Source organism: Bos taurus, chromosome 15 (genome assembly GCF_002263795.3).
Source record: "Bos taurus isolate L1 Dominette 01449 registration number 42190680 breed Hereford chromosome 15, ARS-UCD2.0, whole genome shotgun sequence".
NCBI classification, from domain to species: domain Eukaryota; kingdom Metazoa; phylum Chordata; class Mammalia; order Artiodactyla; family Bovidae; genus Bos; species Bos taurus.
Window position 1 is genome coordinate 30,783,598 of NC_037342.1, and position 847,502 is coordinate 31,631,099.

The 847,502-nt window shown below is 45.7% G+C and overlaps 5 protein-coding genes, 2 long non-coding RNA genes, 3 other non-coding genes and 1 pseudogene across 18 annotated transcripts; 9 read left to right on the top strand and 2 right to left on the bottom strand.

The window, feature by feature from the left end:
• The first annotated feature begins 240 nt into the window (after nt 1-240).
• On the top strand, nt 241-20,040 carry OAF (out at first homolog). Its single transcript, XM_002693029.6, has 4 exons — nt 241-786; nt 16,501-16,635; nt 17,688-17,868; nt 18,208-20,040. Exons 1-4 carry the CDS (start codon nt 520-522, stop codon nt 18,471-18,473), a joined length of 849 nt encoding a protein of 282 aa, XP_002693075.1. The 5' UTR covers nt 241-519; the 3' UTR covers nt 18,474-20,040.
• Nucleotides 20,041-33,305: 13,265 nt separating this feature from the next.
• POU2F3 (POU class 2 homeobox 3) lies at nt 33,306-124,159 on the top strand. Of its 2 annotated transcripts, none has more exons than XM_005215950.4 (13): nt 33,306-33,426; nt 40,637-40,705; nt 66,089-66,123; nt 98,591-98,695; nt 99,908-100,010; nt 103,053-103,135; nt 105,845-106,027; nt 106,431-106,572; nt 108,767-108,903; nt 111,152-111,313; nt 117,200-117,266; nt 118,795-118,930; nt 119,889-124,159. In XM_005215950.4, the coding sequence occupies exons 1-13, from the start codon at nt 33,399-33,401 to the stop codon at nt 119,926-119,928; spliced, it is 1,290 nt and encodes a 429-aa protein (XP_005216007.1). In that variant the 5' UTR covers nt 33,306-33,398; the 3' UTR covers nt 119,929-124,159. The 2 variants fall into 2 exon arrangements, with proteins under 2 accessions (XP_005216007.1, NP_001192759.1); NM_001205830.1 differs by having other exon boundaries at nt 33,399-33,426; nt 98,591-98,728; nt 119,889-119,928.
• Nucleotides 124,160-127,740: 3,581 nt separating this feature from the next.
• Nucleotides 127,741-135,057, top strand: TLCD5 (TLC domain containing 5). 6 transcript variants are annotated; one of them, XM_005215960.5, is made up of 4 exons: nt 127,741-127,829; nt 129,659-129,759; nt 129,874-130,073; nt 131,745-135,057. In XM_005215960.5, the coding sequence occupies exons 3-4, from the start codon at nt 129,875-129,877 to the stop codon at nt 132,281-132,283; spliced, it is 738 nt and encodes a 245-aa protein (XP_005216017.1). In that variant the 5' UTR covers nt 127,741-127,829; nt 129,659-129,759; nt 129,874; the 3' UTR covers nt 132,284-135,057.
• A 3,396-nt stretch (nt 135,058-138,453) lies between these two features.
• Nucleotides 138,454-306,697, top strand: ARHGEF12 (Rho guanine nucleotide exchange factor 12). Its single transcript, NM_001123033.2, has 41 exons — nt 138,454-139,328; nt 212,763-212,786; nt 214,546-214,631; nt 216,226-216,282; nt 243,459-243,557; nt 244,257-244,306; nt 246,739-246,796; nt 249,290-249,468; nt 250,770-250,847; nt 251,039-251,158; nt 252,646-252,786; nt 258,168-258,242; nt 260,284-260,376; nt 261,966-262,076; nt 262,357-262,455; nt 268,061-268,103; nt 268,390-268,495; nt 268,950-269,087; nt 269,733-269,765; nt 270,081-270,195; nt 270,846-270,951; nt 272,308-272,520; nt 279,186-279,318; nt 279,618-279,653; nt 279,980-280,134; nt 281,383-281,529; nt 282,814-282,899; nt 285,721-285,846; nt 287,464-287,578; nt 288,874-288,974; nt 291,117-291,194; nt 292,572-292,647; nt 293,145-293,312; nt 294,811-294,898; nt 295,530-295,616; nt 295,742-295,821; nt 296,116-296,349; nt 298,513-298,983; nt 300,184-300,500; nt 301,625-301,694; nt 302,592-306,697. Exons 1-41 carry the CDS (start codon nt 139,297-139,299, stop codon nt 302,600-302,602), a joined length of 4,635 nt encoding a protein of 1,544 aa, NP_001116505.2. The 5' UTR covers nt 138,454-139,296; the 3' UTR covers nt 302,603-306,697.
• Nucleotides 306,698-330,507: 23,810 nt separating this feature from the next.
• Nucleotides 330,508-823,766, top strand: GRIK4 (glutamate ionotropic receptor kainate type subunit 4). 2 transcript variants are annotated; one of them, NM_001192626.1, is made up of 21 exons: nt 490,652-490,733; nt 633,868-634,032; nt 649,474-649,571; nt 654,155-654,320; nt 664,536-664,714; nt 669,075-669,128; nt 701,107-701,268; nt 706,577-706,729; nt 707,617-707,679; nt 716,850-716,870; nt 717,200-717,220; nt 733,399-733,506; nt 738,571-738,774; nt 774,617-774,730; nt 788,644-788,753; nt 792,704-792,877; nt 796,556-796,721; nt 798,213-798,438; nt 802,763-802,891; nt 819,155-819,273; nt 822,946-823,305. In NM_001192626.1, the coding sequence occupies exons 1-21, from the start codon at nt 490,652-490,654 to the stop codon at nt 823,303-823,305; spliced, it is 2,874 nt and encodes a 957-aa protein (NP_001179555.1). The 2 variants fall into 2 exon arrangements, with proteins under 2 accessions (XP_059730738.1, NP_001179555.1); XM_059874755.1 differs by lacking the exons at nt 716,850-716,870; nt 717,200-717,220 and adding an exon at nt 330,508-330,659 and having other exon boundaries at nt 490,602-490,733; nt 707,617-707,721; nt 822,946-823,766.
• On the top strand, nt 380,838-387,366 carry LOC132342319 (uncharacterized). Of its 2 annotated transcripts, none has more exons than XR_009490650.1 (3): nt 380,838-383,385; nt 385,203-385,445; nt 386,023-387,366. It is a non-coding gene; the product is annotated as an uncharacterized lncRNA (long non-coding RNA). The 2 variants fall into 2 exon arrangements; XR_009490649.1 differs by having other exon boundaries at nt 380,838-381,707.
• On the top strand, nt 512,967-513,765 carry LOC132342320 (uncharacterized). Its single transcript, XR_009490651.1, has 2 exons — nt 512,967-513,138; nt 513,533-513,765. It is a non-coding gene; the product is annotated as an uncharacterized lncRNA (long non-coding RNA).
• Nucleotides 667,763-667,837, bottom strand: MIR2284J (microRNA mir-2284j). The gene has a single exon (NR_031165.1). It is a non-coding gene; the product is annotated as a microRNA mir-2284j (primary transcript).
• MIR2312 (microRNA mir-2312) lies at nt 667,764-667,836 on the top strand. Its single transcript, NR_031160.1, has one exon. It is a non-coding gene; the product is annotated as a microRNA mir-2312 (primary transcript).
• Nucleotides 756,049-756,121, bottom strand: TRNAR-CCU (transfer RNA arginine (anticodon CCU)). The gene has a single exon. It is a non-coding gene; the product is annotated as a tRNA-Arg (tRNA).
• Nucleotides 823,767-827,910: 4,144 nt separating the features above from the next.
• On the top strand, nt 827,911-828,410 carry LOC785951 (60S ribosomal protein L30 pseudogene; annotated as a pseudogene).
• The last annotated feature ends 19,092 nt before the right edge of the window (nt 828,411-847,502 follow it).

Genomic DNA, 847,502 nt, shown 5'->3' on the forward strand with positions numbered 1-847,502 from the left:
GCCCGGTCGCTGCCGGGGCGCGACGGGGAGGGAGCGCGGTTGAGAAACTCAGTTCCCACCAGGCCGCCGCGCGGGGGTACGCCCCGCCCGCCGCCGAGCGCTGGAAGAGCCGCCGCGGGCCCTTTAAGGGCCGAGAGGTGCGCGGTCTCTTTAAGGCAGGTCCTGGTGGTTTCTGTTTTCTGAAGGAAGTGACGGGGGGTGGGATTGAATGAAAAGTGCAAAACAGAGTCTCGGAGCTCCGGAGTCGGGGGCCGCGGGAGGCGCCGCGCTCGGACTGGGAGGTGGACGGGCCCCGGGAGCGCGGCGTCCGCCTCGGAGCCGCCGGGGGGCGCGCGGCGGAGCGCAGCCCACGTGCCTCGGCGCCACGTCGCTGGCGCCCCGCGGCTGAGCCCCCCGCCCCAGGGGGAGCCGCGCCCCCGTGCCGTGAACTAGCCTCCAAGTTCGGGCGAAGTTTGGCCCCGCAGTTCCCTGCCTGCTCGCGGCGCACCGGGACCGCGAGGGCGGCGGCGGCTCCCGGGGATGCGCCCGCCCGGCCGCTGCGGGGTCCCCCGGGCGTCCCCCGCGCTGCTGCTCCTGACGCTGCTCGTGCCACTGCTGTGGGCGCCGCGCGGCGTGGGCGCGGGGGCCGGGGCTGGCGCGCCGTCGGAGCTGCGGGTGCGGGTGCGGCTGCCTGACGGCCAGGTAACCGAGGAGAGCCTGCAGGCGGACAGCGACGCCGACAGCATCAGCCTGGAGCTGCGCAAGCCCGACGGCACTCTCATTTCCTTCACCGCAGACTTTAAGAAGGTGAGGCACCGTCCGTTGCCTGGCGGTGGGACGGAGAGGGGAAATCTGCGTGCCTGAGAGGGTCCCGTCTGCTGGCCGGAGAACTGGGCCAGGAGAGGGACAGGGACGCGACTTAGCCAAGTCACGCGGGCTGTTCTCCACACCTCTTTGCCCTGCTCCCCAGCGCCCATCATTCTCCCCCACGAACTGCTCTGCTGCCCTTCAGACTCTCCCTTGCGGCCTTTCACCTTTTTACTCTGGGCGCCCAGGCGCCCTGACCAGCTAGTTCCGCACTTTCATCTTCCAGGTCTTCCAACGCCCTCCAGGCGCTGACCCTACTAGAGTCAATGTTAATAACCCCGTCTCCCTTTCTGAGTAATTCCCTCGGGCTCTATCAGGAAAAAGTCCTGGGCCACGCATCACAGGTCCTGGGTTCTCACTGTGACCTAGGGCAAGTCCCTTTCCTTCTCTAGGCCGCCTTTCACACCTCTGTACCGGAACAAGAGGGTGACCCCAGGTCTCCCAGCCCTGACTTCTTGGAGTCTATGTACCACCTCTCCTTGTTCACTTCCTTGGGCTGGGGAAGGGGGTTCCTGGGCGGAGCTACGTGTCCCCCAGGCCAAGGAGAAGCCACCTCTTCTCTTTGGAATGTAAGTCTGGGAACTTGTAGTGGAGGACCTGGGGAGAGGCCCCGGGTGAGGTCCCCAGGCTCTGGGAGAGGTGCCACCTCTTACCCTGCTTGGCAGAAGGGCTGACCAGCCCTCAGTTTTGGCTCAGATTCTGGGGAAGAGGGTAAAGACCAGCCTCTCGTGTGTGTGTGTGTGTGTGTGTGTGTGTGTGTGTGTGTGTGTGTGTGTACAAGTAGGTGGGAAGGGGGTAAAGACCAGCCTCTCGTGTGTGTGTGTGTGTGTGTGTGTGTGTGTGTGTGTGTGTGTGTGTGTGTGTTTGGTGAAGAGAACAAGTAGGTGGGCCTGGCCCCCTGGATTGCGAGGTGGAGTAGAGAATGGAGGTGCTTGGGGTTATCAGGAAGCAGGCCTGGAAGGGCAGTGAGTAACGGTGACCCAGGGGCGGGAACCCTGGCGGGAAAGAAGGTGGGTGAGGTGTGGTACTCAAGGGAGTCTGCTGGTCAACTGAAGCATCCTCCCCACCTCCCTCTCCTGTAGAAAGAGGCCCTGGGAGGCTCTGGGGAAGGGGAGAGGGGAGGCCGATGAGTCAGCCAGCAGTGGGGAGCCTCCTCTCTCTCCTTCCTCTTGGAGACCAGAACTTGAGAGGACTCAGGGCAGAGTTTGCAGAGTCACCTAGGGACCCAGCCACATTGCCATAGATGGTATATCCAGGTTGGGGGCCAGTGATCCCATGGACAGTGGAGGTGGGGCTTGACGGCTGATCTGTCCCTGGACTATTGGGCTGTCACTGACCAGGGATGCAGAGAGACCAGTTGAGGGGGTGGGGTGGGGGTAGGGGTGCTTGAGTGTTGCGATCGGGAGGACTGTGCGATCCCTTCCTTACTCAGCAGGCCTAAGCTAGGTTCTCAATTCAGGCAGGGGCAGGTGAGTGTGTGTGTGGAGAGAGGGAAGCTGACAGGGCAGGAACACCTCCTGCCTCCCCACTTAAACTCCAGGGGAATTTTGTCAAGTCTGTTCTTTTCCTGGAAAACCCCCAAATAGGGGAAGCAGGAGGCTAAGCGTCCCCTCCAACCTTCCATTGAAACCCTTTGTCCTTGAGAGTGAGCCTCAGGCCAGCCCAGGAGTCTCCCACCTTCCTGCCCCACTGCCCATTGTTCTGTGGCCTTTCTGGAACCCTCGAGAGACTTCCCCATCCCTGGGACCACTCCAGCAGCCAAGACTGTGGGTAGGACACCGGTCAGAGAGTCAACGAGTAGGGCTCAGCTTTTATAGCCTCTCGCTGCAGCTTGGAAGGTTTTATTGCTCTATCCTGAGGGCAAGGGTAGGGGAGAGGCCAGTGGCAGTGGGGTGCAGGCCTGGGGCTTGGGGCTGAGGGTAGAGTGAGGGGCCAACTGCCCAGTTAGAGAATCCATTTGGAACTGATTGTAAGAGCCTCATTTTAATCCCCGCAGCAGTTCACACCTCCCTGCAGCAGTTAAAACCTCCACCCAGGCTTCCAAAGACTGCTTTTCAGAGTAACCTCTGACCCAGAAGCTGGCATTTCACACCTGCCCTCTGGCATCTCCAGTTTCATTAGCAAGGGAGGGAATTGCGAGTGAAAATTACCAAAGGAAACCAGCTTTCCAAGGTCCCTTCCTACTCTGGATTTCTCAGCTGGCCTGGGGTGGGGTGGAGTTGGGGAAGGCTGGGAGTGGAGTGGAATAGCCTTTAACTCCACCCTAGTCCATGGTCTGCATTGGCCAGAGCAGCTTTTATAATGGATCTTTCTGGGGTGGGTCACCTCTCTTGTTGCTCGCCCAGTCCTCAAGGTCTCCGGCAGATTTCCAAGAGAAGCTTCTATCTAGAAGTAATGACTTTTCTTGTAGGAAAAAATCCTGGACCTGGTGTTTCTTTTATACCATGTACCAAATCCGTTTGGGGGTGGTTTGGGAACGGTCCCTAGTCCATTTGAGGATAGTAACATTGGCTGTTTTGTCACCTTTGGGAAGTAGTCCAAACTGAAAGGAGACAGACGTAGTTTAACCCTGGGCAAGCTACTTGATCTCTCTAAGGCTTCATTTTTCCATCTGTAAAATGGGGATGGTAATGCTACTGTTCCCATGGCCATTGTGAGAACTAAACTGAGTGACATATATGAAATACTCACTGTGTATCATCTGCCGTACCCAATGTTCCAGAAATAGAAGCCACTGACTTTCATAATTATCACTGGCTCACGTCACATCTCAACAGGGACCCTCTGTGCTAAGCTCGGGTGCAACGATGTTGAACAACAGAGCCAAAGTCACACGGAAAGACAGCACTGAGCCTGGAAGAGCCTTAGTCCCTCATCAGAACCTTCTCTCTGAAGCTCCATGTATTAGAGTTCCCCTGCAGAACAGAAATAATAAAAGAGAAATGCACCCAGGGCCGCAGAACAGAAATAATAGGAGGGAAATACACCCAGGTGGCTCAGTGGTAAAGAACCCGCCTGCTGAGCAGGAGACACGGGTTAAATCCCTGGGCGGGGAAGATCTCCCTATGAGAAGGAAATGGCAACCCACTCTGGTTTATTCTTGCCTGGGAAATCCCTTGGACAGAGGAGCCTGGTGGGCTACAGTCCATTGGAGTTGCAAAAGAGTCGAACACGACTTAGTGACTAAACCACCACCACAGAGCTGTAGAAGAGATTTTATTTGAGGGGTGGTTGGCTCACACGATTACGAAGGCAGAGAAGTCTGTGGTCTGTCAGCTGGAGGTCCAGAAAGGCCTGTGTCGTTCCAGTGTGAGTGCAGAGGCCTGAGAACCAGGAGCATTGACGTCTAAGGGCAGGAGAAGATGGATGTCCGGCTCACGCAGAGAGAGCAAATTTGCCCTTCTCCACCCTTTTTGTTCTTATCATGCCCTCAATGGATTGGATGATGCCCACCCACTCTGGCGAGGGCCACCTTCCACTCAGGCTCCTGTTTCACATGCTAGTATCTTCCCGAGACACCCTCACGGACACACCCAGAAAAGATGTTTTATCAGCTCTGTGGGCATCTCTCATCCCAGTGATAGGTACATGGGAAGTTAGCCGTCACACTCAAGAGTTGCTGGCCAGCCCCTCCGCAGGGAGCAGTCATTCCTGCTGTGTCCTGCTACCCAGGGCAGCAGCAAGGCCCCCTGTGCTGGATGTAATATAGACCTCCTCCAGCCGGTCGCACCCCTGCCCCAGCGCCCTCTCCACACCCCTCCAACCCTCTGCCTCTGCCAGGAGACAGGGCTCCAGCACTGCCTGGCCCTCCCCACACTGCCACGCTGGACCTGAAGCCAGTAAAGCTGTCACAGTGATCAGCCCACTGTAGGACATGGAGCCCGGGCAAGGATCACACACTCCACAAGGCCCTCAAAGCTACCAAATCACCATCGTGCATGACTGTAAGCCCTACCCACAGGCTGCTGACCATCAGTTCAGGGCGCAGCTTTCAAAAACCATGCTGCAGCTCGGTGGCTCCCAAACTTCGCTGCACATTTGAATCGCCTGGGGAGCTTTAGAAAACCCAATGCCTCGCCTGCACTCCAGACCAATTAAGTCCAAATGTCTGAGGGTGGGAACCAGACAGCAGGGTTTTTAAAGAGCCACTGGTGATTCCAATGAGCAGCAAAGTTTGGGAAGCCCTGGCAGACTGGCAGAGTTGCTTCAGGGATGGAGGGACTTGGAGGAGGCACAGGGTTAGACTGTGAAATGAAGGTCAAGCCCGAACTCAGTCATTTAGTTGAAACCTGTTGTTCTATCCACAATAACCCTAATGTGTTTAAACAGCATGTAGACCCGAGGCTGCGTTCTTGGTGCCCTCAGCACAAGAACGCTGATTCATCATATGGTCTCAGTAGGCAGTGCCCTTCTTTATAATTCAAAGCCTATGCATGTAATCATACCCAGATGTACAGACCACTGGGCATGTCACCGTCCTGACTCTCCAGCCTGGCTTTTGATCTGACAGTCGTCTTGGTCCCCTTCCCCCAGGTTGCTGTCCCCATCCAAGTTCTCTTTCCCTCTGAGTATCTCTTATCCTCTGAGCATCCAGAATCTGAGGGAGGGGGATGAGTCATGTTCAAGCGGTGTGGTTTGGTGCTGACGGGGCAGGGAGGGTGGGACGAAAGATAAGAGAAAGTCATGTGCAGCTACAAAGGGCAGGTGGGGGTGGTGGTGGGCCATGGCTGCAACAGGAGCAGGGAGAAAGGAGCCAGACTCCAAATGTGGGGAGGATGGTGGCCAAGAGGGGCCACGGGCTGGACCCAGGATGTGTGTGTGTGTGTGTGTGTGTGTTAGTTGCTCAGTCATGTTGGACTCTTTGCGACCCCATGAACTGTAGCCCACCAGGCTCCTCTGTCTGTGGAATTCCCCAGGCAAGAAACTGGAGTGGGTTGCCATGCCCTTTTCCAGGGGATCTTCCCGACCCAAGGACTGCACCTGGGTCTCCCGAATTGCAGACAGATTCTTTCCTGTTTGAGCCACCAAGGAAGCCCAGAGCCAAGATAAAGGGGTCCATATAACAGGGCGGATCAGCTCGAGGTCACTCCAAGGGACCCATGCCCTGGGCACCCATGCCCTGGGGGGTGGGGGTCATAGGAAGAAGCAGTCCAGAGAGCACAGTCATCCATGCCTTGGGGGCTCCCCGTCCGGGTAGGGGAAGCAGCTCCAGGCTGTGAGAGAGTCAGCAAAGATAGGGAATGTGCAAATGGCCAGACTGATGCCTGCGGCTGTTTGTTCTAACAGGATATCACATCATGGGGATGTCAGACATGACGGGCCTGAGGGTGCAGTGTCCGCCTCCCCAGCTTATGTTGGGTCCCTGCAGTTTGTTGGTCTGTAGTGGAGGCACGTGATGGAGAGGGTGATTTTCGGGGAACAGATTACGGTAGAGGTGCTTTCAGCAGAGGCCCAGAGCTTTGTGGTGCCCAGCACATTTCCCCACGGGAGTTCATGAGACGTCATCAGAGAGAACCACCCGGCTTGTGCCTGTGGGGCCCCGGGTTCTAACGCAGTCCCTCTGCCATGTCTGAGGAAGCCCTCCCTGTGTTAGGGATCAGCAGCCCTGCCCCAAGGTGCAGCCTGGCCTGTACCTCCCACTCCCTGAATACCCATGTCCAGGTGGAGTCCTGGGAAAGGATCCCGGGTTGTGCAGTGAGGACTGCCACCTCGGACAAGTCAGTGACCTTCTGTTGTTGACCGGGGAGAAACGGAAGTGAGGGTCTTCCTGTGAGGCTTCCCACGGGTCACAGGGGTGGTGCCGGTGAGACCGAGGCCAGCTTTGAGGTAAGAATCACAGCTGTCTCGGTGTCACACACTGAGTGGTCACTCAGATCACACACTGACAGTGGCGTTCACACACCTGGCCTCATTTGACCCTCACCACTACATCGAATGGCGGGTATTGCATCCATTTCACAGATGTGCAAACTGAGACTCAAGCCTGTGTAGTGACTTGGACAAGATCAGTAGCTAACGATCCAGGATGGGGACCCAGGGATTCTCCCACTGTGTTCTGACTGCCTGTGCTTGCTGTGACATATAAATGGGCTCCTTCCTGGAGGCTGAAGAAACCCGAACAGGGGAGGGGAGAGGAAGAAGGAGGCTGAAAAAAGCCTTGGTGCTGAGGGACACATCTACGGAGAAACTTTCCTGCTTACAGACTTGGGCTGGACCCCTCCCCCCAAGCTCACCACATGCCCCACCATGAATTTTGAGTTTCAACCTCTTCACTGAGCCTGGGATATTCCTCTTTTTTAAATAGCTCATAGATACTTCTGAGCACTCACTGTACATTTTTCTGCGCTTGACCAGCCGTGTGGCTTGACAAGTCACTTAACCTCTCTGAGCCCGAGGCTCAGACACAACACAAATACCATATGACGGCTTGGAGACATGTTGTGAGGAGTGAGTGAGAGGCCTCAGCAAAGCAGAGACCAGCGGAGGCAGGTGGGAAGAGAACTAGAAGTTCCAGCCGGGGCCCCAGCCCTCCTTCCTGACCCAGCCAAACAGATTGTTCCTGTTCTGGGGACCCAGGCATCATTAGGACTCCCATCCTTTCAGTTGGCAAGTGTTGAAGTGGCTGCCCCCCCCTCTGGGGGGGCAGGGGGAGATTCTGATGAAGGGCTGGGGGTGAGGGAGGGAGGCGCTGGGGCTGGGAATGGGAGTGAGCGGGAAGTGAGCTCCCATCTCAGGAGCCCTGAGTCAGCGGGACATTGGGGTGCATTTGATCCACATAAAGCCGCACATTGTTCCTGAAGCAGTTGGGACAGTGGTGACCTTTGGGATTTGGCTGACAGAACGCTGGGGGCCTGGGGGAGGGCAGGGGGCACTGCCCTCAGCACATGGTTGCACAGATGACCTGTAACAAGAAGTCTCTGTGTAGGCGTAGCCCCTGGGGTCTGCAGGCATCTCATAAAGGGGCAGCCTGCCTCCCCAGGCACCAGCCGGGGAGTGTGCTTGGCTTGGCTTTGGGTTGATTCTGTTTGCCTCTGTGCCTCTCCAGGGGTCCGGCCAGAGCAGCCCAGGTGCTCCTGTGCCTGTCCTGGGGCGGCCAGTGCAGGGTGAGGAGGGCCCTGCTCCCTGGCTGCCCCCTAGGCTGACCTCTCACCTCCAGCACAGGGAAGCCAGCCCCTCTCTATCTATAAAGCGGCTCCAGCCAGGAGCCGAGCAGTAAATATTTGGGTTGGCTCAGGACGGTCCTCAAAACCTCATACTCTGGTGTGCCAGGAAGGAGAGCGAGATGGCAGAGGAAGCTCCCGGGAGACGGTGTGCGCCGTCCGAGGGCCAGGGGGAGAGAGGAGCAGGCACTTTGCGGGGACCTGGAGCATGGCCTCCAGCCTGGGCTGTGTAACCACGGTGGCCCAGAGGTGGGCTGGGAGAGGGCTTTTGAGGGAAGATCAGTTCCACCATGGGCTTTCCTGGTAGATTGGCTGGTAAAGAATCTACCTGCAATGCAGGAGTCCCCAGTTTGATTCCTGGGTGGAGAAGTTTCCCTGGAGAAGGGATTGGCTACCTACTCTAGTATTCTTGGATTTCCTTGGTGGCTCAGATGATAAAGAATCCGCCTGCAATGCGGGAGACCTGGATTCGATCCCTGGGTTGGGAAGATTCCCCTGGAGGAGGGCATAGCAACCCACTCCAGTATTCTTGCCTGGAAAATCCCCATGGACAGAGGAGCCTGGTGGGCTACAGTCCATGGGGTAGGTAGCAAAGAGCTGGACATGACTGAGCAGCCCAGCACAGCACAGCAGCTCCACCATCTGACCCTCTTCGTTTTCAGTTCCCCCGTGGTCCAGGGCTGGGTGGGCAGCGAGGTCTGAGATGAGAGAGCCTCCCTGCACTTCCCCATGGTGGGCTTTCTGGAAAAGGGGGCTGAGGAAGGGCGCTTGGAGTCAGGGGCAGGGGGGCAGTTGGAGCTGGGAGCTGGTGGTGGGAAGGAGGGCAGAGGAGGAGGTGGGGTTGGCCAGGCTAGGCTGGGGAGGTGAACTGGGAGAGGCGGGTGTAAGTGCCTGGATGTAGGTGAGTGTAACAGCCTGTGTGCGGTGGGTGCAGAGACTGGTGTGTGAGAAGGCATGGAAGACACTGTGTGTGTGTGTGTGTGTGTGTGTGTGTGAGAGAGAGAGACTTTGGGGGAAGAAGGGAGGGCGGGAGAAGAGTGTGGAGAGACTGTCGGGAGAAGATGGGTGTGTGTGACTACACGCGAGGGGTGCTGCGGTGATCAAGAGAAAGCGGGTGACGTGGAGACTCCTGGGAGAGGCCACGAGGGCAGAAACGTGCTCCTAGGAGCAGGGGTGCGAGAAAGGAGGGGCCCACGGCCGAGCGGAAGTGTGGGCCTCAGCACAAGGGGCATGGGGGGCCTGGGTGCCACTGGGTGAAGGGTGGGAGATCGTTCAAGAATCAGCACCTCTGGATGAAAGCTTGGCCACGTGGCCCCTGAATGGGGGCAAGCAGGTGTCTGTCTGTGTGTACAGTTACGATTCGACTTGGCTGTAATATAAAACCCCACAGCAGTTAAAACAAGAGAGGTTTGTTTCCCCCTTTCATTCTGGAAGCTGGCAGTTGGGCTTGTGTGACAGCGCTAGGGTCATCGGTGCTCCTGTGGCCTGTCTCCGGGGTCTCCTCCTGTCCCCAACACCGAGCTTTCCCTGGAGCCTCTCCCCCGGAAGGCAGCCATAGGGGCCTGGCACAGGCTGTCTGCTCTTGTAAGTGCAGAGGGCTACCCCCTGCTTTTCCCAGAACAGCCTTCTATGAGATACAGAGGGTCTAGGGCAGGGAGTGAACGCAGAGAAGAATAGAATATCTGGGAGAGGGCTCAGCGGGGAGCTGGGAAGAGCAGAAAGATCTCGGGAGTTGAGTTAGAAAATATGGGCGCCTGGGGCTGGCCCTGCAGCTGGATGACCTTGAAGGTCACGTCCCCTGCTGGAACCTCACTGGAGCATGAAAAAGCTCCCCTGAACCTCTAGAAGCCAAAAGCGCAGCTGTAGGACTGCCAGTCGGCAGGAGCCTGGGTACAAGGAAGCCCAAGAAGAACCGTCTTCTTGTTGGGGGCAAGAGGTTTCGATGGAGGCCCCAGAGCATGGGTGCCTTCACTCAGCTTTGTGTCAGGCTGAGGACACTGCATAGATAAGGTGGAGCCGCTGTCCTGAGCCAGGGGCACAGCGTGGAGGGCCTGGGAGACTTGTTGCCCAGGCAGAAGACGCTACACGAGGACTGGGGCCCTTCCGAGGTGTTTAGATAAAATGCACGCTGGCCTAGCACAACTCAAGTTTCTGATTCAGCTCTGAGCCAGAGATTCGTGCATGTTACCTCCAGGCTGAAAATCCAGTGATGACTTCCAGTGGTCTGCTAGATGAAGCTCAGACTCTTTGACTGGGCTCTCAGACCCTGTCCCTGCCCTCCCACCAGCCTCTTCCTTCCACTCTCACTGCCGTCCCCTCCCTCCCTCCCCTCCCTGGTACTCCCATCACTTTGCTTAGGACCCTGGCCTGCTCTTGTTTGTCCAGTCCATCCTTCATTTATTCATTTCTAGATATGTACTGAACACAACACCTGTTGTGTTCTAGTGGGTGGGGATACACTGCAAATAATATACTATCCTGGCCTCAAGGAGTTGAATCTGGAAGGAAAGACAAGGAAAGAGGTCATTCCAGACACAGTGGGAGGAAGGTAGGGATTGGACCTGGCCAACTCTGCTGGAGGGTTGGTGGGGGTGGATGGATGCATGTGAACTGAGTCCTGAAGGATGCTGGGCAGGATGGGACTGGACATCCCCGCCAGGCATCAACTCATAGACAGGCACCTGGCCTCGCTTACTCTGGAAACCGCCACCTCTTTGGTTCAGTGCTTAGAACTGTCAGCAAAGATGTGGATGCCAGCCTCTGGGGGGTACACTTTATGGTGAGGACAAAATAAGCCTTGGAAGGGCATTAGGCAGATCATGAGACGGTAGCGTGAAGAGATGGATGGGTGGGGGCATTAAGATGCCTTTGTACCTCCCCGGCTTCTGTAATGGGGCTTCCCAGGTGGCACTCGTGGTAAAGAACCTGCCTGCCGATGCAGGAGGTGCAAGAGATGCGAGTTCGATCCCTGGGTCGAGATGAGCCCATGGAGGAGGAAATGGCAACCCACTGCAGTATTATTGCCTGGGAAATCCCATGGACAGAGGAGCCTGGTGGGCTGCAGTCCACGGAACGACTGAGCACACAGCACACACACACACACGTTTTCTGTAATTGCCTCTCTCTTGGCTAGAAAGCCCCCTATCCTCTCATTGTCCAGAACCAGTGAAGTACCCTTCAGTCTAGTACAGGGGTTCCCAGCCTCCAGGATCTAGTGCCTGATGATCTGAGGCGAAGCTGATATAACAATAGAAATAAAGCACACAGCAAATGAAACGCGCTTGAATCATCCCCCAACCGTCCGTCCATGCCTGCTCCCACCCCCCAGCCTGATTCGTGGGGACATTGTCTTCTACGAAACCTGTCTCTGGTGCCAAAAAGGTTGAGGACCTCTGCTCCAGTAAGTCTTCCCTCCCTCCCAGCCCCATGCTTAAAGGGACCGGAGCACTAGAGTCGGACACGACTTTCACTTTCATCTTTACCCTATAGCACTCTGCATAAGCCTCAACCCTAGGCCTCATCATGGGCGCTGACTTCAGTTGTAGGTCAGCTTCCCCTATGAGCCCCTTGAAGACTGGGGCCCTGACCTTGGTGTTGCCCACTGCCCTGCCCTGCCGCCTGTGAAGGACCTGCCCCAGGTGATGCTAGTCAGCACTCTCCCACCGATTTGCTGATTACCTGCAAGCTCCAGCCGAGTCAGCTGACTTCTCTGGGGCTCTGGTGTGTCTCTGGAAGAAAGCTCTGTTTTCTTGCCTCTGCAGGTCTGGAGTTGATCACAGTTGGAGCTAGGCCAGGGATTGCAACAATTCTAGAGAAAAGCTGAAGGAGTCCAGCCCATGCTGTTCTGAGACCTTTCACTCATTTTTCCTCTCAGGAATTCCTTGAGGTGTAGGTATTGTTGCCTGTACTCATTTTACACATGTGGAAACTAAGATACAGACAGGTCAAGTGAATCCCCCAGGATGACATGGCGCGTATCAGCAAAGCCAGGATCTGAATGCAGGCAGCACTGGCTCCAGAGCCTTTGCTCTTAACTATCCTGCCCTCTGAGAACCTTTAAACCACCCACAAAGGACTTCAGCAGATCCTCACTACAGTAAGTTCCCTGTATACAAATGAGTTCCCTTCTGGGAGTACGTTCATATGTCCAGTTTGTTCGTTAAGTCCATCAAGGTTAGCCCAGGTACCCAACTAACACAGTTGCCTATATAGTACTGTACTGTCATGGGTTTATACTTTTCACACAAAGAATACATTTAAAAAAACACAAAAAGTAAAACATTTTTAATCTTACAATACAGTACTTTGAAAAGTACAGTAGTACTGTACAACAGCTGGCATACAGGGGCTGGCATCGAGTGAACAAGCAAGAAGAGTTACCAACTGGAGGAGGGAGAGGAGGTGGGAGATGGTAGAGCTGAAGGATCATCAGCAATAGGAGACGGAGGGCAAGCTGCAATTTCATTCACGCTTGACGTTGATGGCTCAGGTTCTGGTTCCTTGCTGGAACCAGATGCACATTGGCATCTTTGAACGTTCGCAACTTGAAAGTTCGTATAGGGTACTTGGTGTATCTCTGTGACCATCCCCTCTGTATGGCCCAGTTTCAGCCCTGGTACCGTCCCCTCCTCTTCTTCCTGGTGGCCTGCTCCTGGGGGGCTGCAGGTTCCTAGGAACCCGTGGGAGAAGGAGCCTTATAGAAACTGCCCATCTTAGACATCCTAGCCTGAGACCTGGGCCTGAAAAGCCTGCCATATGCTCTTCCCAGCTGTGTCGTCTGCCTTGGGCGTTAGGCCACATCTGGGTGGATCATCCCAGGGGATTCTTGGGCAAGGAGAAAAGCTGGGAGCTTAGCACCTGGTCAGATGTTCCCTGAAGCAGGGGGCCCTCTCCCCCTGCCCTGTCCTCTGTGTTGAAGGGAAAGGGGGCCCTGGTAGTGAGTCTGAGGTGTGGGGAGTAGAAGGTAGGAGAGACACTGGTCATGATGATGGAGCCACAAAGATCCAGCTGCTTGGACTGCTGTCTCCCTCCTGGGCTCAGCACAGGGAACTTGGTTTCCTGGAGATACAGATTAAGAAGGTTGGAAAATTCAGGGTTTACAGAGGCCCTGGGCAGAGCAGGCAGAGGGATTAGAAAGGTGATCCTGCGTCATCTTACCCTGATGTTTGCATCAGATGCTGTTGACTGTTAGTCACACACAGCCTTGAATGGGAGCCACTGTAGTCCTGGGCAGGTCTGCAGAGGACACGCAGACCACACGGCGGGAAGAGGGCCCTGCATTCTCTTCTGTCTCTCACTGGCTGTGTGGCTGCAGGCAGACCGCGCTCTATCTCTGGGCCTGAGCTTTAGTTTCTTTAGAAAGTGAAAGTGGTGGTTGCTCAGTCATGTCCGACTGTTTGCACCCCCAGGGACTGTAGCCCACCAGGCTGCTCTGTCCATGAAACTCTCCAGCCAAGAACACTGAAGTGGGTTGCTGTCTCCTTCTCTAGGAAATCCTCTTGACCCAGGGATCGAACCTGAATCTCCTGCACCATCTGGTCTGTAACTGGGCATCAGAGACATTGGATTAGTTGACCTAGAAGCAGTTGTTCATTATGGTTGCGAGAGTTTGGATTTTGGAGGCAGGCTGCCTGGGTTAAAAATTTTGGCTGCATTTCCTCTTGGTCTCATGACCTTGAGCAAGTTATCCATTCCAAACACAGTAATAATCATAGTTCCTACCTCCTGTTGTTGTGCAGATTTGAATGGGGCAGTATATCCTTTTTGACTCATGGTAACAGTGACTTGTCCCTTCCAGTTATAAACTTCAATAAATCGTTGTCCTACAAAAATAAATGAGAGACATAGAGGAAATCTATCTCAACAAAAAATTCTCATCCCCTCGCTTCACCCGCAGTCACATTCCCATTTTGGTAGCATTTTGCTGTTGTCATTGACTTTGTTATTTAATCTAGAAGCAGGGAAAATATTCTGACAGATTTCGTTCACCCCTTGGTCTGGTCTAGAATTTTAAATACTTTCTCTGGCTAGTGGTAGATGGGTAGTGTCCAAGCCAGGAGGCCAGCTCGGGGCAGCCCATAGACCACAGGCTATGGCACGTGTCTGTGGTATCGGAGAAGATGCTGTGAATATCCCAGATGGCATTCCCTTCAAGGGTCACGGCTGAAAATATGCGGACTTTGGATCCTGCCTGGGGGTCCTGCCAGGGACATCCGCCTAACACAGCCCCAGGAGGGGAAATCTGGTATCAAGTCTCACCTGGCAAAAACTGAGCGGAAAATGCACCCATGTACCAACTCCAGTCTCCCCTCAGCCGACCTGAGGGTGTGGAAGATTGGATGACCGAGGCTTGGCGGGGCAAGGACAGCCTAGCCTCGTGACCCAAGAGCGGATTTCCTGCTGAGAGGAAGCTGAGGTTACCCGAGCTGTGATTCACCTTCCCTCCAAGTCTGGGACCAGGAGGAACCTAACATAACCTTTCTCACCAGCTGGGCCTCAGTCTCCCTTTCTACGATCTTGGTGGAAAATCTCCCTGGACACTCCCACCCCTCAATGTTCCAGAGACCATTTATAGTGAAGGGAAGTAGGGAAAGTCCTTGTAGAGTCAGAGAAATTCCAAAGGGCATGGGGTGGTGTGGTGGGTAGATACTTCCCTGGTGGGCCAGTGGTTAAGATTTTGCTTGCTAATGTAGAGGGTACCAGTTTGATCCCTGGTCAGGAAACTAAGATAAGATCCCACATGCCTTGGGACCCAAAAACCAAAAGATAAGACTGAAGCAATATTGTAACAAATTCAATAAAGACTTTAAAAAGGGTCCACATCAAAAGACTCTAAAACAAACAACGAAAACGACAGACAGATCATGGGGATTTGTGGGATGATAGCACTGGAAAATCCCTGGACGGAAGAGCCTGGTAGGCTGCAGTCCATGGGGTCGCGAAGAGTCGAACACGACTGAGCGACCTCACTTTCACTTTTCACTTTTCATGCACTGGAGAAGGAAATTGCAACCCACTCCAGTGTTCTTGCCTGGAGAATCCCAGGGACAGGGGAGCCTGGTGGGCTGCTGTCTCAGGGGTCGCACAGAGTCGGACATGACTGAAGCGACTTAGCAGCAGCAGCACTGGCCAGTCACTTGCAGTGGGCCAGTGGCCCCAGCCAGCACCGCTGAGCACTTAACTCAGGGCAGGCATTCTCTGTGTTTTCCTTCACACCAGCCTGTTCTGTCCTCACCACAACCTCCGGGTAAAAGTGGCATCATCCCTTTACAAACAAGGCTTAGAGAAACTGGGAGATGAGCTGAACGCCACTAATACACTGCAGACTTGGAGGGGAACCCTGGGCCCCTCAGTGCCTACACTGGAACCCAGGGGGGCCCCTCAGACCCTGTTCTCAGAGCATTTCACTTGGCAGGAAGCACTCAGTGAACCGGGATGTTTGGTGAATGAGCCCAGGGCACGGTCATTGAAGGATTCATATCTATATAGGCTCTATACCCTCTGTGTTGGTACAGGACCACTAGGGTTCCTGGAGGAACCATCAGTGTGACCAGGGTCCCTCCCAGGCAGGGGGGATGTTCCCACACTTAGACCACTGCTGACTGGGACCTGCTGATGTCTCATCGGGAGCCATTAGCCAAGGCACAGAGCTGGGTGAGAGCAAGGGATACCTCAGGTGCCCAGGGTTTCAGCAGCTGGTTTGGAAAGGGAACCCCATCCCACAGCCCCTCTCCCTTCTTCCTCTGCCCCTCTCTGGCCTCTCTGATTCACACAGTCAGTCAGTGACAGGAAGGAGCCCTTGGCCTGCTGGCCAGGCCATTAGTAACCCCATGGGGAAAGGGGAAGTGGGGAGGGAAGGGGAAAGGTGAGCCATCGCAGCGCCCTTGGCAACAGCTGCTGCTGTGTCTGCCCTTAACCCCATCCTGACCCCGCCACCTTCATCTGAGATGCTGGTGTCTAGAAGCCTGGATGACCAGAAGCACTGGGGGCCTTCTCCCCAAACCTACTGAATGGGAAAGTCAGCAAGAGGAACTCTGAAATCTGTGCTTGTAAAAAGTGCAGCCTCTGCCTTGTGACACCCTGGTCAGGCGGTCGTAGGGGCCCCGACTCACCCTGATGAGGGAACACAGGGGTGCCCCAGAAGGGAAGTATCAGCTATGAGTGGACCAGGTGCCAAAAGCGGTGGTTTCCTTTAAGGTGAAGTTCTGTACTTTTAAACAGCCTTGTTTTTGGAAAGCTTTCTAGCAGTTCACTATGTGAATTTTCCAGAAGGCTTTGGAACATCTGGGGTGTGTTCTTTTAAGTCACGGGTTTAAATGGGAAAGAAAAAAATTCCCAGGACAGCAGGAGGGAGGTGTCCATTGCAGGACAGTGTCCAGGCCTGTGTTCTCTGAGGGGGGGTGGTCTGAGCTGAGCATTGTGTGTTGGGGGGGGGACTGGTGAGGAGATCTCACCCCCTCCAACCAGCCCCCGTCCCTCTGCCCTTCCCCATCAGGATGTGAAGATCTTCCGGGCCTTGATTCTGGGGGAGCTGGAGAAGGGGCAGAGTCAGTTCCAGGCTCTCTGCTTTGTCACCCGGCTGCACCACAATGAGATCATTCCCAGCGAGGCCATGGCCAAGCTCCGGCAGGTGAGTGCCCACCCCAGGCTTGCCCCAGAGCCTGCACGCACCCCTGCAGCTGAGCCCTGGCCTGGACCCCACCCACCCCAGCCTCAGTGTCCCACCCTGCCCCGATCCACCTAATCCCTGACCCCACACTCAGCCTCTAATCCTGAGCCCCCTGATTATGCCCCAGGCCACACCTGATCCCATAACCCCAGATCCCTAATCTGCACCGAACCCCCATCTCTCAAATTCTTCCTGCCCCCAACCTCAGCCCCTCCCCGTTTATGATGGAGGCAAGTCAGATCTGCCTTCAGCTGTGGCAACGCCACTCATCATCTGGGTGACTCTAGACGTGTCACCTCCCTTCCAAGTCCCTATTTTCTTTGTTTTTTGGCCACGCCACAGGGCATGTGGAATTTTAGTTTTCCCAACCCGGGATGGAATCCGCCGCAGCCCCTGCATTTGAAGCCCAGTCTTAACCACTAGCCCTCCAGGAAAGTCCCTCAAAGCCCCTATTTTCTTACTGAGAGACGGGTTACAGTGAGAATTAAGTGGGACAGAGCATGTAAAGCATTCAACGCAGCTTTGGAACCCCTCAGCTTTTTGCCCACTCCCAATCCCTTCCCCTACCCCAGGCCTCTCCCTGGCCTCATGTAAGCTCCCTAAACACTTCAGCAGGACCTGTCCTAGGTCCCACCCTTCTGTCTGCTTTTCCCAGAGAGACTCAGTTACCTGGATGTTGGCAAATACAGGACCCCAGCGGTCACTGACCCTGGGACAACTGGCCTGGCTTGCCCACCTCCAACACCACCCCCACCCCCCCAGCAACATGTCAGAATTTTCCCTAAGGTCTCAGAGGTCAGCCCAGTGGCCAGCTGAAAAGAATTGACGGTGCCCTGGGTATCAGTTTTTCCACCAGTTGGAGGGGGGCTGGTTCCCCCTGACTGTCACCCTGCAGGTGGCCCCAAGGATCTGAAGGCAGCCAGCCTGGGTTTGTCTGACAATCAGCGATCAGGGAAAGAGTGGGCAGGGGGCTGACTGAGGCCGGGTAGGAACAACTCTTCTCTTCCACTCAGAAAAACCCACGGGCAGTGCGGCAGGCTGAGGAGGTGCGGGGCCCAGAGCAGATGCACATGGACATCGCCGTCAACTTCAGCCAGGGGGCGCTGCTGAGCCCCCATCTCCGCAACGTGTGTGCCGAGGCCGTGGATGCCATCTACACCCGCCAGGAAGACGTCCGGTTCTGGCTGGAGCAAGGTCAGCTGGGTGCGGCCCACTGCTATATCACCTCAAATATGATGGGGAGCAATGATGAGGTATGGGAGTTCTCCACCCAGCTGGGACTGGTCAGGGAGGGCTTCCTGGAGGAAGTGATGCCTGCGTGGCACTGGCAGGGGCAAGTGGAGGACTTGAAGTCAGACAGTCCTGAATCCCTACTTACTGTGTGACGTCAGCCAGGCCGATAACCTCTCTGGGCCAGTTTTCTCATCTGTAAAACAAGGATGGTAACACTTAGCTCATGGGAGCACTAGGATGCCTGAAGGGGCCATGTGGGGAGGCCCCCGCCCCCGCCCTGACCCCCGCCTTCTCTCCCAGGTGTGGATGGCTCCGTGTTCGAGGCTCTCCCCAAGGCTTCAGAGCAGGTGTTGCTGCCTCGCTGCGGGCACGTGGGGGACCGCGGGAAGCCCTGCATCTGCCGCTATGGTCTGAGCCTGGCCTGGTACCCCTGCATGCTCAAGTACTGCCACGGCCGCGACCGCCCAGCGCCCTACAAGTGCGGCATCCGCAGCTGCCAGAAGAACTACAGCTTCGACTTCTACGTGCCCCAGAAGCAGCTGTGCCTCTGGGATGAGGACCCCTAGCCAGGCTGGGACGAGGGGTGGTCCCCGAGGCAGCTGCCCGGGACCCACTGCCCCTCCCCCAGCCGCCAGAGGGGGTGCCCCCCACCCCCGACAACGGAGGCCTTAGCGCTCTTCCTTCCCATCACCTAATCCCGGAGCCTCTGGCTCCCTCACCCGTGACTGTGAAAGGGGTGTGGTGTGGCAAGGTTTAACTCATGAAGGCAGCCCCCACTCCTGCCCTGTGCGCCTTCCTTGGGGACCCAGGGAGAAGGGGGGGTTCTCCAAGCTTGCCTCCCCTCCTTCATCTCCCCAAAGTGTTCACTTTCAAGCACCCAAAATGTGACGGCCTGTGACTCTCCTATTTAACTCTTCAAAGGTTTAGACCCTGAAGGGTGTCTGTGCCTGTCGTACCCACCTCCCCACACACAACTCCTGCCCCACCGTTGGGAAGGACCTGGCCCCTGTGCACCGTCCCACTGCGCAGCAAGGAGGGGAAGAATCATTGCACCAGAGGGGGCGCAGCCCCTAGCACGGATCTCAGCGCCTTCCTCTCGTTCTGGCCTCGGAGGCCGCCGTCCCCACCCTGACACAGAATACGTGCCTTTCTGCAAACCTGGACTTTGCCGAGGGAGCAGGTGCTGGCTTGCTCCCTCTAAACAGAAATATTTTTGTAAGGTTCTGGGACAGGGAGGGAGCATGAAGTATGAGGAAAACTTGAATTCCAGATTTTTAATGCAAAATATTTATCATTTGTACCAGAAATAAAAGTTTAAATTTTTACTTGACTGACAGCTCTAGACGCAGAGTTCTGAGAGAATTTTTGGCCAGTGCTGCCACCTGGTGTCAGGAGACGTGTCCCTGTCTAGGGAACACGTCTTGGGGACAGCCAGCCTAGGGACAACTCCTGAAGCACCTACTGTGTGCTCAATCTTGGGGTGGGGGGAGGATGTAGCTGGGGTGGGCATTACTAGGAAAAGCTATGACAAAACTTCTGCACTTAAGATGAGACAGACACAGGTGGGTAAGCAGTAAAAGACACCGTGAGACAGATGAAAATTCTGAGCCAGACTTCTCCAGGGATCAAATCCTGGAAATAGGTTTGTTGTTTTTTTTTTCCTATTTTAGGGCTTCCCAGGTGGTGTTAATGGTAAAGAATAATGCAGGAGACATAAGAGACCTGGGTTCGATCCCTGGTTTGGGAAGATCCCCTGGAGGAGGGCATGGCAACCCACTCCAATATTCTTGCCTGGAGAATTCCATGGACAGAGGAGCCTGGCAGGCTACAGTCTGTGCTGTCACAAAGAGGCAGACATGAATGCAGCACACTATAATTGATTTACAATGTTGAGTTTCTGTCGTACAGCAAAGTGATTCAGTTGCGCACAGGCACACACGTATATATATTGGTTTGCATTTGTTAATCTCAAACTCCCAATCTATTCTTCCCCACCATCCCTGCTCCCATGGCAACCACAAGTCTGTTCTGTATGTCTGTGAGTCTGTTTCTATTTTGTAGATAATTTCATTTGTGTTATATTTTAGATTCTACATGTAAGTGATATTATATGCTATTTGTCTTTCTGATTTACTTAGTGTGATCATCTCTAGGTTCATTCATGTTGCTGCAAATGGCATTTTAATTCTTTTTTCTGAGTGAGTAGTAGTGCACTGATACATGTACCACTTTTTTTTTTTATCCATTCACCTGTCAGTGGACATTTAGGCTGTTCCCATATCTTGGCTATTGTAAATAGTGCTTCTATGAACATAGGGGTACATGTATCTTTTTAAATTAGAGTTTTGTCTGGATACATGGCCAGGAATGGGATTTCTGGATCATATGGCAATTATATTTTTTAGATTTTTGAGGAAACTCCATCTTGTTTTCCATAATGGCTGTACCGATTTATATTCCCACCAGCAGTGTAGGAGGATTCCCTTTTCTCCACACCTTCTCCAGCATGTTATTTGTAGACTTTTAAATGATGGCTATTCTGACTGGTATCTCTAATTTTCTTGAAGAGATCTCTAGACTTTCCCATTCTCTTGATGAAAGTGAAAGAGGAGAGTGAAAAAGTTGGCTTACAGCTCAACATTCAGAAAACTTAAGATCATGGCATCTGGTCCCATCACTTCATGGCAAATAGATGGGGAAACAGTGGAAACAATGACAGACTTTATTTTTGGGGGCTCCAAAATCACTGCAGATGGTGATTGCAGCCATGAAATTAAAAGATGCTTGCTCCTTGGAAGAAAAGTTATGACCAACCTAGACAGCATATTAAAAACCAGAGACATTATTTTGCCAACAACGGTCTGTCTAGTCAAATCTATGGTTTTGTCCAGTGGTCATGTATGGATGTGAGAGTTGGACTATAAAGTGAAAGTGCAAGTGAAGTGCTCAGTCGTGTCCGACTCTTTGCGACCCCGTGGACTGTAACCTACCAGGCTCCTCCATCCATGGGATTCTCCAGGCAAGAGTACTGGAGTGGGGTGCCATTTCCTTCTCCAGGGGATCTTCCTGACCCAGGGATTGAACCCGGGTCTCCCGCGTTGCAGGCAGATGCTTTAACCTCTGAGCCACCAGGGAGATCTGGACTATAAAGCTGAGCACCAAAGAATTGATGTTTTTGAACTGTGGTGTTGGAGAAGAGACTCTCGAGAGTCCCTTGGACTGCAAGGAGATCCAACCAATCTATCCTAAAGGAAATCAGTCCTGAATATTCATTGGAAGGACTAATGCTGAAGCTGAAAGTCCCATAGTTTGGCCACCTGATTCAAAGAACTGACTCATTGGAAAAGACCCTGATGCTGGGAAAGATTGAAGGCAGGAGGAGAAGGGGACGACAGAGGAAGAGATGGCTGGATGGCATCACCGACTCAGTGGACATGAGTTTGAGTGAACTCCGGGAGTTGGTGATGGACAGGAAGGCTTGGCATGCTGCAGTCCATGGGGTCGCAAAGAGTCGGATACGACTGAGCGACTGAACTGAACTGATTCTGACTGAAGTGAGGTGGTACCTCATGGTAGTTTTGATTTGCAGTTCTCAATTAGTGAGGTTGAACATCTTTTCATGGGCCTACTGCTGGCCATGATTCTTATTTGCTGTGCAGTCTTGATTTGTTACTTTACCTCTCTGTACCTCAGCTCTCTCAGCTACAAAATGGGCTTAATTGTGAGACTCCAGTGGATTTATATGTGTTAAGTGCCCTTCACAGAGAGAATGCTCACTGTGCTAGCTGCCATTAATATTATTACTGTTCATGAGAAGAGCAGCTATTTCCTCATTTATAAACCCAAGACAACTAAGCCAGGCATCTTTTTAAAAGTCATTTACTTTTTAAAAAATATTTATTACATATTTTGGCTGTGCTGGGTCTTAGTTGTGGTATGCAGGATTTTTTTGTTTTTTTAAGTTGCAGCATGTGAATTCTTAGTTGCAGCATATGGGATCTAGTTCCCTGATGAGGGATCAAACCTGGTCTCTTGCATTGGGAGCGTGAAGTCGTAGCCACTGGACCACCAGGCAAGTCCCAGCCAAGGATCTTGAAGGACCTCTTCACTTCCAGAGTATCTCCTAGTATAAAGAGGCTGTAATATGAAGTGCTGGGCCAGATACTGAGGACTTCCAAGGAGGAGGGATGTGCGTGGCTGAGTTGATTAGGGAAGGTTTCCTGGGATGGGATGGGATAGGAAGAGGTTGAGACCGCAGGCTGATCAGGATTTGGCAAGGTAGAGGGGACCATGTGAGCACAGGGAAGAGACTGGAGTGTTTCAGGGTTGGGCAAGTTCCAGGCGTCACCACTCCTTAGAGGGAGGCACCTTCCCCACAGACTTTGCAGAGGGAAAGGGGCTTGCTGGGCTGCCCCATTACTCTCCCCAGCACCCCCAGAACAGTCTGCTGCTGCTCCTTGAATTGTGCTGGTCAGAGAGTTGTGCAGGGAGCCAGGTGTGCTTGGCCATGGTCAAGTTAGGGGCTGAAGGGTGGGGAGATATCCTTTTCAAGTGGACATGCCTCTTTCTGTACCTGTTTTCAAGGACCAGCTTCAGTCCTGCCGGGGGACAAGCAGGGGAGGTGTTCTTCCCAAAGCCTTTTCCTCTGCCCAGGGTCTTCAAGGCACCTGGATAGGGTGGGTGGAGCCACAGAGGAATCTGGCCAAAAGTGGGGCTGGGACTGCTCACCAGAAGCAAAGCTTGAGGCTAACAATGCATATGAGGAATGTGGGTACCGGCCCAGTCCCATCTCTGGATGACTTCACCACCTTCCAAGACCCCAGTTCCATTGCTCACTAACAGAGAGGGCCTCTCTAGGGCATCTTCCCAAACACTGGCATTCACCATGTAGTGGCTGCTGGGCATCCTACTGTAAATTGTTGGCCCTTTGACTTATTACTGAGTTGCTAAGTTGTGTCCCACTCTTCTGAGACCCCATGAACTGTAGCCCACCAGGCTCTCCTGTCCACGGAATTTCCAGGCAAGGATACTGGAGTGGGTTGCTATGCCCTTCTCCAGGGGACTTTCTCGACCCAGGGATCGAACCCCTGTCTCCTGCATTTCAAGGAGATTCTTTTTCCTTCTGAGCCACCAGAGAAGCTGGGCAATTGAATTGCTTCCTGTGACTGGTTCCTATGGCCAGTATTCGGTAGATACTGTACAATCACCTCCAGATGGCGCTGTTCCAGTTTATTCTACATTACCACTAGCAGTGTGTGAAAGGCCCCGTTTCCCCACATTGCTGCTCTATCAGGATTCTTCAGAGAAAGAGAACAGATTATATATGTGTATACATGCAAACATATATACATATATAGGTAAATATATAAACACATATACACACACATAAATATATACATACAGTTGATATATATATGTATGTGATACAGTTGATATATGTGTATATATATACATATACACACACATACAGTTGATATATACACATATATATACAGTTGATACACACACACACAACTGAACTCATTTCATATGCTAGCAAGGTAATGCTTAAAATCCTTCAAGCTAGGCTTCAACAGTGGAGAAGGCAATGGCAACCCACTCCAGTACCCTCACCTGGAAAATCCCATGGATGTGGGAGCCTGGTAGGCTGCAGTCCATGGGGTTGCTAAGAGTCAGGTACAACTGAGCGACTTCATTTTCACTTTTCACTTTCATGCATTGGAGAAGGAAATGGCAACCCACTCCAGTATTCTTGCCTGGAGAATCCCAGGGACGGCGGAGCCTGGTGGGCTGCCGTCTATGGGGTCACACAGAGTCAGACACGACTGAAGCAACTTAGCAGCAGCAGCAGCAGCAGCAGCAGGCTTCAACAGTATGTCAACCAAGAACTTCCAGATGTACAAGCTGTATTGAGAAAAGGCAGAGGAACCAGAGATCGAATTGCCAACATCCATTGGATCATAGAAAAAGCAAGAGAATTCCAGAAAAACATCTATTTCTGTTTCATTGACTGCACTAAAGCCTTTGACTATGTGGATCATAACAAACTGTGGAAAATTCTTAAAGAGATGGGAATACCAGTCCACCTGACCTGGCTCCTGAGAAACCTGTAGGCGGGTCAAGAAGCAACAGTTATGGATAGGGAACAATGGACTGGTTCCAAATTGGGAAAGGAGTATGTCAAGGCTGTATATTGTCAACTCTCTTATTTAACTTATATTCAGAGTACATCATGCGAAATCCTGGGCTGGATGAAGCACAACCTGGAATCAAGATTGCTGGGAGAAATATCAATAACCTCAGATATGCAGATGACACCATCCTAATGGCAAAAAGTGTAGAGGAACTAAAGAGCCGCTTGATGAAGGTGAAGGAGGAGAATGAAAAAGTTGGCTTAAAATTCAACATTCAAAAAACTAAGATCATAGCATCTGGTCCCCATCATTTCATGGCAAATATATGGAGAAATAATGGAAACAGGGACAGATTTTATTTTCTTGGGCTCCAAAATCACTGTGGATGGTGACTGCAACCATGGAATTAAAAGACACTTATTCCTTGGAAGAAAAGCTATGACACAGCTAGACAGCCTATTAAAAAGCAGAGACATCACTTTGCCAACAAAGGTCTATATAGTCAAAGCTATGGTTTTTCCAGTAGTCGTGTATGGATGTGACAGCTGGACATTAAAAAAGGCTGAGTGAAGAATTGATGCCTTTGAACTATGGTTTTGGAGAGGACTCTTGAGAGTGCCTTGGACAGCAAGAAAATCAAATCATTCAATCCTAAAGGAAATCAGTCCTGAATATTCATTGGAAGGACTGATGCTGAAGCTGAAGCACCAGTACTTTGGCCACCTGATATGAAGAACTGACTCATTGGAAAAGACCCTGTTGCTGGGAAAGATTGAAGGCGGAAGGAGAAGGGGATGACAGAGGGACGAGATGATTGGTTGGCATCACTGACTCAATGGACACAAGTTTGAGCAAACTCCTGGAGATGGTGATGGACAGGGAAGCCTGGCATGCTGCAGTCCGTGGGGTTGCAAAGAGTCGGACATGACTGAGCGCCTGAACAACAACAAATATACAGCTAAGCCTTGAACAAGGCAAGGGCTAGGAGAGTGACCTTTTACAGAATCAAAAATCTAAGTATGGGGGACTTTCCTGGTGGTCCAGTAGTTATAAATCCACCTTGCAATGCAGGGAACACAGGTTCAATCCTTGGTCGGGCAGTAAGATCCCACATGCCGCCACCAAAGACCCCTCATGCTGAAACTAATACCCGGTGCAGTCAAATAAATAGATAAATAAACATTTTTTAAAAAATCTGAGTATGATTTATAGTTGGCCCTCCATACCCATGGTTCCTTAGTATCCGCAGCTCTGCATCCTCACATTCAACTGTGGATCGTGTGGCACTACAGTATTTACTATTGAAAAAATCCCCAGACAACTGTACTCAGGCTCTTTAAATCCATCTTGTTCAAGGGTAAACACACACACACTAATTGGTTTTAGCTCATGAGACTGGGGATCTGGCCAGTCAAGTCCTGGCAGCTGGCAGATTAGGCAAAAGTTGATGTGGCAGCCTTGAGTCTGAAATCTGGAGGGCAGGTCAGCCGTTGGAAACTCAACTCAATTTCCATGTTGAGTCTTGAGGCAGAATTCCTTCTCCAGGAAACCTGTCTTTGCTCTTAAGGCTTTCAACTGATTGGATGAGGCCCACCCACATTATCAAGGATCATCTCCTTTACTGAAAGGCAACTGACTGCACAATAGACATTAATCACTTCTACAAAATACCTTCACAGCAACACCTACTCTAATATTAGACCAAACAACTAGCAAGGTAGCCTAGCCAAGCTGACACAGAAAATTCACCACCACATCTGCTATCACTTTGTATTATCACCAAGTGTTGGTGTTTTGACTATGAGAAGCATCAGAGTATTCTACAAGTTTATTCTCCTATATGAACAAGTGACCATAGAGAGGTGACTGGCCATGCTGGCTCCCTGTTTGTTCCTGGGCCCCGGCATTCTCCACCTCCCGCTGCCCTGCTTTGTGTCCCAGGACTCCAACCTCTGGATCAGCCTGACCTAGGTTCCCTCACCTGTGGCTCAGCCAGGAGAAGCAGCAGAGGTCATAGGGCAGGATGAGAGCTTTGAGACCTGGATTCCCTGCCCCTGGCTTCCTTGGTACCATAGCTCTGGCCCCTGGCTTTCTCCCTCCAAGGCTCCAGACCTCCTTGGGCTCCTAGATCACCATTCCTCCTTGGTCCTCTTCAGCCCTAGCTTCTCAGTGTCCCTTAACCCCACGGTTGTTGTTCAATCACCAAATCGTGTCCAACTCTTTGCAATCCCATAGACTGCAGCACACCAGGCCTCCCTGTCCCTCATTATCCCACGGGGTTTGCCCAAGTTCATGTCCATTGAATCGATGATGCCATCCAACCATCTCATCCTCTGTCACCCTCTTCTCCTCTGCCCTCAATCTTTCTCAGCATTAGGGTTTTTTTCAATGAGTCAGCTGTTCACATCAGGTGGCCAAAGTGTTGGAGCTTCAGCTTCAGCATCAGTCCTTCCAATGAATATTCAGGATTGAATTCCTTTAGGACTGACTGGTTTGATCTCCTTGCTGTCCAAGGGACTCTCAAGAGTCTTCTCCAGCACCACAGTTTGAAAGCAGCAATTCTTCGGCACTCAGCCTTCTTTATGGTCCAACTCTCACGACCGTAAATGACTACTGGAAAGACCATAGGCCACTGGCACCTCTGTAAATAAGCACTCCTTCATCAAAGGACCTCTGAGTCAGGCTGACTGTTTTCCTGTAGAGATCCTGACGACAATAGCTGTCCCAGATGGGGACCCAGAAAAAATGGACAGTGGATGGGAAGAGGGCCAAAGTAACATGGATGGCACAGGCCTATTTGATCCTTGGGAGAAAGCCCAGACCTCAGGGGGGCTTCCAGTGAAGCTAGGGAGAGAAGGCAGATCACCAGCTACCTTAGGGCCCAGAGCTTTTCTGGGGTGGCGTCTGCATGCCTGGAGACGGTGGTCTCACTGTCTGGGTCCTGGCTCCTGCCTTGTGTCTCCTGCTGGGAGAATGTGTGGACTCCCAGGGGTAGCGGGTGGGGTGAAGGGACCCTGCACTCACAGCCCCCTCTTCTCCTGCACTCCAGAAGCAGAAGCCTCTCTAGCCGCTGCCTCTACATTGGCCTCTCAGGATTCCCGCCTGTCCTGATGGTGGGGACATGTCCCTTCTCCCCCGACTCCATGGCTCTGAATCCCAGGCTCCCCCTGCCTGTCTGGAGAACTCCCCTCTCTTCCCCTTGCATCTCCCTCTTTCCCGCCTCCTGCCTGTCTGCCCTGAGAAGGTTTTTAACTCTTCCCCATTTAAAAAAGAAATCAAAACCACCCCAAGCCCCAGTCCCGCTCCACCTCTGCCCTATTTCTCCTTGTGCCCTCATAGTCAACCTTCTTGCCAGACTCCTCCTCCGCTCCCGCCCCGTGCCGTGGCATTCAAGCCTAGGCTGTGTTGCAATCAGCAGAAGTCACCTGCTCCTGAAACCAGTGGATTATTTCCACCTAAGTTAGGCCCGATTCAAAGTTCTCCCTGTGCAAATATCACCGCCGTCCCTTGCCTGTGGTTTTCCACCTCTTGTCCTCTGTGATCCAGCCGGCTTGTACTGTGTGGGCTCCTCCAGGGTGCCACGCACCCTCCTGGCATATGCTGTTCCTTTTGCTTGTACTGCTTATACTCCATTCCTCCTCCTTCCTCTTTGCCGGGGGTGTCTGCTTAGATGTCCCTGCCTCAGAGAAGGCTTTCCTGATGCCTACCGGCAGATTCAGGTAAGGTGTGCCCCTCTGTGGGCCCCATGTGCGTGCTAAGTCGCTTCAGGCATGTCCAACTCTTTGCAACCCTATGAACCATAGCGTGCCAGGCTCCTCTGTCCATGGGATTCTCCAGGCAAAAACACTGGAGTGGGTTGCCACACCCACCTTCAGGGGATCTTCCTGATCCAGGGATCTAACCCATGTCTCTTACATCTCCTGTCTTGGCTGCGGGTGGTTCTTTACCTCTAGCACCACCTGGGAAGCCCTGTGGGCCCTATAGTCCCCTCTGTTTCCCTGAGACACAGGTCCCAGGATGAGGGACTTGCCCCAGGATGGTCCGCAAGCATCACCAGGCCATGAACTTCCTGAGGTCAGGGACACTGCCTGGTCTCTATTGCATTCCCAGCCCCTAGCCTAATGCATAGCTCCAGGGGGTACTCAATTCTCAGCTCTAGATGGACGCGTACACAAAGGGCTCTGACCTCCTATGTGTGTGGGTGGCATGGAGCTCAGATGCTCCAGAGGGCAGTGTGGGAGGTGGGACGTTTTAACCTGCAGAGCTGTCCAGCAAAAGGACTGACAGCCCAAGGCAGTGACTGGATGATTCCAGCTGGGCTTTCCATGGTGAAGTCTGGCCTTTGATGGGAAGCATGGACTAGAAGACCCTACAGCGGCCTGAAACTAACACTCAATATCTCCAACTGGTGTGGAACTGGGGCCCTTGCCTGTGGTTCCCCCAGACATGGACAGGCACCACAGGAGACACTGGGGAGACCTCTCCAGAATCCTGGAAGAGCAGGTGGGGTGAGGGCTCGAGTCAGGATCACACTCCCATCACCACAAGAGGGCGCCTTGGGCTTAGACTTGCCCTGAGTCTGCTGGGGGACTGGGAAACTTACTGGTGGGTTCACTGAGGCATGGCTCTGCAGAAGATGTGATTCGAGTGGCCAGACCTTGGACCAATGCTGGCCCCAAGGTCAAAAGAGTTCATTGGACATCAGAGTTGTTAGGCTGTTTTAAAATTAAATACATATATTATGATCTATTATTTAAGAACTTCGAGAGCAAAGCGGGCAAGTTTGTGTGTACTCCCCCTAGTCGGGGGTGGGGGTAGGGGGTGAGGGGGTGGGGCTCAGCACTGGGGTTGGGGTTCAGCACTGCGGATATCAGGGGCAGGGAACAGCTATGTCCTGACCGCCACGGCCTCTCCTGTCCACTTCCCGAGAAAGCTGCTTTACTCTGGTTCCCAGAGCGCCTCTCACTCTGTCATCCCGACACTAACCCCCTCCAGTCCCATTCTGCCAATACGCCTCCTGGCAATGGTGCCATCAGATGGACTCTAGGTCTGATTTTAAAAGAGGCCCAGGATTTCTTCCTGGCCTCTGTCTTCCTTCCATCTGCTCCTGTGGGAAGCCTGAGCTGAATCTCATTCCCTGTGGTCACCCCAAGGCAGGGGGCTGACCCCCCACCCCACACCCCTACACTCTGGGCCCTACAGCCCATCTGGCAGACAGAAAGAACAAGATGAGACTTGTTACTTGGTGGCCTTCCAGGCTGCCTGGCTTCTCCACCCTTCTCCCAGTCCTGACAACTCAATCCAGCTGACATGACAGGAAATGAGAGTGAGCCCGAGGGCCTGCAGCCAAGGAGTCCACTTTGCTGAGGTGGGGAACAGGGCTGTGGCCCCACCTCCCTGCCCGAACACCTTCTCCAGGGGTAAAGCTTGTTTCCAGAAATGTGTCTGGAAGGGTAGACTTAACTCCCAGAGCCTTCTGTCCTTGAAGCAAAAGAAGTTGACAGCTTGCTCAAGTAGAAATGGGGCTGGGGGGCTAGTGACTTCCTAGAGGTGCGGCCGAGGGGATCAGATGTCACTACAGGAGGACCAGAAGGACCCCAGGAGGGATCCAAGTTGATCACAATCTGGGGACAACAGGATCTTGGAGCAAAGATTTGGCTGCTTTCTGAAAAAGCCCTCCAGCTGTTGAGGGGGTGGGGGTAGAGGAGGAAGGGGTCATTTGCATAAATTTTACATGTGATTTGCATGTGGTGCTTTTGATGTCCAAAGGCACTGAAATTTCCTGTCCTTGCTTCTTTTCTCTTTTCTTCTCTCTGTTCCTTTCCAACCTCCAGGCAATTCCCTATCTCTCTCCTCTCCCCACAGCTTTTTCTCTTCCACACTAAACAGAGGAATGGAGTGAGTATTAAGCCCCAGGGGTTGGGGCCTACCACCTGCCATCTGCCCAGAACTCAGAGAGCTGATTTCAGGGAGACTCTTGAGTGTTCCATAGAAGCACTCACAGTCTCCATGAAGGAGGGAGGGACAAAGGGTCTTTTGCACACCTGTTCCAGTTCATCTAGTGGAAATGATCATCAAGCAAGTCAGAAAGAAGGAACAAAAAGTGTCCAACATTGCCCCTCGCCCCACCCAACTTTCAAAGACCCAGGAAGAACATATGACGAAGGAGCAGAGAGAATAGGGTCTCCTCCTACACTTGCTGTGTGACCTTGGCAAGTCCTGTGCGTGTGCGTGCCCAGTTGCACAGCTAAGTCCACCTCTTTGCGACCCTATGGAATGTAGCCTGCCAGGCTCCTCTGTCCATGGGATTTCCCAGGCAAGAGAATAGAGGGTAGCCATTTCCTTCTCCAAGGGACCTTCCCAACCCAGGGATTGAATTTGGGTCTCCTGCGTCTCCTGCATGGGCAGGTGGATTCTTTATCACTGAGCCACCTGGAAAGCCTGGGCAAGTCTTCCCTGCTTGTGGACCTCGGTGAGGTCCCTCAAAGTCCCTCGTATGATTGTTTCTAGGTTCCTTCTACTTCAAGTGATAAGATCATAGAAAGGAAAAGAAGAGAAGAGGAGACAGGCTCAGACGTTGGACAGCAGGATTAAAAGCACCAGCTTTGGAGTCAGGCAGACCTAGTCTAAATTTCAACTCTCCCATCTCCTAGCTATATTAATCCCCCTGAACTTCAGTTTCCTCATCCATAAAAGAAATCTAAAAATTGTATGCTTCTCCTAAAGGTGTGCGGATGAAGTAAGAAGGCATATGCCCAGCATGGAGAACTTCCTTGATATATAGGAAGTGCTCAGTCAATATTTATTGAATGAATGGGTAAATGAATGAAGGTGAAGTCCTGTCTACCACCTTTCCCCCAACCTCCCATCCTCCATCCAATCTCCCTTCCTGCACACAATCTCCCCTCCTGTGGTCTGGAACCCACAGCTGTCCTTCCAACTATGAACCTATAAGGCCCCATACGGCCCCATCTCTTCCCCAGTGGCCCCATCCCCAGGAGTTCCACCCCCTCCTAACCCCAGGACCCGAGAATCCTAGGCTACTAGAGCTGGAAGTCCCTTAAGAGTCATTAGGTACATGCTCCTCTGGCTTCTGGAAAAGTAAAGCCCCAGAAAGAAATGTAATTTTGCACATAGAAAAGAGACAGAGGTTCCAGATAATGGTGGTCAGAGAATCAGACCCCTGGTGCACATGGCTATGCAAATAGTATGCAAATAGAGATATGGAAATTGCAAGCACACAGGGGTATATAAACTATGTGCAGGCATTTTTCTAGGATGATGGTAGGTGAAGTGCAGTTGTAGATAAGCAATGGCCTCAGATTTGGGGCAAACCTGAAGTGGAGGAGGGAAAGAAAAGGAAAGGAAAGAGAAGGGAACAGCCTGGCAGTGTCCTGAGGCAGATGGGGGAGGGGACATCCCTGGGTTCACTAGGCCTCCAAAAAGCTACTGGTCTCTTTCCTCTGCCAGAAGAAATAGGAAGAAAGTCTCCTGCCTTCTTGCCAAGGGTGGGGAGAGGAGCGGAAGGTGCGACAGGGGTGAGTGGTTGTATGGACCCGAAGAGGTGCTTATTAAACACTTTCTATCCTTGCAGGGCTACTGTGGCCCCCACTGAGCCCTTTCTGACACCTGACATGTACCCTACATGGTATTTGGTGCAGTGGGGAAGACAATCAGTTAACAGCCAGGAGGAAGAATAAGAAAAGTCCTACAGAACAGGCCACAAGGGCTATTAGGAACATTGAAGTGTTACAGTAATTTAATAACAGATCATGTAACTTCTAACTTCAGAAAGGAGGTGGCATCTTAATTATGTACAGAGGGAATAGAGTGTAGAGCTTTCAACCAGGAGCCCTGTTACTTACTGGCTGGGTAACTTTGGCAAGCTAAACCCTCTAAACCTCATTTTCCCCATCTGTAAAACGGAAATATAACAGTCCAATGTGTAGTTGTTATGAGGACTAAACAAGATCAAGTGACTTTAAAGTGCTGGTTAGCACACTGCCTGACACACACTGAAAGCTCAATAAATTCTGGATGTTATGACGGGGATTATGGGAGTGGATGGTGAGTGGATATACCACCTGGAAAAAAATACTGCAAACAATGCATAGAGGCAGAAAAGTCCAAGATCTGTTCTGTAAGCAGCTTGATAGGGAGACCTGCCTGGAAAGCAAGGCGAGAGCTGCTTCTGCTGGGGGCACCCAGCTTCCTAGGCTTATAGGCAGGTCGTCTCTTGACCTTGGCACCTCTTACTGGGACCTGAAGAGTGGAGCAGAAGAGTAGGGGAGCTCAGAGGATGAGTCTATGATGCGTGCTGGAGAGAGCATGGAGTGGGAGTCCAGAGACCTACCCCTGGCCAGGATCCTACCCCCAGCCAGGCTCCTTCCATCACTAGGGTACTGTGTTGCCTTTGGACAAGTCACTTCCCAGCTCTGTACATGAGGGAGGTGGCTGCTCCCACAGCCCCTGTCACTCAATAAATAACTTTCACATCATTCTCTCAAAGAGCCTCACAGCAATCTGGAACCTGATAGAGCAGGCAAGAGACAGAATCTTCACCTAGAAAACGTGATAATTAGCTGGGACCCATCCAGGTCCCAGGAGGAGATGAGGATGCATGGGGACTTAGGTGAGCTTGGCCACCTGCTAGGTTCCTATCATTAGATGCAGTTAAGATTAGCACCTGTCCCATTTTATGGCTGAGTAAACTGAGTTCAGGGAGGTGATGAGCTTCCTCTCGTGTTACACAGCCGGCAAGCGGCTGAAAGGTAGAATTCCAACTCTAGATTCTTGCCAGCACACTCTCGTGGCTTCTCCAGACACACCAGAACTCCTCCAAGAGCTGGGGCATCTGTCCAGAGGAAAGCTCAGGCCCCCGCTGGTTAATCCTCCAGGGGTTCCTCAATAGGACGAGCCAGACCAGGAGCCTGGGTGCGGTGGGAAGAGGCCGCCGGCCGGTCTGGGGCGGACAGGTGTTCCGCAGGGTCGGGACCCGCCCCGGCAGCACGGACTGCCCCCTCCGCCAGCCCCCGGCTCCCCAAATGCAAATCGCTGCTTTGCCTGGGCCTGGGGCCAGGCGCGGGGGCCCTGCCAGGGGGCGTGGCCCGCGGCCCCCGCCCGCCGCGCGGCGTGCTCACCTGGGGAGTGTGGCAATCCCGCCGCGCAGAGTGCTGCCCGGGCGGCCGCGAGCGAGCAGCGGAGCGCGCGACGGCGGCGGCGACGGCTCCGGCGGCGGCTCCCGCGGCGGTGGCGGCCGGGGACAGAAGGCAGGAGACCCTGGCTTCCCCTGGGGCCCGGCTGGGGCAGACGCGAGGGGCCTGGGGGGAAGCTGGCTTTGGCCCCGCCTGGGGCAGGATGGTGAATCTGGAACCCATGCACCCAGGTGAGGGGCGGAGGGCGCGAGCTCTGACAGGTGTCCCTGCGTGCGGGAGGGGACGAAGGACAGGGGCGCCGCTCTCAGGGGTGTTGTTCCCCTGCGGCCAGGTGAGGGCGGTGTGGACAGCGGGTCACCCGGGGCGGGCGGGCGCCTGGAACGTCTGGGGGATTGGGGGGAAGAATGCGGGTAGAAGCTACAGCCTAGGGGTGTCAGGGCTTCTGAAGGCTCGCAGCACCCCAAGAGCCACAGCTATGTGGGACCTGAGCGTGCTGGGCTGTCCTAGGCTCGGGGAAGTTGCCTTACTCTTCACTTACTGCAGAAGGGTGGCTCACTGGCTTAACCACGGGTGTGGACCTGGGAGTGCAAAAGTGAGGGAAGTACTTGTATCCACATGTTGGTGTTTGGTGTCCCCGGCATTTATATCAAGTAGAGGCCAAATGGACATTTGTGCCGTCTAGGGGTGCCTAGGAGAAGCGAACAGAGCTGGGCATTTACACAGGCACAACCCGGGCAGCTGGTACAACGCACCTATATTGATTAGGGCTTACGGAAGTACGTCTGGTGAATATCAGAGGGGAGTCTACCTGTCCTCAGGTATGTTGGGAGAGAAGGTGGAGCAGACCCCATGAAGGTGTGCCTGCTCCCCAGCTCTGTGGATCTAGGTGATGTTACAGGCTGGTGCACGGCAGGGTTGGGGAGTCCGTGTGCAGGGGCTGGGCCGGAGCTCTGTGGGACCCCACCGGAGGAGTAGCCTGCTCAGGGGCCTGTGGGAAGTCCTTCCATCTCTTTGTCTGAGAGGGGACGTGAGAGATACATCAGCAGTGGGTGCATGACAGCGGAGACCCAGGGGTACCCAGTTCCTGTGTTCTTTGTTCCATGTCCCATAGATTTAGATTCCAAGCTCTCCTCTCCCCAGGGGTGGGAACCTAGGCCATAGAAATACTCTTCTGGGAGTCAGTTTCCCCTGCATGAAAGGTCTGTGAGCACGGAGTGAACCAGGGCCCTCTCCATTCACCCCGCTGATCCCTCCTTCCCCATCCGGGGGAGGACAGGGGCTCCTAATACCAGAGGCTGGACTTGGTGTTGGAGTGGGGCTTCTGGAGGTCTGAGGGCCTGAGCAGAGAAGGACTCCAGGTGAAGAAAGCTGAGCCTGGTTTTGCCATTTCAAACCAGCGACTTGCCTCTTAAAGGGGGCAGCACCCAATGCATGGCCTTTATTAAGGACTTCAGGGCTGTTGGTGGAATTTTGTTACCTGCTCTTCTTTCTGGAGGAAGCAATTTTCAAGACCCAACCCAAGGAGCACGGCAGGCTAGAGTCTGGCCTTTTCCTGGAGCGGCCAGTCCTGAAATCAAGCAGCAGTGGATGCACAGGGGAGACCCAGGGACCCCAGTTTCCCCAGACGTAGTCCTGATGTGGCTGAGAGAAAGCCAGCTGACAGGGAGGTGTTAACTCTGAGTGGATCCCTGGGCACCAGGACGTGCCAGGAAGGGCTCAGTGAGGCGGAAGGAGCCATCCAACTGGGTATCATCCAATGTTTGGGGAAAGTCCATTTCCAGATCCTGAAGTACCAGTACGGAGCTGGACGTGGCCAGGAGCCTATCCTGGGCTCTCGTTCCTCCACTTCCCACCAAGAAGGCCTCAGCACACATGGGGAGCAAGACCTCAGGAAGATCAGAGACTTCCTGGGGGTTTTCCACCTCGTTGTCTTCTAGAGGCTCCTTCTCTGGGGGAAGTGGGAGGAGGGGGGACCCTGCAACCCAGCAGGGAGGCCATCTGAGGGTGAAGAGGATCTTGCCGAGAGCCCTAGAGGGTGAGGCTGAGGTGAGGAGGCCAAGCCCTCCTTGCCTGGCCTGGGAGAAAGCTCCAGGCTGATGCTTATCAGAAGCCCAGCACCTCCCCCAGCCCTGTCCCCTGCAGGCAGACACTGAGGGGTGATTAAGCTAAACCTGAGGGGCACTGCCTCCTCAGGTGGGGTCTGCGTCTACTCGGTGTGGGCAACCTGAGTCATCTCTCTACAGCTGCTTGCTGCCACTCCCCAGCCCACTTCTTCAGCCTGTCTCCCCTTGGGGCTGTCCAGCTTCCCTGTGAGGTTTCTTGGCCCCTCTGTGGTGTCCGGTTCCCCTTCGACAGCACCTCAAAGGGATCGCTCAGTTTGGGACTTTCTGTGAAGCCTCTCTGACTGGGTCTCCATTTGAGGGTTCCCTTTGCTGGGTCTTCTCAGTGGGCTTCTTACTCCAAGGTCATCTTTTTAGGGTCCTTCAATGAGGGCCCTGCTGTGGGGTCTCTGAGGGAGGGTCCATCTATGGAGTGTCTCCTTGTGGGACCCTCTCTTGGGTCTCTCAGTTCAGGATCCTCTTTGCGGAAATTTGGTCTCTCTCTCTCTTTTTTAAAATTATTTATATATTTATTTGGCTGCATTGGGTCTTACTTGTGGCACTCAGGGCCTTTCATTGCAGAACATGCACTCTCTAGTCGTGTGCAGGCTTAGTTGCTCCACCGCATGTGGGATCTTAGTTCCCTGGCCAGGAATCGAACTCGTGCTCCCTGCATTGCAAGGTGGATTCTTTTATATATATATATATATATATACACATACACACACACACACACGCATACACACACACAATAAATTTATATGTAATGAATAAATATATAATAAATTATATATATATAATATAATATTTAATATAAATATATTATATATATATATAGTTCCACCTAAAACTATCACAACATTTTTAATTGTCTATACTCCTATATATATATATAGGAGTATAGACAATTAAAAATGTGATAGTTTCAGGTGGACAGCAGAGGTTCAGCATGCATACACATGTATCCATTGCTCCCCTCCCATCCAGGCTGGCAAGACGGATTCTTAACCACTGGACCCACCAGGAAAATCCTGAAATCTGGTCTCTTTTGAACCCTATTTTTCCCCTCCCAGTGGTCCTGTGTCCTGTGGGTACTTTATAAACAGCACTTGCCCTTCGAATCCCCAGTCTGAGCCCTTGTGGATTCCTCCTCCATTGATTTACTACAAGAGTTTGGGGTGGGGTGTGGGCTACCCTGAAACTCCCCACCTAGCAGCTCCGTTGGCATGTCAGCCCCTGTGCCAGCCCATCTTTTCACTCAGATAACCTGGGTGCCAGCTGTGATCCAGGTCTGCCTGGGGCCTCAGCACTTTGTGTTTTGTAGAGCACCTCTCCTTCAACACAAACACTCGAGCATGAATGAGGTCACCAGACAGGGGGGCACCCCAGCCAAAGAGGGGCTCCTCCCTCCCAGGCCCCAAACAGGTGGAGGGGTAGACAAGAGTCAGACAGAAGGCTTCCCTGGGGGTGCAGCTAAGAACCTGCCTGCCAGTGCAGGGGACAGGGATTTGATACCTGGTCCACGAAGATCCGGTAACTAAACTCGTGTACCCCACCCACTGAAGTCCACTCGCCTTAGAGCCTGTGCTCCTCGACAAGAGAAGCCACCACAACGAGAAGCCTGCACAGCCGGCAACTAGAGAGCAGTACCCACTTTCCGAAAGTAGAGAAATTTGATGCGCAGCAACAAAGACCAGTGTAGCCAGGAAAAAAAAAAGGAATCAAAAACCTCAGGCAGAAGAGACAGAAGAGACAGTGGAATTCAGCCTAAGGGGGACACTCAGTTAGTCCCAGGGCACCTCTTGTTTTGCCCCTTTTCTCACTGTGAGCTGTTCCCCATCAGGGTTGGGAAAGAAGATTCAAGTCTCACAGACTGATACCAGTTACGGCTCGGGACCCCAGGGTCCTTCCAAGGTCTCATGAGAGGATGTGCATTTCTCCTGAAGTAGAGGCGAGGGTTGACTCCTCCACAGCAGAGTTGGAAACATGGCTAGCTTAGAAGTAGGACGGTGGGCCCCTTGAATTGCCTCTGGGAGAAGTGCCCCCAGCAGTGGGTGTGGGAGGGAGAAGTCAGGAGGAGCTCCAGTCCCTTCCGAGGAGTTGAAGATGGACCGTAGGAGAGAGGGGAGTGGACCTTTTGCTTTCCCAGCATCGCCTGGGCCCGGGATGTCCAGGACACTGTGGGCACTGAGCCTGCAGCCTGGGGAAGTGCTGCCCCTCAGACTCTGCTCCTACAGGTTCACACACACATCCTGGTTCACCAATGTGTCAGGACGGGCTGCTGCTGGGTCATGCCAGGGCATCAGGAGGGCAACGCCGGCAGCCAACACCTTGCCCCAGCTTCAGAGAATGACGGCGCCAGTGAGGCAGATGAGGGGCTGTCTGGTATCTGGGTTCTTACACAGAGCAGCTGAGCCTCCCCAGGGAAGGGAGTGATGGCAAGGAGCCTACTCAGTGCCAACTGAGATAAGAACAGCACAGAAGCCCGGCCCCACCCCACACCTCCCCCACTCACCTCCGGCAAGTGTTGTCCGACAGGCAAAGGGTTACGGCGTCTCAGGGAGTTTCGGTGTTGGCCCATTTTTAGGCTGAGACCCAAGAGCTCATTCCGCCCATCAGCCTCAACCTCCTACCCAACAGGAACAGGCTCTCAGTATCTTAGCATCCTATGGCACTCAAGAGCTTTTACAGATCATCTCAGCCTGCCCCTCCATTCAGACCCACATCTCTGTCCGATCCCGAAGTATCACAGTGTCGCTCCCATGATGGATACGTTGAACAAGTAGATGTCCTGGTAGAGTGTGGAGCCTTTGACTCCTTCAAAAGTTTTTTTTTCGATATGATTAGGACTTCCTTTTATGCTAATTTAAAAGTTCAGAGAGATGGCTTTTGGATAGATTTAAAGATGGTGCAGGGAATGGGTTTTGGAGGATAGTCTGCGTTATAGGCATAAAATTACGGTTGAGCTAAAAAGTTACCCTTCTTAAATGTCAGAAGTTTGGAATAAGTTGATTCAGAATACTTGGTTATCATCCCAGCCTTACTACTACTTAAACTCTTTCTGTGCCCATGAGCGTTTTTCTAATGAAGTCAGAATTTGGAGAATGCAGATGCCTTCCCAGGTAAAGGACAAATTACGATAATGCTGAGACAGAAAACCAAAGCTGTTTATTGTAATGGGAGAAGGGGACCCCCATTGAAGCTTAAGTATCCAGTTAGTTCACTCATTTATCACAGCTTTCTGTGTGCCAAGTGCTGTGCCAGGCTGTTTTCATTCATAATCTTACTTGCTCATCACAATAATTCTGGGGAGTATCATTCTTTTCTTTTCTTTTTTAGCTGAGAAAACAGGTTCACATGTGTGGCCAGGGTTCCCCCTGCTAGTTAGGATGGCACTGGGATTAAATCCAGGGCTGTCTGTCTGCTGTCAAAATCTGTGCTCTGAATTCCCAGGACTGCTGAAGCAGGTTTAAAAGCCCAATGAGGGTGAGAACTCACCCCCCTCCCACCCGCTTCCTCGTCAGTCTCTGGTTTTTTCTCAGCACTGTTGAGAATCCCTATGGGGGAGTGTGACTGAGCCTGTTTGTGGTAGGCAATGCCCAGCTCAAGGGTGGGACTTCATTGGTGGGACAAAGCAAAGCCTGTTTCCCACTGGAGCAGAAAATGAGGACTAGCAGAAGTCCTTTGCAGGTGTGTCCAGGTGGCCCACCCTAGTTATGCTGATGCATGGCAGACTATACAGAAAGTTTCAAACTGCAGCAGGAAGAACTTTGGTTAAGCTCGCGAAATGCTTTCTCAAGTGTCATGCGCTGAGAAGGGTGGCCAGTGTGGTTGCAGGGTTTCCCCTAGAGGTCTGTAACCACACAGGACAGCATGGATGTCTGAGGCAGGCTATACGGAGCTCCACTTATTCATCTGGGAGTGGTCACTTAGGCTGATCTCAAAAATACTCTTCAAACTACAGCAGCTCCTAAGGTTGCTTACCCCCACCCCTGCTGCTGGGGTGTTCCAAGGTCTGGAAAGCCTTGGGACTCCCCATCTCTGTCTTGCTTGGCGTGACAGTCACCCCTTCTACATTGCAGTCACTGCTACCCCTGGGACCACAATTTAAATCTCTGCCAGAGCCACACACGTCATTGCCCTAAACTAAATAAATAAATGAGTTTCTTCCCGCTTTTCCCCCTGGGGGAGGTCCACCCTTCTCCCTCATCCTGATCCTCTCCAGACCTCAGGCATCCAGACTGCCAACTGCTTGATTACCTGATGCAAATGAAGATGGCCTGCTTACCCGACATTGGCTGGGGAACTGGGTATGCAAATTGGCTCACCCAGACTTTATCAGATTTGAAAGAGTTAAAATGCTGCCCCAGAGAAGAGGGTGGGGGTAAGGTGGGTGGGTGGGTGGGGAGTCAACCCAGTTTGAATAAAATATTCTTCTGTCTTTAAGGGCTTCAGTATTTGAGTGGTTTAATAAGGAGAGGAGTCTAGAGAACGAGAGTTAGTTCAAAGCTACATCTTTCCTTCTCTCTGTGCACCCTGGAGGGGACTTAGGGGCCTCTTAGGTAGTGGCAGCTGTCTGTTGTGGGTAAATGTTTAATTTATTGAAATGAAGCAGGGCAGACAGGCCAGACCAGAAGCACTTGGGGACTGAGACAGGGGGCTTGTGTAGGTCTTCTCTCGCTGTGGGGCACTGACCCTGTCACCACCCCTCTCTTACTAAGAACTGAAAATGCTGAATGAGTAGGAGAGAAGGTAAGGATTCCCAGAGAGGGCCACACAGATACTAGGGTTTGATCCCTAGACAGTGGGCTGGCCTCTGAGAATCAAACAGAGAACAGAGGCAGAAGGGCAGGCCTTGGTTCAAGCGTACTCTTACCTCCCAGGTTAGATTTATTATAGTGGGGGTTGGGGGCAGGATGCGAGATGGATTTCTTATGCTGCTTTAAAAATTACTTACATTCTCCAGATGCCAAATGAAGTGAGGATGAAGAATGGGAGACATTCTCCCCCATGCTCCACCCACCCTCTGTTGTACCCTTCCCCTTGTTTAAATTTTTACCAGCTGAGCCAGGCGATGGAAAGTAGTGGCAACGAATGATACAAAGTGGGAGAGACCCTACAGTAGCCGGAAGAGGGGGGAAAGGAGGCTAGCCTGAGAGAAGAGTATATGTGTCCCCAAGCTTATGAATATTCTAATAGTTGTACGTTCAGGAATCAGGAATTTGAAAGTCTGATGGTTGTTGTAATTACACATTCATCTTCACTGTTTAGTTACAGCCACATATGTCAGAGCGAGAAAAATTGTGACCTGTTATTAAAATCGGTTGTGTTTTCCCTGCAGATATAAAGATGAGTGGGGACGTAGCAGATTCTACAGATGCTCGAAGTGCTCTCAGCCAGGTGGAGACAGGTAAGGGTCTTCTCTTCTGGGGACAGAGACAGAAAAGCAAGGGTGGGAGAGGGTTATTGGAATTCATCGAATAATGAATCTCTTATTCATTTCTTGTATCCTTTCTGGCTTGGTCTTTCAGCCAATCAGACCCAAAGGCTGAGTCAGGAAGCGAAGAGGTTCCCTAGAGATGTGGGTATGACCCTTTGAACAGTAGACATTGGTCTACAGTAGAACAAAGTCTCTGGAACGAGGCCTTAGATCCTTAGAAACAAACAAGTTAGGGAGGAGATTCACTTCTTCTCCCCCCGCCTTTTTTTTGTGCCTGCACCGTGCAGCATATGGGATCATTAGTCCCCGTACCAGGGATCAAACCCACTCTCTGCTGTGGAAGCTTGGCATCAAACCACTGGACCCCCAGGAAAGTTCCGAGATTCACTTCTTCATTTGCCATTCCAAGACCCCTAGAAACAGCAGGCTGTGTTCCCAGCTGCTACTGGCTGACGGAAGGCAGAACCTGTCTTTGGTAAATGGGAACTAAGGCCTTTTAACCCCAGATTTCTCAATAATCCTACTCAAGGATCTAACCAAAGAGGCCCATGTACAAGTGTTCGTCTTCCAAATTACATGCATGTGGGTGGTAAATAGACCCAGAAAGGAAGGCTTAGTGCCTGGAGATGATTTTGCTTTGTGAATAAGAGAAAGAGAACAGAAAAGAATTGAGAAGAAAGTTTCATAGCTCCCTGCTTTTAACTCTGTCATCCTTACTTTGAAAGCTCCATATAATTAAAAAGAACTTAAAGAAAGATGAGTATAAATTGTAACACCACCAAATAACTTTAATAGCATCCCAACAAGACCTCAATTAGTCTTTCATCTAGATCATTAGAGGCGTAAAAATTAGAAGTGGAAGAGAATCGATGTCCCCCAGAGCTAAAATCTTTTCCCAAGTCTTCAGGTGCAGTCTCATTCCATTCTTTTTTTTTTTTAGTATTTATTTATTTGGCTGCACTGGATCTTAGTTGTGGTACATGGATCCCACGGGTTCTGTAGGCTAGGCGGGCTGGCTTAGTGGCCTTGTGGCGTATGAGATCTTAGCTCCCAGACCAGAGATGGAACCCATGTCCCCTGCATTAGAAGGCAGATTCCTAACTACTAGACCACCAGGGAAGTCCCAGTCTAGTTCCATTGTTAAAGCTAAAAGGCTCCGGATCAGGGACAAGAAAACTGAGAGTCTTGTGGAGGCATCTGTAGGATATATTTCCCATAAACTTTCCTGCCCACCCCGCTCCCCAGTTTAGTATTGATACTGTCTGTCTGCACAGGTGGTGGCACAGGTTTTATGTTTTGCTTTGTGTCTGGGGACAGTTAAGTTAGGAGAGGGTGGGCCAGTTGCAACCATTTGCCAATTGATTTATTAGCTGAGAATGTGTTACTATAGGGTCTATGGAATGGGGCATCTTTTCTTCCCAGTTGTGAAGAAAATTGCCTTTTATCTCCAGAACTCAAGCAAGGCTTTCAAATCAGTTCTCCTGAAGAGTATCAGGCCTGTCTCTGTTCTGAACACTTCCCTAGAAAAAGGAGAGTCCAGAAGCCTTGTTTCAGGGAAGCTGGGCCACCCTCCCCCTGTAGCAGGCTGGCTGGAGCCAACTCTGCTCATCTGGGCCGAGTATATTGTCCCAGGTATGTGAGGACACAGTTAAGAGAATGTCCATATGGATGGAAGAGTGCACTTAGCAGGCTAGCTCTGGGGCCCTGTTATTAGTTATGGGACCAAGTCAAGGTGCCTGTGTCAGGAGTGAGAAGGACCTATAACAAAACCCTGAAAAGTGAGCCAGGAGGTGGAGGGAGTTCAGATCCTGAGTAGGGATTGGTTGTTTAGTTGTTCAGTTGTGTCTGACTCTTCGCAACCCAGTGGACTGTAGCCCTCCAGGCTTCTCTGTCCACGTGATTTCCCAGGCAAGAATACTGGAGTGGGTTGCCATTTCCTTTTCCAGGGGATCTTCCCAACCCAGAGATCGAACCCAAGGCAAATTCTTTACTGCTGAGCTACCAGGGAAGTAAAGAATCCGCCTGCCAATGCAGGAGCTACAGGAGACGCAGGTTCGATTCCTGGTCAGGAAGATCCCCTGGAGAAGGGAATGGCAACCCACTCCGGTATTCTTGCCAGGATAATTCCATGGACAGAAGAGCCTGGCAGGCTACAGCCCATAGTGTCCCAAAGAGTCAGACATGACTGAGTGGGGTTAGGAAGGTTTATTTTCTATAGGCCATCTCCATGGTTCTGGCCTCCTGTCTGGGAGTGTAGGAGCTCGCACAGACTAGGTTGTAGGTCCAAGAATCTGAACATAAACTGGATCTTTCAAATACAACTGTCATCCCAGTGACTGTCAGTTCAAAATGTGACCTTAGACCACTTTGCTTCCCCAAGAGGCAGGAACAGATGACCTTCGACGAGTATGGATTTAGAATCAAACAGATGTAGGGTAAAGAAAATAGCTTTCCTGCTTACTGGTTGTGTGATCTGATAAGTTAGTTTAATTTCATCTTTTTCTCTTTTTTATTAAATTTATTTTTGTCCATTGATTTGGCTGCACTTAGTTGATTAGTTGATTATTGATTAGTTGTAGCATGTGGGATCTAGTTCCCAGGGACTGAACTCAGGCCCCCTGGGTTGGGAACATGGAGTTATAACCACTGGACCACCAGGGAAGTCCCAGTTCATCTCTTTTAAAGGGGACAATTAATGTCCATCCTTAGAGAGTAGGTTGAGAGCTGGGATGTTTAAAGCCATTAGCACAGTTATGACAGCTGTGGCCATCATTTCCTCAAATGGCATCATCAAGGTCTTGTGATTCTGGGGTCTTCCCTGGTAGTTAGCAGTTGGGGCTCTGAGTTTTCACTGTAAGAGGCATGGGTTCAATCTTTGGTGGGGGAACTAAGATCCCACATGCCATGAGCCTGACCAAAAAAAAAAAAAAGATGCAATGTACATAACGAACCTTTCTGCTAAGTGTTTTGGGGCTGCAGGTAGCTCGAGTGCCCTCACCCCTTCACTCAGGCCTCGAGGGTCAACCCTAGATATTGATTTTGCTCCTTTCTTCCACCACTCAGGGAAGAATTCTGTATGGGTCCTACACTCCAAGGAGACCCGTTAGTCCATGTTGTCTGGAACACCTCTAACCCCAGACCCTTCAGTTTTAGGGGCTCAGCTTGGTAGCTGGTAGCATCCATACTTGAGTGATTGTCAAATTACTGCATGTTTTTAAGGGCAAGAAAAAAAGAGGTAGCTAATTAAAGCAACCAAACTTCCTGGAAAGTCGTTCTGACTCATTTTTTATGAAGGAAAGCTCATGGTGAGTCACAGTGGTTACCAACCTGGTTTAATGGCTTCCTTTGGATTTTTGAAAGGCGGATTACCCTTCCAGGCAGTGCATGAATTAAGGGGTAGTTTGTCTCTGGGTTTTAAAGGAACTATAAACAAGGGTGACCTAGAAAGCCCCAGCTCCCAGAGAACACCCTTGGTGTTGTGTGAAATCCCCAAGGGGCACATGGTGGGAGCTGAGAAAGGGAAGTGAATTTCCCTTTCACCCTGGCCAGACCGACATAGGAGAGCGTTCTCGGGTCCAGACACAGACCTCCCCGACTGGTAGAGACCTGGCAAGGCTGCTCATCCTTCTCTTCCCTGCCGTCTGGGCAGACAGGTAAATTCAGAGTGTCTTTGTGACAGCATGAAGGACCAGAGAAAGCTCCCGATCCCTGTCCAGTGCTGTTTCCACACCGCCCAGAAGACCGGAACCGAGCTGTTTCTATTGTAGCTGTTTTGTCCCTCAGTCGTGTCTTGACTCTTTGTGACCCTGTGGACTATAGCCCACTAGTCTCCTTCTGTTCATGGGATCTTCCCAGGCAAGAAATACTGGAGTGGGCTGCTGTTGCCTTCTCCAAAGCTGGTTCTAGACTTCTAAACTTTTCTGAATCCCTCCTTTGAATCCCTGTTTTTACTTTTCCTTCGTTCTTAAGCTGACATCATATACATTTTTTTTTTTCTGTTCTCACTTGAGTGGTTGATAAGAAAATAAGATTACCCACACTTCAAAAGCCCCTGGCTCTGTACTGATCAACCCCAAGCACCCACGCAGCTGACCCTATGACTTTTGACCACACCGATCATGATGTAGCTTCCAACACAGGAGAGGACAGATGGGGTGGTCTTGGAAAGAGGAAGATAAAGGCCAGTCACATCCACGGAGCTTCCTTCCCGTGCCCAGGCCCATGGAGCCAGCTGTAACTACATCACCTCATTTCATTCTTACAATCCACGTTTTTATCAGTGAGGAAATCGTGACTCAGAATGAGAAACTAACTAGCCCAGGATCGCACAGTTTCTAACCAGGAATCAAATCGGGCCTGCCTGACTCAGGCTATTAACTCCCTGCAGATTACTGGGCAAGTGTTCCCTACCTGGATGTTGATTTTCCTCCCCATTAAGGAGGATTTGGGGGCTTCTCAGTGTAAAGAATCAGACAGGTGAGGAGGGTTGTGGATCCCTGGGATGGGAAGACCCCCTGGAGTAGGAAAAGACACCCCACTGCAGTATTCTTGCCTGGGAAAAATCCCATGGACAGCGGAGCCTAGCAGGGCACAGTCCACAGGGTTGCAAAGAGTCGGACATGACTGAGCGACTAAATAACAGCAACAAAGGAGGGTTCGGGGCTGGATAATCTTTAAGGGCTGGATTTTTAAAGATGAGTACTCAGCTCTGCTTTTCAAAAGTCTCATTCATCGGTTCGCACACCCACGTGCTGCGTTTGTGTGTGGGCCTCCTCAGGCCCGAGCTGCCTGTGCACCCCATCACCTGCCTCAGCCCCTACATCCCCTCTCGGCCCACTCTCCTCTGACTCCTCCAGCTGCCTTGCTGAGTTCAGGCTCCGATCTCTCCTCTGACCTCGCTGGCAGGTCCCCTTGTGTCAGAACCTGGGTTCAGAAAGATGAAGAAACAGTCCCTGTCTTCAAGGAGCTTTTCTCCAGGACTTCAAGGTGGAGTGGGTAACAGGGCCAACTTGTGTCTGCCAGGAGCGCTTTTGAACAAAACATTTGGCCTTTACAACAGTTCTGTGCAGCTAGATGGCACCATCCCACTTTGCCGATGGGGAAATTGAGGCTGGTTAGCAAATTTCCCCAAGATTCTGAATCTAGCAATTGACATAATTAAACCTGGGTCTTTCTAGTGACTTTTTAAAAAAAAATAATTTTATTTACTTACTTATTTTTGGCTGTGCTGGGTCTTCGTTGCTGCACAGGCTTTTCCCTGGTTGTGGAGAGTGAGGGCCACTCTCTAGTTGTGATGTGTGGGCTTCTCAGCGTGGTGGCTTCTCTTGCTGCAGAGCACAGGCTCTAGGGCGTGCGGACTTCAGTAGTAGCGGCTCGTGGGCTCAGTAGTTGCGGCTCTCTTTCTACTGACTTTTCACCTAAAGAAGGTGGTGGGAAGACTGGAGACCTTCACGGGGAACAAGGGACAGATGACGCAAGAGAGTGACGGCATCAGAGAGATGCTAAAACGATGGCGGGTGGCTCCAGCCAAAGGGGCCAGAGGGGAGCCAAGCCCCTGCCGGGGGCTGGGGGGGGCAGTCTCTTCCAAGAGGTGGAAGCCTTGTCTGCTGCCAAAAGGTGCTTGCTGGGAAAGAGAGAGAAAGAGCTGGGGTCCACTCACTCCCTTTGGTGAAGTGTGGAGGGTGAGGATCTGGCCTCAGAGAGAAGTGTCTCCTCTCTTCTCTCATCCAGCCTTACCAACGTACTGGCCCCAGCTCCTCACAGTCTGCAGGCTCAGCTGTCATCAGTGGGGTGAGGAGATTGCAGACCCAGATGTCACTGGAGCAGATGCCTTGGCACTCTGTCCTGCTCAGAGATCTGGAAAGGAAGGACTCCGTGAGGGCAGCCCATGGGGAGGAGAAGGGGGACAGGAAGAAAAGAGGGCAGGGACTGGACTTCATCAGTCATGCCTTCCTTTCGCCCTTCTCCGCTTCAGTCACTTATCTGTGAGATGAAACTGCTCACTGTGTCGCATTCTCCAGAAGGACCAGCCAGGCAAGTTAGCTGTGTGGGGTCCCTTTGCAGAAAATCTCTCCTCACTTAAATCTGGGAACTTTTTTTTTTTTAATAATTAATATGTATCGGAGTATCATTGCTTTACAATGTTGTGTTCGTTTCTGCTGTTCAGCAAAGTGAGTCAGCTATACACATACATATATCCCCTCTTTTTTGGATTTCTCTCCCATTCAGGTCACCACAGAGCACTGAGTAAAGTTCCCTGTGCTGTACAGTAGGTTCGCATTCAGTTCAGTTCAGTCGCTTGGTCATGTCCAACTCTTTGAGACCCCATGGACTGCAGCAGGCCAGGCTTCCCTGTCCAGCACCAACTCCCGGAGCTTACTCAAACTCATGTCTATCGAGTCAGTGATGCCATCCAACCAGCTCATCCTCTGTCGACCCCTTCTCCTCCCGCCTTCAATCTTTCCCAACATCAGGGTCTTTATAGTGAGTCAGTTCTTCACATCAGGTAGCCAAATTATTGGCGTTTCAGCTTCAGCATCAGTCCTTCCAATGAATATTCAGGATTGATTTCCTTTAGGATAGACTGGCTGGATGTCCTTGCTGTCTAAGAGACTCTCAAGAGTCTTCTCAAACACCACAGTTCAAAAGCATCAATTCTTTTGCGCTGAGCTCTCTTTATAGTCCAGCTCTCACATCCATATGTAACTACTCGAAAAACCATAGCTTTGACTAGATGGACATTTGTTGGCAAAGTAATGTCTCTGCTTTTTAATATGCTGTCTAGATTGATCATAGCTTTCCTTCGAAGGAGCAAGCGTCTTTTAATTTCATGGCTGCAGTCACCATCTGCAGTGATTTTGGAGCCCCCCAAAATAAAGTCTTTCACTGTTTCCACTGTTTCCCCATCTATTTGCCATGAAGTGATGGGACCAGATGCCATGATCTTAGTTTTCTGAATGTTGAGTTTTAAGCCAACTTTTTCACTCTCCTCTTTCACTTTCATCAAGAGGCTCTTTAGTTCTTCTTAGCTTTCTGCCATAAGGGTGGTGTCATCTGCATATCTGAGGTTATTGATATGTCTCCTGGCAATCTTGATTCCAGCTTGTGCTTCATCCAGCCCGGCATTTCACATGATGTACTCTGCATATTATTTAAATAAGCAGGGTGACAATACACAGCCCTAACATACTCCTTTCCCAATTTTGAACCAGTCTGTTGTTCCATGTCCTGTTCTAACTGTTGCTTCCTGACCTGCATACAGATTTCTCAGGAGGCAGGTCAGGTGGTCTGGTATTCCCATCGCTTGAAGAATTTTCCACAGTTTGTTGTGATCCACACAGTAAAAGGCTTTGACATAGTCAATAAAGAAGAAGCAGATATTTTTCTGGAATTCTCTTACTTTTTCGATGATCCAAGAGATGTTGGCAATTTGATCTCTGGTTCCTCTGCCTTTTCTAAATCCAGCTTGAACATCTGGAATTTCCTGGTTCACGTACTGTTGAAGCCTGGCTTGGAGAATTTTGAGCATTACTTTGCTAGCGTGTGAGATGAGTGCAATTGTGCGATAGTTTGAACATTCTTTGGGATTGGAATGAAAACGGAACTTTTCTAGTCCTGTGGCCACTGCTGGTTCTCATGAGTTATGTTAAATCTGACAGCTTTCTGCATGGTTTTAAGAAGCAATGGACACAATTATATAGGAGAGCCTGGAGAGGTTAGTGATTCTCATAAAAGCCCAAAGAAAGAATGAGGAACTGATTCAGGACGAGAAATCCCATCTCAATTTGTTTATTCCTGGGATCTCACTGTCTCCACCCTACTGCGTCCCCAAGAAAAAGTCTGAGGATAAAGAAACTACAGCTTATTGCAACCAAGAGATGCACTTCCAGACAGAAGACTCTGGAGATGTGTATGGTTTTTAACCCAAATGTTTATGCAATAAAACTGTTCTTTCAATGACACAGAGGACAGCCGGGGTCTAGGAAGTACCTGGGGTGAGGTGAGACTTGGGGAAAGGTGCGCAAGAGTCTCCTCTTGATAGCTCTTCCTAATGAGGCATGGGGGTAAATACACACTCACATGCACACCTTTTATGATTAAATGACAGAGTAGGTGTGAAAGCACTTTGCAAAGTGTCTGTCACCATACAAATATAATCCATCATTAGGTTGATAATTATTGGAAACATTCAGGAGACAAGATAAAGAAAGCTCTGTCACTTAGCAGTGTGGGACCAGTCTGCTGGTGCCCTAGGCCTGAGTTTCCTTGTCACAATATGGGGAGGAGAGGGCTGGCTGCAGGAATAAAGTGAAGGGAATGGGCCAGGTAGGCTCTACGACTCAAGCCCAGGGACTCTGGTCCTGTGCCTTAGTCTGAACCTACTCTGTCCCTTACCTCTCTGGAGGAGAAAAAGGAAGTCATGGCCCCTGCAGATGTCCAGGGGGAACTGACAAATTCCTGGGGAGGCCAGGATTCTGAGAGGGAATCGCATTCATGCCTCACTCTTCCTTTGCAGATGTTTCAAATCTGTCCCTGGAAAATGAAAGAATCTGTTGTTCTTAGAGCTGTTTTCCCATTTATCATCCATCCTTAAGAAAAGCTAACCCCACCATTTCTCTTGGCCACCTATCCTTACTGGATGCAATTCTCAGGGTCTGAAAGTCCTTATCTCTTGCCTACGACCCTCTTGCTGCAGTAAAAGCCCCATGCCTCTTGTTCTGGCCTTCCACAAGTGGCTTCCGTCTCACCGTGTTGCCAGTTTCTGTGGCCGGGAGATTAGGAGGTACTCGGTCACCATCCAGGCTTCCTACTGTGGCCATGTGTGCTGGAGACCTCAGGAGAGCAGCCTGTGGTGTCGGGAGGTATCTGCCTCCAGCACACGAGAACCTCAGCAAATAAAACAGCTACTCCAGCAGCTCACACCTGTGCTGCACAGCTCACAGACACTTTCTCACCGTCTAGTCCCAAATCCAACCCTACAGGGCAGAACCGTGCTGCTCAGATGATAGGTGGCTGGGCCAGTTCTGCCGAGGACCTGTCCCTCTTCCTTTCTGGGGTCCCTTGAAGGATGTACCCCTCTCCCTGCCCAAGCAGCCCTGAAGCGCTTGGACCTCCTTTTCTCTTCGATCTAAGAGGGAGTAAAGTGAGGTGGCCACGTTGGGGGCCGTCAGTATGTAGTCTTTTGTTATCCTGGTTTCATCAGTGGTCATTCCTTAGGGCACCGTTTCTTAAATAATGTGGGTTGCAGGACCAGTCATTTTATTTCTGGTCAGTCACAGACCAGTCTGCAGTCCCACCATCCATGACTGGTAATGCAGCTTATACCCACCGTACACATTCAATAGGACCCAAGCTGGTCTACACCACATCCACAGAGAGTGCTCACTAATCATGTGCTCCGGGTGCTGCGAGCATTTCTAAATTCTGACTCTCTGTGTTTGGATGCATCTGGTCTCAGACTTCAGTGAACAAGTCAGACCAGCCTGGTTGTGGGACCACATTTGGAGGTGCCTTAGAGGATAAGGATGTGTCCAAGAATGCCCGTTTCCTTTGGCCTCCCATGGGCAATGGATATATCTTATAGGCTTCTGAGCATCCCTCCTGCTTCCACTGTGGCTATTGTGGGGGCAGTGATAGGGAGATCCAGCAGGGGAGGTAGGCCCAGGCAGTCCTGTGCTGTCAGGGGTGGAATGACACCACAGACACACACACACTCCTGAGCAGTGTCCAGAGGCTCAACTCAACACTGTAGCTTCTGGGTTGGATCCCTGCATTAAGGCACCTAAACTGCAGCCTCACTTCTCAAGCTGTGAGTAGATTCTTTTGGTCTCTTGGCGCTACTTTGCTCCTCAAGAAACAATTAGGGCAGTGAACACCTGGTGTGCAAAAGTGCTCAGCAAGTGGAAAAGGAATTTGCAGAGAAATGAGCAGCCAAATTAGAGTAAAGTCTGAGGGCTTGAGGCCTTTCCTAGTGGCTCAGACGGTAAAGAATCTGCCTGCCAATGCAGGAGACCCAGGTTCCAGCCCTGCTTCGGGAAGATCCCCTGGAGGAGGGCATGGCAACCCGCTCCAGTATTCTTGCCTGGAGAATCCCATGGGCAGAGGAGCCTGGCGGGCTACAGTCCATGGGGTCACACAGAGTCGGACACAACTGAAGCGACTTAGCATGCACGACTGGGGTAACAGCAGGGCCCTGGGAGTCTCAGGGAGGGCAGGCCTTTGTGCCAAGCCAGGAACGTGAGAAACAGAGCGGCGGGCATCTCCCAAAAGAGCAGTAGTGCAGTTGACTCAAAAAATAATAGGTGTTAATTTGCATGGCATTTTACATACGCCCTGCTTTCCATTCCTACCGCTGGAGAGGCATGGCCGAAACCCCCCAGGTCTGTCCTCTCCTGTCACCCCCTCTAGGAGCATCGCGGTGTCCTCCAGGCTCCAGAACTTTCACCACCCAGCCCATCCTTAAATTAGGCCAACCTGGGGAAAAAAACAGCAGTGGGCCTCGCTTGGGTGTGCAGGGTCCAGATTTGCACTAGAGAAGCAAGCAGGTGGCCTGGTAGGTCTGGGACCCTTTGGGCACCTCGGTGAGGGGCGCCCCACTTGCCTGCGGTGGCTACAGTGAGGCCTACTTGGTAGGCAGGGGGCTTGCCCACCCCACCTACTTGGACTGGGGAGAGGAACAAAAAAATCTAAGCCGGGGAGCCCAGAGAGGTGTCACCCAAAGGAGAGGAAACCCAATGGTTGCCATGACGATGGGGACTGGTGCCTGATTTGCATAGGGCAATGATTTCCATACTGCAGGGTGGATTTCCATATCCCTGCCTCAAAGCCTGTTGGGGCCAGAAGCGGGAGAGGGGAGAGGTTATTTGAAATTCAAATGAGGGTGATTAAGGTTTTCTTGAGGAGGGAAGTGTGGACAAAAGGGGTTAAGCCAGCTGGGAAACGTCTGCTCAGGGCTCCAAGATATCAAAGGGAGGTGGCTGCTCTGGGCTGGCCTCTCCCACCCCTGTCTCTGTCCCCTCACCCCCTCACCACAGGCCCCTGGAGGCTGAGGGTGGTTGTCTGGGCCGGGTATTTGTGGCCTCGGCCTCCCAGGAGAAACAGCTAGGTCTTTATTCCCCTCCTGTCCCAGACTCAGTTTACCTCCCAGGGTCCTAAAAGATGCTTGGATTCTTAAAAACCATTGAGTGAGTTAATGAGTTCTAGTTCTGGGCTTAGGCCTGCCACCCTCTGCTGACAACAGATTGGTCATCTCAGTTTTTGTATCAGTGAAACTGGAGAAGCAGTCTGCACCTCCTTGTCCGACTGAGGAGATGTGAGGAGACAGGCATTCTGGAGTCATCTCTGCCATGAACCTGTGCCAAAAATCACCTCTGTCTTCAGGCCCTGAGTCTGTGCATTGGACAAAGGATCTGAACTTGAGGGTCTCTGATATCACTTCCGGTTCTAAGATGCTGAAGTCTGTGAGTACATGATTGATCCTATGTGCTCACCGGTTGTTATTTGTAAGATGTGGGTTGCTGCACCCCTGGTTCCTCTAATGTGTTAGGAACGGCAGCCCTGTCCCCCAGCTCACCAAGGTGCAGGCCATAAATGCAGTGACTTTGGAGCCAGAGTCTGTATTTGAATCCCAGCTTCTCTACTTACTAGTTATAGGACCTTGAGGTGGTTACTTAATGTCTCAGCTCAGTTTCCTAGACTGTAAAACGGGGGTAATAGTAGACATGGGTCTCATAGGGTTCCAGTGAAAACTGAATAAGCCAACATCTGTAAAGCACTTAGAGTATAGCTTGAGTGAGTGAAAGTTGCTCAGGCGTGTCTGACTCTTTGCAACCCCATGGACTATACAGTCCATGGCATTCTCTAGGCCAGAATACTGGAGTGGGTAGCCTTTCCCTTCTCCAGGGGATCTTCCCAACCCAGGGATCGAACCCAGGTCTTCCACATTGCAAACAGTTCTTTGCCAGCTGAGCCACAGGGGAAACCCAAGAATGCTAGAGTGGGTAGCCTATCCCTTCTCCAGCAGCTCTTCCTGACCCAGGAATTGAACTGGGGTCTCCTGCATTGCAGATGGATTCTTCACCAACTGAGCTAACAGGGAAGCCCCTAGAGCGGAGCCTGCCATACGTAATGCAATACAGGAATGCTATTTGCCAGTGTTAGTATCAGAAAGACAAATTGTCCACACGATGGAGCAGTGACCCAATTGAGGGACCCTCTGTTAGGAATATGGACTGTCTCCTGAATGGACCTACCTGTGAATTCATTCACTTGTGGCCCACACACTGTCACAGCCACCTGTGCTTGGGAATGGGAAGCATACGTCAACGAAGGGCCCTCAAACAAACTGACATAAGGCAATCCAGAAATGGCTGGAAGGAGGGGAAAGAACTAGTGCCAAGACCCCTCCTCCCCACACCCAGTGCTTAGAGATGTGACAGATTCAAGGAGGCTGCTGCTGCTGCTGCTGCTAAGTCCCTTCAGTCGTGTCCAACTCTGTGAGACCCCATAGACGGCAGCCCACCAGGCTACCCCGTCCCTGGGATTCTCAAGGCAAGAACACTGGAGTGGGTTGCCATTTCCTTCTCCAGTGCTTGGAAGTGAAAAGACTAGAAGACGTTTATAGTTCTGGAACTCTAAAGGTCTTTTTTCCTTCTCAGGTTTCTGCAACAATTCCATTTTTTGTTTTCATTTGGAGATAGATAGTACAAAAACTGTGGTGTAGTCAGTCTTGGCTGGTGGACAGATGTGGGCTTGAGTTTCTACTTGACAAGTTACTAACCAGTAACCTTGGGCCAGGTTGATTAGCCTCTTTGAGCCTCAGTTTTCCTCATCTGTGAAATGGGATAATAAGAGCACCAACTCATGGGGTGATGATGAGGATTAAATGCTGTCCTGTATATAAAATGTTTAATACAAAGCTTGGTGCGTAGTAAATGCTCAATAAATGCCAACTATTAATTAATCCCTGTTATTTGAAAACAGTGTTCTCTTGCCAAAATGTTTGAAAATTCTCTGGTCTAGTCCTATTCTCGTATTTTATGGGGAAAGAGACTGGGGTCAGAAAAAGGGGAATGATTTTTCCAAGGTCACAGCAGAGAATTGAGATCCCTATTTCTTTAGAAGTCTTTCCCTACCCTAGAGGTAGTCCTCTGTCCTTCGTTTTTTTTTATTGTTTCTTTGGACAAAGCCTCATCTCTCCCCATCACCTGTCCCTCAGAAGTGGCCGCTCCAACGCTTGGAACAGGGGTCCCAGAAGGGGAGAAAGAGGCATGACACAGGGTGAGCACAGGGCATGGTGTCTGGTTCCAGAGGACATTGGCAGGCCTCACTGTCTCTGAGCCTCAAGTTTCCTCACTGGTGAAGTAGGCATTCTGGAATCTCTGGCCCTGTAGACCTCACAGGTAGGCGAGGCTCTCTTAAGGATGTGAAACGAAAGTGTACTGCCCAGAAAGGAACAAACCCAGTTCAAGTCCCCAAGACCCATGCTTGTTGGCCAGCCCATGGGCCCTGCCTCCAGAGCTGAGAGATCAGATTTCCATCCCTCCAGGTTGGGCTCCGTGACCCAGCCTCAATTTCCTTATCTGTAAAACGAGTTGTAAGGCGGGAGCATATCTGTGGCAGCTGAAGGAAGTGTGAGTTGTTCTACAAATGTGAGATAGCATCTTCCGTCTAAGCTTTCCCACCGCACACGTGCCCCTTGGAGCCACACAAAGGACATCTGTGTGCCTGTGTGAAGCCCAGAGCCCCGCTGCGTCTATGCAGCGTCTCTTACCAATCTTAAACCTCTTCCCCTCTCAGAACTCAGGGTGGAGTGGGCTGGGGGCTGGTCTGGAGGAGACCTTTAGGGAACCCCTTGACTGTGGTCAGAAGGCAAGTTCGAGTGTCAGAGCTGGGGTTCTGTTCCTGCTTTGCCTGCATTACCTGTGTGGCTTTCGCTCATCACTCATCCTGTCTGGGACTCAGTCTCCTCACCTGTCAGTGGTGAGTGCAGCACCGGGCGTCTGTGTGATCCCGTTCAGCACAAGAAGTGCTGATAGAAAAACAGCAGCCAAGGCACTTCTCTGATCTGTGCCCAGAACCCTGGGTTTCCTTAACAGAGTTTTTCCTTTCAAGTTGGATTTTTATTGTTTTCCGGGGTCAAGGGATGATGAGTGGAGACTGGGCTGGGGATCCTGGCCCTTTGACCCCATTCCAGGCCAGGGCCCGAGTCCCTAGTCTCTTTTTACGGGAACCTGACACATCTGCCCGCATGCTCCTTCAGCTCCTCTGATCACACTGCCCACTTTGGGCCTCAGTGTGTGGCCAGCAGAAAGTGGGGGTCCCAGGAGTCCCCTCTATAGCTCAGACTGAGAGGAAATGAGGATTCTATTTCCTAAAAAATTAGAAGACCTTGGGGAGGAGCCTTTCATGTATCAAAGAATGACAACAAATTATAAAGGGAAGCCAGAGGAGGCTGGGCCTCCGTTTTAGCAAAGGTGGAGGAGTGGGCGCCCTCTGTCCATGGTCACCCGGACCCATGCCCCTGACATCTGTGAGAAGGGCCTGGAGAGCAAGGCTTTGTACAATGGCACAGGTGGAGAAAGTCACTGGGACACTCACAGGCCATGTCGCAAGGAAGCCCTTGGTGACACCAGTTGGGTTTACTCTGCCATTCTAGAGAAGAAGCTTTAAATCATGAAAATCTACAGGGAGTCAGAGCTGGAGGGACCCTGGAAGATCTTCCTGTCCTGGGGTAGCAAGTGGGTTTCTTCAGGAGAGCCACTTCTGATCATCGCTGGTGGTCGCTATGCACTGAGTTTAGGAGAAGGAAGTGAATACAGCAGGTCATCAGTGATGTCTGCCCAGGGCATGTCTCCCTCGCTGCACCTTTGCACCTGCTATCCACAGCTGAGACCATTCAGCCGGTGGAGAACTGCAGCTCTGATCTCCCATCCCGTAAGCCAGCATTCTTCCCCCAGCCCATCAAGGTCCTCCCGTGTCCTGTTCTTCAGGTGCCTTCAGGGGCCAGCCTCAGTTTCCTTTGAAACGGAGAAATGCCAAGGTGTTTCTTTGTTCCCACGAAGAAAGTGGCATGAATACAGACAGAATTTTTGGTTTTAGTATGTAATGGAAATTGAAAGCTATGGAGATCAAGCAACTTGCCCAAAGTCCAGCAGAAAATAGCCTTTGAAGTAACCCTCGGGCTCAGTTTACCGTGTGTTCTCTGTACAGAACTCTGGCCATTAGGCCACAGTGCCCAGTTCCTTGGAGGAATCTCAAATAACAAAAAAGGTAGGCTTGGTGTCTGTGGGGTCCTGGGAAAAACTGTTTTGACTGGTTAGAATGACTTCACTGGGAAGTCTCTTGGTTTGTTCTGGTGGCTACTGCCCAGGAGGGTCTCCAAAGGTGCTGGTTATTTTAATCATTGCTATCCCAGGAAGTGCCAATACATTGCCACGTAGTCATAAAGTGACAGGGGAAGTCTTACTGGGTTTACCTGGGAGTGGAGCTGGTGAGAAGAGAAGCAGCCCAGAAATGGGAGCGTTTCAGCCTCCTTGCAGAACGCTCCCTGTGTGTTTATCAGGCAAGAGTGAAAAATCCTGCTGGAACAGTTCTCCACTCCTGTGCTTCCACCTCCCTTACCCAGAGAATTGCTCCCCAGGCAAGCTCATACCCCAGTGCTGCCAAAGCATGCAAATCAGTGGGCCTGCAGCACTGTGGCTCAGAGGTGGGAACGTGGAGGGCTGGCCAGCTCCTCCTGTCTCCGTCTCGACAGGGGTCTTCGCAGGTGTCTGGGACTGCTGATCTGGTGTTCACCAGATGCCAGGGAGGAGAGACAGAGATGGAAGTTGTCTTGCCCGCTGTGTTCCTCCTATAGACAGATCCTTGACCTTTCTCACTGGGACTCTGTTGAGTATTACTCCATCCTGGTCTAAGGAGATTCTATCCAGAACCCTGGTGTTCCCCACCGATTCAAGATGCCTTTTACCCTCTTTTCATCACTGACTATACGTGTGGTACTCAGTTGTGTCCAACTCTTTGTGACCCCATGGATTGTAGCCCACCAGGCTCCTCTGTCCATGGAATTCTCCAGCCAAGAATACTGGAGTGGATAGCCATTCCCTTCTCCAGGGGATCTTCCCGGCCCAGGGATTGAATCTGGTTCTCCCGCACAGCAGACAGGTTCTTTACCATCTGAGCCCCTCAATTCAAAAACCACTTCTATAACATCTCTGAAATAAGCAGCCTCTGCTTGAGCTCTGTTGACATGAAACCATGGGTTTCACTGCTGGACAATTCCACATTTGACGCAAAATTCTTCCTTATCCTGAGGTGAGCCTGCTTCCTGGCAGCCTCCACCACTGACCCTTGTGGAGCTGGGTTTTAGGAGCTGCAGGTTAAGCCTGCTTCATATCCAAACCAATATTTGGGGAAGAAAGAAAAGTACTCTGACATTTACCTAAGAACATACTATGTACCAGGCATTGGGCCAGGTAGAGCTTTCAAATGTTCCCTCATTGAATTACTTTAAAAAGTTTTATTTTGAAAAACTTCAAATATATAGAAAAGAGAAGAAACAGGTTAACGAACAACCATATACCTACCACCTGGATTTAATAACTTAGCATCTTGCCATATCTGTTTCATCCATTTGGGGAGGGAAATATTTTCTTTTTAACTTTTTATTTCAAACACACCTGAAGGTAGACACTAAAATGATGAGCCCCCTTATACTTATTGCCTACTGTCAACAACCATCAAGTTTCTGCCATTCATGTCACTGAAGTATTTTCTTACAAACTATAGACATTATAAACATTTCGATCCTAAATATGGCAGTATGTGTCTCTAAGCCATAAAAGACATTTTCCTTCTTGACCACAGTACTGTTATCACACTTAACAAAATGAATCTCTCACATAATTCTTGTGGCCATCCTAGGAAGAAGGGTTGATCTAAGGGCAAGGGTTGATCTTTATTTGTTTGGGCTCCAAAATCACTGCAGATGGTGACTGCAGCCATGAAATTAAAAGACGTTTACTCCTTGGAAGGAAAGTTATGACCAACCTAGATAGCATATTCAAAAGCAGAGACATTACTTTGCCAACAAAGGTCCGTCTAGTCAAGGCTATAGTTTTCCCTGTGGTCATGTATGGATGTGAGAGTTGGACTGTGAAGAAGGCTGAGTGCCAAAGAATTGATGCTTTTGAACTGTGGTGTTGGAGAAGACTCTTGAGAGTCCGTTGGACTGCAAGGAGATCCAACCAGTCCATTCTAAAGGAGATCAGCCCTGGGAATTCTTTGGAAGGGATGATGCTAAAGCTGAAACTCCAGTACTTTGGCCACCTCATGCAAAAAGTTGACTCATTGGAAAAGTCTCTGATACTGGGAGGGATTGGGGGAAGGAGGAAAAGGGGATGGCAGAGGATGAGATGGCTGGATGGCATTACCGACTCGATGGACATGAGTTTGAGTGAACTCCAGGAGTTGGTGATGGAGAGGGAGGCCTGGCGTGCTGTGATTCATGGGATTGCAATATTCGGACATGACTGAGCGACTGAATTGAACTGAACAGAAGGGCAAGTGTCCTCTTCTCTAGGCTAGATATCCTTTCCTCATTAGATGTGACTTGGAGGCCCCAGTCTTGGTCCTCATGCTCTACAGCCAGTTCATCAGGGTCGCTTTTAGAAAATGGTATCCTGAACTGGGCCTGATGCTCTCAGCAGAGATCTGCAAATCTGCATGTCTGCTAACATGCAGGTTACCACGCACGTGTAGCACACTCCAGCCAATGTGGGCTTCATGCGTGCATGCATGTGTGCTCAGTCATGCCTGACTCTTTGTGGCCCCGTGTGCTGTGGCCCACCAGGCTTCTCTGTCCGTGGAATTTTCCAGGCGAGAATACTGGAGTGGGTTGCCTTTTCCTCCTCCAGGGGATCTTCCCCACCCAGGGATTGAACCCACATCTCCAGCATTGGCTTTAGTCAACTGAAATGCTCCTTTTTTCCAGTTTCTTTTCCACAGGAAGAACACCAGCCTCCTCTCTCTTCCCCTCCCCACAAGGAACTCCAGTTTGTTTATTTCCAAACATGTCTGCCAATAAACAGAAATGGGAATCTTTTTTTTTTTTTTTCCGTTGGGATGGGAGAGATATATTGAAGTGAAGTGAAGTGAAGTGAAAGTCGCTCAGTCGTGTCCGACTCCTTTTGGGTTGGCCAAAAAAGTTCATTTGGGTTTTTCCCTGTAATGAACTTTTTGGCCAATCCAGTATTATATTTCTTTAGGAGGCTGAGTCTCCTTGAAAATGTGAAATATGGAGTATAGATATTTTGATGGTCAGTTATCTTTAATTATGCACCCATGAATTTTTAATCACTGTAGTTACTCGCTGTGATTATTTCTATAGTTTTAGTTTGAGATTGGTTATTGGTTTTGTTGAAAAAACTCTTTGAGGTTTCACATCGTAACCCAGAGTCTTCTGTTTAAGCTTTATTGAAGTGTTACTGGTAAATAAAATTGTAAGATGTCTACAGTGTATATCATGTGATTTGGTATGTGTATATATAGTGAAAGGATTCCCACAGTCTAGTTAATTAACACATCCATCACCTCTATATTTACCTTTTTATCAATGAGACAGAACATTTAAATTCTACCCTCTTAGCAAATTGTAATTGTTCAGTACAGTGTTATTAACTATAGCTACCATGTTATAGACTTCCCTGGTGGCTCAGCAGTAAAAAACCTGCCTGCAAATGCAAGAGACACGGGTTCGACCCGTGGGTCAGGAAGATCCCCTGGAGGAGGAAATGGCAACCCTCTCCAGTTTTCTTCCATGGGAAATTTCATGGGCAGAGGAGCCTGGTGGGCTACAGTCCATGAGGTCACAAAGAGTCAAGACACGACTGAGTGACTAAATAACAACACCACCACCATGGTATACATTAGATCTTCAGACTTGACTCCTCCAATAGCTGAAAGTTTTTATCCTTTTAGCAACTTTTCCCAATTCCCCCCACCCCTCCAGTGTCTGGTAACCCGCTTTCCACTCTCTGACTTTTTTTTTGAGTTTGAGTTTGACTTTTTTCCTTTTGATTCCACATATAAGTGATCTGTGCAGTATTTACTTGACTTTCTCAGTCTGACTGATTTCACTTAGCATAATGCTCTCAAGGTCAATCCATGTAGCTGCAAATGGCAGAATTTCCTTCTTTCTTGGGGTTGAATAATATTCCACCATACCACACACACATATATATATATATATACACACACATATATATATGGCATTTTCTTTACCCATTCATCCACTGATGGGCTATAACTGAAACTGTTTCCTTAACTTGGCTATAGTGAATAATCCTGCGGTGAACAGGGGAATGAAGCTATCTCTTTGATATCCTTTTTTCATTTCCTGTGGATATATACCCAGAGTTAGATTACTGGATCATATGTAGATAGGTTTAAAGGCGGAAAAACATATAATATTAAATTTAAACATAACACTTACCACCTTAATCATTTCTTAATTCAGCCTCCTTTATCTTTTATGTATACAGTTGACTTTTTTAAACCTAAATATAAGGCTTAGATTTATTCCCGTTACATATTATCTTGTTGGTTTTTGCCTTCTATTCAGTTCAGTTCAGTTCAGTTCAGTCGCTCAGTCATGTCCGACTCTTTGCGACCCCATGAATTGCAGCACGCCAGGCCTCCCTGTCCATCACCAACTCCCGGAGTTCACTCAAACTCACGTCCAACGAGTCAGTGATGCCATCCAGCCATCTCATCCTCTGTCATCCCCTTCTCCTCCTGCTCCCAATCCCTCCCAGCATCAGAGTCTTTTCCAATGAGTCAACTCTTCGCATCAGGTGACCAAGGTATTGGAGTTTCAGCTTTAGCATCAGTCCTTCCAATGAATACCCAGGACTGATTTCCTTCAGAATGGGCTGGTTGGATCTCCTTGCAGTCCAATGGACTCTCAAGAGTCTTCTCCAACACCACAGTTCAAAAGCATCAAGTCTTTGGTGTTCAGCTTTCTTCACAGTCCAACTCTCACATCCATACATGACCACTGTAAAAATCATAGCCTTGACTAGATGGACCTTTGTTGGCAAAGAAATGTCTCTGCTTTTTAACATGCTATCTAGGTTGGTCATAACTTTTCTTCCAAGGAGTAAGCGTCTTTTAATTTCATGGCTGCAATCACCATCTGCAGTGATTTTGGAGCCCCCCAGAATAAAGTCTGTCACTGTTTCCACTGTTTCCCCATCTATTTCCCATGAAGTGATGGGACCAGATGCCATGATCTTAGTTTTCTGAATGTTGAGCTGTAAGCCAACTTTTTCACTCTCCTCTTTCACTTTCATCAAGAGGCTGTTTAGTTCCTCTTCACTTTCTGCCATAAGGGTGGTGTCATCTGCATATCTGAGGTTATTGATATGTCTCCTGGCAATCTTGATTCCAGCCTGTGCTTCTTCCAGCCCAGCGTTTCTCATGATGTACTCTGCATATTATTTAAATAAGCAGGGTGACAATATACAGCCTTGACGTACTCCTTTTCCTATTTGGAACTGGTCTGTTGTTTCATGTCCAGTTCTATTCAGATCAGATCAGATCAGTCACTCAGTCATGTCCAACTCTTTGCGACCCCAAGAATCGCAGCACGCCAGGCCTCCCTGTCCATCACCAACTCCCGGAGTTCACTGAGACTCACGTCCATCGAGTCAGTGATGCCCTCCAGCCATCTCATCCTCTGTCGTCCCCTTCTCCTCCTGCCCCCAATCCCTCCCAGCATCACAGTCTTTTCCAATGAGTCAACTCTTCGCATGAGGTGGCCAAAGTTTCAGCTTTAGCATCATTCCTTCCAAAGAAATCCCAGGGCTGATCTCCTTCAGAATGGACTGGTTGGATCTCCTTGGAGTCCAAGGGACTCTCAAGAGTCTTCTCCAACACCACAGTTCTATTAGAATCAACCAAAATATTTTCTAATCCTGATTACATCATCCAGCTTTCTGAATTAATTTTGCTTCCTGCTTTAAATCACCTCCAAATTTGATCAGCATCTATCCTGCTTACTTGCCTAAACTATTGATTATAGCCTAATACTTGATTCCCTCTGTGTTGGACTCTGGGCACAGTGAGTTTATTGGGAAAACTGAATGAGTGTAGGAGTTGAGAGATCTAAGCTTTAGTCCGAAATCCGAGTCTCTGAGGCTGTGTGACCACCACAAGGTGCTTCCCTCTGAGGCTGGACTTCAGTATCCTTCCAACTCTAAAATAATGCAGTGGTCCTTCTGGGCATCTGTCCTGCTTTGTTTTTTCCTACAAGTGACTGCCATCTTCCAAGAGCTTGTATAATAGAATGTGTTCAGATTTCTGCAGGTGGAGGGACCCATGATTTCTTAGATCTGAATAGAAGATCCATTTCAGTTGCAGTTTCTGAGTTATTTGGATCAGTTAAACATGCATTCATTCAGCTCCTACTATGCGTTAAATGCTGTTAAAGGCTCTCAGAGTACAAAAATGAGTAAGAAGAAATTACCCTGGCCTCTAGGAGCTCACAATTTCATGAGGAAAACAGACACACAAAGCATTGACTCTAAATATGTGGCAGGACTTTCCTGGAGATCCAGTGGTTTAGAATCTGCCCCAGAGCAACTAAGCCTGTGGGCCACAACTCCTGAGCCCACGTGCCACAGCCAGAGCCTGTGCTCCACAGCAAGAGAAGCCGCCGTAGTAAAAAGTCCACGTACCACCACTAGCATAGCCTCAGCTCGCCACAGCTAGAGAGAGCCTGTGCACAGCAACATCCCAGCGCAGCCAAAACTAAATGTATTTTTTTAAATATCTGGTTGTGCCGGGTATCAATTCAAAACCCAAGTCCTTCTAACCACCTCCACGGCTGCCCTTGTGTCCTGTGCAGTGCCCTCTCTCACCTGACCCACTGCATGGCCTCCCTTCCCCCTTGCTTATCCCTACAGCTGATTACCACAGGTTTATTTATTTTTGGCCATGCCACATGACATACAGGATCTTCCCCAACCAGGGATGGAACCCATGCCCACTGCAGTTGGAGCATAGAGTCTTAATTACTGGACCACCAGGGAAGTCCCTGATCACCGCAGGTTTAAGCACTGAAGTCAGTTCATGTAACTCCTCTGCTCAAAACCCTCTGATCACTTCCCAGCGTCCTTGGCATGAAAGCCAAAGTCTTCGGCATGACCTGCCTTCCAGAGCCACATCATCTTGCCCTGGGCCACACCCATCCCCTGCTCTCCAGCCCTACTGGTCTCATCACTGTTCCTCAACAGGCAAGCCTGTTCTTGCCTCACACAGGCCTCAATCCCTCTGTCTAGAATGATCTTCCCAGACCACCCTGATCATGAACAGCCTCTGACACTCTTCTCCTGACCATTACTACTGCTTTCCATAGTAACTCTTTCTAAATGAAATTGTGTATTTGTTTTCTTATTCCTTTTATGTCTCTTCAACTAGAAAAGAAGCTCTGTGTGGCCAGGGACTTCATCTGGTTTTCCAGCATGATATTTCAAGTGCCTAGAACAGTGCTTGGTATATAGAGTGTATTTTGTGGAATGAATGAATTTGTTCACATTTTAAAATTACCCCCTTACAAGGCTACATTTACAGTGTCATGAAAGAATATATTTTTTTTAATACGAAAGCAATTTTATCTTTAAGTCTAGCCTCTGCACACACTATTTTCAGTCCTTGGGCCCTTCCCATCTTAGCTCCCCTCTCAGATTAGCTTATTTAATCTCAAAATTGGACTGCTACTCAAAGATGACTTCCTGTCTCACCTATTTCCTCTTTCTCGGAATCCCAGAGCCCTTAACCTCTACTGTCATCTTGCCAGCCCAGCTGCTCTCGGGGATGCTTCACAACCTATCAGGCAGGCAAGGGCCAAGCTTATCTATCATTTAGAGCAGAGCAGAGGGAAGGGGGCTTCAGTTAAAGCTCCAGAGGATTCTTTTGGACCCCATTCATTCATCTATCAGGTGCTTCTTGAGCCTCTGACCAATGTTAGGAACTACAGTGGTCTTTGAGGACAAAAGTGGTGTCATCCTTCTGGTTTCAAGGAATTCATAGACCAGAGGGAGAGAGAGACATGCAGACAAGAAAAGGAGTTCCATGACATGTGCCATAGGGCTGGTAGAGAGGGGAGGGGGACCAACTTTGTAAAAGGGAACAGTGCATGGAGGCCTGGAAACGGGAGGGGTGTGACATGTTTGGACGTGTGGATCTTTCCATGTGACTGGAGCACAGGGTATCTGGGAGGGAGGAAGGCGAGATCATGAGAGTGGAAGACAGAGCAGGGAAGGTAGGCAGAAACCAGATCATACGGGGAATTATTTATCACACTAAGAAATTTGGACTTCATTCCAAAGCTATTGAGGAACCAATGGAAAGCAGAATTTTTTTTTAATTAAAAATAACTGTGTTGGTACAAAGTGATAACCATCGTCTGAGCCTTCAGTGAGTCATAGTATAATCAGATCAGATCAGATCAGTCGCTCAGTCATGTCCGACTCTTTGCGACCCCATGAATCGCAGCACGCCAGGCCTCCCTCTCCATCACCAACTCCCGGAGTTCACTCAGACTCACGTCCATCGAGTCAGTGATGCCATCCAGCCATCTCATCCTCTGTCGTCCCCTTCTCTTCCTGCCCCCAATCCCTCCCAGCATCAGAGACTTTTCCAATGAGTCAACTCTTCGCATGAGGTGGCCAAAGTACTGGAGTTTCAGCTTTAGCATCATTCCTTCCAAAGAAATCCCAGGGCCGATCTCCTTCAGAATGGACTGGTTGGATCTCCTGCAACATCAAAGATTGTTGATCACAGATCACCATGACAAATATAATAATAATGAAAAAGTTTCAAATATGTGGAGGATTACCAGAATGTGATAAACCTGAATATACATTATTACATAATGTCATTGTGTTCAGGTTTCCTTTTTTCCTCGGGCTGACCAAGCCAAAGCCAGATGTGAACCCTCTGCATTTGTGGCAAATCTGTTGTTGAGGACAGAGTTCACAATTGTACTCAATTCACTTTATGTAGAGAGAAAGCAGAAGAATTTTCTAATTGAAAGGTCTGAATTCATTCACATGTTCATTTATTCATTCATTCAACTAATATAATATTAAAAATTTTTTTAATTTTATTTATTTATTATTGGCTATATGTAGAATCTTTATTGTGGCTCAGGCTTAGTTATCCCATGCATGTGGGATCCCTGACCAGGGATTGAACCCACATCGCCTGCTTGGTAAGGCAGATTCTTAACCACTGGATGACCAGGGAAGTCCCAACCAATATAATTTGAACTCCTGTTATGTACTAAGCCCAGTGCTAGGCTCTGGGTGTATGGCATTTAATATCATTTTCTTGCCATTATAGAGCCAGTTATCCATGGGGCTCAAAGGAAGATTGTTTGGCAGCTCCTGCCCTGAGGAGGTATATGAGTAGGAAACTTAATTTTAGCAAAGAATGGAAGCATTTTTCTAATAATAGGTATATGTTTAAGCAGATTTTGGTATGTCCATAAATGGAATATTATGTAGCCATTAAAAATTATCTTTGCAAGCATAGGAGAAAGATTTATGATGTGTCTTAATGGTGTAGGAGAAAGATTTATGATGCTCACTAGAAAAAGCAGAGTAAAAATCTGTACAGAGTGGTATATATCAATTAGGAAAAGCAAGCATAAAAAGGTCATGAAATATACAAAAGTAGTCATTGTAGCTCTTCGCAAATTGATTTTTTCTGCTACTTTTTCTATATCAAAAATTTTTTTCTATTAAGCATACCTTTAATTTTTCAACCGAACATTTACTATAAAGGGAAAAAGATGAATAAAACAAAGAATGAAAGTTGGGGGACAGGTGGTAGAAACAGGGGTGACAGTCATTTATCTGACATGATTTAGATCCCATCAACCCTGGAGGGCTGGGATAGTGGAGGGACTTCTTGCCTTCGGGCAGTTCCTTTAGGATCCATGGCTGGTCATCCCTTGCTTTTCCAGAAAGCCTGTGTCAGAACTTCTGTCTGAGGACATCTGGCAGAAGCATTCTGGTATGGCAAGTTCTAATCCCAGTTAGATTCTAGATGACCTTGGACAAGTCAGTCTCCCCTTTCCTTGTCTGGTTACTCCCTTCTTGAAGAAAAATTTTTCAAAGACTGTCCCAGGAAACAGAATAAACAGGAAGAGTCTGGCCACAGGGCAGGCAAGTGTACTTTTTCAAAATAAAGAGAAGCTCATCCTGACATCCTATTTCCCTTTAACTTTCAGTCTCTTCCAATCTTGCTAGCTATTAATATTTTCTTTTTTTTTTTTTTTATCTTTTTCAGGAAATGATCGAAATGGCTTAGATTTCAACAGGCAGGTAAGGACATTCAGAAGAAAAATTTATTCTATAAATTTTAGGGGTCATTCATACTATGTCAAGTGTGGGGACACAAAGAAGATTAAGGGAAGTGTTCAAGGGTGTTTATTTGTAGATTCATCACTCTCAGGATTGGTAGGGGTATTTCAAGAGCTTTTGCAACCCCCATCTGCTGAATTGGCAGGCAAATTCTTTACCACTAAGCCACCTGGGAAGAAGACAAAAGGGTGGGCTTCAGTTAAAGACACATCTAGGTAAACTACGAGGAAGGACTTGCAGCCAATGAACTTTATCAAACACTGGAAGAGCTACCAAAGGAAGGAGGCTGTAGAATAAGCTTCTCTCTCAAGGTCTTTAAAAATAAGACAAGGACTTCCCTGGTGCCTAAGATCCAGTGCCTAGGACTCTGAGTACCCAATGCAGGAGTCCCAGGTTCCATCCCTGGTCAAAGAACTAGATCCCACATGCTGCAACTACAGATCTTCAACTAGGATCCTATGTGCCCCAGCTAAGCCCCAGCTCAGCCAGATAAATAAGTATTTATTAAAAAAAAAAAAAAAAAGATGAGACAGATTCTCAACTAAGGGATAGTTTGGCCAGGTGTGTTTCCAGGGCAGGAGGATGGAGGATATGCCTGAGGATTCTGTGACCCTGAAGGAGCCCTCCGTGGTTGGGGTGTGGCCCGTTGCCTGTTCTTTCTGAGCTTCGTGGCCCTTGGATGAGGGCGTCTCACAGTCCCTTGGATGAGATGCGCAGGGAGTAGCCCATCCACACCAAGACGGCGGCACTAGCCCAGCCTGGAGGTGGCCCGCTCCACAGGCCTGGTGGGTTTGGCTGCCTGTGTGATCTGTTTGAAGCTGGGGAAAACCTTGCACTTAGGTCAAGGGTGGGGGCAGCCCCTCTGGTCCCAGCAGCCTACCGAGAGGCCCCTGATCCTTTGAACTTCTGTAGGGATAAGGTTTCCTCACCAGTTGGGAGAAAGTTTCCAGGTTTCTGTCAGGGGAGGACCTCACTAGAGTTTGCTTCTCTTGGATAAGCCTCATCAGGGCAGAAAGGAGGGCAATCCCACCCTCCCCTGGGAAGGGTTTCTGCATTTCTCATTAATGACAAGAACAAACACAAGAGATTTTTTCCTTTTTTTTTTTTCTTTCGGTGCACAGGCTTCTCTATTTGTGTTACGCAGGCTCCAGAGCGTGTGGGCTCAGTAGTTGTAGCATGAGGGTTAGCTGCTCCATGGTGTGTGGGATCTTAGTTCCCTGACCACAGTTCGAACCCGCATCCCCTGCATTGCAACATGGATTCCTAATCACTGGACCACCAGAAAAGTCCCACAAGAGACCTTTTCTTTAGAGGGGTGGGAATTTTGGAGTAAGAGAGGCTCTGCTGGTCACGCTCCTTTACACACTTAGACTGGCATTCACCTCTGTGCACAAACACACACATCCACACCCTCCCTAAGAATCCACCTGGCTCCTTCTCATTCTGCCTTTCAGATGCCATCAGATACCAGCACCCACACCCTCACATTCACACCAGCTCACCTGTGGACCTGCAGGTGGGCACTAGAATTTCTCAGGTCCCTAAATTGATAGTGATACCCTCGAGCTTCATGACGAGGGAAGTAAACCAACATTTGCAGACCCTCAGGCAGTAGGCAAGGAGCTTCTGGCACTTCATCTCATTTGATCCTCACTATTCTCACCTTACTTGGTAAGGAAATCGCTTCCCAGGCAGCCCCACCTGATTTGGGGAAGGGTTTGAGAGGTTAAGTAATTTGCCAAAGGTCATGCACATTGGTTAACTGGCAGAGCCAGGACTTGAACCCACATCTCCTTGACTCCTAAGCTCATTTTTCCCATGATGCCTTGCAGCACCCTCCTCCCCAGTCCCTCAATTCCCCTCTCCCTGAAAATGCACACCGTCCTTAGGGAGAGGCCTGGGAGCCAGCAGCTGAGTGTGACCTCACCGTGACTAACCTGGAGGAAGTGGGAGGTGGAGGGAGCTGGGAGGGGAAGAAACAGTGTTGTGTAGGAGTCGTCTTTGTGTCTGATACCGAGAAGGGTTGGCGGACACGGGAAAGCAAAGGCTAAGCCGCCGCCTTTGGTGAAGCTCCGGTTGGAAGACCCCAAGCCAGTTGGTGCCATGGGGAATTGCAGCCAGGCTCTGGGTACACTGCCCGCCATCTTGAGGTTGCATGAACAAGGGATGTTTACTCATCAGGAAGTTTCGTGCTGAGCCTGTTAACTTCCTGATCCCAGGAAAGCAGCCTGAGCCTGTTTGGGAGATAATAGTGAGCTGACCCAGAAGCAGGGCCACCCCTAAGTCCCTCGGAAAGATTAATTCAGAGCTGGAAGGCAACAGGACAAGGCCAGATCCCTGGACGGGGAGTCCGAGGTCCTGAGGGCCAGTGCTCTTGCACCGTACACAATCCTCTCCTTTCTGGGCCTCAATGTCCTCATGAATAAAAGAAAGATGTTTGCATAACATGGTCGCCAAAGCCCCTGCAGTCTGTATGTTATGGTCCCATCAATTTTCTCATGCCATATTCTGTTTGGTTATGCTTCCACATTCCTTTCATGTTTTTCTTTGAAGAGAAACAGGGAAAAGAGTGTCCATTTCTTTACCCTGAGCTGTAGAGAGTGAAGAGAAAATGTCACATGAAATCTTTCCAGCCTTTATGATCTCGTGTCATCCAGAGAAAAGCATTTTTCTGAAATTTAAGGCGCAGAGACAGAAGGACCCAGCAGGCTAGATCTGGGGCTAACCATTCATTCTTTGAACACTTAATCATTCCTAAGGGTTAGATAGAGGGTGTCATTTGTAAGATGATAAATTGCCAACGAACTCTGTAGGCAATTCTGTTAAGACAGAAGAGCGCTGAGCTCTGAGATACTGCACAAGGACGTCACCATAGAGATGGTGTCCGAAGCGGGTGACAAGGGAAGAGTATGGGATTTGACTGGCAGAGAGGAGCAACAAGAATATTCTTGTTGCTGTGAAAGTATAGCCTCACCACGTAAAAGGGAACTATGCGAAGGTCAGCATGGGGTGTGATGGTGGGAGATGAGGCTGGACAGACTGTGTAGAGCTTTGAATGCCCAGCAAAGAAGTCTGGATCTATCCCATGGACAGGAGGGAAGCCACTAGGCTTTTTCAAACAAAACTAGTTTCACTTAATGGAAGAGCATCAGAAGTGGGTATGGGTGAGGAGGGAGGAAGGATGAACGGACTGATGTGAGAGCGGCCAGCGGGATGCTGCTGAAGCAGGAGGAAGTGGGCAGTGCCAAGGAGTGGGATTAAGCATACAGACAAAGAGCCAGATGGCCTGCATTAGAGTCCTGGGCTTTGTACTGCTTGGCATTGTGACCTTGTACAAATTCTTCAACTTCTATATTTCTCTGGGGAGAATACTGGTACCTGTCTCACAGGACTGTTGTGAGTGTGTGTACATTAGTGTACCTCTTTGACAATGTCTAGAATATATATATACTGTATGCTGCTGCTGCTAAGTCGCCTCAGTCGTGTCCGACTCTGTGCGACCCCATAGACGGAAGCCCAAGAGGCTCCCCCGTCCCTTGGATTCTCCAGGCAAGAACACTGGAGTGGGTTGCCATTTCCTTCTCCAATGCATGAAAGTGAAAAGTGAAAGGGAAGTCGCTCAGTCGTGTCTGACTCTTAGCGACCCCATGGACTACAGCCTACCAGGCTCCTCCACCCATGGGATTTTCCAGGCAAGAGTACTGGAGTGGGTTGTCATTGCCTTCTCCAGGGGATCTTCCCAACCCAGGGCAAAATAGAGTCCAATTTGGGAGAGATTTCTGGTATACAATCAGGAGGATTTGGGCAACAAATTGGAGATGGACAGCAAAGGAAGGGGAAAGGTCTGGCACAATTCTTGTGTTTCTGGCTTCGATGCTAAACATTAGTGGGGCTGCGATCAGAGATCAAGAGGATTGGAGGTCCAGTCAGTTTGTTCAGATGATAGGAGGAGGAAGAAAGGCAGATAATGGTCTATAGGTGCTCAATACATGATGAGAAACTCAGATCTAGAGCAAGCAGACAGGTCAGGATGCATACTGAGGAGTCACCATTGAATGGTGTTAATCCTAGCAATGGGAAGGAGTGAGGTCACCTTGGGAGGTGGTGCAGACTGGGATGAGAATCCAGAGAAGACCTGGAGAGAAGGAACATGTCAGGGACAGGCTGATGAACAGGTACCCATAGATGAGACTAAGAAGGAGTGGTGAAAGGGATGGATGGAGAACCACACCCACAAAGGAAAGATTTTCACAAAGGTGGGGACAACAGATAGCATCAGAGTGCACAGAGATGTTGTACAGCCCCAACTGGGAAGTGGCCATGGTCTGGAAGTGAGGTGAATGGTGCTGGTCTCGTCATGGCATCGTGATGAGAACAGATGCCAGGTTGCTATGGGGTGCGGGGGAGGGGAGGAGGGGTTAGGACATGATGGAGATGAGGACTACAGAATTCCCTTCCAAGGAGTGGGATGATGAAGAGATGGAGATGTTGGCCGAAGATGGAGACAGTGTGAAGAGAAGTTTTTGGGGGATGAGGGAGGCTTTGAGGGGCTGTGGGCCTGGGGAGAGATGGGAGATGCAGTAGAGGAGACAGAAGAAGGAGAACATGGATGGAAGATTTAGCCTAGAAGAGGGGGGTGGGGGGAAGGGCTAAGCACCCTGCCAGTGAGTTCAGGAGCCCAAGGGACAGCCTTCCAGTCCCGGAGTTTCTCCACTTCCACTTCCTGCTCTTTGGACCCGCAGCTAACTTCAGAAGAACTTTAGGAAGTATTATTGACTCACAGGGCTTGGAGAGCCCACAGTGACACAGGCACCCCTGGGCAGCCTGGTGCTGCTCTGTGCTGATGGCTTCTGGGTCCCTCATCAATCCAGGGCCATGGTTGTCCATCAGAACTATCAGCATGGCGTCTCCACCTGTGCTGTGGAATGCTGTCTGGCCAGAAGACTTCACAAAAGCTCTCTGAAGCCAGAAGAGAGTCTGAAGCAGGTTGGCAGGTATCTTTGTCTCTGAGCATCCTGCCCCCAAAGCTGACAGCCAGCTACCTGGGGTTCTGTCTCAGCCCCAGGCCTGGCAGTATTCTCAACTCACCTGCTCCTACAACAGGAGGCACTTCCTTTCTGGCTCAGCTGGTAAAGAATTCACCTGCAATGTGGGAGACCTGGGTTCGATCCCTGGGTTAGGAAGATCCCCTGGAGAAGGGAAAGGCTACCCACTCCAGTATTCTGGCTTAGAGAATTCCATGGACTGTATACTCCATGGAGTTGCAGAGTTGGACATGACTGAGCGTCTTTCACTTTCACTAAGCCACTTGAGTAGTAATTGGGCTTCCCTGGTTGCTCAGACGGTAAAGCGTCTGTCTGCAATGTGGGAGACCTGGGTTCGATTGTTGGGTCGGGAAGATCCCCTGGAGAAGGAAATGGCAATGCACTCCAGTACTCTTGCCTGGAAAACCCCATGGACAGAGGAGCGTGCTGGGTTATCGTCCATGGGTTTGCAAAGAGTCAGACACGACCGAGCGACTTCACTTTCACTTTCCATGATGGAGGCAGGACCAGGCTCTCAAGCTGGGGCTTGAAGGTCTGCAGTGAAGACATAGTGAGTCTTCTCTGGGGCACCCAAGGAGGGCTGGCCCCACTGTAGCTGAGCACCAGAGGGTGAGGGAGGGAATTAATTGACCACGTTTGACCATTTAGTCCCACAAACCTGTGCCTAGCTGGGTAGTGAGGAAGAGTCAGAGAAGGGTAGAACGAGGTCCCTGCCCACAAAAGCTCCCAGTTGGTGGGAAGAAAGCACAGTGGAAGATGCAGGGGGAGAGAAGGGAGAGAGGGGGGGTGCCCTGCATTATAGTAATGCCAGTGGGCTGATTCAGGGAGTCTCAGAAAGAGCTAGAGCATAGGGATAGCACTAGGGATAGAGCTAGGGATAGGGGGCCCAATAAGCTGGAGGGAGACTCTGAGACCTCCTTGTGAAAGACCTCGGAGGATGAGAGTTAGGATTGTGAAAGTCTTGATCCTCTGAGGCTTGTTTCCATCTGCGGCAGAATCCAGCTTCTGGTCCTGTACTTCCAGGTGGATGCAGGATTGTTGATGGTGGATGGGCAGACTAAGGGAAGAGATTGAGGAGCCAGCCAACTACATTTTGCTCAACCCTAAGCAGTAAGGTTGGGTTTTAGTATGTTGACCTATGACATCCCTCTTTTTCCCCCGCCCAGGTACCAAAGCAATTGAAAAACACAGATGCAGGAGTCAGACAGATAGAGCTGCAAGGAAGACATGATTGTTTGTTTTTAACTCAGTGTGCTTTTATTGCCAAAAGAAAGTGAAAGTTTTACCCTAGGAAACATTGCTATAAAAATCATTTAACAACAAAATTATAAAGACAGAGTAATGACAAAGATAGTGGTAAATTCTATCAGAGAGCTTAGATGGACAAAATATATATAGTGAACATCAATACATCTCTCTTATTTCTTTGTCAAACAAGAGAAGAAGGACAACAATACAGTATTACTTTTAGGTAATATCCTTTATAAAGGTACAATTTATTTAAAAAGATTGCACTTAAACAATAGGCCAGAACTTATTTTCAATTAACTGGTTGGGGGACATGGTTCTGATGTGTTGCCATAATGGACTTTCAAAGACCTTGCTCCAGAACTAAATATATCCACCCAGCACACATAGAGTTGGTGGAGAAGAGACTTTAAAGTACCCTCCTAGCCAACAGGCAGGTCCCAGAAGGGACCAAGTCACACATATCCATTTCATTCTAAACCTGTGCTTCTCAGCCTTATCAGATACAATATCCCTTATAACAGGGTGCTATAAAACCCCCTTAATATGCTAGAATGAAACTTATAGAAAACATACCTAAAAATCAGTAGGATACTCTAATTTGGATAATGATTCAAAGGAGAATGAAAAAAAAGTAAATAATATATATTTCAGCAAGTAAATCCTCGTGAAGACTCCCCCGGAAGGTTTGATGAGATAATATGATGTTTATATGAATGGGACAGACACAAGTACAGACTGATATTGGTATGCTATGCTGGCAGCTCAAAAGCCATGATTTTCCAAAATGTTAAGCAAACTCTTGATAAACTTCCAAACAAAGTAAAATATAATCTTTCTTCAATTTATGCAGAAAATGGCATCCCAGAAAAAGGCAATGCATATTAAAAGTGTGCAAAAAGTACAGTGTGCCTGCCTAAAAACTGGAATTGGGGACTTCCCTAGCAGTCCAGGGGTTAAGACCCACACTTCCAATCTTCCAATGCAGGGGACGTGGGTTCAATCACTGGTTGGGTTCGATCCCTGATTGGGAAACTAAGATGCCACCTGCTGCATGGAGCAGTCAAACGGAAAAATAAAAACTCTGAAATTGGGTTCTAGGCTCGTGTGATTATAGGCAGGCTATTTACTGACGCAAGTGACTGATGGATATTTGAAAGCCAAATACAAGTTGTACAGAACACAAACAAGTGTTTCTTGGCTATTACCGTCTTCTGCATCACAGGATGTCTAGAGTGTCTGTCCTCTGCTTGGTAAATGCAAATAGAACCTCCTAGTTATTAAGACAGAAAAACCACCACACAGATATCAGAGGATGACCTTTAGCTTTGCTCTCACCGCTGCCCCTCAACCCCCGCCCCACCCCACGGTGAGGACAGCTGCTGACTTAGGCTCACCCGGGACACAGCCCTTCTTCAGGAGGTGGAGGGCACGGTGTTTCTGTGGCTATGATCCTTCCACACAGAAAGGCAAGACAGTGAAATATGGAGGCTCCCCAGCACTGGGAAAACGTACCCCAAGTGACACACACAAACCTGCCCTCAGAGAACTCGCTTGCTATTCCACAGGGAGACAGGTCTGAAAAGTACCTTAAAATGTCAGAACAACGGGTATGTAAAGCAGTGCAGCCTGAACAGGGACTAAGCTGGGCCTGTGGAGTCACAAGGTAGACGGAGGACAGAATTCTGAGGCAGGAGATGGTTGGTGAGACAGAAGGACTCCTTTCTCCAAAGTGATTCCCCCGTCATAGTCAAGATAATGTAACAGTAGAAATATTTATTAGTAGTAAATATTTATTATTATTAAATGATAATAAATCCTGCCTGTGCACAGGTGCTGAGTGCAATGTGCTTCGTTTTTATTGTTCCTTTTATTACTTAGAACACTCCTGTGAGGTCTTTGGGATCATTCCAATTCCACAGATTAGAAAACTGAGGCGCTGAAAGGTTAAGGAATTTTCCCAACATCACTTCGTCCAGAAGTACGGAATTTAAGGCTAGACCAGCCAAACTCCAGACTGCATGCTTCTTCTGCTCCACGGCCCTTCTTGTCTGGGAGGAGGTGGTCCCATGTAGTTGAGCCAATTGTCTGTATTGGTCAACCTCCCCGTGTTTCACTGTCCTCACCTGAAGATGAGAACAGTCATCAGGCCTCCTTTCCAGGCATGTTGTAAGGGTTAATTACAGTTAAGACACAGAATAGGCTCTGACATACAGTCATTGACCAATAAACATTAGCTGCTATTATTTCTGATGAATGAGAACCCATAATTTTCTCTTCCCCTTCTCTCCCTGGGTGGCTGCTCTGCCAAACTTGCACCAGTTTAGATGGGCTGCCAGTGCTACTAGAAGGAAATTTTTTTCTGAGATGCACGATCTTTCCATCTAAGCTTCCCCCTATCCAACCCTAGCTTGGATGGGAAGCAGCTGATGAGTGTCTTCGCTTTTGGAGAGGTGGGAATTTGTCCTTTGCCAATCATGATCTGCTGTTTGGCCTGAGGCTCAGATGTCAATGGTCTCCTGTTCGTGGCCTGGGCAGCAGCCTCAGTATTTAGATGGATTGAGCCTTATTTAGAACAGGACTGTGAGGAGCAGGTAGGAACAGGAGCAGCCAGGGTTCTCAGGAGGCTGGTCCTGGGACACCCTGGTTGACCTTAGAGCCGCCACCACCACCACGAAGCCCCTCTAGGGCACTGGGTGTGGGGCCAGCTCGTTCCGGCTGCAGCAATGGCACAAGCCCACGGGTGCCTCTAGATGGGGAGTGGGAGACTGAACATTCCTCTCCACTCATGTGTGGGGTGGAGAGCAGAGAGGACACAAGAGGAGAAGGAAAGCATCAGACCTTCTCCCCGATTCTGCGGGGATCCAAAAGAGGGCTTTCTTTGGAGATTTGAATGAGTTGCCTTTGATAGGTCTACATTCTGGTAAGGAAGGGCCAGTTTGTCCCCCTCTCGTGTAGGAGTCTTTTTGGAGCAGGAGTCTTGAAAAAGAAGCTGGATTTGGCTCAAATGGCATAAGAAATTAATACCATCCTGAGCTGAAAGGCAGTAGGCCATGCCTTCCATAAGCAGTATCTCATTGGAACCTCACAGCAACCCAGAGGGATAGCTTTTAGAATTCCCAATTTACAGATGAGAAAACGGAGTCCAGAAAGGTCAAGAGACTTTCCTGGATTCAAACCGTGAATGATGGAATGTGCCAGGCACTTTACCTAAAGTTCTATCTTATTTGATATTACTTAATCCTTACGACAGCCAGGTGAGGTAAGCGTGATTATTCCCATTATACAGCTGGGGTAACTATAACTCAGAGCGGTTAAGTAATTTATCCAGGGTGGAGCTCAGGTGTGCAGCAGGCCTGTCTGACCCTACCTTGTGGCAGGCTGTTTTTGAGACAGAGAGATCCTGCGAAGCAACGAGCCCTAACGTTGCACAGAGCCCCCCGCCTGTAGTCTGCAGGGTGCTTTTCCACAGGTCCCCAGCCCTCGTGCTCAGACCGCAGACCTCTCGCGGCCAGGGCTTGCCAGCCTGCATGACAGAGATGCTATCTGCAGGCTCGGGGAAGGCTGCCAGGGAAGGGGTGGAGTGAAGCAGGGTTCCCACCCAGAGGGTTCCCCTGCCCCGAGAGGAGGAGTGCCTCCCCGGCCTGTGCGTGAGAAGGGTGCAGGGAGGAGATGACTGTTTGCCTGTGTGTGTGCCCACAGGGCAGGGGGTGGGACCTGGCTTCTCTGTGCCCCCAGTCGGAGGGCTGTCGAGGCAACTCTAGTACCCAGAAGATTCTCCTAGAATCACTGCTGCGGCAGAAAATAAACTTTTCCACCTCAAACTTCCCTCTCCTAGTCTAGCCCGAGAGTGGCTTCGGAGGCCGGGCTCAGGGCTCAGGCGCTGTGGCCTTGTTCAATTCCCTACCCCATTAAGCCAACAGTTTGACTCTCACAACAGCTATTAAACAAGCATCATTATTCTCAATGAACAAGGGAAACTTCGGCTTAAAATGGTAAAGTGACTTCACTTAAGTGGCAGAGCCAGGGCTTATTCCACTTACCTTTATTCAGTGTTTACTTGATCATATGCGCTGTGTCCATTACTGGCCTCCTGTCTCCAATTCCAGCTTATTCTACTAACTGGCTGCCCCCTTCACCCCCATCACTCCTCTGGCCTCTGCTGCTTGTGTCCAGATCCCATGTCAAGACTCCCTTCCCTCCTCCCTGCGAGGCCGCTAAAATCCCCTCGGCTTCCAACGCCCAAGGATTCACATCCTGTTTTGTTTCTCTGTCTTGGCAGCCCCTCCCCTGCACTGGCATCTGTAACATTTTCTCCCCAGACACTGCTGGCATGGACTGCTGCAGGGCGTCTGGTTCTAGGCTTACAAGTGGCAGTGCAGTGGTCAGAGATCCAGCCCTGCGATCACACAGACCGGGATGTGAATCTTGGCTCTGCCACCAGGAGCTGGGGTCACTCACCCTTCCCAAGCCTCAGTTTCTCCCTCTGTAAAATGCGGGGAAATAATAGCATCAACCTCACAGCATTGTTAGGATGAGGATTGAAAGAGATCTTGAGCGTAAGCTGTCTGGGATATAGTAAGTGCTCAATAAACTGGCTGTTGTTGCTGTTGCCACAGTTGATTCTCGCTGCCCTGTTTCACATCAGCCTGCTCCAACTCTGCTCTTGGGAGGCACTGAAGGCCCAACGTTCACCATTTTCCAGATGATAGTTCCATTCAGATTCCCCCAACTGCAGGCCTTTTTCTGGGTGCCCTAACCTGTGCCCTTGTGCCTGACTCAGCCCGTTCCTAGAGGAATAATAAGAAAAATATGCCAGACTCAGTTGGTGCCAGGTAAACACAGGCATGCCTCTCCATACCTGAGAGGGTGGTTCCTAAAATGTTGTACGTAAGTTAAAGTTTTATCAACTAAATTTAATTTTTTTGCACCAAGAGCCTGCTATTTAAAGCAATATTATGCTCAATCTTTTTAGAGACTATAAAGAATGCCCTTTTACGATGAATTAAAGCAAACATCATCCATAGGATTTGCTTAAAGTAAGTTCTGTATTAATTTGGCTTTTTCCCGATGACATCTTCTCAAAGAAAGTGTGTGATCCTAACCAGGTAATGTTTAAACTTGACCCCATCACAGTGGACGGGACTCATCTGAGAGCTTGGAAGTGGGTTTTGCGGGCCAGTTGGGGAGCTGGTAAACTGAAGCCCAGAAAGATTAGAACACCCAGTCCCTGGGGGTAAACGCTGATGCCTGCTGGGGCCAGTGGTGGAAGGCTTCTGTGCCCCCTGTCTGGGGCTGGGACTCTCAGAGGTGTGGCTGCTAGGGTACAAGCCCCCAGGCCAGACAGAAAAAGTTAACACCACTCTGGCTAGAGGGAAGCCATGCAGCTGCCCAAAGGCATGGAGTCCCTTTCTCTCTGAAGTGAACCAGAACCAACTTCCTTTTTGAGAATTTGGTGCTTCCCCTTATGCTGGCCGGGCAGTGCAGAGGAGTACAGCTTCCTGGCTTCGGGGCACTCCCCAGCCTGGCCAGGCCCCTGGCCTCTGAGAGACAGACACTCTTCCCGCATAAAGCAGGTGGGGAGTAGCAGGATCTGAGGTTTGGGACTTGGCTGAGAATCTAGCCACTCAGCCAGGGTCCATCTAACCTCACAGGAGACCTCTAGGCCCTCTTCTTCCCAGGTCCTAAGGGCTTCTAAGTACCACCCAGAAATGATCCTCTTTAAAATAAGGAAGTGTCCTCAAGATAGGGAGGAACAGAGGAAGAGGCAGCATCTAGACTCTGTTGCTTTTTAATTTTTTAAATTTATTTTATTTTTGGCTACACCGAGTCTTTGTTTCTGCACACGGGCTTTCTCTGGTTGCAGCGAGCGGGAGCTACTCTTCCCTGTGGCGCTCGGGCTTCTCATGGTGGAGGCTTCTCTTGTTGCAGAGCGTGGGCTCTAGGGTGCATGGGTTTCAGCATTTGTGGTGTGTGAGCTCAGTAGTCATGGCTCCCAGGCTCTAGAGCACAGACAAGACTCAATAGTTAGAGCGCACTGGCTTCACTCTGCGGCTTGTGGGATCTTCCCAGCAGGGGTCAGACCAGTGTCCCCCTGCATTGGCAGGCCGATTCGTAACCACTGGACCACCAGGGAGGTCCTCAACTGTTCTGAATGAGCCCTACCCGCACACCGCCAACCCCCTCACCGCCTCACTCCTCACTTTCCATCACCCTGCCATTTATCTTTCCAAACTCAGCTCAGATGTCTTCTTCTTCAGGTAGCCTTCCAGAAGATGGGAAATATTTGAGGAAAGAGTCTGTATTGTATTGATTCCAGTAAAGCAGTGCCTAGCACAGAGCAGACGTTCAGTACGTGTTTCTTAAATAAATGGACTGATGGATAGCTGTGATGAACCTATCCACCCGTCCCTCCATCCTGGTGCCAAGGATCCCACCTCTCTGCTTTTCAGGGCCTTCTGCTCCTCATGCTGCTCTGCTCCCTGTCATCATTCTCTCAGCCAGCGATTCTCAGAAACACACCCGTCCTCCCAGGGCGGTGAGCTTGCTGGGTGTCTGCACATAGCGTGTACAGTGGGCTCCTTCCAGTCCACTCTGGTAAATATTTCCCAACTCCACTGCTTTACTGGCTGGGTCCCAGGAGCTATTGGCTGAGGCATCTCAGCTGTTTGCTCAGTGGGTGCTGGGTGCCAGGGCCTACCCTCTAGGCATCCGGGGTCTGCATATAGGACTCTGGCCAACCTGGCTTTCTAAACTCTTTGAGGTTGAGAGTTCAGTCCCAAGCTACATATCCCAAGCCAGAGGAGGCCCCTTACAAACGCCCCTTAACGGAGGACAGGGCTGAACTTCTTCTCCTAGGACTGCCCTCTCCTGGCCATTTCAATAGGAAGTGTGGTTGAGGGTAACCAGTGACCCCTGACAGCACTGTGACTATATTTTTCATTAGCTGTAGAGACAAATTTGGGTTGCATTTCTAACTCCGGAGTGAGTCAGAGACAAATAGACCCTTAGGGCAAAAGGGTCCCTTAGGTCATTTGTCCCCTGTATCCAGAAGGGTTCCACAGATCTCTGCTGTCTGGCACCAAGGCTTTATTCTTCTTTTCTCCTATCCCGTCTGTGGATACACTTATTTATTCATAATACAACATTTTACGACTAAGTTTTCACCATCTGCATTAGAATTTTAAAAAAATATTTACTTATTTATTTGGCTATACCGGGTCTTAGTTGCAGCATGTGGGATTTAGTTCCCTGATCAGGGATTGAAACCAGGCCCTCCACATTAGGAGTGCAGAGTCTTAGCCACTGGACCACCAGGGAATTTCCTGCAGTGACATTTTAAAAGAATAAAACATAGCAAATTTTTATACAGTTAAATATGTCCAATTTAAACAGTCTGAGAGTTTGCATTTTGGGGTATTAAAATATCAGTTGCATGTAATGAAGTGATGACTTGAGTAGGTGATACTGGTTACTTTAATGTTCTTAGTTGACAAAAGAACACTCTCTGAACTCTGCCAAAAAAAATTAATTAATTAAAATTTACTTGTCAGGAGTCTCAAAACCAGCATAAGCCTCAAAACCAGCTTAAGCTACCTCCTGGAGCAACGTTCTTCTGCCGACATCTCTGACAGAAGGCCCCTGGCCCCACACCTCTGGCCAGAGCTCTCCCAGGAATTCGGGACTCACTTCCCAGAATGCAGTTCACTGCAGGGTTCAGCAGATTGCGATGTTAGGACATTCTTTCCCCTGAGGCTCCATCCACTCTCTGTGGCGGTCACCCGTGGTCATCACTCCACGTGCTCCAGGCCCTAAATCTGTCCACTTTAGTTGACAGCCCTTCAGTATTTGAGAAGAGCTCTCACCCCTCATCCTGCCACCTACACCAGGGCTCCCTCGTGGCTCAGATGGTAAAGAATCTGCCTGCAATGTGGGAGACCTGGGTTTGATCCCTGGGTCAGGAAGATCGCCTGGAGAAGGGAATGGCAACCCACTCCAGCATTCTTGCCTGGAGAATTCCATGGACAGAGGAACCTGGCGGGCTACAGTCCAAGGAGTCGCAAAGAGTGAGACATGACTGAGCAACAACACAATACAACAACTCACCTCTCAATCTTCCCCTTTCCATGTAAACATCCAGAATTCCTTCAGCAAAGTCATATAGAGGTTTCTAATTACCTTACTTAAAGCAGTCACACACAAAGTGCATGAATGCTTTCTTGTAGAAACATTGTTCCTTGTTGAGCTTTGGCCCTCTTTGCAGAGAGAATTTCTCTTATCAATATGGTGTGTATGTGTCTAAGAACCTTCTCTCCACTCATACGTGGATATGGGAACAAATGGAAATTATAAATATTTGTGGAGTTTTAAAAATGCATGTATATGTACATATGTAGGTAGGTATAAATTATAAAGTGTGTATTCCTTTGTGAATTTGTTTTGAAATTTAAAAATAAGATTTGTAGATTGCCCCTGGGTGTTACACATAGGGTCGATTATGATTATTGTTAATGACTGCATGCCATTCTGTTGTTTCAGTGTAATTTTACTGTTCTATTACCCTACCAAAGGACATTAGGTTGCTTCAGCTATTTTTGTTCAATGCTGTGACAAACCCTTTGAATTTGTTTCTGCCTTCATGCCTTTCACCCTCTTTAGGTATAGTATCCACAAGTGTACAACATTTAATACTCAGACGACATCTGGCTAGGCCAGAGCACCTTGGATGATTTATTCATTATCCATTTACTCATTCAACAAAATTTAATTGAGCAAGTGCTGTATCTTTGTTGTATCTTGATTCCGGCCGTTACAAGCCCAGATAAGGCAGTGGCAGGCCTGTCCAGGTGGAACTTGCATGGTTAAGTAGGGGATCCTCATTCCACACTCTGCTGCATTAGAATAGTACAGCCTATCCTACAGATTTTTTATTTTTATTTTTTTCTTTAAATTTTGCTGGACTGTGGTTGATTTACAATGTTGTGTTAGTTTCAGGTGTACATCAAAGTGATTTGGTTATACATATACATATACTCATTCTTTTTCAGATTCTTTTCTCATATAGGTTGTCATGGCATATTGAGTAGAGTTCCCTGAGCTATACAGTAGTCTACAGATTATTTAAAAGATAATTATATCACACTTTCAATTTACATGGTCTTAAGTGTCAGTTAACACCTCTCAAGTCTTCTTGAAAAAATTACAAACTGCTGCCTCAACTTGTGCAGTTAATTTTCATATTCTAAGTAAAGGATTTTTATATTTCCTCTTATGCTTTATCTTATTACTTTGTTCCCTTCCTTGCATCTTTTCAAGTTTATTTTTTTAACCATGATGTTTTTGTGCACAGTAGTAGTAGCCAATCCTGTTCCTCATACAGAGATGTATTAAGTATGCAGGGTACATATCTCTTCATAGTCTAATGTACTGATGACATTCTTAGCAAGACTGGACCATGAGCAGAGTCCCATGGCATGCCATTGGAGACATCCCCGTTGGATGACACTGATTTGTTAATTAACACTCTCTCAGTCCTTATGACCCCCATCTTGATTTCCAGGAACATGTGTGTGTATATATATATATATATATATATATATATATACACATATGATAATTATAGCATTCATCTGATCCTTATTTCTAAAAACCCTGTATAAAAGAAAGTGAGCCTAGTTTGGCATGACTTTTTAAGTCAGCACCATACCAGGGAAAGGGAGTTCATTCTGGGTCTGCTCAGTCTCTCAGTTGTGTCCGACTTGTTGGGACTCCATGGACTGTAGCCTGCCAGGCTCCTCTCCCCATGGGATTACCCAGGCAAGAATACTAAAGTGGGTTACCATTTCTTCCTCCAGGGGATCTTCCCCACCCAGGGATTGAACTCATGTCTCCTGCACTGCCTGCATTGGCAGGTGGATTCTTTACCACTGAGTCACCTGAGAAGCCCAAATCTGCTTAGAGTTAGATTCAAATTCCAGCTCTGCCACTTTCTAGCTGTATGGTTTTTGGGAAATCCTTTGATTTCTCTGAGACCTGGTTTCCTAAATTCTAGGATTATTGAAAGTATTTATGCGTCAGTCCCCTATCTATTCAATAAGCATTTAGTGACAGGCAAGCAAGATAAGTATCCCAGGTAATACATGTGCAAAATCATCATCTTCATATTGATTTGGTGACAAAAGCAGGGAAAGTCCTTCTTAGAATAGGTTTTATAGATGTGTGTGTATGCTCAGGCATGTAGTTTTGTCCTACTCTTTGCAACCCTATGGACTGTAGCCCACCAGAATATTGGCAAAAATACTGGAGTGGGTTGCCATTTCCTTCTCTAGGGGATCTTCATGACCCAGGAATCGAACCTGAGTCTCCTGTATCTCCTGCATTGGCAGGCGGATTCTCTCACTGTGCCATCTGGGAAGCCCAGGTTTTATAGTTCTTTATCCCTAAATCCTTGACACCTGGGCAGGAATCAAAGATGATTTTCATTTTATAAGTAGGGAAACAGATATACTGTCAGAAAGTCCCTTGGCTTAAGTTCACTGCCTTTTGGCAATAAATTTGGTAACTGCTCCTCAGCCATAGAGAATTTAGCTTACACTGTCAATTGTGTGGGTTCAGCCAACCATTTTGCCTGGAGTCCTGTCCCAGGCTAATAAGGGTAACAGGATAGATATGTACTCAGTAAAATTTGAACCAAAAGGCAAACCCCATGTCAAACAGCTACTCAGAGCCATTGCAGTGCCTCAGTTATCCAGAGAGCCCACAGCCTCACCTATTTAGAATCCAACTGAGAGTAAGAAGGAAGCCATTGAGACTTGGAGCCAGATGATTTCTCAAGAGCCTTAAACTCCTATTTTAGAAACAGTTGTAACAAACTTAACTATCTGGTTTTTCTAGCCCTTAGCAAATAAAAGTTGCGAAGTTAAACTGGCATGGGGGGCTGCTAGAAGCCAGGATACCAACGATAGGATAAAAACCTGGTTGTGAGAAAGGAGGCAAAAAACATGGAAAAAAGCAGAACTGCAAAAAATAAAGGGATTCAGAGCCATTTAGTGCTACACCCAACAGAGGCCAAACGCTTCAGTGTCCCTGAGGGCGCGATTGCTTTTAAAATGTGTTCACAATTGTGATTGCGTCATTGACTAAATTACCTTTCAGGTACCCTTTAAGGGAAAGAAGGGATGTGTATAATACTTTTTAGCAAGATCTCTATTCAAAAATGAAATCAATCAATATGTATTCAAAACGGAAAGAAAGACTTGGAGCTAAAAAGGATAGATTTTAGTAATTGAAAAATGTACTTATTTGGGGAGGGTTTCTCAGGAAATCTTAGGAATTTTGAAAGATGATGTGTTGGTTTTTTTTTAATTGAGGCATAGTTTATTTATAATATTATATTAGTTTCAGGTAGACAACATAGTGATTCAAAATGTTCATATATTATACTTCATTTATTATTTATTATATAATACTGGCTGTAGTCTGGCTGCTGTACAATCTATCCTGTGGCTTATTTTAGACATGGTAGTTTGTACTTTTAATCTTCTCCCCCTGTCTTGTTCCTCCCCCTTCTCGCTCCCCACTGGTAACCACTAGTTTGTTCTCTTTATCTGTGAGTCTGTTTCTGTTTTGTTATATTCATTCATTTGTTTACTTGGGTTGGCCAAAAAGTTCGTTTGGGTTTTTCCGAAAAAAGTTATGGTAAAACTGGAATAAACTTTTTGGCCAACTCAATATTTTTTAGATTCTAAATATCAAGTGGTAACATGCGGTATTTTTCTTTCTCTTCTGACTTATTTCAGAAAGTATAATACCCTCCAGGTCCATCCATGTTGTTGCAAATGGCAAAATTCCATTCTTTTAATGGCTGAGTAACAGTTCACTCATATACATATTCCACTTCTTCTTTATCCACTCCTCTGCAGATGGACAGTTAGGTTGGGTTGCTTCCGTGTATTGGCAGTTGTAAGTAACTGCTGCTATGAACATTGAAGAGCATATGTCTTTTTGAATTAGTATTTTCATCTTCTTTGGATATATACGTACTGCTGGAATTGCAGAATCATACAGTGGTGCTATTTTCAGTTTTCTTAAGAATCTCCATACTGTTTTTTCCACAGTGGCTGCACAAATTTACATATACATCAACAGTGCACAAGGGTTCTCTTTTCTCTACATCCCCACCGACATTTGTTATTTACAATTTTTTTGATGATAGCCATTCTGACAGGCATGAAGTGATATCTCACTGCAGTTTTTATTTGCATTTCTCTAAAGATTAGCAATGTCGAGCATACTTTTCATGTGTCTGTTGGCCATCTGTGTGTTTTCTTTGGAAAAATATCTATTCAGTTCTTCTTCCCAGATTTTAATCGAGTTGTTTGATTATTTTACATTAAGTTCTATGAGTTGTTTATATATTTTGGATAATGACCCCCCTTATTGGTCATATCATTTGCAACTGTTTTCTCCCATTCAGTAGGTTGTCTTTATGTTTGTCAATGGTTTCCTTCGTAAAAGCTTTTTAAGCTTACATGGGTCTCATTTGTTTATTTAATTTTTAAAATTTTATTTTGCCTTAGGAGACAGATCCAAAAAATATTGCTGCAATTTATGTTAAAGAGTGTTTGTCCTATGTTTTTTTTTCTAGGAGTTTAATAGGTTTTGGTCTTACATTGAGGTCTTTGACCCATTTTGAGTTTATTTTTGTATATGGTGTGAAAAAAATATTCTATTACATGTAGCTGCCCAGCTTTTCAAGTACCACTTATTGAAAGTATTAGTCACTCAATTGTGTCTGACTCTTTGTGATCCCATGGATTGTAGCCTTCCAGGCTTCTCTGTCCATGGAATTCTTCAGGCAAGAATACTGGAGTGGATAGCCATTTCCTTCTCCAGGGGATCTGCCCAACCCAGGGATCAAACCTGGGTCTCCCATATTGCAGGCAGATTCTTTACCATCTGAGCCACCAGGGAGTTCTTATCGAGGAGACCACCTTTTCCTCATTGTATATTTTTGCCTCCAGTGTTGTAGATTGACAGTAAATCCATGGGTTTATTTCTGAGTTCTCTCTTCTGTTCCATTGATCTATGTGTGTGTTTCTGTGCCATTACCATGCCTTTTTTTTTTTTTTTTTGATTACTGTAATTTTGTAGTGTAGTCTGAAGTCAGGGGGATCATGCTACCTTTAGCTCTTTACTTTCTCAACATTATTTTGGCTCTTCAAGGCCTTTTGTGCTTCCGTACAAATTTTAAAATTACCTCCTCTAGTTCTGTGAATAAGGCCATTGGTATTTTGATAGGGATTACATTGAATCTACAGATTGCCTTGATCATTTTAACAATTATTTTAATCTATAACATGGTGTACCCTTCCATCTGTTTATGTTGTCTTCAATTTCTTTCATCAATTTTGAGTATATGTCTTTTACCTCCTTAATTGGATTTACTCCTAGGTATTTTATTCTTTTTGATGTGATTTTAAATGGGATTGTTTTAATGTCTCTTCTGATAGTTCATTGCTAGTGTTTAGAAATGCAAGAGATTTCTGTGTATTAATTTTGTATCCTGCAACTTTACCAAATTCATTGATAAACTCTAGAAGTTTTTTGGTGGGGTGTTTAGGATTTTCTATGTATAGTATCCTGTCATCTGCAGTGACAGTTTTACTTCTTCCTTTCTGGTTTGGGTATCTTTTATTTCTTCATTTTCTAGTTGCTGTGGCTGGGACTTCCAAGACTATGTTAAATAAAAGTGGGCATCCTCATCTTTTTCCTAATCTTAGAGGAAATGCCTTCAGTTTTTTACCACCAAGTATGATGTTAGCTATGGGTATGTTATATATGGCCTTTATTATGTTGAAGTATGTTCCCTCTCTACCCACTTTGTGGGGAGTTTTTGTCATAGATGCTGACTTTCATCAAAAGCTTTTTCTGCATGTATTGAGATGATCATATGATTTTTTATTCTTTAATAAATTAAATGTGATATATCACATTTTTTGATTTGTGAATATTGAACCATCCTTGCTGCCCTGGAATAAATCCTGCTTGGTCACAGTGTATGATTCTTTTAATGTATTGTTGGAGTCAGTTTGTTAATATTTTGTTGAAGATTTTTGCATTTATGTTCATCAGTAATACTGGCTTATAATTTTCTTTTTTGTGAGTTCTTTGTCAGGTACTCTTTAGGGGAAAGTAGAGATGTATATGATATAAGATGTCTGTTCAAAAATAAAACCAATAGGAAAGAGGAGGAGAAGAAAATCATATAGTAGGATTTATTCCAAGAAGGCAAAGTTGATTTTACAATAAAATGTCAGTTGTGCAATTAATCACAAACAGAAGTCAAAAATTATGTGGTTATCTTAAAAAAATAAAGAAAAAAAATTTGATAAAATTCAGTTCAGTTCAGTTCAGTTCAGTCGCTCAGTCATGTCCAACTCTTTGCGACCCCATGAATCGCAGCACACCAGGCCTCCCTGTCCATCACCAACTCCCGGAGTTCACCCAGACTCACGTCCATTGAGTCAGTGATGCCATCCAGCCATCTCATCCTCTGTCATCCCCTTCTCCTCCTGCCCCCAATCCCTCCCAGCATCAGAGTCTTTTCCAATGGGTCAACTCTTCACATGAGGTGGCCAAAGTACTGGAGTTTCAGCTTTAGCATCATTCCTTCCAAAGAACACCCAGGGCTGATCTCCTTCAGAATGGACTGGTTGGATCTCCTTGCAGACCAAGGGACTCTCAAGAGTCTTCTCCAACACCACAGTTCAAAAGCATCAATTCTTTGGCACTCAGCCTTCTTCACAGTCCAACTCTCACATCCATACATGACCACAGGAAAAACCATAGCCTTGACTAGATGAACCTTTGTTGGCAAAGAATTAAACACCCATTAATGGTTTTAAAATTTAAAAAGCTCAGTAACTAGAAATTGAAAAAAAAAATTTTTTAATCTGATAAAGGATATCTTCAAAAAAATACCAACCTCTAACATACTTGGAAGGACTGATGCTAAGGCTGAAACTCCAATACTTTGGCCACCTGATGAGAAGAGTTGACTCATTGGAAAAGACTCTGATGCTGGGAGGGATTGGGGGCAGGAGGAAAAGGGGACGACAGAGGATGAGATGGCTAGATGGCATCACCGACTCGATGGACGTGAGTCTGAGTAAAGTCCGGGAGTTAGTGATGGACAGGGAGGCCTGGTGTGCTGTGATTCATGGGGTTGCAGAGTCGGACATGACTGAGCAACTGAACTGAACTGAACATACTTAATGATGAAATGTGACATTGAGAAAATGACAAAAATATACACTACCATTACTTTTATTCAATTATCTTGGAAGTCTAAGCCAGAGCAATAAAGTAAAGGTACAAAATAAAAATAAAAAGTGTAAAGTTTGGGAAAAAAGTAAAACTATCTTTATTCACAGAAAACTATTGACCAAATTGTGTAAATAGAAAATTCAAAAGATCTTACAGGGAAGTTATTAGAATTAATAAGTGCATGTAATAAAGTTAATGAGTATCTGATCAGTATGTGAAAAGCAAGTGTATGTCTATATTTCACAGCAAACAAGTTAAAAATGAAACTGTAAACACATTTATAACAGTATCAGAAAAATCAAATCCTAGAGGTGCAATACTTCTAAAAACTATAAAACATTGCTGAGAGAAATTAGAATATTCAAATAGGCTAAATTTATATAATTTAGAAGGTCTACTGTAATAAAGGTGTCTATTTCCCTCAAATTAATCTATAGATAATGCAATCCCCATTAAAATACTGGAAAGTGAAAAAAAAAAAAAGAAAGCAATAAATAGCTATCCAAAACTGAAATAAAGTCTTTGGATCTGTAAGAGATAGATTTCAGGGACTGAAAATCCACTTATTTGGGAAGCTTCCTCAGAAAATCCTAGAAATTTGACAGATGTGTTGACTTTTAAATCAGATAACCTGAGTTCAAATCAGAGCTCTCCTGATAACCAGCCATGTACCTTGGATACATCATTTACCTTTCATGAACCTGTTTTCCTTAACAGTAAAACAGGAATAGCATCACTTGCCTTTTCAATCTTATGGGGATATTCTGAAAATCAACCAAACTGATATGTTTGAAAGTGCTTTGTAAACTGTAGAGCTTCATGGAAAGGTGTGGGTAAGGGCTATAGGCCACATCCAGGTATGGCCTCTTGGTAGACGATGACTCAGGTTATGGCAGGAGAAGGAGATGGATTCTCAGTTATTGATTTAAAAACACACACATACAACAAACATATCTATGTGCATATATGTGTTTATTTAGAAAATGTGCCCTTAAATGTCTCAAGACACTTCTTTCACCAGGTAAAAAAGGAAACTATCACTAACTTGAATACCTTAGGAACTGAAATCTTCCAAACTCAAGCACTGAAATTTGGAGTTCTTTCTCTTTTTAATCTTATTAATATTTTTTTTCTAATTTAAAATGAATAATTACCTTTGAAAATTTGGACATTACAGAAATATTTGACTTAGTGAATACCTTCTGGAACCCCAAATGCCCTCCGTGTGTCTGTTCTAAGCAATTGGATTGACTCTGGTCTTTCAGAATTTTTTCTGTGTTGGTTCTTTGTGTCCTACAGGCATTCAACAGAGAATTCCTGAAATAGTCCTTTGTTATAGAGGATAAACCTTTGGGGGTGGAAATATATTTTCGATACTAAAAGTTTGCCATTCCATATCTGCCTCTCCGTTCTTACTGTTTTGGCCTAAGGCATGTCCTCAGCAGCTCTTTACCTAGACTGTCATGATAAACAGCTCTTTAATTAATTCCCCTGCTCACAGGTATCCTCTCTTCAAATCCATATTCCATACAGCTGTTAGCATAATCTAACTAGGTGAAAATCTCACATGTCCCTGCCCTTTGCTCAAGTTACACTTTGCCCCCGAGTCCAGCCTCAGCTTCTTTGCGTGATCCACAGGGCCTCTGTCATCAGGCCCTGGCTGCTTGCCCCAGCCTCTCCCACTCCACGCTGTGGCAGCACTGAATTGCTCGTCGCTCTTGAACATGAAGTCGTTTCGTTATCTGTGACTGTGGACAAGCTGCTCCCACTTCCTGGCATGCCCTGCTTTCCCTTCTGTTGAACCCCCCTTCATTCTTCAAGGCTCCTCAGAGGCTCCCACCTCTCTTTCCTGGAACCTTCCTATCTGACCCCTCTTTTTCTGGTTATCTGTCCTCTGCCCTGACAAAGCAACTCACAACCTTCCCATGCGACCACCGCAGCACCGCCTTCCCACTGCCTTCAGTATTGCACTGTAGGTGATGTTTTTGTTTGTTTCAATTCATTACTTATCTATTTTTTAAAGCTTTTTATTTTATATTGGAATGGCAATGATCAACAATGCTGTGATAGCTTCAGGTAGACTGCAAAGGTCTCAGCCATTCACATACATGTATCCCTTCTCCCTCCTCCCCTCCTAGCCAGGCTGTGTAGGTGACTGCAGTTTTACTTGCCATCTCCTAATTGGTCTGGGAGGTCCCTGTTCACCTTTGTGTCACAGTTACTCTTGGTATACAATAGGTGCATACTAAATGTTTATTGAACTAAAATGGGAAGGGGAACTTTATGGGGCAGAAAAAGCTATGTTTAAAGCCACTTGGAAGACCATATGCTCCACTGCTACCGGAGCAGATGTGGGATCAGAGGGCCACAGAGGCACATCACTTTATCCAGGGCACCAGAAGAATACAAGAGACGAGGACCTCAGTCTTCCTTAGAAGACTATTCTCAAATATGCACGTTACCAGGGAAAGCCTTTTACTTGCATTTATAGCCAATGCTCAGCCTTTCAGAGACAGGCTTCCAGGTCACAGGCAGTTCCCCAGGGGATGCCAAAGAGAATCCCAGTCAGACTTGTTGAAAGTTTACTTTTGATTACTACGTCAGCCCCACATCCATGTAAAAATCCCAGGCTCCACTTGTGGAAACCTGTACACCAACTGTGTACCACATGTGAAAACAGCATGGCCCACCGAGGAGGCAGAGGTCAACAAGTTCATTTTTAGGTGGGAAATTCTGGGTGGAAACAGAATGGGATGCCTTACAGAGTGGTATGGGCAGAAGAAGGGAGGGTCTGGGGCCCAAAGATCCAAATAGAAAGTCAGGCTCTGCTCTTCCTGGCTGTGTGATGGGCCTATTAATTTCTCTAGTCTTGGTTCCTACATCTGTAAAAATGGTTCAATAAGGTTATTTTCCTCATTGAGTTATCATGAAGAATAAATGATGATCCATTTGAAAGTACTTTTATTTTTATTGTAATTGTATTTACTTATTTTTGGCTGTGCTGGGTCTTCGTTGCTGCATGGACTTTTCTCTAGTTGTGGTGAGCAGGGACTAGTCTCTAGTTGCAGTGTGTGGGTTTTTTATTGTGGTGGCTTCTCTGTTGTGGAGCACTTGCTCTAGGCACGTGTGCCTCATTGGCTGTGACACATAGTTGTGGTTCGCAGGCTCTAGAACACAGGCTCAGGAGTCGTGGCACACAGACTTAGTTGCTCCGTGACTTGTGGGATCTTCCTGGTCCAAGGATCGAACCCGTGTCTCATGCACTGGCATGTGGTTCTTTACCACTGAGCCACCAGGGAAGCCCTAAAGTATTTTTAAAATATTACTTTTTCCCTTTCTTGAACTGATGCTCTTGGAACTAATCTATGTAGCACTTCATGACTGCAGGCTGGTGCTGTGTGTGTGCACAGTCTCCTTTGGACCCCAGAGTACAATATACAGTAGTGTGAGAATATCGTGGTGTGTCTGAGCCTTCTCTTTCCCTGTCCCACATCTCTTCCTCATGATGAGGGAGGAAAAGAGCAAATGTCAACCCCCCTGGAGTTAATCTGTCTGTGTGAAAGTCAAGGGAATATAAGAATGCTGGTTCCCAAAGCAAGCGTTATCAGGTCACACATCAGGTAGATGTGTGCTTTATCTGCATCTAAACCTTACCCTGTGTAGTAATGGAGAACTCTGAATCGGGACTGAGATTAAATCTTATTAGAGCAATGGGATTAGGGTTACTACTGAGTTACTTCAGGAGCCAGAATGGGCAACAACCCCAGGGTGATAGAAACAGGAGGCAGAGTCATGCTACTGTGTAGGGGAGTGGACTTGAATACTGGGTGGAAAGTTAGGAGACCTGTTCTTAGGGGCCCTGACTTGGTCTCCAGACTTGGCGTGACTGCATCTCTAGCTGGGCTGCCCTGATAGGTGATTTCTCCTCTGGAGAAATCAGAGTCAGAGCTGTAAAATGAACCATTTGAACCAGGTTGTATCTACACTTCCTGTGAGTTCTGATGGGAAAGGGAAGGAATCCACATTGTTGAATGTCTGCCATGCACTTGACAACAATCTGCACAAAGCTACCTTGAAGAGTCTATGGTTTTATCACACATGGTAGTCAGGTTTATGTAGAACTATGCACTCAGATAGATGTGGATTGAAATCCCAGATTTACCAGCAGGAAGTATCTTTTAGCGTTTCTTAACTTTTCTAAGACTCAGTCTAGTAAAATGGGTCTGCTGCTGCTGCTGCTGCTAAGTCACTTCAGTCGTGTCCAACTCTGTGTGACCCCATAGACGGGAGCCCACCAGGCTCCCCTGTCCCTGGGATTCTCCAGGCAAGAACACTGGAGTGGGTTGCCATTTCCTTCTCCAAAGCGTGAAAGTGAAAAGTGAAAATGAAGTTGCTCAGTCGTGTCTGACTCTTCGAGACCCCATGGACTGCAGCCTACCAGACTCCTCCGTCCATGGGATTTTCCAGGCAAGAGTACTGGAGTGGGGTGCCGTTGCCTTCTCCAAAATGCGTCTAGTGACTCAATAAACATACCTGTGTGCTCACAAGTCAACTCCAACTCTCTCTTTTATACATGACAAATTTCTTAAGTAGATTCCATCTGGTGTGTTTTCTTCCTTTCATGGATGCATAATCTAGGCCTAGAGAGATGAGTGAAATAACTAAATATAAGATCATGCAGGTCTTTAGAGGCACACATGGAGCCCAAAGTCAGGTCTCCTGGTTAATTCTGAGCCTTGTGCTTGTTTCCTGGATGTGTTCTTTTTTTCCCAACCCCTGCTCTGAAATGAATCACAAGGTTCTTCCATGATAGGCAGCCCAGTGTATGCAGAAGAACCCAGTGTGGTGACAACCAGCATTCACACATCAGATAGTTCCCAAGAATAGCCACTAGCAAAAGGTTTTCAGAGTTTGATTCCATGCTCAGCCTTTCGAGCCCCAGCCCTCCCCACCCCTTCTTCTGGCCATTTCACTTATTTGGGGGGCAAAACAGCCATCTATAGGGGTGAATCAACAGTTCTCTGTGGCACTCCTTCCCAGTCAAAGAATCAGAGAGGCACTCCACGCCTCTTGTCGACCAGGTAGGTGGCCAGGATAACTAGAAGACTCTGATTCAAAACAGGTCAGGGTTAGGAATTCCCTGGCTGTCCAGTGATTAGGACTCAGCATTTTCACTGCCACCGCCCAGGTTTAGTCCCTGGTCAGGGAACTAAGATCTGCAAGTCAAGTGGAGAGGCCAAAAAAAAAAAATCAGGGTCTAAAAAGAGAGCTAGCATTAATCCAGCTCTTCACTGGAAGCAGATGCTGCTGGTGTCCCCAGAGGGCTAGAAAGCAGCACAGTGGTTAAAGTGCTTCAAGTCCTGGGCACCGAAAATAATCCATGAGGATGTGACCTCCCAGAGAGCACAGCCCCTTCCTAGAGTTTTTAAACTTGAATGCACGGACCTGTATGCCAGAGGGAGAAGAAAACTTTTATGGGCTTAAAATGATGGGGTTTTTTCAGACATGTGTCAGTACTAGCAGTGCTATGTGCTAAGAACTGAAGCCAAAGCATTAAATAACAGGACTGATAAGCATATTGCATTTCCAGAGGAGGTACAAGCAGGAAAAACAAGAAGGCCTCTATGGAAAGCTTCTTTTCAGGAAGGAACAACTCCAAGTGGCCCCACCCTCCTAAGAAATTGTATGTTTATTGAAGGACTCCATGTCTCCTCACTTCATCAGTCTTTGTCTAGAAGTTCAGTGCTGCCCAAGAGAAGATTCCAAAGTGCAACAGGCCAAGGTACATCTAGGAACTTCTCTGGTGGTACTGTGGATAAGAATCCACCTGCCAATGCAGGGGACAGGGGTTCCATCCCTGATCTGGGAAGATTCCACATGCCTTGGAGCAACTAAGCTAGTGGGTCACAACTGCTGAGCCCACGTGCTGCAGCTCTTGAAGCCTGAATGCCCAGAGCCTGTTCTACAACAAGGTTTCTTACTGTTTAGTCGTTAAGTCGTGTCCAACTCTTTTGCGACACCGTGGCAGATGAGCCCACCAGGCTCATCTGTCCGTGGGATTTCCCAAGCAAGAATACTGGAGTGGGTTGCTATTTCTTTCTCCCAGGGCTCTTCATGACCCAGGAATCGAACCCGCATCTCCTGCACTGGAGGCAGATTCTTTACCACTAATGTACTTGGGAAGCCCGCTCTACAAGAGAAGCTACCACAATGGGAAGTCCGTGCATTGCAACAAAGAGTAGCCCCCACTGACCACAGCAGAGAAAACCCTCGCACTGCAGTGAAGACCCAGCACACCTAATTGAAAAGAAAACACCCACAAAACTGTTTTTTAAAGAAGGTGCATCTAGGCTAGTCTGTCATAGACCTGACTAGACCTCATCCAGTCCATCTCTTCTCCCCAGGCACTTCCCACAGGGACCCAAAAGGGTGGGAGCCTTGGACTCATGGGAAGCAGTCAAGAGCCATGGAGAAAGGAGAGTCTCTTGGGCAAAAACACAGCCAGCATCTCTTAGGGGACTCTCAGCCTTGTTCATCTGAGTTAGCTGCCTGCCCCATTCCACTACTTGGAATGTATTTTTAGGATTGTTCACTAGCAATGTTTGTCAACCCTTTTATAGATCAGTTACAAAACAGAAACTCTTCCTCACTGCTCTGGAGAAGTATAGAAGGGGTGGGGGGGGAGGGAGAAACAACCAAAAAAAAAAAAAAATCTTGCCTGTAATTGAAGGCAGGTTGGGAGATGTTCACGCTTTGAAATTCTCCTTCTTGTGAAATGTTTATGAAACACTTTCCACAAACGAGTTATGCAACTGGCACTACAGCTTTGATCATTTTCATCGCCAGTGATATATTCATTAGTGTCGGGCTGTTTTCCCCCCAGGAGAGGGCCATGTGAAATGTCACAGGGAGGGGGCTAAGGCTAAGTACCCCAGCCCCATCAGATGGTTAATAAGGAGGTTCAAGTGTATGTGTGGACCACAGCATCACCTTTTCCATCACCTATCGTCTGTTCTCTCTCTTATCCCTGGAAAGTATGTAGTACTGTTTTGTAGAAAGAGTGCCAGGGGAGGGTCAGAGGACCATTCCCTTGTCAGGGTTTAGCCAGTGTCCTGTTGAATACCTTTACACTCATCTCTGAAGCACTCCTGGTCTCCATGAGATAGTAAGATACACACTTGTCTTCAAAATTCCTGACTGGGAGGTGAAGCTAAGTAAGGAATGTTTGAAGGGTTTCCAATTCATCATAAAGGGCTCTCTCTTCCCAGGAAGAGACTATTTATTGCTTTCTATAGCAGGTGATGTCAGGGAGTTCGCTGGGGTTAGAAAAGATAATCACCCATGATACCTCTTTACCTCTCTGGTCACTACCCAAGACTCAGTGTAACACCTTTGCACAGCACAATGGGTGGAGAAGATCCTAAACTAACTAACTGTGTCCAATAGATGGACAGAGTGATCGATGGCCTTGACCGCGCCTTGACCTGGCAGAGCCCTTTGTGGTGGCTCACGTTCCCAGGGATCGGTCCATCGCAACAGGGCCTGGAGAATTAATCTACTGGCGTGAAAAGACGCTCCAAAGGGACCCTGCAGATGATCTGCACAGTTTCAGGGAGGCTGTGGGTTTGGTGGGGTTTTCACAAGTATGCGGGAAATTGGGTTTTCGTCCAATTTGCCTCTGGTTCTCACGTTATAAGTCAATGGGATCCAACAGAAGTCTCTCTATCTCATCGTTCCGACCCACAGCCAACACCCAGTTGCCTGGAAAGGTTCCAGTCTTTTCCATTTGACAGCCGTGAGAGGGATTTTGGGATTTGGAAGGGACTTGATTTCTTAGTTTCTTAGCCTCTGAACTCTCAGAGAGTAATCAGAGAAGTGTGCAGGGGGGTGGGAGGGGTGTGGGATCAGACAGAGTTGCTGCCGTGTCTCTCCTCCTCCTAGTCCAGTTCAGCTCTTTCTGAGACTCAGTGACCAAAGCGGAGATTTTAGAACTTGTCACAGGAAAAGTCTTCTGCTTTGCTGTCTTTCAAATTGGTTTGTTTAGGATTGCCTTCTTTGGGGTTCACCATCAGCAACTCATACCTAAGGGGTAGTAAATGATGAAAAATGAAAGAATAAGGTGTCGATAAAGCAAAAACTCAGAAGAGTAACACACGGAGTTGTCAGAACACCCCCAGGCTAACACCCAGGGGGATGTTTTGCTATCAGGAACCTCATTTTCAGAAGTGGGAGGTCGGCAGGGGCCTTGAAAGAGCATGGAGGGCAATTGATCCAGGAAGCAGATGAAAGGGTGCATTTTCTTTTATGATGGTGCTGGTTTCTGAAATTAAGTGTTGCAGGAAGACCTGGCACTGATTCTAACAGATAGCACTCAGGTTGGAGGCAAAGCACATGTTTTCAAGCTCTGTCATAGCTGCACCTTCTTATCTCCCCATTGCGCATAATGAGTCTATAAAGGAACCCTGCCACTTGCCTCCGAGCTGGAGCCCTGCCAAGCTGCCTGGGGTGGTTCCACCAGCGTGCTGTGAGCTCCGATTTTCCATGTTCTCCCTCCGTCTCCCTTCCTCCATCCTGTCTCACCTATCCCCACTGGGGATAAGGGATGCCCGGGAGCACGAGGGGGCTGCAAAAGAAGCATGTGGGGAAGGGAGGCTTTGCTTAAGTAAAATCTCCTCTCTGAGCAAAGCTTGAGCTTGGTGGTGATCTGAAATAAGTAGTTTATCATCTATTTTGAGCTTTCAAAAACCTGCTAACGAATGTTTCCCCGGAATCTAGGATGTGAAAACTCTAACTTCTGGGGGAAGAACTAGGACACTGGAGCTTCTTAGATGGAGATGCCAAGTATGGTGGGTGGGGAAAGCTGAAGGGCATTGAGGGTGGGGATGGAGGATATTCTGGAGAACACTCCTGGGGGGCAGTGCCTTTGAAGTTTTCTGGATGTCTAACTGTCTGCCCCCACAAGGCTGTTTTCTGACACTCTGACTTCCTCCTCTTTGCTTCCAAGTTTCTAGAATAGTCTCCTTAGGTGAGGAAGGAGAGGAAAGATGTATAAAGACTATCCCCAAAAGGACCATCTTCTTATCACTTTTGGTACAAGCAGGGCTTCCTGGTGCTGTTTAGATCTGCTTTATCTAAGAGCGCTGTAGCAAGCTGGAGGAGCGAAAGAAAAATCATGTAGAATGGGGAAACCAAGTCTCACAGAGACGAAATGATTGCTCAAGGTTATGTTGTAAACTAGGGTCAAAGTTAGGACTAGAAACAGGTTCTAGCTCCCTGTTCGATGTTTTCCTCACTGTATCCCGATGCAGGATGGGGAGAGAGACTCTGTGTCTTTGATTCAGTTAACACGCATTGGGTTCCCACTAGGTACGAAGTACCATACTTAGGACGTGGGCTCCCCCCTTGGTCTGTGTCACTCAACAAGATCTTCCTAACTCTCCAACCACAGGGAGTTCTTTCTTTAGTGATCCAAAGCACCATTTTCCCACAGCAGTTGAGCACAAGTAGAGCTGTTAGTCTGAACCTTTGACTTGTGTTAAACTAATGCAGACAAGAAAGATTCCAGGATGTCAGTGATATTCCCAGCATAGACCAAGAAAATGGTTTCAGCCAAGATTCCTATGGACAAGAGCTTCCAGCCAAGCCATACCCGCCCGACACCAGCCCCCGCCCCCCCAATGTCTTTTATAAGGTTCTGTCTGGATCCCAAGCTCCCTGCTGTATTATATGAATTCAGAGTCCCTTGCATACTCTCTACCCACCCTCCACCCCCACAATGGACTTTTTGAAAGGCTGCAAGAGGGTAGTTGTTCTCAGGGTGGGAGAAGGGGTGGGCACAGGTAGAACTTCCTGCCCTGCCCTTGGACACCTGGAAAACCCACAGGTGGGTGGTTGGTGCTGCCACTGAAGGGTGGTAGAGGCTGGAGAGAGTGTGGAAACCACCACAGGCCCCTCAGGCTGCAACTTCAGCAGTGACTGTGAGGGAGCATGTCCCCACCTGTAGGGAGACAGGCAAGGTCTGTCACCCAAGCCGCATGGCTAAGGAAGCTGGCTGCCAAAGCAACTCAGCTTGCAGAGGGCAGGTTAGTGTAGAAAACATGGGGGAATGGAGGGAAGCTGGTTCCCAGACTTTGGGATTTTGTGGACCAGGAAAATAAAAAACAGACTATAAGGGAGATTGGAAAAGAACTGCCTTTTTCTTTTTTTAAAAAACTTTATAAAGTGCACTCTAAAGCCCATGCTCCACAACGAGAGGCCCGTGCACTACCTCTGGAGAGCAGCCCCTGCTCACCACAACCAGAGAAAAACCTGTGCAGCAGTGGGGACCCAGCTCAGCCGTAAATAAATAAAGAAAATGGAATAAAAATACCATTGAGGAGCACTATCATGTCCAAAAAGAAATCCTAACATGCCACCCCCAAGACAAAAAGAATATCATCTAACAATCTGAAAGAAATGTTTGAAGTCACTACAAAAATTCCTCATTTTTTGAGTTTTAGTGAGGAAGAACGTGTATTGCTGTACACACCAGCACAGGCCATGGTGTTCAGGAGCAATCAATCCAGGTGGACACCCCGTTGAGCACATTTACCCCTGAGAACCTCTCAACCTCTGTCCCTTACCAGCTGCCCTGACCTAAAGGACTCACACAGGCAGGAAAATCAAGTTGCAGCCCAACAGGCGCTGCGCGAGTTTTCTGACTCTTGGGGCTTGTTGAACATCTCCTGCCTTCGCCTTCTCCGAGTTTCCCCTTCCTTCTGCTTGAGGGGTCCTGAACTGATGCTTCTCCTTCCTGCCTCTGCTTACAGATTAAAACTGAGGACCTCAGCGACTCCCTGCAGCAGACTCTCTCTCATCGACCATGCCACCTGAGTCAAGGACCTGCCATGATGCCCGGAAATCAAATGTCTGGGGTAAATGCCAGCTCAAGTCGGGGAGCCCTAATAGTCTCAGTGGGCCAGTGAGTTTCAGGCGAGCCTCCTGCAAAATGCTTCACCTCTGGACCTGGCTCTCAGTGCATCCAGATTGGGCCAAAGAATCCCCTGCAGGGAAACTTCGATGTCTGAGGTGGGGCTAGGGTTACCAGACAGTCCTCAGAAAGATGAAGCCTGGCTACTTATGCAAAGAGGGAGGTCTCCACCCCTCTGGGAGAAAAAGCAGCCTGTCTTGCCAAAATGATAGGGCTCACAGCTATAGGGCTGGGGTCTGCCAGCCATATTCAGTGGAGCCCCACGATGACACCTATGGTCACAGAGCACTTCTGTCCCCACTAAGCCCATTCTTCCTCCTCAAGAGTTTGTCAAGCTAGAAGGAATAAAGGGGCTCCTGAAATAGTAATGACAAATGTCTGAGAAGGCTGGATGTCCACAGGGTGAGTCCCTGATTTGATATGGATTCCCCCAGGGAAGAATGAGCCACCACTTCCCTGGAAATATTTAAGGATAGAATGTGCACTTATTCTTTCACTTCTTTTCAGCAAGGATTTACCAAGTCTTTTCTTTGTGCACAGACCTAAGCTCGGTCCTGTGGGGATCATAGACTCCCACGGGTCCAGATCACAGAGGACTCCCATGTCCCTGGATATTGGGACTGGTATTTCTCTTTGTGGGGGCTAATGGGAGGAACCCCAAGGGGAAATGGACTTTCTGTTTCATCAAAGCGTTTTTATTAAGAGCAAGCAACGGGCTTCTTCCTCCAGGAATGGTTTAGACCCTGGAAACGGCCAAGATGAAAATGGCTTTTAGTATAATCAAAGGGCATGAGATTAAAAAAAAAAAATGTGTACTGTGTGTCATTTCTAGGGTAAACCTCTGAGAGATGGGTAATACCCACAGTCTGTGTCCTCGGGGCATTATCAGTCTAGCTGGGAGACAGTTCTGACACACACGAAAGTTAAATAACAAGGCAAGGTTAAGTAACAACAGGCTGCGAGGCACGGCCTGACTGAGGGTAGGCAGTGTATCAATAGCAGCATTAACGGGGTAGCCGCTATGTGCCAGATACAGGGACACACAGAGGCATAGGGCAAGCTCCCGGTGGATACCCCTGGGACAGACAGGCAGCGGGTGGATGGAGCCCACGCTCCCAGCTTGTAAATTCTATGATGTCTGTGTCGCCCTGCATAGGACATGGCCTCCCTCCACCCACTCCAGCAGCTCGTGCTGGTTCCCGGACACCTACAGTCTGTTTCCCAGTTCCTGCTATCTCAGAGCCAGCCTGGGCAGCAAGGTGAGAACCCTGGGGGTTTTCTATATAGACAAGGGCGGTAAAGGGCTGCTCCTGCCTGCTGGGACCCAAGTGTGGGGTGTGGGTGACCAACTCAGGTGCGCATGTGTGTGCTAAGTCACTTCAGTTGTGTCCAACTCTTGGCAACACTATGGAGAATCCATGGGATTCTCCAGGCAAGAATACTGGAGTGGGATGCAGCTTCCTTCTCCAGGGGAATCTTCCCCACCCAGGGGTCGAACCCGAGTCTTTTATGTCTCCTGCACTGGCAAGCGGGTTCTTTACCACTAGTGCTACATTAAGGTTGGTGGGTGACCAGCTTACCCTCTGGTATTAAGAGCGGCTTATCCAGCTCAAGGCCTGAAGAAGGGACCTGGTTTTGCCCTTCAGGTTGAGAATCCTTCTCCTCCTCCTTCTCCCATCTTCCTTAATTTCATGACCAGTTGAGAACGAAGGTAAAAGGTGGCAGAGCTGGGGCAGAGCAAGGAAGGAGGAGCTCTTTGGGAAACGCAGTCCCAATTCCTTGGAAACCTCCCCAGGACTCAGGATGTGGAAACAGACGCCCGCCCTCGGGGAGCTGGAATTCCATTTGTGTGGGGCGGCAGCGCCACCCACAGGCTATGCAGAGCATTGTCGGGTTTCCTCCCACAGGGAAGTTCCTCGCAGAGAACTTCTCGTTGGCCGAGAGCAAGCAGACTAGAATATTCACAGTAATAACTAACATTTCTTGAGCTTGATATGCCAGGAGTTCTGTGGAGGGATTTTTCTGACATCTTTAAAAATAACCTCGAATGGTAGGTGGACCTACTAGAAAGTTCCGTAAATTTCTTTTCTTCAGAAAACCCATTTTCTGAAAAATGGGTTTCAGAAACCCATTTTTTTGGCATTGCATGGTACTGCCTCGCTGTCTCCCACCTCCACCAACTAGAGCTGAAAGTGATGAAGTCTAAGCTTCTCTCCACTGTTCAAATCCCAAAGAGAGGCTTTGGAAATCCAGAACCCGACGAAAACGCAATCTTGCCTTCTGTCCTTACCACCTGCCCAGTAATAGGTATCCTTCGTTTCCAAGACATCTCAGAGTGTTATGATGATGATGAATGAGGACATAAGTGAATCTGTGAGTCTCTGCATTCACTAAACAGTGCACATCCTGTTCCTGGCATAGGAAAGGGAAGGTAACAGTTAATTCTATTTCTTTTGAAAAATGGCACTGTGAAACTGGCTCAGGCATATAACCAGTGAGGCTAGTGTGTGACACAGAGAGAGAATACAGTTTAGTATTTAGAATCAGAAAAACTCATTGGTTTAAAAAAGTCATTTACTAGCTGAGTCTCCTTGAGAACCTTACCTGACCTCTCTGAGGTTCCTTTTTCTCCTCCCTAAAAATGGAATCATACTAAAACTCTGCCTCACAAGGTTACTGAGAGCTATTTGAAATAATGCATGTGAGAGGGCTTTGTACATTTCAAAATGCAGCGTAAATGTCAGATCACTGTTAGTACTCGTGCCTCTGACTCTCAGTACAGGGTTCTTTATAGCTTTCTTGCTTACGTATTTTTAAACTTTATTATTATTTAAAAAAAAAACATTTAATTTTGTGTTGGGATATAGCCAATTAACAATGTTATGATAGTTTCCAGTGAACAGTGAAGGGACTCAGCCGTACATACACATGTACCCATTCTCCCCTGAACTCCCCTCCCATCCAGGCTGCCACAAAACACTGAGCAGAGACCCTGTGCTATACAGTAGGTCCTTGTTAGGTGTCCATTTTAAATACAGGGGTGTGTACATGTCCATCCCAAACTCCCTAGCTGTCCCTTCCCCCCCATTATTCCTCCGGCAACCATAAGTTTGTTCTCTAAGCCAATGAGTCTCTTTCTGTTCTGTAAATAAGTTCATTTGTCTCGGGTAAATCATCTCTCTTCATATTCCATATGTAAAGAATGTCATAGGATATTTCTTCTCTATCTGACTTACTTCACTCAATATGACCGTCTCTAGGTCCGTCCATGTTGCTGCAAATTTGCCTATGTATTTTATTTTTCTTGCCTATGTATTTTAACAAGGAAAAATTAAGCCTCCAGGGTCTCTGTTGTCCCTAATCTGTTCTGGGTCACTGATGTAAAGCATCTCTTCATTCTGAAGAGTACAGTGGTCAGCCTCAGTAGGTGCTACACGTCAGTGACCCAGAACAGCTTAGGGACAACAGAGACCCCAAGGTTCTGCTCTGTGCTGAGTGCGTGGGGTGACCTGCCCCATCACATGCTTTGGTAGTCAGTTCCATTCCCGTAATGTGAGTAACAGTTCCTGGCTGTGGCTCTTCTTAGAGGGAGGCCATTGTCATGACCACCAACCAGGCAGAGCGCTTCATGGACAGTTTTCCTGGAGCAAGAAGGAGGAAGCAGACCTCAGGCAGTGTGAAGAAGCAGGTAGAGTCCATACCACCAGAGAGAGTTGCCAGAAGCTTGGCCTGGGCTCTTCCGTTCTCTCTCTTAGCCCTTCCTCCTAAGTGTACAATGTCTGGGTCCTGCCAAGAGCCTCTGGCACTTGTCTGCTGCCCTTTAGAGCTGTATCGCCCCATTCCTTTGACCTGGCATCTTTTCAGATGTGGCTAGGCCTCTCTAGCCATCCCAGCTACTTCTGCAGGCAAAACGAAAACCCTCAGCCCCAGCTTGAATTCTGAGTAGTCACCCCCCTCATTTCCTTCCCACCTTGGATTTCTTCAGGCCTGGCTATCAGATCCCAGAGCTGGTTTCCTTGACCCTCCTCAGCCTTTGTACCACTCCAGGCAGGCAGGCAGGCAGGCAAGCAGAAGGACTGGTTTGGGGACTGCTGTTTACATCTGCTTATCCCCATGTCTGATTCGCCTCCACTTGTGTGTGGCAATCCTGACAGTGCTCGTGGGGGCCTCTCCTCAGGGCTCCAGGGCGGGGTTGGGGGGGTTAGGTAGCAGGGGGGTGGGGACAGTTATTACGTAGAGCATGTCTTTCAGTTGGCCTGGATTTTAGGCGTTTGTTGCTTTGTTCTTCCCCTTTCACCCAGGTCTGCAGCCAAATCTTCTCCCCTTTCCGCAACAACAGAGCTCGCTCCTCCTTCCGCAGACGGGGCCTGGCCTCACATCCCAGGTAAACACGCGTACTCCTCCTCTCCCCTCTAGGAACCTCTCAGCTCTTGATGGAGTTAAGCTCCCTGGTTTCTCCTTTTGGGGAGAGTGAATAGCAAGGGATTGTCCCCATTGACGCAGAGGAGGAAATTCAAGCCACAGTCAGAGGAAATGAGTGACCCAGTGTCACTTGTGGAGCCAGAATTAGAAGCCAGAGATTCCAGCTCCTGGGCTAGCCTGCTCTGGACGCGCGCATTCCACTCCATCCCCGATCAGGCCCCTGCATCAGTGCTCTGCAGGGCTCAGCTAGCTTTCCAGACACACTAAAGTTACTGCCGCCCTCCTGGTACTCTCAAGACCCAAGGGGGAGACCAGAGAGCCACAGGCTTGATGTCAGGAGAACACCAAGACAAGGTCTCTCATCTCTGGGCCTCTCTTAAGAACCCACTCTTTGAGGGACTTCCCTGGTGGTCCAGGGAACTCTGCGCTTTCACTGCAGGGAGCACAGGTTTGATCCCTGGTCAGGAAACTGAGATTTCATGTGCCACGTGGCAGGGCCAAAAAAAAAAAAAATATATATATATATATATATATAATTGCTTTTCTAGATTGGCTTCTGTAGTGGACAGGTCCCTGGGTTGGGAAGACTGAGGTCTGCAAGAGGGCCCTTTGCAGAGCTGCCCTGGTGCCGCACAGCACCTGCTTGCCAGTGAGAAAAAAAGGCACCACTTCCTCTGGCCAGAGGCAGCCTCATACCAGGGAATGTGGCTTGGCCAGAGCAGCTGGAGTTACATCAGAGCTGCCACCCCTCCCCCTCATTAGCTGCCCCTGTGCAGTTAACCCCTACACCATTGCATGAGATGGCTCTGCAGAATCCGACGTGTAGAAGAGCTGGGAATGACTGCAGAGATCCTAATCCCTTCTCTGCGCTAAAATCCCCATGGATTGCCCCTGGCTTTACAGGGCTGGAGTCCACTGAACTTCTGGAAGAGCCGAGGGTGCCACCTAGTGGCTAATAGAAACGAGGACACCAGTGTCCTAAGCTCTCAGACCTCTTCCTTACTGCTAGCGGAATATCATCACCACAGACTTAGATCTGGAATAAATCTTAGAGGATTCTGAAGATCAACTCATGTGACTTATAACACAAGAGCCGGGTGAGACCAGAAGCAGAAAGACTGGAAGATTATTAAGATCATCCTGAGGCAGCAGTAAAGAGACCTACTCAGAGTGGTAGCAGTAAGGGTAGAGGATGAGATGGTTGGACAGCATCACTGACTCAGTGGACATGAGTTTGAGCAAACTCCAAGAGACAGTGAAGGACAGGGAGGCCTGGTGTGCTGCAGTCCGTGGGGTCGAAGAGTGAGACACGACTTAGTAACTCAACAACAGCAACGAGTAAGGGCAGAAAGGAGGGGCTGACAGAGGATGTGGGGGAAGCTGACTCAAAGCAGTTCTGCAGCTGATTGGATGTGAAGGTAGGACATGGGCTTTATCCTGAGGGTCTGGTCTGCGCCACCCAGTCTCCCACTAAAAAGGTTCAAAGCCTAATGGTTTCAAATCATTCTGTTCTAAAATAACCTCCCTCGAGGAAAAGAGTCCTTAACGTTTCTCTGGTCATCACAAGGTTGCCTGTGTGAATGGGAGGCCTGAAGAAAAGACTAAAGTTAACCCCAGGCTGGGAAAGGAGTAAACTGGAAAGGAAGATAAAAGAGTGGACTTAGGCCACTTCATCCACATGGGGAGCAGCACAGCCGTTGCCCTGGATATAAGCCCCTTAGGACCCCAAGCCTGGGCTCCATGCCTTTTTCACGGACGAGCTCGATTTACTCCTGACCCCAATAGGCATAAATTGGATTCCAGGTATAAGAGTCTGTTCTATGAACATAAACTAAAGAAAGAACATCTCCTGGCAACCATGAATGCGATCAAGGGGCACTTGGATAGTAGTGGAATACCTTTGATTTTAAAAAAAAGAAAAGCAGAAAGCAAAATATTCTCATGAAAGAAAACGATGGGTTAGAAAGTAAAATGGTGGTCACGAGAGTCTGGAATTTTATGGGAATTCCATTAACATAATGAGTCTCAGATGCCCACTGTTATCTTCAGCTAATGCCTGTTGAACACCTCAGTCACTTTGCTTTGTGGAAAAGAACAGACGAGACAAACAACCTTCTCCTTATCCCATTTTGAGATTTGTTTTGGGGATCTTTGTAGACAACCCTGCTAGCTCCTTTTACGGTGGAAAACTGAAAGGAGGAAGTTACCTGCTCAGAGTCAAACTGAGTCATAGGCTAAAGCCCAGAAAGGCCACCGCCCTGTCCCACACTCCTGTTTCTGCCCTAGCCGCTCCTGCTGGTCCCTTCGCGTCGTTGTTGTTTAGTCGCTAAGCCATGTCTGAGCGACCTCATGGACTGTAGCCCGCCAGGCTCCTCTGTCCGTGGGATTTCCCAGGCAAGTGTACTGGAGTGGGTTGCCATTTCCTTCTCTAGGGAATCTTCCCAACCCAGGGATCAAACCTGCATCTCCTGCATTGGCAGGGATTCTTTACCATTGAGCCACCAGGGAAGCCCAGTCCCTTCACAGAAACTCCAATTTCCACTTCCAAACACTGACATAATAGGAATCTAACCTATTAGCGTCTAAGCAGGGCTTTAGTGCAAAAAGCTCAGAGAATGCCATTTCATCTGTTGACTGTTTGTGGGTGAGCTTGGTGTGTGTCTCCTCTTAGGCAGTTGGGCGCCCTGGGCTACCAGGATCTTCTTTAGAACCCCATCTGGAAGCATCTCAGCATCTCCCTGTGCCCAAGCATCTCCCCAGTGCTGGAGGAGCTGACGAGCCCAGTGACCTAGAGGAGCTGGAGAAGTTTGCCAAGACCTTCAAGCAGAGGCGCATTAAGCTGGGCTTCACACAGGTTTGGTTTGGGACTGAGGAGGTGAAGAACTTGGGCTGAGTAGAGACTGGACTTCCTAAGTGTAGGTTTAAGAGCACCTCAAGCTCATGGTGTTCGGGGCAAACCCATTGTGCCCCTGTGTCCCCTAGCAATGGGGCACAGTTGCCATTGGTAGGGAAGCCGGGAACCCTGCTGATGGAGGGGGCAAGGAATGAGAGCCAGGCCAGAGGCAAGGCACACACCACTCAGAGTCTAAGGAGAGAAGTAACCAGGTTTCCATCTTAGAGGAAGAAACCTGGAAGGGAGCCAGGGTGATGGGTGGGAGCTCAAAAGGTGTGGCGAGGAGCTAGGATGGTGGGGGATGTGGACAAAGGGGAGAAGGGACCTGTCAATCAAGTTCCTCCCTCTCCACCCCCACGTGCAGGGCGATGTGGGTCTGGCCATGGGAAAGCTGTATGGTAATGACTTCAGCCAGACAACTATCTCACGATTTGAGGCCCTCAATCTGAGCTTCAAGAACATGTGCAAGCTCAAGCCGCTGCTGGAGAAGTGGCTGAACGATGCAGGTAGGCCTTGAGGACATGAAGATGGATGGTGCCTTAGAGCAGTGGTCCTCAACCTTTTAGGCTCCAGGGACTGGTTTTCATGGAGGACAATTTTTTCACAGACCCAGGGTTGGGGAGTGGTTTCGGCATGATTCAAGCGCATTACGTGTATCGTGCACTCTATGTCTATTATGATTACATCAGCTCCACCTCAGATCATCAGGCATTAGATCCCAGAGGTGGGGGACCCCTGCCTTCGAAGGTCTGCAGAAAGGGGCTGGTGACTGATCTATGCTGGGGCTTTCAGTGGTCAACACACAGGGCCCTTTCCTCTCCTCCTGAGTCTGGAACCAACAGAAAAATAAGACACCGGGGACAGGACCTGCCTGGCCTCACCATAGGACTGCTCACCAGAGACAAAGGTGGGGTCTCCAGAGCCAACACACCCAGACTACTGTCTGGACTGGGTCTAGAGCAGGGGCATAGGGAAGGGGGCTCTCCAGGGTCTCATGGCCAGGAGGAGGAGGCAACAGGCACAACAGAAGATCTTTATCTGGCTAATCCTTGAGTAGGCTTTCAGAGGCCAGCAAGTTACTTGGGAAAGCGTTCCAGCAGGAGTGGGGTTTGCAGGAGGATTCAGTCAGGCGTGGTGGCCATGGAGGCAATTCCAGGAGGCCCAGGGTATAAGCCAGGGGCAAAACATTTGGAATAATGAATGGAAGAGTTTGGCGTCAGGGAACAGTGTGGGATAGGGTTCTTAACCACAGCATTAGCAGTATCTATGGAGAAGGCAATGGCACCCCACTCCAGTACTCTTGCCTGGAAAATCCCATGGACGGAGGAGCCTGGTAGGCTGCAGTCCATGGGGTCGCTCAGAGTGGGACACGACTGAGCGACTTCACTTTCACTTTTCACTTTCATGCACTGGAGAAGGAAATGGCAACCCACTCCAGTGTTCTTGCCTGGAGAATCCGAGGGATGGGGGAGCCTGGTGGGCTGCCGTCTCTGGGGTCGCACAGAGTCGGACACGACTGAAGCGACTTAGCAGCAGCAGCAGCAGTATCTTGAGACAGACAGTACTTTTTCATGGAAGCTGCCCCATGAATTATAGGCTATTTAGCAGCATCCTTGGTCTCTACACACTAGATGCCCGCCCCCTGTTGTAACACCCAAAATGCCACGAGATAGTGCCAGACGTCCCTGGGGGAAGGATGGGGGTAGTACAAAGTCATCCCAGGGTGAGGAGAAGAGCCAGTGGTGGGGCTGGGCTCTAGTCTGTAGATAGTGTGGGTTAATGGTTACTATGGGGCTTCCCTGGTGGCTCAGATGGTAAAGATTCTGCCTGCAACGCAGGAGACCCGGGTTTGATCCCTGGGTCAATACTCTGGAGAAGGGAATGGCAACCCACTCCAGTATTCTTACCTGGAGAATCCCATGGACAGAGGAGCCTGGCAGGTTACAGTCCATGGTGTCACAAGAAGTCAGACATGACTGAGTGACTAACACTTCACTTCCCAGTGGTTACTAAGGATAAAGAGGAGAGTGGGAGATGGGCAGCCAAGGATGGGACCCTCTCGGAAGTCCTTCCACATGGAAACAAGGGAGTGGGTAAGGAAGCGTCCCCACCAGGCTGTCCCTTTGGCAGGTTTTACTGGAGCGCTGAACTGAGAGAGATGACCAGAGAGTCTTAGGATCTTTGGGAAAGGACCTTGCAGATCTCTTCTGGCGTGACTCCCCGTCTGCGCCTGAATTCTTCTGGAGGGCCCTCCCAGTTGACCCCTCACACCACCTCAGCTGCAGCACTCATGCTGCAAAGGAAGTGGCCTCACACCAGCCTCTGGCCTCCAAGGGCCATTGCTTTTAGCTCAAAACCCCAGTTCCCATTTCCCTCAGGATTCACATCCAGGCCTCCTTATAAAAGACAGACCTGTGAGTGCCACTGCCCTCACCCACTCACACCCACACATGCCGCTGATGTCTGGGTGTCCCTGAACCATGACCGCAAATGCTGGAGGCACCGAGGTGGGAGGCGTGGAGGACCTTTGCCCGGAGCAGCGAGGAGAAGCAGGATTCTCAGGCTGTTCATGCTCCCCTGCGAGGGGTGGGGCCGCGGACCTGCTGGGAGAGGGTCATGGGACCTCAAGTCCAGGGAGACAGAGCCTGTACCGGCTGCCTTCCCCTCTCTGAGCCTCCTCTCCTCTCCCGCTCCACACAGAATCCTCCCCGTCGGACCCCTCGATGAGCACCCCCAACTCTTACCCCGCCCTCAGTGAGGTGTTCGGGAGGAAGAGGAAGAAGCGGACCAGCATTGAGACCAACATCCGTCTGACTCTGGAGAAGAGATTTCAAGATGTGAGCAGATCTTTGGGGTGGGGGCAGGTGGGCTGACTTGCACAGGAGGGTGAGCATACACGCACACATCCTTGGGCACCACCCCCGAGCCCCCAACACCTGCCCTGGGAAAGGGTCAGAAACAGAGACCTGCTCCTTCTCCAGGTGCTTGAGTGACAGGCTGGGCTCCAGAAACTTCCTCCCCCACAGACCCTGCTGGCTCTGACCTCTATTTGGTACCCATGATCCCTTGAGCCGAGAGATTTAGACTGGGATCTAGAATCCTAGTGGAGAGGATTGTATCTGTATCCAGTTGAGATAAAGGAAGCAAAGCCAGGACATTGCGTATATATTCTTTATCTTCCTCACATTGCTTTGTATTTTTCAAATTATATACGTAAAATAAATACTCATTGTAAAGAATTTGGAAAATGCAGGGAAGTAGGAAAAAAAATTCACCACCAAATGTCATCTATGTATGTCCCTCTGTTTCTTTCTTTGGCATACACTTGCTTCTCTGCTGGCTCAGATGGTAAAGAATCTGCCTGCAATGCAGGAGACCTGGGTTCGATCCCTGGGTCGGGAAGATCCCCTGCAGAAGGAGATGGCAACCCACTCCAGTATTGTTGCCTGGAGAATCCCATGGACAGAGGAGCCTGACAGGCTACAGTCCAGGGAGTTGTAAAGAATCGGACATGACTGAGCAACTAACACTTTCACTTCACATACACTTAAATATTTGTGATCGTATTACATACACACATTGTTTGGGACTTGCAGCAAAAGTGTACTCTGGAGTCAATATGTGGAAGCTAATAATACCAGTTATGTGCCCCATGGGAGCCGGGGAAGAGACGAGGGATAAACATGTGTGGCCTAAAGAGCCTTTAATCAGGGTCCCTTAGGGACCGGCCTCCAGAGTTTCCATCCACACCGCTCAGGTCCCTCAAGGATGTACCCGTGGCCTAGTTCTGCCTCGCAGGCCCCAGGCCTCCAGGACTGCGGCCTCCCCAGCAGATTCCCCCATGCATGTGACTGAGGACTTGATGGCTGCATCCTGCTGGCAGGATGATAAGAGTTGGCTTTTCCTTTTGCTGAAGTTTCTCAGAGTAGCAAGAGTAAGGGAGGCTGTAGAAAGGAGAGAAAGGGGGCTAAGATCAAAGATTGAGTTGGGGGTGGAAGCGGTCAAAACAAAGGAGTGATGGATATATATATATATATATTTGAGTATGTATACAAATGTATGTGCTTCCCTGATGGCTCAGTGGGAAAGAATCCACCTGCCAATGCAGGAGATATAGAGATGTAGGTTCAGTCCCTGGGTTGGGAAGATCCCATGGAGAAGGAAATGGTAACCCACTGCAGTACTCTTACCTGGGAAATCCCATGGACAGAAGAGCCTGGCAGGCTACAGTCCATGGAGCCGCAGAGAGTCAGACACGACTTATCGACTCACACACACACATGCTTATCTCCTCTGAAGTCTTGATGAGTCCACGTGTTTTAACTAGCATTTCCTATTCTGAGGTAGGCAGGAAGAAACCAGCTGAGAGAAGTTTTCCTCAGATTATGAGGAAAGAGGGGAACATGGGTTCTGGGGATTCAGCCTGCCCCACCAAGCTCATCAGCTTCTTTATTCAGAACTTCTCCTGGATAAGAAGTGAGAGGAGAGCCTCCACCCTATGTCAGGCCCTGCACTTGGCAGTTGACACACATTTTCTCCTTCAGTCTCCACAATAATCCTATACAGTAATCATTATTACTCTCCTTTCATAGATGGTTCTGGAGAAGGCAGTGGCACCCCACTCCAGTACTCTTGCCTGGAAAATCCCATGGACGGAGGAGCCTGGTGGGCTGCAGTCCATGGGGTTGCTAGGAGTCGGACACAACTGAGCGACTCCACTTTCACTTTTCACTTTCATGCGTTGGAGAAGGAAATGGCAACCCACTCCAGTGTTCTTGCCTGGAGAATCCCAGGGACAGAGGAGCCTGGTGGACTACTGTCTATGGGGTCTCACAGAGTCGGACACGACTGAAGTGACTTAGCTTAGCTTTTCATAGATGGTAAGACTGAGGCTCAGAGAGGTTGGGAAAGTTTCCTGAGGCCACAGAGTAAGGGCTAAAACCACTATTCCATCTTAGGTCTGATTCTAAAGCTTTTGCTCCATCTATTGTTCTATCCTGCTTCCTGGAACATCTCTCCCCCACCTTTGATTCTTGGTCCTGTTCCCTTCTCCTCCTGATGGCTCTGTCCCTTTGGTTTCTGTAGAACCCCAAACCCAGCTCTGAGGAGATCTCCATGATTGCAGAGCAGTTGTCCATGGAGAAGGAGGTGGTGAGGGTCTGGTTCTGCAACCGACGACAAAAGGAGAAGCGAATCAACTGCCCTGTGGCCACACCCATCAAATCACCCATGTACAGTTCCCGGCTGGTGAGTGGCCAGGAGCCAAACTGCCTGCCAAGCACTGGGGGAGATGAAGCCTGGAGGCCAAGAATCTTCCCCATCCTAAGGAAGATGGGGTGGGGGAGTATGGAGTAAATAAATAAGCAAAGAGATACTACATATCAAATATATATAATATAAAGTAAAGAAGAATAAGGAGATAGAATGTGATGGTAAGGAGCTGGTGTTTCAGTAGAGGGGTGAGAGAAGGCCTCTCTGATAAAGTGAGATTTTATCAGGGATCTAAGTATTGAAGGGGAATGAAATATAAATATCTGGAGGAAAGAGTTGTTCCAGGTAGTGGGACCAGAAAATGAGAAGAGCTGGCATGTTTGAAGAACAGCACGGAAGCCAGTGTCACCAGGGCAGAGCAAGGAAGGTGGTGAGGAGCGGGAGGTGAAGTCAGAGAGGTAACAGGAACCCACTCACTAAGGAAAGGTCTTAGAGGCCATCAAAAGGACCCTGGCCTTCATCTTAAGTGAAATAAGATACCACTAGAGAGCTGCCACGGGCTGCCATTTGGAGATTAATCTGTGTGGAAGCAGGATACCACCTGAGAAAGTTACAACAATCAAGCTTCGAGGGGTGGAAGCTTGGGCTAGGGTGGAGGGCATGGTGGGGGGAGACGTGGTTGGACTCTAAATGGATTTCCACCATGAAGCCAACAACATGTGCTGTTAGCTCAGACAGGAAGTACGAAAAACGAGGCCAAGATGACCTCAACGGTTCTGACCTGAGCAACACATTGGCAGGTGTTGCCATTTTTTGAGATTATAAAGACTGTAGAGGAACAGGTTTGAAGGGTGGGGAGGTGAGCAGAGACTTTAGAGCTGGTTATATTAGACTTAACATCCTAGGCATCCAAGAGAAAGTGTCAAGTAGATGGTTATATCTAGGAATCTAGAATGCAAGGTGAGAAGTCAGGGCTGGGAGTGATTTGAAGTTCAGGCAGACTGGGAGGCCTGGAGGGTAGAAAATATCTTCTCCATCCCTGGGATTGGTGAAGGTTGAAGATTAAGGGAGGTGGGGATAATGGTGTTGTCCCCATGTTTCTAGCACTCAAGGGTGGCTGAAATCCAGCCTCGTCCTGGCATATTTCATAAACGCATACTATTGTTTATTCTTTCACCAAACATTGATCAACCATCTACTATGTATTGTTCTTTGTACCAAGTGCTGGGGATACACAAATAAATAATATTTGTCCCCTGTCCCGGAGGACCTCACTGCCTAGCAGAGGAGACAGACAAATAATCAAATGGCAGACAACACGATGGCTCCTCTCAGAGAATTTAGGAGTAGCAGCTAACAAAGCCTCAGGAGGTGGTGGTTAGGGAAGGCTTCCCCAAGGAGATAATTAATGCCTGAGCTGAGTCTAAAAAGACAAGAAGGAGTGAAGAGGCAAGTAAGTGTGTAGCGGGTAGAGTTCCCAGAGGAGAAAGTAGAAGAACCATGGGGCAGTGGTGGGAAGCAGGGTGAAGAGGGCACGGAACAACAGGTGGTTCCATGGGGAGGACTGTTGACAGATAAGACTGCATAGATCAGCAAGGGCCAGATGGAAGGGATTGTGGGCAGGGGTAAGGGAGGTGAAGGCTTGGGGAATTGCTGACGGATTTGAAGCAGGGCACTGGCATGATCAAATTTGCTTTTTAGAACCATCACTCTGACTGCAGTCATAGAGGGTGGCTTGAGAGGCACCAGGCTTGGTTTCAGAGATGAGTTAGATGTGACCGCAGTTATCCAGTAAAGATAGGATGAGGGCCGAAGCAAAGCCATTTGGTTAGATGAGGGGCATGGGAGAGATTCAGGAGATAATTAGAAGGTAGAATTATTAGGTCTTGGTTAATAGCTTGAAAACTGGGTGGGGGCAGGGAGAACCATAAAGGGAAGAGAGTACTCTGGGATGCCTCTCTGCATTCAGGCCAGACTGACTGGGTAGAAGCTGGTGCCGATGATGGAACAATTATACGTAGGGGAGGAGCTGGCTTAGGAGTAGGAAAAAATTATTTCAGTTCCTTTTGTTTTTTTTTCATCTGGCTGTGCTGAGTCTTAGTTGCTGCATGTGGAATCTAGTTCCCTAACCAGAGATCAAACCTGGGGCCCCTTGCATTGGGAGCACAGAGTCTTAGCCACCGGATCTCCAAAGAAGTCCCATTTTAGTTCTTTACACCATTATGATATACAGTAAGGCCTATGGGTCACCCAAGTAGGAAAGTCCCCGGGCACTTGGAATAATGGGTCTGGAGTTCAGAAGGAAAAGCCAGGATAGAGAAGTGAGCTGGGGAGTCATAAGCACACAGGTGGTGGTTGGCATCCTGGGTCAGGAGGGTCTCACCTGTTTAATTTGTACAGAAGAAGCAAAGAAGAAAATTGAAATCCCAACCCTGGGAAACACCAGCATTTGAGGGCTGGGCAAAGGAAGAGGACCAAGGGGAGAAAATAAGAAGGTGGAGCCAGAAAAGGCAAGAAATTGCAATGAAGTGGGTGAAGCAGCTGTAAGGAGCCCTGAAGGATTGCCGTGGGAACACCGATGAAAGACCCCCAAATCAGGATGGGATGCAGGAGGGCTGACTCCCTAATTTGTTTGGAGAACAGGTTGGGAATTCATAAAAAGAACAGCATAGCAGAAGGAATAGTCTGTGAGAGGCATTGAATTCTAAAACAACATGATGCATCTGGGGAACCACAAGCTTTTTGTTCTGGCTGGAGCTAAGGGTTTAGGCCTAAGACAGGAGGTTGATGAGAGCTGGATCATGGTGGGCCATGGATGCTAAATTACCCTCGAAGCTATGAGGAGCCATTGACAATTTGAAGTTGGAGACAATATGATGTTCATTGACCATTCATTTCTTAAATATTTATTGAGCACACACTATTTGGCCCTGAGATGTGGCAGTGCACAGGATCGTTATTGGTGATCTCTGCTTAGAGTCTAGCAAGGAAAACAGACATTAAACAGAATGCAATTTGTGATGAAGCCTCCAGAGAAGGCGTGTGGGTATTTGAGGGACCAAACCTAGTCCAGGTATCAGGGACTTCTCTTTGGAATGATGGCCAAGTTGATGGCAGAAGAAAGAGTAGACTCGAATGGGGTAAAGGTCTGAGTTAGAGGTGGGGAAGGGGAGCAGGATGGCGGGGCAGAGGGAGTGTTGGGAAGAACATTCTCTGCAGATGAAACAGTGTGGGCAAAGGCCCTGAGGCTGGGGTGGGCAGGGAGAGGAAGCACAGAAGGTTGGAATGGAACACAGGGAGGGAGACTGTGTGAATGAGGAGGCTGGAGCAGTAGGCGGGCTAGATCCTGTAGGGCACTGTAGGCCACGTGAAGGAAACCGAACCATGCCATGAGAGATTTGGAATCCTTAAAGATGGGGCTTTGTCTAGAATAGTTGGGAGGTAGCTATCACCTCAGTTCAAACCGAGCTGGGGACACCAATGTGGAGAAAAGAAGTGGGAGGCATGGAAGAGCCATAAAGGAGCATCATGCATTCTCATCGTGCATTGGATACTGAGCACCTGCCAAGTTCTGGGTGCTGCAGCAGACACTGAGGATCCAGCAGGGGACCACACAAGCATCACACTCCCCTCATGAAGTCTCCAGCCTAGTCAGGGAGAAAGATGTTAAATAAATAGTCACATTAATACTTGCAGTCAATGCTAAAGGAAAACAACCCTGAATATTCATTGGAAGGACTGATGCTGAAGTTCCAATAATTTGACCAGGTGATGCAAAGAGCAGACTTATTGGAAAAGACCCTGATGCTGGGAAAGGTTGAAGGCAGGAGGAGAATCGGGTAGCTGAGGATGAGATGGTTGGATGGCATCACTGACTCAATGGACATGAATCTGAGCAAACTCTAGGAGATAGTGAAGGACAGAGGAGCCTGGCACGCTGCAGTCCATGTGGTCGCAAAGAGTCGGACTCAACTGAGTGACTAAACAGGAACAACAATACTTGTGGCGTCCTGAAGGAAGAGGGTAGAGAAAATGCTCTAATTCGGTCTTCTCCTTGGGTCTCACTGGAACATTGTCCTTGGGACTGGGACATAGTTTCTTCTACTTCTGGTGTGAAATAATCTCCAAGATATACTGTTAAGCAAAAAAAAAAAAAAGAAGAAGAAGAAGAAGAAAGAAAGCAAAAAAGGCAAAATTATTCAGAGCAGTGTGGGCAGAATGCTACTATTTATAAAAAAACTTAAAGGGAGAGCCATATCTCTGCTTGCACATGTACAGCCTGTCTCCAGATAGAAGAGAAGAAGCTGGTTGCAGTGACTAAATAATTATTTATTTAAAAACAACAACAAATGGCTTGGGGTGTGGCAGCAAGGGGTGGGTGGAGGAAAAGAGGGAGGGAGATTATTGATAGCATCTCTCACCACGCTGCCCCACACCTGTCTCCACCCTTCGTGGGCCCCCAGCCTACTAAAGAGGCTCCTTGTGAAAGGGTAGGTCAATGAAAGCAGCAGAACCATTGCTGATTGATTAGGAAACGAGTACATGCTGAATCCTGTCGGCATGGGATGTTCCAAACTAGGGGAGGGCAGGGGTGGCCAGTCGAAGCTCCCTGAGCAGAACCTCCCTACGAGGTCCTGGGTGGAGGCTGATCCGAGTGTCCCAGGACAGCATGAGAAGATGAAGGGGGAGGAAAAGTATGCCGAGTTCAGCTCCAGTGAAGAGATAAACAGCAGCTCAAGACATACAAGAGTTGACAGCTTCTGCAGGAAGGCAGGGAACTAACATTTAACAAGCCAGGTACTCTTTGCCAGGCATTGAGTTAGAAGCTTAATGGACATTATCTCATTAAACTTAATTAAAAGAAAATATGAGGGAGGTGTTACTGTTGTTTTACGGATGAGAAAACCAAATCTCAGCAGGGTTAAGTAACGTGCCCCAGCTACACAGACAGTGGTGGAGCCAGGCCTCACTCCCAGATCTGTTGGGCCCCTGTGTCTATTTAGGATGGTAATACTGAGGGTAGGGATTCCTGGACTGTGTGGGAAGGTTAAGCTACAGTACCTTAGGTCCCTTCCCAGCCCAGCGTTGATGATGCTGTGAGGTCTCCAGGGCGAGATGCAAAGCTTCAGAGACCTCACACAGTTCGTCTCCTCCAGGGACCTCTGGAGAGTGGATGGTCCACTCATGCATCAAGATGCTAAGCCTGTGTCAGGATGGTTAGGGCTGAGCTCTTCTGCCCAAGCAAGTGCAGGGGTCTTAAAAATAAAACACAAGCATTTCCATTATTCTTTTTTTAATGTTTATTTATTGGGCTGCATTAGATCTTAGTTCCAGCATGCAGGGTCTTCATTGATCATGTGGGATCTTTGAGGCAGTGTGAGGGCTCAGTAGGCGCAGCATGTGGGCTTAGCTGCCCCATGGCATATCAGTTCCCCAACCAGGGATCAAACCTGCATCCTCTGCAATGGAAGGTGGATTCTTAACCACTGGACCCCCAGGGAAGTCCCCACAGGGGTCTTTTAAGAAGGAAGAAGAAGGGACTGGAAATAAAGCAGCCATCCCGCAGTGTCGGCCACAACAGCATCCTGGAGGCATGCTCCTCTCCTCACCAGAGCATCTGAGCAAGGCCTCTTTGGTCTGGCAGTGCCCAGGCAGCCTTGCCAGGGGTCACACTGCAGAGAGGCCCTGGCCTGGGGTCCGCAGGGAGTGGTAGGAGCAGGGCAGAGCTGGAGCTGGGTGGTGTACATGGTCCAGAGCCTTTCCTGTGACACAGAGCACAGGGCATTGGTTTGGGATTAGGAAACCATCCAGGAAGTGGAGCCCTAATCTCTGTGGAGTCTACGGCCTAGCACCCTGGGAGAAGCTACAGAAGATGGACACGGAAATGGAAGAGAATGTTTACAAGCTTCTCTCACCTTTCAGGTGTCTCCCTCTGGATCTCTGGGCCCCCTCTCTGTCCCTCCAGTCCACAGCACCATGCCTGGAACAGGTGAGCTCTAAAAATAAGGTCTACTAGCATTCTTTTTGGAGAAGGCAATGGCAACCCACTCCAGTACTCTTGCCTGGAAAATCCTATGGACGGAGGAGCCTGGTAGGCTGCAGTCCATGGGGTCATGAAGAGTCAGACACTTACTGTGTGACTTCACTTTCACTCATTGGAGAAGGAAATGGCAACCCACTCCAGTGTTCTTGCCTGGAGAATCCCAGGGACAGCGGAGCCTAGTGGGCTGCCATCTGTGGGGTCACACAGAGTCGGACACGACTGAAGCAACTTAGCAGCAGCAGCGGCAGCAGCAGCATTCTTTTAGATAATGGGATAACAGAACTGCAAGATATTGACCTAAGTCAGTTCAGTTCAGTTGCTCAATCATGTACGACTCTTTGCAACCCCATGGACTGCAGCACGCCAGGCTTCCCTGTCCATCACCAACTCCCGAAGCTTACTCAAACTCATGTCATTCGAGTCGGTGATGCCATCCATCTCATCCTCAGCATTCCCAAAATGTGTTTCAGAAGATGTTAACATTTTTTCTAGGAGGAAAAGTCTTCCATGATCAAGTAAGTTTGGGGAATGCTGAGTAGGTAAAGTTTGAGTAAGTGTTTTTGTTTTAATTGCTGCACTTCTCGGCCCACTTTATGTACAAATGCCTTATACATAAAAATGAGCTGAACAGAAGGCAGGGTTTTCTAAACCAATTTTCTACAGAACTCTATTTTTCAAAAAGTATTTCAAAGAATTAGATAGGGTGACCATATGTCTGGATTTGCCCAGGACAGCCCCAGTATCTGATGATCCCCTGTGATGATGTCATTATCAATACCAATGCCTTCGACCCTTCAAAGCATCTTAGCTTGGAGGATGAAATCTATGTCACCTTATCCACGGAATGCTGTTTGGGAAACCCAAATACAGGAGTTCAGTTTTATCCAGATTTGCCATATTACAGAGGTCACAAAGAGGTTTCAGGGAAGTGAAGCAAGTTGCCACAGGCCACAGAGCTCTTTAGTGGATGGCTGGGACTCCTCCCGTGCTCTTTCTGGAAGACCACGTACCATGTGGAGATGGGAACCCCAGAGAGGCTGGCCATCTTGACCTGTGCTCTCAGCTTCTCTTTTCCTCCCCGAGCATTCTTCCTTCTCTCCTCCTCGCTTCCCTCCCGAAGCTCTGGTTCTCTTTCTCATCCCGCCCCTGGGTCCCAGGCTGGATATACCCAGCCCAGGGTGTGCCCTTGGAATGGGATGGTTTTGGCATCCATCCTTCCTGTGTTTTGCAAGTCTTGGACTTGTGGAACCAGCCATGCCACTCTCAGGGCCTGGGCTAAGGAGAAGTGTGTACGATGAGGGCCCCCTGGGGCTGGGTGTTGATGCTACCATGATAGGAGGTGGGCAGATGGGTGGAGGCGGGAGTGGAGTAGGGAGAAGGTGAGACCCCTTGGGGGATACGTGCCTGAAGGTCACGAGGTCCCTGGAGCCAGCCTCATTAATTCCCCCTTGTTTCTGCCTCTCCTCGTGCTCAGTAACGTCATCCTGTTCCCCTGGGAACAACAGCAGGCCATCTTCTCCAGGCTCAGGACTCCAGGCCAGCAGCCCCACTGCATCTCAGAATAACTCCAAAGTGGCCGTGAACTCCTCCTCCAGTTTTAACTCTTCAGGGTAAGGTGGAGAGAAGAGCACCAAGACACCTCTGCCAGGGCCAAGGGACATGTGAGAAGCTGCGTCTGAGGGTCAACACCTTGGGGAAGAAGGCTTGTCACAGGGGAGGCAGGGAGAGGGCGGGGTGGTGAGCCAGACTGGACTCTATCCCTTGGGAGTGGGATTTAAAAGAGAAGCCTCAGCCAGTGCTGGCAAGGAGCTGATGTCAACAGAGCCAAAATTTCCATCCTCTCTGGGAGGGTGGAAATTTCCAAACACTCCTGTCGGAAAGGGACAGGTCCTTCCCTGGGCTTCGGAGAACTCCCTTTCACGCCAGTTCCAGCTGCAGTGGGGGTGTTCTGCCCCGAGCCTGAGCTTCCCTGTGTAGCTGACGCCCTGGGAAAGGGGAAGGGTGCTCCATCCTAACCTTGTGCTCCCACCCAGGATGCAGTGACAGAAGCAGCCTCCAGAGCCTTGATGCAAAGATTCTCCTCTAAAAAGTGTTCCCAGAGTGGATGCCTCAAGAGGTTTCTTCCCCAGTTCAGAACAAAACAAGAGATTTGCAAGTCAGGCAATTAAAGACCTGAGCTTGTTTGAAGAAATGAACCTGTTTGTCCAAACCCAAACTGTTTGGCAAGGCAGCCAGCTCTTAAGGGCCAACTGTTGCATACCCCCAAAGCTAGGAGCTCCTAAACCTCCCCCACCAAAAAGAAGAGAGGAAAACATATAACGGACATTTAAAAAAAAATTGTTCTGAGATATAATTCACATTCCATAAAATTTACCAATTTAAAGTGTACAAGTCAGTATTTTTTAGTATATTCACAGGATGCTGCAATTGTCACCATATCTGATTCTAGAACACTTTCAGCACCCCTAGAAAAAAACCCTATATGTATCTGCTAGTGCTCACTGCTTATTCCTGTCTTTCCTCATGGTTAGAAGCTGTCTGATTGACTCGTTCCTTCCTCCCCTCTAGATCCTGGTATCGATGGAGTCATCCCACCTACCTCCACTGAGACCAAAAAGTTTCTCCTCTGCCACCTGGCCCTGTATTCCCCACCAGAAGGAAGGGAATCATGCCATCTCTGTATGGACAGATTACTTTCAGGAGAGAGAGCGGAAGAGGATGAACCCAAACTCTTGTCTTCTTCGGACCAAGGGCCTCCAGAGATCCAAACTGTGATTGAACCGTGTGCTGACTCCTAGCGCTCTTGAAATGCACATCCCTCCTAGGAGTTGGTCATTTCTACCTTCCTTGCCTGCACCCTTCTCTAAATATTTCAGACAGTTTCCCTGCTGCAGTGGCCTTTGAAAAAGGACTTCTTCTTATTCTCCAGCTCGTCTCCAGTTCATTCTGGGCACAGCCATTCACCTAGTGCCAGACTACCAGAGGGGAGAGAACGGGTTTTGACTCTGAACTTAGCCACAGTCCAAGAACTGATTCTAGAATCTGTGAAAAGATTTGAATCTGATGTCTCTACCAAAGCTTGGATGTTTTTTCTGTTCAGCAAACTTTTCATTTCCCCCCACTTTCTCTTTAGCCTCGTCCCCTTTTCTAGAACCAAATCCATTCATAATCGTATTCTCCAAATTCCCTCCTCTTTACTCAGTCCCCTGGCACATTTCTCTGCCCACAGGTGCTCTTCTGTCTGCTTCGTCTGCCCCAGAGTTCAGGAACACCTGTTTCTTCTCTCCTTCCCTGTGTTTCTCCTTCTCTCCTTCTCTGCCCTGTCTCCTGTTGCAGAAGGAGGAACACGAAAGCACACACACAACAATTATGCTGGCAACATAACTGTATATAACCCTTTCCTTTTTTTGCATTATGTTCTTCTCTCCTTAATGTGGAATTTTCCAGAGAAATGTTTAACTCAGGTGTGAATTTTGAAAATGTCTCTGTAATATATTATCTTCTTTAACAAAAAAGAAAGAAAGAAAAAAAAATACCAAAGTGTGAACTACTGTGCTAGCTTCCACAGGAGTTCCCACATGGGCTGGGAATCCTTGTTGATTTTTGCAGGAACGTTCTTTCTCCAGTCTCTTTCTTTGTGGGCCAGTGTGTAGACTGTAACATGAAGCCATTGTAGAAATGGTCACTTTTTATTTTTTTTAAGATTGCATAGCCAAGAAAATGTTGAGATTCAAAGGAATCCCTCTGTTCCTAAATAAATTTGTATAATGATATATACAGTATTCCACTACTGGTAAGAAGCTACTACTGCTAAGTCGCTTCAGTCATGTCCGACTCTGTGCTACCCCATAGACGGCAGCCCACCAGGCTCCTCTGTCCCTGGGATTCTCCAGGCAAGAACACTGGAGTGGATTACCATTTCCTTCCCCAATGCACGCATGCATGCTAAGTCACTTCAGTCGTGTCCGACTCTGTGCGACCCTATGGACAGCAGCCCACCAGGCTCCTCTGTCCATGGGATTCTCTAGGCAAGAATACTGGAGTGTGTTGCCATTTCCTTCTCCAATTGGTAAGAAGAGGTTTAGGTTATTCTGTGTCTTTTGTTGTGGGGGAATGTGAATGCATATAATGAAAAGGATGGATAAAGTGTTTCAAATTGGTGGATCAAGTTTATTACTCCCCCAGCCAATGCTGAAGATGACATACGTTAATACAGGGCTCTGGAGAGTTCAGAGATTCTACTCTTTTTGACTGAACAACCTTGAGGAAAGTGTAGGTAAGAGATTGGCTTCCTCATTTTGTAAGTGGGAGAATGGTAAACGTGTAAGGTCAAGTTGTTTGCAGACTTATGAGGTGAAGTCTGGGGTTTATAGCTCATATCTCAGAAATCCTAAAGGTCATGAAAGTGATAGATATGTGAGACAAGGGATGATTCAAAAGTCAAGTATTTGGCTTTTGAATGCACTGTGACTTTTGAAGAGGCAGTTGAGAGGCAAGTTGTGGTCTTTCTTGGGTTAATAAAAATTTAAATAGTTACCATTTTTGAGGCAAACATTGAGCTGTAGGAAAAGGAGACCCTTCAAAAATGTAATGACTGAAGGGAAGAAACTAAAACTAGCATTCAAAGTTTGTTACAAATAGTATATCCCAAGGGGAAATCTATATCCAAATAACCACAAATTAACTGGGGTTTTTTTTTTGGATGGGGCTTATATTAAAAGTAATATCTCATGTGGTGATGTGGGAGAAAGCCTATTGGTAGTGGTTACTTTGTCAAGAAAAGATCTAGTTGAAAGGAGCTAGATATGCACCAAAGAGACAAGAGGAGCCTGCAGCAATAATTTAATTGTATAAAGAAACTACTCTGCCACCCATAGACCCATGTGTACATACACACGTGTGTGTGCACTGTTCTTTGTACACTTGTGGGTGCCAGAGTAGACACTTTCCTGCAGCAGTATTGGCTACTTTGATACCTTGTTCAGGTGAGTGCTGCAAGTTGATGTCCTGCACTGTCCATGAGTCTGGTGTTCACTCATTTGACTCTTTAACAAATATTTTATTTTTTCAGAGCAGTTTTAGGTTTACAGCAAAATTAAGAGGAAGCTACAGAGATTTCTTGTACACCTCTTGCCCCCATATATTCATAGCTCTCCCCATGATCAACATCATTCACGAGAAAGTAATTTTTTTTTTTTTACCAAGAATGAATCTACACCGACACATCACAATCACCCAAAGTCCAGCATTAAACATTTGTTAGCTTACCTTGGAGTTCTCTCTAGATGTCGTACCTTCTCTAGGTTTGGAGAAAAGTACAATGATGCGTATCCATCATTATAATCACACAGAGTATTTTTCACTGCCCTAACAACCCTCTGTGCTCTACCTATTCATCTCTCCCTGCCACACCCTTACAGCCTTATTTCTGTCGCAATAGTTTTGCCTTTTCCGGAATGTCACATGATTGGAATCATAGTATATAGCCTTTCCAGATAGGTTTATTTCAATTAGTAATGTGCATTTAAGTTTCCTTCATGTCTTTTCATGAGCTTGCTAGCTAGTTTCTTTTTAATGCTGAATAATATTCTAATGTCTGGATGTACCACAGTTTATTTATTCGTTTACCTACCGAAGGACATCTTGGTTGCTCCCAAATTTTGGCAATTATGAATAAAGCTGCTATAAATATCTGTGAACAGGTTTCTGTGTAGTCATAAATTTTCAGTTCATTTAGGCAAATACCAAGGAGTGTGATTGCCAGATTGTGAGAACATTTAGTTTTGTAAGAAACCACCAAACCGTCTTCCCAAGTGGCTGTACCACTTAGCATTCTCACCAGCAATGTAATTAGAGTTCCTGTTGCTCTGCATCCTTGCTAGCCTTTGTTGTCAGTGTTTGGGATTATGGTCATTTTAATAGGAATACAGTGGTATCTCATTGTTGTTTTAATTTGCATATCCCTGATGGTATGATGTGGAACAACTTTTCACACACTTATTTATCATCTGTGTATCTTCTCTGGTGAGATGTCTATTAAGATATTTGGCCCATTTTTAAATCAATTTGTCTGTTTTTTTACTGTTGAGTTTTAACAGTTCTTTGTATACTTTGGATAACAGTCCTTTATCAGATGTGTCTTTTGCAAATATTTTCTCCCAGTCTGTGATTTCTCTTCTCATTCTCTTGATATTGTCTTTTGCAGAACAGAAATCTTTCTTTTTAGTGAAGTCCAGCTTGTTAAGTATTTCTTTCATGGTCTGTCTCTGGTGTTGGATCTAAAAAGGCAATACCATACCCAGCATCATCTAGGGTTCGTCCTATGTTATCTTCTAAAAGCGGTTCCCAACCTTTTCGGCACCAGGAACCAGTTTCATGGAAGACAGTTTTTCCACGGACCAGCGGGGAGCACATGGTATGATTACCATCATGGTGTATCGGGATGATTCAAGCACGTTCTATTTATTGCACAGCTTACTTCTATCATCAGTATTACATCAGCTCCTCCTCAGATCATCAGGCATTAGACCCTGGACATCGAGGACCTCTGTTCCAGGAGCTTTATAGCTTTGTGTTTTACATTTAGGTCTGTGATCATTTGAGTTAACTTTTGTGATGGTGTAAGGTCTGAGTCTAGGTTCATTTTTTCACATGTGGATGTACAGTTGTCCCAGCTCCATCTGTTGAAGACACTATCATTATCCTATTGTATTGCCTTTGCTCCTCTGTTAAAAATCAGTTGACTATATTTATGGGGGTCTATTTCTGGGCTATTTGACCATGGTTTTTATAAAAGAAATAAACAGAATTGTAGCCTACCTGCTCAGCCTCCAGTAGCTTCCATTAACTGTTGCTTTGGAATGTTGCTGAACAGACTCAAACCTAAAAGGGGGTACCAATTCACTTTTCATGTCTGTAAGATCCTGTAAAACTCATCATTCCAGTCAAGTTAAACTGAAGCCTGGTTAGCTTCTTCAGCATCTAATTAGGCACAAGAGAATCAAAGGGCAACAACCAGTCATTGTCTAGGAGGAAAGAAAGGGAAAAAGAATTGTTGCTGCTGCTTTTTGAATTTTCAAACTTTGATCTTTAGTAGACTCAAGACTGATGGGCTCAGCTGTGGGCTCCTAATACTAAGAGCTTTTGGTCCAACTGAGGGGTGAGAGGATGAGTTTAGTTGCAGACTCAAATTAAGAATCCTGTCCTGAAGCTCAACCCAATGTTCTGTGACAACCTCGAGTGGTGGGAAGGGGAGGGAGATGGGAGGGAGTTCAGGAGGGAGGGGATATATGTCTCTGAGTCGTGTTGATGTGTGGCAGAGGCTAACACAATATTGAAGAGCAACTGTCCTCCAATAATTGTATTTTGTTCTATACCTCTCAATATTGTACAATTATAATCTTTGATAATTAAATAATAATAATAATAGTTAAGCTAAAAAAAAAGAGAAGAATCCTGTCCTGGGCCCCCAGACTGCTGGCTGAGTGCCCCTTCCCACTGTGTACTCCGCTTCCCCTGGCCACATTCATGGACTGTGTTTGCTGACTCTTCTGTTTTCCTGATAGACTGTGGGGCGCTCCTTGTAGCTGTCTGTCTTTTTCTCTGTATCCTCTTGACTAGTACTGTGACAAGGACACAATAGGCAATTCAGGTTTTCAAAACCCGAATTCTTTCTTTTAACCTCTAAACAACTTCTAATAGGAGCTGTGAATAAAGAACGCATAGTACCATCTTGGAGGAGACTCTAGGGGAGTGGAGGCAGCCTACCTTTGTGGTTAAGAGTATGACCTCCAATGCCATATTGCCTGGGTTCATTACCCAAATCTGCCTCCTACTAATCACATCACTTTGGGCAATTTCCTTCAGTGCTCTGTGACTCAGTTTTTCACCTGCAAAAATGGGGATAACAACAATATCCATCTCCAAGAGTTGTGAGAATTAATGACTTAATATGTATATATATATGTAAAGTGCCTGGAACAATGCTTGATTAATAAGTGTTATCTGTTATTGTGATTATTATGATTATGATTGTTATAGTTAGTAAAATAAATTGGTGGAGAGCTTCCTGTTCCCTGAACAGGCCAGAACTTTCCTAGGGAACACCACAGTTGACAAGCCTGTGATTTGGTGGAACACAAATCACCAAATTTGTGGCCAAAGATACATGAATTAATAAAATTTAATCCCAGGTAATGGAGTTTGAGCCTGGAATCTCAGCCACCCCAGGATAAAGGTCCGATATAGGCTCAACTGGAAGAACTAGCACTTTCCCTTATGCCCTCAGCCATTAGACTCCTGAAGCCTTTAATTCATATTCTGTTTTTTCCTGGGAAATGGTGGCAGCAAGAAGGTAATTCCAGGTTCAGATACTAGAAGAACTGTAACAAAAACAAATGGGGAAAAGTTGAGATATGCATACCATCTATTCATTCAGTGAAATGGATCTCTCCTTGTTTTCTTTCTTCAAGCTATTATTGTTACTTATCTGGTCCATTCCAATCCACTTGTGACAGGTTGTCTTCTCCAATTCATTTTATATTGATTTTCATTGAGTAGCAGTGATTCCGAACTTTGCTTACACAGATAATGGAATTATCTGGGAAACTTAAAAAAAATTGACACACACCGATTCTGATTTACTTTGCCTGGGATGTGGCCCAGGGAAATGGGACTTTTAAAAACTCCTCAAGTGAGTCTGTTGTATTGTCATGGTTGAGATCCACTGCCTGAATGTGCATACAGATCACTGGGGACTTTGTTAAAAATGCAGATTTGATTCAGTAGATCCAGGGTTAGGGTCTGAGAATTTGTGTTTTTAACAAACTCTCAGGTAATGCAGATTGGAGTGGCAAGGACTTGAGAACATGATAAAGTTATTCCCTTGCCAAAAATCATCATAGGTTTCCTGTTATCTGCATAATATAATGCCTCAGCCTGGCATCCGAGGCTAGCATCAATAATGAAAGGTTCTCTAACATCAGTTCCTCCCAAATATGACTAATCATCTGAATGATCTATGAGCAGGTTTTAATAGACATAGATTCCTGAACCTCACGCTAAGCCTATTAAAGCACAACCTTCAAGGTGCAGCCTGAACAAAGGGTGTTTTGAAAACACTTCCCAAGTGATCTAGAGGGGCATTCAGATTTAGGAGTGCCAGTATGCTTCCAATATACATTTGCAGGCTCGCTTCCCATTCATTCAGGCAGCAATCATTTATTGCGCCTGCCTTTGTACCAGGTAGAGGTACCAACAAAGATGAAAAGAGTGTGATCCTGATTCTTAAGGGGCCAGCAAAACAAATCACCCAGACTACTTACTATTCCCCAAACATGGCCTAAAGCCTCACCCTTCTGCTCAAGGTCTTCTCTTCTCAAGAATATCTGGGCCCCTCAGCATCCTATCATTGCCTGTCTTGATCAACCAACCCAGATGCCCTCTTTTTAAAAATTAATGAATGAATTTGGCTGCACTGGGTCTTAGTTGTAACACTCAGGATCTTTAGTTGTGGCATGTGGGATCTAGTTCCCTGACCAAGGAATGAACCAAGGCTGCCTGCATTGAGAGCATGGAGTCTTAACCACTGGACCAATAGGGAAGCCCCTTAGATGCCCTCTTTACCCCATTTGCATCTCCAAACTTTCATTTAGCTATCTCTTCAAACTCACTTTCATTGGTATCAAAACAGATTCAGAGAGGAGAGAGGATTAACCCAAAGTGAGGTAACAACAACAATAATTAACATTTATATAACAACTTCCATGTGCCAGCCATTCTGTAAGCACTTTACACATGTCAAGTGTGTAAAATTCTTGCAATAACCCAATAAGACAGCTATTATTATTACTATCCCCATTCTGTGGATGAGAAAACAGAGGCACAGAAAAGTTAAGCAACTTGTTCAAAGATACACAGTCAGTAACCAAGCCGGATTTACTCTTAAAGCCTTATTCTCTACTGCCAAGGTAGTGAGAGGGCTGACCTGAGAAGGAACAGATAACATTGGTTTTCAGGCCTGAGCACTTTCCTGGAAATTAGTTATTTGTGTGCCTGTTTAACTTAAACGCAAAAGTGAAATCCCCCCAGAGCCTAGTAGGGGTGTAAGCACTTAGTAGGTGCTCTCCAATTGGTTATGGGATGGGCCGTCACATCGTGGGGGCAGGAGATGGATAAGTGTTCAAACATAGACAACAAACAAGTAAGCAAAAACAACAGTCTGCAGGTCTCACGTCACTATTAGGTCATCATCACCCCTCACACCCCCGCCCCTTGCCTCCTCGTGACGAAGAGGGGATCCTCCCGCCCGCTTTCTGAACAGTCCCGGGTCCAGCTCTGGCTGTGCGCTCCGTCCTCCCAGCCAGCAGGTGCCCCCAGACCCCCGGCTCCTCCTCTGCCGCCGACAGAGCCTGGTCCTCCCTCCCTCTTTCCGCTGCTTCCTGCTCCCGGGGATCCCGGTCCTGAGCTCTGGGGCCGAGGCGCCCGAGGCTTTCCGGGGCGCTGGACCAGGTAACTGCGCGGCGCGAACCGCCCGGCTCCGGCGGCCGGCTTGGGCTCCGGACGTGGATGTCCTGGCCTGCCCGGCCCGCTGAGCGGGGCGAGGGTGGGAGAAGGAAGCCGGCAGATGGCCTGGCCTGGCCTCTGAGGGGAGAGGGCCTCCTTCTGCCTCTGGGTGCCGACGGGATACCGGCATAACGGTCCGGCTCAGGTGCGCCGCCGCCGGGCGTGGCCGCAGCGTAGGGTAGGCAGGTCCAGGAGAGAGGCGCTCGCGCTGCCTGCCAGGCGCCGAGGTTGCCGCTGGCTCCAGCCACGCCTGCTCCGAGGCCCAGAGCCAGGTGGGCCCGCCCAGCGCTCCTCCTCCCGAATCTGGCCCTGGACAGGGAGGAGCGAGGACTGGAGCCTTGGAATTCTGAGCGGAAACGGCCATCGGCCATCTAAATACCCTGCCATCCTTTACCCCAAGAGTGAAAAGCCCAAACGCGGAGACGGAGTGACATTCTCAAGGTCACAGCGTTGTATCTGCCATTTACGAATGTCTATTCTTTTATTTGTTTGTAAATGGGCTACTGTTCGCTCTGTTCTGCCAGGGAATTAGGATTCAGGGAAGAAGACTCTAAAAATACTAATCGGCATAACCAAAAGAGCTGATCCGTATTACTCTGGCTGGTGACCCTGGCCTTTAAAAGGAAGTGAGAGAGGACGGTTCTTTTCACTCTGGATCCTTTGTACTTCTGGCTCTTGCTCAGAAAATTGGCCTGGAAGTTTTATGAAATTCTCTCAGAACTCCTTGTCAGAACTGGGCTGGATTATAGAGTTTTATCGGTCATTTCCCCCTCTACTTTCTCTCTCTTTTTTAACTGAAGCTCCAGAGGTGAAAGTGATTGGTCCACACACTCATAGCTATTTAGGGGCAGAAATAGAATTGGAACTCAGGTCAGTGATTGACACCTGCTGTTTTCTTGAGTAGAAATCTGGTTTCAGATGAAAGCTGTACTGCACTTGACCTTCATAAAGCCCTCTTGGGATAGCATTCTTGGGAGTGGCTTGTGTACTGATGTGTGCTGGTCCACAGATACTATTTCACTTGTCAGAATAAAGTTAAGCAGTGAGTGTAGCCATGCAGAAAATTCCTGCTGAGATGAGACAGATATCTGAAATGTATTTTTTAACTTTTTTATTTGTACTTTCAGTAGAGGGGCTAATGAATATTAATAAGGACATCTTGGTTATTTTCAGATTTTTGTCCTGTCTGACTCTATTGACTCCATTATTTTCATTCTTGTCCTGGTATATTTATCACTAGTAAGAATGTCAAAGTGTAGCTTTCTGACTGTGTTTCATTTTTAACTAATTTCCTTAAAGATATTTTTATATATTAACAAAAACTCCCCACTTGTACCTCAAAATCCTGCTTCCCTCTTGGCCAGTTTTTGAGTTAATTACAAAACTGAATAGAACTAGCTTCTTTTTTTTCTTCCAAAATATCTAGGTCTTTGTTTAGTTCTATCTTCAGGTTTACCTCATTTTGATTTTGACTGGTAAACCCATAATTCAAACCCAAACTTCAGTTGAGTTTAGTATCAGTTTAAAACCACATTAAACTCTCATGTGTCATGACTTCTAGCAGAGACCACAAGTGGTGGAGGTGTTTTTCCATGAGAGCTTCTTATTGGGATTTTTGAAATATGAACACATCTAATACGTGTATTATATTACTTGTGTCTCGTAGTCCAAGGTCAGTCATCACTGGGAGATTATTGGCATTTACTCATCATTACAACATGTTATGTTAGACTGTCTGCTAACTCAGAATGCAGTTCTTGCTTTTCGGTTTACAGTTTTGACCAGTGATCTCTAATGAACACGCAATCAGAATTACAGCCACACTTCAGTGGAAGATTCTTGGCAATGTAGATAAGGAAAAAGTATTTCTGTGAAGGTAATATTTTTGTACTGTCTTACAGTAGAAATGAAGACATATACTCAATACGACCCAATGCTGTTTTCTTAGGGTGCGTTCTTTGTTTTTCTGGTTTTGGTCTTTTCGTCATAGGATGGCCTTAGCTCTGTGTCTGCAGGCACTGTGCAGCCTGGGGGGCTGGCTTTCGCTCTACGTTTCTTTCTGTCGCCTGAATAAGCACCGAAGCTATGAGTGGAACTGCCGGCTGGTTACGTTCACCCATGGAATCCTCTCCATAGGTCTCTCAGCTTATATTGGCTTCATTGACGGCCCTTGGCCTTTTACCCACCCAGGTATGTGGGAGACGTTAGAGAATTTTCCCTTAGGAATTTATGATTTGGAGGTAGTCTTGGAAGGATGGGAGTTTCCCACAGAATTTGTATAATACTGAAGAATATTGAAGAATAATTACTATTATAATGTGCTTTGGGAGTCTTAGTTCATCTTCTTGTTAATTCCGATATTGTATGCATCACCTTTTGTTCTGCTTTTCATAACTCTATTTTTAAAACAATTTTAATTGCTTTTTACAATTTAATTGATCAAAATGTATAAATTATAAAAGCAATGTCAACATTTTCTACCACCACCCCCAGACAGACAGACAGACAATGGACTGTATAATACATACTTTTTGGTAACCTGCAACTTTTACTTGATTGTATATTCAAAGGACATCATCTTTCCATGTCTATGTATATAGATCTTCCTTATCCTTTTCAGTTATTATATAATATTGTGTTGTATGCATTTGCTATCCTTTATTTAACCAATGCCTCATTATTTGGGGTAGCTGAATTAATTTTTAAGCTGCCAGATGTGTTCCTAAATGTTCCTTAGAATACAAAACCTGTCTCCCCTTGAATTAGTTTGCTGGGGTTTATTACAGTCTAGGTAGCTTAAATGACAAAGATTGATTTTCTCGCAATTCTGGAGGCTAGAAGTCCAAGATCAAGTTGGTGCATTTGATTTCTTCTAAGGCTTCCCCTCCTTTGTGTGCAGATAGCTGCCTTCTTGCTGTCTTCACATGGTCTTTTGTGCCTAGTGTCCTCGTTTTACAAGAACACCACCCTAATGACTCTATTTTAATTACCTCTTCAAAGGTCCTATCTCCAAATATAGTCATATTTTGAGGTACTGGGGTTCAGCCCTTCAACATATGAATTTTGTGAGGACATAGTTTAATCTGTAAGTTCCCTAGAATATGATTTTTTTTTAATTCCTTAGATTCTTTTTCTAATTTCTTTATAGTCCCATATTGAGTTTCTGAATTTCCTCCTCAAACTATCAAACTGATAGGAAGCAATGCTTAAGCTTCATGTTTTACATGCACCCTATGTCCTTGCACCCTATGTTCCTGCATATGGGAACATACAGAGTCCACTTTCAAAACAAGTTAGGGCCACCAGTGTCCAATAATCTAACCCATTAAGCTAAGAAATTAATCTGACATTTGGGACAGAGTAACATTTCCGTTATGGTTTATTATAGGATATTGAATATTGTCCCTTTGCTATATAGTAGGATCTTGTTTTTTGTCCATTCCATATATGATAGTTTGCATTTGCTAGTGGGATAGAATAACTGAATCTGGAAGCAGACTTTTAGCTGGTTAAAAAAAAAAAAGAAAGAAAGAGACTGTGTAGGATTTTAATTGAAAGAACAAAGTAACTCGATTTTATGCTGCTACACAGAGGACGCTGGATCATCACTGGTGTTCGAATCGCTCACTGAGATCTGATGCATCAGAACAGCATGTCCTGGGGGCTGTAACATTGCTTTGATAGAGACCAGAGTTTTAGGTTTTAGTCTTTTTTTTTTTTAGTTGTCTCTAAAAAGCATGTGCCTGCCATTGCTTTTGTTTTCAGTGATTCCAAAAGGTTTGAGAAAGAGCAACACAGGATCCCTGTGTAAGCCAGCACAATTCCTAGCCACTCAATATGCTTCTTCTTGGTTTATTTCAGGCTCACCCAATACACCTCTCCAAGTGCACGTTCTGTGTCTCACCTTGGGCTACTTCATCTTCGACTTGGGCTGGTGCATCTACTTCCGGTCTGAGGGGCCTCTGATGCTGGCTCACCACACACTGAGTATCTTGGGCATCATCGTGGCCCTGGTGCTTGGAGAGTCGGGCACAGAGGTCAATGCGGTCCTCTTCGGAAGCGAGATTACCAACCCCCTGCTACAGATACGCTGGTTTCTTCGTGAAACAGGCCATTACCATAGTTTCACCGGAGACGTGGTGGATTTCCTCTTTGTGGCCCTGTTCACTGGAGTGAGGATTGGTGTAGGAGCTTGCCTCCTCTTCTGTGAAATGGTCTCACCCACGCCCAAGTGGTTTGTGAAGGTCGGGGGAGTGGCGATGTATGTGGTGTCTTGGTGTTTCATGTTTAGCATCTGGCGCTTTGCATGGAGGAAAAGCATCAAGAAGTACCACACCTGGAGAAGCAGGTGGAGTGAGGAGCGGCAGCTCAGACTTAATGGACATCTCAAGACACACTAGCCAAGGCTTGCTCTGGACAATGGATTAGGTTAAGTCAGCCACGGGAACCAGGTTGGACATATGGCTGTTACAGAATCATACTTATTACAAACTTAGATCACAAAAAAAGGGCTAAATTTATTGATTGGTTTGAAAGCCAGTCTTGGAGCAGAACACATTCCAGTATTAAAACGCTAACTTCTGCAGCAGCACAGCTGTGGAAAGTGCGACTACCAGCAGTAGTTGCGAGTAAGTCAGAGCTGTGAGATGAGTGTGCTGCATTCCTTGTAGGTTGTGGTGACCTTGGCTCTTCTGTCCCTGGGAGGCTTGATGACCAGACAGCTTAGAAAGGAACTCAAAAAACATTAGTGCAATTTCTTCCTTATTCCTTTGAATAAACAAATGCTTATTCCTGGTTTCTGTGTAGCAGCTTAAAGAAATGCACCCCATTTACTATCAAGTGAGGGACTTTCAGGAAGTAACTTGGATCAGGAAATTGAGAGCAGGATGGGGGGTGAAACCATGACAGTGGTGGGGGGCTACTTCCTGAGCCTCCCTATACCATATACTTGGTATATACCATATAGGACTCCCTGTGCTTGGGGGTCCCCAAGTACATACCTTTAGGCATGATGCTTCACTAGGAAGACTCACAGCACACAGCACTTTGTTGTACTTAGAGCTTTGATTTATTACAGTAACAGGATACAATGAAAACTCAGTGAAAGGAAAAGGCACCCGGAGCAGAGTACAGGGGAAACCAGCCCAAGCTTCCAGAGCCCTCTCCCAGTGGGATCATGCAGGATGTGCTAATTCCTCTAGCAGTGATCTGTTCAGAGTATGTATGACATGTCTAGAAGAAAGCTTGTTAGAGATTCGGTATCCAAGGTTTCAGTTGGGGGCTGGTGCCATAGGCAGTCTCTCCATGGCGTGCAAAAGTCAGCCTTTTCCTGACTCCCAGAAGGAAAAGAGGTTTTCATCATGAACCACATTGTTTGTGCAGTTTAGAGTCAGTGACCCAGTCTCATCAGTTCAGGTGGGAACCTTCCTGACGAAATCTAAGTCCCCGGATGCTGGCCAAGGGCCAACCTTGCAGACAGCCCTTTCCAGGCCTGCTCTATTAACTCTTTTCTGCACCAAAACCATAGAGCTAGAGCTTCGGATGAGAGATGAATGAGGTGTGGGCAGATTTACCGAGTCCTGTTGTACGAGTTCTGCCCTACCAGGAAAACTATGCCAGTTCTCAGGGCTTTCGTGCATTAATCTCCTAGGCATGAGAGGCTGTGACTGAATTCCGTAGGGATTTACCATGTAGATTCCACTGGGCTTGAGATGCCAGTTCAGGTTTCAGCTCTGCTATACATACTACAAACCAGAACCAAAGACCAAATGTCCTGGCCTCAGGGTGATGAGGCTGGTTTTTTTTTTTTTTTTTTCCATTTCAGATACATTCCCTGTTCATCTTGTTACTACTTTTTCTCTCAAAAAGGTGCCACTCTCTCTGGACAGTATATTATGAAAAAGCCAATGTCAGGAGGAAAAAAATATTTCTTAATCAATAGTCTCTCATCTTACCTAGGCAAAGCAAGAACACAAGTGTAGTAAAAGGGCTTAGGAAGTGAGAATTCTTAGGTTCTTTGAACTAATTTGGCTACTCACCTGCCAGATCCTTTGGGCAGGTCACTTGTTTACTCTTTACCTCTGTTTGAACCCTACTGTCAATAAACAAAATACTCCATTGCATATTTCATAGAGACATTAGGTGGCTTTTCATTAATGAAGGTCTTTAATGTAGGGCTTTTATGGGAAAAAAGGAAAGTTTTATTTATTTGTTCATTCGTTTTTTATTTATTCAGTCAATTGTGTTGTTGAGACCACGTAGTGGCGACCACGTAGCTCAGCTGATGAGCAAGAGTCTGGGGCTGTTGAAGTCAGGGCTGGAGGTCGGTAGGAAGTGTCAGCCCATTCGATGGTCACTCGTAATCCTAGCCTAATGAGTGGTTTTTGAAAATGGACATCATTGTCCAGGCATGAGTGGTTGGAACCGCATGAAGTCATCATTGCTCTGGGAAAAGACAGCTTTAAAGGCATGTTAACTATGGGTCTTTTAAAATGACTGTCATTTGGTTAAGGAGATTTGCTGGACATGAGAATAATCTGACAGTAGCATCCCCAGCTCCTTTTTTTCTATGACCCATATCCCTGAAATGCTGGTTAGCTTCTTTCCAATAAGATTGCGGTCAAAGTAGGATGCTAGGGAATGCTGATTTTAGCAAAAGCCTAGTTAGAAAAGCGTGGCTTGGCACCAAAAAAAAAAAAGGGGTGGGGGGAAGCCATCTCTTGAAATTTTGGCACAGTGCAACCTGTCCCATACCAGACAAATGAATAGACTTAATCTGGTACCAATTCTTTTCTCCTCATGCCTCAGAAGTGAAGGGATTGTAGACCTTGCTCTTTTAGGGGAATGTACTTAGATTTCTTGAATTTCAAGAAACCTAACTAATGATAAGGGAAGGAGAATCCCTCATTTCAGCTTTTTCTTGATGTTGTAGCTGATAACTCTGAAGGCAACTTGCTGAGACAAAACTGTGAAATGAAGGTGACTCAGCAGTTAAGATGCTGAGTTTGTCCATGACAGGTACTGTAGGGCTAATTAACATGTGGTATGGTCAGACACATGAAGTACTCTTTTGCATTCAGATTACTATGTAATAATTATTAACACTGCTCAAGAAGAATTTATATTTCAATAAGATTTATGCTAAATTTTATAAAAATAAACAACTTTTTATCAACCCAGGGTCTGCTTTATGTCTTTCTTGTGGTTCTGCCAAGAAGCTTAAAAAAAAAGGCTTTGGCTTGCAGAAAGGTTGAACCATATTTATACTTACCGGTAAAATACTTCTTAGCTGCTCTTATCCACCATTCTTAATAGTGTTTATTTTTTGAGGCAACAACCTACATACAGAAAGCAGTTTGCCAAAAGGAGGAGGAAGAACTTAATTTCTTATTTTGCCACCTGTTTTAGTTGTTGTTCAGTCACTCAGTCGTGTCTGACTCTTTGCAACCCCATGAACTGCAGCACGCCAGGCTTCCTTGTCCTTTACCATCTCCTGGAGCTTGTTCAAACTCATGTCCACTGAGTCTGTGATGCCATCCAACCATCTCGTCCTCTATTGTCCCCTTCTCCTCCTACCTTCAATCTTCAAAAGCATCAGCATCTTTTCCAGTGAGTCAGTTCTTCGAAGCAGGGGCCCAAAGTATCCGAGCTTCAGTTTCAGCATCAGTCCTTCCAATGAATATTCAGAATTGATTTCCTTTATGATTGACTGGTTTGATCTCCTTGCAGTCCAAGGGACTCTCAAGAATCTTCTCCAACACCACACTTCAAAAGCATCAAATCTTTGGTGCTCAGCCTTCTTTATGTTCTGTCTATTTGAGTAGTTGCCTTGAAAATGATGATGTCCAGTTGGGTCCATGAAGACAGGGCCTTCTGCTTTCTTCAGACTCTGCTTCCAAAGACTGGAACAGTGTTAGACACACAGTAGGTGCTCATTGTGTGCTCAGTAATGTCCAACTCTTTGCAGCCCCAGGGATTGTAGGCCACCAGGCTCCTCTGTCCACTGGATTACCTAGGTAAGAATACTGGAGTGGAGTGCCATTTCCTCCTCTAGGGGGACCTTCCCAACCCAGGGATCAAACCCAAGTTTCTTACATCTGCACTGGCAGGTGGTTCTTTACCACTAGAGCCACTTGGGAAGCCAGGTGCTCAGTAAGCAGCTTGAAAGAATGGATGAGGGCCTGGATAACCCCCCATTGGAAAACCTCAAAGAGCATGCACAGTGGATAGGTGTCATCGATGTCATTTTTCTAGGTAAAGGACTAATGTCCCTGTGGAGTGTGTTCTGCCTAAATTGGTGTGACTATTGTGAAGGTAGTCTATACACAGACTCTAGAACAGTCTAAAGCTACCAACAGTTGTAAAGAGGCTTTCGGGGACTTTTTTTTTTTTTTTCTTTTTTTTACCATGAGAGTTTTGTGTGTGAATATAGAGATTTTCATTATTAAAAAAAAAATAGCCCTGGAGTGAATAATCACTGGCTTAATTAAATCCTTTGCTTACCATCTTCCGAAGCTTTCCCACAGCAAATGGCCTCTTTGCTCACAGCTAGAACTTTGGGTCTGTTTAAGTTTGGAAAGATCGTGAAAGCAGCCTGCCAAGAGGTTTTGTATGCAAGGAAGAGAAGGTGAATTAGGAAACTTTCCCAGTTTGTTTTATTCCTGAAGCTCGTGGAGTGAGGCATTCTTGAAGGGAAGAAGGAAACTCATTTTTAAAATGCATGATTTGATGAGTCATTGGGTCCAATTATTTTGATACCCAAGCTGTGAAATTGTTGGAATACGGCAAAAAAAAGATATTTAGCACGTCTAAAAGTTTGCGGATAAGGTTTGAATTTTGGTCGTTGTATACAGACTGATGAAGCTCTTTCCAGTTATCTATGGAAAATGCGCAGTTTAATGAGTTTACAGGACAGAATTATCATGCTAGGGTACACCAGCAGGTGGCAATGTGTCCTGGTCTGATCATTAGGAAAGTGGCTTGGAACCCTATTCTGCTTCTATTCTTTCCCAAAATAAACATTACAAAATTAGTTGGCTGTGCCCTGGACTTAAAAAAAAAAAAAAATCGAGCAATAAAGAGTCATCTTTGGCCTCTGTTTATCTTTATCTTTTTTTTTTTTTTTTTTAAACCGAGTTCTAACGTCAGCCTTAGCTCATGCATCTATTCAGGGATAATGATCCTTTCACGCACTGTTGCGGACTGACTTTTAGAAACAGCATTGTTAAGAGGTAATTGTTTCCTTTCTCCACATCCACTGTTTATTAGATTTGCTTTGCCACTTGATTTCCACAAAAATGTTAAAGACCCTTACCCACCAATACAGGTTTGAACCTCAAAGTCTGATAATGGTTGCATGAAGAGACAGCCACTTCAGATGTTTGCAGGCGGGATGGAAGAAATATATTGTACATGGAACTTGAATAGCTACAATCCTGAGTTACGCAACCATAAAACTGGATGGGTGTCTAAACCTACTACCTAGTAGGAAAAAAACATATATATATATATATATATATTTGGGAACTCTTCAAAGAGAACTGTAATGTAACAGGATAAATAAACTGCCCTCCCCCCCGCCCCCCCGCCCCCCGCTCCCATTTCTTTCCACAGCAAGCTTGTTAAGCCGCTGTGGAAAGCACCATGCTTGCTCAATTTGGCAAATAATACATTTCATTTTGCCAAGGCAGAAGCAGCCTAAAAGCAACCTTATACGAAGAAATCCTGGCTCCAATTCCCAAACTGTCTCCCCATTCCTATACACTTCCATCCTCCAACTCTCCGCCGGCAGCCAAGACTTTTTTGCGCGGCAGCCCCTGCCCTGGGCCGAGGCCAGCAGGTGCCCCAGGTGAGCGGCCAAGGCCAAAACCTCTCTCTGCTGGGGTCTGATTCACCAGAGAGCAGCGGGGTCCGGGCAGCCGGACCTGAGTTTGCTTCCATTCGCCAAAAACAGTCTGTGCGTGTTATCAGAAAAGAACAAGTATGCTCCCTTAAGGAATACAAGTTTCTAGGACAAGGGGGTGAGTAATTTCCAAAGAGCCTCTTCTCTCATCCTCAACAACTCGGGACTGGGGGCGTGCTCTCTGGGAGAAAGCCGAGTTAGGGCAAGCTAGACCCCAAAGTAGCAACCTCCGGCATTCGTGGGCTCCCTGAGACAACCTTAGGTTGGCGCGTGGGACTCTCAGGGTCGCACGGTGCCCACCTCCTTCTGCCCTGCAGAACTACTTTTTCGCTCTCCCCCAACAAGAGTCCGGCGGAGGCGTCCGCGCGGGGGCGGCGCGCACCCGCGGTCGGTGAGAGGAGGCGGCGCGCGGGGTGGCGAGCGCGGGGGGCTGGGGCCGCCCCGCGCGCCGCGGAGGGATCCCGGGTGAGGCGGCTTCCCGAAGTCAGAGGGGAGGAGGCCAAAAAAAGTCGGCGGGGGAGGGGAAGGGCGAGCGCTCGCGCTGGATGCGGCAGGGGCCGGGAAGGCAGAACCGGAACCGGAACCCGCGCGCGCGCCTGCGGTTGTCGCGCGGCCCCCTCCACCGCCGGCGGCCTCCTCCGCCCGCCGCGCGCGCTCCCGCGAGAGCCCCAGGACCCGGCTAGCCGGCCCTGCGTTCCCAGTCGCCGCGGTCGCCGCCGGCCTCCCGGGCCGGTGCTTCCAGGCCGGGTCGGACGGGAACCTCCCGCCCCTCGCGGGAACCGCCGCCTACCGGCGCGTCGGGGAGGAGCCACCACCGCCGCCGCCGCCTTCGCCGACCGCGGAAGAGCCCGGGCCTCCGAGGGATGGGGAGCAGCCCGTGGGGCTGAGAGACCAGGTTCCTGTCACCTCCGGCTGCGGGACCTCCTCTCCCGGCGCTCGTGCTCGTCCTGGCGTCCGGAGCCTAGTGGGGGGGCGGCGAGGACGACGAGAGGTGTCCCCCGGCCCGGGGCCATGGAGCCGCGCGCGGCTGACGCGGGGCGGCCCGAGACGCGGCCGAGACCGCGGCCACGAGCGGCCGGCAGCCCCAGATAGAAAGCAGAAGCCAGCGGGCCCCGGCTCGGTGGCGGGGATTTACAGGCCCCCGAGACCCCGACGAGGAGCCCATCCTGCCCCGGACGGACTCCTGAGGTCCGTTCCCCGCGCGGCTCGCCGGCTTCCCTCCGTGACGAAGTTTTCTCCGGCGCTTTCCCAAGGATCGCTCCCTAGCTTTAGAACTCGCCTTCTGGCGGACTTGCTCGGTTTGTTTTGGGAGATAACGTGCTTCGCTCCCACCCACATCCCCTTTCCTTGACCCCTGCCAGTCGGACGTTCTAGATGACTGAATGGAGTTTTGAGTTGGACTCTGGTGTCCCCTACGGAGTCGGGCCTGATCCCGGAGCGCTGGGGGTGGGGTGGAGGTGTTACTGTAAAATGCAAGTTGGATAAAAGGAGGACCTCTCGCCAAGGGCCCCAATGAGTGGCACACAGTCTACTATCACCGACAGGTTGGTATGAAGCTCCCCCCTGCGCTTAGCCTCCCTGGATGGGGCCCGACCTAGCAGGAGAGTCAGGATTGCCTTTGCCCAGTGAAGTTGACAGGCATCCGACGGAGGGTTGTTTCCGAGCTCTGCAGTTAGTCTGGGGTTGCTGCCAAGTTACCCGGTTGATTGAATTTGGAAATGTATTTTTTTTTTTTTTTCCTGGAGAGAAACTTTAACAGAGTGTCGGAGGAGGGGTAGGTAAAGCCACGATTGTGTTTTTCTGTCCGTAGTGGGCATTAGGATTCGGTACTGATCTTGGAAGCAGAGGAAGGTCATTTTGGGTGAAGGTCAGCGCCGGAGGTCGGCTGGGGTATTGGTCCCTCATAAGTTAACTCCTGGCCTGTAGTTCCTTAGACCCTGTTCTGTTTGTGAACTTCATTCTGAGACTACCGCATGATGATTTATGAAATTGATATCCTTGAAACATTGACTTGCACGGTGTTTATTGTCTAATAGTTTTCCAGAATGTTGGAATTACCAGTAAGTCCCAGTCTTCTGGTGGGGACAATATCAAGGAACTAAAAAAAAGAAAGGGCGGGGGAACATCATGGGGCTTGATTTTAATTATTACACTTTTAGGATTTCATTTTCCAGAAACGTTTGCATTTAAGGGGTGTAGGCCTAAGCGAATTATGTAGTAGAAGCTGGCAGGTGGATTTGTTGAGTTGGGTCAGTCTTTTACAGTACTTACCTATGTTGCTTGGTGAATTGAGGTAGACCATTTGTGGTTTAAGTGAGTTTCCTTACTCTTTAGAGTTATTCTTTGCAATATTTAAGTGATAAAAGCATATTCTTTACTGCATGATATTTTTTAGTGTAACTATGACATTGTATTCAAGTCCTAAGTTTCAATTGTTTTTTTTTTTTTTGTCAGCCTTCAAACCATTACATCATTAAAAAGAAAAAAAAAAAAGATCAAATAACTGAAGTTAGGGAGCAAAGAAAACATTTTGAGAAGTGCTTCTGCAAAAAGTAGTTGAATTCCCTAATAAGAGAGTTTCACCCAATTGTAAGACTCATTTGTTGATTTTAAAAGGGCCAAATTCCATTATCTTACCCTAACAGCTACTCCAGAAACAGAATTTCCTGTTCCTGTTGATGCTTCCCAGTATCACGTGAATGTTCACCTAAAAGATTCTATTAAATATTTAAACTATTTATTCTTTGTTTGTGTATTTTTTTTAATGCATTTAATTTTCAACTTCTCCGAGAGTACACTTAACATTATTAACAATGCTTATTTTGATTTTTTCTGGTTATTCCCATTCCTTTTCCTTTCACGATGTTTTGCCTCTGAGAAGCCACTTTCATGGGTAATTGTTTTGCTGGTTCTCTTAATTCTTGCCTTCTCTGTTGACCCTGGAGACAAGTCTTATTAGGAACTAATATGTTGGTAGTTTTCATTGCAATAGTAAGGGTGTTTAATTCCGTAGAAACAGAACCTTGGGTCACCAGCTCATTCCACGTGAAAATCACCTAAAGGCCCCCAAGTAATGATCTTTCCTTCTTCTTTGCTTCTCAGAGATTTTCTTCCTATTTCCATTATGTTGGAAGGAAAACTTTGGGATTTGTGTTGCTTTTTGTAACTTAGATGAGATACAGATGTACAATAAGCATGCAGTTAATGCCTGTTTTTTTGCCAGGCACTGTGCTGGGCACAAAGGATTAAAAGATGAATATTCTAAGATGAATCTGCAAATTGGTTTGGGTTTAATATCTACTTGAATTAGTTTGGGTACTGCCTAATTTCACATACTTTTTAAAAGACAAAAGACTTTAAAAGCCACTTAATTTAATGTGCCTTGGTGAGACAATTATGGATTCATATTTCTTAGGAATTTACTCCTAGTTTCTTTTTTTCCACCACAAGATTTATTCTTATGTGACCATTACTTTTTCTTTGAACATATCTTGCCCCATAAATCTCAAGCATCCATTGACTGTTAGAGTTGTCTCTGATTTGAATATATGTTGGGGTGAAATCTAGAAGTACTGGTTTAGTGTTATTTCTGTGCCAGGCTGCCTTAATAAAGTTACGAGTATAGAATAGTTCCCATCTTCTTCTCAGCCTACCTACCTCAGCCTCTTCTCATGGTCTAACTCCAGTGCACTCTAGATACATTTTGCTGATTCTAGAGCTATTGGCAAATTAACAGTGTCTTTTTAAAGATCCTTTCAAGTTTGAAGTACTGTATGTGGTATGGCTTTGTTTTGTAGAGTGTGCAGACCCACCAGGCCAGCTGTGTGAGTTAGAGTTCTTTCATTGTGATGCTTCTGACTACAGAGTCTGTCTGTCCTCAGTTGAAATCAGACTAGCTGGTTTTGGGCGTTGTTCTGTTTTGCAGTTTGTGGCAGGCGACACATGGCTGAACAAGATAAGAAGGGTTTTATTCTTGTGTTAGGGACGTGCTGGGGCTGGGATGGAATTCAGCTATGTTTGGGCTCTGAATGGTCACTTTGGAGACTCAGAATTCTGTTATATCCTGTTATTATTTTGCAGTTAAATTAACACATTCATTTACTCCCCATTTCCCCTTTTCATTCTCTATTCCTCAGGCACTCCAGCCCCCTTTTTAAAAGTGTAATTATCAACTTAAAACTCAATCTATATGTTCATGGTAGCTGTTGTTTTTATGTAGTATATTTGAATTGTTAAAAAAAAATCTAAACAGCTTATGAATGCCATCCACTGTCTTGCTTTGTAATTTCTATGAAACCTGAAGATTATATTTTTCAGCTTTTAGAACCAGCACTTGAAAAGTGATAGAAATATCTGATTGCTGTTCTCCAGTTTGCATTGATTGCTGTCCTTAGTCCCCAAATAATCCTAATTGTTTCTAATCCTCCTGGATGCTTGTCCTCACCCTAAGAGTTTAGGGGTCCTGTGGTAGTTGGAATTTCTTTTGAGAGATAAGAGAATGTTTTTTCAGTGGACTGAGTAAATTGTTTCAGGCTGTATTCTAGAACAGTGAATTTTCAGGGACAATACAGGTACGATTTTGCTATAAAGGTCTTTGTTGAAAAGAACCTATGTCCTCTCTAGGACTTGTAGATTTTGTTGGTTTTGATTTATAGATAAAAGGTTTTTAATATATTGGCTTTTTTTTTTTTAGCACTGTAAGTTTATCTTTAAGCTGTTTAACTGAAGCAAGTCTTTTTGTTCTTTTTTTTTTTTTTTTAAAGAAGCACCTTTTTAAAGTGAGACTGGAAACCAGAGGCTTTATATGCATTTGCCCAGTAATTAACGTTTTCATTCATAATACTTTTTCTGCCAACAGTGCCATATAATAATGCTTTTGATTAAAATACAAAACAAAAATTCTGTATGTGCACTGTTTTCAAGGCTGCCTGAGTCATCTGCAAGGTGAAATTATTTGTAGCATTCATTTGTAAAATCAGTCATTAGATAAATACTGAATTGAAAGTAGGGCCAGGATCACAGAGCTAGCTTTGTATTCACTCTAATGTTCTTTTCTTCTAGTTTTTCAGTTTTAAATTCTGATTCAGACAGGTATGCAGTAGTACATTCACTTGTACAGTTTTACATGAGTCAACATGTACAGTCCAAGTAAATTTTTTTAAAAGTACAGAGCTATAGTCTTCTAGATTAACGGCACATTTATAAGATGTTCACGTGTATTTAGTGAGATGATGAGAGAAGCTTTATTTGAATCATAATAAAAATATGTTAACTTGGTAATACCACTTAACACACTGGTGGTTTCATGAATTGAGTATGAATTGCCTGCCTACTGATACGGGTTGTAAAAGCAGCAGGATATTTTAACCATTTTCCAGCGGTAATTGGAGAAGTGCTTTTACATCATGGTTGTCTAACAAAGTTACCAGAAATGCTACTTATCATTTAATTGCTTATCTCCTAGGGATTGACCATGCCACATTTTCAGAAACAGGGAGCATAATTAACTTCATTAAGTTTCATCCATTAAAACATGGTGTTGATGATGTTTTAAAACTTCATTGGAAGGCACGGTCCTTTTCCTTTCAGTAGTTAAGAATCTTCAAAATAATGGCATTTGGACTGAAAATTTAAAATCAGCAAAATTATAAATGTTGTTTCCTTTTGAAGAAAATACCCTGATATATGTAATGATATCCTATGGCAGTGTGGCTCTAACATTTACAGTGTCTTCAATTCAATGTGAGGCAGATCATCATTTACACTTAGAGCAACTCATAGCATTTAAGTTAAGATTATAAAACTGGAAAGGATAGATTCAAGATATGACCTAGATTTTCTGGCTTTCAAGTCCTCCAGATGTCACTCTAAATTATTGTCTTTCCGTGTGTATTTTTTCTGTCCTGCTTCCCTTGTAACTTTCCAAGCTAAGTCAGGGTTGGATTTTTCTCTTACCGGATGCTTTCTAGTACCTTATCCATTCTAATTTTAAGTATCTCTAGAGGATAAAGCTATCGTCACTTCCTCAGGAGACTGAACAACAATCTGATAGATCTTATAGTCAGGAAGTCTTTCTTGATCTTTAGCACAGACTTTTCTTTTAAGTTGTCCTGTTACTTGTATACACTTGCTGTACTAGGCTAAATAATGATCTCCTCCCATTTTATGTTTATGTGACTGTAAATGGTTTAGACAGTTGTCCACCACCCTTTCCTTCCCCCCACCCTTATTCTTTGCTGAGCCAAGTTGTATATTCTGTTGATTTGTGTCTAAAAGTCAGTCTGTTCCTCTTAATATTTTATTAGCTTTTCCTCAGTTGCTCATCTAGTGCAAAATGGTTTTTTTCTTTCAGTGCTGTTCTACTACAAAATGATACTCTATATTTTATCTTTATTCATATTCTAGAACAAGTTCCAGTTTGGTTTTACCATAATACAGGGGTCTTCTGTTTTCTCCAGGCATAGCCCAAAATTATAAGTAAAGAAATTCTCAAGACCGTTTTGACTCAGTTTTATTTTAGATAGTTTTTTTAGAATGGATATGGGAGATGTCACCATCAAAAAAACAAGCAGATATATACAAACAGCATAATTAGCAAATCAGCTAATTAAGCCATTGCTCATGTTATAAAAGCCTTGTTTACAAAGTGATTCTTTCTGATATCGTGCCCTAATGTAAGTTACAAGTATTATCAATTATGTGACAAAAATGTAGCAAACAAATGATAAACCATCCCTGGTTGAAAATTAATCAGAAATGAGGGTGAACCATCTCTGAATTTAATAAAGAGATGTGGTTGTAGCTTTAAGATATCACTGTATGATGAGATATATCTGTAAGTTGTTATTCTTTTTTCTTCGTTTTTTTTTACAGTGGTTTTTCAGTCTAATCTTAAAATTGTGTGTCATTTTTCCATTTTGGTTTTTTTGTGTGTGTGCTTGTGTTGTTTAACTTTGTTTTTTCCTGTTATTTCCACTTATTAGTGAAAAGAAATAGATTTGCAATGATAAGCAGGTTTTTCCAATAAGACATACTGTTATTAATATTGAAATAATGTTTTACTTTCTTACCAGTGTATTTACAAGAATTGTTACTAATGATAAGTAACAGAAGGAAAACATGGATATTTAATTATTATATATATATATACACGTACATATATATATATATAAGATAGAGCTCTTGAATGTTGTATTAGTAGACCTTTATTGTTGATACTTAAAGTTATTTTAAATAGATATCTTTATTCTTCCATGTTTTGCTAGTGATTTTGTTACCTCAAATGTCAGAATTTTGGAAACAGATGAGATTTAGGGTATTTTACTTTCTCTACTTAGAATATCTAGAGTACCAAGATAGCCACAAAAGAAAGAAATTTGTAAGAGTTTCTAACATCAAGAGAAACCTATGAAGCTAGTACCTAGAATAATTCTCAGCTTTTTTATTTTGCAGAGATAATATGTGATGGTGTCACAGGTCAGAGACTGCCTACAGTTTATAAACATACGTTACTGACTTTCAGTAAAAGGAGAAGTATACTGTTTTCCTTACTAAATTAACATGTACCAATGCAGCTGACAGCTTAGATTCATAGCAAAACAGGATCTCTTACTAATTCAAATGCTGAATCCTGGCTTTTTCGGTCATAGACACATGATAGACCTGGGTGGCTTCCCAGTGTTGAGAGATAAGCAAATCTGAAGGCCAGTAAAAAATTAGGTTTCCTGTCATGGGACTGTGAGAGACAATTCATGAAGAAATTGGGAATATATAAGAAAACCTGATTTAGTTAATGTTTAATCTTATCCACTTGTCACACTGTTTTTTTCTTCTGATGCCTATTATAGGCATTTAAAGACAACTGTTCGAGACTACAGTTTTGGTTAAATATTACATTTAAATGCTGATGTTAGGTTCATACACTCGAGCTTAAGGAGGACTTCATGTCTTCTGTGGATTCAGAAAAATCTAGATATTTGTGGTGTTGAAAAAATCAGCATCTGAATAAATTATATGTGAAATTGATTATGTAATGTAGAAGGTGACTATATCTCATCCAGAAGAGTAACAAGTCCCCCAAATACACTTATACACTGAAATATATATATAAGATACCTTGTGAAGGTGCTTGGACATAGCCTTCCATAGGTTTTAGATGGGTTATCTGCCTGTGTTCCGACACAGGCTGATACATTGTGGTTGCCCTGTACAGTCTTTGTGGTTTACTCAGAGGAAGTGGTTCTTGTGGGTGAAGGTCGGATCTTTTTAGAGATTGTTGGTGGCATATGCACTGTCAGCTTATTTCCTGTCTTATTGGCTGTTTTGGCAATACCTCCTCAGGGCAAGTACTGCTGAAGGGATATTTAAATGTTTTGTAGTGGCAGAATAGATGGTTATAATGTTGTATAATACCTACCTCCCAAGGCGATATGAGGGTTAAATTAACGTTTGTAAAGTGCTTTGAGATCCTAAGATGAAAAGAGCAGACATGTCCCTAATCGTATTTGCAGATATTGCTCAAGTTTAAGTAAAAATTTATTCACGTAGTGAAATGTTACTTTATTGGCCTTGAGACTTCTGTTACCATTCAAGTGTTGTTTAATCACCTCAAGAGTTGTGGTTGGAATGTTTTTCTTCTAATGCTTAAAAATATAGTTACCCTGTATGGGTTAACTTAGAGGAGTAGATACCTGGTCTATAGTTAAGGCTTGTCTATGGTTAAGGCTTATTCACCAAGTTTAACGCCTAGAGTGTGCTTCTTCACCAGTTTAATTGGCATACTGAAATAAGTGATTGAGAGAATTTCCTTTGAGATCCATAGGTGCACTACCCATGTACAAAACCCTATGTTTGCTTTACTGAAATCTTAAGATGAGCAAACTGATAGAATTGCATGTACTTACACTCCTCATTGTTTTAAATTTTGTTTTCACATATTGCCTTTGCCACTTTGAAGAATTAACAATGAATATCTTTATTGGAAAAGGCTTTCTTTAAAGCTAAATTGCAACCAGTTTTCAGATTCCTTAAGGATAGGAGGGTAGTTCTTACTCATTTTTAATTAGTTACTATCTGCTTCATTATATTTTTATTCTCTTTTAATACTAAAAAGCATAAGGAAGAAAAAATAGCCCAAATTATCCAGTTATCCAAATGATGTTGTTAAACACACTCATGAAAATTCAAATGATAGATAATATGATATAATAATATATAAAGTCTCCCTCTGATCGTAACTGTATCCCTGCACACCCTCTGGTTCTCAGACTGTCTCCTCAGAGGTAACTACAGTTAAGTTTTTTTGTGTGTATCTACCTTCCTTTACAGTCTCATAAATATACCACTCATCATTTTAATATTCTTGGTACCTGACTTGTAGTAAATGTATCTATCAGCTTTTGCTGGGTTGTATTGCCATCAGTTCAGTTCAGTCGCTCAGTCGTGTCCGACTCTTTGTGACCCCATGGATTGCAGCACGCCAGCCCTCCCTGTCCATCACCAACTCCCGGAGTTCACTCAGACTCGTGTCCATCGAGTTGGTGATGCCGTCCAGCCATCTCATCCTCTATCGTCCTCTTCTCGCATAGCAACACCAACAAATATCTGTGGCTTACAACACTAGTTAATTTCTTGCTTACACTGCATCTTGTCAGCTCTGGATTGATTGCAGCATTTTTGGAACCCTGTCTGAAGGAGCATCCCCCCAGCAGCCCCTGGAATATGCCATTTCTGTGGCAGAGGGAAAGAACAGGAAAACGGATGGCAACATACAGTGACTTCAAAAACTTCTGCTCCGTCGAGGTGTATATCACATCACTCACATGTCATTGGTCAAAGCAGTAATATGGTCATGCTCATTGTCATTGGGCCAGAGATGTGTAGTACTCCCACAGGTGGCATCACACGCCAGGTGATGATAGGTAGATCTGTATAATCCTAAGGAAAGAAAGGGCAAAGCAGTAAGACAGTCTGTTATCGGAGGTGATCGATGAATTCTTGTTAAATGGGTTGTTTTGAATCTGTGAAAGTTTTTATTTTTATGGACTGTTGCAAGCATATACACAAGTACAGAGAATAATATAATAAACTTCCGTGTTCCCATTGTTTGCGTCAAAAACTTTCTGTGCATGGACAGTCTTGGTTCATCTATTTCCTTTTCCCGCTTCTCCACTGGATTATTTTGAAGTAGGCTGGATATCATAATTTCAACCATAAATATTTCACTGAGTATCTCTGAAAGATAAAATCTGAAGGTGTAACTTCTTTTAGTAAATTCTTACTGTCTGTTAGTAGTTGGAGATAATGATGCTATGGACTGACAGGTGTCAAGTAGGAGAGGATGTTCATGGAGTTGTATCTAGAATTTGACAGCCAGAAAGTTGTTTTGATTTAGTTTTGAGTATTTCTGGAGGAGGCTTACAGCAGAATGTCATCTGTTTTTCCAGTACCTCCTTTCCTCCTGAGTGTGTGTGTGTGTGTGTGTGTGTGTGTGTGTAAGTGTGAAGCAGGTAATTAACCTCTGGAAAAAAATAACATTGCAACAGATTTGATTTGCAGGAGGTTTCATTTCACACTGAGCCTCTGTTGGAATGACGCCAATTGAAAGGAATCCCAGCCCTTAATGGCTGTAAGTCTTCTGGGAGTTCCCAGTTGCTGATGTTATATACTCTGGAGAAGAATATCAGAATCATTTCTAAAAATTCTGTATTCAGCTATGCTGTTTGCTGTGCAGAGAAAGGTTCTGTCAGATCTCTAAGGAAATAGTCCTAAAACAATATAAAAATAAGAAAGTGAATCTGTCTAATTTTAGTTTAGAAATAATTTAACTCACTCTCACCTGCTCAGGTTAGTTCATCTGAGGACCTTTTTAAAGCCTACATTTTGACTCATAACTTCATAGATTTTACTAGCATATAGTGTGAGACAGTAAGTTTACTTATCATTTCTATGGTTATGGGAGTAATAGACATTATATTATAGATAGAGAATAGTCAGTTTCACAGAACATACTTGGGAGAGGGGTATTATGTAACAGTGGGAAGCAAGCTAAACAGATATAATCCCTTCAGTTTGTAGGTTGGCTGGCGACAATGAGTTGATCAAAGAGGATTTATACAGGCTAGTGAATAAATTATTGTATATAACATGATGAAAATAGTTTATTTTAGGATAGTACTATCTATGTTTTCTTATCTGATGTTTTTCACTGTTCATTGAAACTTAGTTAAAATGGTCTTTCTAGGTGTCCAAGTAGTTTTAGTTTTCTTTAATTAAGTTATATTGTTAATCTCATTTCAGAATACATGTAGTGACTGAAGCAGAAACTTGGTTATCATCGACTTGTACATAAAAATTTTATTTAATTTTGAATTTTTCTTGGCATTGGATTGATTCTGGCTTTGGTTGCTTGGGGCACTACAGTCTGTTTTTAATAAATAAGCAGTTTTTTCCCCCATGGAGAATTAACTCTTTGACCTGCCTTTTGTTCATGTTGTATTTCTATTGTATCATGTTAGAAAAACATTCACTTTTAAAGATAATAATTTGTTGGTCCCTTTGTCAGAATAAGGTACTTCCACTTGGGTTGCATTTGTCTTTTGTGCAATTTGGGGAAAGGTTTGTGGTTTCTTGTTACTTAAGTATTTGTTTCTTGTGTATTTATCCAGAAGCCTACATGGTCAGAATTCTTGAAACAGTGTTTGAAGGTAAATTGGGTATATTAGTAAACAGATGTGAATAGTTAAAAAAAAAAGAGCGAGAGAGAAGGTTCTTACCATGCAGTTATTGCATAACAGGATACAAGATATAATTTGTTTCCAAAAAAGGAATTAAGTAAAATATGGATAAATATTAGTAATTATATTAATTTTGACTGCCCTGGCAGAATTTTTTTGAGACTATTCTCTTTTTAGAGATTAAAAGTAGCTTTTAAAGGAAAGATATTTTAGCTCTTAATTATATATTCTAATTTTGATTTTTTGCAGCCTTTGTAAGAAAGGAGTAGTAAAAGGGAACTAAATGAAGATAATGTAGAGAAAAGAGCCTGGGTTTTGGTGTCAAGACTTGTTCTGCTTACATGCTAGGATACTTTAGGGAAATGTACGTCTCTGAGGAACAGTTTAGTTTTCTCATGTATAAAAATTGGAGTAATATCACTTACCTTTAATGTTGGCATGAAGATTAAATGAAAATGTATTTAAGTACCTAAAGGAGGTCAGAAACTTAGAATGGAACTTATTATTGTTTAAACTTAAGAAATTGGGTTTTCCTACAACTTTGATCTACACATTTTAAATAATTCGGAATTCATATGTATCTGCTGCTTCTGCTGTAACAGTGTTTTTTTCCTTGCTGTGATAATATTCCCTTTCCATTAATTTCAAATTATAGGATGTTTTTAGAATTAAGGTGCATTTAGAGGTGAGGAATAGACCAAAGAGACAGTTATTTCAACTCAGACTGTGAAACAGTAGCATCTGTAGGTATAGAGTCAATAAGATTTTTTTTAGGATTGGCACTCAACTTTTAAATCTGCCTTTGATCACTTAGATTTGTCCAACTCTGTCCTGACAACATCAGTTCATTTGTTTCTTCATTTGTTCAATAAATATTGAATGCCAGCTCTGTGTAGGTCATTATGTTGTCAGTTATTTTGCATTCTTGTCTGCTGATTTGTATTTAAAGAATTAAGAAATTTACCTCTGATATTCATTGATTAGTGCTGAGGATTAAGATGAGAAGTCATGTGTACTTTAGGGGTGGTGCTAGTGGTAAAGAACCCCCCTGCCAATGCAGGAGATGTAAGAGATGCATGTTTGATCCCAAGATCAGGAAGATCACCTGGAGGAGGGCATAGCAACCTACTCCAGTATTGCCTGGAGAATCCCATGGACAGAGGAACCTGGCTGTTTACAGTTCATCTAATACAAGTTTTATGGGATTTGGTTTGTTGCGTGTGTGTGTTATAGGCACACAAGACAGTAAATGACTCAAAAAATTGTTATACTGAGTATGTAAGAGGAGGAAAAGGTAGCAAAAGAATGACTTTACTAGTGATTGGGCCTTTGTGAAACATAAATGATGTAAGCAAATTGAGTTTAAGTTTATTCTTAGCAAGAATCTATGTTTGGTTAAGTGGTAATGGAGATTATATTTTCTTTTTAAAGGTTTCTTCTTACAGTAGTAATCTCTTCTATATCATTTAGTTTACAGTTTCTACCACTTAAAGAAATATCATCCCTTTTATCCTAGCTGTAGATTCATATTCTGTGCCATAAAACATTGTTAATTTTTAGTCATTTCCTCTCTATAAATGATTTTTTTGTTATTGAAAATTCTGTGGCATGAATCCTTTTACTTAGCCTCCCTTTGTGCCATAACATTGGAAAAGAAAACTTGCCTAAGAGATAGTTCAGTGTGTTATTTTTTAACCTCTTTTAAGCTATGAATTGTTTTCCTGCATTTTCTTAGTAACCCTGGAGAATCAAGAACAGATAGGCAGATAGCTGGTTTAAAAAAGAAGCCCACAAACCAGATCCTTTATTGAATACTGTTTCTGTGTAGGGAAAGGATAGAGAATTCTAATTTGAGAGTTTTACTAGGTGGTGGATTCATTTTGATATTTGGCAAAACTAATACAATTATGTAAAGTTTAAAAAAAAAAAAAAAGCTTACAGAGAGGCTGCCTGCAAAAAAGCAATGCCCTTTGAAGCATTCGTATGGACATGGAGACTGTATAGCCCTTAGGGAGATCTACAGACATCCGCTCTGCCGAGTGCTGGGAAGCGGCTTTTTCCCATGCTTGCAGCATCCCTGTGGGGTAAAGTTCTGTTAATTTTGCATAAATATTTACCATATCTCATTTTAGCTAGCATTGCTTCCTTACACTGGTAGTAATAAGGAAATCTTTGCTTACCCAGCTTGAAAAGTTTGTTATAGATATGACTTGTCTGGAGAATGTTGTTATCTTTGAGGGCTGATGAAGTTAAAAGTCAGATTGGAAAAAATAATGGGGTAAATTACAAATTCACAATCCATAAATAATCTACTTATTATAGAAATATTTGCCCATGTTTACTGTCCTATATTTAAAAGTGAGAAGGTTATTATCATACAATCAGCATGATTCACTTCAGTTTTGTCCCATCTAACAAGTCAGATCATTGTCGCTTTCATATATCTTGTCAGTGTGATACTTGAGTAATTTAGTCTCATTTACTACACTTTAACAGTTATTTCCTCATTTAGTTGTAAAAGCTTCAATTTATTAAGTAGGTTCTTTGTAGGCATTGTATTTAATACATATAACAGCACTATAAGGCAGATGTTATTCCTGTTTTACAGATGAGAAAAATCTTAGATTCAGAGACATTTGTTGACTAGCCTGTTATTTCCCAGCTTATACATACTTGGGACCAGGTTTAAAATCCAGGTCTTCTGACTCCTGGTTCATTGTGTTTGCTACTGCACATAATTATGGGTAACTATTTTTTCTGTGAAGGTAGGGTCCAAACACAACTACAAAGTATGGAATTCAAATGAGAATGTTCAGTCAAAGAAGGTTATTTATTTAGTTTCTTTATCTTTTAACGTGGACTTCCCTGGTGCAGGGGTAAAGAATCTGCCTGCCAATGCAGGAGACACAGGAGACTTGGATTTGATTCCTGGGTTGGGAAGATCCTCTGGAGAAGGAAATGGGAACCCATTCCAGTATTCTTGCCTAGGGAATCCCATGGACAGAGGAGCCTGGTGGTCTACAGTCCATGGGGTCACAAAGAGTTGGCCACTACTTGAGCAACTAAACACTGCCATCTTTTAATGCAAATTACAGTAGCAATTTTAAAATTGTGTTCCAGGGAACATCCAGAACACTTCAACAAGAATGTAATTTTTTGTTTTGCATGATTTTCTTAGGAGCCCCACATTGTCTCAGGTACTCAAGGCAAAAGGTAGAATGTAAAATGAAATTAATGGAATTAATGTGTAATCCCCCCCAAATTTTATTATTTAAAAGAGGTCCAACTTATTAGTTTAAAAATGGTCTAATCTGTTTTATTTTTTAAGTCAAAAATAGTTCAGTATTTGCAGTTCCATGTGATTTATCCTAGGAACTATCCATATGACAACATCTTAGCTCTTGTCATTGCTCAGAAAGATCCTGCTTCCAAATTTTTGTGTTTTTCTACTTCTTACCTTCTACTTCTCAGTCTCCCCCATTCCTTTCTATATGCATTCTTTGCCTTCATTGTCATTACTGGGCTTTTGATCTCTCCCATCTGATCCCATCTAGAACTTCTGCTCTTCTTCAACCTTTTAGTTTCCTCAGCCTTTTTATTTATTTCTGGTTGAGTCCTTTTGCCATTCTCTGTCATTTTCCTACCACATAGTAGATACCTAAGAGGCTTCCTGGATTATTTAACGTATTTTCTTTATAGAGTAGCCTAGCAGAAGTGATTTCAAAGATGGTAGCTTTTATTTTAAGGCGATGGCACCCCACTCCAGTATTCTTGCCTGGAAAATCCTATGGACGGAGGAGCCTGGAAGGCTTCAGTCCATGGGGTTGCTAAGAGTCGGACACTGAGCGACTTCATTTTCACTTTTCACTTTCATGCATTGGAGAAGGCAGTGGCAACCCACTCCAGTGTTCTTGCCTGGAGAATCCCAGGGACGGGGGAGCCTGATGACCTGCCTTTTATGGGGTCACACAGAGTCGGACACGACTGAAGTGACTTAGCAGCAGCAGCAGCTTTTATTTTGATCTATCTCACCTTTCCTGTACTCACCCAGGAGTTGGTAACTCATTAGTCTCTCCATCCAAAATACACTTATTGATTAAAAATCATATAGTAGGAACTATAACATTTTATACATAATAGTTTACTTATTCTTTACTGTGAAGTATAATGGGTTTTATTATATAATCTTCATTTTGTAGGTGAAGAAACAGGAGCTCAGAAAATTTTAAATATCATACCTACTAAGTGGAAAAACTGGAATTTTAGTCTTAAGTTTGTCTAACTTCCCAGCCTACACTGTTAATACTATGCTGTCCTGTCAGATAGAATCAGCATTGAATCGGGTACTCGTTCTGCCCTTAGAAGCTTCTAGTCTAATACAAGGAGATAGACATGTCGGCAGTGAGACTCGAGAAAAATCAGTACTTTCTGGATAGATCAGAAACAGGAGATAAATGCTTCCATTGAATCCTTAAAGATGGGTTGTAATTATCAGGTGAGGAATAGAAGATTATTTCAGGTAGAAGCAGTGATTATGAACAAAGGGTAAAATAGCTCATCTTTTCTAAGAACTCCATGGGTGTAGTTCATTGTGATGAGCATGGAGGTTGACTATGGGCACAACATTTGGTAAAGTTGCAGTGATAGGAGGCGTCAAATTATTTTTATACCGTTCTGAGTTTGGCTTTTGTCCACTGGATTGTGGGAAGCCACTGAAGATCTTTAGTTGCACGAGTAATATGATCAGTAGTTATGGTATAGAAAGATCATTTGGGTGGCATTGTAAAGATTTGATTAGTCTTGAGAAGTTTTAGGGGCAGAGATAACCAATAAGGAGACATTTTTCAATAAAGAAGAATGAAGTACTAAATTTGTAACAATACATTTAAAAATGAAGAGACAAATAGAGTTATTAAGAAGATGTTAAATGTAAGAAAGGTAGGTGGTGAAAGTGAGGGCCTTTCTGGCTTGGGTTTTAGTGGATGTTGGGTATTCCATTCACCAAGATATGGAATATAAAAGGGAGAAGGCATGGGTTTTGTGTATGTGTGTGAGTGTTTGGTTGACTGATACGATGAAAGATGTAGAGAGAATCGAGGTAGTAAGGGACAGATTCAGTTTAAGGTTAGAGTCATCTAATGCTGCATAATAGATTATCCCAAAACAATAAATAAACTTGCACTCTAACATGGTAGTCACAAGGCACTTGTGGCCATTTAAATTAGTTAAAATTAGATAAAATTTATAATTTAGGTCTTAAGTCACACTAACCACTTTCAAGTATACAATAGCCATGTGTAGCCAATAGCTACTGTTGTGGACATTGGACAGAGACCATTGTAATCATTGCAAAAAGTTCCCTTGGAGAGTGCTGCTAAACGTTTGTTATCTCACAGTTTCCTATGATAAGGAACCTGGAAGCAACCTAGCTGGGTGGTTCTGGTTCAGGGTCTCTCAACGAGGTTGTAGTTGAGATGTCTATTATGGAAGCAAAGGCTTGCTTGACTCCTCTGAGGGCTTGATTGGAGCTGCTGGATGGACTTCCAAGGTGATTCACTCACATGCTGGCTAAGTGAATGCTGGTTGTTGGTAGGAGGCCTCAGTTGCTCACCAGGAAGACCTCTCATCGGAATGTTTGAGGCAGCTGACTTTATCTAAATCAAGTGATCATAGAGAACAAGATGGAAGCCATAATGAGTTTTATGAGCTAAGCTCAGAAGTCACAATCTGTCTTTTTTGAAATGTTCTCTCAGATCAGCTGAGAGATCAGCTCTATTCAGGGTGGGAGGGAACTCTACAGGGCGTGAATTCCAGGAGACAAAATTCACTGGGGTTTATTTTAGATGCTGCCCAGCACAGGTACCTGTGAAGCCTGCAGGTGCAGACATCGGATAGGCGACTAGATGTGAAGGCGTGAGGGCATAGCTACTGCTCTTGTGTTCGTAATGGTAGTTGAAGCACTCTGAGTAGGTGAGTTCAGTAAGAATGAGATTTCGCTAAAAGGATGGCCCAAATAGCATCTTGGGTCACGTGTCTGGGGTAGTCAAGAAGGGCTCTCAGAGGCTGTTGAGAATCAAACCTGCAGAGAATCAAAGGAATGGTTACGGAGGAGTAGGAGTACCAGGAGGGTATTTTATAAAGGAGCTTTCATGAAGGGATGAAAGTTGAAAGTAAAGTGTAATTAACATTGCTAAATGATACAAACTAGTCAAGTAATAGTCGTTCTTTCAAAAATTATTTATTGAATATTCTGGGAACCAGAGAAAGATACATAGATGAATAAGATAAAATCTCTATTGATGCAGTCTGAGGAGATATGGTTATGGAGAGTTTTTTGGAGGAAGATAAAACCTTAGTGTAGACCCTCTTTAAAAGGTAAGGAGTTGAGTTGGGGTTAGGTGTAGTGTGTGTGTGTGCATGTGGTATGGTCTAAAGGTGGCAGTGGTGATGATATGGGTAATAGAATAGACATTTTAGGCAGAAGGATGGCTTGTTATGTGCAGGATATTCCTAGAACATGCAGTTTGTAATGAGGAAAAGTGGTGAGAAAAGAGACTACAGGGATAATTAGAATGGTCTTGAGTTCGTGGAAAGGAACTTGCCTTTATCTTGTAGGCTGTTGCTTCCCATATTTAAAATTATGACTTACTACTACTACTACTACTAAGTCGCTTCAGTCGTGTCCCCATAGATAGCATAGGTATGCGTCCCCATAGATGGCAGCCCACCAGGCTCCACCATCCCTGGGATTCTCCAGGCAAGAACACTGGAGTGGGTTGCCATTTCCTTCTCCAGTGCATGAAAGTGAAAAGTGAAAGTGAAGTCGCTCACTCGTGTCTGACTCTTCGCAACCCCATGGACTGCAGCCTACCAGGCTCCTCTGTCCATGGGAGTTTCCAGGCAAGAGTACTGGAGTGGGGTGCCATTGACTTAGATAGTATCCAAATAATTTAATCCTTCATGTATCAGTTACTTAATCTTCTCTAACATTGCCTTTTAAATTGAAAATCCATTTCCAAAGGAAACTTTTCTTCATTATTGTAAATAGAAAATCAGTATTTTTGCCACATAGAAAAGATACAACAGTAGAAAAATTGCAAGCTATTATTAGATTTAAAAAAATAAAAAATGAAATACAGCAGTGAATCCTTTATTTTACAGAGATGTCTGCCTGAAAAATCAGTTCTTCAGTGAGAGACTGTTTTTAGTCAGCAAGAAAGGGAGACTTCTTTGGAAATCACCTGGTATAATTCAGATGAGATTTGGTTATTGGGACGTTTTCATTTTTAAGTTTTGATGTTGACAAGCACCAAGAATCCTAACTTGCAAGTGTTTGTGGTTAAAAAGATCAGAAAATAGTTAATGGTCAACTTTGTTTTACACTTAAATACTAATAAAAATTAGGCCCTTTATTCAAAGAAACTATCTAATCTTCAGAATCTGTTCTTCCAAATGTGTCAAGCTATTAGTTGATGTTGATGAAGTAGAAAAGGAGTTCTTCATCTACTCTTTGCTGCCATCCAATTTGGGAAAATTATTGTGAAAAATTATCAGATCTTTGATATTATTCAGAATACTTTCAGTGGTTTTTCAGAGGAAACCTTAAGTGGTCTTTTCAGAGAGGAACAAGAATGCAACTCACTTATGTATCTCATAGTTCTAGTTTTCACTTAATCTTGTTCACTTTATTTTACACATGGAATTCTTACATTGTCAGGGTAAATGTAAGTTGTTCACCTGAACAGATATGTTTATCAAGATGTGCCTATTTGTAAAACTTGTCTCATTCATGCATGTTATCTCAAAAACTGAAGATTTCTTCCAGAAATATTTGAAATTCTTCCTACAACTCAAATGGGTGTACAAAGACTTTTCCATTATTTCTGCCAAACTCTGTAGTGTAGTTCCAGTTTTGAGGTTAAGATAGGGAATACTTTTATAAGATTTTTAATGAATATTTTTGAGCTGAAATGGCCGACAAAAAGCATGAAAATAATAGTGTTAAAGATGCTACAAAAGTGCCAAGAAAGAGTAACATTCTTGATGTTACAATAAAAGTTGGAATGTCTCAAGGTGACTGATTACATTTAAGGAACTGTTGGAGGGAACGTGTGGTAAAGATGAGTGGTCATTTAGGAATTCACAAAGTCCTGTAATCAAGGGAAGCTAACATTATCCAATTTTGAATGATGCGACCAATATATTTAAGAAGAGAGGGTAGAAGCAGTAGTTGAAATCTCTTAGTTAACCTCAATTTAATGGACGTACTCCATTTCCCCCATGGAGCATGACTTCTACCCACAGTTGGATTAAATGATTACATCTACAGGCTACTCTGTAGTATGTCTGAATACTTCCAGGTGAACTTTGTAATCCCAACCTGTTGTACTAGGATTGGAATTAGATAGTTAAATATTATGAAAACCGATGAAATATGAGCGTAAAAGGAAAGTTATTTCTATGAAAACTGAGTTGTATGTACTTTGGAAATACAAGTAGAGACTTGTCACTAAGGAAATTTCTGTCAAATTAGAGATGAAAAACCACTATTAGCTATTTGGAGAGAAAAAGAGTCCAGGGATTATCCTTAGTTTCTTTGTCCACTGTAAAGAAACTGAAACAAGGAAATGAACAGAGCAGATCTATTATAGCATAATTTATAAAAGGATAATAAGGCAGCCCAACACATCCTTACTCAAAGAAAAAATCTTGAGCCTGCATTTAAAAATTGGCAAATAAATATACACCTAAATATTTTAAATTGACGTTTAAGGTGTATATGATTGGTTTTTTTAAACAGTTCTTTAACTGCTCTTTCCCATTAAATGACCAATCACTGGTACCAGTTAATTGAATAGGTCAGTTTTTTCTGACTAAAGGCATGTCATAACTTGAGATTTGAAGAGAAGGAGACATGAAATGCTTTTTTTTCAAGGCTTCCATAATGATCGTGTTGGTGGTGGTGGTTTAGTTACTAAGTTGTGTCTGATTCTTCAGACCCCGTGGACTGTAGCCCACCAGGCTCTTCTGTCATGAGACTTCCTGGGCAGGAATGTGAGTTGCCATTGCCTTCTCCAGTAATGATCATGTTACTGGTATACTAATTGTTAGTGTTTCTATTTCCAAGAGTGCTTTACTTGCATTTAAAAATTTAAAAAATTCAGTAGCAGTTTGTATATTTTATCTACTCTTGCTTTCTATTTTTGTCAAATAATTGCTGTTGTTGTTTAGTCATTAAGTCCTGTCCAACTCCTTGCAACCCCATGTACTATAGCCTATGTTATGCTAAGTCACTTCAGTCGTGTCCAACTCTGTGCGACCCCATAGATGGCAGCCCACCAGGCTCCCCTGTCCCTGGGATTCTCCAGGCAAGAACACTGGAGTGGGTTGCCATTTCCTTCTCCAGTGCATGAAAGTGAAAAGTGAAAGTGCAGTCGTTCAGTCGTGTCCGACTCTTAGCGACCCCATGGATTGCAGCCTAACAGGCTCCTCCGTCCATGGGATTTTCCAAGCAAGAGTACTATAGCCTAGCAGGCTCCTTGTCCATGAGATTTCCCGGACAAGAAATTTCATTTCCTCTCCAGGGGATCTTCTCCACCCAGGGATTGAACTTGTGTCTCTTGCATTGGCAGGTAGATTCTTTACCACCTAGCCACCTGTGAAGCCCCATCAAATGATACTGGTTTTTAAACTTATAGCAGTGAAATAAAGTTTTCTTTTTAAATGAAAATCATACTACTTAAAGAAAAACATTAATAATACTGAATTCAGGAGTTCTGTGACTATGGCAGTCCTTAAGACAGAGTTTAAGTATGGGAAACAGTAACGCCCAGGTTAAAGGCAAGTTCCTCAACATTCATTTAAGACCACTCACTGCTTGGCCTTTGTCTGACTTCTGCAGTCTCATGTCTTAGCACTCTCTGTTATCACAGATGCCGTGTTGATCAGTATAGGGACTGCCTCTTCTCAAGGACTGAGCCCAGACCAGGCCAGAAGGTAGTTAGAAGAGAGGGAATTTGATAGCTCTGAGGGCCATGCTTTGGAAGAAGAAATCATGGAATTAATTTTTTCAGCTTTACTGAGCTTGTCTGTCTAACTCACTTTTGTGTTCCCAGTACCTGCAAGATAGTGAAATAAATATTTGAATTGATAAATAAATGAACAGATAAACCCAAATAAGAGTTACAGTGTTATAGCATAAGGCATAATCTTGGATACTGAGCAAAAACCTTCTGAGACTATGCCTTGCTGTGTTGGGAACTTCATCTTTATTTAAAAAATTTTTCTTTTCCCTTTTTAAATTGTAATTTAAAAGAATACTGAATGCTAGGGAGAATTGTGATAAGGCAGTGTTTTTTGTACTCTTCAGTTGAGGCTATAAATTGGTTTAAACTTTATAGAAAATAATTTTACAGTATAACTCAAAAGCCTAAGAAATATTTAAACCTTTTGATCTGGTAGTGCCAGTTTTGGCATATATCTCAAGACATAAGTAAAAATTTAGTTATCAGTTTTTATACAAAGATGTCGACCACACCATTATTTGTAGTAGGGGCAGAGAGGAACCCGTCTAAGGTTGGTATCTCTGAAGAGTGATGGCAAGGAGCTCCCAGGAGACTGGCGTTAATAAATGACCTTAGGACATTTGTAGAGATTTATATAAGCACTAAAGACATTTTCAAGTAAAACTTAATAGAAGAGTGTCCATGGCGTGTGAAAAATAGGAGATAAAACTGTAAATATAATGCCAGTTATTTTTTTTAAACAAGCTTAAAAAAAAACTTCAAGGTCATGTGCTAATTTTTTAAACGTTTCTGGGTTGTGAGATTGTGCATGGTTGTTTTACCTTTTACCTGTATTTTCCTGGCTTTCAACCGTAAATATATATTGCTTTTGTAATGAGAGATACTTTGTTTTTAAGTGAAAGCTCTACTTAGTTTCATTTATTTGATTGCTTTTTATTTCAGTGAAAAACCATGGTAGTAATTTGATGGAAGATCGGAGGTAATTCTTGACACCCGGAGTGCAGGTGGGAGACTATAATGGAAGATGAGAGAAGCTCCTGCCCCAGGGGCGGGGTGACGGAGCTGGGGAGGACAGCAGTGACAGTGGGTGAGATAGAGGAACAGAGGAAAACGAGTCCAGGACGACTCCCAAATTGCCAGGTGTTTAATTGAAAGATTCTGAGTTGGAAGTTCGGCTCTTTAAAAAAAAAGGTATTCTTATTTAGGGAATATTTAAATCTAATGAGGTTATTAACAGCTTCAGGTTCCTTTTTCCATATGCTTCAATTCTTTAAATTTTATGTGTTGTTGAAAATCTTATTTCTGATTTGTTGTTAAGAAGAACAAATAGGTGACATGATTATGAAGATAATGTGTTTCTGACATCTGTCACCTGTGGATTGCCAGTTAGTGAACCTGGTTATCTTGAGAAGTTATTAGCTGACTTGCTCACTAGTTTATGTGCACCACTCCTGAAGTTATAATCTTAGTGGAAAATGGCATCTTCTAAGTAGAGAAGGATAATTTTTAGGTAAAATTGTAGATGGAAATTACGTGTACCCTGGGTAGCACCCCCAACAGCAAAACAAAAACAACAACAAAAAAAAACGCAGGAAAAAAAATCCTGCCAACTATTTCTCCACTGCAGGACTCTGCAGAAAGGTCAGTTAAAAACATGGAAGCATAAGCACTACCATATGTCCATATGTAAAATAGATAAGCAGTGGGAATTTGCTGTATGACTCAGGGAACTCAAACCAGGGCTCTGTAACAACCTCCAGGGGTGGGAGGTGGAGGGAGGTTAAAGAGGGAGGGAACACAGGTCTGCCTGTGGCTGACTCAGGTTGATGTATGGCAGAGGCCAACCCAATATTGTGAAGCAGTTTTCCTTCAACTAAAAATAAATAAGCTTGGAGGAAAAAAAAAAAAAACTCAAAATGATACCAAAGGTAGCTTTTTTTGGTGAACTGAAGTTAAATTTAAATTTAAATGTATCCACTTGGGGGTCTTACGTTAAAATTTTTGAAAAATTTTTTATGATGCCCTGAGTGATAAAACAATACAGTGAGTGTTCTGTTCTTGCATTTCAAATATAAAGTTCCTTATTTTTCCACAAAAGTATTGGCTGATCTTTTCCTTTTTTCTGGTTGTGAGCAGCAGGTAAATTAATGTGACCACAGTGTGACCCCCAACTTCCTGACTCCAGTTTCCTAATTCTGAACTTACCCATCTTTCCTTCTTCAAGGTCATGTGATATTGTATATGCTATATATGAATAGAAATCGGAAAGAAAAAATTTTTGTTTAGACAACCCTGTGGCAAAGGAGAGTTGGAACGCTTAATTGCTGTCCAGCAGTCTTACTGGATCTGATTTTTTGGTGATTACACAAGTAGAGATCACACAGTACGGGAAGGATAAAGTAGATGACTGATCTGTAATTCTGTTACTCACATCTCAGAACTGTTGTGATATGTGAATAATTTTGAAACGTTTCCTGTACTTTTGGGGAAAAACACATTAATGGGACTTCTCCCAAGGATTATAGAACAGCACATACACAAAAAATCATTAATTTCCATTACTTATATGCTTCTAATAACTTTTTTACATCTTGAAATTTTTAAAATTTGGAGTTTTTAAATTAATAAGATTTTTAACTTAAAAAGTTGGAATACTTTTTTAACGATAAAATGATAAGACCCAAAGATTTCATTGTGGAATAGAGAAGAAAACTTACATGGAATTTGAGGTAGTGTTTTTATATTTGAATAGCATTAAAAGTTTTTTTAATTTTCTAGATTTTTTTGGCCACACCATGTGGCTTGCAGGATCTTAGTTCCCCAACAAGGGATTGAACCCATGATTCCTAAAGTGGAAGCTGGGAGTCCTAACCACTGGACCACAAGGGAATTCCTTGTGGAATCAGGAATTTGTTTAAAGGGAATCAGCATTTGTTTATTAGTTGGGCTCTGCACTTACCCATTTAATCCTCACAACATTCCTGTAAAGCTAGTACTTAGTGTAATCATTTGTGAGGAAATTGAGGGTCAGTGAAGTTCAGTAAGCTTTTCAGGGTCACACAAAGCATGGAGTAGTTGTGCCAGATTTTGACTTCATTCTGAATAATCCCCAAACCCACATTTTTTCATGTATTTCCCCCTTTTGAATACTTTAAATAAACTTACTTAGATATTTTAAATAAATATCATCTACTCCTTAAGTTATTTTTATTTGCCAGCATGTATGATACAGATGATTGTTCCTTAGCTGCTGAAAAAGCAGAATTGTTGTATCCTTGGTGTCTGGCTCTTCATGATAGCAGCATGATCTTACATAGTGACTAGTGACTGTTGTAGTGTACACACAAACCTTTTGTTTTTAATTAAACCTGATAATAAATTTCAGAGAGAAAGGAGAACTAATTCAGAATGAGAGCTTACTGATAAGTTTGAGAGTTGTAAGTCAGTAAACTGGTGGTAAAAGCTATTTAAGCATTACAGTTATCATCTTATAGAGATTAATTGGAATTACTCAGTTTTAACAAAACATTGTTCTGGAGATAATAAGAGAATGTTTTACTCTTTAAATGAATTCTAAATTAAGAAAAATTTTAAAAAAAGCTGTGGTTTCTCTGTTAATAAGTAGGAGTCTCAATTAGCCACCACATCTAATTTAAACTTTTTCTTTTCCCTTCATTGTAAAATACTGCAAGCATAAGACAAAGTAAAGAAGATAATATAGTGAACATCCAGGTACCTACTATATAGCATCATCATTTTGGGAGGAAGAGGAAGAAATAAACAACCACATAAAGTTAAAACTCTGCTGCACACTTTTCCCTGATCTGCTCTTTCTCTCCAGTAGCACGCTGATATATTTGGTGTTTACGTATTTCCTCAAACATTACAGAGAGTTTTTAGGGAGACAGATTTTTTAACTTTATAAAAAATTGAATTCATATCGTATATATTTTGCAACTGTGTGTCTTTTTTTTAAATGAAGTCCAATTTATTTTTTCTTGTGTTGCATATACTTCTGGTGTTATATCTAAGAAGTCTTTGCCTAACCCAAATACCAAAAATTTATTCATACTTAATTTCTTTAATGATATTTTCAGTATTTTACAATTCTTTTTTAGTGTTTTTTTTTTTTTTCCTAACTTTTTATTTGAAGGATAATTGCTTTACAGAAGTTTGTGGTTTTCTGTCATATGTCAACAAGAATCAGCCACAGGGGTCAGCCATGGCCTCTCCCTCCCATCTCCCTCCCCACCCCACCCTTCAGCCTGTCACAGAGCTCCGGTTTGAGTTCCCCGAGTCATACAGCAAATTCCCATTGGCTATCTACTTTACATATGGTATTGTAAATTTCTAGGCAACTGGTTTTTAATAACATATGAATATAGTATGAGGTGAAGAGTGAGTTTTCTTTTCCCTGGAGATTACCAGTGATCTTGCCGTTTGTTGTACGTTTATCTTTTCGCCATTGATTTGCAGTGCCATCTCTGCTGTATATTGTGTTTCCATCTTCTGTGAGTTTGTTTCTGATATTTATGTTCTTTTTTGTCAGTTTAACTTTTTGTGTGCCAATACCAAATTGTTAAAATTAAACTGTATAAGCAGAGTGAGTGTCTTTACTCAGTTTTTCTTTTCCAGAATTTTCATTGCTAGTCTTATCCTTTTCTTTTCTGTATGAATTTTGGCATCAGCTTATTAGATTCTATAAAAGCCCTGCTGGGTGTTTTATTACACTTACATCAAAGGTTTTATTAGTTTGGGGAAAATGGACATCCTTGTGATACTGTCTTATGCATGAACATGGTGTTTCTTTAGAAATTTCAGGCCTTCTGTTCCTCAATAGTAATTAGTAATTTTATCCATAGACATCTTAAAGCATTTTCTGTTAATTTTATTTCTAGATACTTCATGATTTTCACTGCTGTTTTGAATATTGATCTTTCCTTCCCTTCTCTCTCCTTCCCTTTCCTCCCTCCCTTTTTTTCCTTCTTTTCCCTCCTCCATTTCTATCTCTGTATCTCTGTAGTAACTTCCCTACTGTATCATTTAATATTTTAATTTTATGTTGTCTTGGCCAAAAGTTCTGTTCACGGTAGTGCAGTATAGAGGAAAGCATATGGAGGTCAGAATTGCTAGAAATGAATCCTAGCCTTGTACCTCAAGGATAATATGATAATTAAGTCAACTTTTTTGGTTTGTTTTTTGAGACTAACTCTCCTAATCTACGGAGAAGGCAATGGCACCCCACTCCAGTACTCTTGCCTGGAAAATCCCATGGATGGAGGAGCCTGGTAGGCTGCAGTCCATGGGGTCACGAAGAATCGGACACGACTGAGCGTCTTCACTTTCACTTTTCACTTTCATGCACTGGAGAAGGAAATGGCAACCCACTCCAGTGTTCTTGCCTGGAGAATCCCAGGGATGGTGGAGCCTGGTGGGCTGCCGTCTGTGGGGTCGCACAGAGTCGGATACGACTAAAGCGACTTAGCAGCAGCAGCAGCTCCTAACCTACATAGGGAGAATAATGCTTTCATATTTTGTATATCACAGGATCAAATTAGATTTGATTTTTTCTAACTAAATGCAAAAAATTGTTATTTTGAGGTAGAGGAAGATATATATTAAAATTAAAAATATTAAAGAAGAACGTATGAATACATATGCTTGTGCTTAGTTGCTTAGTCGTGTCCGACCCTTTGCGACCCCTGAACTGTAGCCCACCAGGCTCCTCTGTCCATGGGGGTTCTCCAGGGAAGAATATGGAGTGGGTTGCCATGCCCTCCTCATACATATACTTATATTGACTTAAAAATTATTTATAATGTTTATACCCCACTTGCCCAAAAGGATGTGATTTGTAATAAAGAAAACATACACATATACATACATCCCAACTGAATACATTAAAAATTTAAAATCAAGTTATCACAATGAAGTAAATGCAAATATTATAATTATGATCGATACAACCATTGTGATTAATGCTGTATGCTTTTGGGATACTGTGGGGAAAAGATAAATATGATTTGACTATTAGTGGGTGTGTTTCCTCTTTTGTAATAAGGCAGATTTTTATTATTTGCCATCAAATTCATAAAAATATTAGTCACATGGATTTTGTGACAGTACTGCTTCTCCTACAAGTTAAAAGCAATTTTTAAAATGTCTTCTTCAGTCACCTTAAATAAAAAAAATTAGGAGAGAACATAAAGCTTAATTCGCTGAAACTGATTTCTTTGAGTGGACTGTCACTTAGATATTTTGTAATCTATAAGGCACTAACTTGGATTATAATCTAGAGAAGTGGTTCTCTGTATAAACATTTTTAAGCATTTCCTTCATACTTTTGAATATTGGAATTTTTGGTAACACCCTTAAAGCCATTAAAATTTTCAAGAGAACACTAGATAATTAATAATAACTACAAGGTAACCCCTACTACAGTAAAAAATACCTTGTAAATTTCAAAAGAATCCACAGCTGTCTCATTATTTAGTCACCATTAGCACTGCAGTCTAGGTTTCAGTAGAACTATTTATTGTTCTAATAATGTTTTCTTCTGTGTTCATGAAGCAAAGTTCTTATATGTTCTAACTGATATACTGTCTTTAACATTGACTTGATATTATTTAATGCCCCTGAATTATAGTTATTTGTACTTTACTACACTCCGTGTCATGTGTTGGGCTAGTACAGAGTTCTTTCTAGCAAACCTTTCTCCCAGTGAGTTATTAATCAGTTTGCTTTGCAGGATTGAATCTGCTCTGAAACATGTCTTGATTTTTCTCTAGGCAAGTGCCGTGGAGTTAACTCCTAGTATTTGAAAGACTTATTTATAGAAAATTGAAGTTTGTTTTTTAGGGATAAGACAGGTGCTCATTTTTTCTGGGGTTTTCCTACACAGTGTTTTCCAACTTTTTGTATTAATAGAAGCAAGCAGGATTTGCAATCAGGTACGATTTCAAATTCTGTCTACCACTTGATAGCTGAGTGCCCTTGAGAAAATTACTTGGCCTCCCTAACTTAGCTTTTGTTTCTTTATCTGTGATATCTACCATAATATCTAATACTTTAAGGGATTTTTGAACAATAAGTTTTTTCAAAAATTTTAACTATGGTTTGATAATTTGTTGTTTAAGGCCAATTTAGCTGATGTACCCACCTCTAGAATTAAAAACCAATGCAGACACACAAAAAAAGCTATTCAGGATGAGTCTGCTCTCAAACATAGTTTTAGAAGTAGATTTTTTAAAAAGTATATGTAAAATATATGCTTGCATAATTTTACTATGTAAAATTTCAGGCATACATTAAAATTAGAATAGCACAACAAACCTTCCTATGCATGCTACCAGCTTCAATTAAGAAAGTATAATAAAGTAACACGTTCCCTCCCTTCTCTCTTGCTTAATCTGATTTACTAAGGTAGCCTCCAAGAAGTTTCCTCACAAAATGAAATTACCTTATATATACGTTTTATAACTTGAAATTTTTATTTGGAAATATACTTAAAATATGTTTTATTACCATGTGATTGCCTATGTCTGTAGCTGTACTATATTCTGTTGTGTAGCTGTCTAATAATTTACGTAACTAGTAGAATAATGGTATGATGTTAAATAACTTTTTTCCTTTGGTTTTTTTCCCCCGTCCTTTTCTGTGAACAACTAGTTTTTGATAATGATGGAAAAAAGCTTATTTTGAAAGCAAATTAAAATATGAGAAGTGTATTTTGATGGCTGTTGCTGCTGCTAAGTCGCTTCAGTCGTGTCCGACTCTGTGCGACTCCATAGACGGCAGCCCACCAGGCTCCCCCCGTCCCTGGGATTCTCCAGGCAAGAACACTGGAGTGGGTTGCCATTTCCTTCTCCAATGCAGGAGAGTGAAAAGTGAAAGTGAAGTCGCTCAGTTGTGTCCGACCCTTAGCGACCCCATGGACTGCAGCCCACCCGGCTCCTCCATCCATGGGATTTTCCAGGCAAGAGTACTGGAGTGGGTGCCATTGGCTACCCGTAGTTAAATGTCTTCCCTTTGTTGTGCTTCCTTTAAATATAATCCAGTGACTCTCTTTAATCAGCTTGTCTCTGCACAGTGCCTCCTGTGTCCTCCTATGATCATTTTAGAGTGTACCCATTGTTCAATGCTTCTAGATAGGCTTTCTCTCATAAAAATGAATTGCAGAGTTAAAGCTTTTTTTTTTTTTTTTTTTTTATGGCTCTGTAAGGGTTCAGCAAGTTAGGCATTGCTTGGATGTTTTATTTTCTGGAGGAAAATCACTCCTTTTGATTTAATTACCTTTTAAGAGTAGGGAGGTACTTCTGGAGATTAAGTTGGATTATTGTTACAGCTGAGTGTGTGTATGAAAATTATGATAGTTGATAAAAAACAGCTTCACTGAGCTACTGAACATCTCTAGCTGATTTTTCTGCTCAGCTCCATCCAGAAGTTTACAAAGCTAAAAATCAATTTCTTGAATTGTTTCTTTTTTATTAGATTTGAAGTTGACTTATAGTTGATTTACAGTGTTATGTTAGTTTCTGGTGTACAGAAAAGTGATTCAGTTATACACACGCACACACACACACACACACGTGTGTGTATATATTCTTTTTCGTGTTCTTTTCCATTATGGCTTATAGGATATTGAATATACTTTCTTGTGCTTTATAGTAAGACCTTATTGTTTATTATATATTTAAGTTTGTATCTGCTAATCCTAAACTTCTCTGATTTATCCCTCTCCCATCCTCTTTCCCCATTGGTAACGATGTTTGTTTTCTATGTCTATGAGTCTGTTTCTGTAAATAAGTTCATTTGTATCACATTTTAAATTCCACGTATAAGTGACACCATATAGTTTATATCTTTCTCCTTTCAGTTTCACTTGGTATGATAATTTCTGCAACCATCCATGTCGTTGCAAATGGCATTATTTCGTTCTTTTTTATGGCTAAGTGGAGTCTGACACGACTGAGTGACTTCACTTTGACTTTTCACTTTCATGCATCGGAAAAGGAAATGGCAACCCACTCCAATGTTCTTGCCTGGAGAATCCCAGGGATCAGGGAGCCTGGTGGGCTGCCATCTCTGGGGTTGCACAGAGTCAGACACGACTGAAGCAACTTAGCAGCAGCAGCAGCATTCGGCTGTGTATATGTATATACCACGTATTCTTTATCCGTTCACCTGTTGGACAGACTTTTATTTTAGGTTGTTTCCATGTCTTGGCTATTGTGAATAGTGCTGCTGTGAGCATAAGGGTGCATGTATCTTCTGAAAATATATGCACAGGAGTGGGATTGCTGGAGCATATGGAAACTCCACTTTTATTTTTATTTTTTGAAGAACCTCCATTACTGTTTTCCATAGTGACTGCACCAACTTACTTTCTTACCAACAGTGTAGGAGGGTTTCCTTTTCTCTACACCCTCTCCAGCAGTTGTTATTTGGAGGCCTTTTAGCAATGGTCATTCTGGCTGGTGGGCTTCCCTGTTGGCTCAGTGGTAAAGAATCCACCTGCCAGTGCAAGAGCCGTGAGTTCAATCCCTGGATTAGGAAGAGCCCCTTGAGAAGGAAATGGCAACCCACTCCAGTATTCTTGCCTGGGAAATCCCATGGACAGAGGAGCCTGGCGGGCTATAATCCACGGGGTGCAAAAGAATCAGATGTGACTTTGTGACTAAACAACACAACAATTCTGCCTCATGTGAGGTGGCACCTCATTGTAGTTTTGGTTTACATTTCTCTAATAACTAGCAGTGTTGAGTATCTTTTCATGTGCCTGTTGACCATCTGGATGTCTTCTTTGGAGAAATGTCTTTTTAAGGCTTCTGCCCATTTTTTGATTGTTTTGTTGTTGTTGTTATTGAGTTGTATGAGCTGTTTATATATTTTGGAAACTAATTCCTTGTTGGTTGCATCATTTGCAGATATTTTCTTCCAGGTCCTGGGTTGTCTTTTCATTTTGTTATGGGTTCCATTGTTGTGCAAAAACTTGTAAGTTTCATTAGGTCCCATTTGTTTGTTTTTGCTTACATTTCTATTGCCTTGTGAAACTGACCTAAATCTGTTTTATTTATTTAAATCTCTATTTTATTTATTTCCTCTCTGATCTTTAGTATTCCTTCCTTCAGCTGACTTTAGGTTTTGTTTTGTTCTTCTTTTTCTAATTCTTTTAGGGGATAGGTTAGATTGATTTTTTTCCTTATTTTTTGAGGAAGGCCTGTATTACTATGAAATTCCCTCTATGAATTGCTTTTGGTGCATCCCATAGATTTTGTATAGTTGTATTTTAATTGTCATTTGTCTCAGTATTTTTAAATTTCTTCTTTATTTCATTGTGACCTTTTGATTTTTTAGTAGCATATTTAGTCTTTATGTAATCTTTTTCTTTTCCCCTTGTTTCTCTTTCTGTTGTTGATTTCTAGTTTCATACTGTTGTCATCAGAAAAAAAAATGTTTGAAATAATTTCTATCCTCTTAAATTTGTTGAGGCTTATTTTGTGTCCTATTATGTGGGCAATCCTAGAGAATGTTCCATGTGTACTTGAAAGGAATGTGTATTCTGCTTTTTTTTCTTTGATGTAATGCCCTGAAAATAGCAAGTAAGTCTAACTACTCTATTGTATTGTTTAGGCTCTCTGTTGCTTTACTGACTTTTGTCTAGAAGGAAGATCTATCTATTTATGTGAATGAGGTGGTAAAATTTCTTACTATAGTAGTTCGCATCAATTTCTCCCTTTATGTCTATTAGTACTTGTTTTATGTATTTAACTTATATGCAGAGTACATCATGAGAAACGCTGGACTGGAAGAAACACAAGCTGGAATCAAGATTGCCGGGAGAAATATCAATAACCTCAGATATGCAGATGACACCACCCTTATGGCAGAAAGTGAAGAGGAACTAAAAGGCCTCTTGATGAAAGTGAAAGTGGAGAGTGAAAAAGTTGGCTTAAAGCTCAACATTCCGAAAACGAAGGTCATGGCATCCGGTCCCACCACTTCATGGGAAATAGATGGGGAAACAGTGGAAACTGTGTCAGACTTTATTTTTCTGGGCTCCAAAATCACTACAGATGGTGACTGCAGCCATGAAATTAAAAGACGCTTACTCCTTGGAAGGAAAGTTATGACCAACCTAGATAGTATATTGAAAAGCAGAGACATTACTTTGCCAACAAAGGTTCGTCTAGTCAAGGCTATGGTTTTTCCTGTGGTCACGTATGGATGTGAGAGTTGGACTGTGAAGAAGGCTGAGCACCGAAGAATTGATGCTTTTGAACTGTGGTGTTGGACAAGACTCTTGAGAGTCCCTTGGACTGCAAGGAGATCCAACCAGTCCATTCTGAAGGAGATCAGCCCTGGGATTTCTTTGGAAGGAATGATGCTAAAGCTGAAACTCCAGTACTTTGGCCACCTGATGCGAAGAGTTGACTGATTGGAAAAGACTCTGATGCTGGAAGGGATTGGGGGCAAGAGGAGAAGGGGACAACAGAGGATGAGATGGCTGGATGGCATCACTGACTCGATGGACATGAGTCTGAGTGAACTCTGGGAGTTGGTGATGGACAGGGAGGCCTGGCGTGCTGTGATTCATGGGGTCACAAAGAGTCGGACATGACTGAGTGACTGATCTGATCTGATATTGGGTGCATATGTTAAGTGTAGTATTGTCTTCTTGTATTGATTCTTTTATCATTATATAATGTCCTTTATCTGGAGAAGGCAATGGCAACCCACTCCAGTATTCTTGCCTAGAGAATCCCGTGGACAGAGGAGCCTGGTGGGCTGCTATGCATAGGGTTGCACAGAGTCGGACACGCCTGAGGCGACTTAGCATGCATGCGTGCATTGGAGAAGGAAATGGCAACCCACTCCACTATTATTGCCTGGAGAATCCCAGGGACAGAGGAGCCTGGTGGGCTGCCGTCTGTGGGGTCGCACAGAGTCAGACACGACTTCAACGACTTAGCAGCAGCAGCAGCAGTGTCCTTTATCTTTATGGCTTTTGTTTAAAGTCTGTTTTGTCTGTTATAAGTATTGCTTCCCCCATTTTCTTGTCATTTCCATTTGCATGAAATACCTTTTATCCATCTCCTCACTTCCAGTCTATATGTCCTTCACTCTAAAATTGGTCTCTTATAAACAGCATGGTGTAAGTAAGGCTCTTGCTTTCTTTTTAGTCCAGTCTGCTGGTCTGTGTCTTCTGATTGGAACATTTAGTCCATGACATTTAAGGTAATTATTGATGAAAGTAGTGAAAGTGAAAGTCACTCAGTTGTGTCTGACTCTTTGTGACCCTGTGGACTGTAGCCTGCCAGGCTCCTCTGTCCATGAAATCTCTGGGCAAGAATACTGGAGTGGGTAGCCTTTCCCTTTTCCAGGGGATCTTCCCAACCCACAGATTGAACCCAGGTCTCCCACATTGCAGGTGGATTCTTTACCATCTGAGCCACCAGGGAAGCCCAAGAATACTGGAATGGGTAGCCTATCCCTTCTCCAGGGGAACTTCCTGACTCAGGAATCGAACTGGGGTCTTCTGCATTGCAGGAAGATTCTTTGCCAGCTTAGCTACCAGGGAAGCCCAATTATTGGTAGATATGTGTCTATTGCCATTTTAAACCTTGTTTTCCAGTTGATTTTGTATTTATTCTTTGTTCCTTTGTCTTTTGTTTTTCCTTTTGTGGTTTGATGATTTTCTTTTGTACTATGCTTTTGTTCTTTTTTATTTTTGTGAGTGTATTGTGTGTTATTGATTTGTGATTACCCTGTTTTTGAATTAAGTTTCTTCAATGCAGAAATTATCTTTAGATATGCAGAATTAACCTTGTGAATTTTGTTATAACAATCTCAGTCCTTATAGTTACAGACTTAGAAAAAAATTTTTTAAACAAATTTCTCTTTGGATAGTGAAGCATTTCTATGATGGTTTTAGCAAAGAATATGTTTTGATGAATAACTGATTACATTGAATTATGTAGATTAGCAATTTAAATCACCAACATAGCTCTAATAAGTTAAATCTGTGATACTGAATACAGATATGTCAGACTTGGAAGTTTCAAAAATGTTGGAATCCACCCTCATTTTTGAGGAGCACACGAAACCCAACCGTATCTTTTTCTGACTTGTAAAAGAAATGAAAGACATTGGTATTTCACTCTAGTTTGCAAATGAGGATTAAAAACGAGAAGTTAAATGACTAAGAGAGAAGACTTAATTTAAACTCAAATAAGCGTGTTCAGAATGACTCTCTCCATTTCTGCCCTTCTTCCTTCCATAGTTAGCCACTATATTTCTCAGATTTTAAGCAAAATTAGTCTTTTCATCATGGAAACTGTTAACATTCATTAACAAGTAGTTTTACTTTGAAATCTGATCAGCAAACACTAAAGAGTGAATTGTTGCTATACTCCATGGGAGTCTTGAGATTGACGTCAAAACACCAGTACAGCTGTATAAGCAGTGGGAAGAGTATTTTTAACATCTTTATTAGATCATCTTTTGACCTTTCTTTTTGTTCTTTCTCTTCTTCCATTAAACAGTTTTTAAAAAGAGGCTTTATAATGTTATTTTCTACCAAAGCTGTAGTGATGTTCTTTAAATTATTAGCACCTGTACCATCCTCCTCTAGATTCCCTTCCGCTTTTATCTTTCCCTTCTTTTCATGTAGTGTTCTAAGTTCTTCTAAGGAGATGGACATTTTTATTTAATAATAGAGAAGTGGTGAAGGGGGAATTTTTTTTAAGAGTATTTTTTAGAACAGGGTTAGATTTATAGAAAAATTGAAATCTAGTACAGAGAAGACTATGTACCCCATACTTGACCTCAGATTCCCATTTTATTAACACATTACATTAGACACATTACAATGTTAGCATTGTACAGTTGTTAAAATTAATCATTTTTAATACATTGCTTGTGCTCAGTCGCATCTGACTTTTTTCGGCCATCTGAACCGTAGCCCCCAGGCTCCTCTGTCCATCGGATTTTTTAGATAAAAATACTGGAGTGGGTTGCCCTTTCCTCTTCCGGGGATCTTCCTGACCCAGGGATTGAACCCGCATCTCCAGTCCTGCATTGCAGGCAGTTTCTTTGCCTGCTGAGCCATTTAATATATTGTAGTGTTAGTCACTCAGTTATGTTGCACTCTTTGCAACTACATGGACTATAGCCCGTCAACCTCCTCTGTCCATGGGATTTCCCAAGCTAGAATACTGGAGTGGGTTGCCATTTCCTTCTCCAGGGGATCTTCCCAACCCAGAGATTGAACCCAGGTCTCCTGCATTGCAGGCAGATTTTTTACTGCCTGATCCACCTGGGAAGCTGCATTTAATACATCATTATTATTACCTAAAGTTGAAAGTTTATTTTGATTGCCCTGGTTTTTAAACTGTTCCCCCTGTTTTGATCCAGGATCACACCCAAGATACCATATTACATTTAGTTTTCCTGTCTCCTTGGGCTCCTCTTGGCTGTGACAGTTCTCAGATTGTGACAGTTTCTTAGGCTTATCTTGGTTTTGATGATCTTGATAGTTTTGAGGAATACTGGTCAAGTATTTTGTAATATGCCCCTACATTGGAATTTCTCTGTTGTTTTTGACACAGACTATAGTTATGGGTTGTTGGAAGGAGGGATCACAGAGATATAGTGCAATTTTCAACACATCATATCAAGGGTATATACCATCAACATAATTGATGACTGTTGACAATGACCTTGATCACCAGGCTGAAGTAGTGTGTCAGGTTTCTCCACTGTAGAGTGTTGGAGTGTTCTAGTAAGAATATCCTAGTTAGGGGAATTGCTCTGGTAATTTCTTGGGCTTTAGGTATTAGAGTAAGTCATTATATTGATACGATGCTCACTGAAATGTTAAATATTTTTACAAATACGTTCTGAGTTAAAAAATTAAATGCTTTGAATGTTCAATCTTTCAAGTTTTATTTTTAAAATAAAAGATTTTTCTATGACATTCTTAAGACTTATGTTTATCTAAAGTGAAACTCCAGTACTTTGGCCACCTCATGCGAAGAGTTGACTCATTGAAAAAGACTCTGATGCTGGGAGGGATTGGGGGCAGGAGGAGAAGGGGACGACAGAGGATGAGATGGCTGGATGGCATCACTGACTCGATGGACGTGAGTCTGGGTGAACTCCGGGATTTGGTGATGGACAGGGAGGCCTGGCATGCTGCGACATGGGGTCGCAGAGAGTCGGACACGACTGAGCGACTGAACTGAAAGTAACAATTAAGATTTCAATATTTTGTGTAGGAAGTTAGAGAAGCAATCAGCTATTTAAATTGTGGACTTTTTTTCCCTTTATAAAAAATGAAATTACTTCGAAATGCAATTTAAACGTAATAAAGTTCACTCATTTTAAGCGTGTATTTAGATGAGCTTTGACAGATGTGTATAATTTTTGACTAACACTGTTACTAAGATACTGAACATTTCTGTCGCTCTGATAAGTTCTCTCTTGCATCTTTTCATTTATTCCTCTGAAACTGTTGATCTGCTTTCTGTCTCAAGAGTTTTGTCTTTTCTAGAATTTCATGTAAATGAAGTCCCTTTTTGTGTCTTTGTACAATGTGTATCTTTTTGTGTTTGTCTTCTGTAATATTTTTTTTGATTCATTCACGTTGTTACATGTTGTAGTAGTTTGCTTCTTTTTCATGCTTATAGTATTCCATGTGTGAATAGTTTCTGTATCCATGTACTTGCCAATGGACATTTGGATCATTCCCAGTTCTGGCTATTTCAGATAATTCTGAACATTTGCATATGAGTTTTTATGTGGTACACATTTTCATTTCTTTGTGGTGAAATCCCTGAATTAGGATTACTAAATTGTTTGATAAGTGTATGTTTAACTTTACAAGAAACTGCCAAACTCTTTTCCAGACTGACTAGCATTTCACATTCTTATAAGCAAGGTAGGAGAGTTTCACATCTTCCATATTCTTATCAATATTTGGTATTGTCAGTGTTTTGGGTCATTTTTGTAGGTGTGAATGGCCATTTCATTGTATTTTTAATTTACATTTCTCTTAAGATTAATGATGTTGAGGACTTTACATGTGCTTTTTGCCATATGTTTTCTTTTGTGATATATCTGTTTAAAATCTTTAAAAAGTGGCTTATCTTGTTATTGAGCGATAAGATACAAGCCCGTTATCAGATATGTTTTAGGTAAAATTTTTTCCTGGTTTGTATCTTGTCCTTTTATTTCCTTAACAGTGTCTTTCAAATAACAAAAGTTTTTAATTTTGATGAAGTTCAGTTTATCAACCCTTTATGTTTTGCCTTGTGGGTCCTATCTGAAAAATCTTGACTTAACGCAAGATCACAAGAATTTTCTCCTGATTTTTTTCTTGAAGTTTCGTAGTTTAACTCTTTATGTTTAGGCTTCTGATACTTAACAAGTAAACATTTGTATGTGGTGTGGAGTAAGGATTGAAGGGTGTGTGTGTGTGTGTGTGTGTGTGTGTGTGTGTGTTGGCATATGTTCCAGTGCTATTTGTAGAAAGGACTGTTCTCTCCTTATAGAACTGCCTTGGCATCTGTGTTAAAAACTTCAGCACCATCTTCGCCGGGTCTGTTTATGCTCTCTGTTATATTCTTTTTGTCAATATGCCTATCCTTGTCTTGATTGTCTTAACTTGATCTTAAATCTTGAAATAAGATAAGGTAAGTCTTCCAACTTGGTTGTCTTCCTAAAAATTCGTTTGGCTTTTCTAGGTCCTTTGTATTGTCATATAAATTTTAGTATCAGTAAAGCCAGTTTCTATTTTTAAAAAGGTGCTGGGATTTGGGGTAAGAGTGCTGAACCTAGTTAAGATTGGGGAGAAACAGTATTTTGACAGTATGAGTTTTCTGATTCATGAACATATTCTCACTCTCCATTTATTGAAGTCTTTAATTTCTCTCAAAGATTCTACAGTTTTCAGTGTACAAGTTTTGCACATAGTTTAGCTTCATCTCTATATATTTCATGTATTTTGAGCTTAAGTGGTATTTAAAAGTTAATTTTTGATTTGTCACTAGTAATTATAAATATAGTTGCTTTTAATATCAGTTCAGTTCAGTTGCTCAGTCATGTCTGACTCTTTGTGACCCCATGGACTGCAGCACGCCAGGCTTCCCTGTCCATCACCAACTCCCTGAGCTTACTCAAGCTCATGTGCATCGGGTCAGTGATGCCATCCAACCATCTCATCCTCTGTCGTCCCCTTCTCCTCTTGCCTTCAATCTTTCCCAGTATCAGGGTCTTTTCCAAGAGTCAGTTCTTCGCATCAGGTGGCCAGAGTATTGGAATTTCAGCTTCAGTATCAATCCTACCAATGAATATTCAAGACTGATTTCCTTTAGGATAGACTGGTTGGATCTCCTTGCAGTCCAAGAGTCTTCTTCAACACCACAGTTCAAAAGCAGCAATTCTTCAGCACTCAGCTTTCTTTATAGTTCAACTCTCACATTCATACATGACTACTGGAAAAACCATAGCTTGGACTAGACGGACCTTTGTTGGCAAAATAATGTCTCTGCTTTTTAATGTGCTATCTAGGTTGGTCACAACTTTTCTTCCAAGGTGTAAGCATCTTTTAATTTCATGGCTGCACTTACCACCTGCAGTGATTTTGGAGCCCCCAAAATAAAGTCTGTCACTGTTTCCATTGTTTCCCCATCTATTTGCCGTGAAGTGATGGGACCAGATGTCATGATCTTAGTTTTCTGAATGTTGAGTTTTAAGCCAACTTTTTCACTTTCCTCTTTAACGTCCATCAAGCTTTTTAGTATATTGATCTGTATACTATTTTATTGCTAGACTTGGTTGTACTAGTTTTTAAAAATAAATTACTTTAGAGTTTTTGTGTCATCTTTCTATAAAGAAAATTGTACTTCTTTCTTTTCAATCTGTGAGCCTTTTATATATTTATTTTTATTGTGTTACTGCTTTGACTAATCAGAGTAGAAATTGAGAACAGACATGTAGAATCCTTGCCATGTTTTTTTATCTTAGGGAGAAGGCATTCAGCCTGTGAAGTATGAAATGAAATTGTGTGTTTGTTTTTTATAGATGTCCATTATCAGTTTAGGTATCCTGAAGTGAAAGTGAAGTCGCTCAGTCGTGTCCAACTCTTTGTGACCCCGTGGACTGTAGCCTACCAGGCTCCTCTGTCCATGGGATTTTCCAGGCAATAGTACTGGAGTGGATTGCCATTTCCTTCTCCAGGGGATCTTCCCAGCCCAGGGATTGAACCCGGTCTCCCGCATTGTAGACAGATGCTTTACCGTCTGAGCCACCAGGGAAGTCTTAGGTATCTTAGTTTGCAAAAAATTTTTTATCATTGATGAGTATTGGATTTCGTAAAGTGTAGTTTCTGTATTTACTGAGATGATCAGATGGTTATTTATTTATTTATTTTTTACTCTGGTGATATGGTGAATTACACTGAATTCTGGATGTTGGGTGGACCTTGCATTCCTGGGATAAACCCCATTTCATCATTCTGTATTATTTGTGTATATATATGGTTTGCTAATATTTTTTTAATTTATTTTTTAATTGATGGATAATTGCTTTATAGAATTTTGTTGTTTTCTGTCAAACCTCAACATGAATCAGCCATAGGTATACATATATCCTCTCCCTTTTGAACCTCCCTCCCATCTCCCTCCCCACCTCACCCCTCTAGGTTGATACAGAACCCCTGTTTGAGTTTTCTGAGACATACAACAAATCCTTGTTAGCTATCTATTTTACATATGGTAATATAAGTTTCCATGTTAACTCTCTCCATACATCTCACCCTCTCCTCCCCTCTCCCCAGGTCCATAATTCTATTCTCTATGTCTTTTTCTCCATTGCTGCCCTGTAAGTAAATTCCTCAGTACCATTTTTCTAGATTCTGTATATATGCATTAGTATATAATCTTTCTCATTCTGACTTACTTCAGTCTGTGTAATAGGCTCTAGGTTCATCCACCTTATTAGAACTGACTCAAATGTGTTCCTTTTCATGGCTAAGTAATATTCCATTGTGTATATGTACCATATACGTATCCTTTATCCGTTCATCTGTCGATGAGCATCTAGATTGCTTCCATGTTTTAGCTATTGTGAATAGTGCTGCAAGGAACAATGGGATACATGTATCTTTTTCAGTTTTTGTTTCCTCAGGATATATGCTTGGAGTGGGATTGCCGGGTCATATGGTGGTTTTATTCCTAGTTTTTTAAGGAATCACCATACCGTCTTCCATAGTGGCTGTTTCAATTTACATTCCCACCAACAGTGCAAGAGTTCCCTTTTTCCATACCCTCTCCAGCATTTATTGTTTGTCGACTTTGGATGATGACCATTCTGACAGGTATGAGGTGATATCTCATTGTAGTTTTGATTTGCATTTCTCTAATAATGAGCGCTGTCGAGCATCTTTTCATGTGTTTGTTAGCCATTTGCTAGTATTTTGATGAAGAGTTTTACATCTGTGTTCATAAAGGATATTGATTTTTCATTTTCTTGTAATGTCATTGTCTTATTTTCATGTCAGGGTAATGTTGGGCTTAGAAAATGAATTGGGAATTATCATCTGTTTTCAGAAAGAGTGGGTGTAAGGATTTTATCTCTTTCTTTACGTGGGTATGATAATTCACCAGTGAGGTCATCTAAGCCTAAAATATTCTTTGTGGGAATATGTTAAACCAACAGTTGAAGTCACTACCTTAGAGTGCTTACTCTTCTGACTTCTAGCATCATAGACTAACTATTCAATAACCTCTTTATTTTAGAATAAATTTAGATTTAAGGAAAAGTTTTGGATAGTATAGAGAGTTCCCATATACCTCATACCTAGTTTTCCTCATTGTTAACATCTGTGATACATTTGTCAGAACAAAGAAACTGACATTGATATTAACTAAACTAACTACAGACTTTATTTGGATCTCACCAGATTTTCCATTGATGGTCTCAGGCTGTTCCAGGATACCACATTGCCTTTAGTTTTCTTGTTTCCCCAGTCTCTTCTGGTTTGTGACAGTTCCTCAGGTTTACCTTGTTTTTCTTGACCTTAACAGCCTTGAGGAATGCTGTCTGGCTATGTTTTAGAATACTTCAGCCTGCATGTGCTGCTGCTGTGTCCCATTAGGGTTATGCATTTGTGGAAAGAATACCCAGAGGCCAGGTCCTCTTTTCACTTCATCTTATAAGGGTCTGTGATGTCTACATGACATTCATAGAGCATCACTGATGGGATTGATCTGGACCACTTGGCTAAGAGTGTTTGCCAGGTTTCTCCACTTTATAAAGTGACTCTTTCCTCTTTCTGTCTACTATTCTGAAGCACGTCACTTGTCGCAGTCCACACTTGAGGGAGAAGTATCTATAGCTCTGATTTGGAATTCTTCTGTAAGGAAAATTGACTTTAATCCAGTACCACAGGGTTCACTCTGTTTTTCCTTACTGTCTGACAATGAGAACCCTGGCTCTGACCATCCACTATCCATTTACTTGTTTGTTCAACTCCAGTTTACATGGAAAGCTATTTCAGAACTGTTAATCCATATACCCACGAGAAATGAATGTTCCATTTAGAGTACAGTGTTTCCAGTCAAAACATTGTTTTCCAAAGTTAGTTAGGCCAGCTCTCCCCCCGCCCCCATCTTTGGTGTAGGTATGTCATGATTTGTCCTGCAGTTAGATTCATTTGTCACAGCCCACATTTCATCCTGGAATCTTCCAGTGGTCTGATTGGTGGTTTTTGCTGTTGCGTGGTCAGCATTAAGTGAAGTCCAATGTGCAGCTCTGTGGGTTTTGACAGAGTTGAGTCATGTGTCCGCCACCCTAGTGTTAACAGAGCAGAGCCTGTGCTCTGTGCGTCCCTTTGTGTGTCCCCTTTGTAGTCAGCCACTCTCCCCTCCCCTGATCCTAGTAACCGTTAATCTGTTTTTTGTCTTACCTGTTGTTAATTTTTGCATTTTCCAGAGTTTCATGTGAATGGAATGGTATTAAAATCTTTAGATTTTTCATCTAACTTCTTGAACAGTTCTTGGTTCCTCCCAGAAGCTCAGATGGTAAAGAATCTGCCTGCAATGTGGGAGACCTGAGTTCGATCCTTGGGTTGGGAAGATCCCCTGGAGAAGGGAATGGCAACCCACTCCAGTATTTTTGCCTGGAGAATCCCATGGACGGAGGAGCCTGGTGGGCTACAGTCCATGGGATCGCAGAGGGTTGGACACAACTGAACGACTAACACTTACTTACACTTCTTGAACATAGAACATTAAGATTTATCCATAGTTTTGTGAATTAATAGTTCATTCTTTTAAAATTATTAAACAGCATTCCATTGTATGGATGAATCATAAGCTTATTTAATCTTTCCTCCATGAAGATTATCCTGATGACTTCTACTTTTCAGCAGTTATGAGTAAAGCTGCTATAAACATCCATGGACAGGTTTTTTTATGAACATAAATTTTCACATCATCTAGGTAAACACCTAAGAGTGTGATCTCTGGGTTATATGGTTGTATGGTAAATCATATCACTACTTCGCTATTAAGTACTTAGAAACAATAAATTTAGTAAATCTGTTGTTTAATATTGTCCACAGAGAATATTAAGATCAGTCTCTAGAAAGTCTGTAAAATCTACTTTTTTTTCCAGCCTTTGGTTCTTCTTTATTTTTTAGAAGTTACATTTGCCAAGGTGTGCTTTCTTAGAAGATGATTCTTCATAGATCACTAATTGTGGTTCTGAGGTTCTGTAAATTTGTCCATAAATTCACGGAACTCTGGTCTATAATTTATGTAAATGAACTGATTACTGGGTATTAGGAGGCCTGGGCGTGCTGCGGTTCATGGGGTCGCAAAGAGTCGGACACGACTGAGCAACTGAACTGATCTGAACTTGGAATTACATATATTCAAATGTTTTACAGAATGTGTTTTATAAAACAAAGAGTATGTTTTTTATTCATTACTAATGTATTGATCCCAGAAACTAAGTTTTCCAAATTGTCAAATTAGGTTGATATTTCAGAAAATGAAGTGAAAGTCGCTTAGTTGTGCCCGTCTCTTTGCAACCCCTTGGACTATACAGTCCATGGAATTCTCCAGGCCAGAATATTGGAGTGGGTAGCCTTTCCCTTCTCCAGGGAATCTTCCCAACCCAGGGATCAAACTCAGGTCTCCTGCGTTGCAGGCAGATTCTTTAACAGCTGAGGTAAAGAAGGGAAGCTTCCCACAAGGGAAGCTCACAGAAAAGGAAATTAGAGGGTAATGAGTCATCTTAGTGTGGCGATGTATTTGTTAGGGAGCAGTGTTTGGGAAAAATTAGTTACAGCAAAATTATACAGGTTCTAGGGATTAGATTGAATGAGTGTGTCTCTTGTCTCTCCCTGCTTCTAGTGTAAATGGCAGGGATGCTAGTTAACAGAGTGCCAGACATCACAGCGCCTGGGGCGTATTTAGAGACCAGGGAAGGTTTACAATAATCAAACACAAATAGGCAAAGTAGCATGAAGAAATTTCAGTCCTTTCGGCCTTGTTCACAAACTTAATTAGGCTTATTGGGTCAGAAAATATTTTTCCTCCCATTTTTATCTGTTCTTCTTTCACCCTCCCATCCCCACCCCCGACCTCCTGTTCCAGATTACCTTTGAAGGGGATCACGCTATCAACAAAAAGAGAGGTTTTTTTGTTTAATCCTAACTTACTTGGTTTATTTAGCTTTCAGGAAAGGAGCAGTGGCAAAGAAAAATTTTAAGATATACAAGGACCTCCATTTTTGATAGAGACACTATATGTTCTTCTAAAAATCATATGTTATTCAGGAAATTCTGAAGAAAATTAATTTTTTTTGTGGCTCTAGAATTGGATCTTTTACAAGTATTTTTAATTTATGGGAGCTGCTTGGCCTACCCCCTTCACATATTGCCAACTACATCTTTGCTTTTTTTATTTTAACTGTTTATATAATTTTACAGTGTAATGTTTCGGAGCTGTATGTGGATGCTGTTCTTTGCATTTCCATGAGCAGCACAGTATTGGGCTTCAGTTGATGATGGTGGATGACTGGGGGTGGAGAAGAGGTGGAGTTTCTTCATATCATCCCTCTTGTGGTCAATAAAATCATCCGACAAATGCCTTCCCAAGGATGTCGAGTGTGTATAAAGGAGAAGCCTAGGAATGCCAAGGGAGTGGTGTTTTACTGAGGATTTCATTCTGCTCTGCTCCATGGAAACGAGCCTTTTGAGCTTTTACTTGTCTGCTGATTTGTCCGGTGATCCAGGTAATCTAGTGCAGTCTTTGTTTTCTCGGTGGTGTGTGAAATGTAGCAAAATGGTAGAAAACTAGCTTTAGTGAAAGGGATATACTTACAACAGGAATAAAATTAGAAAGAAAAAGGACCTATTACATTGTTCATTACTCTTTAAATAGCTTTGAAGGTTTTTTCATGTTTTAAAAAGACTAATTTGATCTAAAGGAAGAAAATTCATAGTTTTAAAAACCTGTACTTTAATTTCTTAGCTTGAGAACAAAGGTTTTAGCATCCAGCATTGCAGGGATATTTTTATTCAGAAGGAGAGGAAGCAGCATCCCTCTGTTAACCTTTTTAGAACTGAATTGACAAAACTCTTCTTAAATCTTAGCTAGGGACTCTGATTTATTATTCTGTAAACTGTGATTTAATTATCTGAAGCTTCAGGTTGGTTGATTCCCTTTGATACCTAAGAGATCTTGGAAGGAGTATGAGAGGGGGCAGGGATTAAATCTGTAGTGGGGGAGGGGAATATTTTTACAGAGTAATCTTCATGATTGTTTTTCCATTTGAAGCTAAATTGAAATATACAGTCATTTGGAAACGGTGATATCCATGACACCAAACACTCTTATCTGTTTGAATGATTTTATCCTTTGTTCAGTTTGTGGTATTTTTTGCTTTTGTCAGCTAAAATGTTGGTTATAAATATGAAGAAGCAGCCAGATTACTATGTGATGGCATTGGAATTGCAATTCTGATTTTTTTTTTTTTGCATTCGTTTCTGTAAATACATGAGCATGGGCATGAATGTGAAAAGCAAAAGTGCTATAAAATGCTGCAGGCATTTTTGTTTTCTCCTGAAGGTGTTTTTCATGGTGGGAGTTGTTTTGTTGTAAATAGAAAGACCCAATTTATGATACTAAGATGTGTTTAGTACTACAGACGTCTCTATTTAGAAAAGAAAGACCAAAAACATTTTTAAGCATAGTCTGAAGCTTTCAGTTAATTTGATTATCTTCCTCATAGTGGTGTGAGTTATCATACTATTTGTCACATTTTGAAAGTTGCTTGATTCCTCAGAATACTGAAAAATTAATAAATGCTTATTGAGTGCTTACATAATTTTCAGTGCTTTAAATGTAAACACGATTTGTAGCATAGCAGAGAGTATAAAAAACCTACGCATATGATGTACTATTTGTGTGTGTGTGTGTGTGCAAGAACACACCTATTGGTTATATACGTATATGGGCTTTCTGGGTCGCGTTAGTGGTAAAGAACCCACCTGCCCATGAAGGAGACACAGAGATGTAGGTTCCATCCCTGGGTCAGGAAGATCCCCTGGAGGAGGGCACGCCAATCCGCTCTAGTATTCTTGCCTGGAAAATCCTATGGACAGAGGAGCCTGGCAGGCTAGAGTTCATAGGGTCTCAAAGAGTTGGACACAGCTGATGCAACTTAGCACATGTATGCTTATATACTGACACGTGGGTATTTTACATAAGCTATTACATCTAAGGATTCCCAGGTGGCTCAGTGGTAAAGAACCCGCCTGCCAATGCAGGAGATGCAGGAGACTTGTTTTCTATTCCTAGGTAAGGAAGGTCTCCTGGAGGAGGATATGGCAACCCACTCCAGTATTCTTGCCTGGAAAATCTTACGGTCAAAGGAGCCTGACAGGCTATAGTCCATGGAGTCACAAAAGAGTCTAACATCATTGAGTAACTGAGCACTCATGAGCACTTACTGCATTTAATCCTAAAATGACCTTGTCACAAAATTAGCACTATCCCTCTTTCATGGATGAGGGAATTTATATTTTGAGAGGTTAAGTAATTCATCATAAACAACAGACCATAAAGTGATGAAGCCCAGGTCAAGCTCAAAAACTCTTTCCATGGTTTTAATGTGAGTGGATTAAAACATTATATCACAATTATTTGACACCATGAAGAGTGATGCTGGTGGAGTGAACAGGAGATAGGGTCCTAATCCCTATCAGGAATTGAGTAATTGGATAAAAAGTTTAGCATCATATTTTATAAAGAGTGAAGGTTGGACTAGGTCACTTAAAGTTCAGTTCTAACATTATATGATTGTATTCCATGTAAGATTTTCATATGTGGCTTATGGAAACAAATAGCGTTACTTTCAAGTTTTTATTGTAAATATATAGGTTTCCATTCCTGATCCTTTATAACCTGCTTTACTTTTTCTCCAGGGGATATCTGTAATGCATATCACCTTCTAATATATTACAGTATACTTTTTTTTTCATTAAGTCATTGTTTATTGTCTCCCTCTTCTGTTTCTGCCAAATACAATGCAAGGACCTAGACCAGTGCCTGACTATGGTAAATTCATTTATTGAATGAATGAATGATATACTTTTATAGTACGTAGATAAGATATCGGAGAAGGCAATGGCACCCCACTCCAGTACTTTTGCCTAGGAAATCCCATGGACAGAGGAGCCTGGTAGGCTGCAGTCCATGGGGTGGCTAGAGTCGGACACGACTGAGCAACTTCACTTTGACTTTTCACTTTCATGCATTGGAGAAGGAAATAGCAACGCACTCCAGTGTTCTTGCCTGGAGAATCCCAGGGACGGGGAAGCCTGGTGGGCTGCCGTCTATGGGGTCGCACAGAGTCAGACACAACTGAAGCGACTTAGCAGCAGCAGCAGATAAGATATAGAAGTAACTAAATAGTTTTTAATATCAACAGATTCCCTTGGGGTTAATAGTATTCATTTTACTATTATAATGACCCTGTAAGGAACTAATTAGTATGAGATTTTTGAAAAAAAGAAAACTTACAGCAATTGAGTTTAGGGAAGTAAACTTATATATGCTGGAATTTCCTCATGCAAAATTATTGATAGTATAGAGCTTCACAATCATAGTTTTACCCAGTATTCTATTTTAAAATGCTAAAGTATTATTAGAAATTTTCATATACACAAAGAAAAACACAGTAGCAAAGTTCCTTTTTGGTTTATTTGTTAATTTATGTATACTTTCAAATGTTACTAATTTATAATGGGTAGAAAATATTCAGACCACTGAGTCTTTTACTTCAAAATTTTTTCATGAAGTATGACATTATATTTACTGGTAGTTTTGGTTCATTTGAATGTTAGGCTTTCTGAGATTTCAGTAGCTTTATTGAGGTAAAATTGATGTATAATAGACTGTATATGATTAAAGTATAAAATTTGATAGGTTTTGATATATATATACAACTGGAAACTGTCCACCACAGTCATGGTAATATACATATCCATCATCTCATGTTTTTTTGTAGCTTTTGTAATTTTTCCCTCCTAGCCCTCCCCACACATCAGGTACCCACTGATGGTATCATTATAGATTAGTTTGTATTTTCTTGCTTTTTGTCATTTAGATTAGCTTGCATTTTCTTGAATTTTATAAAACTGAAATTTTACAGTGTGTCATTTTTTTCTTGTTTTTCTTGCATTCTACATAATTACTTTAAAATTTGACCATGTGTATCAATAGTTCATACCATTTTACTCCTGAATAGTATTCCACTATATGGATATACCACAGTTTGTTTATCCATTTATCTGTTGATGACATTTGGGTTATTTTCAAGTTTGGGACTACTAAGAATAGATTTGCTTTGGACACATAAGTCTCTGTATGGACATATATTTTCATTTCACCTAGGAGTGGAATGGCTGAGTTATGAGGTACGAGTGTAGTGTTTAACGCTTTCAGAAACTGCTGAACTGTTTTCTAAAGTGATTTTATTGTATTACATTCCTACCAGCAAAGCTCTAGTTGCCCCAAAGCCTCACCAATACCTGGTACTTAGTCTTTTTAATTTCAGCCATTTTAGTGGTGTGTAATGGTGTCATTGTGGTTTTTATTTGCATTTCATCTCATGACCAGTGATGTTGAGCATCTTTTTATGTTATTTACCATCCATGTGTCTTCTTTCATGGATTATCCAGTCAAATCTTGTTTTTAATTATGTTCTCTTTTAATACTGAGTTATAAGAGTCCCTTATTATATATGATTTGTAAATATTTTGTCCCAGTCTGTGACTTGTCTTCATTTGCTCAGTTTTCTCTCTCTTTCTAAAAAGCTTAATTGAGATGTAGTTCACATTTCAAAGATCAGAAGTTTTTTACCATTGAATCTCAGTCTGTCAGTATTTTCTTTTATGGGTTTTGCTTTTGGTATAGCTAAGAAATATTTGTGGCTCAGCTGGTAAAGAATCTGCCTGCAGTTTGGGAGACTTGGGTTCTATCGCTGGGTTGGGAAGATCCCCTGGAGAAGTACACACTCCAGTATTCTGGCCTGGAGAATGCCATGGACTGTATAGTCCATGGGGCTGCAAAGAGTCCCACGTGACTAAGCGACTTTCACTTCACTTCAAAGGAGGTAAATCTTTCTGCCAAGAAATATTTCCCTAACCAGTATTTTTCTGGAGTTTGATTTTAGAAGTTTTATAGTTTTAAGTTTAGTTTTAGGTCTGTGGTACATTTTGAATAATTTTAAAATATGGCTTGAGGCATTTACTGAATATATATTTTGGCATATGAATATCCAAATATTCCAGCACCATTTCTTTAAAAAAAGTGCTTTTCCTCCACTGAATTCCCTTTGAACCTTTGTTGGAAATCAGTTGTCCATATATATGTGGGCTAAGTCACTTCAGTCATGTCTGACTCCTTGAGATCCGCCTGGCTCCTCTGTCCATGGAATTCTCCAAGCAAGAATATTGGAGTGGGTTGCTATGCCCTCCTCCAGGGGATCTTCCTGACCCAGGGATCAAACCTGAGTCTCTTACATGTCCTGCATTGGCTGGCGGGTTCTTTACTACTAGTGCCACCTGGGAGTCCATTCTGTTCTGTCAATTTCTTTGTCTATCTTGACCCCAGTATTACGCTGTCTTCACTACTGTACCTTTATAATAAGTCTTGAAATCAAGTAGAGTTAATCCTTTAACTATGTTCTTCTTTATCAGAGTTGTTGGCCTGCCTAGGTTCTTTGCATTTCTGTATGAACATTAGAATCAGTTTGTCGATTACTGAAAAAAAAGTGTGTTGGGAATTTAATTGGTATTATGTTGAATCTGTAGATTTTGTTGAATCAGTATTGCTAAAATGACATCTTAACAATATTGAGTTTTCCAGTCCATGAATACAACATATCACTCTATTTCCGTCTTTTTCTCAGCCATACTGTTCTGGTTTTCCATTTGCAGGTCTCTGTATCTTTTGTCAGAGGGACAAAGGTGGTGCTAGTGGTAAAGAAAATGCCTGCCGGTGAGGGAGGTGCAAGAGATGCGGGTTCAGTCCCTGGGTCAGGAAGATCCCCCAGAGGAGGAAGTGGCAGCCCACTCCAGTATTCTTGCCTGGAAAATCTCGGGGACAGGGGAGCCTGCTGGGTTATAGTCCATGGGGTCACAAAGAGTTGGATATGACTAAGCTGACAGCACACACACCCTGTGTATTTAATATTTTGATGCTATTGTAAATGGTATTGTCTTTTCAAAATTAATTTCCATTGTTAGTACAATTTACAGTTGAACAATTAATTATTGATTTTGAATTCTACAGCCTTGCTAAGCTTATTAGTTAGTTCTGGTAGCTTTTTTGTTGATTTCATAGAGTTTTCTGTATTGATCATCATGTAGTGTGAATAAAGACAGTTTTACTTCTTGCTTTCCAACCTGGATACTTATTTATTCTTGCCATACTGCACTGGCTAGAATAATACAGTGTTGAGTAAAAGTGATTAGAGAAAACATCTCTGTTCCTAATCTTAGGGGGGAAGCTTTCCTTTTTTTCACCTTAAGCATGATGTTAGCTGTAGGATATTTTATAGATGCCATTTATCAGGTTAGGCTTTTAATGAATGTGAGAAATGAAATTGATAACACTTGCACAAATAGAACTTTTTAAGTAGCAGAGGTCACATTTTTTTAGAAGAAAGGGTTTTGGAGTATTTTTCAATTCAGTAGTCTTTTAAACGGGTGAATTCTATCACTGCCAATATTCTGGCATTGCAAGGGACATCATAACTAGACAGTTTTAGTATTTTTTCTGCCATGTAATTGTGACATAAATTTGAATTTAAAAATATAAGAACGTGTCCTTTAAAATTATTTTTTCACAAGTTTATGGATTTTTTGATTCCATAAAAATCAATAATAATGACTAAAGTCATATTAATGTAGCAGTATATTTTGATTTAGATTTCTCTAACCACTTTTACATTTTACAGATGATAAGTTAATTTCTTGGGGAGTCTCGTCTACTTCCATGATATCTGCGCTCATGCTGATGTCATCCTGATCTGGAATTGCCAGATCAGTCTCCTCTCTGAACTCCAGTCCTTTGTAGACACGTATCCCCTATGATATCCTGCAGGTACCTTGGCTAACATAAAACTGCTTACAAGTGGCACAATTAAATGTTTTATCTAAGCCAGACTCCTTGGAGTTCCTTTCCCTCCTTTTCCCCTAAATTTGCTGTAACTTCCATGCTTATTTACATAGTATTATTTTTGGTGTGTAGCCCCTATTCTTCATTGCCTTTGTTATTGCACTCTTCATTTTTTAATCTAGAAATGCTGTTATTTTCCAATTAGTTTTCCAGCCCCCAGTTTCATATCTTTGCTGCCCATTCATCATGTTATTTGCAAGGGAGTATTTTAAAGTGCATAGTGGATCATACTATTGCCTGGCTTATAGTCTGTTAGTGTACCTGCATTGTCTTCAGCAGTGGTTCTTTGGAGGAAGAATGTTGCAGACCTTTTGAAACCCTCTCCAGAGAGTCTCATAGTCTAAAATATTCAATACCTATAGAAGCTGAAACCAAAGTTTAAATTCCTTTGTATGATATATAGACCCCCTTTGATCTGGCTACTGTTTATCTCCCCAGACATCTTTACTCTCTCCCCACCCAAGCCCCATGCTCCAGCCATACTGAGCTACTTGAATTTTTGTCCAAACACATCAGCATATGCTTTTTCCCTTGCTTAGAATTTCTCTTCTTGATTGTTTGGTTGAGTTATTAATTCATTCAGCAAATATTTACTGAACATTTTGAGGACCTAACCAGGTCCTGGATTTACTTTGTACCTATGGAGATGTCTAATTATATAGAATAACATTGAATGCAAATAATTATAAAATGTGGTAAACTATTAAAAAAGAGAGAACAAGGTTAATTATGGGAGACAGTATAACAAGAGGAGCTTAATTTAAATTGGAAACTGAGGTCAGGAAAGGCCTTTCTGAGGTAGCAACCTTTAAGCAGAGACCTGAAATATACTCAGGAGTCGGGTGGGTAGGGAGAGTGGTTCAGAGCAGAATGCAAGATAATCCTTTTGGCAGGAAGCAAGCATATGAAGCAATAAAGGTAGGCCATAAAGGTGACTGGAGCATAGGGAATGAGCAGGAGAGGGTGGTAAAGTTGAGATTAGAAAGGTAACAAGAGCTATGTTTTATATTTAGGCCTTGTATGTCGTGTTTGGTGTTTGGATGTTTTTTTTTTTTCCCCCCTACATGCAGTGGGAAAGAATTTAAGCAAGGGAGGAACATGCTAAGATTTGTGTTTTGAAATTATATGGCTGCTGTTTGGGAAAATGAAGGATGTGTGCAGGAGTAGAAGTAGCAAGGCCACTAGTGCAGTAGTCTAGGTTTGAGATGGCTAGCTGTAAGCTAGCAATGGTGAAGGTCAGAAGTAGACAAATTGGAAATGTGTATCGAAGATAAGGTCACTGGAATGTGATGATGAATGTTAACTCCTTGAAGATAGTGACATTTATTTTGTGTCTTCAGTCTCTAGAGCAGTGCCTGATATACAGGTGGTGCTCAATAAATATCATTGGATGGATGGAGAGTTGGTGTATTGGATGTTGGGCCCCAGGGAAGAAGGTTGTCATTAATGACTTCTAGATTTGACTGAATTAGCTAGGTGAATGGTGGTCTATTTATTGAGATGGAGAAGCAGGTTTTGAGAGGCAGAGTAAGAATTCAGTTTTAGATTTATTGAATTTGAGGTGCCAGAGAGATATCTAAATGGACATGTCCAGATGGCAGTTGGTTAGGGCCCAGAAGGTTAGAGGAAGTCCATCTGACAATGTCTACTGTCTTTCATTTAGTTCAGTTCAGTTCCTCAGTTGTGTCCGACTCTTTGCGACCCCATGAATTGCAGCACACCAGGCCTCCCTGTCCATCACCAACTCCTGGAGTTTACCCAAACTCATGTCCATCGAGTTGGTGATGCCATCCAGGCATCTCATACTCTGTCATCTCCTTCTCCTCCTGCCCCCAATCCCTCCCAGCATCAGAGTCTTTTCCAATGAGTCAGCTCTTCGCATGAGGTGGCAAAGGACTGGAGTTTCAGCTTTAGCATCATTCCTTCCAAGGAACACCCAGGGCTGATCTCCTTTAGAATGGACTGGTTGGATCTCCTTGCAGTCCAAGGGACTCTCAAGAGTCTTCTCCAACACCACAGTTCAAAAGCATCAATTCTTCGGCGCTCAGCTTTCTTCACAGTCCAACTCTCACATCCATACATGACCACTGGAAAAACCATAGCCTTGACTAGACGGACCTTTGTTGGCAAAGTAATGTCTCTGCTTTTGAATATGCTATCTAGGTTGGTCATAACTTTCCTTCCAAGGAGTAAGCGTCTTTTAATTTCATGGCTGCAGTCACCATCTGTAGTGATTTTGGAGCCCAGAAAAATAAAGTCTGACACTGTTTCAGTTATTTATTGAGCACCTACTCTGTGACTAGTATTGTCCCGAGATATAGAGGTGAACCAGAGATCCTTACATCATAGAATTTATATTCTTGCAAGTTAGGGGTGGGGTGGGTGATAGATCAACAAATAAATGCTTTAAAAAAATGAGTACTGTGTTCCAAAGGACGTGAGAGCACGAGATTAAGACATTCTCCATTGAGGAAACTCGTCTTCTGTTGGATAGCTGTGGGGGTGGCTTTTGTTACAGGTATGTATTAATTTCTGCATTTTAATTGATTTAGTGCTTACCCTCAATTCTTTTACCTTACCATCTGCATTCCTGAGTTCATTCATTCTTTATTTTTTATTGGATGGATTTTGGCTTTAATTAGTGTTTCTCCCCTCTCCCAAGAAGAGCTGATAGGTGCTTTATTTCCTTATTTCTCTAAATATTTATTTCTATTTCCAGCATGTATAGTAACTTTTAAAGGAAGGTTAGACATTGTATACTTTTTCTTCTCACAATGGAGTCATAGCTTCTAGCATAGGGAGTCTTGTGGAGAAATCTTGAGGCTAGTAACTTAATCTTATCCATTTACACATAACCTAATTTTTTTTGTCTAGGTGCTCATGTAGCTCTTTACTTAAAAATCTTAAATTTTCATAACTGCCACCAGAACACAGCACAGAGAACTCTGTGACTTGAAGAACTTGGCTGTGAGCCACACACACCTTCTGAACACGAACAGAAAAAGAAGAGTAGGTAACAGGAAGATGGAATAGTTAATAACCGGTAACATTTACTGTGCATGTAACATATGCCAGTAATTGCTGCAGCAAAAGAAGCTGTCACAAAAAGATTAAGGAACTTGCTTAGGATTAGATAGTAAGCAGAGAAGCTGAGTTGCAAACCCAGTTGCAGTATATGGGTAGGGTCGTTTATTTTAATTTATGTCTGTTTTTATAGTGTGCATTGTATCCTTCCATCTTCAGATTAAAATTATTCTGTATTTTTCAGAATTTTAAAAAATATCTTTTTGAATATTCTTTTTATACCTATAAAGCATAGTAGTTAAGAACAAGGCTCTAGAACAGTAAGGTCTGGGTTTGCAGCTGTGATCCCTAGGTTTAGGGAGATCTGCTTCCTGTTCAGGTCTACTAAAGCCTTTCTTGGTGTGGATCGAGAATTTAATAGATACGGCAAGTATGTTTTGTAGTTAGTGGTTTAAGGTTATACTCATGTACTCTTTCATGGAGAAGATGGAGTTTTGTCCCCTCTTATTTTTGCTTTTAGTGTTGAGGAAGCCTAGTACAGTAAAACTGCCTTTCTTTTCCACCTTTACCTGGAGTTTAATGCATGTTTATTGAAGGAATGAAAGGTTTCTGAGAACATTGCCATGAAGAAACACTTTTAGGTGGAAACAGATCTTTCTTCATATGAAACTCTGGCAACTTGCCCTCTTGGCAAATAGATATTAACAAAATTCTCAACCAGACTTTGAGATTTGGGGACACAGATTCTATATGATGGGGAATTCTTTTGTAAGCAGTTTATATTGGCTTATCTTTGCCTAAAAGGAATAAATGGCATAAATACCTTTCTAGCTAAATATTTTGTAGTTATACCAGATCTAGTTTTCTGCTCCTCACTCATGTGAAAACTTTTAGTTAACTGTAAAAAGAAAAACTGTACAAAAGAAAGATAATGTTTTGTTGGAAGATAGTAATCTAGAGGTTGAGAGCAGGGGCTCTAGTACGACTAGAGGGTTTTCAGTCACAAGTCCTCCATCTACTAGTTATATAACTTGTATAAGTTATTTAACTTTTTTGAATCTCACATTATTCTACTATAAAATGAAGCTAAAAATAATATTTATCTCTTTGAATCTTTGTTAGAATACAGTTAACTAATATATATGTCTAAAATACTTAATGCAGAGATTGGCATATGGTAAGTACTCAAGTAAAACTGCTACTCAAGTTTTAGCTAATATTATCATGGTTTCAATTGTTAATGATTATTCTTACCATGGATAATGGAGGGCATGTATTTGGAGCAGTCTGCCTAGCACAGTTTTTAACTACCAAGTGAACCTGAAGGTATTGAATGTTCCTCAGCTAATAAGTATTCTTCCCAAATAAATATTTTTCAGGGAATGTGGCCTACAGACCAGCTTACTTTGTTGTTCTTTACCTCTTTAATTTATGCTTATTTCCAGCCAGTTTATCCCCTCTTTAACATACAACTTCAGCAAAACAATTTTTCTCATTCAGAAATTTTTGTTCTGATGTTGAGCATGTTTAAATTTGGGTTTGAGCACTGATGTAAAACTAAACTGGATTCCCTCCGTTGACTCTGCTTCACCGTCCCAGGGCAGAATTTTTTTCAGGAACTAAAATAGCTTTATCTAGCAGGGTCTTCCTGCCATTAGCAGTGAAACAGTACAAAGGCCACATTGAGCATAACTGCTGGGGAAACCCTTTTTCCTTCTCTGGCCTGTAAATGCTGTTCTGTCTCTGTGAAAAGCCCTGACATCAGCTCTTGGAAAAGTCCAAATACTTGTGTTAGAACAGGGCTGAAACACTTGCTTGAGCAAAGACTAAATGACTGAACTATGGCTATAAGTTTACCAGATGCCTCTCAGTCATGTTATGCTTTAAAAAAAAAAAGTAAATCTGTGAGTTTCAGATATTACCTAGAGAATTTAGGATAGAGATGACAATGTAATAGGTATCTCTGTTTCTTTACTAGTTCCCTCATTTTATTCTTTTTCCTAAATAAAATCTAATTTCAAGATATCAACATTATAAGCTTTGTGTAGTATTCTCCATATATTAAGTGCTTCCTAAGTATTGATATTTGGGGCAAAATACACTGTTATGTAAAATAGACTGAAGTTAACTTTCTTGTGTGTGTTAATTGCTCAGTCATGCCTTGACTCTGTGTGATCCCATGATCTGTCCATGGAATTCTCTAGGCAAGAATACTGGAGAGGGTTGCCATACCTTTCTCCAGGGAATCTTCCCAACCCAGGGATTGAACCTGGGTCTCCTGCATTGCAGGCAGATTCTTTACCGTCTGCAATACTAGGCAAGTAACTTTTTTGGTATTCAAATATATGGAATGTGAAAGTTCATTCATCAGAAGGCTCCTTTAAAACAAATCAGGTGGTGACTCAAACAGCTATAGTGGTTTTCCATTGTACTTTGAGTAAAATCTAAATTTGTTGATACTGCTCGCATTCTTACATTATCTGGCTCCTGTCTACACCTGTTGATCTCTCCTGGCCGTTCTCTGTGCTCAAGCAACAGTGAACCTCATATTTCTCAAAAACACTGAACTTCTTTTCCCTTGTGACCTTTGTACTGGCTGTTCCCTTTTCCCATGACCCTCTGGCTCCAGATTTTCTCACGAGTGGCTTCTTTACCTCATTTACATCTCAACTCAGATGCCTTAGATGTCTTCTTTGAGTAAACTAACTTAACCCATTTAGTCCCAATTACATCTCTTATTTTTCTCATAGCACTTAACACTTTCTGAAATGATTTGGTACAGTTGTCTGTTTGGACTGTTGTATTCCTGTAGAATGTGAGCTTCCTGAGAGCAGAGGCCGTATCTGTTGACGATGTAGCCTCCAGTGTCTAGAGCAGTGTGTGGCACAGTTTGCTGTTCATGTAACTTAGTATGCGTTTGGGTGCCCATAACAGGAAACCGAGTCAGGCCAACTTAAGGTGTAAGGACAGTAAAGATGTTTCCTGGCTCACACAAAAAGTCTGTTGGTAGGGTTGAGGGATTTTTGACTTAGTAGCTTAACTCTGTGAGTGGCCCGGGTTCTTTCCGTTTTTCCTCTCTTGCTATCATTGTCACCTTCATCTGAAACTAGTCGTTAAGGTTGGATGCTGACTAGCTGTCAGGGCTGCGTGCTTCCTCATTCACCTCTAGTGGAAGAGGAGAAATTTCATGTGCTTCTCTCAAGAGTAAGAGATGCATCCAGCAAACTTTGTTTCTATTCTTCAATCTCTCTCTGAATTAATCACATACCCAAGAATGGAATTACCATTAGGCCAAAAAGGCTCATTGCTTTTGCTGCAGATGGAGTCATTTTTCTCTGAGCCAGCTGGGGTCTGAGGAGAGTAATAGATAAAATAGTAGTGAAATAAAATGGTGGTTTCTGGATTGGGAATCACTTATATCCTCTATAATCCTAAATAAAAAATTTTAAATGAGTAAATGCATTTAGTAAACATGTATTGTCAAGTATATGCTCAGTACTCTACTAGTTAATTGAAATACAAAGTCAGATAGAACATGTTCTTTACCTTTAGATAATTTAAGTTTAGTGAGTGAATCAGACAAGTTAACAGAATACTAAAATTGTTTTGAAAATCAGTCAGCTGCAACATTATGACTATAGCTAACACTGCTATATAACATAGGAAAGTTGTTAAGAGTGTAAATTCTAAGAGTTCTCATCACAAGGAGAAATTTTTTTTTCCTTTTTTTTCTTTCCTTTTTATTGTATCTTTATGAGAAGATGTATCTTAGCTGAACCTATTGTGGTAATCGTTCATACTATGTGTAAATTAAGCCATCATACTGTGTACCTTAAACTTACACAGTGATATATGTCATTTTTCAATGAAACTGGAAAAAAAATCAGTCGATTAATTGATTAAAATAATTTAATCCAAAAGAAAGTGGAAAATTGAAAAGGGGAAACAACAAATGAGACAAGTGAAAAGCAAATAGCAATGATGATAGACTTAAACCTATCCATATCAGTAATCACATTAAAGGAAAGTGGCCTAAACGCTCCCATTAAAAGGCCAAGATTATCAGATTGGATAAAACAGCAAAGCCCAACTATATGCTGCCTACAAGAAAAATACTTTAATAAATACACAAAATTTCAAAGTAAAAGGATGGGGAGAGGGGTTCAGGATGGGGAACACATGTATACCCATGGCTGATTCATGTCAGTGTATGGCAAAAACCACTACAATATTGTAAAGTAATTAGCCTCCAATTGAGATAAATAAATTTTTTTTTAAGTAAAAGGATAGGAAAAGATATACTTTGCTAACACCAATCAAAGTAAAGTTAGTGTGAATATGTTAATAGCAGATAAAGTAGATTTCAAGCAAAAATATTGTTAGGAATAAAGAAAGTCACTTCATAATGATAAAGTAGTCAATAAAAAAGAAAACAGCATAGAACAGTCTTATGGACTCTGTGGGAGAGGGAGAGGGTGGGAAGATTTGGGAGAATGGCAAAAAAAAAAACACAAAACAGCAGCTCTAAACTTCTGTGCATCTAATAACAGAGCTTTAAAATTCATGGAACAAAACTGACATATAAAAACGACAAGTAAACACATCCACAATCAATAATAGTGACTTCAATATCTCTCAATAATTGAGAGCAGTAGACTGAAAATCAGCAAGGATATGAAACACTTAACACCGTTGACCAATTTGATCTAATTGCATTTATAGAACATTCTAGCCAACAACATAATATATTTCTATTTTCTGCAAGTGCACCATGGAACATTCACCAAGATAGACCATATTCTGGACCACAAAATAAGTTTGCATAAATTAAAAAGATTTAAGTTATATTAAAGTATGTTCTCTGACCACAGTGAAATTATTGGACATCAATAAAAGATTTATGGAAAATCTTCAAATATTTGGAAATTAAACAGAAGAATTCTGAATAACCCATGAGTCAAATCAGAAGGGAAATGGGAAATTATTTTGTGCTGAATGAAAATGAAAGCACAACATATCAGAATTTGTGGAATGCCACTAAAGCATTACTTAAAAAATTACATTATTAGAATTTAAGAACTATCAGAAGGACTTCCTTGGTGGTACAGTGGTTAAGAATCCACCTTCAGTGCAGGGGATGCAGGTTCAATCTCTGGTCGGGGAATTAAGATCCCACATGCTGCAGAGCAACTAAGCCCACGTGCCACAACTAGAGAGCTTGTGTGCCACAACTACTCAGACCCTCTGAGGACCACAGCCAGAGGTCCCACATGACCCAACAAAGACCCTGGGTGTCGCAACTAAGACTCACTGCAGCCAAATAAATTAATTTTTTTTAAAAAGCCACCTATTAGGAAAGAGGAAAGGTCTAAAGTCAGTGACCTTTCAACTTCCATTTTAAGAAACTAGGAAAGTAAGAGGAACTTTAAATCAAATTAAGCAAAAGAAGAAATGATAAAGATCAGAGTGGGAGTCAATGAAGTAGAAAAGTAGAGAAAATCAGTGAAAGCAAAAGCTGGTTCTTTTGAGAATATCAGTAAAGTTGTTAAATCTCTAATCAGGCTAATCAGGAATGAAGATGAGAAGACGTTACCGATTTGGGGAATGAGAGGTGATACCAGTACAGATCTATAAGTATTAAATAGATAATAAAGGAATATTATGAATACCATGCCAGTAAGTTTAGCAATTTAGGTAAATTGTGGTTTGGAATGTTATAAATCTCAGCAACATAATTATATACATAAATATATAAGTATATATACCTATGTATTATATATAAACAAGAACATATAAAACACATATGTGAACTTATAGAAGACATGTATATGTGTGTATATACATACATACATGAACTCACACACATACATAGATGGGAGCTAGATTTCTCACTGTCAAGGAAGTTAAGCCAAGGGGTGAGGTAAACCCTTTGGTACTGGATTAGAATCAGAGACGTTAGTGTGAACTCATCTTTAGCTTAGTAAATATACAGTGGATAAATACAAAAACAATTATAGATGTGTGTATATGTATACATTAATTTATTAGCTTTGTCTGCTAATAGGACCAAGAACTATTGACACACCAGTAGCAGCAAGCACATTTAGCTCCCAGATCTTAGTTTCTAAATACCAGTCCCATAAAAGACTCCTTAGAGAAATTGATTCTAGGGCTGGAGTAGGCAAGATATAAGATGAGCCTAAATTTACAGTGCCAGAAACAAGGAAGTGCTAAAAAAAAAAAGTAAAACAGTGGGAACACAGATGCCAGTCTGAAAAAACTCTCAATGGCTTAAGCTGGAATCGCTTTTTTGAGCAGTAAAATAATGTATTGATTAGAACTCAAAAGTATAAAATAAATATACATGAATTCATGCTGATAGAAATGATTGCATAAATTAAGTATAGAAGAAGATACAAATCTTCCTTATGGGAAGAGTTCCAAATGGTATACGTGAATTCTGCCTCCTTCAGGAGATGGAGAAGGCGATGGCAGCCCACTCCAGGACTCTTGCCTGGAAAATCCCATGGATGGAGGAGCCTGGTAGGCTGCAGTCCATGGGGTCGTGAAGAGTCGGACACGACTGAGCGACTTCACTTTCACTTTTCACTTTCATAAATTGGAGAAGGAAATGGCAACCCACTCCAGTGTTCTTGCCTGGAGAATCTCAGGGATGGGGGAGCCTGGTGGGCTGCCGTCTATGGGGTCGCACAGAGTTGGACATGACTGAAGCGACTTAGTAGCAGCAGCAGCAGCAGGAGATGGAGCTTAATCTTCCCAACCCCTAGTATGGGATTGGATTTAGTGACTTGCTTCTAAAGAATAGAATATTGAAAGGGGGAAAAAAAAAAAAAAAACTACAGGGCAAAATCTGGCAAATTCTGTCTTATCCAAATGGCCAAGGGTAATATTACTAGTGATGTCAAGTTGATATTATATATCCTCTGATATGGGCTTCCCTGGTGGCTTAGACAGTAAAGAAACTGTCTGCAATGCAGGAGACCCAGGTTCGATCCCTGGATCAGAAGATCATCTGGAAAAGGGAACAGCTACCTATTCCAATATTCTTGCGTGGAGAAGCCCATGGACGGAGGAACCTGGCAGGCTACAGTCCATAGGGTTGCAAAGAGTCTGACATGACTGAGCAGCTAACACTTTGACTTTTCATCCTCTGATACATGACAAGAAAGGCATTTCACCTCTGTGGTATTTCAGAAATAGGCCCACATATGTATGTACAATTGATTTTCAACAAAAGTGTAAAGGCAGTTCGATAGAAAAAAGATGGTCTTTCCAACAAATGATGCTGGAACAACGGGATAATGCTATGCAAAGAAATAAATTTCTGTCCATACTCATGCCCTGTTCAAAAATTATTGTAAAATATGTCATAGACCTAAAAGTAAAATTGAACATCATTAAACTTTCAGAAGAAAATGTAGAAGAAAATGTAGGACTTTGTTATGTTGGGGAAAGCTTTCTTAGATAGGACACCAAGAATGTGTGATCACAGTCACAAGCACTAGGAGTTAGAACATCAACATATCTTTGTGGAGGACACAATTTAACCCACAACAACTGTGGTAGTTCCCAGTTTAAAGATTGTTTTCATGTTTAATGCAGGGGAACTGAGAATTTCTCTGTGTACTAAGTATATAAGTAAAGCATCTTCCATATCTTTGCTTACTTTTCTCTCAAATGTAATGATGGTATTATAATTACTAAATACAGAATTATTTGAAAATACGAGTTTGGTGTAGCTTTTTGGCATTTATTCACTTTGTGGATAATATACCTCTAACCTGTTATGTATATCTCTGCTTTATCCATTTTTACTTTTAACAGTTTTTTTAACGGTCTCTTTCACCTGTTTTGTGCCACACTTTGGCACTTGGGCTGCAAAGTAATGCTACCTTGGACCTTTGTCTTACAAAGTCTGTTCCTAAAACAGCTCCTTCAGCTTCTTGCTTCTATGTGTTTCCATAAGGGTTAGAAATGATTTCACAGGATTGAGCTAGGAGACTGCTGTGTCTTCTGTGTTCTGTTTACCTTGTACACACAGAAACTCCTCTTGACTTCCAGCCAAACTCCCGTGTGGATTCCTTACTATAGATAACTTCATCTTAAGGAAGAAATCAACAGGGAGTGCATACCTTGAGTTACAAGGATATTTTGTTACAACATTGTTTATTATACTGTAAAACTGGAGCTAGCCTAAATATTTACAAAAGGGAATTGGTTAAGTTAATTAAATAGCTGTATCACAAAGCACTTCGCAGTTATCAAGAGTGATCTGGAGCCCTGTTTTTCAAATCTTTATCTCACTTGTAAGTTCAATATATAAAATAAATAGAAGTTAAATAGCTCTGATGTATGGGAAACCCAGAGTCTCCAATCTACCCATTTTTGTCCCCTGATGGTCCTAGAATTTTATGCAGCACAGTTTAAAACCATTGCTTTGGTTAAAAAAAAAAAAAAAAAGTAATGTAAATTATGTTGATGTTTTATTAAGTTAAAAAAATTACCAAATAATATGTCTGTTATGCTTTAAGTTTTATCAAAAGAATTTTTATACACTGTGTTTATGCTATATACAAATACAGTAGTCTATACCTTGAGAAAAGATAGGGGATGTGCTCATAAAAATTCTAGGTATTGAGATAATGGGAGAATTTTTGGTTTCCATTTTGTCTTTTTAAATTGTGTACATGTGTTTCTTTGAGAGTAAAAGATATTTTTTCATATTAAGAAACAGAGAATCATTGCTTAATAGGAAACTTTACATTTTGGGAAAATAATTCCTCAGTTCTTTGTGAGAGAGGAATTATCTTGAGAATGTTGTAAAATACTCTTAGTAGCATAGATTGATTCAGAAATTATTAACATGAGTAGTCTTAGGTGTTTGTTAAAATAAGTCACATTTTTATCATCCAAGGGAGAAAACAGAATTGAATGTCAGTGGATTCGAAATGACCTGAACTTCATAAAGCACTGATTCTCAGTTCTGAGATAATGTAAGAAGGTCAAAACCATTGAAACACTCTCCCCCCACCTTTCCGATTCAGTACTGTTGTGCGCTGCTTGTTAATGAGCAGACCTCTGCTCTAGTGCCTTGGTTTTATTGTAGAAGAAAGGGTGAAAAGGGCATGCATAGATCGGAGTTTCTCAACTTTGCTCCACAAAATCGAAGGGTTTTTTTTTTTTTTTGCAGTAGTTTGAAAGTTTGAAGTATTCAGGTTTGGCAGCAGAAAGTGTGGTTTTATGATAAACTTAAGTGGATAGCTAAGAGAAATTGAGTTGTTGTTATTTGATTGCAAAACCAAAGCGTTTATGAAGAGAAATCTTCCTAGTTTTAAAACCAAAATTTTCATCAGAGCATTCATTATATACATATCCAGTAAAAGTACTTTCGGTGAAAATTAATTTCCTCAGAAGAAAATAAAGCATTTTTATGGATGTGGAAGGTGTGTTATGTAGAAAATTTAATTGTAATGAAACTGGCTGTCCATCAATTTGTTTTGTGGTCTTATCTTTACCTATATTTTATATTCATATAGCCTCAAAATTTTCATTATTTATGGAAATATCTCACCAGCTAAGGAATATGACTTAAATATAAGGATTGATAATCAAAATCCTTACCCATAATGCATTATTTACATAAATTTTTAAAATTGTAAGTGGAAAACATAGAATATGCTCAATCCTTATTCCCTTCAAGTTCTTCTCAGAAAGTGTATAAGGTTTTAGTTTCCTCAGAAGAAATAGACCTGTGTTGGTTTAGATCAAGGAAATTGTGGACATTTTTATCGCATGTAGGAACTAAATATATACTTTTCTTATTCCGTATATTTTCTTGTCCTGTGATTTGGGGCATTACTTGGTTAAATACAGCTATGGCAGTGATGAGGCTTCTTGTAGTCAAGGAATGAGCACACACTGTGCCAGCACCTGAAGGTAAGCAGAGATCAGGAAGAATAATATTCTGTGGTTTGGGAGTTAATGTAGCTTTGGTGGTTTTTCCTTCTCCCAAGATTTTAGAAATGAAATCCTATCACTGTTGTGTTGACACTGGATAAGTATTAAAGAGCACTTAAGAGAAATCCATTATAATTTGTTTTCTTGTTTAATTGGTAGTCCTTGCTATATACAATGCTATTTTTAATTGATATATAATAATTTAAATTTTTTATATAATAGAAAATAATTTTTTATGTAATAGAAAAAATGTTGACATGCTATCTTATATTTTATTAAATTGTCAGGGTATCTCAATGGCACTTCAGTGCAAAAGGTAAAAAGCTAACAACTAAGGATTTCTACTTTTTTCAGAAGCACAATTGTATCTTTTGCCAAATTTGAAGAAAGAAGCTTATTCCTACAAATTTTGCATAATTGTCACTGCAGTTTACAAAATTTGAGCTTTTAGTATTAGTATATGTTGGTGTAAATCCTTGTTGGGAAACATGCCCATCCCAGGTTAGGAGGCCTTTCTCTCCCTCTCATTTTTATTGTCACAAACAAATCCTGAAAGAGGGAATTGTGAAACAAGGTTAAGATTTAAATTCCTATCTATAATAAAAGGGGAAAAATTGGAAGCAGTGACAGATTTTATTTTCCTGGGCTTCAAAATCACTGCGGATGGTGACTGCAGCCATGAAATTAAAAGATGCTTGCTCCTTTGGAGGAAAGCTATGACAAACCTAGACAGCATATTAAAAAGCAGAGACATCACTTTGCTGACAAAGGTCCATATAGTCAAAGCTATGGCTTTTCCAGTAGTCATATGTGGATGTGAGAGTTGGACCAGAAAGAAGGCTGAGTGCAAAGAATTAATGCTTTTGAGTTGTGCTGGAGAAGACTTTTGAGAGTCCCTTGGACAGCAAGGAGATCAAACTAGTCAATCCTAAAGGAAATCAACCCTGAATATTCATTGGAAGAACTGATGCTGAGGCTGAAGCTCCAGTACTTTGGCCACTTGATGCAAAGAGCCAACTCATTGGAAAAGACCCTGATGCTGGGAAAGACTGAAGGCAGGAGAAGGAGATGACAGAGGATGAGATGATTAGATAGCATCACCAACTCAATGGACATGAGTTTGGGCAAACTCCAGGAGATAGCGAAGGACAGAGTAGCCTGGCATGCTGCAGTCCATGGGGTCACAAAGAGTCAGGCATGATGACTTTGCAATTGACCAGGAACAACCCTATCTAAAGAAAATCATGCATTGACCCTGTAAGTCCTGAGATTGTTCTGTAGAGTCCAGTTTCTTGCTGATTTTTGTTTAATGTGTTTGATGTTTTGACTGGTGTTGAGTGGTATGAGAATACTTAAGTAGTTTGAAGGTCTCAGACTTTTTTCAGATTTTTTTTAAACTTTTTTTTTTTTTTGAGTAATTTGAAGTCTTAAAAAGACACTGTAAGTTAGTAGTGATACTCATGATCTCAAAGGAAATTTAGTTAGAAACCTTACAGGAAATACTCACAAAAGTGATAATGTTCCAGATTATCAATAAAGAGATGAAAGTTTAATAAGCTATTATTTTCTCTTATGACTTACTTTTCCCAGTTCAGAAGCAACCAATATGAAATGTATAATATCTCTGACAGAGAATTAAAATAATTTAGAATTAACTATTTGATTTGTCAAAGTATGTCCACAAAAACAAGAGACATTTACTTAGCATCTGTCTTGTGTTTGAAATTCTTCAGTAAAAGTGGCGGTATACTAAGCTATGTTTAAAAAGTTAATTTGAGATCTTACATTACATTCTAGTGAATCATTTTTGGATCTACACCGAGCTGAGCTCCTTGTTCCTTGTCATTCTGTGGTTATGTATTGCAAGGTCCAGAAGTTTAAAGCTAATAACACCATGAAAAATTCTCCATGACTCACCCTGTCAGCTGTGGCTTCTGCTTTAAGAGCCTTTCTGATAGAACTAATTATTGTTTTATTGCCAGCTCTGCTAAACTTTTCGTGCTTTGGGTCTGTATGCTAACAAAAAAGCACAGTAGTAGATAATGTTCAGACTTTTTTTTTTGTCTAGATCCAAAATTTTTAGTTCTTTTAGCAACTCTGAGCTTGACCAGTTATAAATTATAGGTGGCAAGAGGATTTATGACTGGTGTTTTGATTTTTTCTTTTTTTTGGTGGGAGGGAAGTGGCGGTAGTTGTTTTCTGCTTTTGGTTCTGTGTGTCTTGCTGTCCAGAGATGTAAAGATTCAGTTGACAGTCGGCTGATGTCGGTACTGTGCTCTGAATCACGTGCTTTTCGGTACTGTGTATTGTAGGCAAACATCCTTACAGCTGTCTTTGTTTATTATTTTGTGAAAAATGAGATAATAACTTGAGCTAACTTGTTCATATTCATGTTAGAGTACTTTCAAAATTAAGTGCTTTGCTTCAGGTTATTTAAATTAGTTTTAGAAATAGACGAATGAAAAACTCGCTTTACGTCCAGGACACAGACTGCCTTAATCATTCTAGATATTTTAAAGATGAGGAAATGTTGGACTCTTCACTAAATGGCAAGCAAAGTCATCGTGATTTCACTTTGTTTAAAAAAATCACTGATCTTACTTGCCAGAATTAAAAGTTCTGGTTATAATCTGGTTTTTTTTCTTACCCTGTAGCAACTAGGAAATTTGGTAACTTGAGTATGGACATTAATTTTACATAATATGACTTAGCAAGTTAAGTTTATAGTTTCATCATAGACTTTGAACTATGCATTTCTATGGATTTTACTGAGCTAAAAAGCTATTTGAATAATGTTAGTCTTTATTTTTCTTTTCTATTGAATTTGAAGTCGTGCCACTAAAATTCAGATTTTATATTTGTTCTTCCTGATTGTTGTTCAGTCGCTCAGTCGTGTCCAACTCTTTGCGACCCCATGGACTGCAGCACACAAGGCTTCCCTGTCCTTCACCATCTCATGTTCAAACTCATGTCCATTGAGTCTGTGATGCCAGCCAACCATCTCATCCTCTTTTGTCCCATTCTCCTCCTGCCTTCAGTTATTCCCAGCATCCAGTGGGTCCAATCCAAAGAGTCTTTTCCAATGAGTTGGCTCTTTGCATCAGTGGCTAAAGTATTGGAGCTTTAGCTCCAACATCAGTCCTTCCAATGCACATTCAGGGTTGATTTCCTTTAGAATTGACTGGTTTGATCTTCTTGCTGTTCAAGGGACTCTCAGAAGTCTTCTTCAGCACCACAGTTTGAAGGCATCAGTTTTGCAGTGCTCGGCCTTTTTTATTGTCCAGCTCTCATATCCGTACATGACTATTGGAAAAACAATAGCTTTGTCTGTATGGATGTTTGTAGGCAAAGTAATGTCTGCTTTTAAATATGCTGTCTAGGTTTGTCATTGCTTTTCTTCTAAGGAGCAAGTGTCTTTTAATTTCATGGCTACAGTCACCATCCACAGTGATTTTGGAGCCCAAGAAAATAAAGTCTGTCACTGTTTCCATTATTTCCCCATCTATTTGCCATGAAATGATGGGACCAGATGCCGTGATCTTAGTTTTTTGTATATTGAATTTTAAGCCAACTTTTTCATTCTCATCCATCACCTTCATCAAGAGGCTCTTTAGTGCCTCTTCACTTTCTGCCATTAGGATGGTATCATCTGCATATCTGAGGTTATTGATATTTCTCCCCGCAGTCTTGATTCCAGGTTGTGATTCATCCACCTCAGCATTTTGGGTGGTGTACTCTATATATTCCCCAGTGGCTCAGACAGTAAAGGATTCGCCTGCAATTCAGGAGACCTGAGTTCGATCCCTGGGTCAGGAAGATCCCCTGGAGAAAGAAATGGTAACCCACTCCAGTATTCTTGCCTGGAACAATCCCAAGGATGGAGGAGCCTAGCAGGCTACGGTCCATGGGTTTACAAAGAGTTGGACAGGACTGAGTGACTAATATACTTCTGCATATAAGTTAAATACAAGTTAAATAAGGTTGACAATATACAGCCTTGCCCAATTTTGAACCAGTCCATTGTTCCATGTCCAGATCTAACTGTTGTTTCTTGACCTGCATACAGGTTTTGCAGAAGGCAGATAAGATGGTCTGGTATTCTCATCTCTTTAAGAATTTTCTAAAGTTTGCTGTGATCTACACAGTCAAAGGCTTTAACATAGTCAATAAAGCAGAAGTAGATGTTTTTCTAGAATACTCGAGCTTTTTCTATGATCTAATGGATATTGGCAATTTGATCTCTGGTTCCCCTGCATTTTCTAAATTCAGCTTTTATTTTTGCAAGTTCTTGATTCACAGACTGTTGAAGTCTAGCTTGAAGGGTTTCGAGCATTACTTTACTAGCATTTGAAATGAGTGCAATTGTGTGGTAGTTTGAACATTCTTTGGCATTGCCCTTCTTGGGATTGGAATGAAAACTGACGTTTTTGCAGTCCGGTGGCCACTGCTGAAGTTTTCCTAATTTGCTGGCATGTTGAGGGCAGCACTTTCACAGCATCATCTTTCAGGATTTGAAATAGCTCAGCTGGAATTCCATCACCTCCACTAGCTTTGTTCATAGTGATGCTTCCTAAAGCCCACTTGCCTTCACACTCCAGGGTGTCTGGTTCTAGGTGAGTGATCACACCATCATGGTTATTCGAGTCATTAAGATCTTTTTTGTATAATCCTTCCGTGTATTATTGCCACCTCTTCTTAATATCTTCTGCTTCTGTCAGGTCCATACTGTTTCTGTCCTTTATTGTGCCTATCTTTGCATGAAATGTTCCCTAGGTAGCTCTAATTTTCTATGAGAGATCCCTAGTCTCTGCCATTCTATTGTTTTCCTCTGTTTCATTGCATTGTTCACTCAGAAAGGCTTTCTTATCTCTCCTTGCTCTTCTCTGGAACTCTGCATTCAGATGGTATATCTTCCTTTTCTCTGTTGCCTTTCTCTCCTCTTTTCTTCTCAGGTATTTGTAAGGCCTCCTCAGACCACCATGTTGCCTTTTTGCATTTCCTTTTCTTGGGGATGTTTTTGATCACTGCCTCCTGTACAGGGTTACAAACATCTGTCCATATTTCTTCAGGCACTCTGTCTATCAGATCTAATCCCTTGAATCTATTTGTCACCACCACTGTATAATCATAAGGGATTTGATTTTGGTCATACCTGAATGACACTTAGTAATGTCACTAGTTCTTCCTAATAGCTACTAGTAATTAAATGCTTAATATGCACAAGGCAGTGCTTCTTATTTAATGCTTCTCATTTTATGATTTACTCCTCAAAACGAAGTGGTGAGTTCAGTATTAGTATTATCACTGTCCTACAAACGATTCTTAGCGAGGTTAAGCAACTTGCCCAAGTTCAAATACCTTTTCATTGTAAAACCAAAATATGAACCTTGTGTTTTTTCTGAGGAGTCATTGAACCTAGGGTGTTGAGATCACATGTAATTCTCATTGACTGTACTGTGACAATACTTTGGCCACCTGATGCGAAGAGCCTACTCATTAGAAAAGACCCTGATGCTGGGAAAGATTGAGGGCCGGAGGAGAAGGGGGCAACAGAGGATGAGATGGTTAGATAGCATCACCGACTCAATGGGCATGAGTTTGAGCAGCTCTGGGAGATAGTGAAGGACATGGAAACCTGACGTGCTGTAATCCATGGGGTTGCCAAGAGTTGGACACGACTGAGTGACTGAACAATGACAGTACTGTAACAATACTGGAATAGTCTGTTTTTTGCACTGATGTTTATTATCATTTTATGAGGAGCTGAGCCTAGGAATTATCTTAATTGTTAACCTGTTTTGCAGAATTCTTTGTCTGGTAACTTTACTCACTTAAGTGATTTTTCTCTTGCATTTAAATATTACTAAAATCAGGATGTATGTTACAATGGAATTTTTGAGAATTCTAAATTTAGTAGCTAACATTGTTTGAATGTTAATAAAAGCTTGACCACTCTCCAATGTAGGTGAAATTTCCTTAACTTCCTCCCCTTCATTTCGGTCATCCATTATTAAGAACCATCCAGACTCTCAAATTCCTTGTCATAACTAAACCCAGGGGAGAAAAATCTAATATCTTGGAGGAAACAGAATAGGAATTAAGGTTTGCCTGTGATATCCCCATTTCTTCTTTCAGAATGCTTCTCACTGGAGTGGAATCCAAAGGCTAGCTTTTGTCTCACCAAAATCAATAAAAGGAAAATATGATTTCTAGTAGGCTATTTATTATACGCAAATATGTTGTAACACATCACTTCGGCACTTCTTTGCAGTTTTTTTTAATCCAGAAGAAATTCTGTGTAATGGTCTTAAAGCTTTTAGGTTTTAAGATCTCTCCTTTTAAAAAATTTTATTTATTTTTCTCTGCCCTGGGTCTTCGTTGATGCGTGCGCTTTTCTCTAGTTGCGGAGAGCAGGGACTACTCTTTGCTGAGGTGCTCGGACTTCTCATCACGGTGGCTTCTCTTGTTGCAGAGGATGGGCTCAGTACTTGTGGCACATGGGCTTAGTTGCTCCGCAGCATGTGGGATCTTCTCAGACCAGGAATCAAACCCGTGTCCTCTGCACTGGCAGGCGGATTCTTTACCACTGAGCCACCAGGGAAGCCCTGAGTTTTTAAATCTTAAAAACAGTTACGACATCATGTATATGTATATATGTATCATAGAATCATTAAACCTGGCTAAGAAATGAAAGTCTTTTTCCAATATATATATTAATTGCAGATTAGGGTTGTTTAATTACCGAATCACATTTCCCTCTACATGATTTAACATATTGGGAGAAGTGTGAAAATAAAAAATTGGGGGAGGCCTCTGTATATTGTAACCTAATGATTTAATACTAGAGCTCAGAACTAACAAAGAAAAGGCATCCTGAGTCAAGTGAGTCAATATGTTGTGACATTTAAGGCCCTTGGTTAGGATTTTTGGCATGCAAGTATGCTCAGTATGCTTAGACGACAGAGGATGAGATAGTTAGATGGCATCACCAACTCAATGGACATGAGTTTGAGCAAGCTCCGGGAGATGATGAAGGACAGGGAAGCCTGGTGTGCTGCAGTCCATGTGTGCATGCATGCTAAATCACTGCAATCGTATCCAACTCTTTGCAACTCCATGGACTGTGGCCCTCCAGATTCTCTGTCCATGGGATTCTTCAGGCAAGAATACTGGAGTGAATTGCCATGCCCTTCTCCAGGGGATCTTCCCGACCTGGAAATCAAACTTGTGTCTGCCTGTGTCTCCTGCATTGCAGGCGAATTGTTTTCCCTCTAAGTCACCTGGGAAGCTGCAGTCCATGGGGTCGCAAAAAGTCAGGTATAACTTTGGGACTGAACAACAACCAAGGCACCTTATCCCAGTGGCTCAAACTCCTGGTAACCCTTTCCTTTATCTGTTATGATTCTTCATATTGGCTCTTTGACTTTGTCATATATCTAGCAAAATACATATACACATATATAAATAAACACAAACATATTCATTGTTGGCTAAATGTCCAAGTCATCAACAGGATATTTTCAAAATCCAGACGCATTTGGTTAACTAGCCACATCTAATGTTATGTCAGCATTCAGACACAGCTGTTTCTACTTAAATATCTAACCAGATGAGATTTTCACAATTTTATGATTGGACTACACAATGAACAGGGACTTGGAAATATGGGATTTTTGTACACCAGAATTGTTTTATCAGCCTAGTGTTGGGCTACTGTGTTGCTAGAACATGGCCATTTCTCAGCCTTCAGCCTACCTTTCTGTAGCATTTAGTAGTCGTATCTCTTCTTTGTTGGTCCCTAGGACAGCCCTTTCTCTATTGTGATTTATCTTTTTTATCTCCTTCATCACCTGTCACATCCTTACTCAGTTGTTCAGAAAATAGGTTACTTTTCCCAAGGATTTGATCCTTGGTGTTTTCTCTTTATGCTGCTGCTTCAGTCGTGTCCGACTCTGTGCGACCCCATAGATGGCAGCCCAACAGACTCCCCCGTCCCTGGGATTCTCCAGGCAAGAACACTGGAGTGGGTTGCCATTTCCTTCTCCAATGCATGAAAGCGAAAAGTGAAAGTGAAGTCGCTCAATCGTGTCCAACTCTTTGCCATCCCATGGACTGCAGCCCACCAGGCTCCGCCATCCATGGGATTTTCCAGGCAAGAGTACTGGAGTGCGGTGCCATTGCCTACCATCAGTAGGTTGGTGACACAAATCTACAACTCTAGTCCCAAGTTTTTCTTTGGGGTTCTAGCTTTCTGCTTCTAGCTGTCTCATTACATCTCCATGTCAATATCCAGGAAGCGGTAGTGATTTTACAAAACCGTGGGATTCTGGTGGTGATGTTCTTAGCTAGAGCTGATGGAAGAAGGCCCTTGACTGTGTTACTTACGTGCATTTGCAGCGTCACATGCGTATGTACATGTATATTTGTTTTACCACATATTTTAAAGTGGAATTTGGTGATTAGAGAAAAAGTATTGTGATGTAAAGATTTTTTGAGAAATTTCTTTGTACTTGGGGACTGTGGTAAGTCAACTGCAATAAGGAAGTTGTACTGAGGTAGCCCTTCTTATTTCATTTTTGTCCTCTTTCCTTTCCTTTCCTTTCCATTCCCTTGTAAGAGAAAATAGCTCAGGAAACTGGTTTACAATCAGTAGTCTGGGAACTTCCGGTTTCTTTACCAGAATCTCCCTGGATGATGCAGTTTCTGACGCAAGCAGCATTGTTCTGGGATAGGAGTTTTTAATACAATGGTTGTCAGGCCAAGTGGCTAAGGTTGCTAACTGCAGGTATTATCCTCTGCAGAGATTCAGTTGGGAATTCTTTACTGCCAACTTTTATGTTCATCTTTTTTTTAAAATTTATTTCAATTGGAGGATAATTACTTTACAGTATTGTGATGGCTTTTGCGATTCTTTAAATTTAAATCCCATTCCCTCCCATCTCCTCCAGCAAGTAAGGATGGACTACTTAGGCACTCTTATTTCTGAAAATGTTATAATCTTTTGTAATCAATATGTTCTTTAGAGCAGTGTCCTCTCTCTTAGTCCAGAACCTCTATTTCTTGTCATGCCTACCTGGGTTGTAAGTTAATATTCTGTAACTTATTAGGGAAGTTTTTAGATTCTCTTTTTCTTTGAATCAATTTTAATTTATGTGGGAATTAAAGGGAATTATAATTAAAGTTATATTTAGACTAAGTTTTCATTTTAAGCTAAACTATCTCCATGCCAAATAAAATAGTCAAGTATCATTGTTTTATGTTTATTTCTTCCTACCCTTACTAATGTGCTTCCCTGGTGGCTCAGTGGTAAAGAATCTGCCTGCAATGCAGGAGACATGAGTTCTATCCCTGGGTGGGGAAGATCCCCTGGAGAAGGAAATGGCAACCCATTCCAGTATTCTTGCCTGGGAAATCCCATGAACAGAGGAGCCTGGTGGGCTACAGTCCATTGAGTCACAAAAAGAGTCGGACACAACTTAGCGACTAAACAGCAACCCTTACTATAGTCTTTTTAAAAAAATTACTGATATTCTTAATAAACCCTGTTCTTATTACCTAGACTAAATAATCTTTACCTGAAATAGTATAGGTTGAGATAATTATAGAAATGAGAAGAAGAATGGAAGTTTGAGAACATTCCTTTAGACTTAGGTTAGTGTTTATGTATAGCATCAAATTCTTATCAGGAAGCATCCAGAAATATTCTTTTAAAAAGACAACTAGGAGGAAAGGCTGTAGTTCTTCTTCCTTACAGAACTGAAAAAAATGTTAAAGTACCCTTTGTTTTCTACTTTTGGAACTTGTTTTTACTAACTGATAGTACTTCAGTGGCAGTTTTTTCTAGAATTCTGTTATTGTAGAGATAATTGAATGGGGATTATTTATGTTAAACATAAATAATTGAAGATCTTGATTTGATCATGATCAAAGGTTAGACACAGACCAATAGAGCAGTAATCAGCACCCAGCTATTTTGGATGGGGAAAGGTGAAGAAGGAACTTTCTTTCTAGGAAGAGTAAATATAGTATTTATATTATAATATTTATAATGGTGACATTTTTCTAGCTTCCATTTTTTAAGTCTGTAAAATAGAAATAATATCTTCATAGATATTTTTAGAATTAAAAAGTAATATATGTGAACAGTTTAGAATAGTGCTTAGCATCTACTAAGCCCTCAATAAATGTAGCTATTGCTATTATTATTTGGATTTTTAAAGAGAGAACCCATACTCAGGGACAGCTGATGGTAAATGCACCAGCAATTTAAGATTTAACAAAGTAGTTAAGACATTAAAAAATGTATCCAGTTCCACTTGTTTGTTGAATCTTGCCTTGGAAAAGTTAGTACAAGATGTAAACCCCTTATTCTGGTTTTATAGAAAGAATAAACTTAATAACAATCGTACAAGTGAAATAACTACATCTAATCTTTTTATTTTTTTTGTTTGTTTCAGGTTTCCCCTCAAAAAACCTATAAGGTAAGTTGTTCAGTTGCACTTCATATGTTTAGGTACAGTGTTACTTAGAAGTGTTGCTTTGAAATTATGGTGCATTTCTGTGGTTTTTAGAAATGTGGATTTAAGTAATTTAAAATTTCAAAATGTTTTACAGGTTTGAAATATAACAGGTGTTGCATATTTTTTCTGGAAGATGGCATTATTTTGATAACATTTCTAATGTTTTTAATGTAAGCATTTAAAAAGTTTGTTCAAATTGATACTTAAGGTCACTCCCTCTGAAGAGATTTAATTTCAGAATCTTTTGTGACTGTTTTAAGTTGTGAGTAGCTTGGGGAGTGTAAATGGATTGCCAGTTTTGATGTGTTTTATAACTTTGGTGACTGTAACTGCCTTTAGTTAATGACCTTTGGCAAACTGAATTAGTTAGTTACCCTAAGAAAGTAAAGGGAAAAAATCCAAAATGTCCAGATATTTCTGTGTCTGTATCTATATCTTCATATTTATTCATTTCCTGGGATTAAGTGCCTCTTCCTGAGTACTTGTTCTTCAGCATCTCTTTTCTCTCTGATCTTAATTGTCATAAATATTATTTAAAATGTAGGTAGTGTGTCATTCCTAATTATTATGATACTTTTATCATTTTTTAGTGATGGCATAGCCCAAGATACCAATGCTCATCTTAATTAGTAATGTATGTGTTACAGTTGGAGAAGGCAATGGACCCCACTCTAGTTCTCTTGCCTGGAAAATCCCATGGATGGCGAAGCCTGGTAGGCTTCAGTCCATGGGGTCGCTAAGAGTCGGACACGACTGAAGCGACTTAGCAGCAGCAGCAGCAGCAGCAGCAGTGTTACAGTAGTGCAATATCTGATCAAGTGTAATATGGTAGGGCATAGGAAAAACAATAATTCTAATGTCATCTGGGGCTTGCAAAAGATATGTCTGTGGCATGAACTGTAGGCAGACTTTAAAAGAGCCTTGCCTAAGATTTTTTTTTTTTTTTAACTGTTCTCATCTAAGCTGTATTTACAGTGTTTTTGAACCTGACCATAGTAAACAAAGGGTTGGGGACTATGTTTAATTACTTTTCAGTACTGTTTTTTTATCTGTTAATTTGAATAATAGTAATCAACCTGTGAAAACCACTAAGAGATTTTAAGGAGTTATTTCTCAGAATAAAATACACGTTATTACTAAATGCTGTGCTGTGCTTAGTCACACAGTCTTGTCCACATCTTTGTGACCCCATGAACTGTTGCCTGCCAGGCTCCTCTGTCCATGGGATTCTCCAGGCGAGACTACTAGAATGGGTTGCCATGCCTTCCTCCAGGGCATCTTCCCAACCCAGGGATCGAACCTAGGTCTCCCACATTGCAGGCAGATTCTTTACTGATTGAGCCACCAGGCAAGCTCAAGAATAGTGGAATGGGTAGCCTGTCTCTTCTCCAGGGAATCTTCCCTACCCAGGAGTCGAACTGGGGTCTCCTGCATTGCAGGCGGATTCTTCACCAGTTGAGCTACCAGGGAAGCCCTTATTGGTAAATACTGCTCATTATTTTAAAGCACTTTTTTTTAAAACCAGCTAAATAGACTATATTAAACATAGCACAGACTGAATTTTAAAACGTCTTGAAAAATATGAATTAGGTTTATGAGACTACGTAAGGTAAATTCATTTATTGGTTTCTCTTTGTAAGACGCACTTGGGATTTTTAAATTGTTTTTGTTACAGTAAATTTTTTTGTAGTAAATATTTAATTGCTTTTATTTAACTTAGGCATGGAAGTATTTTGAACCGAGAGTCACCAACAGATAAGAAGCAGAAAGTTGAGCGCAGTACATCACATGATTTTGACCCCACAGGTAACACACTTTGTTCTGCCAAAGAATACTGAGACTGGTGAAGTTTTGAATAATACACCTTAAGCTACATAACTGCCTGAAACACCCAGGAATAGCTGTTTGATCTATTTAAGACTCTCCTTCCTCTTCAGTTACATAATATGAAACCTTTGCACTCAGAAGGAATACAAGCATTTTTAACTGTCAACACTATGGATTCTACTATGGAAGCATCATTGCAGACTGTGTTGTATTTTAAAATAATAATGATACTAGAAATAGTTATATCATAATTGGAAATTTTGGTCAGACCAAGGACTTAGTAGCAAGGTAAATCCTAGGTATGAACAGTAGTATGTTTATAAAACCAACATTGTAATCAAGGCTATAACAACTACATATTCTGTAGTCAATTAAAAATTCAGATGTGATCACGGTAAATTGGAGAATTGGATAAAATAATTCAAAATTAATGATTATCTCACTTTAAGTAGATGAATAGAAATCTCTTTTTCTTCAAAAAGTATTCTAAACTCAGAGCTGTCTTTCAACTTCAGTAGTGTTGATATTTCCTAGAATTTTCATGCTAGTGTACTTTTGACTATATCTATTCTTAATTTTGTATATAGGTTGAACCCTTCTTGTAATATATAGGCTTTGGTTTCCCCTTGTAAACTCACTCAGTATTTAATTTATAAAAATTACTTGATAAATTTGCTTTTGTCATTTGATACGTATTCCTTGTGGATATACAGTTTTATTCACTGAGACATTCCCATGACAAAAGATAAAGTAAGTAAATACTAAGGTCTCAGATACATAAATATAATGTATCTGTTTTTAGGTATTTTCACTTAGAAATAACATTTTTAATAGAGTGTTTCTTTCGTATCCAAGATGTTTCATAGTATAAACTGCTAGTACACTTTGAAAAACATAAATATTACCTAGTAAGGGAAGAATGGGAAGTGAACAGCTACTGAACCTTGGGTGGTAGGTTAAAAATGAAATCCCAGTCATCAATTTAGGAGGCTTTGGTGGTGGGAGTATGTAATATGTAACTTCTGGATCTCTATTAAGAAATAATTCTTTGTTTTTGACACCTCATTTTGATGTCATAGGACTCCAAGGCTTTCATTTATTGATAAGTTTTGTCTTGATAACTAGGGTCACAGAGTTTCTGTCCTATACTCGTCGAAGCCATTAAAGTCTTGTTAGATTGACTTACTCTGTATTGTTCATCTGTGATGTACCCATCTCCAAAGACAGGTTAGCAAAGTGGTACCCCGTGTTTCACAATGAGATTATTACAGCTTTTAGTGCTTTTGTCATCTCTACAACTGTCAGATAATATATTTTGTAGAATTCTCATGTGTTGTTTGTTTGAACATATTTTTATTGCACTGTCTTTTCTTCAACAAATCTAAAATGTCATTACCTGTGCTGTTCGTGACCATTCTAAGGGCTGTCACCTGTGATGTTCATACTTTGTGTTTGCACGATTTAACTTGATCATGATTCATTCTTTTTTTTTTTTTCTCCCCATGAATTTTCCCCCTTACATTTGGTCTCCATATTTTCTATATCTCTCTCCTTTTCTCCCACTCTTGTGCAGATAGCTCCTCCAAGAAGACAAAGTCTAGTTCAGAGGAGAGTAGATCCGAGATATATGGTAAGCTAATGTAGCCAATTCAGCCTTGCACCTTTGGAGCTTGCTTCATGCTGTTTCATTTTTTTTTTTTTTTTAACTGCAGTCTTCTTGTGTCTGCTCTGCATGGCATGATCTCCTGCAGGGAAAGGGAGCCTGGGGTTTTAATGTGGCTGTGATGTGGAAGCTTAAGAAACTAACATTATAGAGGAGGAACAGGTACATTGCCCATCTTCTCTTTCATCTTGTTTATGTTAGGAAGGTGATCTCTAAGATGTTTGGGTCGAGTTTCTCCAAATAACATGGATGAGCTTTGAATTCTTGTCATTTTCTTCCCATGTCCCATTTGCAGAGTTTGGCTCATGTAGAATTTCATCATTCCTACCAGTCTTTTCCTCTCAGTCTAGTCCCAGTGTAGTTTAGATGTGTTAGCAGCTCTTCAGAATTTTTATTTTATTTTTTTATTGTTTTTTTTTCTTTTTAATTGCCTCATCATCTGGAAGTGCTGTTCTTGTATAATTTTTCTACAACAGCAAAAATAACTTAAGTGTTTTATTTTTGTAGATGGAGAATGTCTCTGCCTTTCATAAGTTTCCCAAAGCTTATTCTGAATGGGAAAATTTCAAAATGGCACCTCTAAAAAATAATCTCCACAAAGAGCAGGTTTAACCTGAATGGTCAAGTCTTGCAGCAGATGCTTGAAACACTAATATTTCCAGGCTGTGTTCTGTCTTCCAAAGATAACGTAAACCCTGTTTGTGTAGTTCAGACATATTTTTCCTTTTCCTTTGCATAGTTTTACCTGCCCTCTTTTCTTGTTCTGGCATCTAATTAGTGTTTTGAGAAAAGTGAATAAGAGAAGCACTGCCTGGAACCTAGACTTTTAAAATAATCTTTGAAAGACTAATAAGTTTTTCTTTTTAAAGAAGATTCCAAATTTGGCCTCAAAGAAAAACCAGGTCTTCTTCAGTAGAGCCAAAGTCTATCAAGTAGAAGTTTCTCCAGGTGCAGCTGTTTCCTAGCTTGATTAATACATGAAAGGAAAAATATGTAAAAATGCCCCCTTTCTCTTTTAAGACACTTGAACACGTACTGTCAGGTACTGTTTAGTATGAGGCCTGTGTTTGGTTGTAAATCAGTTAATGTTTCTGTGTTAGGTACATATCTATAGTTGCTTTGCTTGGGTTTATGTGACCAGTACTGTTTCTGTGCAGTTTAAACCTTTTACAGTAGTTAACAGGAAATGTGTACCATGCCATATGGCATGTCAGATTTCATGTTTTTTTCTTCCTTCCAAAGTATTTGGCTCCTCATAATTTCTTGAGACTCTGTCTTTCTGTTCTATATAAAGACCTTCCTATGGTTTATTCTCTCCTTAGGAATGTGAACACTCTTTATAGCACCATTCTTTTCCAGTAACCTTTGCAATGTTGTAATTTCATCTCCCCCTCATTTTCCTAGATCTGTGGTATGTATGCTGTTTGCTTTGGATGAGACTAACAATTTAGGAATCTATGACTAGAAATAGTAAACTAATATTTTTCTTACCAGCGATAGGAATACTAACACTAGTTCAGACATGCCATTGGCTTGGTAGTAATAGAAACATTTTAAGTGGTAATGGGGAAGTAAGGTGTGGCTTCTCTGTGTTTGTTTCTTGAGAACCCTTGAAATACCTCTTTTGGAAGGAACTAACCCATGAGTTCTCAAAGAGTACTTTGGAGAGGGATGAGTTGATCACAACAGAGTTAGCGTGCTAACTTAAATCTCGTTGACATTACAAATATTCTATCACCAGTGTGAATAGACTTCTTCAGACTCTGTGCAATTAGCATGTGTGAAAAGGAGTATCTGGAGAGTTTTGGAAAGTTTAGAAATACTGGAGTATAACTTGAGTAGAATCATAGCAACTGATGACATTGCTTTAGTGTAGGGTCTCTTAAGCAAGGAGATCCAACCAGTCCATCCTAAAGGAAATCAGTCCTGAATATTCATTGGAAGGACTGATGCTGAAGCTGAGACTTCAATACTTTGGCCACTTGATGCAAAGAACTGACTCATTTGAAAAGACCCTGATGCTGGGAAAGATTGAAGGCAGGAGGAGAAGGGGACGACAGAGAATGAGATGGTTGGATGGCATCACTGACACAATGAACATGAGTTTGAATAAACCCCAGGAGTTGGTGATGGACAGGGAGCCTGGCATGCTGCAGTCCATGGGGTCGCAGAGTCGGACACGACTGAGCAACTGAACTGAACTGAGGGTCTCTTAACAAGCCCACTTTTAACTTTTGAGATTATCTTCTCTTGGGGTAAAATTTGTTAGCTGGATACTTCACACAGATACTCGTCATTCACTTACAAATTATTTATTTTAAATTTTCCTGGCCATTTTTAGAGCCATTTTGTGAGATGGATTCACTTTGCTCATTTTAAGAGGAAATCAAATGTTTGTTTTGTATTCACTTCTTTGTTAAGCTTCTGCCCAGTACAGTAGGTCAATATTTGTTCCTTTCCCCCTTATTTTCCTCTCAGATCATTTTGGAGTCTTTTGACCATATACAGATATATTTTCTGATCTGCAATTTTAATGATATTTAATTTTATGTTTTCCTTACTGTAATGGAGAAATTTTCTGTTGTTTGAGGAATGTGAGAGATTTAGCAAGGGAATTTTGAGTTAGACTACAGCTTCTCCCTAATTTCTGTCTTGGTGTCCTGGAAAGATCTCAGCTGATGGTATTATGTATAAGAAAATAAGCTATGTCTTTTTGAATCTGTGTTATTCCTCTGGGACTTCTATAGCAAAACACTAGAGACTTGACTTAACAAGAGTTTTATTTTCTCAGTTTGGAGACTAAAAATGTGAGATCAGGCTGCCAGCAGCTGCTAGCATTAGTCAGGTTCTGGTGAGAGCTCGTCTCCTGGTTTAAAGATGGTCACCGTCTTGCTTCGTGCTTGCGTGGTGTTTTCCTTGGTGCAAGCATGTGTAGAGGGGGAAAGAGAGAACAAGCTCTTTGCTATCTCGTAAGGATACTAATCCCAGCATGAGAGCCTCACTCTTAATGATCTTATTTAACCCTAATTCCTCCTCAAAGGACTCATTCATCTCCAAATACTATCATGTTGAGGGTTAGAACTCAGCATATGAATTTTGTGGGGGTGACACAAGCATTCAGTCCATAACAGAAGCAAATTGTTGCTGCTTGAAATATTCTGATTTAGATACTTAGAATGTATCTTTTTAAATTCATATTTTTTTCCCTGACTTCTCATATCTGTAAAATGAGAAGTCCTTGGTTTGATTTTTACTCCCACCAAGTTATCATTCTCTCTGTTTTTTTCTTCAACTTTGCAAAGAGCATTCTACACCATGAATGTGTGTCCTCATAAGTCACTCACTTCTTAACTTCTTAAAATCTGACTGCTGAACACATACTCTCTGGGACGTGAATCAAAATAATCTAACTTGAAAATTTATAAACTTTTTCTCAGTTCTCACCTTCCCCTTGAGACATTAGGCAGCGATGATACACTATCTTTGGTGTATATAATATTACGTCTACCCTTTCCTTTTCTCTTTATGTTGGTTTTATCTTTTCTGTATTTATTTTTCCTTCTTCTAAATTTAAGCATAACCCAAGTTTGTCCCTGGTCTTTTTCTGTTTCTAGTCTCATATTTATAACAGTTCACTGCATACTTCCACTCTGTCCTTCAAATCCAAATGACCAATTTGGGATTTATCAGTGTTAACTATGGCTGGAAATTGATTTCCCTGTTTCTTTTAGTAGCACAGTCATTTTCCTGTTCACGTAGTCTTATTTTCTTAAATTTACCCGTGACTTCTCCCTTTCTCTTGTCTTCATTGTCAACGGTTTGCCACATTCATTGGTTCTACCATCACATTATTTTTCACCCCTTACTGCATGGTTTCGTCTTTGCAGCTTTGTTCAGGTTTTCATTATGTCATTAGACTTATTTAATAGACTAGACTCGTAAGTTTCTTTCATGTTGATTTCACATTGATTGACTTCCTTTTCATTTTTCTGTGTTCAATTAGATTGGTATCACTGAAGTAAGGATTTAGTCATTCACTTTTTAGGAAAGTACAAATAGTTATTAAGATATGCCATGATTTGTTTCCAACTCATCATTCTCCATTAATCTACTGCTTTTCACCTAAAGGAACCAGACTGTCCCCCAAATTTTCATTTCTTCATATACGACTTGGTACTTTTTCTTTGCTCATGCCATCCCCATTGTTTTGAATGGTTTATCTCCTATAACTCCTTGTTAGAATCCTCCCCACCCTTCAAGGCCTGTGTTCAACTACTGCCTCTTCCATATGGCTTTCCTAAGTTTGCTAAGTTTTTAAACAATGGCTTTTGTTGTCTGACATCCTGTTAACATCCTGCTTTATGTCAAGTTGTTCATATTTGTATTCATCTTTGCATCTTCCATAATGCTTGACACACTGGAATCACTCATTGAGTGAATGGTTGTTGAGATTGGTGTGCATTGTTTTAGTAAAGATGATTAATGGAATAAAATTGTTGATTCATTTTAATTGGATTCTCCTTTCTCTGAAAAACTTTAAGGTAGAAGAAAATGTGACTTTGAAAAGAGACTAACTGTTGGTTATAATGTAAAAGAAAGAAATTGGCATATTTGGAGCTTAAGGCCCTTCTTGCTGGCAACATTGTGCATTTAGAATCAAGAAACTTCTTAATCAAAGGATTATCTAAGGTCTAACTCATAAAACATGTATGTCTGGCAACAGTTTAAAAATGAGCTGTTTTTATGGGGTTGCACATGGTCTTTCTCCACACCCTTCCCTGAAGCTAATTCTTAAGAGGTGAGACTTAGAGAAGTTTGGTCATGTAAAAAAATCAAAGATGAAGAAAGACTAATGTGCTTTCCCTGAAGTAAATGCAGTTTGAAAGGTTTAGCATGTTGCTTTGCATATTTAACACTACATTTTCATTAATTTTATATTTGGCAATATAGTTGCTGAATTTTTCAAGGAATATATTGCAGTGAAACCTCAGAGTACTTTTTCACCTTTTTTAGAATACCTGAAAGACTTCTTCCCCTCCCTACGGTAAAGCATTATAAAGACTTAACTTTTTTTCACTTTCAATCCTTGGTATTTAACTTTTGAGTAAGAAACAGCTTTTTATGTTGGTTTCAAATGTTGCCTTGGAAAGGGGGATTAAGGAAGTGGAATAAAAGGATGTGAAGTTCACCTACCCCTAAAAGCACATGAAAAATACATCTACATGTAGAAAAATTCTCACTGTAAACAAACTGGAAACTGGCAGAACAACTATACAACCAAGGCTGCAAGAAAGATTCTCACGTAGTTGGGTAGGATGGGAAGAAACACTGGGCTGAGACCTCTGCCCCTAGAAAGGACCTAAGAGGAAGAGGGAAATAGTGTGAGTGGACACTCACCCTGGGAAGTAAGCAGGTGGAGCCACAGGCTGGGAATCATAGTTCTGGGGTCCTCTGTAGAGGAGACAAGCTCCCTTGGCTGCTTGGTGAACCAGTGGGACAAAGAGAAAGGCAGGAAAAGCCTGGACTCCACTGTGAGGAGTATGTGGGTACTGGCTTGCCAATAAGAAACACACTTAAAAAGGAACAGAGCCATTTCAAGCCTGACTACCAGGGATTCTGCTCTAGCAACCTGGGAGTGGACCCCACCCCTGACAAGGCAACAGTGCCTACCACTGAGCAGAGAGGAAATCCCACCTTAAGTCCTGTGCAGGCCAGGACCAACACCAACCACCACCACCAGTGTGTGCACCCCCTATCAAGGTGATCATGGCTAGCACATCCTGAGGAAAAATGGTTCTGGCATCTCCATCAAGTTCAGCCCTCACACCAGAGACAATAGGCATAAACAGTCTACACGGGGATGCTGCTATGTAAAAACGTCCCTCAAGACCACAGTGGATAACTTACACCTAAATTCAGGGACAGAGTTAAGTAAAATGGTAAGGCAGAGGAACTACCCTCAAAAGAGCAAGGAACTACCCTGAAATAATAAATAATGAAACAGAGGCAATCAGTCTACCGGTTAATGAATCCAAAAATTTCATAATAAAAATGTTAACTGAATCAAGAAAGAGAATTGATCTAAGCACAGATAATTTCTAGAACCAATAAAGATCTGATAAAAAACAGATAATTCAGATTTCCACTTGGAACTCTGGTCTAAAGTGTCTAGTGCAAGGCTTCCACATGCGATTCCCTATGAGCAAGTGAAACTAGACAAAGCACAAAAGGAAAAAGAACACAGGCACACGTCATCCCTTAAAAGAAATAAGCACAAACCGCTCAACCAGCCTTTCCCTCCAAGGACAAAAACCAAAAGGAAGAAGGAATACAACCCTAAAGCCTGACCTCAAGTGGAGCAAGTTAGAAAAAATGATGAAAAGACAGAAATACAGTACAAATGAAAGAACAAGGTAGAAACTCAAAGACCAAACAAAGAGGAAATAAGCAATCTACCTGAAAGAGAATTCAGAATAATGATAGTGAAGATGCTCTGAAGACTTGAAAATAAAATGGGGAAAATGCAAAAAACATTTGACACTGTTAATATAATCACCAAGGACATAGAAGAAATAAAGAAGAAGCAAGCAGAGATGAGTAACACAATTACTGAAATAAAAAATACTCTGGAAGGAACCAATAGCAGAGTAACTGAGGCAGAGGAGTGGATAAGTGAGCTGGAAGATGGAATGGTGGAAATAACTGCTGAGGAGAATAGAGGGAAAAGAATGAAAAGAATTGAGGATAGCCTCAGAGACCTTTGGGAAAATATTAAACGCACCAGCATTCAAGTTGTAGGGGTTGTGACTTAGCAGCAGCAGCAGAGAAAGAAGAAAGAAAAAAAAAAAAGACATTGAGAACATTTTTGAAGAAATTAGATCAAGACCAAGAAGCACAGAGAGTCCCTTACAGGAGAAACCCAAGGAGAAGCACATTGAGACATATTAATCAAGCTGACAGAGATTAAGCACAAAGAAAGAATATTAAAAGCAGCAAAGGAAAAGCAACAAGTAACATACAGGGAAAAACTCATATGTTTAACAGCAGATCTTTTAGCAGAAACCCTGCAGGCCAGAAGGGAATGGCAAGATATATTTAAAGTACTGAAAGAGAAAAATCTACAACCAAGATTACTGTACTTGGCAAAGATCTCATCCAAAATTGATGGAGAAATCAAAAGTTTTATAGACAAGCAGAGGTTAAGAGAATTTAGCACCACCAAACTAATCTTGCAACATACTGAAGGGACTTATATAGCCAGTAAACACACAAGAAAGGAAAGACCTACAAAAACAAACCCAAAGCAATAAAGAAAATGCCAGTATCACTGCTGGTGCTGCTAAGTCCCTTCAGTCATGTCCGACTCTGTGCAATCCCATGGTCGGCAGGCCACCAGGCTCCGCCGTCCCTGGGATTCTCCAGGCAAGAACACTGGAGTGGGTTGCCATTTCCTTCTCCAATGCAGGAAAATGAAAAGTGAAAGTGAAGTCGCTCAGTCATGTCCGATTCTTAGCGACCCCATGGACTGCAGCCTACCAGACTCCTCAGTCCATGGGATCCTCCAGGCAAGAGTACTGGAGTGGGTTGCCATTGCCTTCTACGTATCACTAATCATCTTAAATGTAAACAGATTAATGCACCAATCAAAAGATACAGACTGAATGGATACAAAAATAAGACCCATATATATGCTGCCTACAAGAGACCCACTTCAGACCTAGAGACACATACAGACTGAAAACAAAAGGATGGAAAAAGATACTCCATGTGAATGGAAACCAAAAGAAATCTGAAGTGGCAATCCTTATTTCAGACAAAATAGACTTTAAAGAATATTATGAGAGACAAAGAAGGACACTACATAATGATCAAGGGATTAATCCAAGAAGACGTAACAATTGTAAATATGTAGGCACCCAACATAGGAGCACTTTGATACATAAGGCAAACACTAACAGGCATAAGAGGGGAAATTGACAGTAATACAATAATAGTAGGGGACTTTGACAACCCACTTACACGAATGGACAGATCATCAAGACAGAATCAGTAAGGAAACACAAACCTTAAATGAAACATTAGACCAAATGGACCTAATTGATATCTTCAGGACTTGCCATCCAAATGCAGAAGAATACACTTTCTTCTCAAGTGCACATGGGACATTCTCCAGGATAGACCACATCTTGGGTCATAAATCAAGCCTCAGTAAATTTAAGAAAATTGAAATCATATCAGGTATCTTCTCTGACCACAACACTATAAGACTAGATATTAACTAGGGAAAAAACCCAGCAAAACCCAGAAACTCTTGGAGATTAAACAATACATTGCTAAATAACAAAGAGGTTACTGAAGAAATAAGGGAAATCAAAAGATTCCTAGAAACAAATGACAATGAAAACACAACGACCCAAAACCTGTGGGCTCAGCAAAAGCAGTTCTAAGAGGGAAGTTCAGAGCAACACAATCATACCTTAGGAAACAAGAAAAGCATCGAAGAGACAACCTAATTCTACACCTAAAGAAGCTAGAAAAAGAACAACAGAAAAAAGCCCCAAAGTCAGCAGAAGAAAAGAAATCCTAAATATCAGAGCAGAAATAAATGAAAAAGAAATGAAATGTTACCAAAGATTAATAAAACTGAAACCTGGTTCTTTGAGAAGATAAATAAAATTGACAAACCATTAGCCAGACACATCAAGAAACAAAGGGAGAAAAGTCAGATCAACAGAATTAGAAATGAAAAAGAAGTTACAACAGACAACCCAGAAACACAAAGTATCATAAGAGAATATTGTGAGCAACTATATGCTAATAAAATGGACAACCTAGAGGAAATGGACAGATTCTTAAAAAAGTGCAATCTCCCAAGACTGAACCAGGAAGAAATAGAAATTATGAACAACCCAATTACAAACACTGAAATTGAAACTGTGATTTAAAAAAAATTCCCCCAAAAACAAAACCCCAGGGCCAGATGGCTTCACAGGGGAATTCTATCAAACATTTAAAGAAGACCTAATGCCTGTTTTTCTGAAACTCTTTCAAAAATTGCAGATGAAGGAACACTTCCAAACTCATTCTGCGAGGCTGCAATCACCCTGATACCAAAACCAGGCAAAGTGAAAGATGCTCAGTTGTGTCCAACTCTTTGTGACCCCATGGACCCCATGGACAGTCCATGGAATTGTCCAGGCTAGAATACTGGAGTGGGTAGTTGTTTCCTTCTCCAGGGGATCTTCTCAACCCAGGAATCGAACCCAAGTCTCCCACATTACAGGTGGATTCTTTATCAGCTAAGCCACCAGAGAAGCCCCCAAACTAGGCAAAGACAACAAAAAAAAGTAAATTACAGGCCAGTATCACTGATGAACATAGATGCAGAAATCCTCAACAAAATTCTAGCAAACAGAATTCAACAACACATTTAAAAGCTCATACACCACGATCAAGTCAAATTTATTCCAGGGATGCAAGGATTCTTCAGTACGTGCAAATCAATCAATGTGATACACCATATTAACAAATCGAAAGATAAAAACCATATGATCATCTCAATAGATGCAGAAAAAGAAAAGCCTTTGACAAAATTCAGCACCTGTTTATGATAAAAATGCTTCAAAAAATGGGCATGGAAGGAATCTACCTCAACATAGTAAAGACCATATATGATAAGCCCACAGCAAACACTATTTTCAGTGGTGAGAAACTAAAAGCATTCCCGCTAAGATCAGGAACACGACAATGGTGTCCACTTTCACCACTATTATTCAATATAGTTTTGGAAGTCCTAGCTACCACAATTAGAGAAGAAAAAGAAATAAAAGTAATCCAGATTGTAAATAAAGAAGTAAAACTTTCACTGTTTGCAGATGACATGATACTATATATAGAAAACCCTAAAGAAATTATCAGAAAATTACTAGAGCTAATCATTGAATTCAGCAAAATCACAGGATACAAGGTGAGTACACAGAAATCACTTGCATTCCTATATACTATCAATGAAAAATCAGAAAGAGAAATTGAGGAATCAATCCCATTCACCATTGCAACAAAAAGAATAAAATATCTAGGAATAAACCTACCTAAGGAGACAAAAGACCTGTACACGGAAAATTATAAGACACTGATGAAAGGAATCAAAGACGATGTTAACGGATAGAGAGATATTCCATGTTCCTGGGTAGGAAGAATCAATATTGTGAAAATAACTGTACTGCCTGATGCAATCTACAAATTGAATGCAATCCCTATCAAACTACCAGCGGCATTTTTCAAAGAATTTGAACAAAAAGTTTCACAGTTCATATGGAAACACAAAAGACCTCAAATAGCCAAAGCAGTCTTGAGAAAGAAGAATGGAGCTGGAGGAATCAACCTTCCTGACTTCAGACTATACTACAAAGCTACAGTCATCAAGACAGTATGGTACTGGAACAAAAGCAGAAACATAGACCAGTGGAACAAGATAGAGAGTTAAACCCATGCACCTATGGGTACCTTATTTTTGACAAAGGAGGCAAGAATATACAGTGGGGCAAAGATAGTCTCTTCAATAGGTCATGCTGGGAAAACTGGACAGTTGAGTTCAGTTGCTCAGTCGTGTCTCACTCTTTGCGACCCCATGAACCGCAGCACCCCAGGCCTCCCTGTCAACTCAGAGTTTACCCAAACTCATGTCCATTGAGGCGGTGATGCCATCCAACCATCTCATCCTCTGTCATCCCCTTCTCCTCCTGCCCTCAATCTTTCCCAGCATCAGGGTCTTTTCAAATGAGTCAGCTCTTCACATAAGGTGGCCAAAATATTGGCGTTTCAGCTTCAACATCAGTCCTTCCAGAGAACACCCAGGACTGATCTCCTTTAGAATGGATTGGTTGGATCTCCTTGCAGTCCAAGAGACTCTCAAGAGTCTTCTCCAACATCACAGTTCAAAAGCATCAATTCTTCAGCGCTCAGCTTTCTTCACAGTCCAACTCTCACATCCATACATGACTACTGGAAAAACCATAGCCTTGACTAGACGGACCTTTGTTGACAAAGTAATATCTCTGCTTTTTAATATGCTGTCTAGGTTGGTCATAACTTTCCTTCCAAGGAGTAAGTGTCTTTTAATTTCATGGCTGCAGTCACCATCTGCAGTGATTTTGGAGCCCTGAAAAATGAAGTGAGCCACTGTTTCCACTGTTTGCCCATCTGTTTTCCATGAAGTGATGGGACCGGATGCCATGATCTTAGTTTTCTGAATGTTGAGCTTTAAGCCAACTTTTTCACTCTCCTCTTTCACTTTCATCAAGAGGCTCTTTAGTTCTTCTTCACTTTCTGCCATAACTACATGTTAAAGACTGAAATTAGAATACTTCCTAATGTCATACACAAAGATAAACTCAAAATGGGTTAAAGATCTAAATATAAGACCAGAAATCTATAAAACTCTTTAGAGGAAAACATAGGCAGAACACTCGATGACTTAAAGCAAGATCTTCTGTGATGCACCTCCTAGAGTAATGGAAATAAAAACAAAATAAATGAGTTTGACCTAATTAAAAGCTTTTGCATAGCAAAAGAAACTACAAACAAGGTGAAAAGACAGCCCTCAGAATGAGAGAAAATAATAGCAAATAAAACTGAGAAATAATTTCCAAAATACACAAGCAGTTCATACAACTCAAAACCAGAAAAACAAACAGCCCAGTCAAAAAATGGGAAAAGGACCTAAAAAGACATTTCTCCAAAGAAGACGTACAGATAGCTAACAGTCATGTGAAATTATGCTTGGCATCACTCATTATTAGAGAAATGCAATCAAAACCACAATGAGATATCACCTCACACCAGTCAGAATGGCCATCATCAAATAATAAATGCTTGAGAGGGTGTTGGAGAAAAGGGAACCCTCTTGCTTTGCTGGTGGGAATGTAAACTGATACAGCCACCCTGGAAGACAGTATGGAGATTCCTTAAAAAGCTAGGAGTAAAACCACCATATGACCCAGCAATCCCATCCCTAGACATATACCCTGAGGAAACCAAAATTGAAAAAGACATTTGTACCCCAGTGTTCATTGCAGCACTATTAACAATAGCTAGGACATGGAAGCAACCTAGATGTCCATCAACAGATGAATGGATAAAGTAGCTGTGGTGTATATTATATATATATATATATATACATACACACACACAATGGAATACTACTCAGCCATAAAAAAGAATGCATTTGAGTCAGTTCTAATGAGGTAGATGAACCTAGAATCTATTATATGGAGTGAAGTATGTCAGAAAGAGAAATATAGATATTGTATACTGATTGCATATATATGGAATCTAAAAAGATGGTACTGATGAATTTATTTTCAGGGCAGCGATCGAGAAACAACAGAATAGAAAACAGACCTATGGACACAGGGAGCGGGGAGGAAGGAGAGGGTGAGATGTATGGAGAGAGTAACATGGAAATTTACAATACCATGTGTAAAATAGATAGCCAGTGGGAATTTGCTGTATGACTCGGGAACTCAAACAGGAGCTCTGTGACAATCTAGAAGGGTGGTATAGGGAGGGAGTTTCAAGGGAGGGGACATGGGTGTACCTGCGGCTGATTCTTGTTAATGAATGACAGAAAACCACAAGATTCTGTAAAGCAAGTATCCTTCAATTAAAAAAGTAGGTTATTCAATTCTAAAAGTAGATAATTCCAAAATAAAAAAGCACTTTAGAAGTGATGAGAAGACTAAATGACATAGAAGAATGCGTAAGTGATCCAGAAGGTAGAATAATGGAAATCACCCAATAAAACAGCAGACAGAAAGACAAATGGAAAAAAAAAAAAAAAAAACAGTAAGAGAACTTAGGGATAATATAAAATGTGCCAATGTTCATATTATAAGGGTTCCAGAAAGAGGAGGGGGGATCAAACATGTATTTGAAGAAGTTATGACTGAAAAATTTTCAACCTAAAAAAGGAACAAGATACCCGATACACAGCAGCCCACCAGACTCCCCCATCCCCGGGACTCTCCAGGCAAGAACACTGGAGCGGGTTGCCATTTCCTTCTCCAATGCATGAAAGTGAAAAGTGAAAGGGAAGTCACTCAGTCGTGTCCGACTCCTAGCGACCCCATGGACTGCAGCCCACCAGGCTCCTCCATCCATGGGATTCTCCAGGCAAGAGTACTGGAGTGGGGTGCCATTGCCTTCTCCAACAGGAAGTACTGTGGGTCCTAAACAGGATGAACTCTAATAGACCTATAAACAAGACATAGCATAATTAAAATGGTAAAATGTAGTTAGAGACGTCTAAAGGCAGCAGTAGAAAAATAATAATGCCGCATTTGCGGCAGTGTGGCTGTAACTAGAGATTATCATACAAAGTGAAGTAAGTCAGAAAGATATCACTTATGTGTGTAATTTGAAACATGATACAAATTAACCTATCTCTGAAACAGAAACAGAATCACAGATACAGAGAATAGACTGGTTGTTGAGAAGGAGGAGGGAGGCAGGAGGGAAAGGGATAGATTGGGAGTTTAGAATTAGCCAATACAAGCTGGTATATATAGAACGGATAAATAACAAGGTCCTAGTTTGTTACACAGGGAACTATATTCAATACCCTGTGATAAACCGTAATGGAAAAGAATATGAAAAAGAGTATGTGTATATGTATAACTGAGTCCCTTTGCTTTACAGAAGTAATTAATAAACATTGTAAATCGACTACAGTTCTTTAAAAATACCATACAACAGAAAAAGAAATGAAAGGAGGAATAGCATCTTATACCTATTTATAGCATCAGAAATACAAAAAATCGTAAGAGAATATCATGAACAATATGTCATATTATGAACAACGTGTCAACAAATTGGACAGTCAAGAAGAAATAAACAAGTTTCTGGGAACATACAGCCTATACCAGGACTGAGTCAAGAAAACACAGAAAATTTGAACAGAGCAATCACTAGAAGTGAAATTGAGTCTTTAATTTAAAAAATAAATACTCCCAGCAAACAAAAGTCTAAGACCAGATGGCTTCGCAGGGCAATCCTACCACACATTTAAAGAACTTATACCTATCCTTCATAAGCTATTCCTTGAGGAGAAGGGAACACTCCCAGATTCACACTATGAAGTCATCATTCAGTTCAGTTCAGTTCAGTCACTCAGTCGTGTCCAATTCTTTGTGACCCCATGAACAGCAGCACGCCAGGCCTCCCTGTCCATCACCAACTCCCGGAGCCTACCCAAACCCATGTCCATTGAGTCAGTGATGCCATCCAACCATCTCATCCTCTGTCATCCCCTTCTCCTCCTGCCTTCAATCTTTCCCAGCATCAGGGTCTTTTCAAACGAGTCAGCTCTTCACATCAGGTGGCCAAAGTATTGGAGTTTCAGCTTCAACATCAGTCCTTCCAATGAATACCCAGGACTGATCTCCTTTAGAATGGACTGGTTGGATCTCCTTGCAGTCCAAAGGACTCTCAAGAGTCTTCTCCAACACCACAGTTCAAAAGCATCAATTCTTCAGCGCTCAGCTTTCTTTATAGTCCAACTTTCACATCCATACATGACTACTGGAAAAACCATAGCCTTGACTCGACGGACCTTTGTTGGCAAAGTAATGTCTCTGCTTTTTAATATGCTGTCTAGGTTGGTCATAACTTTCCTTCCAAGGAGTAAGCGTCGTTTAATTTCACGGCTGCAGTCACCATCTTCAGTGGTTTTGGAGCTCCGAAAAATAAAGTCAGTCACTGTTTCCACTGTTTCCCCATCTATTTCCCATGAAGTGATGGGACCAGATGCCATGATCTTCGTTTTCTGAATGTTGAGCTTTAAGCCAACTTTTTCACTCTCCTCTTTCACTTTCATCAAGAGGTTTTTTAATTCCTCTTCACTTTCTGCCATAAGGGTGGTGTCATCTGCATATCTGAGGTTATTGATATTTCTCCTGGCAATCTTGATTCCAGCTTGTGCTTCCTCCAGCCCAGCGTTTCTCATGATATACTCTGCATAGAAGTTAGACAAGCAAGGTGACAATATGCAGCCTTGATACACTCCTTTTCCTATTTAGAACCAGTCAGTTGTTTCATGTCCAGTTCTAGTGTTGCTTCCTGACCTGCATACAGGTTTCTCAAGAGGCAGGTCGGATGGTCTGGTATTCCCATCTCCTTCATTACCCTGATACAAAAACCAAAGACACTATAAAAAATTACAGGCCAACATCTTTGATTAATGTAGATGCAAAAGAAATGAATGTAAATACAACATATTAACAAATTAAAGCTTAAACAATACACAAGCAGGATCATATGTTATGATCAAGGTGTATTTATTGTAAGGTCACAAAAATGGTTCAGTATACACAAATCCATGTGATATACCACAATAGCAAAAGGAGAGACAAAAATCACATGGTCATCTCAATAGATGCAGAAAAAGCATTTGCCAAAATCAAAACCCATTCATGATAAAAACTCCTATCAAAGTGAGTATAGTGGGAATATGTCTCAACATAGTAAAGGCCACTTAAGAGAAACACACAATAATACTCAATGGTGAGAAATTGAAAGCCTTCCTGCTAAATTCAGAATCAAGTCAAGGATGCTCACTCTCACTGCTTCTGTTTAACATGCTATTGGAAGTCCCAGCCACAGCTGTCTGACAAAAAAAAAATTTTTAAAGAAAAGATATACAAAATAGTAGGGAAGAGGTGAAACTGTCACTCTTTGCATATGACATAATGCTTTATATAGAGAACCCTAAATTCTGCACAAAAATACTGCTAGAACCAGTCAACAAATTGAGGAAGATTGCAGGATACAAGATTAATATACTGAAATCTGTTGCATTTCTATTATACACTAATAATGAAATATCAGAGAAAGTAAAAAAGACAGTTCCATTTAAGATCACATCAAAATAATAAAATAACTAGGAATAAACCTAAGCAAGGAAGTGAAAGATCTGTATTCTAAAAAACTGTAAAACAGTGATGAAGAAAATTGAATATGACTCAAAGAAGTAGAAAGATATTCCAGACTCTTAGATTAAAAGAATTAATATTATTAAAATAGCCATATTACTCAGAGCAATCTACAGATTTAAGTGCAGTCAGAATACACAAGACATTTTCTGCAGGACTAGAACAAATAATCCTAAAGTTTATATGGAATTACTAGTGACCTCAAATTGCCAAACCAATTCTGAGACAAAAGAACAAACTGGAGGGAGGTATAATCCTCTCAAACTTCAAACTATACTCCAAAGCTATAGTAGTCAGAACAGCATGGTACTGGCACAAAAACAAATGCATAGATCAATGGCACAGAATAGAGAGCCCAGAAATAAATCTATACATCTACAGTCAATTAATCTATAACAAAGTGGGCAAGATAAACAATGGAGAAAAGATAATCTCTTCAAGTGATGCTGGGAAAGCTGGATGACCATATGTAAAACAATGAAACTATAACCTTCCTTCATACCATATACAAAAATAAACTCAAAATGGTTTAAAGACCTAAATGTAAGACCCAAACCATAAAATTGCTAGAAGAGAGCATTGAATACTCTTTGACATAAATTGTAGCAAAATTTTCTTGGATAAGTCTCCTAAGGCAAAAGAAATAAGAGCAGAAATAAACAAATGAGACCTAAATAAACTCAAAAGCTTTTGCACAGTGAAGGAAAACATCAAAAAGACAACCTGTGGAATGGGAAAAACATTTGCAAATAATGTGACAACAAGGGGTTAATATCCAAAATATACAAAGAACTCATTACAATTTAATATCAAGGAAAAAACAATCCAGTCAAAAAATGTGCAGAAGACTTGAATAGCCATTTTTCAAAGAAAATATGTAGATGGCTAACAGGCATGTGAAACAGTGCTCATCACTGCTGGTTATTAAGAAATGCTAATCAAAACCACAATGAGGTATTACCTCATACCTGTTAGAATGACGACCATCAAAAAGTCTACAAATAACAGATGTTAGAGAAGCTGTGGAGAAAAGGGAACCCTTGTACACCATTGGAGGAAAGGTAAATTGGTACAGGCACTGTGGAAGACAGTTTGAGTTCCTTAAAAAACTAAAAATAGAACTACCATATGATTCAGCAGTTCCACTCCTGGGTATATAGCTGGAAAAACAGAAATGCTAATTGGAAAAGACAATGCACCACAGTGTTCATAGCAGCACTATTTATAATAGCCAAGATGTGGAACCAGCTCAAGTGCTTGCCAACAAATGATTGGATTAAGAAGATGCAGCAATACAGGAACTACATTCAATATGTTGTAATAACCTATAATGGAAAATAATATGAAGAATAAATATGTATATAACTGAATCACTTAGTTGTACACCTGAAACTAACACAATATTGTGAACCAACTTTTATAAATCATGCTCGTGCTCAATTGCTAAGCCATGTCTAACTCTTTGGGACCCCCATGGAGCCCATGGGACCCCTGTAGCCCACCAGGCCCTGTCCATAGGGTTTCTCAGGCAAGAATACTGGAGTCAGTTGCCATTTCCTTCTCCAGGGAATCTTCCCGACCCAGGGAACCTGCATTGTCAGGCGGGTTCTTTACCACTGAGCCATCAACTATACTTCAATTAAAAAAAAAGAATATCTTATGTATGTGTACAAAGAGGGACATCATAACACACATCAAGGAATATTACTCAGCCATTAAAAATGAAATAATGCCATTTGTAGCCACATGGATAGACCTAGAGAGCATTATGCGTAGTGAAATAAGTCAGACAGAGAAGGACAAAGACTATATGATATAACTTATATGTGGGATCTAAAAACAATACAGATGAATGTATATACAAAACAGAGTCACAGATACAGAAAACAAACTTTGGTGACCAAAGGAAAGAGGGAAGGGAGGAAGTACAGATTTGAGGTAGGAATTAATAGATACAAACTACAGTATATAAAATAGATAAACAAGGATATACTGTATAGCATAGGGAAGTATACTGAGTATCTTGTAATAACCTGTAATGGAATATAATCTGCAAAAACACTGTTTATGTTATATGCCTGAAATTAACAGAATTTGTAAATTAATGGTACTTCAGTAAAAAAACATTGGAAAAAAAGCCACAGTATTTGAACAGGAAAACATATCCTTTGTTTATAAAGGGGAAAATATTAGGAAAGGATAATATTTACATAAATTTGATAGACTGTCTACTTTTACTTCACTGATAACATGAAGCATGACATTTATTATCAGCTTCCAGCTTCTTAAAAGACAAGAAATAAAGAAAAACTTATTTGTAACTAAAGTTATTTTAGGGTAGATAGAGAATCAAGTTAGTTAGAATTTAGGACAGAAGGTTAGTGTCTGTATAGAAGTATTTCCTCACTTAGCATCGTTTTCAGGGATATGATTTTACTTTTTCTTGAAAAATGACTTGAGTATGATATATTTATAAAATAAGTTCAAATTAGTAAATATTCATTGAGCACCAATTATACACCAGGTACTATGATAAGGGATGGATTAAAAGGTATAGGAGACTGTACCTGCTTTCTAGAAGTTCACAGTCTGGTACAGAAGAAATCCTGTTTTGTAAGTATGATAATAGAGATGTGCACTTGATTACCAGTGCTCCATATGCAGTTATAAACATTTGTGAAAAAAAAAAAATCTTCATATGGCACTAAGGACAGTGAGAGTAAAGAAATATTCCTGTGACTAAATCTCAAATTTAGGTTATCGTTACCTTACTTGTTGAATACTCTCTCTGCCTGTCTTCATACAAAGTACTTGGTTACAGTTCATGTTAAAGTCATTTTGTGACCTTACAAAAACATGTATTCAGAGATAAACACATTTGTATGGTGATTATAATGAATAATCTTTATGGCAGAGAATAAGGGGATTAGAAAAATAAACCAGAAAACAGCAAACAAACCGTGGACAATATGTGTTGTAAGAACCAGAAAAAGTTAACATGATCAAAGGTGTTTTTTTTTTTTTTTTTTTTTTCAGTTAATAAAATTTGGAAATAGACATTCTGTAATTAGGAGTCCATTTTTTAAATCTCGTCCTTCTTTAATAACATATTGGGCCTGTTATTTTATCATATTCTTGGAGAAGGCAATGGCAACCCACTCTAGTACTCTTGCCTGGAGCATCCCATGGGCAGAAGAGCCTGGTGGGCTGCAGTCCATGGGGTCGTGAAGAGTCGGACACAACTGAGCGACTTCACTTTCACTTTTCACTTTCATGAAGCATTGGAGAAGGAAATGGCAACTCACTCCAGTGTTCTTGCCTGGAGAATCCCAGGGACGGGGGAGCCTGGTGGGCTGCCGTCTATGGGCCCTATCTGTTTCTTTATTACCCTTCCCCACCAAGATTTTAAGTTCTTTGAGAGCAAAGACTCCTAGTAGTTCTGTATTGCTCATAACACCTACAGATTACAGTGTTAAATAACTAGTAGATGCTTAATACAGATTTGCCCCCCCAAAAAAATGCTTTTTGTCAAAGAGGACATTTAAAAAATATGACTAGTTAGTACTGGTGATGTCAGTACTATGGCTTCCTATTTTGTAAGAGTGGTGAATTTGTGAATTCAAATACTGTTTAGTACTTGGTGGAATTTATCCTCTGTGGTGGTTAAAACATCTTCTGGTCTACGATAAGTAGAACATTTTAATAATTTGAATTCCATAGATCCTGAATTGGCTATGTATGTGTTTTCTTTTTGTATTGGTGGCCTAGTAATTCTTAGATGTTCAAGTATGTCAGACTCTCAGACTGGTAGATGGACTTATAATAATAATAAGTGGACAGTATAATGGTATTAAGGAGAAGAAAGAGGTGGATATGATGTGCACATTGCTTTTTCTTCTTTGCTCTTTATCTTTTCCTTTTAATGTAGAATCAAAGGGGAAAGTTATCACACAGAACAAATTTGAATTGGAGAATACAACAGTATTCTGAAGTAACCCTAATATATTTTTCAATACTTAGTCTATTAGGACCATAAGCATATTTGCTAAAATTAATTGTGTGTTGGTATTTTTTTTTAATCTCTGATCACCTCCCTTTCTAAGTTTCCATCCATCTCTAGACTCCTGTTGGAGAAGGAAATGGCAACCCTCTCCAGTATTCTTGCCTAGAGAATCCTGTGGAGAGAGGAGCCTGGTGGGCTGCTGTCCATAGGGTCGCACAGAGTTGGACACAACTGAAGCGACTTAGCAGCAGCAGCAGCTAGACTCCTATTAATTCATTAGCAATTTTAAAATTTTCCTTTTATTCCAGAACATTTACCAGGTCCTGAGATAAGTTCGTAAACAAGGTAGTGCCCTGAATTCTTAAAAGTGTGTAATCTAGTAAGAGGATAAACACAAATCACTTGTGACTGATAAAGATGCTCTGAGAGTAAGCAGAGGGTGCAGTGGTAGTTAGAATGGGACACCTAACCCAGTCTTGATATTTAGGAAAAATTTTATAAGAGAAGATGATTTGTTTCTTGAGGCCTTCTTGCTGTCTCTCATCTTCTAAAGTTATCACAAGAAGCTTTGTAAAATGTCCATATTCCCTAACCAATCTCAAAGTAATTTGCTGGTCTATTAAAACAAAATTCAGACAAAGACATAAATGAGGATTGACTCTACTAAGGATTATTTATATTAATGATATGAGTTTGTTGACACAAAAGTATTTTTAAATGATTTTTAATTGATGGCATAGATAAATAATATATTTCTGAGCAGGAAAATCCAAGGGCAACTCACCCCTTATCATAATAAAGTAACAACTCACACTTATTAGCCCTTAGTATTTGTCAGACATTAAGCTGGAGACTTTAGGTTCATTTTATTCAAGTGAAATACACAAATATAACAAACTCTTAACCTCCATTACTCCTCTCACTGTGTACAAGCACTCAATTTTCTACAGGAACCTGAAAGAGAGTCTGCTTAAGAAGATCAGTAGCTTAGCAAGCAAACATCAATATTAGAATCCTCTAACTCACTGATTTTCAGCCCTTTGGAAGTGAGATGAGATAACTGGGGGGGATGGTTATAGCATGAAAAAATACATATTCAGTGTTGTGACTGTCTTGACTTATGATATTCAAAAATTCAAAATATCTATTTTGATATTTCAAATGACTGTAAAGAAGCTCATCAGATGTTTTATGTTTCTAAAGCTGGGTTTGCATTTTTAAAACTTTCTGTATAATATCATTCTCTGATACTTATATTTATTGTATTATATACTAGGAATTGTAATAAAGCATGTCTTTTTCCATGATTTTATGCATTCATACTCATTCTATTTAGAATTTTTCCTAATTACTTGAAGGAAGCAACATTAAACAAAAATGGTTAAATTCTGATGGTTATCTTTCCTCTGCCCACATTACGGTTTCCTATTTTAGAAGAGTGGTGAATTTGTGAATTCAAATATTGTTTAGTACTTGGTAGACTCTAGAATTGAGGTCTCATTTTTTTAAAGTTGAAAGTTAACTTTTTTGAGATCCAATTTACATAAAATACGATGCACTCATATTAAATATACAATTCAGTAAGTCTTGACAGATACATATTCATACAACCATTACATTAATTAAGATACACAACATTTCCATCAACCCAAAAAGTTGTTTCATATGTCTCATTGCAGTCATTCTTACCTCTCCATCCGTCTTGTCCTTAGGCAACCACTAATCTGCTTTTTGTTACTACAGTTGACTTTTTGGCTTGTTCTACATTGGAATCATGTAATATTTATAGTCTTTTGTATCTTCCTTCTTTTGCTTAATGTGATGTTTTTGTGATCCATATTAGTTGCATGTGTGAGTAGTTCTTTACTTTTTTTTCTTGCTAAGTAGTATTCTATTATAATGGATATATGACTATTTTTAAAAAAAATCTATTTGTCTGTTAATGGACAACTGACAGAATGTGGTCTGCTGGAGAAGGGAATGGCAAACCACTTCGGTATTCTTGCCTTGAGAACCCCATGAACAGTATGAAAAGGCAAAATGATAGGATACTGAAAGAGGAACTCCCCAGGTCACTAGGTGCCCAATATGCTACTGGAGATTAGTGGAGAAATAACTCCAGAAAGAATGAAGGGATGGAGCCAAAGCAAAAACAATACCCAGTTGTGGATGTGACTGGTGATAGAAGCAAAGTCCGATGCTGTAAAGAGCAACATTGCATAGAAACCTGGAATGTCAGGTCCATGAATCAGTGCAAATTGGAAGTGGTCAAACAGGAGATGGCAAGAGTGAACATCGACATTCTAGAAATCAGCAAACTAAGATGACTGGAATAGGTGAATTTAATTCAGATGACCATTTTATCTACTACTGTGGGCAGGAATGCCTTAGAAGAAATGGAGTAGCTATCATAGTCAACAAAAGAGTCCGAAATCCAATACTTGGATGCAGTCTCAAAAATGACAGAATGATCTCTGTTTGTTTCCAAGGCAAACCATTCAATATCATGGTAATCCAAGTCTATGCCCCAACCAGTAACACTGGAGAAGCTGAAGTTGAACAGTACTATGAAGACCTACAAGACCTTTTAGAACTAACACCCAAAAAAGATGTCCTTTTCATTATAGGGGACTGGAATGCAAAAGTAGGAAGTCAAGAAACACCTGGAGTAACAGGCAAATTTGGCCTTGGAATACGGAATGAAGCAGGGCAAAGACTAAGAGTTCTGCCAAGAGAACGCACTGGTCATAGCAAACACCCTATTCCAACAACACAAGAGAAGACTCTACACATGGACATCACCAGATGGTCAACACCAAAATCAGATTGATTATATTCTTTGCAGCCAAAGATGGAGAAGCTCTATACAGTCAGCAAAAACAAGACTGGGAGCTGACTGTAGCTCAGATCATGAACTCCTTGTTGCCAAATTCAGACTTAAATTGAAGAAAATAGGGAAAACCACTAGACCATTCACGTATGTCCTAAACCAAATCCCTTATGACTAACAGTGGAAGTGATAGTGAAGTAGAATAGTGGATAGTGAAGTGGAAGTGAAATAGATTTAAGGGACTAGATGTGATAGACAGAGTGCCGGATGAACTATGGATGAACTATGGAATGAGGTTCGTGACATTGTACAAGAGACAGGGATCAAGACCATCCCCAAGAAAAAGAAATGCAAAAAAGCAAAATGGCTGTCTGAGGAGGCCTTACAAATAGCTGTGCAGAAGAGAAGCAAAAAGCAAAGGAGAAAAAGGAAAGATATACCCATTTGAATGCAGAGTTCCAAAGAATAGCAAGGAGAGATAAGAAAGACTTCCTCAGAGATCAGTGCAAAGAAATAGAGGAAAACAATAGAATGGGAAAGACTAGAGATCTCTTCAAGAAAATTAGAGATATCAAGAGAACATTTCAAGCAACGATGGGCTCGATAAAGCACAGAAATGGTATGGCCCTAACAGAAGCAGAGGATATTAAGAAGAGGTGGCAAGAATGCACAGAAGAACTGTACAAAAAAGATCTTCACGACCCAGATAATCATGATGGTGTGATCACTCGCCTAGAGCCAGACATCCTGGAATGTGAAGTCAAGTGGGCCTTAGAAAGCATCACTACGAACAAAGCTAGTAGAGGTAATGGAATTCCAGTTGAGCTATTGGCAAATCCTAAAAGATGATGCTGTGAAAGTGCTGCACTCAATATGCCAGCAAATTTGGAAAACTCAGCAGTGGCCACAGGACTGGAAAAGGTCAGTTTTCATTCCAATCCCAAAGAAAGGCAATGCCAAAGAATGCTCAAACTACCACACAATTGCACTCATCTCACACGCTAGTAAAGTAAAGCTCAAAATTCTCCAAGCCAGGCTTCAGCAGTACGTGAACCATGAACTTCCTGATGTTTAAGCTGGTTTTAGGAAAGGCAGAGGAACCAGAGATCAAATTGCCAACATCTGCTGGATCATCGAAAAAGCAAGAGAGTTCCAGAAAAACATCTATTTCTGCTTTATTGACTATGCCAAAGCCTTTGACTGTGTGGATCACAATAAACTGTGGAAAATTCTGAAAGAAATGGGAATACCAGACCACCTGACCTGCAGCTTGAGAAACCTGTACGCAGGTCAGGAGGCAACAGTTAGAACTGGACATGGAACAACAGACTGGTTCCAAATAGGAAAAGGAGTACGTCAAGGCTGTATATTGTCACCCTGCTTATTTAACTTATATGCAGAGCACATTATGAGAAACGCTGGGCTGGAGGAAGCACAAGCTGGAATCAAGATTACTGGGAGAAATATCAGTAAGCTCAGATATGCTGATGACACTACCCTTATGACAGAAAGTGAAGAAGAATTAAAGAGCCTCTTGATGAAAGTGAAAGAGGAGAGTGAAAAAGTTGGCTTAAAGCTCAACATTCAGAAAACTTAAGATCATGGCATCTGGTACCATCACTTCATGGGAAATAGATGGGGAAACAGTGGAAATAGTGTCAGACTTTATTTTTGGGGGCTTCAAAATCACTGCAGATTGTGATTGCAGCCATGAAATTAAAAGACGCTTACTCCTTGGAAGGAAAGTTATGACCAGCCTAGACAGCACATTGAAAAGCAGACATTACTTTGTCAACAAAGGTTCGTCTGGTCAAGGCTATGGTTTTTCCAGTGGTCATGTATGGATGTGAGTTGGATTATAAAGAAAGCTGAGCACCGAAGAATTGATGCTTTTGAACTGTGGTGTTGGAGAAGACTCTTGAGAGTCCCTTGGACTGCAAGGAGATCCAACCAGTCCATCCTAAAGGAGATCAGTCCTGGGTGTTCATTAGAAGGACTGATGTTGAAACTGAATACTTTGGCCAATACTTTGGCCACCTGATGTGAAGAGCTGACTCGTTTGAAAAGACCCTGATGCTGGGAAAGATTGAGGGCAGGAGAAGGGGATGACAGAGGATGAGATGGTTGGATGCATCACCGACTCAATGGACATGGGTTTGGGTAGACTGTGAGTTGGAGATGGATAGGGAGGCCTGGGGTGCTGCAGTTCATGGGGTCGCAAAGAGTCGGACGTGACTGAGCAACGGAACTGAGTTGTTTCTAGTTTTTCACTCTTAATGAGGAAACTTGCTGAGAACATTTTTTTTTTTTTTACCAGTCTTTATGTGGACATGAGTTTTCATTCCTCATAGGAGTGAAGATGTTGGGGCATGTGTAATTATATGCTTACCTTTTTAAGAAATTCCCACCATCTAACATTCCCACCAGCATTGTATAAGAGTTCCAGTTGTTCCGCACCCTTTCTGGTGCTTGGTATTACCTGTCTTTTCATTTTTAGCCATTGGTTAATATATAGTGGTATCTCATTGTGTTTTAACTTGCATTTTCATGAAGACAGCAGATGTGAGTACCGTACCTTTGCATGTGCTTATTGGCCACTGATGCATCTTTGTGTGTGATGTGTTTCTTCAAATCTTTTGTCTCTTTAAAATATGTCTTCCATTACTGGATTGTAAAGTTGTTTTTAAAATAAGAATCTGGATACAAGTGCTTTATCAGTATTTGTATTACAAATGTTTTCTCCCAGTCTGTGGCTTGCTTTTTCATTTTCTTATTACTGTCTTTAGGAAAGCAATTATTTAAAATTTTGAATCCAGTTTGCTGGGTTTTTCTTTATGATTGGTGCATTTTGCATCCTGAAAGATCTCTGCCTATCCTAAGGTCTTGAAGATTTGTTCCTGTGTGTTCTTATGAAAAGTTTTAGCTTTTATCTTAAGGTTCATGGTTTGTTGTCAGTTAATAAATTAAGGTTTAAGATTCCTCTTTTCCATTTAGGGATCCAGTTATTCTAGTTTGTCATCTGTAGCAGGGTCATGTGTGCTGTGCTTAGTCACTCAGTTGTGTCCGACTCTGCAATCCCATGGACTGTAGCCTGCCAGGCTTCTCTGTCCAATGGGATTTTCCAGGCAAGAATACTGGAATGGGTTACCATGCCGTCCTCCAAGGGATCTTCCCAACCCAGGGATCTAACCCAGGTCTCCCTCAAAGCAAGCAGTTTCTTTACCATGTGAGCCACTAGGGAAGCTCATAACTTGTGTCATTTCATTTATAGCAAGAAATATGCATGTATATTCATTAACGTGCAGTCTTTAGCACTTCCTTTGTTTTGTACACCAAAGTTATTTAAAAGATCATACCTCTGTATAAAAACCTTAATTTTGAAGTAGTTTTTATTTGCTAATCATCATTATACTTGTGTTATTTTTATATATTGTTTTTACATATTCATTTTTGGTGAAGCATTTAGAGTCAGTAAAGCTGGAAGTATATATTAAACCTTTGACTAACACAGAGTTCAGGATCTCCCGATCTTGCTCTATGATAAAAACAGCCCTGGGCACTAATCAGGGTTCTGTTTTATCCCTGTTCCTTTGGTTGTGGTCTTCTTTCTCTCACCTTACCTTGACAATTTTTGTTTGCTGTTTAACTGGAAGGAAAACAAATTTCTCTGTAGCAATCAGGTAAGTATATGAAAGAAATCAAAGAGCTGGTTAAGTTCACAAGTTCTTTTATCTTTTCTACTGTCTTTTCTTTTTATTATTTCTGTAAGCCAAAGTGTTTCTTTCCGTTAGACTTTTCAGAAGAGCCACAGGTGCTCTCTAAGCATTCCTTTCTTTTTAATAGTCTGCTTTTCTGAATATGTTTTTTTGAGAGTAATACTGAACTTCTCTAGAGTGTACCATGGGCTGCTGCTAGCGTAATGTCCCAGAATGTTCAATTGTCTTAGGTTTAAATACCATTTAGAGCACTTAAAAACACAACGAAGTGGGGGTAGAATTTTATATTACAAATAAATTGCATAGACTTGAATGGGCTTCCGTCTGTCTCCTCTCTAATACTTTACCTTTTCCAGTTCGCCTTAGCTATTTTTAATCCTGGAGCAATCCTACCTTTCCTTTGAGAAACCAATATATATGACTCTGTGATATTCTTGTGTGTGTTTTGCTTACGGGGTTAGTGCTCTTTATTTTTATATGGGTTTCATGTGCTGCCTTGTGTTTCTCCAGGTAGAATGCAGTTCATTACTAAGAATATGATTATTGACTTTTTTTCCCCTCTGTTTTCTCTTCCCTTCTCTCTTTATCCTGTGGTTCTCGTGCAGGTCTTGTTCAGCGTTGTGTGATCATCCAGAAGGATGACAATGGATTTGGGCTGACGGTCAGTGGAGACAATCCAGTGTTCGTACAGTCTGTCAAAGAAGGCAAGGCATTTTTAAAAAAAAAAACAGTCTTGTCACTGGGAGCAAACAGAGTAAGAATAGAAAAGCTTAAATAATGTCTATTGCTTAGAATAAAATAATTGCATAATTATAGGTCATATGGCCTTACTGTACTAGATTTGTCTTTAGTGTTAGTTATAGGCATGGATTTATCCCAGTTGATTTCCTTTTGTATTTTATGGAAAGAAAAAAGTTCTTGTATGTTTTAGAAAAATCACATGACCCTTTAGTCATGATACTTTAAGCATCATCACTTATAGAAGTTTTTGTAATTTTTTTTTCTTCATGGCAACAGAGATATTTAGGTAGTGACAGATTAAAGAAATGGTCGTAGGCTCAAAAATATCTGTCTTTTCCCCTCAAATGACTGTAATATCTTATACTACTGCAATATTACCATATATTGAATACTTTATTTTAGTTGCTGTAATTTGAGGGAGGTACTTTGGTACTTTTTAATCTCCATTTTACAGGGGATATTGAGTCTTAGAGTGAAAAAAAAAAACAAACGTAAAATCTGACCATGGTCACCCAGCTAGTGAGTGGCAGAAGCAGGAGTTGGACCTTGTCTGTCTGACTTTACAATCCATGTTTTTCACTGTTTTGTTACATGATTCTCTTTTGAGAAGATTGTCAGTGAATGTAAATGAATTACATTTTAAGAATTAATTTCTGTTACAGATGGAGCAGCCATGCGGGCTGGAGTACAGACAGGTGATCGAATCATCAAGGTAAGGAAAAGACTGTTAGGAAATTTATGGTAGAAATATAAGGCAGCATATATTAGCCATATTTTAACTTTTTAGCTTGAATTTTTATTAAAAGCTGCACATTATAGGGTGATGGATTTATTGACTATAAAAATTTATTTCATTTATCTTAATATTAATGTTACCCTTTACTGAAAAGCATAATACAAGTTTTGAATAAATAGAGTCATGTGTGTTCTTGGGCAGGAGAGTAGCTCACTGTTGTAAAGACCTTAGTTCTCCAAGTTAATCTCTTAGCAAGAAATTCTCATCATAATGTATTAATAAATTTGGGAGGTGTGCCATTCCTTGTCAGACTTCCAAATGATTATTTCTTCTAAACAAATTTTGCAAAGGTATTATGGGAAGAGGTAAGTGGGAGGTGAAATGGTATAGATTAATTCAAAGCAAGTGACTATAGTATAAATATGGATCTATCTGTGGAACACAATAGAGGGTCCAGAAATAGGCCTTGAGTTTTGATCAGTAGAGTAAGTATGGATTCAGTTCAGTTCAGTTCAGTTCAGTCGCTCAGTCGTGTCCGACTGTTTGCGAGCCCATGAATCGCAGCACGCCAGGCCTCCCGATTAGTCACTAATTATTAGGCAACTGACTAATGTGATTACTTAAAATCAAATTACTGTACAGGAAAAGACATAACATATTTACAAAGAACTATCTGGAAATAAATATTTGAAATATATTATAGAATATAATATACTATAAAGAACACTTTTAAATTACTAACAAAAGAATAGTCTAATAGAAAGATGGGCAAAGAATTTATCAGACAGTTCCCCAGCGTAATTGAAATAAATAATATATCAATGAGGATATGTCCAATCTCATTGATAGCAAAGAAGTAGAAATTAAATGATAGGTAAAAATATATTTGCTTGTCAGGAATTTTAAAGACTGCTAATACACATTTGATATAGTTTGGGAATCTACTCTTATAAACTTGTGAATATAAATTAGGTAAAACCTATTTGGATGGAAATTTGTGAATAGATATCAAAAGTTACATATTTTTAGAAAGTATATAAACTTTGACCACAGTCTTGCTTTAGGAACTTATCTAAGGAAATGGTGTTCAAATGTGAGGTGATATGTGTATAGGAAAATTTACTTAAGCTTTATCACGTTGAAAACTTGTAAGCAATCTAAATATGCATAAGCTGAGGGCTAGAGAAATAAATTGAAGAAGATGGCAACCCACTCCAGTATTCTTGCCTGGAGAGCCCCAGGGACGGAGGAGCCTGGTGGGCTGCCATCTATGGGGTTGCACAGTCGGACACGACTGAAGCGACTTAGCAGCAACAGAGAAGTAAATTGCATTACATCTCTAGCTCTTAAAAAGAGTAGATTAGGTCTATTTGTACCTATATTGAAAGGCATCCATAATACAATAAAACAGTATTTTTTTTATTTGCAGAAAAAGACAGTTACAATGTGTGTGTATGCTTGTCTGATATTAGAATAGCATCTCAAAGATTAAGCATCATGCTTAATAGTGATCATCTCTGGTGGGCATGACAAGTGTACTTTTGCTTCGATTTTATATACTGATAAGTTTGAACTTGTAAAAATTAGTATTACTTGCCTCAGAAAAAATAATGTTAATATTAGATCCATGTTTGATATTTTTACTTTAATTTCTCTGGCTTAGTGGAAATTCTGGAGAACACTTCCTACATTTAGCCTGCCTGAAAATTTAATTTTCTCTGTAAAGATTAGGTCATGATCAGAAAACAAAAGGTAAATTGAATATTATTGTAGAATATTGTTATTCATCTTTTGAAAAATGTATTATGCTTTTGGAAAACCAATGAATTTGCAGTTAAAAGCATAAAGAGCTTTTCTATTTGCAAGCGTTCTTCACTGTGAAGGATTTGTGTATATGTTGCATAGTATATTTATCATTTTTCATGGTGAATAAGTTATAATGTCCTTTAAAGCAAGGCCTTTTTTGGTGCTCAAGTTCATTTTGTTGCTGAGTATACGTTATAGAGGACTTCCCTGGTGGTGCTAGTGGTAAAGATACTGCCTGCCAGTGCAGGAGACATAAGAGACAGGGGTTTGATCCCTGGGTCGGGAAGATCCCCTGGAGGAGGACATGGCAACCCACTCCAGTCTTGTTGCCTTGATCTCGTGGACAGAGTAGTCTGGCGGGCTGCAGTCCATAGGGTCACACAGAGTCAGATATGACTGAAGTGACTTTGCTTGCATGCACACACATATACCTTGTAGAATAGTGGTAAAAGTGAATATTGAACCAGATATATACACGTTTTTATGTAGGCCTGTTTACTATATTATAATTGGTTGTATTGTGTATAACAATTCCTAAAGTCAGTTTATCCATTGTCTCAATTAGAATGTATCTGACACACACTGTTTTCATTTTTTTATAGGTGAATGGAACTCTGGTGACTCATTCAAACCATTTGGAAGTGGTGAAGCTAATCAAATGTAAGTGAATGTTATTCTCAGTTTTGTTTTCTGAAACCCTTAAAGCAAAGATCAGCAAACATTTTCTGCAACAGGCCAGATAGTAATTTTTTTAGGCTTTGTGGGCCAGATAGTTTGCCACTTAACTCTCATTATAGTGTAAAAGTAGGCATAGACAATCCATCAGTGAATGGACATGGCTGTGTTTCAGTAAAACTTTATTTGCCAGAATAATCTGTGGGTTGAATTTAGTCCCTTGGCTGGAGTTTACTGACCCCTATGTTAAAGTCTGAGGTGAAAATTCTTAACTTACTAATAACTATCTTTAGTCCCTGGTGGCTCAGACAGAAAAGAATCCACCTGCAATACAGGAGATGCAGGTTTGGTCCCTCAGTTGGAAATAGCTACCCACTCTAGTCTTCTTGCCAGGAGAATTGCTGTGGACAGAGGAGACTGGCGGGCCACAGTCCATGGGGTCACAAAGAGTGACTAACACTCACTGTTTTTCACTTCATCTTTAGTCCACTTCATATATATGGCTGATTATAATGTCCTTGTCATTCTTGGTTATATTGAAAACATTTGAAAGAAATGGATGAGTTGACCTGAAAGAGAATAGGTTAGAAAATCAGACACAATGGTTTGATGAACTGAAATGGAACTTGAAGTAACATAATCATATTCTCTCAGATAAGCCAATGATTAAATAATCCAGGGGAGTGATATTCTCTTGGAAATCCCCAGGGTTAAGAATTTATAATCTGCTCTATCAGACTATTCCACAGGATAGTAGGCTACAGTTAAGAGACAGGTGTTTGTGGCCAAGCAGAAACACTACTTCTTTATTTAATATTACTTCTTTTTGGTAAGTGAACATCTTTAAAATAAATTTAATACACTGGAATCTTTCTTGGCCTTATTATTGCTTAGATAAAGTAACCCATGAATTCCTTTACCTTTTCATCAGAGTACTAGTGCTCTAAATCTGTCACTTTGTTCTTAGTGTTTAACTTCAGTACATTTTAAAAAGAAATGGGAAGATCAGAATTAGAAGACCTCATACCTGAATAAATTTGATTACTTAGTTAATGAGACTGTGACTTTTTTATGGACAATACAAATATGCACTAAATAAATATATGTTTATTTAGTGCATATTTGTATATAGTATTATTTAGTACATATTTATGTACTAAATAAATACATATATACATATAAATTTACGACATGGTAAATTTTTATGTACTATATAAATATGGTTTATGATAATAAATATATGCCTGGTAACTGTGTTCCAATATCAGTTTTACTTAAATCCTTGGACTATAGCAGTAGATTACTTATCCAATAACAAGAGCCTAGCTGAAAACTCAAAATAAGCATAAAACAGTCTAAGTATTGAAAACAGATATAAATTTGAAATGCCTAAACCCTGTGTACTATACTTGTAGTAGAGTTCCCTCATGTCCTGCTCTTCAGTGCAGATTCTGGACATGATAAAAGTGATTTCAAATCAAACCAGTTTAAAATATCCAAAGAAGGAAAGGGAAGAACCAGGAAGCTTTGAAAGACAAACATGGATAAGTCAACAAGATACATCAGATGACTTTGTGACAGTCACAAAGTGTTTTTGATTGAAAAACTTTAAAAGTGTATATACTTAAAGTCTCCCCAGTATCACAGCATTAATGACTAAGTGTAAAAAAAAATTTTTTTTTGGAACTTGAAACACTGAAATAGTTGCCATTGAGTTTCATGGAAGAGTAAGTGGAAAGAAACACTATGAAATACAATTTAAAGTATAAGAGAAAGGTTCTGTCATTAAAGATCAGTTATCTAGAAAAGTTATTTATTTGGAAAGTGTTTTTTTATTCTAGATAAATAATGAATATCTGTTGTTGAGTCTCTGGTTATGGGTAACTTTGCTTTCTATAGTTTTTTCCCCTGTAAAATACTCAATTTGTCTTTTCCTCCAAATTTTTAAAATTAAAACTTAGTACTTTTCTGTTGTGGCTTTTTTTTTTTCCTCTTTTTTTTTGTGGGTTTTTTTTTTTGTCACACTGATTTTTTAAAGTTAATTTAAAATTGCATCATTACAGAGTTAGTTAAGCCTTGCTTAATTAGTATCATCTTAATATGGTGATTTTTTAAATTTCCATTTGAGAAATTGAGCATAGCCATTAGATGGTTGATAACAACTCATTCATATCTAAATTTAAAAAAATTATTGGTGTCATAAATCTTACTTGCTTTTAAGTAATATCCGATCTTATGAGTAATAATTTGTTATCTGAAAATCGCATTGTTCTTTTAGATCTGTAGGGGAGTCATAAAAGAGAAATAACAGATTGGATTCTTCTTCTGTGGAGAAATGATTAGCCAGCAGATGATGAAACTTTCTCACATAACTAGATATTTTAGAACTATCAAAGATTAAGTAGTAAAATGCTGTAAAATTTTTTTGACAATGTTATTTTCCCTTTCCTCCCCTTTCTGCCATCTCTCTCCTGGAAGCTGGTTCCTATGTAGCTCTCACTGTTCAGGGACGCCCCCCTGGGTCGCCCCAGATTCCACTTGCTGATTCTGAAGTAGAGCCATCAGTCACTGGACATATGTCTCCCATCATGACATCCCCCCATTCACCTGGTGCATCTGGGAATATGGAGAGAATTACTAGTCCTGTGCTCATGGGGGTAAGCGTGGGAAAATGTCTCTGTAAATGTCGTTATATAATGAATGATGCCTTTGCTTTATGTTAAGAGTTTCAAAGTGTAAGATTCTAGAAAATAATTTGCTGCTGATAAAAAATTATATAATGATTGGAATGATTGCACAATATTGGGATGGCAGATTTAATTCAAGTATTTAACACTTACATCTACAAAACAGTGTACCTCCCACAAAAATACAATTAAGATATCTGTGGTCAAGGTCCTTTGTCTTCTTAGAATATATATTCTAAGAGGAAAGGGGTTTTTTGTTCATTATGTTTCCCCAGAGTCTGCAATATTGCTTGGCATATAGTGCTAGATACTTAATAAACCTTTGTTGTTTGAGATTGAATAAAGGGTATGCAGGTAATTATACTACAAAGGCAGGATGTTGACATTATTAGAAGGAAAATATTAAATTCTGTGAGGTTTCAAAGCAGGGAGAAAGCACATCCACTTGCGATAAGGAAGGAGTTTATGGAAAGCTGTTATTTGAAATGAGCTTTGAAGAACAGTTAACATTCAAGTGGTGGCAGTGGAGGTCAGGGGGAGGAAGGCAACCCGGGTAGAGAGAGTAGGATAAACAAAGGTAAAGAGCCAAGAAAGCATCAAGTATTGGGGAGAAATAGCCAGAATTTTTGTTTGGCTGGTGCTTGTTAAAGATTTATACGGTAGGAGATGAGCTTGGAAAAGTAAGACTATGTATTTTGAAGAGTCTCAACAATGAAGCTAATTTACATGTAACTGGATCATTAAGGATATATTACATATTTTTTGACTGATGTGATTATAGCAAGATTTTAGGAAGACTAATTTGATAAAATATCATAGGGTTATAAAACTGGGAGAAATGGCAGGAGATGTATTAGGGAGCGGTCTTAATATTTCAGGTAGGAAATACTGGGAATTTGAGCCATGCAAGGGATTTGATAGTAAAGATCCAAGGGAGGGCAAAGTATAAGATACTATTCTTACATTTAAGTCAACTTCATTTCTCCAACTGATATTAACATTTAGTGTTTTTTGAATGTGATATTAACATTTTAGTGTTTTTTATCAAAAGTGAAATAGAAAGGTTGAAATTTCCCTATAACCTTTTATCTTCAGTGTCATATCTGAAAGCTTGGTGTCATAACCACCGGAAATACAGAAAATCCTGATAGGTATTGAAAATTGGAGCTGAAATGTAACATCGTATGACTCATTTTCAATACATATTTTAGCTTCACTTTCCTTGTGTTGGTTCTTGGTTTTTTTTGTTTGTTTGTTTTTTCTTTTTCTAGGAAGAAAACAATGTGGTTCATAACCAGAAAGTAGAAATTCTGAGAAAAATGTTACAGAAAGAACAGGAACGGCTTCAGGTACTAAGTTAGAAATGGGGCTATTTACAGGCCAGTAAAAACATGAGTGGGCATAGTTGAGTTGGTACTTATCATAATCAGACACTATTGATAATCAGTGCCATCAGCTATTTTATTGATTAAGAATGGACTTTTCAGATATTTTCTTGACATAAGTAGTTAATTCTTGAAATATTTTTATAACTTTTCAGCTATTGCAGGAAGACTACAACCGAACACCTGCTCAGAGATTGCTAAAAGAGATCCAAGAGGCCAAGAAACACATTCCTCAGCTGCAAGAGCAGTTATCCAAAGCCACAGGCTCTGCTCAGGTAACATCACTGTTAAAAGTGCTGCGCGCCATTTTGCCGGAGAATTTTCTTCTGGGAATGTGTCAGACGGTATTACAGTTAGCCCTTTTAAAAGTTATTTTTTCTAGTATAGGCCAACAGGATGTCCTGTGTAGGATGTTACAGAAATAATGGTCAACTAAAAAAAATGCGAAAAAAAAGAAATGTAGGCCTCTGATTGTTTGGTCATGATATCATACTTCTTTGTTCCACAGTAATTTTAGAATGAATTGAGTGTTTTTGCTTTGATACGACAAATTACTGAAATGTATTTAAATACATGTATTTCCATTTTGAGGTTTATTCTGCCATTTGAAAACAGACCGGCAATTATATTTTAAGTAGGGATATATAATTTTTCATACTTAATCTGCAAAACAACCCTCTGAGATTAGATATTACTGTTGTTTCCCCGCATTTTACATAAACACTTAAAGAAAACTTGGATAAGTTAAATAACTTGTCTGTGGTCATGTAGCTAAATGGAACATGGAACTGGAATTTAAACTCAGTCTGACGAATTTAAAACACATTCATGTTCTTAATGACTATATTTTAAATTTAAAAATAGATTAGCTATATAGGTGTAAGTTATGAGGATGATAGTCTCATTAGAAGAATAGCTCAGCATTGTATGTCAACCAGATTTATATTCTGTAATGTTTAGATTTGGTATATGGAGCAATGAGTAAAAGCTGCTTATTTGTTATTCTTCATGAGTTAGGTCTGTAGCTTCACACGGCAATCATCTATCCTAATCTGCTCGTTTTAAAGTTAAAAAAAATCATGCCATGGTTGAGAAACCTTGGTTAAATGACTCATACAAGATCACACATTTTTAAGGCCTCTTGACTTCCGGGTTCAGTGTACTTTTCATTACACATTTTTTTTTTCTTTTAGTTCCATTAGCTATATGAAGCTTTGAGTATTCTGCCTTAGTAGTAATTGACATAAGTAATGTTTTATGTTGTTGTTACTACTGAGCAAAGACAGCAATCTTACTCGGTTCCAAGAGTAAAACTGTGGTTCCTAATTTAAAAGCTTATAATAGTTTGCAGTATAGCATTGCGTCCCAGAATTGGCAATTTATTGAAGTTGTAAAGTGTTGGAAGGCAATTAACCACAAGTTATAGTGTCATAATCTTTATTAACAGGCAGGGAATATTAATTACATAAGTTAAACTATTTTATCTTTTTGCTTTTATTTGGAAGTTTGAATATTTATTCTCTTTATTGAAATATCACTTTCCCTGTCTTCAAGGTCATGCCATTTTAGAACCACAGCATTAATAGTTATTTATGCCTTTGACTTTTAGAACTTTTAGTGATTCTTGATCACATCAAACTGGCCAACTTTTTACAGTCTCCATTGAGGTTGCAGTGTGACTCTGTTTCTTTATGCGGTCAATAACGAAAGAGTTTTTTTGTTGTTGTTTGTTTTTAATGTATGTGTGCCTAATCTGTTTTAGGATGGAGCTGTAGTTACATCCTCCAAGCCGCTAGCTGACGGGCTAGCAGTGGGTGAAGGAGAAGCAGATCCTGGTGATGGGCTAGGCAGACTTGACTGTGGCAGCGGAGATGCTTCTCGGCCCGGTAGTGACAGTGCTGATGTGAGTGTTCTGCACTTGTATTTTGGTGTTTTTCTCTACAGCCCCACTTCCAGATTTGATTGTAAGTTATAGGAACTACAGGCGTTCTTTTTACTTTCTTTTTATCGCCATCATCTTTTAAATTAATTAATTTATTTTAATTGGAGGCTAATTACTTTACAATATTGTAGTGGTTTTTGCCATACACTGACATGAATCAGCCATGGGTGTACATGTGCCCCCCATCCTGAACCCTTCCTCCCACCTCCCTCCCCATCCCATCCCTCAGGGTCACCATCATCTTTAATATAGCAATTTGATGAGCAGAAATTCTGGACCCTGTTGTATATGAGCTTTTAATTCCAGAGTTCACTTTTTCCCCTGGACACCATTGCCAAATGTTTCTTTTAAGGAGATGGAATTTCCCAGCAGGCGTCTTGTTTGTGGGTAGAGAAGTTAATAATGCCGGTGCTTTCTTACTGAACCGAGAGGCCAACTGTTGATATCTTTAAGAGCATGTTAATATTCCATTTGTGGTCAGAGTGACTCAGTCTCGAATCATGGGGCACTTTGCCATTTCAAAGAGGAAAAGCCTTAGTCCTCTTAGACTTCAGTTAATAGCCCATGTTTAGTAATTCTTTCTTGGTTAACCCAAAAATTGCCAGATGAACATGGATAGCTGTTAAGATGATAAGAAAGAGCACGTGTATACCTGTGATGGATTCATTTTGATATTTGGCAAAACTAATACAATTATGTCAAGTTTAAAAATAAAGTTAAAAAAAAAAAAGAAAGTATTTTAAGCTGAATATGATGTAGTGTCACAGTTATATGAATACTTAAGTGTTATATACTCAGCAATACTTTGTAAGTAGTATGCAGTAATAGGAATAATTACTTCAAAATAGATCACCCTTCTTAAAAATGATGAAGAAAATAATCTGTTGTAAGTCAGTGTTTTTTTCCAACGTGGGTCATAAAATCAGTTTAGTGGGTTGGGGCCAGTATTTTTTTTTTAAAAAAAGAATAGAATAAGAAATAAGAGTGCTTTGCATGTAAAGGAGGTAAGTGTTACTTTTTGTGACTTTTGTTGTATACACACATGCACACATGTATAGCTGTGTGTGTATGTGCACACGTTGGTTAATAATGTAAAATTTCTCATAGTAGAGGTTGTAAAAAAAAAAAAAAAATTGAAAGCCACTTGTCTAAGCCACCACCATTTAGGGTATCTTGATGCTTAGGCCCAGTGACTCAGTTCCTCGTGCAAGGAAGATTTGAGGATATTTTTATTTTGAAAGCTACTAATAGGAGTATTATGATTAGATAGGCTAATTATCTTGATAGATTTCAATTTTGCCTCAAGAAAAGAATTATAGTAGCTTACATTTATTGAGCATATGTATTAATACCATCAGCTATAATAGGTGTTATACATTTTTTATCTTAGTTAATTCTCAGAACAGCCTGATGAAGTAGTACTATTGTTATTACTTAAACAAAAGGAAAAACTGAGGCCAAAGCGAGTTAGCTAACTTGCCAGACTTACTCAGCTAGTAAGTGATTGCCTCTACCTAATTTCAAAATACCAGCACTCAAAGGCTCCAAGGTCTGAAAATGCATTATATTTTGGGAGAGCAGTGAAAATTTTACAGGTGTACTAGGATTATATTAATGCTAAAATGGCTGGAGTTGATCTTACAAACAAAGTCTTGAGTTCAAGTTATAACTTGTTCTAGCAGTGCTGCTTCTGGGAATCCTCACATTTCTTCTGTTTGATTCAGTGCTGCATCTCCTCTCTGATTGCATGGCTTATCTCTCCCATTAGATGTTTCTAGTGGTAGATGTTTCTAAGTTTAGATATCTCTAAAGCAACACACCATCATATTTGACTTTATATCTCTGAAGACAATGAGATTGTAGGAACTCAGAACAAGTGATGGAAATGAAAAATTTGAATTTTATCTTATTTACAGAAATGTTAACCATAAAATCTGTGGCTTAGAAATATCACTTTATGAAATACAGAGTGAATTGGCAAGTGTAGAAACAGGCAGTCCAGTGAATTCAGACTGTTCGACATGTGTCTGGTGTCTAATTGGTCTTTGAACAAGAGTGAATGAGTAGAGTTTGGGCTGTATCTTGCATGCAGAAGAGAGGCACAGCCAGAAACATGTCCGTGTCGAAAATGAATTGAAGTAAATAGACAGGGAGATCAGTAAGAAAAGACGACTACTTGGCTTAAGAGGAACTTGACAAATGTGTGTTAAATGGCTGACAAATTGTCACCATCTATTGAATACCTACTTTGTGACAGTAGTTGTACCTAATGCTTTACAGTTACTCTTTTTAACTCTCATAGTGATCTTAAAAAAGCAAATGTCACCATTTTATAGATGAGGCAATTGAGGCCAAATAAGTGGATGCTGTGGAAATCCACATGTGAGGCAATACAGTGAAGACTACTCACTGAACACGTAACAAACTCATGTTGTTCCTACAGGTGTCTTTTTGAAGCTAGAGATTTGCTGCTTTTAGCTTATGGATTTCAGTGTTTGTTTCAGTTGTACTATATTAAGATTGTAGGAACCAATCAATGCCTTACATTTTTTCCATTTTCTGCTCCTTTTTATAAAATAACCTCCTTATGGTGTTTGTGATATCATTAGCATTGTGAAATTCCCTGCTCTTCCTCACCTCAGAGAAGGCTTTAAAGAATACTCACATGCCCATGGATGTACTTCTCATAAGAGAAGCTCAGTTCAGTTCAGTCGTGTCTGACTCTCTGACCCCATGGACTGCAGCATGTCAGGCTCCCCTGTCCATCACCAACTCCCAGAGTTTGCCCAAACTCCTGTCCATCAAGTTGGTTATGCCACCCAGCCATCTCATCCTCTGTCATCCCCTTATCCTCCTGCCTTCAATCTTTCCCAGCATCAGGTCCTTTTCTAAAGAGTCAGTTCTTCACACTGGGTGGCCAAAGTATTGGAGCTTGAGCTTCAGCATCAGTCCTTCCAGTGAATATTCAGGACTGATTTCCTTTGATCGCAAATTATCATCGAAAACTTAGAGCATTTGCCTCTTTGATTTTCATTTTGCAGCTGATGTTTAATTTAAAAGTTACTTTGAGGAATTTCTCTGGTGATCAGTGGTTAAGAATCCGCCTGCCAATGCAAGGGACACAGGTTTCATCCCTGGTGCAGGAACTAAGCCCCCACATGCTGCAAGGCAGTTACACCCGTGTGCCACAACTACCGAGCCCAGACTCTAGAGCCCGCGTGCCACAGCTCCTGAGCCCACAAACCACAGCTGCTGAAGCCTGTGTGCCTAGAGGCCATGCTGCACAACGGGAGAAGCCACCGCAGTGAGAAGCCTGCTCGCCTCAGTTAGAGAGAAGCCCCCACACACAACTAAAGAGAGCCCACGAGCAGCGTCAAAGACCTAGTGCAGCCAAAAATAAATAAATAAATAATTAAAAAATAACAAACTTACTCAAAAATAGACTAAGATAATAAACTCCCGCATGTACCTAATCACCCAGCTCAGAGTCATCAACAAGTGCTTAAACTTACTTTTGTCTGTATTCCTTCATTCCTCGTACTCTCCATATACTGGATATTTTAAAGTAAATCCAAGATATTATTTCATTAACATGCGTCTTTGGGAGGAAAAAAAGACTTAAGTTAGAGCCATAGTAGCATTATCAAATCTTCATTAATATTTTCTTAACATGCAATGTGATTAGCCTAATAGTCTTATAATAATCTTTTTACAGTAGGTTTATTTGAGGCAGGATCCAGTCAACAGCTTCAGTCTTTGGTTGATAAATCTCTTAATTTATGATAGTTCCTTCCTCTTTTTTTTTCTTACTATTTTTTTTGTTAAACTGGGTCATATGTCCAATAGAACTACCCACATTCTAATTGTATTTTCATGGAGGTGTTAAGCATATTCATCTGGTATATATTTCCTGAAAATTGATAGTAAGATCTAGAGTCTTGAAAAGATTAAGGATTGAAGGTTGTTGTTTGGCAAGAACAATTCATGGGTGGTACTGTGTATATCCTGTTACACCACATTAGGAGGAGAATGTCTGGTTGTCTTTTTACAATTGTTAAGTTTGTATAAGGTATGCAGATTAAATCAGCATAATTCCTTCCTTATAAATTTCTCCACTAAGTTTTTATCTGATGTTTTTACTTCCATTGATAGCAAAAATGCCTGCATCCATTATTTAATAAGGGATTTCAAAATGGTATAATTTTGTCATTCGTCCTATATTCATTAAATGGAATTATTTTATAAAGAATTTTCCCTTCTAGCTTTTAAGTTGCTGTAAAATATAGCTTATACGGGAAATTCAAGACAAATATTTGATTATTTTCCCTTACGTATCTGTTTTCAGAAGAATTGGTGCCCTGACATACTCTGAAGGTCACTAAATGTGGGGATGTTTGCACATATGTGTGTAGATGTGTAATATTTTGAATTCACAGATTTTTAACCTGTTTCTTACTGCATTTCAGTCCATTACAGTCATTTTTCTTTTTGATACTTATTAAATTGTCCCTTTTGAGGGGACTAGTGTGTTCCTTCTCAAGTTGTCTTCTGTGTCCTTTTGACATGACTCCCCAGTAACATAGGTTTCTTTCTTTTTGGTGTGATAAGATTATTCTAGCTTGATCTGTCCTACCTCTTAACCTAGAGTCATCCATTTCTCCCAGGTGGGGCTTATATTTGAAATTACTGTTCTCTCTCTCTCATACACATTATATATACAGATAGCATATATCTTCTGTATAGGCATTCACACAAAAATCTCTTGCATCTCATTTTCAGCTGCTCTGAAGAATGGCTCCCATTGCTTGGAGTGTTCCTCATCTGCCAGAATTGAAGCTTTGTGTATCATAGAGTGTGTATTTTACATTAAGTCATCCCAAACATACCATGTAAATTTTGTAAGAATCCATAAATCAGTTTACATAAGGTAGGAACAGAAAAATAGAAGCTCATTTCCCTTCATATAAGTAGGCAGAAATGCTTTTAACTTGGATAGAAAGAATAGTTTGGGACAGAGGGATTTAGAGGAAGTAGAGTTTGATTTTGACTTAATGAGCTTGAAATATGTAATATATCTGATTAGAATTATTTGATAGACATTAACCCTCAAGCCTGAAGATGAAATTATTTTATCAACATAAGACTTAAAAGCCTAATGAATAAGTGACTTTCCAAAGTCAGGTAAAAAATAGCAGAGCCAAATATTATATGAAAGATATTTAATAGTCACAAACACAAATGTGACATTCAGAACATTATTCTTTCACATTGCTTTTTCTTATCTCCGTTGGTGGGCCTGTTGAAATGAACACGTCGGTTTTTGTTTTTTTTATTTTCATTAGAGTCCCAAGAGTGGCTTGAAAGAGAGGATTTATCTAGAGGAAAACCCAGAAAAAAGTGAAGCAATTCAGGACACTGTGAGTATGAAATCAATGAAATGATAGTGACTTTCCTTATACTTCAATGACAGACATAACTGATGTGTGTGTGTGTGTGTGTAATTTGGAGAAAAAGCTTAAACTTATTAAAGAAATTTAATAAAGATTGGAAAATAGCTGCTACATAGTATTATTATGTGGTTAAATTTTTTTATAGTAAAATACAAATAAATAAAATATACAATTTAACCATTTTTAAATTCATTTTGTCATTAAGTTAGATTCACATCATTATGCAACCATCAGCACATCTATCTCTCAAACTTTTTCACCTTCCCCAGCTGTAACTTTGGTGTCCACGAACTTCCATTATCTCCTCTCTCCAGCCCTGGCAAACACCATTCTACTTTCTGTCCCTTTGAATCTGACTAGGAACCGCATAATAAGTAGAATATATATTTGTCCTTTTGTGGCCAGCTGATTTCACTGAGCATAATGTCTTCAAGTTTGATCAGTGACTTAGCATGTAGCAGAATTTCCTTCCTTTTTAAGGCTGAATAATAATCCATTGTGTGTATATACCACATTTGGTTTATCCATTCATTCATCAGTGAACACTTGGGTGGTTTTCCTTCTGGCTGTCATGAATAATGCTACTCTGAACATGGATGTATAAATAAATACCCATTTAAGTTCTTCCTTCAGTTCTTTTGAGTATATAATCAGAAATGGAGTTGCTAGATCTTGTAAATCCCTAATTGAATATTTTTAGCATTCTGATTTTATTTTTTAAGATTAGGACTTGTATAAAGTTTTATAGTAAAAGATTTAATAGCATATTATGATTCATCTGTTATTAGCAACATAAGGACTGTTGAGAAATCAGAAACCTCAAGTCTGCTGTAAAATGAAAAGTTGTCTCACTAATACTCTAAACAAAAAATTTCTGCTTCACCTCATTTTTAAAAAAATATTAAAGCCTTGTGGTTTAAAAAGCAAGAGTACAGAAAGGCAGAATCAAGTTTAGGCAATGCAAATACTTAGAGTTGCAACACACTTAATGAAGAAAAACTGCAGCTGTGTGTTTATTAGTCACTTAATTTATAGCTTGTGGGTCCATGTACATAGTTGCAGCTGTAACTGCTGTGCAGATAACTCCCATGTCACCATAGCCTCACTCCCTTTGCTCAACCCCAGATCCTACAGCATTCAACTGCTGTCAGGTTTGAGCCAAACTCAAGTTTTTTTCATATTTGTTCCAAATTTACTATTTCTTCTAGTACTATATGGTCTTCCATTTCTGTATTTGTGGTATTCAAATATCCCATACTTTTTGCATTATATACTAATGTTCCAACACTCCCCTTTTCATGCCAAATCCAAATGTGTAAGGGAGTGAGGGCTGCCAGCCTACAATTTATTTTACAATCTTGTTACCGTCATTTCTATAGCAGTGTTTGTGTGATTACTTGAATATTTTATTGCATTATGCCAATGATTTTCAACCAGGAATGATTTTGTCCCTCAGGGCACATTTGGCAAGGTCTGGAAACATTTTTGATTGTCATGGCCGGGAGTCTGCTCCTGGCATCTTGTGGGTGGGCAGTGGCCAAGTATGCCACTCCGGACCCTACAGTGCATAGGACAGCCCCCACAACGAAGAATCATCTGGCCCAAAATGTCAACAGTGCCATTTTTCCTTTGTCCTGTGGCCTTCGTTCACTGTTAAAAATTGTAACTGTTTGTGTAAGCCAGCTTAATTTCTTTCTGTAACAAGGTCTAGATATATATGAAACAATAAATGAAGCCTACAGACAGGGATTAGAACCAGATAAACAAGGGTGTATAAACAGAGGATGTTTATTATTTCTAGGGGAAATGTTTTCTCCCCCTCCCCCTGACCAAGAAACAATCAATACTGGAAAATTTGAGAACCACTTTGAAAATAAAGTACCTAAAGAAAAGGAAAAGAAATCCAGTCAGTTTAGTGAACCATGTCTTTTTGATAGTTTGGCTTTATTCTGTCTCTGAAATTGACCACCAGGCAATTTTTCTGTTCCTTCTCTATGAATGTTTCCAGGACACTCAGTCGCTTGTTGGGAGTCCCTCTACCCGTGTGGCACCTCATATTATTGGAGCAGAAGACGATGACTTTGGTAGTGAACATGAACAGGTGATGACTTTTTCTTTCTAAAAACCAAATTATTAATTTTCTAAGATGTTTGATTTATTGCAAAAATGAACAGTTTCTGGAGATTGAAATTATATTGATAAAGATTTGAAGCTCATTAGAACTAAGATTAATTGTTTACTTGCTTGGGTTAATTGCTTATTTTAGCTTTGACCAATAGAAATGGCCTTGCTCTTGAAGCTGATAAGAAGTCATTGATTTTTACCTACGTATTTTATCTTGGGAGAAGGGGGATGTTCTTATAAATTTTTAAAAAATTTTCAAATTCTGGTTGTTTATTGATGGTATATAGGAATGTGATTGGCTTTATTCTTGTCCTTGTTAGTAAGCTCATGTGATCTTTTAGTAAACTAACTACTTCAAAGAGGTTTTTAAAATTAACTTTTTAAGATTTTTCTGTGTAAATAACTGACAGTTTTTATTTGCTTGTTTCCCAGTGTTTATCTTTTATTTCTTGTTATTACCTTTACTGCGCTGGTTAGGATTTCCAGTATGAGGCTGAATCACTGTGGTGAGACAGGGCATCCTGGCCTTCCTGGCCTTATCCTCAATCTTAGGAAGAATGCATTCAGTCATTTATTATTAATATGATGTTAGCCATAGATACTTTTTTTTTAATTGAGGAAGTTTCCTTCTATTTTTAGTTTGATAGGAGTTTTATCATGAATAGATGTTGAATTTTGTTGAATGACTGAGATCATCAGATGTTGTTATTAAATTTACATTACATTAATATAATTTATGTGGAACTACATATCATGGTAAATTACATTAATTGGTGTTATTAGCATTTTGAAACAGATATTCCTGTTTCATTCCTGGGAGAAACCCCAGTTGGTCATAATTTATTTTCCTTTTTCCAGTATTATTGGATTCAGTCCTATTATTTTGCTGAGGATTTTTGTGTGTGTGTTTATGGGGGATAGTAGTCTGTAGTTTTCTTTTTTTGTAATATCTTTGGTTTTGATAGTTGGTTGATGCTGAGCTCTTAGATCTGAGTTGAGAAGTCTTAGTCCTCTTATATTTTCTGAAAGAGATTGTGCAGAATGGGTGTTACTTGTTTAGATTAACTTACATGATTCTAGGTTAAGGTCAGCTCTGGCTGCTTTCTGTGTTCATTGCCGTTTGGAAACATACAAGTATTCTAGGAGTTGTGTTATTTAAAATCACACAACTCCATTTCCTACCACCGTCTCTTTGATTAGCCTAAAAGGAAGACGCCTATTTTGTTATTAGGCAAAAAGCCTCCCTTTACATTTTTAGAAGTGTTATTAACCTGTTTTTTTGTGTGTGTACTGACTTGTAGACCTGTGAGCTCTTTGATAATTATATTCTGGATTTGCATTCTCCCAGGATGGTCTTTCTTCCAACCTGTTCCCAAGAGATTATTTTCAGAGGAAGAGATTCCATAGCCTATGTTGTTTATAATAAATTCTAGTGAAGTTTTTTTAAACCTTGAATTTTTTAGGAAAGGTCAAAGTGAAATTGGGATAGTCATATTTAACTGACCTGACATGACATTTTGCATTTATGTGTTGGTGTTACTAATGTATATTTACTTACTTTTCTAGATCAATGGGCAGTGCAGCTGTTTTCAGAGCATTGAACTGCTAAAATCTCGCCCTGCTCACTTGGCTGTCTTCTTACACCATGTAGTTTCCCAGTTTGACCCTGCAACATTGGTAATGTATTTCATGATTTAGCCAGTTTAGAGTTCTTAATTGATTCAAATACCGTGAAACTTTTCAGTTTTAGCAAGATGGGTAGATAGACTTCTGCCAGTTTTCTAAATTAGATATGAAAGATGATTAAAATGTTACTAATTTATTTTTCAAAGGCTTGGTTATATGGTAATAACTGCATTGTTCATGGTGACCTACTTGTTTCAGACATTTCTACTCAACGAGGATCTAGCAGATTACATTTTTCTTGATTTCTTCCCCATTTCTTTCTCTACTACAGCTCTGTTATCTCTATTCAGACCTATATAAACAGACCAATTCCAAGGAGACCCGTCGTGTCTTCCTTGAGTTCCATCAGTTCTTCCTGGATCGATCTGCTGTAAGTTACCAAGTTAATATATTACAGTCTTTGCTTCAGTATACTGAATTACTGGCCTCCTACTTCTGGTCTTCCCTCCCGTGTTTTTGGACTTGATTGTGCTTTCTGACGTCTGTATTATATCTCAATTATTGACTACTCATGACTGTTTTTTTTTTTTTATCATTTCTAAGTTAATTATAGGTATATAAATTCTCACAAAAGGTTTTAAGGGATATATATGTATATATATAGGTTTATATATATGCATATTTAGGATAAGGGAATGAAAAAGAATACAATATATATGTGTATATATAAATATACATATATATTTAAGATCCAAAGGTTAGTACTTGTATAATTGGACTCTGGTTGGCCTCTTTGAAGTTTGGAGGCCCAGTTTAACTAAAAAGGGATGGAAAAGATCTTACTCATATAAATGATGGTAGATAATAGTAGTGTTTTATTTTACCAATAGAAATCTTAATAAGGTTTTTAAACTAATGCGTTTTATTATTATGCTTGCTCTAGGATAAATAACAGCCCTTAATACGTCTCTGATAATCATGCTGCATGTCTCTAGTCCTTTCATATTTGCAGTTCTCTTATTTGACTGTTTCACACCTTCTCTCTTTTTAAACTCTCCATCAATTCCTCTCCTGTTCTTTTCTCAAGAACTGATGACCTTGCTGTTTTTTTTTTTTTTTTTTTTTGAGAAATTTAAAGCATATAGAAGATAACTTCTTCCAGAGGTGTCACCCTATCTCTGTCATACCATATGCTTGACCTTCTCTCCTGATGTGATGATATGTAGGAATTTTTCTGCTTTTGGTTCAAGACTACCTCTTCGCCTATTTATCCAGATCGTGCTTTCTTATACCTACTCAAAGATGGTACTCTAGCAAACGTACCCCTTCTCTCTTGCATCATCAGTTCTTTTGTTTTCTACTGAATCAGCCCTATTAGCGTGCAGACATGGTTATTTCTCCCATCTTAAACAAACTCACACAGAAACATTTTGGCTCCCCCTCTTCCTCCAGGACTTGCCCTATATTCTTTGTATTTTATTACAAAGCTACCTCTACATCTCAGTTCAGTTCAGTCGCTCAGTCGTGTCTGACTCTTTGCGACCCCATGAATCGCAGCACACCAGGCTTCCCTGTCCATCACCAACTCCCGGAGTTCACTCAGACTCATGTCCATCGAGTCGGTGATGCCATCCAGCCATCTCATCCTCTGTCGTCCCCTTCTTCTTCTGCCCCCAATCCCTCCCACCATCAGAGTCTTTTCCACTCTTCGCATGAGGTGGCCAAAGAATTGGAGTTTCAGCTTAAGCCTCACTCTTTCCAATGAACACCCAGGACTGATCTCCTTTAGGATGAACTGGTTGGATCTCCTTGCAGTCCAAGGGACTCTCAAGAGTCTTCTCCAACATCGCAGTTCAAAAGCATCAGTTCTTCGGTGCTCAGCTTTCTTCACAGTCCAACTCTCACATCCATACATGACCACTGAAAAAACCATAGCCTTGACTAGACGGACCTATGTTGGCAAAGTAATATCTCTGCTTTTCAATATGCTGTCTAGGCTGGTCATAACTTTCCTTCCAAGGAGTAAGCGTCTTTTAATTTCATGGCTGCAATCACCATCTGCAGTGATTTTGAAGCCCCCCAAAATAAAGTCTGACACTGTTTCCACTGTTTCCCCATCTATTTCCCATGAAGTGATGGGACTGGATGCCATGTTCTTAGTTTTCTGAATGTTGAGCTTTAAGCCAACTTTTTCACTCTCTTTCACTTTCATCAAGAGGCTTTTTTAGTTCCTCTTCACTTTCTGCCATAAGGCTGGTATCATCTGCATATCTGAGGTTATTGATATTTCTCCCAGCAGTCTTGATTCCAGCTTGTGCTTCTGCCAGCCCAGCGTTTCTCATGATGTACTCTTCATATAAGTTAAATAAGCAGGGTGACAATATACAGCCTTGACGTACTCCTTTTCCTATTTGGAACCAGTCTGTTGTTCCATGTCCAGTTCTAACTGTTGCTTCCTAACCTGCATATAGGTTTCTCAAGAGGCAGGTCAGGTGGTCTGGTATTCCCATCTCTTTCAGACTTTTCCACAGTTTATTGTGATCCACACAATCAAAGGCTTTGGCATAGTCAATAAAGCAGAAATAGATGTTTTTCTGGAACTCTCTTGCTTTTTTGATGATCTAGCGGATGTTGGCAATTTGAACTCTGGTTCCTCTGTCTTTTTAAAACCAACTTGAACATCTAGAAGTTCATGATTCATGTACTGCTGAAGCCTTGCTTGGAGAATTTTGAGCATTACTTTACTAGCGTGTGAGATGAGTGCAATTGTGTGGTAGTTTGAGCATTCTTTGGCATTGCCTTTCTTTGGGATTGGAATGAAAACTGACCTTTTCCAGTCCTGTGGCCACTGCTGAGTTTTCCAAATTTGCTGGCATATTGAGTGCAGCACTTTCACAGCATCATCTTTCAGGATTTGAAATAGCTCAACTGGAATTCCATCACCTCCACTAGCTTTGTTCGTAGTGATGCTTTCTAAGGCCCACTTGACTTCACATTCCAGGATGTCTGGCTCTAGGTGAGTGATCACACCATCGTGATTATCTGGGTCGTGAAACTCTTTTTTGTACAGTTCTTCTGTGTATTCTTGCTACCTCTTCTTAATATCTTCTGCTTCTGTTAGGTCCATACCATTCTGTCCTTTTTCGAGCCCATCTTTGCATGAAATGTTCCCTTGGTATCTCTAATTTTCTTGAAGAGATCTCTAGTCTTTCTCATTCTGTTGTTTTCCTCTATTTCTTTGCATTGATCGCTGAGGAAGGCTTTCTTATCTCTCCTTGCTATTCTTTGGCACTCTGCATTCAGATGCTTATATCTTTCCTTTTCTCCTTTGCTTTTGCTTCTCTTCTTTTCACAGCTATTTGTAAGGCCTCCCCAGACAGCCATTTTGCTTTTTTGCATTTCTTTTCCATGGGGATGGCCTTGATCCCTGTCTCCTGTACAATGTCACGAACCTCCATCCAGGCACTCTATCAGATCTAGTCCCTTAAATCTATTTCTCACTTCCACTGTATAATCATAAGGGATTTGATTTAGGTCATACCTCAGTGGTCTAGTGGTTTTCCCCACTTTCTTCAATAAAATCTGAATTTGACAATAAGGAGTTCATGATCTGAGCCACAGTCAACTCCTGGTCTTGTTTTTGCTGACTGTATAGAGCTTCTCCATCTTTGGTTGCAAAGAATATAATCAGTCTAATTTCGGTGTTGACCATCTGGTGATGTCCATGTATAGAGTCTTCTCTTATGTTGTTGGAAGAGAGTGTTTTTTATGACCAGTGTGTTCTCTTGGCAAATCTCTATTAGCCTTTGCCCTGCTTCATTCCGTACTCCAAGGCCAAATTTGCCTGTTACTCCAGGGGTTTCTTGACTTCCTACTTTTGCATTCCAGTCCCCTATAATGAAAAGGGCATCTTTTTTTGGGTGTTAGTTCTAAAAGGTCTTGTAGGTCTTCATAGAACCGTTCAACTTCAGCTTCTTCAGCATTACTGGTTGCGGCATAGACTTGGATTACTGTGATATTGAATGGTTTGCCTTGGAAACGAACAGAGATCATTCTGTCGTTTTTGAGATTGCATCCAAATACTGCATTTCGGAGTCTTCTGTTGACCATGATGGCTACTCCATTTTTTCTAAGGGATTCCTGCCCACAGTAGTAGATATAGTGGTCATCTGAGTTAAATTCACCCTTTCCAGTCCATTTTAGTTCGCTGATTCCTAGAATGTCAGTGTTCACTCTTGCCATCTCCTGTTTGACCACTTCCAATTTGCCTTGATTCATGGACCTGACATTTCAGGTTCCTATGCAATATTGCTCTTTACAGCATCAGACCTTGCTTCTGTCACCAATCACATCCACAACTGGGTATTGTTTTTGCTTTGGCTCCATCCCTTCATTCTTTCTGGAGTTATTTCTCCATTGATCTCCAGTAGTATATTGGGCACCTACCGACCCGGGGAGTTCCCCTTTCAGTACCTTCTCAGTGGGCCTTCCCTGACCAATTTACTTAAAATTTCATCCCCCTTGCTTTCTGTCACCTTTCCTGTGTTATTTTTGTCCATAGAATTTATATTTTTTTCTTTATTTTTATCTGTCTGTATTCCTGCTCCTCTGCCCTGAATGAAGCTCCATTAGGGCAGATGTCTTTTATTCTGTTTGTTCACTGCTGTTTTCCCAAAACTGAATAGATCCTGACAGAGTGGTCACTCAGTTGCTGAATGGATTGGTTAGGGTTCTGATTATAATGCCATTGTTTAAAATATTACACATTATATTTATTAAGATGATTTTCTTCAATGAAGAAATGACAGTATACTGAAGTTTATATGAACTTGACATTTCTTAAGAGCATTCCATGCTAAGGCACAGAATGTGCCTTCAGATCAGGTGATTTCTTATATTTTGCTGCTTATTAACATCAAAGTGTAAGAACCCTGCTAGATTAATTTGTTAATTATTCTTTTATGCCACAGGTGATATTATTTCATATAAATACCCACATACAGAAATGAACGTATATATACTTTCTTGCATTTGTGCTAGAAGTACTTCTGGAAAGTTGGCTTGAGCTACTTTATAGCAACTTCAGATAAAGAGAAAGCTTTGAAATCCATTTCAACTGCTCTTCAAATAAATATTAGAGCTCTCTTAATTTTTAGCAGTAACTTATTTTCAGATGTAAAACTTCAGATCCTACATTAATTTTTTTTTAATTCTGGAAGGATATGACTTAAGTGGGTGTATAATACAGAGTAAATTTGAAGAAGATAATATATTTTCTCCAAATGCAAAATAATTTTTTCTGAGACATTTCCCAAATTAACAGGAGAAAATTATCTGGTAATGGGATCACAAACTGCAGTTGTCATGTGAAAAAATATAGCTAAGAAGAAGTTAATTATGACACAGTTACCTTATTTCAGTAGTTAGAACTGCAGATGTAAGAACTAGAGATTTAAGACTCCAGAGCTTCAACATTGATATCCAGCACTTTCTCGTTGGGAGCATGACTTCTTATGAGGGTTCTTCAGCTTTATATACGAATATGATTGGGAATATCATGGTCTTCAGTGTGAGTGTCTCAAATACAGTGAATAAAATTGTTATACATGAGTAAGTTTTTCATATGGTTATCTACATATAGTTTAGCTTTTTATCTATATTGATTCAAACAGTGTATGACCAATTATCTTAACCAGTGATTCTCAAAAGCCCAAACCAATATTCATTCATTCTAGAAAGCCAAAGCCAACAGGAATAAATAAGGCACAAAAGCATCCAGTCGTCTAGTAAAATGGATTGTAGGTATTTCCTTTATAACATGATCCTTGAGGAAAGGGCTTATTTTCAAGTTCAAACCATAGAATATTCCAAAGCTGGGAAATTTAGATGGGTGGTACCCCACAAATGAGCTTATACATGAATATACTTATAAATATAGGTATTCAAGTTTTTTCTCTTTATTTTGTGTAAGTACTGATATGGATCCTGAAAGACCCTAAGTGCTATTTCACTTTTTGTTTGCATTTTTGTTTTAGCACCTGAAGGTTTCTGTTCCTGAGGAAATATCAGTAGATCTAGGTAAGTCTGGAGCACCAATGTGCCAGAGGATTGCATCTCTGTAGATAGGTAGCTCAGCTCCTCTCTAGAGGTTTTATCTGTTACACAGTGACGAGTAGGTCATATGAATCACAACAGTAAAAGAGCCTATAATACACTTCAGAGTAAATGAAATGTGAGTTCTAAGATTAAAATACTTAAAATATGTTGAGTATCTCTTTATCTTACTTTAAGTTTACACCAAGTAGTGCCAGTTACAATGCACAGAATGTGCCTTTAGATCAGGTGATTTCTTGTATTTATGCAGAAAAAAGACGACCAGAGCTTATTCCTGAGGATCTACATCGCCACTATATCCAGACTATGCAAGAAAGAGTCCACCCAGAAGTTCAGAGGCACTTGGAAGATTTTCGGTAAGCCCTGTGGTCAACAGAAGCTGATATGGTTGTCCTGAATTAGTTTTCTTTCTAGGTAGGAAAAGGTTATACATTCCTTGGCATAACATGTGGTCTCTATCACTGTTACTAAAACCTAATGAAGTTCTGGCGTCGAAAGGTTGGCATGGTACTGAGAGTGCATGGTCCCCGTTCCTTATGGCTGGCAGGAATTGAGCTTAGTACCTGTCTGTGCCAAGTGTGTCCTTCGGGATATGTGTTCTGTTGAGTGACTTCCTCTAGAATTTTCTTCCTCCAGTGTCCCAGGTGACATGGGCCCCCAAATAGAAAAGCATGACATTTTACCTGTTGCTAGAAATTCATAACTATGGAAACTCCGATGAAGCGTCTCCAGAGGGAGATAGTTACCCTCTAGGTAACTCAGGAAATTACCCTCTAGGCTGCCTCAGGAAATTTCTCCTATTCCCTTTAGGCAGAAGCGCAGCATGGGGCTGACCCTGGCTGAAAGTGAACTGACTAAACTTGATGTAGAGCGAGACAAGGACCGGTTAACTTTGGAGAAGGAACGGGCATGTGCAGAACAGATTGTTGCCAAAATTGAAGAAGTGTTGTAAGTAATAGAAATACATGTAGAAACGCCCTCTCTACTGAGATGATAATTATGTGTAAAGTACATTTGAACAAGTTTAGAAAGGATGTCAGGTTGTTTATGTACAGCTGTTTGCCTTGTGATAATACTTGAGAAGCTGGAATCTTAAGTTTATGCTGATATCGTAGATGACGTTCTTATATTTCTTTTTCTGGGTATTGCTAAAATGAGTAACTGCTGAATTTCTAGCTGATCAAAAACAGGTTGAATACTTACATTGGCTTTAATTCACAGGCTTTGGAAATGTTTCTTGCTATAAAACATTTATAGCAAGTTGATGATGAAAAAATGATCCTTCAGGGATCACAGTTTTTCTGATATATCATTACAGGTGACAGAGACTTAGAGTGGGTCCCAAAGCATTTCCTGTGCCACAGGGGCTTCCCTGGTGGCTCAGATGGTAAAGAATCTGCCTGCAGTGTGGAAGACCTGGGTTTGATCCCTGGGTCGGGAAGATCCCCTGGAGAAGGGAATGGCTATCCACTGCAGTATTCTTGCCTGGAGAATTCCATGGATTTGACTCTGTTTTGTTGATCAGTTATCTGAGTTTAGTAACAACTATTTTATTAAACTGTAATATTTCATTTTAAATGCTTTTATTTTTAGGATGACTGCCCAGGCTGTAGAAGAAGAAAAGAGGTAATGTAACTATTTTTTCCTAGAATTTTGAAGACCAAAAAAAAAAAGAAACTGTCTTTTCTCCTGTCCTAAATTAAGATTTATTTCTTTTAACTTAAAACTACAGACTGTCTCTGGTGGCTTGTATTTTATGTGACTAATATTCTAGTATCTTGAGTAGAATCTTTACTGGTCACAGTGAGTAGATAGCTCTTTATGTTTCACTTGATGAATTCTAAGACTTTCAGCAAGGGGGTTTTGGAAGTCATTTGATATCTTTATTTACCCACTGTCCCTTCCCAGAAGTCTTATTTTACTTAATCCTTTCTCCCCCAGTTCGACAATGCAGTATGTTATTCTCATGTACATGAAACATTTGGGAGTAAAAGTGAAAGAACCTCGAAATTTGGAGCACAAGCGAGGTCGGATTGGATTCCTTCCAAAAATCAAGGTAAAACTGGAGTAATAACAGTGTGTTCAGGTCGCCATGCTTCTTATGTCTGTCTGCACGGCTTTCCTTCTTCTTAGTGTTTACTTTTTCAGCAAATTAGTGCTAAGCATGCCAGCAGGAATAAGATACGGTCCCTGTTCTCAAGAAACTCAAAATCCAGTGAGAAATCCGGGCGTACGAACTAACTGTTAGATGATATGAAAAGTGAAAACAGGAGTTTACACAGAGAGCCATCATCAGCTTTGTTTCGACCCCATGCTTTTCCTTTATGGTTCCTCTCGATGTTTATAATTGTTTATGTTGTTAGATTGTAAAGCTGGATGAAGATAAGGGCCTCCTCCTTCGTTGTACCCCATCTTTTAGCATTGTGCCTTCAGACACTATTAGCTTAGCAAATATTATTCAAGAGATGAATGAGTTACTTAAAACAAGCTCCCAGTAAATGTGTTGTAAAAATACCTTTTACTTTCCAAAATTGTCAGCTCTGAAGGGTTTGAAAAGGCATCTTGAGTTTGAAGTGTACATAGTGCTGAGTGCCAGCTTCCAATGAGCGCCCGTTGTGTGTCTTTAATTTACATGTGGCCAGTTTCTTTCAACCTGACCATTAGGATTGTGCGTCTCTTACCTCTTTGATTGTACCTTGATTCTAGCAAAGTATGAAGAAAGATAGAGAAGGCGAAGAAAAGGGGAAGCGAAGAGGATTCACCAGCATCTTGGGACCCCCTAGGAGACCAAGCCGCCATGATAACAGCGCAAGTAAGTTGAAGTCTGAAATGCTGCATTCCCACCATTCCGTGCCGTCTTTAGATCAGAGGCTCATTCAGCTAGGTTGGGTTGCTGGAGAAAGATGTTCTAGAAATGTTTCCACTGAACCTCCACTGTTTTCTATTCAGTGTCATTTCTAGACCCCCGGTGTTCAGTTAGACTTCACAGTTGTCGTAAGTGTTTAATGGCAGTAGAACATCCCATCAGCTGTTCATAACATAACTTACTTACCTGTTCTGACTTTGCTGCATTCACTTTCTGATTGTTAAATTCATAAAACAAAATGTACACAAACTTCACCATCATACTTTGTCTTTTTGTACGTACATGACTCATTTTCTCCATACTTAACTGTTCTCCACCTCTTCATTGTGCTTTATTTCCTGATGTCCCGCCACCCTCAGGCCTAGTGGAGAGATGCTGTCCTAGAGAGGGCTACAGGAGAAGTAGAGGTGGTGCTATGGGAGAGAAATTAGGTCCTGCAGTGGTCCTCACACTGGGCAGCACCACATTTCAAAATACTGGCACAGTTGGAGTTGGGGGCGGGTGTTGTGATCCAGCAAAGCTGAGTGTCCCACCCTATGAAGAATCCTCATTCAAATGTCAGTGGCGCCCCTTGTTGAGAAACACTGAGAAGATGAAGGAAATCTTTAGAGAAGAGGTTGAGGAGAATGGAAAACTTAACCATCTGTTAAAGGGATTCAGAAGAAGAATTGTAGGACTTAGGGAAGGAAGAATTTTAGGATTAGAGATATAACGAGCTATGTGAAGATGTGCACACCTCTGGGGTGCTTCTTATGGTGACTGATGTAAACACTGGTAACAGGCAGGATGGGGATTATTCTGCATGGTCTCTGAGGCATGTCATGATGAAATTGTGAGTGTTAGGGAGGAGTGGGGTAGAGGCTTGCTAAGAGTTCACAGAGCCAGCGGGCTTCATCTTCACTCTGACAGAGGAATACAGCTTTGTGGTGTATCCATCTCTGTCTGTCGGTATCCCCTCTCCCCACACCCAATGCTGGTCTTCTCAGCTCCTTTTCTCATGACCCTTCTTCCTCTGCCTCTTCTCTCTCCCCCTCATCTTCTACCATCTCCCACCCTTTTCTCCTCCTCCTCTTTCACTCTTCCCTGCCTTTCTCTCTATCTCCATGGCCCACCTCCTTCCTTCTCTTTCTTCCTTACATTTTTTCTCCCTTCCTTCCTATCTTTCTATCTCTCTCTCTCTTCCTCACTCTGTGTAATTCTTGTTCTGTGTTTCTAGGGCCCACCATGTTCTTTCGAATTCTTTTCGTCATCTTCTTTAAAGCTGTTTTGCCACATGATTACTAGCCGTTGCTTTCTGTTCAGTTGGCAGAGCCATGGAACTGCAGAAGCAGCGCCACCCTAAGCACTTGTCCACACCCTCATCTGTGAGTCCTGAGCCTCAGGATTCTGCGAAGCTGCGCCAGAGTGGGTCAGCAAGTGAAGGAGCAGACACTGGATACCTGCCAGCCAATTCCACGTCCTCCATGGTTGCAGGGGCCACTCTTTCCCAGGAAGGAGGGAAAGAGAATGATATGGGTGAGCTAATGCTGTCATTCAACTTAGCTAAGCATCAGGATTTTAAAACAACCATACTAAGAAATAGAGGGGCAGATTATTTGAATCAGGACTGAGTCACAGTTTAAAGATTTTAGTATCCTATAACCAGTGACAAATCTATTCTGAATGGTAATTTTGAGTTATTATCCATTCAGAAAATATTTATGGAGTTTTCTGTCAGGCATTATCTCTGTAGCAAACATTAGCATGCGAGAATAATACATAGATTTTTACCCCATGTAGCTTAGCCTTCTGGGGAAGTAGTCATAAATACCATAAATAAAATATTCAAGTTATGGGGAGTGTTGAGAGGACTGGTCAGAAGTTAGAAGCATATACAGTAGGTCCTTGTCTTTGTGACCCTGTGGACTGTAGCCCACCAGGCTCCTCCATCCATGGGGTTCTCCAGGCAAGAATACTGGAATGGGTTGCCATTTCCTTCTCCAGGGGATCTTCCTGACCCAGGGATGGAACCCAGGTCTCCCGCATTGCAGGCAGACCCTTTAACCTCTGAGCCACCAGGGAAGCTCAGTATGTATATCAGTAAAAATTATTCTGTATTTAAGAATATTATGAATATAAAATTGATAGAATAAAAACAACAAAAAATAAGAAAAGTAAAAGTAAGTTAGAGGCAGATATGTTTATGTGCGGTGCATCTAAAGAAGACTTTTAAAAAATCTGAGATACTGGGTTTTTTTTTTTAATACTAAGGGGAAGCCAATTGAGAGAAAGAGGTTAAAAATGTGGGAAATGGACTATATAACCAATAGAAAACAAGTTTTGAGAAGGAGAGAAGCAGTGCTATGCAGAGTATATGTGAAGGGCAAGGTTATTAGCTGAGAGTGAGGATTTAGTGAGAAGGGCAAGAGGATTTGAAGAGTAAAGAAAGATAGGAAGTAATTGTAGGTAACTGAGAAAAGAGCTTATTACCGTATTTCTTCATGCTTGTTATAATCGGTTTCTTAAGCAAGTGAGCTGGGAGAAATAGGTCCTTGTATTTGGAGAAGGAAATACCTGTTTGTATTGGTGATTTTGGAAGCAGTTCAGTTTCTGGTATGACAAAACCAAGGGTGGATCCGTGGGAGTGGTCACTGAGGTTGCATAGAGAGGGTTACTAGTGATGAAGCAGGTGAGGCACCAAGGAGCCAAAGGTTTAGATATGTTTATAGACATAGATTTTGTGGTGGCCGCATTTGATAATAGCATGGAGAGGAAAATTGTGAGCCAGCAGCCAAAGGTTCAGTGTTGCTAGATGGCTCTTGGTAATGACAACATGACATTATTCAGAGTGAGCGCCTCAGTGGAGCAAGGGATTTTTGTAAGTAGGGTAATAGTCTAAAAGTAGTCCTTAGGAAAAAGAAGAGTCACTGTCTCATCACCCTGCAGTACATAGAATATGACGGAAACATCAGTCTATTTGAGGGGCCTGTAGCAGAAGACAAAGAAGTAGCAATGACATTCGTAGAAAAGCCTGGAGGTTCAGTCTTACATGGAATTCTGAAGATGTTGGACTGAGTAATGCCTTAATTCATGGCTGTCGTGTCTCACTGAAATAAAAGAATGGGAGGTAATGAATAAAGAAAAAGCAAAAAGAGGAAAGAAGCCGAGGAAGAGAAGATATTCTTATTCATAAGAGATTTCCATAAATTTGGGGGAGATTAATGGGATGGAGAAGGCAATGGCATCCCACTCCAGTACTCTTGCCTGGAAAATCCCATGGACGGAGGAGCCTGGTAGGCTGCAGTCCATGGGGTCGCTAGGAGTCGGACACGACTGAGCAACTTCACTTTCACTTTTCACTTTCATGCACTAGAGAAGGAAATGGCAACCCACTCCAATGTTCTTGCCTGGAGAATCCCAGGGACGGGGGAGCCTGGTGGGCTGCCATCTGTGGCGTTGCACAGAGTCGGACACGACTGAAGCGACTTAGCAGCAGCAGCAGCAATGGGCACGAGTGGTTTGATGGATGAAAGGACATAAGGGAAGTAGGAGCCCATAGTTCGTGTAAGGAGTCCAAGGTGGGAGCCAGTCTGTCCATTGGAACCCAAAAGAGACCTTGGGCTTAGAGTTGTCATATGAGTCACAGAGTGCATGAGGAAGAAGTAAAACTGAAAATGATGAATTCACATCTATAATCAAAACAGTTCTGTCAGCAACTTCTGATTTTTACATTACAGAATATAAGCAGTCATTCCTGTATCAGAAGAAAATGAATATGTTCTTTGTTACAGAAGTTGAAGTCAGACTGATTATATTCTTTACAGCCGGAGATGGAGAAGGTTATACAGTCTGCAAAAACAAGACCTAAAGCTGACTGTGGCTCAGATCATAAGCTTCTCATTGCAAAATTCAGGCTTAAACAAAGTAGGGAAAACGACTGTGTCATTCATGTATGACCCAAGTCAAATCCCTTATGGTTTTACAGTGGAGGTGATGAACAGTTCAAGGGATGAGATCTGGTAGACAGAGTGTCTGAAGAACTGTGGACAGAGGTTCATAACATTGTACAGGAGGTGGTGACCAAAACCATCCCAAAGAAAAAGAAATACAAGAAGGCAAAGTGATTGTCTGAAGAGGCCTTACAAATAGCTGAGCAAAGAAGAGAAGCAAAAGGCAAAGTAGAAAGGGAAAGATATACCCAACTGAATGCAGATTTCCAGAGAATATCAAGGAGAGATAAGAAAGCCTTCTTAAATGAACAGTGCATAGAAATAGAGGGAAAACAATAGAATGAGAAAGTCTAGAGAGCTCGTCAAGAAAATTGATGATACCAGGGGAACATTTCATGTAAAGATGGGAACAATAAAGGACAGAAACAGCAGGGACCTAACATAAGCAAAAGCTATTAAGAGGTGGCAAGAATACACAGAAGAACTCTATAAAAAAGGTATTAATGACCCAGATAACTATGATGGTGTGATCACTCACCCAGAGCCAGACATCCTGGAGTGTGAAGCCAAGTGGGCCTTTGGAAGCATTACTATGAACGAAGCTAGTGGAGGTGATGGAATTCCAATTGAGCTCTTTCAAATCCTAAAAGATGATGCTGTGAAAGGACTGCCCTCAATATGCCAGCAAATTTGGAAAACTCACCAGTGGCCACGGGTCTGGAAAAGGTCAGTCTTCGTTCCAATCCCAAAGAAGGGCAATGCCAAAGAATGTTCAAACTACCATACAGTTGTGTTCATTTCATATTGATAGTAAGGTAATGTTCAAAATCCTTCAAGCTAGGCTTCAACAGTATTTGAATCAAGAACTTCCAGATATACAAGCTGAATTTAGAAAAGGCAGAGGAACCAGAGATCAAATTGCCAACATCCATTGGATCATAGAAAAAGCAAGGGAATTACAGAAAAACATCAACTTCTGCTTCATTGACTATACTAAAAGCCTTTGACTGTGTGGATCACAACAAACTGTGGAGAATTCTTACAGAGATGGGAATACCAGACCACCTTACCTGAAAAGGCTGTATGCAGGTCAAGAAGGAACAGTTAGAACCAGACATGGAACAACAGACTGGCTCAAAATTGGGAAAGGAGCACATCAAGGCTGTGTATTGTCACACTGCTTATTTAACTTATATGCAGAGTACCTTATGCAAAATGCTGGACTGGATGACTCACAAGCTAGAATCAAGATTGCAGGGAGAAATATCAACAATCTCAGATATGCAGATGATAACCACCCTGATGGCAGAAAGTGAAGAGGAACTAAAGAGCATCTTCATGAGAATGAAAGCGTGAAAAAGCTGGCTTAAAACTCAGCATTCAAAAAACTAAGATCATGGCATCTGGTCCCATCACTTCATGGCAAATAGATGGGGAAAAAGTGGAAACAGTGGCAGATTTTATATTCTTTGGCTCCAAAATCACTGTGGATGGTGACTGCAGCCATGAAATGAAAAGATGCTTGCTCCTTGAAAGCAAAACTGTGCCAAACATAGACAGTGTATTAAAAAGCAGAGACATCACTTTGCCGACAAAGATCCATAGAGTTAAAGGTATGGTTTTTCCAGTAGTCATCTATGTATGTGAGAATTGGACCATAAAGAAGACTGAGTGCTGAAGAAAAACCGATGCTTTCAAATTGTGTTGCTGGAGAAAGCTCTTGAGAGTCCCTTGGACAGCAAGGAGATCAAACAGTCAATCCTAAAGGAAATCAACCCTGAATATTTACTGGAAGAACTGATGCTGAAGCTGAAGTTCCAATACTTGGCCACCTGATGCGAAGAGCTGACTCATTAGAAAAGACACTGATGATGGGAAAGATTGAGGGCAGGGGGAGAAGGGAGCGACAGAGGGTGAGATGGTTGGATGGCATCACTGACTCAGTGGACAAGAGTTTGAGCAAACTCGGGGAGACAGTGAAGGACAGAGAAGCCTGGCATGCTGCAGTCCATGGGGTCACAAAGAGTTGGACATGACTTGGCACAAGCTAAGTGAATTGTGTAAGGCCATGGTACACAGTTCTTAAGTCCTCCATGCTATTAGTGCCCTGAAGCTAACTTTAGGGGACCTAAAGCCTGGCAGTATGCCACTCAGAGGAGCTTCTAGCTGAAAGGATCCTACTTCTACATAGCAGAATAGGAAAGTCAAGTCAGCTGCTAAGTCTTGCATTCTTACAAATGTGCAGCATTACTCACTTTTGGCAGAAGTTATTAGAGTCAAGACCTAAGATAATCAGATCAGATCAGATCAGATCAGTCGCTCAATCGTGTCCGACTCTTCGCGACCCCATGAATCGCAGCACGCCAGGCCTCCCTTTCCATCACCAACTCCTGGAGTTCACTGAGACACACATCCATCAAGTCAGTGATGCCATCCAGCCATCTCATCCTCTGTCATCCCCTTCTCCTCTTGCCCCCAATTCCTCCCAGCATCAGAGTCTTTTCCAATGAGTCAACTCTTCGCATGAGGTGGCCAAAGTACTGGAGTTTCAGCTTTAGCATCATTCCTTCCAAAGAAATCCCAGGGCTGATCCTCCTTCAGAATGGACTGGTTGGATCTCCTTGCAGTCCAAGGGCCTCTCAAGAGTCTTGTCCAACACCACAGTTTAAAAGCATCAATTCTTCAGCGCTCAGCCTTCTTCACAGTCCAACTCTCACATCCATACATGACCACAGGAAAAACCATACCACCAAACCTATTCGGGGCATAAAGAGGAAAATACAAAATAAACAGAAAAACTGCCACTAGCAGAAAACAATTTAGGTAATAAGTAAGAACTTATAAAAATACCTCCAAATTAGATAGTATTCTTGAAGAAATTAAAAAGGTTATTATATCTAAAGTAAGAATAGCATGTTATGAAAAAGGAGCAGAGACCAAGAAGTCTTAATATAACTGTTATATATAATAACTGTTTTATTAGTTATCAATTGCTTTGTAATAAATTATCCCAAAACTTAATGGTGTAACACACAAAAAATATTTACTACTTCACATTTTTGGTGTGTGAGGAGCTCAGGAGCACCTTAGCTAGGCAGTTTTGGGTTGGACTCTCTCATAAAGTTGTAGTCAGGATGTCAGCCAGCCATGTAAAAGCTTAACAGGGCCAAGAGACCTGCTTCTGTGCTTCCACAGGTGGCTGATGACAGGAAGGCTTCATGATTGAAACATGAAGCAAACAGAGGCATAATCTGAAAGTGACTGATGGAGTGTATGACTTTAATGTAATAAACATTCTATTTCATGTGACCTAGGAGTTGTAGCATTGGACCAGTAGAAAAGAAAACATAATCCTAACCTAACATGCCTCTTAACCTGGCAAGAAAAATATGTATAGGGTATGTTGTATTACAATATGTGTATGGTCACAATAATGTAAGTACACTATTTTTTTTTCAGACTCTTAGAATCAGCCTATTAGGCGAAGCATAGAATATTTTTAGTTGTGGCTGCAGATCAGAATGGAAATGTAAAAAATCCTCTTAAGGATACAAGTAAAAATGTAACTGAAAGACATGAAAGGTAAAAGGAAAGAAACACAATTAAAGAGAAGGAGACGGACACAAATACCTAATGTGACATAGAGGAAAGTTAAGACACTTAACGCCTTGTTGGAACAAATATATATATAATTCCATCATGTAAACTTAGGGAGTAACAGATAACTAGGAATAATAATATAGATGTTAAAGAATGGGAAGAAAAAAAGGAAGGGAAGTGAAAATGGGATGAATAAGTGAGCAGACTCTTCAGGGATGAGAAATATGAAGTTATTTGGAGGTAGACCATCATGATAACTAAAATTTGAATGAAGAAGATTGGTACTGATATAGAGAATGTTTCTCCGTATCACGCGCTCTTCCTAGTAGTTGCCATGTCTTATGTTGATTTTTTTTAAGCTGCGTAAAAATGATGGATGGGGAAGCCTGGCATGCTGCAGTCTTTGGGGTCACAGAGTCGGACACGACTGAGCGACTGAATTGAACTGAACTGAAAAATGATATTCCAGTTTATTTTTTAGTGCATGTTAAAATTTTATGTTAGAATTTTGTTTCTAGCTAACCTGCAGTTGTTTAAGTAAGAATATGACCATGGCTGAGACTGAAGCTTTCTAGGGGACTGAATTTTTTTTTTTTTTTAAATCATTGTCCTTATGAACAGCATCTGAATGTCTGACTTTTGTCTTTTCAGGATCAAAACAAGCTGGAGAAACGCCAGCATCTGGAGACTCCTTGGATGGCACTCCTCGTACTCCCAACACCATCTTTGATTTCCCACCTCCTCCATTAGACCAGGTGCAGGAGGAAGAATGGGAAGTGGAGAGGTAATTCAGGGGTGTCTTAGGGGTGTTTAGGACATTGTTAAAAGTTTCTCACTGTATAGTATGCCTATACTTAGTAGTGTTTTTTTCTACATGCTTTTTTGGGGAAAGAAATAGAATTTATTGGTAGTAAATATTAGGTACTGAAATGTTTTTTAATTTATTTGATATTAAGTCATTGCAATATCCAGAAGAATTATTTATCGGTCACTGTGGTTTAACACAATTTTGAATATCTTTGTCATCAGTTTTTTCATCACCATTTTATTTGTATGTTGACTGTCTATTCTCCATTGTTTTAGAGTGACTGAACATGGGACACCAAAGCCCTTTCGAAAGTAAGTAATCCTAAAGTAGCTTTCAGTGGGCATATTTTAAGAAATATATCTTTTTTCCCTAAAGTCCTAGTTTTAAAGGAAAAAAAGCCCCATGTACAAATCTGTTAGATAGTATAAAAGAAATTTCTTAATAAACACAACTATTTAAAAATTTATGGAAGTGTTTATAACACATGTAAGCTATTTTGTAAGGGAGGATGATGTTTTAGGCTCTGCTAAGTAATACTTCAGAAATCTGACTAATTGACTGTAACATAAAGACTTGTGCTGTCTCCCATTGTCCGTGTGATGTCCTGAAATAGAAATCATTATTTGTTCTTCATTAGGTTTGACAGCATAGCTTTTGGAGAAAGTCAGAGTGAGGATGAACAGTTTGAAAATGACTTAGAGACGGACCCACCCAACTGGCAACAGCTTGTCAGTCGAGAAGTGTTATTGGGACTAAAGCCTTGTGAGATCAAAAGACAGGAAGTAATTAATGGTGAGTTTAATGCATTTTTGTTATTCACATATATTGAGTTTTATTAGAGTTAAACCAACCCCAAACCTTGGAGTTTGCTTCAGAGTTTATACTCAGCGTTTGTTTTGAACAGAGAGGAAATTAATAGATGATCCCTGAACTTTCCAACTTAAAAATGCAAATGATTGTATGATTCTTATTGATAATTTAAAAGGAAAATGTGTTTAGCATTCAAGTTATTTAAAATTCATATCATCATAGATCTTAAACATGAAGAATCATTGAGACAACACTTGTGCCCTCACTTTACTTTCAGGCTCTGTTATTTTTTTGCACGTAGATTATAAATGAGAGAGCCAAGGCTCAGAATAACTAATTGAATTAGTCAGGATCATGCAGCTGGTAAGTGATGGGAAGAAAACTAAAATCTAGGTCTTCCTTTATCCTTGTGTAATGTGCTTTATTTTACCCTAGCGTATATGACACAGAAGCTGTACCTATTACTATCTTTAAGTTGTGATTTGAATACATATGCTTCCTGTCTCTAGCAACATTGAGACATGGTGAAATTAAAAAGTTTGGCCTCAGAAATGAGAGTCTATAGGCAGGACTTCCCTGGTGGTCCAGTGGTTAAGAATCCACCTGCTAATGCAAGGGACATGGGTTCAGTCCCTGGTCCCGGAAGATCCCACACGCCTGTGGGGCAGCTAAGCCTCTGTGCCACAACTCCTGAAGCGTGCGCTCTAGAGTCTGTGCCCTGCAACAGAAGAAGCCACCACAGTAAGAAGCCAATCCGCCGCAACCAGAGAGTAGCCCCTGCTTGCTGCAGCTGGAGAAAGTCCGTGGGCAGCAGCGGGCACCCAGTGCAGCCTGCTTAATTAATTAGAGTTAATAGGCAAGTTAGATAACATAGAATGCTATTACTTTTGAAGAGGGTTCAGTTCAAAGACTATGTGCTTTGGACTTACAGTTTTCTAATGTTGTAGTTGTGATTGGTTGGTGCTGGCAACCCATGGATTTTGGAGTACATTGTTATCTTGTAAGTACAGAATAGTTTAAATGATACTTTTCATTTAGCAGTATTCAACTCTTACAGCCAGTATATAGTAGGGTTTCATGGAATTAAGAAGTGACTTCAGAGATACCGTATCCTGTCAAAACTATAAATAATGATTATATTAGTCATTTGGTTCTTAATTTCAGCCAAAGTGTATGTTTGATCTCATTCTAAGTAAGGTAACATTTTATGTTTCCTATTTTTCTGCTTAGAATTGTTCTACACTGAAAGAGCTCATGTTCGAACATTGAAGGTTCTAGATCAAGTGTTTTATCAGCGAGTGTCCAGAGAAGGAATTTTGTCACCTTCAGAACTACGGAAAATTTTTTCAAACTTAGAAGATATTCTTCAACTTCACAGTAAGATAAATTGACTCTGATCTTTGTTCCTAACATTTCCAATAGATAAAAGATTGTTGGTATAAAAAGGCACCATAACAGTAAAATCTTATAAATAAATGTATCCATGTTGGCATTCCTGAAAGTTCTATAATTATATGTGAGCATAAGATAAAGAAATAATTGGATCTTTGAATTTCTCCCCAATTCCTTACTTTTACCACATCAACTTTTTTTATTCAGAGTATTAACACAGAACTTAGGGCCTAAAGTCAATGCCTAAGACAAAAAACATAAATAGTTAAAATTAACCTTGGAAATTCCTGATTACTTACATTATATATGTTTTTTAAAATATATACTCTGTGTAATATATGTATAAATATATTTTGTAAGTAGTGATATATAACATATAATCCAAAACATTCAGGAATTAAATTATTTTATGGTTTTGTTGCTTGGAATGCTTCAATGAATACATTAAAAATCAGTGCTGCTGTCTGTCCCTGGTTGTAGTCATCTTGGGCTTTGGAGACAATAGTATCAGTTCCTCTCTCTTTAAGTCACTGTTTCTCCAGGACCCTTACTTTTAGTCTGTCTTTCATTAAGGATGCCATCACCACCTAGCAACACCCACCCACCGAACAGTTGCCTTTTGCTCCTGAGTCTCACCGGTGTGCGTGACACATTTGAGCATGATGATGTCCGTTGCCTGGGAACACACGTTTTGAGAGGAATAGTGGGCAGAGTCACTTGTACAGTCGAAGTTTGTTTTCTTACAAGCATGGCTGGTTACAGATGGAATCTTGAAGTTAAATGTGTATTTGATGCCCCTGTACTGTATATAATGTGCTCGTTTCCACATTATTTTATGCTTTGGCAACTGGTTTTCATATAGAACTAAAAATATGTAGATGTATAGGAATTATGTCCAGATTTATATTTAAGGCAATTAGAAGCTATGTGGCTTAGTCGCTAAGTCGTGTCCGACTCTTTCAACCCCATGGACCGTAGCCCACCAGGTTCCTCTGTCCATGGGATTTTCTAGGCAAGAATACTGGAGTGGGTTGCCATTTCCTTCTCTGCGGGATCTTCTGGACACAGGAATTGAACCTGGATCTCCTGCATCGCAGGCAGATTCCTGCATTGCAGGCAGATTCTTTACTGACTGAACTATGAGGGAAGAAGTCATACTACTCTGAAAAATCCTTTTTTTTTTTTAAATTTAGATTCATGATACTACCAGTATCTCAGCCTGAAGTGAATGTATGCTTAATTTTTTTTCATCGTTTTTCACCCCCTTAGTTGGATTGAATGAGCAAATGAAGGCTATTCGGAAGAGGAATGAGACCTCTGTTATTGATCAGATTGGGGAAGATTTGCTGATCTGGGTAAGGACATTGGTGATTTCATTTAAAAATTTTCATAGGCATTTGATCAGATTTAAGGTTAAGCTACTAACCTTCCCAAGTATGCAAACTCATCCTTTAATGTAAAGATAAAAAGGGTCCAAGTGTGTATTCTTAATTAGTCTTCTAATAAGTGCCCATTCAACTGCATGCTCTTTTCTCATCAAATTAAAAATAATAGTTCTTTGTGTTTTAAAGAACGTAGAGTAAAATGGACCTTGATAAAAATAATTTAACTGATGTGGAATTTTAGCTGTCTTTTATTGTCAAAATCTCAGAAATGTACTGTAAAACCCTGGACAATTACAGATTGTGAGCTACCATCACAAAAGCAGAAAAGAGAAAATTACTTAACCTTATTTACAGTATAAGGAAAGAGGGTTCAGAGACTATAGTAGCTGCTTGGCAGATTGCATTTATCTTTCTGGCTGACTCTTTGTCAGCATATACTCACTGTTCTAGGTTCTGGGGATACAGTGGCAGTCAGAACAGATACGGCTCCTGCCCTTGTGGAACTTATAATCAGTATGGGGAAAAGAATAGTCATTATTTCAGGTGTGATTAATGTTACAAAAAGGGGAGAATACAGGTTATTTTGGGGGACACCTAAACTGGAGCATATAGAAAATCTTCCTACATGAAAATGGAGTTGATCTAGACGCTTAAAGAAAGTCCTATAGTTAAGCCTATGAGTAATAGTAAAACATGTGACGTTCCCAAAATTTTAACACTGATTGAACAGGAACTGTTTAGATATGCCAGCAGATACTTACTTCAGTATGTAGACTGCTTGAGGAAATGCCAAAAGATTTTGGTAATTTTACAATGATAACTTTTAGAAAGATTAAACACTGATAAGTTGACCAAAACAATCTTCATCTTACTCTCCTCTGATGGTGAGACCATGACTCAGAATCTACTAATCTATTAGTAGATCTCTTCTTAATGATTAGCCACTTGACATGTAAAACAGGATCAGGGAATCCTAATCCAGTCTCACCTTGCATTTCCTGAACTTTACAAAGCATTTTCTCCTTAGACCCATGCTGGCATTATTGTTGTTAAGGAGACTTAACTTCCTTGAAAATTCAGCTTATTCTGTGGCTACTCTGTGGTTGTGTGACTCATTTTGTTTCTTGATCTCTGAGTTCTGTGGGCTTGGCAGCACACTACCAAACTTGAAATAGAAAATTTGTAGTATGACATAGCGTAGCATCAATTTTCTTCTCCATTTGGATTAAAAAGTTGTGAGTCATATGGACTTAAGATATCTATCTTGATTCTGAAGCAGTTTAATTTACATCTCATATAAATAATGTTTAACACCAAGTGTCAAGTGAGATTCATCATTATTATGTACTTTATTTATGTACTTTATTAAGTACAAAAGTACAGTTGGTCCTCTTGTAATAGCCCTTTGGACTATATAAATATTACATGTGAAAAAGAGATATCTCTTAAAAGTGGGACAGAAAATTTATTTTAGAGCATGTAAAAAGAACTGTATTCTTGACCAGTGTGTTTTGCCTATAAGAGATTGAGGAAAAGCAAAATAGACTAACCAGTTTGGCTAGTTGCTGCTAGGTACAAATGCTTAATTTAGGGCAAAGCATTGGCCAGAAATACTAAAAGCAGAAATCGTAAATAGGTGTCTAGATTTATTTTATCTTTTAAAAATAGTTTTGGAGAGTATTTTTCCAGTATTGGCCCCATGAGATCACCTTATATGTACTTTTGCTGCTAGTAAAACCACTGTAAAACTGCTTGAGCCTGGGGCGTTATTTTCTTTTGTAAACCCAGCTGCTGTTAGTAATTGCCTGGTACCTAGATTGACTAACATACCAAAAATTCTGCCAGTCTCATCTCTAAATATCTTGAGTGTCATATTTAAAATAAAAATACAACATTGGAGCAACCTATTAAAACATCACTCTGCATGCTTCATAGTTGAAGAGGAAAGTACTGAGCATTTACCTACAAATGCCCTGTGCTGTGCTGCACTTAGTCACTCAGTCGTGTCCAACTCTTTGCGACCCCATGGACTGTAGCCCACTAGGCCCCTCTGTCCATGGAGTTCTCCAGGCCAGAACAATGGAGTGGATTGCTGTCCTCTTCACCAGGGGAATCTTCCCAACTTAGGGGTCGAATCCGCATCTCTTAACATCTCCTGCGTTGGCAGGTGGGTTCTTTACCAGTAGCACTACCTGGAAAGCCAGTAAAAAGTATAATTTTTAGTAAAAGAGGTTCATAGGCTCATGAATCTTCCCTAAGAGAAATTTAAGGGATGGAGCTCCACCTTCTGCATAGGTGAAGCAGAAGTGATTTAATTTTATTGTGACCCAGAGAAGTTATGACCTGCCCTGGATTTCATAAGTAAGAAAGTAAGCTTGAATCCCAAGGATTTTCTTCCTAGAGCAGTAAGATAGTAATTTTTGTGAAGGTGTCAGATTCTAAGAAAATCAAATTGTAATCTCAGTCTTTAAGCATTTCGTGTCTCATATTCCCCAGCTGTCAACCTTTCTGTCAGATTTAGAAGTGGGATAGACTGAAAAGGTTAAGTTGTGGTAAGCTGTGAACAAGAAAATATTATACGATGATCAAAAAAGGTCTGGATACATCAGAGTCAGAAGTTTTTTAGTGGAGAATCCTTGATAATCCACATTAAATATGTAGATTTCTGCTCCTTATCACTTGGGGATACTTACTGGGATACTGGAAGGATTGTGGCTGTCTGTCTTTTTGCCTGGCCTTACATAAGCTCAGTATCCCATTCTCTATTGTGTTCTTTGTGTTCTTGGCACAGTTCAGTGGACCCGGGGAGGAAAAGTTGAAACATGCTGCTGCTACCTTTTGCAGTAACCAACCCTTTGCCCTGGAAATGATCAAGTCTCGCCAGAAAAAGGATTCTCGATTCCAGACTTTTGTGCAAGTGAGTTGAGTGAGTCATGTAACCAAAAAAAAAAAAAATGCAGTTTTTTTGGGGGTCAATTACGGAATGAACTAGGGGAATTCTAAGACTAAAATTTTGCATAAGGGTTATATCTATGTTTACATTTTTAAAGCCATACATTATCTCTTAAATTACTGGAGGATATAAAGGTGATACTGTAATGGTGAATTATAAAGAATATATGATGGGATTAAAATATTTGACTTAGAAGATATTGCTTCCACATTGCCTTGGAGATATTGCAGGAAATGGCCATGCACACTATTGAAATAATCCTGTCAAAACCTGAGAAGGGCCTTATAGCCAGCCCAGAGAAGAGTCAAACAGCAGTCATGCTTACTGGGCTATATATTGGTATAGATAACCATCAGCAAACTAGAGCCCGCGGGCCATATCCGGCCTCTTCCCTGTTTTTATAAATTAAGTTTTATTGGAACACAGTTTATTTTGTATTGCTGTAGACAAATCACCACAAATGTTGCAACTTGATGCAGATGTATCATGTCACAGTTTTGTAGTTTAAGAGTACAAATACAGTTTATCTATGTTCTTTCTTCATGCTTTCATCAGGCTGAAATCAAGGTATCACTTGCAGCTGCAGTTCTCATCTGGGACTCTCTTAAGCTCACTAGTTGTCAGCAGAATTCACTTCCTTGTAAATGTATAATCGAGAACCCTGTCTTCTTGCTGTTGTTGGCTAGCAACTGCTCTGGGCTCCTAGCAAGCGCCCAAATCTCTTTGCCACATAGCCCCTGTAGGTAGTTTATAAGATGTGGTGTTCTCTTCCAGGCCAGTAGGAACGTGTCTCTCTGACAGAGCTTGCTTTTAAAGACTCCTCTGATTAAGTTATTCTCACCTAGGACAATCTCCTTTTTGATTGACTCAGAGTTAACTGATAGTCACCTAATCACAGGAGCGATAACCCATCATATTGATAGGTTCTGTCCACACTCAAGGGCAGGGGGTGGGTTATACAGGTTGTACACCAGAAAATTGGAATCTTGGAGGCCTTCTTAGAACTCTACTCCACAGAGCCAAGTTCAGTCCTTTAGGTGTTATTTCTGGCTGCTTTTGTGTTAAAACAGCGGAATGGAATAGTTGTGACAGAGACTGATGACATTCAAAGCCACGTCTGGCATATTATTGAGAAGTTTGCAGACCTCTGTTACAGCTGAGCTGATATATCTATATTTATAATCTACTGTGCCTACTTGGAGTGGCAGATAGCAGATTAACTGATTGATTAGCTTTTGGTGGGAAAGCCAATCATTGGAAAACATAACTAGATTTTCTTAGTATGTAAAGATAAAACTTTTTCACAAGAAAGCAGTTCTTAGAGATGATTATGGGTGTTCTCAATCCTTGCTTAAACAGATAGGACAGAGCCATTTGCTGAGTGATAAAGGCTACATTATATGATTAAAGAAGAAAACAGAAGTGGAGTGTGCCAGTGGCATGTCCTGGCAGGTTTTAAGTCTTGATTTAATAACCAGAACTGTGATGCTGAACCAGAACTGTATGATGAATATATGGTGCATGTTAGGTAATTATAGTCCTAATAAGAATTACAAATTCACTATTTGCCTTTAATTTTAGGACGCTGAGAGTAATCCGCTGTGTCGTCGTTTGCAGCTAAAGGATATCATTCCCACTCAAATGCAGAGGCTTACTAAGTACCCTCTTCTCCTGGACAATATTGCCAAATACACAGGTACAACATTCTCACTGAAATTAAAGAGCTTAAGAGCAACAACAACAAAAACACATTTTGCTGAATAATCTCTCACAGCATCCTGGTGTCTGGCACTTTGAATTTCCAAGTAGTATGGCAAAATAGTCTAGCAAGATTCCAGTTGTCTTCAGGCTGTTTGATTTAATGTGCTCCATTAGTAGCTCAAGCACAGGGTTTAAGCAATCTGTGAATCATGGTTAAATCTGGCTCACACATATTTTTGTAAGAAAAGTTTTATTGGAACATAAATCAGCCAGTCGTGCTCACTTGTTGAAATATTATCTCTTGACTGCTTTTGCTGTACAACAGGGTTAAATAGTTGTGACAAAGACCATTTGGCCTGTAAAATATACAGGAAAAGTTTACCAATACTTCCTCTAGCATGTATCATCCTATTTCCTTTGGTGAAGGCCTGTACCAGGTTGAAGAGATGTTTTATATCTATTGATATGTACTTTCATTAAGTCCAGTCAGTGTATTATCACTCCAGCTCTCTTGTTTTAAAATACAAAGTGAATCTGAGTTTCTCAATTGAGCTTTAGGTTCTTATACTTACTTAGTTCTCAATACTTCTGTGTAATTAAATGCCTATTTCTTATGCCTGGGAATTTGAAAATATTCATACACATTAATTTTTGTACTTTAATATATTTATTCAGTATAATTGAACTGTTGTTTAGAGGATTATAATTTTAAATATTCTGATTTGGTATTCTTTACCAAAACATAACTTCAACACAATCTCAGTACATTTTGGTGAATTTCATCTTCTTTTAATAACAAGTATTGTAAGTTATTTTCTTTCTTTAATCCCAGATTTAAAGAAACTTATTTTGGAGCTATTTTTAATTATTTTATCACTCAAAATTATTGTTTAACTAGTCAACTGTACATAATCTTGTAGGCTATGCACTTTGAAATTGCAAGGAGAAAGGAGTCTCATTTATATAAGCTTACAATGTGAATGAAACCCGTTTCTTGGGGTGGGCTTGATACTGGATATAAAGCATCACTCCTCACATTTGATTTCTTTTTAAAAATTAGTATTTATGCTTAAAGACTGTGATAAGAAGTCTTACCTGTCCCAAGACTACCTAAACTAAGATTCTGCTGTAGATTTTTTATCCTGGTATAAAAATATTCAGGGTCTTAGTATGCTTTCATACTGTTGAAATAAAGTGGTATCTCCTTTATATATATATATATATATATATGCTTATATTCTTTTCTGATTTCCTCCATTTTACATTTTGGATGTTTTTCACCATATTTAGAGTGGCCAACAGAAAGGGAGAAGGTGAAGAAAGCTGCAGATCACTGTCGTCAGATCTTAAATTATGTGAACCAGGCTGTTAAGGAGGCAGAGAACAAGCAGGTAAGAAGGAAAAAGCAAGAAGACACAGGTTGACAGTGAGAATAAGAACGTTAAATTCGTGTTACCCAGAGCCTGTTAGTAACCCTTGTAGCTGTTATTACATAATTGAAGGGCGGAACTCTGGTTACCTATTCATGTAGTAGGTGGGGCCAGATCAGTTTGTGGTAGGACGTCAGAGTTGTGTTTGGCTCTCTTAAGCATCTCTAGCTGCTTGTTTGCTCATTCATTCAGTCTGTTGGTAAAACTTTGGAAAAATAGGAATTTTGTTGTTTGTGATGTAAAATGTTATAACCCTAGAGGGAAAATTAGAAATTTATATCTATATTTAAAAAACACATATTCACGTGTTCATCTTTTGATCCAGCATTCTCTTCTTAGTGATCTACCCAAGAGAAATGAAGATACATGCCCATAGACTTCTACTGGAATGTTTGTAGCATAAACCAAATGTAGTATAGTCATAAACTAATGTAATCCCAGCAATAATGGGTGAATCTCACAAACATTATTCTGAGTGAAAGAAACTGGACACAAAAGAGTACACACATATATATTCTGTTTAGTGAACTTATAAGACCTAGCTAAACTAATTTATGGTGGAAAAAAATCAGAAAAGTGGTTTGTCACTGAAGATGTGGGGACAGATATTAGCTAGGAGGAAGTATGAGAGAGCCTTCTGAAGTGATGGCCATATTTTGTATCTTGATAGGAGTTTGACTACGTAAGTATATGCATTGGTAAAAGCTCATGGAAAGGTACACTTAAAATGTGTACATTTCACTGTATATAAACAAATATTGAACTCCCATTAAGAATATTGAACTCTTGTTAGCTCTGTTAATGATGAAATGTTTAAAGTGTGCTTATATCTGTAACTTATTTTGAATCACATCCAAAATATCAAATGGATTGATGAATAGATAGAGGGATGAGTAGATGGACAGATACATGGTAAAGCAGATAGAGCAGATGTTAATTGTGGAATCTAGATGAGTATATGGGCATTTACTATATACATGCCGACCTTTCTATTTAGAAATATTTTATAATCTTGGGGAAAATGTATGCACCCTTTAATCCAACCATTTTTCCTCTGAAAGTGGATCCTAATATACATGTCCATTAGTAAGATGTAATTAAACTATAGCTTTTTCACAAAGTTGAATACCACACAGCCACTGAAAAAATGAGCCCACTCTCTATTTGCTAATGGAACCATCACCAAGATATATTGATATGATGCACACACAGAAATGTGTATATGACTATATTGTTATTTTTGAATAAGTGATACATATATGAAAATATTATGTTACCATATATTTCTTTTAAAAAGGGTGTATCTACACACAGCATGCACAGAGGCAGTTCAGTTCAGTTCAGTCGCTCAGTCGTGTCCAACTCTTTTCGACCCCATGAATCGCAGCACGCCAGGCTTCCCTGTCCATCACTATCTCCCGGAGTTGACCCAAACTCAAGTCCAACGAGTCGGTGATGCCATCCACCCATCTCATCCTCTGTCGTCCCCTTCTCCTCCTGCCCCGAATCCCTCCCAGCATCAGAGTCTTTTCCAATGAGTCACCTCTTTGCATGAGGTGGCCAAAGTACTGGAGTTTCAGCTTTAGCATCAGTCCTTCCAAAGAACACCCAGGGCTGATCTCCTTTAGAATGCACAGAGCCAAGCTAACTTATATCCATATGTGTTCTTTTTTGCTTAGAATTTTCCTCATAGGCTACCCAGGAAATGGGTATTAGTGATTACTTCTTTAAAGAAAACTGGGGGTGGGGAAAGCGTGGACAAACATAGAGGGAGACTTACTGTTTTTTGTGTGCCTTATATTACTTTCTGAATTTTGTACCATGTACATGATTTACTATTTAGAAATTAAATACAAGCTAGTTAGAGGCCAGAGAGTTTGAAAAAAAGATTGGAAGAGCTGAAGAGGTGGAAGGAAAACCAGGAGAGGGTAGTGTCACCAAAGCCGAAAGAAGGAGTGTTTTAAGAAAGAGTGAGTTGTCAGTTGTGGCTGATGTTGCAGAGCGCTCAGTAAATGCAGGGGCAGTGTCCGCATTCAATTAAGAAACAGGGAGGTCATTGATCCTCAAAGGAGTAACCTTAGCTCCGTCCTCTCTGATTTTCAGCGCTTGGAAGATTATCAGCGTCGCCTTGATACCTCTAATCTGAAGTTGTCAGAATACCCAAATGTTGAAGAGCTCAGGGTAAGAGATGGTCTTTTGGACTCTGTGGGAGAGGGAGAGGGTGGGATGATTTGGGAGAATGGCATTGAAACATGTATAATATCATATATGAAACGAGTCGCCAGTCCAGGTTCGATGCACGATACTGGATGCTTGGGGCTGGTGCACTGGGATGACCCAGAGGGATAGTACGGGGAGGGAGGAGGGAGGAGGGTTCAGGATGGGGAACACGTGTATACCTGTGGCGGATTCATGTTGATACATGGCAAAACCAATACAATATTGTAAAGTTAAAAAAATAAAAAATTTTTAAAAATTAAAAAAAAAAATGTACTGAAGACCTGGCAGATGATTAACATCTCAGTGGGAACATACATGACCTGAAGGAGTTCTTATATCATACATTGTCTATACTAAGGATTGTTTTCTTCCTTTTAAATGTCTTGGTCTGTGTGTAAAGACTGCTTTAGTCTTTCATAAGAGTAATATTTTGTGTGAAACTAACTTTTTGTGACAAGAATTTGTGGGAGACTAAGGAACATTCCTTACTGTTAAATTTAATTTTATTGTACTCTATAGTTTGAGTAAGAGTAGGGCTGTTTACTGTTGGAACTTTCCAGATTTTTGAGTTAAAGAATATAATTATTTTTCTATGAAGCTCTTCTAAAGCATTAAAGTTGAAACCATTACTGGAATGATAGTAAAATATTTATAAATTGTTATTTCTAGTACATGGAGTTTTTGTGTTAATTAACTTCTGAGGATTTTAAGTCTTTCTTGTACTGTTTCACTGGTTCTTTTGGCAGATTTATTTGGTAACTATTAAAATAGACTTTTATGTCCTACATAACAGCTTATCAAAACATGCTGATATGCTGAGCTTCCTAACTTCCAGAGACTTAAGATTTTTCTAGAGCTGCTTATACTAAAAGATAATTCTCTCAAGTTATTGATATTTAGAGCAAGCCTGAGTACTTCCTGGACTTCTGTGAATGCTGTCCTTAGAGCTTTTTTTGGAACAAGAGCCTAGAACTCAGAGGCTTCATATGCATAAGCCATGGTCTAGTTAGTTATGCATAGAAAAAAATAAGGAAGGGGGTTGAGACTCTAGGGACTGAACGTTTGCTTCATTTTTATTAGCTGTTGTCATCTGTTTAGAGTGCGATTGGGAAGATTTTACTCTTGGGTGTTTTTCTACGAGATGCATTTTCCTTTTTAGAATATTTTATGCAGCTTACTTTAACTGGATTTTTATTCTGTTTTCAGTAGCTTACAGATATCAATAATCGTGAATGTAAATGATGTCTTTTATATTAGGAATTTCTTGAAAGGAGACACTATGGAATATCATTTAAGTGCTTGGAAATAATTTGTATATAATTCTCCTTATTTTGACAGAATTTGGATTTAACAAAAAGGAAGATGATTCACGAAGGCCCATTGGTTTGGAAGGTGAATAGAGATAAAACAATTGGTAGGTGTACTGTCTGCCAATGTGGGGGAGAGTAGAGAAAGAAAAAGAATAGGAAAGTTTCCTTATGCCAAACAGAAAAGACATCCACTCACATTTTTCAGTTACAGCAGTTAGCAGTGGTACTTTGTGTTATTTATACATTTACAAAAAATCTGCTTATGTTATTGTTTTACATGTGAAATGTGTTAAATATTTATTTAGGAATTAAGCAGAAAATTTTGTCATTATCCAGTCCTGTCTCCATCTTTGTATGCTGATCAGGCTAAGCTTCTTTTAAACTTCTCTATCTCAAACTATCTGTGGTGAAGAACCATTGTTTTTTTATTTGTTGTGATACTTTAAAAATGAATTATTAAAAATGAAATTAAAAAACACAATAGCAAGTCACTTTTACTAGATTTACCAGAAATCAGTTTTCTATGTCAAATTGTTATAAAGTTTATAAAACACGTCTCAGTTTCTATACTAATCACCTTTTCCTACATTTTTATTTTTAGATCTGTATACATTGCTGCTGGAAGATATTCTTGTATTGTTACAAAAGCAGGATGATAGACTGGTGTTAAGGTGTCACAGTAAGATTCTGGCATCTACAGCTGACAGCAAACACACATTTAGCCCCGTCATCAAGCTGAATACAGTGTTGGTTCGACAAGTGGCAACAGGCGAGTATGTCCGCTGAATGACACTAATCTCCAGGTTTATCATGACATTGCATAAGACACTCAGTGTTGTCTGAGTTGCACAGCTGGCATGGAGTTCTGCTCCTTTTATATTCTTATACAGATCAAGTGAAATGCATTTACTGCCTAGAATGTGAATTATGAGTTTATATCCCCAAATTATTTAGGATGCTTAGATTCTCTGAATAATTTTTCACATTTAAAATTTTTCTGCATATTACTCTGATCTTTATTTCATGTTCAAATCAGTGAAGATGGTGAACTGGAGCTAATGCCATTGAAAAGGCTTTCATTGTTTTGTTAGTTTCTTTAAAAACTTCAAGAGTTTGTTTGGGCAAAAATTTATTTGGCTTGGGCAGCATCTAATATAGCAGACAGACTTATTTTTTTAGATTATTTTTATTTTTTTGAGAAGATAAAATATTTATTTATTTTAAATTATGAAAGTATGATAACACCTTTACCAGAGACTTGGAAGATACAAAACAAAGTTACATGTGGTTCCACTATACATTATGATTATTTTTTTAAATAGATAAAGAGTTTTAGTTGGGGTTTCAATATCAAACTCTGAAAAATTAATAGAATGAACAGACAGAAAAGTAGAAGGATATAGTAGACTGGAAAAGCACTATGACCCAATTCAACATAATTAAGATTTATATAATTTGCACACAACAACAGGATAGAAATTCTATTCAGGTTCCCATAGACTATAAACCAGGAGATACTGGAACATATCCAAAGACATATGTTGGGTGTAAAATTTTATGGTCTGAAGGTATTGAATCATACAGAGTCTGTTTTCTTATCACTGTGGCATTATGTTAGAAATCAATATCAGAAGATATTTGAAAATAATGCTCATATTCTCAAGTGCAGTGTGACATTTACCAAAAGAAATATTGAATTTAGCCACTGACAGGGCTTTCCTCTTTTGATATGGTGGGGAAAAAAGCAAAAACAGGAGAAGTGGGTGTGGTTTAGGTTTTTTAAAAATCAGTTTAAGTTAGAAAGTTACACATTAACAGTACTAATAATGAAGATCCCTGTTTAAAATTCTTAATTCCATGGTGGTAAGATACATTTATGACCTTGTTTCATCAACACCTACTGAATATTACCAACTACCCATTTAGCAAAAGGGCAATGTGGAATAAATGCAAAAATAATGTTTAGTTCAATAATTTCGATAATAGACACTTTTTTGTTTTTAATAAATTACTGTGGAATTAGTGTTAGCTTTTATAATCTTCGTCTTATTAAAGTATAATATATATATATAGTATAAGATAAAATAATTTGCAGAATTTTTAAGTTGTATTTGATGAGTTTTTACTAAGTGAATGAGTGTCTACAGAGTGATCACGTGTAACCTTTACTTAGATTAAGATGCACAAGAGTACCAGCATACTAGAAACATCTTTCACAGCCTCTGTGGGTCATATCGTTAGAGTAAATTTGTCTTGTTTTTTTTCAGATAACAAAGCTTTATTCGTCATCTCCATGTCTGATAATGGAGCCCAAATTTATGAACTGGTGGCACAGACAGTTTCTGAAAAGACTGTGTATGTACTGGACATAGCTACCTTGCTCTGTTGTGTCTTATTATTCTGAATATAATATTCCACAATCTTAACCTTGCTTTTGTAATAGGACTTTGAAAACCAAAAACTGTATGGAAACAGATACTTCCTCTGTATTCTTTGAGAGGTGTTCTTTTAAGAACTTGTTCTTTTAGACAGCTGTCTCTTACTTGGGCTTCCCAGGTGGCTCTAGTGGTAAAGAACCCACTTGCCAGTGCAGGAGTTGTAAGAGATAAAGGTTTGATCCCTGAGTCAGGAAGATCCCCTGGAGAAGGGCATGGCAGCCCACTCCAATATTCTTGTCTCTTACTTGGAAAAGTATCTTTGCTAAAGAAAAAATTCTACAAGTGTCAAGTGAAGTTTTTTTAATGGGTAGTGTATCCATAATGTTGTTAGGTTTTTCTTTAAAGTATAGAGTTTTTATAATCTCTACTTAATAGTATGTCTCCAAAATAAAGATAACCTCTGGCAGAAATAGGGTTTTTGGTTGGTTGGTTTGGTTTGGTTTCTGGTATAGTTCGTTGTTTTTACTTCTGCTGTCTGAGTATGTTTAAAATGTGTTTCGTTTTCCTTGCCCTTCTGAATGTGTTTTGTGCTGTTTCCAAACGTGCAGCTGGCAGGACCTAATATGTCGGATGGCCGCATCCGTGAAGGAGCAGTCCACAAAGCCAATCCCACTGCCCCAGCCGCCACCGTGCGAGTGAGTGTGCCTCTGCTCCTGAGTGGCATCAGAAAAATGATGGATGATTCTTAACATTTTGTTGCAGTGATCTTTAGGCACCTTGTGAAGGCTAAAAGGTTATTTATTTATTTTTTCTTCTGCAGAGGAGACAACGATGAAGAAGAACCTCCAAAATTAAAAGTGGAACATCATGACATTTCAGTCACTGGTCTGCAGAGTCCAGGTAAACTGTTTGTCAAAGTTAACCTGGAAGAAAGTAGTCTACATGCTAGTTAATAAAATGTGAAGAGACTCTTAACTGCTTTGGTTTATGCAGGTTCTGGCATCTGCCGTTCACTTTAACAGACTTTGCTCATGCGCCTTCTGTGTCATCATAATGCCACACTAAGTGCATGCATTTTACTTCGTGGACAGTCTCTGTAGCTCATGTGGTTATTTTTTTCCAAATATTTTTCTGGGTGCTTCACATTAAAAGTTTTGCTAAGATGTATTCTACTTTCTCTATTCCATTGAACAGACAGAGATTTGGGATTAGAGTCTCCTTTAATGTCATCAAAACCTCAGTCTCATTCGCTGGGTACCTCTGGGAAGTCGGAAGTAGATGACCTCTTTGTGGCTGAGAGACAGTTTGCAAAGGAGCAGCATGCAGACGGGACACTAAAGGAAGTCGGAGTGAATTATCAAGTCACAATCCCAGATCCACACTTGCCTGGCTCAGAAGAACGGTGGGCCCTGGATGCACTAAGGAATTGTAAGTTCTATTCATACGTTAACACAGATATACTTATTAAGCACGAGAGTTCTATAATGTACTATGCAACCATTTAGGGAGAGTCAAGAAAGTATAAACTATGAATTTTCCCTTTAAGAATTTTACGATCTAGTTTGGAAGATGACAGAAAACTTTCCCCTACCTTCTTAAGTTTTATAGGTATGTCAAAATTGATCTGGTTTGAGTGACCAGAGAAGGGAAGCATTAGAAAACAAGAGAGCTGTGATTACTTTCCTAAAGAATGGGTAAGACTCAAAATAGGTATTTATTAACAGGAGAATAAATAGAAGTCATTCAGATAAGAAGAATGGTAGGACCAACAGCAAAAAGGCTAAACCTCTGGGGGTGTTCAGAAAGAAGTGAGTAGGGCAGCTGGCCTGTGTGGGAGACCACACAAGCTAAAGGAGTTGTGGGATAGGGTTAGAAAGCTGGAGGACACTTTGTGGAGCCCAGCTGTTGTGGACCCTGAAGACTAGATTGAAGGGTGGCACCCCACGGAGTTTTGAGGACTATTTCAAGCTACAGATATTCTTCTGTTTTTCTTGTGGATACTGTAATATTCTTCACCGCAGTCCATTCTTCACACACACACACACACACAGATGCACAACTGGGTGGTCCTTGCCACTCTGTTAGCTATCTGCCCCCCTTTCCAGCCTGGTTGAGAACCACTGGTGTAGACAGGAGTGCATCACATGTCTCAGGTGTACTGGAGGAAGGGAAAAAGGCTGGCTGCAGAGAAAGAACCATTTGAAGTTTTTAAGCTGGAGTGTATGTATTAGTAATGAGAAAGAATACTCTGGCTGAGAGCTGCAGAAGGATTTGAATGGAAAGAGGATTGGTGTGGTCTGGGCTTGAGGCTAAATGGGTTTGGACTAGAATGGTGGAATGGTGTTAGAGAAATAAAATTGAAGTGAGGAACCAACAAATACGTAAAACAATTGACTTCTTTGGATGTGAAGACAAAGGAAGGGGAATATTTAGAGATAATTTCAGTTTTCTTATCAGAAATAAAAATTAGAAAGGACTGCCACTGCCCACTGCTACACTTTCTTTTCTCCTCCTTTCCTTTGCCATAGATTGTGGGCTCAATTTTAAAACATTGAGATGTAGGTAATGAATGGCAAGCCTTTTAAGAGGAAGGATGAGCAGGAGGTTGGAATTTTAAGACTGGAACTTTGGAGGAGGTTAGGGAGAATGGTGGCTCTGAGTATCAAAGCCATATGAATTCATAGCATCTCTCAGTGAGTAACTGCAGAACAGAGACAGAGGGTCAAAGACCCAAACCCATGTGGAGACTTTATTTAAAGGGAAGACAGAAATTAAGGTAGTTGAAAGTAGGGAATTGGTCAAGTCATTTAAGACTTACTTTATTCTAGACTCATTGAGTTAACAGTGGTAATGATTTCTGATGGTTTCACTAACATTGTTCCACTGACCCTCTCATTGAGTGGCCTCACAGCATACACTGGCCCATTTAAAATTAAATTGGTTCTGTTTTCAGCAACCTAAGGAAGCTGTGTTACTTAGTGAGGTCATTTTTAAAAACTAATAAATATTTCCTTATCCTTTGAAATTATGCATGGTACCAAACATTGGAATTAAATTTACAGGCCAGCTTTTTTTTCTTTGTCACCATTTAAGGAGATTCTTTGGGTTATTATAGATGATAAAATTAATGTTCTAATAAAATTAGAAAAAGTAATGCCTATGTAGATAGTGTCTGTTTCTGGAAAAAGCAGAACTTTCAAATTCTTTTGTTCAGATTAATACAGCTTTTCTACATCCTTTTAAGAAGTACCTTGGGGGTATTATTCCAGTTATATAGAAGAAGAAGTGGAGGCAGGCATGGTATTGATTATTTAACAGTTTTAAATAGGAGAATAATAGGAAAATCTCCATTGAGAATTCTTCAAGTTTTGGTTTTTTTTTTGTCTAGTTTAATGTTAAATTTTCTCTAGATGGTGTTTTATTTCATTTTTCAAACCAAACAAAAAATGGTTGTGTGAAATTAATGTTTTTTATTGTATGTTAGTAAAAAGGTACTGGCTTTAAGAGAGAAATTATAATTCCTCTAATTTAATTCTGTCTGTCTGAGGTTATGTGAATGCATGTGTTCTCCCCACTTCCTAAATCTTCTAGTGGGTTTGTTGAAGCAGCTGCTGGTACACCAGCTGGGCTTGACTGAGAAGAGCACTCAGGAAGACTGGCCACATTTTCCAAGATGCAGGACAGCCTCTCTGGGGGTGCAGGCAGACAGTGGAACCCAGAACCCTGAAAATATTAAGGCCTGTCATCCTGTTGAAGCACAGATGCCCTTTAGAACTGGAACTGGTGACATTTCAACTTGTTACAGTCCACGGACTTCAACTGAATCTTCTGCTCCACGGGATTCAGTAGTACTGGCATTCCAAGAGAGCCAGGCAAGTGACATTTTAATAATGGACCACATGATTATGACCCCAGAGATGCCTCCCTCAGAGCCAGAAGGGGGTCTTGATGAGAGTGGAGAGCACTTTTTTGATGCCCGTGAAGCACATAGTGATGATAATCCATCAGAAGGTGATGGAGCAGTTAAAAAGGAAGAGAAGGATGTTAATTTGCGCATCTCAGGCAAGTTCCTTTCACATTTAAACTTTGATTTCGATCGTCGTTATTTGTCCTGTGTGCTGAAATCGATGTTGCTTGGATATCCGTGTATGTGTTATTGTATGTGTTATCTCACGTGTGTGCCTGTGTGTCTGTGTATAGTGTCTGTTCTTTCATGCAGTAAATACTGTCTCGACTCTATGCTGGGCCCCATCCTAGGTCCTGGGAGATGGAACAGTGAATAAAACACAGAAAAATTCACTCTTCTCATGAAGCTTCACCACCACTTGGGGAAAGAGTAACAATAAATAAGTTACCAAATAAACAGATGTCAGATAGTAAGGATGATACAGAAAAATAAGTCATACTGAGGGGCACAGACAGTAAGGAGGAAGGACAGGGTGGTCAGGGAAGAAGGCCTCTCGTGAGGTAGCACTTGAGCAGAGACCCAGGGGAAGGGGAGGAAGGCGCTGTGTGGGCGTCCAGGAGTAGAGTGTTCCAACAGAGGAGGTGAGCACACAGTCTGCGAGGCCAGAGCAGGCGTCCTGTGGTTAAAGAGCACAGGCTGTGGGAGAAAGTGGTGAGAGATGAGGCCACGTAGGTATTTGACAGGGAAAGTGGTCATAAGATAATATAGGGACTCGGTAGTTTTCAGCTTTTAACTTGTAAAATGCTAGCAAACATTAAGTTATTCCAGAATTACCAGGAATGTTTGCTAAGTGTACCTTTAATCTGAAGTAAGAAAATTCTGATGTCCTGAAAACATAACTTGGAAATTTGGGACTTAATGGCCTTTCCCCCTCTTTAATAGCTTTTAAGCTATTTCAGATATTAAAGAATCCTCTGGCAATGCAGGAGACCCCAGTTCGATTCCTGAGTCGGAAAAATCTGCTAGAGAAGAGATAGGCTACCCACTCCAGTATTCTTGGGCTTCCCTAGTGGCTCAGCTGGTAAAGAGTTTGCCTGCAATTCAGGCCACCTAGGTTCAATCCCTGGGTTTGGAAGACTTCCTGGAGAAGGAAAAGGCTACCCACTCCAGTATTCTGACCTGGAGAATTCTATGGACTGTATAGTTCATGGGGTTGCAATGAGTCAGACACGACTGAGCAACTTTAACTTTCACTTCACTAGCTTTTAAAGGTGTCAGCACATCACCCCACATCTATTTTCCGATGTGTTGGAGGTGGTACTAACCTCTTCACCCTGTCCTGTCTCTGTCCGTAGGAACCTATCTGATCCTTGATGGCTATGACCCGGTGCAGGAGAGCTCCACAGACGACGAGGTTGCTTCCTCGTTCCCCCTTCAGCCCGGGGCAGGCATCCCCTCTCTGGACTCTGGACACCAGCAGCAGCCTTCTCCCCAGAATGCTCATTCTGATGGGGCTGTTTCACCGTTCAACCCAGAATTACTGGTCCAGCAGCGCTGGGGAGCTATGGAGGATTCCTGTTTTGAGATCCAGAGTCCCTCTGCTTGTGCTGATTCACAAAGCCAGATCATGGAGTACATTCGTAAAATAGAGGCTGACCTTGAACACTTAAAGGTACCTCGGACTTCATCCTTAGGAGTCGGATATAAGAAACACGTTTAACAGAGAGGAAGTGTAGAATGATCAACATGCTGATGTCAGTAACCTCGCTGAGGGTCTAGATTTGTGTGTTTTCTCTGACCATTGTCTGTGAGTAGACCTGGATGAAAAACTAAGGTCGGCGTTGTTTTATCGGGTTACACATCACAAGAGCAGAAAAAGTTGTACTCTATAAACTGTGTGTGTGTATGGCTTTCAAAGTTTAAGGACCTAAATACATTTGGGATGATTGGCTGACCTCCATGAGAAAATGTGAGCAATAAGCTGAGATAGGTGGAGTTTGTGTAGTTAGGAATCTAGGCTGGGAAGTGCCTTAACTTGCCATCACCTATTAATTATCTGTGAATTGTAGGGTGATGTTGATAGTTTCCCAGATGCTGTGACAGAGAGAAATTGTCTCCAGTGGCTCCAGTGGTAATCTAAAGACCTGCCTGTGAGTAGGGGTTCTGTAAATGGGCAATTGAAGATGTCACTGTGTGAGCCATCACTGCAGAACTGACCTGTGTGGTCATTTCTGACAACAGGACTCTGTAAGTTTGCCATCCGTAGGCACAGGTACCAGAGCCCAGATGTTTTGTCATGACATTACTTAGAGGTTTTGGGGGCAGAGTTCAAAGTGTTCTTAGTCTCTTAGCTAAAGATTGATCTCCCTTAGTTTTTCTTTCACCTTCATGTGATAGGTTTTCCTTTCTTTGTAGGATTACATATAGGGATGTCCTGTGGCTGGTAAGATTCTAAGAGGCCTTCGAGGGCACATTGGCTCTAACTTAGTTCATGCCACATATGGGATCGTTTTCAGGGTGACTCCAGGGCAGGAGGGAATAATCACCTCTAATAGTTGCCCTCTCCTCTACTTTCTTCTGCATGGGAACATTTTAAGTTATTCACTCAAGGGAGGAACAGGTAAAAGGAAATGAAATTTACTTCTTTTTTTTCCCTATTAACAAAAATTTTAATGATGTTAATGTTAAATTTGACAACTTAGACCTGTAATATACAAAAGCCTTCTTTCCTATTTTCAAAATAAAGTTTTTTTAAAATGATGTTTGAATGAAAAACCTGTGGGTTTTATTTTACAGAAGGTGGAGGAAAGTTACACCATTCTTTGCCAAAGGCTGGCTGGATCAGCCCTCACAGACAAGCACTCAGGTGTGTGAATGCTGTGGGTTTCTGACTCAAGAATCATCCTGCCTGAACAGTCCAATGAATGAAATGATTTATTAGTCTTTAAAGTGAAAACCTTGTGAGATTCTGTTTCATCTCTTAAAAAAAAAAAAAGATACTTGTTTCCGAACATCATGCATCAAGCAGAGGCCACTGTCTGCTGACTCGGCTCTTCCTCTCAAAGAGGAGCTGCAGTTGTCAGTCCCCACGCCACTCGCGTTCTGTCGTCCTTCCCCTTTGCAAAAGCAAAAGGCAGAGCTGCAGTGAGGGGGTAAACTGAGGCTCCGCAGCGGTGGAGGCAGGCCCTCCTCGGGTCCTGCTGTGCTTTCCTGTCTCCCAGGGACCACAGATGGTTCCCGTGTTCAGTGCAGTAGTCTGTACTCATTTGCCTTCATTCTTTTGAATGAGACTATTCCGATCCAGAAACAAAGATGTTAACAAGGTCCACAGGTTTCAGATGTATTCTCTGTGTTAATTTTATTTTTATTTATTTTTTTTAATTTATGTATGTATTTTTGGCTGCACTGGGTCTTCATTGCTGCGAGGGCTTTTTTGTAGTTGCGGCGAGTGGAGGCTACTCTCCAGTTGCAGTGCATGGGCTTCTCATTGTGGTGCCTTCTCTCGTTGCAGAGCATGGCCGTTAGGGTGTGTGGGCTCAGTAGATGCCGCTCACGGGTCTAGAGCACAGGCTTAATAGCTGTGGTGCACAGGCTTAGTTGCTCCTCAGCATGTGGGATCTTCCCAGATCAGGGATTGACCCCGAGTCTCCTGCATTGGCAGGCGATTTCTTTACCACTGAGCCACCAGGGAGGCCCTCTCTGAGTTAATTTGAACTCAGTCTTTCTCCTTAATTTGACCTCTACACCTCTTTGTTCTTCCCAGATAAAAGTTAGAGCCACGTGTCCTGGAGGTGACTGCAGGTTGTTGGATTTGAGCACCAGCCTTGTCTCACCATGTCCTGGCTCCAGTGTGGACGCTGAGAGAGAGTGTGACGTGTGACGGAGGATCTGCCTGCAAACACCCTGGGGGAGCCATGCCCTCCGGGACCCAGAGCAGGACTGGGTCTTCACAGCCTGGCAGCTGCACAAGTCTGTCTGCGAGGGGACATCCGTCCTCTCGTCCTGCTCTTCTCACTCTCGGAAATCCATTTTGATTCAGAACAAAAACCAAATGTATAGAGCTTTGGGTGTAGAATATGAAATTTTACTTAGACTTAAGAGAAAGAGAAAATCAGATGTATTTATTTGACTTCATTCCGTATTTGAAAGCACATTTTAATTTTTATTTTGCCATGTTTTGTTTTAATTGAGTAGTGAGAGTTTTAGCCCTTTGTATTTAGTACACCCAAGGATTGACTGCTCCTGAAGCAAAGAGTTCAGGATGGGGTATCAGGAGGTGGCTGGAGAGGTGAAGAGGGGGAGGGAGTGGGCAGAGGAGGGAGGAGCATGAGGTCTCTACCGAATGATGTCCCGTGCCCTCTGCTGTCCCGGAGGCTGCTCGTCTGAGGGTCCCCTCAAAAGCGTACTCAAAAGTCCTCTGCTGCGACTCCTCCGAGCAGAGGACTTGAGCTTTGTGCTCCCAGGTGCGGGGCTTCCTCTCACCTGAGGCCAGCACCTCTTCTCTGTAGCTGGGATCTGCTCCCAATGAACAGGAATCCTCAATGTACTAAATAGCAGGCACTTGAAAATGGGTGTGTTTTCTTCTATCGTCTCCTTTTCTGTTGAGGGTTGGGATTTGGGAGGGAGAGGAAAGCAAATTTTATTTTCTTGACTATAAATTTGTTATCCTTGGTATTGTTTCATTTTTATAATTATACATTAGACCTTGGCACTTGTGTAAAATAATCCCTGCCAGCTGAGCAGGAAGCGAAAACAAGCAGAGATGCTTCAGGTGGTGGCAGGGGTGGGGGCTGCTGAGGAAGGGTGGGATGGGAGCGGGTGAGAGTGTGGGAAGGTTATGTAACTGAATCACTACTGAGTTGAACAATGGCTTTCATGAGCCACGGGTACTGCTGATTATAAGGCCAGTAAAATTTTAGTACCTGGAGGTTTGACTCTGATTTTTGCACTGATGGTGCCAAAGGGCTCTTAGAGTTTGAGAAGAGAGCCAAGGGTGGAGTGGAGAAGGATGCGGTGGAGAAGGCAGAGCTGCTCCAGCCAGCTCCAGAAGCACATCCTCTGACTTCACTGCTGGAGCTTTTTCCACACTGGTGCATGACTGACCTTAAAAATTGCAGACCAGAACATACACTGGATACTGCAGGCAAGGCGTTGGGAACTGCCTGCTCTAGAATGAATAGTAGCCCTGGCAGCACCCTCCAGAGGATACATGTTTCAGAACTGCAACTTGAGAACTCCCTTCAGTTCTGTTGGCTTTCTGTGGTTTTCTTTGTGCATCAGGTATATATTAATGTGTTTTGAAGTATTTTTGCCAATCAAAAATGAAATCATTTGTCAAATATTACAATTCTGTTAATACACAAGGAGTTGATTCACTGCTCATGTCTTTCAGTAGTACCCTCTGAACTCTGTGGGTAGTTAAGATGTAATTTTGCTCTCCCTGCCATCCGCTCACCATCTGCCCAAAAAAATATATATATATACATTATATATATATAATATATATATAAAATTTCCCCCCATCATAAGTGGTAAGGATTCCCAACTGTGTTTATAAACACCACTACAACTTAGCAAAGCTCATCTATGTCCAGATTCTTGTTTCTGTCTTTCCAAAAGTGATCTGTGTTTTTAAATAGACCAACTTGGATCGTTGGACCTCATCTATAAATTAGAATTTTATTTTGATTTATAGCCCAAGTATAAATTAAAATGGGATTAAAAAATTTAGAAGCAGAATCTAATATATAAGTAAAGCTTGGGACTTGAACTTTCTGTATCTCTTAAGAGAAACAAGTAGAAACCAAATGGTTACATTGTGCTGCTGGAAATAATGTAGTCACTCCCAACTAAAAGGGGTACCTGTAGTTACTTGACACTAATACCATCAGTGGGCAGTTAATCAGAAGAAAGGTAAATACAAATAGAACTTTCATCTTAACTTCAGATAGTACAGGGTCATTGAATAATTCCCTAGCACTCATTTATTTAAGAAGATTTGTACGTTAGCAGAGTTTTAGTTTCTCTTCTGGTTCAGCCAACCCCTTGTCCTTAGCAACTGTTTGCTTTTCCTTTTCCTGAAGTTTAACCTCTCCTTGGAACAAAAACAGGGCTAACTGGAAAAATATTTTGACTGTTGCTCTAGTACCTCCAAATAAATTCGTATCTAGATCTTCAAATGAAGCCCCCAAGTGAAGTCTAATTCTGAAAAGATTCCACGATTTTGAGTTTTCTTTTCTATCTCACCAGCCTCATGTCTTCCTCCTCCTCCTCATCCTGGCCTCCCATGCTCTCCTTTTATTTTTATTTTTTCCCTTTTGTCCATTATAATCACATCCATCCTACTTTGATACTATACCTGCCTTTCAGGACAATGGAATTAGGTAATCTCTTTTTGGGTGAGACTGATGACCATCAAAGCCGTTTTCTCCAAGTTGGTGACTGAAGTTGGAATCAACTTCCATGCGGAAAGATCCAAGGGCGGTGGACAGAGCCACCTTCCCAGAGCAGGAGAGCGGGTTTTAGCTATCGTGACCTGCCGTGACCCTGTGCTCTTTCCCGTGGCCGTAAGGGATCCCTTGCTATTAAGTGGCAGATTACATTTGAGGTGTCTCTTTCCTTTTCAGAGAACAAAGTTCAGCAAGGCAAATCAATAAACCCCAAAGTGCTGTAATTTAAAATCATGATCACTGCCCTAGAAGTCATATATTTCGTGTACTTTAAAACCAGCTATGAATAACTTGGACTGCTTGGGTTATCTTTGGCTATTAGGACGTGAACTGTAACTATTTATTATAATATGCTACAAAAAAGGTGCTTTTTTGCTTTCTTTTCCCTGAAACAACTTTGATCGACCGTTAGAAAGGATGAGTCCCTCTCAAAAAATTTTTTTGTTAATTTGTCCTTGGAGGAGGGTGGGGAGCCAGTGTGATAGTAAAGGAGAAAAGCCCACTGTTCCCTTATTTTTGAAGCTAAAGAAAACAATTATGCCTACTGTGAGTTGTCTTTTGCTCGCATACTTTTTTCTTTTTGGTATCATTAAATTCAGTGTATTATGTGGAGCTTCTGTATTTCAAACTGGAAGTCTTCTTTGAAGGTGGTATATGATGTAATTTTGAGCTACAAGAGCTTTGGTCAGTCTTTCCTCCCCTATATATCACAGGGGGCAAGGTTCAAAACTGTGTTCAGAGGACCTCAAGATAGAAAATTAAGCAGGACCTTCCAGTCATCTTTCTGCTGGCTAACTTTTTATTCCCTAGAATTACAATTCCTCTTTTAAATCTTTTTTTTTCTTTTTTCTCTGACTCCTCCACCACTTTTCAAAGTGATCTGCGTAATTATTCTTTCCTCAAGAAAAGAGTTCCTTTGCCTTGTTCTTCTCCACTGGTACTGATGGTTTTGAAAATAAACTGGTAGGAAAAAAAAGTGTACCTCCTAGAAGGAAGCCCTGCCCGCCATTTCCAGGTGCCAATGGCTAAGCAGGTGTGCCACAAACATAACTGTAACTTGTGCACACTGTGGGTCACTCTTAATCAGCCTCTTCCTACTAGAGCATTTTATTTTCCTTGTTCACCGTACAATCATGTACTACTCTTTAACAGAAATTACTTTTAAAGAAATCTGGAACTATCTTAAAAAAAAAAAAACTTTATTAATAATCATGTATTTTTACTGATCACATTTTGAAATGCCTAAAAGACTTTATTGTTCTAATTATCCAGATGTACCTTTGTAAAATAGCTCTTTTATGAATTAGCTGATAAGGCTGTATGTTTCTGGAACAAAATATTGGTCATCTAAAAACTCTGTTTTCTGGGGTCTGGGAAAATAGAAGAATGAGAATTCAAATATTAAATATGCTTAAAGGAACCAAGTATGTGACTTTTTATTTACATTCCTGTTGATTTGTCTTATTCAAGTTATCTTAGAGAAGTTTTGACACCAAGGAGGCCATAATTAATCTCACTGGCGGTGACTGTCAGGCATCTTCTACTGGTCAGAGCATCTTTACTAGTGAGGCAGCCAGTTGACCTCTGTAACATGTAAACTTCCGTGGGGACACTCACAGCTGGAATTGCCCCAGCATCTGGGGCAGTGTTGTTTGGGTTTTTTTTTTTTAACAGTTTTAGTGGGATATAATTCATTTACTGTACAATTTACTCATTTAAAATGTACAATGATTTGGGGCCTATTACATTATTATTTTTTAATGGTAGTAAAATATATATAACATAAAAACTTTAAATGTACGTTAGTGGGGTAAATGGAGCAGCCTTTATGGCTTACTTAAAGGTAACTTTGGTTTAATGCTACCCTAAATGAAGTAAGACGTCTTTATTACCATTCTTATCCCTGGTGTTGGACTTCCTAAACTACCAACCATTTCTATGCTTTATGGATCCCATTTCAGCTCTTTCATTTCAGAACCTCAAGTTTTAGGCTTTGGGGTATGTTGGTTTCGACATAGAGGTGTAATTTGATTTATTCTTCATATATTTTAGTTTCCAGTTATTTAGCATGTGTTTGATAGATCTACTAAGCATAATAATAAAAAAAAAAATCAGTGGAGTTCTTGGTGGCCTAGTGGTTAGGATTCTGGCTTTCACTGCAGTGGCCTGGGTTCTGGTTCAGTCCCTGGTTGGGAAACTGATTGTGCAAGTCGTGTGATGCCGCCAAAAAATAAATAAATAAATAAAAATGCTTAGTGTTTTGTAGATCCTTTACTTAAACCTTAAAAAGTTAAGTCAGATGTACTTGCAGCAATTAACCTGTTTGTATAAGCTCTGCTTATAAACATAACTGATAGAAGAAATAAATACCCATACCTTCTTACAGAAATGGAGAAGGTCAAACTCTTGTCTTTGCATGTGAGCATTTACTTCCACCTTTTGACTGGTTCACCAAAGTTTTAATGCCAGCTTGAAAGATAAGAGGATCTGTCCTCTTAAAAAATTTACTTCTCAATTAAAACTTTATATCTTCCCACTATGACGAAAGTTGTGAAACATTACAGATAATTAGTTAGATGTAGGTGTTTTCCTTTTTTTTTCTGTAATGTCAAGTATAATTCTAGATGCTAATTAAAAACACCTCTTGATTTTAGCTGTCAGGGAATATGATTGTTTTGCCACCTATTATTACTAGTGAGACATCATCATTCCCTGGGCATCAGCCAAGGTCTTGGTTTGAAATTATTTAAGGTAGGTGTAGCTCTTTCTATTCCAATCTTTCCCCCCCATTTGATTAGGGTGCTATTGGAACTATAAGTCTTCCTTTACAGAATTTTACTTTAGAGGATCCTTTTTTTTGTATATGTGACCACAGGGGTGGGGCTTCCTGAATACATTCTGATCAATAACAATAATTAGGGTACATATTGGTGATCTTTTCTTCTCTCTGTATATTTTAAAATTTATTTTAATTGAAGGATAATTACAGTATTATGATGGTTTTTACCACACATCAACATGAATCAGCCATAGGCATACATGTGTCCCTTCCATTCTGAGCGCCCCTCTCACCTCCCTCCCCACCCCATCCCTCCAGATTGTAAGAGCACCAGCTTTGGGTGCCCCGTGTCATACGTCAAACTCCCACGTGATGATCTTTTTAAAAATTTTGGAGAAATATCAATACAGAGAAATTTTTCTGCTGTCTTATTTTAAATATTGAAGGCAGCAGGATATAATGTGGCAGTTCGCAATCTTTTTGACCTCAGAACCACGTCATAACGCTTAAAAATTATTGAGGACTTATGGAGGAACTTAGGTTCATGTAGATTATTATAGCTATCAATATTATTAGAAGTTAAAATGAGAAAATGTATAAGAAGTGAGAAAAGCAGTAACAATTCATTCTAAAATAATGATAAACCCATCACATGTTTTTATGAAGAATTCCTGTATTCCACAATAAAATTGTAAGAGCATTTAATCTCTAAGCTCTGCCATAATAGAAGGTAACTGAATCCTAGTATCTAGGTCTCTGTGCAGTCTAGTATAATACATTGTTTTTGTTGAAGTAGATGAGGAAAATCTAGCCTCACCCAGACATACATTTATAAAAGGGAAAATGAATAGCTTTTTCAGATAATTTTAGATATTCTTTTTTGATAATACACTAAAATTTGATAAGTAGTGTTTTTTTTTAAACAGCTGCAGTGTGGAGTCTGAAGTCCTATCAATGAAATTGTTATACTTTATTATGCTCAAATCCATCAATCCATATAATACTTTAAATGTGTCAAGAATGGAATGTTTTCCCATGCATGATTTTGTAATAGCCTGTATTGATCATTTGGAAAATATTGGTTTACCACATTATTCAGGTCTTCAAATGTTAACACATTTCTTTCTGTATGTCAATCACACTTGTTAATAACAACAGCCAGTCTCATCAGAAAAGTCTCAGTTTCCAAAGTTTTTAATTTTTGCTTGAAAGCTCACATTTTATCATTGGCAACAAATGCAGTTGTTTTCCTCCTGATAACAGGCTCACTTTTTCGTTTTTGAGAAAATATCTGCCAAATATACAAATCTGAATAGCCAACCTGTCATTCTTTCAAGTTCAAATAATCTTCCATTTGGGGGAAAAAAAGTGGCTTATCTAGCGTCCAACTCAAACAGTTGCACAAGTCCTAATACTTCTCCTCCAGACACAGTTGTGGTGCTTTTGTGTGTGACAGAGGTGCTTTATGCATTTTTCTCATTTTGTCTCAGAGTTTTCACAAGGTATGTACTCAAGGAGTGTGATTTCATAAAGTTTTAAAATTGTTACTGCTTCATCAAGGGCATTCCAAAGAGAAACTGGCCCTGTTAGTACTGTACAGGAGTGGCAGGAACGCAGGGATTCTTAGTAAAATTTGGCGTCGCTGCCTGGATTTCGGCTAAGACCACCAGCAGATTTCCGCTCCGTTGCTTTTGCACCATGAGTGCAGAGTTAACAGTGGAAAGGCAAATGGTGTCTTAGTAGTTTCATGAAAACAATTTTGATTCCTGGACCCTGTGAAAGGGTCTTGGAAGCCCTGAGGGCTTGCAGACCATACGTGCAGAATTGTTGATGCAGTAAAAAGGGCCTGGGTGTAGATGATCTAGGTTCATTTCCAGCTCTTCTCCTTACTTGCTGTACAATCTTGAGTAGATTACTCTTTCAGTTTCCACTTTGTAATTTGTAAATTGGGGTGGAAAAAACTTATCCTGGGCTTCTCTCATGGCTCAGATGGTAAAGAATCTTGCCTGCAAGGCAGGAGACCCAGGTAGGATCCCTGGATCAGGAAGATCCACTGAAGAAGGGAATGGCTACCCACTCCAGTATTCTTGCCTGGAGAATTCCATGGACAGAGCAACCTGGTGGGCTACAGTCCATGGAATCACAAAGAATCGGACACAACTGAGCAACTAACATACAACACTTATCCTAAGAGAGCTGTTAGAGGAATTGGTAAACGAGAAATTATGTGATTGGTGTCTCCAATTTTTTATTCATTGTAGGATTTAGTACTTAAAGCAGGAAAGGTGAAAAATGATACATTTAGAAAATGTAAATGTATTTTACCAATATAACCATATTTCATGTTTTATAATGGTTCTGTGTGTCTAAGCCCTAGGTTCTTACGGTGTGTGGTGTGTGTGTTTATTTTTAAAGAATTGGTTGCTGACCTCTAATAATAATATACTTCTTTACTCCAATTGTTCTTCTAAATGTAAAGAAAAAAAATCTGCAGTTTTAGAGAAACCTATTTATTGGAAGCCTGTATATTATGCTGTTTTGATGCTCCTATTATAGGGGGTGGATTGTGGTGGTGGATGTTCCACAAACTTCAGTAAATCATATGGGATGAGTGGTTTTCATCTTGTCTCCTATATGCAATGTGCTAGGATTGGAGTTAGGGTTACTACTTGGGTTTATCTTCCACTTAAAGCTAGATCGTGGTGGTTTTGAAACATGTTTATTCTCAAAAATATATGAGCTGCTCTCATTCTTTTAATTAATGAGAGACTGAGTTGTATTGTGGTTATTGAATGAGAGTCTTATGTTTTTAAAAAAACGCACTGATGGTCATGTCTAAAAACCATGGATGATTTTCACATGAAAATCATGATAGTACTTTGAGATGAACTTTCTGGAGAACACAGATCCTATAGCGCACATATCATGGCCTCCAGTCCATGGTGTGGCAAGGTTTCTGAGATTTCTCTCTACCTTTCGTCCTATCCATAAGGAGAGGGCCATACATATGGCCCGGAAGCAGGACTACAGCAAACCTGAGTTCTCTCCACTCCCTGCTCTGTTAGCTGGTTATCTAAGCTAGAATAAGTTCCTACCTTATCTGGGCCTCTGTTTTCTCAGCTTTCGCTGAGCAAGTCTGTGAAATGGATTACACCGAAACATAGAGACAGCTTACCTCTTGCTTACTAGCTATTCTCAGGGAAGCTCTGTCCTTTCCCCACTGCATATGTTGTTCCAAATCAGAGTATAATTTTAGTATCATTCACTGGAGTCTGTCCCTGGACATTTCTTTTTCTTCTGTTCTTTGGAGTATTTGTCTTGTTATTTTATCTGATAGCTGCCTCTAGTTCAATATTACCTGTAGTCTGATGAAGTGAAATCATCATTTTTATTTTGTCTGGATCTCGCTGCCAGTTTATGATAATTTGGGGCTTTTCTCTGAAAGAAGATCTGACATTCCCGGTTCAGAGGAGACTTTCTGAGCAGGCTGAGGGGAGACTGATAGATCTTATCTCCATCTCAGCTCATGTCCTGAGCCATTACTTATTCTGGGAGGCTCATGAAATTTACAGAATTTTTAAAAGTTGAGTGCCCATAACATGAGCTAGCTGGATTGATAATTCAGCAAGCAAATGTGCTATCAGAAAAACTGGTCCAGCCAGCAAGGATGAGTCCCAGAGAACTTGGAAGCTTTCATGCAATCAAATATTTATAAACTAACAAGGACAAAACTGTTCTATGCAATGCCACCTACTGAAAGTAAAAGACTCAAATATTCTTAACTTTTTTTTCCCTTTTAGAAATTGTGTACTTTGGGATACATTCTAATCTGCTTGGCAGTCAGTGACATTTAGCTGCAATACATATAGAGCCTGATGCTTGCTTGTGGGAGCAGGGGGAGGGGGACAAGTATTTCCATTCTAGGAGTGTGTGTGAAAGGCTCTGAATCTTCAAACATGAGTTGTGATTGATTAACAGATAGTTCCAACTTTCTTCTTCCTCTTTTGGGAAGATCTGAGCAGGAATCTTTCTACCCTGAGCCAGAATAGCTTGGCAGCAGCAGCTAAAGAGTTGATTGATAAATTGGTGAACTTAGTCCCAGCTTTGTTTCAGAAAATAAAGACTTGGAGGAGCAGAGTGTTTGAAATGGCTTCAGGAAAAAAAATAAAAGCTAGGCCTTAGGGGAGGGAGGCTAGGGATCAAGTTCATTTATGGTATTTGTTATGAGGGCCTGTGATTTTTTTCCTTTCAAAATATCTTTTTTTTTTTTTTTTTAAGATTTATTTGGCTGCACTGGGTCTTAGTTGTGGCACACAGGATATTCGTTACATCATATGGGCTCCTCCACTGTGAACATGCTCTTTAGTGGTGGCATATGGGCTCCAGAGCACATGGGTTCCGTTGCTCCACAGCATGTGGGATACTGGTTCCCCCACCAGGGATGGAGCCCATGTCCCCTGCATTGCAAGATGGATTCTTAATCACTGGGCCACCAAGGAAGTCCCTCAGAATGTCTTTTTGATCTAGCCTTGCTCTTCTCCCATTGTAGCCGGCTCACTTTGCCATGCGTGTGAGCGTCTAAAAACACTGTGAGAACCGCCTTCTCATGCTCTCCCGTCTGCCACAGGCAGCTACCCATCTGGTTTCCCAACAGCACTACCCTCATCACAACACTTGACCTGCCCAAGAGACTACGATGGCTTCACCGTTACTGCTATACTGAGGTTAAACTCTGCTTGGTGTCTGAGATGTTCATGGTTTATCCACTAGCCTTATTCCCCTTTACTGCCCACGATAAACCTGCTTCTCCAGGAAGGTTGGCCTCCTCCCAGTCTTCCTCATCTGGCGTCCAGGTCCTGCCTTCGCTTCATTGTCTGAAATGCACCTGGTCCTCCTCTCTGTATCTTCAGCTCCCCCTTTTCAGTTCCTGAAACTGCTAGTTACTGTCCCCTTCCCCCAACTCTTCCTGAGATTGTGGTTTTTCCCTTGTATCCACCTGCCCCCGCTCCCATTTCCAGTTAGAGGATGTGTGTTTTCAGGGGCCAGATTATAAACATAAGGGCTTCACCATGAGTGTGAAAAGAATAGCTACAGTTTATTAGAACAAACATGGGATCAGGTGGGCTTACCAGGTAGCACTAGTGATAAAGAATCCACCTGCCAATGCAGGAGATGCAAGAGACACAGGTTCTATCCCTGGTTCGGGAAGACCCTCTGGACAGAGGAGCCTGGTGAGCTGCAGTTCCCAGAGCTGGCGAGAGTGGAACACAGCCGAGCAATTAAGTACATGCATGTGCACACAGGATCAGGTGCTGCACGCTTTATGTATGTTACCCCTAATCTTAGCAGGCACCCCAAGAGCTGGGTGTTTCTCTCCTGTTTTAATAGGTAGACAACTGAAGCTAGTGGTGATTGTGATGTTCCCAGAGGAACAGCCAGAATTCAAGGCAAGATCGGTCTTCCACCAAACCTTGTCTTTACCACCCCCCTGTGGAAATAACTTTTGTCCTTGGAAGTATTTACAATAAAACACTGAAAAGACAAATACATGAATATCACTTTTCAATCTTTCTCCCTTACTAAATTGTGGTTACTTAAATTGGACTAAGAGGTAGAATTTTGCATGTCATTTAAGGTGTTTGATCTTGGCAGTGGTTTGGGCAGAGTTGAACATAAAGATGAATTCAGCAACTGAATTACACTGAGTAATACAGAGTAGGAAAAGGAGAGTTAGGAGTCAGAGAGACTAAAGGAAGGCTACTGCAATATTCAACAGAGACTTCAAATTGGTTAACCAACAGAATGGGGAGAAAATGGTATAGTTAAGGTAGAATTTACAGATGTTGGTATGTAAATTAATAAGAAACATACAGGAGAGAGAGAAGCTTTTTTTTTTTTTTTAAGAAAAAAGTTTTGAAAACTTAGGGTTACCAAAGGGGAAAGGGAGAGGGATAAATTAGGAGGTTTGGATTAATATATACGCACCTCTATATATAAAATAGGTAACCAACAAGGCACAATGGTAAAGAATCTGCCTGCCAATGCGGAGGACACAGCAGACATGGGTTCAATCCCTGGGTCAGAAAGATCCCCTGGAGCAGGAAATGGCAACCCACTCCAGTATTCTTGCCTGGAAAATTCCATGGACAGAGGAGCCTTGGTGGGTTACAGTCCTTGGGGTCACAAAGAGTCAGACACTTCTGAGCAACTGAGCATGCAACAAGGACCTACTGGATAATAAAGGAAAATCTACTCAGTATTTTGTAATAACCTAAAAGGGCAAAGACTCTAACTGAATCATTGTGCTACACACCTGAAACTAACACAATATTGTAAATCAACTACGCCTCAATTTTGGAAAAAAGAAAAAAGGGACTTCTCTGGTGATCCACTGGGTTAAGACCACCATTCCACTGCAGGGGGCGCGGTTTCAATCCCTAGTCACAGAACTAAGATCCAGCGTGCCGTGTAGTGTAGCCGAAATAAAATTTAAAAACACACATTAAAAAAAGATTGTTTTGGGACTTCCCTGGAGGTCCAGTGGCTGGTTCTCTGCTTCCAATGCAGGGGGCCCAAGTTTGATCCCTGGTCTGGGAACGTGTCACAACTAAGACCTGGAGTAGCCAAATAAATAAGAAAAGTAAACAGTTTTTTCAAAACTGTTTCATGGACCTACGAGCCTGGTATTGCCATTAACAGAAGTCAGGACTCAGGGAGGAGAGGTTGGCTTTGTGGGGAAAATTTGTTAAACGGGGCTGTAGGCAGGAATATGTCAACTAGGGGATGTCCACCAAGAAGCTGCAAATACAGTCCCAGAGCTGATTGAGTTATCCATGTGAGTTGTCCCAGCTGGATTAAGGTCAGGAGCCTTGTGTTCATAAATTCTCAGAGTTAAAAGTACCGAGTCCGTCAACTGATGAATGGATAAACAAAATGCCATATTCATATGACGGAATGTTCTTTAGCCACAAAGAGAAATGAAGTATTGATACATGCTACAACACGACAGACTGGAAAATGCTATGCTAAGTGAAGAAATCAGTTACAAAAGACCATATTTTGTAGGATTCATTTATATGAAATGTCTAGTATAGGTAAGTCCCTAGAGATCGAAAGTAGATTACTGGTTGCCAGAGGCTGAGGGGTAGGTATAATGCTAAGTGTACGAAGTGATTAAAATATTCTAGATTTCTTGTGGTGATGAAAATGTTCTAGGAGTTCTACGATAGTGGTGATAGTTACACACCATGCAAATATGTGAAAAACCATTGAATTAAACACTTTATTTTTAAAAAAATTTTTATTGGAGTAGAGTTGTTTTACAATGTTGTATTAGTTTCTACTGTACAGCAAAGTGAATCAGCTCTCTCTCTCTCTCTCTCTCTCTCTATATATATATATATATATATATATATATCTCCCCTCCTTTTTGGATTTGCTTCCCATTCAGGTCACCACAGAGCACTGAGTGGAGTTCCCTTTGCTATACAGAGGTTCTCATTAGTTATCTATTTGATGCATAACAGTGTATATATGTCAATACCAATCTCACAATTCATCCCACCCCTCTTTCTCCTCCTTGGTGTCCATACGTTTGTTCTCTACATCCGTGTCTATTTCTGCTTTGCAAATGGGTTCACCTGTACCATTTTTCTAGATTCCACATACATGTGTTCAGAGATCATATCAGTCGCTCAGTCCGACTCTTTGCGACTCCATGAATCGCAGCACGCCAGGCCTCCCGGTCCATCACCAACTCCCGGAGTTCACTCAGACTCAAGTCCATCGAGTCAGTGATGCCATCCAGCCATCTCATCCTCTGCTGTCCCCTTCTCCTGCCCCCAATCCCTCCCAGCATCAGGGTCTTTTCCAATGAATCGACTCTTTGCCTGAGGTGGGCAAAGTACTGGAGTTTCAGCTTTAGCATCATTCCTTCCAAAGAAATCCCAGGGCTGATCTCCTTCAGAATGGACTGGTTGCATCTCCTTGCAGTCCAAGGGACTCTCAAGAGTCTTCTCCAACACCACAGTTCAAAAGCATCAATTCTTCGGCGCTCAGCCTTCTTCACAGTCCAAATCTCACATCCATACATGACCACAGGAAAAACCATAGCCTTGACTAGACGGACCTTTGTTGGCAAAGTAATATCTCTGCTTTTGAATATGCTATCTAGATTGGTCATAACTTTCCTTCCAAGGAGTAAGCGTCTTTTAATTTCATGGCTGCAGTCACCATCTGTAGTGATTTTGGAGCCCAGAAAAATAAAGTCTGACACTGTTTCCGCTGTTTCCCCATCTATTTCCCATGAAGTGATGGGACTGGATGCCATGATCTTCGTTTTCTGAATGTTGAGCTTTAAGCCAACATTTTCACTCTCCACTTTTACCTTCATCAAGAAGCTTTTGAGTTCCTCTTCACTTTCTGCCATAAGGGTGGTGTCATCTGCATATCTGAGGTTATTGATATTTCTCCCAGCAATCTTGATTCCAGCTTGTGTTTCTTCCAGTCCAGCATTTCTCATGATGTACTCTGCATGTAAGTTAAATGAACGGGGTGACAATATACAGCCTTGACGAACTCCTTTTCCTATTTGGAACCAGTCTGTTGTTCCATGTCCAGTTCTAACTGTTGCTTCCTGACCTGAATACAAATTTCTCAAGAGGCAGATCAGGTGGTCTGGTATTCCCATCTCTTTCAGAATTTTCCACAGTTTATTGTGATCCACACAGTCAAAGGCTTTGGCATAGTCAATAAAGCAGAAATAGATGTTTTTCTGGAACTCTCTTGCTTTTTCTATGATCCAGTGGATGTTGGCAATTTGATCTCTGGTTCCTCTGCCTTTTCTAAAACCAGCTTGAACATCTGGAAGTTCACGGTTCACATATTGCTGAAGCCTGGCTTGGAGAATTTTGAGCATTACTTTACTAGCATGTGAGATGAGTGCAATTGTGCGGTAGTTTGAGCATTCTTTGGCATTGCCTTTCTTTGGGATTGGAATGAAAACTGACCTTTTCCAGTCCTGTGGCCACTGCTCAGTTTTACAAATTTGCTGGCATATTGAGAGCAGCACTTTCACAGCATCATCTTTCAGGATTTGAAATAGCTCAACTGGAATTCCATCACCTCCACTAGCTTTGTTCGTAGTGATGCTTTCTAAGGCCCACTTGACTTCACATTCCAGGATGTCTGGCTCTAGGTGAGTGATCACACCATCGTGATTATCTGGGTCGTGAAGATCTTTTTTGTACAGTTCTTCTGTGTATTCTTGCCATCTCTTCTTAATATCTTCTGCTTCTGTTAGGTCCATACCATTTCTGTCCTTTATCGAGCTCATCTTTGCATGAAATGTTCCTTTTATCTCTGATTTTCTTGAAGAGATCTCTAGTCTTTCCCATTCTGTTGTTTTCCTCTATTTCTTTGCATTGATTGCTGAAGAAGTCTTTCTTATCTCTCCTTGCTGTTCTTTGGAACTCTGCATTCAGATGTTTATATCTTTCCTTTTCTCCTTTGCTTTTCGCTTTTCTTCTTTTCACAGCTATTTGTAAGGCCTCCCCGGACAGCCATTTTGCTTTTTTGCATTTCTTTTCTATGGGAATGGTCTTGATCCCTATCTCCTGTACAGTGTCACGAACCTCATTCCATAGTTCATCAGGCACTCTATGTATCAGATCTAGGCCCTTAAATCTATTTCTCACTTCCACTGTATAATCATAAGGGATTTGATTTAGGTCATACCTGAATGGTCTAGTGGTTTTCCCTACTTTCTTCAATTTAAGTCATACATGTGTTAGTATACGATATTTGTTTTTCCTCTGTCTGACTTATTTCACTCTGTATAACAGTCTTTAGGTCCATCCATGTCTCTGCCAATGGCACAGTTTTGTTCCTTGTTAATGGCTGAGTCATATTCCATTGTATATATGTACTACATCTTCTTTATCCATTCCTCTGCTGATGGACATTTGGGTTGCTTTCATGTCCCAGCTATGAATTGTACACTTTTAAAGGGTGAATTTTATGGAATGTGAATTACATCTTTCAGAAAATGGAAGGAAAAAAGTATCTTGGAGATCATGTACTCTGTCTCCACACTGAGTGATTCAGTGTCTTCATCCACCCTCTACTTACACTGAAGATGCTTAACCATCTCCTGTCATAGGAAACTTTCTCACAAAGTAACTCAGTCCGTGTTTTTGGACTTCTAACTGGTGTATGTGACACAGCGACTGAGGAACACAGACTGGACATTGGACAGTCCTAGTTCTGCCACTTACTAACTTGCGTGGCGCTGGGCAAGTTAGTTAACTTCACTAAGGCTCAGTGTCATCATCTGCAAGATGAGGAAAGTAATAGTGCCTGCCTCTCAGGGTTACATGGAAGCAATGACACAAGGCAGGGAGAGTGTAGGACACCTGTGCAGAGTCAGCACTCGCTAACTGGTAACACTTAGCTTTTTGTTATCTCTCACCTGCCCTTCATTACAGCACTGAACACCTAGCAAGAGCTCAATGACTACACTTACAGATTTGGTGGTCCTATAGGCCCAAAAGTCTAGAGCACTAGAGGCCATGACACTGCGGGAATAAGCGGTGAAAATGGTTTATTGGTGGTTTTGTTTTTTAAGACTCTTGATAGGCTCTTCTAATGCCTTTACTGTCAGTCAGTCAGTTTCCCAGGAGTTTTGTTTTTCCCTCATGAAGCACGTGCACAACGTGGCCAGAGATCTCAGGGGTTTAGGGATCTAAACAACTGCTTGGTGACCCAACAAGGTGCCAGGGGAGCTTGCATTTAATTCTCCCCCAAAGATCCAATAACACTAAGGAGCTGACAGCAGTGCTCTTTAAAGTGCTCTTTATGTTAACATAAAGCAGCCCACCCAAACCTTCCCAATATCCCTACGCTCTTTGGCAATTAAAAGACATACACAGAAAGACAGTTGGTTAAGCATGTGAAAGCAATGAGGAATTGTCTCCTGGATTCTGGTCCTAACCTCAACCTTCTTATCCTCGTTTTGGCAAAGGTTAGACAAGTGCTCTGAAATGATGGGACGCCAAAAGTTGAGACAGGAGACAATTTATGCTGGTTCCATCCTCTAGATTTGGTAACCTTTTACAAGTGGTTTGTTATATTCCGTGTCTAGTGCAGTCCTGGTGTTAGCTGAAGCTATATGGGTAATCTGTATTGCTTCATAAAATACTGTAATAAACCCAATAGTAGCTGCTGCAATAGCTTTGCACCAAGGGAGCATGACTTCCCGCCTCTCATTCTCTCTGCTTCCTACTCCCCAACCCCTTTTTCACTCCCCCCCACCAGGCAGCTGGAATAGCCAATTGCCAGTGTTACTTTCAGACAAATAACTCAAATCTCCCCACACGATTTTTTTTAAAGGTTTCTTTTTAAAAAATTTATTAGAGTATAGTTGACTTAAATTGTGTTAATTTTTGCTGTATAGCATAGCAAATCAGTTATATATACACATATATCCACTCATTTTAAGATTCTTTTCTCATATAGGTCATTACAGGGTATTAAGAAGAGTTCTCTGTATTGTACAGTTCAGTTCAGTTCAGTTCAGTTCAGTCGCTCAGCCGTGTCCGACTCTTTGCAACCCCATGAATCGCAGCACGCCAGGTCTCCCTGTCCATCACCAACTCCCGGAGTTCACTCAGACTCATGTGCATCGAGTCAGTGATGCCATCCAGCCATGTCATCCTCTGTCGTCCCCTTCTCCTCCTTCCCCCAATCCCTCCCAGCATCAGAGTCTTTTCCAATGAGTCAACTCTTCGCATGAGGTGGCCAAAGTACTGGAGTTTCAGCTTTAGCATCATTCCTTCCAAAGAAATCCCAGGGCTGATCTCCTTCAGAATGGACTGGTTGGATCTCCTTGCAGTCCAAGGGCCTCTCAAGAGTCTTCTCCAACACCACAGTTCAAAAGCATCAATTCTTCGGCACTCAGTTTTCTTCACAGTCCAACTCTCACATCCATACATGACCACAGGAAAAACCATAGCCTTGACTAGACGGACCTTTGTTGGCAAAGTAATACCTCTGCTTTTGAATATGCTATCTAGGTTGGTCATAACTTTCCTTCCAAGGAGTAAGTGTCTTTTAATTTCATGGCTGCAGTCACCATCTGCAGTGATTTTGGAGCCCCCCAAAAATAAAGTCTGACACTGTTTCCACTATTTCCCCATCTATTTCCCATGAAGTGATGGGACCAGATGCCAGTATTACTTTCAGACAAATAAATCTCCCTACACGATTTTTTTTAAGATTTCTTTAAAAAAATTTATTACAGTATAGTTGATTTAAATTGTGTTAATTTTTGCTGTATAGCACAGCGAATCAGTTATATATATACATATATCCACTCATTTTAAGATTCTTTTCTCATATAGGTCATTACAGGGTATTAAGAAGAGTTCTCTGTACTGCACAGTGGGTCCTTATTAGTCGTCTATTGTACATAGAGGAGTGTCCCTGCCTGGTATTTTTTTAACTGGTTTGTTTGTTTCCAGATGTCAGGAGTGTGAAGCACTGTTCCAATCAATGGTTTAACCTTCTTGTTGATATTTATTCAGCTCTGTTGAATATCCTCTATTAAACTGAACTCCATGGATGGGAGAGTACATTTGAATCTTTCTCTGTTCTCTGGAGACATCATAATATTTCCTATTATCTGGGGTTATTGTTTTGCTGGGATATTAATGAGCAGTTCCCCTGCTGGAGTTATCACTGCTTCTTCCTGCCTTCAGCCCCCAAACAAACAGTTTTGAATTAACATGGAAACCAAGCTTAATTTCTTGACTCATCTCCTCTGATTTTGAATCTCTTTCTCCGTTTCATGGCCGTTATGGATAATTTGACGCGCTTATCTGTCTGTTTCCTCTGACCCTGGTACTGATAATGTGATTAAACCCTCTACTCTGTTGCTTTTCATTTACTTCTCAATCATTTCTGATCGTGTGTGCTGTATTTTCTTTATTTGGATCCAAGGTGTAATTAGGAAAGAGAGCTGAACGGAAGATGCCTGTTTTTTTCTTTCTCTCACTGTGGCAATGGGTGAAAAATGCTGTCCAGCACGTCCGGTGGAATACCAACTGCTGTGTGTCTTTGGTAGCACTCCAGGGATGTGTGCAAGTCCAGATGTGTGACGGCAGCTTATTTACCTTACTTGGTGCTTAACGAGATGTTCAGATACTGTTACTTTGAAGCACTGCATCTATTTTTATTATCTAACATTTATTAAATGTCAACCATATGGTCTGTTAAACACAAAGAAGAGCATAGTTCTTCTGCCTGGATGAGGAATCTAGAGTGCATGTGAGTTTAGTTTTAGCCCTAATGGCCAAAATATTTTTTAAAACAATGTGTAGTGGGCAATGTATGTCATCCTAGGGGAGGTTTTCCAAGTATCTCCTATTAAATTAATAAGCATTAACCCCTGCCCCCCTGGGGATGACATATAGAAATCAAGGTATGAAATAAGAAAGAGAAATAAAATACACTGGGAACTTGCTTTAAAAGTAAGATTGATTTAAAAGAAAGATTTGACTTTTGCTCTTATTTCAAGTGATGGGTTGCATTTTCCAGCTATTTTGGTTTCACCTGCATTTTTCATTCCACAAAGAATGTTTTGATCTTTTCATCTGGCCCAAGGCAAAATTGGTGGCTTGGTGCTGTTAACAAGGAAAAAACCTAGAACTTGAAGGAGCAGGAACTTGGATTGTAGCTCACTTAACCAAGAAGTGGCTCAGCTTTGTCAGTTACACTCTGTATAACCCAGGTTCAGGTGTATTACACGATGAGGGCAGAATGGAGTTAAAACCACAGTAAGAAGGAAATTTTTCTGGTTTAAAATCAGAAAATACAACTCGGGGGCTCATGATTTACTACCAAGCGGGTTCCTTTCCCATCTTTGAAATGAAGATAACATCATCACAGGGCTGAGATGAGGAACCCATGTCACAGTGGCCATGAAAACAATTCGTAAACAGTAAAGTGCTGTACAAAAGTTAGTTGTTATGAAGAGTGATGGTGAGAGGGGCTAGATACCTACATGATGACAGAATTGAAAAGTATTCAACCTCAGAACTCTTACTGTCTATTTGTATATGTTTATGTGCAAGAAATGTATCCAAACACATTCACTCTTGCATTCAGATTTATTTTGCTTTTAATGAGGAAGGTGCCAGGGTAGGAGTGTTGAGCAGAGGACTGAAATGAGTGGGTTGACCCTCTGGACTCAGGGCTGAGGGAGCTCCTGGAAGGTGGGACTTGTGCGTCCCCAGCCTCTGGGATGGGCCTGGGACCTAGTAACCACTGAGCAATAGTCCACCCAACCCAGCTGAAGATTGAAACCACATCCTCAGCAGTAATCTGTTACTTAATAAATTTTCTTCTGCCTGTCTCATCTACTGCTTTATCCAACAATACCATAAACCAGATCCTTATAGCACTGTGGAAAAGTACAAATCTTATCCTTGGGAGTTGGGAGAGGGAAGACTTACTCTCTGCTTTGGGAAGACTTGCTCTCTTGCTTTGGTTATTGAATGTCCAAGTATTTCTGTGTAAGCATTTTTGCTTGGGCCTACTTTTTTGGTCAATTTACTTTCTCTATTCCTCTTTCCCTATCAAAATTTTTTAATTAATTAATTAATTTGGCTGCATGGGGTCTTAGTTGCATCATGCAGGTTCTTTCACTGGGGCGCATAGACTCTCTTGTGGCACACCAGCTAAGTTGTTCCGTGGCATATGGGGTCTTAGTTCCCCAACCAGAGATCAAACCTGAGTCCCCTGCATTGTAGGGAGGATCCTTAACCAATGGACCACCAGGGAAGTCTCATTCCCATCCAAATTTTAAGTCAACTGTATCACCTCTACAGTGGGCCTAATTAATTAGCATTTGAAAAGCAGCGCAGCCATCAGACTCGGGGAGGGGTGACTTGGAGTCGATTTGTATTCGGTAGAACAAGGTATTACTGTGTATGCTGAGCTTCACCCAAGTGCTTCATGCTTGAAAATGCATGAAGAAAACCATCCTTCCTCTAGCAGGAGCTAGTCTGGCTTGGAGGCTGAAATGCAGTTGATGTATTGAGATGCTTTTTCACTTTGACTCCACACACAGTTTGCATTCCTGAACGTGTATGCCTGTGTGCGTGTGTGTTATAAGAAGTCGTTTAAAAACCAAGCACGGTGTTCATCTATTCAGATTGGTCTTATTTGGAACCATCTTCTTTTCATGTAAATAGATTCCCTTTTCTTAACAAGGCCATTAGTGCTATTTACCTAGTAACACTTGAGTGTGTCAATAATATTACTTTGTCAAGACCGCATTTAAGTAATTACTGCATTTTCTAGTATTAAGTGTCTTCACTGCATTCAAAGAAAAGTGCCCATGCATCTAAAGAGAAAGGCCCAAACACATGTGGCGTGCTTTTACTTCCAACAATAAGTGTTACATGTCTTCAAAGATTGAAATTTCCTTTTAGCCTTGGGCCAAGGAGACAGACTGAGAACCGAGAATTTAGAGATGGAAGGTAGCTCATTCAACCTTCTAATCCAACGCTGGAATACCTTCTATGCAACCCTGGCAGATGGCCATCCATCTGCTTGTATACTTCCAATGCTGGGGAGCTCATTATCGCCTGAGGCAACTCATAAATTCTTTCTTATTTGAGCTAACATCAGCCCGTAACTTCTATCCATTGGTCCTGGTTATGGAGCAACATAGGAAAGCTCTTAAGTATTTGAAGACAGCTGCCACAGCTTCCTTTAGTCTTTTCAAATTAAAATAACTAGAGTCTTCTAAATTAAGACTTTTTTCTGAAATGTGGCAGAGCAAGAATGAAGTGATTGTTATATCATGCAATACCCATCACAGTACTTTGGTTGTAATTGCAGCTAGCAGGTAGGCATCTCTTCTAGTATTTTAAACTTGGGCTAAGCGTACTCTGCAGTACAGTTTCTGAATGTAACCCATGCCTTGTTTAGCTAGGAACAGTAAGAAATCTGTCCCTGGTGAATAGAAAACCTGCTATCTTCTTCCTGTTGCTATTTGGAATTCCTTGAGAGAGCACAAGCTCCGAGAAATTGCTCTGAGATAAAATTTAAATGTTTTCCTTTAGAAGGGAAAATTAAATGCACCCAAATATAAACTTTTTGAAAGTAGAAACTCTGTTCAATTTTTCTTTCTGTCCCCTATAGTATGTAATATCCTACCTGGCAGAAAGAAGCTGCTGGATGAATTGCTACTCTATTGAGCTGAAAAAAAGAAAACTGCTCAATCTTATGTTGAAATATGTATATATCAGGGATATGTATATATACACACACACACGTATATATATACTATATGTGAAATACATATATATTCATATATGTACAGAGAGACACATATACATATGCACACACACATCCTTTTTTTTTTTAACCTTCAAATACCTTTATAATATCCTGAAGTCATTTTATAATAATTCATAGGAAGACTTAATGCCACTGTTCAGACAAAACTGTTCTCTGGATAAACTATAAATCCCAAACACCTGGGGGAATATGAAAAGTGTCATCTTATTTTTACATCCCGAGGCTGCTGCATGGAGAAGGCAGAGCTCTTTTTCACCTACTTTCCACTGCTAAAGTGATTCTGCTTTGCTCCCAGGCAGAATATGCCACCCCGCTCCTCATCGTCCTGCCTCTTCCTCCTGTGCAATCGTTTTGCTTCTTCAGCTGCCCTAGGTACTGGAGACTGAGAGGGAAAACAATGAGACAGGGAACAAAAATGCAACTGCTCTAGTCCTTGCTGAACAGTTTACCCAATTTGGCTTAAATGTTTAACATCTTCTCACAGTGACCTTTGACCAGCATCCTTCATGCGGCATGCTTCCTTCCTGATGCCTGAAGTCCCATGTTAAAAAAATTTTTTTTAAACTACTGATTTATGTAAATGGCTGCGCTGGGTGTTAGTTGCGGTATGTGGACTCTTCAGTCTCCGTTGAGGCATGCGGGGTCTTTAGTTGCTGCACGTGAGATCTTTAGTTGGGGGATGTGAACTGTTAGTTGCTGCACGTGGGATCTAGTTCCCTGACGGGGATAGAACCTGGGCCCCCTCCATCGAGAGCACGGAGTCTTAGCTGCTGGACCACCAGGGGAGTCCCCAGAAGTACCAAGTCTTAACCTATCTTTGCTGCTTCCTCACTGAGTGATTTCTGTCTATCACATGGCATGATGGAAGCTGGGAGTCATGAGGAAAGGTGGACATGGAAATCCATCCCAAGCAAAATGCTACCTTTAGACGTGAGTATAGTAGCCTTACTACCTTGGGACTGGTTACGAGCTTTTACTTGTGCTACCGAGCTGCAGCCTCCAGCTACAGCACAGATCTGTAGAAGGTCCAGGATGAAAATTCTGGGTGTAGACACAAGCCAGTGTGTGCTGGGGGCCCTCAGTCCCACCTCTGGAGTTGCCATAAGTCACACGCCCCTGCATTCTGCTCCCTACCCCATCCAGTCAGCCAACCTAGTCCACGGCCATATAACTGAGTCAACTGTATGTGAAAAATCATACAGAAAACGCCTGACGAGAGAGCGGACCACAAACCACAACTGCTAGAAGCAGAACCTTCTCCCTCTACCAGATCTTTTACTTGACTGTGAGCTGCCAGAGGTCAAGCCCTGGATTGCTCTTTTGTTTCATTTCCTATTTTGTCTCCAGTCCCTATGCATAATAGGCACCGATGATTTTTTGAAGAACTAACTGCCACACAGTTTATCTCCTCTGCTGGGTGGTAAATGGAAGCTAAGACACGTGGTGGGATGTATTAGGGTCTCACATTAGGCAGACAGCATGGCTCAGGATGAGAGGCACGTTGCATTCTGATCAGGGATGACCCAAGTTTTAATTTTAATTTCAATGTGAGTGGTATTCTTTAGGTCTAGACTTAAAAAATGGAGATAAGAGGCATTGGGGGAAGGGAGATGCATGATCATGCAGTTGTCAAGAGAAGGGAAAAAAATTTTGTTTTCCTCCATATTCCAACATGTTTAGGTTTATTTATTTATGTATGTATTTGGCTGAGCTGGGTCTTAGTTTAGGCATGCGGAATCTTTAATTGTGGCATGAAGGATCTAGTTCCCTGACCACTAATTGAACCTGGGCCCCCTGCATTGGAAGCACAGTCTTAACCATTGGACCACCAGGGAAGTCCTGAGGAGGGGAGGTGGATTTTTAACATTAGATGTAGTCTTTGCAGCCAGGTAGGCTGAACAACATGCTGCAAGGAGGCCAGGAGGCTACGTATATCTAAACACACACGCGTGTATGTTTGTTCTCTGCCAGCGCTTGGCCATAATGTTATCAGGGGAAAGCACTGCTTGTTGCATCCGACAAGGCATGAGTGAGTATCTATGTCAAGTCCAAGAACTCTTTCTAATTTCAATTTTGCTCTTAAACTGGTCCTGTTAGATCATCCTTTATCCCCAAATAGGTGGCAAGAAGACACAGAGGGTCACTTTCATTTACTCCAGAGTTCGAGTGCAGTACTCTGGTGGGATGGCTGCATTTTACTTCTGTGTGGCAAGAAGGTTATTCAATCAGGCTGTTGCTTCCTTCAACGTCATTCCCCCAAATGTGAACCCCTAATTTAGATTAGGTTTATAAAAGCTTCAACTTAGCAGGGACCAAGGCTTCATACTGCCAGTAAGGTCATTTTATCTGACTCGTTTGGTCTGACCACAGAAGGCAATTTGATTTGCCTGAATTGCAGACCCACTAACTCTTACTCCGTGTTTGTGCATTCACTGAACACATTTACTCACATCTACTGTCCCAGGCATCGTGCTGTTAAGACAGCACGATTTTACCATGAACTGGTGATGAGCTTTCAAAGGATCTTAGAAAAGAGAGGGCAGGTAAACTGAAGATCAAATATTCTTTGTGGATATACCTGAAGCAAATACAAAGAAGGAAGAAGCTAAAAATAAATCCAGCAGATGAAATTCGTAGTCTCTTAGTGAAAGCAGACATGAAACAAGTGATAGCCATAAGCGCCAATAAGTGCAGGCGAAGTCCAAAAGAGGGAGTAATTAATTCTTTGAGAAGGGCCAGCCTGCAGGTCAGGAAAAACCTCTAGTAGAAAGAGATTCCTGAACTGAATTTGGAAAGGTAAATATGAACTTGTCTAGCTGTGTGTGGGGGTTGAGGGGAGGGAATGCGGGGATGGGCTTTGGACGAAAGTCAATGTGTTAAAGGCAAAGAGGCATAGCATGGGAGGACCAAGGACCGAGGACGCCCCTGGTGGTCAAGGGGCTAGGACTCTGTGCTCCAATGCAAGGGGCCCAGGTTCGATCCCTGGTTGAGGAACTGGACTGTGCTGCAATTAAGACCCAGCGAAGCCAAATAAACATATAAATTTTTTTTTTTGAAAAAAATGAGAGGACCAGAGAACTAACTACAAGCATTTGGTGTTGATGAAGTCTGAGAAGGGCAGTGGTGGAAAACAGGTGGTGGGACAGAAGTGAGCTGAGAGCTTTTATGTTGTGCTAAGAAGCTTGGGACTCAGTTTTACCTTAGAGGCCAGCTAGAGTCACGAAAGGATTTTAAGCTAGGGATGAAGTAGCTGAAACGACAGCCATTTGTGGATGTGTTGGAGGGAGCCAGGGAGGTCAGTTAGAAGACTGCTGCCATAGTTTCTAAGAGACAGTGACAGAGATGGCATGTACCCCTAAGCAAGTGCCAGGTCACACAGTCACTGTGAGCCCGAGTTGGCCCCACTTATGCAATGGGTTCATTATGAACTTGGGATGAACCTTCAAAGGGACCTTTGGAAAAGACAGGTTAGGAAATTTAAGATCAGGAATTCTTTTGGGATATACCTGAAGCAAATACAAAGAAAGAAGGTGCTAACATAAATCCAGGAGAACAAATTCCTTTCCATGGGCTCCAGTCACCAAAGCGCTTGAATCCACTGGGTTTAACCATGAGGCCCTAGCACACGGAATGCTGTCTGTCTAGCACAGCCCAGCAGCTGGCTGTGTGGGATGCTTCAGATGAGAGGTTCCAGGGGAGGGACCACCATTTCCAACCCTTCTCCTATCTCATTCAAGGCTGCAGCCTTGGAGGTAGTTCAGCTGAGCTGGCCTCATTCCCCTCCGACATAACCCTGCTGTGGGATCCAAGATTATCTGGACCAGCCTCTCCACCCCATTCCCACCCACAATCAGGTCTGGGAAGTTAGCTTGCCTGGAATTAAACTTTGATTGACAAGTGACACTGATTTTCAGGAGTAAAGAAAGTAGACACGCTCTTCCCTGGTGGTCTAGCGGTTAGGACTCCACGCTTCCACTTCAGGGGGCTTGGGTTCAATCCCTGGTCGAGGAACTAGGATTCTGCATACTGCTGCAAAAAGAGAGGACAGCAAGCAGCGATCACTCAGAACTCTGAGGTTAGCAGCAGAAGGAAGAGGCAGCAGGTGGGTGGGGGACAGCCAGGGTGGGGCTGTAGGCAGGCTTCTCTGGTATCACTATTCACCTTCTGACTGCTAGCGGGCCTTGTGCTGTAGGAGGCAGAGGCCTTAAGGAAGGGAAAGAAGGTCAGAATCATCTTCTCAAGAAGGGGAGAAAGGGGTCCTCATTAGACCACAGTCAAGACCCATCAGCAATTCTGTTGCTCTTGCCAACAACTTCTCCCCCTCCCCGCCTCCATTTATCAGGAGACAAAGGAATAAGATGAGACATTTCACATAGATGGTACTTTTCTTCCCAAACACTTAAGCTTCTATGGTCTTGCTCATCTTACATCTTTCCAGACTCGGCCTTTCAGAGTTTGAAGTAACTTTAGAGATTATCAGTCTGCTTCCCTCATGTGAACACTGAAGGGGACGGATGTGAAGTCACCTGCCCCGGGTGGGTCCCAGGAATGCCCCTTGCGCCTCCAGTGTGCTGTCTGCTGTTCTGTGCAGCCATGTGCCAGTTGGCAAATGAGGCCCTGAGTGAGAAGACGGAGCCGGAATTGGATGGTTCTGTGTGGCCGATTCACCCCAGGGTATGGCTGATTCTCCCCCGGGTATGGCCGGTTTACTGGGAGTATCTTAAGCTTTAGCAGCTTTCTTATGTGAAATGGGATTAGGGTCATCTTCACACATACCTTGCAGAGTTGATGCAAAGGTTCCTGAAAACCACACGTGTGTAGTTTCTGTCATGCCGGCACCCAGTAGAAGTACTGGTGTTTCCCCTACAGAGCATTCGCCACGCCCAGCTAGCGGAGGTGGGAATGGGAAGCCAGCATTCTTGTGACCCCCGTTCCTCCCTGCAGCCCTGGGTGGCCAAGAAGTGGTAAGAGTGGGGTGGTGAGCCTGGGGAATGCAGCATCATCATCCAGGTTTCAGCCTTTTATGCCCAAGACCCAACCCAGGACATCTGGGAACAAACCCTTCTCTGAGAACTGACTACCTTGTGGGTGGGCAGAGAGTTGAGTGCGGGCGGCTCAAGCCGTCGACGATGGGAAGACTCGGATCAGTGCCTTGTTTGTCCCAGATAGAGATCACGTGGGTGGGAAAGGAGGAAGTCCCCCTCTGAGGTCACATGTCCTCAGATCTTCCTCCTCAGGATCCCCGATTCCCCAGCTCCTCCGGAGGACAGCGGTGATGTAGTACAATGAGCTATGGAGGCATGTCAGAAAGCTTGATTGCCCCCCTGGTCCTGATGCTCACTACCTCGTTTACCTGAAGCCCAGGCTCCTGGGCTGGGATCCTCATCCGTGGCATGAGGATGACGGCTCCTCCAAAGATGTTTGTATTCATAAAATAGTGCCCTGGAACTACTAAGTGCAAGACGTCTGTCTCCAGCCTCCTGGAACAAATTGTTCTTTTCTCTCCGCCGACTTCACACTCCTCCAGCCTAGCCACCACCGAGGCCAGTCTCCAGAAACCAGCACGCTCTTCCCTCGCGCTGTTCCCCGAGAGCCCCACCAGGAGGCGCCCTTTGCCCGCCGAAGCGGGCCGGGCTCGAACTCCTCCGGGCCGGGGTGGGCACCCCTTTGCGCAGGGCGGTGCTGGGTGCGGGTTCGCCCGGGGTCCCCCTGAGGTCGATCCAGCGCAGCGCCCGCACCGCGTCCTGCGGCCGCTTGGTCGCGCGCGCCCCCCGCGACCCTGCGTGCAGCTGCGGCCCCGGCCCCGCGCCTCTCGTTCGGCCTCGGTCCCCGGGGTGGCGGCAAGTTTGCTTACGGTCGCTCGGGCCCCTCGCCGCCGCTCTCCTCCGGCGCCTGGGCCCCGAGCGCGCCGGGCGAGAGGGCTACGAGGGCGGGCGGGCGGCTCGGCGCTCGGGCCCCGAAGGGGCGCCCCCCCGGCCGGCGTGCGCGGGCCGCCGTAGTTCCCGCGCTGCCCGCCGGGCGGCGCCGCGCGCCTCGGCCGCGCTCCTCCCGCGCTGCCGGCTCCTCGCTCGCTCGCAGCCGGACACAGACTCTGCCTTCAGCTGCCGGCGGATCGCGCTGGAGCCGCCGCGGCGGCTGCGGAAGAACGAAAAAAAAAAAAAAAAGGAAAACAACAGCCCGGCGGCCGGCGGAGCAGCGCCCGGCCCGAGCTCAGCCCCCGGAGTGCGGAGCCGCCCAGGTAAGGGCAGGGCCCGCCGCGGCGCCCCCGGCCCGCACCTGCGCTGCCCCCGCGCCCCCCGCGTCCCATTCGCGCGGAGCCCCGCGCGCGCCCCCTCCCGCGCCCGGATTCCCTACTTCTGACGTCTCTGCCTCTCCTGCCCTCCGGGGCCGCGGCCCCGCACCCCGCCCCCGCCCCCGCCCCCACCCCCTTCCCTGCGCCCTTCCCTCCGTCTCCCGCCTTCAGCCAGCCTGTCCCCTGCACTCCGGTCTCTGCGTCTCCCGATCGGGCTCCGAACCCCCATCGCTCTGCGCCCGTAGTTCCTCCGGTCTCCATCCCCATCTCCCTCCCTCCGCATCCCTTCCCCGGGCTCGCCGTCTTCCCGGTCTGGTCCTCCCTCTGCCCCTGTGCAACTCCCAGCCCTCCCTCTGCCCCCTGCAGGGATGACGGCCCCTTCCCCACCCCGGCGCTTCTCCCCCGCACCTCGTCACCCTCCGCTTCTCTGGTCGTCTCGGTCCCCGGCTACAGTGCCCCATCCCAGCCCGGAGCCCACGAAGCCCCCTCCTCCAGTCCTCTCTGCCATCTGCCTCGACTGCCCCCGGCCCCTGCCCTGGACTCTGGCCACCACCACACGCGCCCACCCCCCCCCCCCCCTCCCCAATCCTTCGCGCCGTCTCGCTTCGGGGAGAATAGCGTCGTATCAGAAACGACCCTCTTTTCCCTGGACTACTGAGGTTCCCACCCATCCCACCCTAGTTCACCCGAGTGGGAAGTGAGGGAGAAACTCTAGAGACCTGCATTTGGGCGTGTGATGGGGGAGGGGGCTGGGGCGGAGCGGGGGGAGGGGAGCTGAAAGCGAGCTCCTCTCTAGTGAGGACTGGCGAGCGGTGAGCGGCTCAGACCTGGCCAGAGGAGAGGGCCAGCTTGCGACAGCTGGGACAGGGGTTTCTAGGCTCCGGGAGCACCTGTGTCTCTTTCGCTGGCTCCCTTGAGCTGAGGAAAGTGATGGGGGAGGAGTTGGAGCCCAGGGAGAGTTGGCGAGGGCCTTTGGGCTGGGGAGGCCCGCAGCCAGGGAGGACCTGGGCCCTCTGGGCCGCCAGTCTGGCAGTGGCCGGGCAATGCGGCCACCGTCTCCCCCACCGGACCTCGGGCTGCACAGCTCTTGGCACCTCTACTTCATGCTGCCATCTTCCTCCTGGTGCTGTTGTCTGGTGATGCCACGAGGTGCCACCTCCCTGCCTCCCTCCAGTGGCTCTCCTGGGCATGTTCTCCCAAGGGCCTGGGTTGTCTGGAAAGCAGAGGGACCCCTGGGCTTGGCTGGGCCCCGGAGCCAGGCAGTGGGCGCCAGTCGGGACCAGACCAAGACATCCCGGGACTGGCCAAGTGCCCGGAGCCGTGCCAGGGACAAGGAGAACTGTCTTCATCTAAGCTCCCTGTGGGTCACCTGGGTGACTGGGGTGCTTCCAGGAGCACCTGCCAATGGTGGGCGTGGTATCCCCTGGGAGAGAGGCTGTCTGGGTTGACAGTGGGCTGCCAGAGAGAGGACTCTGGTCCTGTTTGCTCCTGGAGTGTCTGTGCTCGTGGAATGGGTGAGGGCTGGGGAGAGGTCCTCTGTGCTCTGGTCCCGCTCAGGGAGGAACCCCGGGAACTCCGCTGGGCATCGTCAGGCTCTATTTGCTGAAGCTGCAGCTCGTGCCTCTTCATTAATCAGGTTTATTATTTTCCTCACTGGCTGGATGTGTTCCTCAAGGTCACGACCCTTTGGAGAGTTAATCTAATATGCACACATTACAGTGTCTGGGTTTGTTTAATTTTCCGTATTTTGTTCATTTCTCGTGGAGCTAGCTGTCCATGGAGCTGCGGCCCCGGCTTGCCCATCAGCCTCCTGCCTGCCTCTCTAGCTCCATCCCCATCCTCCTCTGGACCTGCCAGCCAAGACCAAAGATGAATCTGGCTCCTGGAGTTCTTGGGAGAGCCTGGTGGAGGAGGGCAGGGGTTAGGGGAGGGGGGTTGAGAGGAGGTTCTGATTTTCTGTGTTTCCCCATACCCCCCCCCCCCCCCCTAGGCATCTTGATCATTGGCTAGCATTTTCCCCAGCACCTAAAGTTCTTCCTAGAGACTGGCTCTGCTACTTGGTCTGGCTTCCCAATGTGGTTTTCCCTGCGGATGGAGAGGGAACTTTGCCTGGTGGCAGATAAGTGGAGACTCTGAGGAGGTCCCAGCTGCTGGAGCACAGGACCTCCTGGACAGTGGGCCTCAGCTGTGCCTGGTATGAGTCTCAGCCCGACTGAGATGCAAGAAGGGAAGGAAGAGGGCAGGATGACCTGTCCTGGGAGACGAGGAAAACCTGCTCAGAAAACAAGAGGAACATCGAATATGACGCCGGTTGCTGTGCGGCTGGCGCGGGTGGGCAACAGGCAGAGAATACGTGTGGGAAGCAAACATCTCTTGTTGCTTCTGCATAGTACGAGTCCCTTACGTCGTGATTGAGTTCCGCAGTTTTCCAAATGCTTTTTAGAAAAATTACTCGATCTGAACCAGACAAGCGTTTTGTCTATACCACTGCCCTTCGGGGAGGTGTTATTGATCCCCTGAAAACTGAGCCTCGAAAAGGTTAAATGACTTGTCTGAGGCTCTGCAGCCACACCTGAAGCCTCTGGACTCCCAGCCTGGCTCTCGTGCTATCGTACGTGTGCTCAGTCTCTTCAGCTGTGTCCGACTCTGTGTGACCCTGTAGCCTGCCTCTCTCCTCTGCCCATGGCATTTCTCAGGCAAGAACACTGGAGTGGGTTGCCATGACACCTTCCCGACCCAGGGATCGGACCTGAGTCCGTGTTGTCTTCTAGTATTGGTAGGTGGGTTCTTTACCACTGGTGCCACCTGGGAAGCTACTTGTTGCTTTTTAAGGTCTTGCTGCTGTTCAGCCCTCCCTCTCCACATCCCAGGCTTCAGCCCTCACGTTCGCCAGGGTCAGCTCAGCACTCCTCCTTGCTCGGGGCGCTGGCTCCCCACCCCTGCCCCGGTCTGCAGCCTGGCTGGTCTGTGGTTCTGCGTTCTCCCTGCCCCTAGACTGGCTTCACTGGCACCCTGGCTGTCCTCCCACCCCCACCGCAGCCCATGGCTTCCTGTGGAACCCGGCCTGCAGAGTTCCTGGTTCTCCCAGGCACATGGCCTGGGGGCCTTGCACTTCTCAGCTCCCCCATCCCACCCTCCTGCACCTTGTTGCTTGAGCCTTGGTTCTCTGGGACACTGCTGGTGCCCAGCCTGACCTTTTCCCCTGGCTACTATCCCACATGGGGCTTCAGTGGCCCAGCCTTGGGTTATGGTAACATAGCCTCCTCTCTGGGGAGGCTGCAGGCACCTGACCTCCACCTGGCCTGCCTTCTGGCAAAGGATGGTGTTTGGAACATGTGACCCGGTCTTCAGAGCATCAGTGGTCCCCTTGGGTTCCTGGATGGAGTTCCCAGACTGTGGCCTGGAGTTTACAGCATCGACATGCTGGGCCCAGCTCTGTGCCTCTGGACCTGACCCTCTGCCCTCTCTCTGCCTACCCTCCCCCCAGGCACTCTATGCTTTTCCTTGTCCTTTTCTCCTCCTTTCTGCCCACCCTTCCCAGCCTTCAGGGTGCCTCTGGAGCCACACAAGGTATAGCCTGAGAAGGGATTCTCTGCTCCCACCCTGGCCTTCCATCCCCAAAGTGTGACAGCTTCAGCGGCTCATGTCAGGCAGACCTGGGGTTCGTATTCTGGTGTCACTCCATGGGTGTGAACAAATTGCTTAACCTCTCTGACCCTCACTTGCCTCACCTGTAAAATGGGAATAGTCTCTTCTGCCTGAAAGGCTTGTTGTTGGCATGAATGTGAGCAGAAGGGACTGTGGTTTGTCAGCCCAGGAGGTGCCCAGGGAGTGTCCCCAGGTGGCTCCTCCCACACAGCCTCTGTGGTTTAGCTCCCAGCGCCTGCCTGCTGTATATAATTACCTGTCTCTGCTTGTCTCCCACCTGGATGGCCGATCCCCTAAAGAACAAGGCCTTTGGTGCCTTGGCACATCCTCAACTCCAAAGGAGCAAGCCCTGTCCTTCAACGTCCCAGAAATTGGCCCCTGCCCCTAGTAGGAATGTGAGAAATAGTTGTTACTTGATTATAATATATGGTTACATAAAATAGGGTATGCCTTACCTGTAGCAAATCCAATAGGAAAAAAACATTTTAAGCCACAGTACCAGCTGAGAGAAATGGTGGGAAGGAAGTAGAGGCTCAATTTAATGTTGTATTGCCTGCAAAGTTGGCTCATTTCTCTCGGTCACCCCAGAGACCCGGTGAATTAGACCTGATGATCTCTTACAGATGAGGAAGGGGGCCCACAGGGGGCCCTGCGGTGTAGCCCACGGCTCAGACCAGGGAGCGCTTCAGAACCCCGCTTCCTTCCCCTCGACTGAGGCCAGAAAAGGGAAAGAAGAGCCTCTTTATGAAAAGATACATCGCAGGTTTTCTTTAAACAACTGAGCGTCTCTGTCACCTTGGTTCAGACCAGCAGGGATTGGGGGGTTACCAGAACCTCGGGGAGGCAGGACCGCTTCCAGCAGGGTTATGAGCAGGTGGAGAGCACAGGCGGGCACATGGCGTGGTTGGTGCGGTTGGCACGTGCGGTGTGGGCATGAACCTGCAGTGGCTGCCGGCTGAGCCAGGTGTTCACAAGGGGCTGGAGTGCAGGGATGCACAGGCCGAGTGGGGATGGGGGGTGCCCTGGGGCCTGGGTGATGGGCAGAAGGGATGGGACAGGTGAGGCTGGGTCCTCTCGGTGGGGAGAAAGGGGGACAGGGCTGGGGCAGAACTAACTGGAGTCTGCAGAACCCTGAGAGCCAAAGAGAAGGGTTCAGCATCCTTGGGCAGAGGCAACTGGGTGCCCAGAGTGGGTGAGGGACTTGGATGAGGGTGACGGCAGAAAGGGGGTGCACTTGAGTGGCATTTCCAAGGAGCGGCAGACGTGCTGACAGCTTGGGCACGCAGATGAGGGAGCAGGAAGTGTCGGAGGGAACTTCGAGATTTCCAGCCTCGGTTTTCTTTCAGGAACAAGGGAGCCAGGAGGGGAGGCAGGTCTGAAGGAGGCTGGGGAGTGTGTGCCCAGACATGCTGGGAGGAGAGTGATGGGGCGTTTAGGGGTCCCCCCAGGTAGCTCTGGGGTCCTAGCTTGCAGCTGAGCAGTCTTTTGCAAAGACGCATGCCTCGGGGCACTTGCTGCCCTGGGGGCTGCTTCTAGGCATTTCTGATGCCTGAATTTCACCCCCCAGCCTGCTGGGCGCCCTTTCGGTCCTCCCCTCCTGAAAGTGGGACCCTTGTGCCCAGCACCCCCTCTACCTGTCACCTCCAGGGGATCATGCCTCGCACAGAGCAGCTCTGAAATAAATATTAATATTTGTCTTATTTAAGTGGCCTCAACTCATGTTTAACAAATGTCTGTCATGGAGATATATTTGTGGAATATGGTGGGTGAGGAGGGCAAAGGAAGGCTGGGCGGGCCTTCAGCCTCCGGGAGCTGGGGCTCCTCCGCCACACAGGCCTCGACCTCTGTGACTCTTCCCATCCCTCCTTGGCCCCCTGCTTGATCCTGGACCTGCCTTTTCCCAGGATGCGGGGCCGGGTTGTGGGGGATGGAACAGGGGTCTGGAGGACAGTAGGCTGCCCTTTGTTGCTCAGTCCCGGGGTTGGCACTGGCCTGCCCCTCCTCTGGAGGGGTCCTGCTTACCCCTCCTGCCTTCTCCTGCGTTTCTCAGGGGGCAGTTTTCAGAGGAAGCAGGGAAAACCAGGTGGCTCTGGAGTTTCTGCCAGGGTGCACTGGGGATATTTTGGCCAAGGAAAGGCTGCGTGTACACAGTCTGGTGGGGACATCTTTGTGAGGGGGGAGGGCCTATGTTGTGGACCCGCGGGACAGAGCCAGCTGGGAAATGGGAAAACCAGGCTACTGATTGCCTCAGTTTCCTCTCTATAATCTGGGCCGTATGATAAGGTCGACCTCACGGCTCCCGATTCAGTGAGATAATCACGTGGAGTCTCCTTGGGGGAGGGAGTAGAGAAGGGTGTGACCCCTCAGGACAGAAGAATGATTGTGAAGTAAACACATATTTAGAATTGGAGTTTAAGGGCCAGAGTTAAAACAGAGGATTTAATAAAATGAGAAATCAATAACCCAGAGGATGTTAAGTGTAAGTGAGAGGCTGGTTACAAGGCACACTTAATAAAAAAAAGAAAAGTTTGAGAAGCCGAGGAGGATGGATGTGTCCTGGGGCTCCAGGGATGCTGGGGTGGCTTCTGCCCTCAGCCTGGCATGGCTTCCGAGTGGGCAGGCTGAGTGGAGGGATGAAGGGCTGCTGTCACCTTTTGGGGTCTGCTGTCTGCTCCTCTCTGCCTGAGCAGGGCACCCTGTCTCCCCTCCAGAGGCTGTGGGCGGGTGGCAGGGAGGCGGTGGCTGCTCCTGGATCAGACTGCATGGGATTCCAACCCCAGCTCTTCCAGTCCCATGAGGAACATAATACCCACCTGTGACAGTCTCAGCAGTGCACCAAGTGCTTGCTAAATGGTCACAGTTGTTCTTGTTAGAAGTATGATTACATTTTCATCTTTACAGAGTCTCTCCAGCCCTGTTCAGTTCTGAAGATGTTATGGAATACCATTCCTAGTCAGGTCGGTGAGAAATGGGGAAGCCTTATTAGGAGGCAGCAGGGGTGTTTCTTTAGTCATCAGAGAAGTCTAGAGGGAGTTTAGTCCCAGCCCCAGGCAGAGGAGGACCCTGAGGTCCAGGGAGCTTAGGTTAGTTGTCCAGGTTATAAGGCAGGAATCCACTGAGCTGGGGCATCCTTTTCACTGGGCTTTGTGGCCTCCAGGAGGGAGGGAGAAGGCTGGGAGAGAAAGACTCATAGTCATTTGGTCCCATCCAGGCATCCCAACAAAATCAGATTAGAACTAAAAAGGAGAATGGTCTTGATTTAAAAAAGAAAATTTTTTTTCTTGGCTGCACCACAAGGCATGCAAGATCTTAGTTCCCTGACCAGGGATCAAACCCACGTCCTCTGCTTTGGAAGCTTGGAGTCTCAACCACTGAACCTCCAGGGAAGCACCTGATCTTGATTCGTTAAGGCAACAGTCTGTGAACTCCTTGAAGGCGGGGATACGGCCTTGGATTTTTGACTCTAGCACTCAGCTGACACATAGTAAGTACTCAATAAATACTTGTTAAATGGACAGATGACTTCACAACAATGCCAATGCCAATAATACCAGCTAATGTTCATTGAGTACTTATTATGTGCCAGGCATGATGCAAAGTGCTTTCCGTATAGGATCTTAGTTCATCCTCTTAATAACTTTAAGGTACTATAATACCCATTTTACAGATGAGAAGGCTGAGATCCAGATCAGGCGATGAATTAGCCCAAAGTTTCATAGTAAGAAGTAAAGTTGGAATTTACACTCAAGCAGTCTGATTTCACACCCTGGGGGTAAAGTTTCTGTGTGTGTGCCTGTGTGGGTGCACACACATGTGAGCACACAGGCACATGTGTGTGAAATGTGTGCTGACTCGCCCCTAATTTCCTAGACTCCCCTCCGGCTCCCCTGTGGGCAAGGCCCGGCTTGGAGGAGGGGGCAAACTCTTGATGTACTCTGGTGCTTGTCTTTCCTTAGCCTGATTTCTCTGACCCCTGAGTGGAAGGCCACTGGCAGCACTGGGGGAACAGACCACCCCCAGCGGAGCTCCTGCTGTGGTAGCTGATTGTGTGCCAGTCTTACCCAACACAGAGGCTGTCCGAGTAAGGACCTGGCCTGGATGCTGGAGGAGGGAGCCACATGAAGCCTTAGCCAGACTCTCGTGAGCTCAGATGAGATGGGGCCCCACAGGGTCCTGGATCCCACTTGGCCCAGACCAGCAAGGGTCTGTGTGTTCACCATCCCCCCAGGGCCTGGGGTCTAACTGGGGTATATTGGACTCTCAGAGGCATGACAGGACGTCTCTGGAGGAAATCTGAGGTGCCCTGCTGTTACAGTGTGGTTGTCAGGAATCTTTACAGCATCTCCCTGATCTAGGACTGTTCGTAAGGTCACGGAAAAATGTTCCCGGCAAGGCTGGTGACAGGATATCTCTCTCTCTGGAGGTAACACAGACAAAGGTAGAGAGGACTAGAGTAGATTTAGGGAGGGCCAGAAGACCCTCATGAAGTCATTTCCTAGGGGGCTTACGGGTGCAGCTTGTCACCGAGCCCACCCCACCCCCAAGCTTCCATCAGTCAGCACAACCAGCCCTTTGCTGAGGCTGCCGATGCCAGCTCCTGGTGTGTATCACATATTCAGAGGCTTGTGATGTCTTGGAGATTTCTTCTCTCCCAGGTATCTTACATGGCCTCAAACCTGAAAGGTAGATGCGACAGGTAGGAATTATCATCCCAGACTTTCAGAATTTCAGTAACTAGTCAAAAACAAGAGTTTATGGGTTGAGAGGTCGCATCAGTATCTAGGCCTGCTGCCCCTTGCCTGGGGCTCTGTCCTCACGCCTGAGACTGATTGAAGGCCACCGCAGCCTTTGCAGATGGTGGAAGCAGTGCTCTTCCCCAGGCTAAGAATATTGCATTGAATAAAGCAGCATTTGTCCAAGAATGATAATGCCTATTTTATTGCTGGGAAAACTGAAACACAGGGAGGTTAAATGAATCACAGAATCTTATTCCTGGAAGGAACTTGAGATCATTCAGTCAGCATCCTACCTGTGGACATCCCATCTTGTGGACAGAGTCTCTGCTGGCTATTTCGCAGCCTCAGCTCACCCTCCTGCTTCCCGCTTCTCCTCCTCTTCCTCCTCCCCATCTTCTGAAGTCTAGCTTTACTAAGCACGTACTGTGTTATAGATGCTTTTATGTGTGTTTATGATTGTTTATTATAAGGTAGTAACTGTCATTCCCTGTGCTATATAGTGGCTTCCCTGGTGGCTCAGTCGGTAAAGAATCCACCTGCAATGCAGGAGACCTCGGTTTGATCCCTGGGTGGGGAAGGTCCCCTGGAGAAGGAAATGGCAACTCACTCCAGTATTCTTGCCTGGAGAATCCTGTGGACAGAGGATAGACAATAGTCCTTAGACAATAGTCCTTAGTCCAATAGATAAACAACAGTCCTTGTTGCTTATCTATTTTATATCTAGCAGCCGGAGAAGGTGATGGCACCCCACTCCAGTACTCTTGCCTGGAAAATCCCATGGATGGAGGAGCCTGATAGGCTGCAGTCCATGGGGTCGCGAAGAGTCGGACACAACTGAGCGACTTCACTTTCACTGTTCACTTTCATGCACTGGAGAAGAAAATGGCAACCCACTCCAGTGTTCTTGCCTGGAGAATTCCAGGGATGGGGAGCCTGGTGGGCTGCCGTCTATGGGGTCGCACAGAGTTGGACATGACTGAAGCGACTTAGCAGCAGCAGCAGCATGTATCTATTCATCTCCTGTTCTCAACTTAACCCTCTTCTTCCCCTTTCTCAACCATACATTTGTTTTCTATGTCTATGACTCTGTTATGTAAATAAGATCATTTGTACAATTTTTTAGGTTCTGCATATAAGTGATATCAGATGATATGTGTCTTTGGCTTACTTCACTTAGTATGGTAATTTCTAAGTCCATCAATATTGCTGCAAATGGCATTATTTCATTCTTTTTTATGGTGAAGTTGATATTCCATTGTATCCTCTTTATCCATTCATCTATCGATGGACACTTAGGTTGCTTCCATATCTTGGCTGTTGTAAATAATGCTGCCATGAACACTGAAGTGCATGTATCTTTTCAAAGTAGAGCTTCCATCTTTTCCATATGTATGCCCAGAAGTAGGGTTGCTGGATCATATGGTACTTCTGTTTTTAGTGCTTTAAGGAACCTCCATAGTGTTTTCCTTAGTGACTTTTCCAATTCCCATTCACACCAGCAGTGTAGGAGAGTTCCGTAGATGCTCTCGAAGTATTACTTTGATCTTCCAACAGCCCTCGGAAGTAGGGACTATCGTCTCATTTTACCAGTGAGTAACCTGAGGCTCAAAGAGGTTGCATAGCTTATCCAAGGTTTAGACTTGGCAGTCTCACCCATGCTCTCAACCTCTCATGAGGCAGGCTGCTCCTCGCCAGGTAGCTGTAAACAAGGGAGCGTGTGGGAGCACCCAGCATACTGCCTGGCATGCAGAAGGTGCTCAGGAAACGCTAGTGATTCTCTCCTAAAAAATACCAGAACGCTTTGCCTTATACTGAGCCAAATCTACTCCTCACAAATCCTCGTTCTGCACCCTTCCTTGGAGCCCTGTAAGGTACTTTTACCCTTCTTCTCCTTCCAGTCCTGGGGTTGTGAAGAGCCCTTACGAGCAAAAGGCAAAGCCTCCTCCTACTTGGGTTTCTGCTCAGACTCTTTCCCATGGAGACTTCCCTGGCAGCCCAGTGGTTAAGACTCCAAGCTTCTACTGCAGGAGGGCACGGGTTTGATCACTGGTCGGGGAACTAAGATCCTACATGCTGTGTGGCATGGCCAAAAAAAAAAAAGACTCTTCCTCAAACTAGAGTAGCCTAGCAGGAAGATGATGGCCTGGAGCTGAGGGGGTGGGGTGCTCTGAGAAACCTACGAGGCTGGCGCTGGCCTGGAGGGCAGGTAGGTGCCCGATCCTTGGTCACGTCCATTCCTAGCACACATTTCTCAAGTGCCTCTTGGGTGCCAGGGCCTGCCACAGAGCAGCACAGGGTGGGCTTCCCCACCCCCAGGGCTGGGAGCACAGATATCTTCTGAATCTGTCAAATGATGGATTGGGCCTTGGGTCCTGGGGACTGGGGCCTGAGGACTGAGGTGACAGCCTGCTCCCGCGAACTTCTGTGAGGCCACGTGAGGCTGCAGACACCCCGGGAAGGCCAGAAAGTTCAGGTGACCCAGGTCGCAGGGTAAGCAGCTGGGTGGAGAAGGCTCACCTGGGTGATCTGAATGAAAACAATACCATACCATTCTCCTTTGAAAAGTAGGTGTCTTGCCAGAGTCCGGGGTAAATAGTCTGGAACGTGAGATGTGCCAGGTAGGGTGCACATCAAAAGCAAACAAGGCGATTGCACCAGGTGAGCTGTGGAAAGTCAGCTGAGGATGTGCGTTTCCATCAGCACGAGGCTGGCTCTCCCCCTCAGCCCCTCCCCAGGGGAGGTGGTGAGCAGAGGGGGATGCTCGGGGCTTGACCTTGGGCCTCAGACGCCGGAGTGGACCTTTGTCCCATGTTCCTGGACCAGGAATGCTGCCCCTCTTGTCACGTCTCCAGTGTCCATCCTCAAATGTTCTGGCATATCCTCTCCGCAACTTACACCATAGGGGTCACTGGTTCCGTTTGACCCAGGAGATTACGGATACTCCTGGGTAACCTGCAGCCACACAGCTGGACCATAGCATCACCCCTTTTCTCTGTATCTGTGTCTTCTCATGGTGGCCAGTGCCTCTCCAAGGAGCCAGTAGGTGTCTCTGCTTGAGCCTTCAGCCCCGGCAGGGGAGGAACTTAAACAGCCCACCAGTTGCAGAGGGTCCAGGGCAGGAGACTGTGTGGCCAGATGCTTCAGGAAGGTCAGCAGAAGTCATCCTCTGTCTCCCCAAGAGATGAGCTCCGGTGGCACAGGGGCTGGGTCTGTTTCTCAGCATTGCCTCCCCAACAGCTTGGATGGTACCAGCTTCTAATAGGTGCTTAAGACATATTTTTGAATGAATGGCTTCTTCTGGGAGCCCCTTGTGTGCAGAGGCCCTGGATGGTGGAGTCTGGGGCTAGCAATGAGCCTCAGCTCTGGAAAGATCAGATTGACAGCTTCAGCTCACAGTGTGTGGATCCAAGGTCCCCCTGGACCGAATCCCTAGGCACCTCACTCCCTCCTGGCGTCAAGGGCCAAGGGAGACTGGACAGGGGTGTCTAGTGAGAGTGGGGGTGGCACGTGCGGTGAGAGCTTTGACTTCACTCCCGTGAATCAGGAGGAGACTCGGGGAGCAGAGGCCTGAGCCCCAGGGGTGCTACCCTACACACACGAGGTATGAGCCAGGGATGGTGTGCCCCCAGAATTTCATTTCTTCCTGGTGGAATATTTGTGGGAGGGTGCCAGTCAGGTGAGTGTAAGGACTGTGGGGGCAGAGAACCTGGGAGAAGACTGCCTTTTGTGGGGATGGAAGCCCCAGGATTTGGGGCGTGAGCTGTGGCCCTGTCTGCGCTTTCAGCCCCTGGATCTCAGGGCACAGTCTGGCACTGAACGCGGATGCAGAGTCCCAGTGTCGCCTGTTGCTTGGTGCCAGCGTGTTCAGTGGTGTCTGCTGGATCTCCTCCTGGGCCCACTTCTGCTGATGGGCGGTGGTGCCTGCAGGGCAGGGTTGAGAGGGGTCTGGGGCCAAGGGTGGGCTCCCTGGAACAGAACCTGGGTTGATGGGATGTCTGCCAGGGGCCCAGGGTATAGTAAATTTGTCTAGGTGGACTTAGTCCAGTCAGCTCATTGTTTTTTCCTAGGTTTTACCTTCTCTTTAAAAATTAATTATTTGTTTATTTTTGGCTGTGCGGGTCTTTGTTGCTGTGTGGGCTCTAGTTGTGGTGAGTGGGGGCTACGCTCTAGTTGCGGTGCTTGGGCTTCTCACTGCGGTGGCTTCTCTCGTTACGGAGCTCGGGCTCTAGGCCCATGAACCCAGTTGCTCCATGGTGTGTGGGATCCTCTCAGACCAGGGTTCGAACCCATGTCCCCTGCATTGGCAGGTGGATTCTTAACCACTAGACCACTGGGGAAGTCCCCAGTCAGCTCATTTTACAAGTAAGGAAAGCAAGACCCAGAGAGAGGAAGAAGCTGGCCTGAGGTCACATGACTTGCAGCATCAGGATTTGAAATGGGGGCCCCTGGTTCTTCCTTGTCTCCCAGCTCACACTAAACTGGCTCTCCAGGAGCCTCCCCTCACACCAGGGGAGCAAGCGCCCTGCGCCAGTGCCCACTCCTGGTGGGCCCGATTCACAGCTACTCCCACCCTCCCAGCTGTTAGCCCACCCTGAGTCCCGGGCAGGGCAGGGAATGAGCCCTGGAGCAGGCCTTGCCCTCTGGGACTTGTGACCCCAAGAGGTGTGTGGAGAAGAGAAGGCAAAAATTTTGTGCAAACCCACAGGAGTGAGTAAACAGCCCCCCCCCTCCCAGGGACAAGGATATGTTCAGTCAGCAGTATGGTAAGACCCCCAGTGTCCAGGTTGCAATGGGCAGCATGAGGCAGGCTGACCGTTCTCTGGGCAATCCCAGGAGGCTTCCTGGAGGAGGGGATTCACCCCCACCCCCGACACACACACACATTGTTAGGGGTGTGTGGTCTAGTATGATGTGTGGGATGTAGCCTGGTGTGGTGGGGTAGTGACAGGAGAGGGCCTTGGCCAGCCTGGAGTTGGCAACCCCTCCTCTTCACCTCCTCTGTGTGCGTGCGTGCTAAGTCGCTTCAGTCGGTTCTGACTCTGTGTGACCCCATAGACTATAGCTGGCCAGGGTCCTTTGTCCATACGATTCTCCAGGCAAGAATACTAGAATGAGTCACCAAGCTCTCCTCCAGGGGATCTACAGCCTTGGATAAGTTTGTTACCATGTCTGACGCCTCTGTTTGCTCAGCAATAAAATGGGGGTAATAAAAGAGCTAATCTCCTCAGCCTTGGGGAAGAGCAAATTGGATAACATCTATGGAAGGGCTTCTTAAGTAAGGTGCTTTCAGTACGTACTATACGACTTTATATAGATTTATAAGATTCGAGAACAGGAAAATAAATCTCTGGTAACAAGTCAGGATAACAGTACCCTCGCAGAAGGCATGGGGGTACAGGGGGCTCTATGATACTGATAATGCTGTCTCTTGATCTGAGAGCTGATACTATGGGAAATTCATGGAGCTCTACACTTAATGTGCACTTTTCTGTGCAGACATTACACTTTGATTTGAAAACTTTTTCTTAAAAAGGAAAAAAATTTGGGAGGCTCCAAGGCTTATAGGGGACTTCCCCAGCAGGACAGTGGTTAAGATTCTGCCTTCCAATGCAGAGGGCGTGAGTTTAATCCCTGGTTGGGGAACTAAGACCCATATACTGTGGTGGAATCAAAAATTTAAAAAAGAAGAGGAAAAAAAAAAAGTGGTTAGAATGGCCAGACACTTGACAGAGTGTCCTTGAGGAGGCCTGGAATGCTGTTGGTAGAAATAGTAGCTGGTTTCTGTGGAATGTTTCAGGCAGTGTGCTACTGAGTTCACATGCACTTCCTCCCCTAATCCTTCCAACAGCCACATTTTACGAGGAGGGAAACGGAGCCTCAGAGAGGTTCTGTAAGTTGCCCAAAGTCACACAGCCAACTTGGGGCAGAGCGGGGCACAGGCCAGGTGTGACTCCAGAGCTGCCCTCTTGGTGAAGCATGAAGGACCTAAGTGTTGCCTTGACCCTTCCTCAGCTAGCTGGAGGGTGGCTCCTGGGTCTTTGTCGTCTTTTTTGACTCTGATGATGCCAGGGTTCTGCTGGCCTGCAGCTTGTGGTGGAAGATGCAGAAGGGCGCGGCTCCCAAGCTGGTCCCAATCTGGAGATGCCCTCAGAATGGGAGTAAGGGGGCAACCGGAACCAGATGGAAGCGCTTGTCTGGAGAGCTGCAAGATCACGCAGGCAGGATGAGGTGGGCAGCCTCTGAGGGTCCTGGTGGGGAGGGCGCTGTATGGGGCTCCAGGGCAAATGATGACTAGCTCAGTTTGAAACCTCCAGGGCAGATCCCTGCCAGGTGAGAGGGGAATGGCTGGAGAATTTCTCCTGCCAGCAGCCAGGGGAAGAGGGGAGCTTTTCTGCATAATGCGAATCCCCTTAGCACCTCCTGAGCCCCAGATGGGGGTTTGCATCTTCACCAGGCCTTACTGCTCCCCTGAGGAGCTTTGGGCGTGAGTGCAGGCACTTCCTTTGTTGCCTTTATTCTTAGCCCAACTCAAGACTTAACGGCCCTGCCCTGTGGCCTTGTCTAGTGGGAGAGAGATTCCATTGTTTTTGCCTTTATATGCAACTGGCAAAGTAGATAAAGCCTTATTGTTGTCCAAAATTTCCAATCAGATGGGAAAACTAGGGCTCCTGGCATCATTCAGGTGTGCCGGAGGAGGGCGGACAGCAGAACCCCTCACCTCCTCTGGGAGGCCTGCCCTGATTAATCCCTTCAGCTCTTGATGGTTACAGCCCAGCTCTTAGCAAGAAGGCACATCCTCTGATTAGAGTAAGCACAGTAGCAAGTTCTGGTTCTTTGTGATGGTTTATGTCTAAAGCCTGTCTCCAGTTCACTGACTCTGTTACTACCATTTGACTGGAGGTTGGCCAAGGGCAGGACCGTGAGGACTTTCCTCTGGGCCTCCCTTAGAGGTTCCATCCACGTAACCAGTGCCAGTCTGCAGTGCTGGCTGTAGTTTCCCAGTGCAGAGTTGACTCTGCCTCAGGACCTTTGCACATGCTGCACAGCTGCCTGGAACCCCTTCTACCACCTCCTCTCCTTTTGCTTCTCCATCTTCTTCCAGGAAGCCCTTTCCTGTAACCTGAACGGGGCCCCTCTTGCTGCTCTGGCTCCTCCCGTGCTCCTTCCCTCTGGAGCACTCCCCAGCTGGCACTGTAGCTGCCTATTCATGGTTCAGTTTCCCCTTACTGGGCACTGAGCTCTGGGAAGCCAGAGATGAGATTGGGCTGTCACATCCACTTCTGTGCCACAGCCTGTAACTCCGAGGATCTTGCTGAGGGTTTATTGAAAGAAGTGAGGCCGTTGAGCACTGAAGAGAGGAGTAAGTCCAGAGCTTCTCTCTGGGTGCCCAGCTGCTGTGTCCACCTGCCCTGGAAGGAATGCCCTTGGCTGTGACTCCCTCTAGCGGAGTCTGAGACCTCAGACAGCTATAGAGGCAGGAGCCTGGAGCCCAGTGTGGGTACCAGTGGCTGCATTTGTTTTGCTCAGTGCTGAGCCTCTGACATCTGCCTGCAGGTGCTACATCAGAGTGTCCCATGGATTTGCCTGGAAGTTCAAATGTGTCAGCCCCCTGTGGGGATCGGGGGTGACCAGGAAAGGAGATGCCCATCTTTCATCCTTCTAGGGAACTGGGTGGAGGTGGTTTCAGATGGCCTGGCCTCAGCCACTGTCCCCATTGTGTGCAAATTGCTTATAGGAGTTTCGCATCCAGTTTCTCATTTATTCCCTCCAGCAACCCTGGGAGGAGCATGTTATTGGCCCATTTTACAGATAAGGAAAAGAAAGTTCAAAATGGTTAAGTGGGCACAGCCCAGGTGACGTACCTGGTAAGCAGCGGAGCTGGGATTCGGTTTGTCTCTTTTAGCATGCAGCGCCTCTCCCCACCCCGTCCCCTGCCCCTCAGCTCTCTTTCCTCTTGGGTGGCTCAGTGCCTGCGCAGGAGCCAGGGAGCCCAAAGTGTGAGTCCTCAGAGCAGCCCCCCATCCTTGCTTGGCACCTGAGAGTCCATGACCTTGGAAGGCCCGTGTCCTGATCACAGTGGGGAGGAAGTCTGGCTTTGACAAATAGCCCTGTGGTCCCAGGACAGGCAGGGCTAATTCAAGTGCAAACAGTGTATTAGTATTTATTCCTCACGCTCCACTGCTAATAAAATTTGAGTTTTAAAAATAATGGTGAACAAATGAATTGGTCGATGGCCTGTGGGGAGAAGATGCAGAAAGGATATTTCATGGAGACATATGACAGGGGGACTAAGCCACGGCGGGTTCCTTACTGGGGTGGGGGTGGGAGGGCTTATTTTGGGGAACAGCTCTCCACTCCTGGTCCAGTTTGAGAAGTCGTTAATCTGCATGTTAAAATTTGTTGAAAGTACATTTGCCAACTGCGGCAGCGTCTCCAGGCTGAGGAGGTGGCTGTTGGCTGGGGAAATAGCTCTCCAATGTCTATTTCAGTTATCTGTGCTTAAAATCTGTAATTTGGAAGGCTGCTTCCTACAAGGTCCCATGACTGCCATCCAGCGCGTGCCTCCGTTTCTGACACCTGAGTTATAGAGCTGGTCAGGTTCTGCCAGGCAGGGCAGAGACCTAAGAAGGTTCTAAGAAAAATGTAGGGACGTATCATAGGTTCCGTGATGCCTGGGAATAAGGAAGAGAGAGAGGGGGCCCCCGGGATGGGAGAGGGGACTCAGAACCACCCCCTCCCCTACAATAGATAGCACCTCTGTCCCTGTGATTCATCGGTTCCACTGTGCCTCAGGAGCATCACGAGCCGTAAAAAGCATAATTTAAGAAAGATAGGACCTGCTACTGTGTGACTTTGAGCAAGTCATTTATCCTGTTGGTAACTTAGTTTCCTCATCCATACAAAGCAGGTGATGAGACCTGCGGGGCTGGCTTCATAGGATCCAGAAGGAAAACAGGACTGTGTAAGCAGAGGGATATGACAGCCCTTCAGATACTAGCAGACAGGCTCCTGCTTACCTCAAGAAATTGCTTTGCTTAAAGCTGGGCTTTTGGAGGGCTTAGAGAATGTGAGGGGATTTGGGATTTGCGTGTCTGGGTAGTACCTGCAACACCTTTCAGATGGACGGGGAGAGGCATGGCCCTCCCCGCCCCGCTCCCTTCCCCCTCCCTGTCCCCACATGGGCGGCAGCTCTGCGGCACTGCCCGAAGGATCGCTGAGATGTCAAGAGTGCCTGAGCTGTGGACTCAGCACTCGGCACACTGCTCCCCAGTTCTCAGCCGACCTTGAGGTGGGCACCAGTATTAACCCACTTTACTGGAGCAGGAGGAAACTGAGGCCCAGAGCCGTGAGGGGGCCGCCCAAGGTCACGGTTAGATCTGAGCTCTGCCTGCTCCTTCAGCATCCTGCCGCCTCAAGGTTCTGGCCCACGGCTGCCTCGCCAAAGTGGGGTCAGTGACCTCGGGGTGTCCCTGTGGAGTGGCTGCCATCCCCCCTTCCTCTCTTTTACCCCCAAATGGAGACTCTCCTCCTGCCCCAGCATCCAGCATGAAGAAAGACTTCAGTGTCCCCGGCAGATATTTTATCTTCTGAGTACCATGAACCGCAGGGAGTAAGACTTCCAAAGGGCAAGCTGGGGTCATGGCCACTTGGACCCTGGGCTGCAGATGCAAAGATGGCTGCCTGATTCTGATTCTGACCTCTTGGAGTCCTTTGTAGCTCCTCCCAGTTCCAGAAGTGGCCTGGCCCTGCTGCTCTCAACATCCTTTCCCCAGCCCTGAGGCCAGACTCTGAGTGTCCACGCAGGCCCACCCTTCACCCCCTGCATCTTTTGATCTGGCTGATCCAGTACCGTGGAGTCTGCCCCGTGGCCTGGTGGCCCTGTGATGTTAGCAGGGGAAGTCCAAACAGCTGGGAGGCGTTGAATCCAAGACCTTGGCAGTGGAGGGAGTGGGTATTGTTTAGACATTTTGTGTAAATTAGTATTATTGTAACTGTTAATTGAATGTCCATTGACTGCCTGTCAGAGGTTTGATTTAATCTGTCCTTCCCCTCTGAGTCTCGGTCCACTGCTTAAACAGTTTGCTTGATTTGTGCTCGTTTTTCTTTCTCTAATGTGGTCTCCTTCCCTGCATCACAACCTGAGTTTCATCTCACTGGCTTCATAATGAGCATCTTCTGTTTTCTGTTACTGGCTTTGGCCTCCATGTGGCCCCTAGTCCCTCCCAAGTGGATTCCCAAGACTCATTCCTTAACTGGGGACTCAAGACAGACATAGAGTCAGCCTGGTGTGTTTCTTTGGGGGCTTTAAGTGCTTTGAGATGTTTTCTGGAAGGGAGTAGAAAGGGCAGTGGCCTGGAGACTTAGGGGACGAGCCCCAGTTTTGCCTCATTCATTCATTCAGTGAGACACCAGCTCTCTGCCAGGCTCTGTGATCAGCACTCAGGGGACGAGTTCCTGCGTTTAGCCCTCTGTAGGAGAGACGTGAACAGCTGATCCAGTGCAGCATGATGGTCAAGGCAGGGGGCCATGGGGACACTGAGAGGACATTGAAATCAGATGTGGGTGGCAGGAAAGGCTTCGTGGAAGAGGAACAGTGCCTGCAAAGCAGCTTGAGCTCTTCATTCAGAAGACAAGGAAGAGTTAGCCTGGCAAAGGGCACCCCAGGCAGAGGAAGCAGTGGGTAACAGCGGGGCTCCTAAAGAGGTAGCTGAGAGGAACTGATAGTCATTACAGTGATGATAATATATTGAGACTCACTCAGCATCAGGCAGTGTCCAAGGGCTTTTCTTGGCTTATCTAGTTTAGTCCTTATAACAACCCCACACGCAGATGCCATTGGCATCTCCTTTAATGACTGAGGCGTGGAGCCTGGATCTCACCTGTCCTAGTGAAGGGACTGGAGCCATGGACTCAGGCGTCTGATTCAGGGCTGCTGGCTCCTTCAGCATTTTGCTGCCTCTGTGTCTGTTCCAGGGATGTCACACCAAGACTTGGGGTGTCCTTGCTGAACCAGATTGTGGAGGGTCTTAGGTGAGTACCTGGAAAAATTTTACCTTTATCCTGAAAGCTACAGAGAGCCACTGAGAAATTGTAAATTGAGGAATAGCTTGATCGGGTTTGTTTTTAGAATTTATCACTCTGGCTGCTGTGTGGAGGATGGATGGGGCTTGATCCAGAGTGGAGGCATGGAGAGCAGTTGCTGAGTGGGGCCGTGACCCTACGAGGAGGGCTGGGGGCTGGCTCAGGCGGGGGAACCGGGGTGCACAGATGAGCATGGGCTCCAGAAGCACGAGGAGGCAGAATGTGCAGGACACTCAGCGGGTGCTCGAATGAGGGCGAGGGGTGGTGGGTGAAGGCGGGGTTTAGATGATTCTGAGGTTCCTTTTTTTTTTTTCACCAAAGGTTGCAGAATTTTATTTTTGTAAAGTCGCATCAAAAGTTAAATTATTGGGACTCCCCTGGTGATCCAGTGGTTAAGACTGCGCTTCCAATGCAGAGGGTACGAGTCCAATCCCTGGTAGGTGAACTAGATCCCACATGCCGCATGGCATGGCCAAAAAATAGAAAAGTCAAATTATTACCTATTACAGTTTCTCTTTTGGTGTTCTGAGGCCAGTTTCCAATGTGTGCAGGAGGGGTTTTCCCTCATAGCACCAGGCAATTCTCAGACATCAAAAGGGTATTCAAGAATTCAGCTCAATCCTGGCACCATCTACCATGGTCTAGAATCAGATTCCCCAGGTGAAGGGCTCAATCCCCCAAGAGCATCTTCCACTTCAGACGCTGGCATCACACCCAGGTAATGACCTGTGCTTCTGACCCACTGGCTAAAGGATAGAGGGTCCCACCGCTGCCTCTAACTCAGGATGGCTGATGGGCTATAAATCAGAGGTTCCCACCACCTCCTCCTTGGGGTCGATGATTTTGCTAGAGTGGCTCACAGAACTCAGGAAACATTTTTCTTACCAGATTACCCGGTAAAGAATATAACTCAGGAACAGCCAGATGGAAGAGATGGAGAGGACAAGGTACCGGGGAAGAGTGGGGGGTTTCCATGCCCTCCACGGGGGTGTTGCTCCCCACAAGTCTCCTCGTGTTCACCAACCTGGCAGCTCTCTGAATCCTGTCCTTTCGGGTTTTTATGGAGATTATATTGCATAGTCATGATTGATTGATTAAATCCTTGGCTATTGGCAATTGATTCAGCCGCCAGTCCCTCTCCTCTCCCAGAACCATCTAATCATGTGGTTGGATCTCCTGGCAACCAGTCCCCATCCCCAGGGGAGGTCCAGAAGTCACGTCATTAACGAAACAATAGACACTTTATCACTCTCATCACTTAGGAGATTCCAGGGGTTTTAGGAGCTCTGTGCCAGAAATGGTGACGAAGACCAAATATATATTTATTATAAATCGCAATATCACAGTTCCCAAATCAATAAAAATATCTTTATCATAGAATGACTCATATTCCCTGAAACGAGAAAGGAATCCTTTCTAGTTGCAGCGTGTTGATTCTGCTGATTAGAAGACTCAGATGTGGCAGGAATCTTGAAGACTGTCAGTTGATAGACCATTGGCTCACTAGCATTAATTTCTTGATAGCAAAATTTCCAAAACACAGAAGAAGATGTGTGTTGAAACTCACTTAACTCACTAAAACTAAACTCATATACCTTCTAAATGTGACTGTAAGTGTTACTGGCTACAGAATTCTTAATAGGAGTTATTTCAATAAGACAAGAGGTTTTTTTTTCTCAGTTTTATTGAGATATAATTGATATATAATCACTGTATTCATTTAAGGAGTACAGCACAACAGTTTAACTTGCATATATTCAGTTCAATTCAGTTCAGTTGCTCAGTCGTGTCCGACTCTTTGCGACCCCACGGAGTGCAGCACGCCAGGCTTCCCTGTCCATCACCAACTCCTGGAGTTTGCTCAAACTCATGTCCATTGAGTCGGTGATGCCATCCACCATCTCATCCTCTGTCGTCCCCTTCTCCCACCTTCAGTCTTTCCCAGCATCAGGGTCTTTTCCAATGAGTTAGTTCTTCGCATCTGGTGGCCAAAGTATTGGAATTTTAGCTTCAGCATCAGTCCTTCCAATGAACACCCAGGACTGATCTCCTTTAGGATGGACTGATTGGATCTCTTGCAGTCCAAGGGACTCTCAAGAGTCTTCTCCAACACCACAGTTCAAAAGCACCAATTCTTCAGCACTCAGCTTTCTTTATAGTCCAACTCTCACATCCATACATGACTACTGGAAAAACCATAGCTTTGACTAGATGGACCTTTGTCGGCGAAGTAGTGTCTCTGCTTTTTAATATGCTGTCTAGGTTGGTCATAACTTTTCTTCCAAGGATATATCATGCATATATTATGAGATGATTACTGCAGCAAGTTTAGTTAGCATCCATAGTCTTGTATAGATACAATAAAAAGAAAAAGGAAAAATGGAAAAAAATTTTTCCTTAAATCCAGAACTTTTTAACTTAAATCCAGAGGGTGTACTCTTTCCAGCTTGCCTGTATCTCATTCAGCGGTGTTAGCTAGTCCTCATGTTGTACATCACGTCCCCACTGCTGGTTTATCTTATAACTGAAAGTTTGTACCTGTGACCATTTTTTCCCAACACCTCTCCGCCCTCCCCCACCTCTGGTAACCACAAATCTGACTGCTTTTTCTCTAAATTCGGTTTGTTTGTTGTTTAGATTCCACGTATAAGTGAGATCATACAGATTTTGTTTTTTTCTGTCTGACTCATTTCACTTAGTAAAATGCCCTCAGAGTCCATCCACGTGGTCACAAGTGGCAGGATTTCTCTGTTGTTTTTGTTATGGCTGAATAATATTCCATTGTCTATATACGCTACGTCTTTTCTGCTGAAATATAGCTGGTTTACAATGTTGTGTTGGTTTCAGGTGTACAGCAGAGTGATTCGGTCATACATCATATATGCCACATCCATATGCTTTATCTATTTATCCATTGGTGGACACTTATGATTGTTTCCATGTCTTGGCTCTTGTGAATAATGCCACTGTGGACGTGGGGGTGCAGATATCTCTTTGACATAGTGTTTTCATTTCCTTTGGATGTATTCCCAGAAGTGAATTTGCTGGATCAGATGGTCGTTCTATATTTAATTTTTTGAGGAACCTCCATACTGTTTTCCACAGTGGCTGCACCAATTTATAATTCCACCAGCAGTGCACAAGGGTTCCCTTTTCTCCACATCTTCGCCAGCATTTGTCATCTCAGAGTCTTCGTGTAGGGCGGCTGGGAGTCATTCACGAGACGGGGTGAACAGGGGAGGACTACATGGCAGTTCAAGTGATGGAATCAGTTCTGTTTTAGACTCGCTGATTTGAAGTGACTGAAGGATATCCACATGATGTCCAGTGAATGTACACCCAGAGCCCAGGAGAGAGGCAAGGGCTGGAGATGCAGATTCTGGAACTGGAGCACATAGACAGTACATGGATTTGGATGAGGTCTCCTTGAACATTTAATGTCAGAAGAGAGGAGGGCTGGTGCCGGGCTTCTGAAGCCTGCCCACACCGAGGGCCTGAGTCTGTGATAAGGACCAGAGGAAGGAGCCAGAGTTAGAAGGACAGCCTGGAGAGAGAGAGAAAAAGGGGTCGCAGAAACCTCAGTAGAAGTGGAGAAACGATCCAGGGTGGCGTGCGGCAGAAAGGTACAGTAAGCAAGGCAAGGGCAGGCTGTGCTTAGCGATTTGGCAACTTGGGGGTCCCTGGGGACCTTGCAGGGAGAAGACTTGGGGGGACACAGGGTGGAGGTGATTGCAACCGGTTGCAGCCATGCAGGAATGTTGGACGGGATGAGAGAGGACCTGTAACAGGTGGTTTTGATAGCTTTGTTAGGGAAGGGAGGAGAGACCAGGAGAGCCCTGGGCAGGGGCAGGGATCCCTGGGAAGCCTCTCCAACCTTTGGGAGACCTGGGTACGGTTTATAGTGAAGAGGGGAGGAGAGAGTGACCAACCATTCTGTGTGCCTAGAACTCAGGATCTCCCCAGGCTTGGGACTAAGCCCAGGATGCTCCCGGGCAAACTGGGACGATAGGTCGGGGTTGAAGCTAGTGTGGAGGCAGGAGGGAAGAACCTGGCCAGTTGGGGTTTGGTAGGGCGGGGTGATCCAAGGCCAGGGGAATAGGTGGGCTCAGGGTCACGGTTACTGCAGTAATTAGCCATGGGTTTCAGGCCAGTCAGGGCAGATGGTAGAGGGAACCACTGCTTTCAGAGGTTCAGAAATTGAGGGAGTGATGGGCATTAGTAGGCAGGGGAGGAGGGCGGAGGTGCACATCCTGGAGTTGGTACTGGTTTGGGAAAAATTGAAACAATGATCAGGAGCCGTGTGGCCCTGTGGAGCCAGGTGTGACTTGAGGGAGGGGCCACAGGTGGGCAGCCAGACCTACACTTGGGTAAATACACCTGTGCTGTAACCTGGCTGTACCACGAGGGACGTGGAGAAACCCTCTTCCCCAGCAGGGAAGGCTGAGACATGCTCACAGAGGTCTGGAGGGAAGCCCAGGAGGGAAGCATCCAGTCAGGTCCAGTTCTGGAGCCCCTGCCCTCCATCACGCCCCTCATTCTAGCCACGGAAGTGAATATCTGGTCCAGGAGCCCAGCTGTCATACAGGACCAGCCAGGCCCATCTTTGGAGCAGGGCTTGGTTTTGAGAGTCTTCCCCTGCTTTGTCTCTGTTCTCAGGCATATTTTGGGGATGCAGAGAACAGAACTCCTGGCTGCTGCAGCTCAAGACTAATGACTTGTGGGGTTTAGTGGCCCCGAAGTCAGAGAGACGTGTGTTTGAGCCCCAGTCCTGGCATGTGGACTCCACGGGTTGTTGATTAGGATGCTTAACCTCTCCAAGCCTCAGTGGCCTCATCTGCACAAGGGGGATGACAACAGCCCTCACCTTATAAACCTGGGAGGATTCGGCGGACTGCTCCGCGTGAGTGTCAAGTGTAGTTACTGCTAGCTGTGACCACTGCAGCTGTGTGTCCTTTCCAGTGGTTCTGTTGGCTGGTCCTTCTCATCTGTGTCAGCCTCAGATCAATAGGGTAGTCTTGGCTCCTATTGGCTCCTTGGCTCCTTATCACCACTGCTAGAGTTAAGAGTGAGGCAGCTGAGGGGCCTGCTTTTCCTCTGAAGCGCTGGCCAAGTTCCGTGGGAAAAGGAACACTGTCTATGCTGTTCTGGTTGGTACTGTGTGGTGGCAACCAAGCGTTAAGTCTCAGAGATAAGGATTCCATTGCAAAACATTCCTGTCCTTCCCCTGTACTCTCTGCCCCTGCCCCTCTTTTTTCCTTACTACCTCTTTCTTACTACCTTCTAATATGTTTTGGGGCTTCCCTTGTGGCTCAGGTGGTAAAGAATCTGCCTGCAATGCACAAGACCCAGGTTCGATCCCTAGGTGGGGAAGATCCCCTGGAGAAGGGAATGGCAACCCACTCCAGTATTCCTGGAGAATCCCATGGCCACAGGAGCCTGGTGAGCTACAGTCCATGGGATCGCAAAGAGTCGGACACGACTGAGTGAGTAACACAACGCTTCTGATATGTTTACTTATTTGTGTTGTTTATTTTCCAGCCCCCCTAGAATGTGAGCTCCATGAGGACAGGGATTTCTGTGTTTTGTTCACTGCTCAATCCCCAGTATCTGAAGTAGTGCCTGGTATACAATTAGCATTAAATAAGTATCTATTGAATGAATGACTAAGCCCCAGATAACCTGCAAGCTTTTTTCTTGCTGTTTTTTTGTCAGCTGCCTGGCCCCTACATCCCTGTTTCAGAATCTTGCACTATTTATAAAGCCTGATCTAGCCAGTTAAGATATTGTGTAGTGCAAACAACTTGCTATAGGATCAGAAGGGAGGGAATAAATGATTCTATCCAGGATGGGAATAGGACATGCTTCACTGAACAGATGACATTGAACTGGGCTTTGAAGGATGAATAGGAGTTTTCTCCGTGGGGAAGAGGAGAAAGGAGATTCCAGGCAGAGCCAATAACATGAACAGAGGCACGAGTTCTATGAAAGTACATGGAACATTCAGGGAATGATGAGGAGTACCCACATGTAAGGAATGTGAGGTGTGCTGGTAGATTGAAGGAAATGAAGTGGAAGTCTTGGGATGACATCTTACTGATATAAGCAAACATGCCTAAGAAGAGAGAATGGTAGTTGAGAGCCCAAACTCGGGGGCCAGGCTGCTTGGATTCCGATCTCAGCTGTACCACTTCCAGCTGTGGGCTTCGGTTTGCTGTAAAGAGGAGATAATGAGAGTATTCACCTCAGGGCTGGAGCGAGGATTAAACGAGTAAAATATACGAAGCACTTAGTACCTGAGCATAGTAAGTGACATGAACATTAACTATTATTATTATAGCAGGAACCCAATGAATGCTGAATGCTTTGGGTACACATATCCATGCTCACTGCCACACGTAATGAGCAGTCGTCAAGTTATGAAACTGATGCTATAACCGACCTCCAATCAGCGGGCATCATTTTTATTTCTCGGCGGCAGGCATGAATGCACTTGAATGCGGTATTAGCAAGCTTGACTGGCTGCTCCTGACCAAGGGCTGCCTTTATACCTTCTTGGGCCAAGGCTAGGGATCAATCTGAGATGATGACAAACAAAGGTAACCACAGAGTCATTCTTAGGGGAGCTGCGGACGATTATCAATGTGATTCTAGAAGCATCGTGCCGAGAAATTGCCTGGAGAGTCGGAGAGGTGCCAGAAGTCTGAAGACAGGCAGATGTTTTCACAAAGAAGAAAAAGGTAGATTAAAGAATATTATGAAGCAATAAGTGTTAGGCCATTTTCCTCCAATATTTTGGAAGAGCATGTGGAGCAGATGGTTTTTGAGCTCTGGGAAAACAGAGGTGTTCACTGGGGCTGGCAGTGCTCATGAAGAGCAAGCCAAGTCAACCTCATCTTTTCTTTTTTTTGTTGTTCCAAAAACTTAACTGTGTCTAAGTATCTTAGACACGGTGTCTTAACTTCACAGAGCTTTGAGCCAAGTCTTGACTGTGTTTTAGGAATACGATTCTTGTTGTTCAGTCATTAAGTCACGTCTGACTCTTTGTGACCCCCATGGACTGCAGCGCACCAGGCTCCTCTGTCCTTCATTATCTCCCAGAGTTTGCTCAGATTCATGTCCATTGAGTTGGTGATGCTGTCTAGCCATCTCATCCTCTGTCACCCCCTTATCTTCCTGCCTTCAGTCTTTCCCCGCATCAGTGTCTTTTCCAGTGAGTCAGCTCTTCGCGTTAGGTGGCCAAAGTATTGGCATTTCAGCTTTAGCATCAGTCCTTCCAATGAATATTCAGGGTTGGTTTCCTTTAGGATCGACTGGTTTGATCACCTTACTGTTTAAGGGACTCTCAAGAGTCTTCTCCAGCGCTATAGTTTGAAAGCATCATTTCTTCGGCAAATTAGATGAAATGCTGTTATAGTCCTGATGTACAGACAGGTAGATTCATAGCGGGTTAAATAATTGAATCCAGAGTGTTGATTAAGAATTAAGGTGGACCCAGAGAAAACTCACCTTTGTCTGGGCTTTCATTCAGTTCCCCACGTGTTTTCATGATGAAGAGTAACTGAGCCCTTCCTGTAGTGCCAAGGGTGTCATCCTTGGGCCTGTCCTGGGTGGCATGTCTCTGGATGTCCTGGATGAAGAGAGAGAAGGCAGATTATCAGGCAGGGAGAAGAGCCACTCCACTAGGTGACATAATTGCTATGTGGGATGACGGATGGGCAGAACAGTGGGCCAAAGCCAAGCCCATGGAATTAACTACTCGAAGTCTCACATCCAGATTTTTAAAAAAATCAATTACATGAACACAGAATGAGGAGACCCGAGTTGTCCTTGTGAGGGGCAAAGGACTTGGAGATGGGGCTGACACGAGCTCCTTGTAGCCCCAGTGCAATCTGAGGAAAGGACCATGTGTTCAGGCAAAGGGAATGTGCCCAAACCCCGCCCCCTAAGTAGATCATGCTCGAGCCAGGTAGGGGGGCCACCCTGTGCTCATTACTGAGTGCCTCACTCCGAGATAGGTTGATTAAAACCGCAGTACCTTTGGGAGCCAGCTGGTGAGATGGCCAGTGGACTGCAGGAAGGTGGACGAGAAGATTCAGGGTGAATGCTTCAGACCCTGGAAGGTCTGCAGCATGGTTCGAGGAGAAAGATCCTTACTTAACTGCGTCACTGTCCCATATTCTTTGCCCCATCCCCAGTCAGAGGGGACACCTCCTTTTCCTTTCCGCAGTTTCAGCATCCCCTCCTTACGTGGCCAGCAGTTTCTTTAGAAACAAGAGACTGTGAGGCAGGAGGACATTTGGGTTGTGATCAGGCAGGGGACTCCTAGGTGGGGATGTCCAGATGCTTCATGAGTTCCGGCCACACAGCAAGCCTCTAAATAAACTCTCACCATCCTGACTAGCACTGCTGCCTTGCTCTTTATTGGACACGGAGAGAAGGCAGCTGAGTGTGTACAAATGTGGTGACTGAGATCTCAGCGGAGCAGCTGCTGTACTGCCTGGGGGAGTCCTACCTGGAAACTCACAGTGAAGGAAGCAAATGCAAATGCCTTCTGCCAAAGCCCAAGGCAGAATTAATCACTGCTTCTTCTCTGGTCTCCAAGTCCGTGGTACCTGCTTCCATCAGCGCGCTGCTGCTCGGACTGCACCCTGGATGGGCATTCGTACCCCCAACTGCACCCTGGGTGGGCGTTGGTACCCCCTCCCCCAGCACACTCTGCCTGCGTTCCTTTATAGCCTCAGTCCTGGCCCTTTGCCACACACAAAGTAGCTGCTCAATAATGAATGAGTGAATGTGCAGTAGAATAAATATGTGCTCTTCTGCGTATGGGCTGGAACGCATACTCACTTGTTCTTTACCAAAAACAAACCTTTGAGTGAGTTTTCCTTGTTAAGGGGAAGGACCCAGGGTGGAGGGCAGGGGTCTGTATCTATGCATCATCCAGTGAGGAGAACCACAGAGGGAGCTCATGATTTATGGCCAAGGCCAACATTTAAATAGAAACCTGGTCTTAATTATTTAGCCTTAATAAACAAAAGTGTGTTTTGCGGTCATAGCCACAGACTTTCATATATCACATAGCTCTAAGGAGAGCAGAAGGATTCTTTTTTTAAATTAAAAAAAAATTATTCATTTTTCAGTGTGCTGGGTCTTTGTTGCTGCTAGTGGACTTTCTCTAGTTGTGTTGATGGGGGCTTCTCCTGTTGTGGAGCACGGATTCTAGGGCATGTAGGCTCAGTAGCTGTGGCATGCCAGCTTAGTTGCCCGGCAGGCATGTGGGATCTTCCCAGACCAGAGATCAAACCTGTGTCCCCTGGACTGGCAGGACTCTCAACCCCTGGACCACCAGGGAAGTCCCAAGGATTTCTTTAGAGCTAGGAAGAAGCCTGGGTATCGACCCCACTCACGGTCTCAGAAGCTTCAACACATCCCTCCAGACACGTGCCTGTCCCTAAGCACCTTTGCTTCTCCAGACAGGTTTGGTACCAGGCCAGTGGGGAGGGGTGTGTTTCTTGAGATTTGTTTCCTCTTGAGAAGAAAGGGTAGGGCACAGGAGTTACTTACAGGTGGGTGCTTATTCTGAGAAGTAGAAAACGTCCAGGTGACACCCCCTACCTCCAACACCACCTGACTCTGGTCCACCAGATTCCCTTCTGTCTGATTCCCTTCCCATGAAGTCTACGTTATAAAGGCCCACTCTCTCAGGACCGGCCCATCCAACCACTCCAGATCCTTGGGACTTAACATTCCAAGCAGATTTCCCTTTTCTTTCTCCCTAAGTTGGCATCAATTTTCACATTAGTAATGAGATTGTGTGTATTGCAATAGCCAGCACTGTTGGCTTCCTTGCCACTTAGAGCTGTCTAAGCCGACTGCCTCAGGTCTGTTCTCTTCAAGTGCAGAGGTGGGCCAGGTGCTGGAGTACGCTGTTTATCTGAGACTTTTAAACTGGCAAGCCCTCCTGCTCAACCACCCAGATCACTCCAGAGGAGAAGGAAGTCAGAAGGAAAAAGAGATTGCGTTTCTCCAGTTGTGAGTCAAGGCAATCCCAGGAAGTCTGCAGGACAATTCTGATGATACCAGCCAGAGCTTGGGGCTCTGAGTGCATCCCAGGATGGGCTAGGGTCCTCCCAACGGAGGCATCAGAGAGAAGGCCAGCGTCCTCAGCGGTCCATGAGTCAGATGAGGTTTCTTCTGTCCTTACTCCCCAGACTGGGGAATTCTGTTCAAGGGCAGGCAAGCAGCACTGGGATCATCCAGACCAGAGCCACGTCCAGAGCAGGTGAGAGGCGCTCCGCCAGGCTTCTCCGTGGAGGTAGACTCCCTAAGGTCAGAGGTAGTGCCGGGGACACTCTGCTTAGGGGATAGCACCCTGAGGAAGCTGTCCCTGTGGAAGGAGAGTCCAGCCCCTTTACCAGTGCTAGGGTGGCTTCCAGGGGCCCATGGGATAGTCCCGGGCCTGTGTTCTGGCTATCTTTCTTTTTTGGTTTGTTTCCTCCCACCTCTTTTTCTTTTATTTATTTATTTAGTTTTAGGCTGTGATGCTAATTTTGGCTAAGATCCTAACATCAGGATCTCAGTTTCCCAACTAGGGGTGGAACCCATACCTCCTGCATCAGGAGCCTGGAGTCTTAACCAGACCAACAGGGAAGTCCCTGTTCCCGCTATCTTAAAGAGGTACCAGGTGAGAGGCGTGGCATATCACAGGGTGGAACCTTTGGATGAGTGGGGAGCATCTTAAATTCTCAGTGATAGTCATCCCTTGTGTCTATCTCCACTGAATAATAGGTCACCAAAGGAAGCATTTTTGCAAACACGATCTCATGCTTTTCACAATAGCACAGTGGGAAGGAGTGCTATCTGCCCCTCTTTGCAGGTGGACTCCAAGTCCAGTGCTCTGTCTGGGATACACAGCTGTCCCTCGTGGCTCTCAACTGTGAGGGAAGCTGGCCAGGGATTGAATTGGAAGTACTTTGGCTTCAACAGATCTTATTTGATCTGGAGCTTAAGTCAAGCTGCCATCGGTGAAGTTATTATCATTACCACATATTTAAAGTGGTTAAATATTTAAAGCCATGTCAGCTTTTCTCTGCTGAACAGGGTCACCAGACACATCAACCAGATGCCTCCACTGGGAGCCCGACACTGGGTCTCTGCACCAGGAGGGTGAGTGGGTTCCCTGACGGGAAAGGAGGCAGCCAGGTAAAGAGGAGCCTGCAGCTCCAACCTGCTTGGCTTCTGAACTCCTTCTCAAGGTTGCCTGCCAAAGCAGTTTTTAAATAATCAAGTTACTGTGGGGCTGTGACTCTGACTCTCACTGGTGGGGAAGCTGGCAGCAGAAAGGGGTGGGATGGATGGGCAAGGAATGGAGTGTTTCCTGGGCGGGGAGTACCTTTGGGAATGATGGTAACCCCGGGCTCGTTGGAGGCTCTTCCTGACCTCTGGGCACAGATCACTGAAGGTCTTGCCCACCTATTCAGGTGGCTGGGAAAGAGCAGGGTGGCTTTAATGCTAGTTAAATGTGTCAGGATGCTTCTAGGGCAGAATAACCCACACCTTGGAGTGCAGGGGCTGAGCGCCTATTACCAGGTTTCTTCTTGAGGGTGCTCACCCAGGGTTCAATACCTGGATGTCCTAAATGTGCAGGGGTCATGGGTAGAGTTCAGAGCTAGGAAGACTCTGGAGTTGGATGCAAGTTTGTGACACTATGCCTTTAATTTTAATTTTTTTGGCCATATCTTGCGGCACTCGGTGGGATGCAGCGCTTCCCAGGTGGCGCTAGTGGTAAAGAACCCATCTGCCAATGCAGGAGACTTAAGACATGGGTTCAATCCCTGGGTCTGGAAGATCCCCTGGAGGAAGGCATGGCAACCCACTCTGGTATTCTTGCCTGGAGAATCTCATGGACAGAGGAGCCTGATGGGTTACGGTCCACAGGGCTGCAGAGAGTAGGACACGACTGAAGTGATTTAGCACGCATGCATGCGGCATCAGGATTTTAATTCCCTGTCCAGGGATTGAACCCATGCCCTCTGCAGTGGAGGCGCAGAGTCTGAAGCACTGGACCACCGGGAAGTCCCAAGTGAATCTGTCCCTTTGAGGTACAAGGTTGATAGTGTCCATAAGATTCTCAAAGAGGGCTGTGGTCTCAGAAATACAAAGCACCACTTGTTGGTGTGCCGGGAGACCCTTGCCAGCGTGTTACATCACCTCCCCCCAAACCTGGGGACCAGGCACCGGATCCAGGTGCAGCCTCTCTGGACATGCTGTGGTAGCTCACGGTTCAGGGCCTTTGCCGAGGCTGTTCTGTCTGTCTTTGCCTCCTTGCCCATCTGCCAACCTCCTATTCATCCTTCAACAGCCAGTTCAAGCTTTTGCTGATCCCCTCCCCGTGGACAGAGCCAGTCGTCCCCTCTTTTGTGTACATGCATGCTCAGTCTGTCATTCACGTCCAGCTCTTTGTGACCTCATGGACTGCAGCCCACCAGGCTTCTCTGTCCATGGGGTTTTCCATGAAGGATACTAGAATGGGTTGCCGTTTCCTTCTCCAGGGAATCTTGCCAACCCAGGGATCGAATGTGCATGTCTTGCATCTCCTGCATTGGCAGGCGGATTCTTTGTCACTGTGGCCTCTGTTTTGAGCCAGCATCAAGCTTTAAACAGGTTTACTGGAGCACCTACCACTCAGTGTTTTCAAACCATTTATTCCTGTGTTTATTTCACCAGGACAAGGTATTTCTCCTAAAAAGAAAAAAAAAACCCACAAACTTATTTTATTTATTATTTGTTTATTTGTCAGCTCCAGGTCTCAGTTGCGGCATGCTGGATCTTTAGTTGAGGTGTGTGGGATCTAGTTCCCTGACCAGGGATGGAACCTGGGTCCCTGGAATTGGGAGTGTGGAGTCTTAGCCTCTGGACCAGGGAAGTCCCAAGACTAAGTATTTCCTGAGTGCAGGTGAGCTCGTCTTCATTTCTGAATGGACCTTTTGAGTAAACCTTTAATAAAATGTGTTAAATTGATTTGGTGAGGCCCTTTCAACCCAAATGGCCACAACTGGGTAGGTATCAAGAAAAATGCCCTTTAAATGTGAAGATTGGAACAGTTGCAGCACAGCTGTTACGAGGAAGCTGTGTCCCTCTTTGCTGATATTTCCTTGGGTTTGGAACAGGCTGAGTTTGATGTATGAGGGAAAACAAGGAAGGAGGTCATCCTGTGGGTCACCAGAGCTCTGGTCCTAAAGGAGGAGAGGGGTCAGGGCTGGACATGGAGACTTAGGATGTCATAGAGGAACCATGTGTGGCCCATTTCACAGATGGACTAAGGAGAGGACACCATGCAGCACTCGGGAGAGGGGACCTGCGATGGTGAGCACCCAGGCTCCCTCCCAGTGCCAGGCGGGGTGCCCGCATGCCTCACTGGAGCTGCACAACAGCCCTCTGCCGGAGGGTCCTGTTTCTCTAGTGTGTAGATGGGGAAACTGGACCAGGGAGGTTGCCCTCTTAGCCCAAGGCCACATGGCATGTCTGCGGCGGGGTCAGAACTCACAGCTGCAGGAGTCCAGCTGCGAGTCTGGGCACCGCTGGAGAATGCACCTCTGAGCCAGAGAGGCGTGAACGAACCAGAGAGGCTCTGAGCCTGGCTGGAAGCTGGGGTGGGGCCCAGCGTCCCCTGCTTCACCTCCGGGTAGAATTCTTCAGCCAGGGTCATGAGGAGACATTGGGAGTCATTTTGAAAAAGGGGCCGAGAGCACGTCTGTGCGTTACGTAGTCACACCAGAAATGGAGCTTTGCTCACTCCAAATCACCTTATCTCTAGTCTTTAGAATGTTCTTTTGGCTGAAACTATATTGAATTAATTTAATTGAAGTTTTTTTTCCTGAGATAATTTTTTTCTTATTATAAAATGATATATGTTCTTTGAAGAGAGTTTAAAATACAGTGAGGCAAATGTAAGAGAGTGGGAATCGCCCATAATTCTACTATGTATAATAACATTAATAATCATAACTGATGTGCTGAATGCTGTGTATTAAGGACTATACTAAGGGCTTTGAGGTACTGTTATCATTAACCCTTTTTTTAGAGTGTGAGGAAAACAGACTCAGAGAGGTTAAGTAACTTGGCAAAGGTCACACAGCCAGGAATTGATGAGATTTTAATATGCACAGAGTGACTCCAGGGCCCGGGCTCTTAAATTCCTCTTTCTTGTGTGAAATAGCAACAGCAATGAATTGGAAAGGGAGGCGTTGAAGCTGTTTACTGGATTTTGCCTACTTGGGACTGGAGCAATTGTGATTATAGTGGTCAGATGGGGACCACCAGTTTCAGGAATCTTTTGATAGCAACATCTCGTGGTTCTTTAACTCAGGCTTTATGAAGACAGGGAAGGCGTTACTGAAAGCCAGAGGCGTGCTCCATCCTGAGCTTTCCACTCGGTTGAGGCTATGCGCACACGGGAGCAGCAGGGACAGTCTCCCTCCATCAAGGGTGGAGGCTCTGGGTGAGCCCCCCTGGGCTCTGCTTCGTGGTCTGCTGCCCACTTCATGGCCTGGGTGCCCTCCCTTTCTCTCCTCAGTGCCCCTGTAGCCAGTGGCTAAGAGTCTTCTGTCCTCGTGGGTTGGTCCAGGTGTTGACCCCGCGGCATGGCAGACCTGTCCTGTGCTTCTAACAGGGTCCCTTGGGGTGTCATCCTCCCAGGGGAGCCAGTGTGTGGAGGAGAAGGGAGGTGTCTGCGGGCGGTACCCCTCTCTGAAAACCACGCCTTGTGGCATCCACACGACCGTTCTGGTTCAGCTGCTTCATCCCCTGTGGACGTGGGTGTGCTCATGCATTTCTCAGGACTGCAGCTGGTCCGAAGAAATGATCAGAGCTATTTTCAAGGAGGGCGAAGGAGTAGGGAGAGGGTGAGCCATGTGAGAACAGACCAAGTGGTCTGGAGCGGTTCTTTCTGGGATGGCAGAGGACTTCCTGGGGGTTGTGTCTGCTTCCCGCCAGGCTGTGGGTGTGTAGCTTCTGCACCTGCTGGTCTAATAATCATTAACCCCAAGTGCCTGACCCAGTGTGTCGCTCCCCTTTCTGAGTCACAGGCACCAACTCTCCCAGAGTCCTCTCCCCACTCTGGGGTTATTATGAATATGGATGGGATTGGGGCAGTGCTTCAGGCTTCCATGAACTGGGTATGAAAGAGAAATAGCAGAAGATGATTCAGAATCTTGCTAGAGGAACCAAATATGACCTCAACCCTTAATACCACTAGGTTCTGGGCCTGAACACAGCTTTGGAACGAGGGAGGCTTGGCATTGCCTGACCAACCATCTAGCTTAAGCCTCTTCTTGCATGCAGAGCCCTGCGTCCCTCCCCTGGGCTCTGTGCCATTCCCTCAGAGCTCCTGCTTGGCTCGCCCCGTCCCTTTTGCATGGCCATCCCATCTACTTGAAGTACCTGTCCCTTTCGCACCCCCTCCCGCCCCCATCCTCAGGAGCCAGCTCAGTGTCCATCTCCCCCATGAAGCCTCTTCTGGAAGCCTTTACTAGAAAGGGTCCCCTCTTCTTGCCCCCAGGACACCGCAGGCTTGCGTCCACCGTGGCCTTTAGCGGCTGTGCTCGTTTGTCTTGACATCTCTCTTTGCACTTAGACTGTGAGCTCCGGAGGTCAGTGACCTTGCCTCAGGCGTGTCTGACTCCTAGCAGCAGTGACCTCAGCAGGTGGCCGGATGGCTGGAGGGACAGAGAGGGACGAATACTGTGGCGACGTGAGGGCGGGGCACAGGCAGCATCACTGGAGGTGGTCAGACGCCTAAACAGGCACGCAGTCTCACACACACTTTCAAGGCAGTGATCACATAGGTGGAGGAGACGGTTGCAGTTGGTGAGACCAAGTGGGGAAGCATTAGCCCCATTTCCAGCCACTCAGGCATGGGTTTTGTCCCAGCATAAACATATGGTTTTTCCATCAAAGTATCTTGCATGGGAAATCAGAAAATCTTTCTTAGGGAGAGACCAAAAATTACAAGAGCTCATCATTATTATTTTTTAATTAAAAGACAGCAACTGCCTGATATTCGGTAAATTCAGGCCCCTCCCATGGGTCCACTAATGTGCTGAAATCTGGGTTTAATGTGCTGAATTTATTTTTTATAAGAATCTGTTGCTGAATCTGCTTGACGAAGAGAGCCTGGTTAGAGCTTTAAGAAACTTCTCATTAGCGGGATAAATGTGCTGGGTGCTTGGGGAATCTGCAGCCTACTGCTGCTGGGCGCCTGCCGGGGCAAGTGGGGCTGCTTGGCCTATGCTGGGGTAAATCCAGAGGGTCCCCGTGGGCGGGCACACATGGGGGCCAGACCCTGGGAAGTGCACGCACAGGTGTCCTGATCAAAGCCGTTGCGTGAGTCATCTCCTGTTACCTGGTGCTGGAAGCATGATGCTGGCTCAGGCTGCCAGACTGCCAGGCCCTGCCTGGCACCCAGGAGTTCTCCCTGTTGTGTGAGAATACGCCTCGTGTCGTGTTGTTTAAATGCTGGTTTGTAGAAGGCAGGTGTGTAGAAGGGGACCTAGTATATGGATGCCCAGGTAACCCTAGTTCTGATGGGGGTGGGGATGAGCAGAGATATGTGGGGGACACTGGAGGTGAGAACTGCACAAGGTGGAGCCATGTGGTGTAAAAACAAGGGGACTCCAGGCAGAGACAGTGAAGGTGGGCGGCATGGAAAAGGGAGGGTGGTTGGAGACAGCATGTCTCACTTGGGTGGATGGCAGGCTGACAGGAGAGGAGATGGGAGCAAGCTGGTTCCTTGATCGCCTTACTAGGGGATTCAGACTTTCTCTTCTCAGCTGCTGGGTTCTAGGAGAGAGAACAGTGTGATCCCGTTGGCGTTCTGGGACGAGCTGATGGCAGTGTGGAGGATGCACAGCTGTGGGTTAGAGGGAGTCTTGCTACCTGGGTGCGGCCCTGGAGCAGAGGCCCGTCCCTGGGCGTCTGTCCCCCAGCCCCAGGGCCCTCTGAGTCGCAGCACCAAGCTTTTTCCTTTGAGGCCAGGCCTTCTGAGCGGAAGCACAACTCCAAACCAGTATTCTAGGCCACAGAACCTGGGGCCACACGATGCTGGTCGGAAAAGCAAGGGTGAGTGCTTGGCCTAGGCAGCTGTTGGACCCTGCCGGGGGGAGGGGGGACGTTCTGAAGGATGCTCTCTTTCTTGGCTGCTTCTTATCAGAAGACACATGCCCCCTATCCACCCATGAGATATTGTTAGATGGCAGCAGTGAACAGACACAAAGTTGAACCAAGAAAGAGGGAGCTTCATGGGAGCTGCAGCAGCCCATGTTTTAAAGCTCTCTTTCTGGGACTTCCATGGTGGTCCAGTGGTTAAGACTCTGCTTCCAATGCAGGGCTCACAGGTTCGATCCTTGTTCCGGGGACTAGGATCCCACATGCTGTGTGGTGCAGCCAAAAAATAAAAATTAAAAAAGAAAATCATCTTTAAAAAATGAAAAAGGTCTTTTTTCCTTTAAAAATGACCTGCGGTTAGACAGAGGATGGGAGAGGCACAGTGAACACCACCCTAAGCCTGGAAAGGTTGCACACGCTGTCGATTCAGTCGTGTCGGACTCTTTGTGACCCCATGGACTGCAGCCCTCCAGGGCCCTCTGTTCATGGGATTCTCCAGGCAAGAATACTGGAGTGGGTTGCCATGTCCTCCTCCAAGGGATCTTCATGACCCAGGGATAGAACCCACATCTCTTATGTCTCCAGAATTGCCAGTCGGATTCTTTACCACTAGCGCCACCTGGGAAAGGTTATTTGCCACAAGATGCTGCTGGGCTCAGAGCAGAAGCCTGGGACTGGAATGTGCAGAGGCTGAGGAGGGTGGCTGTGGGCAGCCGGTGGAGCTGGGGTGCAGAGGAGGATCTGGGACAAGCAGCTGCCATGAAATGAGGGAAGACCAGGGAAACCTGTACGAGAACAGATGCCCAGGGTCAGAGAATGCCAGTCAGATTCAGGGCCGTTCCTGGCCTTCAGGGCCCTTCATGGTAGAAAAGGCTCCCTTGGATATTGAGGTGCGAAAATATGAGGTCTTCAGACATTTTGCTATCAATAATTTAGTCTTTATCATTTAAGCCAGTTTGAGTTGGGTTTTCTGTCACTTGCAATGGATTCGGTTCCAAGTGCAATGAAAAGCTATTAAAGGATTTTGAGCTGAGGAGCACATGATCTCATTTACATGTTGAAAAGATGCCTCTGGCTGCCGGTGGAGAATGGACTCTTGAGTGGCATGAGTGGAAGCAGGGGACTCCTCGAGAGGCTGTTGTAGCTGTTCAGGTGGGCGGAGGAGAGGCTTAAACTCGGGTGGTCATGGCAGAGTGGGCAGATGATGCCAGCAGAGTCCTGGGGTAGCTGGTGCAGGATCAACAAGACTGCTGTGGGTGGACTGGAAGGACCGGAGTGACTGGAGGAAGATGGAGCTGTTAGTGATGCTGGTGAGGAACGGGGCTGGAGGAGTGTTGGGTTGGTGGGCGGGACGGGTTGGAACTTCTCTTTTCAGCAGATTCTGTTGAAGAAGCTAATCAGACAACTAAGCAGCCCTAACAAGTCAACAGTTGGATATCAGTCTCTTGCCCAAGCCAAGGGTCAGGGTTAATTTGGGTGTCATCAGTGGTTAAGGAAAAAGTCATGTAGGGGGGAAATACAGAGATGGAGAAAAGAGGGCTGAGGGCAGAGCCCTGAAGTTTGCCAATCTTAGAGCCTGGTAGAGATGGATAAGCCAGTGATGGAGAGAGAAAGTGGCCAGACGGAGAGGAGCCCAGGCAGTGTGGAGCCACGGCACCCAGGAAGGAGAGGTCAGCTATATCCAGGAGTGATGGGGGTGTCACAGCGAAGAAGAACACAGAAGCATCTGCAGGATTTGGCAACATGGCAGTCATCGGTGACCTCGATAAGCCAGACTGGGGTGACTGAAGAGTGAACAGGAAGAGAGGGGTAGGGGTGTGATCACTGAAGTTTCTTTGAGGTGAGCTGGGACCAGGAGCAGGTGATGGAGCTGTGGTTGGAGGGGGATGTGGGTTCAAGGAGGGCATTTTATTTTTAAAGGCAGGAGATGGCGGAGTGTGTGAATAGTGATGGAAATGATCTAGTGTAGGGGGGATAAATTGATAATACAGGAGAGAGGGGGAATCTCTTCCTGAATGAAAGGGAGGGCTTGAAATCAACTGATTTGGCCTCTCCTGGAGCAGAAGTGGAGGGATGACAGAGAATTTGAGAACAGGAGGTAAGGCTGCCAACTTGGTGGTGAGAAATTAAGGGGTTTCCTCTTTCCTTGTTTTCTTAGTGGGTTACAGGGTGAGGCAAGGGGCTGAGAGTCCCAGGGGCTGTTGAGGAAGGAGGGAGGGCAGAAGACAGGAGTCTGAGAGCAGGGGGTAGGGCGACCTTACCTGGGATCTGTAGGAGGAGTACAGGGTGATGCTGAGTGCCTGTCTGAAGCTTGTGGTTATAAAATTAAAGTGCGAGCAGTCAGCCTGGCTCTTTGGTCGCCTCCCGAAACGTTCGGTGCCTGAGGTGCAGACGTGGAGAAGACGGAGAGTTGGATTCTGGCGGACTGGGGACTCAGCCCAGGGAATGGAAGGAGGGTGGAAGGGGAAAAGAGTCTGAGGTCATTTGCAAGGGAGAGATTATACGGAGCCATAATTATGCATGTCCAAGAACTTCTGAGATAGAAAAGATGTTGGAGATAAACATTTAGGATCATCAGCTAATGGGCAGCAGGTGAAGGGTTTAGACGAGATTGCCCAGAAGAGGGTGTGATGTGAGAGAGAAGAGGACCAGTGATCAGATCAGACCGGGGGAGTCAGCATTCCAGAGGGGAGTCGGGGAGCCTTGGGGGTGACTGAAAGGGAGACATGCAGGAGAGGTGGTGCCTGGAAACCAAAGGAGGGAAGAGCAGGAGTGACCAACCCTCCCGGGAGGCTGGAATTGTTACTTTAGATGTCACTGGTTACGTGGGGTGAAGATGGAAGGGGAGGGAGTGGAGGCAGTAAGTGGGGTCAGAGGGATGAACAGCATTAGAAGCGCGGCAACTTGACCCAGATCTAGAGAAACGAGAAGTGGGTTAATTTTCCAAGAGGCAACAGAGAAAGGAAGTTAGGACCTGAACTTGGGGGTTCTGTTCGGAACCAGAAAACAGCACTTGGCTCCCGCAGGGGCTGGAGCTGTGAGAGAGAGGACCCTTTGTGCCCGGAGAAGGAAGGAGGTGTGAAAAGGGGTCAGGGACCAGATGTAGGGGGCATGTCATGAGGACTGTGTTCTGTGGAATCTGAACAAGCAAGTGAGTGTAGATTGCTTGCCCACATGTCTCTTGTACCCGGATATTTCTCTCTTCATATTGGAGCAGACCATGTTTTCCCAAAGCTGGCAGAGTTGGGGGTGGAGTGGGAGGGATAGGGCTGAGGAAGGTCCAGGCCACAGTGTCCAGGCCAGGCTTTCACACAGAGAAACCAGCTTGGAGGGGGCACAGACGTGACAGGGCTGGGTGCATGCAGACACTGACACTGGGAAGAATGTTAGGGGTCAAACACACACACACACACACACACACACACACAGTCCCTGGAATAGCCTTGAACTATAGGCATCTGTAGGCACCATGAACAAAAGGAAAGTGAATGAATATCTAACATTAAAAAACCTAGGGTCAGGCCCCAGTGGGACTGCAGAAGGCTCTGTAGATTGTGTGAGGTTTGGAGCCCAGGATATCTTGGCAGAAACAATTTATGCACTAAAAGAGCCCTGGCTCATCAGAGGGGCAGTTCCTTCATTATTCTTGCCATAAAGGCCTTTGCAGTCTCACAGCATGTCCTGCCGTCTCTTTCAGTGTTGGGGTTGCGGTCGGGTGTCAGGGCTGGACCACAGCATCTCCCCCTGTGGCCCCTGCAAGAAATCCTGTCTCCACTTTGGTTTTGTTTTCCTCCCAGGTTCGCTTCTCCACTCCCCAAACTGCTGAGTGGCATGAAGTCACAGGGAGGCCTGGCTTCCTCCTCCTTTCCAGTCTCCTGCGAGTGAGCTCAGATGGCCCCGAGCCCCTTTCGCCCTCCTTTCAGATGAGGAATATCTGCTGGGTTTGAGGGTGCGGCAGGAAGACTGCATCCACATTGCTACCCAGTGTCGCAGAAGGAAGGGGGGTGTCCACGGAGGTCCGCTGGACGGAGTGCTTGCTTCAGCTGCCTGGGGGGCCCGAGATGGTTCTCTGCAGCCCATGTGTCCTTCAGCGCACACACACTTGGGTCAAAGTGCAGGTAGCCAATGACCATGCGCTATCTCCTGGTCTTTCCCATGACTCCACGTGTCACTCCTGCAAATGGAGACATTTCCAGCCTCAGTCTGAGTTTCTGGTGGTTTTTGCTGGCGGGGATTCTGAATGCAGAGCCCGTCGTGCAGCTTCCTGCTTATTCATTAGGTCTGGGCGCTCTCATTACTGGGTGGTGAACCAGAAGCCACAGCGAGGTGCCGGGCCAGATGAGGGTGGAAAGGCTTCTCTCTGGAGCTGACACAGCAGTCATGGGTCTGGCTTGTGTTTCTCCAATTCTGATTTGCATCGAGGTTGCTAAGAAAGCTTTCCACCCAGGTCTGCTTACGTCCCCGTACGCCCAGCCAACGCTCCCAGACCTTCTTCTCTGCCATCAGTGGAATTCAGGTTGGGGCTGAGGTTGCTCTGAGAGGTACACAGCAGTCATCCTTCTCACTCACAGTCCACCTGACTTTCCCTTCTGGGTAGCTTTTTATTTGACAAATAGAATTGAGCAGCACCCAGCGTCTAGGTGGTGGGGTGGGCAGGGCACAGGGGATGCAGAGAGAAGATCTGCCCTTTATTCCTGGCTCTTTGTACCTCTCAGGAAAGCTGTGAGTGGCATCAAGTCTACAAGTCCCTTTTACCTCTGTCCCCAGAGGCTCAGTCATCATGAGAGGCCTGGGGCCTTCTTCCCACATTTGTCACTATCAAACCAATCCTAAAAGAAATCAACCCTGAATGTTCATTAGAAGGATTGATGCTGAAGCTGAAGCTCCAATACTTTGGCCACCTGATTCGAAGAGCTGACTCGTTGGAAAAGACCCTGATGCTGGGAAAGATTGAAGCCAGGAGGAGAAGGGGATGACAGAGGACCAGATGGTTGGATGGCATCACTGACTCAATAGACACAATTTGAGCAAACTCTGGGAGACAGGGAAGGACAGGGGAGACTGGCGTGCTGCAGTCCATGGAGTCGCAGAGAGTCGAACATGACTTAGTGACTGAACAGCAGCAACTGGCCCCACCCACCGAGAATCACAGTCGCGCAGCCGGGCTGGGCTCGTTAATCTCGGAGGCAACAGAAATTGCTTTGCCTTGAATTTGACGGTTTAGGCAATGACAACATTTATACAGGCAGTTCCCACTTACGTACAGGTCATATTTCTGGCAGTTTATTTATAAATTGGCTGTTGGCTACTTGAAAACAGTTTTTCTCATAGAAATACATTTTCAGGTGATGGTTAAGTTTCCCTGCCAGCACACAAAGGGCTATTTAACTTGGATTAAAGTAAATTATCAGCTAGTTGAAAGGGGTGGGTCTAGGTCAAGATTTAAATTGAAGGGGAGATTGCTGGGGAGGCAGGGTCAGCCTGGGAGAATGAAAGGTCATTCCATTTGGTGTACATAACAGTACAGCCGGTCTGAGCCATACATTCATTGATGGTTCTTTATCTTGCAATCCATATTCATCAACAATCCTGTTTGTTCTACCCGAAAAACAGACCCCAAATCTAATCACCTTTCAACTTCTGCTAGCCACCATCGCCCTAGATGGAACTACCATTCTCTCTTCAGCTCCCTGTTCCTGTGTACCCCGCCCCCTCCCCACAGCCTGTCCTTCACAGGCTGGCAGAGTAAACATTTAAAATGGGAGTCAGATCAGGCTGGTTCACAAGGTGAAGACAGAGGGCATCCAGGAGGCAGCACCTCCCTCTCCTCCGCCCCTCACCCCCATCGATTCCACTTACCTCCTGCCAACTCCACAAAGAGGTAGGGATCCAGTGCCTGCTTTTTTTTGGGAGCTTCCTGGTTTCCTTTCGGTTCACTCACTCTTTAAAAGTCACTAGGTTTCTGCATATATCCTCAGTATCTGGGGCTTAAACCCCTGTGCTTTGTTTTAGGAGGAAAACCCACCCCCTCACCTACTGTGTACATACACGGGAGGACACTTTAAAAAAAACTGTGCTCCATAGGTTCATAATTACAGTAATTCATCTCCTCTGTGCTCCTCCATTAATGGTGACCGGCAGTCTCGTTCCCAGCCCTGTGTGAATTTCTCTCCACTCTGCACTGGCCGCTGATTCCTGCTCATTCATCACTCTCCATCCCCTCTGGTGGCACAGGGACCCTGTCCTGGGGACCTCGCCTCCCAGTGGACCTCCTCTTCCTGGTGTGAGCTGACTCCATCATTGGAGCCGGCCTGGTACAGACAGCAGCCTGCTCTCAGGAGGGCCCGACCTCCAACTACTGCTGTGCCAAGGTGGCCTGTCTGAGGTGTAAATCAACCCCGACTGCAAGGCCATCGGCCGTGTTCTTGGAGCTGCCTGCTGACAGCATTCAGGAGTCCGGGCTGACTCTTTCTCTCCTGGCTGTAGCAGTGTGGGCCATGTGTTATGACCACAGAGGATTCAGGGACTGGGAGGAGCCCTCCGAAGTTATTTTGCCTCCCTGGCCTCTGCCCTCGGCTAACACCTTCTGACCATCACCGTGGGACAAAGAACCCTCTTCCCATGGAGACTTGGTTCAGCACGGCGCCCCTCCCAGCTGCCTGCCCTCTGCTCACGCGGGCTCGGTTGCGTTGGTGGAAGAAAACAGTACCTCCTGCTGATGAAGTCACCTGCCTCTGGCGCTGCACTCCCACCATCACCAGCTTCTTCTCTTGACCACTAGTTTACAGTTTCCCAGCCTCTCTGCTGTCTGGGCGACAGGAGCACCCAGCCAAGACAATCTGAATTAATTTTGCAAGTAAAATTTAATCAGACGACCCATCAAGCGCCCCACTAAATCAAGACATATTACATCTTGTGTGAGCCCTGAGCCCATTCATCATGTAAGGCAGCCCCTGAAATGCCAGCCAGGGTTAGGGCAAAAAGGAAGAGCGTTCTTGTCTGAAGTCAGAAGCAGTCTTCCCTGTCCCCGGCTTAGCTCTTTTGCGGGTGATAGCATCAAGAAGGTGGTATTGGTATTGGTGGCATCAGAGTTAGGGTCAAATGCTCTCTCTGAGCCTCAGTTTTCTTATATGTAAAATGGGAATGATGGCCCTCTTAGAGGGCTGTTACAAGGTTAAATGAGGGAGACCTCATTTAAGTGTGAAGTGTCTGTATTATACTAAATGTTCTATAAATGGTAGTTCCTCCCTGCCTCTGCCCCTGTCCCCCATAAGAAGTAAGTTAAAAACCTCATGGAAAAAAAATAAATAAATAAAAACCTCATGGATATTTTTGGTTCAGCTATGCCAATGTAGTGGCATTTACACACAACATAAATAATAGAAAATTAGCAGGCAAGTACATTATATACAAGGAACAGTTGAATGAATTCAGCTGACTGAGGGAGATGGATTCAGGGGACATTTTAGGTTCACATAGAAAGAAAATGGGCAGAAGTTTTCACCATTCGGATGTGGTGTGGGTTTCAAAGTTTGGTCTCTCTTTGTGTTGTACTTTCTGTCTTGTTCTGACTCACAAACTGTGAGCGTCTGGTTTTACAGAGCTTTCTGAGATCCTTAGTAAAGCCTAACCATGGTGGTGGTGATGGAGCCTCATCTTTTTGCTTCGTTTACTTTTTCTGTTACCTTTCTAGGCTGCAACAGACTACAGCCATTTAGGACCAGGCATAGGGAGATAGGGGGCTTTTCGGGGGGTGCAGTGGTAAAGAATCCACATAACAATGCAGGAGACTTGGGTTTGATCCCTGGGTCGGGAAGATCTCCTGGAGGAGGAAATGGCAACCCACTCCAGTATTCTTGTCTGGAGAATTGCATGGACAGAGGAGTCTGGCGGGCTAAGTCCATGGGTTGCAAAGGATCAGACACGACTGAGCACGCATGCTTAAGAAGATAGAGAAACCTCGCACATTATCTGCTGACAACTTTGATTAGGATTCCTTCTAGAGAAGTCTGGGAGTGGCGACCCTCAGGGGACAGCAAAGGTCCCCTTGGGTTAGGTGGTGGTAGTTCTGCTCTCAGCGTGGCCTCCAGGGAGCTGGGGAATGAGGTCTCGGGCTCCTCAGGACTGGCTTTGGGGGAGAGGGGCTCCCTAGCTTCCCCTACTTTCTCAGCCATGTGTGAAGGAGGTCCCAGCAGCCATGGGACTCTCATCTCTGATTGAATGCTTACCTGAGCCCTGAGCAGAGAGGGCCAGACAGAATCTTCATCTTTGTTTTTTAATTAAACTTTGTATTTTGTATTGGAGTATAGCCGATTAACAATGTTGTGATAGTTTCAGGGGGACAGCAATACATATACATGTATGCATTCTCACCCCAAATTCCCCTCCCCTCCAGGCAGAGTCTTGTTGACCAACAGGAGCTCCCAGTCCTGACTGACTGTGGTACTTACAGAACCAGTGACAGAACGTAACTTACTTCTTTAAGGACCAAAACTTAAAAAAATATTTTGGCCGCTTTAATGAAATCTTTCCATCCAAATGGACATAAGAAAAGTAGGACTAATATGCATGCTTTCTTTTTTTTTTTAAGGTTTCATTCTGAGCTTCTAAAAAAAAATATTTATTTTTAATTAAAGGATAATTGCTTTACAGTATTGTGTTGGTTTCTATCAAACATCAACATGAATCAGCCATAGGCATGCTCTCTTAACCAGTGTACTCAGAATACAGTTGTATTACTTTTTCATTTCTCAGGGTTGTGATCATAAATGTTAGCTACTACCCGGGTGCTATGGGCTTCCCAGGCGGCTCAGTGGTAAAGAATCCTCCAGCCAATGCAGAAGATATGGATTCTATCCCTGGGTGGGGAAGATACCCTGGAGGAGGAAATAGCAACCCACTCCAGTGTTCTTGCCTGGGAAATCCCATGGACAAAGCAGCCCGGCAGGCTGCAGTCCAGGGGGTTGCAAAGAGTCAGACACGACTTAGCGACTAACAGCAACAGCCCTGGCTGATAATGAACCAGTGCTCCAGAGCCTGGTGGGATAGTTTTTTTTCCTCCACAGCAGACCTGCTTGGGTTCCCGTGACTTTTCTCTTTTCTCCTGCTTCATCGGCTGCCTCTTACTCTTGCCCACTTGTCTGCCTCCCTTTTCCTCTTCCCTCTTCTGCACTTAGTATGAATAAACTCTCTGAGCATTAGCTTAGAGTGGGGCCAGGAGGGGTCTCTCTTGTTTGCTCTGAGTCCTTTTTGTTTCCTCCTTTATCTCAGTAGAGTTGAGGCCCCTAGCTTGGTGGTATTATGGTTCTGCCTGTGTGGAAGTTGCATTGTTTGCACATGTGCCCAGCTTTCTTGATAGATTTTTAGATCGTGGTCCACAAGGGACCGGACTACATTTGTTTTCCCCACAGCAGTGCTCCATGGATAGCAGGGTCCCTTCACAAATGTACACACTGACTTTATCAATGAATCTATTGGATTGGCCAAAAAGTTCGTGAAGGTTTTCCATAATATGTTATTAAAAAACCCAAACAAATATTTTGGCCAATCCAGTACTTAATGAGATAGGGAATTAAATGGAACAGTTAGTTCCATTGGAAATAGAAGTAGTTACACCACTAGAAAGAAAGAGAGCATTTCCCTCATGTATACAAAAGAAGCAGTCCGATAGTGGCTAGGAGCTAGTGAAATGGGGCTGTAGCTGGGTGATCTTGATTACTCTATGCCTTACTTTCCCCACCTGAAAGATAGGATAATTATACTGGCTGCGTCATAGGGTTGTAAAGATAAATGGGGTCCTGGCTGTTAAAATTGCTTAGTGCCGGACTTGCCTGGTGGTCGAGTGGCTGAGACTGCCAATGCAGGGTGGCCCCGGGTTTGATCCCAGGTTAGGGAACTGGATGCCACATGCTGCAACTAAGACCTGGCACAGCCAAATAAATATATAAATAAAAATAAATATTAAAAAAATAAAATTACTTAGCTCAATACCTGGCACGTAATAAAGCATTTGCTGATGTTAGTAATGATAATAAAAAAGCTTTATGTGTGATTTGGTGTATCTGGTGGGGATGGTGTGTGCTTCCTAGGGGTCTGTCTAGGGGCCCTTCCTTTCTGCCCTGGATTGCACCCTCCTTTCCCCGCTTCCATGCCTCTGGGAAGATCTTTATTTGGCCTCGGTGTGAGAAGGATGTTAATGCAGAAATGTTAGGTCTGGAGATTTCCACAGCCTTTGAATAATAGACATTTGGAAAATTAAATATTTCTGTCAAGTGTGCCATAAATCTTGGCTGTTTAGGAAGGTGAGAAATTAAAATTGCAAACCATCCAGGGAGGGAGCAAGCCGGTCCAGCTCCCTGGTGTGTGGTCTCAGGGTGAGGGTGGGTGGAGCAGGGGCTCCCAGAGGCAGCAGCTTTGGACCAGGACAGGGAGCAGACGCTGGGCTGAGGGCGGTCAGGAGAGGACTGGTTACTGCAGGTCGTCAACCCGGCGCACTTTGAAGTTCAGAAGGTTTTGATGGAGGCTTCCCCCTCTGCGTTCTAGATCTGCACCTACCGGGCTTCAAGCATTTCTCTCTCTTCTTTCCCTCTTGTTTTGGCTTTCCTGCCTATCCACCCACACACCTGCTGGGCACCCTCCCTCCCTCCTCCTGCTTCAGAGGAAGCATCAGTCCCAGTAATTCCTGGCACTGCTGGAGAGCCATTTGGGGAGCTGGGGAGCCTGTTCTGGGCTTCCTCTGCCCCAGCAATGGCAAACCATGAGAGGGTCTCACGAATAGAAATGGTATCCCAGACTACACAGAGCAGGCAGTAGATAAGCTGCCAGGCTCCTCTGTCCATGGATTTCTTTAGGTAAGAATATTGGAGTGGGTTGCCATTCCTTTCTCTGGGGGATCTTCCCGACCCAGGGATTGAACCCAGGCCCCCTGCATTGCAGGCATCTGAGCCACCAGGGAAGCCCATATGTATCTCTAGGGCTCAGGAAACATCAGAGGAGGAGATTTGGGTGAAGTCTATATAGACTATGAACAGCTCCCTGTCTCCTCCCTCAAGCCCCAAGATGACCCAAAGATAGGCACCCACCTTCAGCCCTGTCTGTGTGTCTCTCTCCTGCCTTCTTACCCACTCATGTATCCAGATTGGACTCTTGGATGACTACACTGTATATTGTGTTGGGAAAAAGACTCACTCGGATTTTTCCATCACGTCGTACAGGAAGGCATGAACAAATTTTTGGGCCAACCCATTAAATGTGATGAGGGCATGTCAACTGGTCACCAGTTCTTTGTGACCCTCTTGAAAAGGGCTACAAAGAAACCAAAGCCTATCTAAGGAAGTTTGGCCAGGTGTTGAGGAGACTCAGAACCATGTCATGTCCTTCCTTTAAGGCATTTGTTTCATTCGGCCATTGTGAGTAGGTGGCTAGAATGTTCCAGAAGCACTGGTTGCTGAGGAGAAACAAGTAATAAAGAGACAAGTCCATCTTCTCTGTGTCAAACATCGTGCTAAATTCCGTAAACACAATAATTCATTTAACACGAAGAACCTTAAGATGTTACTATTATTCATTTAAGTAAGAGAACTGTGATTCAGAGAAATTAAGCAACCTTCACAGATGGAAGAGCTGAGAATCAAACCCTCATCTGACTTTCAGTCATTTTGAATCACTTGCTAATAAGGCCTTGCTGGAAAGTTGAGGGAGCCAAGCCTTGCCCCTGAGGAGCTCGGGGTCTAGTCGGAGAGCAGGTGAATACATTTGAGTGGGGAGCTCAGTGTTGGATGGATGACAAAGAACCAGGGAGGGCTTCCTGGAGGAGGTGATGCAAAAGCTGAATCTAGCAGGATGTAGAAGAGCCAGTTGGGAAAAAATGGGAGGTAGGCTATCATGAGGTTGGGGAAGCGTTTCAACACATGCACGGAAGTGAGGACTTATATTTAGGTCATAGCAAGCAGTGGGAGCCAAGGTACAAGGGGAGAAGCCAGGGAGTTGGCAGGGATCCGATTGTGAAGAGCCTTGTATGTCAGACTAAAGGTAGCAGGAGGCCACTGCGGGGATTTCTACAAAAGGGGACAGGTTGAGATCCACTTAGCAGCTGGACAGGAGGCAGAAAAACCATGAGGCCACTGTGGACATTAGTGTGAAATGTGTGTGTCTTAAACTAAGGTCTGGAAGTACACAAATCTGAAGGACCTAGAAAGGAGAATTGATAGGACTCTGTGCTGGTTCGTCATTTGTGGAGAAGGGAGGAGCCAGGTCTGGGGGAACAGAATGGGTAGCCAAGTCCCCAGATTTGCGTGGCCTGCTTGGTGGCAGCGGGGATCCTCACCGTGGACCCAGGCCTGTTCATGTGGATGAAGTAGATGTATTATGATCACTGGGCTAGGGGATGCTTGTGACTATTGAGATGTCAGTCATGCAGGCAGGGACCCAGCTGGCCCTGCTCCCAGGAACTGGGCTAGGGAAGTGTGCCTCCCCACCCCATCCTCCCCCAGGCACAACCTCTTCTTTGTCAGTTACAAAGGAAGTCAACTCTGTGTGTATTGGACATATGGATGGTGTCTATTATTGTCTTCTTTTCCCGTGTGGCCTAAGGATTGCTTGGCCAGTAAGCTTTGCTTTTGGCCCTGCTTTCTCCTAGGATACTAGCACATGGCTGTTTGGAAGGCAGCTGCCCTGAAACCTGCAGCCTAGCTTTGGGATGGCAGCTGTGAGATCATGGGGTGGAGGGGAGGTTGTGTTTCCAGGTGCCAGCTTCTCTGGGCTCTAGGGAACAACTTCTGGGTCCTGGGTGAACTCTGTGCCCAAGGTTGTTTAGTTGCTAAGTCGTGTCCGACTCTTGGGACCCTGTGGACTGTAGCCTGCTAGGCTCCTCTGTCCATGGGATTTCCCAGGCAAGAATACTGGAGTGGGTTGTTGTTCCTGTCTCCAGGGGATTTTCCTGACACAGGGATCAAACCTGATCTCCTGCATTGCAGGCAGCTTCTGAGCCACCAGGAAAGGACTCTGTGCCCAAGGAGAAGCTTATAAAAGGAAATAAGACAATCCTTATATTTTTAGGACCCTAGAAGGGAAGTAGGATGGATGGCAACCTTGACTTTCTGGAGTAAAATGTGAACTTCTGAAAACTGAGGACCAAAAGCTAGGTCCAGTCTTGGCCAGGCATAGGCCAAGGGCTGGGGGCGGAGCAGCAGCAGCCCTCTTGTAGTTATGAGGGGGATGGGCAGAGTTGATCAGCATCCAACTGGCCTCCTCCCTCAGCTCAGCAGACCCCAGCACTTCTGGAACTCTATCCTTTGATCCAAGTGTTCCATCATGGGCGTCTTTGTTCTCCAGCGCCGAATTCCTCCCCACCCTTCAGAAAAGCCCACCTGAGTTGAATCCCCATCTGCTTTCTCTCTGGCTGTTTGAGCCAGTTCTGGCTCCTACCGCACCTGGGGTCCTGTTCTGTCGCCCGGGCCCGCCATGAGCATAGCTACAGTCTAGTTTGACTCCAGACTGACCCCCTGGGCCTGGCACATTATCCATCTCGGACTAGATGCTCCAGATGTGTCTCCTGAATGTAATACAAGCTCTCAGAGAACCTTTAAAAGGCTGGGGTGTGGGGAGGGGGCAGGATCCTGAGAGCGCCTACAGAGTGGAAAGATGGGGACGCGGAGGCAGTGCTCCAGGGGAAGGGCTGCCGGTCCTGGAAGGCGGCGGCGAGCCCTGGAGCCCCCGCCCGCTCCCTCTCCCTACGTGTGCGCTAGGCTTTCGTTACTCTGGCAACTGGTCCCGCTCAGACGGCAGCAGGCAGCTGAATCCAGCCCCTTGTTGCGGGGGAAAATGCTCTCATTGAAGCGCCCGAGCGGAGCTTCTGCCTTTTATTGCAACCGGCGCCACCGGCTTCCATTTGTAAACTTATTAGTGTGCGCGCGCGGGGAGAGGGCCGGGGAATCCGGGCCGCCGCGCCGGGGGACGGCAGGGGCGACGGCAGCCGCATGCTAATCAGCCGGGCGAGCTGAGCCGAGGGGCGGGCGGGGCCTCCTGGCCCCAAGCGCCCCCGCCCCAGCGTTGACCTTGGCCTGGCCTGCTTTGATTCCCCGACTTGGCGGTAGGAGGGGGATCGATGCGCACGGATGGAAAGGGCCTTAGGATTCAGAAAGCAGACAGGTGTCTCCTGGGGGAAGGAACCCTGTCCCGCATAGGGACCAGGCCGGTCTCCGCCCTGCCCTGAGGTTGCCCTAGCCCGGGTCCCGAGGCTTCCTGCAGCCACAGTCAGCCGGCGCCTGCCCAGCCGGCCAGGGGAGACCGCCTGCGCCCGGAATGATAATGCGCCCGCTCGCCCGCGCCTCATTTGTAAAGGGCAGCGGCCTGGCTGCCGTAGCAGGTAATTAGCTGGACAGATGGGGACCGGCGCGGAGGTAGATGTTCGCAGTGAAGACCGGCGCCCTCTCCCTGTCTCGCTCCCCGAAGGCTCGGGAGTGGGATGATGAACAAAGCGTGGGCCTTCCGGAAGCGGGCGGCTTTGGACCCATCTCAGGACTTCACACAAGGGCAGCTCTTTGTTTACAGCTCCTCTTTCCCTTCCCATTTCCTTTTCTTCCACCTCCTCCCCTTTTCCGGTTGTCTGCTCCACCCCGGGGGCGGGGATGGGGCGAGAAGCCGGGGCGGAGGGGGCGGGGGAGGGGGGCGGCGGATGGTTCCTGTCAAACCGACCCCCTTCCCAATCGCGGTTACTCTGGTGGGTACTCTTTGCCAGGGAGACTGTCACACACACATCAGAGGCAGTGACGCTGGGGCGGCGTGGGAGGACTGACTGCGGAATCCACGTCATCCAGCCCCGGAGGAGCGCTGGGCTCCTCTCCTGCCTGCGGGCACCCGGGCAGCCACCAAGCAAGGCTTTGCCTGCCGCGTCCAGCAGCTGCTGACCTCATTAGGGCTCCGATCATGGAGGCGCAGGCCGTTAAAGGTCCATAAGAACCAGAGCTAAGTGGCTGCAAAGATATTGACAGCCTCCCTGGAAACTCACTTTCCAATGAGCTGCTGCATCCCTCCTCCTTTAATTAGCAGGAGGGAGCTGGACAAGTTGTTACAACTGCAGGGAAAAACGATAAAAGATGGCTTTGTATTAGTGTGGCAAATTTTATTAAACCGAGAGAAAGGGTAACTGAAACATGACAGCCGTGTGTGTAGTGCCTCCTGAATTTGTAATAACCCAATCTTGCTCTGAATCATCCCTGCGTTGGCAAACCGAGTATAAAGCATTGAACAGATCCAATATTGTAAGAGGAACAACAGAGAACAGCCGAATGCCCAGGGACAGGTAGGGGAAGAGGGTCTCCAGCCCAGGGCAGCAGTCACTGGTTAATGAGCAGAAATAGAGGGTCTGGCCTAAGGCTTTGTCTCCTGAATGACTCCCCCCACCCCTTTTTTCCTATGTCCCTGTCTTTTCACTTATAATTCAGAGGTAATATCTGGCCACAAGAGAAAACTTAACTAATAGCATGTTAGTTGGCAGGGAACGGACAAAGCCATGTTTTTCTAAAGGGAGGAAAGGGTGAGACAGGAAATCTAAGAGAAAGAACTGAGCCACATGGCGGATCTGGGCTTGGAAAGCTCTTTGGTGCCCAAGCAGGAAGAGGGTGGTCTTATGTTTACTCTGCATTGGCTGTGATGCAGGTAGCTGTCCTTGTTTTGATGATAGAGATCTGAGCCAGGCTTGGAGAGGTTAAGTCCTGGATCTCCTGAATGGCAGCCTGGATCTGTACTTTGATCTCTCCGCCTCCAAAGCCTGTGCTTTGCCTTTTACCCTAGGCCTTAGATTTTAGTTGACAAATGAGAAGGGAAAAATATTCTTCATTTGTAGAGGCCATTTTGTGAGGAATTGTAGCCCTTGAGCTCTAAGGGGTTTTGAGAGATTTTCTGATGAAGGTGAGATATTGTCTCCTCTGTTTTTCAGAGGAAGTCACTGGGGCCCAGAGATGTTAAGCAGGGTGATCCAGCCAGGAAGTGACTGAGAGAGGGGACCAGACCTCACATCCCTTCCAACTAATATTCGGTGTCAGGTAAATCCATGCTGTCTTAAAACAGAGTCTACTTGGGGTAATCACAAACTAATTTGTGGACTGGCCAGGCCAACATATGTGGTTTTAGACCTTCTAGAGTTGGAATAAAGAAGGTACTTGGAAAGTATGTGGGTTTCCCAGGTGGCTCAGTGGTAAAGAATCCACCTGCCAGTGCAGGAGACATGGGTTTGATCCCTGGGTTAGGAAGATCTCCTAAAGTAGGAAATGGCAATCCATTCCAATATTCTTCCCTGAGAAATCCCATGGACAGAGGACCATGGCAGGCCTTTGTCCAAGGGGTTGCAAAGAGTCAGACATGACTGAGCACGCATGCATGCCCTTGGAGTGTTTATCACAAACTATTCCAACAACATGCAAACTTTTTTTTGACTTTAGGTTCAGGTTTTTTTTTTTAAGATTTTTAAGATTTATTTTTTACAATATTCTAGAAGTGGGAGTACAGAGATTTCCCACAAAGCCCCTGTTCCCACACATGTATGCTGCTGCTACTGCTAAGTCACTTCAGTCGTGTCCGACTCTGTGCGACCCCATAGACGGCAGCCCACCAGGCTCCCCCGTCCCTGGGATTCTCCAGGCAAGAACACTGGAGTGGGTTGCCATTTCCTTCTCCAATGCATGAAAGTGAAAAGTGAAAGTGAAGTCACTCAGTCGTGTCCGACCCTCAGCGACCCCATGGACTGCAGCCCTCCAGGCTCCTCTGTCCATGGGATTTTCCAGGCAAGAGTACTAGAGTGGGGTGCCATTGCCATCTCCCCCACACATGTATCGTGTCCCCCATTATCAGCATCACTGCCATCAGCATCATTGGAATGGTGCACTTGTTACCCAGGACGCACCTATACTGACACTGTAACTACCCATAGATGCATGGGTTCCCTAAGGGTCCCTCTTGGTGCTGTACATTCATGGGTTTGGACAAATGTATAATGACATATATCTGTCACTACAGTATCAAGCAGAGTACTTTAACTGCCCTGAACATGCTCTGTGCTCTGCTACTCATCTCTCCCCCGATCACCACCCCTAGAAACTGATCTTTTCATCATCTCCACACTTCTGCTTTTTTAGGTTCAATTTTCTGAATGGGAGATGGTAGAGTTAAGTGGATTCATCACTGGTTGAGCGGTTACTGGGTTGGTGTCAACTAGAAGGGAGTTCCTGAGAGCATGTATCAGGACTTTGTTCTTCTTTCCCACTTCACTGTTTGTGATGTGTTGATGTTGGAATTAAGACTCACAAAGCTCTCAGCAGGATGTTATAGGGGCTCGAGGGGGCATTTCTGTGGAAGTCAGCAGAACTATGGGTGTGGAACGGACTCGTGGACACATGATTGAAAGCCTTGCCTGCCAGGCCTGCATGAGAGGCTGTGGAGTGGCCGGCCGGCCCTTCTTTAGCAGAGGAAGAGACTGATGAAGTGAGGTCTCCAGGACAGAGAGAGAAGCCCGCATTTTCTTCCAAGACCCTCGTGCCTGGTACCAGATAGTCCCCTGATGTCACAGGAGGAGTTTCCTAGTATGCCACAGTGTTGGGCTTTTCATGGGTCATCTATCCCTTCATCTGCCACAAGGCAGCTATGAACCCAAAACATGCCATACAAATGGTTGTCTAGCCCCATAAACTCTCTAGGAGATGTGATCAAATGTTGCTCACTTCCGGGCAGTGAGACTGGTCCTCCTGGGGTTCAGCCTGACTTCTCACTGCTGCTTCTCCCTTCTCTTCTGTCTGCTTCTCTCCCTTCTCTTCTGTCCTCAGAAGAGACAGATGTACACCTCCATCTTCTCCATCACTCTTCCTAGATGTGAAGGCTGGCGTTGCAGACTCACCTCTCCTCTCACTCAAGTTCTTGCGGCCGAAGACAAACTGGACCCTCTGAAGGGTTCACACCCCACTCAGGAGTGATTGACGTGTCCGCCTCCTCAGCGTGGAGTGGAAATGAGCAGAGCACTTCTGTTCAAAAACAGGAGACAAAAATATGTAATACAACCCCAGGCTCCAGTTTGGGTTTGCAAAGTGGAAAACAAAACAGAACCATTTTCCAGGTACTTTTATGTTATTGCCTCTATAATGTGCCCAAAAATATTTTCTGAGTGATTCATCTACAATCCAATAAGAACAACGGCTGCTGCCATTTGTATGAGAGGAACAGAAGCGCATTTGTGAGTGGTTTTATTTTACGGAGGGGAAATGGCACAGGTGTTTGGAACCATTTGCCTGAGGCATGGAGATCTGTGCCCAGCGTGTCAGCAGCTCCAGGTGGGACAGCCCACACCACTGCAGGGAAGAGGAGAGACCTATCAGGCAACTCCCCATGGTTACCATGGGAAAGGGCTGTCCGAAGTTGAGGCTTTTAACTTCATACACTCATCTCCTGCCACTATCTTTAAAGATCTCTGTATCGTCTGCTAATTTTAAAAAAATCGTATGGTGGGCTTCCCTGGTGGCTCAGAGGTTAAAGCGTCTGCCTGCAATGCAGGAGACCCCCTGGAGAAGGAAATGGCAACCCACTCCAGTATTCTTGCCTGGAGAATCCCATGGACGGAGGAGCCTGGTGGGCTACAGTCCACGGGGTCGCAAAGAGTTGGACACGACTGAGCGACTTCACTTTCACTTTCATAGGGGCTGTGTGAAGGAAGTTCAGGAGCAAGAAGATGTATGATACATATAGCTGATTCCCCTGGAGGAGGGCATGGTAACCCACTTCAGTATTCTTGCCTGGAGAATCCCCATGAACAGAGGAGTGGCGGGCTACAGTCCGTGGGGTCGCAAAGCGTCAGACACGACTGAGTGACTAAGCACAGGAGCTGATTCACTTCACTGTACAGCAGAAAGTAACACAACACTGTAAAGCAATTATACGCCAATAAAAAAAGAAAAATAAGACATTAAAAAAAATTAAGATTTATAGTAATCATTCACATTTCTAAGTTTTTGCAACGCTGCCTTCTATTCATCTCTATCTTGATCCTGATAAGCACCCTGGGATTGGAACAGACTCTGCAGTCCCCATTTTACAGATGAGGGAACTCAGGCTTTGGGATGTTTACTGCTTTGTTCAAGATTAAGAGACTCCCCGTCTCTTGTTCTCCTATTCTTCAAGTAGGGTGCCCCCTTGTAAATGTCAGGGGTTTCATGTTGCATTTTGATTTGGGGGAAGAGATGTGAGCTGCCCCAAAGGGTCGTGCTACCGAGTGTCAGTCACTGCAGGAAGAGGAGGGTCATTAGCCAGGAAACAGGAGTGGCTGGGAGGACCCCAAGGTGCCAGGGGAGAAGCTCTAGGCCTTGCTCTTGTGAGTATACACTTGGGGGAGGAGTCGGTGTAGGGAAAGGTGCTGTCTCCCCATGGGCAGGCAGGGTCTAGGTAGGAAGGGTGAACTGGGAACCCTGGAGAGGGTCGACCATACCCATAAAAGCCAGCTTCCTTGTTCCTTTCCCCTTTGTGTTTCCAGGCTGTTAGAAAAGTCTTATTTAATCATTCCAGCCTCATCAGATGTGTTTCTTGAGAGAAAGGCAGTGGACCTGTGTCTACAGCAAAGCATTGTTTGACCACCTTGTTGGTGTCAGCATCATGAGTGAGACAGCCCTTCCCCCCAGGACAAGATGAAGCTTGGGTGACAAGGGTCAGGGTAGAAGGTGCCTGCTGCCTTGCCTCACTGGAGAGCATCCCTGCACGGCCAGCACTGCAGGGTCAGGTTTGAGGATTTTAAGAACTAATTGCACACAACAGTGTGAGTATACGTAACACTACTGGACTGTATCCTTATAAACACTTAAGATGGTAAAGTATATGTTTTGTGTATTTTACCATAATAAAAAAATGAAAAATAATGATTGTAATCACTGTTCATAGTTCATAAGTCAAATAATATTAAAAGGCTTATGATAATATATATTACTTCTTTGCACCTAATCTCCCTTGTCCCATAGTTTTCCTTCTGAGAAGTAATGGCTTTCAACTTTTCACTTGTTTCTTCTGACGTTTATGTATCTTCATAGTTCTAAATAATATATGTGTATTGTTAAAGTTTGGGGAAGGCAATGGTACCCCACTCCAGTACTCTTGCCTGGAAAATCCCATGGATGGAGGAGCCTGGTAGACTGCAGTCCATGGGGTCGCTAAGAGTTGGACGCAACTGAGCGACTTCACTTTCCCTTTTCACTTTCACGCATTGGTGAAGGAAATAGCAACCCACTCTGGTATTCTTACCTGGAGAATCCCAGGACGGGGGAGCCTGGTGGGCTGCCGTCTATGGGGTCGCACAGAGTCGGACACGACTGAAGCGACTTAGCAGCCGCAGCAGCAGCATTGTTAAAGTTTAATGCATTGATTATATTATCGAATGACTATTTGTGGTAATGAGGATTTAGCTCTGTCACACTGCCTTCCCCTCTGATTCTTAACGCTTACATAGTGTATTCAAATTTTAGTTAAATCAGTATTGGGGATTTATTGATACATTGTTCAGTTCAATTCAGTTCAGTTGCTCAGTTGTGTCTGACTCTTTGCGACCCCATGAACCGCAGCACACCAGGCCTCCCTGTCCATCACCAACTCCCGGAGTTCACCCAAACTCATGTCCATCGAGTCAGTGATGCCATCCAGCCATGTCATCCTCTGTCGTCCCCTTCTCCTCCTTCCCCCAATCCCTCCCAGCATCAGAGTCTTTTCCAATGAGTCAACTCTTTGCATGAGGTGGCCAAAGTATTGGAGTTTCAGCTTTAGCATCAGTCCTTCCAAAGAACACCCAGGACTGATCTCCTTTAGAATGGACCGGTTGGGTCTCCTTGCAGTCCAAGGGATTCTCAAGAGTCTTCTCCAACACCACAGTTCAGAATCATCAACTCTTCTGTGCTCAGATTTCTTCACAGTCCGACTCTCACATCCATACATGACTACTGGAAAAACCATAGCCTTGACTAGACAGACCTTTGTTGACAAAGTAATGTCTCTGCTTTTCAATATGCTATCTAGGTTGGACATAACTTTACTTCCAAGGAGTAAATGTCTTTTAATTTCATGGCTGCAGTCACCATCTCAGTGATTTTGGAGCCCAAAAAAATAAAGTCTGACACTGTTTCCACTGTTTGCCCATCTATTTCCCATGAAGTGATGGGACCAGATGCCATGATCTTAGTTTTCTGAATGTTGAGCTTTAAGCCAACTTTTTCACTCTCCTCTTTCACCTTCATCAAGAGGCTTTTGAGTTCCTCTTCACTTTCTGCCATAAGGGTGGTATCATCTGCATATCTGAGGTTATTGATATTTCTCCTGGCAATCTTGATTCCAGCTTGTGCTTCTTCCAGTCCAGCATTTCTCATGATGTACTCTGCAAAGAAGTTAAATAAGCAGGGTGACAATATACAGCCTTGACGTACTCCTTTTCCTATTTGGAACCAGTCTGTTGTTCCATGTTCGGTTCTAAATGTTGCTTCCTGACCTGCATATAGGTTTCTCAAGAGGCAGGTGAGGTGGTCTGGTATTCCCGTCTCTTTCAGACTTTTCCACAGTTATTGTGATCCACACAGTCAAAGGCTTTGGCATAGTCAATAAAGCAGAAATAGATGTTTTTCTGGAACTCTCTTGCTTTTTCGATGATCCAGCAGATGTTGGGAATTTGATCTCTGGTTCCTCTGCCTTTTCTAAAACCAGCTTGAACATCTGGAAGTTCACAGTTCACGTACTGCTGAAGCCTGGCTTGGAGAATTTTGAGCATAACTTTACTAGCATGTGAGATGAGTGCAATTGTGTGGTAGTTTGAGCATTCTTTGGCATTGTCTTTCTTTGGGATCAGAATGAAAACTGACCTTTTCCAGTCCTGTGGCCATTGCTGAGTTTTCCAAATTTGCTGGCATATTGAGTGCAGCACTTTCACAACATCATCTTTCAGGATTTGAAATAGCTCAACTGGAATTCCATCACCTCCACTAGCTTTGTTCGTAGTGATGCTTTCTAAGGCCCATTTGACTTCACATTCCAGGATGTCTGGCTCTAGGTGAGTGATCACACCATCGTGATTATCTTGGTCATGAAGATCTTTTTGTACAGTTCTTCTGTGTATTCTTGCCACCTCTTCTTAATATCTTCTGCTTCTGTTAGGTCCATACCATTTCTGTCCTTTATCGAGCCCATCTTTGCATGAAATGTCCCCTTGGTATCTCTAATTTTCTTGAAGAGATCTCTAGTCTTTCCCATTCTGTTGTTTTCCTCTATTTCTTTACATTGATTGCTGAGGAAGGCTTTCTTATCTCTCCTTGCTATTCTTTGGAACTCTGCATTCAGATACTTATATCTTTTCTTTCCTACTTTGCTTTTCACTTCTCTTCTTTTCACAGCTATTTGTAAGGCCTCCCCAGACAGCCATTTTGCTTTTTTGCATTTCTTTTCCATGGGGATGGTCTTGATCCCTGTCTCCTGTACAATGTCACGAACCTCCGTCCATAGTTCATCAGGCACTCTGTCTATGAGATCCAGTCCCTTAAATCTATTTCTTACTTCCACTGTATACCTATTTGAATAATATTTACAACTGACTGCTTTATTATGGTTATGCTTCATTTTTCCCCCTGAAGTTAGTAACTGCCTTGTTTTGCTTAACTTTGTGGCTCTAATTTTCTTTATATCTACTAATAGCCTCTCAGAATAATTTTCCTCAAGATTACTGTCATCAGGCAATGCATCAGTTGCAGCAGGTTTCTCATAAACTTTGCTCCTGGACATCTCTGTTCTGTCTGGACAGCTTGTTCCCAGGCCTGCAGCCATGTTATCCTGGGACCTCCCTCTGCTCTGGTCCTGAGAATTCCCTTTGCCCTTCTGTGATTTGCATTCTCTGTTTCTAGGATCCTGCATCTTCTTATTATTTGGTTTGCTCCATTGTTTTTTTTTTTGCTCCATTGTTTTGATGGAGCACATTCTCCAGGAGTTTCTCAGGTTTGAAACGTGCAGTGTCCAAGGGCTTGGTGGTGACGGTCCGCTGGGGGCACCGTGCACCCTGGACCGGGGCCTTCTGTACCTGGTGCGTGGCAGTCCCCTCTTCCTGGTGTTTTCTGTCATCCTCCTTCATCTTGCTGGAGGATTTTGAGTTTAGGAAGGCCGGTTGGTGGTGGGGCCCTTGTATATGTCACGCTAGTAGGTGGCAGAACTGTGACTTGGACCCAGATTTGCTGGTTCAAATCCGGTGCCCTTCCTCTGAGCGCGGATCCTCACTCCTCCTACCGTGGCCAGAACCAGTGCTCCCTGGCCTCAGCTGACCTCACTCACAGCCTTGCCTCTCCTCCTTGTCCTCCCTAGCCAGCCCCATTGTTGATGTCTGTCTCTAGAACACCTTTGCTTAGGCTCTGTCCAGGATCTGGTCTCCTAGAGGACCCCAGGGTCTGTATGGTGACCTCGACATTTTATACCTTTCTGGGTGGCCAGGCTACTTGGAGGCAGGGAGCATGGTTTGTAAGGATCACTGCCCCCTTGCTTTGCCTGTTGCACACTCACTCTGCTCATACCCCATCCCCCTTTAAAAAAATTAGCTATAGTTGATCTAAAATGTTGTATTACTGTCAAGGTATACAGCTTCAGATTATTTTTCATTATAGGCTATACAAGATACTGGATGTACTTCCTTGTGCTCTACAGCAAATCCTTGTTAACCTATTTTATATATAGTGATGTGCATCTGTTAATCCCAGACTCCTGATTTATCCCTCCCCCTTTCTTGTGCCCCTTTGTATTGGCAGGAAGTCAGCGAAGGGATCCCCTCTACAACATGTCTACTAGCCTTTACCTGGAAGAATTCAGACCTGAATCCCGCAGGGGAAGGAGTAGAGATCATGGGAGAGAGTCAGGCTCTTCTCAAGTCCATTGTAACTCTGTAGCTAAGAGCATGTTGAGATGGTGAACAGGGCAGGAGGGCCGTCTGCTTTGCAGGCTGTCTCTGGGAGGACTTTCTGGGCTTGCTTTAAGATAGCGGCTTCCTCCTTCCCCAGTGCCTTCTGTCCCTCTTTCAATCCCTGCCTATAGCAGTACCTCTCTTGGGATATTTCCCAGGCTAAGTGGAAGCAAGATGGCAGTTCATGGCAGGAGTCTTGCATAAATAAAAATCCACAGATAACTCCCAAGAAACCTGGCTGTAGCCATCAGTTTCAATCTTTCTTACCCACCAAACCTTTCCCAGAGCTGCTGCATGGAGCAAGACTGAATGATCCGTGTCTTTCCTGTTTTCATCCTCTCCGCTCCCTCCTTCTGCTCCTGAATGAGGTACAAATTAGCAATGAAATGACCCAAGTAAGGCCATTAAATATTGCGTGAGAAGATGGAAAAGCAAGAGGCTTCAGTCATCCATAATTAAATAATCAGGCTCATAGCCCATGAAAGGTGACTATTCTATTTACTCATTCATTAATTTACTCAGTAGTCTTTTATTCATCTAGTAAAGTTCTAGACTCTGGCATTATAAAAGCCCAGTGTCTTTCAATTTGAGGTATTTAAAGTGTATTTAAAGCAAACTGACCCTTGGTGAGTTGTAATTACCCTGAGGTCGTGAATCTTTGATTGGTTTTGCTGATTCCATGCAGGGTCCCCCGGGTTCACGGTTTGGGCCGAAGGACAGGCAGATGCTGGGAGCCATAGCCCCATAAATGTTGCTGAGGATGCTGGTGCTTGATCAATAAAGCTAATACTGCCATTGTCATCAGGGAATAAATCTGTACTCATGTGTGTGAGAATTTCCCCTTGAATGTGCTTCTGAGGGTGCTCAATCAGATTTTTTATGGTTTCCAAGAGCTAGGCCTGATGAAAAAGGCCTTGGCAATTTATTTCTGAGGAGAAGTTGAGCAGAAAACAAGAAGTCACTGAGCTAGTCCAGTGTCCTACCCCCAACATCCTGAAGCTGCTGGGGACCCTGGACCCCAGCTCATGTCCTACCCCCAACATCCCAAAGCTGCTGGGGACCCTGGACCCCAGCTCAGTGCTCCTCAGCTGTGCCTCGTGGGTCTTTGGTGCCCAGCTCAAATCTTCTCTCTGGGTGGAGGAGGAGGTGCATGTGGGGATGGAAAGTTGGAATCGGAGCCCTGGGACTCAAAAAGTGGTCATGAGCAAGCATGTAAGAGGACAAAGCAGGAAAGGAAAGAGGAGTGGGGTGGGGCTGCATGGGGAGTCAGTAGGCCCTGGTCCTGCCACCATACACGGTGTGTGGATGGACCTGAACTGTGAGCCAGGTAACCACCGAGGCCTGGGGCCTGAGGCTCAGGACCCTCTCCCAGCGCCTTATATCTGGAGATGACTAAGCCTGTACTCCCACTCTGGCTCCTCTGTGGGGCCCAGACAGAAGGTGGCTGAGGGCCAGGCCTTGGGACTCCTGCTGACTCATCTCTGTTGCCTCGTGGACTAGAAACTGCTGCCCTGGGAGGGCCTTACAGCCCTGAGAACATCTCTTGACAAATCCTGTCACCTCCAGGGCCAGCACCGGTGCCTCTGGGACCAACTGGGGAATGTGAGGTGTCTTCTCTCCAGCTTATCACAAGCTTTTCATGAACGTGAACATGCCCCGAGTCCACAACATGCCCCAGCATGTACCCAGGGTGCAGTAGGGGCTCTATACATGCTGTATGAATTGAGCGGTAACCACACTGTGTGACTGTCCCTGAATGGGCAGGGGACAGTGTTGGGAGCAGCATCCACGACTAAGCTGCTCAGAAGGATAGACCTCTGTGGCCAGAGGCCTTCTCCCAAAGAGGGAATGATGGAGGGATGATGATAATAATAATAGTAGTAGTAGGGACTTCCCTGGTGGTCCAGTGGTTGAGAATCCTTCTGCCAAGGCAGAGGGCACTGGTTCGATCCCTGGTCTGGGAAGATTCCACTTGTGTAAGCCCATGCAGTGGGCTTCAGAGCAGTGCCCTTAGAGCCCATGCTCCACAGCAGGGGAAGCCGCTGCAATGGGAAGCCCGCATACAGCAAGGAAGATACAAAAGAAATAAACATTTTTAAAAAAACAACAAAAATAATAGTAGTAATAGTTGTTGTTCAGTTGCTCAGTCACGTCTAGCTCTTTGCCATCCCACAGACTCAGCACACCAGGCTTCCCTGTCCTTCACAGAAGCAGCAGTTAGAACCAGACATGGAACAATGGACTGGTTCAAAAGTGGGAGTGGAGTACGTCAAGGCTGTATGTTGTCACCCTGGTTATTTAACTTATAAGCAGAGTACGTCATGCAAAATACTGGCTGGGCTGGATGACTCACAAGCTGGAATCAAGACTGCTAGAAGAAATATCAATAACCACAGATATGCAGATGATACCACTTTAATGGCAGAAAGCAAAGAAGAACTAAAGTAGTAATGGTAATAACAGCAAACACTTATAACCGGGCACTAGACCAGGTAGAACATCTTTGTATGTTATCTACTTAATTCTCACAACAACCCTAGGAGGCAGGCATTCTTTTTTTTTCACTTAAAATTAAAAAAAAAAACTAATAGTTTTGACTGCACTGGGTCTTGCATGCTGCGTGAAGACTTTCTGTAGTTGCGGTGAGTGGGCTTCTCATTGCAGTAGCATCTCTTTTTGTGCAGCATGGGCTCTAGACACACGGCTTCAGTAGCTGTGGCATGTGGGCTCTAGAGCGTGGGTTTTAGTAGTTGTGGCACATGGGCTTGCGTGCATGTGGAATCTTCCTGGAACAGGGATTCCATGCATTGGCAGGAGATTCTTAACCACTGGACCACCAGGGAAGACTGAGGCAGGCATTCTTATTCCCATTTTACCGATGAGGACGTGGAGGCACCTGGCTTCCTGCTGTGCTTTCCTCTGGTCCCAGTTTGATTCTCTTCCTCTGGGCGAGGTTGTAGCACTTTATCTCCCTCTCACGGCATTGCTCGCTCCTCCTGGCTGTTTGCTTCCCTAGAACAGTGAGCTCCGTCAGGTCAGGGCTCTGCCTGCCTTCCTCATAGGCAACCCCTGGCACTTGGTACAAAGGTGCCATGGAGTAGACACCCAAGGAATGTTTTGAATGAATGAACGGACACGTTCTGAGAGCATCACTTGCTGTCCATGAAGAAGTCGTCAATCAGTCTGCAGGGAGGGGGGCTCTATCCTCTGGGTCTCCCTGCAATGCCCACTGAGCAGAGGGGTGTCCCAGAAACCAGCCCCTCTGTTTAACATGTGTTTATTGTTGTTCAGTCGCTAAGTCACGTCCGACTCTTTGTGACCCCATGAGCTGCAGCATGCCAGACTTCCGTGTCCTTCACTATCTCCCTGAGTTTGCTCAAATTCATGTCCATTGAGTCAGTGATGCCATCCAACCATCTTGTCCTCTGTCACCCCCTTCTCCTCTCGCCCTCAATCTTTCCCAGCATCAGGGTCTTTTCCAATGAGTTGGCTCTTTGCATCAAGTGGCCAAAGTATTGGAGCTTCAGCTTCAGGATCAGTCCTTCCAATGAATATTCAGGGTTGATTTATTTTAAGATTGACTGGTTTGATCTTCTTGCTGTCCAAAGGACTTTCAAGAGTCTTCTCCAGCACCACAATTTGAAAGTATACATTCTTTGGTGCTCAGCCTTCTTTATGGTCCAAATCTCATATCCATACATGACTACTGGAGAAAACATAGCTTTGACTATATGGACCTTTGTTGGCAAAGTGATGTCTCTGCTTTTTAATACACTATCTAGAATGACCATAGCTTTCCCTCCAGGAAGCATGCATCTTTTAATTTCATCACTGTAGTCACCATCTGCAGTGATTTTGTAGCCCAAGAAAATAAAATCTGCCACTGTTTCCACTTTCCCCCATCTATTGTGCTTATTAAGCACCTACTGTGTGTCCTATACTAAGTGGCAGGGAGGAGGCCCATGACCTCAAGGAGTTTCCAGTTTCTCTTGCCAGGAAGTCCCTTCATTTGAATTTCTTCTAAAGCTGTCCTGTGTTTTTGCTCAGTGGCTCCTGCTTTGCCCTCTAGGAGATCTGGGAAGGGGAAACAGGTATCTTGCTCAGCAGCCTTTTCCATTTCAGAGAACCCTGCCACACCCAGCATCCCTCAGACAGGCTAACCGAGATAATTCAATTATGCATGTTAATACTGGGATCTGTCATTCCCTCCATTTGTGGACATGTGCATTTTTGCCAATTCTGAAGAGGACAGGTTTTCTGCTCAGCCTGTGGTGGGCTGAGGGTGACGCCATGGTGCTGGTATCTTTTCCATGTATTGTCTCACAGTTCTCCTGCCTCTCCCTGCCTTTTACCTGATTTAATTTTCACACCTTATTCAGTAGCTCCTTGAGAAACTCTTCTACACCTCTTCCCTCTGACCTATGGGTCTTTCCACCATCTTCCAAGCTCTTCTCCCCTCTGGGGCATTTTTGCAGGAAATACAAAGGATTTTCTGAAGGGCTGGTGCTCTTGAGAGCCTGAGCGTGTGTTTGGGGCCTGAGCATCACCCGCCCACCCAGGCACAACAGTGTGTACAACTCCTATTCTCGCCTCCACGATTCTCCCTTCAGATACCTCCAGCCACTCTGACCTCCTGCTGACACCCTAGGATGCTGGCAGATCCAGGCGTGGGCATCCAGCTCCCTCCACCCTTCTCCTGGCGCTTCTGAACCGAGCAGCAGAAAGCTGTCGAGTGGGACCCTGAGGAGCAGCTCACAGGCGGTCCAGACAGCATCCTGCTGCAGCTGGAAGATGCAACCCCTTTTTCATTTTGTGGGCGACGACCATAGGAAAACAGAGTATGAATGGCCATAATTTACTGGGCTCCTGGGTAAATTTGTATTTCATTCTGATTATTGAATGTGTCTCCTAATTGTAGCTATAAAAAGGAATAGTCCATCTTCCCCCTTGAAAGCCTGGTGCTGGCTGATTGTTGTTTAATGAGTTGATGCCAGTGGTCGAGGGGTGAGTTTGGAATTACAATTACAACTCCTATTATTTCAGGGAGATTGCTGAATTAATTAGTGGGACAATAGGATTCCTCATTGTTGACATCTTAAGAATCCACAATAATAACTTTAAAATGGGTTGCAGTAATGCGAGTTTGTAATGGATTTGTCTTCTCTGCCGGGAGAGGCTGGACTTCAGGAGGATGGAGGCCTACCTTCTCTGCCCCCTCCTAGAGGGGTGTGGAGTGTGGAGAAGCAGGTGCTCCTGACTTGGAGAGAGTTTTGAGTGGCTGGATTGGGAAAGGAAGCAGGGAGGACTCACACGCCCGTCCTTAGCTTTCTCATGACCTGGCCAGCTGGAGACCAAAGGTTATATTGTTGTTTCATTGCCAAGTCGTATCCGACTCTTTTGCAAACCCCATGGACTGTAGCCTGCCAAGCTCCTCTGTCCGGGGTATTTCCCAGGCAAGAATACTGGAGTGGGTTGCCGTTTCTTTCTTCAGGGGATCTTCCCGACCCAGGGATCAAACCAGTGTCTCCTGCATTGCAAGCAGATTCTTAACCACTGAGCCACCAGGGAAGTTCAAAGATTCCATTAGACAAGAGAATAACGAGAGACAAGAAAGGGTCCAGCCAAAAGCATGAAGTGTTTAGTTCAAGAAGGAACCTTGCTTATAGCTCTGAGGGTCATGGACAGCCCCTCTGGCCAGGGCCCAGGGGTGGCACCTCCTGAGGCAGGCCCAAGTTGTGACAAGGTCTAGTTCATGCAGGGAGCTCTTGGAGGTGGGTGGATGGAGTCTGGTGAGCCTGTATTCCCAAGACCCCTCTGGGACCACCAATCTGTGCTGGGTTAGGGATGAGGCTGACTGTTGTTTGGAGTGGGTGACCTTCAGCCTTCTGCTCAAGGTCTCCCCTGAGTTCCTGCTGGGCGTCCAGACGGCCTGTGTTGGGGGTGGGGGGAGCTGGAACGATCCTGCTCCCTCTCTCCATGCTTGCCCGCTCCTTCTCTTTCTTGTCATCCTTCCTGTCTCCCCAGGAGCCACCAGAAGCATCTTTGCTCTGGATATAAAAGAGAAATATTGCACTTTAGCTTCAGCAAGAGAGGTGATAATGAGAATATAGGAGAAACTGTTTATCCAGGTAGTTAATATTTGAATAATCCTGAAGGTCATGTGGCATCTTTCTTTCAGAGAGAGATTTCTACCCTGGCCTGGGCTGTGTGCATGGAAAGTGGGGCAGGGTGCACCTCTGTCCCACATTCTATGCCTAGTTGGTTTCTGTAGCCTAGAGACAGAAGTGGGCACCTGGGCTGGAGGGGGCCAAGTGGGCTTCAGAGTGGGTGTAGCCTGCAGTCTGAGCAGAGAGAAGGGTTGGGTCCCGAGAAGCACAGAATGGGAAGATGGAGAGCTCTTGGTTTAGAAAGACATGCTTGGTTCCGGTTCTGAAGACGGATGCTCAATGAAAGATGTTTGGTGGGAACCCTTACCAGACACCATCTCTTGGGTGTTCATCTCCCCCTTTCCCCAGCCAGCACCCCACCCTGTTTTTCCAGGGCTCCATGTCCTCCAGGGGACAGAAGGCCTGGGAAGTTTCTTGGAAGGCAGATCATTAAGATTTAATGGGATGTTTCCCGCCAGACAGGGGGATCATAAAATACAACTAATTTAGAGAGCTAAAGGATCACAGAGTCATTTTGCCTGTCGGCTAGGAAAGGCCAGACATGAAATTATGCCAGTCCCTGCCCTCCTCTCTCTAGCCTTCCCCAACCGCACCGCTGGGCTGCAGATGAGCTGGCTGAGAGCACCTGCTGGACAGAGCCCCTCCCCGCTGGCGATGAGGTGTGTGGCCACGGCCGACTGGTGGACTGGTGTGCACTTAGCCAGGCTGAGAGCTTCGTGAGGAGGGGTGATGCTGGAGCAGGGTCCAGGAAGCGATGCGCCCCTGTGCAGTGCACAGACATCTCAGCTGCAGCCCAGGGGACCATAACTGTGGCCTGGACATCGTTTTGATCCTTTGAATCCCTTGCAGCATGGTATCCACCGCATTAATCTGTCATGGTCCTGTCCTCCAGGCAGAGTGAATTCAATAGCTGAAGGGAGTGAGTTGGAAAAGGGGTGGTGACAGTATGCAAGTGTGTTTGTGTGTGTATGTGTGTGCCCGAATGCGTGAGTTCACATGGATGGGGCAAAGATATAGAGACAGAGAGACAAAGGGAGAGAGATGGGGTAGATGGAGATGAGGGCAAGAGAAGGGAGCCACAGGCTGGGGGCAGGGAGGTTGAAGGGCAACAGTTGCCTTCCCAAGGGCAGGAACATATGGTCCCTTAGCTGTGAGTCTACACCCACCAGAGATGGGCAATGAGATCATGAAGGGACAGAGGTGGGCACAGCCCAGGGGCAGCAAGGGGGAGGCCTGATATTACAACAGCAGAGGATCCTCTGGGCTCTCTGTCTGCTCCCTGACTCTTAGACTGAGAACGTGCTGTATTGGTGCTCCCCAAGAAGCTGGAGAGAGGATGGGTGTAGAGTTGCCCCTAGGCATGTGATGGAACCAGCTCTAGACAAGGACTCTATTTATCTAAAATTATTAGAACAGGGGATTCCCTGGCAGTCCAGTGGTGTTAAGACTCTGAGCTTACACTACAGGGGGCAGGAGTTTGATTCCTGGCCAGGAAACTAAGACCCTGCATGCCGTGTGTGAAAAAAATAATAGCAAGTTATTTTATTAGTACTAGCAAAATGGGCTTATTTGGCAACAGCAAGAATTGCAGTTCAGAACATGCCAACTTTGGGGAACCACAGGCATGTCCAGATAATAAAGGAGGGCATCTTATAAATAAAGGGGGCATGGGAAGTGCTGTTCTAAATGAAAGTTCATTGGTTGGAAGTGGGAGACACACAAAGACAGATATCATGATACCACTTACATGTGGAATCTAAAAACAATGGTACAAATGAACTTATTTACAAAGCAGAAATAGTCTCAGAAAACAGACATAGAGAACAAAGTTAGGGGAAAGAGAGGAGGGCGGGGCAAGAGCAGACGAAAGCTTGGACAGAGTGGCCCTGGCAATAGCAGGTGGCTGCTAGGTGGATTCCAGATATGTGCGCTGCTGTTTTTCTGAAGGTACACTTTACATGCAATGAAACTCACCCTGTTTGGTGTAAAGTTCTATGCGTTTTCATGGCCGAATGTCTTTGTGTGAGCACCACCACAGTCAAGGGATGGTGACTATGGTTACCCCTGACTCCCCTGTGCCCCTTGGGTCATCCTCTCCCCTGTTTTCCAGCCCTGGCTGCCTCTGATCTGCTTTTTTTGTCCCATAGGTTTGCCATTTCTACAGAGTCACATAAATGAAATCGTATGGTGTATAGCAGAGGGAGTCAGTATAATGCACTCTCACTTGGCATCGTGTGTTCAAGAATCTTCCATGTTGCTTCATATATTAGGAGTTCACACCTTTTTCCTGCTGGGTTTTCCATTCTGTGGAAATACCAGCTTCAATATTCCTTCACCACTTGAAGGACATTTGGGTTGTTTTCAATTTGGGGGCAGCTTCAAATAAAGCTCAATTTCAATAAAGCTCATTGGTGTGCACATGTTTATGTGAATGTTTGACTTTATAGGAAACAGCCAACCTGTGTTCCAGAATGGCTGTACCATCTTGCATTCTCATTGGCAGTGTATGTGAGTTCCAGTTCCTCTGAATGCTCACCAGCATTTAATATTGTCCTTTACATTTTTCTTCCTCCACTCTGATAGGTATATAGTGGTATATCATTGTGGTTTTAATTTGCATTTGTCTAATGATTAATGACATAAGTATCTTTTCATCTACTTGTTTGTGATCCCCTTATCTTTTTGGCTCACATATCTTTTTAAAGTATTTTGTACATTTCTGTATTCTTGTTGGGGTATTTTTTTTTAATTTTTGAGAGTTCTAGTATATTCTGGATATATCCTTTTTCAGGTATGCAATTTGCAAGGTTTTTCTCCCAGTCTGTGATTCTCCCCATTTTTTCCTCGCTCCCTCTCTCACTCTCATTTTCTCTTTTAAGTCACAAGACTAAGTACATTTATGAAAACAGAACCAAGACTAAATATATAATTAAAAAAATCAGAGACCACCAATCTATTGTCATTCAAAGAATGATTCCAGAAGACTGCTTCTTCTTAAGATTTGTTGGGAATCTTATCTTGATGACCTAAGGTTCATAGTTTATTTTTTTTTAAGTTGTAATAAAATATATAATTTTTACCATCTTAGTCTTTGTAAAGTGTGCAGTACAGTAGCATTAAGTACATTCACATTATTGTGTAACCAATCTCTAGAACCCTTTCCATCTTTCAAAACTGAGATTCTGTGTCCATTAAATGAAGCTCTCCAGTGCCTGGCAACCATCATTCTACTTTCTCTCCTTATGAATTTGACTGCTCATTAAGTGGAATTGTACAGTATTTATCCTTTGGTAACTGGCTTATTTCACTTAGCATAAGGCTCCCAAGTTTCATCTATCTTGTAGAATGTAGCAGACTTTCCTTCCTTTTCAAGGCTGAATAATATTCCCTGTATATGCAAAGACCACATTTTAGTCATCTATTCTTCTCTGCATGGACCTGTGCATTGCTTCCACCTTTTCTCTGTTGTACATAATGCTACTTTAAAATTAGGTTTAAAACTATTTCTTTAGGACCCTGCTTTCAGTTCTTTTGGGTTCTTTTCATTCTGTTGACAGTGCTTTTTGAGGGACAGGAGTTCTTAATTTTCATTTTAAAATTTATCAATTTTTATTTTTTGGTTTCTTGTTGCTTGGTTTTTTGATGTTGAGTTGTAGGAGCTGTTTGTATATTTTGAATATCAACTCCTTATCAGTCATCTCATTTGCAAATATTTTCTCCCATCCAGTATGTTGTTTTCATTTTGTTGATACATTCCTTTGCTGTGCAAAAGCTTTTAAGTTTAATTAGGTCCCATTTGTTTATTTTTATTTTTGTTTCCTTTGACTTAGGAGACAGATCCAAAACAAGATTGCTACGATTTATATCAGAGTGTTCTGACTGTGCTTTCTTCTAGGAATCTTATGGTTTCTAGTCTTACATTTAGGTCTTTAATCCATTTTGAGTTAATTTTTTATATAGTGTGAGAAAATGTTCTAATTTAATTATTTTATATGTCCCTGTTGAGTTTTCTCACATCATTTATTGGAGAGACTATCTTTTCTCTATTGTATATTCTTGCCTCCTTTGCTGTAGATTAATGACCACAAGTATGTGGGTTTATCTCAGAGCTCTCTATTTTATTCCATTGAGCTATGTCCTTTTGCGCCAGTACCAAATACTGTTTTGATTACTTAACTTTGTAGTATAGTCTGAAGTCAGGAAGCTGATACTTTCAGCTCTGTTTTTCTTTCTCAAGATTGTTTTGACTATTTGGATTTGTATTTATGTACAAATTTAAAAATCATTCCTTCTAGTTCTGTGACGAATGCCATTGGTATTTTGATAGGGATTGCACTGAATCTGTAGATTGCCTTGGGTAGCATGGTCATTTTAACAATATTAATTTTTCCAATCCATGAACACTCTATATTTTTCCATCTGTTTGTGTCTTCATCGGTTTTCCTGAGTACAGGTCTTACACCTCTTTAGGTAGGTTTATTTCTAGGTATTTTATTCTTTTTGATACAATTGTTCTCTTCCTTTCTCTTTCTCATAGTTCATTGCATTAGAAATGTTTTGACATAGGATTGACAGGACATGTCTTTGGATGTGGAACTTAGAGGAGAAAGAGGAATTAGGGGTGACTGAATTTTGGCTCAGGTGACTGGTTGGATCAGGGTGCTGCCTTCTTAGATGGGGTACCCTTAGAGAGAACAGCTTTGGGACTTGAAATTTTTGAGTTATGTTTTGGAAGTCCTCTAAGATCATTTGGCAAGGAGTGAGCTAGACATATGTGTCTAAAGTTCAGGGCAGAGGTGAGGGCTAGAGATACACATTTTACAAGTCACTGGTACCTAGAAACAGACAGGTAAGCTGATGCTTAGAGTGTGGTGTGCTGAATGCAGAGACAGACGCGTGTGCAGTGTGTCCGAGCCCTGCGGCAGGAGGACAGGGTGGAGCAGAGAAAGGCCCCAGAGGAGGTCAGGTCAGGGGGTCTTAACAGAGGAGTAGGAGTTTGCCGAGAGAGGATCTTGGGAGTGGAATTTCAGGGGAAGGATCTGTGCACAGGCTTTGGAACATGAAGTGGAGGGTGTTCAGGAAAATTCAGAGTTTGAAGCTGTCAGAGAGAAGGTGCCTGGATAGGGATGTGGGTGGGGAGTCTGGAAGAAGGGAAGGCCAGTGCCAGGAAGAACTTTATATAGAGAGAGCAATTTGGCCTTTCTTGTGTAGATATCGGGGAAATGAACCACAAACTTTCTGTGTGTGGTGGGGGGAGGGGATCATCCCATCTTCCCTCGAATGTTTGTTCGAGGTAAAGGACCAGGGCCACGTGTATGAATTAGAGGCCATGAGACCGGAAGCAGGAAGGTCAGTGAGGGGGCGCGTGTTCACTGTGAGATGCTGTGTCTGAACTTGGCAACGGCTGGAGGGATGGAGAGTTGGAGGTCATGGTGTGACCTTCGGGATGAGCTCCCTCTACTCCTGGTCTCCCCTCCCTTGGCCCCACCAGCGAGGCTGCCCTTCCAGCGACCTGTTGAGTGTGCCTGTCCCCAGGGATCCCTTGATTAGATCAAGCCCCACAATTGAGGTGAGTCTCTTTGTGCTTCAGCCTCCCCCATACCTGACATGCAGTTGGTATCAAGACACCTGCCCAGGTTTGGAGGCGAGTGGGGTCCAGACACTTCAGGGGACTGGCATCAGGTCTGAGCCTTCATCCGTCTGCCTAATCAGACCCTGTCTATCCTGACAGGAATATAGATTCGATGCTCCTTTTTCACTCTGTCTGAAATAGCTCCGTAATAACGGCAGGAGTTAGAGAGGCATTTTTATTGATTAAACAATCGAAGCGATTTGTCTTTACAAAACTGAAAATATAGAGGTGTCTCTTTCTCCCTCTGTATACATTACGCATGCTTATTTATTGGAGGCAACAGTCTCTGCTTGTAATCAAGCTGATGTTTATGATGGCGCTGCTTTATAATGCCAGGCTGAGATGATATAATGGGAATTGGGCTGAAAAGAAGCCTAATGTAACGACACTGGCAATCAGGGGTGAGAGGCCCCTGGGGATGGTGGAGGGCCGGGAGGGGGTGGCTGGAGGGAGCCAACTGCGCAGCCATTTTGATATGGAAAAAGGATTCTTAGAATGCCACTTATAATTCTGATCGTGTAGGGAGAAGAGCCAGGGCTTTGCATGGCTCAAGGTTTGAATCCTCGCTTTCTTCCATTTATTGCCTGTGTCACCAGGGAGAAGTTACTTCAAGTCTCTGACACCCAAAAAAGGGATAATGATGTCTACTGAGAAGGCAAATGTGAATTGCCTAGGGCAGGATCAGACATACATAGTTATTATTATCTTGATCGTTCCAGCATGAGGTTCTAGGGACTCCCCTAGTGGTTCAGTGGCTAAGACTCTACACTCCCAATGAAGGGAGCCTGGGTTCAATCCGTGGTCAGGGAACTAGATCCCACGTGCCACAGCTTAGAAGCTCACATGGTGCAGCTTAAGAGTTTGCTTGCCCAAACTAAAGATGCTGCACGCTGTAACTAGACCTGGCATAGCCAAAGAAATGAATATTAAAAAAAAAAAGTGTTCTAGGTAGGAATGGGTGTACTAAGGAGCTTGGACTGGGAACTAGTGAAGGGAGCAAGTCAAGAGCTCTTCAGGACTGACTCTCAGGCTGTACCCATTCATCCCAGACGCTGTTTGCAAGTGTCAGGGAGCAGATTTGGCACCCCTGATTGTCTCTTTGGCATGCTGACTTATTTAAGCTGAATGTTTCTAAGGCCCCAAAGACTGAGGCGAAACCTCTGATCTTTCCCCAACTGCCTGAAAGAATGTGGATGTGTGCCTTATTCCAGGACAGGAGCCATCAGCATAGCTCACTGTAGTCTGAGCTGGAGTGTAAACAGACAGGAACCCAGCACAGTCTGTTGGTTAAAATTCCTCTCTGTGTCCTACAGTCTCTGCCAAACATTTCCCAAAGACTGACTTTTCCAAGTCTCAGTGAATTACTTTCCTCCCCTTTGTAGTCCCAAACCACTACCCCCGACATCCTCTTTTATCTTTATCTATTTATTCCTTATTTATTTAACAGAGTAGATTTTTTAAAAGGTATTTATTTATTTAATTTATTTACTTGACTGCACATGTGGGATCTAGTTCTCCGACCAGGGATTGAACATGGGCCCCCTGCATTGGGAGTGTGAAGAGTTAGCTACGTGACCACCAGGGAAGTCCTCTCTTTTGTCTTTAGCTGGAGACAGTATTTAAAGTGAGGATTTCAGCCATTTTGATGAGTTTTTCAGTTTTTCTGAGTCCCTCCTACGTTTACATGTTATTAAACTTTTGTTAGATTTTCTCCTATTAATCTGTCACAAGTCAGTTTAATTCTTAGACCAACCAGATAAAAGCTAGGAGGGAAGAAGAAAATATCTTCTCGTGAGGCTGACTGGGCTGTGGCTCAGATGGGCAGGTACCCTAGTGTTGTAGTGTCTCAGGCCTGTTGGATTACCTGGCCAGGTACCTGGAAGTCTTCACAGGGAGGGAGCAGGCACAATAGTCATGTATGGATGTGAGAACTGGACCATAAAGAAGGCTGAGTGCTGAAGAATTGATGCTTTCAAACTGTGGTACTGGAGAAGACTCTTGAGAGTCCCTTGAATAGCAAGGAGATCCACCAGTCAATCCTAAAGGAAATCAACCCTGAATATTCATTGGAAGGACTGATGCTGAAGCTGAAACTCCAATACTTTGGACACCTGATGCAAAGAGCTGACTCATTGGAAAAGACGCTGATGCTGGGGAAGATTGAGGGCAAGAGGAGAAGGGGACGACAGAGGATGAGGTGGTTGGATGGCATCACTGACTCAATGGGCGTGACTTTGAACAAACTCCAGGAGATACTGAAGGACAGGGAAGCCTGGTGTGTTGCATCCATGGAGTCACAAAGAGTCAGACACGACTGGGCGACTGAACAACAGCAGGGCCCCAGAAGACTGCTGAGCTGCCTTTTGAGTCAAGAGGAGGAGCTGAGCCTTGTGGGACAAGGTTGCCTCTCAGAGCTACTTGCTGCATTATTGAGATATTCCTAATTCCAAACTGATACGATGTAATTGTTCCAGCCCTGCAGGGCTCAATGTGAAAACCTACATCAGTCTCTGAGGGGATTTGCCAGACTGCATCCGTGTTTTTAATATTATGGGCCTGGATTGTGAGCTGTGGTGGACTCAGGAGGGTGCACAGTCTGCAGTGAGCCAAACACAGAAGTCCAGAGCTCCTGTCTCTGCTGATGTGTGACCGGACTTGGCCTGCTCTGGAGGATACCAGGGACTGGAGGGAGGGCAAATAGCTTAAGGTGGAGGTGCTGGGCATGCCTCTGGTCCTCAGGTGTCTCAGCGCCTGGATTTGGGGTCAGCTGGGGCAGAAGCTCCTTGGAGTCTAGTGTTCTTGGTGTTGGAGTATTAGGGTGAGGTGATCACTCTGCCAGTCAACTCTCTTTCTTACTGCCTGGCAACCAGTGAACACACACACATCTGGTACTTACTGTGTGCAAGCATAGGGTTTCTGGAAGGTGGAGGCAGCAGATATAACATAAAGTCTTTACTGGCTAATCTAGGTTTTCAGAGGGCAGGGGAACTACTATGAACGAGGCTGGTTGAGAAACCCTTACAGCAGAAGTGGGGTTTGCAGGAGGATTCAGTTGGGCATGGGGGCCCGGGAGGCATTCTGGGAGGTGAAGTGATGTAAGCTAAGGGCAAAGCGTTTGGAATAACGAGTGGAAGAGTTTGATGTCAGGAAATAGTGTAGGACTGTTGTTCAGTTGCTCAGTCGTCTCTGAGCCTTTGCGACCCCATGGACTGCAGCACCCCAGTCTTCCCTGTCCCTCACTATCTCCCCGAGTTTGCTCAGACTTACGTCCATTGACTCACTGATGCCTTCCAGCTATCTCATCTTCTGTCACCCCCTTCTTCTTCTGCCTTCAGTCTTTCCCAGCATCAGAGTCTTTTCCAATGAGTCATTTCTTCGAATCAGGTGGCCAAAGTGTTGGAGCTTTAGCATCAGTCCTTCCAATGAATATTCAGGGTTGATTTCCTTTAGGGTTGACTGGTTTGATCTCCTTCCTATTCAAGGGACTCTCAAGAGTCTTCTGCAGAACCACAGTTCGAAAGCGTCAGTTCTTCAGCACTCAGTCTTCTTTATGGTCCAACTCTCACATTCGTACATGACTACAGGAAAGACCATAGCTTTGGCTGTACGGACCTTGGTTTGGAAAGTGTAGGATAGGGTTCTTAACATTTCAAGTCAGATACTTCTTTGCTGTGGTGGCTGTCTGGGCATTGTAGGATCTTTAGCAGTATCCCTGGTCTCTACCCACTGGACACCAGCAGAATCCCCTCCAGTCCCTGAGTTGTGACAGCCAAACATGCCTGTAGACTCACCAAACATCTGGAAGCAAAGTCACTCCCACTGAGAACCACTGGCTAGTATAGGGGGTGGTCAGAGATTATGGTGGAAAGGTTGGCCGGGCCAAGTCTGGAAGGGCTGTGGGTTTTATGTTAAGAAAATTGGGACTATAACTCAACAACAAAAAATCACATTACCCGACTAAGAAATGGGCAATAGACATTCCTCCAAATATGTACAAAGTGCCAATAAGCATATGAAAAGATGCTTGATGTCATTAATCATAGAGAAATGCAAATCAAAGCCACCATGAGATACCACCTCACACCCATTAGGATGGCTGCTGTCAAAAAATAGAAACAAGTGTTGGCAGGGATACGAAGTTGGAATCCTTGTGCACTGGTGGTGGGAATGTAAAATGGTACAGCCGCCGTGGAAAACTGTATGGCAGTTCTTCAAAAAATTAAAAATAGAACTACCATATGATCCAGAAATCCCACTTCTGGGTATATATCCAAAAAGAATTGCAAGCAGGGTCTGAAGAGAGATTCGCATGCCCCTGTTCACAGAAGCATTGTTCACAATAGCCAAGAGGCGGAGGCAATCCAAATGTCTCTTGATGGATGACTGGGTAAACAAAATATGGTATATCGTATATATGATGGAGTACCATTCAGCCTTAGAAAAGAAGGAAATGTTGTCATATGCTACAACATAAACGAACCTTGAGGACATTAAGCTAAGTGAAATATTGAAGAGTAAGTTTTACTTGTAAACTTCCAAGTAAGCACTGTAAGTTTATTGAAAAGTGAACATTGTATGATTCCACTTACATGAGGTATACAGTCAAGTTCCTAGATACAGCAAGTAGAATGATGCTGTCAGGGCCTGGGGAGAGCTGGGGCGAAAGAATTCTTTAAGGAGTATAGAGTTTCAGCTTTGCAAGATGAAAAAGAGTTAGGACTTCATTCTGGAAATAAGGAGGCGCCTTCTATAAACAGATGATTCAGGGAAGGTATGGGATCAGCAAACTCTCACAAGGAGCTTTGCAGGAAACTATACATAACATACAATTTAGCGTTTTCCAGTTTAGCCATTTTAAAGTATGCCGTTCAATAGCATTAAGAAAATTCACATTGCTGTGCAGCTGTCAGCAGCATCCACCTCTGGATGGGGGCTGGGGGAGGGGGGAGGGGAATCAGTATTTCATGAATACAGACCTTCCATTTGGGAAGCTGCTTCTACTTTCTGTAAAGCCATTTCTACTTTCTGTCTCTGTGAATTTGATTGCTCTAGCTACCTCATGTAAGTGTAATCATACAGTATTTGTCTGTTTGTGTCTAACTTCACTTAGCATAATGTCTTAAGCGCCTTCTGTCTTCATTTTAAACTTAATTTTATTTTAAAATGTTATTTATTTTTTAGCCATCCCATATTGTTTATTTTTTATTTAAGTATAGTTAATTTGCATTGTAATGTTAGTTTCTGGTATACAGCAAAGTGATTCACTTATATATATAATTATATGTGTTTATACATAAATTTGCTCTTTTCAGATTCTTTTCTATTATAGTTTGTTATAAGAGATTGAATATATTAATAGTTCAGTGTGCTATACAGTAGGTCCTTCTTGTTTATTTTATATAGAGTAGTTAGTATCTGCTAAAACCAAACTCCTAATCTATCTTTCTCCTCTTTCCCCTTTGGTAACAGATAAGTTTGTTTCCTGTGTCTGAGAGTGTTTCTGTTTTCTAAATAAGTTCATTTGTATCATGTTTTAGATTCTACATACAAGTGATAGCATATGTTTGTCTTTGACTTTACTTGTGTGATAATCTCTAGGTCCATCCATAATGCTGCAGATGGCATTATTTCATTCTTTTTTATGGTTTTGTTTCTGTGTGTGTGCATGGCACACATTCTTTATCCATTCATCTGTCGATGGACATTCACGTTGCTTTCGTGTCTTGGCTATTGTAAATAGCCCTGCTATGAACATTGGGGTGTATGTATTTTTTCAAATTGTTGTTTTCTCTGGATGTATTCCCAGGAGTAGGATTGCTGAATCATATGGTAACTCCATTTTTAGTTTTTTGAGAAACCTCCATACTGTTCTCCATAGTAGCTGTACCAATTTATACTCCCATCAACAGTGTAGAAGGGTTCCCTTTTCTCCACACCCTCTCTAGCATTTATTATTTGTAGACTTTATGATGGCCATTCTGACTGGTGTGAAGTGATGCCTCATTGTAGTTTTGATTTGCATTTATCTAATAATTAACAGGAGAAGACAATGGCAACCCACTCCAGTACTCTTGCCTGGAAAATCCCCTGGACAGAGGAGCCTGGTAGGCTGCAGCCCATGGGGTCACTAAGTCGGACAAGACTGAGTGACTTCACTTTCACTTTTGACTTCCACGCATTGGAGAAGGAAAAGGCAACCCACTCCAGTGTTCTTGCCTGGAGGATCCCAGGGATGGGGGAGCCTGGTAGGCTGCCGTCTATGGGGTCACACAGAGTCGGACATGACTGAAGTGACTTAGCAATTTAACAATATTGAACATTGTTTCATGTGCTTATTGACCAGCTAGATGTCTTCTTTGGAAAATTTTCTGTTTAGGTCTTCTGTTTTTTTTTTTTTTTTTAATAGAGTCATTTGTTTTTTTTGTTGTTGTTGTTATTAAGCTGTATGAACTGTTTGTATATTTTGGAAATTAATCCCTTGTTGGTTGCATTATTTGCAAATATTTTTCCCACACTGTAAGTTGTCTTTTCATTTTGTTTGTGTTTCTTTTGCTGTGCAAAAGCTTGTAAGGTTAATTATGTCCCATTTGTTTATTTTTGCTTTTACTTCTATTGCCTTGGGAGAATGACCTAAGAAAATATTGGTATGATTTATGTCAGAGAATGTTTTGTCTATGTTCTCTTCCAGGAATTTTATGCAATCGTATCTTATATTTAAATCTTTAAGTCATTTTGAGTTTGTTTTTGTATGGTGTGGGGTGTGTGTCCTACATTCATTGATTTACACGTGGCTGTCCAGCTTTCCCAGCACTACTTGCTGAAGAGACTGTCTTTCTCCATTGTGTAGTCTTGTCTCCTTTGTGAAAGATTGATTGGCCACAGTTGTGTGGATTTATTTCTGGACTTCGTCTTCTGTTCTGTTGATCCATATATCTGTTTTTGTACCAGGCTGTTTTGATTACTATAGCCTTGTAGTATTGTCTGAAGTCTGGGAGGGTTATGCCTTCAGCTTTGTTTTTCCTAAAGACTGCTTTGGCAATTCTGGATCTTTTGTGGTTCCATATAAATTTTAGGGTTATTTGTTGTTCCTTTTTAATAAATAATGCATCACTGTAAGTGTGTGTGTGTGTGTGTGCACACACACGTGCACATGTGTCTGTGCATGCATGCATAGTCAGTTGCTAAGTCATGTCTGACTCTTTGTGACCCCCATGGACTGTAGTCTCCAGGCTCCTCTGTTCATGGCATTTTCCATACAAGAATACTGGAGTGGGTTGCCATTTTCTCCTCCAGGGGATCCTCCTGACCCAGAGATTAAACCTGTGTCTCCTGCATTTTCAGGCAGATTCTTTACTACTCAGCCACTGGGAAGCCCCCATATATATATAGACCATATTTTATTTATCCATTCATCTGTCAGTGACCCTTGGTTATCAGGAACTTTTACTTGGAATGGAACTGTTTTCTCTGCCAGGGATCATAAGTCAGATGCAGTGTGGAGCCCAGCTGGCTGGTGACATAAAGGCACCAAGTCGGCCAAGTTGAAGACAGTAGTTACTAAAACAGCTTGTGCTGGGCCCAAGAATGACCCCTACCTGTTATATTATCTCAGTGGTTCTCAAACTTTACCAGGCACCCATACCACCTGGAGGAGTTTTGTGAAAACAGGTTGCCGGGTGCCACTCCCCAGAGTTTCTGATTCAGTAGAGGCTTAAGAATTTGCATTTCTTGATTGAGAAACACTGCCCTAATTGTAACTCATTGCCCAGACAGGATGTGGGTGTGTAGTGCCTGGCTTCTTCCTGCTGCTGCTGCTGCTGCTAAGTCGCTTCAGTCGTGTCCGACTCTGTGCAATCCCATAGATGGCAGCCCTCCAGGCTCCCCTGTCCCTGGGATTCTCCAGGCAAGAACACTGGAGTGGGTTGCCATTTCCTTCTCCAATGCATGGAAGTGAAAAGTGAAAGTGAAGTCGCTCAGTCGTGTCCGACCCTCAGAGACCCCATGGACTGCAGCCTTCCAGGCTTTTCCGTCCAGGGGATTTTCCAGGCAAGAGTACTGGAGTGGGGTGCCATTGGCTTCTTCCTAGAAGAGGTCAAAATCCTACCGAGGCCACCATCTAAATAGTAAAGATGGTGTAAAGTCCACGTTTCTAGGGTGGACTCAGTACACTGGCTTGCCAACATCCACTGGACATGGAAAAAGCAAGAGAGTTCCAGAAAAACATCTATTTCTGCTTTATTGACTATGCCAAAGCCTTTGACTGTGTGAATCACAATAAACTGTGGAAAACTCTAAAAGAGATGGGAATACCAGACCACCTGACCTGCCTCTTGAGAAATATATATGCAGGTCAGGAAGCAACAGTTAGAGCTGGACATGGAACAACAGACTGGTTCCAAATAGGAAAAGGAGTATGTCAAGGCTGTATATTGTCACCCTGCTTATTTAACTTCTATGCAGAGTACATCATGAGAAACGCTGGACTGGAAGAAGCACAAGCTGGAATCAAGATTGCCGGGAGAAATATCAATAACCTCAGATATGCAGATGACACCACCCTTATGGCAGAAAGTGAAGAGGAATTAAAAAGCCTCTTGATGAAAGTGAAAGAGGAGAGTGAAAAAGTTGGCTTACAGCTCAACATTCAGAAAACGAAGATCATGGCATCCGGTCCCATCACTTCATGGGAAATAGATGGTGAAACAGTGGAAACAGTGAGACTTTATTTTTTTGGGCTCCAAAATCACTGAGATGGTGACTGCAGCCATGAAATTAAAAGACGTTCACTCCTTGGAAGGAAAGTTATGACCAACCTAGATAGCATATTGAAAAGCAGAGACATTACTTTGTCAACAAAGGTCCGTCTAGTCAAGGCTATGGTTTTTCCTGTGGTCATGTATGGATGTGAGAGTTGGACTGTGAAGAAGGCTGAGTGCCAAAGAATTGATGCTTTTGAACTGTGGTGTTGGAGAAGACTCTTGAGAGTCCCTTGGACTGTGAGGAGATGCAACCAGTCCATTCTGAAGGAGATCAGCCCTGGGATTTCTTTGGAAGGAATGATGCTAAAGCTGAAACTCCAGTAAAGTACCTCATGCGAAGAGTTGACTCATTGGAAAAGACTCTGATGCTGGGAGGGATTGGGAGCAGGAGGAGAAGGGGACGACAGAGGATGAGATGGCTGGATGGCATCACTGACTTGATGGATGTGAGTCTGAGTGAACTCTGGGAGTTGGTGATGGACAGGGAGGCCTGGCGTGCTGCCATTCATGGGGTCGAGAAGAACTGAATGACTGAACTGAACTGAAAGTCTCAGGAACTCCGCTTGGCTCAGCCCCAGAAACTTCCTCGGTGCTGGCTGCCTGTGTCTCATGCTGCCAGTCAAGCTTTAGAATTAGATGCAGCCGCTGCAGAAGGACAGGGCTCAGAAGGTTTGAAAAATGCACAAAGACATTGAGCCTAATACCCTTTGCTTTGGGAGCACTTCCTGTTTGCACTCCCTGGCTCACAGGGGTACCTCGGAAAACAAAACATGACCTTCCCTGCAGAGGCTCCCCCAGGGCCTCTCACTAGCCAACTCCACATCCAGCCCTGCCCCCATCCACAATTACAACCATTCTCAGCAGGGCAGAGTGTTTGTTTCTTTTAATATATATTTAAAAGGTATTGATGGCCAAAAAGGCCGGAGGGAGGTGCACACAGCCTGCTTGGTGGTTGGCATTTCCACATGTAAAGGCTTCTCTCCCCATCACTCCTAGAGACCAGAGCAGGAAGGGGCCTCAAAGGACATTCTGCCCAAACCCCTGAGGCCTGAGAGGGAGGTAAGGGTTGTAGGGTTGCGGCAAAGGAGGGGCAGAATCAGCTCTGGTCTCTGCTGTTTCTAACTGATGTCTCCTGCCCATTCAAGGACATAACCTATCTCTAAGGTCGAGGTCTGAATCTGGGAGGTCTCAATGCTTTTTTTTTTTTTTTTTAATCCATGAAGCATTAATTTCCATTGGTTTTTTTCTTCTTTCTCCTCAGTGTTTCAGCCCCTCCCCAGCACTGCCATTTACTCCTTCCTCTGCTTCCACTCCAGTGTTCTTGCCTGGAGAATCCCAGGGATGAGGGTGTCTGGTAAGCTGCCGTCTATGGGGTTGCACAGAGTCGGACACGACTGAAGTGACTTAGCAGCAGCAGCAGCAGCTGCTTCCTTTCAGCTTGGCCCTCCCTGTACCCCGATTTCTCAGTTCATTGTGCCTGGGCAGCACATTTCCTCATAGCCTCAGGCTTTGTCTTCCCCAGAGAAATAGAATGAAATGGGCAGACTTCTGCTGTGATACCCAGAACAAGCCGTTGGCCGCAGATATCAGTCTGGTGGCCTTATGTGGGCGGCTCCAGATGAATCTTTAGTGATGAGTCCTTGCTCCCTGATGTCCAGGTATCCCTTTCTCCTGGCCTGCCACCTCCTTCATGCTGTATTTCTAGGCTGCATACAGTGCCTGGCATGTAATTGGCATTTAGTTAGATTGTACACTGAGCCAGGGGAATGCATGAATACAGTTTACTCACTTCCTGATCTGGACTCGGGCCACTTCTTAGGAACCCCAAGGCTGACGCAAGGGAGGCTCAGTGACTCTCGTGTCAGCGGGATCTGATGGCCTTTTGGTGGCAACCTCTGCAACAGGGTCCCCTCACCCCAGACCCCACATAGCCTTTGTGGAGTACTTACTGAAGCCAGCAGCGTGCTGAGTGATTTACCCATGGTGTTGGTTCTCCCAGCAATCCCTGGGTTCGGTCCCACTATCTCTCTTTTAAAGGTAGGTTAAATGAAGATGTCGAGAAGTTAAAGATGATGTAACGTAATGAATCCTCAGCTCCCTCCCTTCCCTGGATTTCTATGCTGCTGCTGCTGCTAAGTCGCTTCAGTCGTGTCCGACTCTGTGCGACCCCACAGATGGCAGCCCACCAGGCTCCCCCGTCCCTGGGATTCTCCAGGCAAGAACACTGGAGTGGGTTGCCATTTCCTTCTCCAATGCATGGAAGTGAAAAGTGAAAGTGAAGTCGCTTAGTCGTGTCCGACTCCTAGCGACCCCATGGACTGCAGCCCACCAGGCTCCTCCGTCCATGGGATTTGCCAGGCAAGAGTACTGGAGTGGGTTGCCATTGCCTTCTCCAATAGGCTGACCCTAACTTAAGGCCAGGAGGCACAGTTGTGATGGATGTTGTTCAGTGGTTAACTCACAGGAGATCTGCCTTCTTAACCTGCTTCCTTCTTGACTGAAGGGGTGAAACTGAGGCCAGCCACCATACTGGGAGGTTGGCCTCATCTGTCTCTCTTCTTCCCAAGCCTGCAGCTGAACTTTGGCTCTGGCAGATGGTCCTGAGTCTGGCAGTACCACTGGTCAGTAGGGGAGCTACTGCTCTGGGAGGCACCATCCATCCACAGTCACTTTCTCTGTGTATAACTTGATCACCTTCTCTCACCCTACCTCTTGTTATCTGCTCATTGTAGCTATAGTGCTAATCATGTCAGGAGTTTAACTTAGAAGTGTGTTGGTGGTGTTCCCCGTGGATGCGCTCAGTGTGTGCCCCGGCCCCCTCTGCCTCCTCCCCTCTCCTGGACTCTTTTCTCCTCCTCCTTCTGGGAGGTTCTTCTGCTCAGGACTGTCCCACCAGCTTCCTTCTATCCCTGTCTTTGTCCCAGGTGGCTCTGGTATTCATTTGCCTCTGGGTGGATGCTCATAAACATTTTGAGTGTAAGTCAATCGCTGTTGCTTCCACTGTGATAAGTTGCAGACTGTCTGTCGCAGGCCTGCTCTGTCAGCATCCCCACCTCCCCTCTGTATTTGCATTGGCCCGGGAGCTCTTGTTTCCATCAAATGAGTCAGGGGAGAGATCTTGGAAGAGTAATTAATTTGAGCAGATGTGTGTCAATGTCCTAGGAAATAAAAGATGTCAGTACAAACCACCTGTGTTGCTGTGGCCCCGAAGCTGCAGAACGCAGGTGGGCCTCTCCTTAGGAAAACCTCCAGGTCCAGGCTATTTGCATTTCAAAAGTCACTTGACAGAAGGATTTGCTTCTAGATCCCTTAAAACTGGAGCTCCTTTGGTTTATTTAAGTCATTTACAGGCCATTAAGTACTTGACAGAGGGACTTTAGGGACGGGAAAACTTTATGTTCAAGTTTAAGAACCAGTGCCAATTACAGATGGCTCAGAAATGAAGATTAAGCATCCCAGAAATTGTGTGTAAAGCCAGTGGGGAAGTGCAGGCTGACTCATCAAAAACAGGACCCCACACACCCCTTCAGAGATGCTTGCCAGGGACCCATATAGAAATGTACCTGTTTTTCTGTAGTGATGAGCCCTGACATAGGAACTATGATTTCTGCACTGTTTTCCTGATTGATCCCCTGTTCTGCTCAGCCCCGTGTTCCCTTAGGCTGGGTGGAGATTGCCTAACTGAAAATCAGAGTCCCAGTCAATGGCTTTTTAAGGTTTTTTATTGTCTGATGTTTCTCTAGTAGACTCCCTTTTCACTCCCCAGGGCTCCTGTTTCTTCCCTTCTCTGACTTCAGTTCTCCACCTCACCTCCCACACCGTACTCGGAGCTCTGCATCTCACTTCAGACTCCACGGAAGTGACAGAGGAGATGGAGACGGAGGCATCTGTGTGGAGCCGCCTCATCTCCGTCCAGCCCCCAGGTCTGTGAGCCCATCGCAGCCGGGCTTGTCTTCATCCCTCTTGAAACTCCGAGGCACAGTCCTTCCACCTGTGCACCGGCTCTCAGCCTCTCACAAGGACCTCACCTGGGATCTTTCTCAGCAGTGTCCGACCTGCTCTCTTATCTGTCTTCTTTGACAAAGCCACAAGCTGCCTGCAATTGTACCTTCTCTTTCAGCTCCTGCTCCATCTCTGTTCTCTTTCACTGCCAAACAGCTCAGAAGGATTTTTGGCGCATACCACCTCCACTTCTCCAACTCCCCGTCACCCTTCTGCCCACTTCAATCTGCCATCCGTCCCCACCAGGCCACTTTATGACTCAGGGAGGTTACCGGTAGCTTCCGTATAGCCTCCTCCTGCCCTGCTGATGCTTTACTGTCTCCATCTTGGCTTCTCAGCAGGATTCCACACCCTCTCCTTCTCAATACACTTTTTCTGGGCTCCCGACGCTGGGCTCCTCTGGCCCTACTCCCTCCCTTTCTGTTTGTTCCTCCTTTTCTCTTGTCTAAATATCGGATGTCCTGACTCTTGGTCCTCAGCTTGCATCTCCATCTACATACCCTTGCTAGGTGTTACCAAGCTTAAATGCCATCTCTGTAGTGATAAGTTCCAGATTCCTCTCTTGAGGTCTGGTCTTGGGATTCTGTCTCCTTGAATTTTTCATTTGAATGTGCTACAGATACCCCAAACATGTGAAAGGAAACTAGACTCTCTATTTCATTTATCTGTGGCTGTCTTCATTGTTGTGTGTGGGCTTCTCCTTGTGGTGGCTTCTCTTGTTGCAGAGCATGGGCTCTTGGTACACAGGCTCAGTTACTTACAGCTCACGGGCTCTAGAGTGTGGGCTCTATGATTGTGGCCCACGGGCTTAGTTGTCCCGTGGCATGTGGGACCTTCCTGTACCAGGGATCAAATCCGTGTTCCTTGCATTCTTTACCACTGGACCACCAGAGAAGTCCCCAGAAACCAAACTCTTGATTTCTCTTCTCATGTCTTTTTCTCCCTAAATCTTCTCCCATTTCAGTAAATGGCACCCACGTCCACCAATTTGCAAGGCCAGAAACATGGGAGTCCTCCCTGTTTCTTTCCCTTACCCTCTCCATCTCACTTCCCACCAGATCCTTCCAGTTTACCTCCAACATGTATCTCCAGTGCACACTCTGCTCTCTGTCTGCCCTGCCCACCCTCTCATCCATGCCACCATTATGTCCTTCCTGACCTAGGGCCGTAGCCTCCTAATTGGTCTCTTTACTGCTATTCTTGATCCCTGTTCTTCGCACAGCACAGCATTTCAAAACATAAATTGTTTCATGTTATTTCTCTGCTTAGACCCTGCAGTGGTCATTCATTATCCTTAGAATAAAGTCCTGACTCCTTGCTGTGTCTTATAAGGCTCTGTGTGATCCAGCCCAGCCATCTAATCCCCCAGCTTCATCTTGCTTCCTCTCCTTGACTGGTCGCCCTCCTAACAGCTGTTTCCTCCCATCTTCCATTGTGATAGAACCCCACTTTTGTTCAGAAAAGGGACTTTTCACGAAAAAGGTGGTGACATTTTCAGGAAAGGTGAGTCCTTCTCTCTTCCACAGGAGGTGACCATGGTTAATCCAAGCTAATTGTGGTAATGCCATGACTCTATGTCCAGTGATTGGTTTAAGGGTGGGTACGTGATTGGTTCTGCAACATGGGACTTAAAAACGTCTCCTGGCATTGCCCTCCTGGGAGAATTAGACATGAGGGGGAGATGCCTCCAATACCCACTTCCCACTTTTCCGATGTTGGTGGATGAGGATGTGGTGCCTGGGTGCCATGATGGCAGACACAGCCACACACTGAGGATGGTAGATGGTGGGGGGGAACAGGTCCTGATAGACTTGGCTGAGTGGCTGAATCTACTCTGTAATTGACAGCATTCCAAGCATTGCAAGCAACCGAAACCATCCTAACCGAAACCCTTTCTCTCACTCCACCCTCACTGACCTTTCAACCTGTGGACGTGCCAAGCTCTTTCCTGCCCCAGGAGGTTTGCATATTCTGTTGCCTCTGTTTGGAGCATCTCTACCTGCTGTTCACATGGCCGATGTTGTACATCCTTAAGGCTCAGACGGCTCTCACATAAAGGTTTTCTTGCATCTATTATGTCTTTGTGTCTACTTCTTATTAGTTTCATTCATAGCCCTTAGCACCTCTTGAAATAATTTCTGACATTCACTTTTTCCTTCCTTTCTGTTAACTCCATAAGGGCAGAGATTGTATATCTTGTTCACTCCTGTGGCCCAATTGTCTGCACATCACAGAACACAATGCGTCGCAGAGAGTAGGGGCTCACTTCCTGTTTGCAGACTGATTGCATGAATGGAGGACCAGTCTGATCATGCTCTTCTTTCCCTTATTCTCTTCTACTTGGTGACACCTACACTTTGTACTCCAGCCATTCTGACCTATGAATGGTATTATATAAACTATATATCTGTAATATAGTCTATAATGGTATTATTATAAACTATAATACCTATTATGATATTATAGTTTTTTGAACATTGCTTCGTCTCCCTGACCTCTGGACCTTTGCATGTGCAGCTCCGTCTGCCTGGAAGAGCTCTTTCTTTTCACCCAGCCACCTCCCATGCTTCCTTAGGTCTTGGCTGGGATGCTGCGTGTCTTCCTGGACCTCCCCTCCCTGGATTCTGTACCCTTAGGTCCCCGTTCACCCACCACAGCACTGACCAGTCTGTACTGTAGGTCCCACTTGTCTGACTCCCTTAGACTCTGAGCTCCTTGAGAGAATGACTTCTTTATCACATTTTAAAATCCTTGTATCCCTAATACTCACAGTAAGTGATAAAACATTCCCCCTCTGACGATGGCTTCCCTTGTTGGGCTCTCAGGAGGACTCGGGCGGGGGAGCATGCGGGCACAGCACCTCTCTCAGGTCCTGCCTCCCCAGGAGCGTGAGACCTGCCTGTGCCCCTTCCTTCCTCTTCTGCTTTTTGGCTGCTCTTCCCAACAGGTGTTGACCTGCCCCTGCTCCCTGCCCGAGCCCAGGCTCTTCAGCTGAGCCCAGCAGCGGGCTGCGAAGTCTCGCTGTACCATAAAGGCGGTTTCTGTAGCTGCTTCTTTTTAAACAACAAAAATAAAATTGCCTCTCCGTCTTACTTGGCTGCCTGAGCCGAGCGCCTTGCCAGCATGTTCACATTAAGGCATCTGCGGGGGTCCTCCAGGTTGTGGGCTGTGTGTGTTTTGCCTGTTTAGTGCGGCGGCTCCCACTCTGTCTAATTTCCTAATACAGCTCAGCCTTCTAATTTTTTCTCCGAGGCTGTGGACGGGAAAGGGGAATTGCGACTCCAGATGAGGCCTTCTTCAGACTCTGAGATCCCCCCAAAGTCAGCCTTCAGCCCAATTAGAAACCTGCCTGGCTTTTTAGGAGCCAGAGTGCCTGCCGATGGAAGATTCCTGTTCCAAGCCCTAATTGCCGCTTGATGGAATGAATAAAGACATTGTGTTTCCTACATTTTACTTACAGAGCTGCTGATGCGGTGAATGTTGGATGAAGCGTCTCTTTCTCAGAGAGATTAAAAACCAAGTGCCTCAGCGACAGATCGGAGCCGCTGTCTTAGCGACAGGCTTTCCCCTCGGCCCTTGAGAGCCCCTGTTTGAGCAAGTCTGGGGAGTCAGGGAGAGCAGGTCCCTCTGGGGACCCTTCCTGTGCTATCCGCTCCTCTGAACTCAAGGTGGAAGCCGCTGGGACCATCTAGTCTGGCTGAGTAAAAGCGATAGAAGTACTTTTTGAGTGGTGGTTTTCCCAGACATTCTCTAATTTCCTTCCCCACAATGACCTCACGCCTATGGTTTCCTTTGTGGAGATGCGGAAACTGAGGCTAAAAGACTTAGGTGGCATCTTGCCGAGGTCTTACACAGGTAGCAGGGAGCAGAGCAGTGCTTTGGATTCAGGGTCCTGGTGCTGAAGTGGTCTTTACCCCTTGGCCTGGGATGCTTTCCTGCTGGGTCCAGTTAACCCAACCCCCGAAGGGCTGCCAATTCTTTTCCTTGAGAGTGAGTGGCAGGGAGAGTGTAGCAGGTAACTGCTGCTGCATAACAAACATTCCCCCAACTTAGTGGCTTAACAAACTTTTCTGTTTGTCTTGGCTCCATGTTAGCTAAATGGTTCCTAGGGTCTGGGACTAGAAGGTCTGGAATGGCCTGTGTCAATATCAGCTGGGGTGAGACCCAGATGGCCTTATTTTCCAGGAGACTAGCCCCAGCCTGGCCTCTTCTTTCATGTATTTCGTATGTAGCTGTAACCATACATATAGCTGTAGGTTCATCTTTGAAAGTAATAATGCTGGTTTGAACCTTGTTTATCTTTACTTGCTCCTGTGGTAGTGGAAAGTTGCTGGTAGCAGGAGAGGGAAGCCCTAAGCTACAAGCACTTTTGGTGCCTCCGTTAGTTCATGTCTTCTAGTGTCCAGTTGGACAAGGAAGCCGCGTGTCCAGGACCAGATTCAAGGAGTAAAGAATAGACTCCGCCTTTTGATGGGAGGGGCTGGGAAGCCCCATTAGAGCGGGCCTCATCCTGAGATGGGGAGCTTTTGCAGTTATTTTGCTCTCCCACAAAGGGTCATGTTCTTCAAAAGGCCATTTCATGATTCCTGGTCCGGTCATTTAGGGGCTGGAGAGGGGACTTATTGATCCTCTACATCTGGAAAGAATGTCACCATGGCTGTTTCCAGACAGATGTTTCATTTTTTGTTGCTATATTGTTTTTAACATGCAGAGGATGAGAAAACAAAACCTCCCTTTGGTAATTTATCCACGTTCTCATAACCAACCATTATCTTTTGTTATCTTTATGTCTTTGGACCACATGCTTCAGCTTGCCTGGGAGCGCGTATCTGGACGTGGTGGTAGGACCATCCCGCCTCTATGGCTCATAGCTGCAGGATGGAGGAGGCAGCAGCTCTGTGCCCCTGCCTCATCCCTTCTCTAGGGCTCTCAGCATGCTCTGCTTTCTCCATCTGAACTTTCCATGGTTTTCCCCCCATGATCTAGGAAATACAGACCAGAGGATTTTAGGCTCTTTGAAGGAGGGAGAGGTTCAGAGGAATCCATTCTGTGATTGAGTCTCTTATATACCCTGACAGCTTTATCTCAGATTCTGTTTTCCCAGCCCCCCAGCCTCTTTCCTGTGCTTCCAAGGCCATGATGACCTGTTTTCTGGGTAGAAACTGCTTTAATCAGAGGTTTGTGGGAACCAGTGTCAAGGTAGCCTGCCTCAGGTATTATTAGGCCCTCAGGTCTCAATTCAAGGTTTCCCTATAACCTTCCAACAGGGAAAGAACAAGGTTGCGGGAGGTGTAAACACCATGGGCTTTTCCCCAGCTCAGCCACTTGGATGAATCCCTCTGGGAATTCTGTACATAGCTGGGCCCCAAGGCCTGGGACCCAAATGTGAAAGGCCTCTAGTGCCCCTTGTAGCCAGGACTGGTTACAATTATTGGCTGATTTTGGTCTCATTCTTTTCTGCAATGGCTTAGATACCCAGCACAGGAGGAAAGCTCCAGAAAGGAGCTCACTGCTAGACCACCATGAGAGTGACTGAAGCCCCGTGGCAGAAAGTTCCAGAGGGGTGGTGCTGGTGGTGCTGGTTGAGGTGGAAGTGAGCTGGTTGCTCCAGTGGCCATGGTGGGAAGGGAAGAAGGGGGAGGTGAGACCCCAGCGTGGGGTCTGAAGGCTACACCACTGAAGACGGCCTCATCTTCCCCAGCGCCCTCCCTGCACGGCCAGCGGGCTTCTCAGCGCGGCCGGCTCCTTGTTCATTGTCAGCCTTTGTGTGGCACCCATTAGAGCCCGAGAGCCAAAGGTTCTATGATGGTGGCTTTTCCTCTTAAAAAAAAAAAAAAACTTTTCCTGCAAATTAAACAAATGTCACATCAGCTTTGGTTGCCTGAATGGCAGCCTTCCAGAGGCAGTGCCTCAGGCTAAGCCGGGGGAGCTGGGTTTCTAGTCTCAGGGGCTCCCAGGGAGGCCCTGTCTGTTCCTTGAAGAGAGGAATGTCGGTCTTCATTCTGCTTCTCCCCCGTTCTGCTTCATTCTGCAGGAGACCCCGTTTGGGAGCCCAGGGACCCCCTCCCAAGAGGGTGATCAGTGATTCCAGGAGCCCGCCCACCCCTCACTATTACAGGCCACATTTAGTGTATGTATAGAAAGTGAACTGGGAGGCAAAAGACTACGGCTTTCCTCACTTTCTCAAAGAAGTCGGGGACCCTAAAAAAGACTGAGGACTCAGAAGATCTAGTATGGCTCCTTTACTGTGGACAAGAAGAGCTTTGGGCCCAGACAGGGCAAGGGACTTGATTCAGATCACACAGCATATTAGTGGGTTTGGTTTATTTTATTTATTATTTTTTTAAGTATCTGTTTATTTTTGTCTGTGGGTATTAGTTTTGGCATGCAGGCTCTTCATTGCAGTGTGTGGACTTAGTTCTCTCAGGACACGTGGGATCTTAGTTTCTAGAGCAGGGATCGAACCCACATCCCATGCATTGGAAGGCAGATTCTTAACCACTGGACCACTGGGGAAGTCCCTGGCTTTTGGTGCAAAGGTCAGATCCTCATGTTTAAAGGGAGGGAGCCAATATTGAGGAGGGGAAGCCTTTTTTCATTTCCTGGTGATTTGCAAGCAGCTTGTCTCTTAATTGATTGTATGTGGTGGGGTTTTTTATTTCTTTTTTTTTTTTTTTTGGTTTGTTTTTTTGTATTTTTTTCGTAGCTGCTGGAATCACTCCCAGAAATAAAGGGGCTGAGATGAGCAAAATAAATAAGGAATAAACAGGCTCAACATGTGGGGGAAGTGAAAGTAAAAAAGCAACTGTGAGTTTGGGGTAAAACTGACTCAGAACTGAATGGGAGCAACTCTAAAACCAAAGTTAATGAGATGGAAAAAGAGCAGCAAACATGATAAACAGCCGGAGCGTGTTTCTGTGTTTTGTTTTTCCTGGAACAATGAAGCTCAGGGCTTGCCAGTCTCTTTAAGTGAGGAGCCTGGGCTGGGCTTGGCATGTCCCCCAGCTCTGGCAGGCGTGAAGGACTGAAAGGGAACTCTCGCCTTCTGGACCCTTGATCCTGGCCTTTGATTTTGCTGGGGTCTGCTCACCAGCTCCGTCAGCAGCCAGGCACCCTGGGGCCGTCCTGTCTGCTCTCATCCTTCCCTCTCATCCTAAGGCTCCTTAAATTTCCAGCTTGCTCCGCTTACGGTATTGATCGGGAGCCCTGGGGACCAGCTGCATGCGGATGGACCCCTCCTGTTCCTTTGTTACCTTTGACAAGCCCCGGACCTCCCAGGCCTCTTTTCTCTGAAATGATGAGAATGCTGACAACACTCTTTTGCTATTCTCAACCGATGAGAATTTTTGCTTCCTAGGGCCAGTCTCCGTTTAGTGGATAAAATAGAACCCAATAGGAATTGATTACCACCCCGCAGGCTCCTCACAGGCCCGGCAGCCCTGTCCAAGAACAGCTCTGTCCTGTCAGGGAATGGATAGATGGTCCTGCTGGTAGCTGCCTAAAGAGGGATCAGGGAGCTAGCTTGGCATCTTCTAGACTTTTTCTCAGGCTAGTGTCATCACAGCCCTTGGTGGGGGCAGGTGTTGGTAGCCCATTTTGTGGATGAGAAAATAAAGGCCCAGAGATGTGAAGGAGCGTGCTTGCATCTTGGCAGAAGTAGGCTTGAACATAGAACTGTCCGAACCCAAGGCCCATTGTCCCTGTTGAGAACCGGGTTGGGTGTGAAGAGCTCTATCTTGGTTTTCACAAGTACCCTGTTAATGCTAAAAAATACTAGTAGCTGGAGGCTTCCTTGGTGGTTCAGTGGTTAAGACTTAAGATTCCAGCGCAGGGCTTGCAGGTTTGATCCCCGGGAACTGAGATTCCACATGCCTGACAGCCAAAAAACCAAAACATGAAACAGAAGCAGTATTGTAACAAACTTAATCAAGACTTTAAAAAGGGTCCACATCAAAAAAAATCTTTAAAAACAATAAAATAAAATATTAGTATCCTGTTTGGTGTTCACTGTGTTCAGTGGCAGCTCTTTTGGCAGAGGTCGGAAGGCAGGGAGAAGGGGGACAAGGGCTGAGGAGTGCCTTTCGATGGGGAATCACCAGAGCTAAGGTCACAGACGGGCAGACTGCATCTTGCTGGCAGAAGGGCTCTGTTTATCCAGAGATACTCTTGCTCTGGGGCTTCCCAGGTGGCTCAGCTGTAAAGAACCCACCTGCCAACGCAGGAGATGAAACAGACGCGAGTTCGATCCCTGGGTCGGGAAGATCTCCTGAAGTAGGAGACGGCAACCCACTCTAGTGTTCTTGCCTGGAGAATCCCCATGGACAGAGGAGTCTGCTGGGGCTGCAGTCCTTGGGCCTGCAAAGAGTTGGACACAACTGAGCAACTGAACACGAGTCAGAAAGTGGGGGCACTGTTCAGGAAGAGCTGACTGTCCTCCTGAGGTGGGTTTCAGAGTGGGGCTGGGTTAAGCCCAGGCTGATTTAAGCCCAGATCTGGCAGAAGAGGCTCATTGTCGTCACCAGGCAGAGAGACCTGTAACCTGCAGACAAGTGAGGATGCAGGAGGATTTCAAAGGGAAACAGCTAATGCATGGGGAGGGGTGGTAATAAGCAAAAAGAACTCCCATCCAAGGAAGGGGCGCCAGACCCTGTGAACCCTAACATCTGAGCTGAAGAGAGCATGGTGAGGATGCAGAGGAGTGGTTCTGAGGGCCGCATTAGTGGCCCCCAATTCTGTCTCATTGTCAGAATCAGCCAGGGAGCTTTAATAAGAAAAAATAATAGTTATGGTCAATCCCTGGTGGTGGTTTAGTTGTTAAGTCGTGTCTGACTCTTTGCAGTCCCATGGACTGTAGCCCACCAGGCTCCTCTGTCCATGGGATTCTCCAGGCAAGAATACTGGACTGGGTCGCCATTTCCTTCTCCAGGGGATCTTCCTGACCCAGAGAATGAACCTGTGTCTCCTGCATTGCAGGTGGACTCTTTACTGACAGAGACACCAGGGAAGCCAGTCCCTATCCCTAGACTTTATTGGGATGGCTAGTGATACTGATGACCAACCAAGGGGGGTTACCTGGGTTAGATGAGTGTTTTATTCAACATCAAAATAAATATTTGAGGGAGAGAAGAATCAACACTCAGGCAACAAACCGTTGAGAACTTAGCGCCTACCAGGCACTTCTGTGGCTTGTATCGAGGCAGATGGGGTCCCCTGTCCTCTAGGAGTATACAGAATAGGTAATAAAATCTCTCCAAGCCTCACTTTCCTCATAAGTTCAATGGGACAAATACTGCTTTGAGCACAGGGTCTCCGTGAAGTTTATGTGAAAGAGCAACGTGGAAACCAAGTTCCTAGCTTTGCATCTGGGCCATGGTAGTTTCCCCAGAGTTGTCTGCTGACCACGGTTCCTGATGTAGGACTTCTCTTCCAGTTCAAGCGCCATGTGAATTGAGGGTCTGCACTGTGTCAGGGATGGTCCAGGCTTTGGGGGATGTTGTTGTTGTTGTTGTTTTGGCCATACTGTGGCATGTGGGATCTTAAGTTCACCCAGCAGGGATCTAACCCACGCCCCGTACAATGGAAGCTTGGAGTCTTAACCACTAGACTGCCAGGAAAGTCCCCAGGCTTTGGAGGATGTTGGAGTGAGGGGGACCTCATTTCAGTCCTCAGATAGCTTTCAGTGTGATTGGGAGACAGCCGCGTTAAACCCCCAGCACTTCAGCATCTAGAATGCAAGCCCAGGCTGAGCATAGATACTTCGTGCCCTGCTTTATGTGGGTCTGGGGCCAGAGGATAAAAGGTCCAGGGAAGCTGCTTAGAGAAGTACGGGATTTTGCAGGATGAATAAAGTTCTCTAGGCGGGCAAGGTGCTTGCAGGCAGCCGGGACTGGATGTGCAAACATATGGAAGGCTTGACAGAGATGTGTTGGTGGCAGGGGCCTGGCGGGTGGGGTTGCTGGACCTTGCCTGCCAAGGTCTTTTTTTGTTGTTGGTAGTCGCTAAGTTGTGTCTGGACTCTTGCAACCCCATGGATGGTCGCTGGCCAGGCTCTTCTGTCCATGGGATTCCCCAGGCAAGAATACTGGAGTGCGTTATCATTGCTTCCTCCAGGGGATCTTCCCCACCCAGGGATCGAACCCATGTCTCCTGAATTGCAGGCAGATTCTTTACTGCTGAGCCACCGGGAAAGCCCTCCAAGGTCTCTAGGCCCTTCATTCTTGTCCTCTGTTTCTCTCTCTCCTCCCTCTTTTCCTCCCCGGAATGGCACGTACCAGGTTCAGACACCTGAAAAAGTTCATCTGCTTGATGTTTGATTTATCATTCAAACCTTCGGTAACTGGTTTCTAATCTCATAAAATATTAAATACATCCATATATCGAATATCACATTTTGATATGTTTTCACGCCTCATTTGCCACCAAAGTCAAGGACAAACTCACATTTTTCATGGCATGGGGCCCAGATTTGTCCAAGTACAGTGTTTTATTATATCTCCTCACCCCAGCCCTCCACACAGACCCGAATTTCTCAGGGTCTTGCATGAGCGTCCCCACCGACAGCCCACTTGGCACTGACCATGGCATGCCTGGGGCAGAAAGGCAGCATATATCATCCCCAAGGAGGATTATTTGCATAGCATTGTAAACATTTGTGGAAGGGCAGGGTCTCTGCCAGACATCTCCAGATCCCTCGTGGGATAGCAGCCAAGCCAGTGGCAGAGCCTGAGGGGGAGAGGCTGTGAGTACGTTCGTTCTTTCCATCTCTTCTGGTTCCCATGCGTTCATCTGACATTTCATGAGCACCTATTAAATGACAGGCACTGAATTAGGCTCTGGGAATGTTAAGATGGTCAGACAGAGAAGGAGAAATATCATATGACGTCCCTTATAGGTGGAATCTAAAAAGAAATGATACAAATGAATTTACTTACACAGTAGAAAGAGACTCACAGACTTAGAAAATGAACTCATGATTGCCAGGGGGAAGAGATAGTTAAGGATTTGGGGAAGGTCAGGTATATACTACTATATTTAAAATGGATAACCAACGAAAACCTATTGTATAGCACATGGAACTCTGTTCAATGTTATGTGCCAGCCTGGATGGGAGGGGAGTTTGGGAGAGAATGGATACACGTGTAGTGTATGGCTGAGTCTCTTCACTGTTCACTTGAAACTATCCCAACATTGTTAATTGGCTATACCCCAGTACAAAATGTTTTTGGTGTTAAAAATTAAAAAGATAGTAAACTATTGCCTCACCGTCAGAGGGGAAGGTATAGATGGCATTCAGGGCAGTAAGTGCTACAGGTATCGAGGGAGAAGCATGTCAGAGGAGCTGTGAGCGTGGAGAGGAAGTCATGCCGTTCTCCCCTGGGAGGCGGGGAGAGAGTGGGGCAGCAAGAAAGACTTCATAGAAGGAGGGATCCTTGCGTTTAGTTTTTGACTAAGAATAAGTGTGTAGAAGGCAGAGGGCAGGCAAGGACATCCTGGATGTGCCTTCAAGAAGCTGGGAGCTCAGTGTGGCTGGGACCATAGGGTTTGGGGAGGAGCTTAATAGGCTTGAATGTACACAGGAGGTGAGGGTGGACCATGGAGGCCCTTTGAAGCCATGAGGATAAAGGGATTTGGTTGTATCTCAGAGACTGCGCAGGTCCACTGGAGCGTTTTAATGGAGGGAATGCTGTGACCAGATGTGTAATTGGGGATGGTTTGGAGCAGGACAAGAGGAGGGTCAGGGAAGCCCATCAGTCGGCTGCTTCTGTAACCCAGGGGAGAATGAGGAGGGTTGGATCCAGGGGGAGAGGAAGAGGATACGGCTCAGGAGACATTTAGGACTTGAACTTGATGGTGTAACTGATACAGGGTTAGTGGGCACTAAGGCTGGGTTCCCCTAAATGTAGGCTTTGAGAACAGTATTTATATTGTAAGAGGTTTGTTTGGGGCGTGATCATAGAAAACACCAGTGGCAAAGTGAGACAGGGAAGGAAAGGAAGCCGGTGCAAGGAGCTTAAACGACAGATGAGTGCTGTGGACACATGGGGCTCAGTCCTGCTGGGGGCTTGCAGAGACCGCAGGGTGTCCCTCCTGATGTGCCAGGGAGTTGGGGTATAATCATCCAGATGCCACGTGTCATTGGCTAAGGGTTGCCTCCAGGCCTAATAACCCAGCACTGGTCTGCAGGAGAAAGCCATCAGCCCAGAGTCATAGGTCCCTGCCATACAGGGATGATGCTTGCCAAGGGGATTCAGGCAGGGCACAGTTAGCATCTGTACTGTTGGTACAAGAGAGGGGAAAGTCAAGGATGACAGCTGGTTAGGTGGTGATGCCATTCAGAAAGAGAGAATGTGGGAGGGGTGGTCATTAGGGGGAGAAAGGGAGATGACTAATTCTACTTTGGACATATTGAGTTGGGGGTGCCACAGAGAAACATCCAACAAGCAACTGAATGATGGGATCTAAAATTCAGGAGAGAGGAGTGGGCTCAAGACACAGAATCTGGCTCCATTTGGGTAGAGATGGAGTCTAAGTCATGCACTAAAATTAAGTCACTTGAAGTCAGTTAATCTGAGTGCATGGAGCCTAAGTCATGTGCTCAGATTAAGTCAGGCAGGCTGGGCCTAAGAGGGACTTCCCTGGTGGCTCAGATGTTAAAGAATCTGCCTGCAATGCAGGAGACCAGGGTTCCCTGGGTCGGGAAGATCCTCTGAAGAGGGGAATGGCAACCCACTCCAGTATTCTTGCCTGGAAAATCCCATGGAAAGAGGAGCCTGGCAGGCTACAGTCCATGGGGTCGCAAAGAGTCAGACATGACTGAGTGACTAACACACAGACACACACATAAGGGTTGAGACGAACAGATGAATTTATGGAGCAAACTAAGGAAGAAAGCTCAGAAGTGAAGCGAGGAGTAACCAGAGGTAGAAGAACAGACAAAAGCAATGAAGACCACAGAATCCCAGGAAGATGTTGGATATGACAGAGGTGCCAACCTCTTCCTGGGCCAAGAGGTTCAGGAAGGTGAGGATGGCACAGTGTTGGGTGGGTAATGAGGAGGTTGTGGGTATTTGAAGAGCGTTGTCAGTTGAGTGGTGGGCACAGAAGCTACAGAGCAGAGGCAGCTGTATTAGGTTTATGTTCAAGGAGGAGTCAGGGTCAATGTGGCATTTAGGAGTGTATTCTGGAACTGGTATGCAAGATTGGAGAGAGCAGAGACTGTAAAGGAGCTGCTGGGAGGGTCCTGGTCTGGGATATAGCAGTGGGCATAGAAAGGAAGAGATAGGTGGGCTACGGCAGCCTGCAAAGAAGGCTTGATAAAGCTCAAAATCGCTAGGCTTGGGAACACATCTGCAGTGGCTCTCAGGGCCACCCTGCCGGTCACACTCTGCCAGGAGTCTGCAGAGTCGGCTGTATCAAGAGTGTGTCTGTGTTCCAGGGTGGGGTGCTGTGGTCATTGACGTACGTGGTCTCTGCCATCCCCCTTTTGAGAGGGTGACCTTGGCCACGCTCCTGATCCTTCTGAGACTTCTTTCTGTGTGTAGAGGCAGAGGTGATGGCCACCACACCCGCGTCCTGAGTTGTGAGGCTCCAACAGCTGGTGGTTTCGGAGCCTTGCATAGGGTATGCTGACCTGTCTGGGTTTTTCACTGTGCTCAGAACCACAATCAGGGCCTGTGTCTTTGGTGGGCCTGGGACGGTGCCCCCTGGAGCTGGCCTCGCTTCTCTGCTTGCTGGACTTTGAGGCCCCAGCTCACTCTTCTGGAAGCGCCAGTGTGTGCTGATCTTGACTGCTCCCCCTCAAGGTGGACAGGCCTGGCTGGATTGCAGCCTGTGGACAAAAAAGTGACCGGCCAGCAGGAGCCTTTTTTCCCCTTTCTCTTCTTCAATTCAGGACTGGTCTGTAGCCCACTGGCTTCAGGGAGGTGACTGAATCTGCTTTGCTGAATTATAATAGCAAATTGATTTGATAGCCGCCAGTGTCTGTAACACATTCCAAGTCAACCTGGGATTGCACCGTTGTGGGGTAATGGCATTTTAATTGTGTGTGTATCTAGTCTGGCTAAATGTTGGAGGCCTGGGGCAGAGGCTCAACCCCAGAGCTCCCCAGTCCCTCTCTCCCCCTTGATGTCTGGTCTGCTGGACTGCTATCAGAGATGTTACACCCGGAGCCCAGCCCTCTCCTGCCTCAGAGATCGGGGAAGCTGAGCAGTTGGGGGTGAAGTTGAAGATGACTCTGGGCTTCCATCTGTTTCAGATTTTCCTCCCTTTTTAACATGTCCTCTGTCCCCCTCTCTCTGCTTCTTCTTTCTCACCCTCTGTATCTTTACTGCTTAATGTTTTGTCGGCTTGGCCTGCTATCATTCTTTCCTCCTCTGCACTCAGTTTTCCTCTCATCCTTTTCTCTGTTCTCTCTACTCGTGTGCTGTGTGGTCTTCAGCAAGTTGCTTACCCTCTCTGAGCCACAGTTCTCTCATTTATAAGATGAGGTGGTTAGACTAATTGGTCTCGGTATCCTTTGGTGCTAATGTGATTCCTCCCTGTGTTCTGCCCTCTCCCCTCCCACCTGCCTTCTCTTTTGTTTCCTCTGCTTCATTTCTCGGCTTCAATTACTTTTTTATGGCCAGCCTGCATGTGGGCCAGACAGCGGTGATGAAGGCAGGGAGCAGGAATTTCCCCTCTCCACCATAAGGGTGGAGGCCTGAGTTGCCGTTTATGACCCCTGAGCTGTCCAGAGGAGATGGATTTAGTGAGGAGCTGACTTGCTCCCCTCCCCCAGAACAGCCAAGTAATTGAAGAAAACATGAATGTTAATGATGCATTTAGCATTTGAAAGTTAGAGGGGTGATTAATATGTTGTAAGTTGTATATTAACACCTTTGCGGTGGCATAATGAAGACAAAATATACACTTGTAGATGAGACTGTTTATTCTTGTGTGCAGACTCTTGGTTCCTGGCCCCTGAAGCCTCAGAAAACGTGGGGTTGCTGTGTGTGTGGCCGGTGGGCATGGCGGAGGGACCTCTTTCTGGCATTGAGGTTCTGGTCCACGATCTTTGTCACCTGAGCAGAGGACAGGAGCATGGCAGGCAGGGGACTTGGGATCAGCAGGGGACAAGATGGAGGGCACCATTATTTGGGAGCAGCCCCCACCCGAAGACAAGGTGGCATGTTCTTCATGGCTTGGGGAGCTGACTCTTAAGTTTTCGAGAGAACTTCAGGAGAGGGTGGCTATCTCCAGATGGCACCCACTTCGAGGGGGTGAAGTGCAAGAAGGATGAGGGAGAGAGGAGCCCCCTGCAGCGTCTCAGGCTTCAGGAGCTCAGCAATTAGCCCTCCTGCTCTGGGGAGGTCTGTGCTGCTGGACTGGGCATGCTTATTAAGTCACAGGCCAGGTCCAAGGAAGCATGTGGATGGGAAACTCTTACTTGCCTCTTGTTCCCCACTGATGCTCCGTCAGCCCTTTTAGAGCCAGAATCCAAGGGTGGGGGGAGTCTTGAACGAACCTTTAGGCCACATGTTATAATTTCCAATTGGAAGTGAGAAGAAGAGACTTTGTTTTGGGCTCACAGCTCAAGGTAGAACCAGAGGGACTGGCTCTCCATGGTTGCTTCTCAGGGATTCGGGACTAAGTGCTATGACTGAGAGCCGCAGTTCACTCCTTTGACCACGTGGACCTTTGGGTAGTTCAGTGGTCCCAGAGGCTAAGGAGAAATTCAGTTATACACTCAACCATGTAGTTCTGAAGTCTGGAATAGCAAGTAGAAGGCAGACGGATTCATGTCCCATCCTGGGATTTGCTGGCTGTGTGGCCACGACAAAGTTGTTTCATCTCCCTGGGCCTCAATCAACCTGCTTATTACACAGGGGTGATGATACTAAATATCCTAAACACACATTCTGAAAAATGATTTGAGTCAGTGTGTGTGTGTGTGCACGCGCGCACGTGTGTGTATGTATGAGAGAGAAATACCAAGTACAGCTTCTGCCACAAAACAAGACAGGACTCAGAAGACGGTGATGTGTGATGATTTTCGTTTCTGTCACTGTCATCACCGGCTTTCCTGGCCTCGTCCTGTGTACGCACCCGCCTCCTGCTTGTCCTTCAGGATTCAGCTTAGTCACCTCCTCTGGGCATATTGCCTCACCGCCCACCACCCCAGTCTGGATACCACACCCTCCAGTGTGTGGTGAGAGCTCTTCTCCATCTATATATATTGTCCCTAGAATTTGTATGTCTTTCTCCTCTATCTGACGCTAAGCTCAGTGAGCAGGGATTGTGTCTCATTCTCCCTGGATCCTCAGCACCAGCCTTTGGTAACTGTTCATCGAATGAATGAATGACCTAACTCCAGGCCTGGAAGGCACAGCGTGGAATGAAGCCAGTGGATGTGCACATAGCTGCTCATTTTCCGAGATTAATCATACATGCTTCCCGCTGTGCAAAGAACACTGTGCTTTGGGGTTTAGAGCATTCCCCCCAACCCCTACAAGCGATAGAGAGCCTGTGACACAGGTTACCTCCTTATATGACCAATTGCAACTCAAGTCCTGCCGAGCCCATCTTTTCTGGATACTTGGTTCATTCTTCTTGCGACATGCTTGTCATTTTACCTTGTCCTGTGGCCACTTGCTTCCATAACCTACTTCCACCAAGCTCTTTGGGGATTCATCCCACTGTTGTTGTTCCGTCCCTCAGTCATGTCCAGCTCTTTGCCACTCCATGGACTGCAGCACACCAGGCTTCCCTGTGCTTCACTATCTCCCCTGGCTTGCTCAAACTCATGTCCATTGAGTCAGTGGTGCAACCCAACCATCTTGTCCTCTGTCATCCCCTTCTCCTGCTTTCAATATTTCACAGCATCATGGTCTTTTCTAATGAGTCAGCTCTTCTAATCAGGTGGCCAAAGTATTGGAGGTTCAGCTTTAGTATCAGTTCTTCTAGTGAATATCCAAGGTTGATTTCCTTTAGAATTGACTGGTTTGATCTTGCAATCCAAGGGACTCTCAAGAGTCTTCTCCAGCACCACAGTTCAAAAGCATCAATTCTTCGGCACTCAGCCTTCTTTATGGTCCAAATCTCACATCCATACATGACTACTGGAAAAACCATAGCTTTGACTATATGGACCTTGTAGGCAAAGTAATGTTTCTGCTTTTTAATATGCTGTCTAGATTTGTCATAGCTTTTCTTCCAAGGAGCAAGCGTCTTTTCATTTCATGGCTGCAGTCACCATCTGCAGTGGTTTTGGAGTCCAAGAAAATAAAAGCTCTCTGTTTCTATTGTTTCCCATCTATTTTCCATGAAGTGACAGGACCAGATGCCATAATCTTAGTTTTTTGAATGTTGAGTTTTAAGCCAGTTTTTTTTTTTTAACTTTACTTTTCACCTTTATCAAGAGGCTCTTTAGTTCCTCTTCACTTTCTGCCATAAGGGTGGTGTCATCTGCATATCTGAGATTATTGATATTGAGATTATTGGCAATCTTGATTCCACCTTGTGCTTCATCCAACCTGGCATTTCTCATGATGTACTTTGCATATGAGATAAATAAGCAAGGTGACAATATACAGCCTTGACACACGCTTTTCCCAATTTTGAGCCAGTCTATTGTTCCATGTCCAGTTCTAACTGTTGCTTCTTGACCTGCACACAGGTTTCATAGGTGGCAGGTAAGGTGGTCTGGTATTCCCATCTCTTTCAGAATTTTCCACAGTTTGCTGTGATCCACACAGTTAAAGACTTTAGCGTAGTCAATGAAGCAGAAGTAGATGTTTTTCTGGAATTCTCTTGCTTTTTCTATGATCCAGCAGATGTTGGCAATTTGATCTCATATTCCTCTGCCTTTTCTAAATCCAGCTTGTACATCTGGAAGTTCTCGGTTCAAGTACTGTTGAAGCCTAGCTTGGAGAATTTTGAGCATTACTTTGCTAGCATGTGAAATGCGTGCAATTGTGCAGTAGTTTGAACATTCTTTGGCATTGCCTTTCTTTGGGATTGGAAGGAAAACTGACCTTTTCCAGTCCTGTGACCACTGTTGACTTCCTACTTTTGCATTCCAGTCCCCTATGATGAAAAGGATAACTTTTTTGGTGTTAGTTCCAGAAGGTCTTGTAGGTCTTCATAGAACTGTTCAGCTTAAGCCTCTTCGGCATTAGTGGTTGGGGCATAGACTTGGATTACTGTGATATTGAATGGTTTGCCTTGGAAACGAACAGAGATCATTCTGTCATTTTTGAGATTGCACCCATATACTGCATTTTGGACTCTTTTGTTGAGTATGAGGGCTATTCCATTCTTTCTAAGGGAATCCTGCCCACAGTGGTAGATATAATCATCATCTGAATTAAATTCGCCCATTCTGGTCCATGTTAGTTCACTGATTCCTAAAATGTCAATGATCACCCTATGCTCTCCCCATGGCTGTCTGTATGGGACACCTGTTGCCACTATGAACTGCCAGGGTGTCCACTTGTATAGACTCTCCTGCTAGTAGGGTGTGCGTGGTGTATCAGTGAATGCATGCATACATGATTTCTTACTCTAGTTCTAGTGTAGGAGCCTATTCAGCTGTTGCCTCGTTATGTGGTATGCCAGTTTTTCTACTTATCCAGAGTTCTTAGTTCCCAGAAACCAAGGATCTTTATTTATTTATTTATTTTTTTGCTGTGCCACACGGCATATAGGATCTTAGTTTCCCTACCAGGGATTGAAGCTGTGCCCCCTGCATTGAAGTCTTAACCACTGGACTGCCAGGGAAGTTCCACAAGGATCTTATTAAATACTTCTGTGCTCTCATAGTACTGGATAAATCAGTTTTAATGGCTAATTACTGATTGATTTCCTCAAATTTTCTATCTTATTAAGACTTTTGAAGCAAAAAAAAAAAGAGAGTCTTATTAGCTTTGTTAAGGAGTGACAATACCTGAAAGAATTGACCAAGCTTGCGTCCCAGTGATGAAACATATGGCATGTGGGATTCCACATGACGGGTGGAAATCCTGAGAGTTTTTCTAATCATTTCCTCACAGGCCCTAATTACTTTAATGAAGGCAAAAGATCTCAGTTAAAGAGAATTATTAGACTTGGACAATAGAAGTTGTCAATGTAGCCCTCATTAAAACCTTAGTTAATTGAGTTGCCTTGTGCTGGGTGGTCACTGGCTTTGGGCTTTCCCAGTGATATCTGTGGAAAGAAGGCAGGACGTGCCTGATGGCCCAGTGGTTGAGAATCTGTGTACCAGTGCAAGGGACACAGATTCTATCCCTGATCTGGGAAGATCCCACATGCTGCGGGGCAACTAAACCCATAAGCCACAACTGTTAAGGCCACATACCATAACTAGTGAAGCCTGTGCTCCCCAATAAGAGAAGCCACCACAACGAGAAACTTGTACACTGCTACAAAAGTAGCCCCTGCTGACGCATCTAGAGAAACCCTGCGCACAGAAACAAAGTCTCAACACAGCAAAAATAAAATGAACTTAAAATTAAATAAATTAAAAAATGTCAAATCATTGGGGGGAAAAAAGGGATGGCAGAGGGTCTCTGCTCATTCTGGGCCAGGCTGAGGCCACGCCAGCTCTGAGCTTTCCCCACCCTGCATGTGGAGTTCTGAGCTAGGGGCTCTGGAGGGGGGTGGGGGGAACTCAGGGGAAAGAGAATTGACTGCCCACACCTTGGAGTTTGGGGAGGGGAGAGGAGTTATGAGCTCATGATGTGAACTGGAGTGCTTGTGGGAGAAAAAAACATTTCAAACGAGCTACCAACCTAATCAGTAGAGCTCTGTGTGTGAGTGATAGGGGTGCGAGGATAATCATTCGAGGCCTGAAGGGTTGGTCTCGCATGTCATCTTGGAGTATGACAATGATGAGAATAACTAACACCTGCATACAGGAGTGACTAAGGGAGCTTGGGTTCTAAGGGAGCTGCAGAGACCCAAGTTTATAGCTGAGCTCAGCCGCTAGTTACTAGCTGACTGACCTCTGGCAAGTTACTTACACCCTCTGCTTCTCCATCTCTTTTGTGAGGTATCATCATAAATGACTCCTCTGTCTTTTGTGCAAGGTGACATGTTCTCCACCTGGGACTAGAACCTAGGTCTTATCAATTCATGGCCTATGCTTTGTGTACACTGCAGTGGAGGGAAAGGGGACTGTGCATGTTTAATTAGCTGGTATAGGGAAGAGCTTTGGAGATACAAAGCTCTTGATAAGTGGTAATCCTCTTAAATCTGTGTAGGGCTGATGTGTGGATGGAATATACAAGGCCAACAGCATTGGGGGAATTGACGAGGAGGGCAGGGCAGCCCAGACAGAGAGACAGGGAAAGAGAGAGAAAATGAGTCAATGAATGTTGAGCGTGTGCACACAAGTTTGTATGTGTGTCTGTGGATGTACGTGCATTGTTTTTGCTCACCTTTGGGGTGCTTCAAAGTGATGGGTAGGGATTAAAGTATCAGATGGGACCAACAGGAGACCTCCATGTCTCTGCATCCCGGGAGTTCTGGGATTCTCTCCTCGGTTGGAAGGTGACCCCGGGTTCTGGGGCAGAGAAGCATGGAAGTTCTGAATGCACATCTGTGTGGCCCAGGGGAGGTGTTGAAGAAGAACCTGGTGCAGAGTGAGCTCTCTGCATGCTGCCCTGCTCACTCAATGTCTCAGGATGCTTATAACATTTGAAAATTGGCCTGATGATTCCTTCTGGCAAAGTTGCCAGTCCTGCTGTAGACTGGAACTGGGGGATCTGTGAACTCAGAGACACTCTGTTCTGCTTTGACTCAGTGGTGGACAATCTGTTTTCCCCTAGGAGCTGGGTTTTGGTCTTCAGTTATCAGTCAGTGCGCTCTCTCCTCTGTTTCCTCCTCCTCCCCATAAGGAGGCTCCGCCCACATCCTCACTAGCTTCCTTCTTTTGCCTTCCTCCTTTCCTCTGCTGGTGGTGAGGGCAGCCAGAAGTCGACCTGGGTTGAAGATGTAAGTGCCTGTAGTTCCTTGCAGGGGGTGGGGGTGGGGTGGGATGGGGGGATCCCGGGAAATAATCATTTGCTTGAGAAGCGAGACAACAAAGGGGAAGAAGATAATAAAGCAGGTTGTAGGTTACACTATGGGCAACCACCACCTGGCCCCACTAGGGACGGTGGGAGAGCATACAGGGCATCCTAGAGCAAGGTATCCCGTTGGCCGCTGACCGGAGATTGTGACACTTAGGGCTTGCGTGTGTACCTCGGCTGCATGGGTTCCGGGGACCAGAAAGTTCTCAGGTGAGCTGCAGGTGCCTGAGGCTGGAAGCCCTCAAGTTGGGGAGCATGGATGGAGGTGAGCAGGGCCCCACGGCTCCTCCTGGCCATCCCGAACCACCCTGGAGACCAGACCCGTACTCAGCTGCTGGGTACGGGCAGCTCCTCGGGCCATAACCCGCTCACATAGAGATGCCAGCTGCCCTCCAGGGTTAGGAGCATTTCTGCAATTTTTTATTTCCTGAAGAGCCTGAGGGTGACCTGATTTATGAGAACCACAAACAAATGGAGAGTTTCCAGGATGCTAGGCACTCTGTCCTTTTCCTGCACCCTCACTTTGCTTCTCTCTCTGTAGCCCATGGAATAGGATAGTTTCTTTTTTAAATTTGGGCTGTGCAGGCTCTCTGCTGTGGCTCGGGCCTTTCTCTATCTGCAGTGCCAGCTTAGTTGCTCTGTAGCATGTGAGGTCTTAGCTCCCCAACCCGGGGTCAAACTCATGTCCCCTGCATTGGAAGGTGGATTCTTAACCACTTGGGCCACCAGGGACATCCCTTTGAGAAAAATAAGGTAGAAATGGAAATTATTTTCTAGTTGGGGCAACTGAGGCAAAGAGTGAAGTGATTCGTTCCAGTTCACACAGTTGGTGGTAGAAGAAATGGCAACTCATTCTAGTTTTCTTGCCTGGAAAATTCCATGGACAGAGGAGCCTGGTGGGCTATAGTTCATGGGGTCAGCATCAGGCACGACTGGCAACAGTGCACACACACGCACACACACACACACACACAGTTGGTAGGAGGCAGGTTCATAACTCTGACCAGGGGCCTTCACTCTGCCCTGTACCAGCTCTTCTGCCTCATCTCAGGATCCACAACGCCTGCTGATGCCAACTGGCATGTCCCTAAGTGCTGACAGGGTGGGTGGGCTTCTCCCGTGGCCTCCTGTGTATAAGGATACCCGAATGAGATCAACTCTAAGTGTACGTTAATACCTCCCCTGAATTGTGGATTGATAAGGACCTGGGCCTGGGGGGACGGGAATTGCCTTTAAATCAGGTTCTGAAGAACATCCTAGCCTCTCACCCTTGGATAAATTTGTCTCTGCCTGGCAGGGCCTGACAACTGCCGGTGGCCCAGCTCCCGCCTCATTACCAGGAAGCCCAGCCCTGCCAGTGTCTGCTTGTCACTTTCTTTGTCCCAGGGAGCCCTTGGAGACCTTTAGGAACACGTTCCACCTGTTGGGCCTGGCTGGCACTCTCCCTGCCCGCAGGGCCTGAAACAATGACTTTGCTGTTGGGCTTCATGATCATCACTTGTGGACAGGGAACCCCAGGGACCTGTTCAGCTGGGCGCTCACTTGCATTTTAATCACGTGGCCAAAGAGCTCTGGAGTAGGAATAGGGAATCTTGGTTTAAATTCCACTAATTACCGTGCATCCTTGTACTTCTGTTTTCTGGGCCTTAGTTTCCTCATGTGCTGAGGATGGAACCTAATGTCCCTTCCAATCCCGAAGTGCCAGGAGTCAGAGTCAGGAGGTCATTGGGTTACAGAGAGGGCAGAGGGTTAACGGCTGATTTCAGACACTGGTCTCCCTAGGGTCCCAGCTGTCTGCCAGCTGACAGTTCAAGCACCCAGGACCCTGAGAACAGTCCCAGAGACCTTGGACCCTGCCTGTCCCAGGAGCTTGAAAGCATGGCTGGCCTTGGGTCTCCATGGGAACAAGGGGCAGAGGGAAGAACAGGGAGATGGTGCGTGGTGGGTAGGGGAGGGAGCTGTGGACACAGCCAGAGTTGAGCGGCTGGAGTCTGGCCCAGCCCCAGGTGCAGAGGGGATGCTGGAGTGGGCCAGGCCATGAAGGATTGTTCCTGCTGGGCTTCTGGGCTGATAACCCCAGCACTAAGGGATCCCTTGGAGTGGTGAAGCTGGAACTCAGTTGTAAAGACAGCGATGGAGAGCAGAGCTTCCGTAAGGGGTTCTTGAGGAAGAGCCTGCTGGATCGTTCTTTCAAATTGGCTGTGACAGAGCTGTCCCCCAAGGAGCCATGCTTAGCTCCATCTCTCACCAGATGGAAGCTAGCTGCTTTGGTCCAGAGGATTTGGCCCCGTTTTTGCCAACAGGGTGGATGAATTAGGAGGGCAGCCCCACATTGCCTCAGTCCGTAGTCTCTGTTTTCCCAAAGAAGAAAGCAACATTGTCAGGCACCTACTATGTGCCAGGCTCTGTGCTCCACTCCAGGGTATTCACAGATGGATCAGGCAGAGACCCTTCCCTCCAGGGGCTTAGGTTCTAGGGGCAGAGGCAGGCCACTGTCAGACGTTCCCGGCATCTGTGGAAGATGAATGCAGAAGAGGAGGGTGTGCCACAGATGGGAGATGGTTGGAAATTCCCCAGAGGATTTACTGGGGAAGACTGTGGGTGAGGGGGCGGGTGTGAGTGGATTTCTTTCCAGGGAAACTTCACAAGCAGAGGCATCGTGGCAGGATTGTGTCCCTGCCCTGCATGGATGGGCTGGGGGAATTCAGGCTGGATCTGTAACAAACACCCGGGAACAGTGGGCAGCTCTGGTCCCTATGCAGGAAGGGAGGCCGAGCCTTGAGTGGGCAGCAGAGGGATTGGAGATGGGCATGCACGAGGCACCAAGCCCCCCAAGCACACTCAGGTAATCAAAGGCCAGCATGGGAACCCGAGTCGGACCTTGAGAAGGCAATTTTCAGACATGTGAATGAGGTGCTCGGATTTTACCAGGTTCCCCTCTGCATCAGGCCACGAACCACTGTGTTTTCCTTGCATTGAACAAGCCTACGACTCACTATACTTACCTGTGCAAGTGAAACCAGGACCCCCCTCTGCATTAGGCAGTTTCACTGGGCTTTTGCTCCGGGTTCCTTGGCCTCTGCGTGATCTGTCTGAGTGGGTCCAGGAGCGGTAGTGGGTAAGTGTGGCTGGAGCAGTAACTTCACTTAGGACTCAGATCCTCACTGAGAACCTTCTCTGAGCCCTGTGGATGTTGGCAAAATGTTATGTATATGTAGCCATGTGTGTTTCTCTGGGAAAGAGTCTGAAATGTTCTTTTTTAGGAAAAATTTTTTCCTGTTTTTAAAAATAATTTTTGTTGGAGTATAGTTGTTTTAAAATGTTGCATTAGTTTCTACTGTACAGCAAAATGAATCAACTGTACATATATATGTATATTCCCTCCCCTTTGGATTTCCTTCCCATTTGCTGCTGCTGCTGCTAAGTCATTTCAGTCATGTCTGACCCAGTGCGACCCCATAGACAGCAGCCCACCAGGCTCCCCCGGGATTCTCCAGGCAAGAACACTGGAGTGGGTTGCCATTTCCTTCTCCAATGCTTGAAAGTAAAGTCGCTCAGTCGTGTCTGACTCTTGGCGACCTCATGGACCGCAGCCCACCAGGCTCCTCTGTCCATGGGATTCTCCAGGCAAGAACACTGGAGTGGGTTGCCATTTCCTTCTCCAATGCACGAAAGTGAAAAGTGAAAGTGAAGTCGCTCAGTTGTGTCCGACTCCTGGGACCCCATGGACTGCAGCCTACCAGGCTCCTCCGTCCATGGGATTCTCCAGGCAAGAGCACTGGAGTGGGGTGTTCCTTCACATTTAGGTCACCACAGAGCTCTGAGTTGAGTTCCGTGCTATGTGTATGTCCTCATCAGTTATCTATTTTATACGTAGCGCCAAGAGTGTACATGTGTCAGTCCCAATCTCCCCATTCATCCCACCCTGCTTTCCCCCTTGGTATCCATATGTTTGTTCTCTACATCTGTATCTCTATTTCTGCTTTGCAAATAAGATTATCTGCACCATTTTTCTAGATTTCGCATATATACATTAATATATGATATTTGTTTTTCTCTTTCTGACTTATTTCACTCTGTTTGACACTCTCTAGATCCACCCATGCCTCTGCAAACAATCAGATTCTCAAAATAGTCTTTTACCTCCCAAACAGTTAAGGTTAGAACTGTTGAGACAGGCTCTGTCTGCCTTGCCCCCCATTGTATTACCAGTGCTAAGGGCTTGTCTTAGCCTGTTTGGGCTTCTTTAACAAATTACCATAGATTGGCTGGCTTACAAACAACAGATATTCATTTGTCGGTTCTGGAGGCTGGGATGTCTAAGATCAGGGTATTGGCAGATTTGGTATAACCATCTTTTTTTTTGCTGTAACCTCACATGGTAGAAGGAAGCTCTTTGGGGCCTGTTTTCTTTTTGAACTTTTTTCTTTGTATTGGAGTATAGCCGATCAACAATGTTGTGATAGTTTCAGGTAGACAGCAAAGGTACTCAGCCATGCATATACATGTATCCATTCTCCCCTAAACTTCCCACCCATCCAGGCTGCCACATAACATTGAGCAGAGTTCCCTGTGCTATACAATAGGTCCTTGTTGGCTATCCATTTTAAATATATCAGTGTGTATATGACATTCCCAAACCCCCTAACTGTCCTTTCTTTGGGGGCCTCTTTTGTTAATGGAACTTATCCCAGGGCAAAGGTTCCACCTTCATGATCCGATCATCTCCCCAGGGCCCCACCTCCTAATGTTTAATACCATCATCACATTGGGGTTTTGGATTCCAACCTATGAATTCTGGGGGGAACACAAACCTTCAATTTATCGCAGTGCTTGATAAATAATTACTAGATGACTAGGGTTCCATGGGGTCGCAAAGAGTTGGGCACGACTGAGCAATAACACTTTCACTAACAGTTTTTCTAGGTGATGAAAAGGAATAAAGGTTCATAGATGGGGAAAGCTTTTAAGGCAGATGTTCACATCTGTGGAAAAGCTCTTGTTTCATTTGCTTAATAAACACTTAGCTCCAGTGGTGTGCCCGGTAGTAAGTGCAGTGCTGTGACTGCTGCTGTTGCCATCACCACTACTGTGTCTCCAGCTCCACCCAGCCCCCTGTTTATGATGTGCCAAGCATCATGCTAAGCCCTTTACAAACACAGTCTCATTTAATCCTTACAACTGTCCGATGAGGTCGACATTGTTACCCCCGTTTTAAAGACAAGGCTCAGAGAATGGCTAAGTCGCTTGCCAAAGATCACGCAGTCACTAGCAAAGCTCTCATTCCAATCTGAGTCTGCCTGGTTCCAAAACCTGTATCCTCAGCCACTATTTCAGGGCTGGGTGGCTCAGTGCTGAGAACTAGGAGTCCTCCCACCTCTTTCCTGTTGCTCCAGATTGGCTGAATTCTCTTTGGCTGAGAGGTGTGGAGTAGCCGACACAGGCTGCCCAGCCCAAAGTCCCTGTACACTGGGAAAGGAACTCTGAGTCCTGGGTGAGGGGAGGGAAACAGCAGGGCGCAGGGAGCCTGGAGGGTTGGCCCGGGGTTCCTGGAAGCCCTCTCCTCAGTGGAACCTTTCTCACTGTCTGCTTTCTAGTCTCTGATCAGCTGACTGCTGGGAGGCTGTCCTGCTAGGACAGGATCAGGGCATTGGGCACTTGGAGCTGTCAGGGAGAAATATGGGAATCATTTCAACAGGTAATCACAGGATATTGTGAGCTTGTTCAGTGCAAAGAAAGCTCAAATGGCACAGATAATCGATGGACGTTGCATCTAAGGGATTTCCTGTGGATGGCCACAAAGGAGTCTTCCCTGGGGCCCTGGTGGTGGGATGAAGTGCTGGGCTGGGGGAGGGCTGGCAGGGAGTGGTGGCTGTGATGTCCGAGGGGCCGATGAAAGGTTAAGGGGAGTTGGGGAGAGTGTGCCTTTGCCTTTGATCAGGAGTTTAGAGACTGCATTTTAGCCCCATCTTGGTCACTTACTTACACGAAAACTTGGCAAAGTCGTTGTTTTTCTGGAGCCTCAATTTCCTCCTCTCTGAAGTAGAGGGATTACCTGGATTTGGTCAGTTCAGACACTCTGATTCTGCCATCTCTAGAGGCTCCTCAGCTGGAACGTCAGGACAAAAAACCTTTGTAATAATCAACACGGGCACGGGGTAGAGCTTGTGCTTGTCTTCATGTGTATCTTTTATTAGTAGTGTTAGCAACAGACATGCAACAGCTAACATTCCTTGAGGATGCAGGACATATTAGGCTGTATGGCAAGTACACTATTTCTTTTATCCCTCATGTGCTAAGTGCTAAGTTGCTTCAGTCGTGTCCGACTCTTTGCAACCCTATGGACTGTAGCTCACCGGACTCCTCTGTCCATGGCATTCTCCAGGCAAGAATACCCAACCCCATGAAGTGGGTTGCCATGCCCTCTTCCAGGAAGTCTTCCCAACCCAGCCCTCATAACAACCCCATTGTACCAATGAGGACCTGAAGCTCCGAAAGGGTGAGTAACTTACCCCAGACCACATAGTCTGTAGGGAGCAGAAATGAGTTGCCTCTCTGAGCTGTTAGATTTCAAAGCTGGTGCCCTCAAGCACTCGGCTGGAGTTTTTCAATCTCTTGACAACAGTCCACAGCAGGAATACATTTCAGAGTCCAGCCCAGATTACCCAGAGATACAGATATACAAACTGAAATGCTGTGTGCTCTGTGCACTGACCGTTCCATTTTCATTGCTTTTCATCTCTTTCTTGATCATCTTTATTGTATTAGTTTCCTGTGGCTGCCCTAACAAAGGACCACAAACTGGGTCGCTTAAAACAGCAGAAGCTTGGTCTGTCTCAGTTCTGGAGGCTAGAAGTTGTTTTTTTTTTAATTTGTTTTTTTGAAGTATAGTTGATGTATAATGTTGTGTTAATTTCTGATGTATAGCAAAGTGATTCAGTTATATATTAATACATTATTTTTCACATTCTTTTCCATTATAATTTATCACAGGATATCGAATATAGTTCCCTGAGCTATACAATAGGACCTTCATGTTTATTCATTCCATACATAATAGTTTGTATCTGTTAATCCCAGACTTACATGGGCTTCCCTGATAGCTCAGTTGGTAAAGAATCTGCCTGCAATGCAGGAGACCCCGGTTCGATTCCTGGGTTGGCCCCTGGTCTGATTCCTGGTTCGATTCTTGGGTCTATGCATCATAGTTTGTATCTGCTAATCCCAAACTCCCACTCCATCCCCATGCCCTGCAACCCCAGGTCTCTTCTGTATGTCTGCGAATCTGTTTCTCTTTTGTAGACACATTCATTTGTGTCGAATTTTAGATTCTGCATATAAGTGGTATCAGGTGCTATTTGTCTTCCTTTTTCTGACTTACTCCACTTAGTATGATAGTCTCTAGGTCCACCCATATCGCTGCTTTATCGCGTCCTTGTTGTGGCTGAGTACTATTCCGGTGTGTGTGTATACACATATATATATATATATATATACCACATCTTCTTTGTCCATTCATCTGTTGATGGGCATTTAGGTTGTTTCCATGTCTCGGAATAGTACTGCTATGAACATAGATGTGCATGTATCTTTTTAAATTATAGTTTTGTCCAGGTATATGCCCAGGAATGGAATTACTGGATCATATGGTAGCTCCATTTTTAGTTTTTTTGAGGAACCTCCATACTGTTTTCCATAATGGCTGCAATAATTTACATTCTCACTAACAGTGTAGGAGGGTTTCCTTGTCTCTACACCCTCTGCAGCATTTGTCATTTGTTGATTTTTTTTTAATGATGACCTTCTGATTGGTGTGAGATGACACCTCATGTGGTATTGATTTTCATTTCTTTAATAATTAGCAATGTTGAACATCTCATGTGCTTGTTGGCCATCTATATGTCTTTGGAAAAGTGTCTATTTGGGTCTTCTGCCCACTTTTCGACGGGGTTATTTTCTTGCTGTTGATTACATGAGCTGTTCGTATAAGCCTTTGTTGGGTGCATCATTTACAACTATTTTCTCCCAGTTTGTCAGTTGTCTTTTCCTTTTGTTCTGGTTTCTTTGCTGTACAAAAGCTTGTAAGTTTGATTTGGTCCCATTTGTTTATTTTTGCTTTTACTATTGCTTTGGGAGACTGCCATAAGAAAAACATTGCATTGATTTATGTCAGAGAATGTTTTGCCTATATTTTCTTTAAGAGTTGTATGGAGTCATATTTTACATTTAAGTCTTTAAGCCATTTTGAGTTTATTTTTGTGTATCGTGTGAGGATGTGTTCTAACTTTATTGACTTGCATGCAACTGTTCAGCTTTCCCAGCACCACTTGTTAAAGAGACTATCTTTTCTCCATTGTATGTTGTACTATCCTTTGTCAAAAATTAATTGAATATTAGGTGTGTGGGTTTATTTCTGGGCTCTATCTTCAGTTCTGTCAATCCATGTATCTGTCTTTGTGCCAATACCATGCTGTTTTGATTACTGTAGCTTTGTAGTATTGTCTGAATGGAGGCCAGAAGGTTGAAACCGAGGTGTTGACAGAGTCAAGTTCCCTTGAAGGCTCAAGGGGAGAATCTGTTCCATGCTTCTTCTGATGACTTCAGGCCATCCTTGGCTTTTGGCTGTATTAGTCCAGTCTCTGCCCCTGGTTCAATTCCTGTGTCGGGAAGATCCACTGGAGAAGGAATAGGCTACCCACTCCAGTATTCTTGGGCTTCCCTTGTGGCTCAGCTGGTAAAGAATCTGCCTGCGATGTGGGAGACCTGGGTTCAGCCCCTGGGTTGGGAAGATCCCCTGGAGAAGGGAAAGGCTACCAACTTCAGTATTCTGGCCTGGAGAATTCCATGGACTGTATAGTCCATGGGGTCACAAAGAGTAGGACATGACTGATCGACTTTCACTTCATGTCACTGCCCCCATGGTCAAATTGCACCCCCCTGTCTCTCTTCTACTCTCTGTGTCTATCTTATAGGGATGCCTGTGGTTACATTCAGAGCCCACCTCATAGTCCAGGACAGGCCTTCATCTCAAGATCTTTAACTTATTCTTATCATTTGCCGTATAAGGTAATATTCATAGATTCCAAAGATTGGGACAGGAACCTCTGTTTTGGGGGACCACCATGCCTACAATTATGGGCTGGTGAAGTTTTTGCATTCTCTGTACATTTCGAACAGTTACCATCACTATTCACTTTGAAGGTCCAATTGTCCCATCATTGGCCAAGTGGGAGAACCTTCAAGGCAGCCTCTTGATCATTAGCCCCACTAGTCAGGGGCAATTTCTTGCTCTCTAATGCCAGATGTCTCAGGTTCACCTTGTGTATTCCTGTCCCTGACCTGGAATTTCTTCTGGGCACTCTGGTTTCTTTCGGTAGGGAATGGAATAGTATTTCTCTTTGATATTGTCTATTCTACTCTATTTCATTGAAAAATTGTACTGATTGCAATCTACCTAATTGATATCAAACTGCCACCTGCAGTTTGTGCTGGATTCTTCTGCGTTTGCTTACCTTTCCCACAGATTTAACTTTCTTCCCATGTAAGTGTGAAGTACCCACAGAACAGGGCCAGATCTCCATCCACTGGTTCTCCCGTGGCCCCAGCAACTGAGTCTGCTTACAGAGGGTGGCCCTTCACACTTCTGGCCGCCTCCCTGTCCCGAGGCCCTGCTTCCTGCTAGACTTCATTGCTCTTCTCCCCCTGCTGTGCTCTTCTCTCCTCCCTATTCCCAGCTCAGCCCCTCTACATCACTGTCACTCTTCTGCATTCTAAGAGGCTAATGTGAAAATTGTTCACAGATGGCACAAACAATATGGAAAAGAGCCTCTCTCTTCATCAGAGCAACACGAGATAGTGTTTTTAAATGATTAAATTGTTATCAGAATAATTATGCTGAAATCCCAAACATCTCCTCCATGTGCTGCTTCAGCCTTTCATCAAGGACTCCTGAGGCTCCCTTGGTGGTTCTTGGGAGGCAACACCACCAGGGGTTCCAAGAACTGACTGTCCAGTCCCTTTCTGTGGCCTTCAAATCGGGACACTATGGACAGAAATCTTTGGGCAGTATGGCTGTATCCCCGCAGCTCCTCACCTGTAAACCAGGTGCCAAGCTGAGCCCCCGGCCAGGTTCTAGCAGACTCTGCTTTTGGTGGCTGCCGCAGCTCCACCCTCACACACAGGCTCTGTGCCCTAAATAGCCCGCAGGTGCTCCTAGAGGCCTTGTCCTGCCCACTCCACAGTGCCGGCCCCCCAGCTTCTTTGCACCCTCTCAGAGCCGGCTGGCACAGAGGGAGAAAGCAAACTGGATGAAATCTTTCACATCACTTAAGACTGACGGACACTTGGACTCTTACCTTCCCCAGAATATTTGCATTTTGGGAGTATCTTGGAAATCTCTCACAGCTCTCTCCTTCCTCCTTATCTATCGGGCAGACCTTGTTTCTTTCTTCCCGCCTCCCTCACTCCCGTCCAGCCCCTCTCCCCACCTGCTGCCCCAGAGAGAAAGCTCAGGAGACCACACCTAAAGGAGGACCACCTCATCTCTGGTTGTCCAGGGGGAAGGGCAGTGGTGGGGATGGAAGAGAGACCTGGGAAAGAGGAGACACATTTCGTATTAAAATTAAAGACTAGCAGTCATGAAGCTGCTCTTTAAACAAATATTTAAAAATAGATTTTAATTTCATAGTGTGGTCAGCCAAGGCAGCGAGGGAAGAAGAGCCAGGGGAGGCTGAGCAAGAAAGGGCCCTGACCTGCAGAAGCAGGGGGGAAATTATGAACAGATTCTGTGCCTCATTTTAGGTTAGAAACTCAGCGTCATTGCCTCTTAGCACTCACATGGACGATGTTTATTGATCAGTTCTTCAGCTGCTCTTTCTCTCTAGGTCTATCTGTCTCCCCTGTTAACAGACCATGGTTCAGTCTATTCCGAAGAGGCCACATTTTGGCTTGGGTTTCGATGGACAGAAGTACGCTCTGGCTTGTTTCTTTATCTTCTCATCCCAAAGACAGAGCCAGGGATATGGAAGAAAACAGTGTGTTTGGTGAGAGGGTGGGTGGATGGATGGGTGAATCAGCACTTCCAGGTGGAAATGACTCGTCAGCGATGGTGTCAGCGGCCTGCGGGGGAGTGGGGAGGAGTGGACAGCGGCCTGCCCATCCCACCTCGGGCTCCGGCGATCAGGGACTGCCCAGTCTCTCTTCTCTTCAGATCCTACCTCTGATTAAGCACTCTGACACAGTATCTGAAGAAATATAAAAGCCAAATTCATCAGCTGGGATGGAATTGTATTAAGGAGGATGAAATGAAAGGCTTTTCACAGAAAGGGATCTCTAGGATCATATGATGGAAGACTTTAATTATTTCAAAGTGCCCCCCTCCCCCAAAAAAAGATGCTTTCAAAATGAATTCACTTTGGGGAATCACATAAAAACATTATGTATGTGTATCTCTTGGAGTTGTTAAGCTGTTACTGATTTAGAGGATTACTGGCAGCCCACGCAAGGGGGACTTTAGTTGCCTCCCCTGTGAGCTGATGACAGACAAGGCAACGCTGCAACTGGGGGAACAGAGACCAGGGAATGGAGAAAGGGTTTAAGGTCCTCTGATGAGACACAGGCAAGAACTTGAGGTCATCTAATAACCTTCTTTCGTTGACCTGGTGTAGACGCTTTCTTAGAAGGAAGCTAGTGAGTTTCCCTTGCCATTGAAAGAGAGAGGGTATCTCTTTCATGAGTTGGGGTGTGCCGTTTCAAGGCCACGCAGGGTGGTGCTCTTAGGACCCTGTATCCGATGGCCTTACTGTCTTCCCTTGGCCAGACTAGGTGCACGCACTTCTCAAGCTCACCTTGATCCAGGCTTTTCCCAGGGGATCCTGGGCCAGAGACCCACTCCCCGGAGTTCACTCAGTCCCCCCCTCCATCTGAACCCCCATTTGGATTAAATTGCATGGGCTCCAAAGCTGCTGCCCATTCACTGCTCTGGACCCCCATGGTCTGAAAACCCTCTTGCTGCACTGCCCATCCATGCTAACTTGTCCAAGGCTCATCAGAAGGATGGTAGAGTCACATAGCTAGAACTTTGTAGGTCAGAAGGAACTAGAACGTTTGCCTTGTGGTCTGCTCCTAAGACACATTTTCTTGACATAACTGAGAGAGAGCCAGCCCTGGCAGTGGTGACCCTGAGGGTTCCCGATGTGCCAGTTGACACCTGGAGTCTCAGGGGTCTTGCCCATGGCCCAGGGCACACTGGTCAGTGGCCCCTGGGAGAAGTGGGCCAGGTGGAGGTTAAGCCCAGTCCTGTCCATGCTCATCTTGCCTTGGGAGCCCCTGTGTCGGTACTGGGGGTGCATCTAGGCGTGTGTGGTTCAGTGTTCACTTTATTTACTGTGGAATCCTCAGGGATAACTCATAGTAGGTATCTCACTAATACTCATTAATGTTGGTTGGTGAATGAACACTAGGGAGCCCAAGTTGGTCTAGTCCTTTAGTCATAAGAAATTACACTTGCCATGACTCCTAAACTGGATTTGGATGGGAGCCTTCACTCACCTTCCCTGGTGGCTCAGACCTTAAAGAATCTGCCTGCAATGCAGGAAATCCAGGTTCAGTCCCTGGGTCAGTAAAATTCCTTGGAGAAGGGAGTGGCAGCCCACTCCAGTATTCTCGCCTGGAGAATTCCATGGACTGAGGAGCCTGGTGGGCTATAGACCATGGGGTCCCAAAGAGTTGGACATGACTGAGCAACTAACAGCTTTGCTTTTTCACCCTTCACTCTCCTGGTCTTCCCTGAAGGAGGAGGCGCTCTATATGGTGTAAGGAGAGCCCAGGGTGGGAGCCATAAACCTGGGTTCTCATCTCAGCTCCTCCTGACTCTGGGTGCATGTACACAGGCGCTGTCTCCAGGCCTCTGTGGGCCTCTCTGCAATGGGATGGGTGTACTCTGCTAGTCTTTTCCAGTTCTGGGCTTTCCTGATCTCCCCCTTTCCTTTCCTGCTCCACCCTGTGCCTCCTGGAGCCTCCAGAGCCAGCCTGGGAGATGGAATGGGGCCCACAGGACTGGCCATGTGAGCCTCCCCTCTCCCGTCTCCCCCTCTGCTTCCCTGTGTGACCGAGGCCTTGTTCATCCTTTAATGATTCACCGCACACAGCCTGGGGCTGCATGGCGGCTCCCAAAGGCCAAGTCACCTCCCGCAGAGAAAGGCTGCCTGTCCCTGGGGGCGGGCACTGCTGGAGCAAAGCTGTCAGCACACTGCTGTTGCCGTGGTCACTGAGCCCCGGGGAAGCATGAGCTCGTAGTGTGCGGGCACTACTGGATCTGTGCACTGGGGCCTGTCCAAACAGACAGAGTCCCTGGAGTGCCGGTCCCCTCTGGTCACACTCCCACCTCCCCCCACCACAGTTCCTGCGTGGAACCATTCTTCAGGTTATCGCATGTTCCCTGAAGAAGGAAAGTGGAGGCACATGCCAAAGAAAACTCCGGAGCTCACGTGCTGCCCACAGTTTGCTTTGCCCCTCAATCCCCCTTTGGCCTCAGTCTTCTTATCTGTTAAATGGGCCTGAGAATGTTCCTGATGGAGGTCGTCAGAGGCAAAGTTTGTGACAGTCCTTTGGAAAGTGCAAGGGTTATTCTCAGTGTGCAGCCTTGGGGCCGGTGCTGGCAAGCTTCATGGAAGGGTGCTGTGGAGATGACTAAGATGAGGACTTCCCTGGTGGTCTGGTGGGTAAGACTCTGTGCTTCCACTGCCAGAGGTGCAGGGTTGAGCCCTGATTGGGGAACTAAGATCCCACATGCCATGCATTGCGACCAAAAAAACAAAAAAGAGAGAGAGAGAAGGACAATTCTATCACTGTGATTTGAAAGGTTTTTCAAACAAAATGAAAGGTTTGTTTTTTTTTTTCCAAGATAGCTTAAAAGTGGGGTGAAACTCAGAGGTGTGGCAGGCTGGTGGGTAGAGGGAGGTTGAATGGTCTCTGTCCCCATCATTCAGCCCTTCATCTGACATCTCTGGGTGTCCAACCTTTTCTCTGCTTGGAGAAGTCACTGATTTTTAGCCCAGAAATATATCTTCAGCCCATGGTACTAGGATACCCAGTCACCCCCCAAACCACTCACTACTTCTTACCTGCCCTTGCCCTGGTGGATGTAAGGAGTCTGACTCTTGAAAATCCACTTCTTTGGTGTTCACTGGGGCCTCTCTCGGAGAAGGCAATGGCACCCCACTCCAGTACTCTTGCCTGGAAAATGCCATGGACAGAGGAGCCTGGTAGGCTGCAGTCCATGGGGTCGCTAGGAGTCAGACATGACTAAGCAACTTCACTTTCACTTTTCACTTTCATGCATTGGAGAAGGAAATGGCAACCCACTCTAGTGTTCTTGCCTGGAGAATCCCAGGGACGAGGGAGCCTGGTGGGCTGCTGTCTCTGGGGTCGCATAGAGTCAGACATGACTGAATCGACTTAGCAGCAGTAGCAGCAGGGGCCTCTCTGACCACCACCGCCTCTTTGGGTAAGAGCACCTTTTGGAGAATGTAGGGGATCTGAAGCCAGGAGCTGTGTTCCCAAGGTCCTCCTGACAGCATATGGTCTGTGCAGAGAAGGGAAGTGAAGAAAGAAGTCATCAGCTCTTTCTCTGGGGCTCTGGTCCATTTCACTGCTGGATGGATGGAGGAGGAGAGGGGCGATCAGCTTCACAGAGGCCTGAGGAAGACTACCACAGAGGACCCGGGTAGGTCCTGAGGCCTTAGCAGTCTAATCGGCTCTTGGGGTAAAAGACTTCTCCGGAGAGGGTGAGAAACCCCAGGATCAGTTCTCTCTGTTTTTTCTAGATGATGAAAAATAAATGTGAAGTAAAGAGGGTTTCAGGGAAAGAGCTATCCTTCCCTACATCTCTTCATTCTTTCTTAAATATTTATTAAGCAAGCTGTGTAAGCCTTAGACTGTGCTAGAATACCGAGCATGAAGCACCTGTCTCTTGCCATCTTTGTTGTTGTTCAGTCGCTCATTCGTATCCACCTCTTTGTGACCCCGTGGATGCAGCACGCCAGGCTTCCCTGTCCTTCACTGTCTCCTGGAGTCTGCTCAAACTCGTGTCCATTGAGTTGATGATGCCATCGAACCATCTCATTCTCTGTTGCCCCCTTCTCCTGCCCTCAATCTTTCCCAGGATCAGAGTCTTTTCCAGTGAGTCAGCTGTTTGCATCAGGTGGCCAAAGTATTGGAGCTTCAGCTTCAACATCAGTCCATCCAGTGAATATTCAGGGTTGATTTCCTTTAGGATTGACTGGTTTGGTCTCCTTGCAGTCCAAGGGACTCTCAAAAAGTCTGCTCCAACACAGTTCGAAAGCATCAATTCTTCGGTACTCAGCCTTCTTTATGGTCCAACTCTCACATCTGGCTCTTAAAGCTCACAAACTAGTCAGGAAGATGAAACAGCCATCAAACACAGCAGTCAAAGCAAGCATGCAGGCACCGAGGGGAGTAGCATAGCCATTCAGACTTGGGTGAGCTTGGGGAAAGCCTGGTGCAGTCAAGGAGGGCAGCGTGGAAGAGGTGGCCCAGAGGTGGGCCTTGGAGGATCAGAAAGCTTGGAGAGGTAGGGAAGATGAAGGGAAACATGTGATGAGAGAAAAACTTGTGCAGCGTAATAGTTGATGATCTGAGTTTGAATCCTGTCTGTACCACTGAATATCCATGTGCCTGGACAAGTCACCTTCCTATCTGAGCCTTGTTTTTTCATTTGAAAAATGGGGACAGTAGCAGTATCTACCTCTGAAGGATGGTTTGAGAATTAAATGAAATAAAAGAAAAGCTATGTGGGGCCAGTTGCTCCAGAATACATATACTTTCCAACTTGGTACCCTTGTTATCCCTACTGTTGCTGCTGCTACACTCTGCCCTCAGCCTCGTAGCTGCCTCTCTGCTGCCCTCCTCACACCCTCTCAGCATCCCTGCATCTCCCCTCTGGGCCACCTGTGCCCCTGATTATGTACTCAGGCCTCTGGCCAATCCCCTGTCCCCAAGCAGAGAAGGCTGGAGCGCCTCAAGCAGCTGTGAATTAAACCCAGCTTCCCTCCTGCTCCGCTCCAGTTGTCCTCTGAGGCAGAAAGTTTCCCTGCCAGGCCTCTGCTGTTTGTGTTGACAGCTCCAGCCACCTTTTCCTCCCAGCGTCCCCCATGTTGGGTGGCTGGAGAGCTGGCCTTTCACTTCCAGAGAGGGGATACTCTGCCCTTAAAGGCTGCATCTGCCCGCCCCGCTCTGGAGCCTGACATTTTGTCTGCACCAAGATAGAGTCCTCTGTGCTATTTGGGCCTGTTCTGGCTGTCCTAGTGCTAATCCAATATCATTGAACTTGCACTTGGAGTGGCAAAGCTTCAGAGCAGAGTGCCCAGCCCAGAGATGAAAGGTGCCCAGCAGTTGTGCTGGTGGCGGGGCCACCACGGGCCCAGAGCGGGGCGCATTTCTTCCCAGCTGAGGTCTAGAAACCCCACTGAGCTCATCATGCGAGTGAACAGTCTGGGAGGGTTGCCTGTCTCCCCACGTGGCTGCAGGTTGCAGCCATTCCTCATCACTGCCTTTTACAAGCCCTCAGACCCTCAACATCTCTCACCTTTCAGTCTCTGGGGTCAACAGAAGGCCCTGCAGCCCTGGTACCGGAGCTCAGCCTCTCGGGAGCAGGCAAGCTAGGCCTCCAGTGACCTATTCTTTAGCTCAGACAAAAGGCCGCCTGATTGCTTTGTGGTATTATTTTGCGTGTTTCTGAAACAAATCAAAACATGCTTGAAGAAGAACAGTCAACCAGCATCTCTTAAGGGTGCACATGCTCCTGGCAACCTGATGGGAAGAAGGGCAGTCTCGGCTTTGAAGCCACACTCCTGCCAGTGGTTCTGAGCCAGCAGCCATTGCCAGCCTTCCCCATGCTGCCAGGGGACAAAAAGGGACCCCTAAAGAGAAGCGGGCTCCTTCCTCCTCTCCCAAGGGTGTTGGGCTGGGCTCTGGGTGGGTGAGACTCTGTCTCAGGAACGTCAGGTGAGGAAGAAACCCACTGGGGAGAGCAGTTCTGTTAGAGTCCATGAGTCCATATCATTTTGAGCAAAATTGAGCTGATGCTGACGAGCTTTGCCAACTTTAAAATTACTCCAGCTCCTTCTGTGCCAGAGCCCTGGGGGCTGAGGGAGGGCAGAGCTGTGGGGATCTTGGTAACCCCTCTTTTCTCGTTGGACCCCTTTTTGCGTTGTCTGATTGGAAAATGAGAAGATTTTCCAGGAGACCTGTGGGTTCTTGGAGAAGAACTCTCACCACGCGGGTAAGATGTGCATGGGCTGAAGCATTGGGCGGTCCTGGGCCTGGGTCTCAGCTCTGTCCCCTGTTACCGGCTAGGTGACTGTTCAGTCTCAGCTGTCTTGTGGGCAGGACGGGGATAGTTACAGCGTCGGCCTCTCAGGGCTCTTGTGAGAATTAACAGAGATGCGTGCAGAGCACTGACGCAGTGTCCAGCTCACCGACAGCTCCCAGAACGTGTCAGCCGTCACGTTCGCTTCCTCCGCCATGGTCATTGTCAGTATTTTCATCATCCCCTCTGGTGCTGATCATGTTGGCCATGGGGCTGGCTGGGGGCTCCAGAGTGTCTCTCAGACTTTAAACTGCACTTGAATCATGTAGAGACCTTGTCATAAGGGGGATTCTAACTCAGGAGGTGTCTGAAGGTGGGGCCTGAGGTTCCGCCTTTCTCACCGGCTCCCCGGTGACACTGCTGCTGCTGTCTGTGGGCTGTGCTCTGGGTGGCTGGGCTGTGGCTGTGACCCCCGGGCCTCAGTGCACAGAGTGGGTGGGTGTGGCATCTGGGGCCAGGCCTCCAGGTCAGCTCGGGTGGGAGCCTCTCAGGGTCAAGAAGGATGTGAGAAGCCTGGTGAGTTCAGCAGCCCCATCATTAGAGAGAGAGAGAGAGAGAGAGAGAAAGAGAGGGCAGAGGCCTCAGTGGGCTGTGAGGTCAGCAGAGGTCTTCCCGGCTGATGTCATGAAAGAGAGTTTGAAGATGATTCTTTCCTTGAACTCCTCATTTTCTCATAATTTAGGGCTGATTGTTATGATTGCTGCCCGAGTCTCGGGCCTATCTCTCCAATTATGCTGAAAGCTCTTGGAAGACAAGGGTCTGGTCTCTTGTCCTCTTTACCCCTGAGCTCCTACGATCCAGCTGGGCTTGGAGGATGCACTCGGGACCCGTATGCCTGGATCCCTGACTGTGGAGCTTGGTGGGGTGCAGGGTGAGGACAGGCTGTGGAATCGGGTGACCCTGCCCCAGTCCAGCACAATCATGAACTTTCCTGCAGTGCGTGGGCAGCTTCTGAACACCCCCTCATCCTCCCCCAAGCCTCATCTGGAAAAACAGGAACAGCGACCCACCTCAGAGAATTATCAAGATTCATTGAGATAAAGTATGTCAAAGGGCCCAAACTTCCCTGGTGGCTCAGTGGTAAAGACTCAGTCTGCCAGTGCAGGAGATGTAGGAGCCTCGGGTTCAATCCCTGGGTCGGGAGGAGCCCTTGGAGAAGGAAATGGCAATTCACTCCAGTGTTCTTGCCTGGGGAATACTGTGGACAGAGGAGCCTGGCAGGCTGCAGTCTATTGGGGTCACAAAGAATGGGACAGGACTTAATGACTGAACCTCAACGACAAATGTCAAGGGCCCAGCTCAGAGTGGGCCTTCAGTACCCAGTTGCTCCCCTTCTGTCCTCCTCATTGTCTTTCATATTCTCAAGCTATAGCACGCACCTGCAATCCTGGGTCCTCTTAGAACTACAGTCTTATCCCCAAGGCTTTTCTACACTGACCGGTTCTATCTCCAGGCTAGCACTGGGCTGTGAAATAAAGGTCTAAAAGCCATCCCCCGGGACTCCCCTGGTGGTCCAGTGGTTGGGACTCTGAACTTCCAATGCAGGGGGTGCAGGTTCCATCCCTGGTTGGGGAGCTAAGATCCCACCTGCTGCACTGAGTAGGCAAAAAATTAAAAAAAAAAAAAAAGTCACCCTTCTTTTCCTAGTCCTCTCCTCCCCCTACTGCCTGCCGCCTGTTTATCTTGCTGAAAACTTTGCTCTTTTGGGAATAGCACTTAAGTCGCCCTGCCCAGTGAGTCCTGGGGGTGGGTGGGGGAGAGAAGTACCGACTGAACTGATGGATTCCCAGCGTCGCCTGCAGCCCCCTGCAGCCCCCTGCACTACCACCAGCTGCCCCTAGTGGCCTCCGTGTTCTCGGTGCACGAGTCTTTGCCCACGGGACCTGGGCACCTTCATTCTGTGTGAAGAATGAGGGCCTTTGCTGTGTGGCTCTCTGCTGGGTTTGCCAGGGAGTTGATGCTGAGGGCTTGTTAACTGCTTCTCTCTGTCACCCACTTAGAGGTCACTCAAGGTTTCCTTCACTGTCACCTACAACCTGGGAGGCAGGCTGGCTGTGCCATCTTCACTTTACAGGTGAGGAGACTTACAGGCCACCCAAGGACACAGTCACCTCTGTCATCTGGCTCTAAGTTCAGGGTCTTTCTCCTTGGGTGACGGCTGCCCACACCACGCCATTAGCACAATGGCAGGTTTAGAGAAGACCAAGAACATAGTGTACTGGTGTCAGTGATTTCAGAGTCTTCTTGGCCTGGAGCTTCATTTAAGATGAAATGCCATCAGCAGGGTAATTATCATTATCGGCATATTTAAAGTGCTTAAATATTTGAGTCCAAGTCAAGCTTTTACAGCTCTCTAAATCAGAGGCAGTTACGCCGGGGCCAGGCCTCCTAGGAATCGTAGCCCTTCTGTATTAGGAGCAGAAAGAACTGTTTCCTGGCACAAAGGGGGCTCCCTGCAGACAGGGGCCCCCTCTCCAGAGCACATGGGTGTGCTTCCATGTATCTGTGTTATCGCCTTTGACTTAGAAAGTCTTCGCACATCCTCCTTGGATCTGGAGATAGGCTACTGCACCTGTTACCGATGGCGTTCAATTAAGGACCTGAGACGCTTTTAACTTTTATTGTTTATTAATAAAGTTAAATCCTAAGCATTAAAACCATACTGATTTAGCTTTTATTCAAGAGGAAAATGAAAATGATCCATTCCCTAGGTGAGAGAGGACAGGTTGTGAAGCATGAGAAGGCCCCTGGGAGTGGGGCTGGGGAGGTTGTGTGAGCCTCTGACTTCCCTCTGTCGGCACCGTTGTGTTTCCTGGGGGTCCCCACCCGGCCAGAGGCAGACAGAGAGCATGGCTGGGCTTGGAGATTTTTTTTTAAGTGAAGAGCCTCACTTACAGAACATCTACTTGTGGGAGGTGCAGAAAGACCACCGCGAACCTCTTTGCTTTGCAGCTGAGCGTGTCTGGGCACGTGGAGGTCCGGGCAGGATGGTGCAGCGGTTCTCAGAGACGCCCTTTGAGGTGGCCAAACATAGGTTCAAATCCTGCTGCTTCCACTTGCAGGCTGTGTCCTTTCAGAGCAGCAGTGGCTCCTTTCTGAACCCCATCTCCAAAGTGGGGCTCTTTGAAAAAAGTGAAAGTGTTAGTCTCTCAGTCATGTCTGACTCTTTGTGACCCCACAGACTTTGTGGCCCCCCAGGTTCCTCTGTCTATGGAATTCTCCAGGCAATAATACTGGAGTGGGTTGCCAGGCCCTCCTTCAGGGAATCTTCCCGACCCAGGGATCGAACCCAGATATCCTGCATTGCAGGCAGATTCTTTGCTGTGTGAACTACTGGGGAAGCCTGGGGCCCTTTAGACCCGCCTTTCAGTTTATGTGAAGATTAAGAATGATGGTGTGTGCAAATTCAGTTCAGTTCAGTCACTCAGTTGTATCTGACTCTTTCTGACCCCATGGACTGCAGCATGCTAGGCTTCCCTGTCCATCACCAATTCCCTGAGCTTACTCAAACTTACATCCATCGAGTTGGTGATGCTATCCAACCATATCAGCCTCTGTCGTCCCCTTCTCCTCCCGCCTTCAATCTTTCCCAGCATCAGGGTCTTTTCCAATGATTCAGTTTTTCACATCAGGTGGCCAAAGTACTGGAGTTTCAGCATCAGTCCTTCCAATGAATATTCAGGACTGATTTCCTTTAGGATGGACTCGTTGGATCTCCTTGCAGTCCAAGGGACTCTCAAGAGTCTTCTCCAACACCACAGTTCAAAAGCATCAATTCTTTGGCTCTCAGCTTTCTTTATAGTTCAGCTCTCACATCCATACATGACTACTGGAAAAACCATAGTCTTGACTAGAGGGACCTTTGTTAACAAAGTAATGTCTCTGCTTTTGAATATGCTGTCTAGGTTGGTCATAGCTTTTCTTCCAAGGTGCAAACGTCTTTTAATTTCATGGCTGCAATCACCATCTGCAGTGATTTTGGAGCCCAAGAAAAGAAAGTTTCTCAGTGTTTCCATTGTTTCCCCATCTATTTGCCATGAAGTGAAGGGACTGGATGCCATGATCTTAGTTTTCTGAATGTTGAGCTTTAAGCCAACTTTTTCACTCTCCTCTTTTACTTTCATCAAGAGGCTCTTTAGTTCTTTGCTTTCTGCCATAGGGTTGTGCAGAACCATCTGCATATCTGAGGTTATTGATATTTCTCTGGCAATTTTGATTCCAGCTTGTGCTTCATCCAGCCTGGCATTTCGCATGATGTATTCTGCGTATAAGTTAAATAAGCAGGGTGACAATATACAGCCTTGACATATTCCTTTCCCAATTTGGAACCAGTCTGTTTTTCCATGTCCAATTCTAGCTGTTGCTTCTTGACCTGCATACAGATTTCTTAGGAGGCAGGTAAGGTGATCTGGTATTCCCATCTTTAGACTCGCCTTTCGGTTTATGTGAAGATTAAGAGTGATGGTGTATAGAAAGTGCCTGAGATATCGTGAGCCACCTGAAAAATGACAGGAGGTGGACCCTGGTGCCTTGCCTTTGGTGGCATTCTCTCTCCTTTTGTTGCTTAAGGTGGTTAGAGGATTAATTACCAAACTCGACAAATAACATTTCCTGAGACCCTACTATGTGCCAGGGTCACGGGGAGACCCCCCAGATTGTAGAGGGTGGAGGTGTGATTGAAACCAGAGGCCCGTCCCTCTGGCTAATTGCAGCAGCGGCAGCCTGGAAAGGCCTCGCCTCCAACACAGAGTCTCCTCCTCCCAAGGGTCCCGCCCTGGTTAGCCTTCTGCGCAGCCTGTCTGCAGGGCTGCGCCCTGACTTTTCTGGGAAGAGCCTTCCCAGACATAAGACTCTCCCGGGCTGCCAGCCTACATTTCCCCAGGGGCACCTCGTTCCCCTGGGGACTGTTCAAGATTGAGTCTGTCAGACGGGGGACTTGTTGCTGTGTCTGGAAAACCCACTGATCTGGAGACAGTGGGCTGGGAACTGAAGAGAGAAGGGAGGGCAATGGGGGGACAGTTAGAGGTTCATCTCCGGAGCGCTTATGAGACTGCCTGCCAGGGGCTTATTTCTCCCTCCTCCCTAATCTCCTTGCCCAGCTCAGGGGGCCACCAAGCAGGTAGAGCAGGTGGGCAGACTGCATGGCCCCTCATCTCTGGCTGCCCGGGGAGGGAGATGGAAGCTCCCCTCTGTGCTCAGCTAAGCTCAGTCTTGGCAGCTGGGGGCAAAGCTCAGCTGAAAATGGATCCATGAGACCAGGGGACCTTGAGGAGCTAAGGGACTAGTTTCCTAACCCCCTCCCCACTCTGGGCCTGAGAGGATGGGAGGGCAGTAGGGGGCTGCCAGTGTGGCCAAGATCCCTGCAGAAGTCTCAGGTCCTTCCAATGTGTCTAGTGCCCGCTGTGAATTTTTCTCGGAGATAATTGGCCTGTGAGGTTACAAACCTGGCAATTCCCCACCTGCTCAGAATGGGAGAACTCTTTGGCTAATTCTTGGAAACACGACAGAGCTGCCGAAGTGCAGTAAATCAGCTTTGTAAATTAGGAGGCTAGGTCAAAGTCCGGGTGGTTCTTTGGCAGTTTGTAAAGCTGCAGATGGCCCTGGCAGGTCTCGCAGGGCCACACCCAGGTGGTAGGTGCCAGCTCTAGTCTTCCCGGAACACTTTTACGTTTCTAGTGCTCCATCTGTGCTGACCTTGGGGCTGACCCAGCCTCACCAAGACCTGCTCTGAGGGTTCTAGTTCATGATCTAGAGGCCCAAATGGTGCCTCCCTGCTGCAGCCCAGGAGGCCAGCTGCCATGCCCCCACTGTTCGCTTTCCAGGAGGAAGCAAGAGGCTCAGCATGCCACAGGTTTCGGGTTAAGCAGCGGCACAGGGTGTGCTGAGTGGTGTCAGGGCTGTGCCCGCCACGCCGGCACTTACCTCGTGCTCCCGCTGCCTAGTTGTAGTTGCTATTTTAAGTTAAGATGGTTCTACTTTATTAAAACGGAAATCCCCCAGGGAGGGTAATACTGCTGAACTGCTATTAGCCATGGACAATTTAGCGTGAATTAATTAATCTGACGGTGTCCCATGTGACCGCAGGGTGGAAGGGGCATGAGGTCGGGTGATTATGGGGAGAGAGCAGAGAAGGGGAGCCAGGGGCACTGAGGACAAGCAGAACCCCTACTGTGCCAGGTTATCTCTTGTTTGCTTTAATTTTTTTAATGTAAACTTTTTCACAGGAGTCTATCAAGTATACAAAAAAAAAGAGGAAATCATAAGTGCACAGTTTTGAATTTTTGCACAGTGGACACACCCTTCTATCCAGCGCCTGGACTGACAAATAGCAGCCAGTTGTCCCACTCAGGCCCCCAACTTGTCACTATGACCCCTGCTGTGACCATGGTCCTGACGCTCAGTGCCTGTTTCGGAAATGGATGAACATGGAACCATACTGCAGGCATCTTTTGTGTCTGGCTTTCTTTTGTTCAACGTTCTCTTTGTGGGTTTCATCCACATTGGTACAGTTCGTTGATTTTTCATTGCTGTGTTCCATTGTCTGAATATGCCATCGCTTATTGATTCTATGGTTGATGGACATTTGGGTGTTTAGTTTTTGACTCTCATCAACAGTGATGCCTTGAATATTCTTGGACATTTCTTAATTATTTCTTTTCTATGTCTCTGGCTAGATGGTTTTCTCCTGGGAACCCTCCTCTGACCTCCATCCCCAGGGGAGGCTAGGTGCCCCTCTGTTTGCTGCCCTGTGGCATTCTGTAGCATTTCATGAGGGCAGGAAAAGTAGAACTATGATATTTTCAGCTTTTAGTCAGTTGTCTGGCATTGAGTTGGTGCTCAAAAGTGTTGGTTGAATGAATGAACAAATCTTGCCTATATCACAGTTTTGCCTGGGGTTGGTCTTGATCTCTAAGCAAAGCAGCTTAGGAAAGCTGTGTTGGGGGACCTTGGGGACCAACTGGGATTCCTCCCTAGAGAGTGTGGTGCTTTCTGGACTCTGGGCTCCACCTGAGCCCTGGTGTTGCTGAGAATGGGACTGGAGTCCAGGGCCATAGTCAGAGGTGTCTGGCTGGGCAGGATCCCAACTTTTCCAGGCATTTCAGAGACTAGACACTAAGCTGTGGCAAAATGAGCCTGTGCCCCCTTTGTTTCTCTGAGGACCCTCAGGCTACGCAGGCCTCCCTGGACATAGGTGTTTGGTGGCCAGCTGGGAGGGAAGCATCATGAAGAATGGAAGAGAAAGAGAAGATGCAGGAAGGGAGGGTAGAGAAAGAGAGGAGGCAAGAAGGGGAGCAGACACATAAACAAATCCTTTTCTTTTTCCTTTCCAGAAGCAAGGCACAGGGGAGAACCAGACAGGCATGGAGCCTGAGCTCTCGGGGGAAGCGAGTGACCTCATGTTTGGGCTGTGTTGATTTCACCAGCAAGTGACAAAGTGGAAGCAGGAACATGAGCCTGTCGAAATGCAATGTCAGGGTGCCCTGGTGGGATAGGCTTTTTTTTTTCCCGATTGGTGCTTGGCAGATCCCTTTCACAGGCAGACTGAGTTGCTTCCTGTGCTCCCTGGCTGAGCAGCATTGATTGAGCACGTTATTCTTTATTCATACACCTTTTGCTGAGCTGCATAACAAATGTGCTGTAAATTTCGGTGCTTTAGAGAGAGCCTGATGCATAAAACAGGACTACCTCCCCTAATATAATGGAGGCTGGTCAAATTCTGCATACATCAAAGCTATTTGGGGTGCAATTGCTGTGTTTTTGAAGTAAACATTACTTCTTAAAGAAGATCCACACCCAGAATAAATTATTTTTTTTTGGCATGATCTGAGGCTAAAGCTGGTTGAATCTTTTCAACTCAGCCCAGGTTTTCTCCTAGTGAAGTGTGCCAGAGTGCTTAAATCCCAAACTGCAGAATGCTTCTTCCTTGTCCTGGGCTGCCTTTGCCTACAGAAGTGCACCTCTCCCAGCCCTGTCTATCTTGTTCCTCGTGGTGGCATCTCAGTCTTCATTTTATGCATTCATTTTTACTAATTTGCCAATTATGTAGTGCTTACTATGTTCTGGGCTTCCCTGGTGGCTCAGACAGTCAAGAATCCGCCTACAATTTGGGAGACCTGCGTTCAAGCCCTGGGTTGGGAAGATCCCCTGGAAGAGGGAACGGCTACCCACTCCAATATTCTTGCCTGGAGAATCCCATGCACAGAGGAGCCTGGTGGGGTACAGTTCATGGGTCGCAAAGAGTCGGACACAACTGAGCGACTAACACTTTCACTTTTCACTTTACTACATGCCAGGCTCATTTAGAAGCTCTTTAACAAATACTAACTCAGTTAGTCTTTACAACTCTGTGAAGGGGCGCTTATTTTTTTAATATTTATTTTTACTTATTTGGCTGTGCTGGTGTTAGTTGTAGCTCATGAGATCTTTGATCTTCTTTGCAGCTTGTGTGGGAATTTTAGCTGTAGTATGCAAATTCTTAGTTGCAATATATGGGATCTAGTTCCCTGGCCAGGGATCAAACCCAGCCCTCCTGCATTAGGAGTGCAGAGTCTTAGCCACTGGACCACCAGGGAAGTCTGAAGCACTTACTTTTAACACCATTTTCCAGATAAGGGCACCAAGGCACAGAGAAGTTAAGTAACACACTCTGCTGCCTCTCAGTTATGTCTTCTCAAGTGGCGTGAGAAGCAGGGGACTGCCTTTTTTCAGGAATTAGAAACAACATTTGGTGCCTTTCTTCACATCCTCCTAATTGAAGGTTGCCCCTTGACCTTGAAGAGCAGAGGGTCAGCCCTTGGGGAAGAAGTCAGAGTCTGTGAAGTACACCTGTCCAAAGGCCAGGCTGAATCGGCAGCACCATGGACAGAGGCACAAAAGGGCGCTTGGCGCTCAGGCCGGCAAGGTCAGTTCCGGATAGAAGAATTCCAAGAGCTTGCTGTTAATTCTCTTCTTCTTATTAGACCTCCACACCATAGATGTTCCTGGCATCTCTGGACTTACGTCCTTTTCTTCCAGTTTTTCCTTCCTCTGTTCTCCACCCTCTGTCTCCGCTCTGGTGGCACCGGTATCCTCACAGTTGTCCAGTCTGGAAGCCTGGAGAAGTGAAAGTGAAAGTGTTAGTTACTCAGTCGTGTCTAGCTCTTTGGGACCCTATGGAGTGTAGCTTGCCGGACTCCTCTGTCCGTGGAGGTATCCAGGCAAGAATACTGGAGTGGGTTGCCATTCCCTTCTCCAGGGGATCTTCCTGACTCAGGGCCTGAACCCAGGTTTCTTGCATTGCAGGCAGGTTCTTTACCATCTGAGACACCAGGGAAGTCATCCTGTTTTCCTGTTTTTCTCATGCTCCACATCAGATCACCAGGTCCTGTCAACTCCACCTCCTATAAAAGTCTCACCTGCACACACACCTCTCTGCCCCTGCCTTTGTTCAAGCCACTTTATCCATCAGGACTTCTGTGTTGCCCAGCCCACCAACCTTTCACACTTCAGAGGCAACCCCTCCAAAACTTCTTTTGAGGTACAGTCCGAGTGATTTTTCTATTTTCTTTCTGTGATTCTGCTTACATCACCGCTTTACTTGAAACTGTTCAATGGCTCTTAGAATACACTTCACACTTCTTAGGAGTGGCTTCCAAGGCTGTGGGTGACCAGGTCTCGCCTCCCTCAGGGCATCAGCTCTCTTTGCTGTCAGATCCCTAAACATTTCTGTTTCCTCTTCCTTCAGGCCCTGAATGTACTGTTTCCTTGTCCCCCTCTCTGCCTCCCTCTGGCTAATCCCAGGGTATTGTTCACATCCACACTTAGATGTCCTTTCTTCTGAGGAGTGCTCTCTGACCCCCCAAAGCCTGGCCTTGGGGACCCCTTCCCAGTGTTCCCATGACAACCAGGCAGCACTTCCTCCACAGTAACACCATGTACTTGGTATTTGAATTTGAGGGCTACCTGTGTGTTTATCTGTTTTACACAGTGTCTCCCCATAGTGTCTTATGTCCTAGTAGAGAGCTGATTTGTGGAAAACAGTTTAAAAAAAAAACAAAACACTTTAATGAGTAAGTGCTACCAGAAAAAGGGTATTGATCCAGCAGCCAGGAGACTCAAGTTTTATTTATTTATTTTTAATTTTAATTTATTTTTAAGTGGAGGATACTTGCTTTACAATATTGTGTTGGTTTCTGCCATGTATCAACATGAATCAGCTATAGGTATATACATGTCCCCTCCCGCTTAAATCTCCCTCTCACCTCCTCTACCCTATCCTACCCCCTCTAGGTTGTCCCACAGCACCATATTTGAGACTCAGGTCTTAAAACCTGCTCTGGCACAGATTCTGGATGCTGAAGAAGTCATTTTCTGACTCTGAGCCTCACGTTCGTATCTGTGAGGTGAGGAGCCTGCACTAGGTTCCGGATCCATCTTCTGCATCCTGGATTTGCTTTCCTAAGCTGTCTCTACTTCCCAGGTTGTGAGAACCCACCCTCTCCACTCCTCCTCCAGCTTGGCTCCCTGCCTTTAGCTGGACACAAATTCTTGACGCTGAAGAAGCCATTTTCTGACTCTGAGCCTCATGTTCATGTCTGTGAGGTGAGAAGCCTGCGCTAGCCAGTGGCGGCCTTGGTTTTTCCTTGAATCCAGGACGAGAATGCTTTGAAATTCTCCCATGTCCTTCTTCTCACCTCATCTTGTTTGCTGTCAGAACATTGTAAGTAGGATGCTTCTCAAGCTGCCTCTGTCCCTGTGATCAATAGAAAGACGTCAAGTCTACATGCTCACAAGGCTGCCTTCCCCCAGCAGATCTGGGAGACTCCGGGTGGCCGCAGCCTGAGTCAGCACTGTGTTTAATTTTAGGACCCATTTACTGTTCACCGGAGAAGGCAATGGCATGCCACTCCAGTACTCTTGCCTGGAAAATCCCATGGACAGAGGAGCCTGGTAGGTTGCAGTCCATGGGGTCGCTAAGAGTCGGACACGACTGAAGCGACTTAGCAGCAGCAGCAGCAACACTGTTCACATGTTTCTCATATTCATTCAGCACCTCCCTCGAGCATTTACTACATGACAGGTGTTGCTCTCAGTGCTCAGGCACATAAAGAACAAAGTAGACAAAACCCTGATCTTGGGGGCTTACATTTTCACAAGTGTGTGTAGGAGCGACCCATACAAATAAGCAGCACAATGGGGAAGTAAATTATATAATAAGTCAGGAGGCGGCAAGTGCTGTGGAAGGAAACGGAAAGAGGAGCAGGGAAGATGAAGACTCTGAGACTCTGAGATTTGAGTCAAGACCTGAAGAAGTTGAGGGCGACTGTCGGTTTCTGTGGGGGAAGAATATTCCAGGTCCCAAAGTGGGAGCATTCGGGGGGCGGTATGCAGGCATGGAGCCGGCATGACCTGGCAGAGCGCCAGGCCCAGTGCTCGGCAGGCTGGTCACTAGCGTTTGCTGGTGGTCGGAGCATAGGCTGCTGGGCTGGAAGTAGACAAACTGCCACCTGCCCCACTGCATGCTGGCTTTGTGATCCTTGGCAGATTACTTTGTTGAGTTCCTGTTGCTTCGCCTGTGTAGGAGGGTTGCAACCCAGGCTTCATGGGGTTGTTGTGGAACTTGATGAATTAGGTACATGGAGTGCCAGCTCATTGGCACATGCGTGGCGTGTGCAGCCCGATAATATCTGTCCCTGGCATGCCCTTCTCCTGGTCTTTGGGCAAGACGTATGTCTGCTCTGAGTCTCAGTTTCTGCTTCCAAAACGCAGAGGATAGTCACTCCTGTGCTGTCTTTGGTCTAGACTTTAATAACTATCATGTCCAGCAATGGGAGTAATAGTATTTTAAATGTATTGAGTTGGCCGAAAGTTTGTTCAAGTTTGTCCGTAACCTGAACAAACTTTTTGGTCAACCCAATAGATGACAGATTCCCAGGGGCAGGGGTTCTATGTACATCTGTGTGTATATATGTGTGTGAGTATACATATGTATGATTGCATGTATGTACAGTTCGACAGGAAACAAGTAGGTTTTTATTTTTTTTTAATCTTTCGTAGATGCTTCAGGGACAAGGACACTATTTTTAGATGAGACCTCAAACCTCCCACTTGGTGTTCAGTCAGTCCTCATTGAATAAATGAAATGTTGCTGATGAAGTGATCTTTGCTGGATAAAATATATAGGTAGAATTCAGCAGAGCTGTTTGCTTCCAGGTAGCAATGATGGAGTGCCATCACGAAGAATATTTAGAATATATTTATCGAGGACTTAACTATGTGCCAGGCACTGTATTAAGGACTTTATATGCATTTCTCACTTAAAACAGTCAACAACCCTGCAAGGTAGGTACAGTTATTATCAGGATTTTATAGTTGAGGCAACTGAGGCTCAGATGTCAACTTCTTGATCACAGCTCATAAACGAAGGAGCTGGAATTAGAACCCAGCCTTCCGGAGCTAATGCACTTTCCTGCTACTCTTATGTCTTCCTGAAATGTCACTGCACCTTTCCATGGTCTGATCTCCCATGAGGCGGGGAGGAGGTAGGAGTAGGGTGGGGAGGAAGGCTGTTCTTTCAATCAGGCCATGTGGAAAGTCCCGACTATAAAGTCACTCCCCAGGTTACTGGCAAACCTTCCCAGTAGGATGGGGAGATGAAGGAGTTAGCTTTTCTTGCCTGCAGTAGACAGTGAAGATGTTTAAAGACAAGGATTGCTTTCTTCCATGTACCTAAAGTTATCCTTTTCCATTTGGTCTCAGAGCACGTTAAGAACTTGATGGAGGGGACTTCCCTGGTGGTCCAGTGGTTAAGATTTTGAACTTCCAATAAAGGGGACACAGGTTCAATCCCTGGTCAGGGAACTAAGATCCCGTATGCTGTGAGGTATGGCCAAAAAGAATTTAAAAATAAACCTACTGAAAAATCAAAATTGCTTAAAAGAAAAAAAAAAAAAGAACTTGGTGGAGCTCTGTGAGCCTTGGACCACACATTTCCCTTTTGGGTGCCTAAAACCTGAGGACACATGTGTATGTATAGTAATATACACTTGGTGCATACATGCTAAGTCACTTCAGTCGAGTCAGACTCTTTGAGACCCCATGGACTGTAGCCCAACAGGCTCCTCTGTCTATGGGGTTCTCCAGGCAAGAATACTGGAGTGGGTTACCATGCCCTCCTTCACGGGATCTTCCCAACCCAGGGATGGAACCTTTGTCTCTTATGTTTCCTGTATTGGCAGGCAGGTTCTTTACCACTCGTGCTACCTGGGAAGCATGTATGATGTCAATATATAATATATGTATGTATGGTGTGTGTGTGTTTGTGTGTGTGTATCTCTGTCCTTCAAGACCAGTGTAAGGGCCTCTTTCTGACCATGCCTGCGTAGCAGTGGGCACCCTTTGCATCCTGCCAGCACTTCCTTACACCTTAGCTGTGTGACTGCACTTCCCAGCCTGTGCCTGGTGACCGCTGTCTGCACCTATGTCCCTTTGAAAGATCGTCTTGTGTCCTAGTAGCTTTCTGTCCACTGGCAGCTCATGACTAGTGAGTGCATACTCAGCATGTAAGCTCCTGCTTAGTTGCACAGTTGTGTATGACTCTTTGTGACCCCATGGACTGCAGCCCACCAGGCTTCTCTGTCCTCCATGGGCTCCTCACCTCCATGGGCTTCTCCCGGCAAGAACACTGGAGTGATTGTCATTTCCTTCTCCAGGGGATCTTCCCACCCAGGGATCAAACCTGCATCTCTTAAGTCTCCTGCATTGGCAGGGGGGTTCTTTACCACTAGTCCCACCAGCATGGAGATGAACAAATGAATGAACAGGAGACTGGTCTTCATACCACCAGCCTAGGTGAGGCTATTATCTACCCCAGTCACTCCTGGGTAGGGGGTTAACAACAGAGGCTACCTTCCTGTGGGGTGGGGTGCCCAGAGCCAAGCCGGAGATGTTTGATGTCCTTAGCCTCGAAGCTGCCGTGGACACGCTAAGCTGCGTAGAGCTGACCTGGGTGCTCCCCCGTCCCCTCAGCTGGACTGGGTGGCCAGCTATGGTGGCTTGGAAGAGCCTTTCTTCTGGAGCCTTTCTCATCTGGCGCCTGTGTTCCTGTCCCCTGGCCTGCCAGCTTCTCCTTGGGTCTGCATGGAGAAGGAACGTGTTAAGATTGCTCTTCTGCGTGTTTAATGTGTTCCATGCCTGCTGTGTCCCCCTGTGCTCAAGTTCCGGGCAATTACCCTCCTGCCGGGTTTCGTTGCTGAGCACAGCAGGTGGGCCTTGTTTGTAATTCACTTGCACCATTAACGCTGGGTTAGCACCATAAGGGCGACTGATGCGCTCAGTGCCCCCAGCCCCAGATGCCGCTTGATAGCAGGATGTTAGATTGGCTTTGGGGGCTGAGGCATTTCTAAGCTCTTCCTGATCTGCTTTCTCCAGTTGAAAGCGACGAGAGAGGTTTCATCTATTGACAATCACAGGGTAACAACAGTCATCTGAACTAATGGGAGATCTGTACCCAAATACTGGTCGCCCCAAATCGTGGTGATTTGGCTCCGAACAGTAATACCAATAATCCTAATAACAGCTCTCAGTAATCTAAGCAACAGTGCCATCATTGAGCACTTGCTACTTGCAGGCGTACTGCTAAGATCACAGCTAATCTTTGAGAGCAATCTTAGGAATAGCCAATATTTTCTCCATATTGTGGATGGGAAAACTGAGGTTTGGCGAGGTTAGTCACTTGGCCAAGGGCATAGCTAATAAGGAGCAGAGCCCAGAGTCGTGGATCTCGGTCTGATGCAGGCACAAAACTCGAGCTGCTAGCGGCTACCTTACACTGCCCTCCTCTGGGATGAACGATGTGGAGTTTTGTGAGTGGAGGTGGGGGTCAGGTCAAGATCTCCAATTTGCCATGCTAATTTTTTTTTTTTTTGCTAGCATTCATATTAAGATGAGTTACTGAGTATGGGAATGAGGAGTATGATTAAAACATCCTCCATAGGTTTACTTTTATTAATTAATCAACCGTACATTTATTGAGCTCCAACTAGGTGGAAAACATTGTCCTGGGTGTTTTACAGAAAACAAAGATAAATCATTCATCCGTTCAATAAATTTGAGAGATGGGGAGTCAGACATATATTCCAGAATGAAAGACAGGGAATGTAATGTTAGGGGTGGGGGCGGAGGAGGTAAGAATTAAACAACCGCAGGGATCTTACTTTCTGATTGTTGAACCATGATTGGCAGTTGGCAAAATCTACTGCAATAAGCATCACATATAGTGTCTCCTTTAATCTTTGAACAACCCCGTGGAGAAGACAGTGCAAGTAGCATGTTTCCAGCTTTATGGGAAATTAAGGCACAGAGGGGCTTCCCTTGTGGTTTAGTGGTAAAGAGTGTACCTGCCAAGCAGGAGACATGGGTTCAATCACTGGGTCGGGAAGACCCCGTGGAGAAGGAAATGGCACCCCACTGCAGTTTTCTAGTCTGGAGAACTCCATGGACAGAGGAGTCTGGCAGGCTATATATAGTCTATGGGGTTGGAGAAGAGTCGGACACGGCTTGGGGACTAAACAACAGCAAAAGGCACAGAGGTTTTAGGGTCTGCTGGTGGTTGCACAGAGAATGGTGGTAAAGCCAGATTGGAGCAGAGGCCTTATGACTCCAGCTCCAGACTCTTCAAGAATCTCTCCCATTAGAGCCCAGCGTATGTGCTCGGCCTAATCCAAGCTTGGTGTGGTATATGTGATGCCCTCAGTCCTACTGAGGCTGATTCTGGAGCTGCCTGGGGCTCTACTTTCTTTGCAGACCCAATGCCTGGCTGCTTAGAAACTTTCTTTTCCCTAAATCTGTGGGAAAATTCAGGGCCCTAATGTTCAGGCTGTACAGGGTCCGCTCCCTTCAGGGTCGGCTTCCCCACGTTCACATCCACGCACATGTGGCTAAGTGCCCATTAACTAGCCTCGCTGCTCTCCAGGCCACCTGGCACACCCTGGTCTCATCAATTTCCTTAAGCACAGCTCCGGTCCTGGCCCTCCCTTGACCAGAAACTTTCAGTGGCTCTTTATCGCCTGGAGGATAAAGTCCCTGCTCCTTAACCTTGGCATCGAAAGCCTTCTAGAATCTGACCCCAAGGCTTATCTCTCTCTGGACCCCACAGACACCATGTGCTCCTTCCAAGGTGGGCTACTCCCTGTCCCCGGGACAGCTCCTCTTGCCTTCTGCAGTGAGTGCCTGGAAGGTTTCCCTTCCTGCACAGCACATACCTCAGGGCGCAGCACATGTCCTACATCTTCCAAGAATCTGGTTCCAACTCTCCAGGCCCCAGGAGGCCTTTCTGCCTCTGTCTTCCCAGCACTTCCTCCTGTTTGCTGATGAAGGCTGCCCTGTCTTGTGACAGCTGCTCCATTGCTGTCTTGCACCATGAGTTTACGAGGGGTGCTGCTTAATTTACTTTTCCCACAAGGACATCTGACTTTTCCAGTAAGTTCCTTGAGGGCAGTCAGCCCACCTGAGAGTTCTGAGAGCCTGTTGGTGGTGCTCAGCACAGCGCTGGGTCAGCCCCAAGAGCCCAGGGACACTGGTGCAACGTAGCAGGGTTGTCAGGATCTGAGAGGTTCCTCCCCCCACCCCACCCCCGCACCAGGTGGTACTTACAGCCTTTCTCTCTCCTTCTGGCAACTGGAGCTGGACTTTCATGGTTATGTGCCCGCTTCATCTGGGCCCTTGTGGTGGGGGAAGTGTTAAGTCTAGAGACAGCCCCCTTGCTTATCTAAGGAAGTCAAGGATTTCCCCAGGGGAACGTCAAAAGCCTTCAGCCTCTGGGCTTCAACCCCTAGCCTCTCTTGGCTCTGCCTGAGTTTCTGAGACATCCCAGGCCATGGTGAGGAGAAGCGATGAGGCTTTGACAGGCTGGATGAGAACTACTATGTGTGCGTGCTGAGTCTTCTCACTCGTTTCCAACTCTTTGTGACCCAATGGACTGGGTAGCCTGCCAGGCTCCTCTGTGCATGGGCGTCTCCAGGCAAGAATACTGGAGCAGGTTGCCCTTTCCTTCTCCAGGGGATCTTCCCAATCCAGGGATAGAACACATGTCTCTTATGTCTCCTGCATTGGCAGGTGAATTATTTACCATTAGCACCACCTGGGAAGCCCAGGAGCTACTGTTGCCTGTGACTAATGCGGAATCCCGGGGCAGCTCCTGGAGAGAGTGTTCTCTGCATCCCTGACCCCTTCAGAGATCAGGTCAAGGCAGTGGGGCCCCCATTCCCCTCCCCATCTCTCCTTCCAAGGAAGGACCCTCCTCTCACCTAGGGCCTGGGATCCTGCTAAGAACCAGAGCTGTGAATGCATTGGTGTGTCTTGGAGGTGCTGGACGTGGGCTGGGTAAGCATGGAAACTGCAGGTAGGCTTGGGGGCTGTGGAAGCAGCAGGAGAGGAGGTGCTGGGGTTAGCCTGTGTCTGGCCAGGGACTGTGGTCTGAGAACACACTCTGGGGTCACCTCTGAACAGTGGCTCTACTCCTGCTCTCCTGGTAGCCAGAGCACCTGGGCCGGTGACAGTTGGTCCAGTGAGACTGTGAGAGCACTGAACGAGCCCAGCAGTCACTGAGCACTTGACCTCGAGGTGTTGCGTGTGTGCATTCTCAGTTGCTCAGTCATGTCCGACTCTTTGCGATCCCATGGACCATAGCCTGCCAGGCTCCTCTGTCCTTGGGATTCTCCAGGCAGGAATACTGGAGTGGGTTGCCATGCCCTTCTTCAGGGGATCTTCCTGACCCGTGTTGTTAGCCTTACTCTACAGAAGAGGGGGCGCAGGCTCAGGGGTGAAGTAAGCCTAGGTCTTAGAGCCAGTCATTGAGAAAGCTGGAATTCTTTATTGTTTTTTTAAATTATTAACTAGATTTCTTAATTGAAAAAGTCATCCAATCTTTAGCTTAAAATGCAAACAGTAGAGAACACTTCAGAATGACAAGCGAGTCTGCCACCTGCCCTGCCTGCAGTTCTAGGACCTTCTTTGCAGGGGGCAGTTGTCCAGTGGCAGTTTCTGTCCTCTGCCCCACACAGAGCCTGGTGCCAGGCCTTCCCCAGGTGGATGGCCATCAGTGCTGATGGCACTGGGTGGAGGAAGGGGCTGGAGGGGACTTCCAGGCCGTTTCCAGAGCTTGCAGTGAACTTGGGTGATGCCAGCAGAATAAGTCAATCACTTTGCAATTTGAAGGGGACACCCACCCTCACTGTGGAGAAACTTTTCATCTTTAACCTAGATGTTTTATCAACTGTGCTGTATAGATGGAGAAGTCTTGAGGCTACTGTAAAAATAAGACTGAAAACCAGAAGCAGAAGGCTTAAGTCCAAATCCTGAGAACACCAGAGAACTCCTGACTCCAGGGAACATTAATCGACAGCAGCTTATCAAATGCCTCCATACCTACACTGAAACCAAGCACCGCCCAAAAGCCAACAAGTTCCAGAGCAAGACATACCATGCAAATTCTCCAGCAACACAGGAACACAGCCCTGAGCTTCAATATACAGGCTGCCCAAAGTCACTCCAAACCCATTGACATCTCGTAACTCATTACTGGACATTTCATTGCACACCAGAGAGAAGAAATCCAGCTCCATCCACCAGAACACTGACACAAGCTTCCCTAACCAGGAAACCTTGACAAGCCACCCGTACAACCCCCTCCCACCACCCCCCCCACAGTGAGGAAACTCCACAATAAAGAGAACTCCACAAACTGCCAGAATACAGAAAGGCCACCCCAAACACAGCAATATAAACAGGATGAAGAGACAGAGGAATACCCAGCAGGTAAAGGAACAGGATAAATGCCCACTAAACCAAACAAAAGAGGGAATCTACCTGATAAAGAATTCCAAATAATGATAGTGAAAATGATCTAAAATCTTGAAATCAAAATGGAATCACAGATAAATAGCCTGGAGACAAGGATTGAGAACATGCAAGAAAGGTTTAACAAGGACCTAGAAGAAATAAAAAAGAGTCAGTATATAATGAATAATGCAATAAATGAGATAAAAAACACTCTGGAGGGAACAAAAAGTAGAATAAGAAGAGTAGTAGAGGCAGAATAATAATAATAATATAAATAAGTAGAATAGTAGAGGCAGAATAAATAAGTAGAATATTTATAAATAAATAATAAATAAGTAGAATAGTAGAGGCAGAAGATAGGATTAGTGAAGTAGAAGATAGAATGGTAGAAATAAATGAATCAGAGAGGAAAAAAGAAAAATGAATTAAAAGAAATGAGGACAATCTCAGAGACCTCCAGGATAATGTTAAACATCCCAACATTCGAGTCATAGGAGTCCCAGAAGAAGAAGACAAAAAGAAAGACCATGGGAAAATACTTGAGGAGATAATAGTTGAAAACTTCCCTAAGATAGGGAAGGAAATTATCACCCAAGTCCAAGAAACCCAGAGAGTCCCAAACAGGATTAAACCCAAAGCGAAACACCCCAAGACACATATTAATCAAATTAACAAAGATCAAACACAAAGAACAAATATTAAAAGCAGCAAGGGAAAAACAACAAATAACACACAAGGGGATTCCCATAAGGGTAACAGCTGATCTTTCAATAGAAACTCTCCAGGCCAGGAGGGAATGGCAGGACATACTCAAAGTGATGAAAGAAAATAACCTACAGCCCAGATTATTGTACCCAGCAAGGATCTCATTCAAATATTATGAAGGAGAAATCAAAAGCTTTACAGACAAGCAAAAGCTGAGAGAACACAGCACCACCAAACCAGCAGTCCAACAAATGCTAAAGGAGCTTCTCTAGACAGGAAACACAAAAAGGTGTATAAACTCAAACCCAAAACAATAAAGTAAATGGCAATGGGATCATACTTACCAATAATTACCTTAAACATAAATGGGTTGAATGCCCCAACCAAAAGACAAAGACTGGCTGAATAGATACAAAAACAAGACCCCTATATATGTTGTCTACAGGAGACCCACCTCAAAATAAGGGACACATACAGACTGAAAGTGCAGGGCTGGAAAAAGATATTCCACGCAAACAGAGACCAAAAGAAAGCAGGAGTAGCAATACTCATATCAGATAAAATAGACTTTAAAACAAAGGCTGTGAAAAGAGACAAAGAAGGACACTACATAATGATCAAAGGATCAATCCAAGAAGATATAACAATTATAAATATATATGCACCCAACATAGGCACACAGCAATATGTAAGACAAATGCTAACAAGTATGAAAGGGGAAATTAACACAATAATAGTGGGAGACTTTAATACCCCAGTCACACCTAGGGATAGATCAACTAAACAGAAAATTAACAAGGAAACACAAACTTTAGATGATACAATATACCAATTAGACCTAATTGATATCTATAGGACATTTCACCCCAAAACAATGAATTTCACCTTTTTCTCAAGCGCACACGGAAACTTCTCCAGAATAGATCACATCCTGGGCCATAAATCTAGCCTTGGTAAACTCAAAAAAATTGAAATCATTCCAAGCATCTTTTCTGACCACAAAGTAAGATTAGATCTCAATTACAGGAGAAAAACTATTAAAAATTCCAACATATGGAGGCTGAACAACACGCTGCTAAATAACCAACAAATCAGAGAAGAAATCAAAAAAGAAATCAAAATATGCATAGAAATGAATGAAAATAAAAACACAACAAACCAAAACCTGTGGGACACTGTAAAAGCAGTGCTAAGGGGAAGGTTCATAGCAATACAGGCATACCTCAAGAAACAAGAAAAAAGTCAAATAAATAACCTAACTCTACACCTAAAGCAACTAGAAAAGGAAGAAATGATGAACCCCAGGGTTAGTAGAAGGAAATAAATCTTAAAAATTAGGGCAGAAATAAATGCAAAAGAAACAAAAGAGACCATAGCAAAAATCAACAAAGCCAAAAGCTGGTTCTTTGAATGGATAAATAAAATTGACAAACCATTAGCCAGACTCATCAAGAAACAAAGGGAGAAAAATCAAATCAATAAAATTAGAAATGAAAATGGAGAGATCACAACAGACAACACAGAAATACAAAGGATCATAAGAGACTACTATCAGCAATTATATGCCAATAAAATGGACAACTTGGAAGAAATGGACAAATTCTTAGAAAAGTACAACTTTCCAAAACTGAACCAGGAAGAAATAGAAAATCTTAACAGAACCATCACAAGCACAGAAATTGAAACTGTAATCAGAAATCTTTCAGCAAACAAAAGCCCAGGTCCAGACGGCTTCACAGCTGAATTCTACCAAAAATTTAGAGAAGAGCTAAAACCTATCCTACTCAAACTCTTCCAGAAAATTCCAGAGGAAGGTAAACTTCCAAACTCATTCTATGAGGCCACCATCACCCTAATACCAAAACCTGACAAAGATCCCACAAAAAAAGAAAACTACAGGCCAATATCACTGATGAACATAGATGCAAAAATCCTTAACAAAATTCTAGCAAACAGAATCCAACAACATATTAAAAAGATCATACACCATGACCAAGTGGGCTTTACCCCAGGGATGCAAGGATTCTTCAATATCCACAAATCAATCAATATAATACACCACATTAACAAATTGAAAAATAAAAGCCATATGATTATCTCAATAGATGCAGAGAAAGCCTTTGACAAAATTCAACATCCATTTATGATAAAAACTCTCCAGAAAGCAGGAATAGAAGGAACATACCTCAACATAATAAAAGCTATATATGACAAACCCACAGCAAACATTATCCTCAATGGTGAAAACTTGAAAGGATTTCCCCTAAAGTCAGGAACAAGACAAGGGTGCCCACTTTCACCACTACTATTCAACATGGTTTTGGAAGTTTTGGCCACAGCAATCAGAGCAGAAAAAGAAATAAAAGGAATCCAAATTGGAAAAGAAGAAGTAAAACTCTCACTGTTTGCAGATGACATAATCCTCTACATAGAAAACCCTAAAGACTTCACCAGAAAATTACTAGAACTAATCAATGAATATAGTAAAATTGCAAGATATAAAATCAACACACAGAAATCCCTTGCATTCCTATACACTAATAATGAGAAAATAGAGAAATTAAGGAAACAATTCCATTCACCATTGCAACAAAAAGAATAAAATACTTAGGAATATATCTACCTAAAGAAACTAAAGACCTATATATATAGAAAACTACAAAACACTGGTGAAAGAAATCAAAGAGGACGCTAATAGATGGAGAAATATACCATGTACATGGATTGGACGAATCAATATAGTGAAAAGGAGTATACTACCCAAAGCAATCTATAGATTCAATGCAATCCCTATCAAGCTACCAATGGTATTTTTCACAGAGCTAGAACAAGTAATTTCACAATTTTTATGGAAATACAGAAAACCTCGAATAGCCAAAGCAATCTTGAGAAAGAAGAATGGAACTAGAGGAATCAACCTGCCTGACTTCAGGCTCTACTACAAAGCCACAGTCATCAAGACAGTATGTTACTGGCATAAAGACAGAAATATAGATCAATGGAACAAAATAGAAAGCCCAGAGATAAATCCACACACCTATGGACACCTTATCTTTGACAAAGGAGGCAAGAATACTTTACAATGGAGAAAAGACAATCTCTTTAACAAGTGGTGCTGGGAAAACTGGTCAACCACTTGTAAAAGAATGAAACTAGAACACTTTCTAACACCATACACAAAAATAAACTCAAAATGGATTAAAGATCTAAACGTAAGACCAGAAACTATAAAACTCCTAGAGGAGAACATAGGCAAAACACTCACCGACATACATCACAGCAGGATCTTCTATGACCTACCTCCCAGAATATCGGAAATAAAAGCAAAAATAAACAAATGGAACCTAATTAAAATTAAAAGCTTCTGCACAACAAAGGAAACTATAAGCAAGGTGAAATGACAGCCTTCAGAATGTGAGAAAATAATAGCAAATGAAGCAACTGACAAATAACTAATCTCAAAAATATACAAGCAACAACTCCTGCAGCTCAATTCCAGAAAAATAAAAGACCCAATCAAAAAATGGGCCAAAGAACTAAACAGACATTTCTCCAAAGAAGACATACAGATGGCTAACAAACACATGAAAAGATGCTCAACATCACTCATTATCAGAGAAATGCAAATCAAAACCACAATGAGGTACCATTTCACACCAGTCAGAATGGCTGTGATCCAAAATTCTACAAGGAATAAATGCTGGAGAGGGTGTGGAGAAAAGGGAACCCTCTTACACTGTTGGTGGGAATGCAAACTAGTACAGCCACTATGGAGAATAGTGTGGAGATTCCTTAAAAAACTGGAAATAGAACTGCCTTATGACCCAGCAATCCCACTACTGGGCATACACACCGAGGAAACCAGAACTTAAAGAGACACATGCACCCCAGTGTTCATCGCAGCACTGTTTATAATAGCCAGGACATGGAAGCAACCTAGATGTCCATCAGCAGATGAATGGATAAGAAAGCGGTGGTACATATACACAATGGAGTATTACTCAGCCATTAAAAAGAATACATTTGAATCAGTCCTAATGAGGTGGATGAAACTGGAGTCTATTACACAGAGTGAAGTAAGCCAGAAAGAAAAACACCAATACAGTATACTAACACATATATATGGAATTTAGAAAGATGGTAACGATAACCCTGTATGCAAGACAGCAAAAGAGACAGCAAAAGAGACACCGATGTATAGAACAGTCTTTTGGACTCTGTGGGAGAGGGAGAGGGTGGGATGATTTGGGAGAATGGCATTGAAACATGTAAAAATATCATATAAGAAACGAATCACCAGTCCAGGTTTGATGCAGGATACAGGATGCTTGGGGCTGGTGCACTGGAATGACCCAGAGGGATGGTACGGGAAGGGAGATGGGAGGTGGGTACAGGATGGGGAGTGCGTGTACACCTGTGGCGGATTCATGGTGATGCATGGCAAAACCAATACAATATTGTAAAGTAATTAGCTTCCAATTAAAATAAATAAATTTATATTAAAAAAAATAAATCTTCCTATTTAAAAAAAAATGAAAGGGACACCCAGGTGGTGCAGTGGTAAAGAATCTGCCTGCCAATGCAGGAGGCACAAGAGATGTGTGTTTGATTCCTGGGGGCAGGAAGATCTTCTGGAGTAGGAAATGGCAACCCCCTCCAGTATTCTTGCCTGGAAAATTCCATGGACAGGGGAGCTGGGTGGGCTGCAGCCCATGGGCTTGTGAAGAGTCGGTCAGAACTGAACACGCAGGCATGCCACTTATTTTGCTGTGGACCTTTACTGTGCAATATCTAGCTTTCCTATCTTCTTTACTTCTGCCTACTGCACCCCCCACCCGCCAGCCTTAGGGGTGCTGGGAGCGAGGGGCCAGTCCTGGGCCTCCTGGAGGAATGCATGCACCTTGGAATGGCTGCCTTCTCTCCTGCTCTGGCAGGGACTTTAAGAAGACAGGGCCTTACTTCCTGCCAACAGTGTCTGAGACGCTGAAAAGGCTGATGTGTTGATGAGCTGACCACGTGGGTGAGATGGAACCTGGCCAAGGGAAGGGAGCTTGCGTCTGTGGCCCAGCCACTCTTAGGTCAGGACGTGCTTCCTTATCCATAACAGTTAGAGTGCTGTCCTCTGGCTTTGACCTCAGCAGAGCTGGAGATTGTCTTCCATCATACGTGAGTCTATAATAACCCATCTCTGGCTGCAGATGGTTAAACTCAGATACATCTCCCACCCCCATCCTTGTCTTCTCCAGGCTACAGAACCCAACTCTTCCCACATCTCTTTATGGAAGTTTGCAGTGCACACAGCCTCGTTCCTAGGCTTCTGCAGGGCAGCCCCTCTCCTCCCAAACACCCAGACAGAACCTGAGCAAGGGAGGGAGGGCTGGGTTTACGTGGAGGTAATTAGGATGCTGTCCTTTACAGCAGTTTCTCTCCCCATCTTTCTCCCCGCTTGCTCTATTCCTCTGTGGAGGCTCCTGCAAGGTCTGTCTGCTTTAAATGTGTTCCAGACGGCTCCACCACTGGGCTATTTTCTTTCAAAGCCTCAACTCACATGGTCTCTGCTAGGAGCTTGGCTCCCCAGGGCCTATCCTGGTGGCTTCAGATAAATGCCAGGGACATTTTTCACCATCCAAAGCCAGTCTGGACTCCACATCCGACCCAGGGATCCTCTTCCCATCTCTCATGGCTCACCTTGACTGCTGGGTCCATCTTCTCACCTCTAACCACCTCCTTTGCCATAGAGAGGAGATTCGGATGCTGTGGCCTCCTCCCTTTTCTGTGAAGGATGCTCAGTCCAGTGTGAGTTTCAGGAGGGCAGTTGGCTGTGGATGCAGAGCCTTATCCTGGACTTTGGAGCAGAGAGAGACTGGGGATGCCTAATGAGAGGGACTCACAGAAACACAGCAGATTCAAAGAGAAGGTGCTCCCAGCTTTCTAGCCTCGTGGGCTCCCTGCCATCTCCGACACTCATGGCGCAGCGCTCCACCAGCGCCTCTGGGTCTCCTTTGCTGTGTTGTTGCCTCTGTCTGGCTCCTCTCCTCCCTACTCACCCCTGTCCCCTTCAAAGAACCTGGCCAACTCAAGTCAAACATTTTATCCTTAGCAAGGCCTTCCCCTCTGGCTACGTGAGGACCCCACCAAACACTCTGTAGTAGCCTCTACTTTCCCCCCACCATCTGTCATTATGGCATCTAGTTACCTAGATATGGATTAATATCTCCTCCCTAGACTGTAAGCTCCATCAGGGCAGGAATTGGACACTGCCTGTCATCCAGTAGGCACTCAATAGAAATATTTGTTGAATGAATGAAGTATAAATCATGTAGTGGTATTAAGTCTAGTTTATGCTTGGGTTTCCTAGGTGGCGCTAGTGGTAAAGAACCTGCCTGCCAATGCAGGAGACGCAGGAAACCTTGGTTCAATCCCTGAATCAGGAAGATGCCCTGGAGGAGGGCACAGTAACCCACTCCAGTATTCTTGCCTGAGAAATCCCATGGACAGAGGAGCCAGATACAGTCCACAGGGTTTCAAAGAGCCAGACACAACTGAAACGACTCAGCACGCATGCTTTGGCCAGTCTAGTATAAAGGAAAAACAAACACCAATTCTTTTTAGACAGCACTTCATTCACCTACAACGTAATTCTCCAGCTATTATCTCCTCTGAGTCTCCTAGCAACCCCGAATGGCAGACGGTGGGAGTGTAGTTCCCCATTTCACCGAAGAATAAATGGAGGCTCTGAGAGGTTAAGAGATGGGCCTGAGGTCGCACAGCTTTCCACCTCCAGCGTCTGCTTTTTCTCCTGTGCCAGGCTGAGTCTGAGTGAGGAAGTGGGGCTGACTCTTCAGGGAAAGGTTCTAGGCGGGGCTGACTTGGAGCAGCATTTCGGAAGTGAGAGGGCTGTGGATTAATCTTAGCATGAGGCGTGGGAGGTCGTCTCACTGGGAGAAGATGTGGCTGTGGTCCAGGGTGCCTTGGATGGGATGAGGGAGGGGCCGGAAGTTCACATTCACCGATTGCATTACTCCTAAGATCTCTCCCAACAGCTTTTCAAGGGAGGCCTCGCGTCACCCATGGTTTATAATTGTGGAAATGAAGCTCTTAGAGGTTAAGTAACCAGCTTAAGGAAGCAAAGTGACAGCTGAGACTGGAAACCAGGGTTGTCATCTCTTTGTTTAGAGGTGGATTGAGTGCTTTGGTCTGAAATAGACATTCGAAGTGGTTTGGAGGGGAAGGCAAACTGGGGTCCCCCCAGCTCACTCATTAGTGCCCAAGAATTGGGACCCGCTTCCGCAGTTGTGTGTCCTGAGTGCTGGCAGACACCTCCAGGGGCCCTGCTCCTTGGATGCCTCCCCTAAAGTCAGGCTCAGGCAGGACAGTCCTTCCACTTTAGTTTATCCTGATGCGTCAGACCTGGTCCAGCTGATGCCAAGCCTCCCTGGCTGGTGTGCCATATTGTAACTCATCACAAACTCCTGAGAGCGTCTCCTGGTAGTAAATCCTAAAGGCTGAGGACGTTGGGGCTGATCGTTTTGCCAAAGGACACTCCTAGACTCATTCCTGTGTTGCTGGCTCCGCCTGCCCCTGATCTGGCGAAGTGTGCAAATGGGCCCAGGTCTATTTGCATTTCTCATCTTCTTCAACATTGTGATAATCACTATCATCACATTTTAACACCTCCTCAGGTACCACTGTGCGCCAGATTCTGGGGTGCCTAGAGGAGGCAGGTGTAGAGAGCAGTGGATGAGAACGGGGTACTGGAGCCATGGCCTGGCTCTTCCACCGATGAGCTGAGTGACCTTGGCAAGTCCCAGTTGACCCCTCCACCTTTGGGGTCCTTGTCTGCTGGGGATTGGAAGGGGGATGAGTGTCTGCCTCACAGAACTCTGAGGAGCATTAAATCTTAAATAGTACTTTGCACATAGAAAGCAAATGTACTTACATATACGTATTTATTTATTTTTGGCTACCCTGGGTCTTCGATGTTGTGCGTGGGCTTCTCATTGTGATGGCTTCTCTTGTTGTGGAACATGGGTTCTAGGTGCACAAGTTTAGTTGCCCCACAGCTTGTGGGATCTTCCTGGACCAAGGCTCAAACCTGTGTCTTGTGCATCGGCAGGTGGATTCTTAACCACTGGACCACCAGGGAAGTCCAGAAAGCAAATATTTAGTAAATGTTACCTGTTCTCATAAAGTACAGTTCCTAGAACTGAAGAATCTCAGAGTTTAAAAGAACCTTAGAGATCATTGGTCTGACTCTCTTATTTTACAAAATGGAAAACTGAGGCTCAGACAGGCTCAGAGCTAGTGAACACCCAGGCCCCTGACTCCCAGGACAGGATCTGCATCCAAGCATCACATACTTGTTGCCAGGGAGACGGGATGCTTAGCACATGCTGCCCATGGTATCAGGTCACAGAGGATGACTCCCCAAGGAGGCCACATGGCCTGGGGTGCCACCCCACTACCTGCACATCCCATCCAAGCTGCTAGCTGCTGTTGGGAGTTTCTCTCTGTTGGAGGAGTCAGAAGAGCAGAGAATCACACGTCCATTTGTCTTGAGGAGGCTGGAGCATCTTGAGGAGTAATCAAGATCTTGTTGCCCAGAGTCGAGAGCAAACCTGTAATTAATCTGGCTGCCCCTCTGATTTCCTTTGTCCTCCCACCACCAAACATTCTCTAGTGGCTGTCAGCCTCCTCTTGGACCCACCCCAGAAAATCAGAATTGATGGTGTAATAGCCTTATGGGGATGAGAGAGACCAGCAGAGGGACCGCTGACAAGTCAGGAGAGGAGAGGTCATTTAGCACAACTGGGTCAGGGAGTCTAGACGCCGTTTACTGTGGGACATGAGGAGCTGTAGTTGGGCAGTGTCTGTCTGTGCCTGTTAACCAGTATGGGTTGAGAGTCAGCACACATTCGTGGAGCTTCTATTCAGGATGAGCATCATAACAAACGTGTCAGGAAGATACATGCCAGAGAGATGATGCTCCCCTGCCTTCCAGGAACACACAGTCTGGAACAGAGAGAGAGCATCAATACATGCAAGTTAAACAACCATTCATTTATTCACTCATTTCTTAATGTTTATTTATAACGGCATTGCACTGGGTGCTGTTCTAGGTGCTGAAGGTGTAACAGTGAAGAAGGCTCTGCTCTCACGGAGCTTCATTCAAAAATACAAGCACCAGGGCTTCCCAGGGGCCTAGTGGCTAAGACTCTGGCTACCAATGCAGGGGGCCTGGGTTCCGTCCCTGGTCAGAGAACTAGATCCCACATGCCACAACTAAGACCCAGCACAGCCAAAATAAATAAGTAAAAATAAACATTAAAAACCTTTAAAAAATAAAATACAAGCACCAGAGAGAGGATTAGAGACATTGAGGTCTGAAAGAGACAGGAGAGGATTTTCTACCTTGAGGAAGCAGAGCAGTCTTGAGATGCTGAAACAATGGAAATTAGGTGCCCCCTTTGAAAAAAACTGGGGACCTCTGATCATTGTATTAAAAAGCAGAGACATCACTTTGCTGATAAAGCTCTGTAGAGTCAAAGCTATGGTTTTTCCAGTAGTCATTTATGGATGTGAGAGTTGGACCATAAAGAATTCTGAGTGCTGAAGAATTGATGCTTTTGAGTTGTTGGTGCTGGAGAAGACTCTTGAGAGTCCCTTGGTCAGCAAGGAGATCCACCAGTCCATCCTAAAGGAAATCAGTCCTGAATATTCATTGGAAGGGCTGGTGCTGAAGCTGAAACTCTGTAGCTTGGCCACCTGATGCAAAGAGCCGACTCACTGGAAAAGACTCTGATGCTGGGAAGGACTGAGGGCAAGAGGAGAAAAGCGGGAGCAGAAAATGAGATGGTTGGATGGCATCATCGACTCAATGCACATGAGTTTGAGCAAACTCTGGGAGATGGAGAAGGACAGGGAAGCCTGGTGTGCTGCAGTCCATGGGGTCACAAAGAGTTGGACACGACTGAGTGACTGAACAGCAACTGATTTCTGGCGTTTGGATCAGGAAACATCCTGGATAGGTAAATGCTGAAGCAGGGATGAGACCGCAGAAGCCTCAACCGCCAGTCTGATTCCACAGCACATCTCTCAAGTGCTCATGGGGTAGGATGCAATCAGTGTGTGGGGTGATACTTCCTGTGCTGTGCAGGTGGGGGCTGAAGGGCTGGAGCAGGAGAGCTGAGCGTGCTCGTGGAGGAGCTGTACCCGAACACTACATTTTCTTTCTGGGCAAGGACTCTGAAAGTAACTCATTAGGAAATAATTCACGCCCACAGAGCCTTTTCCATGACTATAACCTGACTGAATTATTTCATAATTTCAACAGATATTTTTGAGGCTTCCCTGGTGGCTCAGATGGTAAGGAATCAGCCTGTAATGCAGGAGACCTAGGTTTGATCCTTGGGCTGGGAAGATCCCCTGGAGGAGGAAATGGCAACTCACTCCAATATTCTTGCCTGGAGAATCCCATGGACAGAGGAGCCTGGCGGGACAGTTCATGGGGTCATAAAGAGTTAGAAACCAGTGAGCGTCTAACACTTTCACACTGTGGGGCAGCCTGTGCTAGACACTGGGGATGCAGGTGGAAAATTCTTACATGTTCCCTGCTCTCCTGGTGCCAGTCACCCCATGAGGTAGGCATTCATATCCCCATGTTACCAATGAGGAAACAGGCTCCAAGGGGTGGAGCTGCTCAGGAGGTTCCCTCCTTAAGGAGCACAGCAGATCTGACCTGGCCTCCTTCCGTGCTGGGCCCTAACTGTGCACTTGTTAGGGTTGGCATGAGTGCTCTAGGGTGTCAAGAACAGCGTTCTCAAATTGCCTGGGAAAGATCTATCAGAGGCCTTCAGAAATTAGAAGCCATATTTGTATCAGCCTGCTTTGGACTTAAATTCTGCCAGTGCCTTTGTATTCAACTCTAGTTGAACGAGGAGCCTGGGATCTGTGATCACATGGGGTTAGACGGTCTTGAATTTGAACTTCAGCACGACTGCTTTAGTTGCATGACCTTGGGTTAGTGATTGATCCTCCTTGAGCCTCAGTTTCCACATCTGTGAAGTGGTATGCAATATCATCTTATAGAGTTAGTATAATAGCCATGAACAGTTAATTACTCTGAGAAGTACAGGATAAGCATCTTAGCATCACTCCTCCTAATGATTCTGTGAGGGTGCTTTTATCATTGAGCTTCCCTGGTGGTTCAGTGGTAAATAATCCGCCTGACAATGCAGGAGACTCAGGTTCCATCCCTGGGTTGGGAAGATCCCCTGGAGAAGGAAATGACAACCCACTCCAGTATTCTCACCTGGGAAAGCCTGTGAACAGGGGAGCCTGGAAGGCTACAGTCCATGGGGTTGTAAAGAGTCGAACACGACTTAGTGACTGAACACGGACACATTTCTATCATCCCCATGTTATGAATGAACAGGTTGAGGTTCGGAGAAGTTAACTCACTTGCTCATGGTGTATAGCCGCTGTATGACAGTGCAGGACTCAACTTGTGTAAGAACTGTGGCTGGCAGTCCAAGCCCCAACCTCAGAAGTAAAGGACAATAAACGTTTCCCTCCCCTTTTCAGTCTTCTTGCCTGGGAAATCCCATGGACAGAGGAGCCTGCAGGCTACAGTCCATGGGGTCACAAAGAGTCAGACACGACTGAGAGGCTAACTTTTCACTTTCACTTTCCTCCTTTCAACATATATCGACATGATGATCCTATGCCTGGATCTAGAGCATTCTGTCTGCTTAGATTGTTTGTATTAACTACAGTGAATGTACAAAACATAAAAAGTACAAGTCAGACTGAGAATTTATTTCAACTTGGCATAAACTCAGAAAATGCCTTTTGACGCCCTCTGTTCATTGATTTCATTCAGCCAGTACTAATAGAGCACCTACTGTGTGCCAGATAGTGTGCTGGTGCTGGCTACGGTCCCGGCGTCACAGCTGACAGTTCTGTGGGGAGACAGGAGGCATCATCATGAGCAGAGTACGTGTTCTAACGAGGAATGTTCCAGATGTGGTAGCAGCAGATGGGAAAGGGATCACAGAAAGCCTCAGAGGGGAGGTAATGCAGTGAGCCTGGAAGACACAGTGTGCAGGCCATCACGGGGCGAGACTGCAGCCTGTGCACAGGCAGAGGGTGGGTGCTGAGGCAAGTTGGAGATTGAGCTCTGCTGAGGATCGGCTGCAGTGGAGTTGAGGGTAAAGACAAGAAGACAGGAACCAGAGCTTCCCTGGTGGATCAGTGGTAAAGAATCCTTCAGCCAATCAGGAGACTCTGGTTTGATCTCTGGTCTGGGAAGATCCCACATTCCATGGAGCAACTAAGCCCGAGTGCCACAACTATTGAGCTTGTGCCCTAGAGCCTGGGAGCCCCAACTACTGAAGCCCACGTGCCCTAGAATCTGTGCTCCGCAACAAGAGAAGCCACTGCAATGAGAAACTCTCATACCGCAATTAGAGAGTAGGGTCCGCTCACCACAGCTAGAGAAAGCCAGCAAAGCAATGAAGACCCAGCATGGTCAAAAATATAAAACAAACAAAAAAAAAAAGCAAGAAAGAAAGAGGAACCAGATCTTGAAGGGTTTATCTGTTGGAGTTACGTTTGCCTTTGATTCTTGATGCAGTGGAGAGCTGTGGTAGACTTTGGGGCTGGGGTGTGTCATTATCAAGTTCGCAGTTTGGTAAGAACTCCCGGATGCTCGTTCAGGTGGCTCAGATGGTAAAGATCAGGTGACTCAGATGCTAAAGAATCTATTTGCAATTCAGGAGACCCGTGTTTGATCCCTGGGTCAGGAAGATCCCCTGGAGAAGGGAATGGCAACCCACTCCAATATTCTTGCCTGGAAAATTCCATGGACTGAGGAGCTTGGTGGGGCTGTAGTTCATGGGGTCACAAAGAGTTGGATACGACTGAGTGAATAATACTTTTATTTCACTTTTCTGGCCACTCACTGGAGACCCAATGGAGAGGGAAAGACCAGAGGGAGAGAGACGGAGATGGCTGCTATCACAGAGTCCTGGTTGTTGCTGGTGGATGTCTGGACTGGAGCAGGTTGATGGTGATGGAGAGAAAGTGACGGAGCCATTGGGACTTGGTGACTGAGTCGATGTGGAGTGTGGGGAAGTAGAACTCTACAGTGACTTTCTGCTTTCTGACTTGGGTGACTAATGGATCGTGGTGCCATCCACTGGGAAGGAGAATGTAGGAGGAGAAACAGATGGTGGGGTCGGTGGAGAGGAGTCCTCCTTTTTAGGACTAGGTGTGTCTGGAGGGCTGTGGGACGTCCAGGTGGAGATTTCAGGAGGCGGCTATCTCAGTATAGGTGTTCTGGGCTTGAGATTCTAATTTAGAAGCCACACCATGCCAGTGGTAATAACTCATGGGTGGAGGTGGAACTCTCTAGGGATGATGTTAGTGGGAAAAGGGGCTGGATGCTCTATTGCTAGAAAAAAAATTTATCTTTAAATTATGGAAATATTTTCAGTTGATAAAGGCTATGTCATTAAGTTCTAAGACCAGATTCATATAAATTGAAAATAAGACCTCAACTTTCCTTGTGTTTTTGGATAAAGAATTCAGAAGCTTCACGATCTGCTCTCATACGCAAACAAGTACGTGACAGACGACTACCCAGCGGAGTCTGAATCCTGGCTTAGCCCTGGCTTTCCCTAGTAACAGCTGTGTTACCTTGAACTAGGCACCTTTCTTGAGCTCAGCTTCCTTGTTAGTAACAGAACTTGTTTTGTGATTAAATAAGATAAAGATTATGGAAAAAATTTTGCAAACCCTTTTGCTTTACCAACTTGTGTCATGTTGGTGCTTTTTATTCCTGTAAGGTTTTGGGGGAGATTATTTCTCATCACTTTGCCCAAGAGCAGCAGAGGACCTGAGCCATTGTCCTTACATGTGGTCTCCAGGATCAGCCAGCCTTTGGGGTCATGAATAATGGCCATCAGGCTTCATGGATTGAGTATAGTTCTGTCATCAAATAAAATTTACACAGGCTAATCTGACACCTATTTAGCGGTCTGCATAATAATTATTGTGCAGTGGGCTGACCAGGCATAAATGGAAGGCATTTGACAGAAACGATTATATTTAGTATTACTTTTATATAGCCTAGCAAGATTTTTACGGTTCTTCCATCTTTGACAGCCTATTCATTTTCCACTCGATGCGAATTTATTGAGGCTGTAATATATGCCAGGCACAGTTCTGGGCCCTGAGATGACAGAGAAACAGGATTTCTGTTCCAGCCCCACCTCCACTGAGCTTGAATTCTAGTGGGAAGACAGTCACTCCGTAGTCAACCTTACCCACAATGAGTAAGAACGCCAAGCTTCCCTTGAGATCATGGTTGCTTTCATCTCTTCCTGCACTAACACCCATGAATTAATATTTAGTTAAATTTATTTATTTGGCTGCATCATTATTTGGTCTTAGCTGTGTCATGTGGAATCTAGTTCCCTGACCAGGAATTGAACCTGAGCCCCCTGCCTTTGTTGTTCAGTCGCTCAGTTGTGTCCAACTCTTTGTGACCGCATGGACTGCAGCACTTCCTTGTCCTTCACATCTCCCGGAGCTTGCTCAAACTCATGTCCATTAGTCGTTGATTCCATCCAAACATCTCGTCTTCTGTCATCCCCTTTTCCTCCTGCCTTCAATCTTTCCCAGCATCAGGGTCTTTTCTAATGAGTCAGCTCTTCACATCAGGTGGCCAAAGTATTAGAACTTCAGCTTCAGCATCAGTCCTTCCAATGAATATTCAGGATTGATTTCCTTTAGGATGGACTGGTTTGATCTCCTTGCAGTCCAAGGGACTCTCAAGAGTCTTCTCCAGCACCACAGTTCTTCAGCACTCAGTCTTCTTTATGGTCCAGCTTGGGCCCCCTGCATTATGAGTGCAGAACCTTAGCCAATAGAGCACCAGGGAAGTCCCAGCACCAGTGAACTAAAAGACAAAGATTCTGAGCCTGATTTGCCAACAGCAAAGTTGTCTTTGCTCCAATCTTTATCCTTTATTTCCCTCTGTCTCCTTATATCAGTCAGTGGCTTGAGACCTTCCATCCATTGAACAAATATGTCTTGTGCACCTATTGGTATAAGTAGCCTCAAGGGATACAGCAGTAAAACTGGGAGTGGTCTGGCCCTGGAGAAGCCCACGCTGAACCCAGAGAGACAGGGGCAATAGAGGAAAACATTTTGTCATCAGAGCCACTAGAGGCTGCTAGGAGGGGGTAGAGAGGCACCTGATTCTGGCACCTGGCAAGGTGCGGGGAAAGGAGCACACTCCAGGCAGAGGGGCGGAGTTGTGTGCAGGAAGATGCAAGGTGCTGGGTTAGGCTGCAACATGAGCTGCCGTGGGAAGGGGGGATGTCATAAAACAAAAGCTTTACCAAGTGTAATGCACATACACACATACAGAAAAGTGAACATTATCATCAGCATATATACAGCTCGACTGATTTCACAAACTGAGCACACTTTGCTTAGCATCTGGAATAAGACACAGGACATCACCAGCATCCTCAGAAGAACCCCCGTGGCCCATTTTGGTCACCACCCTCCTGCAGGGGTCATCACTAACTGGACTTCTTATAGCACACGGTGGTTTTGTCTGCTTTTAGATAGAATCATGCGGTAAATGCTCTTTTGTACCTGGTTTCTTCTACTCAACCTTATGTCTGTGAGATTCATCACGTAGGTGCATGGAGTTGTTGACTGTTCGTCTTCATTTCCAAGTTGTATTCCCTTGTGTGATCGGACACTACATTCCTCCATCCTGCTGCTGGACATCTGGGTAGTTTCCAGTTTAGGGAAATCCAAAGAGTGCCCCTGTGAACATTCTAGTATGTCTCTGGTGAGTGTATCACACATGTCTATTAGAAATACCTATGGAGTTGCTGGATATTAGCATACATGTTAAGCTCTAATAGACCAGTTTTCCACAATAGTTACATCAAGTTATGTTCCCAGTGACACTGTAGGAGGGTTCCAGTTGCTCCACATCTTTGCCAACACTTTGTAGTATCATTTTTCTAAGGCATTCTGGTGAGTGTATGTTGTTTTAGTCACTAAATAGTGTCTGGCTTTTTTTGTGACCCCATGGACTAATCCTGCCAGGCTCCTCTGTCCATAGGATTTCCCAAATGAGAATATTGGAGTGGGTTGTCATTTCCTTCTCCAGGGGATCTTCTCAACTCAGGGACTGAACCCGCATCTCCTGCACTGCAGGCAGATTCTTTACCGCTGAGCCACCAGGGAAGTCCTGGTGAGTGTATAGTGATAACGTATTGAGATTTATAATTGCATTTTCCCTAGTACTTTTCCAAGTGTGCTCCGAAACTTTGGATATATTGTTAGTGAAATGTTTGTTCTAGTCTTTTTCCTATATTGGAGAAGGAAATGGCAACCTACTCCAGTATTCTTGCCTAGAGAATCCTGTGGACAGAGGAGCTTGGTGGCCAGCTGTCTATGGGGTCGCACAGTGTCAGACATGACTGAGCGACCCCACTTTTCACTATGAAGCATTTGGCCACAGTCACACTGCCTGCCCCTGATTTGATGGGGATGAAGGTGGAGGATGGCTTTAGAACCTGAGGCTTCTGTGAGCCTGGGCAGAGGGGGGAAGGCAAAGGCCTGGAGCCAGCCTGGAGCTCCCCCACAGGCACAGGGGTTCGGGGAGGGAGCGTCAGTCCTCCTCACTGAGGCTGTCCACTCGGGGAGGCCGCTGTGCTGGAGGGGTGGCTCCCAGCACGGGGACTCACGCACTTCTCCCCCTCCCCCGCAGAGTTATGTCATGCCCAGACCAGCGGAGGGCTCCATGAGGATTTATAGAAGATGCCCCGCGTCTGGGCGCCTTTGGTGCTGCTTCCCACGTGGCTCGTGATGGTCGCCTGCAGTCCACACTCCCTGAGGATCGGTAAGCGCTGCCCCTGTGGCACCCTGGGGGCAGCCCAGCCCTGGGCGATGCCCCTCCTGCACCCAGGTGTCTGCCAGGCACATCTGACCCTGCACTGCCCTCCTGAGTTTGGCTGGGGCAGGGGTGGCAGTGGTGGGGCAGCCGACAGGCCCACAGCTATGATCTGCTCAAGCTGCCTGGCTCCTCTTGTGATGAAACCAAAGATTCTGATAAGTGTCTCTTGCAGCCTGTGATGGACTCAGGGTGGGAATGGCTGGGGGGCTTCCAAATCCAGGGCTAGAGAGCAGAGCACAGCTCATCTCTTCTCTCCTCTGATCAATCCCAGAAGTCTTCCTGGAGGCTGTGTTCAGATGAAGTGTTCTTGGTGCCCCTGACCTGGCTGCTTGGCAAGGCCTTGGTGTCTGCTTGCCCTAGCCCGGTTGTGGGAAGGAAGAACGGGCCACTTCAGGGACATATGTCCACCCGCTCTGTCCCTTGGCCTTGCTGCCGTGGGGGTGCTCCTTCTAGTTATAGGCAGGCACTGCTATTGATGGTCCATCAGCACCCCTGTGCCTGGCAGAAGGCTTGGCTCTTTCCAGGGTTCAGAAATGCCTGAAAAATCAACTGCCTCCCCTACCCTTCAACACCTCCAAGACTGAGCAAAGCTGCTTAACTGCAGGCATTGCTCCACCAGTGGAGCACTGGTGATCTGGGTATTGAGAACACGCTCCAGCTGCAGAGACAGATAGTCCGGTCCAGCAGACACTGTGTGGTCAGCTGATGGCCTGGGACAGATGTGGGATGTTGGGGACTGGGTTGTGTACTTGTATATGGGGAAGGGAGTCAGTGTGGACAGGTAGCTGGGGCACAGCAGTGAGGAATCCAGGCAGGTGTGTTGGTCACAAGAAGACCAGTCCAACAGCAGGACCCCTGGGCAAGGCCAGGCAACAGCCTTAGAAGCACCTAAACACCAAGTAGGTTATCTGGGCAGGTGCCCACCTGAGGCCTCTCTGTCTAGACTGGGGTGGGGATGGCGAAAGTGGATACTATGCACAAGGCAGGATCCGAGATCCTAAACTTGAACCTGAAAGGGTTAGAGGCTGTTTTAGAATGAAGACTATGATATAGAATCCCAGGGACTTGGCCTAAAGCTCCTGAACTCCTCTAGTGCAGTTAGGACTGGTTCTAAGGTCCCAGACATTGGCATGATGGTGGTGATGGGTGGTCAGGAGGCTCTGGCCAGGCCAGGCATCACAGAGTCTAAGTTTGAGGCCCCCAAGTTGCTCCATGCTGTGTCGTGGGCACACAGACATATTTCTCCATGGATATGCCAGAGACAGCTAATTGGAATCAGAAATGAGGACCAGTGACTCAGTCCTTCCCCTCATCCTGCCCTTGGCTCACCACCCTGCACACTTGAAAAAAGGAATTAAAAACAAACCCTTTCCTCCCTCTTCCCCATTCACTTCTACTGAAACTTCAAAACCTAATTTAATTCTGCTTAGCAGCAATGCAAAACGGTTCATATCCTTAAGATGCTTAATTTATAAGATGCCTCCAGTTATTCAGCATTTGCTGTGAGGTTTTCTTCTCCTCTAAATGAGTGGATGAAGCAGTAACCCATCAATTTCCATTTGTCGCTAATGGGAAGCGGAAAGAGACTGAGCCGGAATCAGTAGCGCCTTGCGGCCTTGGCTCTCTTGACACTTGTTCCCTCGGAGGGAAAGCAGAAAGTGAAGCTGACAGATCCCTGTCTGGCCTGCTGTGCGACGGGGGAGGGCTTCCAAGGGACCCCTGTGCTCCCATCCCCACACTTGGAACGATGCTTGTCCAGTTCCGTCCGCTCTGCTGGTGCTGGTTGTGGTTCATGCCAGACCACGTCCAGCTGATTTCCAGCCAGGGGCCCTGCTGGTGGACAAGGTCAGACCGAGCCTGATCTCCTGCAGAGTCCAGGAAGCTGAGTGAAGTCAACAAAGAGAGAGAAAAGTAAAGAAAAACCAAAACAGCAATGCCCGGGCTTGTTTTGCTGTCTCCTTGGTTATCCTGGGAGCCAGGAGCTTTATGGATGAAAAGGTGCTAATTACTCGGACTCCGGAGGGGATCTGGAGTAGGGCAGGGATGAGGAGAGAAGTAGGTCAGGAAAACGCAAGTAGCTGAGCAGCAGGCAGCCTTCTGCACCGATGGTCTGGACCAGTGTTGATGGCGCCAGGTCCCCCAAGGCCTCCAGAGCCTCTTGGAAAAGGGAGGGGCTGCTGCTCCTTCCCTTTTCCCAGGGGTCACTCTCCCCACATTTGATTCTTCTGGAGTTCCTCCCAAACCCCCAGACTCAATGTAGATGGCTGTGAGAGCGAGACTGAATGAAGAGACCAGGGATCTCGGAGATAAATGGTCCCGCCTGCTCCATCTCCAGCCCCGCTTGACGGCTGGTGACAATATGGATGCTTGTAAAGAGGCGCCGAGCCCATTACCCTGCCTTGGGACTGCTGTTTTTCATTCAAGTGAGGCACGGGGCGGGAGATACAGCCAAATTGTCTATTACAGGGTCCGGTGTTTACCCCCCCGCCCCGACCCAATGAGGTTTTGGGTAAGAGAAAGGGATTTTATTTATGATGGTGAAGCTGCCCGCATAAATTCCCCAAACTCTCACACATCTGTCAGCCCGCTTCAGTCATCTATCTTCTGGAAATGTCTTTTGATTTTGCTTCTGTCCCTCTGGGTCCTCTGAGTGATGACTGTGGGAGCCACAAGTTAATAAATGCCTTGAGAAGACCTCCCCTCCCCATCTCTAGAGCCCTCCATTACTTAAAGGGATCATCATTATATCTTAAAGCCACAAAGGATTCTGCAGATCCCATTTTCCAACCTGCTCATTTCGCAGATGGGGAGGGAGACCCACAGGGGTGGCGGTTTGGCCAAGGTCACAGGGCTCATGGGGGCGGAGCTGGTGGCAGTCAGTCCTAGGGCCTGGTCTCCTGACTCCTCTTGCAGTGTCCCCTCCATTGCCCACCAGTGGGCTCCCTAAGCCACTGGGGAAGCAGAGTCACCTTCAACAGCAGGTGAAGGTCCTTGTCTCTTCGTTTCCTCCCATCCCGTTTCTGATATTAGCAAATCTTGCCCCCAGACTCATTAGGAACTCAGTATTTGTCAGCTGAATGAATGTGAGGCTTTCCCGCTAGCCGTCTGTTACTCCTTCCCTGGTCACTTATGTTAGCCACACGACTACTCACTGTTAAGTGAATATGCCATATACTAGGGAGGTTTACTCTGGGCTTTTCTCATTCCTCTTCTGGGCCTGAAGATCTCTTCCTTGCATTCCATTTTCTCTGCCTGGAAAAAAAAAGCGACTTCTCCAGCTCCTCCTCTCCCCTCCCCTCCTCCTTCTCCCCCTTTTGCACCACGAATATCACTGGTGTAAATAGCCCTTCCTCCTCAGACTCCTTTCCCAATATTTTCCTGTCCTTCCTAGGGTCAGATCATCTTTGCCCAACCATTCTCCCATTCCCCTGTTCCATCATTCACTGGGTTGTACTCTGATTATTATGGCATTTTCCCACCAGAGTTTGGCTTCCAAGGGAGATGGACAACGTGACACAGGCCCTCACACTTGATGTGTGCAAGTGTGTCACACAAGCTCAGTGAAGGGGTAGGTGGATGGGTTTGTGATCCTTGCAAGATGTGGTTCCCTCAAAACATGCTCCGCATCATTGTTTTAGTTTCTTCCAGCCTTTGTTGTTGTTGTTCAGTCGCTAAGTCGTGTCCAGCTCTTCACGACCCCATGAACTGCAGCACGCCAGGCTTCCCTGTCTTTCATTATCTCCCTGAGCTTGCTCAAACTCAAGTCCATTGAATCAGTGATGCCATCCAACCATCTCATCCTCTGTCATCCCCTTCTCCTCTTGCCCTCGATCTTTCCCAGCGTCAGGGTCTTTTCCAATGAGTCAGCTTTTCCCTGCACTTAAAGAGGTAGACTTATTGGAGGAAGTAGAAAAAAAAGGAGAAAGAGGAGAAAGAGAAAATGTTCATCTATCTGTCTTACTTAAAAGAGAGAAGAGGAATGGACTGGAGATCCTGATTGAGTTCTAAGGCAAGTGTTAGCTGTAATGGTAAAAACAGGGATTCACCTATTCATTCATGAGTCCACTCAGCAAGTATTTATTGATTGCTGTGTGCCAACGACTGAGGATATGGTGCTAAATAATAATAATCCCCATAATAATTCCCACTTGGAAAGACCTCACTTTCTTCCAGGTACTGTGCTGGGTGTTTCACATATTTCAGGCAATCTTCACGTCAGAATTAATGATCCAAAGTTATAGATGAAGAAACAGAGGCTCAGGGAGCTTAAATAACTAAGGTCACAGAGAGACTGAAATGCAAACCTGTCTGTCTCCAAAGCTTCTCTTTCCGCTTTGCTCTACTGCAGCTCTACAGCCCTGGAGACATTGGGGATATTCCATTATCACAGCAGTCACATAAAATGTATTGTGTTCTATCTGGTAAAGGGATTGAAAGATGGAATCATTATTGCTTTTATAGGCTCTCACTCTTTTTTTGTTTTTAACTCCCAAATAATTTCCTAAGGGCCCAAAGTCCATCAGACAGATGAGGAAACTGAGGCCTGGGGATCTGAGAGGCTCGATCAGGGTGGTACAGAGTTCTGCTCAGTGTGGGTGGTGCCAGACATCAACAGGTTATTGTAGCAGTTGAATCTCTTGTTTAAGGTTTCCCTGTGAGGTCGAGCAGCAAGAGCTTGGATTTATTCGACACTCTGTCTTACTAGGACCCCAAGCACTTTACAATTCCCATTTTTCACTGAATTGGTTTCCCTCAATGAGCTCCAAGTCCTGCAGAGAGAATGTTTAACACAGAACATTCAGATGTTATGAAAATGAAGATAAGAGAATTGGGGGAGGTAAGCAGGGGAATAAAATGCACCGGTTTTCTTACCCTGTTCTGCTGTGTGTTAAATATATCGGACACTGCTGCTGCTGCTGCTGCTGCTAAGTCGCTTTAGTCGTGTCCGACTCTGTGCAACCCCACAGACGGCAGCCCACCAGGCGCCCCCATCCCTGGGATTCTCCAGGCAAGAACACTGGAGTGGGTTGCCATTTCCTTCTCCAATGCATGAAAGTGAAAAGTGAAAGTGAAGTCGCTCAGTCGTGTCCGACTCTTAGTGACCCCACTAAGATCCAAATATACCAGTGGAATGCTGTGTCTTTCAGAGGACATAGCATGGGGCTTTTTGAGTAGTGGGCTTCCCTGCATAATGTGTGATGTGATCATGTGATTTGATTTATGAAATTTTGATCAGCGTGTAACTCTTCATCTCTTTTCCCAATTGAGTCACCCAATCAGTTGGTCTTTCACATTAGGGACAAATACAAATTGATGCCTTTCTCCTTCATCTGTCATCTAGAGAGAGAATCCATGGACAAAGCTTTCTGGGACACAAATCCCTCCCCTAATGACCACCTTAGGGGATCAGGGTCTTTGTTATTATGTCTGTGTTCCTGAGTCTAGCACAGTGCCTGGCCCATGAAAGGTGCTTAGGAACTGCTGGATGAATTATCTAACGATGAGTTTTGAATCTTGAACTGACCTGTCAGTTTTCTAATCTCTCTTCTCCCAGATGTTGGTCAGTGCTCAGAAATGTCAACCAATTTTATTTAACCCTAAGTGTCCAAAATATGTATTTAGGAGAGCAACTATTTTGCTGAAAGCAGTCCTTTAGAGCATCTGCCCGCATGCGTGCTCGCTTGGGGCTGTCTCTCCTCTCCTTCCTTCCCACCCCTGCTACCCCTGCCTCTTCAGAGGGATGAAGGAGGCTTGGTTATAAAGGTATTCCAGGCCAGAGTGCCTTGCAGCGTCCTCTGTCTTTGCTTGTGGCTTGGTCTTCCGCCAGGAGCACTGCATTGGATACTGTCAGGACGTGTATCCTCTCTCTCAAGCTTTCCAGAGCCCATCTGTGAGCTGCAGCCTCTGGCCATAGTCTCTTGCACTGAGGAAGCAAGGGATGCATTAGGCCTAGATGCTCCATTTTACAGATAAGACAAACTGGGGTCCCCATAAGGCAGAGCAAGTTGGCAAAGGCCACTGTGGCAGTGCCAGGACTCCTGACTCCCAAATGCCTGGTGACATCGATGCCACGGTTTACGCTGTATAACACGCTCTTTGTTGTTCTGGTTCAGTCCCTAGGTTGTGTCCGACTCTTTGTGAGCCATGGACTGCAGCACACCAGGCCCCCCTGTCCCTTACCATCTCCTGTGGTTTGCCCAAGTCTGTGTCCTTGAGTCAGTGATGCTATTCAACCATCTTATCCTCTGTCACCTTCTTCTCCTTTTATCTTCAATCTTCCCCATCATCAGGGTCTTTTCCAATGAGTCGGCATTTCACGTCAGGTGGCTGACATGTGTTAATTCAGTTTCCCCAACAACCTGCCAGGTAGATAGAAGTAGACACATCTCGTAGAAGAGGAGTCTGAGGCTCACGGAGTCTGTGGCTTGCCCAGCTCTCATGCAGTGGAGTGGTAGCCTCCAAAGGAAAGAGAGGGGAGGACATCTGGGCGGGGACAAAGGGGACCTCTTGAGTCAAGTTGGAGGGCAGCCTAGGTGGCAGAGTCCTGAATAACCTGTTAGTGTGTTCTCTCTCTTCTCTCTTTTTTTTTTTTGGTTGAGTGGCATGCAGGATCTTAGTTCCCTGACCAAGGGTTGAACCTATGCCCCCTGCAGTGGAAGCTTGGAGTCCTAACCACTGAACCTGCAGAAAAGTCCCGCAGTACATTTTTTTTTTAATTGGGGTATGATTATTTTACAATGTTCTATTAGTTTCTACTGTACAACAAAGTGAATCAGCTGCATGTGTACATACATCTCCTCCCTCTCGAGCCTCCCTCCCACCCCGCTCCATCCCACCTCTTTAGGTCATCACAGAGCACCGAGCTGAGCTCCCTGTGCTCTGCAGAAGCTTCCCACTTGCTGTCTATGTACACAGGGTAGTGTATATATGTCAGTTGTACTCTCCGAATTTATCCCATCCTCCCCTCTGACTGTACATTCTCTATGGGTAAGACTGAAAGCCACAAGGGCCAGCGTGCCAACGCCTAGGACCTTAAGAAATCAGACTGACTAAAGCAAACAGGCCGGTGATGGCAGGAAACATCGTGTTTTCTTAAGCGTATCAGGATGAATCTCCGGAAGGAAACTCGGAAAGGCCCCAGTGGCAGTGGTATTAGAGACAAGGGAGGGGGTTATTTTTTCCTAACTCAAAGCCATGCATCACAGAGCTGATTTCCAAATAATTTTGGTGCATGCCTTCCTATGTTCATGGGTGCTTGAAGGGCCTGGTTTCCCCAGGGTCTCATATGGCCCCTCCACTCACGCGATGACCCACACTATCTGCTTCTCTGCCAGAGGAAGCCCTACCTGGCAGAGACATACATGATTTGAGAGAACTGGCATGGTGATATTTTGTCAGAATTTCAAAAACCTGTCTCCAGCCCTGCAAAGTGGTTTACAAGAGTCTTGGGATGGGGACTGAGTCATTAGCTCTATTTTGGCGGGAGGGTGTGGGGGGAATGTGTTGTTTCAGGGGGAGGTGGAAATCATGGAGAGAGATTTGGGTTTGGTGTAGAAAAATGCTTATCCAACAGATGGGATGGGTTCTGATGCTGAGGTCCTCACAGCTGGAGATGGCCACAGCTGGGCTGGACAGAGATTTCAGCATCATGGGGGGGCGGGGGGTGGAGCGGGGGCTGGACCTCTTACCTTTAGGACCCTTTCCAAGCTGGGATACTGTGCTAGAATACTGCAGCCTTTGGTCTGTTCTCATACTATGAGGGAGGCAGCCCATTATCATTGTGTTCTCATTAACAGCCACTCACCAGAGCTTAGAATGGAGGCAGCCATCTGCCCGATTTAAGCCATGACCCCATTCGGCCACAGTTGCTTAAGCAGGATAAGAAGGGAAGCCCTACTAGTTCTGCTTGCTCGGTTGGTGTAGCCCTGCCTGGACGTTTCTTTTCTCCCCGTGGCCACTGCTGAGGAGTCAGAGATGCGCGGGTGATGGCGGTGGCCGCTGCCAACTCTCAACCAAGTGCCTGGGTGTGTGCGAGCCCGAGTGGGCGGGAGGCACGAATCCCACTCACAGCCTCGCGGCTCAGCTGCAGGCGAGACAGCGGTCACACTTAGCTCTCATTAGTCTGGATGCGGGGGCACGCACTCCATATCGGCTGGACAAGGGCTGCAGGCATGCCTGGTCACCCAGCAGCCATCCTGTATCTTTTTGGTGTGTGTTTCTTCCCATTGAGCTGGGTTAGGGGCCGATAAGCTCGTGGCAGCTCCGGAACCCCTTTAGCCCACATCGATGAGGGGCGTGGTCCAGAGGGAGGAGCCTGCTCATCGAGTCCGGCCTCAGCAGATGGGTGATGAAGGGGGACCTTATCCAAACCCCGGCCAGGAGGCGTCGCCACCATGCTAGATTCAGGAGGAAAGCCAACCTAACTGGGGTGGGTGAGCACCTGATGCAGCCCTTGAGAGGGTCTCTTACGTATTTCCCTCCCCCCTCAGCCCGCTCTCTCCTGACTCACCGGGTGCCTTCCATGGCCATTCCAAGCTCACTGGACACCATGGAGCCTGCTGTGTTCCACATGGCACTGGGGTTGGCCTGGGAAGCCTCCAGCATAAAGTAGAGCTAGATGCTGGATCCTGGGCTCTAACCTGGGTTTGGATGTGAGCACCACCGTTTACTAGTTGTGTGACCTTGGGAGACAACTCAGTTTCTTGGTGCTTCAATTTCTTCAGTATGGCATGGATGACAGTAGTTGCTTCCTCATATGTTTATGAGAATTCAATGAGTTCCCTGGTGGCTCAGTTGGTAAAGAACCCACCTGCAATGCAGGAGATGCAGGAAGATCCCCTGGAGAAGGAATTGACAACCCAGTATTGTTGCCTGGGAAATCCCATGGACAGGAGCCTGGTGGGCTACAGTCCATGGGATTGCAAGAGTTGGACACGACTTAGTGACTAAACTACTACTACCACTACCTACAGAGCGCTTAGAAAAGTGTCAGGCATGTATTAAGTGCTGGAAAGAGATGCCTGTTACTGGGAATGGCCCTCTTGGGCCACCCTGTGTCCATCTCTTGACCTTCCCCTGCCTGGAGCATCCTTCTCCACTCCTCCATCAAGTGCTGTATCTTCCTTCCCCTTTCCTAAATCCTGCTTTAAATTCAGGTATTTCTAAGAGCCAAGAATCTGCACCCAGTTTGGGAAGCTCTTCTAGAATTCTCAGAGCGCAAGAGGTATGCATGCTGACCGCATCACGCATGCCTTGCACTGATGACATTGGTCCACCCTGCCTGTTTTGCAAACATTTTAAAAACCTTATTTGAATTCCATCTATCCCACAAACTTAAGAATGTCCTGAGAGGCTGGATTCTATCTTCTTTACCTTTCCAGTGTCGTGGGCATTTTCCCCTGAGGTAATGGGTCCCCACTACTGGCTAGGGGATCTGAGTGATTGCCCATCTTAAAAACCTCCCTTAGCCCCACATCCTTCTTCAGCGAAACTCCATTTCTCTTCTTCCCATTGCAGAGAAACTGCAAAAGAATTCTCATGCAAAGCTGTCTCCATTTCTTCTCCTCTCTGACCTAATCCTTAGGACTCTCTCCCATCAGATTTTCACTCCCACCCACGGTGCCTCCATGGCCTCATCCAATCCCCTGTCTCCAGGACTCATTTCACCTGCAGCATTCACTCCCTCTTCCTGGAAACGCTTCTTTCTCTTGGCTTCTGGGTCACACTCCTTCTTGGTTCTTACCCTCCCTCACTAGCTCCCAGTCTCTTTTGCTATTTCCTTCTCCTGTCTCCAACCTCTGAATACATATGTGCCCCAGGGTTCTGTCCTTAGACCTCTTCTCTTTCCACCCACTGCCTGGTGATCTCATCCAGCGGCTTTTGATGCTACAACTCTGCAATGTCACCTCCAATTCTGACATCTCCCCATAACTTCAGACTTATATGCCTACTCCACATCCCCTCTTGGAGGTCTAAGAGAAACTCAAACTCGATGTGTCCAAACTTGAGCTGTGGATGTTCCCCTTCAAGCCTGCTTCTCATACCATCTCCTCCATTTCATATATGGTGATGGCATCCTATCTCTTTGGACTTAGGTCCCAACCCTTGAAGTCATGCCTGATTCCATCTTTCTCTGATATCCCATATGCTCCCCTTCAGCAGATCCTGTCTGCTGCACCTTCCAGAACCCAGCCCCTTCTGGCCACCTCTGCTGTGGCTTTCCTGTTCCAAGATAGTAGTCTCCCTGGATCACTGCAAAGCTTTCCTACTGCTTTCTCTGCTTCTCTCTTGCCCTGTCACTTTTGTTTCTCAGGATGGCAGCAAGGATGATTCTTTTAAAATATAAGCTGGATCATGTCAGCCCTCTGCTCAGCTCCTTCAATGCCTTCTCATCTCAAATCAGAGGAAAAGAAAGAGTCCTTCTGGGGTCCCTCCCTTGGTATCCTCCACGATCTGCCCCCTTGTTCTGTTACTTTTCCCCCTCATTCCTTACCCTCTGTCTCTTGCTCACTCCATACCAGCCTCCACCCCCTGGCTTCCTTGGCTTCCTCTCTGCCTAGGATAATCTTCACCTAGATGTGTGCATGTGGTTCGTGCTCTCATTTCCTATAGGTCATGCCCTGCCCACCATTTCTCTTTCTCTCTCTTCCTTGCTTTTTTTTTTTTTTAATAGCACTTGTCACCATCTGAGAAACTGGGTCCTATCTGTTTATTATGCATCTTCCCATCAACTGAAGCCCTTTGTTCTGTTCTCTGCTGTTTCCCTGGCATATAAGGCAGTGCCTGGTACACAGAAGCTTGCCTAGCTCATCAATCTTGTCCGACTCTTTGCGACCCCATGAACTGTAGCCCACCAGGCTTCTCTGTCCGTGGAATTTTCCAGGCAAGAATACTGAAGTGGGTTGCCGTTTCCTCCTCCAGGGTACACAGAAGGTGCTCACTAAATGTCTACTGAATGAGTGAGCAATGCAGACCTGAGGGAGGTCCCTGAGGAGCTTCAAATTTGAAAGCTGTTGGAAGGCAGATGGTCTCACTCGCAAAGCACTTCTAAACAAGCATTCCTCTAAACAAGGACAGTGCAGTGACCCTGCTGGCTTCCTGTCCCCCCGTTCTCTGACCCCTGCAGCAAACCGTAAGTCCCGGGGCCAATCTCCATCCCACTGAGGAAGTCCAAGCCAGCAGGTTAATGACTCAGCATCAAAACCAATCTTGGCTGCTGGTCCTACTTTGTCCCTCAGATCCAAACACTGAGCTGTTGACTAAGAGTCCTCTCCCAGCTGTGCAGCTGCTGCAGGGCTCAAGTTTCTGTCTCGTCATCAATTCTGAAACCTCACTCTCATATTTTGACTGTGTCTGAGCTTCCCCCAGGGACTGTGGCCAGGCCTTGCTTGCCTCAGTCTTCCTAGAGTCTGGGGACCTGAATCGGGACCCAGCCTCCCAGCTAGGATCCAGCCACCCGCTCCCAGCTCTTTCCTGAAGCTGCCAGTTTTGACCAGGGTACCTGCCTTTTGTCTGCCACAGATTATTCCAGTGCTGGACCCAGCCTGTCTGCTTGTCCTCAGAGTCACAGAATCTTAATGGTGGCCAGGGAACCCCAGGGTAACCCATTCCACTTTTGAAGAGCTCTGACGATCAGTTTTCCTATCTGTTGAGCCACAGTCTGTCTCTGTGAGCTCTGCCTGTCTCTCAGGAGCTGACAGAGCAGGCCTAGTGCTCTTCCTGCCGACGGCGTCTCTCAGATCTGAAGCCCTGTCATTTCACAGCCCCCAGCAGCTCCTTTCTTTCAAAGATTCATCATGAGTGCCTCTGATGGTTGCTTCCGTTTCAATATCTGGATTCTACTCATCATGCTGGTCACTGCCTTCTGAATATGGGTTTTCTCTTTTCTCCTTTCCAGGTGGGATGTGGTCTCCAAATCAGAGACAGGCACTCCCCTCATCTACTCCCTGTCCACCACCCACATGTGCTCCAGCCTGATGGGGTCTGGTCTCCAGGTTCAGAGCCCCTGGTCAGACCCAAGCACTGACCAGTGTTTCAGTTAAAAAAAAAAAAAAAGCCCATCTAGGTCCCCACCTATGTCTGTGTGAGGCGTGCCCCTCCCCCGCCCCGGCTCCTCTCAGGCTGGCTTTGCTCTTGACCCCAGAGCCGATGCTCTTTGAAAGCTGGCGGCACGTTGCCCCGTGTCTGAAGATATCTGTGTTAAGGAGGCAAGTGCTGGGAGGTTCCCCAAGTTGTGTCACCCCTGTGGTTTCTTCCAAGATGTGCTTTTCCGTCCTTTATAGAACATGGTCTTTCAAGCAGGCAGTGACACAGGCAGGGGAGGGAATGCCACTTTGCTGGCAACACTCATAAATTTCCCCCAGTGCCAGGGATCTAACAACATGAGACTTTGAGCTTTCAGCTCACAGATGAAAGAACAGGGATTTTCCCCGAGATGACAAGAGAGGGAGGTAGATAGCCCTGGGGACCTCCACAGCAAGCTCTGCTAAGGGCTTGCCAGAAAGGCACCAACCCCAGCCTGTGGGGGAGCATAGTGGCGGTGGGTGGCCCTGCACCTCTGGGCAGCCATCAGGAAGCCCCAGGCCAGCGGACAGGGAAGCAGGGAGCTTTCTGAAGGCCATCGTGGGGACACTCCCTGCTCTTCCTGGAGCCTTTGGGGTTTCTGAACATAAAGGGACCTTTACCTTTAATGTCAATTTCCCTTTTAGAGCCAGTTGGGAAAACCTTGAGTGCTAAAGGAATTTAAAATGGAAATGAGTGGAGTTGGTGGAGATGAAATAGCATGTAAGTCAATATAAGTATCTGTGGATTCACCCCCGTTGGAGCACTCCCTATATTTAGTCAACTTCTTCCTTGTCTGCCCAGGAATTATCTTACCAGCTGAGCCACAAGGGAAGCCCAGGAATTATCTACCAGAGAGTAATACTGGCCTCTGGGCAGGACCGCTTCTGGGGGGTGGGCAGGGGGCTGTTGCTGTCGGCTTGTGATGACAGCCTGGCGGGCTTCATTTTGGATCTTGATTCAGTGCCTGTCTTACCATGAAGTCATAAGTATGTTCATCTCGGGGAGCTTGGGGTTCACATTCACGTCTTCATATCCTCAGCATCATGGACAAGGCAGCCTCGAATTAAAAATCCATGGGTGTGACTCTCTGTTACTAACCATGTTCTTTTAGGCAAATTATTCAACCTTTTTCATGCTCAGTTTCCCATCTGTAAGCTAATAGATAATCTGTAAGATAAAAGATAATGCTTTCCCATAGGAGGAGGTTATCATATTAAATGAAAAGAGATATGTAATATCATATGTACCATCCATGGTTTGTAGCATCTAGTAATATTTAGACAATATTAATTCCCTTTCTTTTGTTTCTTTAAAAAAAACAGTAGTTTGCCCAACATTATGGCAGGCGTAATTCTGGGTGGCATTGCAGGGCTGTTAAATGGAATTGGGCTTTATTGACATACAAACTTGAAATTGAATTAGCGTGTGACCTTGGGCAAATTATTTAGCCTCTGTTTTCTACTAGATAATGGGGTAGTTATATACACCCTATATACTGAGATTTATGTATGATAATGTATCCAAAATGGATAGCACAGTGCCTGATAGTTAGTAGTTCAATAAATAGTAGTTATTAAAAGTAGTTCTACCATAGTTATTATTACTATAGCTTTCTCCTGCTGCCATCACAAATTACCACAAACTCAGTGGCTCAATCCAGACAAGTGTATTAATTTATGGTCAGAAGTCAGGCTGAGCTAAAACTAAAATGTCAGCAGGACTGTGATCCTTCTTGGAGGCTCTAGGGGAGAATTCATTTCCTGCTCATTTTGATTGTTGGCAGAATTCAATTCCTTGCAGTCACAAAATCAAGGTTCTTGTTTTATTACTGGCTGTCAGCAGAGCCTGTTCCCAGCTTCCCGAGTGCTGCATGCCTTGGCTCATGGCCCCCTTCTTCCATTCTCAAAGCTCTGGGTCACTTCATTCTCACATCACAGCTCCCTGACCTCAGCCAAGGAAATGTTCTCCAATTTTAAGAACTCACCAGATTATACTGAGCATGCTGAGATGATCCAGGATAATCTCCCCATCTCAAGGTCTGGAACCTTAATGACATCTGCAGAGTCTGTTCTGCCCTGGAAAGTAACACGGTGGGAGACTCTGGGGATTAGGACATGGACATCTTTGGGGGCCATTATTCTGTTCTTCTGTTTGGATAGCTTCCAAGATAGGAGCCTGAGCCTCTTGAAAGCTTTCTCATGAGCAGAGCTGTGTGCAGGGGACCACACTTGCGCTTGGAAACTGGCCCCAGGCCAACCCGTGACCCTATTGCCTGACTCCTGTTATGGTCAACCATTCTGCATGAGAACCAGACAGTCCAGAGCCCTGAAGTGGATGTGTTTCCTCGATGGGCAGAGGGAACCCGGCAGGACAGCCACATGACTGTCACTGAGACTGTGCCACAGGAGAGAGAGAGAGTCACAAAGGGACTGTGTAACGGGAAGCTCTTCATCACGGTGATTTAACGTGTCAGGGTTCCAAAGGAGTAACCTCCAAGTAGAGTGTTATCTGAGGCCGCGTCACGTGGGCTCTGCTGGGCTTGGCTTGGAGTGATGTGTTTATTTCCTGCCGTGGGGCCAGGAAAGAATTATGTCCCCCCAGAGTCTCAGCAGACTTTCTCTTACTCTGCTTGTCATCTTTCCAGAAAGGGACAGATCCTCTGGTGTTTTAGGAAAGCATGTGATATTAGAAGATACTGCCATGGGTCAGGAGTTAGGAAACCTGGGCTTTAAGGCTGATCCAGCTTGTTTCTCTTGGTCCTTATTTAACGCTGATAGTGCCCTGCAGTGGGCTGAGGCTCTGTGGGAAATACTGGGAACAGGGTATTTTGTTGTTAAGGTTCTAATATGAAAAGGCAAGACTCAGACATGAAGGAACTCCAGGGTAGCATAAAGCAGAAAGGCCTTGAGTGCTAACGGGCTAGTTCCAGAGTTAAGCAATGGTCGTCGGCACTTTGAGCTTTTTGCCTTCTTGACATGTCACCTGTTTCCATCTAATGAAAGGATGGTGGCCCATCACTTTCAAGGACTGTATCCAGGGGCTGGAATGACATTCATGTGCACTGAGCATCTAATATGTGCCCATCACTGACTATAAATTATATAATTTAGGTTTTGCAACAGTCTTCAGAGGTGGGTTGGATGATGCCTGGTCTGTAGGTATAGAATCCAAGGCTTGGAGGGATTGAGGTCCCCCATGCGGAACATAGAAGACCCTGGATTTGAACCCAGACTTCTTTGGCCCCAAACCTGTGCTCTGTCTGTCACACTAGGTACTTCTCATTCTTGCACCCACTGTACTCCCTTCGAGGAACCCCTGGGAGGAGTGGGAAGAAGGTGACCATGAAGGAGGTCTACCCAAGACCCCTAGGCCACTTGGATTTCTTTCTCTCTCTCTCTCTTTTTGGCTGCACTGGGTCTTCATTCCCATGTGCAGCTTTCTTTGTTTGCGGCAGGCAGGGGTGTACTCTCTCACTGCAATGGCTTCTTGTGCTGTGGAGCACGGGCTGTAGGCTCGAGGGCTTCGGTAGTTGCGGCACATAGGCTCAGGAGTTGCGGTACCCGAGCTCAGTTGCCCCAGGGCATGTGAATTCTTCCCAGACCAGGGATTGAACCCGTCTACCCTGCATTGGCAGATGGGAGTTCCTTAATTTCTTTAGAGAAGCAGAAGGCAGACGCCAAGCCTGAGCCCCCCTCGTTGCCCCCTCCTGCCCTTGCAGGTTTCCTTTGCAGACATTGGAGAGAGAGAAATTAACTTAAAATTGAACCACACGAGTAGCGCTGAAGGCACCTTTAGGCTAAAAATAAGAGCAGAGGCTGCGCTGCTCGGAGGGGACGAATCTGCTCGTTGCCTTTATTTATAGCCGCCTATTTATTAGATTCCAAATGATGTTTAACCAGGAATCATATGGCAGTGATCTTTGATTACTTATGTGGCTAATGGCTGAACATATATTATTATTGCTATTTATCCTGCCCTGTTAAATGTATCTGGTGCTTCTCTCCCAGGAAGGTGCCAAGGAGAGGGGCCCAGAGGGTCCCTGCCTTGTAAGATCAGCACAGTGCCCCAGGGGAAGGAGAGTGAAGGTGGCTTGACTGGTGACCAGGTGACAGGCTCTGCCAGGAGTGTTTTTAAATTATTATTATTATTGTCCACATTGCATAGGATGCAGCATCTTGGTTCCCTGACCAGGGATCAAACCCACACCCCCTGCAGTGGAATCACTGAGTCTTCACCACTGTACTACAGGAAGTCCCAGGAGTATTTTTTTTTAAAGGGTGAACAACCCTTTGAAATAGAGGGAGTGGAGATGGGAGTTGGAGAGGACACTCTAAAAGGGAAAGAAGAGTGTAAAGTAAGAGAGTAAGAGTTGGGACTTTTGGAGTCAGAAATATCTAGCCTTAAAATAATAATAACATTATTAAATATTTGGTTATGTATCAGGGACTATGCTGTTCAAAATCACTTAATTCTGCCATCATGTCCATTTTACAGATGAGAAAGCTGAGGCTCACAGAGTAAATAAGTTACCCAGGATCACACAGCTGGTATGAGGCTGGAACCAGCATTCAAACCCACACCCTGTCTGCCTCTGGAGAGCATACACTCATTATTACTGCCCTGCCCTACTTCAAAACCAGTGTTCTCTCCTCTTTACTTGCGTATGTGCTCAGTCCCTCAGTCATGTCCAACCCTTTGCGATCCTTTGGACTATATCCTGCCAGGCTCCTCTGTCCATGGGTTTTTTAGGCAAGAATATTGGAGTGGGTTGCCATTTCCTCCTCCAGGGGATCTTCCCAATCCAGGAATCAAATCCACGTCTCCTGTGTCTCCTGCGTTGCAGGCGGATTCTTTACCTGCTGAGCCATGGGGGAAGTTCCCTCTTTTGCCTAAGCTTAACTTTTTGAGTAAACAGTCCATGAAGAGAATGGAAATCGTGTCCCTGAGGCCTGGAAAGAGTACAGAGACTGGAGTTCTTGACTTCCCCTGTGCTCTCCTGGGGTGCTTAGGATGCATTGCCAGCAGTCTCCAGGGCATGTTGTGCCCAGGGCCACGGGGGACCACCTGGAGTGGACCACTGGGTTTGGGCAGGAAGTGGGAGGTTCAAGATGTTGAGTAAAGCTTCCTCTGCTTCCTTGCCCAAGCCTCAGGGTGGGGCTGCCAGGGCATCTGAAGGTGGAGGTGGTGGGGGCCAGGGCACTTCTGGGCCCTGGTGCCCAAGGATCGGAAGCCGTAGCATCTCCACGCCCCCGCCCCCAACATCTAAGGAGGGCTTTAATGGGGGGAGGCTCAAGAAGTGCCTTTCCGGGGCACCTGAAGCCTTCGCAGGCGGGCTGCAGACCATCCAGACAGCCCCAGCCTTCATCATCACGCCCCCATTTCCATCCCTGACCCGTGAACACTTGCCATCAGGCATCCTGCCCTCCAGACACACTGGGGCCCTGGAGCACCTCTGCGTCTCTCATCCCTGGGCCTTTGCTCCATCTGCTTTATCTACTTATCTCCTCACCTTGACTCCCCCTGCAGAATTTTCTTCAAAACCTCGCTCTTCTTCTAAGAAAATTTCCATGACTGTACTTTCCTTCTCCATAACAGGGCTGTCTGCCCTTCCCTGCTCCACTGTGCACTGCGGGCGGCCAGCTCCACCCCAGCCTTCGGCTCATGTCACATAGAGATGAGAGTTGTTCAGGCGTTGGTTTCCCTGGAGGCCAAGACCGCCCCTCTCAGCCTTGCTCATAGCAGGTGTTCAGTAAACATTGGTGGAATGAATGAATGAATGACTCAAGTCTTACCCCCGGCTGCCATGAAGAAGGTGTTTGTGCCCCTTGGGACTGTATACCCTGTGACTTTGAAAATGGGGACCCTGGGGCAGGAAATGGGACTACATGAGCTAAGTTACTCATCCTGAGACAGAACAGCAAGGAGCCTGGAACATTCTGGTGGGAGTGGAGGTGTTGGCCAGCTGAGTGTCTCAGAATTTAGAAAGGAGTAGAAAGAGACTCGGACCGGGAGCACCCTCCCTGCACCCCTCCTCTCCCCATAACTCGACATGCAGTCTCTGGCCTTTTCAATTCTAGCAGGCACTCCATTGGAGCATTTGACCTTTAGAAGGAGGACTGTGTGCTCGGGCTGGCATCACAGGGGCCCCCTGCCCGGCATGACTCTGATGCCCGACTCTCACCTGGGGAGGCTCTGCCCCACAGTGGGGTGGACCGGCCTCCAGCCCTTTCACTCCATCCCTCGGTGCCCTTCCCTTCATCTCTGCAGACATCACCAGCGGCTGCCTGGGGTTTGGCCAGATGCAAGGGCGCTTGAAGAGAGGCTCCTTAGATAGGCTCAGGAAGGGATGTGGTTGGAGGAAGAGTAGAGAGGGATGGGGAAGATGCAGGTGGGGGCAGGACTGTGCTTGGAGAAGTGGGGCTCAGGCCGGAAGCCTGGGGGGAGAGTGAGCCCCAGCCCTGCGAGCTGTGGGATGCTCCAGGATCACGTTGCCCCTCTGGGCTCCCGTTTCTCCGGCCATGGTTCCCCGCGCTGTCCCGCCCAGGGCTCTGTCTCTGGGCAGCTCCTCTCTCTGGAGGCTGCAGCATATGCGAGTGTGCCTCCACCTCCTCCGTTGTTTCCCTTCTGCCCCGCTCAGTATTTACCGTCCACCTGGGTCTAGATTATCCCCTGATTAAGTGCCATTTAGCTGTTGGCTGCCTGTTCACTGAGTTTTATGGACACATTCAGCGAGGCACAGGGGCCAAGGCCTGATTTTGGAGAGGGGGGTAATGAGAACAGGGCAGCAGTGGCCCACTTAGATTGGATTTTAATAAAGTTTCCAGCTAGCCTAAATTATCGCATCACAGGCGGCCCAGCGATGGCTGAGCATAACTGGTCAGCCCCCCACTGCTGCCTCCCCTCGCTGGGGCAAGCTGGAAAGTTCAGAGTTGGGGCTGGGGGTGGGGCATGGAGGAGGGGGGCTGCTGGAGGGGAAGTGCTCATCTCCAGCAGAGGACCCTCCTTGACCGCAAGGGTAGGGCTGTTGGGAAGCATGCTCAAGGTAAAGGGTCTCCGAGGGGAGGCAGGATGCCTGCTCTTTCAGCAGCTGTTAATTAGTTGCAGATGATGAGATAATTCATAAAAATTAGCAGTGATTTCCTTCATTGTGTTAATATCACTGGGCAATAAAACTGCTGTTAAGGATGACTTTTCTCTGCATCGAAGAGCAGGATGTCAAGGAAAAAAAAGAGCCCTCAGTGGGGTGGAGGGAGGTAAAAAGGAAAACAGAACTGGTGAGAGAATGACAGGGGGAGTGATTTCCAAGCTTTGGCTGGAATCATCGGAAAGAAGTCAAATTGAAATGCAAATCCTGTGTCTCTCTGAGCCCTGGCTGGGAAGAAATGCATTTGGTGGTGTCACCTTGGCAGTCGATGGGCAGCCAGACGGATGGCGGGGAGGGCTTCCCCCAGCTGCTCAGTGGAAGGGAAGATGGCCATGGCCTCAGCTTCCATCCCCATCAGGGAGTCGGCCTGGGCCCCCAGGAGAATTCTCCAGAGAAGAGACATGCTTGCTTATGAGGCATGTGAAGCCCTGCATGATCTGGCCTTGACCCCTTCATCCGCATCTCTTAGAGCTTTTCTCCTGTCTCGCCCAGCTCTGCGCACACTGGCCTAAGGTCAGTTTCTTGAATGTGGCCCCCACCTTCCTGTCTTAGGGCCTCACACATACTTTGTCTAGACCATAATTTGACCTCCTCTCCATTTCTTTCATCTCTATGTAAAGTGTCATTTCTGTAGATAAGCCTTCTTTGAGCTGTACTACTAGCTCCCGACACAGCGTCCACATTACTTATGGGGAGTGAGAGATGGATGAATAGAATCTTTTCTTTAAAAAAAAAAAATTATTTTTGGCTGTGCTGGGGCTTCGTTGCTGCAGGCAGGTTTTCTCTAGTTGCAGTGAGCAGGGGGCTATTCTCTTCTCATTGAGGTGGTTTCTCTTGTTGTGAAACACTGACTCTAGAGCCAGGGCTCAGTTTCTGTGGCATATGGGTTTAGATGCCCTGCGGCATGAGGGATCTTCCCAAACCAGGGATCAAACCCCTCTCTCCTGCATTGGCAGATGAGTTCTTAACCACTGGACCACCAGGGAAGTCCTGGATGAAGAGTGTTTTCCCTGCTTAAACACTTCCCCAGTCACTTGTTACCTCCAGGTTCAAACTCGAGTGCATATTCATTTGCTAGGGCTTCTGTACCAAAATACTGAGTGGCTTAAACAACAGATAATTATTTTCTCACTGTTCTGGAGCTGGAAATCCAAGGTCAAGGTGCTGGCCAGGCATGGTTTCTCCTGAGGCCATTCTCCTTGACTTGCAAATAACCACCTTCTCATCCTTTTCTCACGTGGCGTTTCCTCTCTGCACATGCCCTTCTGGGGTCTCTCTGTGTGTTCATATTTCCTTTTCTTGCCAGGACACTAGTCAGATTGAATTAAGACCTGCCCTCATGACCTCGCTGTAACTCAGTGGTCTCTTTAAAAGATGTATCATGAAATACAGTTACAATCTGAGGTACAGAGGATTAGGTTTCAACATATGGATTTTAGGGGAACCCGGTTTGGCCCATAGCAGCATCCCATGTGATCTAGTCCCTGCCCATCTCACCAGTCACATCTCCATCTACCCTCTTAACTCTGTTCTGCCGAAAGCCCCCTAAACAGGTCATACTTTACCTGTCACCATACTCAGAAGAATTTTGTCCATGTGTCTGGCTGATGAATCCAGACTCATTCTCTAAAACCCAGTTTAAATGTCACGTTCCCCAGGAAGTGTGCCCTGGCACCATCTCTCCCTCCTTTTACTGTTCACACTCTCCTAGGTCTTCTTGCCTTATGAACACCTGTATTGTAACAGGTTTGCTTATGACTTATCATCATCTGGGCATGCTTAGTTGTATCCGATTCTTTGCGACCCCATGGACTATAGCCCGCCAGTCTTATCTGTCCGTGGAATTTTCCAGACAAGAATACTGGACTGGGTTGCCATTTCCTTCTCCAGGGGATCTTCCCTACCCAGGGCTCGAACCTGGGTCTCTTGCACTGGCAGATGGATTCTTTACTGTCTGAGCCACAAAGGAAGTCTCTTTGTGGCTGTGAACTTGCTGTGCTCTTCTGAGAGTATTGACTAGCACAGAGAGGGTACTCTGTAAATTGTTGAGGGTACAGATGAATGCTCAAAACTCTTTTGAAAGCTCAGAAAATGATTTGGGTTTTAATAACCTAGGCCAGAGATGATGTTGGCTTATATTAGGTGGTGACTGTGGGGATGGTGAGAAGTAAATGGATCTATCTGAAGTTGAATTGACCAGTCTTGGTAGTAGATAGATGTGGAGGTTGATTGGAGGGTTAGGAATGACCAGGTTTCCAGCTTGACCAGCTCAGTATCCAGAGGTGTTATGTATTAAGAAGGGGAAGAGTGGAATAGGAGCAGCCTTGGGATTGGCAGGGTAGGGGAGATCAGGAATTGTAAGATATTCAAGTCAGCATGTCAGGCAGTCAAATGGTTATAAGATAGTGGATCTCAGAAGAGAGGTCTTGGACAGACAGGTAATAGGGGGATCATGTAAGTGTTATCCCCACCCATGAGATCAGGCCATCTTCTAGGGAGAGAACAGTGTGGGGAGTTTTAGGACTGAGCAGCCTAAAATGTTTGCTCAAAAAAGAAAGATACCATTTTGCAAAGTAGGCATAGTCTAGTGAATGCACAATAAATGACATGATTGAAGTACCTACAAGACTTAACCAGCTGAAATATTTTAACTGTTAAGAAAGAATGGAAAACTTAAATTAAAAAAAAAAAAAATATATATATATATATTTGGCTGTGGTGGGTCTTAGTTGCAGCATGCAGGATCTTTAATTGCGGCATGTGGGAACTAGTTCCCTGACCAGGGATTGAACCCAGGCCGCCTGAATCAGGAACTTGGAGTCTTAGCTACTGGACAACCAGGGAAGTCCCTGGAAAACTGAATTTTATATCTGTGGGGCATATTGGCCAATGATGGTACACTAGCCATAGAAAATGGGAGAATGGTTTTGAAAGGCCAGCATGTCTCTTGGTAGACCAGCTGCCACCACATGAAGCCATTGTGACCTCACACCCTGCTCTTGATAAACACTAGTCCTGAGTGTTCATGTGCCAGGCTAGGAATAGTTTTCCCTGGTGATGTGTTAGAAGATTCTTAAGGGATAAATCATGAACACAGACTTTGCAAATAAGTGCAAAACTTTTCTAGACCATTAACACTTTCTGGTAAGCCTTTTTTCCCCCCTTTTTCTGGGAGAAAGAAAAGTGGAACAAATAGAATGTACATCTGATTTAATTAATGACTGATCCATTCTCTCATTCATACTCAATATTATGAACAAACAACTGTAAGTCAAGGTTAAAAAGAAAAAGGATTCTATTTGATTCCTGACCTCCAAGGGCTGGTGGAGACAGTACTAACACAGGTGGAAAAATGAATGGCCATGTAAGACAACTTAATAACCATAAGAGGACAAAGCATTTAAGTGCCCAATGAAGGGTGCAGACAGGATGTGGTACAGGAGACTAGTAGAAGGAGAACTCGCTAACTCTGTACCCAAGTCATCTGGGAAGGCTTCTCTGTCCTCATCTGATCTAGTGAATGAAGGATGCTTTTTAGGCTGTACAGGAAGGCAGATGGAATGGAATGGAATCTCCGAGCTTGCACTTCTGTGGAAGATGACATTTAGATCTGCTGCCATCTGTTGGTGAGTGTGGGAAGGAGCCAGGAACACGGTCTGCAGTTGGTAAACCGCGAAGGGTGCCAAGAAGAACCAGGTGCTGGCACCTACCTCTCTGGGATAAGTAAGCTTTTGTCCAGTCCATTGTCATTAAAAATGACAATGATCCTCATGCCTGCAGTGTTGAAGTTACCTATTGTTGCTGTTCAGTTGCTCAGTTGTGCCCAACTCTTTGTGACCCCAGGGACTAGAACACGTCAGGCTTTCCTGTCCTTCACTATCTCCCAGAGTTTGCTCAAATTCATGTCCATTGAGTCGATGATGCCATCCAACCATCTCATCCTCCATTGCCCTCTTCTCCTTCTGCCCTCAATCTTTCCCAGCATCAGGGTCTTTTCTACTGAGTCAGCTCTTCACATCAGGTGGCCAAAGTGTTGGAGCTTCGGCTTCAGCATCAGTCCTTCCAATGAATATTCAGGGTTGATTTCCTTTAGGATTGACTGCTTTGATCTTCCTGTCCAAGGGACTCTCAAGAGTCTTCTCCAGTACTGCAGTTTGAAAGCATCAGTTCTTCAGTGCTCAGCCTTCTTTATGTTCCAACTCTCACACCTGTACATGAAATTACCTGGGATTATGTTAAAATGCATAATCTCAAACTCTACCCTACACCTACAAAATCAGTATCTACAAGTTAGGCCCCCCCCAAGGGGATTCTCATGTTCATTAAAGTTTAAGAAACATTAATCTAAGTCCTGGTGATTTAAGAACCTTCTGGGGCCCTTCCCAGGCCCTCCTCCCTGGAGATTCCAATTAGTGGGACTAGGATGACACCTGGAAATTCATATTTTTAACATGTACCCCCAGATGATGACTTTTGTGCCATCAGGAAAGTTTTGAAAGCTCTGCTCCAGCTGCAGTCCCTGTCTCTGGGTCAGGTCAGCTATTCAGCATGCATAACCTGGACATATGCACTTCTCTTTCCATTGAAATCATTCTTTTCAAGACTTCCAGCCAAAGGGCGTTTTCCTGGTCTTCATCCTCTCAACCTCCTTTACCTCTATGCAGCAGTTACAGTTTGGGTGACCTCTTGCTTTTTGAAGCTCTCTCTTGATCTTGGTTTCCATCAGCCTTTCCTATTTTTCTACTCCTAACTACTTCTTCATCTTTTTTTTTCTGATTTTTCTTCTTCCCCGATCCCTTGACTCTCCCTTCACCCTTTCTGGGCTGTCTTGTCTACTTTGTGGCTGTAATTACTATCTCGATATGAACAACTTCCACATGAGCTCTGTGTGGGAGGTCCCCCACGTGTGATAGCACCATTCAGGCTGAGGGTCAGTCATGCTGCTCTCAGAGGCAGCAGGTATGTGGGCTTTAGAACTCAGCCACCCTGAGCCTGAACCCTGCTGTCCACTTGGCAGCTGATGGATCTTGAATAAATTAATTTACTTTTGAGTCTCAGTTTACCTCTAGAGTGAGATGAATAATATCTATGAATACTTCAGAGGAACATTTCTGAGACCAGTTGGGAAATGTATATAAAATGCATGACACATAAGAAATGCTTCATAAATGTCATTCTTTTTAAAAAAAATCTTCTTGATAGACACCTTCATCGAACGGAATTTGTTGTACCCATGCTGCATTTTTTCAGCTGTGTCTTTGCTCATAATCTTCCCTCTGCTCGGATCATTTCCAGTTTTGCTGCCTTTCAAGGTCAAATTCTGTTGCCACCTTGGCACCAAAGTCTGTGATCAACTCAACACCAAATCAGCTTTTGCACAAATTTCTGTATTTCTGTTACTCTTGTAATACATAAATCACTAATACCTTGTGTTATAATTGGTCAGGCATATGCCATCTTCCTTGCAAGAGTAAAAGCTCTGTTTGGACCAGGTTCCTGTCCTTCTAATAGTTTTATTCCCCCAAAGGCCTGCAGAGTGCCTGTCTTTTATGCCAGGGAAGCTCAGATGTCCCACTGGTCGTGAATGGACTGCATCACCTTTGCCTGTGAAAGCCAAGACATTACTCTCCATTACATATGCTAATAGAAGAGCAGTGATGTGGAGAATCAAAATAACCAACTGTCCCAACATTATTGCTGTTGGCTTTGGAAGGCATTGTGATGTTTCTGCTTCAGATTTACCTTGTTGATTGTTTCATCAGGCACACATCAGAATGAGTCTGCATTCCATGAGCGTGCACCATCTGGGAAACGGAAGGGTGTGATCCAAAACTGCGTTGAGCAGTAGGAGAAGCCAGTTTGGGATTTCAGCTGTCCAGAGATAATCCACAAAGTGAATGATCAACCCCAATGTAACCGAGAGATGGCTATTTTATTATTTTCCCTCTCAGCTTTCTCTGGTCAAACCCCTTTATAACAATATGGTCATTAATTAGTCAAGGGCACGCTAATCATTTGTCATTGACATAAAATACCTCTGGTGATAGAGCAGAAGCTCTGTATTTTGAATCGATGCCAGCCTATTATAATAATGATGCCTTACATTTGTATAATGATTTATAAAGAGCTTTCATGTATGTTATTTAATTTTATATTCTTGATGCCCTGAAGTAGATAGAGTAGGTCTCATTTTACTATTTGACAGATGTGGAAACCACAGCTCAGAGAAGTTCAGTGACTTCCCCAGGCTCTCTTAGTTAGATCTAGGCAGAGTCAGGGATCCAGCTTTTGTATTTTTCCTCCATTAAGGAAGCTGTCATTCTTTAAAATGTTTATTATGATTCACTTGGAAGATTGCCAGGTGATTCTTTTTATAGTTTCCAGTTTTCTGGTGAAATTCTTTATTTTAATCTATTGTATTGATATAAATTTTCTTTCTGTTTTTTGAACAACAGAAGTGTCACATTTAGAGTCCTTTTCTTTGAACTTGGATATCTGGATCGCCTGTGGGTCTGTTTCTATTGTCTGTTTTTTCCCCTTCTTGGATTTTGGTTGTATGGTTCTAACTCTGGGTATACCAAACTTTTTTATTAAATGCTAGACACTGTATAGTAGGAGAAGCCAGTTTGGGATTTCAGCTGTCCAGAGATAATCCACAAAGTGAATGATCAACCCCAATGTAACCGAGAGATGGCTATTTTATTATTTTCCCTCTCAGCTTTCTCTGGTCAAACCCCTTTATAACAATATGGTCATTAATTAGTCAAGGGCACGCTCTGATCTTCAAGAGAGGGTTTACTCTGCTAGACAGAGTGCAACCCGTGATCTTAATCCAACTAAAGACTGAACCAAGTCCATGCAGGATTGTGTTTTGATAAGGTTTAGTCTGATCTGTCCCTCTCCTTTACAGCTAGCACTAATTGAGAGCCTCATGTGTTCACAGGGTCCCTTTCTTTGATAGGTCCTGGATTCTAGTCTTGTCTTTTCAGTAAGTTAATACTTCAGGAAAACTCTCTGCTTCATAGAGAACTTTCTGCTTAGTTTTTTTTCTCCTTCTATTATGTTCAGCTTTCAGAATTCCATAAATGACCCCAGGGGAAAGCTGGCCATGCATTTGAGGCCCCTCATGCCTCTAATTTTCTCTTTCTAGTCCTAATACTGTTGGAAGCTTTGCTGGCTTTTTTTGTCTCCTAGCAGCAGCCCTGTGCCTATGTAAAATATCCTCAGCCTCTTGTCCTGCACTCAAAAATGGTGAATCCTTCCAGGTTAGAAGCAACTCTAGAATACGAGTTTGCCGCTCCTCATCTTCCCCCCTGGGTAGTTATATCCTCGCTAATCCCCTTGCTCCAGCAGGTCTATGCATGTTATGTGTGTGCTCAGTCACTTCAGTCGTGTCCGACTCTTTGCAACCCCATGGACTGTTGCCTGCCAGGCTCCTCTGTCCATGAGATTCTTCAGGCAAGAATAGAATACTGAGGTGCGTTGCATGCCCTCCTCCTGGGGAGCTTCTGACACATGATCAAACCTGTGTCTCCTACATCTCCTGCACTGCAGGCAGATTCTTTACCCACTGAGCCACCTGGGAAGCCCCTACAAGACTTTAACACAAATGCATTTTGCATTCCATCTAGCATTTTTGGTTGTTCTCAGAGGAAGTATTGATCTGCTTCAGACTCTCCCCTCCCACTCAGAAGTAGAAATCAAATGTTTATTCTCTACACAAAAAAAGCCACAGCTTACATGGGCAGTTCTTAGCTGGAGGTCTTAGGAGGTGGCCTAGCGAGCTGGGGGAGAACCTTCCCCAAGGCATTTACGGGTGTCTCCAGGCGGCCCGGAAGACAGGGAAATGGATGGGTTGTAACTGTGGCCTGGGACGAAGGCATTCATTAGGCTGAGGAATGAGCGTTCGGCAAGCTCAGGAGGCCTCACCACTCCATCAGGTTTCTAATGATTTTTGTCAGAGTGTTAATCCCCTGGGTGAGCAGCAGCATTTTGATACCAGCAAACAGATTGTGTTTCAGCCCAGATCACCTAATATGGAGTGCTGCATGAGAGCTGAAAAAAATTCATTCTATTTTAATGGAGTTGAGAGAGGCTAGTTGGGATAACAAACATTGAAAATAGGGTGATGGGGCTCAGAGTGAGAATGGGTTGGAGAGGTAGGTGCTGGACAAAGCACTGGTCCACATGAATTCCAAAATGGATGTACTTATGTACCTGGATACGAAAGGAGGAGATGCAGTTGTACACACAGGGTGCTTTAGGGATGATCTCTTCTGGGGCGAACCCTTTCTGAATGCCTAGTCTGGCCCAGCTCCTGTGAATACAGAGATAAGGAGAACCAAAATCCAAACCTCAGGACCTCTCAGTCTGGTGGTAGAGGTTGACAAGTGGCCAAACAATTAATAATAGTAGTACTAGTAGTATTGGATGTAGGAATGTCCGGGCTGCACCGGGAGTACAGAGCAGGGACAGGGTTTAGGGGTGAGGGGAAAGCTTGAGCCGATCTCTCCAGTGAACCAGCTGGATGGGGTGGAGGACGCTCTAGGCACAAGGAACCGGTTGAGGAAATGCGCTGCTGTAGTGCCGTGATAACACGCACACGCATGCGTGTGTGCTAAGTCTCTTCAGTCGTGTTCGACTCTTTGTGACCCCACGGACTGTAGCGCACCAGGCTCCTCTGTGCCTGGGATTCTCCAGGCAAGAATACTGGAGCAGGTTGCCATGCCTTCCTCCAGCGGATCTCTTCAGTCCAGGGACCGAACCACATCTCTTACGTCTCCTGCATTGGCAGGCGGGTTCTTTACCACTCCTGCCACCTGGGAAGCCCCAACATATATGTGATCTTACAGAAATGTGGAGTCTTCATTTCTTCTGCCACTCCATGGTCAGATCTATTTGTTTTTAATATTGATTTATTGATTTGTCTGTGCTGGGTTTTGGTTATGACACACAGGATTTTTGATCTTCATTGCGACATGCGGGATCCTTAGTTGCAGCACGTGGGATCTAGTTTCCTGACCAGGGATCGAACATGGGCCCCCTGCGTTGGGAGCTTGGAGTCTTAGCCACTGGACCACTAGGGAAGTCCCACTGGTCAGATCTTTAGTGACATCTTTCTTGGTGAGAGCTTTTTGCTTGCATCCTGTCTCTCACTTCTTGAGTCTATCCTATGTGTTGAACCATATTTTTTCCCTAACACGCACACCTGGCCATTGTTGTTCACCACTCAAGAACTTCTTAGGGTTCCTCTTTTTTTATAAAATAAAGTACAAAATCCTTGGGATACAGTAAGCCATTTAGTGATATGACTGTAACCTACTGCCCTGTCACCATCGACACCTTCCCCAACCCTACCCTGGAGCCCTGTTCCCTGGCTTCGTGTGTGTGGCGAGTTGCTTCAGCTGTGTCTGACTCTGCAACCCCATGGACTGTAGTGCACTAGGCTCCTCTGTTCATGGGATTTTCCAGGCAAAAATACTGGAGTGGGTTACCATGCCATTCTCCAGGGGATCTTCCCGACCCAGGGATAGAACCCAAGACCCAGGGATTGAACTCGAGTTTCTTATGTCTCCTGCACTGGCAGGCAGGTTCTTTACCACTAAGAAGAGACAACAGTAGTTGAGAGCCCAAACTTGGGGGCCAGGCTGGGAAACCCTTTCTCTACCTTTACGGGGCCACTATAGACAGGTTGTTCCTGTAGACAACCAGTGTTTTCCTACCCCCATGACTTTGTCCATGGTCTTCCCCATGCCTGAAATGCCCTTCCCTGCCATCTTTGCCTGATAAAATTCCACTCTTTACTCCAGACCCAGGTCACATGTCACCTCCTCTCTGAAAGCTTCCCTGATCCTCTCTGTCAGAATGATTCATTTCTCCTCTGAATTACTTAATAGTCTACCCCTCTGTTAAAATAAATCACCTTCAGCCTATCTTATAACTTTTGTGTCTCTATCGGTGACTGCCCCCGCCCCCACCAGGGAAACCTCCTTGAAGGTAGGGAGAATGCCTTATTCATCTCGTGGTCTCCATCACACCTCACGGTGCATTCCTGCTGCTCAATAAATATTTATTGATTGAATGAATAAATGAGTATTGAATGGGCTTTCCATGTGTTCTGCTTTTGGTGTCTCTCATTGTAATTAAAGCTTTTTTTTCTTTTTTAGTCGATTTCAGGCAAAAAGCAAGATAAATTTTACGTGAGGTTTGAGAAGGACTGTAGAAGTGATTTATGGGCGGATAAGAGATCTGTGCAAACAGGTGGTAGAAATGTTCACAGTCAGCTCTGCCTGCTCCTTCCATTCCTCCAGACCCTAAAAGCAGAAGTACAGCTGCCTTTAGCCAAGGCCAACGCCAAACCCCGATGCCCACAAGCCCAATGTCCCCTGCCCTCCTGGCAGGTGAGCAGCTTTAATGTATGGTGTTCAAGTCCTGGGTAGAAATGCTCTCTCCTGAGAGTGTGTTTGGACATTTATGGCCAGCTTACACATAGTGGGCACTGTGGAGGCTCATGTTCTGGAATGGTCTTTTGGGGAGGAGCTTGTGCTCTGGAGCACATTTGCACCAGTGGAGATAGCTGTTTACTTGTCCAGCCATATTCTGTCACGGCAAGCCTTGGCAAAGCCCGCATGAGGCTCAAACTTGTGACCTTGGCTTCCTGGCCTCACGCTCCAGTCGCCTGAGCCAAGCCCACAGCAGGCACTGGCTGCACTGTCTCTGTGTTTCGAGAGTGAGGTTGGGCCCAGATAGCAGACAGCCCAGCGCCGGCGCCAGGGCCCTGCCTGTCAGGAACTGGATGCCCAGAAACCTCGGTTCAGCTCGGGGAGTCAGAACACCTCCCGAGTGGCCCAGATGGGTCCCAAAGTGGCCATTTCTCCCCAAATGGGGACAATAACCCTGGGACCTGTGGCTTTCCTCTTTTGATGACTTTGCATCAACAAGCCGGGTGTCTTGGCCCCCACCCTCCCCATCAGCCAATGTTCCCAAGGCCCAGATTTAACTTTCTCTTATTCTAGTTTCAGGCCATTTCTTCTTTTAATGGTGTCCCTAGCTTCCTGAGATAATTCTCGCCCTTCTTTTATGTGGCTGTGTCTCACAGATTTATGGGAAGTTATCGTGTCCTCACGGGTCCTGGTTCTCCGAGTCCCACATATTATGTTCCTTTAACCTCCCTTTATAGGTCAAGAATTCTGATTCCTTTAATCATTTTTACTGCCTTTCTTGGTATTCACTCTCCCTCCTTGACTTCTGTTAAGAGCAGGAAGGCCCAAACTTCAGAATGTGTTCCAAGAGTGGCCTAAACAGGGGTGGGGGCAGTCAAGACCCTGTTTTAGGGACTCATGGCATCTGTCCCCCATGGAGCTCTTGCGTGTTTCTCGTTTTACCTTGGCCTCATTGCTCCCAAATCACCTACCCTGAACTTCACCTTCCTGTGGAATGGGCTTATTCATTAAAAAAAAAATTTTTTTTAAAGATTTTTCTTATGTGGATCATTTTTAAAGTCTTTATTGAATTTGCTGTAATACTGCTTTTACAGCATATTAAAAAGCAGAGACATCGCTTTGCCTAAATAGTCAAAGCTATGGTTTTTCACGTATGAATGTGAGAGTTGGACTATAAAGAAGGCTAAGCACCAGAGAATGGATGCTTTTGAACTATGGTGCTGGAGAAGACACTTGAGAGTCCCTTGGACTGCAAGGAGATCGAACCAGTCAATCCTAAAGGAAATCAATGCTGAATATTCACTGGAAGGACTGATGCTGAAGCTGAAGCTCCAAGACTTTGGCCACCTGATTTGAAGAGCCAACTCATTGGAAAAGACCCTGATGCTGCCAGAGATTGAGAGCAGGAGGAGAAGGAGATGACAGAAGATGAGATGGTTGGATGGTATCATCAACTCAATGGGCATGAGTTTGAACAAACTCCGGGAGATGGTGATGGACAGGGAAGCCTGGCCTGCTGCAGTCCATGGGGTCACAAAGAGCTGGACATGACTGAGTGACTGAACAACAACAACACTGCTTCTAGTTGTTTTTGTTCTGGTTTTTTGGCCATGAGGCATGTGGGATACCAGCTCCCCAACCAGGGATCAAACCTGTACCCCCTGCATTGGCAGGCCAAGTTTTAATGACTGGACCACCAGAGAAATCCCTGGAATGGGCTTACTCTTACCATGGCCCAGTCCTCAGACTTGAGGTGAGGGTGAGGCATCCTAGGAAGATTCAGGGTAAAAGGAGAGAGCCAGCAGGTGCTGAGTGCCTGTGATGTGCAGGCACCACACAAGACTCCTCACCCATATTATCTCCATGAACTCTCACATAATCAGCTCAAATATATATCATCACTCCCCTTTTCCTAGTTAAGGACTGAGGCTCAAAATTGTGTAATAACTTTCCATCGAGCGTGTGGCTAATCAACTGAGTATCTAGGATTTGAACACAGGCTGTGAGATGACCCCAAAAAGTCTTTTCTTCCCACTCTCTGCAGCCTCCTTTAGAAGAAGTAGGAAGAGAGCCTTTTGCAGAGGGAGCAGTGGAACCCAGAGGAGCATTACGGGGAGGACTCTCTTTCCCTTATCCTCAGTACGCCGACATCCTGGGGACTAGTTGCTTCCTTCTGACATGTCCTGAAAAAAAAGAAAAAAACTCACTTACTTTGATCCAAATGCCTCTCCCTTTATCCTGAATGCAGATTATTTCTTGCCTCTTGAGCAGTGGGACCTTTATGTCCCCAGATGCCCTGCCACTGGCCCGAAGGGGCATGTTGGGGTTACTTGTGCTCCTCACTTCTGAGCTGGAGAGAGAGCATTCTGAAGCCTGGAGCTTGGGAATTTTCCCCACTGGTTCATGCTGTGCCTAGCCCTTTCCTGCTCCCATCGCGCTGCTGTAAGGGTACCCTCCAGTAATGCGTATCCATTGGATTGGGCTGACTATGGTCCCTCTGTGTGTGGCTCACATGGTATTCCTCTCTGAACCCAGCCAGGGAGCAGGGGGTGGATGTGGCAGCTCCACAAGGCAAATTGATCAAGTCTCAGTGGTGCCTGGGATGATGGTTGCCTTCCTTACCACTTGGCCGGAGGGCAGGAGAGGATCCACCACTGTGCTGTTGACACCCTTGCACCTGCCTCCCCCGCTGACTTTGTAAGAGTAAACAGTGCCCCGTCAGCAAGTATCTTGGAAAGGCTTGAGATAACCAGGTAATACTGGAGATAACCAGTGCCTGCGATGACCTTGGGTGGGAGAACAGAGAAAAACTGGTTCGACCCCTTCCTTCGGAGCACACTCAGCTGTAGGGAAGACTTCCGAGGCTTTGCTTCTCCGAATCAGCCCCACGGGGCACAGTTACTCATTTCAGAACCCAATTATGGGATTTGCCTGGCAGTCTAGTGGTTAGAACTCTAGCCCTCCAGGGCAGGGGTCCAGGGTCTGATCCCTGGTCGGAAAATTAAGATCCCACATGCAGTGTGGCATGTCCAAAAACAGCAACAGAAAAACAACTATAGTCTCCATGCTGGTCTTGGTACTGGGTGTTGGGGAGACAGATGAATAAGACAGGGGACTCGTTTTCAAGGATTGAGCAGTCTAATGGGGGAGATGGCACATAACAGACCATTCAGCTCAGGGCGGTGATAGCAGGAATGGAGATTTACACTGTGGAGTGGGAAGCAAGGCTCCCACCAGCCTAAAACAGGGGTGGTAGCGGCAGGAGTTGGTTTTTAAGGGCGATGTCCCCTGAGCTGGGTTTAAAAGAGAGTGAAAGTGGGCCAGATGAAGAAGGATACGCCAAAGGGGAATTGTAAGTAGGGCAGACAGGAAGCCAGGGAGATAAGACTGAAGAGGAATCGTGGACCCAGTCGTGGAGACCCTGTGTGCTGGAGAAGGAAGCTTCAACTTAGGGAGGAATAAGGAACCAATACAGACGGGTTTTAAGTTAGGAGAGTGTCTTGGCAATTTATATCTTAGATGAATCTTCCCAGAAGTAAAATAGAGGGCATATTTGAAGAGGGTAAATCTTTAAAAAAAAGAGACCAGTTATGAGACTGTTGCAGTAGTCCATCCATTTGTTCATCCATCAATCTATCCTTTTCATGAATATTTACTGAGTGACAAGTATGTGCTGGGTGCTTGGTGAGTGTAGGTATAGAGAGATAGACACACAAGACGGAGCCCTGGCCTCCAAAGCTGACATAGAAGAGGCCAGGAGGCCTGGACCTTTCACATAGAGCTGATGGAGGACAGGAAATGAAGTACAATGTTATTTCAGAAGTCAGTTTAGTAGGATTTGGTTACTGATTAGATGGGGTAGGCGGGAAACGTGAAGACAGAGGCAAGGACGTCTCTGGATTTCCACTCTGGATGACTGCAGTGGCTGAGTCAGGAGGAGGTCTCCATTAGCATCCTTAGCACCCCAATTAAACAGCTAACCTCAGAAAGCCACGCAGACTCAGCTATAGACAAGTTCACTAGCTCCATTCCCCCTTGCAGCCTGACTGCCTTTCATTCCCTCCTATAAAAATTCTGGAGCTGCCGCTGGGAGACTGGGAGGTTGACATTAACCAGGGGCAGAGGGTGCGTGGGAGATGTGATGGACTGCAGGTACTCAGGACCTTGGGTAAACAGCTGGACATATAGGTCTGAGGCACGAGTGTTGGGGTCTGGCTGGGAGTGTAGCTTTGACATTGTCAGCCAGGAAACTGTGATAGCAGACAAAAGAATTGCAAGCAGAATGGTGCTGGGAAAGGAACAGCGGCCCAAACAAGATGCCATGGCTCGGGCCTCAGGTTGGCTGTTCATTTGCAGCATGACCTGAAACTAGCTTGTCCTCCTTGGACTACCTCGGAGGCCCAGATCTGTAAAATGAGATGATCAGACCAGATCAGTGGCCTCCAAACTTATTTTTAGTGGCTACACTTTTCATTTACACACAGAATCACAATAGGTAAAAACTGAGCTACTGGGATCGAAGCAGGATATTGGGGGCTTAGAGGTTGCTGTCCCTTCTCCCCCTACTCCCAATACCGAGGTATAGCCTAGGAGGGTGTTCTGGGGAGCACAGTTTGAGAATCAGAAATCTATGGGATTTCGGAGGTCTCTTCCCTCCAGCGCCGGCTTCCTGGAGCCCGATTCATAGCTCGCTTGGGTGCAGGAGGGAGAGACTGTGCCTCAGGCCTCCTGGAGATTGCTGTCGGGTCAGTGGGAGACGGAGGAGGAAGAGGCAGCCTGGAGCCCACCCCCACCTGTGTAAACCCAGGATAATTTTTGTCTTTCAGGAGCCTAATTAAAATCCAAGCCCTTTCATTTGTTCCCTTAAAAAAGAGAGAGAAAGAAAAGCCTCACAGGCTATAAAACACTGCAGCCTCCTGTAATGTTTTCCCATCTCTTCCTGCAGTTCCATTCTTCCTAGTTTATCATCCTCAGGCTTGATCACAGGAACTTTATTATTTCCTTTTCCCCTCCAGCGCATGTAGGAAGTAAAAAAAAAAAAAAAGAAAAAAAAGAAGATCTTGAGCCTCCGCTGAAGCCAGATCTGCTTCTCACCCCTTTCAAAGGTCTTTACTATTATGATTCACAGCCCCCAAGGAGGAGACTCAGAGACCCCTGGCTAAGAGCGCTCACACCAGCCCTGCTCTTGCAGCCCCAGGAGTGTGGGGGGAAGGGGGAGGGAGCTCTTTCTCATACAAGCTGACCTGTGCCTGCAGACAGAGGCGGTGCTGAGCTGTGTTCTGAGCTATAAATTAGCCAGCTGTGGTCCAGCCCCCAAAGGGCTGTAAATAGACCAGGGGTCTTCAACTTCCCTGGCGCTGAGCCTGTCCCTGGAGCCATCCTGTCCGTTCACTTCCAGCCTCCAGGGCTTCAGGCTGCTCCTTGACTGAGGTCCTGGCTCTCCCTCTGGCCAGCATGGCTGCCCCGTCCTGCCGTGATGGGCCTTCCATGACTCGCCAGGGGATTGTCTCCAGGCCATATTTCACCCAGGTGCCTGTGAGAAAGACTCTCTGTGTTCTCACTGCAAAGCAAGAGAGAAAGGCTGCTTCGGCCACATCAAGACATCAGCTCTTCCGCGGCCAGGGCGCTCGAGGCAGAGCTTGTCAGAAACTTCATTTATGCAGAAGAGGAAGAGAGGTCAGCCTGCGGGGTCTGGCTGGCCCACCACCTCCCTGGCCTGGAAGGTGGCCACAGGCAGGAGACAGGATGGGGCAGAGCTGTCCCAGCCTCGTTAGCACAGCCTGGACCCCGTTTTGAGCCATGTGACCAGGCTAAGATGCGGTGTCATTAGCAGGGCGGCCTGGCTGGATATTGATCCGCCCTGCAGAGGCCTGGAGGATTTGCAGCTGGAGCCGCCATGCAGACCACCAACCGTGGACGCAGCTGTGTGCAGCCCCCAGGAGCACACAGAGGTGACAAAACCGGAACAAGCCTGAAGCACCTCCCATCACTCACCCAGAGAGCCCTGCTTCGTGACCTGGCAGGAGCAAGCACCAGGCTCTCAGCTGCCTCTCCCTCCCTGAGCGGACCTGCCTCAATGCTCTTCCCCGAGCCCTTCTTCCCAGGCCAGGCTTCCAGTTCTCTCCCCCTCGCCAGCAGAGGGATCTGGGCTGCCGGCTTCTGCAAGATGGGCCAGCGGGCCCCGGGAGTGCCTCTGTGACTTGTCCTATAAATGACAATAGAGCTAACAAGATCTAATTGGCTATTAAAGGAGAAAGCGCCCTATAGATGCTGCAGGCTAATTAACCCTGGGAGCACAGAGCGGAAGGATGGATCACTGCAGGGTCTGCGTGTGAGTGCATCTGTGCTGAAGTGTGTCAGCCCCAGTGGCAACCGGGAAAAGAGATGCTCCCGCACAGCCAGCCTCAAACCACCCCCTCGGAGCCCCGGAATCCGGCTCAGTGGGCCAGGAGGGACAGGGCTCACCCCAGCTCTGGAGCTCAGACTCAGATCCTATGTACCAATGAGGAAACGGGAGTCCCGGGAGGAAGGAGTGGCACTTCCCTAAGACCACAGAGCTGGTTGGTGGTGGAACAGAGTGAACTTGGAGTTTAGAAAGGCCAGTCTTTCCCGCCTCGTGTCTGGTGTGGTGTGAGGGTCCCCACTCTGTCCTGAGGATTCAGAGTCTCATGAGGGAGATGATCTCTACAGATCATAATTATAACCCGGTCTGCAGAGGCCTGGAGGAACCTGCTGAGCTGAGTAGCGACCACTCAGCTCTGCCCTGGGGACCCAGAGGAGGCTTCCCTGGGGGGTGCAGTCTGAATTAAGTTTTGAATAAGATGTTTCTATTAATAGATAGACCTGTGAGGGGAGGGCATGGGGCAGAGGAGCCTGGGAAGTCCCAATGGCTGAGTCCCAAAGTGGGAGGGCTGAAGATGGAGAAGGGGGTTGAAGCCCTCCTCCAGTGTGGAGTCGAGGCATGTCCTGGGAGCGGTGTGGAGCTGGCATCAGTGGTGGCTCCCTCGTGCTTCTCATTTGGAAGAAAACTGGAGGCAGCCAGATGGGCTAGGGGTGGGGAGAAGGTGGGGGCTGGAGAGATGAGGAGGGTTGGGCCATGGCAGCGGCAACAGGATGGCTGGGAAGGAGGGAAGAGCCCCAGGTGACTCTCAGATCTTGGTGCCTTTAGCGGTGACAGAGAGCAGCTGTGGGGCAGCGCTCTGCTCTCTGCACCCTCCTTCGATCCAGCTCCCCAACTCATAGGCCGTCAGAGCCGGAAGAGGCCTTTGGAAGTCTCCTGGCCCAGCTCTGTCGTTTACAGAAGAGAAAACCGAAACCCAGGGAGGAGATGTGATGGGGTAGCCCCATGTCTGTAACCTGACGTCCGGTGCCTGGTGCAGTGTCCCCACCTCTGTCCTTCGCTGGAGTCTGTGCTTCCCCTTGTGAGAGAATCTGCTTTCTGCCTCTTCACCTGTCCTTAGTCCCATCATCTTCCTAATGTTTTTCCTTTGCTTTCCTTTCCTTTCCTTTCTCTGACCACATCCATCCAGACCCACCTAACACCAGGATGGTTCAGCCTGCATTCAGCAGTCGGTTCTGTTCTTGAAGACGTGACAGTTAGAGCCTTTGGTTGGCTGTGCTGATGAACAGTGATGAACAGTCCAACGCATCAGCCAGCCCACATCCTAAATGCCCGATGGCACGCTGTGCTCCAACTGGTTTTGCTAAGTCTGACCTTTAAGAGTGTGTGTGCCTTGGGCATATGCCAACAGCCAGAGGGCAGGGTAGCCCCGAGGTTACAAATGAGCTAGGAATGAGCCGCGGAGCACACAAAGGTGCATTTACTTCAACAGAAAGGCTTTTTCGGGGCTGTCAGCGGCATCATCAGGTGTGCCAGCCACCGCCAACACTCATGGTGTAATGGTAGTGGGGCTGGGGCAGTTGGGTTGGGGCCAGTCCCTCTGGGAAAGGCTGGCAGTGTAGTAGTGAATGTGAGCCCAGTGCTGTCCACGGAGGGTCTCACTCCTACCCCTGCCCTGCCCGCTTCTTGCATCAGGCTACAGCTACACCCCTCCTCTTCCTTCTCCTGCTCTGGCCGCCCTCTCTCCTTCTAGGTCCTGGAGTTAGGAGTGGGTGGTTTGGCCAGAGGTGAGGTGACATCACTCTTCCTTTCTGACCTTGAAGGGTGTGATGTTTCTCAGTTCGATCCAATCTATTTTATACGTATTTGAAAAAGCGTGCTTTACCATCCTAAAATGGAATTCACCAATACTTTAACCCTTCTGCATGCATGATTTAAAAACGTATAATGTTTTAAGTATAACAAAGGATAAATTAAAGGAAAGTAACATAATAAACTGTGTTTCCGTACAGGCACACCTCATTTTATTGTGCTTTGTTTTATGGTGTTTCGCAGATAATTGTGTTCTTTTTTACAAACTGAAGGTTTGTGGCAGCCCTGCATGGAGCAGATCTATTGGAGCCATTTTTCCAACAGTGTTTGCTCACTTTGTGTCTGCGTGTCAGATTTTGGTGATTGTCACAGTATTTCAAACTTTTTCATTATTACCGTAATTGTTACGGTGATCTGTCATCAGTGATCTTCAGTGTTACTGATACAGTTGCTTTGAGGCACCACAAATAATACTGACAGCAAATTTAACTAGTAAATGTTGTGTATGTTCTGACTGCTCTACATACTGGCTGTTCTCCCATTCTCTCCCTCTCCTCGGGCCTCCCTGTCCCCTGAGACGCAACAGTAGTGACGTTAAGCCAATTAATAACCCTGCAATGGCCAACTGTTCAAGTGAAAGAAGAGTAACTCATCTCTTACTTTAAATTAAAAAAAACAAAAACAAAAACTAGCAATAGGACTTCCCTGAGGGTCCAGTGGATAGGAATCCTCCTGCCAATGCGGGGGACATGGGTTCAATCCCTGGTCCTGGAAGGTCCCACATGCCACAGAGCAGCTAAGCCCGTGCACCACAACTACTAAATCTGTGTTCTAGAGCCCACACGCCACAAGAGAAAAGCCACCGCCATGAGAAGCCTGTGCACCACAACTACAGAGTAGCCCCCACTTGCCAAAACTAGAGAAAGCCCACACACAGCAACGAAGACCAGCTCAGCCGAAATTAAATTATATATAGAGAGAAATAGGAATGATTTTTAGTGAGGGAAGCACGTCAAAAGCTGAGGTGAGCCAAAAACACTTAGCCAAGTTGTGAATGCAAAGGAAAAGTTATTGAAGGAAAATGAAAGTGCTGCTCCAGTGAACACACAAATGATAAGAAAGTGAAACAGCCTTATTTCTGAAATGGAGAACGTTTGAGTGGTCTGGATAGCAGATCAAACCAGCCACAGGCTCTTAAACCAAGGCTAATCCAGAGTAGGTCCCTAACTCTCTTCAAATTCTGGGAAGGCTGAGAGAGGTAAGGCAGCTGCAGAAGGAAAGTCTGAAGCTACCAGAGGTTAGTTCATGAGATTTAAGGAAAGAAGCCACCTCCGTAACATCACAGTCCGAAGTGAAGCAGCTAGTGCTGTTGTAGAAGCTAGGAAGTTATCCAGAAGATCTAGCTAGGATAATTCATGAAGGTGGCCTCACGAACAGCAAGGCCTTCCCAGGTGACGTCAGTGGTAAAGAACCCACCTGCCAATGCAGGAGACTTAAGAGACATGGGTTTGATCCCTGGGTTGGGAAGATCCCCCAGAGAAGGCATGGCAACCCATTCCAATACTCTTGCCTGGAGAATCCCATGGACAGAGGAGCCTCATGGGCTGCAGTCCATGTGTCACAAAGAGTCAGACACTAGTGAAGCGGCTTAGTACAGCACACCCAGCACAACCAAGCAACAGATTTTCAATGTTGACCAAACAGTCTTCTCCTGGAAGAAGATACCATCTAGGACTTTTATAGCTAGAGAGGAGAAGTCAGTGCCTGGCTTCAAAGCTTCAAAGAACAGGCTGACTCTCTCTTGTTCAGAGCTTCTGCAGCTGGTGACTTTACGTGTAAGCCAATGCTCCTTTATCGTTCTGAAAATCCTCAGGCCTTTAAGAATTATGCTAAGTCTACTCTGCCTGTGTTCTCTAAATGAAACAATAAAGCCTGGATGACAGCACATCTGTTTACAACATGGTTTACTGAATATTTTAAGTCCCCTGTTGAGATCTACTGCTCAGAAAAAAAGTTTCCTTTTGAAATCTTACTGCTCCCTGACAATGCACCTGGTTACCCAGAGCTCTGATGGAGATGTACAACGAGATTAATGTTGTTTTCATGCCTGCTAACACAGCATCCATTCTGCAGCCCATGAATCAAGGAGTCATTTCAACTTTCAAGTCTTATTATTTAAGAAATACATTTTAGGAGACTATAGCTACCATAGATAGTGATTCCTCTGATGAGTCTTGGAAAAGTCAGTCAAAAATCTTCTGGAAAGGAAAACATTCACCATTCTGGATGCCATGAAGAACATTTGTGATTTATGGGCAGAGGTCAAAATATCAACCTTAACAGAAGTTTGGAAGCAGTTGATTCCAACTGTCATGGATGCCTTTGAAGGGTTCAAGACTCCAGTGGAGGAAGTAACTGCAGATGTGGTAGAAATAGTAAGAAAACTGGAATCAGAAGTGGAACCTGAAGATGTTAACTGAATGACTGTCATCTCATGATAAAGTGGTCTTCCTCTGTGGCTCAGCTTGTAAAGAATCTACCTGCAATGTGGGAGACCTGGGTTCGATCTCTGGGTTGGCAAGATGCCCTGGAGAAGGGAAAGGCTACCCATTCCAGTATTCTGGCCTATAGAATTTCATGGACTATATAGTCCATGGGGTCGCAAAGAGTCAGACACCACTGAGAGACTTCACTCACTCACTCATTCATGATAAAGCTTTCACAAATGGGGAGTTGCTTCTTATGGATGAACAAGGAAAGTGGTTTTTTGAGATGGAAACTACTCCTGGGGGAAGATGCTATGAAGATTATTGAAATGACAATAAAGAACTTAAAAATATTACATAGGGCTTCTCTGGTGGTTCAGTGATAAAGAATCTGCCTGCCAGTGCAGGAGACACAGGTCCTATCCCTGGTCTGGGAAGACCCCACATTCCTTGGAGCAGCTAAGCCCATGAGCCACAAACACTGAGCCCACATTCCCCAACTATTAAGGCCCAAATACCGTAGAGCCTGCGCTCTGCAACAAGAGAAGCCACCACAGTGAGAGTGGCTGAGCACCACAGCTAGAAAGTAGCCCCACTCTCCACAACTAGGGAAAAGCCCACGCAGTAACCAAGACCCAGCACAACAAAAAATAAGTAAATAAACATTATTTTAAAAAAAAGAAAATGTGAGCAAAAGGGAATGTGACTATCTTCTTTAAAAAGAGAATATTATATAAACTTAGTTGATAAAGTAGCAGCAGCCTTTGAGAGGACTGACTCCAACTTTGAAAGAAGTTCTGCTGTGGGTAAGATGCTATCAAACAGCATTGCACATTGCAGAGAAATTTTTCATAAAAAGAAGAGTCCATTGATTTGCAAAATTCATTCCTGTCTTATTTTAAGGGGCCCCAAACTTCAGCACCCACCACCCTGATCAGTCAGTAGCCATCAACATTGAAGCAAGACCCTCCACCGGTTAAAATAATTATGACTCTCTGAAGACTCAGATGATGGTTTGCATTTTGTAGCAATGAAGTATTTTTATTTTTTTAATTTAAATTTATTTATTTTAATTAGAGACTAATTACTTTACAATATTGTATTGGTTTTGCCATACATCAACATGAATCCTCCACGGGTGTACACGTGTTCCCAATCCTGAATCCCCCTCCCACCTCCCTCCCCATACCATCCCTCTGGGTTATCCCAGTGCACCAGCCCGAAGCTTCCTGTATCCTGCATCGAACCTGGACTGGCGATTCATTTCTTATATGATATTATACATGTTTCAATGCCATTCTCCCAAATCATCCCCCTCTCCCTCTCCCACAGAGTCCAAAAGACTGTTCTATACATCTCTGTCTCTTTTGCTGTCTTGCATACAGGGTTATCGTTGCCATCTTTCTAAATTCCATATATATGCGTTAGTAGTATACTGTATTGGTGTTTTTCTTTCTGGCTTACTTCACTCTGTATAATAGGCTCCAGTTTCATCCACCTCATTAGAACTGATTCAAATGTATTTTTAAATTGACGTATGGACATTGTGCTTTTAGACATAATGCTATCACACAGCTAATAGACCACAGAATAGTGTGTGTGTGTTTAGTCACTCAGTCATGTCCGACCCTTTAGATTAGCCCGCCAGGCTCCTCTGTCCATGGGATATTTCAGGAAAGGATACTGGGGTGGGTTGCCATTTTCTCCTCCAGGGGATCTTCCCAATTCAGGAATCAAACCTGCATCTCCTGGGTCTCCTGCATTTCAGGTGGATTCTTTACCCTCTAAGTTATCAGAAAAGCCCGCAGTATAGTGTAAACATAACTTTTATATGCACTGGGAAACCAAAAAATTGATGTGACTCAGTTTATTGTGATATTCGCTTTATTGTGGTGGTTTACAATGGAGCCTGCAGTATTTCTGAGGTGTGCCTGTATATAAATGCTTGGGCATGAATACATTTAGAGGAAAAAAATATCCCCCAAATTTTCAGAAAGCCTCACAGGACTCCTGTGAAGAACCACTGGCTTTGGAGTTAGAGAAACTGGGATCAAATTCTGTATCCAGCCACCAAGAGCTGTGTGACCTTGGGCAAGTGAATTAGCCTCTTTGAGCTCCTGGCCCCTCATCTGTAAATCGCAGGGAACTGTGGCTGCCCGCTGTGTGGACTAGAGGCATTAATGAGATGCGGTATTTTAAAGCTTTTTACCCAGGGCTGACTTCTCCTCTCCCGCGTCTTTTGCTCCGGATACTCACCTCCTGGTAATATTCATAAAATCCTTCCAACTCACCTTTGTTCCGAACTTCACCTTGGAAAGCAGTTTTGCTTCTGCTGTGCCATGACCGCCTCCTGCTCTTCCCCACTCCCCACCTCTGCGGCTCCCATATAGCCAGCCCAGTAGCCTGGCCCCTGCTCCCCAGTGCCCTCCAACCCCCATCCTCTGTGACCCCCCCTGAGCCTCTGCAGGTCCTTAGGCTTGTCTGCACCACAATGCTGGAAATAATAAAGATTTCCAGCATCACAGTATATTCCTTCATTCCTATATAGGCACCATCCTGATTTGGGGGAGGGGGAAAGTGGAGCTCTCAGGAGCCCATTTACCCCCATCATGAGCACATGCATTTTTCTGTATGTGACCTCTTGGTTCATTCATTCACTGAGTAAATATTTATTTAGTGCCTGCTAGGGATCAGTGCATTGTAGTCATCACAGGCTTCCCTGGTGGCTCAGTGGTAAAGAATCTGCATGTGATGTAGGAGACGCGGGTTCAGTTCCTGGGATGGGAAGATCCTCTGGAGGAGGACATGGCAACCCACTCCAGTATTCTTGCCTGGAAAATTCCAGGGACAGAGGAGCCTGGAGGGCTACAGTCCATGGGGTTGCACAGAGTCGGATGTGATGAAGTGAGTTAGCATGAATGCATGCACATGATCATCACGAAACGTGGGTTGTTGGTTTCACTTGTCTCAGCAAGGCCTCCCTCCAGGTATGAGCCCTTAATAAATACTTTATCACCCTCCCTGCCATACACAATAGGGAGAAACCCTACCTAGCTCTGGGAAGATTTCCCGCCTGCATCTATTTGTTTCATTGGCAGCCCTGAGCACATACTTCCTCTCACACTTCATAGTTCATGTTGCCACTGGAACCCACTGCTTCCATCCACACAGCTGCCTGTGAGCCTTGAAGCCCAGTGGCAAGGCACTGCCCTACTGCCCTGACCCTATCTCAGTGGCCCACATTCCCTGGTCATTCCTCCAAAGCCTGGGTCAAGGTGCTTGGAGGGGAGATCAGGCTGGCTCCTCCAAGGGTCCTGCCCATGGATGTTGGGGGCTGCATGGTCTCCATGCAGCCTCCAGCTCTTGGTTCATTCATTCACTGAGTAAATATTTATTTAGTGCCTGCTAGGGATCAGGCACTGTTCCAGGCACTGAGCATAAAGTGGTAAATTAAAACAAGCAAGAACCCTGACTCATGAAGAATATAAAAATAAATTGTGTATGTGGTCTGTCAAGGATAAGTATTAAGGAGAAAAATGAAACAAAGAAAGGACAGGAAAGGTCCAAGGGAAAGGGCGTCAAAATGTTAGATGGGGTGGCTGGGGGAAGCCCCACTGAGAAAGTAATGTTTGAGTAAAGACTTAAAGGAAGTGAGAGAGGAGCCAGGCAGATACCAGGAGAAGAGCATGTCAGAGAGGGAACAGGCCATGCAAACATGCAGAGACCAGAGACAGGAGGGGCCCTGACATGTCCAAGACACAACCAGGGGGCTGACCTGGCAGAACAATAGGAGACAAGGTCAGAGATGTGGCTATGAGGGTCAGACCATGTGGTTCTTTAGAGTAAAATGCGAAACAGAAGGAGTTTTTTTTTTTTTTTTAATTGAAGTATATTTACAATGTTATGTTAGATTCAGGTGTACGGTAAAGTGATTCAGTTATACACACATATATATGCTCTTTTTCAGATTCTTTTCTATTGTAGGTTTTAAGAAATATTGAATACGATCTCCTGTGCTATATAGTAGGTCCTTGTTGTTTATCTGTTTTATATATAGTAGTATGTATCTGTTAATCCCAAGATCCCAGTTTATTCCTCTCCTTTGGTAACTAGAAGTTTGTTTTCTTTGTGAATCTGCTTTGTAAATAAATTCATTTGCATTATTTTTTAGATTCCACATGTAAGGGGTAATTGTGATATTTGTTTCTGTCTGATTTACTTCACTTAATGTGATAATCTTTCAGTTCAGTTCAGTCGCTCAGTCGTGTCCGACTCTTTGCGATCCCATGAACCGCAGCACACCAGGCCTCCCTGTCCATCACCAACTCCCGGAGTCCACCCAAACCCATGTCCATTGTGTCGGTGCTGCCATCCAACCATCTCATTCTCTGTCGTCCCCTTCTCCTCCTGCCCTCAATCTTTCCCAGCATCAGGGTCTTTTCAAATGAGTCAGCTCTCCACATCAGGTGGCCAATGTATTGGAGTTTCAGCTTCAGCATCAGTCCCTCCAATGAACACCCAGGACTGATCTCCTTTAGGATGGACTGGTTGGATCTCCTTGCAGTCCAAGGGCCTCTCAAGAGTCTTCTCCAATACCACAGTTCAAAAGCATCAATTCTTCAGCACTCAGCTTTCTCTATAGTCCAACTCTCACATCCATACATGACTACTGGAAAAACCATAGCCTTGACTAGATGGACCTTTGTTGGCAAAGTAATGTCTCTGCTTTTTAATATGTTGAATAGGTTGGTCATAACTTTCCTTCCAAGGAGCAAGCGTCTTTTAATTTCATGGCTGCAATCACCATCCACAGTGCTTTTGGAGCCCAGAAAAATAAAGTCAGCCACTGTTTCCACTGTTTCCCCATCTATAAGCCATGAAGTGATGGGACAGGATGCCATGATCTTAGTTTTCTGAATGTTGAACTTTAAGTCAACTTTTTTCACTCTCTTTCACTTTCATCAAGAGGCTCTAGGCCCATCCATGTTGCTGCAAATGGCATCATTTCATTCTTCTTTATAGCTGAGTAATATTCCATTGTATGTATGTGCCACATCTTCATTATCCATTCATCTGTTGATGTACACTTACGTTGCTTCCATGTCTTGGCTATGGGAATAGTTCTGCTGTGAACACTGGGATGCATATATATTTTTGATTTAGAGTTTTCATATATGCCCAGGAGTGGAATTGTAGGATCATATGGCAGCTCAAATTTTAGTTTTTTAAGGAAACTCCATGCTGTTTTCATGTACTGGATGCCCCAACTTACATTCTTCTCAACAGTGTAGGGGGAGGGGGTTCCCTTTTCTCCATACCCTCTCAAGCATTTATTTTTTGTATGCTTTTTGATGATGGAATTGTAGGATCATATGGCATTGTGATCTGGTGTGAGACCAGCCATTCTGACTGATGTGAGAGGTGATACCTCATTATAGTTTTGATTTGCATTTCTCTAATAATGAACAGTGTCGAGCATCTTTTCATGTGCCTCTCGGCCATCTGGATATCTTCTTTGGAGAAATGTCTACTTAGATCTTCAGCCCATGAGTTGTTTTGTTTTATATTGAACCGTAAGAAGCAGAAGGTTTTGCATAAAACAAGGTCATGAGCTGACTTCAGTTTTGAAGGGATCACTGTGGTTACAGGGGAAAATGCAAGGAGACCAAATTAGGAGGCTCTTGTAGGAATCCAGGGGAAAGATGATATTGACTCACACCAGGTGTATCAGCCCAGTAGTAAGAAGTGGTGGAATCTGGATAGATTTTGAAGGTAAAGCCAACAGAATTTCCTGATGGTTTATATATGAGATATGAGAGCAAGAGAGGCATCAAGAGTGACTCCAAAGTTTTTGGTTTAGCTTTAGAAGGATGGAGTTGGTATTTGTTGCAATATAAAGGGAGACTGGACTGACTTGGGAATAGAAGCTCTCTGAGTCCAGTCTTGGGCTAATAATTCTGAGATACCTGTTTTGACTATCTGGTGACATTTAGGAATGTGAGCCTGGATTTCAAGTGACTGGCTTCTGCTAGAAATACAGACTTAAAAGTCATCAGTGAAGGCATGCATGAGTGCTAAGTCGCTTCAGTCCTATCTGACTCTTTGCGACCTCATGTACTATAGCCCACCAGGCTCCTCTGTCCATTCTCCTCTGAGAATCCATGGGATTCTCCAGGCAAGAATACTGGAGTGGGTTTCCATGCCCTCCTCCAGGGGATCTTCCCTACCCAGGGATCGAACCCAGGTCTCTTGCATTGCAGGCAGATTCTTTACTGTCTGAGCCACTAAGGAAGTCCAAGAATACTGGAGTGGGTAGCCTATTCCTTCTCCAGGGGATCTTCTCAACCCAGGAATTGAATCAGGGTCTCCTGCATTCCAGACAGATTCTTTCCCAGCTGAGCTACCAGGGAAGGCCCCCCATCAGCATATAGATACTTAAAGTTCTGAGACTGGAATTGTGGAGATATTGAAGAGGTCCAAGGACAAAGCTCTGGGTCACTTCCAAATTAAGAGATTGAATTGATGAGAAGATGCCACCAGTCTTTGGAGGAAAGCCAGGTGAGCAGGGTCTTCTGGAAGTCAAGGAAATAGTGATGAGCTTTAACAGGTGCTCCTGAGACATCCAGGAACATGAGGACCGAGAGGTGGGCCCACTCCTGAAGGACTTCTGTTTCACTTTGCTTTTCAATGCTCTACATTTTTTTGTTGTTCTGTGGGTCATTGTCTGGGGAAGGGTGACTGTGCCCATGGTGGGGGCATTTCTGTCTGAGTGGAGCTGGGGGCCCCAGCCTTACAGAAAGCTGGAGGGAAGATTTATTGTATTGAAAAGGAAAGTGGAAGATACCAGGACACTTTCAAGTTTATCTCATTTTACCCACAGGTCCTGGTAGTGGAAGATTTGTAGGGTTACTTTTAGATAAAGAAAATGAGGTGCAAAGAGAAAACATAGCTAACTTTAGGTCATGGGCTTTTAAAAAAACTTTCTTAATGAAATTAAATTAATTTATTTCTTTGGCTGCGCTGGGTCTTCTTGCTGTGCTCGGGCTTTCTCTAGTTGCAGCGGGTGGAGGCTACTCTTTAGTTGCGGTGTGCAGGCTTCTCCTTGCGATGGCTTCTCTTGTTGATGAGCACAGGCTCAAGGGTGCATGGGCTTCAGTAGCTGCAGTGTGAGGGCCCTATAGCGTGGGTTCAGTAGTGGTGGTGCATGGGCTTAGTTGTTCCATGGAATATGGAATCTTCCCAGACCAGGGATTGAACCTGTGGGCCCTGCATTGGTAGGCAAACTCTTAACCACTGGACCACCAGAGCTTTGAAATCAGTGTTGGCTAAGAGAACTTTCTGCAATGAGGGAAATATTCTCTATCTACTTTGCCCAGTACAGGAAGTCCCCTACATATGAAGGAGCTCCATTCCAAGAGTGTGTGTTTATAAGTCCAATTTGTAAGTCCTTCAAAGTTAGCCTAGGTACCCAGCTAACACATTCAGCTATATAGTATACTTTTACACAAATAATGCATGAAACACAAATGAACACAAAAAAGAAAGCATTTTTAATTTACAGTACAGAACCTTGAAAAGTACAGTAGCACTGTATAACAGCTGGCATACAGGGGCTGGCATCGAGTGAACAGCAAGAAGGGTTACCGACTGCAGGAGGGAGAGGAGATGGGAGATGGTAGAGCTGAACCTTTGTCAGCAATAGGAGATGGAGGACAAGCTGCAATTTCATTCACACTTGACATGCATGGCACAGGTTCTGGTTCCTTGCTGGATTCAATCCTATCTACCTTCTTGAAAAAACGATCCAGTGGTATCTGGGTAGTAACTCTTCTCTTCTCATCATGGGTGACATGGTAGCACTGATTTGCTTTCTGAACGGCTGCTGCAGCCTTCACGTACTATTCTGTGTTTGGGTCCTGGCCTCAAAAAGTAACATTGACCCCTCAAATAAGGAAAACCCCCTTGCCGTTTGCAGAGGATGTGCACACGTGACAATGTATGCCAGACACGTGAACTAACGTATGTGACTGGACACGGGAATGCATGTTTGCATCTTTGAAAGCCTGAAACTAGGTTTGTATGTAGCAGACTTACTGTATTGGCTCTTTGAGCTTCATCTGGCTGCTGAGCACTTGAAATGTAGCTAGTACAACTGAGCTGACTTTTTAATTGTATTTTACATTAATTAATTTAAATTTAAAGATCCACCCGTGGCTAGTGGTTACATTCATGGACAGTACAGTTCTTAGTGAATGAACCTGGATTTAAACCCTAGTCTTCTGACTCAAAAGGACTTCCATGGTGGCTCAGACAGTGAAGAGTCTGCCTGTGATATGAGAGACCTGGGTTCAATCCCTGAGTTGGGAAGATCCCCTGGAGAAGGAAATGGCAGCCCACTCCAGTGTTCTTGCCTGGACAATTCCATGGACAGAGGAGTCTGGTGGGCTACATACAGTCCATGGGGTCACAGAGTTGGACATGACTGAGCAACTTTCAGTTTTTTTTCTGACCCAAAGCCTTGAAAATTCCCAAACTATCCTTTGCTCCTCAAGAAGGTGGTAGAATGCTCCAAAGAAGAATAGGCTGGCCTGAGCTGGTGTATTTGGGGGAGAGCAGAGTTGGAGACGGAGAAGGCAATGGCACCCCACTCCAGTACTCTTGCCTGGAAAATCCCATGGATGGAGGAGCCTGGTAGGCTACAGTCCATGGGGTCGCGAAGAGTTGGACACGACTGAGCGACTTCACTTTCATTTTTCACTTTCATGCATTGGAGAAGGAAATAGCAACCCACTCCAGTGTTCTTGCCTGGAAAATCCCAGGGACGGGGGAACCTGGTGGGCTGCCGTCTATGGGGTTGCACAGAGTCAGACACGACTGAAGCGACTTAGCAGCAGCAGCAGAGTTGGAGAAGGAGATTATGTATATGACCTAGGGGCTCCTCCAAGGTTCTCAGGTTTATTAGCCAGTTGACAGGTTCTCCAAGGTATCCTGTAGTCATTATCTTCTGCTGCTTAGCCCAGCCTGGGCTCTGTGGGCTGGGTGCATCTGAGGGTAGAGCGTACCTAGTGGTGGTGGTTCAGTCGCTAAGTTGCGTCTGACGCTTTTAAGACTCCATGGACTCTAAAAAGGAACGCATTTGAATCAGTTCTAATGAGGTGGACAAACCTGGAGCCCATTACACAGAGTGAAGTAAGTCAGAAAGAGAAATATAAATATCACATACTGATGCATTTATATGGAATCTGGAAAAATGGTACTGATGAATTTATTTGCAGGGCAGCAATGGAGAAACTATGATATTGAATGGTTTGCCTTGGAAACAAACAGAGATCATTCTGTCGTTTTTGAGATTGCATCCAAGTACTGCATTTCGGACTCTTTTGTTGACCATAATGGCTACTCCATTTCTTCTAAGGGATTCCTGCCCGCAGTAGTAGATATAATGGTCATCTGAGTTAAATTCACCCATTCCAGTCCATTTCAGTTCGCTGATTCCTAGAATGTCGATATTCACTCTTGCCATCTCCTGTTTGACCACTGCCAATTTGCCTTGATTCATGGACCTGACATTCCAGGTTCCTATGAAATATTGCTCTTTGCAATATCGGACCTTGCTTCTATCACCAGTCACATCCACAGCTGGGTATTGTTTTTGCTTTGGCTCCATCCCTTCATTCTTTCTGGAGTTATTTCTCCACTGATCTCCATATTGGGCACCTACTGACCTGGGGAGTTCCTTTTTCAGTGCCCTATCATTTTGCCTTTTCATACTGTTCATGGGGTTCTCAAGGCAAGAATACTGAAGTGGTTTGCCATTCCCTTCTCCAATGGACCACATTCTGTCAGACCTCTCCACCATGACCCGCCCATCTTGGGTTGCCCCACAGGCATGGCTTAGTTTCATTGAGTTAGACAAGGCTGTGGTCCTAGTGTGATTAGATTGACTAGTTTTCTGTGAGTATGGTTTCAGTATGTCTGCCCCCTGATGCCCTCTTGCAACACCTACCATCTTACTTGGGTTTCTTTTACCTTGGGCGTGGGGTATCTCTTTACGGCTGCTCCAGCAAAGCGCAGCCATTGCTCCTTACCTTGGATGAGGGGTATCTCCTCACCACTGCCCTTCCTGACCTTCAGTGTGGAATAGCTCCTCTAGCCCTCCTGCGCCTGCACAGCCACCGCTCCTTGGAAGTGGGGTTGCTCCTCCCGGCCGCTGCCCCTGGCCTCGGGTGTGGGGTAGCTCCCCCTGGCCGCCGCCCCTGGCCTCACTGAAGAAGCTGAAGTTGAATGGTTCTATGAAGACCTACAAGACTTTTTAGAACTAACACCCAAAAAAGATGTCCTTTTCATTATAGGGGACTGGAATGCAAAAGTAGGAAGTCAAGAAACACCTGGAGTAACAGGCAAATTTGGCCTTGGAATATGGAATGAAGCAGGGCAAAGACTAATAGAGTTTTGCCAAGAAAATGCACCCGTCATAGCAAACACCCTCTTCCAACAACATAAGAGAAGACTCTACACATGGATATCACCAGATGGTCAACACTGAAATCAGATTGATTATATTCTTTGCAGCCAAAGATGGAGAAGCTCTATACAGTCAGCAAAAATAAGACCAGGAGCTGACAGTGGCTCAGATCATGAACTCCTTATTGCCAAATTCGGACTTAAATTGAAGAAAGTAGGGAAAACCACTAGACCATTCAGGTATGACCTAAATCAAATCCCTTATGATTATACAGTGGAAGTGAGAAATAGATTTAAGGGCCTAGATCTGATAGATAGAATGCCTGATGAACTATGGAATGAGGTTCGTGACATTGTACAGCAGACAGGGATCAAGACCATCCCCATGGAAAAGAAATGCAAAAAAGCAAAATGGCTCTCTGGGGAGGCCTTACAAATAGCTATGAAAAGAAGAGAAGCGAAAAGCAAAGGAGAAAAGGAAAGATATAAGCATCTGAATGCAGAGTTCCAAAGAATGGCAAGAAGAGATAAGAAAAAAAAGCCTTCCTCAGTGATAAATGCAAAGAAATAGAGGAAAACAACAGAATGGGAAAGACTAGAGATCTCTTAAAGAAAATTAGAGATACCAAGGGAACATTTCATGCAAAGATGGGCTCGATAAAGGACAGAAATGGTATGGACCTAACAGAAGCAGAAGATATCAAGAAGAGGTGGCAAGAATACACAGAAGAACTGTACAAAAAAGATCTTCACGTCCCAGATAATCACGATGGTGTGATCACTCACCTAGAGCCAGACATCCTGGAATGTGAAGTCAAGTGGGCCTTAGAAAGCATCACTATAAACAAAGCTGGTGGAGGTGATGGAATTCCAGTTGAGCTATTTCAAATCCTGAAAGATGATGCTGTGAAAGTGCTGCACTCAATATGCCAGCAAATTTGTAAAACTGAGCAGTGGCCACAGGACTGGAAAAGGTCAGTTTTCATTCCAATCCCAAAGAAAGGTGCCAAAGAATGCTCAGACTACCGCACAGTTGCACTCATCTCACACGCTAGTAAAGTAATGCTCAAAATTCTCCAAGCCACGCTTCAGCAAGATGTGAACTGTGAACTTCCTGATGTTCAAGCTGGTTTTAGAAAAGGCAGAGGAACCAGAGATCAAATTGCCAACATCCGCTGGATCATGGAAAAAGCAAGAGAGTTCCAGAAAAACATCTATTTCTGCTTTTTGACTATGCCAAAGCCTTTGACTGTGTGGATCACAATAAACTGGGAAATTCTGAAAGAAATGGGAATACCAGACCACCTGACCTGCCTCTTGAGAAATCTGTATGCAGGTCAGGAAGCAACAGTTAGAACTGGACATGGAACAACATGGAACAACATCAAACCCAGTTTCAATTTGTCCCGCCCTCCCCTCCAGCTCCACTCCTTGTCAGATATCTTGTCATCATTCAGATCCAGTTTCTCCTGGTCTCCTGACTGATTCAGTCCCAGGGTTTGGTTCACAGTTTTCCTTCCCCAGCTCCCCCACCTCTCTCATCGTGATTGTGCTGGCTTGCTGGGGGTCTGAAGGAGTGGGTGTGCTCATATATCTCTATGTGAACCTCTGCTCAAGTCTTCCCTTGGTCCTTCTCCTCCACAGGACACCAGAGCTTGGAGACCATAGATAAACCTACAACAGGGAATGGGATGGGTGGCTGGACTGCAAGGCCCATACGCTGTGTGTGTGGTGTGCTCAGGTTTTAAGAGCATGGGGATCCCTGAAAGGTCCAGGGTTGATTTCTAGCCCAGAAAGGACTCAAACTGCAGGGATCTTTATCATGTAAGACATACAGAGAGTCTGTTCCATACAGTATCAAGACAATATGGGAGGTTAAGAAAGAGGAGCTTATGACCAAAATCCTGGGAAACTGGCTGGCTCAATAGCAGCTACACCCACCCTGTCTGTGGCTGCCCTTTGGTCTAAAGGTGCCTCCTACTTGGCAGCCTTGTCTCCTGCAAGCACTACTCCTGTTTGTTACAGTCACCATATTATCTTTGTTGTCGTTCAGTTGCTAAGTCACATCTGACTCTTTGCGATCCCATGGGCTGCAACACACCACTCTTCCCTGTCCTTCACTGTCTCCTGGAGTTGGCTCAAACTCACGTCCATTGATTCGGTGATGCCATCCAACCATCTCATTCTTCACCAGGTGTTAATAGCTACACTGGAACCACAGCCTGACACTCTGTCTGGCACCTTGAAAGGGATAAACAGCCACAAATCTCCAACTCTGGCAAAGGTCCTGGAGCGCCTCAGAGTTCCTGGTACAGGCAAGCAGAGCTTTTTTGTCTTCATCAACGTTGAACACCCAGGCTTGGATGAGCCTGCCAGATGAGGACATCTCAGGACAACACTGCAGGGTGATGCTCATTTACAGACACCTGGAGACAACACCCCTAGGGAGCAATGGAAGCAGCTGAATACATGAATCAGAACCGTGCACCCTGGGAACTGGAGCCAGCAAGCTCCCCATGTATCACTTCGCTGGCTGAGACCCACGGTCTTGGCTGCCAGCCCGACAGGCACAGCCACTCTGCTCTGGGTGAATCATCAAGGTAAAGCCCGAGGAGGGACCTGTCAGTCAGGGCTGAATCCACCCTGAACTCTGAACTCTGCCCCCTGCAGATCCCACGCATGGGTCTTGCTACATAAACTCGTGTGGCTCTGTAATCTCAGAGTCCCATTTTGGTGACAGACTGACAAAGGTGAAGGGAAGTAAGTGGGAGGCTGGGCAACCATACTGCTTTTACATATTGACTATCATTTATTTAGCTCTCAGTCTTCAACTGGGGCAACAACGCTTGAAGGGGAAGATTGAGAAGGACTCATCTCTGCTCCATGTAGCATCCACTGGGGGCAGCTGGGAGTGAGTGCATAAAACTACATGGCTGGCAGGTTGGCACTGACTGGAGGGGGCCTCTCTTCCTCTCTAAATGGACCTCACTATGTGGGCTCCTCTGCAGGCTGCTTGAGCTTCTGTGCAGCATGGAGGCCATGTACTAAGACCAAGCAACCCAGAAGAACTGGGAGGAAGCTGTATTGCCCTTTCTGACCCAGTGGAAGTCCCATAGCATCACTTCCACTGTAGTCACAAGCCCCCCTGCCTTCGAGGGGTGGTGTCCAGAGTCACATCACTGGAAGAGCATGTGGGATGGGAGATGTTGTTGTGACCATTTCTGAAAAATACCATCTCCTTATGAGTCATGGAGAAGGAATAGCAATGTTTTGGACATTACGGCATCCTTAGAACCCTAAGGGGCTCAATGAAGCGGTAATGGGTAAAAGGCAAGGTGCTGAGGAAGTGGGTCCTGCCACTGGCACAAGGGACCTTGTTTCTGCTCTGGAGGGTAGGGGGTGTGGGTTGGGGAAGCACAGAGCTTTCAATCTGCTCATTTGTTTTTGACTGTGCTGGGTCTCTGTTGCTGTTCAGGCTTTTTCTCTAGTTGTGGTGAGTGGAGGCTCCCCTTCATTGCAGTAGGCTTCCCATTGCAGTGTCTTCTCTTGCTGTGGAACCTGGACTCTAGGGCATGTGGGCTCAGTAGTTGTGGCGTGTGGGCTCAGGCTCTACAGTATAAAGTCAGTAGTAGTGGTGCAGGGGCTTAGCTGCTCCATGGCATGTGGGATCTTCCTGGCCCAGGGATCGAACCCGTATCTCCTGCATTGGCAGGCAGATTCTTTACCACTGAGCCAACAGGGAAGCCCCTAATCTGCTTCTCTGATGTAAGTGAGAGACCCTTTGTGAGAAAGACACGAATGGGATTTGTGTGTGTTTAGTCTCCCCATCCCCTCCCACCTCTAGCTCAGCTCAACAGAAATCCCTGATGAATAATCTTCGTCAGGGAGAGACCAGAAATATCTTCCTACTTAACAGGCAGGCAGAGGCGAGGATGAGCATGGGGCTCAGTGGTGAGGCCCCTGCAGCTGGCAGATTGACTTGTGTGAGTTTTTTTTTTTTTTTTTTTTTCACTTTTGAATCTCTGAGTTCTGGAACAGAGCCACATCCAGGGAGATGCCCCCGGTTTGGTGCTCCTTGTGGGAACGCGAACAGGCTCCACAAGACGGTGGCAGCTGCTGGATGCTGAAACGAAGATGCCCCTCTGAAGGTTAATTGCCCTCAGCTGTGTTAGACCAGAAAGCGTCCTGGCTTTCTGAGACCTGTCCTTCTGCCGCTCAGGCTCAAGTTTCTCCTTCGAGTAGGTCCAAAGCTCTGCTGCCCTTTGAGGCCTGGGGCTGCTATGCAGAGTCCCCTGCTGTCTGTCATCTCCCAACCCATGGAAGATTGGTTGTTTGTAGGACTCCAGCAAGCCAGATGTTGTTGCTGTTCAGTAGCCAAGTCGTGTCTGCCTCTCTCTGACCCCATAAACTACAGCACGCCAGGCTTCCCCATCCTTCACTATCTCCCTGAGATTGCTCAAACTCATGTCCATTGAGTCAATGATGCCATCTGACCATCTCATCCTGTGTTGCCCCCTCCTCCTCTTGCCCTCAATCTTTCATAGCATCAGGGTCTTTTCTGCTAATGGCCCAGAGCCTAAGCAAAGTCAGGGCAGTAACCTTTACCTGCTTGGCCTGGGGATATTTATAAAACCTGAGTGCCTTCGGGCAGACTGTGTGGACGTGACATATATAAATAGCCCTCAGGAGGACCTGCCAGCTTGGGAATGCAGAATCCTTTCTGAGCCATAATTTTCAAAGGGAGGGCCAAGGATCACCTATTTAGACTCTTACTTAGAGAATTTATTAAGAATGTAGATTTCAAAACAACAAGAAAAAGAAAGTAGGTTTCAGTTCTACTGAAATCTACAGTAAAGTCTCTGAATCTGGCATCTGCTTTTTAACCAGCACCTAGGGATTTACAGAAATTCTGAAGTTTGAGACCCACTTGTAATCCCTTCCCCCACTCTAGACTGTCAAACACAGCAGTTCACTCACCTCTGTCTGTGCCATGGGTGGTTAGGTGCCAGAGATATGAGGATACATAAGACATGGGATCTGATAGGAAGGGGATAATTGTTTCCAGAAATTCTCAGATTAAGTGTTATCATCTGAAAATGCGGATTCACTTCCCTGACAACTCTCCTTACCTTCTGCCCGGGTTTTAGAATTACTTCCTAAGGGGAGTCTCTACAAATGCTGACTAGCTTATAGGAAATAAAAGGTCAGTTTGATAGGAGTTCTGCAGTTGATGCCATTTGGCTTGGCAGTGTGGGGTCTTAATAATAACTATGGTTTACTTGTATATGGCACCTCTGATTATCCCTGCAAAGAGACAAGTCTTGGAAGTATTTGTTCCCTACACACAATGCTTTGGACAGCATTTCACCCATTTCCCATAGCCCCTTCTTTTCTGAAGTCCTTTCTTTTCCTTCTTCTAAGGTTTTCTGATGATGCCAAAGAGAGTGTGTTTTCAGTGACCAAAAAAAAAGAAGCCTGGGCAGAGAATGAGATGACTAGGAATCAAGTTCCCTCTTGGCCACTTATGACCCATGAGATGTAGAATCTGCATTTCCCTATCTGCCGTGTTGATACCTGCCTGCCCACCTCGTAGGGATCGAAGAGATAAAGCAAGTGAGATGCTTTGAAATCTGAGCAGCAACCACACACTTGCAAAGCATTACGATGAGTAAACGAGAACTCTGTGCCTTGGTTTCTGAGTTATCTACAGGTCCCTGCTGAATAGTGGTCAGCAAGAGGCAAGGCAGAAACGAAATGAAAGGATTGACCCCATGTCAAGTCTTAAATCCCAAATCCACAAATACAGAAGATGCCCTGTATTCTAATTAATTCTTACAGCCATGCTGAGAAGGAGAGAGGACAGATGTTATCTGTACGGAGAGGAGATTGGACTCGATATTTTCTGGGGCCTCTTCCAGGTTCTAAAATGAAATAATTCTGTTATTTGTCAGATGAGAAAACTGGGTTGAACTGAGCTGAGTGGAGGTTAAGAGGTCTGGGCTAAGACCACGGGCTTATTAATGACAAGAGTCAAGATGTAAGTGGGGCCTCTGGCACCCCCCCCCCACCCCCTCCTGATAAATGGCATTGTCTCACTCTGGCTCCTCAAGGACTGAGCAGATATTGGTGTTGAGGCTGGCCTTTGTATTGGGCAAGTGCATGCATGTGTGCATGCTCAGTCATGTCCAACTCTTTGTGATCCTACGGACTATATAGCCTGCCAGACTCCTTTGCCCATGGGATTTCCATACTAGAGTGGGTTACCATTTCCTCCTCCAGGGAATCTTCCTGACCCAGGGATCGAACTCCTGTCTCCTGTGTGTCCTGCATTGCAGGCAGATTCTTTACCGCTGAACCACCAGGGAAGATCATGTGTGGGCAAACTGGTCCCCAATTCCAGCTGCTTGGGTTCCTTGCTCCTGAGCATTGTAATTCACAATAATCTTTCTTTCCAGATTGGAATATGTGGGTGGTTTCTAAGCACAGAGGTCAAAGGAGAACCAGGAGCAGCTGGCCTTTCTGGTGGGACTCCAGCCCACCTCCAGACTTGCCCCAGAGGGTCTAACGGGTAAAGACGAGCCCCGCACAGCCCACTCCTGGGTCCTCTCTCAGAGCTGTTTTGTCACCTCACAGAGCAGGATGAACCATCATCACTTTATCACTTTAAATGTTAATAATTTGTATTATTTTCCAATCTGTGTGCCTGGAAACCTCTTTGCCAGAGGCCCAGTGACTAAGAAGTGGATAAATAAACTGGGAGCCTTTAGCAGACTCCAGGAACTGCCACTCCCTGGAGGGCTGCACAGAGCCTGAGCCTCCGGCCTCCTAGCCACAGCCAGGATGCCTCCAGGTGGTGGGGAGGATGGGCCAGCCATGGCCCTGTTCCCGGATTCTGGCCCCGGAGGGCCCCGCTGAGCTGCAGGAGGCGGGGAGCTCCCAGTCAGTGTCTCTGATGAATACTGCACCAGGGCTGTCATGTCAGGGAAGCACGCTTTCCTCAAGAGACATTAAATATTAATGGCAGCAATAGCAGCCATAGAGGCAGAGGGTAAACAAAACTGAGAAAATGTTCATATTAAGAGCAACCCTATTAACTCCTGAGCGTAGAATGAGCATTTCTAAAGCAGGGCAAAGGCATTGAACTCCTTGGGTCTTCACTTTCTCAATGGGCTGATCAAGTGAGAGTGAATATTCTGCCCTTTATCTGCTGTCCCAAGTTGGAGATGCCCTGGGGCTCCTCATCTGCCTGCCGCATAGCCCGAGGTGAGGAGGGAGAAAGAGCAAGCTTATCCTGGCTGAGGATTCATCTCCTGGCTGGGAGTCACACCCTGGAATGGGGCATATTTCTATTCAAGGGGCTTGTCAGGATAGCCCGAGTGCAGGAGGACAGGCCCTTCCAAAATCCCAGAGCAGAGATTCCCAGGGCAGAAAGGGGCCGCAGAGACCACCTTCTCCAATCTCTGACCATCTGGCAAAACCCTATCAAACAGATTGATACCTCCTGTTTTTCAGGCAAGAACTTCCCCAAATGTCTGTTGTTGGGATAGGAAGATGTAGCTTAGACACCCAGGAGCTGTGGGAATCCTGTTGCTGTTGGAGGGGGAAAGGTTGTCTTCCCCTGCACCTGTGGGGGCAGAAAAGCCTCAAAGCTGATATGCAGCCCAACGGAGACAGAAGGTGATGGGTTCTCTAAGGATAGGAAGCCTGGAGGTCCTAGCAGTGGAATCTCCCCATTCTATAGTCTGGGAGCTTCACTTAGAATCCAGTTCATTCATACATTCAGGAACTCAGAGATGTTAATTCCGTACCGCAGCATGCCATGAGCTGTGTCGAGTGTTCTGGGTGCAGTGATGAGCAAACTGGACATGGTCTCTGCCTTCCCCCAGCCTACACACAGCTGGGAAATTAGACAAGTAAATAAGCAATAACTCGGACTTTCCTGGTGGTCCAGTGGTTAAGAATCCATCTGCCAGTGCAGGGTACACAAGTTCAACCCCTGGTATGGGAACTAAGATCTCACCTGCTGCAGGGCCACAAAGCCTGTGGGCCACAAGTACTGAAGCCCGCGTGCCCTAGGGCCTGTGCACAGCAGCGAGAGAAGCCACTGGGTGCAATGCAATAGAGAGCAGCCCCCGCTCACAGCAACTGGGGAACATCCATGTGCGGCAACAAAGACCCAGCGCAGCCAAAGCTAAATCAATTCTAGAAATAAGTCGTACTCTTGGGGGGCGGGGAGTACTCTGAAGCCCAAAGCACAGGGCACTAAGGGAGCTGGGGTGCAGGGGCACCCAGCCTGCTCCTGGGAGCCAAGAGAAAGCTTCTCAGCAGAGATGATGGAGAAGTCAATCCTGGTATCCAGCCGTGTGGTGTGCTGGGCGGGGAGGGGCAAAAATGGCAGAAAAATGAGCCCAGAGGGGCAGGAAGTGAGAGAGGACAAGGAAGCAGGCATGTGGGTCCCTTGAAGCCACTCAGCCAAAGCAATCTGGGACCATCTCCAGCTCAGTTGAGGAAAATCTCCAGCTCAGTCTTGTGTGCCCTGTGGAGACCTGTGCATCCGAGGTCACGGACTCTGCTGTTTTTGTTTTCTCCTAAATTCAGCCTCTGCCTGCATCCTGCAAGGACAGGTTATGCTCTGCCTCTGAGGTGGCAGCTCCGGTTGGTGGTCAGTTTTTTTCCGATGCCTCCTCACTTCCTTCTGTGGCCCTAGTTGGGCTCTCATGGGCCTAGGAAAGTTCATCTTCTTCGTTTTAAAAACAATTAATTATTTTTTTTTGCATTTTCTTAAATTTATTGTGAACTCTTATTTAACTGGTACAAGTTTCTTTTGATATGAAATGGTCTGGTAACTGTTTTTTGTTTTGTTTTGTTTTTGTTTTTTGCTAGTTTAGCTGTGTTGAACCAGAAATGCTTGTTTCTGGTTCAACACAGAAATGAGTTAGTTTCTGAAAATTAGTTTAAAATTATTTAATGTATTTATTTTTGGCTGCACTGGACCTTCACTGCTGTTCGACGGCTTCCTCTAGTTGCCACGACTGGACCTACTCTCCAGTTGCAGTTCGAGGGCTTCTCATTGCCGGGGCTTCTCTTGTTGTGGAACCTGGGCTCTAGGTTGTGCCGGCTCAGTGGTTATAGCATCAGGGCTCAGTTGCCCCACAGCATGTGGAGTCTTCTTGGACCAGAGATCAAAACTGTGTCCCTTGCATTGGCAGGCAGATTCTTTACCACTGGACCACCAGAGAAGGCCCCTAACTCTTCTTGATGGCCCTTTAAACACTTGAAGTCAGCAGTCATTCCCCTGGATGAAGACATCCTGCTCCTTCAGCCACTTCCCCTATGATTTAATTTCCCTTCATGTCACTAGCCTGGACCCTCTCCTTCCCTCCTTTCCCATTGTCCTTGTGAAAATGGTGACCAGTTTGGCCCCAGTGCTTGGCCTTAGCCTGGCTAGAATGGGGATCTGAGCGGGAGGTCCCCTTCTTTGTCCCAGATACTCTGCTATCATTAATGCAACCCAGGTTTGCACTGTTCTTTTTCCAAGTAGCAGTTTATCACGGTTGGCTCATGTCAGGCTTGGGGTTCCAAAACAAATGAACAAACAAAACTGTATCTTTTTCTTTTAATAAATGTTCCAAGCCAGGTGTCCCCTGTTTATAGATCAGCTATTGATTTCTCAAATCCAAATGTAAGACTTTGTATTTTCCATCCAAGATTTCATTTTCTTGGTTTCCCTCCGTCTTCTGTTCTGCCATTTTGCACTTGGGTTCTGTCACCTGATGTGCTAGGAGCACGCCTTCTGAGTTTTCTGGCCCCTGCGGATTTGATCAGCATGCTCTGTATGTTGTCATCTCTGATACCTGAAAGCCCCCAGACCCCGTCTGGTTACTCCATATGGGAGCAGGAGGAAGGCCGAGTGGGTGCCCATGCATCACTGCCACTGGGCTATTCAATCACTGTCATGTTGTTATTGGCAAAAGTGAAACAGCAGCATGTTCTGTGTTTTGAGCCCTTTCACAGGCCAGGTTTAATTGCAATGGGATTTATGACTGTCGCTGTAGGAGGTAATAGATGTGTCTCTTTCATCCTGTCTGGCTACTGAGGATTTCTAAGGGAAGAGGAGAGACAAGTGGAACTGGAACTAGGAACTCTGCAAGGTGGTGGGGGAAAGTGGCGACCAGTGACTGGATGAGTGGCAGCTGTGAAGGTCGCCCTAAGAGATGTCAGGCATGAATATTCACAGTTCCCCGTGCTTGCGGTGCCTTCCTGGCCTTATCTCTTCACAGCAGCCTTGGCAGATAGGGAAAGGAGGGCTGGATTCTCCATTTTACAGAGGCAGAGATTGAGTCGAGAGTGGATTTGCAGCCGATTCAAAGTCCCGCCAAAAGTCAGGATTAGAACCAGGCTGAACTCCGGGTTTCAGGCTCTCATCTTCCCACTACCCACACACAGCTCCTCCGGCGTCATTCACAGGGCCCATCTCTGCTTGGCAGTCTTCCTCCTGGACTCTTATATGTGAGGTGATGTGCATGGCAGCATGTTGTTAAGAGGAGCCTGGAGGGGCCGTCCACGGTTTCTGTTATTAGGATAGGACTTGCTGTGGGTGGGATACCTTGCTGGGCATCTAGCGGAATGCAAAGCATGGATCCGCTATCCCAGCTTTTCAGTAGGAGCTATGTTCAATAGTGTTAGGAATTCACTTAGCCGGGAGGCTTATCTTGACGTATCATCCACAACTCAGGGGAGGGTTGCAGTAAGGAAAGTACTAATGCCTCTGTCTGTTTCAATCTAGAGTAAAGGCAAGGGACTCTCAGAAAAGACCAATCCTCCCTGCTCCTCTCCCTCCCTTCCACCCTCCCTTCCTTCTCTCCTCTCCTCTTCCCTTCTTCCATTCATTCACCCTCCCATTTATTTTTCCTATCAGCAATTATTTATTGAGCATCTATTTTGTGTCAGGCACTGCCCCAGGGGCCGTGATCCACTGGTGAACAAGCAGGTGCAGGTTCTAACCTCTTGGAACTTAGAATCTAGTGGAGGAGACCGAGGACTAAGACTTACTTGAAAGTATCAAATGCATCCTCATAGGGGAGGTGTTGGGGTACAGTAGGTCACTGAACAAGGACCTGGGAGCTGATCTGTGTGTCAGGGAAGCTTTCCTAGAGGAACCTGGAGAAGCGCTTGGCAACCCTCTCCAGTATTCTTGCCGGGAAAATCCCATGGATAGAGGAGCCTGGCAGGCTACAGTCCATGGGATCACAAGGAGGCAGACATACTAAACCGCTAAACCACATTCTAAACCACACAGACACACACACTCCTAGAGAAAATCATGACTTAAACTGAGACCTGAAGTTTCAATAAAAGGTAAGAGTTAGTCCTGGTAAAGAGACCATGGAAGCGTGGTGTAGTTAGAGGAGGAGGCATGTTCAAAGACTGGGGGCAATAGAGGACATGATGTTTATGTGGAATGTAGGGAAACAGGGAAGTGGAAAGAGATGAGCCTGGAGAGATAGTCAGGGGCCAGATCATAAAGGAGTCCTGTTGAGGAGGCCTGGACTTAAGCCTAGTATGAGGGGGAAACGTCTACAGAGTTCTGAGCAGGGAGGAACATGAGCAGGTTTCTATTTTAGAGAGACTCCTCTAGCCAAAGTGAGAAGAACGAATTGAAGGTGTTCAGTTCGGGTCCTGCTGATTCCGAAGTGCCTCTGGGCTTGGCAGTGGAATGGTGTATCCTGTAGGAAACTTGATGTGTGGGTCCGGAGCTCAGAAGAGAAATGCAGGCTGGAAACAGGAATTCACCGTGTCTCTGCTAGCACTTAGGCACTAATGCTGGTCCTGAGGTACCGGGAGTCAGCTCATCAAAGCCATGGTTATGGATGCCACAACCGGGAAGGGCAGGGGACCTAGGACAGAGTCCCGAGCACTGACCCATGAGGGCAAGCAGATAATTCAAGAATGGAAGCTACCTTTCAGGGTCACAGTGGAATCCAACAAAAGCTGTGGGTCTTCTTTCCAAAACAAAGCGAAGTAAACCAGAGAGATGGGACCCTTATGAACTCCTCAGAAGCTAATCAGTGACCTCAGATGGAGGACCCCTGCTCTCTCACACCTCCCAGGAGGGAGAACATATCTCCAAGCCTTTCTTTCCCTAATCGTCTGATCCTGCTCTTTCTGTGTCTCCTCCCCCACTTCTGTTTCCTTTTCTAGACATTGGTTTTCTCCCCCAGTGACTTCCCAGTCAGGTACAGAGAATGACATTTGCCAAGGGCTCAGGCAGGTATTCTCAAGTCCTGGTGTCTCCAAACCACCAGAATGGAAACATCACACTTTTACAGCATCACCTCTCACCAGGCTCCATGGACACCTCGCCGGTTCCCTTTGGTAGGGCCGATAGACTCAGGCAGATCATCCCACCTTGAGATAGAGCCGGGGAGACTGAAGCAGAAAATAGGACACGGCGTCCTCTGGGTTTCCACTTTCATTTATTTCAAATGAATTAAACATACTCTCCCTGTTCCCCTTCTTTGTGTGGATTCCAGGTGGGGGAAATAACCCAAGCAAAGGCACAGATGCAGGACCGTCCTGAGAAGGAAAAGGGCTTCAGGGTCGCTCAAGAACTGGGCACATGGGATGTCCCCATTGTGGGGGTGGGGTGGGGTGGGGGTGGATGAGGCTGCAGGGCTGTCTGGAGCCTGACGGTGGTGGTCCTAAGTGCAAGGAGGATGAGGAGTCAGGACTATTCTGTAGGTCATGGGGAGCTGGCAGCATTTCTGAGATGGGAAAAAACATATCAGAGCTGAAGCAGAGGAACCAGAGCCTGATTTGCAGAAGCCCAAACGTGGATTTGTACAATTATAGAACTCATTAATTTACTCAACATGAATCGAGTGCCTGCTATTTGCAGGCTCAGAACTTGAACCAAGAGATGCAAAGATAAGATGCAGTCCCTGCCTTCAAAGAGCTGGCAGCCTGGCTGGGGAAACAGAAAGGCGGTGTGATAAGTAGGTGGGAGGAAGCAAGGCCCTCGGCACCCCACCCCAGCCACTCTCCCGCCCTGTGCAGGAGCCCTTCCAACAGTGAGGGGAGGGAAAGGAAATCTCTCCCAGAGGCTGCTGGAGGAGAAAGCCTTCCCAAGCAGCTGATGCTCTGACCAGAGCTAATGATGGGCTCATAGGAGGGGGGTTCTGGGACTTGGTCATCCCCTGAACCTCATTTAGAGGCTTAGGGCCCTAGACAAAACCCCATCTGCACAGCCCTGGGCTGAGCTTTCAGCTTGGAGGGTTAGAGAGGACACAGCAGGGTTTAAGATCTAAATCCTCTGAATATTTGCTGTGGGGCCCCTTCATCCCCAAGAGGAGAGACAATGTGGAGGAAGCAGCTCTCTAGCACTCAGAGGGGCAGTTTGGGGTCCAGCCAGGAGATTTCCCCCTGATGACCGAATGACCTTTAAGGAGGTCAAAGGCCATGTGTCTGTGTACACAGTTGGGGAAAGGAGAGGGTGGGACTAATTAAGAAGGTAGCATTGGCATGTATATGCTGTTGTTACTGTTGCTGTTGTTTAGCTGCTAAGTCCTGTCCGACTGTTTGTGGCCCCATGAACCATAGCCTGCCAGGCTCCTCTGTCCATGGGATTTCCCAGGCAAGAATACTGGAGTGGGTTGCCATTTGCTCGTCCAGGGAATCTTCCCGAATCAGGGATCAAACCCTCGTCTCCAACTTGGCAGGTGGATTCTTTACCACTGAGCCTCCTGGGAAGTCCCTGTGTATATATCCTACCATGTGTAAAATAAATAGCCTAGCAGGAAGCTGCCGTGTAGCACAGGGAGCTCAGCTTGGTGCTCTGTGATGACCTAGATGGGTGGGCGGATGGGGTCCCAAGAGGGAGGGGATATATGCATACATAGAGCTGTATAGCAGAAACTGGCACAATATTGTAAAACAATTAATGTCATTGTCATTCAGTCGCTAAGTTGTATCTGACTCTTTGCGACCCCATGAACTGAAGCACACCAGGCTTCCCTGTCCTTCACCATCTCCCAGAGTTTGGTCAAACTCATGTCCATTGAGTCGGTGAAGCCATCCAGCCATCTCATCTTCTGTCACCCCCTTGTCCTCCTGCCCTCAGTGTTTCCCAGCATCAGGGTCTTTCCCAGTGAGTCAGCTCTTCACATCAGGTGGCCAAAGTATTGAAGCTTCAGCATCAGTCCTTCCAGTGAATATTCAGGGTTGATTTCTTTTAGGATTAACTGGCTTGATCTCCTTGTCTAAGGAGCAAAACAGTTATACTCCAATAATAAAAATTTTTTTCATGCCTTGCGTCCATTGCATTAATGCGAGCCAGGGGCTGGGGTCACCTGGCTGGGCTAATGCAAATGTAGCTGAAGAATGAAAAATAGGAAGTGACTGCAAACACACGGGTGGTGGGCAACACTGCGGGAACAGATGCTTCCAGAAAGGCCCCCACTGGAAATGTTTGCATTGTTACCTTGGTGGAGACAGGCTGACCTCTGGGTTCCTTCTTTCCTTCTGTCTGCTGAGCCTACTTGCAGGTATGCAGGCATACCTGTGATGCTGAAATGGTGGAGAGAGACAGGGTCCACTCCTGTCTTTTGCCACTGCCCGCTTTCCTCCTCTCCTATACAGAGGCAATGTGTAGGGCCAGGACATTTGAACCCCCAAAGCCACAAAACTGGGTTCTAGCCATGGTTCATGACCATGGCTGTATCAGCTGACCTCCTTGGTCCCCATGTTCTTCCTTTTAAAGAGAGAAATCAGGATCCTGTGGCATCCTATCTCACAGACGATGCGAGGAGGCTGAGTGAGGTAGTAAAAAAGAGTGCATCAACAGGCAACACCATCTGGGTGTGTGGGGGTCGAACCAGGGAAGCCCAGGTGCCTTGTTTAGATGGGTTTGTGGGCAGGAACAGGCTCTCAGAGCTAAAGCTCAGGCTCCAATCTCCACCCCTGGGGTGCCTAGCAGCTGGGTCATCCACACAGAGCTGGGCAGAAAGTCACCAAGGCCGCCTCCCTGGCCCCACTCTGCCCTGCAAACCGAAGCAGTCACCTTTGAAAGAGGGCTAAGGAAATTCCAAATAGAATTAAGTCAGTTCGGCTGTTTTTCCCCCTTAAGTGTCTGCCTGCAATGCAGGAGACCAGGGTTCAATCCCTGAGGCACCAAGATCCCCTAAAGAAAGGAATGGCAACCCACTCCAGTATTCTTGCCTGGAGAATCCCATGGACAGAGGAACCTGGCAGGCTACAGTCCATGGGATCGCAAAGAGTTGGACATGACTGAACGACTAACACCCACTAAGTGTCTGTCTAGACACACACCTGATTCCTGGAAAGGAAGGTCATGCCACCTGCTTGCTGCTCTGGGTGCTGTGAAGCCTGGCGTCTTCCTAACATCTCCCCTCTTTTCTAACTCCTTCCTTCCTCCACCTCCTCACCAGGAATGAAGACTGGGCAGTCCTGTGACTGTCACTGGAGGTCCCAAGGAAGTTGGCACACGCCAGATGTGCATATGTTCCCCTCTCCCACATCTGTAAGTCAATCCGTAATGCCCAGTCTTCACCCAGGCATTCCAGAAAAACTCAGACTTTCCGCAGACTGAGGAGTGATGTGACCAAGTCGCTAAGATGCTAAAGCATCCATATTCAGGAGAGGATGCTCGCCAGTTTCCATTTTCCCTGAGGACAGACCGAGGAGAAATAGGCAGCAGCAAGCCGGATTTAGGCTCGGGTTAACAAAGAGTATGATGCTGTTGAAATGAGTGATTTGCTGGGCCCCGTGCTCCCGCTCCTCTCCAGTGTTCTAAGCCGGGGACTCTTAACCTCCAGCTGTAAGTACAACCTGGCCCCAGCATGGGATTAGAAGGATAGAAGGAAAGAGGGAGAGGCTCGCATAATGAACACTGTCCTTATGCTGAAGCCGAAGCTGCAGCTGAGCCAGGAGCTTTCGTCCTCACCTCGCTGGACAGATGGGTATCTGGGGATGCTGCCTTGGGAGGGTCAGTCCCGCTGCTGTTGCTTCTCTCCCAGCCCAGGAGCGGCCAGTGCCCACCTTGGTCCTGCTGTGACTTTGCCTCTGTGACTGGTTCCCTACCTCAGGCCGCTGCAGGACCCTTCTTACCCTATTTCCTGCCTGCTTCCCAAGCCGGCTGTGTGGTCCTTCTCTCCAGTCCCTTCCCCATCTCTCTGCTGGGTTTTCATTCCCTGCTGACTCTGATCCCAGCAGTTTCATGAAGGGCTGAGCCCCAGTTTTAATAAGAGTTGTTAATCATGGGGATGATTTACTTAGAATCCTTTATAGATTAATATGGTGCTTAGAGAAGTGAAACAATAGGTTTTTACAATATAGGAAGATTAGAGCAACTTCTCTGCACACACGTAAAGCAGTATTTCCTATCAATCTGCCTGGCTTAAGTAGAGGTGGGGGTGGAATCGACCAGATGGCCTCCTCCCAGAGATAACTTGAAGAAGATGAAGGTTTTAGAGTCTGATCTAGATCCAAACCCCAGCTCTGACCCTCACTGCTTGTGTGATCTTGGGCCCAGCTACCTGGCTCCTTGCATCTAGAGTGTCATCTCTCTTGGGAAAGTCAGACTAACGATAGCATCTCCCTTGGAACTGTGAACATGAACTTGAGGTGCAGCATATGAAGCCAGTCTTCTTGGGCTTCCCTGGTGGCTCAGATAGTACAGAATCTGCCTGCAATGCAGAAGACCTGGGTTTGATCCCTGGGTCAGGAAGACCCCCTGGAGAAAGGAATGGCTAATCCACTCCAGTATTCTTGCCTGGAGAACTCCACGGATAGAGAATCCTAGTGGGCTGCAGTCCATGGGGTCGCAGAGAGTCAGACATGACTGAGCAACTAACACTTTCTCACTTCTCTAGAGATGGAAAGCTCTTCATCATTTACCTTAGGCTTCAGGAGTCCTGAGTTATTTGTAGACACTCTTTCTCACACTAAAAAGGTATTTCATTTCATATTCAGATTTCTCTGAACTGAGTTAGATAAGCTTCTCTCCCATCTAATATTCAAAATTGGAATTTACAAAAAAACAAAATTAAGGGACAATGGCTAGGCTAATTACAGAAGAATCCTTCTTTTGCATAATGATGTTTTCTAGGGTTCTTCTGCTAAGGGAGCATTTTGGTCCACATTAGATGCTATTATCTATTTGACAGAGAAGCTGAGATGCCAGGGTAAAAGCAAAAGGCTTAAATAGTAGGAACTATTGGGAACCTTTGTTTCTTAAAGATCAATTAGAGAAAAGGGTAAGATGGATCAGAAAAGTCAAATTTGGGGAAACTGGGATGTGATATATAAACATTCACACTGTTTCAGGAAACATCTTCTACACAAAAGCAAAGTACACCTGAATCGTGGAGCACTGCCCTACCTTGTACTTGGAATGCAGAGCACATTGAGTGTGTATGCGTGTGTAGGGAGAAAAAGAGAAAGGAAGGAAGGAGGGGAGGGAAGGAGAGGGTGAAACTGAGAAATGGGGGCCCTATTGGCACGGCCATTAAAACTACTTCTGCTGGTCGCAGGCACAGCACATTGAAGTCTGTCGGGGCAGGATTGGTCATGAAATCAATCAACGCTGCATTTTGTGTCTGACTCTGGTTTATTGTAGACTGTTTTCTCCAGACATCCTCTGATGTGTCTCTGGCTGTTAGCAAATGATTATAGATTTTTCCAACCACATTCCAGGTCTCAAGGCTGTGTCCCCTGCAGTCCTACACCTATGAGGGCTAAGAAGCTCTCTGGGACAGTGCTGGCCCCTGGATCCCCAGCCTGGACAGGGTGGGAGTTGGGACCTGAGGGTGTCATCCTACTTTGGTCAGGATAGCTCAGGACTGGAAAGGAAATAAGCTTTCAGGTGGGCGACAGTGATGCCCAGTCATGGGCAGATGGAGAAGAGGCCGAGGAGGTTGCAGAGGGGGGAGGAGATGCTGACACCAGGAGAAGCAGTTTGGGCCTTATGTTTAGTCTATGAGGGTGTAGGTTGGGAAGAGGCAGGTGGGGAAGTTCTACTGAAGATTTATGTTTTAAGAACTTTGATGTGGTAGCATGCAGTCTGGGTTGGAGAGGAGGATGTTGGAATTGGGAAGATGGATTAACAAGGTGTTGCTCTCTTTCAGTATGTGACAGAAAGGATAGAGGAGTTGTGCGTGTTGGTGGAAAGGAAGAGAGGGTAATGGGATAGAGAGAGAGAGACACATAGTTAACTACGAGTCTCAGTTACAACCGTTGGATGAGTTTTCTTGTTCATGCATTTACTCATTCATTCTTTCCAGTAGTAGCTATTGATCAGCACTGGGAGGGAAATCGTGTCTCAAGGGTTTCTGAGTTCACTTCTTTTTAAAGTTATTTTTATTTATTTCTTTGGCTGTGCCAGGTCTTAGTTGTAGCACATGGAATCTTCGATCTTCGTTTCAGCATGAGGGATCTAGTTCCCTGACCAGGGATCAAACCCGGGCCCCCTGCATTGGGAGCATGGAATCTTAGCCAATGGACTGCCAGGGAAGTCTGCTGAGTTGACTTTCTGATGGAGGGTTTATAGTCACAAAAATAGGCAATTACAATAGCCACGGGGACACAAAAGAGGGGCGCTGGCTGGGGGCTTGGAGTGGTAGTTCAGGAACACTTTTTGGAAAAAAGTAGAACAAGCGACCTCTAAGCCATGAGCTAGTCAGCAAAGCCAGATGCTATCATGAGGCCCAGAGAAAAAAGCAGACATGGATGAGCTCGCCTGGTTGGCAGTGAGACATGGTTGATGACCTGGGAGAGAGCAGTTGGGGGAGGATTAAAGCTGTGGCAAAGCTAATGTGTTTGAATCTAGTGTCTTAATGATTTGAATAGGAGATGACCACCATTGAAAAGATAGTTTGTTCCTCAAGGTTCCCAGGAGGAGGGGGCATGCCTTGCCTCACCAGGGACCACACAGGGAACCACCGATATGGGTCAGGAGGGCGTGGGAGCTGGGGGCAGTGTGGTCAAGAGCCTTTGTTGTGGTTTCTGCATGGAGGAACAGGTGAGGCAGCATGCATGGGCTTCGGATTGGTTAGTCTGAATAATCTCAGTGGGTTCCGGGGCACAGGGCCTTTCTCTAGTTGCCGGGTACCTACTCCTGAGAGTGATGAAGGCAGGTAGCTAGTTGCCTGGTACCTACTCCTGAGAGTGATGAGGGCAGGTACCATGTATGGAGTATACCTCCCCTGAGAACACTCAGTAAAGGAGGAGGTGGTGGTGTGGGCTCTGGGTTTGTTGGCTGTTTTGGAAAAGTGCCCATGTGGGCTAGCTATTTAGTATCTCTTGGAATTGGGTAACTCTGAGAGGAGCAGTTCCTCCAGGGTCAGCAAAACCCCAGATGTAAAGCATCTGAATATAGACAGTCGAAGACATGGTTAACACGGGCAGTTAAGGGAATCATCATACATGACGTCTATTGGACAGTATCTGTATGTCAGGTACTCGTCTTAGTCATTTACATGTTTTATCTCCACTCTCACAGCGAATTAAGGAATTAAGTAGGAATTAAGTACTACTCGTTTACAGATGAGGAAACTAAAGCTCAGAGAAGTTAAGGAATTTGAGCTAGGCCACACAGCTAGTACTGGGCCTGGGGTACTGGGCTGGTGGTGCCAGTCCCTGTGCCTTCTTAGCAGGTGCCAAGCAAGACACAACAGAGGTTATAGAATCCTCATTCCATAGTGATCATTTTAATGCAAGTTGAGATGTTCGTGCAGTTCTATCTGGCATTTTCCTTTCCAAAACTCTCCATTAGATCCTACTGCTTCCACCATGATGGAGGTAATGGCATTTTACAGGAGAATTAACTGCGGATCAGAAAGATTTTGAGGCTTTTCCAAAGAGACATCTTGATTCCCCCGGGGAGTCAGACTCCCAGCTGTGGTTGTTCTGAAAGGCATCCGCATTCCCCTCTCTGGGCAGCTGAGCAGGCTTCCCCGAGAAACATCGCTCCCTTTATTTGCATTCGCACAAAGCGTCTCTAGGTTTCAAGGAATCTCTTGCAAGCCCCTGTACTGTTCTTTCTATAAAGAAGGGGCAAAGAACAGTCTGTGCCGAAGCCTTTGGAGCATTCAGGGAATCCAAATGAGATTTGCTCGGTAATTATGTTTTCCTTAACGAAGTTTCAAGGAGGCGGTAACTACCAGGGCTTTATTCAGACACCAGCCATTTCTCATCAGTAAATGGTGCTTCAACAACAGAATCATAAACAAAAGATTTTGATGGGTCCACATTCCAAAGGCTGCACGAGCTGGAGAGGGAGAAGGGAAATATTGAGGTTTGGGGTTTGTGTCTTGACTTTCGATAACTGGCCTTTCAGCTCTGTTTGGGTGGCTCAGGTTCCAGTATGTATAACAGGCTTCAGTTAATATTAACTGTTCTTAAAGGTACCATGGGAGTTGCTTAAGGATGCCAAGGCTCAGCTCCCAGCCTGGGAAGACCCTCTGGAAGTCTGTGGGGCAAAGTATCTTCCTTTACCCCTTATAGATGATTAGACAGGGAGCCTGCAGGATTGACTGAGCCTTAGGTGTACTGTAAATGGAGCAGTAGAATAAGAAAGGAAAATTAGCCCTTGGGGACCCCTGTGCTGCTGGTCATTAGGAACAGGATCTTTTCAAGGTCAGGACAGTTTGCAGCCAGATGGCTTTGATTTCTGATTTGTCACAGAGTTGTCTTGCCTGGACTTGCCACCTTCTGAATTTCTGACCCACCTGCAGTGGGCTCTTGCCTCCAGTGCCCGTTCTCAGTGACTCCCACCTCCTGCTCTCTGGGCCTTGTTCCCAGCCCCTGTCCTTTGCACTGACCCTGGGCTGGAGGGAACAGCTGATGGGTCTCCCTCTGAGAAGTATTCCAGTTATCAGCACAGCGAAGGTAAGGAGTAACGGCCAGGACCTAGAAGCCTACCATTAACCAGCTATTCCCTTGCTCCCTGGCCATAAGCAAATCACTGAATCAAAGAGGGTCTGGATCAGACTGCCCTCATGGTCCAGTGGTTAGGAATCTGCTTGCTGATGCAGGGGACATGAGTTTGATCCCTCGTCCAGGAAGATCCCACATGCCTCAGAGCAGCTAAGCCTGTGTGCCACAACTAGAGAGAAGTCCTCACTCACCACAACTAGCGAAAGCCAGAATCCAACAGTGGACCCAGGGCAACCTAAATAAATAAACCATTTTAAACAATTTTAGAAGTTAAAATCAAAGAAAATCAGGATCAACAATGTGGAAACTGAGGTTCAGAGGAGAGCAGTGACTTGAATACCAAAATGTACCCAACTGATAAATTTCACGCTTTGGAACTAGACCTTCAACCTAAGCGTCAGTTTTCCCACAGAAAGTCACATATAGAGCTTGCCACATACCGTAGTGGTATTTCCAAAACTGAGTCAGTAAGCCTTGCCCAGCCTTACTGAAGTGGCCAGGACATCTGAAAAGACTTTATAACCTGTGAAGCTCTATATTACTTCTCAGTTCTCAGTTTTCAGCAGGGAGGTACCTATTTTTAAAAATACTTCTAAAGTTTGAGGCATAATAACATACAGTAAAATTCATTTTTGTAGTGTACAATTCTATGAGTTTTGACAAACACATGCAAGCATGTAACCATCAATTCAATCAAGGTATAGAATGATTGCATCACCCCCTGAATATTCCCTTGTGTCACTTTGTTGTTAACCCCTGTCCTGACCCCCAGCTCCTGGCAAACACTGATCTGTTTTCTGGTCTGCTTTTGCTTTTTTGGGAAGATCCTATAAGTGGAGTGATACAGTGCTGTAGCTTGCATGTGTTCCCTCCAGAATTCTTTGTTGGAATCTAATCTTCCATGTGATGATATTGGGAAGTAAGGACTCTGGGAGGTGATTACATCAGGAGGATGGAGCCCTCCTGAATGGGATTAGTGCCCTCATTTAGAAGAGGTCCCAGGGAGCTCTCCTGCCCCTCCCAGCATGTAAGGACACAGCAGACAAGACAGGAAGACAGCTGTCTGTGAAACAGGAAGCACACCCTCACCAAGACACTGAATCTGCTGGCTCCTTAATCTTGGACTTTTCAGCCTCCAGGACTGTAACAGATAAATTTCTGTTGTTTATAGGTTGCCTAACCTATAATATTCTAAGACATACAGTGTATAGCCCTTCCAGTCTGGCCTTTTCCACTTAGCATAGTGCATTTAAGAGTCATCCAGGTTGTCGTCAATATCAAAAGTTTATTCCTTTTTATTACTGAGTGGCATTTTGTTGCATGGATGGACCATGGTGTGTCTATTCTTGGACCAGTTGAAGGACTTTTCAGTTGTTTCCAGTTTTGGAAGACCACAAAAAAGGCTGCTATTTTGTAATAATATAAACACAGGGAGCATTTTGTAAATTTATTTGGTCAATTCTGATTTTCCAATGATTGAAGAATGAGCTTTGCTGGCTTTCACTGTACAAGTACTCTTCAAGATTCTGGAGAATTAAGCACAGTGAAGACATAGCATGAAGACACATGAAGACATAGACTTTTAGCTCTTCTACTTTGAATTTATGTAAAGTATAAACTTATATATTCTGCATTTACAAATACATTTATGTATTTGTAAACACAGGATATTTTTGTAAAAATCTAGTATACGTTGAATTTTCCCTGAAAATTCACTAAGCATGTTGGGAGGACTGTACCTTGTTTGTTCTTCATTTTACCAAAAGCTGGTCAACATTTTGGAAAATCATATCACCCTCTATCACTCTTGCCAACTGAGCTTGTGGTGTTTGAGCTGCCAACACAACACTTTTTGTATTAGTTTGAATTTATAGTTGCTTTGTTCGTGGCGATGCTACATAGAGGTGCAAAAATCTGACTCCTTCCTTCTGTCTTCTAGTTTAGTCATACTCAAGCATTTGCATAATGAAATACTTATTATTTTGTCATAAATTACTTTTTAAATTACTCCTTTGTATTATAATTAGGGGAATACGGTGAATTAAAAAACAATTAGGTTTGCAGTTATATATGAATTTTTATTTTGGAATAGAAAAGCTTTATTATAAAATATTGGTTATAGAGAAGGAATGTTGATTGTAATAGAATTGAAGACCACTCCTCTTCCCAAGAGTTGTGTGGTCAATATAATTTGTCCAGCAGTATAGACAGAACCATGTCCTGAGAGAAAGGTTTAGATTGGCAGCTGGCAATTTTAGGAGAATATTCATGTTCCAGCGTTTGCTGTAGCAGGGCTCAGATCCCTTGGCTATATCCATAAGCATTTGGAAAAATAATCAGCTGATAAATATTTATTGAGCACCTATTATGTTCCAGGTGGTATCACTATCCACAAGGAGAATTCTAATGGTGGCGGGGGTGGGAAGATGTATATATTCCTACATTTGTATGTATTTATACATACACATAAATGAAAAAGATAATTGCTGGCACTGATAAGTGCTAAGAAGAGAATAAAATAGATAACAGCTTTACTTCGGGGATTAAATAAGTCTCCTCTGAGTTTGTACATGAAAATGAGAAGATGCAGTGTTGAAAAGACCCAGGGAAAAAGCATTCCAAACACAGGAACTAGCAGGGTAAAGGTGCTGAGATGAGGAGCATATAGGATTTTTGGAGACAAAGAGAAGACCAGGTATCTGGAACCCAGAAAATATAGGGAAGCTGGAGGGAGAGAGCATCAGAGAAGCCAGAGTTCTCCAAATGATGCAGGACCTACAGGCCATAGTCACTTGTTGGGATTTCACTTTTAGCAGTGGGAAGCCTTGGGGTTGTGTTAAACATGGGAATGGTATAATCTGTCTTATTTATTTATTTTTTTTTAAAGACCACTCTAGCTGCCCTGAAGGGAGAGTGGAGGTAGAGAGACCTGGAGCGTGGTGTAGAGATCCAGGAGATAGGTGGTGGAGGCCTGGATCAGGGGAAAGCATGGAGATGGCGGTTAGTAATTGAACTAGAGATGTGTTTTGTATAGGAGAACGGCCAGAGCCTATGGGTAGGATTAATTTTGGAGTCTTGAGGCAAAAAGACTGACTCCTCAGTTTTTGACCTGAGCGATTGGGAGGGAAGCGGTGCCATTTATTGAGATGGGGACGATTAGGAGAGGTGATAGACTCGAGGGGGATAGCTGACTTCTTTCAGCCAAGTTAAGTGTGAGACACCTGTTAGACCTCCACATGGAGAGAATTCCCCAGCAGTCCAGTGGTTAGGACCCCGTGCTTTCACTGCTCTGGGTCTGGGTTTGATCCCTCCTGGGGGAACTAAAGAGCCCATAAGCTATGTGGCACAGCCAGAAGAAAAATGGACATCCACATGCAGATAACAGTTAATAGCTGGGTATACAAAGTCAGGTGAGAAATGCAGTGTGGAGATAAAATTTGAATGTTATCAGCCACAGAGATTTTGGAAAGATAGTGGCGGCATAGTATTTGAATAGTTTTGGATCTTTCCCCAAATCCCCACATAAAACAACAGAATGGAGAGATGACAAAACCAAAACCCCATAGGCAACATTTATAGTAAAACCAGGTGATAAGATATCCTCTAAATTACAATAAGATGGGGTCATTAAAAATACAAGATCTGTCTTAGTGCCCATACGTGAAAAGCAGAGAGAAAACAGAGGGGCGGTGGACCTGAGAAAAGAAGAGCCTCCAAGTAGCAGCACAGAGATGTACTCAACAGAAGACATGGTGGGGCGCTTGGAGAGTAGCAGCTGAAACCGGGGCAGCGGTTACAGGTTTCTGCTCACTACAACAGCAGGTGACTGCAGGGAGCCCACCAGCTGGACTGAAGCGGCTAGACCAGAGCAGTTGCCGCGTTTTCTCAAAACCGATCTGCCAGGGCTTCTTCTTGCTGGGGTCCCCACTGGATAGTAGGGAGTGGAATCCAAATTGTGGAAGGTTAGGTTAATAAAAAGGAAAGGAAAAGAAGAAAAAGTCCAGAAAAAGATACGGGGAGGGGAACAGAACCAAGAAATTTCAGAAAGCAAGCTACTGTATTTTTAACACTACATAAAACAATGGAGGGGGGCTGCCCTGGTGGTTCAGTGGTAAAGAATCTGCCTGCCAGTGCAGTAGACAAGGGTTCGATCCTGGGGTTGGGAAGATCCCCTGGAAAAGGAAATGGCAACCTAGTCCAGTATCCTTGCCTGAGAAATTCCGTGGACGGATGAGCTTGGGCAGGCTACACCCCATGGGCTGCAAAAGAGTCAGACATGACTTAGTGACTAAACGACAACAAAATAATGGAAGAGGATGCTACGTGGAGTTAGAAAAGACACCTGAGTGAAGTCTTTTTCTAAAAGTTCAGGAAAACTCTTTTCACTTAAAAATGAAACGATTGTGTCCAAACTCCATAAAAGTTACTGTAAGGAAGACAGAATGAGAATAATATCCCTGTAGACAATGAAAGCACACCAAAACAAAAAACAACAGCAAAACAACAACTATAACATGCTATTTTACAATAGGCCAAACGTTTAAAAAAATAGTACATGAAATATGATTATATTGATATTTAGAAAAACAAATGTAGTGATAGAATTCAAGAAAGAATGAGAAATAAAAGGAAAACATTTTATAATGAAGGAGTAAACTGTAAGGAACACGAGAACAAATAAACACTGCAAATAGAGCCGTATGAGAAAAGGCATAAAGGAAAGAAAACTGTAACACCGAGAAGAAGTTAGGAGATAAGCATGGTTTGAGAGAAAGTGACATATTGAAGGAAGACAGAAGATCCAACGCAAAGATAACAGGTGTCTTTGAAAGGAAAAAAGAAAACTAAAGCAAATAGCAAATCATAAAAGTTATAGCCAAAAATCTTCCTGAAATTGAAAGAAAATTTAAAGCTGCATATTCAAAGAACACCCTGTGTATCTGAGAATATAGATCCAGAAGGCCCAAAACTTGTTCTAATAACACCCCAATGGAGTGGGGTGCCATTGCCTTCTCCGTCTAATAACATTACTGGGCTTTAAAGAAAAACAAAAGAATCCTTTGGGCAACTAAGCAGAGGAGTAAGTGATTCACATGAGAAAGAAAATGATACTGTCCTCAGACTTTTCTACAGCCATATGTTATGACAGAAAAAAATGGAGTAACATGTTAAAGGTACTCAAAAGAGAAAATGGGAATATGAGCCAAAGATTGTATATTCACCCAAACTGACATTCAAGCACAAACAGCACAACTATCATTAAAATTTGCTGTTCAGTCGCTCAATCATGGCCGACTCTTTGCGACCCCATGGACTTTGCAACCCCATGCACACCAGGTTTCCCTGTCCTTCACTATCTCCTAGAGTTTGCTCAGACTCAAGTCCGTTAAGCCGATGATGCCATCCAAACATGTCATCCTCTGTTGCCCCCTTCTCCTCCTGCCCTCAATCTTTCCTAGCAAAAGGGTCTTTTCCAATGAGTCGGCTCTTCTCATCAGGTGGCCGAAGTATTGGAGGTTCAGCTTCAGCTTCAGTCCTTCCAGTGAATATTCAGGACTGATTTCCTTTAGGATTGACTGGTTTGATCTCCTTGCAGTCCAAGGGATTCTCAAGAGTCTTCTCCAGCACCATAACTTGAAAGCATCAATTCTTCGGTGCTCAGCCTTCTTTACAGTCCAACTCTCACATCCATACATGACTACTGGAAAAACCTTCAGTTCAGCTCAGTCACTCAGTCGTGTCCGACTCTTTGCGACCCCATGGACTGCAGCACAGCAGGTTTCCCTCTCCATCATCAACTCCTGAAGCTTGCTCAAACTCACGTCCATCGAGTCAATGATGCCATCCAACCATCTCATCCTCTGTCGTCCCCTTCTCCCACCTTCAATCTTTTCCTGCATCAGGGTCTTTTCCAATGAGTCAGTTCTTCACATCAGGTGGCCAAAATATTGGAGTTTCAGCTTCAGCATCAGTCCTTCCAATGAATATTTAGGACTGATATCCTTTAGGATTGACTGGTTTGATCTCCTTGGAGTCCAAGGGATTCTCAAGAGTCTTCTCCAACACCGCAGTTCAAAAGCATCAATTCTTTGGTGCTCAGCTTTCTTTATAGTCCAACTCTCACATCCATACATGACCACTGGAAAAACCATAGCTTTGACTAGATGGACCTTTTTTGGCAAAGTAACGTCTCTGCTTTTGAATATGCTGTCTAGATTGGTCATAGCTTTTCTTCTAAGGAGCAAGCGTCTTTAAATTTCAGGGCTGCAGTCACCATCTGTAGAGATTTTGGAGCCCAAGGAAAGAAAGTCTATTTGTTTCCATTGTTTCCCCGTCTATTTGCCATGAAGTGATGGGACCAGATGCCATGATCTTAGCTTTGACTGTACTGACCTTTGTCGGCAAAATGATGTCTCTGCTTTTTAATCTGCTGTCTAGGTTTGTTGTAACTTTTCTACTCAAAGAATATTGTTCCCATGAGTCCTTCATAAGGAATCTACTAGAGAATTGAGTTTGAACAACCCTATGGCCAGAGAGATATGGATGTTAGACCAGTGGTGAGCATTAAGCTGTTATTTATAGCAACAAAACTAAGTGAAGTTTCCCAGGGCTACATTATAAGATGCAATGGCTGTATCATCTGACAATGCAGATATGTTATTAAGAATAGGGGAACAGAGATGGCATATGCAAAAACATTTTAAATCTTTTTAATAATCATAATAGCTGGGAGTGCTGTTAGTATTGCTACTGCTATTCTGAGACTGTTGTATGCATGATGTGGAATAACACAAATGAATCATTATGGTCATTCTAATTCTGTCTTTCCTGTGTCCTTGAGAATCGGGATTCTTAGTGCAAAAGAATAGAAATACAAATATAGTCATAGAAAAGGCAGAGTAAAAATCATGTAGACTTGAACTTGAAATTTTTATCTTATAAACTTTGATACTTATAAGTTGTATATTTTATTTTATATATAATATTTGTTATTTCTGTCTATAAATAGATTTTCCATTTTGTCCTGTATCTCTGGCCACTGAAAAAAGGCCTAGAGACTATGACCAAGAGATGCACCAGATTATGGTTGTGCTATTCCATTTCTCACTGAAAGAAACCAGTGAGTGACATGGAGACATGGCTGACCCCAGGTTTAGGCAGAAAAATGTACAAAAAGACCACCTGGAGCAGTCATGTCCAAAGGACTTAGGCGCTAACTTAAAGAGACTCTTACTGGTCAAAGATGACAATTTGAGCTTTAATAAGGATAATAGCTGCAATGGATCAAAACCTATGTTTAAACATAGGTTTAATATGTTTATATCCGTGAGTTCATAATGGCATGTGAAATATTAACTAATTGGTCGTCATTGCAGGATGACAGGGAGCTAATTAATTATCTTGAAAACCATGTAAATAAAAGGAAATTAGCATTTATCCTGTCACTCCTATATGAACTGTGCCCCTGGGTAGCAAAGTAATAGATAAGGGGCAGCATCTCTGTATACAAGTATTCAGGTTGATATGTGAAAACTTAAATGAATGAATGGACCTGGGATCTAGATGTTAGACACTGAGCACCAAGAGTTGGTAATCCTGTAAAAAGAATAAAAAGCAGACGTTATGTGCCTTCTGATGAAAGAACATAGCATCAATTATAGGCTCAGCTGAAGGTTTGAACCTGAGCTTGACCAAGCCTCTGGATCCAGCAGCTGATTTATAAGAATGAAGAGACAGAAAAGTGTATTGAGCTGTACCAGGAGTGTGCAGGCAACAGAATCCAGACTGTGGGGGAACCCTACAGGGTAAAGGAACAGGTGTATTTTAAGGAAAAGAAAGAGATGAAGGAGAAATTTGTAAGTTAAAAGAGGATTAAGATAAAGTTCCTCAAAATGGGCAAGACTAAACTACAGTATCTGGGAATGCACTTGGGTGATAAAACCCTAAATAGAGAAAAAACACACAAGAAGTGATTCCTATAAAAGTCAGGAAAGTGGTTACTTTTGGAGGGGAGGCTGGGATTACAGTTGGGATGGGAACCCGTAGGCCTTCTGGGTGGCTGCAAAGTTGTACAGCTGTAGGCATCATGAGGTTGTTCATCCCCCAAGCTATTTATTTTGTGTGGTTTTTCAGCACCTATGTTTTATTTTACAATCAATGGGTAACAAAATATTTTAAAGTCATGAATGTATAGCTGGAATTTAAAGCCATGGGAAAGATGAAGTCACTTGAAAGAGAGTGTAGATGGGAAGGGGCTTCCCAGGTGGCATTAGTGGTAAAGAACCTGCCTGCCTATGCAGAGATATAAGAGATGCGGGTTTGAACCCTGGGTTGGGAAGATCCCCTGGAGAAGGAAATGCCAACCCACCCCAGTATTCTTGCCTGGAGAATCCCATGGACAGTGGAGCCTGGCAGAGTACACAGTCCATTGGGTCGCAAAGAGATGGACACGACTGAAGCAACTCAGCATGCAGGCACTTAGATGGGAAGATGGCTCAGGACTGAATCTTTGAGGGGCACCTTGATGTTTGCGAAGGAGCCACTGAGGCAGGAAGACAAATCACAGCTGTAAATAAACAGATGAGTGAGATAGGATGGGCCCTTAGAGGAGGAAGTATTTCAAGGTGGAATAAATGATTTCACTGGTTGCTGCTTCTAAGAGACTAAGTTCAGAGAGGATAGAAGATTGGTCATGGTCCTCAGTGCAGTGTAGATGACTGAGGACTTTAGTAGAAGCTGTGTTGGAGTGATGAGGATGAAACCTAACCCAATGGGGTGGGTTAAAGTGAGCATGGTCAGTGGGATGGAGATGGAGTAAAGACAATGGTTTCTGGGGATATGGAGTGGTGTAAAGTGCTGTAAAGCCATCTGATTCAAAGAGCTGACGCGCTGGAAAAGACCCTAATGCCGGGAAAGATTGGAGGCACACGGAGAAGGTGGGGACAGAGGATCAGATGGTTAGATACCATCACCGACTCAGTGGACACGAATTTGAGCAAACTCTGAAAGATAGTGAAGGACAGGGGGGCCTGGCATGTGGCAGTCCATGGGGTGGCAGAGTGCAACACAACTTAGCGACTTGAAAAAAAAGGATGGTGGGGCTGAGGCATGGATCAGGAAAGCCCCTGAGCCGTCTTAGTGCCAGTCAGGAAGGGAGCCTTCCCTGGCCCCACGGCATGGGCACTCTGCTCCGAAGATGGCCACACATTCTGTTCTGCTGAAATCCATTACCCTGGCCTCTGCCCTGCTCCGACCAGTGCTGTTTGCTGAGGTGACCGGGCAGCTAGTGGCCAGCTGGTGTTTCGCATGCAGGGTGAGCAGGGCCTGAAGGGGCAGGGGACACTGGGCTTATGGACAACAAAAGCTAACAGTTGAGAGGATGCCAGTCAAATCAAAGCACCATCAGCCAGTTCTGCTGATCTCTGTCTCCCTCTGCTTTGGCAAAGCCGAGAGAATTAATTCTCCCCATGTCTTGTTCATGCCTTCCCTTCAAAGCTTGGCCACAACTGGTCCTTTCTCATCTTGGTGAGGCAGGAGGATACGGACACCGTGCAGGCTGGGGCTGCTGGAGACACAGCCACTGGAAGCTGGCTCAGACATGCTGACAGGAGCAAGGGAGCCCTTTCATTCAAGGATCAAAGCCTAAAAGTTGGAGCAGAGAAGCTTTAGAGCAGGCTGGGTGCCCTTTTCGGAGCTGTCTGGCAATTTGAAGGGAGCTTTGGAGTCCTGATCTACATCTGTCTGTCTCCCCAACCCACTCTAGTTTGTTTACTGAAGCTACAGACCCACCATCCTGGAGACACCCACCTTGCCCATGAGCAGAGGCATCCCAGCAGGATGACAGAGTGAAGACGAGCCAGACTTGAGTTTCCTCATGCCCACCTCATAGAGATGCTGCAGAGTGCAATGGGTTAGTGTCTTCAAAGTGCTGACAGCTAGGCTTGCCATGCAGGTGGGGCCAATTTTAGCTGATCTGGTCTTTTAAGTTTCCTATTGGTCTGTCTGCTTTATTACCTTCTCTGTTGTGGAGTTTAAGACTCTGAGAAACTAAGCCTGGCCTCCTCCTAGCCTTGCTCCATATCCTGCAAATGTGCACTGCCCAGGAAGCTGTGAGATGCAAGGGACCCCAGAGGTGGTCGTCCAAATGAGCCCATAGGAAAGAAATCCTTTTCTACTGCCTCTGGAGGTTTTTTTTTTTTTTCCTCCCTATTATACTTTCCTCTGAGACAAAGTGTTCAGTCATCTCATACATATGTGTTAAAGCTAAAATTCTATGTTGCTTTTTGGGTTATTTTGGAGGACGAAACAGATAATGAAACTCTTTTCCTCTTTTTTTCTCTCTCTCTGTTAATATCTCTCTGTCCTCAGGCAACAGCGCTTAGCATCAGTTACACATACGTGATTGTTTTCTAGCATCTGTGATGCATTTACCCTGAACTGGCCCAATCACATGCCTGTCTAATATCTAGGGTCCTGGCCTAAACTAAAGGTGACTTTTGTGGCTGTAAACAGAATCACACTAACAGGATCGCACATAGCCCAGACCCAGGACCCGTGTTGTAGAACTGTGCTCCAGCCAACTGACCTCACATGTGCTCCAGCCTTGCCCACTAGGACAGCCCATCTGGTGGCCAAAGTCTGCAGTTGGTAAATGCAGATGGCTGGTTTGCATGACATTGAACAGCTTGAGATTTGGACTACATGGACGATTAGCTGAGCTTGTGCAGATCCAACCCAATATCTGGCATCATGGAGGTGTAGCTTGTTCTTTCTTCCCCTTTATTTTAATAAAATGCCTGAGCCTGGCTGGACTCTAGAATCTACAGCCTCTTATAACTGAGTATAATAGTGGGTTGTAGTTAGACTTCCTGGTGGCTCAGCACTGTCCTGGGTCAGAAGGATCCCCAAGAGGAGAAAATGGCACCCCACTCCAGTATTCTTGCCTGGAGAATCCCATGGACAGAAGAGCCTAGCATACTGCAGTCCATGGGGTTGCAAAGAGTTAGATACAATTTGGCAACAGGCTTTCAAACTTTCATAGTAGTGGGTTGTAGTTAGGCCACTGGCAAAGTCATATGCTGTCCTTGTAGGTGTTTCCAATCTTTGGAAGTTCAAGGGGACTGGGGACAATCACATCTTGCCTGTCGTCATAGCAGTAACTCTGAGCTCCTGCCTCCCCTCCAACACACAGGAGTGACAGGCTCCAGCTAGAATAAGGGTTGGGACTGGGCCATCCCCATAGGATCCTGCTGACCCCACATAATCTATAGCTGCCCCATGGCTTGGCCCTGCCTCAGCTGGGAGAGATCATCATGGCCCACCATGCAATATACCCACACAGTGAGAGGGCAAGTGACCTTCCAGGGAAGGGATCCAACATTCCCTGGTGACCTGGGATCACCATAGCCATCTTGGGGATCCGCCTGGGATCCTGGCCTCCCTGGGAGGGTCCAGAGGAGATCATCTCAGCCACTGTGTCCCATAGAGCTGAGTGACTGGCGAGGGATGGGACCTCTGTGAGCGTCCCTCCTGCCCATCTGTCAGCCCTTCACTGTGAGAACCTCAGCGCATCTGTAAAGTACCGGGGCCCCCTCTCTCTCCTCCTGGTCCTGTGCTCTGCAAAATATTTTGATTATGGACTGTCTCGTGTCACCCTCACCTTTCCACAGACATGCCATTTCCTTTGGTTTTATATGAACTCTAGGGCTGGGACTGCCCGGGGGATCCTGATACTGTTCCACCTGTGTTTCAGGGTCTGCCAGCTGGGCCAGGGACCTAAGCATCTGAGGGAGGTGGGGCCTCAGAGACCACGGGTGGTGTGTGGGGCACAGGCCCAGGTACATGCCCTGGGGCAAGTCTCTGGTAAGTGCTCCAGAGCCCCATGCTGTGCTCCCCTCCCGGTACAGTTCCCACCATTGACTTTACCAGATGCTGGGGGTCCTTCAGGGCAGCGGTCCCCAACATTTTTGGCACCAGGGACTGGCTTCATGGAAGATGATTTTCCCATGAGACCGGGGGGCAGGGGATGGTTTCGAGGTGATTCAAGCTCAATACATTTATTGTGCACTTTATTTCTAATTTAATGGCTCCACTGATGTGACAAGAGGTACCAGTCCACAGCCTGGAGGTTGGGGACCCCTGCTTCACAGCATCTGCGTGCATTACATCATCTACCACTCACAGCACCCCTATTTACAATTTGAGGAGTTGGGAGATTTAGAGAAGATGGGAAACTGGCCCCAGGTTTCACAGCTAAAAGGTGGTACAACAGCTGTGTATTCTTAACCATGGTGCCATCCTGCCTTTCTGCAAAGAATAAACATGCAGATTGTCTTTCTAGGGGGACTTTCTGTTCATGTGAATGCCACAGAGGGGAGCTTAACCTTTCAGATCAGACAGAAAACTCCTCTGTTCCTATGGCCATCAGTATACATGCATGTGCTCACACATACACGCATACTCATGTCAACAGGCAGTCATTGACTTGCTCTCCATTCAAACAGCCAGAGCCCGCTGAACTCCACTGAGCATCGTGGTGGATGCTGGGGCTTGAGAGAGGAGTCAGAAGTAGCCCTTGCTCTGGGGGAGTTCTTGGGCTCAGAGGAGACTAGATCTGTAAATGTGCAATGCCCAAGGGCAGGCGCAACAGTAGAAGCATGTGTGAACTACCTGGGCACACAGAGAAGCAAGTCTGATTTGGGAACCTGTAGACGGATCTCATTTCAGGAACTGAGAAGACATCGGATGTACTAGAATCTTTGAATTTGCATAAGGCAGATGCAGAGAATGGACTTGTAGACACAGTGGAGGGAGGAGAGGGTAGGATGAATTGAGAAAGTAGCATTGCCGTATATACACTCTCATGTGTGAAATAGATAGCTAGTGGGAAGATGCTGTATAGCACAGGCAGCTCAGCCTGGTGCTCTGCGATGACCTAGAGGAGTGGGACTGTGACTGTGGGGGAGGCTCAAGAGGGAGAAGATACATATATAATTACGACTGATTCCCACTGTTGTACAGCAGAAACCAGCCTAACATTGCAAAGCAATTACCCTCCAATTTAAAAACTTTTGAAAAAAGAAAGAAAAGAAACTTTTAAAAAGACAGGCTTGGGCTCTCATCCTAGCTCTGCCCTTTCCTGTTGCAAGGATGATGTGTCAGAGGACACAGTAGGAGGTGCAGAACCAATAAATGTTTATCTGACCAACATGCTCTGCAACCTTGAACGAGGCAGCCAACCTCCTTGAGCCTCAGTTGTCCTATTTACAAAATGGGAGCAATCAGATCTGCCCTGACTGCCTTTCCAGCTTGCAGTAGGATGAAGCAGTTTACTGGGGATGAATGCTCTTTAGGTGTGAACTCGTGTCTTCGCTGTCATGCCTCGGTCCAGCAAGGCCGGCACAGCAGGTGTGCGGAGGGCAGCCCGGATCTCTGGCTACTGGACAGAACGACAGGATTGGTCCTTGAAGGTACTCAACAAGACTCGAGAGATTAGCGACTGCGACAGCACAGCGTCTGATTCTCCCGTACCCGGGTCTCTCCCGTGAAATGACTGCCAAGCACTTGGCCGTGACGGAGTCTTTTATAAATACTTCTTAATAACAGCAACCTACACAGTTTGCAGCGCGAGTGGGGCTGATGGGAGCGTTAATGAGGCTGCTGGGTGTCTGCTGCTGCCCAGCTCCATCCGGCTCCACAGAGACGGGGATACGCAGGAAGCTGTGGGGCTCAGGCTTCCTCCTTTCTGCCCCCACACCGAGCCTGGATGCTCAGCACACCTGTATCCAGGACACCACCGGCCCAGCTCATCTCTGTCGGCCGCGCTTTTGTTGCTGATGCCTTTTACTTGGGGGTTTTAATCAGTACTACATAGTCAGGAAAGGAATGCGAAAGGCTCATTCCCTGGCTCTTGGAGGGAGAGCAGGTTGTAAACAGTGACAAGAATGATGTCAGCCACACTTACTCTGTGCCAGGACCTGGGCAAAGCAGGTGGCGGCATCATCACAGGCACTGACTAGCCAGTCAGAGGATGGAGAGTCTCTTCCTGGGGAAGAGGAGATGAGAGAGGCGGAGGAGAAATGGGTGAAGGGTGCGCGGCAGTGCAGGGGGGAAGGGACGGTGTTTGAATAAAAGACTCAAAGGAGATTTATGTGGAAGTTAGTGCTGGGAAAGGCAACCATTCTAAGTGGAATATTAATGGAATCCATTTTCTTGCCATCTCCTGAAGGAACACTTTGGAAGTGCAGGGGAAAAAAATCACTTTGCAATAATAACTGTTATTTATATAAGAGAACAGCATTGGATATATCAAAATGTGAGGTTTCAAGGCAATAACTGGACCCTCGGAATCATCATTATCCATTTAAAAGGTAATTTCTGGGCTAGGAAATTGATAGAAAAAAATGGCCCAACTCTAGCATGATGGTAAATAAATTTGTGTTTCAGTTTTATGATTTGATTTCATTCTGAATCTGATGGGACTTGGTGACTAAAGGGAATTGAGTCAGGATGTAAATGGGAGTGACCTTCCCCACTGCATCTTTACTGATGCCCAAATATGACTGTGGGAGGAGGGGAACCTCAAGCTTCCTTCCTTGGTCACAGCTGGACAGAAAACAGTGGAGACAGAGGAACAATTCCTGCCAGAGTGCCCTGGGCATCTTGTGGGAAGTTTACCCGCTACTCCTGTAATTTCCCTCTGTCCCACCTGCCAAGTTAACCACCATGGATGACCATTCCTTTGGAGTTTTTTCTTTCAAAATCTATACATTTTTTTTCTTTAAAAAGAAAATAGGGGATCATTCTATACATACTCTATTGGAATTGGCCCTTTTCACTATATTGTGAACAGCTTTCCATGTCAGTTTATATAAATCTGCCTACTTTTTAAAAGTGGAAGCCTTCTCCCTTATGTGAATATCCATCATTTAAGTCAGTGTGCTCCTTTTGATGGACATGTGGGTTGTTACCATCCTTGTGCCAGAGTCTTGGCACATTTGTAGGAGTGTTTTTGGAGAGTAATACCTCGAAGTGAAAGATTCAGATCAGAGGGTGTGAACATTTTAAATTAGAATCAACCGAACATTATTGACCTTGAAAAATGAGATCTGACAACCTCTGCCTCGGAGATCAAATGGATTATTATGATGTCAAACAGGTGGGCAACATTATGAAAGATCTTTCTGGAATCGTCGTGTTTGCTTATTTAAGGGTGATGACAAAGACTGAGAAGGAGATGGAACTGGTTATGAACATGCGACGTTAAGCCCTGTCCCCACTAATGATGTCAGAGGTGTGACCTGGGAGGGTTTCCAGGGTAATGATGACCGCCTTTGCTACCTCTGCTGGTGAGGATAACAGGTACCACGGCACACTGAGGACGCATAAGGCACTTGGGGACTTGCTGTCCAAGGCCAACACTGGGACCTCAGTTCTGCTACTGATGAACTTGAGACTTGGGTGCAATTTTTAACCCCATCCTGGATGAAATGGGGACCATCACACACACCATACAGAGTTTTAATAAGGATTAAATATCATAATTCTTGTAATATTGCTTTGTAAAGTAGAAAGCGCTACTTAAATATTAGTGTCTTTATTAATAGTGATTCTGAGGTTTATTTAAAATGATCAAAGTGTTCCCCCACCTCCCCCAGCCTCCACCACAGTGCTCAGAGTCCTAGGACCTTAAAGAACAGGTGTGTGTTTTCTCAGCTTTGCCATTTGATCTTGGGAAGTCATGAAACCTCTCTTAAGTCAGAGGTTCTCCTTCTGGAACTTTAAAGGAAACACAGTTGTGTAAGGGGCTCAAAGTTGTGATCAATAGCATCTTTAGCCAGAGAGCAGCCATCTGATTTGGTACACCTAAGCAGAGATGATCTGCTGATTTTTAGACAGAGTGTAAGACAGGTAAATAGGTGTGACAGATAATTAGGCAGGGTTAGGTTTTAGAAAAGGCAGAGGAACCAGAGATCAAATTGCCAACATCTGCTGGATCATTGAAAAAGCAAGAGAGTTCCAGAAAAACATCTATTTCTGCTTTATTGACTATGCCAAAGCCTTTGACTGTGTGGATCAAAAAAAAAACTGTGGAAAATTCTGAAAGAGATGGGAATACCAGACCACCTGACCTGCCTCTTGAGAAACCTGTATGCAAGTCAGGAATCAACAGTTAGAACTGGACATGGAACAACAGACTGGTTCCAAATAGGAAAAGGATTATGCCAAGGCTGTATATTGTCACCCTGCTTATTCAACTTATATGCAGAGTACACCATGAGAAATGCTGGGCTGGAAGAAGCACAAGTTGGAATCAAGATTGCCAGCACAAATATCAGTAACCTCAGATATGCAGATGACACCACCCTTATGGCAGAAAGTGAAGAGGAACTAAAAAGCCTCTTGATGAAAGTGAAAGAGGAGAATGAAAAAGTTGGCTTAAAGCTCAACATTCAGAAAACGAAGATCATGGTATTTGGTCTCATCACTTCATAGGAAATAGATGGGGAAACAGTGGAAACAGTGTCAGACTTTATTTTCTGGGGCTCCAAAATCACTGCAGATGGTGACTGCAGCCATGAAATTAAAAGACGCTTACTCCTTGGGAGAAAAGTTATGACCAACCTAGACAGCATATTAAAAAGCAGAGACATTATTTTGCCAAAAAAGATTCGTCTAGTCAAGGCTATGGTTTTTCCAGTGGTCATGTATGGATGTGAGAGTTGGACTGTGAAGAAAGCTGAGCGCCGAAGAATTGATGCTTTTGAACTGTGGTGTGGGAGAAGACTCTTGAGAGTCCCTTGGACTGCAAGGAGATCCAACCAGTCCATTATAGAGGAGATCAGCCCTGGGTGTTCTTTGGAAGGAATGATGCTAAAGCTGAAACTCCAGTACTTTGGCCACCTCATGCGAAGAGTTGACTCATTGGAAAAGACTCTGATGCTGGGAGGGATTGGGGGCAGGAGGAGAAGGGGACGACAGAGGATGAGATGGCTGGATGGCATCACCGACTTGATTGACAGGAGTTTGGGTAGACTCTGGGAGTTGGTGATGGACAGGGAGGCCTGGCGTGCTGCAATTCTTGGGGTTGCAAAGAGTCAGACATGACTGAGTGACTGAACTGAACTGAACTGAGGTGAAACAGGTAGGTAAGACAGGTATGACATTTAGAGAGGTAGGTAGGTAAGTAGGTCCAGTAGGTAGGTAGATAGGTAGATAGATACATACACAAGTCATGGGAGCAAGATGAGAGCAAACTGCTTCTTCTTCAAAACCCCTGTCTTGGCCAGGAGGGGAGGGCTTTGTGCCCTCAGAGACCAGGGACAGAGAACACGGGGTGCTGGCATAAAAAATACCTTAGGAGCCAAAGACAGGGCAGGGGGAGGGGGAGCTTACACTTACCCAACAGGTGAATTAAAGTTTCCATTTTTATTTAGTCTCACTCTAGAGAAATCAAGAAATAGTTGGGAGTTGAAAGCATCAGACGGAAAGGTCTCTGCCATCATCCAGGATCCCAGATTCCTCAGAAGAGAGGCAGCAGAGCATGGGTTTTCTTACCTCTTAGCCCTTCACTCTGGAAGTTCAAATGCAGACAACAGCCCCTGGAGGAGGGCATGGCAACTCACTCCAGTTTTCTTGCCTGGAGAATCCCATGGACAGAGGAGCCTGGCGGGCTACTGTCCATGGTGTCACAAAGAGTCTGACACTACTGAAGCGACTTAGCACACAGCATAGAGTGTCCAATAAATTGCATGAAAGATGCAGACATCACTTGCATTCATGACATCACTTGCATTCATGACATCACTGAGTATGAAGGCAGGTGTTGGAGGTGGGGGCTGTTCAGCAGAGCGGTTAACGCTGTGGAGCTTACCATGGATGAGCTGTGTGACCTTATGTGAATCACTTAGTGTCTCTGACCCAGGGTTTCCTCAGTTCTAAAACAGGGATGACAGTCCCTTCCTCGCAGGCTTGCTATGGAATTACGTGAGGTCATATGCCTGAAACTAAACTCTCGATCCGTGGCAGTTCTGTGGGGGTAGAGCACCCCAGAAGTAGCTACTGTGCCTGCTGACAACCAGCTAAGATCCACAAACCTCAGGCCTTTCCCAGTATCAGCAGACACTGCCTTGATGTGCTAACAACCCCTAATGAGTGCCATGCTCATCAGTTACGTAAACAAGCAATTAGTGGGTGAGCGGGCGGCTCTTCCTCAGCACATCCTATTAATCTGCTGGTCGTTGGTTCACAGTAGTTGGAAGTTGATGAACTGCAGGTCCTAACAGGCCCTGGGCAGCCTCCATTCTGAGTGATCCCCAGGCATCCCCGGCCTGTCTGGACTCGCCATGGGTTCCTCCCTCTCGAGGGTTTGTAACAAACAGAGTCGGTGTTCGAGGTGGTGAAGATGTCTGGAAGGAGGCCAGGAAATGATGAAAAAAGTCCCAAAGCCCATAAATGGATTACCTAGATGTAGAGTCAGGAGTGATAAGGTGGTTTGAGGCTTGTGAGAGACTCAGACAAATAGCAAAGCTTTAGAAATTGCTTTAGAAGTATTCAGAACAATATGGGGCGGAGTGGGGAGGCGTGACGGGGGCTAGAAATTAGGCTGCCAGGACTCCCAGTGCTGTACACTGTTCCTGTTTGTGATACTTTGGTTTAGTGATTTATTTTGAGCACAGCCCAGTATTACTGTTAATATTTTTAGTATTGTGGTTAATATTGTGAACATTATTGTCAGATAATTTAATCAGAATTTTATCACCATTTCCAGAAGTGGGCACAAAGCCTGGTACAGAATCATTCTACACAGACACACACACACACACACACATACACACACATACACACACACACACCCCAGTTCTCAAACCCTTCCCCCTCCAAGTATGCTTTTCACGTTAAGACCCAGGGTGAGGGCCATGTGAGCTTGAATCCTTAACGTGATGCGTGAACTTGGCTGTTGGTAACCCAAGCTCCTGATCCAGTAACTAAATGATTTAATTAAGTTTATCACTGCTACTCCGAGCAAGGCACCTTTCTGAATTATTGTAGCTAATTCAATATCCTCTCTAAGAAGCACCATCAGGGAGTGTGATGCTGTTCTGAGGACCAGACTCCTCTCCATTCACCTCCAAAGCCTGTTGGGGTGCGTGTGTGCCTCTGGAGGTGGTCTTGGGGAAGCGAAGCGGCGGACAGGAGGCCTCCTCCCTCCTGGGTCTCCTCAAGTGCGTGGCTGCGAGCCCACTGGAAACCACCCCAGCCTCCACCTTCCTCCTTCTGTCTCCTGCCACCCCCTGCCGAGCACTTTTAATTTGCTTGGAATAATTGATTCTGTCTTCTTCTTGCACCTCATTTTCTCCCGGCTTTTATTTATCTCCTTTAAGCCTGTCCTTGATAGAAGCCGGCCCAGCGTCTGTGGGGAGAAGGGAGAGGGGTATACGTGTCCTGGGCAGACAGATATATGGTGGCACCAGAATCCACAGGTTCCATGTCCCCCTCTTCTCCCCTCATGCACTGGGACCTCATGGCTGGGAACCCTGTGTCTGGAGAGCATCTGCACACAAGAGAGTGATGAATAGTTGGTGAAGAGAATGACAGATGAATGAATGAAATGTGCCTCATCTTTTCCTGGCCCTGTGTTTGCACCTGGCTGTCTCCTCCTTTTGAATTCCCTCCCCTTCCCCTCATTCCTACTCATCATTCCCAGCAGGACCCCAAACCTGATTCCTCTGTCACGCCCTCCATGATTACCATTAGAAACTGGTCCCAGACTCTTATTTCATTAAAGAGAAACGGACCCCCTAGAATCACCTTTCTAAGTTTGCCTAGCAGCAGACCCAGTAGAATTCAAGTCTTAGGACTCTCCTAGACCAACATGCTTCTCTCTCCTGGGCACTTTTACTGTTTATCAGGTATATGATTTGCAAATATCTTCTCTTGTTTGGTAGGCTATTTTGTGTGTGTGTCGTTGCTGGTTTCCTTTGCTGAATAGGAACTCTTTAGTTTGATGTAGTGCCATTTGTTTATTTTTGCTTTTGTTTCCCTTCCGGATGAAACAGATCTGAAAAGATATTGCTAACACCAATGTCGAAGAATGTGCCATCTATGTTTTCTTCTAGGAGCTTTGTGGTTTCAGGTTTTATATTCAATTCTTCAATCCATTTTGAGTTAATTTTTGCGTATGGTATGAGATAGTGGTGTGGTTTCATTCTTTTGCGTGTGGCTGTCCAGTTTTCCCAATATCATTTATTGGAGAGTCTTTCCTTTCTCTATTGTATATTATTGGCTTCTTTGTTGTAAATTATATCTACATTTATTTCTGAGTTCTTTATTCTATTGCATTGATCTCTGTGCCTTTTTTTCCTGCCAATATCATGCTGTTTTGACTAGTAGAGCTGTGGAGTATAATTTGAAACCAGGGCGTGTGATACCTCCAGTTTTTTTTTCTTTATTCTTGGGATTGCTTTGGCTATTTGGGGTCTTTTGTGATTCCAAAGAAGTTTTAGGATTTTTTGTTCTATTTCTGTGAAAAATGTCATTGGGATTTTGATAGGAGTTGCCATGGACTGTAGATTGCTTTAGGTACTGTGGACATAACCATGGTATATCTTTCCATTTCTTCATGTCTTCTTCAATTTCTTTCAATGTCTTAAAGTTTTCAGTGTACAGGTCTTTCACCTCTTGGTTAAATTTATTCCTAAGTATTTTATTCTTGGGTGCAATTGTTATCATGTTGTCTAGAGCACAAGCTCCTCAAAGTGAAGTATTTCAAATACTATTTTATTAAAATAATATAATAACCTATTGATCAGCCGTTTTGTACTGAGTACTTTAGATAAATTATTCCATGTAATCTTTACCAAGGCAAGAAGCAGGCATTGTTACCCTCATCACAGATGAGGAAATAGAAGTTCAGACAAATTAAGTGGTTTGTTCAGAGTCACACAACTGGTGAGTCATTGTACCAGGATTTGAACATGGATCTTTAGAGCTCAAAGAAATACTGGGCAGTCAAGGCTTTTGCAGTTTATACGTTTAGCACAGAGGCATCCTTGTAATATAACCTGTATTGGATTTGCCTAATGTGCAGACGAGGAAGGGTAGAGAATTTCAGTGGAGAGGGGGTGGTGCCTTTTCACCTTGGCAGGGCCCCCAGGCTTGCTCACCACCCAGGCCCCCTACTGGAGTGCAGTTAACCAGCTCTCCGTGGCAAGCTCAGAACCGGTGCCTGGCAGGAGGGAGCAGTGCCTTGCCAGTGGCTGCCCATGGAAAGCACATATAAAAGGCTGCTGAGCAGAGGGCAGAAGACCAGGTAGGAGGTGCTGCAGTGCTATTGCAATTAAAAAAGAAAGAAAAAAGAAAGAAAGAAAGAAAGGAAAAAAATCCATGGTGGTTTTTGGCTCTGAATCCCAATTTGCATCTCATCTGGGAGTCATTTGCATAGGAAGCCCTATCTGTAGCTTTATGAAATAAAATAAATAAAATGAATGAGCTGGTGAAGCTGCCAAGCGGACTCCCAAAGCCTGTGCTCCGAAGAGGAAGTTATTGCTTTGTTGAGTTCTTCTTAGAGTCCCCAGGAGCCTTCCCTGCAAGGCTCTGGGTGGGTTGGGGGAAGGGCAGGTTTCAGGGTACAACTCCAGAGGAAGCAGGCAGGTCAGGGACACAGTAGGGCAGCTTCCTGGACTCAATAAAAGCAGCCCCTGTGTTCCCTCAGAACCCAGTTCTGCAGGTTTCTCTTGGCTTTTCTAGCAGGATCCCTCCACTCCCCTCCCACAGCCCCTCCAGACTTTGGCCCTGGGCTCTGTGCTTTCTGAACAGCAATTCCCCATGTTTAGTGAGCAGGATAATCCTTGGGAAACCTGTCACAAAGAAGGTGAAGGAAGCCTGTCACAAAGTCCTCTCAGAGACTGATGTGGTTGGTCGGGATGGGGGCCCAGGAATCTGACCTCTAGCATGCAGTCATACACTTTGAGGACCCCAGCTCCAGGGTGATGGGGTGGGAGCTGATAAGACTCCAGGTGTTCCCTGCAGGGTGACAGCATCCTCTCCCTAGGGCATCTGCATGCCCTCACCCTGAGGTCTCCCCACAAACCGCGAAGAAGTGATGACCAACTTCCTGTGACAAAGGAGGAAGGAGGAAATGATCCTCAGATGGGCCAAGAACTGCCCAAGGTCACTCAACTAGGAAGCAGCAGAGTTTGATTTAAAATTTAGTAAGTTTTGATTTAAAATTCAGTGAGTTTAGTGAGTGAGGTCCTTGAAAATGATGCAACATCTCTCCTGGTGGAGTTCAGTGGTATTTAGTGGGGAGCAGAGAGTGTAACTTTGCAAGAGGAATCATCCTCATGGTAGCCCCCTCCCATGTGGTCTGATACTCGGTCAGAGGCAGAGATGAAACCATGCAATTCACACTGGGACTTGAACCCATGGCCTTCTGACTGAGATCACACACCTGGTCTTAGGACTTAATAAAACTCAGGTTCTTGATGTCTTATCTCATGCAGAAAGAATTCAGTGAGAGACAAAGTGATAGTTAAGAAGTGGATTTACTTAGAACACACTCCATAGAGTGTGGGCCATCTCAGAAGGTGAGAGTGGCCCCAAGGTATGGGGTTGTCAGTCCTTATAGGAGTGGGTAATTTCATAGGCTAACGGGTAGGAGGAATATTGCAGCTATTTGGGGGAGAGGAATGCGGATTTGGGCCCAATTCCTTGGCCCCCAGGAATTGGGCCACGCCTACTTTCGACCTTATGATCCACCTTGGAACTGTCATGGCACCTCTGGATGTGTCATTTAGATGCTGATATGTTACAATGAGTGTATACTGAGACACAATGTCTAGCGAAAGTCTCGTCTACCATCTTGGACCTAGTTGGTTCCAACCATTTGTGTCGTGGGCTATGGCTATCCATTCCTTTAGGGGCTGTGCCTTGCCTCTCCCCATCTTTTTCAAAGGGCCGGCCATATCCACAGTCACACAGCCTGCTGGGGTGGGGCCGGTCCACAACCTGAGAGTTGGTGCAAAGGCAGAAGTAATCTGAGCTTGGGCTAGAAGTGGGGAGATCTGCTCCTTTCTTGGGCCCAGTGGGTCTTCTCATAATCATGGATAGTTCAGCAAAGTCAGCCTTTGAGTGACGCTTGAAAAGGTCGTCAGTTTTAAATTTGCTTTTTCCTCTTAAAGTTCTCCCATTTTGTTGGTTGATGATGACTTCTAACCCTCTCTGTGTGGTCGGAGGGCCACAGGGTACACAGCCTCGCTGAGGGGCCAGGGCTGGGGCTCAGCCTCCTACTTACTTACCCACCTCTGCTCACCCCACCCCTCCACCTCTGCCAGTCCAGAGCTCACTTTTCCTATCTTGCTTCTCCTTTGTTCTGCTCTCTGGTCCTTTAAAGGGGGAGGAAGAGCCTGTCTGCAGAGCCAACGCACAAAGCGTGGCAGTGACTGCGACACACAGCAGGCTTCTGAGCGTCCTCTCCAGGGCGAGGTCAGAGCAGGTCCTGCCCAATCCTGGGTTGGGGGCAGGAGAGCTGGGAACCTGGACTGGAAGATGCCCTCCAGGTGCTGCCTCTTCAGTCCTGCCCACTCCTTGCCCCCTGCATCTGGCAGCCTCCAGGGAAGATGGCCTGAGGGTTTGGGGTGCTCCACTGGGGGAAGCTGTCCCTGCTCCTCCCACCACATCCTTGGCAGAAGAGAGGTGAGGCTCAGGTTGGGTGATCTGGGAAAGACAGGAAAGCTCTGGAGCTTGGCCCAGCTCTCTCCAGAGCAGAAGTTATTTCCCTGAGCCCTGCTCTGCATTGAGCCATTTAGGTGAATTTGAGGGATCACAGCAGCTTCTGACTTGGGGCTGGGGAGCAGAGGCAGTTGGCAAAGCCTAGGCAGCTGGTGAGTGACCAGACAAAAATGTGGGAGGTGTGGGGGAGGGGAAGTCAGCTAGGGTGACTTTGCTTAGGAAAGGGAAAAGTAGACAGGTTGTGAATACCAGAGTCCAACCGTTGGCACCATTATCATCTGCTCAGTGCAACCTCAGAGAAGCCATTTAATTTCATTGACACTCAATTTCCTCTTTTGTAAAATGGGGACCATACGCATCCTAACCGGTGGTGGTTAGACAAAACTGAAATAGGTTAGCCAGTCCCCTCCAGGTGTCAGAGGGTGATTACCCTGATGGTTTTGAATTTGAATGAGAGGCTACATACCTTATTCTCCTTTTCAACTACATAGTCGTTTCAATTCCAGAAATTTTTTTGAGTAGATATTCTACCTCCATCCCTGTTTTAGGGGCTATGGAGGATTTGATAGCTAAGATCCCACTCAGATCCCTGTGTTCCAAAGTTAGAGACTTGAGAGTTAGATTCCAGAAAAAGGAAGTCATCTGATTTTCTTTTTTTTTTAGGTTTGTTGTTTTGTCTTGTTTGCTTGTTTGCCACACCCCGCAGCTTGTGGGATTTAATTCCTCAACCAAGGATTGAACCTGTGCCCTTGGCAGTGAAAGTTCAGAGTCCTAACCACGGGACCACCAGGGAACTCCCTTATCTTGTTATCTTAAACAGCTTTGTTGAGATATAATTCACATACCAGACAATTTACCCAGTTAAAGTATACAGCTGAATGCGTTTTAGTATATTCAGAGTTGTAACACTATTACTACCATCACTTTCAGACTATTTCATCACTTCAGAAAAGAAACCCTGTACCTATTAGCTCTCACTCCTCAATCTCATCATCCTTCCCAGCCCTTGGCAGCCACTGATCTGGTTTCTGTCCTGTAGATTTACCTACTCTGGATGTTTCATACAAATGGCATTATACAACATGTGGCCTTTTGTGCCTGATTGTTTTCATGTAACATAATGTTTTCAAGGTCATGTATCAGTACTTCATTCCCTTTTATGACTAAATAATATTCCTTGATATGGATATACCACATTTTGTTTATCCATTCATCTGTTAATGGGCATTTGAGTTTTTTCCACTTTTTGACTATTATGAATAATGCTCTCTGAACATTAGTGTACAAGTTTTTGTGTGGACATTTGTTTTCATTTCTCTTGGGGATATAACTAGGAGTAGAATTTCTAGGTTATGTGGTAATTCTATGTTTAACTTTTTGAGGGATTGCCAAACTTTTTTTCAAGGGGATTGTATCATTTTATGACTCCCCTGATGGCTCAGCGGTAAAGAATTAGGCTGCCAAGCAGGAGATGTGGGTGGATCCCTGTGTTGTAAAGAACTCCCCTGGAAAAGAAAATGGCAACCCACTCCAGTTATTCTAGCCTGGGAAATCTCACGGACAGAGGAGCCTGGTGGGCTACAGTCCGTGGGATCGCAAGAGTCAGACACGACTTGGCCACTACACCACCACCGCCACATACCATTTTAAATTCCCACTGGCAGTGTATTTTTCACATCCTATCTCATGTGGTTTTTGATTTGTATTTCCCTCATGGCTAATGATGTTGGACATCTTTTCATGTGCTGATTGGCCATTTGTAGATCTTCTTTGGAGAAATATCTATTCAGATATTTTGCCCATTTTTAATTGGGTTATTTGTCTTTATTATTAAGTCGTGAGAATTCTTTGTATATTCTAGATGCCAGTCCCTTATGATTTGTGAATATTTTCTCTTCTTGTGTGGGTTGTCTTTTCATTTTCTTGATGGTATCCTTTGAAGCAAGATAACTGAATCTGAATTGCAAAAAAAATGTAAGTGTTAATTACCCTGAAACCCCATTAATTTGGACTGTGATAGTTTGAAATTAGAATTGGTCAGGGTAGAGGTACAAAGTCCATCCATTCAACACACAGTTATTGAGACTATCTGTGGTCAGGAAATGTGCCAAGGCCCTGGAAATAAAGGGATGAATGGAGCAAAGCCTGCCTCTGCGGCCTTCAGTCTGCTGCTGCTGCTGCTGCTAAGTCGATTCAGTCGTGTCTGACTCTGTGCGACCCCATAGACGACGGCCCACCAGGCTCCCCCGTCCCTGGGATTCTCCAGGCAAGAACACTGGAGTGGGTTGCCATTTCCTTCTCCAATGCATGAAAGTGAAAAGTGAAAGTGAAGTCACTCAGTTGTGTCCGACTCTTAGTGACCCCATGGACTGCAGCCTACCAGGCTCCTCCATCCATGGGATTTTCCAGGCAAGAGTACTGGAGTGGGGTGCCATTGCCTTCTTCGCAGTCTTCAGTGAGGAGCAAACAAACGCATCATCCAGCCAATGGGCTGAGCCCTGATGGCAGAACCCTGGGGAAGGAAGAGCTAACCCTGCTGTTTAAAAAAGGGGTTTACTAAGCAAATGAGCAGTGAAAACTATTTAGGAAATGCTTCTGAAGCCTTCTCAAGGCCCTGATGGCTTCCATTTCTATGCTAACAAGAGATGTGGGGCCTTGCCCTCTCACCCTGGGAGCTTGCCTGGCTTGGATCCTTCTGCTGCTCCCTGTGGGGCCCAGGACATTTCGTCAACTTTAATCCTCATGATAACCTGATGGGTGAACTGTTACCATCACTGTCACCTGGGGAGGTTCAGTGCCTTGCCCATGGTGACAACTGTTAATTGTTGGGATTGGGAATACTTTAGCCACCTGATGCAAAGAAACGATGCATTGGAAAAGACCCTGATGCCGAGAAAGATTGTGAGGGCAGGGGAAGGGGGCAACAGAGGATGAGATGGTAGGATGGCAGCACAAACTCAAGGACATGAGTTTGAGCAAATTCTGGGAGATACTAAAGGACAGGGAAGCCTGGTGTGCTGCTATCCATGGGGTCAAAAAGAGTCAGACACAACTGAGTGAATGAACAACAAGAGCTCCCTCTATCATCACTGAGATCTGTTCTCTGTATTGGATTCCAGACCCACCAATCCCAGCATTATACACTGGTGCCATCCCTAAGACAAGGATGACGCTCATGACCCAGATGGCAAAGCACTTGTCACCTGCTCTACCCAAGACCAAAGTATGGGCTCTTCAGGCCACCCCAGCCTGGGGAATAATAGTTGGAAGGTATATTTTCATCCATCAAACATCTGTTGTTTATGCCTACTCTCTATTTTAGGGCCCCACATCCAGCAAAATGGCTGGGACTCCCTGCCCCAGCCTGACCACAGGCCTTCTGTGGGCTCCGTGGCTCCAGGTCTAGCTCTTACTCCTGACCCTCCTGTCCCCTTCGGTGTCCTGATGTGGATATAATCCTCCCCATCCTCTCTGAGTGCCCTCTGCTGCCCAGGGAAGGAAACAGGGCTGCCTTATAAGCTCAGGATCCTAAAGAAAGCTTCTGTCCTGTTTGTGCTTTTTTGTTTTTCGTTTCAGTCTCTAGTATTTGGCTCAAAGGGCAGGCTAGGTTCGTGAGCCACGCTGGACCCAAATGCATTTCTCTTCTTGCTGGTTCTTCTTAAATTCTTTTTTTTTTTTTTTTTTTGTGGTGGTCTGTGCTGCGTCTCTGTTGCCGTGTTTGGGCTTTCTCTAGTTGCGGCGAGCGGGGTCTGCTCTTGGTTGTTTATGGGCTTCTCATTGCAGCAGCTTCTCTTGTTGTGGAGCACAGGCTCTGGGTGCACGGGCTTCTGTAGTTGCTGCACAGGGCAGGCTTGGTAGTTGCGGTACTCGGGCTTAGTTGCTCCCAGGCATGTGGGATCTTCCCACACCAGGGATTGAACCTGTGTCCCCTGCGTTGGCGGTCATACCCGGGTGGCCCTATCCACTGGACCACCAGGGACGTCCCTTTTGTTACATTCTTAAACCAAATTTACCCATATTTGCTTTTCTCTCGGGACACATTGCCTCTCTTCTGGATTTTCAGTCCTTCCTGCAGGTGGACCCCTGGGGTCCCACCACGTGGATCTTCCACTGGTCTGCAATGGGCACACGGCTCAGATTCTGACCCCAGAACTCCTCCCCCAGAGGCAGAAAGCAAGTTTCATGAAGCAGCCAAGGCCCCATCCACTAAGGCTGGGACCCAGGCTCCCAGCAGCTTCCCCACACACACGCTTCATGCAGCTGGGAAAACTGAGCTCCTTTCCCACCTTTGCCTCCTGCTGCATCAACCCTTGCAGCCAGACATCCCAGCCAGAGCTCAGCTCATTTCCTGCCAGAGAACATGGTTCAGTGGAGCTGGCTTTTCTGCTCTTGAAGGAGGTGCAAGATTCCATCCTTGAGTGAATCAAACAGACCTCATCAGCTCAATGGCCCATGAGAGTCTAGTCTCATCAGGGGCACAGCAGTAGCCTCAGGTGGGGCTGCCTCCTCTCCTAGCAGGGGAGGGACTCCTGGGGGGACCCCAGAGACCTTGGGAGGCATGTCCTTGGCCATCAGGAGCCACCAGGTTCACAGGGATACCAGCAGACCCCCGAGACCAGTCTCTATGGGGGCAGAATAGAGAAGACCACCAGGCAGGGCAGAGCAAATTTTGTCTCCTGCTCATGATACTTGCCTTGGGGCTTTCCAGATGGTGGTGCAGCATACTGCAGGGGTCCCCAGCCTCTGGGATCTAACTCTGGTGGTCCAAGGTGGAGCCGATATAATAATAACAGAAAGAAAGGGCACAATAAATGTAATGCACTTATAGCATCCCCGAAACCATGCCCTGCCCCTGGTCTGCGCATAAACTGTCTTCCATGAAACTGGTCCCTGGTGCCAAAAAGGTTGGGGACCGCTAGCCTATTGGAAGGAGCATGCGCTTTGTGCCAAATCCCAGTTTCATTTCTTTCCAGCTCTGACTTTGGACATATCCTCTGACTTCTCTGAGCCTCAGGTATCTTACCTGTGAAATTACCTGAGTAAGAGGACTTAACCTGTATCACTATATGGGAGGCAAAACTACTTAACATTTGGAAAGCACCAAGGATGAGGCAAGGCCCAAGGAGGCTTTGGAAAGTATTCCTCTCTCTTTTTGGAGAATCTGTCAGTCTGCACAGCTATGAAAGAGAAAAGAGCTCCCAGGGTCAGGGGAAGGCAGTGAAACCTCAGTATCTAGCCTGCTCTGTTTTATTTTGGGGTTCTAACATAAGGTGTGGGCTCCAGAAAGGAGGAAACCTGCATTTAAACACTGGTTTTCTCTGTTGGGCCCAAAGCACCCAGTCTTCCTCTCTCTGCAGTCATCAGAGGGCTGTTACCAAGTCCCATTTTTCTGTGGAAGAGAGTTTGTTTAAACTTTTGTTTTGTATCGGGGTATAGCTGATTAATATTGGGATAGTTTCAGGTGGACAGAGAAGGGACTCAGCCATAAATACAGAGGTATGTGGGGGAGTCTGAATGGGGGAAATGTGGAATCCATGTGATTCCTTCTGTCTCGACTTCTGAAGACGGGATTCTTCTACTCCCGCCCCATGCTCGATGCATTAAGAGAGCATGAAGGGAACCTGCAGCTGCAGGTCTCTCTCTGGGAGCTCTCATTGTCAATTGCTTATGATGTGTGCAGTTGACAGCACGGAGTCTGACATCACAGCCAGCAGAGGGGAACCGTGCAGAATCATGCCCCCACCTCACCAGAGGAGCTCCCTCCATAGTCTGCAACTCAAATTCCTAGCCCAGGAGTAAAGGTTGGGTAAGATGCCAGCTGGGGACTGCACTTGGCATCCAGTGGTCCCATCAGGACCCATTCACCCTCCATCCCTTAAGGCTCAGTCAGTGTGGTCTGTGCCCTTCTCACCACACCAGGGGCAGGAGTGGCACATTGATGGGTGGCAGAGAACAGACAGTGGCCACCAGACTTCCCCTGGCGCCCACTGACCTCCCCTTCACCCCACCCCCACATTTGGCTGCTGCCTTGCATCCCCACCTTGAGGATCTAGGGCCCCTGTGCCTGATATCTGTGTTTCTGGACTGCTTTAGCAAACTAGTTGCTTTTTGCTGAAGAATTCTGAGGACCTCTTCATGCTGTCCCTCTGCATTTGTTTTTTCCCAAAAGCTCTCAGCCAGCATTTCAACTTAAAACACACACACACACACACACACACACACACACACAAGCTCTAGAGTACAGTAAGTTATTACTGGTTTAGAAGAAAAGGAACCTTCGCCAAATGAGTTTGGGAAAGGCTGCCTGTTACACTTCCCTCCTAGCAGCACAGAATCAGGGCCTCAGAGTCACCAACACTGCAGCCAGCTCTCTGAGAAATCTTGAGGGAAAGACAGCTGCTTAGCTCTGTGTCTCAGAATTTTTAAATATCAGATCTGGAACATTAGTTGGAATAGTTGGGTTTCCATCTATGATATAACCCATACAGAACCCTGGGATGAACCATTGCAGAGAAAAGGAGGACAGCTAAAATAATCACCAGATGTTAATTAGTCTCCAATGGATGTAAATAAATGGGAATGCCTCGGTGTCTTCCCTATTAACCAGTGGGACACTGGTAGTCCATAAAACAGAAGCTAAGAAATGCTGGTCTTCATGCAATTTAGTTAGCACCTAGCTGCCAGGCACTGTGTTAGGATATAGTGGAGAGTAAAATTAACATGGTTGTCTTGGCTATAATGGAGCAGCAAGACTAGCCAGGAGGGTGAGATAAACACACTGTGTATGTGATGATGTGTGTTTCAGAAAGATGAGTCCAGGGCACTGTGGATGGGGATGGTGTGCAACACGGGGGCATCGCCTAGTCTAGGAGGTCACAGATGATCTTCCTAGGACATTGTTAATTGCTGATCTTGAAAGATGAGTAGAAGGTAGTCAGGCATGGGATGGGGAGAGGAGAGTTTTCTGGGCGGAGGGAATAGTATGTGCTAATGGCCAGAGCTGAGAGATGCTTTCGGCTGCAAGTAACAGAAAACCGAACTCAAGAAGCTTAATGGTAAGAAAATGAATTGAATTCCACACAGGAAGTCTGGAGGTGGCCTGGGCTTCATTGTGGTCGATTCTAGTGTCTCAGTGATGGCAGCAGGGATGTGGGCTCTTTGCTTTGTCTACTCCAGTGTCTTTGCTGTCTTTGCCTTCAGCTTTATTCTGGGATCAGCTCCCCCTTATATCATGGGCAATTAGTAGCAAGTTTTTTTCAAGTCTTGTATAAAGGTGAGAACCAGACAGCATCCTCTCTCTACGAGTCTTACTGGGCTAGTTTGGAACATATAACCACCCAGAACCAATTACTGTCACAGGGGAATGCCTGACTCTGGCCAGCTTAGTCCGGGTTCTTACCCAGATAATGAGAAAGCACTTGTAAGGGAAATGGGATTACTATGATTGACTTAGACCAAACATTTTCCATAAAGGGCCAGATAGTAAATATTTTAGGCAATGTGAGCCCTACAGTCTCTGTTACAACTTCTTGTATAGCACAAAAGTAGCCATAGACAAGACATAAGTAAATGAGCTTGGCTGTGTTCCAAGAAACTTTATTTATGGATGTTAATATTTTAATTTCATGTAATTTTCACATCATGAAATATTCTTCTTTTGATTTTTTTCCAGCAATTAAAAAATGTCAAAACCATTCTTAGCTTGTGGACCATACCAAACCCTCGCCCCACCCACCCCACACGAAAAATAGGTGGCACGTAAGATTTGGCCCATGGGCCATAATATGCTGACCTCTGGTTTAGACTGATCAGATCTCATTCCTGGAGCAGGGTTCAGTCCTAAGCCACGTGGCTATCACATAGTGAGGGAGGGGTGGAATGGATGGGGAGACTACCTCAGTGTCCTTCACTGAGAGCCTGGTCCTTTCAAAGGTCTGTAGGCAGTCAAGTGACTGGATTATAGACAGTGAGCATCACAAAGAGTTGTGATGCTTCATGGCACACAAAACCTCCATCACCTTTCCTGAGCAGCCCTTCTCCCTGCCTGGGTACCACCCTGATGTCCTACCAGCTTCACCAATACACCAGCTAAAAACCTAATCCTGGAAAATTGTGGCAATGGTCTGAGGAATCTCCCTCTCACTTCCAAGTAACACCAAACCGTGTGCATGTTAGTGGGGTCTTCCTGAAGACAGGGCCCCCACTTTTGTGACTATACCCAATGGAGTGCCTGCAGTCAGTCAGCAAGTAGTCATTGAGATGCTCACCAGGTTTGCAGCCCCCATGGGTGCAGTAGGGGAAGCGGGAGGAGTTGAATGATTTTCCTTTATAGCAAAGGCATGGTGTCCAAAACAAACACACACAAATCTGTCCATGTTCTGCGGTGCAGAGCCGCCTGGGTGATAGTGGCATGATGAAATGACCTCAACTCCCAGCATCTGTTTATGCCACACAGTGAAAGTTAATGAGGGCTGACCCTCAGCTAAGCTGGGAAGTCAATCAGAGTTCAGCTTCTGGTTCCAGCCATTCTTTCTGAAGATGGGCTCCCTCTTTGACAAACTCGATTCTAGTCCCTTTACTGCACCAGGTCATGTCTCCTCTCTGACCTTGCCCCGTCCTTTATAATCAACAAGGATCTGCTTGTTGGGTGTACTTTCTTTTGAATGACAGAGTGTACTTTCTTTTGAATGAATTTCAGGTCTTCTTTTTCTCATGCTGTGTATACATTTTATGCATTTTTGCTTAATTTTGTATTTTAGGCAATGTGTCTCTGATAATTTCAGGCCAAGCAGGCATGTGCTTGAGATTGGTTTGGCACAAGGAGTGAAAGAGAGCAGAAATCACAGCGATATTAAACAATGTTTGGCATATGGACATCAAGGGCTGGGTGGATAGGATGAATTGGCAGATTGGGATTGATGTGTATACACTATTGGCACTATGTATAAAATAGATAACTAATGAGAACCTACTGTATGGCTCAGGAAACTACTCAGTGCTCTGTGGTGACCTAAATGGGAAGAAAATACAAAAGAGAGGATATATATATATACACACATATAGCTAATTCACTTTGTTGTACAGTCAAAACTAACACAACATTACAAAGCAACTATATACCAATGAAGATTAATTAAAAATAAATAAACAATATTTGTGTTTCACTTTACCATTCATAGGGCGTGTGCACATGCACCCACACACACAATTTCTCCCAGACCCTGTGAGCCAATAAAGCTAAGACGGTGCTATCACTATTAAACCCATTTTATAGGCAAAGAAACTGAAGCTTAGAGAGACTAAATGACCCAGAGTTGCTCCATCGCTAGTATTTGTGGGACAGAGAGTTGAACCTAGAAGTTCAAACTGTGTCAAAATGTGTGTCCTTTTCATTGAGCTCTGCTTCCCCCTTGTCCCACCAGTCCCTGGCCATCCTCAGCTCTCTCTGGGCCTGTTCATCAGGGCAGCATGGAGATAAATCTCATTAGGAACCTTGAAAACAAACGGACTCACCTTGATGATGCTAAGGCTGATTGAAGCTTCTTTCTTTCTTTCTTTCTTTCTTTCTTTCTTTTAGCTCCTGGGGCTAGGGATGATGAGTATTGTGAATATTGTGCTGTCGCTGGCTTCTGTTCATTCATTTAGTTTATCAGCATTTGTTCAGTACCTATCGGATGCTAGGCTCTGTGCTTAGGTACAGGGGATCCCAAGAGAAGAACTATACTCTCCTTCATCTGCTGCTGCTGCTGCTGCTAAGTTGCTTCAGTCGTGTCAGACTCTGTGCGACCCCATAGATGGCAGCCCACCTGGCTCCTCCATCCCTGGGATTCTCCAGGCAAGAATACTGGAGTGGGTTGCCACTTCCTTCTCCCCTCCTTCCTCTAGTAAGTGGACAATTATCACACAGTACTTAAGGATCAGGATGAACTTCAGGGCAGGAAACAGTGGCTCATGATAAAGGGTGTCTAACCCAAGCTCAGGAGGTCAAGAAAAGAGTTGGTCCAGATGCACAGGACTTGGTCTACAGGCAGGGTATGCAATTAGGAGATATACAGTCAAAGGAGTGTGTGTGTGTGTGTGTATGTTTTACAGGAAAATGAGAACATGTTATATTCTGGGGAGGAGTTGGGGACAAGGTGGAGAGAAGGCATGGGAAAAGCAGGAAAGGGTAGGATCTAGAATATTGCTAGGATTGGCCTTGCTCAGGTGAGGGGTCTGTTCATCTGGGACAGGAAGGAAAGTGGGTATAAATATTGATGCATTCACTCATCTCATCATATTAACTCATTAAATATGTATTGAGTGCTGTGATGTGCCAGCATTACTGTTGATGAGGATATAAAGTTGAAAATAATGAATTCAGTACATATTTGCTGAGTTCCTATCTGCTGTGTGCTTTCCTAACACTAATAGCAATATATATTGAGTGTTTATCTTGTGCTTGTTTTGTTTGAAGAGTTTTGCATGTATTATTTCATTTAATCTTCATAACAGCAGATGCCAATGTTATCATTATTTCTAGATGGGTAAACTGGAGACACAGAGATTAGGTAACCAATGTTCCAAAACTGATAAGTGGCAGAGACAAGCTTTGAACCCAGTCAGCCTGTGCTCTGAAGCCCGTGCTTATAACCATTGAGAGTACTGTCTCAAGAAACTTATAGGCCCATTTGTGTAGACAGATGTACAGATAAACAATTAAAATTCAGTAGGTTTCTATTTTGACAGTATAGTTGACTAATAAATTGAAAACTCCTCCCTGAGAAAATACCAAGATATTCTGGATTAAATATAATAGCAAACCCTTTCCAACTCTAGCTGAGCAGGAATGACAGGAAGGAGAACCACCAGGGATGAAAAATGAAGAGAAGCTGAAAACCAAAGTGGTGAGCATGTGAAGAGATGCCGTGGCAGCTTTGGGTGGGTAAGTGGAGAAGTACAGTGCTCATCTTGGATTCGGGAAGTTTGGATTTCATTGACCATGAAGAGATAGGAGTCAAGACCCTGGAATTGTAATGTGGAGAGTTAGAATTGAGAACTCCACATAAAGATGATGTCTTCAGGGAAATGGGGACCTATAAAACAGCCCACTTGTGGGAACAGGGCAATAATTTGGACTCCTGAGTAACAAAAAATAGTCCCTGAGATTTTATAACCATGGCGGACCCTTAATAGGTCTGAGGTTTGAGTTTATCCTCCTTGCTCTTTCAAGAATTATCAAGTGGAAGCATCTGTAATAAAAAGTAGCAACAAGTTGGTGATGCTCCTGGAGTTTCTGACAGAAGCAAAAGTAAAACCTCTCACATGGATGAATCTTCAGCCATGGTTACAAAGGATTCCCATAGATAAAACCTCATGAATGACAGTCAGTAGACACAACTGGCATCAGGATGAGCCCCTCGGGAAGTGCAGCTTTGAAACACTGGATTTAAATTACCGGTTGGACTGTTGTTATTGTTAGGTTGCTAAGTCATGTCCGACTCTGCAACTCCACGGACCGTAGCCCACCAGGCTCCTCTATCCATGGGGTTGTCCCGGCAAGAATGCTCGACTGGGTTGCCATTTCCTTCTCCAGGGGATCTTCCCAGACCAGGAATCAAACCCATGTATCCTGCATTGACAGGCAGAGACTTTATCACTGAGCTACCAGGGAAACCCCACATGTTAGACTTGGTGGGCTTAAATAATATATTGGAGAACTTGCCGTTCAACAGCAGCAGAATACACAGTCTTCACAAGTGCTCATGGAACGTTCTCCAAGAGAGATCATATCTTAATAAATTTTAAAAGATTAAAATCATATAAAGCAAATTTTTCATCATGATGGTATGAATTAGAAATCACCTCTAAGAAACAACAGGAAAATTCACAAACACAGGGAGATTAAACAACATACTACTGAAAAACCAATGGGTCAAAGAAGAAACCAAAAGAGAAATAAAAAAAAATCTTGAGACCAATGAAAATGGAAATACAATATATCAAAATCTATGGGATGCAACAGAAGCAGTTCTAAAAGGAAAGTCCATAGTATTAAACACCTAACATTGAGGAAAAAGGCTTTAGGGGTCACAGCCTCATAACAGGCTCACAAGCCTGTGGGTTCTACATCAGGAAGACAAGCTCTCAGAATGTCTGGCTTTGAAGGCCAGCAGGACTTGTGATGGGAGAGCTGGAGGGCTATAGGAAAGAGACTCTGCTCTTAAAGGGCACATGCAAAATCCCATACACTGAGTATCAGCGCAGAGGCAGTAATTTGAAAGGAGCCTAGGTCAGAACCTGTTGCTTATCTTGGAGATCCTCCTAGCAAGGCATGAGGCAACTGGGATTCTTCCTGGGGACACAGGCACTGGCAGCAGCTGTTTTTAGTAACTTGTTCTATCACACTGGTGCTAACAAGCACCGTTTTTGAATCCTCCTTCTAGCTGGGGACTTACAACCCCTTAGTGGGCCAAAATAAGCCCCAGGCCCCTTTGGGGCACTTAGCTAGCTACTCTGGGACCTGCCAGTAGTCAGGCATCAGCCCCAGGCCCTCTCAGGGAATGCAGCCATCTGTGCCAGGACCTGGATCTGCCCACCAATGGGCCAGCAGCCTCCAACCAGACTGAGGACCAGCCCCACCTGCCAGCACACCCACAGTATTCAGCCCTGCCACAACAGAGGGGCCCACACAACCCACATAAGGCGGTACCCCTAGAGCATATAACTGTGGTGACCAGAGGGTAGTTACTGGACCCCATAGGATATCTCCCATTTAAGGCCACTTTTCCAAGACTGGAAAATGTAACCAACCTACCTAATGCATAGAAATGAACTCAGAGAATTGGGCAAAATGAGAAGACAGAGTAATATGATCCAAATAGATGAATAAGGCAAAACCTGAGAAAAAGAACTGAATGAAATGAAGATAAGTGATCTACCTGATAAAGAACTCAAGTTAATTAAATTATCATAAAGATGCTCAGTGAAAAACTAAAAACGGAACTACCATTCTACTCCTGGGTTTGCATCCAAAAAAAAAAAAAAAAACCCCAGCCACTAATTCAAAAAGACACATGTACCCCAAAATTCATAGCAGCATTATTTACAATATCCATGGTATGGAAGCAACCTAAATGCCCATCAACAGATGAATGGATAAACTCACAATGGAATACTACTCAGCCATAAAAACAGACAAAATTTTGCCATTTGCAACACGTGGATGGACTTGAAGGGCATTGTGCTAAGTGAAATAAGTCAGACGAGAAAGACAAATAGTGCATGATGTCCCTTATATGTGAAATCTAAAAAATACAACAAGCTAGTAAATATAACCAAAAAGGTGGACTCACAGATCTAGAGAATAAACTAATGGTTACCAGTGGGTGGGGAGGGCAACATAGGGGTGAAGAAGTGGAAGATATAAACTACTGAATGTCAAAGAGGTTCAAGGATGTATTGTGCAAAAGAAACGATGCTCACTGAACTTGGGAGAATTGGCGAACACAGTGATAATTTTAACAAAGAGTAAGAAAATATAAAGGAGAACCAAGCCAAGCAAGCCAAGCTGAAGAATACAGTGACTGAAACAAAAAGTATACTAGAAAGAATCAACAGTAGATTAGATGACGGAGAATGGACCAGTGAACTGGAAGACAGAGTAATGGAAATCACCCAAGCTGAGCAGAAAGGAGAGAAAGGAATTTTAAACAATGAGGCTAGTTTAAGAGACTCCTAGAACAGCATCCTGTGTGCTAACGTTGGCATCATAGGGAACAACATCCTGTGTACTAATATTGGCATCCAGAAGGAAACGAGAGAGGGAGAAAGGGGCAGAGAATTACTAGAAGAAATAATACCTGAAAATTTACTTAACCTGGAAAAGAAAGCAGACTCCAGGTACAGAAAGCAAAGAGAATCCCAAACAACCAAACCCAAAGGGGTCCACACCAACTCTTGCCACATTTATTCAATATAATATTAGAAGTCTTAGCCATAGAAATCAGACAAGAAAAAAAGGCATCCAAATTGGAAAGGAAGAAGTAAAATGGACTGTTTGCCAATGACATGATATGATATTTAGAAGATCCTGACTGCTACTGCTAAGTCACTTCAGTCATGTCCGACTCTGTGTAGCCCTGTAGACGGCAGCCCACCAGGCTCCCCCGTCCCTGGGATTCTCCAGGCAAGAACACTGGAGTGGGTTGCCATTTCCTTCTCCAATGCATGAAAGTGAAAAGTGAAAGTGAAGTCGCTCAGTCATGTCCGACGCTCAGCGACCCCATGGATTGCAGCCTACCAGGCTCCTCCATCCATTGGATTTTCCAGGCAGGAGTACTGGAGTGGGGTGCCATCCGAGAAGATCCTGAAGATACCACCAAAAAACTATTATAACTAATAAATGAATTCAGTTAAGTTTCAGGGTATAAAATTCATATATAGAAATCTGTTGCGTTTCTATATGCTAACAATGAGCTTTCAGAGGAGTAATTAAGACAATGATCCCATTTACAATATCTCCAAAAGTAATAAAATACTTAGGAATAAACTTAACAAAGGAGGTGAAAGATCTGAATATGAAAAACTACAAGACTTTGTTGAAGGAAATTGAATAATATAATTAAATGAAAGCATACTCAGTGTCCTGTGTTGAAAGAATTAATCTTGTTAAAATATCCGTACTATTCAAACAATCTACAGGTTCAATATAATCTTTATCAGAATTTTATGACATTTTGCACAAATAGAAAAAACAACCCTAAAATTTATGTGAAACCATGAAAGACCCCAAATAACCAGAAAAACAAATCTGGAGATATCATGCTTCCTAGTTTTGAACTATTGCAAAGCTATGGTTATCAAATTAGTATAACATTGGCATAAAAACAGACACATTGATCAGTGGAACATGAGCCCAGAAATAAACCCATACTTATATGGTCAGTTAATTTATGATAAAGGAGCCAAGAACATATTATAGGGAAAAGACAATCTCTTCAATAAATTGTGTGGAGAAAGCCACAGCCATATGTTAAATAATGAAGCTGGACTCCTATCTTATACCTCCACAAAAATCAATTCAAAATGGATTAAAGAATTAAATGTAAGACACGAAACTATAAAATTCCTAGAAAAAAGCTTAGAGGGTAAGCACCTTGATATTCCATTGTAGCAATAATTTTGGGGTTTGACACCAAAACAAAAGCAACAAAAGGGAAAATAAGCAAATGGGACTACATCAAACTAACAAGCTTCTGTACAGCAAAGAAATCATCGGCAAAATGGAAAGACAACCTATGGAAGGGGAAAAATATTTGCAAATCATATATCTAATAAGAGGTTAATACCAAAATATGTACAGAAGTCACAATTCAATAGTAAAAAAAGAGAACATATAACAACCTATTTAAGAAATAGAGGAACTGAATAGATACTTTTCCAGTGAAGACACACAAATGGCCAACGGGAACATTAAATAATTCTGATCATTAAGGGGCTTCCCTGATGGCTCAGCAGTAAAGAATCCGCCTGCTAATGCAGAAGGCACAAGAGACGCTGGTTCTATTCCTGGGTTGAGACGATCTCTTGGAGAAGGAAGTGGCAACTCACTCCCAACATTTTTGCCTGGGAAATCCCATGGACAGAGGAGCCTGGTGGGCTATAGTCCATGAGGTTGCAAAAGAGTGAAACAGGACTTAGTGACTAAACAATAACAATCATCATTAATCAACAGGGAAATGCAAATCAAAACTACAATGTCATCAAAATGGAAAAATATCACCTCACACTTCTTGGAATGTTGATGAGAGTAGAGAAAAGCTATCCTTATGCGCTGTTGATGAGAATGTAGAGTGGTGTAGCCACTTTGGAAAACAGTATGGAGGTTTTCTCAGAAAATTAAAAATAGAACCACGAGGTGATCCAGCAGTTCATTTCAAAGGAAATGAAAACAGGATCTTTAAGAGATACCTGCGCTTCGGTGTTTATTGTGGCATTATTCACAAGAGCCAAAATATATGGGAGGAACCTAAGTGTCTATAGTGTAGTAGCGTCTACACAGAAAAAAATAATTGAAAAGGAAGTGCTGCTCAAGAACCCACAGTCACGTTCACACTGCAGGGTGCTCAGGGTCTAAGATGCCAAGGTCTGCCTGCTGGGCAGGCCTCCACCTGGTCACATATGAGCATGGATGGGTAGGAGTTTGCTAAAGGGATTTCTGGGGAGTGGCATTAGGGTTCTTCAGACAAACAAAGCCAATAGGGTGTATGTGTGTGTGTACATGTGCATATATATATGGAGATATACTCTTTTAAGGAACTGGCTCACATGACGGTGGGGGCTGCGGGGCGGGCCAGCAGGCTGGTAATCCAGGAAAGACTGATGTTGTAGCTTGAGTCTGAAGGCAGGTCTGAGGGCAGGATTTCTTCTTCTTGGGGACCTCAGTCTTTTTCTCTTAAAACCTTCAATTTTTCAGATGAGAGTAATTCAGTATACTCTCCATACCCACATTATGGAGAGTAATCTGCTTTACCCAAAGTCTGCTGATTTAAATGTTAATCATACCTAAAAATGCTTTCACAGCAACATCTGGGCTGGTATTTGACCAAATATCTGAGCAGCATTACCAAGTTGACACGGAGAATTGACCATTGCAAAGTGCAACCTGAGAGTCTGTGTTCTCCCTGTGAATTGGGAGGCAGGGTCATCTGCTGAAAGTCAGGCGCTGAGGGTGCCCAGGAAGCTGAGGACTGTGGGAGTCAGAGACACAGTGGTAATACCATGGTAGAGGGTTGCTGAGCCATGAGAGGGACCAGCTGAGCATGGGTGAGGGCATGCATATATGAATAAATGAATGAATGAATATCTCAATGAGAGCAGAGGGGCTAGCTGATGCCATGATGGGAGTCACCTCTGCCACCAAGGCAGGAGAGGAGATAAAGATGAGAATAGGTACAGACAGGTAAGTGGACGGGCCAGGAGGATGAGAGAATCCAGCAGCCTCCCCCTTCCCCTTCTCTGCCCTGTGCACCCGGGGCGGTTCATGGTTTCAGTACTTCTAATTTCATTTCACTGGTATTAGAGGAGGACCTTGTTGCATGGCCCCTCCTTATCTGATATCCTGGAACATCCCGGAGCCTCTATTTCTTTTGCACCTCATCTGCTGACAAGCTCAGGGCTCCAGTTTTCTAGAACCTGCTGTAGATTGAATAATCTGGAGTCTTACATGTGAAACTGCAGACAAGCCATACAAGAAGACCCTTGAGGGGAAGAAACATATGATGAGATAAGGAGGGACAAATGCCCAGAGAGGCCGCTGGGGTTGGGTGGCAGGAGAACTAGAAATTACAGCCGAGTTCTGGCCCTGGCTCTGCCCTTACCACCTGTGTGACTTGGGCAAAACTGGGGCTCACAGTACCTGCCCACAGACCTCACCAGGCCATCTAAGGTCTAGCAAGTTCATGATGCGGAGGTGCTTTGAACAGTGTAAGACATAACAACCACAACATATACCATTTAAGGATACTCAATATACGCATGGAGCACAGAAAAGGGAATTTCCAGTGCACTGGTTGGAGTGGGACGGGTAGGAGAAGGCTTTCACATATCCTGGGATGGGGAAGGCCTTCAGCAAGCACCTGCTATATTCTAGACCCTGTGGTGGGCACTTGCTGTGCAGCTGCTCATTTAAGCCCATGATGACCCCAGTGAGAACAGGTGAGTCAATCAAACCAAGTAACTTGCCTGCGGGCAAAAGTTCAGTGGTGGAGCTGAAACTGGAATCTGGGGATGCTTGACTCCCGGGCCTAGGGTCTCCCCACCCCCACGCTGTACCCTCTTGGGGTGTTTGTGAGCTGATTTTATTATTGTCCTCGGGACCTGAGGATCTAAGGCACAGCACAGTGATTGTAGTCAACCATATATCTTGCAAACTTTAAATTTTCTGAGAGACTGGATCTTCATGTGCTCACCACAGAAATGAATGATGATTTTGTGATATGATCAAGGTGTTAGCTACAGTGGTGGTCACACTTTCATATATCAGTGTATGAAACCAACACCTTGTGTGCCTTAAACTTACATAATGTAATATGTCAATGATATGCCAATAATTAATTAAATAGTGTTGTTAGGGTCAGGCGCGGCTTCTTTCACCACTGCTGGCACTCAGGCCCCCTGGGCAGGCTGCGTGATGTGATGGTGGGCTGGGGGGACTTCCCTGAACAGGCGCCTTGGTTTGACTGTGAACCTGGGCACTGAGGCTTAAAAGCGTTAATAACATTTCATAAACGTGTTGGCTAAAGGCCAGCCTCTGAGAATTGTTCCAGCAGGAGCTGAGCCTTCCCTGAATCCTCCGTTCCCTTGTTGCTGTGCTCACAGTACCCTCTGAGCTCATGAAGTAAGTGGTGGAGGAAGCAGTAAAACAGGCAACAGGCTGCATGCTCACATCTCTGCTGCACCTCTGGGACCCATGTGGGTCAGAGTGCCAGGTTGCGGGAGCTGCAGGAGCTGGAGAGAATGCTATCTGATGTCCGTCCCACCTCAACAGCAAGCTGACCTCCTGGGAGGCTGGAGTTCCCCTTCCTTGTTTCCTGACCTCGTCTGGAACCTCTCATTAGTGTCTTTTATGGAAGGGACTGCCTCCTTCAGGACTCCAGTCTCTGTCTCAAAGGTGGGAGGTTTCTAGATGCCCTTGGAGGGGAATTAGGCAATATAAATGATCTACCACTGCATACCAGATTACCCCAAACTTAGTGGCTTGAAGAGTGTTTATCATCTCACATGGGTTCTGAGGGTCAGGCAGCCAGGGGCTGCCAGGCTGGATGGATCTGGCTCAGAGTCTCTCATGGGGCTGCAGTCATCTGTAAGCTCATTCGTGGTTGTGGTCAGACCTTGATTACTTGCTGGCTGTTAACTGGACACTTCAGCACCTGGTCATGCGGTTCTCTCCATAGGATTGCTCACGACACAGCACTTTCCCAGAACAACAGGGGTGTGTCTGTGAGAGAGAGAGGGTGAAAGTGTTAGTCTGTCCGGCTGTGTGACCCTATGGACTGTACCAGCCAAGCTCCTCTGTCCATGGGATTCTGCAGGCAAGAATACTGGAGTGGGTTGCCATGCGCTCCTCCAGGGGATCTTCCCAGTCCAGGGGTCGAACTCACATTTCTTACATCTCCTGCATTGGCAGGTGGGTTCTTTACCACTAGCACCACCTGGGAAGCCCCCTCCTCGAGGCAGGGACCATGAATATGTCCATCTTGCATTCTCACTGCTTGCCTTGTTGGCAAGAGGTAGAGCCTTGATGAATGATAAATGTCCTTTTGGTGGGCAGGAGTTTTAAAATGTCTGAGAGAGACAGGATTGGACCCCCAGCAAACACACAGACCCCAGGACAACTGATTGGGGAAGGAAAACTAGAAGGATAAATTTTTTTGAAGATTAGAGACTGACTCCTTACACATCCTTATGTTTTATAGACAGGGATGAGATGAACGTGAATTTAAATAAAGACTCGAATCCTTATTTAATGATGCAGTTATCAGGCTGTATTTGGCAACATGTCCCCTGACGTAAAGTTTGAAAATCAGCCTTTTCAAATACTAAATTACCCTTTGGGTCTGCCAGCATTAATTATAAATATAGCAAAAGTCGACCTCATTACCATCAGATTCATGGAGTGGGTTAATATTTGGTAGACTAATCAGTTCTGAATGCTGAGGAATGAAAGCTTACTAAAGAACAGAGTCAGATGGAAAATGAGGGGCTGGACCACATTTGCAGCCAAGTCCATTATACAGGGGTCAATGAGCCCTTGCTTCAAATCAATGGGGACTTAGAGCCTTCCAGGTTCTTAAAACAGGGCAGGCTGATTTTGCCTTTGACTGGGGCAGCCAAAGTGTGATGCCTTGATGAGTTGAGAGGGTGGGCTCCTGGGAACCCTGGCCTGCAGCCCTGCCCTTGGTGGGACGTGTCTCTACTGCTTGTGCGTCAGGCCCAGGAATGGAAGGTGCTGGTTTGCCCCATGACCTCCGTTGGGTGTTCCTTCATGAGGGAGGGGAAGGGCTGGGACTGAGGAGTGAGTGACCAGGCATGATTCTCCCCTGTCCCCTGCAAAGACCTCAGGAGGGTGTGAGACCTGTGATAGGGAGGAGGAACCAATCTCTCTCGCAGGAGATGGTACTCAGTCCTGTGTGAGCCAGGAGGAAGGAAGAGTGAAGAAGAAAGTCCACAGGCCTGGTCTCTCCTCACCCTGAGAGCCCAAGCAGAGTGGGCTATGCAGTGGGCCCGTGGAGAGGAAGCATTTCAAGGAAGTGTCTTTTTAAATTGCAAATGCCCTGGTTAGGGTGGTGGAGGAAGAAGAAAGTAAGTTGGATAAGTAACCCGTTGACTATTAGTCAAGGGCAAGAATGTGCTGTTAACCAGATCATTCTAGAACTGGAGGTGGCTGTGTTTCCAGTAGTGGGAGCTGGGGCCTGGATTCAGAGTAGAAGTGAAAGTGGTCAGGTGGTTTAAGCACTTAGATTTCTTTATCATCATCTGTAAAGTAAAATAATAATGATAATAATCATTTTGAAAAAATAATAAAAATATTACCCACATATCGGATTATGGTGTGTAAAAGTCAAGAGAAAAAAAAAAATATATATATATATATATACACCAAAAAAAAAACAAACTGCCAGGGACACAGAAGCATCCAGCAAATACTGGTTTCCCCTCTTTCCCTAAGTCGTGAGAGAGGTATCTTCCTCAAATAAAATAACTCCTTCTCTCCCTTCCTCCCTCTGTGCTTTCTTTCGTTTCTCTCAACCAAACAGCTAGTATGTATTCATCACTTAGCACTTAAGAGGTGATTTAAGAAATTTTCTGGTGGTCCAGTGGTTAGAGTTCCTTGTTAAGATCCTGAAAGCCATGCAGCACTGCACCCCCCCCCCATAAAGGGGTGATTTATTACACAGAACATTCTAGGAAAACCATTGGAATATACTGAACAGAATATTAGTAGTAAAGGATCTCATTTTTAGTTTTAATCCCTCAACACATTCAGCTGTGTGTCCTTGAGCTGGTTTAATCTTTCTGGGCTTCTGAATACTCATCTATAAAGTGGGAATGCTAACATTTTACTCTTATCCCCCTTTGTTGTTCAGCCGCTCAGTCATGGCTGACTCTTTGCGACCCCATGGACTGCAGCATGCCAGGGTTCCCTGTCCTTCACCATCTCCCGGAGTTTGCTCAAACTCATGTCCGTTGAGTCAGTGATGCCATCCAACCATCTCATCCTCTGTCATCCCCTTCTCCTCCTGCCTTCAATCTTTTCCAGCATCAGGTCTTTTCTGATGAGTCGTCTCTTCACATCAGGTGGCCAAAGCATAGCAACTTCAACATCAGTCCTTCCAATGTATATTCAGGATTGATTTTCTTTAGGATTGACTGGTTTGATCTCCTTGCAGTCCAAGACTCTCAAGAGTCTTCTCCCATAGCATGGTTCAAAAGCATCCTAGATTATTAAAAAGTGCAAATGAGATAAGATGTGTGTAAGTGCTTTGCAAACTATAAGGGCTTCCCAGGTGGCGCTAGTGGTAGAGAACCTGCCTGCCAGTGCAGGAGACCTAAGAGTCTATGGTTCAATCCCTGGCTCAGGAAGATTCCCTGGAGGAGGGCATGGCAACCCTCTCCAGTATTCTTTCCTGGAGAATCTCATGGACAGAGGAGCCTGGCGGGCTATGGTCCATGTAAAGTGAGTGGCGAATAATAGAAGACACAATTTTTGCATTAAAAATTATTTTTAATTGTGGTGAGATGTATAGAACATAAAATTTACCATATTAATCATTTGTAAGTGTAGAGTGTGTGATATGAAGTACATTCACAGTGTTTTGCAACTGTTACCACCATCTATCTCCAGAACTTTTCTCATGTTGCAGAACTGGAACTCTATACCCACTGAATATTAACTGCCCATTTCTGGCAACCCCCAGCCTCTGACAGACACCTTTATACTTTCTGTCTTTATAAGTTTGGATACTTTAGATATCTCATATAAATGGAGTCATACAGTACTTATCTTTTTGTTTCTGGCTTCTCTCACTTAGCATAATTTCCTTATGGTTCATCCATGTTGTAACATCTCTTAGAATTTCATTCCTTTTTAAGGGGGGACAATATTTGTATATACAAAGGAGTAATGTCTATACCAATATATCACTTTTTATCTATCCATTCATCTGTTGATTGACGCTTGGGTTTCTGCCATGTTTTAGCAATTGTGAATAACACTGCTATGACCATGGATATACAAATACCTCCTTGAGACCCTGCTTTCAATTCTCCTGGATATATACCCAGGCATGGAATTGCTGGATCATATGGTAACTCTATTTTTAACTTTTTGAGGAGCCACCATACTGTTTTCCATAGCAGCTGCACCATTTTACATTCCCTCCAGCAGTACGCAAGGGTTTCAGTTTCTCTACATCCTTGCCAACACCTGTTATTTGTTATTTTTTGTTTTTTGGGGGAGTTTGTTTTTGTTTTTCATAATAGTCATCCAAATGAATGCAAGGTAAAAAAAGAAGACACAGTGTTAGTGATTTTATAAGTAATTGATTTAATTATAGCTCACCTCATTCAAAACAGAAAGGAGAGGGGGATTCTAAATTGGTTTATTAAGATGAGAATGCTGCTCTGGAAGAAGTCATGGTTTAGAGGGAAATCGAGGCTCTCACACCAGTGTGTGTGCTGTGGATCCCTTACAGATGGTGTCCGAATGATGGATGGACAGAGGGAGTGCATTTGCCTGGGGTGATCCTTGAAAGTATGTGTGAGACTCTGTTTTTGAGTCAGACCTTGAAGAATGGCTGAGATTTCGATACACAGCAGTTGCAAAGGAGGGATAAAGTGTGGTTATCTCTGCATGAAAATAGCATGGTTCAGGACATCTTAGAAGCAGTCAGGTGTGTTCAGAGAATGCTTCTCAAAGTGTGGTCCCTGGATTAGCAGTGTCAGCAGCTCCTAGTAATTTGTTAGAAGTGAAAATTCTTGGGCATCTCCCCAGACCTGTGTGTTCATGCTAAGTCATTTCAGTCATGTCCAACTCTGCAGCTCCATGGACTGTAGCCCACCAGGCTCCTCTGTCCATGGGATTCTCCAGGCAAGAATACTAGAGTGGGTTGCCATGCTGTCTTCCAGGGGATCTTCCCGATCCAGGGATTGAACCCACATCCCTTCTGTCTCCTGCACTGGCAGGTGGGTGCTTTGCCACTAGTACCACCTGGGAAGCCCACCCCCCCAGACCTGTACTGAGTCAGAAACTCTGGGAACAGGACCAGGCAGAGTGTTGTAACATGCTTCGGGGGAGATGGATACACTCTTTGCTTTATATAAGGAGTAGGAGCAGTTTAAGGAGGGTAGAGTGGGTTACAGGTTAGATTATGAAGCCTTAGAGTTAAGTTAGGGAATTGGGCCCTGTTTATAACTGTCTGGTGACTTCCCATTGCAATTGGAATAAAATGAAACTTCTCATCATGACCCAGGAGGCAATAAGCCGCCTCTGTCCCCCTCTTTATCCTCCCTGCTTCTCTGCGTTCACTATACTCCAACCACTGTGCATCAATTCCTGCCAAGCTATTTCTCGTTTCTTCAACTTGGAATCTTTTTCTCTCTCCACAGTGGCTTCTTCCTCCTCATCATTTCGGTGTCTGCTCAGATGATGCCTCTTTACAGATTTACTTTCCCTGACCTTTTCCCCTCATACTCTCCTGAGATCCTATTTTTCACAGCACTTGTTGCTATCTGAAATTACCCTGTATTTCTTTCTTTACACAATCTTTGTCTGCCTTCCCCGACCAGAACATAAGATCCTCGAGTCTGAGTCTCTGTCTTGTTTACCAGTCTATTTCCAGTGCTCAGAACAAAACCTGACCCATGGTAGGTGTCTGGTATTATTTTTGCACTCAGTAGACACTGGGATGCTTTTAAGTGCTTCTGAATAGTGGAGTGATCCCCTCAAAGTGGGGCTCTGCGAGAATTCGTCTCGTGGCTTTAAGTAGACGGTGGTGGAGCAGCAAAACTCAGAAAGAAGAGAGAATTCTCAGGGACCAGAGTGGACTTGTGATGTGACGACGCTCTAAACTCGTGATTCTCACCTTGGGGGAGCGGTTTCCCTCTTTCCCACCATGGGACTCTTGGCAATATCTGGAGGTATGTTGGGTTGTCACAGCTAGAGCAGAGGGTTCCTGGCACTTAGTGGCCAGAGGCCAGGGATGCTGCAAAACTTCGTGCAATGCCCAGGCTCACCCCTTCCAGCGAAGAATTATCCAGCTCGAGTGTCAGCAGTGCTAAGGTTGAGAAACCCTGTTGGAAACTACGGTGGCGGTTGTGGGAATGGAGAGAAAAAAAACAGAAGTGAGTATCTTCTGTTCCGCAGGGTAAGATTTTGTCCCTGTCTGTGTGTACAATTGTGACTTTAAATCTTTCCCACAAGAAGGGAAATTTCTCTGGAGAAGAGCACGTCTCTATTCCTCTTTCCTCCTGTTGTTCACTGTCTCCTGTGTCTCTCTTTCCTCCCCCTTCCTTCCCTTCCTCCTCTTTCTTCTCTGCTTCCTCCTTCCTCTTTCTTCTTGCCTCTTCCTCCTTCCTTTCTCCTTCTGCTTGCTCTCATTAAACTGCTCATTATAAAGATTTGAAGTTTACTGGGTTTACAGTCTCAGTCCTTAATTTTTAAAGTGGGTAATTGCTTGGTCTATACTAAATTAAATTTACTAGCTTTTTACTTCTGTGGCATATGGCATCGGGATGGGACTGCTTTTTATCTCCTGCAGGTTAGTGCTGTGTCTTTTCCCTTGTCCCTCTGCGCATTTTAAATATTCTGACAGCAGCCACTAAAGCATCTCTTTCAGCCAATGACAGCTCATTAGGGAACTCAGCCAGTGTCCTATTACCCAGAAGAGCTAGACCTCGTCTATTGGATTCTGGTGTAGAACTTGGGCAGATGCTCCTTACCCTGGAGAGCTCCCCTCCCTGTCCTGGATAGGTCTTCTGGGCTTCAGGTGGCCATGGCCATTTATCTTTCCCAAAGGGGCCACCCCAACTCCTCACCATGTGCTACGTACCCTATCAAAGAGCTCGGACGTGTCCAGCTCTTTGCGACCCCATGGACTGTAGCCCACCAGGCTCCTCTGTCCATGGGGATTCTCCAGGTGAGAATACTGGAGTCGGTTGCCATGCCCTCCTCCAGGGGATCAAGTCCTCACTGTCCCTCCACAAAGCCCAGCACACATGATTTCCCAGGGACACCAGCTAACAAGTGAGTTGGTCTCCAGGAGAAATATGGGGCCTGATATGGGTTTTTGAGGGAGGAGAGACCCGAGAGATATTTGTCTTGGTGAAATGCCACAAAGAATGTTGAGACTTGAGCAGATTATGAGGGAGGTGGGGTGACAGGGACGTGCTGGCCTCAGAGAGGCCGAGGAGACAGCAAAGCAGAATTCTCACCTACATTCTGGGTGTAGACTCTAGAACTCAGCCGTCCCAGTGCATATAGAGCGGTGACTGTCCTCGCCAGTCAGAAATGGTCATTACAATGTGAGCTGGAATTTTGACACATTTTGTTGGTGTGAATTTCCTCCTTTCACCTTAGGAAAAGAGCACAATAGAGATTGTCTGAATGTTTTTCAATTAAATTGGTGAACAAATGTTCAACAGAGCGCCTCTCCCATGTGGGGCCCTCGCTTAGATGCTCTGACCCCGTGTCCTCCTGGATAAACTTCTCTGTCCTGTTCTGACTCTTTCCCAGCTGGTGATGATGATGGACAGCAGATCTATTACTTGTGCTTTGGTCTCCTGGGAAAAAAGACTGATAACTCCAAGGTAGAAACAATCAAAGTAATGGCCCTTTGGATTTTTCTAGCCACTTTCTTGCAAAGAACTCAAAGCAGTTCTAATCTGTCCTTATCTTTCACCTTATCTCTTCTACCCTGTTTCTTGGGTGGAAGAGGGATTAGCATCAACCAAATGGGTCAGACTTGTAGCTCCCGTTGTAATTGCCATTTCTGATTGGAGGTGACAAGGTCCTGCATTGTGGACTTGGGTGGGCGTGACCTCATTTATCACAGCTTTGGGTAAAATGTGGAGATAAGAACCCCTCAGTGGGATAATGGCTTAAGGTCTCCCTCCCTAGCATTAAGGAAGGAGCATGGAGCAGTGGTGACGTCATATGATGGAGATTGACAGGTGGGTCACAGATGGCATGGAGAAGTGGAGACTCGGGATGGCACCCGCCGGCTGCCCAGCTGAGCTCACTTTGCAGAGTCGGCCCAGCCTGTCGCTTGTGCTCTCTGTCCTTCCTGACCCTCACCACCGTCTCCCCAGCTAATCAATGAGTCTCTGAGAGCAGGGTCCAAGGCTGCTTCGTGCCTCCGGGTCTTGGGTTCTCAAATGCATCTACCCCACTAGCGCTAGCCTCAAGAGAGGAATTCAGTAAGGGCTCATCAAATTGAATACCCCACACCGGGAGGCTGGCCTGGCCTCAATCTCTCCTCTGGAGTTAAAGCAGACCTCGCCTGGTGTCCTGGTACGTGCTAGGGTTGTTAAGATTCCCAGCATCCCCCATCACTCCCCATCCCTCTGCCTCCATTCCACTCCATCTCATAACTCGGCCAGGAGACTGTCACTGGCAGCTGTTACAAAAGACAAATGGGCAACTCCAGTCCATTCTTTCTCTCTCCCTACCTGATTGTGTGCGCAGAGAACATTGAGTGTGGCTGTGCAGGACACTGCCCTACCCCCATCGTGTGTCTGGTCCAGCCAGAACTGCCAGGGGACTGCCATAGACCTGTGATGAGGAGAACACAGGGGACTGTCCTTCCCAAAGGAAGCCTAGCAAGATCCAGGGAGAGAAAAGAAGAGCTTGGGGATAACTGGGAATATCCATGGGGTGTGTGGAGGCCTTATAGAGGCCATATTAACAAGGCGGGCTTCCCTGGTAGTAAAGCTGGTAGAGAATCCACCTGCAATGCAGGAGACCCCAGTTCAATTCTGGGGTCGGGAAGATCCCCTGGAGAAGGGATAGACTACCGACTCCAGTAGTATTGGGCCTCCCTGCTAGCTCAGATGGTAAAGAATCCACCTGCAGTGCGGGAGACTTGGGTTCAGTCCCCAGGTTGGGAACATCCCCTGGAGGAGGGCATGGCAACCCACTCCAGTATTCTTGCCTGGAGGATCCCATGGACGGAGGAGCCTGGCAGGCTACTTCTGAGTTGGACACAACTGAGCGACTAAGCACACAGCACAATGTAGATGTGATTTCTGGTTATGCTGTGGACTGTATTCAGTCCTTTTTTACCTGGAGGTCATCTTCTTTTGTTGACTAGGAGTATGAAGGATTAAGAGAGGGACCAGAAGGTGAAGTTTGGAAAATGCTACAACTAACATATATTAGGAGTGACTCTTTTAACAAGTTTGGAAGGCACATGCCTAATGTTTCCCTGGATCTGTATTGAGTGGGGTGGAGGAGACCAAGAAAGATGAGACAGGATGTCCAGCCCCAAGGGCAGTCCCACAGCACCAGGACGCATCCTCTGCAGCCCTGTGCACAAACCCCCAAACCCATCCAAGGAGGGATGGGTCCTCTCGCTGCTCTGTGCGAGCTCCCCACCCCTGCTCACTCCCACTCCTGAACTCCCTCCACACCCTGGTCAGCTTGACATGGAGCCACAGTTCTGCGGAAATGTCTAGCCCATCACATGGCCCCCTCCACTTGCCAGAACCTAAACCTGTCAGATGCAGCACATCCCTTTCAGCCATCTCTGAAGAGAGGTGGCTGTAATCCTTGCTTCCCAGTGCAACCCACAAACACTCTCCACCATTGTTCCCCAGGACAAGCCTCCACTCACCTTGTACCTGCCTGTCTCATCTGTGGCTTTCCTCCGGGCTCACAGCCTTTCTCTCCTCCAACCCTTGGCTCCTGCCCTGGTCATCCTCAGGGTCCGTGGATCCTGCTCTCGAGTGCCGTTGCCTTTGTTGTTGTTTAGTGACTAAGTCGTGTCTGACTCTTGTGACCCCATGGACTGTAGCTGTCCAGGCTCCTCCGTTCACGGTATTCCCCAGGCAAGAATACTGGAGTGAGTTGCCATTTCCTTCTCCAGAGAATCTTCCTGGACCAGGCATCGAACCCACATCTCCTGTGTCCCCTGCATTGGCAGGCAGATTCTCTACCACTGAGCCACTTAGGAAGCCCCCATCCGTTCAGCTAATTAGTTCCAGACTTAAGACCTGAGTCCGGGTCTAGCTGTTTTCATGGTCCCTCATCCTTCCGCTCGGCAGAATGGCCCAGAACAAGCTGGAGGAGACCGTTGAGGCATCTGGTCTAATCTTCCAACCCAATGCAAGAATGTTCTCCATAGCATCCCTAAGGGAAATAACCATACAGCCTCTCAGTTCACTTCAGTCCTTCAGCTGTTTCTGACTCTTTGCAATCCCGTGGACTGCAGTACACCAGGCTTCCCTGTCCATCACCAACTCCTGGAGCTTGCTCAAACTCCTGTCCATCAAGTCAGTGATGTCATTTAACCATCTCATTCTCTGCCGTCCCCTTCTCCTCCTGCCTGCAATCTTTCCCAGCATCACTGTCTTTTCCAATGAGTCGGCTCTTCTCATCAGCTGACCAAAGTACTGGAGCTTCAGCTTCAGCATCAGTCCTTTCAATGAATATTCAGGACTGATTTCCTTTAGGATGTACTGGTTTGATCTCCTTGCAGTCCAAGGGACTTTCATGAATCTTCTCCGACACCACAGTTCAAAAGCATCAATTCTTTGGCGTTCTGCTTTCTTTATGTTCCAACTCTCACATCCCTACGTGACCACTGGAAAAACCATAGCTTTGACTAGACAGACCTTTGTTGACAAAGTAATGTCTCTGCTTTTTAATATGCTGTCTAATTTGGCCATAGCTTTTCTTCCAAGGAGCAAGTGTCTTTTCATTTCATGACTACAGCCACCATCTGCAGTGATTTTGGAGCCCAAGAAAATAAAGTCTGTCACTGTTTTCATTGTTTCCCCATCTATCTGCCATGAAGTGATGGGACCGGATAGCATGATCTTAGTTTTTTGAATGTTGAGTTTTAAGCCAGCTTTTTCTCTCTCCTCTTTCACTTTCATCAAGAGGTTCTTTAGTTCCTCTTCTCTTTCTGCCATAAGGGTGGTGTCATCTGTGTATCTGAGGTTATTGATATTTCTCCCAGCAATCTTGATTCCAGCTTGTGCTTCATCCAACCCAGCATTTCGCATGATGTACTCTGCATATAAGTTAAATAAGCAGGTGACAATATACAGCCTCGACCTACTCCTTTCCCGATTAGGAACCAGTCCATTGTTCCATGTCCAGTTCTAACTGTTTTTTCTTGACCTGCATACAGATTTCTTAGGAGGCAGGTAAGGTGGTCTGATATTCCCATCTCTTTAAGAATTTTCCATAGTTTTTTTGAGCACATCCTGGGCTGGGGAATTCACTGTCTCCCCAGGGACACATTCCAGAAGCTTCCAGGCACCTGCCTCCTAATCCTGCCCCATTAAGCAGCCCAGAACAATCAGCTTTCTCTCTCTCTCTCTTTTTCCCCCAACTCTTCAAATATTTAAAAATAATTTGATTTCACTTCATTTGTTCTTTCCTGAAACTTAGCATAGAATTTTTTTTGAGCACCTGGTTTGTGTCAAAGGCCAGATAAATGATAAATGAGTCATTGACAAATGAGTCATTGGCAGGTGGATTCTTGACTGCTGAGCCACTGGGGAAGCCATTGCACTACTTTGGGGACTCTGAATGTCCTCCTTTCAATGACGTTCTCCTTCTCCACGTCACTGTCTAAACTACACTCTGGATTGTGACAACTCCTAGTCCTCTTGTGCCTCTAAAACCTTACATTTCAAAATCTCACAATCTGAAAACAGCATCCTTTGCCTCTAGCTCTTACCATCTTGCTTCCACTGCCAACCCTCTTCCATATGTTCACACATCCACATACCCTAAGTATTCTTCAGTCCTTCTGGGCCCAACCATTTGGACAACTTTGGCTTTCCCGCCGAGTGGGAAGACCATGCCCCATCACCCTCATCGATGCTCCTGTAAGAGCCTTCAATTTGTTTGCCCCCTCATCCTGCCAACCCACCTAATTACTCCTACTCTTGGTAGTTCTGACATCTACCCACCCTGAGGTCACTTGCAGAAATACACCAACAGTCTTCATTTCAACCAGTCCCAAATAGGAATATATTTATATCTCGAGCACCTCTTCCACGCCTTCACCTGAAACTACCCACCCTATCTTTGTCAGTCTTGCTCAGAAAGTGATGATCTTGCCTCTTTTCAGAGGAACTAGAAGCCAAAGCTCAGTCTCTCTCAATGCCCTGCCCCCCAATCGATATCACGTAGACTGGTGTCCGGTATGGTTGCCCTTGCCATGGAGCACTTGCAGTGTGGCTAGTTTGAATTGAGACGAGCTGTGAGTATTAAATACACACTGGATGGGGGGAGCTTCTTTGTCTTAGTGAAATGAAGGGAGTATCAAATGTTAATATACAAGGAAACTTTCTGAAATTTAAAAAAAATTATTATTTTTTGTGTTTTGGGGTTTTTCACTTTAAAGTATTACTATTGGCAAATGGACAGTTATATCCAGAATTCAAAATCTAATGTAATTTAAATACTTAGAAAAAGTACACTCTGGGGACTTCCCTGGTAGCCCAGTGGCTAAGACTCCACACTTCCAATGCAGGGGGCTCAGGTTCAATCCCTGATCAGGGAATTAGATTCCACGTGCCAAACTTAACAGTTCGCATTTTGCGACTAAGACCTGGCACTGCCAAATAAATATATATTAAAAATTACACCCCAGATTTTGAAACTTAAGTATGAAAACAAGAGTCCAAACATCTCAGTGATTTTTATGTTTATGGTACGTTGAAACAGTAGTATTTGGAAATTTTGATTAAATGCAATATATAATTTAAATTAATGTCCTGATTTCACCTGTTTCTGTTTAGTTTTTCAATGTGGTTACTAGAAAATCTGACCTGCCTCTTGAGAAATTTGTATGCAGTTCAGGAAGCAACAGTTAGAACTGGACATGGAACAGCAGACTGGTTCCAAATAGGAAAAGGAGTACGTCAAAGCTGTATATTGTCACCCTGTTTATTTAACTTATATGCAGAGTACATCATGAGAAACACTGGGCTGGAAGAAGCATAAGCCAGAATCAAGATTTGCGGGAGAAATATCAATAACCTCAGATATGCAGATGACACCACCCTTATGGCAGAAAGTGAAGAGGAACTAAAAAGCCTCTTGATGAAGGTGAAAGAGGAGAGTGAAAATGTTGGCTTAAAGCTCAACATTCAGAAAACGAAGATCATGGGATCTGGTATCATCACTTCATGGCAAATAGATGGGGAAACAGTGTCAGACTTTATTTTTCTGGGCTCCAAAATCATTGCAGATGGTGACTGCAGCCATGAAATTAAAAGACGCTTACTCCTTGAAAGAAAAGTTATGATCAACCTAGATAGCATATTCAAAAGCAGAGACATTGCTTTGCCACCAAAGGTCTGTCTAGTCAAAGCTATGGTTTTTCCTGTGGTTATGTATGGATGTGAGAGTTGGACTGTGAAGAAAGCTGAGTGCTGAAGAATTGATGCGTTTGAACTGTGGTGTTGGAAAAGACTCTTGAGAGTCCCTTGGACTGCAAGGAGATCCAACCAGTCCATTCTGAAGGAGATCATCCCTGGGATTTCTTTGGAAGGAATGATGCTAAAGCTGAAACTCCAGTACTTTGGCCACCTCATGTGAGGAGTTGACTCATTGGAAAAGACTCTGATGCTGGGAGGGATTGGGGGCAGGAGGAGAAGGGGACGACAGAGGATAAAATGGCTGGATGGCATCACTGACTTGATGGACGTGAGTTTGAGTGAACTCTGGGAGTTGGTGATGGACAGGGAGGCCTGGCGTGCTGCGATTCATGGGGTCGCAGAGAGTCGGACACGACTGAGCGACTGAACTGAACTGAACTGAACTAGAAAATCTGAAGTTGCACATGTGGCTTGCATTATATTTCTGTTGGGTGTCACTGAGTTAGAAAGCAGGCTGGGCTGTAATAACAAGGGGGCCTGAAAATGCAGCTTGCTGTCCTGCTCCCAGCCTAGGTGAGCCTATAACCTGTGCCCCAGGCTCTTGCCTACCAGCCTTTTTACAGGACTTGCTTCAGAAAGTGGCCTCTTTCTTCTTTTTTTTTAATTTATTTTTTTAATTTTTACAGGAGTATGGTTGACCTACTATGTCATATTAGTTTCAGGTTACAACAAAGTGATTCCGTTTTATATGTATGTGTGTGTATATATATATATATATATATATACACACACACACACACATACATATATTCATTCTTTTTAGATCCTTTTCCCATATTCAGTATTGAGTTGTAGAAAGTATTGAGTAGAGTTCCCTGTGCTACCCACTAGGTCCTTATTAGCTACCTATTTTATATGTAGTAGTGTGTATATGTCAATCCCAATCTTCCAATTTATCCCTCCTCTCACCCCCTGGAAACCATGTTTGTTTTCTACATCTGTGACTCTACTTCTGTTTCGTAGATAAGTTCATTTTAGATTCCACACATAAGCAATGTTATCTATTTGTCTCTGCGTCTGACTTACTTCACTCAGTACAACAGTCTCTAGGTCCATCCGTGCACTGCATTCTTACCAGACCATTTTATGCAGCCCAGTACTTTGTGTAACTGGTTTCCTTTTGTAGCACTGGAAACAGGAGAGCTGATCTTTATTAGTGACTCTTGAAGGAAGGGCATATGTACACATGTAATAAAGTAGGCGAACTGACAGAATTTCAGTAAGAGAGAGAAAACGCAATAGGCAGGCAGGCCTGTGCATTTTAAAAGCTAGTTTGCAGTCAAGTTTGAATTATGCGGTTTGGGCCACTTGAACTGTTTGTTTATTTTCTTCAGCCAGTGTTTCAAGTTGTGCCTGTAGCTTTGACGCTAGAGGACAGACTAGCTGCCCCCCTACCCCTCCACCATTCCTGCTGCCTGTGTCTTCCATGCCTCCTTTCTGGAACGTGTGGTTGTGATAACTGTGAGTTTCCGTGGTTTATGACCATATTTGAGCATCACGATGGTGCCGTGTGCTCCTGTCTTGGCCTGGAGACAGCCCCTTTCTTCTGACATTGTCAGTTTCTCCCTTCCCATAGGCTCCTTCATCTGAGCCCCTCTCCTGTAAATGAATTAAAGACCCTCCCTTGGGCAGTGTGATTCACTCCACTTCTTGCCTGGATCGCCCTCCATTTCTGGAAGATAAGATGCTTGACTCCAGGCACATCTCAACTACTCATCCACCTGCGGCCGCCTGAATGGTGTCCCCACCTCTCCGTAGGAACCGCTCTTGCAAATGTCCCCAGCAACCTCCTGATTGCCAGATCTCATGGAAAATTCTCAGTGCTTATTCTACTTGACTTCTATCCACTCTAACCACTCTGACTCCGTCTCTTGCAGCAGTTCATGCTCTCCCCAGATATTGAGTCCTTAGGGTCTTAGCCTTGTCCCTCCCCGCTCCTTACTCTCCACCCTATTCCAGATCCAAATTGTCATCACCATCCTAACCCTGAGGTCTTCCAGGTCTGGGTCTCCAGCAACTTTGCTGCTCAACATCATACCCCAAACATAATGAATATGACCCTACACTCTCTATACCTTCTCTAGAAACAAACAAACAAAAACCGCCCTCTCCCCTTTTCTTCATCCAAGTCAGTAATGTCACCATTGAAATGACAGATGAAGCCAGAGATCTTTTCATCTCCTCCCAGCCCTCCTCTCGGCCACCCCTCTTGATTCCACCTCCTGAATCTCACTTGAATCTGCCCCATCTCTCTCTCTCTCTCTCTCTCTCTCATTTTTGGCTGCACTGTGTGGCATGTGGGATCTTAGCTCCCCTACCAGGAGTGGAAACCCATGCCTCCTGCATTGGAAGCAGAAAGTCTTAACCACTTACGTCCTGCTCCATCTCTGATCCTCATCATCCTGTCCCTCAGTACCCACCTCATTTCTCTTTGTTGAGCTACTAAAGTCACCCTCAAGCTGATCTTCTCAGCTGCATTTCAGCTCTCTGTCTGGTGTATCTACTGTGCTGTGAGAGTGATTACTCGAAAATGCTAATGTCATGACGTCATGGTCTATGGAAAGTCCTCTTATTGTTTTGTCTCAGTTCCCTGTCGTGACACACAAGGTCTTTCCTGCTCAGACTCCTATCGTCTTGTCCAGCCTCCCCTTTCAGGGACTTGGGCCCCTCACACCAGCTGAACCAGTCACCCCAACCTTCCTTGTGCCTTTGGGGGCTCCCCACTCTGGAACACTCTTCGTTGCCTGGCCTCTCCAGGGACACGCATGTCCTCCTTCACAGTTGCCTTTCCTGTGAGCCTGGCACAGGGCTGGTAGGTAGTAGGTCTCACCATATGTGTGTTCCGTAAACATAGGGGGCTTTCCCTAAAACTTCCCTCCATCACCTAGAAGTGTTTAGTTTTCCCTTGTCTGTACTTCCTTAGAAATCTGTGATTCTCTCTACGGGACCACTGACTTCATTATACAGTAAAGGTCTCTTTCTCTCCGTACCGCCACCAGTCCCCAAGACAGGCCAAATGTTTGAGAGCCAGGGACCCCTGGTCTTCGTTGTCTGTGAGTCTCCAGCACAGTGAGCACCTGTGGGTGCTTTACGGCTGGAATGTAATATGATTTTGTCAATCATGTACCGTATTGTGTGGTGGTCATTTGCTTTTAGGCTCCCCAGGTGATGCTAGTGGTAAAGAACCCACCTGCCAATGCAGTAGACATAAGAGATGTGGGTTTGATCCCTGGGTCAGGAAGATCCCAGAGAAGGGCATGGCAACTCATTCCAGTATTCTTTCCTGGAGAATCCCGTGGACAGAGGAACCTGGCCAGCTAACAGTCCATGGGGTCACAAAGAGTTGGATGTGACTGAGCATGCAGGAAGGAGATCAGAACGTAAATCAAAATGGTGTCATATCACAGATGTTGAAAGATGATGCCAGGGAAAACTGTCCAGTCACAGGTACCTCAGAGAGCTACAAAACTCTGAAAACCAAGGAAGGAGAACCTTGATGATTTCTGAGGGTGAATCTAGAGATGGTGGCAGCTCAGGATGGAGAAGATGCAGAGAAATTGGAGGCAGCAGGTGTAGACCACCAAGTGTAAGATGTTTCATTTGCTGAGGTGGAGAGGAGGGGAAGGAGAAGTTAGAGGGGAAACCAGAGGAATAGTAGTATTTTCCTCATACAAGCATATTTTAAAAATTGAGGCACAATTTATAGACAATAAACTGCATGTATATACTTGACTTTATTGGAGTACAGTTGATTTATAATATTGTATTAGTTTCAGGTGTACAGCAAAGTGAATCACTTATACATATACCTCTTTGTGGTTGATTTCTGTCGCTTTACAAATGTGCTGCTGAGTGGAACTCAAGTTAGAGCCACTGTCACTGAGGGACTGAAGTTCTGAAAGGTCCCAACAACCCTCTGAAGGATCCCCACAAATGAAGACACTAACAATCTTCTCGGAGAAGGCAATGGCACCCCACTCCAGTACTCTTGCCTGGAAAATCCCATGGACGGAGGAGCCTGGTGGGCTGCAGTCCATGGGGTCCCTAGGAGTCGGACATGACTGAGCGACTTCACTTTCACTTTTCACTTTCATGCATTGGAGAAGGAAATGGCAACCCACTCCACTGTCCTTGCCTGGAGAATCCCAGGGACAGGGGAGCCTGGTGGGCTGCCCTCTATGGGGTCACACAGAGTCGGACACGACTGAAGCGACTTAGCAGCAGCAGCAGCAGCATGGGCTTCCCTGGTGGTTCAAACAGTAAATTATCCACCTGCAATGCAGGGGATCTGGGTTCAAGCCCTGAGTCAGGAAGATCCCCTGTAGAAAGGAATGGCTACACACTCCAGTATTCTTGCCTGGAGAATTCCATGGACAGAGGAGCCTGGCAAGCTGTAGTCCAAGGGGTTGCAGAGTCAGACATGACTGAGCAACTGACACTTTCACTTTCACACCCCGTTTCTAGCCTCATCAGTAGCATCTTCGAGGTTCAGTTTCTCTTCACCAAGTTGGTTCAGTTGAGCTTTTAAGTTTTAGCTATGCTAATGGGTTTCTAACAATATCTACTTACGGTTGTACTTTGTATTTCCCCAGTGATTAGTGATGTTTTTATGTTTCACAGGTTATTTGCCACCTATGTAGCCTCTTTGTTGGAATGTCTGTTGGAAAGGGATCTTTTGCTCATCTTTAAAAATTGGGTTGTTTGGTTTCTTATTGAGTTTTGAGAGTTCTTTTTATATTCTAGATACAAGTCTTTTATCAGGTATATGCTTTGCATATAATATTTTCTCCCAGTCTGTGGCTTATCTTTTTGTTCTACTAACAGTGTCTTTTGAGGAGCAGACATTTTAAATTTTCATAAAGTTCAGTTTTCCATTTTTAATTTGTTGGTTTTGCTTCTAGTGTCACATGTAAAAAATGTTTTTCTAATTCAAGACTACAAAGATTTTCTTCTAGAAGTTTTATAATTCTAAGTCTGTGATTTATTTTTCTGTTTGTCGTTGTTCAGTAACTCAGTCATGTCCGACTGTGACCCCATGAATTGCAATATGCCAGGCTTCCCTGTCCTTCACCATGTCCCAGAGTTTGCTCAAACTGATGGCCATTGAGTTAGTTGGTGATGCTATCCAACCATCTCATCCTCTGTCGTCCCCTTCTCCTCCTGCTTTCAATCTTTCCCAGCATCAGGGTCTTTTCCAATGAGTTGGCTCTTTTCATCAGCTGACGAAAGTATTGGAGCTTCAGCTTCAGCATCAGTCCTTCCAATGAATATTCAGGGTTGAGTCCCTTTAGGATTGACTGGTTTGATCTCCTTGCAGTCCAAGGGACTCTCAAGAGTCTTCTCCAACACCATAGTTTGAAAGCATCAGTTCTTTGGCACTCAGCCTTCTTTATGGTGCAACTCTACATTCATACATGACTACTAGAAAAACCATAGCTTTGACTATATAGCTTTCACTATTTTGTGTTAATTTTTGTACATAGTATGAGAGAGGGTTTATTCCATATATAAGACATGGTTTGAAGTTGTTTTTTTTAAACTCATGCATATCCATTTGTTCCAGCCCCATTTGTTGAAAAGACCATTTTTTCACTGCATCTTTGTTAAAATATGTTGTCCACATAGGTACTTTTCAGAATAGTAATTTTTATGGAAGAGTAGAAGCAGGCATTGTTGTCGTTGTTGTTGTTTAGTCGCTAAGTCGTGCCTGACTCTTTTGCGACTCTAGCTCCTCAAAAGCCAAAACAAATTTTACTCAAACATTTAAAAGTGTTATCAGGCACTGGCTACAGAAAAAAAATGAATGAAGTGAAAGTTATAGTCTAAACTGTTAATTAGAGTATAAGATCCATGGGATTCTATAAACGTACATAGTTGGAACACTTAATAAACTTTTGTGTTCAGAGAAGGCTTCCAGAAGGAGGGGAGGTCTGAGCTGAGGGTTCATTCTGAGTAAGAGTGGTGAGTGAGCAAAGGTGAGGAGGCAGAAGGCAGAGGAGACTGAGCAAAAGTATGGGGGCATGGAGCAGCTCTGTGTGTGCATGTGTGTGTGCCTGTGTGTACCTGTGTGTGCATGTGTGTGTGCCTGTGTGTGTACCTGTGTGTGTGCCTGTGTGTACACCTGTGTTTGTGTGTGTGTACCAGATGGTGCTGTGAGTCAGATGGTTCAATGTTTCTAAAAGGTAGAGATGGATGAACAGAGAAGCACAGTATAAGACTGGAGAGCTAGAGCCTGCTCTTGTCTGCCATATCAAGTAATTCATTTGTTTGGAGATTGGAAGCTAAAAGCTGGGGTTTGCACCTTAAAAGGATCACTGACAGCTGTGTGGGAGTGATTGAGGAGTGCTGGGTGGTGGTTAAAACTCTGGAGGCACAACATTGTAAAACAATTATACTTTAATAAAAAATAAAATTAAAACATTAAAAATAAAAGGTGAGAGTTAAAAGGTTGCAGTGATATCATTGAAATCAAAGAACTGAACTAGAACAGCAGAGCTGAGACCAGAGAGAAAAACAGTGATTCGAGAGATACTGAGGAGGGACATTCAAAAGCAACTGGGAGTTGAGGGATTGGGGAGAAGGCCTGATGCCTGGGTAGCTGGTGCCACCGTTAACTGAGCTCAGGAATGTAGCAGCAAGAATCCCCGGGCGGGGGCGGGGGGGGCTTTTAGTGTGGGTCTTACCAAGTCTGAGATGTCAGACATCTGGGATCATTGGGCAAGTGGACATAAGTCAAGCATCCCTGTGGGGGAGCCTATAAGTGGAATCATATAGGAAGCCCATGGGAGTGAGGCGAGAAGAGGGCTCTGTAGATCCCTGGGGTTCCCTGGTATTTTAAGGGCAGGCAAGAGATGTGTACCTTGAGAGAATGGGCAGGGAAGTGGGAGGAAATTTCGACCCAGGGACTTTGTGTTCTAGAAGCCATGGAAGCTGAGGGGCTCAGGCCAAAAAGAACCCTCAGGACCCTCAGATGCAGAGGAGGCGGCCTGATGATCCAGTCTAGCAGCTCATGGACTGTATTAAGTCTGTTGTAAGGAGCTGGGTGAGGAGGAGGAAATGGCAAGCCACTGGAGTATTCTTGCCTGGAGATTCCCATGCGCAGAGGAGCCTAGTGGGCTACAGTCCATAGGGTCTCAGAGTCAGACACGACTGAAGTGGCTTAGCATGCATACATGCACAATCTTGGGCAAATTGCTCAACATCCCCTTTCTCAGTGTTCTCATCTATAAAATGGGACAGTAAGTCGTAGAGTTGTTTGAGGATTAAGTGAGGTGATACACACGATGCTCTTTACACATGATGCTCTTTGAACAGCACGTGGCAGATACAAAGAGTCATGCTACTCAGGACTTAACTAGACCAGGAATCAACTGTGCCCACCAATTTTGCAGAAATGGCTCTTGAGGGTTATTTGCTTTGTGGGTACAGTTTGAATGGGGTGGTGGGGACAGAAGGGAGAGTATGAAGGGTCAAGAAAAATGTGGAATGAATAGCAAACTTTGAGTAATCACTGGAGAAGCCTGGCTGAAGTTGAAGATGGAATGAAAGGAGGGTGAGGTGACCAGCTAGGTCAGTGTAGTCAGGGGGGTCTGGATGGGAAGGGAGGGCTCTGACCATGTTTTATTTAATTAATTGATTAGTAAATATATTTATTTATTTGGCCGCACTGGGTCTTAGTTGTGGCACGGAGGATCTTTAGTTGTGGCATGTGGGATCTAGTTTCCTGGCCAGAGATTGAATCAGGCCCCCTTCCTTGGGAGCACAGAGTCTTAACCACCAGACCACCAGAGAAGTCCCCTGGCCATGTTTTAGTGGAGAGGAATGAGGGGATCTGGGAAAGACACTGAAAGATAAAGAAGAGCAGGGAAGCGTGGTGAGACAGAGAGGTGGGCAGGTGGGGGGTCTCCTAGCACGACTCCCGACATCTGAGCCCGAGGGAAAGAGGTGGGGGCACAAGACTGAGGGGTTCACCGAGGGAGGCCTCAGCTTAGCGAGCCAGCAGGCTGAAAGTGAGGAGTTGAGAATAGGCAGCGGCTATATGTGAAGGTCCATGCTCTGGCCTGAATTGTATACCCCCCTCAAATCCTTATGTTAACACCCCAACACTCAGTACTTCAGGGTGTGACTGTATTTGGACATAGGGTCCTTAAAGAGGTGTTAGTTTCTCAGTCTTGTCCAACTCTTTGTGACCCCATGGACTGTAGCCCGAGAGGCTCCTCTGTCCAAGGGATTATCCAGGCAAGAATATTAGATTGGATTGCCATTCCCTTCTCCAGGGAATCTTCAAAAGTGAGGTCCTATGGGTGGGGCCCAAGCCAACATGACTGATGCCCTTTTAAGTAGAGATTAAGACACAGACTCCAGACTCACGCAGTGAAAAGACCAAGTGAATATGTAAGGAGAAGACGACCGTCTGCAAGCCAAGGAGAGAGGCCTCAAAATGAAACCAAACCTGCTGATGCCTTGGTCTTGAACTTCTAGCTTCCAGAACTGGGGGAACAATCAAGTTCTATTGTTTATGCCCCATCTGTAGTGCCATCCGAGAAACAGATACCCTGTAGTGTGAGAGGACAAGGGCTATGGTGCCATGTTGCCCCCCAGGTGAGGGGTAGGGTGTGAGTTTGTGGTGGGAGCAGCCTGCACAGTGGTGCAATTGCCACCAGCCAGAGGGATGACTGAGACCAACGAGGGCAAAACAAAGGGTGCTGGGAGGACACGGGGAGTGAGATGTACCCGATGAGAGATGGTGGAGGTGGGCCGGGGCCCCTGGGGGACAAGCAGCCCGGGGCTTGGCTCTGGCGCAAAGTCAGCTGGTTCCCTGGAGGCTCACAAGGCCTCCTCTTCTTGCTGCTACACGGCTCTAATAGATGTAGGCGTGTTATAGATACTGCCTATAAAGACTCTCTAGTAAAATCTCTTTATTCCCACCTCAAAGAGGTAGAGTATCAAAGCTTTTTGAATTCTTCACCAGACGATCAGGAAGAACCAAGGGATTAAAGAGTCTGATTTTTCAATCTAAGGAGTCACTTGTGGGCTGCTGAGAAGTTGTAGAGGGAGGACAAGCCCTGCTCTGATGAACACAGGTGAGCAGAGAGCAGGAGAGCCCTAGTCGCAGGGAGGAGGGCTCTGCACGGGTCCTCCGTCCTGGAAGCCCGGGCATAGGAGCTGTGTCCAGTCCATACCTCGTCTAATGCCTACTGCTCCCAGCCCAATGTCTGCTCTTGGCTGTAGGGCATGAAAATCAGTGGCCTTGCATTATTTATTCACTCAGTACCATTCATTAAAGACTCCATGCATGTGTGAGTCTGGAATTGCACAGTTGCAGAGATGAATCAAGCGTGGCCTTCACCTCAGGGAGCCAACCGTCTGGAGGAGAAAAGATGGACAAATAGGCATGATAAATAATAGAAAGCCAGAAGTGGTTACTCTCTGAGGAAAGGTACAGAGAAGTTTCTGTGGGAGTTCTAAGAAGAGGGGATTGATGTGGGATGGGGAATCTGGGGAGTTTCAAAAGAAGGAAGAATAGCTCTGGGCTTTTCTGTTTTTAGTTCTGGGCTTTTAAGGCACAAGCTTGATGAGGAAGCTCACAGATAGAAATGGAAAGATAAATACCCCTCCAAGGTAGTGCGTGGAAATCCAAGGAGAGCAGCGGGCTGGGGAGTCAGGGGAGACTCATTTTTCTCTTAAAAAAATTAGTTTATTATTTGTTTCTTTTTAAAAAATACTTTTATTTATTTGTTTATTTTTGGCTGTGCTGTCTTCATTGCTGTGCGGGCTTTTCTCTTGTTGCAGTGCACGGGCTTCTCATCGCGGTGGCTTCTCTTGTTGCAAAGCACCGGCTCTAGAGCACAGACTCAATAGCTGTGGCGCACAGGCTTAGCTGCTCCTTGGCAAATGGGATCCTCCTGGACCAGGAATCGAACCCGTGTCTCCTGTACTGGCAGACAGATTCTTTACTACCAAGCCACCAGGGGCGCCCTGTTATTTATTTCTTGGCTGCGCTGCATGGCATGTGGGCCTTTGGTTCCATAACCAGGGATCAGTGTATTAGAAGTGAGGAGTCTTAACCACTGGACCACCTGTGGTCAGCAAAGGCTTGGAGGAAGGACCATAACAGGCCAGCCCAGGTCCTAGCACAGAGGCACTGTCACCGTGGGAGTGGGAGGGGTGCTGCAGGTAGAAAGGTGTGGAGGATTCGATGCCATCCTAGAGACTGGATTGGGACCAACCCTTCAGACAATGGGGAGGTTTAAGGGCTTCAAGAGGGTCAGAGATCACGCACCCTCCCCTCGGTGGTCGTGGCCACACCCACTGGGGTGAGTAGGAAAGCATACAGGGGGCAGCCCCGGCCTGCCAGCCCCCTGGGGCAGGCATCCTCTCCAGAGTGGATGTAGGCATGGGCCCAGAACATGGCGGGGCACTTGGGCGCAGGTGGGCAGGGCCAGGAGGCCACCCTTTCCTTAGAACTCAGAGATGCTAGCAGAGGGTAAAGCTCTTGGTCGTGGGGAGAAAGGCTGGTGGAAATGTGACGGGTCATGGCTCCCTGGGCAGGAAGGAGTCATGTTCAGTCCATGTGGGTTTGAAGAGTCATTACACAGTCCCCATGGCTGGAAAGGGCTTCCCTGGTGGCTCAGTGATAAGGAGTCTGCCTGCCAATGCAGGAAACATGGGTTCGATTCCTGGGTCAGGAAGATCCCTTGGAGAAAAAATGGCAACCTATTCCAGCATACTTGCCTGGGAAATCCCATGGACAGATGAGCCTGGCGGGCTACAGTCCATGAGATTGCAAAGAGTCAGACATGACTTGGCGACTAAACAACAACACGGCTGGAAAGGGGGCAGACCCTGATTCCTGATTGGGTCTCCCCAATCATCTTGGCCTTTGCTTCAGAGCCAGACCGCCCCCTCCACCCCTGCAGAGCAGTCCCCAGGGATGGAGGATATACCAGATGATGGGGCTCCTCCTTGGGTGGCGGCTGGGGACTCAGCCTCCTGGCCCAGCTGCACAGCAAGGCCTGGGGATGAAGGTCAGGAGCAGCAGCTACCAGTTCAGTCCCGAACCAGCTGCTCTCCTTCACCCCCAGGCCCCGCAGGCGACAGGTGGACAGCAAGTGTGCCACTCGGTAATGCCTGCTGCAGACGTGTTCCTCTGACGTTCCAAGGAGGCCTGAGCATGTACCTCGTCTTGCTGCCCGCAGCCTGGGAATCTGGTTCTTGTCATCTTAATCTTCTACTCCCAATAATACTTGATGCCAGCCAACCACCCAGTTGAGGTTGTTCCCAGTCAGAAATTAATCATTGTCTAAAACCTAATGAAAACTTGTGCCCAGGAAGGCATGGGAGTTGGGAAGAGAGGGCTGGGTTGTGGATCTTAGTGAGCTGGTGAGAACCTGCCAGGTACCTCTGAGGACAGGTCCTGAGTGCCTCCTGCCAAGGGGCTCTCATGTGCCCCTCAGTGTCCAATTTCCATACGCCCTCTTCCCCTCCCCGGCCGTGATTCTTCTGTCTCAAAGTGTGTCCTGTGACCCTGTGTGAGTTCACTGTGTTGTGTCACGTGGCTGGCCGGTGTCCTGTCTACGTTAGGTTGGGCTGCCATAATAAAACAGTATAGACTGGGTGGCTTCAACAACAGGCATTTATTTCTCAAGTTCTAGAGGCTGGAAGAAGCACAAGCTGGAATCAAGATTGCCGAGAGAAATATCAATAACCTCAGATATGCAGATGACACCACCCTTATGGCAGAAAGTGAAGAGGAACTAAAAAGCCTCTTGATGAAAGTGAAAGAGGAGAGTGAAAAAGTTGGCTTAAAGCTCAACATTCAGAAAACGAAGATCATGGCATCTGATCCCATCACTTCATGGCAAATAGATGGGGAAACAGTTTCTAATGTCTCTAAATGCAATCACATGGAGGATTAAGGCTTTAAGAAATGAATGGCGGGGGGGACCATATTTCAGTCCATAGCACACATCTTTTTTGTAAATTGAAGTATAGTTGATTTACACTATTGTATTAATTTCTAGTGTACAGCAAAGTGATTCAGTTATATATATTGGGTTGGCCAAAAAGATTCATTCTGGCTTTTTCATAAAATCTTATGGAAAGCCCACATGAAGTTTTGGCCAAAGCACGCGCACACTCACGTATATTCATTTTCAGATTCTTTTCCACTACAGTTTATTATAAGATATTGAATATAGTTCCTTGCTAGGTGCGTGCTAAGTCACTTCAGTAGTGTCTGATTCTTTGAGTCCCTAGGGACTTCAGCCTGCCAGGCTCCTCTGTCTATGGAATTCTGCAGGCAAGGATACTGGAGCAGGGTGCCATGTCCTCCCCCAGGGGATCCTCCCAATCCAAGGATTGAACCCATCTGCCTTATGTCTCCTGCATTGTCAGGCAGGTTCTTTACCAGTAGCACCACCTGGGAAGCCCTTTATTTATCTATTTTACAGACAGTCATTTGTATCTGGTAATCCCAAACTTCTAATTTATCCCTCCCTGCTTTGGGAGGTGATTAGGTTTCAGTGAGGTCATGAAGGTGGGGCCCCCGTGATGGGATCAGTGCCCTATTCAGAGTACCCAGAGAGCTGATCTCCCTCTCTCTGCCATGTGAGGACATCAGGAGAAGACAGCCCTCTGCAAAGCAGGAAGCAGGACCCCACTCCACACTGTCATGCTGGTACGCTGGTCTCCTCCCCAGCCTCCAGAAATAAATGAGAAATAAATACCACCCACTCGATGGTGTTTTCTTATAGCTGTGTGAGCCAAGACACACCTGCCTAGACCACTGCTTCTCAGCAGCAAATCCCCAGGAAGACAAGTTTTGTTAGAAGGAACGTGCCCTATGGTTAAGGGCACAGGGTCCATATGAGACCCACCTGGGATCCCCTCCCTCCTCTATACTCACCAGCCCTGTGAATGAAGGAAGGTCGCTTGCCTTCTGTGATCTGTTTTGGGTTTTTTTTTCATCTCCAAATGAGGACAACACAGAAAACACACTCTCATGGAATTCCCAGATACAGTAAGTGAGACTGTGTCCACCAGGACTTACCCTAAAGTGGTCACTGGATGTGTCCCTGTTAACGTTAGATTCATGCCATGGACCCATGCCTCTTTCCCATGACTCATGCCTCTTTCCCAGGAAATGCCATTGCCGATTCCTGACATTTTTTAAGTGTCTCTTTTCTATGCACTAGGTCTGGGCTAATGGTTTCTATGATATTTTTAACAGTGAAACCTTTTTTCCCCACATCACGTTTTTTGTGGAACTCCAATATCTAAAACTGACAGATGTGGAGGTTGTATTAATTGCAGCTGATGTGAGGCTAGAGACTTCCATGAACCCCTTCTTGAAGGAACCCAGAGGCCCTCCAAAGAACACCACTTGAGAACCACTGCTCTGGGCTGCCCCACTTCCCTTCCACTCCCAAAGTCTTCTTCCTGGGACAGCGCAGTGTAATTGTCCAGGTTTCTTCATAAATAATAACCTCATTCTGGTTTGCTTCCCTAAGGCAACCTGGCTAGGAATTTTAGGTGTCCCTGGGCTCATCAGTCGTACATTTAAGGTCCTCTGGCCACTCTCTCAGGTGTGCATGGACTTTGCCACTTGACTTACAGAAGTTCCTTGCCTAGGTCTAGGGGTGCCCCTCTGTCGCCCCATGTATTACCAACCATTGTAAACGAAGTCTAATTTGTATCGCTCAATAAGGCTATGCCTATAAATAAATCCACAAATCAGGAAAAAAATTGCTTTGTCATATTCTGTGTCCTGGTTTTGGTGTGGAAAATGGGTCAGAAGAGGGAAACAGGGGAGTTTTATACAGAAAAAAACAGCACAGAACCTGATCTCTGCTCACACCAGCCACAGGGATTCCGGGGCCTCACTTCAGCGAAATCTATTTGGCTTGATTCTCCGTGTTGCTCTTCTGAGGCTTCAACCTCAGCGAGATAAGTGTGATCTTTCTTATTTTATTCTTGTAACAGCTTTATATTGAGATATAATTCATATAGCACACAACTCACCCATTTAAAGTATACAATTCAGCTGCTTTCAGTATATTCACAGAGTTGTGCAGCCATCTCCGTGATCAACTTTAGGACATTTTTGTCACATGCCCCCCCGCCCCAGAATAAAAAACACTGTATGCGTTAGCAGTCACTCTCCTTCCCCCTAACCTCCCCACCGCCGCCGCCACAGCTGGGCAACAACTAATCTACGTTCTGTCTCTGTGGGTTCACCCGTTCTGGACATTTCACATAAAGGGTGTCTTTTAACAGGTGGTCTTTTGTGTCTGGTTTCTTTCACCGAGCATGTTTTCAGGGTTCATCCACGGTGTGGCATACATCAGCACTTTATTCTTTTTTATTTTTTGTAATAATACTCCATTGTAACGATATACTGCATCTCTGTTCGTCTACTCATGAGTTGATGGATGAGTGTCCCCACTTTTTGGCTATTATGAATAATGCTGCTTGGAACATTTGCATACAAGTTTCTTTATATTTAGACAGAGTAACTACTTTTATGATTTATTTTAACTTTTAAAAATTGAAGTACAGTTGATTTATAATACCATGTTAGTTTCAGGTGTTAGAGCACAGCAATTCAGTTACATGTATATATATAGTCATTTTCAGATTCTTTTCCCTCAGTACTACAAACAGCTGAGTTTAGCTCCCTGTGCTACACAGTAGGTCCTTGTTGGTTACCTATTTTATATAGTAGTGTATATATGTTAATCCCTGGTGGGTCTTAACATATATGGGCTCGGGTCTTCTCTGGTGGCTTAGAGGGTAAAGCATCTGCCTGCAATGCAGGAGACCCAGGTTCAATCCCTGGGTCGGGAAGATCCCCTGGAGAAGGAAATGGCAACCCCCTCCAGTATTCTTGCCTGGAAAATCCCATGGACAGAGGAGCCTGGTAGGCTACAGTCCATGGGGCCGCAGAGTCGGACACAACTGAATGACTTCACTTTATATGTTAATCCCAATGCCTGAATTTATCCCTCCACCCACCCTTCTGTGTACAAGTTTTGATGTAGAGATTTTCAGTTGTGTAACTTCCTCTACTGAGAGAATGAATGATATAAATGGCTAGATTTATTGTGTTTCATGCACCAAATTCTGCGCTGAGCACTTCACACATATTATCTTTGCCATCTTTATTGTAGCCCAAAGAATAGGCTCTCTCCCCATTTTTACCAGTGAGGAAACTGAGTCCCCATAGCTAACACAGGGCAGGGCTGGGATTTGAACTCAGGTTGACACATGTTCTTAACACACGCATACTGAATACTGCTTCCAGAAGTTGGGCAGCTGTTGGTACCACACCACTCCAATCATTCACCCTAATTAAGTCACAATGATTAAATTTCAGTGGTGTGCCACTTATATACATTGTCTTACCGAATTCTCACACCCACTCTGTGAAGTTGTCTTATTGATACTATCCCTTGCCCAGTGAGGAAAGAAGTTCATAGAAACTACTCCCTGGGTGACATGTCTCATCGGTGTCTGAGCATGGAGAGCCAGAGGTCAACAGGACCTCCAGCTGCTCTTTGATACCACAGCTCTCCTTCTCAAACCTGGCCTCCTTCAACCCTGTATCACCTCGAGGACAGTTTCTCATATGCCCAGAAGTACTATTTTCAAAGCAGAGCCACCATCTGCCTTTTTTTGCACCGGTGTGCCTGTCTGTGCATGTAAACCTATATCCAAGGGTATCGCTACTCCCGACCTAGGGTCCTCGTGCAGGTAGGACCCCTGGTGGCCTACCGTGATATTGCAGGGTTCTTGAAGTGGTTAGTCCCATTAGAGTTCATGCTACACCAGACTTCAAGCCTAGACCCTTAGCAGGTAGAGGACTTGCTTTTGGACAGTTTTGAGGCTGGCAGGGTGGAGGTGGAAGGTGGCAGTGGGGGGGAGACTGGAGCAGAGGAGGGTAACGGTAGAGGGTACCAACTGTGTCCATGTGGTTGCCTGCCCACAGCCGCTATCTTGGATGACCCCATGGAGTGCAGCAGAGGGGAGCGGCTGTCCATCACCCTGGCCAAGAACCGCATCAACCGCGCTCCCGAGAGGCTGGGCAAGGCCAAGGTCGAAGTGGACATCTTTGAGCTTCTCAGAGACAGCGAGTACGAGACTGCAGAAACCAGTACGTAGAACGGGCAGGGCTGCCCTCTGCTTCCCCTGCTGGCAGAGGAGGGGCTGGTGGTGTGAGCCGCACCCATCGAAAGACCTATGATGCAGGGATTCCTGAGAGAGGAAGAGAAACGTGCACCAGGAGGCCCTGTAGGGCTTAGTCTGAACAAGATCCCGGGCTTTGTTGTAAATCATATGTAGGGTAGAGTTGAGAGAGGAAATTTATTCATTCCTTCATTTTACCCACTCGTTCATTCCTTCATGTATTGATTCATTCATCTCCTGGACATTTTGTGCACAAATCCCTAAATGAAACTTTGTGTGGTATTAAGAAAGGAGAGATCTGGCCAGCCCCAGGGAAGCAGAGTCGTGACACATCTGTTTCCTTCCTGTCTTGATTTCTTATGCCAAAGGCAGTGTTGTGGGAAGAAGCTGAGACTTGGGCTGGAGATCGGCCACTCGCTCTTGAGGATAACCTTGGACAAGTCAGTGATTCTTTTAAACCTCAGTTTCTTCATCTGTAAAATGAGAATGCTAGGCTCTACTTTGTGAGTCATTGTGAGGGTTAAATGACTTACAAAATAGGAAAGGCCTCTGTGAGTTGCAGTGCTTTACAGACGTACATAGTAGATCACTCCAGTCACACTTATGGAGCCCCTCCTATGTGCTGGGCACTGCTTTTAATTCTTCCAGCAACCAGAAAGTTAAGTGCTGTTATTCCAACTTTACCAAGAAACTGAGGCTCAAAGACTTTGGATAACTCACTCAGTGCCAGAGCTAGTCAGATGCAAGTCCTAGACCCTGAACTTGCATCATAGCCTTGCCAGTCCAGGGTCTCGCCTGTTCCGCCTCCCCTGCACTTCTCTGGCGTTGCTGGTATTATCTAGACAGCTTAACAAGATGAGCTTCCAGGTTAGTGGGGTGATGGCCTGTAACTTAGCTGTGGATGAACCGCTCCAGTTCAGAGGGAAGGAGGGGAGCCCCTCAGCCCAGAGAAATGATAGCCTTTGTTCCTTAAGACTCTGAAGTCCCATCTCTTCCTTTTCTATCCATATCAACATTTAATGACAGTCAATGGCAAAACCAAACCAAACCAAAGAACAACTCGCTTACATGGGTATGTCAGACATGCGGTCTTCTGCATGTGGGCCCAGTGATGCTGTAATCTGGACTATTAATATTGCAGGAGAAGAAACGTATTTACCTTAAGTACAATCAACAGAATACTGTATGGATCCAAAGAGGGCGGGAAGGGAGGAAGGCAGTGGCTCCCTGTGTCGTAGCTCCTTAAATCTCCTGTTGTGTCAAATCCACGCTCTGCTCCTTCTGCCGCTTTCGTTTCCCTGGCTCATCCATCGTGTGCCATGATGGCCATCCGGCTTACAGTTTGTTTACCCATTTGGGAAACTTTTACTGAGCATTAGCTCTCTTTTGGGCCTAACTCGGGATATCCTGTGTTGGGGGCAATGCAGAAAACAAGATGGATAGGGTCCCTGCCCTCAGGTGGCTTACAGGCTGTCTTCAGTGTGCAGCTCCCCGCAGCGCCTCTTGGTTTGGAGTTCCGAGGCAGAGGATCTGCTTGGTCCAGGTTCTCTTGGCTGGTCTCACAAGTTGCAGACATTGGCCAGCTGACCTGAGAACTACTTCTGGGGAGAGAGTCCACTCCTAAAAACTGAGGGTGGATTCCTATCATATGAAGCAGTTGTTGAGGCCAGCGGGATCTGTGGACACAGATTCCTCCAGAAGGAATCTTGGGGGAACAGGTACTTGGAATCGACATTCATTTATTCACTCGGTCAGTCAATAAATATTTAGAGGGTGCCTGCTATACTCTGTCCTAGACAGTGGGGGTAAGGCACAGATGGAAATCCCAGTTATCACAGAGGTTAAACTCTAGTACAGTGAAAGGAAGATTCAGATTTCTCAGGATCTTCCAAAGGAAAGTGGAAATACCAACAATGACTTCCTGTGAAAAGCTCCTGGTCCTGTCTATACATTGGTGTGTTTTTTTGTCCAAGAGGGCAGGTCTCAGACAAGAATCCAGATTTCTAGATAGTTCTCATAGTCTGTTCTTTGGGAAAAAACAGCTCCCCCTTCTTCTTTGGTTCTTCAGACTTTCCCCTGCAGAACAGAAAGCGTGGATTGCCCTCTGAGAATGGGGGTCATTAGCAGATGTAAATTTCTTCTCCCAATGACCCGGGCGTAGCAGAGTCAATACATCTAAAATATTAAACCAGAGGAATCAAGGGAATAAAGGAAACATATCTTTAATCCATGATACAGAGCTTTGGAGCATCTTTCTAAGGCCCTTCTTTTAGGCACCAAGTATTTTACTAACAAGTGGCCTTGGTTCAGCTTTTACATCTCACTGTGTTTGAGGCATGATTAGCATTTGTCAGAAAAGAGGGCTTTTGGATCTTTCTACCCCAAAGGCTTTTCATCTAAAGCCAAAGCTGCTCCCCCACAATGGATTTTAAATACCACCCAGATAGTTCATAGAAAGCTTCCAGCTCCACTTTCCCCTCCCTCAGTAAGGGGGAGAGAGGGTGGTGGGTTAGCACTTTTAGCTGAAGCATGGTGGGTCGGACCGGTGGTCAGTGGTGGGGCGGGGGAAGGAGTTTGGAAGGAGGCAGGATCCCAGGATGAGGGCAGAAAAACAGCTCTGCTATCCCTACTTGGAGAGACTGTGGGACAGAGTAGGATGATCATACTGACCTGGCTGTGTTACCTATGAGCTGTGTGACTGTGGACAGGCTGTTTAACCACTTTGTGCCTCGGTGATAACACCTCCTAGGGTCGTTAGGAGCACAACAGGAGACAGTACAGGTGAGTTCATTAGCACCTACACATACCAAGGAGTTAGGAAGTGGCAGCTATGGGTTGGGTTATTTTCTCCACGGGCTTCTCTGGTGGCTCAGAGGGTAAAGAACCTGCCCACAGTGCGTGAGACCCGGGTTCGATCCCTTGGTTGGGAAGATCCCCTGGAGAAGGAAATGGCTACCCACTCCAGTATTCTTGCCTGGAGAATCCCATGGACAGAGGAGCCTGGCAAGCTACAGTCCAGGAGGGTCACCAAATTGAACACAACTGAGCAACTAACACTTGCACTATTCTCTCCACACATCTCTTATGCCCCCGCCCCCTTGGATCTGGCTTCCTCTACCTCTTACCATCACCTCTGTCTTCTCTGTCTCAGAGTTCAGCCATCCCTCCCAGGCAGCCCAGTCTACCTCCCAGCCTCCTCTCACATGGCCTGTCTTAATGTCAGGTGCCTCCTGGGGCCTCGATCATAACTGAATATTCCACTCTCTTTCCCTTTTTCTGGGTTGATGCATCTGACAGTTCTGAGCCTTTGGAAGTCATGATATGCTTCCCAGAGCCAGCTACTGCTCAGTCTCGTGGTGGTGGTGTCTTCCCTGGGCTAGTGGCTGATTTGCATTGTTAATTTAAATCCATTTAAGTGGCTCTGGGGCCCTGACCAACGCCCCCAACCTCACATCTGTCACCCTGCGCCTGGGGACTCCACTTCAAGGAGATGAAAGAGATCCTAGTGATGACATTCTTGGTTGTAGAAAGCAGAGGCTCTGGGTTAAGTGAAGATGGTAGCAATCCTACCGGGTACCCTTGTGCCTGCTTTTGGCAATAGGCAAGTTTCAAAAACTGCACAAATAATGAGTCACACTTGGGGCAGGTGTGCCATTCAAGAGAAGCAATGGCAATTTCAGAAGCAAAGATGGTGAAGTGTAAAACTAAAGATGCTGGGGTCTGGAGTTCAGCCTTCTCATTTGATAGTTGAAAGGGAGACTGGGAGGTGGAAAGTATCACATGGGTGTTAATCAGTAACAACCTGGGTCCCCTGGAGAAGGGAATGGATGCTAACTCCAGTATTCTTGCCTGGAGAATGCCATGGACAGAAGAGCCTGGTAGGCTACAGTCCATGGGATCGCAGAGTCAGACACAACCGACTGTGACTAACACTTTCACTCACTCGGACACTGGAAAGATACAAGTAGCAAACCACCTCGCTTCTATCTGGTTCACATAGATTTTCATGCAGTGAGTTTATCTAAAATGAAGGTCACCTATAAAGCTCCCTCAGACCCACGTCTGTGCCTGGTCACCATCATCGCCTCAGGCTTCTTGATGTTTGATTTCCCGGCTCCCTCTGCACGGCCCACAGATCTGAAATAAGAGGGCTGGACAAGACCTATCAGGTCACCTCCCGGCCCGCCTGTCCCTTCCCTCTTTCCTCCCGTATCTTATCTCCATCTCGGCCTTTCTTGTGCAGGCAGCTCCCACAGGCCTTGCCCTCCTCTGTTCCTATAGATCCCTGTGTCTCCTGTGGCGAACATATTAGAGCTTAACTAAGCACCACCCCCTTATCACCCAGACACCCGGAGGCACCGTGCCTGCTACTGTCAGAGCCAGTGTGAGGTTTAATTTACTGCAGAGCTGAAAGCAGGAGCCTTCCTGTCAGCCCCTCGCTTCTGCCTGGGTTTGTCCCTGTGAGGCCAAGCATGCTATCAGCTGTCCACACCATTTCCCCTGGAAACCCAGAGGTGCCTGGTTCCCAGGCCCCACGAGGCCCCAGTGATGGGCAGAGAGCGTGAGGTTATGGCTGCCTGGCTGCCCCTCCTGCACAGGCTTCTGAGCTTCTCAAAGGCTCCATGGGGCATGACCTCCAGCGATCCAGAGCTATTTCTAGTAAATGAGGGCTGATGCCGAGCAGGGCCCTGTGGGGCTCCTGGGCACAGAGGCCTTTCTGCCCCTCATTTCCCGCAGGCAAGACTCCAGCCTCCATGACCTCTGAGTTCCAAAGGGCACAACAGTTGCTCATCAGGAGAGGAGCAGGCAGGAAACCACCTGTTGTTGTTCAGTCGCTACGTCATGTCTGACTCTTTGCGACCCCATTGGAAAAGACCCTGATGCTGGGAAAGATTGAAGGCAGCAGGAGAGGGGACGATAGAGGATGAGATAGTTGGATGGCATCACTGATTCAATGGACATGAGTTTGAGCAAACTGGGAGATGGTGAAGGACAGGGAAGCCTGGCGTTTGGCAGTCCATGGGGTTGCAAAGAGTCAGGCACGACCTAACGACTGAGCTGAACTGAACTGAACTCGATGGCGGCACTCCAGGCTCCTCTATCTCCCAGAGTTTGCAAAGATCCATGTCCCTTGAGTGATGCTCCCCAACCAACTCATTCTCTGCCATGCCCTTCTCCTTTTGCTCTCAATCTTTCCCAGCATCAGGGTCTTTTCCAATGAGTAGACTGGATCACCTAAGACCCAGCACATATCCTAATCTTGTCAACAACCCCACTCTTTTGAAACTTTGAAGAAGAAAGAAGAACGCAAGACTGTTACTGCCTAGATCCTTATCGCATACTCCTGCCTGACTGGATAACCTCTCCCTATTACCCAGAAAGGGGGCCATAGTTCTTGAGGCATTAGCCTATGGTGCTCCCTCTTTGCCTGGCAAAGAAATAAAGGCACTCTTTCCCTCTCCTCTATAACTCTGCCCCGGTGTTTCTCTTTGGCATTGGTGCACAGAGAGCCAAGATTTTGGTGACAGGGCTAACATTCCTCCATCAGCTCACTAGAAAGAGTCCAAGGCAGCATAAGGGAGAAGGTGAGAAGCCAGAAGAGAAGGCATCCAAATAGTGATGTGTCATTCGACAAGTGTTCCCTGCTCCCCTTTCCTCAGCTGCCCACATCACATATACATAACGGGGACTCAGAGACACATTGAATTACAGCGCTAAGAAATCAGGAGGAGAAGGGGACAGCGGAGGACGAGATGGTTGGATGGCATCACCAAGTCGAAGGACATGCGTTTGAGCAAGCTCCAGGAGTTGGTGATGGACAGGGAAGCCTGGTGTGTTGCAGTCGATGGAGTCACAAAGAGTCAGGCATGACTGAGCGACTGAACTGAAGAAATCACCTGGCCCAACTGCCTCCTTTTACAGAAGGGGAAAACTGAGGCTCACAGTCTTTCCCAGAGGACAGCTGAGATCACACATCTGAAAAGTGACATAAATCTCAGTAGCTCTGCATGGGCTTGCCAGGGAGTGGCTTAGAGAGGAGCAGAGGGACATCAGAAATAGGTCATGGTGTAGCTGGGTGGTCAGGTAAGGCCTCTGGGCCAGGCCTTGGAATGACTGACAGGTGAGGCATAGGGCAGAGGGCATCCATACAGAAGGCTTAATAGTATGTTTGAGGCAGGGAAAAAAATGGGGTACTTTCAGGCACAATGACAACTGGGCATGGCTAATACAGAGAGTATTTATGAGGGCTGTGACGATGGCCAGGACTGGAAAGCAGTGTATCACAGTGATCAAGATCCTAATCTTGGGTTTACCAACATCATGGAATTATCACCTGAGCCTCGGACTCCCCATTTGTAAAATGGGAATACTATGAGTTCTCACTTCATGAGGTTGCTGCAAGGACGGAGATGATGCACTTAGAAAACTTAGAGCAGTGCCAGGAGTCAGGTGAACTCTTGATAAATTTCACCTGTTAGTAGTATTATCAGTAATAGAACTAGTATTGTAACCCCTCCTTCATGGGATGATTGTAAGTCTTTGGGGTCCCAGGTGCCTGCATGTATAAAGTCCCTATAAATGGTATTGCTGCTTCTGCGGTGATCTAGGGCTGAGGCTTTGAGCAATACATCACTGGTGACAGGAGCCAAAGACAGGTGTTTCTTTTCCTTCCAGTTTTATTGAGATATAACTGACATACCGCATAAGTTCAAGGTATATAGCATAATGATTTGACTTATGTACATCATGAAATGGTTATCACAGTAACGTTAGTGAATATCCATCATCTCACATAGATACAAAATTGAAGAAATAGAAAAAATCTTCCTTGTGATGAGAACTCTTAGGATTGACTTTCTTGACTTTCATATAGAACATAGAGCAGTGTCAATTATACTAATCATGTACTTTACCTGCCTAGTTTTTTTATAACTGGAAGTTTGTACCTTTTGACCGTCTTCATCTAATTCCCCCTCTGAGCATTCCCCACCTCTGGTGAGCACAGACCTAATTTCCTTCCTATGAGCTGCTTTGTTTGTGTTTGAAAGATAATTGACCTGCAACACTGTTGTTTGCTGCTGTGTATCGCAGTGATTTGATATTTCTATGTATTACAAAATGATCGCCATGATAAGTCTAGTTACCATCTGTCACCGTACAAAGATGTTGCGTTATTACGGACTATATTCCCCATGTTGTTCATTTCATCCCTGTCACAGCCAGTGGCAGTTTTGAGATCTCAGATACTCTGGGTCACTCTGACCAGGGAGGTATCCATCCTGGGGCATGAAGGTGCAGAGACCCGACACTCCACCCTCCCATTTCCCCTCTCGGCTTGGAAGTGAGCAAGGCCATCCTTTTAGGTCCTGGTCCATTCACAGGGCTGAGAGTGGACTGTGCTCTCCAGGCTCTGGCACAAGGAGGGGACAGACGGTCCTTGGTGCTGATAGAGGCGGTTGTTTGCCTCGCTCGGATGGTAAGGGCTCTGCTCTGGGCTCAGTGTACAGCGTGACCAGGCACCCAGAGACACCTTGCCCTACCGCTCCACTCGGGCTTCAGCGCCCTAAAGTGTTTTTATGTGAGCTCTCCCGGCCTCTGCTCCACATTGCTCTCAGCTCCCCGTCGCCCTGATAATTTATCACAGGAGCTCAGAGAGCACCGTACTGTAAGTGACGAGGCCCCAGTTTTCTCGTCCCCACCCGGGAGGCTACCCCTTCCCTGGAGGGCTTGAAGTTAGTGAGCCTGTGACTAACTACTCTGGACCACGTGCGTCACAGCCAGACCCTTCCCCTCCCTGTGAAGACTCAGAGACAGTTAAGTTCCCATAAGCTCCTCCGGTCCAGCCCAGGTGTCTAAGGAAGCTTCACATCCAAGCCTGAGCTGGTGTCTGCTGGGGAAAAAGTTTCCGCTTCTTACAGCACCCCATGGTGGTGTTTTATTCCTGCAGCTGCTCTGTCAGTTGCCTTCCAACTCCTCTGCTGGCTGGGAAACTTGGTTGCCATGGCAACATCACTCACATCTCCAGTGCTCCCTGGGAGGCAGAAGGAGAGTGCCCCTCCCTCCCCTCCATCCCACAGACTGCTCAGAGATCCTCACGGGATGACCGGGGCCTGCAGCACTGGGGTTCAGGAAGTTTTAGAGCTGAGGTCCTTTATAACTAATTTTCATTTCTACCAAGCAGGCATCCTTCATAGGGAATGAAAGAACAATTCCCAGGTCCCAGGAATTCCCCAGGCCCCAGCTGCTGGGAAGATGATAACTCACTTTCATTGCACTCATTTTCAGTTCAGTTCAGTTCATTTCAGTTGCTCAGTTGTGTCCGACTCTTTGCATTTTGGATCATTTCAATTCAGTTGAGCAAGCATCTATTGAGTAATTCCTTTTTGCCAGGACTTTTGACCCCTACCTTCAAGGAGTTTCAGATGCAGTGGGAAATGGGAGATGGACACTCAAAGGCACAGGTCCCCAAACCCTTGAGACCAGATGTGTTTAGATTTCAGAACTTTTCAGATACTAGAAAGGTCATGTCCTGCTTATACTATACATTAAATAGCATTTCCGATGGGGCTTGGGGCTGAACCCTACTCTCAAAATCAAATGCATACTTATATTCAGATAGTCACATATTATAAATATCTTCACATCTATCTATTTAGATCAGATTTTGCCACTAAATGAATTTGATGATACCATCCACTGTAAGAGATTTTGGGATTTTGAAATTGAGAATAAAGGATTGTGACTTTCTCTAAGAATTTTTTTTAGGAGAAGCTTCTTCGTATTGGGGTTTACCTGGTGGCTCAGACAGTAAAAGCGTTTGCCTGCAATGCGGGAGACCTGGGTTTGATCCCTGGGTCAGGAAGATCCCCTGGAGAAGGAAATGGCAACCCACTCCAGTACTCTTGCCTGGAAAATTCCATGGATGGAGGAGCCTGGTGGGCTACAGTCCATGGGATCGCAAAGAGTCAGACACGACTGAGCGACTTCACTTTCACTTTTCTCTGTATTGAGACCTGGCGAGACCTAGCTTGGGGCAGAAGCAAGCCAGGAATTCAGAGAACAGGGAAATTGATCTTTCCAGCATAGAGCTGACTCAGAACCACAGTGGGATGTGAATTTCAAGAGGGAGCAGTGCTTTCTTGCCAATGGGCAAGAACAGAGCTGGGCACTGGAGGATCAGTAGGAGTTTTCCAGACAGAAGGGCAAGAGAAGACATAAACCATGGTAATTTATGGGTGCTAAAGTACTCCTTCTCAGAAAAGTGTTTTTAAATGAATGGAATTGCATAGATAGGATGAGGAGGGAGACAGGAAAGGGGCAGGGCACCTTTAAAAGAATGACATAGCCCGAGGACACTACATAAACTGATTAGAATGAACTAGATCTAAGATGGCAGAGGACCACTTGACCTTGAGCCTCAGTATATGCTTATTGTAACATTCGGAAGCTAATTTACACACCCCAGGCACCATGATGGTTCCAAGGACGACTACAAAAGGTCAAAACGTGGGCAGTGGTCCAGTTTCCGAAAATCCCCACCCCTTCCCTAATCCCATCCCTTCCCCCAAATCGGTCTTCCTCAATGGCTATGCAGGAGATGTAGGAGGTGTAAGTTCCATCCCTGGGGCAGGAAGAAACCCTGGAAAAAGAAATGGCAACCCACTCCAGTATGTTTGTCAGGAAAATCCCATGGACAAAGGAGCCTGGACAAAGGAGTCAATAGGGCTGCAGACTCAGATGAGACTGACTACCTATGCATCCCCCAAATAGCTGGGGATCCTCCCACTCATTAGCCTATGAAATTACCCACCCCAATAAAAACTGACCACCCCTTACCCTGGAGCCTCTCTTGCCTGCCGAGATGGCCCGCACTCTGCCTGTGGAGTGTGTTTCCTCTGTGAGTAAAACTTTCACTTCACTGTGGCTTGCTCTTGGACTCTCTCCTGTGCGAAGCCAGGAACCCACACTTGGCAGCCATCCCAGGGTCTCTGACATGACCTGGAATGTGACCCATGCTTTTGAGCTCCACTCTCTGTGACAGACATACAGTTAAAATATTTTGATAGTGATATATAAATATACATATTTCTTCATTAATGTACTCAATAACCAGACCTAGGATCAAGTCTAACTACTAGTGTAATTTTGGAGTAATTATGAATATGAATGGTATTTCAAGATCTCTGCAATACTATAATATGATCTGAAAACACTTGTGATGTCTATCAATGACAGAGTCACAGTTACTGTTAATATACTGTGGTTTATGGCCTCTATTCCAGATTGAAGGGGATGCTAAATTTCAGTTAGGGGTTAGAGAAAATAATGCCATTTTTCTTCCGCCAAATGTTCACAGACCACTGACTTCTGCCCATAGATCTCAGGCAGCAGGGTTAAGACTGCTGGTCTAGTTAGAGAGAACAGCTTGGAAGAGGCTCAGGTAAGAAATTACAGAGTGTGAACCAGGTGAGCTTGTGTGAAATGAGAGGAGACGTGATGGGAGAAGGGGCTAGAAGGGTCATATCTTGAGGAGATCAGACCCATCTGGATTTTACTTGTTCATCGGAAGACATTTTTTGATAATGAAATTTTATTTTTTATAACGATGTGTTATGAAAGGAATACATGCCCATTTATATTAGAAAGTAGAGAGAAGGAAAAAAGAGCATCATTTAGTGTTCCCCTGGTCAAGGCAATCTCTACTGTGATCTCGGTTAATCACTCATGGCCGAGGGAGGTGGTGTGGTATGGTGGTTAAGGAACCGACCCTGGAGTCAGGGGTTGGGGGTTTGAATCCTGACTCTGCCCTTTAACTTTTCTGTTTTCTTATCTGTAAAATGAAGGTGAAACAACTCTCATCAAGTTGTTTCCAGAATTAAGTAAGTCAATTCATATAAAGTGCTTAGAATGGGCCATAATTAGCACTTAATAAATATGGGCTTTAATAACCTCTTCTTCCAATCACTCCTCGGTGCCTGCCTATTTTCTGTATTTGCTTACTTGTAACCTTCAAATAGATACACATATAATTTTATATCCTGGTTCTTTCTTTTAATATTATTACATAAATATTTTTAATACTATTATAAACTGTTCATAAGCATTGTAAATGCCTAAGTAATATTCCACTTGGGTATATGACCCACACTTTAGATAACTATTTCCTTATGATGGGACATTTCATTTATTTCCCGTTTTCTGTGGTAAGAGTTGAGTGGGCTTCAGTGTGGTTCAGTGGCTGTTTATTGAGCACATAACTCTTGAGGCCCGCCCTGCTCTGTTTGGAGGGCGCAGAGATGAATAAGGCAAGCTTTCTGGTCTGCAGGGGCACACAGACACACGTTCAGGGTTATAATTGGCCTCAGTGTGGAGAACGGATTGGATATGAAGAATCCGGAGAAAGCCTGGAGGAGGCAGGTAGTAAAGGGGCTGATGGAACTGATGGCGGCAGTGAAAAGGAGAGGGTGGAGGGGGACGAGCCGGTCAAATGGTCAGGACCTGGCTGCTGGCTGGTGGGGCTCGTGAGTAGGTTCAGTGGGAGAAGGCAAGGAAAAGTCAAAGAGACCACGGTTTGAACTTCAGGAGCTAAGGTGGGGGAGGTGAGGGGATGGTAAAACGAAGTGGTCAGGAGTTTGGGCTTTGATGCCCAAAGTGAAAGTGTTACTCACTCAGTCATGTCCGACTCTGCGACCCCACAGACTATATAGCCTGCCAGGCTCCTCTGTCCATGGAATTCTCCAAGTAAGAATGCTAGAGTGGGTTGCCATTTTTTTCTCCAGGGGAATCTTCCCGACCCACGGATGGAACCTGGGCCTCCTGCATTGCAAGAAAATTATTTCCCACCTGAGTCACCAGGGAAACCCAGATGGAGCTTTAAAGTCAAGCCTGACGCTATCACATATGACCTGTGTGAGCCTGATCAAGCTACTTAAGTTTTCTAAGCCTCAGTTTCCCCATCTGTAAAGTGGGGATACTAATGAATCTTCCTGGAAGCGTGGTGATCAAGTCAGATTATATATGAAAAGTATATAACAGATATGATGAACTGGGAGTAATCGTAAGAGTCCTGTGGCATATCAGTTCCACTCTAAGTGTGTGTGTGTGCTCGGTCATGTCCAGCTCTGTGCGACCTCATGGACTGTAGTCCACCAGACTCCTCTGTCCCTGGGATTTTCCCAGCAAGAATACCACTCTAAATACTTCATATGTATTAATTCACCTTAATGCTCACAACATCCCTACAGGAGAGGTGCTCTTAGCATCTCAGTTCTATAGATGAGGAAGAAGGCTCAGGGAGTTTGGTCAAGGTCTTGCTCAAGGTCTCACAGCTAGTCAGCAAGTGATCCAGCCAAGACTCATACTGAGATAGGCTTGCATCAGAGCCCGTGCTCTTAAGGACTGTGCTTTCTCTCTCTCTGCCTCACTCTGTCCATGCTTACTGCAGGACACCAGAGGGAAGTCCCTGTGGCAACACCCAGCAGGTGGCTGGAACTTGTTTTAAACCCAGGACATCTGTCAGAGTGTAGGATCGCCTGGGCAGAGATGAGTGGAGGCCACAGGGAAGGATGAGATTGCCCAGGGAGAGTGAGACATGGACAAACTCTAATGTAGTGGGTAGCAGAGGGAAGAGGCGTTGGCCAAGGAAGTGAGAAAGACCTTTCAGAAAAGCAGATGAGAATCAGGACCAGAAGGTATCATGAAATTCAAATGTACAAATGGAATCGTTCGCGTCAAATGCTGCAAAAGAAAGATAAGAACTGCTCATAGGTCCTTGGTGACCGTGGGGAAGCAGGTAGAGCAGAATGACGAGGGGCGGGGACCTGGACTGCAAGGAGTTGAGCAGAGATGGACGAAGTGGCTGCAAGGAGGAGGGCAGACACGGAAGGTGGCTGCGAGCAAGCGGGACAGTCATAGCAGACTTGAATTCCAACGCTGACTCTGACCTTTATCAGGTGTGTGACTTTATGGGTGTCGCTTAACATCCCTCAGATGCTGTTTCCTTATTGTTAAAGTCAGGAACTGAGCTTCATCCCTGGGGCTGCTGGAATTTGATGGCCAGTGAACTCAGAGCCCCTTGCTGGCAGTAAGAGTTGAATTGGCTGAGATCACGTGCTCTAACTTCCGTGGAAGTAGCTTGAACTTTGATGAGCGTTCTCCAAAGGTAAATCTTGCCCTGGACTTCCCTGGTGGTCCAGTGGCTGAGACTCCACGCTCCTAATGCAGGGGGCCTGGGTTCCATCCCTCGTCAGGGAACCAGGAGTGCCACATGCCACAACTAAAGATCCTGCATGCTGCAATGAAGATCGAAGATCCCACGTGCTGCAGCTAAGACCTGGTGCACTTGAATAAAATAAAATAAATGCTTAAAAAAAACAATGGTAAAGCGTGCCCACAGCTACTCCGTCTCCGGGGATGGTTCTGACAGTACTGATGAGCCCTCCTCAGGCACCCACCGCCCGCAGCCTATCCGTCAGCTGAGATCTGTGATGTTGTGTTGATTGGACCCCTGCCTGTGCCTGGGGCTGAGAGAAGACCCCCACGGATCTCTTGTTTGTGTGATAAACCACGGCACCAGGATTTGAGCCCTGGTGCTCTACCCACCGCCCGTGCCCCATGAGATCTAGGACTTGGCTGTGTGGGCCAGTGGTTAGGACTCTGCTTTAGGACAGAGAGCATCCAGGTTGCAGGTGTGGCTTTGCAGTTGACTCCACGAGGATCCTTGGGCCGATTCCTTAACCTCAGTGTGCTGCGACGCTTTTTAAATTTTTGTTTATTTATTTTTGGCTGCACTGAGCTTTCCTCTCTATGCATAGGCTTTCTCTAGTCATGACAAGCGAGGGCTAATTTCCAGTTGTGGTGTGCGAGCTTCTCATTCTGGTGGCTTCTCTTGTAGCATGGGCTCAGTTGGTGTGGTTCATGGGCCTAGTTACCCCAGGGAATCTGGGATCTTCCTGGACCAGAGATCGAACCTGTGTCCCCTGCACTGGCAGGTGGATTCTTCTTCACTGGACCACCAGGGATGTCCCTGCCCTGACTCTTGATGTTGAGTAGGAGAAAAATGTGTCCAGAGTCAGGCTTTGAGTTTTGTAGGGCAGGACGTCTTACAGTTCAGCTGGGAATCATGGGGCATAATCTGAGGGCCAGCTCTTTGGTTCTCATATCACGGTGTGTGTCTTGAGAATTGTCCTGCGTTCTCTCTCCATCTGTTTCCTCCTTTTTCCCTCACTTCCTTTCTCAATCTATAGCATTTTAAAATCTTATATTCTCTTCTCTTCTGACCACATGCCTCATCCACCCAGTCATTCATTCAACAAACTTGAACTGGGCCCCTAGAAAAAGCATCATGCTGGAGACAGGGAAACGTCAAATGGGGATTGAGAGATAAATACGGTTCAGCTCTGCCTTAAAGGGGTTTGAAATCTAGTGAGAAGAGTAACATATCTAAACAGCAAACTGAAATTGACCCATTTACAAGTGTCTTAGAACCAGGGGACAATCCACGGGCCTCGGAGCCCCGGGGAGGATGAATTCTACTTAAAAGAGGTAGGAAGGGGTAAGGAGGAAGTAGCATTTTTTTTTTTTTTTTTTTGGAAGTAGCATTTGAGATGCTCCTTGACATGTAAGTGAGTGAGCATCCAGAGTAGAGGAGTGAAGGGCATCTCCCCTGGGAGAGGTACAAGGTCATAGAACGTGCTGGTTGGTAAGGAAAGCACCTGTTGGGTTCAGGGAAGGTGGCGGGAGGGTTGGGGTAGGCTCCAGGCCGGGCGAAAGGCGAGTGGCATTGAAAGATGGGGCTCCTCTCTGCCACCCTCTCTTTTTCTTCTGCTCTCTCTCCTGCTCCCCTTAACCTTCACTGAGCCGCTTTCTCCTCTCTGCCTGCAGCATCCTCTCTGTCTTTCATCTCTCCGCTCGTCTGCCTTTCCTCCTCTCTAGACTCTTTCAGGGAGGTGGGGAGTAATAGATTGTGCACCAGCTGGCTGTTCTGTGAACTGAGCCCTTGGCCCCTGCAGCAGCCGTGTCCGGGCTCCCGGCACCCGTCCTGCAGGCCAGGCCAGGGGAGGGCGGGGGAGCGGTGTGCAGGTCTCCACCATGCACTTCCGTCCTTCGGTGACAGCCCAGACAATTTATACATCCTGTTGGCGGAGGCCATATGTTGAAATAACCTAGGTCATTTCCTCATTTAATACCATCCATAAACTCTAATAAAAATGTCCTGGAGCCCAGTGGTCCGGGGGAGGAGAGTCGCTGGGTTTGGAAGGATGGGAGAGGGGACCAGGATGCGGGTGGGTGGGAGGTGAGGGGCCATCAGGGGAAGATCAGAGGACTCGAGGCTGAAGCCCATGCCCCGCCTGATGAGCGCCTTGTTTCCTTTCCTGCTCCCCACGCTCTGTCCTGCTGCCGGCTGCAGTGTGTCAGATTCTCCCCAAGGGCGTGGTTGCTGTCCTGGGACCATCCTCCAGCCCAGCTTCCAGCTCCATCATCAGCAACATCTGTGGGGAGAAGGAGGTGAGTGCTGGGCCAGGGTGGGGGCCCTCTCTGTGGGCTGGCAGCCTGTGCCTCGAGCCCAGAGAGATCCTGGACTCATAAGGGCGGGAGGTGTCACTAATAACAACCATACAAGGAAAAGAAGTGGGCCTTGGTAGGCACTTACTTTTTTTAGTTTGTTTGGATGGAGGGGACTCAGAGGAAAAGTTTCATAACAAGGCATTCAAGCTGAGCTCCTCCTAGTCTTGGGGCCCTGTAGGGGGCAGAGCAGAGGCGGTCCCTTGGTGGATGAGAGGAGAGGGAAAGGCTGGGGAGGGTGGTCCAGGGGAGGCTGAGAGGGCTAAAGTCTGAGCCCCACAGGAATGCTCCAGAATATCTGTTTAGATATTGGGATTCTGGGGAGGAATGCCTCTGCGGCCAGGCCTTGCTACAAATGGTGGCTTCCATGGTGGCTCAGATGGTAAAGAAGTTGCCTGCGATGCAGGAGATCCGGGTGTGATCCCTGGCTTGGGTAAATCCCCTGGAGAAGGGCTTGGCAACCCACTCCAGTATTCTTGCCTGTAGAATCCCATGGACAGAGGAGCCTGGCAGGCTATATAGTCCATGAGTCACAAAGAGTCAAACACGATGGAGTGACCAACAGTTCCGCTTGCTACATTTTAGTGCTGAAATGAAGTTTGAAAACTTACTTCTATTTCATAAGTTCTCTAGAAAAAGAGATTTTATTTTGCTTTCTTCTTCATTCAGCAGTTCCAGTGTTTATTTCTCCAAAGTGCTGTATCCATTCCCTCTAGTTCTTGTTCCCCAGGAGATAAAAATGCTCGATTCTTAGGGAAATGACAGGGCGAAGCTTTGGACTGTATTTGCGCACTAAATCTTTATTCTAAAAAAGAAAATGGAAACTTTTTAAACGAGAATTATTTACACCTATATTAAAATCTTAATGGGTAAAATAATGTAAAAGAGAGAAAAAGAAGATGCTTGGGCACAAGTTTCTGAGAGAGGGCTTGCTCCCTGTTCCAACAACTCTCTCCCTCCTTTTCCCAAAGGAGAAAACAAACTGGAACTTTCAGCGATTCTACTGCTGGAAGCTTTCCTAGTCCATCTGGGAATCAATCAGTCCTTCCTCTTCAGATATATTCCTGGGAGATGGTGGCAAAGTGACACCGTAGCCTCCGAGTGGACTTCTAGATAGGTCTTTTGGGGACAGATGGAGCTTGATGGTCAGAAGCTGGGGAGGTGGCAGAGCAGAGGGACTGGGGAATGGAAGGGTCAGTCTTGCACCTGTCATAGGAGCCTGGAGGCTCAGACTTCCAGAAGCTTTAGCCTTGGGAGAGTCCAGTTCTTACAGCAGGACGGGGCTCCTGCTTTGTGAGTTGCTCTCACAGGGGCAGTAGAGCAGCAGATTGGCCTCTGCCCACCCCAGGAGGCTCTCTGGAAGCCACTTCCTTCCCGTCTGCACTTCTCTTACGATCAGAGGGCTTGGTGAGTCCCCAAGGCTTTGAGAAGAATATTGAATCTTCTCTGTGTTTTGAGCCCACTCTAAGAATTGTTACCAGCACAGTAGAATGCCCTGTGGTCCCAGCCCCAATCCTGCAATGGGTCTTCCTTACCACTCCCTGTAGGTGGAACCCCTGAGCTTCATACCAGAGATAAGGTTTGTGCTGACTACTCCCCATCCCTACTCCCAGCCATCCTGAAAGATGACTCCTGCGCCAGCCCAGGCCAAAAAAAGAGCTGCTGTCGCACCGCAGTCCCTTCCAGCATCTCACAGCCTTCAGCCCCCGTGAGCTGGACCTGATGTTTAACTTAAATCTTTCTCGCTGGCTCCAAGTAACAGCTCACATCTATGGCAGGCTGTTACTTCCCGCTTGCTGTGATCTTCACCAAGTGAGGTTGCCAAGCTACCCATTGTCTCTTGTCTTCTCTCTCTCTCTCTTTTTCTCCCCTCTCCCTCCTCCCCAGCACTTTCATCTCTGTCCCCTGCAGTCACCCCCCAACAAGTCTCCACTCCAGAATGGCCTCCTCTTGGGGTTCAGTGGTTATTTTATCTCGGCGATCACATGCTTTAACCCCGCTTGGCATTTCAGGCCGGAGGCGGAGACCCCGAGTTGCACCCATCTTCCCATCCTGCTGCCAGGGACCCCGTGCCATTGACCAGCCAGACAGGCTGTGCTGCCCAGGAAACCACCAGACAGTTACCCCTCATCTGTCTGGTCATGTTCCTTTCAGAGCAGCCTTTCCTTTCCATTCAGATTATGCATTTCTTTTAATATTTTATGAGGCTGAACTGCCTTACACTGATTCCCCTCAGCTTCAGGAAAAAGAAATGGAGTCTTCACCAAGGAGTTCATCCCCTTAAATGCTGCTAACGTCTCTGCAGGTCCTGCAGCTGGCAGCTTTCTGCCTCACTGCCCTTCCCCTCCATGCTGCTCACCTCTTTCCCTGATCCACACCTCCATGCTGATGTCCTAGGATGCATTTGTAATTGCAGATCAATTACCGATTGATTTTTGTCCTAGAGAGACAATCAGCAGGTCTGGCCTGGCCATCCCCACCTGGACCCATCAGAGTGTCTGGCTGCTTCCACGGCAGCATTTAAGATGCTGGACTGTGGGAGACTTCCCCACCAGCCCCTTCCTAGGGACACCCCTCAGCCCTCGCCCCCTGTACATACAGCCCCAAGAGCTTGTCCAGGAGTTCCTAGATTTGGGAAGAAAGGGGAAAGGGAAAGAGAAAAGACATTGCCTTTATCCCACATGTTAGGCACTCATCTAGTACGTGCTTCACACACAGGGTCTCATTTTATCCTCCCAAAGCTCAAGAAATACCTGTTGTTTCTCCATGTGAATGAAGCCTAGAGAGGGTAAGCAGTTTGCCCCAAATCACACAGCAGAACCTGGATGCAAACCCAAACTCGAAAACTCTTTCTCCTGAGCCTTCACTTTCCTGAGTCTTTTCCTGCTTCATCTCTGGGATCCATAGATCCATGGGAATCTCTAAAGGTGCTTCTATGGGGGGTAAGTTAGCTGCTTATGGAACCCGGTAGGCTGGATGGCCACACAGGGAGGGCCTTGGGCAGAGATCCTCAAATGTGTGAGCTAGCCAGCCTGGCTACCCTGCCCAGCCCTGGCCTCCAGCTTACCCCTCTGTGAACTTTTTTCCATTCACGGTTCGTTTGTGATTCAAGACAGACTGTAGGGTTGCTAAGTATCGGTGGGAAGAAAGACCCCTTATGACACCCCCCAGGTCAGTGTCACTTTTCAGCACCTTCTGTCATTACTCATTAGGCTCTCTCCCCAGGGCTATGCTTTTCAGTCTCTGCTGGAAAATATTGGTTGCCCTCTCTCTATGGTTAAAGGGTTAATCCTAGTTGAATTCAGGAATTTTCTCCCTACTTTCTGCTAAATCTTGACCCTCCCCTCATCCCAGTCTCAGGGGAACTCTGGTCTCTGACTTCTTCCAGAAGCTTAAAAGGATAAGTTAGCAGAATTTTCCAGAGACCATGTCAACATCATCCCAGACTCTGGGCCAGCCCAGACAGAGACAGTTTCTGCAATCGTGCCTGAATAAACCAGTCTAGGAACCAACCAATTCACTATCAGGGAGTTCTTGCCATCTATCCTCAGTCTTGCTCACTTGAAAGTGAGTTAGTTAGTTCAAATGCGCGCTCATAGTAACCTAACCCTTACATTGGGCACCCTAAGTGAGCATGAGGGATGAGGTTTCAGCCCCGTCTCTGGTAGAGACATGGACAGCCTTTAGCTCTTCTGGCTCTGGGTACCAGGGTGACAGAATGCAATCAAGGAGGATGGCAGCTTATTACATTTTAACTTTCCTATTACCTACCCAATAGCCTAAGCCGCCAATAAAGCAGCCATCACAGCCTGTTAATATCTATTTCTGGGAGAACAGAGGCAGAAGGCAGGGGCAGTGCCTCCCGGAAATGTCAGTAATAGACGCAGAGGGAACCTGACACTGTCCTAATGAAGCCAAAGCAGGTATTTATTTACCTGGCTCCATTCGGAGGCTCTCTAGTCGGTTTCCCAGCGTGCAGCGCTTCCCATCCTCATATGTGTCTTCAGAGGAACACATGCCAGGCTTTCACATAGAAATTTTGTCCGGAGCTGGTTTATATATCTGTTGGCTAGGCTGGGTTGAGGGGGCCAGTTGGTTAGTCCCTAGGGCAATATTTTTCTCTTTTTGCCATCTCAGCTCTGATTCATTAACTACAAATAATATAAGGATTATGCCTTCAAGAGCCCTTTGTCTCTCTGCCTAGCAGTGGGCAGCTGAAAATAAAGACCTATTGTTTTGCCTTCTCGAGGCCTCAGAACTCCGTTCCAAGGTCCACAGTCCATTTATCCAGGTCTCTGGCTGCACGTTTTCCCATCCTGGGTCCTGAGCTTTGCCAGAGATGCCATCTCATCTTCCTCCTATAGTGTGGGTGCCCTGACCCCCACAAGCCCCATCTCCGACCAGGCAAAGGTCGCTCATGGAAGAATCCACCCTCTGCAGCTTTATCTCACCCGTCCCTCTTTTCTTTCTCTCTCACTTGTTCTCCAATCTTCCCCGCTGCCCGTTTTTTTTGCTCCTCCTCCCAGGTCCCTCATTTCAAAGTGGCCCCAGAGGAGTTTATCAAGTTCCAGTTCCAGAGATTCACAACCCTGAACCTCCACCCCAGCAACACCGACATCAGCGTGGCTGTAGCTGGGGTCCTGAACTTCTTCAACTGCACCACCGCCTGCCTCATCTGTGCCAAAGCAGAATGTAAGTTTCCCCAGGCTGCCTGCACCCAGACAGTCAGGTCCTGTCTGTGTCAACCGGAGTGGTTTGCCCCTCCCTGGCTGCAGACCACACCCCGCAGGGGAGGGCTCTTTCTGATCTTAGAGATGATAACCAGAAGATTCGGGCCTTCCCAGGTGTCCTTGGCTGTTTGTGTGTGTGTGTATATGTGAAAGAGAGGGCAGTCCAGGGGCCCCCTTTGTCAGAAACTCCCTGAGCGTGGGTCGAACATCGACAAGCACTTTTACAGGGAGACTGGCCAACCGCCAAGACTTTCTGCATCTGCAAATGCAATTCCCACATTTTCAGCCTCATTGTTAAAGAGCCACAAAGAGAGGGGGTGGGGGGTGGAATATAAAATTGGATGCATTTGTATTTGATGGGTTGAAGAGCTTCTTTCCTTGGAGAGCGGGTTTGGCTGATGGAACAAGGTTCAAGGTCAATTCCTGGTAAAGATTTTTTTTTTTTCCTTACAAATGCAGGTTTTAGAAATGTGTTTTCTCTGACTCTCAATTTGCGACATAAATTTAGTGTTTATGAGATTTAGCTAATTTAAGCCAGCACGTTCCAGCAAATCTGCATCTGTGTGCTCCCTGTGACAGCTGTGCACCCACAGGCAGTCAGGCAGGTGCTGGCCACTGGCTCCCACCGCGGCCCAGAGTGCAAGCCCCGCATCTGTGTCCTGTGCACGTTTTACCATGCTGGTCTGGGTGGGCTGCACGGGCAAAGGTATCCCATCCCTGTTCGGGCCTCTATGGCTTCTCAGACCCGCTCAGTGTGGTAAGCCCTTCCTCCAACCTGGAATGCCCACAGCATCTGAAAACAAAAGCCCCCTCCCTGCCAAGGGCCAGACTCGTTTCTTATGGGACCTTTGCACCTCACTGCCTCCACTTGTACATTCATTCATTTATTTAATACAAAATGAGTACTTGCTCTGGGCTACCCAAGAAGCAAAGTAACTGATTCCCAACTATGCATACTTTTCAAATATATATTTTTTATTTTATTTGGCTGTGGCGGGTCTTGGTGGCATGTAGGCTATCTAGATGTGGTTCATGGGCTTCTCTCTAGTCATGGTGGGCAGGCTCAGTACTTGCGCCACTGGCTTAGTTGCCCCGCAGCTTGTAAGATCTTAGTTTCCCAACTTGGGATCAAACTTGCATCCCCTGCATTGGAAGCTGAGTTCTTAGCCACTAGACCACCAGGGAAGTCCCTATGCATTTTTTTTTATGCTTTATTTAATTATTCAACAACCCGGTGATTTTGGAAATGTTGGAATGTCCCATTTTAAAATTCAATACAATTTAAAGTCCAGTTTCTTAGTCTCTCTAGCCATGCTTCAAGTGCTCAAAAACCTCATATGAACAGTGCAGTTAGAGAACATTTCCATCCTCACAAAAAGTTCTATTGGATAGCATTGCTTTAGATGATAAGGTTTTGTGGACAAAGCATTTTGTAGCCCCCAAAAGAGAGAGAAATGTTTAGATAACACTTCATTCTATCTCTCCCTCATGGAGAATTTCAGCACACATTACCATGGGCACTCTGAGTTGTCCTGTGGCCAAAACAACTATTTACCTCAGCATCTTCCAAATAGGTTTGATCATATGCCCCCAAAAGGATGCTGATCTAAAAGCCCACACAGGATGCTAGTGTTCGATGGAACACAGTTGGGATACATTGCGTTCCACCAGGTAGCCTTCCTTGCGTGGCATCTTTACATCACTGAAAGGTTTAACAGAATCAGAGATTCTTCCCAGGAAATTTCTGCCACCAGTCCACTCAGGCAGGACTGCACTGGCTCACACCGTGCATCCAGTGGGGATGCTGGAGGACAGGACAGGCTGTAAATAAGGCCAGGCAAAGGTTGCTCTGCAGCCCTTGTCTGTGCTGGGTTACAGTGTCTCAGCAACCTGACAGGAAGTTCTTTCTTGTGTCTAGCTACCGTCCCTCTTGCTTTAAAGCTGAGCCCTGTTTCCTCTGCTTCAGCTCTTCCTGGGTTTTGGGACGTGAGTTGCTCAGATGTTGTTTAAGCACCTGCCGTGTGCCGAGCACTATGCTAGATATGGTTGCCTCCTAGCCCAGGGCTTTTTCCATTGGAATTGACATTCTCTGACATTCAAACAGTTCCTTGCAGATTGCAAAGCACTTTCACTTATGTTTCCCCACTTTACCTCCCTCTTTCTCAGTCATTCCGAGCTGAGCGAAGAGTCTGGGAGCTGCTAAGTGATTTGACTTAAGGTCACACAGCTGGTACATGACAAATCTGAGCTGGGGCTTCCTCCTCTCTGGCCCCTCCCACCCTTCTGGGCTGCACCAGGCTCAGGAGGGCTCAGGGTGGGCTCTGCAGGGCAGGCACAGTGTCCTGGGCAGGGCAGAGATCTCTCTGGAACAGTGTAGCCCCTTCCTCCCTTGAGTGGGTGCAAGATGGCTAAGCACAGACAGTAATCCTGGAGAGGATGAGTCTGTCTGCTCAGGTGCTGGCAAGGCCGGCCCACAGCCCAGGCAGGACTCATCAACCACACACTGCCGCCTCTGCTCCGAGGAGAAGAACTCATCTCTGGAGGCTGCTGAGTGACTGGCCCCACCTACCAGAGGCAGAAGGAAAGTGGGGCAGAGCAGAAGTTCAAGGGCAAAGAGGATTAAAAATCTAATCAAAGAATGAAGAAATGAGGGACTGAAGGGAAACGCAGCTCAGAGCTTGGGAGGAGACACTCTTCCATCTCCCTTATTAATGCAGGGCCGAGAGATGCTGCAAGTAGAATTAGGAACAAAATTAGGAACTAATTCTATTTTCCTAGCATCAAAATTAGGCATAACAGAGATCATTCTCTGGGGAATCACGCCGCTTACGCTCCTTCTTCCCCAAAGTAGATTTTTAATAAGCAGGTTTTGGACCAAGTACAGTTGTATTGTGGATGGCATTATTTTTCTTTAATGGGAAAAAAAAAAAATCAGAACATCTGTGAGTACCTAGTGCTAGTGAGCTTCGGGGAGGCAAGGTGAGGAGCCCGGGGGTGGCTGTCCCAGTCAACCCCACAGGGCTGGGGGAATTTGCTGTTAGGAGACTTTCAACGAAAGTTGGCGTTCCCTACCAGGGTCCCTGAGGCCCCTTTGGTGAGATCACCCAGCCCTGCCATAGAGTTACCTTTTGAGACTCTCAGGCTGGACCCAGAGACTCTTCATTCAGTTCAGTTCAGTTGCTAAGTCATGTCCGACTCTTTGTGATCCCAGAGACTGTAGCACACTGGGTTTCCCTGTCCTTCACTGTCTCCCGGAATTTGCTCAAACTCATGTCTGTTGAGTCGGTGATGCCATCCAATCATCTCGTCCTCTGTTGCCCTCTTCTCCTGCCCTCAGTCTTTCCCAGAGTCAGGGTCTTTTCCAATGAATCGGCTTTTTGCATCATTGGTTCAGCCTCAGCATCAGTCTTTCCAATGAATGTTCTGAATTGACTCTTCATGGTCACAAGCATAATATGCTGTGTATTTTCCTGGTATTGCTATACATAGTTCAATCATCTTTTTGTTTGTGTTTCATGCTTGCTTTAGCGTTCCTGGGTATTTTAATGACTTTCTTGTGCGTGGCTACAAGCTCTGTGCCCCTACACCCTCTTCCACTTGTGTACCGCCTCTGTAACCTGGAATCAGAAACCTGGGTTTGGACCTTGCTTGGCCTGTGAGTTCTGAGATCTGCCCTGCATCTCTCCTGTTCCAGTGTTTGGTCTCTATGTGTGGTGTATTCATTCTCAGTCATATCTGACTCTTTGCGACCCCCTGGACTGTAACCCGCCAGGCTCCTCTGTCCATGGGATTCTCCAGGCAAGAGTACTGGAGTAGCTTGCCATTTCCTGCTCCAGGGGATCTTCCCAACCCAGGGATCCAACCCTTGTCTCCTGTGGCTCCTGCATTGCAGGTGGATTCTTTACTACTGAGCCACCTGGGCTGACCTGTTTGGTCTCTCCCCAGGAATAATGATGATACCTGCTTCCTGGACCATTGTGGGGGATAAATCCACAGTATGTGAAGAAGCTTAGGAAACAACAAAAGCAGGTCTCAGCTCAGGGATGCCTGCTGGGCCCCAGCAATTAATAAACAAACAAGGACTTCCCTGGGGGTCCAGTGGCTAAGACTCTGCAGGAGTCTCGGGGTTCAATCCTTGACGGGAGAACTAAGACCCCACATGCCATGTGGTGCAGCCAAGAAAATTAAAAAACAACAACAGCAACAAAACAACAAAGAACTAACCCTATCAAACAAACACCCTGGAGAAGTCGAGGGGAGTCCCCGGGTGAGGTTTTTCCCATGTCCATGCTTGCTGTCAGAGAAGGGGGCAGCCTGGATGGCCAAGCAGGGCAGCAGACGGTCCTCCTGGGAGCGAGAAGCCTCCACCTGCCCCTCTATCCCCTCTCTGTCTCCTCCTCTGACCCCCACGGTCTGGCCCTTTCTGTCTTTTCTTGGGGCCAGGTCTAGGCGTGGGATGGGACAAAACTGAAAAGTGGGTAAAATAAGCCCACTGTTCAAGCATTTGAACTTGTTCCGTGCCCCTGCCCCTCTTGCGACACCTCGGACCCTCATCCCTCTCACTCCATCAGAATCTGCTCCCTGGAAAAACAGGGCGTGAAGCCAGCACAGCCGAAGCACCTGCCCCTGTCAGGGGAGGGGAATGGACCAGTACTGGGTTTAGGTGCTCTGGGCAGAGTTCACCAACTCACTGCATCCTCACCACCACCCTCTAGTCGGTGTTACGTCAGCTGCCGCCCGCAGAAGCTTAAAGTGAAAGTGTGAATGGGCTTCCCTGGTGGCTCAACTTGTAAAGAATCTGCCTGCAATGCAGGAGACCCAGGTTTGATCCCTGGGTCGGGAAGATCCTCTGGATTCACCAGAAGGGAATGGCTACCAACTCCAGTATTCTTGCCTGGAGAAAATCCTATGGACAGAGAAGCCTGATGGGCTACAGTTCATGGAGTCGCAAAGAGTCAGACACAACTGAGCAACTAACGCATTCACCAGCTGGGAGTGTTACCGTTTTCCAGGATCAAAGCCTGAAGCCCAGGGAATCAGCCAGTGGAGAGGGAAATGATTACTTATTCCTGTTTTTGGATACAAGCATCCTCTGTGTCCCCGGCAGACCCATCACTCAGGTCTCTGTGTCCTTGTCCTGCAGCCCGTCCAACCCCTGCTGTGCCTTTCTCAACCTGTCCATCCATCTCCTGCCCCACCTCCCAGTCCCAGAAGCCAGCCTCCCCCCTTCCTGGAATAGCCAGCCTGCTGGCTTTCACATCGATCCATCCCATCACATCCTGAGCGATACTAATAGGTTCCCCAGGCCCCCTCTCAGCCTTGGACTTGGCAGCTAGACCCGCTGCTGGGCTAAGGGTCCAGCAAGATAGGGGGGTCAGGGTGGAGATGGAGGGGAAGCTGGGGAGAAAGCAGCTTTGAACCCCTCTGGTGACAGCTGCCTTTGACAAATACCTTAGTTCCATTAAGGGGTTCCTAGTGGCACAAATGGTAAAGAATTTGCTTGCAGTGCAGGAGACCCAGGTTCCATCCCTGGGTTGGGAAGATCCCCTGGAGGAGGGCGTGGCTACCCACTCCAGTATTCTTGCCTGGAGAATCCCATGGACAGAGGAGCCTGGCAGGCTACAGTCCATGCAATTGCAAAGAGTCGGACAGGACTGAGTGACTAACACACTTGGTTCCATTAAACAGGTAGAGGTAAGGTAAACAACAATTGGAAAATGCCAGACTGCACTGAAAAACTCATGACGTGCTTAATGTAACTAAACCACCCTTCCTCTTCTGCAGATGTTTCCCACTTCCTAGAATTAAAAAAAAAAAAAAAGGATCCTTTTCTAATTCATAAAGAATCTCTGGGCTAGAAAGACACCAACATCTTTGTAGTTCAGCTTTCCAACCACTGATTTAATTTCCTCTACAACCATCCTAAAATGGGGCTTCAGTCTTTCCTTGATTACCTCCAGCCATGGGGAACTCACTCCCTCACAATGTAGGCCACTGCCTCTTTAGAGAGCTCCAACAGAGTTCTTCCTTACACTGAGCTAAGTACGGCCCCTGCGAGTTCCATCCATTCACTGTTCCTGGGCATAGTCCTTGACTATAAATCCACAGCAAGTCTGTCTTGTGACAGCCCCTCCCCTCTTCCTCAGGCCAGGCACCCCTTCCTTCAGTGGCTCCTCAAGTGACATGGTGTCTGCTCCCACCTGGCACTGCTTCTCCCTTGACTTCTTAGGAGGGAGTCTATCCCTCTCACAGTCTCTGCTCAGTCCACCAGCAAGAACCGTGCACCTTGCCTCACACTGAGGCTGAGCTGCAGAGTTTGAAATAGGATCCCTACCCAACGCTGTGAAATAATTAGACTACATGTTATCTGTTGTAATATATGCATATATGCATAAGCATATGCTATCAAATGTTTCTTATGGTTTATAACCAAGGGCTGTATCCTGCGAATTGGATAATAAATCCTGAACGAGTTGGAAGAAGAGAGAAGGGGAGGGTGGGAGCTGGAGAGTGGAGAGAAGGTTTTGGTGGGGAGGGGATGGGGTGAAGGAGAGTTAGGATGTGAAGGGGTGGGGGAGGGGTGGATGAAAACCAGCTTGGTGGGGTGCCTTCTGGGTGACAGTCACTGATCTGCTCATTTGACTCCCCCATAAGGTAGTCATTACCCGTATGTCATGGATGGGTACACAGAGGGGCAGGGGGCAGAGGGAGTGGCCCCCACCAGCTAACCTGGTGGTGCGGGAGCTGGGATTCGCAGCAGCTGACTTTGTGCTCTTGCTACTTTAAGCTCTGTGCAGCCTGGGAAGAGGAGGGACTCCTAGGAGATCCTGGGGGAGGTGGCGGACCTCCCAGGGACCCTTCTCCCCTGCCTCCCGGCAAACAGGGTTGGATGAGATGCTGCTTCTTGCTTAAAGGGCAGCAGAGCACCCCCAAGGGGCCGTGGGGGTGGGGCACGTGGGCGTTGCTGGGAGCAGGGTCCCCATTTTCCTGACACCTAGGGGACCTCTTTCCCTGGGAGCTCAGTGCACCTGCCAGCTTTCAAGGCACGCAGGGTCCCTGGGCTGCCTTTTCCAGGCTGCTCCATGCTGTGTGTAATTGTACTGTCACTCCCCAGGCTTCCGTCTCGTCCCACTGAGTTTCATTGCCCATCTGAAGGATCCCAGGGCATTTGGCCTCTCTCCCAGTCGAACTCCAAAGGTTCTCCCTGCTGCATTCCAGGCCCAGTGGGGAGTTCACCCCCACCACCCCTCCCCTGCTCATACCTCCAGCTGCTCCCCTAGAGCGTGTCCTGAGGACAAATCTTTCCTTGAGGCAAGGAGCTGGCCAAGACTCCAGCAGCTCCAGTTCTGTGGCCTCCCTGATCTCCTTGTCCTTTTGATCAGGTGCTTAGACCTTTGTCCGAGTGAGATTTTGCTTTTCACAACATCTCTGTGAAGATATGAATATTCTCTGAATTTTACATATAGGATGCAATGCAGCTGCCCCATAGAAAACCAGATTTTTAGGCCACCAAACAAAATAGGGATATGATTTGGGGCTTTACAAAAATTTTTATTGGAATATCGTTGATTTCCAAAGTTGTGTTAGTTTCACGGGCACAGCCAAGTGGATCAGATATACATATACATATGTTCACTCTTTTTTTAGATTCTTTTCCATATGGGTCATTATAGAGTATTGAGTAGAGTTCCCTGTGCTGTACTGTAGGTCCTTGTTATCTATTTTATACACAGTACTGGGCATATGATTTGAACTTTGCTATACACTTAGCTGGGCTTTCCAAGGTGTCACTAGTGATAAAGAACCCACCTGCCAATGCAAGAGACATAAAAGATGTGGGTTCGATCCCTGGGTCTGGAAGATTCCCTAAAGAAGGGCATGCCCACCCACTCCAGTGTTCTTGCCTAGAGAATCCCATGGACAGAGGAACCTGGTGGGCCATGGTCCATAGGGTAGGGTTGGACTGCAAAGAGTTGGACACAACTAAGCGACTGAACATGCTTGCACACACTTAGCTGCAGCTCCTGGCCTCTGAGACCCTGGAGGGCAGGGTCTGTACCTGATCCGTCTTCTCTGCTGGTGTCTTGTCAGCCCAGTGCCTGGCACCAGGACAGTGAGTGTTGGATGAACAGATGAGCACCTTCCTCCCTCTTCTTCTGCCTCACTAAGCCGCCATTCCTGACCTTTGTGTTCTTATGGGATCGAGTAGATACAGGAGAAGCAATGTTGATTCCATGCATACCAGCTCCCAGCCTGCTTTCACATAGGATCTCAGTGAGTTCTCACCTGTTATGCCCATTTTACCGATGAAGATTGAGACTTGAAGAGGTTAGATGGGTCTCAAGCTCACACAGCTAGCGACAGTTGACCCTGAGCTTGAATCCAGATCTGCATCAAAGTTGGCAGGAGGAGCCCCGGCAGCTTCAGTGCCCTTCTGGATGGAGGGTGGTGGTGTGGAGCCCTGAGGGGCACAGACAGCAGCAGGGGGTCTAACAAGCCTCCGCTGAGGCCTGTTTGGAAAGGAAGGAAAAACCAACTTGACTCTGGGCTTGCACAGACCGCGTTGCTGAAACCTCTTTGTGAAGGACAGGCCCTCCAGGGGCTTCTCTCCAGTTCTTCTCCATTCTTCATCTACAATGCTTCTCCTACCGCAGTCCCTAGTTCCTGGGACCACCTTTTCAGGAGCCGGGGTGGGGGTGGGAGTTAGGCACTGGCCCCGCCTTCCAGGGCTCCATCTCCATCACCCCCGGTGCAGCCTGCTCCCTCGTTCCCTCCACCCTGCTGCCTCTTCCTTGTTCACAAAGCACACCAAGGCTTTCGCCCCCAAGACCTGAGACGCGTGAACCAAGCCTCCCTGGGTTCTGTGCCTGCTCCTCCTGGTGGGTTTTATCCTAAGAGGAAGTCTGGACTCGGGAAGAGGATGGGATGGAGATGAGGAAATGGGAATTCTGGTCCCATCTCTTTTCCTGGGCACATCCTGTCATTTGTCTACAAAATGAGGAAGCTGGTACAATGCTCTCTATTTTTTTTTTTTTTATTTACTTGGCTGTGCTGGGTCTTCGTTATGGCACTGGGGATCTCTGATCTTTGTTGCAGCATGCAGGACCTTTGATTGGAGTTTGCGAATCCTTAGTTGCAGCAAGTGAGATCTAGTTCTCCAACCAGGGAGGGAACCTGGGCCCCCTGCATTGGGATTGTGGAATCTTCGCCACTGGACCACCAAGGAAGTCCTTACAATGCTCTTCAGATGCCCCCTCATCTTACCTTTTGGTCCTCAAGGATCCGGAGGGGGTTTAACCTGCACAAGGAAAAGGCTTCTTTGGGGTCATATTCATGACCTCCCTGCATTTAATATTCCTTTAACCAGTGCAGACACCAGAACACCGGGCTCTTTGACTTGTCAGAGAGCATCCTTCCCCGGGCCATCCACCGTGACAGTGTCTGGGAGAGTTCCTCCTCTCCTGCCTCCTGCTCGCCTCTGTGCTATGGGATTGGAATACTTTGTATGATCTTGGGAGGACTTAAACAAGATGAGCCATTAAAATGTTTAGCCCATTACCTGGAACGCAATAAGAATTCAATGAATGTTACTCTTGTCATTGATTGGCTTTGGGGAGCAAATGCCTATAGGTCTCTTTCCATTGGAATTGAGACCACTGTCTTCCCAGGAGACCCCCGCCCATGCACACACCCTCCTCCTGGCCTTTTCAGAGATGTCATTTAAGACCCATGTGTCTTGGTGACATCCATCTGGAATCCCTTCTCCCACGTGCCTGGCGGCGGATAGCAAGGGCCTGGCAGAATCCTTAGCTCAGGATCCCCAGCTGTTCTGGGCCCACCTGACTGCCTGCTGGGGTGCAGTTCAAAACCCGTTCTTTTATAATCATAACAATACCTTGTCTCAGAGCAGCCCCTGTGCTCTGAGGAGTTCAAAGCGTTTTGCTAGATCTGTTTTCTGGGCTTTGTGACCTGGAGGGAACTGCTCCCTGACCTCCACCATGGAAATAAAAGCCGGATGTAACATTTATGAGGGCTCACCATGTGCGATGCTCCGGCCTAACCACTTGATGCCAGACCCAGGACCCTGCTTCCCTCCCGAGTTTTCTGGCTTTGGCTCCCGTGTCTCCTGAGGCAGCACCGTGGACCCTCAGGGGCTTCGTCCTCTCTTCCCCTCCAGGCCTTTTAAACCTAGAGAAGCTCCTCCGGCAATTCCTTATCTCCAAGGACACACTCTCGGTCCGGATGCTGGATGACGCCAGGGACCCCACCCCGCTCCTCAAGGAGATCCGGGACGACAAGACCGCCACCATCATCATACATGCCAACGCCTCCATGTCCCACACCATCCTCCTGAAGGTGGGCACCGGGCCGGGCGGGTGCTGCTGGGCAACGAGCATCCCTCTCCTTCCCTCTGCCTCTGAACTGACACTCTGCTCCCTTCTTGCCTTGGGTGTCCCCCCTGGGCCGAGGTTGAAGGAGCCCTGGGCTGGACCTCTGACCCCAACAGTGTGCTCAGTTCCAGTGAACAGCTCCTGAAAGTTAAGAGGAAAAAGTAGGAGGATGCAACGTCACAGAGACGTTTAACTCTCGGTGCAACAGGGCAGCTGCCGGCTGAGACGCTGGCCACACCTAGATCTGCCAGGGGCTTTGTGGTCCAGGGGTTCCTAGGAGGGGCAAGGCTGGTGGGGTGGGCTACTCGGGCGCTGAGACTATTTGCCAAACCGAGTAGAGGCATCTCCCTATTCTGACAGCCAGGGCTGTCTCGTCCGTGTGTATTACTGAGTGCCAGCCCTGTGTGTAATCTTTACACGTGTTCTATCGTTTACCGAGCGCTGCCGTGTCATTTTTCAATGTAATCCTCTCCGTGACCACATGAGGTGGACATGGTAGCATCCCCCGGCAGCGGAAGAAACTGAGAGTCTGCGAGATGAGCAGCTCTGTCCAAGGCCAGCCCTGGGAGGAGCAGCCTGCCTCAGTTCTCTTCACAGGAAATCAGTCCACTTCTCCCCCGCTCCCCACCCCCTCCCGGGGACACAGGGATCAGCCCTGGAATCAATGTATACACAGGGAAACTGGAACTCTCTGAGTGAGGCCGGTCCAAGAGAGAGAGACAGAGACACACACAGAGACACAGAGACAGAGGGAGAGAAGTCAGTGCCTGGGGTTCCATGCTGGACAAACAGCTTTGATCATCTGGGCATCCTTGGGACCACTGGGACTGTGTCCCGGGCTGGTGTCTGGGCTAAGCAAGCAACCCCAGACAGAGTGGACCCTGCCAGGCTCCGCCCTGGCTCCAGCAGCTCCCCCAGCCTCTCTGGGCTCATGGCCTCCTCAAGTGCCATTTTAATTGCACATCCACGTGCAGCCCGCCGTCTTCCACTGGGGGAATGAGGTTCTTCATTAACCTCAGCAGGGCCGCAAGCAGCCCAGCAGACACAGGATGATTCTCTCTTCCTCTCCCTCCTCGCTGTCTCCTCACCTCCCCACCCCAGCTAGTTTAGTCTCAGAATTAATAAGAGATTTGAATGAAATTTCTCTGAGTACTGAGGGCCGTCCCTTCAGCCTGTTGCTATAGTAATTTTCTGCAGCTCCAAACCCACGTCTGTCTGTGTGGGTATACCCAACTCACAGACACACACTCCAACACACAGTTTTTCTTTCTCTTTCTTCTCTTGTGTCCGGAGCTGTGATCAATGAAGTCATTGAGGATGGAAGAGCTGCAGGGCATGAGAGATGCAGGCTGAGGAGTTCTCAGGAGGGTGGGGAGGACTGCGGAGTAGGGAGCAAGATAGATGTCCCTCAGTCCCCCTGCCAAGGGCAGATCAGAACGTATGTTTCCCGTGCAGTAGCTGATTCCTGCCTGGACAGCCCCCAGGTGGAAGCCTTTAGGGGTCAGCCCTTGCCCAGGAATATTTCCCGGCTCCCAGCATATGTGGTTGCCTCCCTCCCTTTTAAAAAATATGTCTAGTTCATTGTTGAAATCTCGGAAAGTACAGAAAAGCCCGTAGGAAAAAAATAAAAATCATTCACAATTCCATCACTGAGAGAGAACCACTATAAAATTTTGATATCAGGTCTTTCTGCCCTTAGAGACACATTTTTTTTTTCCTTTTTCAAAATTATTACACCCTGAACATACTCTTCTGGAACCTTTTTTTTTCCCCACTTAATTATATGCCATGCATTTTTTTTCTCATGTCATGACATATTTTTCTACAAATATTATAATGGCTGCATCATTTCTTATCATATGGATGTACCATAATTTATTTAACCATCTCTTTATTGTTGGAGATACAGGTTGTTTTCACTCTTTGCTGTAATAAATAATGCTGGAATGCACATATTTTTACATAAATCTTTATGCACATTCATGAATATTTTCAGAGCATAAATTTCTAGGAGTGGAATTACTGAGTTAAAGGTATGCATGCTTTTAAGGATTTTGCTATGACTTGCCAGCTTGCCTTTTTTAGAAAGTCTGTAAGGATTTACGCTCCCACCAGTGGTGTATAGGTGTCTTATAGCACCCTTGCCAGTACTGGGTATTTTCATTAAAAACGCTTTTAATTTCTTTTTTATGGCTGTGCATTTGAAGGAAATTCCCTTGTAATGACTGTTATTAGCAAATGGTTCTGCTGGGTGGCCAGTGGCAGGCTTTCCTGAGGTCATCGATCAGCCCCAGCCCATGTAACCTTGGAACCAAACTCATCAATGAGCAGTGAGGTTTTGGAAAAGCTCGTCCCCATTTGAATTCCTAGAAGCCCCAGCAGGCTGACCTTGTATCCATCCTGGACTCAATCCGCATGCTTCCCTGAAGCACCAGGCTCTTCCTTCATGAGGTTACAACCTGGCCTTGAGGGAAGATAGACTCAGCGTGGGAAGCAGTGCAGTCAGAGGGCGCCCGGAGCTTCTGGGAGCCTCACTGTGCACTCCTGAGCCTGGCCTCAGAGCTTGGCAGCGCTCCACTGTCTCTTGATTTCAGGAGGATTTTCAGAGTAATCCCCTATTTTATTGAGCGGCTGTTCCAGCAACGAATTCCATGTTTACCCAGAATTCAGGTCTTAAAAACCAAGGATCTCTTGTGTTTTATCTTTAGGACAGCAGATTTCACAAAGTGGGTTTTAACCATCCAACAGTGCCCTTTCTCAGCCCCCTGCCCCCAACCCATCCCTGGAACCAGGGGGCTCCCGTCAGGCAAGGCAGTGGTGAGAGGCAAGGGCATTATTATATGGATAATTTGGGGGGTGGGTGAAGAGGTGGAGGTGAGCACCATGCCCCCCTCCCCAGAAGTGGAGGCGTCACTGTAGCTTTGCTAGAGGAAGGAGAGGCCTTGAGCTCCATCATGACCCCTTGTAATCTTGCCCCAGTTGCCTCAATTTCTTATAGGGATGGTGATGATATATTGGGCTGGCCAAACAGTTTGTCTGGGTTATTCTGTAACTTGGAAAACCTGAACGAACTTTTCGGCCCACCAACCTAATAATTACCCCAGCCTGTCCTTCAAGGAACCTGTGAGAATGCTCACACAGTTATTGGAATCCCTGGGGAAATAAATAAGATATAAAGGGAGAAGGCAATCATCCCTGGCTTTGTTTACCGCCCCCCACCCTCATGCACCTCAACAGTCATGACAAAAGTGGTTTCCTAGTGGCCAGGGCTGAAGGCTATGTGATGAAGATCTAACCAACTGTCAGGAGGGATAGGGGACCTGGGGAGAGCTGGGCTCATTATTTCCATGATCTCCTTGTTAGCTTCTATAGCACCTGTCACACTCCAAGCCAGGCACATGGCACGGAAGGTTGCTTATAGAGGTATTTATGATGCTGCAAACATCAGAGAAAAGGAGGCCCATCTGAACTAGCAGCTCCCAACCGTGGGCTGAGACTCCCTGGTGCACCATCACCAAGAGCACATCACTTGCTCCTCACTACTGATAAGACCGCAGTTTGCAAACGATTCACCTCTTTCCAGCATTGCCGCAGATTGAAGAATATGCCTATGAGGCATACTCACTCCCACCCTGACGAGGGTGGGGTTAATTTGGGAATTGCCTACAAGCCACCACTTTCCTGTCCATGCCTTGGCCCCTAAGAGGAGTGTGTCAGTAATTCCATCAATATCATAGTTCTCCAAGGGGCGTGTTGGGCTGCCTGGCTTTAATTTCATCTTTTCCACGTATGAGACGTGTGATCTTCTGGACAAGCTACACAGCCTTTGGTGCTTCAGTTTCCTCAGCTGTCAAAGGTGGGGTGGTGGGCAAGCAACAGTGTGCCTCAGCAGGTGAACCCTAGCCAAATGCTGTCCGGTGCTTGGTGTGGACCAAACAGCACGTGTTAGCCACTGGTATTGTTAATGGTCGTGGAAATAATTATTATAGTCTTTTGTTATTTGTTCATTTCCCGGAAAGTCACTTTGGTTTCCATAATCCCCAGTTATATCCATGGGAATGTGTACACATGAGAATATCAGCTACCATGAGTGTCCCTGCAGGGGTGGAGGCGTGGGCTGGAGGGAGAGAGACCCTACTCTAGAAGCCAGGGTTTCTGTGCTCCGTCCTCCAAGGTTGAGGGTGGTGTAAGAACCAGTCAGTCAAGATGTTCTACTCTGCCGGTGGGGAGCCAGACCAGGGGCAGACACCTGGAGCCCTCTCTAGTCATGCACTTCCAGTGGGTTTTTCATTTTCCACTCTAATATCCTTCTCTTCCCTTTGCAGGCAGCGGAACTAGGGATGGTGTCAGCCTATTACACATACATCTTCACTAATCTGGTAAGACATTTTCACAGCTCACCTCTTTGGCATAGACAGTATCATTAATTAGGGTCAGTGGGGTGTGACGGAATGAAGCCCTGGAGATGGGCAGTAGGGGAAATGGACCAGAGGAGCAGATGCCAGCCAGAGAAGCAGGGCATTTGAGAAACACGGAAACCCAGGAGCCCTGGGACTCTTGTCCTAACAATTCTTAGCCTAGAAGAATCTAATACCTCTGCTCAGATGCCACCAGCTGACCCCGCTGATGGTTGCATCTCCTCTATAGGTCCAGTTGCAGGCTGGCAGTTCAGTCCCTACATTTCCAGATCCTAATGTGGGCTGGCTTAGAATTAGGAACACTACAGCACAAAAATTATGCCTGTCCTAGGTAAGAGGTGTTATAACTGACACACTTTCAGAGGCCATTTTTTTCAAATTTTCTTTTGCAGCCTAGAATACAGGCCTATAGAAATTTTATTGAGTCAAGTTGGAGCTCTAGTTTTGCCCCGTACCAGCTGTGTGCCCCTTAAACAAGCACTGAGCCTTGGTTTCCTTGTCTGTAAAATGGGTGTAAGGACAGCTACATCATGGAATTGCTATCATTTTGAAATGATGTAATTTAATCTGTGTTTATTTTGAAATCGTAAAGCATTATGTCATGTGAAACGTTGTGAAATATACACACTCTCAATTCAGTAGAAAGAACCTCAGAGAACAGGTTTAAAAACATTAGAACTTTTTATTTTGAGATAATTATAGATTCACAGAAAGTCACAAAGATAATACAGAGGGATGCCATGTAACTTTAACCCAGTTTTCTGCAATGGCTATATCTTATGTTATTACAGTACAATATCAAAACCAGGATATCAAAATATCAAGTCTGTTAAGACATATGTAGATGTGTGTAACTCTACTACAGTTAGGAAAAAAACCATTTCATTACCACAAAGATCTCGCTACTACCTTATAGTCATATCCACTTTCCTTCTTCCCACCAGTCCTAATCTCTAATAACTGCTAATCTGTTCTCTATTTCTAACTTTTGTTGTTGTTGTCGTTCAGTTGCTAAGTTGTGTCTGAATCTTTGTGACCCCATGGACTGCAGCACACCAGTTTCCCTTGTCCTTCATTATCTCCCAGAGTTTGCTCAAACTCATGTCCATTGAGTCAGTGATGTTATCTAACCATCTCATCCTCTGCCGCCCCCTTTTCCTTTTGCCTGCAATCTTTCCCAGCTTCAGGGTCTTTACCAATGAATTGGCTCTTCGCCTCAGGTAGCCAAACAATTGAAACTTCAGCTTCAGCAACAGTCTTTTCAATGGTATTCAGAGTTGATTTCCTTTAAGACTGACAAGTTTGATCTCCTTGCAGTCAAGGACTCTCCAGAGTCTTCTCCAGAACAAGTTTGAAAGCATCAATTCTTCAGTGTTCTGCCTTCTTGGGTCCAGCTCTCACATCTGTTCATGACTATTGGAAAAACCGTGGCTTTGCCTAACTTTTCTACTTTTATGTAAATGGAATCATGAGTAGATGACCTTTGAGGTTAAATTTTTTTCACTCAGTGTATTGCCCTCAGGATCCATCGAAGTTGTTGTGTGAATCAATAGTTTGCCCTTTATTTTTGCTGAGTCATATTTCTTGCTGTGGATGTACCTGTTTGCTTAATCATCCACCTATGGAGAGACATTTTAGTTGTTTCCAGTTTGGGGCTATTACAGATAGAGCTGTTATAAACAGTCATTCAGAGAAGAGGTTTAATTATTATGCATTTATTTATTTTATAAATGCATAAGATATCCAAATCATTTAAGTAGCCCCTTTATCTAGATATACTTTTTTAAATGTTTTTTAAAGTGTGCTGAGTCTTCGTTCTTGCAGGGACTTTCTCTAGTTGGTGGTGAGCGGATGGGCTCTTGGGCACTTGGGCTTTAGTAGTTGTGGCACACAGGCTTAGTTGTGGAATTTTCCTGGACTAGGGATCGAACCCATGTCCCCTGCATTGGCAGCAAATTCTGGGAAGTCCCTGTCCAGACATACTTCTGATGTAACAGGCACTGAGCCAGGCATTAGAAATTAAAATGGGAATAAGAAACCAAGCTGGCGCAGCAAAAACCTATTGCAAACTGTCATATTGCAAAGTGGCAAATTCCATGAGATGTGGACACAAAATGCTTTAGACCCTAGAGTAGGGGCCACTTGCTCTACCCGGGGCAGTTAGGAAATGCTTCACAGAAGAAAGGGTCTTTAAGCTACATCCTGAAAGACAAGTAGACTTTTTCCTAGACAAACAAAGAACAGAATAACATTTGGGAATAAGGAACAGCATGCTCACATACCTGGAGATTTGAGTCCCTTCACACATATGGACTGCTCCAGGAATGGATGTGTCAGTTTATTATTACTCATTTGTCTATTTATAGCCATTTGTGAAAGTAACCTTCTTAAAAGATATAAGGCAGGTAACATCAAATGAATAATAATGAACTGGCACACCCATTCCTGGAGCAGTCCATGTGTTAGAAGGGACTCAAATCTCCAGGTATGTGAATATGCTGTTCCTTATTCTCAATGCCAATGCAGGAGACGTAAGAGATGTGGGTTCAATCCTTGGATCTGGAAGATCCCCTGAAGGAGAACACAGCAACCCACTCCAGTATTCTTACCTGGAGAATCCCATGGACAGAGGAACCTGGGGGGCTCCAGTCCATAGGGTCGCCAAGAGCCAGACACGACTGAAGTGACGCAGCACACACGCAGGTGTCAATGAACCACAAGAGCCTTGATGTGTTTAGGAAGCAGAATTCAACCTCACAGAGTTGACTCTCGAATCTGAAAATGGAAAAGGTTACCTGGGAGTTAAGACTTTCTTGGCCAACACAGGTGGTAGGGTAAACTAGGGGTCATGCAGTGTCCCTTCTGGGATTTAGGGGCCAGGGCCAGTCTCCTGAAATGTCCTGCAAAGGCGAGGAGAGGGCTGCCCAAAAAGACAAGCTGGGATCCTGCCATCCCTGTTCATCTCTAGCGGTAGTTTTGTGAACAGCCCTTTCTTGCGGCTTCTGTGGCATTGTTCACCCTGAAGCATCCTATAGGTCTTTGCTGTCAGAGTTGAAAGCCCCCTTGAAGAATCCTGTATAGCTTCTCTTCTGGTGTAGGGACTCCCTCCACAGCAGGCTTGCCAAAAAGTCATTCAGCTGTCTTTTGCCTGGTACGCCCCACCACAGACCTGCCTGTTCCATTGTTGGAATTTTTAACTGAGGTCTAATCTACAGATAGAAGGCCACAGAGATCATATGTGAGCAGCTGAATGAACATCCTCCAGGTGAGCACACCTGTGTAAGCAACACCCAGATCCAGAAATAGAATATTGCCAGCACCACAGAAGTCCCCCGCGTGCCCCCTCCCAGCCACTGCCCCTCAGAATATAAAGCAGAAGGAACTGCTTTGTTGGCGTGTTTAATTTATTTTTTCTATCTCACACTGCTGCTGTAAATCAGGGCATTAACATGGAAAAGGGAAGAAAAGGATTAGGCTATTCCCAGAGTGATGCAAAAGCATTTGCCTGGAGTAAGGAGGCATTTGGGGGAGCCCAGCAAGTTGGCAGAAGAATAAGGACAGATTAAACTCCATCTGTGTTCCATTTGGGGAGCCTGGGAAGCAGAGGGGAGGAGGGGGAGAAGGCAGGCCAGGGGCCACCTGCCTTGGGTCAGCCTGCCCCCAGGTTAGGCTGACAGGGTAGCCAAAGAGGAGGGAGTGGGGCAGCTAGAACTCACAGAAGTGTTTTTGCAGATGGAAGGAGGCTAGTCTTTTGAAAGATGAATTCCCAGGATGATAATGAGACTAAGGTGAGGTTGCTTGGCCTGGAGATGTTTAAGAAAGCATCACGGAGGCTTCCCCGGTGACTCAGTGATCAAGAATCTGCCTGCCAATGCAGGAGACGTGGGTTCCATCCCTGATCCAGAAAGATCCCACATGCCATGGAGCAACTAAGCCTAGGCCTATTGAGCCTGTGCTCTAGAGCCCAGGAACCACAACTACTGAAGCCCAAGTGCCTAAAGCCATGCTCTGCAAGAAGAGAAGCCATCGCAATGAGAAGCCTTTGCATTGCAACTAAGCAGTAACCCCCTTTCACTGCAATTAGAGAAAAGTCCACACACAGTGATGAAGACCCAGCAGAGCCAAATATAAATAAATAAAATTATATGCAAAAAAGAAGGCATCAGAGGACTTCCTGGCATCCAGTAGTTAAGACTTCACCTTCCAAGGCAGTGGTGCAGGTTCGATCTCTGCTCAGGGAAGTAAGATCCCACATGCTTCATGGCCAAAAACACCCCTCATAAAACAGAAGCAATATTGTTGTCATTTAGTCGCTAAGTCACGTCAACTCTTTGCGACCCCATGGACTGCAGCATGCCAGGCTTCACTGTCCTACACTATCTCCTAGAGTTTGCTCAAATTCATGTCCATTGAGTCAGTGATGCTATCTAACCATCTCATCCTCTGCAACCCCCTTCTCTTCTTGCCCTCCATCTTTCTCAGCATTAGGGTCTTTTCCACTAAGTCGGCTCTTCCCATCAGGTAGCCAAAATATTGGAGCTTCAGCTTCAGCATCAGTCCTTCCAATGAATATTCAGGGTTGATTTCCTTTAGGACTGATTAGTTTGATCTCTGTGCAGTCCAAAAGACTCTCTAGAGTCTTCTCCAGAACCACAGTTTGAAAACATCAATTCTTCAGCACTCAGCCTTCTTGATGGTCCAACTCTTACATCTGTACATGACTACTGGAAAAACCATAGCTTTGACTATACAGACCTTTGTCGGCAAAGTGATGTCTTCGGCTTTTTAATACACCGTCTGGGTTTGTCATAGCTTTTCTTCCAAGGAGCAAGTGTCTTTTAATTTCATGGCTGCAGTCAACCTCTGCAGTGATTTTGGAGCCCAAGAAAATAAAACCTGTCACTGTTTCCACTTTTTGTGACAAATTCAATAAAGACTTTAAAAAATGATCCACATGAAAAAAAAGCTTTAAAAAAGTAAAAAAAGAAAGCGTCACCCCTGCTATGTCCCACCACTCCCTCTTCTCCAAAATGTTAATAAAGACTTTGATGATGAATTTTGTGGAGAAAACACTGACCCATGAAGTCAGGAGACCTGGATCAAGTCCCCACTCTGCCTTGTAATTGCTGTGTGACTTGGGGGGAGTTGCACTGACTCTCTGAGCCCCAGGTCTCTCATTTGTAAAATGGGGATAATGAAATCTTACAGGGTTGTTGTGAGGATAAAGAAAACTGTGTTATGAATTGCCAAATACTGTATGTTTTTAGGACACTGTGTATTTTGGTCACACTCTGATACTTTCAGCTTTCAAAGGGCTTTTGTCCTTCTTGGGTGAACACAGAATGAGATGAGCTTTGGGAGGGTACCTTCCTCAGAGAGTTCTTTGAATCTGGAAATGACAGGATTCACACAGTTTGTGAGTTTGCAACAGGAAATCAGAAAAGTAACTGTGTAAATGATGATGGCTGAGTAATAGCCAAGAAAATAGAAGCAAAGCCATTTCAAAAATCAGTCAGTGAGAGAATATTCTGGATACTTCTCATTAGTGCCTTGGCTCTCAGAAAGGACAGACCTTTATTAGGAGTAAAGAAACTATTTTTAAGTCCATTCTTTCTGCCCAGTTGCTGTTGGAGTCTTGAACCAGAGCAGGAGGGGCTTTATCTAGAGGGTCATAGGTGAGCCTCTGTGCTTCTCTAGAGGCCCAGTGGTCCCTGACTTTATGGCACCAGGGACCGCTTTTGTGGAAGACAATTTTTCCATGGACTGGAGGAGGGAGGATGGTTTCTGGATGATTCAAGCACATTACACTTACTATGCACTTTATTTCTATTATTATTACATCAGCTGCACCTCAGTTCATCAGGCATTAGATCCTGGAGGTTGGGAACCTCTGCTCTAGTCCTTCCCCCCAAATATAGATGCCACCTGGACTTTAATTCTTATTTATCTCTTTTCTGATTCCTCAAAGATGTCCATCATGTCCCATCTCTCTAAATTCGGCCACAGTGATGCGGCAGGCACTCAGATTTGCATTTGAGAGTTAGCACAAAGGTGCAGGCCTTTGCATTCGTAGACAAGACTAAGGACTCCAGGTTGCCTAGCCGTCAGCTGTGTGATCCAGTGCACCTTGTCAGTCTCTCTGAGCCTGGGTGACCTCATCTGCGGGTGGACACTAACAATACCTGCCCTGGGAGATAACAGCCACACAGGGATTGACTCACAACACAAGTCTAGTAAAGGGAAGGTATTATTTTAAGAAGTCCTGGGCTTCCCTGGTGGCTCAGTGGTTAAGAATCCTCCTGCCAATGAAGGAGACACATTGAATGAAGTTCGATCCCTGGTCCGGGAGGATCCCACATGTGGTGGAGCAACTAAGCCCATCTCCAGAAGAGCCCTGCTCTAGAGCCTGGGAGCTGCAACCACTGAGCCCACATGCCACAACTACCAATGCCCACGAGCCCAAGCTTCACAGCCAGAGAAGCCATTGCAATGAGAAGCCCAAATACAGAAACCAGAGAGTAGCCCATACAGCAATGAAGACCCAGCACAGCCATAAATAAATAAATGAAGTTATAGAAAAGGAAGTTCTATTTGTGTTTCCCAGGTACCAAAAAGAACAGGAGATATTTATTTTGCTGTCCAGCCTCTAACGGCCTGTAAAAGTGACTCCTAAAATGCCATTTGATTAATTTCCAGACAATGAATAGAACGAGGTAGTTCAGTTATTGTGCAGTCACAATATTATTATTGTGTGAAATCAGGTAATATTTGTCTTTTGTGTCTGGCTTATTTTATTCAGCATAACGTTTTCTACATTCATCCATATTATAGCACGTATCAGAACTTCATTCCTTTTTTTAAACTCTTGTTTTATAGTGGAAAATACACATAAAATTCACCATTTTAAGGATATCATTCAGTACAGTGAGTATATTTACATCGTTGGGTAACCATCATCACGATCCACGTTCAGAACCTTTTTCATCCTCAAACTGAGACCTTAAACCCATTAAACAGCAGCTCCCCACCCTCTCCCACTCCCAGCCCCTGGCAGCTACCATTTTGCTTTCTGTCTCTATGAATTTGCCTCTTCTATATGCTTCATATAAATGGAATTCTAATGTTTGTCCTTAGGTGTCTGACTTATTTCACCTAGCATAATGTCTTCAGGGGTCATCTAGGTGTCAGAATTCCCTTCCTTTTTAAGGCTGAGTAATACATGAAAAAACTAAGATCATGGCACCTGGCCCCATTACTTCACGCAGATAGAGGAGGAAAAGGTGGAAGTAGTGACAGATTTCCTCTTCTTGGGCTCTAAAATCACTGCAGATGGTAACTGCAGGCATGAAATCAGAAGATGATTGCTTCTTGTCAGGAAAGTGTGCTGAAAAGCAGAGACATTCCTCTGCCGACAAAGGTCTGTACAGTCAAGGCTATGGTCTTCCCAGTGGCCATGTACGGTTGTGCGAGCTGGATGGTAAAGAAGGTGTAACGCCAAAGAATTGATGCCTTTGGACTATGGTGCTGAAGAAGATTCCTGAGAGTCCCTTGGACAGCAAGGATATCAAACCAGTCAATCTTAAGGGAGATCAACCCTGAATACTCGTTGTAAGGACTGATGCTGAGGTTGAAACTCCAGTATTTTCCTCATCTAATGAGAACAGCTGACTCATTGGATAAGTCCCTGATGCTGGGAAAGATTGATGGCAGGAGAAGAGGGTGTCAGAGGATGAGATGGCTGGATGGCATCACTGACTCAACGGACATGAGTTTGAGCAAACTCTGGGAGATGGAAGGACAGGGAAGCCTGATGTGCTGCAGTCCATGGGGTCACAGAGAGTTGGACACGACTTAGCGACTGAAAGAACAACTGTAATCCACTTTACGTATATACCACACTTTATCTCTTCATCCATTAATATGGACATTAATGTTGCTTCTTCCTTTTGACTATTATGAATTGTGTCTCAGTGAACGCAGGTATGCAAATACCTGTTCAAGTCCCTGCTTTCCATCCTCTTGGATATACATCTGGTAGTGAAATTGCTGGATCATATGGTAATTCTGTGTTTGATTTTTGAGGAACACCATAGTCTTTTCTAGCTGTACCATTTTTATCCCACCAGTAATGAATGAGGGTTTGAGTTCCCCTACATCCTCCCAATGCCTGTTATTGTTTGTTTTTGTGATAATAGCCATCTTAATGGCATGAAGTGTTCAGATGTGTTTCTTACTTCTATTTGGAGTTTTCCCATTGAAAGAAGTGAGAGTGAATGGCTGAAGTGGAGAATCCTGATTAGAAAGCTTTCTAATGAGAGAAAGAAGCTGTAAAAACCCAGTTTTTATTTACTATATTTATCAGTTATTGTGCAGTCACAATATTATTGTTGTGTGGAATCATGTAATATTTGTGTCTGGCTTATTTCACTCAGCATAATGTTTTCTGGGTTCATCCACATTATAGCAGTATCAGAACTTCATTGCTTTTTTTAAAATTCTTTTTTTTATAGTGGTAAATATATATAAAATCTGTCAGACCTGGTGAAAACCCTCAGTTTGGGAGCTTCCTAACTGTGCACCCTGATGCTCTTGGCAGGCCTCAGTTTCCCCATATGTAAAATGTGAATCATAATATTCATCTCAGGAAATCTTGGTAAAATGAAAAACCAGCAATGGATAACACTCTGTATCTGGTAGGCAATGCCAACTGCAGTTCCATGGTTTCACACAGTAGACGTGTCATTTCTCACTCAAAGTCCTCCAGGTGTGTTTTGGATCATCGGGCAGCCTTCCAGAAGGTCATCTGGAAGCCCAGATTTCTTCCAGATTCTAATGTGTCCACTGAGAGGCCAGGAAAAGGACAAAACACAGTGGGTCAGACACGAGAGGGTTTGGGGGATCCAGGCCTGGAAGTGGCCCATAGTATCTGTCCTCTTAATCCATTGGCTGAAACTTGGCCACATGCTCACACCTACCGCAAGGGAAATGGGGAAACATCATGTCCTGTGTGCCCAGGGAGAAGAGGATATGGGAATGCTGATTAGCTAGCCACATCTGTTGCATTATTAAATGATTAATGATCATCGCAGGTCTCTTTCCTGTATTCTAGAAGAGCAATTAGCAACCTAAGCCCTGGCGTGTCTGTTTAGAGGCTAGCTGACCCTATACATGGAGACCAGCACTTTATTATAAAGGTGTCAGTGAGTGAGTGAAAGTTGCTCAGTCATGTCTAACTCTTTGCGACCCCATGGACTATACAGTCCATGGAATTCTCCAGGCCAGAATACTGGAGTGGGTAGCCTTTCCCTTCTCCAGGGGATCTTCCCAACCCAGGGATCGAACCCAGGTCTCCACATTGCAGGCAATTCTTTACCAGCTGAGGACAAGGGAAGCAAACTTGTCAGCTGCCTTATAACTAAAAGCGTCTGCATCTTGCATGCTCTTGCCCAGGTGGGCTGCTGGCCTGATGGTCCTGTCTGGTGCTTCCAGGCGATGCACTGAACAGGTATGGATTCACTGTGCTCATCCTGCTCCTTAGTCTAGAAGCAGCCTCTGTACTCCAGTCAGCCTCCAGGTTTGGCTGTGGGAATCGTTGTTCCGCAAGACTAATGGGAGTTTGGATAAAGGATGTGAAGAATTAAGGGCCTTTGGGCAAAGCCCAGTCGGCCGCTGAGATAGCAGAGATGCCATCTGAAGAGAGGAGGTGAAGGAGGAAGTGCAGTTTGAGCTAATAAATCTGGGAGGATTATCCAGCTACTAATGAACCCAGGGAGATTCGCAATCACTGCCTAATAGAAAAGATAAAATCACCCTAATCTATTGTCAGTGAGCACAGATGGGCCTGGTGCCAAAGCAGGGAGCCACCGCCTTGGCAGGAAAAGTGTAGAGATTTAGGGTAAGGGTCAGAATCGTGAAATGTCCAGAAAAAGTAGGAAATGGGCCCTGGAAGTGGGAACTATATGGTCTGTGGGCCACCTGGGCTGCTCCCAACATTGTGGGCAGCATGGCTTGCTGGATGCTGTGATCATCTTTTCATTTTCATGCCCTAGGTAGGGCTAGAGTGCCAGGCTCTTGCCACCACCACTGTGCTGGAGGGCACAATGCCATTTGTGCCATATGTATAGAGGCGGTTAACATCTCAGAGTTGTTCCCTTGGGGACTCTAGAGAGAAGGAACTTGGTGCTGGCTGGGTATTGGAAGGCATGAGGCAGGGTTACACCAGCAACTGAATGGTTAATGGTTATATTAGCACCTGTAGGGTTATACTTGCATGGTAAGGGTTATACGAACAGGAGGCCTCATCATATATAGTTATAGCCCCGCTACTAACTAGTGGTCAACATAGTATTAGTCAAAGTTGATATTTATTACCTACCTTCTGCATGCTAGACTCTGTAACAAGTGCTTTTCAGTTATTTTCTTACTTAAACCTCACCCAACAGCTCTAGGAGAGCCCTCTTTTATCCCTATTTTAGAGATGAGCAAGTTGAGGCTCATAAAATTTTGATACATTGCTCAAGGTAGTAACCCAAGCATTTAGCTTTTAGCCACCTCACTCTACTGCATTTATCTAGGCAAGCCGTTTCTCCTCCCTGTGCTTCAGTTTTTTCATCTGAAAACTATGAGGTTGTATTAATAGTAGGTGATCTTTGAGGTTCTTTACAGTCCTGGACTTATTTCATCCCACACACGTTGAGGGCATTTCAATTCACAGCACTCTGTGGTTGGGAATATTTCCTGGAGAAGAGGAGAGGATGACCCATTAGATCGAGGGCCCATGGCTGTTTAGCTAACAGCTCCCTGGATTCCCAAAGAGTAGCCAGGTCCTACAGAAATAACTCCTTTGTGCCCCAGTCTCTATCTTGTTTGGGCAGGATGGATATATGCAGCCAATTTTTCTCCTCTGGGTCCATGTTACTGTCAAGCAGACTGAGCCTGTGTTTATTTTTCTAGAGGTTTATCAGAGAGATTAGCCATAAGTAATTGAAATTGCTAAAATTATTACAGAAAGGGGAGCCAGGGCAGTCAGGGAGGGAAGAAACAAATGATTCCAAAGGATGCAAATGCTCACTGTCCTGCTCTCCTGCTCCTCTCTGTGATGGGCCAACACCATTCATCGTAGGTCTTCCTTAAATGCCAGTTTCTCGAGGCGTTTTCTGCTGACGTCCCCTGTGCTGAGTTCCGTTACACACTCTCAGAGCGCCCTGTCTTCTGCATTTTGTAGCATCCATCTCGAGCAGGAATTCCTTCTTCTACGTCTCACCTTTCCATCAGACCGTGAATTTCATAAAAGAAAGACCAAGTCTGGGCTTTCCCGGTAGCTCAGCAGTAAAGAATCCGCCTGCAATGTGGGAGACCCTGGGTTGGGAAGATCCCCTGGAAGAGGCAATGGCAATCCACTCCAGTATTCTTGCCTGGAGAGTCCCATGGACAGAAGAGCCTGGTAGGTTACAGTCCTTAGGGTTGCAGAGTTGGGCACAACTGAAGTGACTGAGTGCACACACGCACACACACACACACACAAGACCAAGTCTGTCTTGTCCATCACTATACCCCAGTAGCCTACTGGCATATAGTAGGTGCTCAATAAATACTGAGTTAATGAGTGGAGAAGTTCATAACCTTATAGAGTTCTTGGACTAGATGGCTGGCCAGGATTAAGGCTCATCTCCTTCATCCAACAGGAATTCAGCTCATCCCAAGTAAGCCCAATGAGTGCAAAGGTCCCCAGCTCAGCCAGGAGGAGCAGGGCTCAGTGCCCCTTTTCCTGAGGATGCCTGCATTTTCATAGCCCACACGGTAACCACTTGGTCTGGAACACTCTTCCTCCATTCTGGGCCAGACAGATTTGAAATTAAGGGTGTGCAAGTTGCTGAGGCTGAAACTCCAGTACTTTGGCCATCTCATGCAAAGAGTTGACTCATTGGAAAAGACTCTGATGCTGAGAGGAATTGGGGGCAGGAGTAGAAGGGGACGACAGAAGATGAGATGGCTGGATGGCATCACTGACTCAATGCTCGTGAGTTTGGGTGAACTCCGGGAGTTGGTGATAGACAGGGAGGCCTGGCGTGCTGCGATTCATGGGGTCACAAAGAGTCAGACACAACTGAGCAACTGAACTGAACTGAAGTTCAGCAAGGATGGTTTTGTTCAGGATCCAAAACACGGAGTATCAGGGGGTTCTTTTTTTTTGCCACACTATGCAGCATGCAAGATCTTAATTCCCCAACTAGGGATCAAACCCACACCCCTGTAGTAGCAGGGTGAAGCCTTAACCATGGGACTGCAAGGGAAGTCCCCTATCAGGGAGTTCTGGTAAGTGAGAGTGGTGTTGAAACCTGTGGCCCCTGATTGACACCAATACTGACCATAGAAGTGAGAAGGGGCAAAAGAGTACAAGGACTGTGCTGAGTGACCTGTCACCTGGGGCTGCTTCCTCTCCTGGCCACACCTTGCCTGGTTCAGCCTTGGTCAAGCAGCCTCTTCCAGCCAACGCCTGGCACTCCTGAGCCAGAACCCAAAGGTCTCTGAAACAAAACCTCCGCTTTGGGTTTCCAAGATCATTATGAAATTATCTAGTCCCGTCCACCATCCCTATGACTTGGCACACAAGGTTGGTGAGCCTCATGACTGTGTCATGACACAGAGGGTGGAAACATGGCTTAATGGAGGCAGCTGGGGACTCGGATCAGAGAGGACCTGAGCTGGAACCTGGGTCCTGCCATGCATGAGATGTACACATGGCCTGTTACTTAACCTACTGGAATCTCAGTTTTCCCTTCTGTAAAATGGGGATGATAATTCATACACCATCATTTTGTGAGGAACATGGAACATTTCTAATCCTGTCAATATTATTTACTAGGCTGCTAGTAAACATTATTTCCGTTTCTTCCCTCTTTCCCACTTCCCTGTTGAGTATTTCCATACTTAGGCCTCAGCATCCTGGTTTACTATGTCTTAACTTTTGAAAACTCCAAAGCTGCTATCAGAAGCATTTCAAAATTGGTCTGTCATCTAATTGAAGTTACAACTACAGTTCCCAGGGTGCATGAGCCTCTTCCATTTCTTAGAGTCTTTTACTGAAAGCACACACCACACGTACACACACACACACACACACACAAACACACACACACACACACAGCTAGCCAACAACTACAATCCATCAGTTGGACAACTTTCCAGCGCCAGAGCAATTGATTCTAAAGTGTAGTTTATTGTAAAATTATTAAGACTATCCACATATTTCACCTTTATTGAGCCTTTTAGGAGAACCACTCTGCATAATACAGTATACTTTGGTGAATAAATATGTTTTTAGTACAACTAGGAAAGAGTAATGGAGTGAAAGTTCCCCATGTGTCTGACTGAGCTTCCAAGGTACCGCCCCCACCAAATGCAAACTCAGAGAGGGGGCAGGTCTGGCAGTGACAAATGTCCCCTGGGCGTACATGGGTCCAACAGCGTCTTGACGAGAAGCTTTTATTCCAGAATTGTGCTCTCTGGCTGCCAACCCTCCTGTGTCTATTCTCTGAACTGGGCCACAGCTAGAGGGGGTGTGTTCAGGGGAAGTGGCGGGGAGAATTGGAAAAAGATTCAGGAGGCCACGACTGAAAATTATTCTCTGCATTTGCATCTGGGGAAACCGGCTGACAGCTGGAAGTCCCTCGGTCCAAGTTATGGCATTATAAAATGATTAGCTGGTCATGATTAAGCGACTTACCTATGGAAAATGCTGAAGTCAACTCCACTGATTCAGCAAACATTTATTTCGTGTCTGCTGTATGCTGGGAATGCAAGCTGCGGTAGAATGTGGCTTAAAGAGGCAAGAAGTGGAAGCCCAGAGGAAGAGTGTTGAGTGCTTTTTTGGGACCTTGGAGAGAGGTTTACAGATTTGGTTTGCTTTGAATCATTTATTGAGGGAAGGTTATAAAGGAGCGGGATTCCCTGGTGATTCAGATGTTAAAGAATCTGCCTGCAACGCAGGAGACCCGAGTTCAATTCCTGGATAGGGAAGATCCCCTAGAGAAGGGAATGGCTACCCACTCCAATATTCTTGCCTGGAGAATGCCACAGACAGAGGGGCTTGGAGGGCTATAGTCCATGGGGTCGCAAAGAGTTGGACATGACTGACACTTTCACTAGAAAGGTGAATGGGATGATGGCATGTGGTCAGAAGTAAGCATGGTAGGCCTGACAAAGAAAAAGCAGGGTGCCTGCTATAGTTGGAGAGAGGACCTGTGATGCAGAGAGGGGAACCAGAGTTGGCAGAGGAAAGTTCCTGTCAGATGACATTCCGTCTGCCCTGCAAAGTTGTTGGACTTTTTGGCATTAGAAGTTGGCATAGAGACTTCCCTGGTGGTCCAGTGGCTAAGACTCCACACTCCTAATGCAGGGGGCCCAGGTTTGATCCCTAGCCAGGAAACTATTAATATATCCCATATGCCACAACTAGAGAGTTCGCATGCCACAGCACCACAACTAAAGACCCAGTGCAATCAAATAAATAAATAATTTTTAAAAAAGAAGTTGGCCCTGGTAGTTCCAAGGGCTGGTCTTGGCTCTCCCACTAACTGACCGTGTGTGATCTTGGAGAAGTCCTCTCTACCCTGGGGATAAACTGAAGGATCTCCAAAGACCTTTCAGCTCTTAAATTCTGTTGACTTCATGGATTGGGTGAATTTATAGTAAATGAATGGGTTCTCTGGGCATGTGAAGCTTCTGGCTTTCCTCTTCATGGCTTCTAGTGTCCTGGTCTGGTTAGCTTGTCCCTCCACTGCCTTCTGTGTCCCTAGCTCCCCCCACCCCCACCACAGAGGGCAGCACCCCTGGCTCGTGAGGGTCTGGTCCTCTCACCCGCTCTTGCCCAGAAGGCGCTATCCTGCGTCCCACATCCAGGCTACCTCCTCAGAGCCCTGATGGACGAAGGGCCTCGAAATCCAGTTCAGGCCGATATGTGAAGGGCTGATGACAGCACAGAATCTGGGGGGACCTTTGAGAGCATCTCACTGAATCTCATCATTTTACAGTTGAGGGGACATAGCTGGAGTGGGACAGTGACTTGCTCAGCTCTCACAGTGAGTCAGGAGTGGCGGGCAGAAGTCTCCTGACCATGCATTGGCTGGTCAGCGTTAATTGAGCTTGTCAGGAATGCAACCATGAATACAGTCCATTCTCTGAGATGGTCAGGGTCGAGTGGGAGACAAACCCCAACAGAGGATTGAAAGCCAGAGGGTTAAAATAATGAAGCTATCCACAGAGCCTGGCAATCTCATGAAGACTTCCTGGCGGAGGCCACACCCAGTGGGCCCTAAAGAAGCACTACTTCGTCAGGTGGAGAAGGACAGGGGATGGATGTTCTAAACGCACAGTTTAATGCCTTAGACATTCCCTTTTTAACCAAAGCCTCTACCAAGGAAGTGGATCCTATGGGAAATTGTGGATTTGGTGAGGAAGGTATTTTGAGGTGTGGAGGAACTTTCAGAGCCTTCACCTCCCTCCACACAGGCAGCCAAATGCCACCTTCCATGTCCTGTGAAAGGCAGATGAAAAAGAAAGGTGGGAGTCACAAGTGAATCAGCATGCGTCCTAAGTCTCTTCAGTCGTGTCCGACTCTTTGCGACCCTATGGACTATAGCCCTCCACGCTCCTCTGTCTATGGGATTTTCCAGGCAAGAATACTGGAGTGGGTTGCTGTGTCCTCCCCCAGGGGATCTCCCAGACCCAGGGATCAAACTGTTGTCCCGTATGTCTCCTGCATTGGCAGGTGGGATCTTTACCAATGGGCTTCCCTAGTAGCCCAGTCGGTAAAGGGCCCATCTGCAGTGCAGGAGACCCCAGTTCAATTCCTGGGTTGGGAAGATCCTCTGGAGAAGGGATAGTATTCTATCCAGTATGCTTGGGCTTCCCTTGTGGCTCAGCTGGTAAAGAATCCTCCTGCAACGTGGGAGACCTGGGTTCGATCCCTGGGTTGGGAAGATCCCCTGGAGAAGGGAAAGGCTACCCACTCCAGCATTCTGGCCTGGAGAATTCCATGGACTGTATAGTCCATGGGGTCGCAGAGTTGGACACGACTGAGTGACTTCCACTTTCACTTTCTTTACCACTGAGTTAACACCTTTATTGTGGTGCTGAAAGTGAAAGTGAAGTCGCTCAGTCGTGTCCGACTCTTAGCGACCCCATGGACTGCAACCTACCAGGCTCCTCCGTCCATGGGATTTTCCAGGCAAGAGTACTGGAGTGGGGTGCCATTCATAAATGCCTGAGACACCGCACATTCACTTGGGTGGCTGTCAACTATTCTCCCCTTCAAGGTGATGGGCACTGCAGGCCTAAAGAGAGAACCCCAGCTAGGGACTGGACTGGGGACCAGGAGCCCAGCATCTAGGCCTCACAATGAAATCTGGGGTATTACAGGTGACCCTGAAGTTGCCAGATACACATGATTCCTAACGGCGTGGGGTGGTGGGTATGAGAGCAGAATGAGGATTGCCAGGAAAATCAATCAAAACCGAGGGAGCATTCAGCGGGGGTGTGGAAACCCTGGTGGAGGCGAAGAAACCCTGCCCGGTGTCAGAGGAACCAATTATCACTCAGCCCCTTTGCTCGTGTTTGACAAATAGTGTGACAGTGAACATTGGTCCCACGGGGCTCCTGGCACCAAGTTGGAGATATTTGCGTATCATCCATTTAATAGAATTGAAGCTCATTCCTTGCATCTTCCTTGACACACACACACACACACTCCCACATCCATGCCTGTGTGTGTTGCTGGCGGGGTGCACCAGACGGTGCTTGTGAAATAAATCAAATTGAAATAAGAACTAGACTCTGGGGACTACACTGGCTCCATATCTCTAGAAATATAATGGAAATGCCCCCCTCTGATTGCCCAGGCCTTTTGCTTAATAGAGCTTTGGGAAAGGGGAGACCTGCCTTGACCTGAGTCACCAATAGTCCCATTAATTCAATGAAAGATGCCTCAGCCTTCCCTCTGTCCACTGATCCAGCAATTCCCAATAATCCACTATCAAGAGTCTGACCATAAACACCTACCCATTTTCACTAGCTGATATTGTAACAATCATTGCTCCCACGGTACCAGCAAAGTACCAGACACCATGCTAAGTACTTTATGCTCACGATCTTAAATCCTCAAAATGCCACTATGATGTAGGGGCTCCAGTTCCACCAAACAGGGAAGCGAGGCTCAGAGATATTTGTAAACTTTAACTGAGGTCATTCACTCCACAAGTGGTCCAGCTGAGAATTTGCCCTTGACCTCCCTGCCTATCTCAGGTCTTTAACAAACTGCTTTTTATTGCTTTTCCGTGCTGTATGAGTTTTCTGTTGCTGTGAAACCGATTACTACAAAGCCAGCAGCTTAAACCTCACAGCGACTGGCTCACAGCTCTGGAGGTCCACACCACAAGGCTGGGCTCTCCACTCAGGTTGAAATTAAGGTGTTGGCTGGACATGCTCTCATCCAGAGCTCAGGGACCTCTTCCAGGCTCATCCTGTTGTCAGCAGAATTTACATCCTGTGGTTGATTACAGGACTGGAATCTCTGTTTTCTTCCGAGCTCTTGGCTAGGGACTGCTCTCAGCATCCAAAGGTCACCGTCCAGTGCCCTGCTCCTTGTTCTCTGGCAACGCCTCTCATTGTCTATCCTTTTATCAGGTGATGGGGGAGGCGGAAGGGAGCAAATGAAACTCTAGTCCTTGCCCATGAGCCTCCTTCCCCTCCATCTCATCTTGTCCATGACCCACTCTGTGATCTCTCCTTCTCGTCCACGGACAGTCTGCCTCTATCCAGGGCTTCTCATAACTTTGAATCTCTTGACTTCCTCTTCTGCAATGAGCCAGAGAAAACTGTTTTTAAAAAGTTATCGTGCCTGGAGAATCACCCTCTTTTAAAGTCAACTGTGCCATATAGCAGGGCCTCCCAGGCGGCTCAGTCAGTGGTAAAGAATCAGCCTGCCAATGCAGAAGCTGCAGGAGAAGCTGGGTCAGGAAGATCCCTGGGAGGAGGAAATGGCAACCCACTCCAGTATTCTTGTCTGGGAAATCCCATGGACAGAGGAGCCTGGCAGGGGATCTCAAAGAGTCAGATGCGACTGAGCATGTACTTGCCGTATCGCATAGCCTAATCACGGAAGTAAAATTCATCACAGTCACTCACATTCCTAGCGATTGTGTATATGTGGGGCATGGTATCTTTAGAATCCTGCTACCCCATGAACTAATTGTGCAAATTAGTTTATTTTATTTGCTCCTTCCCCTCCGCTCCCCGCTCCACCCCCCATTGCCTGGTAAAAGGATAGACAAGGAGAGACGTTGTCAGGAAACCAGGAGCAAGGCACTGGAGACCTTGGGACAGCAAATGGCACATCCCCTGATAGACGGTGGGCCAGGTTCCCTCCACTGACCCACTGTGGGTCTGTAGGGGGCATACACATTGACTCCCGATGATGCTCTGTAAGCAAGCCCCTGAGAGAAGACAGAACCAGAGCAAAGGGGAAACTGAGGCCCCTGGGACAGCTGAAGTTGCCTCATAGTCTCCTGGCCCTGGGGAATTTGGGCCGCGCTGAGAAGAGTGCTTGGGATGCAATGAATGTTTGGAAAGCATAAAGAGACTGAGAAGAAAATACATTACGGCAAATCTTATTATTATTATTATTACATTATAAGTGCAATTGTATTACAAGCACCATTAGGAGGAGCAAGTGCTGTTATTATTAAGCAGTCCAGCTCCTCTCTCTCCAGCATCAGGCTTCCCTCAATATCAAAGGCATCAGCCACTCAATTAATCACCATCTGAGGCTTTCCCCACCCCCGGCCCTGTGTTTGTAGTGCTGACAGCTCCCATTCACAGCCCAGTAGTAAGTGTGACACCTGCCTGTCCAGCTGAAGCCTCCAGCCATCACCTGCATGGTGGACGCCTCTCCTGTGAGTTTCAAAGCTGGATTTTTATCTTGGCCAAGAATTAAAATCTTCCTAACATCACTCTTGATGATACCTCTCTTTTGCTTAAAACCCTGCAGGAGCTCCCTATCTGTTACCCCAGGATAAAGTCCGAGGCATCTTATTCCTTTTTTTAAAATTTATTTTTAAAATCTTGGCTGCCCTGGGTCCTTATTGCAGCGCATGGACTTTCTATAATTGTGTCATGTGGGCTTAGTTGTCCCATGGCGTGTGGGATCCTAGTTCCCCAACCAGGGATTGAACCTGCGTCCTCTACGTTGGAAGGCGGATTCTCAACTGCTGCACCACCAGGGAAGTCCCCAGAGCAGCCTCTTTGGAATGGACTTCTGACTCTAGCTGTGCCTTTCCCTCCTGCCCAGCACCCCAGCCAGATGGGGTGGCTTGCAATGCCCTGCATTGAGCCAGTGCCTTGCTCCTCCGCAGCTCTGTGCATCCCACCACTTCTCTGTCTTAGAAGCTCCTTCTGCACCTCCTTGCCTGCTGACTCCTGCTCGCCTTTCAGGCCTCAGCTTGCAGTGAGCTTTCAGCTTGGGAAAATCAACAGTCATTTTTATGGCCATGCTGCCTCTCTCTGTGCCCCTGGCACTTGAGCTCAGCACTCTTTGGGACTTGCCTCCACTTGCCCCTAAGGATAAGTACCTTGACAGAGATAGGTTTGCATACTGGTATGTTCCTGGTACCCAAAATGATGTGTGTCCTAGAGAAGAGGCTCCTGGGTTGTTTTGTTTTGTTTAGAATGAGTCAAAATGGCCAAGATCTGAAAAATCACCTGTTGTGTCCATTTCCTTCCTGAGTGTCCAGTGGCTTGGATCCTGGTCTGCTGCTGCTGCTGCTGCTAAGTCGCTTCAGTCATGTCCGACTCTGTGCAACCCCATGATGGCAGCCCACCAGGCTCCCCCATCCCTGGGATTCTCCAAGCAAGAACGCTGGAGTGGGTTGCCATTTCCTTCTCCAATGCATGAAAGTGAAAAGTCAAAGTGAAGTTGCTCAGTCATGTCCGACTCTTAGGGACCCCATGGACTGCAGCCTACCAGGCTCCTCCGCCCATGGGATTTTCCAGGCAAGAGTACTGGAGTGGGGTGCCATTGCCTTCTCCAGGATCCTGGTCTAGCCTTAGTCATATACTTGCTGAGTGATCTCAAGGGTGTCATAGACAGCAAGATGCCCTAGCCCTGTGGGAGGTCCTGCTGCAGAGGTGGGGGAGGAGGCTGCAGAGGTGGGGGAGGAGGCTGAGGCTGCTGAGTGACAGTCTCACTCATCTTCCCCAACAACTCCTAGTATGCCTGCTAAGATGGGGGAGGGAGGGCGTTGTGTCCCTACAAGCCTAAGGCTAATTAATGAGTTGGGAGGGAGGGGGAGCACGGTGCAAACAGAAGTCCTGATCAGTGGACCCTGAGTGCAGGGGACTTCAGAGGTGAGGCATCAGTGCCTGATAGAGGAAGCAGGCCTGCAGAAAAGCCATGGCACCCCTCATCCCAAGGGGAGAACACGAAGCCGCCACCATTTTGTCAGTTTGATCCATTGAGCTCTCAACATCACAGTTAGTAACCACTTACTTAGTTCCCAGAGGCACAGAACATTTCTAAAGCTAAGATGAAGACAGAGCTGCTGGGGTGGAGGTGGAAGGGTTCTCCCCTCCCTGGCCTCTGTCTTCCTTCTTCCTGGGAGCAGATGACTGAAGTCTTTGTAAAGGTGTTTCCACCCTGATGCGTGTTTGCAGATGATCATGAATTCATATAAAGAATGTTTGAGCACTTGCTAAGCACCGGCACAGAGTAAGGTGCAGGGACCAGAGCACTGGACAAGACAGAATACAGTCTGCTTTTGAAGTCCTGTTTGTAGACTCATGCTGGGAAAGAAAAGCAGAGAAGGGACAAGGTTCCTGGGAGGAAGGGCTGTGCATGCTTAGGTCATGGGGATACATGAAGAGGAGACATGCAGGGAGAAGGATCCAGGAAAGCTGGGAGCAGGGAGGTTTAGAATCAAATCTCCCATTAAATGGAATTCACTGACAGGTGTGAATTAGCCTCCCAGCTGCTACTTTCTTCAAAGACCTATTACACAAAAAGCAATCACCTAGAATGCAGAGAGCACAGGCTGTGATGCAGATAAATAGACAGACAGGTACCTGGAGGGAGGGAGAAGATGTGAGGGTACCCAGGAGATTCTGGACTCCTGGTGGCTTCAGTGCTTTCTTGAGAAAGGCTAAGAGGCCACTGTTTTTTCCTTTTCAATTTTTATTTATTTATTTGGCTGAACCAGGTTTTAGTTGCGGCACGTGGGATCTTCAATCTCTGTTGCAGCATGCAAACCCTTAGTTGCGGCATGTGGGATCTAGTTCCCTGGCCAGGGTTCAAACCTGGGTTCCCTACAGTGACAGCAGAGTGTTAGTCACTGGACAACGAGAGAAGCCCCTAAGAGGCCACTTAAAAGACAAAGGCTTGGGTCCTGGCCTCCCCCATACTTGGGTCCCAAGGGAAAATGAATAGCTTAGTCATAAGGAAAGAGCCTCAAAAGTTAAAGGACCAAGCTGCCCATCCAGTAAGATAAGAAACAGCCTGACAGGTGCTCCCTTCCTAAATTCATTCAGTCAACAACCTTGACTTCTTTCTATATGCTTTCCCCCGGGTGGATGCTGCTACTGTAAATACATTGTCTCCAATAGCACCCAATCCTTGGGAAGTTGCTTTGAACAAACTCATGACAGCTTCCCAGATGGTACTAGAGGTAAAGAATCTGCCTGCAATGCAGGAGATGCAAGAGACGAGAGCTTGATCCTTGGGAAGGATCCCTGGAGGATCCTCGGGAAGCTCCCCTGGAGGAGGGCATGGCAACCCACTCCAGTATTCTTGCCTGGAGAAACCCATGGACAGAGGAACCTGGTGGGCTAGAGTCTGAATGAATGAATGAGTGACTGAGCAGTGATGGGATAAAAAGCTCTAAGTGATGATGAGCATACCTGTGAGGACAGTGGCCAGTTCCTGGATGATGGAGGAAGTCAAGGTGAAGAATGAACAGAGGGGTAGACAGGAATCATAGCGTGAAAAGACACATATGTCCAGCTAAGGAGTTTGTTTTTGTCCTGAGTGTAGTAAGGAGCACTGGGAGGTGGGGACGGATTCATGATCAAATGAATTGTTGAGAAAGAGCTCTTGAGCAATAGCATGAAGGAGGAAGCTGGAGAAAGGCAAAACTGGAGGAGGGGAAGCCAATTCATTCAAAGTCCAAGAACAAGCTTGTGAAGATCTGAATTGAGGCAGAAGCTGTTGGGATGGCGAGCAGGGGACAGATTCAGGAGATGTTAAAGAGGTACAGCGTTTCCAGTGACAACCTAGTGCCTGCAAACATGGATGAGATGGGAGCGTGAGAAGGGGAGAAGTGGAGAATGAGCTCCAGATCCTAGCCTGAATGATGGGTGGGTGATGGTGACGTTCACAACTAGGTAACCAAGGGAGGGGATTAGATTGGGGTGGAACAATAAGAAGTACAAGTTTAGGAGTGATATTGTCAAGGATATCTTCCATTATTCCAGCTTCATAATAATGGCTTAAGAAATCGGAAGCCTTTGGTGTTCTCAGTACTCCTGGGAAAGTTGTCAGTCATGAACAACCTCAGTGGAGGGCTTGTGCATTTGAGTTTATGCTGTATCCTTCACTGGTGGCTCAGATGGTAAAGGATCTGCCTGCAGTGTGGGAGACCCTGGGTCAGGAAGATCCCCTGGAGAAGGGACTGGCAACCCACTCCAGTATTCTTGCCTGGAGAATTCCTTGAACAGAGGAGCCTGGTGAGCTACAGACCATGGGGTTGCAAAGAGTCAGACACCACTGAGGAACTAACACCACTACTACTATTGACTTAACCTTCTGCTGAGCCCCAGGAGGGAGGAATGGGATTATAAGTGCGGATCTTGAATGCCAAGTACCTGGACCTTAATCCCAGTCTGTCTTTTGAGCAAGACACTTAACTCCTAGGCACTTCAGTGTCTCCTTCCATCAGATGGGTATGTGACTAAAACCCACTCTCTCCACACCAAGTGTGCTGGTGAGGACCAGAAGAGGTGCAGGAAAGTGCCTTACGAGTTTTGTAGAGTTGTGCCAATGGAAGCAGTTGATGTTATGGTCCTCAATGACAAAGTAATGTTTAATAAATGACTTCTGATTTGGATGATAGGAGGTTGCTGGTCTCCTCTCCCAGGAAGTTAGGGGCGGGGCCTGAGCATGAAGCAGAGATCAGAGGTTGAGTCTTGGGTGAAAGCAACGGAGGAACAAGGGACTGCTTAAAACACCACTGTGTGAGTATGAACCAGTTCTGGAGCAAAGGGTCTGCAAAGAAGGACAGTTAAAGCCCAACTGGGTCTGGGTAGTGGGATCCAAAGAGAGTGCAGAGGCTGTAGAGGCATCATCAGGGTGGCACTTTTAAAAGTTGCCTGTGGCCCTGGCAGGAAGGGAGATGTTGAATTCTCAGGCCTCCATGCAAGATCAGAGAGATCTTCCATCTTCCTCCATGACAAATCTGTAGGGAAGACAGAAGGCTCCCTCCCCACCCTGTCATCCTCATTGCTTGTTAATGATGCCTGAAAGTGCACACAAAATGCCTTCCTTGAGCTAGTGTATTGTTATACTAACAATACTAATAATTTCAAGAAGTTCTTTTCATATTTCTGATCTATATAGCGCTTTCCTATATATCACTGTTATCTCTTTTAAGTCTCACAGCCAACACTGTGAAGTGTGATTTTCCCTATTTTGTAACAGAGTCCTGTCTAATGAAAAGAGACTAAAATAAAGAGATTGAAAAATTAAAAAGCAGAAATTGGTTTTTGGAATTTGGGACTCCAGTGAAGCTCCAGTGAAGAAAATCTGGGACAAAATACCAGCAGACAGTGTCTGATTTAACATGTTGTGACTCCACATCCATACCCACTCTCTCCAGCACAGTTATTGTCCGCATCATTTAATGAAACCAAAGAACCAGCTTCTGGTTTCACTAAGTTTCACTGGGCTAGAGATATAGCAATGAGCAAGACCACCCACAGGCCAGCAGGAAAGCTTTTGCAGCTCAGATGATGGTGATCAGGGATGACCAAGGCTCCTAAACCAGTGCTGGCTGAAGTCAGCCAAGTGCATGAAGCTGATTTTAACTGCCTACTTCTCTATGCATGTTAGCCATTCATGTCTTCAGTCACAATGCTTTTCTTTCTTTTATAAAAAAACTTTTCATTTTGTATGGGGTTATAGCCAATTAACAGTGTTGTGATAGTTTTTGGGTGAACAGGGAAGTGACTCAGCCATACATACACATGTATCCATTCTCCCCCGAACTCCCCTCCCATCCAGGCTGCCATATAACACTGAGCAGAGTTCCCTGTGCTAGACAGTAGGTCCTTGTTGGTTATCCGATTATACTGCATTTATTTCTAATTCCTCCCCACCTGAAACCTGGTGTTGTCTCGTATTCCTTCCTGGGATTCTTTGTGCTGAACAGACATGGCATGGGGCAAACCTCAGCTCTCGCATGTTCTCAAGATCAGTTTTAGTTGCTCAGTCTGGAGCCACACCAATCCCCAGGACCCTTTGTAATTAAAATGTTTCTCAGGCAGAGATTTAGTTGATGTTGGATAATCTCTTTACTCTCTTGGACGACGAGTATTCATTTTGTAACTGCAAATCTTAGACCAGAAGTCATTGCTCTTAAAGTCGAGTTGTATATTCTGAAGTGAATTTTAATTCAATTTTGCCAGCTCTTGTACAGCACAGTCAGCATGAACTCATAGTACCCTTGACCCTTGATGCCCGGCTCACAGGGATGAATAAGGGGTACAAACATATAAACCACTGGGTCTGGGTCTGTTTACAGCTGTGTGACCTTGGAAAACCACTCATTCCTCTGGGTCTCTGCTTCTTCAGCTATAAAATGACACTGATAACTCCCCTGTGGTAGGGCTGCTATAAGAATGGATTGAGATCCTGCACAGGCAGTGCTTAGTTCTGCCAGGCACACAGTTGGTGGTCAATAAATTGTCACAGCTATTATTATTATAATTATTGCTTTGTTAGGATTATTTATGGTTGGAAGGTCTGGAACTGCAACTCAAGCCTTCTGTCTCCACACAAATAGCCACACCAAGCAATTAACACCTTATGGTGACTGACTTAGCCAAACTTTTCTTATTTGGCAAGTAGCTAAGGATAGCTTTTTGCAGGGTGAGGAGGGGAGGGAAGAAGGGAGGAGAAACCCCCAGGCCAGATAGTTCACTTTGTCCAGACCTAAGTGGAGTGTGGGGACCAGGAGGAGGGAGGAGAAGGGACAGCGTGGAGGATGGACTGCACTAGCCATGGATTATCCCTGTAAGGTGGATGCTCTGATCTGCATTTTACAGGTGAGCAAGGCTACTCAGTTGCTCAAGATCACCTAACCCGTATGTGGCAAAACAGGATTCGAACACAGACTGTCTTATTTCAAAACCTTTTTATTATATCCTGCTGTCGCCTGATGGGATCGCCACATGGCACGACTCCAGGGGGCGCCATGCACGAATGGCAGCTGGGGCTTGTGCTATGTCGTGGCTGAGTCTCCCAAGGTCCAAGGGGTAGGTTACTTAATAGACAAAGGAGAGATGAGGAAGGCCTGACCTGGCAGGATTGAAAAGGAAGGGGTAGAGATACAGGACACAGATTGACTAGATATAGAATTGAAAGAAGAGGGGGCGGAGGCTGTCTTTGAAGTGTCTAGCTTAGGTGGCCCTGGCAATGGTCAGGCCGCTGGGGGCTCAGAAACTGGGAGAAGAAACCAAGGAAAAGGGGTTCGTGGGCAGAGAGTATGAAATGCCCTTCCCCCACTTCCCCATTTCACCTGCATCCAGGCCCAGACAGTGAAAGGTTAGGAGATGGACTTGACTCCAGGACATGGTCTGGACCTGTGTTTTGATTTCCTGTTTTTCTTCTTAAAGTCAAGTACAGAGGCTGAGTCCAGATCATGAAAAACCCTTGTGCTTTTAACCTTAGTCGGCTGACCTTGTCCCTCACCCCTCTACCCTGCTGCCCACACTCAGCTTGCCCTAGCTCCTGGCCTGGTGGATGAGCAGGCTGTAGGGCCATGGAGTGGTCCTTGCAACTGACTGGAGTGGAAGGCTGTAGGCAAACCAGGACATTGGAAGTGTCACAGCTGCTGGACAAAGGGGGCCATTCAGCTGATCCACAGCACTCATGTGACGCTCCATCCTTTATGCATGAGGCCTTCCTCCCAGGCCTGTTGTAAACACCCTTCAATTTCAGGTAACCCTCTCCAGTATTCATTTGTGGTCATGACCTGACCTTCAATTGCAGCTATTCAGACCCCTGAAAATCACTGTATACAGAAGGATACACATGCACACACGATCCCATATGCTTACACATACACAAATGTGTGCACATCTATAACTTTTTAAATAAGAAAGCCCAGTGATAAGAAAACAAGCTGTTAGGAATTTGCTTTTCAAAATATAATAATGTAACTTGCAGAGGACAATCGAGGGATGGTCACCATCCTGCTCATGTTCTTATACCTTCTGTAGGAATAAGACTGAGCAGAGTCAGGCATAGTGAGGACCCCAGGACTTTGAAGCATCTTCCATCCACAGCCTCAAGCAACATTCACCAAACTGCTTCCAGGTATTAAGCACTATGCTGGGTGCAGTGGAGGTTTCAGAAATGAGGCAGAGAACTTCCCTGGCCGTCCAGTGGTTAAGACCCTGCACTCTCAATGAAGGGGGCACAGGTTTGACCCTTGGTCAGGGAATTAAGATCCTGAAATCCTTGGATGAAGCCAGTTTTTTTTTTTTTAATGGGGACTTCCCTGGTGGCACAGTGGATAAGAATCTGCCTGCCAATGAAGGGGGCATGGGTTCAATCCCTGGTCGGGGAAGATCCCACATGCTGCAGAGCAACTAAGCCCGTGTGCCACAACTATTGAGCCCAAATTCTTGAGCCCCAGCCTGCAAACAGTAACTACTAAGCCCGAATGCCACAACTACTGGAGCCCACGCACCCTAGAGCCTGTGCTCTGCAACAAGAGAAGCCATTGCAATGAGAAGCCTGCACATTGCAACTGCAGAGTAGCTCCCACCCGCCACAGCTAGAGAAAAGTCCAACAGCGGTGAAGACTCAGCACAGCCAAAAATAAACAAATAATAAATGGGTCAGGTACATCCCTGCTCTTAGGAACACACAGGCCTTGGGAGGAAGAGGCCATGGACGTGAAAATATATTGGCACTGCCAGTGCTGTCACAAAACCACATGCTGTTGGAGTAATTGAAGACTTGGTCTTGGCCTCTGTGCCAGCACTTGGCCTTACCAGGTGGCCATGGGCTCTGTTCTTCACCCTGGTTCCCCTGGTCTCGTGACGGTGATGGAATCTACTCACATTGGGAGCAGAGACCTTAAGATTTCCCTCCCCAGCACATTTATAAGAGAACCAAGGTTCCCATGAGAACCAGATCTACCCCAGGGCTCCTAACACTTTGTCATTTCAGTTAAGGTCACAGCCAGCCTGGGAACACACCTGGAGAGCACAGGACACCTGGATGAGGCCAGGGTGCATTCTTAGCTAGAGCTCTCGGTGGAAAGCAGGAGCCAGAGGGTCTATGCTCCCCTCTCATCCTGAAATTGGTTGATCTTGTATAATACCCCCTCAGCCAAATGATACCCTCCCTATGACTTGATTTGATTTGGGGGTTATGATTCATGTTTCCCTAAATATGTTTAGAATTGTTGTTCAGTTGTTGCTAAGTCATGTTCTACTCTTTGTGACCCCATGGACTGTAGCATGCCAGGCTTTCCTGTCCTTCACTATCAAATGCTCAAACTCATGTCCATTGAATCAGTGATGCCATCCAACCATCTCATCCTCTGTCACCCCCTTCTCCTCCTCCCTTAATCTTGCCCAGCATCAGGATCTTTTCCAGTGTGTCAGCTCTTTGCATCAGGTGGCCAAAAAACTGGAGCTTCAGCATCAGTCCTTCCAACGAATATTCAGGGGTGATTTCCTTTAGGATTGACTGGTTGGATCTCCTTGCCATCCAAGGGACTCTCAAGAGTCTTCTCCAGCACCACAGTTTGAAAGCATCAATTCTTTAGCACTCAGCCTGCTTGATGGTCCAACTCTCACATCTGTGCATGACTATGTAGCATGTTTAAAACAGCATTTCCCACTGCACAGTCTATAGAACACTCCTGCGAGACATCCATAGGTTTGGTGGGGAAAGTGTTCCATGGTTAGAGCTTAGAAAGTCCCAGGTTAAACAAAATTAAGCTGCTTACGGTAGGACTTCTTTAACCCTTTCATGTGCTAGTGTGCGTTGTCAATCTTGAACATGTGTTTAGAATATGCCAGGTTTGCTCCCCTTATTTGAACATGGAAACTTGTTTTATTGAAACTTCTGTACACACTTCCCAGAAAAGCTAGTGTCCTAAGAAACACACTTTGGGAAATACTAGAACTTAGAAGATTTTCTTTGTATACAAACTGGCAGTGGGCAGCTGTTTCCCATTTTCACTTAGACACCAAGCTTCAGCAGCAGCAGAAGACTGTAAGTTTAGACAGAAAGAAGCATTTCTTAACAGTGAAGATGCTTAGAGAATAGAAGCCTGAAGTGTCCTGGGAAATTACAATAGAAGAACACTCCACCCCTTTCTTGTCCTTTCACAAGCTCTCCCATAGGTCGTTATAAATAGGATGGATTATCAAGGAAGCTCCTGGATCTTTTTATCTTAAGGGGGCCTTTGAAAATAGGATATAATTGGAGGATGAGAAGGTAGTTATTAAAAGGCGGGAAGACAGGTTGTCTGACTTTGGGATGGGCTGTCTCTAAGTGTCTGTAATTAATTCATTCATTCTTACTCAGCTCGGGCCATGCATTTCAAGGAAACACCTTTTGAACTCAGGTTTCCAAGACGAGTGGAACTAAAGAAGTAGGAAGCTAGAAGCTTCCCACAATCTTGTGGTAGCATGTTCGTAGCCGTCGCATGTTGAACATGTCTTATGTGCCAGAGATGATACGCCTGGTGCATGCCTATTATTTGTTCCTTGAACAACCTCTGAGGTTGCTGTCATTGTTGTTGCCACTTTAAATGAGGATCTGAAGCCCAGATCATACATAGCAGTATAGTGCAGCCCCTGGATTTGAACCCAAAGCGCTTACCATGTGTCCCCGTACTGCCACTGTGAGTCTAGACATCAAGGTGTCAAAGTGAAAGTGAAAGTTGCTCACTTATATCCAACTCTTTGCGACCCCATGGACTATACAGTCCATGGAATTCTCCAGGCCAGAATACTGGAGTTGGGTAGCCTTTCCCTTCTCCAGGGGATCTTCCCAACCCAGGGATCGAACCCAGGTCTCCCACATTGCAGGCGGATTCTATACCAGCTGAGCCACAAGGGAAGCATAAGAATACTGGAATAGGTAGCCTATCCCTTCTCCAGGGGATCTTCCTGACCCAGGAATCGAACCAAGGTCTCCTGCATTGCAGGTGGATTCTTTACCAACTGAGCTATCAGGGCTTCCTTGAAATGGGCCTTCTTCCACCCTGCTGTGCATGTGAGGATAGGGCGGGGTAGGGGGTGGGGTGGTGGTGACGAGCTGCCCACATTGACACAGAAGCCGAGGGAGAGGGGACATCTCCAGCTCCCCCAACACCAACCACAGCTGGGGAGGCCCCTCGGTTGCCTGACAGCAGCCTGGCTCTGCACCCCACCACCCCGTCCTTGCCAGATGCTCTCTCCTCGTTAGCCATCTGCACCCTCGTGTCTGCTGATAGCCCATAGTGCATGGGCAGCTGCCCTGTTAGAGACGGGAGACATATCAGCTTATGAATCAATACATTCTCTGACACGTCCGGGTTCCCCTGACGGGGATGTGGCAGGATCCAAAAGACACTTAATCCTTATCCCACTCCATGCTGTCAGCGTTTGGTGGCTCCAAAGGCATCTTTGTAACTTTAGTCTGCAAGCTGCAGCTAATGAGGCTGGACTCCGGGCACAGCGCAGGCCCATGGCCCGAGGGCTTGGCCGTGGCCATGGATGTGAGTGAGTGAGTTTGCCAGGGATGTGACAGGGGCCTGGAGGAACTAAGTCTTAAGACATGGAGGCCGCCTGAAGAAGAGCTGTGTTTCTGCTCGGCTACAAAGCAAGCCCACGGCACCTGCCATCTGTCATGTCAGACGGAGTGGCTGATGGGTTAGTCCTGGGGTCTAACGACCATGTGCCCAGAGGGTGCAGAGCTGTGTGTGAGGCATGTGGAATAAATGTATGATGAATGTGAATTCAATGTACAAGGATGACCTGACCTGCATGTGAAGGCATTATTTCAGGAGCAGGGATTGGTGAGCTGAATAGCCCACACTCTCCTGCCTGGTTTCCCTGTATAGGACCAGGGGGACTTTGGGGGTCCAGGGCTCTGACCTCAGCCCTGCCTGAGATAGGGGTGCTTCTCCCTGTGACACTAACTAGCCTCCTTGAGACTCATGCCTGCAGTTTTTAGCTGAGTGAAACCATGGCTCCAGCCACATGATGGGTGAGGACCACACATCCTGGGAGCATTCCCTTGAGTATCTACATGCCACTGCCCCACATGGGGTTTCCCTAACTGCCTCATCTCAGGGAGCAACCCCCATTCTAACCCCATAGATATCTGACAGTGCCTGGGTGCTAAGTCGCTTCAGTTGTGTCCGACTCTATGACCTCATGGACTGTAGCCCACCAGGCTCCTCTGTTCTTAGAATTCTCCAGGCAAGAATACTGAAGTGGGTTGCCATACCCTTCTCCAGGGGATCTTTCTGACCCAGGGATCGAAACTGTGTCTCCCTGTGGCTCCTGCATTGCAGGCAAATTCTTTACTGCTGAGCCACCAGGGAAGCCCTATCTGACAGTATACGTATTTATTTGTTTGCTTACAGTCTGTCTCGTCCCCTAACCTGCAAGGTCCTGAACATCAGGAAATGTGTTTCTTGTTCATATATATTCCGTGTCTAGAACACCCTCTGGGCCCGTGTCTGGCACATAATTAGCACTTCAATATTTGTGAAATGAATAAAAAATAATAATAATAAAATGAAGGCACAGCCCTACCTGCAGATGTTCAGGTGGAGATTCTTAGAAATACAACATGATCTTCTTACTCCTTGGCTGACTGAGCCTTCAGGTCCCATCACTATTAGGATAAAGCGCAAGCTCCCCGACCCAGGAACCAAGCCCTGTGCTCCGGCCCCTGCTGACATCTCCCACTCCATCTCGCACGGTCACCCCACCCTCATGTATCCTGGTTCTGACCCAGTGCCTCTCAAACTTTGATGTGCATATGACCTTGGACCCTGCTAAAAATACTGGGTCCTGGGCCTCAGCTTCTGAGATATGGATTCAGTTGGTGTTAGGTGGGATGCAGGCATCATCACTTTTTTTAAAAAAGATACCCAGGTGAGTCTGTGGCAGGCGTTCTGTGGACATGCTTTGAAGAGCGATGCTCCTGTGAAAGTATCCTGCAGGCGCCCACACACTGTCTCACCTCCAGGTCTTTGTATCCATGGTGAATCCTGTCTGGAATAGCCTTGGTCCACTCACATTTTCCACCCAGAAAATGCTGAGCATCCTTCAAGACAGCTCATGGGTCACACCTTCTGCACACACCATCCTGCCTCTACCAACTCATTCGTGTTTTTCTTTCTTTCTCCAGCCAGAGCATTGTACACATGCCTTTTGTAGAGATCATTCTGCTCATTTCTCCTTTCTCCCTCCCTGCACCCCTACCCTGTGAGCTATTTGAGGAAGAACTCTCTGCCACCCCCGGACCCTGACGCCCAGCAGAGCACCTGGCAATGCTGTCCATCTGGCTAGGCTGCACTCCCTAGCTATGAGCCTGCAGAGCCCACCCACCCTGCCCTCCCTGACCCTGCTCTGCCCTGCCTGCTGCGTCTTTCAGGAGTTCTCGCTCCAGCGGATGGACAGTCTCGTGGACGATCGAGTCAACATTCTGGGCTTTTCCATCTTCAACCAGTCCCACGCTTTCTTCCAAGAGTTTGCACAGAGCCTCAACCAGTCCTGGCAGGAGAACTGTGACCACGTGCCCTTCACGGGGCCCGCAGTAAGTGCCCACCAGGCCCCTCCCTGGTGCCCCTTTGCTGCCAGCACCCCCTCTGTGAGCCAGCCCCTCCCCCCAAATACAGCCCATCCTGGACTCCAGCCTTCTCCAGGCCCAGCTCAAAAGTAGATCATACAAGTGCTGGAAAGTGCTTACAAGGGACACTTTGGGGGAGAAGTCAGCAGGTTGGGAGCATGTGGAGGCCCCAGACTGTCATTTAGTGATTGTGGCCAGACTCCTGTTGACGCTGTTGCTAAGACCCACTGAGTTTCGGATCCAAGAATCTTACATTGGAAGGGCTTTAGCTGATCTGTTCCTTCATCTCTCAGATAGACTGAAGCCCAGGCATGGAGATGAGGGAAGGGGATGTGGGGATCTTGTTCAGGGGCAAACACTAAGCCTTTTCCAAGTGAAACTAGAGTCTGATACTCCTGGCCCTGTGCCGTGGACCATTGCCCCCAGTGCAGCTCATCCAGAGAGGCTTCCTTTGTGCTTTTACCTGCGTTTTTCCTCCCTGCACTTCGTTCCCTGTGTGTGTGTGATGGAGGCAGAGATTTCCCTGGCTGTTCTCCACTGGGTCCAATGTCCTTACTCTCTGGGGCCTATCAGGGATCTCTGCTCATGTTCATTTATTACAAGGCATGTTCTCTGGAAGTGGGCTTGTATGGCTTTCTAGATCTGTCCTAGCCAGGTTAGAGTTAAGCCTCCCAAAGCCCCATGAGGTTGTTCATGTGATGCTCACATAACTTTCCAAAGGTCAGAACTCTTGCAAAGCTCAAGGAGCTTTGATCAGGGAACCAACTGAGAGGAGGCATGAGAACTTGAGCTAGAAGGTTCTCAGGGTTACCAAGCGCATTCTAGCAGGGTGTTTTAGGCCTGAAAGAGGGAAGATGCCATAGGAAGGATTTGCTGGGGCGAAACACCTGGAGGAAGGGAGTCCTCACCCCCAGTTGCTTAAGGCGCAGTGACAAGTCCTCAGGCATAGGGTCATAGGTGGGACCTTGCTCACCCCTCCTGGGAGGAGTGCAGCCCTGTGCCCCTGGTCTTGTCCGTGGGTCTTGCACTCATCACTCCAGTGTTGTAATGAGGTGCTCATTACACCTCACAGAGGCTGTAGCACAGCCTCTTCAGAGGCTCATAGCACATTATCCGGAAGTGAAGTAAAGTAAAGTGAAAGCCACTTAGTTGTGTCTGACTCTTTGCGACCCCATGGACTGTAGCCCACCAGGCTCCTATGTCCATGGGATTTCCCAGGCAAGAATACTGGAGTGGGTTGCCATTCCCTTCTCCAGGGGATCTTCCCAACCCAGGAATCAAGCCCAGGTCTCCCACATTGCAGGTGGATTCTTTACCAGCTAAGCCACAAGGGAAGCCCAAGAATACTAGAGTGGGTAGCCTATTCCTTCTCTAGTGGATCTTCCCAACTCAGGAATCAAACAGGAGTTTCCTGCATTGCAGGTGGATTATTTACCAACTGAGCTAAGAGGAGGCAAAACCTGCCGCCTCCTCTCCAACCCAAACCAGTCCACATTTGGCATCTGGCCTAGTGACATTAAAGGTCCTGGTGCCACGTTGCCAGTGTCCCTCTGAGGGTTTCAACCCTGCCATTTGTGTGCACATTGACCACAGACAGGCAGACAGGTGGCCCTGGGCACCTGGCTCATGCCCACCTGACACCCTGGCCAGGTGGCACCACTAACAGGGCTATGGGACCAGCTTGGGCTGTGCTCACATGTGCTGACAAGAGGCATGGGACCTGGATTCAAATCCTGGCTCTGCTGTTTTCTCGCTGTGTGATCTTAGGTAGCTATGTAACCCTCCTGGGCCTCAGATTCTTTTTCTGTCATTTTGCGGAATTAGGTTTGACCATCTTAGAGGATTATTGTGAAGATAAAATGCGATATGATTCCATCCTCAATTTTATTGCATAATGTAAAGAGTACAGATATGCATTGAATTAATTTATTTAACATTCCATCTGCTGGATACTTTGAGCCACACATTCCCTGGTGGCTCAGACAGTAAAGAATCCGCCTGCAATGCAGGAGACCCAGGTTCAATCCCTGGGTTGGGAAGATACCCTGGGAGGATCTACCCACAGAAGGGAATGACTACCCACTCCGGTATTCTTGCCTGGAGAATTCCATGGACAGAGAAGCCTGGAGGGATACAGTCTGTGGGGGTCGCAAAGAGTAGGACACGATTGAGTGACTAACACTTCACCACTTCTTCCACTACATGCACTGAATGAACTTATTTAACATTTTATCTGGCAGATATTTCAAGAAGCATTAGTAAGTATATCAGGTAGCTTTTGCAACACCAGCTTTGTAACAACCAGCACCCAGATCTCACCAGCTTACAAAATAAACATTTATGGAGCTCGTGCATCTGAGGGTCAACCAGGGATCAGGTCATCTAAGCTGGCTCAGCAGGGCAGCTCTTTTGATCTGGCTGAGCTCATTCAATGCCTAGGAGTCGGCTGATCAGGCTGGGGCTCCACATAGCTCCCATCCTTCTAGCCCAGCAGGCTGGCCTGGCATGTCCTCTCATGGTGGTGGCAGGAGGGTGGCAAAGCAAGTGGAAATGCACAAGACCTCTGAGTCCTAGGCTCCCAGGATGAGCACACTGTGACTTCCACCTCATTTTGTTGGCCAAAGAAAGCCACACTCACGGACTCAGAGTCAGGGAGTGAGAACAGAGAACAGATAGAATGCCGAACCACTGATGCTTGAAATATTCCCACCTGGACGTCTTCCTCTTCGTGGCACCCTAACAACAGACAAGAGCATCATGCTGCCCTATTGAACAAATGAGAAAACTGAGGTGCAAGAGTGCCGGGGGCCTTGCGGAGGCCCTCCAGAGGACGGGGCCACAGCTAAGCCTCGGCTCTAGCTTACAGAACCTTCCAGCCACGATGTCTGAAGGGAAGGCGATGTAGGAACTCCTCCCCTTGACGAATGTGAAGCTCATCTTTCCCAAGGCTTCTCGCTCTAGCACCTACCTTTTGAAAAGCGGTGCCTCTTCCTGTCTCTTTGGAGGCGGAAATTCCCAGCACAAACAGCCTAGCTCCTTCATCTGCCGGGAGCTGGAAGGCGAGAAAGAATCAGTTCCAGGAACACACAGCCCGGTTTGTCTCCCCACTTCAGCTTCCTAAAGAGATGCTCCATCTGGGAGGAGCCGCTCTCCTCCTCTCTCTTTCCTCCACGGTCCTCTCCTCCTCCATCAGTTCTGTTCTCTTTTTCCTTCTTATCTCCTCCCCCCTCACTCTGCCCTTTCCACTTTCCTTTGTCACTATAACCTCCTCCCCTTCTTGCTCTTTCTGTTCTTCTTTCTCTCCTGCACTCCACATTTTCTTTGCATTTTCTTCTCTCTTACTTCTTTTTCTCCCAACTGGAGTGTGTCTCCCTCTCTTCCTCATCTTCCCTGTTGGGCCCATGATGTTCCAGGTGGAGCTTGTTGGAATGGGGGCCCAGTTCCAAGGGCACAGAGAGGGAATGGCTGTACAGAAGGGTGACCACCAAAAAAAAAAGCGCTCAGTGCTGCCCCCACCAGGCCGTGCCTGCCTGGCGGCTGCCAGCAAACCACAACCATGCTTCCCGCCTGAGCAGAAGACAATCTTGAACGAAGACACGTCCCTGCTAATTTCATATGCCACTCCCATTCATCACGCAGCAAAGAACAAAAATCGTAGAAAATCATTAAAATTACAGATGGCTAGATTAAGTAATTAGAATTTGGGCTAAAACAGCTGTTTGTAATTAAGTGTTTATTTCATTGAATAAAACCCAGATTGTAAGAACTATTCCATGAAATTTTAATGATTCCTGTCCTGGAATTGTGCTGGGGATCAGAGTTTAAGGGACAGAAGTTCAGAGACAAACGGACACCCAAGAGGACTCTGGGAATCCATTGGTCTGAGGGTGTTGGGGAATATAAGGGTTACAGTGGTGTGTTTAAAAGATACTCATACTTTTATTCCAGTGGATGAAGAAATTCAGCTGCTATTCCTTGAGTCAGATTGATTCATCTTAATTTATACAGTCTTTCATTCCCCTAAACAATTTACAAACAGCTTCAAAGAAGACAGCAATGAAGAAACAAATGAAAATATAAAAACAAGAGAATCGTGGGTGTTTGCCAAGGAACATTTTGAGCCAAGAAAGAGGAGAGGATTTTAAATGAGAATTGAGTCGTTTGGGGGGGTTAATATTTAGAAGAGACAGGACAGGAGAAGCAGAGACAGGACCTAGAGACATGCCCACATAGATGGGGAACAGAAGCCACAGAAAGACAGCAAGGGCTCCGAAAGGGAAACAGGATGGAAGATGGAAGGAGCAGGGATGGTGGGCTTTGCAGACCCAGGAGCAGAAACATGGATGGAGCGCTAGTTAGGTACCAGGACTTTCCCCACCTGCAGTGCCAAATGCTTTCCAGAGCTAAATCAGTAAATAATAGTAGAGGGAGAAAGAAATTGGGAGATCCAAAAGATGCTTCAGAATGGAGACCTGCAGTGGGATGGAAAAGCTGATGAGCCAGAAGTTAGATAATAGGCTCTCACACCTTTGGAGGTGAAATTGGTGATGGGGGATGGGGTGGGAGGAATAAGCTGGAGGAGTGTGGATGGAACACAAGGTTTCCGAGAAGCTGCTGGAGGATCCCAGTGAGAGACCTGGGCTGATTGCCAGGAGCCTGGGAGAGAACTGTCTGGTGATAGACGGAGGACCCTTGGAGACTAAGCTGGGAAAAGAAGATGTTCAGGGCTTAGGAGGTTTCAGGAGCTCAAGGCAGCCCAAGCTGGACCACAGAAAGGACTCATGAAGCCCAGAGCACACTGGGGATACATCACCTGGGTCACCTCTCTGAAGACAAGATACAGATGGAGAGAAGACAGGGACTTTGAGGATGGTCCTTCCATCCTCTTCCTCCTCCTCACCCCCAGCATCCCTTGTTGGAGTTGTAATTACTTAGAAGCACCTGAAGAATCTCAAAGGCCAAATGCCAGAGAATACTGCAGATAAGCACATGCTGATCTCTCGGCATCTGGATCGTTTGCTAATGAGGGAGCATCAGCCAAGATAACCGCATCCCAGACGACGTGGGAAGCGGCAACCATGTGGCAGGAAAGAGCTTGGGGCCTGGTGGGAGGATGCGAGAAATGGCGTGGCGAGCTGTGTCTGCAAGTCTCCAGGGAGAGGTGGACCCAGGGCAGACACGCCCTCACTTCTTTGTTTTGCTTTTTCTTCCTCCTCCTTTCTTCCTCCTTTTCCTTTCCCTCCTTTACACCCACCACTTTGTCTCTCCACCTCAGCTGTCCTCGGCCCTGCTGTTTGATGCCGTCTATGCTGTGGTGACCGCGGTGCAGGAGCTGAACCGCAGCCAGGAGATCGGTGTGAAGCCCCTGTCCTGCGGCTCGGCCCAGATCTGGCAGCACGGCACCAGCCTCATGAACTACCTGCGCATGGTGAGGGGCGGTGGGGACCCTGCAGGCCACGCCCAGCCTGCAAGGGGCAGAGTCCGGGGCGGGGACACTGTTCAAGGCCCCCCACCTCCAGGCCTCCCCAGTATATCACAGCCATGGGTAAAACAATGATCTGTGGTGATCCCATTCAGGGGAGCATCAGTCCCAGTTGTTTCCTAATCCCTAAAAACCACTGAGAATCCATGGCAAGTTTGTTTGCAGGGCAATGGCTCTTGAGCCTTAGACTGTTAGGCGGTCCCTGGATTCTAGGCTTAGAACTGGGACCCCCTTGGCTCAGATGTGGTCCCTGCAAAGCTCTGCACACATGGGGATGGATAATGCTGCCATGGATGTTGGCCCCTCCGGGAGTCGCAGGCTCAGCACTTCTGGCCTGATGCTAAGTTCCCCCAGAGTTCTCCCAGCTAAGCCACCACTGGTGAGATGGACATGGATTCTAGCCCAGGAAAAAGCCATTTCCCATCAGAGAAACCTGGTACAGAGCAGCTGGGACTTTGCAGCTAGAGTCAGGTCATCCTGACTTCCTGAAGCTTAGAGATGGGCGAGCAGCTGCCCAAGGAGGATAGATGCTATTCACAGCCAAGGGTGTGGAGGAGGAGCTCCGGGGGATCTGAGTTCAAACTAGCATCTCAGTACCGAGTTGGTTTATGCAGCAGCTGTGAGGTCACTGAGTGTGGAGCAAAAGTCTGAACTGGTTCCAGAGACATCATTTTCATAGTCTCAAGATCCTGTGGCCGAGAGGTGGACAGGAGAATGGATCTTGATGGCTTCCCCTCTCTTGTGCATCCTTCACTAGAATGGTGGAATGCTTGCTCCAGGCCACATGGAAGGCTGGGCCTATTTGGTGCTGTAACTCACTCTCTCTTGGACAGGTAGAATTGGAAGGTCTCACCGGCCACATTGAATTCAACAGCAAAGGCCAGAGGTCCAACTATGCCTTGAAAATCTTGCAGTTCACAAGGAATGGTTTCCGGCAGGTAAGCCAAGCCTGCTGGCAGATCCCTCCTCCTTGCTGCTATCTCTGTCCCCAGCCCATTTCTCCTTGGCACTCAGGATGACCTCCTGCTGTCATCCCCAGAGCAGCAGGCGGTGTCCAGTGCAAGGCATCTCCTCTTCCCGCACCAGGATCAGCCAGTGTGGATCAGGGGTCACAGCCCCAGCAGAACACCAAGAGGGAGGCACCTGTGCTTCATAGTGGGAGAGGGCAGAGAAGGGGGCATTGTATAAGGAGAGAATTCTAACATGTGGATTATTCTGCTTCCTGAATCTCGCCCTAATCCTGGCACCAGTGTTAGTTTCCAGGTGGCTTGCTGGTCACATACGGATCAGATCCCATCCCGTGGGGTTTGAGGAATCCCTTCAGTGTTCAGTTCTCTCCTGTCAGCTCTTTTCTGACCAACCCACCTCTGCTCCCTGCCATGCCAATCACACCCCTTCTCTCCTGGCTGCTCCCTGTCCAACTCAGGGATGCTTCGACCTCTGGAGCTCCTTTCAACTCGCCCCGCCTCTCTCATCCTCCTGCATTAACCTTCTCACTCTCCTTTCCTCCGATTCTCTTACATCAGAGGAAGCAGGGATTCTGGCAGTCACTCCAAGTGCCTCTCTGAAGGTCTCCCAACCTCTCCATCACTCTATTAGTAAATTCTTTATTCTTAGTGTCGCCTTCTTCCAACCTTAGGAAAACATTAGAAGTAGAAAATGATGCACTAATTATAGCAGGAAGCAGACATATTGAAGAGCCTCCTGACTATCAGAGTGGCTAAGGAAACATACCACTGAAGAGGTTGCAGAATCACCTTTCCAGGAGATTAAGAAGAATCATCATCATCTTCTTCGTCACCAACACCTCTACCATCATCTTTACCACCACGCCCAGCACCATCACCCTCATGGTCACCATCCCTACGATCTGCACCATCAATCTCACCATTTCCATCACCTTCACCACCACCACCACCACCATCATCTTCATCACCACCACCACCACCATCATCACCTTCACCACCACCACCACCATCACCTTCACCACCACCACCACCACCATCATCTTCATCACCACCACCACCACCATCATCACCTTCACCACCACCACCACCATCATCTTCATCACCACCACCACCACCACCTTCACCACCACCACCACCACCACCATCATCTTCACCACCACCACCACCACCACCATCATCTTCATCACCACCACCACCACCATCATCTTCATCACCACCACCACCACCACCATCACCTTCACCACCACCACCACCATCACCTTCACCACCACCACCACCACCATCATCACCTTCACCACCACCACCACCATCACCTTCACCACCACCACCACCATCACCTTCACCACCACCACTACCACCACCATCACCTTCACCACCACCACCACCACCATCATCACCTTCACCACCACCACCACCACCATCATCTTCACCACCACCACCATCTCTATCATTTTCACTGCTCCACCATCATCATCATTATAGGTTTTTCATTCATGAAACTCTAACCATGAGCCATTTACCACACGGAATATGTCATTCATATTTTCCCTTTTAATCCCACAAAGTAGTTACTTCTTATTAATCCCCATTTTGCAAGTGAGGAAACTGAGGCTCCAGGAGACAGACTGACTTGATCTTGAACAATGTAGCCATGGCAGCTGGTTTTGAATTCAAGCATTTCTGACTCTAAAGCCCAAGTTCTTAACCATTATGACAAATTATGCATCAGAATCACCTTGGCAATTTGTGGAAAATGCAGATTTTTTGGACTCCACCCCACAAGTGTCTGATTGGGTAGACCTCGTGGAGGACCCAGGAACAGACCCCAAAGGTGATCTGGGTGGCACCCTGGGCTGTGCTAGAAGGGCCATCACACCTGCATCCTTCCACTTGGTCCCTGTGTCTGAGAGACCCTGATTCAGCCTGTCTCACCAGGGCCAATGGAGTTCCTTCTAGGAGGAAAGCAATTACGCTCGACTACAAGGGCAGATCACCCTTCTGGGAACACAATAAAGTAAAAGGCAAGAGTCCCAGACTGAGAGAAGCTATGTTAACGACTGCTCTTAGCTCAGGGCTGGAGCGCCGTGATCTTGAAGCAGTGACATCAGCAACTGTTTTTCATAACTTCCCAAATGGGCTGGGAGTGAGGTAGGCAGTCAGAAACTAAGGGATGGAGGATCACAAAATGGTCATTTCACGGCTGTCACAGATTGTGAGCCTATCCTGGGTGTCAGGCACCGGGCTGGGCATGGAGGAAGCAATGGAAAAGACACAGTTCCTGCACTGAGAGAGCCTACAGTCTGGCAAGAGACTGACATGGAAAAAATAAGTGCAATTTCAGGTTATTAAACTCAAATCGTGCCCTTGGGCTCATAATTCCCGAACAAAGGAAGCCTCCCATCTGTAGGCAAATTGTCAGGCTGACTTCCTGAGTCCCAGTGAGGGATGTGAAGTAAGGAACGTTTATTCATTTTTTGCAGTATATACATATGGGCTTCCCTCATAGCTCAGTCGGTAAGGAATCTGCCTGCAGTGCAGGAGACCCAGGTTTGATTCCTGGATTGGGAAGATCCCTGGAGAAAGAAATGGCAACCCACTCCACTATTCTTGCCTGGAGAATTCCATGGACAGAGGAGCCCAGTGGGCTATAGTCCATGGAGTCGCAAGAGTCAGACACGACCTAGCTACTAAATCATCACAGATATATATATCTATGCTGCTGCTGCTGCTAAGTCGCTTCAGTCATGTCCAACTCTGTGCGACCCCGTAGACGGCAGCCCACCAGGCTCCCCGGTCCCCAGGATTCTCCAGGCAAGAACGCTGGAGTGGGTTGCCATTTCCTTCTCTAATGCATGAAAGCAAAAAGTCAAAGTGAAGTCGCTCAGTCGTGTCCGACTCTTAGAGACTCCAGGGACTGCAGCCTACCAGGCTCCTCCATCCATGGGATTTTCCAGGTAAGAGTACTGGAGTGGGGTGCCATTGCCTTCTCCAATATATCTATATATACATATATATGTGTGTGTGTATATATATATGTGTGTATATATGTACATATATACATATTGAGTTCCTGTAATGTGCCAGGCTGTCTTCTAGACAAAGGTTAAAAATGGGCTTAGTGTCTGCTTCTGAGGAGCATGTATTCCAGTAGGGGACAGACAGGAGGCAAACAAATACTATATAATACATCAGTGGAGGTGAGGGCTACAGGAAAAGTAAAACAGGGTCAGGAAAAAGAGGGGATAAGAAAAACGGAAGTTAGGAGAACAATGAGGATGCCAAACCCAGGCTCAGTCCACAGAAAGCCCCGGCTCAGGCTTTGAAAAACTTTCTTTGGCCTTCAGCCCTGCTTTCTAATGCTCCCCAGAAAGAACCCACTTCTACCAGGCGACACCTGCCGTGGCAGAGTTGGCTGTTGGCCCTGATCCCACCCTCCACTTGAAGAACAGCTCATTAGCCTCAGAGTACCTTTTCACCTTACCTCCACTTCTCCACCAGCCGCCACTCAGGCTGCTTTTCCCAGCTGCCGGGCTGCAGAGCTGCCTGAGTCATTAGGAGACAGCAGCATCTCCAGCCACCGGCACCTACCCCTCGACCCCAGCCCAGCCCAGCAAGGGGTTCTGCTCAGAGACGGCTGCTGCCCCATCTTCTACAGCACTTGTGGAGGGTAGGGCTTCTCAGACCCAGGTGTATGCAAGAATGACCCATCGTGCTTGCCTTCAAATGTATGTTCCTAAGCCCTGTGCTCAGCCATGTCTGATTCTTTGCGACCCCATGGAGTATAGCCCACCATGGAATTTTCCAAGCAAGCATAACAGAGAGGGTTCCATTTCCTCCTGCAGGGGATCTTCCTGACCCAGGGATTGAACCCCCGTCTCCTGCATTGGCAGGCAGATTCTTTACCACTGTGCCACCTTCTTTACCCACTGAGCCATCTGGGAAGCCCCAGTCCACAGGCTCACCTTTGACAAATACACACTGCAGCCTCTAAGAATAGGCTTGACACCCCCTGTATCTCACCCTCATCTTTTTTGAGCTAATATTGAATGGAACCTGCTGCAGAAGTGACCATTAAATAGGATAGTATTTTTTTGACCTTCAGCTACCCCAAGGGACACACATCCTTGATTGGACTTATAAAGTGCATCAGAGTAATCGTCTTCTGTTACCCATTTCCCTTCAACAAATCTGGTGACCGTCTTGCTGCTCGCCTGTCTGGCTCATGTTCCATGAGTAGCAGTGAGAACTCTGCAGGATGTATCATGAGCACAGATGTAGCTCTGCAGCTCTGGTCCCCAGGTCCCATCCCAATCACCGACCCAGTCTTCGTCTCTTGACAGGTGTCCTTCCCCTGCTTATTACAGGATGAAGAGACGGTTTAGGGACTGGTAATTAATTGGGCTTCTCTTCCAGGGTAGGAGAAATGTCAGGGGTATGTCAGTATAACTGCTGTACTATTCTCCCAACTCCATCCTCGGTGATACTGGCAGGGGAGGGGAGAGTGACACGGAGCAGGGAAATAACATCTCTTGAGGACCTGTTTGGTACCACAAACAGCACATGGGCACTTTGCACAGGTCACTGCTGATGTGGAGGGCAGCCCTTCAAGGTAGATAAAACTCCCACTTGACAAGTGAGAAAACCGAAGCTCAGGGTTGCGAAGGAACTTGGCCCAAGTCCACAAATAGCCAGGACTCTGGGCGCAGAACTGGAATTCACACTCAGGCTTGTCTGACTCCCAAGTCCATGCTCATGGGTCTCCCACTCCTGCCTTTTCTCACGTTCCTGGAATCCCTAAGCCCCCAAATCAAAACACCTTAGCTTGCTGCCACCTGCTCCAAACCAGGACGGCGCCTGGCTCCTGGGCACCCGCTGGGCTGGGCTTGCTTTAGTAATGGCCTCTTCTCATTTGGGTTTGTTCTTTCTCTTCCTGTCTGGGCGAGTGACTGTTAAGAGCTGGGTTTGATTATTTAGAAAGCACCACGCAGGGACCCAGTGGGTTGTAATTGGTAAAATGTCTGAACCAAATACCATAGTCCCTGCCAGTGGCTGATTAAGGGATTATTACCATTTAAAAAATAGTCTTTTAGAATTTCAGGGCTTTTTTTTTTTTTTTTTTTTACCATTTAAAAAAATTACTGTTTTGATTCTGTTTGGACAGGGTTTTTTCATCTGTGGATCTTCCATTGGAGGCTGTTTAGGAGAAAATGTTCCCTACAGTGTCCTGGAAGGAACTTTCCCAAACCTGGACAAGGTCTGTTAGCTTCAGCCTCCAGGTTTTGCCTGTATGAGATCTCCTATCTCGATTCCAAATTCTCCCTCCCCATCTTCCAAAAGATCTCCTGGGTGGTATCAGAATAGTATAATCTCCCTGCCTAATTTGTGAGAAATCATATTTGAAAGAGGCAAGGGGAAAAATGAAGCACAGCATCAATGGGCCCTTAATTTCCTTCATTTTAACTTGGTTTAAAGATCAGAGATTCTAAGCAGGCCCCCAGCGACTTTGTTAGGGCTGGAATAAGATGAGTGCACCTTTCATCTGAGGATCGGAAATGGCTTAACAGGCTCTAATTAAGCCTCTAGGAGGTGGAGGGATGAGGCCAGGGAGGTGGGATCAACACTCTTCGATGGGCTCATCGCAACAGGGCACCTCAACTCTCTCCCTCTGTGCAGTGAAGATGGTAACCCCTCAACGTCTGGCCTGGCTAAACTCAAAGATTATTGAAACTCGATTTGCATACCAGTCTGTTCTGCTCGCCTATGGTTAGATAGAAAGCTGACTCTGCTGACATAATGAGAATGGATACCCTCTACTGGGGTCTGCTACACAGTGAGCTGTGCTGGTGTTTTGTGTACTTGAAATTTCTCATCCTTTTATCAACCATGCATAAAACTAATCTCTCCATCTTGCAAGTAAAGAAACTGAGAGAAAATCATGGTCCTCATCCATTGAGCTGTTTTGCTCAGTTGTTCAGTCATGTCCAACTCTTTGCAACACCACGGACTGTCACCCACCTGGCTCCTCTGTCCATGGGATTTCCCAGGCAAGAATACTGAAATGGGTTGTCCTTCCTTTCTCCATGGGATCGTCCAGGACCAGGGATCAAACCTTCATCTCCTGTGTCTCCTGCATTGGCAGGCAGATTCTTTACCACTGAACCACCTGGGAAGCCCCCATCCATTTAGCTGCTGCTGCTGCTAAGTCACTTCAGTCGTGTTCGACTCTGCGACCCCATAGATGGCAGCCCACCAGGCTCCCCCGTCCCTGGGATTCTCCAGGCAAGAACACTGGAGTGGGTTGCCATTTCCTTCTCCACATAGCTAGTTAGTTCCAAACTAAAGAGCTGATTCAGGTGTAGCTGTTTTCACGGTCTCTGGTCCTTCTGCTCTGAAGAATGTCCCAGAACAAGCTGGAGAAGACCCTTGAGACCTCTGGTCTGATCTTCCAATCCAATGCAAGAAAGTTCTCCACAGCATCCCTGAGGAAAGCAGCCACACATCCTTTCCTTGAGCACATCCTGGGCTGGGGAGTTCAATGCCTCCCAGGGACACATTCCAGAAGCTTCCAGGCACAGAGTCAAAACCTGCCTCCTAATCCTGCCCCATCAAGCAGCCCAGAACAATCAGCTTTCTCTCCTCTCTTTTTTACCAGCTCTTCAAATACTTAAACATAATTTGATTTGATTTCATTCATTCTTTTTTGAAACTTAGCATAAAAAATTTTTTGAGCACCTACTTTGTGTCAAAGGCTGGAAATGTAAGATAGATTAGTCAGAGATACTCATCTTTTAGGAAAGGTAAAAATTAGCAGTCACTGTCCAGTGCTTGAGTTGTCCTGTCCCGCTGACTTTTTCTTTCCCCAAACCGTGGCCCCTAGCCATTCCCAGTGTGACACAGTTGATGAATTTCTCACCATAAATGCCTTTTGGTTTGTCTGGGGCTCTGTTAAAACATGAGACCCGGGACTTCCCTGGTGGTCGAGTGGTTAAGACTTCGTCTTCCAATGCAGGGGGTTCGGGTTCGATCCCTGATCCGGAGGCTAAGGTCCCACATGCCTCATGGCACAAAAACCAGAATATAAAACAACAGAAGGAATATTGTAGCAAATTCAGTAAAGACTTTAAAGTGGGGACCAGGCTCCAGATGAAGCTAAGTGGCACATATTTGAGAGCACCATGGGACTTTCACCTCCCTCACTCAAAATGTTCCATTTTTATTTACCACATGGCAGCCCTTGGAATTAATTAACTACTCCTCTTGCCCCTAGTCACCACTTCCAAAATATACAGAGTTATTTTCACGTGGTTTTTTCATGGAAACCAGTCCTGAGCCACCTTTTTGTGGACCATGGATCCATTTAACTGTGTGTGTGGAGATGGAGATTGGCAGAGATGGCCAGAAGTAGGCAAATAAAAACACTGTGAGTCGGCAGCCATGTTTTATTTTCCAAAGCTGATACAAACCCAGCTTTCCAAGGGCCTGATTTCCTGGAAGGACTTGAGTGTAGTGCTAACCAGAGGCAGGAGGATGGGCAAGACGGCTTTTGTGAGTCACTCTTACAAACCGAGAATTAGGGATGCAATGTCTTCTAAAAGGTTCAGGGACTCCAGTCTCCAACTTCTCGAAGTCCCTGCAGGTCTCACCAGTTGCTGGGAGTACAGGATGCCTCTCTTTGATCTCCTGTGCTGTCCCTTGCCTGCAGAAGCCCCACCCCCCCACCCCGAAACAGGGACATCTGCTGTCTTCCACGGAGGTCTGGGTGGGGTGGTCCAGTGTTTCTGACTCTAGAACGTGCTTCGGCTACATCACTGAGTAGTGTAAAGGCAGCTACACTTGTTATCGTGGCGCTCACAGTCAGAAGACCAGGAAGTGTCTGTTGCTTTGATGCAACTTAAGCAGACCTGCTGGAGTCTGTCCCCCCTCCAGATCGCTTCTCCCACTTCCAAAGCAAAGAACAATAGTAAATCCCCAAAACACGCTGTCAGATGATGGTCTGTGTTGCCATTTCCTGCACGTGGCCTTGGAGGAACAGTGAGGACGGAGTCATGAACAGGTCCATGGACAGGTCGCCCCACCCCCACATCTGTGTTCTGTCCCCCATTCCTCTTTGCGTGAGCCTCTGACACAGCTCAGGTCCCACCTGCACTAATGAGAACAGCCTTTAAGGCTCAGACAGGTTGCCAGTCGGGGAAGCCGCTCAGAGAGCGCAGTGATTGCTACTGTCGAATGTGTTTTCCATCTGAGGAGGGAGTTTATCATAAATATGCAGATCCTTTGAAGCTGCCTCAGTGGGTCCTGGCTCAGCCACGCAGGAATGGGGATTGATTGCTAGAAATCAGCTGCCTCGCTTGCTGCAGGGATGGACCTGACGAGAGCGCTGGCTGGGGTCTGCTTGGCAGGCCATTCCCCACGACTTGGCCTTTGATGAGGAAATTCTGAGGCAGCAGTTCTCCAGAGGAGGGAGAGGAGATAGAGATTGGTGGTTTGGGGGCTGCTTTGAAGGTTCCTGAGAAGTCACTTTTCCCTTTTAATGAAGGGGCTGGGAGAAGGGGAATTGGCGAGAGGTTTAAAACAGTTGTCAGCATCTCCCGGAACTTTATAAATTCTTAGGGTTGGAGGAGACCTGACAGGTTATCAAGTCCAACTTTCCCACTAGAGGAGGCAGGAGAAAACATCAGTCCTCGGCTGAAAACCCCACAGTGGCCCCCGTTTGCTTTCAGGGCAAATGGCAGCTTCACTGCAAGCCTGTCACGTGCTGGGCCCTGCCTGCCGGGAGCCTGCTCTCTGACCAGCCTCCCCACCGCTCTGACGCCTCGCCCTAGTGCACAACAGACCCGGCTGTCTCACACCCGCGCCTGCACCCTCAATCCCGTTTCTCACTGGGCTACTCCTGCTGACACCAGAGCTCAGATCACAGAGCCCCTTCTCAGGGAGTCTTTTTTAATTAATTAATTAATCTATTAATTTATTTAGTTTTGGCTGCACTGAGTCTTTACTGCTGCCGGCAGGCTTTCTCTAGTTGTGGCAAGTAGGGGCTACTCTGTAGTTGTGGTGCTCGGACCTCTCACCGCGGTGGCTTCTCTTGTTGCGGAGCACAGACTCTCAGCGTGCTGGCTTCAGTAGCTGTGGTGCACCATCTCAGCTGCCCCAAAGCATGTCAGATCTTCCCAGACCAGGGATCGATCTCATGTCCCTGCCTTGGCAGGTGGATTCTTAACCACTGGACCGCCAGGGAAGCCCTCAGGAGTCTCCGGGCACTCCTTTCACCTGCTCCCTGTGGCTGCCTCTTCTGTAGCACGCTTGGACTGCTGTCACTCCAGGTTCGGGGAGGGACAAGCCTCCTTGAGGACTCCATGACTACAGCCAAGGACCACCCAGCTGGGTGTGAGACTCAGCAAGGGCTGGGAAAAAGGATGCATCCATGAATAAGGGACTACGGTGTGCGGAGCCCAGGGCTGGGACCCGGGAAGTGGGCAGGGAGCCTGGGGACCTAGGATTTTGTCCAGTGTTCCTCATTTGTTCAAGAGAGGTTTCACATGACAAGCTTCCCCATTGGCAGCTGGAATTTGAAAACTGGAGTGGAAGTCCCTCCAATCATTGATACGTTTCTCCCTTTCCATTTGCTTCAGTTCTCTTAACAGCAATAGTCCTCTGGTTCATTAGAAGTCTATTAATATTAAGCACCCCCTCCTATGAGGGCATCTGGTGCTCCTGGCCTCCCTCACGATGACTGACAGCCAAGGGGCAGATGAGCTGGCTTCGGGAGGGTATCACCTGAGGGCCTCCTCTCCTTCCACCTCCCTGGCCCACAGACTTCTGGCTCTTCCTCCCAAAGCACAGGGGCTTCCTGCTTGTCAGCTTTGATGGAAAAGTCACTGACTGCCGATGCTTATTCACACGTCAACCAGCAAACAAATTAGAGCTACTTGAAATTTCAAACAGGGGGCTGCTTTTGGGCAGAGGAATGGGATTTTAAAGGGCTGTGTTTGAAATCTAGTTCTTGTAATATGCCCGATCACGTATCCTGCCTGAACTCAGCCTGGGGAAGTTTGCCAGTTCTGAGTGATGGCTTCCCGTGCCTCTTCAGCCAGCTCAAGCCAGGGAGAGCTGCTAATTTAGTCTCAGGAAGCAGCCCACATCCCTCAACTCTGATGAGACGCAGGGCAGGCTCCAGGCCAGAGGTGTGGGGAGTGCAGGCAGGTGGGCCAAGGGGAATGGAAAATTCAGGGAGGTGAGAAGGAGCTGTGTTCAGGGCGGCCACTATGGGATTGTGGAAGGGCTCAGACCGAGTCTGAGCTCTCATAGCTCCCAGCGTTCCATTCCTTGATTGCATCCTCAGTAAAACAGGAATGATGGTCATCATAGTATCTGCTTTATGTGAATCATCAAATTGTGGTGAGAACAGAATGGAATATTTTTCATAGATGTGCATTGAGGATTCTCCTCTATTGTGCACATTTTGGTTCGGGTGTCTTGTGGAGATGTCTACTCCTATATTTCTCTCTCTATGCATGCAGTATTCCTGGGATCTCACTTCTCACCTGCTTCAGAGTAGAATGAGACGAAGCAGGACCAAGCCATATGCTCATATCACTCCTGCAGCAACTCCAGAGTCCTGCAAGAGGGCTGCAAGGGCCAGCCCGTGCCAGCCAGGCTTAGTGGAAATAAATTCTGCCAGCTGCCCACCCCGACCCCTCCCCGCTCCAGGATGGGTTCCCCACAGCCCTCCCCCACCTTCCCCTCTCCTTCTTCCGCCCCCAACCTCTGTCCTTCATCCACTCCCTCATGCGCTGGTATGAGCAATTCCACTCTGCAGAGTTTCTGAGTGTGTGTGAAAATGAAAACTGGAAGTCACTGCTCTACTCCTGGGAGAATCCCCAAGATGCCTGGGGCCTGTCCAGACAAGAGCTGCTGACACCACTGTCCTCCCCCACCTAAAAGCACCCCATCTTCCTGGAGCTCCGTGAGGCCCAGCCACACGCCATCTCCCACCCACAGTCTGTGTCTGTCTGGGAGCAGCAATGGATCATCCTCAGTCCATCCCTGAAAGCTTCCTCTGCCCTCTTGCCTTCTCAGCCTTCCCCTGACTCCTGGAGGATGGGGCATGATCAGCTTCCTTCAGCCCAGATGCTTCATTAGAACCGTTAGTTCAATTGGCATCTGCCGCTCAGAGCTCAAAGCTGTGTGTTATTAGTACAACTGCTTCCCTGAGGAACTTCTCTACCCGGTGAGTTAACAGATGAAGCCAGGCACTCTCCGTGCCCTGACTGTGTTGTGTTCGTGGGCAGTAATTTTCTTGTAAAATGAAAAATCTCAAGCATGCCTGAGCTCTCTGATAAATGCTCTCCTCAGCAGCTAATTTGAAATACCTTCCATCTTCAGGAGGCGAAAGAGGGCTGTGAGGCTGAGTCTTCATGTTTACACTCTCTGTCTTGCACCCCATGCTGGTTTGATTGGGCTTCCCTGATGGCTCAGGCAGTAAAGAATCCATCTGCAACGCAAGAGACGTAGGAGACTCCCTAGGTCAGGAAGATCCCCTGGAGAAGAAAATGGCAACCCATTCCGGTCTTCTTGCCTGGGAAATCCCATGGACAGAGGAGCCTGAGGAGCTACAGTCCATGGGGTCTCAAAGAGTCGGACATGACTGAGTGTATACTGACATGCTTGTTTGATGGACTTCCAAAATGTTTAGAAGAATGTCTGTGAGATTTTTGACCATATGAAGAAAAAGAGGGAGTTGAGATGTAGGTAAAAGAAGTCATCAAAATCAGTATTTCCATCCAAAGAGAAAAATGATATGAGCATCCTCACTGCCCTACTCAGAGAAATTTATCTTCTGAAACCCTAAGCTAGTTGAAGAGTCTTTCAGATTGCTTAAGAGCATTGCTGAGGAGAGGACCTTAGCCAGAGCCAAGTGGGATGAACCCATCTCCATTCTTGCCCTAGTGAGTACTTACTGGTCACCAAAGTCCCTGGAAAGAGTCACTGTCGATTTGTTCTCTTTGGCAGGAGGAGTGTTGAGGGCTAAGCCCAACTCCACTTCATATTCCAGAGACTGGGGATTCAGGATGGAAGTCTGGGCACATCTTTCTGAGAGCCAAACATTTGAGTGCAGATGAATACAGTTGATCCTCATTATTTGCAGATTCCATATTTGCAAATCTGTCTCCTCACTAAAATATATTTGTAACCCCAATGCAATCCTTCCCTGGTGGCTCGGTGGTAAAGAATCTGCCTGCCAATGCAGGAGATGAGGGTTTGATCTCTGGGTCAGGAAGATTCCCCTGGAAAAGGAAATGGCATCCTGCTCCAGTATTCTTGCCTGGGAAATCCCATGGACAGTGGAGCCTGGCGGGCTATAGTCCATGGGGTCACAAAAAAGTCAGACAGGACTTAGCAACTAAACAAAAGCAACAACCCCAATGTAGTGCTCATGGTGCTTTCACAGATGAGTGTGTGGCTCATGGTGCTTTCACAGATGAGTGTGTGGCTCATGGTGCTTTCACACATGTGTGTGTGGCAGGGAAAAATTTGAGCAGGTCACCTGGCATATTCCCAGCAGGGGTCCAACAAGGCAATACTCTGCCTTCTTCTTTGGGCTCATACTATAAACAAGGATTTCTTTCATAGTCTCTGCAGCGTCACATCTTTCACCTTTTTGTGCTTTTTCTTGGTGATTTTGCTATTTAAAATGACCCCTGCACTTACTGCCAACGTGCTGTGTAGTGTTCCTAAGTGCAAGAAAGCTGCGGTGCGCCTTACAGAGAAAATACAGGCATTAGAAAAGCATTGTTCAGGCATGACGTTTAGTGCTGTTGTTCAATGTTGATGAATCAGCAGTATGTATTAAGTAAGATGTCTATCAGCAGAAACACACATACATCAAGATTATGTGTTAATTGGTTGATGGAAATGTGACCAGAGGCTCATAGGACCCTAGCCCTGTTTTTCCCTAAGGAGAAATGGTTCTGTCTCCCTAATTCAGTGTTTGTGGTAATGTTATAGAACACAACTACCATGAATTATGAGAACCAAACATGAGTTCAGCCAGGAGAGAAGGCCAGAAATGAGCAAACTCGTGAATGGCTGAAGATTTCCTACAGTGACTTTGTCTTTCTGCATTCATTACCCCCATACTCCTGTTCTCCCGTTTTCTCACAATGTCCGAGGACCTCATCTGTCCCTTCATGCCCTGGCCTTGCTCCTGATTCCCCTGATGTAGAAGTGTGATCTAGATCCCACACTCAAGGCCAAAAGGATTAATAAGACCCTCCAGACCAGTGTGCTAGTCAAATGCTTGAATTCTTGCAAAGGTGTTCTCATGAAGTAGAGTCTGTGCTTGAATCCTCCAGTGCATTCAAAGAACTCACTACTTATAGGGACAGCATGTTCCATCTTAGAAAGCTGTCACTGTTAGAAAGTTTCTCCATCTATTGGGTGGAATTCTTTTTTTTTTCTGAAGCCTCTTCCTTTTGTCCTTAATTCCATTTCTTGGGTCCACACATCTCATCCATCCTTCCCATGACTGCCTTTACTTGTTCCTTCTAGAATGTGATTTCAGTCAATGTTAATGAATCAACAGTAAGTATTAAATAAGATACCTATCAGCAGAAACACACATAAATCGAGGTTATGTGTTAATTGGTTGATCAAAATGTAACTGGAGACTCATAGGAACATAACCCTGTTTTTTCCCGAGGAGAAATGGTTCAGTCTCCCTAATTTAGTGTTTGTGGCAACGTTATAACAAAACTACGATGAATAATGAGAACCAACTGTAATGAGTTCAGCCAAGAGGGAAGACATGTGCTTGGAACACACTCCAGTTAGTCTATGCTCCACTAAAAGAGTGGTGTCTGGAACAATATGCAATATTTGAGGTGTAAGTAAGTAGTGTGTGCAGCTGACTGGCTCAATAAATAGCTGTTGAATTGAATAATAATAATAATGTGTTAACATTTTGACACCATGTTGACCAGCTCTCAGACCATGCTCTCTAGTGAAAGGATGCCAGGCATGGGCTCAGAGAGAGCTGACTCCTGGCAGGTGGGAGAGCGGCCTTCCCAGCATCCTCCTCATAGCTGACCACCTGCTTCATTTTCATACCTGGGCAGCCAGGCTTCCAGTGCTCTCCTACAATCACCTTTCCAGGCCTCTTTATGTTGTACCTCTCGGGACTGTCTCTTCCTGGCGTTCCCCCAAAGCCCTTTGAAAACTATGCTGCATTATACACCTACCTGGAACTTTCAGGAATTCATGTTTGAGCTGGAAGGGGCTAGACTAGAGCCTTCTTTTATAAGTAAGATGACTAAAGACTAAAAGGAAGGGTCTTGCCGAGAGAAAAGTTCATAATTCAATTTGACACACATTTATTGAGCACCCAGGTGCTGTCCTGGGAGCTGGAGCTCCAAAGAGGAATTTATTAATGCAATTGTCAAATATTTACTAAGTGCTGATTCCACACTGGGCATTGGGGATATGTGAGGAATAAAATAGAGTCCTATTAGTCATAGAATGGATTTTGTAGTGCAGGAAATCGACTTGAAACAAATAATTACCTAAATAATTATACAAAAAATAATTATCTAAATAATTATACAATGAGTGCTATAAAGGAGAAGTTCAGAGCTTCACGCCTGAGTCTCTGTGATGGTGAATGAGAGGTTGGGAAGGACCTGCCCAAGGGGGTGACATTCAAACGGAAGGTTGGTGGATGGCTGGGCCTTGTGAGCCCAAACAAGGGCTCCCAGAACTAGTGGTCACGTGTGGGATTCAGAGATCAGAGCCAGTTGATGGCAGAGCCATGTCAGGAATCCAGAATTCCTGATGCTTTACTTTTTCCATGAACCCGTCTGTCCCCTTCGTCAAGCTTTATTTAAATATTTATTTAAATATCCTCTTATAAATATGTGAGTCAGAAGCAAAGGCTGACTCCAGGAATGTGGAATCTCAGCCAGGAAAACTTTACAACAAATACCAATTGATAAGGAATAGCAATGAAAAGGTTTTGCAAATGTTTAACTACACATCCGCAGCCCAGGAAAATTAATATCTTGGGGGCACCACAGCGGAGTGGACCTGCCTGGGTTTAAATCTGCTGAACTATGGAACTTTGGGCAAGAAATCTAACCTCTTCGAACTTCCGTTTTTAATCTGTAAAATGGGATGATAGTAGTACCTTCCTTATAGTGTAGTTGGGAAGATTAAGTAACAAGTGTAAAGCATTTAGTCCCATATGAGGCATTCAGCACATGCTCCCAGGGCTTCGCTGATGACTCTGGTAAAAAACACACCTGCCAAGGCAGGAGATGTGGGTTCAATCCCTGGGTCGGGAAGATCCCCTGGAGAAGGAAATGGCAACCCGCTCCAGTAGTCTTGCCTAGGAAATCTCATGGACAGAGGATCCTGGCTGCATGCAGTCCATGGGGCTGCAAAAGAGGTGGACACGACTTAGTGACTAAACAACAACATGCTCAAAAGTATCAGCTTGCATAATCTTCATAGTCCTGCAGTTAAAAGTGACTAAGACAGGAGTTCATTATTGCCAAAATGTGTTTTACTGAGCATCAGTTGTGTTCCAGGTACTCTGCTAGGGGCTGGCTATAGTGCAGTGAACAGGCAAAGTGTCTGAATCCCCTGTGCCAGGCCCTTTTGTCCTTTTTGAGCATCACTTGCATTTTGGTTGCAAATCCAGGACATGCATTAACACCCACCCCCACATAATTGAAGCTAAAGCTTATGAAACAGTAGTTGCCCATGCTGTGTGGATTGCACTCTGCTCTGTTCTGGATATATATTTCATTTTTAAAATGCAGGTCTTGACCCACTAAATTGATTTCCTAACCTACTAATGGGTAACAGCCACAGTGGAACAAAACACTGCCTTAGACCAACTCAGCTGAAGGCTTAATCAGCTCAGAAAGAGCTCATTTGATATGAAGCCTTCCCATCTTTCCTCTGGATTGTTTTTGATCTTTTACCTTTGCCATTTGCCACTGTTGTCCTTTGATCCTGGGTTTTTACAGTATTTTGCATGTAAGCGCCTATTTTGTACTAAAAGAATATTTTGGCTGGGAGAACGAGATCTTCAGCCAACATCAATAACTCCCTTTGTTCCCCAGATCACCCTGCTTAGGCAAGGGACCTCTGATCCAGTCTCCCATGTGAACTGAAGTTTTATGACTGGAAATACTGTATTTAAATTCGGTAAAGATTTTACTTCTTCATGCCAGGGGTTCACCATGGAGGCTTCCATCACAAATCTTTTAACTGGTCATATATCAAGGCACAGACCTATACTATAGATACTCCAAACTATAACTGAGTCTCATTTCCTCCCCTAGTGGTTCACATCAGACCGTCATTTTTCCTGCCTGTATGTTGACATCAGTTCTCTGTACTCAAGGAGACACTAGTGCATTATTGTATGTATTCTTCCTAGTGCAAACTTCAACTTTGAACCCTGAGGCTGAGGTTAAAAAAGTGAATCGTGTGTTGTGACATCCAACCTTGGATGGCCTAGAAAACAAGGATCTGAAAGAAAGAGCTTACGTTTGGATAGGGCTTTAAACTTCTGTCACCCCTATGATTGCCTCATAACATCCCAGTAGGAGGAGAAGGGCCTTATCTTATAGGCAGCAAAATTGACTTCCCAGAGCCACATAGCACATGACAGGGTAGAACTTGACTTCTGCTCAGCTGCATTTCTACCAGCCAGACAGTAGTGCTATTAAGTTCCCATGGCTTATTATCACTCATCAAAAGCCATCACGGCTTTCCAGGTGGCGCAGTGGTAAAGAATCCATCTGCCAATGCAGGAGACACGGAAGATGAGGGTTCGATCCTTGGATCTGGAAAATTCCTTGCAGTAAGAAATGGCAACCCACTCCAGTATCCTTGCTTGGAAAAATTCCATGTTCAGAGAAGTCTGGTGGGCTACAGTCCATGGGGTTGCAAAGAATCGGACGTGACTGACTGCTGCTGCTGCTGCTGCTAAGTCTCTTCAGTCGTGTCCGACTCTGTGCGACCCCATAGACGGCAGCCCATCAGGCTTCCCCATCCATGGGATTCTCCAGGCAAGAGCACTGGATTGGGTTGCCATTTCCTTCTCCAATGCATGCAAGTGAAAAGTGAAAGTGAAGTCGCTCAGTCGTGTCCGACTCTAGCGACCCCATGGACTGCAGCCTACCAGGCTTCTCCGTCCATGGGATTTTCCAGGCAAGAGTACTGGAGTAGGGTGCCATTGCCTTCTCCGACATAACTGACTAAGCCTGCACAAAAGCCATGACACGCACAGCTCAGTTGACAGGGAACAGTATTGCTGTACTATGGGTAGGCCAATTCATTTATTTCCGTTTTGCAGCCAAGGAAGATTCAGAGAGGTTAAGTGACTTGCTTATACATGGCAGAGGAGTTAAGAAAATGTGGGTCTTCTGGTGCCCTCCCCTTGTGAACTCCTATGCTCAGTGCCTAAGAAACTACCCTGTACCTTGATCAAGATCACTCTTGTGGACTCTTGCACAGAATCCCTTCAGGGCTGGTAATCTCCAAAGAACAAGTTCACGGTGATGAAAGAGGTGTGTGGGAAGGCCCAGGACGTAAGCTCAGGGTAGCCTGCACCTGTCCTAACCCAAGCAGATGGTAGAGCAGTAAATAGAACCCAAGTTTTAATTCCAGTTTCATCCCATATTAACTGTGATGCTTGGCAAGTTTGATATCTCTGAGTCTCAGTTTCATTCATTCATTTAACCAAATGAATTCATTTATTTCATGCATTCATTGTTTCAACAAAAACTTGTCTGAAGTGCTTACATTTCTCAGATGGGAATGATAACAGAGTTGTTACGCAGAATCAAGGGAATTTGTGTAATTAAATCACGTGGCTGAGTGCCCGGTGTGCAAAGGTGATCAGTAAGTGTTTGCAAACTCTTGACTCTGGAGCAGAAGAACTTGTCCGGCCTTGGGGCTACGTCAGCCTGTCTAGAAACTGGATCCTGGCAGTGCTGAGAGCAAAGAACAATCATATACACGAAATATTAAATGTTACAGAGCCGTGTGCGTACTCACGGAGGCAGGTACGGTTGTGAGGAAATCCTTCAGGGCTTTACAAATGAATCCCTTTTTACCTACTGGGGAGAGAACAAAGCGGCAAAATGACAGCCTCTAGTGATTCTAGGCAGGAGGGAGCAGGAGGGCTTGGGAGCTGGAGGCGTGTGGCTTCTCTGGGCAGGACTAAGAGCGGACCAGAGAGAAAGACAGGTAGTGAGTGATGGGCTCATTAATGAATGTATAATGACAGCCTGAGACAGATGCTCTAAAGGAAAAGAATGTGGTTCTGGGAGAAGTTTGACTTTGGGAGTTAAAAGAAAGCCTTCCTAGAGGTAGTGATTTCTAAATTGAGGCCTGAGGGGTTAACAGATATAAACTAGATCAAAGTTTGAAAAACTTCTCTTGTAAACAGGCCCAGAGGGTAAAAATTTACACTTTACAGCTTTACTGTTGTAGATGAATGTCACCACAGACGGAACAATCAATGAATGGGTGTGACTGTGTTCCAATAAAACATTATTTTCTGAAACAGGCAGCAAGCCAAATTCAACTCACAGTCTGTGGTCTGCCAACCCCTGAACTAGCCGAAATGGGGCTGCAGGCAGGGGGTCGGGCAGCAAGGAGAGTCCCAGAGAGGGAACGGCAGGCACAAGAGACCCTGACGGGAAGTTTATTGCACTTGAACTGAAAGTTTTGCCTGGAGCAAAGATAAGGCCAGGAAAGAGGGTATGAGAAGAACATGGAGGGTGGGCAGAGGCCAGGCCTTGTAGGGCCCGGTGGGTGTGGAGGGCTTAGTATGAAGGACCCTGGTCTTTATCCTTAAGAGTTGAAGGGTCTCAGCAGGGGCCAGTGTGACCATAGTTGAGGCTTTGTAGAGATGGCTGGCTGCTGCCAAGTGTCTAACAGAACAAACAGAGGCCCTGGAGGTTCCCGGTCCTAGCCAAGTTCATTGGGAGCTTGGATGAGGATGGAAGCCGGCAAGTATGAGACTTGGAGAAATTAAGTGACTTGCCCTGTGGTCACGGTGCTGGGATGCTAATGCAGATCTCCAGACTCCACACCAGCACTTTCAGAAAGCATCAGGGGACACCTGAGGTCAGGGCTCCTGGACAAGCATTTCCCACGATGCCTTGCTGAGGGAGTGACCAGCTTGCTTATGCTGACCCGGGGTCACGCAGCAGACCAAAAGCAGGTCTCTGACACTCATTCAAGTGTACGGCAGTCGCCTCTCCGAGGGACTGTGGGCTGCCCTTATCAGTGTCACAGAGTCTGTTCGCTAAAGGCCCCAGGCCCCATCAGACCTTATCTCTGCTTTTTGTACAGGAGTTCTTTAAAGCTTGGTCCCTTGGTTGCTCAGCCAGGGATCTTAAATACAGCTGCGGAAAGGACAGAGCCTCTTCGAGACAGCTGTCCTGATAGCAGTCAGAAATGACAGTTCACCATTAGAAAAGAGATACTACGAAAAGCAGACAAATTAACTTATGAAAACACAGAAATGAGGGTGAGAGGCCACCACATTTCAGAAACCGATAAGCAGCGCTGTATCACAGGACAGGGTAATAATTGGCTTCGAAAGGATGACACTGCATTAAGGTAAAGACATGCACTCTGTTTAAGAGGACAGCAGAAAGTATTAATATAATTCCCTTGTAAAGAATTTTGGGAAATAATACTTTCAGATAAATAATTAAAATCCCCCCCCCCAATTTTAGTGCTTAACAGAGCAAGATTATTATTAATTTATACGGATTCTTTGTCCTTTGGGGAAATTGGGTGAATGATACTTTCTGTGCACATGCGGACACATCCCATATCATATTTGGGGATATCCCATAATACCCCGTGATATCCCATATCATACCGATTTTCATATTTGACAAAGTACTTCTAGTTCCTTCAAAGAGCATAGAATCAGTAATGAGAAGGGATATACTTTTTTTTTTTTTAATATCATGATCTTAATAAAGCAGCACATTGGCCTTGTTTTGAATCCTGTTTTTTCTCCATGTATCAGCTCTGGGATTCAGGTAAATTATTACCTTGTGCAGAGGTCACTTTCCTTACTCATAAGTAGGGTGGCAGTGAGATTCCTAGACATAAATGGGCACCCATCCCAGGACCTGTGAGCCTGGTGGCACCAGGGATGTCCTAGAACCAGCTTATCCAGCTAGCAAGAGCTCCCCCGCTCCCCACTTTTACACTTCTCTTCCCAACTCAGTGTCCCATGATTACATGTTAGCAGCTTGAAATCAGCCTCAGTGGGAGTGTTTACGTCAATGAAATGGACAAAGAAGACCTTGGTTTATTTATTTGGCTATGCCAGGTCTTAGTTGCAGTATGCAGGATCAAGTTCCCTGACCAGGGATCAAACCCATGCCCCCTGCAGCCCTCCAGGCTCCTCTGTCCATGGTATTCTCCAGGCAAGAGTACTGGAGTGAGCTGCCATGCCCTCCTCCAGGGGATATTCCTGACCCAGGGATCAAACCCGGGTCTCCTGTATCGCAGGCAGATTCTTTACCATCTGAGCCACCAGGGAGACCCTGGTCTAATCTCATAACCCAAAGTCTACAGTGCAAAGTGTGGGGTGCAGAAGAGACCCCACCTTCTGTCTCAAACAATGACATTACAAATTAAATGGATGCTTACCTAGCACTCTGCGCATGTATTATCTCCTTTAATCTCCTCATGAACCCTTAGGAGGTAATCATTACTATTTTAACACCCATTTTATAGATGAGGGAAACAGGCTCAGAAGGATTAAGTAACTCACCCAAAGTCACACAGCTTGGAAGTGAAAGGTTGTTGTTGAATCACGCGAATACACCAGGATTCTTGGCCCCCGGAGAAGAATTCAATCCGGAGCCAGAGACGAGGCTTGATCGCTCAGAGCTTTTGTGTAATAAAGTTTTATTAAAGTATAAAGGAGATAGAGAAAGCTTGTGACATAGGCATCAGAAGGGGGCATAAAGAGTACCTGCTTGCTAGTGTTAACAATGAAGTTATATAATCCAAAGAATATCTGCAGGTTGTAAAGACCTCATCAGACCTACTCCCATAATTTACATTTTAAGATAATACTGTCCTCAGGCAGGATACATCCTTGTAAAGACCAGGTCTACTCCCATAATTTACATTTTAAGATAACAGAAGGTTTAATCCAAAGACTGTCCTTAGGCAGGATACATTATTGTTATATAATCCTAAGGAATGTGGAGAAAGAAAAAAAAGTTTGTCCTTTCTTCCTCCTTGAGAATTCCAGACCCCTCTCTCCTTGGGGACCCCTAGACTCCCTATCAACCTGCCTAGGAAATGACTCTCTCAGAAGCAGAGAAGTCAAGTTCAACTCAGGTCCTCTAACACTGGGGCTGTTGCACGCATAGTGCAGACTGTGGGGTGCTCAGTGTTGAGTGGAGGCTGGAATCAGCATGCCCAGCTGTGCACCTGCTGGACTACATCGGCCCAGGGGGGTGTCATTTTCCTACCTGCCTGAAGGTGCTGTATAGGTTTGCAGTGGTGGTGTCCAAGTCCTAACCCTCTCCTCCCTTCCCTGCAACTCCTGGGATCTCTAGTGGGAAAGTAGAGCAAGTGGGAGAGAGAGAAAGTGCAAAGAGAGGGCCCCAGGAAGACATTATTTGCAGCATAATCAAGCTGGCACATGTGGACATGTGGAAGAAGCTTACAAAGCAGCTGTTCCTGCAGAAGGTTTGGGGCAGGTGTCAGTGGGGTGGAGCAAGGGAGTTTGGCTGGAGGCAGAGCCGCAGATTGTCAGTGATGAGAGCTGTAGCTCCTGCCCACCCCTGGCATGTGTCTGGCATGGAAGGTGCCCAGTGGGTGGGGCAATTAGCCTGTATCCCAGGGCGCCTGGCTCTGCCTCTCGCTCTCCCTCCCACTGCCTTTCTGCAATTAGATTGCTCTGGGTAGTAGCTGCCAAGCCGCTTTGTTGGATCTGATGAGTTTATTAATTTCTTGGGGGCTAATGGGAGTGTTGGGGGGAGATTCATTTCCTGACTGGAGCTTGGGGGCTAATTCATCTCCTGGCCATGTCCCCAGAGGTGGGAGGTGGCAGGGGACATGGCTCAGGCTGTCAGATCTGGCTCTGGGTAAATCATTTATATCCCTAGGTTTTGTGCGAACCTATCTCATGGCTTGGGTCAGACAGGGAGTCCAGGGCTGGGGCAGGCGGTTAGTGAGCACTGGGTCCCCTGAGATCAGTGAGGGTGCGGAACTGGTAGGGGGTGAGGCCTTGCTGGTCCTGAGAAGTTCAGTCCTGTCCCAAACATCCAGATGCTGACATCCGGACTAATTGTTTTGAGGTCCTTCTGTTCAAATCTGGCCCTTCTGATCCTAGGAGGTTGCCAGGAGCCAGTTCTAACCATCTTGAAGATAGGGAAGCAGACTCATTTCACTTGCTTTTGTGGATATAAAAACCCAGGAAAGAAAAAAGCTGTGTCCCGGGTTCTTGCTGTATGGCTGAGGCTCCTTTGAGCCTTTCCTCTGGTTGGCCAGGCTGCTTACATAGAGGACACATTAGCATCCCCAGCCCAGAGACAGCAGTGGACACAGGAAAGGTCTTGGATTCAGGAGTCAGACAGCTCTGGGTTCAAGACCATGCATCACCTGCTAACTAAGTGACTTTGTTGTTGTTTAGTCACTAAACTGTGTCTGACTCTTTGCAACCCCATGGACTATAGCCCACCAGGCTCCTCTGTCCATGGACTTTCCAGGCAAGAATACTGGAGTGCCTTGCCATTTCCTTCTCCAGGGGATCCTCTGACTCAGGGATTGAACCCACATCTCCTACATTGCCTGGCAAGTTCTTAACCACTGAGCCACCACCTTAGGCAGGTCATTAAACCTCTGCGCTCTAGTTTCCTTGTAAATAAAATGAACGCACTGTCACTGCTCCACAAGGTTGCTGGGAAAATTCAACCAGCTGATGGAGCTCATTCAGCACAAGAGGTGTCTGGTAACTCTTGTTCCCTTTCCTCCTTCACTTGAAAATCTTGCGGCTCATCCCTCATCCTCCCCGACTCTTTCCCCAGCAGAGAGAGGGGCGGAGGCCAGGTAGCTCAGGCTGTACCCTGACCTGGCTGATCCCTCCAGGGGGCACTCCAGGCTCCTGCTCTTGCCTCACCAACAGGAACACTCAGCATGTGAGAGATGATGGTTTCCTCTGCTTCTAGGTACCAGTCCCTGAGCAGGAAACTGGGGGCTGAGCCTGAACAAGCCAGTCCCTCCCCCACAGACTAGCGGGGGAGACGGACATGTAAGCCGAACATGCGGTAGGACGCTGGAAGAGCCAGACAGGAGGCCACGAAGGCATCGTAGGCAAGGCGATCTGGGGCTAAGAGCACAGCGATTAAAGCTCAGGTGTCTCAGCTGATGGCGAGGTTTCCTCAGGCAAGTTCCTGGGTGGGCTCTTTTATCTTGGCCTCAGTTTCTTTATCTAGACGAGGCTTCCCATGTGGATATGCAGGAGATGCTGCTTGTAAACTAAAATGATCAGGAACTCGCGCGGCACCTATCTGCCTTTGTAGAGGTGGAGACACCAGTGGCATCCTTGCTGAAGCTTGGAGAGGGGTTTTTGGTCATCTCTCCTTTTTCAAAAAAAGGTTTTTTTCTCTTTTGTTTATTTGTGTATTTATTTCTGGTTGTGCTGGGTCTTTGTTGCTCCGAACAGAATTTCTCTAGTTGCAGCGATCAGGGGCTCCTCTTCATTACGGCGTGTGGGCTTCCCACTGTGGTGGCTTCTCTTGCTGCAGAGGACAGGCTCTTGGTGCACAGGTTCAGTAGTTGCTGCACGTGGGCTCAGTGGTCGCAGCTTGCAGGCTCAGTAGTAGGCTCAGTAGTTGTGCTGCAAGGGCTTAGTCGCCCCACAGCATGTGGGATCTTCCAGGACCAGGGATCGAACTGGTGTCCCCCATATTGCAAGGCAGATTCTTAACCACTGGACCACCAGGCAAGCCCCCATCTCTCCTTTGACAGATGAAAAGCACACTTGGAGAGAGCATCGGAGCTCTTGCTGGAACTGGAGGTTTCCCGCCTGGCCCTCCCCTCTTTAAGCTCCAGACCACGATGTCAGAGAGATGGTTCCTGCTCCCCGTGACTGTCAGCCTTCTGGGGGTGGGTCCAGAGCCAAAGCTGAGACGAGTCTTTTCTGTGGTTGGAGCTTCCACAAGAGGAATCCAGAACCCAGCTCTGGCGGGTGGAGCCATGTGGCATCCATGGAACCTGTGAGAATTTTCCAGGGAAGCTGCTGCCGGTGCCTGGAGACGCCTGGCAAAGGCAGACGTGTGCATTTCATTGGGTTTCTAGCCAGCTGCCAGCTGACTCTCCTGGCTGCCCACCTCCAACACCCAGCAAAAAAATGGTTTGCCAGGGGATCCAGCTAGTGGAAAGATACTGGTAGTACAAACACGTATGTGTAGCTTTAAAAAGGGTCCCACTGGGAAAACAAACAAATTCCCTAAAAACCCAATGATGCTGAATTTCGATTTAGGTGATTTTCTTAGAAAGTGGAACTAAGTGGAACTGGTGGAACTAAGTTATGGATTTTTTTCCCCCTCTCTAGTCAAGACAATGAAGAGGAAGGCAACTAGCAGGTATTGAGTTTCAGCTTAAATCCATTCTCACAATGACCCCAGGAGGTTTGTATTATTCCCATTTCACAGATGAGGAAATGTGTTCAGAGAAGTTCAGTCACTTCCGGGGTGATGCAGTTGAGATCTGAGGTCCTGGGTCTGGCTGAATAATGTAACATCAAACTGGCGTTTGCGTGATTTCCATTTGTTCTGGGAAGGCAGGGCAAACGTTGCCACCCCCATTTAGAGCTGGGGAAATGGAGACTGGGAAAGATTCATGTAACCTGCCAAGGTTCTCACAGTCAGCAAGTGACTCCACCAAAACTAGAGCCTGGCTCTTCCCTTTTATGGTCCATGCATCCACTGAGCCATTCAGCGGGCATTTATTGAAGAGCTGAGTAAATGCCACGTGGTGGCCATGCTGGTTCTTGTTTAGATGATGAGGCTTCCTGAAGGCAGGGTAGAGCGAAAGAGCTGTGCAGCTCAGTCCTGCCTCCAGTTAATACAATTCCCCCAGCTCCCCATCCTTCTGGGTGAGAGAGCGTCCCTGAACTGCATTCCATTCATGATTTCTTTTTTCTGTTTTTAGTTTTTATAGGAGTATAGTTGCTTTACAATGTTGAGTTCATTTCTGCTGTACAGAAAAGTGAATCAGCCATATGCATACGTGTGTACCTCTAACTCCTCTTTTTTGGATTTCCTTCCCATTTAGGTCACCTCCATTCCTGATTTCTTTTCCCATTTTCTTCTCCACCTCTCTCTTAAGTCTTGCTTTCCTTCACAGTCTCCCTACCCTTCCCTAACCCCCCGAACCCTAGTAGCCCCGTCCCAGTTCAGCCCCTCTGCTCCATACTCTGTGTGGCTCCCTCCTTCTGTGACTTAACCGTAGCCCCGCTAGAGGCAGGGGACTGGCCTCTCAACTCCCCCAGCCCTGGAGTCTCATGGGATCTCAGCACCCCAGCTCCCCAGCCTCCACCTCCCCCCAGCCCTTCCCAGCCTCTCTCCTTGGTCTCCTCAGATTGGCCAGTGGCATGTGGCAGACGGCCTCAGCATGGACAGCCGCCTGTACGCCTCCAACATCTCTGACAGCCTCTTCAACACCACCCTGGTCGTCACCACCATCCTGGTAAGCGGGTGCCCCTAGGGCTTCCCAGCTGCTGCTCCCCGGGGTGCCTCCTCCTTCTTGCAGCCTCCCCAGGAACAGAAGATGGGAGCTCTAATCACAGCACCGAGGCCAATTTATGACAGTGTAATTAAACTCAAGTTGCTGCTTCATATGGAAATGATATCTGATGAGTTCCAAGGCAGCTGGGGAAGCAGGATGGGGTGGCGAGACGGCAGTTTGTGGATGTCTCTAATGGGGGCACCCCAACAACCGGGGCATCTGTGTACGGCCAAGGGCAGGGCACCTTAAGACACAGTGGGGAGAAGTCCACCAGGGTGGCCCCTGCTCTTTCACGGCAGCCTGCTTTGCTTGGTGCCTACGTGTACAAATTGTACCCCTGCAGTGGACACCTGAACTCAGTGGGTTTTTATGGCCTGTGATTTCTTCATTTCCAAACGATCAAAGGAAAGTTCTCAATCTACAGAGGAAGGGACCATCTGCCTTTTTTATTTGATCCAATTCTCTTCGATGATTACCCAGCCCTTCCCGCTGTGTGTCAGGCACTGTGTTCATTCCTGGGGACACGAAGATGAGTAAGACTCAGTCTCTGTCCTCAAAGAGGCTGTAATTTAGTAGATGGCACGAGTCAAGTATATTCATAGCCAAAGTCATTTACTTCTCCCCTCCCCCCGCCTACAACGACATCATGTTTTTAAAGATTTGTCAATTAAACCAACTGCATATTTTAAGTAATAATGAGTTTCCCCCCTTCCTCCACCTCCTTTTAACTAATCAAAAGCCTACTTCCCTGTCTGGCCCAGCGTCTTATCAGCAAGAGATAACCAGTGTGGCTGTACTGATGTAATTCCAGCTCCAAACAGACCCAACTATTAGTGAGTCTGTTCAGCCTTATCATTGCTAACTGTGCAAAGTCTGGAAATGTGTCCGTTAAGAAAAGGACCTTCTTTTGAAAGATTAGGCTTTCAAGATAATGAAAACCTCCATCACTACGTTCATAAACTCCGGGGGCCCAGGAGCCCTGGACTGGAATAACTGATCTCCTGTGAGCAGAGCAGGAAAAAAGCCAAGAAATAGGCTCATGTCTAGCACTGCGGGGTTTGAAGGAAGGAGAGGTCCCATCCCAGCAAAGGGATGGTCAGCAAAGCCTTTCAAGAAGAGGGACCTTGAGGATGGGCCTCAAAAGACAGCAAGAGATAAGGAGGGAGAAGTGGACGAAGAAGAGCCTTGTTGGGCACTCAGGAAACGCAGGAAAGGGCAGGTTGCTAGGACATGGGCATAGGTAGAGAGGGAAGGCTTGAGGCTGGAAAAGTGGGTTGGGTCCACAATGCTCAGGGACTTGAACGCCAGCTTATGGGTTTTCCCTTCATGTGGTATGAGACGGGGTCACTGAATACTTCCATTCATTCACCGAGTATCTGAGGGGCACGCCTGTGTTCTGGGCTCAGTTCTAGGTGCTAGGGTATAGACAGAGCTGGGGAAGGGGGTGGGGTGCTGGCCTCACTAAGAAGGGCAGATCTGAGCAGAGACCTTAAGGGGGTGAGGTGACACGTGGTGGTCTGGGAGGAACATTCCAGGCAGATGGAATAGTCACAGCAAAGGATGGAGAGGCAATTCCAGCTCACAGAGTTTTTGCCACCCCCGTCTCAGCTCAACCTTAGCTCATCCAAAGCAGTGTGAAAACGTCAGCAGGATGAGGGGGTGATGGTGTCACCTAGACCCCCAGATCTGGCATGCCTGGCCAAGCTGGGGCCACACTGAGCAACAGTCCTGGCTGAGGGGGACTTTCTCTGCCTCTGAAGGGCTTCCTGAGTCTGTGCCCTGCTGCCCATCCTCAAGCACATGTCCCAGTTCCTGCTGATCATTTGGAGGAGAGCCTTGGCAAATGGTCTTCCTGATGGTTTATCCCTTAAAACTCAGCACATAGTCCTGTTGTATCCTGCTCTTGACAAGGTGCAGTTGGAACTTGTGATTTATTGGTTAGCACCAGCTAATGCACAGAATTGTTGTTTAGTCACTGAGTCATATCCAACTGTTTGTGATCCCATGGACTGTGGCCTGCCAGGCTCCTCTGTCCATGGGGATTCTCCAGGCAAGAATACTGGAGCGGGTTGCCATGCCTTCCTCCAGAGGAATACACTGAATTAGCTGCAGCAAATACCCCACCTTGTGTCAGAACCCGGGTTAAGCTTTTTGCCCGCATCACTGTCTTCCGTTCTCCCAACGCCCCTGCCAGGACGGGGCCCCAGGCCAGCACTCAGCCCCTACACTTTCCAAAATGCCTGTGACTCCTCCCTCTAACATTGGCCTTATGTTTATTCACTCTAAATATGCCAGTGGATTTTAAATTAACTAAAGAGTGCTCAGGGAGAAGAACTTTGTGAAACTCCTTGGGGTCATTAAAGATACCCTAGGAGGTTGCCTTCCAACCCAGACATGGAAACTCCCCAGCTATGCACTTTTTACCCACACAATCCGCAGGTGCTGAACACTGGAGCCAGGTGGGGACACCATGAGGAGTCAGGCCCAGGCCCACGTACATCCTGCCTGGGAGGCAGCAGGTGTAGGAAGATGGAGGGTGTGAGTGTGGGACCCTGGCTGGGAGCACAGTAGGAATTCTCAATGGGACCCCAAGGGCAGTGTTGCATTAGGTTAAACAGAAGGACGGAGAAGAGCCCTTGAGCCAAGGACGGCGTGTATGGAAGGCGGGGAGCCTGGCTGCGTCTCATTGACAGGACAGTGCACTTGATCATGAACCAGAATCACATCACCTTCAACTCAGAGGTCCCTCCCCCTGGCACGGAACCTCCTGCCTTCCCCTCTTCTGCTTCACACTGCTCTCGCCCTTCCTCCACTCATGACCTCTGATCTTCCCCAGCCCAGAGGCCCCTTCCAGCCTGAGCTCAACAAACCAGCATTTCAGCACTTTCCTCTCTTGGCTTCTAGAACTGTCTCCACCGTGATGCTCAGCCATCTCACCTCCTGCCTGTCTCTGAATCCACCTCTCCTTCCAAGTCCTGCTCCCAGCTGCCCCTCTGCATTCAGCCTCCTGACTCAGCTGGACCTGGGCAACCCCAGGCTCCTCTCTGTCACCCCCATCGTATCCCCTGAGCAAACCTCTCCAGAGGAGCCAAGCCTTCCCTCCTGCCCCAGGGCGACTCTGGTGCACTCCTTGCCTCTGCCCTCCTCCCTTCCTCTCTGAACCCGCTGACCCTGGCCCTCCTCTCCATCCTCAGGTCCACTTCCCGGACTCGAGTTCGCCTTGACTCTGGCCCTCCTGGGACTTTGCTGCCCTGACTTGCACTTCTCTTTCTTCCTTCTCTATCTTGCCTTTTCTAGGGATCCCTCCCTTTCCACCTGCCTGTATACTCTTGTCCCTCCCATCCTAAGACCACCTCTCCTTCACCCTGCTGCCCTTGGACTACCCTCCAGTTTAGGGGATCATCCATTAAGGGGTCGGTGGTCGCCATTGCTGGTAGAGGGGAACTGAAGTTTGGAGAGAGACGTGACTGGGAGCGGCTGGGTGGAGAAGCGCTCTGCCGGCTGGTCCTTATCTCCTAACCTCCCAACAACCCCGGCCCTCCCCTGTGCACCTCTCATTCACCCCCATCCCTGCAGGGTCTGCCATCACCTCCCCCCAACACCCCCAGTCTGCCTTCGAACATCTCCAGTGACACATGACCCGGTTACCCTTTCACAGCCCTGCTTCCTCTCTGGGTGGGAATGCCTGCCTTCTTCTGCTTGAAACCCCCACCTCCTTGACCTTCATGACCACATTTTCCTGATTTTTGGCTTTTCTGGCTGCTTCTGCTTTGTCCTGCTCTGTGGCTGCTCTTCATTCACCCCTACCCCCGGATTAGGTCTTATCCCTCTGTTGTCCTTCCCCCTCCATGGTCTCCCATATCCTGCCACTTCAGCCACCGCCTCTATCCAGAGGCCCCATCTGTGCCCCCGATCCTGCCCTCCCTCCGTATTCCAACATTCAGTCGCATATTTGCTCCTGAATCGCCTATTCAACATGTTCCAAAACCTCTTCCTTTTCAAACCATCCACGGCCATGATGACACCATCGTGAGTCTCCTGTTCAGGCTCTGAGGGTCTGAGGATCCTCCCTCTGTGCTCCACACCCATCCTGGCATCCACCTGGCCCTCTCTGTGCCTTGTCCAGCTCTGAAACCCACCTGAGCCAAAGCACAGCTCAGAAATCTCTGTCTCCTAGCAGGAAAGGCTCTGTCCTCATGCCCAGACCTTCTCTCTCGCTCACTTTGTCATATTCTTCACTCACGTCTTTGAGTCTCTAAAACTCTGAGTGCTTCCCTATTATATATGTGTGATGTACCTCGCCCTGGCATCCAAGGCCTGTGCTGACCCTAACTCATCTTTCTAAATTTATCCTCCCATCCCACCCCTGCCCACAAGCCAGGCTCCCACTCAAGGGTGCCTCCATCATCTGCTGAATGGGCCGAGCTCCATCTCACTGGGGATTATGTCCTTGACCCTGCCTTTCCCCTGCCCACACAGCCCTCTGTCCCCGCCACTTCCATTTGTCAGTCTGTCATCCTCTGGAGCCCAGCCTGCATCCCACCTCCTCCGTGGAACCTTCCCTGGACATTTCACCTAAGAGACCCAGCCCTTCTCCCAACACCCATGGCTGGACCCATTCTGCCTTGGGTTGTGGTCATACAGTGCATTTAAGAACCTTACCTGTCATCAGCATCCTTGCATCTCATAATGCCCTGAGATCAGTCTATGTGGAATAAACAAAAGGAAAGGGGGGAAAAGGATGGAATGAAATGGGAGATGGGGTCAGATGATGACCTTAAACAAGGTACAGGGGCTTCCACTGGAGCCTCTGTGCAGTGAGACCCTTGCGTGTTCCTGGTAAGAGAAGTGCCTCGAAGTCAGGAAAGGGAGGTAATCGCCACCTCCAAAGCGTCCCATTACCCAAGCCACTTCCCTCCTCCACCCCATCTTCTCCCCACCCTCCTGTGTCCCCGGTCCCCTCATCACATGTGGCTGAGACGCCAGGGCTAAGATGAGAATGACAGCTGCCCAGTTTTGCTGCAGGAAAACCCGTATTTAATGCTGAAGGGGAACCACCAGGAAATGGAAGGCAACGACCGCTACGAGGGCTTCTGTGTGGACATGCTCCAGGAGCTGGCAGAGATCCTCCGGTTCAACTACAAGATCCGTCTGGTCGGGGACGGCGTGTATGGCGTGCCCGAGGCCAATGGCACCTGGACGGGCATGGTCGGGGAGCTGATCGCTCGGGTAAGGAAAGAACAGGTGGTTTGGATCTGAGGGTGGGCTGGGGAGGGTGATGGAAGGACAGAAGGTTGTGCTTTATGTTCATGAACCCTCTGTTTATTCAGTCAGTCAGTCGTGCTTTTTTCATTTATTTGTCCATTCGTTGCATGAATCTTCCCCGAGCTGGCACCGAGCCAGGCACTGGTGATATATATACATTGATTTAGTCATTGGTGAATAGGACTACCGTGATCCTTGCCCTGTGGCTCTTCTGGTCCCAATCTATCACCTGTAATGGCTGAGGAATAGAGGCTTTGACCAATAAACGCAGCTTAGAGATTGGGTTCACTTTTTGGATAATTCAGGTGCTTTTTGTTCTGATTTTTTTTAATTATTTATTTTTTGGCTTCGCTGTGTCTTCATTGCTGCACGAGGGTTTTCCTCTAGCCGCAGTAGACAGGGGCTACTCTCTAATTGCCATGCACGGGCTTCTCATTGTGGTGCCTTCTCTTGTTGTGGAGCACCAGCTCCTGGATGCACAGGCTCAGTGGCTGTGGCACACAGGCTTAGTTGCCCTGTGGCATGTGGGATCTAGGGCTTCCCAGGTGGCACGAGAGGTAAAGATTCCACTTGTCAATGCAGGAGAAGTAAGCATCGCAGGTTTGATCCCTGGGTCTGAAAGATCCTCTGGAGGAGCGCGTGGCAATGCACTCCAGTATTCTTGCCTGGAGAATCCCATGGACAGAAGAACCTGGCGGGTCACAGTCCAAAGGGTCACAAAGAGTCAGACACAACTGAAGCAACTTAGCACACACACATGTGGGATCAGTCGGACACAACTGAAGTGACTTAGCACACACACGTGTGGGATCTAGTTCCTGGAGCAAGGATCAAACCCGTGTCCCCTGCACTGGCAGGCAGACTGCCAACCACTGGACCACCAGGGGGGTTCCAGTTTTGATGACTTTTTTGATCATCAGTACCCCTGGCAGAGCTTGGACAGGCCCTGGTGTAGAACACACCTACATCAGCTGACTGTGATGTTTGAGAAGGGCTGTCAAAGAGACATGGTTAAATAACAAGGGAAAAGGGACCGACTGTCAGAGGCATTGGTCACAGTTACGGCTGTTTTGTTATTTCTTGTATTATTTTCTGCTATCCTTAATGTGCCCTTACAGACCAGGGCCAAGGCGCACTAGGGAGGGCTGTACATTTTCAGGGTGAATGTGGAGACTTGATTAAAAGGTAGGTGAGCACCCTAGACTGTCAATCATCATTTGGTTAGAGCAAGACTGTAGAAAGTTCTTCCAGGGCCAGAGTGCTTGTTTTCTTGGCACAAACTACTAACATCTGTAAAAATTAAGTTGTCATTAATTCACTGTCTGTATTTCCATAACTGAGTGTTTCTCATCAGGGTGGGTGATCAGCACCCAATGCAGAGATCACAGACCTAGGTTCTTAGAGCGACCTTGAACCGACCCGTCCCTCTCCGTGCTTTCCAAGTGCAGAGGGAGCCCCTGCAGGCTCCCAGCCAGTGCCAACGTGTAGGGGGCTTTACATACATTATCTCTAATCCTCTCAGAACATACCTTTTATTAATAGTTCATTGTTATCCTCATTTTACAAATGTGCCACCTAAATGGAGAGCTTGAATCGTTTGTCTGAAGGCACACCGTCAGGGTGAGACAGGGCTGGGATTTGAACCCAGATGCGTCTAACTCCAGAATCCCACCACAGCACACGACCTCAGCTGGACGGAGGTGTTACCAAGGAAGGTCCGCATAAGCCCAGTCCCAGCCTTTGTATTCTCCTTCCCTTTCACCTTTGCTTGCTTTTTTCTTTCCTCTCATCTCTTTATCTGTTAAATTAACATGATTGTAATCCTTTCTATATGGGCTTTCCGGGTGGCTCAGTGGTAGAGAATCACCTGCCAATGCAGGAGACATGGGTTCGATCCCTGGGTCGGGAAGATCTCCTGGAGAAGGAAATGGCAACCCACTCCAGTATTCTTGCCTGGAGAATCCCCACAGACAGAGGAGCCTGGCAAGCTACAATCCATGGGGTCACAAAGAGTCGGACACTACTGAGTGGCTGAGCACACATGCCGCCTTTTATATATACCAAACTTGGGATAAAAGATACATTTTTTAAATCCCAGTCTTCAAGGATAAAAAGATTAGTAGGGGTATTGAGTAAGCAATCCTTGCCAATGCATGATGGAAAGTTCTATATAGACAAAGCGTGTGGAAGGCATCTAAGGGCTGAAGTGGGATGGTGGTTAGGAGTTTTCCTGACAGCATTTGCAGTGACTCAGCAGGGCCAGTAGCAAGGCTTGTTCAGTGAGACCATGAATTGTCGGGTTCCTAGAGTCCAGGAGGGAGGCCCTGCTGGCAGAGTGAGGCTTGCAGGCAATCAATGGAAGACCATAGAAGGCCCAGGAGGCCCTGAGAGCCTCTCACAGGGACAGGCTGGGGGTGAAACCTTCTGCCATCTTTGAGGCTCAAACTCCTAGCGGATGATGCCCACGCATCTGGAAAAAAGGACATTTGGCTCTTCTCTAAGTTCCAGAACCCCTCCCCAGGCAGTCTTATTGTTTAGAACCCCCGGTCGAGGCGCCCTCTAGTGGTTAAACCTCAGAAAGCTGAACCGCCCATCCTCCTGTCTTACTCACGTACTCAGTGACCTTGAGCCCGTTTCTTCAGCTCCCTTGGGCTGCCTTGTGACTTGTGGGGTGACTTCAGGGATGTCGGAGTCGGTGCACAGCCATCCCCTTATCAGCCCCTTAATGAGCTGTGACGTGGACTGCCAGGAAGAGGAAAGGATCCGGGACTCAAGGACATGCAGCTTCATACTGAATGATTTGGGCAATCAGACTGGTATCTTAAAATTCACCCCAGATCTGCTTTCAAGTCAAAACACTGCTGCTTTGGTCTCATCAAGACGTGGCTGGGTAGTATTAATTAATTAAGGAATTAACCCGTTCTTTCAATACTCCAGTACTCTTGCCTGGAAAATCCCACAGACGGAGGGCCTGGTGGGCTATAGTCCATGGGGTCGCTAAGAGTCAGACATGACTGAGCGACTTCACTTTCACTTTCAATACATATGCTGGCCCTGATCTAAGGTTCAGTGCTTGATATGTCTGCCCTGATGTCCCCTAGGATCACAACAGTCCTGAGGCCCGCAGCCCTGCTGTATGACCTCTTCCCCAAGTTGCTCAGATCAGAGGTTATAACAGCAAAGCCTTGGGGCTGGCTAGTCAGTGTCCCAGACAGAAGAGACCTCAGAGGTCATCTCACCTAAATCTGTCACTTATATACAGATGAGGAAATGCAGGCTCCAGGAGGTTAAATAACCTGCCAAAGATCACACAGCTGGTAAGTTTAGAGTCAGCATTTAAGCCCTGGTCCAGCTGACTTGGGGCTTCCCTGGTGGCTCAGATGGTAAAGAGTCTGCCTGCAATGCAGGAGACCCAGATTCGATCCCTGGGTCAGGAAGATCTCCTGGAGAAGAGCATGACAACCCACTTCACTGTTCTTGGCTGGAGAATCCCCATGGACAGAAAAGCCTGGCGGGGTACAGTTGATGGGGTCCCAAAGTGTCGGACACAACTGAGTGAGCTGACTTCAGTGCTCATGGTCTGAGAGTGGGAATCTTGATGTTAAACCTAATTTCAGTTCACTTACTTACTAGCTGTGTGTTCTTGGGCAACTTTTTTTTATCCTTCCCACCCCATCCCCCAAGGCTTCAGTGTTTATCCAGAAAGAATTTTTGTAAGGATTTAAAATAACACACACATGAGCATGCCCACACCCACAGAAAGTTTGACATACAGGAATCTCTTTAGATCATTTGAGGAATGCAGTAGCCTCCTGGATGGAGAGTGATGCAGTGTAAAGAGTCATCTCCTGGGTCATCTCTACTGGGTGTTCTAGAGCCTCAGTCTTTCGTATCCATAGTCACCTGCTTACCTAAGACTGTGCGGCTAGCACTCATGGCGTGTTAGTTATGAAAGAGCATTCAAACATATTTTCTGCTTACTTTTGAAAATCATCAGAGCGTGTCTTTTGGTGTAAATCCCATTAAAAGTAGGAGTGTGGCTGGAGTGAAAACAAGTGGCTTCACGTCAACTGGGCAGGTGACTGGCCTCTCACCCCCAGGGCTGTGTCTGGGTAGGGGAAAGTGCAGTGTGTCTGTTTGGGAGCCTCTTGGGTCTGGATTCATTTTGCCCCCAGTCAAACCCTTCACAAGCTGAGCCCACAGCAGTGATGGTGTGTTTTGGTGGAGGTGTACTTGGCAGAGAGGAGGAGATGGACTAAAGCTTGAAGAAGAAGATGCCCTTGGAACATCCTCTTGTGTCACCCCAGTATATTTATTTAAAGTGAATTTTTCATTGAAGTTGTTGGAGGTATTCACATATAGAGATGAATGAGACAGACGCTAGGTCACTCTTTGATGGAGGACCAGTTGCGTAAAAGCAGAGTGAGAAAGGCTAGGATGGGGCGGTAGAGGGACTGGTGAGAGGACTGGAGGAGGGCCTCCTGACTGCTTTGGAGGTGTAGGAAGGACACCTGCAGGAGATGATGCTTGACAGCTCCAGGAGGAGCTGGCCAGGGAGAGCAGGATGTGGAGGGAGAAGATCAAGCCAGGAGGGAGGACGCCAGGCAGAGTCCACAGCCTGGAGACAGGAAGGGGCATGGCAGTTTCCATTTTAGGATACTACGCCTGGAACAGAGTGTGGTGGGAAGTGAGCCTAGGAAGTGGGCAGTGGTCTGTACGGCCTTCCACAGTGTGGAACATGGATGGGTGGAGGGATGGGAAAGGCCTGGAGGCAGGGGACCAGGGAGAAGATTGAACTGTTGCAAGAGGTGATGAGAACCAGAAGTAACTTAGGAGTCAGAAGAAGCCTTCAAAAGCTGTCTTTAAAGGTAAGTTTTTCTGTAATATAGAATGGCTCAGTGGTAAAGAATCCTCCTGCCAATGCAGGAGACAGGAGTTCCATCCCATACTAGGAAGATCCCCTGGAAAAAGAAATGGCAACCCACACCAGTATTCTTGCCTGGAGAATCCCATGAACAGAGGAACCTCGAGGGCTACAATCCATGGGGTCGTAAAAGAGTCAGACAGCCTTAGCGATGAAACAATAAATACAATCTTTATAAAATATATGTGTTTTAAAAAAATTACTTATAATTCCACCAGCCACTCATACCCATGGTTAACATTTCAACATGATCCCTTCTGATTTCTTAATGAGTAGGTACTTACACAAGTTTTTTCTTAAATGAGATCATAGTATAATTCTGTTTGGTAACCTGTGGAAGCTATTTAACAGATGGACTGTCAGGACTTGAGGACTGAATGGACGTGGCCCATGGAGGCAGACAAGAGTAGAATGGATGACACCCAGGTTTCTGATGTGGACGCTGATGTGAACGTCTGGGTGGTTGGCGGTGCCAGTCTTTGAGGTGGAAAACCCAGGAGAAAAACAGATCTGGGAGGAAAGAGGGGGAGGATTTCCGCTTTGGAAACGGTAACTGTGAAAAGTCTTTTGGACACATAGGTAGAGATGCTCAGCAGCGAGTTGGTTAGAGTGGGCTCTGTGGCTCCAGGAGTAGGTGCTGGCGTGGTTGGTGAGCTGTAGGTGGTTTGAAGCTGTGAGGAGGGATGGAACCCTCCGGGAGAAAAATCATACATTCAAGAGGGAGGAGAGGGAAGAGAGCCTGTGAAGGCTGCTGAAGAGAGGTGGGTAAAGAAGCTTCCCACCTCTTGAAGGGAAGCACAAGAGAGCCTTCCATCAGATTTAGAATGAAGAAGCCACGGACAAGATTGGTTTCAGTGGGTGCTTGGATTGAAATCACACTGCAATGGTTGAATCATTGTGGAATACTCTTTACAGAAGCTTCGCTCTTGTGGGAAAGCAAGATAAAGGGCTGTAGCTAGAAGGAGCTGTGGAGCTGAAAGGTTGGCAGTTGTTTAAAACGAAATCGCTTGTGGAAGTGGCTGCTGGGAGTTGAGAGCGCACGCGTCTCTTAGGCATTGGGGAGAGGCAGGGACGGTCACGTGGCTGGAGCGGAGTCCTGGTGGGGATCACGGTGGTCAGGACAGAGGGTGGGGGAACGGCACATTCGTGAAGGGGTTTGGGGTCCTCGCCGAGACATGAACGGGTCACTGGGAAGCAGTGCGGTCAGGGGTGCGTCTGTCCTGGCTTTTGTCCTAGTCACCCCCCAACCCACACACGTATGCGTTGATTTCGTGTTTTAAATTGCTTTCACAGCTCTAACTCTTTATCCTCCATAATGGCTCTGTGAAGTGGATCTATGGGTGAACACCCTGTGGCTAAGAAGTACAAACGATTCACCCCCGGTCCCATAGCCAGCAGGTGGGCACCTGAGTCCTCGTGGCCTCTCCTGATGGACTTACACCCTCATCTCCCTCCAGCCATGAATGGTGCTCTCTTCCGAGAGGTCTTTCTAGGCAGAGCCTTTGGAGGATGCCCAGCACTTGGTACCCACGTCTGACTCTGGACCATAAAGGGGCTGCACTTTATTTATAAAGTGAGTGGATGACCTCTCTGACCCCTTCTCCTCTCCCCCAGTTGTGTGTCAAGCTTTCTTGTGGGTTCAGCCCTGAGCACTGGTATCCTGGAAGGGGAGAGATTACATTTCACATCCTAGGGGCCCAGCTTGGAAAAGAGTAAAGCACACTCAGGAAGAGAGAGAGAGCCCCCCTCAAGCTTCAAAGCTCAGAACCAAGTCCCCTGTTGGCAGTCAACGCCAGGTTGGCAGAACAGCCCATTTAGGTTCAAAGAGAAAGGGGCTTTAGAAGGCTTAGATTCAAGGCTCATAAGCTTTGGACATCAAATAGCTCTTACCAATGACATTTTGATGAATTAAGTGTAGATGAAGCTGAAATGCCTCATTCCATTTCCCCTCCTGGGCCCCTAGGAGAAAGAATTGTGGAGAGAGTTTGCCGGACACCTGGTGGGGTGGGCTGTCTGTGGCCTCGATCCACTGGGGAAGTTGCTGAGAGACATTTTGCTGAACTAAAAAAAAAAAAAAAAAAAAATCCAACTAGTCCCCTGGGATTCCTTTTCACCTTGAAACCAGAGACTATTTTAACTGAAAATAGGTCATGGAATTCTGTTCTTTAAAATCAAGATACTGATCCAGGGGCTAAAACTGAATGCTCAACTCTTTTCCCATGTGACAGCCAGGTTCAAGGGGGGTACTTTCTCTTCTTCTTAAAGCCTGGTCCCTGCATTTACTCAGATAGGAGGAGGTGGGCTCCAATGATAATTCAGCAAGTCATTCATTCATTCACTCATTAATCAAAGTGTCCACTCTCTGACAAGCACTATTTGGATGGGAGGAATTGCTGGTAAGGAGCTCAGGACCTACTCAAAGAGACCAATAAACCACAAATTCCAGTACCGTGTGATACATGCTCTATTAATAATATTAACAGTGCTGACAAAGGTCCATATAATCAAAGCTATGGTTTTTCCAGTGGTCATGTATGGATATGAGAGTTAGACCATAAGGAAGGCTGAGTGCTGAAGAATTGATGCTTTTGAATTGTGGTGCTGGAAAAGATGCTGGAGAGTCCTTTGGACAGCAAGGAGATTAAACCAGTCAATCCTAAAGGAAACCAACCCTGTATATTCATTGGAAGGACTGATGCTGAAGCTGAAGCTCCAATACTTTGGCCACCTGATGCGAAGAGCCAACTTATTGGAAAAGACCCTGAGGCTGGGAAAGATTGAAGGCAGGAGGAGAAGGGGGCGACAGAGGACGAGATGGTTGGATGGCATCATCGACTCAATGGATGTGCGCAAACTCCAGGAGATGGTGAAGGACAGGGAAGCCTGGCGTGCTGCAGTCCATGGGGTTGCAAAGAGTTGGGCACAACTTAGTGACTGAACGACAACAGTGATGAAGGTAACAATGACTGACGTTTATTAAGTGTTTCCTGTGGGCCAGGCACTGTTTTACACGCTTAACTCATTTGTCTTCACGATAACCAGATGTTCCAGGTGAGGAAACTGAGTCACGAAGCAGATGACGTGGTCACATGGGTAGTGAGCGACCCTGGTAGGGCTGGTGGAAGCACGAACAAGGTATGTACAGGAACGAGCAGGGAAGGACTCACCCAGGAAGGGATCGTGGAACAGAGTGTTGAGGATGGAGGAGCATCATCTCAATAGAAAAGAATATTCTAGGTGCAGAAAATACTGAGATTATACCAGGCAGTGCAAATGGCTCTGTGCGGCTGGCATCAAGTATGGCAGGGAGTGGAGGTGGGTAGAGCTATAGGCAGGGGCCAGTGGTGACAGGGTTTATATGTTTGTATATTTAAACTATGTCCAGAGGGCTAATGGGGAGCTTTTGAAGAGAGAGAGGTGGTTGGTTTGTTTTATTCCAGGAGAGGATGCTGTAATTGGCTTTGGTCCCGGAAAGTCAGTCCAGGAGGCGAGATGGGGATGGATTGGATGTGGGAAGACCAGATTCAGTTATGCTTATCAGACAGCGGTCCAGGGATGCCGGGGGCGGGATGCGGCCACAATAAAAGCAGGGTCAGTGAAGATGACCAGGAGAAAACGGCGACAGTGTGGGGTCTCGGCATGTCATTCTAGGACCTACTGAGTAGGGGAGCTCCCCTTTCATGGGGACTTTTAAGCAGGTCGTCCTGCCTCTCAGAAGAGGGAGGGCTGTCTGACTCTGGGCAAGGTCCTTCCTGGAATGGCTTCTCGCGGCATGTGTGTCAAGCAATGGTCCCTGCATACAACCCCGAGATGCGGGAAGGGAGGAAATCCATCTTGTCTGGTTCATTATCCACAGGCTGTTGTCCTTGAGAATAAAAGGGCCAGAGCCCTGGGCTGCTTCCTGGACCACAACCGCCTTCGCTCTCCATCTCTCATCAGACCCTCCGTTACAACTGTCTGTCTCATCTGGAGTCCTCAAAGGTTCCTTTCTGTTACTCAAGTCCTTTCACCCACCCGATAAAAGCCAAGAAAAGCAGTTTTGAAACTGCGGCCGCTGTGCCTTTCTTCTGAGACGTCTGTCTCAGCTGCCGCCCGTGCAGCTGGGTGCTGCTGTCTGTCTCTGTGACCACTGTCCTCTCTCCACATTTACGGCTGGGGTGCACAGCCCCCAGAAGACTGCGGCTGGGCCTCTGAACCCGCAGCATGCAATGAACATGAGCCCCAGACAATACCCTACCTGGCCATCACAGGCTTTCAGCTGAGGGCTCTGTCCTGGGCCTTCAGACTTTCCTCTTGCTCTCCATGGCTCTGTAGAGAATTACAGTGGGGGGAGTGGTCATCTGACGAAGGCACTGTGTCCTTATTCAAAGCTGAGCCCCCAGGAGGGAGAGCAGGACAATGACGGCTGCTGACAGAGGCAGCCACTGTATAGGAGCTCGGCAGATGCTGTTTCATGTAATCCGTGCATGGCCTGAGAGGGATTATTACTCCATTTTACAGATGGAATGGAGGCTCAGGGAGTCAGCAATGGACCCAAGCACAGACTCACAGCAAGCAGCCAGAGCCCAGATTCACACGCTATTCAGACCCCTGTCTTGAGTGCGTCTTACTGCACCACCAGGGACGCATGAGAGCTGGTGGCTGGAGTGGATTTTTGCGTGATTTTGGTACAGCCTTCCTGTCCTCTGCATCTACTTGCTAGGAGAATGGAGAGGAAGTAATAGACTGGACCAGAAGAATGGCAGGAAAAGAGGAGGCGCTGCACGGCCAGATTGAGAGGGACACATGGGTGATATTTACATCCTCAACTGCATTATCTGGGAAGTGGGTGTTTTAACTACTTCCTTTTTACGGACTAAGAACACACAGCCCCAGAGAGGCCAGCACCTAGAAGCACGAGGATTTGAAACCAGGTCTGTTTCCTCCAGGAGCTCTCCCACTGGAAAGGCAGACAGATGGCAGAAGTTATTTTAATACCAAGTTGTATGGAATAAAGCTCTGTTATAGATATAAACTACATCCTTTTCAACTGACAAAGTAGGAGGCAGAAATGACTCCTCATTGGGGACCGCTGGGATGGATTCTTAGTGGCAGTGGGACTGGCAGCTCCTTGCGGGCAAGCACAGTATTTCATTTCTCTTGATATCCGCATGCACCTAACACAGTGCCTGGGACACAGCAAAGTGTATCAGATAGTCCCTTTAGGTCATGCAGAGCAAGGCACCAGGTGATAAGTGTTCCCTGAATAAACTTAGGGAGTTCATTCCTTAACAGGTTTCTATCAACCCAGTCATTAACCTGAGGCTTGGAAAACTGGGCCATGAATTGATTAATCAATCAGCAGATAGTAATTTAACACAGCGAGTCAGTTACTGTGCTCGAGGTTTGGGGGGAAAGGATAGATGAGATTTGGTTCTGTCTTTGAGAGCTTACAGGCGCGGTGATATGGAAGTAGGCAGAATACAGACACGTAAAAGAAGCCGTGTGCTAGGGTGGGCAGGAGAGAGGTGAGTAGGTTGCTAAGGGAGCCCTAAGCAGGGCAGGACCAGGGAGTGACAGTGTACATCAGCTGTGAGCGTGCACAGCTTAAATGCTCATCTCCCAGGAAGCAGTGTCAAGATGGTTCCCGCTCTGGGATCATGGAACATGAGGCCCAGAGAATCAGCCACAGATTCAGGAAGAGAGAGCAGAGCTTTGTCTGGCTGTCCTGAGAGTATAAAGGGTTCTTTCTACTGAAGAAGCTGCTATGGATGGGAATCCCAGGGGTTTTGCAGTTCAGTTATGTTCACAGCTACCCCAGCAGCTCCAGACTGGTAACGCCTCCAAACCCCATGGGTGTCTAGAAAATGGCCTGGGAAATTTGTCAGAAGGCTCCCTTCTTGGAAATTATTTCCGCCTTCCCAGCCGAGTACCAGCTGTTTAGGAGAGTGAGGGTCTGCAGAATAAGTGAAAGTGGATTAATTAAGGCATCTGAAAGCCTTCTGAGAGATTGGCTTGCTGTGACACAGAAGAGCCAGGCGGTAGGGAACTGATTTGGGGCAGGAGTGGGGACGGAAGCTGTGAAAAGTGGGATCTTAGTATCTCCTAAGAGTCCTGTAGTCCTGATTGCCTGCCTCACGTGGCAGAGATGAGGTGTCATCTATGGGCTTGACCATGCACTGGGCTGTAGTCTGAGGTCAGGGGTGCTTTGAAGAGGTCCGGTTGGGCATGAGGACACTTATCCTCTGTCTTTTTCCCCAAAGTGAAAGGAAAGTTGCTCAGTCATGTCCAACTCTTCGAGACCCCATGGGCTATACAGTCCATGGAATTCTCCAGGCCAGAATACTGGAGTGGGTAGCCTCTCCCTTCTCCAGGGGATCTTCCCAACCCAGGGATCGAACCTAGGTCTCCCGCATTGCAGGCGGATTCTTTACCAGCTGAGCCACAAGAGAAGCCCCTTATTCCCTAAAGTACCCAGTAATTCAGCTGCTGATTTTTCTCCAAAGCCTGAGTCTCTGGTGTTACTAACCCTGGGTCTTGTACCTCCCTTCCCTCTTGGAGTTAAGGATGCTTTTCCTGAACCTGGGACCAGGGCCCTACTCACCCTACTTAAGTGCTTCCCGTCCTCAGGCACTATTGATTCAACACTGGTTGTGACTTCAGGTTAAATAAGACCCAGTTTTTACTTTCACTAGGTTCACATTCTACCTTTACAGAGCCTCCAAGAATGGTTGTGCAAGTTGTATATTGTACAAGGGGTGGGTGGGGACTGAAATCCAGCCTTACGCAGCTCACCAAGCATGTGCTCTGGTGTGAGCCTCTGCTGCTGCTGCTGCTGCTGCTAAGTCGCTTCAGTTGGTGTCTGACTCTGTGCAACCCCATAGAGGGCAGCCCACCAGGCTCCCCCGTCCCTGGGATTATCCAGGCAAGAACACTGGAGTGGGTTGCCATTTCCTTCTCCAATACATGAAAGTGAAAAGTGAAAGTAAAGTCGCTCAGTTGTGTCTGACTCTTCACAACCCCATGGACTTCAGCCCACCAGGCTCCTCCGTCCATGGGAGTTGCCAGACAAGAGTACTGGAGTGGGTTGCCGGTGCCTTCTCCGGGTGTGAGCCTCTATCCACCTGTAAATTTTCCTCCTGCAAAGACATCTTTAGTTTGCCAAGTCATGTGCCCACTAAGTTTGCTAGGAGGATCAATTTTTATAATTTGTACAATGGCCCCCAACTATAATAGGAATGAGGCCCAGTGCATAAAAATAATGAGACCACAGCATGAGATACATGCAAAATGGGATCATATACAAAATTTTATGGAAATACAGGAAAAAAAGAAATTATTCAGCTGCAGGAAGCCAGGCAAGACTTTAGAGCAGCAATAACGATAATAATAGCTATTGTTTATTGAGGAGCTACTACCTGCCAGGCATTTCTTATGCGTCATTTCCTCTCCAACAACAATCTTACAAATAAATGTTATTATTCACAGTTTATAGTGAGGATGCTGAGGTTAGCTCCAGCTTAACAGAGAGACTAACTCAGCTAACAAGTTGATTGATTCTGGAATTCAAAGCCAAGCCTGACATCAAAGTCCATGGTCATTCTAACACACTGTGATGCTTCTAAGGGAAGTAATAGTCAAGTTGGACCTTAATAGATAAGTAGGAATTTGACACGGAGAGGGCAATGGCAGCCCACTCCAATGCTCTTGCCTGGAAAATCCCATGGACGGAGGAGCCTGGTAGGCTGCAGTCAGTCCATGGGGTCGCTAAGAGTTGGATACAACTGAGCGTCTTCACTTTCACTTTTCAGTTTAATGCATTGGAGAAGGAAATGGCAACCTACTCCAGTGTTCTTGCCTGGAGAATCCCGGGGACTGGGGAGCCTGGTGGGCTGCCGTCTATGGGGTTGCACAGAGTTGGATGCGACTAAAGCAACTTAGCAGTAGTAGCAGCAGCAGCATCAGGAATTTGACAAGAGCCAAGGAGGAAAGAGTTACAGGCAGAGGGAACTGTGTGGGCAAAGACATGGAGTTTGAACTATGTGACAGGTGTAAGGAACACAAGTAGAGCAATGTGGCCGCGTCATAGGTTAAAGAGAGATCAGGGCTTGAGGTGACGCTGGAGAGAAAGTGTGGGACAGATTGTGAATATCACTGTAGGGAGTTTGGACCATATTTGAAAGCTAGTAGGTAGTTGCTGGGGGTTTCCAGGTGGCTCAGTGGTAAAGAATCGTCTTGCCAAGCAGGAGACACCGCTTCAATCTCTGGGTCTGAAAGATCCCCTGGAGAAGGAAATGACAACCCACAGCAGTATTCTTGCCTGGGAAATCCCATGGACAGAGGAGCCTGGCGGGCTACAGTCCATGAGGTCACTAAGAGTCAGACACAACTTAGCTACTGAGTGCACACACGCACACATACACACACACACAGGGAGTTGCTGGAGTTTCTTTAAGGGGGGCAGTGATGTGATTAGATCTTTTGTCTGGAAGTAGATTCTAGAGCAGTGGTTCTCAAAGTGTGGTCCTTGAGCCAGCAGCACCAGCATTACCTAGGACTTGTGAGCAACCCAAATTCTGGGGGCCCATCCAGACCTGCTGAATCAGACAGTCTGGAGCAGGGCCCGGCAACATGCATTTTCACAGGCCCTCCAGGTGGTTGTAATGCACGGTCAAGTTCGAGGACCCCAAGTGCCCTTGGCATCCACTCAGCTGGACAGATGGAGTGGGGAAGAACTAGGAGCAATGAGGCCAGTGCAGAAACTACTGAATAATTCCAGTAAAGACTTGAGTGATGACAGCGGTGATCAGATCCGAGCAGTAGTGATGGATTACGTGGGCGTTTCAGAGGTAGGATGGATGGGGCTTGGTTATTGACTGGAGAAACAGCAGGGAGGTAGGACGGGGAGACTCTGGCTGACTCCTGGTCTCGGTTTTAGATGACAAGTGCCTGGTGAAGTCATGAACTGAGAAACAGCCTCTGGAAAAAACAAGTTGCTTTAGATGGCAGAGGTGAGGAGTAGATGACGTGGGTCTGAGGTACAGGCAGAACTTGGAGGTGGAGAAATATAGTCCGGGAGTAAGATGGGCGAGAGGGCAGAGCTGGGCTGAGCTCCACTGGAGGGTCGCCAGAGGCAGGAGGTAGTGAAATGGGGGGAGCTGAGCATGCTCAGCCATCCTCCACCCCTCTCCCCATGCCGTAGCACCCACCCCGGCTGCTTGGACAAGCCAGCCAGTGTTTGTGATCCACCCCACTCCGCATCTTCATTCTCAAAATGGTGATAGTAGCATCTACCCCTGGGTTATTATGAGAAATCAATGAACTGTAATGTCTCAGTATCCCTGGCATGCTGTGACTCTCAAACAAGGTCAGACCTCTTCTCTCTTTCCCTGCTGTCTGTTACCTGCCTCTCCCATAAGACTCTGCTTGCACTTCCTCTCTGGACCTAAAGCCTTGGTCCCTCCTCCATCCATCCCCAAACACGTGGGTCCACAGGCCTGCCTTTCTGGAAGATGTGCTTGTCCAGGACTGGGTCCTTCCCTGTCCCAGGCTGGCCTGGGTTAATTGGGTTAATTTCTCCTTGCCGCACCTGTCTGGAGACCACAGAAGTGTAACTTATCAAGACAAAACTAAAGTACCACGTGTCTGGTCGTGCTCCTGTGGCCTGAGCTCTGGCTGCCTTCTAAAGGTTATCTGCATCAGTGGGAACCTGCCGTGGTTCTAACCCCCTCTCCTTGCCCTCTTGTCTGGGGAAAGCAGACACAAGGAACAGAAATTCCCTCCAGAGGAATGGTCTCTGGGTCATCTCTTGCGAGAGACATAGCCTCTGTTAGATGAAAAGGTGGTGGCATTGGTGGCAAGTTCACATGTCCTCCTGATCTTAGAAAAAAAATACCTTGAGTTGGAAGTCTAGGTGTGTCCCTGAGCTTTAAGCTGGTGCCAAATCTCCCTGGGCCAACATTTGCTCCCTTGTTCAGTGAGCAAAAACATCTCCTCCATGTTCTACCTTCATTAAGCCAGGAGTAACTAAAGAACCTCTTGATGAGGGTGAAAGAGGAGAGTGAAAAAGCTGACTTAAAACTCAGCATTCAAAAAGCTAAGATCATGGCATCCGGTCCCATCACTTCATGGCAAATGGTGGGGGGAGTGAAAACAGTGACAGATTTTATCTTCTTGGGCTCCAAAATCACTGTGGACAGTGACTGCAGCCATGAAATTAAATGGCACTTGCTCCTTGGAAGGAAAACTATGAAAAACCTAGACAGTATATTAAAAAGCAGAGATGTCATTTGCTGACAAAAGATCTGTATAGCCAAAGCTGTGGTTTTTCCACTAGTCATGTACGGTTGTGAGAGTTGGACCATAAAGAAGGCTGAGCACCGAAGAATTGATGCTTTCAAATTGTGCTGGAGAAGAACCTGGAGAGTCCCTTGGACTGCAAGGAAATCAAACCACTCAATCCTAAAGGATATCAATCCTGAATATTCATTGGAAGGACTGATGCTGAAGCTGAAGCTCCAATACTTCGACCACCTGATACAAAGAGCTGACTCATTGGAAAATGCTGGGAAAGATTGAGGGTGGGAGGAGAAGGGGGTGAAAGAGCATGAGATGGTTGGATAGTATCACCGACTCAATGGACATGAGTTTGAGCAAACTCTGGGAGATAGTGAAGGACAGGGAAGCCTGGCGTGCTGTAGTCCATGGGGTCGAAAAGAGTAGGACATGATTTAGTGACTAACTAACAACTACCTTCATCAGTCACAATTTCACCAATGTCCCTACCATCTAAAGAAGTAATTAAGAGCTCACAAGACCCTGCATCTCCCATCACTGGCTCCACTCTCTCTGACCTTCTCTTGACTCCTTGTACACGGCATGCCCAGTTCCAGCATATGGTTTGTGCTCTTCCTTCTAGCAGAAACCTGTTCCTTCAAAGTCTCCAATCTACTGCTTCTTCCTGGTTATCTAGGTCTAATCCAGATGTTGCCTCCTCCAGGCAGTATTCTTTCTCTGCCACCTAAGGGACCGCCATCCTGTCTCTGAACCCCTCTCTTCCACAGTACCTTGTTGTATGATCTTCAAAGAAACCGTTGCCAAATGAAATCACCTTGCTTACTGTGAGACTAGAATGCAAGTTCTCTGAGATCAGAAATTACATTTGTCTTGTTCATCTGTATGCTGATGGCACCTGGAACAGCCCCCAGCATACTTAGGAATTATAGGATGGATGAAAGGGTAGATAAATGGGTGGATAGATGGATGGATGAATGAATAGATGGGTGGATTGATGGATGGTAAATAAATACATGGGTAGATGGATGGATGGACTTCCCAGATGGTGCTAGTGGTAAAGAACTTGATGCTTGGATGAGGAAGATCCCCTGGAGGAGGTCAGAGCCACCCACTCTAGTATTCTTTCCTGGAGAATCCCATGGCAGAGGAGCCTGGCAGGCTGTGGTCTGCCTGGGATGCACAGAATCAGACACAACTGAAGCAACTTAGCACTCACACACTCAGATGGACGGATGGTAGATAAAAGTTTGGGTGGATGGCTGGATGGATGGTAGATAAATGGGTGGGTGGGTGGACGAATGGATGGTAGATAAATGGGTTGATGGATGGATAGATGGATGGGTGGTAGGTAAGTGGATGGGTGGATGGATGGATGAGTAGATGGATGGGATGCCGTGAAGACATGTACAAAAGAATGAACCATCATAGCCCTTGACCCCAGAGACCTCAGAGCCTGGACAGACCATCCCAATGCCAAGAACCAGTGATAGACTTTCAGATGATCCCTTTGACTGGTAACAGGAACACACAGTGGCCCAGAAGTGCTGGCGCATTCAGCAGGCTGGGGCAGCAGAGATGCCATGGGCACCCATACACTTCCCATCAAATCCCTGCCTCCCTTCCCAGCTCCATCTTCCCCTGGTCCCCAAAGCTGGGCCTTCAGCTCACCCCGGTGTATGTGCAACCCCACCCTACATCCCACACCAATATTGTCTTGAGAAAGAGGAGCTTAAGCCCCCTCCCCCTCTTTCCTCTCCTCATAGGGTGGGAATGTCTGAGATGAGTTGTCTGACTCTGAAATTGACCCCATCTTCTAGTTTGCTCTCTGAGTCACAGCCCTCTGTCTTCCCTCTTTAAGCTTTAGTTGGCCTAAATGGTTGTCTGCTCAACTCTCATCACACACACATTTGTCCTCTGACTGCCTTTGTTTTACATATATATATATATATCTTTGTTTTGACTGTGCTGGGTCTCAGTTACAATTCATGGAATCTTTAGTTGTGACATGCAAACTCTTAGTTATGGCATGTGGGATCTAGTTCCCTGACCAAGAATCGAACCTGGGCCCCCTACATTAGGAGCACAGAGTCTTAACCACTGGACCACCAAGGACGTCCCCTCTAACTGCCTTTGCAATCAGCCTCTGCTTGTGCTTGCCGGTTTTATTTCCTCGAGTATAGGTGTTGGTAGAGAGAGTGCCATCATGTACACCATGAAGCAGGCGCTTCATGGACATCTGAGTCATCTCCCCTGAGACTCCTGTATTCTGAGCTCAACCCCTTGTGACTCCCTAGGCTGACCTTTCACCTCACCTTATCACCTCCTTGGGTGATATTGCACCAAAGATAGTCATAGTGCTGTTTATTGAGCGCTTACTAGATGCCAGGTGCAGTGCTAATAGTTGCTCTACAACTATTATCTCATTTAATGAAGCACAAGCTGGAATCAAGATTTCCAGGAAAAATAGAAGTAACCTCAGATATGCAGATGACACCACTCTTATGCCAGAAAGTAAAGAGGAACTAAAGAGCCTCTTGATGAAAGTGAAAGAAGAGAGTGGAAAAGCTGACTTAAAACTCAACATTCAAAAAACAAAGATCATGGCATCTGGTCCCACCTCTTCATGGCAAATAGACGGGGAAACAGTGAGAGACTTTATTTTCTTGGGCTCCAAAATCATTGCAGATGGTGACTGCAGCCATGAAATTAAAAGACGCTTGCTCCTTGAAAGAAAAGCTATGACCAGCCTAGACAGCATATTAAAAAGCATAGACATTATTTTGCTGACAAAGGTCTGTCTAGTCAAAGCTGTGGTTTTTCCAGTAGTCATGTACACATATGAGAAAGCTGAGTGCTGAAGAATTGACGCTTTTGAAATGTGGTGTTGGAGAAGAGTCTTGAGAGTCCTTTGGACAGCAAGGAGATCAAACCAGTCAATCCTAAAAGAAATCAACCCTGAATATTCATTGGAAGGACTGATGCTAAAGCTGAAGCTCCAGTTCTTTGGCCACCTGATGCAAAGACCCAACTTACTGGAAAAGACCCTGATGCTGGGAAAGATTGAAGGCAGGAGGAGAAGGCAAGGTGACAGGATGAGATGGTTGGATGGCATCACCGATTCAATGGACATGAGTTTGAGCAAGCTCCGGGAAACAGTGGTAGACAAGGAAGCCTGATGTGCTGCAGTCCATGGGATCACAAAGAGCTGGATATGACTGAGTGACTGAACTGAACTGAATCTTCAAAGAACCTGACAAAGTAAAGTATTCTGACCCCTGTTTTATAAATCAGCAAACAGGCTCAGAGGTTCATTTGTCCAAAATCATGGGGCTGAGAAGTGCCGGAGTCAGATTCCAAATTCAAATGGGTTTGCAGTGTGTCCTCTTGAGGACTGTGGGGAGCCGCCTTGAACACCTGCCATATTTGCTCATCCAGCCATCTCTGGGCCATCAGATCCTGCTGCAGTGGCTTCCTGCCCACTCCAGCCCCCACCCCCAGCCGGCGGGCACTGCTCATCCTTTGCCCTGTGCATGCACACTCAGTCGCTCAGTCATGTCCAATTCTTTGCAACCCTATAGACTGCAGTCCACCAGGTTCCTCTGCCCATGGGATTCTCCAGGCAAGAATATTGGAGTTAGTTACTATGCCCTCCTCCAGGGGAATCTTCCTGTCCCAGGAATTGAACCCACATCTCCTGAGTTTCCTGCATTGGCAGGCAGAATCTTTATCACTAGGGCCACCTGGGAAGCCCCTTGCCTTCCCAGGAATAGATCTGCTCCAGAGCAACCATATGCGACAGTCCCCTCTGTCATTCCACCATCCATCCCTCACTCACAGAAATGAATTCACACCAGAAGGTCTTGTGTTTTCAACTTGCTTGTTGTCATGGCTTGGCCTCACCATCTCAGTTCTTGGCCAGAAGCCTTATCTGCTTTAGGGGGCTTATTCACAGATTATTCTTCTGGCCATCCTATAGCTTGTCAGAAGCAACTGACATCCCACCATTTGTCAGCGTGAGAACCAGAAATGGCTCAGTGGTGCCAAAGGCAGTGTTGGCAGCTCTGGAGACGGCTGTCTGAGAGCCTGTTCTGCCCCGCCCTTTCCAGAACCTAGGGCATTATTCCTTCTGCAGTCCTCAGGTGAGCTCCCTTGCTCGATGACAAACTTCAGCCCCTGCTGTGTCTACATTTGCAATTTAGGCAAAAGGGTGAAGGCCTAGATCTTTAAAAATGGCAGCGGGCAGTCCATTCAGGGAATTTGAACAGCCCAGAAAGACTGTCAACTTTTGCTGAAAGGATCCTTTATCCACATCCAGGACACACCCTGAGCACACCTGCCTGGTCTTGGATGGCAGCAGGCTGGGGACCCAGCTGGCTGCCAGGGTTTGGTGAATGGTAGAATACAGGCAGATCAAAGCAGAGGGTGGATGTGGTCACTAAGTACAGCAGATCAGCAGTTGTGTTAGCTGGTGTCAGTCTGACCAAAAGTGAAGGGGAGTCAGTAGGAGCCAATCAGGTAGGAGAGTTCAACCTTCAAAAACCCCACCAGATGGTCCAGTGGTTAAGAATCTGCCTTGCAATGCAGGAGACACTGGTTCAATCCCTGGTCCAGGGTCTTCCCTGGTGGATCCGCGGTAAAGAAACTGCCAGCCAATGCAGGAGACCCAGGAGATGCAGGTTCAATCCCTGGGTCGAGAAGATCCCCTGGAGGAAATGGCAACCCATTCCAGTATTCTTGCCTGGAAAATTCCATGGACAGAGAAGTCTGACGGGCTACAGTCCATGGGGTCACAAAGAGTTGGACACAGCTGAGCGACTAAGCACACACACCAGGAAGATCCCACATGCCGTGGGACAACTAAGCCCTTGAGCAGTAACTACTGAAGCCCGTGTACCACAACTACTGCGCCTGCACTCTACAGCCCGTGCTCTGCAGCAAGAGAAGCCACTGCAATGTGAAGCCCGTGCACCACAGCTAGAGAATAACCCCCCGCTCGCTGCAACTAGAGAAAACCTGCACGCAGCCACAAAAAAACAACTAGCTAAATAAAATTATTAAAAATTTTTTTTTTCGTTGCAATGGTGAATGGAATTGTTTCCTTAATTTCTCTTTCTGTTTTCTCATTATTAGTGTATAGGAATGCAAGGGATTTCTGTGTGTTGATTTTATATCCTGCAACTTTACTATAATCATTGATTAGTTCTAGTAATTTTCTGGTGGAGTCTTTAGGGTTTTCTATGTAGAGGATCATGTCATCTGCAAATAGTGAGAGTTTTACTTCTTCTTTTCCAATTTGGATTCCTTTTATTTATTTTTCTGCTCTGATTGCTGTAGCCAAAACTTCCAAAACTATGTTGAATAGTAATGGTGAAAGTGGGCACCCTTGTCTTGTTCCTGACTTTAGAGGAAATGCTTTCAATTTTTCACCATTGAGGATAATGTTTGCTGTGGGTTTGTCATATATAGCTTTTATTATGTTGAGGTATGTTCCTTCTATTCCTGCTTTCTGGAGAGTTTTTATCATAAATGGGTGTTGAATTTTGTCAAAGGCTTTCTCTGCATCTATTGAGATAATCATATGGTTTTTATTTTTCAATTTGTTAATGTGGTGTATTACATTGATTGATTTGCAGATATTGAAGAATCCTTGCATCCCTGGGATAAAGCCCACTTGGTCATGGTGTATGATCTTTTTAATGTGTTGTTGGATTCTGATTGCTAGAATTTTGTTTAGGATTTTTGCATCTATGTTCATCAGTGATATTGGCCTGTAGTTTTCTTTTTTTGTGGCATCTTTGTCAGGTTTTGGTATTAGGGTGATGGTGGCCTCATAGAATGAGTTTGGAAGTTTACCTTCCTCTGCAATTTTCTGGAAGAGTTTGAGCAGGATAGGTGTTAGCTCTTCTCTAAATTTTTGGTAGAGTTCAGCTGTGAAGCCGTCTGGACCTGGGCTTTTGTTTGCTGGAAGATTTTTGATTACAGTTTCAATTTCCGTGCTTGTGATGGGTCTGTTAAAAAATTATTAAATTTTAATAAAATGTATTTTTAAAAAACCCACCAGGCAGGACGGTGCAGCCCAAAGCACAGGCCAGGTATTGGGGGTGTCGAGCAGATGGACAGAGGATGGAGGCGGGATGCCAGAATCAGAAAGAGCATAATATTAATAGCAGCAAACATGATTGAACAGTGAACATGTTCTTTGTGTCAGACCTTAGACATTAACTCATATAATCCTCACAGCAACTCTGTAAAATAGAAGCTGTTGCCATTCATACTTTACTCATGAGAAAACAAGTTCAGAGAGGTTAAGTAACTTGCCCATGATCACATAGCTAGCAGACGCATACTTAAACCCAGGACCCACAAAACACTGCGAAAACATCACTATCCAACATGGGATGGAGTGCTGTCTCCTTCTGGGTTTTAAGACCCATCTAGAGTGGAGGCTGGCAAGTGTTGGAGGGTGTTTTCGGCTCCCAATTGAGGGGCCAGGTTCCCCAGCCCCCAGGCACTGGGCTCTGCCCGGTGTTCACAGCAGAGAGAGAGTTGGCTCCTGAGAGTTTTACAGTCCATCCAGTTGTTTGCACCAGACAAGGAATCTGGACTTTTCTCCATCCAGATGCAAAATACAAATCCAGTTAAAACAGCCAAATGTTCCTTTTAGCTTGTCTTGAATTAGAAGCCACCCAGATGTTTAAACAGAGATAGGCTATAGATTTGTCATGTCTGGCACAAATAATGTAGCCACTGCAGCCCTGTATGTATCTTCCAGGCTTTTTTATTCCAAAGAGTCAGCAGGCAATGTTTTATGTGGCAGCCTGGATGGGAGGGGAGTTTGGGGGAGAATGGATACATCATATGTATGGCTGAGTCCCTTTGCTGTTCACCTGTAATTATCACATTTTTACTTGGCTCTACTTTAATACAAAATAATTTTTTAAAAAAAGAGTCAGCAAGATGCTGAGTATCAGGCTTGATGGTAGCCACTCTTTCTTCTATTTGGGCAAATCACTTAACTTTTTAAAAAGCATTGTGATTGAAATATACATATAGAATTCACACAAATCATAAGCGTCGACTTGACTTATCACAGAGGGGACGTACCCATGTCATCACAATCCCGGTCAAGACATACACCAGCACCAGCACACTGCAGAGCCTTGCCCCTGCCTGCCAAAATGCCTCCCTTCACTCTGCACCCTCCCTCCTCCCAAAAGGTAGCCATCATCCTGAATTGAACACCATCTTTGCTCTTATTCTCCTATCTCTACATTGGCTACTGCTGGCTTTGAAGTTGTTATGGAGCTCATATGCAGTCTGTGAAAAGAATTTTAGGGGTGTTTATTATGAGGGGGCATGAGAACCCTGTCAGCACCTCTCTAAAGTAGACCAAATGCACTTCAGCACCGAGGAGGAGGGGCCAGAGGCTTATGACAGCACCTCTAGCTGTCTTCTTGGGAAAAACAGCAGGGATTCCTGAGAAAATGCCCTCTGCCCTTGGCAATGGCTTTGACTTGTGCATATACTGATAAGAAATGAGAAAAATGTTAGTTGTTAACCAGTTCGTGGATCTGATGAGTCAGGTCATTGCTCACCCTTCCTGGCACCCTGTGGCACAGCTCAGGGGTCAATCTGAGGCCAGTTCAGACATTTCTTCTGTCCAGCAAGACAGTAAGGGATGGGGGAATCACTGGAGGAGGCTTGTTGACTTGGAGTTCAGCAGGGGGAAAGGGGCCACCTCTGGAAGGTCTCTGTGGCTGTCAGCAATGCTCCCAGGAACTGGTTGTCCTTTATCTCACCCAACAACAGTCCTAATAGCAGCCTGGGAATCACGCTGTTCCTAAACACGGGGCTGACAAGTGGGAAGGGAAATAAAAGAAGAGCACCGTGAGCTAGAAGTGCTGGCAGATACACACAGGCCTGGAACCCAGAGGCCCCAGCAGCTGTGGAACTGGCTTGGTCAGTGCTGGTTTTCTGCCTGAAAGGTCAGGGCTGCAAGCTTGATCCCCATGTGGGCCAGTTAGCCTTGCTCAGTGTCCGAGCCCCACGCTGTGTCCCAGACCTTCGGCTTTTCTGGCAGCCAGCAGGGTATGTGGGAGACTGGCAGCAGTGTGTGAGCTCACCAGTGGCAATCCTCTGCCTCTTATCATAGGTCCTACTGAGGGCCACATTGTCATGTGGGCTGGAGGTTTGTATCAATTTGATTGGGGAATAAGGAGCATTTGGATTATGAATGAGCCTGTCATCCTGAAAATTGGGGATTCTATCGTTTTCTTTGATGTGTCAATCACTGGTCGATCTTCAGCAAATCGGGGGTTGGGGATGATGAAGGCGATGGTAAGGGTGCCACAGTGTGAGGAAGCAGGGTTCAGGCTTCCCCGGGGAATCCCTGCATCCCCAGACTCTCAGGGCTAGTTCTTTTTCACATCCCAACTACATAAACACAGCGTAACATCTATCATACATATCGGTTTTTCCAATCATAGGATTTCTTTGTTCTCTCTTCAAAACCTATATTGATCTTTTGAAATAATCACTGTTTTAAATAACATTGAAGTTGAGCCTTTAACTTGCAACAACAAAAATAATAGCTTACACTTCTGTAGCATTTTCTGCTCCAGGCACTGATCTGAGTGCTTTTCATATATCATTTTGTTTAGTCTTCACAGCATCCTTATGAGGTATGTATCATTACTGTCCCACTTTCCAGATGAGGAAACTGGGGTACAGAGAGGTTCGGTCACTCACCTAAGATTATGGTGGCTGGTGAGTGCCAAGGCTGGCTGGAGCATGCACACTTCTAGCTGGAATTGTGCATAATTGCTCCCTAACTCAGAGTCAAGGTGAGAAAATCACATGAATGAGCTCCTGCTTGCTTTCTTTGATTCGTCTATTCATTCATTCAGTTGTGCCTTTCTTCATCAAATATCTGTTTGGTACCCATCACATGCCAGGCACCGTTCTAGTCTCTGGAGAGCTGTGTGGCCACAGCAATAACAGGTTCCTACCTACTGGAACCTTCTTTCTAAACAGACAATAAACAGGAAGATGAAGGAATGAACAAGACAGTTTTAGATTGTGATTTTTGCTGTGAAGGAAAAAACTCAGGATAATTACACAGAGAGTGTCAGAGAGAGGGCTCCTTTGAATAAATATTCTGGAAAGACCACTCTGAGATCCGAACCATGTGCAGAAGCAGCCTCACCAAGGCCAGGGCAGAGCTAGGAATTGCTCTTTAGTCTCTCAGTCATGTCCGACTCTTTGGTGACCCCGTGGATTGTAGCCCACCAGGCTCCTCTGTCCATGGGATTTCCCAGGCAAGAATACTGGAGTGGGTTGCCATTTCCTCCTCCAGGGGACTTTCCTGACTGAGGGATTGAGCCTGCATCCCTTGCATTGGCAGGGGAATTCTTTACTGCTGACCACTTGGGAAGCCCAAGAGCAGGGAGAGGAAAGAGTAAATGCCAGAATTCCACAGTGCAAATGAACCGGTCACGTTTGAGAACCAGAGCACTGCCCCATCACACCATGCCTGGTGGGCCTGGTGAGGAATCAGGGTCAGTAGTTGGAAAGTCTGTCTCTCTGGGTTCTTTTCTGGGGCCCATGGCCACCCAAGGGTCTGAAGAGAGCATCAAGAAAGATCATAAACTTAAAAGGGAAAACTTTATATCTATGTTTTTTTCTAAATTCAAACTGAAATATGATATTTCCTTTATCTATAAATGTGGGCAACAAACCTTATTGGTATTAAGCATACTGTGACTCTGTGGTGCACTCAACAATGGTGCCATTAGAATGTTGCTAGACCTACCTGTCATGCGAAGAGTTGACTCACTGGGAAAGACTCTGATGCTGGGAGGGATTGGGGGCAGGAGGAGAAGGGGACGACAGAGGATGAGATGGCTGGATGGCATCACTGACTCGATGGACGTGAGTCTGAGTGAACTCTGGGAATTGGTGATGGACAGGGAGGCCTGGCATGCTGCGATTCATGGGGTCGCAAAGAGACACGACTGAGCGACTGAACTGAACTGAACTGAGACCTACCTCTGGCTCTCATGGTCAATGTATCACAATTATGTGGTTATGTATTCTTTACTTTTATTTTTTATTCATTTATTAGCTGCACCATGTGGCATATGGGATCTTAGTTTCCCCACCAGGGATCCAACCTGCACCCCTTGCATTGGAAGCAAAAAGTCTTAACCACTGGACTGCCCAGGAGGTCCCTTGTAATTATGTATTATGTAATACAGTCACATGAAACAGCAAATGTAATAAACATTTTAAAACATTTTTAAAGAAAGGGTCGACAGACCTCACCAGACCGCTGATGAGGGTCCACGGCATAGAAAAGTAAAAAGGCAATACAGAGAACAGCATGATCTGCTTTAGCTTCAAACACCCACCCTGGCTACAGTTGGAAGAGGGGGTTATAAGGGCAGAATGACCCCTGAGCTCAGTCCATAGAGGTTACTGGATTTAATCCTTGCAACAACCACAAAAAACAGGCATGATTGTGTCCATTTTAGAGGTGAGGAAGCTGAAGCCCAGACTTCAGGTAATTTGCTCACTGTGGATTGTAGAATTGGGATTGACATACATCTCTCTGACCTGAAAGGGCAGAGAGGGTCCAGGGCCAGAGATGGGAGCATGTGACAAGAGGTCAAAGGTCAACAATATCTGCTTGGCCTCCTGCCCCAGCTTGGACCCCCGTGCTGCACAACTTCACCCGTGAAAGAATTGCCAACCCGTCTTTCCTTAAGCCTCGTTCTTTCTTCAAATCGGCCCACATAGGCCAATTACACAGCTCTGAGCTAAGCCAACTAAATATTTCATGGGGATTTTAATTTAACTCTAAAGAAATTCATCCAACCCTGAGAGTAGGCTGTCACCTCAAGAAATAGCACCAGGGAGCCCTTGGACCCGTCAGTGACATTGCTACTTCCCCGGGAATGCTAATGCTTCTCTGGGTTTGGCTCTGAGCCTTGTAGGCTCAGCCCTGGGTGCATGAGTACATCTCTTAGATTTGGGCTCAGATGTGCTCAAAAAGGGCTTCCCAAGTGGCTCAGTGGGTGAAGAATCTGAAGAAGATGAGGGTTCTGTCCCTGGGTCAGGAAGATCCCCTGGAGGAGGACATGGCAACCCACTGCAGGATTCTTGCCTGGGAAATCCCTTGGACAGAGGAGCCTGGTGGGCTACAGTCCATGGGGTTCCAAAGAGTCAGACACAATTAAATGACTGAGCATGCACACACACATAGACTCAAAAAGGTTCCAATCAGGACCTTCCTCGGAACGGGAAGCAGGCTGATTTGAGTGTGTGTGTGTGTGAGAGAGAGACAGGTGACTAGCTGGTCCTCCTCCGTGTTCCCATATCCTGGACTGAAAGAAGGGAAGGGAAGGGATGGGGTTGACCCCCAGTCCCCTCAGTGAACAGGGCACCCATCATCGTGCAGGTGCCATGGGGCCCTATTAATTTACCCTCAGCCCCAGCCCACGGCGGGTGGAGTGGGAAGCCGCCTGCCTCACGCAACAGAAGAGCAGCTGTGTGCATCGCTGAAACCTATTATTAGGGCGTCTAAGTGATGGCTCCTGTGGATAACAGAGAACCCTGGAGTGGGAGTGAGCTCCCCGGCACCTTCAGATCCCGTTGCCGCTCAGCACAGGGACCCTGGTGCCTCCCGGCAGGTTCCCTGAGCGGCTCCCTAGGTGGGGGCGAGAGAGGAGAAGAAGGTGCCCAGCAGGTAGATGGATCAAAAGACAGAAAGTGAGCACATAATCTAATTTGAAATGGGCTGAGCTGCAGGTGTTAATCTGCTCCACTGCGCAGCATGGAAGGCCTGAGCGCTGGCGAGATTCTGGAAGCCGGTCCTTTCTCTTCTGGCCCGCCTGGCTCAGCCCGGGCCCTCCTCAGCATCCGCTTCTTCCCGGAGGGTAATTAACACCTCTCCGCTGACGGCTGCCTTAATCACAGAGCGTGGGGGCCCATTCGCCTTTCGCTTGGGCTCCCTGTGTAGCACACTGCCCTGGAGTTACAGGGAGCTGGGGCTGGGGAGGGGGCAGGGGAAGAAGGGAGCCCTCTAGTGGGGATGTGGGGCTTCGAGTCCTCTTTAGGCTGGAGCATGAAGAAGTGTATCAGTTTGCATCCGGAGCATGACCTGAATTTGATTATAATGACCCAGCTTCCTAATAAGTTCCTCCCGGTACAGGCTCGTCAGGTATGTGTCAGAAATCAACCTGATTCTGCTGTCGGCAGGAAGGGGCTGGAGGGTAGGCCGTGTCTGAGAAGTTGGCCCCCTGTACCCTGCCCTGCTGGCTGCACTGGTTTTACAGACTTGCTGTGTGTCCACTTTGGGAATGTCACTATGAACAGTGCAGCCATAAGAAAGCAGTCCTGAGAATATGTGCATCTGAAGACAGGTTTCTCTGTTTCCAAGCTGTGTGTACTTGAGCAAATTAGTAACCTGTCTGGGCCTCAGTTTCTTTGTTAAATGGAGCCTATGGCAACTACATAAGTTAATTTTTTTGACGATATGGTCCTTGCTTCTTATAATCTAATGGGGGAGCTAATTTATGTGCATGAATGTTCACAACAACAATAATAATGTTCACACAATAATAATAGTAAGCGCTGTCATTCAATGAGAATTATTCTGTGCCAGGCATAGACTTTGTGTGGGTTGTTCAATTAATTCCTGTAGAGGCTCCATGAGGGTGGGAGCTGTTGTTAGGCCCACTCTCTCGATGAAGAAATTGAGGCACAGAGAAGGTAAGTCCTTTCTCAAAGTCACACAGCCAGTAAGGGTAGGGTTGGCATGTGAGCTCAGGTGCCTGTTCTAATATAAGGCAATTTATGGGAAATGCTACCTAAGTGGTATAAGCAGTGTTTTAGCTCCATTTTTCCCCCTGTATATATTCACTTTATGATTATTTCTATTCATTTATCTTTGGCTGCATCAAGCCGTGGTTGTAGCATGTGGGGTCTTCCCTGTGGCATGGGTCTTCTTGTGTGGCACTCAGGCTCCCTGTTCGTAGCACATGGGCTCCAGAGCACTTGGGCTCAGGAATTGCAGTCTGCAGGCTTAATTGCCCTGTGGCATGTGGGATCTTAGTTCCCCGATCAGGGATTGAACCCACGTCCCTTGCACTGGAAGGCAGGTTCTCAACCCCTGGACCACCAGGGATGTCCCTTAGCTCCCTTTTTGATTGAGAGGAGGGAAGGCTTATTCCTGAGAAACTGATAGGGAAGTTTATACGGAGGAGATAAACTTTGAATGGACCTTGAAGAGGGGAGTTACCGTTGGACATTCCAAGTGAAAGAGCTATAGGAGGCGTGTTTGACTCCCAGGGGCTTCAGGAGGAGTGCTGGGAAATGAGGCTGAACTTGGAGAGGTGGGCAGACCATGAGGTCTACTCCCAGGCTACACCTGTAGCTCTGCCTGTGTGTCAGTTTACTAACTAAGCAACAGGCAGGGCTGTGGGTATTAAATGTGTTAGGATTACAGACCTGATTCTGCTTAAAGTACTTGAGGGCCTTTCAACTGCTCTTCAAGTCATTGCATCTTCTGCCTGCCCCTCCAGCTTCATCTTACAGCACCGTTCCCAGCCCTGTGCGCTTCAGACACTCCGGCGCTCTTCTAGCCTCTGGAATGCCCCAGGCTCCCTCCTGCCTCAGGGCCTTTGCACGTGCAGCAACCCCCTACCCTGAGTGGGAGTGCTCATCCCAGGCCTTCTCACTGGTAACTCTTGTTCAGATAACTGAGTCTCATCCTGAGAAAGCTCCCATGAAGACTCTGTCAACCCTTGTTTTCCCTTCTTATGGGGCCACAGATGACTCCTGTAAGCACTTAGTGCAGCTGTCATTTTACAGATTTCTTTTCCAACAGTCTGGCAACTGCTTCTGCTGCCGTCAGGGACCCTGCCTGTGTTTGCTTACCCCTGTATCCCAGCACTTTGCTCCCTGCCTGGGGCAGGGCAGAGGGTCGATAAGAGGATGCTGTTACAGAGGGAAGGATTGCTGGGGAGGGGGCAGTGGGTTCTGCCTTCCCTGACATTCCACACTCCAGGGCAGATCCCAGGAGCTGACTGGGGATCCAGTGAGCTCCGTGGTCCCATGTCACCCTGGGCCCAGATACTCAACCAGAGCCCAGCATCCTTTACCCCTCCCTGGGAAGCCAGGCTTGGTGAACTTGGGGCTCCTTCCTATCTGGGTCTTTACAGATAATGCCCTCGCCACTCTCACCACCTCAGGCCTGGCCTTGCTTGGGATTCTGTAAGCCTTTTCAATATACAAAGGATCTCCAGAGACAATTACCCCAGAATGAAGGCTTCCAGGAATGCTCAATACAGCCTTATTCTGTGTAGCATTTTCTCATTCCAACTGTATCCTCCCAAAGCTTTCCAGTGTTAAATAACACAATTACAGAGTTAAATAAATGCCAGCAAAGGATGTGAGGCACTATGGGGCCTGAGTAGCAGGTGAAACAAGATCTGTGCAGATGTGACCAGCAAAGGAGTAGAAAGCTGGTGGCAGGGCAGGTGAAGGAGGGCAGCCGGCCTCCCCAGTGGGCAGGAGCCCCAGGGGACTGGGAGGCAGTGGGGGCCGAGTTAAAAAGAGGCCAGAGAACAAAGACCTGGAAGCTGACTAGAGATAGCATGATGGATCCAAGAATTCAAAGGGAACTGGGGAGGTCACTGAATCTGTTGTCCCCAGAGGAGAATCGTATAACAAGGAAGAGGCTGTGGACAATGGCTGGGTTTCGCTTCCAAGCTGGATGTTAGGTTTTTCCTTGAGATTTCTAAGCAGTGGTACAGTATGCGGCCTAAGAGAGTCCTTAGGTGGATAGGCAGTTACACCAGGGAGGCTCACTGGGTCGGTTCCGCTGTGTGTGTGTCTCAGGTCACCTGGAAAAGGCCGCTAGGGGCCAAATGTCCAGAGACCTCTGCCCACCTGGAGGTGGAACAGGCCTGGCTGCCCCCTCAGATGCTCCTACAACTCATCGTGGGTTAAGTGTTGTCTCCAGAGGCCCTGTCGAGATTCTCCTCATTATCAAGTTCATCATCATTTTCACTATCTGTATCATCTTAACATCAAACATTAATCAGGTACTTACTTTGAAGCGGGCCCATGCTCAGCATTTATAAGCATCGTCTCATTCACTTTCTTAGCAATTCTGGGAAGTGGGGGCTATTATCATCCCCACTTTCAGATAAGCAAACTGAGGCTCAGAGAGGTTACATAACTTCTGTCCAAGGTCACACAGCAAGGAAGGAATAACAGAGCCCAGACGTGTCTGGCCCACACTGAAGGCTGAGTCTCAGCCACCCTGTCTACTACCTCCACTGCCGCAGGCAGGTGTGGGGGGGACTCCACAGGGTGCAGAGTTCATAGGGCTCTTCCACACCCATCATCTCTCTTGACTCTCACATAATATCGATAGGCAGGCATCGCCCCATTGTATAACCTGGTAAGCTGAGTCCCAGAGAGGCTAAGTGAGTCGTTATGAACATTTGGTCAGCAAAAGGCAGAGCCAGGTCTTCTGACCCACCCCATCCTCTCATTAGCCAGGCTCCATGTGAGAGAGGAGCTCTTAGACAAAGGAGGCAGGGAGCTGAGGCAGCGGGGGTCTGCCCAGGGTGCCTGGGCACTGCTGAGGGCAAGGGATAGAATTTTGCCCTAAAGGGGGCAGCAGGCGCCTAAAAGAGAAGGAAAGGGAGACAGGAAAGCTTTGATCCTTCAGCTCTTTCAGGATCTGGTGCTGCGGGCAGAGGCCTCCCTGGAGGCGTTCTCAGGGAAGCACGAAGTGGGGTCTGCAGGCTGGGGCAGGCATGGCCCAGAGCCCTGCTGTGAATTTGCTGTCTTCCAGCCAGGCCTCTCATCCCAGGAGAAGAGCCACGGCCACCCCGAGCCTTCAGGCTGATAGCGATGATGGTGGCAGTCTCGTGTGACCCCTATCCAACCCAGGAGGCACAGGGTAGTATGTTTTGGAAGTCACCTCCAGGCTGCCTGCAGTCTGCTCTCCCCTTGTAAATTCCACAAACATCCAGAAGATAAAAGAGGGGATCTCTCAGAGGCAGAACATGAAGCTCTTCAAAGAGCACTTTCAATCAAAAATGGGAAGAGGAGAGAAGTCTTTCTCTCGGAGGGAATGTATTTATACACCCCTGTGTGTGTGTGCACGCGCGCGCGCACACACACACACACACACATACCCAGTAGCCAGGAGCATCGTGATGCTTACAGAGTGTTCTGCCTGTTCCGTGTTCCCATTCCTCCCTCTCTTCTTTCTCTAGCTCCAGGCATCCTACCCTTTTCTGGCTTCCCGGCCCCCACAGGGTACACCTCTAGATCTGCCCTCTCCAGGTGGCATTGTATCTTTCTGGCCTTTCTGGCTTTCCTGCCTTGGGCTCTGATCCCTGCTGACTAAGGTGATAAACAGTCTCCTCCCTGACATCTCTGAAACATCGATTCTAGGGACCACCACCATCTTCTGGAGCAAACGGGGACCAGTTGATGGAAGTTCCTCCCTTCCTAGTCCAGCAAAATGAAAGCCTGGGATCTTAGGCCTGGGGAAGAGCTTCAGAGGGCTTCCCAGGCAGCGCTAGTGGTAAAGAGTCCACCTGCCAGTGCAGAGTAGACATAAGAGACATGGGTTCAGTCCCTGGGTTGGGAAGATTTCTTCCTGGAGAATCCCATGGACAGAGGAGCTCGGCGGGCTACAGTCCACAGTGTCGCAGAGAGTCAGACATGACTGAAGCGACTTAGCACGCACACATGCAAGAGCTTCAGAGCATCTGGTTGAGTCCTTTCATTTCACAGTAGGAGAAACTCAGGCCTGGACGGTAAAATCACTTACCCCAGATCACAGTGAGTTTATGGCCCAGCTGTGATGAGAGCCAGGTCTTCTGATGTCCTGTCTGTGGTTCTTTCACTGGAGAGCACAGCTATCCCCAAAGAGTGACGGGAGATGCAGAAGGGCTGGGCTGAACCATCGTGATGCCCATACTTCCCTTGACTTTCCATGCCCACAATTGTTAGTCTGCAGTCCCAGCCCCTGTGGTTGTTAATTTGGTTTCATGGCACATGACCTCCTCATCAAAGCCTGCTTTACAGGATAACGTCTTTTTAACTAAGGTAAAAATAAAAGACATGCCCGCCTTTTGGAATAGCCGATCCCATGAGGTTGTTGCTGGTAATCCGGGCTGCACAGAAGCCATGGAATGTGATTGCTGCTCGCTACTGAGTCAATGAAAACACAATCCACTACATAACCTCCATAGCTTCTTCTAGCATCTCACTCTTCCCTCTCTGCCTTCCCTGCACCCAGGTTACTGTCAAGTGGAGACAAAGGAGAGAGAGAAGGGCTGGGCTAAAGAGGCAGCTGTGCCTCCAGGAGGCAGTTTTCTGTTTGGTCTAGCTTGGGGAAGCGTCTATTTGAGAATAGACAGAAGTGCCCTGTCTGAGGCTGGGACAGACGTTCTCCCAGGGTGTATGGTCTTTCTGCTTCTATCCAGGAAAGCACCCTCCTGGGATGCTGTCCATTTCTAGTTTCCTCTCCACATGGAATTGTTTTACCATAATGTTGTTGCTGGCCGACTTTATAAACTTGTGAAATGATTTCTAGATTGCAGTCTGAAGTTCTCCCTGTGTTGGTGGTGGTGGAGGGGAAAGAAACTTGAGGATAGAGTTGTTGGTTTGGGTTACTTCGTTTGGATGTATCTTTTTTTTTAATAAACAGAAAAATGACAGGATGCTGTGGTTACCTCTTACCCATTGTATCAGTTTTCATTTTTCTATTCTTTTCTTCAGTTCTTTCATTCCAACCTATTACATTCCTATCTCCTCCGCCCAGGGTCTTTGCAGGGCTTGACTGCTCTTTTGCCGTAACCCTGCACAGGACCAGTATTGCACCTGCTACATCTTTGTGGTTGATTTCTGTCGCTTTACAAATGTGCTGCTGAGTGGAACTCAAGTTACAGCCACTGTCATTGAGGGACTGAAGTTCTGAAAGGTCCCAACAACCCTCTGAAGGATCCCCACAAATGAAGGCACTAACAATCTTCTCGGAGAAGGCAATGGCACCCCACTCCAGTACTCTTGCCTGGAAAATCCCATGGACCGAGGAGCGTGGTAGGCTGCAGTCCATGGGGTCGCTAGGAGTTGGACATGACTGAGCGACTTCACTTTCACTTTTCACTTTCATGCATTGGAGGAGGAAATGGCAACCCACTCCAGTGTTCTTGCCTGGAGAATCCCAGGGACAGGGGAGCCTGGTGGGCTGCCATCTATGGGGTCGCACAGAGTTGGACAGAACTGAAGCGACTTAGCAGCAGCAGCAGCAACAATCTTCTAATCAAACTTCACTCCCTTCTCAAGGGTTGATTTACTTGACAGCAGTCATGAACACTCTCTTGGAGAAATATAGAATGAGCTCAAAAAGGCATTCATGTTTTTCGTTTTTATTAAGAATCTCTTACATCTGCAGTCTAGTTACTTTAAAGCCTGGCCTCACTTTGTAGGGGATTCTCTGGTGACTCAGATGGTAAAGAATCTGCCTGCAATGCAGGAGACCTGAGTTCAATCCATGAATCAGGAAGATCCCCTGGAGAAGGGAACAGCTACCCACTCTAGTATTCTTGCCTGGAGAATTCCAAGGACAGAGGACCCTGGCAAGCTACAGTCCATGGGGATGCAAAGAGTCAGACATGACTGAGTGACTAATACTTTCACTTTATAAGGCTCTACCTTGTTAACTGATGCTTGACTGAGTGGCTGCTTTTAGCATGAGTTGGGGGTTGAGGAGTGGAGCTGAGATGGAGAAGAAACTGACTTTTGTCAATGGATGTATCCTGTGTGTACAAATCATAAATCCCTTTGTGTATAAAGTGAGGAGTGACATGTCTCTCTCCTTACTTCCTTTGCAACGATTTAGGAAAAATCGCACACATGTGTAGCATGTGTGTGTGTGTGTGTGTGTGTGTGTGTGTGTGTGTTTTCTCATTCAGAACCAGTTGGCCTGTTTGTAGATTGTTAAACACCTCACTTTTCCTCCTTTCTTTCTCCACCTTGTGTGTCAACAGATCCACCAGAATTAGTGGTGAAAGAAGCTGAAATGTAAACCTTGATGGAAGCTAGTCTGAGATACATGCCTAGGTTATAAAACATAGTTCTTAAATATCGGTGTAAGCCAGAATCACTTGGACAACTTGTCACAAATAGATACCCGGGCCTCATGACCAGAGTCTGATCCAGGAGGTTCGGGATGAGACTCAGGAATTCACATTTTAATAAGCCCTTTCCTCTTTAACATCCTTCATCTTTAATAAGAATAAGGTGATTCTAATGCAGGTGATCCTAGACTACACTTTGAAAATCACTGTTGGAGAATTGCTTGGAAGGATCCTGGTACTGTCTAAACCCCATACCCTTGGTTTGCAGATAAAATTAAGGAAGCCAAGAGAAGTGAAGTGACTAGGTTGGTTAGCTAGTTAGGGCAGAGCATGGCCAGAAGTGAACAGCACTCTGGGCCTTTCCCACCACTCTATGTATAGGGGAGCAGGCCAATAGGAAGTGAGCTTGCTTTGCAACAGAGTGTATTGAAGTTAGACACAAGGAAGAACTTCCTGACAGAGAGGTATGTGGAGGCGCTGACAGCACTTCCTTTCTCAGGGGATCTTAATTCAAGAAAGATTCTCATCAGGTGTGGGTACCTGAGGTGCAGAAACATCTGGTGACTTCGCATAAAAGGGATCAGAGACCCTTCTCAGAGTTCTGCTGTGGCACCTGGATTTTGACCTTGACAGCAACATAAGGCCAGTGGTTCAGGAAGACTGCGGTGTAGTCCTACCTCTGACAAAGACAAGCTTGTGACGTTGGGCCACTCGCTCAATTCTTGGCCTTCATTTCTTCCCTGGGAGATAAGTGTGGTTGCGTTAGATTGCCTGTAATTTCCGAGGAGCCATCATTTTTATTTTCCACTGTAACTCCCTCACCAAAGCTCACACAACACTGGGACTTGTTTGTTGGCTGAACAAGTTCATCAGTTGAATAAAAAACTACTCATTATTGAGTTTCCAGAAGTTCTGTCTGCCAATTCTCCCTTGCCTAGGGCGTTTTTAGTCTCTGTCTGACAGGTCCATAGTGAGCTTCCCTTTTTATACTAATTTACATATTTAAAGGGGTCTAACCTCAGATGAGGGCTTCCCTGGTGGTTCAGTGGTAAAGCATCTGCCTATAATGCAGGAGACACTAGTTCGATCCCTGGGTCAGGAAGATCCCCTGGAAAGGGGCATGGCAACCCACTCCAGTATTCTTGCCTGGAGAATCCCTGGACTGAGGAGCCTGATGAGCTACAGCCTGTAGAGTCGCAAAGAGTCGGACAGGACCGAAGCGACTGAGCACACACACATACTTCAGATGGACATGAGTTACATCCATGTCCTCTCATGAGTGATTGTTCAGACCTCTGGCTTCTTGGGATCACTCCCCAAGCAGAGAAGCCAGACCAGAATGGCACCTCTCCATCACTGGCATCTCTGGTCACCAGTCCCTGTGCCCCCATCTCATGGGGCCACCCCTTTGATGACCTCCCTCTGTTCCTTTCAGAAAGCGGATCTGGCCGTGGCAGGCCTCACCATTACTGCGGAACGGGAGAAAGTGATTGATTTCTCGAAGCCATTCATGACTCTGGGAATTAGCATTCTTTACCGAGTTCATATGGTAAGAGATTTATTTTATAAGCATTTATGGCATTAGAGTTATTTGCATGCAAACACTGAGTTATATGGTAATAATGAATGACTCACAGAAATATTTAGATTTCAAGACTTAAATGCAAATGTGCCAGGCTATTTTCTCCCCCATCAGCTGTGAGGACTTGCAAACAGGAGAAATGGAAAAGTCACACTTGGGGGCTTTCCAGTAAAAATAATGCTTCTGCCTCACTGCATAGGGATGGCCAAGAACAATCATTCAACTCTTGGTTTGCAGAGTGTTGGCAATTGGACCCATGGGTTACTCAGGTTCCTCCAAGGTGGTGGGTCCCCAGCCCAGATGAGTCACCCCAGATTTCTCAAAGCCTTTTGGCAACCTTCAGATCTGCTTCTCTTCATTCTAAGCATTGCAAATACTGAGGCAATGCAGACTCCCTCTTTTTATTATCTGTACTGGAGAATAAAGAGCAGGTAATGTAATATCACTTATAGCTTCTTCTGCCTCCCTTTCAAAAGGAAAGACTAGACTGAGTATAAAAATGAGTTTGTAAAAGCTCACCTATGGGCAGCAGGGGCTGGACGCGACGTCAAAGTTACTGGCTGGTGGGGGGAGCATCCAGAGAGGGAATAGTAATCCTTATCCAACCTGGCTCTAAGCACGCATCTATTACATGGATTTCCCCAATGATCTAGTCACTTTAGGCATCCAAGGTCATGCCAACATGATGTATTCTAGCACCCAGCACCACAAAGCTGCTCAACAGCGAGGAACTCAGAGCTCACCCCATGTACCTGCTGAAGACCCTCCACCCTTCTGAGCCCCTCCCAGGCCCCAAGTCTCAGCCCTGGGAGAAAGGAGTTTTCTGTATTTGCAGCCCCAGCCAGGGCATCAGGATCTGTGGCCCGTTTCTCCAGGAGGAAGGACGTCTTGTCTCAGAGTCCACTCGGGCAGCTCAGAAGGCCACTGCCCTGGGCTGGGCTTCAGTGTGCATCATCGTTGCTGCCCAGCTTGGACAAAAAGGCTACGTCATCTGGAAGATGAGACAGCATCAAAATCCCAAGCTGTCCGGGCTAAGCCAGAAGGAAATGTGAGGATCTGGTCATAATCACTGCGGTGATGGATGTGTCTGTCTTATGAATGAAGGGGGATTTTGATCCTTCCCCCTATCTTTTCCATGATAATGATAACTGCCATTCACTGAGCACCTCTTGTGTGACAGACACTCTTCAGGCCCTGTGATGTGGGGTGTTGTTACAGATTGATTTGTGTCCCCTCAAAAGGACTTGTGAATTGGGTGACCTTTTTTGGAAATAGGTTCTTCGCAGATGGAGTCAAGTTAAGATGAGGTCATACTGGAATGGGGGAGGTGGAGCTAATTCAATGACCAGTGTCTCTATAAAGAAGTGGGAAATTTGGACGCAGACACCCAGAGGAGAAGACAAGACTCTGTGAATTTGGAGGCAGACTGCAGGGATGCATCTACAAGCCAAGAAACGCCAAGGATGGCCAGCAAACCCAGAAGCTAGAAGGGACAAGGAAAGAACTTGCCCTTAATTCTGAACTTCCAGCCTCCAGAACCGTGAGACGATACACTTCTGTTGCATTAAGCCCCCTCCCTGCCAGTCAGTGGCACCTTGTTACGGCAGCCCTAATAAATGAGTACAGTCATCCTGTTCTTATTTTAGAAATGAGGAAACAGTGGCAAGCAGTTCTACAAAGGTGGCCAAGCCCACACACCTCTCAGTGAAAGAGCAGAGTTCAAACCCAGGAATGGTGTGCTGCAAGCCTGTGTTCTCTGTCGTTACTGAAAGAGTGTATATGGGGTCCGGCTGCTCGCCACTCAAAAGCCAGTAAGCAGGCCACGTTGGTGGAAAGGGAAGTTTGCTTTATTTCAGATGCCGGCAACTGGGGTGGGGTAAGGGTGGCAGACGTCTGTCCAAAAGGTGGGGGACTCTCCCCATCCCTGCTGGCAACCAGTGGGGCAAGAGCTTTTATAGACAGAAGTAGGGGGTTACATACAGGAATAGCAGTCAGCTCTGACTGTCATCTTTAAATTGGCCATCAGTGATCTGAGCAGCAGCATCTTGATTGTTTAGGTCCAATCTTTCGTTTCAAGGTCGGTTTGTTTCCATTTCTTTGAGGCCAGTTCTCGGAATTGTGGCAGCTCATGTCATGGGTATGGTCTGGTCATCCTGTAGTTAATTTCTCCACCTGCTGTTTTGGTATCTGTAAGACAGCTCAGAGGATATGGCTCAGAATATTATCTATAGCCCTTGAGAAAGAACTATGGTTCTTGACTATGCTTAATGACTACATTATTACTATTTAGTCTCCTTTGACTGTTTTCCTTTGTTTCATCATTTCTCACTTCTCTGATTAAACTTATCCTTTGGCTAAAGTTTTCCACACACATAGGGCAGGCAGAGGACATGATGGGGGGAGACAAGGACCATAGGTCCTGCTCTGTTTCACCGTGATATGAGGCTGTTACCTACATTGTGTGACCTGCTCATAAGCTGTCCCGTAAGTGGGGCTCTCTCCCTGTTCTCAGCTGGTCCTCACAACTGTTCTTTGAGGAAAGAAGGGAGGTGTTATCATTCCCATCTTACAGACGAGGAGACCAAGGTCACACCTGGAGCTGGGTCTGGAATCCAGATCTCCTGATTCACAGGGTAATGTTCTTGTCACCATTACATCTCTTGGTACCTGGAGACAGCTTTCCATCCAGCACCATTTCTTGAGCCCCACACCCCACCCCGACCCATTCTCCTCCCACAGCTGAGCTCCGAAGGAGGATCCAAAAAAAGACGGAGACACAGTCTTCCTCCAAATGGTATATCTATGGCCAGGTCACATGACTAGGCTCTGGCCTTGATTTCTTGATTAAGGCCAAAGGCACTAGAGCACCACCCAGATCAGATGGGCTGAGAGGAACCATATGAGTAAAAGCACATCAGCACAAGTGTTTTCACCGCCTAGGAACATCTGCTACTAGGCCACCTCCACCACCAGGACACCATTATTCTGAATATCAGCTCTGGACATCCTTAATTGGATCACTGGCCAAATGTTTTCTACCACCTGCCCGCCTCGGACTGTATGAGCTCGTCTGCATTTGTTCTGGGATGTGAAGTTTTATCTGTCACCTTGGAGAGGTTCCGTCAAACCCTAGTCCAGACGATGCTATGAGGGTCTTTTGTAGATGCGATGAACATCTATGATCAGTTGACGTCAAATAAAGGAGATGACCCTTGATAATGTGGGTGGGTCTCATCCAATCAGTGAAAGGCCTTGAGAGCAAAAGCAGGTTTCCCAAAGCAAAGGGAATTCTGTATCAAGGCTATCACGTAGAAATCCTGAGTTTCCAGCCTGCCCTACAGATTTGGGACCTGCCAGCTCCTACAATCTTGCCTGGAAAATCCCATGGATGGAGGAGCCTGGTAGGCTGCAGTCCATGGGGTCCCTGAGGGTCGGACACTACTGAGTGACTTCCCTTTCACTTTTCACTTTCATGCGTTGGAGAAGGAAATGGCAACCCACTCCAGTGTCCTTGCCTGAGAATCCCAGGGACGGGGGAGCCTGGTGGGCTGCCGTCTATGGGGTCGCACAGAGTCGGACATGACTGAAGTGACTTAGCAGTAGCAGCTCCTACAATCACAGGAGCCAATTCCTTGAAATAACTCAGGTAGCGCTACAGGTAAAGAATCCACTCACCAATGCAAGCGAAGCAAGAAACACAAGTTTGATCCCTGAGTCAGGAAGATCCCCTAGAGTAGGAAATAGCAACGCACTCCAGTATTCTTGCCTGGGAAATCCCATGGACAGAGAGGAGCCTGGTGGGCTACAGTCCACAGGGTCACAAAGAGTCAGACATGACTGAGCATGTGCGCGCGCGTGCACACACACACACACACACACACACACCCTCCTGGTTCTCTCTGTCTCTCTGGAGAGCCTTACCCACACAGTTCCCCTGTCTGATCAACATTCCTTCCTCATCCCTGCCATTTTACTGAGGCACTAGGGTGTCACACAGCTGCTCAGATCTAATTTCTAACAGGGGGCCAAGCTGAGTAAAAATTGAGTGCTGGCGTGAACAGCTCACACTCAGCAGAACTGACGGTTTATGCATTTATTCAACAAATATTTACTTGCATTCCATGTGTGCAGCAGAATGCTTAGAAAGCATCAGAAAGTGAGCTGGGGAGAGGACAATCCTGAATTGACTAAACTGGGGGAGACCTGGTTAGAACAAGTCTGAGATGAACTGTGCAGAGTCTGAAACAAAAGAGGTTGTCAGAAACAGCTAATACCAAAGGGGAGCCCAGCAGAGTTCACCATGAGTTCCACAGTCTAAAATTATTATACATACAGAAGCTCTCTCTGACATAATAAGTGTTAAGCTGATGAAATTAAAGTTGGATACTGGGTGTTTATTATTTTGTAAATTTTCTCTAACTGATAGTTTTCTGTGAGCAAAAATACGATTCATTTAATGTAATTTATAATGACCCAGTCTCTTAGCTCTATATCCAAGGTCACCTGAGTCGTGAATGATAGTTACCAAAAAAGTGAGCGTCTGGTGAAAATCAAACCTGTGTCCAAAAGTGAAAATAATTAACACAAGGTATAAATGCCTAGTTAGAAATTCTTCAGAACCTTTCAAAATAACAGGCGGTGGCAGGTATATCTCAAGTCTAAAGATAATCAGAAGTAATTTGTGCCCTTCCAGCAATCTCAGATTATCTAGGTTCTTTCTCGAACATGGATCATCACGAGTTGGTTGTGGGATATTTTCCTTTCTCTAGAACCTTGGGGTATAATCTATTTCTGCCAGGCATATCCAGGATCAGAATCAGAAGACTGTTTTGCTCTTCGACCTCTACTCCCTGCCACTCAGAGGCTGGCTTTGGCATTTGTTATTGTCAGTCTCTCCTGCTTATTAAAACCCCCTCTCTGTTCCTAGCATCCACATCACCATTTTCTCCTGCTGTGCTTCCTGTCTCTCTGATTATTGCCTTCTTTACCATTTTTCTTGATTCTTCTCTCTCTGTTTGCCACTTAAATGTCTGTGGTCCTTTTCTATTCTCACTCTCCCAATTCTCTGCCTGGATAATCTCACCTGCTCCCAAACCTATAAATCTAACCCTGACTGCTCTCCTGAACTCTGGAAGCATATTTTAAATACATTACTAAGTCATCTCCAGACTTCCCAGGTGGCTCAGTGATAAAGAATCCGCCTGCCAATGTGGGAGCCACGGGAGACATAGGTTCGGTCCCTGAGTCAGGAAGATCCCTGGAGGAGGAAATGACAACACTCCAGTATCATTGCTAGAATAATGCCGTGGACAGAGGAGCCTGACAGGCTACAGTCTACGGAGTCATGAAGAGTCAGACACGACTGAGCACCTGAGCACACAGGAGACATCTCCACATGGATATCTCACAGGCACCTCAAAAACAGTGACACAAACAAACTGCATTTGGTATATTCCTCCCTCCTCCCCTCTGCATCTCCGCATCACAGCATCTCCATCCAGCCACCTGAGCCGCCCTGCGCTTGTCTTTCCTCAAATGTCCATTTGGTCCACTCACGTCCTACACAATCTGCATATATACTGATAATTCCTGCTCACTCTGCCTTGGTTCAGGCTCTCCCCATCTCTATCAACAACTGCTGCATACCAGTGGCCTGTATCCTCCTTGAAGGCAGGCGTTTCTTTTCTTTTTATTTTTTAGGCTTTTAAAAAGTACTTTCTTTATTTTTATTTCTGGCTGTGCTGGGTCTTTGTTGCTGCATGTGGGCTTTCTCTAGCTGTGGTAAGAGGGGCTACTCTCTAGCTGCCGTGTGCAGGCTTCCTGTTGCGGTGGCTTCTCTTGTGGAACACAGGCCCTAGGGCACTCAGGCTTCAGTAGCTGCAGCACACAGCCTCAGTAATTGTGTTGCACGGGCTTATTTGCCCCGAGGCACGTGGAATCATTTTAGAGCAGGGATCGTTGAGCCCCTGTCTCCTGCATTGGCAGGCAGATTCTTTGCTGAGCCACCTGGGAAGCCCCACTATCATATGGTATTAGACTATGCATTTTTATGGGATGATTTTTGGTATGGAAAATGTCATCATCCTAAACACGCAGCATTTATTTGAAAAGTATAGAAGGAAGAAAGGAAAGCAGGAGAAGTGTGAGGGATCTTGTGATTCTGTGAGCAATGAGCACCGGTTGCCTTTGTGGCTCACGGCCAAGCGTCACTGACTCCCAGGAACCTGGCTTCTGTCAGGAGGTCCAGTATTCTAGGCAGCAGGATGAGTGACCCGAATTGATTTCTTCTTTTTCTTTCTGGCCTTTACCCTGTTGGTCTTGAGAACAAAAAGTGAGAGAAAGCAGATGTTGGGGCAGCTCAGATTCATCAACAGGTCAGGCCTGCCATAGCTGCCACCTGAGCCCCCTACTCCCTCCCGCCCTGATGCCTGTGCATCCCACAGACAGCAAAGCACCCTCCTGAGAAGGTCTCAGAAACCCTGACCCAGGCCAGGTGAGCTTCCAGGTCAAACATAGAGGGCCCAGGCCTTTAGAATCTGGAGTGTCCCCTTGTACTCCACAGATGGGAATCCAGTGACTGGGAACATCAGAAGTTCAGGACTCTCTTCATTTCCTTGGCATATTAGTTGATTATTATTGAGAAGTTCAGTATGTAACATAGCAGTATAACCCCAAGGGCATTTTGCAGTCCAGGGGAGTTCACAGAATTGTGCATTTTGTAGTCCAGAGTTTTATAGAATTGATGCATACTATAAGCTTCCAAATATCTGTGAATGGAAGGGAGAAGAGCACAGAAAACAAAAAACATTCATATTTGATGTTAGAGTATGTCATGTAGTTTTCTCTCTCTTATTTTTCTACAGCAGCAATTTGCCTAATGATGTTTTTCTCAGATTAATATTAAAGTAAGTTTGTATGCCTCAAGCACACACTGACTGTTGGAGCAAGGCCTCACCAGAGCATGCCAGAAGCCAACCTGGGGTTTGACATTTGGCACATAGAGCCCCCAGATGGATAATCAAGTTCAAAAAATTCAGCATCGATATATTCAAGGAGGTTGGGTGCATGTCCAGGATATTTGCATGTTGACTAACATCATCTGACGCCTCGTTATCCATGAAGCCCTTTCACATAACAGTCTCTGGTTTACTACAGCAACCCCCCGAGGCAGACAGTAGAATTCTTGTTTCACACAGAAGGATTCTGAGGTCAGTGATGGCCAGTGGTGCAGGGGAAAGAAGAAAGATGGTGCAGTGGTGGGAGTGGCACAGAACCCAGGTTTTCAGTCTCCAAGTCCATACATTTCCAATGATCTATCTTTATGGTATAGTAGGTATATTTCCTTGTGTCAAGGACATGTGTTAGGTGATCTTTCAAGATCCTTTCTAATCTGATGATACTATCTATGATCCCAAGTAGTGCCCTGAACCAGCCAGAGCATCTAAGGCTCCCTTGAAAATGTGAGTTGGTGAGATCTCCCTGGTGGTCCAGTAGTTAAGAATCTGCCTGCCCATGCAGGAGACATGGGCTCGATCCCTGGTCTGGAAACTAAGATCCCACATGGTTCAGGAAACCAAGCCCATGAGCCACAACTACTGAGCTTCCAGGCCACAAATGGAGAGTAGCCCCAGCTCACCACAGCTAAAGAAGGCCCACATGCCCCAAGCAAGTGCCCATGTGCCACAACCAGGACCACTAAAAACAGGCAAACAAATAAATAAGTGTTTAGAAAATATGAGTTAATTATTTTCCCCTGCGATGTCCTGCTCCATCTTTGAATGACAAATGTGAAAGTTTGACGCTTTGTTCTTTTTCTCTTCTTAACCCTTGGCAAGAATTGTCTCTCTAAAGAAAAGTAAAAAAAAAAAAAGGAGCAAACAGTGATTAAATTAAAAAATGAGCAAGAAATAAATGTCAACATTAAATTAACACCTGGCATTTTTTCTGGATGTAGTAGTCATTTTTCAAGAAGGACTGTTTCATCTCAGAAAGACTGTTTAGGAAAATGGAGAATAATACTTAGTAAACCAATGAATCATTTCTAATACTGCTTAATACTCTGTTATAAGAAAATAGAAAATGAATAAAGTTCTATTCCTTAAAACTAAGTAACCTGATAGCCCATATAATGAAAGTATGGTTCTCTGGATGTATAATCACATTAATATTGGTTACTTATAGAGTGCTTCTCTCTCAAGAAGCTGAAGGATTTTATCAATGTTTCTATAGTAATTCTCACATCCCTACTTCATGTTGATTGCAGTGTTCCACTTTCTGGAAGAAGGAAACAGCACCCAGACAGGCAGAGTGGTTCACCTAAGATCACTCAGAAAGTCAAGGTCAGGACCAGATTTAGAACTTAGGTCTTCTTGTGACAGATTTCCAATCAGCAAAGTGAAAATAGATATACCAGCATCTGGATTATAAAGGCAACAACCCCATCTGGGTGTTTTAAGTGAAGAGGAATTAATTGCTTACTTCTTTTTTCCTCTTAGAGTCAGAGGTGGGAAGTGCATTCTAAACCAAAATATCAAGACAGTCCACTGCAGACACACTGAGGGAGTTATCCCTGGGTTCCTGGGGTGGACCAAGAATCTCCTCCTTCTGCTTCTTCCAGAAGGATTCATGGAGACTGTGTCTGTCTTATCTGTTTCTTCAGCCCTAAAGAGTGTTTTATTGACCACTGGTGACAACTGGTAGTGGAAAGAAACCTCTGTATGAATGGCCATTTAGTTCTACAGACTGGCAAGACCACATGGAGGACAGGATAAGCCTTTGTCATTGGTTCTGCTGGAGAGGGAAGAGTTCTGCTGGAGGAAGAGAAGGAGCAGCATTGATGGCCCAAGTCTGTGTGTCAGGAAATGGTGATGCGGGTGCACAGCCCTCACACAGACACAGGAGAGCCCACTGCACATCTGAGCCACTCTGTCTTGACTTCCTTGGGAAGGCTGAGGTGGAACTGAGTTCCAAAGCTTGCAATTACCAGCTTCTAAGAGCCAGCCTTCCAGAAGAGAGCCTGGTATTACCCTAATCACTTCCTGGGGGAGCCCTGGGGAAGCCCTCATGATTCATGTATTATAACCCACAAAAACTCTAGGAGTTATAGAAAGGGAATGTGGCCAGATGGAATTCTCCCTCCAAGCATCTTTAGCACGTGCTACTACAGGACGGAAAATTGGATTTCTTGTCCGTGAGGGAGGGCTATAAAAGGCAGTTCCCTCTTTCGTCATACACCATCTCCCCCACCTCTCTCACACATGGCTCCCATTAGACAGTTGTTGTTCAGTCGCTAAGTCGTGTCCGACTCTTTGCAACCCCATGGACTGTAGCCCACCAGGCTCCTCTGTCCACGGGATTTCCCAGTCTAGAGTACTGGCGTGGGTTGCCATGCCCTCCTCCAGGGGATCTTTCCCACCAAGGGATTGAACCTTCGTCTCCTGCATTGGCAGGTGGATTCTTTACCTCTGAGCCACCAGGGAAGCCCATTAGACTGGGGTGGGGGCGGGAGCCAACACTTACATAGCACTTACTGTGTGTTAAAACAATGCAAGAGGTAGGTTTTATGATCACCCCCATGTTACAGAAGACATGGAGACCTAGAGAGCTTACGTAACTTGCCCAAGATCCCATAATTGTATATGGTACAGCCAGGATTCAGTCCTGGGCAGGCTGACTGCAGAGTCTGCATGTTAATTCATTACCTGTCTTGCACTACGTGGCCCCAATGTCCTTATGCATTTGGCTCCAGACTCTGGGCAAGCAATTACTTTCTTACTATAATGTCATTTCTTCCAGTAAATGTGCAATGAAGTATCAGTGAGTTTATGGATTTTTTTAAGGATAAGAGGAATTTTCACCAGGCAAGAGGAGATTAGTTCCACTCTGTAACTCCGTGAACAGCTCCACTGCTGACATTCAAAGGGCCTCGCCACTCAGGGATTGTAGTCATTTGGTTACCAGCCCCGTCTCGCTCACCATCCGACAGCATCCGTGATGCTGGCTCTGATGTGGTCAGTCTGAAGCACAATACAAAAATCAAGGAACCAGTTCCCATTTTGGTGCCATCTAATTTGCAGCCCCATTTACAGGGCTTGGCCTGACCTAGACATTTGGGGCATAGACTCTGTATCACCAATTATCTACCTTCAAAGTTGTTGTCTTCACCAGAAGGAACAGGCCCAAAATGTAGTCAACAGAGACATGTAAAAATCAATAACAGAGTCCCCATAAAGGATGGTTTCTTGTCGTTCACTCACTCAGTCATGTCCGATTCTTTTCGACCCCATAGACTGCAGCACACCAGGCTTCCCTGTTCATCACCAACTCCCAGAGCTTGCTCAAACTAATGTCCATTGAATTGGTGATGCTATCCAACCATCTCATCCTCTGTCACCCCCTTCTCCTGCCTTCAATCTTTCCCAACGTCAGAGTCTTTTCCAATGAGTCAGTTCTTCACATCAGGTAGCCAAAGTACTGGAGTTTCCACTTCAGCATCAGGCCTTCCAATGAGTATTCAGGGTTGATTTCCTTTAGGATTGACTGGGTTGATCTCCTTGCCGTCCAAGGGACTCTCAAGAGTCTTAAATGATGATGGGTATAAATAAATAATGTTTAGAGTACTTTAAGGGGGTGAGATCAAGTAGGCTGGGATTCTGTTGGCATTGGGGAGAAGGCGTGGGATTAATTAGGGAGTTTATTGAAGCAAATTGTAAAGATACAACGGAGAGGAAGATGCGGTACAGCTGCCGTTTGAAAGAAGGAGAGCACGGTATCCCTATGGCACAGCTTGACAAATGAGCACCAGAGAAATTGAAACCATCACCAGTGATGTGAGCACGGCACTTAACCTCCCTGGGTCCCGTTTCTTCCATCTGTCAATATGGAGAACTGAGTACTGAAATCCAAAGAACAGAGTGAAGCATTTTGAGTTCTTCTGAAGAAAAGCGTCACCATCATATATCCATATATCCATTGGGTTAAGGAAAACCTGTTATTAGGAATAAATGCCAGTGGCATGTGACACCTTATCTGCCCCCAGCACCAGTAACTCAGATGCCTGTTGGGAAGGAAGCAATCGAAAGCATCCTCATAGAAAAAAACGGGAGGCGTTCAGAGCCTTGCAAGTAACACACTTCTCTTTGGCATCATAAAAACAGCTTGGGCTCAGTCCAAGCCTAGTCTGTGCAAGCCCAGACCCACATCTCAAATGACTGCCCATTCCTTGCTCTTCTGGTTGGCGTCAGTCAATCACACGTGGAATCAGATGTTGCCTTGCCAACGTGACTGATATGTTTCCAGGGGAGCTCTGTTTATGTCTTGATCCTTGTTTGTGTGATGCTCTGTGTTTTATAACTTAAGTCTCCAGGAATTTTTCCCATGGCTGTGCATCACTTCTTATCACCCATAACCAAATATGGCAGCTTTAAATAGTGCTGTCATTTTCCTCAATTTCATTCGTTGTGATATAATCAGGTATAGATTTCTGACATTGAGCATCTAATGGGGTTTCAGATTCAGAGAGCAACAATGGAAGAATTTTTTTCTCCTGGATATCTCTCAGTTGGGAGACACAGAGTGAAGCAGTCATGAGTGACAGGTGTAGAATTCACGTACGTTTGCCCAGAGAAGCTCCAGGGGATAGAAGGACCCCAAGAGTGGCCCAAACGAGTGATTTTCTGCAGCAGGTGTGTAGATGTAATGAGTATCTTCATCCCCTTCTGGACTCAGTCCGTCTCTTCCTGCATCTGCACTGGCTTTTAGGATGATGGTGAAGGCATGGTTAGTCCGTGATGGACACGGAAATGACTAATGGGGGACTCCAATTCTGCTGTCTTGCGTCCTTCTTCCCGTTAGACAATTTACATAGTGACAGGGCCGTACGTATTCAAATGGTCTTCTCCCTGTTTCTCTGCTGTTCCCCTCGTCACGGGGCTTTGTCCCTCAAGCTGTTTTATTTTCCCAGTCACCTGAGTGTTCTCTGCAGCTCAACATGAACACACATGAGGCAGAGAAATTGCAGTTGGTATCAGAGGGCAGTTCCCTGGTCTAAGCCACATTGGGAGAGAAATCCAATTTCAGACAGACCACCCCAGGGGTCACTGTCACACTGATGAAGGACTTCAGGATCCAAGAACCAGTGCCCCACTGGCAGAGGGTAAGCTTTGACTTCACTCTGTACCCTCTGGACTATGTCCTCAGTGGGAGAATAAAATTATACTCCCAAGTGCTTTGGGAATTTGTCTATTGGCTCACTAGGAAAGGATGGAGAACTCACCAGAAGAGCAGTTGAAAATCAGCCACAATTGGGGTTTGTGCAGATACAACAGGGCCTTGCAGCATTGTCTCCCCTGGTCTTTAGACGCTGCCTTGGGAGCAGCTGTAGTTACCTGCAGTTTCTCAGCATTATCTCATGGTCTGGCTGTCCTTGGATAACAAAAGCCCAGAAAGCTGATTGAGATCAGCTCAGTGTTGGCATAGATAGCTCCCCTTGGTGTCTCTGGGAATCCCAGTACAAAATGACATACCTTGATATTGACAGCAGGTTGTGCCATGACCGATATGTCCTTGAACTTGAAAGTTTACCTGTTCATAGCACTCCTGAGCTTAATACTGGTTTTCTATCCTATCCATGGACCTCCTAGATTCCTGGAATCATAAAGTCATATCATTTTTTATTTAGAATGGTCTTTAGGGAGCATCTGTTCCAGTGGTTTCATAGTAAGTGGAAGAAGCAGCCTGGTTCAAGACCAGGGCAGCAGTGGGAGCTGTAGAGTGGGACCCTGTCTTGAGTGAACAGCTACCACTCAGCTCCAGCTGGTTGAGAATTAGGCCCAATGTGGCCAGATCATCCATTTTTAAAGCCAGAAATCTGGATTTTTCTGTGAAACGTCCTAGTCACTTAATGTTGACAGCTTATCAAAATGAGTAAACACTATAAGTCAACAAACAAGTGGTCTGTGGGCTGCAGGTCACCACGGTATCACCTTTGATCTAGATCAGCTCCAGTAGAGTCTGGAGAGGGGTGTGCACTTGCCTGAGACCACACTGCTAAAGACCAGGAGCAGATTCTGAAATTCCTTCCTTCTCATCCCATCTCACTTTCCTGCAGAAAATGCCCCCCCCGCCAGAGTGTGGTTCCCAGCTTTCTGGCTGGTTCTTGGCTCCATCCTTTGGCTCCCATGACTCTGCCTGGCCTAGGAACAATGATGTTTTCCCGCAGTATCGTGGGCTGCATCAGATGCCCTGGGCTTTGTGTCAGCAAGCATGCATTTGAGTCCCAGTTCTTCCACTGATGAGCTGTCTAACCTTGGACACATCTCTTGAATGCCTTAGGGCTTTGATTTCTTTCTGAATACAATGAAAATAGGAATCTGGGTTCTTCACAGCACCCAGTTTGAGATTTACATGAGAAGATGTTAACATGTATGTGAGATCACCCTGCAAACCAAAAACCAAGGATGCCTATCAAATTAGCATCCTTGTAAGAAAGACATGAGTGGCAGAGGGGGCTACATGCCCTCGGACATCAACAGCTCTAAGGTGCTTCAGAGCCCATCCACGCTGCCCCTGGAGGACGTGGGGACACATATAAGGGACACTGAGGGCTGTTCTATTGCCCAGCACAGAGCCCCCTTCATCCTAGGAAGTAATGAAGCCTTAAGCCGTTCTTTAGTTTCATCTACTGAGTTAAGGGCTGCGTAGATGTTTCAGAGCAGACCCCTCTACACCTTCAGCCCCTGTGTCATTTAAATCAATCACCCATAACCCAAGGCAGTGCAATCTGGGCCCATTCCCAGCTCACCAACCCCTCTGCCCTCCCCTGCCCAAGGGCTGTGCTGACTGAATGCATACATGAATCTTGTTTCTGTCTCCATTTCCAGGGACGCAGACCCGGCTATTTCTCCTTCCTGGACCCATTTTCTCCGGGTGTCTGGCTCTTCATGCTTCTAGCCTATCTGGCCGTCAGCTGCGTCCTCTTCCTCGTGGCTCGGTACTGGCTTCTCCCCTTCCCTGTCCTCACACCGCCACCTCGTGTCCACCTCTGGGAACTGCACGGGCGGGGGTGGGGAGCAGGAGGGGGCGGATGGAGAAGACCATCCACCAAACCAGACCAAGACCATGGTGCCAAACCAGAGGAATGGGAGACGGGCTCAGGACCCGAGCCACTCGGCCCTGCTGTCAGCCGGGCATTGCCCGTCCATCTATCTACATACCCGTCCCCTGATATGCACAACACAGACAGGCGAGCTTGTCCGAATTTGTGCCCCTTGCCTCTTACCCCTCTCATTCCCCAGTCTCCAGCCCCCTGCCTTGGGAGAGAAGAGTAGGGGAGGAAGGTGGTGGGAAGACTACTCTGATTAAGTGCTCTGCCTTTGGCTGCCCTGGCATCTGTCCTCGCCAGGACCTGCCACAAAGTGCTGAGTGACAGGAAACAGAGCCTGCAAATCCGGAGTAGGGAACCGGCAGCCTCGGTGACACAGGCAAGGGAGACGGCCTCCTCTGCAGAGGACCTGGCCCTTCCCCAGCCCGGGTCTGTCTGTAAAAACACAGCTGCCTTGTTGAATGGAGACCGTGTAGGGCAGCTGGCAGCAGCAGGGCAGGATGGAGAGCAGCATTGGCAAGCAGCTCTGAGTTGAGACACATGGTCCAGATTGGGGGTCGGGGAGGAGAAGAAACCCGCCCCCCATCTCCCTGGACACGAGAGAGTGTCCCTGAGCCCAGGAAGAAGCCAAGGAGCATCCCAGGAGGATGCGCAGAGAGGGTCATTTCTCTCTAAGGCTAAGTTGGGCTTCAGGAGAGCCCACTTACTATCCAGAGGCAGAGCCAGCTCCCGTGGTTCAGGGTCATTCATGCAGATCCCTGCTTCCTGCTCAGAGCTCAGCTGATCACCTCAGAGGAGCCAAGACCCACTCAGAGTAAGAGTCTAGGGGGCCGACAGTGGCTCTGGTCCAGCCGTCTGCTCTCCTCTGCCTCGGGGCTACAGGGGCAGCGCTGGCCTATTCTGTAGTGAACGGTCCACCTCTATGGGGTGGGGTCTTCCCCAGAAGCATGTCTATTCATTGCTCAAGGGTAGTCTGTGCTCCCTCCAGCTAGAAGATGGAACTCCCAGGAGGGAGGTGATGCGTGTATAATTATGGGTGATTTGCATCGTTGTACAGAGGAGACCAGGCTTCCCTGGTGGCTCAGATGGTAAAGAATCCTCCATTTGCAATGCAGGAGACCCAGGTCCGATCCCTGGGTCGGGAAGATCCCCTGGAAAAGGAAATAGCTACCAACTCCAGTATTCTTGCCTGGAGAATCCCATGGACAGAGAAGCTTGGTGGGCTACGTCGGTGGGCTCTCAAAGCACAACCAACACACACACACACACACACACACACCAGGAACCAACACAACATTGTAAAGCAATTTCCCCCCAGTTAAAAATAAATTTTAAAAAATGAAAATGGAGCCCCAAGGATCTTCGGAGTACGAACCCCTAGGGCAGTTCCCAGCCTGCCCAAGAGGCATGGCATCACCCAGTCCATGCCTCTTCCAGTGGAGATCAAAGCCAGGTTCAGGAAGTCATTCCCGACCCCTGAGATCCAGCCGAAGGGGGAAGGCCTTGCTTACAACCTGGTCATCATCACAGGGTGCTGCATGTGCCACTTGGGTGCCACCTACCCTGCTTGGGCCTGTAGCCATGGCCACTGTCAAGTATCTGTTGTCAGTGTCGACTGGCAAGGCGCGGGAGCTGGCACACCATCTGACACGTCCCCTCTGCACTTCGCTGGGCTGTCTGCGGCTGCTCACAGGAAGCTGTCTGCCTGAGTCTCGGCTCCGCTGCCCCGGAATTCTCTCTTGTTCCCTTTGATTGAGCCCCTGTGTGTAGAAAGTCATGGTTCTCAGGTGGCCTTGAGGGCCTGGAAGTGGTATTAGGGCGTGGCTATCAGATACATACATACACACGCACACACACACAAGACCGCTTCACCCTGCCTGCCACAGCCTAAAACTTTTCGATCAGCCCTGGGGGCTTAAACAGCCCCTCTCTCCTGCCATCCACATTCACACACACACTGCCCCCCCAGGATCCAGAATTAACAAAAAGATTAGCCAAAAAATGGTACTAGAGGTCTGATCATACATCATATATATCATACAATATGTATACACACACACACACACACACACACACACAGACATACAGGTCACTTGATATGAAGAGCTAGTTCGTTGGAAAAGACCCTGATGCTGGGCAAGATTGAAGGCTGGAGGAGAAGGGGACAACAGAAGATGAGTTGGTTGGATGGCATCACTGATTCAATGGACATGAATTTGAGCAAACTCCAGGAGACAGTGAAGGACAGAGGAGCCTGGCGTGCTCCAGTCCAACATGGCCTTAGCAACTGAACAACAGCAAAATACATATAATATCCTATATAAGTAGTATCTGAGGGTAGGGTAATCTGGCCCAGGCAATAGCTTTCAAACTGGGTTCCCGGGGACGTGGAGGCTCCTGGTAGATGCGGACACATGGAGGGGCGGTGAAGAGGCTAGGCACACAGAGCTCTGCGGCCTCAGCTCGTCTTCATTCAGACCAGCTCCACTTTTCTCTCTCATATATTGTACTTCTGGGTAAGATTTTAAAGGGGAAAAGATGTTTGAAAACCACTGCTCTATGACAGCCATTCCCAGGCCAGCTGATATCAGAGTCATTCAGGGAGCTTTAAAAAAAACTTGAATGTCTAAGTCAGATCATCTCAGAATCTCTAGGGATGAGGCCCCGGGAATCTGTAGTTCTGAAGCTCACATCCAACCACCCGTAGGCTTGGGAACCACTGGGGTGAAGCCACATGGGTACGATCCAACCCCACAGCCCCTGGAAGGAAGGAAGGAGGATGTATGGGGGCAGGGGCCAGAGATGGCACACTGGCCTTGTAATCAGGAACAAGCAGCAGCGAAGGAAATGCGAACCAGCCCCTCAGCATAGCACCTGCAGCCTAGGCTGAGCGAAGGGACAGGAGGGCCGGGGAAGACGATGACACCGCGTGAACACGCAGACCTGCCCTTCTTGGCGTATGTCCAGATGCGTCTCCCACATCAGAGCTGGAAGGCTTTGTGTGGGAGGCAGGCTGGGGAAGAGGGAGGGCATGTGTCTGGTGGGCAGGAAGTTAGGGCATCAGAGACATCAGAGGTACCGCTGGGAGAGAGGCCAGCGTGAGGCTGCGAGGGACAGTCTAAGAAGCCTGTGTGCCTTGTCAACCCTATGTGCCCATCGCACTCATCCAGGGAGCCCTGAGACATGCTGAGGCCCAGGCCGTATCTGGACAAATGAAATCAGAACCTCTGGGCATGGAATCCAGGTGTTGGGATTTTTTAAAAAGCTCCTGGGTGAGTCTGAAATACCGACAGGGTTGAGAACCAGGGCTGGAGGGAACCACTGGGGCCAGTGGTTTGCAAAGTGTGGTCCCTGGACCAGTGGCATCCCCTTCTCCCAGGAACCTGCAGATTCGTAGGCCTCACCCAGACTTAGCAAATCAGACACTTCAGGGCTGGGGCCCAGCGATCTGTGTTTTCACAAGCCTTCTTGGTGATTCTGATGTCAGTTACATTTTGAGAATTTCCACTCTGGGTTGAGAGTTTTCAATCCACGGCTCTTTGGGGCCTTAGGGTTCTCTCTGTGGTCACTTCGGGGGAGCAAAAAAGACAGAACAAGCAATTCCCAGCCATCCACCCCCGTAACTTGATTTATTTTGAAAAAATTAAGATGTTTCTTTGATTAAAGAAAGTTCCAAAACTGCCAACATAGTCCAACAGAAGGGAGCTGGCTTGCCCAAGGCCACAGGCAGCTACCAAGGTCCAGGGGTCAGGCCAGAAAGAAGAGCACCCCCACCCCCCCAGCACCCCTTCTTCATGCCCACCCTCCACGGCGCTGATGTGTGTTCCTTTCTCCCACAGACTGACCCCCTACGAGTGGTACAGCCCCCACCCGTGTGCCCAGGGCCGGTGCAACCTCCTTGTGAATCAGTACTCCCTGGGCAACAGCCTCTGGTTTCCCGTCGGGGGCTTCATGCAGCAGGGCTCTACCATCGCCCCGCGCGCCTTATCCACCCGCTGCGTCAGTGGCGTCTGGTAAGATCCTGGGGTCCTCAGATGAGCCCTGATCTGGCTTCTCGCAGGCAGGAACCTCAGTTCCACCCTCGGACAGTCTCTGCCAGCTCAGAGGGCCGGTGGGGTGGGGTGGGGGGAAGGTGCAGTGGGGGGTGTTCTTTGTGCCATCTTCTCTCCTTCCCCCTTCCCCCGCCTTGGAGATGCGGAGGGAGCCGAGGCACAAAAGGAGGCCCGATGAGAAAATGCCTTGAAAGCCCAGGCAAGGCAGTTATACCGTCCCGACCTGAGAATGACCGGCATTTGAGAGGCAGGGCCTGAGAAGTCATGTGCAAATTTGTGCAAATGTGCACAGGGTGTAGCAGGAAGTCCTGGCCCTCCCCCCACCAACCCCAAGTCACATCACTCTCCTCCAGCAGCTTTCTGGAGCTCTGTCCCTCTGCTCCTGCCTCTGGGCCTGCCAGACGTGTCCTCCTCAGCAGGTGTAGAAAAATGCAAGCTCTTAGTGGCTCAGAGTTGGATGGGACCTCAGGGTCTAAGTTGACAGCAGGGTCCACAGGGCCGTTGGCCAGCTCCTTCTCCTCTTGGATCAGGCAGGGCAAAAGGAAGGGGGTGAAATGATTCAAGGTGCGGGGAAGCTCCCTGAAAATTTGGAAGTGCCACATGAATGTTTGAACTGACCACTGCTATTAGATCATTCATTTGGGGGGAATGAAATATCGATGTAGCCTTGAGAGGCAAGTTCTCCGTCCTCACTTAAAAGCCCACCGTCGGGTTTGGTGTCACAGCTTTTAGGGCTTACAGCCTTCATTCTCTCCCCTCCTTCTCAGCCTGTGTAAGCTGGAGGAAAGGGGAAGGGATGAGGATGCTGGGCATGGTGGAGCATCTGGACTGTTACCTGGGAGTCACTGGACTGGGGCTGATCCTAGCAGGTGGAAACACGGGCAGGACTGATAAGTGACAAATACAGTGGGATTTAAATCACTGGGGCAGGATGCTCATCCATGATCACAGCCAGCGCAGGAGTCACTGAGTGTATCACCATGGGGAGCCCGGCCTCACGTTCCCCGGCAGAAAGGAGACCTCGGCAGGCTCAGTTGCAGAACCCTCTAAAAAATCCAGGAAATCTGGGCAGAGACCCGGAGATGAGATGTCAGCTGCAGATTTTGATCCCTTTCTACCTGGGCTTTTCCATCCAAAGGGGCATGTTACCATGTGGCGCCAAGTGGGGCTCCATTGCCTGCTCCCTTAACCTGTCAGCTCACACCTCCAGGAATTCCCTCCCCTAGAGGACATCTGCCCTGGTGCCGAGGGGACCACCTGTCCTGCAGGCTGTTGACTCAGCCCACTGGCTCAGGAGGGCTTTAAATAGCTGGCCCCAGGTGGCTCGGTTACCCTGCTCCAGAGCGTGTGTGGGAGGGAGGCTTGGCCCTCCCCAGCCTGACCCAGGGGTGTTGGTGTGCCCGTCTGCCTCTTGGAGCTCTTGGTTATGAAATCACAGCCTCGGTTTGTTGGCTCCTTGGAGAGTGGGAGGTCAGAGGACCCGGCCTTTATGACCTACCATGGCATCCTCATCCAGAGCAAGTGACAGAAAATACCATGTCTCTAACAAGAATGCCAGCTTCACAATAAAATGCCCGTTTGGCACAGGAGCAAGGCTCTGTTGACCCCTCTGGAGGGAGCTTGGGTGTGATTTGCTTTCTCAGCAGAGGTGATGGGCTTCCAGTGAGCTCCTTAGGCTCTTGGAACTGTCCCCTGTGACCAGTGGCATAAACAGCCACATGGCTGTCCAGGGTGGAACAGATGCCAGAGTGTAGCTGTGTGGTTGAGGGAACCTCCCCAGCCAGCTCTGAGGTCATGTCCACACCCAGGGCTCATTAACCCACAACAGTGGATCAGAGCAACTTCCGGATGCTCACCTCCACCTGGGGAGCACTCACCACCACCCCCAGCCTCTTCTGGGGGAGGCTCATGAGAAACAACTTCCAAGAGGGTGTAAGAACTCTGGCAGGAGCAGGAAAACCAATTTGAGGATGGAGGGACTCCTGGCACTTACAGGTCACCAGTAGGGAAGGTAGACAAATGATTTTCATCCCCCTTGTGATGAAATGGGACTGTCTCTACTTGTCTCTGTATCTCATGCTCATCTCATCCTTTACAGATAATTAGTCACTAACGACATGTTATCTGATCTGATCCAAGACAGGTAAACCAGGCATTATTAGGGTGTTCAGTTGCTAAGTTGTGTCCAACTCTCTGCGACCCCATGGACCGTGGCCTGCCAGGCAAGAATACTGAAGTGGGTTGCCATTTCCTCCTCCAGGGGATCTTCTTGACCCAGGGATCAAACCTGAGTATCTTGCATCTCCTGCACTGGCAGGTGGATTCTTTACCACTGTCCCACCTGGGAAACACAAAGCAGGCATTATTATCCCCCATTTATTAGTCAAGCAAACGACCTCAGAGGTATTGTGTAGCTTTCCCCCAAGGTCTCACAGGTGGAATTAGACAAAGCCAGAACTAATACCAGGTCTCTTACTGGTGGTCTGGGGCATGGATCTGGTGGGCTGGCTTGTGGATGTGCCCGTCAAGTTGATGGGTGCACCTGTCCTTTCACTCCTGGAAGAAAGCGCACAGGCCAAGGGAGTAAGGGGACTTCCTGCTCTTGCAAACCCACCTGCAAGCTGCCCTGCCGCAGCCCGTGGCAAACACCGTGCCTTCATTGGCAATGACTTCGTAATGAATTGAAGCCTCATTAATTCAGACTCCACTGATTCAGAATTTGGCAATTCGCCAGCCTCAGTTATGCTTACATATATCTTTGAACCCCTATAAACAAATGGATTAGAAAGCAGATCCATACTGCTGACCAGATGGTAGAAGTCCTGTTTAACCTACTTAAGTGAACAAACTGGTTTTAATGACTTTAGCGTGTGTGCTGCCTGAGCTGCAGAGCTATTCTAATTTTAAATGAGTTCGATCTACCCAATGAAACAACCTTCCGTTTTGAAATAGCATGACCTTTGTAAGAGTGTTTTCTAATTCCAACTTCTCAGCGGCTCAAAGGTGCTTGTCATCAGTTTGTCTTGAAGAGCTCCCGCTCTGACGATTTGTGGAACTGGTTTTAGAATATGAATTTCTCCGTGTGTTACTTGGCCATGTGACTTTGCTTCTCTCAGCCTCGGTTTCCTCTTCTGTAAAGTCACAATAAGAATTTCACTTCCCTGAGTTGTAGGGAGCACAGGAGCTGGAGGGTGTGGCTCTCCGTGGGTGCTCAGTACATGACAATGCTCCTCTGAAGGTCAGCTGCATCATGAGGTGGGGGAAGTGTCCCGGCTGTAGCTCTGAAGAGAGCCCCCAGAGCTGACACCCTTAGCTCATTCAATAGCTCTTTGCTCACTGTCTCTCAAGCTGTTTCATGTTCACAGACACACTTCTTTTGAGTAGTAACCCAATAATCACCTCCTTTAGGAAATAAGAGAAAGAGAGCCATGGTCTTCTTCGAGGCAACCCTCCCAAGCACTGTTCATTTCTGTTAATATCATATGCCCTGCCTCCTTTCTCTTCCCCCACTAAGCTGAGGGCTCTTTCAGAAGAAGAGGGTCACCTGCCCTCTCCCATGTCACAGCAGGACTGGGGATGGGGGCTAAGACTCCTGGGGGCACCTGGGCAATGATGACTTCCTGGTCTTTTCCTGCATAGGTGGGCATTCACGCTGATCATCATCTCATCCTACACGGCCAACCTGGCAGCCTTCCTGACCGTGCAGCGCATGGATGTGCCCATTGAGTCAGTGGATGACCTGGCTGACCAGACTGCCATTGAGTATGGCACGATTCACGGAGGCTCCAGCATGACCTTCTTCCAAGTAAACCCATATGGTTGCTCACCAGCATCGGGAGTTGGGCAGGATAAAGTTGAGATATTTGTCTGCTGGAGATAAAAACATCTCTCCTCATCTCATCCTCCCTTTTGAACCCCTAGTTTGGAGGTCCTCATGGGGCTCATTTTCCCCCCTTGCTCCCCAAAATATCCCTGGAACCAGGTCCCCAGAGCATTGGGTTAATGCCAGCCTTGTCCCTGAGTGTTGATCATGAAGGATTAGTGCTGCTTAAGATGATTTTAGTGATCGAAATGATTTTTAATTGCAATAGTTTCATATTTATTTTAATAAGCATTAGAAAAAATATGTGGTGAAGCTAACCTATACTTTTACTTATATTACTGCATAGGATGAGGCTAATGCATGCTTTAAAAAATTTTTGTAGGGTAAATTTTATTAGTAGTACTTAGACAAAGCAAGATTGGAGTAATACACTAATGAATGAAGTGTAAGGAACTTTTTTAAGCTGAACTGGTTTCACTGATCCTAGACTATATAGATCTCAGATGGGGACTGTTTTGGCTTCTCTGAGTTTCCCTTGCAAGGCTCAGGAGCGGATCCTGCCACAATGCATGTTAGCTGGCCAACCAGAGCTGGGCTAGACACAGAAATAGTTTGTGTTGGCTTCAGGATCTCTAGGGAAGCAGATTTCCCTGGAGTCTGTGATTGTCTAAGCAGCCTATGACCCAAGAAGTTCATTTTCACATACAACAGGTCCAAGGCCTTCAGTTTTCTGTTTTCCGTACACGTCTCAGAGCTGCTAGCACAGGGACCATGAAGGCATCATGCAAACATAGGGTCTGGATAATCCCCCAGAAATCTCTGTCTCCTTCTTATTTGTACCTGAGAAGCCAGCATTGGATATGTGATGATGGACTGGTTCAGAGTTGATAGAAAAGGGCTGGCATTCGTCCTTGGATGATGTCTCTTAGAAGTCCAGAATGAATCTGAGCTCGCTGCCTCCCAGAAGGACAGTGGAGGGTACAGCCAGAATACCCATACTCACTTTGATCAGCGTGTGGAGGTTGGCAATGGAAGACCCCTTGAGGGTGGATGAGGCAGATGCAGTGATCCAGCCAGTAGGCGGAGTTTGCAGCACCTTCAGATCCTGTTCCTTCTCCGTCTTTCTCTGTGCGTGTGCATGTTTAGTCGCTCAGTCGTGTCCAACTCTTTGCGACCCCATGGACTGTAGCAGGCTCCTCTGTCCATGGGATTCTTCAGGCAAGAATACTGGAATGGGCTGCCATTCCCTTCTCCAGGGGCTGTCTTTCTGTAAAAGGTATCAGAATCACAACCCTCTCCTCCGCCATTGAGCAGCGGCAGCTGAGAGATGAAAGGGAACAGATTCTTGAATGCAAGGAGGGGACTGAGTAGCGGAAGGACCGGGATTTGGGGGACCACTTGGATGCTCTCCCTTTGCAGACCACTGTCTGCTTTCGCTACCCTCAACCTGCTTCCTTGTGTTCTTTTTCCCAGAATTCCCGCTATCAGACCTACCAGCGCATGTGGAATTACATGTATTCCAAGCAGCCGAGTGTGTTTGTGAAGAGCACGGAGGAGGGGATCGCCAGGGTGTTGAATTCCAACTACGCCTTCCTTCTGGAGTCCACCATGAATGAGTACTATCGGCAGCGAAACTGCAACCTCACTCAGATTGGGGGCCTGCTGGACACCAAGGGCTATGGGATTGGCATGCCAGTCGGTATGCAGGAGAGGATCAGCCTCTTCGGGTAGCTCACCCAGGCAGGCTCAGGGCAGCTCAGACCACTGAAGGCAGCCTTCACGCCAACAGCCCCTGTTTCTAGAACCAATTTCTCAGTGACTTGAGGCAGGCATTCTCAAGGTTGTTTTTTTTTAAAAGCAAACCCTCATACTTCACGTCATCAGGGATCAGTTCTCAGTCTTTAGTTACTGAAGGGTTAATTGATTAGATTTTTTATAATTTTGTTTATTTATTTTTGGGTGCACTGGGTCTTCAGTGCTGCTGAGGCTTTTCTGTAGTTGCAGCAAGCAGGAGCTACTCTCTGCGTTGCATGGGCTTCTCATTGCGATGGCTTCTCTTGTCGTGAAGCACAAACTCCAGGGCACACAGGCTCCAGTAGTTGCGACAAGTGGGATCTTGCCAGATCAGGGGTAGAACCTGTGTCTCCTGCATTGGCAGATGGATTCTTTGCCACTGAGCCACCAGGGAAGCCCTTGTTAGTTATTAATTGCGTGATTACTAAAGGGCACTCAGATGCCCCTGGTGGATTCTTTAGGCCTGTTGTTCTCTCCCCTTCCGCTTCCTGCTCTTAGATCGTTTCTCTGCCGGCTGACATCTCTACGAGTGGTGGAAGGGCGATGGTAGGACTCAAGTGAATTAATTTTGCTATTAGTGTCCTCGGGGAAAGGTGTAATATGAAAGTGGACTGATGTGATTGGAGGAGATGGCTTTCAAATCATCTGTGGCTCTCGTGGATCCGTCTACTCTGAGTCAGCGTAGATAGCTGAGAGTGAGCGGGAGTGCTCTGATGTAGCTCTGATGAGGCTAGAGAAGCTTGGCTTCCAGAAAAGTATCCCAGCTATGCCTTCTAAAGGCAATGCCTGCTTTAGGCCTTCCCTCGCCGATGACTCCTTCACCAGAAGGTGAGGGGGAGCATGTTAACTGCTCACCATGGTTGTGGCAGAGGTCTGGAAATGTTCCCCAAGTGTTTCAGACACATACCCTTCCCCCAACACCATGGAGAGTCGTGTGGCACTCATGACTTCAGACAAGGTTGTCCTGTGCCAGGCAGCAGGGAAAGAAGCAGGAATGGAAGAAATCAGATCATGTGGGGAAATTGATATATAGTACATGCATCTTTGCTATGATCTTGCACAATTCTTCCTCTCTCTCTTTTCTTCTAAGTATAGTTGATTTACAGTGATGTGTTAGTTTCAGGTGTATAGCAGAGTCGTTCAGTAGACATATATATATTTTTCAGACTCTCTCCCTTTATAGGTTATTAAAAAATATTGAGTAGAGTTCCATGTGCTATACAGTAGGTCCTTGCTGGTTATCTATTTTATATATAGTAGTGTTACACCCCTTCTCTGGATAATTACATAACTCAGAACTCTATAAATTATGGGGCTTACTTATACCAGTGTCTTGTGAAGAGCATGGCTTTGAGGCAGGCAGATCTGGAAATGCACCCTGCTTCCTGACTGCAGGACCTTGGACAAGTGATTTAACCTCTCGGAGTCTCAGTTATCTCATTTTAAAGGGAAAGTCGCTCAGTCATGTCCAACTCTTTGCAACCCCATGGACTATAACCTGCCAGGCTCCTCTGTCCATGGAATTCTCCAGGCAAAAATACTAGAGTGGGCTGCCATTTCCTTCTCCAAGGGATCTTCCCGACCTAGGGATCGAACCCAGGTCTCCCGCACTATAGGTGGATTCTTTACCGTCTGAGCCACCAGGGAAGCCCATCTCACTTTAAAACCAGGTTTCTAATACCTAACTCAAAGGGTTATTTTAAAGGTTAAACCTAATCATCTGGTCTCACCATGGTATCTCATCACACTTAGCCTGTTTGGGGGAACATTAGACCCTCCTCATCTTTTCCATCATTCCCTCTGTTACTTGATCAAAGCAGATGACTTCTTAAAGACTGCTCAGACACCAAGCCCAGGAACATTGGCAGTAACACGATTCAACTCTTGAACCCTGTGATTTCTGACACCGGTAGTTCTATAACCCAGAAGCCTCACTCAGGGCACCTGCTTACTCTCTGCTTAGCATCGTATTTCATTGAGTCCATTAACATTACAGATCGTGGGCCCCTTTGAGAAATTTAAAGGTTGACATTTTGTTTCAAGATGGTGGAGTGAACTGCAAAATGAACCTAAGGTTCACCTTGATAATACTCTAGCAATTTAACATATTTAACTGAAATGTCAGGTGTTTCAAGAGTGTTCACAGAGGAAAAACCTATAGAGAGTTGACATGAAGCTGACTGACTAGAAATTCTCATCGGTAACCAACGAAAAGGGGAGGGAAATGCATTGGTCCTGTGTCTGAAGTGATGCTGTTTCCGCTTGTGTTACTTTAATCTTATTCCACCTGCAAGGTAGATGTGGTCCTTCCCATCCTAGAGGAAGAACTGAGATTCAGGGTTGATAAGTTACTTGTCCAAGGTCACAGAATAGGTGGAGAGAGAAACTGGGCTCGAGCCTAGGGTGCCTGTCTCAAATCTAGCGTTTCGCCTCCCAGATCGTGTTGACATAAGGGTACCCAGCTCGACAGAACAGGATAGATGGGGAGGGTGAACTATGAGCTAGCTCGGGCTCTCAGATCAGGCTGGGAAGAGCATTGCAGAGTCGACTTGATAAGACAGAATTTAGGTCCTAAAGACAAGCACGTGTGTCCTTCTTAAGTGAGAGGAAAGGGCGTAAACAAATAAGCAATGTGACTGGACCCAGGAAGATTAAGGGAAACAGAACAAGGAATGAGATGGGTAGGTAGTTTAGGAGCTAAGTAGGCAAACATGGAGTAAGCAGAATAAGCCTTTGCTGGGGCCCTTGGTGTGCTATAGACATTGGGCTGAAGATGCCTTGAAAACTGCTCGAAATGCCTTGTCGGGTGGATACTTGTTTCTAAGCCTGGAATGTTCATTAGTCTCACCATCTAACACCATCTGTTAGTTCAAGTAGCCATTCACTTCAGATGTGTGTTAAGTACCTGCTATAGGTGAGGTGCTGTTGACATTCACCCAATTTGCGTTCAGTGCTGCAGGCTTGGGGTTTGAATGCCCAAGCATAGTTGTATCTATAGCAGGGAAGTTTCTATCTATGGAATCATGGGCTGTTAGAGTCCTAAGAGATCTGGGAACTGATCTGATTCCTTACTTGTCAAAGGGCAGTCCATGGCCCAATGGCAGGGCACTACCTTGGAGCTTGTTAGAAATGCACTCTCAGCCGCCACCCCCGACCCACTGAATCAGAGTCTGCGGGGTTTGACAAAATCCCCAGGGGATTCCAATGTGCATGAAAGTTTGAGCGCAGGCATCTATTTGTTCCAGCTCCTGCCTGTATCCTTCACCAGAGCCCTTTCCCCCAGACCATCTGTCCACAGCAGGCCTTCACAGAGCTTAGACAAGAACCTGGGTAGCTTAGTTGCTTTCCAGCCTCTTGGCAGCTTTTTCTTAACGATTTCAGACCTCAGCCTGGGCTGGGGCATCGAGCTTTCCATGGTTTCGTGTAAGCCTGTTTCTGTGATTAAATCTAAATTCCGGAACCAGAGCTCCTTGATGGTATTCCATTTGAAAATTAAAAAAAGAATTGCATTCAACTAAGCCTTCGGTTTGAGGAGGTGGGGGGAGTGATGTAGACAGGGTGGTGGACAAGGTCAGGGTTTTGGGGCCCCAGCGGGCAGCTGTTAGGGTCGTGGATGCCCCAGATGGGTGCTCCATGCAGATAGAGCCACTCCTCTCTCTGGGTGGCTCTTCTCTTATTGATGGCTGCTCCTGGTAAACAGTTGTAGGGTATAATGTAGTGAGAGTTACAAATGGCAGAGAAACTAATTTAAATAAAGTAGAGAGTAGGCAGCTGATGGGCAGCAAGGTTTGTGTCACAGAAGATGTCCCTGCTTGGCCCCCCAGAGGCAGGCAGATGGGAAGCTTTTGCAACCAGTTCCCTGCATGCCCGTGGGTTCACCCAGGTAGAATGCAGTGGCGCCTGGATGGGGAGGTGGGAGGCGCAGCTGTCTGTCACTTGACCCACAGTGGGGTCTTGGCCATGGGCTGGGCGTGCCAGTCATCGTGGAGAGAAGGGAAGTAAAAATACCTGGTGCCCCACTTGGAGCCAGAACGCAGTCCTGTCCACGGAGAGTCCCAGCCTGAGCACAGTGTAGAGCTGTGCTCCTGCGGGGACCCCAGCCCCTCCCCTCCTGTGCTACATGGGCGGGGTGGTGGGGGGTGGCAGGGAGGTTGAGACCTGGCCGGGGAGCAGAGAGATGCAGATGGGGCACTCACGTCCTGTGTTTCGGGCTCTCCTGTGACCCCCAGGCTCCGTCTTTCGGGACGAGTTTGATCTGGCCATTCTCCAGCTGCAGGAGAACAACCGCCTGGAAATCCTGAAGCGCAAGTGGTGGGAAGGGGGCAAGTGCCCCAAGGAGGAGGATCACAGAGCCAAAGGTAAGGGCAGCCGGGCCCCCCCCCGCCCCGGCCTGGGAGACCACAGCTGCTTGTCTCTGGCTTCCGAATCCCAGGTCATTGCAGGTTGAAAACAAGCCTCAAAAGGAGCCCAGGGCCAGGCTGGGATCGACAAGGGTCAGCCCTGTCCCCAGGTCTCAGCTCCCTGTAGGGTATCCACTCCCGCCTGCTTGCAGGCCCTACAGATGCTAACCCTGCCACGCATCTCAAGTCCAATCACTTCTGCGCCAGCACCACCTCTTCCACTGTGGCCTCTGTCCCTGGCACTCCACAACCGCACAATTACAACAGCCTGGCTTCTTTTTCCCATTTTTGCCCCTCTTCAGTGTTCTCTCCGGGGCTTCCCAGGTGGCGCTAGTGGTAAAGAACCCACCTGCCAGTGCAAGTTAGATGTAAGAGACTCAGGTTCAATCCCTGGGTCGGGAAGATCCCCTGGAGGAGGGCATGGCAACCCCCTCCAGTATTCTTGCCTGGAGAATCCCAGGACAGAGGAGACTAGGGGGCTGCAGTCCATAGTGTCACAGAGTCAGACACAACTGAAGCGACTCCACACTCCCACACACAGTGTTCTCTTCACCAGGAGCCTTAAAAAGGTCATTCTTTTTAAGACACACATAAGATTGCAGCCTCGGGGGCTTCCATGGCGATTCAGTGGTTAAGACTCTACCCCTTCACTGCAAGGAGTGTGGGTTCGATCCCTGGTCAAGGAAGTCCCTCATGCTGTGAGGTGCAGCCAAAAGGGAAGAAAAGAGATTGCAGCTTTGGCCTGACAAATCTTCCAATGGTTCCCATCTCACTCAGAATAAAACTCAAGCTTTCTATGACTCCCGACCCTACCTGATCTCTTCCCCCCGTTTTCTTCCTGCTCCCCAAGCCTGTTCCTTCAGAAGCTCCCTCAGAGGGGCCATCAAGTCCCCACCCTGCATACCTCTCCCCCTCCTCTTTACTGCTTTATTTCTCTTTTCAGACTTTGTCACTACCTGATATTATTATTTTCTATTAATCTGTTTACTTTCTGCCTCTTCTAGAACATAAGTTCCATGAGGGCAGAGTTTGTCTTCCTCACAGGGCTGTCCACTGGGCCTGGCACATGGATATTGTATTGAATGAATGAATGAATGCTAAATCCAGCTGGATAGAGAGCAGTCACTGACTGCCGTGAAGTTGAGGCGGGGCTTCTCCTGTGGCTCAGCGGTCAAGAATCTGCCTGTAATGCAGGTGTCACAGGAGCCATGAGTTCAATCCCTGGGTCAGGAAGATCCCCTGGAAGATGGCAGCCCACTCCAGTGCTGTGCCTGGAGAACCCCTTGGACAGAGGAGCCTGGCAGGCTACAGTCCATAGGGTCGCAGATAGTTAGACATGACTGAAACCACTTAGCACGCGTGCACGAGGATCCTGAACATGTAGCATTTTCTGTTGGGGGAATATATACCCTGGCTTACCCAGGACAATCTCGGACTACATATCTGCTGTAGATCAGTTAATGCCTGTTAGTTATTTTTAGAATGCCCTTTCATTCTCCAAATGTCCTGGTTTGAGCAATAAATCATCTGGTCACTCCAGTGATCTACTGCAGCCTTGCTAAAATATGCATCGAGTTTACCTCTACACGCTGTCCCCCAGGGAGGCAGCAGAGGAGTGAAATGGATGATCCTTGTGCTTCCCCTCTTGGCTCAGGGTGAGTGATTATCCAGGATGAGACAGTGAGGGAGTGACTTTGTGTTCCTAAGTGTCTCTGTGTGCATCTTGATCCTGCAAGGAGAGGGCTCAGGAATACAGGAGCAGCCCTTAGTCATTTAGAATATCGTCTTTTTTTTTTTTTGGCCACATCTTGCAGCATGCAAGATCTTAGTTCCCTGACCAGGGATCAAACCTGTGCCCCCTGCAGTGGAAACACAGAATCATAACCACTGGACTACTAGGGAAGTCCTGATCTGGAGTAATTTAAAATAGAAACAGAGAGATGGGCCTGGGACCCAGAGTGAAACAGGAGAGATGTCCAGGTTTCTGGCACTCTAAAAGCCCTTGATCCTCCTCCAGCCCTCTCCCTCCCACAGTGGGTTGGGTGCCTTCTGTGGTTTTGGATTGAGCACTCAACATGCTGCGTTGCAACTCTTGGTGTCCTCTGCCTGGTCAATGGCCCCTTAGAGTGGACCTGTCTCCTCTGCTCTATGTCCCTGGCCTCCCCTGCAGAGACTGACACATAATGGGCACTCAGTGAAAGTTTGTGGGATGTGTGATTAGAGCCACTGACTGACAGCTGTCAGAAGACACCGCTTAGGGTCCCCCTGGGCCACACTAAGGTGCTGAATGACACTGCTGTGATGGTTTCCTGGGTAGTCTTCACGCCCAGAGCTCTCCACTCTGTAGAGTTGTTCCTGACTGACAGCTGACTGGACACACGTGGGGATGCGGGGAGGCTGTAGATGAGGGAGACTGATCAAAACAGGGGTGGCGAAGAGCAAGGGCTCAGAGAGCTGCAGGGACCCCACCAGCTCTGGCTGCTCCAAGCCTCCCTCCTCTTCTCCTTCTCGCTGGTGGTGAGGTCCCCCACTTTCCTTCTCTTTGTAAACCTGATCCTATTTGATCTTTTGGAGCCTGGTTCCCCTCGAGACTCACGACTGAGTTATCCCAACTCTCCAGTGTCCCCTTTCATCCCTGACTGCTAAACCCAGCCCCTGGCAGTTAGTATTTGCTTGTGTTTATTTTCACCAGTAATCTATAGAGGAACACTTGGAGGGCAGCAGATCGGCAAGGACGTAATGATGACTCAGGAGCTGGGACCTTATGGCTTTCACTCAGGGACCTCAATTTAGATCATCTCTGTCCCATTCACGATTTCACCCAAAGGCCAGTGGAATCCCCCCACCGCCCAAGAATGGAGCTTATCAAACTTTTGCCCCCCTGCACACCTGTTTGTTCTGCCGACTGCCACTATGTTGGTTCTCTCCCCTGAGGCAGTGTGCACAGGGCTCAAAATCATGAATAGTGCGTCAAGGGGACTCTGCTCCATAGATGGCCTTGTTATGTACGCTGTAAAATGTCTTTAAGCCTTAGTTTCCTTCTCTGGAAAACAGAGCTAAAAATAATAATGACCCTCCTTGGGCTATTGCAGAGATCGAATGAGATAAATCATGTTAAATGCTTAGCAGGGCACCTGGTTCAAAGGAAATGAGAAGTGATTTTATTCTAAATTTTTAATCTAAATAAGCAGTTGAGGTCTGAATAGTGTCCACAAGTGCATCTGTCCACCCTGTATTCCTCCAGGCTACATAGTTCTTTTTCAACACATAGGACATTAGTTTTCTATTAATAGTTGTTCCCTATGGACTGTGAAAACCTTAAGGACAGGGTCTGTGTCGTATGTATTTTTCTATCCCAGTGACCAGCATATCATTTGACATTTCATCAGTACTTGATGCAAGGAATAGAAAGGAATGAATGAATCAGCCATCATCTCAAGGACCTACAGACTGGTCCTACTTCCTAAGTCTGTTTTCCTCCAGACAGCCCTGACATCCAGGAAGTGGATGGAAAGTGTTTACAGAGCCCCCACTGCCTCCAACAAACAGTGGAGACCGCTGTGTATCAGGCACTGTGCTGGGCTCCAAAAGTATCAAAAGCAATGAGACGTGGCCCTGCCCTCAAGAGGCTTAGCACCTAGAGACAGGTGCAGATCATCTCTGTAACAGTCACAATGCAGAGATGCTTTCATAGAGCTGGACAGAAGGTATTATGAAGCCCCAGGGCAATACTTCTGAGCAATATTCAGGGAAGGTTTATGGAGACATGGGGCCTGGACCATGAAACATTCATTAGGAGTTACAGCTTTATTTGTTTATTTTTATTTTATTTATTTGGCTCTGCTGGGTCTTCACTGCTGCACGGGCTTTTCTCTATTGTTGTGTGTGGGCTTCTCATTGCAGTGGCTTCTCTTGTTGCAGAGCACAGGCTCCGGGGCACATGGGCTTCAGTAGTTGCGGCTCCTGGGCTCTAGAGCACAGGCTCGATAGGGATTGAACCTGAGTTACCTGCATTCGTAGGCAGATTCTTTTCCACTGAGCCACCAGGGAAGCCCTGGGAAGTCACAGCTTTAGGAAGATTATGGAGCACAGCTGTCACACTCAGAAATTGGATTCAAAAAGCAGGGTGAGGTTGGATTAAGAGGACATTGAAAAGTGGGTGAAGGCGTGTGGACAGCAGACCAGTGTCCCAAACTTTCCCATGGAAGAGATGCACAGCAGAGGGGACTGAGTGTGGACTTTTGAGGGGTCTGGGGACACAGTCACAAGCGTCTCAAACAGCCCAACATGTTTGGAATATCCTTAAAGTCTTCTGTTTTGTCCTAAAAACACGTGTGAATTTTGCATCTGACAGCCGGATATGGGCATGTTTATGTAATGGAAAAACCCTTTTCTGGCCTAAACTCTGGGTAAAATCGTGTCCTAGGAAGATGTTCTAGGAACACCCCAGAGCTCTGCATACACCTTGGCACACCATGAGCACGCTGGACTGAGTTGGTGACGTTGGTGGCAGACCTCAAAGGTTCTGGCATGAGATGTGGCATCAAGAAAGCAGGTGCTGTGGATGGAGCTCTGAGCTGCCAGTGGCATTCACGGTCCCAGGGGACAGTCATTGCCTTGGGAGGAACAGAGAGGAGAGACTACCTTTAAGTTCTAAAAGAAGTTGTTCCAACTCAGCAGACACAATGTTCTTAGAAGTCAAGGTGTTTGATTTGCTAAAAAGTATTTTGGAATACAGAAGGGCAGTACCTGAAAAGAAGCTTGGTGTAAAGCTGACACTAGAACTTCAAAGACCCAGGCCACCCAGGCTGCAAATTAGATCAAAAGATGCCCTCCTGAGACAGGGAGTTTCTGAGCCGGAAAGGATGTGTTAGAATTTGGAGGGTCCCTGAGAAGGAGCCCGATGTCCGGCTGAGAGGTGGAGAGGGCCAGAGAGAACTCTGGATTTGTTGGGAATCCCTAGAAGCAAAGAGGTTTTTGCTTGCTTCCAGAGCTTGGCAGACCCCAGAAATATGTGTTGTGCTGCATGGAATGGGGGGCGTGAGAGATGGCACGTGGGGGCCAGGAGCAGAGAGGTCGCAGGGACAGGCCTGCATTTTCCAGGGTCCCAGACAAGGATATTGGAAATCTAAGTCGAATCCAGCATTAGGACAGGACGCCTAGCTTCACCCCCATGACATCATCTCCTTGCCAACCTCAGACCTGAAATATATCCAGGAGTGAAAGGGGAACAGAGATAACACTGTATTTAACTGAATGTAAACCTGAAATTTTGGAGAAGGCAATGGCACCCCACTCCAGTACTCTTGCCTGGAAAATCCCATGGGCGGAGAAGCCTGGTGGGCTGCAGTCCATGGGGTCAGGAAGAGTCAGACACGACTGAGCAACTTCACTTTCACTTTTCACTTTCATGCATCGGAGAAGGAAATGGCAACCCACTCCAGTGTTCTTCCCTGGAGAATCCCAGGGACGAGGGAGCCTGGTGGGCTGCCGTCTATGGGATTGCACAGAGTCGGACATGACTGAAGCGACTTAGCAGCAGCAGCAGCAAACATGAAATTTAAACATAAAGAAATCTCTGTTTCTGGCAATCAGGTGAAAACAGAAGCCTGAGGTAGACATTTGGTACTTTTATAGGAAAATTAAGTTGTCGTTTTTGCAGCACGGTTGGCTTGGGATATTCTTCCCCATTCCACAAAGGTTTGAAGAAGACTGTCTGACAGCAGAGCTCAGAATGGATGGAGGAGAGAGACAGGGAAAGCAGGTTCCCAGGGAAGATGGAAAGAAGTGAGCAGGAGGCTTCTCCCCACTCTGCAATTGGGGACTGAATGTTCCCTGGCACGGAGAAGAGAACTGAGCAGATGAAGAGGGAAAATAAACAGTGGAAGTCATCCTTGCCCAGGTCTCATGTGCTTCAGAAGATGCTCGGGTTCTATCAACCAGCTGATGCTGTCTTGCCTCCTTTTAGTCGTCCTTGGGTACAAGAGGGGGAGCCATATTAATCACCGGTGTGGTCCAAGAAGGGGCTGTGTGGGAGATGCTGTACAAATCAGCATAAGAGCCGGGGCTTCGGTTCCCAGCCCAGCCACAGCAGCTGGTGCCAGTTTAACGCACTGACCCCATTTCTGCCATGGCTGAAACCCAAGCAGACATTACTCAGAGAAGCTGAAAGGCTTTCTGGCTGAGCAAAAGTCCACGTGACCTCTGCCAAGCCAGGCCAGAAGCACTAACCTGGAAGGACTGGAGCCACTGCCTGGTTAGTGTGTGACAAATTAGCCATCAGACTTCCAGGATATAACTCACTGCTTGACAGACCTCCCCTCCCCTGTGGCAGAAGAACAGGAGCCAGCATGGCCTGGAAGCTCTCTTCCTTGAAGTCTTTCGTGGGGGCCCGGAATGGAGCTGCAGGACCATGTTTTTTCTTGCATCTCAAGTTGAACAAAGGGCAGTCCTTTTCATTTACTTTCCAAAGCAGCTCCTAGGAGATCTTTCTTTTATTGATGGAATCCCTTGGCTTCCAAATGGACCTAAAGGAAGGAGGAGAAGGTGGAGCATTCTGAGAGGGATGGAGGTGGAGGGAACTTTGAAGGGGATCCTTATCTCACAGACCTCTGAAGCTGAGAGTGACATCAATTAGGATGTTTCAGACAATGCACAGTGCCTGGCATAATCCTTTTCTACTGTGTTATCCTATTAAAATGTGATACATTTTAAAGAAAAGGATCTGATGCTACTCCACGTCTAATCCAATATTATAGCTCTAGCATCACTGCCAAAATCCAGAGAAGAATCCTAACATTGGGCTGATGCCACCAATCCGAGTTTTGTTTTGTTTTTTTTTTGCCAGGTCTTCCTTGGCTCTGATGAGAACCACAACATTACCCCTTGGCTTCATCTATCCCCATTTCTTTCCCTGCCTATAACTCAGTGACCGGTTACCTGCATACACAACTGAAAAACACAGATCATGTGGAGGACAGGAGTATTACAAAAAGAAGCAGGCTTCATTCCAAGCTGCTTCATTTTCTTCTGCCTTGTCTTTTCAAAAACACTCATTTTATTTATTTTCTCACTCAACTCCTATAAAAAGAAATATCGTTAGCCACTCACAGGGGCCAACATCCCCATTCAAGGGGATTGTATTACCAAAGGCTTTGCAGAGCAATCGCCAGACAAAAAGGTAGTCGGTGAATTCCAAGGAAATTAAATACTTTTATCTTAAAAAACACAAGCTCACAATTAGGCTTCAAAGGAACATAAATACAACACCGGGCTGTGAAAATCAGGATCCCCTTTCAAGGATGGAATAGAGGCCAGTAGCATTGACTCACAAAATCCTCAGAGAGCAGGAAGTTTGCTGTCTGGCATGGCGGGAATGAAAGTGTGAGACATCTTAGCAAGAGTGGGGGCGAGTGATGAGAGGGGTGGGGGGAATTGTGGGGACATTTTCCCTTCTCTTTCTTCCCTGGGGGCCCAGCTCTATTATGCTGGCTCTCTAGTTTCTCTGGAGAGAGCCAAGACTGGAAACCTGAATATGGGAGTTTAGATAGTGTCTCAAAGTGATGCTTGCAGAGAAAGCCTCTTCCTAAACAAATCGGATTGACTGCTCAGAGACAGGGAAACTCTGGGACGGGGGTAGGGGTAGGGTGGAAAGCGTGATCAAGAAGAGAGGTGAACCATGGCCCGGTGTGTCTGCATCAAAGGAGGTCAGCGAGTATAAAGACCACAGCCGCACCGTGTCTGCAAAGTGAGGCAAGATTAAGTCAATGGATCTTTGATCCAAACATTTGATGTAATGTTCCCAAGGACAGCAGGGGTTTTCATAAGTGGAACTCACAGCCCATACATGGGCTTCCCTGGTGGCTCAGTGGTAAAGAATCCACCTGCAATGCAGGAGACACGAGTTGGATTCCTGGGTCAGGAAGAACCCCTGGCAAAGGAAATGACAACCCATTCCAGTATTCCTGCCTGAGAAATCCCATGGATAGCACAGCTTGGCGGGCTGCAAATCCATGGGGTCGCAAAAGAGTCGGTCATGACTGACTGACTAAACAACAGCACAGCCTCCCTCCCCAGGCACTCAGGACAGGACTGGGGCAGTGGTCCTAGAAATGACTTCAGTCATGGGAAGCCAGGTTGAGTCCTGTAATCATGCTCCTGCAGCATGAAGGACAATGGGGGCCCCCAGTTCCCTGGAGAGGTGGTGTAGGGTAGGGATACAGCCTGAGACTCCAGCTTCCATTTGAATCAGGCACTTCCGCTTGCCAGCTGTGGGGTCCTGGGCAAGTTACCTGACTCCAGTACCTTGGTTTCCTTATCTGGAACATAGAGGCAAGGGTAGTGCCAATTTCACAGAGCAACTGTTAGGATTGGGTTAAAACGTTTAGCCTAGTAAGCTGGCTCATAGTAGACATTCATAAAGGTCAGCTTTACTTTTATAAACGTTAGCTGGGCAGCCAGACTTACCTGGATTTCACATCTTAGCTCCGAAGACTTGGGCAAATTCTTGAAGTTCTCTGAATTTCTGTTTCTTTAACTGTAAAATGCCGACAGTGGACCTTCTTTATAGTATTTTTAATGAGAATTAAATGAGATCCGAGGTGCTCAAGCTTAGTTAGTTCAGTCGCTCAGTCGTGTCCGACTCTTTGCGACCCCATGAATCGCAGCACGCCAGGCCTCCCTGTCCATCACCAACTCCCGGAGTTCAGCCAGACTCACATCCATCGAGTCAGTGATGCCATCCAGCCATCTCATCCTCTGTCGTCCCCTTCTCCTCCTGCCGCCAATCCCTCCCAGCATCAGAGTCTTTTCCAATGAGTCAACTCTTCGCATGAGGTGGCCAAAGTACTGGAGTTTCAGCTTTAGCATCATTCCTTCCAAAGAAATCCCAAGGCTGATCTCCTTCAGAATGGACTGGTTGCATCTCCTTGCAGTCCAAGGGACTCTCAAGAGTCTTCTCCAACACCACAGTTCAAAGGCATCAATTCTTCGGCGCTCAGCCTTCTTCACAGTCCAACTCTCACATCCATACATGACAACAGGAAAAACCATAGCCTTGACTAGACGAACCTTTGTTGGCAAAGTAATGTCTCTGATTTGAATATGCTATCTAGGTTGGTCATAACTTTCCTTCCAAGGAGTAAGTGTCTTTTAATTTCATGGCTGCAGTCACCATCTGCAGTGATTTTGGAGCCCCCAAAAATAAAGTCTGACACTGTTTCCACTGTTTCCCCATCTATTTCCTATGAAGTGATGAGACCAAATACCATGATCTTCGTTTTCTGAATGTTGAGCTTTAAGCCAACTTTTTCACTCTCCACTTTCACTTTCATCAAGAGGCTTTTTAGTTCCTCTTCACTTTCTGCCATAAGGGTGGTATCATCTGCATATCTGAGGTTATTGATATTTCTCCCGGCAATCTTGATTCCAGCTTGTTTTTCTTCCAGTCCAGCGTTTCTCATGATGTACTCTGCATATAAGTTAAATAAGCAGGGTGACAATATACAGCCTTGACGTACTCCTTTTCCTATTTGGAACCAGTCTGTTGTTCCATGTCCAGTTCTAACTGTTGCTTCCTGACCTGCATACAGATTTCTCAGGAGGCAGGTCAGGTGGTCTGGTATTCCCATCTCTTTCAGATAAATTGTAAAGTGCCCCTTCTATAATTTTTATTTCGATAAATTGCAAAATTTATCAGATGCGTTTCCCATCCCTCTTCTATTCTGTCACTTTTCCGACCCTTATGCCATCACTGTCTCCAGAATCTGCTAAGGTCTAGTCAACAGATGTCATGATCTATGCAAGAAGAAATGGCAAACTTAGTTTCACAGTCCTCAGCGGTGCAAACATGATGATTCACTTTGTATTTTCTGAAAAGGTTATGTAGATCAGCTCATATATGGGCAAGTAAAGTTGTTATTTACAACAAATAAGTCCATAGAGATGGGGCCATTTAATATATTTGCATGAATGTAGGTGAATGTGGCTCTGGATTGTTTTTATTTATTTAGTTGCTAAGTCATGCCTGACTCTTTGCGACCCCATGGACTGTAGCCCTCCAGGATCATCTGTCCGTGGGATTTCCCAGGCAAGAATACTGGAGTGGGTTGCCATTTCCTTCTCCAGGGGATCTTCCTGACCCAAGGATCGAACCCTGGTCTCCTGCATTGGCAGGCGGATTCTTTACCGCTGAGCCGCAAGGGAGCTTCTAGACTCTGAATTAGTAAGTGCTTGAAAATCATATCGGTCAAAGAAACCATGTTCTTATCAAATGTTGTCAATCTGGAAGACTGCACCAAGCTTCAGCACCTAGCATAGTGCTCAGCTCATGGGAGCTTCTCAAGAAGGATGTGTTGACTGATGTCAAAGACAAAATACACTGCCTCCTAAAGGGATTGTGGTACCAGCCTCTCCTCTCTCTGCCCGTGCCACGTGACTCCTGTTGCCTCTGCCTCTTTGCTTCCCAGGCTCCCATTCAAAAGGAACTGTCCTGCCTTGCATTTGCAGATTTCCACAGGACCATCTGGAGATATGCACGGGTTTTAAGGTCTGGGATATATGTGCACCTGAATCCAAGAGGTGACTATTTGCTGGTCAGAACCAAAGGCAGAGCAGGTGGCTGGGTGGGTGGGTGGAGATTCATATCTATTCAGAGATACTCCCTTGCAGGTGGCCCATTCCTCTCTGTGGTTCTGGAGACAGCATTCTTCATTTGCATCTGTCAACTATCATTTGTATTTGTGGGCAATCTGTGAATGACACCAAAGTTAGTCTTTAATCCACTGAGAGTTTATGGGGAGAGTTTGATTCCACTTTAGTTTAATAGTCTTACTTCTGGGACCCAACTGAGCCTTAGAAACTCATGTCAGGTACATCTCAGTTTGAAAGCCATCTGTCTGGATGGCTTCTGTGTGGTCTTGTCTGAAGAAGGGGTGGGGGTAATAAGATGACTCCAGTACAGGTGTGGAGGCATCTATGGGTGCATCATGGGCCTTGGGGTCAGACTGGAGGGAGGCCACAGGACAGGCTGCTCTGAGTGATGGCTGTGAGCCGGGGAAGGCGTCTGACTTCTAGGAGAATGACTAATGACGATGTTAACGGAACCGCTGCTCCCTCCTAACTCTGCTTCCCGCTCACTCCCCACTCCATCTGTTTCTCAACTGCAACTCTGCCAGCAATCTATTCTTGCCTCCCTTTTCCAATAAGTTCCTAAAGGCACGAGCAGTATATAAGCCCCGCTCCTACGGGGAGGGAGCCACTCAGCCCGGAGTCAGCATGCTGGAGCTGACAGCCCTGATTAACATGCTGGTCTTGAAACAGGAGAAGCTGGGAAAGAGAGGCTGTGGGGTGTTTCACTGACTCATAGTTTCTACCAGAACCCCATTTAAACCTAAGCTCCTTTAAGAAGATTTCCCTCACCTGATCAAGATTATCCCAGCACACATCACCTGTTTGTTTATAACTCTCCCCCAGCCCCACCCCCCAGACCTGCTCAGGACCACGTACTGTCAAGTCCACATTGTGGACCATCCATGTCATGTTCAGTCCCACTTTGGCCAGCCATTTAGTACAACCTGGGCCATCTGTCTGTGTCACCAGGCTAGGATAATTGGATGAGGGCTACTGCTCAAACTCTCAATCATGTCTGACTCTGCGACCCCACAGACTGTAGCCCCCACGTTCCTCTCTCCATGGGATTTCTCAGGCAAGAATACTGGAGTGGGCTGCCGTTTCCTCCTCCAGGGAATCTTCCCGACCCAGGGGACAAACCCACATTGTCTCTTACATCTCCTACACTGGCAGGCGGATTCTTTACCCCTAGTGCCACCTGGGAATAATAGATGAGGACTGGCCCACTTTATTATTAATTTAAAAGCATTTGATTAGGAGTGAGTACATATCACAATATGAATCCAAAGTTTTGGGTAATGCAGGCTTCTACGCCTGTGATGTCCTTATCCTCTTTCTGTCAGCTCATTTTTTAAACAAGCATTTATTGACTCTTACGATGGGCCATGATTGTGGTTTTACAGAGCTGAACAAGACATGGATCCCCCTCTCAAGGGAATCACAGTCTAGTGGGAAATCAAGGTATCTACATTAAACTAATGATTATTCTGTGCAGTTTTAGAGTGATACAAGATGTATTAGAAATCTTCTGACCAGAAAGATCACTCGGGCAACTACATGGATGGTAAAGTTGAAAAGCACAGGCTGTGTGCAGAGAAGTTATTTTGGAGTCTTCAGCCAAAGTCCAGGCAAGAGATGGTGGGGGCCTGAGCTAGGGACGTGGTAGGAGAGACAGAGAGAAGGGTAAGAAATTAAAAAGCATTTAGGAGGTTAAATCAGCAGGACAGTACACAGAGGAGAGGCAAGAGACTCAGTGCAGGGAAATAGGAGAATATGCTTCAGAGCCGGCAAAGACAATTGAGAAGCCTGGGGGAGAGCAGAGAGCAATGGCTTCATGAAAAAAAGGAGGAAGAGGAAGTTCCCTGATGGTCCCATGGTTAGGATTTGCCACTTTTACTGCTGTGGCCGAGGTTCAGTCCCTGGTAGGGGAAATGAGATCCCAACAACCTCACAGTGTAGACAAAAAAAAAAAAAAAGCAAAAACGGGGTTGGTTGACAATGTCAGGTGTTACAAGAAGTCACCTAAGTTCAGGACTGGAAATTTTCTGATAGATTAGAAACAAAATGTTCATTGGTGACCCTGATGAACTTGGTTTTAGCGGTACAAAACAAAATTTCATGGGATGACAAGTAAATATTCAGGAGGATAAAAGTGAATTCAGAGCACAATCATTTTCTCCTTTAGATACCATAGACAGATCACCTAGCACCTAAAAGCTTTTCTTGAGTGTCCAAAACTATGTTTGAGGTCTGAAAAAAATTATTAGCTTCAAAATGCAAAAAGAAAACTGCTAAATTAAGTTGACGTGTAATTAAATATCTCCAAGATGTAACATTGCTTCAACTTCATTAACTTTAAATTTAATATTCATAAAAACTTCACTACATTTAGAAACAATTTTTTCAGCTTGGTTTTTCTCCTTTTGCAAACATTCTCTTATATGCACAACAACTGCTAAGAAATCACAGCCAATTATACATTAATCGTTGCTTGCCACTCCGTCACATCAGAAGCAGAATTTTAAAAATGCATTTAACATACAATGTGGGTACATTTTCTTTTTGTTTCATGTGGGCTGGGGCCTCCAACTGTAAGTGTTTTAAGAGCTGTCTTAAAATAGTTCTGATATAGACAAACTGCTTCAAAAAGCTTGGCCAGGGAAGAAAGGAAAAAGAAAGGTATTCACTAGACAGAGCTGGAGGGAGGAGACGGATTTTTTATTTTTCTTTTTTAATTTTTAATTAATATTTTATATTGGAGTATAGCCAAGTAACAATGTTGCGATAGTTTCAGGTGGACAGCAAAGGGACTCAGTCATACCTATACATGTATCCATCTCCCCCAAACTCCCCTCCCATCCAGGCTGCCACATAACATTTAGCAGAGTTCCCTGTGCTATACAGGAGCACCTTGTTGGTTACCCATTTTAAATATAGTAGTGTGTAGACATTGATAAGAAGGGAAAGACTTGAGTGTGTTTTCGTGCTGAGGGAAAAAGCCAGTGGGGAAGACAAGACTGGGGAGGGCCAGGATGGGGACAGAGGGCAACAGGGAAACACTAGAGCCCAGATGGCAGAACTGGGCCTGAGTGGAGAATGCCTCCTCTGCAGAAACACGAGGGGAGGTTGAGTTCCTAAAAGGGGATCCTAATCTTTTTTCTGGAGCTGAAGCTTCAATACTTTGGCCACCTGATGCAAAGAGCCAACTCACTGGAAGAGACCCTGATGCTGGGAAAGATTGAAGGCAAAAGGAGAAGGGGGTGACAAAGGATGAGATGGTTAGATACCATCACCAGCTCAATGGCCATGAATGTGAGCAAACTCCGGGAGATATTGGAGGACAGAGGAGCCTGACATGCTGGTCCATGGGGTCCCAAAGAGTTGGACACGACTTAGTGACTGAAAACAGTGTTTTCTCTATATCAGGCAGAACTATCTGAAGGTGATAGGAAAGTCCATGGTACCTCAACAGTCACTTGGGGCTCTGTTTACCTAAACAGGCGGGCCTCCTTGGCATCAGTTATCACTTCCCCTTCACTGGGGAGCCCTTTCTCCACAGGGGCCGGCTGGAGAAACTGGTTAGTCCATGATGTTTAGGTGAATGTTCTAAAACCCGGTTTTCACCACCCCTAAAGCTGTGGCTGCACACCCCAGCTAGATTCTTGGGGCATTCCCCCTTAAGTGTTTCTTTTGTGTCTCTGATATTCCTGTGGTCAAAGTGAAGTGAACTCGCTCAGTCGTGTCCGACTCTTTGCGACCCCGTGGACTGTAGCCAGCCAGGCTCCTCTGTCCGTGGGATTCTCCAGGCAAGACTATTCTGCCTAAATGGTTCCAGGTTAGAGGGACAGGCCATCAAAGAAGCCCAAGCACCTTCCTCCTGGAAGGAAGAAATCTACCCCAAACTCTATATGCGTTCCCTTAAAACTGAGTTTTTAAGTTGTCTCTTGGTTTTGATTATTCAAAATAGAGGATGTTGTATTCATGCAGGTCCTCAAGAGTTGGCTGTGTGGACCTGCAGACCAGAGTATATAACCCATTGGGTGCATTCATGATGTGAGCCCTTGGAGTAGCAGATTATTAGTATAGGCAGATGCTGTGCCACGCTGTGTTATTTTAAAAACAAAACAAAAACCAAAAAAACAAGACATTCACTTGAGGCTTTGTGAGAGGAAACCCAAGGCATCTTGAAATGGCTAGGCAGGGATATTTTTCCAGCTTTGCCAAGTACAGGAAGCAGTGTCAGATTTCTGCTCCTAAACCCTGGTTCATCTCAGCGTTGCAAGACGCTGGCTCTCCCTGACACGACATAGCTCCCTGTCCCATGAGGGCACTGCTGGTTGAACAGACACTCAAAATGTGCAAGTATTCAGGAAGAGCATAGGAGGGAAGCCACGCTCTTGGCACTTTCCTAGATAAAAGCTGCTTTTAGATTTATGATTGTGGCCCCTGGTGAGTCAGAGTTTCATGTGTGTCTGACATTCCCCCCAAAAAAGCATCCAGTTACATAGCTAATGTGGTGTTTGACATTGCAGAAGTGAAACAACCATATAATTCTAGAAGTATTTGTTAAGTATATGTTATGTGGATGGTCATCATACTAGGAAGTGAGGTTATAACCAGATATTGTGCCTAACTTGAAGAAACTTAGCTATGTATGATGCTTTCCCAAATACCAATTGGCAAACAAATTTTAGGCCTGGCTGGAAAAGAACCACCTGTGAAATGCATTTAAAAATACAGATTCCTAGGCATCATTTCCAGAGGTAGGGATTCCGTAGGTCTAGGGTAAGGACTAGGGATCTGTGTTTTTAATGAGCTTCCCAGATGGTTCTGATGGCCTTTAGGTTTGGGAGCCACTGGTCTGGTGGAATAAAAAGTTTTACTTTCCAAGGAAGTATTTTAGTAACATGCTGACACAGATAAGTAAAAGAAACTTTTTTCTATCCACAGTTAGGTTACAAGTTTTTTATATCCATAGATATAAATGGCTTTATATCAAGAAAACACAGTGTTAGGAAGATTGACTACATTTTTGTGAAACAGCTAGAATTTGCTGGTATTTTGATATCATTGTTATCGTTGTTGTATAGTCGCTAAGTTGTGTCCGATTCTTTTGCAACCCCATGGACTGTAGCCCGCCAGGCTTCTCTGTTCATGAGATTTCCCAGGCAAGAATACTGGAGTGGGTAGCCATTTCCTTCTCCAGGGGATCTTCCTTATCCAGGGATCGAACTTGCATCTCCTGCATTGCAGGCGGATTTTTTACCACTGAGCCACCTGGGAAGCCCTTTGGTATCTATAGGCGAAATCCAATTTTGCCTGAGCCCATTTTCATAAGATGACCACCACTCCCGCCCCAAGAAGCCTCTCACCAATCTCCTCCATCTGCATCTACATCCCCTTCCCCTCTTCTCCTCCAGCTACGCTCTGCTTTTGTTTCAAAAGAATAATTATATCTCAGGGAACATGTGTGTAAAGCATCTACAAGTCTCAAGTGCTGGTAATTCAAATAACATTCAACATTTTTCGTAGAATAATTATGTCTTCCAGCTCTTTTACGCTATTTTTTTGTTTGTTCTCACTTTCTTACAGGACTAGGAATGGAGAATATTGGTGGAATCTTTGTGGTTCTTATTTGTGGCTTAATCGTGGCCATTTTTATGGCTATGTTGGAGTTTTTATGGACTCTCCGACACTCAGAAGCGACTGAGGTAAACCTTCTAATGGGTATGACCTATATAGTGTTGGCAGGCAGGGCAAAGTTCAGAGGCTCATGCAGGGACAAAGGTCACTTCAGACAGAACCTGTGAAATCCCACAGGAGGGTAGGGGGCCCATGGATTTAGCACAACTGTGATTTAAGGTATAGTATTAAAAGGAAAAACAAGCAAAAGTAACCAGGTTACAATGGAAACAGTGGCTTTGGCTCTTCCATCTTAAGTATGTTTTTTGCCTTGCAGGTAAAAGCTGTCTAGAGCTATTATCCTAATTCATGAGAGCTCAAAATGGCATCTTCCTTCTCAGAGATTTGGAAGACGTTTAATTCTCAGACCTGTGACTTAGAAACTGGGTTAATTACGCTTCACACAGATGGAGGAGTCTAAGAAGGAGGAAAAAGACTTTATCCAATTGTAGCCCCATTCTACCTGCTTACACGCTACTTGCATTATTTGTTTGTTTTAATTGGGGTATAATTGCTTTACAGTGTTGTGTTAGTTTCTGCTATACAACGAAGTCCCTCAGCTATATGTGTACACATGTCCCCTCCCTCTTGAACCTCCCTCTCCCCTCCCCTCCCCCCACCCTACCTCTAGGTCATCGCAGAGTGCCGAGCTGAGTTCCCTCTGCTATACAGCAGCTTCCCATTAGCTATCTATGTTACCCATGGGATAGAGAGCAGTATGGAGGTTCCTCAAAAAAATTAAAAAAAAACTAAAGTATACTGGCATCTATCTCAGTCTCCCAACTCCTGATTGTCCTAAAATCTCTCTCCCTAACTGACACTGGAGAAACAGCTCCTAACAATAACTAAGGGTCCAGGGCTCCTATAAACCTCTGTGGTCCAGCCTCATGTAGGGCCTCGATTTAACACAGCTCACCAATCTCTTCCTCTTTCTCATGCCCCCTTAGACTTTCAAGCCATCACCCACTCCTCATAACCCTTTGCTCCTTCATGACTAATGTTCCCTCCTGTCTCACCAAGAGATCAGGAGTGACCAGCCCCCACTGAAGATCACCGCCTTAAAAATCCATCCACAGCTGGAGCCACCCCTGGGCCTGCCTCGCATGTTCTGGTCACCCCTCCACCTCGTTCCCATCTTTCCTCAGCTCCTCTAGGATTATCCTTTTTCTCTCATTTATTTTTTCTCCCTGTTCTCTCCCCGAAGTCCACAACTACACTAATGTTTATCCCATAGTCTCAAGTAACAGCCATGTTACTATTGCTCTTGCCCTCCCTCTCTCCTCTTGCAAACCCAGGTAATCCACTGCCTCCACCTCCCTGTCTCACCTCCCATTCTGGCCTCACTCAAGGACAGCTGGCTTCTCCCCACCTCTGCCCTGAAAGGTTGTGGCTAAGAGGCCTGACCCCTCCCAATGAACAAAACCAGAAGATAACCCACTGGGCCTTATTGGACCTCAGTGTGGCCCTTGATGAAGTGGGAAGTTCCTTCCAGAACTCTTTCTTCCCTTGCCTTGCCTGCTCCAGACTCTCTTGGTTCCCCACATCCTTCTCTCTTTAGCATTACTGGCTCTCTTCCTCCATCTGCTCCTTAAACAATGATGCTCGTACCTCTCCCTAAGACCTCATTTAGGTGTTCCTTGCCCTCTGAAACCTTCCCCACGTCTCCTGCCTTCTCCCCCAAATCAGAATGCTACTCATTTCTCCTCCCTTCCACCACCCCTGTAACCAGAGCATAGAGCAGTCACACACTGTGTGCCAATTATTTTCACATCAGCCCGGTTACTAGACATTTTGCTACCCGAAAGTAAGGACTTGGTCTTTAGTGTCAGTATTCCCACTACTAAGAATTTGATACTTAGTTGACAGTCAATACATGTATGTTGGTATATTCTGTCACATATAATAGATTAGGCAGGAGATGATGCTTTTGTTATTATTAGAAGCACAGAGAAGTCAAGACTTGCATAGAGTCTCTGCTATTTATTGACAGTCTTGAGTCTCATCCTGACTCAGGCCGTGTTCCATTAGGGGAGTCTACTTCTCTGTAGCTGCTTCAGGTAGAGGATCTGTGTAAGCTGGGTTATTTTCCCAAGAACTCGCCCATGTTCTGGATGTACCTTGAAAAATTCAGTGAGGAGTTCAAGCTCTCCCAACATCTAGAAAGAAGAGTAAAGGCTACATGAACAATTTGATTATGGTAAAGCAACTTCCCGTTTCTGCTGATAGAATGGGAAGACTGGAAGAGAGAACATGAAAGAAAAGAAAGTTCCTTCTCCCATCTTGGGGGCAAAAAGTGTCCTTTCCAGCACAGAGTAGAGAACAAAGTAGAGCATGTACTCACTCTGAAGTAGGTAGGTGTAGATTCAACTTCTAGGTCAGCTATTTGTTAGTTGAATAAGTCTAGTAAAGTATATAAATTCTTTGAGCCTCCATTTCCACATCTGTGAAATGGGTATAACTATGATAGTCATGGGCTTCCCTGGTGGCTCAGATGGTAAAGAATTCACCTGCAATGGAGGAGACCTGGGTTCAACTCCTGGGTTGGGAAGATTCCCCTGGAGGAGGGCGTGGCAACCCACTCCAGTATTCTTGCCTGGAGAATCCCATGGACAGAGGAGCCTGGGAGAGCTTGAACTCCTCACTGAATTGTTCAAGGTACATCCAGACAATGGGTGAGTTCTTGGGAAAATAACCCAGCTTGCATAGACCCTCCACCTGAAGCAGGTACAGAGAAGTAGACTCCCCTAATGGAACAATTAATGGAACAATGCGGGCGATCGCAAAAAGTCGGACACGACTGAGCAACTAAGCACAGCACATGGTTGTCATGGTACAGGTTGAAGATTCTTCATTCGCAATTCTGAAACCTAAAAAGCTCAGTTCAGAAAGTTCCAAGTTTTTTGTTTGATGCCAGCGTATTTGGTGACAAACCTCGACTTGGACTTGTATGAGGCTAATGTTTATGGTCTTTCTCTCACTTGGGGTGAGCATATATACCTTTTGCTATTAATGTGTTTGAATGCAGGGTCTTCCCCAGAGCCCACTGGAACAGATACATAATGTATTTTATGTTCACTGCATTACCTTGTCCAAATCCAAAATATTCTAAAACACAGCTGGACCCAAGAGTTTCTTATCAGGAGAGCTGCAGGAGTAGATGGCTGTTGTACAGTTCTTGTTAGAACAGCAGCCTCTCCAGCCATAACCAGCTGATTAAAAGAAATGAGACTTTTTAGCCTGAGAACAGAATGTTCATGGAGACAGGGCTGCTTTTTCAAATACTTGAAAGACTGACATCTGGTAGAGGGATTACTTATTTAGTCAGCTTCAAGGTCCAAATTTAACTGGGATCCATGGATGACAATTTCAGGGAGAGGAATTAAGTCAGTAGAAGGAAGCAGCGTTTAAGGGAAATATGCAAAACTGGTAGGGGCGCTTTCCCACCGCGGTGAGATCACTGTCTTTGAAGGTGTTCGAAGTTGAAACAACCAGCTGGTAGGGCTGTTGCACACGATGGTATGGAGGATGTTTGAATATTAAATAGCGGGTGGAAGTGAGAGGATGAGTTGAAAGACCATCGATCATTTACGATGATAAAATTCTGAAACTCTGCGCCCTGATCGCTCGCCCGAACTAGCACGCTGGGGACCGTATGGGGCTGCTCTTGAAAGATGGGGCTATGACCTTCCCATGTCCTGCAGGGGTCCGTCTGCCAGGAGATGGTGAGCGAGCTGCGCAACATCATCTTATGCCAGGACACTGTCCATCCGCGGCGGCGGCGCTCTGGGCTGCCGCCGCCCCGGCCCCCCATCCCGGAGGAGCAGCGCCGGCCCCGGGGCACCGCGACGCTCAGCAACGGCAAGCTATGCGGGGCCGGGGAGCCAGACCAGTTAGCGCAGAGACTGGCCCAGGAGGCCGCCCTGGTGGCCCGCGGCTGCACGCACATCCGCGTGTGCCCCGAGTGCCGCCGCTTCCAGGGCCTGCGGGCGCGGCCGTCCCCGGCGCGCAGCGAGGAGAGCCTGGAGTGGGAGAAGACCACCAACAGCAGCGAGCCCGAGTAACCCTGCCGCCGCCGAAGATGCTCCGCTCCTCTGCCCGCTGCGGGGGCGGGATGCGCCGGGCCGGCGCCTGCTGCCTGCCGGGCCCTCGGACTTGTACAGCGTCCACCCTTCTCTCCGGATTTTGGATCCAGTAACTTTACAAACAGATCAAAGAGCCTGACGCCCCAGCCGGAGGCGGCGCCCTGGTCCGGGGAGCTGGGGCCACCCCAGAGACGATGCGCCCAAGTGGCAAGGGACCCTCTGCCTCCTAGCCACAAGCCCCCACTCCCCTCAGTGGGCCTTCCCATCCCGCCAAAACTACAGAGTCCGGGTGGGGGTCCCTGTCCAGACCGTCAGATGAATTGGTGGCATCATCAGTGGAATTTCCCCCTAGGAAGGGGCCATTGTACCCTGGGTCTAGTTCTTACAGGAAAAAAAAAAAATTAAACTCAACAGGGAAGTTTTTCTTTTCTGGATTTGTATATTTTTGTTAATGTTCTTTTGTTGTCTCTTTTGCCTTCCTTCCCTTCTTTGTTGTCTCAATTCTCTTCCCTTGTTTTGCTTTCTTGGGGAGGCGGGGCGGCTGGATTAGGGATTGGAAGTCACCATAATCTCTGGTACCATTTCCCTAAATTTTAGGATATGGAGCAGCCAGTGCATCAAACTCCAGGTGCTGAATTCTCCTTTCTGTGTGGTGACCCGGGACACAGGGGCATGGAGGAGAAGGCTCTTGGGAAGAATTAGGTGGAGAGTCTCCAATAAAGGTCCATTAAAGTAATTTTTAAAACGTCCCAAACCAATGAACTCAAAGTTGACTGAGAGAACTTGAAATGCCTGAGAGGTTAATATGTCCCTTCTTTCTGTTTCTCTTTTTGACTTTCACTGTGATTGGGTTTGGTGTGGTCTTTGATGAAAGTGATCTCTGAGAAGGAGAGAAGAGAGAGGAGTGCAGAAGGCATTGACTATCCCAGGGCTGGTTTAAGGAGCAGAGAGGGTAAATGCAAACTTCCTGGACAGTGGCCTTGGCTCAGTGTTCATGGGGTGGGGGGTGGGGAGAGGATGGGGCCCCCTGCTGGTCCGGTGCAGACTTTGTTACCTGCACCTCTTTTTAACAAAATTCGGTAGCTGCCTATGAAGCCAGAGCTATCCTGGATTGGGTGACTTCTTGCTACTAGATGGGAGACCTGGGTACAAGCGCGCATGTGTGTGTGTGTGTGTGTGTGTGTTATATAGAAAGACCATAAATAATCAAGACTTTGCCAGGTTCCTGGGAGAGAGGTAGGGTCTTGTGGCCAGTGCACAGGCCTGGGAACTAGGAACTCTTGAGTTCTTAGCGACACATGGGCAGTAGCCCCCTTGTATGACTTCACATGAAGCATCTCACTTCTCTTCCATCTGCACACTCAGAGTTACTGATGCTTTCCAGGCTGTCAGTTGCCTGCAAAGTGCTTCTCTACTTGTGAGATGCTTGAGGGTCCACAGCATCTTCTGACGGGAGGGGCAGCCTTCCCAGCAGCCACTTGATCTTTGCTTGGCTTCTCCGGTTGGGAGGTTCACACACAGAGTTCTCATGTTCTGATGGAAAACAAATTCTATGCAATTTCTGTTTGTCAGTTTAGAAAATCCAGAGGGAGAGAGAGCTAAATAGCTACGACGATCACCTCCCCCACCGTCAACACCTTGAATCGAAATTGTCCTCCCATTGTTTCTGTTCTGAATGTACTAACGTAAAGACCCCTTTGGAAGACGACGAGCTTAATTCCGTGTTTTTGCCATCGACATTAGGTTGACATCTTCTTTGTGCCAGGACAGTTGGTTAGAGCAGCCATCCCGGGGGTACCCTGAGGCGTCAAATAAAGGATACCGGTTTTGTACTAGGCTGACCTCTTCTCTCACATGAATTTGAGTCCTCTTACTCTTTCCTCTTAACTCATCAAATGTCAGCAAGCTCTGCAGACACGAGTCTTTTTTTTTAAAACCTTGCTCGCTTGAACCACCTGAAGGAACACAGACTTGGCGGGAAGGGCACCTGGAGGCCGACAGACTGCAGACCAAAATGGTGCCACGCTGCCCTCAACTCCAGCCCTTGCTTCGCACAATGTGGTCCCTACTGTCAGATCACATGTGGAGCAGGAAGGGTTTTTTTTTTTAAAGACAAATAAAACTCATTTTTATGAGCAAGACATCTTGATCAATAACAAACTTTTTTTAATGGATTAGTGAAGTAAATGTCCCCATGAATCATTTATAAAGTCTGTTTCTTTCACGGAATAAAGATAAGACTGGCGGCGCAAGGCAGTTTCTGTCAGCTGCAGAAACCATTGTTGCACCTCGCTCAAGCTGCTGCGTGAACTTGCAACCAGCTAGTTCTCTTCCTTGGTTCGTCTCCACTTTTATCTGTTGGTTGTTGCCTTTCTTTTCCATTCTGTATTTTCTATCTGACTCTGTATACTGTATAAAGCTGTTTTTTCTTGTCTGTTTATCTTTCTTCGACTGGAATATTTACAATAAAACAGAAAGAAACCCTGAAATGTTAGTGATGGATGAAAGCTGTCTGGGTTTCGAAAGAGTGGTTTGGTGTGTCCAAAATCCAGGTACTCTGAAAGCAAATAAAAATATAAACCCACATTTTGTCTTCCCCTCCACCTGCCCTTCTCTCTTGCCCTCTCTTCAGTTCCCACCCCCTTCAGCTCTTTGTTCAGACCCCAGAAAAACCTAGGTGGCTTCTTTCAGTTTGTAGTCCTGGAGACAGAGTCAATCCCCACCTCCCACCCCCAAATGGATACACATGTTAATGAAGTTCAGGATTCATAGGGTTTTGTCTTCCTAAATGCACTTTCACAGAATAGTCATCTATTGATACCTAGGGTAACTCTAGTCAGATATCACCCCAGATTCCACTGGGAGCTTGAAGATTACATCAATTAAAATATAATACTTTGCTTTATTTCTTTTAATTGCCTTGCAGGGCCCCAACGGTCACAAGATCTCTACCTCAGAACCCAGGTGGGGTGTAAGTTGAGTACGTAGATGGCCAAAAATCTTTTGGCTTCCTCTAATCCAATGCTCATATGAGAATATTCATCCTGGGAACTTGCCAACCGGCCCTCTTATTGGTTAGGTGAGACCGAAATATCATGATAACCAATCCGCCTGGGGCTTCTCTGTGAAAGTTTATTAGTTTGGAATTCCAAGGAGTTTAATTTTCTTTGGGAATCCAAGGGGGACTTCCCATGGTGCAGAAGGCCAGAAAGGGCCGGGGCATTTCAGACTCGGCAGGCTGGTGGTTTGAGTGAAGCTTGAGAGAACCATTTGTAACCCTCCCTCCAGTGGGGTGTGCACAGCAGTAAAGCAGTCTGGACACGATAAGGGGGATTTGGTTCCCTGATGGGTAGGCAACTCTCTGGAGGTAATAACAAAGAGGCCTGTTGGGAAAATTCAGAGAAGGAATCCTTTCATAAAGATTTCACTTAAAGCTACTGCTTCCTATGGGACCTCTCAAAGAGAAAAATTAAGCCTTTAGTTGCTTTGAGCTGTTCGCTTGTCTTTCTGTGAAAGGTGGCTTCTCCCCACAACCCCACAGGCAAATCCTCCAACATTAGCCAAACGGAGTGCCTCAGGGGCTGACAACCGGGGATCCTACTGCATGCCTCAAAGATTGGTGATGACCTGCCTTTAGAGAACTCCTCTCATGGAAAAAATATTCGTTATTGCTGTTTAGTCGCTGAGTCTTGTCCAACTCTTTTGCGACCCCATGGACTGTAGCCCACCAGGCTCCTCTGTCCATGAAATTTTCCAGGCAAGAACACTGGAGTGGGTAGCCATTTCCTTCTCCAAGGGATCTTCCGGACCCAGGGCTCGACCCAAGTCTCCTGCCTTGAAAGGCGGATTCTTTATCATCTGAGCCACCAGGGAAGCTAGAAATAACAGGTGTTGATTGCAGAGGAAAAAGTCTCTAAGTTTTAAAACTGAGGAGGTCAACAACCCCTCTGTAATTTAAGGGCAACCTGGAAAGAGCAGTTCTGTCACTATCAACAGAATGTTATCCTTCAAATTCTATTAATTTCATACTAATTTCCAAATCTGAATGAAAACATATTAATGTTACCGTAAGAACTGGCACAAAGATCAAGAAAGAAAAATGCTTGTGAGGGGAGTAGAATGGAAAACAAACTCTCTGATCAGAAATGGCAGAAAAGTTGATGGCCTAAGAAAAACCATAAAGAGGTTGAGTGTAGGGACTTCCCTGGCAGTTCAGTGGTTAAGACTGCTTTCCAATGCAGGGGGTGAAGTTTCGATCGCTGGTCAGGGAGCTAAGATCCCATGTAATGTGCAGCCAAAAAGCATAAAAGAGAAGTAATATTGCAGCAAATTCAATAATGACTTTTTTTAAAAAGGAGTTGAGCATATAATCTGCTCATATATTAAGTGAGACCATGCATGTAAATATTTTAGTGGTCAGGATTGAAGGAAATGAGTCAGAGAACCAATGCATTGTAACTGAGTTGTATCTGGGTAGTTTAACTTATTTACAAAGGTAAATATATAGAGTCTTACTGCAAATATGTAGAGTCTGTATTATAGAGGATGGAGGTCAGACACATAAGCGCAATGATCCTCTTGCCAGAAAATTAGCTAAAGAATCCTGCTGCTCACTCCCTGGCCATCTTGGTGGCTGCTCTTGGTTGGAGGCGTCCCGCATCTAAGGCAAGAAGATGGTGGCTGCAAAGAAGACGAAAAAGTCACTGGAGTCGATCAACTCTAGGCTCCAGCTGGTTATGAAAAGTGGAAAGTACATGTTGGGGTACAAACAGACTCTGAAAATGATCAGACAAGGCAAAGCAAAACTGGTCATCCTCACCAACAACTGCCCAGCCTTGAGGAAATCTGAAATAGAGTATTATGCCATGTTGGCCAAAACTGGTGTCCATCACTACGGTGGCAATAATATTGAATTGGGCACAGCATGTGGAAAATACTACAGAGTATGCACACTGGCTATCGTTGATCCAGGTGATTCTGATATTATTAGAAGCATGCCAGAACAGACTGGTGAAAAGTAAATCATGTACAATTTTTCTTTAATAAAACTGGCCAGAGCTTATTTTAAAAAAAAAAAAAAAGAATCCTGCTAACCCTTCAGAATCCCTTGTACCCAATCCAGTGTTCTCTCTTGACTATGGCAGAAAAGTCAGAGGGGAACAGGGACCAAGAGGCCTGTCATCCTGTTGGGAATTATTCTTAGATTCGTGCGTGACCTTGAGAGGGTGTTTCTTCAGTCTACAGCCCCACATTAGAGTCTGTGTCTGTCTTCTGTCTGAGAAGACAACAGTTACCTGTAAGAAACAGTGAAGATAAAGCACAAAATATCCAAGTGCTGGAGTGTGTGATTTGGAATCAAATCATGTAGACATTCCGAGAGGCTGAAGATTCCAGGTCATTGAGATCGGCTTAGTGGAGGAAGCAGGACGGTTTGCGACTTGGGGTTGTTAATTAATTAGTTTATTTATTTTGGACATCTAGAAAAACAAGAGTTCACTTTTCCTGGGAATGAAATATGGTTAATTCATGTTGATGGATTCAGCGCCGTTCTGATAAGAGATAGCTTGTTGAGGCAGTTGTTTTGTTTCGCCCACAGCGTTCTTTTTCCCAGGATTCCAGCTCACCTATTATGCTTCTTCCTATTTGCTGCCAGTACTGTTTAGAAATTTTCACCACTAGCTCGTTCCTGGGCTTCTTTATATTGTATTAGTGGGATTAGCTATAGAGACAAACAGCCTAGACCTACAGAATACAGAAAGGCTAACTGTGAAACAAGCAATGAGATGATCTGAAGTGGATTATGAGCTATTTTTAAAAAAGATTAAATACTTTTTAAGGGCGGAAGGAGGGTGAAATACATAACTGAAAGTGTGGAACCAATGTGAAAAACTAATACAGAACCAAATGCCCAAATTTCTGATATACAGGAACATTCAGAATGATTTTCTTTTCAGTCCATTGAACCATCCAGGTAGTCGACGAAGCCCATGGAGCCTGCATGGAAAATTATTCTACTTGGATTGTTCTGATTAGATTCTTAGTAGCTTTTCCATGAAAAATAACAGAATATAGCTTCCAATTCTACATCATCTGTAATCCTATAGCTCCAAGTGGGCATAGAGAAACATGCTAAATCACCAAAACCAGGTGACATGTGACAGTCACAAGCAGGATAACACACACACACACACACACACTCACACACACTCACACACAGGACAGCATTACTGGAGATGTTCATACCCACATACTCAAATGTGGCGACAGGACTTAAAAAGTAGCTTAAAGAGAATCTGATGGAAAATACTTCTGCACAGAGAGACTTAAATTTATTTCTCTGTGCTTCTTTTGCCCCTGTTTATTCAAGCTAAGCTGGTGTGTGTGTGTGAGTTTAGCTCAGACTGGGAGATTCCCGTAAGACATCTCTTATGTCTATTTTGAAAGAGAGAAGACAGTTTCCACGATCACTTCAGGGTTTGTCAGTGCTTCTAGATAACTTTCCTGGGTTTAATCTTCTGGCTTTTAGTGGCTTAGTTCTCCCTGAGCAGTCTTGGATGTAATTTATTCCTAAACCAACATATATGTAGATGCATGAAGTAAAAGGTGCTTTTTCCCTATTCCCAGTTGAGGGATAAGATGCCTGAGCTAACTTCTTAAAACCTCTTCACCCTCCACCCCCATCAGATGCAAAACAGAACTCCTCCAGCATGAATAACTGACCAGGCAAAACGTTCTGGTGATAGTGTAATGGAACACCGTCCGTGAGAACAAGAGCAGCACACGTTGACATTCCTCTACTCGACACTTGTCAATCACTTTGTCCATTGTAGGCAGCAAACAATTTTCAGAAAGGTCACACAATGAAACTGTTAAAATGTAAGTGGCTAAGTTGACTGGTGAGCTATAGAAATCTGAAGCAATGTTTTCATTTAGCTAGTCTATTTTCTGTCACAAATAAAACAACAAATTTACTGTGGCTGCCATGATTTCTAGAGGATATAAGTTCCTCGTTGATTCAGCCCCTGTTGATCTTCCAACCTTCTCCTGACACTTTTCTCACCTTTCCTCCATCCCACCCTGCAGTCAAACCATACTGCTTTCTACTCTATGTATACCCTCTCCATCCCATGCTTTTCTTCTCCTCTGCCTTTACTTTGGCAGTTCCCAGCTCCTGACTTCTCTTTCAACTCTCCACTGTCAAAGTCTCCCTGTATGTATGAGTCACCAGTGGCTCAGATGGTAAAGAATCTGCCTGCAATGCAGGAGATCGGGTTTGATCCCTGTGTTGGGAAGATCCCCTGGAGAAGGGAATAGCAACCCACTCCAGTATTCTAGCCTACAGAATGGAAAAGAATATGAAAAAAGATATATATATATATATATATATATATGTATAACTGAATCTCTTTGCTGTACAGAAAAATTAACTCGATATTGTAAATCTACTATTCTTCAATAAATAAATTTTAACTTATTCTTAAATTTAAAATATTAATTTACTAAAGAATAGTGGATTTACAATGTTGTGTTAATTTCTTCTGTATAGCAAAGTGACTGAGTTATACATATACATATATATACATATATTCTTTTTCAGTATGTTTCGTCACGGGATATTGAATCTAGTTGTTATAAAGCAGGACTTTATTGTTCTATGTATAATAGTTTGCATCTGCTAACCCCTAATTCCCAATCCATCTCCCTTCGCCCCCTCCCTCTTGGCAACCACAAGTCTGTTCTCTGTGTCTGTGAGTCTGCTTTTGCTTCATAGATAGGCCGATTTGTATGGTATCTTAGGTTTCACATATAATGATATCATATTCGTATTTGTCTTTCTTTGTATTTGTCTTTTCATCTTTTTAGAGAAAATCTTCAAGGGAAATTTCTTTCAGTTTTCCTGGTGAGTAGGGAGGAAACTGAACTGGTTTTGATTATTTTGGTAAAGTGAAAGTCGCTCAGTCGTGTCTGACTCTCTGCGACCCCATGGACTTCTCTAGGCTGGAATACTGGAGCCGGTAGCCTTTCCCTTCTCCAGGGGATCTTCCCAACCCAGGGATCAAACCCAGGTCTCCCACATTGCAGGCGGATTCTTTACTAGCTGAGTCACAAGGGAAGCCCAGGAATACTGGAGTGGGTAGCTTATCCCTTCTCCAGCGGATCTTCCCAACCCCGGATCTCCTGCATTGCTGGCAGATTCTTTACCAACTGAGATATCAGGGAAGCCCCTTGCATTTCTCCTGAGCAAGTACTGCCTTGATGGACTTATATTGAATTGGAGAGCCCATGAGTCAAATTTTGATCATTTTATTTTGGAGCAGAAATCACTGCTTTTTGTATGTGTCTTTCTCTTTCTGACTTGTTTTGCTTAGTAGGATAATCTCTAGATCCATCCAAGTTGCTGCAAATGGAAACCTGCCTATATTTAAGATCCAGCTCAAATATTTCCCTGTGACATCTTCAATGATCCCCATCCCCAAGGCAGTAATAATCTCTCCTTCTCCTGAACATTCCTAATCTTTCTCTCCCTGATCATTTCCTGAGCTGTGCTGTGCTTAGTTGCTCAGTCATGTCTGACTCTTTGTGACCCCATGGACTGCAGCCCTCCAGGCTCATCTGTCCATAGGGATTCTCTACTAGAGTGGGTTGCCATACCCTCCTCCAGGGGTTCTTCCCAATCCAGGGATCGAACTCAGGTCTCCTGCATTGCAGGCATATTCTTTATTGTCTGAGCCACCAGGGAAACTCGATCATTTCCTACATTGAATCATATATGCTTACTCCCACCTACCAGAGTAAGTAAGGCCCTTAATGTACAGAGAAAATGCTTTTTCCATCTTTAATTCATTCACAGTGCATAGGATTCTTTGCATATATTTGGTTCCCATGAATGAATGCATGAATGAATGAGGCAAATTCAGCTGAGAGCAAATGTACATAAAAATGCTGCAGGTTTGAAACCAAGTAGCAGAAATACGCGAATACATTCCTGATTTAAAGCTACTGTGCACAGAACAACTTAAAATTTTACACCAGGCAAAAAATAGTACTTCGTTTATTTAACTGGATGTGAACCTGATGGGGACAGCAGGTTGATATGTTCGTTAGCTGGTGGAGAGTTGGTTCCAATTGGGAGGTTCAAGGGGATGTTTTCTTCCAGTTGTTTACATGCCTTCTAAACAGGTGATCAGAATTCAGCCTCTTGACTCCCACACCAGCTTTGGAAAAAAATCAACCATCCTTCTCCCTTCTCTCCTCATTATTTTCAAAAAGTGATTTCTGCTCCAAAATAAAATTATCAAAACACGGGTCATGGGCTCTCCATTTCAATATAAGCCCATCAAGGTAGTACTTGCTCAGGAGAAATGCAATCATCTTTATCAAAATAATCAAAACCAAATTCAGTTTCCTCCTTACTCACCAGGAAAGCTGAAAGAAATTCCTCTTGGTGATTTGGTTTTTACATGTGAAAACATCATAATTGTTTAAAAGTTAACAAAGTAGAGCTCTAGTATGTAGACTGATTACCATTCTGGGAAGTTTGGCCAGTTTTGATGAGCTGGGAAAAATGCTATTATTTCCCTAAAATAGTTCTAGATCAAAGAAGTTAGTGTTTAGATCAAAGAAGTAGAAAGGAAGCAGAGAGAAAGAACCAGCTTTTCTCCAGTATCTGCTACATACCAAATACACTACAAACATTTGTTTATTTAATCCTCGTGACAGCCCTTCTGAATTAAATATTACTATTTTCAGGTCAGAAAAAGGTAGGGCTTTGGAAATTAAATAACATACCCAAAATTCCACAGCTGGTAAAAGACAAAGCTCTTAGTGAAAGGCAAATATTCAAATCCAGTTCTGTCTGTGCGCTTTACCTGTGTATCTCCCATTACACCCTATCACCTGATCCCATCTGGGGGATTTTCCTCCAGGAAGAATAGAACTCACAGACAGGGTTCTGCATATGCTTGCTTTTTATTAGCTAGGATTCTTGCTTTTTTGTTGTCGAAGCAGACAATTCACTCTAAATCTACAACTTTGTTCACCACTAATATTTTGCGTTTGTTTTTGAAACAACCCGTTTCAATACTGAGAAATCATCAGAGATGCTCAATATACTACTTTAGAGATGGAATTTCAGTAGAAGGAGAGTTTTTATTAGGTTGTCTGGCGATATTTCTTATTATTAACGACAATGACGTTTGATGGCTTTAATACGGCATGCATCAATGAACCAGAATGGTCATTTAGTTGATGCAAACATCCAGCTGCTCTGTTTTTGATTACAGAGAGAGTCCTGTTCAGTGATCAGAGATAACAATGTAAATGAGGAAAATTATGCATAAAGCCCTGAGGATCTAGAAGTTTGCCCCCTAGACTTGTAAATCTGGAAGGACTGTCATTCAGTAGTCAGGTACTCCATTTTAGTTTATACCCTACAATTAAAATGATACCCAAGCCTCTGTGACCAAAGAAGTAACTGACCATTCAAACCAATAAAACTTTATTAAGTGTTATGTTTGCCTTGATGGGAAGGGAGCGAGGTTTGTGGGTGCTGTTGAGGGATGTGAAGATGGATGAAGTCGTGTGGACTTTTTATCCTTGTAACCCCTAGAACTAATTGCATATGTTACTGAGATACAGGATACGGATCAATTAAAGAATTTGTAAACAAATGCTGAGTTCCCCATCATTGTGAGTATGCAAAGTTGATGGTATCAGAAATATCTTCATGGATTAACAATATGGTTATATTTTATGATGTCAGACTAGATGATGTGCTATAATGATCCCTTATAGGAGAGGGAGATGATCATAATAGTAATATTCTTTCTTTTATTGAGTACTTAATAATCGCCAGATACTATGCTCTGTGTTTTGTAGATGCTATTTTTATATTCACGACTGGGAGTTATTATTTTCCTCCTGCTACAGAAGAGGAAACTATTTTACTTGGCCAGCAATTTAGAAGTCAATTGTGGAACTAGGATTTGAACACAGCTGCCCTGCTCTAGAGTATTACTATTTTTAGCAAAGTCTTTTTCATTTCAACCTTGATATCTTATGATTGTCAGGCATGGGGTCTGCCTTCAAAGTGTCACTTAAAAGAGGAGACAAATATACACAGCTATAATGCAAGGGGGGATAATATAGAACACGTAATATTATGATCTTGTTGAAGAAATAGGAAACAGAGTTACAAACTAATAAGAGAGATTTATTTAAGGATGAAAAATGTGATTACAAAAGACATAATAAGGAATTATTTTATCAACAAGCCTTATATTCAGCAAGAATTTATTATTATATAGTCCAAAAAGTTCTTTTGACATCTCTTGTATGCACTTTTCTGTCTAGATACTGAAGGATACAAGAACAAGGCATTTAAGACCGAAGGAACTCATTTTCTGGGCTGCTCATTTGACCCTGAATCTTAATTTGATTTTGTGACATTTCTGTTACTGTTTTTTAACCAAATTTATACTTTTAAGGTTTAGCATTTTATGATTAATAAAGTAGTACACATGCATTACAGAAAATTTGGAAAATCCAAAAAGTATAAGAAAAAACTACCCCAAATGTCAATAACTAAAGGTCTTCATTTTTTAAATTTTGTCTTCTAGTCATTTTTATGTGTCTTTGAATCATTATGATTTTAATGTATGTAATTACATTATTACCTAACTTTCTCTCCATATACACTGGGCTATCCAACAAGATTCTGAACTAGTAGAAGGCAGGAATTAGGTACCACACTTTCCTGGAGTCCTTGGACTACATACAAGTAAGTTTGCACTGTTCTGTCAGCATAGTAAGTGCAAGAATCATGAATGGATTGATTATCAATCAATCAATCAATAAACACAAAATATAAAACAAAGTTCTCCACCTTTGAAGAATTGAGAGTCCATATTAATTAAGTCCATATTAAAGTTCTAATTGCACAACGCATTTTACCCTAAGACTTGCATGCATGGCTGCTAAGTTAAGTCAGTTGTGTCCAACTCTTAGGGACCCTATGGGCTTTATCTCTCCAGGATCCTCTGTCCATGAGATTATCCAGGCAAGAATACTTGAATACAGAGTGGGTTGCTGCACCCTCCTCCAGGGGATCTTCCTGACCCAGGGATTGAACCTGCATCTCTTATGTCTCCTGCTTTGCAGGCAGGTTCTTTACCACTAGCACCCGCTGCGAGGCCAACATATGGCTAAATACTAAACGAGTCATTGCAGGATACTCTTTAGAAAGAAGTGATACGTGGTGAGGAAAGATGGCCTGGGACATACCTGTGGGGTTATAACTATGGTGGAAGAAGCTGAGCTTAATTTTTTGGGCCATCCAATAGGCTCCCTATAGACATGGGTTGTTCTGTCTCTAGCCAGTTCCCATTATTCTGCTCGGTGCCAAGTGGCCTCTCCACTGACAGTCTCAGAGGACCTGCTATATTCTACACAAGCAAAAGAAACCAGAGCCCCTCTCCCTACACGAGGGAAAGTACCTAGCTAGAGTTTCCACTCAGCTCTGGGATCAGGAGGGAATTCTAGGCTACACAGCCTCATGATGGATAGCTTTCTCCAGTGGTAAACTTACGAGGAAGGCGTTTTAAAACTCCTTTTTAGAGTTCTTTTCTCTCCTTTAAGTGAAAGGCTGCTCAGGGGGAAGTGCTGAAACCGTACTCTCCTGCCTAGTTATCTGATGTTTGTGGTCCTGGAGCTCCCATTATACAACTTGCGCTGAAGTTGTATTGGAGCTGAGTGCCTTGGCTACAATGGGCAGCATGTGAGAGGGACACTTTGGGGACGTGGGGGCTTCTCAGATGGCCTGAATTCAATGAACAGTTTGCAGCTAATCAATAGGGGCATAGCAATCAGGTAGATGTAAGTAGAGCTGGATTTGAAGGATTTTCACGTAATCGGTTTGGAGAATTACCTTGGGTATAAAGAGATGTGTAACATCAAGCCGCATTTGGCATATTTCAGCTCAGGTTGTGGCAGCTGGTCTGACAGGCTGCCTGCCCCTTCCACAGTTCTGTTAATTCCAGATGAAATGAAAATACCCTCCTTAGTAGTCATTAAGGTTCCAATTTTATTTCTCATTATTAAACCATGAAGTTGGCAAAAACATTTAAATTAAGCAAAATGAAGAGATTTATGAGCAAATTGGAGTCAAGGTGAAACACTGAAGCTTAATCTCAAAAGATTAAGACAGGCACAATAACCAGCCTATTGGAAAAAAAAAAAAAAAGCATATCTCAGAGTAAACAGGAGGAAATGTTCTTTCTTATTTTTTCCCAAAGAACTAACCCTTTAAAATTGAGTTTTTTAGATGATGACTTCATGCTTCGTAATACCCACCTGATTTGAGAAATGTTGGAATAAGATTTAAATGGTATTTTAGTCTCCGTGTAAAACTAGAAAGGTATGTCACATTGATAGCCCCAAGCAGCTGACAGTCTCCTGCGGAGGCAGAGTGCTGTGATGAGAGCAACATGAATTATTTCAGATCCCCCTTGCCCTGAAGACAGAACCCTGCTCGGTGGCCGGCATGAGGGTCAGAGATTAAACTTGTTTGATCTTCAGTTTCTCCACTGAGACTGTCAGTAAGGAGCTGGTGTGCCAGAGGGAAGGATGTTTCCAGCCAGCTGAGTGTCCCATGGGTAAGCACAGGGCTGAGACCCCACCCGAATTCCTTATTGGAGGCTGCCTTCTTCCTTGAGAATGCCATAGCAGGGGCAACCTTGAAAGGTGATGACAGACACAAAAGGTTCCATAGGCAGTCACCTAAGCAGGGCACCAACTACTGAAAGCATTTTAATTTAATACCAAAGAGCGTCACGGATAATCATAATCCCATCTATTGATCCTAAACCTCTTTCAGCAGTGAGGAGATGCAGTTACTGTAAGGGCAGTAAGGGCAATGACTGTTCCCCAGGGACTTTGACAGAAAAATCCATTCACTTCAAAACTGAACACCAAGGCTTTTCTGGAAGGTAAGTGGCACGACCCGGATGTTAGTGTTGATTACTGGAAGATTCCAACTGTCCCCTCAGACTGCGTGTCTCCCATAAACCTGTTCTGATACCTGACATAGTCAATAGAGTGGCTTCTTTGGGTTCAGCAGGTATGACCTTGAGTTAATCATTATAAGTCAATGACACCATAGCAGAAGCAAGGTCTGGGAGAGGTCAACTTTTACGAAGGTTATAGAGGTTCCTGCCTCCAAGGATTCTGGGGTTTCTGGGGGTGCTGGGTCTATGGGAAAGCTGGTCCCAGAGATGGAGGGGTGGGGGTGGGGTGGGGCAGGGGAGCAAGGAAACTAATGTTTCTTTCGTTTTAATTGTGTCCCAGGTATGACACTAGGTGCTTTCACACAAATTATATTTAATCCTTGCAGCAACCCTCTCAGGCAATCTTTTTCACCCTCATTTTAGAGCTAAAGAGTTGGAGGCTCAGGGAATTGAAGTAATTTGCACAAGTTCACCAACCTCTCCCATTACGGATGTGAAAAAAAAGAGCTGGCCAGCCTCAAAGATCATGCTTTCTCTGTGACATCATGCCAAGTCCCTGGAAGTTAAGCACAAGGAGCCTTATTGCACAACTGGGTCAGCCAGGAGTCACCTGTCCCAGCAGCATATGTGGGAAATTTTAAGTGGGAAAAACACCCAGTCTCCTTTAATAAAAATGTGTTGCTGTTCAGTCATTAAGTCGTGTCCGACTCTTTGCAACCCCATGGGCTGCATCATGCCAGGCCCCTCTGTCCTCCACTATCTCCCGGAGTTTGCTCAAATTAATGTCCGTTGAGTTGGTGATGCTATCTAACCATGTCATCCTCTGTCAACTCCTTCTCCTTTTGCCTTCAATCTTTTCAGCAGGGTCTTTTCTAATGAGTCAGCTCTTTGCATAGAGTGGCAAAAGTATTGGAGCTTTAGCTTTAGCATCAGTCCTTCCAATGAATATTCAGTGTTGATTTCCTTTTAGGACTGACTAGTTTGGTATCTTTGCAGTCCAAGGGACTCTCAAGAGTCTTCTCCAGCACCACAGTTTGAAATCTTCAATTCTTCAGTGATCAGCCTTCTTTACAGTCCAACTCTCATCTGTACATGACTACCGGAAAAACCATAGCTTTGACTATACTGACTTTTGTTGTCAAAGTGATAATTCTGCTTTTTAATATTTAATACACTGTCTGCATGTGTGCATGCTAAATTGCTTCAATCATGTCCGACTCTGTGAGACCCTATGGGCTGTAGCCCTCCAGGCTCCTCTTGTCCATGGGATTCTCCAGGCAAAAATACTGGAGAGGGTTGCCATGCCCTTCTCCAAAGACACTGTCTAGGTTTCCCATAGCTTTCCTTTCAAGCATCAAGCGTCTTTTAACTTGAAATGGAGGGAAAATCTCTACTTGAGAATGGGAGACTAGACCTGACTGGTCTGATCTCTGCCCTCTCAAGATTCGCATTCAGCTTGGAGTTTTATCACAAATCATTCTTGCTGCCACCTTTGTCTTTGGGGCCAATCTGATCTTTCACAAAAGGACTCAAGTGGACTTAGGACACTTAATTTGCTATGGCAGCACTGCAGCAAGGCTAAAATGATGACATAGGACAACCAAAGGCTCAGAGATAAGTAAAGGAAAATAAACATGGATTAGAGGCAGCAATTAATCAGACTCAGGGGCTGTGGCTGCTTTCCAGAGCATGGTCCATCCTCGCAGGTGACTTTGCAGTCACCGCCCTACTCAGCTTCCAGCCTGAGTTCAGGTGGCAGAGGCCAACTCCTTCACCCCAAGCATCTGGAATGTCTTTCTTAAAAAAACTTACTTTTTAATATTTATTTTATTTATTTGGCTGCACCAGGTCTAGTTGCAGCAAGAAGGATCTTTGATCTTTGTTGCGGCACGCGGGATCTAGTTCCCAGACCAGGGACTGAACCCAGGCCCTCTGCACTGGGAGTGCCGAGTCTCAGCCACTGAAGCAGCAGGGAAGTCCCTGGAATATCTTAAAGCATCTTAAGGAAGTTTAGACCACAGTCTAAAGTTAAGCTTCAAATTTCAAAGAAACGACTTGCCCTATGTAGATGAGCACCCGCCTTGACTTATTTATTGGTAGCTGCAAATTCTTAACCCAATCTGAACAGAAAAAGGTAAAAAGGCAAGTATTATAGGAAACGGAGAACTTTTAACAATTTGTCAAAATATGAACACCAGTGACATTTTTATTTTAAATACAACTGCTCAAAGCATTGGCAGCACTCACCTTAACCACAGTTATCAAATAAAATGAATGAATTCTTCTCACACATCATTCACTACATCTAGAACAAGGCTATGTTTTCACAGAGCTACCAAATCAGCTACTTTTCAAACACCAGAAGATCTTCAAAACAACACTAAAATAATATTTCACACCTACCAAGGAGGCTAAATAAACAAATAAAAATTTGATAACGTTAGGAGCTGGTGAGGATGTTTGCTCAAGAGATGTCTCAGCTGCTGGTTGGAGTGTAAACTGGAAAGAAAAATTGGCAACATTCAATGAAGGTAAAGATGAGGAATATTCTATGAATCAATTGCATATCTTGGTATACACTCTAGAAAAATTCTTGCAACTGTTCACAAGCAGACGTGAACAAGAATATTCACTGCAGCAGTTTATAACAGCCAAACACACAGATTGCTTAAAAAAAAAAATCTGGACAAAATTTAAATGTCCAGCAATAAACGGATGGACTTTTAAAGTTATGATTTAATTGGTACAAATGGAACAGTTTACAGTTGTAAAAGTGAATAAGGTGCCTCTACCTATGAATAAGTCTTTACTGTATAATATTGAGTGAAAACCCCCATATCTCAGGGGGTTTTCCCTCATATGCCATCTCTCAAGTTTAACCATTGACCACAAAAACCACTCATTCATTCTTTAAAGTAATATTCTTAATTTTACAGATGCAGCCTCTGTTAGATATTCTGGGAGATTGAACTATTGATCTAAGGCCAACAAGGATACTTCTTCTTAAGATCTCACGGTTTGAGTGCATCTGTAACATAAATGGAGGGCTTCTTATAGCGGTGCTGGCACAGTCTTGGTGTGTACTGATGAAACAAAACAGATGCAAGCAGGAAAGCAAAACCAGAAAACAACTCCCTACTACAAATGCATGAAAGGAAGGGTAACTTTGTTAATGAAACGCAGATAAGTGGTTTTTAATGAGAATGTGTTCGTAGAAATCAAGACTGTCCAAGAACAACGCAGGTTGCACTATGGCTACCAACAAAGTAAAAGGATTCGGAAGTGCTTCTCTTTCTTTCTCTCTCTTCTGGAGTATTAAACCTATTCAAAAGGTCCACAGAATGATTTCTCTTTTCAAATAATTTTTAGTCCTACGTGCCATTGGAAAGAAGGCACACAACATCGAAAAGGTTTACAAGAAATCGGTGGTCTTGGTTGTGGGGAGGGGGGTGACCTAATTAATCGTAGAAATACAGAGGTTGTGTGGGGAGATGGAAAGTCAGGACTGGAGTCAGATTCTGGCTGTACCACTTATGAGCTGCTGGTGCTTCAGGCAGTTCATTTAATGGTTATAATCTCCAAAGTCTCTTTTAAAAAAACTTTTAAGTTTTGTGTTGGGGTATAGCCAACTAACTATGTTGTGATAATTTCAGGCAAACAGTGAAGAAACTCAGCCATATATATATACATACCCATTCTCTCCTAAAACCCCCTCCCACCCAGTCTGCCACATAACTTTGAGCAGAGTTCCCTGTGCTATACAGTAGATCTGTGTTGGTTATCCATTTTAAATATAGCAGCATGTTCCTGTCCATTCCAAACTCCCTAACTTCAATGTCTTTTTGATAAAATAAAATGTCTTGAAATATTGCTGGGAGGATTACAGAGATAATACAAGTCAAGTACATATATATGTTTGTGTGCACAGTTGCTCAGTCGCTCAGTCGTGTCTGACTCTTTGTGATCCTCTGGACTGTAGCCTGCCAGACTCCTCTGTCCATGGGATTTCCCAGGACAGTGGGTTGTCATTTCCTACTGGAGTGGGTTGCTATTTCCTACTCCAGAGGATCTTTCCGACCTAGAGATCAAATATCTCCTGCATCTCCTACATTGGCAGGCGGATTCTTTCCCATGTGCCAACCTGGGAAACCCCAGAGTGTATATATAAATATATGTATGTATATGTGTGAGTGTGTGTGTGTGTTGTGCTTAGTTGCTTAGTCATGTCCGACTCTTTGTGACACCATAGACTATAGCCCACCAGGGTCCTCTGTCCATGTGGGTTCTCCAGGCAAGAATATGGGAGTGGGTTGCCATGCCCTCCTCCAGGAGATCTTCCCAACCCAGGTCTACCACACTGCAGGCAGATTCTTCAGCAACTGAGCCACAAGGGAAGCCCATATACATATAGAACTTAGAAAGTGATAAAGGCCCAAGAAATGGAAGAGCTTGTGATGATGATGGTGACGATGTTGATGAGGACAAGGACACTTTCCCAAGCTGCTACTGTGCACTGCCATCAACTACAGCCTCCTTCTGGTATTTATATGCTGGTGGGAAAGGCATAGGAGACTTCAAGCTGAATAAAACCTAACTCTGTAAAACATTTACTGGCAAAATCTAACTGCTTGCACATAGGTGATAACTAGCCAGTCTATTTTAATAATAAAAGGTTTTTTTGGTTTCAATTTCTGGTTGCCCTTTGTTGATCAGTAGAGAACTGATTATACAGTCTATACTGGGCCCATAAAGAATTATTCTTAAAGAATTACCCTTTAGCAAGATGCTATTAGCTGTGATGGAGGGTCTTTACAAGAAACAGTTCAGTGAATGTCACTAACTCTATTGTAAAGAATGTAAGTCTGATGTTCACTGTATCACATAGGGTCCATTTTACCATACCTCTAGGGAAAGAGCCCTGTCTGATCTTGGTGCCAAAAAACATCTTAAAAAATCCCTTGGGTACTTGATTTTATCCTTTTGATGCTGTGAACAGACAAAGTTCATTTCCTTTTTTGAGTGAGTATCTGGGATGCTCAGTTTGAGACCCAACAGTAACTGCCCATCATCACTGTGTACATTATTTAAGCCTCACCTTGGAGTCATCTTTGTTCTTGCCCTTGTTTTTTTCTTCTCTTTTCACCCTGCTTTTATTTTTTTGGTTGCAGCATGCAAACTCTTAGGAGGATCTAGTTCCCTGACCAGGGATCGAACCCGGGTCCCTTGCGTTGAGAACACAGAGTCTTAGCCACTGAACTGCCAGGGAAGCCCTTCGCCCTGCTTTTACCTGGAAGAACACTCATACGTAGATGTACTGTGCTGTGCTTAGTTGCTCGGTCACGTCTGACTCATAGTGATCCCACGGACTGTAGCCCACCAGGCTCCTCTGTTCGTGGGACTCTCCAGGCAAGAATACAGGAGTGGGTTGCTATGTCCTCCTCCAGGGGATCTTCACAATCCAAGGATCAAACCCGGGTCCCCTGCATTGCAGGCAGATTCTTTATCAGCTGAGCTACCAGGGAAGCCCTCATACATAGATACATCTATCTATATATGTATATTCAAATACTTACATATACATATACATATATATATATATATATATATATATATATATACACTTACATCTATGCAATACAGTGCTCCATACTAATCTATAAAGGAAATTATGCCAAATGTCATTACTCTGGGTGGTCCAAGGGTTGATTATATTAAGTAGATTATTCTAACATTTTGTTTTTCCCACAGAAACATCATCTACACTGTTTGAAATGCAGCTCTCTAAAAGGCAGTTAAATTATTAACTCCCATCTAGATCCTAAATGAGTGTTTTTCCCAATACATCATTTATAATATACTGTTGCCCCTCAGGAGTTGAGGTATTAAAGTGCTTTTTGAGACATGCTGGGAAAACTCTGAAAAATAACTTGCTAAAAGAAAACGAGTTCAGGAAAGCAATTTCATGTTCCATTTTCCTGCTGGGATACTATCTGGGATGGGGTGGTAGTGTTTATGTGTAAGCAAAAATCTGTTCCGTATGTTGAGAGGAAGACAAAAGCAGTGCCAGTCTGCGACGCTGGGCAGTGGCACTCAGCAGACGATTTGCGAGGCAGAGACTCAAGGACCCGCACTTGGCAATCACCGTCATCTTTATGTATGAAGGACCACCATCACATTTTCCACCTTCCTTTCGCTTTCTGGTATGTCGGTCTTTTAAAAAATTATATATATTAAGACTTGCCATAGTTCAAAGGTACACCTTAACTCACTCAAATCACAAGTCTTGTCTCTGACTGAGAAGAGTGCTGATAAGTCAGCATTATTACCACAAATGAGGGGATGGAACTCAAATGAACCATGCTGAGGCCGCTCTTTTAGGAAAAGCACACTGAGGCTTCCCTCCCCCAGGACTGTTTTGCTTCTTGGTAATTCTGTCAAAATGTGATTTTTTCCCATTTTTTTTCTGGGTCAAATCCCGGTGAGGTGCTGTGGAGATGGGTGTAATTTCATGAGGGAAAAGTATTAATTTTTTACCTGAGAGAAAGCTGAGGAGGGACTTCCCTGGTGGTCCAGTGGCTAAGACTTGGTGTTCCCAACGCAGGGGTCCTGGATTTGATTCCTGGTCAGGGGTCTGGAGCCCACATGCTGCAACACACGTAAAAATACGTGGTTTTTTAAAAAGAGAAAAAAAGTTAAGGAAAGGTCTCTTCTCTCATGCCTTCAGTTTCCTCAAAATGTTGAATTGCATTTTTTTTTCCTTTTTAAATTGAAGAATTAATGAAGAGAAGGACAGAGTGTGGTCTGGTGAAGGAGAGGTCCATGGACAAGTTTTGCAGGAGCAGCATCAGCTGCGGTAAAACACAGAAATCTCCATTCTTCCCTGACAAAGCTGAAACTTATGGCTTGTGCCTTGTTTCCCCCAGGACGCAGTGTCCTGATAAGGGGTGACAGCCCCATGGTTAAGATGTAGGCTTTGGAGTCAGACTCTGAATTGAAGTCCCAACTTGACCACTTTTATTGTGTGATGCTCAACAAATGCCTCCACTTAATTTCACTAAGCCTCGTTATTCTCAACTATCCGATGAGAATAATAATGAGTACCTACCTCGCAGAATTGCTGTAGGATTAAGTGAAACAATCTTTATGAAGCATTGAGCACAGAACCTGAATATTAAGCACCAAAAGATATCAGCCGTTATTATGTAAATGATCAAAATCATTTTAAGGTTGGTTGATTCACAAACTTTTACTTATGAAATTCCTTTTTTTTTTTTAATAAGAAAATACTCTTTGCCCTCCAAGCAAGATGGCTGAGGAGTCTGCACTACAGTTCCCTCCCTCGACTGCTCCTGAAGCTGAAGGCCCTAAGGAGGTATCCCCAGAAACAGCCACCCCAGAGCCCACTTCTTCAGCTACAGTCTCTCTGGGAACAGAGGAACCTGTCGCTGACACCAAGAAAAAAAGCAACATCCTGCTAAAGGCTGTGGGAGACACTCCTATAATGAAAACAAAGAAGTGGGCTGTAGAGCGAACCCAAACCATCCAAGGACTCATTGACTTCATCAAAAAGTTTCTGAAACTTGTGGCTTCAGAACAGTTGGTATGAAACCAATGGTGTCATTTCCCTACAGAAATTCACAGAGCATTTGTCTCTCGGTACCCAAGGTGGGGGAGGGGATTGATTCCAAGACCATCTTCTGTAGATGCTCAGGTTCCTTATATCAGATCAGATCAGATCAGATCAGTCGCTCAGTCATGTCCAACTCTTTGCGGCCCCATGAATCGCAGCACGCCAGGCCTCCCTGTCCATCACCAACTCCCAGAGTTCACTCAGACTCACGTCCATCGAGTCAGTGATGCCATGCAGCCATCTCATCCTCTGTCATCCCCTTCTCCTCCTGCCCCCAATCCCTCCCCAAAATGGCCATATTTGCATATAATCTGTGCATATTCTCCCATATACTTTAAATCACTTTTAGATCCCTTATGTTACTTTAGGGTATGTAAATAGTTGCCAGTAACCAACAAATTAGTTTTGCTTTTTGGAACTTTTTTTTTTTTTTAAAGAAGATATTCTTCATGTTCACACATAATAAGATCATGGGATAATTAAGAATTAGTATTTTTATTTTTTAATTATTTTTAATTTTTTTAATTGGAAGATAATTGCTTTACAGTGTTGTGTTAGTTTCTGCCACACAACATGAATCAACTATAAGTATCTATCTGTCCCCTTCCTCTTGAATCTCCCTGGCCCCCATCCATCCCACCTCTCGAGGTCGTCACAGAGCACCGAGCTGAGCTCCCAGTGCTGTACAGCAACTTCCCGCTAGCTATATATTTTACACAGAATTAGTATTCTTAAAATTTCACATATTTACACATTTTAAAAAAGTAGTATGTGTATATTTGAGAACTGTTGTTTATTCAGTGAGGGTTTGGGGTACACAGGGATTTGCAGACCCCTCTTAAATAACTCCCTGGGACCAATGGAGTCTGAATCTGTGCCCAAGGAAACATTGTCTCCCTGTGGTCCTCTGTTTCTGGGAACAATTGGGTTCAGTGACACATTATAAGGTATTTCATGACAAAGGGCTCTGAGGCTAAATATGTCTGGAGCATGCTTCATGAAATAGCTAAACTCTTTTATGTACTGCAGAATTTTTTGGACCATTTATAATGTGAATAGGTATGGCGGTTCTCCAAGAGGGTAATAGAAGATGCTGTTTTTCCCAGATATTTTTTTTTAACAAAAAGCTGTGTGTGTGTGTGTGTGTGTGTGTGTGTGTGTGAAAGCACCTGCAGCAACTTGGGCACATGAGGGCTTGCAAACTCACCTTTCCAAGACTGTCTTTCACTGGCAGGGTCCCCATCTCATAAGTGCTCACTGGCTTATAGAATTTCTCTGCTGCTTCAGTATTACCCCTAACCTCCATGCTACATACCTCAGTGCTGCTTTTCTTCTTAAGATGCTTCAGTCCTTTAAATAGTCTTCCCAAGGCATTGATTGCCTAGCTCTCTGAGTTTACAAAGCCTTCTATGAAAAAAGTTGGGGGAAGTTCCCAAGGTGTGAACTCTAGGGATTTGATACCTATCCTGTGAAAGCATCCTTCCCCCACACCACAATACATGACTCAGAATGATCTCAGCACCTTGACTCTTATCTATGCCCCCGGCCAAGTTTCCTTCCTATGCCAGAAGCTGGGGAGATCTTTTCCCCACTTCTTTCTAGCTTGCTATAATTCCAGTGTCTTCTTACCCTACAAGAAGACCAACTTCTCATTCAGACTCCCAGCAACCAGTTCCAGAATTTCCTAACTGGACAAATAGACACCTTTTCTCTATTCATTGTTTGTTAAACAGGCAATTAAATTAAAAAGGCAGTTGAATTTGTAAGCCTAGGGGCTCAGAGAAATCTGGGCTAGTAATGTAGAATTCATCAGCTTGGGGACTTCCCTGGTGGTTCAGTTGTTAGGACTTCTCCTTCCAATGTGGGGGGTACAGGTTTGATCCCTGGTCAGGGAGCTAAAATCCCACAGGACTTGTGGCCAAAAAACCAAAACATAAAATAGAACCAATATTGTAACAAATTCAAGACTTCAAAAATGAAGACATTAAAAAAATCTTCAAAAAAATTTTTTTAAATAAAGAATTCATCAGTGTGAAGATGTTATTTAAACAAGTGCAATAGATGACACGACATAGGGAAAGACTAGAGACAGAAAGAAAAGAAAGGCCTTGGATAAACCCTAAGAAGTTCTAACATTTGGAGGTAAGGTAGAGGAGGATAAACTAGTCAAGGAGACTAAGAAGGAGCTGCTACTGCTGCTAAGTCCCTTCAGTCGTGTCCAACTCTGTGCAACCCCATAGACAGCAGCCCACCAGGCTCCCCCGTCCCTGGGATTCTCCAGGCAAGAACACTGGAGTGGGTTGCCATTTCCTTCTCCAATGCATGAAAGTGAAAAGTGAAAGGGAAGTCTCTCAGTCGTATCCGACTCTCAGCGACCCCATGGACTGCAGCCTACCAGGTTCCTCTGTCCATGGGATTTTCTAGGCAAGAGTACTGGAGTGGGGTGCCATTGCCTTCTCTGAAGAAGGAGCAGCAGGTGTGAAAGAGGAGAACTAAATGATGCCCCAGAGGCCAAAAAAGAGGGAGAGGTTAAGTGAAGCAAA

Bases quoted from the DNA above. Each gene is read 5' to 3' on its own strand.
- OAF (XM_002693029.6), top strand. From the start codon at position 520: ATGCGCCCGCCCGGCCGCTGCGGGGTCCCCCGGGCGTCCCCCGCGCTG. The intron at 16,636-17,687 runs GTGAGTGCCCAC...TCTTCCACTCAG, and splicing joins CCATGGCCAAGCTCCGGCAG to AAAAACCCACGGGCAGTGCG. The intron at 17,869-18,207 runs GTCAGCTGGGTG...CTTCTCTCCCAG, and splicing joins CCGGTTCTGGCTGGAGCAAG to GTGTGGATGGCTCCGTGTTC.
- POU2F3 (NM_001205830.1), top strand. From the start codon at position 33,399: ATGGTGAATCTGGAACCCATGCACCCAG. The intron at 66,124-98,590 runs GTAAGGACATTC...CTCTGCTTACAG, and splicing joins GCTTAGATTTCAACAGGCAG to ATTAAAACTGAGGACCTCAG. The intron at 98,729-99,907 runs GTCTCAGTGGGC...CGCCCTGCATAG, and splicing joins CAAGTCGGGGAGCCCTAATA to GACATGGCCTCCCTCCACCC.
- TLCD5 (XM_005215960.5), top strand. From the start codon at position 129,875: ATGGCCTTAGCTCTGTGTCTGCAGGCACTGTGCAGCCTGGGGGGCTGG. The intron at 130,074-131,744 runs GTATGTGGGAGA...GGTTTATTTCAG, and splicing joins TTGGCCTTTTACCCACCCAG to GCTCACCCAATACACCTCTC.
- ARHGEF12 (NM_001123033.2), top strand. From the start codon at position 139,297: ATGAGTGGCACACAGTCTACTATCACCGACAG. The intron at 260,377-261,965 runs GTGATGACTTTT...TTACTTTTCTAG, and splicing joins TTGGTAGTGAACATGAACAG to ATCAATGGGCAGTGCAGCTG. The intron at 272,521-279,185 runs GTGAGCTAATGC...TTGTCTTTTCAG, and splicing joins AGGGAAAGAGAATGATATGG to GATCAAAACAAGCTGGAGAA.
- GRIK4 (XM_059874755.1), top strand. From the start codon at position 490,652: ATGCCCCGCGTCTGGGCGCCTTTGGTGCTGCTTCCCACGTGGCTCGTG. The intron at 654,321-664,535 runs GTAAGTTTCCCC...CTTCCCCTCCAG, and splicing joins CATCTGTGCCAAAGCAGAAT to GCCTTTTAAACCTAGAGAAG. The intron at 792,878-796,555 runs GTAAGATCCTGG...TTTCCTGCATAG, and splicing joins CGCTGCGTCAGTGGCGTCTG to GTGGGCATTCACGCTGATCA.